The sequence below is a fragment of the Saimiri boliviensis genome, chromosome 2, assembly GCF_048565385.1.
Source record: "Saimiri boliviensis isolate mSaiBol1 chromosome 2, mSaiBol1.pri, whole genome shotgun sequence".
Classification (NCBI taxonomy): Eukaryota; Metazoa; Chordata; class Mammalia; order Primates; family Cebidae; genus Saimiri; species Saimiri boliviensis.
The window spans coordinates 1,795,050-2,842,835 of NC_133450.1; the positions used below are offsets into that span (position 1 = coordinate 1,795,050).

The window sequence follows — 1,047,786 nt, forward strand, 5'->3', positions numbered from 1 at the left end:
CAGTGTATACGGTCCTGTCAATGTTTGTGCAATTGAATTGTATGGAAAGGGACTTGATTTATGCCGTCCTGGGACGCTGGGCAAGGGCTGAGCCCAGCAGTCAGGGTGGGGGTGGGTAATAGAGATTCAAATCTCCAAGGTCGGCCGGGCACGGTGGCTCAAGCCTGTAGTCCCAGCATTTTGGGAGGCCGAGGCAGGTGGATCACGAGGTCAAGAGATCAAGACTATCCTGGTCAACATGGTGAAACCCCGTCTCTATTAAAAATACAAAAAATTAGCTGGGCATGGTGGTGCGTGCCTGTAATCCCAGCTACTCAGGAGGCTGAGGCAGGAGAATTGCCTGAACCCAGGAGGCGGAGGTTGCGGTGAGCCGAGATTGCGCCATTGCACTCCAGCCTGGGTAACACGAGCAAAACTCCGTCTAAAAAAAAATAAAAAATAAAATAAAAAAATAAAAAAATCTCCAAGGTCAAAGTGACAAGTCACCAGGGAACTTTTCAAAAGGGAAGACCGCCCACGTCCAGTGACTTCCAGACCCCCTCCTCCCCCGGGTCCTCCAGCTATGCTGAGCTTGTAAGGGGCCTCTCTGCCCAAATCTGGATTTTGCTCCAGGTTCCACCTCTAGCAAACTGTCCTCAGCCACCCTCTGAGCCTTGTTTCGATGGGGCTCCTACCCCACAGGGTCATTGTCAGGATTAAAGGCCGGAGTCCAGCAAGTGTGTGTAGCCCACTGCCAGGCAATAGTAAGTTCTCAAATATTGTAAGGTCAGAAAGGCAAACTCTGAGCGAGTATTTACTTTCTGTTTTTATAGCCAAGGACTCATCAGGGGATTTTTGCTGAACAAAGACACTGTGAATTCAAATCTCGGCCTCGTGAGAGTCCGAGGCTGTTTGCAGCTTTTGAGTGGCAGTCTCTCCAGCCTTCCAAATAGCTCCTGGCTGATTTCAGAAAGCCTGGTTAACAGTCGTTTCTCTGAACACCTCCTACCTGCCCAAGGTGACATAGCACATCAGAGGCAGAAATGGGTCCACGCCTCTGAATCCAAGCCTGCCTTCCTCCCTATATAACCTGGACCCTTTACTCGGGGAGAGCCAGGCACAGTGGTAAACTGACAATGAGCAGGGCTGCGATGGGAAGTAGGGGGTGAGGATAAAAGCAGCTACTGGGGGCACCTCCAGCTCTGGGCCGGTGTGCTCTTTAGAGGATTGCTGTGTCCAGAAGCACACCCCTCCCTCCCTCAGCAAGGGGCTGACCCAGGCCTTCGGCCTTCCTCGGAGCCCGCTGCCCACATCAGGGCCCTCATTTCAGTTCCCCTCATGACACTGTGACTTGCATAATAAACGCTTCGGTTGAATGTACTTTATTTTGGGGAAAGTCATTAAACTACTTTTGTGGAAACATTTTAATTGAATTAGATTGTTTTCTGATTGTAATAAACGTTAATTAATTGAGTGGGCTGAGTGTCCTTGGATCTGGCTGGCTTCTCTCCGTTTAATTAGGAGGTGAATGTGGACTTATTTCTTTTTGCTATGAGCCTGTGGTTTAAATTTATCTTTTCAGCTAATAAAGTGATCAGGCGAATGCAGGGAGCAGATTATTTCTTATATCTGAAATGTAATAGCCTGCTTCGCTCACAGAGCCAAGTGGCAGCCTCTGCTTGGCATCGTTGGGGCGTGACCCAGTTCTCCATCTTGACTTAATGAGGTGTCTCCATTTCTCTTAGGAAAAGAAATAAGTTTTAAGTTCTGCAGACCTGCCTTTGTCTCAAGGATACTAGCCGCCTTGGGGAACGACGCTGCCGGTTCCGACGGGTGTGGATGACCTGCCAGGCGGGTGGCCTGCCAGGCAGCTGAGACTCCCGAGCTTTTGTCCATCCCTGGAGCAGGCAGGTAGGACTTGGCTAGTCACTGAAACTCAGAACAGCCGACAGCCTCTGGCAGCTTCCTCACTGTACAGATGCTGCAGTTGCAGCCCAGAGACGGAAAGGGCATGCCCGGGGCCACACAGCGCAGCCCTGAGACAGTAACACCTACATCCCCCGGCATATCTGACTAGTAACAAATTCAGTTTGGGTCCGCCAGCACTGGCATGAGCCAGACCGTTGGCTCGGTGAGAGGGTCGAGGTAGGTCCAAGGTCCTCAAGGAGGTGACAGCCATGTTGCGTAAACTGAATAATGACAGAGGGATCCACACAGCGTAGAAGACAGCAGGAGGGGCCAGGCATGTTACCTTGACTTGGGGATAGAAAGGGCAGTCTGGGAAGCCTTCTGAGAGGAGATGAGTCTGCACTGGGTTTTGAAGGATGAATAAGAGTCCCCAGGAGGCAAAGTGTGGAGAAGGTTATTCCAGACAGAGGCAACAGTATATGCAAAGCCACATTCATTCTGGCATGTGCTGGTAAACATGTAAGAGCCACAGGAAGCTCTCAGCAGAGGCAGGACATGCCCAGATTTGCACTGTAGGAACGATCTCTCAGGCTCTACAAGTGGAGAGACCAGAGGGGATATTAGGGGTAGAAAGAACCAAGGGAGAGAGGCTGGGAGCCCCCGGCTCAGCTCACAGCCATGGAGATGGAAGAGCAGGGGCAGATTCCGGAAATATTTAGGAGGTAGTCACCAGTCTCCAGCTTCCCAGAGGATCAGGCCTCCCGAGGAGGCCCCCACGAGGCAGCAGGTGAGCAGGAAGGAAGGGGTAATGCCCTCCCTCTTGGACAAGTTCTTTGGCAACGAAATGGCTCGCGTTCCCCTGAATAGTGCTGCGAAGTGACAAGACTTGCAGTGGCAGTGACAGCTCACATTGAGGAGCTTCCTTCGGCCAGATAGCATTACATGCGACGTGTGATGAACCTTATGTTCAGGACAACCCTGCAATGTGGCTCCTTTTCTGATCCCTTCTAGCAGTGAGGAGACCTGGGCGTGGAGATGGACCCTGACCTGCCCAAGGTCACCAAGCTTAGGAAGAAGCAGAGTGGGCGCTCTCCCAGGCCAGCCAGGGCCTCTCTGATAATTTACGTGTGCTCCACATTCAAATAGGTCTTGCTTGACTCTTTACCCAAAATTATCTATTATAACAGGCAACGAGAGGCGAGGTTTTCCTTTGAAAAATCGAAAGGTCTCCCAGCACCAAACATCATTCCCCAGGAGCACGGGGGCCTTGGCCTGGGCAGCTTGTCCCTTCCTCGTCCACGCCCAGGGCCCCTGCGGCCTGGCGGGAGGAGGCGAGGAGTCCAGGCTGGACTGCTTTTCTGCAGACCCCTCACTAGAGCAAGGAGGGCCTGGTTCAAACTCACTGACTCCCTGTGTGATCCTGGGCAAGTCCCTCCCTCTCTAGGCCTCGGCAACTGACCAGGCCTGCATCAGCCCCTCCCAGGGCTGCCGCGGAGTCTCCGGGAGCCACACGGGCAAGGCTTCAGTCACACAGTAGTTGATGGCTGCTGTGATTAAGGCTGCCTGGGCCCTGCTCCTGGTTTTCTCGAGGCAAACGAGGTTTGAGGACACAGGACACAGAAAAGTGTCTTCACAGGGGCAGCCACTAATCCCAGAAATTGGTCCCCAGGTCCTGCCGCCCAGGAATCAAGCTCACTGTCTGCAGCCTCTTTCTTCAGCAGGCCTCCTTCCTCTGCAAACCCCTAGTTTGCTGGGAACCCCAGAGGCACCTCCTTTCCCCCCCACATGCCCCCACTATCTCGGCCTGGCAAGACTAGATTCACCCTTCAAGGTCTCAGTCTAGCCCACCTCCTCCCCAACCCCATCAGACTTCTCCCCCACTGCCCTTTGGATGCTTCCTATGGGTATCTGGCCCCACTCTGCCCTTCTCTGCCACTGGGCACTTGTCTGATGCTGGAGAATTCCCAGGGCAGGCTCATGCCTCTGACTTGCCCAGAGCCTGCCAGAGTCCTCCCGGGGGCAGCTCCATCTGAGGACCATGGATAGCTAGAGAGAGGAAGAAATTCACCCTCCACATTGTGTGCGTGTGCACACATGCACACACACGCACGTGCACGCACACGCACACACACACCACACACACATACCACATGCACACACACCACACACAAACACCACACCACACACACACCACACCACACACACATCACATACACACATGCACACACACCACACACACACCACACACGCACACCACACACATGCACACACACCACACACACACCATACACACACACCACACACACCACACACACACCACACACACATCACATACACACATGCACACACACCACACACACACCACACACGCACACCACACACATGCACACACACCACACACACCACACACACCACACACACACCACACACACATCACATACACACATGCACACACACCACACACACGCACACACCACACACACACCACACACACCGCACACATGCACACACACCACACACACACCACACACATGCACACACACCACACACACACCACACACACATCACCCACACACACACACACCAAACCCACACACACACACACACCCCTGGCCTCTCTCCCATTTTGCGGCCACTGCTGGCCTTCTCCCTGGCTCTGCCCTGTCCCTCTGGGACCTCTCCCCACTCTGCCCTGCGCTTCACCAGGCTGTTCTGGATGCTCATCCAGCCCTGGGACATTCTCACCCCACCCTTCTCACTGGCACATGCCCTGACCGTGGGCAGGGGCTGGCACTAGGTAAGCTGTCACTACACACCACAGTGGCCCTGTCTCTGGGAAAATAAATGGAACATGGCTTGGGAGCTGGTCATCTTCCGGCTCCAGGAGACTCCCACAAAAATCCAGGGAGGAAGCCAACAGATCCTTCTCAAGGAGGCCAGCAAAGTAGGCCCTGAAAAACAGGATTAAAAAGCTTTCCCGTCTCTCCGCTTGCTACAGAGCAAAGCATCAGCGCGGTTAACCGGTTCCCAATTGATAGGTTTCCTGTCACCCTTCCCCCTCCTTCGGCTGCAGGACAGACCAGCTGTTGGGGCCAGATTAATGGCCACAATTAAAAGCAAAATGCCCTTGCTGCGGCCCACTCTCCTCCCACACCTGTGAGCCTGGAGGCTGCGCTCTAAGCCCCAGGAACGGGAGATTTGTAATGAAATCAGACAGGCCTCTTAACCGCTGATGCTATCAGGGCCCAGGGGAGAAGCAGACTTATTTCCTAATCTCCCGCTGAGCATCTGTCAGCCTCGCTGCACAGCAATGTCATTCCTGCGCGCGGCAAGGACCTTTCACGGGGCAGAGTGTCAACTGCCCGCCCGGCTGCCCAGCCGCCCCCGAAGCTCCCCGCGGCTGCTTCCCCTTTCCTGGGCTCAGGATGCACAGGTATTCACAGATGCTCACACTCCACACACTCACATCCTCCCATCCACACACCATCATTCTGGTTCATTCATCAATTGCCTGCTGTGCCCCAATTGCATTGACAGACACAAGAGAAAATAAGACCATCTCTTCAGCCGTGTTGGAAAACAGAAAAGGGTATCACTGATAAAGCAGTCATTTGGAGGGATTCCTAGAAGCCGGGAAGCGGATGAGAACAAGCTGAAAGGAGAGGCCCATGGATGCCGCGCAGCTAGACAGGTCGGGGGCCGCTTTCCCGCTAGAGCCCGGGGAGCTCCCCGAGTCCGGGCGCAGAGCTGAGCAAGGGGCCTGGAGGAGGCCTCAGGAGCTGTCTCCAGCCCGGCCTTTGTCCCAGGCTTTACTGCGTTGGAACCGCGTGCTGAGTCCCCGAGGGGTCTGGGCAGCCCGCACGGGACAAAGGGTCTAGGACCCCACGGTCCCCGCAGAGGGAAAGCAGGGGAGGGTCTCTTTCCAGCAGTGGCCGCTTGTACCATAGCCTGCTGGTCCCTACGAAGGTACCCTAAGGTCCCGTTAGCAGTGGCGGGTGGAGGACTCCGCTGAAGCAGTGCCTGGAAAGCTCCTCTCCCCACCCCACCCCTTAGCCCCAGCCTCAGCGCCAGCTGCACCCCCTGACACCTCAGACTTGACGCACAAGGGACCCCAGGGCTCTTGTCCTTACCCGGCCATTCGCCGCCAGTTCACGCACTGGGAAAGGGAACACTTCCCGCCCACACCCCTTCAGAAGGGTCCAATTGCGTCAGGAAACCCCGTGTACCACGGCCCGCTTCTTGACATTCCCACCACGTCTTAGCTTGTTAAGGGCTCCGAGAAGTCTCGCGGCATCTTTTATTGTGTAATTTACATTCCGTGCAGTTGCAGATCTTAAGCACTGAGTAGAATCCGTTTCGACAAAAGATTACACCCATGTAACCCACACCCACGTCGGTACGTAGAAAATTCTCCTCACTCCAGAAATCCCCCACACCCACCCCACTGGCAACCACATGATGACTTCTGTAATGATAGATGCATGTCGCCTGTTCTGAAGCTTCACAGAAATGGATGCTTCGGGCCTGGCTTCTCTGGCTCACTGTAATGTGCCACGCACCCATGTTGCTACGTGTCAGGAATTCCCTACTTTTCATCATCGAGTATATTTGATTGTAAGAATAGACTTATTACAATTTGCATCTATTTTCCTGCTGGTAAATCTTTAGTTTCTTTCTGTTTTTACTGTGAACGCGGCTGCAGTGAACACTCAGGTACTAGCCTTGTTGTAAGCAGATGTTTCACATTTTCCCGGGCAGGTGCACCTGGCAGTGGAAGTTGCAGGTGTGTGCACACTGCCAAACTGTTTTCCAAAGCCGTGTGGAGAGTTACTGTTGTTCCACCGCCTCCCCGTTATTCATATCGCTTCTACAGGAACTTTAAAAACAACTGGTTTAACTTAGCATGTCCCACACTAATTGAGCCGCTGAACTTCTAACATTTTTAATTTAGTATTTCCTTATTTATTTCGAGACGGAGCCTCACTATGTTGCTCAAGCTGGCCTCGAACTCTTGGGCTCGTGGCACTGCACCTCCAGAGTAGCTGGGACTCCAGGTGCGCGCCACCACGCACGGCTGAACTTAAAAAAAAAAAAAAAATCCCTTTTAACATATAATGGAACAAGTATATGTTTTGTAATATTTATTTTGGGGAACGAAGATCTTGATCTTTGTTTATAAGTAGGAGAAACAAAAAGATTAGCTACGACGATAAATCACCAGATCAATGAGAAGGAGAGGCTCAGAAGAGAGGGCAAAGCTGAGAAAGCCGAAGAAATGGCCTCCCGTGAAAAGGAGCGCGTGCAATCGATCAGACTAACTGCAAGGTTCAAGAGAATGTCACACAGATAAAACTCAACGGAGCAGCCTGCAGTGAAAGAGAAAGAGAATTTGGAAACCACCCACGTGGCCGCCAACGTGAAAGACTCGAGAATTAATGAACTACGGAATAAGCTCAGCCCCGAACTAGTGATACTTGTGGTTAAAGAGAGCGGAGTGAAGGTGCCTCCACCCCTTTCTCCTCTCTGAAATCAAGCAAAACCTTAAGGAGAATGAGAAAAGGGAGAAACTCTCTTTTGCATGAAACTTGGACACTTGTAACACCAAAACATAATGTATGAATACGATAACAATTGGTTTGTATCCTGGTCTCCAGGGATAAGGGAGAAGATTCCGAGAGACCATACACCCCTAGAGACCAGGAAGGATAAAACCAAAGGCCCCTCTGTTGGAACAGCAAGGTCAGTGTTTGGATGGGCTTCCGAACTTTCCTGAATGCTGCTTGACCACGTGGCATGGCTGGGACGGGTGCACTGAAAATGGGAAGGCATGGGTCGCCATCTTTGCAGGAAGCTGGATGACCATCCAGTGGGTGGCTGTGAGCCCTGCCACTGCTGGTCTTGATGGCTACAGAGAATCAGAGGCCGAACCACCACATACAAACCCGGGATACTCTGGGGGCTTGACGGTGGGTGCCCTGCTAGTCTGGGGTGAAGTCACACTCTGAAGAAATTGTAGATTTGAAAGTATATTAGTTCCTGTTATTGCTGAAGCAAATTACCACAAACACCAGAGATGTGTTCTCTTACAGGTCTAGAGAGCAGAAGTCCCAAACCCGTGTTACGGGGTCAAAATCAAGGCACTGGCAGTGTGGGCCTCCCTCTGGAGGCTTAAAGGAGAATCTGTTCCTTCCCTCTTCCAGCTTCCAGGGGCTGCCAGCACTCCTTGGTCCGTGTCCGCCCCACTCCAAATCTCTGCCTCAGTGGTCATATTGCCCTCCTCCCTCCTGTCTGTGTGTCAAATCTGCTCCCGCCTTTTTCTCATTAAAACACTTGTGATTGGCCAGGCGCGGTAGCTCCCGCCTGTAATCATAGCATTTTGGGAGGCCAAGGTCGGCAGATCACCTGAGATCCAGAGTTCAAGACCAGCCTGGCCAACATGGTGAAACCCCATCTCTACTAAAAATACAAAAATTGCTGGGCGTGTTAGCGCGCACCTGTAATCCTAGCTACTCAGGAGGCTGAGGAATCACTTGAACCCAGGGAGGTGGAGGTTGCAGTGAGCCAAGATCGTACCACTGCATTCCAGCCTTGGAGACAGAATGAGACTCTGTGTCAAAAAAAAAAAAAAAAAAAAAAACCACTTATAATTGCATTTAGGGCTCAGCCAGATAATCCAGAATAACTTCTCCATCTCAAGACCCTTAATTTAATCACATATGCAAACATCTTTGCCATTTAAGATAACATTCACAGGTTCCAGGGATTAGGCTTGATATCTTTGGGGCAATTATTCAGTTGACCACAGAGATTATCACAAGACACAGCTCAAAAGTAAGCTGCACGCTAGTGCCATACAATCTTGTTTTTTTTTGTTTTGTTTTGTTTTATTGTGGGTTTTTTGTTTGTTTGTTTGTTTTGTTTTGTTTTTGTTTGCTTTTTTAAAACAGAACCTTGTTCTGTGGCCCAAACTGGAGTGCGGTGGCATGATCTCAGCTCACTGCAGCCTCCACCGCCCGGGATCAAGAAATTCTTTTGCCTTAGCCTCCCAGGTAGCTGGGATTACAGGCACACACCACCATGCCCAGTTAATTTTTGTGTTTTTGGTAGAGACAGGGTTTCACCATGCTGGCCAGGCTGGTCTCAAACTCTTGGGCTCAAGTGATCTTCCCACCTTGGCCTCCCAAAGTGCTGGGGTTACAGGTGTGAGCATCACACCTGGCTCTCTGTACAATCTTTCATAGAAAACTAGTCCAAAAAGACAGAAAAAGCCAGTCAAAAATGAATAACAAACCACATACAAAGCGGCAGAAAGGCTAAACATGTCCTTGTTGTCAGATAGCTGTGACTTAGCCAAGTACCTCTACTTAAAGAGAAAGACCCGAACACCGGGCTGGCACCACAGATGCTTCTACGCTCTCATACGCAGACTTAACACGACTCCAGCTGCACAGCAGTCACAAAATACCCAAGACAACAAGAGTCACATGGAAGGCCTGGCTAAGATGTCCCAGGCAAATGCTGACGTCAAGAAAGCAACCTAGGATATGCTTATATCAGACAAAGTAGAATTCAAGGCAAGATGCGCTGAACAAGATAATAACTTGTTTTTTTTCAAACGAAAGTACAATGTGCCAAGAAGATGTGAAATGAAGAGGTCTCTTACCCAGAGATCGTCTCAGTGGGAGGATGTATCCTAACTTCCTCAGACTCAAATCGAGTAGAGGAAAGAGAGGTTTGAATGTCCAATTAAATAAGCTTTGTGGATACTCTCAAAGCAGACTCTCTGTTTTCTTTTCAAATCCTCATGGAACAATGATAAAAGTCGACCACATACCAGTCCACACAAAACTCAGTAACCAAAAAGTAGGAATCATATGAACCACATTTCCTGATCACAATGTAATCAATCTAGAAATTAACAGCAAACAGACAACCCCTTCACCCCAGGTCTAACCACTTACACATTGTCAAACATTTCTCCACAGCTCAAGTTAAATTAACAGATTACAATTGAAGCCAGGCATGGTGGATCACACTTGTAATCCCAGCGATCCAGGAGGCTGAGGTGGAAGGTTAGCTTGAGGCCAGGAGTTCAAGACCAGACTGGGCAACATGGTGACACCCCATCTCTGCAAAAAAAAAAAAAAAAATCACAAATTGTCTGAAATTATTATTAACAATGAGAATATCATTGTTAGTAATTGGAATATTAAAACCTAGATAATAAGACTAAAGATTTTCTCAGAGCAGTGGTCATAGTCTGAAACTCTTGTGTATTAAGTCAGTAACTCATTCATTCATTCATTCCACAGGTATTTTCTGAGTGCCTATTATACGCCAGCACTGCTCTAGGCACTGGGACTGAACAGAAACAAAGAGAGATTCTTTTCGTAGAACTTACATTCAAATTGATAATGGTAAGAGTTTTGGGGGTGGTGGGTGGGAATGCCCTGAATATTCAATTTATGAAGCTGGAAATGTACAATAAAATACTCTCAGAAAAGCAAGGAAGTTCAAAAAGAAAATATGCAAATTAATGACTTAGAAAAATAAAGAAGAATGATAAAATTAAGCTTTGATTGAACTCTATCGAGTCTAAGAAAAAAGAGAAAACACAAATATTTATCATTAGTAAAAGCAAAAGGAATTATACAGCTGCAAACACAGAGGCAATTGTATAGATATGCAAATAATATGGGTAAGATGATGCCGAAATTTGAAAACCTAGATAAAGCAGAGAGTGTGGATAAAAACGGATACATTTCTAGAAATATGTAAATTACCAAATAGGTTCCATAAGAGGTAAAAACCCTGAGTGGCAGCCAGGCGTGGCGGCTCACTCCTGTAATCCTAGCGCTTTGGGAGGCTGAGGTGGGTGGATCACCTGAGGTCAGGAGTTCTTGATAAAAAAAAAAAAGAGAAAAGAAAAGAAAGCCACCTGAATAGCCCAGTGACCACAGAAGAAACTGAAAAGCATTCAGGGTCTACCGACCAAAACACATAAATACCAAGATGACTGAAGGCAAAATCTGACAAACCTTTTTTTTTTGAGAAGGGGTCTCCCTCTGTCGCCCGGGCTGGAGTGCAGTGGTGAAGTCTCAGCTCACTGCAGCCTCCACCTCCTGAGTTCAAGCCATTCTCCTGCCTCAGCCTCCCCAGTAGCTGGGATTACAGGTGCTTGCCACCACGCCTGGCTAATTTTCTGTATTTGTAGAAGAGATGGGGTTTCACCATGTTGGCCGGGCTGGTCTTGAACCCCTGACCTCATGATCTGCCCACCATGGCCTCCCAAAGCACTGAGATTACAGGCGTGAGCCATCACACCCAGCCTGACAAACTTTCAAGACACTGATAATCTTACTAATCTATGTAGAACATAAAGATGGAAAGACACGCTTCTGCAAGTCTGGCATACCAAAATCTGATACACAAAACGTGCGTGGCAATCACAGTTCCAAGCAGGAAGGCTGGAGCACGCACTGCCACTGTTGCGGCTGAAAGCACCAAGGGGTGTTCCCTGGAGCACACGGGTGGCCTGTCGCCCAAACACAGCCGTGGGGATGTTTCACCTACTGTGGTCCTGTCCTCCTCCCACTCAAACTGCACTCCACGTCTACGGCTTCACGGGTGTTCCTTCCGGCCAGTCGACCCAGGAGGATAACTGAGTAGACTTTACTCCAACTGATCCAGTAAAAGTACACAGCTGGAGTGTTACTCTCCCACTCAGGAGGGGCCCCAAAAGACAGCGCGGAGGAGAAATCCTCTCAGGAGTGGAACTTGGAGCGTGACATCTTGAACACTTTCCCTGAAGGCCAGATGGCCTCTGAGTCGTAGATCTGTGTTGGCTCACGGGCAGCAGTGGTTTTGCTGGATAACCGGGGACTCCAGAACAAGATGGGAGATTGGAGACAGGGTGGTTTGGGGAAGAGAATGTGCGTGCATCGCTCAGACCTGACCCAGAGGCAATGACTGTTTGTGTGCCACGTGGATTCTCTCCAAAATGTCATCACTATGGAGCAAGTTCTCATAGTCAGGTGGACAAGATGACCCACCCGGTGGATGAGGAAATGCATGAAAATCTCTTTCCTCAGTCATCCGTGTACCCACTCAGGAATAAAGTAGTTTTGGAGGCACTATTCAGGCCACCTATCCAAATAAGGGCCTAATGGCCTCTCCAAAGCTGAAGCAGCCACTGCCGCCGATGAGGCTCTGACTTCCAGCAGTAAAGGCCAGTTCTGCAAATCTGATATTATATCACAGTGAGGAGGACCAGTTAGCTACTTGATGGGAACTTAGTTTTACTGGGGCTCCTTCCATCATGGAGAGGCAGGGACTTGACATCACCAGAATAACTATTTATACTGAAGTTGAATATACATCCTCTGTTTATCATGTTTCCATCCATACCATTAATCAGTGGCCTGAACAATGTTCTCCTCTGCATCACAGCAACCCATACGACACTGTTTCTGCGCGAGGATCAGCTATACAGTCAAAGAAGGAAAGCAATGGGTTGAAAGTCATGGGATTCACCGGTCTTCCATACATGCAGGAGCAGCTGGCCCTATAAAAGAGTAGAGTTGACTGTTAAAGGATCAGTCTGGGCCAGCATGCTGGTTCACGCTGCTAATCATAATACTTTGGGAGGCTGAGCTGGGTGGATTGCCTGAACTCAGGAATTTGAGACCAACCTGGGCAACATGGCAAAACCCCGTCTCTACTAAAAATACAAACAATTAGCCAGGTGTGGTGGTGTGCGCCTGTAATCCCAGCTACTTGGGAGGCTGAGGCACAGGAATCGCATGAACCAGGAGGCGGAGGTTGCAGGGAACCGAGATCACACCACTGCACTCCAGCCTGGGTGACAGAGCGAAACGCTGTCTCAAAGGAAAAAGAGGATCAGTCCCAGCACCCTGGTAGACAACATCTTGTAAATTTGGGCCACTGGCCTCCAGCATTTGGTATGTGAGCTCATCCGGCAACCGATTTAGAATGATCACAGCAATTCTGGCACCAAAGCATGGATGTGGGAATGGTGCCCTTCACTGTTAGGCCGGATAACCCCGCTTCCTGTTTCCGAAACTCCGCACCTGCTGGTTTCAAGGGTTTGATATCCAAAGGAACGAAGCTTCAATGTGAGCACGACATCATGGCTGCCTACACAGGAAGTAAATACTGACAGCCCGCTGCTACGGAGACGAACAGGCCCGAAGGGAGGTCCCAGCTTTGGCTTCAGTGATCGATTTCGACCCGTACTGTCAATACTGCGGCCACTAGCCGCACTTGGCTATTGTATTTAAATTAGCTGGAATTAAACAAAATGAGAAGTTTAATTCCTCAGACACACAAGCCACCTTTCAAGTGATCTGTATCCTCCTGTGGCTCCTGGCTGCTAATATGTTCCATAGTGCCATATTAGCCACTATGGCACATTTCCATCCGTGCAGGAAGTTCTATGGGACAGCACTGATTTAGACTATCAAAGGTAATGGGGAGGTCACTGCGATGGGGACCCGAAGACATGAGATTGACCTCCAGGAACCCTCTGTCCTGCCTGCTTTTCCTGCTGTGGTCAGCATGGGAGAAGATCCAGCAAATGTGTTTAGGCAAGGACACCAGGGCTTAGCCCTCTCAGGAGTAATGGTCTAGCTCACCCCACCGGTAAAGAATGCCTGCCACCCGGGGTGTGGGCGGAGGGCAAAGAATGGAATCAGTGAGGAGGGAGGTCACGCAGCCTAACCACAACCATATGGAGACTTTTTTTTTTCCCCGCAGTGCCATGGGTATGCAAAAATAAAAAATATATTTTAATGAATTGATCTTGTCTTTCCCTTTAATCCACGATTGTATACATTGTTTGCAGAACATTGAGACAGGATTGGGACAGAATCAGAGAAGGAACGGACCTCACCCAGAAACACTGGACTTGGAGTTGTACAGGGTGACCAGTTAGGCGGCTCTTGCATCGCTACGAAGAAATACCTGAGAGTGGGAGAGTCATACCAAAAAGAGGTTCTGCGGGCTGTACAGGGAGCGTAACGCCAGCATCTCCTTCCGGGGAGGCCTCAGGGAGCTTCTGCTCATGGTGGAAGGCAAAGGGGTAACAAGCGTCTCCCGAGAACTCACTGCCTCCCCTGACCCAAACACCGCCCACCAGGCCCCACCTCCAGCCCTGGGAATGACATCTTGACATGAGATTTGGACACGCAAGCCGTATCAGCAACGGAGAAAAGAAATGAAGATATTTTCAGATGTTAGTCTGAACCTTCTGAGGGAGGGGTACGAAAGGCCCAGAAAGAAGGTGGAACTGTAATGAAACCTTGATGATTTTGCCTGCCCACAGTTTGATTCTCCCACTAGCCTTCGCATGTCGGTTTAAGCAGAGCTGCTTTCTGCTGTTGGCAAACGAAACCTCTGACTGAGCCGGAAGTCTAAATGTTGGCGAAGGACAGACCACGTGGCTGTTTGCTGTCTTTCCAATCAACAGAAAAAGAAAATAGAAATCATTAAGGAATTGACTGTGGTGCAAAAAACAATAATAAGTGTCGGAGGCGATGCACATGCTAACTACCCTGCTTCGGTCACCACACCATGGTGAAACATCACACTGTACCCTACAAATATGTACAATTATATGTGTCAATGTTTTTAAAGGTCAAAAATTTACAGCGGTGGCCAGACACAAGATTGCTTTCTTGTTTGTCAGCTTTCTTTCTGAAAGAAAATCTTAATTTTTAAAACCTATTTTCAGCCAGGTACGGTAGCTCACACCTGTAATACCAGCACTTTGGGAGGCTGAGGTGGGTGGATCACCTGAGGTCAGGAGTTCAAGACCAGCCTGGGCGACATGACGAAACCCTGTCTCTACTATAAATACAAATGTTAGTCGGGCATGGTGGCCCGCATCTGTAATCCCAGCTACTTACTTGCAAGGCTGAGGCAGGAGAATAGCTGGAACTCGGGAAGCGAAGGTTGCAGTGAGCCGAGATCATATCACTGTACTCCAGTCTTGGTGACAAGAGAGAAACTGCATCTCAAAAAAGAAAAAAACAAAACCTATTTCCCATGTAAAATAAAACCAGACCCAGAAGGGCCTTAAACGGCCAACTGTTTTGTCCTGGAGGAAGTGAGCAGCCAGAGAAGGTGTGAGAGCAGTGAGGCCAGTGTTAGGAAGCCTGGTTGCAGGAGTGTGTGTGAGGGTGGGGCCTCCCAGGACCAGGGGCAGGTGCCTGCTGCTGTCTGCTGCTCAGGGGCCTAGGGCTGGGCATGGCTCAGATCCATGGCAGTGCCAGCTACAGTGCACTCTGGTGAGAGATGGGGTGTCTCACCCACAGGAGCCAAAGGAGAGAGCAGGAGGGCCTGGGGTATTGGAAGGATATTTTGCAGAGTGTGTATCAGTGCAGCCCCACAGCAGATGTAAGTTTTGTGGGCCCTAAGCTTGTGCAATTTGGAGGCCTGCCTTAAGGAAAATAATAAAAATCTTAAAGACAAAATTAGGAGCTGGGTGCAGTGGCTCACGCCTGTAATCCCAACACTTTGGGAGGTCAAGGCAGGTGGATGGCTTCGGGCCAGGAGTTCGAGACCAGCCTGGCCAACATGGTGAAACCGTCTCTACTAAAAATTCAAAAATTAGCTGGGCATGATGGCTCGTTCCTGTAATCCCAGCTACTCAGGAGACTGAGGCATGAGAATTGCCCTTGAACCCTGGGAGACTGAGGTTGCAGTGAGCTGAGACGTGCCACTGAGCTCCAGCCTGGGCAACAGAGTGAGACCCTGTTTTAAAAAGATAAAAAGACAAAATTAGGTACAAACATGAATAGTTACTTGGAATGAGAAAATATGAGAAAATAAAACAGCCTGCAAATAAGAAAATTTGACACTACAAATATTGTAAAATCCCCGCCATAGCAGGGTATTTCTTATTCAGTGCTTAATAGACATTTGTAATACCTTTTTTCCCTTCATTTTTGGCTACATGTCATTTAGCTGCTTTTTCCTATGACAGTATTTTGGGCTGCCATTTTCTTTCTTTCTTTCTTTTTTATTTTTTTTTGAGATGAAGTCTCACTTTGTCGCCCAGGCTGGAGTACAGTGGTGCAACCCCGGCTCACTGCAACCTCCACCTCCCGGATTCAAGTGATTCTCCTGCATCAGCCTCCTGAGTAGCTGGTATTACAGGCGCGTGCCACGACACCCAGCTAATTTTTATATTTTAAGTAGAAATGGGGTTTCACGGGCTGGGCGCAGTGGCTCAAGCCTGTAATCCCAGCACTTTGGAGGGTGGATCATGAGGTCGAGAGATCAAGACCATCCTGGTCAACATGGTGAAACCCCGTCTCTACTAAAAATACAAAACATTAGCTGGGCATGGTGGCACGTGCCTGTAATCCCAGCTACTCAGGAGGCTGAGGCAGGAGAATTGCCTGAACCCAGGAGGCGGAGGTTGTGGTGAGCCGAGATCGCGCCATTGCACTCCAGCCTGGGTAACAAGAGCGAAACTCTGTTCCAAAATAAATAAATAAATAAATAAATAAATAAATAAGAAATGGGGTTTCACTATGTGGGCCAGGCTGATCTTGAACTCCTAACCTCATGATCCACCTGTCTTGGCCTCCCGAAGTGCTGAGATTACAGACATGAGTCACTGCACCGGGCCTGGGCTGCTATTTTCTTTTTCTTTCTTTCTTTCCTTTTTTTTTTTTTTTTTTTTGCTATTTTCTATAAAGAGAATAGAAAGATAATTCACTGCTTGCCGTGGCATGGTTGACTAATTTGTTATTTTATTAGTCATAGTTTACAAAAATCTATTTTGCTTTCATGACTTACTGGTAAAGTTGTATAAATTTTTAGGATTGTTGTAAATTGGGGGAAACCTTTATCAAATTTCTTTTCTAAGTGAGCTGTCAGATTTCAGGGTTTTCAAGTTTTCTTGCACTGAGGACCAATCTTAAATACTCTGAATTGATGGTGCTCATTAAGGAGAGCAATTCAGATGCATTCTTAAATTGCTACTACATTGCTTTGAGCTCCATAATTGTGTAATAAAATTACTCTCATGTTCCATCCACCGTACTTACTGATGAGCTCATGTAGGAGTTTGGTGGCAGGAACGCTTGTTTCTTCAGGCTGTCTTGCTGTGTTGGTGACAATTTCATGTGCCATTTCATCCGGAACTGCCAGACCTTATTAGGACAAGATGCATCAGTTACACCAAGATGGGATTCCATATACTGGGGTGCATAAAGCATCCAACTTCACCCACGGAAGTACTTGGTACTTGTAGAAATGCTGTAACACTCAGGCACTCACTATAAGCAGTGATTTTTTTTTTTTTTTTTTTTTTTTTTTCAGACAGGCTCTCACTCTCTGTTGTCCAGACTGGAGTGCAGTGACTCAATGACCACTCACTGCAGCCTTCACTCTAAGGCTCAAGCGATCCTCTACCTCAACTTCCCAGATAGCTGGGACTAGAGGCACATACCCCCCACAGCTGGCTAATTCTTATATTTTTGTAGAGAGAGGGTTTCACCATGTTTCCCAAGCTGGTCTGAAACTCCTAGGCTCAAGTGATGCTCCCACCTCAATCCCCCAAAGTGCTGGGATAACGGGCATGAGCCACTGTGCCTGGCCTAACAATGAAATTCTGATCAATTTTATTTTGCATGAATCTCATCAAAGAGAAGCAAATGTGTGGCACACATGTCACGGTATATGCTACATTACTGCATACTGTATATTCTTGACAAGAGAGAACTTTCGTTTTGACTGGGCATGCATGAGAAACGAGTCCCATATTCTGACGGTGTAAGAAGTTTCTACAGACCAGCTTCAGGCTTTGTACAAACTTTGTTTCTCTTCCACAAACTGCCAGTGGCGGGAGTGACATTCATATTTCAGTATGGCATCTGGCCCTGCATCATCATGTCACAATGACGGGTGAGGCAGCATGGTGAGTACTGGTGGATAGGAGGAGCATTCCTGGAAATGATTCCTAAACCAGAATGCCTAGTAATAACTATACACTGTAAGCTTCATAAATAGATCCCACTAAGCCAGATAAATATGTCTTTGACTCAACTTCCCTGTAACCAGATCCCCAAAATGCCCAGGGCCATCCCAAACCATCCAACATGTGTGGAAATACGACACAGAAGTTGGCGTGGAAGAGACAGTGATCTTCACAGATTGTAGTTGAAAGCTTTTACTCCTATAGGTTTTACAGAAACCTCAGGATGGTGTAAATACATTGCTCGTGCCACTCCTGGGGCTTTGGAGGGGGATGTCATTAGGCTTAATTCACATCACACTTCATCCTCCTTTGGCTTGGGCTGCCGGAGTGGGAGCTGGGGAACCAGGGAATGGTCCCATTCATCATCCTCTCACCACAAAGCGCTCCACAGTTCACACAGCAACCGTCACGCTCGCCTTCTCATTTCCTCGGGTAGGCCTCGTCATTCCGACTCCACAGAGAAAAGTGGAGGCCCAGAGAGGAAGAACCCTAGGCCAGGGTCACGCAGTTGGCAAGTGACAGAGCCCAGCTTTCTGGGGTCCCAGTCCGGCGTTCAATCCTTGCACCAGGGTCCTACTGCCGCATCTGAGCCCATCGTCATCCTGACAGGGGGCAAGGAAGGAATCACGTCCCCGTCTCATAGAAGTGGTGGCCTTTATATTCACCCATCTACACCCACAGGACAGCAGAGGGGACACTTGGTGCAGAGGAATTTATTTAACTCTCATGGCAGTGTGCAGGGAGTATTACCCCCATGTTCTGGTGGAGGAAACTGAGGCTCACAGAGGTCACGTGGTCTGATTAGGAGTCGGGGAAGAGGCACCTGAAGCCAGGTCTCTGGACTCCTACTTCAATGGTCTTTTGTTGATCTTTGCTTCTTCCCCTTTAGAGATGGATGGGACCTCGGAGTATCATCCAGCCCAATCCCCTTTCCACAAATGAGAAACCGAGGCCAAGAGGAGAAGCCGGGTCCTACAGCTTCCGACAGGCATCAGTCGGGACGGATGCCTGACTCAGCGGTCTGGTTTGCCTCCCTCCTTCAGGTCCCCGAGAACCTTCGATCTGCTCCCTCATGTCTAGGGATCCCCACTGCAGGATGGACCTTTGCTCTGATCTTTCAGTGACCCATCCGGCAACAGCCTGGACCAACCAAGCCTATGGCTGTCCTTCCTACCAAACTCCTCTACCTTGAAACTGTCTCCACCCACAGCCCAGGAAGAGGGAGGCGAGTGCCCGGCAGCCCAAGAGCGCAGTCACCACGCCCTCATGGCCGCAGCTGATTGGGTGACACCCGATCCGGGAGAGCCAATCCAGTCTGAGCAAAGCCCCGCAGCCCAAGAGCGCAGAGTCACCACGCCCTCATGGCCGCAGCTGATTGGGTGACACCCGATCCGGGAGCGCCAATCCAGTCTGAGCAAAGCCCCGCAGCCCAAGAGCGCAGAGTCACCACGCCCTCATGGCCGCAGCTGATTGGGTGACACCCGATCCGGGAGAGCCAATCCAGTCTGAGCAAAGCCTGGCAGCCCAAGAGTGCAGAGTCACCACGCCCTCATGGCCACAGCTGATTGGGTGACACCTGGGAGAGCCAATCCAATCTGAGCAAAGCCTGGCGGTCCAAGAGCGCAGAGTCACCACGCCCTCATGGCCACAGCTGATTGGGTGACACCTGGGAGAGCCAATCCAGTCTGAGCAAAGCCTGGCAGCCCAAGAGTGCAGAGTCACCACGCCCTCATGGCCGCAGCTGATTGGGTGACACCTGGGAGAGCCAATCCAATCTGAGCAAAGCCTGGCGGTCCAAGAGCGCAGAGTCACCACGCCCTCATGGCCGCAGCTGATTGGGTGACACCCGATCCGGGAGAGCCAATCCAGTCTGAGCAAAGCCAACTGAGTAGGTGGCAAGCGGGAGTGATGGGAGAGCAGCAGGGCGGATGCAAATGCAGAGCCCCCCGCAGAGGCGCGGAGGCACCGACCGACCGGAGCGAGGAGCTGACGCCCTGTAAGATTCCCACGCCCATGAGCCTTAGCAGTCCCTGTGCCTGTGCTTTAACACACTCGCCTACCGAGTCGCAGGAGAGGGTTTTTGTGCCCTGCAATTTAGACATTATAGAATTAATTTATTTTTATTTCCGAATAATGGCTAATATTATATGGTTCACAAATCAAAGCCAAATGAAAAGGAATGCCTTAGGAAGTCTCATTCCCACTCACCCTATTCCCAGACACCCTGTTCTTCAGTCCCCAGTCCCCACTTTTATTCATTTCTGGTCTATTGTTTTCCAGCATTTCATGGTGCAGATATAAGCAAATACCAATATATTCCATCTCTCTCTCTCTCTCTCTCTCTCTCTCTCTCTCTCTCTCTTTCTGTCTCTTTCTTTTCGTGAGATAGAGTCTCACTCTATCACCAGGCTGCAGTGCACAATCTCACCTCACTGCAACTTTGACCTCCTGGATTCAAGCGATTCTTCTGCCCCAACCTCCCTACTTACTAGCTGGGATTACAGGCACACGCCACTATACCTGGCTAATTTTTATATTTTTAGAAGAGACAGGGTTTCATCATGTTGGCCAGGCTGTTCTTGAACTCTCGACCTCAAGTGATCCTTCTGCTTCGGCATCCCAAAGTGCTGGGATTACAGGTGTGAGACACCATGCCCAGCCCCAATATATTTTCTTACTCTACCCTCCTTACCCAAAGGGAGCATTTATTTGTGTTCCTTGAAAAAGAAGTATCCATTGTGCCTTGCATTTTTTCACTTAACAATTCTAGACTTTTCCGTATCATGAAATGATGTACTTTGGTTTTGTTTTGTAGAGATAGGGTATGGTCTTGAACTCCTGCCTTCAAGCAATCCTCCCACTTGGGCCTCCCAAAGTGCTGGGAGTCAGAGTTGTAAGCCACCACGCCTGGCTCTGAAATGATGCATTTTAGATTCCACTGAAATCATGATGCCCTGGACTCCCTGCAATAGAGATACCATAGGCTGAAGAGAAATTTTGTTGGGGAATTTCAGTGTTTCCGAAATTTCAAAAGTCTTCTTTTCCTCTCAGCAGCAATGCTTGGATGTGGGGAACATTCCCGTGTGAGACCCCTAAAAGGCGTGAGTCTCACTATACGGTGAGTTTGATCCCAAACACAGTTTCCTACTGGAGGCAGTCGAGCTATCCGGAAATATAGGAACTGAAAGATGAATGATCAGTTTCTAATATCAACCACAATATCGTTTGGGCCTAAAACTATGCATTGCTGCTAGACCGAGTGACCCCCTGCCGGCAACCGGTTCCTGCTTTTAACCTTTTTATGACTTTAAGAATAATCCTTAAACCTTACTTACCAGACTGCCTTGCACCTTAGATAATGGTTTAACTGTCGATATTTACAAAGCAAATGCCACCATAAGGGATGGCTTTGATTCCTGACTCAGAGATTCCTGAATGGGGAAATTGAGTTGAGTTAGGAGTAGACAAAGGACAATCCGGATAAAAGATATTCTGATAAGCAAAACCAGAGACACCTGCAGCCAGGAGGAATAATGTCTGGATGCAAACAAGCTTTGTGATTACAGGAAATTCTGTTACTTTTTACAACCACTGATTGTGTATCTGTAAGGCCATGTAAGGTATACATTTACATTTCGTCTTGCAACCATTGTGTATCTGATTTCTCTATTGTATAGGCCATGTGAGGCATACATTTACATTCCTCTTACTATGACGTAAACCAGAGCCATGAAAGTGTATTTATTCCTGGCCTTTGAAAAATAAAATTTGCTGTTTAGGCACAGCCTATCAGCCCTCCAGACGCCTCGCTTTCTCTCTCTCTGTCTTTATTATTTTCTCAGGCGCACTCCCTCTTCCAGGTATTGGGACCCTCTTGCAGGTCGAGAGACCCCCGGGCAGACGTGCCTACCCGTCCGGACGGTCCACGACATCTGGAGGTGTCCAGTCTAGTCTATGTAAGTCACACGAGGGAGCGGGGCAGCAGGAGCTCTCCAGGAGCTGGGAGATGAGACAGGAGTGAGGGAAGTGTGGGCTGATGCTCAGACAGGGGCGGAAAGCAGCTGCAAGGGGCCGTACCAACCCTAGGGGTCGAAACTCTGGAGAAAGAGAAGATCCTACATTGTATATACCATACATAAGCCAAGTGGAACCCAAGGCGGGAGACTGTCTCTCTGGGAACCCTTGGGCCAAAAGGTCAATTCATTGGGAGCCAGCTGACCCCGCCTCCCCCGCACAGGGTGAGATGAGCCCCAGAGACTTCATGTGAGACGGAAGTGCAGCACTATATGGAGCTGTTTCTGGTCTGTCTGCTGGTGGGGAGAACTGGGTAGAGGAGGCTTCAACCGGGGTCTGCAGGAGTCAGGAGGGGCCTGGTCTAGGGCTTGGTCACGGCAGGGTTAAAAGCCCGTCACCGGTATCTTCTACAAGGCCTGCTGGCCTGGGCACCTCCTTGGCTTTCCCCTACTCTTCCCTGTGAAGTTCAGAAATAGGTTTCTCAACCAGCTCGGTTTGCTCGGCTTGTTTTTCTCTCACCCAGCCATTGCTCCCCCACCCCAAGTTGGCAGCTGCGAAAACATAAAAGTTGTCAAAACCTTCCCTCGCACCTCCCCCATCTCTACTTGTCCCCAGCACTGCTGGGCCCACCTGTGTACCCTGCTCCCGAGGGTCCCCTCACCCATGGCCTCCGTCCGTGCAGCACCCAGGGGTATGTGCCCAGGACAGGCAGCTTCCCTTTCCCTCGGCCCATCCCTCACCATGGAGGAGGCCCCGTTCAGCTCCCTCCCCGTCTCTGGTGGACTCTCAGCATCTCAAGGAGCCTCGCCTGGATTCCTAGACCCTGGTACAATCACTAGCAATTGGTGATGTGGGGAAGGGGTCTTTACCCACTGCCTCTGTCTCCACCCCAAACTTCAGACTTTCCTAGCCCCTGGGCAGTGTCCTTCACACCCCTGCCCCTACTCAATCCCCAATGCCCAGTGGATTTGTGCCCCACCTTGGCCATTAGGGCTCCCCGGGCCTCCTTCTTGGAATCACACTTTTCTCCTTCTTCCACATTTCTTTTTCAAGATGGAGTCTCGCTTTGTTGCCCAAGCTGGAGTACAGTGGCGGTGTCTCAGCTCACTGCAACCTCCGCCTCCTGGGTTCAGGCAATTCTCCTGCCTCAGCCTCCCAAGCAGCTGGGACAACAGGCACGTGCCACCATGCCCAGCCAATTTTTGTATTTTTAGTAGAGACGGGGTTTCACCATGTTGACCAGGATGGTCTCGATCTCTTGACCTCGTGATCTGCCCGCCTCGGCCTCCCGCAGTGCTGGGATTACAGGCGTGAGCCACCGCGCCCTGCACACATTTTTTTATTCTATTCTGCAAACTGATTTTGTAATTCTGTTCCTGCTCTAAAACTCACCTCCTCTGCAATGGCTTTTCTTGACTTTCCAGCCTGGCTCCGGCATCCACATTTCACTACTGGACACCTCCTCTTTTAAGGGGCCCCAAAGTGCCTTTCTTTTCTCTCCTTTCTCCCCGTTTTTGGTCTAGGTACATTGTTCAGGTTACGGGGCCGTTCATTAGGGTCGGGTGGTCTTTCTACAGAAGACTTTTTGCTTTGGTAGGCAGTTCAGCTGAGATGCTGTGGGAGCATCTGTGTCCCTGCGAGGAGGGACTATTTTATGTGAGTCCACATGCACTCTCTTCCCCATCAGAGTAGCAGGAGGCGAAAACCTGTTCACCAATCATTCCTTCAGTCAGTAAACACTCCCTGCGGCCTCCTGTCTGTGAGCCCTGGGCTGGGCCCCGGGACACTTGTAAGAACAGGACATCACTGCTGCCCTCCCAGATCCCCCAGAGTGCTGTGGAGGGCAAGTTATGCCCAATGATAGTTTAGGACAACCAGTACATTTGTTGTGAAACTTTAGCACCTTTAGTAATTGTTAAGAGTTTTTTGAACAAGCATGATATGCCAGGCATTGTGCTGGTACTTCGTTTACATTGCATCATTTCATCACAACTACCTTGCAAGTTACAGATTGTTAACTTCACTTTACAGATGAAAAAACGGAGGCACAGAGAGGTTGAGTAACATGCACAAGGTCGCACAGCAAGTACAGAGCCAGGATTTGATTCCAGGATAATTTGACCACAAGCCCAGGCTCCTTCCACTGATGGGTATGGCCTTCTCATCTCTAGGAGCATAGAAGGGTAGCTCTTGGCTGGATGTGGTGGTTCTCACCTGTAATCCCAGCATTTTGGGAGGCCAAGGCAGGTACATCACGTCAGGTCAGGAGTTCGAGATGAGCCTGGCCATCATAGTGAAACCCCGTCTCTACTAAAAACACAAAAATTAGCTGGGTGTGGTGGCAGGTGCCTGCAATCCCATCTACTCAGGAGGCTGAGGTGGGAGAATCGCTTGAACCTGGGAGGCGGAGGTTGCAGTGAGCTGAGATCGCATCACAGCACTCCAGCCTGGCGACAGAGCAAGATTCCATCTCAAAAAAGAAAAAAGAGCAGCTCCTATATGGGGTCCTTAGCCTGCCTCTCTGCTACCCTCAATGCACCAGGCTGGCGGCACTGGACGCTGGACAGAGCTGGGCCCCAATGATGGAAGAGAGCAACTGGCCTGCACAGGGTAAGGGGCAGGAAGCAAAGCTTGTCTATTTGTTTACACCCATACATGAGGGCACAGCTGCTGGAACTGCAGTCCCATGGGAGTCACTGGGGCTGTCCTTGCCTTTCAGTGCACCAGCACCTTCCTACGTGTGGAGGCCTTAATACCACCTGAATCCCATCAGTTGGAGCCCCTGGTCTGGAGGGAGCCACATTGTTCAATCAACAAACCATTACGAAGGCCCTGCCATGAATTGGGCACAGGACAAGAGATGCAGGAGAAACAGCTCTTCCTCTAAATAGCCTAAGAACTGTAAACAATTGTCTGGGCGCGGTGGCTCACACCTGTAATCCCAGCACTTTGGGAGGCCGAGGCGGGCGGATCACCTGAGGTTGGGAGTTTGAGACCAGCCTGACCAAAATGGAGAAAACTTGTCTCTACTAAAAATACAAAATTAGTTGGGCAGGGTGGTGCATGTCTGTAATCCCAGTTACCCAGGAGGCAGGAGGCTGAGGCAGAAGAATTGCTTGAACCTGGGAGGTGGAGGTTGCAGTGAGCGGAGATCGTGCCATTGCACTCCAGCCTGGGCAACAAGAGCGAAACTTCATCTCAAAAAAAACAAAACTGCAAAGAATCCAAATGTCCCTTCACTATAAAATACATACATTCTTTGTGCTATCATGACACAACTGAATATATGCATAGTCACGAGAAATGAATACGCTCTGCTTCATGCAACAACATACATGAATCCCATAAACATAATTTGGAGTGAAAGACGCTAAACACAGAAGATCATGACTCTTCATGATTCATGTATATGGAAGATTTTATTCATAAAAAGTTCAAAAGCAGATAAAACAGATCTGGTGTTAGGACAGTGGAGAGTCGTGCTGGGGAGTAAGGGCGGCAAGGGACCTTGAGAGATTTCTGGGGGGCTGGCCACCTGCTGTTTCTTCATCTGGGTGGTGGGGCCACAGCTGCTCTCGCTGTGTAACAGTAAAGCCGTGTACTTACTGTTTGTGTACTTTTCTGTGTTTTTTAAAATTCAGTCAAATTTTTCATTTAAAAAAAGTAGGAAGTGGCGCATTGCGCTATAAGGGGCCTCGAAGGCGTCCCACACCCAGTGACATGGCTGCCGTCTGTGTCCCATGCTGCCGAGCCGTTTCCCGTGTCATCCGCTGGGATCACATGCACGCTGTGAAATCGGTATGATTCTTATCACCACACCCATTTGGAAGAAAGTACGGTAGTCCCCTCTATGCTCAGTTGCACTTCCCACGGTTTCAGAAACCCACGGTAAACTATGGGCTGAAAATGGCAAATGGAAAATTCCAGAAGGGAACACTTAATATGTTTTAAATGTTGTATCATTCAGAGTAGCATGATTAAATGTCTCGCCATCCTGCCCAGGATGGGAATCCACCCTTTGTCCAGTGTACCCAGCCATTGGGTGGCGTATACAGTGAGGGTACACGGACACTCAGTAGCCCACTTGGTAATTGGATGAAAAAGCACAGTGGACATAGGGCTCTGTACTGTCCTTGGCCTCAGGCACCCAATGGGGGGCCTGGAACTTACGCCCTGAGGATAAGGGGGACTGCTATACCAGCGTATATATATATATATATATATATATATATATATATATATTTTTTTTTTTTTTTTTCTTTCTTTCTTTCTTTTTTTGAGACAGAGTTTCACTCTTGTCACCCAGGCTGGAGTGCGGTGGCACCATCTCAGCTCAGTGCAACCTCTGCCTCCTGGGTTCAAGTGATTCTCCTGCTTCAGCCTCCTGAGTAGCTGGGATTATAGGCACCTGCCACCACACCCAGCTAATTTCTTGTATTTTCAGTAGAGATGGGGTTTCACCACGTTGGTCAGGCTAGTCTCAAACTCCTGACCTCAGGTGATCTACCCATCTCGGCCTCCCAAAGTGCTGGGATTACAGGGGTGAGCCACCGCATCTGTCCTATACTAGCAATTCCTTATTTTACAGATGAGGAAACTGAGTCCCAGAGAGTTTAAAGTAACTTGGCTAAGGTCACCTGAGGAGCAAGAACCAAGAGTCACATCTCGGCAGTTGGTCCCGGGCCCCATGCTGTTTGCCATCCCACTGACTCAGCGTGCCAGCTATCCGTCCCGCTCCTTTCCCGGTTCCTGGAAAAGTGTTTCCCAGCTCCATAATTCATCCCGAAATTCAAGTGGCATCTTTGCTATGTTTGATGACACGAGAAACAATCATGGCTCCTATTGTGTTCCAGCACTTGCCAATAATAGACAGACTTTTAAAGAGCTTGGGACACCGTGCCAGGAAAGCAGCTGAACAAAAGGTCTTCTGTATTTTGTCAGTAGAAGCGGAGTTGTGAGGGGCGGCACAATGTGCGTTTTCACTACCGAGAAACTTGCATAATGATTTTCTGCCTCTTTAAAGGCCTGAATCTATTAAGGCTTTGTAATTGGTAAAGAGTAATACACGATGCAAATGGAAAGTATTATCCATCCTCAGCACCCGCTCTGTGCTCTCTTTTATCTCGGAACTGCTAAAATGTCTCAGTTAACTAGGAATAAGAATTCAGAGTAATCAGTGTGTTACTCTGTATCTAAAAATGCAGAGGCAAGTTTTAGGGAAACACACCAGGTTATTAATAATAGTCATCTCTGGGTTGTTCTTGTAGACTCAGATTTTCTATAATGAATATATGCCAACTTTTAAAGCAGACAATTTTTCAATCAGGTTAGAATACATAAAGTTTTATAAAATACATAACTACAATTATATTAAAATGTATACATGGCAGAAATTGTTAATAGTTGGTTGTTTCTTTTTCCCCAGATGTAGAGAAAAGAACTTTTTTCTTTCTTCTACTTTTTGGAATGTTCTGATTTTTCTGTAACAGTCATTGTATTCGTCAGCATTCTTGATGATAAATGACAGAAATAGACTCCAGCTACCTTGCGCAGGAGAGGATTTATTGTAAGAACATTAGGTAGTTCCAGCATCCTTTGGAATGCTGGAGGCTAAGGAAGGTTTAGCAGGAGGGAACTCAGCCAAGGTCAAACTGCAGGGATGGTGTGGTTAGGAGGCTGCTGCTGGCGCTGCCACCCGTCACACACAGCCATAGCCGGCACTGCCACCTGGCACACACGGCCACAGCCGGCGCTGCCACCGGGCACACACAGCCATAGCCGGCACTGCCACCCGGGACGCACGGCCACAGCTGGCAGCTGCCACCCTGGCACGCATGGCCACAGCCGGCACTGCCACCCGGCACACATAGCCACAGCTGGCATTGCCACCCCAGCATGCACGGCCACAGCCGGCACTGCTGCCAGACTCAATGCCTGCACCGCCACTGTAAACATTGTCTTTCCCGTCCCTGTCTGCATCACTCTCTCAAGGTCCAGATTCCTGGGCAGGATCATCTGACTTGCCAGCATTCATCACATGGCCATGTTCTAGCTGCCTGGGTGCAGGCAGAAAGACTGTCAGGCTCCAGACCGGGTGCCCCCAAAATTCATACAGTGGGGATCTTCCCCAACAGGTAGGGTGATCCAATGCAGGATGGCACAAAAAAAGACACATGGCCACAAGCAGGTATTGTGATTATTTTTTATTATTTACAATGGCCCAAATCATACTGCAGAGCTGATCTAAGAAAGGCTCAAACTGCCACAAGCAGGCATTGCTTTTACAGTGGAAAAAAAATGAATGAACCTTTTCTTTTTTGGTAAAAGACTCTTTGTGTCATAAAACATGGATCAGAGTGGATTTAACTTCACACAGTATGGGTTGAAGAACACAGTTTGCTGGGGCAAGTTATAAGCCAGGGCTCAGTAAGTGAAGGCGCGGGTGCCCCATTCTCCCATCGTCCCAGACAGGTGTGCCTCAGTCGGATGCAGTGAAACAGAGGGGGTCTGTGTTTCGTTGGGAGGGACTTCATGTCCTCAGTTTCTCTCTTTCTTATAGGTGCAACTTTGTCAGTGGAGGTAAAATCAGACTTCTCAAGTATGGGGCAGTAGGAATTTGGAGTTCCAAGAGTTACCCAGGAAGGCTAATTTTCCAGTAAGCAGGAGGATCCTCTTGGTGGGTAGAAGGGGTCAGTGAGGGAGCCTGTGGGTCATAATACCCAAGTCTTGGCCCAGGTAAGAGCATGGGTGTGCTATTCGGAGAGCTGAGGAACACAGGGAGAGGAGAGGCAGGTTGAGGGGAATGGTGAGTTCAGTTTGGGGCTTCCCGGGTCTGGCGCACATATACGTTAACCCCATGCAAGGTTAAGGTATGATCCCTGTTATAAACTCGCACAGCAGCCTGAGGGTCTCCTTTGCATTGCTTATCCCAACCACAATTAGATCAATAATTTCATAATCAGTGTTGAATCTCTGCTCTGGATTGCAAGCTCCCTGGGGCCATCACACACCCAGGTCTAGCCACTTTGCTGCTAGAACCCCACCCAGCACCTGGCATAGGGCCAGGCATAGGTAACCAATAAATGTGTTGACTCAATAAGTGAATCCACCTGGAGCAATGAGGCAGGCAGCTGGATATACGGATAGGAAATTGAGAGAAATACCTGGACTGAAACTGTAGGTTCAGAAAAGTCCTGCGTGTGGATAGCAACGGAATCCAGGGCTCTGGGTGAGCTGGCCCAGGTGGGTTGAGAAAATCGAAAGACATTAGCTCGAACTCTGGGAAACACCAGCATCCAATGGGTGCAAGAAACAGGTGCTGCTGGAAAGGCAGACAGTTAACTAAGGGACAAAGGTGTTGCGGAAACTAAGGGAAGGGAGAGTTCTGGGTACGAGGAACCAAACACTGCTAGGTCTCGGAATAATATACCCTGATGATTGTGAAGCATCTGTGCGCTGGGTACTCTTCTGGCAGCTCTATGTGTATGAATGCATTTAATTCTCACAGCAACCACGTGATAATTAAGGAAGTAATGTCATCATCACTTTCTTCCTATGGTGAAGATACTGAGGCACGGAGAGAGGACCCAGCTAGGCTACCTGGTCTCTGAGCCTGTGCTCTTAACCGTGATCTATGCCACCTCAGAGAAGGGGTAGCAGATAAGTCACTGGTAACATTGGCAAGAGCAATCTTGGTGGCACTGTGGGGGTGATGCCACATGGAGTTTGAGCATTGAGATGCCAAATGCTCAAAAAGTGGGTAGGAAGCAAAAGAGTCAAGGGTGGAAAGTCCAGCCCTTTGCTACCAAGAGGGGTCCAGCGGCAGCACCACTGCCTGGACTCTGTGTCTTCGGGTGATGTGTGTGCCTGGTGACGTCTGAGCAGCACTGGGTGAGATGATTCCTTTAGGAACTTTGGCTGAGAGGAAAAAGAAAAGGCAAAATAGGGTGTTTAAGTGAGGGGCATTTCTTTTTCGGATGGGAGAGGCATGACCTTCCTTTAAGCTCAGAACTGTGGTTTGCAGCCTCAACAGCATATTCAAATCACCTGGGGAGTTTTTGAAAAACAACTGATTCCCTGAGGCTCACCCCCAGAGAATCTGATGGAGTTTGTCTGTGTGGCCCAGAAGATTCTAATGTGGGGTGGGGTGGTCTGAGACACACTCAGGGAGAAGGCACAAGTAAAGGACAGGATGAGACCTCCCCAGGGAAATGAGAAGGGATGCCACAAGGATGAAGAAATGAACAGGAGATGTTTTGGAAAAGGAGGAAAAGCCGTCAGAGCAGAGACAGAAATTTACAGAGGGTAGGGGTGTCAAGAGAAGGTAGATGTTCAAGGGGAATCATATTTGAGAGCCGTGATTTTCCTTTCTTAACAGTTTTAACTAGGACCCACCTGGTATGGCAAGAATAGCCCTTGAAACACTTAATCAGACGGTGTTGCTGGTCTGCTCAAAGCCTTGTGCCTGGCTTAGTCGGCTGCTGGTGATCCGGCCCTGCTGACCTCCAGCGCACCAGGCTCTGTGTTCCCCTTCCCGCAGCACAGTGACCATGTTCCTGCCTCGGGGCCTTTGTCCTTGCTGTTCCCCTCGCCTCCCTTGGGTCGCCGCCAATGCCCTCTCCTCAGAGAGGATTCCTCTCATCACTGCCTTTCCTCTGAATTGTTTTCTAACACGACCGCGTGTCATATACAAACTCGCCTGTTTGTTTATGGTCCGCCTCCTCTGCCTGAACATAGGCCGTGGGAGGAAGGATGTCTGTTGCTCACAGCGGAATATCCGCCACCTACAGCAGTGAGGCACAGAGGTGACACTCGCGGCAGGTTTGACGAGTGAATCAGTGGCCGTCGCTGCTGCTGGGTGTAAGTGCACAGGATGCCGAGAGTGGCGGGGGAAAGTGATGAGTGGGGGAGATTGCAGGAGAGCGAGCTGATTAAAGACAAGTGAATGGGTATCCTTAAGGGCCCGGTCAAGGAGGGCGTGCAGGCTTATCATGGCAGGAAAGACAGCAAGCAGAGGCAGCCTGTCATGTGCCTGGGGACGCGGTTTTTGCACTAGGCCCGCTTACTACGCGTGGCTCCGGGCGAGCTTCTTAACCTCTCGAAGCCTCAATGGCCTGATCGGTAACACGAGGCTGATATGCCTTCCACTAGGGTTGTGGTGGGGGGTAAACGGACGCATGCAGCCTGGCACCGGGCCAGCACCCAGTCATTAATCGCGGTGATGGATTCGAGGTCGGGGGAAGAGTGTGAAACGTGGCGGCGCGAAGAGAGGTAATCGCTGCGAATCTCGGTCCACAGCGGACCGCCCGGGACAGGCCTGGCTCCCAACCGCGCGCGCGCACACACGCGCCTCCGCCCGGCCGACGCCGGCGCCGGCCTCGTCTCCTCCCCGACTCTCCCGAGCGCGGGCCCGGCGCCCGGCGCCACGCGCGTCCCCAGGAGCGTTTGCTCACTGCGCTGCGCACCAGCACTGCGGCCAGGAGCTGCGCCTGGTCGGGAGAGACTCGCGTCCCCGAGCCTCCCGGGGAAGTGGGCTAGGTGGAAACACAGCGCGCGGAGGGCTCCGCGTCACCGATAAGGCTGTCACGGTGAACGTGAGTCACGGGACGAGAGCGGGCTCGGGCTGCCGGAGCCTCCCGAGGGAGCCAGCCGCAGCCGCGGGCGGCCGGAGGCCGGGAAGAGGCGGGAGGCGGTGTCTCCTTTAAGAGGCGTGGCCTCGCGGCGGCCTCCGCGGAGGTGATTGGCTGAAGCGGCCGGCCGCGGGGGGCGGGACCCGGTTGCCAGGGAGCGGCGCGGGCGCCCCGAGGGGACTGCGGCGGCTGCGCGGAGGCGCGCGGCGCTCGCTGGGGTCGGGGCGGCGCGACGGCGCAGGGGCTGCGGGAGGCGCCGCGCAGGCAGGGCCGTTCCGGGCGCAGAGGCGCCGCCGCCATTGCCGCTCTCTCGGTGAGCGCAGCCCCGCTCGCCGGGCCGGGCCTCCGCGGGCCACCGGCGCCATGGGCCAGTGCGGCATCACCTCCTCCAAGACCGTGCTGGTCTTTCTCAACCTCATCTTCTGGGTGAGCGGGGCCGGGCGGGGCGAGGGGCCGGCGGCGGGGCCGGGCGGGGCGCGGCGGCCTGGGGGCCGGGGCCGGGGCCGGGGCCGGGGCCGGGGCCTGGGCCTGGGCGGGCGCGCGGGGGGCGGCGCTCAGGCGGCTGAGGCCAGGGGAGGGCCGGGTCCGAGGCCGCTTCGCGGGGTCCCCGCCGGGCCGAGCCGGGCGCCCGGGCGCGGAGGACGTTGGAGGGGGCGCCTCGGGGACTCCAGGGCCTCCGGCTCGGCCCGCGCGGGCTGGCTCCGCGCCAGGGGCCCCCGTCGCCCGCTGGAGCCGCCGGCTGGACGGAGGGCGCTCTTTGCAGGCTCTCCCAGGACGGCGGGCCTGACACGGGGTCTTCCCCGGAGGCGCGGGTTCCGCGCGCTCTGCCGGGGCCCGCAGTCCGGGGCCGTCCCGAGGAGGGCGGACGCGCGGGGAGGCCGCGGAGCCGGGGAGGGGGTTCCTCTTGGCGCCCTTTGTGTTTGGAGAACCGGCTGGCTCTCACCAGCCCGGAAAAGGAAGCGTTTCAACGCGAGGAGCCAAATAATCCATGGACCAAGATCATGGGTCTGTTTGTTTTGGTCACGGGGATGACCAAACCGTGAGATGATAACCCTGTGTCATGATTGAGCTGTCCCAAGATTTTAAAAGCGGTGGGTTCACTGTCAATAGAAGGAGGCTTAGGACTTGTTAGGGGGCACGCCCCCGGAGAAAGGGATGTTTGTAACCACGTCGTCTTAGTTCGGGTTCTTATCTGACCAGGGACTTTTATAGTAAGTAACCTATGCTGTTCCTCTCCGTCTCTCCACCCTCCAGTCCATCTGGACCTTGCACCCGGATAAACCTTTTAAAACGTTTCCTCCATCACACCACTTTATCTAAAAATGAGGAAAACAAAAGCTTCAGCGGTGGAATAAGGTTCGGCTCCTTCACCTGGTCTTGCAGCTGAAGTCCTCAGTCTGGTCCCTAATCACCTTGCCTCTCTGAACCTGGCATTTCCTTAAACACTTGCGTGCCCTGGACAGGTTGCTCTGTCCACAGTCCCCCAGCACTCCTTGAACATTCCCGTTAGCCTTACTCTGTGCCGCCGCCTCTTCCTCCCGCGATGGTCACTGGTCCTCATTCAGCTCTTCCCTCTCACGCATACACACACCTGTTCAGGAAAGAATCCTTTCCTCCTCCCTGCAGCCCCCAACAAGAGATAAAACTTCATATCCTGACAGCTGTCCCATAAAAGGATGCTTCTGTATTAAAAAGCACTCACTACACTCTTGTATTGCCAGAATCCTTCAGGGCATTTGTGTGTGAAGAAGAATCCTGACTGGGAGGTAGGACCTGTTTGCAGCCACCCAGGCGACATTGGGACTTCCGTGATTTCCTCTTTTCCAATTACAGCGGTGTTTTTTATACTTTAGTTTGAGTTACAGGCCTTTTTATTTTATTTTTCAGTTTCATGAATTTATTGTGCAGAATAAAATGCACATACAGAACCAGTTCCATTAAGCAAAAGTCAAGTCAGTCTCCTCTTTGAAGGTGTGGCACGATTTGTGAATCTGACCATTATAACTGCATCTCTTGCTAATTTAATACATATCTATATACCTGCTGCTACTTTTGCATCCGTAACATTTTTTATTCCATAAAGAAAAATATCTTCTACGATGATTAAGTCACTAACTGATAGCATCTTGTTATAAACCAGGAGTCAGCAGTCTCCGATCCAAGAGCACAAAACGGTTAGCTACCTGTTTTTCTACAAAAACAGGTGTTCTCTGAGAGCTGAGAATAGCATTTACATTTTTAAATGACTGAAATGGTATTCTTCTTTTCATTTGTTTCATAACTGAAATAGTATTACGTTTTTAAATGACTGAAAACAAATGAAAAGAATATTATTTCTTGACATGTAGAAATTATATGACATTTTTCTGGGACCCAGTAATCCCAGTACTGGGTAAATACCCAAAGGAACAGAAATCATTCTATTATAAAGATACATGCACACATATATTCACTGCAGCACCATTCACAATAGCAAAATATGGAACCATCCCAAATGTCCATCAGTGGTAGACTGGACAAAGAAAATATGGCACATATACATCATGGAACACCATGCAGCCACAGAAAAAGAACGAGATCATGTCTTTTGCAGGGACATGGTTGGAGCTGGAAGCCATCATCCTCAGCAAACTAATGCAGGAACAGAAAACCAAGCATCGTGTTGTTTTTGTTTTTGTTTTTGGTTACAGCCTCTTTTTAAAAGGAAAAATAATTTTCAGAAGTCCCCAAATGAGAAACACTTTGTTAGCTAGTAAGCTACTTAAGAGGCAGAGATGTGGCTTTGTACTCTTGACAGTTCCTTGTGAATTTATGGCCATAACTCCTTGATTTTGAAGAATATTAGGTGACTTCTAGGTTATTCAAGCTCAGGGACCAGAATTGTTCATGTAACAAAATATTGGAAATACGGTAACCATTTTCTTTAGATTTTTAAATAACTCTAAAATACAGTAATTTAAAAATTACTCTAAAATAACAGTTCTAAGTGATTGCTTTGAATCTTTGGATATTATGTAAATATGTGTACTATTATTCCAGTGAAGAAAGTTATTTTGAACTTAAGTGGTGCTTTTTATTGTGGGTTAGTGCCAAAAGTGAAGTCGTGCTGTTTAGTAACAATGCCGTTTATCTTGGTTAGTAGGGTAGTAAAGTTTGTGTGAGCTTTCATAAGGAAGTTAAGCAGATATGCCGGGGGCAAATGCGGCATAGTGAAAGGTAACTAATGAGGAAACGGCATTAGGTATGTCTCCCAACAAACTATTAGTTTATGGACTGACTGTGGGAATCTGATGATGATGGGTAATGACAATTAACATTTGAGTGCTTACTACACCCCAGACATTGTGCTAAGCACATTACATAGTGTATCCTCGCAGCGTTCCCATCTGGCAGGGAATATTATGTGTGTTTTACAGATGAGAACATTAAGGTTGACTGAGCTAAAGTAGCACACCCAAGGTGTGGTAGAGCCTGCGTTCAAATCCAGGTTGTCCCATACTCCAGACTGTGGTGCCAGGACAGTGTGATTTCGGAAGATTTGTAAAGAGAAGAAACTTGTTAGAATCAGTTCTCTAAAGCATACTGATTTTCACATTGCTAAAATTAGAAACTGCACCAGTATTTACATGACGCTTTGTGTTGAATGAAGTCATTATGAGGAAGTACATTAAAAAATATTAAAACTCTTCCTGGGAGTTTGTAGTGCATTCTTCAGTTCTAATAAGTATATTCCTATATAGTGCCCCCCCCCCACCTTAATGCCTTGAGATGTGTAAGTGGAAAAATAAACATTCTCTCCATAGAGCCTTATCAGAAGTTTACCTAGGTTCCCTTGGGCAGCTGTAGGCAATAAAAACTTTAACTCTGTTGCACGGGCTCTTCGCTGTCCGATGGTAATGACTGATTGTTAACAAGTGTCAAAGTTTAATTGCTTTGGCAAGACCTTTAAACTACACCTTCTTATATCTTGATATCCTGATTCAGCTGGCAGTTTGTTCACTGAGGTGTGATGTGGAGATAGATATATACCTGAAATACTCAGGCTCTAAATGATGTGACAGCTAAAATCGTTATTGTTGATTTGGTGTAGATAGTTTGGAACAATGCTGTAAGAATGTTACTGTGGAAAGCACAAACCAAAAGTGGAAACAATCATTTCAAAAATCCTGAAGTTTGTCTTCATGGAAATAGGTAATTCCTGCTATGTTAGCATGTTTGTCCTTTCTAGACTCCTGTTGAAACTTAATCCGCAATCCGCCGTGTGGCAGTTTTGAGAGGTGGGGCCTTTAAGAGGTTATTGGGTCATGAGGGCTCTACCCTCCTGAATGGATTAATGGGTTTTCATGGGAATGGGACTGGTGGCTTTATAAGAAGAGGCAGAGAGACCTGAGCCAGCATGCTCAGCGCCCCCTCACCATGTGAGGTTCTGGGCCACCTCAGGACTCTGCAGGAGGCCTTCACCAGATACGACCCCCTTGACCTTGAACTTCTCAGCCTCCATGTATGTAAAAAATTCCTTAAATTAACCCAGTTTCAGGTATTCTGTTCTAAGCAACAAAACAGACCAAGACAGTTTCTCACCAAATTCTAGGATATTAAGATTTGTAGCTTGAAAGATAATCTTGGACAAGTGAGAGGTCGTACAACTTGGATCTCTGTTTTTATGGAGTAATGTAGCTTTAAGTATAAATGTGTTCATGCTAGACTCATGAGGATTTATTGAAGAAGCCTAGAAGTGTTTGGGATAAATGACCAAATTTTAATGGCTATTGTATTAAAAAGTCATTAGCCCATGCTGTAAACTGTACCTTTGTACCAAGGTCAGACAGGATTTTTAATTTGGTAGATCATATCTGACCAAAGAGGGTTCATCTAAGACAAGTTTAAATCAGTACTTCCTAATATAAGTTTTTATTCTGGTAAGTTATTGATTAGTTAATCAAGTCCTATGTTGTACAAATTTTTTTTTTTTTTTTTTTTTTTTTTTTTTTTTTTAACCATATGAGAAAAACTAGTTGGCTAATACTTATTTTGCTCATACTTATCTTAGTCATTACAGGGACTGTAACAGAAAACTTTGTTCATGCTTACATAATTTATAATCTTAAATATCTAGGTTGCTGTTTTTCATCTGAGAGGTGATAGTATAACACTGAGATGCCTGTGGACTGGGGGAAGTACCACAAAAAAGTCAAACACCTTTTAAATAAATGCCTTTAGAAATAGCTTTGGAACATGGCACCTTCACTAATTCAGTCATATGAAATACTTTATGCATACAAATTGTATTTGAAAGCCGTATGTAACCTTTAACACTTATCCTGCTTTAAAAAACAAAAGTTACCACAGACTTACATGTCTGTGAATGTATAATTAAGGAAAATTTGCTTTGTTAAACAAATATAACACTAGTATTTGAGCACCTACTTTGTGCTTATATTGCTGATAAATGATGAAAAGACAGTGAAAAATCCCTATTCTTATAGAACTTACTTTCTGGTGAAGCAAGACACACAGTTACAAATAAAGAAAATCAGAGTGATGTGTTATGCAGAGAATTAAAGGGTGATGCGATAAAGTGGGTAGTGCTTTATCTTCGGGGAAAAAATCTGGAGTATAAGAAGTTGCTGGCTTGGGGTGATTTGGAAGAGATTGAGAGATTGAGGGGATTCAGAGCTGAGGGAGCAGGCTATAGGCTGTAAGGCAAAAATATGCTTGCTATGTTCAAATTGCCAAGAGGTTTATACCATCATGCTTTTGTTTAAAAAATAAAATTTCATTATGAGGTATTTCAAGTGTGGTTCCCCCTTGTCACAAATCTTTTTGTACATACTTTGTGTTCTCCAGCATTCTACACATTCGAGGTGGTAATAAGATACTTTTAAACCGGAACCTGCATCTGATATCCTGGAATTTGTTTCTCTACTTCCTGTATTTCTCCTATCATGAATGACTGCTCTGACAAGGAATATGTAATTGGGACACACCTTCAGCTAACTTTTCTTTTTCATACTTGTTTTCAATTCACTAGAAGAAAATCTAACTTGTCAGGAAGCAAGTACATAATAGGAAGTGTGTGTCTTAATTTGTCTTCAACAGTTAAGAAAATGAATGTTTCCACTCTTACTACACTCTTTAGTCAAACGTCTGCTGACCAACGGCCTTGTGGCCCTGAGGAATCGTTGAGAACTTGGAATCAGCAGGAGCACTCTCTAGTTGCAGTTTAAGGAATGAGTTATTGCCTTTCTAGGATATTTATCATGCTTTGAAATAATTTAATGAGTTTTATTCCATAAGATCCAATTCAGGTTAGGCTTATTTGATTTTTTCAGAAAATGTATTCCATAAAATTTGTATTTAGACCAAACGGGTGTACTAAGAATCATTCATGAGTAAATGCATATTGAATATCTACCCTTGACCTGTTTTTGAGAAATAGAGTAAACATACATTCCCTGTTGTCTGACTGCTAATGGGGCAAGAGGGCAGACTTTTCATCGAATTAAGTTCTAGGTGCACCTTTCCTCCAGAAATCTTACTCACAGATGGTCTCAAGTCTTTACGGGAAAATATTAACATATCTTCTTCCTCTTCCTTTTCCTCACCCTCTTCCTTTTTGTAGTTAGGCAGAGTTAATAGAGTTTTTACAGTTATCTGCATTTATATGTTGTTTTTAATCTAAAAAGGTTCTAGAATAAATGTGGACATCTTGTAACTTTTTGTTGCTGCTGATTAATTAAACACATAACCCAGACTGGGTGAACTCTAGCATTACAAAGCTTAAGCACCTCAGGCTCCTACGGTTTTGTAAGACTCTTTTTACAGTTAGCGTAGGATGGGGGAAAAGGGGGTCAAAAAGAAAATACATATTTAAATTTCATGCTTCTCAGATAACCTCGGGAGCCCTACCCTCTGGAAACAGCCAATTTCCATGCTGTTACAATAATTTGGCAATGGCAATTGGTTAATCTCGAGTTTCTTTGCCACCTGAACTTTTCAGTTGTTCAACCAGTAGATATAAATTGGATTAAATAGAACAACTTTGTTAGCTGGATAAACAATGATTATGAAAAACCAAATAGAGAAATGGTAAAAATAAGGCAGAATTGAGGATTATGACCTTTGGCATATCATCAGAGTAATAGCAGTATAAAATGATTAAAGTATTTCTTATTTAAGAATAATGGCAATAATAATAGAGCTGTTGATGGCAAAAGCGGCTTGTCAAACTTGACACTCTTAGCCAGGCATAGTGGTACATGCCTGTAATCCCAGCTATGAGGAAGACTAAGATGAGAAGACCCCCTGAGTGCAGGAGACTGAGGCCAGCCTGGGCAACATAGCCAGACCCTGCCTCAAAAAAAACAAAACAGAATTTTCTCATTAGTATAGTGGTGAGTTAAAACACACACACACACACACACACACACAACTTTACACCCCAGTTTAAGTAGGACTTTTTAAAAACTTGTCTCCTTGAAAAGTAATATTTATGAGAAAAGGAACATAATGTGCATTGAAAGAATTGTGTTGGTAATCAGAAAACATGTACAGGATGAGTCAAAGCCACACAGACCTTAGAAAAGTGGCAACTGGGAGAGATTGGCAGAGGAGCCTAAAATATTTAGGATGGGAGAGGTGCCTGTGTGTGGCTTTTTTTTTTTTTTTTTTTTTTTGGAGACGGAGTTTCACTCTTGTTACCCGGGCTAGAGTGCAGTATCTCGGCTCACTGCAACCTCTGCCTTGTGGGTTCAGGCAATTCTCCTGCCTCAGCCTCCAGAGTAGCTGGGATTACAGGCACACACCACCATGCCCAGTTAATTTTTTTTTTTTTTTTTTTTAAGTAGAGATCGGGTTTCACCATGTTGACCAGGATGGTCTCACTCTCTTAACCTCGTGATCCACCCGCTTTGGCCTCCCAAAGTGCTGGGACTATAGGCGTGAGCCACCGTGCCTGGCTTCAAGAGGTGCCTATTTTATGTTGGTTGGTTAGGGACACATTTAGGAATTAATATATTGGTGAGAGAACAGCAAAGCCTCAATTTCAGACATTATTTTAACTATTATTCTGATTATGCAGGTGATATGTTTTCTTTTAAGACACTAAAAAGTATTTTAAAAAGCAAACTGATAACACCCATAGTTCTACCACCCAGAGACAACCAATATTAACGTTTTGGTTTGTTTCTAATATGTGAGATGTGTGTTTTCCCCATCACACCCACAAGCATATTACTAAAATATGCTTTAAGAAAATATTTCAGGGCTGACTGCATACGTTTTTCATTTTCATTTTTGCAGCCACAATTTTGTTATAACATCCCAACGAATTACCTTCCACACCAATCTGTGTTTCTGACTAACTTTCTTAAGGATAGATTCCTGGAAGTGGAATGAGTAGGTATAAAGGCATTAATGCTGAGGCAGATACATACTGCCAGATTGCTTTCCAAAAAGATGATTCTCTGTTAGTTTGTGCTTCCTCCCATCTGAGGCCCCTTCTCTCTGCACCCTCACACATCTTTGAAATACTCCTTAACTTTATTGTTGACCAGTTTGTTAGTTAGAAAATGATACTATTTAATAGCTTCAGAAATTCTTGGTAAGAGTAGCTTTAATTCCCAAAAGAGGATTTGGAGTCTTTGGAATGGACTTTTTTCCCCTTGAGAATTGGTAGGAGAGTAAATGAAATATGCAGGTAGTGGACTTACATAAGAAGTAATTGTGTTTAGTGACATAAACTATTGCATCATACTAAGTCAGTTGAAAGAAAGCATGGTTGAATTAGAAAATATACATTTTGGCAAGTAGAATGCTAAACAATTTAAGATGATTTTAAGACAGCTGTAATGGCATAAGGGTGGAGTTTGGGGAGGCTTTCAGAAATCCACTGTATGGAATTACCAGTGATTCTTCCCAGAAGAGAAATGAGATATATGAAAAGCTAACATGACAGTGCAGGAAACTCTGGATTAAATGTCAAAAGATAAATGCATGAGATGGATTTCTGCCAATTTTTACCCCCTGCTTTTGAAACCTGCTTTCTTATGAAGTTGAGTACAGCATTTTTTGCTCAGTCTTTTACTTCTTGACTTTTTTCCTTTGTCTCGGTACTCCACTCACTTCTACTTTACTAATTGATTCTTTGGCAAAAATCACTCCAAAGGAGCAATTCACACAGGCAAGCAAGAATTTGTCAGGCACTGTGCTTTTAGCTGAATACAGTCCAGATGGTGCCTTGTCTTTACATTGTCTTGATTCTTGCCAGTTCTAGATGTGAGTCATCATCAGTGTCTACTACATACCATTGCAAGGAATTAAGTTCTGTTCCTTGCTTCAGCTTCGCCCAGAATGTTCTGTGGGATGCTTTCACCTTCACATTTCTAAATCTCCTTATAGGTATACTTGTGACCGCAGAGATAAAGTAGATCTGTTGTTTCATTTTTAATAGTGCCACATTCCAATGGCAAGTTACACTGTAGTGGATGAAAATGAAAAAATGTAGTAGTTTTACAGATTTTAACATTTTATTCATTTATCTGTTTCATAGAATATTTGAAAATTACCCCCTCCCCCCCAAAAAAACTAGTTTCTAAGCTGTGGAAAATGCAATCTCATCTAAGAGATTTCACACTTGCACCTGTGTAGAGGAAGGGTAAAGCATAAAATGAAGTATCATACTTTTAGACAAGATGGCTTTATTTTTTAGAGAAACAGCTGCGTGGAGAAGCACTGGCTCTCCTAAAGTTTTAAAATTCTTAAGAGTATAAGCTTACTAAAAGCTATTATTCTTTCTGTAATTTCGGACCTCAGCCTTTTGCCTAAATTTTCCTTCACTTCTTTGTAAAAAGGATGAATATTTTTAGTACACTGTCCTGGCACAAATCCTCCTTACAGACTCAGATTTTCTCAGTGGTGACTAAAGCAGTTCAGCTGCTTCCAAGTTCTACATTTCATCTCCTCTTCTGTTGCACCTCCCTCCTCCCCACCCCACTCCTCTGCAGCTGCTTTGTTGGCAAAGCTCAGATCCTTTGACAGATCTCAATCCCATCATAGCCCTTCAAAAGAAGAATTTAAGCTCACCTTTTTATAGCTTTTCTGATAGCCACAAACTTCTGCATTAAAAAGCTGACGACAAAGTCCCTATGCATACTAGTTAGGAATTTATTTCTTTTTTTTTTGTTAATTGCATTTTAGGTTTTGGGGTACATGTGAAGAACATGCAAGATTGTTGCATAGGGACACACGTGGCAGTGTGATTTGCTGCCTTCCTCCCCCTCACCTGTATCTGGCATTTCTCCCCATGCTCTCTCTCCCCAACTACCCACCCCCTGCTGTCCCTCCCCTATTTTCCCCCAACAGACCCCAGTGTGTAGTGCTCCCCTCCCCGTGTCCATGTGTTCTCATTGTTCAACACCCGCCTGTGAGTGAGAACTAGTTAGGAATTTCTTATAACCTTTTGTCATTTACCATACAAACTCTACTGTTTTCCATGTTCTTTGGGGTGTTTTTCATACTAATGGTTGGATATCATTACAGCAATTGCTTTTGGCTGTTTTTAGGTCTTCAATCACTACTGGGATACCTCTTCTGTATTTTCAAAGAAACTGGTGTCATTCCATGAAGATACAAGCACCATATACAGATTTCAGTAAAAGAAGCAAAATTTGAAGCTGTTTTCAATTTAGGAAACACATCTTCTAATAAGCAATTTGATGTGTATGGTTTCATATCAGCAATCAGTGCAGTTTCCTCTTTGGTGTGTGCAACTAGGAAGTTCTTTTCACTAGTGTTGCCAAATAGAGCTTTATTATGCACTCATCTCATTGTGTGACTTGAATGCTGACTGGTTGCAGCCTGGGAAAAGAAACCATTCTAGAGTCTATCAGAAAAGAAGAGGCAGTTTTACAAATGGCATCTCCCCACAGCCCTCCTTTCTGTCTGCTTTATATGTGGTTGTCTCTGTTGTGGGTTTTTCTGCTTTCAGAAAAACAAACCAAGCCTCAGTTTCAGGTGAGTGCCCCTTTTAGGGGGAGTGGCAGTGGCAGCAGGGGAAACGTTTCCCTTGGTCCAGCTCCAGGCAGCACTGAGTGTGATTCTCATAGCAATCTCTTTAGATTGAAAACTCATCATTTTATATGTAAAATGCAAGTAGTTCTTCAGTGAACTACGTTTCAGGTTAATTGTTAAGTACATAAGTCCTTCTCTTACTTTCATTTAAATATACATAGGCTAAAACTTATCAAAACCTCAGAAATGGAATTCATTCTAATTCAAGCCTTTTAAGAAATAAATATTGCCTTTTGGATTTTTTTTTTTTTTTAAAGCGACAACATTAAAGGATAGAGAAATCCCTAGTGAAAACAAATGACGAAATTTGATTAATTTACACTTTGGATTGCTTCTAATTTAACTTGAGGACTGATACTATTTAGCAAAATATGTGTGAATATATATCACACAAGTGGTCAATAAAAAGAGATGTTTGGTAAGATTGTTAAGTAGCGGGCATATTTCTGTAACAAATGCACCCAAAATAAAATTAAGCTGTTTCTCTCCTTTCCCCCCCGCTTTTTTGTTCACCTTCATTCTCTAGTACTATGCCCCAAAAGCAAATATGTCCGTGAACTCCGAGAACCTTTGAACAGGCAGTTTGCCACAAGTACAACATTTATATTTATGACAGATATTTATGATAAATTAATATATTCCAGTTGTAATAGCCGTCAGAATTCGGCCAGCTGGATTAAGTTGCCAAATATTTGAATAGTGAACTAAAAGTATAAGCACTGAACTGAAGAGAAACCAGATACAAACCAAATACAAATACAAACCAAAGCAAATATACACCAAAGCTTATGATAGAGATGGGAGGGTGATTTCAAGGGAAGCAGTAAGATGAGGTGTACTCAGTAAATTTTAACTGATACATGCTGTGTGCCAAGCACTGTTCTAGATGATACAAGGCTGAAAGACAGATGGGTACAATTTGTGCTCTCAAGGTGTGTTGAGACAGGAATAGCTGTAATTGCAACTGTTTTGATAAATATTCTATTAGAGCTCTGCACTAGGAGATGTGTATGTCCTCCAAGGTAGCTAATCCAGCCTGAAATGGTCAAGAATGGCTTCCAAAAGGAAGAAGTGACATTTAAGCTTCATCTTAATGAGTGACAAGGAGTTCCCAAGCATTTGAAGAGAGAGTATTCTAGAGAGAACAGCAGAGGCAAAGAATTGAGAGAATATGCAGTCCATTTGGGTATAACAGTTTTATATTGTTCACAGTGCATGAGGGTTAATGAGATCTGAGGCTGAAAAGGAAGAACAGCTTGGTTCATCATGGGACTTACTTGTCTGATCCTGATTTTAAGTGAGGGGGATAAGATAAGGCCCAAATTAAGACAAAGCACTGCAGTGGGATTGAAGAGGAATTGAGGTATTCAAATAACGTTTTGGAAGTAGACTTGAAGTTTTGTGATTGATGGGCTATAGAGGTAGGGCAAGGAAAGAGTTAATCCTCAGATGTTTGACCAGAAAAATTAGCTGTCTGGTACCTTTTGCTATGATAGGAATGTAAGGGAAGATTAGATAGGCTGGGCAGGAAGGCAGAAAGGGTTTGAGACGGGTTGACGTTGACATGATGTCTCTGGAACTTGTAGGTGGAAATGTGTGGGTCTGAGATGATAGCTCAGGTAGTGAGCTGCCATGACTAGTGAAGCCAAGGCTCCTGTAGCCCACGGAGAGCCCAGAGAATGACTAAAGAATAAGGCTGAAGACAGAACCCTGGAGATGACTCACGTCTCGGAGTCTGTGAAGAGAATGAAAACGTGAACAGCTGGGGAAGTAGGAAGAAAATCAGCAGTGGGGCCTCTTGGAAGCCAGAGGAAGAGAGTTTTAAAACAATGTAAAAATTGCCTTGAGTATTCTAGTTGTCTTCTCATTTTTTAAAGTTAATGTTACATTTTTTAAAAATCAAATTACTTTCCCAAATTTACATAAATGGAGTCTTTTTCTTCCTCATCTGACAGTGATCCTAATGGCCTAGTGTAAGAAAATATACTGATGATGCCCAAGCTTACTAAATGTCATAAATTTAAGTGATCTGGGTTTTCAGGTTCAGAGAAGTTAATGATATTTCCAGTACCATTGTGACAGCTATTTCTAGTTTGAAGATGATTTATATGTTAAATTTTAAAGGATGATGAAATACTTCTTATGAAAGTTTCAAAGTGCTCTACAAATGATAGTTCATTAGACCAAATGTTTTCAGTTACTCAGACACTGCATTTGCTTGTTTGCATATAAGCCAGTGGCACTGGGCTGCCAGCACAGAGCTGGTATCCAAAGATAGCAAAATTGACAATAGCAGAGAAAGTAAGACTGCAGCTAGAGAGGGATGCCTGGAGCAGCAGCTGAAATAAGGCACACCTATCGCATGCCTTTGTGTGCTCACCTTCCCTTTAGGTCTTTAATACCTTGTTACTGGAAATACGCTCTGAGAAGAAGCTGCCCCAGCATCACCTGGGAACTTGTTAGAAACGTACACTCTCAGGATCCACCCTCCTGAACCAGTCTGCGTTTTATTCAGATCCTCAGGCAGTTCCTATTCACTTGAAAGTTTGAGAACCACCATTCTAAAGAATTAATAGAGGGTTTGTAATGTTCTTTAGTGACTGAGCCCTCTAGCTTTGCCATAGGACAGAAAGTTTTTTTTTTTATTGCATTTTAGGTTTTGGGGTACATGTGAAGAACATGCAAGATGGTTGCATAGGTACACACATGGCAGCGTGATTTGCTGCCTTCCTCCCCTTCACCTATATCTGGCGTTTCTCCCCATACTATCTCTCCCCAACTCCCCACCCCCCACCGCCCCTCCCCCATTTCCCCCAACTGACCCCAGTGTGTGATGCTCCCCTCCCTGTGTCCATGTGTTCTCATTGTTCTACACCCGCCTATGAGTAAGAACATGTGGTGTTTGATTTTCTGCTCTTGTGTCGGTTTGCCGAGAATGATGGTTTCCAGGTTCGTCCATGTTTCTACAAGGGACATGAACTCATCGTTTTTGATGGCTGTATAATATTCCATGATGTATATGTGCCACATTTTCCCTGTCCAGTCTATCATCGATGGGCATTTGGGTTGGTTCCAGGTCTTTGCTATTGTAAACAGTGCTGCAGTGAACATTCGGGTGCCTGTGTCCTTATAGTAGAACGATTTATAATCCTTTGGATATATACCCAGTAATGGGATTGCTGGGTCAAATGGAATTTCTGTTTCTAGGTCCTTAAGGAATCACCACACTGTCTTCCACAATGGTTGAGCTAATTTACACTCCCACCAACAGTGTAAAAGTGTTCCTGTTTCTCCACATCCTCTCCAGCGTCTGTTGTCTCTAGATTTTTTTAGTGATCGCCATTCAAACTGGCGTGAGATGGTATCTCAATGTAGTTTTTTTTTTTTTTTTGAGACGGAGTTTCGCTCTTGTTACCCAGGCTGGAGTGCAATGGCGCGATCTCGGCTCACCGCAACCTCCGCCTCCTGGGTTCAAGCAATTCTCCTGCCTCAGCCTCCGGAGTAGCTGGGATTACAGGCACGCGCCACCATGCCCAGCTAATTTTTTGCACCTTTAGTAGAGACGGGGTTTCACCATGTTGACCAGGATGGTCTCGATCTCTTGACCTCGTGATCCACCCGCCTCGGCCTCCCGAAGTGCTGGGATTACAGGCTTGAGCCACCGCGCCCGGTGCTCAATGTAGTTTTGATTTGACCAGGGATGATGAGCATTTTTTCCTATGTTTGTTGGCTTCATGTATGTCTTCTTTTGTAAAGTGTCTGTTCATATCCTTCGCCCACTTTTGAATGGGCTTGTTTGTTTCTTTCTTGTAAATCTGTTTTAGTTCTTTGTAGATTCTGGCTATCAGCCCCTTGTCAGATGGGTAGATTGCAAAAATCTTTTCCCATTCTGTTGGTTGCCGATTCACTCTAATGACTGTTTCTTTTGCTGTGCAGAAGCTGTGGAGTTTGATTAGGTCCCATTTGTCTATTTGGGCTTTTTTGCCAATGCTTTTGGTGTTTTGGTCATGAAGTCCTTGCCTATGCCTATGTCCTGAATGGTTTTGCCTAGTTTTTCTTCTAGGGTTTTCACGGTGTTAGGTCTTATGTTTAAGTCTTCAATCCATCTGGAGTTAATTTTGGTGTAAGGTGTCAGGAAGGGGTCCAGTTTCTGCTTTCTGCACATGGCTAGCCAGTTTTCCCAACACCATTTATTAAACAGGGAATCCTTTCCCCATTGCTTGTTTTTGTCAGGTTTGTCAAAGATCAGATGGTTGTAGATGTGTGGCGTTGCCTCCAAGGCCTCTGTTCTGTTCCATTGGTCTGTATCTCTGTAAAAATATGGAACGCTTCATGAATTTGTGTGTCATCCTTGCACAGGGGCCATGCTAATCCTCTCTGTATCTTTCCAATTTTAGTATATGTGCTGCCGAAGCGAGCACAGGACAGCAAGATTTTTTGGAAGTGGGGTGTAGGTATCATGCTTACTAGTTGGTATGTTTTCTTTCCCCTGAGGTGGGGTAGGTAGTGATTAGAAGTACAGATTCTGGAGTCAGATTGCCTGAGTTCAAATCCTAGCTCTGTCATTTCTACCAAATTTTCCCACTTACTGAGGGCAATTGCAGTGAGCAAGGATCCCCCGACACCATACTAACCCGTCTGGGATGTGGAAGCGAGCTACAGGAAGCCTTTAGGGATGCGTGGGTGTGTGTTGCCATCACTGTCATTTCTGCGTTATGGTTTCTTGGTCCTAGCTGAACCATTAATTATTGAAAAGTAAGTGAAGTGTGGACAACTTTTTAACTTTAGTATGGAAATGCTCTTAATAAGGAATCATAGAAGATTTTTCAGCTTTACTGAAAAAAGTCTATAACAGTTAGGGTAACTCATTAAATTACACCATACTAAGCAATATAGGAAATTTTTACCAGCTGTGCTTAGAGACCAGTACTGACTTTGTTTTCTACAGGGGGCAGCTGGCATTTTATGCTATGTGGGAGCCTATGTCTTCATCACTTATGACGACTATGACCACTTCTTTGAAGATGTGTACACCCTCATCCCTGCTGTAGTGATCATAGCCGTAGGAGCCCTGCTTTTCATCATTGGGCTGATTGGCTGCTGTGCCACAATCCGGGAAAGTCGCTGCGGACTTGCCACGGTAAGATTTGTCGTCAGCACACGCAGGGGTCTAGTCTACAATACTCTCTTCTTGAACATGAGACTCCCTGGCTCTCACGGTTGGAACAGAGTTCGCATTTAAACTTCCAGCAGTCATCTCTGATAATTGTTTTTTTAATCAAGAGTATATTTAAAGTCATTTCTTCATTTGTATATAATTTTAAACAATCTTTTCTTACAGTTTGTCATCATCCTGCTCTTGGTTTTTGTCACAGAAGTTGTTGTAGTGGTTTTGGGATATGTTTACAGAGCAAAGGTATGTTGTCTGTTGTCATTCTCATAATGCCTTAGAAGTGGTTCAAGTTTCTCAAGTAAAATAGAACAGTCATTTTATTAGAGTAAACATTTTATTTTGCTTTACTTATTTAATCTGTTTTAAATATCTAAAGTTAATTGGCAAATATTTACATATCAAGACTCCTCATTTAATATACCAGAGTATTATATCGGTATTGTTCTTGAGTGTAGCTATTTAGAGCTGCCAATGAATCATCAGCTGAGAAGCTTGTTCAGGTTTCCTCAGCACATAGATTGCCTGTATGAGGGAGAGGCATAATTTTCTGATTTCTGCTTTAGAAGAACCAAACCTAAGATTTCGTTTTCCATTGTCTCTTTAAAAAATACTTTGGTCCTGAGCATAGAAAAGGATGTCGTGAGTTGTGGTCCTACCTCCCAGCCCTGTCCTGAGGAGCAAAGCGTCCTGCCGGCTTAACACCAAGGCAGCTGTTGCCAGCACTCCTTTCTTGGCCTTTCATTCTTTTTAGTCATTCCTTCCTTTTATTTCACTGTTCTTTCCTTTCTATTTTGCCTGATTTTTCCGTCTACCTCTAGTACCACTTACGGCTAAACAGGCTGCTTTAAATTAATTAATATGGGTATAATTTTAGAGGCATGGTCAAGACATAATAGACTCATTCTCATTATAACTTAATGATTTTTGAGTCAAGGGCATAATCTGCCAAGTTAATTTTCAGACCATTGATATGTAAGGTACTGTACAACTGTGCTAAAAAAAAAAAATGCGATGGATTATGTCCCTGCCTATGATGTGGTTGTCAATTTTATGGACTGCTTATATCACTGTTAAAATTACTAGATAGGTCCAATCCTCAGAGGGATAAGGAGAATCCAGTACAAGCAAACTTCACTAAATTACACTTGCTTGCCACTTTAGTAATTGGCAGCAATAAGCTATGAAGCTTGTTTCCTGACTCCTCTTTGCAATACATTGAACAGCAGCTGTTTCAGAAAGTGCCACTTCTAAGGACTGATTTTTTTTTTTTAACCTGCTGATTACTTTTGCACATTTAGCCAACTCTAAACATTGAATAAATAAAATGAACATAATGTTGGCAGTTGTCCTAAAAGTATCTTCTAAGAGCTTCAGAGTTGTTTTATTTTGCCTCCTTTAGGAAAGGAAAATGAATAGTCTTCTGAGAGCACACTGAACTTACTTGTGAAAGGAAGGCATCCATTTATAATTCAGGACATCTATCCCAAGCCTGAACTTTTCTCCCTTTTGAATACATTGTCAGCCTGTCATCTTGCACACAATCTTCTCTTTGAACGCTTTAATCTATGTGGTATATGTCCGAATTTTTACCTGTCACTTTTCTCCTTCCTGCCTTCATCTGTATATGAAGATGAAGGCAGGCAGGGAGAAAACTTTACTAGAAATCCACAGAGATCTGACAGCTTGTAAACGTTGCATTTCAGTATTTTAGCAGGAGCTTTGGCTAATGTTACTTTTACCAGGATTTTTGAGGGACTGAATTCTTTGTTCTGATTCAGGTGGAAAATGAGGTTGATCGCAGCATTCAGAAAGTGTATAAGACCTACAATGGAACCAACCCTGATGCTGCTAGCCGGGCTATTGATTATGTACAGAGACAGGTGAGCTTTCAGTCACTGTTGGGTCAACATTAATCTCACTGCTATTTCTGTGTAAATTAGCCATGTCTTTTCACATCCATGGCTATCCTGATGTGACCAGTATTTTTCCCCAGCCTTCACCCTTGAAAAGTTTATTTCATCACCTGGGCAGATAAGAAACATCTTGAACTTTTTTTTTTTTTTTAGTCATCTGACTTTCCCTTCCCTGACCCCAGTGTGTATTCTCCCAAAGTAATTAGCAAAGGGGTGTTAATGGAAGAGCAAAGTACGTGTCACAGGAAAGGTGGGAATCCAGATAGACTACAGGGGAGACAGGAGGTCTATATATCCTTTAGAAAACCAGATCAGAAAAGGCAACAGACAGACTGTCAAAAAAATTGTTATTTACAGTTTGACATACACAAAGGTAGAAAGAATAGTATAATAGATGCACCCCAACGTTGCCTCAAAAATTACCAACTTTTTCAGTCTGAGTTTCCCCCACTGATTTTTTACTTCATTGTCTTAAAGCAAATTTCATACTTTTCAGACAAAATATTGTAAACACTTTGTCATTGGAAATAATGTTTAACGTGTAAGACATGAAGTTTTTCCTTAGTTAGAAGCTACCCTTTATAGGCAATATACTTTTTTTTTTTTTTAAGACGAAGTTTTGCTCTTCTTGCCCAGGCTAGAGTGCAATGGCGCAATCTCTGCTCACTGCAATCTCTGCCTCCCGTGTTTAAGTGATTCCCCTGCCTCAGCCTCCTGAGTAACTGGGATTAAAGGCATGCACCACCATGCCCGGCTAATTTTGTGTTTTTAGTAGAGACAGGGTTTCACCATGTTGGTCAGGCTCGTCTTGAATTCCTGACCTCAGGTGATCCACCTGCCTTGGCCTCCCAGAGTGCTGGGATTATAGGCCATGAGCCACTGTGCATGGCCTGGCAATGTACTTTTCAAATGGAAGTTCTAGAGCTACTAGCCATGTCTGGCTGTTTACATGAAATTTTAAAATGCAATTCTTTAGTCACACTGGTCACAATTTAAGTGCTAAATAGAGCATCATGTGGTTAGTGGCTGCTATATTGGACCATGGAGACTTTCCATGATTATAGAAAGTTATATTGGACATCACTGGTCTAGAGTAGCTTATTTTAAAGCTCCATAGTACATGGAACTTCAGATATTTGGGTTTTGTAAGGAATAATACCTATTCTCTTCTCTTCTAGCTGCATTGTTGTGGAATTCACAACTACTCAGACTGGGAAAATACAGATTGGTTCAAAGAAACCAAAAACCAGAGTGTCCCTCTTAGCTGCTGCAGGGAGACTGCCAGCAATTGCAATGGCAGCCTGGCCCACCCTTCCGACCTCTATGCTGAGGTGAGTCTCTTGGCCAAGACTTGAGTTAACCTGATTAACCTATTTTTCACCACTTCTTATCACCATCTGGAACTTCTTTTCTCCCACCTTTTGCCTGTCTTTAATGTCATTTTGTTTTACTGTAAATTATTATAAAATGCATTGTCTTTTGCTTTAATTACATGTCTGTAAATCATATCCGTCATGGAATCTTTTCCCTCTTTCAGTTTCTGTCATTTTCCTTTCTGTCATTAACCTGTGAATCTGCAGCTTTCACTTGTAAAGACGACTTCTAATGAGGATGACTGTGTTTGTTACAGGGATGTGAGGCTCTAGTTGTGAAGAAGCTACAAGAAATCATGATGCACGTGATCTGGGCTGCGCTGGCATTTGCAGCTATTCAGGTAAGCACAGCTTCTCAAGGAGCTGGTATCAGAGTGAGTTGGTTCTTTGATGTCAACCCTGAATGGTTTTAATCCCTATTACATCGAATCTTTGTGTATGTAGGTAATGTGGAAGTGACTGAGGTACTGGCCTCCAGTTCCCCACATCTTCCATTTCTTGTCTATACGCTTAGACCCAGAATAGTCTAAAGAAACCAGAAATCTGGATGGGGAGGGAACTGTTTGCCTTACTTTCTTTCTTGATTAGTGAGTGGCCTGTTCAAAATATAAACAAACTCTTGTCATAGTATATTCTTTGAAGGTATTTTAACAGAATATCACATTTTTACAAAGTATATTTCTTTCAGTTTGGAAATACAAGCTTTATTCAGTCTTTTTGTATGCTAGTTCTGCTTTTAGTTCTTGTTTTTCTGTCCTCACGGGTTTTACATATTTATATACCTAAATTAAGAACTGGTACTACAACTCTGGTCTCTTGCACTAAAAATTTTAAAAATAGAGACAAGGTCTCGCTCTGTCACTCAGGCTTGAGTGCAGTGACATGATAATAGCTCACTGTAACCGTGTACTCCTGGGCTCAAGCAGTCCTCCTGCTTCCTCGAGTAGCTGGGACTACAAACATGGACCACCACACCCAACTAATTTTTATTTTTGCAGAAATGGGGTCTCATTATGTTGCCCAAGCTGGTCTCAAACTCCTGGCCTCAAGCAGTCCTCCTGTCTTGGCCTCCTAAAGTGCTGGGATTTACGGGCGTGAGCCACTGCACCCAGCATATGCTTGCTTTTTTTTTTTTTTGAGACAGAGTTTTGCTCTTGTCACCCAGGCTGGAGGAGTGCAATGACAATCTCGGCTCTCTGCAACCTCTGCCTCCTGGGTTCAGGCAATTCTCCTGCCTCAGCCTCCCAAGTAGCTGGGATTACAGGTGCCCACTACCATGCCCAACTAATTTTTGTGTTTTTAGTAGAGACAGGGTTTTACTGTGTTGGCTAGGGTGGGCTTGAACTCCTGACCTCAGGTGATCCACCCACCTTGGCCTCCCAGAGTGCTGGGATTACAGGTGTGAGCCACAGTGCCCAGCCTCAGCTTATGCTTTCTTAAGGCTGAAGCTTGTTTCAAGAGCTAAAAGAGCCAGGTATGATGGCTTACACCTGTAATGCCAGCATTTTGGGAAATGGAGGCAGTAGGATCCCATGAGATTGGGAGTTTGAGACCAGCCTGGGCAATGGGACACCATTTCTACCAAAAACAAAAAAATTGTTTTTAAAGGAAAGTGTAGATATCTTTTAATTGTTAGATAAAACCAATGTAATTGCTAGTTTAAATGTAAGTTGCTTGGATTGCTTGCTCTTTGTGTATTTGAACAGAAGCTAGTGTAGGAAAGGCCTTTTAAAATGGCAAAAGGATGATTGTTTACTTTGCTGATATTCAGACAGCCCTGAAATGATTCATTAAAAAGCCTGCTTCTTTATTTGCCATGGTCTTTGCCCTTCTAAGCATTTACCTTGCAGCTCAGCATAGCAGTAATCTGATGATCAGCAGGGATTTATTTCATATTTTGATTATTTATGCAAACACATTCATTTGGCTAAAAATAATGAAATATGAAGGAGGTCTCTTTTCCCAAGTAGGATTCTGAACTGTGCATTCTGAATGATTTTACGTTCAGTAATAAAGCTGCATGCATTAGTATGCAGCAAAAAAGCTATGTACATGAAATATGCAACGTGTATATAGAAGACTGATAAAAATAAGCACTTAGCCATGTCCCTCATCTAGTTAAGTGGCTTAGCCTGGCAGATATTTCTTTACTAAATACTTTTCAATAGGGGCTAATAAATATTTCAACTAGTCTCTTAATTGAAATACGACTGGCATATGTGTTTTATACTTAAGTCACCCTGACTTAAGTAATAGCTGATAAAGCTTGATATTTTCAGTTCAGCAAGGCTGCTCAAGTTTAGGGAGTCAGAGCTTTCACACACTCAAAACCTAGTGGTTTTGAAAATTTAAAAAACTTAGGTTTTAAGGGGAGAAAATTCATTTGAAATAATAAAAGAATTTTCTTTTCTTTTTTTTTTTTTTTTTTTTTTGTGATGGAATCTCACTCTGTCACCCAGGCTGGAGTGCAGTGGCACGATCTCAGCTCCCACAACCTCCGCCTCCCAGGTTCAAGCGATTTTCCTGCCTCAGCCTCCCAAGTAGCTGGGACTACAGGAGTATGCCACCACGCCTGGCTAAGTTTTGTATTTTTTAGTAGAAACAGGTTTCATCATATTGGACATATTGGTCTCTAACTCCTGACCTCATGATCTGCCCACCTCAGCCTCCCAAAGTGCTGGGATTACAAGCATGAGCCACCCTGCTGGCCCCCTAGTTGTTATTAAGAGCACCTATAAACGTCTAAGCTTTGGGTATTCAAAATCTGGTAGGTGAGTGCCCTGGATATGGAACACCTGAACAAAGGCAGAAGTAACTCATCAGTGAGCTTCTGTGCTTGTCTACTGACCCTAACATAGAAAGTCAAGGCTGAAGAGGATGGTTGTGGAGATTTTCCAGTTGTGGTCCTCTTCGTTTTGCCACAAAATTTAGGGCAAGCAAGGATAGTATGACATGACCATCACACAGAGAGCGGCAACACTAAAGCTTGACCCCGCCTCTGTTTGTACTCTGCCTCCAGTTTCAAGTATAAGATTCTCAGAAGATTAAATTTCTAAATGTTGTCCGGAAACCTGACAATTAATTGACACTTCAGCTGGATAAAATACAGAAGTAAAATGGTAGAGTTCAGCTGAATAAAATACAGAGGTAAAATGATAGAGTTGAATAGTTATAGCAGAGTCTGATTTTTATCTTGGTTTGCAAAGCCTAAAATATGTATGATATGGTTCTTTAAGAAAATGTTTGGTGACTCTTGCTCTAGTTCATTAAATAATCTAGGTTTGGGTAGGACCAAAATGACTAAGAAAGAAAAACCTGAAAAATACCAGATAATTATTATAACAGGATTTTTTAATATAAAAGAATTAGGTTTTTTATTTTTATTTGTTTTTTTTTTTATTTTTTGAGCCAGAATCTCGCTCTGTCGCCTAGTCTGGAGTGCAGTGGTGCAATCTTGGCACACTACAACCTCTACCTCCCCACTACAAGTGATTCTCCTGGCTCAGCCTATTGAGTAGCTGGGACCACAGGTGTATGCCACCACTCCTGGCTAATTTTTGTATTTTTAGTAGAGACAGAGTGTTACCATATTGGTCAGGCTGGTCTTGAACTCCTGACCTCATGGCATGGTGGCCCATGTCTGTAATTCACAGCACTTTGGGAGAGCAAGGCTGGTAAATCACCTGAGGTCAGCAGATCACCAGGAGGCGGAGGTTGCAGTGAGCTGAGATTGAGCCATTGCACTCCAGCCTGGGCAAGAAGAGCAAGACTCCGTCTCAAAAAAAAAAAAAAAAAATTGCATATACCCCTTATTAATCAGCAGGATATCTCACTTCTTTGAGAATAGCCACCCTCTTAAATTAACTCATGATCAGATTGTGAATTTTATATTTAAAGAGTCTGGTCATAATAATTGGCAAAAATCTAAGTTTTGATTTGTCAAGCTCCTGAGTATCTGCTGTGAGTAAGGTTTTCTACAAAGGCAGTATGGGGAAAATGGGAATCGTGTCTTTACTTTGGGGTCTCATGAACCTGGCATGTCCTCAAGATAGAATGATCAAGAGCAGGTTTCATAGAGAACTGTTTCCCCAGGCTGTTTTGCTTTTTTTCTGGTCTCTATGCCATGTGTGAAGCCACTGGAGACTGCTCTTTCCTCCTCCTCCTCAGTTACCAGTTATACATGAAAATGAGTAACTTCCTCCTCCTTCCGCTCACACTCTGGCAACATTACAAAATATTATATAAATGGACTCACACAGTTTGCAACCTTTTGTACCTTCTTAAAAACAAATTAGTGTATTTTGGATATAGATCTGCTTTTTTAATTTCATGGCTGCATAGTATTCCATTTTATGGGCATACTTTAATCAATATTAATGGGCTGTTTATAGCAAAAGTTTATAACCATGAAATTACAGGATCAGAATGTGTGAATGAATTTTGATAGGTATTTCCAATTTTTTTCAGCAAAGAGTGTTTCTAATGTGCAAGAATTCTCATTTTTAATGTAAGAATGCCTATTTCCCTATACCATGACCTACATAGTATATCATAGAACATTTTACTTTGGCAGTCAGGTTTTTAATCACCACTTGTCATTTTTTTTGCAATTTTTGCAGTTGCTGGTGTTACATTTGGGCTAAGTGAAGTTTAGTTCTTATGCCTTGAATATTGCAAGAGAGCATTTCACTGCAAGAAATAATGTTGGAGCTAAAATATTTGTGTAATATTTCCAAGTCTGTTATTGGAAAATTCCAAAAATCAATGAAATTTCAGTATAGCAGGCCTTTGGAAATGAGCCTGTATTACTTAATGGTGAGGATGAGAAATTATTGTATAGAGCTTAATGTCCTTAAGCAGATTAATTTCCAAGCATGAATAGAGTTTTATCAAGCTTATTTAATTGTTTTAAGATCAATGCAAGTTGACTTCATTGAAATAAACAAATGAGGAAAGAAATACTTGTTTCAGACCTCATTTTGAAAATGCTGACTCCTTCAGTAGAAGTTAACCAATTGAAAGGAATGTGGGAGGTGGGGGCGGGAAAAGAGATTTTTTCCCCCAGGAAGTCAGTGATTTCTGAGCTTAGCATTTGTATTGCTCAATTTAACATTGCCTATGAACATAATTGTGTTTGAGTTTATAGCTGTTCTAACAATGTTTTGATGTACAGAGAACAGAAACGTATTTCTCTAGGAATTAGGTACTATATCGGTCTAGAATTGACTTAAATTATTTGGTAAACTTTAAACAATATTCACCTCTTAAGTGTGTTTAAGGTGCTTTACACTAGTAAGCACTCAGCAAATAGTGAAACTGATGGATTTGAGCAGCAACTATATATCCCACATGGGCAGAATATAGGCTAATGTGAGGGTAGAATTGGAGTGGGTGACTTTATGCCATGGAGAATTCAGATTGAGGGCATCATCATGTGTATGTGTGTCTTAATAGTAGTTAATCTTCCACTTCAAACATCAAGAGTCTGTTTATGAATTGGGTACATTTTGCTGAAATTAGCTTGACCCCCATATGTATAGAAGGTCCTGTCTTTTAAAATCAAATAACTGAGGCTTTTCCCCATCAATGAGCAGTTAGAACAGCAAATTAACTTTGTCTTATTTAGCCCTTTGGTTACTGTTTATATTTTGTGAGACGGTAGGTCAAGAATTCTAGAATCATTTTCTCTTTAATCCAGCTTTATCCTTTTGCTTACCCAAAATAACATGGCATGACTTTATTACTATTCCAATATGCTACCACAGAAGGATTAGAACTTAATTAAAATGATGAAGGAAGAGTGACCTTTCAAAAGTAATATGTATGTAATACTACAGAACCAGGAATTTCAAAAATAGTCAATGTGAAGGAAACAAACTTTACACCTATTTTTTTTTTTTTTTTTTTTTTTTTTGGTCAGAATTGGTTTTCTACCATAGGGCTATTCACATACTGAATTTTGTGGATTGCTATAAAGCCCGTTTCTCCAAAAACCAAAAGACCTGAAAAGACCACCATTAAACACACACATTCTTGCTCATTCTACTCCCCAGACCTTTGCTATCCAGATGGTAACCACCAGCCACATGTGTCTGCATTTACATTAATTTAAAAAAGAAAATGCACCTCCTTAGTTGCAGTAACTGCATTTCAGGTTCAGTAGCCACATGAGGCTAGTGGCTACCAAATTTGACAGTGCAGACATGGAATGTCTCCATTGCTGCAGAAAGTTCTTTTGGACAGCACTCGAGAGACTAGTAGTGGGGATGCCAAATAAGAGAGACTTGATTCCCTGCTTTCACAAAGAGTTCCTGGGAGGGAAGCTGAAGCTTAGGACTTAGTTCCTTAAATAATGTACTCATAAGAATTTCTTGTATCACTGTTGTTATTGCCTTTTTGATGATTTGAAGTCATTGAACTTTGAAACAGCTCTATCACAAACAAAGAAATAGACACCTGCCATGAGAGGGTTTTCAGCCTTTCTTCCCCATTATTTTCTTTCAACAGCTACTGGGCATGCTGTGTGCCTGCATCGTGTTGTGCAGAAGGAGTAGAGATCCTGCTTATGAGCTCCTCATCACTGGCGGAACCTATGCGTAGTTGACAACTCCAGCCTGAGCTTTTTGGCCTTGTTCTGATTTGGAAGGTGAATTGAGCAGGTCTGCCGCTGCTGGCCTCCGGAGTTCATTTAGTTAAAGCACATGTACACTGGTGTTGGACAGAGCAGCTTGGCTTTTCATGTGCCCACCTACTTACCTACCCACCTGCGACTTTTTTTCCCTTGTTCCAGCTGACTCTTCATGCCCCTAAGATTTTAAGTACAGTGGTGAACGTTCTAATTTCAGAACCAACTGCGAGTCATGTAGTGTGGTAGAATTAAAGGGGGACACAAGCCGGCTTCTGTTACCTCCAAGCAGTAACAGGACTGATGCCGAAACGTCACCAGGTCCCTTCAGTCTTCACAGTGCAGAACTCTTGGCCAAAGGTTTTTTGGGGGGAGGAGGAGGAGGAAGCCAGCTATCTGGTTAAGGTTAACACCAGATGGTACCCCTCATCAATGTCCTTTTAAGAAGTATTTACTGTAGTCCAATAAGATAGCAACTGTACAGAATGACTAAAATAGATTTTAGGATCATATGGTGTATATATTGGTTCATCTTCAAAATCAGAGACTGATCTTTGAAACTAGTGGTTTTTAATCAAAGCTGGCTTTATAGGAGGAGTATAATGTATGCACTACTGTTTTAAAAGAATTAGTGTGAGTGTGGTTTTGGATGAATGAGCCCATTCATGGTAAGTCTTAAGCTTGTTAGAAATAATGTACCCATGTAGACTAGCAAAATAGTGTGTAGATGTGATCTCAGTTGTAAATAGAAAAACCTAATTCAATAAACTCTGCATCAGCCCCCAACATGTCATTTTTCATTATATGGGGGATATTTTGATTCCAGAGCAGCAGTGTAATGTTTTCTTTGTTGGTGCTATCTGTAGTTCAGCATGATTTGCATGTGTTTTCATTACAGCTGTTGCCAGATTCTAAAGGCCTTGATATTCGAAAAACAAGTGCTTTCAGTCCAGTACAGTATATCCTAGAAATACGGAGCTCTACATTGTGCAAGGCACTGGGCAAGACTGTCCTTGTCTTCAAGGAGTTCGGAAGATATACAGGAACAGATCATTTTCACACTGTGCAGTGATGATAGTAATAGAAGGGGTGGCCCCGAGAGGTCAGGGGTGACTTCCTGGAGGAGACGCCCAAGTGTGGAGGATGGATGGGCTTTGTTGAAAGATGGTACACAGGTTGTGTGCAGGGAGCTTAAAATACAGGCTGGGGAAAGAAGTTGGTTGGAGAAGAGGAAAGCCCAAGTCCTCCGGCGTCTTACAGGACGTCGTGTGGAGGTGAGCCGTGACTTGTAGGTGCAAGCAGGTCTTCAGAGACTTGATTTGGAAGGTGAATTGAGAAGAAGGTGGTATGCAAGCCAGCTGGGCCACAGCCAGGATGAGTTGGAGGCGTGACTGGGTTTCAGTGAGGCTGGCGCAGCAGTGGAGGAGAGTGCTTGGCAGCGGGCAGCAGGACACCGTTGGGGTCAGTGGTGAGTGGTGGACTCCGGCTGTTTGGAGGCAGAATAGTGGCGGCATTTGATCACTGATTGGATGCAGGACGGAGAACAAGGGAGGAATCTAGGATGAGTCCCAGGTTTCTGGCTCAGTCAACTGGGGAAACAAAGTCACAGAGATAGGGAGGAGTTAGAGAACACATCTGGGGGTGTGAGCTCACAGTCAGTTTTGGGCTTGTCAATTTTGAGCTGCCCAAATATGCAAATCTGCGCCTCCTGAAAATGGAGAAGACACCGGAAAGGAGAGGAGTAAAGACTAACTCCTCTTCACAAAGTGAAAGTTACCAGAACATTTGTGATTTCAGAGGCCTAGGGGGATTTATCACGTGGCTACTGACCCATCCCACCTTTTGTCCCTGACTGTTGCACAGTGGGCAAGAAGATTTGTGACTTTTCACTGCCACCACCTCCCCGCAGCGCGGTCCCCCCAGTTTTCCATGTGAACCGTCCTGTGGCTACGCTGTCACAGGCTGGCCCTGAGGTGAGTGGTATTTGGACTGTGGTGTTGCTTGCCCTTCACTTTTCTGCAGGACAGGGCGGGACCTCTAGAGTGGGAAATGTGCTGAGCAGTAGCCTTGTTCTTGAACTTGAGCAAGAGGATAATTCCCCGCGCCCTTCCTCTACTCGGTCCTCGGTTTGCCTGGTGAGAGAGCAGCCTCCTCCCCTGTGCTCTGCCAGCTGGACCCAAACTGGCCACATTAGTGGTGAGACCAGAAAGATGGGGGTGCGGAGGTGGCTCTGAGGCCCGGGAAACCATTCCAGCTACTGCCAGCTTTAAATTGTGTTTAATTCCTGGCACGGTGGTCCTGGAAACGCCTTTTTCTCTTGCCTGGGAACCACTAGAAGGGGAATGTGGTCTGTGTTAGCCAGGGCCATAAAATTCAGCTTCTCCCTGCCTCACATCTCGTTTCTGCCCTTCCTCATGTAGCTGAGGCTAGGCGATCACATTCCCCAGGGACCCTGTGCCCCAGGGCTTGTTCTTGGTGTCTGAAATTCAGTGAGTGAGCTCGCCTGCCGGGCCTGTGTGGCCCGCCCATGGCTACACACTGGAAGCACCGTGGCTCTTTGAGAGCTACAGATGCCTGGGTCCCAGAGCTACCGAGGTGGTCTAGGGTGTGTGCAGGGCACTGCTATATCGCATTGCCTCTTTTAAAAAAAAATTAATCTTACTTGGAAATGATTTCAAACCTACAGAAAAGTTGCAAGAATAAGAACTCTACACATGAGGCTCAAAGACCTTTTGCCCAGATAAACCTATTAACATTTCTTCCCATTCCATCCATCGTGTGTCTCTAATGTTTGTGCGCTCTCTCTCCCTCGCCCCAACCCCCCATCTCTTCCTCTCCCTCCCTCCCCCTCGCTCCATGCCCATCAAGGCCTTTTACCCCTAATACCTCAGTGGGTACCTACCCAGAAGATTTTCTCTGACAACCGCAGTATCGTTGTCAAACTCAGTCCATGTAACACTGACGAAATGCCTCACCACTCATATTCCCGTTGGCCGAGTCATGTCCTCTAGCAGCTTTCCCTCTGCGGGGCTGGATCCAGTCTGGATTAGGTATTCTATTGAGCTGTCATGTCTCCCAGGCCACCTTTAATCTGGGTCATTTTCATAGCTTTGCCTCTGATGACAGGAGCAGTTTGTGTTAGATGGTGCTGCTTACCTGCGTTTGTCTGCCATTTCCTTGTGATTAGATTTGGATGTGCGTTCCAGGTGGCTGAACCACTGCCTTGGTCACGTGGCCTCTCAGGGCACCCCATCTCGAGGCACGCAGTGTCCATCTGCCCCTCAGTGGGAACGTTTGTTTTGACTGTCTAGTCCGAGGGGAAGGAAATGCGAACAGGAAGATTTTAATATAAGTGTTAACTGTGTAGAAGGTACTCAACTACTAAAAGGGATTTTAAAAAAGAGAGAGAGCTCTAAAGGGGCTTAGCAGAGAACAGCCATCACCCCTAGGCCTAAGGGAAGAGAGAACAGGGAAGGAGCTCGGAAACTCAGGGGAGGTTCCCCAAGGTGGAGAGACCTCCGAGGGGCAGCTGTGGCTGCCCGGGACATGCCGGAGAACCAACTCCCCAGAGATGTCCGTCGCCAGGCCGCGGGAACGGAGAGCTGCCTCTGCAGGGAATGCTGCGGGACCCGTGCCAGAACACAGGAGACAGAAGAAAAAGGCCGTCGTCTTCCTCCTAGCCCTGTGGGCCCCTTCAGAGCCCACTGTGGGCCAGGCTGGCCAAGGAGAAAGGGGTTTGCAGAGTCCCCTCTTCCGTGTGACAAGGAAGGGCAAGGTCAGGGGAGTTCGGAGCTAAGAGGCAGTAAGTGAATACCTGGCACACCTGGTGGAGGTGTGTCCACTTTCTCCATAGCATAGTTACTGTATTTTTCTTTCCAGCTAATAAGAAATACCTGGAGACACACCATCTCCATGTCCATACCCTGTTCCTCATCAGACTTGCCCCAGGTTCAGCAGTGTTGCCAATTCTGGCCCAATTTCATCTGTTAGGATGATTGCCAATTTTTTTTTTTAATTTTTCTTTCCTAATTTCTGGTCTCAAGGTGTCCCGGGCTCCTGGGCGTCAGCCCTGGATCAGTGTTTCTCCCGGGAGCCCTGGTCCCTGGCACTAGGTGTGCTTATCATAGGTGGGGTGTCTTCACTTCTCGTTCTACAGATTGACAGGGCTTGTCTTACTGCCTTTTTTTAAGTGTATATATTTTTTAAACAAAAGTAACTGGTGCTTTAAAAAATGTAAATCATACAGATTATCTGTAAAGAACAGAGTTCCCACAGGGAAGCAAGTTCAGACTGCAGACACAGAAATGGAGTCAGTGGTGAGTTTGGGTTTGCTTCTTGCTAATAGGAATTTCATCCTACAAGGTCCTCTCTGTCTTCACAACACAGTCTGATACTCTTTCCGTGTCGGACAGCAGGATGTGTCATTCCACTGTGTTAGCTGCCTGGGTACGTTAGTACCCTGATTAACCGAGGTACAAAGGACAGGCCTGCAGGCTGCCTCCAGTGCCTCCGCTACTCACCACAGTGACCATCTCTGTACACACTGCAGTCATTTACAAATTTTTAAAATCCAAACAATTTTTATTGTGATGAAATTCACATAGCATAAAATTAACGATTTTAAGGTAAGCAGGTGGCCTTGAGTACGTTCACCATGCTGTGTGACCACCACCTCTAGTTTCAAAGCACTTTCAACACCCTGTGTTACGTATTTTTGTATGAACTTCAGGGGTGGATTCTTGGATAGTTGGATTTACTCAGGACAGAAAGTCAAATTTGGCCGGGCACAGTGGCTCCAGCCAAGCACTTTGGGAGGCTGAGGTGGCTGGATCACTTGAGGTCAGGAATTCAAAACCAGCCCTGCCAACATAGTGAAGCCCTGTCTCTACTAAAAATACAAAAAATTAGCAGGGCATGGTGGCATCCCACATGCTCGGGAGGCTGAGACAGGGTAATTGCTTGACCCTGGGAGGCAGAGGTTGCAGTTAGCCAAGATCATGATACTGCACTCCAGCCTGGGTGACAGAGCAAGACTCTGTCTCAAAAAAAAAAAAGTACGTTTAAACATTTTCATCGATACATCTGGTTGCTCTCCAGAAAGATTATATCAATTTAGATTCCCACCAGTGGTGTATGAAATGTACATTTCTTTTTTTTTCTTTTTTGAGATAAAGTCTCACTCTGTCGCCCAGGCTGGAGTGCAGTAGCGTGATCTTGGCTCACTGCAACCTCTGCCTCCCAGGTTTAAATGATTCTCATGCCTCAGCCTTCCGAGTAGCTAGGATTACAGGCGCCTGCCACCACGCCCGGCTAATTTTTGTATTTTAATAGAGACGGGCTTTCACCTTGTTGGCCAGGCTAGTCTCAAACTCCTGACTGCTGGTGATCCACCTGCCTCGGCCTCCCAAAGTGCTGGAATTACAAGTGTGAGCCACCGTGCCCAGACTGAAATGTACATTTCTTTATATCCTTCTTGACATTTTTGGTATGATCAGACTTCATCTTTTCTTCCAGTGTGAGAGATGAAAATATGTATTTATTTGACCGTTAGCTACGACCAGGATGCTTTCAAAGGTGCGTCAGCTATTTGTATCTTCTGAATATTGTTTCTGTCCTCTGCCCGGTTTGCCTGGTTGTTGGGTTTTTTCTTTCAGATGTTAACAGAATTTACTCAGGAGACTTTTAATGTCTGTTGCTATTGCGAATGAAATGGTTTTCCTGACTTATTTCCTAGCTGGTTGGTGGCAGTGTGTAACAGCAGTCGCTTTTTGGGTGCATCCTTGCAGTTCTTGAAAATAACGGGTGTGTTGCACGTGGCTTTTTGTTGCAGTGCCTGTGAGGCCTCCCGAGGGTACCGCTGACCTGGCAGAAACCTGTCTCCTGAGTACCTTTTTGGATGGTGCTGCTGCATTGCTAGTTGTGGCAAAGTTGAGTCATACACAGATCCTGCTCTCCTGAGTTTACTCGATGAAGACAGTAGGACAGATATAGAAATTATAGGGTGGAAAAGAGACCTGCTGATCTTTTTTTTCCTGAGTCTTGCTCTGTCACCCAGGCTGGAGTGCAGTGGCGTGATCTTGGTTCACTGCAACCTCCACCTACCAGGTTCAAGCAGTTCTCCTGCCTCAGCCTCCCAAGTAGCTGGGATTACAGGTGTGCATCACCACGCCTGGCTAAGTTTTGTATTTTTAGTAGAGACAGGGTTTCACCCTGTTGGCCAGGCTGGTCTCAAACTCCCAGAGTGCTGGTATTACAGGCGTGAGCCACCGCGCCCGGCCTACTTGCTGATCTTGGTTATTTCCAGCATCGGTAAGTAGTGGGCACTGTGGTCTGAGATAAGTCACTATGGTGCCAAAAGTGTTTTCCAAACTTTTTTAAATGTTTAGCCGAAGATCCTCTTAGCCCGCGGTTTCTCAGCTCCAGCTGCATACCAGAATCACAGGGAGAATGTTTCAAATATTTATGCGCGAGCTCAGTTTGCAGGGATTTGGTTTTCGTTTGTCTGAGGTGGGACCCAAACATCCCCATTTTGAAAGCGGCTTGAGCAGCCGGGTTGAGAACCACTGCGCCTGCAGTCTGTAAACTCTCCAAGTAGAGCTCCAAGTGTAGGGGTGCCCCCTTCTCCTCCCTTTGGGTTCTGAGAGGGCTCTACTGAGCACAGTTTGGTCGTCCCGTGAGGCTGTGCTTGCTGACGTGACCTTGTCCTGGGCTAGTGCTGGCTCAAATGCCGGGATGGAGAAACAGGCAGACACCCAGGTTCAGCCAGACCACGGCAGGCCAGTGACCTTACGCTGAGGTTTCTTGGCCTAGGAAAGGCTGTGACAGAGTGGGTGGAATTAGGTGTGGGACAGCCGTGGTGCGTGCTTCCAGTTTGGCCAAATGTGAGTTGCTTCTGTTCGTCGTCATTGCGAAGGATTCACCACCATAAGCACAGCTGTCCCAGAGATGGGCATGCTGGGCGAGGGTGCCTGTGCCACGCTCAAAGCTGCTGTTGTGTGTAGCCGAGATTCAGAGGCTGTGGGCCTGTTCCTTAAAAGTGGTATCCCTTGCTTTGAAGTAGCACCGAACCGTATCTGATTTGAACCTTAGGTGATAGCAATCGTGCGCCCATCTGACTGATGCTGAAACAGGCCCAGAGAAATTGTGACTTGCCTAAGATTGCCCAAGGAAGCGTGAGCCTGGATTCAGGCCCTGATGCCCCGATTCAGAGAGCTTGCCTGTCCTCCTGCTTCATGCTGCCTGTGAGTGGCCCTCTGTCGGGAAGAGGCTGCGGTTATTTATACACCCAATTACACGATAACTCCCTCTTTATCTGGCACTGTCTCTGCTGGGAAGGCCATCCATCCATGCAGTGGGCTGCCAGCAGCTGAGGTGGTGACCCGGTGCTGGAAGACGGGAGAAAGCTGCAGAGCAGTGAACCCGGCTTGGATTCATTTGTGGGCATCCTCTCCTGGCATAAACTGTGACCCAAGAGTTGCTTTCAGTTCTAGTCTCTGGCCGCCGGAATGACTGGAGAATAGGCTGTGTTATCTAACTCTCGCTACCCATCACCCTCTGGGGCCCACAGACACTGTGGCACCTGTCAGAGATGATGATAAATATCTAGGCCAAAGGTTTTTTAAAAATCTTTGCAGTGGAATGGAATGTTCAATCAAGATGACAAGGCATCTTCAAGGAATAAATATAAGTATCGATACCTAACTTTCTACTCTTTCCCTTCCCTGCCCTGCCCACACACAGCCTGACCCAGTGGTAGCTGTCCTGCCTCTCCCAGCCCTGGCCCAGGCTCTGTTCCCCCCCCAGCTCCTCCACTGGGGGAGGAGCCCATCTTCAAGTCACTCCTCACCTCCGTTTCCTGTCTTCCCACCCCTAAGTCACCAAATCCCAGCCATCTGCCTTCTGAGTTCTCCAAGAATTGCTCTTCAGCCCAGTCACCATGTCCCAGACAAGCCACTGTCCCTTGCTGGATGGCCTGCAGCAACCCCCCAGGCCCACTCACTGCCTCACATCTCGGCTTAGAGGGTGCCTGTGTGCCCTCCTGGGCTGAATGAGCTCTCTGAGGACCCCTTTATCTTAGCATTACACACCCATCATCAGGTACAGCACGGGTCACACAGAAGTCATCTGAATATCCTGGTTGAATTACTCGGACCACCGGACATCTGGAACCCGGCTGGACCTGGTACAGCTTGAGATGTGTGTCCTGGGCAATGTTTTTGGCCCATGTTTCTAAACAGTCCTCAGAATATTCCTGGGTGTACCCCCAATCTCACCTGTGCCCACGCATTTGCTCTGGCCTGGCTGCTGCTGCCCAGTCATGGCCCTGCTCAACCCTCAGCCCCCAGGAAGACTGCTCTCCCCATCACAGCCCTCCTGAGCCCCTTTTGCCACATCCTCCCACACCCCTGTAGCCTCTGTTTGCCCAGGTATGAATGTGTCTCCCTGGTGGTCTGGGAGCTGCTAGCAACCGGGGCCAGAGCTCTTCTCCTCCGACTGTAGCTGAAGCCTTGGCTGAGGGGGGGAGCTCCGCCCCCAGGCTCCTTCCCTTGTTCCTTTGCCTCCTCTGAACGGAGCACTCGGACAATGGAGCACGAGAAAGAGAGAAAGGAACCCCAGCACACCAAGGAGAACAGAACACACTCCTTTATTCCCCGGGAGACAGGCGGGGGCTGCTCAGCTCTGGGCCCCGGCAAGGCCGGGACAGTGTGGGGAACTGCTGGCTCCACCGGCAGGGCAGGTCCGAGGGGGCTCCTGCCCCTTCCTCAAAGCTTCTCCAGGTAGGAACCAGGGGCGAAGCCACGCTGCCCGTTCCGCTCCACAGTCCACCAGCCATCCTCCCCTTCCAGGATCACCTCCAGGATGTCACCCGCGGAGAGGTCCAGCTCATCTGGGTTCTGGCCAAGAGATTGAAAGTGCATGACTCTGGAAGGGCCCGTGGGGAGGGGCCTGGCTGACGTTTCCCCACCCAACAGTAAATGTGGCGTGTCTCCCAGGGTGGGCAGGGGCAGCCGAGCGGTGTCCGTGCCTGCTGGGGCAGCCCGTTGGAGACATAGGATGGGGGTGCCCCAAGCGACCTGGCCTCCCATCACCTCAGTCTGTCATCGTAGGCTTCCCCCAGCCTCACCTCCCCTCTCCCACTCTGGAGAGACACAGTGACTGGAGCACGTCAGGGGTCAGGGCTGCTCATCACGCCCCAAGCCCAGGGCACACTCAGGCCCAAGCTCATCACGCAGCTTCCCCTCTGTGGTCCCCAGTCCCAGCTAGCTGCTGCCATCCAAACGCCCCGTGACTCTCCTGACCTGGCTTCCCTGCCTCCCGGAGCCTTGGCCTGGTCAGCGGAGCCTGGCCATGCATGGCAGGGGGTGCTTGGCCTCAGTCCAGGTGGATCTGAGGTCTGGCTATGCACCCCTCCCCTCAAGCAGAGAGCAGAGTGGACCCTCTCTCACAGCTGCCCAGTGGCTGCCTTAACGCATCCTCGCCACGTGGACATCAGAAAATCAATCCTGCCTGCCATGATTGCAAGGCTCATTCTGGCCAGTTTTCTGCACCCATGGCCAGGGAGGATGGCCCTGACCCAAAGGTGCCCTCAAGCTATGACCTGCAGGCAGCCCCAGGCTCTGCCAGCACCCCACCCCCTGCAGCTGTGCAGCACGCAGTGCCCAGCCTGTGTGGATGGCACAGGCACGTGTGCCCCACGTGTGTGCTGTGTGCAGGCGGAGCAGCCGCAGGCCTGCTGCTGCCAGCTGCCATTCAGCATATGTGCTCAGAGGCCCTCTAAGCCCGGAGGCAGTTCTGAGCCCACGCCGAGCATACTCCCAGGTGCCCTTGCTAGTGTGGGCACACATGCCCTCCTGAGCAGGAGAGGACGCTGGGAGATAACTGAAGCCACCGGGGGAGGGGAGGCTGTGAGGCACTGAGCGGGACGGGGAGCGCTCGGGTGCGGGGAGGCGGCACAGGTGGCTTGGGGCGTGGCGGCCTCACCTGCGCTGTGTAGTCGTAGAGCGCGCGGTACTCCGGGGCTGGCGAGGCCGGGTTTCCCTGCGTCTCCTGCACTGCGATGGCTGCGTAGACGCCCTCGTTCCGCTCGGGGGTGGGGGTGAGGGTCTCTGTGGAGGCTGAGAGCAGGGTGAGGCGTGAACCCTTGCCCTCTCTGCGGCCCCTCGAGGTCCTGCTGGGACGGGGTTTCTCCGTGCTGGGCCCCGCCTCTTCCCTCCGCTCTCCACACTTGCTGTTGGGGGCACGCCCTTCCCCTTGAGGAGCCTCAGTGGCCCCATCTGTGCCCTGTGGGAGACCTTCCCTTGGGATCAGTGTTTGGGTTCCCCTCCTGACCCCCTTTACCAGCAGAAGCTGCCAACGAGGTGGTCTTGGGACTTCCGTGCAGCAGCCCAGAGAACCTGGGGACAGGCGGAGGAAAGAGGGTGAGTGCCCCCGCCCCACGCTCAGGGTCCCCCCCGCCCCGGGAGGGAGGGTTCGACAGGGAGAGTTCTCAGAGCTGCGCTCTGCCAGGGCCGGGGCTGCCCCGAGGTGTTCCTGGGGCAGGAGAGTTCCCCAAAACGCGGTCCCGGCGGCGCCTCCCTCCCCAGCCGCGCCCTCCTCTGCAGGCCGCGTCTGCACCTGCCCCCTGCGGCGCCCCGTGCTGGAGCTTGAGGGGCAGACCCCCGGCACCCCTCAGGGGTTCTAGGACCTCCGTGCCGAGGCCTCGCCCTCCAGGCCCTGCCCCAGCTCGCCCTAGCAGCCTCCGTGACGGGGGTGGGGGTGCCCTGCCGCGCGAAGCCTGGCTCGCACGTGCCCTGCCGGGGGCTCCCCTGCCTGCACCGAGCCAGCCCTGGGGGTCGGGCCAGCTCCGCCGCCCTGTGCATCGGAGTTCCCGGGCGGCGCTGGGCGACTCCACCCCTGCGCCTGCGCCAGGCTTAGGCCTGCACTGAGCTGGGGTCGTGAAGGTTTACTCAATAAAGGAAAATAAAACAGAAGCAGCGCTAGGCCGACCCTGGGGGCACCCTCTGAAGCGGGCAGTAGTGAGAGCTCAGAGGAGAGGCCCACGCTGCCTCCGAGGCGGGAAGGCTTCTTGGTGGGCTGCGGCTGCGTCTTCAGAGGTGAGGCTTTTACTAGGCGACAAGGGGGAGCGAGGCGCTGCCGGTGACCAGGAGGGGAGCGCGCAGGTGCAGGGGACAAAGAGGCGCTGCTGGTGACCGTGACCGGGAGGGGAGCGCGCAGGTGCAGGGGACGAGGCACGGGCAGGCAGGGGTCTGTGGAGTGGATGGACCAGTTTGGGTGTGTGGGGGACAGACTGAAATCGGGACCGGAGCAGACGCCGAGGGACCTTGAATGCAAGTGAGGGGTTAAGCCGTGACTCAGGGGTTTGTGGGAGGCTGCCCTGCAATTCAAGGTGGCATGTGGGGTCCTTTCCCACATGAGGGGACGAGGGCAGAGGCCTAGGAGTGCACGCACAATCGCAGGGTGGACACGCATGGCCCAGCACGTGAGAGAGTCCGACACTCACACAGGCGGTGCAGACACAGGCGGCAGCGCCCCGCAGCAAAGGACAGGGTGAGAGCACGGTGGGGGTGGGGGTGGGGGGATGGGGGTGCAGGGCTTGCTGAGCCATTGTGCGGCCCACCCCACACCTCTATTCTCCAGACTGTCTACACTTCCAACTCAGCCACTGACCCCTGCCTCTCCCCAACCCTGCTGGTTTCTAGCTGCCCCATCCAGAGGCCTGACCAGCCCCCTTCAGCAGCCAGGCCTCCCTCCGCCCTGCAGGACACCTCCCTCCCTCCCTCCCCTTCCTCTCTCCCTCCCGCCCTGCCTCTATCTTTCTCTCTTTCTCTCTGGGGCATCCCTTTCTGCCCCTTCTTGACACTGCCTCAGGTGAGCTCTTTGACCAGTTTCGGAAATGACCACCTTTGCTGGGATCCGGGTCCTCACCAGGTGCAGGGAGGCCAGAGTCCCCCAGCTTTTGCAGGTGCGAGGCTGCGGATGTGCTACCTCCTGGGGTGACTGCTTTCATGAGATTCTCAAAGGGGTGTGTGTACCCCACTCTGTGAGCACGGGTGGTTCCCATGAGCCTCTGCCTCCCAGGAGTAGGAGGCTCCAAAGGCTCCTGAGGCCCTGGAATGAGCTGGTCCTTGCGAAGGGCCGGGAATTGCATCAGCTCCTCCCTGCAGTCTGCTACCTCCCAGAGGCAGGGCCTTCTTGGTTGAGGGTTGGCTGGAGAGAGGAGGGTGGCGTGGCACTGGGGGCACAGGCACCACATGAAACCCACTGACCCTCGTGGATGCTCACACACAGGGCACGTGGCCCCCTCAAAGGCCTGGCTATGAGTGCTCCCTGAGCTGGCTGGTGCTCCCAATGAGCTGTCACCATCATCACTCAAGGCCTGCACCAGGAGGGGTCCTTAGGTTCTGAATCTGACCCGAAAACCTAGGACCCTGGCCCTGGAGAGTGTGAGTGACTTGCCCAGGTCACACACTGAGGCCCGGCACTAGGACCGGGGCACCTGACTGCAGCCAGGGCCTCCATCTGCTGGGGCCTCACCTCTTTATCATGCCGCAGGACGGCTGGATGCTGGGGCTGCCGGTCAGCGGGGTGACCTCCCGGTCGTAGTAGTTCTGGTAGAGCACCGGAGCTGCAGACAGCAAGCCGTGAGGCCCAGGGCAGCCCCCGACACCCCATTCTGGCCCTGCCAGAGACCCAGCTGGGGCCCCACGTTCCCAATCTGGCCATGGCCCATCCTGGTGCCTGGGGAAGTGCCTGGCTCGCTCCCATGAGAGACACCACCGTAGGGACCACCAAGACCTAATATTCTGGACCCATGATTCAGTGGAACCAAACAGACGGGGAGGGGGGCCGTGGGAGCCCCTCCCCTCAGTCCCCGCCCCCAGCTCTTCCTCTGAGTGCCATCATGCCCTTAGCTGTGCCTGAGAGGAGGCAGCAGGCCCAGGTCTCCAAACCCCCACAAGCCCTGTCCTGGCACGAGGCTCAGAGGCTCTGGGCCAGGCCTTCCACGGGGTTCAGTGCGCCCAGAGGCTGCGCTGTCTGCAGGCGGCGCCTCACCTGGGGGCTCGGTGCCCGTGCTCTTGGCCTGGATGAAGCCGTCGATGTCGGCGTCTATGCTGCAACCTTCCAGCGTCAGCCGCACTTCCTCGTAGAGCTGGGGCGGGAAAGAGCAGAGGCTGCAGCCCGAGGCCCAGCTCTGCCCCTCTGCGGGTCGGAACCCACCCCAGCGGCCTCCTCACAGGCCTTTGTGCACAGCTCGGGGTCTTTGATCCTGAGGAGTCACAGCCCTGGCTGACAGCTTCCTGTTTCCTGAACACCTTCTGTGCGCAAAGCCCTCTCACCCCTGTCCTCTGAAGTAGACACCTTTTTCCATTGGATGGAGGCGGAAACTCAGAGAAGGAGAGTGACTGGCCCAAGGTCACACAGCAAGAATGCAGCACAGCCAGGCCTTGGGGCCAGTGAGGGTCGGTCCTGAGCTCACGCCTTCCACCCTGAGGAGGCGAGGAGGGAGCAGGGGGCAGAAACAGCAAAATCAACCCCCAGCCCTGGGCAGGGGCGTCAGGCAGGAAACACAGCAGGCACGGGGGCCAGCGCTGCCTGGGAAAGCCTGCTCTGGGCTTCCTCAACAGTGCTCAGGACCCCTGGTGGGGGTGGCCGCTCTCTGCTGAGGAGGACCCACCCAGCAGGTCGGGCTCAGTAAGGGAAACCAGCACACCCTGGAGATGCGGGGAGCAGAGGGCGGACTGCGCCTGCCTCCTGCAAGCACCAGGTCTAGAGCAGAGCAGCCGGGTCCTCCGACCTCTGCCAACCGCTGAGAGCTGCGTCCACCTCCCCTCCCAGCCCCAGCAGAGGGAGCAGAGGAGGAGACGGCACAGCCAGGGGAACCACAGAGTCACTGTCTTTGAGGCAGAGATGCCGTGGCCCTGGGTGGTACTGAGCTCCTGTCCTGGAGTTCTGGGGGCGAAGGCTGAGCTGCTGAGGCCTGAGACCCCTGAGGCTTGGACCACAGAGGACCAGGTGCTTGTTGACTGGCTCAAATGGACCTGGGCATGTTGCCGCCTGGAGGCTGCCCTCCCTCACCCCACCCCAAGGCCCTCAGCCCCTACCTCATCGTCCTTGACGCACTGCATGGAGAGCTGGTTGCTGTGTACCCAAAGGGCGTTGCGGAGAATGGTCAGCCGGTCAAACTCTTGCAGCTGGAAGGCCTGGAGGGCGTGGGAGCAATTTGAGCAGTGGGAGCGGGGGCTGCAGGGCCAGGCCAGGCTGGGCCCCACTCACAGCTCAGCTGGAGCTGACCAGGCTGGTGCCCTGTGCTGGAAGCCCAATCCAGAGGACAGAGCGCCCTGGGGTCCCCGTCCCCACTCTGGACCAGCCCTGAGACTACAGGGAGGGAGCTGGGGCTGCCCCAGTGTCCCTTGAGGCCACACCACACTGAAGCAGAGGCATAGCGAGAGGAACCCTGGACAGGAGTCCTGAGCCTTGTTCCCCAGGCCCTGGCCATCGGCAGTGCCCAGAGAGGCTGTGGGTTTTGTCCAAGTCTCAGTTTTGGCTTCAACAAAAAGGGTGGAAGATTGCCCGCCTGCAGCGAAGGGGCGCAGGACTGAGGCCAGGCGGAAGCACCTGCCCAGGGCCTGTGAGCCGGAGGCTGAACGAGTGAGTTACGGCACCTTCCCCCACTGCCTCATGTGGGCCCCGTGAAGCGGCTCCTCCCACTTCCCCGCTGGGGAAAGCGAGGCTGCACGTGGGCCACTCACCTCACAGGTGGTCCGGTGCTCCTGCTCCCACTCGGCCCGTACCTTCTCCAGCTGCGAAATGCTCTGCCTGTATACGCGCTCTGCAAGTGCAGGCGGCCTCAGGGAGGGCCCGGACGTGAGCTCCTCCACCCTGTGCTCCTGCAGGGTCCCCTCCTGGAGGCCACCTCCCCCGTGGGACCTGCCCTGGCAGCTGGCGGGGCCTCTTCTGAACACATTGCCAGGGCCACCCATGCTGGTACCGCTCCTGCTCCCCCGCTGTGCTCTGAGCTGCCCGAGGGCGGGAGTGGAGCCTCATATATGCAAGTCCAGAGTCCCGGCCTCTGGTCATCTCTGGGCGCCGAAGCTCACTTGCCAGAGGGGAAACTGAGGCACAGGGAGGGCCACCATGTGCTGGACGAGGGGTGGAGGGGTGGAGTCCTGCAGGCTTGGGTCACAACTTGTGCCCAGATCTCTGGAGGTCACCAGTCCCCCAGCCAAGAGAGTAGCTGGGTCCTGGGATAGGCAGAGCACAGGGGAGAAGCCTTCCCAGGGGAAGGGAGGAGGGTGGGCACGGGGTCCGGTGGGTGGGGCACCAGCAGGGACAAGGGTGTCGGTAGGATTTGGGCATGAAGTGAAGGACAGAGGCCCACAGAAGGCTATGTGCACACGTGCGTGTGCCCGAGTTGAGTGGGTGTGCACGTGCATGTAGGATGGGTGAGTGGCTCTGTGTCCCGGGGCTGTGCCCGTGCGTGTGGCTCTGAAGCCCGAAGGCCTGGGTCCAAACGCAGTCCCCACCACTTATGGGCTGTAACCTTGGGCAAGTACTGGACCTTTTAGTGCCTCTGTTTCCTCATCTGTTAAGAAAGGGAATCAACGGCAGCCACCTCAGAGGGCAGCTGTGAGGACTGAACACGTGCGGCGCCGAGAATGGCCAGCGAGTGGGAGAGCACCGCGTTTACTTTGATCGCAGGCATCTGGACTGAGGGTGCCGCCCCTGCGGCTGTGCGGCTAGCGGGAGTGCGTGTGTGTCCCCAGGGTAAGGAGGGGTGCGGGCGGAGGACCGACGAGGCAGTCTGGGCCCACGTACCTGCCTCGGCGGCTGAGTCCCTGCACTGCTTGGCTTTGTTCTGGCTCTGAGGAAACAGGGGGAGCAGTGCTGAGCCCCTGCCCCTGGAGCCAGGGCCCACCCCGGCGGCTCGGAAGTGACTGTCACACCCTCCCAGCCACCCTGGGGGTGACACTGGGGAGCCAACTGTGGGCAGACGCCATCATCCACCAGCAACCTCCCCTACAACGGACCACAGGCTGGCTGCACGGAAAGGGGGTGAAGACAGGAAACCCAGCCCAGGAGGAGGCCCAGGGAGGAGGCCCATGAACATGGAGAGTGAGACCTCAACCCACAGGAGAGACGTCACCGCTGCTCAGGCCCCTGGCTGGAACCTGGGCTCTGGCCCCTAACAGACCCCAGCTCACTTCCCTCTCTGAGCCTCAGCCTTCCCGTCTGTGCAGTGGGTAACATGTTTCCTGGGCCCTTGCAGCTCTGACACCCCCTCTCTGGCCTCGGGCCACAGCATCAGGAGCATGGGCTCTAGAACCCCTGAGTTAGGGTCTCTTCTCTGCTGCTTCCTGGCTCTGAGATCTTAGACAAGTCACTTCCTGTGAGCCTCAGTTTCCTCTCTGTGACACGGGCCTGCTGAGCCCTTCTCCCAGGCTGTGTGAGGGCTGGGTCTGCTCTCATGGCTCCATGAGACTCAGTGGGCCTACTCCGAGGAATGGGCCCCTGAGTGCCGCCTGACGGTGTCAAAGGGGATCCAGCCGACCTACCTGCCCGGGCCCTGAGACTCTGTCTTGGAAACCCATTTCACAGAAGGGGAGACTGGGGGTCCGAGAGGGCTGAGCAGCTCGCGTGTCCCAGATGCAGACCTTGCCTGGGGTGTCTACGGCACGCCTCCCCCACCGCCCCCAGCCCTGGGCGACCCACACGTCCCGGCGGCCCAGCGCACCTTCTCCACCTGCTTCTGGTGGCCGTTGGCGCTAACGCGCTCGAAGGTCTGCTCGGCGTCGTCCGCGTCCCGGCACTTCTGCTCGTACGTCTTCTTGGACTGGGGGTGCGGAGGGGCGTGACTTGGGGGCTGCACAGCCCTGCTCTGTGGTCCCCCGGGGGGAAGCTCCCTGAGCCCAGCCTCCCCTTTTCCCCGGCGGGGGCTGTGGGTGGAGTGCGATCATCCTCACCAGGGACAGGGATCTGGGGGTCCGGAAGGAGATGGAGAAGGCGTGGGGGCTGCCGGCAGTCCTGCTCCCAGGCCCTCGCGACCGAGGAGGGTGGGGCCTGCCCCAGGCCCCGCCTCCTGGGCGGTGCTCCTCGGCGAGGCCACGCCTCTGGCCACGCCTTGCCCTCTTAAGAGCCCCTCCCGCTTCCTGCCCAATGCCTCGCAGGATCCAGCTCAGGGGTCCCTCCTTCCTCCACCCTGGAGTCCCCAGCTGGCTTCATCTGTCCTTCAGTCACGAGCTCCCCAAGGGACGGGCCGGGGCCCATCCCCACAGGCCGTGACGCCCAGCGCAGGCAGGACAGAGGCCGAGGCCAGCCTGTTCCAAATGCCCCGCCCGGGGCCACAGCCCAGGATCGCAAGGAAGGCCACCGCTCCAGGCCCTGGCGCTCACCTCCATGGCCTTCTTGTAGAGGGACAGCTTGCTCTTCTGGACCCGGTCCATGACGGCCTCATACTGCAGGGGACACGAGGTTCTGAGCCGAGGGCCGCGGCCTCGGGACGCTCCCCTAGGCCAAGAGGACGGGGTGTCCCTGGGATGAGGCGCAGCACCTCTCCTGGCTCTGGAGAGGGGTGACAGGCTGCCCGCCCTCCCCCGGAGCCTGCTGCTTCACAGCGACCCTCACCACGGAAGGCCACAGAGAAGCCCAAGGCATGGGTGTGCCGTGAGGTCCTTGCTGCAGACCTTGGCCAGAGCTTGGTCTGCAGCTGGGGAGTCCCCAGCCCCACACACGTGTGCACAGTCCTTCATCCTGCGTCACCGAGCCTCTGCAGGCACAGCAGTCGCTCACACGTGTCTGCACACTCTGACACACGCATGCAGAGTTCCACACGGACTCGGAGGCACACAGGCCCCCATCCCCAGCTGCCCACACGCACGCTCACCGGCCTTCTTGTGCACGCCACTCACAAGTCTACTCCAGTCACCCACAGGCAACCACAGGCCACATGCGGGCACAGCGGCCGCTGGGCCCCTGTGCCAGGGGCTTCCTCTTCTGACAGAGAAGGAAACACAGCCAGGACAGAGAGACTGGGTTATCAGGCAGGAGGAGAGCTGAGCCAGTTTGTGCCTGGGGTCTCAGGGGAGGGGTTCTGTGTTAGCTGGGAGACCAGCGAGGCACGAGCAGGTGGGCACACATACACACACCCCAAAACACCCAAGTGCACAGGGCTGGACGAGGACACATTCGCAGCCCTATGCAGGGGACGATGGGCACATGCATACGCTCCTGTGAGCAGGGGAGGATGGGCACGTGCATATGCTCCTGTGAGCATGTGTCCTTGCTCTGCAGCTCGAGCACACACACACACACACACACAGGCTCAGACACGCATGTTACACACTACAACACAGAGTTCAGCTCTGCCTGCGGGGCCCTGGCCACCTGGGAAAGGAGTGCTCTGTCCAAAACAGCCTTTGCAGCCACTGCAGCTCCTCTGACCACAGGAGGGCCCAAAATAGCCGGGCCGGGGTCCCTCCGTCACAGCAAGCTCTCTGCAGGCTCTGCCGGCAGGTCCCAGCTCAGAGGGTGCCTGCTCCAGCATCTCAAGCCTGGCCTGGCTTCTGGGGACCCACTGTGTGCTCAGAACCCCATATTTAGAATCCGGAAAGCCCAGATGGTGGATGGGCAGGTGGCGCGGGCAACCCCTTTCCATTTCTGCCAGCAGAGCCACTAACCAGAGCTGCAGCCCTGTCCATAGAGACAGAGGGGCGCATGGCTTAAGCTGAGCTCCCAGCACTTGGGAGGTAGACATATGTGTCCCATCGTGGGAGGGAAACTGAGGCACAGAGCTGGGAAGTGGCTGGGCCAGGACACCCAGGCCCAGCCAGGCCCCAGCCTCAGGTACAGCTTCTTCCCCTTCCAGGCTCAGTTGTGACTTTCCATTTTCAGTTTTACAATGATCCTTTTTCTCCAAGCAAGCATCGAGTCTGTATGCTGCCCTCCCACCCTACGCCGGGCACCGCCGCCATCACTAAGGCCCTGAGAGGCCGAGCCCCCATCCCCATATATGCAAGTCCAGCCTCCAGGCCAGCCTGCATCCTGCCTGCCCTCCAGGGAGCCCACCCGCAACCCCAGCCCTGCAGCCTCCCTGACAAGAATCTGCCAGCCTCTGCTTACACACCTCCCATGATGGGGACCTCACTTCCATGCAGCCACTCTGTCTCAGGATAGCCATGCCCTACGTATGGGTGAGAAGTCCCTTCAGATGCTAAGCAATGCCACACAACTCCCCCGCCCCAGTCTGTCTGACTCCTCCACCTTGGGCAGTCCTGCAGGGTGACTGGCTGCAAGTCTGCCTTTCTCCAGGACCATCGGCCCTGCTCCTTGGACTCAAGCCAGTTTCCAGTGATCCCTCACAACTCAGATGCCTCGGCTGGACACCCACCAGTTGCCACAGACTCTCCATAGTCTGCCGTAGCAGGTTCTTCCCAAGCGTGAGGCAGCTTGGCAGGAAGGACCCTCCATGGGGCCCTGGGACTGGGAGCTGGCCTTGGTGCCAGCGGCCAGGCCTCTGCCCTCCCCACCCACTTCAGATCACCCTCAAGCCCCAAAGCCTGGGGTACTGTCCCACCGCCACCCCCCTGCCACCCTCCACTGGCTCTGCGGGGAGGGTCAGCCCCCCACCCGCAGAGCAACTGAGAGGCTGGCGATGGGGGAGTTGCCCTCCTGCCCCCTGCACCTGCCTCACCTTCTTCCTCTGCTCCTTCTGCCTCTCCCGGAACTCCTCGAGACTCCGCAGCTCCTCGCGCAGGGTCAGGGCCAGCTGGATGTGTGAGCTGCCCACATTCTCCATTTCTGGGGGCAGAGCATGGACACTGGTCCCCGGTGTCAGACCTGATGGGCCTCAGCCCGCCACGACTCACCCATCTGGGCCAGCGCAGCCCCAGCCCAACACCTCATTTTCTGTTCCCCGAAACCCTCCACCAGCCTCAACGCCCCTGAAGACCCCATCACCTCAAGGTAGGGTACTTACGCTGCTTCAAGGAGTCAAAGGAGGCCCTCAGGGAGCTGCAAAACAGACAGGCCCAGGTCAGGAGGAGGACACGGCGGGAACCTGAAGTCCAGCTGGCCCCGGGGGACTTTTATTTTGGTGGAAAGACCCTGGGTCACTCTAGAACCAAGGGACTCTAGCCAGATGGTGACCATCCACTGGAGCCCCAAACTGTGATTTCTGGAAGGCAAAGCTCTCTGCAAATTAAGGCAATCAAACTCCTGCAATGTGGTAGGAGGTACCAATGCCCATGCCCCCACCATCCGTGCTCCGGGCTGCATTCTTAGAGAAGAGGGGACTCTCCCCCTCCCCTGAACCCACAGTCACAGCCCTCTCTCCTCTGCAGGTGCCAAATGGCCCCAGGATGAGGCTGCAGGGGAGAGGACAGTGTTCAGACGGGCTCTCAGCAGGTGGCCCAGGGGATGTTTGGAGGGGCTGGAAGGCCATAGGAGAGGTTAGCAGGGCAGGGCACCGGAGGTGAGGGGTGGGCACTGTCTGCCAGGGAGAGAGGGAGGGAGGGAGGGAAGGCCCAGCACCGGGCATGGGAGGGAATGATGGGCAGGGGGGAAGGCTGCAGAATGAGCACATAAAACACAGAACACCTGTGCAATGTGAATCTCAGATGAACGAGCACTTTTTGAGTTTAGTATGCCCCTTGTTGTATTTAAATCGTATTTTTATTTTTTATTTTTTTATTTTTTTGAGACGGAGTCTCGGTCTGTCACCAGGCTGGAGTGCAGTGGTACCACCTCAGCTCACTGCAACCCTCACCTTGAGGGTACAAGCAATTCTCCTGCCTCAGCCTCCTGAGTAGCTGAGACTACAGGTGCCTGCCACCACACCCAGCTAATTTTTGTATTTTTAGTAGAGACGGGGTTTCACCCTGTTGGCCAGGATGGTTTCAATCTCCTGGCCTCGTGATCTGCCCGCCTCAGCCTCCCACAGTGCTGGGATTACAGGCGTGAGCCACCGCGCCCGGCCTAAAACCTACTTTTTTTTCCCCCTCTTGTAACTGCCATTTCTCATCTATATTATATATACAGATCAAGCACATTTTGGCCATTTACATTTTATGGTTTCTGTTTTTTATTATTTATGTATTTTTAAATAATTTATTTATTTTACTTTAGGTGCACACTATTATCTGGCATTTCTCCGCACGTTATCCCTCCCCACCCTCCCCTCCCTTCCCAGCCCCATTGTCTCTATAGCCAAGACAATCCTAAGCGAAAAGAACAAAGCCGGAGGCATCACACTGCCACGTAAAGAATTCGTGGTTATCTGAAGTTCACATCCACCTGGACACCCGGCGTTTATCCGGCTCTCCCCGCAGCTTCTCCGTGGAGCTGCCCGCCCGCCCCCTGGCGGCCACACGGCCTCCTGACTCCCGCCAGACAGCCCTGGGGGGCGAGGGCAGCGCACCAGGCAGGCTTCTCAGGGGGCTTCTCCTCTCGATGGACACCTGGGGAAGCGGAGGCCAAGGAGGGGCAGCAACCCGCCAGGAGCCCTGGGGGTCCGGGCCTGGGGACATCTGTGGGGCCAGGCCCCTCGCCCTAAACTCGTGGATCCCAAAGTCAGGTCCACAGGCCAGCAGCAGCAGCATCCGCGGAGCCTGTTAGAAATACAGATTCTCAGGCTTCTCCCCGTCCTCCTGAGGCTGAGGCTTCGGGGTGCTGCTGGTGCCCATCCAGACGTGAGACCTGCTGGCCTGAGAGACGAGACCTCACCATCTGCCAGCCCTTTATTATCCCATTTCACAGATGAGAAGCCAAGGGTCAGAGGGATGAAGACGCTGCACCCCTGGCCGCCCTGCGGAAGGAGGCGGAACCCAGGGAGAGGAAGGAGAGGGGGTGGCTGTGTGGTGACCCCACCGTCCCTTGCGGGGCTCAGGCCTCTGACTCCTCACCAGCCATGACACCTCCAATCACGCTGCCTCCTGTCAGTGCACCCCTCGGCGCAGTGCCCCCCTTCACAGAGGCCTCCAGAAGCAGCGCGGTGCCCCGTGCCCCCACCCAGCCCTCATGCACGCCACCCTCGGGCCACCCTCCTTCATGACACAGCATCCCCAGACTTACTGCCCGGCCCTCACCTTTGGGGTCTCACATCTGACAGATACCTGAAATTCAGCTGTCCGAAACCAGACTCAGCACCTGCCCCGCAAAGCTCTCCTCCCGCAGGGCTCCCCACTCAGCCAAGATTCCCCTGTCCACCAGCTGTACACACCAGAAACCCAGGAGTCGCCCCCGGCTCTGTCCTCTCCCTTCCTTGCCACCACCTTCTATTTTATCTCCTAAATCTCGTGCCTGTCCCATGCTCGCTGCCACCGCCACCGCAGCCCCTGCCCCCCACCTTCACCTCCCACCTGTCGGCCCTGCTCTCTGCCCCTCCCCCTGTTCCTTCCAGGTGCCAGGCTCCATCTTGCCTCAGGGCCTTTGCACTTGACCATCTCTGTTGCAACGTCTTTGCCTGGCACCCTCTCCTGTCCTTTCTGAGCACTGATGTCACCGTGGGCTAACCTAGTCTGTGTCTGCACCCCCTGAACCACGAGCCCTTGAGGACAGGTGCAATGCCTGGCTCTCCTCCTCCTTGTCCCCAGGCTCATAGCCTAGACTTTCTCAACCCCAAAGCCACCTACGGGCCATCCTGGCCCATGGTCTCAGGCTGGGGGGTGCTGTAAGCACTCGCAGGTGCTGGATGCTGCTGGCCCTTTACCCAGCCCCCCACCTGGAAGCTGGAAGCCTGCCTGAACCCACAGCACTGCCAGGTGGACATTCAGCCTCTGTCCCCGCCCCAGGACAGTCTTGACAGTGACAGTCTGTGCTCGCCTTGAACTCGCGTTTGCCCCCATGCCCTGGCTGGGCTTTGGGGGCCGCATAGATGCTGGTGCTGCCTCTGCCTAGGGCAGGCTCTGGCCCCTCCAGGCCCCCTCTGCTGTCCCCTGGGCTGCCGGCCTTCCTGCCGCAGGTCCCCTGTCCCCACTGCTGGAACCATCAGGCTATCCTAGTTCTGCTCACACAAAGAGGCCCAGGACACTCCTTCTCCATTTCTTGGGCCCAGACTTTTCAAGGAGGCAGCCTTAGCTCTGTGCATGAGGGAGGAGCCCAGCTTTGCCCCAGAGCTGCCAAGGTGAACGGCCTTGAGCTCTGATCCTTCAGAGGATCTGGGAGCCCCCGCCCCATAAAGTCATTCTCTGCCCTATGAAATTCCCCCTTCCTCCCCCGCCCCCCTCCTGCCCTCCCCCACCCCCTGCTGCTGCTGCACAGAGAAACTGTCAAGATGTCCCTGAGCGCCTCTACTGGGTCTCGATCACCTGTCAAGGACAGGGTCCCTGCATAGGCCTCTACCTCCTGCCATCTGTGTCCAGTGCCTTCACGTGTAACTCATCCCATTGCCCTTTTTGACTGGGCTCTCAGGAAGCTCAGTCTGAAATTCTGTGCTCAAACAGCGTCTAGATTTCCAGTGTGTTTCCTGCTCTGTCCCCACCGCAGCCTGCCCAGCAACTGACAGGAGTGGCCCTCTTGATTCCCTGTGCTGAGGCTGTGCCCACAGCGAGCCAGCGTCAGGGGACCCCTGACAGGAACAGGGCCCGGCTCACTCCCACCAGTATCCTCAGCGAAGTCATCACTCTCTCTGAGTTCAGAGGAAGAGAAACCATGAAAAAAAAATCTCTCTGACAGGAAAACCACAGCATTTTTGGTTTGCGACAAGTAGGGGTGAGGCGGGGATGTGAGGATTCAAACTCGCACCCCTTGGTGGCTGCCCTGCTCACCAACCACAGAGGGGCTGCAGGAAGCTGGCCCAGCCCTGCCTGCCTCAATTTTCCTTTGTCTTCCAAAACCCTGCCCTGTGCAGCTTCGGGGGGCACATGGCACCCCCAGCACCTTACCTGAGACGGGAGGAGCAATAGGGGGTGGGGACGACAGGTTTCTGGGGGAGGTGGCATTTCAGGCAGGCCTTGAGGGATGGGTGGGGCTGGGCAGGGGAGGAACAGGGAACCTGCCGGAGCAAAGGCCCAGAGGCTGGAAGGGAGAGTCAGGCGCAGTCTCTGCAGGGCTGGACACCCGATGTCAGCAGTATTGATGAGCCCCCTGCTAATCCTAGCTGGTTCTGTTTGTTTGTTTTTGAGACAAAGTCTCTCTCTGCAGCCCAGTAGAGCGATCTGGGCTCACTGCAACCCCCGCCTCCTGGGCTGAAGCGATGCTTCTGTTTCAGCCTCCCGAGTAGCTGGGACTACAGGCTCATGCCACCATGCCCAGCTAATTTGTGTATTTTTGGTAGAGATGGGGTTTCACCATGTTGCTCAGGCTGGTCTTGAACTCCTGTCCTCAGGTCGGCCCCCCAAAGTGCTGGGATTACAGGTGTGAGGCACCTCGCCCGGCCTAATGCTGTCTTTAAAAGGCACTGAAAGAGCTGGTGGGGATCCCTAGAGTTTGGGGACTGGGTCTTACTTGTCCATCGTCCATTGCCACTGGCCCATGGATGCTTGCTGAGGTAACATGCGAAGGAGGTACATGTCAGAAATCACCTAAGATGTAACCTCCTGTTAATTTCAGTGGCCTGAGCCTTCAAGCCTGAGGGTTACTCCTGGCTGGTTTGAGGGCAGGGGATGTGCAGAAATGCGGCACCTTCAGGCAGCGGGGCTGGGGACTCCGGCCAGTTCCGGCCTCAGTGCTCACTAGGCTATTTATGGGGCCACTTACCAACCTGGCTTTTGTCCTGGTTCTGCAGCCTGTCCCCAGCCTTCCCATCCCCCCAGCTCCTGCCTGTTCTTTAAGGGGTATCCCACAGACCTGGGGGGCAGCTGGGGCCTCAGGGAAGCCAGGGGCTTCCTGTCCTCAGGGATGGGCCACAAACCCCCATGCTGAGCAACCGGGCTACCTTTCCTGAGGGCCAACACACACAGCCCCAGGAGTCCAAGAGGAGGCAGGTCCCCAGCCACCGCTCATCCTTCCCCACCAGAAGCCCTTCAGGTTGGCATGGGGAAAGGTAACCTGGTCTAAGCCAAGACTCTGACAGTGAGGCGAGGCAGGGTGTCCGGGAGGGCTTCCTGGAAGAGGTGGGGCATAAGAGGGCCCTGATGCAACGGACTAGGAAGGAGAAGGACGTCACCCTCAGTGTGCTGGGCTCTGGCTAAGGGATGGCAAAGCCCTTTATTTTATTTCATCTTAAATTAATGAATCCTCCTGACGCATCCAGGCCACGACACATAGTAGGTCCTCAATTAAATGGTGACTACATGGATGGAGGGTGGACGCTTGGCCTACACTGGAAAGAACAGCTGCATGGTCTCGGCATCACTACTTCATGCCACGTGGGTCAGCAGCAACACTTAGGGAGCCCCACTGTGTGCAGTGACTCGGCCCAGTGCAGGAGGTGAGTGGGGGTGGGCTCCCTCCCTCCCGGGAGGCCCCCAGTCCACTGCACTGGCTCTTCCCTGCTCCTCTGGCCGCCCATGACGCGGAGCTCGGGCTCTTCAGGTTTCACCCGTGCCACTTCCCCGCCTGCCCTGGGAAGCTCTGTGTCTGGGTTGCTGGCCCGGGGGTTTGTTTCTGCCTTTCCTGCTGCTGCTTTGGCTGCGCCTGGGGCCCGGGACTCCTCACCCCAGCTCAGTTCCCCCGGCAGGCACAAGGCCAGCTCTGACAGTGCTCCCAGCCCTGGTCTGCGGCTCCCCTTCCAGGGTCTCCCAGCCTCTAGCTGCCCAGGTGGTTTTCTCAAGGGCCTGTGGTTCTGAGCCAGGGAGGGGCTGGGTCCTAAAGGAAATGGTCTAGGCTGCCGGCTCGGGCCTCTCGGCAGGGGACTACAGCTCACCTGATGTCTGAAGGGCTGGAGCTGGGCCCCTGGGCCCTGGGGGTTGTCATTAGCACCCCTGTGGCTTGGCACTCTCTGCCTGTCCTTGTGACTGCCCAGAACACCTCTCCAAGTGACCACGCCCTTCCGCAGGTGCAGACCCTGGACTCAGACAGGGAGGACCATCCAGGACCACGCAGGGGATAAGTGAGGGCAGACCCCGCCCCACCTGGCCTTGCAAAACCACGGCACACTCAGGGCCACCCAGAGCCTCCACTCGGCCCCTTCCTAGTCACACAAACGGAGCAAGATGCTGCCTACCTCCCCCTTCCCGCAGCCCACCCTGCTCCCCACCCCCACTGCATTTTCCCGTGGGTAGCTTCTCCTTCCCTGCTGTAAATCCCCTGTGACTCACAACCCCCTGAGCCTGCGTCACACACACTCCAGCGTGGCTCCCATCGTGCCCTGCCAGGGGCTGTCCTGTCCGCCTCTCCTGAGTCTCCAGTTCTCCCCATGAGGTACCCTGTCTTTCCGGGAAAGTACTCTTCCAGCTGGCCTGGAGGCCGGGAGGGGCTCCCCCAGCGGTGCTGCCAGGCCCGCACAGCCGCCCCTCCCCTGCCTGAGAGCTCTGGGCACTGCTTCCCGCAGAAGCCACCTCCCCACGGACGCCCATTCACTCCTCAGCATGTCATGAGCCCTCCTCTGTGCCCAGCCTGCACCTGGCCCTCAGCGCTTCCCTTGGGAGGCCCTCAGAGTAGATCTGCCCAGCAGCTCACTGGAGTGGGAGATGAGAAGAGGCGAAGCGACTTGCCCACAGACCACAGCTCCCAGTGGCTGGGCCGGGAGCGGAGCTCCGAGGGATCCCGAGAGCGCCTGTCCTCCCAGGGCTGCGTACACACTTTCTGGCCTCACACATACAACCTTCCGGCATTGCACGTGGATCTCCCCGGCTCACGCCACGTGGAAGCCTTCCTGCAATCGCTCCTGGCTGGAAGCAGGAGCCACCAGGGTCCCCAGTGTCTTTGGGGGACCTTCAGACTATGGCACTTTCAGTCCCTGTCTCGGGGAGCAGGCAGGAGGGAAAGGGGGTCCGCAGCAGCTGCAGGTCGGGCCTCAGCACCCCTCAGCAGGATGACGCTGCAGAGCCTTTTCAAGATCTTGGAAGCCGGCAGTCTGTCTGCCCCTCGACCTGGCTCTGTCCTCACCCAGGGGGCAGTCTGGGCCTTCTCAGAGCAGCCCCTGCATGCCACTGTTACGGTGGCACTGTCCTGACCTCAGCCTCCTCTCCTCCTCCCTCCTCCAGCGCCAGCGGTCTGCGCGCAGAGATCTGCAGGGCTGGAGACCCCCTGCTTCATCAGAGCCACTCCCCTGATAGCCTCCCCTACAGCCAGGCCTCAGCTAAGCCCCTGGGCCCACTGCCTCCGTTGAGGAGGGCTGCGCGATTATCCCATCACTGATGAGGAAATGGAGGCACGGTGCGTGTCGGCAGCAGCCCCTGGACAGACAACTGCTGGGTGAGGAGCTGGTGCTGGAACCCGGGTGTGTCCCCTCCCGGCCCGGGCCCTGGCTACATGTCCATCCTTGAAGCCCAGGCTGAGCCAGTGCTGCAGGGGGCTTGCCTGCCAGAGAAGAAGCCTGTCACCTGCCCCATCAGGACTTCAGCGGAGGCCGCCCACGCTGGTGCAGGCTTTGCTGCAAATGACAGAGGATGGATGGCCTCCTGCCTCCCCTGCCCAGACCCTTTCCAGCACTCAGACCCTCGGGTTTTCTCCCACACAGAACCTGGCCTTACTCTGAATACCCGATAACCCAGTACCAAAGGAGGGGTCCCAATGCCTCCTGAGCAATCCAAACCTTCCCTGGTTCTGCCCAGCCTACCCCATGCCAGGAAGCGCTAAACCTCCTCTCAAGGCCCAGAAACTGCCAGCAGAGGAGAGGAGTGAGCCCCAGGGCCCAGGATCTCTTACTTGATCTCCGTCTGGCCGCCTGCCTTCCGTGCGATCTGCACCAGCTCCTTCCCGTACCGCTCCTCCGCCTGGGCCCTGCACAGACAGCGCATTTGAAACTCATCAGTGACTTGTCCCCTTGGTCCCCCAAGCTGGGGAGGCCCAGGTTTGAGGGAACACAGGAGAATCGTACTCCTGACTTCTTTTTTTTTTTTTTTTTTTTTTTGAGATGGAGTTTCGCTCTTGTTACCCAGGCTGGAGTGCAATGGCGCAATCTCGGCTCACCGCAACCTCCGCCTCCTGGGTTCAGGCAATTCTCCTGCCTCAGCCTCCTGAGTAGCTGGGATTACAGGCACGCGCCACCATGCCCAGCTGATATTTTTTTTGTATTTTTAGTAGAGACAGGGTTTCACCATGTTGGCCAGGATGGTCTCCATCTATTGACCTTGTGATCTGTCCGCCTTGGCCTCCCAAAGTGCTGAGATTACAGGCGTGAGCGACGACACCCAGCCCAGATTTCCACAACTCTTTTTTTTTTTTTTTTTTTTGAGACGGAGTTTCGCTCTTGTTGCCCAGGCTGGAGTGCAATGGAGCCATCTCGGCTCACCGCAACCTCCGCCTCCTGGGCTCAGGCAATTCTCCTGCCTCAGCCTCCTAAGTAGCTGGGATTACAGGCATGCGCCACCACACCCAGCTACTTTTTTGTATTTTTAGTAGAGACGGGGTTTCACCATGTCGACCAGGATGGTCTCGATCTCTTGACCTCGTGATCCACCCGCCTCGGCCTCCCAAAGTGCTGGGATTACAGGCTTGAGCCACCGCGCCCGGCTATTCCTGACTTCTTAAAGCAAGGAATGTTCTGAGAGGGCTGGGTTGGGACAGGGGCCCAGGCCACTGCCAGAGGAGCCGGGTGGAGGGCACCTGCCTCCTGCCCTGCGTTCCCTGTGGCCTGCCTGGCAGCTCACCTCTGCCTCAGCAGCTCCTCCATGTCCTTGCACATCTTCCTGCCATCCAGCAGCCGCTGCAACAGCACCTCATAGCCTGTGTGGGCTGTGAAGTCCCTGCACTGTGACACAGGACAGAAGGACACATGAGGGCCACGGCCACGGCACTGGGCACAGCCCCGGGGGCCCTCCCACCGCCTTCGGGAACAGCCTCTCTCCTGCCTCCGTCTCCCCTGCTCAGGGCAAGCTCTTGGGATTCCAGACCTGGCCTCATGAAGGAAGGGACACAGGAGGTCCCCTGGCATCTGCAGAGGCCACAGGTGCGTCCACGAGCCCCACCCAGCTGACAGGGCCGGGGGTGCCTGGCCTGGCAGCAGAGCTCGAAGGCTGGGACGCATTAGCGTGAAAGCGATGGGAAGAGCTGCCCATAAGTCCCCCGATGACAGCCAGCCCCAAAATTCACTCAGTCATGGTGCCACCTTCCCAATATCCCTAACTCAGCTAAGTGGGGAAACTGAGGTGCAGCGGGGTGACATTCGACCTCATCCAGAGTAGCCCAGCTGGAAGGTGGCTGGCCTGGCCTTGAACCCCAGGCTGTCTGGCTCGAGTCCCTGTCTCTCACCCCAGCACTGTACAGTCTCCGTGACCATCACAGCAATTACAGTTTCTTGGCCACCAGCCATGTGCCAGACGCTGTGCTGGGCTCTCTGTGGGCTCCGGAATCCCTCGCGAAGATCCAGGGAGGTAGGCAGGGAGGGTGACTTCCGTCAAGGCCAGAGCACACAAAAGCACACCTTACATTCACCTCTGGACTTAGGTGGGGTGGGGGCCTCAGAGAACTCTCCAGGGACAGCTACCCTCTGCTGCCTGGCACTTGCCCAGCTCGCCCTGGCTATCATTCCCGGCCCACCCAATCTCCTTCCTCCTCGTGCGGTAGATGCCAGGCGTGTGTCTGAGCCGCCAGTGTGGGAAGTTGGGGAGGGAGGTTGTTAAGGACTATGAGGGAACGAGGTCTCCCAGGACATCCCCAGGCCTGGGGTCCCAGAGCCAGGCTCTCCCTCAACTCCCTCGGCTCTCCCGGGCCCTGCACGCAGGCTTACTCCAGGGCAGCTCGAGGGGCACTGGGGGGAGGCAGCGCTTTTGCCACCAACTACACCTGACGTGTCAGAGCAGGCCTGACACTCCGAACCTAGTCTGTCTTCTGTCTATCCCTGAAGACCCCCAAAGCCTCAGGGACTGGGGAAGAAGCCCCAGCCCCCCTGACCACACATGCACCCGCCAAGGTCACCAACTCCAAGGTCACACACACACACCGCTCCAGGGTCACACACACTTCGCTTGACTCAGGGAAAGCCTGGTGCTCCTTCCCCTGACCTGTGTCTCCCTCAAATGCCCCCTTAGGGGTACGCGGAGAACAGGGGTGGGGTCCAAATCAAGGAGCGCTCCCTGCAGGAAGAGGCATCTGAGTCACGTGCTGGAAGGAGAAGGTATTCTCCAAGGTCTAAGGAGAATCAGAAATAGCAGGGAGGGGGAGCAATGGCATAAATTGTCACAACAGGTGCCGCCCACCCCTGCCCCAACTCCAGCCCACCCTCAGCAGACTCAGAAGGGTGGACTCTCCTGGCCTGTAGGACACTTAGGACCCCAAGCTCTTACCCCCTCCGTAAGCAGCCCTAGAAATTCCTGGGGAGGGCTTGGCCCAGGCTCAGCTGTCCACAGAGCAACAAGCAGGTGTCTGGCCGGGAAGACCCCCCCAGCCTCAGGGCAGGCATCCACCCCCACGTCCGAGCTGGCGTCACTGGCCTGGCCTGGCCCAGGCTTCCATTTCCGCGGCTTTGGTGGCAGCTGTTTGCAGCCAGCCGGCCTCCCCTTCCCATCCCCCAGCCTCTGCCCTGGCTCCAGACCCTCAGGTCAGAGCTTGCGGCGTCTGGGAAGAAGAGCAAATCTGGAGCCTCAGCCTCCTGCCTCTGCCCGGGGGGGTCCTGCTGAGCGGGACACCGGCATTCAGGTCAGAATGCCACAGACCCCCGCCCCAGAACTGGGAAGCACCTTGTGCGGCTCCCCTCACTCTTGGGGAAACTGAGGCCAGAGAAGGCAATGGCTTGCCTGAGGCTGCAGAGTCAGGACGAGAATCTAGACTCTCAGGGGACCTGTCATTTCTTCCTGACACCTCTGGGAGAGGCCACCTGGAGCCCAGCCCACCCCCAGCCCTGAAGTCAAGGGAACCCTTCTTCTGTCCCTGCGGCGGCCCCCAGAGTGGAAAGAGACGCAAGCAGAACCTACGTTGGCCATTCCGGAGGCGTCAGGAGGCGGCAAGAGGCCCTGCAGGCTTCGTCCCGCGTGCTCAAGTCCCCAGAGGCTGCAGGCTCTAGGATCCCACCCGGTCACCCGCTCAGAGCTCCAGGCTGCTGGCAGGGGCTGTGGCCGAGTGAGCTACTGTCACAAGGGCCAGGCTGTTCCGAGGAAGTGCCTGACACTCCAGGGGCTGCTCATGATGCCTCCCAGCCCTGCACCCCTTCCCCCAACCTGCGCCCTCCTCCTTCACCCCCACCCCCGCCACCTCCTCAAGAGCATGGGTCTGACTCAGTGCTCTGAGCTGGGAGAGTCAGGCTCAGGATGCTGTTAAGGAAATGAATGAACCAATCATCCCATAAAGTCATCAGTCGTGCGGGTCCACCCAGCACCGGTGTCACCCCCAGGGGCCTACCCTAGCTGTCCCCCACTCCTCTTCCCTCCCTCTTCCCTCCCCCTGTCCGCCCTCTGTCACCCGATGCTGCCTGTGGCCCTGGCCATTGAGTCTCTATCAAGTCCACCTGCCACACACGGTGCCAGGGGCAGCATGGCATTATCTTCCCAACCACAACGCTGATCCCAGGAGGAAACAACGGGGACAGGAGGCCCAAACAGGGAAAGAGACTGCCCAAAGCCACTCAGTGGGTCAAGGGCAGAGTTTGGGATCTGAACCCAGACCAACCTGTCCCCAAAACCATATACCCATATCAGCCATTCAGTAGACAGCCCAGGAACCATATTCTGTTTTGGAACACCCAAACATTATTTGAAAAAAGAACTCTCAAAAATGATTACTCAAATTCTCTCCACCTCAAATCAAAGCTGTATTTCGGGGTATAATTCGGTTACTGTGGATTCAGAGGCTAGCCAGCTGCCCGGGCTGGGTCGGAGGATCGCTGCCCTGGAGAACCAGTGAACACCCAGTGGCCACGGCCCAGCCACGTGGCACCCAGGACAACCCGTCTTGGACGAGGGGTGCCAAGTGAGGAGCGGGCACAGTCCCTTCCTCTGGGAGGCTCACTTGAGCCAAATGTGGGACCCAGCCCTTGCCGTCCATGGCGTGTGGTCATCGGCTCCAGGCTGCAGCCCAGAACTCCAGGAGGAAACATGTTCCTGCCTCCGCCTCAAGGCAGCGCCGCAAAGGCCTGGGTGCCCCGTTCTGTCCAGGGACAGTCCCCCGGCTTCATTCTCTGGCGGGTGTTGGTGTGAGCCAGGGCGAGGCCTGTGAGCCGGCCAGGGCCCCACCGCGCCCCACTGGTTCAGTGGCACAGAAGCCTCGGGGCCTACCGCCACTTCCCCCTTTCCCTGCCCATAACACTCTTGGTGGCTGCAGGGGCGAGACCACAGACACCAGGGCCTAAAGCAACTCGTTTGACCTCTCAGGACCTGGTTTCCTCACTGAAGAGGCGGGGACAGGAGGCTAGCCCCTTTCCGGGCCCTGATAGCCCACCCATCTAGGGCACAGTGCCACTCGCGTGGGCTGCAGGTCAGAGAGGCACTCGGGCCTGTTTGAGAGTCTGTGAACCCCTGACTCGATGCGGGTTCACACCTGCCCTGACCCTGGCCCTCTCAGCTCGTTTCCTTCTCTGTGAAAATGGGCTCATAGTGTCAACACACAGAGGTGACCTGAGAAGCAAGTGAAATCGCGCGCATAGGGGAGAGCAGCGGACTCAAGATCGGGCTCGCCGCAAGGCGGATACTGGGCTAAGGATGGCAATGCCCATTTTACAGATGGGGAAAAGGCAACCCAGAGAGGCTACCCATTCTGCCCAGGGACCTGCAGGGCACAGCCGGGATATGACCCAGAGAGGCCACGCCGTGACCTTGGCTGGTGACCTCCCGTTCCTTGCCCTCTCTGCAAGCCCCACACTCAGGGCCTGTCACCCAGCGACAGTTCAGGCAGCAGCAGCTCCCCGAGCCCTCCCACCTGCCTGCCACCTCCCCCACCAGACACAGCCTTCCTCAGCAAGGGCCAGACTGGAAGAAATGAGTCACCTCGTCACCTCCCCTCGCCCTACACACCTTCCTCCACCAGAGGGTCGGTTTCAAGGGGAGCAGAACCTTTTTCAAATGTTCCCTTGCCTGGCACTCCAGGATACAGCATCTGTCGAAGGGCAGCGAAGCCTCCAACCTTGGAGGGAGATGCCTGGGTTTCGGTCCCAGTTCCCATCTGCTATGTCCAAGAACTGGCACTGAAATCTTACCTGGGAACCAAGTAGGGGTCATGGAAGGTAGCCAGAAAGAGCTGCCTGGTCACTCTGTCCATGAGAACAGCCTGACGGGGAGAGAGGGGCTCCAAGCAGAAGCTGCGTGGAGCAGCCTGCTGGGTGCAGCTGGTGGGGGGGGGGTCGGAAGTGGAAGGGTGTAGGGAACGGAGTGGTCAGGGACTCCAGGGGGCATGGCCACCAAAGAACGTGCCCAGGTGCCAGGGAGAGAAAGAGCTGACCGGTGTGCGTTCGCTGTCACCAGTTACAACAGTACCAGGGCAGTGAGGTATTTCTCCCCACGACAGTCATGACCCCATGCCCCACCCACCCATGGAGACCCCAGAGGCAGCTGGCAGTGGGGTGTGGGTACCCCAAGGCCAGGGAGGAAACCAACCCTGCTCTCCTTTCCCCATCAGAGGTTTCCAATGAAAGTCCGGGGGACTGGGGCGCTTTGAGTGGAATGACAGAGTGAAGCGTGAGGCAAGGTTGGACTGGATTGGGGTGCACCTGAAGATGACTGGAAAAGCTCCAGTATGGGCCCACAGGTGGGGAAGCAAGACCGAGCAGAGGCCTTGAAGGTAGAGGAAAGAAAAGTGTTTCCGCCTGCCCCCTACCCAGTTCAAAACCACCTTGTAAAAGGCTTCCCCGTCTTGCTGAAAATCTTTCTAATGGCTGACACGTTCTTGGGTTGAGAGGTTCTTCCCTTTCTGAAAACATTTTTAAAAGATCATCTTTTTTGGTAGGTGAAGAGATGGAACAGGCGTCTGTAGATTCCCTGCCTGTCATCTCAGAGGCCTCGGGAGCCAGGGCCGGCTGTGTGGGAGCCGCGTGTGCTGGGCGGCTGGCCTCCCTCACACCAGCAGGGACTTCTGCAGCCGGGGTAGCTGACTGTGGGTTTGCTAACACCTAGTTTCCTGTTGCTTGTCTTCTGTGGACTGAAAACGTGGGGTAGGATGCGCCAAGCTCCGTGCAGGCAGAGGGGGGTGTCTCAGGTTCCCCACTGGATCCCGGCACCCGGTGCCTGCACACAGCCCTGCTCACAGTCACGCTGTGAAGGGCTGGAGAAGTGTCTTGGTGAGGCCCTCTAGAGGACAAGGCTCTATGACTGCTGGTTCCTGAGGTGCCCTGTGAAGGGGACCAGATCGTCTGCCTGCAGATTCAGTGACCCATTCCGCAGCACCTTGAAAGAAGCCAGACAAACTGGTCCCCTGTACTTCTTATAACAGTCCTCTGAGGCAGGTATTATCATCCCCATTGTATAGATAGGGAAACTGAGGCACGGGAGGGATAAGTCGATGGGTAGCAGCCAGGCTCCTTCCACTGCCCTACAGTCAGTACCCTACAATGGGACTCCTCTCCACCATTACTGGTTGGCAAATTGAGGCAAGCAAAGGACCAAACACTCAGGTACAATTTGGATGGATGGATGGATAAATGGATGGATGGATGGATGGATGGATGGATGGGTGAATGGAAGGATGGATAAATGGGTGGATGGATGGGTGGATGAGTACATGGGTGGGTGGATGGGTGGATGGGTAGACGGGTGAGTGGATGGATGGACTGGTGGATGAGTGGGCAAATGGAGGGATGGGTAGATGGGTGGATGGATGGATGGGTAGATTGGCAAATGGGTGGATGAATGGAGGGATGGGCACATGGGTGGATGGGTAGATGGGTGAGTGGGTGGATGGGTGGATGGGTAGATGGGTGGGCAGACGGATGGATGAATGGATGAGTGGGTGAGTGGATGGATGGATGGATGGATGGATGGGTAGACTGGTGAATGGGTGGATGAATGGAGGGATGGGCACATGGGTGGAGGGTAGATGGGTGAGTGGGTGGATGGGTGGATGGGTAGATGGGTGGGCAGACGGATGGATGGATGGATGGATGGATGCATGAATGGATGGGTAGACTGGTGAATGGGTGGATGAATGGAGGGATTGGTAGATGGGTGGATGGGTAGATGGGTGAGTGGGTGGATGGGTGGACAGGTAGATGGGTGGGTGGATGGATGGGTGGGTGGGTGGATGGATGGATGGATGGATGGATGGATGGATGAGTGGGTGAGTGGATAGATGGATGGATGACCTCAGTAAACAAGGCAGTTGCTTACCCAGAAAATCTGGGAAGAGATGATTGGAGGGAAGGGAGGATTCCAAGCCCAAGCTGTGGAGGAATTGCTGAGGAACAGTCTCACCGGCAGATCTCTGTGGGGCCATCAGGAGCAGAGGGAGCATTAGAGGCTGGAATTTCCCAAACCAGGCCAGGACTCATAGGGCAAATGCAAGGAAGGGCTTCCCAGGAGCCTGAGCGGTGGCAGGTATGGAAAGAGGGCGGGGTCAGGCCCGGGGCTGACAGGGGCCTCATCAGAGCCCTGTGAGCTTGCAGGGACACCCAGGGGCCCCACTGAGGGGGCAACACAAGCCCTGGACAAGGCGATACTGCACGTGAGCTTGGCACCTGCCCTCAGCAATACTGACCACGAGGTAGCTACTGCCTGTCATGAGGATGAAGAAGGTGAGGACGAGAGACGTGACTCTCTCTAACGCTGTGGGGCATCTGGCTTTTGACCAAGGTCTGCCTGTCTTGAAAACTTTGTTCTTTTAAATAGGCCTTCTCAATGATCAGGCAGGGAAGGTGCCACTACCTCCGTTCCCCTACCCACTTGCCCTCCTGTGCTTTCGTGGGGCTGGTGCAGTTCCCACTTCTTTCTCCTGTGTCATGAAACCAAAACATGCAGAAAAGTGAGAGGGTCGGGGCAGTGCTCACACCTGAAGTCCCAGCACTTTGGGAGGCTGAGGCGGGTGGATCACTTGAGCTGAGGAGTTTGAGACCAGCCTGGCCAACGTGGTGAAACCCTCTCTCTACTAAAAATACAAAATTAGCCAGGCACGGTGGTGGGCACCTGTAATCCCAGCTAATTTTTGTATTTTAGTAGAGACGGGCTTTCACTATGTTGGCCAGGCTGGTCTCAAACTCCTGACCCCTGGTGATCCACCCACCTCGGCCTCCCAAAGTGCTGGGATTACAGGTGTGAACCACCCAGCCGGCCTGAAATGTGCATTTCTTTATATTCTTGTCGACACTCTGGCAACAAAACAAAAAGTAGACACATTGAATTCATCAAAATGAAAAACTTTTGTGCATCAAAAGACAATATCGAAAGAGAAAATGTGGCACATACACACCATGGAATACTATGCAGCCATCAAAAACGATGAGTTCGTGTCCTTTGTAGGGACATGGATGAACCTGGAAACCATCACTCTCAGCAAACTGACACAAGAGCAGAAAATCAAACACCGCATGTTCTCACTCATAGGCGGGTGTTGAACAATGAGAACACGTGGACACGGGGAGGGGAGCATCACACACTGGGGTCTGTGGGGGGGAAACAGGGGAGGGACAGCGCGGGGCGGGGAGTTGGGGAGAGAGAGCATGGGGAGAAATGCCAGATACAGGTGATGGGGAGGAAGGCAGCAAACCACACTGCCACGTGTGCACCTACGCAACCATCTTACACATTCTTCACATGTACCTCAAAACCTAAAATGCAAAAATAAAAGAGTGAAGACTCCAGAATTGACTGGGTACGGTGGCTCACACTCTGGGTGACAGAGTGAGACCCTGTCTCAAAAGAAAAAGAAAAGAAAAGTGAGAGAGGAGGCAAGGAGCAGACACCTGGCGGCCAGAGGTAGAGGGAGCCGCGCCCCTCCGGCTCAGCTGCCTGGAAGTCCAGTGCCAGCGCTGCTCCTGTGCCAGCCTGCTTCAAGGCAGCAGGGACGGGTGCGGGGAGACCGAACAGGTGTCTGTAAAGGTGGCCTGAGGCCAGACAGAGGAGAGCCAAGTCACGCAGAGTAAGGGGCAGGACCTTCCCAGGAGGTCACAGGAAACGGGGCCAGGTTCTAGGGGCAGGAGAAGGGATTGAGAGGGTGGGGTGCCTGGTGGGGCTCTCAGGCATGACCGCCTCTGATCCTCAGGAAACCCCGTCAAGTCAGTACTGTGCTGTTACGGTCCCATCTTACAGGCAGGCGAGGAACTGAGGCCAACAGTGACTGGCCCAGCTCACACGGCTCTGCACCGCCCCTGCCAAGCTGATTTGGCAGCCCGGGGCTCACTAGGATCCAGCAGTGGGTGAGGAAGATGGCCGTGGCTGAGGGTGAAGGCAAGTGAGGAAGGGAGGCCGGGGGCCCTTGGGAGTGACTGACAGGGAAGGATGGAGCTGAGCCACCCCAGACCCCGAGCCCTGGAGGAGACGCTGACCCTGTAGCCAACCAGGAAGGGTACAGCTGTCTTCAGAGGAAGAGCAGGGCTCCCTGCTGCATGGGCTCCCCGTCTGTGAGTGACCAGCCAGGTGGTGATGCAGGCACTGTCCTGGCACCCCCCCCCCGTCCCGAGCATCGCCCTCCTGCACCACCTCTGCCTGCAGGGATGTCCCAGGGGAGCACAGGCCCGCCGCGAGGGCAGGCAGTGGGGTGTGGTTAGGCTCAGGCACTGGTTCTGGTTCTGGCCAGTTCCACACAGTCTGCACGAGTCGCAAACCTCCTGAGCGCAGACTCCTCCTCTGTGAGACCAGGACCAGCGCATCACCCGCTGCCAGGGGCTCTGAGGACTCACAGGACAACACCGCGGGAGCCTCACACAGGGTGCCTGGCACCTGCTGGGCTCCTGGAAGGGCAGCCGAGAAGGTCAGTGCCTGTGAACTCAGAGGAGCCCCGGGAAGGGGCGTTGGCGAGGAGAACCAGGTTTGATCCTAGCTGGGACACTTCTCTAGGCTAGTGGCTCCCACTCTCTGCCCTCCATTTTCTCATCTGTAAATTAGGGAGAATACGTGGCCCCCTAAGCCCTTATAGGGATGCTATGCTTTGTGGCTGTGAATTGCTGCAGGTGTGAGGGCTGGCAGGCTATCCCCTGGGCTTGGGGCTTGCTCAAGAGACAGAGATGGGCCCCCAGAGCTTCAGGGGAGCCCTGATCCTATGCCCATGCCCTTCCCTGAAGGCAGGGACAGACCCGGGCAGCCTCTGGAGGCCTCAGCAGGTCCGGGGCCGCGAAGCTGAGCCTGGGGGCCTCCCGCGCCTGGGGCTGATTGGACTCCAAACCTGCCGGGGCATTCGAACCTGCTTATCCTTGCTGGGCCATTAACATGCGTGTCTCCACTCTCCGACCTCTAACCACCAACGTGGGTTTAATACTACGATGCTTACTGACAAGGAACCAGAGGCTCAGAGAGGTGAGGGCTCCCCAGGGCACCCGAGAGTGTAGTAGGATCAAAGTGAACCGCTGGGCTCTAGGGCCAGAGTGACAGACATGGTGGCGTCCGCCAAGTAAAGGCTTCTGGGTGGGAGCCTGGGAAATCGCTCTGCTCTGCCCAGCGCAGCCAGTGTACACGTTGCCCAGGGCTACGGTGCGGAAAACCACGGCTCCAAGTAGAGTCAGGTGCAGCCCTGCTCACAGGCGGGGGAGCTGAGCTGTGAGGAGGTTCTCTGGGACCATTCATCGTTTAACGTTTTACTCGGCCTGCACAGAGGCGGGACTCAACAAGACTGCCTGGTGGCTCACGCCTGTAACCCCAGCACTCTGGGAGGCCAAGGCGGGTGGATCACTCGGCCTATCCCAAGTAATAGGACAATAGAAGACCAGCCTGGCCAACATGGTGAAACCCCATCTCTACTAAAAATACAAAATTAGCCAGGTGTGATGGCACACGCCTGTAATCCCAGCTACTCGGGAGGCTGAGGCAGAATTGCTTGAGCTCAGGAGACAGAGGTTGCAGTGAGCTAAGATCAGGTCACTGCACTCCATCCTGGGCAACAGAGCGAGACTCTGTCTCAAAAAACAAACAAACAAGACTGCTGGGCCCTGAGTGAAAGCTCCTTCCCTTGAGGACGGGGAGTTATCTGAGGACTGTGATGAAATTCCCACAGCTTCATAGCGGCTCCTGCTCTGATCCTAGACCCAGGCTCAGCTGCTGGTCTTCCCGTGGCCCTGGCACCAGCCACAGCTGTTTCTTTGGTTTCAGGGTCAATATCCCTCCTGTTCTGCATCAGAGTGAGAATCCTTACAGATACCCCCAAACACCCCACCCAGTCCCCGTGCTTCCTGTGCTGTGCAGACGTCACACCCGGCTGTGTTTAGTATTCACTGCAGCTCCAGGGACACCGATTCCGACTTCCACGCTGATCTGCCCTCCACCCCCAGCCCTGCTTGCCTGAACCATCCTCAGCTGTTCCGGGTCTTCCTATCACCTGCAGTCTGGGGGCCTGACGCCTGGGAGAGTGGGCTCAGGGCTGGTCCAGGCCAATGGGCAGTTGTTCAGGAGGTGACTGAGAAGGGAATCCTTTCTACTTCCGTGGCTCAAAGTTCTCTATTTCCCAGGCTGGAGTGGAGGGGCGTGATTAGAGCTCGCTGCAGCCTCGAGCTCCTGGGCTCAAGTGATCCTCCCACCTCAGCTTCCCAAGTAGCTGCGACCACAAGTGTGCACCACTGCGCCCCTGCTGATTTTTGTATTTTTCGTAGGGATTGGGTTTTGCCGTGTTGCCCAAGCTAGTCTTGAACTCCTGGGCTCAAGCAATCCACCTGCCTCGGCCTCTCAAAGTGCTGGAATTACAGGCATGAGCCACTGCACCGGGCTAGAAGTCCTGATTTTTAAAGGTCCCTCAGGTCCAGGGAAGCTGAGACCAGGATCTTCTCTTAATCCGCTAAGGAAGTTGGTGACCCAGCCCCCAGGCCTTCCCTCCTGACCCTCCTTGAAGAAGACAGAGCGGGTGGGGCCTCAAGGAAGCCAGGAAGTCATGGATGGACCTTCTTGGGGAGCTGGAAGGCAGAGCAATCACAGGGAGGAGCCCACAACCCCACAACCCAGAAGCCCTCTAAAGCCAAGTGTCTCCCTATGTGTGCCCTGGGTGGGAGTATGATGAAGAATTTGTCATGGACTTGTGGCCAGTCCAGGCTGGGCAAGCTCAGGAGGGTCCAAGCCTCAGTCTCCTCACCTATAAAATGGGAACAACAAAAGCAGCTCTACTCCGGCCCTGAAGAGCCAAAACAATCTTGAAAAAGAAGAACAAGGACTCACACCTCTGGATTTCAAAGCTTACTACAAAGCCACAGCAATTGAAGTAGCGTGGTCCTATCCTAAGGACAGACATTTAACCAATAGAATAGAATAGTGAGTTCAGAAATAAACCCTAACATATGCGGTCAATTGATTTTTGACAAGGGTGCCAAGACCATTCAATGAAAAAAGGAAATGTCTTCAGCAAATGGTGGTGGGAAAACCAGATACCCACATGCAAAAGAACGAAGCTGGACCCTTACTCTATTCCATATGCAAAAATCAACTCGAGATGAATCGAACACCTAAATGTAAGACCTAAAGCTACAAAACTTTAAAAGGAAAACATAGGGAAAAGCCTCATGATATTTGATTTAGCAGTTATTTCTTGGATGTGATATTAAAATCAGGCAAAAAAAACGACAACAAAAAGTAGACACATTGAATTCATCAAAATGAAAAACTTTTGTGCACCAAAAGACAACAACAAAAGAGTGAAAAGACACTCCAGAGTGGGAGAAAATATTTGCAAATATTTACATATCTGATAAAGGATGAGTATCCAGCATATATAAAGAACTCCTACAACTCAACAATAAAAAGACAACCAATTCAAAAGTGGGCAAAGGTCTTAAGTACACATTTCTCCAAAGAAGGTAAACAAATGGCTGATAAACACAGGAAATGATGCTCAGCATCATTAATTACTAGAGATATGCAAATCAAAACCATGATAAGATACTACTTCTCGCCTCCTAGGGTGGTTGTGGTTTAAAAAAACAGAAATTAACAAGAGTTGGCAAAGATATGAAGAAATTGGAACCCTTCTGCATTGCTGATGGGAATGTAAAACTGTTTGGCAGTTACTCAGAAAGCTAAACATAGGATTACCATATGATCCAGCAATTCCACTCCTAGGTATATATCTAAAAGAATTGAAAGCAGGGTTTCAAACAGGTACTTGTACGCCAATGTACAAGTACACCAATGAAAGGAATATTATTTTGCCATAAAAAGGAGGAAAATTCTGACATATGCTACAACACGGATGAGCCTTGAAGAAATTATGTCAACTGAAATAAGCCAGACACAAAAGGACAAATATTATCTGATTCTATTTATAGGAGGTGAATGGAATAGGCAAATCCATAGAGATAGAACGTAGAATCGAGGTAGAGCAAGGTATGCGGTGAAGGGGTGGGGAGTTCTTGTTTAATGGGTAAAATTTATGTTCAGGATGATGAAGCAATTGAGGAAATGCTGAATGTTTCTTAAGGCCTCTGAATCATACACTTAAAAATGGTTAAAGTAGTTAATTTTATGTTACGTATAATTACCGCAGCTCTCAAAACTTCTAACCTCTGTTCACTCAGGTGAATCGAACAAGGTCATGAAAACGTTGAAAATTAGATGTATGTCCATTGTTAGCAATGGTAATGTTTGTTTTGTTTTGAGATGGAGTTTTCAGTCTTGTTGCCCAAGCTGACATGCAGTGGCACCGTCTCAGCTCACTGCAACCTCTGCCTCCAGGTTCAAGCGATTCTCCTGCCTCTGCCTCCTGAATCCCTCCTGGGATTATAGGCATGCGCCACCCTGCCCAGTTAATTTTTTTGTATTTTTAGTAGAGATAGGATTTCACCATGTTGGCGAGGCTGGTCTGGAACTCCTGACCTCAGGTGATCTGCCCATCTTGGCCTCCCAAAGTGCTGGGATTACAGGCATGAGCCACCACCCTGGGCCAGCAATGGTAATTAATTACCACAATTATCTATGTTGATGCCTCTCAATCTAATGTTTTACATAGAGGCACCGGGGAACTTTGGAAAAATATGGATGTCCAGGGCTTACCCCAGAAATTAGGATATAATTGACCTGGGGTGTAGCCTAGGCATTGGGATTTTTTTAGAATGGCAGTCCTACAAGACCTGGCTCTCTGTTGCCCAGGCTGGAGTGCAGTGGTGCGATCATGCAGTCAGGACACTCTCCAGCTCGTGGTTTCAAGTGACCCTTGCACTCCAGCCTCCCAAGTAGCTGAGACTATAGGTGTGCACCACGGGTCCAGCTCATTTTTGTTTTTGTGTTTGCTTTGTTTGGTTTTTTAAGAGAAGGTGTTTTACCACGTTGCCCAGACTGGTCTTGAACTCCTGGGTTCAAGTGATCTTCCCACCTCAGCCTCCCGAAGTGCTGGGATTACAGGCGTGAGCCACCACATCCGGCCCCTGTTCTATTTCTGACCTTATCTTCAGCTACTCTCCACCTTGGTCACTCTCACCCGCTACCCGGGCATGTTCTTGCCTCAGCCCATCACCCCCTCACTTCCCCCGCAGTGTGGCTGTTTCCCGTTTCTGTTTCCACAGCTGGGAAACCCTGAGTTCCATCTGGCCACCGCATCCCCACACTGGCTGCTGGTCTCCAGGGCTCTGGCTGGCACTTCCTGTTGCCCAATGGTGGTTGGCCTGTCAACACCAGCGGAAGGAGCTGTCACTCTCCTGCCTGCTCCATCGCCCATTGCTCAGGGTGCCGGGCCTCAGCAAACCACCACACCCTCCGATTTACTGCAAAGGGCTCTCTGACACAGGCTTGGGTAGGTGGCACCCAGGCCCAGCCCAGCCCGAAAGTCCATCTGTGCAGCATCCCCCAGGCCCACATCCCTTCCACGAGGCTCCATTTCCTCTCTGTAAAACAGGAATAAGAATACTGACCTCACAAGACTATGGGGACTATTGCTGGAATTAAGTGAAATAACATAGATCATCTTGTTACTTGAAACCAAAGGAACGATTCTCTAACGGTGGAGAATAATATGCAATGGTGAACACAGTGGAGGAGGCATTCTAGAAACGGCAAGATCTATATATAAGGCTCGCCCAGTAGGTGCATAGCCAATTACACATCTGGGTGCACTGACCCGTTCCTGCTCTGCTGCCCCACTACGGTGAGCAGGAGGAGGTGGGTCCTCAGCACTGCCCTGAGCTGCCCCACCCTCAAAGCCCTTATCTTAAGAGAGCACGACTCTGACATCCTACAGATGAGGAAACTGAGGTTCAGAAAGGGAAAATCATTCTCCAAGGTCACCCGGCAAGTGTGGATAAGGGCTGGTTGAGGCTTTGAAGAAGCCCACTTCCTTCCATTTTTTTCTTTTTTTTTTTTTTGAGACAGAGTTTCATTCTTGTTGCCGAGGCTGGAGTGCAATGGTGCAACCTTGGCTCACTGCAACCTCCGCCTCCCAGGTTCAAGCGGTTCTCCTGCCTCAGCCTCCTGAGTAGCTGGGATTGCAGGCACATGCACCACGCCTGGCTAATCTGTATTTTTAGCAGAGACGGGGCTTCACCATGCTGGCCAGAAAGGTCTTGAACTCCCAGGAAGCCCGCTTCCTTCTAAACCTGGGAGGATGGGACACGACTGAGCCTGTCAGGGAGAAAGCTTCCGGAGCCAATCCAGAGAGGAGTCCCAGTGTGGGCGGCCCAGGGCCCAGGGCATCATTCTCTCTAGCTGGAAGCAGAGGCAGTCTCGGTTTCCACCCCAAGTTCCCTCCGTTGTGTGGTTTGCAGCGTCAGCCAGGCTCTGGGTGAGGAGGAAGGGCATCCCTCTCACAGCCCGCAGCCTCTGTGCTCTTTTGCACGAGAGGAAACAGCCACCGCCAGAGAGGGTGCAAAGAGGCAGAAGACAGTGTCTCTGTCACCACTTAGGGCAGAGAGCTTTCACAACCCAGCTCAGGCCTTCCCCTCCTACCAGTCGCCTTACGCAATGCTCTGAGCCCGAAAACTGTATTCCAAACCCCCTTCCACACCTTTGCCCATGCCGTATCTCCCACCTGGAGTGCCATTTGTCCTCCTGACATGTCCCAAATCCTCACCCACCCTTCAAAGCCCAAAGCAAGGCCCTCCTTCTCCATCTCAGGGGCTGCCCTTGCTCTGTGTAGATGCCAGGAGCAGCCAGGAAAAGCACGTGCGTTCCTGGGGACTGCAGCACAAAGCAGATGATCAAGAAGCGGCTCTTGTTTCCATCAAGAATACATTTCCATTCAGAATTCAGAATACCGCATCGACTGGAACGCTGCAGCCAGCACATCCTGGCAGCGACCATCTGCAGGCCTCATAAAAGCAGAGCGAGCATGACCACAAACCTCTGCGATCTTCTAACACCCGAGACGGCCAGCCGTGTGCTGTGGAATGGGCACAGATGAACCAGGGTCTTGGTCCCCAGGGCCCAAGTAGCATAAAGTACGCACAGAGTGTGTGGAAGGACTCATGCCAGCAAACCACATGTTTGGCCTAGAAACATCAACTCAGTCTTGAAAGCAGGAATTACCTAGTTTTCTTTTTAAGTATTTTCTTTTTAATGACACAGGTACTCTGGACTTGCAGAAAATTAGCTGGGGAGTGGAAAGAATCCTACTTACAAATCCGTGGACACCAGTGTTAACATGTTGGGGGCCATCCTTGCATCCTACATAAATTAAAATAGAACCAAGAACAAACTCTCTAGCATTCAGGGGCAGAGGGCGGTGGAGTCCACCAGACTGGGAGTCCCTGCCCTACCCTGCACGTGACCCTGGTCTGGTCCTACACCTGCTGTGCCTTCGGTCCCATCACAGAGTCAGGAAAATACTAGTGAATAGCACCGTGCCTGGCACAGAATGGGCACTCAGCAAATGGGCAGCATTGCTGCTCCTCTGGGGTTGATGTAAGTAGCTGGGATTCAGGGGAAACGTCTTCATGGGGCTTGAAATAAATGTCCTCTTTTCCATGTTTAGTTGTTTGATTTAATTTCTGAATAACTGATATATTCATATGGTTCAAAAATCAAACAGTATAAAAACATCGATCCCGAAAACGTTCACAGCCACTCAACCTCATCCTTCCTCCGTCTCTTTTCTTTCATTCTCCCAGCAGGCAACCACTTTAATTAGCTCTCTGTGCCTACATCCACAGATTCTTGTTGTTGATACAACATGCCGGTGCCAGTATAAATGCTTATTTCCCCACTTTCCACGACAGGTTGCCGATCAGACGCACAGCTAGGCTCTCTGCTCGTGACGCGGAACACCAGGTCTTAGAGCGCTTTCCCAGTCGGGACCGAGAGCACCTCCGTCCTCATTCCTTCTGACAGATGCAGCCAGGCAGGTGCTGGGAAGGGACTGACTTGGTGGCAGCAAAGGCAGGAGGGCCAGGGCCTCTCTCTCCCACCTCCTGCACTGCCCGCAAGCCCCGGGTGCACCAGCGAGCCGCTCCTCAGCCACTGGCCTCTTCAACCTCAAGGCCACAGCAGCTTGCCAGGATGCCAGCCTTTCCACACTCAGAGCAGGCTCTGGTTTCCCCGGGGCCCCACCCACAGCCCTGCCCCTTCTGAGTTCCCTCCTTCCTGTGTGAAAAAGCTCCTGCCCAACCAGAGGACCATGGGGGACTGATCCCAACGTGGCTGCTAGTACCCATGGCTAGAGAACTGGCCCCCTTTTCACCCAAAAATGCCTCCTCCCCTGGGAAGGAGTCATTAGCCTCCTCTGCCGAAAGAAATAATCCCCAAGCGAAAAACCTTTATAGTCAAAGATCTACTCATGCTGTCACCATCCAGAATAATAAATAATTAGCAGGCCGGGCGCGGTGGCTCCCGCCTGTCATCCCAGCACTTTGAGAGGCCGAGGCGGGTGGATCACGAGGTCAAGAGATCGAGACCATCTTGGTCAACATGGTGAAACCCCGTCTCTACTAAAAAAAAAATTAGCTGGGCCTGGTGGCGCGTGCCTGTAATCCCAGCTACTCAGGAGGCTGAGGCAGGAGAATTGCCTGAACCCAGGAGGCGGAGGTTGCGGTGAGCCGAGATCGCGCCATTGCACTCCAGCCTGGGTAACAAGAGCGAAACTCCGTCTCAAAAAATAAATAAATAAATAAATAAATAGCAGTAACCTAAATGCTCAGCAGTGGGGGATTGGGCTAATAATCACAGCATGGTCACCAAATTCACAAGCTAGAGAACTGTGCGGCCATGAACAGTGATGCCGTGGGAGATGAGGAAGCCACGTCCACACCCACACGTGTTCCCGATGGAGTGAGTTACGCTAAAAAAAGGGGGAGGCTTGCAAAGCATGAACATACCCAAACTGCACAGCAAAAAAAACGATTAAGATGGTAAATTTGATGTTATGTGTATTTCACTACAATTTAAAATAGTGCTAGAAAAAAAAAAGGAGGGAGGGCGTGCATGGCGGCTCACGCCTCTGGAGGCCAAGGCAGGAGGATTGGATTGCTTGAGCCCAGGAGTTTGAGACCAGCCTGGGCAACACAGGGAGGCTGCATCTCTCCAAAAATAAAACATTTTTAAAAGGGAGGGGAAATACAAAATTGTGTACATGATATGCTTGCACCTGTGTAAGGCATTCTTATGCAAAGCCAGCGAAACACCAGGAGTTGTGTGCTGAGACTAAAGGTGCTTTTTCGCTTCCTATTTTTCTCCATTTCCCCACTTTCCTTTTAGGATCTTGTATTAGTTGATTTTGTTTCTTTAGAAAGTATCTGTATCGCTTTAAATGCCCAGGACAGAACAGGGACCCAGCATACGTCAGGCCCTCCTGATGCCCCTGGGCCGTGGTAGACAGGCCTGGGGGTAGGGACGGGCAGCCGCATGACAGGTCAAAGCAGGGACCCTCAGTCCCCTGCTCTGAAGCCTCGTACATGGATGCCTCGGCATCTCAGAACAGGGAAGAGAAAAGGCACCAGCGACTGAATGCCACATAAGGAAGGGGCGGGCCAGCCCTGCAGGTCCCGCTGTGCGAAGCTGGTGAGTCACTGCCCCACACAGCAGCCATGTTGCCACCTGTTAAACGGGCTTGGGGAGGCTCAGCTCCTCACAGTGTGGCACAGGGCTTTCCACATGGAGCCAGAGCCCAGCCTTAAAAGAGAGCTACACCCACATGTCGCGGGGCGGGGTGGGGGGGCGTTCAGGCCTACTGTCCCCACCCTTGGTGTCTCCTGGGTGACGGTCGTTGCAGTGCATGTGGCACAGCTTCTCTAGGTCCTTCCTTCTCCTTTTCACCGCCCTAAAAGGGCTAGGATGTGGGTCTCAGTAGAATCTGGTCCAGAACTAGATTTTCCCTCTTAAAACAATATCTAATGACATCTTTGCAAAGGCCACTGGATAGACATACCGGTTTTGGCGGATGGGTGGCCTGGGAGGGGACAGCACAGTCGAGACGCTGCTCCCCTCAGAGCACGCCTCGCCTGGCCCAGTTATTCCTCCAGCCCCGGCACCGGACTGTGCCTTCCTGCAGGGCAAGACAGTCTCATTCATCTGATTAGGTGTGGGGGGTGAAGACGCTCAGGGGTCCAGGGTGGACCCCCTAGCAGAGAACCTTGCTCACCAGATATTTGCAGAATACAACAAAGGTGAAATGGAGTGCTGGGCGCGGTGGCTCACACCTGTAATCCCAGCACTCTGGGAGGCCGAGGCGGGCGGATCGCCTGAGGTCAGGAGTTCGAGACCAGCCCGGCCAACATGGGGAAACCTCGCCTCCACTAAAAATACAAAAATTAATCGGGTGTGGAGGCGCGCAACTGTAATCCCAGCTACTCGGGAGGTTGAGACCGGAGAATCGCCTGAACCCAGGAAGCAGAGGTTGCAGTGAGCTGAGGTTGAGCTGCTGCACTCCAGCCTGGGTGATAGAGTGAGACTCTGTCCCCCCAAAAAAGTGAAATAAAGTAAAAACTGGGTTCAGGAAGGGAGACGGACCGTGGAGACAGTCACTGTACATTCATTTATTCTATGAACACTTCCTCAGCCGGTACCCCACTCATCAGCCCTGTGCAGAGGATAGACAGACGTTTCTTGCAACAGTATGGCCACCTGCTGGGAGTGGAGCCACTGACAAACTGGGGGAAGGGGGAGGACCCTTCCTTTTCTAGGCTTCCCAGCACCTTAGCCTCAGCGCTGGGCCAGACAACATGAGGTCTAATGCCCTCTCTGTTCAGACAGCTGGTATTCACAGACTCAACCCTGTCTCACTGACGGGTCCTGCTCTGAGGCTCATTCACAAACTTCCTGCCAAGGGGTGACGCTCTCTATCATCTGCGTGGATCACAGAATCACATTATCCCTTCCCTCCCCCTGTGGCTGGTCTGCCCTGCCTCACTCCTACAGCAGCGTGCCTCTGAACGCTCAGCTGCAGCTACAATCAGGCCATAAAGAAACACTGCGTGGCCACACTGTCAAAATTGCAAAAACAGGCCGACGGAGGGGCAGGACTGTGTCTGCTCCCACGCGGAGTGTCCCCACTATTCCTGTGCCACAGCAGCTGCTTTTCAGACCGTTTCTGTCTCCTTCCTTGCAATCAGGCTACTAGCTGTCTGTGAAACGTCCTCTCGTAGTTCAGGTCCAGCAGCAGCTGGAGATCAGGTACTGAGCAGGCTGCCGCTCATCACTGCATCTCCAGGCTAAAAGACCCCACGACCAAGCTGTTAAAACTGTGGGTGAAATGAGAGTTCCTAGGCCCTGAGTAAACGCTAGGGGACATCTCCTGGGCGGGCAGTGTATGCGCTTTCAGGAAAGCTCTTAGGGAAATCATCTTTGGCTCCTGAGAAACCACTCTTGCTTCCTCCCTTACTGTGAGCCACAGCCAGAAACAGCAGGGCTGGCTCCCCTCCCCTGCCCCGTGTTCTGGAGGGGTGAGGTTGCCGGATAACTGAAGGGCTGTGGTATCAAACATAATCTTTCTAGTTTAGCCAGAGTGAGGTCCCTCCACTCTGTCAGCTCTGTCACCCAGACTAGAATGCAGTGGCGCGATCTCGGCTCACTGCAACCTCTACCTCCTGGGTTCAAGCGATTCTCCTGCCTCAGCCTCCCGAGTAGCTGGGATTACAGGCGCCTGCCACCACGCTTGACTAATTTTTGCACTTTTAGTAGAGACCGGGTTTCCCTATATTGGCCAGACTGGTCTCGAACTCCTGACCTCAAGTGATCCGCCAGCCTCAGCCTCCCAGAGTGCTGGGATTACAGGCGTGAGCCGCCACACCCAGCCTAAAACCAGTCATTTCTAAACATTGTGCTGCCAGGCTGCAGGGTTTAATGATAGTGCCTTGGGCTGGGGTGGGGGCAGGCATGGACAAGGGCCAAGGTGGCTGGGCTGTTCCTAACATAAGCCCTGTGGTCAGAGTAGTGTGCCTTTTCTGTTTTACAGATTTGTCTACAAATAGAGCTTCAAAACACTGTTCTAGCCACCTTGTCTGATCTTTTTACCCCTCTGGCAGCTAAGAGGATTTCTTCTTTACCCTGAATCCAAAAGATCCAGTGATATGTCAGGTAGAGAAGGATCCTGCAACCACACAGGCGCTGGAGCCCACCTGCCAGGGGTTTAATTCCAGCTGTGTGATGTCTCTGTGCCTCAGTTTCCTCATCTGAATGGAAGAGATAACAGTAGCATCTGTTTTGAGGATTCAATGAGTGACTATACAGACATCTTGAGAACAGCGCCTGGCACATCTTTCGTGCTCAGCAAATGTGAGCTGTTCTTGTGCACTGGGATGGGCTGAGCATCAAGAGGTGTTAGAATCCAGAGCCCTGGGCCAGGTGGTGCCTACGATGACCTTTCAGGGCATCCGCCCAGACTCTGAGAGGTTCCCACTGGCTACTTCTCACCCTTTCCTGCTCCGGCCTTCCCTAGGGAAACTATGCCTGCCCCAGACCCAGGGAGCCAGCCGCAGAGGAGGGCAGGCGGTTGGAGCCCAGGAAGCCCAGAGGTGCGATGAGCGCAGAGTGTGGGCAGGATGCCACCCAGGAAGCTGCACAGGGGCTGGTTACTTGCTTCTGCTGCTGCCGCCACACCCTGCTCCATTATATGCCACCCCTACCTGTGCCAGACCCTGCCATTGAGGCGGCTCCTTGCCCAGCTCTGCCCTAGGGAAGGCAGGCCCAGGGGCTCTGGGTCTGAACAGTGGTCTCAGTGATAAAATAGTCAGGGGGTCCTGGACTGCCTAGGGCTACAGAGTGGCCTGGGTTTCCACCTACTCTGCACACCAAGGCAGGGCAGTGATGTGGTGACTCTCACCCACCTCCTGCCAGGGCTGCGGCTGCCAGCTTGGGCCGTGAGCATCCTGGTGCCTGGTGCTCCGGATGGGCTGAGGCAGCGCTGCTTCCACTGGCTGGCTTCTCTGGGCCGGCCCACCCTCTCTTGTAGAGATGGGGAAACCAAGGCCCAGAAAGGCACAAGGCGCCCTCCCCACGGGGAGCCCTTCGCCTACTGTGCAGTCAGTGCAGAGGAAGCAGAATGCTCACATGCTGGCCACAGGCCCTGAGTGGAGCTGGCCGGAAGGGAAGGAAGGCCTGGCTCTGCAGCTCTCATCCTCCGGGCCACAGCCCCAGGAAAGGGCCCGGGGAGGGCCATGTTGGCTGGGGCTCAGCCGGCTAAGCCGAGGGCCAGAGCGTCCTCGTCGGGGTTGGAAGCAGCACCCCAGGACACCCACATTCCCCAGCTCCAACCAGAGAGGCCTCAGCTTTTTCCCAGAGCCCTGGGCACAGCCAGAGCTGAGGGCCAGACGGGTGGTTGAAGGACAGCTGGAAAAATGCTGAGATGATCCGGGGCTCCGCACTGGGCTGCAGCCTACTGCAGCCTGGGCCAAGTCACTTCACCTCTGTCACCGGCTGGGCGCCCTTATTTCACGGGGAAAATGACTTGATGTAAGCCCGTGTTGAATTTAAGAAAGTAAGCAAGCAGTTCCTGCCTGGGTGCCTCCTGGAAGGACCCCTAAGGTCTGCAAGGGACAAGGGGCTGGATGAGGGGACAAGAATTACCATTTGGAGTGGCAAGGCGCTGGGGGGCTTTAGCATGTTGGACCCCCTTGCTTGACCCAATGCTTTAGTTGATGTGTTGATATCTATCCCCATTATATAGATGGAGAGACTGAGGCTCAGAAAAAGAAATGTCTCACCCAGCCTGTAAGTAACAGAGCCAAGACCTGAACCCAGGTTTCTCCGGTCCCTAAATCTGCGTCCCCTCCTTTGCTACCCCACACATGCTCCTCAATCCTGCACCCATGCGTTAGCCTCTCCTAAGGGGCTCCTGCTGTGGGGAGAGGTCTTTCAGAGGAGAAAACAGCCGGGGCAGCAGCAGAGAGGAGGCCCCTCACTCACGGAGTCTGCTTGCCTTCCAACCCAGAGTGGGTGGGGGCCGCGGGCCACCTCCACAGCGGTTAAGACCGAGAATCCACCCCTATTTGCTGAGAAAGCTCCCCTGTTGGAGCCGCAGCCCCTGGCTCCACGGGGATTTCAGCCTGGCTCTGCCCGCTCCACGTGTCCAGTGCCCCCAGCCATCCTCACTTACCCAAAAGGCATCTTTGAACTGCAGCTGGGGCATCATCCTCAGGCGTCTGCGGCAAAGCTCGCTCTCCTGCCACGGGCTGGCCTGATGGAGGGCCGGGCGCCAGGAGCACCGTCCCAGTCCTGGCAGGGCTGGCCCAGGCCCCCCTTCTCGGCCGGCGCCGTCTGCAGCGCTCAGAAGGCAGCCACCAGCCAGGAGGAGCTGCCGAGGGGAGGAAAAGGCTCAACCTGTTTTGTTTGGGGCTAGAATCGGCGGCGAAATGAGGAAGGAGCGGAGCTCAGTGATGGGAGGGCGGGTCCTGGTGTCCAGCCCAGCCGACCCGGCGGAGACACAGTCTGGGACCCAGGGCAGGGAGCAGGGATGCCAGCCCCGGGGAGGGGGGAGGCAGTGGCCAGGGAAAGAGGCAGGCTGGAGCGCGGGCCGGGCGGGCAGGCAGCCGAGGCCTGCGCAGGAAGGTTTGTGCAACCTCCCCCGGGGGCAGGCGCGGGCCCGAGCCCACAGGAAGTGGAGCTGGGCGCTCCCCTGTGCAGCCCCGCCTGCCACCTGCCACCCTGCTCCGGCCTCCGCCTGCCCCCTCCCGAGGCGCGGGCTCCCTTTATTCCAAGGGCCATGCGCTAAGGGAGCTGGAGGCGCACTGACAGTGTGGCCAGGAGGGCCCGGGAGCCCCAGGTGTGTCACCCGCCAGCCCAGCACTCCTCCAGGCCGGGCCCAGAGACACCAGACTCCACCCCGCTCACCAGCAAGCCATTCCGGAGGGGACAGTCCTCAGAACCTGGGTCCTGCCCTCAAGGAGCCTCCCTCTGGAGGCAGACACGGCTGCGTGCCCTGGGGGACTGTGAACACCCGGAGAGGAGGTGAGAGAGGGCAAGACGAGGGACAACAGCCTGAAGCCCCGGCACTGCCCCTCCCCCCACTGCCACCACCGCCCCACTGTCTCCGGATCAGACGCCCTTTGGAGCAGAGACCCCCGCCTCTGAAGATGGAGTCTTCAGGCTCAGTGAGTGGGAACGGATGGAGACAGAAACAGGGTCGTCGAGGCACAGCACGTGGGGTGTTTGGAGACCCAGGCTGAGGCCCACTTTTTGTTTAGATTTGACCCTACCCTTCAGGGGCTGAGGGAGCTTAAAAGACCCTCCAACTCACGGAGCCTCAGTTTCCCCATCTGCCACCGCAGTCTTTGGAAAGGAGACGGTGTCGACAACATTTCTGGAACCTCCAGTTTAGCAGGCAGTTCCTGGGGGCACTGCGGGTGCGGTGCCACCTTAGGAGGAGCCCTGGGCCAGACCCCAGCCCAGCCCTGAGGCGCCAGGCCCTGCCTGCTCAGCAGAAGGTGCAGGCTGGCAGAACGGGGTGAGGCAGGGATTGTCCACAAATTACCACCCTCACTGATGTCTGCTCCACAGCTGACGGGGTGATAACACAGATGAGAGCGGCTGCAGATGAAACAGCTGAGCTCGCAAGTGCCCATTATGCATGCCCAGGATTTAGAGAGAGGGGGCACACCCAGGCTCTGAAATAGCCACCCAAGAGGAAACGCTTCGAGAAGAACCGCAGATGGGACCGCCCCCAGAAGGCCCTCACCTCCAGAAACCCTGGACTTGAGCTAATCAGCACCTTTAACCTTAAGGCTCCTCAGTCAGGGTTTTTTGTTGTTGTTGTTGTTAAATGACCTTCATTGAAATATATTTTCCTTTGCGCTTCTTACCTAGCTGGGCATTCCGCAGCACCACTGTTGATGTCATCGATGATGTTGTGAGGGTGGCGGCCATCAACATCACAGCCCACAGACTGGGCAGCCCCCAGGATCTCTTTAATGGTTCCAGAGAGTTCTCTGGCTAAAGATCGGTGCCGCATCTGTCCAGCAATGTCGACAATCTCATCGAAAGTGATATTCCCGCTGTGTTTAATGTTTTTCTGTTTCTTTCTGTCTCTTGCTGGTTCGGGTTTTTGTTACTTGAAGACAACGAATCGTGTAAAAATCCCCTTGAACTCTGTGGGCCGTAGAGTGAGGCAGCTGCCCCTCCCCTCCCCACGGCACCACCTTCTCTGACAGCACTGGCTCGGCCTCCCTGAGCTCCCTGTCTCCATCCACCCAATGGATGATGCCTCTCGGTCTGGAGCAGACTAGGGACCCTCTGTTAATAGAAGGCTCCTGCCCTCTTGTTGGCAGAACATTCCGCAGCTGGGCTCCCTGCCCTGCCTCTCCAGGTGTCCTTCCCATCACCTCCCACAGACTTCCGCTCCAGCTGGGCCGCATCCCTCTCCCCAGAGGCACCCTTCCCACTCCCACCTGCGCTGTTCCCCGCCTCCCTCCTGGCTTGCCTTCCTTGATCTTCCTCACCTGGGCAAATCCTACCACCTCCCCCTCCCCGCCCAAGCCAACCTCAAGGCTCCCACACGTTTGCCTTCCTTTCCCAACCACACTTGTCCAGACACGGCAGCCCCCCGGATGCAGGGCCGTGCTGGTGATGGGCTGGAAGGAAGTGATGGGGGGACCCTCCGGAGTGGCTGCGGCTCCTCCTCCCCTCCCCTCCACCCTTGCCTGTTGCAGCTCCCCAGGCTGGGCGACCGGACAGCCAATTTGGCTTTGGAGTACCCCCAGTGCCCGGTACCTCATTCTGCTCTTCACAAGAACCGCTTCACTTACGCTGTCATTATCCCCACTTTACAGATGAGCAAACCAGTGATTAAAGAGTGTAAGTGACGCTCCCAAGTCACAGCCAGTAAGCGGAGGGCTGGGCTTCGATCCCAGGTCTGTCGGATGCCAAAGCACATCCTCTTAACTTCCACGGTTGTCTTTTACCGACAGCCCTCTATTTAAAAAGGGTTTCATTGTTCCCTGCTCCAGCTCTGCCTCGAGACCCTCTCACCCAAGTCCACAGATGGAAAACCGGTCTAGGGAAGCCACCGGGCTGACGGCGCTATTGGGATGAGAAGCCAGCCTTTAGCACGCGCTGTTCTGCGGTGGCTGTGTTACTGGCGTCAGTTGAGGAGGCTTTTGGCTGCAGGGAGCATAAGCCGGAGGGTCTGACACAGAGGACATGTGCTGTCACCCACACAAGGGGGCCAGAGGCAGCGCAGCCTCCGTGCTACGCGAGGCTTCAGCTCAGTCTCTCTGAGTTTCTCCTGCATTTACGATCTTCCTCCTTGGGCTGGAGGCCAAGGAGCTGCAGCAGCTCTAGTCTACAACTCCAGACACAGCCACAAGCAGAGAAGCAAAAGGACACCTGCCCCAGCGTCTCCTTTTCTCCAAAGCCCCTGCACCCTCCCTTCTGCCCAGCCCCCCCAAAGTGAGGCACGTGCTCGTACTTCCCCATGGTTGGCCTTGCGAATGGGCAGCCGTGGATGCTGAAAGCCAGCCACGTGCCCACCACGACCTTCTCCTCAGCCCAGGCACACAGCACCGCTGGCCACACAAGCAGGCACACCAACTCCTTGCAGGTTCCTGCTGGGACCCGGCCTCCGGGGGAGGCAGACTTGGTTTTTGCCCTGAGGGGCCCGGAGACTGACAGGCAGGTTCCAGGAAGTTCTTTCTCCGTGAGGAGCGGCTCAGAGCCGGTGAGACCAGAAGACACTGTGATGACTCAGACAGGAATGAGGTCTGGTTGGGGCAGGTGGGCAGGACTTGAGTGGACTGGTGGGATGTCACCGAGGCAGAGGAGCAAGACTGAGTCCCCTCAAGGACGAATACTGTCCTCGGGGCCCCTACTTCACACCAGTCCCACCCACACCCAGGCCCAGGCCTCTGGGGAGAGGAATCCCGTCCTGAAAATCACCGCTTTGTAGTGACTGTTCCAGCTGCTTCAAAACAATTTGCCTTGAGGTCTGAGCGGCTGTGCCTCCAGCCGAGCGGTGGGGGCATCCCCCTCCCAGGCAGAGCCCCTGCCTGTTTTGCATGGTATTTGAACCCATCTGCTTGAAGTATTCAAGAAGCAGTAGTTCCAAGGATTGAGAATAAAATCAGTTTTTATGACATTTATTGTCACAGCCCCCCTGACGGGCAGGACTCAGCTCCTAAAGCCCTTCATCCATCCCTCTGAGTCACATAAACAACAAAACCAGCAACACCAGCTGCCACAGAAGGAGGATCAATATTTACCAGACCTCCGCCAATTTCACTGCCTGGGCAGCTACGTAATTTGTGGGTCCAGTGCAAAACACAAGTGCGAGACCTCTTAGAAAGCAGGGACAAAATTGCCATTAAAGGTACCAACGTATAAACTCGTTTCTTCACTGCAGCCTCTCTCTCTCTCTCAGCCTGGAAGGGTGTTTTGGATTTGCTATTTAACTTTACATTCCCTTGGGCATGGGAATATCTGTGGGACAACCCACCCCGCCCCGCCCTCTGACTTGACTCAGTTCTGTGTGAAATTCACCAGTTGCTGGAGCTCTCCTCCTGCCAGCCACCATGCTGACCTGCGTTCTGGTTCCCCAGCTGGGGTTGGGGAAGGCAAACCAGGCATGGACGTTTCCCAGGGACCTGCCTCCCCAGCCCACAGTGGACAGGCAGTCCCCAGGGGTGTTGCAAAGTCCAGGCCTGGATGCACTAGGGACCTGGGTCAGAGGGAGTAAGAAGCTGAGCCCCCGAGTCACCTGCTGAACTTACCATGGTGTTGCCAGCCTGGGGCAGGGGCCACACTGCCATGGCCAATCCTCAGATGCTACCAGGTGTGCCCTTGACCCTGACTCTCCCCACACCTGCACTCAGGTCTCTGCTGGGGGCAGAGGGGGCCAGCGGTTGCTAGGCAGAAGTGGAGAGAGAGACTGACAACCAGTCCAGGGGAAGCAGTTGAAGATAGGACCACAGGCGCCACGGCTCCAAGCCCTCGACGTGTCTGTCCGCCATCGTCCCACCAGACGGTACTTAAGAAACGCAAATTCAAAACTAATACGGTGAAGAATTCCAAGATGGCAGCCTCAGAGTTTCGGGCCCGAAGTGCAGTTCTCTGACATGAGGTGCGGATCCGTGAAGCCAAAACTGCTCGTGCCTGTCTGCTCTGTACACAGCAGAGTGACATTTTCAGACCCACATGTGGTCACATCCACATCCTGCTGTCACCTTGCCATGATTTCCCATTATTCTCAGGACAATGGCCATTGCCCTTACATGGCCTACAGACCCTGCGTAATTGGGTCCCAGCCTACTCTTCAAAACTGCAGCTCACACTGTGCCTCCCTCAGCTGCTGGTACTGCTTCCTGGACCTTCTCTCAAGTCCTCCATTCTGCCTCACTCTCTTCCACCCGGGTCCTTCGCACACGATCTCCCCTCCGCCTGGAAGCTTCTTCCCGCCCCATCCCGGACCCTGCCTTGGCCCAGCTAACTATTCCTCATCCCTCGGCCCTCTTATCAAACGCCACCTCTTCAGCCTTCCCTGGTCAATAAATGGATGGACAAATGGACAAAATGCAGGCAAGATGGAAAGCAAATAAACTTTTCCTCTCCCCTCCCCTCCCCTCCCGTCCCCTCCCCTCCCGTCCCCTCCCGTCCCCTCCCCTCCCGTCCCGTCCACTCTCCTTCCTTTCCTTTCCTTTCTTTTTTTGAGACAGAGTCTGGCTCTATCACCCAGGCTGGGGTGCAGTGGCACAATCTCAGCTCACTGCAAACTCCGCCTCCTGGGTTCAAGCAATTCTCCCTGCCTCCGCCTCCCGACTAGCTGGGATTCCAGGCACGCACCACCATGCCTGGCTAATTTTTATATTTTTAGTAGAGACGGGGTTTCGCCATGTTGGCCAGACTGGTCTCAAACTCCTGGCCTCAAGTGATCCTCCCGCCTCAGCTTCCCAAAGTGCTGGGATTACAGGCGCCAGCCCCTGCGCCTGGCCGAATAAACACCATTTTGAAGGAGGTTCAGCCAAGTTCTCAGGGGCTGGAAGAGAAGACGTGGAAGAGCCTTCAGAGGTGAGGCGGACAGCAGGCTGGAGGGCGGGGCTGCACTCTGACAGTCCTAAGATTGTAATTCGTTACCCAGGAAGACTCTGAAGGGAGAGCTTAGAGCCTTCTGAGGAGGGGAGGGGGCTGGGAAGACGAGGGAGAGAAGGAGGGTCTGAAAGCTCTTTGGTGACATACGAAGAGCCGGGAGGCCCTTGCCATGAATTTCATTTGGAGACAGCATTGCCACTGGTCCAAGGGGTAGGGCAAGGAACACCCGCTTCTCCCTTCTGCAGGGGAGCCTCTGTCCTGCGGGAGTGACCCTCAACCTGCTGCCAGCTTATGGCCAGAAGGGCATTCATGAGTCGGCCATTTAGAGCTCAGTGGGGGCACTGCCATGATGCTGCCCATGACTGTCAGGCCACCACCCACCCCATGGTTGCAGTGGGATGTTCCAGCCCCTGGCCATGATGGTTCACAGTTGCTGGTGCAGGGTCCCTCGAGGTGGCCATAGACACAGGTCCACTGTGCTGGGCGCCCACCGTCCACCCCGCCTGCCCTGTTCCAGAATGGAACAAGCCCCCCCGAAGCACGCCTGCCAGCATTTTCCCAGCATTCCTGCCTGGGAGCATGGAAATGAACAAGGCTCGCGCCCTGCCAGTCCGGTGAGGGGGGCAGCCTGGGAAGGGAAATGTGCCCAGCGCAGGCATCAGAGGAGCCTGGCCTGAGAAGTCCTCCCACAGGGGGGGAGCTGGGTCTTGTTTAACGGGAAAGGGTTCACCTGCGAGGCAGGACGGGCGTTCCAATACTGCGAATGGCCTTCTAGGGCGGGGCTGCATCAGGCTGTGTTGTAAGCACTTCTCGGGCCTTCTGTATCATGGAATCTTCCCAACAGCAGTGTGAGGCATTGAAGTTCGTTCTGGTATATTACAGTACTATTCAGCAGATCAGGAACCTGAGGCTCAGAGAGATCAGTTAACTTTCCAGAGCCCCACCTGCTAATTAGGGTCTTTCCTCCCCAGAGTGTGGGGCTGGCAGTGAAGGGCCAGGGCCTGGGGCAGAAACAGGAGGAGGAAGAAGGGAGAAGCAAGTGCCCGCTGAGGAGGAAGTACAGAGCTCATGCGGGCTGGGGGTGTGGGCCTCAGATGGAGGCTCCTCGCCTCTGACTCTGGGAAACGTCCTTGCCCCAGAGTCCTCCACTGGGGCTGAGGGTGTGGCCTTCAGCCTTCAGGATGTGATACAGAGTCTGTTTTTCAGTTTGTCCCAGGGACACCAGTTGTAGAAAACTAAGGTTTCTTCCTGCTCACACAGCTCTTCTGAGTTGGCGAGGAGCTTTCAGATTGACTAATTTGCAGCCACAAGAGTGTGACTCTGAGTTTCCAGGCATTATCAGTTGCCAGAAGCTGAGTGCTGGTTAGGATTCTTGAAAGACAGCAAAGAGGTGCAGAGTGGCCTTTCGGGAGGTGGCCCGGGACCTGGCGGGCATGGGGAAGGTGCCTCGGTGAGTCCTGGGAATCCACTGACACCCGCGCACTGGTCAGAGGGTGGAGGCCTGCAGCGATGGAAGGCCACAGAGGCCATCTGGAGGTGCTCAAACAGCACAAAGGGCGCCGACCAGAAGCAGGACTTTGTTAAAAAAAAAAAAAAAAAAAGTCACATCACAGCTTGGTCCACTGACTGGGTGGGGCCAGGGAGCCTGCATCAATTTCAGGTTTCATAAGCGAGTCGGACACACACCTTGGAGCAGAACTCCGGCTATTGCCTTACTGTCCCATTTTACAAATGAGAAAACCGAGGCCCAATAACTTGGGGGCGAAGCAGGGCCCAGAGGGGAACCAATAGAATGATGTCACGGACAGGGAAGGAAAGGCAAAACCATCTCCCAGCCCTCACCCTCTTTTCTAGCTTGTTTGGTTTTATTCCATTATGGCAGCTGTCTCTCAAAACAGCTTCAAAACACGTTTCTAGCATCCTCTCCCCCGTGGGGTTGGTTTTAATTCAGGTGGAAAATGACTTGTTCGCAGTAAGGCAGAGCTTGATTTCAGCCCAGCTGGTGTTTAATTATCCATGAGAACCTGGGATTCAGAGGCGTGAGACCCCAACTTCAGGCTTGGCTGGGCCAGAACATCAATAGTCAGAGACGCGGTGGTGGCTGTGTGCTGGCAAAGGAGCAGCATGTTCCGACACTCAGAGCAGGAAGCCCCAGCCTGTCCGAGGAGTGGAACTTAGTGGGGGTTGCGGGGGCGGATGATCCCTGGAAGAGCATCAGCCTCACCTCACTGAGGCTCAGTTACCTCATCTGGAAAGCAGAAATGATGAGCCTTCATATTTAAGCAGGTTACTCTAAAACTTAAACAAGATTCCGGCCAGGCGCGGTGGCTCACGCTTGTAATCCCAGCACTTTGGAAGGCCCAGGTGGGTGGGTCGCTTGAGCTCAGGAGTTCGAGACCAGCCTGGATGACAAAGCAAGACCCTGTCTCTACCCCAAAAAAAAAAAAGATATCTAACGTGCCTGCACCAGGGTTTGATAACATGAAAAGGCACCTAGCCAGGTTCTTCCCCCACAGTAGGCTCACAGCCGGGGTGATGGCTGTACCCTTAGACCTGACAGTGTTGCTGCTGACAGCTTTGTCTGCTCAGGCTCAGCTGGAAAAGCCTCATTCCCAGGACTTCAAATCATAGAACCAAGCTGAGGAGCAGCTGGAAGCCAGAATAGCAAACAGAATTCCAGGCCTACAAGAGCCCCCATCCTCTGGCTGCCTCCCGAGCCCCGCCCTTGCAGGGCCCCCCCCACCCGGGTCATCTAGAAGAGGCAGGCTTTCTCATATTCCTTTTTTGGTTTTTGTAAACTTTTATTTTTGTATAATTTTAAATTTAGAGAAAAGAGTACAAAACATTCCTGTCCATTTTACCCAGATTCACCAGATTGTTTATTTTACCTCAATCGCTTTATTATTGTCTCGCTATTTTTATATATGCATATTGATTTTTTTCTACTAGTTGCATAAGTTGCAGATATATTATCCCTTCACCTTTAAATTCTTCAAGTGTATATTTCCTAAGAACAAGGAAATTCTCTTATCTAACCATAGTACAATTTCTTTTTTTTTTTTTTTTTTTTTTGAGATGGAGTTTCGCTCTTGTTACCCAGGCTGGAGTGCAATGGCGCGATCTCGGCTCACCGCAACCTCCGCCTCCTGGGTTCAGGCAATTCTCCTGCCTCAGCCTCCTGAGGAGCTGGGATTACAGGCACGTGCCACCATGCCCAGCTAATTTTTTGTATTTTTAGTAGAGACAGGGTTTCACCATGTTGGCCAGGATGGTCTCGATCTCTCGACCTCGTGATCCACCCGCCTCGGCCTCCCAAAGTGCTGGGATTACAGGCTTGAGCCACCGCGCCCAGCCTACAATTTCTGAAATGAAGAAATTTATCACTGGCCAGGTGCAGTGGCTCACACTTGTAGTCCCAACACTTTGAGAGGCAAGGTGGACAGATCATTTGTGCTCAGGAGTTCAAGACCAGCCTGGGCAACATAGCAAAATCCCATCACTACAAGCAATTGGCTGGGGGTGGTGGCAGGCACCTGAAGTCCCAGCTACTCTGGAGGTTGAGGCGGGAGGATCACTTGAGTTGGGGAGGTGGAAGCTGCAGTGAGCTTTGATGATGACACTGAACTGCAGCCTGGGTGACAGAGGGAGACCCTGACTCAAAAATAAAAATAAAAATAAAAAAAACAAGAAGAAGAAACTTAACGTCAATACAATGCTGTTGTTTAATTTGCACTCCATATTCAAATTTAAGTCCATGAATTGCAACGTCCTTTAAAGTTTGGTTTTTTTCTTTTTCTTGGTCTCCTTAATTCGGCGACATTTCCCCAGTCTCTCCTTGACTTTCATGATCTCGGCAGTTGGGAAGATCGCAGGCCAGTCGTTTTACCGAACGCCTCTCCGTCAGGGCCTGCGTCAAGTGCTCTCCTCGTGACTGGACGCGGACGATGTGGTTTTGGCAGCAGATACCGCATATGTGATGCTGCGTCTTTCTCAGTGCATGATGTCGGGAGGCACCTGATGTCAATTTGTCTTATTATTGGTGGTGGTAACTCTGATCGCTTAAGGTCGTGTCCACCAATTTTCTTCACCTTCAAGTGACTGCTTTTCTCTTTGTCATCTGTAAGTATCTTGCGGGAAAATCCTTTTGAGACTCTGTAAATGCGTAGACCACGGTTCTCTTCACATCTTCGCCCACCGGTTTTAGCATCCATTGGCAATTTTCCAACTCCTCCATTCCATCTACATTTATTACCCTGTAAGGAAGAATTTTCCCTTGTCCTATTTACTTATCCACTTAATGATGTTAGTGTGGGCTTGGTAAGTTCTATTTCATCCAATGAGTTATAGTCTGTTACTATTTTTATTTATTTATTTTTGGTGACAGAGTCTCACTCCGTCGCCAGGTGCCAGGCTGGAGTGCGGTGGCACAATCTCGGCTCACGGCAGCCTCTGCCTCCCGGGTTCAAGCAATTCTCCTGCCTCAGCCTCCTGAATAGCTGGGACTACAGGTGTGCACCACCACGCCCAGCTAATTTTTGTATTTTCGTAGGGACAGGGTTTCACCATGTTGGCCAGGATGGTCTCGATCTCTTGACCTCATGATCCGCCTGCCTCGGCCTCCCAAAGTGCTGGGGTTACAGGCGTGAGCCACCGCGCCCGGCCACTATTATTATTTATTATGATGCCCAAATCATCCCAGATTTGGCCATTGTAAGCCCCTTAGGGTGGCTTCCGTTTCTTTCTGTTATGGCCCCATCATTTACTGAGCACTTCTTTACTTTCTGGCACAAGTTTTCAGGTTCATCTTGTAAGTTATCTGCCTCCCGCTCTCAAATCAACCTTTCTCCAAGGATTCCTGGTTCCTTTCAGTGGTGAGTCCAGAGCTCCGGCTCTTAACTCATTATTCTTTACCGCTTATCTCCTAGAAATTGTTTGAAGTCGACTTTGAGGACACAGTTGAGAATTTTTGTTTGTTTGAGAAGGAGTCTCGCTCTGTAGCCAGGCTGGAGTGCAATGGCGCCATCTCGGCTTACTGCAACCTCTGCGTCCCGGGTTCAAGCAATTCTCCTGCCTCAGCCTTGCAAGTGGCTGGTACTACGAGTGTGTGCCACTGCCCGGCTAATTTTCATGTTTTTGGTAGAGACAGGGTTTCACCATGTTGGCTAGGCTGGTCTCGAACTCTTGACCTCGTGTGATCTGCCCACCTTGGCCTCCCAAAGTGCTGGGATTACCGGTGTGAGTCACCGCGCGAGGTTTGGTGTGAGCAGATGAGCCAAGGAACTGTAGTTTATTGCTGCTACTGAGCCCCTCTGCATGCCCATGGTTTGGTGGAGACTAGAGAAACATGCATCCTTTTATTATTAACTATTTATTATCACTATAACCAGGAAGAAGCATTTTTCCTCATTCTTACTTACTGACCCCCACTCTGTGCCCAGCTGGGGGCAAGCAGTCCAACTCATCAGGCACTTCATGCCAGGCCGAGGGACTGGATTTCAAGCTAAGGGCACTAGCAGGGCACTGAAGGCCTTGAAGCCGGATGCACTCTCCTCTTGAGGACTCAGGTTCCAGAACTTTCGGGCTGCCTCCTTACTCCTGATTTCAAGGCCTCCTGGCCAAATCTCACAGAAATAGGAAAAGAAGGGAGAGGAAGCTCTTTGCTTTAAACAGAACTAAAGAAACACGTGGCAGCTTCATCCAGCAGAAAGCATCCTGCCAGGCCCAGGAGCTAGCACAGCGGGAGGGGAGGGAAGGGGTGAGATATGACAAGCCAGACATTTCAAAACTGCCGGGCCAGAAAATCAGGAAGCAGTGGACCGAGAGAATCTGACCCTCCTAACGGGGACTCCTTTAGTACAAACACAGTGACTTTTATTTTCCCTACCCACATTTATCAAAGCATCTGTCCAAGGCACAGCTTCACATCCGCTAAAGTTTCTCTCTTACAGGGCTGCCATGTACAGTTGAGCAAGTAGTTCACTGCTTAAAATGTGATGGGCATGGAGATGTGCAGCCCAGAGTCCCCCTTCAAGGAAGGACCTGCTGCTTACCTGCAGGGAGAGAGGTCATCAGACAGACCCAGCTCTCGGCTCCTGCAGAGCCTGCCTCTGCTGAGGTTATGCCGTTTCTTGGGTAGCCCGCATCTGGGGCCTGACGGCGGCAGGAGTGTAGAGGCCCATCCGCTTAGCTCTGCAGCTGGACGACTGTGAACACCGCGGGTTTAGCTGAGATTTTGCTGAGCTGCGGCACAGGTCAAATCCCTCTGCCCAAGCCTGCTTCCCCCTCCTTTCATAGGTGTTGACTGCTGATAAATATCACGTGGCCCAAATTCCCTCTCAGTGTCTGCTTCTACAGAACCGGACCTGAAACACAAAGGTATCCAGCCAGGGGGATGAGTGAGGTCTGAACACCATACCTCATGCTTCTAGGCAGGCGGTATAAACATGAGACTTCAACAGCCAAAGCAGGTGACCTTTTCTAATCTTCATTAAGGGACGCTGTGAATGGCAGGGAGCCCAAGACAATCCTCGCCCTGCCTTGGGGCTCCCCACTGGGCACCTGCCACCCCAGCACTCCTCTCACCCCTGCTCCCTCTATCCACCCCCTGCCTCCCTCCCCGCCCCACACCCCTGCTGTGCTCTGGCTGTGCTCACTCTCTTTAAGCAAGCCTCCTCCCCCTGGATTTTCTCCCAATAATCCTCCTGAAGGGTTTCCCATTGCTCCGGGAGACTCAGCTACACCAGCGCTTGTCCCCTGTCTCCTGCAGGAGAACTAGGTTGTGAGGGTTTGAACTTGGGCAGAGGCCCAGCCGGACTGTCATCAGTCTCTTCAGGACACTGCCAGGCCAGAGGACGTCCGAGAAGGAAGGACACCCAGGAACTTCTGCAAATGGGTAGATTAGCGCGCACCGACGTGAGGCTCTCGTTCAGGGTCACACAGTGAGCTAGTCACAGAACCAGGCAGTGGGTGTTGGAACTTCCTGGGACCCATTCCTGCCCATTCCTCTGGCCACCTAGTAGCTGGATTCACCTTATGTCCTAGTGCTGAACCAACCCTTCCCTTTGGATCTCAGCCTCTGGTCTTCAGCTTCCCCATCTGCCCCTCCTCCCCGCACCAAGCTCTCTCCCTCCCTCTCCTTCCCAGTCCCCTTTATCCCTCTCCCAGGCAGCCTGGCAGTCACCTGCCCACTCTGCCCTGCCCTCAGAGCCCTTTGCTCACCTTCTGTGGTCTCAGACCTTGCTATTGGCTTTTGCTTTCTGCCCATCTGTCTGAGGGATCCTGGGGCCCTGCTGGGTCAGCGTAGGGACACATATACCTGCGTGGCAGGGTCTCACTCTGCAGCATCAGCTTCCAGACGCCAAACGTTTATGCCAGTCCCAACCTTAGATGCTGGCACGGTAACAATTGCTGTGCTCCTACTGCGCTCCAGGCCCTGTGCCGTGTGCCGCGCATTCGCGGGTCTTGGTCCTCACAAAACCGCTTGAGGGTATTGTCACCTCGATCACACAGACGGGAAATGAGGCTCAGGAGGGTGAGGCCATGTGATCAGTAAGAACCCCAGAGCCGTGTGACTGAAACCAGTCCAAGCCCACCTTCTCTTCTCCTGTAACTCCCACGTCTCCCCACAGACGCAAGGACAAGCCCGTAACAGCGACCGGCCACACCGGAAAGCCATCTCAGAAAGACACTCAGGCCGTAAGAATCAAGGGATTGTTGAGAGATTTTAAAATGCTCATATGCTGTGTCCAGAATTTCCATGACTACAAATCTACCCCAAGGTAATATGAATCATAGGAAACAATCCTGTACAAAGATGCTCGTAACAGTATTATTTACCAAAGAAAAAAACCTGGAAACTACCCGAATGTCCAAGACTACTTCTCACACCTGAAATCCCAGTACTTTGAGAGGCTGAGGCAGGCATATCACTTGAGCCCAGGAGTTTGAGACCAGCCTGCCCAATATAGCAAGATCTTGTCTCAAAAAAAAAAAAAAAATCAGAAAAAGTAGCTGGATGTGTTGTTGCATACCTGTGGTCCCAGCTGCTTGGGAGGCTGAGGTGGGAGGATCACTTGAGCCCTGGAGGTCAAGGCTTTAGTGAACCATGATCACACCACTGCACTCCAGCCTGGGTGATAGAATGAGACCCCCCTCTAAAAAAAAAAAATCAAAAACCAAAAAACTACGGCATTGCTTTATTGAAAATACATCACAACCATTGAAAATGTTTACCAAGAGTTTTATAATATTACAGGGCCAAATATATTTATTGCCAAATAAAAATAGCAGGTTAGGCTGGGTGTGGTGACTCACACCTGTAACCCCACAATTTAGGGGGCTGAGGCAGGCTTATTGCTTGAGCCCAGGGTTTCAGGACTAGCCTAGGCGACATGGAAGACTGGGTCCTCTACAAAAAATACAAAAATTAGCCAGGTGTGGTGGCTCACCTGGGCTCCCCACTGGGCACCTGTAGACCCAGCTACTTGGGAGGTGGAGGTGGGCAAATTGCTTAAGCATCGGGTAGAGGGGGGTTGCAGGGGGGTGGAGTCTGCAGAGACCCTATCTATAACAACAACAACAACAACAACAACAACAACAGCAACAAAGCAGGTTAACAAGGACTCTGAATAGACAAAGAAATCCTGAGGAAAAAGGATAAAGCTGGAGGCATCACACTTCCAGCTTCACCTGACTTCAAAATTTACTGTAAAGCTATAATAACCAAAACAGCATGGTACTGTCATAAAAACAGTCACATAGACCAAAGGAGCAGAATAGACAACCCAGAAATAAATTCACTTATTTACAGTCAACGGATTTTTAACAAAGGTGCCAAGACTATCCTTTGGGGAAAGGACAGTCTCCTTAATAAATGAGTGTGGGGAAAACTGGATATCTATATGGAGAAAAATGAAACTAGATTCTTATCTCTCATCATTTAAAACATTAAATCAAAATTGATGAAAAACTTAAATATAAGTTTTAAGTTTATATAAGACCCCAAACTAGAAAACTACTAGAAGAGACCTGGAAGCATGTTTCTCTTCCCCTTCTTGAATCTCCGCCTGGTTCAGCCTGCCTGCCTCCACTCCAGCCTCCACCGTGTCCATCAGGGTAACACAGAAGTCCTACAAGGTGTCCATCTCTGGCCCGCGGGCCTTCAGCAGCCGCTCATACACAAGTGGGCCCGGTGCCCGCATCGGCTCCTCCAGCTTCTCCCCAGTGGGCAGCAGCAGCTTCCGGGGTGGCCTAGGTGGAGGCTGTGGCGGGACCAGCAGCATGGGCATGGGCGGTATCACTGCCATCACGATCAACCAGAGCCTGCCGAGGCCCCTTAACCTGGAGGTGGACCCCAGCATCCAGGCTGTGCGCACCCAGGAGAAGCAGCAGATCAAGACCCTCAGCAACGAGTTCGCCTCCTTCACGGACAAGGTGCAGTTCCTGGAGCAGCGGAACAAGGCGCTGGAGACCAAGCGGAGCCTCCAGCCGCAGCAGAAGACGGCTCAGAGCCACGCGGACAACACGTGAGAGAGCTAAGTGGCAACAGCTGAGACTCTGGGCCGGGGAAGCTGAGGCTGGAGGCGGCGCTTGGCAGCAGGCAGGCGCTGGTGGGGAGCTTCAGGAACAAGTAGGAGGATGAAGTCAATCAGCGAACGGAGATGAGCGTGAATTCGCCCTCATCGAGAAGGAGGCAGATGGAACGTCCATGCACAAGGTGGAGCTGGAGTCTCCTGGAAGGGCTGATGACGATGCCGACCTCCTCAGGCAGCTGTGTGACGAGGGGACCCGCGAGCTGCAGCCTGATCTCAGGCGTGGCTGTGGTGCTGTCCACGGACAACAGCCACTCCCAGGACACGGACAGCGTCATCGCTGAGGTCAAGGCGGCACGAGGACATCACCAACCTCAGCCGGGCGGAGGCCGAGAGCCTGCACCAGGTCAAGTACGAGGAGCTGCAGACGCCGCCTGGGAAGCACAGGATGACCTGCCGCGTGCAAAGACTGCGATCTCCGAGATGAACCAGGATGTCAAGCGGCTCCAGGCTGAGACTGAGGGTCTCAAAGGCCAGAGGGCTTCCCTGAAGCCGCCGTCACGGATGCTGAGCAGCGTGGGGAGCTGGCCATTACGGATGCCAATGCCAGGCGGTCCGAGCTGGAGGCCGCCCTGCAGAGTGCCAAGCAGTCCATGGCACAGCAGCTGCGTGAGCACCAGGAGCTGATGGATGCCAAGCGGGCCCTGGACTTCGAGCTCACCACCTACAGGAAGCTGCTGGAGGGCAAGGAGAGCCGGCTGGCATCTGGGATGCAGAACATGAGTATGTATATGAAGACCACCATGCGCTGAGCTCGAGCTATGGGGGCATCACAAACCCCGGCCTCAGCTACGACCAGCTTTGGCTCTGGTGGGGGCTCCAGCTCCTTTAGCCGCACCAGCTCCACCAGGGCCATGGTTGTGAATAAGATGGAGACCCCCGATGGGAAGCTGGTGTCTGAGTCCGCTGACGTCCTGCCCAAGTGAACGCCCTGCCCAAACTACCCCTCCTGCGGCTGCCCCAGAGCCCATGGGGGACGCTGAAACCCACCCACAGGGTGGGGGGAGCTTACTGCCTGGGGCACTCCCCTTGCCCATGCCTCCAGCTACAAACCAATTCAATTTTTACAAAAGAAAACCTCAGCTAGCTCTGCCTCCCCCACCAAAAAAAAGAAAGAAAAAAGAAAAGAAAACTACAACTACTAGAAGAAAACATAGAGGAAACACTTCAGGAAATTGATCTGGGCAAAGATTTAATGGAGACGACCTCAAATGCACAGGCATCAAAAGCAAAAACTAGACAAATGGAATTAGATCAAACTAAAACGCTCCTGCACAGCAAAGGAAACCCACAACAGAGTGAAGAGACAGCCTGCAGAACGGGAGAAAATATTTGCAAACTATTCATCTGACAAAAGACTAATATCCAGAACATACAAGGAACTCAAATAACTCAACAGAAAAAAAACAAATAATCTCATTTCAAAATGGGCAAATGAGCTGAATAGACGTGTCTCTCAAAGACATACAAATGGCCAACAGATATATGAAAAAATGGGTAATCATCAGGAAAATGCAAATCAAAACTATGATATCATCCCATCCCAGTTAGAATGACTGCCATAAAAATGATTAAAAAATAACAAATGCTGAGGATGTGGAGAAAGGAGAAGTCATATGCTGTTCATGGAAATGTAAATTAGTACAGCCGTTATGAAAACCAGTGTAAAGTTTCCTCAAGAATTGAAAATAGAGGGCCGGGCACGGTGGCTCACGCCTGTAATCCCAGCACTTTGGGAGGCTGAGGCGGGTGGATCACGAGGTCGAGAGATCGAGACCATCCTGGTCAACATGGTGAAACCCCGTCTCTACTAAAAAAAAATACAAAAAGTTAGCTGGGCATGGTGGTGCGTGCCTGTAATCCCAGCTACTCAGGAGGCTGAGGCAGGAGAATTGCTTGAACCCAGGAGGTGGAGGTTGCGGTGAGCCGAGATCGCGCCATTGCACTCCAGCCTGGGTAACAAGAGCAAAACTCCGTCAAAAAAAAAAAAAAAAAAAAAAAAAAAAAGAAAATAGAACTACCAGATGATCTCACAGTCTCCCTACTGGGTATACATCCAAAGGAAAGGAAATCGGTATATTGAAGAGATATTTGCACTCCCATGTTTATTGCAACACTACTCACAATAGCAAAGATACGGAATCAATATAAGTGTCTATTAATGGAGGAATGGATAAAGTAAATCTGGTATACATACAACAGTGGACTGCTATTCAGCCAGAAAAAAGAATGAAATCTTGACATTCACAGCAATACGGCTGAGCATGGAGGACATTATATTAAGTGAAATACGCCGACAGGAAGAGAAATACCACATATTCTCACTCATATGTGGGAGCTAGAAGAGTTGAGTGCATACAGGTAGAAAGTAGAATAGAGGTCACTAAAGCCTGGGAAGGGTGGGGGATAGAGAGAGGTTAAAGGATACAAAATTACAACCAGAACAGGAGGAATAAGCTCTCACGTCCTATTACACCCTAGGATGACTATAATCAACAATTTACCATATATTTAAAAATTGCGCCGGGCGTGGTGGCTCAAGCCTGTAATCCCAGCACTTTGGGAGGCTGAGGTGGGCGGATCACAAGGTCGGGAATTCCAGACCAGCCAGACCAACATGGTGAAACCCCGTGTCTACTAAAAAAATACAAAAATTAAGACAGCCCCCTGACACCAAGGAGCCTGAAAGTGCCCCAGCCCAGAAGCTAAAAAATACAAAAATTAGCTGTGTGTGGTGGCAGGTACTCAGCTACTCAGGAGGCTGAGGCAGGAGAATCACTTGAACCCAGGAGGCAGAGGTTGCAGTGAGCTGAGATCATGCCATTGCACTCCAGCCTGGATGACAGAGCATGACTCTGTCTCAAAAATAAATAAATTAATTAAATAATAATATTATTACAATATTATAATAATATAGTATATATTGTTAAATATTAATATATTTATATTATATATTTTTATATACTATATTATTATAACATAATAATATATTATATTACAGTATTATAATAATATTATAATAATATATGGATGCAGTGGCACCTGCCTGTAGTTCCAGCTACTTGGGAGGCTGAGGCAGGAGGATCACTTGAGTCCAGGAGTTCTGGGCTGTAGTGTGCTGTGTTGATTGGCTCTCTGCACTAAGTTTGGCATCAATATGGTGACCTCCCAGGAGCGGGGGACCACCAGGTTGCCCAAGGAGGAGTGAACCGGCCCAGATCCAAAATGGAGCAGGTCAGAACTCCCATGCTGATCAGTGGGATCACGCCTGTGAATAGCCACAGCATTCCAGTCTGGGCAACATAGTGAGACCTGGTTTCTAAAAAATTTTTAAAAAGAAGAGACAACATGTTATAAAACTATACAGAAAGGTAGGTCTCAATCATTAAAAAAAAAAAAAAAAAAAGAAAAAGAAGAAGTGCTCTGCAGTTAAAAAAGAAAAAAAAAGAAAGCGTTGACTCTTCAGCAGCTCCACTTCCTCAGGGTTCCTCCTGCGTCATGGACACACTTCCAACAGCAATTTCAGTTTCTCTTTGCCTCGTCTCTCTCTCTCTCCACTAGACTGTGAGCAGTTAGGGTGGGGAGCAGCTGGGTCTCAGTTCTCTTTGATAGAGCAGCATCCAGGACAGAATCCGGGCCTGAGTCGATGCTCAATGCACGTCTGTGGAATGAGTGAGCAGATGAATGGAAGGAAAGGACGGGAAGGCGGAGCCAGACCCCAAGCCACCGACTTCCTTGAACTCAGAGTCTCCCCGACCCACACTCTGCTAGGATTCTCTCCTAAAGCTTTTGGCAGCTTCGTTGCCTGAGAAGCAGGAGGGTCCTTCCCCTAGCTGTTCCCCCATCACCCTATGCCTGGGGACGTGGGGCTGGAGGCCTGAACAGCCACTGGGGAGCAGGCTCTTCAGACATCATTTCCTCTCAGTCTCACAGCAATCAAATATCAGAATTGTGATTCCTCATTAACATTTGCAGAAACTAAGTCTCGGGAGTTGAAATTTGCTCAAGCTCTTATAGTGTTAAGTGGCAGCCTTCCAATCTCGCTGTCTCAAAATCCATGTTCTTGCCGTAGAGACAAGACTGCAGAAGTGACCTTGGACAAGCCCTTCTCCTGTGTGAGTCTCGGTTTCTCCTCTGGGTAATGAGGCTGCTGGTCCTCAGAGGGCTCAGCGATCCATTTCCACTCAGTCCACGATAATAAAATGTCCCAACTCCTTCCTCCCCAGCCCCCTTGAGCTACCGGAAGCAGCCTGGAACCCATCAGAATGTAGGACTGCGAGCTGGCAGGAGAAGAGTGCCCGTTCCTCCTCAACGCGGGCAGAAAGCCCTGGGAGCATAGGAGCCCCTCATCCGCAGCCCACAGAAACAGGCGTGCACGCGGTTGCTGGCCATTGCCTCACATCCCCCCGCCTAACCCCCTGGGTTGGCATCTGAGGGTTGGGGAGGCGCTTCATGCTGGCTTTGCTCAGGTCTTCTGGCCAAGAGGTGCCAAGAGACACAATCTCTCTCTCCGCCCCAGTACACACCCCATCCACAGGGAAAACCCTCCTCATAACAGCCCACACCTATGCAGGATCCCACCTTACCAGGACACGGATGGCAGCCCCATGTTATCGCTGGGGATCCCGGGGCCCAGAAAAAGACAGCAGTGTTCCAGAGACCACCCAGCAGTTAAGTGGCAGAGCTGAGGCGGAGTTCCAGCTCTCAGGCCAGTAGTTAGTGCTTTCCCTCCAAACCTCATGTTTGTCCGGGTCATATGGCACATTTATTGAGCCCTGCCACAGGCGGGGAACCATGAGGCCATGGAATGGGCAAGATGCAGCCTCTGCCCTTGAAGGGTTACTGTTCAGAGGAGCAGAAGGAAAAGGCCTCATGCAGGAGCTAATAAATGAAGATGAGGCCGGGCACAGTGGCTCACGCCTATCATCCCAGCGCTTTGGGAGGTCGAGGCGGGCGGACTGCCTGAGGTCAGGAGTTCAAGACCAACCTGGCGAACATGGTAACCCCGTCTACACTAAAAATACAAAAATTAGCCAGGCGTGGTGGCGGGTGCCGGTAATCCCAGCTACTCAGGAGGCTGAGGCAGGAGAATCGCTTGAACCCAGGAGGCGGGGGTTGCAGTGAGCCGAGATTGCGCCATTGCACTCCAGCCTGGGCAACAGAACAAGACTCTGTCTCAAAAATAAATAAATAAATAAATAAATAAAGATGAATAAGATCACAAAACAAGTGGATGATGTGTCAGAGCAGGGGGTGGTCCGAGTGCTGCCCGGGAATGAGGGGCACATAGTGGGAGCCCGCAGAGCCTGCTGAATGCAAGGCTGGCTGATTGAATGAGCTGTTTCATTATCCAGAGGGAGGAAGGAGGGTGGGGGCATTGAGGGACAGAAAGAGATGTGGCAGAGGGATGAGCACCCACAGTTTGACATACATGCAGGGTGCACCTCTGAAAGGAGAAATCAAGCTGTAAAAATTCAGTAAGGCCACATTTTTGAACCACTTTAAATGCCAGACCACATAGTTTCAGAGATCTTCTGCAGATGAAGGCTGCTGTTATAAAATATGGTTTCGAAGCATTAATTTGGCAGCAAAACAGTAAATAGAGAAACAGTGGCAGTCCCTGGTGACATGCGGACAGGGTGAGCTGGAGGCAGGGAGGCAGATGAGAGGGGCTGGGCCAGGGCCAGCCGGGGACAATGGGAAGGGAAGAGCAGCTGGGTGACAGAGGCTGGCTTCTGACATCGCCTTCCTCTGACCCAACAGCTCAGCCTCCCCGATGGCCAGCCTCAGCCTCACCCCATCAGAGGGTCAGTCCTGGCCGGAGAGGAGAAGAAGCAGGCAGCCAGCAGCCAGTCTCACAAGCCTTGCAGGGTCTGCTTCCTCTCTGGATGAGGCGCACTAACACGGCGAAGTGTGTGGCAAGCCCCTGGCATACGGGTCCACTAGGCCTCTAGTCCCGGGCTTACATCTTTCAGACCCATAAGTGCCACTTCTGGACGTGGGCCTCTTCCTCCAGCCGGCCAGAGCTGGGGTTAGCATCCTGAACCCCAAGCCAAGCTAGATATGGCCCCGATGCCAGGAGCCACCTGGCTCTCCATGTGGGCCTGTGTCTGTCCCCCTCATTCTTACTGCAATTAACGACGCTGCATTTGCGTACTTGCTGTTTGTCTCTGATACTCTCCAGTGACGGCTCTTTGACTCTAAGACCCACACATCACTTGTTCCCAACTGTATCTGCAACTAGCATGATACCGGACGCATACAGATCTCAAAAATGGTTGTGGGATGAAGGAGTGGTTGTTACCCTCATAGCGGGTGCCCTTACCCAGCCAGGGGGCCATGCTTATTTCCTAAGGGTCTGCCACCCCCGCCACCTTCACTCTAGGTTGCCCCAGAGGCACTCACGCCCCCACAGGCTCTTACTCACCTCCCCACCGTCCTACCCCAACCTCAATGGACTCGTCCCAGGCGGTCCTTAACCATCAGAATCATGCCATGGGTTAAGGGCCTAGGGAACAAATAAAAGTGCTTCCCCACCGCATCCTCCCACTACTTACTGTGTGGTGGGGTCTATTATACAGAGAAGTCACGGCTCTGTCTTTCTGAGATGGGGCCATCCTGGCAGCCATCAGGGAAGGCCCCTGCTCCCCTGCGAGGCAGAGGCAGGAAATGGAAGTTCTGGGCCAGGCGAGGTTGGGGAGAGCTCAATCCCTGTTGGTCTGCGTTTGGAAAATCTGGATGAATGGGAAGAACTCCTGGAGTCAGGGGAGAAAGATGACGCTGGGGTCAAGGCCGGCGACACTCAAGCTGTGCCCCAAAGGAGTTTTCCAGGTTTGGGTGCTGCCTGGAGCAATTTCCAGCGTTCTTCCTCGCGCCTTTATCTGCATGGTCTTTACCAGCCCAGCCCCTCCCTGAGCTGTCACCTGGCAGCTGCCCTTGCCTCTTGGATGCCAGGGGAACAGCGCCCCCTAGAGGCCAGGAAGGTGGGGCAGCAGAAGTCAGCACGAGCCCCCCAGTCCCCAGGTCAGGGCTTGAAGAGCCTGGTGTCACAGCCAGCCTGGATGGTTCTGAATTTTATTTAGCCCAAGAAGCCTGAGCTTCCTGTGGCGGCTTCAGTCTAACAGTTAGTGACACCGCATCCACCCCGGGATCAGGGGCAGGTGCAGAGGTCAAGGAGGCGCCACCCCATCCCAAGGTGTCCCTGCTCAAGTCTTCTGCCTGCCCGCCCCGCCCCGGGCCTCCTCTGCCTTGGGACAAGAGGTGGCTGCTCCCTACCCCGAGCTGTGCAGAAGGGGCAAGTTCGGGGTGCAGGACTCTCCAGCAAGTCTTTTGCAGTTGCTGGGGCCGCTTGACTGAACCCCGGGGGTACCTTCTCCCAGAGCAGAGGGGTGGGGACGCGTGAGTCTCAGCTGTAACCTCCCTACCCCAAATCCTGCTGTTTTGAGAGTTAATTCTGGAGCTACAGGGAGGATGGGAGGCATTACTGCTCTTCAGACCTCCGGAAGGTCTCTTTCAGGCACAGGAAAAGGGTTTTGGCACCTGCTGTATGAGCGGTTTTCCAGACTGAAACTTCCGTATCAGGCTTATGACTCCGAAATTCTGTTCCTGTGCCTGTGATGAGGGACTGAGGGGCAGCCGGCGGGGCCACCTGCCCAGCTGATGCGCCAGAGGTACACGGATGACGGATATAATGGATATATCTTAAAAACCAAAGTGTTTAGTGAGAAAAGTAGGAAGCAAGGTGAGATTTTTATAACATAATGCCATTCCTGTACGTTAAAAATAGACACGTGCTAATTCGCAGCATTGTGTTATTGCCTCTGGTGTTAATAAAACGAACACATGAGTCTCTGGCACCTGTATGGAAAAAGACTTAAAATACTTATTTTTAGGATATGAGGTGAACACGTTTTTATGTAAAACCTGGACATTAACTTCACAGGCACAGATGATTACATAACATCTTTCTTATGTTAGGGACTTTTTAATCTGGAACTTTTGCATAGTCACATAGTTGGAAGGTATTTCGGTGGTATTTTCAACAATTCAGCACACTTTTTAAAATGTGCTTGAAAATTCTATAAATTGACTTAGGAATACTATACTTAACTGGGACTGTAAATATGCATGCTATATTTTCATATATGTATATCCACGATATATTTTGCTCCCTAAATTATTTTTCATCTTCACATTGCCTTGGCCCTGAGTTTGAAATAACAAGCTTATTCTAAGCAGGGAGGAAACTGGTGAAGGAGGATTATTTTGAAGAGAGTTTTGAGAAGTACTTATGTTTCTTCTCCCTTTAATCTCTTGAAAATAATTATAGCCACAACATCACATCTAAAAACAATTAACAATAATTTTGATATCAAATATCCAGCCAGTGTTCAAATTTCTAATTGTCTTTTAAACATCACCAAAAATTTATTTCATTTTGTTTAGATTGTTCGAATCTGGATGTAAATAAGTTTCACAGGTTGTGATTCTTTTAACTATCAGTTTCCTTTACATTTCCGTGTTTTTGTTTTTGTTTTTTTTTTTTTTTTACAGTCTATTTGTTTAAGAAACTAGATAATTAGGCCTAATGAGGTGGCTCAGGCTGTAATCCCAGCACTTTGGCAGGCCAAGGCAGGTGGATCACTTGAGCCCAGGAGTTCGAGACCAGCGTGGGCAACATAGCAAAACCCTGTCTCTGCCAAAAAACAAAACCAAAAATTAGCCAGGCATGGTGATGTGACCCATAGTCCCAGCTCCTCAGGAAGGCCGAAGCAGGAGGATCACTTGAGTCTGGGAGGTCAAGGCGGCAGTGAGCTGTGATCATGCCACCGCACTCCAGCATGGGTGACAGAAAAGACCCTGTCAAAACAAATTAAAAAAAAAAGAGAGAGAGAGAAACAAACTAGATCATTTATCCTGTAGTGCTTTCCACAGTATAGATTGACTGACTGCAAACACATTGTGTCCTTTAATATTTTCTTCTGTCTCCTGTATGTCATGTAAGTTGTCATTTGAATCTAGATTTAGGTCCAATCTTTTGGCAAGAATACTTCATAAGAGGCCTATGATGTCTGGTTATCTCAATTTGTGAGATTAGCAGCTATTGCTGATCAGTGCCACTATCCATTAATTAGGGGTTGCCACATGGTGATGTTCAGATTCTACCATTTCTTCTGGATTTATGAGCTGAATTACTTTTATAAAGAGAAACTTCTCCTTATCATTGGTTACCCAGTAGTAGTTTGTACAGTATAGGCAGGATAAATGCTCAATTATTTCTCTTTATCAGTTTATGAACAATTGAATACTCCAGTTATGTTAAGTTCTGTGTTTTCTTTTTTCTTTTTTTCTTTTTCTTTTCTTTTTTTTTTTTTTTTCCAGAAAGAGTCTTGTTCTGTCGCCAGGTACCAGGCTGGAGTACAGCGCTGAAATCTCGGCTCACTGCAATCTCTGCCTCCTGGGTTCAAGCAATTCTCCTGCCTCAGCCTCCCTAGCAGGTGGGACTACAGGTGCATGCCACCATGCCCAGCTAACTTTTGTATTTTTAGTAGAGATGGGGTTTCACCATGTTGGCCAGGGTGGTCTTGATCTCTTGACCTCATGATCCGCCCGCCTCGGCCTCCCAAAGTGCTGGGATTACAGGCGTGAGCCACCATGCCCGGCCATGAACCATTGAATACTCTAAAGGTGACCAATCAGATATGTTTTAGTATCATTATGAACTCATATAGGCAAACATATTTGATGTGCTTCAATCCATTGCAATTTTTACCTTTATTGATGCAAAAATGGTCCCACCTTTGGCCAGAGGGGCCCTCTTCAGGTTGACTCCTGAGTCCTTTGGACACCATCCTAGGTGTCTTAGAGAATTTTCTTGCCATCTGATATGGCTAATGTTCCAGGCCCCTGTTGTCCATTTTCTGTCTCAGACCTGGAATCCATCACTTTTTCAGGGATTTATCTTCTTTCTCTGGGTATATTTCAAGAACACAATCTAGGCGTTGGGGTGCTCATAGCTACTGAAATGCTTATTGTTCTTAGGTCTTGTCTAAGGTCAGAACTAGGAAACACATTTTTTCTCAATCATAAATATAAGGCACATCATAAGTTCATACTGCTACTTTCAATTAAATTTAGGTCGATCGGGTGTCTGCACAGCGTCTTCCCTCTTCTTGTCTGCAGCCCCTTTCTCCCATGTCCAGAATCTCATTTCTCAAAAACACCAGGAATTTCAGAATTCGAATTTCTCATAATGTCCCATTTGCTTCATTCTGCATTGCACACGCAGTCTCAGAACAGCAGCACCGAGTCTCCCATCGGCCAAGCGACTGCTGAAAACCATTCGAGATTTTCGTGTGTGCGTCCGTGCTTCCTTCTGTCTGGAGGCTATGTCCTTTGGGGTCGTACAGACTGTGTTTAGAACAGTTCATCTGTGGGCGGACTCCACCAACCAGATGCACAGTCTGTTTATTTACTTCTTTTTTGGGGGGGAGGAATTCCTTTTTACGTAATTTTTTGGCTTTTATGAAATAGTCAGTTCCAAAGTCACATGTACAAAACAAGCTATCTTCAAATAAGTCCAGCCGCCATCCCTGCCTCCTCCTACAGGTAGCCACTCTTCATTGCTTTATCCTTCCGTTGCTTGCGTGTTTTAAATATAAGCAGATACATTTACATGTTTATATAGTTGCATCCCTGACTTCCTTAGAGAAATATGAAACACACATTCCTTTTCTTTTCTTTTCTTTTCTTTTTTAAGAGACAGGGTTTCACCATGTTGACCAGGATGGTCTCGATCTCTTGACCTCGTGATCCACCCGCCTCGGCCTCCCAAAGTGCTGGGATTACAGGCTTGAGCCACCGCGCCCGGCTCTCTTCTTAATAATATATTCTGTATGAAAACACTCTTCACTCCTTTCTCCAGCGTCCTAGTACTTCTTCGCACGCTGTACCATAGTTTATTCAACCAGCCTATTGATAGACATTTGGGCTGTCTCTCATTACAAACGGTCCTGCAACTCATTGCCTTTTTTTTTTGTTATGTTTTGTTTTGTTATGAGACAGAGTCTTGCCCTGTCGCCCAGGCCGGAGTGCAGTGGCATGATCTCAGCTCACTGCAACCTCCGCCTCCCGGGTTCGAGCGATTGTCCTGCTTCAGCCTCCCAAGTCGTTGGGACTACAGGCGTGCACCACCACACCCAGCTAATTTTTGTAATTTTTCAGTAGAGACGGGGTTTCACCATATTGACCAGGCAGGTCTCCAATTCCTGGCCTCAACTGATCTGCCTGCCTGAGCCTCCCAAGGTGCTGGGATTACAGGTGTGAGCCACGCAGGCGACTCGTTTGCCTTTTATATTTTGATCCAAGTTCATTTAGTTGCAAATCCTCTCCATCATTATTATTTCACAGAGTTTTTCTATATTACCAATGTGGTCAAGTCTCTCCTCTGCTTAAAACCCAGCAATGGCTTCTGATCACTCATAGGATAAAGTCCAAACTCAGCTCGACAGACAGTAACCATCAGATCCTGCCTGGCCCCTTACATTGGTCTACCTTCTGGTCAGAGGCATGCGAACCAGAGTGACTCCATCTTGACTGAGGTCTAGCAAATGAGGCTGGGACTTGCTGGGCTGCGTTCTCAGAAGGTCAGGCATTTCTAGCCTCTAGATGTTTATAGTTAAGGGAACAAATTAATACTGTTTACTAAACAGACCCAGACTTGGGAGTGTCCAGATATCCCAATATCTGGAGAACAATTTTGCTTTAAAGATAATAATATAGATGCTTGCAAAATATAATGATTAAGAAAATTAATTTTTTATCACAAACCCTTGCAGCAGAGCACATCTCTCCATATATACAAGCATTGTACATAGGGCGAATGCGTTCCCCCTTACTGTTGGGAACGTCCTACTCCGTCTATGGAGTAGCTGTCCTCTCACCACTTTACTATCTTAACAAACGTGCTTTTACTTTGCACTGCAGACTCGCCCTGAATTATTTCTTGTGCAAAATCCAAGAAACCTCTCTTGGGGTCTGGATCGGGACCCTTTCCTGTAACTCTCTACCCAGTACCTCTCATGCCCCTCTCCACTCAGGAGGAAGCCCACGCTGCCCTGACTCTGGGCTGGGCTGCTCACCCATGCTCTACTCTACGTTTTGTTTATTTATTTATTTATTTTTTGAGACAGAGTCTCGCTCTGTTGCCAGACTGGAATGCAATAATGTGACCTCAGTTTCCTGAAACCTCCGCCTCCTGGGTTCAAGCAATTCTCCTGCCTCAACTTCCCAAGTAGCTGGGATTACAGGCATGTGCCACCCTGCCCAGCTAATTTTTTTGTATTTTTAGTAGAGACAGGGTTTCACCAAGTTAGCCAGGATGGTCTCCATCTCCTGACCTCGTGATCCACACGCATCGGCCTCCCAAAGTGCTGGGATGACAGGCGTGAGCCACCGCGCCCAGTCTCTCAGCTTAGGAGGCTTGATGTCGTTTTCTTCACCTGGCTAACTGTACAGAAGGCTGTGTAAACTTATCAGTGTCAATTCCAGCTGTGATTTTCTTTCTTCTTTCTTTCTTTCTTTTTTTCTTTCTTCTTTCTTTTTCTCTTTCTCTTCCCTTCTCTCTTCCTTTCTTTCTCTCTTTCTTCTTCTTTTTTTTTTTTAAGAAGATGAGGCCTTTAGAACCTGGCTGTGACTTTCTTGTCTCCATCTCCTCCTTGTTGACGGCACCTTCAGAGCTGGGGCTGAGTTAATATCCCCAGTGTCTGGACACAGTGACTAATGCCTATAATCACAGTGCTTTGGAAGGCCCAGGCAGGAGAAGCACTTGAGTCTGAGATCAGCCTGGGTGACACGGCAAAACCCCATCTCCACAAAAAAATTTAAAAATTAGCCAGGTGTGGTAGCTGCTCCTGTAATTCCAGTTACTTGGGAGGCTGAGGTGGGAGGATCTCTTGAGCTCAAGAGTTCAGGGTTGCAGTGAGCTCAGATGGCATCACTGCACTCCAGCCTGGGCAACAGAGCAAGACCCTGTTTTACGTATTTTACATATATATACATATATGTATATATATATACACACAAACATATTTTTATATATACACGTGTATAATATATATTTATATATGTATATTACACACACACACACACACACATATATCCCCAGTGACCAGCAAAAGCTCAGTGGCTCTGTGGGCTCAGTAAGTGTTTGTGGAATGAATGAATACTTGTCTTGCCTCTCCTTTCAAATAAACAAAAACAGCTCCGGGTCACAGCCGTACCTCTTGCCAAGCAGAGAGGCAGCTGCACTGTAAGGAAATCTCCTTGGTGCTATTCTTTTTGTTATCCTTCTGAAGGGAAAACATTTTACGCTTATTAGATGTTTATGAGAAAGACTGGAGCCGTCATCGTTGTGGGGAGGGGGGCGGCGGGGAAAGACTTTCTAATCCAGAAACTCAAGTAGTCCAGGAATTCTATGACCAAGTTCTGGTTCTGTTGGAAAAAACAGACTCAGAGCCAGCAAGTACTGGGCAGACTAAGGAGGGCCCTGGCTGGCGGCCCTCCCCTCCGTGGCACGTCCATGGGCCTTCTCACATTTGGCCCCTTTAGAGTCCAGGAAGTCCCCCCGGGTTCACCTCTGAGACCCCACCAGGGCAGGCTCTGACAGTCTCCTAGGCTACCTTCAAGACAGGTTTCCCCCAGCATGGCAAAACCAATTCTCCCCACACCCTTCCCATTGGCCCAGGCGCTGGGCTGCTGCCTTTTCCCCTGTCTGCACCAAAGGTGGTGAAAGGCTCAGTTAAACCCAAATTGCAGCCTCTGCCATCTGCTGCCACCGCAATCCTTGACCCTAGCATGGAAAGCCCTCACTGTGCGCCATCCCCGGAGAGCGACATGCGAGGCGTGTGGCTGCAGGGTGCAAAGCCCTCACTGTGCGCCATCCCCGGAGAGGGACATGCGAGGCGTGTGGCTGCAGGGTGCAAAGCCCTCACTGTGCGCCATCCCCGGAGAGGGACATACGAGGCGTGTGGCTGCAGGGTGCAAAGCCCTCACTGTGCGCCATCCCCGGAGAGGGACATGCGAGGCGTGTGGCTGCAGGGTGCAAAGCCCTCACTGTGCGCCATCCCCAGAGAGGGACACGCGAGGCGTGTGGCTGCAGCGGCACAAAGCCCTCACTGTGTGCCATCCCCGGAGAGGGACATGCAAGGCGTGTGGCTGCAGGGTGCAAAGCCCTCACTGTGTGCCATCCCCGGAGAGGGACATGCGAGGCGTGTGGCTGCAGCGGCACTCACTCACGTTTCTCCCCTTCCCCGTAAACATCACCACCTTGGTGACACCACACCCAAGGAAGTGTGTGGGCAGCTCAGGGGAAGCCTGGGAGGGGAGCAGAAGTTCCAGGCGGGAAAGGTGTGGAAGAACCACAGACTCAGAGGAGCTCCTGTGGGAAGGACTTGATACTCACCCAGGATGCTCCAAAGGGGTGTCCACAGTACCCAGGGGTCACCAAAGAGGCCCTGCTGCGATTGTTTTATAAATTGTGGTACCATGGTGTATTATCTCACTCGAAGAAAGAGCTCTGCTTTAAAACATGTTTTTAAGGTCTACAGAATATTGACCCTGGTGCAGTTTCCTGCCTGATACAAGAATCGCCTTTCCAATGGCATCTCCGTCACGTGACCATCCAGACTTACATACTCCCAGTGCCAAGAGCTCCTTTTTACCCCTGAGATGCCATCCCATTGTTGGGTAGCTCTGTTTAGCAAAAGGAGCCCCTGAGAGTTTTTCCATGGTTCATTGGAAGCCGCCTGTTCCTGGTCCTCTTCCACATGACAGGGACAGAGCCCACATCTTCCCCTCTCCCCACCTCATCCCTTCTCCATACTAAATGTCCTCAGGTCTTTGGTCTGCCCCTTTGATATTTGACAGACCGTTACCTGCCCTAAAGGGACTCTCTTGTCAGAAGTAAAAATGTTTTATGGCTCTCACCTCAATTTGCTCTGCCACAGTCTCCAAACAGCAGATGCTCTTCTCTTTAGAGTAAATGTTGTTTGTGTCGCTTTTAAAGGTGCGAAGATTGAAGGCTGGCCCCCGAAGGTTTCAGGTTTTCTCCCTAGGCTTTTGCAGCACTCTCCCTGCACCCTCCCCTGTGGTCACAGCTGTTGCTGATACAACCTTAGAATGAGGCTACTTCAGGTGCACAGAATTGAAGCAAAGACTAAGAACTCAACCACAAGAAAAGCCACTGGATGAACCACCCCGATAGAAACATGTTGAAATCGATGGTTCTGACCGTCCATTGGGGTCCCCCAGAGGACTCGTTCAAACACAGATTTCTGGGCTCGCCCTAGAGTTTCTGATTCCAGAGGTCTAGGTGGGGCCTGGGTATTTGCATTTCTACCCATTCCCAGGTGATGCTACTGGTCATAGAACTGCAGTTTGAGAGCCACTGGAGTGCATGGCTGTATTCGCCCATTTTCATACTGCTATGAAGAAATACCAGAGACTGGGTAATTTATAAAGAAAAAGAGGTTTAGTGGATTGACAGCTCCGCTTGGCTGGGGAGGCCTCACAATCATGGTGGAAGGCCAAGGAGGAGCAAAGGCATGCCTTACATGGCGTCAGGCGAGAGAGCGTGTGCAGGGGAACTGCCTTTTATAAAACCATTAGATCTTGTGAGACTTATTCGCTATCACTAGGACAGCAGGGGAAAAACCCACCCCCATGATTCATTTACCTCCCACTGGGTTCCTTCCTCCGAACGTGAGATTACGGGAGCTACAATTCAAGACGAGATTTGGGCAGAAACGCGGCCAAACCTTATCAATGGCCATGGAGAAATACTCCGCCCCCCCCCCCCCCCCCACTGCCCAAAAAGCAAGATTGCAAGGCACAGAAGCGTTTCTAAGTGCCCAGTAGGAAAGCGTGTGCCTGGGCCCGCCACTCCACAGCTGCCTGGCTTCCCTGGGCTCCTTCCCCCACCAGCAGCACTCCCCACAAATCGAGTCTCACAGAGCTGGACACAGAGCAGCTGACACGTCTAACCTTGCCCTGCTGGGCATTCCATCTCAGGGAGCAAAGGAAACTTTTCCTTTGGACCCAATTTTGGCCACTAAGAAAGAATTGACATGAAAACAGCCATTCTCATCTTGGGGATGGCAATACCTAAGCATAGCCATGCCCTCATCATGCGTTTTAAACAGCCGTGTGTATTAAATGCCCGCAGGCATTTCCTAGAGACCTTAAAAAGGCAAATTTCAAAAATCCGAGAACACAGGGTTTTAGGATATGTGACGTCCAATGGCTGAGAACTACTTTAAAGTAACAAAACAACCACAGCCCCGGAAAAAGAGAAGCCAGATCTCGGCTGACACCACCACGAAAAGATGTTAGAATTTGGAGGCTTCTGTTGGATTTAAAATATTTAACAACACCTGAGCATCAAAGACTGACAACAAACTGTGAAATTTCCCACACCAAGAGGGAAGGCAATCACGTCGGTGGGTCAGAGCTGTCAATTGGTGGCCAATACATGCAGACCAGAAGCCTTCAAAGCCTTCATCTTCCGCATCTTAACTCCAGCTGCGAGTTCCACTGCCTTGCAGCCTTATCAGAGCTTTGCCTCCCCGCCCCACCCCAGCTTTTTTTTTTTTTTTTTTTGCTTAGAAAGTCACTTTACCGAGATCCTGAAATGCCAGTGTTCTCAAACCATCATCACCTCTTGTGAGAACTTAAACGGGCTTTAATCAAAATGTGTGTATTTCCTGCTGTAACTTTTAAGAGAAGCTGTGCCCGACCCGCGGAGGTTTGATGAGGACTCTTTTATGACAGCGGGTTCCAGAACTTTCCTTTGCTTTGTGTTTTGGCCCTGCTTGCCTCATCCTTCTGTTATGACCCAGCAAGGAAAGAATTTCCTTCTTTTTTTTTTTTCTCTAGTCTAAACATTCTCCCAGGAGAAAAACTGTCGGCTTCTCTGTTGACTAATAAGCCCACAGAGCCTGTTAATAAAAATGAAAGTTCATTTAGAAATTCATGGTAGGTATAAACCAATGTCATTCATATTCATCATATTTTTGCTACCTGATAGAGCATAAGAAGTGGATCAACTTCCTAAGCTTGCACCAAAGGAGCGAATACAGGGTTTGCTTTTTTTTTTTTTTTTTGAGACGGAGTCTCGCTCTTGTTACCCAGGCTGGAGTGCAATGGCGCGATCTCGGCTCACCGCAACCTCCGCCTCCTGGGTTCAGGCAATTCTCCTGCCTCAGCCTCCTGAGTAGCTGGGATTACAGGCACGTGCCACCATGCCCAGCTAATTTTTTGTATTTTTAGTAGAGACAGGGTTTCACCATGTTGACCAGGATGGTCTCGATCTCTTGACCTCGTGATCCACCTACCTCGGCCTCCCAACAGGGTTTGCTTTTTAATGGAACATATCAGGCTAGTCCGGTTGATGGTTCTGCCGCCAAAATGTCTCCACTCTCTGCTCCCAGGACAGTTGCCCTACCCAAAGGCCCGATATTCCCTTCCCAGAGGAGTCTTACACCCTCCTAACTGACCTCCCCACTTACCAATAATCCGTTCTCCACACACTTACCTCAAAATGCGGGTCTGGGCGTCAGTTCCTCTCTCATAGCCCACAGGATCAAGTCCAAACTCCTTCTCAGGGGCGCCACAGCGACTCTATCCTGGCCTTAAATGCCTTCCCAGCTTTGCTTCGCCCAGGCTCCCAGCTCAGCACACCTGACCTGCTTTTCCAGCCCCAGGCAGGCAGGCCTCATTCAGTGATTGGCACACATCAAGTCCCCATTCTGTCCCTGGCCGACAGCTTTAAGGACAACAGTAATAGAGGCAGGAGCAGTGGAGCTGGTCTGTAGTCCCAGCTACTCTGGAGGCTGAGGTGGGTGGATCACTCGTGGCCAGAAGTTCGAGCCCAGCCTGGGTAACACAGTGAAAACCGGCCTCCCCGCCTCTAAACATTAAAAAAAAAATTAGGTTGGTGAACTAATTTACACTCCCACCAACAGTATAAAAGTATTCCTGTTTCTCCACATCAGTGTGGCAATTCCTCAAGGATCTAGAAATAGAAATATCATTTGACTCAGCAATCCCATTACTGGGTATATACCCAAAGGATTATAAATCATTCTATTATAAAGACACATGCACATGTATGTTTATTGTGGCACTGTTTACAACAGCAAAGACTTGGAACCAACCCAAATGCCCATCACTGATAGACTGAATAAAGAAAGTGTGGCACATACACACCATGAAATACTATGCAGCCATAAAAAACGATGAGTTTATGTCCTTTGCAGGGACATGGATGAATCTGGAAATCATTATTCTCAGCAAACTGACGAAAGAACAGAAAACCAAACACCACATGTTCTCACTCATAGGCGGGTGTTGAACAATGAGAACACATGGACACAGGGAGGGGAGCATCACACCCCGGGGCCTGTCGGTGGGTGGGGGGGCTAGGGAAGGGATAGCAGGGGGAATTGGGGCGGGATAACATTAGGAGAAATACCTACTGTAGATGACTGGGCGATGGATGCAGCAAACCACCATGGCACGTTTGTTACCTATGTAACAAACCTGCACGTTCCGCACACGTACCCCAGAACGGAAGTATATAATAAAAAGTCAATAAATAAAATAAATTACGTTGGTGCAAAGGAATCATGGTTTCTGCCATTACTTTGAAATGGCAGAATCTGCAATTACTTTTGCACCAACCTAATAATTTAAAAAACAGTCATAACAGCTAACATTTATTGAGGACTTCGCGTGCCGGTCACTGTTCTTCGGGTGAGAACTCATTTAATCCACACGATGACCCTATTAGGTAAATTCAGGAACTTATCAACCCCACTCAGCAGTAATTAAAATAGAGACCCAGAGACACTAAGGAGCTTGTCCCAGGTCAGACTTCACAGTTGTTTACGGGAGAGGCAGAAATCCGTAAGTGTGGTGGTGAAAGTGTGAAATTGTAGTGGGAGACCAGGGGGCTTCCACCATTCATTCAGTCATCCATCCCTCATTCACTAAGTGCTTTTTGGATCAGCTATTACGTTCCAGGAACTGTTCTAGGTGCCTAGAAATGTGAAAGAAGAAAAGAAAAAACCCTGTCCCCCAGGATCTTCTTATGTTCTAGTGGGAGGAAACAGACATTATAAATAAATTATGTAGCGTGTTTGAAGGTGGCAAATGCTATGAGGAAAAAATCAGGGCAGGCATAGGGGATGGGGAGTCAGTATGTGGGTGGCAGTTTGTGGTATTAATTAGGTGGTAAAGAGCAGCTGCCTGGAGGAGGTGACTCTCACCAAGAGCTGAGTTATGTAACGAAGTCGCCCTCCAGCTATCGGGAAGGAACATTCTTGGGCGAGGGAACAGCTCATGCATAAGTCCTGAGGCAGGAGCCTGGTGTGTTTGAGTCTCTACAGGGGTGTCCAGTGTGGAGGGAGAGGAGTAAATGAGGGGAAAACAGTAGAGAGATGATCCTGTAGGGCCTCCTAGTTATTGTAAGGACTTCAGCTCTTACCCTGAGTGAAATGGGCGGGGTCGGCAGGTGTTCTATGCTCTGGGGGCCTGTAGAAAGTGGATCGTGGAGAAGGGGTGAAGAGCAGGAAAGATCACGTTAAGGCAGCCAAGAGATGACCCAGGCAGTGGCAGTGGGGATGGCGAGGAGGGGCTGGATCAGAAACAAAGTGAAAAGGGGGAGTCTACTGGGCGCGGTGGCTGAGGCCCAGCACTTTGGGAGGCCGAGGCGGGTGGATCACAAGGCCAGGAGTTCAAGACCAGCCTGGCCAAGATGGTGAAGCCACATCTTTACTAAATATACAAAAAATTAGCCAGGCGTGGTGGCAGACGCCTGTAATCCCAGCTGCTTGGGAGGCTGAGGAAGGGAACTGCCTGAACCCAGGACGGGGAGGTTGCGGTGAGCCGAGATCACGCCATTGCCCTCTAGCATGGGTGACCGAGCAAGACTGTCTCAAAAAAAATTAATAGAGGAGTCAAAGACTCCAAGGTTTCTGGCTGGGGAGAGTGAGGAAGGCTTCACTGGGACGATCTTAGGAGGTCTCAGGGACTCTATCCTGTCTCTTTAACAGGTAGTTGTATACAGGTCTGTTCCTCTGATTTGATATCAGCTATTAAAGGGCAAGGCCCCCATGACCGCCATTTTTTGTCTCAGGACCGCCATTCACAGCACTCCAGGGTGCTCCATTCGCAGCGTGGCCTGTGGGCAGCGTGCTGCCCGCCACCATGTTTCCCTTGGGAACAGCGCCACACACAACGCTGGAAGGACGGAAGGCGGAAGGCGGGCAGGCCAGCGGGCATCTTTTCGGATGATCACAGATTCATCTGAAGTCACACACCCCAAACTGGAAATCGCTCATTTAAATTCATTGAATACTAGCATTACATTTTTTAAAAATAACATCTACATTTTTAAATTCCTACAGACTTTATTTTTGTCTTTGAAAGTTAAATTGTTAAATTCATCGTCTCCACTTTTAAATTCCTCTCATAAAAAAATAGGCAGTGTTTCTTCCTGTCTGTTTAAATCATATTCCACACTGAAATTGGTTATGTAACTTAGGAATGAAAACAATGTCATGCCTTACTCTGAGTTTGTCCCCTGGGAGGTTGGGCATGGGGGAGGGTGTACAGGAAACTTACTGAGCTAGAGGTGGGAAATCAATAAAGTCACCGCTGTAAAGCAATTTAATTAATTCATTCTTAATTAACTGGGAAACATAACATTCTTTTCAATAAAGGCATCAAATGTAAAATACACTCCAATTCCAACTGGTTGCTAGGGAAAAGCAGGCAGAGAGAAAAAGTCAGAGCCGGAAGGAAATGGAACGATGCACTAGTCGGACCTCTCTCTTAGCCCTCTGCGAAGGAAGCAGACCCAGGGAAGGCGGGAGAGCTACCCAGCAAGTTTTTTTGTGGTTTTTTGTTTTTGTTTTTTTTTTTTTTTTTTGAGACAAAGTCTTCCTTTGTCACCAGGCACCAGGCTGGAGTGCAGTGGTGCAATCTCGGCTCACTGCAAACTCCGCCTCCCAGGTTCAAGCGATTCTCCTGCCTCAGCCTCCCGAGTAGCTGGGACTACAGGCGCGCACCACCACGCCCAGGTAATTTTTGTACTTTTTAAGTAGAGACAGGTAATGTTGAATGCCCCACTACTGAATAGTGGTGAGAACTACTGACATCAACCCAGTGCTTTTCCCAGACACTGGTCTGCAGCTTCCTGGGAAGGCAGACGCAGAAAACAAGACGATGGGCTTTCAAAACCAGTCACTTAAAGCAACTCAGAGCAACTAGGCCGATGGTTCTAAATAGGGGGTGATTTTGCACCCCCAGGGACACTTGGGCAATGTCAGGAGACATCGTTATCTGGCACACCTTGGCCCCGGGAGGGTGGTACTAGCATCTCATGAGTAGAGGCCAGGGATGCTAAGATCCTTCTAAGCACAAGGCAGCCTTCCCCGCCCCCAGTGAAGAATCATTCTGCACAAAATCTCGACAGTGCCACTGCTGAGAAACCCGAGCTAGACCGAGCTTTCAACCCTAGCCAAGCATTAGAATCACCTGGGCCACTTCCGATCGTCTGAATCAGCATCTCCAGGGAGGGAAGCCAGGCATCCCTGTTTTTGAAAAGCTCTCCAGATGTTCTTAATGTGCCCCAAGTTTGAGAATCATGGATTAAACCTCCACAGATTGGAAAATGAACCAACAATCAAAGCAAATAAGACATTTAGCCCCTATTACATGTCTGGTAGAAACTGAAGGAAAAAAAAAGAAGTCAGTAACACAGTCCCTGCCTCCGGGAGCTTACAGCAGGGATGAGACACAAACCAGGAAGATCTGTCATTCACTGAGGGTAAGTCAGGCAGCAGATGACGAGCAAGGGTGGGAAGTGCAACGGGAAAGGGGGCAGCACACAGCAGCAATGTGAAACCAGGAACCCAGGGGTCATTGCCCAAGCTGAGCCTATTTGGTGGAGGCTGCCTCATTCATTTGGCATCTTGTCTTACCCTCACTTCCATGATCAGAAAAAGAATTATTTTCTCAGTCTGCTAGACTCAGATTCACCACTTAAGTTTTCTTTCTCCTAAAATTATAATTGTTTGTAGCTTAATAATATTAAATATAATGTATTCTATGAGTAAATTCATGTTGCATTATTTTTCTTTAACATTATAGGAGCAATTTTGTGTAACTGATACATTTAAAAAAAATAATTGTCCCCCAACCGTGATTAGATGAAACCCATCTTTCCCAGTGGGAGGGGAGTTCCTTAAGGATATCTTGGTCAGATTCCTTCACCTGCCTGTCATTTTTGTAACTGTAGCTCTCTCATTTCACCCTTTTAAGACACGGTATTTAAGACACAGTCTTTTTCATTTTTCACGGGTCTCTATTCAAAACTGGTTCCCCTTAGAGGCGCTGGTGGTTCTAGGCAGTGATTGTCAGTCCTAAAGAGATTCAGTTCTCCCTTGCTATAATTATGTATTAGCATTTGCTTTACAATCTTGCAATGAAATTCATAGGTAGTCTAACTAACTTATCTACATATAAAAATTGAAAAAGATCAATATGTACTGATGACCTGTCTTCCCCCATCTCTTCTGTATTGTCCTATGGCCTGGCCTGGCCTGTGCTGATCCCCACAGATTGCATTGGCCCGCTTCCCTAGCTCTGTGGGTTCATGGTGCAGCAGTCCAGCAGAAGGCACAGACAGGAGATGCAACAGAGGAGAAACAGATGAGGGCATTTGTTCCCTGCCCCACCAAGATACCTACAGTACAGACCTACCTCTCTGGTCACAGCTCATGGAGACAGAGGAAGGAGGGGCTGGGCTTTACCAAAATTATACCTGTCCCAGGCCCCTTCAGGCCAAGGGGCAGCAAGGCCTTTCTGTGGTTGCTTATCCCGGGGGGCCTCACTAAGCCCAGTTGGCTCCCTTAAACCCACGCTCTACTCTGCAAATATGGCGCCCTCTATTTCCTGTTGTAGCAGGTGGTGGGGGTGGGGGACTTATTGATACACAGTGTAATGCTCTAACTAGAATAGGAAGGAGGAAAAAAGGGAAAGCATTTTTATTAAGGAAGTGTTATTTCAATATGTAAATACTTGGAGATGACTTTACCAGAGACATATGGAAGGACTCCAGTCAGATGTTTGCACCGCAAACGAGCTAAGGACAAATGCAGGCAGTGGTACTGCCGTTTGTGACTTAGTGTCCTAAAGGGCAACCAACTGTCGAGAATGTTCTGAATAAAACAAAGCATCACATTCCTTTGACTTACACGGTAGCTGAATTTCTGGAAATGCTATGTCCATGAAAGCTATATAAAAATAGTTTTAGAGTTTGATTCTAGGCTCAAATGATCACAAGCAGGCCTTTCATCAACTTCTGGGGTCCGAAACTCCCGGGCCACAGGCAAGTACCGGTTCATGGCCTGTTAGGAGCCAGGCTGCACAGCGGGAGCTGGGTGGTGGGAGGGCGAGGGGAGTGATGCTGCGTCTGTATTGACAGCGGCTCCCCATCACTCCCACGACGGCCGGAGCTCCGCCTCCTGTCAGATCAGCGAGGGCATTAGATTCTCACAGGATTCAAACCCTACTGTGAACTGAGCATGCGAAGCATCTAGGTTGCACTCTCCTTACGAGAATTAATGCCTGATGATCCGTCACCATTTCCCATCACCTGCAGATGGGACCGTCCAGTTTCAGGAAAACAAGTTCAGGGCTCCCCCTGATTCTACATTATGGTGAGTTGTATTCATATAATTATTTCATTATATATGACAATGTAATATATATATGACAATGTAGAAATAAAGGGCACAATAAATGTAATGCATTTGAATCATCCTGAAACCATCCCCCAACACTGGGTCCATGGAAGAATCGTCTTCCATGAGACCCATCCCTGGTGCCAAAAAGGTTGGGGACAACTGATCTACATGAATGTCCACTGGGATGTTCCAAAAACCATGAAAGACAGAGGATGATTAGTTCTTGTGCAAGACTGTCTCATAGATTGCAGCATCCTAGGATTCCTGGCCCTGCTTTTTTGTTTGTTCGTTTGTTTTGTTTTTTGTGTGTGTGATGGAGTCTCGCTCTGTAGCCCCAGCTGGAGTGCAGTGGTGTGATCTCAACTCATTGCAACCTTCGTCTCCTGGGTTCAAGTGATTCTCTTGCCTCAGCCTCGGAGTAGCTGGGATTACAGGCACCCACTACCACGCCCAGCTAAGTTTTGTATTTTTAGTAGAGATGGGGTTTCACCATATTGGCCAGGCTGGTCTCGAACTCATGACCTCAGGTGATCCACCTGCCTTGGCCTCCCAAAGTGCTGGGATTACAAGTGTGAGCCACCACTCCTGGCCGACCCTGCTCTTTAAAAGCTTTCAAAATGTCCCCAAGGGTGCTCCCATTGAGCAGTAAATTTCAGGGATTGCAGTGGTGTGGGGTAGGTATGTAGTCTGCTGGGGGGCAGGTGGAGCCAGGTTGGGGGTTGGTAACCATCTCTGGGTAGATACGCTTCTCTCTCAGATGGTCATCACTATGCTTAGCCCACAGTGATGAGTGAAGCCTTCGGGGGAGCAGCTTTCTCGTGGGAAAGTCATGTGCATTATGTTTTTTCTTTTTGAAATGGGCTTATGATAATATAATTGACAGGCCATAAAATTCACCCATTTAAAGTGCCCAATTTGAGTACAAAAAAGAGAGAATGAATAAGACCTATTATTTGAGAGCATAACAGGGTTGACTATGGTCAATAATAACTTAATTGTACATTTTTAAATAACTTGAAACACTTAAGAAGTGTAAGTATATTATTTGTAACTTAAAGGACAAATGTTTGAGGGGATGGATACTCTATTCTCCATGATGTACTTATTTCTCATTGCATGACTGAATCAAAACATCTGTACCCCATAAACATAAATACTATGTACCCACAAAAATTAAAAATTAAAAAAAAAACATTAAAAAATAAATGCACAATCCAGCGGTTTTTAGTAAATTCAGAGTATTGTGCAACTATCACCATAATCTAATTTTAGAACATTTTCATCACCCCAAAAAGAAATCAAGCAGTTATTAGCCAGCACACCATACCCCCATCGTTAGCCCGAGGCAGACACTAATCTGCTTTGTCTCTATACATTTCACATAAATGGAATTATACAAGATGTGGACTTTTAGGATTGGCTCCTTTCACCTAATGATTTAAGGTTCGTTCATGTTGTAGCACATATCAGTACTTTATTCCTTTTGATGGCTGAATAATATTCCATTGTATAGATATACACCACATTTTATTTTATCCATTTATCACTTGATGAAAGTATAAATTGATTCCGTTTTGGGGACTAGTATGAATAGTGCTGCTATGAACATTCTTGTACAAGTTTTTCTGTGGATGTTTTCATTTCCCCTGAGTATCTACCTGAGCGTGGAATTGCTTGGTCATATGGTAACTATATTTAACTTTTTGAGTAAAAGCCAGACTGCGTTTTCCAAAGCAGATGGATCATTTTACATTCCCACCAGCAATGCATGAGGATTCCAATTTCTCCATATCCTCTCCAACACTTGCTGGTGTCTGCCTTTTCATTATACACACACATTTAAATGAATCTGAAGTGGTATTTCACTGTTGTTTTTATTTGTATTTCCCTAATGAGCATCTTTTCACGTGTTGATTGGCCATTTGTATATCTTCTTTGGGTACATATCTATTCCGATAATTTGCCCATATTTTAATTGGGTGATTTGTTGTTTTGTTTCTTAGTTATTAAGTTACAAGAATTCTTTACATATTCTAGATATATAAACCACTTAGCCAGTATATGATTTACAAATATTTTCTCATTCTATAGGTTATCTTCTCACTTTCTCAATTTCTCTTAGAAGCACAAAATGTTTAATTTTGATGAAGTCCAATTTATCTATATTTTTGTTTTGTCACTTGTGCATTTGGTGTCATATCTAAGGATGCTTTGCCTAACCCAAGGTCATAAAGATTTGCTCCAGTATTTTCTCCTAAGAGTTTTACAGCTCTTACATTTAGGTTTATGATCCATTTTGAGTAAAGGGTTGTGTATGGTTTGAAGAAAGCGCCTAACTTGATTCTTGTGCATGTAGCTATCCAGCTGTTCCGGCATCGTTTGTTGAAGAGGCTGTTCTTTTCCCATTGCATTGTCTTGATACCCTTTTCTATAAACGTAAGGTTTTGTTGCTGAACTCTCAGTCGGATTCCATTGACCTATATGCCTATCCTTATGCCACTACTACACCACAGTGTCTTAACTACTGTACCCACATAGATTTTTTAATGGGGTTAGAGCCCTTACAAGGACTTCCCCCACTTCATACTTCTCCTCACATGGGGAATCCAGCTCCTGCTCAGCCTGTGCAGGGCTTAATAAAGAGACAAATTGGAAATCGTGCTGCATAAGGACATTTCCACAGTCTTGGATGCGCCCGACTCCAATGAAAACAGCTCATTAAGATGCAGTCAATCAAAGTGTGCAAATCACATAGGAGTCAGTGAACTAACAGATGGGACCTCCACTAGAATTAACAGAAGAATCCCAAAGTACTTTAAAATAAATATATTTAAATATCCAAAGAGATAACAAATATAAAGATCACAAGAACAGACTAAGAGAGTCGCTGAAGAAAACTGGCACTGTGTCAGCTCTCTGTCATCTTGGATCATTCCATTAGTAAGTTTAGTCGATGACTAGTATGTCCCAATCACGTGCTGGGCGGGGGAGATACAGGGATGGAAGAAACAGCTGTAGCCCTCAAGGAGCTTGCTTTTTCTTTTTTCTTTTTTTTTCTTTCTGAGACAGGGTCTTACTCTGTTATCCAGGCTGGAGTGCAGTGGTGTCTTCACAGCTCACGGCAGTCTCAACCTCCTGGGCTCAAGTCATCCTCCCAACTCAGCCTCCCGAGTAGCTGGGACTACAGACACACGCTACCATGTCCCGGTATGTAAAAAAATTTTTTAATAGAGATGAGGTCTCCCTGTCTTAGTCTTGAAGTCCTATCTTCAAGCAATTCTCCTGCCTCAGCCTCCCAAAGTGCTAGGATTGTAGGCATGAGTCACTGCCTGGCCTTTTTCACTTTAATGAAGGACAATTAATTTCTAGATAAACTTTTTACCATTTCTTTTTCCTAGGTGAATTTTATAAATTAGATGTTTCCCATGTCTTTAAGCTCAGCAGAAGGGAGGTGGCATCAGAGTAAATCATTCTTGCCTCCTTCCTTCTCTAAGCGCCCAGAAACAGTTATTTCGCTTTGGTGGGCTGTTTGGGAGTTTAGGAGAGTTTTGCCTAGTCATTTGGGATTATAAAGTGGAAGGGCTGAAAACTAATTGCTATATGACAGCAAGATAAAATTACTATAAAGTACCTTAGTCATAGCTCAGCCTCAGCCTAGCCTCCTTACCACCATGAAGGCAGTCCACAATTAACTGCAATCAAGTTTTTCATTACAGAGTACTCTTAGAAAATAAATCACTTGCATGACATCATTTGTTGTAGACGGAACAACAAAGCATTAATTCAGACAGGCCAGCAGCTGGCACAAAAAGACCTTAGTTTATGCTTTTAGTTTGTCTTGTAATGGAACAATCTCTCTACTTAGGTGACCAATCATTGCTAATGGTGCAATACTGAGCAAAATGGTGATGCCTTCTGCTCATTGGAACCTGCTCTCAGAATAAAAACATGTCTGTGGAACAGAAAGCAAAAGTAGAGTTTTTTCTTTAAGGTATGAAAAATCATGATTAAAAGCTGAGATTTTTTTTTTTTAATCCCTTTAATCACTTTCAAATAGTTTTATAAGCTCAAATGGTTTCCTTTCTACAGCTCAGGAACTAACTGGTTAATCTGAGGTAAAGATAGGGCAAACGCTAGGTATTTAGCAGTACTTGTTTTTCTTTGTGCTTGGATTCATTCCCCCTCTCCCTGTCCCCAAATAAAATAGACACGTTTTAGTAGCTGCACTGGAGGCCCTTAGGTCATTGGTTACCAGTTGTAAAAAATTTTATAGCAGGCAGGAAATCTGGCCAAATATTTATTCGACAAAAATTCAATGTTGAAATGCAGCAAATTAGTTAAGGTTGTTTAAAAACTTTTACTCTAGGTGGCTTTCCTAAATCATCTTTCTAAGTGGAAAAGATCTTGTAAGTTTTGAGCTGAAATTTCTCACTGAAAAGGAAGTATTACAACACAGAAACGTCTGAGAAACAATAGCATAAATTTATCCTCACATTTAAATTGCAAAGGAATGATATTCTGGAAGAGGCAAAACTGTAGAGACAGAACCATTAGGGAAATGCAAATCAAAGCCACAATGAGATACCACTTCTACCCATTAGGATGGCTACTATGTTAAAAAAAAAAAAAAAAAAAAAAAGACGGAAAATAACAAGTGTTGGCAAAGATGTGGAGACAGTGGAACTGTCGTGGACTACTGGTAGAAATGCAAAATGGCACAGCTGCTGTGGAAAACACTATGGCAGTTCCTCAAAATATTAAAAATAGAATTACTATATGATCCAGCAATCCCACTTCTATGTATAATATATCTCCAAAAGAATTAAAAGCAAGGTCTCAAAGAAATATTTGTACACCCATATTCATAGCATCATTCACAATGAAAAGTGGAGGCAACGTGTCCATCAAAGGGTGAATGGATGAGCAAAATGTGCTATATACGTACAATAAAATATCATTCACCTGAAAAAGGAGGACATTCTGGTAGCAATGTGGGTGAACCTTGGGGTCATCATGCTAAGTGAAGCCAGTCACAAAAAAACAAATGCTCTACGAGTTTAATAGATACAAAAACTAGAATGGGAGCCTGGGCATGGTGGCTCATGCCTGTAATCCCAGTACTTGACGAGGCTGAGGCTGTTGGAGCACCTGAGATGAGGATTTCGAGACCAGCCTGACCAACATGGGGAAACCCCATCTCTACTAAATACAAAAAATTAGCCAGGTGTGGTAGTGCATGCCTGAAATCCCAGCTAGTCGGGAGGCTGAGTCAGGAGAATCACTTGAACCTGGGAGGCAGAGTTTGCAGTGAGCAGAGATCGTGCCATTGCATTCCAGGCTGGGCAACAGGGGCAAGACTCCATCTCAAACAAATAAACAAACAAAAACCCAAAAAACTAGAATGGTGTTTGCCAGGTGCTGAAGGGAGGGGGAAAGGGGGAGTTATTGTTTAATGGGTATAAATTTCAGTTTTACAAAATGAAGTTCATGGAGATGGAAGGTGGTAACAGTTTCACAACATCTGAATGTATGTACTACCACTCCACTGAACTGTACCGTTAAAAATGGCTAAGATGGCCCTTTTCACAGGATGGCGCCGGAAGCGAAGAAGGAAGCTCCTGCCCGCCCTCAAGCCGAAGCCAAAGCGAAGGCTTTAAAGGCCAAGAAGGCAGTGTTGAAAGGTGGCCACAGCCACACAAAAAAAGATCCGCACGTCACCCACCCTCCGGCGGCCCAAGACACTGCGACTCCGGAGGCAGCCCAAATATCCTCGGAAGAGCGCCCCAGGAGAAACAGACTTGACCACTACGCTATCATCAAGTTTCCGCTGACCACTGAGTCTGCCACGAAGAAAATAGAAGACAACAACACACTTGTGTTCACTGTGGATGTTAAAGCCAACAAGCACCAGATCCAACAGGCTGTGAAGAAGCTCTGTGACATGGATGTGGCCAAGGTCAACACCCTGATTCGGCCTGATGGAGAGAAGAAGGCATCTGTTCGACTGGCTCCTAATTACGAGGCTTTGGATGTTGCCAACAAAATTGGGATCATCTAAACGGAGTCCAGCTGGCTAATTCTAAATACATGTGTATCTTTTCACCCTATACATGCCTCTGTCAATTTCTGGTTGGGTGGGAGGCCATACACAGGAACCGTTGTCCTAACTTGCCCACTGCTTGGGCAAGACTCCTGTTCTGCTTATCCTTTTGAAACTCACCCTGCCACTCACTCCTCCATCCTTGATCACTCCAGAGATCTTTGTGACTAGCGTCAGTGTCCTAGGAAAACCAGAACTCAGAGCTTGCCTCCATGGTTGAGGGTAAGAAAAAGCTTTGCAAGAACCCCTTTCATCCCTCGAAGGGGCTGTGTGTGAAACCAGTGCCCAGAGTTTGAGGCACGTTAGCATCCATTTCAGGGGAGTGTGGGTCGGCTGGCTTTCGAGTAGCAGTTTGCCCTCACACGCCCATCTGCCATGTCCAGCCGGTCTGTCTGCTTCCCTCAGCCCTTGCCCAATAAAGGACAGGGACTTCAGAAAAAAATAAAAATAAAAAAATAAAAAATAAACAAAAATGGCTAAGATGAATTTTGTTATTACTACGATTTAAAAAAATTATGAACAGTAAAAAGAGCAGTATTGCTAAGGGTTACAAGGAAGGGAAGGAGGAAGGGGGAGCAGAGAAGACTACAGGGCGGTGGGAATACTTAGGACACTGCAAGGGTGGGAATACGTCATCACGCATTTGTCCAAACCTAGAGCACGTGCAGCACTGAGGGAACCCTCATGTCAACTGCGGCCTTTGGGTGACAATGATATGTGAATACAGTTCCATCGACTTTAACAAATGTACCTCTCTGGTATGGGATGTAGGATAGCGGGGGAGGCTGTGTGTATGTATGTGGGGCAGGGGACATATGGGAACTCTCTGTACTACTTTTTGCTCAATTTTGCTGTGAACATAAAACTGCACTAAAAAATAAAGCCTATTTTTAAAGCTGCAAAGGAAAGAAGTAAAGAAAACATGGTATGCTGGTTTTTCCTCGGAATGTCCTGGCTTCCTTTACATTTATATCATAATCTTGACTGTCATTTTCTGTCCTGTAAATTGGCCCAATCAGAACTACATATGAGCCAGTATGTGCGTATCCCATCAACTTTTCCACTTTGAAGTTTTACCTGAAGTCAAATAACGGAAGTGATTTCCTTCAGGCAGAATCAGCCAATGATTCGGAGTCTCAAACTACTGTTACTCTCATGCTCAAGAATAAATTCGAATTATCCTAATTATATTAAAACCAAAATAAAAGCTTTATTTTAAAAAAGTCTTATTTAAAATTCAAATCCAAAAAAAAAAAGCCTTAAAAAGAAAGTTTTCTATTTTGACTCAGCAGTAGATATAGCATCTCTGTTGAAGCAGATGATTCTTTTTCTTTGCATGCTTATAAAAAGCCAATTGCTAAATGCGAAATCTTCACTCGGTCACAGCAGGATAGGCTCTGCTGTGGTTAAAAACAAAAAAGCACAACCAAATCTCAGTGGCTTAACATAAATAAAAGCTTACTTTTTGATCACACAAAGCCCACTATGGATCCAGCTGATCTCCACAGACTCAAGATCAAAGCCACTTTGATCTTGTGGCTCCATCGTTTCAGCTGAGGCCTCCTGCACAGTGCTGTGACAGAGGAAAGGGGTTTGTCATGAGATAGTCTGACAGTGACACACACTACCGCCACCCAGATGGTCAGAACTGGCCATCGCCTACCTACAAGAGGGCTGGCAAGTGTCGTTTTCTGTAGGCTAGGAAGGAAAGTAGTACAGATACTGCATTTCTGCAAAGGATTGAAATAGAATCCACATCGGATGATCTAACTATTCTGGCACAGATTTTGGAGAAGCTAGAGAGAAAAAAAAATAGTTAACATACTAGTCAAACCGGTGATTTCAAATATGCCAGCTTCAGTGAGGCTGACAAATGACAAAGGAGCGATAGTGGTAAATCTGTAATTTTTCAACTGCTATAGCCAGACAGGTATTGTAGGTTAAAATGAAAGTCAGGTACTTTAGACACCTGAGTAAGCAACCACTCATTAAGGTGTGAAAGCTTACAATTTGCAAGCACACCTCACATCAGCAAAGGTTCAGCAGTAGAGAGGCATATAGGTGCAGTCGATTCTATCAGAAAAGCATGTCTTCTCAAATAGTCACAAATACTTGTTGAGCCCCCGGAATGCGATGTGTGCTATATGAGAGACAACTTTAGCCTGGAAAGTGATTAAGAGAATGCATAGCTGACTTCTTCATCCACAAATAAAAGTGATTTAAAGAATGAAAATTCATCCACAAATAAAAGTGATTTAAAGAATGAAAAACTATCTCTATGGGTCAGAACTAGAAAAAAATTAATTCCTTCTCCTTCACTTTTCCCTACCCCACCTCCACCGAAGGTAAATAAGTTGGCCTACTGAATTAGGTTAAAATTGATTATCATGCTTATCAAGTATGATTTTAATTTCAGTAAAACTGATATTGAGCTCTACTGTTGCTATCTGACCAACTCTACTGGTAATTCCAACCTGCATAAATCAAGATTATTTCTAGCCCCAAAGAGCAAAACTACATTTGCTACAAGACCAATTAAAATGTGTCAGGTGCACATTCAATTATATTATGAATCTTTTATTAAAAAAAAAAAATAAGAAAATGCAGCAAGAATAATTCGACAGTTTTGGGAACTACCCAAATACAGGAATGGATGAGGCAAGATAACACACAACAAAACCTGTGCTAAATTCAAGAGTTATCTGAAAAATTAAAGAAAAGCAAACAAACATGTAAAAAGATAGGACATTTCATTTTTAATCACTCAAAAATGAAAAAGGTCTGGACAATGTCAAATTTCACTCACCATAATGCTATAGTTATACATTAAATATAATTACTATCTATACATATGCAAAAATATAAAGTTCTATTTCATACAATGAAACCCTTTATAGAAACCATTTCAAAATTAAGCAGGACTTCTCAACATTAATATGTGAGTTCTAAGTCCTTCTAAAGGTTCCTTTAAAGGTTTTTAAACAAAATGCTAAACCTACAAACATTGTCCTGTCAGTTCTCAAATTAAATCTACTTAGAACACACACAAAAATTGATAGCTCAATCACATACTACTTAAATAATATTGTTCAGGCATCTCTAAAATCCTCCATTTCTTCAAGTATGGAAATAGAACTCAAATATTCCACAATACAGTACTAAACAGATGGAGTATTTAGGAAAGACTTTGTTGTCATATGGCACAATATTAATGTTTTTTTTCTTCAATAGATTTTGAAATAAATATCAGGTTTTTGTTTTTGTTTTTTTCCTAAAAGACCAAAATTATAATCTACATTAAGGTAATTCTGACTGTGGTAAGACTTAAGAGTGTAAAATACAACATCAATATTTTATCACAAAAGTAAAGCTGGTAACAAACTATAAAAGGATCCAGTACTGTACTGAGATGGACTTGGAGATTAAAGCTCATCATGATAGAAATAGTCATCATGGAGCTGTCTGCCATAATCTGTGGCTTCACTGGTAAGAAACAAGTCCTGGTTTTCCAGAATCTCTTCTTCAGAGAGCTTTTTGTCACCATTCAAATCCATCTCATCAATCAGATGAAGAGCCTTCAAACGAAACAAAAAGGTGTCAAGCGTAATAAGTATTTTCAGCAAGATGTTCACAATTTAATGTGATTTGACTTGTCAAAATCATGCAGGTGTACAAGTACTCATTATTGTGTAAGTATCCTAAAGTGTTGCACATTGTAACCAGGTCTGTCTGCTGCTTTTCCCATTAGCTCGTCTTCATTTTTGCTGGGTTCTGCCCCCTCCACTCACATCCAATCCAGGATACATCAAGGCAAGGCAAAATTATTATAACCTACTTTGAGTCCCAGTAGATAAATACAAACTATTATTATTCTAGTCACTGTACTATCAAATTAATACACGACATAATCTTAACTTTGTCTCCCTGATAATCTAAAATAGTTCATAAATTTAAAACATAGCAATGTATCAATCCCAAATAACTCCATTACTTCTTTCTTTGGCTTAAGATTTTGAACTTCTGGCCCGGCGCGGTGGCTCACGCCTGCAATCCCAGCATTTTGGGAGGCCGAGGCGGATGGATCATGAGGTCAAGAGATCGAGACCATCCTGGTCAACATGGTAAAAACCCGTCTCTACTAAAAATACAAAAAATTAGCTGGGCATGGTGGCGCGTGCCTGTAATCCCAGCTACTCAGGAGGCTGAGGCAGGAGAATTGCCTGAACCCAGGAGGCGGAGGTTGCGGTGAGCCGAGATCGCGCCATTGCACTCCAGCCTGGGTAACAAGAGCGAAACTCTGTCTCAAAAAAAAAAAAAAAAAGATTTTGAACTTCTTTTCCAATCAACAGCACCAAATTTAGGGGGAGAAGGTGGAGAGAAACAGTTGTTCTGTTAACACTTACCTCCTCTTGTGCAATGCCCTGATTATTAGGTACTACCCAAGATAACAGCTCTTGGGGATCAAGCCTGCCATCGTTATCTTTGTCATAATCATTCACGAATCTGTCTTTCTCAACAAGTATCCATTCTGGATCTTCATTTGCAGCTTAATATAAAAAAACACAAATATACACACACAAGAATATCACATGTATCCAATAAGAAGTTTGGTATATCCCTAGAATAAAGGAAGTGAATTTAAAGTTTACTACATAAAGGAATCCCAAAAAAACAGAGCTACTTAACGGAAAAGTCCTGATATACAAACATAATATTAAAAAATGACACAAGTCTAAATAACCCATAGGTTTAAAATCATTGGATGTTATCACAAACTAGTAATTTTGTTAACTGCTGCTATTTCTTCTGGTATCTAGTTTTCCCAAATGTCAATTGGGTAATGTTTTACTGTATATCACATGACTATACAAAGTTTCTTACATGTTCTCACAAAGCAATGCCATGTGTAATTTTAAAGTGACAATCAGAGTAAGTAAAACTGGTGATCAATTTAAACATAGCATTGTTTGGTGCCTTTAAGCAACAATTCTGAAAAAACAGCTACTAATATAAAAGCAAACTTTTAATTTCAAACCTTATTCACCTTCTACTAAGCTTCTAAAAGTGTTTATGCCAGTATTTATAGTGTTCTATGTTTTTATCTCTTTTAAGATCTACCTGCAACAGGACAGGATTTTGTTTAAAAATATCTACCTTACTTCCTTTCCCATTTGAATTAACATTAGATTTGTTTGAAAAGAAAGAAAAATGTTTGAATCTAGACACGGAAGTAAAAGTAAGCAAGATGGTGTTCTCAGATAAGCTATACATCCATTTGTTGAACTTGTATTACAGTTAACTTAATGAAACAAGCAGGATCAGGCAGAGATCCTCGTTACAGCTCCTGTCAACGAGAGCTTCCTTTCGAAGAGAGCTTTCAATGAGCAAGGCTGTCTTTCAACGTCTGTCTTCATTCCTTGTCTCCTTTCACATTCACCCAGGTGACTTACTTGGATCCCGCCTGTAATCACCAAGAAATTCTTCCAAACTAACAAATCCATCACCATTTTTGTCATGTTCTTCTAAAGCTTCTTGAATGACAAATTCCTATTGCATGTTCATTTAAAAAAAAAAAAAAAGAAAAAGTTACAAAATGTTCAATCCCACCACCATCTGATTCAATCCTACTACAGAACTTCTTTAGAAATAAATAATTTTTGGAGCTCCAGTGGTGTAATCAGCTAGTGAGGTACTTTACAGGAAAAATCATTTTGGTTGTCCATACCGTCAAGACAATCCTTCTAAGCACTGGAATTTAGAAGCAAGAATAAATCCTGAAGTATTAAGTCGCTTTAAATTCAACATCCTTAAGCTCCTGATATTGTGAAGAACTCCACTTTCACTCTCATAAACCACCTCAGCATTAAACTCATGCTATTCTCTGCATCTCTCTCCCTCTCAAGAACGCCATCTCGTACCACCCTTGTATTTAACTCCATTTGCTCTCCAATCCACGTACGACGCTGAAAGAGCCCTTACCTTAGAAGTGCTGTTCTGCCTCCAGATCTACAATGTGCCAGCCCCCCATTAAACCTCAACCTCCTTGCTTCCCCTTCACCAAACCTAGCCCTATCTATCCTAAACCGCCCCTAAATCTGTTCCTCCCTCTTATCAAAGCTTCTTATCAAACAACCAATCCTCTTCCCTAAAGATGAACTGTTCAATGCCCAGCTGTTTCAGTACTTTCCTCAATATCTTTCTATCTCTTTTCTTTTTTTTTTTTTTTTAAGATGGAGTCTTGCTCTGTTGCCCAGGCTGGAGTGCAATGGTGCAATCTCGGCTTGCTGCAACCTCCGCCTCTCTGGTTCAAGCAATTCTCCTGCCTCAGCTTCCCAAGAAGCTGGGACTACGTGCACATGCCACCACACGCAGCTAGTTTTCACATTTTTAGTAGAGATGGGGTTCGCCATGTTGGCCAGGCTATCTCATCTCGAACTCCTAACCTCAGATGATCCGCCGGTCTTGGCCTCCCAAAGTGCTGGGATTATAGGCATGAGCCTCTGAGCCCGGCCCTGCCTTTTTTCGTTTTTATTTCGAAATAAAAGGATCTCATTCTGTCACCCAGGCTAGAGAACGGTGGCACAATAGCTCACTATAGGCTCAAACTGGACTTAAGCCATACTCTCTCCTCAGTCTCCCAAGTAGCAAGGACCACAGGTACGTGACACCACAACTGGCTAACTTAAAAAAAAATTTTTTTTTGTAAACACAAGGTCTGCTATGTTGTCTAGGCTGGGCTTGAAATCCTAGCCTCAAGCGATCCTTCTGCCTTGGCCTTCCAAAGTGCTGGGATTACAGGTCTGAGCTACCATGCCTGCTTCATCTTTGACTCTTACCTTCCCTTAACACTTACTTAGTAAGTCAACATTCCTGTGTATGCTTTCTTCAACATGTTGCCCAAATCTATTTCATTCCATTGCCAGATAGCCCTCTGGACCATATCACGTGATGTCTAAATTATTTCATTGCTTTTATTGGTAATTCACCTCTTTCATCTTCAATTGTTCCTTATTCTCCAGAGAATTAAGGTCTAGCATCCTTTGCCTGTCATTCTTGGGCTCAGTTAGCTTGTCCCAACTTAATGTTGGCACTTAAATCACACCCAGCACTGTTCTTAAACTAGGTCATGTATTCTGTGCCAATGAGAAATTGAAAGCTCTGCAATGGCAAAAGAAGTGGCATTAATGGCAGCGCCTTACCACCGAGCCATGGAGAAGAACGTATCTGCAGCCTTGTAATTCAAGGTAGCAGGGCCTACCATGACACATCACACAAAAAGCTATATCTTCCCTCCTCGAAATATCCAGGGAATCAAGCCACATGGCTGGAGGCTGATGTCATACAACAGACTTCAATATAAATGTTTAGTCTCTTTTTTAAAAAAAGCCATTTGTTACATTAGTCTTTATTCCCCAATGTGATGGTTTATGCTTTCAAGCTTGGACAAGTCATAATAGGGACTCAATTAATGTTTGTTGAGTTAAACTCATAATTCAACAAAAGTTTTGAAAAACTGGTACTTTTTTTAAATACTAAAGGGATGAGAGGACTCATTATGCTTAAAATTGCAAAAAACATTACTAGTCATTAGCAGTTGCACCCCCACCAACCCTATGAAGAAGAATCCAAACATGATGTTTTCCCAGACCAAAAGCTTTCATAAGTGATGTAAATTAAACAGAAGTCCTAGTGTTACTAACACGGAAAAACCAAAGAAAAGTCTGAAAGCTACAAAAGGATAAGGCAGGCACTGAAGGTAATATAGTTACGAGAGAGAAAACAGCCAGAGGAAGCCTGCTGCTCATATATAGTACAGAGATGTAAAAACTCAGTTCTTCACCTTCTCCCTCCCAATAAGCAACTTTGCCACCACCGAAAGCCTCCTTACTACTCCTAATTTTAAGTGGGGAGAATTCGGATCATTTTATATCTGTGTCTCTTAAAATTCTAGTGATACGATTCTTCTTTTTTATCATTATTATTTATTTTTATAGAGACAGAGTTTCACCATGTTGGCCAGGATGGTCTCGATCTCCTGACCTTGTGATCCGCCCGTTTTGGTCTCCCAAAGTGCTGGGATTACAGGTGTGAGCCACCACACCTGGCCTTTTTATTAAAAAAATTTTTTTTTAAATATGATTCATTTTAACAACTTAATGAAGAGGTTTCAAAGTTTTGGTCACTTGGGAATGTAAATTCGTACAACCACTATGGAGAACAGTTTGGAGGTTCCTCAAAAAACTAAAAATCGGGCCACCATACAATCCAGCAATCCTACAGCTGGGTATATACCCAAAATAAAGGAAATCAGTTTATCAAAGAGATATCTGCACTTGTATGTGTGTTGCAGCACTGTTCACAAAAACCAAGATTTGGAAGCCACCCAAGTGTCCATCAACATATGAATGGGTAAAGAAAACGTACATATACACAATGGAGCACTATTCAGTCATAAAAAGCAAAGAGATCCTGCAACAACATGTTGATCTACACAACAACATGGATGGCACTGGAGATCATGTTAAGTGAAATAAGCCAGGCACAGAAAGACAAACATCGCATGTTCTTACTGATTTGTGGGATCTAAAAATCAAAACCATTGAACTCACAGACAGAGAGTGGAAGGATGGTTACCAGAGCCTGGGGAGTGTTGGGGGGACAGAGGACAGTCAATGGATACAAAAAAAAAAGTAAGAATGAGTAAGATCTATTATTTGATAGTAAAGCAGGGTGACTATGGTCTATAATAACTTAATTATACATTTAAAAATAACTAAAGGAGTGTTAGCTGGATTGTTAGTAACACAAAGGATAAATGTTTGAGGGAATGAATACCTCATTGTCTGTGATGTGATTATTTCACATTGCATATCTGTATCAAAATATCTCATGTATCCCATAAACATATACACCTACTATGTACCCACAGAAAATTTTTAAATATATTTTTTTAAGTTTTGGTCACTCAATTATTTTAAAAACTTTTCATTCTTACCGTCATATAATCAACTTCTTCAGGATGCTCAAAAGCAATAAATTCTTCAAGACTCAAACCGGGACCTGAATCCTGGTTAGCTTTTTCAAATCGCTTCTTGTCCTCCAAGTGAAGCTTTGAAAATTAAAATTTTTTTCAATGTCTCATTAGTATGCCACATCATTTTAAATACTTTGAAAAATATAAACTATGTAAACTTTAAAGTTTTTAAATTTTACATTTTAACATTCCCATCCATTATCTCATTTATTCGTCACACCATCCTTTGAAGGTAAACGAGGCAAATATATTAAAGGCAGGTTAGACTCACAAGCTCTAGAATCACATAGACTCAGACCTGAATTCCAGCAGTGCCACTTACTAGCTGTGGTCTCAGTGCAAACTGCTTAACCTCTCTGGTTTCCTCATCTGCAAAACTGGGATAAAAATTTCTAATAAGCAATCGGGATAAGAATCCCTACCACACAATTAATAAGGCTTAAATATTTAGTGTTATATACTATTATTATTGATAGAAAAGCAGATTAAATGATTTGATAAAAGTCAGAAATACAGCTAAAAAATATTGAGCATGGCATAGTGGTGCATGCCTATAGTTCCAGTGACTTGGGAGGACTGCTTGAGCCCGGAAGTTCAAGGCCAGCCTTGGCACCATAGCAAGACTGACTCAAAAAACAAAATTACTGAACTTGGATCCTCCCTATTCTTTCTACAATACTATACGGTTGACTCTAACAATTAATCTCAATACTGTTTGAATGCCCAAAAGTCAGTAAATTTATACCATGCATTAAATCTTGGTAGGGCTTTTAAAAATTGTTTCTGGTCCTCTAAGTGACTTTTCAAAAATACACTATTATGTTTCAGAAAAAAGTACTCTTATGTTGAGAATCTCATAATATTACTATATGTACTTAATATGTGGAAGTCTTTTCTTTTTGGGGGTTGAGGGATGGGGTCTCACTCCATCATCCAGGTTGGAGTGCAGTGATGTGATCTCAGCTCACTGAAACCTCCACCTCCCAGGTTCCAGCAATCCTATCACCCCAGCCTCCCAAGTAGCGGGGACCACAGGCATGTGCCACCACACCCAGCTAATTTTTTGCATTTTTTATAGGGATGGGGTTTCACCATGTTGTCCAGGCTGGTCTCAAACTCTTGAGCTCAGGTGATCCATCTGCGTTAGCCTCCCAAAGTGCTGGGACTACAGGCATGAGTCACCATTCTTAGCCTGGAAGTCTAGTCTTAGCAGGCTCTTGATAGTGTTAATTCTGTATATTCAGATATAAATACATCAAAAGTTTAAATGGGTCCCATTTCGAGGTTAAATAAATATAGATCCTTTTCTACTTTCTCTCCCATCTTCCCCTCTGCCTCCTTTTTCTAAATGATTCAGCACCTATCAGGGACAAGGCTGCTTTTGATAAAATTTTCAATGGTAATTCTGTAACCAAGAGCCTTGGAGGGCAATAATGCTATATTGCTAATCCTGCAAAATTTCTGTTTTGAGAATTTCTGGGAATAGCTTTCCTTCCTATAAACCGATATATATTAAATTGTGCATTTTTCAAATGCACAAATTCAAATATTTTAGAAGCTTTTAACTGTTTCACTACTGAATAAAAATCTTTTCAGTTTTCTAGAATAGAGGTCGGGGGCAGTCATTTACCTAAACACTAGTTCTTTTACAATTACTGATTTACAGTAGAGAGGCTCACCTCTTTCCCCAAAGAATTTGTTTCATTAACATCTAGACTGTACAAGCCAAGTTATATTCACCCAATCATGACAGAAAAAATAATAACCTGTTTCCAAATAGTTCCTTTTAACTTAATGTTTCATAATTTTAAAAAACTAGACCAAATAATCTGCATTTCATGTTCAAGTTTAACATGGAAAAAGCAGACAAACAAGAATTTGAGGTACTTTGTTAGTCAATCAAGTTCTTTTTGAATAAACCACTATTCAAACTACCAAGTGCTTAGATTTCTTATGAAAGAACCCTTCAATTTGGAGCAAAAAGGTCCATGTTTCAGGAGAAGAGCTAAATTTGGCCAAATTTGCCTATGGAAAGAAAGGATCTCTTTCAACAAGCAGAGATTTCTTTAAAAAAAAAAAAAGGCGGGAGGGCAGAGGAGGGGTCAGTTTTTCTGGTTCACATTTCATGGCCATTTGAAGAACACAAAATATGAATAGCTCGAGCACATTAAGTCAAAGAAGCCAAAAACAGACTTTTTTCAAAGTGACAAATTCCTAAAACACACACACACACACACACACACACACACACACACACACAAAAGATGGTCAGTTTCATAAAACCTCAACACTCTTTTTTCTTCTTTCTTCTGTATAAAAACCTTGTATTCTAGTAGAGGGTGAAAAGTGTTATGTACAGGAATAAAAAAGCTACCATAATCGTTTTTATTTTTAGATTGCAACAGAAACTTGTGAGGAACAAAACTGCCATCTTTTGGTAGACTAATGATTCTACATGAGGAAATATATAAAGTGTGATTCTAGAACAAGCATCTAGGTCTTAAAAATCCGCATGCGAGGGTCAGGCGCGGTGGCTCACGCCTGTAATCCCAGCACTTTGGGAGGCCGAGGAGGGTGGATCACGAGGTCAAGAGATCGAGACCATCCTGGTCAATATGATGAAACCCCGTCTCTACTAAAAATACAAAAAATTAGCTGGGCATGGTGGCGTGTGCCTGTAATCCCAGCTACTCAGGAGGCTGAGGCAGGAGAATTGCCTGAACCCAGGAGGCGGAGGTTGCGGTGAGCCAAGATCGCGCCATTGCACTCCAGCCTGGGTAACAAGAGCGAAACTCTGTCTCAAAAAAAAAAAAAATTATAAAAAGGTTATATCATAATAAATAAATACTGCTTATACATGCACATTCAGTAGCTGACTTTAGAAGTTAGAACACTTCAAATTTTGCCAGATAGGTCCCAAAACTTTAATTATCCTGTGTTGACTACAACTGTTCTTTATATTATAAAGAAATGCTTTTTCAGGCATTTCATAGCCTGAAAGGGTTATCTTTATTCTCTATATGAAAACCTATTAATAATAAGATAAAATTCAGACCAGTCATGGTGGTTCACACCCGTAATCTCAGCACTTTGTAGGCCAAGGCAGGCGGATCACTTGAGTTCAGGAGTTTGAGCCCAGCCTGGCCAACATGGTGAAACTCAGTCTCTACTAAAAAAACAATAGAAAAATTAGCCAGGCATGGTAGCACATGCCTGTAGTCCCAGCTACTCAGGAAGCTCAGGCAGGAGAATTGCTTGAACCCGGGAGGCTAAGATTATAGTGAGCCGAAATCACGCCACTGCACTCCAGCCTGGATGACACAGTGAGACTCCATCCCCGCCCCCCAAAAAAAGGTAAAATTCAGACATCAAGTTGGCCTTTGTTTTTAATAGACTTTCATAAAGAAAAATTTATTTTATTCACATATCCAATTACTTTTCTTTTTTTTTTTTTAGACAGTTTCACTCTTTCACTCTTGTTGCCCAAGCTGAAGTGCAATGGTGTGACCTCAGCTCACTGCAACCTCTGCCTCCTGGGTTTGAGTGATTCTCCTGCCTCAGCCTCCCCAGTAGCTGTGATTATAGCCGTGTGCCACCATGCCTGGCTAATTTTTTGTAATTTTAGTAGAGACAGGGTTGCACCACGTTAGCCAGGCTGGTATTGAACTCCTGACCTCAGGTGATCCGCCCACCTCAGCCTCCTAAAGTGCTGAGATTACAGGTATGAGCCACTGAGCCCAGTCCCAATTACCTTCTATGATTATTTTATTTATGGTATAGTATTTAGTCTATAACTTTGAGACTGATTCATTCTTCATCCTTTATTTTTTGTTTTGAAGAATAATGCATATGGTTTCTGGGTTCATCTTTACACTCCACATCAACTTTTAGGTTATTACTTTTTTTAAAAAAAGGCGAGGTTTCACTATGCTGTCTAGACTGGCCTCAAATTCCTGCGCTCAAGCAATCCTCCTGCTTCAGTCTCCTGAGCAGCTGGGACTACAGATATACACAGGAAGTTAGTTATAGCAAATTCTAAAAACATATGATTAGCACTTCATGAAGATAGAGACATATTCCTAGGCTGTCAAAAAAAAAAAAACAAACCCAAAATGACTTCCATTAGTGTTCATTTTAGGGATCTATCAATTCCTTTAGGCTGTTAAAATTCATCTAACTCACCCTTTAAAAGTAGAGTGTTACAATCAACATGTTCTAACTAGCTGGTGGAGAATACAGAAACAGAACCAGACACCTTTTAAAAGAACTGTTCACAAACAAGTTATATTAATGAGTCATGTATCTCTTCAAAGTGAAGATTTCTTCTCAGCACCATCTATTATATCATCCCCTTCTAAGAATACAGGAATACACACTTCTTATTTTTTAATGGGATAGTAATTAAGTCTTTTGAGTAACAAAAAAATAAAAATAGAAAACACAATTAGCATCTAATTCCAGCAAGATTTTAAAATACTGTATTTAACTTTTCTGATGTTCCTAGGAAGAGAAGTCATACTATACCATGCTTTAGTTTTAGATAAATTAAGCTGGTTTAAGATAAGTTAATTCCTACAGTAAATGAGGATACTTAAAAGACAGATGATCCCAAATCTCATTTATCACCACTTGTTTTTCCTTTGGTATTTACAAGCAGTAAAAAGACTAATTTTTACTCTCTTTGGTCCACTATAGAATGAAGACTCAAATAAAAGGAAAACAAAAGATACATTTTCCCCTTAAAAATTAAAATCTTAACTAATCTAAAGCTGATATAGTTAACAAATGCCTAAACATTTTTAAAAAGTTGATTAAACATAAATTTATATAAATGTTTTCTTCAGCAATATTCTTTTAAATCAAAACAGAACTGCTTACCCCTCCAACTGCTACCATTTATTACCATTTCTTCACACTATTATAATTCTAAAGTGAGAATATTTATTTTTTATTATTTTTTCGGAAATGAGGTCTCTATGTTGCCCAGGCTGCAGTGTAGTGGCATAAATATGGCTCACTGCAGCCTTGACTGCCTGGGCTCAAGCAATCTTCCCGCCTCAGCCTTCCAAATAGCAGGGACCACAGGCACACACCATCATGCCCATTTAATGTTTAAATCTTGTTTAGGCATTTGTTAACTATGCAGCTTTAGTTAGGATTTCATTTTTATGGGGAAAATGTATCCATAGAGACAGGGTCTTGCCACATTGCCCAGCTATTCTCAAACTCCTGGGCTCAAGTGATCCTCCCACCTTGGCTTAGGTGCTGAGATTACAGGTGTGAGCCACCACGCCTGGCCTGAATGGGAATTATTATCCCCATTTTTGGAGATGAGGAAACTGAAGCACATGAAAGTTTAATAACTTACGCAAAGTTACACAACTGTGAAGTGCTGGAGCTAAATGTGAAGCTAGGCAGACTGGCTCTGAGGATGGAGCCCCAAACCTTCACATTGGTGGTACAGTTATTAGCAGAGAATTAACCAACTTAGAGTTAGTGGTGGCTTACAGAGTTCAAGGGGCCAATATGATTCTAAAGAAACAGCACATTTAGAAGGCATTTACCAAGGGAATGGGGTGTTACTGTTTAATGTATACAGAGTTTTAGCTTTGCAAGACGAAAAAGAATTCTGGGATTAGTTGCACAACACTGCGAATGTACTAAACACTACTGAATGGTATACTTTAAAATGGTGACAATAAGCAAACTTGTTATATATGCAATCCCTCCATATTTGTGAAATATTGGTTCCAGAACCTCCCTAGGATCCCAAAACCCAAGGATGCTCAACTCCCTGATATAAAGTGGTACAGTATTTGCATATAACCTACACATATCTTCCCAAATATTTTAAATTACTTCTAGATTATTTATAATGCAAATTACAATTTAAATGAGTAAATAATTGCCATACGACAATGTTTAATATAAATTATGTCTACAATAAAAAATAAAAAGGTATATACCAAAACAGGTTAAAAAACAGAAGAGCCTTGAATATTTTCCAAGTACCCCTGACTAATGTTTTGGGACGATTTGCAACAGCATGTTTGAGTTTATTTTTTTCTACACATTAAAAGCTATCTTAAAAAAAGTTCTTGGTTGCCGGGCGCGGTGGCTCAAGCCTGTAATCCCAGCACTTTGGGAGGCCGAAGCGTGTGGATCACGAGGTCAAGAGATCAAGACCATCCTGGTCAACATGGTGAAACCCCGTCTCTACTAAAAATACAAAAAAAATTAGCTGGGCATGGTGGCGCGTGCCTGTAATCCCAGCTACTCAGGAGGCTGAGGCAGGAGAACTGCCTGAACCCAGGAGGCGGAGGTTGCGGTGAGCCGAGATGGCGCCATTGCACTCCAGCCTGGGTAACAAGAGCGAAACTCTGTCTCAAAAAAAAAAAAAAAAAAAAGTTCTTGGTGATAGACACTCTAATTACTCTGATTTGATCATTATACCTTATATGTTTGTGTGATATGAAAATATCACATGTACTCCATAAGTATGTATAATAAAGTATCATATACCTGTAAAAGGATTTTAATTCTTTAAAATCAGCTTTGAAATACAAAAGTATTTGATACAGCAATTTCTCAAGCTCACAGTTATTTCTGTTGATGTACTTTCAGTTTAACAGACTTCCTAGAAGTCTTGAAAAGTTCCTACTAATTCCTAAATAAAATTAGTCTTCTTCAGCTCTGCTTAATTAAGAAGGATGTTTTTCAACAAATTAAACTATGAGACACATTAGAACTCATAGTAATACTAAATTTTCAAAAAATCAATAATTTGGGGACAGGTACGGTGGTTCACACCTGAAATCCTAGCACTTTGGGAGACTGAGGTGGGTAGATCGCTTGACCTCAGGAGTTTGAGACTAGCATGGGCAAGATGGTGAAATCCCATCTATACAAATAATACAAAAATTAGATGGGCATGGTGGCTTGAGCCTTAAATCTCAGCTACTTGGAGGCTGTGTTGGGAGGATTGCTTGAGCCCAGGAGGCGGAGGCTGCAGTGAGCTAAGATCACACCACTGCACTTCAGCCTGGGCAACAGAGTGAGATCCTGCCTCAAGAAAAAAAAAAAAGTTATTTTTAAAGGGTGTACTCACCATGGAAAATGGTACTGTGGTTCTCAAAAAATTAAAAATAGAATTACCATATGATCCAGCAATCTCACTTCTGGGTATATACCCAAAAGAATTCAAAGCAAGATCCCCCAGAGATTCACAGATCCCAAATCCAAGATGCTTCAATGAGCATTTCTTTTGAGTGTCATGTCAATGCTCCAAAAGTTTCATATTTAGGAGTAGTTTGATTTTAGATTTTGGGATTAGGGATACCTAACCTGTACAAACAACAGAATATTACTTTGCCTTACAAAGGAAGGAAATTCTGATGCATGCTACAAAATGGAAGAAACTTGAGGACACTATGTTAAATAAAATAAGCCAGTTCCAAAAAGACAAATATTGTATGATTCTACTTAGCTGAGGTACCTAGAGTAGCCAAATTCAGAGACAGAAAGTACAATGGTGGTTGCCAGGAGCTAGTGGGAGGAGGGAATGAGGAGTTACTGTTTAATGGGTAGAGAGTTTCAGCTCTGCAAGATGAAAGGAGTTGGGGAAATTGGTTGCACAACACCATGAATGGACTTAACACTACTCAACTGTACACTTTTAAATGGTTACAATGGTCAATTTGTTACACAGTCCTCCCTCACACATTCATGGGAAATTGGTTCCAAGACCTCCCTAAGACATCAAATCTGAGAATGCTCAAGTCCCTGATATAAAATGGTACCATATTTGCACATCGTGTACCTACATCTTCCTCAACACTTTAAATCAGGGATCCCCAATCCCTGGGCCACGGATGGGTACTGGTCCGTGGCCTGTTAGGAACTGAGCGACACAGCAGGAGGTGAGCAGCGGCATTACCATCTAACCCCTGCTCTGCCTCCTATCAGATCGGGGTGGCGTTAGATTGTCATAGGAGTGCAAACCCTATTGTGAACTGCACACGTGGGGGATCTAGGTTGCATGCTCCTTATGAGAATCTAATGCCTGATGATCTGAGGTGGAATAGTTTCATCCTAAAACCATTCCCCAACCCCTCCGCCACACACTGTCCTTTTCCAATTTTTCATGGAAAAATTGTCTTCCATGAAACTGGTCCCTGGTGCCAAAAAGGCTGGGGACTTCTGCTTTAAATCATTTCTAGATTACTTATAATACAAATTACAACTTAAATGAGAAGTAAATCATTGTTATACTATATTGTTTAAGGAATAACCAAGAGAAATAAGTCTGTATATGTTGAGTAAAGACACAGTTTTTTTTGGAAGACTTACTTTTTTGGATACGTACAATCCTCAGTTGTTTGAATCCAAAGATGTGGAACCCATAGATTTATTTTTTTTAAGTGAGTATATAAACTCTGTGCTTAAAATGGGAATGGGCCATAATAGCCTTCTTAATAAAGATAAAACTGATTGTTTAATGATATTAAAATACTGAGATACAGATTCAAAACACATTTAAAAAGGAACTCTGGAAACGAGAACAATTAAATGATGCAGCTGAGAAAAACAGATACAAGGATCATGTAGGTAATCTAGAATAAGAGCCCCAAACCTGGCCAGAAAGGAAACCATCAAAATGACTCCTGAAGTGGAACAGGTGATTTCCTAGAGAACAAGACAATCCAGTCTCTGACCTCAGGCCCTCTTGTGCTCATTCATGTGGGAAGGTAAAGTGAACTGATATGATCAAAAGGAACGGCTTGTGCACATGAACTCACCTGCCTAAAGGACTCTTCTTCTGCATCATCCAGAGCCGTGTTCTCATCAAAGTCAATCACACGATCATACATCTGAATGTTGTATTCATCCCATGTAACAGTACCATCGTTGTTTTTATCATATTCAACAAACTGTTGTTTCGCTTCTTGCATAGCATAATGCTTAAAAGACATCTGAATCCATGAACTGAGTTCACCTGTGAGAATTTCCCAGAACACAATGCATGTGACGTTAATTCTGATACTTAAGAGTAAGGATTTCTAAACCTTCTCTGAAAAGGCAAAATCTTTGATGTTTGCAAATACTGAGAACTGGCCTAGTTGTATTAATAGAAATAGGGTAGGAGGTGGGAAAGGCTGTTTGGAAGAGCTCATGGAGCTTCTGTTTTTGGAGACAGAGTCTGGCTCTGTCACCCAGGTCGGAGTGTAGTGGTGCGATACTGGCTCACTGCAATCTCTGCCTTCAAGTGATTCTCCTGCCTCAGCCTCCTGAGTAGCTATGACTACAAGCACACACCAACATGCCAGAGCAATTTTTTGTATTTTTGGTAGAAACAGGTTTCACCATATTGGCCAGGCTGGTCTCAAACTCCTGACCTTGTGATCCACCTGCCTCAGCCTCCCAAAGTGCTGGGATTACAGGCGTGAGCCACTGCGCCCAGCTGGAGCTTCTATGCTATAACATATGATCTATATAGAATATAAGCTCCATGAAAGTTTGGGTATGTTCTGTTCACTGATGTATATCAAATGCCTGGAAAGTTCCTGACTCTGTAAATATTTGTTGAATGAATGATCAACTGGCCAAAATAGCACCATACTTTTTAAAAATATCCAAAAAATTACAGAAAACCTTTGCTAACTACCACAGATCTCTCAGGAAGCATAAATATTTGGATAATTATTTATTTTAAAATGTATTAGAAAAAATAGTTTTTTATTTATGAAGGTGATATAAAGCTTTCCTTTAAAATAAATTTTATGTGAGTTGAATTAAAACTACATTAAGAAAATAATAGATGGCCGGGAGCGGTGGCTCAAGCCTGTAATCCCAGCACTTAGGGAGGCCGAGGCAGGTGGATCACGAGGTCAAGAGATCGAGACCATCCTGGTCAACATGGTGAAACCCCGTCTCTACTAAAAATACAAAAAATTAGCTGGGCATGGTGGCGCGTGCCTGTAATCCCAGCTACTCAGGCGGCTGAGGCAGGAGAATTGCCTGAACCCAGGAGGTGGAGGTTGCGGTGAGCCAAGATCGCGCCATTGCACTCCAGCCTGGGTAACAAGAGTGAAACTCTGTCTCAAAAAAAAAAAAAAAAAAACACTGAAAAAATAAATAAATAAAATAAAAAAAAAATAAAGAAAATAATAGATGGTTAAGTAGATATGGCCTAAATTGTGAAAAGGTATTCAAGTGACTGAAAATACTGCTTCAGTATATTACCTTTAAACATGTTGTAAAACACAGAGAGGAAATTTTAATGAAGTTATGGGTAGCAATTTATGCCCTCCCTGCAACACCTATCTGTCTTAACTTGGTACCTGAAGGTATAGGAAAAGAGTTTCTATGCCCATTTTGAATCAACTTTAAAAAATTCTATTTGGCTGGACGCAGTGGCTCACACCTATAACCCCAGCACTTTGGGAGACTGAGGCAGGCAGATCACCTGAGGTCAGGAGTTCAAGACCAGCCTGGTCAACATGGTAAAACCCTGCCTCTACTAAAAATATGAAAATTAGCTGAGTGTGGTGGCGAGTGCCTGTAATCCCACTACTCGGAAGGCTGAGACACGAGAATCGCTTGAACCTCGGGCGGCAGAGGTTGCATTGTGCCAAGATCACACTACTGCACTCCGGTCAGGCAACAAGAGCAAGAGGCAGCCTCAAAAAAAGAGAAAGGCCAGGTGCTATGGCTCACGCCTGTAATCCCAGCATTTTGGGAGGCCAAGATGGGTAGATCACAAGGTCAAGCGATGGAGACCATCCTGGCAAAGATGGTAAAACCCTATCTCTACTAAAAACACAAAAATGAACTGGGCATGGTAGTATGCGCCTGTAGTCCCAGCAACTTGGGAGGCTGAGGCAGGAGAATCACTTGAACCAGAGAGGCAGAGGTTGCAGTGAGCCGAGATTGCACCACTGCACTCCAGCCTGGCGACAGAAAGAGACTCTGTCTAAAAAAAAAAAAAGGCCTATTAATAGAAATATTTACTATACTACATTAAAAGAAACGGAGGGAAGAACACGAATATTTATGAGGACAGCATGAGTATACCATTTATCAGGTCCCTCTATATATGTTGCTTCTAATCTTCAAAACAATGTGATTATAATCATCACTATAACATAACTGAGGAAACCGAGGTTCAGAAAAGTCCAAGCCTTCACAGCTAATAAATAGCACAGTCCAGATTCAAACCTGTTTGGCTTTAAAGCCTAAGCTCCTACTGAGTTTTGCTACCTCTTAACATCTGATTCCAGACCTGGCCCTCGGAGTGCAAATTGCCAAAATTCTCTTAAGGGTCTTCAAGTAGAATGAAGGCTTTTGTAAGCACCATGAGTCTTCCTTCTAGTTTATTTTAAGAGATCATCATGGCATAGTAGAAAACAGAATGGAACAGGGATCAGAAACATGGGTTCACTCTTCAGCTTTGTCATAAGGGGGTAGTTTACCATCTCGAGCTTTTTTTCTCATCTAATGAAGATTTGGACTAAAATTTTTCTAACTTTATATTTTTTTAAATTTTAACTTTATATATAAAGACGGAGTTTCACCATGTTGGTCAGGCTGGTCTTGAACTCCTGACCTCAAGTGATCCACCCACCTTGGCCTCCAAAGTACTTGGATTACAGGCGTGAGCCACCAGGCCTGGCCAACTTTAAACTTCTTAAAACTTTATTATTAACTAATTGAATATATCTAGGTCTTGACAGACAGGTGCCACGCAGTCTTCCAAATCAACACGTGTTCTCTGCTTCCTCTAGTATAATCAAAGATTGACTTATTCTCAGATTGGATAATCAGAGATCAAAGGTTTTGTTATTATTGTCTTTAAGTAGAAGAAAAAGAAACTTCCAGAGGGTTCCAATGTGAATATGTCATTGACAGCACATCTTAAATTTACCAGTTTATAATTTTCTCCAGCAACTTCATTCCTTGATGGTGAACAGCATTTAAATGAGAGTTACAGAAAAACAGCTAACTTAAGAGACAGTAATAACCTGAATTTTTCTGAAGGGCCACTTGGAATGCTGACAGGGTACCTCACTTGAACTAAACAATGAGGAGAGACAGTTGCACAGCAATTTATTTAGAACATTCTTTTAATAGTCTGTGCAGTTCATTTCTGACTAGACAATTTACCTCAGAGCACTCAGATTTCTTTTTTAAAATGAAGGATATTAAAACCTGAATTAAAAGCAGGATACCTGGATTCTAGTCCTAGCTTTGCCAGTTATTTGTAAAAGGCACTCGTCCCTAAGAACTTCATTTCTTCATCTCTAAAGAGATGTAGACAAGATGATCCTAAGGCCCCTACCGGCTCTAACATTTTGGTATAATGTTGTAATAAACGTAATTCAGACACAGCAGGTCTTTTTCTGTTTGTTTACAAAAAGAAGCAAATTCTTAACATTTAAATAAACCATATATCAAAAAGGCGATAAATCGTTTACTGCCTTAGTTTTAGGGTATATTTCTCTAAAACAAATCGTATTGTGGGCACTAACCAAAGTCACGTGAGAGGGGGTGTCTCAAGGTATGACTTGCCTATAGAGTAAGGGTCGGTGATGGTTACAGACAACCGGAGAAAGCACTGCGTTTCCCTCGGCTCTCAGCGTCTAACGCTCTGAAGGCATGAAACCTATTCTCCATGCCCCTCTCTCCTTCTCACGGGACTCCCAACTTGGGACACTAGCAGTCCACGTTCAGCAGACAGCCCTGCAGAACGCGTCTGTGTTCCTCTCCATTGCTGGTTGGGTGGGACAGCCCTTACTTTCGGTGAGAAAGCCGTCGGAGTCCACGTCGATCTTCTTTATGATCGCCTGCAGTCTTTTTTGCTGCTCTTCGTGGCCGAGTTTCACATATTCATCCACATCTTCCTTTGGGGGGAAGCGACACACGGGAGGGCCAAGCGTTACTACGAGCGGGGCAAAATGGTGGAGAAAAACAGCGACTCGAAGACCCCGTGGCCAGGGGGTTTCGGGGCGACCCGCACCTGCGCGTCCACGCCCCTCCCCCTGCACACCTCCACGATTCCGCCCCCCGTCCCGAAGGTGGAGGGGATCCAGCCCTCGGGCCCCGCCGGCTCCTCAGGCTCTCCAGGCCCCGGGACCCCCAGAGGGCGAGCGCCGCGCCGCCCGGCCCCCATTGTCGGGCCTCCCCGGCCCGGCCTGGCTCGGCCGCCCCGCTTTGTCCCGGGACAAAGCCCGCGGCGGCGGCGGCGGGGCGAGGCGCGGCCCCCCAGCCCCGGGCCGGCCGCCTCACCTGGACGCCCAGCAGCGCCTCGCGGTCGTAGTCGCCGCGGTGCTCGCCCTGCGGGTAGTGCCGCTCCTCGGCCTCGCCGGCGCCGGCCGCCGCGGCGCACAGCAGCAGCAGCAGCGGCCCCAGCGCCGCGGGCCTCGGGCCCAGCCGCATCGCGCCGGCCCGCGGAGGACACCGAGGGACGCTAGGAGGGAGGCGGGCGGGGGCGCGGGCCGCCGGCGACGCTCCGCGGGCGGCTCCCGAGAGGCGGCGCGGCGTACGCGGAGGGCGGAGGGGACGGAGGGCGGAAGCCGCGACGGCAGCCACGGGGCCCGGGCCAGGCCGGGGCCGGTCCTCCGCTGCGGTGCGCGGGCGCGCCCGGAGGGGGCCTATATAGCCGGCGCGGGGGGCGGGGCGCCAGGCCGCGCCGCTGATTGGACGGCGCGGCGCTGGGGGCGGGCCGCCGCGGTCTCGGGGTCGGCGGCGGCCGGCGGAGCTCCGGGAGCCACGCGGGGGCCGCGGGCCGGGGAGACCCCCGGGACCCGACACCCTTCGACAGGGACGCCCCCCAACCCGCCCCACCCCGCCCTGTCTTCCAGTCAGCCTCGTTCCTGCCAGAAACTGCAGGTCCACTCCATGTTTCCCTCCTTACCGTCCGTCAGTGAGACAGGCTGCAGGTTTCCGTGACCACAGTACAACACCGGGAAAATCCTGGCCTGAGGAATCGACCGGCCCTATTCGTTTCCCAGTCCTATATACCCCTACTTACTTATTTAATCAGAGCAGGACGTAAAAACTCAGGACATGCAGCCAGGGGCTTGTATCCGACGCTCAGTTTCGTGATTTACAAGTTACGTGACCTTACGTCAAATTTCTCGTCCCCTGAAAACTTGTTTGCTCATCTATAAACTGAGCATAGTAATAAGACCACCCTAAAGAATTGTGGTGAAGATTAAATTAAATGATGTGTTTAGAACGACAGCTGGCACACAGGATGAAACGTTGAGTGAATGTAAGCTTTCATCCATGCAAGCAGAAAAGCAGAAGATGATTGGGCAAAAAGAAGAGCTTAGCAACACCTTTAGGGACAGGATGCATGTGTACATGGCTTCTACTCCATGTCCGTTCACAGGTTTGTGTGATTTCTCCACCTCATCCTGAGCACATTAAACCCTCAGAAACTTGCAGGCTGCAGCTCGAGCCCTTGTCTTTATTGATTGCTCCACTTAGGATCAGGCTTTTCACACAGAAGAAAAGGCTTTCTGGGTCCTCTTTCATGTCTCTCAGTCTCCGTTTGGATTGGGAGCAAGAATTCTGTTCCAAACTGAAAAACTGAGTGGGCACAAGTTGCAGAAATGTCCTGGGTTGGGTTGAAATTTATTATTTGGTCAAAGACCATTGAAAGATTCACAGAGCAAAGAGTAAGTTCAATCTTTCCAACGAAGAACAAAGTTTTAAATTTCAGAGTATAAATATAAGCAAATTTTAGACTTGATTTCATTAAACTAAAAAGAAATGAAAACCCTTTATTACTGGATTTTTGTTTGTTTGTTTGTTTGTTTGTTTGTTTGGTAGAGACGGGGTTTCACCATGTTGGCCAGGATGGTCTCGATCTCTTGACCTCGTGATCCACCCACCTCGGCCTCCCAAAGTGCTGGGATTACAGGCGTGAGCCACCCACCGCGCCCAGCATTACCGGATCATTTTAATTTTCACTTCCATTCTGGGTTTTGAGAAAAAAAAAAAAACAGAAAAATGTCCCAATTTAATTAATATAAGAAACTCAGCTTTGTATCCAATACAAAAGGTAGGATGCAAGGTACTGTGGAAGTTCTTCTAAGCTCAGGGGATCTACAGATGGAGTTTTGGGGGCCGAGGGACTCTCATGGTATCTAAAGAGACAATGGAGTAAACAGTATCAGAAGGCTGGGTTCTGTCTTCAGCCCCTAAACAGGCTGTTTTCTCTCCTTGGGTCTATTGTTTTCATCTGGAAGAAAAGGATTGGGTTATATCAGTGGATTTTAATTTGAGATCTTTGGGTTCCTAAGTGGGTCCCTGCGTGGGTTTCAGTGTTGCATTTATCCCAAAATCCCTGTGCATGTGTATATTTCCAGGGAGGAAGTCTATAGGTTTGCTTTTATCAGAGTTTCAAAGGATCCATGTGGCAGAAAAAGTTAAGAGCCCCCGAAGAAGGCTCTGAGCATCTTTTTGACTCTTAAAATCCACAATTTTTTTGTGATTGTTTGGAAGCATATTACATTAAAGGCCTATGCTTAAAAGAGTCATGACTGATCCAATGTCATTACTTATCATTAATCCATTTGACTCAGGGAAAAATAAGTATCTAAAACAAGTAACCTGTTCTAAAAAATGTGTTATGAGAATCCAAAGATCAATTTTCTTGACTTATAAAAGCTCATAGTACATAGCAAATTTGGTTTCATTTATATTTTTATTGAGGTATAATTTACATAAAGTACACAAATGTTAAGTATAGAGTTCAATCATTTTTTTAGATTTGTTTGCTGTGAGAGCCTTGAGATAAGGGACTGTGTGATTTCTCCTAGCTCACCTACAAAGAAGAGGAACTAAATAAATTTTTGTGAAATGTATACATTCTGCTATTTTGGCATTCTTTTAGAAGTATGTATTATGGCCGGGCGCGGTGGCTCAAGCCTGTAATCCCAGCACTTTGGGAGGCTGAGGCGGGTGGATCACGAGGTCAGGAGATCGAGACCATCCTGGTCAACACGGTGAAACCCCGTCTCTACTAAAAATACAAAAAATTAGCTGGGCATGGTGGCACGTGCCTGTAATCCCAGCTACTCAGGAGGCTGAGGCAGGAGAATTGCCTGAACCCAGGAGGCGGAGGTTGCGGTGAGCCGAGATCGCGCCATTGCACTCCAGTCTGGGTAATGAGCAAAAACTCCGTCTCAAAAAAAAAAAAAAAAAAAAAAAAGAAGTATGTATTATGGGTAATAGAGTTAGCTTTGAAACTATTGAAAGAAAGATTTGCAGATTTCTTAACTTTTTGAGCTTGGTAAGATGTGTGTTACAATGAGCAGTAGCTTAAAAAACAAAGCAGTACTTAACATACGTGGATGCAGCCCCTCGTGTTAGAGGCTGATTTCTAACAGAATGAATGAGATTTGCCACAACAAACAACTTAAGTGGGAAAGCCAAAAAACTCAATGAGATTGCAGCTCTGCACAAATGGAACACAAGACAAAAGAACAGACTGTCAGCCGCGAATGGGAGAAGAACGCAGACTGAATGATCGTGCAATTAGGGGGATTTCGTTGGCTGTTTAATCTTTTATCAGTCTTTTGAGGGAAGAAGGAAACGTGAGAATTCCAGGGTTATGGTAGAGTCTTAGAAGGTGACAGAAAATGTGTAGGTGAGTGGGTGTATTAGAATACCTACAAAATCTTTTCATTTCCGAAGAATATCTGAATGTGTAAGCAGTCACAAAACCTTTCTAACCTGTTAGAAGTACTTTCAAGAAATTCAGTGTAACTGTTTTTCACTGAATAAGATTTCCATAAATTAAAGATAGATCTGTCCCAATGATCAAATGTAATGATAGCTCCAACCTCAAATAGAAGCCATCCTCTGCTTCCGGCAATTCACATTTATGGCCCTTGGCTAGTTATACTGGTGCATCTCTTGCCCTAAAGGTAGCCCAAGTGGACAGATATTAGAGTGCCTTCCTTGACTTGCTCCCTATACACATAGAGTGACCATACATCCTGGTCCACCTGACGTGATTATTAATCATGACTCTTTCACACTCAAAAGGATACCAGAATGGGGTGGTAAATTATGTGGTCATCTTACCTTTGGGTCTCACATTCAAACTGTCCAGCCCCCTCCCTGAACTCCTCCCTAAGCCCCAGGCTTTATTATGCCTCAAAACGTTTTCCCACACTCTTTTCCCCAGGTTTTCAACAATAGGTCCTTGAAGTCTTAGTTAAACACATTAGCAGTAAAAATAAAGAACCCTAACAAAGAAGGCCTGAAAAGAGGACTAGCCTGTGGCTTAAGCAAGCGTTTCTGATGAATTACAATGAAATTGATTTCCTTTGGCATTACTAAACCAGCTCTGAAGACAATTTCATGGAGGAAATCAAAATCTGAAATGAGCAGAGTGACTTTGAAAGACAGCACTGCTTGAATTTGTAAGTTCTTGAGCGTTTGTAGAAAGAAAACTGAGGCATGGCTTTCTAATCACACCGTGCATTTAGGTCTTAGGTATTCACAGATCCCACTGAAGAAGAGAAAATGCAGTTGCTCTGATTGCAACTCCATCACAAGAGGGTGTTCAGCGAACTGTGATTGATTTGGTCTTTGGTTTTTTTTTTTTTTGATTCAGGCTCAAACTCAAGTCTATGGGATTTTAAGGTTAATTTCTGTTTAAAAAATAAAACTAAAAATTGGCCAGACGCAGTGGCTCATGGCTGTAATCCCAGCACTTTGGGAGGCTGAGACAGGCAGATAGCTTGAACCTCGGAGTTCAAGACCAGTCTGGGAAACATGGAAAAACCCCAGATCTATAAACACAAAATACCAAAAAGAAAATTAGCCAGGTGTAGTGGCATGTGCCTGTAGTCCCAGCTGCTCAGGAGTCTGGGGTGGGAAGATGGCTTGAGCCTGGGGGACAGAGGATGCAGTGACCCAAGATCACGCCACTGTACTTCAGCCTGGGTAACAGCATAGAAATAAAGGAGTTATACAAGTTGTGCATGCCTACTTGTTTATTTTGGAAAAATCAGTGTACACAAATAAGAAAAAAGGAAAAGAGATCCCAAATCACATTCTCATAAATAACTGCTATTAACATTGGTGTATAACTTTCCAAAGATTTTCTGTGCACAGTATATATACTTCTAAAGGTGGTGTTCTAGTCCATTTGTGCTTCCATAACAAAATACCTGAGACTGGATAATTTATAAAGAACAGAAATTTATTTCTCACAGCTTTGGAAGCTGGAAAGTCCAAGATCAAGGCGTGGGAAGGATTCGTGTCTGACAAAGGTTGCTCTCTCCTTCCAAGACGGGACCTTGTTGCTGGATCCTCCGGAGGGGAAGAATACTGTGTCCTCACATGGCAGAAGGAATGGAAGGGCAGAAAAGGCTAACTCCCTCTGTCAAGCTCTTTTATATAAGGGAATCTGGTCCTCTTCATGAAGGCTCTGAATCAATCACTGCCTGAAGATCACACCTCTTAATACTGTTACATTAGGAATTCTGTTTCAGTGTGAATTGTAGAGGGGCCAAAAACATTCAAACTATAGCAGGCAGATACACCTTTTGCAAAAATAGGATACAAAGGAAGCTACTACTGTCGATGAAATAGCCCAGAAAAGCAGAGAAACCGTCCAGAACGACCTAGAAGGCCTGGGAATCCCTTTAAAATCCTCAGCAAATATACACATTTAATCTCAGGAGTTTCTCTGTATCAGTGAACTGTTGTCTGATATGCTTTTCCTTATTTTTACCTCTTTGGTGGCATTTCTTTAGCTCTTACCACAAATACTGCTTCCTCCGGATTCATCTGAACTCTGGGAACCTGCAATCTATTTTGGAATTGAGTATAGCAAGCTAGACCTTGAGTCCCCTCCAAAATATAACTCCTGGTCTCTACTCACACAGACTACTCATTATGCCCAAAGTGAGAGGTATCCCATATCGTCTGGCTAAACAAACTCTGACCTGGCCCTTACTTAATAGCGGAATTAGAATGCAAGTGTACAGGGAGTATGGAAACATGCATTTATTGTATCTGTTATTTATTCCGCTAGAGAGGTCGGACCTTAGACTTCTGCTACCTGTGCCTTCTTTGAAAGAGTTCCCACTCATGTGCAATGAGGGAAAACATCTATATTCTGAAGTTGTCGTTTATAGTTTTCTGTATGTGTCAATTAGTAACATTTGTTAACTGTGCAGTATAGATCTTCACTATACTCACATTTTGTATGTTTGTCATTATCACTTACTGAGAGATGTTTTTATAATCTCCTGCCCTGATTTCTACTTATTTAAGTTTTGTCAATCTTTGTCATATGTATTTTGAGATTGTGTTATTCAGGACTTACACATTTATAATTGTTTTCTCTTCCCTGCGGACTGCGGTTTAATCATTACAAAGTATTTTCTTATCGTTAGTAGAGTTTTTGTTGTAAACTCTGCCTTGTTTGATGTTATTATTGCCCAGAAGATTTTATTATTATTTCATACAATTAAAATTTATGTAGAGTTTCCTTTTTCTTTTCTTTCTTTCTCTTCATTTTTTTTTTTTTTTTTTTGGAGATGGAGTCTCACTCTGTCACCCAGGCTGGAGTGCAGTGGCGCGATCTCGGCTCACTGTAACCTCCACTTCCCTGGCTCAAGCAATTCTCCTGCCTCAGCCTCCCAAGTAGCTAGGACCACAGCCACCTGCCACCACGCCTGGCTAATTATTGTATTTTTAGTAGAGACAGGGTTTTACCACGTTGGCCGGGATGATCTCAAACTCCTGACCTCAGATGATTCGCCTGCCTTGGCCTCCCAAAGTGCTAGGATTATAGGCATGAGCCACCATGCCTGGCCACTTTCTTAATCTGAGAAAAAATGTCTGCAAATTCGTTATACCTAAAGTTAAACTATTGAATGCTTCCCCATTAGAAAAAGTAAAGAGGCTAAGATGCTCACTATTTTCTCTTCTAGTCAATATCATACTAAAGATACAATTCTTCCTAGTGCACAAAGATAACAAAGGGAAATAAAAGGTATAAGTGTTGGAAAGAAAGAAACAAACTGGTAGTATTTGCAAATGACATTGTTTAGTTTGCCAGAAAATCCAAAGGAATCCATAAATAATCTGTGATAATTAAATAAGTAAACTTACCAATATCACTAGTCCAAGGTCAGCCAATTTAATTCCATATTCCAGAAATCTGAGTTAGAAAGGAAAATTTTAAAACAATACTCTTTATAATAGTCTTTTTAAAAAATCAAATATGTTCCATTAAGTATAATGAAAGCTATTCAAGTTATCTTCACAGAAGGTTTTAAATGATTTTGAGAGTTAGTGTTTTATATTTAAGGCATTTTGCCTGCCAGGCTATGAAGATATTCTCCTAAGTTATCTTTTGACAGAGAAATGAAAGAAGACATTTTAAACCCCAAAGCATATACTACGTTCAAGGATTAGAAGATTCAATGTTGTGAAGATGTGAATTCTCCCCAGATTGAGGTATATATTAAATGTAATCCCTTTCAGAGTTCCAGGAGTTTTGTTCTGTGGAATTGATGACAGATTCTAAAACTCATCTGGAACTGAAAAGGACCAGAAATAGCCAGCTCGATCTTGAAGAAGAGAAAGAACGTGGGAGGATTTATGCAACTGTCTATTAGACTCATTACACAGTTACTGTAATTAAAACAGTGTGGGATCAGCACTGCATAGTGTCAAGAAACAAACCCACACATATAGGCCCACTTGATTTATGACAAAGTCGGAACTCCAGAAGAGTGTGCTAAAGACAGAATTTCCAGTAAACGTGACTGGGTCAATTAGATGATCATATAGGAAAAAAAACAAAAACAAAAACAAAGACAAAACTTTGATCCCTACTTTACACACATAAATTCCAGGTGATTTGTAGATCTAAATGTATCAGTAGAATAATAAAACTTCTAGAAGTCGAAGCATCCCAGCAACCCAACCACGGCCGGTCTTCCCTGGACAGCATGAACCACACTGTCCAAACCTTCTTCACTCCCGCCAGCACTGATCGTCCCCCAAACTATGAGATGCTGAAGGAGGAGCATGAGTTGGATGTGCTGGGGGCACCCCACAACCCCGCACCCCCGACATCTGCCTTGATCCACATCTGAAGCGAGACCTCAGTGCCCAACTATGTCGTCTGCTCCCTGTTCAACACCCTCTTCATGAACTCCTGCTGCCTGGGCTTCATAGCCTACGCCTACTCTGTGAAGTCTAGGGACAAGAAGATGGTTGGCAACCTGACCGGGGCCAAGGCATACACTTCCACTGCCAAGTGCCTGAACATCTGAGCCCTGACTTTGGGTATCGTCATGACCATTCTGCTGATCATCATCCCAGTACTGATTCTGCAAGCCTATCAGTAGATCCAGAGGAATCATCCTGGCCAGGGGCTCTGCCCGTGACCCGTCTCCCACATACTCCACCTTCCATTCCTTGCCCTGCCCCGAGCCAAGTCCTGTATCAGCCCTTTACCCTCACACACTTTTCTACAATTGCGTTCAATAAAGTGCATGTGTCCCTGGGGGGCGGGGGGGGACAAAAAACTTCTTGAAGTCAACATAGAAAAATATCTTTATTTTTTCTATGTTGGTAGGCAAAGTTTTTTTTTTGTTTGTTTTGTTTTTGTTTTTGTTTTTGTTTTTGTTTTTGAGACAGAGTTTCGCTCTTGTTGCCCAAGCTGGAGTGCAATGGAGTGATCCTGGTTCACAGCATCCTCCACCTCCCAGGTTCAAGCAATTCTCCTGCCTCGGCCTCCGAAGTAACTGGGATTGCAGATGCCCATCACCATGCCTGGCTAATTTTTTGTATTTTTAGTACAAACGGGGTTTCACCATGTTAGCCAGACTGGTCTTGAATTCCTGACTTCAGGCGATCTGTCTGCCTCAGCCTCCCAAAGTGCTGGGATTACAGGCATGAGCCACCACACCCAGCCTCAAAGATTGTTAAACAAGACACCAAAAAGTACTAACAAAGAAAAGAATTTACAAATTTGTGCTCACTTCGGCAGCACATATACTAAAACTGGAACAATACGAAGAAGATTAGCATGGCCCCTGCTCAAGGATGACATGCAAATTTGTGAAGCATTCCATATTTTTGTACCAAAACAGATATATAGACCAGTGGAGCATAACAGAGGCCTCAGAGGCAATGCCACACATCTACAACCATCTGATTTTTGACAAACCAGACAAAAACAAGCAACAGGGAAGTGATTCCCTGTTTAATAAATAGTGTTGAAAAAACTGGCTAGCCATGTGCAGACAGCTGAAACTGGACCCCTTCCTTATACCTTACATTAAAATTAACTCCAGTTGGATTACAGATTTAAACATAAGACCTAACACCATAAAAACCCTAGAAGAAAACCTAGGCAATACCATTTAGGACACAGGCATAGGCAAGGACTCCATGACTAAAACACCAAAAGCAATGGCAGCAAAAACCAGAATAGACAAATGGGATCTAATTAAACTTGAGAGTTTCTGCACAGCAAAAGAAACAGTCATTAGAGTGAATTGGCAAGCAACAAAATGGGAAAAAAATTTTTGCAATCTACCCATCTGACAAAGGGCTAATATCCAGAATCTACAAAGAACTAAAGAAGATTTACAAGAAAAAAACAAACCCATTCAAAATTGGGCAAAGGACATGAACAGACACTTTTCAAAAGAAGACATTTATGAGGCCAAAAAACTTGAAAAAATTCTCATCATCACTGGTCATTAGAGAAATGCAAATCAAAACCACATTGAGATACCATCTCACGCCAGTTAGAACGGTGATCATTAAAAAATCTGTAGACAACAGACGCTGGAGAGGATGTGGAGAAATAGGAACACTTTCACACTGTTGGTGGGAGCATAAACTAGTTCAACCATTGTGGAAGACAGTGTGGTGATTCCTCAAGGATCTAGAAATAGAAATTCCATTTGACCCAGCAATCTCATTACTGGGTATATACCCAAAGGATTATAACTTGTTCTATTATAAAGGCACATGCACACATATGTTCATTGTGGCACTATTTACAATAGCAAAGACCTGGAACCAACCCAAATGCCCATTAATGACAGACTGGATAAAGAAAATGTAGCACATCTACACCATGGAATACTATGCAGCCATAAAAAAGGATGAGTTCATGTCCTTTGTAGGGACATGGATGAATTTGGAAACCATCATTCTCAGCAAACTGACACAAGAACAGAAAACCAAACACTGCATGTTCTGACTCATAGGTGACTGTTGAACAATGAGAACACATGGGCACAGGGAGGGGAACCTCACACACTGGGGTCTGTTGGGGGGTGGGGGGCTAGGGGAGGGACAGCAGGGGGCAGGGAAGTTGGGGAGGGATAACACTGAGAGAAATGCCTGATGTAGATGATGGGGGGGATGGAGACAGCAAACCACCATGGCATGTGTGTACCTATGCAACAATCCTGCAAGATCTGTACATGTACCCCAGAACTTCAAGTACAATTTAAAAAAAAAAAGAATTCACAAATTGACAATATAAAAATTAGGAATGTCTGTCAAAACACACTAGAGGGAAAAGGTTGCCAAGAATCCAGAGAGGATATTTGCAATACGTATAACTGACAAAAGACGCAATACGTATAATTGACAAAAGACTCAATCCGAATATATGTTGAACTTTCACAAATCAACTATAAGAATAGACAATACCCTTCAGAAGACTTTCAAATGTCCAATAAGCAGATGAAAAGGTGCTTAGCCCCATTAGTCAAAGGGAAAATGCAAATTAAAGGTCTAATGACATACCACTATGAAATCACCAGAATGGCTAAACTTTAAAAGACCAAAATATCAAGTGCATTTGAGCAATAAGAACTCTCGTATATGCTCATGCAAAGAGTAGGGGAAATTAGTACCAACCTAAGAGATTTAAAGGATATGGAGGTTGTTGTCCCTAACATACAGACTCTTACTACTCTGGCTTTTACTAAAGTCCAGTGGATTGACAGTAGTCAAGACAATGTGTCACTGGCATAAGAATAAACATATAGGTCAATAGACTAGAATTGAGAGTCCAGAAATAAATCCATATCTTTATGCTTAATTGATTTTTTCACAAAGTTGCCAAGACCACTTAATGGGGAAAAGATAGTATTTTCAGCAAATAATGCTGAGACAAGCAGATATCCACATGACTGAATCCGTCCAAAAGAATGAATTTGGCTCTCCAGCCCATGCCATATGCAAAAATTAACTCAAAATGGATTAAAGACCTAAATGTAAGAGCTAAACCTATGAAACTCTGAAAAAAATAGGTGAAATTATTATGACCTTGGATTAGGCAACAGTAACACCAAAGCACAGGCAAGCAAAGGAAAAAAAGATAAATGTGATTTCATCAAAATCTAAAATTGTTGTAACTCAAAGAACGTTGCCTAGAAATTAAAAAGACAACTCACAGGATAGGAGAAAATATATGCAAATCATTTATCTTATAAGGGGTTAGTATTTCAGTATGTATAAAGAATTCCTGCAACTCAACGACAAAGAAACCAAAATCACCAGATTCAAAAATGAGCAAAGAATCCAAATAGACATTTCTCCAAAGAAGATATACTTCTTTAAAGAAGAAATGAGAAGCTCAATATCACTACTTATCATTATGAAAATGCAAAACTACAATGAGATATCATTTCACAGTCAGTAGAATGGTTTTATATACATACATATATATATGTATATATATATAAGATTAAGGGTGGGTAAGGATATGGAGAAATTGGATTGCTGGTGGGAATGGAAAATGGTACAACCACTATGGAAAATAGTTTGACAGTTTCTTAAAAAGTTAAATGTATAGTTACCACATGATCCAGTGACTCTTCTTCTAAATATACACTCCGAAGAATTAAAAGCAGAGATCTAAACAGATACTTGTACACAAATATTCACAGCAGTATTACTCATAATAGCTAAAAGGTGGAAACAACCCAAATGTCCATCAGCAGATGAACGGATAAACAAAATGTAGTTTATATATATTTGCATATATACACAAAGGCATATTATTCAGCCTTAAAAGCAAGGAACAGCCTGATATATACCACAACATGGATGAGCCTTGAAGACATTATACTAAGCGAAATAAGCCAGACACAAATAGACAAACATGATATGGTTCCGCTTATATGAGGTGACTAGAATATTCAAATTCATAGAGACAGAAAGCAGAAGTAGGCTAAGGCTGGGAGAGGAGTGATAGGTAGTTATTATTTAATGGCTACAGAGCTTCTGTCTGGATCATGAAAAGTTTTGGAAATGGAAGTGGTGCTGTGACACAACAATAGGAACATGCTTAATGACACCAAATTGTTCACTTAAAAAATAGCTAAAATACTAAATGTTATGTTACCTATATTTTACCAATATAAGAAAAATAAACCGGCCAGGCATGGTGGCTAACACCTATAACCCCAGCACTTTGGGAGGCCGAGGTGGGTGGATCATGAGGTCAGGAGATCAAGACCAGCCTGGCCAACATGGCAAAACCCCATCTCTACTAAAAATACAAAAATTAGCCAGGCGTGGTGGCGGGCACCTGTAGTCCCAGCTACTCAGGAGGCTGAGACAGGAGAATTGCTTGAACCCAGGAGGCAGAGGTTGCAGTGAGCCGAGATGGCACCACTGCACTTCAGCCTGGGTGACAGAGTGAGACTCTGTCTCAAAAAAAAAAAAAAAAAAAGGCCGGGCGCGGTGGCTCAAGCCTGTAATCCCAGCACTTTGGGAGGCCTAGGCGGGTGGATCACGAGGTCAAGAGATCCAGACCATACTGGTCAACATGGTGAAACCCCGTCTCTACCAAAAATACAAAAAAATCAGCTGGGCCTGGTGGCGCGTGCCTGTAATCCCAGCTACTCAGGAGGCTGAGGCAGGAGAATTGCCTGAACCCAGGAGGCGGAGGTTGCGGTGAGCACTCCAGCCTGGGTAACAAGAGCGAAACTCCGTCTCAAAAAAAAAAAAAAAAAAAAAAAAAAGAAACATTTTTAAAACTTAAAAATGGTTCCTTTTATGGTATATGAACTATATCTCACAAAAAAAAATATTTTTAACTCAGTGGATCATGGTGGATGACAGACTACTGCAAACTTAATCAAGTCATAGTCCCAGTTGCAAATGTTGTGCTAGATGTGCTATCTTTACTAGAATAAATTAATATGGTTGCTGGTGTATGATATGAAGCTATTGATTTGGTGAATGCATTATTTTAACCACCCATTGCAAATTGGGATCAGAAGCAGTTCTTTCACATGGGTTGGAGGACAATAAACAGTATACACTCACAGTGTTGCTCTAATCTAAATGGACCCAAATCATATGGACATTACCGGGAAGATCACATTGGACCACTATACAGGTGATGTCATGTTGACCATACGGGACAGATAATAAATGATATCTACTTTGGATACCTTGGTAAGACAATCCAGTCCAGAGTGTGGAAGATAAACCCTACAAAAATACAAGAGCCTGACACATCTAAAAAGTTTTTAGGAGTCCAGTGGCCTGAGACAATCTATCCAAGGTAAAAGACAAGTTTTCGTATCTTGCACCATCTACCACTAGGAAAGAAACATCCACTAAGAAAAAATAAACATAATACTTGGAAGGCCTTTTCAGGGTTTGGAGGCGGCAGATTCCACCCTTGGGAATGCTGCTCCAACACATCTATCAGGAGATGCGGAAAGTTGCTAGTTTGGACTGGGGTCTAGAATCAGAGTTCAATAAGCAGTCCTGCCATTTAAGACCATAGAACCCGGAAGATCCTGCAGTATTAGAGTTTCTGTGAGAGAAAAAAGACACCACCCGGAATATCTGGCAAGTCCCACAGGAAAGTCGTAGCATGGACAATTTGGGATATACAGCAAGGCCACGAATCTGTAGCAGAGAACTCTATACCATTTGAAAAGCATCTCTTGGCATGCTATTTTGCCCTGGTGAAGAGTGAACATCTATCTATGGTGACATGCTGTGGGGATAGGTCACTATCTTTCTTTATCCTTAAACCAACAGTCACTGTATGGGGCTGCCTTTCCAAGTCAGTACAACACATGGGTCTGAGAATCAAACAGTGGAGTCGGGGTGGCCCATCTCCCCATCACTCTTGGAGACCCAGAATTTGTTCTGCCTGTCCTCACCATTTTAAGTCTTGTGATGGTGGAGGTTGTGATTTTGGGAAAGGATACACTTCTACCAATCAACAGAGGGTCCCTCTGAACTTAATACTACAACTGCTTCCTTGACACTTTGGGTTCCTTGTGCTAGGGGAAAGGTGTTACCATCAGAAGAGAAATTGACTCTGATAATCATGAGGGGGTTGGGCTGCTGCTGTGTAAGAGGTGCAGGCAGAAGAAATATATTTGGTGTTTGGATGATCCACCATCTTGGTACTCCCATGCCAAGTTTTAACTGTAAATGGGAAAATTCAGCAACCAGAGTCTGAATCAGGAGCTCAGGCTCCTCAGAAATAAGGGTCTGAGGTAACCCATCCGACAAGCCACGCAGATGGGCAGTATACGGTATACACTCACAGTATATACTGGGTAGTATAAGTACTACCCGAGGGTGAGGAGGAGAGAGGTGATAAATACCAATGATGGCGTTGGGTCCAACTGCGGCAGTGGGGTTTGTAGCTCATCTCACAAACTTTCCTGTCTTAAGTTCTTCCAGATTCTATAACTAACCAGAATCCCAGAGAAGCCATGACAGGGTGGCATAAACCTGATGCGAAAAGCACACGAACCTGAATGATGCAATAGGTGAACCTTTTCGGACGTTGTTGGTGCCTTGCCCAGACCTTCTGGATTCCCCTCTTTCCCCAGTCTGGTTCTTGGTTGTTTTTTTCGTTTGTTTTTGAGATGGAGTCTCACTCTGTCACCCAGACTGGAGTGCAGTGGCACAATCCCAGCTTACTGCAACTTCTGCCTCCCGGGTTCAAGCAATTCTCCTGCCTCAGCCTCCTCAGTAGCTGGGATCAGAGGCGCGTGCCACCACACCCAGCTAATTTTGTATATTTAGTAGAGACGGGATTTCACCATGTTAACCAGGCTGATCTTGAGCTCCTGACCTCTGGTGATCCACCCGCCTCGGCCTCCCAAAGTTCTGGGATTACAGGCATGAGCCACCACACCCGGCCTGGTTCTTGTTTTTAATGCCCACCTGCCACAGATATCTTGGATAACGGGTCACACCGGCAACTTTCTCTAGATAATTTTCCATGTATGTCTGAAGTCTCTGGGACTAGAGATTCCTGGGAATAATGTTAACCTCTCATTTCACAGACCATGAACTGGGGCAGGATAACAAAAATTCCACTCCTTTTTCCAGTGCAGGATGGGCTCTGCCATTCACTTTATACTCCAGAGCTTCCTGCAAGATGTGGTTGAAGCTAGAATTCACCTCGAGCCTCATTCTTGCATATGTTGTTTCCTTTCGTGCTTTGCTGCCTTTTACCTGTCTCTCCCAAATGTGCCCTCGATAAATCACAAGCACACAAATCCCCATCTCACACTGTTTCTGAAACCTGCTTAAGACACCTACCAAATAAATTACTCACACCCAAGTTCCTCTGCAAAGCAAGAAAGAGGTTATTCATCCAGTGGATTTTTAAAGGTGAGAGACCGTAAGACCCTAAGTTATTGTATGAAACAGTTCCTGGACTTCAAATGTTACAAAATCATGAACATCAGATCATAGCATATCTTGGTACACATAACTATATTTATAAAGGCATTTCAATAGATTGGGAGTTACTTTATTTATTTATTTATTTTTTTTTTTGAGACAGAGTCTTGCTCTGTTGCCAGCCTGGAGCTGTGATCTTGGCTCACTGCAACCTCTGCCTCCCGGGTTCAAGTGATTCCCCTGAGTCAGCCTCCTGAGTAGCTGGGACTACAGGCGTGCACCACCATACCCAGCTATTTTTTTGTATTTTAGTAGAGACGGGGTTACAGCACATTGTCCAGGATGGTCTCGATCTCCTGACCTTGTGATCTGCCCACCTCAGTCTCCTAAGGTGCTGGGAATATTGGCATGAGCCACCACATCCAGCCAAGTCACTTTCTATATAGAAGATTGTGTTTGCAGAAACTTCATTAACAATGAAATGCAAAAGACTTCAAGATTTGAAATTAGTTTCATGGTATAAGTTACAGTGAGAAAAAATTCCATTGAACACAAATCTTGTAGCCATTAGAGTGGCCTCAGGTTAGGTTGAATTTCCTGTCATCTTAGATTTCTGGACACAAGCTGGATGCTCACTTGGTAAAGACTAAACAGAGGGCTCTTCAGACATCAAGAGGATCGGACTGGTAGCTAGAAACTTAAGTACGGGGCTGGTCACAGTGGCTCACACCTGTAACTCCAGCACTTTGGGAGGCCTAGGCATGCAGATCACTTGAGGTCAGGAGTCCCAGACCAGCCTGGCCAACATGGTGAAAGCTTATCTCTACCAAAAATACAAAAATTAACTGAGCAGGGTGGCTTACGCCTGTAATCCCAGCTATTCGGCAGGATGAAGCAGGAGAATCCCTTGAACTCAAGAAGCAGAGATTGCAGTGAGGCGAGATCGTGCCACTGCACTCTAGCCTGGGTGACAAAGTGAGACTCCATCTCAAACAAAAAACAAAACAAAACAAAATAATTAAATTTAAATATGGTATTTTAAACATATTTAGTTGGAGGAATTACTGAAAAATCGTTTCCAGTAATTTACTTTGTATGTGTGTTTTTTCTTTCAAGCACCCAGTACTAAATTCATCTTTTGTTTTGTACACATTTTTCTTTTTTTTTTTTTTTTTTTATTTGAGATGGAGTCTTGCTTTGTCACCAGGCTGGAGTGCAGTGGCGCCATCTCAGCTCACTGCAACCTCTGCCTCCTGGGTTCAAGCGATTCTTCCACCTCAGCCTTCCAAGTAGCTGGGACCACAGGCGGGTGCCACCACGCCTGGCTAATTTTTGGATTTTTAGTAGAGACGGGGTTTCACCATGTTGACCAGGATGGTCTTGATCTCTTGACCTGGTGCTCCACCCGCCTCGGCCTCCCAAAGTGCTGGGATTACAGGCATGAGCCACTGCGCCCGGCTACACATTTTTCTTTAAGCAAATCTGATGATGGCAACAACTGTTGCTCAGTAACACAACCCATACACTAGCCTGTGGGATCCTTTACTGAATTGTGTTGGGCAGTGTCTCCTGCTGATGCTGTGAACGGAAAACCATGAACTTCCTACACCTGTAGGTGGCTAAAAACTCAATTTAAAATTGACCCTGTGGGTTGCTGAATTTAGGCATTTAATGTATTCACAGCCATTCTCTCTCTCTCTCTCTTTTTTTTTTTTTTTTTTTTTTGAGATGGAGTCTTGCTCTGTCACCCAGGTTGGAGTGCAGTGGCATGATTTTGGCTAGCTGCATTCTTCATCTCCCGGGTTCAAATGATTCTTCTGCCTCAGCCTCCTGAATAGCTGGGACTACAGGCACATGCCACCACGCCGGTCTAATTTTTGTATTTTTTTAGTAGAAACAGGTTTTCACCATATTGGTCAGGCTGGTCTCGAACTCCTGACCTTGTGATCCACCCACCTCGACCTCCCAAAGTGCTAAGATTATAGGCGTGAGCCACCGCGCCTGGCCTACAGCGATTCGCTTATATGAAAATGAGGGCATCAGAACGTAGGATGCCTAGAATTAAAATGGAATATATTGGAGTGTTTGGGTGGTTGCTATCTGATGGCAGCATTCAGTATCCCTGCCCACCATGCCCCTGAAACAACACCATCCATCACCCTGAAATATCTCACACACCATCAGGGTATTCCATGTAACATTGCTTCTAACAAAGAACACACACTTTATGGTGAAATAATTAAGGTAATGAACGATGCCTGTGGAATTGACTGGCCTTATCATTTACCGCATCACTGAGAAACACATGATCATATAGAGAAGTAGGATGGTTTATTGAAGCCCGGGAATAACGTTAGCAAGGAAATGTTTCCAGGTTGGGGTGCCATTCTAAGACATGTTACCTGCGCTAAGTCAGCAACAAATAGGTGGTCTTTGTGGTCTTTTTTTTTCATTGTAAAAATATAGGATATGGCCAGGCATGGTGGCTCACACCTTTAATCCCAACACTTTAGGAGGCTGAGGTGGGCAGATCACAAGGTCAGGAGTTCGAGACCAGCCTGGCCAATATGGTGAAACCCCGTATGTACTAAAAATACAAAAATTAGCTGGGCGTGGTGGCGTGCACCTGTAGTCCTATTTACTCAGGATGCTGAGGCAGAAGAACTGCTTGAACCTGGTAGGCAGAGGTTGCAGTGAGCCAAGATGGCGCCACTGCACTCCAGCCTGGTGACAAAGCAAGACTCCGTCTCACACACACACACACACACACACACACGCGGATCCAAGATGGAAATAGAAAATACGCTTTTTACACATAGCACAAACTTGCAAATTTTTTGTTTTCCATCCACAAAACTCTTTAACGTGCTCATTGAGAGGTCTTAGTATGTGTGGGAGGAATCCTCCTGCTAGGGAACACAACTACAGTCCCACTGAATTGGAAATTAAGAATGCCATTTGGATAATTAAAGTTCCTCATGTTGCCAGGAAAATATGCCAAAAATGGTGCTTGCTGAGATGATTAATCCTCACTATCAAGAGGAGAAAAGGGGCTGGGTGTGGTGGCTCATGCCTGTAATCCCAGCACTTTGGGAGGCCAAGCCTGGCAGATCACCTTGGTCAGGAGTTTGAGACTAGCCTGGCCAACATGGCGAAACCCTGTCTCTACTAAAAATATAAAAATTAGCTGGGTATGGTGGCAGACACCTGTAATCCCAGCTACTTGGGAGGCTGAGACAGGAGAAACACTTGAACCCGGGAGAAAGAGGTTACAGTGAGCTCAGATCACAGCACTGCACTCCAGCTTGGGCAACAGATGCACAACTCAGTCTCAAAAAAATAAAAGAGGAGATAAGGTTGCTGATAAATAGCAGAGGCTAAAAGGACTACCGCTGGGACTCACAGATCTCCTTGGGTGACTCCTGGTACTGCCGAGTCCTGGTGGTGAAGCTCTCTAGTAATAACCATCTTACGTGGACAAGACAATCAAGGGCTGAGGTCCTTTAGGAATGAACGTTTGGGTCATTGTGTCAGATAATAAAGGCTGCCCAGCTGCTCTGGGCAAAGAGAACATGAAATGGCTGGTGGAGGAAGGCAACTAGAAATGCCAATTACGGCCAGACGCGGTGGCTCACGCCTGTCATCCCAGCACTTTGGGAGGCCGAGGCGGGTGGATCACGAGGTCGAGAGATCGAGACCATCCTGGTCAACATGGTGAAACCCCGTCTCTACTAAAAATACAAAAAATTAGCTGGGCATGGTGGCATGTGCCTGTAATCCCAGCTACTCAGGAGGCTGAGGCAGGAGAATTGCCTGAGCCCAGGAGGCAGAGGTTGCGGTGAGCCGAGATTGCGCGATTGCACTCCAGCCTGGGTAACAAGAGCGAAACTCCGTCTCAAAAAAAAAAAAAAAAAAGAAAGAAAGAAAAAAAAGGAATGCCCATTACACTCTTATGACTACTTGCAGAAATAAAGATTAAAGTTCTCTCATTTTCTCCCTTGTTCAGTCAGTATAAATATTTAACTAATTTTTATTTTCCTTTTCGGTCCCTTCTCTTCATGGTATGCTGCTGGTGGTTAATTTTTACAATTTCATTCATGTGTTACAGACTCCTGAGATGGGATCATAATGGAACCAGGAGAGGACTGAATGTCGCCCAGAGATTCTGTATAAGCTGGATGTAGCTGCCAGTGAGGTTATCACCCTTTTAGAGAAGGGATGAGCACATTTTACTTTCATAAGAATAGTAGCATTATGATAATTGGCAATAATTTTTCTTTCCTGTGGGAAGAGGGTTTTATGTTAATGTTGAGTATGCATAGTAAAGAAGTAAACTCTGGTGAATATTGCCAAATTCTGTTCCATCTAGCATCTGTTTTCGATGTTTGAAGAACTCCCCACCTTAAAGTATGCCTCCCACTCTAGAAGCTGAAGATGGCACATACTCTCTCTCTTAACCTTTCTTATATTCTCCTATATGATCTAGTTCTCTAGAAGCTCCAGGGAAGAGTCTGTTTCTTGCCTTTTCCACTTCCAGGGTTGTATTTCCTGTGTGCCTTGGTTAGAGCCCCTTCTGCCGCATCTGAAGCCTGCTCCAGTCCTCACACTGTCTTCTTTCTCAAATCTCCATCTGCCTCTTGCTTGTGATTGACAATTAAGGCCCACGTGGCTAATTCAGAATTACCCCCATCTCAAGATTCTTAATCATACCTGCACCTTTCTTGTTCCACTATAAGGTAGCATTCACAAGTTTCAGAGATATGCATATATTTTAGGGCCATTATTCAGCCAACCACAATTTCTTTAATCACCAATCTTTACTACCGTTTTAGGCCAGTTGGCATCAAAGGAGTACAGTCCAGTAGAAATATAATGTGACCCACATATATAATTTTAATTATTCGAGTAGCCACATTAAAAAAGTAAAAAGAGAGGCCGGGCGCGGTGGCTCAAGCCTGTAATCCCAGCACTTTGGGAGGCCGAGGCGGGTGGATCACGAGGTCAAGAGATCAAGACCATCCTGGTCAACATGGTGAAACCCCGTCTCTACTAAAAAATACAAAAATTAGCTGGGCATGGTGGCATGTGCCTGTAATCCCAGCTACTCAGGAGGCTGAGGCAGGAGAATTGCTTGAACCCAGGAGGCAGAGGTTGCGGTGAGCCGAGATTGCGCCATTGCACTCCAGCCTGGGTAACAAGAGCGAAACTCTGTCTAAAAAAAAAAAAAAAAAAAAAAGTAAAAAGAGGCAGGAGGTAGTAGCACATGCTCATAATCCCAGCACTTTGGGAGGCCAAGGCAGGCAGACCACAAGGTCAAGAGATAGAGACCATCCTGGCCAACATGGTAAAACCCCATCTCTACTAAAAATACAAAAATTAATCAGACATGGTGGCATGCACCTGTAATCCAGCTACTCAGGAGGCTGCGGCAGAATTGCTTGAACCCAGGAGGAAGATGTTGCAGTGAGCCAAGATTGTGTCACTGCACTCCAGCCTGGTGACAGAGAGAGAGAGAGAGACTCCATTTCACACACAAAAAAAGTAAAAAGAAACAGGTGAAATTCATATTAGTGATATGGTTTACTTAACCTAATATGCCCAAAATATCATCAACATGTCATCAATGTGAAAATTATTAATGTAATATTTTCCTTTTTTTTTTTTTTTTTAGATAGAATCTCATCTGTCACCAAGGCTGGAGTGCAGTGGCAGAATCACTGCAACCTCCACCTCCCAGGTGCAAGGGATTATCCTGCCTCAGCCTTCCGAGTAGCTGGGACTACAGGCATGTGCCACCGTGCCTGGCTAATTTGTGTATTTTTTGTAGAAACAGGGTTTCACCATGTTGGCCAGGCTAGTCTCGAACTCCTGACCACAAGTGATCCACCCACCTTGGCCTCCCAAAGTGCTGGAATTACAGGTGTGAGCCACTGTGCCTGGCTCATACTCAGTCTTTGAAATCTAATGTGTAATTTACACCTAGTGCAAATCTCAATTCAGATGAACCATGTTTCAGCTGCTTGGTAGCCACATGTAGTTAGTGCTCAGTGTAGGATAGTGCAGGTCCAGAAGGTTGTCAAATTAAAAGGGCTAAAGGTAGCTTGGACCATGTGCTCTTCACATCCAACCCATAGCTGTAGCTTTCACCTCTGGTATTTTATTTTCTGCCTACATTCACCACTGAGATGATGACTACAGCTCAGACCCTTGTCACTATGCCAAGTCTGCCACTAGTAGATCACAATCACCCACAGGGAACCAGACTGGGCATGGGATTAACATGAGGTTATGTATCAGTTAGGTTTATCAAGAAAACATAATCCACCCTAGGTCTGAAAAGCAGAGGGATTTCAGCTCAGGATTTTACTTATATAAGTTGATGGGAAGGTTGAAAAGTCAAATAGTAGACAACGAGACAAACCACACATTAGCAACATGACACACCTGCTACCGCTTCTAGTGATAGAGAGACAGCAGGAGGAGGTAGCGTTACCAGAGGCTGAAACCCGCTGTCCGTGAGCTAGATCATGGCAAAGTGCTTGGGTCATGCAGGAAGGAGGAGCTGGAGACACAGAGGAAACACAGCCGCTACTGCAGGTGCTGCCTGAGGAAGGACTGAGGGAAATGCCTTGATGCTCCTTACTTCCATCCTCTGGTGTTCTGTCGGGGTCTTCCATTGGCCAAACATACCTGGAAGCCATGTGTCAAGGGGTCCTGGGAAATGTAGTTCCCTGAAAATTAGACCCAGCCTAGGGAAGATCAGGGAATGGATCCAAGAACTAACAGGCAAATAAGTGTCAGAGTTCACACCTTTTTTTTTTTTTTCTTTTTTTAAATTTTGAGACAGATTCTCACTCTGCTGCTCAGGCTGGAATGCAGTGGCACCCCCTTGGCTCACTACAATCTCTACCACCAGGGCTCAAGCAATTCTCCCACCTCAGCTTCCTGATAGCTGGGATTACAGGCATGTGCCACCATGCCCCATTTAATTTTTGTACTTTTAGTAGAGGCAGGGTTTCACCATGTTGTCCAGGCTGGTCTCAAACTCCTGGGCTCAAGCGATCCGCCTGCCTCGGCTCCCAAAGTGCTGGGACAACAGGTGTGAACCACTGAGCACACCCAGTCCACACCTTTACTATTTTTCTATATTTACCTCCAACCTTACAACAACTTCATGTTTCTGTCGAACACAATCTAATTATACTTTACACAAATGAAGATGTCCTCATGGTCTCTTCAACATGGGTAGATTAGTCATCAATGCCATCATACAGTCCAAGATGTTTAGTGAATTTACAGTTTTCTCCATCAAACTGTGGCTTTTCATGGTCTGCTAATATCTGAAGTAACTGGCAAGATTAAATACCATTGACCTTTTTGTACAGAATAGTAAGAAGGAGGAAAACTAATTGGTTAATATTAATGGATACTCAACAAATACATGCAGTCATTTCCATAACTGGTCCTAAGGGTACAGCTGATACTCACCAGGTTCTTCTTTCACTGCTCATTCCCTGCTCCCACTGCCCTTAGTTAACACTTTGGCTGGTTGTGGCCCTTCAACTAGGTAGTGACCCAAACCCTTGTTCTTAAAGGATTTGAGTTCTTAGTGTTCGTTCCTTTATTGAGTCTTGCCTTTAGTGGGTCTTGTCTTTATTGAGTTCTTCTTTTAACATTTTCTACTGGAAACAGAAGAATAGACAGGCTCTTTCCTTCCCTCATTGTGTAGCGGCAACCCAAATTTCCCTTGTTAATGGGAACGTAGCACTCCATTCATTATAACTCCTCATTTCGCTGTTGGTTCAGTGGCATGAGAACCCCAAAATAGTCAGATGGCAATTTCCACCTCTCACTCAGTGAGAGTTTCAACTCTCATTCACAATACCATTATTGTGTACTCCGAAGACGAGAGCATACCTCCCTTGGGAACTATATCAGCTGAGCTAGATGTCTCTCTCCATGTCCCCTTGGACCACCTGAGTTCACTGGCAGCTGCCATAGAGAGTTTCCTAAACAATGACAAGCTTTTCCTCATTTCTCCTCTCTTCATATGGGCTTTCTCTGGTACTCTGCCAAAGGACAACACGTAGTACCCTGTGAACTGGAGTTGGTGGGTATATGGTTTGCCTTCCCACCCTCTTAAAGGACAATTCTAAAGCTGATTAAACACTATCTTTTCAGAGAGTTGTTGGTGAGAAGGAGCTGCTCATCATTACACACCTTATTGGATTTTCTTCCGTCTGACTCATTTTCCTCTTTTCATGCTTGTGCTTAGTGGGATCACATCCCAGATAAGCTATCTGCACCCAACAGCTTGTCTTAGGACAAGAACCCAAATTAAGACAGGAAGTAAGACCTATAAAACTAGAAGAGTCTCTAGGTGTGGAGAAAGGAAAATACACTTTGCCAGTGAGTCATAAGGTGTAATCAGTTCCAGAACCTGGGTATTTGGACTGCAAGAGAAATAGCACCATCTGTTGGTCACTGGTCCAAAGCATATACTCTATCCTGCAGGACAGTATTCCGTCTCACAGGGTATCTCTCAGGCCGTGCTCTAATTATGGCTTCAGTAGGCCAGTCCACCAACCTACCAGGTCACCTGTTCTCAGATGATGGGTATGTGGTAAGATTAGTGAATTCCAAGAACATGAGCCTGTTTCTCTTGCTTTCAACAGTGTTTAGGATATCATGAAAATGAGTCATACCATCATAACTTTCCGTAAGACCACAGAAGATGATTCTGGCAGAACCATATTGAATAGAGAAAGTTTCAAAAAATGTCATTCCAGAGAGAACAAATCTCTGTCTGTCCATGATGGAAGAGGCCCAACAAAATCAACATGTCCCATGAGTCCCAAGGAATGGTGCATCCAGGAGCTCACTAATGGCTTCTGCTTTTGGCAGGTTGCGTTTTCTGCCTTGGAGAAGCAGATCATGTTGCTGATCCCATGGATGGCCCCACCCCTGCTGCCATGGTTAGTAACATATGGGGCCACGGAACAATACTGGCATGGCTGAATAAAGAAGCCGACCGACATTCACAGAATGGTGTCGTGGACCGTCCGGGATGGGTAGGCACGTCTGCCTGGGGGTCTCTCGACCTGCAAGAGGGTCCCAATACCTGGAAGAGGGAGTGCGCCTGGAAAATTAATAAAGACAGAGAGAAAAAGCGAGGCGTCTGGAGGGCTGATAGGCTGTGCCTAAACAGCAAATTTTATTTTTCAAATGCCAGGAATAAATACACTTTCTTGGCTTTGGTCTACGTCATAGTAAGAGGAATGTAAATGTATGCCTCACATGGCCTATACAATAGAGAAGTCAGATATGCGATCAATGGTTGTAAAAAGTAACAAAATTTTCTACAATCACAAAGTTTGTTTATATCTAAACATCATCAAAACATTGTCCACGAGACTTGTTTATATCCAAACATTATTCAGGAGACTTGTTTATATCCAAACATTATTCAGGAGACTTGTTTATATCCAAACATTATTCAGGAGACTTGTTTATATCCAAACATTATTCAGGAGACTTGTTTATATCAAAACATTATTCAAGAATCTCTGAGTCAGGAATCCAAGCCATCCCTTATGGTGGCATTTTTCTGTGCAAATATCAACAGTTAAACCATTATCTAGGGTACTAGGCAGTTAGGTAAGTAAAGGTTAAAACTTATTCTTAAAGTCATAAAAAGGTCATAGCAGGAACCGGTTGCTCGTAGGGGGTTACTTGGTCTAGCAGCAACGCATAGTTTTAGGCCCAAATGATATTGTGGTTGATATTAGAAACTGATCATTCATCTTTCAGTTCCTATATTTCCGGATAGCTCGACTGCCTCCAGTAGGAAACTGTGTTTGGGATCAAACTCACCGTATAGTGAGACTCACGCCTTTTAGGGGTCTCACACGGGAGTGTTCCCCACAGAATGGGTCTTCTTGCCCATCTGATTATCGAAAGCCTATTCAATGGATGCACTTTGGTAAGCATTCATATGGGTCACAAAATCCTCATACAAAAATTCTGCCTCCTTCCAGGTAAAGTGGACATCCTGATATATGCTCAAAGGTTTCCCCACTGAGAGGATTGCCTTTCATCATTTTCTCAGAGACCCTTCTCAACAGAATGGTAATACTGCCGTTGTCTACTTCCAGCTGATGCCAACATATTGTACAGACCCATCTTTAAATCAGGCTTAAGATTTTTTTTCCCCTCTGAAAACAGGTTATAGGAAATTCCTTTTGAGGCCCTAGAGTCTGAGCCACCCGCCATGCAACTGACTTGTGTCCTCCTGACCTTCTAAAGCCTGACCTTTTATATACCACTTTTAATTGATGATGGATTGTCACTGTGTATGCACACCCAGTCTTACGGCAGTTCACCATGGGCAACTCAGAGTCCATTGATCTTGACATCATCAAGGCTTAGCCTTTACTAGAATCCAGTACCCATTCAGCAGAAGAAAGCACAGCATCGTGTCAAATCTCTGGGATTCTGTGCTTTGGACCCTTATTGGGGTCCATACAGCAGGATACACACAGCATCCTTACTTGCCATAGATGCTTTGGGTTTTCTGAGTTATTAAGCTTGAGTAGCAAGATAGCTTGCATAGCACCCAGGACCTCCTACAGAGCCTTTTAATTTTCTGGGAGAAAATAGTGCTCAGTAAGTTAATCAGAGAAATACACCCAAACGTGGCACATGTGCCTCTTTCTTAGTGTTAGGATGTGCAAGGTGCAGAAAGTTGTCTCTCACTATAAGTTATAGTAGGGATTCTCGATCTCAATCTTGTTATCTTGGGCTTGATAATTCCTAGTCGTGAGGAGCTATCCTTCGCATTGCGAGATGTTTATCAGCATCCTTGGCACCTACCTGCAAGATGCCAGTAGCCACTAACTTGCCCACCCTCAGTTGTGACAATCATAAATGTTTCTATACATTTCCTGCAAAATGTCCCCCAGTGGATGAAATCACTTGGTTGAAAAACACCACTATACAGGGATATGCCAACATTCCTTTCACTGAATTTTTATGTCTCTGGCATGCATGTGCCTTACTAAGGCATCTAGAATATTTGCTACTTTCTGTTCACCAAGCTAATGAGCATGAGGTTTTCAATGTGATGGATCACAGTGATGGTGTTCTGTGGGATGTGTAGATGACCAAGATCTCTGTGGATGAGACTGCTACAGACGGGGAGAGCCGGCATAGCCCTGTAAGACTGTGAAGGTGTATTGCTGTTTCTGACAGGTAAAAATTTGCTGCTTTCTAATCTTTCCTGCTAATCAATGGGAAGGGACATGATTTTCCAGATAAATAGCTGCATACTAGATGGCAGGACTATGTTGATTTGTTCCAGCCACAATACCATATCTAATAAGGAAGCTGCAAGTACAGTCGCCATCTGGTTTTGTCACTTGTCAAACACAGGAATTGTGCAGACGCATGATGAGAATCCTCACTCTTGAATCGATCAAATCTTTAAGGGTGGCACTAGTTTAATGTCTGCAGTTCCCACAGGGACATGGTATTGTTTTTGGCTTACCATTTAGTTAGAGAAGAGCAGTTCTGGTAGCTTCTACTTGGCTCTACCTAACCATAAGAGTCCTGTCTTTGTGGGTCAGGAAGCCTGTGGGGGTATTTTGCCAGTTGAAAAGCATGGCTAGTCCAAATAACTTCAGAGTGGGTCTGCAGAACCTACCGAGCCCTCTGAGTGATGAACTTGATTATAAATTTCATTTTTTACCTGATCACCGAAAGCTCTCAATTTATCCAGGGATCCTCAAGGATTAGCAGAAACTCAGAGTAGTGTGTAATAATCCTTCAGAGTCTAGTTCCTCAGAACACACACATCCTGATAATAGCCACAGGTCCTTTTGGAAAATGTTTGGAGAAATACTTATGGTATATCGTTGTGACAATGTTGTAGTGTCTTTCCTCAAGGGGACCCAGTTTCTGCTTCAATCCCTGGGCCCCACGTATGTGAAGCAGTTTAAGTCTGGGAACTAAAGGAGAGGCTGTGATTTCCTTTCATGGAAACTCAAGACAGGTTGCTGCTCACTTGACCTATAGTTTTGCCAGTTGCATATATCAAGTAATACTTCAGCAGGCTGCCCATCCATTTTATTCCTAGGGACGGTGTAATCAGTTAGCACCCCCACAGATCTCTCAATGTCGAACCTTTCTGACTGCCTGCTGCCCATTATGGTAATTGCGTCTCCTTGCCTCTGTTGGTTAAATATTACTACATGGCCCCTGCCATGATGCCAACATTCTTATTGAAATCAGATAACCGTTTCAATCTTCCTTAGTCTAGAGAAGACAGCCACTGCAGAACTTTTTTTTAAAATAAAAGCGGGGTTTCACCATGTTGCTCAGGCTGGTCTTGAACTCACGACCTCAGGTGATCCACCTGCCTTGGCCTCCAAAGCGCTTGGGTTACAGGTGTGAGCCACCACACCCGGCCCACTGCAGAACTTTTGAGGATGACTACGCTTCTCTGACTAATGTTTTCTCAATGCGTTAGTGCCCTCTGGGTCCTTCCAGGAAACACGATCAGGAAGTGGGTGAACAGGTTACACATCATTCTGACCTTCTCATAACCTTGGCCCTTTTGTATATGACACTGTAGTTTGACGTTTTTATTTTTAAATAAAACCCTTTGCTTTTCCCACATTATATGAGATGTTCTGGCACGTCAGCTCAGCTTCATTGAATGTAGGCCACCACTGAATCCTAGTTTCGTTCAGTCAAGCAAGCAAACCATTAGAGATGCTTCCAGTTGCTCTATTTATTTATTTTTAAATTAATTTATTTATTTTGAGATGGAGTCTCACTCTGTCACCCAGGCTACGTAGTACAGTGGTGCAATCTCGGCTAATTATAACCTCTGCCTCCTGGGTTCAAGCAATTCTTCTGACTCAGCCTCCTGAGTAGCTGGGATTACAGGCCTGTGCCACACTTGGCTAATTTTTGTATTTTTAGTAGACATGGAATTTCACCATGTTAGCCAGGCTGGTCTTGAACTCCTGACCTGAGGTGATCCACCCACCTCAGCCTCCCAAAGTGCTGAGATTACAGGGGTGAGCCACCGTGCTCAGCCCAGTTGCTCAATTTAGCACATTAAAATGAGAATCTCAGGTAAGGACATTCATATTGTTAAGTTTAGCCTGGCCTGCTATTATATTCTATCTTTTCCTATGTAACACCTGTAGAATCTACTCCCCATGAATGTTTTTCAGGTTACTGCTGATGAAAATACATACATTATTGCAGTGGTTTTGCTGTATAAATTTCTACTTCTTGGAACAGACCTTATGTTTCTCTCCTAAGTCACTAGATTTGACTTTAGAAGTGGGCCTGAGGCTGGTCATGGCATAGTAAACAGTTGAGTGGATTCTTGTTCCTTGCTTTCAAAGAATTCTAACTATCGAAGTTCATACAAAGTGCTTTGGAAGCCCAGAGGAAGGAGCAACCAGGCCTGCTGCCAAACTGCAGGAAAGGGTATCTGGGGACGTCCTAGAGGCAGGTGGGAGTTTATCAGGTAGCAAAAAGGAGCAGGGGCATTCTGGAGAGACTCGTGTGTGGAAGTCAGGAGGTGGGAAAAGACACGGCAGCTGAAGAAAAGGGGATAGTTGTATAGTAGTACCCACTTCATGTGTTTGTTGTGAGATTAGATGACAAAAGAAACATTATAGTTGGCATAATTTGACCTCTTTCTCTATGCTAAACTGTACTAAGTGCTTTCTAAAAATTGATTCATTAATAATCACAAAACCCTTTTGAGGTGTATTTTATTGCTCCATTTGACAGATGATGAATGTGAAGTTTAGAGGATTTCAGTAATTTGCTCAAGGTTATATATTATGTTATCTATCTCCAAAGTCAGGGTCTTACATTGCTGTAGGATACCACTATTCCATACTTTGAGTGCACTGATTTCTTTATGTATGTTAAATATAATCCATGAAAAGTCCATGCTAATATCCGTTTAGCATAATGTCTGCTACATAGTAAATGCTTAATAAAATTCAACCACCTCTAGCTCTCAACATATACGGCATAATGACTCAAAGAAGGGCTTTGGAATCAAATAGACCTAGGTCCATATTCTGGCCCCACTCCTTCCTAGCTCCAGGAGAAATAAATATAGGGGCTTTGTTGATTTGTAAAATGGGAAAAGGTACCTAATTTTCAGGGTTGTTGTCAGATTAAATATATGTATGTCAGACCAAATGTATGTACACACACACACACACACACACACACACACAATCTGACAACGCACAAAAATATGTCTATGTGCATATGTACACACACACGTCTTGTGCATAGAAAATATTTATGCAAAGATAGCTATTAATATTATATTAGTCCAGTATAAGGAATACTAAAAGGCCCAGGTTGGGGGGTGGGGTGGGGAGAAAGAGAGAAGAAGTAAATTCCAGGGCTTGAATGTATTTTATTTTGTATGGAGGATAGGGCGATTGAGGGAATGGCCTAAAAATGAGGCTGTGCACATCAACAAGCCTGATATTCAGGGCTTTATAGGTCTCGATCTCCTGACCTTGTGATCTGCCCGACTCTAGTCTTCCAAAGTGTTGGGATTACAGGCGTCAGCCACTGCGTCCGGCCTTTATTGATTTTTATTGATTCAAGTGGAGATGATCTGTAGGTAGTTAATTACGCGGCCTGGATCCCGGGAGCAGGAATCAGGGCCGGAGATATCTATTGGGAAATCCAGAGCATAAAGATGCTAACCAAAGTTATGTAAAATGCAGTGGTCACATAGAGTGTGCGCAGTGGGAAAAGGGTGAGGGCTTACACCTATTCCTGCAGGATACCAATATTTAAAGCCTGGGAGAAATAAGAGAGATTTTACAAGAGATGGAGAGGGAGTGGCTAGAGATGGCGAAGTGCTACCAAAAGAGTAAAAACGGAGGCAAGGAAAGAAAACGTTTCCAGAAGGAAGGAGTGTCATGAAGAGAAATTCGGTTAGGTCATGATGAGAACGTCCATAAAACATACAGTGGGGAAATCTCTAGTGACTTTTTTTTTTTTTTTTTTTTTTTTGCAGAGTCTTGCACTGTCATCCAGGCTGGAGTGCAATGGCACGATCTCAGCTCACCGCAACCTCCGCCTCCTGAGTAGCTGGGATTACAGGCACACATCACCACGCCCAGCTAATTTTTGTATTTTTAGTAAAGACGGGGTTTCACCAAGTCGGCCAGGATGGTCTCGATCTCTTGACTTCGGGATCCGCCCGCCTCGGCCTCCCAAACTGCTGGGATGACAGGCGTGAGCCACCGCGCCCGGCCTAAACTTGATCACCTAACACCTGCCTGGTTTCACCCTGCTCCAAGAAGTCGGAGGTTTTTTAGAGACTGCTGTTTATTTTGCTCGCTCCAAGCATCTAGAACACCGTCTGATATACAGTATGTGCTCAGTAAACGTTTGCTGAATAAATGAAACAGCGAGTCTTCTGAGAAGGCGAGAGAGGAGGGGAGCCGGAGCTCAGCCCAGCGCAGGGGTCCTGCCCCAGCAGCGCCTGTGAGTCCAGGACTCCCGCCCGCCGCGGGTGAGGACGGAGACGGAAGGGAAAGAGCCGTTTCCCAGCGGGAGGAAAAGGGGGGGAACGTTCGATTGATAATTACGGTCTGCACTGACTCTCTTTTCTAGGTGGTTCAGACTGATTTACATGTTATTTAGTCCATCACGTGCTTGTCCTTGAAGCAGAGGAGACGCATTCGCCGGGTCCCTGTCCTCGGACCTCCCAAGCCTGGCGCGCGGGAGGGCCCGACGAGCTTCCGCGAGGCCTGGCTGCGCCGGGCGGGCTCCCGTCCGGGGCTCGCAGCAGCACAGATTGCCGCGCGGCGCGTCTCCAAGTCCCGAATCTCCGGCCTGACTGTGGCGGCGATAAGGCCGGCGGAGGGAAGAGGCCGAGTACCAGAAAGGCCGGTGCGGCTAAGAGCGGCCGTGCGAACTCAACCCGGGAAGAGAAGCGGCTTCGGAGAAGACGCGCCGAACCAGCCCTCCGACCTCCCGCCTGCGCGCCCCGGCGGCGCGGACCCCGGTGCGCCTGCGCGTGGGCGGCGCGGGGCCGGCGGCGGGGAGCGGCTGAGTCACGTGGTGCGCCGGGGAGCCGCCCCGCCCCTCCGAGGCCGCGCGGCCCCGCCCCGCCCCGCCCCGCCCCGCCCCTTTCCCGCCGGGACGCTCGGAGCCGCCCCGGACTGCGCAGGGCGGCCGGCGGTGAGTGTCCGCGAGGGGCGTGCGTCGCGCAGACCCGGGCGGGTCCGGGCCGTGGCGCGGGCCGTCTCCATGCCTGCGGGGACCGGGGGACAAAATGGCGGCGGGGTACGCCCTTTCACCCTCCTCCCCTCACCTGGGAGTGCGGGCGGAGCGGGGCCGGGATCGCTGCTGGGGGAGGGGAGCCGCCGTCGCCGGGGGCGGGCGCGGGGTCGGCCTCCGGGCCGGGGCGGGGGTGAGCAGCGGCGGGGCCTGCGCTGAGGGCTCGGTGGGGGTGCGAGGGCCGCGGGACCCCGCACGCCACGCGGTCCGGGGGGTGAGTGCGGGGCTGCCCCGGCCGCGGGGGACGAGGCTTCTGGAATGTTGAAATGCGAGGGGCTCCCGCGGGAGCCTCCCTCCGTTTGACAGGTGATGGCCGTCGTCGTCCTCCATCCCGGCAGGGTTTCCCACGCTCTCCCCGCCCCGAGACTCCGAGCTTGGTGCGCGGGCAGCAGGGCGGGAATGGCCTCTCCGCCTTCCAGAGGCGCGAGGCCTGGAGGGGTGAAGGGCCCTTCGCACCTGGGAGTGGGGGGACCCAGCCCCCCGCTCTGTGACCGCTCTTTTCCCCGCGCTTTCCTTCGCGCCTTTCCCCTACACCGTTTTCCAGTCGCGTTCGTGGGAACGGCAGCAGGGAGGAACAGATTGTGAGAAAGCCGGCGGAAAACTGGTCCCCTAGGCACCGGGCAGGGGCTCCCGCTGAGATGGAGCCGCCGGCTCGCGAGCCGCTTCCTGTTGCTGCTGGACTGCATTGCTGCTTCTGTTTGTGACAAGTTCCTTTCCATGAAAATCGCCGTTCACTAGGAGTCATTTTACCGAATAGATACTGATTCCTTATATGAGTGATAGTTTCTCTTAGTTTATGGATTAATTTCATCATTTAACTTTTCATCTTCATAAACAATCTGCGGTAGAAGGATGGGAGGGCTAGGAGTAATGCTTGTTTTATGAATAGGGAGACCGGGACTCAAAAGGTGACTTGCCTAGATCACCAGCTGGTGAGTGGTAGAGCTGGGATTCAGTGTTCTGACCTAATGTTGGTAGTCTGACCACTGTCCCACTCAGGCCTATGCTGCTGTTCTGTCCCTTTTATTATTTCTCTTAACTATGACTTTTCCTCAAAGTTTGTTGGGTTCAGATTGATTTATGCCATTTATTGAAGAATGATATCCACTAAAGAATGAGTATTTTGGATCAATCAGAGTCAGTTTTTAATGTGATTTGGAAGGTTGTCTTTGTGGGAGAAGTAATCAGCTTTGAAGGCAGACTGATTTTAATTTGAATCTCAGCTCCACTCTTTGTTTTTGGCGAAGTAATTTTTCTGAGCCTTTCTCATCTGTAAGATAGGAATACCCACCTCATAAATTTGTTGATAGTAATAAATTAGGTGTCTGTAAAGCATTTAGAACTGTTCCCGGCCCATGGTAAGCCCTGAATAAATGCTGTTTTCCTCCTTTCTCCCCACTCCCTTGAGCTGCATTAAAAATACCTTATGTGGTGGGCGCGGTGGCTCACGCCTGTAATCCCAGCACTTTGGGAGGCCGAGGCGGGTGGATCACGAGGTCAAGAGATCGAGACCATTCTGGCCAACATGGTGAAACCTGGTCTCTACCAAAAAAATACAAAAATTAGCTGGGCTTGGTGGCGCACACCTGTAGTCCCAGCTACTCTGGAGGCTGAGGCAGAAGAATTGCTTGAATCCTGGAGGCGGAGGTTGCAGTGAGCTGAAATCACGCCACTTCACTCCAGCCTGGCGCCTGGTTGGTTCCAGGTCTTTGCTATTGTAAACAATGCTGCAATGAACATTCGTGTGCATGTGTTCTTATAGTAGAACGATTTATAATCTTTTGCATATATACCCAGTAACGGGATTGCTGGGTCAAATGGAATTTCTATTTCTAGGTCCTTGAGGAATCGCCACACTGTCTTTCACAATGGTTGAACTGATTTACACTCCCACCAACAGTGTAAAAGTGTTCCTATTTCTCGACATCCTCTCCAGCATCTGTTGTCTTCAGACTTTTTAATGATCGTCATTCTAACCGGCATGAGATGGTATCTCAATGTAGTTTTGATTTGCATTTCTCTAATGACCAGTGATGATGAGCATTTTTTCCTATGTTTGTTGGCCTCATGTATGTCTTCTTTTGTAAAGTGTCTCTTCATATCCCTTGCTCGCTTTTGAATGGGCTTGTTTTTTTTTCTTGTAAATCTGTTTCACTTCTTTGTAGATTCTGGATATCAGCCCTTTGTCAGATGGGTAGATTGCAAAAAATTTTTTCCCATTCTGTTGGTTGCCAATTCACTCTAATGACTGTTTCTTTTGCTGTGCAGAAGCTGTGGAGTTTGATTAGGTCCCCTTTGTCTGTTTTGGCTTTTGTTGCCAATGCTTTTGGTGTTTTGGTCATGAAGTCCTTGCCTGTGCCTATGACCTGAATGGTTTTGTCTAGATTTTCTTCTAGGGTTTTTATGGTGTTAGGTCTTATGTTTAAGTCTTTAATCCATCTGGAGTTAATTTTGGTGTAAGGTGTCAGGAAGGGGTCCAGTTTCTGCTTTCTGCACATGGCTAGCCAGTTTTCCCAACACCATTTATTAAACAGGGAGTCCTTTCCCCACTGCTTGTTTTTGTGAGGTTTGTCAAAGATCAGATGGTTGTAGATGTGTGGTGTTGCCTCCAAGGCCTCTGTTCTGTTCTATTGGTCTATGTCTCTGCTTTGGTACCAGTACCATGCTGTTTTCATTACTGTAGCCTTGTAGTATAGTTTGAAATCCAGTAGTGTGATGCCTCCAGCTTTGTTCTTTTTGCTTAGAATTGACTTGGCTATGCGGGCTCTCTTTTGGTTCCATATGATGTTTAAGGTCGTTTTTTCGAGTTCTTTGAAGAAGGTCATTGGTAGCTTGATGGGGATAGCATTGAATCTGTAAATTACTTTGGGCAGTATGGCCATTTTCACGATATTGATTCTACCTAACCATGAACATGGAATGTTTCTACATCTGTTTGTGTCCTCTCGTTTTGTTGAGCAGTGGTTTGTAGTTCTCCTTGAAGAGGTCCTTTACGTTCCTGTTAGTTGTATTCCTAGGTATTTTATTCTCTTTGTGGCAATTGTGAATGGCAGTTTGTTCTTGATTTGGCTCTTTTTAAGTCTGTTATTGGTGTATAGGAATGCTTGTGATTTTTGCGCATTGATTTTGTATCCTGAGACTTTGCTGAAGTTGCTTATCAGTTTGAGGAGATTTTGGGCTGAGACGATGGGGTCTTCTAGATATACAATCATGTCATCTGCAAATAGAGACAATTTGACTTCCTCCTTTCCTATTTGAATACCCTTTATTTCTTCTTCTTGCCTGATTGCTCTGGCTAGAACTTCCAATACTGTATTGAATAGGAGGGGTGAGAGAGGGCATCCTTGTCTCGTGCCAGATTTCAAAGGGAATGCTTCCAGTTTTTGCCCATTCAGTATGATATTGGCTGTTGGTTTGTTGTAAATAGCCTTTATTATTTTGAGATATGTTCTGTCAATACCTAGTTTATTGAGGGTTTTTAGCATAAAGGGCTGTTGAATTTTGTCAAAGGCCTTCTCTGCATCAATTGAGATAATCATGTGGTTTTTGTTGTTGGTTATGTTTATGTGGTGAATTACGTTTATAGACTTGCATATGTTGAACCAGCCTTGCATCCCCGGGATGAAGCCTACTTGATCATGGTGGATAAGCTTTTTGATGTGCTGTTGCAATTGGTTTGCCAGTATTTTATTGAAGATTTTTTGCATCTGTGTTCATCATGGATATTGGCCTGAAGTTTTCTTTTCTTGCTGAGTCTCTCTCGGGTTTTGGTATCAGGATGATGTTGGTCTCATAAAATGATTTGGGAAGGATTTTGTCTTTTTGAATTGTTTGGAATAGTTTCAGAAGGAATGGTACCAGCTCCTCTTTGTATGTCTGGTAGAATTTGGCTGTGAACCCATCTGGACCTGGGCTTTTTTTGGGTGGGAGGCTCTTAATTGCTGCTTCAACTTCCGCCCTTGTTGTTGGTCTATTCAGGGTTTCAACTTCTTCCTGGTTTATGCTTGGGAGGATGCAAGTGTCCAGGAATTGATCCATTTCTTTCAGGTTTACTAGTTTATGTGCATAGAGTTGTTTGTAATAATCTCTGATGATGATTTGTATTTCTGTGGAATCTGTGGTGATATCCCCTTGATCGTTTTTTATTGCATCTATTTGATTATTCTCTCTTTTCTTTTTTATTAATCTGGCTAGTGGTCTGTCTATTTTGTTGATCTTTTCAAAAAAACCAGCTCCTGCATTATTGATTTTTTTGACGGATTTTTTTGTTTCTCTATCTCCTTCAGTTCTGCTCTGATCTTAGTTATTTGTTGTCTTCTGCTAGGTTTTGAGTTTTTTTTTTTTTTTTTTTTTTTTTTTTTTTTTTTTTTGAGACGGAGTTTCGCTCTTGTTACCCAGGCTGGAGTGCAATGGCGCGATCTCGGCTCACCGCAACCTCCGCCTCCTGGGTTCAGGTAATTCTCCTGCCTCAGCCTCCTGAGTAGCTGTGATTACAGGCACGCGCCACCATGCCCAGCTAATTTTTGTATTTTTAGTAGAGACGGGGTTTCACCATGTTGACCAGGATGGTCTCGATCTCTCGACCTTGTGATCCACCCGCCTCGGCCTCCCAAAGTGCTGGGATTACAGGCTTGAGCCACCGCGCCCGGCCGCCTGTCTTCTGCTAGGTTTTGAGTTTTTTTGATCTTGCTTCTCTAGATCTTTCAATTTTGACAATAGGATGTCGATTTTAGATCTTTCCTTGCTTCTCATGTGGGCATTTATTGCTATGTATTTTCCTCTGGACACTGCTCTAAATGTATCCCAGAGATTCTGGTACGTTTTGTCTTCGTTCTCGTTGGTTTCGAAGAACATCTTTATTTCTGCCTTCATTTTATTGTTTATCCAGTCAACATTCCAGAGCCAGTTGTTCAGTTTCCATGAAGATGTGCGGTTCTGTGTTAGTTTCTGAATTCTGAGTTCTAACTTGATTGCACTGTGGTCTGAGAGACTATTTGTTATGATTTCCATTCTTTTGCATTTGCTGAGGAGTGATTTGCTTCCAATCATGTGGTCGATTTTAGAGTAGGTGTGATGTCGTGCCGAGAAGAATGTATATTCTGTGGATTTGGGATGGAGAGTTCTGTAAATGTCTATTAGGTTTGCTTGGTCCAGGCTTGAGTTCAAGTCCTGGGTATCCTTGTTAATTTTCTGTTTTGTTGTTCTGTCTAATATTGACAGTGGAGTGTTAAAGTCTCCCACTATTATTGTGTGGGAGTCTAAGTCTCTTTGTAAGTCATTAAGAACTTGCTTTATGTGTCTGGGTGCTCCTGTATTGGGTGCATATATATTTAGGATCGTTAGCTCTTCTTGTTGCACTGATCCTTTTACTGTTATGTAATGTCCCTCTCTGTCTCTTTTGATCTTTGTTGCTTTAAAGTCTATTTTATCAGAGACTAGGATTGCAATTCCTGCTTTTTTTTTGCTCTCCATTTGCTTGGTAAATCTTCCTCCATCCCTTTATTTTGAGCCTTTGTGTATCCTTGCATGTGGGATGGGTTTTCTGGATACAGCACACCGATGCGTTTTGGCTTTTTATCCAATTTGCCAGTCTGTGTCTTTTGATTGGGGTATTTAGCCCATTTACATTTAGGGTTAATATTCTTATGTGTGAATTTGATCCTGCCATTTTGATGCTAGCTGACGGTTTTGCCTATTAGTTGCAGTTTCTTAATTGTGTTGATGCTCTTTACCATTTGGTATGTTTTTGCAGTGGCCGGTACTGGTTGTTCTTTTCTATGTTTAGTGCTTCTTTCAGGAGCTCTTGTAAAGCAGGCCTGGTGGTGATGAAATCTCTGAGTACTTGCTTGTTCGTAAAGAATTTTATTTGTCCTTCACTTATGAAGCTTAGTTTGGCTGGGTATGAAATTCTGGATTGAAAGGTATTTTCTTTAAGGATGTTGAATATTGGCCCCCATTCTCTTCTGGCTTGTAGGATTTCTGACGAGAGATCTGCTGTGAGTCTGATGCGCTTCCCCTTTGTGGGTAACTCGACCTTTCTCTCTGGCTGCCCTTAGCATTTTCTTCTTCATTTCAACCCTGGTGAATCTGATGAATATGTGCCTTGGGGTTGCTGTTCTTGAGGAATATCTTTGTGGTGTTCTCTGTATTTTCTGGACTTGAATATTGGCCTGCCTTGCTAGGTTGGGGAAGTTTTCCTGCCTAATATCCTGAAGAGTATTTTCCGGCTTGGATTGATTCTGTCCGTCACATTCAGGTACACCTATCAAATGTAGATTAGGTCTTTTCACATAGTCCCATATTTCTTGGAGACTTTGTTCATTCCTTTTTTCCGTTTTTTCTCTCATCTTGCCTTCTCGTTTTATTTCATTGAGTTGATTTTCGACCTCTGATATCCTTTCTTCTGCTTGGTGAGTTTGGCTGTTGAAACTTGTGTATGCTCTGCGAAGTTCTCGTGTTGTGTTTTTCACCTCCGTCAATTCACTTGTATTTCTAAGTTGTTTATTCTCATTAGCATTTTTGTCAAATCTTTTTTCAAGTTTCTTAGTTTCTTTGCATTGGGTTAGAACATGTTCTTTTAGCTCACAGAAGTTTCTTCTTATTCACCTTCTCAAGCCCGTTTCTGTCAATTCATCACACTCATTCTCCATCCAGTCTTGTTCCCTTGCTGGTGAGGAGTTGTGATCCCTTGTAGGAGGAGAGGCGTTCTGGTTTCAGGTGTTTTTCTCCTTTTTATGCTGGTTTCTTCCCATCTTTGTGGATTTATCCACCTGTTGTCTTTGTAGTTGTTGACTTTCAGATTGGGTTTCTGATTGGACGTCCACTTTGTTGATGATGAAGTTATTTCTTTCTGTTTCTTCGTTTTCCTTCTAACATTCAGGCCCCTCTGCTGTAGGACTGCTGAGGTCCACTCCAGGCCCTGCTTGCCTGGGGATCACCTACAGTGGCTGCAGAACAGTAAGGGTGGCTGCCCGTTTCTTCTGCTTTTTCCCGGAAGGATACCTGCCCGATGTCCATCTGAGCTCTCCTTTATGAGGTGACCCTTTGGATATATGGGGGTCAGGGAGCTGCTTGAGGAGACAGCCTGTCCTTTACTGAGCTCTGCAGGCAGTGGGCTCTGCCCTGCTGCTATGTGAACTTCTGTTTATATGGTTATAGTTAGAACTGCCTCTGTGATGGCGGCCCACCTCTGTAATTGTGGACTCTCTCTGTAATGGTGGGCTGCCTCTGCAATGGCGGACTGCCTCGGTAATGGTCGATGCCCCTCCCCTACAGAGCTGGACCTTCCAGGGTTCAGCTGTGCTTGCTGTGAAACTCAATCCAGAGCGTTTCAGATTGCTGTTTTTTTGTAGGGGTGGGACCAGCCAAGCCTGATCACCTGGCTCCCTGCCTCAGACCCCCACCTTTTTTTTTTTTCAGTTGAATGGGCGACTCTGTCTCCCAGGTGTTCCAGTCGCCTGTTGAAAAGGTGCCGGAATCTGTGTGATTTCCCGTGTAGCGACCCACTGTGGCTGAGATTTGTGGCCCTTTTTTTGCCCGGGAATCTCCTGGCCTGGCTCCCTGTTTCAGTCCCCCTTTTTATCAGTTGAATGGGCAACTCTTGTCTCCCAGGAGCTCCAATCACCAGCTAAAACGGCGCCTGGACCCGTGTATTTTGTGTGGAGACTTGCTGTACTCGGGCACCGGCCAAAACAGCTGCGCCAGCCGAAACAGCCCCGCTGGTGACCCGCGGGTCTCCTGCGCCTGGGAATCTCCTGGTCTGTGAACAATAAAAATCCATCTGTAAATGTGGTGTCCACTCACCCTCTGCGCTTTTGCTGGGAGCTGCAATCCTGAGCTGCTCCTAATCAGCCATCTTGGATCCCCAGAGTAGTTTTAAAGGAGAAACCGAACTTCTTTGGGAATTACGAGTGAATGTTCTTTAAACACTTAGAAAGTGGTGGTATTATTTAGGAGGAAGTTTAATAGAATTCTGTCTAATGGTGCAATTTGATATCCATTGTGCAATTGGCATTTCTGAAATTATAGAAGAGAAAACTGTAAATGGCTGGCATAACAAAAATTAAATCACTAATAAAATTCTGCTTGCAGTTTCTGCTGGATGATAACCTTTCTTTAACAAAAAGTTCAACTTTTATTATAAAGGGTACATGTGCAGATTTGTTACATGGGTAAATTGTTTGATGCTGATGCTTGGGGTCCCAACTATCCCGTCACACAGGCTGTAAGCATAGTATGCAACAGGTGGTTCTTCAGCTCACGCCCCCCGCGGTCTACTTATCTCCGATGTCTATGGTCTAGTGATCTCCAGTGTCTATTGTTCACAACTTTACAATCACGTATTTGGTGTTTAACTCTCACTTCTTTTCTCACATTAAGTCACTTGACAGTGGTCTCCAGCTCTATCCATGTTGCTGCAGAGGGCATGATTTTTTTTTTTTTTTTCTGGCTCAATAGTATTCCATGGTGCATTTGTAGATAACCTTTTTCACAAACATGTTTGGCTTTCACTTATTGGCTATAAGTCTTGTAAAATATAAAGAGTGAAAAGATCTACAGTCCAATGATGGAGCTAGCCTTAAAAATTATTAGAAATTATTTATGGAAAGGTTTTATCTTCTGTGACATGAAACACTAAAGATTTCATGAAGTTTTCCTGAAGTTATAACTTCTTAAAGTAATATGTTCATCTTATGTCATTTTGAAACATATGAAAAAGAGAATGGAAGAACTGCTATGTATCAATCTATTGAAAAATTACCCATATGTAATCCATGGGTAGTATTATTCCATTAAAATTACCTACCCCTGAATTGTTTTGAAGCAAGTTTCAGATGTCATATTTCATTTGTCAAGATTTTAGTATGTATTAGCCCCGCTTTTAATATAGTATTGGGAAAAAGAGAAAGTTTCGATATTTTCAATGGAGCATGCAACATTCATGAGAGAAAATAAGTAATTTAGTTGACATATTCATGGCAGTATATATAGAAGTAATCAGAATTGAAAATCTTATTAAGTTAGAATTATAAAATGTCTATATTGCTCTTCAAACTACTCATTTTTACCATAATACACTTATTTTCCACTTAGCTAAGATGTGAGCAGTTACTGGTAGTTTTTGAGTATGCCTACAACAACATCAAAGTATCAGACACAGAAGGGCAAGTACTCAGATTTTCTTAAATCAGATTTAAGAAAATCTGAGTACTTGCCCTTCTGTGTCTGATACTTTGGAAAAGGCAACAGCGTGGGTGGTAGATGTTGTGAACCCTAGAGAGGAACGGTGATTGCAAACGTCATTTTTTTCTACAATGTATTGACCAATATGTGGATAATTCATAGATGTACTATCCTGGCTTCAGTTAGATGGGCCCCTATATTTTAGAGTAGTGCTACCAGCAGGCTTAGGTTTATCACTACTTTGGGTGTGTCAGTTACTTCTTGCCCTTCTACAACCTGTGTACTCAAACCTGGATAAAGAAAAGAGAGAGGCCAGGCGTGGTGGCTCACACCTGTAATCCCAGCACTTTGGGATGCCAAGGCAGGTGGATCACAAGGTCAGGAGTTCAAGACCAGCCTGGCCAAGATGGTGAAACCTTGTCTCTACTAAAAATACAAAAATTAGCCAGGCGTGGTGGTGGATGCTTGTAATCCTAGCTACTCAGGAGGCTGAGGCAGAGTATTGCTTGAACAGGGAGGAGGTTGGAGTGAGCCGAGATGGTGCAACTGCACTCCAGCCTGGGTGAACAGAGTGATACTCTGTCTCACATTCCCATCTCTAGGATTCTTAGGCATCTCTATAGATACTTTGGGATTGCAGAGCAGAATTAGACAATTGAGACTTCAGTTCTGAACAAGGCAGGAACTTGTTTAGACTCTTTGGGCTCAGCCAAACCTATTGTTCTTTCCCTATTTACCACCTTTTTTTAATTCCTTTTTTGGGTGCTCCACTTTCTGCATGGCTACTGTTTTTTTGCAGCCCCGAGTTTCTCAAATTTCATTTGAGTACCACATCAATATTTGCCATAGCCAGATTTTTTTTTGTATCTTAACATTTAAAATAGTATTACAGATAATTATGTAAATTATTATATAGGCGTTAACTTAGTTATGGCAAATATCATGAAGGTAGTAACGGAATGATTCCAATTTTGGACATTTTGGATTAGGACATAGCTTGCTTTCTTTTCTAATTTAAAGCTTTATTGAGATACATTTCACATAACATAAAATCGACCCATTTAAAATGTACACTTCAGTGATTTTAACGTATTCACAGAGTTGTACATCCATTACCACAATCAATTTAGAACATTTTCAATACCCCAATATGAAACCCCATAAGCATCAGCAGCCATTTCTTGTTCTGGCCGCCCTCCCCACTTTCCCATCTTATCTGCGGCTCTAGCCACACAATAGTCTACTTTCTGTCTTTATGATTTGCTATTCAGGACATTTCACATAAATGGAATTATATGAAATGTGGCCTTTTGTGTCTGGCTTCTTGCATTTAATGTAATGTTTTTAAGATTCATCCATGTTATAGCACGTGTTAGCCCTTCATTTTTATGGCCGAATAATATTCCATCATACGGCCATACCACATTTTATTTATTCATTTATCAGTTCGTGAACATCTTGCATGGCTTCTGCTTTTTGGCTATTGCTGCTGAGAATATTCCTGTAGAAGTTTTTGTGTGAACTTGTGTTTTCATTTCTCTTGAGTATAAACCTAGGAATGGAATTTCTGGGTTATATGGTAAGTTATCTTTTACTTTTTGAGAAACTGCCATGCTGTTACCAAACCAGCTGTACTATTTTACATTCCCACAGCAGTATGTGAGGATTCCAGTTTCTTCACATCTTCTCCAACACTTGTTTTATCTATTTTTTTGACTGTATACATCTTGGTGGGTATGAAGTTATGTCTCATTGTGGCTTTGGTATGTATTTCCCTAAGGACTAGTGATTTCAACATCTTTTCATATGTGTATTAGCCATTCATACACATTTTTGGAGAAATGAAAACATTTTTTGGAGAAATGAAAACCCTTTTAACTTGATATAGTGGTGCTATTTAACCTGACATGGGTGCTTATTCTTCCTCTTGCTTGCTCTCTGTTGGCTTTTTATTCATATAATTAAATGAATTGCTCCCCAGAAGTCCTTTATGGTACAGTAGTCTACTGTGAAATATACATCTTCTACTTATATTTATTATTGGACTGTAGTATCTGTTTACCTCAGAGCACCTGGAAATATCTGGAATTTATCTAAAAAAAAAAACAAAAACGTATATCTTAATTACTATTGACTTCCAGTTCACAGGCAGAGACAATAATCTGTCAGGCGCCTAATTGAACAGTAGTGTACCTAACCCAGCAACGTAAGGATTTGAAGTTAATCCGTATCTGGTGGGACTAAAGAAATGACAACTCGCCGGGCGCAGTGGCTCAAGCCTGTAATCCCAGCACTTTGGGAGGCCGAGGCGGGTGGATCACGAGGTCAAGAGATCGAGACCATCCTGGTCCACATTGTGAAACCCCGTCTCTACTAAAGGTGCAAAAAATTAGCTGGGCATGGTGGTGCGTGCCTGTAATCCCAGCTACTCTGGAGGCTGAGGCAGGAGAATTGCCTGAACCCAGGAGGCGGAGGTTGCAGTGAGCCGAGATCGCGCCATTGCACTCCAGCCTGGGTAACAAGAGCGAAACTCCGTCTCAAAAAAAAAAAAAAAAAAGAAATGACAACTCAGTCTTTTTTTTTTTCCAAGACAGAGTCCTTCTCTGTTGCCCAGGCTGGAGTGTAGTGGTATGATTTTGGTTCACTGAAACCTCTGCCTCCTGGGTTTAAGGGATTATCGTGCCTCCATCTTCTAAGTAGCTGGGACCTCAGGTGCGCACCACCACACCCAGTTTTTTTTTTTGTATTTTTAGTAGTGATGGGGTTTTGCCATGTTGGCCAGGCTGGCCTTGAATCCCTGAGCTCAGGCAATTCTGCCTGCCTCAGCCTCCCAAAGGGCTAGGATTATAGGTATGAGCCACTGTGCCAGGCCAATAATTCAATCTTGAAATAACTTTTTTTTCCTCTTTGGAGGAAAAGGCCTGTAATTAGATTTTTGTGAACTCTGGAGTCACAGCCTAGTTTAATCTGTAATTTGGAAGTACTTTAAATCATTACACATTTTTAAAGTTGTAATTGCAGTGCAGTACAAGCATATATCAGAAAATCAGAAAATCACAAAGAAAAGAATTGCCCATAATCTTTGTGGTGCGCAGCTACCAAGTATTGAGTGTGGTTTTTTGCCATCAAACATTTCTTCACATTTACTTTCTTTGATTTTGAAAATAACCCTACAAAGTAGATTTTTTTTTCTTTGAGACAGTCTTGCTCTGTTGCCCAGGCTGAATTGCAGTAGCTTGATCACAGCTTACTGCAACCTCTGTCTCGTAGGTTCAAGTGATTCTCCTGCCTCAGCCTCCCGAGTAGCTGGGATCACGTGCGCATGCCACTACGCCTGAATAATTTTTGTATTTTTAGTAGAGACGGGGTTTCAGCATGTTGGCCAGGCTGGTCTTGAACTCCTGACTTCAGGTGATCTGCCCGCCTTGGCCTCCCAAACTTCTGGGATTACAGAGGTGAGCCACGGCGCCTGGCCCAAAGTAGGTATTTTTACTTTTGTGTTATAGCTGTATACCCTGAGGCTCAAAAATTTTAAAGAATTTACCTAAAGACTGTGTAGTTTGTAATTGACAGTCTTCGGGTATGGATTTGCATCTAACTTCAGAACTTATTCTTTTTTTAAAAAAATCAATATTTTTAGAGATGAGGTCTCACTCTGTCACCCAGGCTGGAGTGCAGTAGCACAATCATAGCTTACTGCAGCCTCTGTCTCCTGCACTCGAGTGAGCGCCCCTCCTCAGGCTCAAGTAGCTGGGAGGTTGTCCCACAGTACAAGTGTGTGCTACCACCTGTAGTTTTTTTTTTTTTGTATTTTTGGTGGAGATGGAGTTTCTCCATGTTGCCCAGGCTGGTCACAAACTTTAAGCTCAAGTGATCTGCCTGCCTTGGCCTCCCAAAGTGCTAGGATTATAGGATTACAGGCATGAGCCACTGTGCCAAGCCTAATATTGTTTTTTCTATTTCTGTGAGAAACATCATGGAAATTTTGATAGGGATTATGTTGAATTTGTAGGTTGCTTTGGGTAGTGTGGATATTTTAGCAATGTTAATTCTTTCAGTTCATGAATGTGGGATGTCTTTCTCTTTGTGTTATTTTCAGTTTGTCATCAATGTTTTATGGTTTTCAGTGTATAGATCTTTCTCTTTCTTGGTTAGATTTATTCCTAAGTATTTTATTATTATTATTATTATTATTATTATTTTTTTTTTTTAAGACAGGATGTCATTCTGTCACCCAGTCTGGAGTGCAGTGGTATGATCACAGCTCACTGCAGCCTTGACCTCGCCAGGCTCTGGTGATCCTCCCACCTTAGCCTCCTGAGTATCTGGGACTACAGGTACACACCACTATGCCTGGCCAGTTTTTGTATTTTTGGTGTAGAAACACAGTTTTGCCATGTTGCCCACGCTGGTCTCCAACTCCTGGGTTCAAGTGATCCACCTGCCTTGGCCTCCCAAAGTACTGGGATTACAGGTGTGAGCCACTGTGCCCAGCCTTTTATTGTCTTTTGTGCTGTTGTAAATGGGATTGTTTTCTTGATTTCTTTTTTGGATGATTCATTGTTAGTGTGTAAAAAAGCTACTGATTTTTCTATTTTGTATTTTGATTTTGTATACTACAACTTTACTGAATTTATTAGTTCTAACAGTTTTTGGTGGAGTCTTTAGGGTTTTCTGTATATAAGATCATGTCATCTGCAAACAGACAATTTCACTTATTTTTTTCCTAACTTGGATACCTTTTCTTTCCTTGACTAATTGCCCTTGCTAGGACTTCCAGGACTGTAATGAATAGAACTGAATGAGATGGCATTCTTGTCTTGTTACTGGTCTTAGAGGAAAAGCTTTTCCCTTTTCACCGTTGAGTATGATGTTAGCTGTGGGCTTGTCATCTATGATCTTTCTTACTACATTACTTGTGTACCTAATTTGTTGAAAGTTTTTATCGTGAAAGGATGTTGAATTTTGTCAGATGCTTTTTCTGCATCTATTATAGATGATCACATGATTTTCATTCTTTGTTTTGTTAATGTGGTGTATCTTATGTGTTAATTTGCATATGTTGAGCCATTCTTGCAACCCACAAATAATTCCTACCCGATCATAATGTATGATACTTTCAATAAGCTGTTGGATTTGGTTTGCTGGTATTTCATAGAGGATTTTTGAATCTATATTCATCAGGGATATGGGCCTGTAATTTTCTTTTCTTCTAGTGTTTATGTCTGGTTTTGGTATTAGGGTAATATTGGCCTTGTAAAATAAGTTTGGAAATATTTTCTTCTCTTCTCTTCAGTTTTTGGGAAGAGTTTGAGAAGGATTGGTATTAATTCTTCATTAAATGTTTGATAGAATTCACCAGTGAAGCATGAGGTCCTGGGCTCTTCTTTCTTGTGAGTTTTTAACTACAAATTCGATCTTCTTACTCATTATTGATCTGGTCAGATTTTTTATTTCTTCATGATTCAGTCTTGATAGGTTGTCTATTTCTAGGAGTTTACTTATTTTTCTAAGTTATTGAATTTGTTGGCATGTAATTGTTCAAAGTAGTCTTTTATGATCCCTTTATTTTTATGATACCAGTTGTAATGTTTCCTTACATTTATAATTTTGTTTGAGTCTTTTTAATCTAGCTAAAGGTTTTTCAGTTTCATTTATCTTTTTCAAAAGCAACTCTTAGTTTCATTGATCTTTTCTGTTTCTTGACTCTCTATTTTGTTGATTTCTGCTCTGTTATTATTTCCTTATGCTGACTTTAGGTTTAGTTTTTTTTTTTTAGTTCTTTGAGGTATAAACTTAGGTTGTTTATCTCAGTTGTTTTGTCTTTCTCTTTTTTTCATTTCCATAGATGGGATCTTGCTACGTTGCCCAGGCTAGAATATAGAGACTAGTCTCAGGCATGATAATAGCACACTATACCCTTGAACTCCTGGGTTCAAGCAATCCTCCCACCTCAGTCTCCTGAGCAGCTGAGATTACAGGTGTTCACATCATGCCAGGCTGAGATCTATCTGTGTCTTTTTTTTTTTTTTTTTTTGAGTTGAAGTCTCACTCTGTTGCCCATGCTGGAGTTCTGTGGTGTGATCTTGGCTCACTGCAACCTCCGCCTACTGGGTTCAAGTGATTCTCCTGCCTCACCCTCCCCTCCCAAGTAGCTGGGACTACAGGTGCATGCCACTGCATCCAGCTAATTTTTTTATGTTTAGTAGAGACGGGGTTTTACCATTTTGGCCAGGCTGGTCTTGAACTCCTGACCTCAGGTGATCCTCCTGCCTCAGCTTCCCAAAGTGCTGGGATTAAAGGCGTGAGCCACCACACTCAGCCTTGTCTTTATGTAGGCTTGATTTCCCTTTTGATTTTTTTCTTTGACCCATTGATTGTTTAGGTGTGTGTTGTTTAATTTCCACATATATGTGACTTTTTCAGTTTTCTTCTTGTTACTGATTTCTAGCTTTATACTGTTATGGTCAGAAAAGATACTTGGTATCGTTTAAATCTTCTTGAATTTGTTTTTTTTTTTTTTTTTTTTTTTTCCCACAGTTAGGTTTTATTGACAGTAAGACATCATTACTGGACTTGGATGGAAGACTAAATGTAAACTTATATCATACTTTAGTGCCTGTTTTCCAAATAGCTATTGACATAAAAAGTAATTAAGGAAATGCAAAGTTAAAGAATAGCTTTGAAAACTTGCATTAGGTTCTAACTGACAATAACCAACATGGCCACATGAAATTTTTTCTTCTGACTTTTATGGGGAGTTAGTTAGTTATTTCAAGTTTCTTCTTCTTCTTTTTTTTTTTTTTTTTTTTTGTGGCGATTCCTTAATGACCTAAAAATAGAAATCCCATTTGACCCAGCAATCCCATTACTGAGTATATATCCAAAGGATTATAAATCATTCTACTATAAGGACACATGCACATGAATGTTCATTGCAGCACTGTTCACAATAGCAAAGACCTGGACCAACCCAAATGCCCAACGATGATAGGCTGGATAGGGAAAATGTGGTACATGTACACCATGGAATATTACGCAGACATCAAAAAGGATGAGTTCGTGTCCTTTGTAGGGACATGGATGAACCTGGAAACCATCATTCTCAGCAAACCAACACAAGAGCAGAAAATCAAACACCGCATGTTCTCACTCATAGGCGGGTGTTGAACAATGAGAACACATGGACACAGGGAGGGGAGCACTACACACTGGGGTCCGTTGTGGGGACATAGGGGAGGGACAGGAGGGTGGGGAGGTGGGAAGAGATAGCATGGGGAGAAATGACAGATACAGGCGAGGGGACGGAAGGCAGAAAACCACACTGCCATGTGTGTACCTATGCAATAATCTTGCATGTTCTTCACATGTACCCCAAAACCTAAAATGCAATAAAAAAAAAAGAATTCGTTAAGACTTACTTTGTTCTCTAACATATGACCTGTCCTAGAGAATATTGTATGTGCTTGAAAATATTGTATATTCTGCTGCTGTTCGATGGAATGTTCTGCATATGTCTGTTAGGTCCGTTTGGCCTATAGTATTGTTCAAGTTCACTGTTTTCATGTTGACTTTTTTGTCTGGATGATCTATCCCTTGTTGAAAGTGGGGCATTGAAGTCCCCTACTATTATCGTATTGCTATTTTTCCCTTCAGTGATGTTAAAATTTTGGTGCTCCAGTGTTGGGTGCGTATATGTCTACAGTGGTTATATCCTTTTGATGTATTGCCCCTTTATCATTATGTAATGACTTTCTTTTTAACTGTTACTTTAAGTTCAGCAGTACAAGTACAGGTGTGTTATGTTGGTAAACTTGTGTCATGGGGGTTTGTTGTACAGATTATTCCATCACCCAGGTATTAAACTTAGTACTCATCAATTGTTTTTCCTGATCCCCTCCCTCCTCCCACCCTCCACTGTCCAGGAGGCCCCAGCGTGTGTTGTTCCCCTCTGTGTGTCCATGTGTTCTCATCATTTAGTTCTCACATGTAAGTGAGAATATGCAGTGTTTGGCTCTCTGTTCCTGTGTTAGTTTGCTAAGGACAGTGGCCTCTAGCTACATTAATGTCCTTGCAAAGGAAGTGATCTCATTCTTTTTTATGGCTCCATAGTATTCTATGGTGTATGTGTACACATTTTCTTTATCCAGTCAATCATCGAGGGCATTTAGGTTGATTCTGTGTCTTTGCTATTGTGAACAGTACTGCAATGAACATATAGGTGTATGTGTCTTTATAGTAGAATGACTTATGTTCCTTTGGGTATATGACCAGTAATGGGATTGCTGGGTTGAATGATATTTCTGTCTTCAGGTCTTTGAGGAATCACCACAGTATGTTTCACAATGGTTGAACTTAATTTACACTCCCACCAACAGTGTATAAGTATTCCTTTTTCTCCACAAGCTTGCCAGCATCTGTTATGTTATGTTATGTTGTTTATTTATTTACCTAGAAACAGAGTCTCATTTGTTACCCAGCCTGGAGTGCAGTGGCGTGATCTTGGCTCACTGCAACGTCTTCCTCCCAGGTTCAAGCGATTCTCCTGTCTCAGCCTTCCAAGTAGCTGGGATTATAGGTGCCTGCCACCACATCTGGCTAATTTTTGTATTTTTAGTAGAGACAGGGTTTTACCATGTTGGCCAGGCTGGTCTCGCACTCCTGACCTCAAGTGATCTGCCTGCGGCCTCCAAAAGTGCTGAGATTACAGGCGTGAGCTACTGCACCTGGATGCATCTGTTATATTTTTACTTTTTAATCATAGCCATTTTGTTTGGTATGAGATGGTGTCTTACTGTGATTTTGATTTGCATTTCTCTAATAATCAGTGATGTTGAGCCTTTTTCCTTTTTTTCCTTTTCCCTTGAGACAGAGTCTTGCTCTGTCACCCAGGCTAGAGTGCAGTAATTCAATCTCAGCTCACTGCAACCTCCACCTCCTGGGTTCAATCAGTCCTCCCACCTCAGCCTCCCGAGTAGCTGAGACTATAGGTGCACACCATCATGTCTGGCTAATTTTTGTATTTTCAGTAGAAATGGGGTTTCACCATGTTGGCCAGGCTGGTCTCGAACTCCTGATTTCAAGTGATCCACCTGCCTTGGCCTCCCAAAGTGCTGTGATGACAGGTGGTAGCCACTGCACCCGGCTGGCTTTTTTTCATGTGATTCTTGGTTGCATATATGTCTTTAGAAAAGTGTCTGTTTATGTCCTTTGCCCACGTTTTAATGGGGTTGTTTTTATCTTATAAATTTGTTTCTTATAGATGCTGGATATTAGACCTTTGTACAGTTTGCAAAAATTTTCTCCCATTCTGTAGGTCATGTGTTTACTCTGTTGTTAGTTTCTTTTGCTGCACAGAAGCTCTTTAGTTTAATTAGATTCCATTTTTCAATTTTTGCTTTTGTTTGTGATTGCTTTTGGTGTCATCATGATGAAATCTTTGCCGGTGCTTGTGTCCTGAATGGTATCGCCTAGGTTGTCTTCCATGGTTATTTTGGGTTTTACATTTAAGTCTTTAATTCATCGTGATGGCATAAGGAAGGGGTCCAGTTTCAATCTTCTGCATATGGCAGCCAGTTATTCTATCACTATTTGTTGAATAGGACATGCTTTTCCTATTGCCTGTTTTTGTCAGGTTATTTGAAGATCGGATAGTTGTAGGTGTGCAGTATTTTTGCTGGGTTCTCTGTTCTGTTCCATTGGTATATGTGTCTGTTTTTGTACCAGTATCCTGCTGTTTTGGTTACTGTAGCCCTGTAGTATAGTTTGAAGTTGGGTAAAATGATGCCTCTAACTTTGTTCTTTTTGATTTGGATTGCCTTGGGTATTAGAGCTCTTTTTTGGTTCCACATGAATTTTAAAATAGTTTTTTTTTTTTCTTCTGTAAAGAATGTCAGTGATAGTTTAATAGGAATAGCATTGAATCTGTAAATTGCTTTGGGCAGTATAGTAATTTTTACAACATTGATTCTTCCTATCCATGAGTATGGAATTTTTTTTTTTTCCATTTGTTTGTGTCATGTTCTGATTTCATTGAGCAGTGATTTGCAGTTTTCCTTGTGGAGATCTTTCACCTCCCTGGTTAGCTGTATTCCTAGATATTTTATTCTTTTTGTGGTGATTGTGAATGAGAGTTTGTTCCTGATTTGGCTCTCGGTCTGACTGTTGTTGATATATAGGAATGCTGGAGATTTTTTTGCACATTGATTTTGTATCCTGAGACTGCTGAAGTTGTTGATCAGCTTAAGAAGCTTTGGGCTGAGACTATGGGGTTTTCTAGATGTAAGATCATGTTAATAACCTTCTTTGTTGTGACTTTTAAAAATTTTTATTATTTTAAGAAATAAGGTCTTGCTGTGTTACCCAGGCTAGCTTCAAACTCCTGGGCTCAAGTGATTCTTCCTCCTCAGCCTCCTGAGTAGCTGGGACTATAGGTGTGCACCACCGTGCCTGGCTTGTTGTGACAGTTTTTGACTTAAAGTCTGCTTTGTCTGATACCTGAAACAGGGCAGGTGTAGCCATGTCTTCTCTGTTTTGGTTATCATTTGCGTGAAGTATCTTTTTCTGTCTCTTCGCTTGCGGCTTACTTTCATGAAGCTAACATGAGTCTCTTATAGGCAGCATATAGTTGCATCTTGTTTTTTAATCCATTTAGCCACTGTATGGCTTTTGATTGAAAAAATTAATCATTTGCATTTAAAGTAATTATTGATAGGTAAGGACTTGCTACTACTATTTTGTTGTTTTCTGTTTTGTAGTTCCTTTGTCCCATTCTTCCTGTCTTCCTTTGTGACTTGATATTTTTTTGTAGTGGTATGCTTCGATTTCTTTCTCTTCATCTGTTTTGTATGTACTACAGGTTTTTTACTTGGTGGTTGTCACAGAGCTTACATAAAACATCTTATAGTTGTAATAGTTCGGTTTAAAATTTTTTTTTATTGTACTTTAGGTTCTGGGTGCGTGTACGGATCATGCAGGGTTGTTGCATAGGTACATACCTGGCAATGTGGTTTGTTGCCTCCATCCCCCCATCACCTATATCTGGCATTTTTCCCCATGTTAACCTTCCCCAACCTCCCTACCCTCCTGCTGTCCCTCTCCTGGCTCCCACTAACAGATCCCAGTGTGTGATGCTCCCCTCCCTGTGTTTATGTGTTCTCATTGTTCAACACCCGCCTGTGAGTGAGAACATGCGGTGTTTGATTTTCTGTTCTTGTGTCAGTTTGCTGAGAATGATGGTTTCCACCTTCATCCATGACCCTACAAAGGACACAAACTCATCATTTTTCATGGCTGCATAGTATTCGATGGTGTGTATGTGCCACATTTTCCTTGTTCAGTCTATCATTGATGGGCATTTGGGTCGGTTCCAAGTCTTTGCTATTGTAAACAGTGCTGCAATGAACATATGTGTGCATGTGTCTTTATAATAGAATGATTTATAATCCTTTGGGTATATACCCAGTAATGGAATTGCTGGGTCAAATGGAATTTCTATTTCTAGGTCCTTGAGGAATCGCCACACTGTCTTCCACAATGGTTGAACTAATTTACACTCCCATCAGCAGTGTAAAAGTGTTCCTATTTCTCCACATCCTCTCCAGCATCTGAAGTGTCTGTTCATATCCTTTGCTCAGTTTTGGGTGGGTTTGTTTTTTTCCTTGTAAATCTGTTTTAGTTCTTTGTGGATTCTGGATATTAGCCCTTTGTCAGATGGGTAGATTGCAAAAATTTTTTCCCATTCTGTTGGTTGCCAGTTCACTCTAATGATTGTTTCCTTTGCCGTATAGAAGCTCTGGAGTTTAATTAGGTCCAATTTGTCTATTTTGGCGTTTGTTGCCATTGCTTTTGGTGTTTTAGTCATGAAGTCCTTGCCTTCATCCTGAATGGTTTTGCCCAGGTTTTCTTCTAGGGTTTCTATGGTATTATGTCTTATGTTTAAGTCTTTAATCCATCTGCAGTTAATTTTAGTGTTAGGTGTCAGGAAGGGGTCCAGTTTCAGCTTTCTGCACATGGCTAGCCTGTTTTTCCCACGCCATTTATTAAACAGGTAATCGTATCCCCATTGCTTGTTTTTGTCAGGTTTGTCAGAGATCAGATGGTTGTAGATAATGTGGCTTTGCCTCCGAGGCCTCTATTCTATTCCATTGGTCTATATTTCTGTTTTGGTACCAGTACCATGCTGTTTTGATTACTGTTGCGTTGTAGTATAGTTTGAAGTCAGGTAGCATGATGCCTCCAGCTTTGTTATTTTTGCTTAGGATTGTCTTGGCTATGTGGGCTGTCTTTTGGTCCCATATGAAGTTTAAAGTGGTTTTTTCCAGTTCTGTGAAGAAGGTCGATGGTAGCTTGATGGGGATAGCATTGAATCTATAAATTACTTTGGGCAGTATGGCTGTTTTTACGATATTGATTCTTCCTATCCATGAGCATGGAATGTTTCTCCATCTGTTTGTGTCCTCTCGTATTTCCTTGAGCAGCGGTTTGTAGTTCTCCTTGAAGAGGTCCCCTACATCCTTTGTTAGTTGTATTCCTAGGTATTTTAATTCTCTTTGTAGCATTTGTGAATGGGAGCTCGCTCATGATTTGGCTCTCTGTTGGTCTGGTATTGGTGTCTAGGAATGCTTGTGATTTCTGCACATTGATTTTGTATCCTGAGACTTTGCCGAAGTTGCTTATCAGTTTAAGAATAGTCTGTTTTAAGGTAATAAGAACTTTGATGGCATATGAAAACTCTGCATTATAACTTCTCCTTGCTGCACATTTTATGTTATTGATGTTATAAATTACGTCTTATATTTACCCAAACCAAAATTTTGTAGTTGTAGTTATTATAGTTATTTATTTTTATGAGAATTTTTTTTTTTTAGATGGAGTTTTGCTCTGTTGCCAGGCTGGAGTGCAGTGGCACAATCTCAGCTCACTGCAACCTCCGCCTCCCAGGTTCAAGCTGTTCCCCCTGCCTCAGCCTCCTCAGTAGCTGGGATTACTGGCACATGCTGCCATGCCCAGCCAGGATTTTATATTTTTTAGTAGAGATGGGGTTTCACAATGTTGGCCACGATGGTCTTGATCTCCTGGCCTCGTAATTCGCCCATCTCCACCTCCCAAAGTGGTGGGATTACAGGTATGAGCCACTATGCCTGGCCTTTTTTTTTTTTTTTTGTGAGACAGAGTCTCACTCTGTAGCCCAGGCAGGAGTGCAGTGGGGCAATCTCGGCTCACTACAATCGCGGCCTCCCAGATTTAAGCAATTCTCATGCCTCAGCCTCCCGAGTAGCTGGGACTACAGATGTGTGCCAACACACCTGGCTAATTTTTGCATTTTTAGTAGAGATGGGGTTTCACTGTGTTGGCCAGGCTGGTCTTGAACTCCTGGTCTCAAGTGATCCACCTATCTTGGTCTCCCAAGGTGCTAGGATTACATGTATGAGCCACTATGACCAGCCAGTTACAGTTATTTTTAATACTTTTGCCTTTTAACTTTTATGCCGGAGTTAAGTGGTTTTTACATCACTATTACAGTATTAGGGTATACTGAATTTGACAGGTATCTTTACCTGTATAGTGAGTTTTATTTTTTAAATTTTTAAAAAATGTGTTTTATTTTTTAAATTTTATTTTATTTTGATCTTTGACGGAGTCTCACTCTGTCTTCCAGACTGGAGTGCAGTGGCACAATCTCAGCTCGCTGCAACCTCTGCCTCCTGGTTTCAAGTGATTCTCCTGCCTCAGCCTCCTAAGTAGCTGGGATTACAGGTGTGTACCACCACACCCAGCTAATTTTTATATTTTAAGTAAAGACAGGGTTTTGCTATGTTGCCCAGGCTGGTCTTGAACTCCTGACCTCAGATGATCCACCCACCTCGGCCTCCCAAAGTGCTGGGATTACAGACGTGAGCCACTGTGCCTGGCTGTGAGTTTTCTTTTTATACATTTTCACATTGTTAGCATCCTTTAAAAAAATTTGTACAGATTTGTGGGGTTCATGGACAATTTTGTGGAAATGTGAATTATTATACCCTCTATGGAAAACAGTATGGAGATGTCTTTAAAAATTACAAAATAGAATTACCATTTAATCCAACAATCCCACTACTGGGTATCTACCCAAAAGAAATCAATATACAAAAATGATACCTGCACCTATATGTTTATTGCAGCAGTATTCACAGTAGTAAAGATAATGAAATCAATATCAACAGGTGAATGGTTAGTGTTCCTTTGTTTCAACTTGGAGAACTTCTTTTAGCCTTTTTTTAAGGTGGGATGAACTCCCACAGCTTTTCCTTGTCTGGTAGGGTTATGGTTTTAAATAGGGCCTGGTGTGCATGGTGGCTCATGCCTGTAATCTCAGCACTTTGGGAGGCCGATATGCATGGATTCCTTGAGCCCAGTAGTTCAAGACCAGCCTGGGTAACATGTTGAAACCCTGTCTCTCCCAAAAAATACAAAAGTTATCCAGGCATGGTGGTGTGCACCTGTAGTCCCAGCTACTCAGGAGGCTGAGTGGGGAAGATGGCTTGAGGTGGGAGGCAGAGGTTGCAGTGAGCCAAAATCACACCATTGCACTCCAGCCTGGGCAATAGAGCTAGTCCCTGTCTCAATTGTGGTCTGGCTAACAGACCACAATTGAGTAAGTGAATGAGTGTTATATGGGAAGGCCTCATCGAGAGTGACATTTGTGCAGAAATAAGTGAATTGGGAGTGTTCCATACGGGAGGTCTAACAGGTATAAACCTCTAATGCTAGAATATGTCTGGCATGCTGGGAAACATACAGAGGCCAGTGTGACTGGAGTAGAATGAATGCTGGGAGAAGGGGTATGTGGAATTAGAAAATTCTGGACCTGATAGGCCACCGTGAGGACTTCGGCTTTTACCCTGAGTGAAATGGAGAGACGCTGGGGCTTTGTGAGCAGAGGTCATATATTTAAAAAAATATAACAGCTTTACTGGTAAACGATTCATGTACCATATAATTTCCCCATTTAAAAATAGTTTTTAGTATGTTCACAGTTTTGCAGCCATTACCATAATTAATTTTAGAACATTTTCATCACGTTCTAAAGAAACCCTGTACTTATTAGCAGTTACTCCTGATTTTCTCGTAACCCTCCAGCCTTCAGCGAACTGTTTTCTGACACTATGGCTTTGACTGTTACGGACATTTCTTATATGTGAAATCATACAATACTCTTTTATTACTAGCTTCTTTTGCTTAGCATAAGGTTTTTAAAGTTCATATTGTAACATGTATCAGCACTTTGCTTTGTTTTGTCTTTTATCCATTATTATGTCCTTTAATTCGTTGTGTGAATATACAACATTCTATTTATCCATTCATCAGTTGATGAGTATTTGGGTTGTTTGTACTTTTTAGCGTTACACATAATGCTGCTGTGAACATTTGTATATAAATTTTTATCTGGACATATGTTTACATTTGAGGTACTGCATTTTAAAGGAGCAGATTTTCTTGACAGAGGATCAGTGACTTAGGTGCTCTTCCAGAAGGAGGTCTGGTTCCAGTTGCTGCTTTCTTTTCTTTGTTCTCTGACTCTTCATACAGGGTTAGGTCATTTTTTTTAAAAGCAATTTCCCTGTCACTTTGTGTTTTAATTTCTCTGATTTGGATGTCTTTGAGTAAAAGTTTGGCCACATTAAATAGGTTTTCTGAAAGGTACAGGCTGGTGTGTGTGTGTGTGTGTGTGTGTGTGTGGTTTGCACTATTTATTGCGGAAGTAAAATTAAAGGTATTTTCTGTATAACGGTTTACTTCCTTTGAAACAGTAGGTAGCTAGTCAGGTAGGTATAGGCAGGACAGGCAAGGTTCCCCCAGCCCACACCTGGAGTGCTGAGAGATCATCAGGTGGTGGTCAGGCGGTTGTTAGCTATTTCTCTAAAGTAGTGATTGGTCACAGCCGGTGCTAGGAAAAGGTAGGCTCGTAATAGAAAACACCTGAAACTGATCAGCGGCTTCCCAACAAGATCTCAGGAGTGGGAGAAGTAATGGAAGATCCCGGAAGTAGGCCGCTGTATAAAGCCCCCGAGTCAAGAGGTCAGGCTGCACACCCGCTTAGCTGTCTTCCAGGTTGTTCCTTCCTTCTTTTCTTCCCTTTCCTTCCTGTTCTAAAGCTTTTTAATAAGCTTTCCCTCTTGCTATGAAGTTTGCTGTGGTCTCTCCTCTGCTTTGAATTCTTGCTGTGGTATCTGCCTCAGGTGAATTCTTTCTTCTGAGGAGATGAGAGTTGAAGTTGATGCCGACCTGCATAGATTTGGGTACAGGCTGTTCTGTTTAGAGCCTTATGTAATTGTTATTTAAGATATTTTTAATACAATCTGTTTATGAACGTTCTTGAGGAAAGCTACACAGGGTTTTCTACTGTGAGTTGAGACTGATTAGTGAGTCATTTCAGTGAAAGCAGCATTTAAAAACTGAAATAGAATACAGCAGGAAATATTAGAGCACATCTGTTACTTTATGAAATAATTCAGTTAAACATGTGTGAACTGGGTAAGATATAAAACGTGTATATGTTTATGGGTTGTAGTAAGAGAAGTTTGGAATCCCTCTGGGTTAGGATGTCCGTGTAATTAATATTGTTTCTTTTCCATTTTATTTTTATTTTTTGGAGAGCATTGAGGTCTTGTTCAGTATGGAATATTTAAAGCATTATATATTGTACCCCAACAGGCAATATAAAGGAGAAATTTTTGTTGTTGTTTAATGTAAGTGTGGGGATGAGATTTGTATCTTTTTATGAATAATTATGATTTTCTGGTAATATTATAATTAAGTGTATATATATATATTTTATTGTAGGAGTCATCCTCCATGGGTTATGTGATAGATGACCTTCTTGGCATAGAAGACAATTTAAAGAATGATGGTAAGTGGTATCTTAAAGACTAGCCTTCGTTTTTTGGCCTATTTTCTTCCTTTTACATTTCATTTATTATCTTTTTAAATGTAATATTTGTTTCATTCAAGATATCCTGTGGAACACACAGTGATAATGTGAGCAGCTATGAATGTGTTATTTAACTTTAGGGCCCAGGAATCCTGCTCCTCCACAGGCTTGCCTCTAGCACCTATGGTAACTAGGTTAGGAATACAAGTGGAAATCAGCTTTTAAAATGTCTTAATATTGAATAGTTACAAATCAATGGATGCCAACAGCCTGACCTGTCCTCCTACCCAGGGTCCAGCTGGCTCTTAAAGGAACCTACTCTCCCTGGACCAGGTAGGGTAGAAGTTGGGTTGGGGTAGGTCTGGAATCTGGTATGAGGACTGATGGGAAATTCCTTAGAGAGCCAGGGAAAACAGGTTTCTGTCCCCCACAATTTACTTTTCTAACTCAAGATTTTTCAGGCAATACCAAATATCTTCTTAAACTACTCAGATTGAGGAGGAGGAAGGAATGCAGGTATACAGGGAGCCCAGTCTGCCTGGATACTTCCTTTGGGATAGTTGGGGTAACCAACCTTAATCAAAGGCGGGTATATTTGCTCTGTTTTTTTTTTTTTCCAGTACAGAGGCTGATTTGCCTTCTTCCTTCTCCTCTTATTGTCTGGCCTGGGGGGACCAAATTTAGCTTGTGAGTCCCTCTCTTAATTTGTGTTCACTCAATTAGTTACTGATTACTTTTGGATTTTGATGTTTTTGATAGGTGCAGTTTCTAGAGTGTGGGGCTCAGGGCAGAGCCCCTTCTTCTGGTTGAAAGAGCTGGAGAGCATCTATCTGTGTGCTCTTATCTCATCCTTCCCTGCTTCATACTCTTCCTCAGTTCTCAGGTTTTGATTTTTCATTCTGTCATTCAGAGTCATTTTCTTCTTGTCTGCTATATCCTGAGAATTTTCTACAGTGAGGAGAGGGTCTTTTGCTCATAAACTATGCTGTTGTTTGCCAGAAGATTTCCTTTTTTAAAAAAATCTGCCCTAATTTTGAAAGACGATCTTACAGAGGATGGAAGTCTAGGTTGACAGATTTTTTTCTCTTAATATCTTTTTTTTTCTTCTTGAGACAGAGGTTGAGAGACAGTGTCACTCAGGCTGGAGTGCAGTGGCACAGTCATAGCTCACTGCAGCCTTGACCACCTGGGCTCAAGCAATCCTGCCTCAGTAGCTTGGGACTATAGGTGCATGCCACTATGCTTGGCTAATCTTTAATTTTTTATTTTTTTATAGTAATATACCCTTGCTTTGTTGCCCAGGCTGGTCTTGAATGCCTGACCTCAAGCAATTCTCTTGTCTTGGCCTTCCACAATGCTGGTATTACAGGCATGAGCCACTATTTCTTCTCGTTCTCTCTCTCTCTCTTTTTTTAGATTTTAAAATTAAATTTAAATTAATTTTTTTTATTATGACTTTTACAATCTGAACCATTTTTAAGTGTACAGTTCAGTGGTATTAAGTGTATTCATATTGTTATGAATGAGCCTCAGCGATTGACCAGATACAATTTTATTTATAATGTTCTTTTGTTACCTTTTTGGTGTTTGGAGGTTTCTAGGATCTGTAGTGATATTTCTATTCAATTCCTGATACTATTTTTGCCTCGTCGTCTTTTTACTTGATTCCTTTTGACAAGGAGTGTACATTTCATTAGTGTTTTAAAATAATTCACATTTGGTTTTATTGATTTTTCTGTATCTCATGTTAGTCTTGTATTATATTGATTTTTTGCTGTTATTTCCTTTCTTTCTTGGGACTTAACATGCTGCTCTTTGACTAACTTCTTGAATAGAGACTTAGATAATTTATTTTTAGTCTTTTTTTTTTCTTACATGTCCTTTAAAGCTATGAAGTTTCCTTTAAGCAGCATCTTGTATTAGCCTGCCATCATTTTATTACCATTCATCTAAAAATACAATTTCCATTGTGATTTTTTCCCTTGATCCTTGAGTTACTCAGAAATGTATTGCCTGGTGTAGTGCTGTAGCTCACACCTGTAATCCCAGCACTTTGGGAGGCTCAGGTGGGTGGATCACTTGATGCTCGGAGTTCAAGACCAGCCTGGCCGACATGGTGAAAACTGTCCCTACTAAAAATACAATAAATTAGCCAGGCATGGTGGTGGGCGCCTGTAATCCCAGTTACTCAGGAGGCTGAAGCAAGAGAATCGCTGGAACCCAGGAAGCAGAGACTGCAGTGAGTCAAGATCACACTACTGTACTCTAGCCTCGGCAACAGAATGAGACTCCATCTCAAAAAATAAAATAAAATAAAATAAAATAAAATAAAATAAATGTATTGTTTAACTTGCAAACACATGGGGATTATTCAGGTTATATCTCTTTGTACTTTCTGTACTTTGAAATTTAGTGAGACCTGAGTTATGACTAATGATATTGACAGTTTGGAAAACATACACCTGGAAAAAAAATATTTTTGCCATTGTTGAGTGCTGGGTTCTGGATATGTCAGATTGATCAACCTCGTTAATTATGTTGTTCAGGTCTTCTATATGGTTACTTAGCTTTTTTGTCTACTTGTTCCGCCAGCTTCTAAAAGAGTGTGTTAAAATCTTCCAAAATAATTGTGCTTTTTCTATTTCAATTTTGCTTGTACATTATTAGATATGTGCACGTTTGACGTTGTTATGTTTTCTTGGTTGATAAACCTTTTTCTAAAAGTATCATTATTTCTATATACTCTAGCAGTATATCTTTTCTATTTCTTCCTATAAGCCGGTTATTTATATATTATTATTATTATTTTTAGTGAGCACCCTGGAGATTATAGCATTTCTCTTTTCTCTCCCTCTCTCCCCTTCTCTCCTCCTCCTCCTCCCGCTTCTCTCCTTCCCTCCCCCTTTCTCCCCCTCCCTCCCCCCTTTTCCCTCCCTCCTCCTCCCCTTTCTCTCCCTCCCTCTTGTCTTCCTCCTTCTTCTCCCCTCCCCCTCCCCCCTCCCTCTCCCTCTGTTGCCCAGCCTAAGAGTGCAGTGGAGTCATCATAGCTCACTGCAGCTTTGAAATCCTGGTCTCAGGTGATCCTCTCACCTCAGCCTCCTGAGTAGCTGGGACTACGGGTGCCACTATGCCTGGCTTAAAATTTTTTTTTTTTTGTAGAGACAATTGCCTAGGCTGATCTTGACGTAAGCCTTAAGTCCCACCTTAGTCTCCTAGAGTGTTGGGATTACAAATGTGAACTACTGTGCCTGGCCCAGCATTTCTTACTGACTTACTAGAGTCTATTATAAATTGTTACTTTTATTACTTCATGGAGAATGTAAAGGCCTTATCACACTTGAATTCTGTTTACTCCCCTTCTACCTTTTGTAAATTGTCATATACTTTGTTTTTCGTGGCTTTAAAATTTCATAAGATTTTAGTACTTTCGTATAGTTTGTTTTCATACTCTTATTCATATTTTTACCCTTTTTTGGTGTCTTCATTTGCATGCCAACCTAGATTATTATAGTGTATTAACATAGTATGATAGTATAATATAGTATATATAGTATATAATATAGTATAATAGTAGAATGTAGGTTCACATGCAAATCTAGATTATTATACTATATTACACTAGATTAGAATACTTGTGTGTGTGTGTGTGTGTGTTTAATAAGCATATTTTATTTAAATAAATCCTCCAGTAGGAAATGGAGAATTGACTGCCTTTACCTAGAAGCCTTTTTACACTAGAAAACAATAATTTTCTTTCAGTACTTTAAAGGTGCTCCACTGTTTACTGACATTTATCATGTCTGTTTGTTGGAAAATCAGCTGAGGTTTATTGTCACTCCTTTGAAGGTAATGAGCTCTTATCCTCTCTGTACACTATTAAGATTTTCTTTGTTTCAGGTTTTCATCAGTTTTTCTGTGATATATTTATATTTGGTTTTCTTTGTATTTATCCTACTTGGGGGTTTGTAGAGCCTCTGGGAGAATTTGACTAATACATTTTGTCAGTTTTAAAGGCATTCCCTTTCAAATTTTTTTCTGTTCCAATTTCTCTTGTACCATGTAAGTTTTTTTCACTATGACTCATATATTTATTTTCTGTTCTGTATTCTTTTTTCCTCTGTGCTTTTATGTAGATATTTCCTACTGTCATATTTTCCAGTTCACTTACCCTTTCTTCTGCTGTATCTAGTTTGTGGTTAAACACATTTATTGAGCTCATAACCTCAGTAATATTTTATTTCTCTTCTAGAACATTCATGTGAATTTCATTTTTTGTTTTTCCTAGTTTATTTTTAATATTCAAAATATGTATTTTTAATGGAAAGGTATCTCGTTTAGCTTTTAAGAATCTGTGTAATATTTTGCTTATAAAAATGCAAATTGTGCTGGGTGCGGTGGCTCACACCTGTAATCCCAGCACTTTGGGAGGCCAAGGTAAATGGATCACTTGAGGTCAGGTCAGGAGTTTGAGACCAGCTTGGCCACATGGTAAAACCCCATCTCTACTAAAAATATAAACATTAGCTGGATGTGGTGGTGTGCACCTGTAGTCCCAGCTGCTTGGGAGGCCGAGGGAGGAGAATTGCTTGAAGCTGGGAGGCAGAGGCTTCAGTGAGTCAGGATAGTGCCACTACACTCCAGCTTGGGTGACAGAGCGAGACTCCATCTCAAAAACAAAAAATGCAAATTGTAACACATAAAGCCAGCAGCTCCTTAGATTTGGTAATTAGTCACCAATCCCCATTCATATCCCCTCTTGCCCTCATTCCCCAGGTGACTGTGTTTTTTTAAAAATTATTTTCATTTTTTATTAGTTTTTTGATGGATATTTTCACATATTTCTGCATGGCAGTTATTTACTTTTTTCACTTTGAAGGTATTATTTTATTGACTTGCATTTATTTCTTCCAGAAAGTCACTTGTAAGTTTTATTCTTATTAATTTGAGGTTACTTGTAACTACTTCTAAGGTCTTTTTTTTTTTTTTTTTTTTGGTTGTTAGTACTTTTTACCTTAATATGCCTATAGTTTGTCTTTTTATTTTACCTTCCTATTTAAAAAATTCACAATTTTATTCATAATGCCTATTGATTTGTGGTATAACCTGTTTTTGTTAATTTTGGAAAGTTCCCAGCCTTTATGTGCTCTAATCCTATTTTCTGTTTCTCTTTTCTTTAGATTTCAGTTTTTGCTTCTATGTTTGACCTTTTTAAAAAATTTCTTTGTTTCTTTTACTCTTTTCTATTTTTTTCTGTTTTCATTCTCGATATTTTAGTCTAATTCACTAATTTCTTATTAAATCCATTCATTGAGTTATTAATTTCAGTTTTTTTATTTTTCAGTTTTACAGTTTCTACTTGATTCTTTTAAGGAATCTAGTTTTCTGCAGAAAATTTCAATCCTTTTATTTTCAGGTCATATTAATTAGAGTTATTTTAAAATCACTTTCTGATGATGTTGCCTGGCTCATGTGTAGGTATATTCCTATTTTTTATATTTTTTCTTGGTTTTTAGTCTTTGGACTTGTTTTCTAGTATCCCCAGTAATAATTTATGTTATTTTGTTGCCATATAGGAGATGTACATAATTTTGGGGGTACATGTGATAATTGAATACAGTCATATAATTTGTTAAGATTAAATTAGTATACTTGGTTATATCGTCAACCTGAATATGTCTTTTTATACTAGAAACATTCAAATTATTCTCTTCTAGCCATTTTGAAATGTATAGTTAAGTATTAGAACTATAGTCACCCCACTGATCTATCTAACACTAGGTCTTATTTTTTCTCTCCAACCATATATTTGTACCCATGAATCAATTCTTTTTATCCCCTTCCACTCCACCGCCACTACCTTTGCTGGCCTTGGGTAACTACCAGTCTACTCTCTGTCTTTATGAGATCCACTTTTCTAGCTCCAACATATGAGGGAGGACTTGTGATAGTTCTCTTTCTGTGTCTGGCTTATTTCACTTAACATAATGACCTCCAGATCCATTTATGTTGTTGCAAATGACAGGATTTCATTCTTTTTCATGGCTGAATGATACTCAGTTTTGTATATCTAATACATTTTCTTTATTCATTTGTTGATGGACACTTAGGTTGATTCCATATATGTGAATAGTGATGCAATAAACATGGAGGTACAGATATCTTTTTGATATATTAGTTTCCTTTATTTTGGATATATACCCAGTAGTGGAATTACTAGATCATATGTTAATTTTATTTTTAGTTTTTTTGAGGAACTTTGTACTGTTCTCTGTAATGGCGTACTAATTTTCATTCCCACCAATAGTGTACTAGGGTGCCCCTTTTTCCACATCCTTGGTAGCATATTATTGCCTGTCTTTTGATAAAAACCATTTTAACTGGGTGAGATGATAGTTCATTGTTGTTTTGATTTGCATTTCTGTGGTGATTAGCAATGTCTTTTTTCATATATCTGTTGGCCATTTTGTATATCTTCCTTTGAGAAATGTCTGTGTAGATCTTTTGCTCATCTTTAATTCGGATTATTTGTTTTTTGCTAGTGAGTTGTTGGAGCTCCTCGTATATTCTCGTTATTAATCTCTTATTTGATGGGTAGTTTTCAAGTATTTTCTCTTTGTCGATTGTCTCTTTGTTGATTGTTTCCTTTTCTGTGCAGAAATCTTTTAGTTATAATAAGTACAGTCCCGTTTGTGTGTTTTTGTTCTTGTTGCCTTTGCTTTTGAGATCTTACACAATTTTTTTTTTTACCAAAACCTGGAGCATTTCTCTTAAGTTTTCTTTTAGTAGTTTCATAGTTTCAGATCTCACACTGAAGTTTTTAATCCATTTTGATTTGATTTTTGTGTATGGTGAGAGAGAAGAATCTAGTTTTATTCTTCTGCGTAAAGTTATCCAGTTTTCCCAGCACCATTTATTGAATAGGGTGTTCTTTCTCTGGTGTATGTTCCTGTCAACTTTGTCAAAGATTAGTTGGCTGTAATTGCATGAATTTATTTCTGGGTCTGTATTCTGTTCCATTGGTCTGTGTGTTTGTTTTTATGCCAGTACCATGCTGATTTTGTTACTACAGTTAGATACTGTGATGTCTCCAGCTTTATTCTTTTTGCTTAGGTTTGTTTTGGCTATTTGGTTGGAGTATTTTGTCGTACCATGTAAATTTTAGGATTTTTCTATTTCTGTAAAGAATGTCATTGGTATTTTGATAATGGATTACATTGAATCTGTAAATGGCTTTGGGTAGTATTGTTGTTTTTATAGTATTCTTCCATTTAATGAGCATGAAATATCTTTCCATTTTTTTATATCCTCCTCATTCTCTTTTGTCAGTGTATTGCAATTTTCCTTGTCTAGATCTTTCACTTGTTTGGTTAAATTGATTCCAAGATACTTTATATTCTTTGTAGCTATTGTAAATGGGATTGCTTTCTTGATTTTTCTTTTTTGGCTTGTTCACTCTTGGTTTCTCCATGTTGATTTTGTATCCTGTACCTTTACTGAATTTGTTAATCAGTTCTAACAGATTTTGGTGGAGTCTTTAGATTTTCTGTGTTTTTTTTTTTTTTCTTTTTTCTTTTTTTTGTGACAAGGTCTCACTCTGTCACCCAGGCTAGAGTGCAGTGGTGCGATTATAGCTCACTGCAGCCTTGAACTCCAAGACTCAAGCGATTCTCCTGCCTCTGCCTCCCAAAGTGCTAGGATTACAGTTGTAAGCCACCACACCTGGCTGTCTTTATCTTTTTCTAAATAAAAGATGTTGTCTGCGAAGGAGGCTAATTGGACTTTTTCCTTTCCAATTTGGATGGCTTTTAAGTTTCAATAACCAGGAGGGGGGTACCAACAGATTAGTAGCTTATTTGCTGTTCACTTAATAGTTCATTGTAGGTATTCAGCATGTGACCTTTCACATGTTGATGGGACTGAATTTATTGTTATCTTTTGACTCCATCATTCTTTTTTTTTTATTTTTTGAGACGGAGTTTCGCTCTTGTTACCCAGGCTGGAGTGAAATGGCGCGATCTCGGCTCACCGCAACCTCCGCCTCCCGGGTTCAGGCAATTCTCCTGCCTCAGCCTCCTGAGTAGCTGGGATTACAGGCACGCACCACCAGGCCCAGCTAATTTTTTGTATTTTTAGTAGAGACGGGGTTTCACCATGTTGACCAGGATGGTCTCGATCTCTTGACCTCGTGATCCACCCGCCTCGGCCTCCCAAAGTGCTGGGATTACAGGCTTGAGCCACCGCACTTGGCCGACTCCGTCATTCTTTAGAGAGTCCTGCTAGGTCCTGTTCATCTGGCCAGTAAGTGGAGAATTGAGGGAAAGAGCATAGTCAATGATACAGGAGACTTTAAAAAAAAAATAAACCAGGCCTGGAATTAGCTTATCTAATTTTCCCCTATATTCTAGCCTGCGGAACTTAGTCACATGACCATCTGTCTGCAAGAAAGACTGGAAGGTGTCTAGCTTTGTGACACGGAAGAAAGCAAGTGGTTTTGGTGCATATGGTGGTCTCTGTCATGGAGGCTGATACAGTATTAATAATTTAGGCTTGAGATGATAATAGCTTGGACTCGGGTGGTGGCAGTGGATTTACGTTCTCCAGTTGTATTTAGGAGATTGACTCGATAAGACTTGATATATTATTTAGGGTTTAGGCTAGTGAGCTATAACAGAGACTCCAGAACAGAGTAGCTCATGCAAGATAGAAGTTGTTTCCCCCTTATAATAGTTCAGCCATCGTCAGTTCATCTATGGTTTTACCTTTAGATGGTGTGAAATATTGGTAAAAACTGATAAAGTTATCATAAATGACTGAACCGGAATCCAGCTTATCTTTCTGTACGTTTAGGGACGTCGTACTAGTTACATGGTTTCTCAGGTAAGCTTAGTGTGTGATCTTGTCTTCGTACCACCCAAAGTATTAAGGGGCTTTAGTAGTGGGAATTGAAGAGAAAGGTTCTTCTCTGAATTATTCAGAAAGCTGAAAAAATTGGAAAAAAAATAAGGGAATTTCATTTTATGGGCAAGTGGCGGTATGAATGGATTTTGAAGAACTTGTATCAAGTTTTATGGAGGCAGATACATGGACATTTAGTAAACAGTACTTGTAACTTTTTCAAGATTGTGGGGAAAGTTGTTAAAATGGAAATTATTTAGATTTTTTAAATCTAAGAGAAGTTTCTTTGTCTGAGAGCAAGTCTTAGAAGTACCTAGCCTCTTTGGTGACTATTCTAAACACTTACCTTCTTAGATTATGTACTGTAAGATTTTAACATAAAAACTTTCACTCAGGACTCATATTGATACTTTTAATTGAAACATTAAGTGTTTGAACAGGCCTCTGTAAAATCTCCATACAGCACTAGGTGGCACACCGTGACTTTGGATGAAATACACATGTTTTGTTGAAGACTCCTGTAAGAAAAGAGCCTAGGTTATAAAAAATACTATTTGAAATAGACATCTATTTTATGAAGTATCTCAGAACCATTTATTGCATTTTAAACCCTGATAGGAGATTAAAATGCTTAAAACTATTTTATTTACATTACTACTGACATTTTTACAAGAATTGGATTACTAAAAATCATTAGAATTTATGGATATTTACTGAAAGGAGTCCATTCAGCATACATTACAAAAAGCGTCTGTGCTTTACAATGAAAACTGTTTTTCAATCAGATCTTGTGGTAAGATGAGTAGTTATGTTTTTGCTTATTAAATATTAGAATTAAGAATAAAATCAAAGTCTTCAGCTAGTGGCTTTTTCTTTGAATGTGTGTTTATGTATATATACTAAATACAAAAGAGCCAACCTGGTAAAATTTATAGTAGAGCTGAAATGTTATGGAAGTAAAGAATATTAGATTTGAAGTTTTCTGGTCTAGTGTTAACAGCATTGCTATTTTGTGATTATTCATTTTTTTTTTTAATGTTTTATTTTTTTAGACGGAGTTTCGCTCTTGTTACCCAGGCTGGAGTGTAATGGCGCGATCTCGGCTCACCGCAACCTCCACCTCCTGGGTTCAAGCAATTCTCCTGCCTCAGCCTCCTGAGTAGCTGGGACTACAGGCACGCGCCACCATGCCCAGCTAATTTTTTGTATTTTTATTAGAGACGGGGTTTCACCATGTTGACCAGGATGGTCTTGATCTCTTGACCTCGTGATCCACCCGCCTCGGCCTTCCAAAGTGCTGGGATTACAGGCTTGAGCCACCGCGCCCGGCCTGATTATTCATTTAGTTATTGGAAACTCATTATTTTGTGAAGACTCTTGACTTAGAATATAACATATGGCATAGTGAATTTTATGAACTGATACACACACGCGCACACATGCACACACACTCTTACAGGATGTTCTGTGATGGTGTAAGGGAATTATCTGAAACAGAGCTGAAAACTAGGCTGTCTATTTATATTTGTTCATTTGTCATGGAAGGAATAGTGGTGTTCTTGGTGAAAACAATGATGAGGTAACCTAAATGATAGATGCCAGTGTAAGTTAGATAGAATGGACCAATACTTAATGGGAGATGTGCTTAAGTTAAAGGAGGGGGTTTTATGGTTTTACATTGATTGCAAAGCATGGGAATGTGTGAAAAAGTGACTTTTGCAAATCTAGAGGACACTGAATGGGGTTTGGACAGTGATCACAGACAAATGAGTTTCAGTGAAACTTAATGAGTCAGGTAAGTAGATGACACATGGATATTCAGGCTAAGGTCAGAGGAATGAAGGAATATGGGTACAGATGTTTATGTTAAAGATGTGAAAAGTTCTGGAGAGGAAAATTTGAGTTAGACTCTCATCACAGAGAATTAAGAGTAGAAGAACATAGTCTTTGTTTTCCTAGTAGTTTGGATATTAGTTGCTTAGTTCATTCATTTCTGTAACGAAACCTGATTCCTGTCCCTCTCAGATTTAGCACTTCTTGACTTTCCCTCTTTCCTACCATAACACAAGTTCTCTCTCTACTGGATCATTCCCATCAGCATGAAAGTATGATATACTATCTCTCATCTTTTTTTTGTTTTTGGAGATGGAGTCTTGCTCTGTTGCCAGGCTGGAGTGCAGTGGCACAATCTTGGCTCACTGCAACCTCTACTTCCCAGTTTCAAGCGATTCCCCTGCCTCAGCCTCCTGCGTAGCTGGGACTACAGGCACGCGCCACCGCACCCAGTTAATATTTTGTATTTTAGTAGAGATGGGGTTTCACCATGTTGGCCAGGACCGTCTCTGTCGCCTGACCTTGTATCACTCATCTTAAAAATCCATTGTTTATTTTTTTGTTCTTTTTTATGGCAAAACTCAAAGTATCTTAATACTCACTATCTCCCTTTTCTCATCATTCTGTTTTGCACCTTTTTCAGTCAGGATTTTGACCCTACTATTCCACTAAATAGGCGATAAGTTACCAATTTATTAGAATTTATTATAAATTATTACTTTGATTGCTTCCTGGACAATGCTATGTCTTATTGCTGTTGCTTTAAAGGTAATGAGTTGATTTTTCCCTCTCCTTTGTACTCAGGATTTTTCTCTTTGTTTCAGGGTATCATCAGTTTTTCTATGATATGCTTAAGTGAGGTTTTCTTTGTATTTATCCTCTTTGGAGTTTGTGGAGCTTTTGGGAGAATTGGGCTTATATCTTTTCCTCAACTTTATTTTATGCTGTCAAAGACATTAATGGGACAATTGGTGAAATTTAAATGATGTAGTTTAAATAATAATTCTGTATCAGTGATAATTTCCTGATTTTGATAGTTGTGGTATAGCTACATAAGAGAGGGTCCTTAAAACATAAAATACATAGTGAATTATTTACTGGCAAGGGAGTATAACTGCAGATTATTCTCAAATGCTTCAGGAAAAAAATGTGTGACGGTATGCTTGGTATTCTTTGTGTTAATTTATAACTTTTAAGTAATTTGAATTTATTTCAGAATAACAAGTAGTGTGTATCTGTTGATCTCACAATTGGCTTATTTGTTTACATATTGACTATGGCTGCTTTACAGAAAATGGCAAAACTGAGTAGTTGTTACAGAGATGTTATGGCCTGCATAGCCTATGATAAAAAAAATGTTTTTTATCTGACCCTTTGTAGAAAATTTTTGTTGACCCTTGCTCTAGAGAATACTACAGTGACTTTTTTTTCTTTCTCTGAAGTCATGCTACTCATTAATTTTCTTCCTTTGAGAATAATGTATTGTTTTTTCTTCACCTATTTCCCGAAAGGATAAAAATCAACCAGTAGGTGGGGAGAATCCAAAATGGAAGGCAAATAGTAACATCTCCCAGGTAAAGATGAGAACTAATTACATGATTTTGGCAAACAGTACTTTGGCTATTGTAAGGCTAAAGATAAGAACTGTATATAAATGCTGTAGCGTAGTTAATAAATGTGTTTCTCTTAGGAGTATGGGTTAGCAATTCTGAAATTGAACAGATAGTAGATTGTAGATAATGAAAGCTGGGGTTCTTGTATTAGAGAAAGAAGTTTCAAACAAGCAAAGAGAAGGGCTGAAATGAACCCTGTGACATAGGATTGAAATCAATCAGTATAAACTCATGATTTTTAATATCTGTATACAAATAGATCCAGATGTGTGTATTGTGGGTTAGGGTGCATTCATGTAAGTTCCTATTATCTTTCTGTGAGTTGACTAGATGGTTTTTGTGATGTGATGTTGCAGGGGTACTGGCATGGTAGCAGTTTTTCAGGGGCTCAGCTGGACTGGAATGCCCCAAATGGCTCACTCACACAGTGGGCAGAGGATTCTGGGAGTTCAGCTAGGCCCGGTCAACCAGAATGCTGCCCATGTGTGGTCTCTCTCCTTGTGGCTTGGACTTCTCTTAGCATGACAGCTGGATTTTAAGAGTGACTACCCCAAGAAAGAGCATTCTAAGAGACTCAGGTGGAGGCTACAAAGCTGCTGATGACCTAGTCTCAGAAGTTATGCAGTGTCCTTTCTGCCTCATTTTATTGGTCAGAGAGCAAGCCACAGAGACATATTCCAAGGGAGTGGATTACACTAGAGCATGAACATCAGCAGATGTGGTTTACGGGGGTCGAGGGGGACATCTTTGGAGACTACCTACCATGCTTGTTAATTCATAGATTATTTTTTACTCTTACATGTTTGCTTCATTTAGTTGGGTTGTTAGCTCTTTGAGGACAAGCACAATACTTTGTATTTCTTTATATTCTCCTCAGTCTCTTATTTGATGCTTTTCACATAGTAATTGCCTCGTTAAATGTATTGTGCCTTAGGATTCCAGGAATGCTAAAAGTCTAGGCTGGCAAGAACTCTAAGAGGGCATGGAGGCACCTGCTAATTGGACTGGGATTTTGGGCTGGCGCAGTGGGAACTTATTTCACAAAGAGGCAGGTTGCCCACACAGATTTAAGGTTTGGATAAGGAAGCTGTATCCTCATGTTTGTATGGGTGTTTTATGATCTCTTTCTTCTCATAGATAATTGGCTTATAAAAACAGATTATTCTGATATTCATTAGTGTGGAAGCAATTTCCTTTATTTTACTGGACCTGGCTCCTAGCTGGCACAGGGTCTTGGTAGGGCTGAACCTGTAGGCTAGTGTTTTTAGGCCAGGCGGGGTTGGAGCAAGCAGGAAATTACACGTGTGTATAGTAGTTTGAGTTTTAAAAATTGCAATTTAAATCTGTCTTTTAACAGCAGTTATTATTTGAATCCTAGTAACTTGGAGATAAAATTATATAGCTAACAACTAAATGTTGATTCACTTTAGCAAGATCTCTAGAGAACAAAAAAAGGATTTTCTGAAATATTTTATGCTGAAGAATCTTTTTGGGGAAATACATAGCATGTTTGTAAAAACTGGTCTCTTTTACGCTTGGACCTGTTGATAAATACGGGATGGTGCTGATCTAGTCCGCAGCAGTGTGTGCTCTTCAGGCCACTTTTTCAAACCTTAGATTATATTTGTCATTGAAGTAACTTATTTTTTAGAGTTGTAGAACTCAGTGTTTTTAGACCTAAAAAAGACATGTGACTGTTTTCTCTGCTTAACTACCTACCAAATCCTAAATTAGTTTTAAGTGTTTTCTTTCTGAGAAAAATGTGAGAAATAATGACTTTGTTAAATATATATTTTGACTAATATCTAATAATCTGATAAGTACCGTCTTTTCTATATATAGGCTTCATTCCAGCGCTCCAATAGTCATGACAAAGTAAGGAGAATAGTTGCAGAGGAGGGTCGTACAGCAAGAAACCTAATAGCTTGGAGTGTTCCACTGGAAAGCAAAGATGATGATGGTATGTATTTAAGAAATTAGTTTCATTTTTGTTGTAAATAAGAAGGATGTACTTAGTCCTAAATAGATAGACCGAAAACTGTTTGCAATTAGACCTCTTGGGCTGATTAGTATATGTTAAGTAAGAAATAATTTTTTATTGCTTTTATACACACATGGCTTTATAAAAGCCTTATTGTTAGTTTTACTTTTTCAGATAGTAATGAAATGTGAAATTGGGTTTTTTGTGTTATTATGACTGACAGATTAGGGCTTTTTAAAGTGATAAGAGATGTAGTGATATGGTTAGACTTTGTCTCCCCCACCCAAATCTCACCTTGAATTATAATCCCCATAATCCCTACGTGTCAAGGGAGAGATCAGGTGGAGGTAGTTGGATCATGGGGGTGGTTTCTCCCATGCTGTTCTCATGATAGTGAGTGAGTTCTCATGAGAGCCGATGGTTTTATCAGGGACTCTTTCCCCTTCACTTGACGCTTCTCCTTTCTGCTGCCTTGTAAAGAAGGCGCCTTGCTTGCCCTTCCCCCTCCACCATGGTTGCAAGTTTCCTGAGGTCTCCTCGGCCATGCTGAACTATGAACTCTTTCCTTTATGAATCACCCAGTCTCAGGCAGTTCTTTATAAGCAGTATGGAAATGGACTAATACATTTAGGTTTTTTCTTTTATTAAATTTTTCTAAAAATAAAGAGGTTTTTTAAAAAATCATCATATTTACCATAATTAGGTGCCTTTTAATGAAATATTTTAAAAAAATAGAAGATTTTTTTTTTTTAGTTCTTATTATTATTTGAACTAGAAAAAAAAAAAAATCTTCTCCCCCCTCCCTTTAATGGCTAGAGGCAGTTTCTGGGGATATTGCAGATTGGTTAGCGATACAGAGGACAGGAGGCCTCACTCACTTTGAAATTTGTTACAGGTGACCTCACTTTGAAATTTTCTGAGGGCTTGTAGAATATTGTTCACAGTTGGGTTTGTCTGTTGTCTTTTTATGACTAGATTCAGGTATGTGTTTTTGTAGGAATTCTGTAGAAATGATGTGTCCTTTTCAGTTATCAGAGGAGGTTCATGATGACTGTCTCGTTACTAGTTAAGCTTAATCAGTTGCTTAAAGTGGTATCTGCCAAATTTCTCTACTGTAAAGTAATTTTTTCCTATGTAACTGATGAATAATTTTTGGTGAGATAGTTTGAAATTATGAAAATATCCTGTTTTTTTGTTGAAACAGTATACTCACTGCTTTTAGCTTCTATTGATAATCCTTGGTTATGTTATTCCTCTGGTGGTTGCAAAGTGGTGATTTGTTAACTCCATCATTCCTTCTGCATTTGTTAGCCTTCTAATGTGAGGAAGAGCTTTACTATCTTCTCTTTATTTTTATGTATGTATGTATTTATATTTTCAGTTTGTGTGGACTCATGGCTTCTTATGGTATTTAATGACCTATAGTTACTCTATTTTGAGGCTCAAATTGTTCTCGATTTTTTAAGTGAGAGATGCTTTAACTTGGCTCTTGTTCCTTTTGACATGTTCCAATCATGTTTCCATTCTTTGAGAACATCTTTATACAAGGTGTTTCAAACTAAACAAGCATTCACCTATTTTTTTTTCTCTTAAATTTACATTTAAATTTTATTTTATTTAAAATTTTCTTAAAAATTTTGAAAAATCTTTATCTTCTTTACATTTGGTCCTCTGATCCATGTGTAGTCTATTCTTACATATAGTGTGTAGTGTAGATCTAATTTTATCTTTTTCCTTAGAGCTAACAAGTTACTAACATGTATAACTTATTGTAAAGTGTATCTTTGCCCCAGTTATTTCACATTCTACCTTTCTGCAGAGTGAATTTCCGTATGTAGTTGTATTCCATTCTTTTTTTTTTGAGACGGAGTTTCGCTCTTGTTACCCAGGCTGGAGTGCAATGGCGCGATCTCGGCTCACCGCAACCTCCACCTCCCGGGTTCAGGCAATTCTCCTGCCTCAGCCTCCTGAGTAGCTGGGATTACAGGCACGCGCCACCATGCCCAGCTAATTTTTTGTATTTTTAGTAGAGACAGGGTTTCACCATGTTGACCAGGATGGTCTTGATCTCTTGACCTCGTGATCCACCCGCCTCGGCCTCCGAAAGTGTTGGGATTACAGGCATGAGCCACCGCGCCCGGCCGTTGTATTCCATTCTACTAGTTTGTTTACCTAATTCATGAGTGAGTGCCATACTATTTTAATTATGGAGGCATTATAGTATTTTAAAATGCTGCTTGGACCTGTCTTCTCAGTAGCTTTTCTTTCTCAGTTTTTCTAGCTGTTTTTAGAGAGTAGTTACTTTGAATCACAAAAACTATCAAATAAAGGGGAAAATTGGATTTGTCTTTTGAAATTCAGCTTCTTAACAGCTAATCTTTCCGTAAGGACCTTACTATTTATTTCTTTGATAAAAGTACATATCAACATGATTTACTGCAAAAGTAAAAATATTTTGTGGTTGCTATATACTATAAATATTTTTATATGAAATTGTATTCTCTCACTTTCTATGGGTTATTCTGAACACAAAATAGTGCAAAGGTGTTTCTATTAGAGTTGTTTTTATTCAAAAACCATAAAAGGAAAGAAACTATAATAAACATCTGTACATAACCTGATTTTTCATATAAGCACATAAGTAATTGGCCAGTACAATTTTAAAGCTTCATTTGTGACTATTGTAACATAATAAAACTGTAAGCACAGGCCGGCACGGTGGCTCATGCCTGTAATCCTAGCACTTTGGGAGGCCGAAGTGGGTGGATTGTCTGAGCTCAGGAGTTTGAGACCAGCCTGGACAACATGGTGAAACCCTGTCTCTACTAAAATACAAAAAAAAAAATTTTCTGAGTGTGGTGGCGGGTGCCTATAATCCCAGCTACTGGGGAGGCTGAGACAGGAGAATAGCTTGAACCTGGGAGGCCAAGGTTGCAGTGAGTTGAGATCATGCCACTGCACTCCTGCCTAGGTGACAGAGTGAGACTGTGTCTCAAAACAAACAAACAAAAAACCTGTAAGCACAGATTATTAGAACTTTCTAAATCTCTGTAGTAATGATGACAAAAGAAGAATGTTAACATTTATAATTTTTATCGATTATTTTATATTGTCAAAACTTTGCCATATATAGGAAAAAAAGTTTTTAATAGCAACTTGTTCTTGTTTTATGACTACAATATATACTTAGGTGTTTCTGAGGATAATTCCACTTAAAAAAGTTCCCTGCTTCATATTATTTCTGTTTCTAGGCTGATTTTTCTGCTGGATATTTTAAAAGCCTGCTGGTACACTGCAGCGTGTGCTTATTCTAAGCTGGTTTTTCTGCTGGATAGTCTAAGAAAACTTGCTGGTACATTGTTCTAGATAATAAAAGGATAAAGGATGTGGCTCTTTAAGTTAGTGCAGTGTTCTCCCCCTTTACCCCTGGTGGAACAGTCAGGGTATCCCACTTATGTCAGATAAGTTGATAGTTAGGTACCTGTGTGTCATGGCTCATGTAACTTATGCTGCTTCAGGGGACCTGGCCCCAAAATTATTTTGCAGAAAGGAAAATTATTCTATTATACATTATAGAACTTTCCTGTTTTGAGATGTTGGCGAGGTTGCAGAGAAAAAGGAACACTTAGACCCTGCTGGTGAGGATGTAAATTAGTATGGCCATTGTGGAATGCATTTTAGTGATTGCTCAAAGAGTCAAAAACAGAATGACCATTTGACCCAACAATCTAATTATTGGGTATATTCTCAAAGAATATAAATTGTTCTACCACGAGGACACATGTACATGTATGTTCATCACAGCACTACTTACAATAGCAAAAACATGGAATCAACTAAAACGCCCATCAGCAGTAGACTAGATAAAGAAAATGTGATACATATATACGCCATACACCGTGGACTATGTAGCCATAAAAAGAATCAATCATGTTCTTTGTAGCAACGTGGATGGAGCTGGCGATCATTATCCTAAGTGAACTAATGCAAGAACAGAAAACCAAATACCGTGTGTCCTTACTTATAAGTGGGAAGTAAACATTAAGTACATGCACAAGGACACAAAAAAGGGACCAAAGACACCAGGGCCTACTCGAGGGTAGAGGGTGGGAGGAGAGTGAGGATTGAAAAACTACCTATGGCCGGGCGCGGTGGCTCACGCCTGTAATCCCAGCACTTTGGGAGGCCGAGGCAGGTGGATCATGAGGTCAAGAGATGGAGACCATCCTGGCCAACATGGTGAAACCCCGTCTCTACTAAAAAATACAAAAATTAGCTGGGTGTGGTGGTGCATGCCTGTAGTCCCAGCTACTTGGGAGGCTGAGGCAGGAGAATTGCTTGAACCTGGGAGGCGGAGGTTGCAGTGATCTGAGTTCGGGCCACTGCACTCCAGCCTGGTGCCTGGCAACAGAGCAAGACTCTGTCTCAAAAAAAAAGAAAAACTACCTATTAGGTGCTTTTATGCTAATTACCTGGGTGATGAAATAATCTGTGCGCCAAACACCTGTGAAATGTAATTTGCCTGTGTAACAAAGCTGCACATGTACCCCTGGACCTAAAGTAAAAGTTAAAAGAATTTTATTTCTATTTTGAATTGCTTTTGAGAATAGTAATTACAAAACAGTAAGTTGATATCTTTCTTACAAAGAAGAATGAGAAAAGACTTGAAACCTCACTTTTCACAATGAAATTGTGCATTTCATGTATCAGATAAACTAAAACAAAATATTGGGGTTTTATACGGTAAAACATAGAATCTTTATTTTATTGTTGAAATAAAATTTGAACTTAAAGAACTATTTCTAGATTTGTATACAAGTTGAGGAGTACCAGTAACTGGACCTTGTTTTTAAGTTGTCAGAGTATCTGACTTCTTTAAGAAGTTGGTTTACTCCTGTTCAGAGAAACGTATTTGATAATAGCAGTCTCTGGGACTTTGGAAATTTGTTGTTGTTTTAATTACATCAGTTTATATTAACCATGAACAGACCGTACTACACTGTGGTCTCTGGAAGGAGATTAAATGTTAATATGCCTGAATGATTTGTGTAGTTTAGGTTTATATTATCTAATTACCTATGGTTCAGTTTTGTGTTATCTATCATTCTGTATGTCTACATATTTATTTATTTATTTTTCTTGCCTTGAAGGAAAACCTAAATGTCAAACTGGTGGAAAATCTAAGAGGACAGTTCAAGGCACTCATAAAGCTACTAAACAAGTACGGTAAAAATATATAACATTTTTACTTATTTACTTTTAATTTCAGTTTCTCAATGTATTATAAATTATGAAAATGTTATTTTGCAGGATTTGAATATTTAAATAAAAATGTAATGTACTTTTTAAAAGAAATGTGTATATAGTAATCAGTGTGACTTACTTGTACTAAATACTTTATAGATGCTAATTTATTTGGTTCTCGTAAACTTTGATGTAAGCATTACAGTTATCCTCACTTACAGTGAAGTTTTATTACAAAGAGAAACTGAGGCAGAGAGAGGGCATGTAACTGAGTAGTCAGTGGCAGAGCCAGGGTTTGAACCCAGGCAGTTAATTTCTTTCTTTCTTTCTTAACTTTTTTTTTTTGAGACAGTGTCATCCTGTTTCCCAGGCTGGAGCACAGTGGCGTGATCTTGGCTCACTTAACCCTCTTCTTCCTGGGGTTCAAGCAGTTCTAGTACCTCAGCCACCCCAGTAGCTGGGACTACAGGCATGTGCCACCATGCCCGGCAAATTTTTGTATTTTTAGTAGAGATGGGGTTTCACCATGTTGGCAGGGCTGGTCCCGAACTCCTGGCCTACTGTGATCTGCCCGCCTTGGCCTCCCAACGTGCTGGGATTATAGACATAAACCACTGCATCCAGCCCTGGGCACTTAATTTCCACAATTTATGCTCCTGACTCCACTGCTGCATCTTCCATGTTTGCCAGTTCTTTTATGATTTTCTTGATATAATGATGCCTTTATGTTACAGGCTAGTAAAAATGTTTTGACTCTAAAAATTTTTAATTGCTCTACTAAAAGTTTAGAGAACACAAGCCTACTTTATTTTTTGAAAGTGTTTAGCATAATTATAGTTAGCTCTTTAATCATAGCTATTTTCTCTGAACTTTTCATATGTGATACTATTTTATTAATTTAATTTTTTGAGGTAAGGTCTCACTGTTGCCCAGGCTGAGTACAGTGGCACGATCACAGGTCACTGCAGCCTTGACCTGCTGGGTTCAAGTGATTCTCCCACCTCAGCCCTCCAGAGTGGCTGGGACCACAGGTGTGCACCATTGTGCCTGACTAATTTTTGATTTTTTGCACAATTATTTTGATATTTTTAAGTATACTAGTACGTATTAGATAAGAAAAAACTTGATATGAGAAAAATGTGGACTTCTAATCATGATATTACTGTGAGTTCACAAAGAATCCTCCACCCACACACACAAAGGCATCAATGATTTTATATACATATATAATAAATAATATATATTTTCTATATACTGTATATAATAAAGGTTCAAAATATATACATGTGTATGTTTTTAATAAATATACAGCTATAAAATATATGTATATACTTATATATGCACATATACACACACATATATTTCTTATATGTGTATATGTATTTTAGGTTCAGAGCTACATGTGCAGGCTTGTTATATAGGTCAACTTGTTTCACGGGGGTTCGTTGTACAGGTTATTTTGTCACACAGGTACTAAGCATAGTACCCAATAGTTATTTTTCCTCTTCTTCTTTTTCCTCCCACCCTCAAGGAGGACCCACTGTTTGCTGTTCCCCTCTTTGTGTTCACGGGTTCTTATGATTTAGCTCTTATAGGTGAGAACACGCAGTATTTGGTTTTCTGTTTCTGTGATAGTTTGCTAAGGATAAAGGCCTCCAGCTCCATCTGTGTTCCAGCAAAATACATAATCTCGTTCTTTTTTATGGCTACATAGTATTCCATGGTATATATGTACTAAATTTTCTTTATCCAATCTGTCATTGATGGGCATTTAGGTTGATTCCATGTCTTTGCTATTGTGAATAGTGCTGCAATGAACATTCCAGTGCATGTGTCTTTATGAATGCTTTATATTCCTCTGGGTATATACCCAGTAATGGGATTGCTGAGTTGAATGGTATTTCTGTTTTTAGCTCTTTGAGGAATTGTCATGCTGCTTTCCATGATGGCTGAACTAATTTACACTCCCAGCAATAGTGTATAAGTATTCTTTTATCTCCACAACCTCACCAAGATCTGTTATTTTTTGGCTTTTTAATGGTAGCCATTCTGACTGGTATGAAACGGTATCTCATTGTGATTTGATTTCCATTTCTCTATTGAACAGTGATAATGAGCTTTTTTTGATATGCTTATTGCCAGCATGTATGACTTCTTTAGAAAAGTGTTCACATTCTTTGCCTACTTTTTAATAGGGTTGTTTGTTTTTAATCTTGTAAATTTATTTACATTTATTATAGGTGCCAGATGTTAAACCTTTGTCAGATGCATAGTTTACAAAAATTTTCTCCCATTCCGTAAGTTGTTCACATTTTTTTTTTTTTTTTGCTGTGCAGAAGCTCTTAAGTTTAATTAGATCCCATATATCAAATTTTGCTTTTGTGTCAGTTGCTTTTGGTGTCTTTGTAAAGAAATCTTTGCACGTTCCTGTGTCTAGGATGGTACTGCTGGTTGTCTTCCAGGGTTTTTATAGTTTTGCATTTTACATTTAAGTCTTTAATTCATCTTGAGTTGCTTTTTTGTATATGGTGTTTCAGTCTTCTGCATATGGCTTCCCATTTGCTGAAGGGAAAGCCATTTATTGAATAGAGTCCTTTCCCTATACCTTGTTTTTGTCAGCTTTGTCAAAGTTCAGATCGTTGTAGGGTGTGGCCTTATTTTTGGGGTCTCTGTGTCTGTTTTTTTGTGTCTATTTTTGTACCAGTGCCATGCTGTTTTGGTTACTGTAGCCTTATAGTTTGAAGTTGGGTAGTGTTGATGCCTGTAAGTTGTTTTTTTTTTTTTTTTTTTTTAAACTTAGGATTGCCTTGGCTATTTGGACTTTTTTTTTTTTTTTCCCTTTCTATTTTTTTGGTTCCACATGAATTTTAAATAGTTTTTTTATTGTTCTGTGAAGAATGTCATTGGTAGTTTGATAGGAATAGCATTGAATCTGTAAATTGCTTTGGGCAGTATGGCCATTTTAATGATATTGGTTCTTCCTCTTCATGAGCATGGGATGTCTTTTCATTTGTTTATGTCATGTTTGATTTCTTTGAGCAGTGTTTTGTAATTCTTCTTGTGGTGATGTTTCACCTCCCTGGTTAGCTGTATTTCTAAGTATTTTATTCTTTTGTCGCAATTTTGAATTGGATTGGATTCCTGATTTGGCTCTTGGCTTGGCTGCTGTTGTGTATAAGAATGCTAATGATTTTTGTTCAGTGATTTTGTATCCTGAAACGTTGCTGAAGTTCTTTATTAGCTAAAGAACTTTTGTGCTGAGACTATGGGTTTTCTAGATACATAGAATCAAGTAATCTGCAAAAGGATGTTTTGACTTCCTTCCTATTTGGATGCCCTTTATTTCTTTCTCTTGCCTGATGGCTCTTGCCAGGATTTCCAATCCTGTGTTGAATAGGAGTGGTGAGAGAGGGCATCTTTGTCTTGGGCCAGTTTTCAAGGGGAATGCTTCCTGCTTTTTGCCATTCAGTATGGTATTGGATGTGGCTTTGTCACAGATGACTCTTACTATTTTGAGGTATCTTCCTTTAATACTTAATTTATTGAGAGTTTTTAACATGAAGATATGTTGAATTTTATTGAAAGCTTTTTCTGCATCCATTGAGATAACTATGTGTTTTTTTCTTTAGTTTTGTTTATGTGATGAATCATATTTATTGATTTGCCTATGTTGAAGTAACCTTGCATCCCAGGGATGAAGCCTACTTGATTATGGTGGATTAGCTTTTTAATGTGCTGCCGAGTTTGGTTTGCAAGTGTTTTGTTGAGGATTTTTGCGTCAAGATTCATCAAAGATACTGGCCTGAAGTTTGTTTTCATGTTGTGTCTCTGGCAGATTTTGGTATCAGGATGATACTGGCTTCATAGAATGAGTTGGGGAGGTTTCTTCTCAATTTTTTGGAATACTTTCAATAGGAATGGTACCAGCTTTTCTTTGTATATCTGGTAGAATTTGGCTGTGAATTCTTCTGGTACTAGACCTTTTTTGGTTGATAGGCTACTTACTAGTGATTGCATTTCAGAGCTTGTTTTTGATCCATTTAGGGAATCAGTTTGTTCCTGGTTCAGTCTTGGGAGGGAGTATGTGTCCAGGAATTTATCCATATCTTCTAGGTTTTCTAGTTTGTATGCCTAGAGGTGTTCATAGTGGTTTCTGATGGTTATTTTTATTTCTGTGGGGTCAGTGGTAATATCCCTTCTGTCATTTCTAATTGTGTTTATTTGGATATTCTCTTTTGTCTTCTTTATTAGTCTAGCTAGTGGCCTGTCTTATTAATTTTTTTAGACGAACCAACTCCTGAATTTATTAATCTTTTGAATGATTTTTCATGTCTTGATTTCCTTTGGCTCATCTCTGATTTTGGTTATTATCATGTGTTCTGCTAGTTTTGGGGTTGATTTGCTCTTGCTTCTGTAATTCTCTTGGTTGTGATGTTAGATTGTTAATTTGAGATCTTACCAACTTTTTGGTGTGGGTGTTTAGTGCTATGAATTTCCCTCTTAACACTATCTTAGCTGCATCCCAGAGATTCTGGTATGTTGCATCTTTGTTCTCATTAGTTTCAAAGAACTTCTTGATTTCTGCCTTCATTTCATTATTTACCCTAAATTATTTCAAGAACATCTTGTTTAATTTCCGTGTAATTGCATGGTTTTGAGTGATTTTCTTAGTTTTGACTTTTATTTTTATTACATTATGGTCTGAAAGTGTGTTTTGGGAAAGAACTCTCTATTCAATAAATGGTGCTGAGATAACTGGATAGCCATATGTGGAAGATTGAAACTAGGCCCCTTCCTTACACCATATACAAAAATCTACTCAAGATGGATTAACGACTTAAATGTAAAACCCAAAGCTATACATAGATACATAGAATCTAGGTACATAGAATCAAGTCATCAGCAAATGGATATTTTCACTTCCTCTCTTCCTATTTGGATGCCTTTATTTCTTTCTGGTATTATGATTTCGATTCTTTTTGTATCTGCTGAGGGTTGTTTTATGCCCAATTATGTAGTTGATTTTAAAGTATGTGCCATGTGGCAATGAGAATAATGTATGTTCTGTTGTTTTTGGCTGGAGAGTTCTGTAGAGATCTGTCAGATCCATTTGGTACAATATTGAGTTCAGGTCCTGAATAGCTTTGTTAATTTTCTGCCTCGATGATCTAATACTGCCAGTGGAGTATTGAGGTCTTCCACTCTTATTGTGTGGGAGTCTCTTTGTAGATCTTTAAGAAGTTGCTTTTTGAATCTGGGTGTTCCTGGGTTGGGTGCATATGTATTTAGTATAGTTAGGTCCTGTTGAATTGAATCCTTTATCATTACATAATGCCCTTTTTCTGGTCTTTTTTGATCTTTGTTGGCTCAAAGTCTATTTTGTATGAAGTTAGGATTGTAACCCTTCCTTTTTTTCTGATTTGCATTTGCTTGGTGAATTTCCCTCCATCCCTTTATTTTGAGCCTGTGGGTGTCTTTATGTATGATATGGGTCTCTTGAAGACAACATACCATTAGGTCTTGCTTTTTTATTCACCTTGCCACTCTGTGCCTTTTAAGTGGGGCATTTAGCCCATTTACATTCAAGGTTAGTGATATGTGTGGATCGATCTTATCATATTGTTGTTAGCCAGTTATTATGCTGGCGTGTTTGTGTGGTCGCTTTATAGTGTCCCTGGTCTGTGTTTTTGAATTGGTTGGTAGCAGTCCTTCCTTTCTATGTTTTGTGCTGCTTTCAAAATCTCTTGTACATCAGGACTAGTTGTCATAAACTCTCTCAACGTTTGCTTATCTGAAAAGGATCTTATTTCTCCTTTGCTTAGGAAGCTTAGTTTGACTGGATATGAAATTCTTGGTTGAAGTTTTTTTTTCTTTAAAAATGTTGAAGATAGGTCTTCAATCTCTTCTGGCTTGCAGTTGAGAAGTCTGCTGTTAGCTTTATGAGGTTCCCTTTGTAGATGACCTGCCCTTTCTCTCTGTTAAAGCTGCCTTTAACATTTTGTCTTTCATTTCAACCTTGGAAAATCATGATTATATGTCTTAGGGGATGATCTTCTTGTGTAGAATCTTGCAGGGTTTCTCTGTATTTCCTGAATTTGACTGTTGGCCTCTCTATCAAGGTTGGGAAAGTTTTCATGGATACTATTCTGAAGTATTTAAGTTGCTTGTTTTCTCCCCATCCTTTTCAGGGATGCCGGTGATTAATAGATTTGACCTCTTTACTTAATCTCATGTTTCTTAGAGATTTGTTCATTCCTTTTTTTTTTTTTTTTTTCTTATTGTTGGTCTTATTTCAGAAACTCAGTCTTCAAGTTCTGAGATTCTTTCCTCAGCTTGGTCTATTCTGTTAATACTTGTGATTACATTGTGAAATTCTTACAGTGTGTTTTTTAGCCTTGTCATATTTGTTAGGTTCTTTCTTATGATGGCTATTTCGTTTTTTAGTTCCTGTATTTTATTGTGATTCTTAGTTTCCTTGGATTGGGTTTTGTCCTTCTGAATCTCAGTGATCTTTGTTCCTATCTGATATATATATATATGTTCTCTCTCTCTCTCTGTCTCTCTCTCTCTCTCTCTCTCTCTCACACACACACACACACACACACACACACACATATATATTTTTTGAGACAGAGGCTTGCCCTTTCACCCAGGCTGGAATATAGTGGCACAATCTTTGCTCACTACAACCTCCATCTCTTGGGTTCAAGTGATTCTCCCACCTCAACCTCCCAAATAGCTGGGATTACAGGCACCCACCATCATGCCCAGCTAATTTTTGTATTTTTGTAGAGATGGGGTTTCACTGTGTTGGCCAGGCTGGTCTTGAACTCCTGACCTTGGATGACCCACCACCCTTGGCCTCCCAAAGTGCTGGGATTACAGGCTCCATTCATATTCTGAATTGTATTTCTGTCATTTCAGCCATCTCAGCCTGGTTAAAAACCCGTATTAGAGAACTGATGTCATTTGAAGACGTGACACTTTGTTTGAGTTATTGGAGTTCTTGCATTGGTTTTTTCTTTTCTCTGAGTGTGGACGTTTCTTTAACTGTAGTGTAGTTTGAGTAGAGTTAATAGACTTCTTTTCTGGATGTTTTCACAGGACCGAAGCTTTGTGCAAGGTCTTTGTTGCTGACTTCTTTTGTTTGATTTTATAGGGATGGGTATGTTAACCATATGGTTTGGCTCTGTGTTTCCACCCAAATCTCACCTTGAATTGTAATCCCCATAATTCCCACATGTCAAGGGCAGGACCAGGAGGAGGTGATTGGATCTTGGTAGTGGTTTCTCCCATGCTGTTCTTGTGACAGTGAGTGGGTCTCACGAGACCTGATGGGTTTATAAGCGTTTGGTGTTTCCCCTGCTGGCACTCACTCTGTCCTGCCACTTTGTGAAGTTTCCTGTTTCTCCTTTGCCTTTGCCATGATTGTAAGTTTTCTGAGGTCTCTCCAGCCATGTGAAACGGAGTCAGTTAAACCTCTTTCCTTTATAAGTTATCCAGTCTTGGGTATTTCTCTGTAGCAGTGTGAGAACAGACTAATACGGGAGTGTGTTTTTGGTGTTGAAGCTTCGGGATGTGATCCAGTAGGTGGTGCATAAGTGTATTGGTCAGTCGATAGGTTCTTCCGTGGTCGGGTGGTTTCCTCACAGTTTTAACTGTGCTCCCTCTGAATGCTCTCAAAGTGTGGGCTCCTCTCCCACTGCTTTAGATTGTTGCTTTACACTCCCAGGCTGCCCATTGCTGCCCAGCTCTGGGATGATCTCAGGGTTTATGTTTCCTCCCCAACTTGGAGCCAGGAGAGGAAGAGACTTTAGCAGTGGCATCACAGGATGAAGGGTCTGTGCCTGGGCCCAGGCTAGGAGTTCCCTGTCTGTTGATGAGCAGGGGGTGGATGGAACCCATGGGAGACAGACTGGCCTTCTCTCCTTGTGTTGACTGCAGTTTGTCGAAGGTGTGGATAAGGCACTTTGGGTGTTTGTTCCTTTGTTAGTCTGAGGGTAGCAAGGACTGTTCCATGGCAGAGGTAGTGGCAGAGAGGCTTTTGGTTGCTCCCGGGGGCTCCACCTCCAGGAAATGCAGAGCCACAGTTACTGAGGGTGTTTAGCCAGTGGGACGGGGCAGCTGCACTGCTGGCATGACCTTGGGTTTCCACTTGTTGGGGAGCAGGGAGTTGAAGGCTCACAGGGAGGAGAGGTTGGACTCTTCTCCATTTGGCTGCTGTGGTGCACTACTGTAAGCTTGGGTGTAGCCCTCAGGTTCTTTGTTCCTGTCCTAGACCAAGGGCAGCAGGGATGGCACTGTTACCGTGGCACTGGCAGAGGTGCTGTCGTATGCCTGTGGGAGCCTCCTCCCAGGGAAACTCCGTGTCACTACCAGTGTATATGCTCAGCTGTGACTGGGGTGACCGTTCTGCTTTCGTGAGCTGTGGGCCCTGACTAGTGAAGAGTGGGGTTGTGGGGGTCCTAGGGAAGAGGGGCTGCACTCCTCTCTGTATGGTGGCTGTGGTGTGCTAGAGGTGCCAGGTAGGCCCTTTTTTACCTCCCAGTCCGAGGGCTGTTGGGGCTGTACCACTCCAACTGTAGTGGCGGAGAGGTTGTGGCTTGACTCTGGGATTTCCTTTTGGAGAAATGCTGGGCCGTCTCTGCTTGCAGTGATCAGGTGGGGGCAGGGTGGTTGTCAGGTGGCCCTGCCCCATGAGGAGAAGTGAAATCTGGAATCTGTGTGAACAGTACAGCTGCCTTTCTGCGAGGTGGTTGCTCTGTGCTGAGGGTCTGGACCAACCCCTGGTCTCCCACAAATTCTTTCCAGCCTGGAGACAGCAAGGACAAGGGTTGCCACCTTCTTCACAAGGTGGCAGGAAGAACTGCTGAGCGAAGCAGGGAAGAGCACTTTAAAAAATCCATCAGATCTTGTGAGAACTCACTATCATGAGAACAGGATGGGGAAAACCGCCTCCATGATTCAGTTACCACTTGGTCTCTCCCTTTACACGTGGGGATTATGGAGATTATAATTCAAGATGAGATTTGGGTGGGGACAGAAAGCCTAACTGTATCAGTCTCCCATGGATATCAAAATCTTTGGATGTTCAAGTCCCTTATATAAAATGGTTTGGTATTTGCATATAACCTATGCATATCCTCCCATAGACTTTAAATCATCTTGAGATTGCTTATAATACCTACTGCAATGTAAATGTTACGTAAATAGTTGTTAAACTGTATTGTTTAGGGAATAATGACAGGAAAAAAGTCCATACATGTTCAGTACAGATGATGCTTTTTATTTCTAGAATAGTTTTGATTTGTAGTTTATTGAATCCATGGATATTGAACCCATGGATATGGTGGGCTGGCTATATAGTTCTGTATATATTGTTATTATTGTCATAGTTATCAGCAAAGTAATGGAAAAAAGCTTTGCTTTGGAACAGATGCCAGTTGAAAGGGAGTTAGAATTTGGTTAATCCAAGAAGGGAATATTTCCATGCTAATTAAATCATTTACCATTTAGTGCTGGAAAGAACTTGGAGAGCAATTGAGGTACAGGTTTTGTGGGCTGTTGAAAATATCTTTAAAGTTTATTGCTTTAGTGTTGACAAAGAGATGACTTTTCCTATCTTCATTGATGGGCCTGGATTTGCTATTTTTTATTTGCTGTACATGCCAACAATAGTCTGGATGGAGAGCGAGAGGGAGAGGGAGGATGAGCAGCTTCATCTGGAACTCGAGAGAGAGAGAGAGAGAGCGAGAGAGAGAGAGAGAGAGAGAGAGAGAGAGAGAGAGTGTGTGTGTGTGTGTGTGTGTGTGTGTGTGTGTTCTCTACTCTGGCGCTCTTACTATTGAAAAGAAAAGAACAAAGAAGAAAAACCCAGACAAATGATCTGAGATTGTTTGTTGGTCTAAGTGAGGTTAGCATTTCATTTCATTATTTATTTTATTTTATTATTTTAGTTTAAGTAACTACATAGTGATAAGCAGCTCCTTTGTATTTCTAGTGAGAAGGTTTAGGTTTGAGTTTTTAATTTAGGTCTTAATATCAGTAAATTGCATGCTCAGGGTTTTGGTGGAATGATCCTGTGGTGCATTCTGTAAAAGTACAGACTATAGTTCTCTACTTTCAAAGTCTGCCTCAGAAAGTGAAGAAATAATGGGTCATGAGAACACTAAAGTTATATTATTTGGTGAGTCTGCTCTGGCTGTAGCTGGAGCTTGGTTTTATTCTTTCTGTTTTCTTCTCTAGTAACTTATTTCTTATCTATATGTTAAATTTTACATTTAGAGGAAAATAGTTTAAGAAAATAAAATAACAACATATCCATAATACATGGCATTTCTAGATGAAACCAATATATGCAATTATTTGTGAATATATATAAATGTGCTGTGTATACATTCTAGTAAATCATGAATAACTGGAGTGCTCCAGTCTTGCTAACGTGCTCTTCACTGTTAAAGTCATCCCAATCTTCATTAAGACATGTCTGAAATAAAAGTTGACTTCACAAATCTGTTCCTTTTAAGGTGAGAAACTTGTTTTGGTGAACTCACATGTGGTATAAGCAGAAAATAAGAATGTCTTATTTTTAAGTATTTATGTTAAAAATGTACTTTATATGAAAATCCAACCCCTGGAAGTCCTTTTATTTATTTCTTTTCACGTTTTATTTTATTTCACCAGAGTGCTGCAGTGGACTGTAAAATAACATCATCTACAGCTGGAGATAAACACTTTGATAAAAGTCCCACTAAAACAAGGCACCCTCGGAAAATTGATCTAAGAGCTCGATACTGGGCATTCCTTTTTGATAACCTTCGCCGAGCAGTAGATGAAATCTATGTAACTTGCGAATCAGATCAGAGTGTGGTTGAATGTAAGGTAAGGTTTGCTTTGAGGCCTTGTAATCCATTTGAACTCAGATTCTTGAATTTTTGCACTACATCTGACTTGATCTTTTTTTTTTTCTTTGTGACAGTTTTGCTCTTTTGCCCAGGCTAGAGTGCAGTGGCGTGATCTTGGCTCACTACAATCTCTGCCTCCCAAGTGATTCTCCTGCCTTAGTCTCCTGAATAGCTGGGGTTTCAGGCAGGTACCACCACACCTGCCTAATTTTTGTATTTGTAGTAGAGTCGGGGTTTTGCTGTGTTGGCCAGGCTGGTCTCAAACTCCTGACCTTAAGTGATCCATCCACCTCGGCCTCCCAGAGTGCTGGGATTACAGGTGTGAGGCACCGTGCCTGGCCCTGACTGGATCATTTATCTCACTTTTTCTAGTTTTAATAAATTCTGTATGCTTTTCATTTCATTATCTCTTATGAAAAATTGTTCTTTTGATCCATACGCTAACATCAGCATTATGCTTCAGGTTTTCTTGATTTTGAAGCTTTTTTTTTTTGTATTAACTAATTATATATTTTATATTCTGTGAAGGATTTGGTAGAAAGCAGTCTTGATACATAGTTTTGGACAGGGAATCAAAAGACTGGATACATTGTTTTAAAAATCCTTACCTGTATTCTTCATTGGTGCTGTAGATGGCACTAGTGAGATTTCACATTCTTTGGTTTCATGTTTAATGTCTTTAATTGGACGTCACTCCCTTGCCATTGAGATACTTATCACTCTCCTAATTCACTTTGGTCAGGGAAAAGTGAGATTGATGGCTAACTGTAAACAATCCTGGGTGGGATTGGGATGTCATTGTAAGGTGTGTTTTCTAATTTTAGGTAGTCTTGTGTTTGTAATAGGATATTAAACAGACACATGGTGTAGAGTGTCTCTAAAAAGCCTGGACTTTTAGTAAGTAGAGACTGTATACCGTATTATTTTTTACTGTATAAAACTATTTTGAAGAAAACCAGAGTGATACATGTTTACACAACTATTAAAGAGATAACTTCTCTTTTTATGGTGAACATGGTTAAAAACCCTGGAATTCATTATTTAACCTTTGAAATATATGAGGGGTCAAAGGAGTTACATGTTGAGACAGCAGCTATGTTTCCCTGTAAATGGGAAACAGTCAAAATAGGTTTTATACTAGCTTTAAAATATTAGTTATTAAAAGCAGGTTTCAAAATGAACAGTAGTTGAAAACATCTAAGTATATGTTATGTGGTTGTTACACTTAAATATTGTTACTGTCAGCATGTAAAACTTTTTTTTTTTTTTTTTTTTTTTTGAGACAGGGTCTTTTTCTGTTACCCAAGCTAGAGTGTGGTGGTACAAACATGGCTCACTGAAGCCTTGACCTTCTGGGCTCAAGCGATCCTCCTGCCTCAGCTTCCTGAGTAGCTGGGACCACAGGCATACACCACCGTGCCTGGCTAATTAAAAAAAATTTTTTTTTTTTTTAGAGATGAGGCCTTGCCATGTTTCCCAGGCTTGTCTTGAATTCCTGGGCTCAAGCAATCCTTCTACCTCAGCCTCCCAAAGTGCTGGGATTATAGGTGTGAGCCACCATGGCCAGCCACTTTTTATGTTTTAATAAAAACATTTTTAGGTAAAATCATATTCTTGGAGTATAATGAGTCAGTATGTTGTAGTAGAGGATACTACAAGATTTAGTTTTGTGTTATACTTAATAGACTGAGCATGTGGGTCTAGAATATCTCTAGATTACCCCTAGAAATTAATCAAAGCAGCAGTTTCTTTGGTTTTGTGATTAAAAATAACAAATGACTGATTGATGAAACAAATTTGCTTAAAAATATATATACTTCTTTAGAGTAAAGTGAGATTGAACAATTGCAATTATGTCTTTTTATGATAAGCAGAAACTCTTGCACCTGTCTCTGACATGACTGTGTTTTAGAAAGCTAGAATTGGCTACAAGAAAGTGTGGCCTTTACTTCTGGTTCTGTCACTTATTCAAAGCTTTATAAAGGCTTAATAGCAATAGAAATTTTTTTTTGTGTAAGTTGTAGATTTAAAAGAATGGAGAAAGTTTTGACAAAGTGAGAGGAATGGAGACGTGTTTTCTGTTCACTGTACTGTGCCAAGATGCTGCAAGGCTTATGCTGGGAAACCTAGCAGTTTAAAAGGTATTTTTATGTTGTGCTCTTCTCCCCATCCAGACTTACAGGTGGTGATGTGAAAAGACACAATTTAACATTTGGTCTAAGCACATGCTGGGTATCTACTATCTAGTTTTCTTGTTTTTTGCTTTATACTCATTATCAAAGCCCTGCCATCCATGATCTCATTTGGTTAGTATCTTTACAAGATACATGACCCAATTTTTCCTCATTTTGTAAGTGGATTCAACCGTTGTATTGTTGATGCATTGAAGGATTTATTCCTATTTGTGATTTTTATGTTTTAGCCTTGGTTAAATAGCCACAGTCAATTCTCTGTCTTATGTGTAAAATGCAGTTAATAACATTATGTAATTCACATTGTAAGTATAGCATGATGTGAAAAGTATCTTTCCTCTTTGCCCAGAATTTCTGACCAGATGGTAACTTTGTAATCAAAAGAACCTAAATTCCCCATTTTTTGAGTTTGAAGATTGTGCCTGTTTATGACATCAGCTACTTTACTATATAAATTGCTAAGAACTGGAAAACTCCGCTCTAAGTGTCACCCCTACATTTCCCATGCTCTTCTACAAGGTAGGCTAGTGTGGGCTGGGGGGAATTGTTTTTTGGAATGTACATAGTTAATGAAATGGTGGCCATCCACTCGTTTGTTCTCACAAAATTTTGAGGTAAGGGTTGAAGGAGTTGGTTGTGAAGTTTGTGGGTGTTGCTGCTGGGAGGGGAGATTGGCATCTTCTTCTCTGGTTGAATGTTTGCTGTGTGGACAGCTTTTGGTGTCTCTGGAATGTACTGAACGAGTCTCGGGGAGAACATGCTGGGAATACACTTTCCTTTCCTTTCCTTGTTTCCCATTTCAATCTGGAGGGAATGAGATGTGTGTCTCTGGAGGTGTGGGGGCACCTTTGGATACAGTGACTGGCACCTGCATCTGTCTTAGAGATTTCTTAGCACAATAGACTTGCTGGAGTAGCCTGTGCCAGCTGGGCTTGAAGGGACTCTCAGACAGTATGCCTTGAAAGAAGGTCTCGGTGATCATGTAAAGAAGACCCGAGTGTATCTGATGATCTATGTGAGGGAAGGAGCATAGGCATACATGAAGATGTTAGAGTCATAGGAGCTTTCTCTGGGGACACTTGGCTAGGTGAGTATATGTAAAACTCTGATGGAGTTGGGTCCCAGTGTCTCTTATTCCCGTGTGTGTTTCCGTGTGTACTCGATCTTTAGCTCCCATTTGTAACAGAGAACTTTGTATTTGGTTTTCTATTACTGCATTAGTTTGCTTAGGATAATGGCCTCCAGCTGCATCTGTGTTCCTGCAAAGCACATGATCTTGTTTTTTCCTATGTCTGCATAGTATTCCATGGTGTATATGTACCATATTTTCTTTATCCAGTCTACCATTGATGGGCATCTAGGTTGATACCATGTTTTTGCTATTGCGAATAGTGCTGTAGTGAACATATGTGTACCTATATCCTTTTAGGAGAGCAGTTTATATTCCTTTGGGTATATACCCAATAATGGGATTACTAGGTCAAATGGTAGTTCTGTTTTCAGTTCTTTGAGAAATCTCCAATCTGCTTTCCACAGTGGCTGAACTAATTTACATTCCCGCCAGCAGTGTATAAGCATTCTCTTTTCTCCACAACCTTGCCAGCATCTGTTCTTGACTTTTAAATAATAGCCATTCTCTCTGGTATGATAGGGGATCTCAGGGTGGTTTTGATTTGCATTTCTCTAATGATTAGTGATGTTGAGTATTTTTTTTCATATGCTTGTGTATGTATTTTTTTGAAACATGTCTGTTCATGTACTTTGCCCAGTTTTAAATGGGGTTGTTTGATGTTTCTGACTGATGTGAGATGGTATCTCATTGTGGTTTTGATTTACATTTGTCTGGTGATTAGTCATGTTAAGCATTTGACATGATTTGGATCTGTCCCCACCCGCATCTCATCTTATATTGTAGTTCTTATAATCCCCACATGTCATGGGAGGGACCTGGTGGGAGGTAATTTAGTCACAGGAGTGGTTACGCTCATGTTGTTCTCCTGATAGTGCATGAGTTCTCATGAGAGCTGATGGTTTTATAAAGTGCCTTTCCCCCTTTTGCTCGGCACTTCTCCTTGCTGCTGCCACATGAGGAAGGATGTATTTGCTTCCCCTTCCACCATGATTGTAGGTTTCCTGAGGCTTCCCCAGTTGTGCTGAACTGTGAGTCAGTTAAACCTCTTTGCTTTATAAATTACTCGATTTCAAGTATATCTTTATTAAGAGTGTGAGAACAGACTAATATTGCATTTTTTCATATGCTTTTTGGCTGTGTGTGTGTCTTTGTTTGAGAAGTGTCTGTTCATGTCCTTTGCCCATTTTTTAATTGGGGCTGCTTATTTTTTGCTTGTTGATTTAAGTTCCTTATAGATTCTAGATATCGGACCTTTGTTAGATGCATAGTTGGTGAATAATTTTTTCCTATTTAATGGGTAGTCTGTTTACTTTAATTGTTTCCTTTGCTGTACAGAAAATGTTTAATTATGTCCCACTTGTCTATTTTTGTTTTTATTACCATTGCTTTTGGGGATTTTGTTATGAAATTGTTGCCAAGGCATATATCCAGAATGATATCTTCTAAGTTTTCTTCTATGGTTTTTATAGTTTGAGGCGTTATAATTACTTTTTAAATCCATTTTTGAGTTGATTTTTGCATATGGTGAAAGGAAATAGTCCAGTTTCAGTTTTCTGCATATGGCTAGCTAGTTATCCCAGCACAATTTATTGAATAGGGAGTCCTTTATCCATTGCTTCTTATTGTTGACTTGTTAAAGATCTGGTGATTGCAGGTGTGTGGCTTTATTTCTGGGTTCTCTAACAAGTTTCATTGTTCTGTGTATCTGATTTTTGTACCGTGCTATTTTGGTTACTGTAGTCTTGTCGTACGGTTTGAAGTGGAGTGGTGTTCTGCCTCCAGCTTTGTTCTTTTTACTTAGGATCACATTGGCTATTGGGGCTCTATTTTGGTTCCATATGAATTTTAGAATAGTTTTTTTTGAATTCTGTGAAAAATGACATGGGTAGTTTTTTAGGAATTGGCATTGGTAGTTTGGAATTGGTAGTTGGTAGCTTGGTATTGAATCTGTGAATTGCTTTGTGCAGTATAGTAATTTTAACAGTATTGATTCTTTCTATCCATGAGCATGGAATATTTTTCCATTTGTTTGTGTGATCTCTGATTTCTTTCAGCATTGTTTTGTAATTCTTATTGTAGAGGCCTTTCACCTCCCTGTGTTAATTTATTCCTAGTTTTTTTTTTGTAGCTACTGTGAATGGGATTATGTTTTTTATTTGGTTCTCAGATTGGATGTTATTGGTGTGTAGAAGTGCTACTGATTTTTATACATTGATTTTGTATTCTGAAACTGAAGTTATCCGTTCTAGGAGCCTTTGGACAGAGACTATAAGGTTTTTTGGGTACAGAATAATTTTGTCTACAGAGACAGCTTGACTTCCTCTCTTTCTATTTGGATGCCTTTTATTTTATTCTCTCACCTGATTGCCCTGGGTAGGATTTCCACTACTGCATAGAACAGGAGTGGTGATGTGGGAATCCTTGTCTTGTTCTGGTTTTCAAGGAGAATGGTTTCAGCTTTTGCCCATTCAGTATGACGTTGGCTGTGAGGGTGTCATAGATGGCTCTTGTTATTTTCAGGTATGTTCTCTTGATACGTAGTTTGTTGAGTTTTTTTCACATGCAGTGATGTTGAATTTTATTGAAAGCCTTTTCTATATCTGTTGAGATGCTCATGTAGTTTTTAGTTCTGTTTATGTGGTAGATCACATTTATTGATTTGCATGTGTTGAACTAACCTTACATCTTAGGAATAAAGCCTACTTGATCATAGTGAATTAACTTTGATGTGCTGCTTGATTCAGTTTGCTAGTATGTTGTTGAGGTTTTTTTTTTTTTCTTAAATTATCTGTGTTCATCAGGGATATTGACCTGAGCTTTTCTGGTTAAATTTATTCCTATTCGTGGCTATTGTGAATTGGATTGTGTTCTTGGTTTGGTTCTCAGGTTGAACATTATTGTTGTATAGAAGTGCTACTGATTGTTGTACATTGATTTTATGTCCTGAAACTTTGCTGAAATTGTTTATCAATTCTAGGATCCTTTGGACATTGAGTCTCTGCCGGGTTTTGGTATTAGAATGATGCTGGCTTCATAGAATGAGTTAGGAAGGAGTTCCTCTTTCTCAATTTTTGGGAATAATTTTAGTAGAATTCTTATTAGCTCTTCTTTGTATGTCTGATAGAATTCAGCTGTAAGTCTCTCTGGTTTAGGGCTTTTTTGGTTTGTAGATTTTTTTTCTTACTGATTTCATTTCTGAACTCATTCTTGGGCTATTTAGGATTTTCGTTTCTTGTGGGTTCAATCTTGGGAGGTTGTATGTTTACAGAAATTTATTCATTTCTTCTTTGTTTTCCAGTTGTGCATAGAGGTGTCTGTAATAGTATCTGAGGGTTTTTTTTTTTTTTTTTTTGTATTTCTGTGGGGTTGGTGGTAATTTGAACTTTGTTATTGCTAATTGTGTCTATTTGGATCTTCTTTTTTCTTTATTCATCTAGCTAGCAGTCTATCAACTTTATTTTTTCTAAGAACCAACTTTTTTTCATTGATCTTTTATGTGGATTTTCACATCTCAATGTTGTTCAGTTCAGCTCTTCCTCATTAGTATGGTTTGTATCCTTGCCTTTCAGTGTTGTTCAGTTCAGCTCTGAGTTTGCTTATTTCTTTTCTTTTGCTAGCTTTGGGGTTGGTTTGCCATTTAATTTGACTTCCTCTAGGTATGATGTTAGGTTGTTAACTTGAGGTCTTTCTAACTTCTTGTTGTATGCATTTAGTGCTATAAACTTTCCTCTTACCACTGCTGTAGCTGTGCCCAAGAGATTCTCTTATATTATTTGTTTTTATTAGTTTCAAAGAGTTTTTTGATTTGTCTTGATTTCATTGTTTACCCAAAAGTGATTCATGAGCAGATTGCTTAATTTCCATGTAATTGTATGTTTTTGAGAGATCTTATTATAGATTTCTGTTTTTATTGCACTGTGGTCTAAGGGTGTAGTTGGTATGATTTCACTTTGAATTTGTTGAGAATTGCCTTATGGTTGAGTGTGTGGTTCATTTTGGAGTATGTACTTTGTGTGGATGAGAAGAATATATATTCATTTGTCGTTGGGTGGAATATTCTGTAGATATCTGTTAGGTCTATTTGATCAAGCATCAACTTAGGTCCTTAATATCTTTGTTAATTTTCTACCTTGATCTGTCTACTGTCAGTGGGGTGTTGAAATCTCCCACTATTATTATTATTCTCTGAGAACTTAGGTCATGAATCTAGGTGCCCTAATGTTGGGTACATATACGTTTAAGACAGTAGTCTTCTTGTTGAATTGAACCCTTTATCAATATGTAATATCCTTCTTTGTCTTTTTTGATCATTGTTAGTTGAAAATCTGTTTTGTCTGAAATAATGGCAACCACCTCTGCTTTTTTTGTTTTCTGTTTGCTTGATAAATTTTCTGTCCCTTTACTTTAAGTCTGTGGTTGTCATTGCATGTGAAATGCATCTTTTGAAGACAGCCTACAGTTGGGTCTTGCTTCTTTTTTTTTTTTTTTTGAGACAAAGTCTCACTTTCGCCCAGGCCGGAGTGCAGTGGCACAATCTTGGCTCACTGCGACCTCCACCTCCCAGGTTCAGGCAGTTCTCTTGCCTCTGCTTCCTGAGTAGCTGGGATTACAGGCATGCACCACCATGCCCAACTAAATTTTTTTTTTTTTTTTTGTATTTTTAGTAGAGACGGGGTTTCACCATGTTGGTCAAGCTGGTCTTGAACTCCTGACCTTGTTATCTGCCTGTCTCGGCCTCCCAAAGTGCTGGGATTACAGGTGTGAGCCACCGCGCCCGGCTGGGTCTTACCTCTTCATCTGGCTCACAACTCTGCCTTTTAAGTGGAATGTTTGGCCCATTTATATTCAGGGAGCAATATTGATATGTGATGCATTAATTATATCATCATGTTATTAGCTGGTTGATGCTTACGTCAACTTGATTGTATAGTTGCTTTATAGTGTCAGTGGGCTCTTATGGTGGCAGGCATTGTTTTTTCATTTTCATGTTTAGCACTCCCTTAGAGACCTCTTTTAAGGCAGATCTGATGGTAACAAATTCCCCTAACATTTGCTTGTGTCAAAATGATTTTTTTTTTTCCAAGAGAATTAAATCGTTTATTGATTACACATGATAATGGATGATACACAAGCTTCATTCCCATCTATAATTTTTATCTGGTACCATTATTCAATTTAGATATATTGCATAGGATGTGCCAACAATCATCTTTATAACCAATAATTCCATGATTTTGCTTGGGTAATCCCTTTTAATCGTGAACTTCAGGTCACAACAGTAACTATTAGTTCAACTACACCAAGGTTTCTGAAGACAATGGCTTCTCCACCCAAGCAGGTTGTATATAAATTCCAAATAGAAGCTGGCATCACCCTGAAGGAATTCTAACTTCACACTGCTGGGGAAATTTACCAAGATGGCTTCAGAGTAGACTAACTTTATACAGCACATTAAAAAAAAAAGACATTTATTCAGCGTCACGATCAGACTATTACATTTAGCAATCAACAGCATGGATGCAAAAAAAAAAAAAAGAAAAAAAGATAAAGAAAAAGAAAAAATCTACATTAAAACCCTTTGTTGGAATGCTTTACACTTTCCACAGAACAGAAACTAAAATAACCTGTTATACAATTAGTCACAAATACAGTCCTCGAGTTTTTTGCCCATACACATGAGTATTTGTCTAAATCATGTCTTCTTTGTAGCAGCTAGGCCCTGCCACCACTGTGCTTGGCTGAGTTCACAAATCTGTTGTACCCTGTAGCTTCCCTGTCACTTCTCTGGCTCTCCGCTCCTGCTAAGCTTTGTTTCCTAATTAAAATCTTCTGCCACTGCCATAGCTACTGCTGCTACTGGAACCGCCATAGCCACCTTGGTTTCGTGGTTTGGCAAAGTATTGGCCGCCACCACCATAGGGGCCAGAGCTTCTGCCTCCAAAGTTTCCTCCCTTCATGGGTCCAAAATTTGAAGACTGATTGTTGTAACTGCCAAAATCATTGTAGCTTCCACCACCTCCAAAATTGCCTCCATCATTACCAAATCCGTTATAGCCATCCCCACTGCCACCATATCCACCACCACCACGGCTGCCACCAAAGCCACCACGACCACTGAAGTTTCCTCCACGACCAAAGTTGTCATTCCCACCGAAACCACCTCCACGACCACCACCAAAGTTTGCTTTCTGCCCGTGGACGCCGCCGAAGAAGCATCGTTAAAGTCTCTCTTCTCCCTGCGATCATGTCTAAGTCAGAGTCTCCTAAAGAGCCGGAGCAGCTGAGGAAGCTCTTTATTGGAGGGTTGAGCTTTGAAACAACCGATGAGAGCCTGAGGAGCCATTTTGAGCAATGGGGAACACTCACAGACTGTGTGGTAATGAGAGATCCAAACACCAAGCGCTCCAGGGGCTTTGGGTTCGTCACATATGCAACTGTGGAGGAGGTGGACGCAGCCATGAATGCAAGGCCACACAAGGGGGATGGAAGAGTTGTGGAACCAAAGAGAGCTGTCTCAAGAGAAGATTCTCAAAGACCAGGTGCCCACTTAACTGTGAAAAAAATATTCGTTGGTGGCATTAAAGAAGACACTGAAGAACATCACCTAAGAGATTATTTTGAACAGTATGGAAAAATTGAAGTGATTGAAATCATGACTGACAGAGGCAGTGGCAAGAAAAGGGGCTTTGCCTTTGTAACCTTTGATGACCATGACTCCGTGGATAAGATTGTCATTCAGAAATACCATACTGTGAATGGACACAACTGTGAAGTTAGGAAAGCTCTGTCAAAGCAAGAGATGGCTAGTGCTTCATCCAGCCAAAGAGGTCGAAGTGTCAAAAGGATTTTATTTCTCCATTGCTTACGAAGCTTAGTTTGGCTGGATATGAAATTCTTGGTTGAAATTTCTTTTCCTTTTTCCTTTTCCCCATTCCTTTCCCTCCCCTCCCCTCCTTTCTTGTCACCCAGGCTAGAGTGCAATGGTGCAGTCTCGGCTCACCACAGCCTCTGCCTCCTGGATTCAAGTGATTCTCCTATCTCAGCCTCCTGAGTAACTGGGATTACAGGCATGTGCCACTATGCCCAGCTAATTTTGTATGTTGAGGAGAGATGGGGTTTCTCCATGTTGGTCAGGCTGCCTTCAAACTCCCAACCTCAGGTGATCCACCTGCCTCAGCCTCCCAAAGTGCTGGGATTACAGGCATGAGCTACCACACCCGGCCTGGAATTTGTTTTCTTTACATATACTGAATATAAGCTCCCAGTCTTTTCTGGCTTATAGGGTTTCTGCTGAAAGATCTGCTGTTGGCCTGATGAGTTTATCTTTGTAGGTAACCTGCCCCTTCTCTCTAGCTGCCTTTAAAGGTTTTTCTTTGTTTTTGTTTGTCTTTTTTTTTTTTTTTTTTTGCACTGACCTTGGAAAATCTGATAAATATGTATTGGAGGGATGGTTGACTTATAGTATTTTGCAGTTGTTCCCTGAATTTGCATGTTGATGTGTCTAGTAAGGTTGGGGAAATTTTCATGGACAATTTCCATGTATTTAATTTGTACACTGCTATGAAAAAATACCTGAAACTAGGTAATTTATTTTTATTATTATTAATTTTTATTGTACTTTAAGCTCTGGGATACATGTGCGCATCTTGCAGGGTTGTTGCATAGGTACAGACATGCCATGGTGGTTTGCAGTCTCCGTCCCCCTGTCGCCTACACCAGGCATTTCTCTCAGTGTTTTTCCTCCCCAGCCTCCCTCCCCCAACCCTGCTGTTTCTCCCCTAGTCCCCCACCCCTCAACCTACTCCAGTGTGTGATGTTCCCCTCTCTATGCCCATGTGTTCTCATTGTTCAACACCCGCCTATGAGTGAGAACATGCAGTGTTTGATTTTCTGTTCTTGTGTAGGTTTGTTGAGAATGATGGTTTCCAGATTCATCCATGTTCCTACAAAGGATACAAACTCTTCGTTTTTTATGGCTGCATATTAATCCATGTTGTATATATGCCACGTTTTCCTTGTCCAGTCTATCATTGATGGGCATTTGGGTTGGTTCCAGGTCTTTGCTATTGTAAACAATGCCACAGTGAACATACGTGTGCATATGTCTTTATAATAGGACTATTTATAATCCTTTGTGTATGTACCCAGTAATGAGATTGCTGGGTCAAATGGTATTTCTATTTCTAGATCCTTGAGGAATCACCCTGCTGTCTTCTATAATTGTTGAACTAGTTTACACTCCCACCAATAGTGTAAAAGTGTTCCTATTTCTCCACATCCTATCCAGCATCTGTCTCCAGATTTTTTAATGATCGCGATTCTAACTGGCATGAGATAGTATCTCAATGTGGTTTTGATTTGTTTTCTCTAATGACCAATGATAATCAGCATTTTTGTCATGTTTTTTGACCTCATAAATGTCTTCTTTTGAAAAGTGTCTGTTTGTATGTTTTATTCACTTTTTGATGGGATTGTTTTTTTCTTGTACATTGGTTTTAGTTGTTTGTAGATTTATTAGCCCTTTGTCAGATGGGTAGCTTGCAAAAATTTTTCCCATTCTGTTGGTTGCTGGTTCACTTTAATGATTGTTTCTTTTGCTGTGCAGAAACTCTTAAGTTTAATTAGATCCCATTTGTCTATTTTGGTTTTTGTTGCCATTGCTTTTGGTGTTTTAGTCATGAAGTCGTTGCCTATGCCTGTGTCCTGAATGGTATTGCCTAGGTTTACTTTTAGGGTTTTTATGGTGTTACGTTATGTTTAAATGTTTAATCCATCTGGAGTTAATTTTTGTATAAGGTGTAAGGAATGGGTCTAGTTTCAGCTTTCTGCACATCATTAGCCAGTTTTCCCAACATCATTTACTAGACAGAGAGTCCTTTCCTGATTGTTTTTGTCGGGTTTGATAAAGATCAGTTGGTTGTAGGTGTGTGGCATTACTTCTGAGGCCTCTGTTCTTTTCCATTGGTCTATATCTCTGTTTTGATACCAGTACCATGCTGTTTTGATTATTGTAGCCTTGTAGTAGAATTTGAAGTCAGGTAGCATGATGCCTCCAGCTTTGTTCTTTTTGCTTAGGATTGTGTTGGTTATGCGGACTCTCTTGTGGCTCCATATGAAGTTTAAAGTGGTTTTTTCCCAGTTCTGTGAAGAAGGTCGATGGTAGCTTGATGGGGACAACATTGAATCTGTAAATTACTTTGGGCAGTATGGCCATTTTCACGATACTGATCCTTTCTAACCATGAGCATGGGATGTTTTTTCATCTTGTTTGTGTCCTATCTTATTTACTTGAGCAGTCCTTTGTAGTTCTCCTTGAAGAGGTCTTTTACATCCTTTGTTAGTTGTATTCCTAGGTATTTTATTCTTTTTGTAACAATTGTGAATGGGAGTTCACTCATGATTTGGATCTGTTTGTTATTGGTGTATAGGAATGCTTGTGATTTCTGCACATTGATTTTGTATCCTCAGACTTTAATGAAAATGTTTATCAGCTTAAGGAGATTTTGGGCTGAAACATTGGGGTCTTCTAGATATATGATTATGTCATCTGCAAATAGAGACAATTTGACTTTCTCTTTTCCTAATTGAATACCCTTTACTTTTCCTGCTGAATTACTATATTGAATAGGAGTGGTGAGAGAGGGCATCCTTGTCTAGTGCCAGTTTTCAAAGGGAATGCTTCCAGTTGTTGCCTGCTCAGTATGATATTGACTGTGGGCTTTTATTATTTAGAGATATGTTCCATCGATACCTAGTTTATTGAGAGTTTTTAGCATAAAGTGCTGTTGAATTTTGTCGAAGGCCTTCTCTGCATCTATTAATTATGTGGTTTTTGTCTTTGGTTCTGTTTATGTGATGGATTATGTTTATAAATTTGGCTTATGTTGAACCGGCCTTGCATCCCAAGGATGAAGCCTAGTTGATTGTGATTGATAAACTTTTTGATGAGCTGCTACATTTGGTTTGCCAGTATTTATTGAAGATTTTTGCCTCGATATTCATCATGGATATTGGCCTGAAGTTTTCTTTTTCAGTTGTGTCTCTGCCAGGTTTTGGTATCAGGATGAAGTTGGTCTCATAAAATGAGCAGGGAGGATTCTGTCTTGCATTGTTTGGAATAATTTCAGAAAGAATAGTACCAGCTCCTTTTTGTACGTCTGGTAGAATTCAGCTGTGAACCTGTCTGGACCTGGACTTTTATTGGTTGGTAGGCTATTAATCGGTGCCTCAACTTCAGACCTTGTATTGGTTTATTCAGGGTTTCAACTTCTTCCTGGTTTAGTGTTGGGAGGGTGTAAGTGTCCAGGAATTTATCCATTTCTTCTAGATGTACTGGTTTATGTGCCTAGAGTTGTTTGTAGTATTCCCTCATGGTGGTTTATATTTCTGTGGAATTGGTGGTGATAGCCCCTTTATTGCTTTTTGTTGTATCTTTTCAGTTCTTCTTTCTTCTTTTTTATTAGTCTTGCTAGGCATCTGTCTGTTTTGTTGATCTTTTCAAAAAACCAGCTCCTGGTTTTATTGATTTTTTTTGAAGGTTTTTTTTTTATGTCTCTGTCTCTTTCGCTTCTGTTCTGATCTTAGTTATTTCTTTTTCTTTTTTTTTTTTTTATTGCATTTTAGGTTTTGGGGTACATGTGATGAACATGCAAGATTGTTGCATAGGTACACACTTGGCAGTGTGGTTTGCTGCCTTCCGTCCCCTCACCTGTATCTGTCATTTCCCCCCATGCTATCTCTTCCCACCTCCCCACCCCCCTGCCCCTCCCCCATTTCCCCCCAACGGACCCCAGTGTGTAGTGCTCCCCTCCCTGTGTCCATGTGTTCTCATTGTTCAACACCCACCTATGAGTGAGAATATACGGTGTTTGATTTTCTGCTCTTGTGTCAGTTTGCTGAGAATGATGGTTTCCAGGTTCATCCATGTCCCTACAAAGGACGTGAACTAATCGTTTTTGATGGCTGCGTAATATTCCATGCTGTATATGTACCACATTTTCCCTATCCAGTCTATCATCGTTGGGCATTTGCGTTGGTTCCAGGTCTTTGCTATTGTAAACAGTGCTGCAATGAACATTCGTGTGCACGTGTCCTTGTAGTAGAATGATTTATAATCCTTTGGATATATACCCAGTAATGGGATTGCTGGGTCAAATGGGATTTCTATTTTTAGGTCCTTGAGGAATCACCACACTGTCTTCCACAATGGTTGAATTAATTTACATTCCCACCAACAGTGTAAAAGTGTTCCTATTTCTCCACATCCTCTCCAGCATCTGTTGTTTCCCGATTTTTTAATGATCGCCATTCTAATTGGTGTGAGATGGTATCTCAATGTGGTTTTGATTTGCATTTCTCTGATGACCAGTGATGATGAGGATTTTTTCGTATGTTTGTTGGCCTCCTGTATGTCTTCTTTTGTAAAGTATCTGTTCATATCCTTCGCCCATTTTTGAATAGGCTTGTTTGTTTTTTTCTTGTAGATCTGCTTTACTTCTTTGTAAATTCTGGATATCAGCCCCTTGTCAGATGGGTAGACTGCAAAAATTTTTTCCCATTCTGTTGGTTGCCGATTCAGTCTACTGACTGTTTCTTTTGCCGTGCAGAAGCTGTGGAGTTTGATTAGGTCCCATTTGTCTATTTTGGCTTTTGTTGCCATTGCTTTTGGCGTTTTGGTCATGAAGTCCTTGCCTACACCTATGTCCTGAATGGTTTTGCCTAGATTTTCTTGTAAGGTTTTTATGGTAATAGGTCTGATGTTTAAGTCTTTAATCCATCTGGAGTTAATTTTGGTGTAAGGTGTCAGGAAGGGGTCCTGTTTCTGCTTTCTGCACATGGCTAGCCAGTTTTCCCAACACCATTTATTAAACAGGGAGTCCTTTCCCCATTGCTTGTTTTTGTCAGGTTTGTCGAAGATCAGATGGTTGTGGGTATGTTGTATTTCCTCTGAGACCTCTGTTCTGTTCCATTTGTCTATATCTCTGTTTTGGTACCAGTACCATGCTGTTTTGATTACTGTAGCCTTGTAGTATAGTTTGAAGTCCGGTAGTGTGTTGCCTCCTGCTTTGTTCTTTTTGCTTAGAATTGACTTGGCTATGCGGGCTCTCTTTTGGTTCCATATGAAGTTTAAGGTGTTTTTTTTCCAGTTCTGTGAAGAAGGTCATTGGTAGCTTGATGGGAATAGCGTTGAATCTGTAAATTACTTTGGGCAGTATGGCCATTTTCACGATGTTGATTCTTCCTAACCATGAACATGGAATGTTTCTCCATCTGTTTGTATCCTCTGTTATTTCGTTGAGCAATGGTTTGTAGTTCTCCTTGAAGAGGTCCTTTACGTTCCTTGTTAGTTGTATTCCTAGGTACTTTATTCTCTTTGTAGCAATTGTGAATGGCAGTTCGTTCTTGATTTGGCTCTCTTGAAGTCTATTACTGGTGTATAGGAATGCTTGTGATTTTTGCGCATTGGTAGATCTTCCTCCATCCCTTTATTTTGAGCCTTTGTGTATCCTTGCATGTAAGATGGGTTTCCTGGATACAGCACACTGATGGGTTTTGGCTTTTTATCCAATTTGCCAGTCTGTGTCTTTTGATTGGGGCATTTAGTCCATTGACATTTAGGGATAGTATTGTTATGTGTGAATTTGATGCTGTCATTTTGATGCTACCTGGCTGTTTTGTTGGTTAGTTGATGCAGATTCTTGATTGTGTTGATGCTCTTTTACCATTTGGTGTGTTTTTTGAGTGGCTGGTACTGGTTGTTCCTTTATATGTGTAGAGCCTCTTTCAGGAGTTCTTGTAGAGCAGGTTTGGTGGTGATGAAATCTCTGAGTGCTTGCTTGTTCACAAAGGATTTTATTTTTCCTTCCCTTATGAAGCTTAGTTTGGCTGGATAGGAGATTCTGGGTTGAAAGTTCTTTTCTTTAAGGATGTTGAATATTGGCCCCCAATCTCTTCTGGCTTGTAGGGTTTCTGCTGAGAGATCTGCTGTGAGTCTAATGGGCTTCCCTTTGTGGGTAACCTGACCTTTCTCTCTGGCTGCCCTTAGCATTTTCTCTTTCATTTCAACCTTGGTGAATCTGACGATTATGTGCCTTGGGGTTGCTCTTCTTGAGGAATATCTTTGTGGTGTTCTCTGTATTTCCTGGATTTGAATATTGGTCTGCCTTGCTAGGTTGGGGAAGTTTTCCTGGATAATATCCTGAAGAGTATTTTCCAGCTTGGATTCATTCTCTTCATCACATTCAGGTACACCTATCAGACGTAGATTAGGTCTTTTCACATAGTCCCACATTTCTTGAAGATTTTGTTCATTCCTTTTTGTGCTTTTTTCTCTGTTCTTGCCTTCTCTTTTTATTTCATTGAGTTGATCTTCGACCTCTGATATTCTTTCTTCTGCTTGGTCAATTCGGCTGTTGAAGCTTGTGCATGCTTCACGAAGTTCTCGTGTTGCGTTTTTCAGCTCCATCAATTCACTTATACTCCTCTCTATGCTGTCCATTCTCGTCAGCAGTTCGTCCAATCTTTTTTCAAGGTTCCTATTTTCTTTGCGTTGGGTTAGAACATGTTCTTTTAGCTCATTGTAGTTTCTTACTACCCACCTTCTGAAGTCTGATTCTGTCATTTCATCACCCTCCTTCTCCATCCGGTCTGGTTCCCTTGCTGGTGAGGAGTTGTGATCACTTTTAGGAGGAGAGGTGTTCTGGTTTCGGGAGTTTTCATCCTTTTTGCGCTGGTTTCTTCCCATTTTTGTGGGTTTATCCACCTATTGTCTGTCACTGTCCCAGGGAGTTGGAGCTTTATGAGTTTCCCTTGCACTACTGCCTTTTTTGATTTTTCTTTCAGGTCGGACCCGCCCAGCTAGCAGCACGCCTAGCCACTGCCTGCCCGCAGGGGCTTTGCTGAGCTGCTGTGGGCTCCGCCCAGCTGCCCTGAGCTCTTCCCTGTAGTCCTTTTTATATGGGCGTAGTTAGAACTGTCTGGGCAATGGTGGCCCCGCCTCTGTTATGGCGGACTCTCTCTGTTGTGGCAGGTTGCCTCGGCAATGGCGGGTTGCCTCGGCAACGGCACCCTGCCTCCATAGCGGTGGAGAGTCTCAGTAATGGCGGAAACCCCTCCCCCACGGAGCCGGACCATCCGGGTTCAGCTGTGCTTGGTTTGGAGGGCTCAACCCAGAGGGTTTCCAATTACTGTTTTTGTTTTCGTTGTTGTTGGGGGTGGAGGGGTGGGACCAACCGAGCCTGATCACCTGGCTCCCTGACTCAGAGTCTTTTCTTTTAAGTTGAACACCCGAACGCCTGCTGAAAAGGCGCCGGGATCTCCCGTGCTGCGACTCACGGAGTTGGCTCGAACTGCGGCGCCGGCTCCTGGCGGATTTTGTGCCTAGGAATCTCCTGGCCTGACTCGCTATTTCAGATGAATGGGCAACTCTGCCGTCTCAGGGCTCTGCTCGCCAGCTAAGAGGGCTCCCAGACCAGTGGCTTTTGTACGGAGAACCGCAGCAACAGGGAGTGGTCACAGCAGCCGCATGGGCGGAATCAGCCCCGCGGGGGCCAAAACAGCCGCACCGGCTGGGACTGCGACGCTGGCGACCCCTCTGCCTGGGTATCTCCTGGTCTGTGGGCAATAAGAGTTCGTCTGGAAATGCGGCGTCCACTCACCCTCTGCACCTTCACTGGGAGCTGAAGTCCTGAGCTGTTCTTAGGCGGCCATCTTCCCAGCATTCCCCTCGATCTTAGTTATTTCTTGTCTTCTGCTAGCTTTTGAATGTTTTTTGATCTTGCTCCTCTGCCGCTTTCAATTTTGATGATAGGGTGTTGACTTTAGATCTTTCCTTGCTTCTCATGTGGGCATTTATTGCTATAAATTTCCCTGTAGACACTGCTTTAAATGTGTGCCAGAGATTCTGGTTTGTTGTGTCTTCGTTCTCTTTGATTTTGAAGAACATCTTTATTTCTGCCTTCATTTTGTTGATTATCTATTCGTCATTCAGGAGCAAGTTGTTCAGTTTCCATGTATTTGTACGGTTTTGAGTGAGTTTCTTAATCCTCAGTTTTAATTGGATTGCACTGTGGTCTGAGAGACTGTTATGATTTCTGTTCTTTTGCATTTGTGGAGAAGTGATTTACTTCCAATTATGTGGTCAATTTTAGAGTAAGTGCGATATGCTGAGAAGAATGTATATTCTGTGGGTTTGGGGTGGAGAGTTCTGTATATGTCTGTTAGGTCTGCTTCGTCCAGATCTGCGTTCATGTCCTGAATATCCTTGTGGATTTTCTATCTCATTGATCTGTCTAACATTGACAGTGGAGTATTAAAGTTTCCCACTATTATTGTGTGGGAGTCTAAGTCTCTTTGTAGGTCATTAATAACTTGCTTTATGTATCTTGGTGCTCCTGCATTGGGTGCATATATATATTTAGGATCATTAGCTCATCTTGTTGCATTGATCCTTTTACCATTATGTAATGTCCTTCTTTGTCTCTTTTGATCTTTGTTGGTTTAACATCCATTTTATCAGAGACTAGGATTGCAACCCTGCTTTTTTTTTTTTTTTCTCTCCATTTGCTTGGTAAATCTTATTCCATCCCTTTGTTTTGAGTCTATGTGTGTCTTTGCATGTGAGATGGGTCTCCTGGATACAGCACACCAATGGGTCTTGACTTTGTATCCAGTTTGCCAGTCTGTGTCTTTTGATTGGGGCATTTATGCCATTTACATTTAAGGTTAATATTGTTATATTTCAATTTGTCCTGCCATTTTGTTACTGATTAGTTGTTTTGCCCATTAGTTGATGCAGTTTTTTCATTGCCTTGTTTGTCTTTACCAGTTGGTACGTTTTGCAGTGACTGGTACTGGTTGTTCCTTTCCACGTTTAGTGCTTCCTTCAGGAGCAGGTCTGGTGGCAATGAAATCTCTCAGCAATTGCTTGTCCATAAAGGATTTTATTTCTCCTTCACTTATGAAGCTTAGTTTGGCTGGATATGAAATTCTGGGTTGAAAGTTCTTTTCTTTACAGATGTTGAATATTGGCCCCCAACTCTCTTCTGGCTTGTAGGGTTTCTGCTGAGAGATCTCATGGGCTGTGAGTCTGATGGGCTTCCTCTTTGTGGGTGGCCCAACCTTTCTCTCTTGCTGCTCTTAGCATTTTTTCCTTCATTTCAACCCTGGTGAATCTGATGGTCATATGCCTTGGGGTGAGTATCTTTGTTGTGTTCTCTGTATTTCCTGGATTTGGATGTTGGCCTGTCTTGCTAGTTTGGGAAGTTCTGGATAATATTCTGAAGAGTGTTTTCTAGTTTGGGTTCATTCTCCTGTCACATTCAGGCACACTGATCAAGCATAGATTAGGTCTTTTCACATAATCCCATATTTCTTGGAGGCTTTTTCATTTCTTTTCATTTTTTTTTTCTCTAATCTTGCCTTCTCGTTTTATTTCATTGAATTGATCTTCAGTTTCTGGTTTCCTTTCTTCCGCTTGATCGATTGGGCTGTTGATACTTTATGCCTCATGAAGTTCTTGTGCTGTGTTTTTCAGTTGCATCAATTCATTTATGTCATTCTCTAAGCTGGTTATTCTAGTTAGCATTTTGTCTAACCTTTTTTCAAGGTTTTTAGTTTCTTTGCATTGGGTTAGAACATGTTCCTTTAGCTCAGAGAAGCTTGTTATTACCCCCCTTCTGAAGTCTGCTTTTGTCAATTTGTCAAACTCATTCTCCATCCTGTTTTGCTCCCTTGCTGGTAAGGACTTGTGGTCCCTTGGTAGAGAGCCGTTCTGATCTTTGATAATTTTATCCTTTTTGTGCTGGTTTCTTCCCATCTTTGTGACTTTATCTACCTTAGATCTTTGAAGTTGGTGATTTCGGATGGGATCTCTGAGCGGACATCCTTTCTGTTGAAGTTGTAGCTGTTTCTCCTGTTTGAGGTGTTTTTTTGGTTATGCAGTTGTCAGGAAGCCACTTGACAAGGCGGTCTGTCACTTGTCTGCCTGTGGAGGCGCTGCTGGGCTGCCTGGGGCTCAGCCCAGCTGCTGGGTAGTCTTTCTCCAGGTTTTGTTTACACACATGAGGTTAGACCCGCCTTACCAGTGGTGGATGGCCTTCCTCCCGCCGAGCTCGATCATGTGAGGTCGAGTTCAAACTGATGTGCTGGCCACAAAACTCTAGTGAGAGGGCTTCCGTTTGCTGGAGTTTGTGGGGGTTGGACCTGTCAAACTATATCACCTGTTTCCCTGCTTTCAAGGCTCCCTCTTTCTGGGGGTTAGGCAGTTCCATCCAGCAAGCATTCTCGGCATTAGCCAAAACTTCCCCCCAGGTCTGTGCCGACAACTGGCAGCACCATGCGGGCTGGAGCTGTCACTCAGATCTGTGTTGATAGCTCATACTTTTTAGCCCCATGGCATTCTCCTGTGCTGAGTTCCAGAGGGCATGGGGGAAGTGCAGTATCCGGACTGGAGTGCCAAGGGGGTATGGTCCCCGATCCTCCAGGCCAGTTGTCTTTCCCCGGTCGGGCAGTGCCCCTGCCTGCTTTGGTTAACCCTCTTTGGGCTACTCCTGTCCTGCTTTGCTTTGCCCTTTTTGGGCTATTCCCACTGTCTGACCAGTCCTATTGAAATGAACCTGTTACCTCATTTGGGAATGTGGAGATCGCTCACCTTCTGGGTGTCTCTTGCTGGGAACTGCTCTCTGGAGTTCTTCTATTTGGCTATCTTGGCGAAAGTCCCTTGAAACTAGGTAATTTATAAAGAAAAGAGATTTAATTGGCTAATGGTTCCACAGACTGTACAGGAAGCCTGGCAGCTTCTGGGGTGGCCTCCGGGAGCTTTTACTCATGCAGAAGGTAAAACAGGAGCAGCAGGCATCTTATTTACATGGCAGGAGCAGGACTGAGAGAGAAGGGAAGGTGCCACCCATTTTAAACAACCAGATCTCATGAGAAGTCTATCATGAGGATATTACCAAAGGGATGGTGCTAAGCCATTTATAAAGGATTCATTCTCGTGATTCAGTCACCTCCCACTAGGCCCTACCTCCAGCATTGGGGATTACAATTGAACTTGAGATTTGGGTGGAGACACCAGTCCCGCCATGTAATTCCTGAAATAGGTTTTCCAGATTGCTTGCTCTATCTCTGACTCTTCCAGGAATGCCACTATGTTAAGGTTTGGTGTTTTTACATAATCACATATTCTCAGAGGTTTTGTTGATTTTTAAAAATTCCTTTTTCTTTATATGCCTGCATTGATTTGAAAGAGCAGTCTTTGAGCTCTGATATTCTTTCCTTAGCTTCATGTATTCTCTTATTAATGCTTTTAATTGTATTGTGAAATTCCTTTAGTGAATTTCTCATTTCCAGATGTTCAGTTAAGTTCTTTGTTAAAATGGCTATATTGTCTTTCAACTCTTGTATCATGTCACTGTTTACCTTGTACTGGTTTTCAGCCTTCTCCTGTATCTTGTGGATTTTCCTTCCCATCCGGATTCTGAACTGTAGGTCTGTCATTTCAGCCATTTTAATCTGGTTAAGAGCCTTTCCTGAGGAGCTAGTGTAGTTGTTTGGAGATAAGAAGATACTCTAGTTTTAGAGTTTCCAGAATTTTTGTGCTGGCTCTTTCTCATCTATGTTTGCTGATGTTCTTTTAATTTTTGAAGCTGCTGTTCTTTGGATGGGGCTTTTTGTTTTTATATTCTTTGATGCCCTTGAGAATTTAACTGTGGTATAATTTGGGTTTAGTCAGTTGGCTTCATTTCTGAATGCTTTCAGGCCACCAAGCCTCAGCAGAGCACTCCTGGGCTGTGTGCTCTAACCTTGATTGGCTGTTAGTAGGCCTGCAGCTTTGTTCTTTGGCCCCTAGAGGTCAAGCACCTGCAGCACTAGAGGGATTGAAGTGCTCCCAGCCAGCTGACAACCACATTCTGACTGGGACTGCTAGTCACGGAAGGGGTCATGGGAAAGTGTACTGTGTTTGGAGGCATTGTGGGAGAGTGTGTACCAGTGTAGCGGTGGGGCAACCACAGGTGATCGTGCACCAGTGGGGTGGTGGGGGTGTTGTAGCTGAGTACTCACCAATGGAGTGGTTGAGGGGGAGGGGTTGGTATATACCAACAGGACAGTAGGGACCCTATGGGTGTGCACAGTGTTGGTGGGTCCTCGTGCATGTGCATGCTGACAAGGGGATGTTGTGGGAATGTGTGTGCCAGCAGGGTCCTGTCTACAAATGAACTCCTATGGAAGGGTGAGGGCTGCCAAAAAGTTATGGTGGTGGCCACTGACAAGCTTCTCATTGGAGCCACTGTGGCTGTATTGAAGATGGATGTGGCCAGGAAGGGGCCCTGGAAGAGGCCAGCAAACAGGAGCGTTTATATCAGACTGGCGCTGTACTGCAGGCAGGACAGCCCTGCTCTCTCCTTATCTGGCAGCTAAGAAAGGCTAAAGCCCTACCTATAGGCGATGATTCTGTGGTAAGCCTTGGGGAATGGAAGCCCTTGGCCATGCTCCGTAAGAGCTGTCCATGCCTAACCCTTTGGACTTCGTGCAGTTTGGAGTTATGTCTCTGCCAACTCCCCAGGCAGTTCTCCATGTTGTCTCAAATGTCTTTGGAGGTCCTGAAGGTCTCCTGCAGTTCCCTGGTGAGGGTGGACCACTCCATGCCCGTTTTACTCACCCCTTCCATAGGAGCCAGTTTGGTCCAGGAGTGGGTCATGGAGCTTGGCAGCCTGGTTCAGGGTTCCCAGCTTCCTTTCCCTTCAGCCCCGGGGTCTGTGTTCTCCCTCTATCCACTATTAATGCTTTCTTTCCAAAGGTCTGCTTGGAGTGTGCCAGTCTACTTGATGTTTTGGTCTCTCTTGGTGGCTACCTCTAGTTGGCCATTTTGGCTCTTCTGCTCTCTCACAACATTTTAAACTGGTAAAAGTAAGTTCATGATCTCTCCTTCCCACCCCAAACCTGATGTGTTTCTCTCCTCGAATGGCACATACTACTTCCACCCCCAGGTGTTTGGTGCTTGAGACCTGGGAGACATCCTTGGTTCCTCCCCTCACCTCACAAAGCCACTCGCTATCCAATGGATTAATTTCTTTCAGAATTACCTTCTCAGTCCTTCCAGTCCGTTCCCATCTCACTCTACTGCTACCGTCCTAATCCAAGCTGCCATAAAATGCTTAGATTACAAGTGAAGGCTTCTAACAGGACTTCCTGCATTCTTCTAATCTATTCTCCACAATGCAGGCAGATTCATATTTAGAAAATGACAAATATGTCTCTCTCATTGCTTTGATTATAGTTGTTCAAAGGTTTTCCTTTGTTCTGAGCATAATTTTTTTTTTTTTTTTTTTTTTTGAGACGGAGTTTCGCTCTTGTTACCCAGGCTGGAGTGCAATGGCGCGATCTCGGCTCACCGCAACCTCCGCCTCCTGGGTTCAGGCAATTCTCCTGCCTCAGCCTCCTGAGTAGCTGGGACTACAGGCACGAGCCACCGTGCCCACTGAATTTTTTGTATTTTTAGTAGAGACAGGGTTTCACCATGTTGACCAGGACGGTCTCGATCTCTTGACCTCGTGATCCACCCACCTCGGCCTCCCAAAGTGCTGCGATTACAGGCTTGAGCCACCGCGCCTGGCCGCATCAAAAATTTTAACATCACCTTCCAATCTTGAGTGACTTGATCCATGAATTTTTCATTTCACACCAGTTTGTCTCCTTCCTTCTGCCTCATGTAAATCAGCCTGCCTTTAGTTACTTAATCATATCATGTCCTTACACGTTTCCTGATCTTTCTAATTTTTCTGCCCAGAACACTGTTACCTCTTCCTCCTCCTTGCCCAACACCTTCTCACCTCCTTGATTTCTTTTACTGAACTCCTATTCATAATTTACATTTCAGCCTAAGTGTCACGTTCCCAGGGGAGCCATATGATATGTTCTTACAGTATATATGCTTCTCTTTGGAAACGTATATCGCATTTGAAATGAAATAATTGCATATTTAATTGTTTATATCTGTTACCTTTTCTAGATGCCAAGCATTATCATCAATATGATAGAGCATTGATTTTTGTTTTCCTTTTGGGTATTTTGAATAGTGGATTAACTTGAGGCTGTAATTACCGTGTCATAACTACTGTTGGGTTAGTCAAATTGGACCTGTCTGGTTTTCTCAGTCTGTTTACTATTGCTTATAACAGAATACTAGAAACTGGATAATTTATAAAGACAGGGAATGTATTTCTCATAGTTATAGAGAGGCTGAGAAGTCCAGCTTTGAGAGGCTTTATCCGGTTTGGGTCTTCTTGCTGATGGGGACTCTGCAGAATCCCAAGACAACACAGGGGACTGAGCTCGGCTTAGTAGCTCAGGCCTCTCCTCCTCTACGTATGAATGTGCCAGTCCCATTCCCCTGCTAACTCATTAATTAGTCCATTAGCCCATTAAACCATTCATGAGTGCAGAGTCCTCATGGTGCAATTGTCTCTTAAGGGCCCCACCTCTCAATACTGCCACAATTGAGGATTAAATTTTTTTTTTTTTTTTTTTGAGACAGAGTTTCGCTCTTGTTACCCAGACAGAGTTTCGCTCTTGTTATTGTGCAATGGCGCGATCTCGGCTCGCCGCAACCTCCGCCTCCTGGGTTCAGGCAATTCTCCTGCCTCAGCCTCCTGAGTAGCTGGGATTACAGGCACGCGCCACCATGCCCAGCTACTTTTTTAGATTTTTAGTAGAGACGGGGTTTCACCATGTTGACCAGGATGGTCTCGCTCTCTCGACCTCGTGATCCACCCGCCTCGGCCTCCCAAAGTGCTGGGATTACAGGCGCGAGCCACCGCGCCCGGCGAGGATTAAATTTTAACATGAGTTTTAAAGGAAACAAATATTCAAACCATCATGGACTGGGATCAGTTCCTAGTTATATCAGCCTAGTTTTTAGAAATAGTTGTCGTACCATTTTATATCATACTTTCATTTTTCAACTATTTCTTCCTGACTTATTTTTTGTTGATGTTACCATGAGTCTCCTAGTCACCTGTGTTCTATTTTTTTGTTGACTGCCACGTTCCTATCCATTCATCTTTTGCATTGTATTATTTTTTCCATTCACAAATGCCTTCGCTCTTTCCTAGTGTCAAGATACTGCTTTTTGAAGGCCCTTTTGCTCTCCAGTGAAGTGTTACCTTTTTGGTATGTCCTCCTCCAGTTTTCTTTTCTTTTTCTAGCCCTTCATATTACTTTCCTGCTCTAACACTTGTATTAATTCTACCTCCATAGCCTTTGGAATCCACAACAGATTAATCATTTTGGCTTTTAAAATCTCGTACTGTATGGTCTTAGTTGACTTTTCCAGTTATGTTATAATCAGGCTAAGCTGCCTGTATACTCACAACAGAAGGTTTGGGAAAGCTGAGTCCTCAGAACCAAGTCCACAGGCTTTGAGATTCCAAATGGAGATGTATTTCTAAAAAATGAATTCGTGTCTTTCATTTGGGAACTGGTATAATGCAACAGGATGCGATAACCTCGGCCCTGAGACTTTGTTGGACTTAATCTCAGTGACAGCCAAAGAGAGGAAATGGAAAGAAAGAGAAATGGGATATTGGAAAGGGGACATTTGTTTAAGTCAGTTTGGTGGAAGAATCGTAACTGAGGGGTGAAATCCACCGCCACCTGACTTTTTTTTTTTTGACTAATTCATTACGATTTAGACACATTACAACTTAACTTTGTCAGAAAAAAAGAATGAAAATCATGCATGTGATTGGTAATAGAAATCAGAATAGTGCAGAATATGAAGCTGAATAATAAATCATGAGATCTGAATGTGATCTTAGAAATTATATAATCTAGCCGTTTTATCTTACTGATGGGAAACTGTAAAACTAAATGACGTGTCAGAAATTGCATAACAAGTTACCCTCAGAGCTAAGGACTGGAACTCAAGTGTACTTATATTTCATTCAACCACATTTAATGAATATTATAACATACACGGTTTTGGGTGAAATATAACAAAAGTGCTTTAGATAAAACACAGTATGTTGATTTAAATGCCACAGTTTTTTCTTTTATAACTTAATTAAAGGCTTTATTTTAGGAGGGAATATCCATGCTGCTCCTTCTGTGGATATCACCTTGGGCTATTTATACTTTTTATTGAGAGACTCTATTTTTTGTTAAAAATTCTTTTTTTACTGTTAATTTGAAATGATAGAAATTTATCAGAGAATGACTGCAACATAGAAAATAGATTTTTTGTGGCTGGGCATGGTGGCTTATGCCTGTAAGCCCAGGACTTTGGGAGGCCGAGGTGGACAGGAGTTAGAGACTAGCCCGACCAATGTGGTAAAACCTTGTCTTTACTACAAATACAGTAATTAGCCGGGCATGGTGGCATGTGCCTATAGTCACACCTACTCAGGAGGCTGAGACAGGAGAGTTGCTTGAACCCGGGAGCTGGAGGTTGCAGTGAGCCGAGATCGCGCCACTGCACTTCAGCCTGGCAAGAGAGTGAGACTCCATCTCAAAAAAGAAAAAAAAAAAAAAAAAAAAAAGAAAGAAAACAGATCTTCTTTGGGCCCAGACCACTAGATGTAGTAGGAAAGATAATAATTTTGTTGTTTTATTATTCTGGGTTATTGAAGGGATTTGAGATTTGATCACTGTGGAGAAAAGAGTCAGTTTATGATTTTGCAATAAATTTTGCTCCTCTATACATGTTGCCTGAATGAAGGTAACTGTTTTAAGAGAATAGGGTTTGTTTGTTTGTTTGTTTTTTGGACTAATAACTTAGAAAGTGAGATGTGTTAATACCGACAAATATGGTTTGAAAGAGAAAGGACTTTAATTTTTATAGCACTTATGAGCTTGACTATGCATTGACATTAGTCATTATACTTGATGTGGCCCATAGGAAGAGAGATAACTTCATGGGATCATAGAAGAGTTCCTGTATGTGGTGTCTGTGCAGGCCCTTAAAGGGAGAATAGGAGCTATCACTGGTTAATAGTCATTTTAATGTGTCCTCTAAGCTAGTTGTGCGATTTTGGAAAAAAATCACTAAATTGTATTCAACCTTTGTGTCCATAAATGAAGAGGTTGGACTAGATGAGGGCTGAAGATACATCAGCTGAATAAAAGCATGTAATTGGTATTGGGAGAATATTCTAGGCAAAAGGAAGGTCTTGAGGCAGTTGTTTGGAGGTAACTGTGCAGGTATCTGTGACGGATTTGAATTTGGGTATGTTGATTTTGAGCCTTATCACTTAGCATTTTTGTCTATTTATTCTTATTGTTAGTAGCTCTGTAATTTTTCTTAGTGGGAAATACTATTAGAAGCATCTAGTCAGACCAACTTGCAAGTGAGTTCAGGTAAAAGTTGGTTAGCAATTGCAGTAAAACATCTCTATCATTACCCCGGCAAATACAAATTTTATTTACCCACAGAGATGCAGATAAGGATTAAATGATAAAGGAGAATGGCTTCCATTAGCAGATTTTAATTGTTATGTTTTTGGTTGGTGAAGATATTAAGTGTTTTTTTCCAGATGAATTATATTGAAAATTTAAGAGAGATATTAAAAAAAAATGAGTGATTGAGAACTGATGATGGTGGTGAATGATGTTAGTTGACAGTTTTGCAAATGGTTTACTTGATGTTTTGCTTTAAGATGATTTCCCTGTGGAACTATTTATCCCAGTAGTAGCATTCAAAAAACTAGATAAGATGTTCTTTAAAAGTAATGTGTTAAAAGGCTTGTTTTCGTTTTGATAAAGCTCGTTGTTTTTTTTTTTTTTCTCACAAAGATTCCCTTTTGTCACTGACTTCTCATGCAGTGCATGTTTCTAGCCCTTCATCACTATGGGAGTATTCCACTGTGCTGATTCCTGTAGCTGAATTGGAGGGTTGGATTGATGTCCTGGGCCCAAGGGCCTGTGCACTAGTATTGTGTGTCAGGAGGACAAAGGGATGGCGCCAACCTTCCTGCTCTGTGCGCCAGTAACTAGAATTAATTATAAACCAATCGAATCCGTTGCAGCCAATTGGTAAACTAATTGGTAATTTTAGCTGTACATCTATATGGAGTTATCTGAATGCCTATAACATTACTTTCAGAACCACTTTTGTTCTGTTTCATCCTGCTTGACAAAATGGCCTTCATAGCTTTGAGGAGAAAGATGTGCATCAGTGACTATGAGGTTGCTCCAGCTGCTTGTCTTGTTTGTATTCCCTTGTTCGTAAAACATGACTCAGATTACAGCTACGTGGTACTATGATCATTTTTGATAACGTTGAGTTAAATGTTCCTTAAAATAGGCTGTAAGCTACCAAATGTACTTTCTCTTTGCCAATGAGTTTCAGGAGTGTAACTGCTTATATTCTTGCTCTTTGGAGTTTTATATTTTTAGCAAAAAGAGAAATCAGTAGGAAACTTCTGAAATAAATTATTCTGAGTTGTCTTTTTTACCTTAATATAGGTGATTTGAGTGAAATTAATTTGATTAAACAATTTGAATTATATAAGAATAGAGGAAAGGAAGCCAACTAAAATTTAGAATTTGTCCTTTTCCTGCTTGTAGAAGACTTTTTTTTTTTTAACCAGTTATTTGGCACCAAGGATTACTTTTGAAAGGAAATAAACAATACTTCTTTGTTCAGAAGGGTATTTTAAAGTAGAATATCACTTTTAATGACCAAGGTAAGGGTGGTACTGTATTCATTTGTGAATAATTTGGCATATATTTATTATTAGTCTTGGGTCTGATTTCCAAAGTATTTATCTGTGTTTAGATGTTATGTTATGTTATGTTACTGGTTTTTTGGAGATGGCGTTTTCACTCTTGTTGCCCAGGCCGGAGTGCAATGGCATAATCTTGGCTCACTGCAACCTGTGAGTTCGTGATTCTCCTGCCTCAGCCTCCTAGGTAGCTGGGCTTACAGGGGCCTACCACCATGCCCAACTAATTTTTTGTATTTTTAGTAGACATGGTGTTTCACCATCTTGGCCAGGCTGGTCTTGAACTCCTGTCCTCAGGTGATAGAACCCCCTCGGCCTCCCAAAGTGCTGGGATTACAGACGTGAGCCACTGCGCCTGGCCCAAAGTATATCTATGTTTAAAAACACTTATAAGTGAAAAATATTTTTGAGGTATGTGGGCATGACTGATACTACAAAGTCAGACTAAGCTATAGAAAAATAATGTATTTATACTACAAATGATCATTTTTATAGCTGGTTGACATTTTCTGATTGTCGTTTTCTGAGAGTATTGGTAAAGTTGTCTTTATAGTAAGGTGAGACTGGTATATCTTTATGGCAAGGTGAGAATGGTATGAGACTGGTAAAGCAAATATGTTTTAAAGTTCTTCAAATGCGATTAAATGACAGCTTTGGCTGATGTACCAATACATACACACACAGTCACATTTGCGCTCAGTTTCTTCTTCCTGAGGAATGGAGGCATTAAATTTTAGTGGCCTATGCTTTTACAGTCTTTTCTTCCATAAAATTTTCATTTCCATTTAGATGCATAAGTGATCAGTACCAAAAAATTACCTTTGCCAAGTGTGTAAAGTGTATTGTCACAATAATATAGTTTTGTGTTATTTAAAGGACACAAGTAGCAGCAATGGTAATCATGAATGGTGCAGTAGGCACAGATGATTTATATGTCTTAGTTAAGCTGCTTTGTAGATGATCTTCTGTCAGATCCGGGCAATTTAAAATTTGCCTTTTGAAGTTCAATGTCAGTGGAAATGTTACATTTGGTAGGAGAAGGCAGATAACCCATCATATGACTGAAAACTGGTTTTAAATGCCTTTATATATTTAGCTTTGTATTAGCTGCTTAAGAAATGTTGGTAAAATTTTAAACATTTACTTTTTCAAACATTTTCTTCTTTTCCTTTCCTTGTTTTTGACTTTATTTTTTTAAGACTAGTTTTAGGTTCACAACAAAATTAAGAGGAAGGTAGAAATTTTGCATGTATTCCCTACCCCCATACGTACATAGCCTCCTCATTATCAATATCATACACCTGAGTGGTATATTTGTTACAGTGGATGAGCCTATGTTGACAAATCATTATCACTTCAAGTCTGTAGTTTACATTTGTGTTTGCTCTTGGTCTTATACATTCTATGATTTTAGATCAATGTATGATGACATGCATTTGTTATTATAATTATATACAGAGTAGTTTCATTGCCCCAAAAATCCTCTGTGCCTGTTAATTCCTCCCCAGTCCCCTACCACTAACCCCAGCAACCACTGATCTTTTCATTCTTTCCATAGTTTCACTTTTTTCAGAATGTTGTGTAGTTGGAACCATACAGTATGTAACCTTTACTTTTATTTATTTATTACTTATTTTTAGAGATGAGGTCTCACTGTGTTGCCCAAGCTGGCCTCAAATTCCTGGGTTCAAGAAATTCTCTCACTTTAGCCTCCTGAGTAGCTAGGACTACAGTCATGCATCATTATGCCTGACTAATTTTTAAACAATTTTTAGTAGATAGGAAGTCTCACTGTGTTGCCCAGGCTGGTCTTCAACTCCTGGGCTCAAGCATTTCTGCTACCTCAGCCTCCCAAAGTGCTGTGATTACAGGCAATAGCCACTGTGCCCAGCCCCACTGTAGTGTTTTGTTTTGTTTTGTTTTGAGAGAGGGTCTTACTCTGTCACGCAGGCTGGAGTGTAGTGGCTTGATCAGAGCTCACGGCAGCCTCAACCTCCCAGGCTCAAGTGATTCCTCTACCTCAGCCTTTCCAGTAGCTGGGACTACAGGCATGCATCACTGTGCCTGGCTAATTTTTTGTATTTTTTTGTAGAGATGGGGTTTTGCTGTGTTGCCAGGCTTGTCTCAATCTCCTGTGCTCAAGTGATCTCTCTCCACCCTGACCTCCCAGAGTGCTGGGATTACGGACGTGAGCCGCTTTACCTGGCCCCCGCTGCATTTTAAAATATTTTGATAGAGCATTCCTTTTAGCTGTGAACAGTATTTCGTCTTCTGGATGTACCGCACTTTGTTAATTCATGCACCTACTGAAGAACATCTTGGTGGCCTCCAAGTTTTGTCAGTTATGAATAAAGCTACTATACGTATTTGTGTGCAGCTTTTTGTGTGGATGTCAGTTTTTAAATGCCTTTGGGTGTTTACTAGGAGTGCACTTGCTGGATCACGTGGTAAGAGAAGGTTTAGTTTTGTAAGAAACTGCCAGACTGTCTTCCAAAGTGGTTGTACCACTGTGCATTCCCACTAGCAATAAATGAGGTTTCCTGTTGCTCGGCATCCTCATCAGCATTTACTGTTGTCAGTTTTCTGGATTTTGGTCATTCTAATAGGAGTGTAATAATATCTCATTGTTTTTGCATTTTCCTGATGATGTACGATGTGGCGCATATTTTCATATGTTTATTTTCCGTTTTTATATCTTCTTTGGTGAAGTGTCTGTTAAGGACTTTGGCTTATTATTTTATCAGATTCTTTTTCTTATTGTTGAGTTTTAAGAGTTCTTTGTATGTTTTAGATAGCAGTGTATCTTATATGTCTTTTACAAAAGTTTCTCACAGTCTGTGGCTTGTCTTCTTATTCTCTTGATACTGTCTTTTGCAGAGCAGAAGTTTTGATTTTAATCAAGTCCAGCTTATCAATTTTTTCTCTCATGGATTGTGCCTTTAGTGTTATATTTAACAATTCATTGTCACATCCAAGATCATTTAGGTTTTTTGCCTGTGGGTTATACTTTAGGAGTTGTATAGTTTTGTATTTTACATTTTGGTTTAGGATCCATTTTGAATTAATTTTTGTGAAGTTGTGAGGTCTGTGTCTAGACTCACTATTTTTTTACATGTGATGTCCCATTTATTCTAGCATCATGTGTTGAAAAACAATCTTTGTTATCTTATATTGCCTTTGTACCTTTGTCAAAGATCATTTGTTGAAAAACCAATCTTTCATTCTTGTTATTGTCCTCGTACTTGAGTCAAAGATCAGTTGATTGTATTTATGTGAGTCTATTTCTGAATTCTTTCTTCTGTTCCATTGCCCTGTTGGTCTTTTACCCTAGTACCACCCTGTCTTGATTGCTATAGGTTTTTAGGAAGCTTCACGTTGGGTAGTGTTAGTCTACGAACTTTGTTCTTCAAAATTGTCTAGGCTCTACTGAGTCTTTTGCTTCTTCATATAAACTTTAGAATCAGGTTAACTTGCTGGGATTTTGATTGAGATTGCATTGAATCTATAAATCAGGTCGGAAAGAAATGACTGACAGCTTGACAATATTGAGTCTTCCTATCCATGAACATGGAATATCTTTCCATTTATTTAGTTCTTTAATTTTTTTCATCACTTTTGTTGTTTTCCTAATACAGATGTTACACATATTTTGTTAGATTTATACCTAAGTATTTTATATTTTCGGGTGTTAATGTAAATGGTATTCTGTTTATTTACATATATATTTGTTATGTATATATTTGAGGTTTATAACTTTTTTTAACTTTTAAATTTTTTAAAATTGTACTTTATGTTCTGGGTTACATGTGCAGATCTTGCAGGATTGTTGCATAGGTACACACATGCCATGGTGGTTTGCTGTCTCCGTCCCCCTGTCACCTACATCAAGCATTTCTCCCAGTGTTATCTTTCCCCTACCTCCCCAACCCTCTGCTGTCCCTCTCCTAGCCCCCCACCCCCCAACCGACCCCAGTGTGTGATGTTCCTCTCTCTGTGCCCATGTGTTTTCATTGTTCAACACCTGCCTATGAGTAAGAAAATGCAGTGTTTGGTTTTCTGTTCTTGTGTCAGTTTGCTGAGAATGATGGTTTCCAGATTCATCCATGTCCTTACAAATGACATGAGCTCATCATTTTTTATGGCTGCATAGTATTCCATGGTGTATATGTGCCACAGTTTCTCTGTCCAGTCTATCATTGATGGGCATTTGGGTTGGTTTCAGGTCTTTGCTATTGTAAACAGTGCTGCAATGAACATATGTGTGTATGTGTCTTTATAACAGAACAATTTATAATCCTTTTGGTATATACCCAGTAATGGGATTGCTGGGTCAAATGGAATTTCTCTTTCTAGGTCCTTGAGGAATCGCCACACTGTCTCCCACAATGGTTGAACTAATTTACACTCCCACCAACAGTGTAAAAGTGTTCCTATTTCTCCATATCCTCTCCAGCATCTGTTGTCTCCAGATTTTTTAATGATCGCCATTCTAACTGGCGTGAGATGGTATCTCAATGTGGTTTTGATTTGCATTTCTCTAATGACCAGTGATGATGAGAATTTATTTTCATTTGTTTGTTGGTCTCATAAATGTCTTCTTTTGAAAAGTGTCTGTTCATATCCTTTGCCCACTTTTGAATGGGTTTGTTTATTTTTTCCCTTGTAAATCTGCTTTAGTTATTTTTATATTCTGGATATTAGCCTCCAGATGGGTAGATTGCAGAAATTTTTTCCCATTCTGTTGGTTGCTGGTTCACTCTAATGATTGTTTCTTTTGCTATGCAGAAACTCTTAAGCTTGATTAGATCCCATTTGTCTATTTTGACTTTCATTGCCATTGCTTTTCGTGTTTTAGTCATGAATTCCTTGCCTATGCCTACATCCTGAATGGTATTGCCTAGGTTTACTTCTAGGGTTTTCATGGTGTTAGGCCTTATGTTTAAATGTTTAATCCATCTGGAGTTGATTTTTGTATAAAGTGTAAAGAATGGGTCCAGTTTCAGCTTTCTGCACATTGCTAGCCAGTTTTCCCAACACCATTTATTAGACAGGGAATCCTTTCCTCATTGCTTGCTTTTGTCAGGTTTGTTAAAGATCAGATGGTTGTAGGTGTGTGGCATTACTTCCGAGGCCTCTGTTCTGTTCCATTGGTCTATGTCTCTATTTTGGTACAAGTACCATGCTGTTTTTATTACTGTAGCCTTGTTGTATAGTTTGAAGTCAGGTAGCATGATGCCTCCAGCCTTGTTCTTTTTGCTTAGGATTGTCTTGGCTATGCGGGCTCTCTTTTGGTTCTATATGAAGTTTATTGTTTTTTTTTTCCAGTTCTGTGAAGAAGGTTGATGGTAGCTTGATAGGGATGGTGATTAATCTATACATTACTTTGGGCATTATTCATGATATTGATGCTTTCTAACCATCGGCATGGGATGTTTTCATGAAATTGGCCATTTTGACAATATTGATCCCTTCTAACCACGAATATGGAATGTTTTTCCATCTTGGTGTCCTCTCTTATTTACTTGAGCAGTAGTTTGTAGTTCTCCTTGAAGAGGTCTTTTACATCCTTTGTTTGTTGTATTCCTAGGTATTTTATTCTCTTTGTAGCAATTGTGAATGGAAGTTCACTCATGATTTGGCTCTCTGTCTGTTATTGGTGTCTAGGAATGCTTGTGATTTCTGCACATTGATTTTGTATCCTGAGACTTTGCTGAAGTTGCTTATCATGTTAAGGAGATTTTTGGGCGGAGACAATGGGGTCTTCTAAGTATATGATCATGTCGTCTGCAAATAGAGACAATTTGACTTCCGCTTTTCCTAATTGAATACCTTTTATTTCTTTTTCTTGCCTTATTGCTCTGGCTAGAACTTCCAATACTACATTGAATAGGAGTGGTGAGAGAGGGCATGCTTGTCTAGTGCCAGTTTTCAAAGGGAATACTTCAAGTGTTTGCCCGATCAGTATGATATTGACTGCGGGTTTGTCATAGATAGCTTTTATCATTTACAGATACCTTCCATCAATACCTAGTTTATTGAGGGTTTTTAGCATAAAGGATTGTTGAATTTTGTTGAAGGTGTTCTCTGCATCTATTGAGATGATCATGTGGTTTTTGTCCTTGGTTCTGTTTATGTGATGGATTATGTTTATAGATTTGTATATGTTGAGCCAGTCTTGCATCCCCAGGATGAAGCCTAGTTGATCACGATGGGTAAGCTTTTTGATGAGCTGTTGCATTTGGTTTTCCAGTATTTTATTGAAGATTTTCGCATCAGTGTTCATCATGGACATTGGCCTGAAGTTTTCTTTTTTAGTTGTCTCCGCTAGGTTTTGGTATCAGGATGATGATGGTCTCATAAAATAAGTTAGGGAGGATTCCCTCTTTTTGTATGGTTTGGAATAGATTCAGAAGGAATGGTAGGTACCAGCTCCTGTTTGTACATCTGGTAAAATTCAGCTGTGAACCCATCTGGACCTGGACTTTTTTTGGTTGGTAGGCTATTAGTTGCTGTCTCAACTTCATACCTTGTTATTGGTCTATTCAGGGTTTCAAATTCTTCCTGGTTTAGTCTTGGGAGCGTATAAGTGTCTAGGAATTTATCCATTTCTTCCCTGGTTTAGTCTTGGGAGGGTGCAAGGGTCCAGGAATTTATCCATTTCTTCCAGATTTACTGAGTTATGTGCATAGAATTGTTTGAAGTAATCTCCAATGGTAGTTTGTATTTCTGTGGAATCAGTGTTGATAACCCCTTTATTGTTTTTTATTGCATCTATTAGATTCTTTGCTCTTTTTAAAAAATTAGTCTGGCTAGCAGTCTTTATTTTGTTGATCTTTTCAAAAACCAGCTCCTGGATTTTTTGATTTTTGAAGTGTTGTTTGGGTCTCTGTCTCCTTCACTTCTGCTCTGGTCTTAGTTATTTCTTGTCTTCTGCTATCTTTTGAGTTTTTTTGATCTTGCTTATCTAACTCTTTCAATTTTGACAACAGGGTGTCAATTTTAGATCTTTCCTGCCTTCTCATATGGGCATTTATTGCTATAAATTTCCCTTTAGACACTGCTTTAAATGCGTCCCAGTGATTCGGGTATGTTGTGTCTTCATTCTCATTGGTTTTGAAGAACATCTTCATTTCGGACGTCATTTCATTGTTTATCCTGTCATCCAGGAGCAAGTTGTTCAGTTTCCATGTAGTTGTGCGGTTTTGAGTTAATTTCTTAATTCTGAGTTCTAATTTGATTGCACTGTGGTCTGAGAGACAGTTTTTTATTATTTCCTTTCTTTTGCATTTGCTGAGGAGTGATTTACTTCCAATTATATGGTCAATTTTAGAGTAGGTGTGATGTGGTGCTGAGAAGAATGTATATTCTGTGGATTTGGGGTGGAGATTTCTGTAGATGTGTATTAGGTTCACTTGGTCAGATCTGAGTGTAAGTCCTGGATGTCCTTGTTGATTTTCTGTCTCATTGATATAATATTGACAATGGAGTGTTAAAATCTCTCACTATTATTGTGTGGGAGTCTAAGTCTCTTTGTGGGTTGTTCAGAACTTGCTTTATGTATCTGGGTGCTCCTGTATTGGGTGCATATATTTTTAGGATAGTTAGCTCTTCTTGTTGCATTAATCCTTTTACCATTACGTAATGCCCTTCTTTGTCTCTTTTGATCTTTGTTGGTTTAACGTCCATTTTATCAGAGACTAGGATTGTAACCCCTGCTTTTTTTTTTAGCTCTCCATTTGCTTGGTAAATCTTCTTTCATCCCTTTGTTTTTAGTCTATGTGTGTCTTTTCATGTGAGATGGGTCTCCTGAATACAGTACACCAATGTATTCAGTTTGCCAGCCTGTTTCTTTTGATTGGGACATTTAGGCTGTTTACATTTGACATTAATACTGTTATGTGTGAATTTGTTCCTGCCATTTTGTTACTGGCTGGTTGTTTTGCCCATTAGTTGATGCAGTTTCTTCATTGCATCATAGGTCTTTACAATTTGGTACATTTTTGCAGTGGCTCATACTGGTTGTTCCTTTCCATGTTTAGTACTTCCTTTTGGAGCTCTTGTAAGGCAGGGCTGGTGGCAGCAAAATCTCTCAGCATTTGCTTGTCCATAAAGGATTTTATTTCTCTTTCACTTATGAAGCTTAGTTTGGCTGTATATGAAATTCTGAGATGAAAGTTCTTTAAGGATGTTGAATATTGCCCCCCACTCTCTTCTGGCTTGTAGGGATTCTGTCGCGAGATCAGCTGTGATGGCTTCCCTTTGTGGGTGACCCGACCTTTCTCTCTGGCTGCCCTTAGTACTTTTTCCTTCATTTCAACCCTGGTGAATCTGGTGATCATGTGCCTTGGGGTTGCTCTTCTTGAGGAGTACCTTTGGGGTGTTCTCTGTATTTCCTGTATTTAAATGTTGCCCTGCCTTGCTAGGTTGGGGAAGTTCTCCTGGATAATATCCTGAAGAGTGTTTTCCAGCTTGGATTCATTCTTCTCGTCACATTCCAGTACACTGATTAAATGTAGATTTGGTCTTTTCACATAATCCCATATTTCTTGGAGGCTCTGTTCATTTCTTTTCATTCTTGTTTTCTCGAATCTTGCCTTCTCATTTTATTTCATTGAGTTGATCTTCAGTCTCTGATACCCTTTCTTCCGCTTGGTCGATTTGGCTATTGAAACTTGTGTAAGCCTCACGAAGTTCTCGTGCTGTGTTTTTCAGCTCCATCAAGTCGTTTCGTGTTCTTCTCTAAGCTGGTTATTCTAGTTAGCATTTTGTTTAACTTTTTTTCATGGTTTTTAATTTCTTTGCATTGGGTTAAAGCATGTTCCCTTAGCTCAGAGAAGTTTATTACTCACCTTCTGAAGCCTGATTCTGTCAGTTCATCAAACTCATTCTCCATCCTGTTTTGCTCCCTTGCTGGTGAGGCATTGTAATCCCTTGGAGGAGGAGAGGCATTCTGGTCTTTGATGATCTCATGCTTTTCTGTGCTGGTTTCTTCCCATGTTCATGGATTTATCTACCTTTGATCTTTGAAATTGGTGATTTTGCATGGGGTCTCTGAGTGGGCATCCTTTTTGCTGACGTTGAAGCTATTTATTTTTGGTGTTTAGTTTTCCTTCTAACAGTCTCTTTGCTGTAGGACTGCTGGAGGTCCGCTCCAGGCCTTTCTTTCCTGGGAAGCCCCGCCGGGGGCTGCAGAGCGGCGAGTATTGCTGTCTGATCTTTCCTCTGGTAGCTTTGCACCAGAAGCGCACCCACCAGGTTCAGCCAGAGCTCTCCTGCGTGAGGCATTCTTTTTGGTTATACAGGGGTCAGGGAGCTGCTGAAGAAGGCAGTCTCTTTCTTGTCTGCCTGCAGAGGTGCTGCTGGGTTGCCTTGGACTCAGCAACCCTGCTGTGTAGGCTTCTCTGGCTTTTGTTTACACAGGTGAGATTAGACTCACTTTTGCAATGGCGGACACCCTTCATCCCACCGAGCTCAATCGTCCCAGGTCAAGCTCAATCTGATGTGCTGGCTGCAAAACTCTCAAGTGAGAGGGCTTCAGTTTGTTGGTCTTTGTGGGAGTGGGACCTGCTAAGCTGTGTCACCTGTCTTCCTGCTTTCAGCTATCCCTCTTTCTTGGGTAGGGGTAGATCCATCCCCCAGGTGTTCAGCCTAAACTTCCGTCCAGATCTGTGCGGACAACTTGGGGCGTGGCGCTGGCGGGAGCTGGTCGCTCAGATCTGTTTTGGTAACTTGCTGCGCTTCACAGCCTGGCTGCATTCTCCTGGACTGTGGGTTGCAAAGGCCATGGGAGAGGTGCAGTGTCTGAACGAGAGTTCTGAGGGGGTAAAGTCCCCGATCCTCTGGCCAGTTACACTTCCCAAGTGAGGTAGTGCCATAACCTGCCTCGCTTCACCCTCCTTGGGCTACACCCACTGTCCAAACAGTCCCATTGAAATGAACCTGGTACCTTGGTTGGAAATGCAGAGATGACTTGCCGTCTGCATTTCTCTCGCTGGGAACTGCGCTCCAGAGCTGTTCGTATTCAGCCTTCTTGGCAGGAGTGCCCTGTAACGTGTTTTGACATACAGATATGTAGTAAAATGATTACTGCAGCCAAGCAAACGAACGTATCTGTCACCTCACTGTCGTCTTTTTTTTGTGTTAAGAGTACCAAAACTACTCTTTCGGTGAATTATTGTATACTAACTTTGTAGACCTGTTCAGCCTACATAATTAAAAGTTTGTATGCTTTAATCTACATCTCCCAATTTCCTTCTTCCCTGTGACCTTGTTAACCAACCACTGATCTTCCTCTTTCTATGTATTTGACTTTGTTTATATTATGTACATATAAATAAGATCGTACACTATTTTTCTTTCTAGATCTGACTTATTTCACTTAGCATGATGTCCTTGAGGCTTATTCATGTTGTTGCAAACGTTAGGAACTCCTTTTTAAATGTGGAATAGTATTTCATTGTGCAGTCGTGTGCTGCATAACAATGTTTCAGTCAACAGCAGACCACATATACAATGGTGGTTTCATAAGATTTTAATAGACCTGAAAGATTCTTGTTACCTAGTGATATGATAGCTGTCATAATGTTGTGGCACTATGTATTACTCAGTGTTTGTGATGATGCTGATAGAAACAAGGCTTTCGTGCTACCATTCATATGACAGTATAGCACATACAGTTATGGACAGTACCCAGTACTTGATGATTATAGTAAATTATGTTACTGGCTTATGTATTTTATACTATTTATTGTTTTTTAGAATTTATTCCTTCTATTTACAAAAAGAAAGTTAACTATAAAACAGCCTCTGGCAGCTCCTTAGGTGGTGTTCCAGGATAAAACATTGTTATCAGGAGATGACAGCTCCATACATGTTATTTTCTTGCTCTTGAAGACCTTGCAGTGGGACAGTATGTGAAGGTGGAAGATCCTGATCCTGTGTAGGCCTAGGCTACTGTGTGTGTTCATGTCTTTATTTTTAACAAAAAAGGTTAAAAAGGAAGAAAAGATAGAAAAAAAGCTTATAGGATGAGGTTATAAAGATAATTTTGTACAATTGTACAATGTGTTTGTGTTTTAAGCTAAGTTATTACAAGAGTCAGGGTTTTAAAATACTAAAAGGGTTATAAAGTAAAAAGATTGTAGTAAGCTAAGTTTAATTTATTAGGAAGACACAATTTTTGTTTGAATTTTGTGTAGTCTAAATGTGCAGTTTATGAAGTCTACAGCAGCATACAGTAATGTCTTAGGTCTTCACGCACCACTGTCTCCCTTCCTCCCTTCCTCTCCGTCCCTTACCCAGAGCAACATTTAGTCCTGTAAACTCCATTCATGGGAAGGGCTACAGGTGTATCATTTAAAAATATTTTATAACATATTTTTACTATACATTTTCTGTGTTTAGATGTACAAATACTTAGTATTGCATTACTCTTGCCTGTAGTATTCAGTATAGTAACATGCTGTACAGCAGTGGTCCCCAACCTTTTTGGCACCAGGGACCTGTTTTGTGGAAGACAGTGTTTCAACAGATTGGGATTGGGGTAGTTTCAAGATGAAACTATTCCACCTCAGATCATCAGGCATTAGATTCTCATAAGGAGCATTCAGCCTAGATCCTTCACATGTGCAGTTCACAATAGAGTTTGTGCTTCTATGGGAGTCTGATGCTGCCCCTGATCTGACCGGAGGTGGAGCTCAGGTGGTGATGCTCACTGGCCCACTGCTCACCTCCTGTTGTGTGGGTCAGGTGTCTGCTATACAGGTTTGTAGCCTAGGAGCAATAGGCCATACATACAGCTTAGGTGTATAGTAGGCTGGCTATGCCATCTAGGTTTTTGTAAATATATCCTGATGTTCCCACAATGATGAAATTGACTAGCAATGCATTTCTCAGTATATCTCTGTTATTTAGTGGTACTTGACTGTATGTATGTGTGTGTATGTATACACCACAATGTCTTTATTTGTTTATTTTTATTTTTATTTTACTTTAGAGGATACTGTATCTGGCATTTCTCCCCATGTTATCCCTCCCCACCCCCCAACTGTCTCTCCCCTATGCCCCTCAACTGCCCCTAGTGTGTGATGCTCCTCTCCCTGAGTCCATGTGTTCTCATTGTTCAACACCCACCTATGAGTGAGAACATGCGTACACCATAATTTCTTTACTCATTTATCCATTGATGGACACTTAAGGTTGTTTCCATATCTTGGCTATTGTGAATAATGCTGCAAATAAACATAGAAGTACAGATGTCTCTAGGAGGTGCTGGTTTCATTTTCTTTGGATATATACTCAGAAGAGGGATTTTGGGGTCATATGTTAGTTGTATTTTTAATTTTTTGAGAAACTTTCATACTGTTTTCCATAACGGTTGTACCAATTTACATTTCCACAAATAGCATACAAGGGTTTTCTCCACACCCTGGCCAACAGTTGTTATCTCATATCTTTTGGATAACAGTGGTTCTAACAGATGTGAGGTGGTATCTTATTATAGTTTTAATTTGCATTTTCATGATGATTAGTGATGTTAAGCACTTTTTCTTATGCTTGTTGGCTGTTTTATGTTTTTTTTTTTAAAGCCTCTTCAGGCAGTTATTTGTTTTCTTGTTATTGAGTTGTGTGAGTTCCTTATGTAGTTTGGATATTAACCGCTTACCATATACAGGCATATTAACTGCTTACCATATACAGGGTTTGCAGATATTTTTCTCAGTCTGTAGTCTGCTTTTTCATTCTGTTGAATGTTTTATTTTTAGGAAAGTTTTTATTTTGTTGTAGTCTCACCTGGATATTTTTGTTTTAGTTGCATGAGTCTTTAGTGTGATATCAAAAAAAATATTGCTTGAGGTCACTATTAAGGAACTTTTGCTTTTGTTTTCTTCTAGAAGTTTTATAGTTTCAGGTCTCATGTTTATGTCTTTAATCCATTTTGAGTTTGTTTTTGTGTGTGGTTTCCTTTTTTACATGTGGTTATTTAGTTTTCCCAGCACTATGGAAGAGTTTAGCCTTTTCTCATTGTGTTTTCTTGGTGGCCTTGTTGAAAATTAGTTGACCATATATGCTTGGGTTTTTTCTGGGCTTTCTGTTATGTTTCATTGTTTTGTTGATCCTCATGTCTGTCTGTATGCCTGTCATTACAGTTTAGTTTACTATTGCTTTGTAATGTAATTTACAATCAGGAAGTGTGATGCATCCAATTTAATTTTTCTTTCTTCAGATTGCTTTGGCTATTTAAAGGTTTTTGTAGTTCCATCCAAATTTTAGAATTTTTTTTTCTATTTCTGTGAAAAATGGTAGTGATCGCATTGAGCATGTCACTTTGGATAGTATGAATGTTTTGACAGTATTAATTTTTACCATCCATAAACATGGAATAGCTTTCTGTTTATTTGCATCTTCGTTAGTTTCTTTAATCAGTGTTTTATAGTTTTCAGTATCTAGATCTTTCACTTCCTTTGTTATATTTATTCCTAAGTATTCTTTTGATGCTATCATAAATAGGATTTTGAAAATTTCTTTTTAACACAGGTTGTTATTGATGTGAAGAATGCAACAGGTTTTTGAATGCTGATTTTTGTATACTGCTGCTTTTCAAGGATGTGGAACAAGGAGAGCTCACATGCACTGCTGCTGGGAGGGGCGGCCACTTTTGGAAAAGAATTTGGCGTCCATACTAAAGTGGAACATATGCTTACTCTGTGACTTAGCAGTTTCACTCATGAGCTTATACTTACTGGTAATTTACATAAATGTGCAGAAGACCTACACATGAATAACAGCATATAATCTGTAGTTTCCAGAAATTGGAAATCACTCCAGTGTCTGTCAACAGCAGATTAGAAAGATATTACAATAAATACAAATATCATTCAATAAACACACACAGTAGGTTGGATAGATATGCGACAGAATACAGGATAGATCAGCAAGGACTTCAGATGATGATAAATGAATTGTAGGTATACTTTTCAGTATTGGTGAACCTGGTAAACAGAGGTACTAATAAGCACAGAAGTAATAGAGGCTGTAAGAGTTCATATCTGTGCATTTCAAAAACAGGTAAAAATAAATGATTAGAAAACAAGGCAATGGTTAACTTGGTGGAGGGACGGAGATAGTGATTGGAAGTGGACACCAGGGAAATTTTAGATTGGCATTGTTACATTTTTTTGTCATGGATGATGGTTACATGGGTCTTTGCTTTGCAGTAACTTGTCTGTAGATTTATGTTTGTGTGCTTTGTGGTGGTTACAAGGGTCTTTTCTTTATGATAATTTATTTGTACATTTATATTTATACTTTTCTGTATATTAAAATTCATAATAAAAAGGTTGAAAGGATGGCCGTTGGGGGAGGTTTTGAGAAGAAACATCAATATCATTTCTTGGTCTTTAGACTTTTCAACCGATGATATTTTTTATTATCTTACCAAACAGAATGAAAAAGCAAAAACTATATCAGTAAGTTATGCAGCTTTTACATTGAAGAGTATAATGTAAAAACTATTAATTCTTAAGTTGTTCACTCTGTTTTTTTTCTTCAAAGTTTTTAGTCTCAGAATGGAATTTAATGTTTTTTTTGTTTGTTTGTTTTAGGAGGTGCTAATGATGCTGGATAACTATGTAAGAGATTTCAAAGCATTGATTGACTGGATTCAGCTTCAGGAAAAGCTGGAGAAGACAGATGCTCAAAGCAGGTAATGAGTTCCCTGGTCTCAATATTTCTATCATACAGCAGTTTTCAATAGCAGTCATTGAAAATGACAATGGACTTAACCTCATATTGACTTGAAACTTGTAAAAATCTAAAAATCAGGTGCTGCATTTTTTATTCAATTAAGTAACAAATATTTGGTATTTATCAGTGGGTATTAGTTGCTTATTACTTTATTCAGTACAGAAATTTAATTGTTGAATGCGACACATTTATTTTCATGGAATTTTGAGCCTAAATGTGATTTAAAATAGAACTAAGTATAAGAACGATTATGGTTCTTCAGAGAAGGACAAATCTCTCTTGGAGGATGGATCAAGGAAGATTTCTGGAGGATGCAAGAGAAGTGTTTTAAGGATGGGATGGATTTTACCAGCTGGTTGGCCATTTCGGTGAAGGGAGTAAATTCAAACAGCTATGTTGTAGGACATGTGCGAAGTCAAAGCAATGTAGGGAAAGATATGGTATTTCTTTTTAATGTATTAGGCAATGAGGAAAATTGATGATTTTTGATTAGGGGAATAATATGAGATGAAAGCTTCTTTAGAAAGATTCATTTGGAATCAGCACACAATATCTGAATGCTGTGTGCCAAGCTCTAGGACTGTTGTGGTGAAGAGGACAGATGTAGTCCCTCCCCTCATAAAGTATATAGTGCATGCTATGGTCTGAATGTGCCTTCCCAAAATTCATATGTTGAAAATCACCAATGTGATAGTATTAAGAGGTGGGGCCTTTAGGAGGTAGTTAAATTAAGAAGGTGGAGCCCTCATGAATAGGATTAGTGACATATAAAAGAAGTGGGAGCTGTTACCCCTTCCACCTTGTGAGGACACAGCTCAAAGATACTCTTTATAAAGAACAGGGCCTGTTTCAGACGTTGAATATGCTGGCACCTTGATCTTGTACTTCCCAGCATCCGGAACTATAAAAATACATTGTTGTTGACAAACTACCAGTTGTAAGGTATGTTGTTGTAGCAGCCTGAATGGACCAAGTACATTTCTAGCAGGAAAGGTTGATGTTAAGTAAGTATGAATGTGCCAAGTATCATCAAGAAGAAATACAGTTTACTCTGGGAGTATAAGAAAAAGCACCCTTAACCAGTTTGCTAAGTCCAGGAAGGCTTCCTTGAGGAGGTGACATTTAAATTGAGACACAATTGTTAAGTAGGAGTTAGACAAAGAGAAAAGAGTAATTTGAGATAATGCTAAAAGTATGTGTGATGTCTTTGAAGTGGAAGGGAGCACAGTGTAATCAAGGAATTTAGAATTTAGTAGGGCAGGAGTGAAAAGAAAAGGGAAAAGTAGCATGAGATGAGCCTATAGAGCTAGTCTAGGACCATGTCGTGTAGAGCTCTGTAGAAGTGATAAGGGATGTAGATTTGACTTTGAGCCAATAAAGGGTTTTAAAATAAGAAAATGACATATCAGATTTACGTTTTTAAAAGATCATTTTGGCTGCCATGTAGGAAGGTTGAGATACGGCAGTGTAGTTTAGAGATGGTGACTACACAGATTAAGGTAGTAATGGTAGGGAGAATGCGCTATTCCAGAGATAGATTATCTAATGGACTTAGTATTATTTTGGTTATGTACAAAGACAAAAGAGCAGTTTAGTTAAGACATGTAAGTAATTCCTAAACTCTGGCAAACTTGCCAAGTCACTTGGAGCTACCAGGCTGCTCCCCAACCCCGACCAGAGCCAACAGGCCTCTCCCGCCTCTTTGCCTTGGATTTAATCTTGGCTCCGTCTTACTGGGTGGAACTATCCAGTAAAGAAGACATCTTTTGTCTCATACTGATGCGTCAGCCCTATGGGCAGGCAGAACCAGTAGGGTAAAGGAATTCCAAGAAAGAAATCCAGAGGGCTGGATTCCTGGGAAACCAAATCCAAGGAAACTAAGATAGGCTGACCCTTTTAATAGTTTTGTTTCTCACAGTAGAATATTTGATATATTTTTTTAGTGCCTACCTCATTCACAGTCCCTAGGTGGGTCAGCATAAAAGTCTTTGTACTAAGTAATTTTACCCTTACCCCTTGGTAATAGGTGATTGGATCTGTGGTTTTATTCTTTCACTGGGTTGAACCAAGCTCAGAGATCATCATTGCTGATTTGGGACTTGTGGCTATATCTCCCTTGTGACAATAAGCAGAGTAAAGCAGGTTGGAAAAGAAATGGAATAGAATTACAGAGAGAAACAGAACTTATGCGGCCTCTGAGAGCCTATACTGTGTCTAGTCCTTGTGAGCCCTGATTCTAGTCACCACCAACTTTTGGATGTCTTTGACCTTGTACAGTTTATATCCTTACAATAAATTTTCATTTTCCTTTCATTTTTTATTTAACTTGATTGAGTTTCTATTTGTTGTATCCAAAAAAGGTCTATAATGTAGTCACCAATGCATTAAAAGATAGATTCTTTTTTTGTGCTTGCAAAATTCAATCACTGATTGGTGGCTGTGTTGAGGATCGTATTGAGAAAGATACAGAAGCCAAACCCAAGCTTAACAGAATGATTCCCATTCCTCTCTCGGCACTATGGTTCAGAAATGTACCTGAGACATCACCCCTCCCTGCCTTTGTTTGGAGACAGAGTCTCACTCTGTAACTCAGGCTGGAGTGCAGTGGTGCCATCTTGGCTCACTGCAACCTCCACCTCCCACTTTTAAGCAATTCTCCTGCCTCAGCCTCCTGAGTAGCTGGGATTACAGGTGCCTGCCACCATGCCCAGCTGATTTTTGCGTTTTTAGTAGACACAGCATTTTACCATGTTGGTCAGGCTGGTCTCAAACTCCTGACCTCAAGTGATCTGCCCACTTTGGCCACCCAAAGTGCTGGGATTACAGGAATGAGCCACCATGCCCGGCCGAGGCATCCCTTTTACTTTCGCCAGTTATCAGCATTTCTCTTCTTTGCCTCATGAGACAGCTCCTAGATATGGAAAGCAGTCGTCAATGCTCTACAGATGGCATTATCCATCTTGCATTTTTCAAATCATGCATCAAAATTTATTTTGGCTAGCCTTGAGATTTAAATGTAAAAATTGAAGTTGTATGTGTTTAAAGAAGAAAATGTGGATAAATACTGATATATTTGTTTTACATCTGAGGACTTTGTAAGACAAAGGCAGACACCACAAAGAAAAATTTTGAATACCCTTGATTGAATAGAAAGAAAACAAATGTTTCCAAATAAAAAGGAAAAATTAAAGGCAAAATAGTTGTATCACCAATGCAAATGGATTTTTAGCCATAAAGTAGTAGTAAGCTATTTTAAATTGATCAGAAAATGGTGCAAATCCCAGTGGAAAAAATGAGGCAAAGATACCAACGTGCACATCCCAAATGAAGAAATTCAGATGGTTGGTTAAAAAGTTTATTTTCATTAGTAATTATAATAAACACATAATTTACAAACAAAGACAATTGAATACCATTTTGCCAATGAAATTTTTAAAAGCAGATACTAACAGAAGGCAAGATTGAAGGGAAATGAAGAGTAAGACACAGGGATACCCATGGGATTTACGGAGATTGGAGTGAGGGCGTGTTACACATCCTGTCAACTGATTGGTTGTGGGGCCAGTGAAGGAGGAGGAGTAGACGTTAAGTTACATTTCTTTGTTTTCCCAGCAAACAGCAATGAAATCTTTATATTCTTGCTCTCATGAGTGATTAAGAGGTAGAGGAAGGACACTTTATATTTTCCTACTCATCATTTAACCTTTAGCATATTCTTTCTCTTGATACCTGTTTCACAAACTTCTCCAGGGTGTTAGAGACAGTAGATTGAAGTAGTGTCATTGCATTTTTAATATTTTTTTAAGCTGGGTATATGGAAGCTTATAAATAATAAGTAGTGTATCTCATATTCCTGTAACCCCATGACCTTTTTGAGGTAATTGGAGTAGTGTTGCTATGCTGCAGTCATTAGAAAATCCTGAATCATTTATTAACTGTGATTTCTCACTGATAGTATGGTAACTTTCTGGTAATCAATTCTCTAGGGAAAATTTTGTACATCTTGTGATTTTTTTTTTTTTTTCGGTTGAAAAGTAGGATTATTTTTTCATCCACTGGCAGCCAAGAGAAAAGATTACTTGTTTCTCCCTTTTCTCTGTTAATTTAATCTGGTTTGTATATTGAATTGGCAGACCAACATCATTGGCATGGGAAGTAAAGAAGATGTCTCCAGGACGTCATGTGATTCCAAGTCCATCAACAGATAGAATAAATGTAACGTCAAATGCTCGACGAAGCTTAAATTTTGGGTGAGACAAACTTAAGATGAAACTACTGGGAGTTGGATTACAGTGAATTATTTTCTCAGATGTTATGGTATTATGAATCTGATTTTTTTTTTTTTTTTTTTTTTTTTTTTTTTTTTTTTTTTTTTTTTTTTTTTTGAGACGGAGTTTCACTCTTGTTACCCAGGCTGGAGTGCAATGGCGTGATCTCGGCTCACCGCAACCTCCGCCTCCTGGGCTCAGGCAATTCTCCTGCCTCAGCCTCCTGAGTAGCTGGGATTACAGGCATGTGCAACCACGCCCAGCTAATTTTTTGTATTTTTAGTAGAGACGGGGTTTCACCATGTTGACCAGGATGGTCTCGATCTCTCGACCTTGTGATCCACCCGCCTCGGCCTCCCAAAGTGCTGGGATTACAGGCTTGAGCCACCACGCCCGGCTGAATCTGATATTCTGCTATAAAAATGTCCATGCATATGTTATGCAGAATATTGTATACAGGTTCCAGCACTTAGGAGGGGAACACTGTGTGTTGGTGAGCAGTCCCAGGGGAGAACTCTAAACATCTCATCAAATCAGTTTCTGCTAAGGTTCCTAGATTTGGTGGAAGGTTTTGCATAAACCCAGTTACCAGAGGAGGAGTTTGGTGAGTCATACACTGACTTGCACAAGTCAGGTAAAGCAATGTTATTACTCACAGGTAGCCAGCAAGAATCAACAGAAGCCTAGGATCCATGGCAAGATTGTCCCCCAGGACTCAGGAAAGCTAACCAGGGGAATGGAGTTTAATTTATGTGAGTTCCACTTATTACCACAGCCAAAAGACCCCAGAAGCACCCTGCTCTGGGTTTTAAACATCGATGTCCCTCAGATTACGGAGTGCAAGCATTGGGGGACGTTCTCTTCCACGGGGATGAGAACAAAGCCTGGGCCTTTGCGGGTAGTTCCTTCTTATTTCAAGAAGTTGCATTCTTGGTACATTTTGCCTGAAAATTGCAAGCCAGAGGGGGAAGAGCTGCGTTTACCAAGGGACCTGTCTTCCTGCATTGTGGATATGTTCGAAATTGTCTAAATAAAAACACCAGTAATCCTAGCACTTTGAGAAGCCGAGGTGGGCGGATCACTTGAGGTCAGGAGTTCGAGAACAGCCTGACCAATGCGGTGAAACACCGTCTGTACTAAAAATACAAAAATTAGCTGGGTGTTGTGGCACATGCTTGTAATTCCAGCTACTTGATGGGGGCATAGGTTGCAGTGAGCCAAGATCACACCACTGCACTCCAGCTTGGGCAACAGAATGAGACTCTGTTTCAAAAAAAAAAAAGTTAAAATCCAGGAGATGAAAGTTTAGCTTTTAGGATATGTAATATATTGAAACATAAATAGTAATTCAGAGATTAAAATTCACATATTTCATTCCAAATATTTTATAACACAAATTAGCAATTTCCTTTGCAACAGATCTAAATATCAATATATATCATATGTTGTGTAATTGTCATACAAATTACATGATTTATACATTGCAAGCTCATCAACACAGTTTAAAAATTACTGTTTTACACAGTTGTGTCTCTTTAATCAGATAGGAGAAGAAAAGAGTTACAAACAAAAACTATATAGTCTACCCGTATAGTTTCCTTTTCTAGTCCTTTACTGGAGTCTTCATTTCTTCATATGGATTCAGATTACTATCTTTTGTCCTTTCATTTCAGCCTGGACTCCCTTTAGTGTTTCTTGTTGGGCAGATCTGTTAGTAACAGGTTTTCTCAGTGTCCTCACTTACCTTTCAGTTTTTGAAGGGTAGTTTTGCAGCATGTAGACTTCTTGGTTAACAGTCCTTTCTTTCAGCACTTTGTTTCCTGACCGCCTTCTGAATGCTGTGGTTTCTTATGAGGAGTCAGCTGTTATTGAGGATCCTCGACTGTGATCCATCACTTATCTTCTTGATTCTTTCAAGATTGTCTGTCTTTGGCTTTTGTTCCTCTGACTATGATATCTCTATGTGTGGATCCCTGAGATGATCATACTTGGAGTTTGTTCAGTCTCTTGGATATGTATTTAGTGTCTTTCATCAAATTTGGGAAGGTTTTGCCTATTATTCCTTTAGATGTTTTTTCTGCCCCTTTTACTCTCTTCTCTCCATTGAAAATTCTACCATGCACATGTTCCTACTCGTTGATGCGATGCTGTCCCATTGGGCTTTGAGGATCTGTTCATTTTTATTTTTCCTTTCTTCTTTCTTTCTTTCTTTTATTTACTTATTTCTTTCTCTTCCTTCCTTCCTTCCTTCCTTCCTTCCTTCCTTCCTTCCTTCCTTTTCCTTTTCCTTTTCCTTTTCGACAGAGTCTTGCTTATTGCCTAGGCTGGAGTAAAGTGACGCAGTCTCGGCTCACTGCAATGTCTGCCTCCTGGGTTCAAGCTATTCTTGTGCCTCAGCCTCCTGAGTAGCTGGATTTATAGGCGTGTGCCACCATGCCTAGCTAATTTTTGTATTTTTAGTAGGGACAGGGTTTCACCATGTTGTCCAGGCTGGTCTTGAACTCATGAGCTCAAGTGATCTACTTGCCTTGGCCTCCCAAAGTGCTGCAATTACAGGTGTGAGCCAACACACCCAGCCCTCTGTTCATTTTTCTTCATTCTTTTTTCTTTCTGTTCCACAGACTAAATAATTTTTTCTTCTTTTTTTGAGATGGAGTAGTCTCACTCTGTCACCCAGGGTGGAGGACAGTGGCGTGATCTTGGCTCACTGCAACCTCCGCCTCCTGGGTTCAAGCAGTTACTGAGTAGCTGAGACTACAGGTGACCACTACCATGCCCAACTATTTGTTTGTATTTTTAATAGAGACAGGGTTTCACCATGTTAGCCAGACTGATCTTGAACTACCGACCTCATGATCCTCCTGCCTTGGCCTCCCAAGTTGCTGGAATTACTTAATTTACCTTTTGCATTTCATGAAACATTGTTCTGCCAGTTCAATTCTGCCATTGAGTCCCTCTGGTGAATTTTTTATTTCATTTAGTTTATTTTATTTCACTTAAATGTTAAATATTTAAGTGAAATATTTTATTTCACTTTTCAACTCTGGAATGTCTCTGTGGTTCCCTCTTATATTTACTCTCTCCTTATTGATATTTTGTATTTGGTGAAATATTATTTCTTTCCTTTAGTTGTTTAAACATGGTTTCCTTTTGTTCTTTGATGTTCTTTTTTTTCTTCTTCTTATTCTTCTGAGACAGTCACTCGGTCGCCCAGGCTGGAGTGCAGTGGTGAGATACTGGCTCACTGCAACCTCCACCTTCCAGGTTCAAGTGATTCTCATGTATCAGCCTCCCAAGTAGCTGCCTGAGCCACCATGCCCAGCTAATTTTTTTTTTTTTTTTTTTTTTTGAGACGGAGTTTCGCTCTTGTTACCCAGGCTGGAGTGCAATGGCGCGATCTCGGCTCACCGCAACCTCCGCCTCCTGGGTTCAGGCGATTCTCCTGCCTCAGCCTCCTGAGTAGCTGGGATTACAGGCACAAGCCACCATGCCCAACTAATTTTTTGTATTTTTAGTAGAGACAGGGTTTCACCATGTCGACCAGGATGGTCTCGAACTCTCGACCTCGTGATCCACCCGCCTCGGCCTCCCAAAGTGCTGGGATTACAGGCTTGAGCCACTGCGCCCGGCCTAATTTTTGTATTTTTAGTAGAGACAGGGTTTCACTGTGTTTGTTGGTTAGGCTAATTTCAAATTCCTGGCCTCAGGTGATCCACCCTCCTTGACCTTTCAGTGTGCTGGGATTACAGGTACAAGCCACTGAACCTGGCCACTTGGATGTTCTTTAAATGTAATTAATAGCTGATTTTAAGTCTTTGTCTAGAAAGTCTAATGTCTGGGCTTCCTGTCACTGCTCTTCTTGTGAATGGGCCATACTTTCCTGTTTATTTGTACGTCTTCTGATTTTTGTTGTTGCTGTTGAAAAGTAGGCATTCTAAAAAATAAAACGTGACAGCTTTGCAGATCAGATAGCTACCCTCCAGGATTGTAACTGTTGTTATTGTTAGTTTAGTGCTACACTTAACTCATTCTGTGATGTCTGTATGCATTGTTGTACGGCTACATGCAAGATGGCTGTATGTTGATGTATGTTATATGTAGCTATACAACAAAGTATGTTTTGTTAACATCAACTAATGATTTGATAGGTTTCCTTACATACCTTGAGCCAATAAATCTCTTAGTTCTCACCTAGGTCTGTGTGTCTGTTGGGGCATGCTTTGAATGCTCTGGCAGATTATAACTGCCTTTGCTTGTCAATTCCTCCTTTCTTTAATCTGCAAGGCAAGTCATAGGTGAGACATTAGGGTCCTCTCAAATTGTTGCTAGGTACGCGCACAACCTGCATATGTGTGTGGCCTTCTTGATTTTTAGGAATTTGCTAGAACTTTTCAAATCCCCCCATGGATAGCTCATTCTCAAGCTTTTCCTTTTAAGTTTTTTGGTTAGCTGTTTGTTTGCCTCAAATGGTATTTCAGCCTCTGGTAGTTGTGCTATTTCTGATGAACATTGATGTGAAAATCCTCAGTAAAATGTTGGCAAACCAAATCTGGCAGCATATCAGAAAGCTTATCTACCACGATCAAGTCAGCTTCATTCCTGGGTTGCAAGGCTGGTTCAACAAATGCAAATCAGTACACGTAATCCATCACATAAACAGAACCAATGACAAAAACCACATGATTATCTCAATAGATGTAGAAATAGCCTTCGGTAAAATTCAACACCCCTTCATGCTGAAAACTTCCAATAAACTACATATTGATATAATGTATCTCAAAATCAGAGAAGCTATTTATGACACACCCATAGCCAATATCATACTGAGTGGGCAAAAACTGGAAGCATTCCCTTTGAAAACAGGCACAAGACAAGGATGTCCTCTCTCACGACTCCTATTCATCATAGTATTGGAAGTTCTGGCCAGGGCAGTCAGGCAAGAGAAAGAAATAAAGAGTATTCACATGGAAAGAGAGGAAGTCAAATTGTCTCTGCGTGCAGATGACATGATTGTCTATTTAGAAAACCCCATTGGCTCAGCCCCAAATCTCCTTAAGCTGATAAGCAATTTCAGCAAAGGCTCAGTATACAAGATCAACACGTAGAAGTCACAGGCATTTCTATACAACAATAACAAACAGAGAGCCAAATCATGAGTGAACTCCCATTCACAATTGCTACAAAGAGAATTAAATACCTAGGAATACAGCTTACAAGGGATGTGAAGGACCTCTTCAAGGAGAACTACAAACCACTGCTCAAGGAAATAAGAGAGGACACAAACAAATGGAAAAACATTCCATGCTCATGGATAGGAAGAATCAATATCATGAAAATGGCCATACTGCCCAAAGTAATTTATAGATTCAATGCTATCCCCATCAAGCTACCATTGACTTTCTTCACACAATTAGAAAAGCTACTTTAAATTTCATATGGAACCAAAAAAGGGCCCATATAGCCAAGACTATCCTAAGCAAAAAAAGCTGGAGACATCATGCTACCTGACTTCAAACTATGCTACAAGGCTATGGTAACCAAAACAGCATGGTACTGATACCAAAACAGATCTATAAACCAATGGAACAGAACAGAGGCCTCAGAAAGAATGCCTCACATCTACAACCATCTGATCTTTGACAAACCTGACAAAAACAAGCAATGAGGAAAGGATTTCCTATTTAATAAATGGTGTTGGGAAAACTGGCTAGACATACGTAGAAAACTGGACCCCTTCCTTACACCTTATACAAAAATTAACTCAAGATGGATTAAAAACTTAAACATAAGACCTAAAGCCATAAAAACCCTAGAAGAAAACCTAGGTAATACCATTCAGGACATAGGCATGGGCAAAGACTTCATGACTAAAACACCAAAAGCAATGGCAACAAAAGCCAAAATTGACAGATGGGATCTAATTAAACCAAAGAGCTTCTGCACAGCAAAAGAAACTATAATCAGAGTGAACAAGCAGTCTACAGAATGGGAGAAAATTTTTGCAATCTGTCCAACTGACAAAGGGTTAATATCCAGAATCTACAAGGAACTTGAATTTACAAGAGAAAAACAACCCCATCAAAATGTGGGTGAAGGATATGAACAGACACTTCTCAAAAGAAGACATTTATGTGGCCGCAAAGATATGAAAAAAGGCTCTTCATTACTGGTCATTAGAGAAATGCAAATCAAAACCGCCATGAGATACCATCTCACATCAGTTAGAATGGGAATCATTATTAAGTCAAGAAACAACAGATGCTGGAGATGATGTGGAGAAATAGGAACGCTTTTACACTGTTGGTGAGAGTATGAATTAATTAAACTACTGTGGAAGACAGTGTGGCGATTCCTCAAGGATCTAGAACCAGAAATACCATTTGACCCAGCAATCCCATTACTGGGTTTATACCCAAAGGATTGTAAATCATTCTGTTATAAAGACACACGCACACATATGTTTATTGTAGCACTATTCACAATAGCGAAGACTTGGAACTAACCCAAATGTACATCAGTAATAGACTGGATCAAGAAAATGTGGCATACATACACCGTGGAATACTACGTAGCCATAAAGAAGGATGAATTAACGTACTTTACAGGAACGTGGATGAAGCTGGAAACCATCATTCTCAGCAAACTAACACAGGAACAGAAAACCGAACACTACATGTTCTCATTCATAAGTGGGAGTTGAACAATGAGAACACGTGGACACAAGGAGGGGAATATCACACACTGGGGCCTGTTGCGGGGGCAGGCTCTAGGGGAAGGATAGCATTAGGAGAAATACCTAATGTAGATGAACAGGTTTCTAGGTACAGCAGATCACCATGGCACATGAATACCTGTATATACAACCCTGTGCATTCTGCACATGTATCTCAGAACTTAAAGTATAATAAATAAAAAATTGTCACATTTGTTTTTCACAAACAAAAAAATTGCTTTTAAGACTGTTGTTTTGGATTCTATTTATTTAGAGTGAGTGTTAACATCTGATGTGTAATGGAATGATTGATAAGTAGTCTGCTTGGTCAGCTTTCCTTTCTCTGTTAAGACCTGACTTTGCTTGATTGCTTTTTATCTTCCAACTTCAAGTCACAGTTAATAGCTTTCACCTCTTGTTACTGCTCAACCTTGGATGCAGTTTTATTGTTACATTTGCAATGTCTTATGCTTTTTCTTTTAATGTCTGTTTTTTTTTTTGCATTTATACTAGGATCTTATTTGAGGCAAGATTATTGTCATATCTCTTTATTCCCAGTACCTAGCACTGTACGGCACTTAGTAAAAGTTGATGAAGTGTTTCATAGAATCAAACTTTTGCTTTCAAGTTCCTCTATGGAGTTATTAGATAGTATTGCCTTTAAAGGTTGATGGGCTTTGGGACTGTTTAATAATTGAACCATAGTGGAGTGGGGAAAAGATACATATGCAAATGAAAACAAGTATTTGTATATCCATTCACCATTTTAAGGAAACTTGCCCTCTAATGCATTTCATTGGTATGTGGTTCAGAATGTTATATAGTGTATGGTTTAACACTCAAAAGTTGTTAATTCATATGTGATTTCCTCATATTGATTTCCACGTAACTGTCATTTTAATTCAGACTTCATTATCATTGTAGAACATAGTTTCTTTCAGTTTGAGGAGCATTTTGCCTCATAGGCTACATTTTTTATATTTACTCACTTCTGCTCCTGCTGGTTGAGTGATATATTTACTTCAAATGTGGTGTTACCAAACTTGGCTTATGTGAATCGTTTTCATTATTTTAACTCATAATTTAAATATTAAGTAAACTATTAAAATATGAGTGTAAAAAGAGTCATTGTTTTCGTGAAAACTGTGACAAATTTTTGTGAAGCTTTGATATAGGGAACTGTTGCTGTTAAATGAGGAGTAGACAGGTCAACTATAAAAGTTAGGGGAAAATATTAAGGTTAAGGAGAATCATGCATTAAATTATATAATAGACATCACTGAATTTTAGTCCACTGTAAAGGAACCAAATTTAGATATTATCAGTGAAGCATCGTGCTTGTGGCTCATGTAAGAAATGTACAGAAAGAAAAAGCCTGTTTAATAGTGTCTGTATCAAGATTGACAAATTAATGCATGTTTATATCTTTTTCTTTCTTTCTTTTTTTTTTTTTAAATTGAGATGGAGTAACCCAAGCTGGAGTGCAGTGGTGTGATCTTGGATCACTACAACCTCTGCCTCCTGGGCTCAAGCAGTTCTCCTGCCTCAGCCTCTTGAGTAGCTCGGATTACAGGTGCACACCACCATGCCCAGCTAATTTTTGTATTTTTAGTAGAGATGGGGTTTCACCATGTTGGTCAGGTTGGTATCGAACTCTTGGCCTCAAGTGATCCTCCTGCCTTGGTCTCTCAGGGTGCTGGGATCACAGGTGTGAGCCACTGCACCTGGCCCATATTTGTATCATTAAAACACATAAGTGAAAATAAAAGCTTTAAGGTACGTATGCATGATTTTGTAAAAGCTTCCTCATTTAAGTGAATTTTTCTTTGAAACAACTGAGGGCTTTAATCCTTATTCTCTTCTGTTTATTTCTATATGCTATAATATGTAAAATTAATGAAGTATTAGATCAAGATAAATTTATGAATATACTTGCCTTAAATTGCGATGGCAAATTATTATTCTGTATATGTAGATATTCATACACATAATTTAAATTTTAAATATATCTAGCATATATTTAGAAGTTTTTCCTTTATATTTAATTTTTATTAAATGTGTTTATTTTTCTCCATAGAGGTTCAACTGGCACAGTGCCAGCTCCTCGCCTGGCTCCCACAGGTGTCAGTTGGGCTGACAAGGTAAAGGCTCATCATACAGGCTCTACTGCATCTTCAGACATAGCATCCGCCCAGTCTTGCCCACCAATGACAGTGCAGAAGCCTTCACGCAGAAATGGCAAGTGACTTTGAATTAGCCATTTTATGTAGTAAACAGGTGGATATATAGAGATATTTATTTTGTTTAAAATTGGTCCTATTTTTCTTTTTGTACACTATATGTGATATTAATTTATCATAGTTACAACATAAAATTATCTTGAAAGCTGAGCAAAACTACTTTTCAGCACTGTAGATAGCTTATGGAGATCATTCTAGTTTCAGGTTTGCTGTGTGTAAACCTGGCAAAAGAGTATGATGTCTTTTGTCAACTCATTATATGCTCTTTTAGAATTCTTTTTTTTTTTTTTGAGATGGAGTCTCCCTCTGTTGTGCCTAAGCTGGAGGGCAGTGGTGTGATCTTGGCTCACTGCAACCTCCATCTCTTGGGTTCAAGCCATTCTCCTGCCCCAGCCTCCTAAGTAGCTGGGACTATAGGCACCCACTGCCACCACGCCTGGCTAATTTTTTATATTTTTAGTAGAGACAGGGTTTCACTATGTTGGTCAGGCTGGTCTCAAACTCCTGATCTCAGGTAATCTGCCTGCCTCAGCCTCCAGAAGTGCTGGGATTACAGGTGTGAGCCACTGTGCCTGTCCCACTAGAATTCTTTCAACTTCATTTAGGAACAAAAAAGGCTAGTTTATCTCTAGTCTAGGCAGAAGTCACTTTTAAGCAGCATATTACTACTTCAGCTGTTTAATACTTGATTGTTATTTTGTACTGCAAAATAATATTCTGTGTTTATCTTTGCTCACACATCCATTTTCTGTACCATCAGAATAACTAAGGAATACACATAATTAGAAGAGGGATTATTTTGGGGGCCCACCTGGAACAATTTTAACCCATAAGAATTATATAGATGTTTTAGATAAACATCTTTTTTATACAGAAGTCACGAGTGGATTTTTATAAATCCATAGGGCTGGGATTTTAGAATGATAATAGGTAATAATGAGTTTTATGTCATGAATTCAAGAGAACTTCAGGCAATGCTTCTTGTTTTCTTCAGTGGAAGATGCCATTAGAGCTGTTTGGTTCAGAAAGAAATGTTTTATTGCACATAACAAAAGACATTGCTCTCTGTGCATTACAAATGTGTTTTATGTTTTTTCACTTTTCTCAGTCAGTTGTATTGGCTTCAGTATATTTCCCCTCTTTTCTTCGTGTTGACTGAGTAGTAGATAATTGACTATAGGCAAGGGTTCTTTTAGGAAAAGATAGGAAATGTAAAATCAGAAAACTTAGTTTCTGTCTCTTGAAAGATTCCAAGAGAAATGTGTTGTAAAACCAAAATTGCAAAAAACTTAAAGGAACCATGTTAGTACATATCTTAGTTTTGTTCAAAGCAGTCCACTTCAGATTATTCATGAGTAACTCACCTGGTTGAGGTTAAATAAGAACTTGATTATATCTATGCTTAAGGAAACTCTTACTAATGTATTGGGAAATTTTGTTTTGGACCAGTTTTATCTTCAGTTTTGGGGTTTCAATGTAGTGTTATACACAGCAAGTTATGGCATTCTGTGGGAAAAGAAAACTTTTTCCTCTGCTCTCATGCCACAATAATCAACACAAATGACTTTTGTGACCTCTGATCACCACGAAATATGTGGGGATTTCTCCCCACCAACAACCAGTCAATCAGTTCTGTAGCAGACACCAGCTGGTTGTCCTCTAATTCAATTTATTTCTGACACTGTGGAGCTGTAGATAGTGTCAGATACCACAGGTTGAGGGCTCAACTCCCAAGACTGCCTCCCACTTCTGATGCTAGTAACAAGCCCCGGGTTATGTTACCTGTGCTCTGACCAGCTAGCTATAAATTAGGATTCCTTGCCTTTGATTAGTTTGCTAGAGTAGCTCACAGAAGTCAGGGAAACACATTTACAAGTGTACTGTAAAGGATATTACCAAGGATACAGATGAAGAGATGCATAGGGCAAGCTAATGGAAAGGGATGAAGAGCTTCCATGCCTTCTCCAGGCACACCACCCGCTAGGAACCTTCAAGTGTTTAGCTATCCAGACATTCTCCGACCCCGTTTTTGTTTTTGTTTTTTTTTCCTTCTTCCTCTTTTTAAAAAAATTTTTAAATTTTTAAATTTTTTATTGCATTTTAGATTTTGGGGTACATGTGAAGAACATGCAAGATTGTTGCATAGGTACACACATGGCAGTGTGATTTTCTGCCTTCCTCCCCATCACCTGTATCTGGCATTTCTCCCCATGCTGTCTCTCCCCAACTCCCCACCCCCCGCTGTCCCTCTCCCATTTCCCCCCGACAGACCCCATTGTGTGATGCTCCCCTCCCTGTGTCCATGTGTTCTCATTGTTCAACACCCACCTATGAGTGAGAACATGAGGTGTTTGATTTTCTGTTCTTGTGTCAGTTTGCTGAGAATGATGGTTTTCAGGTTCATCCATGTCCCTACAAAGGACACGAACTCATCATTTTTGATGGCTGCATAATATTCCATGGTGTATATGTACCACATTTTCCCTGTCCAGTCTATCATCGATGGGCATTTGGTTTGGTTCCAGATCTTTGCTATTATAAACAGTGCTGCAGTGAACATTTGTGGCATGTGTCCTTATAGTAGAATGATTTATAATCCTTTGGATTATATACCCAGTAATGGGATTGCTGGGGCAAATGGAATTTCTATTTCTAGGTCCTTGAGGAATCACCACACCATCTTCCACAATGGTTGAACCAATTTACACTCCCACCAACAGTGTAAAAGTGTTCCCATTTCTCCATATCCTCTTCCGTATCTGTTGTCTCCAGATTTTTAAATGATTGCCATTCTAACTGGCGTGAAATGGTATCTCAATGTGATTTTGATTTGCTTTTCTCTAATGACCAGTGATGATGAGCATTTTTTCATATGTTTGTTGGCCTCATGTATGTCTTTTGAAAAGTGTCTGTTCATATCCTTCGCCCACTTTTGAATGGGCTTGTTTGTTTTTTTCTTGTAAATCTGTATTAGTTCTTTGTGGATTCTGGATATCAGCCCCGTGTCAGATGGGTAGATTGCAAAAAATTTTTTCCCATTCTGTTGGTTGCCAATTCACTCTAATGACTGTTTCTTTTGCTGTGCAGAAGCTGTGGAGTTTGATTAGTCCCATTTGTCTATTTTGGCTTTTGTTGCCAATGCTTTTGGTGTTTTGGTCGTGAAGTCCCTGTTTTTAAAAAAGGTTTCTATAGAAACTTCATAAGGCATGGTTGATTAAACCATTAGTGACCAACCTAACCTTGAACTCCTTTCCTCTCTCCCTTCCCTGAAGGCCAGGGAGGTTTGGGGCTGGAAGTTCCAATGTTTTAATACTGCCTTGCTTTTTCCAGTGACCAGCTCCCGCCCTGAAGCTACCTAGGGGCTGCCAGCTACTAGTCAACCCATTAGCATACAAAAAGACACATCACTCTGGGTATTCCAAAGAGTTTAGGAGTTGCATGCCAGGAGACTGAGATGAAGACCAAATATGTATTTTGCAATATCACAGGTGTATACTTCAAGTAATATATAATAACAGTAGCTATAAGAACTGAAGTTTGTAATTTTGTGCTATAAAAAATATGACCACATGCATTTAATGTTTTCTTCCCCAAACCCACCTAAAATTTTATAAAATGATTTAGAAATTGAACTTAAATAAAAAAAAGACAGGAGAAGAGATGAAGTGAACAAATTTTTGGAAGTTAGAAAGGAGAAAGATTAGTGGTGACTGATGAACATACTGAGTGAGCTAGCTGAATCCTGTGCTAGAAGGAGAAGGCGCAACTGAAGAGCTGTCCAGTTTGTTCCATGAAACTCTCGTGAACTTCAGAAATTGCTGGGAGCAGGTATCTCTAGAAGTGAGGCTAAAGATAGAGGTAGCACTTTCAGAAGCATTTAGTCTTCAAAATCCTCTCCTTCTCCCTCTTCTTCAACTCTGAATGGTGGCATGGTCCTACTTCCCTCACCCAGAATTTTGGAGGTTTATTATGTAGAGTAGGTTTAAAAAGATGGTGTGTGATCTGAGGTATACCAGACACACTGGAAACGTGGTTGTAGTGTATTGAAAACATGGGATTAAGTGACTCTATAAAGGTATTATTGAGGCCTTTCACACTCACTTCTTCCTCCAGCTCTCTTCTCCCATTGAACTTCCAAGCTTCCAGTTTAAGAAAATTCACACTCAAAGAACACTTTCAGATCTGATATAGATCATGAGATACTGGTCTACAAGGCTGACATTATAATTGAGTGAGTCATTGGCAGTCTTGGGAGACTTTGGCAGTTAGATTGCGGACGCTGGTAGATTGTTCACAAAGATGGGTGCCGTCTGTTTCTCCCATCTCAGTGCTTACATGCCACTCCCACTGTCAAGTGGTGGAGACTGTTCACCCTCCCCTTGAATCTCTGGTTGGCCCTGTGACTTCATATGATCAGTTGAATATGAGTACTGATGTTTTATAACTTCCCAACTGAGGCCTTAGAAGCCTTGCCGCTTTCATTTCCTCCTTGTTCGAAGCCAGATGACAGTTAAAAGAGCCCGGGAGAGATCACTGAGCAATGAGAGACTATGTGAAGAGAAAGAGGCTATAAGAAGAACTTAGGTGTCTTAAGCTAAAGCCAGTACCGAGGCTTCCATCATGTGATGAAATCATGTTGGATACTTTGGTTTCAGCTCAACTTTCATAGCTGACACCATATGGAGAAGAAATGAGCCACTCCACTGAGCATTGCTCAGATTCCTGACTCAAGCCATTATGTGGAAATAAAATGGTAACTGTTTTAAGTAGGTAAGTTTTGGGCTTGCTACATAGAAATGGATAATGGGAATATTCAGTATTTGTATAACATGTGTTAGAGATTGAGAGGTAAAGGAGAAATCATGAAAGAGATCATTTGAGGACATTTCCTGTAACAGAAGGCTAGCCAAATAGGCCCTTTAAGTGCCCAGAACAATGGATGGAAATAGACTGACAGCAAAGCATGTTGGGAAATTCCTGACTATTTATAGAAGGTGAGAGATTTTGAATGATTGGAAAGTAATCAGTTTGTATACAAATGACAAAGAATAAGAATGGCATGTGCTTTCGCAAAAATACCCCTAGGAGCCACAAGAAAATTGTGCAGTCTTCAAAATTCTGAAGGAAAATACTTTCTCGTCTAAAATTGTGTGTCCAGCAAACTGATCCATTATAAGTGAGAGTAGATTAAAGATATTTTCAAACATACAAGATCTCAAAAGTGTTTTTTTTTAAACTTCCCATGGACCAATCACTACTGGAGGGAACTGGCACAGAAGAAAGGCAAAGTTAATAACTCTTTGATTGTGATCCCGGGGTGTGGTAGCTGTGATTAGGTATAGCGAGCAACAAGTCTAGATTTCTGATGATCACAGTGCTCTGAAAGACTCAGGAAGCTGAATGAATTTCTTAAAACCTGTATTTGCATGTATTGAGATTTGAAATTTAGGACAGTTGGGGGTTGATTCTGAGTACAGTAGAAAATATTGAGACTCAATCATGGAGAAAAAGATACAGGAAATGGGGAGAATGTAAGAGCCACACCTGTAAGTGAAGCCCACGAAAGGGTGAAATGAATGGTGCAAAAGCAACACTAGACAAGATTGTATCTGAGAATTTCCTCAAACTGTCAGAAGACATAAAGCCTCAGATTCAAGACGTACTCTGAACCGCAAACAGGAAGAATGTGAAACAGAGCTCATCTAGATAAAATATAATGAAAATGCTGAATATGAAAGAAAGAACATCAGAGGGGGAAAAAGACACTATTTCCAAAGGATCAAGAGTAAACTCTTAGCTGACTTAGCAATGGAAACTACAGAAGTTAGATGACAATGGAATGACAACTTTAAGGCCCTGAAAGAAAATAAATGACAAGCTGGACCTAAGTATGCAGCAAAAATATCCTTAAAAATTAAGGTGAATTTAAGACAATTCCAGTCTGGAGAAAGATAAGAAAATTTGTAATCAGCAGACCTGCACTAAAAGAAACACTACGGAGAGTTTTTTGGGTAGAAGGAGAATGATTTTAGATGAAAACCCAGAAATGCATGAAGGAATGAACACCTGGAGTAAACATGTGGGTGACATTAAATGTTTATTGACAATGTGAAACAGAAGGTTTTGTGGGACTTGAAATATATGTAGAATGTAAATTTAGGAAAGTAATACAAAAGATAAAGGAATAAATGGAGTTTATATCTTCTAGGGTCCAGCCATTTTCTGGGAGTTTACAAAAGTATTTGTATTTGATGATAATAAATCAAGGAGGTATATTGTAAACTCTAGGAAACCACTAAGAAGAACAAAATACTATATAATAGTATACAGAGGGGATGATAGATTAATAAAACTATTTGATTAATCCAGAAGAGAAAACAAACATAAAACAGATGAGACAAATAAAAAACAAGTTATGTGATGATAGAAGTAAATACAAGTATGTTCATCTCTACATTACATGTAAATTATCTAGGCATTTAATCATGAAAGCAAAGATTATAAGACTGCATTAAAAGCAAAGCTCAACTGTATTTAGCTTGCAACAGATGCACCTTCAATATGAAGACAGAAGAGTCAAAAGGATGGGAAAAGATATTTTCTGCATATCCTGTTCAAAGCTGGAGCTCTAATATCAGACAAAATAGACAAAGCAGGCAAAAAACATTCCAAATGGAGATGTTCTTAATGATTAAAGAGTCAGGTCAATAGGAAGAATTTGTAAAGGGTCAGTTCAAGAGAAAGATACGATAATTCTAAATTTATACATACCTAAAACAACTTCAAAACATAAAGCAAAAATGGACAGAGCTGAAAGGAAAAATTCATAAATCTACACTCATTCTGGGAAACTTTAACATAGCCATCTCAACAACTGGCAGTACAAGCAGACAAAATTCAGTAAAGATAGAGAATATGTGAATAATGTGATTAATGAACTTGACATAATTGACATGTCTAGCAAATAATGGGTATTCTTTTCCTTTTTTTTTTTTCTTTTGACACTTCGATCTGGGTACTCTTTACTGATGTGAATTCTGGTCCGTTAATCCTCTGTTTTGTATGTCTAATATGCTATTAAGCCTGTATGTTAAATTCATAATTTATATTCTTTAGAAATTCTAGAATTTTAATTTGTTCATTAAAAAATAGCTTCCTGTAGCTACTGCTGTTCTTCATCATTCTATATGTTCTTGAACATATTTATCATAGCTATCTTAAAACATCTGTGCCTTAAAATACCGAATTACCTGTGGGTGTACATTAAAATCTTTTTTGGAGTTTTACAATTGTTTGACCCTTTTTTTTTAAAGCATCACTCACAATCTTAACACTGTGTATTAAAGATCATAGAGTCTCCAGCTAAAATGATCGTTTTTTTGTCTGGCAAGATGAGAGAGAACAAGCAGATTGCACAAGTCCCCTCCCAAAGGAGGGAGTGAGCTGCCTGTTCACTATCATCTTGCCAGACAAAAAACCCAATCATTTGTATTCTGTCTCCCTTTGAGAGAGGACGTGGGTGACCTTTGATTTGGTTTGAGATTTTATTAAGTTTGATTTGTTTTAATTTGTCCTTACTCCTTTTTGGGTCTCAGTGAAAAGCTAGGGTGTTTGCCAAGTCCACTGCATTCCTGAATTTGAACATTTTTTTCTCAGCACTATACAGTTGCTACAATACCAGCTTAGCTCATTAGCTTCCCAGTTGCTGCTTTCTGTTAGGTTTCTTGGAGTCTGCAAAGTTTGGCAGTTGTCAGACTTCTTAAGGAGAGATTAAATGAAGATTTTTTTGACTCATTTCCCTATAGTACTTTCCCACCCCCTCTAAGATTTTTGCCCCTTAAGTTCCAGTTGCTTTAGATTCTCTAAACTCAAATATCTATTTCAGCTTGTTGGGGATGCTGGCTTCTGCCAGGACTTGCTTCCTTGCACCCTGAATTCCAAGTGGTTTTGGAGAAAATGCTGTAGTCAATGTGGATCTGATCTTGTTGTCTTCTCTCTTCCTGGGAATTGTAGTTCCTTTAAGCTTGCCACGTTGGCTGCTTTCCAATGCCATGAAATTTTGTCTAGTTTTTATAGTTGTTTTTGGCAGAAAGAGGGCCAGTTTTAACACAGGCTGTTTTGCCATGGCTGTAACTGTAAGTTCAAATAGATAATCAAGCACGCAGGGAACATTTATCAAAATTGAAACATGCGGGGTCATTAGACATGTCTTAATAAATTGCAGGTGATTTAAGTGATTGTTACTGATCACAGTGGGATTAAATTAGAAATCAATTACAAAGAATATAGCTATATACTCAAATTTTTGGAATTTTGGAATGTGCTTTTAAATAACTCATTGAGTCAGAGAAGATAGCACAGTGAAAATGAGAAAAAGTGAGTTGAATGAAAATGAGCATTTAAAAACTAGCCTCAGTTGTACACATTAGAAAAGAAGAAAAGCTAAAATTCACTCTTGGTTCATCTGATGAAGTTAGGAAAGCAAGTTACGTCCAAGGAATATAGAACAAAATAAACTGTGTAGGTGAGAATAGAGAAAATAAAAGATGATAAAAAGTGGTTCTTTAAAATAGACTAATAGAATTAACAGACCTCTAGTTATATAGTACTGCACTTGATCTTAGCGAAAAGACCAAGAAGTGATTGTTTGTTACACAATATTGACCAAGAAGAAGAGGATGAAAGGAGTAATACCAGGAATGAAATAGAGGATGTTGCTAGAGATCCCACACATATTAAAAAGATAAGAGGATTTTTATGAGCAATATTAAACACTAAGTTTAGAAATACAGAAGAATTGACATTCCTTGAAAAACACAAGTTAAAATTTGCATTGTAAGAAATATAAAAACTTGAAGAGAGTTAGAAGTATTTTTAGACAGTGTGAGTTTGTAACTAAAAATTTTTCATGAACATTCCAGGTCAAGATGGTTTCACGTGTTACTTCTTCCAAAATTTTAAATAGCGTGAATCTTATGAAAACTCTTCTGGAGGATCAAAAAGGGGATCATGTTTTAATGTTGCCAATGTAACCTTAATATCAAAATCTAATCAGGAGTTAAAATAAAACATCTCTTGAACATTGATGTAAATATTTTAAACAAAATATTAGTGAATTAAATACAGTGATAAAAATAGTATTTCACAGTAAGATTAAGATTATTCCAGGTGCACATCAGTTAGTGGTTGTGATGACTTGAATTTAGTGCAACTTTCTTAATAACATTTGTAAAATTTAAAAAATTCTACAAGTATAAAAACTATGAAATGAAATGTAATTTTTAGTTTTGTGTACTCTCTCCTAAACTTCTAAGTATTTAGAAGTTCTCTGACAGTTTAATTGCATGATTCGCTTTTCTTAGACTTTCTTTATTATGGGAATAATTTTTTAATATAGTTTGCATTGAAGGTTTATTAAAAATATAATTTGTCTATAACTAATTTCTCAGTTTTAAAGAGATGTAAGTTATAGTTTCTAGTTTGATATATTTCTCTCTTGACTGCTTTAAATATTGTTTCAATTAAAAAATTATATGATAGTGTTTGTGTTGGCAATTTTATTGGTTAAAGGATTAGGTCCAAGTTTTAAGCAGTATTTCTTTCTGTGAGGAAGCTTTCGAAGAAGGGTGTTTTTCTTTCCTTTAAAAGTAAAATGAGTAAGCATAGTGCTTCTAAGGCTGAGCCAGTTATCTAGAAACTAAGATCTTTTGTTAAACTTTCTTAATTTTATAATATATTTTTTCCCTCTTGGTATGTATGGTTTTTATATGATTCGTCTTATGATTTTTATTTTAATTTACATTATATGTATTTAAAGGTTAAAGCATAAATGCATAATATGTGCTGAATTTTAATGAACAGATGAAAATTGAACATGGACTAGATATACGGTTTAAGGGATTTTTTTTTTTTTAGTATCATAATGTTATATTTTTAAAGAAAATGCCTATTTATATTCTTATAAAGATACATACTATATATTTACCAGAGAAATGTATTTGCTCTAAATTATTTCCGAAAAGATGATGGGGAAGGGGAATGGATTGAAAAAAGAATGGCAGAAATTGGGCTGGGTGGCTGTAGTTCGGTAGTCCCCAGTACTCAGATTAAGGCTGAAGGATTGCTTGAGCCTATGGGTATGAGCCTGGGCAACATAGCGAGACCAGTCTCAAGAAAAAAAAGCGACAAAATGTTGGTAATTGTTGAAGCTGGATTATTGGAACATGGGGTTCATTATATTATTTTCTCTATATTGTATATTTGAGAACTTTCATAATAAAGAACTTCAAAAATCCACGAAACAGATGTAAACATACTTTTTCTTAGCGATTTCAAAGTCCAGATCTATGAAATAAAATATTACAGTTTCTGTCTAATATTTATTTTAAAATAAATATAACAATATGAACATACACTTTTATATTTTAAAAAATAAGATAATGAATTAATATACCAGTTACAGGAATGAGCATTTTGGGTTTTGTTTTCTCCTGGAAATTTTTTTTTTACCTTTAGTGAATCGTGTGATGGTATGACACACTGTTCTATGATATACAGATTTGTTTTGTTTTTGTAGTGATGTAGATTTTCAGTTTTGTAAAAATAAACCTCAGAAATTGGCTTACTTTTTTCTGTTCAGTTTTATACCAGCTTTGAGATAAAATTCACGTACCATACAGTTTACCCATTTAAAGTATATAGTTCATTGGTCGTTAGTATATTCACGCATAATGTACACTGTCACCCCAGTAAATTGTATAACATTTTCTTCACCCATAAAGAAATTCCATACACTCTTACCTGTCACTCTCATAACCCCACATCCTCTACAGCCCTGTGGTGTTTTGGTGTTATCACAGAATTTTGTTTTAGCTATTTTGATAAGTGCATTGTGGTTTTAATTTGCATTACTTTAACAACTAATAATGTTGAATATGGTGGGCTTATTTTCCCTTTGTATGTCTTCTTCAGTGAAATGTTTGTTCATGTCTTTTGCCCATTTTCTACTTGAAGTGTTTGTAATAATACAGTTCAGTTTTTAGATTTCTCTGTGTATTCTGGACACTAGTGTTGTGTTGAATATTTTCTACCAGTCTGTCTTTCTCTTCACGGGGCGTTTTGCCCATCAAAAGCTTCAATTTTGATGAAGTATGATTGATTAGTTTTTTAAATAGATCATACTATTGTTATCAAGTCTAAGAACTCATTGCCTACCGATAGGTTCTGAAGGTTTTTCTCTTATGTTGCCTGAAGGTTTTATAGTTTAAAATTTTGTTTTAAACTATAAAATCTGTGATCCATTTTGAGTTAATTTTTGTATAAAATGTGCATCTTAAGTCAAGGTGTATTTTTTGCCTATGGATATTCATTTACTCCATCAGTTTGTTGAAAATTCTTGGCCAGGCCTGGTGGCTCACCTGTAATCCCAGCAGTTTGGGAGGCCAAGGCGGGAGGATTGCTTAAGCCTAGAGGTTTGCATCCAGCCTGGGCAACATAGTGAAACCTTGCCTCTACTAAAAATAAAAAATTAACTGGGTATGGTGGCACCTGCTTGTGGTCTCAGCTGCTCTGGAAGATCGCCACATTCCTGCCTGGGGGATGGAGTGAGACCTTGTCATAAATAAATAAGTAAATGGAAAATTATTTTCTTTATTGAATTGCATTTGCAATTTCAAAAAAAATTAGCTGGCCATATTAATGTGGGTATATTTCTGGGTCTGTCTTCTGTTTCACTGACTATACGTTTGTTTTTCTATCAATTCTGTACTGTCTTAACTCTGTGGTAAGCCTTAATACTGGGTAGAGTGATTGCTTTCTCTTTTTCAAAATTGTTTTTAACTATTTTAGGTCCTTTGTATTTCTGTTTACATTTTAGAATGAACTTATTTACATCAAAAATGTTGCTGGGAGTTTTAGAGAACAGCTACAACTATAGATCAATTTAGGGAGAATTGGTATCTTGCAACCTATGAACATGACTTGTCCCTCCATTTCTTTAGGCCTTCTTCTGTTTCTTTCATTAGCATTTTGTAATTTTCAAGATAGACGTTCTATACTTTTTTGTTGGACTTATAATCTCAAAAAGAAAATGAAATAGTTACAAGTTTTTAATTTTACTTTCCACACATTTATTATTAGTATATAGAAATGAAATGGACATTTAGCGTGTTAGTTTTGCATCCTGCAACTTTACTGAACCCGTATAATTCTTACATATATTCTCTGGGATTTTCTGTTGTATCATCTGAAAATAGGGACGGTTTTATTTCTTTCTGGTCTGTATGTCTTTTTTCGTGTGTGTGTGTGTGTGTGTGTGTGTGTGTGTTTTGTGGTACTTAGAACGTTCAGTACTATATTGAACAAACTCTTGAATAAGCTTGGTGATAGGGGACACCTTTCTATTGTTTTAGGTCTGGGGGGAAAGCAGTTTTGCACCACTAAGTATTATGTTAGTTGTACTTTTGTGGATGTTCTTTATCAAGTTGAGGAAGTTACCCTCTATTAAGATTTAATGCAAATTTTTTTTACGAGTGGATGTTGGATTTTGTGAATTGTTTGTCCCATATCAGTTGATATGAGCACATGATTTTTCTTGTTTAGCTTATTGACAATTGTGAATTACACTGACTGGTTTTTGAATGGTGAACTGGGATGGCATACCTGGAACAAATTTCACTTGGTCATAGCTTATAATTCTTTATATACATATTGGTATATTTGATATACTAATATTTTATTGACATTTTTTGCCTCTAAGTTCATGTTCTTTGTCTTTAGTCTGTGATTTTTCTTCGTCTGTTTCACTAAACTTAGAAATTTTTCAGCCATTATTTTTTCAATACTTTTTTAGTATTGAAAAACATTTCCTTTTCCTATACTCCTTTTCTTGGACTCTGGTGACACAATTATTGTCTCGTCGGTCCTGAGATTGTTCTTGGTCTTGTGACACCTTTGCAGCAAAAGTAGCAAACCAACTTACATCTCTTCCTTTCCTCCTGGTTTTGTAAGCTCACCCCACTTCTTGGCCACTTCGACACTAAGGAGGGGAGAGGTGGAAGCAGAACTGACTCATATCACCTTGTTGCTGTAGGTTTGGGTGGGATCCTAGCTCCCTGCTGGGCTCTGCCGATGCAAGGAAAGGGGAAATCCCAGTGCCAAACAAATCTGCCCCCTACTACTTTTTCTGCCTCGTCGATGCTGGTTGTAGCAGAAGCTCAGTTTTCTATAGGGCCCTGCTGATAATGGGTGAGGGTAGGAGCTAGTTCTGTTTCACACTGTTGTTGATACCAAATGTGAGAGGAGGCTCTGCTCACCATTGGGCCCTGCTGATGCTACTTGGATAGGGGAATCAGAGTGCCATCAATTTCTGTTAGGTGGGAGATGGAAGTTAAGCTCCCAGGGTACCCCTGCTTAAACTGTGGAGAGCACTGGTTACATTGGTGTTTGGCGCAGTAGAGTGGATATTGCTAAAGAGATTTTCTGTTTTTCTAGCCTATCTTTTTTTTTCTGTGCTTTGTCTTGGCAGAACAGGCATTTCTTGATGCCTATCCTGTCTGTCTATGCCTATTGATGTTTTAGAGACTTCTGCAGCATCCTGTCTGGAATACATAGGAGGCAGTGAGGAAACCCGGGGAACTCACTTCTGTGCTGCTTTTCATGTCCCCCAAATCCAAGGCAGTCTACTGTTGTCTGTCTCTCAGTCTTCCTATGTTTAATGTGTTTTATTTAGGGTTTGTAATTGTAGGATGGAGGGCCCGAAATGAGGGAATGGTTACTTCATTTTGGCTAGAACTGGAATTCTTTATATTAGTTTTGGAAAACTGTAATTAGCTAATAAGAATTTTAAATTGGGGCTATAAGCACTACTATACATGTAAATACTTCCACGTTGTCGTATTTTAGAGAAGGATTCTTACTTATTTTAGGCGATTCTGGTGTGTGGCTTTGAACGTAGGCGCTTAGTTTCCAGTACATGTGATAAAATATTGGATTAGATCCTCTGGGGTGCTATCAATTAATATCCTATAATTTTATGATCCTAAAAATAGTTGAAGTCAAGGTGTGCTGTTGGTGCTGGGACAGAGGAAACAGCTTGGACCTTGCAGGTAGAAGTCTGGATTCTGGAAGATAAAGAGACAGGTTTTTTTTTTTTTCTTTTTCTTTCTTTCTTTTTTGTTCATTACATTTTAGGTTTTGGGGTACATGTGAAGAACATGCAAGATTGTTGCGTAGGTACACACGTGGCAGCGTGATTTGCTGCCTTCCTCCCCATCACCTGTATCTGGCATTTCTCCCCCTGCTCTCTCTCCCCAACTCCCCACCCCCACTGCCCCTCCCCCATTTACCCCCCCACAGACCCCAGTGTGTGATGCTCCCCTCCCTGTGTCCATGTGTTCTCATTGTTCAACACCTGCCTATGAGTGAGAACACGCAGTGTTTGATTTTCTGCTCTTGTGTCAGTTTGCCGAGAATGATGGTTTCCAGGTTCATCCATGGCCCTACAAAGGACACAAACTCATCGTTTTTGAAGAGACAGTTTTTATATAGCCATTAGGATAGACACCAGGACCAATGTACCTAGACTAGCATTTTGAGATTACCTTTACTCTTTGTGTGATCTGGGACAAATTACTTAATTTCTCTTTGTCTTAGTTTCCTCATTGATTAAATGGGTATGATAATACTGATCTTATAGGATTGTTGTGAAGATTAAGAGATATTATATGTAAAGCACCTAAAACAGTGCTCGCACATAGTATACACTATTTAAATATTTATTATTACTCACTGACTATATAGTCTAAGATAAGCCTTAATCTGAATTTCAGTTTCGTCACTTGTAAAGTAGGAATAATTATACATACACTTATTTAAATATACAATATTTTAATATACACTTATTTAAAATACAAATAAACAATTTGTACAGTAGTTACTGCTGTATTTGTATATTAGTTGTATTTGTTGGAAATTAAATTGGAAAATGTTTTTATTCTATGGGTTTCCAAATACTTTTATCATCTAAAGAAATCTTAATTTTTTACTTTAATTTCATAGAACGGAAAGATGCTGAAGGATGGGAGACTGTTCAGCGAGGAAGGCCTATTCGTTCTCGATCAACAGCAGTGACGCCAAAAGTTTCATTGGCAACAGAAGCTGCAAGATCAAAGGATGACAGTGATAAGGAAAATGTATGTCTTTTACCTAATGAAAGCATACAGAAAGGTGAATTTGTTGGAGATGGATCTTCTGATACTATAGAATCTCATCCCAAAGAATCATTACACTCTTGTGACCATCCTCTTGCCGAAAAATCCCAGGTAGTACATTCTGAAAATCCTTTTACTGTCTTTTTTAAAGGGGTATGTGTATGTGTGTACTGGAATGCCTTAGTCTAGTGCTTCGTTTTTTAACTTATTGTGAAAAATTTCAGGTCTACAGAAAAGTGGCAAGAATAGAACAATGAACTCCTCCCACACTGTTCATGTACATTCATAAGTTAACATTTGCCACAGTTTATCTTTTCTCTTATTACATGTTACACATACATTAAATGCCTAATATTTGAGAGTAATGTGCAAACATCATAAGCATTCACCTTTAAATCCTAGAGCATGGATCTCCAAAGAACAAAGAAATTTATTTATATATTTACAATTATAAAATTTACATTTTATATTTAATTTAAATTTACGTGTACAATTATAAAATTCAAAGAATTTGACATATATATGTATTATTTAATTTACAGTCTATATTTAAAGTTTTTAGTTTTCTCAATGATTTTTTTAAATAGAATTTCCTCCAGGATCCAATGTGGAATTACACAGTTCATTTGGAATGTTTCTTTAATGTCTTTCACTGGATACAGTTCCTCAGCCTGTCTTTCTTTGTCTTTCAGGACATTAATAGTTTTGAAGAATACATTGTAAGGGTTTTTTTTTTTTGTACGTACATCGTAAGGGGGTTTTTTTGTACGTTGTCCTTGGTTCATTGTTGGTCTAGAATTCAATTTAGCTTATGCATATTTGATAGGAATAAAGTGATTGTCGTTAGTGTCACATCTGGAGGCATATGATATCAATTGGGCTAGGTTTGTTATTAACTTGAGATGGTGTCTTTGTGCCTCATTTGCAGCGTTAAAATTTGAACTTGTTCTACTTACTGAAAATTGAGTATAATTTGCCAATATTTAATATAATTCCTTAAAGTTAATATTCTCAATGTTTCTTCTGTTAGTTGAGTTGATGTTTATTTTACTTATTTAATAAACCAGTCTGTTCTTTTAGATATTTGTTTATATAAAGGTTTATGTTCAGTTGGTCTAATTTTGTGTGAAATGACTAATGAAATATAGGAACTTTTTTTTTTTTTATATCATACTCTGGGAACTAAATAGATGAGTTATAAAATGGTTGTAATATCTTTGGTCTAGAATAGTATCTGCTTTTTAAAACTCTCTCTCTTTTTACCTGTAGGATCTTTTTTCAACTGGAAATGCTTCTTAAATTCCTTATCTTCCTTTACTGATGAGAATGGCTCTTAACATTGTTTCTGATCTCTAAACTCTTTAATGTGTGTTTGTTTTATGCCTATGTGAGATTGCATATTCCTTCTGGGCAGTATTTTATGTTGCTTTTTAAATTTCCCACAACATGGAAGAGTCCTAAACGCATAGGAAGTAATTGGTGTATATTTGTTGGATGTAACTTTAAGAAAATCTTTAGTGTATGTAAGCTACATTAGAGATACTTAGTGAATAAACTACTTTTTATATTACTTAACAAACGGCTAGCATTTTTGCTGTTTCAGCTAAAAATATAACTTAGTATAAACATTATACAGTTGTGTGTAGTGAATAAATCTATATGCTATTGAGATTTCAGGAATAATATGTACATAGAACTTTTGAACAATTAAACTATTGCTAAAATTTTTCAGTATAAAAGTTCACTGCTGATGGCAGCCAAGCTGATACTTGTTTTCTCCACTGTCATTCTAAAGATGGAATTAACATATTAAGGTCTTTATGGTTTAGCTTTGATTTTGTTATATAAATGTTACTGAGTTTTTTAATAAGTGGGATTGAGTATTGTACACATAAGTAATGCTAATGTAAATATTGCCAAGAAGATTATAAACCATAGTGACTGTCATAGAAATAATGTTGAAAGCAATATAAACAATGTTATGTAATTTAAATAATGCTTATGCTAAAATCAACACTTTGGGACACTTTAAGTTTTGACTTAAAATTCTACAATAGTAGAATTTTTAAAGTAGTTTATGAGACTTAGCCAAGTTTGATATTTGTATAAATAATTAATCAAACTGGGGGCCGGAGGTGGTTTATGGCCACTGCAGTGTTTATCTAATGTTTATTTAAGAAGTGATGTGAGTTTTAAATTCACAATTTTAGAGTTCAGTTCTTTAACTTGGAGTATTATTGGGAAACAGCACCGTTCTTTCTCCACTCTGTTAGAAAGTAAAAATAAAGGCCTGACTCTACTATATTGAAAAGTATTTAAAAATGGATATGTATTTAGCCTAAGCCAGTGTTGATTTTTTAATATTGTATTTATAAATCTCTTGGTTTGGTATTAAATATTCCTAAAGGGGAAGAGGGAAGATATCTAAATCTAAAGTGTATGACTCTCACAGTGAGACACTGCATGCTTTTGGTCTTCACCCTTAGATCATACTTTTCTCTTTCAGATCTGAGAATTGGTATCATGTACCATATGAATTTTTATCAAAGGTGCTTTGAGATCATGTTAGTATTATCTGAAGAGAACAAGTTTTACATTTTTGTGTAAAATGCCCTCCAAATATATTTTGGGTAAAAATTGGTTTCAGGATTTTTTCAAAAGTGCTGAATGTCCTCATTTGGTATTAGACAATTTTTGCAAAAGACCATGTGAATGCTTTTGGTTGTATAACACAATGAATGCCTCATACTTGTGACTAGGTTTCATTCGTGAGGGATGCAAAATATTCATCACAAATTGGCCCACAAGAAAATTACCATATAAATTGCTTAATTTCTTAGAATAGTTTGGACAGTGCCCAGTACATAGTAGGCATGCAAGTAAAATTTGTGCTTATGATCCCTGCCCTTTGGTTACACTTTAAACATGAAAAAAGGATAAGTAAATTTTGTCATCCAGTCAAGTACCTCTTCACAGTTAATAGGTTAAGCAAAATATTCTTCTAGAGTGGAATAGTTGCTATTTTTTATTGTCTCTGATTCATTCTATAAATATGTTTTGTTAGTTCACAGTGAGTACATTGGATGATGTGACGAATTCTGGCAGTATTCAAGACAACTATGTACGAACTTCTGAAATATCTACTGTCCACATTGATACAGAGTGTGTTTCAGTTATACAGCAAACTAGTACACCTCCTCTGCAAGTAAATGAAGAAAAATTTCCAGCAGAGAAAGCAAGGATAGAAAATGAAATGGACCCTTCAGATATTTCAAATGTGAGTGCTGCTAACTTGGTAAGAACAACTTATCAGAATTCTGAGTAAATACATTTAAGAGGCATAAAGCTCAATAATAATTACTTTTCAAAGCATTTTTATATATGTTATTTATTTTTAACATTTTATTCATGGTAATCTTTTCATATAGTTGAGATTCTAGTTTTTTAGAGGAAGAAAGTGAGACTGTGAGAGTTAAGTGACTTGTTCAGAATCATTGTTTGAACGTAATTTGATCAAATGACCTTTAGCCGAGATTTAAGAATCTAAACCAGTAACAATAAAGTCTTCCGTGCTACCTATAGCATTCTGATAGATGGGAAATGGTGTCTGCTAGATTTAGTTTTAGAACCTTTCTTAACAGAGTACTTTAGACAGCTACTTTCATTTGCTTGGAGTTGGTCTTTACAATGAGATTTATTTACCATCCCTATTCCAGAATCTCTAAAAATGCATTGATTCGTGATTATTTATAAGTTTATGATTTTAGATGACAACTTATTTCTACCCATCTCTTCCTGTTGCTCATTTTAGTATCAAGATACTTGACCGGGGGATAATCCAGAATAAATCATGCTAACTTTGTTTAAAAACTAACTTTCCAAAGAAATAGGCACATGTAAAAAGCTGTGAAAAATTACTTAATTAGTTTCTTCTAAAATTTAATGCCTTATGCTGAAAGATCTTAACAGCAGATGGTATTAGGTAAAATTATACATTTTATAGAGATAAGAATAGAAGTGAAACGATATGGGTTAAGCGTAAAAAGGAAAATAAAGATTATAGTGATATAAAAAACATGTTTAAATTATTTTAATAAGGTAGAACAATTGTTATTCATCTTGTGTCTTTTAGTAATGAATATTTTGAAATGTTGAACATAATTATGGTCAAATAAGTAGTAAGCTTATTGTATGGGGTGGAATTTGGTAATTTTTTTTTGTTTTGTTTTGGTAGCTGGATGTCAAATTGTATGTTTTGCAGTTTGATTCTGTGAGAATCAAATTTTAAAAGAGGAAAAGTATCCTATACTTAAAAAAGCATGAAATAATTAAAAATTCTTACCTCCATAGGTGATGGGGGGATGGAGGCAACAAGCCACCGTGGCATGTGTGTACCTATGTAATAATCCTGCAGGATCTGCACATGTACCCCAGAACTTAAAGTATAATAAAAAAAATTCTTACCTCATTATTTTTATTTTCATCACATATATAAACTTGCAGAGTCATTAAACTTTTTGTTTATTTTGAGGAATTTGCATACTTGAAAGCAAGCAAGCTCTGCTTTAAATGTGAATATTAGTGTATTCTTAGAGGTCTTAAGAATCCTTTTTGGTTTGTTTTGACAGAAACATTTCTATGGGTTGCTCTAGATAAGCACCTTATTGTTTAGTTTCTAAGTGGAGAATTACAGAGAATTCCTGTAGTGATGAGACAACTGTTTTTTCTATTCTTTCTCAGTACAGTATTGTCACATAGCTGTTTAAAGTTATCTGCCATTTGCTTATTTAATAGAAACTTTTGCAAAAATCAGTCACAGTGAGATCTTTCTACCTAAGATCAACTTTTGCCACCATTATAAATGCGTACTATTATAAAACCCAGCTTGCATTGGATTTACTAACATTTTCAGTACTTATTGAAAATTTGGAAAATTTCTAAATAATGATGTATGCAGATATTTTATTTGTATTTCACCATGTGAAAATAGTTAAAGTTGTAAATGATTAATTGAATCACTATTTTACCTGTAAACTCTTCTACAAGGTTAGAATATTTTCAGGTCTTCAGATGTTAACTAAACAGAAATGTTACAGCCTGGGGAAAGATAAAATTGAGACAGAAAACAGAGAAGGTTGATGTGAGCGCTTACTGTCTGCAAACTTACATGTATTCAACTCTAATATTTAGATTTCAATTATTGTTCCTTATAGAGTTTTATGGCTCATTAACAATAGTTAATTGCTATAGTGCTTTTGGGTTTATAGAGAAGAGCTTATAATGCACAGAAATAGTCTCTCCTCTAAACTTCTCCATCCCATTCTGTTCCCTAGGGACAATCTGTGTGTTGTAGGGTAGGGAGCATGGTAGAGAGGTGGAAAGGAAGCCTTAAAAGATACCAATGCAGGCCGGGCGCGGTGGCTCAAGCCTGTAATCCCAGCACTTTGGGAGGCCGAGGCGGGTGGATCACGAGGTCAAGAGATCGAGACCATCCTGGTCAACATGGTGAAACCCCGTCTCTACTAAAGATACAAAAAATTAGCTGGGCATGGTGGCACGTGCCTGTAATCCCAGCTACTCAGGAGGCTGAGGCAGGAGAATTGCCTGAACCCAGGAGGCGGAGGTTGCGGTGAGCCGAGATCGCGCCATTGCACTCCAGCCTGGGTGACAAGAGCGAAACTCCGTCTCAAAAAAAAAAAAAAAAAAAAAAAAAGATACCAATGCCTAGGCTTTAGGCCAGAGCGCATATATAAACTGAGGCTGAAACATTTATATTTTTAATACTTTTATTGAAGTTATTGATTTTTAGCAAACTTTATGTATTTAAAGTGTGTAAATGGATAAATCTTGATATGTATTTACATCTGTGAAACCATCACTATAGTCAAGATAATAAACATAATGATTACCATCAAAGGTTTTCCCCTTCTCCTTTTTAATTCTTGTATCCTGCCCTTCCCTTTACCGCCTTCCTAGGCAAACACTGTTCTGCTTTATTTTAGTATGTATTAGTGTGCATTTTCGGAATTTTATATAAATTGAATTGTGTAGGCTTTGCTTGGCTTCTTTCAACATGTTTATTTTGAGATTTATCCATGTAGCTATGTGTATTAATATTTCATTCTGTTCATTGACATTACTAATATTCTGTTATGTACATGTAACACAGTGTGTGTTCATTCACTTGCCCAGAGACATTTGAGTTACATCTTTTTTTAATGAATAAAGATGCCATGAATGTTGTTGTATACATCTTTGGCTGAACACGTTTTTATTTCTTTTGAGAAAATACCTAGATCAATTTTACTGATAGTATTGTTCAGGTCTTCTATATCCTTACTAGTTTTTTTTTTTCTGTCAGCTGAGAGAGGGGTACTGACATTACTGAATGTAACTGTGAATCTATTTTTCTTTTTTTTAACAACTTTATTGAGATAATTTATATATAATACAATCCATCTGTTTCAAGTTTACTGTTTTTTTTTAGTATATTCACAGAGTTGTGCAACCATCACCATAATCAGCTTTGCAATTCTTTCATCACGCGAAAAAGGAAACCCAGTGCCCATTACCAGTTACTCCCTTTTGCTCCATGCACACCCGCCATAGATAACCACTACAATGGTTTTTGCCTATTTTAGGCATTTCATAGAAATCAAATACAGTATGTGATTATTTGTGAGTGACTTCTTTTACTTAGCATGTTTTAGAGGTTCATTCATGTCTTAGTTTGTCTCGGTACTTCGTTCCTTTTTATGATCAAATAATATAATCCACTGAATGTACCACATTTTATTTATTCATCAGTTGATGGACATTTAGGTTGTTTCTACTGTGCTATTATGAATAGCACTGCTTTAAGTATTTGCATACAAGTTTTTGTGTGGGCACATTTTTATTTCTCCTGGATATATATCTAGGAGTGTAATTGCTGGGTTATATGAACTCTATGTTTAACCATTTGAGCAACTGTCAGACAGTTTTCCAATCATTTTACATTCTCATTAGGTTTATTTATTTTTGCATTTCTATAAGATTTTGCCTTATCTATTTTGAAGTTCTGTTAGGTCCGTAAACATTTAGGATTGTTTTGACCTCTTGATGAGTTGACTCTGTTATTATTATAAAACGGTCTTCTTTATTCCTGGTGATGTTTTTTGCTCTGAAATCTGTGTCTGATGTTAATACTTCAGCTTTCTTTTAGTTATTGTAGATCTTTTACTTGTAATGCATTTTTTTCTTATAGGAAGCATGTAATTCAATCTAATTTTTTTTTTTTTTTTTTTTTTGAGACGGAGTTTCGCTCTTGTTACCCAGGCTGGAGTGCAATGGCGCGATCTCGGCTCACCGCAACCTCCGCCTCCTGGGTTCAGGCGATGCTCCTGCCTTAGCCTCCTGAGTAGCTGGGATTACAGGCACACGCCACCATGCCCGGCTAATTTTTTGTATTTTTAGTAGAGACGAGGTTTCACCATGTTGACCAGGATGGTCTTGATCTCTCGACCTCGTGATCCACCCGCCTCGGCCTCCCAAAGTGCTGGGATTACAGGCTTGAGCCACCGTGCCTGGCCCTCAATCTAATTTTTTATCCAGTTTGATAACTGTTGCCTATTACATGTTATATTTACATGTAATATAATTATTGATATGATTTGTTTAAATCTACCGTTTTACTATTTGTTTTATCTTCAAATCGTGTTCTTCCTTCCCTTTTTAATTTTTTCATAATTTCATTTTATCTCCTTTGATGGCTTATTAACCACATATATTTGTTTTGTTATTTCAGTGTTGGAATTAGGATTTATAGTATACATCTTTAGCTTCTTATGAGGATTTATTAATTAATGATTCTCCTGCATATTATTACTTATAATGCATTTTTAAAAGTTAGGTGTATATATGTTCAGAAATCATCATTACCAGTATGGCATATATTCTTTCCATGTTCCCATTATAGTATACTATTCTGGTTTTACATTTAATGAGTAAATTCAATCTATAATTGTTCTGATTTTTGGTACTCAAATGAAATTCACACTTTGTCTTTAATAATACCTGTTATTTATATAACTTCACAGTTTCTCATACATAACTGTCTGGTAAATAAGGTAAGTCATTGATTATTGTTCCATTTGGTGGAATACCAAGTAGGTTCTTGGTTTTTTAGAAGCTTCAAAGGCACACAGCTAGTAAGCAGATGAGCCTATTTAGAACTCCAGGCTTTTTGATTCTAGATCAATACTATTCTGTGTATACTGTTGAGTTCATGATTAGAACATAAAAAATGATCACTTTCTAGTCAAGTAGTGATTTTTCTTTTTGTTGATGTGTTTTTAACTTTATAGTCCATGGCAGAAGTCCTTGCTAAAAAAGAAGAGCTAGCAGATCGTCTAGAAAAGGCCAATGAAGAAGCCATTGCTAGTGCTATTGCTGAAGAAGAACAGTTAACTAGAGAAATTGAAGCTGAAGAAAACAATGATATTAACATTGAAACGGACAATGACAGTGATTTTTCTGTGAGCTTTAAGACTTTTTAACGTAACTATTCAAAATTTATATTTAGAAACAAAATTATCCAGAAAGACTTGGAATCCATCTAGCCCTATTTAAAATTATTTATTTAAAAATCATCTTCAATAATAATAACTATTATTCATAGGGTGATTTAGACTTATACAATACACAATAGCAAATCTTTTGTTAGCACTTTACTGTTAACTAAGCATTTTCGTGTATGATACAGTTGACAAGTTAGGAGTTGTTATTTTTATTTTACCAGTCAAGAAATTGAGTCTGGGCTGGTTGTGGTGCCCCATGCCTGTAATCTCAGTACTTTGGGAGGCCAAGACAGTAGGATTGCTTGAGGCCAGGAGTTTGAGACCAGCCTGGGCAACACTGTGAAACCCCTATCTCTATTAAAAAAATTTTTTAAAATTGAGTCTGACTTAAAGTAAGAGCTTATCATTACTCAGATTATAATTTGTAGAGAGTGAAGAGGAATCTAAGGTATTTTACTTTTGTATTCTATTAACAAAAAAGCAAATGATACACTGCCTTCTGTTACTAAGTGCTTAGGATATGTATGTTAATGATGCGAATTTGTTAAAGAATAAAAACAATGAAATGTTGTACCTATTTGTTTATTAAACTTTAATTTTTCAGTATGTGCTTTGTAGGTGTTAGCATTTACATCGTAATAGGATAAGGCCAGTATATTTCTTAAATTTACTTCATTTGTCTCTGCTGTTAATGGTTGCTAGGCTCTTAAAATTTATAGGCTGTTGGTAGTTACTATGATTGTCCTGCTAGTTACCTTTTTTCTGGTTTTCAGCTGTTGGTTAAATGAAATATATTAACAAGAGGTAGGACATTTTCATGTGTAGTTCATCTTCTAACGTTATAATTGTGTTCAAAGATTTTTTTTTCAACTTCCCTTATTATATTTTAGGCCAGCATGAGCAGTGGGAGTGTATCTTTCTGTGGTATGTCCATGGACTGGAATGACGTCCTTGCAGATTATGAAGGTATTGTGTATATGTATATTGGATGTGTGGTACAGGGCTTAAAAGTTTGTTCTCAAATGTTCTTTTGACCTGTATGGTTAAACAATAATATATTTTTTTTTTCTTCCCGAACAGCTCGTGAGTCTTGGCGCCAAAATACATCCTGGGGGGACATTGTAGAGGAAGAACCTGCTAGACCTCCAGGACATGGAATTCACATGCATGAAAAACTTTCTTCACCCTCTCGTAAAAGGTCTGGCGTTTGAAACTTAATTTGAAATGGTTCACAGGGAGGAAACCAGCCACTCTTGGCTCTTAAATAAAATTGCTACATGGCATTTTTGGGCGTATTACTTTAGGACAGTTTCAGATCCATTGGAAAGTAACAAAGCTTTCCTGAAATGTTGGGGCAAATTAGTTTTGCATACTTGAAGAACTATGAAGTCTAAAGAACACTCTTTCTGGCCTTATCATGTAAACATTTCATGTCTCTTGTCCGTTTGTTTGTATTAATAGAACAATTGCAGAATCTAAGAAGAAACATGAAGAAAAACAAATGAAAGCGCAGCAGCTAAGGGAAAAATTACGTGAAGAGAAAACATTAAAGCTTCAGAAATTGTTAGAAAGGGTGAGTTTTTATTTTTCAGGAAATAATGATAGTCTGAAGTTGGTGGGCTTAATTTCAACTGCACTTCTAGTCTGAGAGAAGCTAAAACAACCATAAAAATAATTAGATTTGTTAGGAAATAAAGACATTTTAATCTGTTGATCAAAGAAGGTTAGCTATAAAAAAATTGTCATTTTGAAATTATCTGGTAAGTTGATATTTTGCAGGGTTAGCCTGGATTATTGAACCTGTACTTGTCTTTTGCCATTTTCATCAGAGGGTTTCCTTGGGGAGATTTTTCTGAAGTGTAGAAAGGCCTGATAGGACAAGTTTGGAGCCTAAGACTATCAGTTTGTAGTGTTTTCCCATGGTCAGCTCTGGTCCTTGCTCTTGGCTCTGATTTTTACTTCTGTTTATGTATCTGCGGCCAACCCCTTCAGCCATAGGAATGCAAGCTACCGCCCTGTCCCACAGTTGTTGTCAATGCATGTCCATATGCAGCTGGCCAAATAGCCATGCACACACGTGGCCACAGCTGACCATGGTCCCCATTGCCACATGTATGCCTGCAGTCAAACTGCACCTGGCCTCTGCCATCACCTGCCTTGGCTCCCACCCAACCAAAGGCGCTCACTTCTTAACACAGAGGTGCTGCTTGCAGCCACTGCTTACACCCTGTAGCTGTCATACCAGTGCATACATACAGACCAAGAGTTGTACTTCCCCACACTTTGGCACTCTGTATGCCAGTAGGCTTAGTGCAACTGTATGCTCCTTCATTTCCCCCCAAGTCAGTGCTCCCATCTGAGCAATTGACTATCCTTTCTGAAGCCACTTCATAAAGAGTGGAGAAGGTGACTGCTTCTTTAAGTGCATAGACAGCAATGCAAGGACACAAGGAACATGAAAAATCAGGAAAACTCGACACCACCAAGGGAACACAATAAATATCCAGCAAGCAACCCAAACAAATGAAGATCCAGGAAAAACTGTTGATGGTCAGTGAACTGTAAGAGAACACAGATAAGTAATGTAACAAAATCAGGAAAACAACACAAAAACAAAAAGGGGATTATCCAGAAGCTTATAAATAAAGCCCCCACCTTCCTGGGACAGAGCACCTGGGAAAAGGGTTGTGGACACAGCTTCAGCAGACTTAAATGTCCCTGCCCGGCAGCTCTGAAGGGAGCAACAGATCTCCTAGCACAGGACTCGAGATCTGGTAAGGGGCAGACTGCCTCCTCGAGTGGCTTCCTGGCCCCCATGTATCCTGACTGGAAGACACCTCCCAGCAGGGGCCGACAGACCTCTCATACAGGAGAGCTCTTGCTGGCATCTGGTGGGTACCCTTCTGGGACAAAGCTACCAGAGGAAGTAAGAGGCAGCAATCTGCTGTTCTGCAGCCCCCCCACCCCTGCCCCCCGATGCTTCCCAGGCAAGCAGTGTCTGGAGTGGACCTCCAGCAAACTCTAGCAGACCTGCAGCAGAGGGGCCTGACTGTTAGAAGGAAAACTAACAAACAGAAAGATACAGTTTCAACATCAACAGAGAGGACATCTACTCAAAGACCCCCATCCAAAGGTCATCAACTTCAAAGACCCAAGGTAGATAAATCCACGAAGATGGGAAGAAACCAGCACAAAAAGGCTGAAAACTCCAAAAACCAGAATGCCTCTTCTCCTCCAAGGGATCACAGTAAAAAAAAAGAAAAAGAAAATCAATAAGAAAATAGCTGACTTACGACACTGTACTCTAAATGTGCCTAAGAAATACATGTAAGATTTTCTACGCCAAAATCAGCAGAATGCTCATTCTTCTCAAGTGCACATGAAACGTTCTCCAGAACAGATCGCGTGTAAGGTCACAACACAAGTGTTTAGAAATTTAAGAAGATGGAAATCATACCAATAACTTTTAGATCACAGTGGAATTAACCTAGAAATCGGTAACAGAAAATAGGAACATTCGCAAAAATGTGAAAACTAAACATATGGTTGAACAACTATTTGGTAAAAGAGGAAATAAAGGGAAATTTGAGTAATACCTTAACACATGAAAACAAATATAACTCACTAAAATTTGTGGGATGTGGCAAAAGCAAGACTCTGAGGGAAGTTTATAGTAATAGATGCCTGCACGAGAAGAGAAGAAAGATCTCAAACAACCTAGTTTTCTAACTCACAGAACTAGAAAAAGAAGAAACAAACTAACCCCAAAATTACTATATGGAAAGAAATAATGATTAGAGCAGAAATGATTGAAATGCAAAAGAGAAAAATGATAGGAAACAAATCAACAAAGAGTTGGTTTTTTGGGAAGATTAAAAAAATCAACGAACTCTTAGTCTAAGAAAAAAAGACGCAATTAAATTAGAAATGAAAGTAGAGTCGTCACAATGGATAACACAAATAAAAAGGATCGTAAAGAACTACTACAAATAATTATATGTTGCTAAATTGTATAACCTTAGAAGTGGATAAATTCTTAGACATATACAGCCCACTAAGACTGAATCAAGAAGAAATAAAGAGCCTAAACAGACCAATAACAAATAAAGAGATTGAATCAGTAATCAGAAACCGACAAAAGGCCCGGGCCAAATGGCTTCACTGATGAATTCTATGACACATTTAAGGAGAAGTAGTACCAACCTTTCTTGAACTCTTCTGAAAAATAAAAGAAGAGGGAACATTTTTATGAAATGCGAAATATTCTGTTGGTCTTTGCCTGTGGTTCCTGACATAGACCTCCTAAAACTCTGGTAGATAGAAGCAGCAGGAGAATTTTTTTGTTCAATATTTGTTCTCTGAGCCTGGTTCCCAACAGATAACTTCTATGATCTTTGTAATTTCTTGAGTGGTAAGAAAACAGTGCATCTGAAACAGAGTTTCTAAATACCCTGGGCTGTGCTGAGTGATAGGAGCATCTTTTGTTGTGATGAGGCTGCTCTTGGTAGTGTCCCTGATAGCCTCAGAATTGGTGCTGGTCACCAGAACTTTGACCTTCTGGTTCAGTTGATGGCTAAAGCCAGTGATTTAGTAAATCATGCCTCTGTAATGAAGTATCTGTTAAATACCCCAAGAACAGAATTTGGGGAGCTTCTGGGTTGTTAAACATGTGGAAGTGCCTGGAAGTTGGCACACTTGGAGAGGGCATGGAAGTTTCGTGTTCTTTCTTCACACTTTGCCCTAGGCATCTTTTCCATCTGGCTGTTTATCTGCATCATTTAAGAGTTCCTTTGTAATAAATTGTCAATAATAAGTGAAGTGTTTCCTTGAGTTCTATGAACCACTCTAGCAAATTAATCAAACTTGAGGAGACAGTTGTGAGAGCGCCAGATTTATACCTGGTTTGTCAGAAGTATGGGTCAGAACTTGGGACTTGTGATTAGCATCTGAAGTTGTGGGGCAGTCTTGTGGGAGTGAGCCCTTAATCTGTGGGAGCAGGTAGAAAATGTCAGAATTAGATTGAATTATAAGACAGCTAGCTGGTGTCAGAGAAGTGGTCAGTGTCAGAAACGCCCCCCTAAAAATCTTGGTGAACAGAATTGTTACTGTATTGTAGGTGAGAGTAGGAAAAACAATTTAGTTTTTCCTATCTCTTATGACTCCCAAACTTGTATCATGAGGCCAGCATCACTCTGATTCCAAATCTAGAAAGAGATAACACAAGAAAGGGGAGAACTGCAGGCCAATATTCCAGACGAATATAGATGCAAAGATCCTCTTTACTAGCAAACGAAATTCAAGAGTACATTAACAATCATACCATGATTGAGTGGGATTTATCTCTGGAATGTCATGTAAGCATGGCGAAATACACTAAACTCTATAAATGCAATATGCTACATTAATACAATGAAAGGCAAAAAATATGTGAGCGTCTCAATAGATGTTGGATAAACGCTTGACAAAGTTCAACATCCTTTCATGAAAAAAACCCTTGATAGGTATAGAAGGAACTTCTCTCAACACAGTAAAGGAAGATGCTGTTGTTTTAATGTTTGTCCCCTCCAAAACACATATTGAAGTTTAATTGCTATTGTAACAACATTAAGAGGTGGTCTGTTAAGAGGGGATTGGGTTACGTTGGCTCTGCTCTTAGGAGTGGATTGATAGCTTGTGGAAGTGGGTCCTTATTTCGGGAGTGGTTGCCTTACAAAAGGTTGGATTCAGCTCCCTTTAGTGCCCCTGCTTCTCTTTGCCCTCTCTTGCCCTCTTGCTTTCCTCCAGGATTGATTTAGTAACAGATGCCAGCACCTTGATACTGGACTTCCTGGCTCCAGAACGATTATATGATAAATAAATTTCTTTTCTTTATACATTACCTAGTTTCTGATATTCTGTTATAGCAGCACAAAACAGACAAAGACAGCTGATACATAAACAACCCATAGTTAACATTGTAATTGCGAAAAACTGAAAGCTTTTTCTCTATGATCTGGTAAAAGGCAAGTATGCCTACTTTTACCATTTCTCTCCAACATAGTGCTGGAAATACATGGAAAAGCAGTCAGGCAAGAAGAAGAAATGAATGCATTATATGGGAAGGGAAAGAATGAAAATTGTCTATTTCTACATAATATCATAAACATAGAAACTCTTAAAGAGTCCACAAAAACTTTGAGAAATAGTATATGAATCCAGTAACATTTCAAGATACAGAATCAACAGCTTAGAAATCAGGTTTCCATACACTAACTATGAACTGTGTGAAAGAGAAAGTAAGGGAACAGTTTTCTTTTTATTAGCAACAAAAGGAATAAAATATTTAGGAATTAACTTAAGCAGAGAGGTAAAATACTTGTATAGTGAAAATTATAAATTTATAAAAGAAAATTTAAAACAGCAAGTAAATAGATATTTGTGTTCATGGATTAGAAGAATTAATATTATTACAACGTCCATACAGCCCTAAGTGATGTACAGTTTCAGTGCAATCGCTATCAAAATCCCAACCATTTTGTTTTAGAAAAATAGAAAACAGTCCTAAAATTCATAAGGGGCTTCAAAAGGCCCCAAAGATCGAAAGTAATCTTGGACAAGAGCAAAGGCTTATGGTCATAACACTCTCTACAAATGTTATTATAAAGGTATAGCAATCAAAACAGTTTGGCACTGGCATACAAACATGCACACAGACCAATGGAACTTAATGGAAAACTCAGAAAACCATGCAATTATGGGAAAGTGGTCTTTGACAAGGGTGCTGAGAACATACAACGGGGAAAGCATAATTTTTTCAACAAAGAGTATTGGGAATACTGGATTTCCACATACAAAAGAATGCAATTGGGCGCTTATCTTACACCATATTCAAAAATCAACTCAAACTGGATTAAAGCCTATTTCGTTACCTTCTGACACTGGAAAGGAGTATAAATACGCATAGGTTGAGCGTATTGTTTGGATTACTTTTAGTGGGTGGTTTAAATTTGGAAGAAATAGTTGGACCACATAACCTGAATATTATGAAAATGTATCAGGTAACGCAGGATTCTCTTGTACTGCAGTAAAGTTGACTAGGACTGTAAGAAAATTTTGTGATTTTTTTTTTTCTTGACACTCAAGAATTTGTCATGTAGATGAACAAATTAGATATGAAAAGCAGTCTCTTGTGGGCTTCTACAGGAGTCAGTGCTTTATTTTAATTTTAGCTTAAGAGAAGTGCTCTAACACAATAACAATTCTTCTCACTGTGTTTCTTAATAACAGCAAAATTACAGCATATTTTCTTATATCTAAATATGATCTCTGAGTATTCATGCAAGAAAATCATAGATTAATGAAAGTATACAAGAGTTCAGATGTTTTCTGGTTATTTTCTCAGTGTACGTATCCCTTTAATTTTAATGGCAAATTTCATCTTCCATTCGTGTGATGGATTATTGTTTTCAACACTGTTTCCCATGAGTGATGTCATCTGATCACCACAATAAATGTGATATACACAGAGCAGGTATCAACCCTCATTTTATAGAGATAAAAAAAATATCTAGCAGAGGCTAAATGTTGTTTCCAATGTTACACAACCAATAATTTGCAGAGCTAAGGCTTTAAGAACATGTCATCTGGTTCTTAGTATAGTGCTATTTTTGTATCATACTTTTTTGGATGGTTCAACACATTGTTTAGAGAAAAAATTCAATTAAAATGTTAGTTTTTCCCACACATATTGATCGAATTTCTGATTTTCTGTAATTTATTTTCGTTGGTGGTGAATCTTATTTCCTGGAGCACAGAACAAGCTTTTGTTTATTCTATTTGAGGTTGTTTCAAGGAATTAAAATTTTAAGGAGTTAATTTCTTAAAACAACATTAAATAGCAATTATTATATCTGTCTATATTTTGTAGGTGAAACCCACTCTAATCCTTTTGAGAATGTTTCTTATGCAAATAATGTGATTTGTTGGATGTCATTTTTTAGTTTCTAGGATGAAATTACGTATTTTTCTTGATTGTGGGTTACATCATAGAGATGTTAAAGCTTATAAGGATAAGAAATATACACTATTTTCATTTTAAACATACTCATGGTAACAATTCAAGAATAATAGCAAATATTTCTGTAGAGGCGTGTGTAAGCGTCTGTTCTCAGAGTTTTACATACATTAACTCAATCTTCAAATAACCCTATGAATTAGGTACTATTATTATTCAGACAAGGAAACTGAGACAGAGGCTAAAAAAATTGTCTAGATTATGCAGCTAGTAAGTGGCCAGCGTAGATGATGAATTCAGGTTGTTTAGTGTCATAGTCTGTGTCCCTAATTGTTAGGTATGCTCCTGCACGGTTTCCCAGGTTTTATAAGCCATTTACTTATTTGTACTTCTTTTAAATGATTGTGTATGTGGAAATTAATGATGTGAAAATCCACTAAATGTAGGAGAAGGATGTCCGGAAGTGGAAGGAAGAATTACTGGATCAGCGACGCCGGATGATGGAAGAAAAATTACTTCATGCTGAATTTAAGCGAGAAGTGCAATTACAAGCAATCGTGAAAAAAGCACAAGAAGAAGAAGCTAAGGTACATCATAGGAGCTTTAAATGTTGACTTAATTACCTGAGTACTTTTTTGCGATTGTTATATAATAGTAATAGAAAATAACGTTTGTCAGTGTTCTGCCCCCGGACCTCAAAGCCCGGGGTGACCAGTATGTGAAGGACGAATTTAGGAGACATAAGGCCGTTGGTTCTGACGAGGCCCAGCGTTTCTTGCAGGAATGGGAGGTTTGGAGGTGCATGTGAAGAACATGCAAGATTGTTGCATAGGAGTCACAGGTGAATCTTGAGTTGGCTTTACAGAGGAGCCTGGGGAATTTAACTTCACAGAGGGTGTATGCAACAGTGTTATTGCAACAAGCTAATGAAAACAGGCAAAATTCAACTGGAAAAGCATGTTTTGGCATCTTCCTCCCAGAAGAAAAACTTAATGACTTTCGTGATGAACAAATTGGACAGTTGCAGGAGCTGATGCAAGAAGCCACGAAACCCAATTGGTAATTTAGTGATTCTGAGTCTGCGGAACCAAAATTGTAGTCTATACAACAAAGCTTAACAAGACATGCAAAAATTTAGAACCCTTACTTTAATTATCACTGGTTTTTGAAATATTTAAGCTTTGAAAATGCCTGTTACTAATGAAATATTTTATTTTTGGATATTATGAATGTAATATGTGGATCAAGATCACTAGTGACAATTGAAAAAACTTCATTGGAATAATAGCACTTGATGTATGAAATTCGATTTTACAACTAAATAGGAAAGAATAGATCAAAATGGACAAGTTTCTTGAATTTTGCTGAAAAAATTTTAAAATGCTATTCTCATCCAAGAATATTAGCCTTCTGGCTTTTCTTTAGCTTCATCAAAGAAGTATGTTGTGATAATGATAGATGTAGAATTCCAGCAAGGTTATTTTTTAAATACATTCATTCTGAACATTTCATCACTTCTACTTTAATAATACATACATAATTTTTCTTCTGAACATCTCTTCTCCCTGCATCACTGTTCATTCACAATAAAAGGTTAGGGAGAAACTTTAAAATTCACTTACTATCAATCATTGGTATAACGGACTATACAAAGTATAATACTCCTAGAGTGTTCATTTATAATAACCCCTGACATAATGTGTAGCTACCTTGAAACTTTTTTTATTACCTAATAGTTAAGGAGATTACAAATCAACTTAACTTATTAAATGTAAAAAATGGTAACTCCCTCTAAAAAATAAAATATGAATTAAAAAAAAAAAGAACATAATGTTTGTCAAATGTTTATTCTCTTCTAGAATAACAGCATTTTACAGGCCCATTTAAAACTTAGCAGGTGTAATATTTTATCCCTTTGATAATTCTGTGAGCCATCTATTATTTTTACAACTCTATAAAGGTAAAATTGATAGAGAATAAGCAGCACATATGTAAAGTATTCTGTTTGATGAGTTTTGACATTATGTCCCTGAAACCATGAATATAATACACAATTCCTCTTTGTAATTAATTCCTTCATTCAACTCTGTTATCATCTAATTACTGATCTGCTTTCTATCAGTATAGATGTTTGCATTTTCTGGAACTTTTTGTGCATGGAATCATACAGTGTCTACTCTTTCCTCTGGCTTTTCCTCATAATAGTTACTTTGAACTTTTTCTGTCCTGTTGTGTGTGTCAGTAGTTCCTTGCTTTTTATTCCTTCCATATGAAAAAACTGTAATCTGTTAACCCAGTCACTTGTTGATGGACATGTGTTTTCTTTGCAATTTTTGTCTCTTACAAATAGAGCTGCTGTGGCAATACATGTATATGTCTTTGTGCAGATGTGTACTTTCATTTTTATTTTATAAAAACCTAGGAGTGGATTGGTATAGCATCTGAAAATAGGTTCATGTTTAATCTTTACACATGGTTTTTCATATTGGTTACATATTTTATATTCCTACCAGCTGTGAATGAGAGTCCAGTTATGCCATATTCTGACCAGTACTTGACACAGTTACCCATTTTAATTTCAGTCATTTAAAAAAAATATGTGTAGAGTCTCATTTTTTTTCCAATTTTTTTTTATTATGGGAAAAACATAGAAAATTTGTCATCTGAATCATTGTTAAGTATACAGTTCAGTGGTTTTAATAGTAGTAGTGTACCATTATACATTCCCACCAGTAGTGCACAAGGGTTCCAGTTATTCCTTATCCTCTCTAACTGTCATTATTTTGTTTTTGTGATATAGTAGTCATTGTAGTGTGTGTTTCGTGGTATCTCGTTGTAGTTTTGATTTGCATTTCTCTAGTGATGAGTGATGCTGAGCATCTTTCCATGTGCTTATTGGCCGTTTGTTTATCTTCTTTGGAGAAATGTCTATTCAAGTCCTTTGCCCATTTTTGAATTGAGTTGTTTGTTTTTTATTGTTGTTGAGTTTTAGGAGTTCTGTATGTATTTTTGATATCAATTTGTTTTTCAATCAAATACGTGATTTGCAAATGTTTTCTCCCATTCTGTGGGTTGCATTTTTACTTTGGCAATAGTGTCTTTTGACATGCAAAATGTTTTAATTTTTACAAAGTCCAGTGTGTCTGTTTTTCTCTTTTGCTGCCTGTGACTTTGGAGTCATATCCAATAAGTCGTTGCAAAATCCAGGGTCATGACACTTTTATCCTGTGGTTTCTTCTAAGAGTTTTATAGCTTTAGATCTTACATTTAGGTAATTGACCCATTTTGAGTTAATTTCAGTATATGGTGTTAGGTAAAGGGTTAGCTTCATTCTTTTGCATGTGGCTATCAAGTTTTCCCATTACCATTTGCTGAAAAGACTATTCTTTTTTCATTAAATTGTCTTGGCACCCTTGTCAAAAATCATTTGACCATATCTGAGGGTCTGTTTCTTTGCCCTCTGTTCTGTTTCACAGGTCTATGTCTGTTTTAGTGCTAGTACTATACTGTTTTGATTATTGTTGTTCTGTTTTAAGTTTTGAAATCACGATGTGTGAGTCACCCAATTTTGTTGTTCTTTTCAAGATTGTTTTGGTTATTTGGGGTCCCTTGAGATTCCAAATGAATTTTAGGGTGGTCTTTTCTGTTTCTGCAGTCATCATTGAGATTTTGATAGAGATTGCATTGAATCTGTAGATTACTTTGTGTATTGCTGATATCTTAACAATATTAAGTGTTCTCGTTCATGATCACGGGATAATTTTTCATTTATTTGTCTCATCTTTAAATTTTCAATAATGTTTGATAGTTTTTATTGTACAAGTCTTTTGCCTCCTTGTTTAATTACCATTTTATTATTTGATGCTGTTGTTAATGGAATTATTTTCATAATCTCCTTTTCAGATTGTTCATTGTTAGTGTATAGAAATGCAGTTGATTTTTGTATGTTGACTTTGTATCCTGCTACTTTGCTGAAGTTTTATTAGTTCTAACAATATTCTGGTGGAATCCGTGTTTTCTACATGTAGGTTCATATAATCTGTGAACAAAGATAATCTTACTATTTTCTAAATTTGGACACCATTTCTTTTACTTGCCTAATTTTTCTGGCTTGAACTTCTAGTGCTACCTTAAATAGAAGTGGTGAAAGCAGATATTCTTTATCTTGTTCCTGATGTGAGAGTAAAAGTTTTCAGTCTTTTACTTTTGCTTTGTTTTTGGTGCTAAGAAATCATTGTCAAATCCAAGATCATGAAGATTTACCTCCTTATTGTCTTCTAAGATTTTGTGGTTTTAGATGTTTATATTTAAGTCATAAAGACATTTTGAGTTAATTTTTGTGTATGACTGCAGTAGAGGTTCAATTTAATTCTTTTGCGTAAGAATATCCGTATCTCCCAGCACCGTTTGTTGGAGAGGCAAACCCTCCCGTTGGTCTGTCTCAGCCCATTTGTGTTGCTGTAAAGGAATACTTGAGGCTGGGTAATTTTAAAGGAAAGAGGTTTATTTAGCTCACAATTCTGTAGGCTGTACAAAGAACATGTCAACATCGTCTGCTTCTGGTCAGGGCCTTAGGCTGACTCCACTGATGGCAGAAGGTGGAGGAGCCAGCATGTACAGATCACGTGGTGAAAGAGGAGGCAGTAAGAGAGGAGGGAGGTGCTCGACTTCTGTAAACAACCAGCTTTTGAGGGAACTTTTTGTAGGAACTACTACAGCAGAACTCACCCCTTTCCCCTGAGGGCATTAATCTATTCATGAGAGATCTGTTCCTATGACCCAGACACCTCCCATTAGGCCTCCACCTCTAACATTGGTGATTCTTTCACATATTGATCATGTTTCTTTTCTTTTTTTTTTTTTCTTGAGACGGAGTCTCGCTCTGTCCCCAGGCTGGAGTGCAGTGGCACAATCTTGGCTCACTGCAACCTCTGCCTCCTGAGTTCAAGCAGTTCCCCTGCCTCAGCCTCCTGAGTAGCTGGGACTACAGGTGCGCGTCCCCATGCCCAGCAAATTTTTGTATTTTTAGTGGAGACAGGGTTTCACCGTGTTGTCCAGGATGGTCTCGATCTCTTGATCTCATGAGCCACCTGCCTCAGCCTCCCAAAGGTGGGATTACAGGCGTGAGCCATTGCGCCTGGCCAGATCACATATCTCGACATGTGCTTTGAGAGGACAGACAGCTAAACCATAGCAGTCTCTCTGTCTGTCCTTATGCCAATATTGCAGTTTTGATTACCATGCTTTTTAGTAATCTTTGAAATGGGAGCAGTGAGTCCTCCAACTTTGTTATCCCTGTCCCCACCAAACATGATGTAGCAACATAGTGTACCCTGCAATTCCATGCGAATTGAGGTGTGGTTTTTCATATCTGCAAAAAAGCCCATTGGCATTTTGTTATGGATTACATATCTTTATATCCCTTTGATTAGTATTACTGTTTTAACAATATCAGTCTTCCAGTTTATGAATGTGGACTTTCCTTCTGTTTATTTATCTTCTTTAATTTCTTTTCAGCATTGTTTTGTTTTCATTATACAAGTATTTCACTGCTTTGTTTAGATTTATTCCTAAATATTCTTTTGGATGCAATAAAAATGCTATTGTTATCTTAATTTCATTTTTGATATTTCTTGGTAATGTACAGACATACAATCAATTTTTATGTATTGATCTTATGTCTTGTAGTCTTGTGTGAACTTCATTAGTTTTAATGGCTTTTTAGTGAATTCTTTAGGATTTCTCATAAACAAGGTCGCATGATCTGCAAATATAGTTTGCTTTGCTTTTGCTTTCCAGTTGGATGTCTTTGATTTCTTTTTCTTGTTTAATTGCTCTGGCTAGAACCTATAGTGTGTTGTTGAATAGAAGTGGTGAGAGGGCACCTCCGTATGTTATTCTTGATCTTCCTCGATATATTTAATCTCTCACCAAGTATGATGTTAAACGTAGAGTTTTCATGTACAGTTGATCCTTGGCATCGGTGGGTTCTGCATTTGCAGATTCAACCACCTGCAGATCAGTCAGCAGGTGGTCGAATCCGCGAATGCAGAGGGTCAACTGTAAGGGACTTCATCATCTGTGGACGTGGATATACATGGTGGATCTCGGAGTCAATCCCCCATGGATGCTGAGGGACAACCATATGTCCTTTATCAGGTCAAGGAAGTTCATTTTTAGTCATGGTTTGTTGAGCATTTTTATTATTAAGGGATATTGGATTTGTCAAAAGCTTTTTCTCAATCTATTGCTGTTAAACTGTATTTTTTGTCCTTGCTCTATTGATCTGGTACATTATATTAGTTGAATCTTAGATATTTTGTATGTTTGTCCAATTTGGTTATTTGTTTAAGTTTCAAGGGTAAATTTCATCCTGTTACGGCTGGAAGTGGAACTTCTGATCTGTGTATTATTATTATTATTTTTATCTTTTATTTTTGAGGGACAGTCTAAAGGTATATTATTGATGATCATAGAGGCAGAATTCAAATCTAGATCTTTCTGGTTTCCAAGGCTCTGATTTTACCACTGTACTTACAGCTTTAGTGTTCTTATTTTGTGATATTTTATCATATGACTTATGTACATTTTGACTTGTCTAATTGCTTAATATACTTACTTTCAATATGATTTTATTAAAGTAAAGTGACTCTTATAAGCACATTAACCTAATTATTTATCACAGTTTAAATAATTTCCATAGAGATGGATGGTCAACTCCTGGTTATCTTTACACGAGAATATCAGCTACCATTTATAATTATTTTAATTCTTTTTCTTAAAATTCCAACTTTTATTTTAGATATGGGGGTATATATGCAGGTTTGTTACATGTAATGAGCATAGTACTCAATAGGCAGGGTTTTATTTTTCTTTTTTTGAGACGGAGTCTTGCTTTGTCGCATTGGCTGGAGTGTGGTGGCGTGATCTCAGATCACTGACAGGGCTGCCTCCTGGGTTCAAGCATGTCTCCCACCTCAGCCTCCTGAGTTGCTCGGACTACAGACATGTGCTGCCACACCCAGCTAATTTTTAAAATTTCAGTAGGATCGAGGTTTCATTATTTTGGCCAGACTGGTCTCAAACTCCACACCTCAGGGGATCCACTGCCTCAGACTCTCAAATTGCTGGGATTACAGGTCACTAGGTAGTTTTTAACCTTCTCTCCCTTCCCTGTTCACCTCTACTAGTCTGTGTTATCTGTTGTTCCCATGATTATGTCCATGTGTGCTCATTGTTTAGCTCCCACTTATAAATGAGACAGCTGTCTTTTGGTTTATTGTTCCTGCATTAATTCACTTAAGATTATGGCCTTGAGTTCCATCCGTGTTACTGCAAAGGACACAATTTCATTCTTTTTTTGGCTGTATAGTGTGTTCCATGGTGTATATATACCACATTTTTTTTTTTTGAGATGGAGTTTCGCTCTTGTTACCCAGGCTGGAGTGCAATGGCGCGATCTCGGCTCACCGCAACCTCCGCCTCTTGGATTCAGGCAATTCTCCTGCCTCAGCCTCCTGAGTAGCTGAGATTACAAGCACGCGCCACCATGCCCAGCTAATTTTTCGTGTTTTTAGTAGAGACGGGGTTTCACCATGTTGACCAGGATGGTCTTGATCTCTTGACCTCGTGATCCACCCGCTTCGGCCTCCCAAAGTGCTGGGATTACAGGCATGAGCCACCGCGCCTGGCCTTTGTACCACATTTTTTTAAATCCAGTCTACTGATGGGCTCCTGGGTTGATTCCATGTATTTGCTATTGTGAATAGCATGGCAATTAACATATAACTGCGTGTGTCTTTTTGGTATAATGATCTGTTTTCTGTTGGGAATATCCCTAGTAATGGAATTGCTGGATCAAATGGTAGTTGTGCTTAAAATTCTTTGAGAAATTGCCACACTGCTTTCCACAGTGGCTGAACTAAATTACATTCCCACCAACAGTGTATAAGCATTCCCTTTTCTCTGTAGCCTTGCCAGCATCTGTGGTTTTTTGACTTTTTAAATACAAACCAAAACCAACATACACACAAAAAAACCCCCCCAAAAATATGTATTTAAAAAGTCAAAAACCAATAGCATCTGTTGTTTCTCTGATGCTTAGTGATGCTGAGAATTTTTTCATGTTAGTTGGACACTTGTATGTCTTTTGAGAAATGTCAGTTCTTGTCTTTTGCTCATTTTAAAAAAATATTTTTTTTCTTGTTGATTTAAGTTTCTTATAGATCCTAGATATTAAGACTTTTGTTAGATGCATTGTTTGCAAATATTTTCTCTCATTCTGTAGGTTGTCTGTTTGCTCTGTTGATAGTTTCTTTGACTGTGCAGAAGATCTTTAGCTTAATTAGGTCCCACTTGTCAACTTTTGTTTTTGTTCCAATTACTTTTGGAGACATAGCCAAAAAGATGTCAAGAAGGGTATTTCCTAGGTTTTCTTCTAGGATTTTTATAGTTTGAGGGCTCACATTTAAGTTTTTAATCCATCTTGAGTCAATTTTTGTATGTAGTTGAAGGTAAGGGTCTAGTTTTGTTGTTCTGCATAGAGTTAGCCAGTTATCCTAGTGCCATTTATGAAGGAGTCCTTTTCCTATTGCTTGTGTTTGTTGGCCTTTTCAAAGATCAGATGGTTGTAGGTGTGCAGCTTTATTGCTGAGTTTTCTGTTCTGTTCCATTGGCCCGTGTGTCTGTTTTGTACCAGTGCCATGCTGTCTTGGTTACTGTAGCCTTGTAGCATAGCTTGAGGTTGTGTGGTGCCTCAAGCTTTTTTTCCTTTTGTTTAGGATTGCTTTGGCTATTGGGGCTCTTTTTTGGTTCTATAGGAATTTTAGAATTTTTTTTCTGATCTTGTGGAGAATGCCATTGGTAGTTTGATAGGAATAGCATTGAATCTGTAAATTGCTTATGGCCATTTTAATGATAACTAATTCTTATAGTCCATGCTCATGGGATGTCTTTCTGTTTGTGTGTCATCTCTGATTTTTTTTAGCAGTGTTTTGTCGTTCTCTTTGTTGAGTTCTTTCACCTCCTTGGTTAGCTGCATTTTCCTAGATATTCCATTTTATTTGGCTATATTATTTTTATTTTTTATTATACTTTAAGTTCTGGGGTACATGTGCTGATCGTGCAGGATTGTTAGATATGTATACATATGCCATGGTGGTTTGCTGCATCAGTTCCCCCATCATCTACATTAGATATTTCTCCTAATGTTATCGCTCCCCAATTCCCCATCCCCTGCTATCCCTCCCCTAGCTCTTTCACCCCCCAACAAGTCCCAGTGTGTGATGTTCCTCTCCCTGTGTCCAAGAGTTCTCATTGTTCAGCACCCAGTTATGAGTGAGAATATGTGGTGTTTGGTTTTCTGTTTTCGTGTCAGTTTGCTGAGAATGATGGTTTCCAGCTTCATTCATGTCCCTGCGAAGGACATGAACTCATCCTTTTTTATGGCTGCATAGTATTCCGTGGTATGTATGTGCCACGTTTTCTTTATCCAGTCAATCATTGATGGGCATTTGGGTTGGTTCCAACTCTTTGCTATTGCAAATAGTGCTGCAGTGAGCATACATATGCATGTTTCTTTATAATAGAATGATTTTATGATACTAACATCAACCTGATACCAAAACCTGGCAGAGACACAACTAAAAAAGAAAATTTCAGACCAATATCCATGATGAACATTGATGGGAAAATCTTCAATAAAATACTGGCAAACCAAATCCAACACCACATTGAAAAGCTTATCCATCATGATCAAGTCGTCTTCATCCCAGGGATGCAAGGCTGGTTCAACACATGCAAATCTGTAAACATAATCCATCACATAAACATAATCCATGACAAAAACCACATGATTATCTCAATAAATGCAGAGAAGGCCATCAGCAGAATTCAACAGCCTTTTATGCTAAACTGAATAGCCTAGGTATCGATGGAATGTATCTCTAAATAATAAAAGCTATTTATGGCAAACCCACAGCCAGTATCATACTGAATGGGCAAAAACTGGAAGCATTCCTGTTGAAAACTGGCATAACACAAGGGTGTCCTCTCTCACCACTCCTATTCAGCATAGTATTGGAAGTTCTGGCCAGAGCAATCAGGCAAGAAAAAGAAATAAAGGGTATTCAATTAGAAAAAGAGGAAGTCAAATTGTCTTCTCTATTGGCAGACGAAATGATTGTATATTTAAAAGACCCCATCATCTCAGCCCAAAACTTCCTTATGCTGATAAGCAATTTCAGCAAAGTCTCAGATACAAAATCAATGTGCAAAAATATCAAGCATTCCTATACACCAATAACAGACAAATCGTGAGAGAACTCCCATTCACAATTGCTACAAAAAGAATAAAATACCTAGGAATACAACTAACAAAGGACATGGAGGACCTCTTCAAGGAGAACTACAAACCACTGCCCAAGGAAATAAGAGAGGACACAAACAGATGGAAAAACATTCCATGCTTATGGTTAGGAAGAATCAATATCCTAAAAATGGCCATACTGCCCAAAGTAATTTAGATTCAATGCTATTCCCATCAAGCTACCTTTGACCTTCTTCATCGAACTGGGAAAAACCACCTTAAACTTCACATGGAACCAGAAAAAGTACCCATATAGCCAAGACAATCCTAAGCAAGAAGAACAAAGCTGGAGGCATCATGCTACCTGACTTCAAACTATCCTACAAGGCTATGGTAATCAAAACAGCATGGTACTGGTACCAAATCAGAGATATAGACTAATGGAACAGAACAGAGGCCTTGAAAGTAACGCCACACATCCACAACCCCCTGATCCACAAAACTAACAAAAAGAAGCAAAGAGGAAAGGATTCCCTGTTCAATAAATGTTGTTGGGAAAACTGGCTAGCCATGTGCAGAAAGCTGAAACTGGATTCCTTCCTGACACCTTATATGAAAATCAACTCCAGATGGATTAAAGATTTAAACATAAGACCTAATACCATAAAAACCCTGGAAGAAAACCTAGGCAATACCGTTAAGGATGTAGGCATAGACAAAGACTGCATGACTAAAACACCAGAAACAATGGCAACGAAAGTCAAAATAGACAAATGGGATCTAATTAAACTTAAGAGCTTCTGCACAGCAAAAGAAAGTAGTATTAAAGTGAACTGGCAACCAACAGAATGGGAAAAAATTTTTGCAATCTACACTTCTGACAAAGGGCTAATATCCAGAATCTACAAAGAACTTAAACAAATTTACAAGAAAAAAACAACCCCATCAAAAAGTAGGTGAAGGATATGAACAGACACTTTTCAAAAGAAGACATTTATGCGGCCAGCAAACATATGAAAAAATGCTCATCATCACTGGTCATGGTCATTAGAGAAATGCAAATCAAAACCACATTGAGATACCACGTCATGCCGCTTAGAATGGCGATCATTAAAAAAATCTGGAGACAACAGATGCTAGAGAGGATGTGGAAAAACAGGAACACTTTTACACAGTTGATGGGAGTGTAAATTAGTTCAACCATTGTGGAAGACAGTGTGGCGATTCCTCAAGGACCTAGAAATAGAAATTCCATTTGACCCAGCAATCCCATTACTGGGTATATACCCAAAGAATCTTTGGCTATTTTAAATGGGATTGTGTTCTTGATTTGACTCTTTGCCTGGGCATTATTGGTGTATAGAAATGCTACTATTTTTGTACATTGATTTTTGTATCCTCAAGCCTTCCCCAAATAGTTTATTCATTCCAGTAGCCTTTTGACAGAATAATTTAAGTTAATCAAGAGTCCGTAACTAAAATTCTTGCTAATATGAGAGATACTGTTTTAAAACCTTGCTACCACTTGCTCTCCTATTGGTGGTCTTAATTGTCACTGTTTTCAGTTCAATAAATTGTGAAATCCTGTTGGGACATGTATTCCATTTCTACAAGGAAAATAATTTTTTATTTTTTTCCTTATTCAAAAGTATTTTTATTGTCGTAGTGAAGAATGAAGTCTCTTGAGTTAGGTAAACTTGAATTTGGGTTCTGACTCTACCTCTTAGTAGCTGAATGGACTCAGGTATTATTTTACCTCTCTAAGCCTATTTATTCATCTTTAAAATGGGGATAATTTTACCTACATCTCAATTACTATAAGTATTGAGTTAGATTTTGCATGTTGTGAAGCAATTAATGTTATCTTTGGTATAAAATAAGCACTTAATAAAATACTAGAATTCTAGAAGATGTAATCTACTAATTTTGTTCTTAAGTCTCTCCTGTATTTCTGTTGTTCTGTTACTAATCCAAAAGTACTAATAATCCTGTGGGTTGTTTTTTTTTTTCTGATTTAAAAAAGAATTTTATTTTTTTTTTTTTTGAGACGGATTTTCGCTCTTGTTACCCAGGCTGGAGTGCAATGGCGCGATCTCGGCTCACCGCAACCTCCGCCTCCTGGGTTCAGGCAATTCTCCTGCCTCAGCCTCCTGAGTAGCTGGGATTACAGGCACGCGCCACCATGCCCAGCTAATTTTTTGTATTTTTAGTAGAGACGGGGTTTCACCATGTTGACCAGGATGGTCTCGATCTCTTGACCTCGTGATCCACCCGCCTCGGCCTCCCAAAGTGCTGGGATTACAAGCGTGAGCCACCGCGCCTGGCCAAAAAAGATTTAAATTTTACTAGAAATGTGCTTTCCTTGAGACATGTACCAAATATATTCATTTTAGTCCTGTTATATACTCAAGGTGATCTTTTCCCTGTATGCTTTTTATGAGTCCTTGGGGTAAATTAATGGTCATTTCTCATCCTTTAGTTATTTCTTAGGTAGATAGATGGTTAAAAATAAATTAGCTAGTATTCAGTTGGTAGTGATTAATATGGGAGACAGAGTTATTCAGAACCTGATTTTATATTCGATCATAGTCCATTATTTAGTAGTATAATATTGACTTTCATTTTTAGTTTCCTAATGGTCTCATTGACTCATTTTCAGTTGCAACATGTCTAGTAATAATTGCCATTTATTTTTATTTTTATTTTTTTTTTTTGAGGAAAAGACACCTTTTTCTTATTCCTTGTGCTGTGAGTCCTATTTATGTCTTTCTTGCTGCTCTTGGAATTGCTTTTTTTTTTTTTCCAATCTGTTAATTTCTTGTGCCTGCTCCTTTACTTTCTTCTTCTAGGCTACCTACTTTTGTACACCCGTTATATAGATTACTGGTTTTGTACTTTTGAAATCCCCACATTTCTGAGAAGTAATTGTCTGAGCTTGTTTCTGCTATCTCATCACCCATGTCTTCTTTAATTCCTTATATCATTTTCCCCTTTCTGCTATTATATTTGCCTTTGAGAATATTTCTGTGTTTTCACTAAGTTAAAAAGACTTTTCTGAATCACTTCATATGAACACCATCAGGCCCCTTTTTTTAGAATGCTTTCTTCTGTACTGTCTTGATTTCCCCTCTACTCTGTAGCCGATGCTTTACTCTTTTCCCTTCTTTCGTTTGTTTGTTAGTTAAATGTAACTGCAAAATGAAGTTTCACTTCACTTAACTCTTTTTCAGTATCACAGTTACCACCACTCCTGCAATTGTCTTCTCTGCAGTGATTTCTAAATCTGAATCTTTAGCTCTACCTTCAGCTGAGCTCTAGACTCAATTTCCTGTTGTTTGGTGCTTGTATCCAGTGGAACTCATCAGTTCATCATCGCCTTCATTCCAAACCCAAGTGCTTTATACTGAAGTCCATATTTCAGATGATGATGATAATAACTAGTCACCTATTAACCTAGATTTGAAAACCTTGTATTCATTTACTTCATTTCATTGTTCTTCTTAATCTCTTTTTGATTATGTTTTGTGTAATGAGGAAGATAATTTTTTCTGACGTTTTCTTTGGAATCCGAAGTATACATTCACCTGCAGTACTATAACTCTGAAGGCAGCTATGTGTTTTCCGTTGCAGCTGCCATCAGGTTATTTTTATCTCCCTCCTAAATATTTGCAGTTGATAGTCTTCCCTTTTATTTCTCCTCCCTCCAAATTAATCTTTCTGGAGGGCATTATTGTAATGCCTCTCAGTCCAAAAATCTTCAGGGACTTTTCATGGTCCTCAAGCTTAAATATAAATCCATTACTCTAGATTTCTTTAATATTATTTTGTATTTAAAATAGTGGCCATGTTTTTATTTTAAAAGTGATTAATTTTTATTTTGAAAACTTTAAGCAATATGTACACCCACCTAGCCAACCAGATCACCTGAATTAACCCTGGGAACAATGGGGTAACAGATGTTGCAGCCAGACTGCCCTCACATCCAAGTTACTAATTATGAATGAGCAAATAATGTGGTTTCTTGAGATGGAATCTTCCTGGTGAAGATACTGTGAACATTGTTGAAATAACAAATTATTTAGAATATTCCATAAAATCAACTGATAAAGCAGTAGCAGGCTTCGAGAGCATTGACTCCAATGTTGAAAGATGCTCTACTATGGGTAGAATGCTATCAAATAGCATCACATGCTACAGAGAAATCTTTGAGGAAAGGAAGAGTCCATAAATGTGGCAAACTTCATTGTTGTCTAGAAATTGCCACAGCCACTTCAGCCTTCAGCAGCCACCACCCTGATCAGTCAGTAGCCATCAATATCAAGGTAAGACTCTCCACCAGAAAAAAAGATTGTGACTTGCTAACGGCTTAGATGTTCATTAGCATTTTTTAGAAAAAGTGTTTTACAATTAAGGTGTGTACCGTATTTAGACATAATGCTGTTGCATAATTAATAGGCCATAGTATTGTATAAAAATAACTTTTATATGCACTGGGACATTTGATAATTTGTGTGACTTCCTTTATTGTGATACTCAGTTTATTGTGGTGAGCTGGAACCAAACTTGTAATATCTTTGAAGTATGCCTGTACATGTTCAGTACAAACACAATCACCCCTTAAAAAAATTTTTTTGATCTATGGTTGGTTGAATCCATGGATGCAGAACCCCATGGATATTGAGGGCTGCCTATATAGGTATTGTCTGTGATTTCAGGCATCCACTGGGGGACTCCTGTATGTTTTATCATCTTTTCTTTGCTTCTTTAAATTCATGTTTTTGTCAAATTCTTCAGTGTCATCAAGTTTGTCTAATGAATTTTCTGCTGTTTCTTAGGTTGTCATTATTTTTTGAGACGGAGTCTTGCTCTGTCACCCAGGCTGGAGTGTAGTGGCACAGTCTCGGCTCGTTGCAACCTCTGCATCCCAAGTTCAAGCGATTCTTCTGCTTCAGCCTTCCAAGTAGCTAGAATTATAGGTGCACGCTGCTATGCCTGGCTAAGTTTTGTTTTGTTTTGTTTTGTTTTTTGTATTTTAGTAGAGATGGGATTTCACTGTGTTGTCCAGACTGGTTTCCTGGGCCAGGCTGAACTCCTGAGCTCAGGCAGTGTGCCCGCCTCGGCCTCCAAAGTGTTGGGATTATAGGCGTGAGCCCCTATGTCTGGTCATAGGTTATTATTTTCTTCCAAATTGTTGCTGTTGTTTTAAATGAGATAGGTTCTCACTCTGTTGCTCAAGCTGGAGTGTAGAGGCAAAATCATGGCTCACTGCAGCCTCCAACTCCAGGGTTCCAGCAAACCTCCCATTTAAGCCTCCCAAGTAACTAGGACTGTAGTTGCACGTCACCACACCTGGCTAAAGTTTAATAGAGACAGTCGTTCTATGTTGCTCAGGCTGATCTTGAACTCCTGGGCTCCAGCGATCCTCCTGCCCTGCCCTGCCCTCCTAAAGTGCTGGGATTACAGGCATGAACCTCTGTACCCTGCCAAGATTGAGTCATTTAATCTGCTTTTGCATACTCTCTCCCTTCTGAGTTTTATTTTATTGTAAAAATTTGCTTAGTGTATTAGGTCCCATTACTTTTTCTTTCATCTTGATTATGTTTAATATGTGTGCCCTGGTATTGTCTGAACAAATTTTCCTTGAACATATTTGTTTATCTTGTATTTTTTATTTTTACATATTTTTTTGAGACGGAGTCTCACACTGTCGCCCAGGCTGGAGGCAGTGGCACAATCTTGGCTCACTGCAACCTCCGTCTCCTGGGTTCAAGCAGTTCTCTTCCTCAGCCTCCTGAGTAGCCGGGACTACAGGTGTCCACTACCACACCCGGCTAAGTTTTGTATTTTTAGTAGAAATGAGGTTTCACCGTCTTGGCCTGGATGGTCTTGAACTACTAACCTCGTGAGCCACCCACCTTGACCTCCCAAAGTGCTGGGATTACAGGCGTAGCCACTGCATCCAGCCTGTCTTGTGTTTTGAGTACTTTAGTACGTGTTGAAGGATGTTTCTGTGATTTAATCTACTTATTAAAGTGCTTATAAAAGTGTTATCATAGCATGGAGATTGGGAAAGCTTAGTTAGATCTGTATTCACACTTGTCTGAGACTTATGAAATATCTGAACATAGGTTTTACTCCATCCAGCATGAATTTCTGCAGTCTGTGGCTGTCAAAGAGAGTTGCCTGTAGTGTTCACTTCCCTACTTCACTCTACCATTTTAACTGTAGCCTACCATCCCTCTGGCTTTCAGGAATAAGAGGTTTGATCCCACCTGATTTTTTAGCTTTATCATTAGCTATTCTTTACTCATAAAATCTGTACTTTCTAGCAAAACTTGACTGCCAAGAATCAATATATGTGAATATAAGTATGCAATGTATAGTTTAGTATTTTGTACCTAATTGTCACTCATTCAATATATGTTGAAGAAAAATAATTTGTTGTTTATTTTACATTTTGTCCTTTCCAACTCATAGAATATCGTGAGCATATCTGTTTCAATGTTTGTGTAATTCGTATAGTTGCAAATTACAATGTTATTAAGTAGAACTTTATAAGATGGTCTCTATAAGAATTTAAAATTGTTTCTTCTCTTAAAAATACTTTCAGTGGCAGGCCTCTAGATCACTTCTTTCTAAGGCCTGTAGATTTTTTATACACACTGGATAATTATCCATTTTGAGGTAAATATTGAAAGAAAAGACCCATAATTCCTTCATTTTTTTTTGGTTCCACGCCTTACCACTGGTTCATGTCATTATATAAAGACTGTTGTTAGATTTTTTTATTTTTGTAATGTGCCCTAGAATTAACTTCATCTGAGCCCTACCTTCTTTGTTTTTTAAAGGTAAACGAAATTGCCTTTATAAATACCCTTGAAGCCCAGAACAAACGCCATGATGTTTTATCAAAATTGAAGGAATATGAACAGAGGCTGAATGAGCTACAGGAAGAGCGTCAGAGAAGACAGGAAGAAAAGCAAGCACGTGATGAAGCTGTGCAGGTAGAATTTCATTTAGCAACACTGATTGAGCACCTGTCATATTTTAGACTTAAAGCCACTTGCCAAGGACCCAAAATAGAGTAACCTAGTGTTTGTTCCCAAAGGTGCATGGTTTAATATAGCACTCTAGAAACATAAAGTCTGATTTCTAAAAGAGTGTGTTCTCCTTCAGTTATGGCAGTCAGTTCTGTAATCAGTAGACTGTAGTCACAGCAGTAGAATAGTTAGCTTCAACCAGGTGAAGAACTAAATTGCTCTGGATAGGTTATTATCTATTATTTTCTGATTGGGCTGGGCAAGAATATGGTCCTCTCCCAACAATGAAAACCAAGGTTGTTTTTGAATCAGTATATATAGCCTCAATGTTTTTGCCTATGATGCGGCAAATTTAGGGTCATTTTTATGCCTATGATAAGGGGCATCTGTTATTTTTTAGACAGTATCATCAGATACCATAATTAGATTTTAACCTCTACACCAAGCCCTACCTTTGCAACCATTTTCAAGATGAGGAAAAGGTTAATGCATAAACTACTGCTATTTATAATCTATTTTAGATCTCCCTCAGTAAAATGCCTTGACCATAGAGTCTTTAAAGACCTGACATAAAATTTTTTGATATAGAGAACAAATTTTGTAATATTTAAATATAAATTCACACATGCTGTATTTATTGTTTATTTGTTCCTTCAGTGATCATTTCATTGAGTTACTGCAAGTCATATGTTAGGCTCAAAGATAGGAAAAATATACATGTCTGTGTTCTCAGTGGGGAGATGAATATGTACATAAAGAAGTTGAGGAAAAATGCTGTGCTAAATGCATTGTCAGTAGCACAAAGGACAACAGCTTATTTATATAGAGAGGAGAGGGAACATGAAAAAAGTCAAGAAAAGTTACTGGGTAGAGATGACATTTGTACTAAGTTTTCAAAAATGAAACATACAAGTGATAAGTTATGGTACAGGAGGGCATTTCATGCAGAAGGAGATATGAGGAAGCAGTGTATGTAGAGTTAGGGTGCAGCAGGTCATGAAAAGCTTGGTAGGTATGTTAAAAATTGTGAGTTTAATGTGTATTTCATGTGTCTTATCAGTGATTTTAGTAAATTAAAATATTAATACATTTTAAGTTTGTTGATCACCTTTTGCTTTTTGTGGGCATTAACAGGCATTCATTCCCATTTTCATCCTGATCGCTGTTTGATTTGAGTCCAGTGTACAATTTTAATGAATGCAAAGCTGACTTCATGTTTAGAAACACAGAATGCTCCCGTAGAGGCACTAGTTTTTCCACTCCAAGAAGCTGTAAAAATTTTCATTTTTATCGTTTATAAGCTATTTATTAACTTGTATTCTTAAATGAGTAAAAAAATATAATGTTTAAGTTGAATCTTCTCTTTAGCATTATTTGTTTTTTATAGGATAAATGCTATAAATGTCTGTAGAGAAACAAATACAGATAAAAATAATTATGGTTTGTAAATTATGTGTTACTTTAATAATAATTCAGTGATATAAATAAGACATTTTTGCCTTTATAGTAAATAATAAATTACAGTTTAATGTGAAAGAGCATAATTAGAGTATATACAAGGTACAAAGGTACTGCAGAGGAGGGAATAATTAGCTTGATTGGTAGAAGTAGAATTCCAGGGAAGGTTCTCTGGAAACAGTAACTTCCTAGCTGTTTTTTTGTTTTTGTTTTTGTTTTTTTTTTGGTGGGGGATATTTGAGTAGTATTGTATATTTTTAAATAGACATCTTTGGTCCCTTTCTCTGCCTTTTGCAGATTTGAAATATAACAGTTATCTTTCATTTAAAAATGATGACTCTCCACAGTTTGTAATATTCATTAAAACTTAAAGGAAAGCAGTTTACTTATCTAGTAAGGAATTTTCTCTACCAACCAACACGTTAAGAACGGTTTTGACTCCTGAATTATTTTTGGTTTTAAAATTGCTGAAATTTCCTATGGATTTAATTTCAATGAAAAATTTTAAACCTGTCTACATATGCTTGAGATACACTGAGATAGATAATTAGAAGAATCCACTGGTAGGTAACATATGTAACGTTAAAATTTTAAAAATGTGTAGTCATTACATGCCATATGACATTGCAGGCACTAATGCCAAGACTTCTGTAAATACAATAATAGTAAGATCCTAACCTACTAATTTCAAAGACCCTCCATCCATTTTATTCTTGCTCTTTATTCTTTATTGATTAATTATAAGCTGTTTTTTTTTAAATTATACATATCCTGCTTGTCCTTTTGTCCTAGTCATTTGAATTGGGGGCATAAAGAGAATCTACAGAATCCTTTCTTAGGTAGGCTGCCTTAAACACTTCCCTGCCTAGGATATGTGGGCATCTGAGAGGTTCTTCTGCAGGCTTAATAATTAGATTTTTAATTCCTTTTCTGTAGGTTTTAATTCTTTCCTTGTGGGCATATAGATTCATAATGCATGTTGTTTTATAAAGTTGTGCTTCATTTATTAAACAGATATTTAGGAATTCCTACCCTTTGCAAGGTGCTTTGTGGGGTACAAAGTTTCCTGTCTTTTGGGGATTTAAATTTCAGATTGGGAAATGGTAGCCGAATTTTACTAATTTTGTTTGTTAGCTGTATGGTTACCAATACTCTTTTCAAGTTACTGAAAATGGAAATTAATACGTTGGGTAACTTTTTACATCCAATTATCTCTTTTTGTACAGTGTTGGAGTTGGTCTTACATCCATTAAAGCAATCAGCAAGTTGACATTATGTTTACAAGTCTACACTTGGCTACATTGCACATACCTGAAGTAATATTTTTATATAGTATATATTTTATAAGCTCAGTTTAGGATTTTAAAAATTACATTCCTCAAGTCTTTGGTCTTACATTAAAATATGAAATGCAAAGTTCTGTTTTAATTATTTATATTAATAAAATATGAAATGAAAAGTTGTTTTAATTCTTTATCTTTAATGCCTAAGCCCTTTGTATTTTGTTATGAAGCATGAGTTTTCATATAATATGGAATTTTTTAAACGTTAGATAAATTGGACTATAAGAGGAATTTTTTTGTTCACATTTTTTTAATGGAGGAAATTTTCTGCCAGATTTCATTGTTTTTAGTCTTATAAGTTTTGATATCTTTTTGGCTAAATAAGTTTTCATGTATTATTTTTGATTAGTAATGAGAAATAGCTACAGCTATTTTTATGTATAGTATGCCAGACAGTAAAGGATATATTTAAATTCTAAATGCATGCCTTCAGCAGTCTGCAGTGTGCCTGTTATGTCCTCCTGAAATCAGGGCATTCCCCCCAGTTCACAGTCTGCCATCTTCCTAATACCACCCATCCCCTCAAGAAAAAGAAAGAAATAGAGATTCTTTTGGCTATTTTTAAAAGACTTTTTCCCTGGGGAAGATAGAGCTTGTTGTGGAGATGAAGTTACTGTTGTGAGCTCAGTTAAGTATTAGAAACGTTCAAATCTCTCTTCTGTGTCCCCCAAACAGAAATTGTTTTCGTTTTTTTTTTTTCCTACTGTCCTTTACTGAGCCCTTGCTATGGCTAAACTCTATGCTCAGAACTTACCTATAATTAGTAATTTACACCTCAAAATCAACTGAGAGTCTGTTTAAGGTGAAGTGCCTTGCCCAAGGTTATATAAGTAGTAGGTACGGAGCCTAGATCAATTTATTCCATTAATTATAGGGGAGGGGCCCTCAAGAGATTGTGTGTGCTGTCTGGGGGGTGGGTATGGATTCAGAGAAACATTAATAACATGAGGAACGTGTTAGTAACAAATATTTCATGTTGAAGTTACCCAGTTTTGATAATTTATCTTCTGGCTTGATGATGATGATGATAATGATGATGATGATGATAATTACGATAATTACTGAGAATTTTCTATATGCCAGGCCCTATGGTAAGTGCTTTTCATATATTAACTCATCTGTTCTTTATAATATCCTAAGAAATACATATTGTTATTTATCTTCTAGAAAACTAAGGCACAGAGAATGTGACTAGGTAGCCCAGCATCACTGTGCTAGTGAATAATGGAGTCAAACAAAACCAGGGAATCGGACACAATTTCCACTGTTATACCCACTATGCTATATTACATTACCTCTTTTTCCTTCTCACAAGCTGTCTTCACTTAATTCCATCATGAAAACTTAGTTTAGAAATAAAAACTGTTAACTGTGGTTTTTCATCATATTCAGGTATTTCTATAATCATATTTAACATACATTAACACAAGGCTTTAGAAGTGATTAATCAGAAAATATAAAGTTCTGTATTAGGGTTCTCTAGAGGTACAGGACTAATAGGATATATATGTAGGGTGTGTGTGTTTGTGTGTGTGTGTGTGTGTGTGTGTGTGTGTATACACTAATAAGATATAAGCATGGATATAAAGGAAAGTTAATTATGAAGTATTAACTCACACAATCACAAGGTCCCATAACAGGCTGTCTGCAAGCTGAGGAGTAAGGACAGCCAGTCTGAGTCCCAAAACGGAAAAACTTGGAGCCTGACGTTTGAGGGCAGGAAACATCCAGCAGGGGAGACAGATGTAGGCTGGGAGGCTCGGCCTTTCCACGGTTTTCCTGCCTGCTTTATACTCTAACTTTGCTGGTGGCTGATTAGATTGTGCCCACCCAGATTAAGGGTGGGTCTCCCTTTCCCAGCCCACTGACTCAAGTGCTCACCTCCTTTGGCAACACTCTCACAGACACGCCCAGAATCAAATCTTTGTATCCTTCAGTCCAATCAAGTTGACACTAACCATCCCAAGTTCCCACAGAACAAATAAAACATAGTGTTTGCTTAAAAAAGCAATTTTTAAAAAATTATGTGTAACACTGGTAAATGGCTTTCAAAAACCAGACATCACTGCTATTTGATCTTTGTTTAAACTTTAAGAACCAAGGTACCTAGTGGCGAGCACAGGGTTCTACTTGGCTTAAACAAGTTAAGTTTGGTGAAAGATATATTACCTTGAATCATTTATATTTTACACATAGTTCTAATATTAACAATATGTATATTTCTAACCTTAGGAACGCAAGCGAGCCCTAGAGGCAGAACGGCAGGCCCGGGTGGAAGAACTGTTGATGAAGAGGAAAGAGCAGGAAGCTCGAATCGAACAGCAGAGGCAAGAAAAAGAAAAGGCCCGAGAGGATGCGGCTCGGGAGAGAGCCAGGTGTCTCACTTGCTGTCCTGTTCGTGATCTTGACCAGCGTTTTGCACTGAGTGACTATTCAGGTTGAGGTCTTAGAGCCATTCACTGTCATGGAGATGTTTTTTTTTGTTGAGATGAGGTGTTGTGATGTTGCGCAGGTTGTCCTTGAACTCCCTGATTTTAGTGACCCTCCTGCCTCACCCCGCTGAGTAGCTTGGAATACGGGTGTGCACCACCACACTCAGATGCAAGAACGTGGACTGTGATTCTGGCTGGCTTCAGAAAAAGGGAACCTGGGGAAGATACCGAGGGCTTAAGTCATAGGAGGTTAGAGGACCGGTCTTGGAAACGCTCCGACAGTCATCAAAGGCTGCATCACAGGAGCCACAGCAGTGGATTTTTTTTTTTTTTTTTTTTTAATGGAAATGGTCAGGTTAGCATCTTTTTAAGTGCTTTTGAAATTTGTATGTTGCTGATGTTTAGCAATACCATTAATTTTGCTTCCAGCAACCTCGTTAAATTCTGTTAACAATTCTAGTAGTAATTAATCTTAGATTTTTTTTTTTTTAGCATTTTCTACATAAATAAACATCTACCAATATATAGTTTGGGTTTTTTCCCTCAAATTTATGCCTTTTGTTTTGTTAGTGAGCATCTTATTTATGAGGGATGCTTTCCACAATTAGCTGTTAAATATATCTGCCTTAGCTTTTTAGAAAAAATAGTGTTTATTTGTTGTTTATTTAAGGTATACATCATGATGTTGTAGAATACATATAGATAGTAAAGGGGCTACTGTAGTGAAGTGAATTATCATAGCTATCTTCTCACCTACTTACCCATTTTACTTGTTTTAGTGACAGGGGCCACTAAAATCTCATTTATCACAAATCCCAATACTGTACAATTTTATTACCTGTAGTCCTCCTGCTGTACATTAGATCTCTAGACTTGTTAATCTTACATGTCTGTGGTTTTGTATCCTCTGATCTGTGTCTCCCCATTTCTGGCCTCTCCCTCTTATGCACACCCCTGATATCCAATACCTTGTTTTCTATCTCTGTATAATTGAATTTTTTTTCAAGATTTCACGCATAGGTGAAATCATGCAATATTATTCTTTCTGTATCTGGCTTATTTCACTTAGGATAATGTTCTCTAGGCTGGGTACTTACCCTTCGTCAGATGGGTAGATTGCAAAAAATTTTTCCTGTTCTGTTGGTTGCCGGTTCACTCTATTGATAGTTTCTTTTGCTTTGCAGAAAATCTTTAGTTTAATTAGATCCCATTTGTCTGTTTTGGCTTTTGTTGCCATTGCTTTTGGTGTTTTAGTCATAAAGTCTTTGTCCATGCCTATGTCCTAAATGGTATTGCCTAGGTTTTCTTCTAGAGTTTTTATGGTGTTAGGTCTCACATTTAAATCTTTAATCCATCTAGAGTTAATTTTTGTATAAGGTGTAGGGAAGGGATCCAGTTTCAGCTTTCTGTGTATGGCTAGCCAATTTTCCTAACATCATTTATTAATTAGGGAATCCTCCCAAAGTGCTGGTATTACAGGCATAAGCCACCATGCTTGGCCTAGTTGTTTATATGTTTTGGATATTAACCCCTTATTAGATATTTGGATTGTAAATATTTTTCCCCAGTCCTTAGGCTGATGTTCTACTGATTTTTTTCTTTGTTACGTAGAAGCTATAAACTTCCCTCTTAGGACTGCTTTTGCTGCAACCCGTAGATTTTGCTATGTTGTGTTTCTATTGTTGTTTGCCCCAAGATATTTTTAAATTTCCCTTTTGATTTCTTCTTTAACTCATGAGGAACATGTTATTTAACTGCCATGTATTTGTGAAATTTTCAGGATTCCTATTTTTATTGATTCCTAGTTTTAAATCATAGTGATTTGAAACAACAGTAGATGTGATTTAAATCTTAAATTTGTTAAGGTGACTTGTTTTGTGGTTTTTTGTTTTTTTTTTTTTCTTTTTTTTTTTGAGATGGAGTTTCACTCTTGTTACCCAGGCTGGAGTGCAATGGCGCGATCTTGGCTCACCACAACCTCCGTCTCCTGGGTTCAAGCAATTCTCCTGCCTCAGCCTCCTGAGTAGCTGGGACTACAGGTGTGCAACACCATGCCCAGCTAATTTTTTGTATTTTTAGTAGAGACGGGGTTTCACCATGTTGACCAGGATGGTGTCGATCTCTTGACCTCGTGATCCACCCGCCTCGGCCTCCCAAAGTGCTGGGCTAACAGGCTTGAGCCACCGCACCCAGCTGTTTTGTGGTTTAACATGTGGTCTATCCTGGATAATGATCCATGTGCACTAGAAAAAAATGTATTGCTTTTGATGGAATGTTTTGCCTACGTCTGTTAGGTCCATTTGGTCAAAGTACATTCAAGTCTGGCATTTATTTTCTGTCTAGTTCATCTATTGTTGACAGTTGGGTATTGAAGTCCCCAACTATTATTATATTGGTATCTGTTTCTCCCTTAATATTTGCTTTATAGTTTTAGTGCTCCAATGTTAGATGTGCATATATTTATAATTGTTACTTCCCATTGATGAACTGACCCCTTTATCGTTAAATAATGATCTCTTACTGGCCAACACGATGAAACCCTGACTCTACTAAAAAATACAAAAATTAGTTGGGCATGGTGGCACGTGCTTTTAGTCCCAGTTATTCGGGAGGCTGAGGCAGGAGAATCGCTTGAACTTGGGAGGCAGAGATTGCAGTGAGCTGAGATTACACCACTGCACTCCAGCCTGGTGGCAGAGCAAGACTCCATCTGAAAAAAAAAAAAAAAATCTCTTTATCATTTGTATATTTGCCATAGTTTTTTGTTTTGTAGTTACGATGAGGCTTATACAAAACGTCTTATAATTAACTGTTATAAGTTGATAACAGCTTAATTTCTGGCACATACAAAAACTATACCTTTACTTTCCACCCCACAAGTTATGTTTTTTTATGTCACAATATTCACCTTCTTATGTTATGTATTCCTTAACCACTTATTGTAGCTTTTGTTATTTTTGACTATTTTGACTTTTAACCTTCAGAGTAGAGATATGCGTGGTTTACACACCACACTTAACAGTTTGGAAGTATTCTGATTTGACTAAATATTTATCTCTACCAGTGAGTTTTATACTTTACATGTATATGTGGTGGTACTTACTGTCATTTTCTTTCTGCTTGAAGAAGCATTTCATGTAACACACAGGTCTAGTGTCAGTGAATCCCTTCAACTTTTATTTGTCAGGGAAAGACTTTATTTCCCTTCATTTCTGAAGGATAGTTTTCCTGGGTATAGTATTCTTAGCTGGCAGTTTTTTTTTTTTTTCCCCCTTTCTACATTTTGAATATGTCATCCCATTTTCTAGGTTTGCAAGGTTTCTGCAGAAAAGTCCAATAATACTCTGATGGCTATTCCCTTGTATGTGACTTGACACTTTTCTCTTGCTTTTAAAATTCTTTCATTGTCTTTTCACTTTTGACAGTTTGATTATAATGTACCTTAGAGAGAACCTTCTAAAGTTTACCTGAGGATCTTTGAGCTTCATTGATTTGTATGTTCATATCCCTCTCTTCCTAAGTCCCAAAAGTTTTTAGCAATTATTTTATTTATGTAAGCCTTTTCTGTTTCTTCACCTTTTGGAATTGCTACAATGTGAATATTTGTTTGCTTAATGGTGTCCCATAGGTTCTCTTCATTCTTTTTCATTCTTTTTTCTTTTTCTTCTCTTCTGAGTCATTTCAGAAGCCTTTAAGATTCTTTCTTCTGCTTGATCTAGTCTGCTGTTAACCCTCTGTGATATTTTTTCTTTCACTGAATTCTTCAGCCTAAGATTTCTATTTAGATTTTTTTTATATCTCTCTTATTGAATTTCTCATTCAGATCATGAATTATTTTTCTAATTTCAATGAATGGTATGTTTTTATTCTTTTTTTTTTTTTCCATTTTTTAAAGACAGAATCTTGCTCTGTTACCCAGGCTGGAGTGCAGTGGAAAGATCTTGGGTAATGCAACCTCTGCCTCCTGGGTGCAAGAGATTCTCCTGGCTCAGCCTCCTGCGTAGCTGGGGCTACAGGCGCCACCATGCCTGGCTAATTTTTGTGCAGAGACGGAATTTCACTATGTTGGTCAGGCTGCTCTTGAGCTCGTGAACTTGTGATCCACCTGCCTTGGCCTCCCAAAGTTATGGGATTAAAGGCATGACCCACCACACCCTTAGTTTCCTTAGTTCATTATTTTGAATTCCTTTTGAGACAATTTATAGATTTCTGTTACTTTGGGGTCAGTTACTGGAGAATTATTGTGTTCTTTCTGATAGTGTCATATCTCCTTGCTTTTTCATGTTTCTTGTGACCCTGCCTTGATGTTTGTACATCTGATAGTGTAGTCATATCTTTCCAATTTTATGGAGTATGAAGGGGAAGGCTTTCCCCTGAAGATGGGCCTGAGGGTGCTGCTTGGGCAGGACACAGTGGCTCTGCTTACATGTGGGTGCAGTGTTGTAGTTGTCATGCAGCTTCTTAGTTGTGATCAATGTCAGTGAAGACTGTGAGTGCCTCAGTGTTCTGGGCTGTAGGAGTCTGTGTCAGTGGTGGTGGCTGCTGAGGGTATTGGTGCAAGGGTTTTAGGGGTCTTCTGTTCCTGTGCTTGTCTTCTCCAAAGTAGGGAATCTTCATTGAGGTGATCTCTTTTGGTATCAGGTCTGACTTTGCTCACAGGCAGCCACAGCAGCTCTGGATTCCAGGGCACAGTGGCTCAGAGCAGCTGTGGAGACAAGTTCCTGGGCTTAGGGTCTTGGGAAACTACTATAGCACCTGGAACTTCAGGCATAGGTTCACTTTCCAAGGCATGAGTGGATTCAGTTCTCCCACTACACAGGGTTTGTTGTTGTGGGGCACACCCCAGCAGCTTGGGGCCAGGGGGCTGCTTGGGGTATGCTGCGCTTGGGTAGCAGAGTAAGGCACTGGCATGATTCTGGGGAAGAAGGAGTCTCTGGAGACTCAGTCTCTGGGGAGCAGAGAATAGTTGTCATTTGGGACCTGGAACCAACCGGGTAACATGGTAGCTTCGGCTCTGGGTGATAAGGAGCATACAGTGGTCACTTTGGACCTTGGCTTGGTACAGTAGCCCAGGCTCTATGAAGCTGGGTCCAGTGGCAACAAGGACCCAGGAATGGCAAGGTACAGCTGTATCTTGTGCCCTGTGGGGTAGGAAACAGTGCAGCAGGGACCACTCCTTGGAGAGGTAGGGTACCTCAATATATTGGAATGTAGGGGAACTAGTCCAGTTCTGGGTAAGTGGGGGACTGTGTCTCTTTGGCCTAAAACACAGGGCATCACAGCTCAGCCAAGGTTATGAATCCCTAGAATGCGCGTTGCCACGTCTGGTCAGCCTAGAAAGCATATCTACTTGGGTTAGTAGAGCCTTTGGGTCCCTAGGGAGTGTGGTACTACATCAGTTGTGTTAGTGGGGCTGCAACTGCTTTGGTGTGCCACAGGCTTAGAGCTCCTGGAAGTGCGAGGTGCTGCCTCACAGTGGTATTGGTGAGAGTGTATGTGGGCTAGGGGAGATATCAGCTGTTTCTGTGTGCCAGAGGCCTGAGGTCTGATGGGATGCCACTTCAGCTCAGTTTTAAGGGGAGGATGCACTAGCAACTAGAATTCAACACCTCTGCAGTAGCTTGGCCCTGTGTGGTAGGGTGTAGCAGCAGTTCAACTGGGAGATGTCATGCTGCTGGCTCGTTGTTGAGTTTTTCAAGTTTTTAAAAATTTTTTTGATATGGAAATAATTCTGTAAAATTTCTCCTTTAATCTGTTAATATAATTAGTTGATTGATTTTTCGAATATTAAATCAGACTTGCATTTCTGGAATAAGGTTAACTTAGATTTGATGTATTATTGCAATTTACCGATACAAATTATTGTTGGATATGGTTAACTAATTTTCAAGGTTTTTAGCCTGGGGAGTAAGATAATCATATATTTTTAAAAACAGTAAACATTTTTATGATTCATAACAAAAATACACAAATGTGTAAGTGTACATCTTGATGAATTATCATCTCACCCGTGTAACTACCTGGTCAAGAAATAGAAGAACATCAGCTCCCCAAAAGCCCCCCTTATGTCCCTCCAAATCTACTACTACTACAAGATAATCATATTTTTAACACTGTAGTCTAGTATATGCCTAGGAATGGAATTGCTGGGGCCCAGGACATGCACATATTTAACCTAAGAGTAGACACGATCAAACTGTTTAGTAATATAGTTGTACCAATTTGTATTTCTTTTTTCTTTTTTTTTTTTTTTTTTGAGACGGAGTTTCGCTCTTGTTACCCAGGCTGGAGTGCAATGGCGCGATCTCGGCTCACCGCAACCTCCGCCTCCTGGGTTCAGGCAATTCTCCTGCCTCAGCCTCCTGAGTAGCTGGGATTACAGGCACGCGCCACCATGCCCAGCTAATTTTTTTGCACTTTTTGTAGAGACGGGGTTTCACCATGTTGACCAGGATGGTCTCGATCTCTTGACCTGGTGATCCACCCGCCTCGGCCTCCCAAAGTGCTGGGATTACAGGCTTGAGCCACCGCGCCCGGCTCCAATTTGTATTTCTAATGATTTCTGTATTCAGATGTTCCATACCCTTGCTAGAAATTGAAATTGACAGTTAAAATTTTTAAATTTACTAGTTATTAAAGTGTACAATTTGGTGAGTTTTCACATATGTAACCATGGTAAAACTGTCTGCACAATCAAGGTAATATATCTGTCACCCATCCCGCCCAAATTTTCCATACTGCTTGGTAATCAGTTTATCTTCTCTAGCCTCAGCCCAACACAGCTACTGATTTACTTTCTCTCTTGTCTGCCATCTTTTGCTCTGCCTTTTTTTTTTTTTTTTGCCACTCCTACTTGTTATATGTATTTGTGGCTTGCTCTTTTTTTTTTTTTTTAATTGCTGAGTAGTATTTGTATATATGCCATACAAATTACAAACCATTTACCTCTTTTAGACATTTGGATCATCTCCAGTTTTTTGGCTGTTACAGATAAAGCTGATAGGGATGTTTGCATATGGGTCTTTGTGTGGGCATTCACTTGTGTTTCTCTTGAGTAAACAGAGGAATGGCTGGGTTGTAGAGTAGACGTATATTAAATTTGTTAAGAAACTTCCAACTGTTTTGTCAGAGTGTTTGTTCTATTTTACATACCCACCAGCGGCAAGTGAGAGTTTGAGTTCCTTCACAACCCTTGACAGCATTTGGTGGATCAGTTTTTTTAAATATAGAAGTTTTTTCTTGTTGGCGTGTGGTCGTATTTCATTATTTTAATTTTCATTTCTCTGATGACTGGCGCTATTCAGCATGTTGTCAGTGTGCATTTCTCTAGTGACATGTCAAAGCTTGTGTTCACTTTTCAGGTGGTCATTCTGTTACTGAGTTGTAAGAATTCTTTATATATTCTGGATAAACATTTTTTGTGAAGTATATGACTTACAATCTATGCTTATCTTTTCAGATTTTAAATAGTGTCTTTGAAGAACATGACTTTTTAATTTTGATGATGTCTAAAATTTGATATATTATCAAATTTTTATGTATAACAGTTTTCATATCTAAGAAATTGTCTAGCCCCAAATCACAAAAATTTCTTCTGTGTTTAGTTCAAGAAATGTTTCAGTTTGAGCACTTAGCATTTAGTTCTGTAATTCCTTTTGACTTCGTAAATTTATTTGTTTGCATATAGATATCCGATTATTATGGCACTGTTTGTTGAAAAGGCTATCCTTTCTCCATTTAATTGCCGATTATTATGGCACTGTTTGTTGAAAAGGCTATCCTTTCTCCATTTAATTGCCTTACCAACTGTTAAAGATCAAATGATCATTGACGTAACGGTATATTCTATACTCCATTCTGTTATATTGATATCTGTATCTGTTCTTGTGCCAGTACTATAGTTTTAATTACTGTAGTTTTATAGCATATTTTGAAATTAGTATAAGTTCTCTAACTTTGTTGTTGTTTTTGAAAGGTGCATTTCCATATAAATTTTAGGGTCAGCTTATCAGTTTCTGCAAGATAGCCTGCAGGATTTTGATAGGAAGTGCATTTAATCTATAGGTCAGTTTAGGTAGATTAACAGCTTTACAATATTGTGTATTACAATCTGTGAATATGATGTTTTTCTCTTTTTAATGATCTTTTTAAATTTCTGATGAAGTTTTGTAGTTTTTTGCAGATAGGCCCTGCAATTCTTTTTAAAATTTATTCCTAAGTACCCTTTAAAGTTGTTGTAAATAGAATTGTTTTCTTTGGTTCAGTTTTGCATTTTTCTTGCTAGTATGTAGAAATACAGTAGATTTTAATTTATTTCATCCTACAACTGTGCTTTTTATGACCTTGTTAAATTTGCTTACAGACATTCCTTGACTTATGATGACGTTAAGTCCTTATAAACCCATCCTAAAATCCAAAAGCCGTAAGTTGAATGACTATAAGTTGGGGACTGTCTGAATTAGTTTGTAGGTTTTTAAATTTTTTTGGTTCATTAGCCGTAAAGGCTCATGGCATCTCTGAATAAAGTTTATTTTACTTCTTTCTTTCTAATGTGGATGCCTTTAATTTCTTTTCTTTTTTTCTTTTTGCCCTCGTGCACTGCCGCACTCCTACATAATGTTCAGTGGAAGTTGTGATATTGGATATCCTTGTTTTGTTCTCAATCTTAGTGGGAAAGCATTCAGTCTTTCACCTCTATGTATGATCTTTGCTATAGATTTTTGATAAATTCTCTTTATTAGATTGAGGAAGTTTTCTTCATTTCTAGTTTGTTGAGTTTTTAACGTGGACTTTGAATTTGGTGAAATTATTCTTTTTGTGCATCCATTAAGATAACTGGTTTTATTATTTATTTTAATATGGTATGTTACATTAATTTTTGGATATTAAAATAACCTTTGATTCCTGGGTTAATTCCTGATTTGTCATGATATGTAATACCTTTTATATGTTGATGGCTTCTTGCCAAGGGCATGTTCATGAGGACTATTTATCTGTAGTTTTCTTGTGATATTTTCATCTGGCTTTTGTGTTATGGCGATTCTGACCTTACAGAATGTAAGAAGTATTCTTTCCTGCTCTATATGAGAAAACATTTGCATAGGATTGATATTATTTCTTTCTAAATGTTTGGGCGAATTTACTAATGAAGACATCAGGGCTTGGGTTTTTCTTTGTGGGAAGGTTTTAAATCACCTATTAAGTTTTTTTCCCCCTTGTTTTTGGTCTATTGAGATTTTTCTATCTCTTCTAGAGTCGGCTTTGATAATTTGTGTCTTCCTAGGAATTTGTCTTTTTTCATCTTAATTGAGCTAACTTATTATAAATTTGTTTGTAATTGTTTGATAAGTATTTTGATTTATAGTAGTATCCCGCTTTCTTCTTCTTCTTCTTTTTCTTCTTCTTCCTTTTTTTTTTCTTTTCTTTTTTTTTTTTTTTTTTTTTTTTTTTTGAGACAGAGTCTCATTCTGTTGCCTGGGATGGAGTGCTGGCTTCATATATTTTGGCTCACTGCAACCTCCATCTTTCAGGTTCAAGCGATTCTCATGCCTCGACCTTCCAAGTAGCTGGGACTGCAGGCGTGTGTGCCACCACACCTAGCTGATTTTTGGAGTTTTAGTAGAGATGGGGTTTCACCATGTTGGCCCAGGCTGATCTCGAACTCCTGACCTGAAGTGATCTGCCCTCCTCAGCCTCCCAAAGTGTTGGGATTGCAGGCATGAGCCACCGCTCCTGGCCAGCCTTCTCTTTCATTCTTAATTTTGGTAATTTATGTCACTTTTCTTTTTTATTAGTCTAGCTAAAGGTTTATGTATTTTGTCGATCTTTCCAAAAAACTTTAGGTTTTATTGCATTTCTATATTGTGTTTCTGTTTTTTGCTTCATTGACTTCTGCTTTGATGTTTATTATTTATTTCCTTCTGCTTACTTTGGGTTTGATTAGCTTTGCCTTCTTTTCTTTATGAGGTTGAAGCTTAGTTGATTGATTTTAAAATACTTTTGCATTTATGTATTTCATATTTTTTGTGTGTTTTTTCTTTTTTCCCCACCCCACCCTCTCTGCATTTCTAATGTAAACATTTAAAGGTATACAGTTTTTTTAAGCATATCTTTAAGTACATCTCATCAATTTTGATATACTGTATTTTTATTTCCATTCAAGATACAGTTGTCGCTCTGTATCTGGAGGTTCCGCATGTGGATTCAGTCAACCATGGGTCAAGAATATTTGGGAAGGCAACCCCCCAAAAATGAAAGAATAATACAAATACAAAAATACAGTATAATAACTGTGTATATAACATTCATATTGTATTAGGTATTATAAGTAATCTAGGTATGATTTAAAATATGTAGGAGAATGTTCATAGGTTACATGCAAATACTACACCATTTTTTGTAAGGGACTTGAACATCCTCAGATTTTGCTATTCCAGGTAGGAGGATGTCTTGGAACCAATCCCCCTTGGATACTGAGGAACAACTGTATTTTGTAATATTTCTTACTTGATTCATGGGTGGTTTAGAAGCATGTTACTTGTTCCTGTTGTTAATCTATAATGCAGTCATTTGTGATTGGAGAATATACTTTGTATGATTTCATTGCTTTTACATTTATTGAGATATACTTTATGTCCTTGGATGTGGACATTACTAGAGAATGTTCCTCATGTTCTTGGAAAGTGTGTGCATTCTGTTGTTGTTGGATGGAATGTTCTCTAAATGTCAGTTAGGTAAAAGTAATTGATACCATTGTCTGGTCTTCTGTATGCTGACTTATTTTCTCTGTAGTTCTATAAATTCTTGAGACAAGATTATCAAAATCTCCAAGTACAAGTTGAACTGTGTATTTCTTTCTTTTAGTTGTGACATTTTGGCTTCATGTACTTTGGCGTACTGTTAGTTGCATATAGTTTATAATTGTTCTGCCTTACTGAGGTACTGATTCATTAAAAAGTGTTCTTTTTTAGCTTTTAAAAAATAGTTCTTGTCTTAATGTCAGTTGTCTCTGTTGTAAATCTAGTCATATGTACTATTTTCATGGTATATATTCTGTTCTTATCCTTTCATACTTTTTGTGTTTTTGTATCTCACATCCATCTCTTGTAGACTGTACATAGTTGGGTTTTGCTTTTCTATCTGGCTTGCTAATTCCTGTCTTTTGTTTTCAATATTTAGTCCATTCTCATTTGATGTAATTATTGATATGACTGAATTTATGTCTGCCAGTTTGATACTTGTTTTCTATATGTCTCAAGTCTTTTTTGTTCTCCTTTACCATTTTTTAAATTAAACCAACACTTTTTGTTTTATTTTATTTTCTTCATTGCTTTTTTAAAACTGTATTATTTCAGTTACTTGTTTAATAGTTGCTTTTTGGATTATAGTATTTATCTTAAATTCTACTTCAGAATAAAACTAAATTAATTTTGTTAAAATAGAACAACTGTGGACCAAAGTTCTGTGTCCTCTTCCCCTTGTGTTACTGTTTTCACATACCTTACATATATATGTCATAAGTGAAACAATGCAGTCTTATAATTATTTTATACAGTCCTATATTTTTAAAAGGTCTGGGAGAATAAAAGAGGAAATATATTTATTACATTTCATGTGTGTGAGTGTGTGTGTGTGTACCAACAGTTTGCTTCTTTTTCAAAATGTTTTTTTTTACTTTTTAAAAATTTATTATACTTTTAAGTTCCGGGATACATGAAGGGAGCAGTATGTAAAGCTGGCCATGCATGCTGTATGAGTTTGTGTTGAACAATGAGAACATATGGGCACAGGGAGGGAAACATAACACACGGGTATATTGGGGATCGAGGGGCTAGGGGGGAAGGACGGGGGGAGCGGGGGGGTTCAGGAGGGATAACACTGGGAGAAATGGCTGATGTCGGTGATGGTGGGGAATGGAGACAGCAAACCACCATGGCATGTGTGTACCGGTGCAACAATCCTGCAAGATCTATGTATGTACCCCAGCACTTAAAGTACAATAATAATTTAAAAAAAGTCGAAGGATGCTACTTATCTCATCATTTCAGTATGTAGATTTTCACTTAAACTTTCTGTTTTCAGTATATTATCTCACCTCCAGTGTGCCTTCTGTCTTGAATGCAGGTCTTTTTGTTCAGCCCCTCTAGGGTGTAATCTCTTCACCTTCTGCCAGAGGGGTTGATTTGGAGACTTGCTGTTTTCTAAGACTTTCCCAATCTGGCTGTTTTGATCCTCAACCTTCATCCCTTCCTTTATAAGTGAATAGTTGATTCAGTTTCTGAGCCTTTATGGAATTTTGCTAGTAGAATTACCTTGCTTATTAGTTTCCCTCTGAAAGCTTCGATCTCAGTTTTCTTGGAATTGCTTCTTAGTTTTAGGAATATTGATGTCCATTTTCTGTGATTATTTCCTCTTCTACTTTAATTGTCTTTGTGAGTTTATGCCTTTTCTATTCCTTTCTTGTGTTTTTAATTGAGTTTTTGGAAGAGAATAGAGATAAATATGGTTTTCAACATGCCATCTTTAAATGATAGTCTTTGAGCTAATATTTAAATCCATTGCATAACTGATGATCTCTATTGTTTCCCAGACTTTTAATTAGCAATATAAGACTTAGTAGGCACTCTTAAACAAATACATATATATATATATATTTTAAAATGACCTTTTTGACTATATAAGCCAATGTGTCCTAACTGTATTTTTGAACCTCATGAAATTTGTTACTTTAAGCAGTTGAGTTTCTCATTTTCACTGTCTTCTTACAGAGACAGGGAAGAACGATTGGCAGCACTCACAGCCGCGCAGCAAGAAGCTATGGAAGAGTTACAGAAAAAAATTCAGCTCAAGGTAAGGGTATGACATATTTTTAATTTGAAATTTTAGAGCTTGCAACAGAGCATGAGATCAAAATTTTATAGAACAAAAATGGAATTAATTTGTATTCTTAATCTTTGCACAACAAAGCTTATGTGATTTGCGTATGACCATTTCTAATTCTGTATCTGGAAACTAAGTTTGCTTTGATATGGTAGAGCCATTGAGAAAAGAAAATTAAAGGAAGTTTAACATTTCCTGTTCTCACTAAGCAATTTATTAATGACTTGAAGGAATTAATGGTAGGCCTTTTATATTCATAGGTTTTAATCACTCAAAAGTAAATTAAAAGATGTTTCTTATAATTTGCTTCACTTGATTTCAGTGCTTATGAATTGCATAATTGTAGCTTGGGAGGTTGTGATAAACTGATATTTTCTAGAAAATTTTTAGCATTACTACAACCTGTAGGGAGTCTCTAATAGTATGAATGTTTTATATTATGTCACAGTTATTTACATGCTGGCTCCTCACAGGGATAGTAAAAGCCTTAAGGTAGAAGACTGTATTTTACTATTTGTATAGTCCTAGAAATTTATCATTCATTTAAATTTATTGTAGCAAATATTTATTGAGCCTTGTGGTAGGCAGGGAAATGCAGAGATAAGTTAAGGCATGGCTCTGAATTTTAAGAAACTCTTCATGTAGTTGAGATTCAGATGCTAAGTACATAACCGCCACCAAGATAGAGGCATACATGAAATGCTGTGGAAGCACAGAAGAGGACACTTAAAACATGAAGAGTGTCAGAGGTCAGGGAAGTGATTTTAAGGAACAGTTCCTGAGCTAGGTCTTAAAAGGAGGTTGAGTAAAATGGATAGGTAGGTGGGATGCTATCCTAGACATATGAAGTAGATGAGCATAAGGACAAAGGTCTGAAATAGTGTTTTTTTCCCCCAGGATTGTCACTGGAGGTATAAAAATGGAGTAGGTTTGTAGTTTTGGTCATGATGGGCTTTGCTTGCTATGTGGATAAGCATGTGATTTACCTATAGGTTAATATTTCCCATGAGGGGTTCCAGGAAGTGGTTCTCAAAAATATGTTGTTGGTAAATAATTTGTAAGGTGATAAGGTGATGCTTACTAAAAGCTAGGTGTATTGAGTCGTGATCACAGTGACATACTGGTGGCTCTGTAAAGTTCTATGTTAAGAACCTGTTTAGCTTTAGCGTATTGTTTTCCAAATTCATTTGACCATGGAACCTGTTCTGCAAAAACACCTATTAATATCTCCTGGGGCACACTTTAATAAACATTACTGTTCATATGGGTGATATTAAAGGACTTTGTGTTAAGCTTTGTCTTCAGTGTGTAAGTTGACATAGAAACGACACTCTCCTATTACTTTTGAAGTTTTAATGGAAATATTATTTTTCTGAGTTCTCACCATAATTTGAATAATTTTTGAAATTCTTGCACTTTGACTTCATCTACAGCATGACGAAAGTATTCGAAGGCACATGGAACAGATTGAACAGAGAAAAGAAAAAGCTGCTGAGCTAAGCAGTGGGCGACATGCAAATACTGATTATGCCCCCAAACTGACCCCATATGAAAGAAAGAAGCAGTGTTCTCTCTGCAATGTCCTGGTAGGTTGTTATTATCAATATGATAATGATATAATTTACTCCCATAAAGTTTATGAAACCATGGAAATTTATTCTTCCAGTTTTTTAAAACATGCTAAGGCAGGCCAGGTGTGGTGGCTCATGGCTGTAATCTCAGCACTTTGGGAGACCGAGGTGGGCAGATCAGTTGAGGCCAGGAGTTCGAAACCAGCCTTGCCAACATGGTGAAACCCCGTCTCTTCTAAAAGCATAAAAAAATTAGCTGGGCATGGTGGCACATGCCTGTAATCCCAGCTACTCAGTAGACTGAGGCATGAGAATCCTTTTAACCCTGGAGGCAGAGGTTGCAGTGAACCAGGATTGCACCACTGCACTCCAGCCTGGGCGACAAAGCAAGACTCTGTTTCAAAAAAATAAAATAAAACTCATGCTAAGTCATCTGCTGAGTGACATGGATTTCTTTCATGATTCTGAATGAAAAGTGGTACAAATACTAGCACATTTTGAAATAGCACTACAACGTGCTAAAGAATGCTGTTACTATTAAAATGGATGGTTACTTGCGTAATGTGATAACCCAAGTCAGTATTTTTGGGGTACTAGATCTAAAAAAAAAGAAAGTAACATTTTTACTGCTGAGACTTGAACCTTCAAACTTAGAGGAAATAATTTCCTATTAGGGTGGCTATCACATGCCTTTTTTAAAACCATTTGTCTTCTAGAGGATTCTCAGAATTATGTTCTGAGAAAACTATTTTTAAAACTAATATGTAAATGCTAGAGTGATTTCAACGTGAGTTGAAATCACATATGCTGGATTGAATGTGTAGTATTTACAATTCATGTAACATTAGATTGATTACATTGCTTTGATTTTCTGCTTTCAGATCTCTTCAGAGGTGTATCTTTTTAGCCATATTAAAGGGAGAAAACACCAGCAAGCTGTGAGAGAGAATAGTAGCATCCAGGGGCGTGAGCTTTCAGATGAGGAAGTGGTAAACTTTATTTTTGTTCGTTTACAGTTGTTTATTGAGTACCCAATATGTGCTGTTTTATTATAAAGAATTCCATGTTTGCATTTATTTCTATGATTATTTAAAACTCTATTTAGCACTTGATGGCTACCACAATATAGTCTACAAATGTCTTATTATTTTAGTGTACATATTAATTTAACAAGAAACATAGAAACAAGAATTTAATACTGTTATTTACATAATTTCAATTTAAGGAAACGTTATGCTATATTGATAGTTTAATAATGCAGGAAAATAATTACTCAATGGCATACCAGATTTCTTGGAAAACAGTTAACCACGTAAATTTCACTTAGGATAATTTTGGATCAGTATACCATTTAGAAGCTTTTGGAAATTCATTATTCCTTCTCACATAATCATTGTCAACATGGCATTTAGATTTGTATAAATATATATATGAATATTTAACTTTTTTTTAAACTTGATGACATGGCTAGATAAGCTACTAATTTGTTGTCCTATTTATTATAGTAGATTTCCAGGACTACTCAAGAATAGGAAATTTGTATTTTTGCATCATCATTTAGTCTTGCCTGTTCTTGAGTTTCATGTAAGTGGTATTGTACAGTATGTACTCTTTTATATCTGATTTCTTGCATTCATGCTTAAGTCTGTGAAACTGATACCTATTATTTATATGAAGCTGTACTTATTTTTCCTAGTGTTATGTCAGTGCCCTCCTATATACCATCATAAGAACACATCTGTAGTTGAGTAATATTTGATTTAGTGACTTGTTAAAAGAAGGGGAAAAAGGAAGAGCCAAGATGGCTGACTAGATACAGCCAGGAAGAACGTCTCCCACTGAGATACCAGACCATCAAGAAGGCTGGCACACTCTGAGCAGATCTTCCTAAGGAAGGCATTGAGAGTAGAGGGAGGGAGGGCACACCCTGGGCTGAAGCTGGAGGAGAAAGCTGGTAAACCTGTCTGGCTTTGCAGAGCACCAGGACTCTCCTGAGGAAGAGGTAGTTAACTAAGTGAGGAGTGGCCCACTTTCACCACAGACCTCTGGAATCCTAGCTGCAGGAGACCCCATGACCCCCATGGACATTTGAGCTGACAGGGAGAATTGCTTAGAGAGGTGGCAGGAATGGGACTCAGCTTGTAAAGAGCCCAGAGGGTTTGACACAGGAAGAGCTACTGTGGTGGGCAGCCAGAGATGTCCAACCCCCAAGTTTCACTGTGTTCCTCTAGATGGCTTTGGCCATTGTTGTCTGTCAGACCTGCATGCAGCAGGGCTATCCTGACAGTGGGACAGGGCCGGTATAATCCGAGCACCCTGATCTGATCTCCCAGGGTCCCTGCCTGGCTGTGCCTTCTTGCAGTGCAGCCTTGGATGCCCAAACGTGGTGCTTCCAGGCAGCTGCCACTATAGCTCCTGCCCCAGGAGACCCTGCCTGACCATTGGAGAGCTTCTGCAGATGGGCCCCTACTGGCACTCAACTACCCACAGCCTCTCCCTACCACTTTCTGGCAGCTGCATGGACTTTGCCACCCTGCTTCTAACTGGTGCTGGTGCAGGTGTGGACTATGTTGCCACTGCCCTGCCACCGCCGGTTGAATACATGTTGTCACACTCTGCCAGCTGCAACTGCATGCACATGGAACCTGCCATGCTAGCCTGTGCACTTGGACCTGTAACCACTGTGCCGATGAAGTGATTTTGCCAGCACCTGCCATTGAAGTGCTGCTGCTAATGGACGAGGAATGCCTTAGCCATTCCAGTGCGGCAAGTGCTTAAGCTTGAGGTGCCAAAGAAGAAAGCCATGAACCTGGTCTCAGCCCCCAAGGGCATGTAGCCCAGCACTCCTGAAATCATCCAGAAACAACGCCAGTCCACTGAACGCAGTGTATGGTGTATGCTGCAGTCAAACCCTCGAAGGCATCAAAGAATATGAAAACAAAATGCCCCATCCAAAGGACAGCAATTTCGAAGATGAAAGGAACATCTCTTCGTGTTAAAAATCCTCAACAAATTAGGAATTGAAGGAACATAGCTGAAAATAATAAGAGCCATCTATGACAAACCCACAGCCAACATCATACTGGAGGGGCAAAAGCCAGAAGCATTCTCCTTGAGAACTGGAACGAGATGAGGATGCCCACTCTCACCACTCCTATTTAGCCAGTACTGCAAGACCTAGCCAGAGCAGCTGGGCAGGAGAAAGGATCAGAGGCATCCAAATAGGAAGAGAGAAAGTGAAACTATCTCTCTTTGCAGATTATATAATTCTATACCTGGAAACCCCCAAAAGGTCTGCTGAAAATCTCCTAGATCTGATAAACAACTTTAGTAAAGTTTCAGGACACAAAATGAATGTATAAAAATCAGTAGCATTTCTACACAGCAACAATGTCAAAGCTGAGAGCCAAGTCAAGAACTCAGTCCCATTCAAAATAGCTACAAAAAGAATAAAACACCTAGGAATACAGCTAAATAGGGAGGTGGAAGATATCTATAGATGAGAATTACAAAACTGCTCAAAGATGTCAGAGATAACACAAATGCAAAGGTGTTCCACCCTCATGGATAGGAAGAGTCAATATTGTTAACACAACTGTATGGCCTAAAGCAATTTACAGATTCAATGCTATTCCTGTCAAACTACCAATGACATTCTTCTCAGAATTAGAAAAAAACTATTCTAAAATTCATATGGAACAACAACAACAAAATAGCCCTAGTAGCCATAGCAATCCTAAGCAAAAAGAAGAAAGCCAAGATGCATCACATTATCCAACTTCAAACTATACTACAGGGCTACAGTAACTAAAACAGCATGGTACTGGTACAAAAACAGACACATAGACCAGTAGAACAAGTTAGAGAACCCAGAAATAAACCCACAAAACCATCTGATTTTCAACAAAGTTGACAACAATAAGCAATGAGTAAAGGATTTCCTATTCAATTAATGGTGCTAAGATAACTTGCTGGCCATATGCAGAAGATTGAAACTGGACCCCTCCTTTCACCATACACAAAAGTCAACTCAAAATGGATTGAAGACTTCAATGTAAAACTTCAAACTGTAAAAGCCCTGGAAGATAACCTAGGAAATACCATTCTGGAAATAGAACCTGGCAAAAATTTCATGATGAAAATGCAAAAAGCAATTGCAACAAAACCAAAAATTGATGGATGGGACCTAATTAAACTAAAGAACTTCTGCACAGTGAAAGAAACTACCGTTAGAGGAAAAAGGCAGCCTTCAGAGTGGGAAAAAATTTTTGCCATCCATCTGGCTGACAAAGGCCTAATATCCAGAATCTATAAGGAACTTAAATTTATAAGAAACCCAGCACCCCCATTAAAAAGTGGGCAAAGGACAAGAACAGGCACTTCTCAAAAAAAGCCATACAGGTGGCCAACAACCATATGAAAAAATGCTCAACATCACTAATCATTAGAAAAATGCAAATGAAAAACCACAATGAGATACTATCTCACACCAGTCAGAATGGCTTATTAAAAAGTGAAAAATGATCAGATGTTGGTGAGATTGCAGAAAAAAAGGAATGCTTCTGGTGGGAATGTAAATTAATTCCATCACTGTAGAAAGCAGTTTGGAGATTTCTCAACTTAAAATGCAACTACCTTTGGACCCAACAGTCCCTTTATGGGTATATACCCTAAAGAATATAATCTTTCTACCAAAAAGACACACGCACCCCTGTGTTGATTGCAGCACTATCCGCAATAGCATAGACATGGAATCAACCTAGATACTCATTAGCAGTAGATTGGATAAATAAAATGTGGTACATATATACCATGGGATACTACAGTCATGAAAAGAATAAAATCATGTCCTATGCAGCAACATGGTTGGAACTTGAGGCCATTATGCTAAGTGAATTAATTCAGAAACAAAACACCAAATACTGTATGTCCTCACTTATAAATGGGATCTAAACATTGAGTACACATGGACACAAGGGAACAAGAGACACTGCAGCCTACTTGTGGATGATGGTAGCGGGAAGGAAGCCTTGAAAAACTACCTGTAGGGTACCATGCTCATTACCTGGGTGACGATGTCATCTGTGTACCAAAACCCTGTGACATGCAGTTTACCTGTGTAACAAATCTGCACATGTAACCCCTGAACCGAAAAGTTGGAAAGAAAAAAAAAAGGAAACACACACCATGAGGAGTTGTGGAACTTCTCAGTAAGAATGTGTTTGAAAGGATTCTCAGTATTTGGCTTGTGCTAAGTGCCCAGTGATTTTGGAGAAAGTTGAAGGAGTTGAGGCTTTGGTATGGATTGGATACTGTCAGGAAGGAAGATGTATTTGGCTGTTCTTGCATCGCTATAAAGAAATCCCTGAGACCGGGTAATTTCTGAGAAAAGAGATGTAATTGGCTTACGGTTCTGCAAGCTGTAGAGGAAGCATAGTAGCATCTACTTTTGGGGAGGCCTCAGGAAGCTTCCAGTCGTGATGGAAGGCAAAGGGGAAGCAGATGTGTCACACGGTGAAAGCAGGGGCAAGAGAGCAGAGGGAACAAGGTGCCACATACTTTCAAATGACCAGATCTTGCAAGAACTCATTCACTATCATGAGGACAGCATCACATGGATGGTGCTAAAGCATTCGTGAGAAGCCCACCCCTGATTCAGTCACCTCCTACCAGGCCCACCTTTTACACTGGGGATTACATTTCAGCATGAGATTTGGGCAGAGGCAAATATTCAAACTATATCAAAGGGGAATTCTGTGGTTTGTTTCCTAATAAATTTTATCTAAGCAGGAATTGAAGCAGCTGTTTTCACCTGGGTTTCTGGATATGACCAGTGTTGGGGCGGGGTGGGAAATTGCACACTTTTATTTGAGCTCACTTTTTGTTTTTTGTTTTTTTGAGGCAGAGTCTTACTCTGTCACACAGGCCAGAGTGCAGTGGCGTGATTTTGGCTCACTGCAACCTCCGCCTCTCGGGTTCAAGTGATTCTTAGGCCTCAGCCTCCCGAGTAACTATGACCACAGGTGCATACCACCATGCCTGGCATATTTTTTGCGTTTTTATTAGACATGACGTCTCACCATGTTGGTCTCAAACTCCTGAGCTCAGGTGATCCTCCCACCTTGACTTCCCAAAATGCTAGGATTTCAGGTATGAGCCACCATGTCCAGTCTGAGCTCACTTTTCTATGATTTTTTTCCTTGGAAGAATTTTTCCCCTCAAGTTTTAACCACTTTGATGGCTCTAAACTCCAAATTGTGTCTCCTCAGCTCACTAAGATTGCTGATTTCTGCTCGCACTGTTCTCCCATGCCAAAAATTGGCATAAACCCTGAAGGACGAATCCAGAATGAATGTACGGCTAATTTTATGTGCTTCCTGTTTTTTAGGCATCATAGTCTTTCAGGTCCTGTGTGTGTGGGCTTTTGATGCCATCAAATCGTTGCTTTATGTATTTTGTGCAACTTTTGGCATTTAGAAGATGAGTCCAGTATAAGCCAGTTCACGGTAGCTAGAATTAAAAGTCTTCAGGGTTTGAGCCCTGTATGTTGATGTTTGATATCATGCTTGACATATAGTTAAGGTTAGTTATAAATGCCCATTTAGTTGAATTGAAATGAAAAGTTTATACGGAGTGGCTTGAAGGCATCATCAGAGTGGACCTCTCAATTTCACCTTTGTAAATTCTAGGTACTTTTAATACAAGTGAAATAAACATGGAACTAATAATCTAGTTTACCTCAAATACTTTTCTGCCTTTTACTCATATTGTATGAATATTTTAAGATCGAATAGTATGGAGTTTTTTATTACTTAAATCTTTCATGATTACCCCCGTTTTCTACTTGAGTTTCCTGTTTAGAACTATAGTCATGTATTTGTGTATTCTACTTTGAAAAAAACTCTTAATTGCCTCAATTACTTGTAATAATTTCCATTGTATAGGATATTCTTTGCTTTATAAAAATTATTTGGGGCCAGGCACGGTGGCTCATGCCTGTAATCCTAGCACTTTGAGAAGTCAAGGCAAGTGGATCACCTGTCGGCCAGGAGACCACTCTGGCCACATGGTGAAACCCTGTCTCTACTAAAAATAAAAAAAATTAGCTGGGTGTGGTGGTGTGCACCTGTAATCTGAGCTACTTGCAGGACCGAGACAGGAGAATTGCTGAACCTTGGAGGCTGAGGTTGTGCCATTGCACTCCAGCCTGGGCAATAAGAGCAAAACTCTGTCAACACACACACAAAAATCATTTGTAATTAATTTCCCTTAATAAAACAGCTAAAAATATTATTTATAACAAAATAATTTTTTTGTAATATGGTATTGTGTGCACTAAAATATAAATTTCACCCATTTTTATTTCAATGAGAAAAGGTTAGAAGGAAATAATTGGATTCATGCACTTTGGAAGAAAAATGTGTGATATTGTCTGATTTTTGTAGCCATCATAGCAGTCTGATGTTTAGCCATTATGGTTTGAGATTTGATTGATGTGTTCATTTTGTGTACTGTTTCAGTTTGAAGGAATTAAATTTTCTTAAAGTTCTTACTTAATTCATGTTGTTATCCTTGGTTATAGCCTCTTCGTCCTGAAAACAAGTGTACAGTATAGCATATGAATTATGTGATATGGCAAGGCTATTTTCTATTATTCTCATGGAAGTTTTATTTTTTAATCAATGAGGATATCTATAGTAAACATACTTGTTCTACTTAAAGTTATTACTTGTCAGCTATGATGTCTTTATATTATATACACCTTGTCTGTGACCTTTCTTCTTTGACATATAAGATTTTATTTATATTACCTCTGACCTAATAAAATTGTACCTTTGACCTTATGAACTTAGCATCTCAGATAACTTACTATTGATCTTTGACACATTTTGCTTTAAGCCCGTTAAATATAATAGGTAGCTGCTGAGTAGGAAAGCTTTATTGTTTTGTGTTTTTATTGTAATTTGACTGGGCACTTTTTCTAGTGTTTCTTGAGACTTAACAAAAGGAACTATATTTAAAGTATATATTTGATTTTTTTCCCTCATTCTTCTTAGAATTCAGATGATTTAAAAATGGTATTTAAAGGTCAAAAATGGGTACTAATTTTAAATACATTCTAAAATTTAACTTTTTACCTATTTCTTTAGCATTGCTAAAGAAATCAACAAAGTTATTTTTAGTACTTGAAATTTTTGTGGTTTTGTTTTCAAACTAAAGCTGATAGTATTTTTGGTAGAAGTTGCTTGAAGTACATGTAATTGTGTATGTAGAATGAATTTTAAAAGGTTTTTTTTTTATTTTAAATCAACGTATTTCAGTGTTTGTGAGATTCGTTAGCTTTAAAAACATGTAAATTGTATAAGCTCCGTCTGTTACCCTGTATACTTAAAGAAAAAAATAATAAGTTAATTTTCATTTGATTCCTGAAAGGTATGAATAGGGCCTTCATGAAGGATCTTAAGTTAACTCTAATTTATTGGATGTTTACAGCCACATGTGATTTTATAAATAACATTATTAGCTTCCATAGGCAATATAGTCCAGTTAGGTGATTGAAGAGAAAATAAATTTTAAATTAGGAAAATAAATAAATTTTGAATTAGCAAAATCATGAAGATATCACTGTATTTAATAAAATGTAAGCTGACTGTTTTGGCCAGGGTGTGCCTGGTGTTGAGATAGAAAGAAGAAGTGGCGAGATGGTTCCCAGAATTATGATAGTCTGGGAAAAGAAAAGATGATTCCTTATAGACACATGTATTTCCTCACCTTGGTTGCCTTTGTAGAATAAATATTCACTGTGTTTTTATAATCATAGTAGGAAACATCTTATTTGCCTTTCAACAGGAAATCAAGTCAAATTTACAAACTAGAAGTAATTTAAAATAAATCCTGTTTCTTTTTTTTTTTTTATACCATCTAATACCTCAGTAGGGTTAGTAAGTTTAAGACAATTTGAGAAATGATGTTAAAACATATTACCCTTTCTTTTAAGGCATAGCTTCCTTTGACTTGATTTTCTCCTTAATAGTATGAGAAAAATTCGTGTGTTTGTGTGTGTGTGTGTGTGTGTGTGTGTGTGTGTGTGTGAAAATGTATATGCATTCAGTATATCATGTACACACATATATGGCTGATTATATATATTCTAAGTTTTCACACAGTAACTTGGATGTGCAGAGAATATGTGGCTCTGTATCTGTGGCTGATTTATTGATCTTTATTTAGTTCAAGGAAAATTTTTAGCTTCCACTTATTAGTTCAAGGAAAAAGATTTAAACAGTTTTGTTTTTTTTTTTTTTTGAGATGGAGTCTTGCTCTGTCACCCTGGCTGGAGTGCCGCTCACTGCAGCCTCCACCTCCCGGGTTCAAGCAATTCTCCTGTCTCAGCCTCCCAAGTAGCTGGGACTACAGGTGCCTGCCACCGCGCCTGGCTAATTTTTGTATTTTTTTATTAGAGACAAGGTTTCATTTTGTTGGTCAGGCTGGTCTTGAACTCCTTACCTCAGGCGATCCATCCACCTTGGCCTCCCAAAGTGCTAGGATTTCAAGCATGAGCTACCTCGCCCGTCCAACAGTTTTTTGTTTTTGTTTTAAAACCTTCGTTTGAGCCAGCGATTTAAACAGTTTTCTTTAGTTAGAACCCAGCCTCTTTTGAATGAAAATGTTCTTTCTCCATTATGGTGCTGAGTGTGTTCTCTCAAGATCTCTGTGTTGAAGCCTGGATTCCAGCTGTGATCATATTTGGGAGTGAGGACTTTGGGAGGTAATGAGGTCATAAGGGTGAAGCCCTCGTGATCAGATTCGTGCCTTTATAAGAAAGCCACCAGAGAGCTTGCTCTTTTTCTCTTGTTCCTGCCATGGGAGGATGTGACAAGAAGGCATCCCTGTGAGGAAAAGAGCAAAAGGGCCCTCGCCAGAAACCAACTGTGCCAGCACCCTGATCTCAGACATTCAGTCTCATCAGAACTGTGAGAAATAAATGTTTGTCGTTTAAGCTGCCTCATCTGTGGTATTCTATTAGAGCTGCCCAAGCTGACCAAAAGAATTGCATCCCTTGCTTAGTCCTTAAGGTAGAATGTGTCTTACATCAGACTGGTACCCACCTGTGGCCAGTTAGAAATTGGGCTGCACAGCAGGAGGTTGGCAGTGGGCAAGTGAGCATACCACTTGAGTTCCACCTCCTATCAGGTGAGTGGCAGCATTCGATTTCTTACAGGTGTGCAAACTCTATTGTGAACTGTGCATGCAAGGTATCTAGTTTGCACACTCCTTATGAGAATCTCATGCCTTATGACGTCAAGTGGAAGTGGAACAGTCTCATCCTGAAACCATCCCCGCCAACCTCCTGACCATCTGTGGAAAAACTGTCTTCCACGAAACTGGTTCTGGGTGCCAAAAAGGTTGAGGAACACTGGTCTTACATGACCCCACAATGAGTAGGAAAATTTAGGATCTTGCTATGTCTTCTGTATTTTCTGATCTTCGTTGTGAATCCCTTGTCTTCCTTTCCTCATTACTCTGTTTACATATCTCAGAGTTTTTTCCATAACCTTCATTTTTGGCTCCTGACAGGCCTCCTCGCTTTTACCGTGGAGTCCATCACTTAGGAACTGAGAGCATCTTGGAAGAGCTAAACCAAAAGGCCCCTTCAGAGCATGACACCCCATAAGGTGCTAGGGAGTGCTGGAGAGAGTCTCTTTTGGCATTATTCTCACTTAGTTAACATACTTCTCTCTCTATATATATTAGTCAGTTCTCACACTGCTATAAAGAACCACCTTGGACTGGATAATTTAGGGAAAAAGGAGGTTCAGTCCACTCACAGTCTGCAAGCTGTTACAGGAGGCGTGGCTGGGAGGCCTTAGGAAACTTACAACTGTGGTGGTAGGGGGGGAAAGGAGCACATCTTACTGTATGGAGCAGGAGAGCGAGTGAAGGGGGATGTGCTGCTCACTGTAAACAGTCAGACCTCACGAAAACTCACTATCACGAGAACAGCAAGGGGAAAGTCCACCCCCGCGGCCCAGTCACCTCCCGCCAGGTCCCTTCCCCAACACTGGGAATTACAATTTGACATGAGATTTGGGTGGGGACACAGAGCCAAACCACATGAGGACACAACTCATTTTTTTACTTTTCTCCTTCCATCACCAGAGTGTTTTTGGTGGGAAAGAAATCAGATTTACTTTAGTCTCTTTTCTCCTTACTCTTACCGAGTAACCAAGCCTTAATTAAGTTTGGAAAAGGTAACATTTCTCACCCCCTACTCCGTGGAACTAAATTTTTTCTCCTCCATACCATGGAGTAAATGCTTTAATTTGAATCCTCCAGCCTTGATCACTGATGTGCTAAAGGACAAGATAGATACATTTAAGTCTCAGGATATTAATTTATGAGCCTTGGTTTATAAGTTTTGTCAGATATATCTGTTGATTAGCATGCTTTTTACCTGGTATTTATAATTTGAAATATTCAGTTATATTTATCCATCATGCTGCTTCAATGCTATATGACCTTTTCACTTTCACTGCTAATAATTACAGTCATTTTTCCATGTTGTTTTTTTTTCTTTACATTGTTTTGGAGATATTATTAATCAGTGATTTAGGATCAGAAACATAAATTCAGATTTCTTACGGTTTTTGCAGTTTGTAGGCAGGTTGGCAAATTACAGCTATATGAAGTTTCTTTCTGTGAATCTTAAACAGTTGCTTAAAGCGCTAAAATAGGTAATAAATGCATCTTAGGAACTTAAAATAGTTTAAACTTCTTTTCTTGACTCCTAGACAGCTCTCATAATACTGTTAAACTAATACAAATATGAAAAGCTATTTCAACCATGTTTTTCTGCACACATCCTTGGAGCATATATACTATAATACACTATTTTTTTTAGTCTGCATTACTGTGGTTGCCTAATTTTATAGTGTACTTATAATAAAGTCTATTTTTCCTCTTTCAGTATCTATTTGAGGACTAAAATGGAATGTTTCTAGCTGATAGTTTAAGTGTTGAAAGTTATAATCTGCTTTTGCTAGTAATTTGTCGCTTACCTGTTGCCTTTAAGAAGTTAACTATATATGTAAACATTATTGCTTTATAAAATACATAAACCCTTACCCTCTTATTCCAGTTCCTCTTAACTTGGAATGAGTAGAACTGTGGATACTTTTTACATCCACAGAGTACAAGTTGCTACTTTCTCATCTGACTTTTATGTCGGTTGTGAGGACTTGCAGAATTTTGGCTATGGGGGTGGCATTAAAAACTGGAGCGATGGTGATGGTAATTTCCCAGCTCCTGTCTTTCAGTTGGATGATCAAAAATCAGAAACAAGGTTATGAGGAGGCAAATTTATACAACTCAAAGCTGCCTCTACTTGAATATGCTTTCAAAGTTTTGTAATATATACTTTTTATATAGAAATTTTATATGTACATAGTTTTAAAATTCATAATGTTAGTTTCATGTGGGGAATATAATGGAAATGAAAGATTTATTGATAGGACTTTGAGTGGGAAAACTTTTGTCTTGACAATGAGAGTGAATTACAGTTTGGCCTAATTTAGATCACTCTCTCAATTTTGCTTAAGAAATAATTGATTATAAATGTTATTTAAGAGTTTACTCTTTATTTGAAGTTCAGTGGCTAGTACTTAAACTTCCAACTAGACATTTATAGATGACCACAGAATGCCTATTGCTGATCAGAGTAACTGAGTTTTAGTAATAATAATTTTGTCATCTTGGCTTCTCTTGTCATGGGCAGAGAACGCATGTCTTTTCTCAGGAAAATCAGAAAGTTTGTTCAAACAGCATTTTCACAATTCTACAATTTAGTTTTCTCTCTCAAAATAATATTTTTAGGTTACAAAGTATATCAGCAATATTCCTGCCACTTGGGTAACACTTCTTTCCCCCATATTGGGAAGGATGCAAAGATAAAATGTTTGATTAGTGGGGCCAGGTGCAGGGAATAGAACTAAATCTTTAGGTTTTATGGTCAGTAATCCTAAAACTGGAAAAAAATGAAATAGCAATGCAAATCTGTACTAAGGAACATAAGAAAAAAAGGTAAAATGATCAGCTCAGTTTGTTGCCTCTGGATTGGGGACAGAGTGATGAGAGTAGTAGAGGTGAAGAGAACAACAGAGACTGTGGCTGTGTTGCTGGGGAGTCTTCTTGGTCCTGTCCATTGTTCTCTGACCTAGGTTAAAATTGGATAAATGAGTTCATTTGCGCCATAAAAGGCCATCTTAGCAAAGTTGGATGTTTTGACTAATTACATCCTAATTTTAAAAGCTGTTCCAATGTTTTTTGATGCCAGTTTAAGAGACAAATCCTGGATTCTGTTTAGGGCCCCTTTGATGAGATTTGTTCTGGTAGGTGCATATACTCTAATTTCAAGCTTGCTTTTTAGAGTTTTAGAATTAAAACAGAAGAATTAAGGTATAGACAGTTGACTCTTCACAGATTTGTAGCTGTGTTAGTCAAGGTGTAAAATTCAGAGTGCAAAGTGACCTTAGAACTACACTAGTAGCTGGTTTAGTAACTTCGCATTTTAAGATGAATGAAGTTAAAACTTTGTTTTACCCCATTACTTTCTAATTTGCAGTTTTAATTTAATCAATTTAAAGGTTTTTATAAATATCTTTTATATTAAAGAAGGTCCTTTCTATCTCTAATTTTGTAAGATCTTAAAAATAACAAATCTTTATTAATTTGTGTTGAACTTCTTCCCTATCTTACTGCTTTTCTCCTTCAATTGCTTTAATTACAGCAAAAAGTGTTTTTTTGGGCAAAATTGCAAAAATTTTTTCAATTTGTTTATGTGGCATATTACATTAATGGCTCATCTGATATTAATATTTAACTTATTTGGTCATGATTTTAAAAATACATAGTTAAATTTGTTTTGTAAATATTTAAGATTTTTCTTTCTCAAGATTGTATCATCTTCATATATAAACCGACTAGATTTTCCTGTTTTATTTTTATTCCTGGGAACTTGTTGCATAAAATAGAAATTATCTCTTCCTTAAAGGTTTTGTTTAATGTGTCTATAAAATTGTATGTTCCTGGTATGTGTTTTTTGAGATCCCCCCCCCCACTTTTTTGTGGTAAAATACACATAACTTAAAATTTGCCATCTTACCCTTTTTTCCAACCTTACTGAGGTATAGTTGACAAATAAAAATTGTGTGTATTCAATTGTACACATCTGATATATACAACATAATGATTTGTTTATTAATGCATACACTGTAGTGATTACCACAGTTAGTTCTGTTTCTATACACTAACAATGAACTTTCTGAAAGAGAAATTAATAAAACTATCTCATTCCTAATAGCATCAAAAAGAGTAGCATATTTTGGAATAAACTTAACCATGGAGATAAAAAATCTTTTCATTGAAAACTAAGACATTGATGAAAAAAGTTGAGTAATGTATTATTCTACAAATAAATGAAGATATCCTGTCTTCATGGATTGGAAGAATTAATATAGTTAAAGTGTCTGTACTCTCCAAAGCAATCTATAGATTCAGTGTAATCTCCATCAAAATTTCAATGACATTTTTAATAGAAATAGAAAAAAACTCCTAAAATTTGTATGGACCCACAAAAAATCCTGAGTACCTAAAGCAGTCCTTAGAAAGAACAAAGCTGAAGGCATCACGCTTCCTGATTTCAATGTAAAATACAAAGCGATGCTTACCATCTTAACCCCTTTTAAATATATATTATAGTTTAGTGGCATTAAGTTCATTCACTTTGTTATGCTACCATCACCACTGTTAATCCACAGAACTCTTCATCCTGCACATCTGAAACTCTGTACCCATTAAACCTTAACTTTCTATTCCCTCCTCCCTCCAGACCCTGACCATCGCTATTCTAATTTCTCTCTCTCTGAGTGTTATGTAAGTGGACTCATACAGTATTTGTCATGTTTGTGACTGGCTTATTTCACTTAATGTAATGTTCTGAAGATTCATTCGTGTTGTATGTATCAGAATTTCTCTTTTATTTGAAGGGCTGAATAATATTCCGTTATATTTAATCATATTCTATTGTGTATACTGTATTTTGTGTAGCTATTCATCTGCTGGTAGACACAGGCCACTTTCAGCTTTTGGTTACTGCAGATAACAGTGCTATGAACATGGGTATACAAATATTTGTTTGAGTCCTTGCTTTCAGTTCTTTTAGGTATATACCCAGAAGTGGATTTCTGCAGCTGATTCTGTGTTTCATGTTTTGAGGAATGCTATACAATTTTCCACAGCTAATATATTATTTACATACCTACCAGCAATGTGCAAGGATTCCGATTTCTCCACATCTTCACCAACATTTGTTGTTTTTAGTTTTTTAATAGTAGCCATCCAAATAGGTTGGTCTTACTTTAAATTAGCAATTCATTTCTTTCAGTGTATTTAATTTTCTGTGAGTGTATTTGGGTAAATTTTCATTTCTTAGGAAAGGATGTAGTTTTTCTCTTAAGTTTCTAAATGTCTCGACAAAACCTTTTTGTGGTATTCTTTTACATGTATAAAGCTATCTCAGTTTTTTTATGTGATTGTATCGTTTTTCATTTTGATGTTATTTCTCTCTCTCCCCTCTCTCCTCCCCTCTCCTCCCCTCTCCTCTCCTCACCTCACCTCCTCTCTCCTCCCCTCACCTCCCCTCTCCTCCTCTCTCCTCTCCTCCTCCCCTCTCCTCCCTCTCCTCCCTCTCCTCCCCTCTCCTCCCCTTCACCTCCCCTCTCCTCCCCTCACCTCCCCTCTCCTCCCCTCTCCTCCCCTCACCTCCCCTCTCCTCCCCTCACCTCCCCCTCTCCTCCCTCTCCTCCCCTCACCTCCCCTCTCCTCCCCTCCCTCCCTCTCCTCCCTCTCCTCCCCTTCCTCCCCTCACCTCCCCTCTCCTCCCCTCACCTCCCCTCTCCTCCCCTCTCCTCCCCTCTCCTCCCCTCTCCTCCCCTCACCTCCCCTCTCCTCCCTTCACCTCCCCTCTCCTCCCCTCTCCTCCCCTCACCTCCCCTCTCCTCCCCTCACCTCCCCTCTCCTCCCCTCACCTCCCCTCTCCCCTCTCCTCCCTCCCCTCTCCTCCCCTCACCTCCCCTACCTCCCCTCACCTCCCCTCACCTCCCCTCTCCTCCCCTCTCCTCCCCTCTCCTCCCCTCTCCTCCCCTCACCTCCCCTCTCCTCCCCTCACCTCCCCTCACCTCCCCTCTCCTCCCCTCACCTCCCCTCACCTCCTTCTCCTCCCCTCACCTCCCCTCCCTCCCCTCTCCTCCCCTCACCTCCCCTCTCCTCCCCTCACCTCCCCTCACCTCCCCTCCCTCCCCTCTCCCTCCCCTCACCTCCCCTCACCTCCCCTCTCCTCTCCTCCCCTCACCTCCCCTCTCCTCCCCTCACCTCCCTCTCCTCCCCTCTCCTCCCCTCACCTCCCCTCTCCTCCCCTCACCTCCCCTCACCTCCCCTCTCCTCCCCTCACCTCCCCTCTCCTCCCCTCACCTCCCATTCCTCCCCTCACCTCCCCTCACCTCCCCCTCCCTCCCCTCACCTCCCCTCTCCTCCCCTCCCTCACCTCCCCTCCTCCCCTCTCCTCCCCTCACCTCCCCTCACCTCCCCTCACCTCCCCTCACCTCCCCTCTCCTCCCCTCTCCTCCCCTCACCCTCCCCTCTCCTCCCCTCTCCTCCCCTCACCTCCCCTCACCTCCCCTCTCCTCCCCTCTCCTCCCCTCACCTCCCCTCTCCTCCCCTCACCTCCCCTCTCCTCCCCTCTCCTCCCCTCACCTCCCCTCTCCTCCCCTCTCCTCCCCTCACCTCCCCTCTCCTCCCCTCTCCTCCCCTCCCTCTCCTCCCCTCTCCTCCTCTCCCCTCTCCTCCCCTCTCCTCTCCTCACCTCCCCTCACCTCCCCTCTCCTCCCCTCTCCTCCCCTCTCCTCCTCTCCCCTCTCCTCCCCTCTCCTCTCCTCACCTCCCCTCACCTCCCCTCTCCTCCCTCACCTCCCCTCTCCTCCCCTCTCCTCCCCTCACCTCCCCTCTCCTCCCCTCTCCTCCCCTCTCCTCCCTCACCTCCCCTCACCTCCCCCTCCTCCCCTCACTCCCCTCTCCTCCCCTCTCCCTCCCCTCTCCTCCCCTCTCCTCCCCTCACCTCCCCTCTCCTCCCTTCACCTCCCCTCTCCTCCCCTCTCCTCCCCTCACCTCCCCTCTCCTCCCCTCACCTCCCCTCTCCTCCCCTCTCCTCCCCTCTCCTCCCCTCACCTCCCCTCTCCTCCCCTCACCTCCCCTCTCCTCCCCTCACCTCCCCTCTCCTCCCCTCCTCCCCTCACCTCCCCTTACCTCCCCTCACCTCCCCTCACCTCCCCTCTCCTCCCCTCTCCTCCCTCTCTCCTCCCCTCTCCTCCCCTCACCTCCCCTCTCCTCCCCTCACCTCCCCTCACCTCCCTCTCCTCCCCTCAACCTCCCCTCACCTCCCTTCTCCTCCCCTCACCTCCCCTCTCCTCCCCTCTCCTCCCCTCACCTCCCCTCTCCTCCCCTCACCTCCCCTCACCTCCCCTCTCCTCCCCTCTCCTCCCCTCACCTCCCCTCACCTCCCCTCTCCTCTCCTCCCCTCACCTCCCCTCTCCTCCCCTCACCTCCCCTCTCCTCCCCTCTCCTCCCCTCACCTCCCCTCTCCTCCCCTCACCTCCCCTCACCTCCCCTCTCCTCCCCTCACCTCCCCTCTCCTCCCCTCACCTCCCTCTCCTCCCCTCACCTCCTCCTCACCTCCCCTCTCCTCCCCTCACCTCCCCTCACCTCCCCTCTCCTCCCCTCACCTCCCCTCTCCTCCTCTCCTCCCCTCACCTCCCCTCTCCTCCCTCACCTCCCCTCACCTCCCCCTCCTCCCCTCTCCTCCCCTCCCTCCCCTCACCTCCCCTCACCTCCCCCTCTCCTCCCCTCTCCTCCCCTCACCTCCCCTCTCCTCCCCTCTCCTCCCCTCACCTCCCCTCACCTCCCCTCTCCTCCCCTCTCCTCCCCTCACCTCCCCTCTCCTCCCCTCACCTCCCCTCTCCTCCCCTCTCCTCCCCTCACCTCCCCTCTCCTCCCCTCTCCTCCCCTCACCTCCCCTCTCCTCCCCTCTCCTCCCCTCACCTCCCCTCTCCTCCCCTCTCCTCCCCTCTCCTCCCCTCTCCTCCTCTCCCCTCTCCTCCCTCTCCTCTCCTCACCTCCCCTCACCTCCCTCTCCCTCCCTCTCCTCCCCTCTCCTCCTCTCCCCTCTCCTCCCCTCACCTCCCCTCACCTCCCCTCACCTCCCCTCTCCTCCCTCCTCCCCTCTCACCCCTCACCTCCCCTCACCTCCCTCACCTCCCCTCTCCTCCCCTCACCTCCCCTCTTCCTCCCCTCTCCTCCCCTCTCCTCCCCTCTCCTCCCTCTCCTCCCCTCTCCTCCCCTCACCTCCCCTCTCCTCCCCTCACCTCCCCTCTCCTCCCCTCACCTCCCCTCTCCTCCCCTCTCCTCCCCTCACCTCCCCTCACCTCCCCTCTCCTCCCCTCTCCTCCCCTCTCCTCCCCTCTCCTCCCCTCTCCTCCCCTCTCCTCCCCTCACCTCCCCTCTCCTCCCCTCACCTCCCCCTCTCCTCCCCTCACCTCCCCTCTCCTCCCCTCACCTCCCCTCTCCTCCCCTCACCTCCCCTCTCCTCCCCTCTCCTCCCCTCTCCTCCCCTCTCCTCCCCTCTCCTCCCCTCTCCTCCCCTCTCCTCCCCTCTCCTCCCCTCTCCTCCCCTCACCTCCCCTCTCCTCCCCTCACCTCCCCTCTCCTCCCCTCACCTCCCCTCACCTCCCCTCACCTCCCCTCTCCTCCCCTCTCCTCCCCTCTCCTCCTCTTCCCTCACCTCCCCTCTCCTCCCCTGTCCTCTCCTCACCTCCCCTCTCCTCCCGTCTCCTCCCCTCACCTCCCCTCTCCTCCCCTCTCCTCCCTCACCTCCCCTCTCCTCCCCTCACCTCCCCTCTCCTCCCCTCACTTCCACTCTCCTCCCCTCTCCTCCCCTCTCCTCCCCTCTCCTCCCCTCACCTCCCCTCTCCTCCCCTCACCTCCCCTCACCTCCCCTCTCCTCCCCTCTCCTCCTCTCCCCTCACCTCCCCTCTCCTCCCCCTGTCCTCTCCTCACCTCCCCTCTCCTCCCCTCTCCCTCCCCTCACCTCCCCTCTCCTCCCCTCTCCTCCCCTCACCTCCCCTCCCTCCCCTCACCTCCCCTCTCCTCCCCTCACCTCCCCTCTCCTCCCCTCACCTCCCCTCACCTCCCCTCTCCTCCCCTCTCCTCCCCTCTCCTCCCCTCACCTCTCCCTCTCCTCCCTCACCTCCCCTCTCCTCCCCTCTCCCCTCTCCTCCCCTCACCTCCCCTCTCCTCCCCTCTCCTCCCCTCACCTCCCCTCTCCTCCCCTCTCCTCCCCTCTCCTCCCCTCTCCTCCTCTCCCCCTCTCCTCCCTCTCCTCTCCTCACCTCCCCTCTCCTCCCCTCTCCTCCCCTCTCCTCCCCTCACCTCCCCTCTCCTCTCCTCCCTGTCCTCCCCTCTCCTCCCCTCACCTCCCCTATCCTCCCCTCTCCTCCCCTCTCCTCTCCTCCTCTCCCCTCACCTCCCCTCTCTTCCCCTCTCCTCCCCTCTCCTCCCCTCTCCTCCCCCTGTCCTCTCCTCACCTCCCCTCTCCTCCCCTCTCCTCCCCTCACCTCCCCTCTCCTCCCCTCCCCTCCCCTCTCCTCCCCTCTCCTCCCCTGTCCTCCCCCCCTCCTCCCCTCTCCTCCCCCCTCTCCTCCCCTCCTCCCCTCTCCTCCCCTCTCCTCCCCTCTCCTCCTCTCCCCTCCCATCTCTTCCTCTTCTCATCTCCCCTCCTCTTTCCCCTCCCCTCCTCTTTCCCCCTCCCCTCTTCCCTCCTCTCTCCTCTCTTCCCTTTTTTCTTTTTTCAAGACAGGATCTTGCCCTGTTGCCTGGTCTGGGGGACTGTGATGAGATCTTGGCTCACTGCAACCGCTGCCTCCTGGGTTCAAACTATTCTCATGCTTTAACCTCCCAAGTAGCTAGAATTACAGACATGCACCACGACATTCAGCTGGTTTTTGTATTTTTGATAGAGATGAGATTTCACCACTTGGCCAGGCTGGTCTCAAACTTCTGGCCTCATGTGATCCACCAGCCTCAGCCTCCCAAAGTACTGGGGTTACAGGCAAGAGCCACCACACCCAGCCTTCATGTTACTTTTCTAACTCCTTATGGCCAATACTTGTTGGCTCATTAACTTTTGTATTTAATGTAAGACTTAAAAATACTAATTTCTAATTATCCTGTTTGGTACAAAGTATTTTCATTATTCACTTCTAATCGTTTTCTAATTTATTTCATAATGTTTTTGAACCATGAGTTGCTTAGAAGATTGATTTAAAATTTCCAAATTTGGAGTTTTGTCTTTTGATTTCTAACTAAATTGCAGTAAGATTAGATTATGTGGTTTTTGTAGTCTCACATAACGCATGGTTAGATTTTGTAAATGTTCTATATGCCTTAAAAGAATGTATTTTTTCGAGTTACTCATTCTGTCAAGCCAATTAACTCTACTATTGCAGTATTCTATATCTATGCTGAGTTTTGTCTACTGTTTCTTTCAGTTATTGATTGAGAAGGTTACAGATTTCCCAGTATGATAGATTTATCTCCTCCTGTTGCTCTGTCGAATTTTGCTATATTTATTTTAAGGCTATGTTATTAACAGCATGCAAGTATAGAATTGTGTATCTTCCCAATGTCTAGTCTTTTACTATGGCAAGTGACTCTTTTTACTATGAGAAATGCAGTAGATGAATAGTTTTTTTCTTTTTTCTGCTGTCATTCTCTGGTTTTAAAATCAAGTTCATAATCCATTCATAAAACCAATTGGGGGCCGGGCGCGGTGGCTCAAGCCTGTAATCCCAGCACTTTGGGAGGCCGAGGCGGGTGGATCACGAGGTCAAGAGATCGATACCATCCTGGTCAACATGGTGAAACCCCGTCTCTACTAAAAATACAAAAAATTAGCTGGGCATGGTGGCGCGTGCCTGTAATCCCAGCTACTCAGGAGGCTGAGGCGGGAGAATTGCCTGAGCCAAGGAGGCGGAGGTTGCGGTGAGCCGAGATCGCGCCATTGCACTCCAGCCTGGGTAACAAGAGCGAAACTCTGTCTCAAAAAAAAAAAAACAAAAAAAACAAAAACAAACCAATTGGGAGATATCAAACTTGAAAAAGTTTTCTTAAATTCTATTTTGTTTGACAGTAATACAGACAAACTGGGTTTCATTTATTTAGTATATGTTTGCTATGTCTTTTATGCTTTCAAGAGTTTTGGCGACATTCATCATGTGTACAGAAGAGTGCCCAGGATGTATATAAACTATTCATAGAATAATAATAAACAAATATCTTTGTACCCATCATTTGGGTTACTGAAAATCTCCTGGTGGGGAAATTCTATTTTTGCTTGTCTAAAATTTTGCTTTTATTTGCTAATGGGGTTTTCACTGGGTATATAATTATAGCTTGACAACTTTATTCTCCAAGAATTGATCAAGTAGATATTATTCCCATCTTCTTTCTTCCATTCCTAATATCACAAGTTCATTCCTCTTTATTCTTTTTCAAAATTGCCTAGTTTCTATATTTTTAAATTTTTGTATAAACTCTGCAATAACTTGTTCAGTTCAAAAATAACTTTGAATTTTGATTGAGATTGTTTTAAAATCATAAATTATCCTTAAGAGTAGATATTATTTAAATATTGTTTCTTTCCTTCCAGAGACTAGAATGTTTGTCTAGTCATGTCTTGCAGTTGTTTGTATGTGTCATTGAGTAAAGTTTATAGTTTTCTTCATTTAAGTTTTGAAAATTTCTTTAATAATTCACTAATTTTTTAAAATACTTTTTTCCAATTATATAGTCTTATTTGGTTTCTGCTGGTATATAGTAAATCTGTCCATTGAGCATATTTATTTTCTTGGATTTTCTGGGCTGATTTCCTAATTATTTGATCTGAAAAGAGTAACAGTTTTTAAGGCATTTTCTAATATTTTTACTTTTTAAAATACATGCTTTTCTTTTTATTGCATTGGCTAGGACTTCATTGCACTGTCAAAAATGAGTAGTAGAAACAAGATCAAGAGCCCTCTTTGAATATTATTTTTGGTATTAATATTGCAAACCTAGTTTTGGTTAATGTTGCTTGATAGATCCTCTTTCCTCTTGTCTTGTTTGTAATTTATATTTTGACTTTTTTTGCATGTAGGTCTATTCCTAAAATGTATACTTTTATTTTGGTTGTTGATTGCCTTATGAAAAGAATACCTTGCTGTACGTAATCGTTATGGACTTGTGCCTTTTCATTCAATATCATAATGCTTAAATTCATCCAAATTACTATGAAGAGCTTTATTTAGTTTATTGGTTTTGGTTGCTCTACTCTGTTTTGTGATTATGCATGATGTATCTACTATCCTGTTCTTTGGTGTTTATGTTGTTTTTAAGTTTTTGCTGTGGTAAGTAGTGTTGGTGTTAACATTCCTATTTATACCACTTACACATGTATAAGAGTTGTTTTTTTGAATATATACCTGGAGTGGAATGCTGAGTAGTATGGTATACATATAAATGTTCAGTTTTAGAGATGATCCCATATTGTTTTTTTAATTGGTTGCACCAATTTGCACTCTTAACAGTGACATATAAGAGATGTAGATTTATATTCTCCACATCTCTTAGAATTGTATGGGTTTTTCACATTTGCCAGTCAAGTGGGCAGGAAGTGGTATTTCATTATAGGCTTCATTTTTAAGTACGTGATTATTAGTGACATAAAGCATTTCTTCGTGTGTTAGGGAACTATTTCCTCTTCTGTAAAGTGTCTGTGGCTGCTCTGCTCCTTTTCTATTGGTTCTATTGGGTTGCTTACTTTTCCTTTTTAGTTTTAGGGTTTTTTCATACATTGTTACTAATTTTTTATTAATTATGTATTTTTTGAAGTATCTATCACAGTTTTTAACTTAGATTTTGATATTCTTGGATTTATTACCAAAAAATCTTAATTTCAGCAATCAAGTTTATCAGCGTTGTCTTGTGTAGACAGTACTTTTTGTGTTCTCCTTCAAAAATCTTCCCTATCTTACATTATAAAAGCCGGTCACCTATATTTTTCATTAAATGTTTTGAAGTTTTGTTTTTGACATTTAAATCTCAATCCACTTAGAGTTATTTTTTACAGCTCCTTTTATTGGACCCTTCTTTTACCATCTCACATGTCACCTCTGTTTTATGCTACATTTCATGCATGCATGAACTGTTTCTGGGTGTCCTATGCTCTTTTATCTGCCCCACCATCATGTTATCTTATTTAATAAGCTTGTTCACCTACATAGGAGAGCAAGATCTTTCTTGTGGCTTCTTGTCCTTTCACTCATCGTTAAACATTTTAGAATTAAATTGTCAAGTTCTATCAAAAACTGTTGAGAATTTTTAAAAATCAGATCATTTGGGAAAGAATTCACATCTTCCTGATATTCTTCTTACTTGTGAATACCATATTATTACATTTCAATTAGGCCTTTAAGAATATTTTTTAATAGGTAAGATTTTATAATTCTCCCTAGCGGTATTTTTTACCTGTTAGTTTGCTGCTCTATGGAGATGCAAGTGATTTTGGCTGAGTGCGGTGGCTCATGCCTGTAATCCCAGCACTTTGAGAGGCCAAGAAGGGCGGATCACCTGAGGTTGGGATTTGGAGACCAGCCTGACCAACATTGAGAAACCCCCGCTTCACTAAAAATACAAAATTAGCCAGGTGTGCTGGCGCATGCTTGTAATCCCAACTACTCGGGAGGCTGAGGCAAGAGAATTACTTGAATCTGGGAGGCGGAGGTTGCTGTGAGCCAAGATCATGCCATTGCATTCCAGCTTGGGCAACAAGAGCAAAACTCTATCTCAAAAAAAAAAAAAAAAAAAAAAAAAAGGAAGAAAGAAAAGAAGAGAAATGCAAGTGATTTTGTATATCAAGCTCATATTTCGCTCTCTTGTTAAAGTCTTATCATTTCTAGTAACTAGTCTGTAGATTGAGAGGTTTCTATGTAAATAATCATACTGCAGATAAGGTTGTATTGCGCATTTCCATTGTTTATAACTCGAATTTACTTTTTTTTTTTAATCACACTGGCTCATATCTGTAGTACAACGGTGAACACATGTAGTGGTGGCATTCTGTCTCATATCTGATTTCAAAGAGTACGATTTTAGTCTTCTCACTTAAAATGATGTTTGCTTTAGGTGTTCGATAACTAGATAGGGAAACTTTCTTAAGTGAAAAGGAAGTTTCCCTATCTAATTTCCAAATATTGGGTTATTTATTGTTTAATCTTTTAGTATAATGATTTATATTTATTTTCTAATATTAAACTGTTTTGTTCCTAAGCTGGGATAACCCTAATTCATTACTGGTATATTGTCTTTTTTTACATTCTTTGCTAATATTTTGTTCACTACTATTGCATATAAATTGATGAGTGATAGAGTTGTATGATTTTTCCTTTTTTGCATCATCTTTGGTTTTGTTACCAGGATTATGCTCGTACAGTAAGTTTGGAACTATTATTTTTTCTATTTTCTGGAAGATTTGTACAATCTTGTGATTATGCATGATGTACAATACAATGATGTACAAAAGACAATACAATTGTCTTTTTGAAATTTTGAAAGAAATTTCTTGTAAAACTCATCTGGTCCTGGTCCTTTCTTGGTGGGAAGATTATTTTATTTTAATATACTTTAGGTTCTGGGGTACATGTGCAGATCATGCAGGATTGTTGCATAGGGACACACGTGGCAATGTGGTTTGCTGCCTGCATCCCCCCGTCACCTACATCTGGCATTTCTCCCCATGTTATCCCTCCCTGACCTCCCCACTCCCCCCCACTGGCCCTCCCTTGGCTGCCCTCCAGCAGACCCCAGTGTATGATGCTCCCCTCCCTGTGTCCATGTGTTCTCATTGTTCAACACCCGCTTATGAGTGAGAACATGCGGTGTTTGATTTTCTGTTGTGTCAGTTTGCTGAGAATGATGGTTTCCAGATTCCTCCATGTCCCTACAAAGGACATGAACTCATCATTTTTTATGGCTGCATAGTATTCCATGGTGTATATGTACCACATTTTCCTTGTCCAGTCTGTCATCAATGGGCATTTAGGTGAGAAGATTCTTAAACAACACTTTAGTATTATTAATAAGTGACTAGTCTATTTAAATATTTTATTTCCCTTTGAGTACCTTCTGCAAAGTTGAGTTTTCTAGAAATTTATTTTTACTGTTTTAAAAATATTTTCATGTAGTTATTGATAGTGTTCATGTATCTTTCAATTCCCTACTTTATTTGTAGTTATACTCCTTTCTTATTCAATACTGTTTGGGTATTTTTAAATTTTTAGTCTTCCCTTCTTTTTTTTTTCATTTTTAATATTTTAAAATTTATTTAATTTTTAATTAAATTAAGCTTATAGGTATCATTGCATATGAGATGGGTCTCTTGAAGATAGCATGTAATTGAGTCTTGCTTTTTTATCCAACTTGCCACTGTGTGCCTTTTAATTGGGGCATTTATGCCATTTACATTCACGGTTAATATTGGTAGTGTGAATTTGATTCTGTCATGGTGTTAGTTGGTTATTATGCAGACTTGATTGTGTGACCGCTTTAGTGTCAGTGTTCTATGTACTTAAGTGTGATTTTGTAGAGGCTGGTGACCGTCCTTCCTATTCATAATCAGCACTCCTTTAAGGACCTCTTATAAAGCAGGTCTTTGGTAATGAATTTCTGTAGCATTTGTTTGTCTGAAAAGGATTGTATTTCTCCTTTGCTTTTGAAGCTGAGTTGGGCGACGTGAAATTCTTTTTAATTTTTTAATTTTTAGAAACATAGTCTTGCTCCATTACAAGGCTGAACTCAAACTCCTTGTCTCCTGAGTTGCTGAATTACAGGTGTGAACTGCCTCACCCTACTCTTCAATATGAAATTCTGGGTTGGAATTTGTTTTTCAAGAATGCTGAATGTAGACCCCCAAAGTCTTCTGCTTCATAAGGTTTCTGCTATACAGATTGCTGTTAGCTTGATAGGGGTTCCTTTTGTAAGTGACCCGTGCCTTCTTTCTAGCTCCCTTTAACATTTCTTTCATTTTAACCTTGGAGAACTTGCTGGCTGAACGTCTCGGGGATGGCCATCTTGTATAGTATTGTGCAGGGTTCTCTGTGTTTCCCGAATTCTAGCATGGTGAGAGAAATTTTCATGGACGATACTCTCAGATATGTTTTCCATATTGCTTGTTTTTTCTCCTTGTCTTTCAGGGATACCAAGGCATCGTAGATTTGGTCTTGTTATATAATCCCATATTTCTCAGAGGTTTTGGTCATTCTTCTTTATTTGTTTTTCTTTATTTTGTTTGAATAAGTTAATTTGGAGAACCAGTCTTTGTGATCTGAGATTCCTTCCTCGGCTTGGTCAATTCTGCTGTTAATACTTGTGATTGTATTATGAGATTCTCGAAGGGAGTGTTTCAGCTCTATCAGATCAGTTTGGTTTTTTCATAAAATGAGCATTTCATTTTTCAACTCCTGTATTGTTTCATCGTATTTCTTAGATACCTTGGGTTGGGTTTCGACTTCTCCTGAATCTCCATGATCTTTGCTCCTATCCATTTTCTGAATTCTTTGTCATTTCAGCCATTTCAGCCTGGTTAAGAACCATTCCTGGGGAACTAATATGATAATTTTGAGGTAAGAAGACATTCTTGCTTTTTGAGTTGCCACAGATCTTGTGCTGATTCTTTCTCATGTATGCAGGCTGATATTCCTTCAGTGTTTGAAGTTGCTGTGCTTTGGATGGGGTCATTTTGTTTTTAATCTTATTTGGTGTCCTTGGGGTTTCATTGTGTTATAAGGTGGGCTCAGTTGGCTGACTTCATTTTTGGAAAATTTTAGCGGGGTGGGGCCAAAGCTCAAATCAGCACTCCTAGGTTGTGTGCTCTAACTCTGGGGGGCTAGTATCCAGCCTCCTGCTTTGTTTTTTGGCCTCTTGAGGTTAGGAACCTGCTTTCCTGGAGGGGCTAAAGTGTTCTGGTCTACTGGCCACAACACTCCGATGGGTGGTGCCAGCCAAAGTACCTTTTCAAGGTGCTGCCTTGGGATCCATGCCCACTTGTATGTGTCAGCAAATGCCACAGTGTTTTCGGGTATGCTCATGTTAGCTAGGGTGAGGTAGCAGCAGGAGCTGGACTGTGGCTTTCCTGCCTGTGCTAGTGTCAGCAAGGGTGGGGCAGGGTTTTCAGCATTTATGTTTGTACTAGTGCTTGCAGTGGCAGGGTGTTGATGGGCATGGGGCTGCCAATGTCTGTGTGCACATTCAAACTGGCAGTGGTGGCACAGCGGAGTGCCTCTGTGTCAGCTGGGGGCGTCATTGGGGTGTGCTGGTGCCAGCAGCAGTGGCACAGTGCTCTGCATGCGCACATGTGCCCCGGTGGGGAGAGGAGGTGGTTCTGTCCATGTGCATGCACCGTCACAGCTGTGGGTGTGTGGCTGTGGGCTTGTGCATGCTGGCAACGTGTCTGGGGAAGGTTGTGGGTAGGCTGGTATACTGAAGCAGGGGCCAGTCTAATGGAACTCTCTGATGGTCAGGTGCGGTGTCGGCAAAGAACTGATGATGAAGAGCCCTAGTGGCATCCTGGCTGGGCACCTGAGGCAGAGCTCCAAGCGGTGCAGCCATGCTGGGGCTGCAGGAGAGGCTAGTATACAGGGCGGTGCTCGGGTCGGAGTGGCTGTCTCATGGGCAAGACCACCCTGCTCTGTCCAAGTCTGACAGTCACCCTCGGCTAAAGTCTCCTAAAGGAGCACAGTGAGCCTTGAGGGATGGTCGTTCATTGCCAGGCTCTACTGCAGACATTCCCACACCAAACTCTCTGGGCTTCACACAGGCTGGAGTCCTGCCCCGACTGCCCCTCTGAGCAGCTGTCCCTGCTAGCGTAAGTGTCTGTGGGGGGCGTGCTGTCTCCCGCTGCTAAGATTCCAGGGATCTGTGGGGGGAAAAGGCCACTGCTCGCCTACTCGACTCACCTCTTCCCCAGAATTTTTTGGGAGCCAAAAACTAGACCTGGTTCTCAGTGTCCACATGCGGTGTTTCCAGCTTCCTCCTGCTTTGGCCCAACATCTGCGTCCTGCTTCTGTTCACTCTCGCTGCTTCCCCTGGACGGTCTTCTCAGAATGTGCCAGTCACCTCCATGTCCCAGTCACTCGGTGATAAATACTCCTCCTGACTCCCTGTAGTTGGCCATCTTGGCCGTTACACTGTTTTATATCACCTTTGGTTTTAGATGGGTCTCTTACAAATAGCTGGTGCCTAGATTTTCTTCTTTTAATCTAATCTTACAGTATTCGTCTTTTAGTTGAGGATTTGTTTTTAAGTGGACACAGTATTTAATAGTATTGTAGTATATAATGCATAATTGTTAGTTATTTTACAATGTGTTTTACTGTAGGAAATTCAAAAATTGGGTAAGTTCTCCTTTCATTTATAGGGTTAGGAATAGATTTTTCTTAGAAATGTGTAGTTACAGTGGATAGCTTTGAGGTATAACTGTCAAACATTTTTTACCCTGATTTTTAAGGGTGTAATTTAATAAATTTTGGCGTATACGTAACACCATGGAACCATCACCATGATGAAGATCGTGATCATATTCATCACCTCAAAATTTCCTCATCTAGTATATCCCTGATGATTTTCTCTCGTCTCACCAGTTTTTGCAAGGGGATATTAAAATCTCTGATTTAAATTGTGGGTTTGTCTTCATGTAGTTTGAGGTTGTTTTGTTAGCGATATCAATGTGTCTTAGTCTGTTTTTGTGTTGCTTCAGAAGAACACCTGAGGCTGGTTAATTTATAAAGAAAAGACATCCCTTCAGCTCATGGTTCTGCTGGCCGTAAGGTTTCAGATGGGGCACGTGGTGAGGTGCTCAGGCTGCTTCCACTCATAGCAGAAAGTGAAGAACCAGTGCATGCAGAGGTCACGTGGTAAGGGAGGAAGCAAGAGAGTGAGGAGGGAGGTTCTAGGCTCCTTTTAACCAGCTGTTCTCACGGGAACTAGCAGAGTAAGGACTCACGGCTTCACCAACGAAGGGCCTTTATCTAATCGTGAGGCGTCCACCCCCGTGACCCAGTAACCTCCCGGTATGTCCCACCTTCCACATCATGATCAAATTTTAATATGAAATTTGGAGTGGACAAACATCCAAGGTACAGCAAATGCTAAGGATTGCTAGGTTTTCTTAACTGCCCCTGTATTATTATTATTATGAAATGACCTACTTTATCCTTGTACATATTCTTTGCTGTGCAGTTTACCTTGTCTAATATTAATATAGCCATTTCAGCCGCCTTTAGTGTTAGCATGGTAAATCATTTTCTGTCATTGAATACATTTCTGTCATCCTATGTATTGTATGTTTGTGTTTTGTTTTGTCAGTATTTAGAAATTAACAGTGTTGTGATGAAGCTGCTGCCACCCTCAAGCCCTTGTCACCTCTGGCTATGGAAGCTACTAGAAACTAAGGCCTTCTGGCTTAAGCATTATCTTCCCTTTGATCTTGGTTTGAAAGATTGATGTTATTTGTGATATGTGGTATTACTGTTACTCTATTACTAAAATATTTTCTAAGGATGAAGCCTGATACTAGTCAAGTTGCTATTTGAAATCTGAGAATTCTGAGAAAACACCTTTCATTACAAGGCACGGTTCAGTAAAACTGAATCATCCCTTGTTGCTAAATTGAGCTCAGACCTTTCTTAGTCTTCACAGCATGATAAATTAATAACCTTGATGAACTGTGGGCTTTCCTTTAAGTCATCTGTTAAACCTCAGATTAGATCAGAAAGGAACATCAGAATCTGCAAAAGGAGGCTTTACCTCATTCATCATTGCCACCTACCAGAAAACTGATTGTAACTGAGTGGCGGGGGGACAGATGGTAAACTGTCATCCTTATCAGTGGATGGCTTTTTCTCTTTTGCATGGTGTCTGTTTCACAGTATTTCATTAGCTTTATTTTTCTCATCTGTCACTTTAAACAACATAATAAATAAATTGTAACTGATAAAAATGAAAGGATATCCTACATCTGTAGAAAGGGACCTTAGCAGAGTTGAATCTTTTATATAATTAAAATGACCTATTTTCAAAAGTTGTCATGTTTAAAATGATGCAGTCACAAATGATGCATAAATAATAAGTGATGCATAAATGATGAAAAGGCATTGCATTTCCAGATTTCAAATTTTCTCAAATTTACCCTTTGACAGAACCTCAAAGTTTAATGTAATAGAACTGTCAGTCTTTTTTATTTTTTTAAAGCATTTCCTGAACACTTGCTTGTGTAATCTCTATTAGGCCAGGTGCCAGGGAAACAGGTAAATGATGTCATGTGAGCCTACCTCTGACAAATTTCATAGTTTCTTGAATCTTTAAAACACACTCATTTTAATATGAATTAAGTGATTTTTCTATATTGTTTTAATTTTTGAATAGTCTCTGGATAATATCCATGGATATTTTATTTGATATGGCTAATGCCATCCAAGAATTTAGTAATTACAAATCAACCTTAAAGAGTTCCTCTGTTCCTTCTGGCACATAATCTGTTGGAATGTTTTTTTTTTTGGATGAGTGACCATCTATGAAAAGAACAGTTTACTACAGATTGCTTTGGTCTTAGTCTGAATGAAACTCTCACCGCCCAGAGAATTGTTCGTCTTTAACTTAAGCAGTTAGCATTAAGTCCTCCATACATAGTAGGTGTTGAATTAAATGTTAGTGAATTGCGCTAAAACCCTAACTTACTATCTTCAGTATGCTATATCTATGAGGGTGCTATACAAAATATATGATAAAGTGCTGTCTAACGATGCCATGTGTTTTTAGTTAAGTGTTCTTTTGTTTTTCCCTTCGTTCATCTGTTTCTCTCCTGTTCTCCCTATTTTCTTTCTTCCTCTCCTTTCTTTCCAGATACATTGATGTCTTTCCTGCCCTCCTATACCTTCCTCACCTTTTACTTCTCTCACCCTCTTCATCATCCAGAGAAAGAAGAAGTGTACATTTTAACCCTTCAGTCTCTCACCCCTTCCCAGTTTGGGAAGAAGGCAGTGAGGGAATATTATAAGTGCTTCCTGTTTATCTTATTTGTTGTCATGCTAGGCAGCCTTAAAACAGTGATGTACTTAGTAATATTTTTTAAACGTGAGGAAAAATGGATTTTTCAATAAACTGATATCACTGGATTTTAGATTCCAAAGTTTATAAAATGTAGGCTGAGACTGAGAGGAAAATACTGTTTTTCCAAACGACATGTGAAAACCATTGCACTAATTTTTTATGTATGAGATTTATAATTTGGTTTCCACCCTGGTCTTGAAAGTAAACTTTAAAGAAATGAGCCTCTTAAGCAAGATGTTGAATTTTTGTTGAAAAAACAGTTCTGATTTTCTAATTAAAAAATTTTGTATTACTGTACTTAAGCTTTGGATCCTTTGTTTCAAAGCATACATTTTTGATCTAGGAAGAAAAATATCTTTGAATAGTCTAAATTCTGTTATAGTATTTTAAAATAATGGGAAGGATATTATTTACTTCATTTTACCACATTTTATGGATTGTGTTTGAGACAACACTTGACCGAGCTCTATAAATGGCAGCTTAATAAAATTCGGTGTTATGTCATTTGTATTTCCTGCCTGTTCTATTTTTAGGACTTTTATGTTCTTTTCCAAAGATGATGAACATATTGGTGAGGTTTTTTTCCATGTCTCTTAAAAAATAAGGAAATATGGGAACCTTTAGGAGGAGTCTGATAGACTATCAAGGTCATAAACCTGAGTATGAATTATTTCATAGAATATAGTAAATTATGTTAGGAAAACCAGAGCTTTGGTCTAGTATGCCATAAAAAGTAATTAAAACAGTAAGAAGGGTGTAAACTTTGATGAGATCATGTCTGCATAGGTATTAGTTTCTTTATGTACATTATTAGTATTTTGAACTATAGCAGTGTTATTTAAAATTTCACGGTTATGACTTAAAAACTAGACTTAAAATTTTGTTGTGTGTGTGAAATTAGCCACCATTAATTAGCTTTTGGGCTTGTTACATTGATTTTTTAGAACATTAGGGAAGGGGGGGGACTTTAGAATGTATTATCCCAGAGAAATAGTCATGAGTTGCAGACTTAATCTTGGTGTGAATCTCTTGACTCACAGTTTATTTCTGCTTCTACTGCATCAAGCTCTTTCCTGTACCTAAAATGAAAACAATGTCTCTGTTAAGGCTTAAGTAGAATTAACAGTATGAAAGCTGGTCAACTAACACTAATTTCTGATTCTCTTAGTAGGAGATAGGAATTGTATTATGCAAGACTCAGTAAGGCTAGAAGTTGCATTTTAAAAATTAAATTAGGAAGGAAGGAGATCCAGACACCTTTTGGGAAGAGTTTTACTGTGATTTACATTTTGAAAATGAGTAAGTAAATCTTAGCTACTATGTTTCACAGGATATATCTTTGTTTTTTTCTTGTGCCTGTGACATAATTTTAGTATTGAGAGTACATACAAAAAGATGAGTGACGTCTACACAACAGATACTGTACAACTATAACCTTATGCAAATTGACCCTCTCAACTTGAAAGATACTGCTTTTTCTTCCATTTCCTTAATAACATTAATTTTGTAATAAAGTACATGTTAATATATATTTCAGAAAATTGAAATGAAAACAAAGTAATGCCTGCTGTATTAACATTTTGATCTAATTATTTTCTGCTCTTTGCCCAAATATGCAAAACTCACACATTTGTATATAAACTACATTGCATAGATTTGAATCTAGAATTTTTATTTAACATTATACAATGAAGATTTTAATATAATAAAATCTATGTAGTATCGTCTCAATGCATGTGCCATAATTTATGTAATCAATTTCCTACTGCTGATATTTTGTTGTGAATCTCACTGCAGAGAAATATTTTTGTACATCTCTGTTTCATTATGGTAATCTTTCAGAAATAGAATTTAAAGTACCTTTTAATGACTGAGTACTTACTAAATATTAAGGAGACTGGGTTGTAAGACTAGTTGACTGTTTAGCAAGGTCGATTGTTACGAAATGTGACAATATAGAACAGGGGCAGGTATACCAGTATCCAAAGAGCTCCATCTTTTTGATGACTAGCACTATAGATGACTTGAAGTGAACAGCATTTGATATAAAGGAGGTAAAATTTCTATACTTTTCTGATCCCAGCCAGTGCAGGCTGGGTGAAGGAGTGGGATGTTAAGAAAGGATGCCATCGCCGGGCATGGTGGCCCACACCTGTATTACCAGCACTTTGGGAGGCCAAGGCAGGCAGATCACCTGAGGTCAGGAGTTCAAGACCAGCCTGGCCAACATGGTGAAACCCCATCTCTACTAAAAATACTAAAATTAGCTAGGTGTGGTGGTGGGCACCTGTAATCCCAGCTACTCTCAAGGCTGAAGTAGGAGAATCACTTGAACTCAGGAGGCGGAAGTTGTAGTGAGCCTAGATCTGGCCACTGTACTCCAGCCTGGGTGACAGAGTGAGACTCCACTCAAAAAAAAAAAAGAAACCCAGTTTCATGGAATGCAGTACCCAGCCCTGAGGATAGAGTGAAGAGCGCTGCATACCCAAGTACATAGGCTCTCAAGTATATTGGGTTCTGACCTGGAGCAGCAAGAGTAATTTCAGAACCTACGAGTTAGTATATGGATCCTGCTAGTGTACTTCCTGTCATGGCAGATTTGGCTGTGAAATAGGTAAAGGTCATTAGAACCTTGATTTCAAAGTAGCTCCAGAAATCAGAGCCTGACTCTTTTTCATCAGCATGTTACTTAGAAGGTTCAGCTTCTGCGTCATTCTGTCATTGCCAGTTAACTTTTGTCATGTTCCAAAGTCTCAGACACAAGAGACCAGGCAAGGAAAGTGACTAGATCGATACAAATATATCACCTCTTCTTTCAGTAAACCATGTCTTCATTAATTTTATTTTTCTGCACAAGATTGTTTTCTCCTATCCTTGTAACACATTTCAAACTTGCAGTATAGTATATGCTTTCAGCACTTGAAGGTGCACAAATGTGTTAATTTCATTTTAAATTTACATCATTAGATGCTTGAGAGATACAAATATTATAATTTTCTTTACTTATTTGGCAAGCCAATGTACAAAATGACTATTTTGTAAACTAATTATTATGGTGAATTAAAAACGTATGTAATAGTGGACAGAATAGTATGATAAACCTCCGCTTCCTCATCATACACCCTTGCAGTGAGAAACTTGTGGTCAGTCCTGCCTCACTGATACTCCATCCTCTCTCTGTAAGTTCTATTTTGAAGTCAATTCCAGATAACATTTCATTATGGCTATTTTTTATGGACATTTTCTTTCTGCTTCTGAAAGTAATACATGCTTATTATAAAAGAGGAAATTAAAAACTTGTCACAGTCATCTAGTAAGAAATTTTAATTTTTGCTTTTTCTTATGTTTATGCATATCAATGTATGCATATAAATATACACAAAATATATATTATGTGTAAAAATTTTCTGCGTAATTGTGTTAGGGAAAGGACTAAGCTGTTATAAAAGCACCAAAAATACAATGGTTTTAAGAATATAGAAATGTATTTTTTACAGTACAGTTCTGAGGTAAGCAGACTGGGTTTCAAGGTTGCTTTATGTGACACGTGTTTTCAGGGACCCATTTTCTGTCTTTACCATCTCCTCAGGTATGCCCTCCCTTCACGGTTAGAGCTGTTGTTACAGGCTTTTTTGTGTTGCAGTTTGCAGAAGGGGAGGAGTAAATGAACCTTAAAACACCAAGTATGTGTTCACTTTCCAATTGGGCATAGTCAGTCACATGGTCCTCTCAAGCCGCAAGGGGGACTGGGAAACCCCGTTCCTGGTGACTCGCCGTAAGGCTCTGTTCCTGCGGAGTCTGGTGCAGTGCAGTGTTTTCTTTGTCTTCTTTACTTCCTCCCTTTATGACACATGAACCTAGTGTCTTGGTCAGACTCAGATTTCATCCATTTGGGAAGACTGTAATTGGTATTGAGTTCTTTCATCAAGATCAACATAATTTATTGTGTTTTCTTTTTGTGGTATTGACATATCAATAATCGACACTTAGTGCCTAGATCCACTAATTCATAGATATGGGGATATTCCGATTCTGCATTTCATTTTCATTTATTATTTATACTATTTATAAAGAGATGGCTCCCTCATCTACTGTTTGGCTACTGAGTACAGCTTGTGTGTGTGAAAGCCAGTACACATTTTTTATTTACCAGTTTTCAAAATAATGAACCGGTTTCTTATTATCTTCCATTTGATCGGGGTGTGTGTGTGTGTGCGTTGTGTGTAAAGATAGATAAATCATGAACTATTATGAACTGATGGATTTAAATATTTTTAATGGGTTTCAGTCATTTGTAGTTTTCCTTTTTGAATCTCAAATTATGCCATCTTTTGTTCAGTGGGAGTCTGATAGAGTTTGTTTTCAAGTCCTTTTGACATGAGCCCAGACGAATTGGATAGTTGCCTTTCTACCCAGTTTGACAAGGTGTTAGACTTATGATCATGCATTTTGGTAAGAAACTCCGGTTACTTTTACTGGGAAATTATATTTTAAGACCATAATCAGAAATGCTCATTGCTACTGGATTGATCATTGTGAACAGAATTACAAAATGAAGAAGTGAAATATGTGTATACGTGGTTGTCCACTCGGCCTCTTCTGTATTGCCTCCTGTATGTCTTTTCTTCCATACCAAATATTCGGTTCTCAAGGACACAGGAGATGATAGAATTATAATATAATGGCATTTACTCTATCCTGCCTAACACGCACAGCAGTCTTAGAATAACATGACTAATAGTACCACCATCAGTGTAATCACCGAGAACAGTTTAAAATTCTTTTCATACGTTTTCCCTGTTTTCCCCCGTCTTTCAAAAATAGTCTCACAATGAAATATCTGAGGCACCAGCATTATATACTGGATTCCTTAGCTTTTTATCCCTAATTTAGTCTCAGTTCTATAAGTATACACATCACGTTCACTGGTAGTCCTGATGTCCGTGTCTCTCTAGTCTTTTTTCTTTTCTGAGGCATGTTCTCTAGTAGATTCACCAGGAAGGTTTATGAGAATATTCTCTAGGTTCTTAAAATGTTGATAGTAGTTTATCTGTGCTTTTTGTGCTTGAAAGTTAATATTACTAGATAGAAAATCCTTAGCTTCTATTTCTTTCTTGAAAATACTAAATACATTATTTTCTTTTGGCATAAAATGTTGCTGTCAAAAAGGCTGATGATGATTTAATATTTTTCCTTGTAAGTCACTTGTTTTTTTTTTTCCCCAAATGCTGAAATAATTTTTTTTTACTTAAGGCCCGGAGATTTTAATGAGATATGTCAATATTAGTCTCCCTAGGTCAGTATTTTCGAGTGTGTGGTATACTTTTTCAATATTTATATTGTTGAAAGTTTTATTGGATTAAAGTTTTTCATATTTGATCTATTCTCTTGCTTTGGTTTGCTTTTTCAAGAACTCCTATTATCTGGATCTCATCTTTGCCTATCTTCAGTATTTTCACTTACTTTCAAATCATTTTTATTTTTTTATTTAAAAAATTTTATCCTTCTTACATTTTCTTTGAGGCATTATTTGTTGTGTTTGTTTACTCTTACACATCTTCTGTTTTGTTTTTATTTCTTAAACGATTTCTTACATTGCAATCTTTTTTTGAGTTTTATGATCTAATTATTGAGTTTTTAAGATACTGATTTCTGTTGTTCTCTCATGCCATATATATATATATATATATATATATATATATATATATATATATATAGTGTGTGTGTGTGTATTTCAGCTTATTTTGAAATAGAAAGTTACATTTTGACCTGTGCATACATTTTTTTGGTGTGTTTTTTTTGTTGTTGTTGTTTGTAAGGTTGCTATTTTGTTTATTTATTTTCTTCTGATAACTTTGGCATTTGGCCTTGATACTTTTCTGTTGCTAATTTTTACATGAAATTAGATTTATGAAACTTGAAATGTGTTTATAGAACGCTGGACAAAAGAAACATCTTAAGTCGAAGAAAACAAAATGCAGACAAATAGTCAAGCATACTTAATACCAATTTTTTCAGTTAACTAATCAACAGATTTACAAAAAAAAAAAAAACAGGAACATTACATACTGGCAAACAACTTGTGGGTACATAAATTAATTCCCATTTTGGTTGTTCAGTTTGGGAATACTTATCAAAAATCTTAAAAATATGTGTAATCTATGGCCCAGGTTTTTTATTTCTGTGATTTGATCATAAAGGAATAATTGACTGTTTAAATTTGCACTGTAGGAATATTTTGTTGCACTATTTATGACATTGAAAAATTAAATATTATCCAGATGTCTGACAACATGGTATTAGTCAAAATAGGTATATTCATGACATGGAGTAGCTTACATCTGTTAGCTTATGTTGTAGAATATTTAATGGTGGGAATATATATCAAATACAGCAGATTTTAAATTTTATAAATGGGATACCTATTTTTATAAAACTTTATGTGCAAAGAAAAATGGAAGAATATACTTCAAAAGATTAGGTTTTTTCTAGGTATCAAATATTTTAATCTTAATTTTTATATATATTTTCTATAATTAACACATTTTGTGTTAAAAAATTTACTCAAGTCAAACAAGAACATATGCTCATTTGTCTCTGGTTTTGAGATTTTAAAAACATTAATATGAATGACCGATGTATGTGGTTTTGTATGTGAATATGAGTGTAAAGGCGTTGTCTATAACGATGGTGTGATTCTTGATAGTTCTGGATAGAGTCCAAGTTTCTTTGTATAGTGACTGCATTTGTGTATAAGTTTCCTCAATGGTTTCTATTAGATATGTAAATAACATTTATATACAACTGAAAAATATTGTAATTTGGACCTTTCACAAAACTGAAGATGTCATTTAGAATATTGCTTTTCCTTAGTACAGTGATCAAATTACATGTCAGAGACTAGCCTGCCTGAGCAGCATGGCAGGAGGGAATGTGGGGTGGTAAAAAAGCATGATCTATTAAAGTCAGCCAGTCATGGTTTTGATCTTGAGCTTTGTCACCATGGGCATCATACCAAACCTCTTTGAAGTTTGCATCTGTAAGCATTTGTATTTGTTAAGCATCTTTGAAATGTAAACATACTATCTAACCTGCTTTATGGGATTGTGAAGATGATAGGAAATTATGTAATTGATCCAGTCCTTTGCTTATCACATAATACGATTTGCTTATCACATAATACGTGTTCAGTAAATGACAATATGGATGGTGATTTCACATATGACTTGCTTTGTTCCATGTATCTTTGGGAGATAATGGGAAGAGGGTTTTCTCCCCCTGACACTCACTCTGTTCTTTCTTTGAAAAGAAAGACCTGGGTGATTTTTGTAACGTTGTATTTATATGTGTGTACTTACAACTTAAATCATTACTTTAGGTTATTGCCGCCATATAAAGGTATGGTATACCATAGGCCTGGTTTATCAAAGAAAATAATAAGAGAAAGAAATCAAATTTTCTAATCAAAGAAATTCTAATTTTTTAATCAAAGAAAAAGAAAAGAGAATATTTTCTTCATTTGGCTGTGGGGTTTTTGGGTTTTTGTTGCTTGTTTTTTGTTGGTAGGTTGATAACTTGGAAAGTGAGCACAATTCTATAACTCAAACCTATTTCCAGCCATATCTTTAAGGTAGTAATCAAGAATGTGGATTCCCTAATCATCTATCTGGGTTTAAATTTGGGCTCTGTTGCTTTACTAGCTGCAAAGTCAGTCAGTCATGGTTTTGGTCTTCTAACTTTAAAAAAATTAGTTAACTTTATGTTCAAGTTTTCTCATAGTTAAAATGAGGATAATAAAAATATGTACTTTCTAGGTATGTTCTAAGTGTAGTTGTAAGGATGAGATGAATGATAATAAAGTTCTTAGCTGAATGTATCTTGTATAATAAGCCCTCATAAATACTATTATTAGCTGTTATTACATTAACTCTTTGTATTCATTAATCTAATACATACATACGTGCTTGCCATATGCCAGGCACAGTTACAGACATAGAAACATCAGTGAACAAACCAAAGTCATTGCCCTTCGGAAACTTGTGTTTGAGGAAGGAAATTGCAAATTGATATATAATGTGAGGCAGTGATGTGAAACAAGTCCTATAAAGAAACATAAAGAGAATAAGGAGATAGCAAATAATAGAGGGTGTTATTTAAGACGGCATTCATTTTGGCCGAGACCACGCAAATACCCGAGAGAATATTCTTGGCTAAGGGAACAACGTATATAGAGTCCTGAGGCAGTAACATTTCCAATGAATGTGGGGAACAATAAGAGGACCACTGTGGGTGCAGTTTTAGTGAAGAAAGAAGAGAGTGGTAGATGAGACCAGAGAGATCAGTGACTCAGCCTTGGAGGCCATGTGGAAGAATTTGGATTTACTCTAAGTGTGATGAGAATGTAAGTTTTGATAAAAGGAATAATGTGATTTAACTATAAAAAAAATTGGCTGCTTTTATAGAAAAAAGACCTAGGAGTCAAATTAGAAACTGAGAGACGAGTTAAGAGCTATTGCAGTAATATAAATGAACGCTGATGGTCACTTAAGAGTAGGTGATGGTGCTAGGGAGAAGTGGCTGAATTGGGGATGTATGTGAAAGGAGAACTGATAGGATTTGCTCATGTATTGGACATATGAGCGATTATACGAATAACGGTATGATTTACTGAAATAGAGAACACTCTTGGAAGAACAACTTAATGTACACAAGGAACATAAGAGTTTTGTTGTAGACATGTTAGTTTTGAAATACTGTTTGTGGAAATGCTCCACCTAACTGGAGATTTTGAGGATACTTTTTTTTTTTTTTTTTTTTTTTTTAAAGACAGTCTTGCTTTGTTGCCCAGGCTGGAGTGCAGTGGCACAATCTCAGCTCACTGCAACCTCCACCTCCTGGGTTCAAGCGATTCTTCTGCCTCAGCTTCCCAGGTAGCTGGGATTACAGGTGTGTACAGACATACACCACCATGCCTGACTAATTTTTGTAATTTTAATAGAGATGAGATTTTTACCATGTTGACCAGGATGGTCTCGAACTCCTGCCCTCAAATGATCCTCCCACCTTGACCTCCCAAAATGCTGGGATTACAGGTGTGAGTCACTGCACCTGGCTGGGAAGACATTTTTACCCAGGTGAATGCAGTTCAGGAGAGAAGTGAGAACTAGAGATAAAAATTTGAGCGTGTTCTGTGTATGAATATTTCAAGTGACTGTACTAGATGAGTGAGTTTGGGTAGAGAAGAAGAAAGCTCTGAGGATAGCTCTGGGGTGCTCCAACATTTAGAGATCAAGAAGAGGAAAAGGACCCAGCAAAGAAAACAGAAGGAGCAGCCAGTGAGTTAAAAGGACAGTGTGGTGTTAGAAAACCAAGTGAAGGAGGAGTCTCGAGTGGGAGGAAATGATTTATAGGACTAAGGTTGCAAGAAACAGATAAGAACTGAACATTGGCCACGGGCATTGTTGACCTTGACCATGAACATTTGTAGATTGGTAAGAGTGGTAAGGGCCAAAGCTGGACTAAAATGAGTTTGGGAGACAATGAGGGCTAAGCAAGTAGAGGCAAAATACACTTTCTTTCAACAAATTTGGTACAAAAGGATAGTAATTGGAGGGGGACATACAAACAAGGTTCCTTTTGAGATAATTTAAGTAGAAACAGGAAAACTGATGATGCAGGTAAGAGAAGAAATAACCATAAAATGTGGGACAAGGAATGGGATCCAGTGTATATTTGGAGGACTTACTCTTAGAAAGGAAGGTGTGTTCATATATTGTAAGAGGAGGGAAGAGACTGTATGGGCACATATGCAGATCATTTGCTACGTTTGGCTGTGGGAGTGTGTGGAAGCTCTCTTCTGAATAATGCTGTTTTTCCTGAATAAACGTGCTCATGAACTGAGAGACGGAATTAGGAGATGAGGGATATTGGAGATTTAAGGAGAGAATCTAAAATTTTTAGCAAAGTGAATGTGTAGATTAACTAATGTAAGGTTGTTTGACTGCCTGGGAATACCAGAGGCCACTTGAGGTATAATTTCACAGATTTAAAGTTTGTGATTACAGCCACATTAATCTGCTTTAGATGCAGGCTCAGAATAGGGAGAGAGCCGGATTTAGGGTTGGGGTTTTGCCATGCAGGTATGAAAGAAGAAAGAAGGCAAAGAGTTGAGTGCATGCAACAGAATGATCAGAGTGAGAGGCCATAAAATCCAAGATGGATAAGGAGGGAAATGGGGCCAAACACTGTGTGCTGTCACTGAACCAAAGCTTTGCTGTTGATACCCACATTCCGCTTTCTCGTCTCTAGAATGTGTTTTCTGAGATGACATGCGTTTTCCTTCCTGCAGCCTTACACCACTCGCAGCCCAAACACACATACTTACCTAATACCCATGTGTTCACATTTTATCCTTCTTCAAGGGATACCAAATACAGTGTTTTCTTCCTGAGTTTCCCCCACTTCCCCCTAGTGAACAGTGATCTTGGTTCCCTCTTGGAGTTGTTACAGCACTCTAAAACTCTCATTGACTTGGTATTATAGGTGGTATTATAGTTCCATATATATATATTTTACGTGTCCTACTCTACTCGTGTGATATTATGGTAGGGATTGCGTCCTTGTATCCTTAGCATTAGGCAAAATTGATATGCAGTGAAGTGAATTCAATGATGTACAAACCTTAACTAAAACAGTTTCTTCACCGTTTTCCAAAACAGTTGTAGAAACCAGTGTGTTTTTCACAGAGATTACTTGTAGTTTTATCAAATATCTTATACTCACTGTAGTCTGTAGCAATCCTATATTACATTTAAATAATCATTCTTCTTATTATTTTATTTGTTTTTGTTGCAGGAGCATCTTTCTTTGAAGAAGTACATTATTGACATTGTGGTTGAAAGTACAGCTCCAGCAGAGCCTTTGAAAGACGGAGAAGAGCGGCAAAAAAATAAAAAAAAAGCCAAGAAGATAAAAGCCCGGATGAACTCCAGGTACCTTAAATACTCTTAAAAACAAAAGAAAAACTCTTAGGATGTATCCTTTAGTGTAAATCCAAGGAAGACCAAAAAAAAGTTTAAAGTTGTTTGCTTCGTGAAAGCCTTGGAAATAACACTGATGAGCCTAATTTATAGCCACTTTCCTTGATTGAGAAGGAAAACTGCGTATCGATCTAAAGCCCCTGCTTTCACCTGTTAAGAGCTCTTCTTATAATTGGATGCCAAAGCTCTGCCAAACTTGTGCCTCCTCCAGCATACAATAGTATGTTTAAGGATGTGTAAACCAAACCTATTTTTCTTTCCAACTATTGATTTTTAAATGAAGTATCAAAGAAAATCAATAGCAATCAACAAATAGAAGTCTACTGGCTGTAGTGTCAAATCCCATGACTAGATTTAATCAATTTGGTTGCCTGTCACAACAAGAAAAAGTTCAAGAAATATCTTAAAATGGAAAGTGAGTTGTCAGACCTGTAGTTCATCATCAGCCTCCAAGGTGTCATCTGAAGTTCAGACAGCTGTGTAGTACATCACGACCTCACAAGCTTCGAGTGTCAGCTGATGGCGGGTGAGTCCTGTTGGAGGACACAAAGATTGTTCTTCTTCAGTAGCGAGTCCGTTGCTATTTGAGGGAGACGATTCTGAATGTGCCCTTACACTTTTATTATTAAGTGTCGCAAAGATGGAGGAACTTGACCTATGGGATTGTAGAAATAAAGAACTTACAAAATGGTGAATAGTGCAGGATGAGTTTTTAAATCGTTTTTTCTAATTCCGTTAAGAATGTCATTGGTAGTTTGATAGGAATAGCATTCAATCTATAAATTGCTTTGAGTAGTATGGCCGTGTCTCACAGTAGATTCTCTCCATGAGCATGGAATATTTTTGCCTTTGTTTATATCATCTCTGATTTCTCCAAGCAGTGTTTTGTAATTCTTATTGTAGACATCTTTACCTCCATGGTTAGCTGTATTTCTACGTATTTTATTCTTTTTTTGTGGCTGTGGTGTGAATGGGATTGCATTCTTGAATTGGCCCTCAGCTTGGATGTTGTTGGTGTGTAGAAATGCCGCTGATTTTTGTACATTGATTTTATATCCTGAAATGGTGCTGAAGTTGCTTATCAGATCTAGGAATTTGGGGGCAGAAACTGTGGGGTTTTCTAGCTACACAATCCTATCTTCCGGAAACAGAGGTCGTTTGGCTTCCTCTCTTCCTCTCTGGATGCCTTGTATTCATTCTCTTGCCTGATTGCTCTGGCTAGGACCTCCAGTATGCTGAATAGGAGTGGTGGTAGTGGGAATCCTGTCTTGTTCCTTTTCTCAACAGGAATGCTTCCAGCTTTTACCTGTTCGTTATGATGTTGGCTCTGTGTTTGCCATATACAGTTCTGATTATTTTGAGACATACTCCTTTACTGCCTATTTTGTTGAGGATTTTTAACATGAAGGGATGTCGAATTTTATTGAAAACCTTTCTTGCCTCTATTTAGATGATCTTATGTTTTTTTATTTGGGGCATGGATAAACCCGATTTATTGATTGGTGTTTGTTGACCAACCATGCACCCTAAGGGTAGAGCCTATTTGATCATGGTGGGTTAGCTTTTTGATGTGCTGCTGGTTTTGGTTTGCTAGTATTTTCTTGAGGATTTTTTTTTTCATCCTGGATCATGGCCTGTGTTCTTTTTTCTTTCTTTTCTTTTCTTTTCTTTTTGTTGTTGTTGTTCTTGTGCCTCTGCCAGATTTTGATATCAGAATGATGCTTGGCATATAGAATGAGTTAAAGAATCCCTCCTCCTCAGTGTTCTGGAAGTTTCAGTAAGAATGGTACCAGCTCTTCTTTATACATTTGATGGAATCTTGCTCGGAATCTGGTCCTGGGCTTTTTCTGGGTGATAGGCTTTTTATCACTGATTCAGTTTCAATCCTAGTTATTGGGCTGTTTAGCATTACAATTTCTTCGTCATTCAATCTCGAAAGGTTGTTTGTTTCCAGGAATTTATCATTTTCTTCTAGATTTTCTAGTTCGTGTGCATAGAGGTGTTTGTAATCGTCTCTGAGGGTTGTTTTTACATTTCTGTGCAAGTGGTAGTAATGTTCCCCTTGACATTTCTGATTGTGCTTATTTGGATCTTATGTCTTTTTTTCTTTATTAGCTGAGCTAGTGGTCTATTCGTCTTTGTCAAAAAAATCAGCTCTTGGATTTGTTGGTCGTTTGCATGTTTTTTCTCATTACAGTTTTCTTCGGTTGAGCTCTGATTTTGGTTATATCTTGTCTCCCACTAGCTTTGGGGTTGGGTTCCTCTTTCTCTAGTTCATTTGGGTATGACGTTAGGCTGTTAATTTGAGATCTTTTTAACATTTTGATGTGGTAATTTAGCACTATAAACTTCCCGCTTAACACTGTTTTTGCTGTGTCCCAGAGATTCTAGTATGTCGTATCTTTTTTCCCATTAGTTTCAAAGAATTTCTTGATTTCTGCTTTAATTCTGTTGTTTACTCCAAAGTCATTTTGGAACAGGTTGTTTAATTTCCATTTCATTGTATGGTTTTAAGCACTCTTAGAATTGATATTTATTTTTGTGGTGCTGTGGTCTGAGATGGTAGTATGATTTTGTGTTTCTGAATTTGCTGAGAATTGTATTGTGGCTCACTGTGTGGGGGATTTTAGACCATGTGCCTTGTGCAGATGAGAAGAATGTGTATTATGTTGTTTTGGGTTGGAGAGTCTAGATGTCATTAGTCCGTTTAGTGAAGTGTCACGTTCAGGTCCTGAATATCACTGTTAGTTTTCTGCCTCAGTAGTCTGTTTAATGCTGTCAGCGGGGTACTGAAGTCTCCCGCTATTATTGTGTGGTTATCTAAGTCTTTTCATAGGTTTCTAAGAACTCGTTTTATGAATCTGTGTGCTCCTGTGTTTGGTGCCTACATATTTAGTATAGTTCGGTCTTCTTGTTTTCGTGAACCCTTTACTATTATGTAATGCTCTTTGTCTTCTTTGCTTGTTCTGGATTTAAAATCTACTTTTTCCTGGAATTACAGTAGCAACCCTTGCTTTTTTGTTTCCTCTTTGGTAGATTTTTCTCCATCCCTTGACTTTGAATCTATGACTGTCACTGCTTGTGAGATGGGTCTGTTGAAGACAGCGTATGATTGGGTCTTGCTTCTTTATCCACCTTTTAATTGGGGCATTATTCTCATTTACATTTAAAGTTAATATTGATAATAAGTTTAATAGAAATAGCATTAAATCTGTACATTGCTTTGGGTTGTACAGCCATTTTTACCATATTAACTTCTCCATTTCATGAACACGGAACATTTTTCCATTTGTTTGTGTAATTTGTAGTTTTTTCAGCAGTTTTTGTAGTTGTTCTTTTAGAAGTCTTTCTCCTCCTTGGTCAGCTGTATTCTTAGGTATTTCCTTTGTTTGTGTGGCTGTCGTGAATGGGATTGTGTTCTTGATTTGGCACTCAGCCTGGATGTTGTTGGTATATAGTAATGCTATCGATTTCTGTTCATTGATTTTGTATTCTGAAACTTTACTACTGTCATTTGTCAATTCTAGGAGCCTTTTGGCAGAGTCTTTATGATTTCCTAGGTGTAGAATCACGTTGTCAGCAAAGAGAAATCGTTTTGTTTCTTTTCCTGTTTGGATGCCTTTTCTTTCTCTCTCTTTCCTGATTGCTCTGGCTAGGACTTCTAGTTCTGTGTGGAATAGGAGTGGTGAGAGTGGGCATCTTTGTCTTGTTCAAGATCCAAGCAGAATGGATTTTGTCCCTTCAGTATGCTGTTGGCCATGGGTTTGTCATAGAAGGCTCTTATTATCATTATTATTTATATATATATATTTTTGAGACAGAATCTCGCTCTGTCATCCAGGCTGGAGTACAGTGGCACGATCTCGGCTCACTGAAACCTCTGCCTCCCAGGTTCACGTGATTCTGCTGCCTCAGCCTCCCAAGTAAAAAATTTAAAAAAAAAATTTTTTAATTAAAAAATTGCCAGGCATGGTGGCAATTTTTAAATTTCTAAAAAATTTTTAATTTTTTAGCAGAGATGGTTTCACCAGTTGGCTAGGCTGATCTCGAACTCCTGACCTCAAGTAATCTGCCTGTCTCAGCCTTCCAAAAGTGCTGGGATTATAGGCTCACATGAGCCTTCGTGCCGTACTTATTTTTAGTTATGTTTCTTTGATACCTAATCTATTGAAAGTTTTCATCATGAAGGGATGTTGAATTTTATCAAATGCTTCCTCTGCATCTATTTAGATGGTTATATTGATTTTGCTTTTGATTTTGTTTATGTGGTGAATCACATTTATTGATTTGCTTGTTGAACTCGCCTTATGTCTCAGGAATAAAGCTTACTTGATTTGTGGTATATTAACTTTTTAATGTGCTACTGGATTTTATTTGCTAGGATTTTGTTGAGGATTTTTGCATCTGTGTTCATGAGGGATGTATATCTAAAGTTTTTTTTTAATTGTGTCTCTGCCAAATTCTGGTGTCAGTCTGATGGTGGCTTCATAGAATGAGTTAGGGAGAAGTCCCTCATCTCTAGTTTTTTTGGAATAGTTTCCATAGGATTGGTATCATTTCTTCTTTGTATGTGTGGTGAATCTATCTGGTCCAGGTTTTTTTTTTGTTTTTTTTTTGTTTGTTTGTTTTTTGTAGTTTCGTTATTACTAATTCGATTTCTGCATTGAACTGCTTTATTCATGATTTCAGTCTCTTCCTGATTCAATATTGTGCTTGCATTGAATTAGAAGGATTGTGTCCTTGCACTGAAAACATTCTATTTTAAAACATGACAAGTATGCCCACTCTCACCACTCCTATTCCACACAGTACTAGAAGTCCTAGCCAGAGCAATCAGGAAAGAAGAATAATTCAGTCTTGTGCTTGCATTGAATTAGAAGGATTCTATGATCTTGCATTGAATAAAATTTCATTATTTTTCTTTTAAGTCCTGTGTAATTTTTAGTGACATCTTCTCTTTCATTACTGCAATTTTAATTTTTTTTCTTTGTTCCCCTGATCTCTGGCCAAGAATTTATCAATTTTGTTAATCTTTTGAAATAATGAATTTTTGCTGTGTTTGATTTTTGTTGATTTTATTTCATTTGTGTTCTTTATTTTTTACTTGTATTTACTTCATATTTATTTTTTATTTTTTCCTGATTTCTTAAGTTGGCCTCTGAGAGTATTGATTTGAAAGCTGTCTTTTTATAATATATGTAATTATAGCTATCACTTTCACTCTAATACCTACTTAACCTATATTCAACATATTTTCATGTTGCATTTTTATTTTTATATAGTTTGAGATATTTTTTATAATTGCATTTTAGGTTTTGGGGTACATGTGAAGAACACACACATTGTTGCATAGGTACACACGTGGCAGTGTGATTTGCTGCCTTCCTCCCCATCCACCTATATCTGGCATTCCTCCCCATGCTGTCTCTCCCCAACTCCCCACTCCCCACTGTCCCTCCCTCATTTCCCTCCAGCAGACCCCAGTGTGTAGTGCTCCCCTCCCTGTGTCCATGTGTTCTCATTGTTCATCACCCACCTATGAGTGAGAACATGCGGTGTTTGATTTTCTTTTCTTGTGTCAGTTTGCTGAGAATGATGGTTCCCAGGTTCATCCTTGTCCCTTCAAAGGACACGAACTCATCGTTTTTGATGGCTGCATAATATTCCATGGTGTATATGTGTCACATTTTCCCTGTCCAGTCTATCATCGATGGGCATTTGGGTTGGTTCCAGGTCTTTGCTATTGTAAAGAGTGCTACAGTGAACATTGGTGTGCATGTGTCCTTATAGTAGAACGATTTATAATCCTTTGGATATATGCCCAGTAATGGGATTGCTGGGTCAAATGGAATTCCTATTTCTAGGTCCTTAAGGAATCACCACACTGTCTTCCACAATGGTTGAACTAATGTACACTCCCACCAATAGTGTAAAAGTGTTCCTATTTCTCCACATCCTCTCCAGCATCTGTTGTCTCCAGATTTTTTAATGATCGCCATTCTAACTGGCGTAAGATGGTGTCTCAATGTAGTTTTGATTTGCATTTCTCTAACGACGAGTGATGATGAGCATTTTTTCATATGTTTGTTGGCCTCATGTATGTCTTCTTTTGAAAAGTATCTGTTCATATCCTTCACCCACTTTTGAATGGGCTTGTTTGTTTTTTTCTTGTAGATCTGTTTTAGTTCTTTGTAGATTCTGGATATCAGCCCCTTGTCAGATGGGTAGATTGCAAAAATCTTTTCCCATTCTGTTGCTTGCCGATTCACTCTAATGACTGTTTCTTTTGCTGTGCAGAAGCTGTGGAGTTTGATTAGGTTCCATTTGTCTATTTTGGCTTTTGTTGCCGATGCTTTTGGTGTTTTGGTCATGAAGTCCTTGCCTAAGCCTATGTCCTGAATGGTTTTGCCTAGATTTTTTTCTAGGGTTTTTATGGTGTTAGGTCTTATGGTTGAGTCTTTAATCCATCTGGAGTTAATATTAGCGTAAGGTGTCAGGAAGGGGTCCAGTTTCTGCTTTCTGCACATGGCTAGCCAGTTTTCCCAACACAATTTATTAAACAGGAAATCCTTTCCCCATTGCTTGTTTTTGTCAGGTTTGTCAAAGATTGGATGGTTGTAGATGTGTGGTGTTGCCTCCGAGGCCTCTGTTCTGTTCCATTGGTCGATATCTCTGTTTTGGTACCAGTACCATGCTATTTTGATTACTGTAGCCTTGTAGTATAGTTTGAAGTCCAGTAGTGTGATGCCTCCAGCTTTGTTCTTTTTGCTTAGAATTGACTTGGCTATGTGGGCTCTCTTTTGGTTCCATATGAAGTTGAAGGTGTTTTTTCCAGTTCTGTGAAGAAGGTCATTGGTAGCTTGATGGGGATAACGTTGAATCTGTAAATTGCTCGGGGCAGTATGGCCATTTTCACAATATGGATTCTTCCTAACCGTGAACATGGAATGTTTCTCCATCTGTTTGTGTCCTCTCTTACTTCGTTGAGCAGTGGTTTGTAGTTCTCCTTGAAGAGGTCCTTTACGTCCCTTGTTAGTTGTATTCCTAAGTATTTTATTCTCTTTGTGGCAATTGTGAACGGCAGTTTGTTCTTGATTTGGCTCTCTTTAAGTCTGTTATTGGTGTATAGGAATGCTTGTGATTTTTACGCATTGATTTTGTATCCTGAGACTTTGCTGACGTTGTTTATCAGTTTGAGGAGATTTTGGGCTGAGACGATGGGGTCTTCTAGATATACAATCATGTCATCTGCAAATAGAGACAGTTTGACTTCCTCCTTTCCTATTTGAATACCCTTTATTTCTTTTTCTTGCCTGATTGCTCTGGCTAGAAATTCCAGTACTCTATTGAATAGGAGTGGTGAGAGAGGGCATCCTTGTCTAGTGCCAGATTTCAAAGGGAATGCTTCCAGTTTTTGCCCATTCAGTATGATATTGGCTGTTGGTTTGTCGTAAATAGCTTTTATTATTTTGAGATACATTCTGTCAATACCTAGTTTATTGAGGGTTTTTAGTATAAAGGGCTGTTGAATTTTGACAAAGGCCTTCTCTGCATCAGTTGAGATAATCATGTGGTTTTTGTCTTTGGTTCTGCTTATGTGGTGAATTACGTTTATGGACTTGCGTATGTTGAATCAGCCTTGCATCCCCGGGATGAATCCTACTTGATCATGTTGGATAAGCTTTTTGATGTATTGTTGCAGTTGGTTTGCCAGTATTTTATTGAAGATTTTTGCATGTATGTTTATCATGGTTATTGGCCTGAAGTTTTTTTTTCTTGCTGAGGTTTCAGTATCAGGATGATGTTGGTCTCAGAAAATGATTTGGGAAGGATTCCCTCTTTTTGGATTATTTGGAATAGTTTCAGAAGGAATGGTACCAGCTCCTCTTTGTATGTCTGGTGGAATTCGGCTGTGAACCCATGGGACCTGGGCTTTTTTTTGGGTGGTAGGCTCTTAATTGCTGCCTCAACTTCTGCCCTTGTTGTTGGTCTATTCAGGGTTTTGACTTCTTCCTGGTTTATGCTTGGGAGGATGCAAGTGTCCAGGAATTGATCCATTTCTTCCAGGTTTACTAGTTTATGTGCATAGAGTTGTTTGTAGTATCTCTCATGATGGGTTGTATTTCTGTGGAATCTGTAGTGATATCCCCTTTATCGTTTTTTATTGCATATATTTCATTATTCTCTCTTTTCTTTTTTATTAATCTGACTAGTGGTCTGTCTATTATGTTGATCTTTTCGAAAAATCAGCTCCTGGTTTTATTTTTGGAATGGTTCTTTGTGTTTCTTTCTCCTTCAGTTCTGCTCCAATCTTAGTTATTTCTTGTCTTCTGTTTTGAGTTTTTTTATCTTGCTTCTCTAGCTCTTTCAATTTTGATGATAGGGTGTCAATTTTAGATCTTTCCTTTCTTCTCATGTGGGCATTTATTGCTATATATTTTCCTCTAGAGACTGCCTTAAATATGTCCCAGAGATTCTGGTATGTTGTGTGTTCATTCTCATTGGCTTCAGAGAACATCTTTATTTCTTCCTTCATTTCATCGTTTATCCAGTCAACATTCCAGAGCCAGTTGTTCAGTTTCCATGAAGCTGTGCAGTTCTGTGTTAGTTTCTGAATTCTGAGTTCTAACTTGATTTCAGTGTGGTCTGAGAGACTGTTTGTTATGATTTCCGTTCTTTTGCATTTTCTGAGGAGTGATTTACTTTCAATCATTTGGTTAATTTTAGAGTAGGTGTGATGTGGTGCTGAGAAGAATGTATATTCTGTGGATTTGGGGTGGAGTTTTGTAAATGTATCTTAGGTTTGCTTGGTCCAGGCTTGAGTTCAAGTCCTGGGTATCGTTGTTAATTTTCTGTCTTGTTGTTCTGTCTAATATTGACAGTGGGGTGTTAAAGTCTCCCATTATTATTGTGTGGGGGTCTAAGTCTCTTTGTAAGTCATTATGAACTTGCCTTATGCATCTGGGTGCTCCTGTATTGGGTGCATATATATTTAGGATCATTAGCTCTTCTTGTTGCATTAATCCTTTTACCATTATGCAATGTTTTTCTTTGTCTCTTTTGATCTTTGTTGCTTTAAAGTCTGTTTTATCAGAAATGAGAATTGCAACTCCTGCTTTTTTTGCTCTCCATTTGCTTGGTAAATCTTCCTCCATCCCTTTATTTTGAGCCTTTATGTATCCTTGCATGTGAGATGGGTTTCCTAGATACAGCACACCGATGGGTTTTGGCTTTTTATCCAATTTGCCAGTCTGTGTCTTTTAATTGGGGAATTTAGCCCACTTACATTTAGGGTTAATATTGTTATGTGTGAATTTGATCCTGCCATTTTGATGCCAGCTGGCTGTTTTGCCCATTAGTTGATGCAGTTTCTTCATTGTGTTGATGCTCTTTACCATTTGGTATGTTTTTGGAGTGGCTGGTACTGGTTGTTCCTTTCTATGTTTAGTGCCTCTTTCAGGAGCTCTTGTAAAGCAGACCTGGTGGTGATGAAATCTCTGAGTACTTGCTTGTTTGCAAAGGATTTTATTTTTCCTGAACTTATGAAGCTTAGTTTGGCTGGATATGAAATTCTGGGTTGAAAGTTTTTTTTTTTTTCCTTCAAGTTTGAAGTTCTTAATATGTATTTCAAATCACGGGGTTTTGGGGGATGTTCACACAATGTGTCTGGCTCTGGTTTGGGACACTAGGATAAACTCCAGATTGCCCAATCACTAGATTCACATGTTCAAGCAGACCAGAGTCACTGGTTTGCTTCTAACCTTTAATAAATGTGATCAGTGAGATAAGGGTGGTAGGGACTATTTCTCCTCCCAGGCTGGGCTTGCACTTTAGGAGGCCGAGGTGGGCAGATCTTTAGCTCAGGAATTGAGACCAGCCTGGACAAATAAGCAAGCCCAGGTCTTTACAAAAATTAGGGTGGCATAGGAGTGTATGCAAGTAGTCCTAGCAACTAGTGAGGCTGAGGCGGGAAGATCGCTTGAGCCCAGTAGGCAGATGCAGTGAGCCACTTGTGCCACTGCACTCCAAACCTGGTAATCAAGCTGTCTCAAGTCTTCTCTTCCTGTTTTTACCCTGTATTCCTCTATCCAATCTCAGCTGCCACAATTAGACAGACGGAAAGCACAAGGACATGTTTTTCTTGCATCTGTAGTAGAAACCTTAGCAGCAGATAGTAACTGCTCCAGGTCTGTCAAATAGATGCATGAAAGTTCTTTTATTTAAGGATGTTGAATATTGGCCCCCACTCTCTTCTGGCTTGTGGGGTGTCTGCTGAGATCTGCTGTGAGTCTGATGGGCTACCCTTTGTGGGTAACCTGACCTGTCTCTCTGGCTGCCCTTAGCATTTTCTCCCTCATTTCAACCCTGGTGAATCTGACGATTATGTGCCTTGGGGTTGCTCTTCTTGCGGAATATCTCTGTGGTGGTCTCTGTATTTCCTGGACTTGAATATTGGCCTGCCTTGCTAGGTTCGGTTAGTTTTCCTGGATAATATCCTGAAGAGTATTTTCCAGCTTGGATTTATTCTCTCAGTCACATTCAGGTACACCTATCAAATGTAGATTAGGTCTTTTTACATAGTCCCATATTTCTTGGAGACTTTGTTCATTCCTTTTTATCCTTTTTTCTCTAATCTTGCCTTCTTGTTTTATTTCATTGAGTTGATCTTTGACCTATGATACCCTTTCTTCTGCTTGGTCAATTCGGCTGTTTAAACTTGTGTATGCTTTGTCAAGTTCTCGTGTTGTATTTTTCAGCTCCATCAGTTCACTTCTATTCCTCTCTAAGCTGTCCATTCTTGTTAGCATTTGGTCAAATCTTTTTTCAACGTTCTTAGTTTCTTTGCATTGGGTTAGAACATGTTCTGTTAGCTCACAGAACATTTCTTATTACCCACCTTCTAAAGCCTGATTCTGTCAATTCATCACACTCATTCTCCATCCAGTCTTGTTCCGTTGCTGATGTGGAGTTGTGATCTTCTGTAGGAGGAGAGGCATTCTGGTTTCAGGTGTTTTCATCCTTTTTGTGCTGGTTTCTTCCCATCTTTGTGGATTTATCCACCTGTTGTCTTTGTAGTTGTTGACTTTCAGATTGGGTCTCTGAGTGGATGTCCAGTTTGTTGATGATGAAGTTATTTGTTTCTATTTCTTAGTTTTCCTTCTAACAGTCTGACCTCTCTGTTGTAGGACTACTGAGGTCCACTCCAGGCCCTGCTTGCCTGGGGATCACCTGCAGTGGCTACAGAACAGTAAGGGTTGCTACCAGTTTCTTCTTCTGTTGTCTTTGTCCCAGAAGGATACCCACCAGATGTCAGTCTGAGCTCTCCTGTATGAGGTGACTCTTTGGATATACGGGGGTCAGGGAGCTGCTTGAGGAGACAGTCTGTCCTTTATAGGAGCTCAAGTGGTGAGCTGTGAGTTCCATTGTTCATTCAGAGCTGCTGGGCAGATATGTTTAAGTCTGCTGCAGCAGAACTCATAACCTCCCCCACCCTGCTTTTTATTCCCCTGGTGCTCTGTCCCAGGGAATTAGGGCTTTATTTATGAGTTTCTCTTGTGCTGTTGCCTTTTTTCAGGGCTGTTTTGCCCACTGAGGAGGCAGCCTAGTCACTTGTCTGCCTGCAGAGGCTTTGCTGAGCTCCTGTGGGCTCCGCCCAGCTGCCATGTGAACTTTCCTGCAGTCCTGTTTATACGGGTGTAGCTAGAACTGCCTTGGCAATGGCAGCCCACCTCTATAATGGCAGACTCTCTCTGTAATGGCGGGCTGCCTTGGCAATTGTGGGCTGCCTCAGCAATGGCAAACTACCTCCATAGTGGTGGTCTGCCTCGGTAATGGTGGATGCTCCTCCCCAACAGAGCTGGACCATCCCAGGTTCAGCTGTTGTTGCTGTGAAACTCTCAATCCAGAGTGTTTCCGATTGCTGTTCTTTTGTGGGGTTGGGACCAGCTGAGCCCGATAACCTGGCTCTCTGCCTCGGAGACCTTTTTTTTTTTTTTTTTTTTTTTTTTTTCAGTTGAACGGTTGACTGTCTCCCAGGTGTTCAAGTCACCTGTTGAAAAGGCGCCAGGATCTGTGTGATTTCCTGTGTGACGACCCACTGCACACAGTGGGTGCAGATTCATGGCGCTGTGCTGAGATTCATGGAGCCTTTTTGCCTGGGAATCTCCTGGCCTGGCTCCCTGTTTCAGTCCCTTTTTAAATCAGATGAATGGGCAACTCTGCCTTCCCGGAGCTCTAATCACCAGCTAAAATGGCGCCCGGACCCGTGTATTTTGTGTGGAGAACTGGGGCACCGGCAATACAGCCACATTGGTGAAAACAGCCGTGCTGGCGACCCGTGAGGCTCCTCTGCCTGGGAATCTCTTGGTCTGTGGGCAATAAAAATCCATCTGGAAATGCGGCGTCCACTCACCCTTAGCGCTTTCGCTGGGAGCTGTCATCCTGAGCTGCTTCTAATCAGCCATCTTGGATCCCTCCTCCCTAGTTTGAAATATTTCAAATTTGACTTTTAATTTCTTTCACCTATCGATTACTTAGAAGTGTTTTGCTGAATTTTCAAATACTTGGACTTTCCAGATATCTTTTTGTCCTTAAGTAGTTAATTTTCTGTGGTTAGAGAAGATACTGGGTATAATATCATTCCCTTTGAAAATATTAAGATTTGTTCTGTTTTTCAGCATCTGGTCTGCCTTGGTCAATACTGCTTATTTACTTGAAATGCACTTTTATTGTGCTTATCATAGGTGTACTTTCAATGTCAGTTAGGTCTATGCAGTTAGAATAGTGTTAGAATCTTTTGTAATGGTCAATCTATAATATTGTCTATCTGATACTGTTTTGTTTCATTAAAAAGAATGTCCGTATTTTCAAATTTCATTATGTTTTAAAAAGTTTCTCCCTTCAGGTTTTTTCTTCAAATTTAGAAACATTATTAGATGCATACAAATTTAGAAGCATATAGTCTTGAAACATGGATCCCTTTCCCATTATCAATTTTCCTTCTTCATATCTTCTTCTAATTCTCTTTATCCTAAAACCTCCTCTGTGTAATATTAATAGCACTATTACTATTTTTTAAAATTTGTTTTTTGCATGATATCTTTTCCTTTTTCCTTTTAAACTTTAACTGTGTCTCTTTATATTTAATGTGTTAACTGTTGTAATTATACAATTGAATCTCCTTTTTTCACCTAGTTTGGACATTTGTTTCTACTTTGATATATTACCACTACCACTTTTCATTTTTAGTGCTTGCTCAGTTTCAAATATGTATTTTTAACCATCACAGTATGCCTTCAAATAATTTTGTAGTATTTCAATTCCAGTTGTAGAACCTGATAACAGTATGATTCCATCGTCCTTTCTTCTACCTTTTGTATTATTGTTATCATATATTTTACTTCTTCATGTTACAGATCCCACAGTATTTTAAATTTTGTTCCAATCATTCAGTTGTCTTTTAAATAATTTAAGAAAGTATTGGTTATGTCCTTTGCTACTTCTTGTAGTTCTGAATTTTTATGTGGTGTTTTCTTTCACCTGAATAACGTCCTTTAATGTTTTAATAGTTCAGGTCTACTGGCAATAGGTTTTCTTAGCATTTATTTGCCTGAGAATGTCTATTTAACCTTTTTTTGAATGAAACTTTTAATGGATGTAGAGTTCTGTTATGACATTTTTTTCTTTCATCTTTTAAACATGTTATTCTTTTGTTTTAATGGCTTTGGTAGGTTATTTTTGATCAGCAGAGAACCCACTTTTTAAAAAACGATCCGATACTTATTTTTTCTTTTCTGTTATACACACACACACACACACACACACACACACACACACACACACACATTCATATCATGGTTTTAAGTAATTTTGTTATAATATGCCTTGGTATTTTTTTTTTTTTGGTTTGTTTTTCCCTTTTCCCTTTTCCTCTTCCCTTTTTTCTTTTTTGTCTCACTTGGTCGCCCAGGCTGGAGTGCAGCGGCATGATCCCAGCTTAATGTAGCCTCAACCTCTCTGGCTCAACTGATTCTACCACTCCAGCCTCCTGAGTGGCTGGGACTACAGACATGCCACCATGCTCAGCTACTTTTTAAAATTTTTTTAGAGACTGGGCCTGACTGTTGAAGTGAGGTAGTTGTCTGGGCCTGACTGTTGAAGTGATGTAGTTGTTGCCTCATGCCAAGAAAACCAAGGACATGGACACCTACAAGAGTGAGTTTAAGACCAGAGGTTTAATAGTCAAAAGAAAGAGAAAAGAGAATAGCTCTTCCCTGCAGAAAGAGATGGGTGCCCAAGTGGGTCTTCTGGTTTCATGGAGAAATGCATGGGGTTTTATAGACAAGCTTGAGAAGGAGGTATCTGACTTACATAGGGCCCCAGAGATTGGTTGGACCAGGTGTGCTGTTCACATGGCGCATGAAGAAGCTGGCTTTCCCACCCTAACTTTTTATTTTGCAGACGGTGTCGCCACCTGGCTGGCGCCACGTTGCCTCCTTTTTTGCTGCACACGTGGTGACAAGGCAAAGGGAGGAGGGAGCCTCCGTGTTGAACATGCCTGTCCTCCAGGCAGCCTTTTGTCCCTACCGGCACAGCTGCCGGCATTTATCTGTGCAAGCTTCCAGCTTGCTTATCTATGCCTGCAGCCTAATTTGTCAGGCTGCTTTATGTTAGGAAAGAAGTTATTTTGGGGCTGCTTTTTCATTAAAAGGAAACCTTACTGAGGACTTTCTTATCCTTACTATCTGTTTCTACCTCCTGTGTCACTGTGTTGCCCAGGCAGGTCAGGAGCTCTTCTTGGTATGGTTTTCTTTGTGTTTATCCTGCTTGATACTCATTTAGTTTCTTGAATCCGTGAGTTTATGTTTTCCGCCAAATTTGGAAACATTTTGGCCATTGCTTCTTCAAAAAGTTTTTTCTGCCTCAGTCTATTTCTCTTCTATTTTCTGATTCCAGTTGCACTTAATACAGAACATTTTGTATTGTCCCATAGCTCAGTCTTTTTTCTCTCTAGTTTAGATAGTTGCATGTCCTGTGTGATCTTTTTTTACTGTGTCTGATTTGGTTTAAAAATCATCCAGTGGTGTTTTTATTTCATGTGTTATATTTGTCATTTCTAGGAGTCCCATTTCGTTGGTTTTACAGTTTCAGTTTCTTGTTGTTTTTTAAATTCTGTTCGCGTTTTCATTTTTTTGATTTAATATGTTAAGAATTGTCTTGACATCCATTATATCTGTCATTCCATTTCCTGCTTTTTGGCTGATTTTTCTCCTGAGTATGGCTTATATTTTCTGCTTTTCATGCTTAGTAGTTTTGTTATTAGTGTCTTATTTTTTTTCATATATTGGACAATATGAATGCTGCATTGCTCTATGTGTTTTATTGTTTTCTTTAAGAGAATGTAGAATTTAATTCTGTAATGCATTATTTAAACTTGTAGGTCTGCTTTTGTCTTTGAAAATGTGGTTTTAAACTTGGTTAGTTTGATGTAGAGTAACCTTTAATCCTAGGGCTCCTTTGTTCCTCCTTCTGAGGTATGTCCTTTGTGAACTCTCTGTGGAATGACTAGGATGGTCAGTAAGTGCTCTCAGATGTAACAGCTGAAATGCACACATTTTCCCGATTTCGGAAAGCTGCAGTACCTGTTCAGCTTACAGTTCCTTGATAGTTATTTTGTCCTCAGTTTTGGAGGCTCTTGCCTGCTCATCCAGCAGATTGGCATGGCCAGAGACTCCGTGGGGCGTCCCTGAAGGTTTGTAGACCTTTCACTCTGCTACTCTGCCCCACTAATTCTAACTTTTTCTTAGCTTAGACTTACACGTGAGCTAAGAAAAAATCTGACTTTTCCTTAGCTCAGACTTACACTGGCTACTCCCCTCCCCCCATATGTTGCTATCTGGAAAGTGCCTTCAGGTACAAAGGGTGAGACAGTCACAGGACTTATTTCACTTGCTTTCTTTTTCTTCGGGATTTCAGTCCTGTGCTGCAAGTTGTCCATACATGAAAAAAATTCATATATTTAAGAATTTCTAAGTTGCTTGTAACAGAAAGGACAGTATGATACTAGTTACTCAATCATGGCTGGAAGCAAAAATTATCAAGGCCTTAATAAAATAATAACCTCCACTTCAACCTTCTCTTTTCCCAACTTAATTTTTTACCAATACACTTAACCGTCATCTAAAGTACTGTATTTTCAACTCTTTATATGTTTATACATTACCTTTCTCCTACTAGAAAATAAATTTAACGCGGATTTTTGTATTTCGTTTTCTGCACATGGTAGGTGTCCAGTAAAAATTTGTGGAATAATTAAATGAGGTTGGATTATGAGCTTTGTGGTTCTTATCACTAAGATTTCTTTGGCCTTTTAAAAAGGGAGAAACAAATTGTGTATTAGTATCATAAATTGGAATTCAGGCTCAAGGCATGATGGTTTGCCTCAGGTTTCATAATACAGGTGGTGAAGATAATGCTTTTAGGACCTGACTCAAAATGAATTAAAACTAAAGATACTTGATTTTTCTCCAAGCAGTGGGATGAGGGAAACTTCCTACAGGCGAGGTCAGAACTCGCATGTATTTTAAACTGTGGACGTGTGTTCTCAAATTAATTAGTAGGGTTCTGTATAAACTATACGTGATGAAGAACTGGGAGTGCATGTGGTTGTTTGAACGTTTTGACAGGCAGATTTACTTTGGAAAAGGCGTCACTAGGAGTCAGAACTTTGCTGCTTCAGTTTGGGTGGAAAGAATCCATAGTTTGGCAAAGAAGACTAAGGAAAGTAAGATAGGCAATAAAGTTCTAATCATTGGACTGGATTTCTGTGCAGAAGGATGAAGATAAAGAAATTAGATTTGTGGAGTAGATGGTCATTGAGCTGCAGTTTGTGTGGGGGTAGGAATAGGAGAGGAGAGAGCGCTGAAAGAGCAGCATGGGAGCTCATAGTTTTTCATTGTATATAGCTGGACCTCTGTCTGCAGTATAGCAGCTTGGATATCAGCTTGGACATCAGCTTCAGTGTCCAGTGGTAATCAGTAGTGGCTAACAGACTTCCTATCTTTAACAGTAATTGACCATCAGGAAGATACTCTGAAATGGGACAGGGAGAGGAATGAGAGGATGAGGGGGATGTGTGTGTGTTTGTGTATCTACAGTCAGAGTCAGCCCTCCGTCTCTGTGGGTTCCGCATGCAGAGCCTGCAGACAGGGAGGGTCAAGGGCACTATGCCTTTTTACTTAAGCATTTGCAGATTGAGATATCTGTGGGGATCCTGGAACCAATCCTTCACAGATATTTATATATAAATTTAGATACAGGTAAAAAAAAAACCCACACAGGTGTATGTTAAATTTACATTGGTACAAGAATTGACATAGAGTAAATTTTTGTGTTAGAATTGACAGAGGGCCTGACCGTGAATAGGAGACCTAAGCTGAACAGAGGAGAGGCAGGGAAAGACGGAAGTTTTAACAAATGTTACAGGATTCTGACAAAACTTTGGGGTAAAATCTAATGTTAAATCTGGTTTTTAAACACTTTTAACACCCATTCATGTGTTGTAAAAAAAAATATTTGGTTATTTGTGATCTTAAGGAATTCATTCAACACATTTAAATACTTATGAGCATACGAAAGTGTATAGAACGTAATTTCTAACCTTCTCAAGTTTACAATATATTAAGAGAGGTAAATGATGTATATAAATAATCGTTTCCTGAGGCAGTGTGCGAAGTAGCAAAAGAAAGGTACAAATAAGTATTAGGTAAATTCCAGGGAGGATAAACTTAAGTATGACTGGGGCAGTCTGGAAAGACTGCTTATAATGACGATGATAATAAAAATAAAACAGAAAAAGGCCGATCTTTACTGAGCTCTTATTATGCTTTGGGTATTGTGCTAAGACAGAATTTTTATGATTATGAGCAAAATTAAAGTAGTCTATGAGTGTTCATTGTATCGATATTCATAAGAGCAAAAACTAGAATAAAAGTTCAGGTAACTGGCTGGGCACAGTGGCTCATGCCTGTAATCCCAGCACTTTGGGAGGCCGAGGTGGGTTGATCACAAGGGCAAGAGATCGAGACCATCCTGACAAACATAGTGAAACCCTGTCTCTACTAAAAAATACAAAAATTATCTGGGCATCATGGTGCGTGCCTGTAGTCCTAGCTACTCAGGAGGCTGAGGCAGGAAAATAGCTTGAAGCCAGGAGGCGGAGGTTGCGGTGAGCCGAGATCGTGCCACTGCACTCCAGCCTGGCGCCTGGTGAAAGAGTGAGACTCTGTCTCAAAAAAAAAAGATAAAAAATAGCTGGGAACGGGGGCAGGCACCTGTAATCCCAGCTACTCTGGAGGCTGAGGCAGGAGAATCACTTGAACCCGAGAGGCGGAGGTTGCAGTGAGCCGAGATTGTGCCATTGCACTCCGGCCTGGGCAACAGAGGGAGACTCTGTCTCAAAAAAAAAAAAAAAAAAATCAGGTAACTAATAATGAGATGATTAAGTAAATTATGACACATAATATTTTCAGAAGAATATGTAAAATGGGCATATGCTTATGATGTATAAAGTGAAAATGGATAAATCACACATTTAATATATAGTCATCCCTCATATGGTTCTGGGAACCCCTGCAAATACCAAAATCCAGGGATGTTCAAGTCCCTGATAAAAAATGGTGCAATATTTGCATATAACCTTTACACATCTCCCATATATTTCGAATTGTCTCTAGATTACTTACAATATGTAATGCAGTGCATATGCTATGTAAGGTTGTTATACTCTATTGTTTAGGGAATAATGACAAGGGAAAAAATGTGTGTTTTCAATAGACACAATGCTCCATTCTTTTTCCACAAATATTCTTGATCCACAGTTGGCTGACTACATGGATGCTGAACCCATGGTTACAGAGGGTGACTATGGAGAGTAACTAAAGATACTCTTAAAAATTCACGTTGTGTACAGAGAATATAAGACTAAAGACACAGAAGCATGAGTATGTGTCTGGGAGAGTATATTTGGCAATGGAATTAGGAAAATATTTTTCTTTGGTTTATGTATTTGCATATTTTGCTTTAATGGAGCTGTGCTATCTTTGGATAAAAAAATAAAGTAGAGCAAGGCAATTTCAACAATTTTAAAGTAGGGACTGTTTGCCTGTAAGTAGTTTAGGTTTTATACTGGGGCCTGTGGGGAATTGTTGAAGCTCTTGAGACAGGCTTTGATAACAAGTGTAAAGCAATTCTCAGATTTTCTTTTGTTTTTATGGTCATAAAAGTTAGTAAGGACTCCAGAGTGTACTGTTAGTATGAAAGCAGTTCTCAGACTTTTAGGTTTTTACATTTGTGAAAGTTGTTGAGGACCTCAAATGTCCTTTGTTATTTGGATATGTTTATTAACATTTATCATGTTAGAAATGAAAAGGAAGAATTCTTTGGAAATTTATCAAACATTTAAAAATAATATAAAATTATCATTTGTTCACATGAATAACATTTTTATATAAACAACTTTCCCAAAATAAAAAATTAGTGAGAAGAGTCACATTATTTTAACTTTTTGAAAATTACTGTCTAGATTCATAAAGAGAGCTGAATTCTCAATCTACTTCTGTATTCAATCTGTTTTAATATTACATCTCATGTAGCCTCAGCTGTACTGTGTGCTTGTAAGAGAATGAGAATGAAAAAGTTTTGAACTTGAATACCTTCTAAAGACACTCTCTGACCCCTGGGGCCAGATCATACTCCAAAACCTGCTGCTTTAGTCCATGAGAAAGAACTCAAAGAATACTGATTATTGTTTGAGCTGATAATAATTATTGTCTTAACATGAATCAAATCATAAAACATGGTAGTGCTTTTCAAACTGTAGTTCTTCATCAGATCAGATCCTTCATCAGAATCATCTGGAATCATTTATAAAAGGTAGATTCGTGGTCCTTCAGCCTGTTCAGTCTGATGCACTTGGTTTTACGGGAGGAATTTACATTTCAGTAAGCTCTTACCTAACAGTTTGATATGCCTACTGTTTATAGGAGTTTGAAATCACGAAATCGTAGTTAGAAGACCCTAAAAATATAGCTGTTTTTTATTCCATCTTACAAATGAGGATCACTTAGGCTAACAAAGAATGATGATTTACTAAAGATCCACACTTCCTCACATGAAGTAAGTTATTCATGTGAGGTAGTTCAATAGTAGTTGAATAGTAGTTCAAGTTTGATCTTTATTGAACAACGTTCAGTAAAGGTCAAAATTAAATGCCAAAATGTTTTGGCACAGGCATGTATTGAAGGCGATGGATTGGAGAAACTAATTGGAAATAGTTTCTGTGGATGTCCTGATGTGAGGGAGGGAGAAAAGAAGACACTGATGGTGACCCTAACCCTAGAGCATATAGCATGTATGCAGATATCCTCGACTGAAGTAGGGAGCAGATAGAGGTGATGTGCCTGTGGCTATAGTAAGTCAGTTTGAGCTCTCCAGGGGATATCCTAGCACAAATGGTAGATAGTATGTCCATTTGTAAACTTGTTAAGTGTCTCCTTATCTTTTTTAGTTGAAACCTGTTTTTGTAAAAGAAATAGTCTTCTCTTAAGTCTACCTTCTGACTATGTGCTGATGTCAATCAAGCTCTACTACCCCCTAGTGGCCGTACCCTAAATGGCAAAAATGTCTCAAAAATCTTAGGAAAGGAAAAAAAAATCTCAAAATGTCTCTTAACTGGAGTCTAAAAGTCCACACGTATACAATATAAATGATGATGTCAAAGAATGTAGAGTTAAAAAAGTATAAAAGGGTCAAAATAAGGAGTCTTGAATGCTGGTTATCTAGTTACAAGATCCCTTGGAAAGGAACCACTATGCTGTAAAAGGAATAACATCAGAAAATTGGTCATTTGGAAAAATTTGCCATCTCTGCATTGCTAGTAATGTTAGAAGGTTGAGAACATGGTCAAAAGCAGGTGATTTTACTGATCGAGGCATACGGTAATAAAGGCTTACATTACAGTGTGCTGTAGATGAAATTATGAAACCATGCATGGGTTTTTTTCCGTGTTCTCTGGTTTCCTCTCCCATCTCAAAGATGTGCACATTAGGTTAATTGGCATGTCTAAATTGTACCAGTATGAGTAGAGTGTAGATATGTATTTGAGTGTACCCTATGATGACGTGGTGTCCTGTCTAGGGTTGGTTACTGCCTTGTACCCTGAGCTGCTGGGATACTCTCTAGCCTGTAGACTTTGATAGGCTCCAGAGACTCTGAACTGGAATAATTGGGTAAATAATTATCTTGTTTTCATTAATTTTTCTTAAATGTATATGTAGCTCCCATTTATTTCAGTGTTTAATATTAGAAGTGTTTCAGTCTTTATTTAGAAGTTTGGTGATGTTTTTGTGACCAGATATATGCCATAGCAAACTTATTCTTATTAATATCAATTAGCCTATGTTAAAATTAGTTTTGCTATGCATTGTTAAAATTGCAGTTTCGAGAACCACTCTACTATATTGAGGACTTACTGTTCTTGCAGTATACTAAATAATACACACACCCAATTACTATGCTTATAAAGGAATTTGCCGAAGTTTCAAGAAACAAGTTCAACATACAAAAATCGGTCACATTTCTATATACTAACAATGAACAATCCAAAAATGAAAGTAAGAAAGCAATTACATTTGGCAATGGCATATAAAATAGTAAAGTAATTAATGATAAATTTAACCAGAGTGGTGCAAGACTTGTTCATTGGAAACTGCAAACGTTGAGAGAATTTAAAGACCTGCAAAAATTGAAAGACATTCTGTGTTTCGTGCCTTAGAAGACTTAACATTCTTAAGATGCTAATACTCCCCAAATTGGTATACAGCTTCAGTGTAATCCCTGTCAAAATTCCAGTAGCCTCTTTTGTAGAAACGAACAAGCTAATGCTAAAATTTACATAGAAGGGGGCAAACCAAGATGGCTGAATAGAAACAGATCCACTCTGCTACTCCCACCAAGAAGGGTGAAAATGACAAGTGAATTCTGCATCTTCAATTGCGGTACCAAGGTTCTGTCACTGGGACTGACTAGGCAGTTGACGTGACCCACGGAGAGTGAGGAAAAACAAGGTGGAGCGAGGGCCCACCTGGGAGCTGCAGAGGGCAAAGGGAGCTCCCTCCTTCAGCCGAGGGAAGTGGTGAGAGACTGTGCTACCCTTCCCTGAAAACCACGCTTTTCCCGCAGATCCTTGCAACCTGTGAATAAGAAGGTCCCCTCATGAGCCCGCTCTACCAGGGCTTTGGGTCCTAAGCGCAGAGCTATGCAGACTCATGGTGGCTCCTCTGGTGGGTGGCTGCTTGAACAGGCCCTGAGACATAGGAGTTTTTGCATACTGTGGCTCTGGGAACTCAAGTGAGGCAGGAGATCCATCCACTCCTGTGGTACGCAGGCTGAAGCCAGGAAGCCAAGCGGCCTCCTTCAGCGGGCCCCACTCCCACAGAACCCTATAAGCTAAAACCATTGGCTTGAAATGCCGACTAGCACAACAGGCTGGAGACTGCCTAAGTAAAACCAGGTTCCAGGCGGAGACGGGGCAGCCGCCATCACTGTGGCTCCAGTTGGCTGTCTTCTCCTGCCACCGGTGCCACTAAGACTGGACATTTTGGACCAGGAGCAATTCCCCACAGTGCAACACAGCGGCTGGGACAGTTTGTGGCCAGACTGTCTCTTTAAGCAGGACCCCAGTCCACTCCTCCTCACCAGGCAGAGCCTCCTTGTGGGAACTTCAGCATCCCCAGCCAGGGCTTTATAGATAGAACTCTGATATCCCTGAGAGGAGCCCCTAGGAGGAGGGCTGGCTGTAGTCTCATGGATCAGCAGTCTTAATCCTGCCTCCTGGCTCTGTAGAGTCAGGGCAGTCTGGATGAGGATGAGGGGAATTCCCTTCAGCGCAGCAGACCTGCCCTGTCAAGGGGCAGCCAGACTGCTTATTTAAGCAAGTCCCTGATCCCGCTTCTCCTGACTGGGTGAGACATCCCAGTAGGGTTTGCCAGACACCTCATACAGGAGCATTCCGGCTGCCATCAGATTGGTGCCCCTCTGGGTCAGAGCTCCCAGAGGAAGGAGCAGGCTGTCACCTTTGCTGTTCTGCAGCCTCCACTGTTGGTGTTTCTAGGTGCAGGAGGGACTCAGGTGAATAGGGTCTGGAGTAGATCCCCAGCAAACCTCAGCAGCCCTGCAGAAGAGGGACCTGACTGCAAAAAGAAAAAATCAAAAGCAAAAGCAACAACAACATCACTGAAAAAGACCCCACAAAAACCCCATTTAAAGATCAGCAGCAGGCTGGGTGCACTGGCTCATAGCTGTAATCCTAGCACTTTGGGAGGCCGAGGTGGGTGGATCACCTGAGGTCAGGAGTTCAAGACCAGCCTGGCCAACACGATGAAACCCTGTGTCTATTAAAAATACAAAAATGAGCCAGGTGTGGTGGACGTGGCTGTAATCCCGGCTACCAGGGAGGCTAGGCAGGAGAATCGCTGGATCCTGGGAGGCAGAGGCTACAGTGACCCCAAATTGTGCCACTGCATTCCAGCCTGGGTTACAGAGCAAGACTCTCAAAAGAAAAGAAAAAGAAAAAAGAAAAGAAAAAAAGATTAAAGGGAGATAAACCCATGAAGATGAGAAAGAGAAAGAATCAGTGCAAAAATGCTGAAAACTCAAAAAACCAGAGTGCGTCTTCTCCTCCAAATGATCACAACACGTCTACAGCAAGGGCACAGAACTGGGCTGAAGCTGAGATGGGTAAATTGACAAAAGTAGGCTTCAGAAGATGGGTAATAATGAACTTTGGTGAACTAAAGGAGTATGTTCTAACTCATTGCAAGGAAGCTAAGAATCATGATAAAACATTACAGGAACTGTTAACCCGAATGATCAGTTTAGAGAAGAACATAAATGATCTGATGGAGCTGAAAAAAAACACAAGAACATCACAATGCAAACACAAGTATCAATCGCCAAGTAGATCAAGAGGAAGAAAGGATATCAGAGCTCGAAGACTATCTTCCTAAAATAAGGCATGCAGACAGAACTAGAGAAGAAAGAAAGAAAAGGAACAAAAAAACCTCTGAGAAGACCAAACCTATGATTGATAGGGGTAACTGAAAGAGATGAGGAGAATGGAACCAGCTTGGAAAACATACTTTTGGATATCATCCTGGAGATCTTCTCCAACTTAGCAAGCCAGTCCAGCATTCAAATTCATGAAAACCAGAGAAATCCAGTAAGATACTTCACAAGAAGATCAACTCCAAGACGCATAATCATCAGATTCTCCAAGGTCAAAATGAAGGAAAATAAGGGCAGCCAGAGAGAAAGGCCAAATCACCTATGAAGCGAAGCCCATCAGACTGACGACAGACCTCTCAGCAGAAACCCTACAAGCCAGAAGAGATTAGGGGTCTGTATTCATCATTCCTGAAAGAATTTCCAACCTGACATTTTATATCCAGCCAAACTAAGCTTGATTAGTGAAGGAGAAATAAAATATTTTTCAGGCAAGCAAATGCTGAGGGAATCTGTCATCACCAGGCCTGCCTTTTAAGAGCTCCTGAAGGAAACATGAAATATTGAAAGGAAAAACCATTACCAGCCACTACAGAAACACACTGAAGTACACAGACCAGTGACACTGCGAAGCAACTACATAAAGAAGTCTGCAAAATAACCAGCAAGCATCATGATGACGGGATCAAATCCACACATAACAATGGTAACCTTAAATGTAAATAGCCTAACTGACCCAATTAAAAGGCACAGAATGGCAAGCTGGATAAAGAGTCAATATCTCAGTGTGCTACATACAAGAGATCCATCTCACATGCAAAGACACACATAGACTGAAAATAAAAGAATACAGAAAAATTTACCAAGCAAATGGAAAACAAAAAAGCAGGGGTTGCAAAGCCTAATTTCTGACAAAACAGACTTTAAACCAACAAAAATCAAAAAGGACAAGGGCAGTACATAATGATAAAAGGGTCAATTCAACAAGAAGAGCTAACTATTCTAAATATTTATGCACCAAGTACAGAAACACCCATATTCATAAAACAAGTTCTTAGAGACCTACAAAGAGACTTAGACTCCCACACAATAATAATGGGAGATTTTAACACTTCACTGTCAATATTAGACCGCTTGTCAAGACAGAAAATTAACAAAAATCATCAGGACTTGAACTCAGCTCTGGATCAAGTGGGCCTGATAGATATCTATAGAACTCTCTACCCCAGAACAACAGGATATGCATTCTACTGGGTGCCACATTGCACTTACTCTAAAATTGATCACATAATTAGAAGTAAATTGCTCCTCAGCAAATGCAAAAGAACTGAAATAATAGTCTCTCATACCACAGCACAATAAAATTAGAACTCAAGATTAAGAAACTCACTCAGAACCACACAACTAGATGGAAATTGAACAACCTGCTCCTGAATGACTCCTCGGTAAATAATGAAATTAATGCAGAAATGAAGAAATTCTTTGGATCCAATGAGAACAAAGAGACAACGTGCCAGAATCTCTGTCACAGCTAAAGCAGTGTTAAGAGAGAGATTTATAGCACTAAGTGCCCACATCAGAAAGCTAGACATATCTCAAATCAACACCCTAACAGCTCAACGAAAAGAACTAGAGAACCAAGAGCTAACAAACCCCAAGGCTAGCAGAAAAAAATAAATAAGCTCAGAGCAGAACTGAAGGAGATAGAGATCTGAAAAAATCCTTCAAAACAGCAGTGAATTCAGGGGCTGATTTTTTGAAAAAAATGAAATAGCTAGCTAGACTAATAAAATAGAGAAGAATCAAATAGACACAATAAAAAGTGATAAATGGGTTATCACCAATGACACCACAGAAATAGAGCATACTATATTTCTATAGTACTATGTACTATGTTTTAGTTTAGCAGTTTAGAAACACACTTTGTGTAGAATCTAGAAAGGTGCATTTCAAACTGAACGGAAGCCTATGGTGAAGAGATAAATATCTCATGATAAAAACTAATGGAAAGCTATTGTTGAAACTGCTTTGAGATGTGTGCATTCGTCTTTGACAATTTAACTTACGTTTTGGTTCCACAGTTTAGAAACACTCTGTGCAGAATCTAAAAAGAGATATTTTAAGCTCCACTGCAGCCTGTACTGAGAAACTGAATATCTGGCAATGAAACCTAGAAGCAAGCTATCTGTGAAACTGCTTTGTGATGTGTGGATTCATCTCTGAAAATTCAACTTATGTTTTGATTCAGCAGTTCAGAAACACTCTTTGTATAGAATATAAAAGATATTTCAAACTCCACTCTGGTCTGTGGTGGAAAACCAAATATCTGGCAATCAAAGCTAGAAGCAAGCTGTCTGTAAAACTGCTTTGCTATGTGTGCATTCCTCTCAGAGAGTTGAACCTATGTTTTGATTCAGCAGTTTAGAAACATACTTTGTGAAGAATCTAGAAAGAGAAATTTACTGTAAATAACTCTGTATACTATAAAATAAAAATACTATGAATAACTGTGCAAACAAACTAGAAAATCTAGAAGAAATGGATAAATTCCTGGACACAAACACCCTCCCAAGACTGAATCAGGAAGAAGTTGGAATACCTGAATAGACCTTTAACAAATTCTGAAATTGAGGCAGAATTAACAAATAGCCTACCAACCAAAAAGCCCAAGACCACATGGATTTAGAGTTGAATTCTACCAGAAGAACAAAGAAGAGCTGGTACTATTCCTATTGAAACTATTCCAAAAAACTGTGAAGGAAGGATTCCTCCCTAACTCATTCTGTGAGACCAGCACCATTCTGATACCAAAACCTGGCACAGATAAAACAAAAAAAGAAAACTTCAGCCAATATCCCTGATGAACATCAATGCAATAATTCTCAGTAAATACTGGCAAACCAAATCAGCACATGAAAAACTTATCCACTATGATCAACTTGGCTTCATCCTCAGGATGCAAGGCTGCTTCAACATATGCAAATCAATAAACATAAATCTTCACATAAGCAGATCTAAAGAGAAAAACTACATGATTATCTCAATAGATGCAGAGAAAGCCTTTGATTAAATTCAACATCCCTTCATGTTAAAAAGTCTCAATAAACTAGGTATTGAAGGAACATACTTTATAATAGTAAGAGCCATTTGTGACAAACCCACAGCCAATATCATACTGAATGGGCAAAAGCTGGAAGCACTCCTCTTGAAAACTGGCATAAGACAAGGATGCCTTCTCTCACCACTGCTATTCAACATAGTTTTAGAAGTTCTGGCCAGGGCAGTCAGGCAAGAGAAAGAAATTAAGTGTATTCAAATAGGAAGAGAGGAAGTCAAAGTGTCTTTGCAGATGAAATGATCCTATATCTAGAATACCCCATTGTCTCAGCACAAAAGCTTCTTAAGCTGATAAGCAACATCAGCAAAGTGTCAGGATACAAAATCAGTGTGCAAAAGTTACAGGCATTCCTATACACCAACATTAGGGAAGCAGAGAGCCAAATCATGGATGAACTGCAATTCACAATTGCTACAAAGAAAGTAAAATACCTAGGAATACAACTAACAGGGAAAGTGAAGGACCTCTTCAAGGAGAACTACAAACCACTGCTCAAGGAAATCAGAGAAGACGCAAACAAATGGAAAATTCTTCAATGCTCACAGATAGGAAGAATGAATATTGTTAAGATGCCCATACTGCCCAAACTAATTTATAGATTCAATTTTGTTCCCATTAAACTACCATTGACATTCTTCACAGAATTAGAAGAAACTGTTTTAAAATTTATGTGGAACCAAAAAAAGAGTTCGTATAGCCAAGACAATCCTAAACTAAAAGAACAAAGCTGGAGACATGACACTACCCAACTTCAAACTATATTACCAGGCTACGGTAACCAAAACAGCATGGTACTGGTACAAAATTAGACACATAGATCAATGGAACAGAATAGAGAGCCCAGAAATAAGGCCACACACATATAACTATCTGATCTTTGACAAACTTGACAAAAGCAATGGGGAAAGGATTTCCTACTCAATGAGTGGTGATGGAATAACTGGCTAGCCATATGCAGAAGATTGAAACTGGACCTTTCCCTTATATACAAAAATTAAATCAAGATGGATTAAAGACTTAAATGTAAAACCCAAATCTATAAAATCTCTGGAAGGCAACCTAGGCAATAGCATTCAGAACATAGGCACGGGCAAAGACTTTATGACGAAATCACCAAAAGCAATTGCAACAAAAGAAAAAATTGACAAATAAAATCTAATGAAAGATCCTCTGCACAGCAAAAGAAACTATCAGAGCAAAAGGCAACCAGTGGGAGAAAATTTTTGCAATCTAAGCAACTGATAAAAGCCTAATATCCAGAATCTACAAGGAACTTAAATTTATAAGAAAGAAAAACAACCCCATTAAAAAGTAGACAAAGGACAAGAACAGACACTTCTCAAAAGAAGACATTCTTGCGGCCAACAAACATATGGAGAAAAGCTCAGCATCACTAATCGTTGGAGAAATGCAAGTCAAACCACAATGAGATGCCATCTCATGCTGGTCCCAGTGCCAATTACTAAAAAGTCAAGAAACAACAGATGCTAGCGAGGTTGTAGAGAAATATGAATGCTTTTACACTGTTGGTGGGAATGTAAAATAGTTCCACTATTGTGAAAGACTGGTGATTCCTTAAGGATCTAGAACCAGAAATACCCAGCAATCTCATTACTGGGTATATACCCAAAGGAATAAAAATCATTCTGTTACAAAGATACATGCAGGCATATGTTCTTTATAGCACTATTTACAATAAAAAAGATATGGAATTGACCAAAATACCCATCAAAGATAGACCAGATAAAGAAAATGTGGCACATATGCACCATGGAATACTATGCAGCCATAAAAAGGAACAAGATTATGTTCTTTGCAAGAACAGGAATGGAGATGGAAGCCATTATCCTCAGCAAACTAACACAGGAATAGAAAACCAAATACCACATGCTCTCAGTTAGAAGTGGAAACTGAACAATGAGAACACATGAACACAGGGAGGGGAACAACACACACCGGGGCCTGTTGAGGGTGTGGTTGGGGGGTGGGAGAGCATTAGGAAAAATAGCTAATGCATGTTGGCCTTAATACCTACGTGATGGATTGATAGGTGCAGCAAACCACCCTGGCATCTGTAACAAACTTACAAATCCTGCACGTGTACCCCAGAGCTGAAAATGAAAAAAAAGTTAAGTAGAATTACAAGAGATTTACTAATAGCCTAAACAATCTTGAAAAAGAAGAACAAACTGAATTTCTCAATTTCAAAACTTACTACAAACCTATAGTTATTAACTATTATCTTAACCTAAGGATAGAAATATAAATTATTTTATTAATCTATATTAGATTCTAGTCCGTTAGAATTGAGATTCCACAAATATGTCCAGATGTTTATTGCCAAGCTCTGATGTCTGCCAGTAGGCCATACATATTTTAAAAAATAAATTTCCACTGAACATTTATAAAATATGAACATACAACAAAAAAAGACCAAGAATTCTAATCTTCTAATTCTGAAATGAAAATTAAATATTCATTGTGCATAAATCAATCAAACTAGAAATTTATTACGATCAAAGATCCCCACCTCACCACCACCTCTGAAAATAAACTGATTTTTAACACAGCAAAAAAAAATTTTTTTTTTTTTTTGAGACGGAAGTTTCGCTCTTGTTACCCAGGCTGGAGTGCAATGGCGCGATCTTGGCTCACCGCAACCTCCGCCTCCTGGGTTCAGGCGATTCTCCTGCCTCAGCCTCCTGAGTAGCTGGGATTACAGGCATGCGCCACCATGCCCAGCTAATTTTTTGTATTTTTAGTAGAGACAGGGTTTCACCGTGTTGACCAGAATGGTCTCAATCTCTCGACCTTGTGATCCACCCGCCTCGGCCTCCCAAAGTGCTGGGATTACAGGCTTGAGCCACCGCGCCCGGCCCACAGCAAAAAATTTGAACACACTTAACTAGAGAAGATACATGAACAGTAAATAGCCACATAATAGGTTGTTTAAATCATTAGGAAATTGCTAATTAAAGCACAGTGAGATGCCACTATACACCCAGAGGAATTTCTAAAATTAAGAAGATTGGCCAAACCAAGTATTGGCCAGGACTAAAGCAACTGAAACTTTCATGCGTCACTGGTAGAAGTGCAAATTGGAATGATTACTTCAGAAAGCACTTCGCTCATTTAAAGTTCAGAAGATATTTTGGTCATTTAAAGTTAAGTACATGCTTATTACATGATCCACTCTGAGGTAATTTGTCTGAGAGAAATGAAAACATTTTTCATACAAACACTTGTCTGCCAATTTTCATAGTAGTTTTATTCATATTAATCCTAATCTGGAAAAAAGTGAAATATCTAAATTTGTGAATGGATAAACACATTTTCAGGTCTCTAAACAGTAGAACATTATTAGGCAGTAAAAACTAGTGATACCAGTTTGGATGAATCTCAAGAGCTTTATGCTAAATGAATTAATTTAGAGACAATAATGTATGCATGATTGTAGTAATTGTATATTCTAGAAAGCCTTACTAGTAGAAACCAGATGACTCATTTCTAGGAGCAACGAATAGGGAAGAGATTGACTAGAAAGAGACAAAAGAGAACTTTGTGGTGTAGTGGAAATCTTTCATGTCATGATTTTGACTTTGATTATATTGGGGTACACAATAGTGAAAACTCATTGACTTATACACAGAAATTTTTTATTATATGGAAATTATACCTCTATAAAACTGACCAAAATTTTTTTAAATCATAAAGAGAAAAAATTAATTTTTTGGAAGCAAGGGTGATAAACATTTTCAATATGAATTTTTAGTAGTAAATCAAAATGAAAAGTACAGATTTTTTGAAATTTATGACAGTATGAAACTTACAGGATGTTACCATTGCTTTGCTCAGAATGAAATTTTTGCTTTAAATGATTTTGCTATCAGTTGACGTAGAAATGACAGATACAGGCAAGGGGACGGAAGGCAGAAAACCACACTGCCATGTGTGTACCTATGCAACAATCTTGCATGTTCTTCACATGTACCCCAAAACCTAAAATGCAATAAAAAAAAAAAAGAAATGATCTAAATAACTCAAGGAGCTAGAACAATATTGTTATCACCCCCCATGGAAAACAAGATAGATGGATTTATTTAGTTTTATTTAACAAATACACACGTGACACAATATATGATTTTTTATACAGTTAAAGAAGTCTAATTTCTTGAGAAGATTTGTAAAATAGCCTGCAAAAAAGCTAATAAAAAATAAAATGGAGCAACAAATAGCCCACAAATTATGACTGAGAGGGAGTATAACCAAGATGATATTGAGATTAATAATGAAGAGATGCAGTGTACAATACGACACTAATAGAATGTTAAATCTTACCAAAGTAGACAATCCTCTAAAAAACAAATCATCAGATTGTAATTGTAGCAGCATATTTTAAAGGATTCTTTCAACTTTATCTCTTTCTATTCTCACATTTTAATCTTTTGCTCTGACCAAATGGGTCTCTACAATGTTCTAAGCATAACTTGTATTTTTCCTTACGTTCAGCATTGTTTACTCAATTTTCTCTGGTAGTAATGTCATTTCCTTTTTTTTCTGTGTATTCAGAGACCACCTGACTTTCAAGAGAGTACACATTCCATTTTCTTCAGGAAACTTGGCTGGAAATGAACATACTATACTAATTACCTGTTACTTACTCTGCTCCATGGAATTAGGCGTGTTTTGTTTTGTTTTGTTTTGTTTTGTTTTGTTTTGTTTTGTTTTGTTTTGTTTTGTTTTGTTTTGTTTTGTTTTGACACAGAGTCTCCCCCTGTCGTCCAGGCTGGAGTGCTGTGGCCCAGTCTTGGCTCACTGCAACCTCCACCTCCCAGGTTCAAGCGATTCTTGTGCCTCGGTCCACTGATTAGCTGGGATTACAGGTGTGCACCACCAAACCCAGCTAATTTTTGTATTTTTAGTAGAGACAGGGATTTGCTATGTTTGCCAGGCGTGCGTCGAACTCGTGACCTCAAATGATCCACCCGCCTCAGCCTTTCAGAGTGCTGGGAATACAGACGTGAGCCACCGAACCTAGCTGGAATTATGTATCTTTTTATGCTGTTACATTGTCATCTTCCTTCTGCAGAATAAGTTTCTTAAATATTCTCATTATGTATATACCTCTTTGTATCCCCCCCAGCCTCCATAATATAGTTTAGTTAATACAGAGTCAAAACTCTGGAAATAAATATTTAATTGAATGCTAAAAGTGAATCAAATGGGAGGTGCTTCCAGATGGCTGACTAGAGGCAGCTAGTGTGTGCCTCCTCCACAGCAAAGAACCAAGATAGTGAGAGAGTCGATAATCACACTCTGAACAGATCATCTAAGAGAATACTGGCATTCAACCGAGAAGTGACGAAACACCTAAAGCAAGCTTGTCCATCTCACATCCTGGAGGCCCAGGATGGCTTTGAATGCGGCCCAACACAAATGTGCAGACTTCCTTAAAACATTACAGGATTTGTGTGTGTGTGTGATTTTTTTTTTAAAGCTCATCAGCTATTGTTAGTGTTAGTGTGTTTTATGTGTGACCCAAGACAGTTCTTCATCTGTTGTGGCCAGGGAAGCCAAAAGATTGGATACCGCTGACCTAAAGCAAAATAGGAGTGGAAGGTGAGGTGGCCTGCTTTTCTGGTATCAGCTGGGAGCCTGGGATCCACCCCTATGATCCAGCCACCTTTTGTTAGGCCCCACCTCCAACGTTGGGGATCACATTTCAACATGAGATCTGGAGGGGACAAATATGTGTTCACTGTTTGATAATTGATAATGAACTCACTAGCCCATTGCTGCCACCCCTGTCACCAGAGCAAGCTGCCTGGAGGCCCAAGAATCAGCTCAGCTGCACCTGCTAACACCCATGTCAGTGTCACTGTGGAGCCTAAGAACAGGTACATGTGGCCCATTGCTGCCACTTCTGGGGCTTGAGGTGTCCCCATCACCAGCAAGACTTCACCACAGCCTTTACTAACAACCCTACCATATAAATCACCGAGGAAATCACAGATACTACTGATGCTGTTTACAATTGAAAAACAGCCTATGTGACATAGGCAACATCATAGTGACACAATACTCAAATTTGCAAGTCTCAGAAGGTGAAAAAAAATGAAAGGTAATTTTAGAAATAGCATAGAATCTGCAGGTTACTTTGGGCAGCTATTTTAATGATATTGATTCTTTTAATCCATGAGCCCATATGGAATTTTAAAAATTTATTTGTATCATATATGATTTGTTTTAGTAATGTTTTGTAGTCCTGCTTGTAGAGATCTTTCACCTCCTTGGTTTAAATGTATACCTGGGTATCTTATTTTTGGGTATGTGTGGCTATTGCAAATGGGATTGTATTCCTGATTTGGCTCTCACCTTCAATATTAGTGGTGAATAGAAATGCTACTGATTTCTGTACACTGATTTTGTATCCTAAAACTTCACTGAAGTCGTCTATCAGTTCTAGGAGCCTTTTAGCAGGGTCTTTAGAGTTTTCTAGGTATAGAATCATTTTGTCAGTGAAGAGAGGTAATTTGACTTATTTTCCTATTTGAATGCCTTTTATTTCTCCGGCTATTTGCTCTGGCTAGGACTTGGAGTACATTTTACAGGAATGGTGAAAGTGGACATTCTTGTCTTGTTTCTGTTCTTCAGGGAAATGCTTCCAGCTTTTGCCCATCCACTATGGTATTGGCTATAGGGTTGCCATAGATGGCTTTAATTTTTTTTTTTTTTTAATTTTGAGGTATGTTCCTTCAATTCTTAGTCTGTTAGGGTTTTTTCTTTTTTAAATCATGAAGGGATGTTGAATTTTATTGAAAGCTTCTGCATATGTTGAGATGATCATATGGTCTTTGTTTATCAATGTCATTTTTTTACAAAATTTTGAAAAGCTATTTTAAAAGGCATATAGAGCCACGAAAGAGCCTGAAGAGCCAAAGCAATTCTAAGTAAAAAGAACAAAACTGGAGGCATCACATTACCCAATTTCAAACTATACTATAAGTCTACAGTAACCAAGACAGCATGATACTGGTACAAAAACAGACCTATAAGACCAGTGGAACAGAATAGAGAACCCAGAAATAATGCAGCATACCTATAGCCATCTGATTTTTTGTAAAGTTGACAAAAATAAGCAATGAAGAAAGGACTCCCTATTTAGTCAATTGTCCTGAGATAACTGGCTAGCCATATGCAGAAGAAATAAATTGGACCCTTACATTTCACCATATACAAAAGTTAAGATGAATGAAAGATTTAAAGGTAAGACCTCTAAACTAAAATTCATAGAAGAAAGCTTAGGGAATACCATTCTGGACATTGGCCTTGGCAAATAATTTGTGACTAAGTCCTCAAAAGCAATTGCAGTAAACACAAAAACTGACAAGAGGGAGCTAATTAAACTAAAGAGCTTCTGTATAGCAAAAGAAACTATCAACAGAATGAACAGATAACATATGGAATGGGAGAAAATGTTTCGCAAACTATGCATCCAAAGATTTAATATCCAGAATCTATAAGGAACTTGGACAATTGAATAAGCAAAAACTGAATAAAGCCATTAAAAGGTGGCCAAAGGACATGAACAGACACTTCTCAAAAGAAGACATACAATCAGCCAAGAGACGTATAAAAAATGTTCATAGGGCGAGGTGCCATACTCCTAAGTAACTGGATGTCACATGAACTCATTATTATTCATTCCTGTAAGGAGAATTCCAGGCTATTCATGAGAGAGCCACCCCTATGATCCAGCCACGTTTCGGTGGGCCCCACCTTCAACATTGCGGATCACATTTCAGCATGAGATTTGGAGGGGACAGATATCCACACCACATCATAGAGATAATACCATATTGCGGTTTTAGATACACGTGATGTTATTGACTGCACAGCAGCAGCAGAGTGCTTGGAACATATTCAACCATGCGTGATTGGTACTTTCCCCACCTTTCAGATAAGGTCACAATTACTTGCAGCTACCAAGTGATTATTTCTCCATTTCGATGTGCAAAATGTTTATATTTTTAAAAATCTTTATATTTCTAAAAATTGTAATATTTAGGCTGAAGTCAGTGAGCATACTTAGGTTGAAAAAAACGTAATTTTATATTTCATTCCAATTTAGATATTTCTTTATTCCAAAGCATAACCTCTCTAGTTTGCTTTTTTTCTCATTAGGGCTATTATAGTTTGCATCTTCTCACTGTTATAGGTAGGAGTATTTTTTTCCACCTGTCGTTGCTGTCTAGATTGTTTTATGTTGTGGGTAATTTTTTCATAGATCACCGGATGAAGTTTTTGACACCAGGACCCTTTGGATGAGCAGTTAACATTTAAATTGGCATTTTCCTCCTTTTTTTCTCCAAAAAGAGAAATGTACAAAATAAGTCGACACTAATGGGTTGCTATCGTGAGAACTGTCGTAGATCAGTGACCAGCTTGAGGACTGTCACCTACTAGTTTAGGCAAGCTGGAGCCTGGTTAGAAAGTGACAGAGGAGTATCCTAAATTTCAAAACAAATCTTTGAAGGTCTGGTCAAGTTATTTCCCCTGTCTTTTTAATTACTTCTAAAATTAAATGATCATTTTTTTGGGTACTATTCTTTCCCTCTGTTTATCTTTTCATTGTGTAACTCTTGAGGTACATAGGTAGTCAGCCACTTCAATCACCAAATGTAATGGACTGAGTGTTAAATTTAATAGGGGAAACTACGCCGACATTTTGGTTTATTATAAAAATTAGCAGTGAAATAACAGTGAAAACTTGTTTTCTTTTTAGGGCTAAGGAATATGAGAGTTTAATGGAAACGCAGAATTCTGGCTCTGATTCACCTTATAAGGCAAAGTGAGTATTCCACATTTTAGTTCTCCCTTTCATCAGTCTCTGCTTGTAACAAAAGTGTGTCTCAACCAGCATGTTATATCTGTAATGAGTTGTTTTTTTCTGATTTCTAGAACAGCATTCTCTTAACACAGTGGTATCCAACTAGAGGTGAGTTTGCTGAGGATATTTGGCCATGTCTGGGCACAGCTCTTGTGAGCACAACTTGGGACTGCTAGCATCAAGTGGGTGGAGGGCAAGGTTTCTGCTACACGATTCAACGTATGAGACAACCCTCACAGAGAGGCTATTTCACCCGAAATGTTAAGAGAAGCAAAATGATGATGCCTTGTTTACCTAGCTGTTGTTTGATTACATTTACACCTCAGTGGTGAAGTCTAAATTCTCATCTAAAACCTCATGAGAATTAGCATTAGAGAATTCTGTTTCTCTTTACCAACTGGCCCTAGGAACAATCGTTGAAGAGATCTCCTCAGAGCAAGCACCAGCACGGCCTTGCTTTGCCAGGACCTGATCTGTTAGAACAGGGATTGTCAACCTTGGCACTATGAACAAAAATACTGTCAGTAGAGCTGCAGTGAGAAGACTATTCACATACACTGTGGCAGGGAGTACAGACTAGTATGGTCTTGTTGAAAAGCAGCGTGCCTTAGGAAGTCCTATTCAGACCTAAGCCTGCTCAGCGAAATAGCACAAAATGTGCTCAGATTCTTTATAGACATGAATGACTCTTTAAAAAAAATTTTTTTTAATTTTAAATTCTGGGGTACATGTGCAGAATGTGCAGGTTTTTTACATAGGTAAACATGTGCCATGGTGATTTGCAGCACCTGTCAACCCATCACGCAGGTATCAAGCCCAGCATGCGTTAGCTGTCTGTCCTGATGCTCCCCCTCCACTCCCCTCCCCACCCCCACAGGCCCTGGTGTGTGGTGTTGCCCTCCCTCTGTTTCTGTGTTCTCATTGTTCAGCTCCCCCTCATAAATGAGAACATGAGATGTTTAGTTTCCGGTTCTTGCATTAACTTTGCATGGATGACTCTTCTACTGCTACTTCTAACAGTGAAAAAGTCAAGCAACAATTTAAGTGCCCAAACTGAGGAATATCCATAACCATTTGTTGGTGTAGCTATGCTATAGAATGTTAATGTAGCCATTATTTGCATTTGCAGTAGAAATATTCTGGCCTGTAAAAGATATTCATCAGCTTACTACTTTTATTTATTATTGTTCGGAAAGTATTAGGCTTTGCAGTTTAAAGGTAAATACATATAAAACATTTAAAAAGTAAGAAAATTATCAAGATTATGAAGATACTATATATCACAAAGCTCAGGAGAATGGAGTAAAAACTAGTAGAAGCAACAAGGTAAATCAGTTCAGTAGGATGGTGGAGTACCAAATTAATGTAACAACAACAGTAGGTAACATTTACTGAGCCATTACCTTATACTAGGCTCTGTGTGGGCTAACTCATTCCTGACAACAATTCTTTGAGGTTAATGAGGAAAACTAAGCTCTAGAGAGTGTTCTGAAGCTACACAACAGCATATCTAGCATACAAAAATTAATAGCTTTTTTTGTGATAACCAGTTAGAAAATATATTTACAATAGGAATAAAAAGAAGTAAAATATTTAAGAGAAAATGTGTGTGTGTGGCGGGGGGGAGCGGGGGGACGACACAGTCTTCGCTCTGTCGCCCAGTCTGAAGGGCAGTGGCGTGATCTTGGCTCGCTGCAACCTCCACCTCCCAGGTTCAAGCAATTCTTGTGCCTCAGTCTCCCACATAGCCAGGACTACAGGCCTGTGCCACCATGCCCAGCTAATGTTTTGTATTTTAGTAGAGACAGGGTTTCACCTTCTTGCCCAGGCTGGTCTCAAATTCCTGTGCTCAGGCAATCCGCTTGCCTCAGCCTCCCAAAGTGCTAGGATTACAGGTGCGAGCCACCATGCCCGACCTGTAAGAGGAAATGTGAAGGATCTATTCAAAGAAAATCTTAGAAAGCTAACAAGAGATATAAAAGACTTTTATAAATGGAAAGACAAATCATACTCTTGGATAAATGTTACAGGACTGTAAATATTCCTACAAGTGTAGTGTAATTCCTGTAAAATAGCAACCTTTTTTTTCATAGATCTGAAATCATTCTAAAGAGAATATAGAAAAGTCTAAGAATTTCTAGGAAGAATTTTTGAAAGAAGGAATATGAGATACGACTCAGCTAATAAATATTTAATAAAAATTTTAAAGCTGCACTCACTGACAAAAGAATAAAAATATAAATTGTTGGAAGAGTTTTTTGTTTTTTTGTTTTTTTTTTTTGAGACAGAATGTCACTCTATCACCCAGGCTGGAGTATAGTGGCACGATCTCAGCCCACTGCAACCGCTGCCTCCCGGGTTCAAGTAATTCTTGTGCCTCAGCCTCCCAAGTAGCTAGGATTACAGGCACCTGCCACCACACCTGACTAATTTTTGTATTTTTAGTAGAGACGGGGTTTCACCCATGTTGGCCAGACTGGTGGTCTAGAGCTCTTGACCTCAAGTTATCCACCCACCTTAGTGTCCCAAAGTTCTGGGATTACAGATGTGAGCCGCCGCGCCCAGCTGGAAGAGATTTTTTACAACAGTCTAGAAATACTTCTAAATACTTGAGGAAATTTAATATATGACTGTGGTATAGTATTTCAAAGATGGCCGGAAGAAGTTGAGCCATTTCTGAATACATGCTCCTTTGCAGTATAACTTTGCTGTTTCTCCCATCAAAAAGTGGACTCTGTTTCCCTTCCTCTTGCACTTCTGGACCTGTAACTTGTTTTCGTCCATTGAAAGCTGTAGAAGTGATGTGTGACTTCCAAGCCTTAGCCTCATGGGTCTGTGGCTTCTGTTCTCACCTGCATGTTCTTATTCTTTTGTAACTGCCATGTAAGGAAGCCTGGGTCAGCCTCCTTGTGAGTGAGAAATCACATGAAGGGACAGCTCAGTTGTCCCGGCTGTCCTTTCTGAACACTCTAGACAAGGGAGTAAGGCCTTCCAGAACCAGTTAGTACCTAGCCAATCTACCAAATTACTGTGCTTCCCCACATAGGTTACCTTAAGTGAAACCAGAAGAGTTATCTAGCTGAGTGCAGATCAAACCACAGGAGGCAAATAGATAGTTGTTTTAAGACACTGAGTTTTGAGGCAGTTTGTTTCACAGCAAGTAATTACTGATACAGTGACAAAAGTAGAATTCCACGTCATTAGTGAAAGGATAGATTAGCCAGTAAATGTTGATGAATACTCATTTCACTCTTACTGTAGTAGTAATACTGAGAATATAATCTCAGCTTGAGGATATGACAATAGTAACTTTCAAAATTGAAAAGCAATTTAAAGAAGATTGCGGGAAAAGTGAACAGAATATCTGAAACTTTGAGACAACTACAAAAAGGTGTAACATACATGTAATTGGAATACCAGAAAGGAAAAGAAAGTGAGGAGGAACAAAAGCAGTATTTGAAACAATGATGACTGAGAATTTCCCTCAAATTAGTGACAGACACCAAATCCTAGATCTGGGAAGTTTAGAGAATAAGAGAGCTCCAAACAAGATAAATGCCTCCCCAAAAAACAAAAACAAAAAATTCTACCTGCTTTTTTTTTGGTGAATATTTCTCTGTCCCTTTATTTTGAGTCCATGTGTGTCTTTGCATGTGAGATGGGTCTCCTGAATACAGCACACCGATGGGTCTTAACTCCTTATCCAGTTTGTCAGTCTCTGTCTTTTGATTAGGGCATTTAGCCCATTTACATTTAAGATTAATATTGTTATGTATGAATCTGATCTTTCCATTAAGATGCTAGCTGGTTATTTTGCCCATTAGTTGATGCAGTTTTTTTCATAGCATTGATGGCCTTTATAATTTGGTATGTTTTTGCAGTGGCTGGTATCAGTTGTTCCTTTCCATGTTTAGTGCTTCCTTCAGGGGCTGTTATAAGGCAGGCCTGATGGTGATAGAATCTCTCAGCATTTGCTGGTCTGTAAAGGATTTTGTTTCTCCTTTGCTTCTGAAGCTTAGTTTGCTGGTTATGAAATTCTGGGTTAAATATTCTTTTCTCTAAGAATGTTGAATATTGGCCCTCACTCTATTCTGGCTTGAAGGGTTTCTGCTGAGAGATCCACTGTTAGTCTCATGGGCTACTTTTCGTGGGTAGGTAACACAACCTTTTTCTCTGGCTGCCCTTAACATTTTTCCTTCATTTCAACCTTGGTAAATCTTTGTCTTGGGGTTGCTCTTCTCAAGGAGTATCTTTGTGGTGTTCTCTGTATTTCCCAAATTTGCATGTTGCCCTGTCTTGTTAGGTTGGGGAAGTTCTCCTTGGTAATACTCTGAAGAGTGTTTTTTAACTGAGAATCCCTGTCACTTTCAGGTACACCAATCAAACGTGGGTTTGGTCTTTTCGTATAGTCCCACATTTCTTTGAGGCTTTGTTTGTTCCTTTCATTCTTTTTTCTTTACTCTTGTCTTTACACTGTATTTCATTAAGTCGATCTTTGATCTCTGATATCCTTTCTTCTGCTTGATTGATTTGGCTATTGATAACTTGTGTATGCTTCATGAAGTTCTCATGCTGTGTTTGTCAACTCCATCAGGTCATTTATGTTCTTCTCTAAACTGGTTATTGTAGTTAGCACTTTGACTAACCTTTTTTCAAGGTTCTTAGCTTCCTTGCATTGGGTTAGAATGTGCTCCTTTAACTTGGAGGAGTTTGTTATTACCTACCTTCTGAGGCCTACTTCTGTCAATTCATCAAACTCGTTCTCTGTCCAGTTTTGTTCCCTTGCTGGTAAGGAGTTGTGATCCTTTGCAGGAGAAGAGGTATGCTGGTTTTGGAATTTTCACCCTTTTTGTGTTCGTTTCTCCTCATCTTCATGGATTTATCTACCTTTGGTCTTTGATGCTGGTTACCTTCTGATAGGGTTTTTGTGTGGACATACTTTTTGTTGATGTTGATGCTATTTCTTTCTGTTTGTTAGTTTTCCTTCTAACTATCAGGCCCCTCTGCTGCAAGTCTGCTGAAGTTTGCTGGAGGTCCACTCCAGACCCTGTTTGCCTGGGTATCACCAGCAGAGGCTGCAGAACAGCAAAGATTGCTTCCTGTTTTCTTCCTCTGGAAGGTTTATCCCAGAGGGGCACCTGCCAGATGCCAGTGGAACTTTCCTGTATGAGGTGTCTGTCAACCCTTGCTGGGTCCCAGTCAGGAGGCAAAGGAGTCAGGGACCCACTTGAGGAGGCAGTCTGTCCCTTAGCAGAGCTTGAGCACTGTGCTGGGAGATCCACTGCTCTCTTCGGAGCCGGAAGACAGGAACATTTAAGACTGCTGAAGTTGCGCCCATAGCCACCCCTTTCCCCAGGTACTCTGTCTTAGGGAGATGGGAATTTTATCTATAAGCCCTCGACTGGGGCTGCCGTCTTTCTTTCAGACATGCCCTGCCCAGAGAGGAGGAATCTAGAGAAGCAGTATGGCTGTAGTGGTTTTGCTGAGCTGTGGTGGGCCCTACCCAGTGTGAACTTCCCAGTGGCTTTGTTTATGCTGTGAGGGGAAAACTGCCTACTGAAGCCTCAGCAATGGCAGACATCCCTCTCCTCATGATGCCTTGTGTCTCAGGGCAACTTCAGACTGCTGTGTTAGCAGTGAGAATTTCAAGCCAGTGGATCTTAGCTTGTTGACCTCTGTGGGAATGGGATCTGCTGAGCAAGACCACTTGACTCCTGGCTTCAGCCCCCTTTCCGGGGGAGTGAGCAGTTCTGTCTCGTTGGTGTTTCAGGTGCCACTGAGGTAAACATCGAGCTAGCTCAGGAGATTAAAAAAGAAAATCTCCTGCAGCTGGCTCGGTGACTGCCCAACAGCCACCCAGTTTTGTACTTGAAATTCAGTTCCGGTGATGTAGGCAGCTGAGGAAATCTCCTGGTCTATGGGCTGCAAAGACCATGGGAAAGTGTAGCGTCTGGGCTGGAGTGCACTATTCCTCATGGTACATGCCCCCACCTGATGGTCCTTACCTACCCACCCTGGTAGCTGAAGACAAAGGTCATACATACTCTGTTAGCTATTCCTGGGCCCCACCCCACCACCAGATTCTCCCCTGTACTACCACAACTACCACAACTGATGCTCTCTGGAAAATACCCTCTCCTGGCCAGCAACCAATCCACACAAAACTAGTGTATTATGCAGCTACACCTGAGGACCTTCACAGAGACCACTTCACTCCCTTGCCATCTCCACCAGAGCAGGCGCTGGTATCCATGGCTGAGAGACCTGAAGACAGTAACATCACAGATACCTGTGCACATACCCCCCAGTACCAGCCCGGAGCCTGATAGTCCTGCTGCATTGTTAGATCCAGAAGAGAACAGTCACTACAGTTCAGCTGGCAGGAAGGCACATCACCAGGAAAAGGGGGAGAGTAGTATTCAAGGGAATACCCCATAAGACAAAAGGGTCTGAACAGCAGCCTTGAGCCCCAGATCTTCCCTCTGATGTAGCCTACCCAAATGAAAAGGAACCAGAAAAACAATTCTGGTAATATGGCGAAACAACGTTTTTTTAAACATTCCCTAAAAAAATCACACTAGCTCACCAGCAGTGGATCCAAACCAAGAAGAAATCCTTGATTTGCCTGAAAAAGAATTCAGAAAGTCAATTATTAAGCTAATCAAGGAGGCATCTGAGAAAGGTGAACTCCAACTTAAGGAAATCAAAAAAATGATACAAGATACGAGGAGAAAAATCTTCCATGAAATAGCCCAAATAAAAACCAGTTACAACTTTAGGAAATAAAGGACACACTTAGAGAAATGCAAAATGTACTGAAAAGTCTCAGCAATAGAATCAAACAAGCAAAAGAAAGAACTTCAGAACTTGAAGACAAGGTTTTCAAATTAACCCAATCCAACAAAGACAAAGAAAAAAGAATTTTAAAAAATGAACAAAGCCTCCAAGAAATTTGGGATTATGTTAAATGACCAAACCTAAGAAAAATGGACATTCTGAGGAAGACCAGAAATCTAAGTTTGGAAGACATATTTGGGAAAATAATCGGTGAAAACTTCCTAGACTTGCTAGAGAGCTAGATATCCAAATACAAGAAGCTCAAAGAACAGCTGTGAAATTCAACACAAAAAGTTCATTGCCTAGGCACGTTATTACCAGGTTAACTAAAGTCAAGACAAAGAAAAGAATCTTAATTGCTATGAGGCCAAAAGCACCAGGTAAACTATCGTTTTAACAGCAGATTTTTCAGTAGAAACCCTGCAAGCTAGAAGGGACTGGGACCCTATCTTCAGCTTCCTTAAACAAAACAATTATCAGCCCAGAATTTTGTATCCAATGAAACTAAGCTTCATAAATGAAGGAAAGATACGGTCCTCTTCAGACAAACTTACTGAGAGGATTTGCCACTACCAAGCCAGCACTACAAGCACTGTTTAAAGGAGCTTTAAATCTTGAAACAGATCCTGGAAACACATCAAAACAGTACCTCTTTAAAGCATAAATCTCACAGGATCTATGAAACAAAAATACAATTTAAAGAAAAAACAAGGTATACAGGCAACAAACAGCATGACTAATGGAATAGTACCTCACATCTCAATACTCATGTTGAATATCACTGGTCTAAATGCTCCACTTAAAAGATACAGAATTGCAGAGGCTGGGCACGGTGGCTCACACCTGTAATCCCAGCACTTTAGGAGGTGAAGGCAGGTGGATCACGAGGTCAGGAGTTCAAGACAAGCCTGGCCAATATGGTGAAACCCTGTCTCTACTAAAAGTACAAAAATTAGCTGCGTGTGGTGGCACACACCTGTAGTCCCAGCTCCTTGGGAGGCTGAGACAGGAGAATCGTTTGAACTCAGGCAGTGGTTGCAGGGAGCGAGATCTGCACTCCAGCCTAGGTGATAGAGCAAGACTTCGTCTCAAAAAAAAAAAAAAAAAAAAAAAAAAAAGATACAGAATTGCAGAATGGGTAAGATTTCACTAAGCAAGTATCTGCTGCCTTTAAGAGACTCACCTAACTCATAAGGACTCACATAAAGTTTAAAGGGGTAGAAAAAGATACTACATGCAAATGGACACCAAAGGAAGCAGGAATAGCTAGCTATTCTTATATCGGACAAAATAAACTTCAACAGAAGTTAAAAAAGACAAAGGGGCATTATGTAATGATGAAAGACCTTGTCCAACAGGAAAATATCACAATCCTAAACACATATGCACCCAACACTGGAGCTCCCAAATTTATAAAACAATTACTACTACCTAAGAAATGAGAGAGAGAGAGCATCACAGTAATGGGGGAACTCAGTCTCCGCTGAGAGCACTAGACAGGTCATCAAGACAGAAAGTCAACAAGCCATAGATTTAAATTATACCCTAGAACAAATGGGCATAACAGATATTTACAGAACATTCTACCCAACAGCCACGGAATATACATTCTATTGATCAGTTGCATGGAACATTCTCCAAAGTAGACCATATGATAGGCCACAAAACAAGTCTCAATAAATTTAAGAAAATTGAAATTGTTTCAAGTACTCTTTCAGACCATAGTGGAAAAAAATTAGAAATCAACTCAAAAAGGATTCTTTAAAACCATGCAAATACGTGGAAATTAAATAACCTGCTCCTGTATGATCACTGGATCAGCAATGAAATCAAGGTGGAAATTAGAATATTCTTTGAACTGAACAATAACAGTGTCACAACCTATCCAAACCTCTGGGATACCGCAAAGGTGGTGCAAAGAGGAAAGCCCATAGCCTTAAGTGCTTCATCAAAAAGTCGGAAAGAGCCCAAGTCGGCAAGCTAAGATCATACCTCTATGAACTAGAGAAATGAGAAGAAACCAAACCCAAACCCAGCAGCAGCAAAAAAAAAAACCAAACCAGAGTAGAACTAAATGAAATTGAAACAAATAAAAAAACACAACAGATAAGTGAAACAAAAAGCTAGGTTCTTTCAGAAGATAAATACAGTTAATTGGCAAGATTAACCGAGAAAAGAGAGAGGATCCAGATAAGCTCAATTACAAAATGGGAGATACTACAACTGACACCACACAAATACGAAAGGTCATTCAAGGGTACTATGAACACCTTTGCCTACATAAACTAGAAAACCTAGAGGAGATGGATACATTTCTGAAAAGATACAACCCTCCTAGCTTAAATCAGGAAGAATTAGAAACCCTGAACAGACCAATAACAAACAGCAATATCGAAATGGTAATTTAAAACTTAACCAACAAAGAAAAGTCCAGGACCAGACAGATTCACAGATGAATTCTTTCAGACATTCAAAGAAGAATTGGTACCAATCCTACTGACACTATTCCACGAGATAAAGAGGGAATCCTCCTTAAATCATTCTATGAAGCCACCAATATCACCTTAATACCAAAACCAGGAGAGAACATTACAATAAAAAGAAAGCTATAGACCAGTATCCTTGATGAGCAGACCAATATCCCTGATATTTAATAGGCTTGAGCATCTGTGGATTTTTGTTTCCATTGGGGATAGTGAAATCATTTTCAAACAGATACCAAGGGGCGACTGTATATGTAATACACATACACATTTATACACACACACACACACACACACACACACACACACATATATATGTATGCATGTGTATACACACACACACACACACACACATACTTATTTTCTTTCTCTGTTCATTGAAGAGGTGTGAAAAGAATGCCCAACTCAGTAGAAATGAGCATCTCTAGTGCTCATTGATTTGGGGCTTGAAATATCTATTCTCAATAAAAGAAACAAGAGCTTCTTGGGATAATGGCTAATTCCAGATCTGAATGTTTAAATATAGCCCTAAATGTATTAATCCCAAATATGCGTGTCTAAAAATAGCCCAAAATTTAGACCATGTACCTTCCAAATAGAGGAGATGAAAGGTTAATGAACTTAAGTCTTCCTATCCATTATGCCAAAGAACAATGTTAGTTCCTAAATGGACCAAGTATCTCTTCTTACACTTTACAAAATCTTCTAAATGATCCTAATGGACCATGCCACCGCCCCAAGCAAACTTAACTGTGATAAAAGTTAGGAATTCTTGGAGAGATACTTTCACAGTTCATATTTACCAATGACTGACTTGAGCTTAGAATTGCTGAAATTTGTTCCAGTTTTAAGAAGGAAGTGTTTGATCTTACAACATTATTCACAAAGTCATTTACCTGACAAGATACTTCTCATATTCCTAGGCTGGGAGTTACAACACCTTCACTTTTTCTTTTCATGCTAGAAAAATTATCTGCCAGCAGGAACCCAAATAACAATTTCTATGTTAAAAACTGCCCTCCCTAAGCAGCTCCCGTTTTTGCACTTTGAGGAAAATACAGTTTTCAGAGCTTGACTTCTCCGACGTTCTATAATTATTTATAGTATGAATTAAAATCTAGTGCTTTTTTTCTTGACGGGCTATTTTATTTGTGGTACTTCTGTGAAGGCAGAGAATGAGACAGGGGTTTAGCTCATATTACCAGAGCATCCCCTTGATTTGGCATTCTTCCTTGAAGGATAGGTTCAGAATTGATTTACCTCAGGGTGAAATACAAGCCTCTGGTATTCTGCGAATTAAAATGGTCCTTGTGCCTCCCTCAGTACTCCTGATTTTCAGTCAAATGTCAGCATTCTTGGTAAGAATAGTGCTAGATTCCCATGTATCTGTTGCTATGGCTGGATATTTAGTTACATGGTATGCAGACATTAGCCAAAAGCTGAAGTGGCTACTTAACCTATCACACAGTGAAGTTCATTGCCAATAATCTTCCATGTGATAAGGTCAGTAACTTCAGTTGGATGTGACTCTAGCCCATATTTGATAAGAAGGTAAAAGAAGTATGGTGCTATTACTCGATTTTTTTATTTTTAATATTGCTTTTCCTTTTGTTAGATTGAGACATACTGTCAGTGCATAGTAATAATAGTTGACTATTGATTGAAGGTCTACTTTAGTGTGTGGCATTAGGATTATTATAGTAATCATGTCTAACTTCCCAAAGCTCTGAAAGGAAATATATATTATCCTAACTTTAAAGATTAAAAAAAACTGAGAATCAGAGAAGTTAAATAACCTCTCCAGGGTTTACACACGTGGTATGTGCTGGAGCCAGAATTCAAGCATAGGTACTTCTAATTTTAGAGTTTCTATTTCTATTCTTTGATGATCAAAGTAAACTTCATGTAAATAGTTGAGGCTTAAGCTGAAGTTCACCAGTGCCTTGTGAGTGGCATTTGCAGTTGTATCCTTTGAAAAATTTTTAACTTTTACATAAATTTTTAGATGAAATTCTGTTCTAGGAAATTCTTTTGTGAATAGAACTCGATTATTTAAATTGAGGCCAGGCATGGTGGGCTCACACCTGTAATCCCTGCGCTTTGGGAGGCTGAGGCCAGAGGGTCACTTGAGCCCAGGAGTTCAAGACCAGTGTGGGCAACATAGTGAGACCCTGTCTGTACCAAAAAAAAAAAAAAAAAAAAAAAAAAAAAATTAAAAATTAAATTAAATGAACTAATATAGTATGAAGGAAAAAGCAAAAAATTTGAAGATTAAAGGCTTAGGTTACAAGTTACATAATACTTTTTACCAACTGTGTGATCTTGGGAAGTTCACCCAATTTTCTTGAGCCTTAAAATTTGCATTTTTTTATTTTTAATATTTGTGGATACATAGTAGATATATATGTTTATGGGTACATGAGGTATTTGATACAGGTGTATAATGCATAATAATCACATGAGGGTAAATGAGATACCCATCACCTGAAGCATTTACCCTTTCTTTGTGTCACAGATGATCCATTTATACTCTTGTAGTTATTTGAAAATTGTGCAATAAGTTGTTGTTGACTGTAGTCACTCTGTTATGGTATCAACTATTAGATCTTATTCATTCTAACTAACTGTATTTTTGTACTTATGACTCCCACTTCCCCACTACCCTTCCCAGTCTCTGGTAACCATCGATCTACTGTCTATCCCCCGAATTCATTTGTTTTAATTTTTAGCTCCCAAGTATAAGTGAAAACATGCAAAGTTTGTCTTACTTCACCTTGTTTATTTCACTTAACTTAATGACTTCCCATTCCATCTGTGTTCCCATTCCATCTCCCATTCCTTTTTACTGCTGAATATACTCCATTCTGTACATATACCATGTTTTCTTTATCTGTTCATCCCTTGATGGACACTTTGGTTACTTCCAAATCTTGGCTATTATGAGTAGTGTTGCAGTAAACATGGGAGATCAGATACCTCTTTGATATACTGATTTCTTGTCTTTTGGGTATATACCCACCAGTGGAATTGCTGGATCAGATGGTAGCTCTGTTTTTAGTTTTTTGAGGAAACTCCAAACTGTCCTTCATCGTGGTTTTACTCATGTATAATTCATTCCCATCAACCGTGCATGAGGGTTCCCTTTTCTTCACATCATCACCAACATTTGTTACTGCCTTTTGAATAAAAGCCATTTTAACTGGGGTCAGATGATGTCTCATTGTAGTTTTGATTTGTATTTTTCTGATATCAGTGATGTTGAACACCTTTTCATATACTTGTGTGCTGTTTGTATGTCTTCTCTTGAGAAATGTATATTCAGATCTTTTGCCAACATTTAAATGGGATTGTTAGATTTTTTTTTCCTGTGGAGTTCTTTGAGCTCGCGTATATTCTAGTTGTTAAACCTTTGTCAGGTGAATAGTTTGTAAATATTTTCTCCCATTCTGTGGGTTGTTTCTTCACTTTGTTGATTCTTTTCTTTGCTATGCAGAAGCTTTTTACTTGATGTGATCTTATTTGTCTATTTTTTGCTTTGGTTGCCCATGCTTATGGGATTACACTCAAGAATTTTTTTTTTCTTTTTTTAAAGTTGGAGTCCCGCCCTGTTACCCAGGCTGGAGTGCAGTGGCATGATCTTGTCTTACCACAATCTCTGCCTTTCGGGTTCAAGCGATTTTCCTGCCCACTGCGGTGTTTTCTTGTAGTAGTTTCATAGTTTAAGGTCTTAGATTTAAGTCTTTCATTCACTTTGATTTTATTTTTGTATATGACAAGAGATAGGGGACTAATTTCATTCTTTTGAATATGAATATCCAATTTTCTCAGCACCATTTATTGAAGAGACTGTCTTGAGACTGTATTTTCCTCAATGTATGTTCTTGGTAGCGTTGTCAAAAATGAGTTCACTGTAGATGTAAGGATTTGGTTCTAGATTCTCTATTCTGTTCCATTGGACTATGTGTCTGTCTTTATGTCAGTACCATGCTGTTTTGATTACTATAGCTTTGTAGTATACTTTGAAGTCAGATAGTCTGATTCCTTCTTTTTTGTTCTTTTTGCTCAGGATAGCTTTGGCTATTTTCAGTCTTTTGTACTTGCTTAAAAAATTTTAGGATTGCTTTTTTTATTGATGTAAAATAGAAAAATACCTATTTCATTGGCATTTTGATAGTGATTGCATTGAAACTGTAGATTACTTTGGATAATATAGACATTTTAACAATACTCATTCTTTCATTTCATGAGCATGGAATATCTTTCCATTTATTTGTGTCCTCTTCAGTTTCTTGCATCAGTATTTTATAGTTTTCATTGTAGAGATCATTTACTTGGCTATTATCTAGGTATTCTATTTTATTTGAAGCTATTTGAAAAATGATTACTTTCTTCTTTTTCAGATTGTTTGCTGTTGGCATGTAGAAATGCTAGTGATTTTCATATGTTGATTTTGTGTCCTAAAAATTTATTGAATTTGTTTATTAGTTCTAATAGTTTTTTGGTGGAGTCTTTAGGTTTTTCCAAACGTAAGATCATATCATCTGCAAAGAAGGATAATTTGACTTTTTATTTTTCAGTTTGGATACCCTTCATTCTTTCTCTTGTTCAGTTGCTCTAGGTAGGACTTCCAGTACTATGTTAAATAACAGTGGGGAAAGTGACATCCTTGTTTTGTTTCAGTTCTTAAAGGAGAGGCTTTCAGTATTTCTCTGTTCAGTATACTAGCTCTGGTTGTGTCATAAATGTCTTTTATTGTGTTGAGGTATGTTCCTTTTATACACAGTTTTTTGAGGGTTTTTATCATGAATAAATGTTGAATTTTATCAAATGTTTTTCAGGCTGGGCATGGTGGCTCAAAGCTGTATTCCTGGCACTTTGGGAGGCTGAGGCAAGCAGGATGCCTGAGCTAGGGGGTTTGAGACCAGCCTGGGCAACATGGTGAAAACCCATCTCTACTGAAATACAAAAAATTAGCTGGGCATGATGATGTGCACCTGTAGTTCGAGCTATTCAGGAAGCTGAGGCACAAAAATGGTTTGAACCCAGGAGGCAAAGGTTGTAGTGAGCCGAGATTGCACCATTGCACTCCAGCCTCGGCGACAGAGTGAGACTCTGTCTCCAAACAAACAAAAACAAATGCTTTTCAGCATCCATTGAAATGATCATATCGTTTTTGACCTTCACTGTGTTGATATAATGTATCACATTGTTTGCTTTAGGTATGTCAAACCGTCCTTGCATCCCTGGGATAAATCTCATTTGGTCATGTTGAATGATCTTTTTAATGTGTTGTTGAATTCCATTTGCTTGTATTTTGTTGAAGATTTTTATATCAGTGTTCATCAGGGATATTGACCTATAGTTTTGTTTTTGTGTGTGTCTTTGTCTGGTTTTGGTATGAAGATAATACTGACCTCCTAGAATGAGTTTGAAAACATTCCCTCCTCCTCCAGTTTTCAGAATAGTTTGAGCAGGATTGATATTACTTCTTTAAACATCTGGTTAAACTCAGCAGTGAAGCCATCAGGTCTTGTACTTTTTTTTGCTGGGAGACTTTTTATTATGGCTTCAGTCTCATTAGTTGTTACTGATCTTTTCAGATTTTTGATTTCTTCATAGTTCAGTCTTGGTAGGTTGTGATGTGTAGGAATTTACTTATTTCTGCTAGGCTTTCCAATTAATTCACATATAGTTGCTGCTGGTAGCCTCTAATAATCCTTTGAATTTCTGTGGTATTGGTTGTAATGTCTCCTTTTTCATCTCTGATTTTATTTATTTGGGTATTTTTCTTCTTAGTCTGACTAAAGGTTTGTTGATTTTACTTACATTTTCAAAAAAACAACTTTTCACTGATCTTTTATATTATTTTCTTTCAATTTCATTAATTTCTGTTCTGATCTTTATTATTTATTTTCTTCTAATTTGGGGTTTGGATTGCCCTTGCCTTTCTAATTCTTTAAGATGTAGCTATAGGTTTTTTATTTGAAGTTTTTCTACTTTTATGATATAAATGCTTATAAGTATAAACTTTTCTCTTAGTACCGCTTTCACTGTGTCCTGTAGGTCTTGTGTTATATTTCCATTATATTTTTCAAGATTTTTTTTTATGTGTGGATATGGGGGTCTTGTTTTCCTGTCCAGGCTAGTGTCGAATTCCTGGATTCAAGGGATTCTTCCATCTCAGCCTCCCAAAGCACTAGGATTACAGGCATGAGCCACCACACACAGCTGTTTTAAGAAAATTATTAATTTTTTTCTCAACCTCTTCATTAACCCACTGGTTATTCAGAACCATGTGGTTTAATTTCCATGTGTTTGTATAGTTTCCAAAATTCCTCTTATTGTTGATTTCTAGTTTTATTCTTGTTTTGTCAGAGAAGACTTTTGATATAATTTTAATTTTTTTAAATATTTTAATACTTATTTTGTGGCCTAACACGTGGTTTGTCCATGAGAATGATCCATGTGCTGAGGAGAGGAATGTGTATTCTTCATCTATTAGATGAAATATTCTGTAAATATATGTTAGGTCCATTTAGTCTATGGTGTAAATTAAATCCAGTGTTTCTTTGTTGATATTCTGTCTGGATGATCTGTCCAGTGCTAAAAATGGGATGCTAAAGTCTCTAGCTATTACTGTATTGGGGTCTGTCTCTCTCTTTAGTTCTAGTAATTTCTAGTAATACTTGCTTTACATATCCCTTATTGGGTGCATATATGTTTATAATTGTTACATTGTCTTACTGAATTGACCATTTTACTATTGTATAATGACATTCTTTGTCTCTTTTTATAGTTTTGTCTTGAAATGTATTTTGTCTGACATGAGTATAGCTACCTGTACTCCTGTTTGGTTTCCATTTTCATGTAATATCTTTTTCCATTCCTTTATTTTCAGTCTGTGTGTGTGTCTTTATAGGAGAAGTGTGTTTCTTGTAGACGACAAATAGTTGGATCTCCTTTTTTCAATCCGTTCAGCCGTTACGTGTCTTTTTGATTGGAGAGCTTATTCCATTTACATCCAGTTACTGATAAATGAGGACTTGCTCATGTCATTTTGTTTTCTGCTTATTTTGAGGTCTTTTTTTTCCTTTCTTTTCTTCCTGTCTTTCTCATAGTGTCTTAATTTCTTGCTTTCTATTTTTTATGTTATATGGCTTTTGGTTGGAGGTTACCACAAGGCTTGCAATTAATATTTTATAACCCATTATTTTAAACTAATGACAACTTAACACTAATTGCATAAACAAACTAAATGAGAAGCAAAATGAAAACCAATAAAAACTCTACACTTTAACTTTATCCCTCTGCTTTTTTTACTTTTTGTTGTTTCTATTCATATCTTCTTGTACTATGTCTTAAAACATTGCTGTAGTTACTATTTTTGATTGGTTCATTCTTTAGTCTTTGTACTCACAACATAAAGTTTGCATACCACAATCACAGTGCTATGGTAGTATTTTTGTGTGTGCTTACTATTGCCAGTGAGCTTTGTACTTTCAGATGATTTTATATTGCTTATTAACATCCTTTTCTTTGACATTGAAGAATTCTTTAACATTTCATGTAGGAAGAGTCCTGTGTTGATGAAATCCCTCAGTGTCTGTTTTTCTGGGGAAGTCTTTTTTCCACTTCATGTGTGATGGATATTTTTGCTGGATATAGTATTCTCAAATAAAAGGTTTTTTCCTCCAGCACGTTAAATAAATAATAAAATGCCACTCTCTCCTGGCCTTTAAAGTTTCCACTGAAAAGTCTGTTGCCACAGACATACTACGGCTCCATTTTATGTTATTTTTTTTTCTTGCTTTAAGAATCCTATTTTATTTTATTTATTTGAGATAGAGCCTCACTTTGTCTCCCAAGCTGGCATTCAGTGGCATAATCCTGGCTCACTGCAACCTCTGCCTCCCAGATTCAAGCAATTCTCATGCCTCAGCTCCCCGAGTAGCTGGGATTACAGGTGTGAGCCACCATGCTAAGCTACTTTTTGTAGTTTTAGTAGAGATGAGTTTTTGCCATGTTGGCCAGGCTGGTCTCAAACTCCTGGCCTTAGGTAATCCACCTATCTCGACTTCCCAAAGTGCTGGGATTACGGGCATGAGTCACTGTGCCTGGCCTCTATAGAATGCTTTTTTAAAACCTTGACCTTTGGGAGTTTGAGTATTAAATGCCTTGAGATAGTCTTATTTGGGTTAATTCTGCTTGGTGTTCTATAATTGTTTTGTACTTGATTATTGCTATCTTTTTCTAGGTTTCTCAAGTACTGTTATTAGCCCTTTGAGTAAACTTTCTGCCTGGTCTTTCTCTCTGCCTTCTCTTTGTCACCACTGTGTTCAAATACCCTGTCTTCAAGCTCACTAAGCCTTTCTTCTGCTTGATCCTTTCTGCTGGTAAGAGACTCTGATACATTCTTCAGTAGGTCAACCGCATTTTTCAACTCCAGAAATTCTGCTTGATTATTTTTAATTATTTTCATCTCTTTGTTAAATTTATCCGATAGAATTCTGAATTCCTTCTCTGCATTGTCTTGAATGTGAGTTTCATGAAAACAGCTATGTTGAATTCTCTGCCTGAAAGGTCACATACCTGTGTTTCTCCAGGACTGGTCCCTGGTGCCTTGTTTAGCTCATTGGATGAGGTCAGGTTGGATGTTTGTGGGTGTCTGGGCATTGAAGAGTTAGGTATTTATTACAGCCTTCACTGTGTGGGCTTGTTTGCACCTGTCCATCTTAGGAATGCTTTCCAGGTATCCAAAGAGACTTGGGTGTTGAAGCGTAAATTATTGGTTACTGTAGCTATGTCTGCATTAGGGGGAACCCCAAGCCCAGTAACACTATGGCTCTTGTAGACTCATAGAGGTACTGGCTTGGTGGTCTTGGATAAGGTCCGGAAGAATCTTCTGGACAACCAGCAGAGATTCTTGTTCTCTTATTTTCTCCCAGACAAATGGAGTGTCTCTCTCTGTGCTGAGCTGCTTACAGCTGGATGAGGTTTGACACAAGCACCCCTGTAGCCACCACCATTGGGCCTGTGCTAGGTCAGCCCTGAAGCACAGAGTACTGCGTCTTGCCCGGGGCCCACAGTGGCCACTGCCTGGCCACCACCTCTGTCTGCCCAAGTCCCCCCTAGTGCTCCACAGTCAGCAGGTAGCGGAGCCAGCCAGGCTTGTGTCTTTCCCTTCAGTGCAGCAAGTTCTGCCTGGTCCAAGCAGGCCCAGATACGCCATCCGAGGAGCCAGGGCCTACAGTCAGAAACCTTAGGAATCGACCTGGCGCCCTGTTCTACTGTGGTTGCACTGGCACCCAAACCACAAGACAAAGTCCATCCCACTCTTGCCTCCCCTTCCTACAGTCAGGGAAGTCTCTTCCTAAGGCCACCACCACCCCAGGCCCATGGTGAGCACTGCCTGGCTACTGCCAACGTTCACTCAGGGCCCAGCTTGTGGTGAATGCTGCCCGGCCTGGGCCTCTCCATTCAGGACAGTGGCTCCCCTGTGACCCAGGGCAAGTATAGAAATAACATCCAAAAGCCAAGGCCTGGAATCAGGGACCTCAAGAACCCACTGGGTACTCTACCCGACTGGGCAAGCTGGTACCTAAGCGGTAAAACAACGTTCCCTTGCTCTTCCTTTCCTTTTTCTCAGGCAGAAGGAATCTCTCCCTGTAGCCACCACAGCGGGGCATGTGGTGTGTCCCATCTGAAGCCGGCATGTCTCTGAGTCTCACCCAAGGCCTTTGGCAAGTGCTTCCTGGGTACCACTGCTAACTATTCAGGGCCCAAGTGCTATTTCATAAGCAGATGACAAATCCTTCCAGGACTGAGTCTTTCCCCTTCAGGTAGTCCGTTCCCTTTTTGCCCGGGATATGTCTAAATACGTCATCCAGGAGTTAGGGCCTGGAATGGGAGCCTCCGGATTCTGCCCAGTTGTTCTGTCCTACTATGGCTTACCTGGTTTCCAAGTTGGAAGACAGTCCTCTTTCTAAAAAACATTTTTTTGAGACAGGGTGTTGCTCTTTCACCCAGGCTAGAGTGTGGTGGCATGATCATAGCTCACTGCAGCCTTGACCTTTAAGACTCAATCCATCCTGCCTCCTCAGCCTCCCAAGTAGGTGGGACTACAAGTGTGTGGCACCATACCCAGCTAATTTTTGTATATTTGGGGCTTTCACCATGTTTCCCAGGCTGGTCTCAATCTCCTGGGCTCAAGAAATCCTCCTGCCTCAGCATCCCAAAGTGCTCGGATTATATGTCTGAGCCACTGTGCCTGGCACAGAGTCGTCTTTACTCTTCCCTGTCCTCAAGCATAAGGAAGCAGTCTCTACGAGAGTTGTGAGCTCCCTGGGGTTGAGGGAGGGGTGGTGCAGACACTCCCTTGGCTGCCCTGGCTGGTCTAGTAGGTCCCATTCTTTCACAAGTCCGCTGGCTCCGAGCCCAGCACAACACCAGGACTTGCCCAGGAATTGCAGTTCTGGTGGCTTAAACCACCTTTCAAGTTCATTTCGGTCCCCAGAACACTTTAACCTGAAGTGACAAGGCTTGCTGGAACTCAGGTTCCGACTGCTGGCGTGGGTGATTCCCCTCTCTCCAAGGGGGTCTAAGTGCTCGCTCTGTGGCTGCCAGCTGAATTCTGTCCTGTCGCTTTCCCCTGTGACCGGCTAGAGCTGATTTCTAGTGCAAAGTCTCACTGTCACTGTCACTGCGCTCCCTCTCTCCCAAGTGCATAGATTATCTCTCTGTACCACAGGGTGGTTGCCGGGGGATGCGGGAGGCGTGGCATCAGCATTGCAAGACTCTTTCCTGCCCTCGTCAGTGCCCCTTTCAGTGATACTAAGTTAAAACCAGGTACTGTGGTGATTCACGTGGCTTTCGGTTCTTATTAAGGTACTTCTTTATGTGGATAGTTGTTCAGTTTGGTGTTCCTGCAGGAAAGACAATCTGTGAAGGCTATTTGGCCATCTTGCTCTGCCTCAGTTTTTGCATTTTTTCAAAGAGGGATAATACTAATGGACAGTGTTGTTGAGAGGATTAACTAAGATCATGTACGTGAAAGGATTTTGTAATCTATTAGGTTATTTATTTTTTTTAGAGATGGGGATCTCACTCTCTTGCCTGGACTAGAGTGCAGTGGTGTCGTACTAGCTCACTGCAGTTTGGGACTCCATGGCTTAAACCGTCCTCCCACCTCAGCCTCCTGAGTAGCCAGGACTGCAGGTGCACGCCACCATTGCCAGCGAAGCTTTTTAAAATTTTTTAATTTTTTGTAGAGACTGGGTCTCACTTTGTTAACCAGGCTGATCTAAGATTCCTGGCTTCAAGTGAACCTCCTGCCTTGAACTCCTAAAGTGTTGGGATTACAAGCATGAGCCACCATCCCTGGTCTAGATATTGTTAAAATTAAGGGAAAGAAGCAATTTTCTCTGTAGGACATTAATTCATTAACCATCTAATGAGTGTACTTCTGTATAAGTAGCATGTTGCATGGTAAGGATAGTGAACAAATAGACAAAGACCTCTCTCATGAAGTTTAATACTCTGCTTCTGCACTGTTCAATACAGTAGCTTCTAGCCACCATGTTGGACAGTGCAAATACGGAACATTTCTGTCACTTCAGGAAATTCCCTTGTAAAGCTTTGCATGAGAGAAGCACACATTAAACAGTTAGTTCAATAAGTATTTTTAATTCTCTTGTGATGAGTGCTTTAAAGAAAGTCAAATCAGAGCAAGTATTGTTTGTGCTAAGAGCTGTGGATAAATAATAATGTTCTAGGTAATGTGGGAGTGGAGGGAGCATTTCAGAAGGAAAAGATGAAGAATATTTGCAGAAAGCCCTGAAACAGGAAGAAGAGAGAGCTGGTTTCTTCTAGAGATATGGATCTCTAGATCTAGAAAGAACTCCTGCATACCTCCTGTGTGGTGAGATTCTTCCTGCCTGGAAGGAATGACTGTAATAAGAGGAACAAAGAAGAGCTTGTTGGGTGAAATGCAGAGAAGTTTGTAGATTTTATGGCTGAAAGTGAAAATTTTCTTGTTCCAGTAACTTCTGTTTTCTCTGTGAAATGTAGGATCATCTTATGAAAGCAGGAGAGAGAAAGGACAGGGTGGAGTTTTGAAGAGAGTGGGGAATGTATGAAGCAAATCTTTGTGGACAGGGGGAGAAGGAGCACCCTAGAGAGATTCGTAAGATCTTGAGTCGTAGTCCTACCAGTTTTTTGCATGGTCTGACTTTTCCCCCTGCCCAGGTTCAGAATTGGAAAAGCCTGGCAGTTGTTTTCGTTAATCCAGCTAAAGAAATGAATGCACGCAAGACACCGAGAGTGGTGCCTGGCCCATAGTAAGAGCCAAACAAACATTATTACCACTGCTGGGGTTTCTCTAAGCAGAGTCAATAACAGAACAACAGAGAGGAAATGTAGGACATTTGCAAGAAAATGATTATAATGATGTGCTGTGGAATCTACCACAGATAAAAATTTTAAGTAAGGCACTGGGGATGATCTCTAGGGGGAAAGTGAGGAGATCTGATGAGCATCTGTTCGTGGATGCTCAAGCAGATAAGTGGAAAGCAGAGGAGGGTTGCTCAGGAGCGAGGTGCATGAAACCGTGAAGGGACCACAAAGAAGCTTTGCACACGGTGATCCGAATGAAGACTCTTACAGTCCAGGCAGAATGTGGTATTTCTTGATGAAAAGCAAATACATGTTCTGTTTTCTAAGTAAATGACATGAGCAGTAGCAGAAAATCCCCAAACCGCCTGTAAACAAACATTTAGAAGTTCAACATTCTGAGAGTTTACAAAGCTAATAATATCCAAAGCTATTTGAAGATTTAAATCAAAACGTAAACGCCTGCTCGGGTTAGTATACTCATTTCCTCTGCCCTCATCCTCTTACCTCTCTCCATTCCTAATTCTGTTCCAATTTAAGAATTATACAGAAACGAATGGCATCAGTTGCTCTAGCTAATGCTGTAGATTGATAATACTGTCCTCCAGTTCCGTTCTGTGCCGTGAAGAGAGGATTGGTGGTCATGAATATAAAATAACACCAGCTTTATTAGTTGTCTGGTTTTTTTCTTCCCTCAGGTACTCTGTGAAGCATTTTCAAATACAATACTGAAAGTAACTTGTGTTTCAAAATGTTTTGGAAAATGAAATATTATAGGCTCATTCATTAATGTCATTCTTTCCTTTCATTTGGTTTTAAAGGCTGCAGCGATTAGCCAAAGATCTTCTAAAACAACTACAAATACAAGACAGTGGCTCATGGGCAAACAATAAAGTATCTGCTTTGGATCGGACCCTAGGAGAGATCACTAGAATACTGGAAAAAGAGGTGTGTAACTAATCTCTGGCTTTTGAAGCTCCGTCTGTGTAATCCTTTCTCACTCTGATCGTACGTAGAACTGTAAGGCTGACTCTGTATGCCTTTCCTCTGTGTTTTCTAAAGCGGGTCAATAATAGAAGATTTTTTTTTTTTTTTTTTTTTTGCTTTTGTTCTTTTCGGTTGTTTAATTGAATCTGTTTTCAGGGTTTTTAATTGAAGTCCTCTTCAGGTCATAGTTTCCTCAGTCATGTTTTCCCCACACAAACTGAAATTATTTTGTCAGGAATCACAATATTAAAGATATATGACTTTATGACAGAAAATGGAATACTTTGAATTATAAAACCTCATAAATCACAACCAGATTTCTACAAAAACACCAATATCCCTGATTCCAATAGATTTGGCAGTTTTCTTTAATGACTTAGAACCATTAAATATCTCAGTTATAGTTTAAACATCCTCAGTGATTTTTTAAAGTATTTATTTTTCACTACAGAAAAATGTTAAATGTACAAAGAAGAAAGAAAACTCCCTGTAATATCAACTGATAACACTTTATTGTATTTTCTTCTGAACCTTTTATTGGAATTTTTTTACATTATTTTATCTGGCTAATTTTATGATAAATACTTTGTCATGTCTTTACAAATCTTTAACGGATTGAACATATCATATTTTACATAATGTATAACATTTAGGTGGTTTCTAATTTTCTATTTAAAGTAATGGCCACTTTCATTTATTAGCTATAGTTCCCCCCCACCCCCTTTTCTGGGTTTAAAGGTTATTATGTAAGATTTGGTATATACAAAAGAAATAGTAATAAAAAGTAATGCTAATACAGTGAACAGCTGTGAACTTACCACACAGTTTAGGAGTAAGATTGTTAGCACTACATTTATGGTTCCCAGTATGATCCTTTCTCACCCTATCCATGATTCCTCTAAAGGAAATACTGTGTAGAATTAAAGATGTATTATTGTTTTATAGAAATAGCTTTATTGCTGTATCACATACATGTATTGTTAAATAATGGTACTTGGTTTTGCTTGGTTTTGACCTTCATAAAATACCATTACCATAGACCTCTATAATTATTTTTTTCAGTCAGAATTACTGTTCTAAGTTTTATTTAGCCTTATAAATATAGCTGTTTTTCATTGCTTTTCACTGCTGTCGAGTGAGTCCTTCATTGTGTTAATACTACAGTTTATAAATCTGTTCTCCTGACAACATTTCAGAGTGTGTGTGTGTGTGTGTGTGTGTGTGTCAGTGTGAGTGTGTGAGTGTGAAAGAGAGAGAGAGAGTGATAACACTCAAGCATGGGCAAACAGTCCTGCTCAAACATTCTTGTGTCAGAGTAAATAAGAATTTATTTAAAGCTGAGAGTCTCAGGTTTTTGTTTCCATCAGAATTGTCTAGAGGACTTGTTAAAACACAGATTGCTGGGCCTCGCCCCCTGGATTTCTGATTAAGTAGGTTTAGGGAGGGTCTGGAAAATTTGTATTTCTAACAATTCCTAAGTCATATTGATGTTGCTAGTCCAAGGACCGTATTTTGAGAATCACTACTCTGGTATAGGGCATATGCCTCAATGGTGGAATTGTGCGGTTGTCAGGCATATGAATGACCAACTTTACAAGATAGTGCTCCACTGCATTGGAGGAATAGAAAGCACCAAATTCAGTGTGGCGTTGTGGCAGAGCTGTAAAGTCAGTTCTTGTGTGTAACACATCCCTTGCAGGGTGTCAGAGGTTCAGAAACTGGTAGTTGTCACACATTTGCTGAATGAAGTATTTAAAGATTTCATGTGCCTTGATTATTTTTGTAAAGGTAGAGTACTTTGAATTAAAAGGCAGTTGCTTGAAGACACTGCCACATGTATCTTATCTCATGAATATTGCTTTAGATTGAAGTAATAGAACTTCTGAGGAAAAGGCAAAATGATCTGTATAAGAAACGTATTCAGTATGAAAATGTAACTAAAGTTATTTAATTCACAAAGGGGCAATTTACTGAAATACCACTGATTTCTTATAATTTGGGGGAGAAATATGTTGTCTGGCTTCCAGTCTAAATGGTCTGTGTCAGGAACCTTGCTGTAAAGCTGTCCTCAGAGTATACACTGCAGGACCACCTAAGAGTTTAGACTTACCTACAATAAGATCCTTTTGCTACTTTTATAACTAAAATTCTTCTTTCCTAGCCAAGACACACTTACTTTATGAAGACTTCTGTAGAGTAATACTGACATTTTAGCATAATTCAGCAGGTCATATTTATGATTTCAGTCTAGGAATTGTAAATAACCATTCCTTTTTGTTTGGAAAACCGCCTGGAGTAACAAACTCATTAGAGTCAAAGCCAAGTACCCAATGAAGGATATTTGAAGACAGTGTTGAAGAGACAAGGTAGGATTGGAAGAACTCAGGCAAGTGTAAGCACTAATGGAGGAATGGTGAGAGATGAATCTGGAGGTCTTTATTTGCTTATTTTAGACCTCAAAACACAGATGCTTTCTACTAATACTTGATACAGTGTTTCTTTAGATAATTTTTCTCAAGTTTTGAGAACTATTTTAGACCTAACGGGTTAGACTTGTGATGGGTAGAAACGCTCTTGTCATGGAAGGGGTCAGGAAACCGAGGAGACCTGGGGTTTGCAGCACTTATTGCACATTTTAGGTCCCTCCTGGTTTTTGGGGTTTTCTGACTTCATTCAGGAATTAAGTCTGTAAGCTTTTTTTATGTGTTATGCTTTAAAAAAAAAGTCTAAAGCTACTTCTGTTTATTAACATATTTCGGTCTAGGATACTGGTACCACCACTCCCAAGAAAAACATCTGAAAATGCTGGGTGGGGAAGAAAGCAGTTTTTTTGAAATCATCAAAGAGCTAGGAAGAAATTAAAGTATTCCCAGTCCAAAGAAAAAGCAAGAATTTAGCAAGTTGTGCTTATTACTGAATTGCCCCAAAAAGCATGTGCCAGATTGGCAAATGTGGTTGTGGTTTATAAGCGACATTGTATAAGGTGATAAAAGTAAAAGTTCTTAGGGCTTCCCAGGGCATGAGGTCAAATAGGTGATTTTTCTTTCGTAAAGATAAGACCACATCAGCCTACTCCATCACTTAATCATGAACCTTCTCATCCCTCCCTCAGGACTGTGCAGAAAGCACCTTTGGCACAGTGCAGAATTTTTACCCATATTCCAGCCCCTGGCATAGATTTGCTGCTCAAATTCACATCATCTGTATTATTTCAAATGGTGAATTGAGTTTAAAGTCGTCCTAGATTGATTTGTGTGTCCTTAGGGACCAAGCAGAAGAGAATACAAATCCTCATTGGAAGAAGGCACCTTCATTCTAGTCCTCAGATAATTTCTGTTAAATAATTTTACAAGGACACATAGCCATGGTGAAAAGATAAGCCCAGAAGTCAGTCAGTCATGATGAGCAAGCAGAAACCAGAACTGCAAGCCTGTGTTATTACTAGTAACAGATTACAAAACTATGTTTGCTGTCTTCTGAGGAAGTAAAAGGCAAACTTAAAAATTTCTGTAGAATAGACTTGGCAATAGTGACAGTAGATAATTCAGGACTATCCTCCCACTGATGACAAAAAAAGAAAATATGAAATAAAGCTGAAATACAAACAGGGTAATGAATAATTACTGGGCCAAGATCCAGCAATTTGGCATGGGACTAGGTATCATTGATGATCCAAAAGAAGTGGACATGAGTTTCATTAGTACTTTTGACATTATTTGCAGGACTGGTGAGAAAATAAATGTGGCATCTAAGATCATCAGTGGTAGGGACTGTGGCAAAAAACTCACATTTTGGTTTGGGATCTTAAAGGACTGTACAAGGAAAGAGGGTAGACAGGAAGTATACCAGTCACTACACAGACAGCTCAATTTCAAATCATGTAGGTGGTTGGGAAAATCCAAATCACTGAAAAAAAAGATTTAAATGATCCTGTATTGCTAATACCCCATGTGGCTAACAGAAGCAATTGGAAAATTTATTTTGGAGAAAAATAATAGCAACTTAAGTCTCAAATTATCTCAACAAAATAAATTTCAGATGCATTATTTGGCACAGTAAGGTGATTAAGCATACAAAGGGACAAAAAAACATGCATAAAATCCAATAAAAACAAACCTACAGAGGCTTCAGAACTATGCTTACCATGATCAAAAATATAATTATTAATTATTTTTAAAGATATCTAGCACATTTGAGAAAACAGAATTTGAGAACTGAACATTTTAGTAATAAAAATTACCAAAATTATAGATGAGTTAACAGTAGAATAAACCATACACTGGAATATAAATCATAAGAAAGAATCCAGACTGAGCATGGAGAGAAAAAGATACAGAAAATAAAGGGAAGAATATAAGAAGGATATGTCTATAAAAAACTGAAACAAATTTACAAGAAAAAAAACCCCATCAAAAAGTGGGTGAAGGATATGAACAGACACTTTTCAAAAGAAGACATTGACGTGGCCAAGAAACATATGAAATAAAGCTCATCATCACTGGTCATTAGAGAAATACAAATCAAAACCACATTGAGATACCCTCTCATGCCAGGTGGAATGGCAATCACTAAAAAATCAGGAGATAACAGATGCTGGAAAGATACGGAAAAATATGGAATGCTTTTACACTGTTGATGGGAGTGTAAATTAGTTCAATCATTGTGGAAGACAGTGTGGTGATTCCTCAAGGACCTAGAAATAGAAATTCCATTTGACCCAGCAATCCCATTACTGGGTATATACCCAAAGGATTATAAAATGTTCTATTATAAAGACACATGCACACATACGTTCATTGTGGCACTGTTTACAATTGCAAAGACCTGGAAGCAACCCAGATGCCCATCAGTGATAGACTGGATAAAGAAAACGTGGCACATATACACCATTGAATACTATGCAGCCATAAAAACGGTTGAGCTCACGTCCTTTGCAGGGACATGGAGGAAGCTGGAAACCATCATTGTCAGTAAACTGACACAACAGAAAACCAAACACCGCATATTCTCACTCATAAGTGGGTGTTGAACAATGAGAACACATGGACACAGGGAGGAGAATGTCACACACCAGAGCCTGTTGGTGAGTGGGGAGGGTAGGGGAGGGATAGCAGGGGGTAGGGGAATTGGGAGGGATAACATTAGGAGAAATACCTAATGTCGATGACAGGAGGAAGGATGCAGCAAACCACCATGGCATGTGTGCACCTGTGTAACAGTCCTGCACAATCTGCACATGTACCCCAGAACTTATTTTTTAAAATAATAAAATAAAAAAATAAAAAGAAGGGTATACACTTTGGAAAATTCTGATCTATTGTATTAACAGAAGAAAAAAATCTCAAAAGATGCAACAAAAGCATTTGGTAAGTTCAGCATCAATTAATGATGAAGATTCATAGTAAACCTGGAATAGAATGGAATTTCCTTAATCTGACAAGTTGAATCTACCAAAAAATAGTATAGCAAAACAATACTTACTTGTGAAATGTTGAAAATTTTCCCTTTGAAATTGTGTACAAAAGGAGAATACATGCTGCCAACACTTATTCTTAAAATTGAGGTTCTAACTCGTGGAAAAATAAATAAACAAAACTTGTAAGATTTTAGAGAAAAAGTGAAATATTCATTGTTAGCAAATAATATGTTATACATAGAAAATTTAAAATAATTTCCAGATAAATACTAGCACAAATAGATTAACAAAGCTGCTAAACTAAGGGCAGGATATAAAAATCAATTGTATTTATATATAATCAAAATATTAAATAAGAGTAAATCTATAATGTTTATGGATTGGAAAACTCACTGTGGTCTATTTTTCTTTTCTGGCCACACTCATTTGTAGATTCGGTGTAACCTTATTTAAAATTTCAACACTTTCCAGTATTTAGGTGCAGATTCTAAAATACAGAATTTCAAAGACCTAATGAAACAGTGTCCCAAACACTGTTGAAAAAGAACAATATGACCAGCACTTTGGGAGGCTGAGGCAGATGGATCCCTTGAGAACAGGAGTTTAAGACCAGCCTGGCAAACATGGTGAAACCCTGTCTCTACTGAACATACAAAAATTAGCCAGGTGTGGTTGTGCTTGCTCAACCCCAGCTACCTGGGAGGCTGAGGCAGGAAAATCGCTCAAACCCAGGAGGTAGAGGTTGTAGTGAGCCAAGATCGCGCCAGTGCACGCCATCCTGGGCAACAGAGCAAGACTTGTGTGGGGGTGGGAAGATTTGCTCTACCAAGTATAAACACTTTTTATAAAGCCATAGTAATTAGGATAGTGTACTATTGGAGAGAAGATGGAGAAAAAGAAGAATGGAACGTAATTGAATTCCTAAACAGTCCCATTTGTATGTACATGCTTGATTCGTGACATGTGAGGTACTTGTCTATGCACATATGGAAAAAGGGAGCATCGCAAAGCATTGTGGGAAAGTATGCTCTATTCAGCGAATAATGCTATAATGATTGAATATCCTTGTTTTTTAAAAAATTTAACTTTTATCTCACAGCATAAACAAAAACTTAATTCCAGATGGATCTAAGTATAAAAAGAAAAAACTAATTTTTAGAAGATACTATAGACTGATCTCTTCTTTACCTCAGCGTGTTGCCTGGACAGGAAAGGACACGAGAAATCAACAATAAAGGGAAACTTGATAAATTGGGCCATGTTGAAAATAAGAACTTTTGTTCATCAAAAGACACCAAGAAGAGAGTAACAAGACAAGCATTAGAAGGGAAGAATATTTTTTATACCTATAATCAACATATGAGTGGCATCCAGAGTGTATAAGGAATTCCTACAAATTAATGAGACGTAAGCACAAACAAAACCAGTAGGATAATGGGCATTCTGAAAGAAATCCAGATAGCTAAAAAATAAATGTGAAGATTGTCAACTCTTCAGTAATCTGGACAATTCAAATTAAAAATTCATCGTGACAATGTGATTCACTTATTAGAATGATAAAAATTGGATTGAAAATACCAAGGAATGGCAAAGATCTAGAGCAATGGGAACACACACACTGTTTGTGATAACGTAAGTTGACCCTACCATGTGTAGCAAGCAGTCTGCTATTCTCTACTAAATTTGGAGACATGGGTTACCGTATTTCACTTTTAGGTATATACTCTGGGAAACAATGCATGTATGCGCCGGGCAAGATGTACACAGTTATTCAATGGTGGCATTGTTTGTAATCACCACAGATGGAGAATAGCCCAAGAATCCATCAACAGCTGGAGATACAAATTACAGTATGTTCACGTAATGGACTATTATTCAACAATAAAAATGAGTCAACTACATCTATGGATAACAATATGGATGTATCTCACAAACTCTTTAGTGAAACAAGTCACCAAAAAATATATTTGCTACTACAAATTCCAGTCATATAAAGTTCAACAAAAGACAAAAGGACCTATATTGTTTTGGGATACACATAGGTGGTAAAACTATAAAGAAAATAGAACAAGACATTTCCTAAAAATCAGGATGGTGATTGTTCAGAGAGAAGGGTGGGATGTGTGATCAGAAAAAATCATCTAAGTGGCTTCTTTAGGGCTTCTGGTTTTCTTTTCCTTGACTGTATACTGGCTACACAGTGTTCAAATTAAAATTGTTCTTTAATTTGTTCATACATGTTTGCTAATTTTTCTGACTTTTCTGTATGTTCATGTTTAATAATAAAATAAATTTTTAGAATTTAAGATAAAATAAATTGCTCCGAATAAAAGATCCTTTTGTTGAAGAAATGTTCAATTATTTCAAATAAGAGTTTAAAAACTCTTACATATGCAAAAGCATTTTCCTTGTTCTTACTATTGTATTAAATTTCGTCCAAGTGAACGTGATCTGTATTTGCATTGACTTTTCTCATTACTTTGTGATGATAAACATTACATTTAAGTTTGGATAGTAACAGCATCCCAGAAGCTTTCTGTGGTTTATCAGTAACATGAGACATGTGTATGCTGTTACCATAAGTAAACAGTTTAAGCAGATGGATTGGACATGGAGTTTGTCCAATTGCCTTTCCTGACTTTATAGAATCCTGCCAAATTTAAATAGAGATTCAGCTGTAACTCTCTCTTTTGAACCTGAATAAGCAAACCACATAGCTGGCAGCATTCATGATTTGAAGTGAATTGAGAGATGTGAAATCACAGTTTATGTTGTAATACCTGTAGCAAACTATGGCATCCTTTGGTATTTTCAAAATTCATCTTGTAAAATTCATTCACAGATACCTGTACAAGGTAGAAAAGTAGAAACTCTTCCTACCATTTTCCTCTATTTGCAAACTGTTTTGCCTATGTAACGCATGCCTAGACTCAGAGAGTGTAAATCACTAAGCTTTTAGAGCTTTTTCAACCTAATCATATTCAGAAAACTGTGTTCGGGTCTTCCTAGACACTGCCGATCTCCCAAACCCCACGCTTCTGCCTCTCTGATTCTCAGCTGGAAGTCTCCAGCTGAAGAAATGGAAGCATTCAATACTAGGCATCTCTTCTTTTGATCCCTTTACTGTGTTCTCAGCTTGCATAGTTGTTTCCTCATTGCAACTGATACATAACTGAATATAGCTTATACGACACCCATATTTTGTCAGAAGTTGACAAGTATATAGCCCAAAGTAAAATGAAAATGTTTTTCAGACGTTTTTCAGCCAGCTTCCCTTGGAAGACTCATATAAAGAAAAATTGAATTGTTATTTCATGAATATGACAGCTTTAACTTATAAATGGTTCATATTTTTTAAAAAGAAACAATAAGGTGTTGAGGGAAGGAGAATTTACTGAAAAGGGGCATAAGGAAATTTCTAGGTGGAAGAAAAAGCGTTCTGTGTTTTGTTTTAGGTGGTGGTTACATACTTGTGTGCAGTCGTCAAACTTCATCAAACTGAGTACTTATATCTTTATTACATGTTAATTATGCTCAGTTTTAAAAAATACAGTTTGTCAATAATGATTTCAAAATTACATTATTTTTCAGATTTATAAAGTGAGGCTTGCCTTGATAAAAACACACTGTTTTAGTCATCTCTTCTAGACTCACTTATTGTGGCTTCCTTGTGAAAAATACTCTTATTTTTACTGTATCTATTTATTTGTCTTAGTAAAGGTTGGGGGGCCTCACTATGTTGCCCAGGCTGGTCTTGAACTCCTAGCCTCAAGTTATCCTTTCACGTTGGCCTCCCAAGGAGCTGGAATTAACACCATGAGCTACCACACTGGCCAGAAAAGTACTTTCTTTAAAGTCAAATGAATTTATGATAAAAACTCAATGAGGATTGGGAGGCTGAGGCAGGTGGATCACAAGGTCAAGAGATCGAGACCATCCTGGTCAACATGGTGAAACCCCATCTCTACTAAAAATACAAAAATTAGCTGGGTGTGGTGGCATGCACCTGTAGTCCCAGCTACTTGGGAGGCTGAGGCAGGAGAATTGCTTGAACCCAGGAGGCGGAGGTTGCGGTGAGCCAAGATCACGCCATTGCACTCCAGCCTGGGTAACAAGAGCGAAACTTCGTCTCAAAAAAAAAGAAACTCAATGAGGAATATTAATGGTGCTGGTTTTGATTTTAGGGTTTTTTTTTTTTTTTTTTAGAGTTAGGATCTGACTCAGTTACCCAGGTTGGAATGCAGTGGTGCAATCATAGCTTACTGCAGCCTGGAACTCTGGGGCTCACACGGTTCCTCCTGCCTCAGTCTCCCAAGCAGCTGGGACTACAGGTGTGAGCTACCACGCCTGGCTAATTTTACAATTTTTGGTGGATACCAGGTCTTGCTATGTTGCCAAGGCTGGTGGTGAACTCCTAGTCTCAAATTATTTCCCCACTTGGCCTCCCAAAGTTTGGCTCACAGGCATGAACCACCACATCCAGCCTGATGGTGCTAATTTATAGGAACATTTTTCCCACAAGTTGTGGTATTTTTTTTTTAACTTTCAAATTCAGGGGTACAAGTGCAGATTTGTTACATAGGTAAACTTGTGTCCTGAGGGTTTGTTGTACAGATTATATCATCACCCAGGTGTTCAGCCTAGTACCCATTAGTTATTTTTCCTGATCCTCCCTATCCTGCTACCCTTCACCATCCAAAAGGCCCCAGTGTGTGTTGTTTTCCTCTGTGGGTCCATATGTTCTCATCATTTAGCTCCCACTTACAAGGAAGAACATGTAGCATTTGGTTTTCTGTTCCTGTGTTAGTTTGCTAAGGATAATGGCCTCCATCTCCATCCATGTTCCTGCATACTATACGATCTTGTTCTTTTTTATGGCTGCATAGCATTCCATGATATATACGTACCACAGTTTCTTTATCCAGCATATCACTGATGGGCATTGAAGTTGATTCCATGACTTTGCTATTGTGAATAGTGCTGCAGTGAACTTACACGTGCATGTGGCTTTATAATAGAATGATTTATATTCCTTTAGATATACATTCAGTGTATTTGTGTATTCTCACACTGCTGTGAAGAAATACCTGAGATGGGTAATTTATAAGGCAAAGAAGTTTAATTTACTCATAGTTCTGCATTGCCGAAGAGGCCTCAGGAAACTTACAATTGTGGGGGAAGGCAAAGGAGAAGCAGACACCTTCTTCACAGGGCAGCCGGATGGAGTGAGTGTCAGCAGGGGAAATGCCAGACACTTAGAAAACCATCCAGTTTTGTGAGACTCCCTATCAGAAGAACAGCCTGGGGGAAATCGCTGTTTACCTGTTACTTCCACCTGGTCCGGCCCTTGACACACAGGGATGGGGGAGTTTATAATTCATGATGTGATTTTGGGCAGGGACACAGCCAAACCATGTCATCTAGCAATGGAATTCCTGGGTCGAATGGTATTTCTGTCTTTAGGTCTTTGAGGAATAACCACACTGTCTTCCACAATGGCTGAACTAATTTACACTCCCATCAACAGTGTATAAGCCTCCCTTTTTCTCCACAACCTCACCAGAATCTGTTATTTTTTGACATTTTAATCATAGCCGTTCTGACTTTGTGAGATGGTCTTATTGTGGGTTTGATTTGCATTTCTCTAATCAGTGATGTTGAGCTTTTTGTAAAATGATTGTTGGCTCCCTGTATATCATCTTCAGAAAGGTGTCTGTTCATGTGCTTTGCCTACTTTTTAATGGGGTTGTTGGTTTTTATCTTGTATATTTGTTTAAGTTCCTTAGAGGTGCTGGATATTAGACCTTTTTAGGATACATAGCTTGCAAAAGCTTTCTCCCATTCTGTAGGTTGTCTGTTTACTCTCTTGATAGTTTATTTTTCTGTGCAAAAGCTCTTTAGTTTGATGAGATATCATTTGTCAGTTTTTGCTTTTGTTGCAATTGCTTTTGGTGTCTTTGTCATAAAAATCTTTGCCTGTGCTTGTATCCTAAATGGTATTGCCTAGGTTGTCTTCCAGGGCTTTTATAGTTTTGGGTTTTACATTTAAGTCTTTAATCCATCTTGAGTTCATTTTTGTAAATGGTATAGGAAAGGTGTCTAGTTTCAATCTTCTTTATATGGCTAGCCAGTTATTTTATCGCCATTCATTCAATAGGGAATCCTTTCCCCATTGCTTGTTTTTGTCAGGTTTATCAAAAATCAGATAGTTATAGGTGTGTGGCCTTAATTTCTGGGCTCTCTGTTCTGTTCTGTTTGTCTGTGTGTCTTTTTATACCAGTACCATGCTGTTTTGGTTACTGTAGTCCTGTAACATAGTTTGAAGTTGGAGAGTGTGATGCCTCCAGCTTTCTTCTTTTTGTTTAGGATTGCCTTAGCTATTTAGGCTCTTTTCTGGTTCAACGTGAATTTTTAAATAGTTTTTTTTTTCTAGCTCTGTGTCAATGGTAGTTTAATGGGAATGCATTGAATCTAATAAATGTCTTTGGGCAGTTTGGCCATTTTAATGATATTTAGCCTTCTTATCCATGAGCTTGGAGTATTTTTCCATTTGTTTTTATCATCTCTGATTTCTTTGAGCAGTGATTTGTAGTTCTTGTAGAGACGTTTTACCTCCCTCATTAGCTATATTCCTAGGTATTTTATTCTTTTTGTGGTGACATGGAATGGGAATTTATTCCTGATTTGGCTCTGAGCTTGACTGTCGTTGGTGTATAGGAATGCTAGTGATTTTTGCACATAGATTTTTTTATTCTGAGACTTTGCTGAAGTTGTTTATTAGCTTAAGCTTTTGGATTGAGATGGTGGGGTTTTCCAGATATAGGATCATGTCATCTGCAAACAAGGTTTGCAGATTGAGGAGGTTGAGGCAGGAGAATTGCCTGAACCCAGGAGGCGGAGGTTGTTGTGAGCCAAGATCGCGCCATAGCACTCCAGCCTGGGTAACAAGAGCGAAACTCCATCTCAAAAAAAAAAAAAAAGAAAAGAAAAGAAAAGAAAATAGAAGTCAAACAAGGATAGTTTGACTTCCTCTCTTTCCATTTATATGTACTTTATTTCTTTCTCTTGCCTGATTGCCCTGGCCAGGACTTCCAATACTATGTTGAATAGGAGTGGTGAGGAAAGACATCCTTGTCTTGTGCCAGCTTTCAAAGATAAGGTTTCTGGCTGTTGCCCATTTAGTATGATGTTGGCTGGGGGTTTGTCACAGATGGCTCTTTTTTGAGGTATGTTCTTTCAATACCTAGTTTATGAATGGATGTTGAATTTTCTCAAAAGCCTTCTCTGCATCTATTGAGATAATTATGTGGTTTTTGTCTTTAGTTGGATTATGTGAGGAATCACATTTATTGATTTGTGTATGTTGAACCAACCTTCCATCCCAGAGATGAGACCTACTTGGTCGTGTTGGATAAGGTTTTTGATATGCTGCTAGATTTAGATTTCCAGTATTTTGTTGAGAATTTTGCGTTGATGTTCTTCAAGGATATTGACCTGAAGTTTTCTTTCTTTCTTGTATATCTGCCAGTTTTTGGTATCAGGATAATGCTGACCTCATAAAATGAGTTATGGGGGAGTCCCTCCTCCTCAATTTTTTGGAATAGTTTCAATAGGAATAGTACCAGCTCTTCTTTGTATATCTGGTAGACTTAACTTCTGATCCTGGGCTTTTGTTGTTGTTTAGTTGGTTAACTATTTATTGCTGCCTCAATTTCAGAGCTCATTGTTCAGGATTCAGCATCTTCCTGGTTCAGTCTTGGGATGGTGTATGTGTCCAGGAATTTATCCACTTCTAGATTTTCTAGTTGATGTGCATAGAGGTATTCATAACATTCTCCAATGGTTGCTTGTATTTCTGTGGGGTCAGTGGTATTTTCTATTATGATTATGTAAACTATTTTTGGACTATTTAGAAAGGTAACTTCAAAACCCCTTGCCTTAAGTAATACAGTACACAGATACTTACTTGCACAGAATGATGAAAACTAGAACGGCAAAAACCTCAGTGATTATTAATTGAGAAATAGGACATTGTTAGCATCCCAGAACCCTTTTGTCTGCTACTGTTTATTTTGCTCATCACACTCCTTCCTCTGAATTTTATGATAAACTATTAATTTGACTTTTTAGAAGTGACTTCCTTTTCTTTATGGTTTTATCACTTAAGGGTCTGTTTCTAAACACTGTATGTTAAACATGTCTGGTTTTGAACTTCATGTAAATGGAATCCTACTGTCAATATTTTGGTGACTTGCTTCTATCAGAATTGTATTTTCAGGAATTTATATTGTAGAGTTATTTTTCCATTACTGTATAGTGTACCATTGTATGATTTTTTTCACAATGATATTTATTCGTTCCACTATTGATGGACTTTTGGATTATTTTTATGAAAAATGTACCTGTAAGCCTGTATCCTAGCAAAAATTTCTCTAGCAAGCAGAATTCCTGGGTCATAACATAAGCCTGTCTTTATCTTTTCTTGATAATACTAAATAGTTTTCCAGAGAAAATATACCAGTCTGCGTTTCTCCCAGTAGTATATAAAAGTCCTGTTGCTTCGTTTCTTTCCAGCGCTTGTTATTATCAGACATGTTGATTTTTGCTACTCTTGTAGGTAGACAGCGGTATCTTGCTGAGATTTTAATGTACATTTGTCTTTTGGTAGATAGGCTCAGGTACCTTTCTATATTTATTGGCCATTTGGGTTTCTCCTTTTGTGACATGTCTTTTCAAATCTTTTGCACATTTTTCTACTGATTGTTGGAATTTTCTGTGTTCTGGACAGTAGTCCTAGTTGTTCAAATATATTAAACATATCTACTCCTGTTATTTCGCTGTGTTTTTATGGTCTTTTGGTTATTTTAATCCACAAAATTTCTTAGTATAGTATGTCTTTTATAGATTTATCAACATCGTCTTTCATAAAGGTTAATTGTTTTTGCTCTCCTTTAAAAATATCCCATCTCAAACTTAAGAAGATCTTCTCCTCTTGAGGTTTTACTTTTGGTCTCTTGTGTGTTTGGTATTATTATTATTTCTCAGGACAAAGCTTCACGTGTGTTGCCCAGGCTGAGTGCAATGGTGCAATATCAGCTCACTGAAACCACCATCTCCTGGGTTCAAGCAATTCTTCAGCCTTAGCCTCCAGAGTATCTGGGATTACAGGCACCTGCCACCACACCCGGCTAATTTTTTGTATTTTTAATAGAGATGGGGTTTCATCATGTTGGCCAGACACGTTTTGAACTCCTGACCTCAGATAAGCCACCCACCTCAGTCTCCCAGAGTGTCAGGATTACAGGCGTGAACCACCGCACCCAGCCTCTGCCTCATATTTTTAAAAATTACTAATGCTAGGAGGTGATCTGGGATCACACCACTGCACTCCAATCTAGGCAAAAAAAAAAAGCAGAACTCCTTCTCAAAAAAAAAAAAAAAACAAAAAGAACTGAGGCAGTGAATTCATTTTGTTTTCTTGCCCTCGTAGATGCATAATTTCTTGAGCATCGTTTATTGAAAAGACCAGTTTTCCCCACTCTTTTTCAGTATCTCCTCTATCATAAATCAAAGGTTTGTAAATACTCATACAAGATTTCTAGTTTCTCTTTTTTCCTATTTGTACGATTTCCCTTTCCTTTAACCAGTATTTAGATGCTTTTTATTTTGTAATTATAATTGTATAATAAGTCCTGATTACTTCTGATTTATTAATTCTCTCTTGTCTTCAATATGCCCTTAAAATATCTCTCTAGTTGTCTCTAGTATACTCTTAAAATAATCCATTACATTCTTAATTTTAATCACAGCATTTTATTTTCCATGTTTAGAAAGCCTATTTACTCTTTTTCAAATCTCCTGTGGCCTGTTTTATAATTTCTTGTCCTTTACAGATTTTCAAGCTTCCTCTTTATTTATTTATACATAGAAAATATTTTATGATCTGTGTCTGATACCTTCAGTATCTCTTGTCTTGGACTGTGTATTTACAGTGTTGTTTTTGCAAATTCTCTCTTACACTGTACTTTTAACCTGTTAATTTTTTAACTTCATGTTTGTTATTTTATTTTTTGAGAATATTTGCATGTGTATTCATAAGAGATGTTTGGCATTAGTGTCAGGATAATAACAGCCTCATGAAATAGGAAGTATTCTTTCCTCTTCTATTTTGGAAGAGGTTGAGAAGAATTGTTAAGCATTATTCTTGAACTGTTTGATAGGATTCACCAGAGAGAACCTCTGGTCCTGGGATTTTATTTGTTGGGAGATTTTCTATTACTGATTTTGTTGCTTGTTATAGGTCTACTCAGGGTTTTTATTTGTTCTTAAGTCAGTTTTGACAATAAGTCAGTATATACCTAGGGATTTGTTTATTTCAGCTAGATTGCTTAATTTGTTGGCATATACTTGATCATTATAGATATAGATATAGATATAGATATAATTATATATAGTATAATTATATATAGTATAATATCTATTATATATAATATATATCTATATAATTATATATAATAGATATATATACTATATATAATTATATACATAATTATATAGCTAAAATTATACATAGATATATATAACTATATAGATATAATAGATATAGATATCTATAATTATCTATATATAGATATATATATATTTTTAGACGGAGTGTCACTCTGTCTCCAGGCTGGAGTTCAGTGGCACAATCTCGGCCCACTGCAACCTCCAACTCCCTGGTTCAAGTGATTCTCCTGCCTCAGCCTCCTGTTTAGCTGGAACTATAGGCACACACCACCACGCCCAGCTAATTTTTTGTATTTTTAGTAGAGATGGGGTTTCACCATGTTGGCCAAGATGGTCTCGATCTCCTGACCTCATGATCCGCCCGCCTCAGCCTCCCAAAGTGCTGGGATTACAGGCGTGAGCCACCGCGCCCGGCCTTTTCTACTCCTTTTTATTTCCTTAAAGGTGGTAGTAATGTCCATACTTTCATTTCTGATTTTAGCAATTTATGTATTCTCTTTTTTCCTTAGTCATTTCTAGCTAAAGATTTTCATTGATCTGTTTAAAAAACCAACTTTTGGTTTCATTGATTTTCTGAATTCTTCTGCTCTCTTTTTTATGTCTCCACTCTAATATTATTTCCTTCCTTCTACTAGCTTTAGGTTTAGTTTGCTCTTCTTTTTCTAGTTTCTTAAGTGTAAAATTAAGTTAATTTGATATCTTTCCTCTTTATACTGAAGGTATTTACAGCTATAAAATTTCCCCTGGGCACTGCTTTTGCTGCATTTCATAAGTTTTGTTATATTGTGTTTTCATTGTAATGTATCTCGAAGTATTTCCTAATCTCTTTTGTGATTTCTTTGACCCATTGGTTGTTTAAGAATGTGTTGTTTAATTTCCACATATTGGTGAATTTTCCAGATTTCTTTTTCTTACTGATTTCTAATTTCCTTCTTTTATGGTCAAACAAGATACTTTGTATGTTTTCATTCTTATTTTTTTTCCTGGTTACCACATTTCTTTACTGAAGGAGTGGTACAAAGAACTTAAGCGGATGTTTTGGTACAACTTACAGAAAACGTAAAGGAAACCCCAGCATGCTTTGGTGACCAGGGAAGGCTATGGGGAATTACAGTTTAGTGAGACTTGCTTTGTGATTATTGCATTTGAACAATTTTTAAAATAATTAAAGACAATATGATGTTACCTTCCTTTGGAAATATTTTTATTTACTTTTGTTAGGTACTAAGACTACTACTACTTCTGAAACCGTCTTAATACAAGTTCAAGGTAGAGGATTCCCTAGATGACTTGGTTATCCTGAGTACAGGCTGTAAATATGTAGACTGGCTAATTTCCTTCCATGTCATGCTTATTGTGAGGGAGAAACTTTTCCGTGTTCATTGGAATGGTTTACCTTGTATCATTTTTGTGTCTTAAATGTTTCTCACAGATCAGCAAAAGCAGCCTTAAGAGCTGTATGTCTGTCTCTGGATTTTCACCTTCTCTTGGATTTTTGACTTATTTTCTCTGACAGCACTGGTTTTTAAGAATATTAGAAAAATATTTTATTGAGATTTTTAGTTTTTTTTTTTTTTTTTCAGCAAGAGGTTTATCCTGATCACCTAATGTGTCATTGAATGAGCGGATTCTTTTAATGAATTTTAAACCATTGTAATGAGTTTTAAAAATAAGTTAATATGACAGGATGGAAGAACATTAAAGTCTATAACATCAGAATTTTAGCAAATGGCTGTTCGAATTTAATTAACCATTTGCATAACTGAGAATCAACCTATTTCGTATCAAGTCATGTTGTAAGTCTTGGAAAACAGTGTATGCTATCTTCTCCTTAGAGAAGTACCACATGTAGAGGGATTCATTGAAAAAACAATGAGGTCTGTCTTGGCTAACTGAGCCTAGTTCAGGTCCTCATTCAGAAAACTATCCCAATTGACTAGAAATATAGACTATTAGACTAGTGTTCACTAAATTTTAAGCACACACATTTTTTGGTGGCTATTTGTTTCTTTTTTAGAGAATCTAGGCATGACAAATCAAATTAGACTTACCAGGTAGGTGAATGCCTGTACACTGTGATTAACCACCCTTCCCTAAAACAGTGCATGAGAAGTTAGTCAAAGCTAATGAAATAGCACACTTCCCTGAAGTATCAGTTTTATTCAAACTATAGGGGACAAATACATTAAAAATTTTTTAGTTTTGTCCATATTTGTGCAAAAAATTTTTAAAAATAATATCTCTTAAAGAAAGGTAGTATATAAAATACTTTGTGGTAAAATGATTTTTGAAGAAAATTTCAGCCAGGTATGTCAATTGTTACAATAGGTAAGAAATATCATGAAAATGATATTCGAGAACCAGAAGTAGGACCATTAATTATTTAATCTTAATTTTAAGTAAATAAATTATAAGAGGTTCTTTTGGCCCAACACGTGACATTGAGTGATTTTATTTCTCAGTAAGCAGATGTGCTTATTGAGGTTTTCGCTTATAGCAGCCTGATAGTATTCCATCATGCTACCTCTCTCAGTACATTCTACTCGAAGCTCACCTTAGTGATTGATTACCTCCTGCAGTGAGTAAATGCTTACTGTTTTTAACCGTATTTACATCAGTCTGGGTTCTCAGAAATAATGACACTAAAAAAATTGCCCATGTCTAGATCTTGATGCTGGTTATCTTCAGTTCAGCTCAGTTCTTTTACATTAGTAGACTCCATGACAGATACCCTGTATATTAACTAACACAGGTAGAAAACTTTTATATCTTTAATGTAAGACATTATTTTCTAGTTATGGTAAACATGGACCACATTGGAAAAACTGAAACATTTTATATATTTGAAATAATGCTCATGAAGTCTTGAAGGTATTTCTTTCTATTGCTAAGTGTATATACCCCAGCCCTGCAGTGTGGGAATTCACTTTTCTCTGACATTACAGAGTCTTCAAGAGATACTTAGAGAACTGTGCTGTAAATTAAATCATCTAGCTTATTTTCTATTCCATTCCCAGGAATTATGAAGAAACAGGATTGTTGAAGGTGATGATGTGGGTTAGATTTGGATCATCATTGGGAAGGTACTTAAGGAAGTAGTTAAGAGCAACGTTAAAAGCATGGACCTAGAACTTACTGTTTTGTTATTGTATGACCCAGGACAAGTTAATTAATTGATCTGGGTGTCAGTTTCCTTATCGGTAAAATGTATGATTTTGATACTTCCCAAACAGTTGTTTGGCTATTAAATGAAATATTGCATGTTAAGCTCCTAGCAGTCAGTAGGCAGTCAGCGAGTGTTGAAACAATGTAATGCAGCTGTTAAGAGCACAGGCTTTGTAGTGATGGGCCTGATTTCAAATTCCAGATAGATCATGTGTTAGCTCTGTGAGTTCACTCAGGTTTTATTAACCTTCGTAAGCTTCAGTTTCCTCCTTTGAAAAGTAGGATAGGATTACTCCCTTCAGCGTCCTTCACAAGGCTACTAATTCCATTCCCAAGATCAGAGACCTCCTAAATTAATCACTTACCCAAAGGGCCCACCCTCAGTGCTGTCACACTGGGGATTAAGTTTCTACTAAAATTTGGACAGGGGAACACAAACGTTAAGACCACAGAATAAAGCAAAAAAAAAAAAAAAAAAAAAAAAAAACTGTGGGAATGACACCATAAATATTTGATGTGGGGAATCTGATGTTTCTATCAAAATACTGTAACTATGTAACTTTCTTTACAAAGTAGTACACACACACACACACACACACACACACACATTCATATATACATATTCTGTTTTATTTTTATTTAACTTTAGTTTTACGAGCATATATGCAGGTTTGTTTCACAGGTAAAGTGTGTGTCATGGAGATTTGGTGTACAAATTATTTCATTGCCCAAGTAATAAGCATAGTACCCAGCAAGTAGTTTTTCAGTCCTCAGGCTTCTCACAAGGTCCACCCTCAGGTAGGCCTTGGTATCTATTGCTGTCTTCTTTGTGTTCATGTTTACTCATATTTAGCTCCCACTTACAAAGGAGAACATGCGGTATTTGGTTTTCTTTTCCTGCATTAGTTCACTTAGGATAATAGCTTCCAGCTCCATTCATGTTGTTGTGAAGGACATTGTATTAGTCTGTTTCATACAGTTATAAAGAACTGCCTGATATTGGGCAATTTATAAAAGAAAGAGGAGGTCTTTCCTCACATGGCTGGGGAGGCCTCAGGAAACTTACAGTCGTGGCAGAAGGCAAAGAGGAAGCAAAGCACCTTCTTTATAAGGTGGCGGGAAAGAGAAGTGTTGAGCGAAGGGCAAAGAGCCCTTTATAAAACCATCGGATCTCGGCCAGGTGCAGTGGCTCATTCCTGTAATCCCAGCACTTTTGGAGGCCAAGGTGGGTGGATCACTTGAGGTCAGGAGTTCAAGACCAGACTGACCAACATGGTGAAAAGCCGTCTCTACTAAAATACAAAAAAAAATTAGCCAGGCCTGGTGGCAGGCACTTATAATCCCAGCTACTCAGGAGGGTGAGGCAGGAGAATTGCTTGAACCTGGGAGGCAGAGGTTAAAGTAAGCCATGACTGCACCACTGCAGCCTGGGCTACAGAGCAAGATTTCATCTCAAAAAAAAAAAAAAAAAAATCAGATTTCATGAGAACTTACTATCACGAGAACAGCTTAGGGGAAACTGCCTCCATGATTCAGTTACCTCCACCTGGCCTCTCCTTTGACATGTGGGGATTATGGGTGTTACAATTCAAGATGAGATTTGGGTGGGGAGATACCTGTATCTCACATTTTCTTTATCCAATCCGCCATGAAAGGGCACCTGGATTGAGTCCATGTCTTTGCTATTGTGAATAGTGTTGCAGTGACCATACACGTGCATATATCTTTATGGTAGAACAATTTCTATTCCTTTGGGTATGTACCCAATAATGAGATTGCTGTGTCAAATGGTAGCTCTAAGTTCTTTGAAAGAGCGTCACAACTGCTTTCCACAGTGGCTAAAGTAACTTACTTTCCTATGAATAGTATAGAAGCATTCTCTTTTCTCTACAGCCTCACCAGCATCTGTTCATTTTTGACTTTTTAATAATAGCCAGTCTTACTAGTATGAGATGGTATCTCATATATCTCATTGATTTGGATTTCTCTCATGATTAGTGGTGTTAAGCATTTTTCACATGCTGGTTGTCCACATATGTGTTGTCTTTTTAGAGGTGTCTGTCCGTGTCCTCTGCCCACTTTTTCTTTGTTTTTTGTTTGTTAATTTGTTAAGTTCCTTATAGATCCTGGATATTAGACTTTTGTTAGATGCATACTGTGAAAACATTATCACCCCATTCTGTGGGTGGTCTTTTTGTTCTGTTCATAGTTTCTTTTGCTGTGCAGAAGCTTCTTAATTTAATTAGGTCTCATTGTTCATTTTTGGTTTTGTTGCAACTGATTTTGTGGCCTTAGTCATGAAATCTTTGCCAGGGTCTGTGTCCAGAAGAGTATGTCCTAGGTTTTCTTCTAGGATTTTTATAGTTTGAGGTTGTATATTTAAGTCTTCAATCCATTAAAAAAATCCAATGATTTTTTTAATATGGTGTAAGAAAGGGGTCCAGTTTCAATCTTCTGCATATGGCTAGCCAGTTGTCACAGCACTATTTATTGCACAGGAAATCCTTTACTCATTGTTATTGTTGATTTTGTCAAAGGTTAGATGGCTATAGGTGAGCAGCTTTATTCCTGGGCTTTTGATTCTGTTCCATTGGTCTATGTATCTGTTGTTTTTGTACGAGTACCATGCTGTTTTGGTTATGCTATTAGTCTGTTCTCATATTGCTATAAAGAAATACCTGAGACTGGGTAACTGGTAAGGAAAAGAGGTTTAAGTGGAAGCATGATTCTGTCATCTGCTCAGCTTCTAGGGAGGCCTCAGGAAACTTACAGTCATGGTGGAAGGCATACAGGGAGCAGGCACTTCACATGGCCAGAGCAGGAACAAGAGAGAGAGTGCCACACAGTTTTAAACAACCAGGTCTCATAAGAACTCACTATTGCAAAGACAGCATCAAGAAAGTTGGGACTAAACCGTTCATAAGATGACCACATGATCCTGTCACCTTCCACCAGGTCCCACTGGGAATTACAATTCTACATGAGATTGGTTGGGGACACAGAGCCTGACTGTATCAGTTACTATAGCCTTGTAATGTAGTTTGAAGTTGGGTAATGTGGTTATCTCCAGCTTAGTTCTTTTTTCTTAGTATTATTTTGGCTATTGGGGCTCTTTGTTTGGTTCCATATGAATTTTAAAATCGTTTTATTCTAATTCTGAGAATGTCATTGGTACTTTGATAGGAATAGCATTGAATCTGTAAATTGCTTTGGGCAGTATGGCCGTGTTAATATTGATTCATCCTGTGGATGAGCATGGAATGTTTTTCCATTGTTTTTGTCATTTCTGATTTCTCTCAGCAGTGTTTTGTCATTTTCTTTGTGGAAATCTTTCACCTCCCTATGTAGCTATATTCCTAGGTTCTTTGTATGTTTTGTGGCTATTGTGAATGGATCACACTCTTGATTTGGCTCTTAGCTTGAATGTTGTTGGTATATAGAAATGCCACTGATTTGTATACATTGCTTTTTTAATCCTGACACTTCCTTGAAGGTGTTTATCACATGGAGCTTTTGGGCAGAAACTGGGACTCTCTGGTGTAGAAGCACACTGGGTGCAGACAGAGAACCTGACCTCCTCTCCTCCTATGTGGTGCCTTCTGTTTCGTTCTCATGCCTGATTGTTCCGGCTCTTTCACTACTGTGTTGAATAAGGGTGGTGAGAGGGGACACTCTTGTCTTAATGTCAGTTCTCAAGAGTGTGCTTCCAGCTCTTGCCCATTCAGGTTGATGTGTTTATCATCAATGGCTCTTGCCGTTCTGAGATATGTTCTTTGCATGGCTTGAGTTATTGAGGGTTTTTAACATCGAGTGATGTTGAATTTGATCAGAGGACTTTCCTACATCTATTGAGATGATGATGTGGTTTTCAGTTTTAGTTATGTTTATGTGATAAATCACATTTGTTGATTTGCATCTGTCAAACCAAGGATAAAACCTACTTGATTATGGTAGATTAGCTTTTGATGTGCTGCTGGATTTTGTTTGCTAGTATTTTGTTGAGGATTTTTCATCAATGTTCATCAAGGATAGTGACCTGAATTTTATTTTTGTGTTGTTATCTTTGCCATGTTTTGATATCAGAGTGATACTAGGCTCATAGAATGAGTTAGGGAGTCCCTTGCCATCAATTTTTTTAAATAGTTGCAGAAGGAATGGTACTATCTCTTCTACGTATGTCTGGTAGAATTTGGCTATTAATCCATCTGTTCGAGGCCTTTTCTGGTTTGTAGGCATATTACTTATTCAATTTCAGAACTCATTATTGGTCTGGTCAGTCTTTTAGTTTCTTCCTGGTTCATCTTGTGAGGTTACATGTTTTCAGGAATTTATCTGTTTCTTCTAGGTTTCCCAGTTTGTGTGCATAGAAGCTAGTTGTGTGTATAGAGGTGTTCATAAGAATTTCTGAGGGTTTTTTGCAAATCTGTGGGTTGGTGATAATGTCCCCATTGCCATTTCAGACTGCACTTATTTGGATCATCTATTTCTCTTTTATTAGTCTAGCTAGAGATCTATCAATTGTATTAATTCTTTTAAAGAACCCACTTCTGAATTTACTGATCTTGTGTATGGTTTTTCACATCTCAGTTTCATTTAGTTCAGGTCTGATTTTGTTATTTCTTGTCTTTTCCTAGCTTTGGGGTTGGTTTGTTCTTATTTTTCTAGTTCATTCAGGTGTGGTGTTAGGTTAACGCTATAAACGTCTCTCTTAATGCTGCTTTAACTGAGTTGCACAGATTTTGGTGTGTTGTGTCTTTTTTCTCATTCGTTTCAAAGAATTTCATTTCATCTTATTTTCATTGTTTACCCAGAAGTTGTTCAGGAGCCAGTTGTTTAATTTCCATGTAATTATATGGTTTTCTGTGCTCACTTCCACAGCTCATATACTATATATACAGTTTTCATATATATAGTACCTTCCTAGGATTAATTTCTCTTTTTATTGCACTGTGGTCTGAGAATGTGGTCAGTATGATTTTGGGATTTTTTAATTTGCTGAGAATTGTTTTATGGCTGATTGTGTGATCAGTTTTTGAGTATGTATCATGTGCAAATGAGATGAATGTATATTCCATTATTTGGGTGAGGAGAGTTCAATTCATATCCATTAGAGTCAGTTAATCAAATATGGAGTTCAGGTCCCGAACATCTTTGTTAGTTTTCTGCGTCAATGATCTGTCTTGTCTAATACTGGTCGTGCAGTGTGTTGAAGTCTCCCACTATTATTATAAGTTTCTTTCTAGGTTCCTAATAACTTGTTTCATGAATCTGGGTGCTCCTGTGTTGGGTGCATATATATTTAGGATAGTTAAGTCTTCTTGTTCAATTTAATTGTTTGCTATTATGTATGCCCTTCTCTGTCTTTTTTGATCATTGTGCTTTAAACTCTGCTTTGTCTGAAATTAGAAGGCAACCCCTGCTTTTTTTGTTTTCTGTTTGCTTGGTAGATTTTCCTTCATCCCTTTTCTTTGAGGCTATGGGTGTCACTACATGTGAGATGAGTCTCTCGAAGACAGCATAAAGTTGGGTCACACTTCTTTATCCAACTTACCACTCTGTGCCTGTTAATTGGGATATTTAGCCTGTCTCCATTCAAGGTTAATATTGATGTGGGCAGATTTTATCCTGTCATCTTGTTAGGTAGTTGTCATGCATACTCAGTTGTGGAGTTGCTTTGTAGTGACAGTGGTCTGTGTACCTAAGTGTGTTTTTGTGGTGGCTGGTAATGGTCTTTTTATATTTAGCAATCCCTTAAGGACCTTTTTGTAAGGCAGTTCTGCTGGTAATGAATTCCCTTAGAATTTGCTTGTCTAAAAAGGGTGTTATTTCTCTTTAGCTTATGAAGCTTAGTTTGGCTGGATATGAAATTCTTCATTGGAATTTTTTTTTTTTTTTAAGAATGTTGAATATATGGCCAGGTGTGGTGGCTCACACCTGTAATCCTAGCACTTTGGGAGGCCAAGGCAGGTGGATCACTTGAGGTCAGGAGTTTGAAACCAGCATGGCCAACATGGCAAAACCCCATCTTTACTAAAAATACAAAAATTAGCCAGGTGTGTTGGCATACGCCTGTAATCCCAGCTACTCAGGAGACTGAGGCAGGAGAATCGCTTGAACCCTGTAGGCAGAGGTTGCAGTGAGCTGAGATCACACTACTGCACTCCAGCCTGGGCAACTCCTCAACAACAACAAAAAATAATGCTGAATATAGGGCCCCAGTCTATCTGCCTTGTAGGATTTCTGCTGAAAAGTTCAGTTAGCCTGATGTGGTTCTCTTTGTAAGTGACCAACCCCTTCTCTCTAGCTGCCTTTTCTGTTTCTTTTCTATCCTTTTTTTTTTAAGGTCGACCTTGGAGACATAAAAAATAGCCAAAGCAATGATAAGCAAAAAGAACTAAGCTGGAGGTATCATACTACCCAACTTTAAACCATACTACACTTGGAGAATCTGATGACTGTGTGTCTTGAAAGATGGTCATCTTGTATACTGTCTCATAGTGGTTCTCAGTATTTCCTAAACTTGAATTTTATTCTTATTTACAGATTTTGGGGAAATTTTCCTGGATTATATTCTCAAATATGTTTTCCAGGTTACTTGCTTTCTCTTCCTCTCTTTCAAGGATGTTAATGTGTTGTAGACTTAGTCTTTTTATGTAATCCCATACTTCTCAGAGGTTTTGTTCATTCTACAATTGTTTTTCTTTATTTTTATCTCAGTTATTTTGGAGAACCAGTCAGCAAGCACTGAGATTTCTTCCTCAGCTTGATTGATTCTGCTGTTAATATTTGGTGATTATCTTATGAAACTCTTGTGTGTTTCTCAGCTCTATCAGATCAGTTTGCTTCTTTCTTAAAATGACCATTTTATCTTTTATCTCCTGTATTGTTTTATTGCATTCCTCAGATTCCATGGATTGGATTTTGCGTTTTTCCTGAATCTTGATGACGATCTTCATTTCTGTCTACATTCTGAATTCTCTGTCTGTCATTTCAGCCGTTTGAGCCTAGTCAAAAAAACATTGCTAGGGAACTGGTGTAGTCATTTGCAGTTAAGAAGTCACTCTGGCTTTTTGAGTTGCCAGAATTCTTGCACTAGTTCTTTCTTATCTGTGTGGGCTGACGTTCCTTTAATCTTTGAAGTTGCTCCTTTGGATGGGGTTTGCTTTACATCTTTTTTGATGATCTTGGGTTTGGCTGTGGCATCATGTGGGTTATTTTGATTCTGGAAGATTTCAGAGGGCCAAGGCTCAGCTCAGGACTCCTTGGCTGTGTGCTCTTACTCTCGGCGGCTGGAACTGGGACCTTGGCTTTGTTCTCTATCCCCTCAAAGTTAGGAACCTGCTGTGCTGGAGGGACCGAGGTATTCCTAGTCTCCTGGTCCCAGTGCTCCCACGGGTTGTGCTAGCCAAAGTGCTTTGTAAGGGCCATGACACTGAGATCTGTGCTTGCTCCTGTGTGCATCAGCTGTGGGGAACACCTGCAGGAGTAGGGCAGAAACATCCATGTATGCATTCCTGCCATCTGTGGTGACACTGTGGGGTGTCCACATGTTGGCCATGTGGTGACAGGGCTGCTGGCATCTATGCATGTCCTTGTGCTGGCAGGGACAGAGGTACTGGTGTCCACACACTCTGGTGGTGCAGGTGGAGCACCAGGAGGAGCTGCGTTCTGGCATCTGCACAGATCCAGCCGAGGAACGGGTAGCCTACCATGTAGAGCCACACAGCAGCATGCTCTCCGTGGTGGGCTCCCTCTGCCGCAGCTGAGCTGGACAGGGGAGGGGAGGAGTGCGTACACATATGGGCACCATCGAGGGAGGGGAGACAGGGTCCACCCACTCCCATAGCCAGCAAAGCACTGCTGGGTGGGGGGTGCTGTTGGCAAGTGCATGCCAGTAAAGTGGCAGAGGGGAAGTTTTGAGGGGACGGAAACTGTGAGTGGATTGGGGACCCATCTGCTGGAGCTCCCCAACTGGTAATCATGGTCTGCCAGCAAAGGAGCTATGATAAGGGTCCCTGGGAAGCACTCTGGTTGAACAGTGGAAGTTGCCCAGTAACCCCAGGCATGGCCAGACTGGGGTTCCTGGAGAGGCCAGCAGGTAGGGGGCACTATGATCAGACAAGTCTGATCATAGTGGGCAAGTCTGCCCTGCTCTGTTCAGATTTAACAGTCTCCCAAAGGTTAAAGCCATCCATGGGCAAGTCTGCCCTGCTCTGTTCAAATTTAACAGTCTCCCAAAGGCTAAAGCCATCTAGCAGAGCTTGGCATTCCTGGCTGGGGGTTGGAGTGGCGGGCATGGGCATCTGTCACAGTGCTGCACTGCATCAGTTCCTGCACCAAACCCCTAGGCTGTTTATGGGCTGGAATCCTGTCTGCTACTTTTCTGTGCAATTGTTCCTGCCAGCTCAGGTGTCCATGGGAGTCATGAGTTCTCCTGCAGCTAGGATTCTGAAGGTCCATGGCAAGAGGAGGCCAGTGCTCACCTGTTCAACTCCCCTTTTCCTGGGAGCCAGAGGGATCCAGAAGCCTGTCCCAGTGTTTGGCCAACCATGCACAGGATTCTCAGCTTCATCCCCCTTCAGTCCAGTGTCCACATCCTCCCTCCATCCACTCTTAATGCCTTCCCTCTGATGATCTGCTTGGAGTGTGCCAGTTTTGCAGATACCCCCGTCCCTTTCTTGTTTTATTCTGTTTTGTTTGTTTTGAGATAGGGTCTTGTTCTCCTGCCCAGGTGGGAGTGCAGTGACACAATCAGCTCACTGCAGTTTCAAACTCCTGAGCTCAAGGGATCCTCCTGCCTCAGCCTACCTGATAGCTGGGACTATAGGCATGTGCTACCATGTTTGGCTTATTTTTAAATTTCTTTGTAGAAACAGGGTCTTGTTTTGTTGTCGAGGCTGGTCCTGAACTCCTGAGCTAAAATAATCTTCTCATCTCAGCCTCCCAAACTACTGGGGTTACAGACATAAGCCCCATTCCCAGATTCCCTCTCCTGTTCTTTACAGCCTGCAGGTCACAAGGCTATGGAGGCTACAGGAGAACCATCTAGGCCTCCTAGACCAAAGAGAAAGGAGCAGTGGAAACTGACCAAGCAACAGACATGTGGGGATGAGAGACAAAGTCCAGCTGAAGTTGTATTTTCTATATAATTGACTCAAATAATTGTGCGTATTTATGGGGTACAGTGTGATATTTTAATACATGTACGTATCGTGTACTGATCAAATCAGTATAGTTAGCATGTCCATCACCTCAAACATTTCTTGTTTCTCTGTGATGAGAACAATCAAAATCTTCTACTAATTTTGAAATACAGAGTATTATTAGCTAGTCACCCTACTATGCAATAGAACACCAGAACTTATTTCTCCTATCTAACTGTAATTTTGTAACCATTAAACAATCTTTTCTCATCCCCTCCTCTCTGCTACCCTCCCCAGTAACCAGTATTCTACTCTGTACATCTGTGAAATCTGGTTTTTTAGATTCTGCAAATGAGTGAGGTCATGCAGTATTTGTCTTTCTGTGCCTGGCATATTTCACTTAACATAATGTTCTCCAAGTGTATCCATGTTGTCGTAAATAACAGGATTTCATTCTTTTTTATGGCTGAATAGTATTCCATTATGTATATACACCTCATTTTTTTTTTTTTACTCATCCGTTCACTAATGGACACTTAGATTGATTCCATGTCTTGGCTATTGTGAAGAGTGCTGTAATAAACATAGGAGTGCAAATATTTCTTTTTTTATTTTTTTTGAGACGGAGTTTCGCTCTTGTTACCCAGGCTGGAGTGCAATGGCGCGATCTTGGCTCACCGCAACCTCCGCCTCCCGGTTTCAGGCAGTTCTCCTGCCTCAGCCTCCTGAGTAGCTGAGATTACAGGCACGCGCCACCATGCCCAGCTAAGTTTTTGTATTTTTTAGTAGAGACGGGGTTTCACCATGTTGACCAAGATGGTCTCGATCTCTTGACCTTGTGATCCACCCGCCTCAGCCTCCCAAAGTGCTGTGATTACAGGCTTGAGCCACTGTGCCCGGCCAGGAGTGCAAATATTTCTTTGACATACTGATTTCATTTCCTTTGGATAAATAGCCACTAGCTGGATTGTTGGGTCATACGGTAGTTCTATTTTTAATTTTTTGAAGAACCTCCATACCAGCTTTCATAATGGCTCTACTAATTTACATTCCCACCAACAGTATAAAAGTGTTTTCATTGCTCTACATCTATGCTAGTATTTATTTTTTGCATTTCTGACAATAGCCATTCTAAATGGGCTGAGAGGATATATCTCTTTGTAGTTTTCACTTGAATTTCCTTGATTAGTGACATTGAGAATTTTTTTTATATACCTGTTGGTCATTTGTGTGTCATCTTTTGAGAAATGTCATGTCTCATGCCAGTCAGAATGGTGATTTTTAAAAAGTCAAGAAACTGTAGATGCTGTAGAGAAATAGGAATGCTTTTACACTGTTGGTGGAAATATAAATTAGTTCAACCATTGTGGAAGACAGTGTGGCAATTCCTCAAAGATCTAGAACCAGAAATATCATTCGACCCAGCAATCCTGTTACTGGGAATATACCCAAAGCAGTATGAATCATTCTGTTACAAAGATAATATGCACATGTATATTCATTGCAGCATTATTCACAATTTAAAAAAAGACATGAAATCAACCCAAATGCCCATCATTGACAGACTGGATAAAGAAAATATGGTACATATACACCATGGAATACTATGCAGCCATAAAAAGGAGCAAGATCATGTCCTTTGCAGGGACATGTATGGAACTGGAAGCCATCATCCTCAGCAAACTAACACAGACACCGAAAACCAAACACAGCATGTTCTCACTTATAAGTGGAAGCTGAACAATGAGAACACATGGACACATGAAGGAGAATAGTATACAATGGGCCTGTCAGGATTCAGAGGGAGGGGGGAGAATCAGGAGAAATAGCTAGTGCATCCTGGCTTAATACCTAGGTGAGGGGTTGATAAGTGCAGGAAACCACCAGGGTACAGGTGTACCTATGTACTAGACCTGCATGTCCTGCACATGTATCCTGGAACTTAGAATAAATTTTTATTTAAACGAAAGAAGTGCCCGTTCAGGTGTTTTGATCTTTTGTCCATTTTTAAATTGGGTTATTTGGGTTGTTTTGTTGTTGTTGTTTTTACTGTTGGGTTGAGTTCCTTATACATTCTGGTTATTAACCCCGTGTCAGAAGCATAGTTTGCAACTATTTTCTTTCATTCTCTAGGTTGTCACTTTATTAACTGTTTGCTTAGTTATGCAGAAGTTTTTTTAGCTTGATGTCTGTTTTTTAGCTTGAGGTCCATTTGTCTGTTTTTTCTTTTGTTACTTGTGTTTTGAGATAGTTTTCAAAAAAAATTCTTACTTACATTAATGTCATGAAGGATTTCCCCTATGTTTTCTAGTAGTTTTATAGTTTCAGGTCTTATATTTAAATCGTAAATCCATTTTGAGTTGGTTTTCTTATATGATGAGAGATAGGGGTCTGGTGTCCTTATCATCATCCTTAATAGCAACAAAAGCTATGCCTAGGAATAAATCTTTTAACCCTTTTTCCATTTGCCCTGAGAATACTCCAGTGGCACTTACAGATACAGCATTTACCCCAAGATAACTTTGCCATGAAATGTCTCGCTTTTATTATTATTTTCACATTGTTCTAGTATATTGACTTTGGAAACAAGTTGCCATTCTATTTATAGCATTCTCTTTTTCGTAGTGGTATTTCCATGTACAAAATATAGTAATTCTTAATCTCTGAAAATGTCAAATCTTAGAAAACATAGCATTCCTAATGTGTGATGGTAACATCATTCTCAAACAGTTGTTAGCTGAAGATTCATTTGATGAAGCTGTTTTTTCTAAAATAGACATTTCTGATTATTCAATTCTAATGTTAGTTCTGTTTAGAAATAACTCCAAAAACAGTTTTTGTATTTTATTTTCACCTTGAAAATCAGTTCAATTTGCCTTAGCCTCAAAGAGCATGTTTATGTAAAATTAACTAAGTGTTTGCAGCAAGTTGTACTTCTTTTTTTTTAAACAAGGAAAAGGGCTAAAAGAAATAAGTAAGATTTTATGAATAATAAAATTCTATTGAAAGAATAATTAAAGAAACGGAGATCCAGGATGCTCATAGTTTGGTAAACTCAATACAATAAAGGTGTCAAGTCCCCATAAATTAAACCATAAATAAAATTCAATCAAAACAGTAATAGACATTTTCATGGAATATTACAAGGTGATTTGAAAAGTGTAAAAAAATAAATGAGTGAGAATAAGCAAACTGACAAGACTTTTTAAAGCTTTAGTAATTAAAAGTTTCTTAATAATACAAATAAATAAATAGATTAGTGGGAAATATTAGCTCAGAAATGGTTTGACATAGTATGTATATGTGTGTATATACAACATACATGACCCTTCAATAAAGGGGACTGAGACAGTTATTTTTTCTCATCAATCGATCAATGAGTGGATATATGGATAAAGTAAGTGAGCGAATGAACAGCCACACCACACACAAGAGTTAAAGACCTAGATGTGAAAAAGCAGAACTTTTAAAATTTAGAAGTATATTTTATGATACCAGGTAGAAAAGGATTTGAGATCCCAAAATCACTATTAATTAAGATAATCTGATTGATCATATTATACTAAAAGATTTCTTCAGGACTTAATACAGCATAAACAAAGTTGGATGTCAAAGAATATAACGAAGATATTAACAACATATAAACTGGCAAATGGGTTAGTACAAATATATTAAAAAGTATCCTGCAAATCTTTAAGTCAGCTCATCAGAAAACAGAAAAGTCATAGAAAAAGAAATCCAGATGGCTAGTAAGTATTTGGATAGATGATCAATCTCATTAATAATCAGAGGTCTGTAAATTTAAATAAAATAACATTTTACTCCCTCTTCTTTGTCAAAAATTGAAAGTTCAAAATACCAAATATGGTAAAGCATATGGGGAAAGGGAACCCTGTACACTGCTGGTGAGAGTGTAAATCGAAACCCTCTTTGAAGAGCAAGTTCTGGTGAAGTTGAAGCTATGCATTCCTTATTCAACCCTAAATTTCCATTTCTAGGCTTATGCTTTGGAGAAAATTTTGTAGTTGAATATGGTGAGATCTATACGAGGATGTGTGTTGCATCATCATTTTAATAGCAGAAATCTGAAAACAACCTAAATGTTCATCAGCGGAAAAATGGCAGTAGGGAAGAGGGTAAGTTTGTAGCATTGGCATAGAATAAAATACCATTGAATGAGTCATTGACTCATTTATTTAAAAAACATTAATGAACTATCCACTTTGTGCCAGATACTTTTCTAGATGTTGAGGATATGATGATAAGACAAATAATCCTTTTAAGTCATAAAATTTAAGTTCTAGAGGTCTGTATACAGTAAGCTACCATTGTGTAACACTTGCAAATACTTAAGGAAATGCTGTACTTCTTAGGAGAGAGAGAATCTCCAAGAGAGACAGAGAGCGAGACAGAGAGAAGTATAAAAGCATCAAAAAGAAAAAAATAACGATTTAGGATAGTCTTTACCCCTGAAAAGAGTAGGAAAGTGGGTGGGGGCAGGGAGGTTACTCCTATTCTGTTTTGTTTCTTTTTTGAAAATACTAGAGCATGGCTGGGCATGGTGGCTAATGCGTGTAATCTCAGCACTTTGGGAGGCCAAAGTGGGAGGACTGTTTGAGCCTAGGAGTTCGAGACCAGTCTGTGCAACATAGTGAGACTCCATCTCTAAAGAATAATTTTTTTAAAAAAAGCAGAGTTGAAAAACTTACATTTTTAGATGTAGACAATAGATACATAAATTTTGGTTATGTTATATTTTTTGTGTATTTGAAGTATCTCATAATTAATACTTTTAATTTAAAAAGGAGTGGTAGTCAATAACATAAAACATCTTGGTCTTTCTTATATTTTCATCATTTGTACTTTATACTTCCACTACCCTGGGGTATATCTTGGTTTTTTCCTGGGAATGGTACTAAACCTGCTGGTAAGCAGTACTCTACCATTTAGGGACTTGTTTTGAAATTTTACTCTAGGCCTAGTTTAGTCCTGCTATCAAGGTATAGCTATTTTGGGGTTTCTGCTGTGTGTCCTGGACGCTGACCTGGGACTCTCCCCTCGCTGATCAGGACTCCAGTGTTTCCCTGCCCTGTGTGAGCTCTGGGAATTTCTTTTTAGGGGATGGGAGATGTCATTTTTTAATGTCAGTTTTTTGCCTTGTCTTGTGAAGTTTCATCCACACATGCATGACTTAATATTCAGCAACAGAGTTAAAAAGAACCCCAGGCAAATTTCTGTAGTTAATTTATTTGTGTTGCTCCATCTTCTCTGGCATGTTGTCCCACATATTCCATCTAACTTCACCTTCCTGAACTCTTATTTCCTTTTCCTCAACTTAGTGAAACCAATGTCCCTTGTACTTTCTTCCCTTCACAGTAGTCTTCAAAAAGCCAGGGTGATTATGAAGCCCATTTCATTTATTTCTCTTCTCCTAGGCATCACAGTGCTGAGATAGCTATTGTCTTAATGTCTGAAAATAATTGTTTCATATATTTTATCCAGGATTCTCATTGTTGACATCAGGAAGCTTAGCCTGGTCCCAGTTACTCTCTCCATGACCAGGGGTGGAATTGATGATACATTTTTCTCTTCTAAAAAATGTGTATTTTCTAATTGTGTACACTGTAACAGCATCAAAGACACCTTCATAAGACAACCCAGTAGCAATATTGTGGTCCCTAAATATTCCTTAAAAAGAACCAAGTTCATTGGAGAAATAGTTGAATCTCTAGCACAGAATGTTCAGGATGAGCCTGAGGTATTTTCTTGTGCCAGTTAACAAGGAAGTTTAGAAGTGCTGAGTTCTTATCAAAAGAACACAAGAGCTACCCTCAAGGGGTTGTTGCCATTCCCCACAATAACCATTAGAGCCTCCAGAATAATGATTATGGTTTTACACCAAAAGCATTAAAAATCCATGAATTCATAATGATAATTTAAGAGGAAAAAATCTCATTGGCCCCCTTTGAAGGTTAGTAGGTACTACGTCGTTATTCTGAAAATTGGTAAATTATGGGAAGAAACCAAGTATATATCCTGCCTTGTTTATATAAATTGTATTTCAGGGTAGCCAAGTAATTGATGTTAATCAATTCAGAAAGACTGATAAAGATACGAAACCATTTTGTAAATCCTCTAATGAAGTGATGAACCTAGGTAACAACTATCAGTGTATACAAAAAACAATTGAGTGTTTGGCTAGTTGGGCTCTTCCGTATATCAAACTTAAAGAGACTTAATTCATATACCATGCAAGTCACCTACTTAAAATATCCAGTTAGTGTTTTTTGGTATATTCGAAGAGTTGTGCAACCATCAGCACAATCAGTTTTAGAAGATTTTTGTCACCCCAGAAAGAAACCTCATACTCATTGCCAGTTACACTCCATTTCCCAATAACCTCCCCATCCTGGGCAAACATGAATCTACTGTCTGTCTATATAGACTTGTCTATTCTGCACATTTTATATAAAATCATTCCATATGTGGGCTTTTGTGACCGGCTTCTTTCACATTACGTACATTTCAAGACTCAGCTACATTATAGCTTATATCAGTATTCTCTTTTTATCGCTGAATACTAGCTCACTGTATGTATACAGTAGTATTCCATTGTATAGGATATTTTATTTTGTTGGTAAACATTTGAGCTTCTTTCTATTTTTGGCTATTAATAATGCTGCCACAAAAACTCATGCACAAATCTTTATATGAACAGATGTCTTCTTCAGGGCACATTTCCAGGAATGGAATTGCCAAGTTGTATGGTAATTCCATAGTAAACGTTCGAGAAACTGACAAATTTTTCCGAACTGGCTGTATCACTTTATGTTTTCATTAGCAGTGTATGAATATTTACAGTTTTCTATGTCCTTGTTACTGTCTCTTTAAATATAGCCATCCTAGTGGGTATGAAATGGTATCTCATAGTTTTGATTTACATTTCCCTAATGACTGATGATATTGAGTATCTTTTCATATGCATTTCAACCATTTATGTATCATCTTTGGAAAAATCTCTATTCAAATCTTTTACCCATTTTTAAACTAGGTCATTTTTTTTATTGCACTTTAGGTTCTGGGGTACATGTGCAGATCATGCAGGATTGTTGCATAGGTACACACATGGCAATGTGGTTTGCTGCCTCCATCCCCCCATCACCTATATCTGGCATTTCTCCCTATGTTATCCCTTCCCAACCACCCAACCCCCCACCGTCCCTGCCTTAGCCCCCCACAACAGACCCCAGTGTGTGATGCTCCCCTCCCTGTGTCCACGTCTTCTAATTGTTCAACACCCACCTGTGAGTGAGAACATGTGGTGTTTGATTTTCTGTTCTTGTGTCAGTTTGCTGAGAATGATGGTTTCCAGATTCATCTATTTCCCTATGAAGGACACAAACTCATTGTTTTTTATGGCTGCATAGTATTTCATGATGTATATGTGCCACATTTTCTTTGTCCAGTCTATCATCGATGGGCATTTAGTCGGTTCCAGGTCTTTGCTATTGTAAACAGTACTGCAGTGAACATACGTGTGCATGTGTCTTTATAATAGAACAATTTATAATCCTTTGGGTATATACCTGGTAATGGGATTGCTGGGCCAAATGGAATTTCAATTTCTAGATCCTAGAGGAATCGAGACACTGTCTTCCACAATGGTTGAACTAATTTACACTCCCACCAACATTATATAAGCATTCCTATTTCTCCACATCCTCTCCAGCATCTGTTGTCTCCAGATTTTTTAATGATCGCCGTCCTAACTGGTGTGAGATGGTATCTCAATGTGGTTTTGATTTGCATTTCTCTAAGGACCAGTGATGATGAGCATTTTTCATGTTTGTTGACCTCATATATGTCTTCTTTTGAAAAGTGTCTGTTCATATCCTTTGCCCACTTTTGAATGGATTTGTTTGGTTTTTGTTGTAAATCTGTTTTAGTTCTTTGTAGATGCTGGATATTAGCACTTTGTCAGATGGGTAGATTGCAAAAATTGTTTCCCATTCTGTTGGTTGCTGGTTCACTCTAATGATTGTTTCTTTTGCTGTATACATGCTCTGAAGTTTAATTAGATCTCATTTGTCTATTTTGGCTTTTGTTGCCATTGCTTTTGGTGTTTTAGTCATGAAGTCCTTGCCTATACCTATGTCCTGAATGATTTTGCCTAGATTTTCTTCTAGGGTTTTTATGGTGTTAGGTTATATGTTTAAATCTTTAATCCATCTGGAGTTAATTTTAGTGTAAGGTGTCAGGAATGGGTCCAGTTGCAGCTTTCTGCACTTGGCTAGTGCAGTTTTCCTAACACCATGTATTAAACAGGGAGTCTTTTTACCATTGCTTGTTTTTGTCTGGTTTGTCAAAGATCAGATGGTTGTGGATGTGTGGTGTTGCTTCTGAGGCTTCTCTTCTGTTCTATTGGTCTATGTCTCTGTTTTGGTACCAGTATCATGCTGTTTTAATTACTGTAGCCTTGTAGTATAGTTTGAAGTCAGGCAGCATGATGCCTCCAGCTTTGTTCTTTTTGCTTAGGATTGTCTTGGGTATGCAGCTCTCTTTTGGTTCCATGTGAAGTTTAAAGTGGTTTTTTCCAGTTCTGTGAAGATCACTGATAGCTTGATGGCGATAGCGTTGAATGTATAAATTACTTTGGGCAGTATGGCCATTTTCACAATATTGATTCTTCCTAACCATGAGCATGGAATGTTTTTCCATCTCTAAGTGTCCTCTCTTACTTCCTCGAGCATTGGATTGTAGGTCTCCTTGAAGAGGTCCTTTACGTTCCTTGTTAGTTTTATTCCTAGGTACTTTATTCTCTTTGGAGCAATTGTGAATGGCAGTTCATTTTTGATTTGGCTGTCTTTAAGTCTGTTATTGGTGTATAGGAATGCTTGTGATTTCTGCACATTGATTTTCTATCCTGGAACTTTGCTGAATTTGCTTATCAGTTTAAGGAGGGTTTGGGCTGAGATGATGGGTCTTCTAAATATACAATCATGTCATCTGCAAATAGAGACAATTTGACTTCCTCCTTTCCTAATTGAATACCTTTTATTTCTTTTTCTTGACTGATTTCTCTGGCTAGAATTTTCAATACTATGTTGAATAGGAGTGGTGAGAGAGGGCATACTTGTCTAGTGCCAGTTTTCAAAGGGAATGCTTCAAGTGTTTGCCCCATCAGTGTGATACTGGCTGTGGGTTTGTTATACATAGCTTTGATCATTTACAGCTACCTTCCGTCAATACCTAGTTTGTTGAGGGTTTTTAGCATGAAGGGCTGTTGAATTTTGTCTTAGGCCTTCTCTATATCTATTGACATAAGCACGTGTTTTTTGTCTTTGGTTCTGTTTATGTGATGGATTACATTTATAAACTAGGTTTTTTTTAAAAAATTTGAGTTGTAGGTGCCCTTTATGTGTTCTGGATATGTAAGTCCCCCAGAAATGTTACCTGTAAATGGTTTCTCCCATTTTCTGGGTTTTCTTTTCACTTTCTTGATGATGTCTTTGAAGCATATGAGTGTGAATTTTGATAAAGGTCAGTTTATCTGTTTGCTTATGGCTTTGTGTCATATCTAAGAAATCATTGCCTGAGCCACAGTCGTGAGTTGGAGGTCACAGCATTCATAGGATTTAGGGTATTCCCTGTCTTGCAGCTATGGCACAGGCATATGATACCGGTTCTTCCACTTTGAAGCATCCATGCCAGATTTTGTATTCGAGTCTAGGGAGATAAGGAAGAAAGGCACTGCGAGAATTCCATTTTGGTAAGGGTAGCAGATATATCTGGTTTTCAAATTTCACCATTGGCAGGAGTTAGGGGTAACATGCAGCTTCTGTCCACAGTGCAAACCACAGTGCTATGCCCACCGGTTGCAAGCACGGAGTGTACACTGGAAATCTTTTTCTTACTGTGAGTAATTCATTCTGAAATGGATCCATTCTGTATGAGAATACTAATTGGGAGTCTACTTCCTGTTATTTTAAATGAGAAAAAAAAATGCATTACATGTCAACCTTAAACCCCCAACCAATTTCCTAAACTGTACTAAAACAGAGTAAAATGCATATATAAGTAATAAGCATGCATATTAGAATATAAAATGCTTAAAGCATCAAAATAATTCATGAATGGTTTGCTTTGTGTGCAGTAACATGTTATACCTCCCCTTTGTTGACACTCAATCAGTTTTTCAAAATACCTACATGTGATTCTGACATTCTAAAAACTCTGTTTCAAATCGATGGAGATGTACAAATATTATATACCCGTAATTATTTTTCAAAATTTAAAAAAATATACTGAGTTTGGGGGTATATATTTTTTTCTGTATAGTAAACAGCTGAAAAACTTTGTATTGAGAACTAAGTATGTTCTGTCAGGTTTGGGTATTAAAAACCAAGAGGCATTCTATGAGGAAAATATTAAGCATGGAAACTTTCTGCAGAGGTATGCCTGTATTAATCGAGCACCTGAAGCAGACATGGCACCATACAAAGGATACACATGATGTCTGTTAAGTCCGTGTTTTCAGGAAAACACAGTGGTGTTTCATAACCATGACTTAGATACCCTGAGACTTAGATAAAGAGTGAAAGAAGCAAAATTCTTTTTTATATATTCTTCCTTTTACCAGCTAAGCTATACCTACACCTCTCTCTTTAAGGAAGGTTGTAAAATCATCTCATCCCAAAACTTGTCTAGGAGTTGTGGATTTTTTTTTTTTTTCCTTTTTTTTGGAGACAGAGATGGAGTCTCACTCTTGTCGCCCAGGCTGGAGTTCAGTGGCGTGATCTTGGCTCACTGCAACCTCTGCCTCCCGGGTTCAAGCAATTCCCCTGCCTCAACCTCCCAAATAGCTGGGATTACAGACGCCTGCCATCACACTTGGCTAATTTTTGTATTTTTGGTAGAGACAGGGTTTCGCCCTGTTGACCAGGCTGGTCTGGAATTCCTGACCTCAAGTGATCTGCCCACCTGAGCTTCCCAAAAAGTGCTGAGATTACAGGCATGAGCCACCATGCCCAGCCAGAGTTGTGGGTTCTAATCCCAGCCCTGATAACACTTGGCAAGTCATTTCCCTTCTCGGTACAATTTATCTATAATATGAGGCGTAGATTGAATTAGATCTAGGGTTCTGTCTAATTTAAAAATTATTTGATGTTGTACTTTAAAATATGGTCATCTAAGCAGAAAATAATCAGATGAGTAAAACAGTTTTCAAGGCTTCTCCTTTTAGAATGTACAGATTTTTCCTAAATAGCTTTTATCTTATAGTTTTCTCAGAAAAACTCAGGTTCTCTTCATTTAGAAATTATATCCTGATCTGACGTTAGGAAGATCAAAAATTGTTTTCAAACCGATTTATTTTGTTAATTTAAAAAACGTTACAAGCAAGTATTTTTTAGAAGCACGTGATCTACAAAATTGATTATTAACTTTTTATCACGTATGTTTCTAGGTGAATGTCTGTAATAGGAAAAGGGCCATGGGAAGATAAATTTGGCAGTGTTAATAGGCAAGCCCTCATTGGAGTATTTTTTTCTTTTTCTAGGCATTACTCTGCCACCAGTGAAGTCTCATTATTTCTAAGTGTCCTAATCAATAAGGTCATGAAAGATTGATTTCAGGAGCTGTCGCTGTGTTTATGACAAGCAGCATATAGAGTCATTTGTAGAAGTGGGCAGTAATTCTCCTGTTAACTAGCAAGTCAAGGAATCAGTAAGCCCATCTTACATGTCTTTGAGTGGTGAGGAGAATCTTGATGGTGTCCATCACTGACAGAGTAAGAGACTAATATTGTTAATTGAATTTCCCTAAAGAGAACAAAAATATACCATCGTGTAGGGGGAAGGGTAGAAGGGACAAATCCATACAAGTCTCCAGTATGTATGAGTTGGTTACATTGATTTTCCTCTGCTAATGGCCTAGGATAGATACTGAATTGTCCTCAGAAAATATAAAGTTGATTAGAGCAGCTCATTTCCACTTAAGACTTTTTAAATTGCTACTACAAATATTTCAAAGATAGGTGTGCACATTTAGATATACATAATTTTAAAATAAAACATTTTTTTTCTATTAGTATGTGTTATACCATGTGTAACTTATAAACATTTCCTCATTATTCCTAACAAACATGATTTTAAGGACCACATGATATTCTGTCATATAGGGTACTATAATTTATTTGACTAATCCTGTATTTTACATTTAGGTGTACAAGTCCTTTTGAAAAGAATCATAATTATTATTACTGTAATACCTGTTCATTGTAAAAAAAAACTGGACAGTACAGAAATATATAAATAGAATAAGTTTAAAAAATCCTTTCATTTTTCTCTCTTCAGACAGAACAGTTGAACAGTTTAGAATGTATTCTTCCAGATTTTTTCTATGTCTATTTCTGTAAATATACATATATACATATATTTTTTCTTATTAAAACAATAAAAATATAAACATGTATATATATAGTTTTTTCTTTTCATTAAGTGGTATATATGAACGTTATTTCATGTCAACACATGAAGATCTACCTAATTCTTTTTGGATTAGCTGGAGTTTTTTAAAAAATTATTTTTTTACACACAGGATCTTGCTCTGCCCCCCAAGTTAGAGCACAGTGGCACAATCATACCTCACTGCATCCTTGAACTCTGGGGCTCAAGCAATTCTCCTGCCTTGGCCTCCTGAGTAGCTAGGACTCAGGCATCCATCACCACACCCATCTAATATTTTTATGATTCTCCAGAGACAGGGTCTTGCTATGTTGCCAAGGCTGGTCTTGAACACCGAGCTTCAAGCAATCCTCCCACTTCAGGTTTTTTGTCTTTTTAATTTAAAAAAGATGGCTACACGTGGTTTGTTTTTTTTTAAAAAAAATTAAACTATCCAAAAGAGAATGCAACAAAAAAGAAATTTCTCTTTTACTTTATCCTGGGAATTATTTTTAAAGACTGCATGGTATTCCATAGAATAGTTGTTCCAATAACTTATTTAATTGTTTCCCTGTTGATTGACATCTGTTTGAATTGTTTTTAGAGATTTTGCTGTTTGAAACAGTGTTTCAGTGGACATCCCTGTACATATACCATTATAGACTTGGACTTATTTTCCAAATCCATAGATAGATCTACTGAATGTGGAATTGAAATTTTGATTTTAAGAAACTTCAGACATGTTAAAAAGTAGACAAAATAATTTGGATCAGTAGTTGGTCAGGTAAGCCCAAAAACTCAAACCAAACTAAATCATAATAAATGATAACTAAATGCCTGAAAGTGTTTTAACTTTAAACATTTTAAGTGTAGATTTCTTCACCAATATTCTGATGTAAGAGCCACGCTTTTCTTTGTACCTAAATGATTCTCTTCTTGGGAGCTCCATTTAGGTTTTCTAGCATAAAACTGTACCTATAATACATTGTCAACCAATTCCACTTTGAGGTTTTCATAAGTGAAGCAAGCACCTAAAATAATCTAGTTTGTTCTCCGTCCTCTAGAATTTTAAATTTTCCCCTTAGTCCTTTTACTTGTTTTATCTTCACCTAATTTGCTAGCATTTTTGTGTAGCAATTGCTATTACTGAATCTTTCAAAAACATTCAGCTTAGTTTTTTAGTTGAACCTTTTTTTTTTTTTTTTTTTTACTTAGAACAGTTTACTTCGCATTTAGTTAAGTTATATAATTATGGTAGAGTTGATTCATATAAACTTGTCTATGAACAAATAGGACCTACTCACAATTAACATAAAATTTAGAGGCAAGACCATTCACCAGGATGCAGGCATCAGTCTTCAGGTTTACAGACGAATGGAAAGTGTCCTTTAATTCAGCATTTTGGCTAAGTGGAGATCAGCTAAAAGAACTTTCTGCTATACCGTTGAATATGCTCATCATAATTTGCCAGGTTCCATTTCTATGTATCCTTGCTAAAACAAGGCATGATCGATAAAGCATTTTAAAGTTGGAAAATGTTTTATCAGCAAACAATAACCAAAAAATCCCTAGCCTTTATTCTCTTGTAACACTTTATAATATTGTCGCATTAACTCATTGCCATTAACTCTATAATGCTATCCTCATTTTAAAAATAGCAACAGTGAGACACAGAGAGATTAACTTTACCAAGGTCACACGCAAGTGGTAGAGCTGAGATTCAAAAGGTTTTTTTTGTTTTGTTTTTTTTTTAATTGTACTTTAGGTTCCGGGATACATGTGTAGATCATGCAGGATTGTTGCATAGGTGCATACAGGGCAATGTGGGTTGCTGCCTCCATCCCCCTGTCACCTATATCTGGGATTTCTCCCCATGTTATCCCTCCCTACTCACTCCCCACTGTCCCTTCCCCTAACCCCACCCCAAACAGACCCCAGTGTGTGATGCTCCCGTCCCTGTGTCCATGTGTTCTCGTTCTCATTGTTCAATACCTGCCTATAAGTGAGAACATGTGATGTTTGATTTTCTGTTCTTGTATCAGTTTGCTGAGAATGATGGTTTCCAGATTCATCCATGTCCCTACAAAGGACAGAAACTCATCATTTTTTATGGGTGCATATTACTCCATAGTATATATGTGCCCCATTTTCCTTGTCCAGTCTATCATCGATGAGCATCTGGGTTGATTCCAGGTCTTTGCTATTGTAAACAGTGCTACAGTGAACATACGCGTGCGTGTGTCTTGGGTATATACCCGGTAATGGGATTGCTGAGTCAAGTGGAATTTCTGTTTCTAGGTCCTTGAGGAATCGCCACACTCTCTTCCACAATGGTTGAACTAATTTAATTTACACTCCCACCAACAGTGTGAAAGTGTTCCTATTTCTCCACATCCTCTCCAGCATCTGTGGTCTCCAGATTTTTTAATGATCGCCATTCTAACTGGTGTGAGATGGTATCTCAATGTGGTTTTGATTTGCATTTCTCTACTGACCAGTGATGATGAGCATTTTTTCATGTTTGTTGACCTCGTATATGTCTTCTTTTGCAAAGTGTCTGTTCTTATCCTTCATCACTTTTGAATGAATTCGTTTGGGTTTCTTTGTAAATCTGTTTTAGTTCTTTGTAGATTCTGGATGTTAGCCCTTTGTCAGATGGCTAGATTTGCAAAAATTTTTTCCCATTCTGTTGGTTGCCGGTTCACTCTAATGATTGTTTCTTTTGCTGTACAGAAGCTCTGAGTTTAATTAGATCCCATTTGTCTATTTTGGCTTTTGTTGCAATGTTTTTGGTGGTTTTTTAAAATCAATTTTTATTATTTTAATGCTGGGTTTTTTGGTTTTTTTTTTAAAGAAAGGGTCTCACTAGGTTGCCCAGACTGGTTGCAAACTCCTGAGCTCAAGTGAGTCTCCTGCCTCAGCCTCCTAAGTAGCTGAGTGGCACACACCACTGTGCTTGGCCAAAAATATTTTTAAACATTTTTATTGGACATTGTAAGTTTATTGCATGAATGAGATATTCGGTATTTCAGTGTCATTTATTTACACAAGAAGTTAAAATATTCTTGGAAAATATGGAAGTAGTCTGTGGTATATGAAATGTATTTCCCTTTCAAGACATATGCTTTCAGAATAGTTTTAAAATTTTACTCAGTAAGTGTATGTTGAGCCTACGAATTACTGGAAGAAAACCATGGAATGTTAAAAGTTAAGTAACATAAAGAGTGATTAAGCCAGCCTTCTCATTTAAGCAGATGCGGTAATAAAGGCCCACAGAGTTGGAGTGGCCTGAGACCCTGTGACTACTGAGACCAGAACCCAGGTCTCTTGACTCCTCTGTCATACTTTTATTGAGATGATTCATAAACGGATAGCCACATTATAAGTAACTGATCTAACTTAACAAGGCTCCTTCAGCCCATGTAGACTCTGCAGAGCCTAGAGTCTGAATGAAAAGATTTCATTTGTGAAATCTTGGTGCATTTCTGTAGGCCAGCAATACTGTAGGTTAGAGACTAGTCCAGACACATAAATCTTCCATTAGTGTTTGTGGAATATATGAATGAACTGTGCTGGTGCTTCACATTTGCAAGGGTATTTACAGTAAAGATTACAATTCGAATTTCTTATACTCTTAGCAGAGGATGGTAATGTGTCATGGGCATGAAAAATTATCAATCTGTAATCACAAAAGTTAAATTCATTTCTACAGACCCACTGAGTGTGTCTAACTCCTGCATGTTTTTGTGGCCCAACTTAAGACCTCTGTTTCTCTATACATTACGCTATACCTTTGTTTTGGACTCTGATTTCTAATAGATTTATTACCATGTCTTACAATGACCTCCATTCCATTTTTAAACATTTTTAAATATGTTTAGAAATAAAAATGTATTCTTCATGTTAAAAGTTATTAAGCTCTGAGTATAGTTAGTCCAGGAGTAAAGAGGTGGGAATTTTAAACACTTATAAACTCACCTGAACAATCAGCAATATTATAACCTTATAATTGAGAAATTTGATTTAATTCAACCTTATAATTTGTAATTATAATAGACTTTGATTTGCAGTGCCATCTTAATTTAAAAAGATAGCTTGACGTCTTCAAGAGAACTATTCATCCCCTTGGACTTGTATAACTTTTCAGAAAAGCTGTACAAAGGAGTAATAACAATTACGTTTCATAGAGTGGAGGAAATGGAAGAATGGGATTCATTACATTTTATAGAAAGTTAGAATTGCACTTTTATTCCATGCCTTTTCACTTAAAATCACTGAAAAACCAGGAACTAAAGTTAACAGATTTTTAAGTTATGCTCCGATTTAAAACTATCCTTCAGAGAGAAAATGTTCCCCTTTTTCTACTGGCTTCTCGTCGTTTTGCCTCTCGTATGACTTACTCTCGCCTCAACTAAACTGTGACAGTATCTTCGGTGCGTATTTTTTGAAGACTGATGACAGCACTTACGACCTCCCAAAGCTGCTCCCTTGGTGACCACTAATGGTTTATCTAGTGTCAAACAAGATCTTTGTTTTCTTGATTTTAGATAAATTCGCAGCCCACTGCTTCACCAGTCATGATGTCAGTTGTTTACATTTCAGCACAATGTTTGTCGTAACTTTCAAATACAGGGGAACTGTAGACAGACGGTGTTTATCACGTTGTAGAGACTGTCAGAAATGGCTGGCCTCAACATAACTGAGTCAAGCCCAGTGTTTACATTTTAATCTGCAGACTGTCAGGCCTGCTCACTATAGTGACCAGTTGCATCATGAGAAGATGAATAGCATAGAAATTTTATACTAGTTACTGTATATTGCTCTGAATTAACCTTTTAAAAATATATATGTTACAATCGTAGTGGCTCAAGAGTAAGAAGAAACCATTCCAACAGTGGAAGTGCTAATATTGCTGATTTGGTTAATAATCCTCTTCTGGAGGTGAATGTGGAAACTCACATGTAGAATGTGTGTTTTGTGGAGATACTCTTTCCTAGCTCTTCTGACTTATGTCAGAAAAGTGTGCTGACAGGTAGACCGAGGAGGAGTAGCCCTTTACTTGCACAGCGGTCATGTCAACTAAGTCACCCACTTAAAGACTGTTCTCAATTTCAGGCATTTACTCAGTTATTTACTGAGCAAGGGTGAAGGAGATCTGTAATGATTTTAATACTGCTTAAGATATGTCCTTACATCATACATATGTGCACTCAGGCATTCCTTACCAATAGGGAGACGTTCTGAGAAGTGTGTCGCTTAAGATATGTCCTTACATCACACATATGTGCACTCAGGCATTGCTTACCAATAGGGAGACGTTCTGAGAAGTGTGTCCTTAGGCAGTGTCATCGTTGTGCAAACATCATAGCATGTACTCACACGGACCTAGATCGTACAGCCTGCCACACATGTAGGCTGTATGGTATACCCTGTTGCTCTTAGGGTACATGGTACTGTACTGAATGCAGGCATTTGTAGCACACCAGTAAGTATTTGTGTATTTAAACATATCTAAACATAGAAAAGAAACAGTAAAAACATAGTATTATGATTTTATGGGACCACAGTTGTATATGCTGCCAGTTGTTGACCGAAACATCAGGACGTGGCACATGACTGTATGTAAATATTGACGTATTTCATTTTTAACAGTGCACTCCTTCCTGACTGCCTGCATGCCATTCTCTCCTCTGAAATACCTGCTCCCCAAAGCCAACTCCTACTTACTTCTCAAAACTAACCTCAGTAATCTCTACCTGTAGGCAGCCTTTTCCCTTTGCCCAGCTACATCCTTGCTGCATAATTGATCATTTCCACCGCATAATATGATTACTTATTTTCTTGATTGTTTTGCCTTCTAAACTGTAGTTTCTAAAAGGTAACGACTGTTTTATTTAACCGTGTGTCACTAGGGCGAAGCAGAGTGTTCTGCATATAGTACGGCTAAATAAGTGCTGAGTCATTTAATTGGGGACATCTTTCTCCTGCTGTAGAACCCTGGCATTCCTGGCCCTCTCTCGCTGCTGCTTGCACTTCCCACCTCCCAAAGGCGTCATCGCTTGTTAATCAAAGCAGCGTCTTCTGCACTGTGCCTGTGCCATCCATCATTTCCGCATTCTCCTGTGATGTTACTTCTGTCATAGTCCCTCATTTCCTCTACTTATCTGTGCAGAGAAACTTTTCAAGACCACGTTTTCAAGACCAGATTTAAGATGGATTTTCTTCAGGAAATTTATGATTAATTTAATCCTTAATGTCATAGAGATTTCAGTGAGAAATATAGGCCCTCAGATTCCTTTCTGGGGAAAAAAAAAAAAAAAACACGGGTGATAGAAAAATTGATGAGTGAAAAGTCAGCATTAGCCTGCAGACTTGAAAGAGAGAACATAATGGTAAAGAAAGAAGAAAGTAGTCTGGCTATGGTGGTCCATGCCTGTAATCCCAGCACTTTGGGAGGCTGAGGTAGGAGGATCATTTGAGCTCAGGAGTTTGAGACCAGCCTGGACAATGTAGAAAGACCCTGTCTCTATTTAAAGAAAGGAAAGAGAAAAGTAAGTGATGGGAAAAATAATGTTAAAGGAGTTTGAATAGTAGTTATATATTTGTTCTTTGTCATCTCTAAGATGTCATCTCTATGATGAGGGAGAGCATCGCCACAGAAATGATAAGCCTCAGCTTCTTGCCCCAGATGTACCTGCATGTATGCCTTGGGGAATGGCAAAACTATTCAACCTCAATTTCATTATCAGTGAAGCAGTGGGTTCTTCCATATCTCTAGTCTTGGACTGTTACAGATAGGTGACAATGGCAACATTTATTTGTTGGTGAAACTGTTTAGAAGGCTGACTTAACCTTAATGTGTGTTGTCATATGGTAGTTTCTGAAACCACACTATGGAAGTTCCTGCTGAAAGAGGTGTACAGTCACTGAAGCAGATGGGGAGTTTTAAGTTGTTATTTGACAAAAGAAGAGAAGCACTGTATGATTTCAAGGCAGAGATTACATCATTCAAGTAGAATTTCATGGGGTTTTTTTCCTCTCCAGAATTAGAAGTTGGTGGAATCTCAGAATAGATGCACCGTTTCTCCAGCTCTATAATATTAATGATAGTGATACTTATGCTTGCAGAATACATCATGATTTCCAAATAATCTTTTTCCCCCCATTTCTCATATGAGCAGATTTTCTTGCAGAAGTTAAACCAAAGCTCATGGGCCAGTAAGCATTGAGATGATCAATACCTGTGAAAAGAAGGAAAAAAATATATAAAGTGTAACATTTAAAAATTTTTTTTTAAGTTGAGATGAGGAACAAGGAAACCACGGATACCTGTTGGGGAGTAGGAGAGACCTTATATTCCAGTCGTCTGTATCAGAAAAGACATGTATTATTGCTAAAGCAGAATTCTGATGATGCATGCTTCTTTCCAAGACCCGATGCCAAAGGGACAAGAAATCTGCTGAGTGAAAGAGCGTGGACGCAATCCAGTCATGCAACTCACTTACTTTTCCAAAGACTGGGCAATAGACCGCCAGTTCTCTGTGGGATGCGCAAGGCCACGTTTACTCACAGTCAGAAGACACTGGGAAATAAAATAGCTCAGGGCAATTTCATTAAATAGGTGCAGGCTGATAATCATAATTAACACTGTGTCCCAGGTACCATCCTTTCTTTTAACATAGATTTACACATTTAATCCTCACATCATTCCTTTTGCTTTTCTTACCCTTATTTTACAAATGAGGAAAGTGAGGCACACATCCCCAATCCCACAGCAAATCTAAATCTAAGTGGTAAACCATGATTTGAAAACAGATAGCTTGTCACCAGTTAATTACTATGCCATACCGACTAAAGCAAGTTGGTATTTTCTCTTGCTGCCTCTTGCTTGAGCGGGCATACAGATGTAACTGTCCTCAGGTTCCTCAGGACAGAACGCTGGGACTGTCTTCGCACATTCCCGTAAGCCACAACCAGGAGTCATGTTTCAGTCTCAGATAGCTTTTTGTAGGGAGTGTTTTTCCAGACCAGCAAAGAAAACATGCATCTCTTCCCAAGTGGTTTGATTTTCTGATTTCCTCTTCCAGCTTTGCTAGATTCTTGTAGCAGGTTTTACTTCACAACCTTTATGTCCTCAACTTTTGCTAATATACATTCATAAGAAGTACCAGTATTCTTTTTTTTTTTTTTTTTTGGAGATGGATTCTGGCTCTGTCACCCAGGCTGGAATGCAGTGGTGCGACCTCAGCTCACTGCAACCTCTGCCTCCCGGGTTCAAGCGATTCTCCTGCCTCAGCCTCTCAGGTAGCTGGGACTACAGGTACCCACCACCACGCCTGAGTCATTTTCATACTTTTAGTAGAGATAGCGTTTCACCATGTTAGCTAGGATGGTCTTGATCTCCTGACCTCATGATCTGCCTGCCTTGGCCTCCCAAATGCTGGGATTACAGGCATGAGCCACTGTGCCCAGCCTTTTATTTTTGAGATGGAGTGTTGCACTGTTGCCGGGCAGGAGTGCAGTGCTGCGATCTTGGCTCACTGCAATCTCTGCCTCCCAGGTTGAAATAATTGTCCTGCCTCAGCCTCCTGAGTAGCTGGAATTACAAGCATCCGCATCCACGCCCAGCTAATTTTTTGTATTTTTAGTAGAGACGGGGTTTCACTATGTTGGCCAAACCAAACTGGTCTCAAACTCCTGAGCTCGCAATCCGCCTACCTTGGCCTCCCGAAGTGCCGGGATTAAAGGCTGAGCCATCGCGCCGGGCCAGTATTCTTGAAGGTTAACCAATTTGTAACCAACGTTTTTACTCTGAGATTCACAAACTTGTGCCCAAATTTTTGTTATATTTAATTAAATAATTTTTTTTTTTTTGTATTTTTAGTAGAGACGGGGTTTCACCATGTTGACCAGGATGGTCTCGATCTCTTGACCTCATGATCCACCTGCCTCGGCCTCCCAAAGTTCTGGGATTACAGGCTTGAGCCACCGCACCCGGCCTAAATAATTTTTTAATCCATATAGTACAGAACTATTTTTTTAACTTACTTTTAATCTCTTTGTGGTTTGGATTAAATAAATGTATACATCTATATATGTACACACAAGCCTAACTTTAAAGTTCTTTAATTATAAGAAATATGTCTTGGATTTTTTTTTTTATTACATTTTAAGTACTGGAGTACATGCGCAGGTCTTGCAGGATTGTATAGGTACATGCCTGCCATGGTGGTTTGCTGCCCCAACCCCATCACCTACCTCAGGCATATCTTCCAATGTTATCCCTCTCCAACCTCCCCACCCCCACTCCCCCTCCCCTACCTCCCCAACCCCCAACAGATCCCAGTGTAGGATGTTCCCCTCCTTCTGTCCATGTGTTCTCATTATTCATCACCCACCTATGAGTGAGAACATGCAGCGTTTGGTTTTCTGTTCTTGTGTCAGTTTGCTGAGAATGATGGTTTCCAGATTCATCCAAAGGACATGAACACATCTTTTTTTATGGCTGCATAGTATTCCATGGTGTACATGTGCCACATTTTCTTTATGCAGTCTATCATTGATGAGCATTTGGGTTGGTTCCAGGTCTTTGCTATTGAAAACAGTGCCTCAGTGAACATATGTGTGCTTGTGTCTTTATAACAGAACAATTTATAGTCCTTTGGGTATATGGGTATAATGAGATTACTGAGTGTAATGGGATTGCTGGGTCAAATGGTATTTCTATTTCTAGATCCTTGAGGAATCCCACACTGTCTTCCACAGCGGTTGAACTAATTTACACTCCCACCAACAGTATAAAAGTGTTTTATACTATTTTTCCATATCCTCTCCAGCATCTGTTGTCTGCAGATTTTTTAATGATCGCCATTCTAACTGGCATGAGATGGTATCTCAATGTGGTTTTAATTTGCATTTCTCTAATGACCAGTAATGATGAGCATTTTTTAATATGTTTGTTGGCCACATAAATGGGTTCTTTTGAAAACTGCTGTTCATATCGTTTTCCCACACTTTTGATGAGGTTGGTTGTATTTTTCTTGTAAATCTGCTGTAGTTCCTTGTAGATTCTGGATATCAACCCTTTGTCAGATGGGTAGATTGCAAACATTTTTTCCCATTCTGTTGGTTTCCGATTCACTCTTGTGATTGTTTCTTTTGCTGTACAGAGGCTCTGGAGTTTAATTAGATCCCATTTGTCTATATTGGCTTTTGTTGCCATTGCTTTTGGTGTTTTAGTCATGAAGTCCTTGCCTGTGCTTATATCCTGAATGGTATTGCCTAGGTTTTCTTCTAGAGTTTTTATGCTTTTAGATCTTATGTTTAAATCTTTGATCCATGTGGAGTTAATTTTAGTGTAATGTGAAAGGAAGGGCTCCAGTTTCTGCTTTCTGCACATGGCTAGCCAGTTTTCCCAACACCGTTTATTAAACAGGGAATACTTTTCTCATTGCTTGTTTTTGTCTGGTTTATCAAAGATCAGATGGTTGTAGATGTGTGACATTATTTCCGAGGCCTCTGTTCTGTTCCGTTGGTCCATATATCTGTTTGGTACCAGTACCATGCTGTTTTGATTACTGTGGCCTTCTAGTATAGTTTGAAGTCAGGTATTATGATGACTCCAGCTTTATTTATTTTTGGTTTGTTTTGTTTTGCTTAGGATTTTCTTGGCTCTGCAGGCTCTTTTTTGGTTCCATATAAAGTTAAAGGTGGTTTTTTCCATTCTGTGAAGAAGGTGAGTGATAGCTTGATGGGGATAGCATTGAATCTATAAATTACTTTGGGCAGTATGGCCATTTTCATAATATTGATTCTTCCTAACCATGAGCATGGAATGTTTTTCCAACTGTTTGTGTCCTCTCCTATTTCCTTGAGCAGCGGTTTGTAGTTCTCCTTGAAGAGGTCCTTTATATCCTTTGTTAGTTGTATTTCTAGGTATTTTATTCTCTTTGTGGTAATTGTGAATGGAGTTCACTCATGATTTGGCTCTCTGTTTGTCTATTACTGATGTATAGGAATGCTTGTGATTTCTGCACATTGATTGTGTATCCTGAGACTTTGCTGAACTTGCTTATCATCTTACAGAGATTTGGGGCTGAGGCAATGGGATCTTCCAAATATACAATCATGTCATCTGCAAATAGAGACAATTTGACTTCCTCCTTTCTTAATTGAGTACCCTTTATTTCTTTTTCTTGCGTGATTGCTCTGGCTAGAACTTCCAATACTATACTTAATAGGAGCGGTGAGAGAGGGCATGCTTGTCTAGTGCCAGTTTTCAAAGGGAATACTTCCAGTTTTTGCCCATTCAGTATGATAATTGGCTATGGGTTTGTCATAAATAGCTTTTATTATTTTGAGATACGTTCCATCAGCACCTAGTTTATTGAGACTTTTTAGTGTAAAGGCTGTTGAATTTTGTCAAAGGTCTTCTCTGCATCTATTGAGATGATCACGTGGTTTTTGTCTTTGGTTCATTTTATGTGATGGATTTCCTTTATAGATTTGCGTATGTTGAACCAGCCTTGTATCCCTGGGATGGGATGAAGACTACTTGATCATGATGAATAAGCTTTCTGATGTGCTATTGCATTCAGTTTGCCAGTATTTTATTGAAGATTTTTGCATCAGTGTTCATCATGGATATTGGCCTGAAGTTTTCTTTTTTAGTTGCGTCTCTGCCAGGTTTTGGTCTCAGGATGATGTCGGTCTCATAAAATGAGTTATGGAGGATACCTTCTTTTTGTATTGTTTGGAATACTTTCAGAAGGAATGGTACCACCTCCTCTTTGTACATCTGGTAGAATTCAGCTGTGAACCAGTCTGTACCTTTTTTTTGGTTGGTAGGGTATTAATTGCTGCCTCAACTTCAGACCTTGTTATTGGTCTATTCAGGGTTTCAACTTCTTCCTGGTTTAGTCTTGGGAGGGTGTGTCCAGGAATTTATAAATCATCTAGATTTACTGGTTTATGTACATAGAGTTGTTTGTAGTCATCTCTGATGGTAGTTTGTATTTCTGTGGAATCAGTGATGATATCCCCTTTATAATTTTTTATTGCATCTATTTGATTCTTCTCTCTTTTTTTAATTAGTCTGGCTAGCAGTTTACCTATTTTGTTGATATTTTCTGAAAACCAGCTCCTCAATTTACTGATTTTTTAAAGGTTTTTTGTGTTTCTATCTCCTTCAGTTCTGCCCTGATCTTAGTTATTTCTTGTCTTTTTGAATTTGTTTGATCTTGCTCCTCTAGCTTTAAAATCGACCATAGTGTGTCGATTTTAGACCTTTCCTTGCTTCTCATCCGGGCATTCGATGCTATAAATTTTCCTCTAGATAATGCTGTAAATGTGTCCCAGAGATTCTTGTACGTTGTGTCTTCGTTCTCATTGGTGTCAAAGAACATCTTTATTTCTGCCTTCACTTCATTGATTATCCAGTCATCATTCAGGAGCAGGTAGTTCAGTTTCCATGTAGTTGTGTGGTTTTGAGTGAGTTTCTTAATCCTGAATTCTAATTTGATTGCACTGTGGTCTGAGACATTGTTTGTTACGATTTCTGTTCTTTTGCATTTGCTGAGGAGTGATTAATATTTCCAGTTACGTGGTCAGTTTTAGCATAGGTGTGATGTGGTGCTGGGAAGAATGTATATTCTGTGGATTTGGGGTGGAGAGTTTTGTAGATGTCTGTTAGGTGCACTTGGTCCAGATCTGCATTCAAGCCCTGGATATCCTTGTGGATTTTCTGTCTCATTGATCTCATATTGAAAATGTAGTATTAAAGTCTCCCAGTATTATTGTGTGGGAGTTTAAGTCTCTTTGTAGGTCATTAAGAACTTGCCTTATGGATCTGGGTGCTCCTGTATTGGGTGCATATATATTTAGGATCATTAGCTCTTCTTGTTGCATTGATGCTTTTACCATTATGTAATACCCTTCCTTGCCTCTTTGATCTTTGTTGATTTGAAATCCGTTTTACCAGAAACCAGGATTGCAACCTCTGCTTTTTTTTTTTTGCTTTTTTTTTTTTTTTTTTGCTTTCCATTGCTTGGTAAATCTTCATCCATCCCTTTGTTTTACATCTGTATGTGTCTTTGCACGAGAGATGGGTCTCCTGAATCCAGGACACTGATGAGTCTTGACTTTTTATCCAGTTTGCCAGTCTGTGTCTTTTGATTGGGGCATTTGGCCTATTTACATTTAGGGTTAATATTGTTATGTGTGAATTTGATCCTGCCATTTTGATACTAGCTGGTTGTTTTGCCCATTAGTTGATGCAGTTTCTTCATTGTGTCAATGGTCTTTACCATTTGATATGTTTTTGCAGTGGCTGGTACTGTTTGTTCCTTTCCATGTTTAGTGTTTCATGAGGTCTTGTAAGGCAGGTCTGGTGTTGACAAAATCTCTCAGTAATTGCTTGTCCATAAAGGATTTTATTTCTCCTTTATTTATGAAGTTTAGTTTCACTGGATGTGAAATTCTAGGTTGAAATTCTTTTCTTTAAGGATGTTGAATATTGATCCCACTCTCTTCTGACTTGTAGGATTTCTGCCAAGAGATCCACTATGAGTCTGATGCGCTTCTCTTTGTGGGTAACCCAAGCTTTCTCTCTGGCTGCCCTTAGCTTTTTTTCCTTCATTTCAACCCTGGTGAATCTGACGATTATGTGCCTCGGGGTTGCTCTTCATGAGGAATAGCTTTGTGGTGGTCTCTGTATTTCCTGTATTTGAATGTTGGCTTGTCTTGCTAGGTTGGGGAAGTTCTCCTGGATAATATCCTGGACAGTGGTCATGTATGCTTAGTGAAGTTATCGTGCTGTATTTTTCGGCTCAATCAAGTCGTTGATGTTCTTCTCTAAGCTTGTTATTCTAGTTAGCATTTTGTCTAACCTTTTTTCAGGATTTTTCGTTTCTTTGCATTGGGTTAGAACATGTTCCTTTAGCTCAGAGAGGTTTGTTATTACCAACCTTCTGAAGACTGCTTCTTCCAATTAGTCTAACTCATTTTCCATCCTGTTTTGTTCCCTTGCTGGTGAGGAATTGTAGTCCCGTGGAGGAGGAGAGGCGTATGGTCTTTGGTGATTTCTTCCTTTTTGCGTTGGTTTCTTCCCATCTTCGTGGATTTATATACATTGGTCTTTGAAGTTGGTGATTTCAGATGGGGTCTCTGAGTGGACGTCCTTTCTGTTGATTTTGAAGCTATTTCTTTCTGTTTTTTAGTTTTCCTTTTAGCAGTCAAGCCCCTCTGCTGCAGGACTGCTGGAGGTTCACTTGAGACCCTGCTTGCCTGGGAATCACCCATGGGGGCTACAGAACAATAAGGGTTGCTGCCTGTTCTTTCCTCTGGTAGCTTCATCCCAGAAGGGTACCTGCTAGATGTCAGCCAGGGTGCTCCTGTATGAGGTGTCTTTTTGGTTACCTGGGGGTCAGGGAGCCTCTTAAGGAGGCTGTCTATCCCTTATCAGAGCTCAAGAGCTGTGCTGGGAGCTCCGTTGCTCCCTCTAGGGCTGTTGGGCAGGGATGCTTAAGTCTGCTGCAGCAGAACTCACAACCGCCCCTTTTCCCAGGTCCTGTCTCCCGGGAAAGTAGGTTTTTATTTACAAGTCCCTGGTGTGCTGCTGCCTTTTTTTTTCGGAGATGTCCTACCCGACAAGAAGGAAGTCTAGTCACAGTCTGCCTGCAGAGGCACTGCTGGGCTGCCACAGGCTCAGTCCAGCTGCTGTATGAGCTTCCTCTGGCTTTTGTTTGCACAGGTAAGATTAGAACCACCTCTGCAATGGCAGACAGTCTTCCCCGCATCAAGCTCCATGGTCGTTAGTGGAGCTCGAACTGATGTACTGGCTGCGAGACTCTCAAGCCAGAGGGTTTTAGTTTGCTGGTCTTTATGGGGGTGGGACCCGCCAAGCCGTATCACTTGGCTCCCTGATTTCAGCCCACCCTCCTTCTGGGGAGCAGTAAGCTCTGTCTCCCAGTTGCTCTAGGCACAAGCCAAATCGTCCGCCGATTTGTGGTGACAGGCGGCAGTCCCGTCCAGAGCGGCTGCTCAGATCTGTGCTGGTAACTCAGGGCACTTGTCAGTCTGGCGGGGATCTCCTGGTCTGTGGGTTGTAAAGACGTTGTGAGAAGTGCAGTATCTGAACTGGCGTGCCAGAGGGGAAGAGTCCCCAGTGGCCTTTGTTCAGTAGGAGGGGAGTCCTCCGGCTAGTCGCACTTCGATCGTCCCTAGTGGAGGACGTCACTGCCATCTGACCCAGTGCCTTTGGGTCAGACCCTGCTCATAAGACACTTTAATCTAATAGCCGGCTTCAGTCAAGTAAAGAGGTGGTCAAAATACAGTAAGTTGTACAGTAACGGGTCTTCTTGCTTCCGTCCTTGCTACTTTCTGCGTGCTCTCTGTAGCGCACGTAAGTCAGATCACGCCGCTTCCATACTCAGTACCCTCCAGTGACTCCGCAGCATATTCAGAGTAAAGCTAAAGTACTCAGAATCACCTAGAAAGCTCCAGATTTGCCCCACTCTGCATCTCTGACCTCTTGTCTCACTACTTTCTTTCCTCATTCGCTGTGCTGCAGCCCCATGGCCCTTGCTGTTTTCCACTTAGGTCAGCTTTCTTCTGCTTCAGGCTCATGGCACTTACTCTCTCTGCCTGAAAGTTCCTTCTGAAGATAGTTGCGTGGCTTTTTCCTCACTTCCTTTAGGTCTTTACTCAAGTGACAACTTCATAAGAAGGCCTTCTGTTACCACTTTATTTAAAATTGTATCCCCTTCTCCCTCCACAGCCCAGAGACCCTCTTCTCTATTTTTCTTTGTGGTGTTTATGGTGAGAAGGACTGCATCTGAATATCTAACATGCTCGCATATTGCTAATGATTTCCTCCCCCAACTAGAATATTCCTAGAAGTAGAAGTAGAAATTTTTGTCTGTTCTTAAGCATTTGTTGAATCAATCGGTGAATAAAAGTTAAATACAAAGTTCTGGTGGGGAGCAGTGGCTCACACGTGTACTCCCGTCACTTTGGAAGGCGGAAGAGGGCAGATCAGTTGAGGCCAGGAGTTGAAGATCAGCCTGGGAAACATGGCAAAACCCTGTGTCCACTAACCATACTGAAAAATTAGCCAGGTGTGGTGGCACAAGCCTGTAATGCCAGCTACTCAGAAGGCTGAGGCACAAATATTGTTTGAACCTAGGAGGCAGAGGTTGCAATGAGCCACGATTGCACCACTGCACTCCAGCCTGGGTGACAGAGCAAGACCCTGCCTCAAATAACAACCACAACAAAGTTCTGGAAGAGCACATAAATCCAGTAATGAATATCAAAGATGACTTTTAAGTTAAAATGAAGCTAAGATTTGGCAGATACGAGTAGGACATTTTCAACAGAGTGTTTCAATCAGAGAGAATGAGACTTGCTAAGACCCAGAGAAGCACAGAAGAAAGTGTGGTACTTCAGTCATTCATGATAGCTGGAGCATAGCCAGGCTGGGAATGGTAAATGATGACACTAGAGAGATAATCAGGGACTGGTTAGTGAGGATAGAGAGATAATCGGGGACTGGTTAGTGAGGAGTCAGATAAAGACAGTGGGAGCCACGGAAGGAAGAGCGAAATGATTAAGTTTGCGTTTTGGAAAGATCGTTCGGGTTGCAATGTGGTGAGTAGATTGGAGGCAACCCTATAGCAGAAAAGCCTCTAAGGAGCTATTTTGGATAATCAGGTGAGATGGTGGCAGCCCGAAGTAAGCTGACAATGCCAGGAATTGTTTGAACCTGGAGAAATGCATCTGAAAAGTGTTCAAGAGACAGAATCAATGTTGGCTGTGAAGCGTAAGGGAAAGGAAGAAGCTAAAAGCGGAGTATGAATGGTGGTGCCGTTCAGGATCAGGTTTAATTACTTGTAAGAAAAATGATAAAATGTTGATGTGCTTGCGGGACATCTAAATGGTACTAAGATACCTAGTAGAAATTTATCTGTCAAAGTATGGGTTTAGAAAAGGGATCTGGACTGGAGATACAGTTTTGGGGTCATCAGCTTAGATGCAGTAAAGGAAACAGTAGAAGTGGATGATAATCTATAGAGTGAAGAAGATAGGACAAAAAAAGTAAAACGTAAGGAATATTATCATTTAAGACAGAGACTGGCAAACTGCAGCCCATGGACCAAATCTGGCCTACTGCCTGATTTTAGTGGTCCACCAACCAAGAATGGCTTTTGCATTTATGAAGGGTTACATTTTATCTAAAGCTCATTTTGCCACTCAGCCTTCAATACTTGTACTATTTACTAGCTGGTCCTTTAAGAAAAAGTTTGTAGACCCCCAATTTAAAGGCAAAAAGAGAGGCTTCCAAAGACAAAGATAAATGTTGGAGTGGTGGGGAAACCGGAGTGCAGTATCGTGTAAGCCAATGGGAAAGACAAGGTTTCCGGACGGTTGGGGGAAGTTTTGGGTTGTCTCCCCACAGTTAAGTTTATCCATGAAACACCCTTCTGCTCCAAATACACAAAAAACAATAATTTTAAAAATTTTTAAAGAGAATTAAGAGGATAAAAACAAAACTGGGATTTCTATGGACTAGAAATAGAGTGAATAGAAACACAAGACAGTGCAATTAGCAGAAGCCATTCATACTTCTGTTGTGCTCCTGGTCCAGAGGCAGACGGTGGTGACTACGATTGGGCTTCTGTGGACTAAATGGTGGCTGAATGCCCCGTACAGCAACTATGTTCGCAACCTAAGCTCCAAGCTTGGGTCTTTTCTTCTCCCAGAAGGAGGTTGAATAAAAACTGCTACTGATTACAGCAGCTTATTAGGGAGCTTTCAGCCTAGCGAAGAAGAGAAAGCACACAGCTTCCCAACCAAAAATTGAACCAGGCCACCTGCCATCTCGTTAACTACATCTGCAGTATCTCCAGTATCAGCGCTGGAACTCCAACCACTGAATTTCCGTTTATATGACCTGGAGCCCTAGATGCCCTGGGAAAGCAACTGTGAAGCTGCTTAGTAATAGAGGAAGAGGCAGAATAAGTCAAAAAGCCTCTCACTCAAAATGCAACTGCAAACCAAATGGCAGACGTGAGTAAATCAAATATTAAGAAAGCCATGAAGTAATTTTCAAAAACGGAACAAGAATTTATAACAGATAAAATCACAGGTGAAATTAATTTTATAGAACTCTCTGAAAAAGGTTTTTGCGGAAATATGTTTAGTATTCTCAAAGAGATAAAGTATTCATTTAAAAACAACAGGTAAGTATGAAAAAAGAGGCAAAAATGAAGTCATAGGAAATGTAGGAAGTAAAAATACAGTGTTTGAAATTAAACTTGACAGGAAAAAATCTAGACTGGAAGTAGAATTAATAGCTTGGGTCATAATATGAATATTAAGGAATATATCTTTAAAATAGCAGAAGAGCAGATAAAGAATGTGAAAGAATGGTTCAGAACGATAGAGTGCAAAGTGTGGGGCTCCACTGATGTTTATTTGGAGTTCCGGAAGAAGACAATGGAAAGAAAAGAAGAATTAGCACGATTTGACATGAAATACCTGACGATTTGTAAGAATTGAATAAAGACATGAATTCACATTATAGTCAAAATGCAGAAGATCAAAGAGAGGAAGAAAATACACTATCCAGAGTAGAGATAGATTACGTAAAAAGTAGTTAGACTGGTAGCAAACTTCATCTTAGCAATGAGAGCTGCCAAAAACCAATACAGCAATAGGTTCAAAATGCGTAACTATCACATAGAATTGTGTGCACAGTAAAATACTGAAGAATGAAGGCAGATGAAGCTATTTTCAGTCATTCAAAGATGAGGAAATCTAAGTACCATAGGTCATCACTAAAAGAATAGTTAAAAGGTGTGCAACAAGAAAAAAATGAGTTCAGAGGGGAGGAATGGGATATATAAAAATAATAAGCCTAGAAATGATAAAAAATACATTAGTATATTTTATTAATTATTGACAATGTTCAACTACTTTTTTAATTCAGAAAAACCACAGATGCTGGCAAGGCTGAGAGAAAATGGAATGCTTCTACTCTGTTGGTAGGAATGTAAATTAGTCCAGCCACTGTGGAAAGCAGTCTGGAGATTTCTTGAAGAACTTAAAACAGAACTACCGTTTGACCCAACAATCCCATTATTGGGTATAAACCCAAAAGAAAATATATCATTCTACCAAAAAGACACATGCACTCTTATGTTCACCACTGTGCTATTCACAATAGTAAAGACATGGAATCAACCCAGGTGCCCATCCATGGTGGACTGAGTAACTATCACATAGAATTTTATGAAGAATGAAGGCAAAATGAAGCAATTTTCAGACATTCAAAGATGAGGAAATCTAAGTACCACAGCTCATTACTAAAAGAATAATTAAAAGGTGTACTTCAACAAGAAGAAAATGAGTTCAGAGGGAAGGAATGAGATATATAAAAATGAGTAAATAAAGCAAAAAATATCACACGCACACGCGCGTGCGCACACACACACACACACACACACCCCATTTAATGCTGCACAGCCAAAAGAAAGAAGGAAATCTTGTCCTTTGCAATAATATGAAGGCCATAATCCTAAGCAAACTAATGCAGGCACAGAAAACCAACCACATGTTCTCACTGATAAGTAGAAGCTAAGCATTGAGCACACGTGGACGTAAAGATGGGAACAGTGGGCAGTGGGGACAGTAGAAGGGGAGGGAAGGGGAGCAAGCTGAAAAACTGCGTATTGGGTGCTGTGCCCTCTACCTGGGTGATGGACTCAACCTCAGCGCCATGCAGTATTCCTATGTAACCCGCATATGTACCCCGTGTCTAAAATAAAAGTTGAAATTTTAAAAATAAAATGACTTGTTATTTAAGAGAGAAGGCAATTTTATTCTGTAGTCCACAATCATAACATAGTAGGATAGCGTATAATAGGGAGTTAAAATATGCTAAGGACCTTATGATAGACATGGTAAGATATGAATTGAGGAGAGAGAAGATTTTCAATAGGTTACTGATCCTGTGAATCAAAATTACTATGCAGGAATAACATCATAATTGTAAGTGTGTGTTCTAGACCAAGGGTTCAACCTCAGTTAAATCATAAGATGAGGCTAATGATGTCGTAAAGGCAAAGATAAAATTACTTGATCTACCCCTCAAAATTTTTAACAGGATAAAATTCTAACAGTGGCTAATTAAAATAGGTACCCAAAGTAATGCCTATGTATTTTTTAGGTATACATATAGGAAATCCAGCTTTACCAAAAAATAAATTATACCTAACAATCGTTTATTAGGTTAGTCTGTTTTAATATGGTTAGTAATTATGTTTAATCTTTCACATTTTAAGGGATATGTGATGGATTATTTGAATGGTTGAGTCAGTTAGATCTTCCTTGTATGTAAACTTACCATCCACATTTGTCCTCTATATCTTTCAAAATTAGGTTGTGATTCTTGTTTCGTTTTATGCATACACCCTTATGTAAGTCTTTACATGAATGGTAAAAAAAAAAAAAAAAAAAAAAAAAAAAAAAAGGACAACTGCAGAAGCTGTAACAGCTATCTTAAACACCTGAAAGTACAGAATGAACTTTTCTAAGTAGAATTTGGACTGTCCTTAGTTTCTGTTTTTGAATGTCATAAAAATATGCAGTAAGATGTAAATATAAAGTGAATATATTTAAAAGATATTCACTTAGATGTATGTTGATCTGGTTTCTGTTAGAATCATTCATAAATGTTTAGTAATTTATATGAATATCTTTTCCCGGAAATAATGATCTTCTCTTTTTTGAACTCTGAAACACTTTGCACTTTTCTTTAGACACCTACCAAATTTTACCTTCTCTTGTAGCCACTTATTATCACTTTTGTCTCATCATACAGACACTAGTTTCCTCAAGGTCTTCTACCATGGCTCTCCAGTCTCCACAGGGTAGCCTAGTACCATCTATACAGAGCATAAAAATGTGGCATGCATGGCTGGTTCATATGTCTGAATTTTTGTTTTTGTTTTGTTTTTACTCTAAGAAAGCATTTTATAGTATGTTACTGCTGCATGTTGTCTCACAAAGCTATGGAATTTTTTATGAATTTGCTGGTGAAGTATTTGAGTAATCAGGCCATCATGATAAGGAAGATTTGTGTAAAGCTAAGCGTGTTGATGAAGAAACTTTAAACCATAGTTTAATGTAAGAGTCTTATTTCAGTACTGACAGTTATTTCAGTCTTATGAAAGTCAGGAATTGATGGTGTGCATGAAAAAACTAAGCTAGGAGAGGTTAAGTGAAGTCACCAAAGTAACACAAAACAGTTGTCATTTGTGGTTGATTTATGCACCTTTTTTTACTGACTGTGACATTGAAGTGGAAAGTATATCATCCTCTCCAAGTATATGTGGAAACATGCTGCAGTAGTTATTTTTCATATATAAAGTATATATTTTCTTCAAAAAAAGTAAGCCATAATTACTCTTCTCTGCTCTCTGAGCCCTCTGATTGTACTCCTATTACAACATGTACTATGGAATTATGGTTAATTGTTTAACTGTCTTCCTAACACAGACCCACCTAGGAATTTGGCAGTGGGTGGGTGCCCAAATATGTTTATTGAATGAATAAATGATTCCCTGGAAGTAATTTAATTGCCTTTGAAATTTGGATCCTGAAGATTGTTTATGTTATTACTCATTTTTCTGAAGCAAATAGATTCTGAATCTCTTTGTTGATTTTTAGTTGGTTCTATCAGATTTCCATAAACGATAATCAGTGAAAGACCTGGGAACCAGTAGCTCCGTACTTTTGTGGCCACAATATTGGAAATGTATTGGCTGCTTTGAGAAAGAAAAACATGGCAGTTTATATCTAAACCTAGAATCATGGAGTTTTGTCTGATTTCAAGTCTTCCTCATTTTATGCATATATATTTTTCTCATCTGTTATTTAAAACTTTATCACTCCAATTAATTTAACTGAGTGTGAACCCTTTTATAAGGTGAAAAATATTTTTATAAAATCATCTAATTTGAATTTTATGTATCGTGATTGTTTAAAGCAGTGTGCCACTTTTATTAAAGACATCGATGCTTCACGAGAGTTCCGATAAGCTAACCTATTTTGGAATTACGGGAGGAATATATAGGAAACCAGTATTTCAACAAGTTGTATTTTTAATTAGACCATTTTGTTAATATTCTTAACAGCTCTGTTTAGATATAATTTTATGCCATACAGTTCACCCATTTAAATTAGTGGCTCTTAGTATAGTCACAGAGCTGTGCGACCGTGACCACAATCTATTTTAGAACACTTAAGTACCCAAAAAGAAGCTCTACACCTCCTAGTCATCTCTCCACAATGTTCCCATCCCCCAACATTGTGTTAACATTTACACTCGATGGTTGAAATACTTATTTCCTACCCTGTCTTAATATTAAAACCTTAAGTTTGCATTTTGCACATGCATGTATGTATTTCAACCATCTCTTTCTGTACAGTCCTTATTTTCACATCTTGCTACATGCTGTATGTGCAAATGAGCTTCAGAATTAGAATTTAAATATTTTCATTTCACTTTTTCCTCAAAATGTAACACTTAAAAATTAGTTTATTATTTGAAGATGAGCCATTGCTTTATTTATAGAATTGAAATCAGCAGTCTTGTAACTGACTTCCTACTGCTGAATCAGTCATTGTGTAGTGATTGAAGAGGTATCCCTCCACCAGATTCAAAATGGAGTAAATTATACTGGGGTACTCGCTCTCTGTCTCGTAATTTGATCTAAATTATTATTTTTTATAATTTTTTAAAAACTCAAGTTAGTAATAATGCATTTTGAAGTTTTCAGAGTAGAATTCCTTACATAAATGACAAATAATGTTATGCACTAACAGTCTATTTTGCTGAACAAAAATCACTTGTCAGAAACATATTACATGATTTTTTATGTGTGATTTACACTAAATTCTTGTTGGCAAAAACCATTCTCTGAATTAAATTCTCCGTAACACAAACAGTAAAATGTATAATGCATTTCTGAATAATGCATTAACTTCCTTATATTTAAGATCAATGATAAACAACTGAGTACCCTAGTGTCTGGGGACACAGTGCTGTAAGACTGCTGAGTTCATTTGTTGGAAGACTTTAGAGACTTGTCTACTATCTTTGCATCCATTACCATAGAAACAAATTTAATAGATTTTAAACGTATTTAATAGGTTTTTAAAACAAATTTAATAGATTTATTTAAAGCAGTGTGCCACTTTTATTAAAGACATTAATATCTCACGAGAGTTAAGCTAACCTGTTTTGGAATTATGGGAGGAATATATAGAAGACAGTATTTCAACAAGTTGTGTTTTTTAATTAGTAGACCATTTTGTTAATATTTTTAACAGCTTTGTATATACTTTATATAAGGTATATTATTTATGTATTATTGTGATAACTAATTGTATCATCAGGTATACAAATGGATAACTGAAGTACAGCTATGAAGGGCTAACTCTTCTTATCACTTCAGTACTAACTAATGAAGATTGGACTCGGACTCCTGGCCTCATGAGATCCTCTCTCTCCAACCTCCCAAAGTGCTGGGATTATAGGCATGAGCCAGCACTCCTGGCCTAATTATTTGGGTTTTTTTGTTTGTTTGTTTTTTGCTAACCTTAGATCTGGTCTTCTAAAGTACCAGCTATGCATTTCTTATATATTCTAGATACTAGAGAGTTTGCTGAGTTGATATAACAAAACCTGTTTATATGTGAATCCAAGACAGTAAGTTATAAAACATACCATAAAAAGCTAGTAAGACTGCAGATACCCAAAATGGCCATCCTAGTATATTCCAAGGCATATCTTTGTCTCATCTAATGGTATTTTATTTTCATAAATAAATGAGATAATTTTCAAGTCTCTTCCTAATCTAAAATTTCCAAATTCTGTATTTATTTTTTATCTTTTACCATTGATCCTTAGCTACTTGGATGATGACCCTTTTCTTTTCTTTTTGAGGCAGAGTCTCACTCTGTTACCCAGGCTGGAGTACAGTGGTGCAGTCTCGGCTCACTGCAGCCTCTGCCTCCTGGGTTCAAGCAATTCTCCTGCCTCAGCCTCCCGAGTAGCTGGGACTACAGGCATGTGCCACCACAGCCAGCTAATTTTTGTATTTTTAATAGAGACGGGGTTTCAGCATGTTGGCCAGGATGGCCTTGATCTCTTGACCTCATGATCCGCCTGCCTCAGCCTCCAAAAGTGCCAGGATTACAGGTGTGAGCCAACACCCCCAGCCAATAGTGACCCTTTTCAAAGCTTCAATAGCCTTTCTCTCAGGAGTTAACATAGAGCCATCTCTGATCTAAACGTTTTTAGTTCATTATGTCTGTAGGACTATCATCTGTCTAGGAAAACTTCCCAACACTGACACTTTATATGATTGCATTCACTTTATAGACATTTTAGCTCAATTAAACAATTTTGTTTTTCATTGCATACCATGCATAGAGGCAATATAGTATGGTGTTCAGAAGCCCAGATTCTAGAGTCAGACATATCTGGGTTTGATTTCCAGATCAGCACTTACTGTCTATATAATCATAAGCCAACTACTTATTTTCTCTGAGCTTTAGTTTTCCCATGTAAATGGGAATCGTAATTGTATCAACCTCCTGCTCTTGTGATTTGAGACAGTTCTTACGAGGCAGCACTTAGGAGAGTACTTGGAGGGTGTGTGTGTGTGTGTGTGTGTGTGTGTTTTATGAGTTCAACAAATGTTAGTAATTTTTTAAAATGTAGCAAGCACATGGGAAACAGCAGTGATAAGATAGCTATAGGCTGGGTGCAGTGGCTCATGACTGTAATCCCAGGACTTTGGGAGGTCGAGGTGGGTGGATCACTTGAGCCCAGGAGTTCAAGACCAGCCTGAGCAATATGGCAAAACCTCATCTCTACTAAAAGTGCAAAAACTAGCTGGGTGTGTCAAGCTACTGGAGAGGCTGAGGTAGGAGGGTCACTTAAGCCCAGGAGGTAAAGGCTGCAGTGACCTGAGATTATACCACTGCCACACCTGGGTGACAGACTGAAACCTTGACTCTAAAAAAAAAATAAAAAAAAAAAAAGGTAGCTATAGGCTCAGTCCTTCTAGACAAACAAATAATTACAATAAAGAGTGATGACTATTACAACTGAGGAAATACACAGTTGTTCACGGATATAGTAGGAAAACTAAGCACAATCTAGAGGTAAGAGAAGGCCCCTTTGAGGAAGTAACATGAGTGAGTAGTTAGACTCTTAGCTAAAATATAGGTATTATGAGAGAAATCATACCGTAGTACAGTTTGAAGATATTACAAAGATCCCAGGATATGTCCATCAAGAACATTAAGGGGCTACTGTTATGAGTATCACTTAGCATTGAATGAAATAGAAATGAAATGTGAAGCCTAAGGAAAGCAAAAACTCTTCAGAGTAGAAACTAACATTTATTTCGTAAAAATGTATTAGGCACTTATTTAGCTAGAGAAGAGGAGTTTGGAGGGGGGCAGAATTTAAAGGTGATCATCATTTATACAGATGATTCAGTCACCTAAGCAAGCACTTGAGATAGGAAGTATTAGCCCTGTTATATGAATAAGAACACAGAGGCGTCAAGAGGATAAGCAATTTGCCTGATGTTATGTGGCTAGTAAAAGGAGGCGTTAAGATCCAAACTCTGGCAGAATTATTTCATAAGCCACTCTCTTAGCCCCGGTTCTAGTAGCCTCTGAACAGTGGATACAGAGTCCATGCTCGTAAAGTGCTCACAGTCTAGAGGACAGTCATTGTTCTGGGCTACAGCTGCTAGGGCAAGACGTACTTTGAAATCACTTACATCACAAAGTCAGCAACCCTAAATGGTCTTTCTACCTCATTCCCCTGATAAAATATATCATTTCTGCCTGTCTTTCTCAGATGCCTCCTTCTCCCTTTCCCTGTTAAAAAGGCCTCCTGGCATTGTGGGCCATTTATTGTTTACAAATGAATATTTTCAGAGGTAAGATATTTTTTAGGATCTTGACATTTCTTTTCTATATGATAGCTTTCCTTGCCTATGTAGTGAGGATATAAACTTGCCTGCTGACTTAAAGCTAAATGTATTTTAAATTTTAGAGATTAAAAGCATTGTATAAATATAAACTGATCTTCAAATTTCTCTTTGAATGAACTGAAAAGTGCTCCTTGTGAAGAAGAAGGGATTTTATATTTGCCTTTTTATAAGGAAATAAAATTCTTTGATGGTCGGCTGTCCTCCAGGCTTAACGACTCCTCTGAGTTTTGTTTGCCTTAAAGGAGCAGCCTTTTAAATGTTCCCATTCACCTTTAGTAAAGGTCTTATTCTCACCAGCTAAGAGTAGCAGCACAGAGTAGCTCTGAAGTTAGAATTCAGTGGGGCAATATTAACTCTTCAGTAAACATGTGATGATGTTTGCTTTAGCAAAATCAAGAAGAAAGGCCAGATATTCTGAAAAAGCCTTTCACGCTGTTCTCTACATAAGACGGTGTTATTTATGACATTATAATGGAGAACAGCAGCTCAGCAATGTTAAACAGTGTTCATCCGTGAGCAAAGCAGAGATGAACATGGGTACCTTGAAGTCCCCATGCTGAAGGGCTGTGCATCTTTGCCTTCTTCCTTGCTGCATTTTGTGTCAGATAGTCTGATAAGAACACATTTTGCAGTGTTTCTGTCTCCTGTGTCTCTCCCATGCACCTTTTAGGTGCTAGAGAACAGGAGGATCTAAACCAGACAGCAGGCTCCAGATAATCCATCTGAGAAAACTCGGACCCTGCCTATCACTAGCTGTTTCCTTCCCTTCGTCTCCTTTCGACTAAATTAAGCAGACCCAGTGCTTGCTAACAGGATCACCTCTAAAATTAGCTGTGCTTCACTTTCCTTTTGCCTCATCTAAAGACCCCAGCTGCTCCTTGGAATGAAAAAAAAAAAATCTTGCAATCAGAGCACAAGTGGAAAAGGCTTACTCTAAAGACTGTGGAACAGAATGTGTGCTGAAGTTGGAAGCAGAGCCTGCAGAGGTGGGAGCTCCAGTTCTCCGACATCCAGGAAGGGAGGTGTTTTGAAAGATGCCCTGGCTGAGGAAGTTGTGAAGGGCAGTTGGGCTTGAGCTGCAGGGAGGCCATTTTGGGCCACCTGGAGTCTCTTCTACCCCTGTTCCCACATTTTCCCACATTTCCTACAGCCTTACCCAAGGCTTGCCTCCCTCCTGCTGTGTGCACATTTCTTCCCATTTCCTGGCAATCTCAAGAACTGCACCACTGGTTAAAAGAACTACTCATATTTCAGTCCCTTAGAATCTAGTTAGCTCTTTCATTTCCTTTTTTATTTATTTGTGATAGTCAAACTTAACATTCCTTTACATTCTTTGAGTCTGGATTATTTCAAGGATTTTTTTCTTTAAACTGCTAGTGAATGCTAATATAAGAGAGCTCAGAATCCCTCCTCTAATCCTAAAAGTAACTTTACTTCTCTTTAAAATATTATTAAGCTCATTGCAGTGCGGTATGCTAGATGCAATCCTGGAACAGAAAAAGGATATTGATAGAAAAACTGAGAAAATCAAAACAAAGGCTGTAGGTTAGTTAAAGTGTAGTACCAGTGTAATTTCTTAGTTTTGATAAACATAACATGGTTAGGTCAGATGTTAATATGAAGGAAAGCTAGACTAAGGCATACAGGCCCTCTCTGCTATCCTTGCAACCCTTCTATAAATCTAAAATTACTTGAAAATAAAAAGGTTTAAAAATATATTTCAATATATATACATATATGTAGATAGATTGATTGATTGATTGATTTTGTAATATCTTGGGCTCCATCGATGATAGACTGGACAGGGAAAATGTGGCACATATACACCATGGAATATTATGCAGTCATCAAAAATGATGAGTTCATGTCCTTTGTAGGGACATGGATGAACCTGGAAATCATCATTCTCAGCAAACTGACGCAAGAGCAGAAAATCAAACACCGCATGTTCTCACTCATAGGCGGGTGTTGAACAATGAGAACACATGGACACAGGGAGGGGAGCACTACACACTGGGGTCTGTTGAGGGGAAATGGGGGAGGGATGGGGGATGGGGAGGTGGGGAGAGAGAGCATGGGGAGAAATTACAGATATAGGTGAGGGGGAGGAAGGCAGCAAATCACACTGCCATGTGTTTACCTATGCAACAGTCTTGCATGTTCTTCATATGTACCCTAAAACCTAAAATGCAATAAAAAAAAATAAAAAATAAAATATCTTGGGCTCTAAGTAGCCCAAGATTTTACAAATTTGAGCTATTTAGAGGTAAGGGTGTCAAAAGCCAAACACATACTTACAATTAGATGCAAGATTTTCCCACAACATTCTTGGTGTAAACCCATTACACACTCAAAGGTCAGATAAACCTAGACTCAGTTCCCAACTCTGCTACCCCTAGCTTTGTACATTTGAGCAAGTAACTGATTGTTGTAAGACTGATTTCCTTATCTGTATAATGGGGCTGATGAGTCCTATATCACAGGATTGTTGTGATGGCTTATATGTGAGGATAGCCCAGGGCCTGCCACATGGTAAGCCCTCAGAATGTTGCTCCCAGTAGCCCTCCAGGATGGTAATTTGAGAAAAGTAAAATCTGGGTTGCTGTTTCCTCCTCAAGTTTGTTTTGACTCCCAAGAATTGCTCCACTCTACCACCACCCCGTCCCCTGCGCCCCCACCATCATCCCTCAGGATATAGAAAGTTCTGGGTCACTACTTTCCCTAAGAAAAGCGCAAAAAAACTGATACCAAGATGAATCGGATAGGATGATTAAGAAAGGGCCTGTGGTTGGCCTTCGCCTTTCTGGTCTCTCCTGTCCCTCTTTCCCTTCAGGCAGGCCTACAACCAGGACCTGCCTGGCCTTGTCAGCACAGATAAAGCCCGGTGACATTTTCCAAGGTTTCTACCTTACTTGTACCCTTACCTTGACTTTTCCAAGGCTGTGGGTCTGGATGCCTTTTCTTTCTCATTGATGGGTTTTCTCTCCTCTTAAGGGAATTTCTGATGTCAGAGCCCCAGAAGTTCAATTACTTGTAACTTTATTCTTTGAGTCAGCAAATATTTATTGAATACCTACTTTCTGCTAGACCCAATATAAACATAACCCCAGCTGCTAGAGAGCTCACAACCTAGTTTGTGATAAAGTAAACAGATACTGTAATCACGATGATTTTAGTTTACAACCAAACAAACAGAAGAATCAGAAGTGTTATGATGGAGAGAACATAGATGTTGCCACCTCTGAGAAGAGCCTCTGAGCTCTAAGATCCTGCCCCCTAGAAACTGCTGGACCCAATAGAGTTTGCCCATGTTGCTGGCTCTTGTCCATGTAACCCATTTGCCCAAAGCAAATTGTATTTGCTCTGATAGTCCCAGATTTCTTTTAGCTTCAAACCTTAAAACATTCAGGATATAAGGGCAAGGAAAAAGGGAACTGCTGTGTTAAGACTCATAAGGTTCAACTATAAACCAGTGGGTAGACTTGGAAGTTGAGAATCACTGGAGTACCAGGAAGCTGTACAAGGAACCTCATATAGACATCCTTGACTTGGTCCTTTGTCTTTTCACTTGAGAGCATAGTAGCTCAGAAAACTGTCCACTTTGACACCAGTTGTGTTCTAAAGAATTAGTCAGAGGAATCATTTCTTCTGTGTCCATCTTTTTATATCCCCTCATTATCACCTTTATCACATTTATCTATTTGTAAGTCTGCTGCTTACTAGACTATCAGTGCTGGTCCCGGCCCAGTGCCTGCTACTTGGCAGCTTTGGAGAACTTGAGGGTAAGGAAGATCAAAATAACTGTCGTGAGCTTTGTTGGATTGCGGTAACGAACTCTTCACACTAATCTTTGGTCATCTACCTCATCACAGCTTAAAAAGAAAGAGAAAGAGCCCTGGGGTCTTGTGGTCTGCTTGTCCTTCAGTTACGCACCCACCCCCTGACTCACTCTGCTCTTTCCTCCCATAGTCCAGATGGGTCAGAAATGGCACAATTCAGCTCCCTCAGGGAGCACCTTCCGAAGGGGCCAACTTCTAATAAGCATTGCAAAGGAATTGTTCCTTTAATACTGAGAAAGCATTTCTTGCCTCTCAGCCCCACGCACCGTATCACCTAAGCCTTCAAACTGTAGCTTATAATTTTACTCTTTTTGGCATCACATTCCCACAGTATATGGCTTTGTTCTTATAACATCCTTGACCCCAGAACCTGAGTGCTGTCAGTGTTAGTGCCTACAGGTGAAAAGCTGGGCATAGATATTTATGTAGATCATGAAAATATGAAGAAGCCAGAAGTTAGACAGCTTGTAAGGGAAAAACAGAACAAGGAGCATCATCTCATTATGCTTGCTTCTTTTAAACTAATATTAACAGGTAAGAATAGTAGAAAAGTGAAAATGCTATCTTTTAAGTGTTAGTAAAGTTTTCCATATCGGGAAAAACAACCATAAAAATTTTCGCTTCAGGATCTTCTCATCTCTATAAATTAGGCTACTGAGTTCTAAATTTATGGACTTGCCAAAATCTACTTGTATTATCTCTAAACAGGTCTTAAGGTGCCACAGATGCTCAGAACAAATTTAGCCTATACTGCTAATGAACACGCAAACAGGTCTCCCCATCTGCCACCTCTGTCTAAAAAGCTTTGAAGGCCTTCCTCCCTGATCACAAAGAACATAATTATTGTCTACAGAAAAGTCAAGTACAAAGGCCACTAGCCTTTGCAGGCCGCCAAAGATTAACAGCTGCCTCTTCTTTGATTGGGAGAGGTAATAACAGTTACTCTAGTTAATAATTGGATGGATTCCCTGGCTGTGTAATTCAGATTGAGACTGTCATTTTTTGCTGGCCTTTAGCTAAGTGGGGTTATTAGAATGGAGCCACTAATCCTATTAGTCAGTTGTCAGTCTCACAGCGGGTGAGAGCAGGGGAAGGCAGAGCTTTTAAGGTATTATGCCAGGTACATAAGGGAAGCCACACATTTTATCTTTAAAGATATGTTTTTCTCAATCAAATCGGAATTATAAAGCTCTTTATAAAAGTTTTTTCCAATTTCATATGTCTGAATGCAGAGAATTAGAAAAGGGTTTTGAAAGGGAGTTCGCCTTTCTAGAATGAAATGTTTTCGATCACTGAAAGAACTTGGCTTGATACCTACAGTGTGTGCATCATGTGCTCGGCCCTGGATAGGAACACAGGCATGGGAGAGTTCAGGCTTTACAGTCTAGCACATGGACACAAACAACTTTATATAAAGCAGAAAGTGGGAAGGGCCACACCAAAAAATACAGGTAAATTAACAGCGAGCTTTGACTTTAGTTGAGGGGATCTGAGTGACTTAACAGAAGAAGTAACATTTGATCTTGGTCTTAAGGGATTGGGAGAGCATTTGAACATTACAAGTTGGAAAGGTGGCAGTTTGGATGGAGAAGGTAATTATGGTTAAGCATTTTGAGTGTACTTACATTTCTCGATGCTAAGAGGGATAGGGACAAGCATCAGTGGTCTATCTGAAGAGCAGTCGGTGTTGTTATGGCATTAAGGCAGCCAGAAATAGAACAGGAGCACTGTATAAGAAGTGCCCGGTCATTGGCTTAGGAAGTTGGTGTGGTACAAAAAGAGAAACAAGGGATTGGGAAGCTTTCTGTGTCCTTTAAGTCTACCTGTATTTATGTGAAGATTATTTCCTTCCTTTTTTTTTTTTTTGGAGACGGAGTTTTGCTCGTTGCCCTGGCTGGAGTGCAGTGGGCAGTCTCGGCTCACTGCAACCTCCACTTCCCAGGTTCAAGCAATTCTCCTGCCTTAGCCTCCCACGTAGCTAGGATTACAGGCGTATGCCACCCGTCTCAGCTAATTTTGTATTTTTAATAAAGATAGGGTTTCTCCATGTTGGTCAGGCTGGTCTAGATCTCCTGACCTCAGGTGATCTGCCTACTTCGGCCTCCCAAAGTGTTGGGATTACAGGCGTGAGCCACTGCGCCTGGCCAATTATTTCCTCTTTGATTTGCATATAAGGTATTCAACACCGCATGCTTGGGAGGGTTTTTTTTCCTCTCTTAGTTTTAACATTTGGTTGGCTTATCACTGAGGCATCTTGATTTTCCCTTTCTGTCCCCATGAGCTGAGGAGGTCATCTCTAATAGCACAGGATTGTTTCACCTGTATTTACGTATAAACTGTTGGGAATGGGATCCAGTGAGTGGTGTTTCTCCTTTGTATAATAATGTGCCTCTATATTGTGTTAATCTATTATATCTCACGGGACATTTTTAGTGTCTGAAATAAATCCTTTCATTGGTTCATTCTTTTGTTCCATCACTTGTCTATCAGGTATTTACCATTTCTGCTCTGTGCCAGGACTGGGGCTGTAAAGATGAGTCAGATGCCACTCTTGAGGAGCTTGCAGACAGAGAGAGTGGGACCATGAGGTAGGGCAGAGGAGACGGGATGAATAGGGGTTGGTGTGGGGCGTGAGGAACTGAGGAGGATACTGAGCAGTGTTTCTCTCTGGCCATGCTCTATGGAAGAGTTCAGAGGTGGCTTGTTGCGTCTCTAATCCAGAAGTACACATAGAGAACCAGAATCTTCCTTAACTCCAGGGGGTGATTTGGGAGATAATCACAGTTGATTTTGTTTTTCGATTTTTGAAAAGCTGCAAATTATATAAACTAAAACTTCAGTTTTCAATTGTACATTAGTAAAAAGTTGGCTCTGAGTGGCCTGTATCTTCCTGAAATTGGCTTATTTGGTCCTGTTTAATATCTGTTAGAGCTTGTGTCTTAAGTTTTTCAAGAGGTCACATCCATGTTGTTGGCATTGCAGAAAAGACTTTGAGGGTTTTTCAGAGGTTTTTTTTTTAGGACATAGATGTATACATTAAAATGATCTGCTTTTACTCACTCCTTTTCCCCTCCACTTCTGCACTGGGGACGCCGTTTCCTCCCGTTGTGGAGGGGCCGGCAGGAACAGCAGTGGTGCTGCTCGGTTTCCCTGTGGACAGATTGATCAACTGGTGCTTCTGCTTGGCTTAAAGTACTCTATGCCCTGTGTTTCAGTTGAGAGATGTGAATACATAAAGACTTTACACTAAAATGGAATATGATAGGAGAGCTTAGTTTCTTCCTTGACGGTTGTTAAGGAAGTTCAGGGTGAACATGTCCTTCAGTCTTGGAAAACTGAATCTCATTCTTTGGTCATGAAGCTCATTTCCAGTGAAAAGCTATTCTGTGAGGCAAACATAATAACCAGACTGGAGGATTTCATCCTGCAATCATACCAGAGAAATCACTGTTTGTGTTTTTATAGCTAAAACCATGTATAATGTAAGAGAGTCTTGGTCAGCCTTCCTTCTCATTCAGCAACCACTGCTGAGTGTTACTGAGTGCAGTCCCCTGTGCTAAGCTTTTGGGATGTGATGATGAAGCAGACTTGATCCCTTGACCTCAGCAAGCTCAGAGTTTAGTGAGGATACAAAGATGAAGATGAGAGGATTTTCCTTCCTGAAAAGGAACAGTTTATGCAAAAGCACAGAGACATGAAAAAGTAGGGGTCATACGTTTGGTTGCGAGGGAGGCCAGGGTCCTGGCAGGGAAGGAGGCTATTGGAGAGGGATCCGATTCTGAAGAATCATTCTAAGGTGCATGGATCTCGTTCTGTGAAGAAGTCATCCCTGGAGTGTTTGAAGCAAAGAGTGACATAATGACATTTACTCTTTAGAGTATTTCTTCATTGTGTATCCAGGGCAGGACTACTCAAATGGAGTCCATAAGCCAGTGCCAGGCCACCGTTACCAAAATGAGATAAATCCACAGGAGTAAATTTTGCAAGTTGACAGAGTAATTTTATGTCTGTTGCATCTAGCATTTTACCTATTAATTTTTATTTCCATAGGTTTTTGGGGAACAGGCGGTATTTGGCTACATGAGTAAGTTCTTTAATGGTGATTTGTGAGATTTTGGTGCACCCATCTCCCAAGCAGTATACCCAATGTGTAGTCTTTTATCCCTCACCCTTTCCTCCTGAGTCCCCAGAGTCCATTGTGGGTTTTTGTTTGTTTGTTTTTGTGATGGAGTCTTGCTGTCACTCAGGCTGGGATGCAATAGTGTGATCTCGGCTCACTGCAACCTCCGCCTCCTGGGTTCAAGTGATTCTTCTGCCTCAGCCTTCCGAGAACCTGGGATTGCAGGCATGTACCACCACACCCAGCTAATTTTTGTATTTTTAGTAGAGACAGCGTTTCACCATGTTGACCAGGCTGGTCTCCAACTCCTGAGCTCGAAGTGATCCAGCCACCTTGGCCTCTCAGAGTGCTGGGATTATAGGCATGAGCCACCACACCCAGCCCATTGTGTCATTCTTATGCCTTTGCATCCTCATACTTAGCTCCCACTTATGAGTGAGATCACACAATGATTGCTTTTCTATTCTTGAGTTACCTCACTTAAAATAATAGTCTCCAGTCCCATCCAGGTTGCTGCAAATGCCATTAATTCATTTCTTTTAATAACTGAGTATTCCCTCGTGTGTGTGTGTGTGTGTGTGTGTGTGTAGATAGTGTAGATATGTGTATATATGTATCTATGTGTGTGTGTATATATATATATGCATATATCTACACACACACACATACACATACCCCACAGTGTCCTTATCCACTCACTGATTGATGGGCATTTGGGTTAGTTCCACATTTTTGCAGTCACGAATTGTACTGCTATAAACATGCATGAGCAAGTATCTTTTTTGCATATTGACGTCTTTTCTTCTGGGTAGATACCAGTAGCGGAATTGCTGGATCAAATACTTCTGCTTTTCGTTCTTTAAGGCATCTCCACACTGTTTTCCATAGTGGCTATACTGGTTTACCTTCCCACCGGCAGTGTAGAAGTGTTCCCTTTAAACTGCATCCACATCAATATCGATTTTTTTTATTATAGCCATTCTTGTAGGAGTAAGGTGTTATCGCATTGTGGTTTTGATTTGCGTCTCCCTGATCATTAGTGATGTTGAACATTTTTTCATACGTTTGTTGGCCATTTGTATATGTCCTTTTGAGAATTTTCTATTCATGTCCTCAGCCCACTTTTTGATGGGATTGTTTGTTTTCTTCTTGCTAATTTTTCTCACTAATTTGAGTTCCTTGTGGATTGTGGATATTAGTTATTTGTTGTATGTATAGATTGTGAAGATTTTCTCCCATTCTGTGGGTTGTCTGTTTACTTTTCTGACTATTCCTTTTGCTGTGCAGAAGCTCTTTAGTTTCATTAAGTTCCAGCTATTTATCTTTGTTTTTATTGCATTGCTTTTGGGTTCATGGTCCTGAAATCCTTGCCTAAACCAATGTTTGGAAGGGTTTTTCCAACGTAATCTTCTAGAATTTTTATAGTTTCAGGTCTTAGATTTCAGTCCTTATCCATCTTGAGTTGATTTTTGTGTAAGGTGAGAGTTAAGAATCCAGTTTCATTCTCCTACATGTGGCAGTTATCCCAGCACCATTTGTTGGATAGGGTGCCCTTTCTTCACTTTGTTTTTGTTTGGTTTGTTGAAGATCAGTTGGCTGTTAAGTATTTGGGTTTATTTCTGGATTCTCTGTTCCGTTGGTCTATGTGCCCATTTTTATACGAAGACCATGCTGTTTTGGTGACTGTGGCCTTATAGTATAGTTTGAAATCAGGTAATGTGATACTTCCAGATTTGTTCTTTTTGCTTAGTCTTGCTTTGGCTATGCAGTCTCTTTTTTGGTTCCATATGAATCTTAGGAATGTTTTTTCTAGTTCTGCGAAGCACGATGGTGGTATTTTGATGGGAATTGCATTGAATTTGTAGATTGCTTTTGGCAGTGTGGTCGCTCTCACATTCTTTTAAAATGTGGCCTTCTGCTTAGTACATTTTTTCCCATTTGTTCAGTACTTCATCTGTATTGTATTTGACAATAGTGTTACTCTATAATGGAGTAAAAAATTTAAAAACAAAAAATTGGCTTTTATCCGATAGAGTTTGGGAAGCAGCGTTATAGAGAATGGACTGGTTAGGGTAAGCTTGTATCCAAAGATACTAATTAGGAGGTTGCTATAGTACCTCAAGCAAGATATCATGAGATTCTAACTAGACATGGTACTGACATGGTAATTAACAGTGGGCATGGATAGAAGAGGCAAGAACTATAACAGAAGCAGAATTTTCAGAATTTGGAGGCCGAATGAATGCGAAGGCTGAGGAAGACAGGATAGTCTAGGGAAGCAAATGTTCTTTTGAGAATCTACTAAAAATTGGACCTTTCCCCTATGCATGACTATGAGCTTCTCCGTCCCTGTTTAAAGAAATGTTTCATTTAATTTTCAATATGTTTATGATTTGTAATGTTTTGAAATATTTTATCTTGAATCCTTATTTGTTGCATATGTAAGAAAGGAGGTGTGTGTATGTGTTTACATCCCCATCTTGACCCTCCACCATTTCCCTACACTTGAGGTGTTTCCATAGTTCCCTGGGCTTGTTTTAAAACTGCTGGTAGAATAACCAATCCCTGCCAAATTAAATCCAGAAAATATTTATACATATTGTATGATCTTATTTATAGGAAAATCTACGATAGTTGGGCCGGGCACAGTGGCTCACGCCTGTAATCCCAGCACTTAGGGAGGCCAAGGGGGACGGATCACCTAAGGTCAGGAAACTAGCCTGACCAACATGAAGGAAACTGCATGTCTACTGAAAATACAAAATTAGCCAGGCGTCGTTGTGGGCTCCTGTAATCCCAGCTACTCAGGAAGTTGAGGCAGGAAAATCACTTGAACCCGGGAGACAAAGGTTTTGGTGAGCCGAGATCATGCCATTGCACTCCAGCCTGGGCAACAAGAATGAAATTCCATCTGAAAAAGAAAAAAAAAAGAAAAGAAAATCTGTGATAGTCAAAACTATGAAACAAATCAGTAGTTGCTTCAGGGAGGAGGGATTGACCATGGAAAGAGCACGAGGGAACTTTCTGGGGTGATAGAAATCGATGTGTCTTGATAAGCATTTGTCATTTGATTGAACAGTATATTTAGGATCTGAGCCTTTCACCCAATTATAAAATATACCTAAATTAAATGTTTAAACCACATACAGCCAATAAGCATAAAATGTTCCCTTGGTCTTCAGGAAACAGCAAATAAAAACCTCAGTATAATGCCAGTGCATACTCATTACGATGACTAAAGTTAAAAAGACTGGTAAAACCAAGTTTGGGTGAGCATGTGGAATGACTGAAGTTAGCACTATACTGCAGATATTCTATCAAATATTTTAGAAAACTGTTTGGCCATAGCTACTAAAACTGCGCCTAATGCATACTCTGTGACCCGGGAGTTCTACTCCTAGCCTGTCCGACGGAGCTGCGTATCATGTTGCCAAATACATGTGCACAAACGTTTAAAGTAGGGTTGCCCAAAGTGTCAAGGTAGAAACAAGCCAAATGTCAGTCAGCGGCGAAACATTTCAATAAGCAGATATCGAGGGTCAGACAAAGGAGTAATAGACAGCAAGGAAATGAATCAACTACTGCTATGGGCAGCAACATGGATGAATTTAGAAATAAACAGTCAACCAATAAAAAGCTAGATACAGTTGGATAAAGTGTAACGTAGATACGAAAAGAAGGCAAAATGAATTCATGAGTTTGAAAGTCAGAATAACCTTTACATTTTGGGACAAGGGAGAGGTAGTGAATAGGATGGGCACAAAGGATACGATGTCATGCTATAAAGCTTTGTATTTTAATTTTGAAGTGGTTACACAGTGTGTTCAATTTGTTTTAACTCGTGTAGCTGTACAATTATGATTAGTGCAGTTTTCTCTATGTATATTATATGATAATACAGAGCTTATTACTGTTTTCCAAATATATTGACATCCTAGCATAAGAAGAGGGAATAACAACAGCATTACAGCAGGAAATAAATTATTAAGTACCTGGATTTTGCAGCTTTTGTTAGTTTTATTGCAAAGAAATATTTTTCCATTAATAACAAAAGTATTAATTTTTAATCTTAAGTGTATGAGTCTTGTCTAGCTTTCACAATGAACTTGTTGTCACAGAATGTATTTTATTGTGCACAGAGAGAGCAATCGAATGATTAAGATAAGCATTTATTACACTGCTAAACTCTAGACATGTACTGGCGACAGTAATTGATACATTATTAATGCTCAGAACATCAGAAGAATCAGGCAAATATGTTTGACAGAGCTTATGTATACTCATCTCTCCTCCCCATTCCCTTTTCAAAAAACCCCAGTATTTCAAAATTTCAAGGCTGTGGAATGTATTAGAAGAAATGTAAGGTGGTGATGTAATAGAGGGGTTGGTTGTATTAGTTTGTTTGGGGCTGCCATAGCAAAGTGCCACAGACTGGTTTGCTTAAACAGCAGAAATGGATTTGCCCTCAGTTATAGATGCTGGAAGTCCAAGATCAAGGTGTCCACAGGTTTGCTTGCTCCTGACGCCTCTCTCCTTGCCTCACGGATGGCCACCTCTTGCTGTGTCCTCATGTGATTTCTTGATTGCACAGGTGTAACCCTGGTGTCTCTTTCTCCTCTTACAAGAACACCAGTCATATTGGACCAGAGCCTATTCTAAGAGTCTCACTTTTAACTTAGTTACCTCTTTAAAGATCTTCTCTTCAAATACAGTTACATTCCGAAGTACTGGGAGTTGGGGCGTCCACATATGAATTTTGAGGGGGACACACTTCAAGTCACAATAGGTTATCTTATTTTATATATATATGTTGCAGTGATTCTGCCTATGCTTAAAAACATACAGTGTAGCATAGAATTACTCTTCTCTTCCCCATGCCAAAGTAATGCAAAGAACTTGGAAGTGTTATTTCCCACAAGAATTAGATACAATTCATAAATGGCATGAAATAATCATAGGCTTTGGTTACTTAATGTTCTTCCAAAATAGCTGAAATGGTATTTTTTAAAAAGGATACAGCTAAAATGGTTAGATACTAGATTATCTTCTATTGCTGAGGACAAATATTCTAGTAGAGGGAATCTTTGTTGAAGTCTATATTGTTAGGTGGTAATTAAGATTACAACGTGATAACGCTGACTTTTAGAGAAGTATTGCAAAAATTTACATATAAATTTTTTCCTTTGCCTGGAGTGCGTTTTCTCTTCCCCCTTTCTTTTGCTTGTCTTAAAACCTCTATTTTTCTCAGAGAAGCCTATCTTGACCCTTTCCCCATCATAGAGTTGATTCCTCCGTTATTCTCATAGAGAACATTTTATCTTTCAAGGTACTTATAATTAAAATCACCTTATTTATAAATACCTGATTAATGTTGGTCCTAGCCACTCATTTTTTTTTAATTTTTAATTATTGTGGGTACATAGTTTGTATATATGTTTATGGTTTACATGAGATATTTTGATGCAGGCATACAGTGCTTAACGATCACATCAGAGTAAATGGGGTATCCATCCTCTAAAGCATTTACCTTTCTGTTATAAACAATCCAACTGTATTTTAGTTATTTTTAAATGTACAATTAAATTCTTATTGATTATACTCACCCTTGTTGTGCTATCAAGTACTAGGTCTTATTCTTTCTGACTATTGTTTTGTACTCATTAACTATCCTCACTTCCTCCCCTATTAGAACCCTTTCCCCAACCACCAATACCCTTCCCAGACTCTGGTACCTGTTCTTCCATTCTCTGTCACCATGAATTCAGTTGTTTTAATGTTTAGCTCCCACAAATCAATGAGCACATGTGAAGTTTGTCATACTTAGCCTGGCTCATTTCACTTAACCTAAAGACCTCCACTTCCAGCCATGTTGTTGCAGATGACAGGGTCTCATTCTCTTCATGACTGATTAGTACTCCATTCTGTATATGTTCTACATTTTATTTATCCACTCATCTCCTGATGGACTCTTCGGTTGCTTCTAGTTGTTGGCTATATTGTGAATGGTGCTGAAGTAAGTATGGGAGAGCAGGTATCCCTTAGATATATGGATCTCCGTTCTTTTGGGCATATTCCTACCAGTGGACTTGCTGGGTCATGTGGTAGCTCTGTGCTTAGTTTTTTGAGGACCCTCCAAATTGTTCTCCATAGTGATTGTGGTGATTTACATTCCCACCAACAGTGTACAAGGGTTCCCTTTTCTCCACATCCTCGCCTGCATTTGTTATTACCTATTTTTGGAGTAAAAGCCATTCTAACTGGGGTGAGATGATATCTCATTGTAGTTTCGATTTGAATTTTTCTGATGATCAGTGATGTTGAGCACCTTTTCATCTGCCTGTTTGCCATTTGTGTGTCTTCTTTTGAGAAATGTCTATTCAGATTTTTAGCCCGTTTTAAAACTGGATTGTTAGATTTTTTTCCTACAGAGTTGTTTGAACTCTTATATATTCTAGTTGTTAATCCCTAGTCAGATAGATAGTTTGTAAATATTCTCTCCCATTCTGTGGGTTGTTTCTTCACGTGGTTGACTGTTTCCATTGCTGTGCAGAAGTTTTTTAACTTGATGTGATTCTACTTGTCCATTTTTGCCTTGGCTGCTGTGCTTGCCGTCTGCCAAATTTTAAGCTTCATGGAGGAAGCCATGTCTTTTATGCTCACTCCTATTGATCTATATTTCCTAGTACTGAAACAATTAGCAGGGAGTAGCATTCAGCAAACGTTTATAGAATAACATTTGTAGAATAATTGAACCATCAGAATGTTTCAGACTATGTGTATCATTAGGTTATGGTTCTATTCCTGGGAAATTGGGCTAACTTCTGTTTGTATTTCTGTCTAGAATGTGGCAGATCAGATTGCATTTCAAGCTGCTGGTGGATTAACAGCCCTTGAACACATCCTTCAAGGAGTAGTCCCAGCCACAAATGTGAACACAGTTTTAAGAATTCCTCCTAAGTAAGTATAGTTTCTTAATCTATTTTTTACGTTTCATTTGTGAGTCATTTCTGCCCTGTGGTTTCCATATGGAGAATCACAAGAAAATTGTGTGTGTGTTCAGGGTTGAATACCAAAAGCTTACACTCCCCATTAGGCAGGAAAACAGAGGTGCTCAACGTCAGTTGCAAAATTCAAATTGAGCCTAAAAAGCCTTATAAAGGAAATCTTTTTAGTCTGTGACCTGCTCTAATCTGAAATCAAGAAGCATTGATGAACCCCTGAGCAATTTTAACTGCTTCCAAAAATTGAGCACAAATAAATAATGATAACAAAGCTAACTTACAGTGTTACATGTGAGAAAAGAAATGGCAAGTACATTAACAAAGATCTGAGCTGTGAAATTTCAAGACGTTCTTACCATGCAGAAAGAGCAGTCATAGTCTAGAGTCACAGCCAAATTGCTGGGAACTGAATTGCACTTTAGTCCTTAACGGTAAATTGCTTTCCTATTCTCTTAAGTCCCCCTTTAGTCCCTGGCCAGCTGGGGTACAGCGGCAGTGTTATTTCAGAAGTATTGTGTTCCTGGGTTGTAGCATATGCAGTTTCTGGGCATTTTGTGGAGACTGTGATTTACAGAGTTTAAATGAGAGGTTTTAATAAAAGTTCATTTAGGCAGGGCACAGTGGCTGACATCTATAATCCTAGCACTCTGGGAGGTCAAGGCAGGAGGATCGCTTGAGGCCAGGAGTTTGAGACTAGCCTGGGCAATGTAGCGAGACTCCGTCTCTACAAAACATTAACAGATTTACCCAGGCATAGTGGCACATACCTGTAGTCGTAGCTACTCAGGAGGGTAAGAGGAGAGGATCACTTTAGCCCAGGATGTCAAGGCTGCAGTGAACCATGATTGTATCACTGCATTCCAGTCTGGGCAACAGAGCAAGATCCTATCTCAGGAAAAAAAAAAAAAAAAAAAAATGAATGCTTCGTTTGGTCCATTGGATATAATAGGGAAAGAAAAATTCCAAGAGTACATTATCTTTTTTTTCTGAGAGACGTTTGTATTAAAAAGAAATAGCACTGGCTTTGGAGTCAGACAAACCTGGTCTCTAGTTCTACCTCTGCCAAGCTACTGGCTAAGAGAATTCGAGTGAGTGCCTTTATTTCATTGCATCTGTTTCCTTATTTGAATATATTAACCTCATGGTGCTACTGTGAGATCAGTTGAAATATTGTATATGAGAGCTCTTTGTAAACTGCTAAGTGTTTATTATAATGTATATTTGTATATTATTGTAATGTAAAGTTACTTTATACATGTTAAGTGAGAGTTTATAAAATAGTCTTGCTTGGTTTAAGACAGTGCTAGCTACCTGACATGAGATATTTCTGAGTACACGCTTTTGACATTAAAGTTAATTTGGATTCCTTTGCCATACTAACAAAGATTAATGAAGAATGATATAGGTATTCTTTAAGTCAGGAAATCTTTCTGTGGAGCAGACAGCTCCCCATCAGGCAAGTTACAGCATGCATAGTGGTTTTTGTAACCCACAAGAGTTGCTATTCCTTATCAAAATGGACTTCATTTACAGGGTGTTGCTGGGTGGGTTGTCTTCACTTATTGTATGTTAATTGGCAGGAAGAAAAGTAGAAAGGAATGAAACATAATAAATATTTGAAATAAGAAAGGAAATGATATTGACTCCTTGGGAGAGTGCTTTGATAACTGTTAATAATTCATATTGTTCATCTTAAATTCACCTAGAGCTTTTTTTTGTTTTGTTTTGTTTTCTAGTAGGCTTCAACATGCATGACACTAAGCTCTCTGGCTGGTAACCTAGAATAAATGCCTATTTCCCAAAAGCTACTACTGTCATTGTGACAGAGTGTGTTGTTCTGGTGCTTATCTCTGCCTCTTGTTTAGGAAATGGAAGAGGTGATGACCACAGCTCCTTGAAAGACATAAGCAAGAACTAGCACACGCTCCCTTTACCAAGGCGCTGTAGACTCTTGAGCATCTAGAGCAGTGCCTGCAAGTGGTCAGCACTAGCTGACCCACAGGGTCCAGATTAAGAGCTTGTTCCTGATGCTCACTTTAGACCAATAGAATTGTGTTTTCAGCTAAGTGCTGCTTACTGAGTGAGTCTAGCACCCAGAGCTGTGGGCATCCAGCATTGACTATAAGATTCTTCTATCCTGAGCACAGTCTCAGTATCATAACTCTACTTTCTAAGCCAGCTTCAGTTCTCAAGAATAAAGCCATGAGAGTGTTATGCTGTTTACTCAGAGAGCAGCAAGAGGAATTTTGCAACCGCTTCAAATTTAAATGTAGAAAAGGAGCATACTGGTGGACATGAGTCAGTGGCTTACTTCAAAAAATATTTTTTCTCATTTTCCTTCCAACTGCTCTCATGCAGGAATCCCTGCCCAGGCCTTGGGCTTGCCACAGTCCCTGGGTACTCCGTTTGTTCTCAGCCTGTCCAGACTCTTTCCACCCCTGATGGGTTCCCATCGCTCAACTCCATGAACCTTTTACCACCTTAGCTCATGCTGTTTCCTGCCTCCTGTGGCATTTCATGGCTGTTACCTAAAGAGGCTAGTTTAGAATATCCTGTTTAATTTTTCTCAGTGATAAACAGCAGTGGATTTGATAAGTTTAAGCCACTGTCTCATAACAGTTACCCTGTTGAAACCTGGAGTCCTATGGCCATAAACCTGTGTGTCACTGCTTCTGAAGTCCTGAGCTCTTTGTTAGTGGGTAAAACAGCTTCCTGTTCATATCTTTTTACTCCGCATAGTACCTCAGTAGTTGAATGTTTTACACTGTCCTATAATTATTGCTAAGCAACTTCCTATGAATGAATATTTGCTTCCAGAAGCTTTTTTTAATGTGAAATTGAGAATTATACCTGCTTCTGGAAATGTAACTTTTTGAAACCATTCTGAGTCTGCAGTGGGTTGTTTTGTTCTTCTCAGAACCAGGGAAAGGCCATAAAACTGTTTTAATTATTTTCAAGTTATCATTGAAAGGACTTAGGTCAGGATATGTTACTACAAAATCAATCATTTAAACAAATGTGCTCCAATAAAATTGTTTTCAGTGCCTAGAAAGATCACCCTGAAACAAGACAGTTTGTATCTCCTTTGGGTAGGACTAATGTTATTCTGCCTGCAAACTTTTTTTTTAAAGGAAAAAAAAAAAAAAGGTCTCACTCTATCACCGAGGCTGGAGTGCAGTGGCGCAGTCTTGGCTCACTGCAACCTCCACCTCCTGAGTTCTAGTGATTCTCATGCCTTGGCCTCCCGAGTAACTGAGATTACAAGTGTGCACCACCATGCCCAGCTCATTTTTTTTATATTATTAGTAGAGACAGGGTGTTGGCCAGGCTGGTCTCAAACTCCTGACCTCAAATGATTCGTCCACCTCAGCCTCCCAAATCTACAAACTTTTAATTGCAGAAAACAAGTACAGACAAATGAATGACATCTTCTAGCCTTTTTAAAACTTTAGACTAGTAATAGTGGTTCATCCTACCTTTTTAATATTTGAAAATGCATGGGAGTTTTCACTTTTTTAAAGCATTTTAAAGAATGGTTCATGTTGTATAAATAAGATGAATCTGCTGTGACTAGAAGCAGCTATACCAAAACTTTGTGTTGTCTTTGTATAGTGTGTGTGTGTGTGTATGTGTGTGTGTGTGTATGTGTGTGTGTGTATGTGTGTGTGTGTGTGTGTATGTGTGTGTGTGTGTGTGTGTATGTGTGTGTGTATGTGTGTGTGTGTATGTGTGTGTGTATGTGTGTGTGTATGTGTGTCTGTGTATGTGTGTGTGTGTATGTGTGTGTGTGTGTGTGTGTGTGTGTGTGTGTGTGTATGTGTGGGGGGGGGGCAATGATGATAACTAAAGTGAGAGGTGATACTAAACTGGTACTCCACATCTCTGAGCCCTTTCCAGGCAGCAGTAGATGTTTTGTAATTTACAAGGCAACCAGCAAACCTCTTGGGCCACCAAAAAGAGTCTTCCCAGGTTGCCTTTTACTTACTTAATATTCATACTTTCTGATAGTAACACAGGGACAAGGGCCAAATGGTAAACTCTGTGGGCTGCTTGAGGTTGCTCTGTTGGGGAGCTGACCAGGTGCCTTTTCTTCTCTGTCGGCCTTGCTTACCCCTTCAATGTCCCTGCGGGACAGTTTTCCATGTAGAAGTGCGCTGATCGTCACACAGTGAAGCAGACAGCATGGTACAGTGAAAAACGTGCAGGCCGTCCGGTCAGATCCAGGCTTAACTCTGCCTTTTACCAATTTGCTCTATGACCTTGGCCCAAACTGCTTGTTATAACAGAGCCTCAATGAAATGGTAAGACTAATACCTACTTTATAGAGCTGTTATAAGGATTAAAAGTACATGTGTTTAAGTCCCTGCACAAAGAAACCACTTAGTTATTTTCAGTGTTTTTTGTTGTAGTTATTGTTTTGACTCCATATTATACTGCCTAATTACTGAGATTTACATCCCTAAGTCTTTGTCACTTTGGCTTCTAAGAAGCCATAATGTATTAATTTTACTTGGGTATTTGTTTTTTTCACCCTAAATTCAAACTTCATCCTGGTAAATTTTAGCCCAGTATGTCAAGATCCTGATTTGGCCTCTCATTCAGTTTCATTTTCCTTACTTTGTGTCAGCCCTAAAGTTGATGCGTGGAACATTTGTGTCTTCATCTTATCATTGAAAAAAAAAAAAATCAAACAGGTTAGAGAGTAGTTCTGTTTAGCACTCTATGATGTCCTGAGTTGCCAAGTACTCCGTATGCTGTACTGTCATCTCCCCAACTAGATTCTAAGTCCTTGGGATCATGAGACACAGTAAATACAGTATTTGTAAGTCATGTGTCATCATAGTTAATATTGTATGAATATATGAATGCATTCTTTCTCCAGCGGATGAAAGGAAAGCAGTAAAAGGGCATACTGCATCATATACTGGACTCTGTCGACTTTCAATATGATCTCATTTTCGCCAAATATGACCCCTCTGATTTTGACCACTGTTAGATGGATTTTAGGCAATGATTTTTTAGTATGTCTTTAAACTTCCCTGAGTTTTCAAGTGTCATGTATTTGTGACTGTTGCTTACTCAAAAGGCCAAAGAATATGCTAGAACTGTATTCTTAAGGTCATTGTCGTTATCGCAGTTTCAGAGTAAGAGCACATCAATAGGTATAAGACGGCCTCATTTTAATCCAACAGGAAAAATCATTCTTTTTTTGTAAAGTATGCCTAGCTATTCATATCAAATAGATTAGTAAAGTTGCTTTCTGTTTCTTTATAAGCATTTATCTGCCTATTGTAAATCAGTCCTACTCACGCCAAGCAATACTCATCAAATATAATTTTTAAGAATTTAGAATGATGTGAAATCAAACTTTGTTCACTAGGAAGCTCATTTACAACAAGGTATCACAAATTTATTCTCTAAAGTAAAATAAAGTAAAACCTGTGACTTTACTTGGCAATATTGCATTCACCTGATCCTTTGAGTTGGTAAGGAGATGCAAACTAACATGTATTGTATCCTTGGTACCGAGCACTGTGCTAGATGCTCTGCACGTATTACCTTGTTTATTCCTCAGTCACCAGCAACCGTGTATGTGGCGCACTGCCAGATGAGTGTTGGAAGCAGTCACATTTGGGGTATGACTGCAACCTGACAGAGCTATGATACCCCTTTGAAAGAGTGTTTAAGAGAATGTTCAGAATTGCTCTCCCATGACTTATTGAGGTTTTTCCCCAAAGCCTTCTGTTTCCCTCTCTTGGTGTTCTGTAGAGGCTGATGCAATTCCTCTCACAGTAGAAAAGGGATATCTCATTGTGCTCCAGAACCAGGTAAATAATCTAGGGCTTCCAGTTCTTACGCCCAGGAAACTATTTTCTAGCATTTTCCTTCTTTGGATCACTTGTGGCCATGGGAACAGGATTGCCATACCTAGGAACCACTTGAAATAGATTCTGTCCTCAGGAAACTTACAGTCACAGAAAATGAGATAAATTATTAGTAGTAGCCTACTGTGTTACCTTTGTGGAACAGCCACCCTAGTAGTATACACAAGACTCTTGATAAAATGAATGCCTTGTTGCATATGCCAGTATCTGTCAACTTAGTTTCCTGAGATGCTGGGTCTCATGTGCTTACTTCTTTTTGTCTCACTCTGTCGCCAGGCGCTAGGCTGGGGTGCAGTGGCACAATCTCGGCTCACTGCAACCTCTGCCTCCAGGGTTCAGGCAGTTATTTTGCCTCAGCCTCCCAAGTAGCTGGGACTACAGGCGCATGCCGCCACACCCAGCTAATTTTTGTATATTTAGTAGAGACGGGGTTTCACCATGTTGGCCAGGATGGTCTCGATCTCTTGACCTTGCGATCCACCCGCCTCGGCCTCCCAAAGTGCTGGGATTACAGGCTTGAGCCACCGCGCCCGGCCATGCTTACTTCTCATTCCAGTCTCTTGACTCATTTGGCCATTCTCTTTGGGACCCATCTACTATTAAGTCTTTACCTTTGTCTTCAGTTTGCAACACCATTCAGACTCTCACAGTTTTCACCATGAGTTTCCATCCTTGTTACCTTTCCTTCTGTCTTGCTGGCTTGCCATCATCCCCTGCTCCCTTCCTGTTTGTCGTGTCCTTTTGTTCAGGGTTTTATGAATACTGCTTATTCCATCCGTGCCTAGTCAGCTGTATTCTATGCCAGCCATGCGGTGCTTTCCTCAGTGGCCATAGCTGACTAAGCTCTAAAGAGAAGACGTTTGACTCAAGAGCGTCCAGTCTGCAGACCAAACAGCAAGACAGGACGTATAATCCGTCACGAAGAGTTGGGCTGGCCCAGTCGGGGTTCTATCTTGGGGATTCGCAGTTGGGAAGTTGCAAAACTTCAAGTCATTTTTTTCTTGGGTATTTGAATTTGAATAATTATGTAGAGTCACTTCTGGGGTGGCCATTACAGAGCTGTGTGCTTTCCAAGTTGAACAGGACTGAGGAAGGCCATTTTGGGAAAAAGTAGACCAGAACTGCTTCGTGGGACAGAAGGGGGCTGGGAATGAAAGCAGTCTAGTCCACAGAGCTGTCATTGTTCTTGCTCTCTTGAGACAGGGTTTTTCGTTTTCTCCTGGACCCAAGTGAAAGTTCCCAATAGCCTTACAATAAATGGCTCTTTTTACTTGAAATATTTTGAGTAAATTTTTGTTCCTTCTAACCAAATGAACCTGATACTTTCAAATACAAATATTAAGGATTATTTTAACACTAGATTGGCTTGAAAATGTTTGACTTTGCTATAGAACCTTCCTTGTGACCTCATAGTTGTGTTTCAAAATTCTTCACATCAAGAAAGAATGAATGCCCACCGTTTAAAGTAGGAATGAAGAGAGAAAGTATACTCTACAAGCTCTCTAGGGTACATTTCTGTATGTACGTTAAATGCCGTTACTACAAGCTGGGACCGGCTGAACTTTCCTTTTTTCTATTGACCTCAGTTTGGGTGATCTATACAGAAAACGACGTTCATTAAACTTACTGTCCCTATGTCCTATATAGTAAAAACACTTAAAAATAACATACCTACAGTGAAGAGCTTATCTTCAGAATCAAAGATAAGAAAATAGATTATGTATAGTTCTTTAAGAAAAATAAAAGTTCTGTAAGGACAAATAACAGTACTACTCATATTCTTCATGACACTCAAATGTCAGTTTCTAGGAGGACTTAGTGTTCCAGACTGGGCATCTCATCATTAACTTTATAATGAGCACTTAGTTTGAAACCCAAGAGCATTGACTTCTATTTACAGACAACCAAAAAGTGTATTTCTTTAGACCCTGCTCTCTCAGACTTGATTATAATGGGCTATAGTCCAGCTTTTTAATAAAAAATATGGTTGTTAATAGAAATGTCAGCATTTCACCAGTTATTTTTCTGAGATTAGAAGCCAGTTGCCTATTTTGAAAGTGAGGTTAAGGTGTTCAGAAGGTATGAGATTATAAGAGCTTACCCACATAGACCTCTTTTTCCTCCTTCTCTCTCTCCCTCCCCACCCCCACCACCTTTCATCTCTCTCTCATTCTCTTTCTCTCTGTCTCTCTCTTTCACTCTTTCTCTGTCTCCCTCTCAAATCCCGGCAGCATAATAAAGCTCAGAACTTTAATCCTACAACTGCAAGATAAAGCTTTACTACATTATGCCTTTATTATTTACACTTTAACTGTGCAGTTTCAACTGCTAAGAGGAAAAAACAGCATTTGAAAAAATATCAATGATCTTTTCTTAATCATTTTACAGTGCTTAACAGAATGAAGAAAATCATTGATTTATATTATTTCAAGCCTATTTTGGAATTACAGTTTTGTTCCTCTCCAGGAAACCAAGAAGTATCTCTATATTATTCATCTACCCTGAAGAATGATATTCTCAAGTACCAGATGCACGTTTTCAGAGCATTGCATAGTCTCTTTTTTTTTTTTTTTTTTTTTTTTTTTTGAGATGGATTCTTGCTCTGTGGGCCAGGCTGGAGTGCGGTGGCACAAACTCAGCTCACTGCAAACTCCGCCTCCTAGGTTCAAGCGATTCTCCTACCTCAGCCTCCTGAGAAGCTAGAGTTTCAGGCACATGCCACCACACCTGGCCAATTTTTGTATTTTTAGTAGAAACAGGGTTTCACCACATTAACTAGGCTGGTTTCAAACTCCTGACCTCCATGCCCGGCTAATTTTTCCATTTTTAGTAGAGACAGGGTTTCGCCATGTTGACCAGACTGGTTTCGAACTCCTGACCTCAGGTGATCCACCTGCCTTGCCCTCCCAAAGTGCTGGGATTACAGGTGTGAGCCACTGCACCCGGCCTACGTTATCTCTTATTTCTTTCTCTCTCTCCAATGAGAAATGCAAAACTTTATTCCAGATAAATAAAGGGTTGTTGTTTTACTACTAAACAGTGAACTTAAATAAGAAGAAAAAATTTCAGTGATAAGTGTTTGGTTCATATTTTCTGATAAAAAGCAGCACTGTTGAGATTTTTTTCTTTAATCTCGTTTGTGGTAAGGCATTTGATTTCCATGTAGAGTTGTCAGGTATATACATTTGTTTAATAATCAGAGTATTCAGCGTATTTTCATTATTATCACACTATGTAAATGAAGAAACTAAACCCTTTAAAGACTGAATGATTTACCTTCCATCATTACCTGAGCTAGGTCTAAGCATCCTGTTCTGCTGTTCTTCCTTCTGTACCTTACTGCCTGAATGCTGTCATCAGAGAGAAATATTATCAGTCTGCAAGTATTTGTTGGATTTCTTCTGTGCTGAGATATGTATGAGTTTTGCCTTCAAAGAGCTTATACCACAGTTGAGAAGAGACCAATCAATTAGATATTCTGTACTACACAACAAAACAAAATTAAATTATTTAAGGGTAAGCAGAAAATACTGTTCAGTTCAAAGTTTGCAGCAATGAGGGTTCTTGGTTGGATCTCTTATGAAGTTAGTGTTTTCAGGGTAATGATAGCTCTACTTTTGTTTCTGATTTGTGAACATAAAACTTTCACTATTTTAATAAAATAAAATATCATTTCATTGATGTAAAAAATACTGTTATTCCTGTGAGTTGCTGGAGGGTTCCTATTTTGTTTGTTTCATTTTTACATTTTGATGGGATAGATGTTGTTTAGTTGAGTGGTTTTGGATTTTTGGCTTGGGGTTTTTTTTGTCCTGGTTTATTGTTGTGGTTATGGGAAATTATCTGTGGAATCATCTTTGCCACCTAGCTGACTAGGGACCAGAGAGGAACTGACCTAACAAATTGAGAAAGGTGAACCCCTGAACCAAAAACCACTTGTAGCTGTTTGTATGTGTGAGACGTAATGTTCACGTGAGATCCCACAATGAAGTCTAAAAATGAAATACAGCATTTCTGTGTATTATCAACACCCTTTCAGGCTCAAATCAGCTGGCACATATGGAGTAAACTTCTCATAGGATTTACTTCTTCTAAATAATGGATGAAGACCTGGAATTGGAACCTCCATGTGTCACCTTTTGAGTCTACTGCATCATAGACCCTTAGGGTGAAATTTAGACTACTATCTATTATGAATAAATAATTACTGATTTCTAGTCCAGATTATTTTAATATAATTTTAACTATTTTTAGATAAAGATTTACTAAAAGTGAATAATTATCCCCAGTAGACAACAAAAGTAAAAAATTACTTTGCAGGCTAATTAGCAACAGTGATTGATAAATACTGTTCTCCATTTGACATACTGAGGCATTTTGTTTATGTCTCAAAAGGCTTTATAGAGATGGTTACAGTTGACAGCTGTTGTACCACTAATAAGATTAAAGAAATTAGTTGTGTCAACTTTAATCTGCTATTTAACACTGCAAACCACCTGGGGTCTTCTCCAGATGCAACGTGTTTAATTGTGAATTTAAAATTACATAACCAGATCCTACTTAAGAACATGTCTACAGACTTACTAATCATAGTTGTTTTGTTATTAACAAATTCATGTTAACTGGAAAAGTAATGCTCCAGCTCTAGAGTTTAAAGTTAATGAACTAATTTGATGCTCACCCTACTTTTTTAAATGTATTATTGTAATCTTTGAAACATAACACTTTCTCAGTCATAGGCTAATTTGAGGAAAGACAGAAAGTCTAATTAGGTTGATGTTTAAAATATATGTGATTTCCTTTCTAAAGTTAGAATGTCTCTGTGGAATAATTAAATTGCCTATTCTATTTGTACCAAATTCACCAATTAAATAAAAACCCTTGAAATAGAACATCTAGTTGAAGATTTCATACTCCTTACTCTGAAGCATCATTATAATTAGGAAAATAGTTGAGTTTAAACATGAATTTAGGTGTTATTAAAATGTTCTATTTTATGATATGAAATGCAGAGAAATAATCATTTGTGATTGTTACATTGACTTGATACAAACTGAGTTTTCTGATGCATATAATTTATATCCCCATAGTGAAGATTAATTGTCAGAAAGTATTATTAGCATCCCTTAAAGACCCCTGTCTGGAGCTGGCTTGCTATTGCAGCGTGGTAGTTCTCCCCAGTATCCCCACCCACTCTAAGTGTTCCGGCCTCAGAAAGAATGAGCCGAGAGACAGGGAAGGCGGTGTAGGTAGTGTAGGTTTACACTAGTCGTCACAGTGCCAGTAGGAGAAATTTTCCCCCTTCATCCACATCTCACATTCTGATCCAAATATCAATCCCATTGTCTGCTGCAAAAAAACCACTCTCAGATTGTGTTACAAGTCTGACTTCTCTGTGGTCATGAAAATGTCAAAAGTGAATAATCTCTTCAGTTTTAAAGAGATTTTAAATCTTTCTTTACATTTTAAAATTTTCTGTCCCCAGATTTTTAGCCGAGAGGACATTTTCTTATTAACCGATACGTACTCACCTAATTGCACTAATTTAATATCTTCTAGATTTATTATTGAAACAATAACATTAAAAGTATTTCCATATATGCAAGTCCCATGTAGGACTTCTGACAAATACATTTTTCATGTCAAATACTATTTTTCTCTATTTCTGTTTAATATATTTTATTCTGATCATTACTACATATTTAAAATATGTTTGGTACAACAGACCCAATAGCATAACTAAAATGAGACGCCTTTGGAAAAATGTTCACCCTTGCCACAATAAACAAATTTATAAACATCATTAAATAGCAGTTTTTTCTCTTTATAAGCACTCCATGTTGTTTTGTAATTTAAAACTCATTGTTTTGATTATACATTTATTTACTAGTAATTCTACTTTCTGTGGAGATGAACTAGGACATATGCCTGGTATATCATTTGTTCTTGAAAATGGGATCTGGTTTTGCTCATTAAAAAATTTTAAAAATCATAAACCTTCCACATGTTTTATAAGCTGAGAAGTGTGATTTTACTTCTTTGGGGAGAGGAAGGAAGTATTATAGTCATTAATTCCATCAATCAGGGTATATTTTTATGTTGCTGCTGCAAATACATCACAGAATGAAACAGTTAATAAATGTGCAGAAGATTTGAATAGGCACTTCACCAAGTGAGATACAAAGATGCCAAGTAAGCGCATGAAGAGATTCTCAACATCATTAGGAAATGCCCATTAAAACTTCAGTGAGATACTTCAACATGTCAATTAGAATTGCTTAAAAAAACAGAACAAGCCAGGCACATTGGCTAATGCCTGTAATTCCAGCACTTTGGGAGTCCGAGACAGGTGCATAACTTGAGGCCAAGAGTTCAAGACCATCCTGGCCAACGTAATGAAATCCTGTCTCTACTAAAAATACAAAAATTAGCTGGGTTTGATGGCAAATGCCTGTAATCCCAGCTACTTGCGTGGCTGAGGCACAAGAATTGCTTGAACCCAGGAGGCGGAGGTTGCAGTGAGACAAGATCACACCACTGCACTCCAGCCTGGGCAACAGAACGAGACTGTCTCAAAAAAAAAAAAAAAAAAAAATTAAAAAAAGAGCAATAATACCAAGTGCTGAAGAGCATACACAGAGAAGTTGAAATTACATATACTGCTTGTGGGAATGCAAAATGGTATAGCCACTTTGGAAACAGTATGTAAATTTCTCAAAAAGTTAAACATATACTTAGTGTATGGTCCAGCAATCCCACTCCTAGGTAGTTACCTCAAAGAAATAAAAATATATGTTTTCACGTATATTTTTATATCTATGTATTTATATCATTTATAAATATAAATGAACTTTACGGATGTTTTATGCATAATTACCGAAAAGTGGAAATGATCCAAATATTCTTCAACTGGTGAATGAATATACAAACTGTGGTACATCTGTGTAGTGACAAACGATTTGGCAATAAATGTAACAGCAATCTCGAGAATGAAAAACAAAGCTGGAGTCATAACAGTTCCTGATTTCAAAATATACAAAGCTGCAGTAATTAAAACAGTATTGTACTGGCATAAAGACAGGCATACGGACCAAGGGAACAGAACAGAGAGTCCAGAAATCTGTGTATATACAGTCAACTGATATATTTTTTTAACTAGAAATTATTCTTTATTGATTAAATCACTAGAAATTTTCTGATTTAAGATTTAACATCTTTGTTTGTTTGTTTGTTTTGTTTTTTTGTTGAGACAGAGTTTCGCTCTTGTTACCCAGGCTGGAGTGCAGTGGCGCGATCTCGGCTCACCGCAACCTCCGCCTCCTGGGTTCAGGCAATTCTCCTGCCTCAGCCTCCTGAGTAGCTGGGATTACAGGCACGCGCCACCATGCCCAGCTAATTTTTTGTATTTTTAGTAGAGACGGGGTTTCACCATGTTGTCCAGGATGGTCTCCATCTCTTGACTTCGTGATCCACCCTCCTCTGCCTCCCAAAGTGCTGGGATTACAGGCGTGAGCCACCGCGCCTGACAAGATTTAACATCTTAATGACAACCAAGGCCGGGGCTCTAAGGCTCTCCCTGCCTCTTCCAGTCCTTAATGGAGTTTAAAGGGAGAGACATCATTAACAGAGACCAACTCAGGTGGAGTCAACTGATCTTTGATAAGATGAACACACAACACAGAGAGGATAGTCTTCAACAGATGGTGTTGAGAAAACTGGATAGTCACATGCAAAAGAATGAAATTAGATCTTTATCTTATACCACAACACAAGAATCAACTGAAAATGGATTGAAGACTCAAACATAAGACCTGAAATTCTAAAATTCATGAAAGAAGACTTAGGGGAAGACCTTCATAATATTGATCTTGATAATGAATTCATAGATAGTACACCAAACAAAGACAACAAAAGCAAAAACAAACAGTGGGTCTACATTAAACGAAGAAGCTTTGGCACATCAAAGGAAACAAGAGAGTGAAAAGGCAGTCTACAGAAAGGGAAACTATTTGTAAACCATGTATCAGAGAAGGGGTTAAGTTCAAAATATGTAAAAAATTCTTACAACTCAATAAAAAAAATATTAACTTCATTAAAAAATAGAGAAAGGAGTTAAATAGATACTTCTCCAAAGAAGACATACAAATGGCCAACAGGTATATGAAAAGATGCTAAATGTCCCTAAATGTCAGAGGAATGCAATTCAAGACCGCAGTGAAATAGCACTGCACACCCATCAGGGTGGTCATTATCAAAACAACAAAAGACGATGTGGAGAAATTGGAACCCTTGTACACTCTTGGTTGGAATGCAAAATGGTACAGCCACTGTGGAAAACAGTATAGAGGTTCCTCAAAAAACTTAAAATAGAGCTACTCTATGATCCAGCGTCGCACTTCTGGGTATTTATGCAAAAGAATTAAAATTAGAATCTCGAAGAGATATTAGTACTTCTGTATTTATTGCAGCACTGCTTTCAGTAGTGAAGAGGTGGAAACAACCTAAATGTCTATTGACATTGAGATGAGTGGACAAAATGTGTATATGTACCATGGAATATTACTTAGCCTTAAAGAAGGAAATTCTGCAATATGTGACATAATGGTTGAACCATGAAGACACTATGCTGAGTAAAAAAAAACCGGTCACACAAGGACAGATACTGCATGATTTTGTTTATATGAGGTATCTAAAATATTTAAATTCACAGAAGCAGAGAGCAGAACTATCGTTGGCAAGAGCAGGAGACAGGGGAAAATAGGGAGTTGCTGATCAACAGGCATCAAGTTTCAGTAATGAAAGATGAATAACATTTTGCCTAAAGTTAACAATACTGCATTACACACTTAAAAATCTGCTGTGGGTAGATCTCATGTTAAGTGTTTTTACCACAGTAAAATAAATATAATTTTTTTTTTTTTTGAGACAGAGTTTCACTCTTGTTACCCAGGCTGGAGTGCAATGGCGCGATCTCGGCTCACCGCAACCTCCGCCTCCTGGGTTCAGGCGATTCTCCTGCCTCAGCCTCCTGAGTAGCTGGGATTACAGGCACACACCACCATGCCCAGCTGATTTTTTGTATTTTTAGTAGAGACGGGGTTTCACTATGTTGACCAGGACGGTCTCGATCTCTTGACCTCGTGATCCACCCGCCTCGGCCTCCCAAACTGCTGGGATTTCAGTCTTGAGCCACCGCACCTGGCCAAATATAAAATTTTTAAAAGGAGAAACAGCTGATGCATGCAGCAACATAGATGCATCTCAAATGTATTCTGCTAAGTGAGAGAAGCCAGACCTGAAGTCTACGTGTGGCACAGTTCCATGTATATGACATTCTGAAAAGGACAGAACGACAGGAATAGAAAACAGGGGTCGGGAGAGGAGTTAACTAGAAAGAAGACAGCAAGGGGAGTTGAGGGAGGCGAGGGATCGACTGTATCTTTACGGTAGTGGTGGTTTCACAGCTGAATGCATTTGTTCAAACTCTTTACACTAAGACAAGGGTGAACGTTAATTGTATATAAATTGCACTTAAATTTTTAAAATTACATAACAAAAGAGCAAAAATAGTATTAGGTTGGTGCAAAAATAATTGCAGTTTTTTTCTTTTAATGACAGAACTGTGATTACTTTTGCACCAACCTCATGCATGATTTATAAAGGAAAAAATTAATGTCATCTCAGATTTTTAAATATCAATGCTTTATTTCACAAGAAGAGTAACTTTTTAACACACCCTCAAAAAGAATATATGTGCCAAGAACTTCATATCCAACAAAACTGACCCTCTTTTATAAAAGGCAAGATATACTGTTATCAGGATGCAACGTGTGAGAACTGAGGGAATGTTGCTTCCACAAGCCCTTCCTAAGGAACGTACTAGAGAGAACAAGCTTCAGACCAGCAAATGACTGCAGATACATTGACATTAAGTACTTGTAGTGAGTGCAAAATAGGTATATTTATAGTTCTAAAACTAAAGATTGAAGGAGAAAGTACAGTATGAGATGACATGTTCTGACAATGTAACCAGTGTAATGACAAAAAACTAGGAGTGGAGACTGAGTGTGCCGTATGCCGGAACATTTCCAAATGTTTTCAGTAATCATTATTAGTAGTGGTACTATTAATACTGTCATTGTGAAACTGTTAAGTACTGTAATGTAGCATAAAGCAAATTAAATATTCTATATAATTGTAGGTATTGAAATTTTATCGTCCTGTGTGCCCTTGAGCACCAGGATTCTCCATGTGAAAGAAAAGAGAGAGAGCTGTTATATAAAAGATATTAAAGAAAAAAATTCCTTAGAGTTTGAATCTGAAATATTATGAAAAATCCAGAAGTTATTTTATCTTGGGGGTGGGAGAATGGGAATGGGGAGAGGTTCTTAGATCTATTCATTCTAAAGGTCTAGAATCAGTGACCACCCCCGTAGTATTGAGAATCTGTAGGGCAAGATTATAGATTTGAAGTATTATTTCCCATCATATTAAACCAGGATTACAGGCTGATTACATATAGGGGGCAGGAAATGACCCTCAAACCTCTCATCATCCCAACTAGATCAAAGTTCTCAAAGACTGGTAGAATTCAGTCAAAGGATACAGATACCAAGGATCTAAAATAGAGCAAAAAATCTCTGATATGAATAAGAATTACAGGAGGTTAAAACCTATCAAATACATCAAAATTCTGAAGTTTTTTTTTTAAAGACTTTATTAGAGTAGTTTTAGATCTACAGAAAAATTGAGCAGAAAGTACAGAGTTCCCATGTATATTTCCTCGTCCCATCCTGTCCTCAATTTATCCTGTTCTTGAAATCTTGCACTGGTGTTCTATACTATTGGTTGATAAACCAATATTGATATATTGTTACTAACTGAGGTCCATAGTTTACATTAGATTCACTCTTTGCCTTTTACAGTTCTATGGGGTTGACAAATGCATAACGTTGTGTATCTACCAATTTCGTATCATTCAGAACAGTTTTACTACCTCAAAACTTTATGGTGCTCCACATATTCCTTCCTCCCCACCCACCCAACCACTGGAAATCACTGATTGTTGTTTAAACTTTGAAGTTCAGGGGTACATGTGTGGGTTTGTTACATAGGTAAATATGTGCCATGGGGGTTTGTAGTACAAATTATTTTTTCATGCAGATATTAGGCCTAGTCGCCATTCATTTTCTTTTTCTGACCCTCTTCCTCCTCCCACCCTCCACCCTCCAGTGGGCCCCAGTGTGTGTTGTTCCCCTCTATGTGACCATGTGTTCTCATTAATGAGCTCCCACTTGTAAGTGAGAATATGTGGTATTTCGTTTTCTGTTCCTGTGCTAGTTTGCTAAGGTAATGGCCTCCAGCTCCATCCATATCCCTGCAAAGGACATGATCTTGTTCTTTTTAATGGCTGCATAGTATTTCATGATGTATATATACCAAATTTTCTTTATTCAGTCGATCATGGATGGGCATTTAGGTTGGTTCTATGTCTTTGCTGTTGTAAACAGTACTACAGTGAACATTTGCATACATATGTCTTTCTAATAGACCAATATATATTCCTCTGGGTATATATCCAGTAGTGGGAATGCTGGTTTGGATGTTATTTCTGTCTTTAGGTCTTTGAGGAATGGCCACATTATCTTCCACAATGGCTGAACTAATTTACACTCCCACTGAGTGTGTATAGGCATTGTATTTTCTCCACAACCTTGCCAGGCTCTGTTATTTTTTGGCTTTTTAATCATAGCCATTCTGACTGGTATAATATGGTACCTCATTGTGGTTTGGTTTGATCAGTAATATGGAGCTTTCTTTCGTGATTGTTGGCCTCATGTATGTCCTCTGTAGAAAAGGGTCTGTTATGTTCTTTGCCCACTTTGTAATGTTTTTTTTTCCTTGTAAATTTGTTTAAGTTCCTTATAGATGGATGTTAGACCTTTTTGGATGCATACTTTGTAAAAATTTTCTCCCATTCTGTAGGTTACCCGTTTACTCTATTGAGTTTTTTTGCTGTGCAGGAGCTCTCCAGTTTAATTAGATGCTATTTGTCAGTTTTTGCTCTTGCTGCAATTGCTTTTGGCGTCTTTGTCGTGAAATCTTTGCCCTTGCCTATGTCCTGAATGGTATTGCCTAGGTTGTCTTCCAGGGTTTATTTTTTAATAGTTTTTGGTTTTACATTTAAGTATTTAATCCATCTTGAGTTAATTTTTACATATGGTATAAGGAAAGTGTCCAGTTTCAGTCTTAAGCATATGGCTAGCCAGTTACCCCAGCACCATTTATTGAATAGGGGCTCTTTTCCCCATTGCTTATTTTTGTCATGTATGTCAAAGATGAGACGGTTGTAGGTATGCTGTCTTATATCCAAGCGCTTTATTGTGTACCATTGGTTTATGTATCTGTTTTTGTACCAACACCATGCTGTTTTGGCTACTGTAGCCCTGTAGTATAGTTTAAGGTCGAGTGGCATGATGCCTCCACCTTTGTTCGCTTTGCTTAGGATTGCCTTGGCTACTGAGACTTTTTTAGTTTTTGTCCCTTATGAATTTTAAAATAGGTTTTTCTAGTTCTGTGAAGAATGTCAATGGTAATTTAATGGGAATAGTATTGAATCCATACATTGCTTTGGGCAGTAGGGCCATTTTAACAGTATTGAGTCTTCCTATCCATGAGCATAGAATATTTTTCCATTTATTGGGATCATCTCTGATTTCTTTAAGCAGTGTTTTGTAGTTTTCCTTGTAGAGATCTTTTACCTCCCTAGTTAGCTGTTTTCTTAGGTATTTTATTATTTTTGTGGTAATTGCAAATGGGAGTACGTTCCTGATTTGGCTCTCAGATTGACTGCTGTTGGTGATGTTTGCACGTTGATTTTATATCCTGAGACTTTGCTGAAGTTTTCAGCTCAAGAAGTTTTTGGGATAAGACTGTGTGGGGTTTTCCAAATAAAGGATCATGTTATCTGCAAACCAGATAGTTGAACTTCCTCTTTTCCTATTTGAATGCCCTTTTACTCCTCTCTCTTGCCTGATTGCCTGGCCAGCACTTCCAATTCTGTGTTGATAGGAGTGGCAAGAGAGGGCATCCTTGTCTTGTGGCAGTTTTCAAGGGAAATGCTTCCGGCTTTTGCCCATTTAGTATGATGGCTGTGGGTTTGTCATAGATTGCTCTTATTATTTTGGGGTATGTTTCTTCAGTACCTAGCTTATTGAGAGTTTTTAACATTAATGGATGTTGAATTTTATCAAAAGCCTTTTCTGCATCTATGTAGGTAATCATGTGGTTTTTGTCTTTCGTTCTGTTTATGTGATGAATCACATTGATTGATTTGCGTATGTTGAACCAACCTTGCATCCTGGGGATGAGGCCTACTTGATTGTGGTGGATAAGCTTTTTGATGTGCTACTGGATTCAATTTGCCAGTATTTTGTTGAGGATTTTTGCATCAATGTTTATCAGGGATATTGGCCTGAAGTTTTCTTTCTTAGTTGTATCTCTGGCAGATTTTGGTATCAGGATGATGCTAGCCTCATAGAATGAGTTAGTCCCTCCTCAAAATGTTTGGAATAGTTTCAATAGGAATAGTGCCAGCTCTTCTTTGTTGTACATCTGGTAGAATTCAGCTGTGCCTCCGTCTGGTCCTGGGCACGTACATACTGTGGAATACTATGCAGCCATAAAAAGGATGAGTTCATGTCCTTTTCAGGGACATGGATGAAGCTGGAAACCATCATTCTCAGCAAACTGACATAAGAACAAAAAACCAAACACCACATGTTCTCACTCATAAGTGGGTGTTGAACAATGAGAACACATGGATACAGGGAGAGGAACATCATACACCGGGGCCTGTCAGGGGGTGAAGGGTAGGTGGAGGGATAGCAAGGGGGAGGGGGGATAGGGAGGGATAGCATTAGGAGAAATGCCTAATGTTGATGACAGGGTGATGGAAGTTGCAAACCACCATGGCACATGTATACCTATGTAACAAAACTGCACGTTCTGCACATGTACCCCAGAACTTAAAGTATAATAAAAAAATAATAAATAAATAAATAAAAATAAAATCAATTTATCAGTATCAACAGAGTAACTAGCTTAGATTTTGATTGAGACTACATTGATCAAGTCAGGAAGAACTGACATCTTAACATTATTGAGTCTTCTGTCCGTGAATATGGAATATCTTTCCATTTATTTACATCTTTAATTTCTTCCATCAGAGTTTTATGGTTTCCCTTATATAAAATAATGAGGATATGTACATATTTGTTAGATTTATACTTATTTCTTTTTTTGGTGCTAATTTAAATGGTATCATGTTTTTAATTTCAAATTCGAATTCATCGTTGCTGTTATCTAAGAAAGCAGTTGACTTTTATCAGGGTTGTGTCCTACAACTTTGCTTTAATTGCTTATTTGTTCCAGGAGGCTTTTTGCCGAATCTTTGTAACTTTCTACATAGATAATCATATCATCTTCAAATAAGTAAAGCTTTACTTCTTCCTTCCCAATCTGTGGACCTTTTATTTCTTTTTCTTATCTTACTGTACATAAGAGTAGTGAGAGAGGCCATACTTAACCTTGTCTCAAAAAGATCTAGGTTTTCATCATTAAATATGATGATAGCTTTGATTTCTTACAGATGCTCTTTAATAATTCACGAGTTTTTAATGATATTTAAAATAAAACTAAAAAACTAACTGGTTACTTTGTAAGTATGACAGGAAACCAATTATGTTGATAACTGGAACAATAAAAGGAAAATCTCGAGCATTTATGTGGAACTACACCACTAGGCAATCAAATAAATGAAGGGACATGTCTCCTCATAAATTATTTCATCTAACAAATTGAAACAAAATAAAAGAATTTGAATATCACAGTTTTGTACCCATTGAAGAATGAATCCTTGATGAATTAATGGCTCTAGGCATTGATCATCAGTGACTGCTAACCTGAAAAAAAGGAGTGACATTCAGATATTATGTGACTCCTGATTAAAGAACTCCACCACCTACAGTCTAGCCAAAAGAGGTCAACCCTGAATCTGATCAAGCCTCCGATCCAGCTTCCAATTTTCAGGAAATGCTGAAGAAAACTTCACCATGTGTATGCAGGCAGCAAAAACCTAGAAACAGAAATTCCATTTGCCCCAGCAATCCCATTACTGGGCATATATCCAAAGGATTATGAATCGTTCTACTATAAGGACACATGCACACGAATGTTCATTGCAGCACAGTTTACAATAGCAAAGACGTGGAACCAACCCAAATGCCCATCGATGATAGACTGGACAGGGAAAATGTGGCACATAGACACCATGGAATATTACGCAGCCATCAAAAACGATGAGTTCGTGTCCTTTGTAGGGCCATGGCTGAACCTGGAAACCATCATTCTCGGCAAACTGACACAAGAGCAGAAAATCAAACACCGCATGTTTTCACTCATAGGCGGGTGTTGAACAATGAGAACACGTGGACACAGGGAGGGGAGCATCACACACTGGGGTCTGTTGGGGGGAAATGGGGGAGGGACAGTGGGGAGTGGGGAGTTGGGAGAGACGGCATGGGGAGAAATGCCAGATAGAGGTGAGGGGGAGGAAGGCAGCAAATCACGCTGCCACGTATGTACCTATGCAACAATCTTGCATGTTCTTCACATGTACCCCAAAACCTAAAATGCAATAAAAAATAAAAAGAAAATAGAGGAACTGGGGAGAACTTCACAAATTAAAAGAGCTGTGAAAGACATATCCAGACATATTTTTTGGCTAGGCATGGCTCATGCCTGTAATCTCAGCACTTTGGGAGGCTGAGGCACATGGTTCACAAGGTCAGGAGATGGAGACCATCCTGGCCAACATTGTGAAACCCCATCTCTACTAAAATACAAAAAATTAGCCAGGCGTGGTGGCTTGTGTCTGTAGTACCAGCTACTCTGGAGGCTGAGGCAGGGAAATCACTTGAACCCAGGAGGCAGAGATTGCAGTGAGCCAAGATCACTCCACTGCACTCCAGCGTGGCAACAGACTGAGACTCCATCTCAAAAAAAAAAAAAAAAAAGGATATATCCAGGCATATTTTTAAAAGGCTTTGTAAAAAGTAGATAAGACTAACCCTGGATGCACAGTGTGGGAGATACACACTTAGGTGATAAAAGCATAATAAAATGCAAGGAAGTGATCACTGTAAATGTCAGAATTGCAGCCACTTTGCAGAGAGAAGGAGAGGCTCTAATTGGGATGAGGAAAAATGTGTGTGAGGCTTCTTAGTAACAAAATTCTGGACCTGCGTGGTGATTTTAAGGGTGTTTTTCTTATAACAATTAACTAAGCTATACTTTTGTGTGATTTTCTATATCCATGTTTCATTTCATTAAAAATGTTTTTTTAACAAAAAATGATTATATATGCGGCTTGAGGTCAGGCCAGGTAGCTAATTATTTTCATTGTTTCCTGTTGCACTTAGCATAGTGCCTAGACATAAACAGGTGCTCAGTAAACAGTAGTTGAATGAATAGTCATATAATCCCATCATAATTCAGCTCTCTTTTACACAGAATCAGTAAATTATGTCTCCTCTCAAAACTGCTTGCAGTGAAAAGCTTAATAAAATAACTTTTAGAAGTTTTAATCTTGCCTTCCAGCATATTTATAAAGCAGTTTAGCCACAATCTAATTTTTTAAGTACTAAAATAATTTTCCTTCTTTATAAATCCACTTCAAAACTTTTAGATACTTCACAGTTTTTTCTGCTGGGTCCAAACATTATTCCTGATAGCTACAAAAAATAAAACCTTTCCTTGGGGCTGAGAATAAACTAGATTGGCTGAGAATAGATGTTCATGATTAAATGAGCACTAAAAAGTAGAACGGTGGAGAATGAGATTAATTAATGTATTCTGCAGTTGTACATTCTTGTATGTTTGAAACAAGGAGAACAGTTGTCCCTTCCTTAGATATCTGTGTGCTCAGCCAAACTGTACTGCACAGTATGAAGGCTCCAGACAGAATGAATCAGACAAAGACCTTGCCTAGAAGCAACTTAGGCTGGCTTTGGCACAGAATATAGTTTTCAGTGGTTTGACCCAAGACTCAGTTTCAGCCTCTAGAATTGGCATGTGCTTTCAGGTGGGGCAGTCCTGCAGGGCCGGGCCTAGATGGCACATGTCGTTCTGTAAGAAGGCCACTCACTTAGTGGGTTCACTTAAGACATTAGACTTCTAAGCACAGTTAGATCTCCCTAGTTTCACATAATTCTTTTTAATTAAATCTAATGAAATGAGTTTGGAGCTTTATAAAATAAAGCATAATTTGAGAGTGACTAGATACATATAAACTGTATGCTATTTATTAAATCCTTAGTGCAAACCCAAGGTATTCAGTAAATTACATATGCACTGGGGCTCCAGTGTTAACATTTGTTTCTCTCTTTCCTAAGGAATTGGAAACCTCCGGGTCTGGGTGTTCTGGTCCAATCTAGATGGTTTTCCGCAGTCTAATGCTCTATCAACTGCTAATCGTCTTCCTTGTTTTGCGAGGCTCTGTCCTTTTACTTTTTTTTTTTTTTTTTTTTTTGAGACAGAGTTTCGCTCTTGTTACCCTGGAGTGCAATGGCGCGATCTCGGCTCACCGCAACCTCCGCCTCCTGGGTTCAGGCAATTCTCCTGCCTCAGCCTCCTGAGTAGCTGGGATTACAGGCACGCGCCACCATGCCCAGCTACTTTTTTGTATTTTTTTAGTAGAGACGGGGTTTCACCATGTTGACCAGGATGGTCTCGATCTCTTGACCTCGTGATCCACCCGCCTCAGCCTCCCAAAGTGCTGGGATGACAGGCGTGAGCCACCGCGCCCGGCCTGTCCTTTGACATTTATCTGCCTCAGGCCAGTTCCTTGCTTACTTGAGGGCAAAATGGTGATTGATAAAAGCACCAAGTCTCTCTTTGCGGCCCTATTTCTGTGATCCAAGTACTGGCCGTCCCTACCCGGCACAGAATTTTATTGTGCCAGAACTTAAAGCCACTCTCTCTCCCCCATGTAGATTTTGTGAAATTGCCTTTGGCAGTTGTTTAAAAATGGTTGCTCTCTTGATCCAGGTGTATGACAATGGATTTTGATGAACAGCGGGGTTTTTTTTTGTTTGTTTTTTTGAAGTCTTAACCACTGCAAACTGCACAGGAATATAAACTATGAACTTTCTCAATTATGTTATTAAACCTTCCTATGTGGCAACTACCTGGAGCTTTTCTGTTTAACTATTTTATAATGTCTTAGGTGTGTACTACACCTGTATTCTATACTGTCCTTTTTCTGTGTCCTGCACTTACTGTCAAAAGACCCAATTTTATGATGCTTTTCCTGTCCTCTGTTTTTTCAGCAGAAACGTTTTCAGTGAGAAGACTTACTTACACAAAAATTCACTCACATATTCATGATTTTTTGGAGCAGAAAGCCTTTATCTCAAACCTCCCAACCACAGTATACTTTTGACAGGATGGACAATAAGATTTTAATGTCTTCTCAGAAGATACTTTGAAAATCTGGTGCTTTCTGTTTGATGTTAAAAAGTGCTTCTAGTCATTTGCGTTTAAAATTACAGGGAAAGCTGCTTGGCGAGACCACCCAGGCTGGGTTCAAAGAAGTGATCTTTCCAAGACAGGTACTCTTCAAATAGAGGTTGTCTTTCAAACAAGTTTTACTGAATGGACAAGTTTTTCCTGACCCTGAGTTTCTCGGTACCCTCCTCCTTCTTTTTTTTTTCTCATCAGAAAGTGGTTTCTTTGTGAAAGTTTCTTGGGAGAGTTTTGTGAGCAGAAGATTGTACAGATACACATTCCACACTTTACTAGTAAATGATTTTTCTATGTAATGTAAAGCACAGAGGGCATTAGGACATTAGTCCCATACTGTGTGTTGTTTGTTTATGCCTTGTGATAATCCACAAAGGATTTGAAGCAAGTACTGGGAATTACATTGAATTAAACAAATAGAAATTAAAAGTAAAGGTCATATAAATATAGTTCAAAACCGAAGGGAAAATAGGGTAAACTGTAGGCTTGTAATATTCCACACGTTATTCTTAATACCCGCAAATATTTGTAAAAGCCTTTAGAGATCTGCAATCTTATATATTAACCTGACTATAAAGCCACAATACACAAAACAATGTGAAATAGACACAAAGATAGATAGTTATTAATTAGAGTATGATAAAGATGGCATTTCAAACCAGTGGAGAAAGGAGGGTTTATTTAATACTTCTTCGTGGGAAAAATTAATTCAGGCTCCGGTTTGACACAACACATCAAAATTAATTCTAAATGAATCAACAGTAAATTGGAAAACCGAAAAATTAACATGCACAGTGATAATTCAAGAAAAATAAATCCAAATGGCCAGAAGGTGATACAAATGAATACTTACCTCATCTCATAGTGAGAGTGAGAAAGAATTCTTAAAGCATAAAAGGAAAAGCAGGAAAAAGAAAACCACAAAAATTGTTAGACTACCTAGAATTGTTTAGTCTTAATGCATTACAAAAAACTTTAAAATAGCATAAGCAAAATGAAAGACAAAAGCTGGAAAAATATTAACACTATGTATTAATCATTTGTCACATTTATAATGAGATAATCTTTATAAATTATTTTTAAAAGATGAAAATCTCCACAAATTTTGAAATAGCGAATTAGAACAATTAAGAAGATAATGATAAATAGCAACTTTATTTTGAAGAAAAACAATAAAAGTAAATGTCTATCTTTTCCCTTATCCCCAAATCAATTTTATATTGTGAATTTAAATGCAAAGTTCATAAAGGTACCAGAAGTAAATTTAAAAGATTCTTAATATTATATTTTTATAATATTAAAGTGGAATGGCCTTTCTGAGTCTGACAGAAATCTCAGATGTCCCAAAGGAAAAGTTTGGCAGATTGTATAAAATAAAAATCTGAAAGTTCTTTATGACAAAAAAAAAAAAATTAAGATAGCAATAAACTGGAAAAGTTATTTTTAAAATACGACCAAATGGGTTAACATCTATATTATCAGCAAAGAGCCTTATAAATAAATTTTTAAAAACACACCCCGGTAGAAAGCACATGTGATAATGCAGGAAAATGTAAATAGACACGGCAAATAAACACTGGAAAAAAAATCTCTAATCATACTGATAATAAAAGAAATGCAACCTTTAAAACACCAATTCATTTAGCTGTCAAATTGGTAAATATTTGTTTTAATGAGATTATTTAATGTTGGTGAAAGCATGGAAAAAATCTTTTTCTGGAGATATAAATCCATTTACACTTTGTTGGGGGGGGCGCTTTAAATTTGGTAATGTCTATCAAAAGCCTTCATAAAATGGTCATATTCTTTGACTCGGATTATCATTATTGAAAATCTGTCCTAGGGAAGCAGGCAGAGTGGCACAGAATGATTTGCTCAGCAGCTGTGGTAAACATGGGTTGTGCTGTTAACCTGCACAGGACATCAACCATCGCCCTATGTTTGCAGAATTCCCAAGTATGTAAGCTGGCTCTCCCACTATAGAACCTGAGAATGCCAAGTATTTGCTTCCCAGTCTTTATTGTGTCTAAGACACAGGAATGTGACTAAGGTTTTACAGTCCAGCATACCCACACCAGACTTTTACTCTGAAGGCAATGAAGTAAAGAAGCAGACATCTCGAACTGTATTCTTTGGAGTTTCGGGCAGCTGTATCTAGTGTTCAAAGTCACAATGTTAGTTCAGTCTGTCTCATATGGTGCGCAGCGTTTGTTGTTGTTGTTGTTTTAAGCAGACCAGTTTGGTGTTGTATTCTTTGGATATTAGTTCTGGAAGTGTAACTTCTGTACCTAAGTTTTCCAAATTCTATTATATACACAGTAGCCTGTCAATTAATTTTCTTTCTGTTTAAATCAACCTGAGCTTCCACCACCCAACACTGTGGCTTGCAACTAAGAATTCTGGCTGTATTAAAACAGCTTTATTTATAACTTTGAAAATTGGACAGAGAGTAAGAGATAATTGAATTTTTATATCCGTAGGATGAGACACTGTTTAGCTTTTAAAGACCATCTCAGTTTAAGTATTTTAATCAGAGAAAGAACTTAGTATAAGACATTAGGTACTTAGAAAATTCTTGGAAGGCTGGGTGTGTTGGGTAATGCCTATAATCCCAATGCTTTGGGAGGCCTAGGTGGAAGGAAAGATCACATGAGGCCTGGAGGTCAAGATGAGCATGGGCAACATAGTGAGACCCTGTCTCTACCAAAAAAAAAAAAAAAAAAATAGCTGGGTGTGGTATGTGCACCTGTAGACCCAGCTACTCTGGAGGCTGAAGTGGGAGGGTGACTTGAGCCTAGGAGTTTGAGGCTGCAGTGAACTATGATCATGCCACTGCCACTGTGCTCCAGCCTGAGTAACAGAACAAGACCCCATCTCAAAAAAAAAAAAAAAAAAAAAAAAAAGAAAGAAAGAAAGAAAAGAAAAGAAAAATTGTTGTAAGATTTCTAGATTGACTCCTAAAACAATACCAAACAAATTCACAGGGGTGTTGTTCCCCCTGAGGCCAAATGCAAGTTAGGGAGGAAAGAAGCTAATGCCACACAAACAACTATTTATACCCTAGAAACCACAGAATGTGTACCTGAAGCTACAGATGAGAAATTAGCACAACTTACCCCACTGATTTTTGACAGCCAAGAAGCTAGAAAATGGACCCCGGAATGCTGCTGCAGGAAAGCCTCATATTTCCAAACCTTGCTAATAACAGCTAATAACACTCAGGTCCAACCTCCAATTTTATAGGATACTGTTTGCATAGGGGAGAATAAAACCCTTGCGACTGCACAGATGGTCTCAGGAAGGGCATGTAAACCAGCAAGCATGGTTTCCAAGACGAGGCTGGGGGACGAAGCTTTACATAGCACGCCTTGTTTTGTTTTTGTTTGTTTGTTTGTTTTTTGAGCAAATGTCCTGGGAAGTTTATTTGGCTTTTTGTTTGTTTGTTTAAGGACTTCAACTTTTTAGAGCAGTTTGAGGTTCACAGAAAAACTGAATGGAAGGTAGAGAGATTTCCCACATACCTTCAGCCCAACACATGTAGAGCCTCCTCCATCGTCAGCATCCCCACCAGACTGGCACGTTGGCTTCAGTTGATGAGCCGACATTGGCACATCATTTCCACCCATCGTTTACACCAGGGTGTCGTCCATCCTGTGGGTCTTAACACAGGTATAACACGCATCCCTCGTTACCATGTCACGGGAGGCGCCGTTTCAGCCCGTGAAAGTCCTCTGTGCTTTGCTCATTCATCCTTTTTTTTCCCAAACCATTGATCTCTTTACTGTCTCCATAGTTCTGCCTTTTTTAGAATGTCATATAGTTGGAATTATACTGTACGTAGCCTTCTAAAATTGGCCTCACTTAGTAAAAAACATTTAAGTTTCTTCCATGTCTTTTCTTTTTTTAATTTTTTTAATTATTATACTGGGGCACATGTGCAGATCATGCAGGATTGTTACATGGACATACACATGCCACGAGCTTTGCTGCATCCATTCCCCCGTCACCTGCAGTAGGTATTTCTCCTATTGTTATTCCTCCCCAATGCCCCCACCCCCTGCTATCCCTTTCCTAGCTTCCTGACCCCCCAGCAGACCCGGGTGTGTGATGTTCCCTCCCCTGTGTCCATGTGTTCTCACTGTTCAACACCCACTTATGAGTGAGAACCTGTGGAATGTACCCTTTTTTGGCGGTGGGAGGGCATAGGTACTGTGGTTATCATCACCTATTCAGAAAGTTAGCAAGTTAAATTTCACCTATATCTTACCTCAGTAGTTTTCACTATATTCCGAGGGAACACACCCGCAGGCCCCTAAGGAAGCTTTCAAGGGTCTCTGAAAGGGGAGAGCAGGGTAGATCCCTGGGTCTTCAACTTCTGCTTCAGCCAGAGCAACTCTGATTCTATCTGATCTTTGGTTCAAGCTTCTGATTAAGATTAAGTTTGAAGAAAGTGTTTTCCTGCTCTTCTTAAAAATTAAGAGCTGGCTGGGTGTAGTGGCTCATGCCTATAATCCCAGCCCTTTGGGAGGCCAAGGCAGGTGTATCACCTGAGGTCAGGAGTTCGAGACCAGCCTGGCCAACATTGCGATAAAGATGCAAAAATGAGCCGGGTGTGATGGTGTGCACCTGTAATCCCAGCTACTTTTGGGAGGCTGAGGCAGAAGAATCACTTGAACCCAAGAAGCGGAGGTTGCAGTGAGCCAAGATTATGCCACTGCACTCCAGACTGGGCAACAGAGTGAGACTCTGCCTTAAAAAAAAAAAATTAAAAACTAGTGTTATAGAAGAATGTTAGATGTCATGGAGAACTGTTCATTATTATATATTAAGAAATGGGAAATGGGATAAAAAATAAATGTAAATTTATTTACAAGAATAGGAAAAAGAGTAGAAGTACAAATGCCAAATTTAATCCTGATAGTATTTTACTATTTCTTTGTGGTTCTCTTTCCCAAATTTATGACAGTTATTTTTTAAATTATTTTTATCAGCATAAATACACATTATTTTTTAATTAAATAGAAAAATACTCTTGAAAATTTAGACACGTTATCGAATAAATGAAATGCTGCTGGCTGACATCTGTGAAGAATTTGCTAGGTGAAACCTCCAACTGATATGTCAGAAATGTGTTAGATGTGAGTCAAAGTGTTTTTTTTTTCATTACTCAGGGAAATTCGATGAGGCTGGAAACAGGTGAGTCTCCTTCTGGCTCCCATCAACTTAGTCCTTTCAGTATTTATGTCAATATACCATGAAAACATTTGGGAAGAACCGTGTTTTACTAACCTGGAAATAAGCATCTGTAGCATGCTTTCCTTATTCATAAAGAATGATAAGATTAATAACCCAAATAATAGCCTAATATCCTTAATAAGGGCTACCATTTATTAAGTACTTATGTGCCAGGCACTGTCCTAAGTACTTTACATCCATTATTTCAATTCTCATAACAGCCATATGAAGTTTACATATTCCAGTTTTATAGATGAAAAATGGATGTGATTATGTGAAATTAGTAACGTGCTACAATCTTGAATGGTAGAAATAGGATTCTAACCTAAGTACATCTTACTCCAGTGTCTTTAGTCTCAGCCAGTACAGTGTCCTGTACCCTTTTTTCAGGAACCTATCAATTATGTGAAGCAGGATACAACCATATCACATGATGACAAGTGTGACAAGAGCTGTCGTCACCATCTCTCTCCCACTAGAGCATCAGCTCCATAAGGACAGAGAACTTGCCTGTCTTACTCACCTAGCACAATACCTGGAGCATCATAGGAACTTAGATATTTGTTAAATGAACAAATAACTCTGGCTGCACATCAAAATTGCCCATAAAGATTTTGAAACATTCAGATGTTGGGAGCCTACCTCATCTCTCAACTAGCATCACCAAGGGAAGAATTCAGGCAAGCATACGTTTTTAACGATCTACAGGTATCAGGCATGGTGGCTCACGCCTATAATCTCAGCACTTTGGGAGGCTGAGGTGGTTGGATCACATGAGGCCAGGAGTTCAACACCAGCCTGGTGGCCAACATAAAGAAATCCATATCTACAAAAAATATAAAAATTCAGTGGGCGTGGTGGCACACGCCTGTAATCCCAGCTCCTCAGGAGGTTGAACTGAGAGAATAGCTTGAACCCAGGAGGCAGAGGTTGCAGTAAGCCCAGATTGTTGTATTTCACTCTAGCCTGAGTAACAGAATGAGAACCTGTCTAAAAAAAAAATTAGAAGAAGAAGGAAACTACAGATGATTCTAATGCTTAGCCAAGATACAGAAACCCCTATCCTAGAGCAGTGGTCCTCTAACTTTAATATGTGGCAGAATTACCTGCAGAACTTGTTAAAATTCCCAGAGCTTCTATTTACCTGGTCTGGGGTAGAGCCTGAGAATTTGCATTTCTTACAAGTTCCCAGGTGATACTGATACTGCTGGTCTGTGAATCACATGTTTAAGAACTACTGTTCTAGAGACTTGGTTGTACAGGACTAAATCAAAACATTTTTACCTAGAACTTTAAGCAGGAGATTTAGTAAGACAAGCCAAAATAAGCATTGGTCACTCAGGCAATGCAGGTTTTAGTCACAGTATTCAAAACATCCAGGAATCTGTCATGCCCATTGAACATGTTGCTCTAAAAGTTTCTTTGAACAATTGTGTATCATTTTTTTCCAAGCCAAACAATATCCAGCTTTATTAAAGATACTTTCCATAAATAATCAGGGTATTTCAGGCAGAACATGGGCAGATAATAGTTAACAGTATACAACAACTTTCAAACTCCCTTCTTCAATGGACTACCAAAATTAGAAAGCCACTATAAAACCCAGTTAAGTCTTCATTTGATGCTCTGAACAGGGAAAGTTAAGAGTGAGGGTTGACATTTCACATTTAGCATGTTGTTTAACAGCTTTTCATGAGCTGACCTTGACTTCCAAGAAATGAAATAAAAATGGCAGAATTTATCTGAAAATCCACAATCTAGAAATGGAACCTCTACTCTTTTGGGGGGCTTCATCTCAGTGGCACCACTGGAAAGTCTGATTGCCTGACACACTGGTAACCAATTACTCAGGGTAGGGGGGGCGTCAAGGCCCAGCAGTGTCTGGGTTTGAGAGCTAAGTCTGTGTTGAAGATGGCAGGGGGGAAGAGGACGTAACAACAAATTTGTCTTTTCATGCCGCAAGGGATTTGTGTCCAGGTGGCAACATGTGTCAAAGTCATGGAATCCCTCCTCCTTGGAGTCAAGAGGAAATCTCTCAAAATGGGAAGGGAAAGGTGTTTTCCCCACATCAATCCAGTGTCGGAGACGTTCTGTTAGTGACCTATGACCCTTCCCCACAATACAACAGTGAAGTGTTCTGTGTGCTAACAACATAGCTTAAAAAAAAACTAAAACACAGGAGGCTGAGGCAGGAGAATTGCCTGAACCCAGGAGGCGGAGGTTGCGGTGAGCCGAGATCGCGCCATTGCACTCCAGCCTGGGTAACAAGAGCGAAACTCCGTCTCAAAAAAAAACTAAAACAAGGCTAGGAATGGTGGCCTATGCCTGCAATCCCAGCACTTTGGGAGGCCGAAGCGGGTGGATCACTTGAGGTCAGGAACTCCAAGAGCAGCCTGTGCCACATGGTAAAATTCTGTCTCTACTAAAAATACAACAGATTAGCCAGACATGGTGGCAGGCACCTGTAATCCTAGCTACTGGGGAGGCTAAGTCAGGAGAATCGCTTGAACTCAGGAGGCAGAGGTTGCAGTGAGCCAAGATAGGGCCGTTGCACTCCAGCCTGGGCAACAAGAGCAAAACTCCATCTCAAAAAAAAAAAAAAAAAAAGTAAAGCAAATTCTGCATTTTTATAAAACTTGATAAAAATAGTATTTCAAACTATATAGTCGCCAGAAGTGCACATTTACCAAAAATGCGCACATTTCACTTGGCATCTCCAGCACCTTCGGCTTTCTGTGCCTGGTCTGTTTTGGCGTCTCCATTTCCTGCAAGGTTATTTCCCTCCCTGCCAGCCTCAGCATTTTCCTTTCTTCCTTTGGGTCCCTCCTCTCTCTCTCCTTTGCTGGGGCCATTTTAGGGTTGGGCTCTGGCTTTGGAGGAGCAGGGTTAGCAGACAAGCTTGCGGCTGTTCTCTGGTTTGTTCTTCACCGTGGCTCGACCTCCTGTAGCATCCCCCGCAGCCTTTTCCTGGACGTGGCGGTGATGCAGCAGGACGTCCTTAGACGATGGATGCAGGAATGCAGCAGCATGCAGACTTTGGTCGGGCTGCGGTTGCTCTGGCCCCTTCTCCACATTGCTCAGGCTCTTGGGGCTTTATAGGCTTTTCAGCATATTTTTTTAACACCCTAGAGAAAAACATTTCTTTGATCAGTTCAACCTTAAACTGTTTGGGCCCGCACAGGCCAGTTTTTACACTCTGGGAAAGATGTCCTTATCTGCTCAGGTACTCTTATCCACATCCCACCTCCAAGCAGTGTGGTGTCCACTCCCTAGAAGTCCGTGGGTCTTGTCTCACGTGGACAGCTCCCAGTTTCTCCTCATGGGGCTCTCCTCTTCCATGATCGTCCTTATCCTGGACCAGGAGATCTGGCACCAGGAGCTTTGATAGAGCCTTTTACCTTTTTTTCCTGGTTATTATTTCAAGAACCAAAGTTCCTGGATGATATCTAGTCTTAGGGTATTAAGAAACTATCATAGACTAGTAAATATGTTTCCATTATCTGCAACTGCAACTAGTGGGAATTAGAAAGAGTTACTAGGTACTAATGAACACTGGGCTTTGGGTGAAAATGATAAGCTTCCATATCTAGCTGATGGGCCTTATAACTAATAGTATTTGGCTTGGTTTTTTAGAGTGACTTCCATCTCATGCCTGTTGGTTTCGTACATTCATTGTACGTATTTTTAGTTGTTTAAATAAGAGCTGCTCCCGTTTTATAAATGGTGTTTTTCTCCTTCTGTTAGGTCTCTCTGCAATGCAATCAATGTTTACAACCTCACCTGCAGTAACTGTTCAGAAAACTGCACTGATGTTCTGTTTAGTAACAAGATTACCTTCTTAATGGACCTCCTGATACACCAGTTGACGGTATGTAATATTATTGCTTTGAGTTAGAAGCAGTTAAGGTTAGAGAAATAGTCCCTGTGGAGAAAACTAAAAGAATTCAACTTATTTACTCTCCAGATGAAAAAATAAAGAAAGTGAAGATGACTATGGGAATAAAATAGAGACTGGCGGACAAACATTAATAATTTGAAATGTTTGTACTAGATTCTTTTAAGTTCTGATATTAGGCATGTCACACTTGCTAAGGTTACAAGTTTACACAGTTAGATTTAGCCTTTGGAATCAGTTGGATGTAAAGCCAAACCTCCAAATCCACAGGAATGAGTGCTGTAGAAGGGAAGAAGGGCAAGAAAGCCTCAAAACCTCTCTTCCCAGGTTAAGTTAAAAGGGTCAGTTTAAGAGGACTTTTTGATGGATATTTAGATTATTTTAGAAAAGAAACTCCTCTGTTAGACAGGGGAAAACTTGTTATATTGTTGAAATGGAAACAAGCAGCCAATTGTCACCTTCAATGTTACTTCAGTTCACAGATGTTGAAAGAGGTAAGCTCAATATAATAGCCAGAGGGTTAAGGGTGTCAACTGCAGTCGCCAGGAGTTTCCTGGTGAAGTTTCTAAGCCCCTGAGGTATTGGCACAAAATAGCTCTCAAGCCGCAAGTTTATAACAGGAGATTTATTTTTCAGAACCGATTTACTTGTATTCAGCATATAGTCTAATAACTCTTCCTTAAACTACAAGCTTTCGCCTCTGTCTGGTTAATTCCTGTGCATTTTGCAATCCTTAACCAAGGCTTAATGGTATCTTTTTCATGAAATCTTCCCAGCCTGACTCTTTCCCCAAATCCAGGTTAAGTATACTTCTTATGTGATCTTAGGCATTATTTCTCTGATAGACTTGATCACATTGAACTGTATTTAACTATTTTCTTGTCAATTTCCCCAACTAGCCATAAAATCGATGAGGACAGGAAATAAGTTATCGCTAGCTCTAAGATTCTAACACAGGACCTGGCACTTAGTAGATTCAGTACAGCATTGTATGTATATGTGAGTGAATAAATGCATTTTGATACATCACAAGCTGAAAATCAGAAATTGAATTATGAAGCCCTTACAGTCAGATATATTGACATTAAGACGGAATAGCAATAAGGGAAAGCAAACAAAAATACAGATGTGGAACTGTTGCACAGTTCAACAATGGCTTTTTATAGTGAGTCATCAGTCAAAGGCTACATTATATATGATTCTGTCTAAAAAATAAAGCATTAAGATATTAGTAAGATATTTTAGCAAAATAAATTCTATCAAAAATATTTGAAAGGCAGCACAAGGAAAAAAGATAACGTATGTTGTGTGGCCTTACATCCCAGGCATTTTAATATATATTGCTTCATTTAATTTTGAAAACAGCTTCTTAAAGTCAGTATTACTATTTCATTTCATGGATGAGGAAACTTAAGTCCCAGAGAGGTTGACTTGCCCAAAGCTACATAGATATTAAGTCAGAAAGCTAAGAATCAGACCTAGATGTGTGAAACCCAAGTTAGGGGACATTCTGCACAATAACTGACTAATATTTTTCAAAACCGTCAATGTTGTGAAAGACAAGGAAAAAGTGAGGAACTGTCACAGAATGGAGGAGACTAAGGAGACATAACAATTAAATGTCAGGTATGATCCTGGACCAGAAAAAGAACATCCATAGGAAAACTGGGAAATTCAAATAAGATTATAAAATAGTCTTGTTTTATCAGCTCAATGTTAATTTCTTCCTCTCAATTATCACACTGTGTTTTTGTAAGATGTTAACAGTAAGAGACACTGGATTAAGAAATACTCTAGTTTTGCAACATATTTGTTTACTTAAAATTATTTCAAAACAAGAATGAAAAAAAAAAAAAGTCATGCTCTCCTATCATTCCATACTGCATCATCTGGAAGAATTTACTCTGTGAAGCTTATTCTGTGTCGGTGGTGGAAGAAGAGACATCACTTTGAACAGAACAAGTAATGAAAGAGAATGGCATTTGGAATGTGAGGGAATGAACGAGAAGACTTAAAGAATCTTGGCTCTGCTTATGCTATAAATGTCGTATGTCATAATATAGATTACATATTGTCTTAGTCCAGGCTGCTATTTAAAAAATACCATAGACTGGGGGGCTTATAAACAACAAAAATTTGCTTCTCACATTCTGTAGTCTGGAAGTTCAAGATCAGGGTATCCACATAGGTTATGGTGAGGGCCCTCTTCCAGGTTTCAAACTGCTGACTTCTCACTTTATCCTCAGATGGTGAAAAGAGAGAGAGCTAATTCTCTGGCCTCTTTTTATTAAGGGCGCTAATCCCATTCATGAGGAGTCCTCCCTTATGACCAAATCACCTCCCACAGGCCCCATCTCCAGATATCACCACATTAAGCATTCTATTTCAACATTTTAAGCTGGGAGGAACACAGCATTCAGACCCTAGTACATATAGTAAACGATAGGATGGCAACCTGTATAGAGTTCTGTGGGAACACAGAAAGATACTCAGTAATCCTGCCTGGGACATCACAAAGGAGGGACGTTTGAGTTAGCACTCAGCTCCTCATACTAGCTGTTGTTAAGTACTAACCATGTGCCGGGAGTTGGTAAGTAAGTACCTTGATCCTCTGCTTCTTCTTCGAAAGCCCTAGTTCCCTTCGAATCTTGCTTGCAACCCAGGGTTTCCTGACCTGAGAAAAGCTTTGGATCTCAATGGAGTTGACCACATTCTGTGTTTATTCTTCCCATGAATTTTGCTCAGTTTGGAACTGGTATCCCGGGACATTAGTTTGCCAAACACATTTTATCCTTTTTATCCTTACACATGGCACTTTCCGGGTTTTATCATTCCTTTTGGGCTCTTTATTGTATTGCCATCAATTCTTAACTGTTGCTGTGACTGGGTTTGTGGCAGTGAGTAAAGGAGGATGTGTTTCCTGGTTTGGGGTGGTTGGTGATGGTGATTTTTGTTTCCAAAAATCCCTTGAGTATATTTTCATTTTTCTTGCTAACTGGTTTTAATGTACATGTAACTGAAATATGGACCACTAACTTGTTAGTTTCCTTTAAATAAGGGATTAAAAAACAGTTGTCAACACATTTGCAAACAAAAATAGAAAAAAGCATAAAAGAAGCTAATTAGTTATTTACAAGACAACTGATTATCATCAGGTTCTTCCGTCTTTCTGGTTGCTTAGCAAACCCAGATGGCTTAGGAGACATTTTTCTTCTAGCCACTTGGAGTGTGTTTTGGCACTCTTGTATTTCATTTTAATTACTGTTTGCAAAGCATTGTACAGATGCCTAGTTTACAGAGGTGAATTGGACACAGTTCTGTGACTCTAGAAGCCCACAGTTAAGGAAGGAAGAAATTGCATACACAAATATTAATGACTATAAGAAGCTATGAGAAGTTCTGTAATGTTATCAGAGCTACAAAGTAACCTAGACAACCTAGTCGTGTACCTAGCACTTAGCAGGCGCTTGTTCAGTATTTGATGAACGAATGAATAAATTCTAACTTGGGGAATTGGGAAGATTTGGGGGAAGAAGTCTAATTTGATTATACCTTGAGTACTTTGAACCCAAGAGTTCAAAGCTATAGTGGACCATGATTGTGCCACTTCATTTCAGGCTGGGCCACAAAGTGAGATCCTGTCTTTAAAAAAAATGATAATAATAACACACCCAATTCTCAGCTTCTCTGGGAGGGAGAGAGATGAGTGTAGCATGTATACAATACCCCAGCTTTCTGGAAGGCTGCCTGAGAGACTGCTGTCTGTCTTGCCTGACCTGGGTGCTGCCAGGAGGCTAGCATACTTTGGATGCTGCTGAGAACAACAGAGAGCAGGGAGGCTTGCTGCCGTCAAACTAGAGGACATGCAATGTGTATTAGTCTGTTCTTGCACTGCTACAAAGAACTACCCGAGACTGGGCAATTTATAAAGAAAAAAGATTTAACTGAATCACAGTTCTACAGGCTGTACAGGAAGCATGGCCGGGGGGCCTTGAGAAAATTAGAGTCGTGGCAGAAGACAAAGTGGAAGCAGGCTCATCTTACATGGCCGGAGAAGGAGGACGAGAGTGAAGGAGGAGATGCTGCATGCTTTTACACAACCGCATCTTGTGAACACTCACTGTCACAAGAACAGCAAGGGAGAAATCCGCCCCCGTGACCCAATCATATCCCACTAGGCCCTCCTCCATCACTGAGGGTTTCAATTCAACATGACCTTTGGGCAGGGACACAAATCCAAACCATATCACAGTGCGAAAGACAGATACCAGAGGAAGGAAGAGAATATGATCACTTGAATAAGAAGGCACCAAGTATCTCTGGTTGAGAAATTGCATACATAGACCTAGAGAAGTTATATCCTCCCCCTACACCCTACAAAGTTTTCAGAGGCCCCCAGAATCCCTAGCTGAGCTGATGAGTGAGGGTTTTCCACACTACAAAAGCCGGTTCATAAAGACTGGAAGAGGTGGCTCTTTTGTCAAGTGCACAGATCCCAACAAAACTTTGAAGACATAGGAAGAAATATGGAAACATGGCCCAAAGAAAGGAGCAAAATAGATCTTCACAAACCAATCCTAAAGAATCAAAGACACATGAATTAACTGACAAAGGATTCAAAATAACCCTCATAAAGATGCTTTGTGAGCTCAAGGTAACAATGCATGAGCAAAGTGAGAATATCAACAAGATAGAAAATACAAAAAAAAAAAAAAAACCCCAACAAGTTTTGGAACTGAAGAATACAGTAACTGCACTGAAAGATTCACAATAGGGGTTCAGCAGCAGACTTCATCAAGCAGAAGAAAGAAAGAGCAAACTCAAGACAAGTCATTTGAAGTTATCCACCCAGAGGAAAAAGAAAAAACAATGAGAGAGAGTGATGAAAGCCTAAGGGATTTGTGGCATGCCATCAAGCCAACCCATATACCATTATGGAAAGTTCACAAGAAGAAGACAGAAAGAAATGGGCAGAAAGTTTACTTAAATCGTAGCCCAAAACTTACCAAATCGGAAAGAAAATGGACATCCAGATTCAAGAAGCCTAAAGGATCCCAAATAAGATCAGCATAAAGAAACACACACAAGACACATTATAATAAAATTGTCAAACTCTCAAAGACAGTAAGAGAATTTTGAAAGCAGCAAGAGAAATGTGACTTGTCATATACTAGGGAACACACATAAGAATATCAACATATTTATCAGCAGAAACACTGCAGGCCAGAAGGGAGTGGAGGGATATATTCAAAGTGCTAACCAACTGATCTTTGACAAGATTACTAGGAATACACAGCAGGAAAAGGATAGTCTTCAATAAACTGTGTTGGGAAAACTAGATATCCACATGCATAAATATGATATTGGACCCTTATCTTACACCATACACAAAATTGATTAAACACTTAAATGTAAGACTTGATCTTAAAAAAAAAAAAACTCCAAATTAAAACATAGGGGGAAAACCCTCATAATATTGATCTTGACAGTGATATTTTGGATATGCCACCAAAGCAGAGCAACAAAAGCCAAAAATAGATCAAAGAGACTACGTTCAGCTAAAAAGCTTCTGCATCAGAGGAAACAGTCAAAAGTGCAGAAAGGCAGCCTACAAAATGAAAGCGAATATTTGCAAATCATATGTCTGAGAAAGGAGTGCTACGGGCTGAATGTTTGTCTCCCCAGAATTCAGATGTTGAAACCTAATCACCACTGCAATGGAATTAAGAGGAGGAACCTTTGAAAGGTGATTTGATCATGAGGGCAGATCACTCATGAATAAAATTAGAACCCTTGTGAAAGATGTCCCAGAGAGCTGCCTTACACCTTCTGTCAGGGAGGACACAGCTGGAAAGTGCCTTCTACAAACCAGAAAGCAGACCCTTAACAGACACCACTTCTGCCAGCGTCTTGATCTCAGGACTTTCTAACTCCCTGAACTGTGAAAAATAAATTTCTGTCTGTTGTTTATAACAGTATTTTGTTGTAGCAGCTCAAATGGACTAAGTCATAAGTTAATATCCAAAATATATGAAGAACTGCAACTAAATAGCAAAAATACATGATAATCAATATTAAATGAGCAAAGGACTTAGACATTTCTTCAAAGAAATATACAGATGAACAATATACAGATGAACAACAGGTATATGAAAAGATAACCAAAATCACTAATCACTGTGAAAATGCAAATCAAAACCACAATGAGATATCACCTCACACCTGTCAGAATGGCTGTTACAAAACAAATCAGAAAATCAGTATTGGTGGGAGTGTGGTGAAACTGGAAACTCCGTGCACTTTTGGTGAAGCCACTAAGGAAAAAAAGTATGGAAGTTCCTCAAAAGAAAAAAACAAAACTACCATATTCGCCAGTCCTACGTCTGGGTATTTATTCAAAATAGTTATACTTGGGATCTTGACTAGGTATCTGCACTGCCATGTTCACTTCATTATTATTCACAAGAGCCAAGAGGTGGAAATACCTATATTCATCAACAGATGAGTGGATAAAGAAAATGTGGTCTCTACAGTTTACCTTTAAATAACACAAGTTTGAACTGCATGAGTCTATTTATACATAGATTTTTTTTCAACCAAACATGGATCAAAAATATACAGTATTCATGGGGTACAAAACCCACACATGGCCGGGCGCGGTGGCTCAAGCCTGTAATCCCAGCACTTTGGGAGGCCAAGGCAGGTGGATCACGAGGTCAAGAGATCGAGACCATCCTGGTCAACATGGTGAAACCCCGTCTCTACTAAAAACACAAAAAATTAGCTGGGCATGGTGGCGCGTGCCTGTAATCCCAGCTACTCAGGAGGCTGAGGCAGGAGAATTGCCTGAACCCAGGAGGTGGAGGTTGCAGTGAGCCGAGATCGCGCCATTGCACTCCAGCCTGGGTAACAAGAGCGAAACTCCATCTCAAAAAAAAAAAAAAAAAAAACCCACACTTATGGAGGACTGGCTTTTCATATATGCAGCTTCCACGGAGCCAACTGCAGGACTTGAGAATATGCAGATTTGGGTATACACAGGGAGCGCTGAACCAATCCCCTGTGTATACCGAGGGACAGCTGTACAAGCAATGGAATATTAATCAGCCTTAAGAAAGGAATTCTGTCATATGCTGTAATGTATAAACCTCGATGACATTACAAGTGAAATAAGCCAGTTGCAAAAAGAGAAGTACTGCATGATTATACTTACGTAAGATATCTAAAAGAATCAACCTTACAGAAACCAAGTAGAATGGTGGTTGCCATGGACCAAGGGGAGGGGAACGGAGTTGTTTAATAGGTGTAGACTTTCAGTCATGTGAGATGAGAAAGTTATAGAGATCCGTTTTACAACGATGTGCATATGGTTACCAATATTGTAATATGTACCTAAAAATTGATAAAATTAATGTTATATGTCTTTTTACCAAAAAAAAAAAAAGGCTAGTGAAACTACTGAGTGCTGTGAAAATAGATGAGTAAGCTTTTAATGTTGCACAAGATCTAAACCGTCTAATATACTGAGTAGCAAATTGAGATGTGGAAAATGGATCACAGAGCTACTTAGTGGCAGAACCATGACCTGGACTCTGGCCTCCTGAGTCCCTGAACAGGACTTTCCTTCCTGTAAGCTAAGATGTGTCCTCACTCTATTAAGTTGACAGATAAAACAAAGCAACAGTTTTGTGACTAATTTTATAAGTTTAAGAGTATTACTTTGGTAAGATAGACTAAAGCACTTAATTAAAAGATTTATAATTTCTTGATGTTTCATTGCATCTTAAAAGGCCTTAAATATTTTATTAGCAGTCTTATTTTTAATTCATAGTGACCTGTTCTCTATGAAATATTTAAAGAATACACTGATAAATTGTGTGTATATATTTTTGGGAGCCAAGGAGATTGTTAATTGAAAAGTGATGTACTAACCTTAAATAATTGATATGATACTGTTGAATCAGAGAGGCTGCTGGTGAGCTCTTCAGAAGGCGACAAGAAAGCCCTGGATACACAGAAAGGAAATCCAAGTGCAACCTTACAGCAAGGGGATTGTTTTTCACTTAGTCATGTACAGAGCCATCCAGGTGCCTGTTGAATTTCATTACAGCAGCAAGGCCTGGAACTCTCCATTCATCACATTGTTTCTTTATATTGAGGAGCCAGAACATAGACTCCATAGTTAATTACATGGGAGCAAAAATCTCTCAACCCTGCAGGTAACAAACAGGGCCCTTCCAGCTGCGTCTTGTTTCCTTCTTTCCTCGCTGTAGAGTATGGCACTCGCTCAGCTTGTCTAGGACAGACTGCCTTTTCCTTCAGCAAAAGTGTGAACTCTGTTTATGTCTACTGTGCCATATGTCTTATTGACACAGAATTTCAAAACTGGAGAGGAGGCCTTCATAGTGCATAGTCTATTTCAGTCCCCTCGTTTTATAGATGAGGCTGATAGACTTCAAACGAGAAGAGGGATGGGAGATATACTGCCCAAATTCTACAGCCTGTTACTAACATAACTGGGATGCAAATTCAGGTCTCCTAAATCCTAAGCTAACTTCCTATTATTTTACTTAACAGACTGCTTATTTAAAGTTGGTAGGAATAGTTAAGGGATGTTGTGTATATGGAGTTTTACTCTCAAAGCTACATTCAGAATTCGGCTGTTAAAAGAATATGGGTTGAATTTTTAAATCAGATTGCCTTTCTACTACATTCATATGAAATAGTATCCTCACCAGCGTTATCATCACTATCACCTAAAATAATTAAATGACTTCTTGAGGAAGAAGACATGTACCTTCGTCAGTGTGAAAGATTTGTCACACTGTTTACAAATAGTGATAAAGCATACAGAGGCCAGGTGTCGTGGCTCATGCCTGTAGTCTCAGCACTTTGGGAGGCTGAGGCGGTAAAGATCAGGAGTTCAACACCAGCCTGGCCAAGATGCTGAAACCCCATCTCTACTAAAAATACAAATATTAGGTGGGCATGGTGGCAGGCGCCTATAATCCCAGCTACATGGGAGGCTGAGGCGGAGAATTGCTTGAACCCGGGAGACGGAGGTTGCAGTGAGCCAAGATCATGCCACTGCACTCCAGCCTGGATGACAAAGCGAGACTCCATCTCAAAAAAAAAAAAAAAAGCCAACAAAATTATTAAAGATGTAAAAGGTTTCAATAAAACTATTAACCGTTTAATGCACAGACTCCTATGTACAACATTAGAGAATATATATTCTTTATAAGCACATATGGAAAATTTATAAGAATTGATGACTCACTAAGCCATAAAGCAAGTATTATTAAATTTGAAAGAATCAGCGTCATAGAAGATGACCCAGTTCTGCTTCGGTTATGGTTGAATAAGCTCCTTTCAGGCTGATCGTCTTGCAGACAACGAATATAAATGCTGAATAAAGTATGTGAAAACAAATACCTGAAAGGTACTAAAGACCAATGAAAAGCAGACACATTCTGATGGGAATAGTCACTTGGAAGAAAGGAATAACTTTGGGTAAGTTTCCTGGTTGTATGGCTTTCAGCATGAGGGCAGGCTACAGCTGGCTAGACCTCCGCAATAGAAAATCCATAATATTCTTATCCTGAAGAACCAGAGGACAGAATTCAGGGCAAAGACAAGTGCTAGAATGTTAGGAGGATATTCAGGAGGAGGAAGACACAAAGGGATTTCCCCTAAGTCTTACGGATACCTGCATGACTCTGAATATGCTGTACTTGTATGAGACAGACTCCATGTAACTCAGCTAAAGACAAAAGATCTGAACTGGGATTTGGGCTGCTATTCACTAGCAGAGTTTTGCAATTTCAGTCCAACAAAGTCAAATAAATATCAACACCTGTAAGAGAAATACAGCAGAATCCAGATTCTTCATGACATAGCATTCACAGTGTTTGGATTTCTTGACCTAAAGAAAAAGAAGATGTGCACTATTTTCAAGAGTTAAGGCAATTAACAGAGGCCAACCCTGAGATGACACAGATGTTAGAAATAGCAAACAAGAATATTAAAACAACTTTATGACTCAATAACAGGAAGAAAAATGTGCTGATAATGAAACATGAAATATCACAGAAGAAAAAGCATAATGAAGAATGAAATAGAAATTTTAAAACTGGAAAATACAATACCTGAAATAAAAAACTTACTTTATGAATTAATAAATGATAAAGAATAATGAAAAACATTTAAAAAAAAAACCACCATTAGGCAAAAAACAAAGTAGTAAATATTGCAGGAGAGAATAATCAGTGGATGCAAAAATTAGTAGACATATATACGATGAGAAAGAGGATATTTGCATCATCTGAATTCCCCACAAGATAATCTTTTTTGGAAAAAAAAGAGAGGGGGTGGGAGATAGTAACTTCACAGTTAAAACCTTGGTAGACATCACTTTAACCAAGTTATGAAAACTAACATCACTACTACCTATGTTGATACATCAACATCAGTACCCTCTGATAATAAGACATGTTTACAAGCTCACAGCATCACTTCTGTGATATTCTTACCAAAAATGCATAACCACCATCACATTATGAGAAAACATCAGACCAAAATTGGGGGGCATTCTACAAAACAACTAACCAAAGCTATTTCAAATATAAAGACTGAAAAACAGATTAGAGGAGATTAAAGAGGTATGATAACTAAATTCACTGTGGGATCTTGGATTGGATCCTGTACTGAAAAAAAACATTAGTGGGAAAACTGACAAAATTCTTTGAAGGTTGTGGATAAGTTCATTGTTTTGTGCCAGTGTTTTCTTATTTTAGTAATTGTGCTGTAGTTGTGTAGGATATTAACATTTAGGAACACTAGGAGAAGCCTAAAACTGCTTACAAAAATTTTAAATTTTTAAAAGTTTACTAGATGGGTTTAACAGCAGCTTGGAGATTGAACAGAGGGAAGGTCATTAAACTTGAAGTTATATCAGTAGGAGTTAATGTAGTCTGAAGAATGGAAAGAGAATTTAAAAGAGAACAGAGCCTCAGAGATTTAGGAGACAGTATGAAACAGTATAACACACATGTCACTGGATATCCAAAAGAAGAGAAAGAGAATGAGATGTGAACTTTTTTTTTTTTTTGGTAGAAAATAATGGATAAAATAAAAATACTTTCCAGATTTAATGAAAGACATAAATATGCAGATTCAAGAAGCTCAGAAAAGGAAGTTAAATTGTCCTCATTTGCAGATGCCATGATCATATATTTAGAAATATCCAGACTTCACCAAAAAGCTCTTAGATCAGATAAATGAATTCAGTAAAGCTTCAGAATACAAAATCAACTTATAAAAATTAGTAGCATTTCTAAAAAGCACTGATGAAATAGCTAAAAAATTAATAAGACAATCGCATCTATAATAGCTATAAATAAAATTCTTAGAAATAAACTTAGCCAAAAAAGGTGAAAGACCTCTGCAAGGAAAACTACAAAACACTGTGTTCTGTTCACAACAGTGGCTCATGGAGAAAGAGGCTTTTATTAAACTCAGATGAAAGAGCTGCTTCCATTGTCAGGGTATTTCCTAATTTCAGTTCAAGGAATATCCTAAAATTTAGCCTTGTCCAGAATTTACTGCACATAAAAGCGAGTATTTCATTCAGAATAGATCAGTTATTGAAGCAGTGCTGCTAACATCCATTCCCTTTCACACCGTCGTTTTCATTCTGTTTCTTCCCCTACTCCAGTTCTTTGGAAATTTATGATCGGGGGATCTTATTTGCATATTGGTTTTGACTCTTTTCTTGTGTGCGCTGGGCACTAGAGTAGAGATTTCTGGGGGAAAAAGTTTATTTCTTCTTGCCTTTTGTGTTGAGTTATTTTTAATATTTTCCTATAAATATTTTTGTAATATTTTACTTGTAATGAAATGAATCACAGTGTCATTTCCTGACAGAAGGCAGGATATGGGGAAGAAAATGTACAATTATTTGATTAAAATTATTTCCCACTGACCTAAACTTTGAGTGATTCATGGGAAAAATAAATAAATGTTTTACACCAAAAAAAAAAAAAGAAAAAGAAATTGAAGACGAGCTGGGCGCAGTGGCTCACGCCTATAATCCCAGCACTTTGGGAGGCTGAGGCGGGTGGATCACAAGGTCAAGAGATCGAGACCATCCTGGTCAACATGGTGAAACCCCGTCTCTACTAAAAATACAAAAAGTAGCTGGGCATGGTGGTGCACACCTGTAGTCCCAGCTACTTGGGAGGCTGCGGCAGGAGAATTGCTTGAACCCAGGAGGCAGAGGTTGCATGAGCCAAGATCACGCCATTGCACTCCAACCTGGGTAACAAAAGCAAAACTCTGTCTCAAAAACAAAAACAAAAAAAAGGAAGAAAAAGAAAAGAAATTGAAGACGACCCAGGAAAGATATCTACGCTCATGGATCAGAATAATTAATGTAATAAATTGACTCTACTACCTAAAGAAATCTACAGATTCAGTGATATCCCTATCAAAACACCAATTTTTCATAGAAACAGAAAATCATATATTACAAGGCCAAATCATATATTACAAGTAACCAAAACAGCATGATACTGATATAAAAACAGCCATAATCGATGGAACAGAAAAGAGAAACCAGAAATAAATCCACTTATTTACAACCAACTGATTTTTGACAAAGATGCCAAGAACACACATGGGGAACGTGAACCCTCTTTAATAAATGGTGGTGGGAAAACTGGATAAGCACATGGAGAAGAATGAGACTAGACCCCTTTCTCTCATCATATAAAAAAAACAACCCAAAATGGATTACAGACCTAAACAAAAGACTGAAATTATATAACTGCTAGAAGAAAACATAGGGTAAACTCTGCTCGATGTGAGTCTAGGCAAAGATTGTATAGCTAAAACCTCAAAAGTACAGGCAGCAAAAATAGAGAAATGGACTATATTAAACTAAAAACCTTCGGCACAGCAACAGAAATGATCAACAGGGTGAACAGGCAAACTGTTGAATGGGAGAAAATATTTGCAAACTATTTATCCAACAAGCAACTAATATCCAGAGTATACAACAGCAAAAACAAACAAACAAACAAAAACCCTAATAATTCAGTTTAAAAGTGAGCAAAAGACATAAACAGACATTTCTCATAGACATGCAAATAGCCAACAAGTATATGAAAAAGTGCTGAACATCACTAAGTATCAGGAGAATGCAACTCAAAACCACAATGAGATGTCATCTTACTCCAGTTTGAATATATATAGAAAAAATACATATATATATATGCACACACACATAATGGGATACTATTTAGCCATAGAAAAGAATGAAATCCTGTCATTTGCAAAAATATAGATGGAACTGGAGGTCATTATATCAAGTGAAATAAGCCAAGCACAGAAAGACAAATATCGCATGTTCTGACTCATGTGGGAGCTAAAAAAAAGTTTAGCTCAGCCAGGCACAGTGGCTAATTCCTGTAATCCCAGCAATTTGGAAGGCTGAGGCAGGAGAGTCATTTGAACCCAGGAGTTTGAGACCAGCCTGGGCAACATAGTGAAACTTCATCTCTACAAAAAATAGAAAATAATTTGCCAGGCATGGTGGCACATGCCTGTAGTCCCAGCTATCTGGGAGGGTGAAATGAGAGGATTGCTTGAGCCCAGGAGGTCAGCCTTGATTATACCACTGCATACATGCCAGCCTGGGCAGCAGAGTGAGACCTTGTCTCATAAATTAAAAAAAAAAAAAAAAAGTTTGATTCTATGGAGATAGAGAGTGGAAAGACAGTTATTATTAGAGGCCTGGAAGGGTGTGTGGTGGGGCGGGGCAGATAAAGAGAGATTGGTTAATGGGTACAAACGTAAAGTTAAATAGAAGGAATAAGTTCCAGTGTTCAATAGCAGAGTAGGATGACTATAGTTTCCAACACTGTATTGTATATTTTAAACTGGCTGGAAGACAGGACTTGAAATGTTCCCAGCACCTAGAAATGATAAGTACTTGAGCTGATTTTTGTATATGGTGAGAGATAGGGGTCTAGTCTCATTCTTCTGCATGTGATTATCCAGTTTTCCCAGCACCATTTATTAAAGAGGGCGTCCATTCCCCGTGTGTGTTCTTGGCATCTTTGTCAAATGGTAAATACTATACAAAATAGCTGGAAGACAGGACTTGAAATGTTCCCAGCACCTAGAAATGATGACTCCCTGACTTGATCATTACACATCACCAAAATACCACCTGTACTCCATAAAATGTACAAATAATATATATATATATATATTTTTAAAACCAGAAACAAAAAAGAAGCTCAGAAACTCCAAAAAGGCTAAATACAAAGAAAATCAAGCCTAGGCAAATCATAGTCATACTGCTAAAAGTTTGTGTACTTATGTAGGTGTTTATGTGTGAGTATATATATGTGTGTGTATATATACACTTTAAAGATATTCTATATATATATATACACACACGTATTCCATATATATACACACACACACACACACACACACACACACAGAGTGGAGTATGTGAAGTCTGTATGTGTGGGTGGGTGGGTGGGTGTACATACACTTCCAAGACATTCTCTCTCTATATAATTTTCTCTGTGTACACATATGTATTTTTCTCTATATATATCTATAAGGAGAATATATAGTGAGAGATAATATAGAGAAGATATCTTTAAAGTAGTCCATATAGGTAAATAATTGAGATCATGTCTTTTTTTAAATTTATTTTTATTTATTTACTTTCTCCTTTTTTTTTTTAATTGTACTTTAGGTTCTAGGGTACATGTGCAGATCATGCAGGGTTGTTGCATAGGTACATACATGGCAAAGTGGTTTACTGCCGCCATTCCCCCATCATCTACATTTGATATTTCTCCCCACTTTATCCCTCCCCACCCTTCCCACCCCCCGCTGTCCCTCCCCTAGCCCCACCTAACTGACCCCAGTGTGTGATGCTCCCCTCCTTGTGTCCATGTGTTCTCATGAGTGAGAACATGCGGTGTTTGGTTTTCTGTTCTTGTGTCAGTTTGCTGAGAATGATGGTTTTCAGATTGAGCCAAGTCCCTGCAAAGGACACGAACTCATCATTTTTTATGGCTGCATAGTATTCCATGGTGTATATGTGCCACATTTTCTTTGTCCAGTCTATCATTGATGGGCATCTGAGTCAGTTCCAGGTTTTTGCTATTGTAAACAGTGCCATGATGAACATACATGTGCATGTGTCTTTATAGTAGAACCATTTATAATCCTATGGGTATATACCCAGTAATGGGATTGCTGAGTCAAATGTAATTTCTGTTTCTAGATCCTTGAGGAATCACCACATTGTCTTCTACAATAGTTGAACTAATTCACACTCCCAGCAACAGTGTCAAAGTGTTCCTATTTTGTCACATCCTCTCCAGCATCTGTTGTCTCCAGATTTTTTAAAAAATCACCATCCTAACTGGCGTGAGATGATATCTTAGTGTGGTTTTGATTTGCATTTCTCTAATGACCAGTGATGATGACCATTTTTTCATATGTTTGTTGGCCTCATGTACATCTTCTTTTGTGAAGTGTCTGTTCATATCCTTTGCCCACTTTTAAATTGGTTTGTTTGTTTGTTTCTGGTAAATCTGTTTTAGTTCTTTGTAGATTCTGGATATCAGCCCTTTCTCGGATGGGTAGATTGCAAACATTTTTTCCCATTCTGTTGGTTGCCAATTTGCTCTAATGATTGTTTCTTTTGCTGTACAGAAGCTCTGAAGTTTAATTAGATTCCATTTGTCTGTTTTAGTTTTTGTCGCCATTGCATTTGGTGTTTTAGTCATGAAGTTCTTGCCTATGCCTATGTCCTGGATAGTTTTGCCTAGATTTTCTTCTAGGGTTCTTATGGTGTTAGTTCTTCTGTTTAAATTTTTAATCTAACTAAAGTTAATTTTACTGAAAGGTGACAGGAAGAGGATCCAGTTTCTGCTTTCTGCTCATTGCTAGCCAGTTATTTCAACACCATTTATTAAACAGAATCCTTTTCCCATTGTTTTTGTCAGGTTTGCCAAAGATCAGATGGTTGTAGATGTGTGATGTTGCTTCCGAGGCCCCTGTTCTGTTCCATTGGCTACGTCTCTGTTTTGGTACTAGTACCATGCTGGTTTGATTACTGTAGCCTTGTAGTATAGTTTGAAGTCAGGCAGCATGAAGCTCTCAGCTTTGTTCTTTTTGCTTAGGATTTTCTTGGCTATGTGGGCTCTCTTTTGGTTCCAAACTTCATATAGAACCAAACGAGAGCCCACATAGCCAAGAGTGGTTTTCTCCGGTTCTTTCAAGAAGGTCATTGGTTGCTTGATGGGAATAGCGTTGAATCTATAAATTAATTTGGACATTATGGCCATTTTCACAATATTGATTCTTCCTAACCATGAGCATGGACTGTTTTTCCATCTGTTTGTGTCCTCTCTTATTTCCTTGAGCAGTGTTTGTAGTTCTCCTTGAAGAGGTCATTTACATCTTTCGTTACTTGTATTCCTAAGTATTTTATTCTCTTTGTAGCAATTGTGAATGGGAGTTCGCTCTTGATTTGGCTCTCTGTCTGTTATTGGTGTATCAGAATGCTTGTGATTTCTGCACAATTGATTTTGTATCCTGAGATTTTGCTGAAGTTGCTTATCAGTTTAAGGAGATTTTGGGCTGGGACAATGGGATCTTCCAAATATACAACCATGTTATCTGCAAATAGAGACAATTTGACTTCCTCCTTTCCTGATTGAATACCTTTTATTTCTTTTTCTTGCCTGATTGTTCTGGCTAGAACTTCCAATATTATATTGAATAGGAGTGGTGAGAGAGGGCATCCTTGACTACTGCCTGATTTCAAAGGGAATGCTTCCAGTTTTTGCCCATTCAGTATGATATTGGCTGTGGGTTTGTCGTAAATAGCTTTTATTATTTTGTGGTACGTGTCATTGTTGCCTAGTTTATTGAGAATTTTTAGCATAAAGGACAGTTGAGTTTTGTTGAAGGCCTTCTCTGCATCTATTGAAATAATCATAGTTTTTGTCTTTGGTTCTGTTTATGTGATGAATTACATTTATGGACTTCTGTATGTTAAACTAGCCTTGCATCCCCGGGATGAAGCCTACTTGATCGTTATGAAGAAGCTTTTTGATGTGTTGTTGCATTCAGTTTGCCAGTATTTTGTTTAAGATTTTTACATTGATGTTCATTATGGATATTGGCCTGAAGTTTTCTTTTTTAGCTGTGTCTTTTCCAGGTTTTGGTATCAGGATGATGTTGGTCTCATAAAATAAGGTGAGGAGGATTCCCTCTTTTTGTATTGTTTGGAATAGTTTCAGAAGGAGTGGTACCAGCTCTTCTTTATATGTCTGGTAGAATTCAGCTGTAAACCTGTCTGAACCTGGACTTTTTTAGTTGGCAGGCTATTAATTGCTACCTCAACTTCAGACCTTGTTATTGGTCTATTCAGGATTTCAACTTCTTCCTGGTTTAGCCTTGGGAGAGTGCAAGTGTCCAGGAATTTATCTATTTCTTCCAGGTTTATTGGTTTGTGTGCATAGAGTTGTTTGTAATAATCTCTGATGGTAGTTTGTATTTCTGTGGAATCAGTGGTGATAACCGGTTTATTGTTTTTTATTACATCTATTTGATTCTTCTCTCTTTTCTTTTTTATTAATCTGGCTAATGGTCTATTTTATTGATTTTTTTTTTTTTTTTTTTTTTTTTTTTTTTTTTTTTTTTTTTTCAAAAAACCAGCTCCTGGATTTATTGATTTTTTTTCAAGGGATTTTTTGTGTCTCTGTCTCCTTCAGTTCTGCTCTGATCTTAGTTATGTCTTGTCTTCTGCTAGCTTCTGAGGTTTTGTTTTTTGTTGTTTTTTTTTTATCTTGCTCCCCTAGCTTTTTCAATTTTGATGATAGGGTGTCGATTTTAGATCTTTCCTTGTTTCTCATGTGGGCATTTATTGCTATAAATTTTCCTCTAGACGCTACTTTAAATGTCCCAGAGATTCTGGAACATTGTGTCTTTATTCTTGTTGGTTTTGAAGAAATCTTTATTTCTGCACTCATTTCATTGTTTATCCAGTCGACACTCAGAAGCAAGTTGTTCAGTTGCCGTGTAGTTGTGCGGTTTTGAGGAGTTTCTTAATCCTGAGTTCTAATTTGATTGTACTGTGGTCTGATAGACTTCGTTATGATTTCTGTTCCTTTGCATTTGCTGAAGAGTGATTTACTTCCAATTATGTGGTCAGTTTTGAGTTAAGTGCAGTGTGATGCTGAGGAGAATCACATTCTGTGGACTTGGGGTGGAGAGTTCTGTAGATATCTGTTAGGTCCGCTTGGTCCAGATCTGTGTTCAAGTCCTGGATGTCCTTGTTAATTTTCTGTCTCGTTGATCTGTTGTAATATTGACAGTGAAGTGTTGAAGTCTCCCACTATTATTGTGTGGGAGTCTAAACCTCCTTTTAGGATGTTAAGAACTTGCTTTATGTATCTGGGTGCTCCAGCATTGGGTGTATGTATATTTAGGATCGTTAGCTCTTCTTGTTGCATTGATCCTTTTACCATTATGTAATGCCCTTCTTTGTCTCTTTTGGTGTCTGTTGGTTTACACTCCATTTTATCAAAGACTGGGATTGCCAGCCCTGCTTTTTTTTGTTCTCCATTTGCTTCGTAAATCTTCTTCCATCCCTTTATTTTGAGTCTATCTATGTCTTTGCACGTGAGATGGGTCTTGACTTTTTATGTAGATTGCCAGTCTCTGTCTTTTGATTGGGACATTTAGGCCATTTACATTCAATGTTAATATTGCTATGTGTGAATGTGATCCTGCCATTTTGTTACTGGCTGGGATTTTTTGCCCGTTAGTTGACTTGGTTTCTTCATTGCATTATTGGTCGTTGCCCTTTGGTATGTTTTTGCAGTGGCTGGTACGGTTGTTCCTTTCCATGTTTAGTGTTTCTTTCGTGAGCTCTTGTAATGCAGGCCTGGTGGAGACTAAATCTCTCAGTAATTGCTTGTGCGTAAAGGATTTTATTTCTCCGTCACTTATGAAGGTTAGTTTGGCTGGGTATGAGTTTCTGGGTTGAGAGTTGTTTTCTTTAAGAATATTGAACATTGGCACCCACTCTCTTCTGACTTGTAGGTTTTCTGCTGTGAGTCTGTTGGGCTTCCCTTTGTGGGTGACCCGACCTTTCTCTCTGGCTGCCATTAGCATTTTTTCCTTCACTTCAACCCTGATGAATCTGATGATTATGTTCCTTGGGGTTGCTCTTCTTGAGGAATATCTTTGTGGAGTTCTCTGTATTTCTTGGATTTGGATGTTGGCCTGCCTTGCTAGACTAGGGAAGTTCTCCTGGATAATATCCTGGAGAGTGTTTGCCAGCTTGGCTAGGAGGCCAGAAGACAGTGAGCATCTTTAGAATGTTTAAAGAAGAAACAAATATCAATCTGAAATTCTATACCCATCAAAATATCCTTCAAAAATTAATGTGAAATAAATACATTTTCATGTTAAATATATATACACCTCAGAGAATTTGTTGACAGCAGACTTGCACTACCAGAAATGCTAAAGGAAGTTCTTTAGGCTGAAGGGAAATGATACTCAGGAAAATGTCTATCTTCAGGAAATGATGAAGAGCAGTGGCAATGGACTCTATTTTAAAATTTTGAAAAATATATGTGATGGTTTAAAGTAAATTTTTTTATGTTGTTCTGTGAGGTTATGACATATGTAAACTTTACTGCATATAATAGCAATAATATAGAGAATGGGTTGGACGGAAAATGAACCCATGAGCTTAAAAGCTTTTACGTTTTACACACAGTGCGTAAGTTAAGCTTCTGCACTGTAACTCCTTCAAGCAACGGCTAGCAAAATAACTTCAAAGCCAATGTTAAATTAAAATGAGATTCTAAAATTTATTCACATATTCCAAAAGAAGGAAGGAAAAGAGAAATTAGAGAATAAAACACAGAGGGACAAACAGAAAAGAAGTGATAAAGCAGTAGACCGAAACCCAGTGTGTCAATAGTTAAATGTGTAAAGACCTCTGATCACAGGCAGAAATTGCTGGAATGGATAAAAAGGCCTAATCGTGTGCTCTATCTGCATGAAATAGATTTAAAATATAAAGATGGAACCCATATACATGTAGGTTGAAAGTGGATAAAAAGACATGTATGGTAAGCATAAGAAGATGAGTAGCTATATTAATATCAAAGTAGAATTTAATATCACTGTATTAGTAGATGCAAAGAGAGGCATTGCCTATTGATAGAAAAATCAGGAAGATGGAACAGTCATAAATGTGTATACTACAAAAAACATGAAGCAAAAATTGACAGAATTAAAGGGAGAAAGAAACAATTTCCATATGAGAATTTCCATTTTCAGAGATGGATATTTTAACAGACCTCTTTCAGCAACTGATAAAATAACTAGACCAAAAATATCAGTGAAGATATAGATGATATGAACAATACGATTGTCAACCACCATGATCACATTGATATTTATAGATCACTGCACCCAGCAAGTGTAGAATACACATTTTTTATGAGCATACTGAGGATGTTCAAGATAGACTATATGCTGGACCATAAGACAGTTTTAGTACATTTAAGGAGCTTGAAATGGAAAATGTGTTCTCTGAAGACAGTGGATTGAAGTTAGAACTCCATATTATGTATCTACAAATTCACAAAGGTATTAGAAAATACTTTGAACTGAAAAATATTTTCAATGAAAATATAGCATCAGGAAACAACAGATGCTGGAGAGGATGTGGAGAAATAGGAACACTTTTACACTGTTGGTGGGAGTGTAAATTAGTTCAACCATTGTTGAAGACAGTGTGGCGATTCCTCAAGGATCTAGAACCAGAAATAGCGTTTGACCCAGTAATCCCATTACTGGTTATATACCCAAAGGATTATACATCATTCTGCTCTAAAGACACACACACACCTGTTTATTGCAGCACTGTTCACAATAGCAAAGACTTGGAACCAACCCAAATGCCCATCAGTGATAAACTAGATAAGGAAAATGTGGCACATATATACCATGGAATACTATACAGCCATAAAACAAAATGAGTTCATGTCCTTTGCAGGGACATGGATGAAGCTGGAAACCATCATCCTCAGCAAACTAACACAGGAACAGAAAACTAAGCACGGCGTATTCTCATTCATAAGTGGGAGTTGAACAATGAGAACACATGGACACAGGGAGGGGAACATCACACACGGGACCCTGTTGGGGGTTGTGGGGAAAGGGGAGGGAGAGCGTTGGGACAAATACCTAATGCATGCAGGGCTTAAAACCTCGATGACGGCCGGGCGTGGTGGCTCGAGCCTGTAATCCCAGCACTTTGGGAGGCCGAGGCGGGTGGATCACGAGGTCAAGAGATCAAGACCATCCTGGTCGACATGGTGAAACCCCATCTCTACTAAAAATACAAAACATTAGCTGGGCATGGTGGCGCGTGCCTGTAATCCCAGCTACTCGGGAGGCTGAGGCAGGAGAATTGCCTGAACCCAGGAGGCGGAGGTTGCGGTGACCGAGATCGCGCCATTGCACTCCAGCCTGGGTAACGAGAGCGAAACTCCGTCTCAAAAAAAAAAAAAAAAACCTCGATGACAGGTTGATAGGTACAGCAAACCATCGTGGCACATGTATACCTATGTAAGAAGCCTGCATGTTCAGCACATGTATCCCAGAACTTAAGGTAAAATAAAATTTTAAAAACACTAGGTGTAGTGGTGTGCACCTATAGTTCCAGCTACTCAGAAAGCTGAGGCAGAATTGCTTGAGCCCAAGAGTTCAAGGCCGTAGTACATTGTGATAACACGTGTGAATAGCCACTGCTTTCTAGCCTGGGCAACATAGCAAGACCCCAGCTCTTTAAAATAAACGGTGCCTAGAGGAAGGTTTATAGCTTTGAATTTTACAATCATTGTGTTCTGAATATAATGCAGTTAAGATAGAAACCAATGAAGGTGAAGATCCATATACATTTAGAAATTTAGAGATGCCTTTAATAAACTCAAGAGTGATAAGGTAAATCACAAGTGTTTAAAACTTAAAGCAGAAAAATAGTGAAATTAAAATGTCAAGTTGTATACCTGAAGTATCTATAAATTTGTCAATTATACCCCATTAAAGCTGGAGGAAGGGAAATAACAACAGTGAAAATACTGCATATCAGAATGTTTGGGATGTAGTTAAAGCAAAACCATAAAAAAGGGCATAATCTTAAATACTTAGGCTTCGTCAGTTGGAATTGATCAAAGAAATTGGGTCAATTTGATTGATCATGAACAAAGAGGCACAAATAATGAATAAAGACGGAAATTTAACTACAGGTTGAGGAAAAATTGAAAAGGTAAGAAAATACTTTCAACAACTTTATACCAGTGCATTTGAAAGCTGTGATGAATTTAAATTCCTAGAAAAATATAACTTACCAGACTAACTCAAGAAGAAATAGAAAGCCTGAATAATTTGGTAACCACTAAATAAATTAGTTATTTAAAATCTATCTATGAAAAAAAGCACAAGGCCTAGATAATTTTACAGCCAGTTTCCAGCAAACATTCCAGGAAGATCATTTCAATCTTAAACTACGCCAGGCAGAAAAAACATGTGATTTCTTCGCAGTTCATTTTTTTGAGACTACTGTAACCTTGGTAACAAAAACAAGGATGATACAAGAAAAAAATTAAAGGCCAATCTTTCTCATGAACCGGCAGGTCAGAGTTCTAAAACTATTAGGAAATTCAATGAATTATGAAAATGAGATTTTTACAAAGTGTGAAAGCAAGCAAAACTAAACTTTGTATTATATTCTTTAGGGACACATTTATGTAATAAAATCTTTGCTTAAGCAAGGGAATGATAAACACAAAGTCATGATAGTGGTTACTAGGTAGTGAGATCGGGAACGAGATAATAGAAGAGCCAAAAATAGATTCAATGTATTGATATTATTCTCATTAAATTATTTAAATTTTACTTAAAAATTAAAGTTGCAGTTATAGTCTTCTTAGAATTTATGATCAGTGAATAGCTCAGACAAGTGGTCAAATACAATGTATCTTAAGGATCTTAAGGATTATAATGAGTCAAGACAGGGTACTGATTTGCAGGGGTCACAGGAAAGTTCCTAGAGAAAGTTCCTAATATCTAAACTGAGACCTGAAGGATAAGTAGTAATGTGATCATCTCGGAAAACAATGAGGAAAAAAAAATCATCCTTAGCAAAGTTTATAACCCAAGTCAAAGGAAGGGGGATGAATGCTAAATGGTGAGAGCTCTAACCGGAGACATAACTGCGGATACACTCGTGAAGGATACTAAGTTAGTGGTAACGGGACATAGCCTGAGCTCTTGCCCTGTAGATGCTTGCTTGTCTCTCAGGTTTCAAATATGAGGAAGGAATGTACTTTCTGTACTACTACATTCTGGAAAATAATGCCCTATATTTTAAATAGATACAAATGATAATTGATCTGTCAGTTGAAGCAGGAAGACCCGTATCTCAGATCATCCTCCAAGTATCTTGTTGCCACTTTTTACCAGTGAGAGAAATATTTATTTTGTTGATGAAATACTTATGCCATACCCATTTCCCAAGAAGAATGAAAGTTTGTTGAGAAACAGGATATTTGCCTAATGTCAAAGAATGGTATATTCCTACAAAATTGTTATTAATTGCACAGCAAAAGAGTAACTTTGTAGTGAAAAAACCTGGCACACACTGCCTTACCAAATGATCAAAATAAACAGGATCAGTTATGTATAAATCAGAACTGTCTGCTACCTGATAGGCTGCAAGGAAAAGAACACAGCATTGCTTCTGTAATATTTCTGCCAAAGAGAATATAATCTGAATCTAATTATGAGGAAACATCCAACATACCCAAATTTTAGGACATTCTTCAAAATAACCTGTAATCTTCAAAAGTTTAAAAATCATGAAAGTTCAAAGAGTCACTGAGGAGTTTTCTAGACTGATAGTAATAACAGGCATAACAACCAATTAGAACACGATTCTGAACCATATCCTTTTGCTGTAGAAGGCATTAACGGGACAATTGGCAAATTTTGAATGGGTTTTGAGATTTAGATAAGGACAAAGAATCAGTGTTAATTTCCTGACTGATGAATATATTGTAATATAGGAGAATGTCCATTCATTGGAAGTACACAAAATTATTCAGTGGTGATGGGGCATCACGTGAGTATCCTCACAGATTTCAAGGGAAAAGTTTCTCTTAGCTGGGTGCAGTATCTCTGACCTGTAATCTCAGCAACTCAGGAGGCTGAGGCAGGAGGATCGCTGGAGGCCAGCAGTTTGAGATCATCCTGGGCAACATAGCAAGACCCCATTGTTACAAAAATTTTTTAAAATTTAGCTGGGTGTGGTGGCACTCACCTGTAGTCCCAGCCACTCAGCAGACTGAGGTAGAAGGATCACTTGAGCCCAAGAGGTCAAGGTTGCAGTAGGCTATAATTGCACCAATGCATTCTACTCTGGGCAACTCTGTCTCTAAAATAAAAAGTTCTTTGAACTATACTTGCAGTTATTCAAATATTTGAGGCTATGTGCACACAAAAACACACATAGATATTTTAACAAAGTACACAAATGAAAGTTCTGGAAACCTGGAATTAGTTGATAAGAGTTTTTTGGTTTCCATCAGCTACATGCATTGACCTCCGTAGCTGAAACATGGAATAACTTAAAACCAGGGCTTATTTATTGGAGCTGAAATACAGCCTTCAACTTAAAAAGGTTTCTTTATTGGGAAAATGATTGTTCTTATGAGAGGAAAATGAAGCTCTCATAGTAGACTGTTTATAGATATATCACTGAAACACATTTGAAATCCTTGTGGAGGAATTTTTAAAACACCCAACTCACACCATGAAAATTCCTCAAAGGGAGTGACAGCTATTTAGTGTATGCTTTGTGGCAATTGGAACACAACACTGATTTCATTTAATATGGAGATTGAGGAAAATGAGCAATTCCAGTATGCGGTTAGGAAACCCATACTATCCCAGGTATCTTGTATAGGATGTTCACAGTACAGCTGCAGGGAAAAGACTACTGCAACTGAAGGGCACAGAGGCCAGGATCAGCAATGCAAGGACAAAGTTCTGTTCCTTTAAGTCTAACAAGCCTGGAAAGACAGGACTTGGTAACTGCTGTTTGGAAAGACCGAGAACAGAATCTTGAAACTAAGAAACCTAATAAGTCATACAATATACCTGCGTACATCTACTCAGGAAGCAGAGAGGTGAGAGAAAATGGAGGTGTGAGAGCAAAAGGAAGACGAGGGTAGGACGTAGACGAAGAATGAGACAGAGGGGAGAGGAAGATGAAGGACGAGAGAAAATGGGGAGGGAAAGAGAATAGAAGTGGATCCTGTGTGGGCACCTGTGTAAAAATTAGAATGGCAAATACAGAGAAACCCTGTTTAGACCCTTCCCAATGCCCTACAATGGTGCAGTTCCTGCCCGCCTTCTCCAAGCTTACATCCCATCGTTGTCGTGTTTGTGTTTAGGTACAGCAAGGCATGAAGCAGTAAGTCTTCTGTCTTTTCCAGTCAGTGAGAGACAGTAGTAATATCAGACCCTCTGAGGTCACACACACAGCTACGTTCCTGTTTCTGTGCCCTTTCCCACTCCTCTTGGGGTTTTATGAGATGTGGGAAATGGACTAAAAGCATTCTTTCTGCTTGGCCTCTGCTCTTGCTGAGTTCATTCTTACCTGTTAAAGCAGTCTGTTTAGAGAGGAAACAGCAGCAATATTAGTTCTCATTAATGCCTCTGACTGTGGCTAAAGTCTTAACATAGACCACACTTCAGTATGTAGTTGTATTTATTGAAAGATAACTTGCTTTCTCTTAAACCTTGACAATATAGTTTAACAAACTCCTGTGTTTTATAAAGTGTGCTTTCAGTTTGGCAGTTTCTTATAAACATACACTTACCCGCATCGCGGTAATCCCACCCCCAGCTATTTCTCCAAGAAAAATGAAAACATTTCTCCACAAAAAGACTAGTACAGGAATGATCTTAACATCCTTATTCATAAGGATAATCCCTAAATAACACACATGTCCACGAACAGGTGAATTGTTACGTGAGGTATATTCACAGAGGAATATTTAGCAATAAAAAGGAATGAACTATTGATACAACATGGATGAATTATTCAGAATTCATGGAAACGTTACTCATAGCGCAGAAAACTGGATTCAAAAATCTACCTACTGTATGATTGCAGTTATTCGAGATTCTAGAAAATCCAAAATAATTTATTTATGATGCAAAGCAGATCACTGATTGCCTGTTGCCACAGGGGTGAAAGGGAGCATTGACTTCAGAGGGGCACAGGGAAACTTTTGGAGATGATAGAAGTGTTCTGTATCTTGATTATGGTAGTTCTTACATAGATGTATACATATGTCAAAATAATTGAAGTGTACACTTCAAATGGGTGCATTTACAATTAAAAAAAATTGTTGAGACAGAGTCTTACTCTGTCTTCTAGTCTAGAGCGCAATGGCATGATCTCAGCTCACTGCTGTCTCCGCCTCCTGGGTTCAAGTGATTCTCCTGCCTCAGCCTCCCAAGTAGCTGGGATTACAGGCATGTGCCACCATGCCCGGCTAATTTTGGTAATTTTAGTGGAGACAGGGTTTCACCGTGTTGGCCAGACTCGTCTTGAACTCCTGACCTCAGGTGATCCACCTGCCTCAGCCTCCCAAATTGCTGGGATTGCAGGCATGAGCCACCATGCCCAGCCGAATTTTTTTTTTCCAAATTTTTAAAATACGTTTTTACAGACCAGGCACAGTTACTCATACCTGTAATCCCAACAGTTTGGGAGGCCAAGGTGGGTGGATCGCTCAGCCCAGGAGTTTGAGACCAGCCTGGGCAATGTAGCAAAACGCTGTCTCTACTAAAAATACAAAAAATTAGCCAAGCATGGGACATGCACCTGCAGTCCCAGCTACTCAGGAGGCTGAGGCACGAGAATCGCTTGAAGCAGGGAAGCAGAGGTTGCGGTGGGCTGAGATTGCGCTACTGCACGCCATCCTGGACAACAGAGCAAGACTCAGTCTCAAAAAATATATATATGTCCTTTCACAAATGTGGCAAAATGTTATCAGTTAGTGAGTCTTAAGGATATACTTCATCTTACACTTCATTATACTAGATTTAGAAGGGAAAAAATAGATCATAATCTAATTATTGAAGGGAATATATAAGCCAGAGCTTAATGAATACACCGTCTTCATAGAATTTTGTATCTGTTCTTTCAGACTACATTGCTACCTTCTTAATTCAGTGTCTTGATATGTATAGCATCAAGAAAAAAGTTATTGATTTGCTTTCCTTATATTTTAAGTGAACATACTTTATTCAGTTTATTCTGAAAAGGCCATTTTGAGTGCCCTTTTCAGACAAGAATATGCTATAGTAGATATCACAAGGAATACAGAGACAATGCAGTGTAGAGCTTGCTCTCAAGAAATGTACAGTGTAGCACAGGGGTTATCAAACTCAGATCCACAGGCCAAACCACCACCTGTTTGTAAATAAAGCTGTATTAAAACAGAGCATTTGTTTACATATGGCTGCTTGCTTCTTGCGGTAGTAGAACTGAGTAATGATGGAGGCTCTATAATCTGGAAAGCCTAAAATATTTACTGTCTGGCCCTTGACAGAAAAAAAATCACCAACTTCTGGTCTAATGGAACAGATAAGACAGGGATGTTGAAAACAGAGTGTCATAAGCAAAGTAAAGATCAGGTGTTCTAAGAGGTCAGAGGAGGAAGAGATTCCTTTAAAAGGAAAGTTGGAGAACGTCTCATTGAGGAAGTGGTATCAGTGGCCAACCGTAAGTAGGATTTAGGCAGAGGGAGGAGGAAGACAGGTCAGTAAGTGCTGGGGCAGGAAGCATGGAGGCAAACCTGTACACGTAGCCTTGAACATCACCACATAAAGGAAAATAAGGGCTAATAAGCAACCCTGGACTCACTCGTCCTAGAATCATAGAATATCGAGAGCTGTAAGCCATAGAGATTCTGTCATACAATTATTTCAAGTTACAGTTGAGAAAATAAGAGATTAAATTATTCATACAAGGCCTTATACAAAGTTAGTGAGGAAGCCATGCTAAAATTCAGCATTTATGCTTCCATACCTTAAGCCAATATTTACTGAATTAAACTGAATTGCTTCCCCAGAGAGACTCTCTAGGGCAAAGACTGTCTCATCTAAGGTGTGGAATACAGATCAAAATCTGTAGAAGACATTTTTTAAATAACATGTGCTCTTTCCTCCTTTGAGATTTACTACATGAAATGAGAAGTGTCAGTTATGGAGATAGGTTCCCCCAAATGAATACTGTGGAAAAGTAAGACCAGAACTTTTTCTAAGATTATATATTTCATGCATGGTTTAGTAGATATTTGATAGGCCTTTATAGAAAAATAAATGATACTATTTTGAAGACCATTTATTGCTGCCTGTGAATAACTCGGTAATAATATCTGGATTCTATGTTGGATCACATTACCCCTCCCAAGACTATCACTTCTATATTTTTCATTCCTGTGTGTGTTTCTGTACAAACTTTGCCAAAAATTATGCCGTCATTTGGCAACTGTCAGCATGATCCAGCTTTGTCGTGTTACTGCCAGTAGGTGCTGTCCAGTAGGAGAGATATGACAACTCACTGGCTTCTGTTCTTACTTATCTCCCCTTCCTGTAACAACCAAACATCTGAAAGAGCTGTCTGCATCCATTCTGTTCACTTCCACACTACAGATTCACTATCCACCCACAGTTCGAACCCCTTAGCATGGCAGGCCCTGTGTGATCTGACTGTCTCATACGCCACGAGTCCAGCTATCTCAGCAACCTGCAGCTTTCCGAACACACACATTCTCTTATGTCTTCTTTCATGCTGTTACCTCTGTGTGCTCTTCACTACCTTACATCACCCCCATCCCAGCAGGCTAAGTTTTTCTTCTTCCTGTGAGACTCAGCTCAGAGGTTACCTCCCCCAGGCACTGCACCTTGCACCTGTCCTCATAAAACCGTGAGTTCACTTATCAGCTGGAATTAATTACGTTTTACTTGCCTCTGAACTCTGGAAGGCAAGACTGTCTTTCATCTTCTCCTGTTGAGTTTATCACAGAGATGAGGACATAATATTCAAACCGTTCAATGAATGAAAGAAATCGTTGTAAACTAATAGGTTTTGTCATTCAGAGAATTATGTTCTCATCTCAGAGATAGGTGTCTGAGAATACAGGAATGACAAACTCAGTTTCACCTATACTTTTACAACACAAAATGAGTCTGTGACCTCAGACGTTCAGGAGTTTTCTCCCCCACACACCCAGCCAAGTAGTCCTTCAGCAGCAGACAGGAGCTGGGAACCTCTAATTCAATCGAATTCTGACTACTTGAAGGTAGCATCATAGCCACAGGTTTAGAGCTCAGTCCCACAAGACTGTCCCCCACTTCAGATGCCGATCACAAGTCTCAGGTTGTTTTACCTGTGCTTCTGACCAACTGACTATAAACCCTTTCCTTGAGTTCAATGAATTTACTAGAGTTGCTTACAGAACTCAAGGGCCTAAACACTTAACATTTACCAGTTTGTTACAAAGGATATTACAAAGGATGCGGATGAAGAGATTCATAGGACGAGGGATGAAGGAAAGAGGCATGGAACTTCTGTACTCTCTGCAGGTGCACCACCCTCCAAAAACTTCCATATATTTCATGCTTCTGAAGCTTTTCAAACCCTATCCTAGTGGTTTTTGGGTTTTCTGTTTGTTTGGTTGGTTTTTTTCCTGAGATGGAGTTTCACTCTTGTTGCCCAGGCTGGAGTACAGTGGCATGATCTCAGCTCACTGCAACTTCCGCCTCCTGGTTTCAAGTAGTTCTCCTGCCTCAGCCTCCTGAGTAGCTGGGATTACAGGCACCTGCCACCATGCTCAGCTTTTTTTTTTTTTTTTTTTTGAGACGAAGTTTCACTCTTGTTACCCAGGCTGGAGTGCAATGGCACGATCTCGGCCCACCGCAACCTCCATCTCCTGGGTTCAGGCAGTTCTCCTGCCTTAGCCTCCTGAGTAGCTGGGATTACAGGCATGTGCCACCACGCCCAGCTAATTTTTTGTATTTTTAGTAGAGACGGGGTTTCACCATGTTGACCAGGATGGTCTCGATCTCTTAACCTCGTGAGCCACCACGCCCGACCAATTTTTTGTATTTTTAGTAGAGACAGGGTTTCGCCCTGTTGGCCAGGCTGGTCTCGAACCCCTGGCCTCAGGTGATCCACCCACCTCAGCCTCCCAAAGTGCTGGGATTACAAGCGTTAGCCACCACATCCAGCCCCAGTTGGGTTTTTATGGAGGCTTCATTACATAGGCATGATCAATTACATCATTAGCCAATGGTGATCAGCTTAACCTTCAACCTTTAATACATCAGACCTAACAAACATCATAGCTTAGCCTAGTCCACCTTAAATGTGCTCAAAACACTGACATTAGCTTATAGTTGGGCAGAATTATCTAACACAGAGGCTGTTGTACAATGAAGTGTTGAATGTCTCGTGTAATATATTGACTCATATACTGAAAGCGAAACAGGGAATGGTTGTATAGGTACTCAAAGTATGGTGTCTGTTGAGCACATATCTCTTTTGCACCATCATAAAATCAAAAAATCCTAAGTTGAACCATGGCAAGTTGAGAACTGTCTGTATATATTTCACAATATTATGAGATTATGAATGACATACATCTCTTTTTCATGCGAGTTTGTCTGCTTTGTGATATTCACATAACTGCTTCTTCGAACTGTGGGTGGTTCTCTAGAATGTTCATCTCCATTCTGTAGAGTGGACAGCATAGCTTAGTGATTATCCATAACACATCTGTCCTCTTGAGTTTCTACTGAACTTGCCCGATGAGGTGAAAGGAAGTTTCAGTTACCTGTACGTGCAAAAACAACCTGTGAGAAGATAACAGATACTATATTTCACCGAAGTTCTACCTCTACAACTTTCCTAGGTTCTTTTGCAGCTTTTGCTGATTATGAAACATGTCCTTGGGGTAGCTACTGCAATGAGAAACAATGTTTAAATGATTCATTGGCACCGGAGGCAGCCTGGATTTTCATTTATCTAATCATGAGCACTTGTTGAAGTGTCCTGGAAATGGTAATAAAACTTCCCTCACACTTGTTTAGTGCTTTATAATTTTTGAGCACTTTCACATGTCACCTTGATTAATTTTCAGTATAGTATGCTACAATAGTTAAAGACTCAGGCTCAGAAGTGAGACAGCCTGGATTGAAATCCTGACCCTTATGTAATTTAACCTCTGTGAATCCTAGTTTTCTTGTATGAAATAGGAATAGCAATACTTCTGATCTATGGGAGTGTTGTGTAGGTTAAGTGAGATGATCCAGATGAGCTGTTAGCATGGCCCCTCACATTAAGTGCCTACTAAATATTAGCTTCTATTACTGTTATCACTACTGTCCATTCCACCACTACTTTTTCTACAAAAAAATTCCCTGTGCAATAAGAGTGGGTATTATTCTCTGGCAGAATCCGAGGCCATAAGAAAGGGTTAAGCACTCATGCAACACTCCCTCTCGCCATCACTGGTGGTGTTAGAGAAGGCTGAGTGGGAAATCGAGATCTTACTCCTCACCCAGCAGTAATGATGTGCCTCCACCCAGTGTCCGTGGAAACTGTATTGGAAGCCTGAATTTTTACCCCTACTCAGAGATAGTGAGCTTCTCCTCCCCCACTCACCAGGATGGTGCCAGAAGGGGCCAAGTGAGATGCCAGGACTCACCACCTTCCTGTGGTAACAAGCCCTGTCCCATCCTGTGGAAGCCATGTGAGGAACAGGAACATGCCATCTCCAGGTGGCTAAGTCAGGAGCCTGAATTCCTGCCCCTACATGGTAATGAGGCAGCGTTTACTCGCACCTGGCAGTAATGAGATGATACTCCCTGCCCCACCACCAGAACACTGTCAGAGGAAGTTTTCTAAAACAAGATTTAAATAAGGTACAGAGTCTTATCACACACAAAATTGCCAGAATGTAATTTAAAAATCACTCATCATAGAACCAGGAAAATCTCAACCTGAATGAGAAAAGACAGTCAACAGATGTTGCAATTCTTATAAGGATTTTCAAGCAGCAACCATAAAAATGCTTCAACATGTAATTACAAATATGCTTAAAGCAAATGAAGAAATAGCCTCAGCAAAGAAGTAGAAGATATTTGTTCTCACTTAGAAGTGGAAACTAAGCTATGGGTATGCAGAGGCATACAGAGTGGTATACTGGACATTGGAGACTCAGGAGAAAGAGTGAGAATAGGGTAAAGGATGAAAAACTACCTGTTGGGTACAGTGTACCCTACTCAGGTGACAGGTGTACTAAAATCCCAGACTTCACCACTATACAGTTCATCCATGTGACCAAAAACCACTGCTACCCCTAAAGCTATTGAAATAAAATAGAAGATATAAAGAAGAATGAAGTGAAATGCTGTAATTGAAAACTATAATACTCCAAAATTTCAAAAGTCAGCCAATGTGCTCCAATGACTGAATAGAGATAAAGGATGAAAGAATCGGTGAATTTGAGTTGGAACAATCAAATTACCCAATCTAAAGAACAACAGAGGAAATAGACCAAAATGTTTTAAATGACCAGGACCTAAGGACTGATGGAGCTGTAACAAGAGATCTAACATTTATGTCATGAGACTCATGGAAGTAAAAGAGAAAAAGGACAGTGATGAAAAAGTATTTGAAGAAATAGCTAAAGTGGTCCCAAATTTGGCAAAAGATGTAAATGTGTGGGTTCAAGAAATTGAGCAGACAGCAAACAGAATAAACAAAATGTAAATTGTTGGACTTAAGCCCTAACACATCAGTAATTAAACATAAACGGTTCCAAAATAACAAAATTTTATTTAAAGATGGGAAAGATTAGTTTATAGCAGTGATGGGAGAGGGAAAATCTGTGGAAAAACTGAATTACACAATGAACATTAAAAAAAATCGACTTCATTTTTTTAAACTTAAGTTCCATCAAGTTCAAGACACTTTTGTAAGTGGTACTACCAGCCACTTAAGTCATCCCTAAAAACCTGAGGGTCTTGGAAATTTACCCATGGCAATGCAATCTTTTTTACATAATTAACTGAAGAACTATAGTTGCCCTTTATAGATTTTTTAAGATTGGGAAATAAAAAGAAGTCAGAAGGAGACAAATCCGGACTGAAAGGTGGATGCCAAATGTTCTCCCATCAAAACTCTTGAAAAATCGCCTACATTTGATGAGGAGAATAAGCCAGGAGTATTGCTGTCGTGGAAAAGGACCCTCCAGTGAAGCTTTCCCCGGTGGTGGTCCAGCTAACTTTCTCAAAACACACGCATAATGGGCAGATGTTATCATTCTTTCAGCCTCCAGAAAATCAAAAAGCAAAATGCCTTGAGCATCCCAACATGTTGCCATGATATTTGCTCTTGAATGATCCACGTTTGCTTTGACTGGGCCACTTCTACCTCTTGGTAGCCATTGCTTTGATGGTGCTTTGTCTTCAGAATCACACTGGTAAAGTCGGGTTTCATCTCCTGTTGTAGTTCTTCCAAGAAATGCTTCAGGATCTTAATCCCCCTTGTATAAAATTTCCATTGGAAGCTGTGCTCTTGTCTGCAGCTGTTCTGGACACAATGGTTTTGGCACTCATCAAGTGCAGAGTTTGCACAACTTTAATTTTTCAGTCAGAATTGTGTAAGCTACCAATTGAGAAGTCTGTGGTGGTAGTTATTGGTTCTGCTGTTAATTATTAGTCACCTTCAATTAGGACACAAACAGAATGAATTCTTCCCTTGTAAATGGATGTGGATGGTCTGTTGCTGCAGGTTTCATCTTCAACATCATGTTGTCCGTTCTTAAAACAAGTTATCCATTTGTAAACCACTGATTTCCTTGGGCCATTGTCCCCATAAACTTTTTGTAAAACAACAGTGATTTCACAATTCTTCCACCCAAGCTTCACCATAAATTTGATGTTTGTTCTTGCTTCAGTGTTAGCAGAATTCATGTTGCTCTTATAGGGGATCTTTTCAAATTGATGTCTTGTCCTTCGTTGTGCCTCAAACTAGAATCTCTTCAGACATGTTATTACAAGTTAGTATGAGTTTATTTTGGTACAAAAACGAGTTGAAATCCATGCCTAGTTTTTTCCAAATACACTTTATCCACAACCTTTTTGAAGACCTCTTTTATTAAGGAACCCCTGTACTGTTTGGGAGGGTGAACTAGGTAATCACCTTGGGGCTTTCCAAGTCTGAGAGTCACTGATTTTCTCAAGTCCTCAAGGTCCTCCATCTAGCATTGTGATTACATGGCAGTTCCCTCAGTAGTGGCATTATTTTTACCCCAACTTTCACTGTTCACCTGCCTTCTCATTTGTGTCAATACACAGGCCCCCACCACCTTTTACATTGGTTTTTAAAATTATTTCCTGGTTTTTGCCTATGTTTTAGATAGACGAGATTACTTGAATAACTTCATGATCATAAATAAAGACCTGCAGAATCATAGAATCTGAGCTTAAAAGAGGTCTCAGAGATTAACGAGTCCATCCTTATACCAGAAAAGATACAATGGTGTTAGGGTATATCACCTAACATGGAATCAGATGTGTTGAATTTGAGAAGCTACTCTATTATTTGCTGACTTCAAGATCTTGTATAAGTTGCTTAGCCTTTCTGAGCCTCTGTTTTCTCATTTGCATAATGGGCATAATAATAGATACCCTAGAGGGTAGCTATAAACATTTAATGAGATAAATATATATAAAGGGACCTAGCTTGCCATCTTACAGTGAACTGTCAGTAAATATTAGGTAAGGATGAATGTCCTCATTTTATACATAAGTAACTAGGTACACACAAGTTCATGCGGGTGGTAGTGGCTGAGATAGAGTGAGAGAGACTCAGGTCTCCCAGGACAGTGCTTCCGACACACCAAAGCTGCTTTGTAAGTGCCTCTAAAACCTACTCGTTCTTTCATTGGACAAATATTTAGGCACTGGAACTACAGAGACAAATTGCAGCTTACGGTCTAGTAGGAAAAACCAGTAAGAGACATTTAAAATGCAGTACAGTGGGTGCTGCACTAAAGCACAGCTTGTACAAGGGGTTGGGGAATTCCAGTGAGGCACACAACTTATTTTGGGTGGTGGGAAAAAGAAAAGATGCATTTCATAGACTACAGTAACTGAAAGACGAGTAAGAGGTGAACACACAGGATATTGCATAGAGAAAGGGGTTGCATGTAAAATTCCTTTCGTCCTTTAATTCACTTTACAACTTTGCCCAGGATGACTAAATACTATATATTTGTATTTTTAATGCTGGTTTTATCTTTAACCTGGGCCTTCTAAATGTCAATTATTGGTTTGGTGAATTTTTTTGGTGAAAATCAGTGTCTACTCATGCATTTAATAAATATTTATTGAACACCTCCTACATGTCTGATGTTGTTCTAGGCACTGGGATTGTTAGCAGTGATCAAGACAAAGTCTTGCCCTCGTGGAGCTTATATTCTGATTGAGAGAGAGAGGGGAAATAATATACGATATGTCAGGAGGTAACTATTGCACCGGAAGAAAAATAAAGTTGAGTAAACAAGAAGGGGAAGGTAGGTTTTGAGAGAGAAATGTTACTTTAAATAAGATACTCTGGCACAGCTTATGGATAAGATGACATTTGAGCAGAGACCTAGAGGAAGTGGAGAAATTAATCATGAGGTTACCTGGGGAAGGGTATTCCAGCAGAGGAAATATCAGAATGAGAGCAAGAGACAGACTGACTTAGTATATTAATTTGGAGAGGTAATGGAGGTAGAAGATACATCAGAAGCACTTCCTTGGGCATCGTGAAGTTTGGAGCATTTAGTTTGCAGGAAGTCAGATACCAGGGGATGCGCTGAGCAGAGGAAGTATATGATTCAACATGTGTACCAAAGAGTTTTGCAAGCATCATGACCACTAAGGCACACACTCTGTAAAGTTTGCTGACATTTTATTTTGTTAGGATGTTGGCTGCATAAACTATAGGCTCAAAGGCAAAAATGCGTTAGAAAGGCTAACGATACTTAGGATTAGTTGCAATGTCTTCTTTAATATAGTCATAATGTTATTTGTGGCATAAAAAGAAGGGGAATAATTTTAACAGATAATAGTGAAAAACTACTGGCCATCCCTGTGTAATTTCCTTTTATATCCTCAAGCCAAGTGAATCATTGAGGTAAATACCTTTCTTTCATCAGTTCTGTTTTATGCAGAAGATAACATGGGCATACGTGTTTGAGAAATATCAGCAGCAAAAAGACTGCTGCATGCCGAATGCCTGTTTGGTATAAGAAATGAGGCCAACGGTGTAAGAAGTTCTCTCTGCTGCTGGAGCCCTTCCACATTTTTTGCCTTCTTTTTTTTCTGTTGTGACAGTTTTCTAAACAATCTCTTATTGGTTCTCAGTGAACCTAATTCATATTCTGACCATTCTGTATACACTGCACAGCATGAAAATATGTAAACCTATCTTCAGAACACTAAAAATTAGTTGTACAGAATTACCAGTGATTACTTACTTAATTTTCTCTTTCATGGAATCACATTACAAAACAATAGATTTATATTACTAATGAAAGCATCTTTCTATATTGCAAACAGGAATGTTGAAAGTATTTCAAACCACTTTGGCAATGGGAAAAAGAATACATGCTTGGCTTTTAAAAGTGATAATGACTTTTAATTTAACTTTGCTGAAAACATTTTGATCCAGGGCTTGGTCCTATAAACATTTGAGTTTCATTTTGGAGTAAGTTTAGAGAATGAGTACCAGTATTTATTCCAGCCATGATGATTTCTGTATCCTCAAGGAAGTCTCTTTCTCCTCTGGATTTTGGTTTCCCCAAAGATAAAATGAAAAGATCTCATTCTAAGATTTTTTCGCTATCTTAAACTGTATGGAATATCAATAAATTTTTAAAAGGTCAAATATCTTTTGAGGGGAAGGGAAAATTTTGTAATAAGACTATGTACAAGAAATCACTGTATAAGAAACCGCTATTATAAGAGTAAGATAATGACCACTCTAGTGTATTCTAAAGAAATGTTCTAAAGGAAATCTCTTTCATCCATTTCAATAGAAAGCTTGGTTTTAGATTTCTGCCTGAGGGGTGACGGGTTCAGAAGGACCAAAAGCTACATAGCTCTCTTTTCCCAGGCCAGGCGTGATACATACCAGCAGGTGGTAGTTACAAGCACTGCTGCATGCTGGGAAGGTAACCTTCCCCTGCCCTCCACAGACCACCCACCCCAGGATGGAATGTGTTCCCGAATCAGGTAAATCAGGTGTGTAATAGAGCAGAGTGGGGGAAGGGGGAGACTGCCTGCTCACCTTGCCCAAAGGACAGGCCCTTGGCCCAGCGGCTGTGCTGGGTAAGTTCAGACTCAAGTATTGCTCTGTAAGCAGATATCAGAACTCACATAAGTATGTATTTCATGTATTAAAGGTGTCCCAAAAGAGCAGGCTGCTCACAAGCGAGCTATTTTACCTCTGTCAAGTAACAGTGATACGCAACTAGATGAAAGACAGCAGTGCAGCATACTGCTGTGAATAAAATATCATTTACAGTATAGATACCTTCTCCTTAAAGTTTCTTTTTGTCAAATCTCATTTTTAAAAATAAAAGGTGTTTGGGAGGCTGAAGTGAGTGGATTGCTTGAGGCCAGGAGTTTGAGACCAGCCTGGCAAGTAGAAACCCCATCTCTACTAAAATACAAAAACTAGCCAGGCCTGCTGGCACACACCTGTAATCCCACTTCTTGGGAGGCTGAGGCATGAGAACTGCTTGAACTGGGAAGGCAGAGAATACAGTGAGCCGAGATGGCACACCACTGCACTCCAGCCTGGATGGCAGAGCAAGACTCTGTCTTTAAAAGAAAAAAAAAAAATTCATTTTGTCTCACTGAAGATAAGCCCTTCTTACCTTAATTCTGGAAATTTTGAAATTATTTTCTAGGTGAAGCATTGGTTTTCTATTAAAACGTTGCTGTAAAATAAACCCAGCAAAAGAAAAGTCTATGCAAAGGGACAAGGAGAATTTCTGGGACCATTTGAATAAAATGTCCTCTGAGACAGACTAAAAACTCACCAAAGGTTGCAAGCCAAAAACACTATTTTTAACAATGAAAGAGCCAATCTAAATGAAAAAATGAATTTTTCTATGAAAGAAATTGATGAGATGCTTGAACTGGATATGAGGCTCATTGAGACTGTTGGGAAATAGGAGATCATGGTGAGAAAGGAGGACTGTCCAACAGAGTAAAGGCCTTTAGACCTGGGCCTGAGACCCTAGGATTTGGCCCAGCAAGCCTGACTAAGGGAGATTTGCCTCCTGCGGGGCCACAAGGATTCTTTGTGTAACTGCTAGATGGTTACAGAAGTTTTTTCATTTGTGTTTACTTTATGAGCAAATGACAAAATGGTGTTTATAAAATCAGACACATAGCCCCTAGTGAGAAAGAAAATCAAAAGTTATCGGTCAGCAACAGGCAGAGAATGTAAGAATAATGTAAAAATATTTTTCTGATTTTTCTTTACATTGAGCTTTTCTTGGGGCAGATGAGGAGGTAATATTTGGTCTCCAAACATTTACAGTTCCCGAATAATGAGATTAATATATTTCACCCAGAATTATCCCAACAGCCCTTAAATATATTCTTAATCTTTTGGCCAAGAGTGAAGCTCCTGTGGAACCCCTAGTTTTTTGATGGAAGAGACATCAGCAAGGCAGCATTTTAGCCGTGACCCATTTTCACATCCTCCACCAGAGACACAGCTTCTCCACAACCCTCAGTAAAAGAGACGCCCAATGGGAGGGAGTCACTGTAGAGTAAGGGAAAGAATCTTAGCAGATTGGGTTCAAGTCCCGACTCTTCATTAACGACTTGGGTGCGTTGCTTGATGTCTCTGAACTTTGATTCCTAGTCTGTAAAAATTAAATGAGATAATAAAAGGAAAATGATTGAGAACCTGGCATGGTAGAAAACTCTAACAAACATTAGTTTTCATTCTTCCCCCCCACCCCACCCCGCATAAGTGTGACTCCTATTTTAACTTTTTCTTGACCTCTTAAGGGTGTTATTTTGAAAATTAACACTTAACACTGATTTTAAGAATTAGCAGTTAACACCATGAAATTGGTAAATCCTAATTTCACAGGAAGTAAAGATGATTGAGTCTAACTGTCCCCAGATCACAATGCTTTTGCATTACAGCCAGTGCTTGACTTACGACCACAATTGATTCTGACAGACCGGTCATAACACGATTTGGTCGTAAGTTGAGTAGGCTATATGTACAGTACTGTGAAATGATGTTATAAAAGTCATATAAAAGTCATATTTTATAATTTTCTTTCGTTATTGTTATATATCATAATTTTCTTTGTTCATTTTATGCCATTTGTATCATCTCTACACCATTTTGTTTCTTATTTTTACATTCGTCAGGTTTAAGTAAAACACTGCATTACCAGTACAACTGGTTTAATATTTGCGAAACATACAAAATCACAAAATACAGGTGCATACAAAAATACAAAATACAGGTGTAAAAAATACCATATGAAACATTTTCCCAATTGCAAAACATATCGAAATGTATAAACATGTACGAGACATTTTATTGGCCACTGGTGCTTGACTGCGGATCGTTGATGTCGTCATTTGAGGCAGCAGTTGTGGTTACTGGAGTTGGTTTTTTCATAAACATGGTGAGGTTTGTCTGAATTGTACGTTTCTTTTTTTCTTCATAAATTTCACGATATGGACGAAACACATCGTGCGCCATCCGTTCAATCCTTACAAATCGTTCGATGTTTGGGTCCATTGCTTTGAAATGTGTAAGAAGTTTATTCAGTAAAGATAAACCATCTGATAACCCCTTAGTGGTGAACTTTCTTTCTGGCTCCGCCTCTTCTTTCTCTGCTGCTCTTCTTTCTTCTTCCACCACTCTTCTTCCAGTTCGATTAGCTCTTCATTTGTAAGTTCATCAACAGTGAAAATCTGTTCTGCTAGATATCCCTCATCTGTAATTAATTCATCCAGACTATCAACAAACTTACGTGCTCCTTCCTCATCTGTACTCGCTGCTTCTCCAGTCATTCGAACACTGTGCATTTGGAATCTTTTCTTGAATCTCTGGAACCAGCCAATGCTTACTACAAATTCTTGACTATAATCTTCTCCAGCACGCTCCTTCAGAGTCTGAAATAGACTTCTCGCCTTTATCTGCACAGTAAAAAGACTTAACGGTGTCCGTTTTTGAATTCGATCTTCCATCCAAATATATAGCAATTTCTCCATTTCGTGGATGGGCCCGCTTCGTTGCTTTGTTATAACTGTTGATCGCTTGGGTGCAGAACTTTCACAGCTTCACGAATTCTTTCTTTATCTTTCAAAATCGTCGACACAGTTGAGTGTGATAACTTCGTATCACGTGTGATCACATTCACTGTCTTTCCTCCTTCGTACTGCTTAATTACCTTCGTTTTCCTGTCGAGATCGATGGCCCTTCTTTCCTTCCTGGCAGGCTGAGGCCTAGACAAAGACAACTTCCTCTTGGTAGACATCTTGGGAGGGGTTTGATGAAAAATATCCAAGACACAAAACACAAATTGCTGTACCGAGTCTGGGATAACAGTTGAAATGGTGCACGCAAAGATGGTGGTGCTGCCGGAAGCTGGTCCACACTTTCGGACGCCCAGCTGGGCAACGTTGGCGCTGCCAGACGCGGAGCAATCGTGGCTAGCAATTGTGGTCGTAAAGTCAAATGGTCGGAAGTTGCGTAGGTTGTAAGTCGATCAATACCCGTATTGTATCTGTCTTGCTTCCAAAACTAGTATCACATTTGGCTACTGCCTGCCTGTAAAATGGTTACCAGTTTTCTCTTTTATATTATTCCTTCTCTTTCTATAAACCAAGAAACCACAGCTTGTTACAGTTTTGTAAAATTAGAGTCTTTAGGGTCTGGATGAAAGCATCACTCTGCTCCCTTGGTTATGTAAGTGTTAGGTACTCAAATGTTAGATGAGCAAGCGATTAAATAAATGACATCGATTTTAGTATCTCAGGAGTCTTTAATTTCCTGTTGACTCTCAACTGTATTTTTAAAAGATCCAATTACTGGATAAAAAAGCTTCCAGATAAATGAAAGATTTCTAAGTATAACATGTATATATAGTGTTTTATTTGAAATACTTCATGATAAAAAACAGTAAAACGTTGTTGGAAAAAAGGGAGTATGAAAATTGGCGATGAATCAAGAACCCTGACGTTACCTAGAAATGTATTACTCATATTCTTTCTGTAGTGCGAAAAAGAAAAAGAAAGTTGTATTTTAGAGAATTTATTGAGTTAATTTTAGAATGTGTCCAGTTTAACACATAAATTACCTTCTCTCTGATGAGAGACCCCACTAATATTCTAGTAAATAAATGAAAGTCATTAACCCTCAAAGAGCACAGGAAAGAAAGGAAAGCAAATCTATATACTTTTCAATCTGGAAAGCACATGATTGAAACTAGCAAAATGCCAGAAGGAAATTCGTGCCACGGAATCCCAGCAGGGCCCAAGAATTCGAGTTACTGGCTATCTCAGAAGACGAGGGTGCAAGTGGGACTGCAAAGAGGAGAATTGGTTGAAAGTCTAAGTAAAAAGCAGTGTAGGTGCCCTGCATGCCTTAGAGCCCACCTACTGTATGTGTACCCAAATGGCTGCCCCTGCCCAACCCTCAGAGAAGACACTAGTTTCAAAGTTACATAGAACATGTGAACACCAGGCACAGCCATACAAAAGCACAGTGATATAGTGAAAACCTCTTCTCACAGTAGTGAGCCACTGAGCCCTCTTCTCCAGTGAACCTCTGAAAATGGGCATCATGTTACTTACTTCAGGTTTGTGGAGGATATAAGGTTTCCTTCTACATAGTGAAATTAACTGTCCCAGGAGAATAGACTTATAAATATTGAGAGCTGGGATCCCCCAGTGGAAAAGTGTGATCTCAACCTAATCACCCAAATTGAAACCATTCACACAGAAGTTTGTATTCAGCTTCTGATTGATTAGATCCAGAGTGATACTCTGATATATTAGTTCATCAATCATAAATATGAACAAAAAGCCCAAGATAACAACATGCTTGAGGAAAGCCTCCAACCTGAAATACATTAAAAAAAAAAAAACTCAAATGAAACAGAGACCATGTAAGAAACAAAGGAAAATCTTTCGAAAAGTATAATTTCACAAAGATGAGAAGATACTGCATCCATGAAATAAAAAGCAAGATACTACCAAAACATACAGAGAGCCAAAAAGAGCTCTTGAAATTTTAAAATATAATTGATTAAACAAAAAACTAGTAGGACCAGAAAATAAGTTAAGGAAGTCTCCAAAGAAGTAGGGGAAAAAAACACACAAAAACATGAAAAGCAAGAAAAAATTTTTTCAAAATTAGCTCAATCCAGGTTCAAAATCCATCAGGAGGCCGGGCATAGTGGCTCACGCCTGCAGTCTCAGCACTTGGGGAGGGCAAGGTGGGCAGATCATCTGAAGTCGGGAGTTCAAGACTAGCCTGGCCAGCATGCTGAAACCCTGTCTTTACTAAAAATACAAAAATTAGCCAGGTGTAGTGGCACACACCTGTAATTTCAGCTGCTCAGGAGGCAGAGGCAGGAGAATCGCTTGAGACAGGGAGGCAGAGATTGCGGAAAGCTGAGATCACAGAAAGCTGAGATCACACCACTGCACACCAGCCTGGGCAAGAGAGGGAGATTCTGTCTCCAAAACAACAAAACAAAACAAAAATCTAACCAAAAATGAATGGGAGGAAATTAGCAAAGAAATAATGCAAGAGATTTTCCCAGAAATGAAACATAAAACTTTCAAGTTAAAAAGACCACTGAGTTTTCACGCAATAAAAGAAGATCTATACCAAAGCACAGGAAATTAGCCATAAGAAGATTCTAAGTTTCTGGAGTTTCAAAGTTTCTGCAGGGTATGCACTCTTAGGAAGTTGCTAGAATAGATCCTACACCAAAATGAGAGAATTATATGGAAAGAAAAGGAAGACATGAGATCCAAGAAATAAGAGCATCTAACCTAGAGCTGTGTCGTAGGCCTAGAGAGCAACCAGTCTAGATTAGAGAAAGAGGCTGGCAGGTTTCAGGACAAAGAAAAAAATCAGCAATCCCTAATGTATATGAACTTATGAAGAAATTTCATTTTGACTAGAAAGAAAAACAATGAAGTAGTGATACATAAATAAGAAATTCAACATATTGGGAAAAATGGTTCTCAATGAAACCAAAAATTTTGGACAGAAGGGTAAATATTATTAAGTAGATTAGCTGTGAATATTTGCATAGTCACAATAGAAAAAACAATATTACTATGCAGTCAGTAGTCCTGTGTACCAGATGTTCTGAGTCTTTGGCTCTTTCCAAGTACATGATAGGATGTCATTTCCTGGCTCCCTTCTGATTGGGTGGACGGTGTGACTAGTTCTGGCCAATAAGTTGCTTGTTTTTTCTAAAGATCCTCCTTTTGGATCCAAGTGATCATTTATTCCTGTATCTCTGGTAGAACTGGTACAGATAAACACTGAAAATAAGGCAAAGGCTGGTTGTCACTAAGTAAGTACATTTGTGGAATTTAATATTTTACCAAATATTTTCCCATTCATCTTCTTCATTGAACTTCAGAGTTGTCTTGGAAGCTAGGGAGATACAGAAAGTAAGGAACTTGTCTCAGATCATATACTGCAGAGGCAGGGTCCAAGCTCCAGCATTTAACAACCACCTTACTTCTTGTAAACTATACACAAAGAAAGCTGAGTGTGACATTGTGTGCTACAAAAAGAACTATTTTGCCATTTAGTAGTAGGAAATGCAAATTTCATCCCGATAGAGGAATTCAGATTAGTTTTTTTTTTTTAATTCATTGTAGTAAGAAATAGGGCTGTCATTTTATCAACTGGTTTGTTTTCTGAGTGCATTTAAATTTTTAATATAATTTATTCAATTAAATAAGTATTTATTGAATATTTACTATGTGTATGTTCTAAGCATTTTGTATTTATTAGCTTATTTAATAATCACAAAAATTTTATGATACAGGTACTCTCATTATCCTTGTTTCATAGATGAGAAGTTGGAATTTTGAAATAGTAACCTTATCCAGGGACACCAGGTAGTGAGGGGAAAGTTCAGATTTGAACTTTCAGTCTGACTTTAGAGCCAACACTCTTGAACATTTTAGATTGTCAAAATTACTTACGATTACAGAAATATTCTAAACCATCTTTGCCCATTTTTGGTGGTTTTACTGAAACATATTTACTGTACTTTTATTTCACATAGGTTTATGTTCCAGATGAAAATAATACTATTTTGGGAAGAAATACAAATAAACACGTTTTTGAAGGCTTGACAACTGGACTTCTCAAAGTCGGTGCTGTGGTTTTGGGCTGCCTGATTGCCAATCGACCAGATGGAAACCACCAGCCAGCTTCACCAAAAATACCAACACAGGAAGTGAAAAACAAACCCTCACAAGGTGATGCTTTTAACAGTCGAGTTCAGGACCTTATCAGGTAAAATTGCTACATTTTTTTAAACGTTGTTCTTTGTTTAAAAATAACTCTATTAATGTAAATCTCAAGGCCCATGTCATGGCAGTGGTTCCCACAATGCCAATCATAAATTTCTAGTATAGAATACCAAGAATACCTTGTAAATATTTCTCAGATTTATCACCTCACTCCATTGCTGCTATTAATACTTTACTTCCGACGTTCAGGCTCTTTTGCAATAGCAGACGGTGTGTCTGTCTCTCTCTCCCCCACTTTTAAAAACTAAGTTCTTTTTCCTGATTATAAAAGGAATATACGCTCAATGATAAACACAATTTGAAAAACACAGAAGAGCACAATGGATTTTTTAAGGCAGTTTTGTAGAGAGAAAGAAAATTCTTTTTTTTTTAATATATATATTTTATTGCAGTTTAGGTTCTGGGGTACATGTGCAGAGCATGCAGGATTGTTGCATAGGTACACACGTGGCAATGTGGTTTGCTGCCTCCATCCCCCCGTCACCTATATCTGGCATTTCTCCCCATGTTATCCCTCCCCAAACCTCCCTACCCCCCACTATTCCTCCCCTATTTCCCTGCAACAGACCCCAGTGTGTGATGCTCCCCTCCCCGTGTCCATGTGTTCTCATTGTTCAACACCCGCCTATGAGTGAGAACATGCAGCGTTTGATTTTCTGTTCTTGTGTCAGTTTGCTGAGAATGATGGTTTCCAGATTCATCCATGTCCCTAGAAAGGACATGAACTCATCATTTTTTATGGCTGCATAGTATTCCATGGAGTATATGTGCCACATCCTCCTTGTCCAATCTATCATCACTGAGCATTTGGGTTGGTTCCAGGTCTTTGCTATTGTAAACAGTGCCACAATGAACATACTTGTGCATGTGTCTTTTTTTTTTTTTTTTTTTTTTTTTTGAGACAGAGTTTTGCTCTTGTTACCCAGGCTGGAGTGCAATGGCGCAATCTCGGCTCACCGCAACCTCCGCCTCCTGGGTTCAGGCAATTCTCCTGCCTCAGCCTCCTGAGTAGCTGGGATTACAGGCACGCGCCACCATGCCCAGCTTATTTTTTGTATTTTTAGTAGAGACGGGGTTTCACCATGTTGACCAGGTTGGTCTCGATCTCTCGACCTTGTGATCCACCCGCCTCGGCCTCCCAAAGTGCTGGGATTACAGGCTTGAGCCACCGCGCCCGGCCGCATGTGTCTTTATAGTAGAACCATGTATAATCCTATGGGCATATACCCAGTAACGGGATTGCTGGGTCAAATGGAATTTCCCCGTTGCTTGTTTTTGTCAGGTTTGTCAAAGATCAGATGGTTGTAGGTGTGCGGCATTGCCTCCAAGGCCTCTATTCTATTCCATTGGTCTATATCTCTGTTTTGGTAGCAGTACCATGCTGTTTTGATTACTGTAGCCTTGTAGTATAGTTTGAAGTCAGGTAGCATGATGCCTCCAGCTTTGTTCATTTTGCTTAGAATTGACTTGGCTATGCAGGCTCTCTTTTGGTTCCACATGAAGTTTAAGGTGGTTTTTTCCAGTTCTGTGAAGAGGGTCATAGGTAGCTTGATGGGGATAACATTGAATCTATAAGGGCAATATGGCCATTTTCACAATATTGATTCTTCCTAACCATGAGCATGGAATGTTTTTCAATCTGTTTGCGTCCTCTCTTATTTCCCTGAGCAGTGGTTTGTAGTCCTTCTTGAAGAGGTTCTTCACATCCTTTGTTAGTTGTATTTCTAGGTATTTTATTCTCTTTGTAGCAGTTGTGAATGGGAGTTTGTTCTTGCTTTGGCTCTCTGTTTGTCTGCTATTGGTATATAGGAATGCTTGTGATTTCTGCACACTGATTTTGTATCCTGAGACTTTGCTGAAGTTGCTTATCAGTTTCAGGAGATTTTGGGCTGAGACGATGGGATCTTCTAAATATACAATCATGTCATCTGCAAATAGAGACAATTTGACTTCTTCCTTTCCTAATTGAATACCCCTTATTTCCATTTCTTGCCTAATTGCTCTGGCTAGAACTTCCAATACTATATTGAATAGGACTGATGAGAGAGGGCATCCTTGTCTAGTGCCAGATTTCAAAGGGAATGCTCCTAGTTTTTGCCCATTCAGTATGATATTGGCTATGGGTTTGTCATAAATAGCTTTTATTATTTTGAGATATGTTCTGTCAATACCGAGTTTATTGAGATGTTTTAGCATAAAGCGTTGTTGAATTTTGTTGAAGGCCTTCTCTGCGTCTATTGAGATAGTCATGTAGTTTTAGTCTTTGGTTCTGTTTATGTGGCGAATTAAGTTTATAGACTTGCATATGTTGAACCAGCCTTGCATCCCTGGGATGAAGCCTACTTGATCGTGATGGATAAGCTTTTTGATGTGCTGTTGAAATCGGTTTGCCCATATTTTACTGAAGATTTTTGCAGCTACATTCATCATGGATATTGGCCTGAAGTTTTCTTTTCTTGTTGAATCTCTGCCGGGTTTTGGTATCAGGATGATGTTGGTCTCATAAAATGATTTGGGAAGGATTCCCTCTTTTTGGATTGTTTGGAAGAGTTTCAGAAGGAGTGGTGCCAGCTTGTATGTCCGGTAGAATTCAGCTGTGAACCCATCTGGACATGGGCTTTTTTTGGTTGGTAGGCTATTAATTGCTGCATCAACTTCAGACCTTGTTACTTGTCTATTCAGAGTTTCAACTTCTTCCTGGTTTAGACTTGGAAGAGTGCAAGTGTCCAGGAATTTATCCATTTCTTCCAGGTTTACTGGTTTATGTCCATAGAGTTGTTTGTAGTAATCTCTGATGGTGGTTTGTATTTCTGTGGAATCAGTGGTGATATTGTATTTTATTGAATCTATTTAATTCTTCTCTCTTTTTTATTAATCTGGCTAGCAGTCAATTTTGTTGATCTTTTCAAAAAACCACCTCCTGGATTTATTGATTTTCTAAAGGGTTTTTTGTGTCTCTATCTCCATTATTTCTGCTCTGATCTTAGTTATTTCTTGTCTTCTGCTAGCTTTTGAGTTTTTTTGGTCTTGCTCCTCTTGCTCTTTCAATTTTGATGATAGGGTGTCAATTTTAGATCTTTCCTTGCTTCTGATGTGGCCATTTATTGCTATAAATTTTCCTCTAGACACTGCTTTAAATGTGTCCCAGAGATTCTGGTACGTTGTGTCTTTGTTCTCGTTGGTTTCGAAGAACATCTTTATTTCTGCTTTCATTTCATTGTTTATCTAGTCAACAGTCAAGAGCCAGTTGTTCGGTTTCCATGAAACTAACTAGTGAAGTTAGTTTCTTAATACCAAATTCTAACTTGATTGCACTGTGGTCTGAGAGACAGTTTTTTTTTTTTTTTATGATTTCCTTTCTCTTGCATTTGCTGAGGAGTGATTTACTTCCAATTATGTGGTCAATTTTAGACTAGGTCTGATGCGGTTCTGAGAAGAATGTATATTCTGTGGATTTGGGGTGGAGAGTTCTGTAAACGTCTATCATGTTTGCCTGGTCTAGATCTGTGTTCATGTGTTGGATATCCTTGCTAATTTTCTGTCTCATTGATCTATCTAATATTGACAGTGGAGTGTTAAAGACTCCCACCATTATTGTATGGGAGTTTGAGTCTCTTCGTAGGTCATTAAGAACTTGTTTTATGTATCTGGATGCTCCTGTATTGGGTATGTATATATTTAGGATCACTAGCTCTTCTCGTTGCATTGATCCTTTTACCATTATGTGTCTTTTGATCTTTGTGTCTTTTGATCTTTGCTGGTTTAAAGTCTATTTTATCAGAGACTAGGATTGCAACTCTTGCTTTTTTTTTGCTCTCTGTTTGCTTGGTAAATCTTCCTTCATCCCTTTATTTTGAGCCTATGTGTGTCCTTGCATGTGAGATGGGTTTCCTGGATACAGCACACCAACAGGTTTTGACTTTTTATCCAATTTGCCAGATTGTGTCTTTTGATTGGGACATTTAGCTCATTTACATTTAAGATTAATATTATATGTGAATTTGATCCTGCCATTTTGATACTAGCTGGTCGTTTTGCCCATTAGTTAACGCAGTTTCTTCATTGTGCCAATGCTCTTTACCATTTGCTATGTTTTTAGAGTGGCTGGTACTGGTTGTTCCTTTCCATGTTTAGTCCTTCTTTCGGTAGCTCTTGTAAGGCCAGCCTCGTGGAGATAAAATCTCTCAGCAATTGCTTGTTTGTAAAGGATTTTATTTCTCCTTAACTTACAAAGCTTAGTTTGGCTGGATATGAAATTCTAGGTTGAAAGTTCTTTTCTTTAAGGATGTTGAATATTGGCCCCCAGTCTATTCTGGCTTGTAGAGTTTCTGCTGAGAGATCTGCTGTGAGTCTAATGGGCTTCCCTTTGTGGGTAACCCAACCTTTCTCTCTGGCTGCCCTTAGCATTTTCTCCTTCATTTCAACCCTGGTAAATCTGACGATTATTTGCCTTAGGGTTGCACTTCTTGAGAAATATCACTGTGGTGTTCTCTGTATTTCCTGGACTTGAATATCGGCCTGCCTTGCTGGGTTGGGGAAGTTCTCCTGGATAATATTCTGGAGAGTGTTTTCCAGCTTGAGTTCATTCTCTCTGTCATATTCAGGTACACCGATCAAATGTAGATTAGGTCTTTTCACATAATCCCGTATTTCTTGGAGGCTTTGTTCATTTCTTTTCACTCTTTTTTCTTTAATCTTGCCTTCTTGTCTTATTTCATTGAGTTGATCTTCAATCTCTGATAGCCTTTCTTCTGCCTGGTCAGTTCAGCTATTGAAACTTGTGTATGCTTTGCGAAGTTCTCGTGTTGTGTTTTTCAGCTCCATTAAGTCATTTATATTCTTCTCCAAGCTGTTTATTTTCATTAGCAATTTGTCAAACCTTTTTTCAAGGTTCTTCGTTTCTTTGCATTGGTTTAGAACATGTTCTTTTAGCTCAGAGAAGTTTGTTATTACCTACCTTCTGAAGCCTGTTTCCGTCAATTCATCAGTCTCTTTCTCCATCCAGCTTTGTTCCTTTTCTGGTGATGAGTTGTGATCCCTTGGAGGAGAGGCATTCTCGTCTTGGGTGTTTTCATCCTTTTTGCGCTGGTTTCTTCCCATCTTTGTGGGTTTATCTACCTTTGGTATTTGTAGTTGGTGACTTTCAGATAGGGTCAATGAGTGGACGTCCTTTTTGTTGATGATGAAGTTATTTCTTTCTGTTTCTTAGTTTTCCTTCTAACAGTCAGGCCCCTCTGCTGTAGGACTGCTGGAGGTCCACTCCAGACCCTGCTTGCCTGGGGATCACCTGCAGAACAGTAAGGGTTGTAGGGCTGAGGGCCCCACAGGGTCGTGGGGTGTGCCTTATGCTGTGCTGAGGCACAGGATCCGAGAAATAAAGAGGCAAGACCCAAAAGTACAAGGAAAATGCAGCTGGGCTCAGGGGGCCACACCACCTATAAGCGGAGTCAGGCAAGGCCCCGAATGTCCAGAAGCATGAGTATTTATTGTGTATAGGTTAGAGGGCAGGGCAGTGAGTGAAATCATCTTTAAGGATAGTGATAGGGTCATGAGCAATAAAACATGGGGTCCACCCCCATTAGGTCATGTAGGCCAGGAGGTAGACAGTGCACAGCAAGGGGCCCATTCCCATGAAGGCAAGGGCCGTTTACAGTAAGGGGTCTACCCCTATTAGGTCACCGAAGCTTGAAGGTGGGCCATGTGAGGTGAAGAGGGTGCAGTGTGCAGTACTCCTCTCTCTAGGCAAACTACTTCTAAGATTTATAGGAGGACGCTTTAAGTCACATAGCAGTGACAGAGCTGTCAAGGTTACTGCCACCTTCTGGCAGCTTCCAGTGGGTTCTATGGGAAGATGCTTTTCAAGCAGCACAGTAGCAAGAGCTGATAAAGTTCACAGTCACCAAGGTGGATTGCCGTTCTGAGGGCAGCCTTCCACAAGAACTGGAGCAAGGTCCTACAACTCCTTTATCAGGAGGAGTGGCTCTTGCCCCAAGCCTGCCATACAGCGGGTATCTTTACGATACTGACTGCTGCTGCCTGGGCCATGGATTCTTGTCCTGGTATAACTGTTTTTCCCTTAAATCATGCTCTGCACTGTGTCTGCTCTAGGCATTCCTCCGATTATAAGCTGCTTATCCATGCTCTGTACTGTGTCCACTCTAGGCATTCCTCCAATTATGAACTAAGATATTAGTATAGGTATATATGTAGGGAGATATTCTTTAGGCACTCATACTATCAACTATTACATGATTATATATATAGGATAATATAAAGGGAGACTTCAATCCCTATTTCTATAAACTAATATATGATTATGTAAAGGATTATATAAAAGGAAATAGCTGAGTAGTAACACTATAAAGTGAGATATTTTTCAAGCCCTAATTGTGCCAGCGTTCTGCTTAGCTCTCATTCCTCAGTGCCTATATAGGGGGTTACCCACAAGGGTTGCTGCCAGTTTCTTCTTCTGTTATCTTTGTCCCAGAAGGATACCCGCGAGATGTCAGCCTGAGCTCTCCTTTATGAGGTGACTCTTTGGATATACAGGAGTCAGAAAGCTGCTTCAGGAGACAGTCTGTCCCTTATAAGAACTCAAGTGCTAAGCTGTGAGCTCCATTGTTCTGTTCAGAGCTTCTGGGCAGGTATGGTTAAGCCTGCTGCAACGGAACTCATAACCACCTTTTTTCCCAGATGCTCTGTTCTGGGAAGGTGGGGCTTTATTTATAAGTTCCTGATGTGCTGCTGCCTTTTTTCAGAGCTGCCATGCCCAGCAAGTAGGTAGCCTAGTCACAGTCTGCCAGTAGAGACATTGCTGAGCTGCCATGGGCTCTGCCCAGCCGCCGTGTGAACTTCCTTGCAGTTTTGTTTATAGAGGTATAGTTAGAACTGCCTTGGTAATGATGGACCGCCCCAGTAGTGGTGGGCTGCCCCTGTAATGGCAGACTGCCTCGGTAGTGGTGGACTGCCTCGGTAATGGTGGACACCCTTGCCCCCACAGAACAGGACTGTCCTGGGTCCAGCTGTGCTTGCTGTGAAACTCTCGTTCCAGAATGTTTCAGATTGCTGGTCTTTGTGGGAGTGGGACTCGCTGAGCCAGATCACCTGGCTCCCTGTCTCAGCCTCCTTTTTTTTCAGTTGAATGGGCAGGTCTGTCTCCTGGACGCCTCAGGCGCCAGTTGAAATGGCCACCCAGATTTGTGTGAGTTTTTGTGTGGAGACCCACTGCACCGGCTGAAACAGCCATGCTGGAAACTCGTGACGCTTTTCATCCTGAGAATCTCCTGGTCTGTGGACAGTAATAACTTGTTTGGAAATGCGGATCACTCACCTCTGCGTTGTTCTTGCTGGGAACTGCCAGAAAATTCTTTTAATGAAAAGCAGTCTAGTTAGAGCTCAGCTGTCATTCTTGGTTGTTTTTGTTTTGTTTTGTTTCCTGTCACCCAGGCTGGAGTAGCGCAGTCTCAGCTCATTGCAACCTTTGCCTCCTGGGTTCAAGTGATTCTCCTGCTCAGCCTTCTGAGTAGCTGGGATTACAGGCACACCCACCACCATGCCTGGATAATTCTTATATTTTTAGTAGAGATAAGGTTTCACCATGTTTGCCAGGCTGTTCTCAAACTCCTGACCTCAAGTGACCTGCCCACCTCAGTCTCCCAAAGTGCTGGGATTACAGGTGTGAGCCACTGAACCTGGCCTTTCTTAACATTTAGTTGTGTGATGTTAGAATATGTTCTGTTAGAGCTTTTGCAACTTTCTTGATTCAACATTTTTAAATTGAAGGAAATTCTCAGAATTCCCCTATCTCTGGTTATAAATTCAGTTCTGACTTAAAATATAAATTATCCTCATCTCTGGTTATAAGTTCAGTTCAGACTTAAAACAACAATAATAGCTACCATTTATAGAGCACCTGTTTTAGTACAATACCTTACATTTAACAGGATTACTCTTATAGGGTTATACCGATAGTATAGTATAGCAACCCTAGAAGGTTACTCTAAGTGTAAGGTATTGTAGTAGAGGCTTTGCAGCCCTGTAAGTGTAAGATTTCTAACTCAAACTTTGTAGTGAGGAAATTGCTCAGAGAAGTTAAGTACTTAGCCCAAGACTATATAATAAATAAGATTAAAAGTATGTAGGAGATCTAAGACTGGAACTCATGTCTAGCTGGACTCCCAACACCTGTGTGCTTTCACAACACAAATGTGGCCATTTCTGACACCTGTTCAAGGTCAGCCCTGTTTCCTTCTAATGTCACCTTCTCTCCAAGGAAATTACTCCTACTTTGTCATCTAAAGTCATTTACCCTCTGGAATTTTTTATTTCCCAACAGAGTTTCATCTGGTGTTAATCAATCACCTGTTCCACCTATCAGCACCTCTTCTGTGATCTGCACTGATCTCTGGCTCCCCGAAACCATGCAATTTGTTGCTCTCTGAAGCAAGTTATGGTTGGTTAACAGGAGAACAAGAATGCACTCCTCTGCATTTGCTTCTTTCACAGTTCATAAATTTCTTCTGCTTTCTTGTAGTGCTTTCTCAGGAACAGTTATTTCATTCAGTAGCTTCCTTACCCTTGATTACTTTGTTCACTTACCCCTTCCATCTGCCTGTCCTCTTTCCCCAAGTATATTTATTGCTGGAGAGCACCAGGCCCTTTGGGTCCATAACCATTTATCTTACAGCACTTGACTTTTACCCTCCCTGGCCTTTCTCTTAGTTGCTTGATCCCATTCAATTCCCCACATCCTTTTCGTTGTTGTAGAGCTTAGCCCTCTCTGCCGACGAATGTCACTCTGTCCCTGCATTCTCCCTTGGGCTACCCTGTGATGCAGGAGCCCTGCATTCTTGTCATCCAGACAACTTAGCTGCATGCCTCGGCTGTGATGAAGCGGAAGACCTATTCAAATGCTTCATTGCCATTGCAGTGGGCCTTCCAGGGGAAAATGCATACATTTTCACATATATTATTGTAATTACCAAACCCTTCTTTTAATACCTTCCTTTAGGAGGTATTTTTCCCTTAATACCTTCCTCCTTCCTCCTTTAGGAAGGAGTTGTGGTAATAGCAGTGGTAATCTGCCAAACCAAATAATGCATGTGACTTAAAAAGGATGATTGACAACCATACTGCTTCAAAATATCCCATGCCAGTCTTTTTCTGATTTGAACCCACTATTGGTGAATATTATTTTCTTACAGATAACACATTGTTAGTTGGCTTGATGATATCTGTGTGTAAAACCACAAATGACATTTCACATCAGCCTAGTGTACTAGCAAACAAAACTTTTTTTTTTTTCCTAATCACTTTCATACTTGCCTTCTCACCTTCCCAGATATAAACTGACATGAAATCTCACTCCACTCCGTGTTACAATCCGGGCATTTTTGTCAGTTGTGAAGTTGCATAGGAAGGGCTCCAATACAGTCTTTGGAGCTGTTCTCTGGCTGTATCCCTGAAGTAGAGCAGGAGCAGATTCTGACATCTGTCCCTTCTTCTCCTTATCTGGCATAGGAGAGGTGGGAAGCTATCTAAGAGACATGAAATAATTGCAATATTTATTCTTATTCTTTTATATGATTCAGTCAAGTTTTTATATCTAAGACATTCTTGGAAATATTTTTCAATTCAAAGTGTGGTCAGCCATACTAATCTTGAGCCAGACGCTGCCGAAGGCCATATCAAAAATTTAAAAAGACCTTTACACCTTATCCAGCTAATTTTATTTTACTATTAAACATCCTGAATTTCTTTTACTTTTTAATTTTTTTTAATTGATACATTGTAACTGTATTAGTCTGCTTTTACACTACCATGACTGAGAAGAAAAGAGCGTTTCACATGGCTTGGGGGGAGGCCTCACAATCATGGCAGATTGCAAGGAGGAGTAAGTCTTACATGGATGGTAGCAGCAAAGAGAGAGCTTGTGCAGGGGAACTCCTCTTTGTAAAACCATCGTGTCTTGTGAGATGTCTTCATTATCACAAGAACAGCGTGGCAAAGACCTGCCCCCCTGATTCAGTTACCTCCCACCAGGTCCCTCCCACAGCACGTGGGAATTCAGGATGGGATTTGGGTGGGGATGCAGCCAAGCCATATCATTCTGCCCCAGACCCTCCCAAATCTCATGTTCTCACATTTCAAAACCAATCATGCCTTCCCAACAGTTCCCCAAAGTCTTAACTCATTTCAGCATTAACTCAAAACTCCGTAGTCCAGCATCTCATCTGAAACAAGTCCCTTCTGCCTGTAAGTCTGTAAAATCAAAAGCAAGTTCGTTACTTCCTAGAGACAGTGGGGGTGTAGGCATTGGGTGAATATACCCATTCCAAATAGGGGAAGTTGGCCAACAAAGCGGCTGCAGGCCCCATGCAAGTCCAGGATCCAGCAGGACAGTCAGATCGTAAAGCTCCAAAATGATCTCCTTTTACTCCATGTCTCATATCCAGGTCACGTTGGTGGGTTCCCACCATCTCGGGCAGCTCGGACCATGTGGCTTTGCAGGGTATAGCCCCTCTCTTGGCTGCTTTCACAGGCTGGCATTGAGCGTCTGCAGTTTTTCCAGGCACGCAGTGTAAGCTGTCAGTGGATCTACCATTCTGGGATCTGGAGGCCGGTGGCCCTCTTCTCACAGTTCCACTATGCGGTACCCCAGTAGGGACTCTGTGTGGGGACTCTGACCCCACATTTCCTGTCCGCACTGCCCTAGCAGAGGTTTTCCATGACAGCCCCTCCCTTGCAGCAAACTTCTGCCTGGGCATCCAGGCATTTCCATACATCCTCTAAGATCTAGGTGAAGGTTCTTAAACTTGAATTCTTGACTTCCTCGCACCTGCAGGCTGCACACCACATGGAAGCTGCCAAGGCTTAGGACTTCTACCCTCCGAAGCAACAACCCAAGCCATATCTTGGCCCCTTTTAGCCATGGCCAGAGTGGCTGGAAGTCAGGGTACAAGCCCCTATGCTGTACAGAGCAGGGTGGGCCTGGGCCTGCCCCACGAAACCGTCTTTTCCTCCTGGGTCTCTGGGCCTGTGATGGGAGGGGCTGCTGTGAAGACCTCTGACATGGCCTGGAGACATCTTCCCCGTTATCTTGCAGATTCACCTTCAGTTCCTTTTTACTTATGTGAATTTCTGCAGCCAACTTGAATATATCCTCAGAAAATGGGATTTTCTTTCCTATCACATAGTCAGGCTGCAAATTTTTCTAACTTTATATTCTGTTTCTCTTTTAAAACTGAATGCTTTTGGCCGGGCGCGGTGGCTCAAACCTGTAATCCCAGCACTTTGGGAGGCCGAGGCGGGTGGATCACGAGGTCGAGAGATCGAGACCATCCTGGTCAACATGGTGAAATCCCGTCTCTACTAAAAATACAAAAAATTAGCTGGGCATGGTGGCACGTGCCTGTAATCCCAGCTACTCAGGAGGCTGAGGCAGGAGAATTGCCTGAGCCCAGGAGGCGGAGGTTGCGGTGAGCCGAGATCGCGCCATTGCACTCCAGCCTGGGTAACAAGAGCGAAACCCCGTCTCAAAAAAAAAAAAAAAAAAACAACTGAATGCTTTTAACAGCACCGAAGTCACCTCTTGAATGCTTTGCTGGTTAGAAATTTCTTCTGCCAGATATCCTAAATCATCTCCCTTAAGTTCAAAGTTTCACACATCTCTAAGGCAAGGGAAAATGCCACCAGTCTCTTTGCTAAAACATAGCAAGAATCACCTTTGCTCCAGTTCCCAACGATTTCCTTATCTCCATCTGAGACCAGCTCAGCCTGGATTTCATTGTCCATATCATTATCAGCATTTTTAGTCTAATCCCTTCAATAAGTCTCTGAGAAGTTCCAAGCTTTCCCACATTTTCCTGTCTTCTTCTGAGCCCTGCACACTGTTCCAACCTCTGTTTGTTACCCAGTTCCAAAGTTGCTTTCAACATTTTCAGGTTATCTTTTTAGCAGAGCCCTACTCTACTGGTACCAATGTACCTTATTATTCCATTTTCACACTGCTGATAAAGACATAACCAAGACTGGAAAGAAAAAGAGGTTTAATGGACTTATAGTTCCACATGACTCGGGAGGCCTCACAATCATGGCAGGAGGCAAGGAGGAGCAAGTCACAACTTACGTGGATGATGTCAGGCAAAGAGAGAGCTTGTTCAAGAGAATACCTTTTTATAAAACCATCAGATCTCATGAGACTTATTCACTATCATGAGAACAGCATGGGAAAGACCTGCCCCCATGATTCAATTGCCCCCCACCAGGTCCCTCCCACAGTATGTGGGAATTCAGGATGAGATTTGGGTGGGGACACAGCCAAACCATATCACTAACTATACAGACTTACTGAGTACGTTTTTATATATGTGTGTGTGTGTGTGTGTGTGTGTGTGTGTGTGTGTGTAGCATAATGCTGCAATCAAGATAGCTAATATGTCCAAATATGTCCATAACCTCATACATTTGTCATTTATTTCTGGTGAGAACATTCAGAAGCCTCTCTTCTAGCTATTTTGTAATATACAACACTTTACAAATTAAAAAAAAATTTTTTTTGATGATAAATATCACCATATTTCTTTTTTTTTTAATTTTTAAATTAAATTTTAGTCACCCTACTATGCAATAGAAGACCAGAATTTATTCCTCCTAATTGTAACCTTGTACTCATTGACTGCCCTCTCTTCCTCCTCCCTTCTTCCCCCCACCCTTTTCTCAGCCTCTGGTAACTCTCAGTTTCTGTGATACCAACTTCAACTTCTCTTTTTAGATTCCACATTTGAGTGAGATCATGCAATACTTGTCCTTCTGTGCCTGGCATAGTTCACTTAACATGAAAACCTCCAGGTACATCCATGTTGTAACAAGCCTCCAGGTCCATCCGTGTTGTAAAAAAGAAATATTTCATTCTTTTTTATGGCTAAATAGTATTGCATTATGTGAGTATACCATACTTTATCCTTTAATCCACTGAATAACACTTAGGTCGACTCCATATCTTGGCTGTCATAAATAGGGCTGCAATAAACATGGGAGTGTAGATACCTCTTTGGCATGCTGATTTCATTTCTTTGGATTTATAACCAATCCAATAATGGTATTGCTGGATCATACCGTAGTTTTATTTCCATACTTTCTGCATGTTGGCTATACTAGTTTACAGTCCCACCAACAGTGTTTAAGGGCTTCCTTTTCTCTGCATCCTCACCAATATTTGTTTTGTCTTTTTGATTTTGTTTTGTTTTTTTGAGATAGGACCTCATTCTATTGCCCAGGCTGGAGTGCAGTGGCTCAATTGTGGCTCACTGCAGCCTCAAGCTCCCAGGGTCAAGCAGTCCCCCCAAATTAGCCTCTCAAGTAGATGAGACTACAGGTGCACACTGCCACACCCAGCTAATTTTTTTTTTTTTTTTTTTTTGAGATGGAGTTTTGCTATTGTCACCCATGCTGGAGTGCAGCAGTGTGATCTCAGCTCATTGCAACCTCTGCCTCCTGGGTTCAAGTGATTCTCCTGCCTCAGCCTCCCAAATAGCTGGGATTACAGGTGCTTGCCACCACACCTGGCTGATTTTTGTATTTTTAGTAGAGAAAGGGTTTCACCATGTTGGCAGGCTGATCTCAAACTCCTGAACTCAGGTGATCCACCAGCAAATTTTTAATTTTTTTTATAGAGACAAGGTCTCACTGTGTTGTCCAGGCTGGTCTTGGACTCCTAGGCTCAAGCAGTCCTCCCACCTCAGCCTCCCAAAGTGCTAGGATTACAAGCATGTGCAACTGTACCCAGCATCTTCTTTTGTCTTTTTGATAATAACTATTCTAACTGGAGTGGGCTGGTATCTCATTGTGGTTCTGACTTGCATTTCCTTGAGAATTAATGATATTGAGCATTTTTTCATATACCTGTTTACCGTTTGTACGTCTTCTGAGAAAAGTCTGTTAATATCTCTCCTCATTTTTGAATTGGGTTTTGAGATCTTGTTTTTAAAATCCTTGCCTTACTCAATCTTGTGAAACAGTTCCTCTGTGTTTTCTTCTAGCACATTCACATTTACATTTTTAACTTATTTTGGGTTGATTTTTGTATGTGGTGAGAAGTAGGGTTCTAGTCTCATTCTTCTGCATGTAGATATTGCAATTATCCCAGCATGATTTATTGAAAAGACTCTCATTTCCCTATTGCATATTCTTGGCAACTTTACCAAAAATAAGTTGGTTGTCAGTGAGTGAATTTATTCTGGACTCCTTATTTTGTTGCATTGGTCTATGTATCTCTTTTCACACCAGTATCATGGTGTTTTGGTAACTATAGTTTTGTGGTGTATTTTGAAGTTAATTAATGTGAATCCTCCAGGTTTGTTCTTTTTGCTCAGGATTGCTTTGGCTATTCAGGCTCTGTTTTGGTTCTCTATTAATTTTAGCATTATTTTTTGTTTCTGTAAAGAATGTCATTGGTGTTATGACAGAGATTACATTGAATCTGTAGATTGCTTTGGGTAGTATGGCCATTTAAACAATATTAATTATTTGAATCCATGAACACAGGATATTTTTCCATTTATTTGTGTCCTCTTTTTATACAAAAATATTTTTATAATTTACAACGTAGAGATGTTTTATCTTGTTAAGTTTATTCTTAGGTTTCTTATTTTCATTATTGCTGTTTAAATAGAATTGCTCCCTTGATTCTTTTTCAGGTCATTGACTATTAATGTATGGAAATACCACTGATTTTTGTATGTTGATTTTTGTATCCTGCTGATTTGCTTAATTCATTTATTCTAAGAGTGTTTTGGTGGAGTCTTTAGGGTTTTCTTTATGAGCATTTTTTCATATACTTGTATACAAGTTCATATACTGAATTTGTTGAGAGTTTTTACAATGAAGAAATGTTGAGTTTTATCAAGTGGTTTTTCTGTGTCTCTTGAAATGATCATAGGTTTTTATCTTTCTTTCTGTTAATGCAGTCTATCACATTTATTGATTTGCATATGTTAAACCATCCTTGCATTCCTGGAATGAACCCCGCTAATCACAGTGAATGATCTTTTTAATGTGCTGTTGAATTAAGTTTGTCAGTATCTTGTTGAGAATGTTTGCATCTGTGTTCAAGCAGATTGGTTTCTAATTTACTTTTGTTACATGTTTGTCCAGTTTTGAAATCAAAAGTGCTGGACTCATAAAATAAGTTCCTTCCTCTTTAATTTTGAGAGGTTTAGTTTAAGAATTGGTATTAGTTCTTTAAATATTTGGTAGAATTCAACAGTGAAAATATCAAGATCCTGTGTTTTTCTTTGATGGAAGATTTTTTTATGACTGATTTCATTTTCTCCCTCATTCTTGGTTTGTTTAGATTTTCTATTTCTTAATAATATATCTTGGTATGTTGCATGTGTGCAGGAATTTCTTCATTCTGTTATTAAATGCGTTGGCACATGGTTGTTCATAATAGTCTCTTATGATCCTTTATATTTCTATGGTATCAGTGATAACGTCTCCTTTTTCATTTCTGATTTTGTTTGGGTTTTCTCTCACTTATTCTTAGTCTAGCTAAAAGTTTGTCAATTTTGTTTACCTTTTAAAAAGAACAGCTCTTCATTCTGTGGAACTTTTTGAATTATTTTTAATCTCTATTTCATTTGCTTCTGCTCTGAGCTTCATTATTTCCTTCCACCAATTTTTTTAGTTCCTTCTTGGTTTTTTAGTGCTTGAAGTATATATCATCAGATTAGTAGAGGTTTATCTTGTTTTTTGATACAAGCATTATTGCTGTAAACTTCCCTCTTAGGATTGTTTTTGCTGTGTCCCATAGGGTTTGGTATGATGTGTTTGAATTCTTATTAGTCTCAAGGAATTTTTTTAATTTCCCTTTTGATGTCTTCTTTGACCCATTGGTTATTTAGGAGCATATTATTTAATTTCTATATATTTGTAAAGTTCTCAAAGTTTTTTTTTTGTTGTGGGTTTCTAGTTTTATAAAATCATGGTCACTCGATGTGATCATTATCTTCTTAAATTTGTTAAGACTTGTAACCTAACATATGATCACCCTGGAGAATATCCTATGTGCAGTTAAGAAGAATGTATATTTTGCAGCTGTTGGATGGAATGTTCTGTAGATGTCTGTTAGGTCCATTTGGTCAATGTGCAGTTTAAGTTTGATGTTTCTTTGTTGATTTCCTGTATTGATGATCTGTCCATTGTTGAAAGTGGAATGTTGAAGTCCCCTACTATTATTGTATTTATCTCTCCCTTTAAGATTAATATTTACTTTGTATATCTGAGTGTTCCAATGTTAGGTGTACATATATTTATTATATATACATAGATCTACTAGGTACATATATGTTAATTGTTGTATCTTCTTGTTGAATTGATCTTTTTATCATTATATAATGACCTTCTTTGTCTCTTCTTCCCACTTTTTACTTAAAGTCTATTTTGTCTGATATAAACATGGCTACTCCTGCTCACATTTGGTTTCCATTTGCCTGAAACATGTTTTTCATTCCTTCATTTTGTTTATTCCTCTTTAATGATGTGGTGAGTCTCTTGTAGGCAGCATTTAGTTGGGTCTTATTTAAAATTTATTCAACCACCTTAAGTCTTGTAAAGAATTTAATCTGTTTACATTCAGAGTTATTATTAATAAGTAAGGACTTATTTCTGCCATTTTGATCAATGTTTTCTGGGTTTTTTTAATAGATCCTTTGTTCTGTTCTTCCTCTCTTGTTTACCTCTATAATTTGGTGGATTTTTACGGTGCTAAGCTCTGTTTCCTTTCTCTTTTTCATTTATATCTGCTGTAATTTCTTCCTTTGTTGTTACAGCGGGGCTACCATAAAGAGTCTTATCGTTGTAATATACTTTCTTAAGCTGATAGCAACTTACCATTTGTTGCATAAAAATACATTTCCCCCCCTCCTGACAATTTATATTTTGCCATTTTAATTTACTTCTTATCCGTTGTGTGTTTCTTAGCTTTTAATTACAGTTGGTTTTGTTTTTAAGAATTTTTTACATGTCTTCATGGTGGTAATTATTGTCCTTTCATTTCTGGTTGTAGCAGTTCTTTAAGCATTTCTTACAAGGCTGTCTAGTGGTCATGAAATCCCTTAGGTTTTGTTTGTCTGCAAAGGTCTTTATTTCTCTGTCATGTCTAAAAGATAGCTTTGCTGAATAAAGTATTCTTTTGGTTGACAGTTTTTGTTTTTGTTTTCCATTCAACACTTTGAATTTGTCCTTGTGTTACCTCCTGATCTGCAAGGTTTGTTGAACTTCTCATTCATATCATGAATTGTTTTCTTGATATTATTAAGTTGTTTGTGTTCTCTTATATTTCACTGAGTCTCCTTAAGATCATTATTTCAAATCTCTCTTTAGACATTTTGTCAGTATCCTTTGCTTTTGGGTACGTTATTGAAGACTTACTGTATTCATTTGGAGGTGTCATGTTTCCTTGCTTTTTCGTGTTCTTGTGTCTACATTGATATATGAACATCAGATGAAATTGTCCCTTTATCTTGTGTCCTGTGTTTTCCATCCCTTCATTTTCAGTCTATGTTTATCTTTAATGACATGGTGAATCTCTTGTAGGCAGCCTATAATTGGGTCCTTTTTAATCCTTTCAACCACTCTAAATCTTAATTAGAGTATTTAATCCATTTGCATTCAGAGTTACTACTGATAGGTAAGGACTTATTTGTGCCATACGCTTCGTATGGTGAAACCTGTTCTTATAGGCTTGATGTGGCTTGATGCTTCTGGGTTGTTTTGAATAGATCCTCCAGCACCTATTGATTCTGCCTTGTAAATATTTCTCAACACTCTCACCAGCATTCCATTGCTGCTACTCTACTTCAGGTGTTCAAGCTGCCTGGCAGCAGCAGATGGTGTGTCTGTCTCTCTACTCCCACCTTTTAAAATAAGTCCTAGGTCTCTACTAAAAATACAAAAAAATTAGCTGGGCATGGTGGCATGTGCCTGTAATCCCAGCTACTCAGGAGGCTGAGGCAGGAGAATTGCCTGAACCCAGGGGGCGGAGGTTGCAGTGAGCCGAGATCACGCCATTGCACTCCAGCCTGGGTAACAAGAGCGAAACTCCGTCTCAAAAAAAAAAAAAAAAAAAAAATAAGTCCTAGGGTGTTGGTTGGGTATAGTGTGTTGGCTTTGGTTCTGGGTGGACTTGGTAGCATGGTATCTGTACAGTTTCCTCAACTGTAGTTCTCGTCAGCAATGTCTGTGATTGCCTCAGTAGCCTAGGCTACAGGAATTTGAAACAATCACAGACACTGTAGCCTAGGGGCAGTGGTACTGAGCTGGTTGTTGGGCCAGGTGCGTGTTTGTGCAGAGGCTGAGACATTACTTGGCAGACTCTCCGGGAAGGCAGCAGCCACTACCAGGCTGGCTTCAAGGCCTGGTTCAGGCATGTGCAGATGTGGCCAGCTATGTGGCTATGCAGTAATCTCTCTGGGGAGGCAGGGCCACCACTGGTCCAGCTCTCAGGCCAGATACAGGAACAGCAGACCAGCCAGCTGTTCAGTGGCTTCACCACAGTGCAGGTTTGCCTGTTCCCTTGGTGGGTGGGATGCCACGTGGGTTCAGACACTGGTATCAGTAATTTTGTCTGGCCTAGGCTCCAGGCAGCTACAGTTACAGTGATGCAAGCACCCATGTGAACGTGGTGAAATGATGGCAGGGCCTCAGAGATGGAGAGAGTCAGTGGCTACTGTTCCCCAGGGCAAGGACATACTCTACCAGTGGGTCTGGTTTCAAGATGAGCTGTGCTGTGACAGCGTAGGTTACAGGGGTGGGGAGTGCTCAACATGGGCTCCTACTCTGAGAGTTCAGCTTTGCAAATTCCCAGGTACTCTCGAAACTAGATTTGGAGCCTGTGAGTACTGGGAGATTCTCCTGCAGCAAGATTTGGTGGCAATGAGGACTGCTGAGAATCTCCAGCTTACTTTTTCCCTGTAAGAAGTCCTCCCTGACTCTGGGCTAATCCCACCAGGGAAGACTGTGGCAGAGGCAGGATGCCTTGCTTCCCTGTCTGTGGCGCCATCCTGAGCTTCCATGTGCCACAGGGATGTTGCTGCACCTCTAGTATTCTCCAGTGTACTTCTGCAGTTGCTCCAGTCAAAATAGAGTTGTTTGCTTGTTGTTTTGGTCGCTTCTTGTTGGGGTGGAGGGGGACAATCACCAGGCCACTCTAATTGGCCATCTTGCTGACACCGCTTGGCCACATTAATCTCTGAATTTTTTCTATAAAATGAAAATACTGGCAGTTATAATGTTTAGCATAGTTCAGTAAAAGCCATACTGTAAAAGTATCTTGCAATTTGAAAATATATGGATTCAAAATTTTCTCAGGAAATGGACCCACCCTGAAGTTCAATAGTTAGTTTCACCTTAATAATTATAATAATTAGTTAGAAATCTACAGCTGTCTCTGTAAATAGTGAAATCAAACTACATGACCAGGAAGCAGATAGATGAGTTCAAGTCACTGACACCAGCCTTTAAGAATCTAAGTTATCAAACATAAGACATGTATTCAAGGAGAAATTTTAGCCTAGCACTTTCCTGGCCACCAGACCCTGACCACATGTCTAGCCACCAGGGTGTACCACAGGTACCTAAACTCTATAGTCCAGAGCTTAACACATCGTCTTTCCACGCAAAGGAGCTCCTCTTCCTGTGTCCTCTGACTTTATCAGTGGCAGCAATGTCCTGTTAAGTTACTTAAGCTAGACCTCTCAGTCTTTTACCAAACCAATATCCAGTTAATCCTCCAGCACCTACTGATACTTTCTTGTAAATATTTCTCAACACTCTCACCAGCATTCCGCTGCTGCTACTCCACTTGAGGTGTTCAAGCTGCCTGGCAGCAGCAGATGATGTGCCTGTCTCTCTACTCCCACCTTTTAAAATAAGTTCTTTTTTCTAATAATGAAATTACTGTGTGCTCAATGACAAAAACAATTTGGAAAACACAGAAGAGTACAGTTGTTGTTTTTTTAACCCACACAGATTATCTTTAATTCCACCACCCAAAGATAGTTACTGGGTTTGTGGTATATATGTAGTTATTTTATTTAAATGTGATATCTATAAATATTGTTTTATAATGTGCTTTTTTAAACTTTTTTTTTTTTTTTTTTTTTGGAGACAGGGTATGCTGTTGCCCAGGCTGGAGTGCAATGGCATGATCATAGCTCATTGTAACTCAGCCCCTGGCCTCAAGCAATCCTTCTGCCTCGACCTCCAGAGTTGCTGGGGTTACAGGTGTGAGCCACCACACCCAACACATCATGTACTTTTTAAATTTACTTTTTCAATAGAAACTTGCAAATTACTTTTTACTGGTTTTCCGAGTATTTCACTATTCAGCAATGATTTACTTAAGGTAACCTGTTACACGTGTCAGTGTATTTTAGTTTCTTACTTTTTCACATAACACTGAAGAACATCCTTGTATGCTCCCCTTTTTTTTCTTTTTTCCTACAATTGATTATTTTCTTAGTATAGATGTTGAAAAGTAGAATTTCTGGGTCAGAGACTATACCTTAAGAATGTTTATCCATATTGCCAGGTTGACCTACACAAAGGGTACATATGAGTATATCCTTGTACCCTCAACCTAGATAGTATTGAGTATCATCATTCCTTTTAAACTTTAGCCAATTGAGAGATAAAAATATATAACTTTTTTCTTTTTCTTTTTCTTTTTTTGAGATGGAGTCTCACTCTGCCACCCAGGCTGGAATACAGTGGTGTGATCTCAGCTCACCACAACCTCCACCTCCTGGGTTCAAGCAGTTCTTCTGCCTCAGCCTCCAGAGTAGCTGGGATTACAGGCATGTGCCACCACACCCGGCTAATTTTTGTATTTTTTTTTTTAGTAGAGTTGGGGATTCACCATGTTGCCCAGGCTAGTCTTGAACTCCTAACCTCAGGTGATCCGCCTGCCACAACCTCCCGAAGTGTTGGGATTACAGGCTTGAGCCACTGTGCCCAACCAATATTTAACTTATTTTTTTTTTTGAGACGGAGTCTTGTCTGTCTCCCAGGCTGGAGTGCAAATAGCGCCATCTCGGCTCACTGCAACCTCCACCTACTGGGTTCAAGCAATTCTCCTGCTTCAACATCCCAAGTAACTGGAACTACAGGTGCATGCCACCACACCCATCTAATTTTTTTTTTTAGTAGAGACAAGGTTTCACCATGTTAGCCAGGGTGGTCTTGATCTCCTGACCTCATGATCCGCCCACCTTGGCCTCCCAAAGTGCTGGGATGACTGCCACCACACCTGGCCAATATTTAACTTTTATATTGATAGTGATGTGGAATACTTTTTAATGTTCACTGGCCATTTTTATTATTTTGTAAGTTGCTTCCTTATGTACTTAGCCCATTTTTCTACTATTGGAGGTGTTGAAATGTTTTAATTATAAAAATTATTTATATATTAAGAACATTAGTCCTTTGCTTAATATTGCAAATGCCTTTTTACAGTTAGTTATTAATGCCATTTTTAATGTTTAAATTTTCTGTTATTTTGCTATGAAATACTTCAACATGCACAAAACAAAATTATAGATATCTGTGTACCAACAGTTGGCACCTGATAAGATTTTCCGCATTTGTCTTAGGTTTAGATCCTTTTCTTATTGTTTTTTGTTTGTTTGTTTGTTTGTTTGTTTGTTTGTTTGTTTTGAGATGGAGTTTCGCTCTTGTTACCCAGGCTGGAGTGCAATGGCGCGATCTCGGCTCACCGCAACCTCCGCCTCCTGGGTTCAGGCAGTTCTCCTGCCTCAGCCTCCCGAGTAGCTGGGATTACAGGCACGTGCCACCATGCCCAGCTAATTTTTTGTATTTTTAGTAGAGACGGGGTTTCACCATGTTGACCAGGATGGTCTCGATCTCTTGACCTCGTGATCCACCCGCCTCGGCCTCCCAAAGTGCTGGGATTACAGGCTTGAGCCACCGCGCCCGGCCCCTTTTCTTATTGTTAAGAAACCAAATATTGCAGATACAACTGCCTCCACCCCCTACCCACCCCAGCATCCTCTCCCCTTACTCTCTCCCAAGTGGTAAATTACTGTTCCCAGCCTGGGCAACAAGAGCGAAACTCCATCTCAAAAAAAAAAAAAAAGATGGCATTCCATTGTCTTCTGGCTTCCGTCATTTCTTACAAGAAATCAACTTTCGTTTATGTCACTTTTTCCCTGTAGGTTGTGTCTTTTTTTTTCTTCCAATTGTATTCAAGATTTTTCTTTGTATTTGAGTTTCAGCAGTTTGACAGTGATCAGCCTCAGTGTAGATCCCATTGTACTTATTCTACTGGAGGTTTGCTGAGCTGTTTGAACTGTAAGTTGATGTTTTTCACCAGAATAGAAATATATATTTTTTGATTTTCCCCAAAGAAAATTCTGGGTACAGATGGCTTTACTTCTGAATTCTATGAAGCACTTAAGGGAGAAATAATGCCAGCCATACACACACTCTCCCAAAGGAGAGGAGGGAATACTTGCCAGCGTGTTTTATGATGCCAGTGTAAACTTAATAACTAAATCTGACGAAGTTATTCCAAAAAAAGAAAATTACAGATCAACATTCCTCATGAACATAAATGTAGCAAATGTTAACAAAATATTAGCAATTAAGTTCAGCAATATATAAAAGGAGACTACATCATGACCTTACGAGATTTATTCTAGGAATGCAAGGTTAGTTTTAACATTTACAAATTGTTCTATTAACTTATCAAGAACCATGAAAGTTCATAGCTTTTACCCTTTTTGCAAGCTAACAAGTTAGCCCACACAGTTTGATGGATGCTGACAAAAGATACAAGACTCCTAGTCAGAGAAAAGGGGCTTCATTATTCACAGACAGCAAGCAGTTTCAGCTTCATGTTCTCCTCAGTTTTTCTTACCCCCACATCCCACAGAAACAACACAGGGCAGATGGATGTTGCACATGCAGTGAGTTTCTGTCACAGCTGCGGAAACCTCCACAATCTTAGGAAACCCCTGTATTTAAAATGGTCAAAAAGTAGACCCATTGAACCTTTGCCTGGGAGGCAGACGCTGTCTTTATTATACTGGACAGCCAACACACCTGACCTTTGCTCTAAAGGAAGACATCATTACCACTTTCCAATGCCATTCCTATACAGACATTCTGGAAAACATAGTCTAGAACAAACGCTGTTAGTTCATCTGCTCACAAGACATGCAAAAATGTGTGACCTTGGATTATCTCCTGGCACTGACGTCAACAAAAGGAAGCTATGATCATCTTACTAGATGCAGAAAAAGCATTTGAAAAAACTGTGACACTACTTCGTGATAATAAAATAAACAGCAAATTAGGAATAGATGGGAAAAACAGCTAAATCAACTATTCCTTTAAGATTAGGAATACACAAAGACTGTTTACCCTCATCACTTCTATTCAGCACTGTATTGAAAGTTCTAGATAGTTCAATAAGAAGGGGAAAAAGAAAAGCCATAAAGTTTGTAAAGGACAAAATAAAACTATTGTTATTTACAGCACCGTGATTGCAAATACAGAAAACTATGTAATCTACCAAGAAAAAAAAACTACTATTTAATAGAACTAATAAGATTTAAGCAAGGTTAGAATATACAAATATGAATGCAAAAATCAGTTGTATCACTATGTATAGCAACAAATAGAAATTAAAATTTTAAAAATACCCTTTATAAAAAGCATCAGAAATTATCAAATACCTCTGAGCAAATTCCATGAAAGTAAAGCAACACCTCTACAAAGCATTACTGAGAGAAATTAAAGACCTAAATAAATGGAGACATATATAATATGGACCAGAACACTCAATATTGCTAAAACATTATTTTTCCCCCAATTGATTTATAGATTCTATGCAACCCTAATCAAAATCCCAGCAGGCTTTAGAAAAAAATTTGTAAGTCAGTTCTAAGATTTCTGTGGAAACGTTAAGGCTCTCACAGAGCCAAAACAATTTTGAAAAAGAATAATAAGTCAGAGGGATGCCTGATTTGAGGACTTAACTATAGAGTTACATTGGTCAGGACAGTGTGGTATTGGTACAGGATTGGTCAATAGGTCAAAATGGAATTGAGAGCACAGAAATAGACCCGCACAAATACAATCCCATTATTCGGGGTGGGGGAGCTGATTAAGCTTGTAGAAAAACATGCAGTATATTTTAGGGCAGTTTCAAAAGTTCACAGCAAAATTGAGTGGAAACTATAGAGTGTTTCCATAAATGCCCTGGCCACACACATATTCAACCTCAGTAGCCCTCATTAGAGTGGTACATTTGTTACAGTCCGTGAACCTACATTGATGTCATTATCACCTTAAAGGCTATAGGTTACATTAAGGTTCACTCTTGGTGTTAAACATCTTATGGATTTTGACAAATGTATAATGACATGTATTCATCAGTACAGTATCATATAACTCAATCTATTCATTCCTCCTTCCCCCACAACCCCTGGCAACCTCTTGTCAATTGATTTCTGATCAAAGGATCAGATTAAATTAATAGGGAAAGGAAAGTTATTTTAAGGAATAATGCTAGAAAAACTGGATATCTGTATGGAAGAAAATTAAGCTCTTGTCATATACAAAATTATTTTTAGATGGATTATAGATCTAAACACAAAAGCTGTGACCATAAGACTTCTAGCAGAAAATAGGGGACTATATATAAATCTTTGCAATCAAGGGATGGGGAAAGATTTCTTTGGATACAAATACGCAAATAGCTATGTAGCACATGGAAAGATGTGCAAATAGCTATTTAGCACATGGAGAGATGTTCAGTATATTAATTATCAGGGAAATGACTGTTTCAAATCTGATGAAATGGCTAAAATAAAAAAGATTGATGATACCAGATGTTGATAAGGGTATAGAACAATTGGAGCTCTGATACGTTGTTTCTGGGAGAATAAAATGAAACGACCACTTTGAAGAACTGTTTAGCAATTTGTAAATTTAAACGTATCTATTCTATGACTCAACAATTCCCTTAGGTATTTACCCAATAGAAATGAAAACACATTGTCACAAAAAGACTATCCCATGGATTTTCATAGCAGTCTTGTTTATAATAACCAAAAACTTTAAATAACACATACGTCCATCAACAAGAGAAGGAACAAACAAATTATAGCATACAGATTGAGTATGCCCTATCTGAAATGCTTAAGACCAGAGTGTTTTGGATTTTGAATTTTGAGGGGGGATTTTATACTTGCCAGTTGAACATCCAAAATCTGAAAATCCAAAATCTGAAATGCTCCAATGAGTGTTTCTTTTGAGTATCATGTTGATACCCAGAAGGTTTTGGATTTGAGAGGATTTTATATTTTCAGGTTGGGCATATTCAACCTGTATTCATATAGTGGGATACTAATCGACAATAAAACAAGAATTATTGTCACATGCACCAACATGAGTAAATCTCAAAAAAAAAAATCATGCTTAGCCAGAGAGAACATTTTGAATGATATCATTTATATGGAGATAGGAAAGGATTGAATAGAAAACAAGGGAACTTTCTGTGATGATGAGTATGTTCTATATCTTGCTTTTATTTATGGTTATGTGGATTTATGTCATCTTCAAGAATTGTCAGACCAAACACTTAAGTTTTATGTATTTAGTATTTGAAATATATATCTCAAGAGAAAGCAGCTTATTACTTTTTTTTTTTTTTTTTTTGAGACAGAGTCTTGTTCTGTCACCAGGCTGGAATGCAGTGGCACAATCTCAGCTCACTGCAACCTCCGTCCCCTGGGTTCAAGCGATTCCCCTGCCTCAGCCTTCTGAGTAACTGGGACTACAGGTGTGTGCCCCCATACCCGGCTAATTTTTTTGTATTTTAGTAAGAGACAGGGTTTCACCATGGCCAGGATGGTCTCGATCTCCTGACCTCATGATTCACCCGCCTTGGCCTCCCAAAGTGCTGGGATTACCGGCATGAGCCACCACGCCCAGCCAGCAGCCTATTATTTAAAAATTGCAATGAAAGCAGAGAGAAAGGACAAAGGTTATCACAAATATGATTAGCAAGAAGACAAGACATGTGAAGGAAAGATAACAGAATTTAAATGTTGAATAATGGATCTTCTCAAATAAGGTAACAGGAGAATTACAGCAGAAAACATACAAAGAAAGAATAGAACACTTCCGAAATGAAGGAAGACATTAATTAGCCATATATGAAGGAATCAACTTGACTGGTGGGGTAGATATTATTATCCATATTTCAAATATAAAGAGGCTGAGACTCAGGTCAGGCCTTGTTTCTAAGATCACACAGTAACTTAGCCTGATAGGATGTGACCTTGACCAAACTATAGCAGGAATCATTAGAGTGGAAGCAAGAAGGGTTTAGGACTATTTTAGAAGTAGAATTAGCTTCTGTCTACCTCAGCCTTGGGCCTTGTCTGCCTGATGAATTCATTTAAAAATATGAAGATGCCACCTCTTTTGAGAAGCTAGCCCTGGCCCATTAAGCCAAAAATTTGGCACTGCTGCTATGCTGCAGTAATACTTTGAACATACCTCTCCAATAGAATTAATCATAGTAATGTAGAAATTATGTGTCAGCTACAGTGTTAAGAGGTCCTTATGGTTAACATCAGCATCATACTTGGAAAGAATTGAGCAGATGATGGCATGATCACAAGTGGTTATGTCAAAATTTCTTGCATTACAGTGAGATGACTGATGACATTCATTTGAACAAGAACAGTGGGAAAAGGAGATTTCAGAAGAGAAAATGAGATTTGTTTGAACATTCCAATATTGGGGTGCCTTGGGACCCCCAAGGGAAAATATTCATAAACTAATACTTTAGGAAAGAAGTTTAGAAAAGAAGTAGGCCGGGTGCCCTGGCTCATGCCTATAATCCCAGCACTTGGGGAGGCTGAGGAGGGCAGCTCACTTGAGTCTAGAAGTTCAAGACCAGACTAGGCAACATGGCAAACCCCTCTCTCTACAAAAAAAAAAAAAAAAAAAAAAAAAAAAAACAGGCCTGGTGTAGTCCCAGCTACTCAGGAGGCTGAGGTGGGAGGACCCTTGAGCCCAGCAGTTCAAGGCTGCAGTGAGCCATGATTGTGTCACTATACTCCAGCCTGGGCAACAGAGTGAGATCCTGTCTCAAAAAGGAGAGCAAACGTAGGCCTTGAGATAGAATTGGGAATTATGATTAACATGTTGAGGATAGTCAAAACCATGGAATTGCATGAGTTTACTAAATCTAGTTCAAGGATACAACCCTAATAAGCAACGTTTTGGCTGGAATATGAGAGTGGGTAGGTAGACAAGGATGGGCAAAAAAGAAGCAATGACTCATTTTCGTGTTTTTTTTTTTAATAGATTGAGGGGGCACGTGTACAGGTTTGTTACATGGATCTATTACATAGTCAGTAGGTAAAGTTTGGGCTTCTAGTGAACCCATCACCCAAATAGTGAACATTGTACCATATATACCTGTGTGTGTGTGTGTGTGTGTGTGTGTGTGTGTGTGTGTGTATTCATGTAGTGGCATACTAAACAACGATAAAACAAGAATTATTGTCACATGCACCAATATGAATAAATCTCAAAAAAACATGCACATATGTGTATATGTACATGTATATTCATAAACGTGTGTCTGTGTGTGTGTGTGTGTGTGTGTGTGTGTGTATTCATATAGTGGGATACTAAATAGCAATAAAACAAGAATTATTGTCACATGCACCAACATGAATAAATCTCAAAAAAAATGCACATATATGTATATGTATATATACATGTATATTCATATACGTTGTGTGTGTGTATGTGTGTGTGTGTGTGTGTGTGTGTGTGTTTCTAAATATCCCTTTCTGTTTGTAAAGTCCAGTGACAGCTGCAAAGGGACTCATTTTAAATTTCAAATTGTCAAGCAAATGGAGAGACCCATTTACTGTGGTGTTTACAGCAACATGTTTCTTTCCCAGGATGTGTGTTCCAAGAAGACTAGGAAGTTTTCTGTATTAAAGCTTTTCATCCTGGATGTGGTAACAGTCTCAACATTATCATTTCAACCTAACATTACAGTGCAAAAGATACGTTGCTTTTGATCCCGGTATTCATTAGAAGACTCCATATTCGGCCGGGCGCGGTGGCTCACGCCTGTAATCCCAGCACTTTGGGAGGCCAAGGCGGGTGGATCACTAGGTCAAGAGATCGAGACCATCGTGGTCAACATGGTGAAACCCCGTCTCTACTAAAAATACAAAAAATTAGCTGGGCATGGTGGCACGTGCCTGTAATCCCAGCTACTCAGGAGGCTGAGGCAGGAGAATTGCCTGAACCCAGGAGGCGGAGGTTGCGGTGAGCCGAGATCGCGCCATTGCACTCCAGCCTGGGTAACAAGAGCGAAACTCCGTCTCAAAGAAAAAAAAAAAAGGAGATTCCATATTCTTCCCTCAAAACTATGAGATTGACAAAATGAATTTCTCTACGCTGACCTTTCAAAGCCATTTAGTTTAAGCATCTTCTTAGCCAGTCACTTAAAGATTCTCCATGCACTTTTCAAGACTCGGGCAATTTAGAAAAACGTTAGTCTGACTCATTGGTAGGCACCATAGATGGCCCCCGTAACCACAGGAGACCATACTGAGAAACGACCAACTGTTCCACAAATGGTTGTTGTAGTTTGCCTTGGTTTGTCGATGCTTTTTATTTCTTTGCTCATTTTGTAGTCTGTCCTCCTTTCTGTCTGTTTCAAGTCCAGTACGGGAAACCTAGCTAAGCCATTTTCATCTGGAAACTACGTGGTTCTGAAACTTTATGTGATCACTTTAGACAGTAAGGACCAAAAAAAATGCCACAGAAAAGCAGCAAATTCAGTGCAGAAGACACTTACCAGGAGTCAGAAGACCATAGAATGTTCTGGCTGTCTTGCTTGAGCGTATGTGTTGCCCTCCTTGAGTGCCCGTCTCCTTGTCTGTCAAATGGGAATAGTCACAACAACCTCCACATAGTGAACTAGGTTTTCTCATACCTCGCTGATGAGACTATAAATTGATTTAATGTTTCTCGAATATAGTGTAGCTATCTGTATTAAGAGCCGTAAAAATACGCATACCCTTTGACTCAGTAATTCCACTCGTGGAAAATAGTCTGAAATCTGGCAAGGGTTTCTACTCCAAATGTTCAGCACAGCATGATTTACTCTTTGATATAATTCTAAAATTCAATGATGAATACTGAAAACAACCAAAAGATGTAAACATATTCCACTGGTAGAATATTATTCGATCATTAAAAATGATGTTTCTGTATCCAGTCAGACCTCTAGAACCTAGATCATTTTACAGGAAATAAATAGTTCCAAAAAATGTTAGTTGCCACCACAGGGATAGAATCAGCAAAATTCAATTTGGGGGAAGGTGTAGAGGTTAAACAACCAAGTTTCATCAACAAATACATACATTTTCAAAGGGGATTTGAAAAGGTGGAGGCTAACCAATTAAAAAGAAACTTAAATCATATTAACTAGTCACAATGTGTGGTACTTGTTTGGATTCTAATTTTTTTTAAAAAACTACTTACAATGTTAAGACATTTATGGTACATTTAGAAATCTGAACATTAGTTATTTGATTATATTAAGGAATAGTGATTTTTAGATGTGATAATGATGTGGTTATGTTTTGTTAAGTGATTTTTTTTTTAGATATAGAAATGGAAACATTTACAAATGAAATAATATGCCTTGGATTTGCTTAATCTTTATGCAGGATGGATGTGGACATATGGGATTGGCCATGGGTTGATGACAGTCAGGGCTGTGTGATTAATGCATGACTATTTGTTATGCTATTCTGTCAATTTTTAAAATTTTATGTTAACTTTTCAATACTATAATTTTTAAAGGTTTAAAATATAATACAAGGATATTTTCATGACATAGAAGGGGCCTAAAATAGTCAGTGAACAAAATTGAGTATGATGCCAATCATGTGGAGAAAAAATCAAATAGAAAAACATGAAAGGAAAATTATCAAACTGTGATTGTCTTTAAAAGGTGAAATTATGGCCAATTTTTTCTACTTATTTTTCTGCATTTCTTTACGATATAACTTTCTATAATGAGTCTATATTACCTCTATAATCAGAAAAAAAAAACAATTTTCCACTCCGGTTAGAACTCTTTTATAACCTTAGCTTGAAATAACATAAGAAAAACAGAATAGTAAAATGGCTTGTGTACCTGGGAAGGTCAAGGTTTGAACTCAGTAATTCCACTGTGGAAAATAGTCTAAAATCTGTTATTTCAGATAATACGTTATTATTATGCCAAGGCTCTAACTATAGTAATGCACTGCATAATGACTTTTCAGTCAACAAGAGACCACATATACAATGGCTGTCCCATAAAATTACAATACTGTACCCTTTCTATGGTTAGATTTACCATTGTGTTGCAGTTGCCTATCTTGTTCACTATAGTAACATACTATATATGTTTGTAGCCTGGAAACAATAGCCTATCCCATATAGCCTAGGTTAGTCTATACTTTCTAAGTTTGTGTAGGTACACTCTATGATGTTTGCACAATGACAAAGTTGCCTAATGATGCCATTCTAAGAATGTGTCCCCATGACCGTATGCCATTATGACTTTGTTTCTTTCTTTAAGTTCTGCTTATCTCCACTTGGCTTTATTCTCTAAGCAAATGTTCTCCACGTAACAAGTTGACTACCAGCACACCCAGACTTATACATTTTGTTTAGATATCCCAGTGGAAAGAGATTTTTCCTATGGTCATACATCATTTCCACAGAAGATGTCAGGTGCTCCTCCCTAGATCATATACTCATCCTGGAACCAGTCATCATGGCCAAGGTGACGAGTACTTTGACTGTCCTGAGGCACATGCTCACTCCTGCATTAGCGAGACGGTAGCATCTTTAACAACACGCCCAGTACCGTATGGAATAGGAGAGGAGAACATCCTGGACAGATGAAAACCAAAACTTCCTTAGTCTGCTCCCTAATAGTGTTCTTGGGATAATTCATTGGGATGATTAAGATAAAAACACTTTTCTTTTTTTTTTTTAATTTTTTTCTTTTTTTTCCTTTTTTTTTTAACTATGCTTTAAGTTCTGGGGTACATGTGCAGATCATGCAGAATTGTAACATAAGTATACATAAGCCATGGTGGTTTGCTGCATCCATCCCCCCGTCACCTACATTAGGTATTTCTCCTAATGTTATCCCTCCCAAATCCCCCCACCCCCTGCTATCCCTCCCCTAGCCCCCTCACCCCCCAACAGGCCCTGGTGTGTGATGTTCCCCTCCATGTATTCGTGTGTTCTCATTGCTCAACACCCACTTCTGAGCGAGAACATGCGGTGTTTGGTTTTCTGTTCCTGTGTCTGTTTACTGAAAATGATGGTTTGCAGCTTCATCCACGTCCCTGCAAAGCACATGAACTCATCCTTTTTTAAGGCTGCATAGTATGCTATGGTGTATATATGCCACATTTTCTTTATCCAGTCTATCATTGATGGGCGTTTGGGTTGGTTCCAAATCGTTACTATTGTAAACAGTGCCACAATGAGCATACATGTGCATGTGTCCTTATAATAGAATGATGTATAATCCTTTGGGTATATACCCAGTAATGGGATTGCTGGGTCAAATGGCATTTCTATCTCTGGGTCCTTGAGGAATCACCAAACTGTCTTCTACAACGGTTGAACTAATTTACACCCCCACCAACAGTGTAAAAGTGTTCCTATTTTTCCACATCCTCTCCAGCATCTGTTGTATCCAGATTTTTAATGATCACCATTCTAATTGGTGTGAGATGGTATCTCAGTGTGGTTTTGATTTGCATTTCTATAATGACCAGCAATTATAAGCATTTTTTTCATATGTTTCTCGGCTGCATAAATGTCTTCTTTTGAGAAGTGTCTGCTCATATCCTTTGCCCACTTTTTGATGGGTTTGTTTGTTTGTTTTCTTGTCGATTTGTTTAAGTTATTTGTAGATTCTGGATATTAGCCCTTTGTCAGATGGGTAGCTTGCAAAAAAATTCTCCCCGTTCTGTTGGTTGCTGGTTCACTCTGATGATTGTTTCTTTTGCTGTGCAGAAACTCTTAGGTTTAATTTGATCCCATTTGTCTATTTTGGCTTTTGTTGCCATTGCTTTTGGTGTTTTAGTCATGAAGTCCTTGCCTATACCTGTATCCTGAATAGTATTGCCTAGGTTTTCTTCTAGGGTTTTTATGATGTTAGGTCTTATGTTTAAATCTTTAATCCATCCGGAGTTAATTTTTGTATAAGGTGTTAAGTAAGGGGTCCAGTTTCAGCTTTCTGCACATGGCTAGCTAGTTTTCCAACACCATTTATTAAACAGGGAATCCTTTTCCCATTCAGGGTAATGGATGGTTCTGTCTCACAGGCGTTCCAGGCGCCGGCTAAAAGAGCTACCCAGTTTTGTGTTGGAAGCCCGCCGTGCTAGTGTTGGCACTGGCGGGAATCTCCTGGTCTCTGGACTGTAAAGATTGTGGGAAAAGCACAGTATCTGAGCTGGAGTGCCCAGAAAAGTCCCCGATGGCCTTCTTTGAATAGGAGGGGGAGTTCTCCAGTCTCTTGTACTTCCCGGGTGAGACAACACCCCACCCTGCTTCGGTGTGCCCTCCTTGGGCTACAACCACTGTCCAGCCAGTCCCATTGAGATGAACCTGGTACCTCGGTTGGAATTACGGACATCACTCGCCTTGTCCATTGCTCCCGCTGGGAACTGCGCTCCAGAACTGTTCCTGTTCAGCCATCTTGGCAGAAGTCCAGAAACACGCTTATTTTGTTGGTGTGCATGTGTGTGTGGACAGGGTCTCACTATGTTGCGGCCAGTCTCAAACTTCTGGGCTCAAGCAGTCCTCATGCCTCAGCCTCCCAAAGTGCAGGGATTATAAGCAAAAACTACTATACCCAATCAAAACGCTTTTTTTTTCCTTAAAGCAGTGTCTTGCTTTGTCGTACAGGCTGGAGTGCAGTGGCGTAATCTTGGCTCACTGCAACCTTGACTTCCCGTGTTCAAGCAATTCTCCTGCCTCAGCCTCCTGAGTAACTGGGACTACAAGTGCCAGCCACCATGCCTGGCTAATTTTTCTATTTTTAGTAGAGACAGGATTTCACCATATTGGCCAGGCTGGTCTCAAACTCCTGACCTCAAGTGATCCACCTGCCTTGGCCTAAAGTGCTGGGATTACAGGTATGAGCCACCATGCCTAGCTACAGACAAAACACTTTCTAAATTGAAGAGTTCTGTGCAAATGTAAAAGCCAGTTTTTAAAAGTCTAATTCTGTTAAATCAGATTGTATTAAGATCCTCAGTGTATACATTTATCAGTCTATCAGGTCTGGTGGTCCTCATTTCATACCTCTCAATTTTAAAACTGTAGGAGTCTCAGTAGCCCAGGTAGATACATTTTCTAATGTAAAAGGAGAAAGGAGGCATTATTTTGTACCTTTGAAATAGCAAACTTGGAATGGCCCCAAACATGAATTATTCATCAGATTCTCCTTCCTTTTACAAAAAAGCTATGTTGGTAAATGAATAGTGGTGGGGATTGTAGTGCACTTACATACCAAAACCTCAGTTCCTTTGTGTATATATCTCTGGAAGTTAGCATGTTGATTTGCAGAGCTGCTATCCTGCCTTTCTCATACATGTTAGTGCAGTAGTGTTGAATCTCCAGACCAAAATCTACAAGGTCTTTTATAGTCTTAAAATATTCTTTTCAATGATTGCTGCTCTGTAGATTGATAAAAGAATTACTATCGGCAACCCAGTTTATAAACAGCTCTAGAAAACTGTTTATTGGACTGAAAAGATAGACATGATTTCTTAAATGTTATTGTCAACCCTCAGGACTGGTACTTTTCATAACAGAAAGCAATTAGATTCTCACTGTTTGTTATGCTGTTGAAGGAGATAGATTCTTTAAAAATAGAAAACCTACAATTAGCTTTAGAAGTTTAAGTTGTGGCCAGGGATGGTGGCCCATGACTGTAATTATAGCACTTTGGGAGGCTGAGGCAGGAGGATCGCTTCAAGCCAGAAGTTTAAGAAGAGCCTGGGCAATAGAGCAAAACCCCATTTCTACAAATAAAAAATTAATTGGGTATGGTGGCATACACTGTAGTCCCAACTATTTGGGAGACAGGCAGGAGGATCTCTTGAGCCGAGGAGGTTAGAGCTATGATCATGCCTCTCTGTACTTCCAGCCTTGGTGACACAGTGAGACTCTGTCTCTAAAAAAAGAAAAAAAAGTTTAAGTTGTAACAAGAGTGTCTGGGTTGAATCACTGTACTGTGTCTTCTAAATCCCTGAATTGGGGCTCCAAGTACTTTAAAAAGGAACACTTTTTAAGAGCATAGAGGTCATTATAAATCATTTCACCTGTTGTTATACTCTAGACCAGTAAGAATTATTACATAATCATTTTCATTTCTTCTTGAAAAATAATATTTAAATAATCAAAAGAGAGAAGAAAGAGAAAAATACAGTAATAGCTGATTATTCAGGAATAAACCTAAGAAAATTATTACTCGAGATGCTTTACTCAAACTTGTGTTGTGCCTGCTTGTTTGAGAGGTCCAAGCCTGTGTGTGGTAAGATTTATCACTGAAGGTGAGGATGTTGGTGGCCTATTCAGATTGATAACATACATTTCTCCCCCACATCCAGCTACGTGGTGAACATGGGTCTGATTGACAAACTGTGTGCCTGCTTCCTCTCGGTGCAAGGTCCAGTGGATGAGAATCCCAAGATGGCCACATTTCTGCAGCATGCCGCGGGACTCTTACAGGCTCTGTGCACACTGTGCTTTGCTGTCACTGGCAGGTAAGGCATCTACGTGATCTCAATCTAAACTCAACTTTTGAAATATCTCTTGAATTTTGCTGATTCTTGGGTCATTTCATAGGGATTCAAGTGGTGATCTTGGCCATCTTTCCTCTTTGTTCTTTCTCCATCATTGGCTTTCTCTATTGAGATGTATATTAATTTTTTATGATTCTGGGCCACACACTCTTGCCAGAGTCTTTTTTTCCTCTTGGTATCATAGATCTGACTATCACTGCTAGAAGAGACCTAAGAAGTCATCCAGTCCCTCTTCCATTGAGATCCAGAGGATTCAATGATTCCTCTTCAGTCATTGAAGGAAACAAAATCTAGAGCAGAGCAAGCCACGCCCCCAGCCCTGCGCGGCACCGCCTGAAAGTGCTCGTTACCGTTGCTCATGTGCTTTCAGTTACAGGCTCCTAGGGTTATTCGTTTTCCTTCCGCCCCTTCTTCCAGAATACTTCCATGGGGAACGGAAGGGAGCCATCCTAAAACAATAGGTCTCCGAAGTCACACATGACCCGTGGGCATGGTGAAAGCCAACCTGCCAGCGACTACTACTGGCCTGGTTGGCTGTTTAGACTACCCCACCCCGTCTTACTCTGTCCCACCCTGTGAACTGTCCTTCAAAGCAGTAATTCTCTGGAAGGACACAAGTCACCCTCTGGGTCTTCCTTCTCCCCCATCCGCTCCTCACCAAGTAACGATTGGTTATAATAGTGCCTCGGTTTTTCTGACAGGAATATGACATAATCCCCTAGACATGTTGAAGATGTTCAGTCAAATAATTTTCTTATAGTTAAATTCTAAACAGCACTTACATGTATTACCTGTTTTCTAAACTACGTATTTTGTATTTTTAGGAATTTGTCAAGTTCAAGTGTCTAAAGTCTAGTTTCTTAAGGAAGTATTATCCATTCGTATTCGGTGTTCACAGAATACCAGTGACTATATTCAGAACATTTAAGAGAGGGAAACTGTAATCTAAAATGAACATCCTCAACATTTTTTAGTTCATTATACATAGGACCCCTAAACCCACCTATCCTTCCTTACTCTTACCCAGCCCCTCGCCATCAGCCACACTCTAATAAAACGAAGACTGTCTAGAGATGTCAGGGAAGCCAAGCGTGGCCTGTATTCAGTGTTTCAAGTTACTCTCTTCCCATCACAAAATGCAGACAAAGCCCACCTTCAGTGAGAGCTCAGGAAGTGACTGTCTGTGGGTCTCTGACCTAAGTAGGATCAGGTAGTACCGTAGCACACAGAAGCTGGTATACTAAACACTGTCCATTCGGAGCAGTGTCACCTGTCAGCTTGGAGGCCACCATGCTGCCCAGCTAGTGCCTATGCAATGGCCAGGCCCCTCCCTGGAGATTGTCCTCTCAGGCAGGAGACCTGACCCTGTCTCTTTCTGAACACACAGCATTGCATTACAAACCTACCAGCATCTCAAGTCTGTGTCACCTGTATTTTCTTGAATCCAGATGAATATCACAAACATAAGCATATATGAGATTGCCGTACAGCCTGTGGGCTTCAGCTTTCACTTACACACAGATTCAGACTCTTGAAATCTATGGAATTTAAAAGAAACCTAAAGGTCATTCACAGTCACTTGTTTTTATAGGAAAAGCAACTGAGCCAAACTGACTTGAATCACGACCTGAGTCTTCTAGCTTGGTGCTCCTTCCACTTGACTTTATGTTATATAAATATAAAGTCAATCCAGGAATTCAGAATCCAAGAGTCCAAGACAAGGGGAAGGAAAACCTCAATTGAGGAAAAGGGCATGATATGTATATTACGTGGTATACCAGATGTTATTGGTGCCCTTGGTTCACCTGGAGGTCATCTGCCAATGGCTTCCTGTATTTCTCTGCCTCAGGACATTCTCTGGAGAAGGAACTATTTACAAGAGTGCCGAGGAGTTTAACGCCTCCAGTAGTGACCCTCAAACAAGAAATTGGTGGATAATACACCCACTTACCTAATATTCCGTAGTACAATTCTGAGTATATTCTGTACAGGTCTCCCAGGGTCCTCAGCCCTAACCTGCTCTTTGTTTGTTTTTCTGTCTGTTTGTTTTGAGACTGAATCTTACTCTGTCGCCCAGGCTGGAGTGCAGTGACACTACCTCAGCTCACTGTAACCTCCACCTTCCATGTTCAAGCGATTCTTGTGCCTCAGCCAGCTGAGTAGCTGGGATTACAGGCATGTGCCACCACTCCTGGCTTATTTTTGTATTTTCAGTAGAGATGGGGTTTCACCATGTTGGCCAGGCTGGTCTCAAACTCCTGAACTCAAGTGCTCCGCCCACCTCGGCCTCCCAAAGCGCTGGGAGTACAGACGTGAGCCACCGTCCCCAGCCTGTAACCTGTTCTTTAACAAATGCTTGATTGAGCTTTCTTCCTTCCCTGTTTCTCTTCTCTCCATCCTCACAATCTGTTTGCACCCATATTATTTTTTCAGGGTCTGCTTTTAGGGCAGTCCAAACCGAGAGACACGGACATAGAAGCCTTAGTGTCATGTTTAGTTTGAGTAGCTGAGCAATTGGGCTGTGGAGAGGGCAGGAGATGAGGTATTAAATAAACTCCATAAATGCTAGTACTTGGGAGGCTTGGAGGGCTGCAAGAGCTAGACTAGAGCTGTTGAAGGCTGCTGAAGTTGCTTGAGAGGGAGGATGGGATCAAATTTCTGTTACAGAATGATCACTCCTAAGAAGCCCAGGGATGAGTGAAATGGCACAAGCCTCGAGGCAGAAGGATTAGTAAAGAGGCTCCTGCATAATCCAGGTGAGACACGTGGAGGGTCTGTGAGGTCAGTGAAAATAGAGATGAGCAAATACATTACGAGGGAGTAGAACAAATGTAGGGGAGACGGCACAGGGTTTCATGGTTATGGGAGGTGAAAGGAGGGGAAGAATCTAAAATGACTCCCAAGTTTCTGCCTATAAAATTTTGAATGGTAGGTAGCATAGTCTCCAAATTTGGAAATATAAACAATTTTTCATAGTGGAAATATAAGCTTAGTCCTAGACATGCCTAAGGATTATTATATATGATGTAAGATGATCATATACATATATGTATAAACTTTGGTCTACTTGGATAATCTTCAGGCATGCCTCGGAACAAACTTATATTTCCACAAAGAAAAACCGCTTATATTCTCAAACTTGGAGACTATCCTGTCTACCACTCAAAATTTTATATTTATTATATATTTATACATCTGATAAATTATTATATATGTGAAATATAATGGCTTCTATGTGCACATACAACTGGATTTTACATAAATCAATGATTTACTCTTGATGGTTTTTAAGGATTCTTAATCTGTTTTTCTCCATTATCATTTCCTTCTCTAACCTCAGTTGCTTAGCAAACTATTAGTAGGACTTACTATGAAAACAGATGATTCTAGAAAAAAGATCCAGGTGGTTTCCTGGCTTAATTTATTAAGGAAGTTCTTAGTAGTATCAGTGTAAGCTGCTTCTCTGAAAGAGCTGAGAAAAATGGCCCCTCATGGTTGTTCCTCCTCCTGCCCTTCAGTCTCCTAGCATTTCCTGACCACCACCAGACCACAGGAATACAGGGAGTGTTTTCTACCTCCTCAGATTTGTTTACTTCTGATACTTACAGATTGTTTTATCCTGCTTATTTCTTCATGAAAATTATATTTCTAAACTATAAATGACAGTGACAAGCATTCTGTCACATGCATTAAATACAGTTTCTGCTGTGGCCGTGTCTAAGAGGAAAGGTATTATGGTTTTTGCTTTATTGGAGTAATTCACATAATGTCTATTTTGGCTACCACAACCCGACCACCTCCAGAATCGAGGAAGGCTTTGTCCTCATGGCCCTTTTGTGACCAGCAGGAATAAAAGAGGGAGAGGAACTGGAGAGGGCTTCAAAAATTGCCTCTCGTGATGGCAGAGCCTGAGATAATTAAGGGGACTAATTGATAGCGCAGGGCTTTGAGTAAACACTGCAGTCTGCCGGTGGCCCAGCCTTTGTATGATGGTGATTATCGCTAGTCGGCCTTTCCGCTACTCTCCTGTTGTGCCCTTAATCTTCTAATTTTTGTTCTAATCTTCTAGGTTTTGTTCCTTCTATTTTCTTTTCTCTTTTTTTTTGAGACAGAGTCTCTCTCTATCGCCCAGGCTGGAGTGCAGTGGCGTCACCTCAGCTCACCGCAACCTCCGCCTCCTGGGCTCAAGCAGTTCTCCTGTCTCAGCCTCCAGAACAGCTGGGATTACCGGCGCTTGCCACCATGCCTGGCTAATTTTGTATTTTTAGTAGAGGTGGAGTTTCACCATGTTGGCCATGCTGGTCTCAAACTCCTGACCTCAGATGATCCACTCACCTCGGCCTCCCAAAGTATTAGGATTACAGGCGTGAGCCACTGCGCCCAGCCCAATTTTTACCTAGGTTTTCCAAAACACACTTTGGGTGTCAGAATTTGTGCTGTTAGTCTTTGCTTTAACTTGGGGTAGAATAGTTGATGACTTGTACCATGGTTAGTTTTGAATAATGAACTTGCATTTTTTTAAGTAAAAGGTGAACTTCTGATCCTCTGATGAAAGGATTCTTTTTATGTCAGAATTACTCCAGAATTTTAGTATTGTTAACAAATGATTCTTAATCACGTAAGCAAAATTCAATAGTCTGTAATAGGACTCTCAGAAATACCTATTTCTGGCCGGGTGTGGTGGCTCAGGTAATCCCACTACTTTGGGAGGCCAAGGCGGGCAGATCACCCGAGGTCGGAAGTTCAAGACCATCCTGGCCAACACGGCGAAACCCCATCTCTATTAAAAATACAAAAATTAGCCAGTAGTCGTGTCAGGCACCTGTAATCCCAGCTTCTTGAGACGCTAAAGCAGGAAAATCGCTTGAACCCAGGAGGCAGAGGTTACAGTGAGCCCAGATCGCACCACTGCACTCTAGTCTGGATGACAGCGTGAGACTCCATCCCCCCAAAAAAGAAATGCCTGTTTCTTTGGCCTTTACTGTTAACTGTTTTCTATTCTTGCTCCTAAAAGTAAAAAGAAAGTGATAGTTTTCAAATCTCAGAGCAGGAGCTCAACTGCTATAATTGGTTGAGGCTCATTGGGTCCCCCTTAAGGTACTGACTCCTTAGCAGAACTAATAGGATCAGCATAATAATGAGTGATTATACACTGACACCAACACAGGCCATTAACTTAATCAGGAATCATTTACAGTATTCCTAACTGTGCTAGGACCTATGGCAAGAAAGCCTGGAGGCAGTGGACGCACAGTAAAGACTTTGCAATTCTTAACAACTACACTGAAGAGAGGAACTTAGAAAACCTGGATAATTCTGGTTGGTTGGAAAAGACTTGCGAATTCAAGAATATTTGTATACAAAAATAAGTTTAATATTATGTATATTTGTGTTTTTCACTTTCACATCCATAGATGACAGTAACAAAGTTCTGGAAACCTGTGTCAGGAAAAGATAAGAATGATTTGTGATTTAGTCCATTTATTATGTGGCCATAAATGAGTGCTTCTCAAGTGTTCAAAGGTGCTTGAAAACCATTTGTTCGAGCAAAGGTAAACGTTAACTCTGCCCGCCTGCCTATTTATTCACTCATTGAACAAATATTTACGTAGCACTTGCTCTGTGCCAGACCCTGTGCTAGGATTGGGAGAAAGCAGAAATGACTCAGACATTGATATTGTCTAAGGACTCTATAAGCTAGTAGGGGAAAAAAGATGCCGATACAGCTGTCTAATGTATAAAACAGAGTGATCAAGAGGATGGAAGGTAACAAAAGCACGTAATATGCTTCCTGGTACGTATTAAATACTTGATAAGTGTTGGCTACTGTTATCATCATCATCATTGACGGAGTTCAAAGGAGAGAGAGATGACTATTACTTGTCCACGGGGATCAGCTGTGTTTTAGAGCAGCTAAAATTGAACCTGGGACTTGAAAGATGGAAAAGATTGGAACATGCAGAGTTGAGAAAAAGGTGGACTAAGAAAATAGCATAAGCAAAGACGTAAAGGAGAAAAACACAAAGAATAAACAGAGTACCTTAACTAAACTTTGAGATATATATGGTGGTTATTTTAATGCTCCCAGATCCTTAGGAGACTCAAATGAGATCGTAAATATAAAAAAACTTTGTGAACTACATAAAATAATTTGCTGAGATGTGGTGATGACAATAGTGTCATTAAAACCCTTTGACTAGAGGAAATGGATAAGTTTCTAGAGACATGCAACCTACCAAGATTGAAACATGAAAAAATCCAAAACCAAAATAGACGGTTAGCAAGTGAAGAGATTGAAACTGGAAAAAAAAAGTCTCCCAGTAAAGAAAAGCCCGAGACCAGAGGGCTTCGCTGATGAATTCTACCAAACATCTAAAGAACAAATAACACTAATTCTACTCAAATTATTCCAAAAAATAGAGGAGGGAATACTTCCAGACTCATTCTACAAGGCCAGTTATTTATTACTCTGATGTCAAAATCATAGGCACATCAAAAAAAGAAAACTACAGGCCAGTATCCCTGATGACTATTAATGCAGAAATCCTAAACAAAATACTAGCAAACCAATTCAGCAAAAAAGATCATTCATTATGACCAAGTGGGATTTATCCCAGGGATGCAAGGATGGTTCATCATATGCAAATTAGTCAGCAGGATGCATCATATCAACAGAATGAAGGACAAAAGCTATATCATCATTTCAGTACTTGCTGAAAAAGCATTTGATAAAATTCGACTTTCCTTTATGATTTAAAAAAAAAAACAAAACAAAACAAAAAAAAAAAACTCAAAAAATTGGATAGAGAAGAAACATACCTTAACACAATAAAAGACCCATAGCTAGTATCATACTGAATGGGGAAAAATGGAAAGAGCCTTTTCTCTAAGATCTGGAGCACAACAAGGATGCCCAGTTTCACCACTTTCGCTCAGCATCATACTGGAAGTCCTAGCTAGAGCAGTCAGACAAAAGAAAGAAAAGGCATCCGAATCAGGAAGGAAGAAGTCAAATTATCCTTGTTTACAGATGGTATGATCTTATATTTGGAAAAACCTCAAGACTCCATCAAAAAACTGTTAGAACTGATAAACCAATTCAGTAAAGTGGCAGGATACAAAATCAATGAACAGAAAGTAGGAGCATTTCTTTATGCCAACAACAAACAATCTTGAAAAGAAATCAGAAAAAGTAATCCCATTTACAGTAACCACAAATAAAGTTAAATATGTAGAAATTAGCCAAAGTGAAAGATTTCTATAATGAAAACTCTAAAACATTGATGAAAGAAATTAAAGAAGACACAATAAATAGAAAACTGTTTAATGTTCACGGATAGGAAGAAGCAATATTGTTAAAATGTCCATACTATCTTCAAGCAATCTTCAGATTCAGTGCAATCCCTGTCAAAAATACCAATGACATTCTTCATAGGAATAGAAAAAACCCAGAATAACCAAAGCTATCCTAAGCAAAAGGAACAAACTGGAAGAATCACATTACCTGACTTTGTAATACAAAGCTATAGTAATCAAAACAGCATGGTACTGGCATAAAAACAGACACATGGGCCAATAAAACAGAATAGAGAACCCAGAAACAAATTCTTACATGTACAGTGAACTCATTTTCGACAGAGGTGTCAAGAGCATACATTGGGGAAGTCTCTTTAGTAAATGGTGCTGGAAAAACTGGATATCCATATGCAGAAGAATGAAACTAGATCCCTGTCTCTTGCCATACACAAAAATCAAAATGGATTAAAGGCTTAAATCTAAGACCTCAAAACTATGAAACTACTACAAGAAAACACTGGGGAAACTCTTAAGGACACTGGAGTGTGCAAAAATTTCTTGACTAGTACCCCACAAGCACAGCAACTGAAGCAAAAATGGGCAGGTGGGATCACAGCAAGTTAAAAAGCTTCTGCCAAAGGAAACAGTCAACCAAGTGAAGAGACAACCCACAGAATGGAAGAGAATATTTGCAAGGTACCCTTCTGACAAAGGATTAACAACCAGAATATATAAGAATTCAAACAACTCTCTAGGATAAACTCTAATAATTCGATTTTTAAGTGGGAAAAAGACCTGAAGAGACAATTCTCAAAAGAAGACATACAAATGGCAAACGGGCATATGAAAAGGTGCTGAACATCACTGATCATCAGAGAAATGCAGAGAAATCATCTTGCCCCAGTGAAAATGGCTTTTATCCAAAAGACATTCAGTAACAAATGCTGGCAAGGACGTGGAGAAAAGGGAACCCTCATACACTGTTGGTGGGAATGTAAATTAGCACAGCCATTATGGAGAAAAGTTTGGAGGTTCCTCAAAATAATAAAAATCGAGCTATCTTACAGTCCAGCAATCCCACTGCTGGGTATAATATACCCAAAGTAAATCGAAGAGAAATCCACACTCCCATGTTTGTTGCAGCACTTTTCCCAGTAGCCAAGATTTGAAAGCAGCCTGTGTCCATCATGAGATGAATGGATATAGAAAATGTACTCATATACACAATGGAGTACTATTCAGCCATAAAAAAAGAATGAGATCATGTCATTTGCAACAACATGGATGGAATTAGAGGTCATTGTGTTAAGTAAAACAAGTTAGGCACAGAGAGATAAATATCATGTGTTCTCACTTATTTGTGGGATCTAAAAATCCAAACAAACTCATCGAGATGGAGAGTAGAAGGTGGGTACCACAGGCCAGGAAGGGTAGCGGCTGGGTGGAAGAGAGCTGCGGATGGTTAACGGGTACAAAATAATACAAGAATTAGAAAGGATCAATAAGACTATTTCATATCACAACAGGGTGACTATAGTCAATAATAATTTAATTGTTCATTTTAAAATAACTAAAAGAATATAATTGGATAGTTTGTAACACAAAGGATAAATGCTTGAGGGGACAGACAACCCCATTTTCCGTGATGTGATTATTATTCATTGCATGCCTGTATCAAAATATTTCATGTATCCCATAAACATAATTATGTACCCACAAAATTTTTAAAAAGTGAGCTGCTAAGAACCATATTTGGGAGCACCAGTCAGGTGTCAAGTGAAGAATGTATTAGAGAGAAGGTGGAAGGTAGAAGGGGCCCTAATAGCTGTCTAGGTGAGAGACAAAAGGAATGGAAAGAAGGTTTTGAAAAACCCTCTCATAGACACTCTTTTTATGCATGGGATCACCAGTCTCTCAGGCATCAGGCTCCAAACCTCATCATCTCTAGCTCATCTCTCCTCCTGATGCCCCAGATCTAATCTACTGCCACATTCTGTTGATGGAAAGGTAATTTAAAGTCCCCTATCTGGTCTTCCAGTCAGGTTTGAATATTTTCAGTAAGCCTGCCAGTCTCTGTTGAACACCTCCAGTGACAGGAAACTCATTTCTTACTAAGGGAAGCTTGTTCTGTCACTGATGAGTTGTTGAGGCTTAAACCATCTTCCCTCATACCAAGCTGGAATCTGTCTCTCTAGTGCTATTTATTAGAACGAGTCCGACTTGCTCCTTGGCAACATGCTGACTACTATGAACCCACTCTTCCTAAACTCTCCTGGTCTCACTGTACCTTATATTTTCCTTTGCTTTTCTTCTTGTTCCGGTTATGATGGCTGTGCAACAAATTACCCTAAAACTTAATGACATAAAACAACCATTTATTAATCTCACAGATTCTGTGGGTCAGGCATTCTTTCAAGGTACCGAGAGGATGGGTTCTCTTTGGTCCACAATGTCCAGGACCTCAGAAGACTTGAAGGCTGGTGATTGGAATCATCTGAGTGCTTGTTCACACATCTGTGGTTGGTGCTGGCTGTCAGCTGGGGGTCTTTCCATGTGGGGTCTCTGCATAGGCTTAATTAGGCTTCCTCACAGCATAGTGGCTGTGTTCCAAGAACAAGCATCCTGGCAGTGAGAGAACAGCTGGAAACCATATCACCTTTTATGACTCAGCCTCAGAAGTCACACAGCATCACTGGTACTACATTCTATTCACTAAGGCAGTCATGAAGTCCCAACTACCTTCGAAAAACGGAGAAACAGACTTTGCCTTTTCCTGGGGAAGATGAAAGTGCTAGAAGAACATATGGGACCAGAAATGTTGCTGTGGTTATATTTGAAAATTCAACCTGCTACTTTCCAGCCAACCCTCAAGATAAATGAGTTCCCGGTCTCCAGTTCTCAGCTGTCTCCTGTTCTCTCTGTAGACTCTTACTTGATACTGTCACTGTCAGCCTACTCCTAAATATTTTGCTGTCATTAGCTACTGTCTTTGGACGAAAGGTTTGTTGGTATTGGGAAATGGGCAATGAAATGAATGTAACAGGACTAGGCAAGTAGAACTGAACGAAGTGAGATCTGTTGAGCACCTTTAATATGCCCTAAGCTGAGTGTTTCATGTGGGCCATCTCCCTACAAGCATTCAGGAGTCCTGCGCACACTGTCAAAGGAGTCTTAACACCCTCTAGACCATGCGGCCCCCTGAGGCCATTTATCCAGCCCCCCGCCGCACTTGAGGAAGGGGCACCTCTTTCATTGGTGGTCCAGTGAGAGGAGCACAGTATGTGGCGGCCCTCCAACGGTCTGAGGGACAGTGAACTGGCCCCCTGTGTAAAAAGTTTGGGGACGCCTGCTCTAGACTGATAAGGAGGAGTGACTGTCTCTATCATTCAGACCTGGAGAATGAGAAGAACACAGAAGCAGGAACTCCTAGGCTGTCTCTGGACTCACACTGGCCAAGTACTAATAGAGAGACTTCCGAAAGATCCATCCCAGCTGACAGAAAGCCCTCGTTGATTTGAAGGGACAGAAAGATGACAATTTCATTGGTACAGTTCACATTGAGTGCTTACTATGTGCTAGGCAGAAAGGGAACTGGATGGGCCCCAGCCCATAGGGCCAAAGTTTAGGACAGTCTCCACTGACTTAGCATTCTCACAGGGGACAAGGGACGATGAAGGAAGACCTCAACATGCAGGGTTTAGGGGAGCAGCGTATGTCCAGGATACATTTGCAGAAAGAGTCTCACTGGCTATAGGAGATTGAGGAGGCAGGATCTCAAGAGGAAAACCATGTGCAATGTTGTGTTAAAGAGCACAGGTTGGGAAGTCAGAAAGACAGGGGCTCAGTTTCAGCGCTCTCAGTTCTGTGACCTGTGGTGGCATGAAGCAGCGTGATGATGGCTCACTGCATCCTCAGTCCTCCAGGATCAATCTGTCCTCCCACCCCAGCTTCCCAAGTAGCTGAGACTACAGGCATGTGCTGCTGCTTACCACTCATCCATTCATTGATTGAGTGATCGATTGATTGTAGAGGCAAGCCCTCTCTATGTTGCCCAGGCTGGTCTTGAACTCCTGGGTTCAAGTGATCTTCTTGCATTGGCCTCCCCAAAATGTTGGGATTGCAGGCATGAGCCACCATGCCTAGTCCTTGTTCTTTGGTTTTTCAAAACCTGTGCTCTCATATAAAAATGAAAGTGTTCCTTCTTCCCTCACGGGGTTGAACATGACAGGAGTAAATGGGGCTGACACATCTGTCACTCTTATCTCTTGTCTACGATGCTACTTATTACTTATTCATGTATTCATTATAACCCATTTTGTTCCAAAAACTTGAGGTGGCTTTTATAGAAGTATATGCATTTTTATTTTTAAAAAATTAAAAGTTAAAAGATAGGTAGGAAAGGTAAATCAAGCCACAGCAAGTAAGGTTAAGACCCAAACCTTGTTCATAACAAGGCCATGATAAACATTTCCTCCTAGAATCCCTACTAGCAATTTCTACCAGGAACTTATATTTAATATGTTAAATCCTGAGCTCATTGGCTTTCACCCAAAGTTGGCTGTTCCTACTGACTACCTTATTCTGCTCATGATTCCAGTCATCTGACTAGATTTTAAGAACCAAATCCTTAGTCATCTTTGACTTCTTTCTCCCAGAATCCAATCCAGCCCTATTTGATTGAATCAAAGGAATGTTTGCCTCTGAAAGCCACTTACTTGACGTTTGTCAGCTTGCAGTTCATTATTTCTCTTTCCTCGTGTACATGGTTTGTGTCTAGAGTGAAAAGATTTACGGCCAGGCACAGTAGCTCACACCTGTAATCCCAGCACTTTGGGAGGCCGAGGAGGGCGGATCATGAGGTCAAGAGATCAAGACCATCCTGGCCGACATGGTGAAACCCCGTCTCTACTAAAAATACAAAAAACATTGGCCAGGCGTGGTGGCACGCGCCTGTGGTCCCAGCTACTTGGGAGGCTGAGGAGGAAGTATTGCTTGAACCCAGGAGGCAGAGGTTGAAGTCAGCTGAGATTGCACCATTGCACTCCAGCCTGGTGACAGAGCAAGACTCCATCTAAAAAAAAAAAAAAAGATTTACCCAGGGAAAGAAACTAAATATCCTAGCAGCTCCCCTTCAGGCATATAGCACATGAAACAAAGAAAATTAAGAACTTGAGAAACAGCCGTTCATTGGCAGAGCTAGCAAATACCAGTGAACAACCATTGACCTATGTCAGGATCCCATTTCTTGGGCCTATTCTACGCATAAGAAGAAAGACTGCCCGCACCTCATGCTCCTCTTTCCCTGAGTTAGGAAAGAGGCATCTAAGGCCTTCGTTCTTTGGCATGCCTTGCCGAGACCAGTTCTCCCTTTCTTCCTTCCATTTCTTCGGCAAATATTTACTCATCACTATTTACTATGTGCTGTGTGCCAGACGCTTGTCAAGGTACTGGGGATTGATTGGTGAACAAGACACCACTCTTATGAAATTTACAGTCTGATGGGGAAAAAAAACCAATCAACCAATATACAAATTAGATAATGTTAGCTAGTGACATGGGAAAATAAACCCTGGTGATAGAGCTGACTGTCTTGGTCAGGGACTTCTGCAGACAGTGGCCGGGAAAGGCCTCCCTGGGGAGATGACAAGCTAAGGAGCCAGCCAGGTCAAGGCCCAAGGAAAGAGTATTCTAGTTGAGAAGAATGGCAAGCCCCTGAGGAGGGATGTTCCAGAAACAGAGGAAGTGACATATTGGAATGTGAAGAGCCAGGGGTAGAAGATGAAGTCAGATAAGTCAAGGCCAGAAGTTGAGGACAGAAAGATTAGAAATCTGAATTCTGCTCTGTGTGTGACAGGAAGCCACTGGGGGATTTGAAACAGGAGAGTGGCTAAAAAGTCAAAAGAACATCTGCGTATTCTGTGAAGAATGGATTACAGAGACAAGAGCGGAAGCCAGAACGATCATTTAGGAGGGCACTGGAATCGTAACGCAGCACCTGGTATGACGGTGTTAAGTAAGAGAGGCCCAAAGTATCAACCAGCAAAACCAGTATGTCAGCACAGGGTCCTCTGCTGTTTACAGCGTGAGAAAACTGAAGCTAGAGGGGTCAGAAGTGTCCCGTCTGAGAGGCGGTGCAGGACAGCAGCCCTCGCCCGAATTCCAAGACCTAGGAGCGTATCTCATCAGTCACCCAGAGCTGCCTGCCTTCTCACCCACAGGCTCCTGCCTGCCCCTCATCACTCAGCTTTCATTTTCCTAAGACTGTGCTGAGCCTGTCGCCTCTTCACTCTTACACTCTGTTCTGTCTACATTCAGTCCTTTGCAGGGTCCAGAGTTTCTTCTGAGGGGCCTTGCTCTGAACCTTCCATTCCCATTGGTGTGCTCTCGGTCTCGCTCCTCCTTCAGCCTCTTCCACGTTGTTGATCCCAAACACCAAGACTTCATCTATTACTTCTCTTCTCAGGAAGGTTCCCGTCTCAGGAGTTCCTCTTTAGCCAGACACAGTGGCTCATAGCTGCAATGCCAACACTCTGCGAGGTTGAGTGGGAGGCTCACTGGAGGCTAGGAGTTTAAGACCACCCTGGGCAACACAGCAAGACCTCATCTCTACAAAAAATTAACCAGGAGTAGTGGCGCATGCCTGTAGTCCCAGCTACTTGGGAGACTGAGCTGGGAGGATTGCTTGAGCCTAGGAGTTCAAGGTTACCGTGAGCTGCAAATGTGCCACCACACTGCAGCCTGGGCAACAGAACAAGACCTTGCCAAAAAAAAAAAAAAAGGTTCCTCTTTGAGTTTACCTGAAACTCATAATCAGGTAACTGGGAATTCTCCCAGGTATCTAAGCCTGTCCTACCTAATGTTCTCGCTTTTTAATTTTAATTGTCCCTATATTCTTACTGGTTTTTTTTTTTTGGTTTGTTTGTTTTTTAGACAGAATCTCACTCTGTTGCCCAGGCTGGAGTGCAGTGGCACAACCTCAGCTCACTGCAACCTCCACTTCCTGGGTTCAAGCCATTCTCCTGCCTCAGCCTCCCTAGTAGCTGGGATTGATTACAGGCACATGCTACCATGCCTGGCTAATTTTTGTATTTTTAGTAGAGACAGGGTTTCACCATGTTGGCCAGGCTGGTCTTGAACTTCTGACCTCAGGTGATCCACCCACCTCGACCTCCCAAAGTTCTGGGATTACAGGCATGAGCCACCGCGCCCAGCCTATTTTTACTGTTCTCTAACCAATGTCCTGACTGTCTTAGAGTGCCTGCACATACATATGTTCTACCTTGACTTTTCTCCTGCCCTCGGCTCTCCGTTAAGTCATCCCCATTTTCTTCAACAGAGCTCCAAATTAGATTTGCATTAAACAAGCTATTGTCCACATCTGTCATGTATATAACATAAAAGGTCAGGGAGGGAGGATGTGCTCTGTGTGTGTGTGAGTGTGAGTGTGTGTGTGAGTGTGAGAGAGACTGACTGTAATTTTCAAGGTAGATTTGCATCTGTTGTAACATTCCAGAATTGAACGGAATCTTAGACATCATCCAGGCTCATGCCCAGCTGAGTCTTGAGTATCCTCTGCTACTGCAGTGGATGTGACCTTCCACCTCTTCCAGAATGAAGAAGAATGTCATACCTCACCAAACGGCCCACTTCACTTTTGGGTGTTCTCATTATTAGATTTTTTTTTCAGAAATAGAATCTCGTTCTGTTACCCAGGCTAGAGTGCAATGAGGCGATCATAGCTCTCCACAGCCTCGAACTCCCAGGCTCCCGTGATCCTCCTGCCTCAGCCTCCAAAGCAGCTGGAAGGGCAGGCATTTACCACCACGCATAACCCTAAAAAATTTCCCATAGATTTATCTCATATATGCTTTCTAGTAATGTATCTCCCCTGGGGTCATAAATAAATTAAGTACTTCAGTTTGAAGATAGCCTTTGTGTCCTTCAGTTCTGAGCTAAATTTCCCAATTCCTTCCAGTATTCCCTGTGTGACATTATTTCCAGATACTTTTACGACACAAATCACTTTACTTGGGAACGTTGATACCACAGTGTCCTGAATTAACGCTGCACCCAGTGCTAAACACAGTACTTCCAGCGCAGTCATACAATACACTGGAGCAGGGCTAAACCTTCCTTGTTATGTGCATAGTACTCCTGTTAGTCAGAATTGAGTTGTATTCTTTGGTGATCAAGCAGTGCTGTTTTCTCATTTGAACTGGTAGGCACCTAATTTGCTAAGTCTTTTTTCCTACTTGTTAACAAGCTACATTCCATTCCCTGTTACTTACCTTCTTCCCATCTTAGGCGTGTGGAATTAGTTTTCATAATCTAAAAATAAGACTCAAGTCATTTGTATATATGTCCTCCTGTTTTTAGTCCTCACGTTTATTTGTAGGTAAACCTTGTTATTGGTTACTTTCCCCTCCTTGAAGCTATTTTTGCTCTTCTACTAGGGCAGCATACTCCCTTGGTTTTCTTTTTTTTTTTTTTTTTTGAGACAGAGTTTCGCTCTCGTTACCCAGGCTGGAGTGCAATGGCGCGATCTCGGCTCACCGCAACCTCCGCCTCCTGGGTTCAGGCAATTCTCCTGCCTCAGCCTCCTGAGTAGCTGGGATTACAGGCACGCGCCACCATGCCCAGCCAAGTTTTTGGATTTTTAGTAGAGACGGGGTTTCACCATGTTGACCAGGATGGTCTCAATCTCTTGACCTCGTGATCCACCCGCCTCGGCCTCCCAAAGTGCTGGAATTACAAGCTTGAGCCACCGCGCCCGGCCACTCCCCTGGTTTTCTTCTTAACCTACTGGTGACCATTTTTTAGTTTCCTTTGTTGGTTTCTTTTCATCTCTCCTGCCTCTAAACATTGGGGTATCCCAAGGCTCAATCAGATTCCAGACTCACTAGAATGAGTTTCTGGTTTTACATACCATCTCTGGTGTTGACTTCCAAATATCTCAAACCCAGACTCCTCCTCTGAATTCGATCTTGTACATTTATTCAGCCATTTAACACAGATATATTGAATAGCTACTGTATATCAGACATTGTTCTAAGCCCTGGGGATATATCTGTAAAACAAAAGAGACAAAAATCCCTATGCTTTGGAAGCTTATTTCACACAGCTTCCAATCCAGTGTCTCCACTGTGATGTATAATAGGCCTCTCACATTTAACCAGTTCAGAACTGAATCCCTGAGATATAGTCTCTCAGGAACCACCGTCTTCCAGTTACTCAGGCCAAAAAACCTTGAGCCATTTTTTACTCCTCTTTCTCACACCCACATCCAATTTATGAGGAAATCTGTTGGCTTGCCCTTCTGAATATTTTCAGAATCCAACCACTTCCCGCATCCTGATTCATCCACCATTACCTCTCACTTGGATGATTAAAGAAGTCTCCTGGTTGGTCTTCCTGCCTCTGCAGGTTCTTCTCAAGAGTTTTCAACCCCGTAGCTGTCGTGATCATTGTTCAAATGAAGTCAGAGTACATCACTTCACTGCTCAAAACCTCACAATGTCTTTCCGTCTCACTCAGTAAAAGTTTGATAATGGTTTCCAAGACTCTACCTGATCTTCCCTGTTCCCTCTCTGACCTCACCTCCTGTTACTCTTCCACTTAATCAGCCTGCTGTAGCCACACTGGCCTTCCTGCTGTTTCTCGAACATGTCATGTACACTCCTGGCTCCGAGCTTTGGGATTTTCTGCTCTTTTACCGGAAACACCCTTCCCCCAGATGTTCACATGGCTTTCTTCCTCACTTTCTATAGAATTTTGCTCCAATAATGCCTTAGAAATGGCTTCCCCCACCACTCTATGTAAAGTAGTTTCACATGCATTCCTACTTCTTCATTTCCTAGGCATGTCCCTTGCTCCTCTATCACAGCATACATTGCATGTTATATATTTGTTAGTTTATGTCTTCCTGCACTAAAATATACACTTTATGAGAAAAAGTTCATGGATGTTATTGCTGAACTCAGTTCTTAGAATAGGGCTTGCCACATAGTTGGCCATCTGTGAGTATTTGTGGAATGAATGAATCATGGATGACTAAGTCCTCTGGAGTAGGCACAATAAAGTTCCTCCAATAGTATCTACATTCAGATTTCCAGAGCCTGTGAATATTACCTTGCATGGCCAAAGGGTCCTTGCAGATATGATTACATTAAGGATCTTGAGATAGTGAGATTATCCTGGATAATTCAGGGGACCCCAATGTAATCACAAGGGTCCCTATAAAGATGGGAGGCAAGAAAGTCAGCATTAGAAAGAGATTTGAAGATACTCTGTTTCTGGCTTTGAAGCTGGAATAAGGGGCCATAAGCCAAGGAATTGAGGCATTTTTCAGAAGGCGGAAAAGGCAAGGAAATGGATTCTTCCCTGGAGCCTCCAAAAGGAACACAGCTCTCGTGACACCTCGATTTTAGCCTAATGAGATCTGTTTGGGATTTCTGGCCTTCAGAACTGTAAAATAATTTTTTTATTGTTTTGAGCAACTGGCTTGTGGTAAATATTCCAGCAGCAATAGGAAACGGATACACCGACCTCCCCCATTGGACTGTAATGCCTCTAGAACAGGGGCTTGGGTCCTCCTTAACCTTGTACATCACGGTGCTCAGAGTTCCTGGGTCACAGGTACTTTGGCTTTTTAGGCAGAACACCTGACATCATGCCTGTCTGTGCTCACCTTAAACCTGATGAATGATGTTGTCACTGGATACAGTCTGGCTTTCCCAGAATATCCCAGGGCATAAAATCCAAAAACTAGAATACTGCTGAAAAATTTTTACCTCTCCTTGAACACTAAAGTTCTCATTCACCATTGAGGGAGACAGTAACTTAGTCTCACCCACTCCAACACTGTGCAGATTTTTGAGTGCAGGTCTGTGGGTTTAAGGGCTAAAATGGGATGTTCTCATAAGATACCTCAGGGATTCCAGAACAAAGCCAAAACCCAAGAAGCTAAGAGAACAGTCTAGAAGATCGCCTGCACTGCAGATCAGAGTGGATGTTACCAAGCTAGAAATCTGGAGACCTTGGAAGTGAGAGCAAACAAACAGAAGAGAAGAGATTGTGGAGTCTGGAACTGTCACTGTTGCCTTTTTAGGTGGACTAAGGCCCGGTGTGTAAGTGGTTTATGAAGATGGAATGGACAGCACTCTGTGCCCTTGCAAATCATGCTGGTTTTGCCCAGCTCTACTTGCCCTTTAGGTAAAGTAGGATTTTCAGGCATTGTGCATAACCAATCTTAGTTTTTCCTCATTGAATTTAGCTTTTGATGAACAGAAATGAATATCTCACTAAGATCTCTAGTCCTGGAGACCAAACAAAAACATCTTAAAATCTAGTAAAATTGCAAAGATACCAGAGTGTAGTATACAGAATTTCACATCTTATTTTTCACATCTTCTATGTATTTTTTTAAAGAAAACTTCATAACCCGTGCCTGATATGAATAAGGCCTTTTACTTTTTTGTTGTAAACATTTAGGCTTAAAGTTATTATAACTGACAGCTAAGACCAACAGAAGCCAGTGGCCTGTTCATAGACAAATTATCTGTACTTCAGGCTAAATCAAAAGTAAACATTCTCCACAGTCCCTTTAGGTCTGCATTAGTCCTATGGAAGCCAAATGGGACAGACAACCCTCCCCTTGCCTCCATATATTCTGTGGGCTCTCTTCAATGTGAATGGTCTTTTCCATGAAGCACTATTATACACATTTTGAACCATTTCCACATCTAAGTTCTTAAATGTTATTTAGCAGATTTTCCTCGGTTATCATTTTTATTTCATTAGGAGAATATTTGCAAAAGACTGGGCTGTATTGTTTTATAATCCATCAGATTAGTGTTTTCCTAAATAATGGTACAGGAGAGGAGATGTTCTGATGACCTTCACTTTACTTTTTTTTTTTTTTTTAAGATTTTTTTACATGTATTCTTTGGAAGAGGAAACAGCAGTGAATTCATATCACTTAATAAATTCCAGGAAAGACTAAGTGTTATGAAATGTTTTAAATGACGAAGCTATATTCCTGAATATCTGTATTTGAATATGCTGATAATCAATTTGAAAGCAACACAAGAATAAACAAAGGGGAAGTCAGCATTCTGAATCACAGAGCAGCAGTAAAACTGTTGTCACCAGCAATGATGTCACTCATCCTCAAGGTCCTGAAAGCCTATTAGAAATTAGCTTCAGGGAGAAATATCTTCTAACTTGTCACTGGTTCTAGAAGGCAATCAGTGTTAAACAAACGCAGGCCCCTTTTTGGAACCTGTATAATAAACTCAGACACATTAATCTCTACTCACGTCTCTAGTCAGGGTTTGACCCCTAATTCTTTTGGCTTTAATGGAAGGAAGGAAGGGCCAGCTGACATTAGCTAACAGAAGTTGGTGTAAAGGTTCAGATATACCTATAAGCAAATAAATACCCTTTCTTAAACTTTCTTAAACTCTTCTCAATGATACAAGATTGCATTACAGTCTCTGTGTATCCTAACAGTATTTACTTAATCACAACATTTGACTTAAAAGAAGGCAGAGAGAGAAAAGAGATCAGCTTCTGTTTGGCCTGGATATTTTGGTCGATGGACAAAGCACTGGACCTAAACAGTCAAAAGCCCTGGGTGATATCCCTGCTTTTGCCACTGAAAATCTGTATGACCTAAAACACTTCACCTTATTTCTCAAGGTCTTACTTGCTTCATGTGTACAGCGAGAGGACCTTCCCTACCAACTATGAAAATCCAGTAAGCATGAGATAAGGTTAAAGAAACAAATGTACTTGGCAGATTCTGCCATATAAATGAGATGACAGTATTTCATAAGAGAGCTTCTTTCTTGATAGAGAACAAGGTATACAAGCATGTCATATCACTCAGCTGTATTCTTAGAAATATTAGAAATAGTGCACATTAAAGAAATAAATGTGTATCCATGGTTATGAATAAAACTACTTTGATGCAGCTGGCAAAGTAAAAGGAATAAAATAATCCCTTTGGAAAATATAAGTTATGAATTGAGAAAACTAGACAAGATACTAGAAATTTGCCAGCCAGCACCTCTCAGTTCTTATTTAATTAGTGACACCTCTTGGGTGCTTCTGGGAAAGATAGGCATAGTTCTTCAAGGGCTGTCTCCCATCTTGGGTTCCAGCTGAAAGGAATGACAAATGACAACCTGTATATGTGTGTGTATGTGTGTGTATGTTTACACACGTACCTACACACACACTTACCCAGATTTTGAACAGTAACTCATTGTGTTAAAAAGTAGGGGCCGGGCTCAGTGGCTCACACCTGTAATCCCAGTGCTTTTGGAGGCCACGGTGGGCCAATCACGAGGTCAAGAGTTTGAGACCAGGCTGACTTAATATGGTGAAATGCCATCTCTACTAAAAATACAAAAATTAGCCAGGTGTGGTGGTGCTCGCCTATAATCCCAGCTACTCACGAGGCTGAGGCAGGAGAATTGCTTGAACCCGGGAGGCAGAAGTTGCAGTGAGCCGAGATCACGCCACTGCACTCCAGCCTGGGTGACAGAACAAGATTACGTCTCAAAAAAAAAAAAAAAAAAGTAGGAAAAGGTATTATCCCATGCCAGAAACATAAAAACACCTGCTTAATATTGTGTAGATCATGCCACATTAAAGGAAGACTGAGTGGGAACTTGTAACTTGCCTTCCTGAGAAAAATCAAAGTCTCCTGAAGAAAGAGCACTAGGTCACCTGGAACAGCACTAAGAGACCTGAGCTTTTGTGCCGTGGTTACAAGTGGCTATAGCAGCTACAGACCTTACATCTCGGATTCAAACCCAGTTGAGGAAAAAGTGATGACTTCTTCCCAAGCATCTCAGCAAAAATACGTCCCTCTGTCCTCTTAGCTCTGACTGTGACATGTGCCATCTCAACAGCCAGAGAAACGTGTGGCTTACTTTAGGCCTGGGCACCCTTGAGCCAGAGTAAATAGGGAGGGAGGCCTATGTGAAGCATAGTGGCTATGAGTTAAGGAGAGGTGATTCCTTAGAAATCTTTGTACAGTTTCAGTACAAAGATGTGCAATTACATACCAATGTGGTTTTGATTTGCATTTCTCTAATGACCGGTGATGATGAGCTTTTTTCCGTATGTTTGTTGGCTGCATAAATGTCTTCTTTTGAAAAGTGTCTGTTCATATCCTTTGCCCACTTTTTGTTGAGGTTGTTGTGAAAAGAAGGGAAATTTTAAAAAAAGAAAATACAAAGTAAAAAATACCTCAGTTCAGGAACGAGGTAGATGTAGCATGTCCCTGCTGCTTTACTGTTGATTTCAGGAATTCATTGGCCACTGCCATTGTCTCTTCTTGCTCTTCTGTAACACCACCTGCCACGGTAGCTAAGCTGACTTCGTCTGATTTGTGTAGACCTCATCCAGTACTTGCTTGTTCTTGGAACCGTGGCTTCTACAGCCTGTCCCTCCTGTCCTCCTCGATGTTGGAACAAGGCCTCCAAAAGCAGTTGAAGGACCACCCTACCGCAGTATACCAACGCATTAGCGGGTTTTTGAGGCCTCTTGCTTTCCCAGTAGCTGCCTCCCCTAAGAAAGGAGGAGGCCTTTATATATCCAGAAAGGAAGCTAGGACTGTTTTTGGCCTCTGAGTCCCAAAAGCTTTCATAGACTCTGTCCAGTTTGCCCAGACCCAGGATCCTAAACACAGTGAGGCTGTGTAGGGTGTAAAGTGTGGGAAGGATGGGTGGCAGCCTCAGCACTGGCTGCACAGTGCTCAGTTGACACTGCTTAGCAGACTGGTCTTCCAGGAGAAGCAAAGGAAAGCCATAGTACAGTTGGTGGGGAGGGCTGCATTTATTCCTCGAAGTTTCATGTTACCTTATTATGCAACTCAGATGGTTTGTTTTTAACGGTCTGCTTACCTTGTTTCATTTAACCTATACAAATTGCTAACATCCTTTGAGCAGATTTCTCTCCAAGAATTGAATGTTTCTTTGTCAGGTCATACAGCATATTTGACAGTAATCGCCAGGATCCCACTGGGCTGACAGCTGCTCTTCAGGCAACCGATCTGGCTGGAGTTCTTCACATGCTCTACTGTGTCCTGTTCCATGGCACCATCTTGGACCCTAGCACTGCCAGTCCCAAGGAGAGTTACACCCAAAACACCATCCAAGTGGCCATTCACAGTTTACGTTTCTTCAACAGCTTTGCAGCACTTGATCTGCCTGCTTTTCAGGTACCAAGTATTGGTTCATATCAGTGGTAACCAACCCAGAGTTAATATTTTAGTGTAGATAGGATGTCAGGTTCTTCTCCTGAATTGGGGCATAAGGAATAAACTACAATAAATGGAACTATAATTTATTAAGCTACTGTTTTCTGGGAACTGTATCAGATGCTCTACCTCGTCTAGTGTTCTCATTTATTCTCATAGCTACCATGCAAAATATTATTATCCCCATTTTACAGATAGCGAAGCTGACGGGCACGTAATTTGCCCAAGGTTACCTGTTTGTGAACCAGGACTAGTAACCATGGCTCTCCCACCGCAAAGCCTGTGTTCTTCCTTTGCCATGCTGCTACTGATACATCTTTTGATTGGAATTCTTTAGATCAGGACATTATCATTTCATCGACTTTTAAATATTAAGGAAAGTAATGGTTTTTTTATATAAATAGAACCAAAATTAGATAAATTATTTGATTGATATGACTTTCTGTGGATGGTTGAGCTGATTTGTGTCCAATGTAAAGTGTGTGACTAGCTAAATATGCAGCTCCCTTTACAAGGATTTGCATCTTTAGCTATTAAGTTTTTATCGCTAAAGAAAGAAGAATTGCTTTATGCTATAACACCAGGCTGTCAGCTTAGAAACAGATTTTTTTCATGTAGGAAATTTAATTTTCAAAAACACTGAACCTTTGGAACAGAGCAAGCCCTAAGAAATAGACTTTCTCTTTCAGTTTATTAACTGTCAAGTGATTTCATTAAAAAAGGAACAAACTTGGCAGATGATGAACCCATAATTTAGATGAATTGCTTTGCTCAGAGGGAAAAAGGTTATAGAGGTACGAATGCATGAAAATAGTGGACTTTACCGTTCTGAGATGGAAGGAATACTTCTATTTTGTAGCTGATGGCAAATGTACAGTTCTTTAATTGATGTCTTCCTGTCATTTTGTTCAAAAAAGGAAATTTGTGACTAAGTTGTATCATTGGATCTAGTCTCTTTCAACTTCATAGAATTAGTTTACCTGTTACAAGAACAGAAATCTCTTCCTTTGGGTTAATGCTCTTCTGTTTCCAGAGCAGTTGAACTAGCCTTCGGTGGTAACTGACTGCACAATATGTAGAGTTCTGAGAGGTTACAGCCACATCTAAAAGGAGAGATATCTGTTCCAAAAAATGTCAGTGGTTCTTGCCTCAGGGTTGAACATAACGTCTGTGTTTTTATGAAGACCTAAGCCCACCATATTCTGTCTGGAAACAGTTTGGAAATGAGGGAAACTTAAGTGTACATGTTCAGGATATGGAATCCACCAGTCTACCCATCAGCTGGGTCCAAAGGGAGTGATTTCCTTTGTTAACAGATTATGGAAAAGCAAACATCTAAAAATTGTCTCTTAGCTTCCAGTTTCACGGGTCTTGTTGACCAACATTTATACTGCTGCAGGGTAGTCCACATCATAAACAAGCTTCTAGGAGAAGTCAGCTGTCCTGTCAGTCACTCTTGTCAGGGAGCCCCAGGTCCCTGCTCCCTGCCCCTCTCCTCCTGTGAACTGACGTCCTGCTCAGGCGAACTCACAGAGGAGTACCACTGAACTTCAACCAGACCTGCATCCTACTGGCCTTTAAGCCTAAAGGGTTTAATAATGGGCAATAATGTTAGAAAAATGAAAAGCCGGCCGGGTGCGGTGGCTCAAGCCTGTAATCCCAGCACTTTGGGAGGCCGAGGCGGGTGGATCACAAGGTCGAGAGATCGGGACCATCCTGGTCAACATGGTGAAACCCCGTCTCTATTAAAAATACAAAAAACTAGCTGGGCGTGGTGGCGCGTGCCTGTAATCCCAGCTACTCAGGAGGCTGAGGCAGGAGAATTGCCTGAACCCAGGAGGCGGAGGTTGCAGTGAGCCGAGATCGCGCCATTGCACTCCAGCCTGGGTAACAAGAGCGAAACTCCGTCTCAAAAAAAAGAAAAAAAGAAAAATGAAAAGCCTATTTCTGGAACCCTTTGTGCCCAACTAAGATAAAAATAAACATGTCTTCTTTCCAGATCCTTGCTGTATCCAGCCTGAAGTGTATCCCCTACTTGAGCCGCTTTTGCCAGAGCAGCAGGAATAAAACCAGAGTGGCTCCAGAGTTCAACTACTCTCAAAATCAGTGTCCCTAGGGATAAAAAGAAATGAAATCACAAAATAAATAAAAAACAGTTATTCTCGAAATCAAATCCGGCTCTCAGTTGGAATGCCCTTTCTTGGCTGGTTCTCACCATTCCCCAGTATCTTTTCTTCTTTCTTCTTCTGCAACTCTCTATTTCCTTCTCAGTTCTTTCCTTCCTGTTTTTTCTTCTTTGTCTCTCTCCTGTCTCGCCTATCTTCTTTTTTTTAGCAGTCTTGCCATTACCGTTTCTCATTCTCTCCCTCGCCATAGTTTCCGGGTACCCTATACCTTTCTCGTTTCTTTCTGACTCCTCATTAGCATGAGGAGACCTAAATACCCAGAATTTCTAGCATCAGGGACATTTACTGATGTTACTACATTTACCAATGACTACATGTTTTTGTTTTTGTTTTTTCATTTTTTCTTACCCTTAAACAACCAAATCTCAATTTTTCTCTTAATTACTTATATGCATTTAGAAACAAACAGATAAACGTAGTGGGGGAAACAATTATTTCTGATCACAGATTCCGGGAGTTCAGAATTCAGATAGGGCTTATCACAGTGGAAATGGCTTGTCTCTGCTGTCTGCTCCATGATATCATGGCCACAGCTAGATGCTGAACTCACCTGGAGGCTCTTTACTCTCTTGTTTGATGCCTGAGATGGCTCAAAGACAAGATTCACCTAAGACTGGTGGCCAGAGTGTCTACCTGCTGCTTCTCCATGTCACTTGAGCTTTTTAAAAACACTATGGTGTCTTGATTCTTAGTGGGAAAGCCCTAAGAGGAAGCTTCCAGAAAGCAAGTGTTCCAAGAGAAACCAACAGAAGCCGCAGGACTTTTTATGACTTAGCCTCGGAAGTCACATACTTACCTATCAGCCATACTTTATTGGTTGAGTCAGTCCTAAGCCTTTCATATTCAAGGGAAGGGAAACAGGCTTCACCAGCTAAAGCAACACATCTGTCTGTGTAGACACCATTGATGTAGATGGACATGATCAAGAATATAATGCTTAAGTAAATTAAATACATAGTATTTGCACTGTATAGCAGTGGCTGAGTTTTCCAGAAAAGTACTATTTTGTGATAGTTATGGTAAGAGAAACTCATGTTCTAGTTCATAAAACAACTTAACATATCAAAAGTGAAATTTTAAGAACTATGTATGGAAAGGACAGGATAAGAGATTTTAAGTGGAAAGAAGGAAGGTATACATCTCAGCATGATCTGACCTCAGAAAAATCTGAGAGACAATCTGAATTGCCTGAGAGGCTCAGAAGAACTGGAGAAAAAACTGAAGTGAGATAAATGATCTGACGTGCTGAAGAGTTAGACAAGATGTAAGACATGTTGATGATTTGGGTTCAAATACATGACAGGAATACAGAGCTATTACAGGGAGGCATCCTCATTAGACCCCTGGATCTGGAGTCAGAATGACCTGACTTTGAGCCATCACGTTACGTTTTCAAATTGTATGACCTTAGACAAGTCATTTGAACACTTAAGACTCCACTTCCTCATCTGTAAAATAGAGATAAGTAATACCTACCTCCCAAGACTATTTGAGGATTAAATATGATTGCATAAAAGTGCTATGCTAGCTAACACATAGTAGGCCCTCAGATTATGTGAACTGACTCAGTTTCTAAAAAGAAGAATTTACCTAAACCGTCTTTTAGATGCTGAGTCAGAAAGTTGGGACTGAATGCAGCATTCCCAGTGCTCCTTTACCCTTCTTCAAAGCCACAAACCTGTGTGCTTATTTTGTGTGAGAACCCAGCATGTAATAGTACAAAAGGTTATCCGTTAAAGTATTTTCTTAGCTGGTTCCATTTCATTGTATACCAATAAGGCTGTCAAAATATTTTTCTCTCTTCAGCAGAGTCTGATTTCACTCTGAACTCATACTGGCACAGGTGGCCTTGAGATCGGGGATATTGTATATTGCATTCAGTTTGACAGTTTTTACAATGGAAGGTGGTCTCAGGAAACAAATCAATGTACTGACTTGGCAATTAATTCTGGCTAAAAAGGAAATATAGTTTCCTTGAAAAATTGGTTTAATTTTTATATTCAAACTTACATGCCCCTTGACCTGCTCTTATCAGTGAAGGTTAAACAGAGGGCACTGGGTCATAGCATGCTGGACGTGACTAATTAAATAAAGGCTGAGCTGAGAAGGTGTCACTACTTGATTTAAAGGAGCAAAGCCCTTCTGAAGTCTCTTTGGGGCTTGAAAAACATTTTTTTTTTGTTTTGGGGCTGTGAAACTGAGACAAGGGGTACTCTTAAAATTTAGCAGTAATTTTGTTTCAGGAATGCTCACTGAAATGGCTCTGTTTCACCCACTATTAAGTAATATTAAGTAAAGTGAATTCATTGAAACTTCCAAGCTGCAACATATCCAGCCTGGTTCAAGCCCAGTAAGACCTCAGATCAAGAGAGGAGTTTAAAACACCGCCTTTTCCCACAGCCCAGCAGTGGGGCTTCATTCCAGCGTGTGCTGCGAGTGTATTCTGTGGGCTTCGCCTCTCCCCTTTGCCCTCCTGTCGCTCTGTCTGTTTGACATGTTTATTAAATAGAAGCTGCAGGCTGCACAGACAGACTCAGACTCTCTTCTTGAGTCGCCCACCGCTGACAGCCCTTTGCGTCTCTGGAGAAAGGATCCCTGAAGTCGCATAGCTGAGGGGTTTCATGGTTTTGGGGAGAATTTTTTGCTTTGGTTTTTTTTACATTCTTTTGGGAGCCTTTGGTTCATAGAACTACTTATCTGAATAATAACTGGTTGTTATTTATTTTTTTGTTTAAACATAAATAATTAGAAACGTATGTTTAACTCTGTGTACAAGAAAGCATTTTCTCCTTCAGAAAAAAAAAGTGTTGAAAGTCATCTAAGTGGTAAATTTACAGGTGAATTTTAGTTTTTTATACTTTTACAAATTTTCTACGGTAAGAATATTTGTGTATGAGAAAAATAGAGCAAATAACTGTGTTTTAGGTAGATGATGTCTTGATCCCTGTGGTACAGGCGTTCGGTCTGCTGCCGCCCTTTTTCAGGTTCAACAGTGCACTTACTATGGTCATTTATTAGAACAAGAATCCCTAAACCAAAGCGTCCAGCGTAGTACTGTAGAAATGTCTTCTGCTTCGGCCAGCAGGGCGGCAGGAAGTGCACAGGCCCAGTCTGGCTTTGCGATCTGCAGCCCTGACTCTCCCTGGGCTGAGGACTCTAACTGCCCCTTGTCTTTGTCAGTCTATCGTAGGGGCGGAGGGCTTGTCCCTTGCATTCCGGCACACGGCCAGCTCCCTGCTAGGCCACTGCAGCCAAGTCTCCTGTGAAAGCCTCCTTCATGAGGTCATCGTCTGTGTGGGCTACTTCACTGTCAACCACCCAGATAACCAGGTAAGAGGCCCTGGAAAGTTCTTAGACTGCTCCCCCCAGTGCTGAGAGTGTGAGGTATTGGAATGAGAAAAGGCAGGCTAGCGGGCTGGAACCCAAATGTCTTCTGCAAAGCCCTTGAACCACACTCCAGGAACACTCCTCTAGCTCCTTCTCTTCCAATAGATTTTTTTTATTTTTCTTTTGGAGACAGAGTCTTGCTCTGTCGCCCAGGCTGGAGTTCAGTGGTGCGATCTCAGCTCACTGCAATCTCTGCCTCCCAGGTTCAACACATTCTCCTGCCTCAGCCTCCCAAGTAGCGGGATTTCAGGCACCTGCCACCACACCCGGCTAATTTTTGTATTTTGGGTGGAGATGGGATTTTGCCATGTTGGTCAGTCTGGTCTCAAACTCCTGACCTCAGGTGATCCGCCCACCCTGACCTCCCAAAGTGCTGAGATTACAGACGTGAGCCACCACACCTGGCCCTCTTCAAATAGATTTGATAAGAATTAGATTAGCAGTAGGGTTTCCTCTTAGAGCTATCAAAATAAAATATTTTTAATAAAATATTCTTGAGCCACACAGAAGCATGGACTCCCTTACCATGTAGATTTTTTACTGTCTACTTCATTACCACACGGAGTCTGCTGTGGTAGCCATCAGGGTTTTTGTTTTGATTAGGGAGCTTGTATCTTTCAAGTTGGGTCACTTTGCATACGGTAGTAGAGTCTGGTGCTTTATGAAACTTCTTGGCTCCTGGCTTGTGCCTAGGTGCTCACAGTCTTCCAGATGGTGCTGAACGGGAGGCTGAGAGGGCGGGACTCTCCCTCTTAGATCACTCAGAGTCTTTGTGCTTTAAACTGCTTTGATTATTTGGTTTCTGAGCAGGATTTCATAGATTAAAAAAAATATGTTTCATAGATTTAATTTGTAAATAGGTTTCTGTTTTTTTATTTGAGACAGGGTCTTGCTCTGTCATCCAGGTTGGAGTGCAGTGGCATGATCGTGGCTCACTGTAGCCTTGACCTCCTGGGCTCAAGCCATCCTCCCCCCTCCGCCTCCTGAGTACCTGGGTCCACAGGCAGGCACCACCACACCCAGCTAGTTTTCTGTAATTTTTGTAGAGAGGAGGCTTTGCCGTGTTGCCCGGGCTGGTCTTGAACTCCTGGGCTCAAGCGATCCTCTTGCGTTGGCCCCTCAAAGTGCTGGGATTACGGGTGTGAGCCACCACATCCGGCCTGCTTTCTGTGTTTTTAAGATGTTGGAAAATTTGTTATAGATTTTGTAATAATAATGAAGTACCTTCTCTTTATTTTTGAAACCAGAGTTACGGCATAACTAACATATCAAATAGTAATTCCTGACAACCTCATTTATCTAAAGCCCCCTACTCAGCCAACCTTCATTGTGTAGATTTTAGCTAAGAAAAGCCTCTGAACAACTCCTTAACCCTTACTCTAAAGTCTCTAATTTTTATTGTAGGCAAATCTCTAACAAGTGTGTTTGCTAGGTTTATCTGGCCTGCAGCAAACTAGATCTGGGCGGGAATAAAGGAGATGGGTGTGGTGGCAGAGCCAAGAACAAGGCTAGAAACTTCAGGCCCAGAGCTGATTGCATGCCCCTCAAGGAGAAGGAAGACAGAAAAAACTAAGGCAGGCCCGAGAACTCAGCAGTCATCGCCATCTGGGTTCAAAGGGACACGAAGCCCTGCTTTGTATTTCCCAGATGATGGTCGATGCCTCTAATACCCACCCACGGTAAGCATAGAAGCAAAGTGTGTGTTAAATGCCTTCCCTAAAGTGCACTGCAGGGATAAGCAGTCTGTTGTAGAAAGAGTCCCGTGGTTAGCATAGAGACAGCTTGGATCCTTACCAGAGTATCATACACAGAAAAGTTCCGCTTCTACAGACCCTGTTGCCAGGAGAGTAGATGGCAGCTCCTTCTCCCTCCCACCTCCATGGGACAGGGGGTGTCCTTCCCTTCCAGACACTCCCTGGTGGGGATGCTCTGTCCTCTCTGTGGACCAGGCCTAGTAGGTTCACAGGTCTCTTACAAGCTGCTAAGGGAAGGAAAGTTGAGGGAAATCTTCCACGTAGATTTTTTTCCTTCATGTGCATCCATTCAACCCATTACATTGCATTTTATTTTCTCTTAAAAGTTGATTTTATTTTTCTGATTTTAGTTATTGTGAAAAAGACAGGCACAAGGGCTCACAGCTGTAATCCCAGCACTTTGGGAGGCCGAGGTGGGTGGAGCATCTGAGGTCAGGAGTTCAAGACGAGCCTGGCCAACATGGTGAAACTCTGTCTCTGCCAAAAATACAGAAATTAGCTGGGCATGGTGGCGTGCGCCTAAAATCCCAGCTGCTCAGGAGGCTGAGGCAGGAGAATTGCTTGAACTTGGGAGACAGAGGTTGCAAGTGGGCCAAGATTACGCCACTGCACTCCAGCCTAGGAGACAGCATGAGACTCTGTCTCAGAAAAAAAAAAGAAAAAGCAAAAGACAAGGCAAGTATAAAGAACAAAATGGAATCACAGTTATTCCCGATCTCACCACCTGAGATTGCCACTGTTAACATTTTGACAGATTCCCCTCCAGTCCTTTTCTCTGAGTAGTTCTACACAGCTGAGGGCATTCTGTACAAATGCTCATGTCTTGCTTTATGCACTTAACATTATATCAGAATCACTCTTGGTGAATATTTTTAATGTCTGTATGGCTGTATCTTGTATGGACATTCATGGTTTACCTAACAATGTCCTGTTTAGTACTTAACTCGTTTATTATATATCAAGACACTGTCTACTGCCTTTGAAAGAGGTGAGTACTTGGTGCATGTGAGAATTTTTTGCTGTGCAAAGTTCTGCAGGAAGAAGTTCAGTTCTTCCAGTGCGTTTCGTTTGAAGGATGGTTTGAAACTTTTTGTTTAAACCAACTCTATTATGAGACACTTACTGAACTCAGAATTTCCTGGGATTTCAAACGGCTTTTCTGCTGATGCTGGATCACAGACTGATCCTCTCCTTTAGCTAAAACACACACTTTTGGTATCTCTGGGCTCACCAGAGTGGAGGGGCATCAGGGACGGGGGACTCATAATCGGAGGTGGCATGTAAGACCTGACTTGGACGTGGTGGGAAAGTGATGGCTGGGCCTGTTGGGATGGGAAAAAAAGCAGATGAAATGACTGGACAGTACAAGGAGGAAGAGGAGACTGAGACCCTGTCGCTTGTCAGCTGTGGAGGAAGCGTATACAGTGGGGTTTGAAGGTTATTGTTGAGAGGCGAGCTCGCTCTGAAGAAGAAATTAGAAAAGTGAAAAAAGCCGTCCCTGTGTTTCAACACTGTCTCCCGGAAGGATTGAATACTAAACTGGACATCCACTTCTGATCTTAGGGAAGATGAGAGAGGTCAGTTCAGCTCTGGGGCAGCTGCTGAAATGCAACCATCTGTGAGAAGAAAGAACAAGGTTTAAAAAAAATAGTAAAAGATAGTAATTGTAAGAAGCTGGAGATGCTATTTTGCTATTTCTAAGCATAATATTTATATTAGAAATATTATAAGGTAGAGGCCAGGTGCAGTGGTTCATGCCTGTAATCCCAGCACTTTGAGAGGCCAAAGTAGGCAGATCACTAGGTCACCAGTTCAAGACCAGCCTGGCCAACATGGTGAAACTCCATTTCTACTAAAAAATAGCCAGGCATGGTGGTGCATGCCTGTAATCCCAGCTACTGGGGAGGCTGAGGCAGAAGGATCACTTTAACCCAGGAGGTGGAGGTTGCAGTGAGCCGAGTTCACACCACTGCACTACAGTCTGGGTGACAGAGCAAGACTCCATCTCAACAACAAAAAAAGAAAGAAAGAAAGAAAGAAAGAAAGAAAAGAAATATTATAAGGTAGGAATACCTTATATTTGTAGTTCTTTCTACTATTTTTCCCATCTCTTGTCTCTTGAACCTCTGGCACTTCAGTGAGGCTGTAAATACAGGAATTATTATTCTTTTTCTTTTCTTTTTTTTTTTTTTTTTTTTTTGAGACGGAGTTTCACCCTGTTGCCAGGCTGGAGTGCAGTGGTGCAATCTCAGCTCACTGCAACCTCCGCCTCCCTAGTTCAAGCGATTCTCCTGCCTCAGCCTCCTGAGTAGCAGGGATTACAGTTGTGTGCCACCACACCCAGCTAATTTTTGTATTTTTAGTAGAGACAGGGTTTCACCATGTTGGCCAGGATGGTCTTGATCTCTTGATCTCATGATCTGCCCACCTCAGCCTCCCAAAGTGCTGGGATTACAGGCGTGAGCCACCACACCTAGCCTTACAGGAATTATTCTTACCTCACAGACAGGTAAGCAGTTGGGCTTCTGAAAAATAAAGTAATCTCCCTGAAATGGCACAGAGAATCTTCCTCTATGAAAGATCAGGACTAGCATCCAGGTTTTGCAGAGCCCAACTCAGTGTACTTTTCCTTCATCTTACATGGCTTAAGAAAGCCAGGCATGTCACAGGCACCATCCACTGGTGATCACTGAGGCGCACCTTGGCTAGGGTTGTGGGCTGCGGAAGACAATGCCTGTTCACCAACGCAGTACATTTGAGAAACTGCCATTCTGCCCCTTCTATCCTGATTGGGAATCTTCTAGGACCTATCCGTGTGCCTTATTGAGGGACACTCAGAGATCTTGGAAGGTATAAATGGACGTGTTTTATGAGTACAAATGGACTACAGTTTAGCAAGTAGAAAGCTTGGGTTCTAGCCCCAGCTCCGCCATTAGCTGTGTGATCATAGATAAACTCTTTCCCCTTGAGGTCTGAGCATCACTGACTACAACAAAATAAGTTGGTTCTGGAAGTGCACAGCAGTGATAGTTGCATAATATTGTAAATATACTTAATGCCACTGAATTGTGGGGTTGTAAATAATTGTAATGGGCCAGGCATGGTGGCCCAAGTCTATAGTCCCAGCACTTTGGGCAGCCAATGCAAGCCGATCACTTGAGGTCAGGAGTTTGAGATCAGCCTGGCCAACGTGGCAAAAACTCATCTCTACTAAAAATACAAAAGTTAGCCAGGCACTGTGGCCCACGCCTGTAGTCCCAGCTACTTGGGAGGCTGAGGCAGAAGATTCACTTGAACCTGGGAGTCAGAGGTCACAGTGACCTGAGATTGCACCACTGCACTCCAGCCTGGGTGACAGAGCAAGACTCTATCTTTTAAAAAAAAAAAAAAAAAAGTTGAAATGGTAAATTATATGTAATACATATTTTATATAATAAAGTAAACAAAAAATAAGTGGATTATACTAGATGATCTCCCCTGTGAGTTCCATGAGTCTGTGACATTTTAAAGGCTGAAACTAGAACCACAGACAGAGCGGCATTTTGATCTCATGGGGACTCCAGCTATTTTGTGGTTTTTCAGACCTTCCTTCCCTACTCCAGATTCCATCTGCAGCAGACAGCTTAGTGAGCTGCCTGCCCATTGTGTGGCAGCTTATCATCACAACCTCAGTATACTTTGGCTCCTCAATATTAACAGAGGGAGCCCATTGACAGACACTTATAAGCAGACTTCTTACAGGTGAGATGTCACGTACCTTGCTCTGTGAGGCCATCTTCAGCCACATTTGTTTTTACCTGCGCCAGAAGGCTGTGCTCACCAGCTCGTGGCTGTGCTCCATGCCAGTCAGGCTACGGGGCAAGGGCGGGGTATAGGAATAGCCCCGAGCTTGCCGAGGTGATAACTACTATATCCCAGCAGAGCTGGGAAGTTTTTATAACTGAAAAGCTAATTGTTGGTTTCTTTCTGCTTCTAAAACGAGTTCTATTAAATTCACTTTCTACTGACCCACGAAATCCAATAATTTGCTAAGTGAGCATTTGCTAAGAGGATGTGGTAAGTTTAGTTTCAGCACTTACCTCAGCTTCTTCAGTCACAGATTCACAGCACCTTCATCCTAGAAGGGCTCGAGGAGATATCGGGTCCATCTCTCTCACTGCAGGTGGAGGAACTGAGGCTCAGAGAAGGAAAAGGAACTGTCAAGCAGCCGTTCAGTGAATTTCCACCTCACTTCTATACTTAAGAAAGTGAATTTATTTCGCCTGTTGCCACTTTATCTGTAAATCAGAGGAAATTCGCAGAAGAAATTATGCTCAATTCATTTAATGTTTCCTTCTCATTAGTCAGAAGTCATGTTAATTTGCAGAGCCGGTTTGCCCACAGGGGATTGTAGATTTCCTACTGGGGAAACAGCTTGTGTCTTTGTAAGACAGGGCATCCTGAAAGTCTGCTGTAGCCTAAGGCTGTTTGATTAGGTAACTGCTTTGCATAAAGGATTAGCACTTTTTATTTGCCACCATTTAGTCTATTAACTGAAAGAACTGAGCCCCATGATATCACGGATGGCTTGAGAAGAGAAATGATGTCCCTCTCCTTGATGGAATGAATTATCTGTTTCCTACAGGGTTACCGTTTCTAATTAAAACATTGTTTTAATCAAAAGATTCCCTGTATTTTATGGCACTTTCTTGACTTTCTAAATTCCTTCCCATTTAATTATTATAATGAACATAATTAGTATGTGCCATCAACCCTACACTGTATTTGCATTTTGTATTGAATAATTAAATGTGGTCTGATAATTAAATTAACTCAAATGACAGGTGATTTGACTGCCTGCATATTACTATATTGGGAATATGCACCTTTGCATACTCATTTGAGTTAGCAACTGGCTTTTTCATTTGGAAAGCCCCATAGATGGCAGCTATCGGAGTTGGAGTTTCTTGCGATCCCGGAAAGAAGGATCCCTTTGACCCTCCTCCCCCACGGAGCTCTCTCTAGTGAAGTCTGCAGATCGTGTAACCGTCTGCTCTGCAGCACACCCTGCCAAAGGCTCCTGAAGGCTTCTGGGCAGATCAGGACAGGCAATCAGGTTGGACAGTGAAGCTCATGAAACTGAGCCTGAGCCGTATGCCATGCGTTTTCCAGGTCTTTTGTAACTCAGTGACTTAGTGAGAAACCCCAAACGTTAATTTAACTGCAGCTTCCAAAAGTGAATCTGTTGTACTCACCTCGGGTGTTTCCCTGCACACAGAAATAAGGAGTGGTTTCCCAGAGGCATTGTGCGTTAAGAGTTGCAGTTTTCCACAATTGCATTCCAGCAGAGAACTTTCAGAGGTGGCCTAATTCCCGCTCAGACGTTCTTACTTCACTCTTTGTCTTCCTCAAAGGCAGATGGTCAGTCCGAGGTCACACCCATTTGGGAAGCTCCCCTAGCCCCATCCCACTTCACAAATGGAGGCTGCTGTGGTGGGCTCAGCATGGAAACTCCAGCACTCAAGGCCTTTCTGTTCTCCCGGAGCTGGCAGCTCATTCTTCAGCTGTCACACAGGCATTCCGATATCTGTATTTTCTTTCTTTGTGTGACAGATACGTTCCTTTCATAAAATACAAATAACATCATGTCTAAGGAAGAACCAAGAGTTTCAACAATACAACCATTTCGGAACCATGTTACTCTCAATATTATGGCACCAAAGAAAAAATGTGGGGTTTTTTTCCCCAGAAGGAGAACAAAAAATTCCTATTTAAAAATAATTTATACCTAAACATTTATTTTAAGGCTTCTAATGAGTGAACTGGCTGACATAAGAAAAGAATGGAGAAATTTGCCCATTAGCAATTTTGGCCAGTTGCATTTAAAATCATCAACTTCATCAACTTCACAGAATCCAAATAAAAAATACCGTTTATTTTCCTCATTTTGGTGAATTTTTCCACACAAGGGTAGTTTGAAGCACCGCCTGCTCACACTGGATACAGCTTTTACTCCACAAGCTCCGAGAGGTCAGAAGGAACTCCTGGCTTGCCTGAGTGGCTGTGTTGCCGTCTACGTCAGCTGGGGTAGACAGCAGCCAGCCCGAGGAGCTGCTGCCAGGTCAGGCGTGTGCACGAACCTCAGTTATCCTTTGCTTGCTTGAAAATCTTCTATTGGGGCATCAAATCCACACCAGAAAATGAGGCCAGAAGGAATCTTTTGTCAAAAGTTTAATTTATGACCAATAATACAGTTTTTCTGAGCTTGCCTTGGCCTTCAGCCGTGGAGGGAGCCTTTATAATAAAAATCACTCTGAGATCGACTGTAAGGGCTTAGGCTGGAATCACAGAGAATGCCTCTCCTGAGATAGGAGATTTTCTGTTAGACCCTCACCAGTAAGAGAAAGCCCATCACTATGGAACAAACGCTGGTACAGCCCTCAGGACAGCTGGATCCTTCTACAGCTTTACAGCTATTTGACCCTGGGTAAGCCACTGCCCTTCTCTGAGCTTCAGTTTCCTGTCTGTATAAAGAGTTAGCCCGGGTGCTCTGAAGAGGCCTTTCAGCTCTGTTAGAGGATGAACATATAATTCTAAGTCCCACCACAGCAGCCTCCATTCATGAACTGGAAATTGGGAAGTCGTGGCCAGACCAGCTGTCGGAACATGGTCCCCCATCTGTGGAGAACCTCTGGCCAATGAGGGGAGTTGGAATAGATGGTCTCTGCAGGCCTGTGAACCTGCAGACATAATATAACTCTGTACTGGGAGCAATCACTGCCCATACCTGCATAGCTATGACATTTACACATGGTGAAAAGAGAAGGTGCTTAGAGTATTTTTTTCTTACAAACAAAGGAAAAAAGTCATTACATAAAATATGCCACCCCCAAGTTCTCAATAAGTACCTATTCTGATATTTAAGAATAGAGAACTGATCACCACACACACACACTCACACACACACACACTCACCCCACATGGTACTGAAAAGATTATGCCCATCACGGATTTGTCCATCCATCCTCTGCCTACAGGGTTCCTCTGTGGACCAACACATGTAGAAGTATAGAGGATTCTCCCACCTCGGGGGCTGTGGGTTGCCACTCAAAACACCATTTTGACGCAGCTGCCAAGGGGACTTTAGAGTATCAGTCTGATTCTGGTCAGCTGCCAGCTCCCCTTTCCACAGGGGCATGCCTGGTTCACCTGGACGTACTGACAGGTGCTAAACCTATGCTTGTCTGGAAGGCAGTGAAAGAGTCTCCACTCAGCGCCCTGCGCTGTCGAGGTAGAAGGGAAGGAGAGCTCACATCCAAATAATTCTCTTACGTATGGGGAAACTGCTAAACTGAAAACACACCACAGATCTAACTCAGAGGTGCACTGAGATTGTGTGAGGAGAAGACACGGGTAAATGGCTCACATGAATCAATGTGAACATTTAATGGGCCTTAATTGGAACCTTATCCTACTATACTCAGAGCAAAGAGATGAAAGCAGAAGAAATCTGAGAGACCATTTATTTCACTTGAGAAAGCAGTAAACTGGAAACTCCAAAAAGATTTGATGACTGTTATATTTTTATGATTAAATAAAATTGTCATAGACTAGCACTGGAGAGCCCATAAATGCTCCGTGGAATGTATCCATGCTCTCTGGCAGCTATTAGGTTATGACCAGAAAACCTATCAGCCTGTGCACTGCATTTATTAACCCTGCTGTTCTCATACCACCCAAAAACTCCACGATAAGGGAAGTTTGTCCTCATTTCTCACAGGAAGGGTCCAAAACCCACTTGGAACCTTTGAATTTTAAGGCATTATTAAATGCTATCCATTCACCTACCCACCTCCCTGCCCCTCCATACACATACTCCGTTAATCCGTGATGGACATAATCTTTTCAGTACCGTGTGTGTGTGTGTGTGTGTGTGTGGGTGATCAGTTCTCTTTTCTTTAATGTCAGAATAGGTACTTATTGAGAATTTGGGGGTGGCATATTTTATGTAATGACTTCTTTCCTTTGTAAGAAAAAAATATTCTAAGCAGCTTCTCTTTTTACTATGTTTAAATGTCATAGCTATGCAGGTATGGGCAGTGATTGCTCCCAGTGCAGGATTATATTATGTCTGCAGGTTCACAGGCCTGAAGAGATCATCTATTCCAACTCCCCTCATTGCCAGCGAGGAAGAGGATTCACTCCAGGTCACTGGAACCAGGCCTCCTGATACATTCTCCAGGGCTTTCTGTGACCAACCTTCCTCCCATCCCCAGCCCCAGTGGTAAGAGAGACACAGATAATGCAAATATACAAAAAATCCAAAATAAGGTAGCTTCTGAAATGTGTGATGATGTGGTGAGTCTGTTTTAAGTTACAAGGACAGTGCTCTATGGACAGGTTCTTTCTCAAATGCAAGTTAAAATGGAAGCAGCGCCTGCTGCCATAGTCCCTGATAGACTGGAGATCCCATGACTTTTAGCTCAGCCAAGTCTTTGAGAAAACCTAGCCCTACTTTCTTGTGCAGTGTTTGAACAGAATTTAAAATATGCTTTATTTAAAAGGTAACTCTTCTCACAGAATAGACAACATGAAAGAAGGAAACAGAGCCTCTAACACAGAACAGAAGACTGGAGGGTAACTCATTATTGGAGAAATGCCAGTATTGTGAGCTTTTTGTCCACATGAACATTCATCACTCATTCCTCTCATTTATCAGCTTTTACAAAACACCCACACCCTGTCAAACCATGTGTTAGGAGATGCAGAAATAAATACAACTCAGACCTTGTCCTTCCGAGGTCCACAGCCAGGGGCAGTGCCTTCAGTGCTGAGACTCATTCCTTCAGCAGACATGTACTGAGTGCCTGCAGTGTGCCAGGTACTGTTCCAGACACCCAGGATACAGTGCGAAGCAAAATAGGCAAAGTCCCTGCCCTCAAGTCACTGACATTCTGGGGGCTAGGGGAGTAAGTAACAAGCCTGGATCTATGCCAGAGGTTCCTCTTGAAAATGTTTCACAGTGGAGGTGGGTGTTTGAGCTGATACTGTAAGTTCAGCAGATAATTACAAGGTAGCAAGGTAGGAAAGACATTGTAGGTATTGGAAGGAACATGAGCAAAGGTACTGAGATGTAAAATGGCCTGGCAGCTTCAGGGAACTGCAAACTGTTTATTCTGACTGAAGCTCAGGATGTGGGAAAAACAAGCACTAAGTCTAAAGAGGCAGTCAGGGCCCAGCTCATGAGGGACCCAAGAACTTGAGAATTGATCCCCTCGGAGATGAGTACCCCCTCAGTGTTACAAGTAGGAGAATGATATGCTCAGACTATGTCCCAAAGTCCCAGATGTGGAGACTGGTAGGGGCCATCAGACTTCCACTGAAGCCCCAGGGCTGTAAACAAGCATCCCTGGTTCTGAAGCATTATTCTCCCCTGCAGGAATAGCGTGATGTTTGAGGAGGGGAAAAGCCTTTTTGCATCCCTCTGCTATTGGTACCCAGCAGACAGCCTTTTCCGTAGGAAGCAGACAGCAGCTGGTTAGGGGCCATCTCATTCAGTTGCCCTGGAGGGACACAGCAAAACGGCGATTCACCCCTCACTACATGAGGAAAACCCTTGTTTTTAGGATCACCTGGTTTCCAAAGCCTGAAGAAGGCTGCTGGCTTTCCTCTTTCCCTTCCTCCTCCTCCTCTCTCTTCCCTCCTCCTCCTCGACAATTTGCTGGTGCTAGAGAGCAGTGGATCCCTGGGACCACCAGGAAGAAGGCGAGTGCATAAGGGGCCTGCTCCCCATGCGGTCCACCAAGACTGCTGTACTTAATCTCAGCTTGGAAATCATCTAATGGGAGAAGCAGATTTGGGAGGACAGGAATTTGTTTGCAGTGCTAGCCAAGGGACTGTGTGTGTTTCTCTGCTCTGATTTTGACTTGATCATGTATATGCATAGACTCTTCACATCCTTCTCCTGAGATATTAAAACAAAGCCACTTCTGCACCCTCCCTATCCTAACCCCAAGGCATCGGATTAAGCAAGGTGTGTGTGTTTGGGGCATGCCATATTCATGACACATAGAGGTCACTGGCCTTAAGGACCCTCTTGTCATATTGCTCCTGGGCCTAGTCTCCAGCTGTGACAAACTTGGCAAGAGCAATGTGGACAGAGAAGCTTGGCTCTTGGACTGGCCTAGCCCGGCCACTGTCGCTGCTGCCTTTTTACCATAGCTTTGTAGCAGGACCGGTTTTGGGGAGAGGAATGCAGCAGCTATTTTGTTTCTGCACTGCTAGAAAAATATTCTTTGTTCCAATGATTTACAAACTCTCTCAGCTGTCTTTTTTTAATGAATTTAGATGTCTAGACACCTATTTTTGCCCCTGTTAAGGACATCTTGTCTCTGACAAGAAAAGGGAAAATGTAAAACAAGAATTCTTAGGCGTAAAGAATTTGCCCTGGTGAAATTTAACTATTTACATTTCTGTCTGACTTCATACTCCACTCGCCCTACCACACTGACCAATGGAACTGGTTTGGCCTTAGGTTTGACAGGCCGACTCACAAAGCCAGCAGAAAGAAGCTGCTTCTGCCCCACCCCACCCCTCCTCTCCATAGCACTGTGCCAAGACACTGTTGGACCAGCTAGGGTGCTGGCCAAAGTACCTCGCTGGCTGTTCTCACACCCAGAAAGATGGTGTCATCAGAGTCCTTGAAGGCTCAGGATGGGTAGGCCCAGAGCTCTGGTGTGGTAGGCACAGGCTCCCTGCAGTAAGGGTTTGGCCCTGTCATTCATTCCCCAGTTAGTGAACACCGGTTCTTTTCCAGGCACCGTGCTAGGCACGATGCCAAATACTAGGAATACAGCAGTGAGTAAAAGGAACTCCAGCACTGTCCTCACAGAGCGGACAGCTTTGAGGTTGCTGAAAGTGGGGGTCCACAGCAGTCTGTCTTTGCCTAAACAACTGCTCGTGTCTGGAGCAGGGCCGGATGTGGTCCTGTCTTCCAGTCCGTGGCAGGCACAGGGCCGGGGTCCCAGTGATGTAAGTATTTAGAAACTTGGCAGAGGGCCTTCTGGGGAAATAAACAACTAATTAAAAAAAACACAATATGGAGAGCTTTCTAAAACCACTGATGGAGTTCTCCTAAATAAGGAGAAATCTTTCTGCAAGATCACTCGTAGGTCTTAGCAGAATCAGAAGAGGCACAGAGTATAAGCAGGTCAAACAGAACTTGACCATTTTCCATTTTTGTTTCCTTGAATATAAGTGAGTTCTAGAGAGCTGGGCATTTTACTCTAGGACATCAAGGTTTTTTCTATTATGTATATAAATTATATATTAGAAAGTAATAGATAGAACAAGAAACTACTACAGTGAGTGCTCGACTTACGACCACGATTGGTTCCGACAGGCCGGTCGTAACACAATTTGGTCGTAAGTTGAGTAGGCTATATGTACAGTACTGGGAAATGATGTTATAAAAATCTTTAAGTTATATTTTATCATAATTTTCTTTCATTGTTATATATCATAATTTTCCTTGTTCATTTTATGCCATCTGTATCATCTCTACACCACTGTTTCTTATTTTTACATTCATCAGGTTTAAGTAAAACACTGCATTACCAGTACAACTGGTTTAATATTTGCAAAACATACAAAATTACAAAATACAGGTGCATACAAAAATACAAAATACAGGTGTAAAAAATACCATAGGAAACATTTTCCCAATTGCAAAACATATCAAAATACATAAACATGTACAGAACACAAATTGCTGTACCGAGTCTGGGATAACAGTTGAAATGGTGCACGCGGAGATGGTAGTGCTGCCGGAAGCTGGTCCACACTGTCGGACGCCCAGCTGGGCAACGTTTGCGCTGCCAGACGCGGAGCAGTCATGGCTAGCGATTGTGGTTGTAAAGTCGAATGGTCGGAAGTTGCATAGGTCGTAAGTCGATCACTACCTGTACAGACCTTTTTCTAGTTTATTTTTATTATTTAGTGTCACGGTTTAGTATGGTCAGAGAATAGAATATTCCCATATAAGTGAATTTTTCAGATGACCAAATTTACCTTTAAAAAACAATACGTGGGCTGAGCTTGGTGGCTCACGCCTGTAATCTCAGCACTTTGGGAGGCAGAGGCGGGTGGATCACCTGAGGTCAGGAATTCAAGACCAGCCTGGCCAACATGGAGAAACCCCATCTCTACTAAAAATACAAAAATTAGCTGGTCATGGTGGTGGGCTCCTGTAATCCCAGCTACCTGGGAGGCTGAGGTAGGAGAATTGCTTGAACCTGGAGGCAGAGGTTGCAGTGAGCCGAGATTGTGCCGTTGCACTCCAGCCTGGGCAACAACATTGAAACTTATCTTAAAAAAAAAAAAAAAAGGATGTGTTTAACATTAGCTTTCCAGTCCTTTTTACAATATTATGAAGTTTTCTTCCATCGTAAACAAATCATGCTGAATACATTGTGTATTTTTTGATGCCTTAAGAAATGAGTTCCGACTATGACATTTAGGCACATGAGTATTTTTATGTATGTGGAAGCAGATTTTTAAAGCGTAGCATACTAAGGATAATTGGTTATAATTAATAAGATATTTTACTACAGTGCAGTAACACTGTCTCAAGACCAACTGAAAAGGGTAGAGATACTTCTTATAAACAACTGGCATGGATTTTGTGGCAAGACTGGGCACTCCGTGAGGGCAGGAACGCCTCTGATTTGTTCAGTATTCCGTTTCCCGGTGCCTCACGCCATGCTTGGCTAGAGTACATGCCCAGCAAAGATTTGATGAATGGACTAATCTCGCTGCTCAAGGCCTGCTTGCTCCCTTTCAGATTCTTGACTGAATTCCAGGCGGTCACAGTTGGAGGAAAAGGCCCTCTGGGTGAGGGAATCAGGCTGTTTTACATTTATATGACGTGACAGACTCTCCACTGGCCACTCCTTGGAATTTTATGGAGTGAATGTGACAACTGTCATTTTACAGATGTGAAATCTGCAAAGTCACTCTAGGAGAGTATGCATTTTTAATACAGATTCATGCACTCAGTATCCACTTTCCTTTTTTGTTTTAAATTTAAATTTTGGGTAACACTATACACGTAATACTAAGTATTAATACTATAAATATATTTGACATGGTAGCGTTTGTTTCAAACACGTAAGACCAGTTTTGCACGGCACTCAAAACCTGTCAGGGCTGCTCCAGAAGGCATCCACGTAAAGGGCCGTCCTGGGACAGTGCTCATCTTGGAGTCACGTGGTCCAGCAGTTCACTCTTGAGAATCTCACCCCATCACCATCCCTTCCCCTCTTTCACGTTCATACATCTGATAATTGGAGACAAACCCTTGGCACAGCCAGCACAGAACCAAGAACTGGTTATTTGATACCAAGCCAAGAAGAGTACAGGTTTTTGGAAAAAAGTCTTTTGTGTTAGTTTAATCTGTCTGTGTCAGTTGGTGTGTCTATTTGAATGGCGGTATGTCACCCTCATCTTCAGCCGGCTGGCAAAGCCGTGCAAGAAGCTGGCTGACAGCCATCATGGAAGTGAGTTCAGGCCTAGTGACAGAGAGCCCTTCTGCCCAAAACGGAGCAGCCTCATGAGTCCAGTGGCCCTAGATGGGCCTGTGAGGTGAGGAAGAATCCAGCATTCGGAATAATAAGAGATTACTAAGCCCAGCTCCACCAATGACTGGGACCCGGGACAAGCTCTCTTGAGCTTTCTGAGTATTAACTTCTCCATTATATGAGTATAGTCATCCCTGTATGCCCATTTCAGAGTTTAGAGACTTGGATAATGTAGGTAGAGGAGCTTTGTAGGCTATCGAGTACCATCTCTGCCAGTAAAAGTCTTTCTGCTGTGTTAACTGAGGTTTTGGCAAAGCATTGTCCTAGAAGACCTTGGATTCCTTCATACCAAGTGAAACACCAGTGTTGCCTGCATCTGCAAAAGCGGGGGGATCTTTTCCAGAACCCTTCTTATAACCAGGCCCGGGATCCCCGAATTGGTGCCCAAGACCCTGAGGATTCTAATCCTCATTCCCTTCTAGGATAAGAGACAACTTACCACAAAATCTATTCTTCAGGGACTTGATGTGCAGACCTAAGGTAACATAATATAGACACCATTGAAGCCTTCAATTCAAAAAATGGCCTCTATATTTCATGAGACGAGATGTGGTATGATTCTCCCCCAGGGCAAGGCACCAATTAGTTTGTTTAACCAGGGGCCCCTGTCACTCCATTTGATTCATTCTGGTAACGCTGAGGCCCCCGCTTCTGTGCCTAGCCCCCAGCAGAGCAGTGGATACAGTATCAAAGACAGTTCCTGGCCTTCTGGAACCTGGGATTCAGCTACATATGCTCAGTTATGTGATCGTTGCTGCCCAAGTCTTTGGGTTGAAAAAGAAAGGCTGCCTTTGGCTGTGCTGCCTCGGAAGACTTCCTGGGCTTAAGGATTTCCTTAAGTGCTTCAAGGGAAGCTCATCCTCGCTCTGAATTGGGAGCCCACAACACCAGCCTATTAGCTTTGGCTCTTCCTGCTCTGTTTTCAGATTGACAAGTCTAACAACAGCCTCAAAACACACATATGCACAGTAAGTTAAGCCACTGTTTCTTTATAACACTTACCTGTGTTTCTTGGATCATGCTTTTGCTGGGATTTTCTTTTCAGGGCTGTCAGAATACATTTCCTACTCTGCCACTGCAAGATCCTGGCTGCCAGCCCCAGCACCGTTTGCACAGCTCTCTCCTATGCAGGCAGGGCCAGGGAGGGACAGCAGCAGTGACTTCCCAGGTGGCGCAACGCTTGCTGATGAGTCCCAGCCAGAGAGTGGGGCCTGCCTCTGCCAAACCCTGTGCTCTGAAAAGTACTCCTTATGGAGCAATGGGGCAGGGGAGATGGGGAGCAGGGTAAGACGGTGGAAAGCATTTAGGAAGCCTCACACTGGGACGGGGCTTCTGGTTCTGGAAGTGTGTGGACCTCAGGTGCAGCAGGAGAAGACTGAGCAGCAGAACTGGTCAGCTAACCAGACACTCACAGCTAACACTGTTCTGTACTTAACGGTCACAGATACTGTCTCATTGGATCCTCATCCAAAAAGGCTGCCATCTACCCTCATTTTATAAAGACTCTAAGGTTCAGATGAGTTCAGTGACGATAACAGATGAGGGGCAGAGCCAGACCTAGAGCCCGTGCCTAACACCAGCACTCTTGAGCTGTAGCTTCTTGGCTTATGGCCACTGAGAAACAACTGACCTAGGAAGAGCCACTCAACTGACTCTGAAGTGCACCTGGTTAGAGATGGTAGCCTTTCTGATGGAACATAATTCTGGCTGAGGTTGATGAGAAAACGATAAGCATTGTGCTATGGACTGAACTATTTTCCCAAAATTCGTATGTTAAAGCCCTAACCTGCAATGTAGTTGTATTTTGAGATACGGCTTTTAGGAGGTGATAGATGAGGTCATAAGGTTGGCGCCATGATCCGATAGGATTAATGGTCTTATAAAAGGAAAAGAGAGATCTCGCTCTCCAAATGCACTCACCAAGGAGAGACCTTGTGAGCACATAAGGCAGCCATCTGGTCTGCAAACCAGGAAGGCCCTCACCAAAACCCCACCCTTCTGGTACCCTGACCTCAGACTTGCAGCCTCCAGAACCGTGGAAAGTAAATTTCTGTTGTTTAAGTGGCCCAGTCTATGGTATATTGTGACAGTAGCACAAGCCAATTACGACAGTTTTGTATTGCATCTTTGAGCTTCTTCCCTCCACCAGAAATTCACCTACAATTTCCAGGTGTCCACTAGCCTCTGCTGAGAAGACCAGAGGAGCTGTGCATCCACAGTCCTCTCTCCAGAGAACGATCAAGAATAGCTCCCGGGAAGCCTTGAAGTACCCTCTCTCATTTTCTGTATAGTCGAAGAGTTTCCATATGATTTGTCTCAAATTCAAAATGTAGAAATGTAACTTTCAGTGAGAAAGATTATTTTCTTTTCTTTTTTTTTTCTTTTTTTTTTTTTTTTTTTTGAGACAGAGTCTTGCTCTGTTGCCAGGCTGCAGTGCAGTGGCGCCATCTCGGCTCACTGTAACCTCTGCCTCCCGAGTTCAAGCCATTCCCCTGCCTCAGCCACCTGAGTAACTGGGACTACAGGTACCCGCCACACCTGACTAACTTTTTGTATTTTAGTAGAGACAGGGTTTCACTATGTTGGTCAGGATGCTCTCGAATTCCTGACCTTGTGATCTGCCCACTTCAGCCTCCCAAAGTGCTGGGATTACAGGGGTGAGCCACCACGCCCAGCCTACTTATTTATTTTTTATATGTCTCCCATGTGTTTTTAAAAAATAGATTAGTGGTACAAGTGTACTTCCGTTGCATGGACGTACTGCATTGCATAGTGATGAGGTTTAACAATCACCTGAATAGTATACATTCCACCCATTAGGTAATTTCTCATTCCCCACTCCCCTCCCACTTTCCCACCTTTCCCTCCCATTTCTATCATTTCATTTTCCATGTTCATGTGTACACAGTGTTTAGCTCCCAGTTACAAGCAAAAACGTGGCATTTGACTTTCTGAGTATTTCACTTAAGATCACGGCCTCTAGATCCATCCATATTGCTGCAAAAGATACTATTTTATTTTTTTATGGCTGAGTGGTATTTCATCGTGTGTATTTATATGCGCACATACACACCTCACTGTGTCAGTCATCTGTTGATGGACATTTAGGTTGGTCCATCTCTTGGCTATTGCGAATAGTGCTGCCATAAACATACAAGTGTGAGTATCCTTTTTAAATGATGATTTAGTTTCCGTTGGGTAGATATCCAGTTGGTAGTTCTATTTTCAGATGAGAAATCTCCATACTGTTTTCCATAGAGGTTGTACTAGTTCACACTCTCACCAACAGCATATCAGTATTCTCTTTTTTTCTGAATCCTCACCAACATCTGTTTTTCTTTGACTTTTTAATAATAGCTATTCTGACTGGTGTAAGATGATATCTCATTGTGGTTTTAATTTGCATTTATCTGATGATTAGTGATGCTCAGCATGTTTCCATATGCTTTTTGGCCACTTGTATATCTGAAAGAATATATTTAAAGATCCAGCATTCTGGGTAATATTCTCTTTCTTAATTGGGTACTTGGTGACACCGGTGTATACACTTTGTAAAAATTGACATTCACTTAAGGGAGGTAAGTGGGTGGCCATAGGGTGTGTGTGTGTGTGTATGTGTGCGCGGGCGTGTGTGTGTAAATGTGAATAAAAAGGTTACTTCTTTAAAAATTCACTACCTTAAAATTAAAACCCAGAACAAAGGAGCAATTTTCCCTGGGTCACACAGCTACTTGGTAAATAAAGACAAGAACCCAGATCTCCTAGCTCTTTAGTTAGCTCCTATTTAAGAATCACATCCAAGAGCAAGGTTCAATTTCAGCATCTTTTGACCTGAATGTTGGTAGAAATTCCGTTGATTTCCTCAGAGCCCTACTCTGCATCTGAAGGTGGACATCATATTTGAAAGGCTGCTTCTCATTATTATCGAGGCCATGCATGCTCTCTCTAGCTGATGAGTGTGGCTACCAAAGAAATCTACAGATAGGCCATTCCCTGCCATTGGTGCAGTGCTCTGGAAGGAGGCTCTGTGCGAAGCCCCTTTACGTTTGCGTTGGCCTTGTGCACTCTGAAAGGTGAGGCAGGTGCTGGCCAGGCTCACAGTGGTACCTGCCTTAGGACTTACAGGCAGCCTTTGTCTGGACAAAGGTGAAAGACCAAGTTATTGACTTAGTAACTGCTCCATCAGGGAGGCAAATGGAGAGAACACCAGTGTAAATCTGAGGTGTCTCTTAATTATGCCTATTTGGTTAGTTGAGCAAGACTCTCATATCCCGTGATGACGCTACTGACTTTGGAAAGCTCAAGCAGTCCAAGTGACTTTGACCACCTAAGGCCTAGGAGCGAATGGTGGGATGAAGCCAGACTGAGCCCTGCCCTCATCCCCCGTCTATCAGAGTCCCTCAGACAACCCTCTCGGGTTGGTAAAGACCCTGAGCACCAAGGCCAGGCTCTTTGCATTCCCAGCCCTCCTCCCTGCCCCAAAGGATAGCGCTTAGTCCAGGTCAGCTGATGGTTCGTCTGTGCTCATGATGACAGACCGCCACCCTCTGCGCCACAGGCCCACCCGAATTAGCCCACGAGTGTTAGTGCTGCGGACTGGCCCCTTTCTGAACCTCCTGGTCCTGTCTCCACAATGTCTAAAATGTGACTGGAAAGACCGCATAGACGAGATGTCCCATTCTAGCTCATAACCAAGCCATGGGGTGGCAGGGTTGGCGGGGGACGTCTCCTCAGTCCTAGTGGACTCCTTACCTGTAACCCGGTTAAGTCCTGTCATAGGTGGTCCTAGGGGTACAGCTCCTTAGAACTCCAAGGTAACCAAACTGCCTACATCTGTTTGCATCTTCTGCAGTCCAGGGATTTAAAAGCAGTGGCTTCTGGGGCCGGGCGCGGTGGCTCAAGCCTGTAATCCCAGCACTTTGGGAGGCCGAGGCGGGTGGATCACGAGGTCAAAAGATCGAGACCATCCTGGTCAACATGGTGAAACTCCGTCTCTACTAAAAATACAAAAAATTAGCTGGACATGGTGGCGCGTGCCTGTAATCCCAGCTACTCAGGAGGCTGAGGCAGGAGAATCACCTGAACCCAGGAGGCGGAGGTTGTGGTGAGCCGAGATCGCGCCATTGCACTCCAGCCTGGGTAACGAGAGCGAAACTCTATGTCAAAAAAAAGAAAAAAAAAAAAAGTAGTGGCTTCTGGCAAGTCATCTGGCTGCACTGCTGGTTATCTCTGTAAACGGCAGCTGATAACTAGTTCTATTCCTCGAGGGGACCAGCAGGTCCCTAAAGGGCTCTGCTTCACCCTAGTGAGGTTCAGGAGCCCAGATGGAGTAAATTTCAGTTGCGCTGTTCACGTTCTGTGCTGATATGCCAGGAACCAGGAGGGGTCTTTGAGTTAACATTATACGTGTGCCAGCCAGACTGGCCAGTATAATATCTTTTCAATTAGCAAATCTTCCAATAATAGTGTTTTAACAATGAAGTTCTAAAGAAAAAAACTTGTTCTTAATTTTTGTCCAAGGAGGGGAAAAAAAAGAAGACTTCTAATAATGGTATCATCATAAATTCTAACGTGGTGACCATTTGGCTGTGTTACAGAACTTGTAGCTAGTAATTAAAATAAAGATTTAAGTAAATGCTTTTATCAATAAAGTAAATGATAGGGCATATTCTTCTCAGCCAGAGTCAGAAATGGCAGCACAGAGCCATGTGCTGCATGGTCACACGGCGCAAGTCTTTAAAATTCCTTCTGGATTTGACGGTATTAACAAGTTCCTATCAACATTCTCTAAAGGCTTTTGATGTCATTTTAGCTATTGAACAAAAATATGTGAACTATTACTTTGTTGATTTTGTTCTTAAACTAAACTGCATTATCATCTGAGAGTGTGTTCTTAAAGTATTATTAAAAGTACTTTGAAAACTTGTAAATCCCTGTAATTTATGTTTCTCCTGCCTCTGCTGTTTCATTCTCTCCTTCTGGTTTTAATTTGAATGTAGTCCTGTCTGGGTGTGTACCTGTAAAATTGTTTTTCCAAGTACAATTTACAGTTCTGACCTTAGGTTTACAGTGTTCCTAACCTTCTAGGAGCTTCCTCCTGTACCACGAAGTGGGCTTCGGGTCACCCAGCACTTCCATATTAGAACTGTCTCATCAGGGTTACTTGAAACAGATCTAATTTTGACATGTCTTAGTTTATCATGTGTGTCTAGGGAGTAAATTAAGAGTGCTTCTCTGCAAGCCCATTCATTGCATTGCCCTATTTCTTTAAATGTACACAGTTGTAAACCTAGCCTGCTTCAAGACAAGTCTCATTTGTCTAAACAGTTCTCCTTTTAGACTCAGTGGCACTGATGGAAGCAAAGATAAAAAGTATGGATTGGAGAAAGGGTCTTTTGGAGCCTATAACTTTTTCTGAAGCTGTTCCCATTTTCCTTAGAATCACCTTTTCTTTCTCGGACCCGTCTGCATTGAGTGTATTCAGTGAGCCGAGTTAAGGGAAGACTGCAGTGGGCAGGGCCTTTCTTTCTTGTGAGTGAGCTCTTTGCAGGTTTTAAGGAATGTGACTACCCTGCTTTAAGGCGGGCGTGGGGAGCGCTTTGTTAAAGCAGCGTGTGTTCCGAATCCATTTCATAGGCGTCCTTACTCCGTGGCAGCTACGCCTTTCGTCATGGATTATGATAACTTTTAAATGAGTGCAAAACTTTCAGGATCTTTTCCTTAAGTGGGGAAATGAGATTTTTTTTTTTTTTTTCCTGCTCTTTTCAAGTATCACCTAAGCTCTGGTAAGGAGTTAGTCTTTTTCTTTACACTCCTTCAGCACGTTTTCCATGGTTCTTGCGGACACTGCGCAGCGGGTGAGGGACTGGCGGGGCGTTGCTGGCGGCTGACCTGGGCTGCTCCTCCGTTTCAGGTGATCGTGCAGTCCGGCCGCCACCCCACCGTGCTGCAGAAGCTCTGCCAGCTGCCCTTCCAGTACTTCAGTGACCCACGGCTGATCAAAGTCCTGTTCCCTTCACTTATCGCCGCTTGTCACAACAACCATCAGAACAAGATCATTCTGGAGCAAGAGATGAGCTGTGTTTTACTGGCCACTTTCATTCAGGTACCGTCTACGTTACACCAAACTGTCTGGCTTTATGTGTGAACTGATGCAACGGAGACGTAAAAGCAAGGCAGCTGTTTGTTTTTGCCCTCCACACTACCTTTGAAAATCTTCGCATATGTCTATGCTTAAAAGTTAATTTCTAAAATATCAGCATAGTTTCTAAAATATTAGTGGAACTGCAATTGGGTGTTGTATAATTTCTACTTGGAGGATTTCAAGGAAAGGCTGTTTTTCCAGTTAAATGACATGGTAACCCATACTCAGGAAATGTTTTTAAAAGACTGCCAGACTTCTTTCAGGCTTTAACTATTGTACTTATCTTGCTTTTAGTCTAACTGTAGGAAATAGTAATTGCTGAAGAAAGATGAATTAAACCAATTTGTACATTTTTAAATAAATGACTTTCATATTTACGTATATGTGTAAAATAAAAAACCTGTTATATTGCTGTTTTTTAATGTAAAACAACTTTTAAGTACAGCCTTATATTTTTCTGATCCAGTTAAATTCTGTAGGACTAGAATCAGAATTAGTGCCATAGCAAAGTACTATTTCCACATCTAAATTAACACAGTCAACTGAAAAATCAAGTTGACTATGCTTTAACCTTTGCCAGTAACTCATCCTGTGAATTTCTTTTTGTCATTGTAAAGCATTATTTGCTGAAAGTCTCCCATTCCTTTCAGATGTTCCATTATAAGATGTATTTCTGCTCCGTGACACACAAGTGATTAGTACACAGTACTTGCTTGTCTTCAGAATAATGAAACAGAAAGCAGAGTTCGGGATTAGTATTCTTCCACATTCCGGTGGAGATACATGTACCACTGTCGAAAGGGCATGACAGTGCCCAGCTGGGAACCAGAGGATAGCTTAGGCGTTCCCCAAGCCCCCTTCATCTTAGACAGCAATTCAAAGTTTATATTTTCCAGACTGTCCAGTTTTAGATACTTAATAAACACAACTAGATCAATTATGTTAGAAAAGGTTTTGGTTTTGGCTTCATTGTTCTGTTTGAATCTACGTTTTATTTTCTGAAAAAAATGCTAAATTAGATATTCAGGTCTACAAATAGGGATTTCAAAAACTTTCTTATAGTTAAATTAAATCTTAACATAATCTTATAGTATACAACTATCATATCAACACTCAGGATTCTTCATATGCTTTTAGAGCTAAGGCTCTAAAAATTTAATTTAATCCTAAGGGATTAAATTAAACAGAAAATATATTATGGGCCAGGCGAGGTGGCTCACATCTGTAATCCCAGCACTTTGGGAGGCTGGGGCAGGCGGATCACTTGAGGTCAGGAGTTCAAAACCAGCCTGGCCAACATAGTGAAACCCTGTCTTTACTGAAAATAAAAAAAACTAGCTGGCCGTGGTGGCAGGTGCCTGTAATCCCAGCTACTCGGGAGGCTGAGGCAGGAGAGTCTCTTGAATCCAGGAGGCAGAGTGAGTTGCAGTGAGCCAAGATTGCACGACTGAACTCCAACCTGGGTGACAGAGCAAGACTCCATCAAAAAACAAAGGACGGCCGGGCGCAGTGGCTCAAGCCTGTAATCCCAGCACTTTGGGAGGCCGAGGCAGGTGGATCATGAGGTCGAGGGATCGAGACCATCCTGATCAACATGGTGAAACCCCGTCTCTACTAAAAATACAAAAAATTAGCTGGGCCTGGTGGCACGTGCCTGTAATCCCAGCTACTCGGGAGGCTGAGGCAGGAGAATTGCCTGAACCCAGGAGGTGGAGGTTGCGGTGAGCCGAGATCGCGCCATTGCACTCCAGCCTGGGTAACAAGAGCGAAACTCCGTCTCAAAGAACAAAACAAAGGACGATGAGGCACGGTGGCTCACACATGTAATCCCAGCACTTTGGGAGGCTGAAGCAGGCAGATCATGAAGTCCAGAGTTTGAGAGCAGCCTGGCCAATATGGTGAAACCCCGTCTCCACTAAAAATACAAAAATTATCCGGGTGTCATGGTGGGCGCCTGTAATCCTACCTTCTGGTGAGGCTGAGGCAGAAGAATCGCTTGAACCCAGGAGGCAGAGGTTGCAGTGAGCCGAGATCGTGCTGTTACACTCCAGCCTGGGTGACAAGCGAGACTCCATCTCAAAAAAAAAAAAAAAAAAAAGAGAGAGAGAGAAGAAAATACAAATACGTTCTGGATAATTTTGAGAGAGTGTTCTTTCTGAATTCAGAGTATTCATTCTTTTATTCAACAGGTAATTTTTGAGTGTGTAAGATGTGCTGGGCACTGCTCTCGGCACTGCAAATACAGCAACAAATAAAACATAAAAATTCCTGCGTTCAAGGATCTTTCATTAAAGTGGGGGAGAGTCAAGCAGAAGACAAAAAAAATGAGTAAAACAAGTAGTATGTAAGATGCTGTGGTAAGTGCTACGGCAGTAAGTGCTGTGCAGAAGAGTAAGCAGGGAAAGGAGTCAGGGACTCCAAGGAGGGGACGCGCAGGTTTTCATGGAATGAGCAAAAACAATTTCACATCTGTACCAGCTTAGTTCCTTATGTTTTCAACTGCTGAGACAATGACTTATAATGATACAAATGATATCAGGATCTGAAGATTAGAAATATTTTTTGTGCTTACTGATACTGATCAAAAAGTATTAAGTCTGCCTTTCTCCATTACAAAAAAAAAAAAAAAAACTGAAGAAATTTCGTACGTTGTTTATTTCAGATAGCATATTAGACTTGTGAAGTTAAATCAGGTTTTTTTAAAGTAAATGTGCTCAAGAGAATGAATATATATAGGATTTTGGTTTTTGGTTCCTCAAGGTCTCTATGTGTTACGTCGTAACTAAGTCACTCGAAACTGGTATTAAAATAGGAGCTGATGGTCATAGGTTTCTGAAGATTTACATATCATGTGTTACATTTTTTATTTTCCATCTACAGGTAAAAATGACCAGACTTTAAGATTTAGCTGCAGAACACATAGGGCTTTTATATTTGTACTTTTTTTAAAATCAAAGTATGTTGATATTTTAAGATAGTAAATTTGGCTTAAATTTTAGCTTATTAGATATGAAGTTGTAATTTGCAAAGTAGGCAGCAGGCCGTCCCCTGGCGATAATTCAGCAAGATGATGTACGGTATTACCGTTTGGTTTAAATTTATGAGAGCCTGGGCTACGTATCATCAGTTTCCAAAATATTCATACAAAAGTGGTTGCCTGAATCAGCCACCATTAGGGAATTCTGTTTTCATAGCATTGACATAAAAAACACTTTTCTCTTCTCATATAGGATTTTGCACAGACGCCAAGTCAAGCAGAAAACCAGCCTTACCAGCCCAAAAGTATGTCTCTATTGAAATTCCGTTTCGTGTGTTTGTTAGGACATCTGTCTCACCCTTTCCTCTGGAGCTGTTACACTGTATGTACAATTTCCTACATAACCTAAAAACACTTGAGATTCAGATACCAAGTATATTCCAGTGAGTAAAAAAAACCTATTTTGTCATGAAGCATGCATGCATCCAAATATGTACAGAAATCTATGGGAGAAAAAGAAAAGCACAATTATCTTTGTATAATTTATAATCATCTCATGCAAGATATATTGAACGGTGAATACTCAGGGGATGCTTTGTAATACAGGAGCCAGATCGTTACCACTGGCCTACGTCACTCACACAAATGCTGAATTCACATAGGTTTGGTTCCTTATCCGTGTTCAGAACCCAGTCGTTAGTAATAGTCGCCCACAATTTCCCGTAAGTTCAAGTGCTTGAATTTTTGTTTTGAAAATAATTGTTGTACATGGAGAAAAAAGGTATGTAATTAGCAAAGTCCAGGGCAAAAGATTTACAAGTTTTTTTCTTCCTATAGCATTCCTGCTGGGGTGTTTGCTGTGATGACAGTCAGAGATTTAGAATTTTTACACATTTTTCCTTTTTTAATATTTTGCCACCCAGACTGTAACTGAGAAGTACAAGTTGCTCTTGACTGTTACAACAGCATCTCTGATGAATGTAGACCCTAATCCAGATCTTCTTAAATTCTTCAATTAGTGTGATAGTCTTCAAAGTGGCCATTGAGAGGTGTACTCGCAGCAGGACCCTTTAGGGCACCCACCAGGAACTTAGTGAGGTTGGGGGGTGTTACCTTGGACTCTGTCACACACACACACAAAGTCCTCTACAGTGGACAGGTGTTGAAAAGTGCATAGAAGAAAATCTAACTAAAGCTGTTACAATATCATAAAAAAAAAAAAAAAAAAAAAAAAAAAAAAAAAAAAGACACTTTATTGACTCAGGCACTCAGGAAAGTTAAACAGAAAGCGATACAGCTTTGCAGAAATCCAAGGCTACATCCCTGTCGGTGCCGTCTGTCTAAGCAAGAATCAGTCTGCAAGTTCAGGTCTGCCCTGACTCACTCCCGGCCCTTTCTGTTCTGTTTTGTTTTTTTAAACTACGGGAGGATACTTGGCATAAATCAGCAAAATGTGTTACTATTCTTACAAAACAATGTTACTTTGAATAGATTAGAATTAGAAATACTTAGAAAAATTGATTGTACTTATTTTCAATTGTACAGCAGTTTTGTTTTGTCTGCCACTAAGAAGTCGAAGCATTTTTTCTTACTCTTTCTCCTGATCACAAAGACGAGTCACAATTTGTTACCCTGTCTGGCAGACACAGTCCCAGAAGCTGCCTCTGTCTGCTTGGTGGGCTGAGGCCTGTGGAAATCTCAACCTTCTTTCTTTTCCAAAGGACGATCTTTTCCCTGACTTTCATCCTTTCCCCATTTACAGTAGGCTGAACCCACAGAACAGCAAATGGGGACTTGGTCTCTCCTTTGCTCAGAAAGGGTCATCACTATGTTAATGACAGTTCATAATAGGCTTGCTTCTTTTTTTTTTTTAAATGATGATATTAAATGATGATGCCTCACTACGTTACCAGTTTGCACCTTGGATATTTGTTCCCCTTTTGCTTAGAGTAAGTCCCCGTAAAAATGTCTCAAGATATTTTGAGGTCACTGCCCAGGTACACCTTTAGGTATAAAAGCAGCTCTTGGTCATACCACATTCCTATTGCCCAGGAAGAATTTTGGTTTTCAAATACCTACTGCCCGTTTAGCTGCGAGTGTTTGCGTTACCCCACTCACTGGCCAGTGAAGCCCCTATTCATTCCTACTGCTTTGTTACACAGGCAGACTTGAACAATTCTAAAGACAAACTACATTTACCTTTTAAATAAATAGACTATTTCAAAAAACAAAGGTCATTTACATACAGATTTCCCCTTTCATAGCTAACTTAAGGACAGAATATGTGACTGTTTTTAGTTTGTTCACTATAATTTTTTTTTTTTTTTTTTGACAGGGTCTCACTATGGTGCCTGTCCTGGAGGGCAGTAGCTCTTCACAGGTGTGATCATAGCATACTACACCTTCTAACTCCTGGGCTCAAGCAATCCCCCCACTTCAAGCCTTCCAAATAGCAGAGAATACAGGCGTGCACCACTGTGCCTGCCGGGTTGCTAATTTTTTTCTTGTTGTGGAGTCCAAAAAATATCTTTTTTTGCAATATTTTATATAGGGGTTAATGTTTGAATGCGTTAGAAGCACAAACTGGATTCTGGTTAAAATATATGTCATATATACTACAGAGAGACTGATACACATAGATCAATCACCTTATTTACCTAAAATGTGTCATGGTTTATTTGAAGTGGATATCTCCATTTTATACTCAGATATCAAAATAAGTTTAATTTCTGAATCTTCAAAGAATTTAAGTCTCTTTTATTTACCTTTTCTCTCTCTTTTTTCCCCTCTCAGGGAATTGCCTTGGTTCCCAAGACTATCTTGAGCTGGCTAACAGATTTCCTCAGCAGGCCTGGGAAGAAGCTCGACAGTTTTTCTTGAAAAAAGAGAAAAAATAAATGTTTTGGTTGATTCTGTATTTGAGTACTCTTGTTAATATTTTAAATTGTTCAAACAAACATTCTAACTGTTCCTTAAGAACTCATTTCCACATGTTTATGCTCTCCCTACACTGTAGATATGGCATGTACTTTACACTATTTATAATGACTGTAGATACTTGAATGTTCTACTTGCTAATTTTGCAAGTTGAGTTTATTTCATTTATGCAGAATATCTTGGAGTTTGGTAACTTCCATCTTACAATAATATATACTTTGCATTTGTAATATGGGTGAAAGTAGACAAAATTAGCAAGTCTGTTTTGTTCTTGTAATAAAGTAACTTATTCTGATTTCATTGTTGCCTTTTCATGTTACGGAAATAAAATCTGAAAGAAAAATGTTAACTCCAGCTCTTGAAGTATCTTAAATAAAGACTTAAAGTTTGCCTGCTCCCTTTTTAAGGTCTACGGCAAAGATATTTACAACACTTTCACATTCTGAGTACATGATATGTTTGGGGGCGATTTGAAATCAACTTAAGGTTGGTCTGCCCCAACTCTCCCAGCAGGTGATCCTGAGACCCTCTCTGAGCATTGCCGAGCTGAAATTATTCTCCTAAGTAAAAATTAGTGATTAAACAGTTGTGTCCTAGTGAATCTCAGGTGCTTATGAAATGAAGCAAGGCTGAAGTACGAGGCGCACGGAAGGCCGCCACGGTGCTGAGTGCTTCCCACGCTCCTGTGCGCCCCGCGAGTGTCGGCCTGAAGATGTTGCCCTTTTCACGTCTTGATCTCGTTTCTCCACCTTAAGCCGATGGTCAGCGCTAAGCCTTTCACTGAGTGACATTAGTAATTTCTGTCAGATAATGATCAAACATTACCAAGAAAAAAGACACGGTTGGGGGAAAAAAGACCTCAAAATGTATTCCACTCAAGACTGCGGAGCGGGAATTTTCCGCAAGTTTTACGTTTTTCAAAAGCAAACTTACCCACCTAGTGTTCCCGACCCTTCTTTTTGGAGCCTCACAGAGCTGCCGGGTTACGTATTTGCTCTTTTTTTTTTTTTTTTTTTTTTTTTTTTTTACTTCTTTGCAAACCGAGAGAAATTAAAAGGTCTGATTTTAAAAAAAGAAGAAAAAGAACTCTCCTTCTAGGGCGCGGGACCCTGGCGTCTCCCCGGCTCCGCCCGGCCATGCCCCCACCCCGCGGGTCTCGGGCGCGGCGCTCCGGCCCGAGGGCGGGGACTGGCAGCTCCATGCCAGAGGGACCCGCTCCAGGGCCACCCTCCCACCTCGCGCGGCACCAAGGCGCGGGACCCAGGACGCCGGCCGCCGGCCGCGGGCGCTCAGAAACTCCCGGAGCCGCAGGGCCGAGGGGTGGCCCGTGGCGCCCCCAGCGCTCCTCCCGGGCGGGGCGGCGGAGGCAGGTGTCGGCCGCAGGCTCCTTCCGCACCCGGGACCCGAGTTCCCGAAGCCCGCCGGCCCCGCGCTCCCGGGGCGTGGACGCAGGATCCTTGCAGCTGAAAGGAACCATCAAGTATTTGTAAGATTTCCTGCAAGACGCTTCACAATAGAATATAGTTATCTGGTCGGAAATTTGCCCAAAGCCATAAATAATTAAGACAGCTGTGACTAACCTCCCGGAGACCATACCAGGATTCGCAATTAGACATTTAACTGAACCGTCTCGTTGCCCCTAGTCCCAGAGGGGAGGAGGCGTGAGAGGCAAAGCCGGGCCCCGCCCCGCCTCGGGCCCGCAGCGCCGCGACGCCTCCCCGCGCACGCGGTTCCAGCGGGTCTCGAGTTCGCTGCTTTCGGGCGCCCAGGCCCGGCCCGGGGGACTCAAGCTCCAGCTCCCCGGGCTTTCACGGCTTCTAACTCTCCGGAGCCCGCGGGAGCGCCACGCCAGGTGCAGCTCGGGGAGGCGGCGCGGCCGCAGGTGGTTTTCTCCCGACGCTGGGCGGCGGCGGCGAAAGGCCTCTGCTGGGCCCGGCCTGCGAAGCCGACGGCGCGACGGGGCGTGTTCGGAGTGAAAGCCGTCACTTCGCCCGCTCCACTGCCCAGCATCGAGAGTCAGGTAGGACAGGCCGCCCGAGGCCCGGGAGCGACGAGCCTTGAACGCTCGGCGGCGTTGCCCAGGCCAACCCCCCAGCGGCGGCCGCTCCCTTCCCGCGGAGCTGCGTGGAGCGCGCCGCCTCGTGCGCGCAACCCGACGTCGGAGCCGCAGCCTCGGGCCCCGCCGCTCTCCCGCCCTCTGGCCGCCGTTAGCAGCTAAGCTGAGGCCTCGAACCCTGAACCTGGCCCCGGGAGCCTCGGTCCGGACCGCGGCCTGCCTGAGTTATTTCTTCCAGGGCGATCTGCCACGCTCTGCAAAGTCTTGGGTCTCGATCATCTGTTTAGAAATTACTCCTGCTCACAATCCCCTAATCCTTCCACTTCCCACTTCCTCGTCCCTCCCTCCCTCCCCCCCTCCTCCCCCCCCCCACTCCCACTCCCACCCCGCTCGAACCTGGGGGTCTCCAGTCGGCTACACTCAAACCACGCTTTAACTTAAACACGCTCTTTCCCACCGCGGGTACCGGCCTTCCTGAGCTCCTGCCGACCCCTGCGCTCACTCCCGGACCCGCTCCCGCGCTGGCTCCGACCTTCTGGACCCGGAGGTACCGAGGCCGAGGGCTGGGCTCACCCTGCACCCCCGCCTCTCTGGCAGGACTGTTGCTGGAGCCCCCGATGTATACGATTATACATCGTATAAAGCACGATGTATAATGTGCTTTATACATCGGGCTGCTGCTCCCTACCCAGCTCTACCCCTGGATCCTAATGGAGTATCTCCTTGTGCCCTTTCCTGCTCTCATTGCTACTCTCAAGCTATTTCCATTCATCTGCATCTTCCATGCACAATCTCCATCAACAAGGTGCTAGTCCGTAATTGGCCACACAGTCCTCATAACTGCACTGAATCCCAGGATTTTCAAGAAAGTTTACTTTTACATCAATCAGACCCAGATTTAAAAGCCTCTAATCTCTCCCGCATCAGCTTAATAAACTCTGAATTTCCTGCTTTTATCACCACTCCACTGGGAACTTGCCTGCAAACAGTTATTCATCCATTGTTTCTCTCTCCAGCATGCTGCTATCCAGCTAATTCTCTTGGCCTCTTTGGTGAACACCCACGAGAAGGCACGACGAACTAAATGTGTGGCCATCTACGTCCTCCCTGGGGCAGAACCTCAAATTTTCTAGAGAACAGCCTTAGACAATGTCCATTTAAACTCTGTATTTGCAGCTCTGACGAAACTGAGCTTTGTTATTCCATATTCAAAACAGAAAGCCTGATTTCTGTTCCACAATCCATTAAATATTAAAGTTTGTTGGAAATACTGCCGCAGGGACTGAATCTCCCAGAATTATGCAGTTTTTAAATATGTATTAAATTTGTGTAAAAATGCATAGCCATCAACTTTCCATCTCTGGGAATCCCTTTCCTGCCTCAATTGCATAGAGTTCTCCAAATTAATAGTTAAATCTTCTGAGAAAATCGTATTCTAAAGTCAATCTAGCTACATAACTCCCTCTTTCCACCCATGGCCTCTTTTGCTCAATTTTTACTACACAACTGGGATCTCACGTTGAAAGTTCAGTAAGCATAAAATACAACACTTGTAATTGTTACAGGTAATTTAATTTACGGGGGAAATCCCTGCTGTATTACAGAAGATGTTTAAAGATGACCTGGGAACCAGTAAAACTGATATTTATTAATGTAACTAACCAAGCGTGGATGTAACACCTCACTAGGGGCCACTGTAATAAGGCTTCAGAGTTAAACCCTTTCCCTGGAAACCCACATAGAAAGTGACGCACCCCTTTGGGTGGGTGGCAACTATGGGAGAGAAAAGCTTGTAATGTTTTATACAGTGATACAAAGAGATGCAGGAATCCTAACACATAATACCACTTTTTTTTTTTTTTTTTTTTTTTTTTTTTTTTTTTTGAGACGGAGTTTCGCTCTTGTTACCCAGGCTGGAGTGCAATGGCGCGATCTCGGCTCACCGCAACCTCCGCCTCCTGGGTTCAGGCAATTCTCCTGCCTCAGCCTCCTGAGTAGCTGGGATTACAGGCATGCGCCACCATGCCCAGCTAATTTTTTGATAATACCACTTTTATCTGGGTAACCTCCCAATATTCAAAAAAGGCAGACATACTCATATAAATTTCAAAAAGAGGAATTTCATTTTGGATGTATGGATGATAAGGAAAGAGATGTTAAGAGACAACTAACGCAGACAGTTCCATTCACAGCATGAAAACACTGCAATCTGTCAAAAGCAAAAATTCAGAGAGAATTAACTGTTAATGAAATTCTTTATTCAATAACCTGTTATTTCCTTTTTACTTAAAAGAAGAAAACTCAAATATTCTGGATAAATCACAAGTTTTTGAAAGTAAGATTTATTGGAAGTTTTAGCCCCCTATCCAACGGCCAGCCAGAAGGTAAAAGGAGAAATCTGTATTTCTGTTTGGGGAGGAATGGTCTAAGTTAAAGGAAGGAAGCCTCACAGAACCCAGACCTGATTATTAAAGCCATTTCTGGGCACTTGAGCGGTAAAGCTGGTCCTCATTAACCCTGCCTATCTCTTCCCTTATCTCTAAGTTTGCAGCACCATTTCCTAAATCCCAAAGAAAGGGAATGTTCCCTTTAATATTTGTGCTAGCATCACCTTGACTTTCAGGAAGTAAAATATAAATGCGGCTCCATTTTTCCACCTCCTCCCTTTTTTTTTTTCCCCAGTAATTGCCAGCAAGGCTTCCATCATCTGGAAGGGGGCGAGGGGAGTGTGAAGGAATTCTGCCAAAAGCTCTGCTGAAAAACCCACAGTGGCCTCTGGCCATCCAAGCAGTCATGGCTAACAGAAGGCATCTATTTCTCTAAAGACTCCAGGGCCCCCAGACACGTTTCTCTTACCAGCCTCTACCTAAGCTAAGATGGCAACTATCCCCTACCCAGTGAGGGCGTTGCCCACTTTCAAAACAAACCTTGAAGAAAGGAGGATACACTTGTGGGTCGCTTAACTCGAGGGACAAGGAACCGGCAAGTCACTGCCAGAGGTTCTTATACCAGCGGGGGACTAACTGGTAGTCGGGAAGCTCCGAGTCCACCAAGCGAAGGCTGGTCTAGGAAAAACAACTGTCCCAGGCTGCCAAAGGGTTAAATATTTGTAAAGAGTAAAACCTGAGCCTCCACGGGTTTTTTCTTTCTTTCTTTCTTGGTTTTTTGTTTTTGTGGGTGCGCGCGCTTGCCCGGGGCCCTACTGGAGATTCAGTGTCTCTCGGTTACTTCCTGCGATCACTAAAGCCAGTTTTCAAGAAAACAAGTCGCAGGGTTTGAAATGTCACACCAGGTGACCTGGGCACGGCGTACCCAGGGGCCATTCCCAGCCCCCTCCCACCCGGGCCACCCCCCGGCCCCTCCACTTCGGTCGGGAAAGAAAATAAACCAAGGACACGCCAGACTGGTTCTGGGTGGACTTATTTTCCCGGCAGCCGCGCTCCTAGCGGGGCCCGCCGCGGCCCCTCGGTGTATCGCTTGCAGGTGATGCCAAACGCAGATAAGCAGCCGCCGCGCGGCCCCCGCCTCCGTCTAGACTGGGGAACTAATAAACGCCGCGGATTGATCACGTCGCGCATCCACTCCGGGGACCCCGCGGAGGGCGGCCCGTCACGGCCGCCGGGGCTGGCTGGGGTCGGCCTCGCCGCTGGGCCGCAGGGTCGGGGCAGCGCGCGGGCTTCGCGCCTCACCGCGGGCCGGGACGGAGGCCGGGGGCGCGCCCTCTCCCGCAGGACCCTAAGCCGCAGCCCGCAGCTCGGCCGCCACGGAGCCCGCGGGCTTCCCGCCGAAACGCGTCCCGCCCCCGCCCGCCGGCCTCGGCGCCCACGTGCCACGGGGTCGTCCGGGGGGCGCGCCGGCCTCAGCGCGCACGCGCCCGGCTCCGCCCCTCGGCCGCGCCCAATCCCCGCCGGGCCCGCCCCGCCCGCAGCACGCGGAGCCCACGAGGCCCACGTGGAGCCGCGGCCGCCGACGCCAGCGGGACCCGGGACCTGCCTCCTGCGGCCCTGCCGCCGCGCCAACAGCACACGGGAGCGGCGTCGCACCGGGGTATGATTTTTTTTTATTAAGATCAAAATGCGAGTCCCACCGTGAACTGGCTGTTCTCACAATAAATAACAATAACTTACGTTTGTTCGGCAAAGGCTCACACACTCGGTCCTCCGTCGAATAACTTAAACGCTTTCAAGGCAACGCTGCTTTCTACTGTTTCCCAGCAATCATGCGCTTTGGGGGTTTGAGTGTCTGTTCCTCTGCGTTATCGCCTTCCTTTTCCCGCTACAGGCCGGGAGAAGCCGCCCTGGAGCAGGGAGCGGGGGCGGGGCGGGGGGCGGCGAGGGCGAGCTCGGGGCGGCGGAGGTGGGGACACAGGTGGGGCGTGGAGAGACAGAGCGGCGGCCACGCGGAGAGGGGAGGACAGAGCTAGCCCTAGTAAGTCCCAAATTCTGGTTTTGAAAAAATGAGAGTCCTCGGAGCAGGGGTCTGCAGTCTGGTGAAAGCAGGTTGCATCCTGGCGCCTTGGGCTGTCCAGACCGTGTCTCTCGGTCCTCTCTCTTAAATAACAATAGAATAATTACGAAGGCGAGAGAGCTTGCGGAGCTGGAATGGCCTGAGCATGGGTGAGTCTCATGCAGGGAGCATGCGAGGTCCGCGGGCTGGCAGGGAGGGGTCCCCCTCACGTCTCCACGGGACTCGGCACCATACTGTTGGGGGTGTCCGGGAGCTGCGAGGACAGGGAGGTCACGTCGCTGCCGGAGGAGTTGCCTAGGGAGCCGGACTCGGAGAAGGAGACCTGGGGCGGCGGAGACACCGGGAAGAGGCAGGTGAAGAGGCACCCGAGCTGGTGCTCCAGGGCCGCGTGCTCCGAGTCGGGGAGTGTCCCCTGGGGACCGGCCGCCGGCTGAGAGCAAGCCCTGCGGAAAAGGAGGCCAGGTCCCCAGGCGCACGCAGCGGGGATTAGGGCGGGGGAGGGGGTTGGTTAATCCTGCGACCTCTCTTGTGCACACTTTAATCCAGGGAGACCTGGTTTAGGGCGCGTAATGGACCGTTGTGAGGTTTCAGGACCCGCCACTGTTCCCCCTCCCCCACTGCCTAGGGCTGTTCCCAGCCCCTCAGCCCAAGGCCACCCCCTCCCCTTTCGGCCAGGCTAAGTGGCTAAATCCCCAACCCACGGAGTCCCGAGGTCGGGGTGGGTAGGGCAGGGCCTCACCAGCTGCTGGAAGGCAGGTTGGTCCAGGTCGCTCTGGAGGGCGAACTCGCTGAGCGCCTTCCACGGTGGCTGGTACGTCTGCACCTCCACAGCGCTGCCCTGCACGGCATTCTCGTGGCGGATGGGGCTGCCCGCTACCAGGGGCGTCCCGGTTAGTCCCTGAAGGCTCTGTGGGGCAAGCAGAAGGTGGCGGGCGCTCGAGTTAGGTCTGGCCTTTTCTGCCATCTTTGAGGAGCTCCAGGCCTTGGGGAGTGACTGTGGTCTGCATCGCTCTGCGGGAAGGCGCACACTCGACCGCATCGGAGGAGCCCTCTTTCGCCACCGGGGATCTGCTGGGGCCGCAAACTTGCCACCATAGGTTATTCTCCGTGCTGGGGGCCAACCACCCGGTGAGGAAAGGGAAGGCCTGCACGCCCACCTTTCTCCAGCTGCCGACAGAGGGACAGAACCCAGCAGCCGGACTGGCGGGCGCTGCCCACAGCCTCGCTGCCTCGGGCTCCGCGCAGCGCCCGGGACCCACAACCCGTGGCTGCCGCTGGGACAAGGAGAAACCCGGATCCCAGACAAAATAGTCAGGAAGCCTCAAACCCAAGGGAAGCCTTGCTCTGAAGGCACAGACATACGCCATCCGGAGTGCCCAATTCTCCCTGGATCTCCCGGGGCTCATGCAGAGAAGGGCACGCAGATACCAAGGCAGAAGTGCAGGCCCCACCCAACTCGCGCCTCCGGCCCCGCTGCCACTCACCGTCTTGTCGCTGTGCTGCTGCTGCTGCAGCTGCTTCATGAGAATGGATTTCTTCTTGTCTTTGCAGCGCTTATTCTGGAACCAGACGCGGATGACCCGCGGGCTCAGGCCGGTCATCTCCACCAGCTGCTCCTTCATGAGAGCATCGGGCCGCGGGTTGGCTGCGTAGCAGGTCCGCAGTGTGTGCAGCTGCTTCTCGTTGAGCACAGTCCGCACGCGGGTCGTCTTCTCTGTCTGCTTGTGAACGTGCGGGCGCAACGCGGGCTGCCGGCCCGACCCAGGGTCTGCCAGGACAGGGTGGGGCCAGAGGTGAGCGAGGGGCCGCCACCCACCCGCCCCGCGCCCAACCTCCGGCGGCCGAGCGCCCCGGGGCCCGACTTCGTTTCAGTTTTATTCTGTTTATTTCGTTTGATTGCTCGTCTTCCTCTCCATCTGTTCGCCTTATGCGGAGAGCTGTGCATTTTCGTTCTTTCTCTCGCTCCCGGGCCGGGCTGCCCCGCAGCGATCTCTCCCGAGCTCCAGCAGGGCGCTGGAGCTCTAGACAGGCCGCTGCGGGGAGGGAGTGGCCGCTTGGGGATCTGCCTTGTATCGAGCGAAGCCCTCTGGAAGAAGTCAGAGTTTCAGAGGAAAAGGAAAGAGGCTCGCCTGGGCCTCTGGAGAGGGAAAGGGACCGACCTGGACTGGGGGCGCGCCGCTGTTCCGGCGACTGGGTGGGGGTGCGCATATCCCGAGGCCTACAAGGGCCCTTCCCCTCCTTCAGACCCCATTTGGACAGAGCCGGGCCACTTATGTCAAATACTCGTCCAGGGGTATGGACAGGCCTCCAGGGCCTGCAGCACTTCCTTCTTGCCCGCCTTTGGGCCTCGGCCCTGAGTCTCTTTCCCCAAGGCTCCGGGTTCCCCAGCCCAGTGGCTTCCCACCCACTAAGCTGGTGATCGGCCGCCGGTACTCTCCTCGCTTGGCCCCGGCTTCTGTCCATCCCTGGGAAACAGTGACTGATTCCAGAGCCTGCAGGCTGAAACCCGAAACAAACAAAGACGAGCCTCTCCGAGATCCCAGACGGAGGTGCACTCAGTACCCGCTTCCTGCCATTTCACATCTCCGTCTGAACCTGATCTACACACCATGGATCTATGCTGCTACCATTTCGGTTTATGTTCCCCGCTACACATTTCTAGGTCTGGACAAATATTTACAAATAGTCCATTCAGCCCAATTTCCTCTTTCTATAGGGGGGAAGTGGAGATACAGAGAGGGAAGGAGTGGGGCAAGGCCACAAAGCACCCAGAGGCCCAGCCTGGTCTGCGGATGTGTGCTGCAGGCCGATGGCTACCTGGGGGAAACTGTCCTGCCTGGGGCGGAGGCACCGCTGTTTCTGTTCAGCCCTACTTGCCGGTGACACACTCAGACCCCATCTCTGGGCAGCTGCTGATCAGGACCCAGACTATTCCAACGCATATCCACTATGCGTTGATAGTCTGCCTCCCCCAGAAGAACCCGGCTAAATTGTTCATCAAACTGGGCCTCAAAACAAGACGGCAAACACCCCTCTTTGTTGGGTTCTTGGCTCCTGGCTGACCCAAGCCCTTGCTCAGCTTTCAGTTGGGAGCTGTGTTAATTACACACACACTCCTAGGCAAACGTCCATCCCCTCTGACAATAACACTTCTCCAAGAAATTCCTAATACAAGCCCCAAGATGGACACCACTTAAGATTCCCTGTTGTCATCCACTCTCCTGCTGCTAGCACTGTGCCCCGCATGTTCTTGGTCATGGAGAACACGATTCTGCACAATTCCCCATGCTCACACACAGGTACGCAAGCAGTTTCTCCCGGACACACGTGCACACACAGCCTTGATGCCAGCACACAGTTCCGCATTGATACAGAAAAACATCCCGGCAGACACCACCACACACAAGTGACATCTCGTTGGGGACACAAGCACGCGCCTACACACACGCAAGCACACACGCCCCGGCACAGGCCCCGGCGCGCTTACCTGGCAGATGCAGGCCGCGAGCGCCGGGGAGAGGGCCGGGGCTGCGCGGGCTGCCGGCCGCTGCGCGCTCGAGCAGGAGGCCGTGGTCGGCGCGGCAGAGCAGCTCGTGCTCCCTCAGCGAGAACTCGTCCCCAGGCAGCAGCTGGCGGCTGCACACGGAGCAGCGGAAGCACTCGATGTGGTACACGCTGTCCCGCGCCCGCATCACCAGGTCGCTGCTGCTGAAGCCCACCTGGCACTTGGCGCACTTGATGCCGAACAGCCTGCGGGCCCAAGGCGCGGCGGTGTCGGCGCGGGGCCTCCGGCCGCCCGGGTCTCCCCAGCTGCTACCGGCTCCGGGGCGCGCCCAGGACACCTTGTGGCCCACCAGGAGGCTGCGGTGACCCGCCTGCGGGCACTCCCGGGCCCGGGGGCGCTCTGCAGCACGCGTGCGGGATGCGGCTGGCCTTCTCCCCGGGCAGAGCCGGGTCGCGCGGGCAAGCAGCCAGCCCCGGCCCCGGCCCCGGCGCGCGGTGCTCCCGCCCGCGTTCCCGCCGGCCTCACCTGACATAGTCCCGCTTGCAGTAGGTCTTCCCGTCTCTCACGAAGCACGTGCACGTCTCATCCAGGTACTGGCTGCACTCGGCGCACTTGAGGCAGGCGGCGTGCCACTCGAGGTCCGGCGACACCCGCAGGATGAACGGGTCGTGGATCTGACTCCCGCAGCCCACGCACGTGGCAGTCCCGGGCTTCTCTGCAGCGAAAGGGCGCGGGGCCGTGTCAGGCCTGACTGCACAGACCCCGCGGCCGGCCTCGGCCCCTGCAGCCGCAACCCAACCCGCTCGTTCTCTTGTTCTCTTTCAAGACTTGCGACCATGAGGAAAGGTGATGAGCTTTCTAAAAGTCCAGACCATGGGAAACGAAACACCAGTATCTTCTGGATCGCTGAAGGCTTCTTCTGTCCCCCACCCCCAAATATGTCGCTGTTACATTCACTAATCACAGTCGTTTTATCGACGTGTCTTGAAACTAAACCCTAACACGAAACTAAAAAGAGAGCGAACACACAGTTAGGCACTGCGGACGCCTGGACATCAACACCTAACGGTGCTGTCCCGGCATTTCCGCTCACACACTCCCACTCACAGCGGCTGCCTCCTATCCCAACACAGACACACAGGCTTTCAGCAGCCCCCGCTCAGCCTCTCGGACAGTTCTTCGTTTAAATACCCCAGAGCAAGTGAGAGAGAGCTTCCTAGCTTTGAAAAACAGAAAGGCAAACAACTAAAAAAATAAAAATAAAAATCCCCACATCCCTAAATCAAACCTAATTGCCTTTGCGCAAAACAGAAGCAGATTTCGCAGCCCGAAGTCATCCTAGCCGGCTTGAGAAATAGTGTTTACTTATAAAATAAAACAACAGGATTCCCAAAGATAAGCAATCTTGTAACATGCATTCGTTTTTTCTCTTCTAAACTATCCTGACAAATAGAAGCCACTTGTAGAATCCACTAAACATTTTTCTGCATTAGAAATTTTGCATATTAAGCACACACACACCCCCACCCACCCCCCCCCCCCACACACACACACAGAAAGACTTACTCTTGGAATGATCACCCATAGCACCCAGAAAAGGATAATGAAAAATAATATCCACCATGCAGAAAAAGAGATGTGCGCAAAGCGTGCGGCCAGGGGCAGAAGGACGAGGGTCGCGCGCTGGGCCTCGGCTCTTTGCTAACTAACTCCTCCTGCCCCGCGGAGTTGAAGGAGCGATTCCGCACCGGCCCGCACGCAGCATGACGTCAACACGCATTCGCCCCGGGCCGGAGCTGGGGGCGGGACCTGCGGCGTCACGAAGCTTCCCCTGAACTGCCGGGGATGCGGGGGAGGCGATGGGGACCCGGGGGACGGTGGGCGGGGTGGGTTTGGGTGGGAGGCTGGGGGCGGAGGGAGATTGGCTGGGAGGAAGTGGGCCAGCCCTGATTGGCCAGGAGTGAACAATGGAGCGCAGCCCCCCCCCCCCCCCGAAATCGACGAGGATCCTCTCTCCGGCCCCGGGTCTGGCAATCCGGACTGGACCTCGCGTCACCGCCGGGCTGGCTCCGCGGCCGCTGCCACTCTGAGCCTCCTCTTGGACTTTCGGGGCGGGTTTCCCAGGCGCGCTGGAGCTGTGCGATGGATACCTGAGGCTGGAGGTGGCTCTCTTTGAAGAGCCCCCTTCTTACATCAATTTTGAAAATTAAAAAACGCACTCTCGGGACGAGGGCGCTTGGGAAAAGTGGGATCCGTTTGGATGTGACCGTCATCGTCCAGATGGTCACCTTTCTCCTCTCGTGTGCCTTTGTTCCTCGGGTCCAAGCTCGAGAGAGAGAGGTTAGAGAAGGACCACCGGGGTTCTGAGAAACTCTGTTTAGACCCTCCTATCCACACAGCCTGTAGAAAACTTCAAGTTGGAGCATTAAGTGGATTGAGCCAGAACGCAGAATCCAAATGCGCTCACCCGGGACTGGGACGGGTCCTGACTCGATCCTTGCTGCTGCCGCCGCTGCTGCTCCAGCTCCACCTCCTCCACCACCACCTCCTCCTCCCGCTCCACCTCCTTGACTTTATTATTATTTGTTGTTGTTATTGTTTTGAATGTAACACAGACTCCCCTCCCCCCCGCCCCGTTTTTGCCCTGCCCAAACCGCATAGCTTCTAGGCACACTGCTGGGGTCGCGTGTCCCATTCCAAAATAAAAGATTTTCCAAACTCTTGTGCGTCATTTCACAAACCCACTGCAATGTAAATAATCACAAACGGACGTGAGGCGCTGGGTCATTTGCAGTGCTATCTGCGAGGCGGCTCGTTGGTCCTGAGACAATCTGAGAGTTCTGAGCAGAGTCCAGGCGTTCTTTCTTTCAAAGAAATCGCTGTGGGTGTTTGTTTGAAAGGGTTCAAAGACTTGCCCATGAATTATAAATAACATTTATCCAACCATGGTGTCTGTTCTTGTTTTCCCATTAAAAGGAGTACTAAGAACTTGGTGTGCGCCTGGGTGGGGCGCGAGGTGAGGCGCCTGCGGATAAAGTGTCTTCGATGGCGTTCCAGACGCTGGCCCAGACCTTCGGGCTCGAGGGCCTGAGGGCGCGGTCGCGACTGCAGTTCCACTAAGAGCCTGAGGTTGGTTGGCCTCGAAAAGGTGCAACCAAGGGCGCAGGACGAGGCTTTGCAGACGGCCAGAGCGAGGCCCCAAGTACAAGCTAACATCATCACTCGATCATGGTCTACGGTAAACGTTCCTCGCTGGCCCCGCGCTGGGCCGAGCGCTTTAAGCCCCGTCCAATAGCGTCAGGCTTTTGCCCTCCGTCTCCACCTTTAGAACGTCTAGTCCTCTCACTGGTTCGGCTTTTTTTTTTTTTTTTTTTTTTTTTTTTTTTAAGTCTGTCTTTGTCGCCCAAGCTGGAGTGCAGTGGTGTGATCTCGGTTCACTGCAACCTCCACCTCCCGAGTTCAAGCGATTCTCCTGCCTCAGCCTCCGAGTAACTGGCACTACAGGCGCCCACCACGATGCCTGGCTAATTTTTGTATTTTTAGTAGGGATGGGGTTTCACCATGTTGGTCAGATTGGTTTCCAACTCCTGACCTCGTGACCCGCCCACTTTAGCCTCCCAGAGTGCTGGGATTACAGGCTGAGCCACCGAGCCCGGCCCGGTCCGGCTCTAGTTACAGTTTACCACCCCTCAGCCAACAGGCCATTTCTTGCGTCTTGGGTCAACAGTCCCCCAAAAAGCACTCAACCTGAGTGTGTGCCCGCAGGTCAGGGGTTGAGGGATGGTGCGTTTGAATGGATGTGTTTATGTAAATGGGGGACAGGAGAGAGGGAGCCGGTGTCTGTGCCTGTGGCTGTGCCAGGACACCTGCGTGACCTCAGGGATTTTATTTTAATTCTCCTTCCCTCGGTTTCCTCATCTGCAAAATGGGGTATAATAAGTGTAGCTATCTCTATTAGGTAACAATTAAACTATTCTGTGGAAAGGGATTAGAGCAATACCTAACACAGAGTAAGTGCTCTATATGTGTTAATTACAACAACTATGATTGTGGCTGTATCTTTATGTCGGGAGCCTCTGCCCACACTGCCTGGGTGTGTCTGGGTGGCGAGGGGAGGTCTAACTATGTCTCAGTGTGTGTCATCTGATGATTTCTTTGTGTATTTCGATGTGTGCTTGCTCTGTGTGTGTCTGCTGTGTGGATGGGGTTCAGAGATCTGTGGTCTGCGTAGACTTTGTGTACAGGTTGTATCTGTGAATATGGGTGCACAATCTCAGAACTGGAAGGGGACGCTTGGTGCATGTGCCCACATGTGGAGGGGGGAGGTACGTCTGGCTCAGGTGACCCTGGACCAGCCTGGCTCCCGGCACCTACTAGGTCTTGCTCACCAGGCCAGGGGCAAGCACATCTATAATTCAGGGATTCAGACAGCTGGCCGGGAGGGGGCCGCTCCAGGCTGGAATCCTAGGCCCGGCGTTTAACCCTCTCCTGCCCAGAGAAACTCCTCCTTCTATCCTTTGAGACTCCATTAGGGAGCTTGGAGAGGGTAGCGTCTCCTAGTATGCCAGGAAGCCAGGTCAAGAACAAATATGTGTTCAGGGCCACCACGTGCAAAGTTCTTGTTGTTAGGTTTTCAAAGTAATGCCATGTGGTGGGAAGTATTGGACCCGTCCAATCCTCAAGGAAACTGAGGCTCAGAGAGGGGAAGTTCCTGCCCCCGGTCACAGGTTAAATCAGAGCTGGCATTGAACCCAGGTCTGTCTGGCTCCATCTCCCTCCTTTTTTCAATGTGCTGTTCAAGAGCCACATGAGTGAGGTGCCACCATTCACCCACTTCACATCTCCGGAGCTGTAAAACCAGGCAGCCATTTCAAATTCACTCTATTTATGACTTCGGTCACAGCCACCCCTGGGAGACCAGCACTGAGATGGGTGAAGAGAATACCTGTACCTGTTGGGCACGGCCATGGGCACCCCTGATGTGGCCCTACCCCAGTTCCCTGCCTCCTGGCGGCTCACTTGTTAGGTATGGAGGGGCCACATGCTCTCTACATCCCAGGCTGGCACGCAGGAGACCTGGGTGCCTTCTATCCTGGTGCCTTCTATCCTAGAGCACTTTCTCCTTATCAGGAATAGCAGCTTGAGCTCCAGAGCTGTGCATTAGCCCATAAAACTAGCCTGTACTGGGGAGAGGTCAGAAGCACAGAGAAGTCTCCCTGATCCTTTCTCCCTAAAAGCTCCTCTACCACATAACTCACAGAGGCACAGCCCCGTGCACAATGTCCAGCCAACAAAGAGGAAGCTGTTACTACAGCGGGGGCATCAGTACCCACTGTGAGTATCGGAAAGGAAACTGAGACCTGGTGACAGCATGTGATGGCGATGGAGCCGAAAGCCAGGTCCCCTGACCCAGGCCAGACCTCTTTCTGCTGGAGTCCCTGTAGACCAGCTTCTGCCGTCCAGGGCTGAGACCGTGATGCCCAGCTTGTCCCTGGAGCGGGTTTCTCCTCTCGCTCCAGCCTCCATCCCCCTCTATTCTCCTGCCCCATTCCCAAAGGCTTTTACTCTTCTCCAAAGGGAGTTGGACGTGTTGACTATAGTAGGCCAGAGACAGCCTCAGCATTCACACCTTCACCCACCACAGGCATCTGAGAACTTGCTTTGGGGATGGAGACAGAGCACCATGTTTCAAAGAAGCAACTAAGGCCTGAGGGCAGGAAGAAACTTGGCAAGTCAAGGTCAGGCTTCAGGCTTCTCGACATCTAAGACCCGTGCTCTCTCCCCAGCCTTGCCTGCCTCTCCCACCCCATATTCCCTTAGAGCAAACAGGTGCCCACGGGCACTGCTGGGCCCCTCTTCGTCCTTCCCAAGCCCCCTTCTGTCTTCCCTGACAGTTACTGAGCATTTGCTGTAGGTGGGGCCCTGGGCTCAGCGGCCGCATGAGGTCTCATTAAAGTGTCCAACCATCTCCTGAGCAGGAATGGCCATATAATTTGCAGATCTCATTGCAAAATAAAAACGCATGACCCTCTGCTCAAAAATTATTAAGAATTTCAATGGCCAGGGGCAGTGGCTCACACCTGTAATCCCAACGTTTTGGGCGGCTGAGGCAAGGGGGTCACTTGAGGTCAGGAGTTTGAGACCAGCCTGGCCAACACGGTGAAACCTGGTCTCTAGCAAAAATAGAAAAATTAGCTAGGAGTGGTGGTACGCGCCTGTAGTCCCAGCTACTCGGGAAGCTAAGGCAGGAATCGCTTGAATCTGGGAGGCAGAGGTTGCAGTGAGCCAAGACTGCGCCACTGCACTTCAACCTGGGTGACAAAGAGAAACTCTGTCTAAAAAAAAAAAAAAATTCAAGACAGCAATGGCAGAGCATCAAACCAAGTGCGTCCCTCCCCGCACACACAGCGTTTCCGTGAATTGGTCCTGCCTCTGAGGCAGGTCCTAATGTCATCTTTCAGCAGCTAAGAAATAAATAAACCAATAACCGTCACAAGTTAATACAACTAGTAAAGAGATGAGACTGAGATGAGACTCAGACTCACACCCACAGCCATCCATGAGACTGGTTATGAGCTTGTGGTACTTGAGCGTGGCCAGATGGGAATAGTTTGGTTTGTTACTTGTGTCATCGTGGACATATGCCAAGGACATTCTGTATTAAAACAAACCAACCCGTAATCTATAGTACTCTTGTCCTGAGGGGATCAATGGGGAGTAGCCTGTGGGAAGGAGATAAAAAGACCACATGGGGTCAGTACACAAGGAGGAGAAAAATGAATCCTTTAAAGAGTATATATGGAGCCAGCCTCGGTGGCTCACGCCTTTAATCCTAGCACTTTGGGAGGTTGAGTCAGGTGGATTGCCTGAGCTCAGGAGTTCGAGACCTGCCTGAGCTCAGGAGTTCGAGACCAGCCTGAGCAACACAGCAAAACCCCGTCTCTACTAAATTACAATGAGTCTGGTAGGCTGAGGCAGGAGAATTACTTCAACCCAGGAGGCAGATGTTGCAGTGAGCCGAGATCATGCCATTGCACTCCAGCCTGCATGGCAGAGGGAGACTCTGTCTAAAATAGAATATACATATATACACATGAAATATATATTAAACCTATGTGTATATACTTATATACGTATATTTATACAATTTTTTAATGGAAGCTGCCATTTCTTTCCAAATCGCATTCGGAGGGTAGCCCAGGGATATCCTCCCAAGCCCAGATATCGGGAGGGGATGGGGCCAAGGGAAGCCGCCGAATCCAGCGGCTTTGGGGGGAAAGCTGCATTTTCCTCATCTTTCCAGAAGGGGCAACCCAGGCTGTCTGGCGTCGCCTGGGGGTGGTTCTGAGTGGTTCTGAGCAGTCTGGCCACGTTCCTAGCCATGGGGCTTACCTTCTACCGGTCCACTTTCTTTTAGAAGTACTTCTCTTACTGAGATCCGGGTCCTGGGCAAAAGGAGAAAGAAAGGGAAGGAAGGAAGGAGGGACAGAATGAGCTCCAAAGGGAATGGATTCCCTGAAGCAGGACCGGGCGCTTTTTTTGCAGAGAGGCCAGCCTCTGGCCAAATGGGCCAGGTTTGCAGCTGAGGCCCTGGATGGAGGAGGTGCCCTTCTCTGAGACAGGCAGCAGTAGAGAGGGCACGGGTCGGCACTGTGAAGAGGCTGCAACAGAGCGGTGACCTGGAGCTACCGTAGGACGTAAAGGGTCAGGGGTGGCACAGAGCGGGGTCAGGAGCCTGTGGTGTCTTTTCCCAGACACAAAAAGGCAGGAAGGTCTCCTAGGAAGAGGGAACAGGCTGGCAGACAGAAGGAGGCAGTGTGCGAGTCAAATGCTTCTGGGGGAAACGTGAGCAGCTAGGAGAGGCTGGAACCAGGGGTGACTGTGAGTCATAGAGACTGGGGGACCCCATAGCCACCCGAGGCAGACCCACGTGGCCTGACCGTCAGGGAGGAAGGAGCAAGTGCAAAAGACAGAAAGAGACGTTTGAGTGAGCGTGGGAAGCTCAAGTGCCAGGCTGACAAGCTCAGTGGGGATCCTCTGAAAACGGGGAGTCTCCCATTGCCTGGCTGAAGAGATTTAGGTGGGAAATGGTGTGAACTCCGCGACGCCGTGGAAAGAGGAACACTTTGATGTGAAGAGCAAGACAAGCAACGAGGACGTGAGCCAGAAGGGCTGGGAGGAGACAGGGAGAGGGCGGCGCGCACGTGGGTTTGAGGAGTGCTCCCCTCTCCTCCCCAGGAATAGGCAGGACGGGAGGAAGGCTGGTTTGGGGGAGGGTGGTGAATGGGTGATAAATTAATCTCAACCATTGACATGGGGTGAAGGGAAGAATTTCTATTTGTAATCCTGAGGATGGTGGAAAAAAATACCCCTCACTTGTAACTTACAGATAGTGTTAAATATATTGAAAAATACATCTGGCTCGAGATGCGGTTAGCCAGATTCCAGGGAACAATGCTGCTCTGTGCACTGTACCATCCCAGAGTAGGAGTGACTTCAGCTTTTTCGGCTGTGCTCCAACGCTCCAGTACCCGCGAGTCAGTGACCGGGAGAGTGGCCTCAGAACTGTCGTGACGCAGGTGGTCCTTGCGTTTCTCTTTAGCGGTACTTTCTAGATTCAAATTAGATTCAAATATTTCTAGACTCAAATTTCCCCAGCAGGAAAACTGAATATTGTAAGAGGCTCCTCTGTCCTGCACAGATGTGTGTGGATTTAGGTTTTGCAGACTTTGGTAGCTGGTGGCATCCCCTTTATCAATCAGAGATGTTTGCCTTTATGATATTAAAACAAATGAAAAACACCTCATGATAGATTCTCAAACATGATATTATCTCTTCATAAAGTTATTGTCCTTTTAAAGGCTTTTAAAGATGTTATTTATTTTCTCCAACATGTACTCTTAAGAAGTTAAATGTATGTGTGTTTTTTTTCTTATAACAAGGACCGATGATTCTTGTTCTAGTTTGTCTGTTCATTACCTTGCAACAGCTCTAACCAAAGCAACCATTTCTCAAAAGAATCCCCAACAGATTCTCTTTCACTGGGAAACATCTCGGTTAGAGTTACCAGTAAATTCCAAAAATAGAGAATAAATGAGATAATAGAATCTGGGTTGTCACCTCTTGTCCAATGGGATTATCTGATGTCTAATCATGGACAGATTGTGATTTATGTGATTGTGGACGGGGCATTAATCCGATTCAGGAGGGAACCCAGTCAGATTTTCATCTGCTCCGAATGTGTAATTGGTTTGAAGGCAGGAGAAAAGCAGCTTGTACCAGATTTTGCCGCATCACCGTGATGAGGTCTGTTTTGATCAGCTTGAGTTATGGACAATATAAATTATTTATAGCAGCTTTAGACATGCCTTATACTTGTAAAGACCTTCAGAACAAAGTAATAACGCTCCTCTTGCCGTTGGAGGAATGAATCTTATTCAACTAAATGCCGGTACCCACAGCTTATAAAAAATCAAGAAGGAGAAAAGATTAATGGCCTGTAGGTCCATCACCAAATACTGACTGAACATTCTAAGAGTCAAGAGGTTGAGCGAGGCCCAGGAGAGGAGGCCAACTGCTGTATGAAGAATGGCCGTGGCCCTCAAGGGGTTTTACTCTGATTGGGAAGGTCAGATCCAGATTCAGGAAAGCACAGAAGGCTGTAGGTGGGGAGGAGAATTCCACACGCCCTCGACAAGCTTCCTGCAGGACATGGGGTTGGAGCTGGGCCTTAAAAGGTGAGCAGTCTTCAAATGTGGCCTGTGTGGGAGCAGGGAGAGTGCTGGGAGCAAAGGCAGGAATGCAGGCATGCCCTGGACACAGGAAGGCCCCTGGGTTAGAGTGGAGGGAGAGGGAAGTGCTGTCATGGACTGAGCGACCACTGCGTGCTGGGTGCCGACTGGGACTGCATTTACCACGTTCAGTCCTCACAGATCAGCAGAGTGCTTTTGGTTAAAAGAAAGCCCTGCTAAGGTGGCATTAGGCTGGATCGGTGACTCACGCCTGTCCTCCCAGCACTTAGGAAGGCTGAGACAAGTGATCCACTTAAGGCCGGGAGCGTGAGACCAGCCTCGCCAGCATACAAAACCCTGCCTTTACTAAAAGCAACAACAACAAAAAATTAGCTGCGCGTGGTGGTACACACCTGCGGTCCCAACCACTCGGGACGTAGAGTCAGGAGAATTGCTTGGACCTGGGAGGCGGAGGTGGCAGTGAGCTGAGAGGGTGGTACTGCACTCCAGCCTGGACATCAGAACAAGGCTCTGCCTCCAAATTTGAAAAAAAAAAAAAAAAAGAAGAAAAAAAAAAAAAAGAGGCATTAACCAGAAATGAGTTGGCTCAAACAACAAGCACAGAGGTAGGACAGCCCCTAGAGATGAACGGCCCTGACTGAGTGGTGTCAACAGGTCCTTTTTGCTTTTCTGCTCTACTGTCCACAGATGTAGTTTCATTTTAAGGATGGTTCTTATGGCCACAAAACAGCTGCCAAAATACCTAGGACCATATGCTCCCTTGGAGAAGCTGGCTTCTCTCCAGAATCCCCCAGAATCCCTCTTTTCTGTTCACTGGCCCAAATTGGCTTAGATGTGCCATTTCTGAACCATCCCTGGCAAAGAATTTGGGATTCTCTTATTGGCTTAGACCAATCAGCGCAGGTACATGCAGTCCACCACTGGGTGCTAATACATGTTCAAGAACTGGTTCTCTGTGGCCAGCCTCGGTGGCTCATGCCTCTAACCTAGCACTTTGGGAAGCGAAGGCAGGTGGATCACTTGAGGTCAGGAGTTTGAGACCAGCCTGGCCCACATGGTAAAACCCCATCTCTACTAAAAATACAAAATTTAGCCAAGCATGGTGCCTGTAGTCCCAGCTACCCAGGAGGCTGAGCAGGAGAATTGCTTGAACCCGGGAGGTGGAGGTTGCAGTGAGCCCAGATCATGCCACTGCACTCCAGCCGGGGCGCAGAGTGGGACTCTGTCTAAAAAAAAAAAAGAAAGAAAGAAAAGAAAGAAGGAAACAAAAGAAAAAAAAAAGAACTGGTTCTCTAGAAAAAAAAGTGTATGTATATACATGATTATTAAATGTTTTACTGATATAAAAGAAGTGAAGTATAGCAATGTACAAATAATAAAATAGGCAATGCTCTAAAGTATAAACTCCAAGTAACCGATCGATTCTCACAGAATGCTTTCATCGATTTTTGCTAAACTTTACCAACTTACAGTTGCAGAAGTAAAAAATGTCTTTCTTATAACCTAGTAAAAATATACTAAAATCAGTATATTTTAAATGAAAATGTTTAAAGCTCTGTCATTAATTCTACAAGATACATGTAAGGTGAAGAAAACTATCTTGACCAGGGCCACGTTAAAAAACAAACAAACAACACGCATACAAATACACACACATACACAAATACACACACAAATACACATACACACATACACAAATACACATGCACACAAATACACACACACATACACAAATACACACACACATACACAAATACACATACACACACAAATACACACACAAATATGCACATACAAATACACACACACAAATACACACACATACACACATACACAAATACACAAACACACAAATACATACACAAATACACATGCACACAAATACACACATACACACACACACAAATACACACACACAGATGCATGAGTGCCAAAAACACATTCTGGTATGAGTTGTGGAATCTCATTTTTCCTCTAATTAATTACAAATGTATAAATCTGTAAGTGTAAATCCAGTATAGCACAAATGCAATTAAATTGCCAAGGGAATTTGACAAAATAATTCTTTTCTTTTTTTTTTTTTTTAAATTCTTGGAGACCAGATCTTGCTGTGTTGCCCAGGTTAGGGTACAGTGACCGAACATGACTTACTGCATCCTCCACCCACTCGGCTCGAGCAGTCCTCCCACTCAGCCTTCAGAGGCGTTGGCACTATAGGCACACACCGCCATGCCCAGCTATTTTTTCTTCTTTAATTTTTCTGTAGAGGGCTCCCTATGTTACTCAGGCTGGTCTTGAACTCCTGGGCTTAAGCAGTTCTCCCATCTCAGCCTCTCAAAGCACTGGGATTACAGGCTCAAGCCACCATGCCCAGCCTTTACAAAATACTTCTTTCTTTTCTTTTTTTTTTTTTTTTAGACAAAGTCTCACTCTATCACCTAGGCTAGAGTACAGTGGCACAACCTCTGCTCACTGCAACCTTTGCCTCCCTAGTTTCAGCAATTCTCCTGCCTCAGCCTCCAGAGTAGATGAGATTACAGGCACTCGCCACCATGCCCAGCTAATTTTTATATTTTTAGTAGAGACAGTTTTTCACCGTGTTGGCCAGGCTGATCTCAAACTCCTGGCCTCAAGCAATCCACCAGCCTCAGCCTCCCAAAGTGCTGGGATTACAGGCATGAGCCACTGTGCCCCACCTTCACAAAACAATTCTAAAGAAAAAATGAAAGAAGCAATGTATGAGAATAGGGAGTAGAGTTTATTTAAAAAAAAAAAAAAAAAAGAGAGAGAGAGAGAGAGAGAAAGACAGAAACGAAGCGTTATTTTCCCTGCAGACATTCAAAAGCATCACAAGTTTCTAATGATGAAAACGGTTTGATACTAAAGCAGAACAGATTAATGTAAAAAATTAAAAAGGGCAAATTGGACTTTTGATTTAATGTGAAATTCAATGGGAAAGTAAATGATTATTTGGTAGATATTCTGGGTACATTTGAAAACAATTAAAATTGAACTTCTTTGTACCAGACCATTTACCAAAATCCTCTTCACATGAATTAAAGATTCAAATGTGATGATAAAAACCATAAATGTGTCAGACGAAAATGTACATTACCCTCCCATAACCTTAGAATAAGAATAAGCCTTTTTTTTTTTTTTTTTTTTTTGAGACGGAGTTTCGCTCCTGTTACCCAGGCTGGAGTGCAATGGCGCGATCTCAGCTCACCGCAACCTCCGCCTCCTGGGCTCAGGCAATTCTCCTGCCTCAGCCTCCTGAGTAGCTGGGATTACAGGCACGCGTCACCATGCCCAGCTAATTTTTTGTATTTTTAGCAGAGACGGGGTTTCACCTTGTTGACCAGGACGGTCTCGATCTCTTGACCTCGTGATCCACCCGCCTCGGCCTTCCAAAATGCTGGGATTATAGGCTTGAGCCACCGCACCCGGCCAACAATAAGCCTTTTGAGCAGCACAGGGAGGGCAGATTGGGATGAGAAATTCACATGAACTTGACCACATACAAATGCAATGGACCGGGCGTGGTGGCTAACACCTGTAATCCCAGCACTTTGGGAGGCCTAGGTGGGCGAATCATTTGAGGTCAGGAGTTTGAGACCAGCCTGGTCAACGTGGTGAAATCCTGTCTCTACTAAAAATACAAAAATTAACTGGGCTTTGTGGTGCACACCTTTAATCCCAGCTACTCCGGAGGCTGAAACAGAACTGCTTGAATCCTGAAGGTGGAGGTTGCAGTGAGTCGAGATCACACCATAGCGCTCCACCAGAGTGAGACTCCATCTCAAAAAAAAAAAAAAAAAAAAAAATGCAATGACTGGTCGGGCACAGTGGCTTACACCTGTAAGCCCAGCACTTTTCAAGGTTGAAGTGGGTGGATCACATGAGTCCAGGTGTTCAAGACCAGCCTGGGCAACATGGCAAAACCCCATCTCTAAAAAAAATACAAAAATTCACCACCACAAAAATTAGTCTGGCATGGTGGCGCACACGTGTAGTCCCAGCTACTTGGGAAGCTGAGGCAGGAAGATAGCTTGAGCCCAGGAGGCAGAGGTGCAGTTAGCTGAGATCGCACCACTGCACTTCAGCCTGGGATTTTGAGACTGTCTCAAAAACAAACAAACAAAATGCGATGATTGTTTCTTATTTATGACAAAGGGATTGATACAAGCCTTAACGTTTTAAGAACTCAAATATCAAAAGGAAAGTGATGAATTGTAACACTAACAGAAAAATGGGTTAGAGAGAAGAAAAAATATGATCAATAACCTGTAGTTTTGTTAGTTATATTAATTATCTATGCTGCATAACAATCACCAAAAATCAGTGGCTTAAAATAACACCCATTCATTATCTCACAGTTGTGTGAGTCAGAAGGCTGGGTGGCTTCACCACTTTCTCTGCTCAGGGTGTCACAGGGTGGAAACTGATGTTAGCTGGGCTGCATCCTGGGATGGAAGCTTGGCTAGGGAAGCATCTGCATCCAAGCCCCTTCAGACTGGTGGCAGAATTCATTTCACTGCAGCTTCATTTCATGACAGCTTGCTTCTTTAAGACCATATTGAGTTTGCACTGCCATGAGTTTCTAATGTCAAGGAGGCCTTTGGAAAGGCTCACCTGATTAGACACGGCCCACCTAGAATAACATTTTAAAAAATTAACTCCAAGTCAATTCATTAGGAACGTTCATTACATCTACAGAATCTTCACTTTTGGAATATTTTATTATTATTTCTAAACAAGTCATAGGCATTTAAGAGGGGATATTATCCAAAGGTATGACTCATTGGGGTCACTTCAGGGTGGGTTCACCATGTAATAATCAAAGGAAAGCAAATCAAAGCATCATGAGCTGCCATTTTTGTTCTCACACTGGCAAGGAGGTTTTTTTTTTAACCCCAAACTTGAAAATTTCCAGTGTCAGTAGAGTGTGGGAAAATTGCCCCTTTCATAGCCTGTTACAAGGAGTGTCAAATAATACAACATTCTGAAAAGCAGCTTGGAAAAATGTGCCTTAAAACTCTAATCTCTTCGACCCAGCAAACCTTCTGCTAGAAATTATCCTATGAAAATACTTATGGGTAAAGTACGTGAACATTTAACCACAAGATTCCACACTGAAGTTTGTTGTTTGTTTGTTTGTTAGTTTTTGAGACAGGGTCTCACTCGATCACCCAGGCGGGAGTACAGTGGTGTGATCTCAGCTCACTGCAACCTCCACCTCCCAGATTCAAGGAAATCTCGAGCCCCAGTCTCTGGAGTAGCTGGGACTACAAGCGCACACCACTATGCCTGGCTAATTTTTGTATTTTTACAAAATACAAAGGATGGTTTTTCGCCATGTTGGCCAGGCTGGTCTTGAACTCCTGGCATCAAGTGATCCACCCGCCTTGGCTTCCCAAGTGTTGGGATTACAGGCGTGAGCCACTGCGCCAAGCCTGAAATCTCTTTTCTGAGCACTGAGAACATAGCCACAAATAAAAGACACAATTCCTGCCCTGCTTTATGGAAGAGGAGGGTCTGGAACAATCTGTGAGACCAGGGTTGGTATCAGTCTCCCCTCCTATCTCTCCACAGAACTAGCAGAGGAGAGCAAGCTTGGCCCTGAGCTACTGAACCATAAAGTCTTCAGGTGCTCTAGGAAGGTCAGCCAAGGGCATTAGAGGCACAGAGAGAGATCCAGTGAAACTTCACTTAGTGCCTCTTGGGCACCTGCAGGCATCTCAGCATCAGAGAAAATTCTGGTGTCCATTTCTGTCCATGAGTATATTGGAAAGATATGCATGTTTTATTAAGCTCGGAATAAGAATTCAATATTCGTATATAAATCTGAAGCTTCGCCTCAGCATTATGAAGGCTAGCGAGATGCAAGGCTAATTTGATAACGTAGGCAAATCCCTTTGCCATTAATCCCATGAATCATACATGTCTCCTCTAAGAGCTGAAATATGAATATTTTAGTACAAGTGAAATATCAATAAAGTCAAATTTCACCAATTGGGACAAACCAGGAGAAGTCAGACTACATTAGAAAATATTTTCCACTCGAGGTCACCCCTTTTTATAGTACATACATGTCTATATGTAGATTATATTAAACATCTATGAAATTAACAAAGTGTATGAGACATTGTCAAATAGCTGTTTTCACACGGAAATTAGGAGCCTGGGAATTTAAAAGCTTATTTGTTAGTACGCCTACGGATGCAGCTGACATCTGATGGAACAGTTTCAGAAAATAAATAAAACCACCCATGCACAACTGTGGATACCTTCAATGTACTTAATGTATCTTTTTCTCATAGACGATTATAATGGCTGTCTTCATTCCAGTTGGGATCCTTAATGTAAAGTCTTAGCTTCTAAACTGCAAACTGGAGAGTCTTCCAACTTGTAAGTGTCACATTTTGCAAGTTACTTGGATTATGTCAGTACCTTTAATTAGCAAGGACTCCTTCTTGTTCTTCAACTTTTATTTTAGATTCGGGTTAGGTGGATGTGCAGGTTTGTCACATGGGCATATCGCATGATGCTGAGGTTTGGGGTACAATTGATCCCATCACCCAGGTGGTGAGTACAGTACCCAACAGTTGTTCAACCCTTCCTTCCCTCCCTCCCTGCCCCTCAGTAGTTCTCATTATCTATTGTTGCTAGCTTTATGAAGGACTCCTTTTTAAATTTACTTTTATTTTTTTTGAGGCACAGTATCACTCTGTTGCCCAGGCTGGAATGCAGTGGTGCGATCACAGCTCACCACAGCCTCGACCCCCAACCCCAGGCTTAAGTGATCCTCCCGCCTCTCGGGCTCCTGAATACCTGAGATCACAGATCCACACCACCACACCAGGAGGATTTTTGTATTTTTTTTTTTGTAGAGATGGGGTTTTGCCCTATTGTCCAGGCTGGTCTTGAGCTCCTGGGCTCAAGTGATCCTCCCACCTCAGCCTCCTGAGTATCTGGGATGCAGGTGCTTGCCTCACTGTGCTGCCCAGGCTGGTAACTACCAAGTGAGGTTATAGAAGACTGAAGTTTTGTCTTGGTCTCCTCTCTCCCCACCCCCTTTATATCTTTCTCTCTGAAAGAAGCCGTATGGAGAGGTCCATGTGGTAAAGAGTTAAAGCCTCCTGCCACAGCCACATGAGTGAGCTTGGAAGCACACCTTCCTGTCTCATTTGAGTCCTCAGAGACTACAGCCCAGGCTCATGTTTTCAATGAGAGACCTCAACCAGAACCCAGCTAAGCCATTCCATGATTCCTGATCCTCACAAATGCTGTACGTGGGGGGTAATTTGTTACACAGCAATATGTTTCAAGCTGCTAAATGTGGGGGGTAATTTGTTACACAGCAATAAATAATAAAACATGTACTACCACACGTTTCTCACCTAAACCCTGTGAGGGGCCAGGCGCAGTGGCTCATGCCTGTAATCCCAACACTTTAGGAGGCCAAGGCGGGCAGATTGTTTGAGGCCAGGAGTTTGAGACCAGCCTGAGTAATGTGGCAAAACCCTGTCTCTACCAAAAATACAAAACTTAGCTGGGTGTGGTGGTGCACACCTGTAATCCCAGCTACTTGGGAGGCTGAGGCATGAGAATTGCTTGAACCCAGGAGACAGAGGTTGCAGTGAGCCCAGATTTGCACCACTGCATTCCAGCCTGGGTGACACAGCAAGACTTGGTCTAAAAAAAAAAGGAACAAAACAAAAACCCTGTAAAGAAGGTATTAGCCTCACTCTTTTCTTTTTCTCTTTATTGTCTTTTTGTTTGTTTGTTTGTTTTTGTTTTTGAAACAGGGTCTGGCTCTGTCGCCCAGGCTGGAGTGCAGTGGTACGATCATAGCTCATGTAGCATCGATCTCCCAGGCTCATGTGATTCTCCCACCCCAGCCTCCCAAGTAGCTGGGACTACAGGCGTGTACTACCATGCCTGGCTAATTTTTCTATTTTTTGTAGAGATGGGGTTTCACCATGTTGCCCAGGCTGGTCTCCAATCCCTGAGCTCAAGCAATCAGCCCACACCTCAACGTCCTACAGTGCTGCTATTACAGACGTGAACCACCACACCCAATCTAGCCTCACTTTTTTTTTCCCAAGAAAGACACACAAGATCAGTGAGATTAAGGAGCCTTTATAAAACTTCTCAGCTTAACATAGAAAAGACTGGATACAGTCCCAGGTCAGGCACCTGCTATCTCCGAGAAAACAAAATCATCACACTTCTCTTACTCAAATAATCTTCCCACTGAGTCTGTCACTCTGTTATCATTTGGGATTTCAACATCTGGTACTAATAAGAGTAGTAATTATTAAAAATATACCACGGGAAGCTGTTTGTGTAACTCATAAATGTTCGCGGTTTCACGGTCATGATTTTCAAATAGAGAAATGACAACATGTGGGAGGGAAACAGATAACCTGATAGGAGAGTCAGAGAGTGGCACAGTCAGAATCACCTGCGGTTATTTTTTAGCACAAAGAAAGAACTCCTGTTGGCAGACATTGCTAGAAAGGTAGGTCCATTTTCATCTGTGGTATTCAGAAAGGCGCAACGTCATTGCAAAATAATTGCTCATTGAGGACGCACACGGGCCTTGAAAATATCAAGCAGGTTTCAGAAATACAGGCCCATTTCTACATGGCCCGTACATAAATGGCAGAAGGGACCACCCAGAAGCAGAGCCCTGGGGTCCGATCTCCATCAGCTTTCAAACGGTTAGCAGCAACAACCAGTCTGCTGTGCACGAGCAGCTTCTAGACACAGCTCTGCCCCTCCCACCCATTCAGCTATAGAAAGCAGTGCATTTCGAGCCATGCAGATGGATAATAGAGAGAATTGCACGTTAAATTTGGTGTAAAGCAGTTTTCACTCACGGAATCCTAAAACGCTGGTGGTTCAAAGTTGGTGTGTGAGACGCGTTACAGGGCCTTTGTAATTATCAACAGTTAAGGCACTGGCCTTTTCAAGTGATTTACCTTTCATGTTTAAAGACAACGTAAAAGAGAGGACTTATCATAACATCCCTCACCCTCACAGGAAATTTGTGTCTTATGTTTCAGTTTTATTGAGATAAAATAAATATATAACATACATCCTATGCAACGTACTCATTTAAAGTGTGTAATTCAATGGCTATTGGCATATTTTCAGAGTTGCGGCACCATCACCACAACCAATTCCGGGATGTTTTCATCATGTCCAGAAGAACGCCCGTGCCCATTAGCAGTCACTCCCCATCCCTCCGTCCATCTTCCTGGCTCTTAGCACTGCTCACCCTCTTTCTGTGTCTATAGATTTGCCTATTCTGGATATTTCATGCAAATGGAATTAATGCAGCATGTCTTTTGTGACTGGATTCTTTCACACATACCGTTTTCGGCGTTCATCCGTGTGGTGGCATGCATCCGTACTTCATTCCTTCTTATTACTGAATTAAAAGATTCTATTTTATGAATATACCACATTTTGCTTATCTATTCTTCAGCTGCTACACATTTTGGTTGTTTTAACTTTCTGGCTATTATGTATAATGCTGCTATGGACATTTGGAGTTATTTTTGTTCTTTCTTTGTTTAAAACGGAGTCGCGCTCTATCACCCAGGCTGGAGTAAAGCGGTGTGATCTTGGCTCACTGCAACCTCCACCTCCCAGTTCAAGCAATTCTCGTGCCTCAGTCTCCTGAGTAGCTGGGGTTACAGTCGCACACCATCACGCCTGGCTTATTTTTTTATTTTTAGTAGGGATGGGGTTCCACTGTGTTGCCCAGGCTGGGCTCAAACTTATGAGCTCAAGTGATCTGCCTGCCTTGGCCTCCCAAAGTGCTGGGATTACAGGCACGAGCCACTGCACCCGACCTGCTATGGACATTTGTGTGCGAGTTTTAATGAGACATATATCTTCAATTCCCCTAGGTAACACCTAGGAGTGGAATTGCTGGGTCATACGGTAACTCTGTGTTCAACATTTTGAAGAACTGACAGAATGATCACCAAACCAGCCACATCAGTTAGGCGGGCTCTCCAGCAATGTACGAGGGTACCAGTTTCTCTACATCCTCGACAATCCTTTGCTGGGAGGTGGGGTGGTAGGAGTGTGATGGCTAAAGAGTCTGAAGTTTCTTTCTGAGGTGAAAATATTCTCAAACACTGTGATGATGGTCATACAATTCTGCAAATATACTAAAAATCATTGATTTGTATACATTAAATGGGTAGCTTGTATGGCCTGTGAATTATATCTTCTTTTTTTTCCTTAAGACGGGGTTTCACCATATTGGTCAGGCTGGTCTTGAACTCCTGACCTCAGGTGATCCGCCCACCTCAGCCTCCCAAAGTGCTGGGATTACAGGTGTGAGCCACTGCGCCCGGCTGAATGATACCTTAATAAAAGTTATTTAAAACAATCAATCAAACAAAAGCGGCAAATGCCAGAGGGGTGAGGAAGAGGGAGAGAGAAAGCGTAGGCCAGACAGTCCAAGGTTTCATACATGCAGCTGCTCATCCGGTCCCCGACTCATTCATTTGTTCACTCACGAAGTATGCACAGAGTATCTGTGAGTACCAGACATTGTTCTAGGTGCCACGGATACCACAGTGAATAGAACAAAGTCCTTGTTCTGAAAAATTAAACATAGTAAGGGAATGGAAAAAATCAGGGAGGTGGTGAGGAAAAGCCCAACCCATGGGGTATAGTAGTTTTGAAGCTAAGACCTCAATGAAGAGTGATAGCAAACCGTGTAGAAGATCCGGAGCTGAAGCATTCCAAACAGAAGGAACAGCAAGGGCAAAGGCCCTCAAGGCACGAGCATGCGTTTTTGTGTGTGTTTTGTTTGTTGGTTTGGTTTGGTTCTGTTTTTTTGAGATGGAGTTTCACTCTTGTTGCCCAGGCTGGAGTGCAATGGCGCGGCTTCAGCTCACTGCAACCTCTGCCTCCCGGGTTCAAGTGATTCTCCTGCTTCAGCCTCCTGAGTAGCTTGGATTACAGGCATGTGCTACCAAGCCCGGATATTTTTTGTATTTTTAGTACAGATGGGGTTTCTCCCTGTTGGTCAGGCTGGTCTCAAACTCCCGACCTCAGGTGATCTGCCCGCCTCAGCCTCCCAAAGTGCTGGGATTACAGGCATGAGCCACCATGCCCAGCTCTGTTTATTTGTTTTGTTTTGTTTTTTGAGACAGAGTCTTGCTCTGTCACCAGACTGGAGTGCAGTGGCCCAATCTCGGCTCACCGCAACCTCCGACTCCCGGGTTCAAGTGATTCCTGTGCCTCAGCCTCCCGAGTAGCTGGGACTACAGGTGTGTGCCACCACGCCCAGCTAGTTTTTTATATTTTAATAGAGACTGGGTTTCACCATATTGGACAGGATGGTCTCGATCTCCTGACCTCATGATCTGCTTTCCCTGGCCTCCCAAAGTGCTGGGATTACAGGCGTGAGCCATGGCACCTGGCCTGTTTGTTTTTTAAGAGACAGGGTCTTATTCATGCCCAAGCCGGAGTACAGTGGCATAACCCTAGCGCACTGTAACCCTGAACACCTGGGCTCCAGCGATCCTCCCACCTCAGCTTCCCAAGTAGCTAGGACCACAGGTGCACACCATCATGCCTGGCGAATGTTTTGTAGAAATGGGGTTTCGCCATGTTGGCCAGCGGGTCTCTAACTCCTGGCTTCAAGTGATCCTCCCACCTCAGCCCCCCAAAGTGCTGGAATTACAGGCATGAACTATCACACCCAGCCTAATATTTTATTTTACTTTACTTTAGCCATAGTCTTGCTCTGTGGTTCAGGCTGGAGTGCGGTGGTGTGATCTCGGCTCATTGCAACCTCCGCCTCCCAGGTTCAAGTTATTCACCTGCCTCAGGCTCCCTAGTAGCTGAGGCTACAGGCACGTGCCACCATGCCTAGCTAATTTTGTATTTTTAGTAGAGATGGGGTTTTGCCATATGACCTCAAGTGATCTACCCACTTTGGCATCCCTAAGTGTTGGGATTACAGGCATAAGCCATTGTGCCTGGCCCGATATTCTATTTTAAATATGTCACATAAAAATATATATTGCATTTTGGTTGGAGGCTGTCGCTCACGTCTGTAATACTAGCATTTTGGGAGGCCGAGGTGGGCAGATCACTTGAGGTCATGTGGTGAAACCCCACCCCTACCAAAAATGCAAAAAATTAGCTGGGCATGGTGGCATGCACCTGTAATCCCAGCTGCTCAGGAGGCTGAGGCACGAGAATTGCTTAAACCTGGGAGGTGGAGGTTGCAGTGAGGCAAGATTGTTCCCCGGCATGCCAGCCTGGTGAGAAAGTGAGACTCTGTCTCAAAACAAGAAAAACAATATATAGTCCATTTTAAATTTTCTAAATTTTTGAATGGCTGTTCTCCTATGAGTTGGGAATACTGCGGTGAGTGCTTAGTCTGTCACCATATATCATATTATTTTAGCATAGCTCTGCTGTTACTGCATAAAAAAAACAATGAAAACAGATTAATTCACACTTCACGGGATTATCGTTCAGGCCTGCGTATCAGTTCAGCTACTGCTTCTGCACAGTTCTGCTGGCTCATCCCTCACACAGGTGCAGCTCCTACGGGCACTCCCTAACTACCATCATGTATTCTGAACTCGTCTCGAGCCTGCATCCAAGGGAAAGCAGGAGGGCCGTAGTAGTTGAGAAAACGGGTGGTAAGTTGGGGGTCTGAGCTGTGTCACTCCTTGCCAGTCTAGCACGGAGGACCACAACCTTGCTGGCAGCTGGAACGAGCCTTTGGCATACGGTGGTATCCAATTGTTAAGACCGCACTCATGGCGAATTGGGATGGGATACTTGTGGAAGAAAATATGGGGGAAATAGTAAAGAGAGTGACACTGGGTGACAATTGCTAAGCTCCCTGCCCTGGATAAAAATTATAAAGGTGTAGGAATAGTTAACAGGCAATTGAGAACCATGTATAAAAGCCAGAGGACCTCCTTGGCAGCGCACAATGAGGTAAACTTTAAGGATCTAACCTTCGAGGATCGTTTTCCTGTTTAACTCACTAGTGTTATCCCTCCAGGAACCAGAATGAACCTGGAAGATGACAGGAAACTATCACAGACTGACAGAAATAGTGGCCCTGTTGCCGCCGCCACACCGGTTTTGGTGTCTTGGCTAGAGCAGAGTAACACAGTCCCGGGTACATTTTATGTGGACATCGATTTGGTGAATCGGTTTTTTTCTAGCCCTAGGAGGAAAGTGGATCAGAAACAGTATGCATTCCCATGGAACAAACAACCGTACACATTCACAGCTTTGCCCCAGGGCTATGTTAACGTTCAGCATCTGTCAATCACAACGCAGCCTGAAGAGATCTGGACCATCTGGACATACTGTAGAACGTCGCATTGATCTTTTACATCAATCACATTACATTGATTCAGCTGGATAGAGAAAAGTGGATGGCACCTTAGAGTCCTTGATGATGCATGTATTCTAGAGGATGGGAGATAAATGCTGCAAAGATTCAAGGGCCTGCCACATATGATGTTTAGGAGTCGAGAGTCAGGGCATGCCGGGAGATCTCATCCAAAGAAAAAGACAAATTATTGCCTCTTGCACCTCCCGCCATGTAGAAAGAAGCGTAAGACCTGGTAGGCCTCTTTGGGTTCTGGACACAGTATATTCCACACCTGGAGATACTGCTCCGACCCATGCCATCAGTGCAGGTGACACAAAAGGCTGCCAGCATTCAGTGGAGCTCAGAGCATCAAAATGCTACACGGCAGGTCCAGGCGGTGTGCTACCTGGTCAATTTGTGCTTCCATAGATGGTATTAGTGTTAGTGGCAGGAAAAGATGCCGCGTGGAGTTTATGACAAACTGTACTGGGAGAATGACGGCAGAGGCCCCTGCGGTATCGGAGCAAGGCCATGCCATCTTCGGTGGAGACTTACGTGCCTTTTGAGAAAAACTCCTGGTGTGCTACTGGCCTCATCATGGACACCAAGTGACCACATGCCACGAATTACCCATCACGAGCTGGGTTCTGTCAAACCCACCGAGTCGCAATACCAGGCAGTCAGTAACAATGCATCCTGAGATGGAACTGGTACATCTGGGACTTGACACAAGTAAGACCAGAAGGTACAAGCAAGTGGCATGAGCTGACAGCCTAGACCCCCATGAATACCACTATTGCATCAGCACCCCTCCCCTGGTGCACCCTTCTGGCTGTAGGTAGGGTCCTTTATGACCAGCTGACAAGAGGGGGAAACATCCTTTACTTGGTCGACGGAGGGTCTGCTGAGCATGTGCGTTCAAGCTGAAAACAGATGGCAGTTACATGATAGCCCTGCTTAGGGACAGCCTTGAAAGACAACGGGAAAGTAAAATCTCCGTGGGCAGAGCTCCAGGATGTGCACTTGGTCTTTTCCTGCACGGAGAGGCATCTCAAGCATAGAATATCTATGTACTGAGGGGCAACGAGGAATGGCCTCCCTGGCTAGCCAGGGCCCTGGAAGAAGAAAAGTGGACATGGAAGATGGTGGACAGGGAGGTCTGGGTAGGGGCATGAGGATGGATGTCTGGAGTGGGCATAAAGTATGAAGATGCTTGTATAACATGTTAACACTCACCAGAAACCATCCACCACTGAAGAGCCACCGTGTAACTACAAGGACAAAAATGTCTGCTCCAGTTGACCGTAGTCGGCCTCTGTCATCAGCCACCTCATGCTGGTACTAAGGGCATAGGCATGAAATGACCACAGTGGCAGAGAGAGAGGTGGTAGGAGCCTAACAGTGTGGGCTCCCACTTACGAAGGCTGATTGAGCTGCTGCTGCTGCTGAACGAGTCCCCAGTAGGGCATCCTTCCTGCAGGAGACCAGCTGACCCTGTGGTACAAATCGACCACATGGAACCCCTTCTATCTGGGAAAAGGCAAGATTCATCATCCTAACTACATGGAATCACTTTCATCCGGAAAAAGTCAAGACTCACATTTATTTATTTATTTATTTATTTATGAGACGGAGCCTCACTCTGTCACCCAGGCTGGAGTTGAGTGGTACGATCTCAGCTCACTGCAACCTCCACCTCCCAGGTTCAATTGATTCTCCTGCCCCAGCCTCCTGAGTAGCTGGGATTATAAGGTGTCCACCACCACACTCAGCTAATTTTTGTATTTTTAGTATATTTTTGTATTTTCACCATGTTGGTCAGGCTAGTCTCAAACTCCTGACCTCAGGTGATCTGCCTGCCATGGCCTCCCAAAGTGCTGGGATTACAGGCAGGAGCCACTGTGCCCAGCCTATGTGTGTCAAGAAAACACATATATTCTGGGTACTGTTTAGCTTTCCTGTCCTCAAGACCTTAGTCAGCACCATTATCTATCTGAGGGCTTCTCCAGTATCTGATTCACTGTCACAGGATCCCACATAACATCGCATCAGACCAGGGACCCAATTTACTGCAATGGAGGTGCAGAAATGAGTTGGTGATCACAGGATTCCCTAAGCAATTCACAGTCTGCATCGTCCAGACACTGCCATCCTGATAGAATATCAGAATGGCTGCTGAAGGCCCACTGGAAGCAGCAGCTTGGAGGCAGCACTTGATAAGGGTGGGGTTCATCTTCCAGGATACTCCTTGAATATAGTGCTAGGACTTGTAGGGCTAGAAGTCTTTGTCCCCAAGGGGGGAATCTTTCACCAGAGGACACAGCAAGAGTCCCACTGAGCTATAAGCCACAGTTGTCACCTGGGCACTTTGGGCACCTTGTGTGCAGGGACCAGAAGACCAGAAGGGGAGTCGTCTTGGCTAAGAGTGATCCGCTTGGGTGCCTCTGACTACTCCGTTGCCCAATTGTGACAATAAACAGGCAGTGTGGCAACCCTGGCTTGAGAAGGGCATGCTGGTCAGGGGTTCAGATCCTCAGTCCACGAGGCAGGATGGAGGCATTAGCCACGAAGACCAGGGAAGGTGCTAGCTGGGGGAGGGGGGATTTAGAATGGATGCTGAGGTGACCCCCAGAGAGTCACAGCAGCTGGGGCTGTAGTTTGTCCCGGGAACTTTCTTCTAAGTTTCCAGCAGGAATCCTGGAGGAGCTGCTCCTGAAATTGGCTTACGGAGAAGGTGTTGCTCCAAATATGCTGGAGTCACCTTCAAGGGTCAACCGTGGCAGTCCTTGAATCCTCCCTCCTCTACCCTCTCTTTTCTGCTCTTTCTTCTTTGGACAAATATTTATTTTCTTTTTCTTTTTCATTTTGAGATGGAGTCTTGCTCTGTCACCCAGGCTGGAGTGCAGTGGCACAATCTCGGCTCACTGCAAACTCTGCCTCCTAGGTTCAAGTTATTCTCATGTCTCAGCTGCTTGAGTAGGTGACATTACAGGAATAAGCCACCACACCTGGCTAATTTTTGTATTTTGGTAGAGATGGGGTCTTGCCATGTTGGCCAGGCTGGTCTCAAACTCCTGACCTCAAGTGATCCACCTGCTTTGGCCTCCCAAAGTGCCGGGATTAGAGGTGTGTGCCACTGCGTCCAGCCCATTGGACAAATATTTCTACAAATTCTCTATGAACATCTGCAAATAAGAACCCAGTAATAAGCTGGGCATGGTGCCTCACGCCTGTAATCCCGGCATTTTGGGAGAACAAGGCAAGTGGATCGCCTGAGGTCAGGAGTTTGAGACCTACCTAACACGGTGAAACCCCATCTCTACTAAAAATACAAAAATTAGCTGGGCGTGGTGGTGGCCACGTGTAATCCCAGCTACTTGGCAGGCTGAGGCAGGAGAATTGATTGAACCTGGGAGGTGGAGGTTGCAGTGAACTGAGATCAAGCCACTGTCCTCCAGCCTGAGCTGCAGAGTGAGACTCTGTCTCAAAAATAAAATAAATTAATAAAATAAAAATAAGTAAATAAAAAGAAACCATGGGTCCTGCCACCAAAGCAGCTCATAACGGAGTGGGGAAATCATATACCTCTAGGGAAAATCCGCTAGTAGAAATTTCTTAGCACACACATTTCTCTGGCACATAACCCGCATGTGACTGTAGAACCCTGACGCCCCTTCATCCCAAAGCCTCAGAGGGTGTTTCATGTGTGATCGAAACAGGTCTGGTCAGGTGTCACAACTTTGCCCATTTTCAGCCTCTCCCTCAGCTCCGACCTGCTCTGCCAGGAATCCCAGGGACACCGAGCCTCTGCTGTGCACAGCTGCTGTTGATTTTCCCTCCTAACAACTCTCCCCTTTTCTGTTTCGCTTTGTCCTGAGCGAGCAGGCAGGGAAGGAGGTGAGTTTGTATCTCGGGTTTTTACACGGTTTTTAGTAAAATATCCTTTTCCATTTTTAAATTTTTACTAAAAGGACCCTTCCCTCTTCCTTCCATTCCCACAGGTCTCAGATTCGAGTTCAGTGGGGGACTGCGTTAGGAGGCAAATGCAGTGAGACATGGAATGCTAAATTGCCCCTCCCACAGGCAGATTTACTGGGAGGCAGGGGTCCACAGCTCCATCCGCCACATGAATTCAGACATTTTTGAAGTGGCTGCTTATGTTTAAGATGGGTCCTCACCTCCTTGTTCACAGAGCTAGAAGAGTGAGGAAGAGGAAATGATTGATTTATCCTGAAGAATCGAGAAAGCTTACAAAAGAAATGTCACTTGGGCCGGGCATGGTGGCTTGATGCCTGTAATCCCAGTACTTTGAGAGGCCAAGGCGGGAGGATCACTTGAGGCCAGGAGTTCAAGACCAGCCCTGGGTAACAGAATGGGACCCTGTCCCTACAAAAAAAGGAAAAAGAAAAAAAATAGCTGGGCATGGTGGCACAGGACTGTAACCCCAGCCACTTATGAGGCCGAGGCAGGAGGACTGCTTGTTCCCAGTGAGCTGTGATGGCACCACTGCACTCCAGCCTGGGAAACAGAGTGGGACCTTGTCTTAAAACAAAATAAAAGAAGAATTGTCACTTGAGCTGGGTTTTAAAGAGGCTTGTCAGATGGGGAAGGGACTCATCGACAGAGGGATGACCAGAAAAGCACAGGGCCCTTAGCATGCTTGTTGGTTCAGACAAGACTCTTGCTCCAGGGAATTTACACTCCGATGCAGGGAGATCCGCAATAAACAAACAAACACGTGCATCCGGTTAGGAGGTGATAAAAAAAAGAAGAAAAATCAAACAAGGTGATAGGGAGTTTGGGAGGCGCCTGAGTGCTATTTTAGGTACAGAGGCCAAGATCAGCCTTTCTGTAAATGCATTTTTTGAGCAGAGACCTGAATGAAGTCAGGACGTAAGCCACGCCACACGAGTAGCAAGGGAAGAGCATTTCAGGCAGAGGGAACAGTCAGAGTGCAAAGCTCTGAGAAGAGCAGCCTTGTGTGCTCAAGAAGGCCTGTGTGTCTGGGGCACGGTGAGAGAAGAGGGTAGTGGGAGGGGCGGGAGCTGTCGCAGGGCTTTGGGCAGAGGTCATGATCAGTCCATCGGTCCGGAGAAGAGGCTTCTAGAAGCATGGGTAGAAGCATAAAGACCAGCTAGGAGGCTTTGCAATGATCCAGCTGAGAGATATAGGGTCCTGAGTGAAGGTGGTTCTGGCGGAGGAGTAAAGGGTGTTGGAGGAAATTGCTGGATTCTGGTTATCTTTTGAAGGTAGAGTCAACGGGATTTGTTAATAGACTAGATAACATTGGAAAGGTACGTTGTTGCTGAATTGGGAATTGAGCTAATTCCCGAACATATCACTTCCCTACTTAAAAATGTCGTGACGAAGTCCGGACTCATCAGCGGTCATTTATTCATTTGCTGATTCATTCAACACATACTGATTAAATGCCTACTATGGGCCAGGCATTGCGCTAGGTGTTGCAGACAGACACAAAATGTAAAAGCAGGGCATACTTTCTGCCCTTAGAGATCTTAGTCAGACGGGTGAGACAGACAAGTACCCAGGTCATCACAACTCATATGACAATTGCTACCATGGGGAAGGACGGGGGGCGGGGAAACAGGGGCATACGGGAAAGGCATCTAACTGGAGTTAGCACGGCTCCACTCGTGTGTCACCCCGCGGTCAGCTCAGTTTTGAGGTTCACTCTAACAACTGCGGGGCTGGGAGACAGGACAGGCTGGGCTCCGTCATCCGCGGGCTCAGTCTCCGCAGCTCCGCGGCCCGGGCGCCCTCGAGGAGCCCCAGGGCACAGCCTCACCTTTGCCCCACTTCCCAGTCTCGCTCCGGACTTCCCGCCCCTCATTGGCTGCGCGGCCGTCCAATGGGCAGGCGGGAACCGCGGGCGCGCGCTCCCGGCCTGGGGCGTCCGATCTCGCTCGCGCGTCTCGCGAGCGTTAGGTGCCTGGAGGAGGCGGCGCCGCTCGGCCGGGCACCGGCTGCTGGGAGGCCGAGGTTGCGGCGGGAGCGGAGACGATGTTCCGAGCGGCGGCTCCGGGGCAGCTCCGGAGGGCGGTGAGTCCGGACGGGGAGGGCGAGCCCAGGGACGGTCCCCCCTCACCCTGCCGTCCCTGTGGGGTCTTGCAAAGGTCCCCGGCTCCCTCGGACCCGACCAGCCCTCGCGCCCGCCGGCAGGTCCCAGCCTGGGGCTTGTTCCGAAGTTCTGGGGCCTGCCCTGGACTCCTTCCGGGCCGCCAGCTCGGGGCAGAGGTCAGAGGTCGGGGGTCAAGGTGACCCCGAGTGATGGGGGTTTGCGCGTCTGCCGCCCGTCCTCCTGGCCCACTGTCTGCCCTGCCGCTTCCCACCTTTCTCGGTCACTCTGGGCGCTTTCGGGCCGCCGGGTCCTCCGCATTTGTTCCACACCCGAGGGAACAAAATGTCGCCGGCGAATGCCCTGGCGGGGAAAGTTTAAAACCTGGATTTGTTCCAGAGGCCGACGGTTCTGGAAGAAGTAAACCCTTCGGGCGCGCTGTGGCTGCTCCGACCCACTCACCTAGGGCCGGGGTGGGCCGGGGTGGGAGGCGGCGCGGCTGGTTGTGGAAGCTGGCTCTGCTCTCCGGCTTACGGAACGGGGCTGAGTCTGGGGGTTGCGTGTGTAAAACCTGTGGTCCGATTTGCCAGCTTTGGCTAATTTTCAAAGGCAGACGCCTTTTTATATCCTGACCTGCTTTTAACCAGCATATTGTAGGTTAAATAGCCAGGTAGCTGGTGACAGTGGCACATTTTCGGTGTTTCATGAGTGACAAACCACATTTCTCTCTCCCGTTGTGAGAAGGACTGCGAGGAAATATATTTTCGTTCTCAATGCTGTGGGAGAGTAGTATTTGGAGACCAGTCGTAAGCCCAGTAATAATTTATATTGTGGATTCTGTAGTTTTCCTAATTTACATTTAGGTGAAAGAAGAAACAAGATTGGTAAACTTGGGTCAGAAACTTACCTAATGGTTTGTACCTTTTCTAATTTTTTTTTGTACATGGATATTTTCCCCATCCAGTCCTGGGATTTTTCTCTCTGAGGTATAGCTGGAGCTCTTTCTAGATGTCTGTAGACATTGGACTCTTTTTTCTTTTTTGAGACAGGGTCTGGCTCTGTTGCCCAGGCTGCAGTGGAGTGCATTGGCACCATCTGGGCTCACTGCAAACCTTCGCCTCCCAGGTTCATGCGATTCTCCTCAGCTTCCCAAGTAGCAGGGACCACAGGTGCACATCACCACGCCTGGTTAATTTTTTTTTCCTGTATTATTATTATTATTTTTTTAATAGAGATGGGGTTTTGATATATTGCCCAGGCTGATCTTGAACTCTTGGCCTCAAGTGATCCACCTGCCTTGGCCTCCCAAAGTCCCGGGATTACAGGAATAAGCTACTGCACCTGGCCTTAGACGTCTTTTTTTCCTGTGTGTATTCCTTGTTTGATAAAAAGTCCTGACCCCCGACTCCACCTTCCCCTAAAGAGTTTAAACCCGTATGTTTCAGGTTAGTGTCCTGTCTTCCCCTCAGGACATATTTCCCCCCTTAGGGGATCTAGACGTAAACAAGTGAAAGTCGTGAATTTGGGGAAATTCCAGGAACCAAACAATTCTGTGGACAGATTACAAGTCTGGCCTAAGTTAAATTATAATTGTGGTGGGGGATGGAATTTAGGACTCAGTGATTTTGTAGAGCTAACAGAAAAAAATGGAATGATTAATTCTAATTATCCACACCATTGTCTAATGTGTATAGACATGACTCCCAAATATTCCTTGTGGTTTGCCAAGGTCTTTGACCTTGACTTGTTTTTAAAATCTGAAGTCAAGCCAAGTAGAATAACTGCTTTAAAGTCATTAAGAATGTTTGAGAGATTTGAATTTCTAGCGTAAAAGAAATGGTGGCAACACTTCTAAAGTGGACACATGTATTAATAGGTACATATACCTGGTATTTAAGTTTTTAAATTTTGAAACTGTTGCACTTAGAGAAAAGTTGTAAGAACAGTAGGAAAAAATCTCAAAACCCTTTCCCTGGTTTTCCCAGCGTGTTAGCAGTTTGACACATTTGCTTTATCTTTCTACATATATACATAATACTATCTTTCTGAACCATTTGAAAGTACGTTGCAAATGTGCCCTTTACTCCTAAATAATTCAGTGATATTTTAAAAGAACGAAGAAGTTCACTTTCTAACTGCACTGTAACTGGCAATATCTGGGAGTTTCACAATAAAATACTGTTTTCTAATCTACGGATGTTCGATTTTGCCAGTTGTCTCATTAGTGCTGTTTAGAGCAATTTTCCTTATTCTGGTCTAAGACACTCCAGGTGGCCTGCATGTGGTTTTCACATCTCTTTACTCTGATAGAAAGGTTCCTCAGCCTTCCTTTGGGTTTGATGACATTGGTGAATTTGAAGAGTAAAGGCCTTCTATTTTCTTTCTTTTCCCCAGGCCTTCTGTTTTCTAGACTGTCACTCAATTTGGGTTTGTCTGCTGTTTCCTTATGATTAGATTCAGATCATGTTTTCTTGGTGGGAATAGCACAAAAGTGACACTGTGTTCGTGTGCATGGTGTTAGGAGGTACTTAACGTTGGTTTATCCCATTAGTGATTACCACTAACTTTAATTACTTAGCCAAAGTGGTGTTTGCCAGGTTTCTACACTGTCAAGTTAATACTCCTCCTTTTGTAATTTTTAACTCATTTGTGAGGAGATACATTGAGACTATGTATGTATGTAACTCTCCTATTTTTCATCAGACTTTTTTTTTTTTTTTTGAGACAGAGTCTTGCTCTGTCACCCAGGCTGGAGTGCAGTGGGGCTATTGGGGCAATTTCGGCTCACTGCGGCCTCTGTCTCCTGTTTTCAAGCAATGCTAGTGTCTCTGCCTCCTGAGTAACTGGGATTACAGGCACGTGCTACCACACCCAGCTAATTTTTGTATTTTTAGTAGAAATGGGGTTTCACCATGTTATAGCCAGGCTGGTCTTGATCTTCTGACCTCTTGATCCACCTGCCTTGGCCTCCCACAGTGCTGGGATTACAGGTGTGAGCCACTGTGCCAGGCCTCTGATCAGACTTTTACCCATTGTTAGTTTCTGTTGATTTTTGCCTGATAAATGATTACTATTACTGTGATGCAAAATGGTGATTTTCTATTTCCATGATACTCTCTACATTTTTTAGTTATTCTGCTGTATGGAAGAACATTATCTTCTTCCATATTTATGGATTTATGGATTCATGGATCTTTGTTTAGTAGGTTATAATCCATTTCTACCTTATGTTCAAGTTGTCTCATATTTATAAAGTGGGAGCCCATTCAATCTGACTCCTGCTTATTTACATATATATGTTTGCTCTCACAAGGTCAAAATAGTTTATCTCAAATCCCCACTCTTAAAATTTAAAAAAAAAATGTTCTGTAGGTAACCATTAATGCGTATAGGAAGAGGATACATTTCCAAAACCGTATTTTAAAAATTAAAGTTAGGAACTCTAGTTAAAAGATTACCATAAACTGTTAACAATGTGAATATAGTTAACACTACTAAATTATACACTTAAAATGGTTAAGATGGGGCCAGGCATGGTGGCTCACACCTGTAATCCCAGCACTTTGGGAGGCTGAGGTAGGTGGATCACCTGAGCTTAGGAGTTTGAGACCAGCCTGGGCAATATGGCAAAATGCCATCTCTACCAAAACAATTAGCCGAGCTCCATGGCACACACTTGTAGTCCCAGTTACTCAGGAGGCTGAGGCACGAGAATTGCTTGAACCTGTGAGTTCGGGGCTGTAGTGAGCCCAGATAGCATCACTGCGTTCCAGCCTGGGTGACAGACTAAGTAAGGCCCTGTTTCCAAAAAAAAAAAAAAAAAAAAAAGGATGGTGACCTTTTTGTATATATTTTTAAACCACAGTTTGTTAAACAGTTAGTATAAGTTCAGTGACTTGCATTTGGAATGTAAGTTTCCGTTTTCAGTTTTGACTGATTTGTGCCATTGAGCAAAGTGTTTCATACTTGTGTGTGGGGGGATGGTCCTCAAAGTCATCTGTTAACAAAGGTAGTTTTAATATCTGTAATAAAGAGCTAGAGAACGCACCGAGAGGAAAATAAATAGGCATTTGCAGTTAGTTAATATTCCTGCAGGGATAGTAATCCTAATTATTGTTATTATTTTATTGATTTGCTCTTGAAATTGATTTATTGATGAATAAGAAGATGCCAAAAAATATTTTTGTGGTGAGTGAAGCAGCGCTTTCAAGGTCATTTGACTATTCTTGTCACTGCGTTCATTGCCAGGTGGGAAGGAGTATCTATCAGGATTGAGAAACTACTAAGCTGATATGAAGGAACATGACATTTTTCTGTCTGGTATTGATGAATAAGATTGAACTCTGTAATTTACATGCAAATTTAAATTTCTCTTGAAAGAAGAAAGCGAGCCAATTTTGGTGTGGTTCTAAAAGAAAATTTATTGCGTAAGGTGAATTCAGTAAAATTATGATGCCTGCCAATGTGTCTACTAAGAGTCTTGTCTGTTCTTAAAGTGAAGTAAATTGACTGTGTTTTTAGTATTACAGTCAATGTCATATAACATTTCTGGTCATGCTTAAAAGCTGCTATATTTTATTACTAAAAAGATTAAAGGAAGCATTTAAAGTACAGAAATATAATATACATTTTAAAAATTACAAAATGTATGTTAAAATAGGGATAGGTGACCTTAATTATATATTATTTATCCATTTGGGTGTGACTTGGAAAGACTTTATAGCGTATTCTTGCCATTTTATTTATTTTTTTAATTAAGAAGTAAACTCCACCCTTCCCCCATACCCTTTTTACACCTGATTTCCAAAGATGATTGGGGCGGCGGTATAGGTTAAAATCATTCTTACTCCTTGAGGTTGTAAGTAGGTTTGTAAGAGAAAGTATGGAGATTTCAGCTTTTTCCCCCCCCTGCTTCTTTTAGCATCTGTGGTAGTTTACTATGTGAATATACAGTTCAAGTCATAGCAAGAACTCTAAAAAACTGAAAAGTAAAAGCAATTTCAAAAATGAAGCTGATGCTGGGCACAGTTTCATATGCCTGTAGTCACAGCTACTCAGGTGGCTGAGGCAGGAGGATCACTTGAGTTCAGGAGACCAGCCAGGGCAACATAGCAAGCAAGACCCAATCTCAAACACCACACCCCATCCAAAAAAACCCAAAAACTATTGAGGTTGAATAAGAGAAGGACCAACATGTGTTCGTTGGACTTAGCTGTAATGAACTTTTTGGTGACTTTGGAAGGATTGGATTCAGTGTTGTGGAAGTAAAAGCCGGTTTGAGTGAATAATTGAGAAAATGGGAGGTGAGATAGTGGAGTTGATCTCTGTGGAAATTATTTTCAAGAAGTTTGGCTTTAAAGGGTCCAGAGAGGGTGATAACCTCTTTAAACTCTGCCCATAAGAAGTGTACTGTCTCATAAAGGGCAGTCAGCTTTATATGGGTGTGTGTCTGGCATGAGAAAGAAAACTTCATAGTTTGCTATTTGCAACCAAGTCTAGTCAGAGTATAGAGAACTTCTCTAAAAATAAGACGGGGTGTCTGTTTTAGTAATATAACAGTTTATATACTGTTTAGCTACCCTTATACATATTTAAATGATTACATTATCAATGAGGAAACAGTTGCTTTTTAGTTTTTTATTATTTTAAGAAAAGTTTTCATTTAGTTACTAAATATTCATTGAGTACCAGCTGTATGCCAGAGATACCAAGTTCACAGTGGAAAACAAGAGAGACCTAGTCCCTGTCCCTGTGATGCAAGCAGATTGAGGAAGAAACACTTTATTTATTTATTTAGAGATGGAGTTTTGCAATTGTTGCCCAGGCTGAAGTGCAGTGGTGCGATCTCGGTTCACCACAACCTCCGCCTCCTGGTTTGACGTAATTCTCCTGCCTTAGCCTCAGTCTTTCAAGTAGCTGGGATTACAGGTGCCAGCCACTACACCCGGCTAATTTTATATTTTTAGTAGAGATGGGATTTCTCCATGTTGGTGAGGCTGGTCTTGAACTCCTGACCTCAGGTGATCCACCTGCCTTGGCCTCCCAAAGTACTGGGATTACAGGTGTGAGCCACCACGCCCAGCCAGAAACATGTTATTTTAAGTGTGATCATTGTTACAGAAAGAACATAGAGGCTATTTGGGAGAGGTTTAATCTAGTTAGAGGACTGGAAAACACTGAAAGGGTATCTGTGAAATTATGTTTGCACACTGAGGTGCCTTTATATTGTTATTGAGTAATAACAGCGTGAAGGGTTTTCTTTAAATAAAAACATCATTTTTTAGTTTTGTCTATCTTAAATCACTTATCATTACTTTAACTCTGTATATCATATGTGTTCTTATTAGACATTTTTTTTCCAACTTTTTTTTTAAGAGATAGGGTCTTAGTCTGTTACCCCGGCTGGAGTGCAGTGTTGTGATCTTGACTCACTGGAGCCTCAACCTCTGGGCTTAAGTGATCCTTCCATCTCAGCCTCCCAAGTAGCTGAGACTGCAGGAATGTGCCACCACATTTGGCTAATTTTTTATTATTTTTTGTAGAAACGATCTCACCATGTTGCCCAGGCTGGTCTCAAACTCCTGGGCCAATTTTATTTTAGGTTTGCAGGGTGTCTGTGCAGATTTATTACATGAGTAAATCATGTGTCTGGGGTGTTTGATTTACAGATTATTTTGCCAACCAGGTAATGAACATAGTACCCAATAGGTAGTTTTTTGATTCCCACCCTCCACCCTCAAATTGGCCCAGGTATCTATTGTTCCCTTCTTTGTATACACATGTACTCGATGTTTGGCTGCTACTTACAAGAGAGAACATTCCATGTTTGGTTTTCTGTTCCTGCATTAATTCACTTAGGATAATGGCTTTCAGCACCATCCATGTTGCTCTAAAGGACCTGATCCATTCTTTTTAATGGCTGTGCAGTATTCCAAGGTGTATATATACCACATTTTCTTTACCCAGTCCACCCTCTGCATGGGCATATAGGTTGATTCCATGTCTTTGCTATTGTGACTAGTGCTGCCATGAACGTGCACATGTATGTGTCTTTATGGTAGAATGGTTGATACACCTTTGGGTGTATACCCAATTATGGGATTGCCGGGTCCAGTGGCAGTTCTGTTTTCAGTTCTTTGAGAAATCACATTGCTTTCCACAGTGGCTGAACTAATTTGCATTCCCTTTTCTCTGCAGCCTCGCCAGCATCTGTTGTTTTTTGACTTTTAAATAGTAGCCATTCTGACTGGTGTGAGATGTCTCATTGTGATTCTTATTTGCATTTCTCTAATGGTTAGTTATGTTGAGCATTTTTATATGCTTGTTAGCCACATATGAGAAGTGTTTGTTGATCTCAATTGTCCATTCTTTAATAGGCTTGTTTGTTTTTTGCTTGTTGATTTAAGTTCCTTATAGATTCTGGTTATTAGACATTTGTCAGATGCATAGTTTGCAAATTTTACCATTCTATAGGTTGTCTGTTTACTTTGTTGTTTATTTGGCTGTGCAGAGCTCTTTAGTTTAATTAGGCCTCACTTGTAAATTTTTATCTTTGTTGCAATTGCTTTTGGAATGTTTGTAATGAAATCTTTGCCAAGGCCTATGTCCAGAACGGCATTCCTAGGTTTTCTTCTTGCATTTTTATGGTTTGAGGTCTTACTTTTTTTTTTTTTTTTTGAAATGGAGTCTGGCTTTGTCACCCAGGCTGGAGTGCAGTGGTGCAATCTTGGCTCACTGCAACCTCCACCTCCTGGGTTCAAGCGAGTCTCCTTCCTTAGCTTCCCGAATAGCTGGGATTATGGGCACCTACTACCATGCCCAGCTAATTTTTGTAATTTTAGCAGAGATGGGGTTTCACTGTGTTCGTCAGGCTGGTCTCAAACTCTTGACCTCAGATGATCCACCTGCCTTGGCCTCCCAAAGTGCTGGGATTACAGGTGTGACCCACTGTACCCAGTCTACCTTTAAATCTTTAATCCCTTTTCAGTGAATTTTTGTATATGGTAAAAGGTAGGAGTCCAGTTTCAATCTTCTGCATATGGCTAGCCAGTTATCCCAGCACCATTTATAGAATGGAGAGTCTTTTCCCCATTACTTGTTATTATTGCCTTTATTAAAGATCAGATGGTTGTGGGTGTATGGCCTTATTTCTGTGTCCTCTAACTTGTTAGGTTGTGTATGTCAGTTTTTGTACCAGTACCATACTGTTTTGGTTACTGTAGCCTTGTAATACAGTATGAAGTCCAGTAGCGTGATGTCTCCTCCTTAGTTCTTTTCATATGGCATTTCCAGGGTTAAACTAGAAACAGATGAAAGCATCAGTCGCATTAGTTTGATTATTCAAAATTTAAAAAAGTGTTCATGTGGATTCTGTCTAACGTAAAGGGAAATGTGCTGAAGGGGCCCTGGAAATCAAGAAAAAATAGTCCTGGAGTAACTGGACTTTCTGTGAAAAGGAAGCGCTACAGAGCCCTTGCTTCAGTGACTGACAGCTCTTTAAGGAGCGTCCCAGCTCCAGGGCTCTCTTGGGATCAGCTGAGATCTTTGTTGTGACTGCTTTGGGGTATTACAGTTCAGCTTCTCCCATTGCCCAGTCCTGCTCCTTGATCGCTTATGGATGTGGTTCCCATAAGTACTCCCCAGTAAACTTCCTATGCATACCCATACCTGCACACACAAGAGGAAGATACAAATGTAAGGTGACAACAAACATTTATAAACATCCATTCTGTGTAATGAATGAATGTCTCACCTTTGTGTCTAGAATGGCCTTAGCTATGTTCATTCGTGGAAGAATTAAGAAAATAGTAAATCAAGTAATTCTCCATGGTTTAGTAAGCAACATTGGAGGATGGTTGATTTAGACTCTTAAAATTGCTTTTTATAGCTCAGTGTATAGAGTAGCATTATAAAAAGAATGATAATCTGCAACGGAAAGTGGTTTTTTTTTTGTTTTTTTGTTTTTTTTTATTTGAGACACAGTCCCCAGCTCTGTCATCCAGGCTGGAGTACAGTGTTATGATCTCAGCTCACTGCCACCTCCACCTCCCAGGTTCAAGTGATTCTCCAACCTTAGCCTCCCAAGGAGCTGGGATTACAAGCATGTGCCACCACACACAGCTAATTGTTTTGTATTTTTAGTAGAGACAGGGTTTCACCATGTTGGCTAGGCTAGTCTTAAACTCCTGTCCTCAGGTGATCCACCCGCCTTGACTTCCTAAAGTGCTGGGATTATAGGCATGAGCCACCGTGCCTGGCAGAAAGTTTTTTTTGTTTGTTTGTTTTTTTAAATAGACTTTAGCCTGTGTGGTAGTACACACCTGTAGTCCTAGCTACTCAGGAGGCTGAGGCAGGAGGATCATTTGAGCCCAGGAGTTGGAGGCCAGCCTGGGCAACATAGCAAGACACTGTCTCTAAAAATAAAATTTTTTGAAAATAGGCTTTATTTCTTAGAGCAATTTTAGGTTCACAGTAAAATCCAGTGGAAAGTACAGAGAGTCCCCCTGGTCCACACACCTACAACCTCCTCCACTGTCAACATATAGTCCCAGAGTTGTCCATTTGTTATAATTAATGAATTTACATTGACATCAGCATTGCCCAGAGTCTATAGATTACATTAGGATTCACTCTTTATGTTGTAACCTTCTGTGGGTTTGGACAAATGTATAATGACAGGTATCTACCATTATAATATACACATCCTTAACAGCATTTGTTAGCGTTTTGGTTTTTTACCATTCTGATAAGTGTGTAGTGGTATCTCATTTTAATTGACAATTTTCTAGTGGGCATCTTGATGTCGAACATCTTTTCATAAGCTTCTTGACTATCTGTGTATCTTCTTTGGTGAGGTACATTCAGATCCTTCCCCCATGTTTAAATCAGGTTGTTCATTTCTTATGTTGAGTTTTAAGAGTTCTTTATATATTTTAGATACTGTACCTTTATCAGATATGTCTTTTTCCCAGTCTATGGCTTGTCTTTGTCTTCTCATTCTTTTGATAAAGAGGCTTTTTGTTTTTTAATTTTTTTGAGATGGAGTCTCACTCTGTTGCCCAGGCTGGAGTGCAGCAACGGATTTCAGGTCACTGCAACTTCTGCCCCCAGGGTTCAAATGATTCTTAGGCCTCAGCCTCTCGAGTAGCTGGGACTATGGCGTATGCCACCATGCCTGGCTAATTTTTGTATTTTTAGTAGAAACAGGTTTCACTCTTCTGGCCAGGCTGGTCTCGAACTCCTGATCTCAGGTGATCCACCGGCCTTGGCATCCCAAATTGCTGGGATTATAGGTGTGAGCCACCACGCCTGGCTGATGATGAGTTTTTTTTTTAAAAAGAATGTTCAGTTCACTTATTAGGCATCAACTCTGTGCTGAACAAGAGTCTAGGGTTATAGTGGTAAAAAAAATATCAGACATTGCTCCTGTACTCAATATCAAAGGGGTAAGACAAGACAACCAGGTGAATGTAGTCAGGTGTGATAATGGCTGTAATAAAGGCAATTACAGGGTGCCATGTTGGTGCTAGCAAAGCTAACTAGCCCAAGAAGGCCCAGAGAAGGCTTTTATGTACAACTAACAGTTGCTGAGGATTTAATGTATTCCAGACATCATTCCAAGAGCTTTACATTTATTAATTTAATCCTCACAACAAGTCTGAGATATTAGTATTATTATCATCATCTCCATTTTACAATCAGAGAACTGAGGTACTGAAAAGTTATGGTGGAGGTAGGATTCAAACCCAGGCAAGGTGGCTCCAAAGCCTGTACTCTTTACCACCACAACCGTACTAAGGCTTTTTGGAGGAATTGGCCTTTCAGCAGAAAACCTAAGGATGATTAATTGGAAGTTAGTTGGGCAACAGGGGAAGAGGTCCTCTAGGCAGAGGGAGCAACATGTGGGAAGCCTGGACGTCGTGAGAGAGCAGGGCAAGTTCCAATATCTGAAAATAAGGCATAAATGGAGTGAGGGGTATATGGTTCGGGAGGTAGATCAGGCCATAAAATAAACGCGTGATAAACCAACCGAAGGAGTCTAGTTTACCATAACCAGAGTGGGCAGGAAGCAATGGCAGTGTTTTAAGCGGGGAAGGATAACATGCTAGATTTGTGTCAGGGAAAGATCACCGAGAGACATGGATTGGAGGGAAGCAGAATTGGAGTTCGAGACAAGCTGGCTTGGGAGACTGTTGTGGTATTAGAGTAGAAGGATAATGACCTGCACTAGGGTATTGGCATCGATGATGGAGACAGTGAATGGATTTAGGAGTAGCTCTCTTTAGAAGGAAGAATTGTTATGACTTTAATGGTTGGTTAGATGTAAGGTTGAGAAAAAACCCAGAGGTAGTTCTCTGATCGTGGTTTGGGCAGCTTGAAGTCTGGAGAAGAAGCAGTATGGGGAAGGGGTTGGAGAAACAGCGAGAACATGAGTTAAGGTTTGAATTTGTTTGAATTTGCTGAGTTGGAAAGTGTTTGATGAGACAGGCAAGTTAAGCACTTATATATACCGATATAATGTAATTATAAGTCTAGCACTTAGGAAAGAGATTTGAACCCTATTTGTGATTTATATATATATAAAATATTTGAGTCATTTTCTATAGGGGTTAAATTAAGCTGTGGAAAGCAGAAGGGAGTAGTCAGTAACTTCAAACATTGCCGAGATAACAAGTAAGGTAAAACCTGAAAAGGGTCTGTTGGTAATTTGGGTGAGGGCAGAAACCAGATGCAAATAATTGAGGAGTGAATGAGAATGAGGAATTAGAGAAGCTAGAGTGGAATGTGGGGTTGTGGCTTTTTAGTGGGATTGCTGAGAACAGGGAGAGCCTCAATCATGTTTAAATGTTGGTGAGAAGGAACCAGGGTAAAGGGAGAAGCTGGAGACATTACTGGGAAGTGCAGATTACAGAAAGTCTCTGAGTGGATTCATGAAAGTGGAATCTGGATCCCAGACAAAGGGATCAGACCCAGGAGAAAGGACCCACAGCAGCTTCCATTGTGATAGAGCAAGGACAGGAATTGTGATAGGGCAGGGACGTGAATTTCTATGTTGAATATCAGGAAAGGAAAGCAGGTCCCCTCTGATGGCTCCAGTTGTCATTGTGAAGTAGGAGGTGAGGCTGCCTTCTAAGAGTAGGGGGCAGAATGTGTTGGTGGTTTAAGAAACATCAGGAGGCAGGCACGGTGGCTCATGCCTGTAACCCCAGCACTTTGGGAGACCAAGCTGGGAGGGTCGTTTGAGCCCAGGAGTTCAAGACCAGCCCCGGCAACATAGCAAGACCCTGTCTCTACAAAAAATGAATAAATGATTGGCTGGACATGGTGGTGTGTACCTGTGGTCCTAGCGACTTGGGAAGCTGAGATGGGAGGAACGCTTGAGCCTGGGAGGTTGAGGCTGCAGAGTGCTATGATTGTGCCACTGTACTCAGTACTGGGTAATAGAGGGAGACTTTGTTTCCAAAAAAAGAAAAAGAAGAGAAACATCAGGAGAGAATATTTGAAATCATTGCTGTGGAGGGTAAGTGCAAGTGCCAACAAGGAAGTCGTGACAGCATTGCCAGGCAGTTTTGAGGGCCCAGGTAAGGCTGGCGACTGAGAATTTATGGGTGGCATGGGCCTGCATAGTTAATTTTTATTTAAATAGCAGTGTTTGAAGAGATTGAGATTCCTTTTGAGGCAATTACCTCATTAATTATTTCAGTCTTTATCTTGAAATGTTTAAGATTTTGGCTCCTTTTCCTCCCATAACTACTGTTAAAAGAGGATCGATCCTAAAGTGTAGAGAGGCAATGGGTTATAAAATAATAAAATGAAAATTTGTTTCCTTTAAAACCTTTTCAGTAATGGACATGTACTTTTTTACTCTTTAGTCATGTTCTATACTACTCTTCTACTACAGAATTTTTAGAGCAGGAAAAGAGGTCTTTTGAGATCATATTTTTCTTTTTGACCAGTGCTATTTTTTTTTTAAGCATGAGAATGTTTGCCAAATGAACTCTTACAGGAATGACCCATGTATAAAACAGCTAAAAATGATGGTGCTTTGATGTGCAGTGGTAATTAGGAACTCAAATTCTGGAGTCAGACTACCTGGACTTAGAATAACCTGACTCTGCTTCCTACCTGTGTAGCTGCTAAGCTCCAGTTTCCTCATCTGTGAAGTCAGAGTAATACTAGAACCTCCATCATAGACGTTCTAAGAGTTTTAAATAAGATACTACATATAAAACTGCTTCGTACAGTGCCATACCAATGTTGGTTAAATTAATCTGGTTAAAGCAAAGTCGGGTAGGGAGCATTCTAGCACCTGTACATGTCTAGTTCCTACCTTATCCAGTGTGGTGGCTCCTGAGATAGCTTCCTAGAACCCTTCTATAGATACAGTTTTAAAATTTCTAATCTTGGCTGGGCATGGTGGCTCATGCCTGTAATCCCAGAACTTTGGGAGGCTGAGGCAGGCAGATCATTTGAGGTCAGGAGTTTAGGGCCAGACTGGCCAACGTGGTAAAACTCCAGTCTCTACTAAAAATACAAAAATTAGCTGGGTGTGGTAGTATATGCCTGTAGTTCCAGCTACTTGGAAGGCTGAGGCAGGAGTATTGCCCTGGAGGTGGAGGTTGCAGTGAACCAAGAGCATGCCGCTGCGCTTTAGCCTGGGTAACAGAGGGAAACTGTCTCAAAAAAAAAAAAACCCAATCTTTAATCTGATTCATCCTCCTAAATTTGCAGATGGGCTTTAGATTATAGAATAACATTTTAAAGGTTGCAGGCCAATTTCTTCTGCTCTAGGTTCCACACAACCATGCCTAGATACTGTAGCTTCTCTCTGGGTGGTATCTGAGAAATGGAATGTAAAACATTGAATTAGAAGGAAGTTTAATATTTTAAAAATTATAAAGGAGTCAATAAAATAGAGTACCTTCATAATGCATATGATGCTTAGTAAAAATAGATCAGATAGATGGTCTGAGTGAGTGGGTTCTTAAATACATTCTTTGTTGTTGTTTATGCTTATAAATCTAATTTTGATAAATCTTTAAAAAATTATATATAATCTCCAATTGGAAGTTCTAAAAGCTCAATAGTTCCTTAGGATAACTACTTAATTTATCTTACGATAGAACTATAATTTACAGCAAATATGGGCCTTCTGCCACCAAATCTTGGATTTATTCTTCAAATGGTGATGGAAATCTCATAATTTTTATTATAAATGATATGTGAAACATAATCAAAAATATGATGTCTGATATATATTGGTAATAAATAGCTTGTTACTGGCAATTCTTGTGAAATGTGATTTAAATAATAAATTATACCGCTGGGTCTTATTCCAAAATATGGTGCTCTTCCAATAAAAAAAGAAAGGGTACCACATAATTAATTCTACAGATGTATGTTGGAAAAGATGTTTGCCCTTGATTCTGGGAATACAAAATATGAGCAGGCATGGTATTTGCTTTCTAAGGACTTTCATTTCATTCCAGGAATTGTCCTGACTTCCCTTCAATTCATACCCTCCTTGTAAGTTTCCAACTCTGGGTAAACTTCATGCTGTGCTTTCTTCACTCCAACTCCACAGCTTAAGGTTATTGCTGAATTAAGCCACACAGTCATGCTATTTGATCCATAGTTCCTCTTTTTCTCATTTTTATTTTCTATTTTCCACAAGAATCGTTCCAGGATTTTCTTTTTCCTCATGCCTGTGATGCCATTCTTCATCTTCTCACGTGATAGGAACACCTGAACTTCTTTCCTTTCTTCTATTTCATGATCTGTAGCCTTCAACATTTTGGAGCTCTTCGTTATTTAAGAAGCCCTGTTCTCTTTTATAATTGTTTGTGTGTGAACAAGTCTAATTTCCTGTGAAATATTTGAGCACAGGGACCATTCTTGTTCATCTTTGTGTTTGAAATTATTCCACATGACCATGAACGAATAGTCTGAATTAGATAGGGCTGGATATTCGGTGGTTCCAAGATACTGTCTGCATGCTGCTTCTTTTGAATTCAGAAGCATATTTGAACAGTCAGAACCTGGAAAAATTGCTGTTTAGTGTCATATTTTAAAAACATATATCCATTATCAGTTATTTTGGAATTGAATGCATTTTGACTGAAGCAATAGGCATCAACTTTGGTGACTGATTTCAAACCCATTATTTCTGATTATACTGTACTTCTTAGTACAGTATGTAACCAAATGTAATTGGTAGTAGAATTTATCCAGTTCCTAGTTAGGTAGTTAATATGTTCTGTCTAAGGAATTTACATTTAGTTATATAGTAGTTTCTTATCAGATGTAGATTAGTGGGAAGGTTGTTTTGAAGTAATTAGCATTTTTCATAACAATAGAAGGCTAATTTGCGTTCTTATTTTTATTAGGTAAGAACATTAGTAGTACAGTGATAGACCCAAATTGCTAGATTTTTGCTATTGAACAAGTATTTTAGAAACAAATTTATAGAACAGTATTGTGTACAGAATAGTTTTTTTTAAAAGCGTATGTGCTTAACAAAGTAGAAAAAACCTGTGATAACATTCTTTACTTTGTTCCCCTCTTTTCTCTTTCTAGGCCTCACTGCTACGATTTCAGAGTACGCTGGTAATAGCTGAACATGCAAATGATTCCCTAGCACCCATTACTTTAAATACCATTACCGCAGCCAAACGTCTTGGAGGTGAAGTGTCCTGCTTAGTAGCTGGAACCAAATGTGACAAGGTGAGAAATTTTTCAGGTCAGCCATAGCAAATATAATCTCCATTAAGAGACAGGAAAAGATGGCAACAGAGAATTATGCTGAGGACTGTAACCCAAACTGGGCTCTAATCCTCATTAAATGGCCAGTGTCACAACCATTACCATGTGTGCAAGAGGAACTAAAAGGTTTGCTCACTAAGCATTTTATCTTTTGAAATGAGGTAGAATACTTGATTTAGTTCCGTTGGCACCATCATGTGCCATCAGGTACCAAGTAGAATGATAATATTTGAGTCCCCCTTAGAGGTTAATAGCTGATCCCTTTTTTGTGTTGATGAATATACTTGCTAATTGCTTCTAATTCCTGAAAGTGGTAAATCTGGACAAAGTATTATGGATGTTAATTTTTAATTGGTAGAAGAATTTGAATGTTAAGTGCTATTCTTTCCAAACCCTAGCTGGTACTAAAAGATGCTTTTTTGTTGTTATTGTAGAAATCAGATGATAAGAGCTTGGGACACCAACCCTCTGGAAAGGTGCTGTGCCAGTGGGCTGCAGTGTAGATGAGTGCTTCCAGTTAAGCTTACACAGCTTGAGCCACCAGTTCCCTCTCACATGGTATAGGAGTTGCTGAGTGTGTAGTTGGGGGCTTAAACTTCACAGAGGAGTAAATCTGGAGGGAGTACGTTTTGAGGATTTTATGTTTTATTAAATAATTGCTGCTGGCCGGGCATGGTGGCTCATGCCTTTAATCCCAGCACTTTGGGAGGCTGAGGTGGGTGGATCACTTGAGGTAAGGTGTTTGAGACCAGCCTGGGCAACATGGCAAAACCGTGTCTCTACTAAAAATACAAAAATTAGCCGGGCGTGGTGGTGCGTGCCTGCAGTCCCAGCTACTCAGAAGGCTGAGGCAGGAGGACCACTGGAACCTGGGTGGCAGAGGTTGCAATAAGCAGAGATCGTGCCACTGCACTCCAGCCTGCGTGACAGAATGAGACTCTGTCTCAAAAAATATATTTTGAAAAAATGCAGAGCATGTGATAATGCAAGTTCATACTGCTGGTATTGCTTCTAATTTTTTACGTTAAATTGATGTATTGAACATATTCTGGTGGGTTTATGATTAGTTATGTGGATTTCTTTACCTGATTCCTGCTAACAACTATAGAATCTTACATAGTTGATACAGCCACAATGTATGATATGTGGTGGCTAAGCTATCTTTTTATATTTATGTATTAGCCACGGTATGTGATGGCTAAACTATCTTTTTGGTTGCCCCGTTTTTGGATATATGGGAATTTTGATTTGTTGTTTGTTTTGCTGCGATTTAAAATAATTATTGTAATAATACTTTAAAAATATTTTGATGCTTTATACTACTTTGAGAAAAATCAAAATAGAAATTATCTTTGTACTCAGTTTCAATCTTAACCTGTCATGTTCTAATTTTAAAGAAAACAATCAGTACCTGTATAAAGATTGTTAATACAGTTCAGTTTTATACCATTTTATTCAGCCATTTGTCATAAACAGCAAGTTATTCTTCTGTATAATGTCAGCAGTTTTTGCCAGTAAAAACAAGATAATTTCAATGGGAAAATTCTGTCCCATTTTCTATCCCAGGTTGCTGTGCAGCTACATTGCAATTAACTGGGTTTCTCAATTGGAAATTCTCTTAAAGTTTGAGAAGCTAAATGCAGCTGCATTCACAGTGCAGGCCCCTGTGGTATGAAATGGTGTGCCGGTGAACACCTGGCTTAGCAGAGGGTTTTTGCCCTGCGTCCTTTCTTCAGTGAATGTTGTTGCAAGCTAACAGTCCACGTGAGGGTGGCAGAAGGCACAGCCTTTTAATCCTACTCATCAGTGAATCAATGAATCAGTTTGGGGTAAAAAGGAGACAGAAGATGATAATATGACTGATACGATTTTGCTAAAGCGGAAACCAGCCACGATGTAATAAAGAGACTTAAAAAGGAGAAATCTAATTACCTTCTGAATATAGAAAATCTGAGTGATCAAAAAGCTTTCTCAGAACCCCATTCTGATTCCAAAGAGGAAAAAGGAAGAATTAAAATAGCAATATTTTGCTTTGTCATAGATAAATATATGTATGTGGGCAGGAACTCAGTGTTGACAATGGGATATTACTAAGATAACTTCATTTTCACCGTTCCAAGATACTGAATTTACACTTGGACTGGACTAAAGAGAAAAGCACAATTTATAACTAAATTTGAATAAAGAGCCATGTTGATTTTGGTTTGTCAATTAGCACTTTTCTTTTTGAATGCAGGAATTTTTGTTTGAAATGCTTGGTTAGTGGGACAGTGTAAGGTCAGTCAGTAGTAAGATCAATTGGCATTAGATTTTCTTTGTTAAGGAATATATTTTAATTCTTTTTTTTGAGATGGAGTTTTGCTTTTCTGCACAGGCTGGAGTGAAGTGGCGCAATCTTGGCTCACTGCAACCTCCGCCTTCTGGGTTCAAACGATTCCCTTGCCTCAGCCTCTCGAGTAGCTGGGACTGCAGGTACCTGCCACCATGTGCAGCTAATTTTTGTATTTTTAGTAGAGATGGAGTTTCGCCATGCCAACTCCTGACCTCAGGTAATCCGCCTGCCTCAGCCTTCTGAAGTGGTAGTATTACAGGTGTGAGCCACTGTTCCTGCCTGGAATATATTTAAATTCTTAAGTGCCCCTTTTGCTAATAAGAGTAATTTTTACAGTTGGCCATTAAGATTTTATGATCTGTTAATATTTATAGTGATGGCTTTATTTGTATATTTCTGATAGATGGATAATTAGGAACTTATCTTTAATCACAGGTGGCACAAGATCTCTGTAAAGTAGCAGGCGTAGGAAAGGTTCTGGTGGCTCAGCATGATGCGTACAAAGGCCTACTTCCAGGTAAGCCTTTTCAGTGGAAAAAATATGGTGTCTAAATTCTGTTTGAATATATGAATATGAAAATATTCCAAAATGTTTTTTATCAAATGTGTTTAATTCTCAGAGGAACTGACACCATTGATTTTGGCAACTCAGAAGCAATTCAATTACACGCACATCTGTGCTGGAGCATCTGCTTTCGGAAAGGTGAGAAGATTGAGAATGTGGAATCTGATGTCACTACTTGAAAGGATTAGATTTCATTGTGCTGAAAGTGTACACCAGACTGTTTAGCCAATCTGGATTTATCTGAATTTATGTGGTAGTTTTGCTAAAATCTATTCTTTCAAGATTTTGTCGTAATTTTTTGTTTAAACTACCATTTCCAGGTTTTCAAATTGTGTTGTGGAGAAAACTCTAATTAGGCCATTATTTAAAAATTATCTGTATTTAAAAGTAATGCTGAACTCTGTTTGCATGTGAGAGAGAGAGAGAGCGAATGAGCGAGAGTCATTTGTATTAGCAGCCCATTTTAAGAGATGCTTTATTTGGGCGGCTGATGGATATCTAGAAAAACCAAATTTTATCTACGTGGGGAATCTGGAAAGGGCTGTGTGGTGGTTGAAGATATCCTTAAGGTAAAGCTGTAATCTGGGCTGGGTGTGGTAGCTCACGCCTGTAATCCCAGCACTTTGGGAGGCTGAGGCTGGTGGCTCATGAGGTCAGGAGTTCAAGACCAGCCTGGCCATGATGGTGAAACGCTGTTTCTACTAAAAATACAAAATATAGCCGGGGGTGGTGGTGGGCGCCTGTAATCCCAGCTACCTGGGAGGCTGAGGCAGAGAATTGCTTGAACCCAGGAGGCAGAGGTTGCAGTGAGCCAATGGCACCACTGCACTCCAGCCTGGGTGACAGAGTGAGACTCCTTCTCAAAAAAAATAAAATAAAATAAAAAAATAAGATGTACACAAATACATCCTTATTAGGAAGAATGCATGTAGTACAGCAGTATGCAGAGCAAGGTATCAGAGTCCTGCTTTCTTATTCCCGACTCACCCTTCCCTCTTTAGGAGTATAGCTGTTAACAATTGTACATTCTTTTAGGACTCTTTCTATGGATTTTTAAATTACAGTACATGTACAGCTATATATTTTTTACTTCTAAAATGGAATAATATGGCGTGAATTGTTTTGTGACTAGTAGCTTTTACTTAAAAGTGTGACTTGGGCAGGGTATGGTGGCTGACGCCTGTAATCCCAGCACTTTTGGAAGATTGAGCCCAGGAGTTCTCGACCAGCCTGGGCAATACAGTGAGATCTCATCTCTACAAAAAAAGAAAAAAAAAAAAGAAAAGAAAAAAAAATTAGCTGAATATGGTGGTGCATGCCTGTGGTCCCAGCTATTTGGGAGGCTGAGGTGGGAGAATTGCTTGAACCCAGAAGGTTGAGGCTGCAATGAGTTGAGAACATGCCACTGCATTCCAGCATGCACTGCAGGGTGACAGAGCAACACCCTGTCTCAAAAAAAAAAGAGTATGACTTTGGCTCATGATGTTTTCTGTCTCTTTTTTTTATGGCTGCATAAGATTTCATATTTAGCTAAGGACAGTTAACTTATTTCCAATTTTTTGCATTTATATACTTTGTGGCAAGAAAACATGCTTACGCATGCATCTGAGTACACATGGGCTGGAATTTATTTACAATAGAATTGTAGAAGTGAAATACGGAGTCAAAAGCTATGTGCTTTAAACATTTTGATACCTATTGCTTAATTGTCAACACTTGGTACTATACATTTTGACATTTTTTCCCCCAATCTGATGGGCGAAAAAATCTTTGTGGACCATTCTGTCTCTGCGCTTTGATTCTATATTGGATGATTTAAGTAATTTCATGATCCTTGAATTTCTTTCTGTGATGACGGTTCACCTAACAGATTGTTAGACCACAAAAGGGTGTCTGTCATTAGCTAGATTTTAGTACTCTGGCCATGATTGCTATGTTGTGACAGATAGGAGTTTCAAGAATAAGGGTCACATAATAGTGGCTGGTCCTGTGGCCTGTAAATGGGTTTGGAACGAGAAACGTCTATCAGAAGAAGCCATACAATTTGCTGTATGATAATCCACCACCAACTGTGGTTTTGAGATAACACTTAATTTTATACTTGTCTGCTAGAACTTAAAAATATGCCATTTTTTTGTGCACAGAAACACAATAATAGTTATTGCTTTTCCTTCCCAGATACCATGCAGGCAGCCTGTTGGATGGGATATATTTTTAATAGGATAGATATTTGTGTACCATTCACCCTTAGGACATTTAGATGGAAGACCAAATTCAGGAAAACATGCTTTTAAGCACCATGGTAAAATTTATTGAAGATACGTTAAAACAAGGGATAATGAAAATACAAAAGACATTAAATTTTGAGCAATTTAGAAAGTTATAAACTTTAAAAAGAAGCAAAGTCCGCATAACATGAAATTTGAAAGAGCATCTGTTCAGCCAAGTAACTATTCCAATAATAATTCCTGAACAGTTAAAGAAGGTGGTTCAGGAGGAGGGTTACTTACTGAAGCAAGCTTTAAATACTGACAGATCTGGTTTTTAAACCAGTTAAAGTAGGTGCTTCAGGATGGGCATGGTGGCTCATGCCTGTAATCCTGGCACTTCGGTAGGCCAAGGCAGGAGAATCAGTTGAGGCCAGATATTCTAGACCAGCCTGGACCATAAAGCAAGACCCTGTCTCTACAGAAAAAAACAAAAAACATTAAACAAACGAGCTGGGTGCCGTAGTATGTGCCTGTAGTCCTAGCTATTCAGGAGGCTGAGGCAGAATAATCTCTTGAGCCCAGGAGTTTGAGGTTACAGTGAGCTGTGATCACACCACTGCAACTTAACAGGATAAGACCCTGTTTAAAAAAAAAAAAAAGAAGAGGTAACTGAGACATGGGAGGCTGTGACTTTCCTAAGGATTCCTGCTGCTGAGGACAAAGTTAGCACATGCATCTATTTCAGTTGCTTTTTAAATATGTACTGCACAGGCTGTTCTTCAGGTTAGTAGTATTCTTTTCCTTTTTTTTTTTTATTTTTTTTTAGGCAGATTCTTGCTCTGTCACCCAGGCTGGAGTGCATTGATGTGATCTCAGCTCACTGCAACCTCTGCCTCTCAGATTCAAGTAATTTTCATTTTCATGCCTTAGCCTCCTGAGTAGCTGGGACTACAGGCATGTACCACCATGCCCGGCTAATTTACTGTGTTTTTAGTAGAGACAGTGTTTCATCATGTTGGCCAGACTGGTCTTGAACTCCTGGCCTCAAGTGATCTGCCCGCCTCAGCCTCCCAAAGTGCTTGGATTATGGGTGTGAGCCACTGTACTTGGCCTTATTTTTTTTTTAAATGCAATACCAATTTAAACAAATGGTGAAATGTCTGCTTTGAACTTTTGTATATACATTAAGTAAATATATACAAGCATAATCTCTTTCAGTATTTGAGATTTTGCCACTCTTCTAAATTTTTTATATCTTTCCTTATCTAAATTCAATAATCCACACCTGTCACACTTGGTAATTGATGTTTATTAAAGTTCATATTCCATAATTCAGCATATTGCATTAAGGTGGCTTAATACTGTAAAACTCATAAAACTCTTAATGTAGTTAGAGTAATGGTAGGCACTCAATCTCTAAGACCATTCAAAAGCCCGTGCTTGCAGTTGTATATCCAAAGGTGCACATGACTTATAAAATATTTGAATTAAAGTTTCTACAGAATATGTATTTAGAACATGTCGTTACTGATCATTTATAGTCATTCATCACTATGTATGTGCGTAACTCACTGCTTATCTTGCTTTTAGAACCTTTTGCCCAGAGTAGCGGCCAAACTTGAGGTTGCCCCAATTTCTGACATCATTGCAATCAAGTCACCTGACACATTTGTGAGAACTATTTATGCAGGTGAGTACTCAAGGAAGATAATTAATCAACATGTTTAATTTTAGTGAAAAGCATAAATTAATCTTGAAGGTAGAATTTTAAATCAAGCCATACAATTGCTTTAAGTGGACCATCTTAAAGGTTTCTGAGGAAAATTTTAGTCTAGAATTGCTGGTGGACCCTTGATATGGCATTCTCTCTGATGGATCGAAAGCACAGTGCTTTCCTGCCTGGTCATTCAGTTTGCGGAGTGATATTTTCCTAGTGGTCAATAAAAATTAGATTCAGTATTCAATATATTTTGTAAATGTCACCTGGATAAGCAAAACTTAAAAAAAAAAGTAGTATTCTCAGTCTTTGCTGCTTCTACCTCATTTCCATCTGCATTAAGAAATTCATTTCAGCCAGCTGCAGTGACTCATGCCTGTAATCCCAGCACTTTGGCAGGCTGAGGTGAGAGGATTACTTGAACTCAGGAGTTCGAGGCTGTCCTAGGCAACCTGAGAAGACCCCATCTCCAAAAAAAAAAAAAAAAATTAGCTGGGCGTGGTGGCATGTGTCCGTAGTCAGATACTTGGGAGGCTGAGGTGGGAGGATTGCTTGAGCCAGATGGTCGAGGCTATAGTGAGTTGTGATCATGCCATAGCATTCTAGCCTGGGCAACAGAGCAAGACCCTGTCTGAGGCAAAAAAAAAAAAAAAAAAAAAGATTTGCATTTCATTGTCTCTTCAGTTATTTGATGTTTTCCTAAACACAGTGCTCTCTAGTGGGGTTGGAGAAGGCAGTGAACTCTTCGTTTTTTTTTTCTGATTAAAGTCGTATATTTCAGTATAAATGGCTAATTCTCAAATCAGACTTTTCATCTTACATAATGTTTGTGGGAAACATTTTGTCAAGTTTAGGTTACTGTTACTGTGATAGCTAATCCCAGGTGTCTCAAATCCTCAAAATCTTGGCACATCCATACCTGTTCTTTATGACCCATTGTGTTTTCAAGATATTCCTCCTTTAGCTTGAATAATAGCTACATTCTTATTAGCTTGTTGTAGCTTACAGTTTTGAGTTACTGATTGTATTGTTTTGGAGAGGGAAGCTTTGTTCATACTCCTTTTAGGGGTATAGTGTGCTTTCTTAGTGTGGCTGCCTGTTGCAGTTTCCTCCTTCTAGGTGTGGTAATACTTGCCCTGCTTTTAAAGACATCCAGGGTTATACAGGTATCTATTGATATGTTTCCACTGTTAGGGTCATTGGTATGTTTCTTCACTGTTATGCTCCGCTTTTTCTTATACTTAATAGAGTTGGAAAACGACTAGTCAACAGTTGTTTCTTGCCTTGTCTGTGAAGTAAATTCCAAGCATCAAAGGAATACGAGTTTTGTTGCCTTTTGTTGTCGCTTTTTAAAAATAGATTGCATGTTTCAGGAAATGCCGTATGTACAGTGAAGTGTGATGAGAAAGTGAAAGTGTTTTCAGTCCGTGGAACATCTTTTGAAGCTGCAGCAACAAGTGGCGGTAGTGGCAGTTCAGAAAAGGGTGAGTGTTCATTCGGAGTTTTTTGGTTCTGTTTCTTATTTTTTTCATAGACTGTATAATAACAAGAGAGATGACCTCTGCTTAAATTTCTAATGCATAGTATTTTAAAGTTCAATTTAAATGATATTCCCAAGCTTGACCAAAAACAATAAATGTATATAACTTACATCTTTCTTCACATCATCTTTGGTACTAGGATAGTTGCTTTGTTAGATCAAGGAAGTAAAGAGACAGAGGATCTATTAATATTAAGCTTTTTTACTCCTGTCACTGTTTCCTATTATAATATTTGGGTGATTCAATATAACAGAAGAATGTAATAATAGTAAATGTGTAGAGGGTGTTATGCTCTAACATATACAGTGTCTTATTTAAACCTTATAGAAAGAAAGTTATTCCATGTTCAGACTCAGAGAATTAAATGTGTTCTCAAGTAATACAACTAATGTGGCAAAGGCTGGGATCTAGTTTCGTTAAGTCTTTCCGTAATCAGAGAGAATGAATTAGGAGCATAGAAAATTCACAGTAAATAACAAACTTTGATTTCATGGAATTATATACTTGTGTGTTTTTCTGAAAAATAATTATCGTCGTGGAACTTGAAATCATAATCATTGTTTTATATGTATTAATGTGTGCAGCATCAAGTACTTCACCAGTAGGAATATCAGAGTGGCTTGACCAGAAATTAACGAAAAGTGATAGACCAGAGCTAACAGGTGCCAAAGTGGTGGTATCTGGTGGTAAGTGGAATATTAATCTTAAAATATGTAAAGTTAAAATACTTTTTTTGTTTTTTTGTTTTTTTAGTATTAGAGGTACATAGATCTTTTTCAAATATAAGAAATTGGGAAGTTTCAGGTATTGTTTCCATTTAACCAGTTAGGAAAATGAAGTTATGAGCATAATACACAGTTTGGGTTTCTGTTGCACACCTAGTCACTGGCACCAGGGGGAGCATGGTATAAATCTCATCTCCATAGCTTTGCCACTTGGTATCATCTTGTTGATGGACTTCTGTGTATTCTGCAGAGTATGGTTGGCTTCTGAATTGTAGACAGAACTGGTTGGAATTTCAGGACTATCTTGTGTACAGTTCCTCCCTCTGCTCCACTTGGAAAGATTTCCAGAGTTACCCGTGTCTTCGTGTATAACTCTGAGATGTTTCTTAACATCTAATATCAAACTGTTAATATTGCATAGGACATGCTTATTTTTGTATATCATGCTCCTTGTCTTTAAAAACAATGGTTTTTTATGGCCCACTGACTGACTTTGAAAGCATAAGGACTGCTATGCTCTTTAAATCCTTGCAAATTAAACATCCCACAAAATAATTAAGCTTTCAGACAATCTTCTATTAAAAGTGGCACTGAGACAAAATAATACTTTGAAATGATGCATCTGACTTGGTTTTTTTTTTTGAGACGAAGTTTTTCCCTTGTCGCCCAGGCTGGAGTGCAATGGCATAATCTTGGCTGACCGCAACCTCCACCTCCCAAGTTCAAGTGATTCTCCTGCCTCAGCCTCCTGAGTAGTTGGGATTACAGGCGTGCGCCACAATGCCCCACAATGCCCAGCGCCTGTAATCCCAGCACTTTGGGAGGCTAAGACAAGTGGATCACCTGAGGTTAGGAGTTCCACCAGCCTGGCCAACAAGTGAAACCCCATCTCTACTAAAAATACAGAAAATTAGCTGGGCATGGTGGTAGGTACGTATAATCCCAGCTACTCAGGAGGCTCAGGCAGGAGAATCACTTGAACCTGGGAGGTGGAGGTTGCAGTGAACCGCCATTGCACTCTAGCCTGGGTGACAAGAGAAAACTTTGTCTCAAAAAAAAAAAAAAACGAAGTCAGATATATCATTTCAAAATATTAAATTATTTTTTCTCAGTGCCACTTGGAATAGAAAGCTGTCTGAAAGCTTAATTATTTTGTTGGATGTTTAATTTGCAAGGATTTTAAAAGCATGGCAGTCTTTATATTTTCAAATTCAGTCAGTGGGCCATAAATAAATAAATAAAACAATAAAAATAATTTAGTATTTTTAGTAGAGGTGGGGTTTTTCCATGTTGGTCAGGCTGGTCTTGAACTTCTGACTTCAGGTGATCTGCCTGCCTCGGCCTCCCAAAGTGCTGGGATTACAGACATGAGCCATGGCTCCTGGCCCTGAATTGTTTATTCATTTATTTATTCAAGAAATGTATATTGGTTATCTCTTCTATGACAGACTTATTGCCAAATGCTGGAGAAGCAGAGATGAAAAGGCAGAATGTTCTTCCTCTCAAGTGGTTAAAAATCCTTGATATGGATCCCATTCAAATAACTTTATTCAGTCATTCAGAGAAATTTATTGAGCATCTATTATATGTAGAGGTTTGTTAAATATTGCAGATATGGCAGTTACCAAGATAGATATAGATCCTGAAATTAAAGAGTTTTTATTCTAGTGGGAAAAAAACTCCTGTTAATTACACAGTTAGTCAACTAATTAATTATAGTCGTGTTGAGTGCTTTATAGAAGTGTAAGAGTGTCACAGGAGAGGCCAGTAAAGGCTTTATAGCGGAGTGGACATGCTCAATATGGCAGTTATATAATATGAAAATTTACTTCAGTATATAAAATAGCAGAATTGTTCTGGAATGGATTTGATGTTTGCCTGATTTGTTTTTTTCATCTTTTTAAATGAGGTCGAGGCTTGAAGAGTGGAGAGAACTTTAAGTTGTTATATGACTTGGCAGATCAACTACATGCTGCAGGTAAAGTTATTTTCCTTAGTAGAAAGATGTTCCCTTTCTGTTGGAAATACTTTTTCTTCATTATTTCATTTTTGTGCAAGTCTTTCAACACTACAGATTATTTTACTTTCCAGATTTTCAGTTTTTCTCTCTGAACCAGTTTTTCTTAAGCCTCCAAGTAAATGGCATGTAGCATTCAGTGAGGAGAAGGCCTCCCAGTACTTTTTAGTATCTGTGTAACACTCTTACATTTGCCTGATCTTAGTAGGTTTTTTTCTTCATTTTAAAAATAATGAAATGGGCGAGGCACAGTGACACACACCTTTGGGAGGCTGAGGCAGGAGGATTGCTTGGGCCTAGGAATTTGAGACCAGCCCTAACAATGTAGTGAGACCCCATCTCTACAAAAAACATTTTAAAAGTTGCCCGGGCCTGCTGGTATATGCTTGTAGTCCCAGTGACTTGAGAGGCTAAGGCAAGAGGATTGCTTGAGCTTGAAAGAGATGGAGGCTGCAGTGCGCTCTGGTCACCCCACTGCATTCCAGCCGGGCCAGCAGAGTGAGACCCTGTCTCAAAAGTAATAAAAAGCAAACAAAAAAAAATAATGAAATGTTAGTTTTAGTGCCTACTTCAGTTTCAGGAATACGCTGTTTTTTTCATCTTTTTTTGGTAGTCTTAATATAAATGTTACACAAATGGAAATACATTTACAGTTTTTAAGTTTGTAGTTAAAAATTTAAAATTGTGGTTAATGATTTATAGGTAAGGTAGAACCTATTATTTAAAGTGCATTGATGAGAAGGAAGTGATGTTTTTTGAAAAACCAAAAAAATTAAGCCAGGCATGGTAGCATGCGTCTGTAATTGCGGATATTTGGGAGGCTGAGTTAGAAGGATTGCTTGACCCTAGGAGTTTGAGACCAGCCTAGGCAATGTAATTGAGACCCTGTCTCGAAAAAAATTTTTTTAAAAAACATTTGATTATTTTTGAATTATGCAATTACTACAATGAAAATATATTAAACTGTCCCAATCCTATCACCTCATCCTGTTTTTAAGATTTTTACGTTTAACTTTCCAGAGTTTTTCTATAACTTTCTATGGTTTTTCTGTGCGTTTCTGTTACATAATATGTGTACGTGTGGCTGGGTGCGGTGGCTCAAGCCTGTAATCCCAGCACTTTGGGAGGCCGAGGCGGGTGGATCACAAGGTCAAGAGATCAAGACCATCCTGGTCAACATGGTGAAACCCCGTCTCTACTAAAAAATACAAAAAATTAGCTGGGCATGGTGGTGCGTGCCTGTAATCCCAGCTACTCAGGAGGCTGAGGCAGGAGAACTGCTTGAACCCAGGAGGCGGAGGTTGCGATGAGCTGAGATCGCACCATTGCACTCCAGCCTGGGTAACGAGTGAAACTCTGTCTCAAAAAAAAAAAAAATGTGTACCCGTAGAAATAGTAATAGTTTTGTCAGAATAAAGGCACGATATTGATTCTTTATAATCAGATGTTAGCACTTCAGGGTTTATTTTCATTCTTTCTTCCTTTGAACAAGTATTTATTAAGTGCCATATTCCAGGTACTATTTTAGGTGCTAAGAAGATATCAGTGAACAAAATAAAGATCTCTGTTATTATGGAAATTGCATTTCTATTTGGATGAGATAGACCTTGTATTAGTTTATTTTGGCTACAGTAATAAGTTACTACAAACTTGGTGGCTTAAAGCAACAAAGTTTCTCTCTCAGAGCTTTGGAGAGCAGACGCGTGTGGAAGCGTCAGCAGGGACCGCACCCCCTCTGGGGGCTCTCAGAGCTTTGGAGAGCAGACGCGTGTGGAAGCGTCAGCAGGGACCGCACCCCCTCCGGGAGCTCTCAGAGCTTTGGAGAGCAGACGCATGTGGAAGCGTCAGCAGGGACCGCACCCCCTCTGGGGGCTCTAGGAGATGATCTCTTCTTTTCCTCTTCCCGTCTCTGGTAGCTGCCCTGGTATTCTTGCATTTGTGGTCGCATCCCTACAACCTCTGCCTCCGTCTTCATATTATCCTCTCTGTGGGACTGCATTCAGTCTCCTTCTGTGTTCCTCTTATAAGGATACATGTCAGGCGTGGAGCCTCACACCTGTAATCCCAGCATTTTGGGAGGTCAAGGTGGGCGATCCCCTGAGGTCAGCAGTTTGAGACCAGCCTGGCCGACATGACGAAACCCTGTCTGTACCAAAAATTTAAAAATTATTTGGGCCTGGTGGTACATGCCTCTAATCTCAGCTACTTGCAAGGCTGAGGCAGGAGAATTGCTTGAACACAGGAGGGGAGGTTGCAGTGAGTGGAGATTGTGCCACTACACTCCAGTCTAGGCATCAAAAACAAAGCGAGGCTCCGTCTCAAAAAAAAAAAGGATACATGTAATAGCATTTAGGGCCCACATAGATAATCCAGGATAAGCTTCTCAAGATCCTTAGCTTTATATCATATCTGCTTCCACTTAGGTAATATTCACAGGTTCTGGGGATTAGGATGTAAATATATCTTTGGAGGGGCCATTTTTTTTTGCCTACTGCAGACATTAACACAATAAATTAGTAAATAATATAATATGAGCTTAGCGTGGTGGCTTACTCCTGTAATCCAGGCACTTTGGAAGGCCAGGGTGGATGGATCACTTGAGGTCAGAAGTTTGAGACCAGCCTGGCCAACATGGAGAAACCTTTTCTCTACTAAAAAAATACAAAAATTTAGCTGGGTGTGGTGGTACGTGCTTGTAGTCCTAGCTACTCGGGAGGCTAAGACATGAGAATCGCTTGAACCTGGGAGGTGGGGGTTGCAGTGGGCAGAATTCGTGTCACTGCACCCCAGCCTGGGCAGCAGAGCAAGACTGTCTCAAAAAAAAAAAAAAAAAGTTAGAGGGTCCTAAGTGCTATGGAGACTAATAGAATGGGTAATGGGGGAGAATTGGAGGAGAGGATTGGCATTTAAAATAAGGTAGCCAGATTTGGCCTCAATGAGAAGGAGACATCTGGCTGGGTGTGGTGGCTCACTCCTGAAATCCCAGCCTTTGGGAAGCCAAGGCAGGCAGATCACTTGAGGCCAAGAGTTCAAGACCAGCCTGGCCAACATGGTGAAACCCTGCCTCTACTAAAAATACAAAGTTAGCTGGGTGTGTGGCCCATGCCTGTAGTCCCAGCTACTCAGAAGGCTGTGGCAGGAAGATCACTTGAACCTGTGAGGCAGAGGTTGCAGTGAGCTGAGATTGCACCACTGCACTCCAGCCTGGGTGACAGAGTGAGACTCTGTCTCAAAAAAAAAAGACATCTGGACAAAGGTTTGAAGGAGATGAGGAAGTGAGCCATGAGGAGATATGGGGGAGACTGTTCCAGACCAGAGCAACCAGTAAGGTGCAAAGAGCCTGTCTAAAGCAGGAACACATCCTGGGCGAATAGGAAGGAGGCCAGTGTTGGAAAGGAAAGTGCAGAAGAGAAAGTAGTAAGAGGAAAAATTGGGAGGCAACAGGAGAGCAGGGTCTTAGGGGACATTGTAAAGAAATTGCTTTTCTCTGCATGAAATGGGAACCATTTGAAGGTTTGAGCAGAATAATAACATAATCTAACATATTTTTAAAGGATCACTTTGGCTGCAGTTTTGAGAATAAGCTGTAGTACTTAAGTATAGTAATAGGGAGATCAATTAGCAGGATGTATCAGTCCTCTAGGTGAGAGATACTCATAGTTTCGACCAGGGTAGTTGCAGTTGATGTGGGGAGAAATTGTCAGTTTGGGGATATATATTTGAAGGTAGAGCCATCAGGATTTCCTGACAGATTGGATTTAGATTATGAGAGAAAGTATTTGTCCTGGCGATTGGCAGGATGGAGTTATAATGAGCTGAGATAAGGAAAATCTCAAGTGAAGCGGTTTCCAGGGAGAGATCAGGAGTTTGGTTTTGGGCATATTAACTTTTGAGATGTCTAATAATAGGCATCTGAGTAGACATGTCAGTTAAGCAGTGGATACAGGAATGTGGAGTTTGATGGAGGAGTTTGGGCTACAGATAGAAATTTGGGAATCAGTTCATCCGGATAATATTCAGAGCCATGATGACAAATTGCTGGAGGCTCCGTGTTAAAAACTCCAGGGGGCCAGGCATGGTGACTCATGCCTGCAATCCCAGTACTTTGGGAGGCCAAGGTGGGTGGATCACTGGAGGCCAGGAGTTCAAGACCAGCTTGGCCAACATGGCGAAACCCCATCTCTACTAAAAATACAAAAATTAGTCAGGTGTGGTGGTGTGCACCTGTAGTCCCAGCTACTTGGGAGGCTGAGGCAGAAGAATTGCTTGAACCCTGGAGATGGAGGTTGCAGTAAGCCGAGATTGTACCACTGAACTCAAGCCTGGGCGACAGAGTGAGATTCTATCTCAAAACAAAACAAAACAAAACAAACTCCAGGGATATCCAGTGATGGGGTCCCAACACTTCTGTGAGTATTACTTTCAGGAGCTCTTCCTCAGGGTGAAAATTAAATACAAATCACCTCATGCTTCTGACAAAGGGAGAGGGAAGGGAACCATTTTAAAATATGCCAGAGCATTCTGTGTTTAACAAGGTCTGACCTCCTTCAGGAGGAACTGTTTAACCAGAGATTAACTTTCTGGGGTTTTGTCAGAGCCTGACTGACCTGAGGGAAGGTAAATACTCATCTTCAGCCTTTCTAGTCATCCTGTCTCACCTAAGGGAGAGGAACTGAGAAGCACGTGTAAAGTTCGCAGTCTCAGTCTGGGCTTATGGAGGCGTGAGACCAAGGCCTCACTCTGGTCCTGCAGAATGCTTCCTTTCCCCAGCACCTTGCTGCCACGTAATAAAGGCTCATTGACAGCACTTCCTTTTACCCGTGTTTATCATGTCCAGCTATCAAGAAAATATTGCAAGATACACTAAAAGGCAAAAGACAGTTTGAAGAGACAGGGAAAGCACCAGAACCAGACTCAGCTGGAATAATCAGACTGGAAATTTAAAACAAACGTGATTAATATGCTAAGGTCCCTAACTGATAAAGAGCACGCAATATGTGCCATATAAGCAGAGGGTAGAAATCCAAGAAAGAAGCAGAAATGCTAGAGATAAAAAATATGGTTGCAGAAGTGAAGAATACCTTTTAAGGACTTCTTAGTAGGCTGGACATGGCTGAGGAAGGAATCTCTGAACTCTAGGATATCTCAGTAGAAACTTCCAAAACTGAAAAGCAAAGAGAAAAAGGACCAGAAAAAGGAAATAAAAACAAAAAACTGTTAAGTGCAATAGAATGTCTAAGAATTGTGGAACAACTACTGAGAGTGTAACGTGTATAATGGAAATGCTAGAAAGAAGAGAAAAAGGAACAGAAGCAGTATTTGGCTGAGGATTTCACCACATTAATGTCAGATGCCAATCCACAGATATAGGAAGCTCAGTGAACACCAAATATAAATGCTAGAAAAACCTCACCTAGGCATCTCATTTGCACACTGCAGAAGATCAAAGATAAAGAACAAAGGAAAAAATCCACCATACCTATACAAAAGCAAAGATAATAATTTTATCTGTTCCCTTTTCAGAGACCATGCAGGCTAGAAGAGAGTGTAGTAAAATGTTGGAAGTGCTGAGAGAAAATTATCCATTATCCTAGGACTTTATACGCTGTGAAATTATCCTTTAAAAGCGAAAAAGAAGTAAAGGCTTTCTCAGACAAAAATTGGCAGAATATTTTGTAGCCAGTTACCTTGCAAGAAATGTTAAAGGAAGTTTTTTTAGTGAGAAGGAAATGATAGAGGTTAAATACTCCAATGTATATAAAGCAAGTGAGAGCACTGAAGAGGGAATGAGTGAAGGTAAAGTAAGTTTTACTTTTCTCAATTGATTAATAGGTAACAGTTTATTTAAAATAACATAATTGTATTCAATGACATATACTTGTGTATTACAATTACATATGTGCTCATGTATACGTGAAATGAATCACATGTAAGAAACAGGAGATAGGGATTAGGATTATCTTGTTATTAAATGGTACTTGCACCACCTGTGAAGTAGTAGCGTTATTTGAAAGTGGACTTGGATTAGTTGTAAATGTATATTGCAAACTCTAGGACAACCACTAAAAGCTTTTAAAAAATACAACTAATAGCTAAGAAAAGAGACGAAATGGAATTATTTAAAATGCTCGGTTGGTGGAAGACAAAAATAGGAACAAAGAACAAGGACAACAAATAGAAAACCGTTACCAACATGGTGGATGTGAGTCCAACTGTGTCATTGCTTTAAGCATCAGTAGTCTAAATGCACCGATTAAAGATTGTCATAGTGGATGAAACAGTAAGACTCAACTATATGTTGTCTACAAGAAACCCACTTTAAATAAAAAAATACATATACATATACACTTACATACATATAATGGAGAGAGATATACTGTGGTGATGCTAATTGAAAGAAAGCAGGAGTAGCTATATTAATTTCAGACAGAGCCAGTTTAAAGTTGTTTTATTAGGTAAATAAAACCTGAGTTTTAATAAACTTACAGTTTTAACTTCTAAAACTTATATATTAATAAAACTTAATATAACTTAAGTTTTGCTAGTATTGGGCTCTGTCTAGAAATCACAGTGTAAGGGTTCAGGAATATGGGAGATGGGTGCAGGTTAGGGAGCATGCAGAGCATTATGGGGATCAGTGTCTGGGTTATGAAGGATAACCTTTGAGTTTGGGGCAGGATGAAGAGCAGGGTGTGGTTAGTCCTGGCTGACTCCAGATGGTGGTGGTGAGACTGTGCATGTTTGTAGGTAGCCGGTTGTGTTGTCTGTGGCTCCCTCTGTCCTCTCCAGCTCGAAATGAAGAGGCCTGAGGCTCATTCTTGACTCCTGTTGGGAAGGGGTTGTATTACTTCAAATACAGGGTTCATTGTTGACTCCTGTTGAATGACAATAGAAAGTTAGTTTTTTTTTTTTTTTTTTTTTTTTTTTTTTTTTTTTTTTGAGTTGGAATCTCATTCTGTCACCAGGCTGGAGTGCAGTGGTGCAGTCTCGGCTCACTGCAACCTCCGCCTCCTGGGTTCAAGCGATTCTCCTGTCTCAGCTTCCCAAGTAGCTGGGATTACAGGCATGTGCCACCATACCCAGCTAATTTTTGTATTTTTGTTACAGCTGGGATTTCACTATGTTGGCCAAGATGGTCTCGATCACTTGACTTCATGATCTGCCCACCTTGGCCTCCTAAAGTGCTAGGATTACAGGCGTGAGCCACTGCACCCAGCCCAATTTTATTTATTTATTAATTTGACAGCAAATATTGGTTAAACCTTCATCTTGTTATATGTGACTCTTTATTATCTTCTCCTTATAATATTACAAGAGGTAGTATTGTAAAACCTTTCTTCAAAACTTGTGAAGTTATTACTTAAAGGAGCATTGCATAATGACATTCTAAACATCATAGTGTAAGTTATATGAATGCCTTTTTGATAAAGCAGGCAGAAGAGTTAAGCCCAACTTAAAATCTGAAATACTTGGATATAAATAGAAGTTACTCCTTGAAGCTTTCTTTGTAAAATGCACTAGTACTTAGTACTTAGAATTCTAAATCAATGTTTTTGTTTACAGTTACCAGTGAATATCCTAACTAGCTGAATAATAGAGCTTGAAAAAAAGTGACAAATATTTCTTCCCCTTAGTTGGTGCTTCCCGTGCTGCTGTTGATGCTGGCTTTGTTCCCAATGACATGCAAGTTGGACAGACAGGAAAAATAGTAGCACCAGTAAGTATTGCAATAAAATATGCTGTGCAGAATTTTATGGGGATAAGTACTGTATGTATTTGTTGAACAGTGATCTCAGTGATTTATCTCATTCAGTGTTCCTAAGGAGTTAGCCAGTACCATGGCGAATATGTCCTTTTCACAAGGTCTGTGTAGTTCTTGGTCTCAGCAAAGTGCTTAGCAGTTCTTAAATCCAGCTTATTTTTCAAGCATTTTAAAGCAGTAGAACATTTTATCAAATTAAGTCATATTACAGTAAATAAAACATTTGTAAGAGCAGCATTTTGTCAACTCAAAGTTGTAAGTTCACATTGGTAACATTTATTTGCCATAAAGTCTTTAGAGAGTAAAAAATCATTGAGAACAATGAACCTATTTTAATGAATACAGAATTTTGAAATTGGGAGCTGTGAATGACTGTTTTAATTTATATCTTCCTGAATATCTAGTTTATTTCTGTATTTTGTCTAGTAGTATAAATTTCAGAAAATTCTGTTCTATATAGGTAAGTGATGCTGGAATATTCTTCATTTAAACCTATCTAAAACTTAAGGAAGAGCAGGACATTTTTGTTTCAAAGTTGAATCATTAAGAGTTTATAATGACTCTTTATATTTCTTCGGTGATACAGCTTTCCAGTGAATAGGAGTATCAGCCAGTTTAAACTTCTGAAGTATGCAGGAAAACATGTTTGTTTTTTTTTTAAATATATTTCAAAACAATATGAAGTCCTGTCCATTAAAAAAAAAAATCTTACATCTCAATGCTCTATTCTGTGAGATATTCATTCATAAATTTAAGATATTATAGTCAAAGTTTTCTAGGCCTATTTTTGAAGTTTGATGTATCTGTTCAAGTCTTTTGCCTGTTTAAAACTTGAGTTCTTCATCTTTTTATTTTCTCTTTGTGAGAGTTTTTTATGTAACTTACATAACAAATTCTTTGTCAGATGTGTGCTGTATTTTTTCCCATGCTAGGTCTTCCTATTCATTTTCTTTTGATGAGTAGAGACTTCTCATTTTGATAGTCTAATGTACCAGTCTTTCTTCTTATGATTAATATGTTTTGTGTTATTCAGCTTACTTGAAGTCAGAAGATTTAAAGCTTAAAATACATACTAGAACTATTCATAAATTAAGTGACAACATCATGTGGCCTGTTTGTCATATTGAATTAGGCTGTGAGAGTGTATTTATTGAGCAGATGAGCTTGAGCCTTCCATGATATTTAATTAGCTGTAGCACCCACGCACACACACACACACATACACATATATATATTTTAAGAGACAGGGTCTTGCTTTGTTACCCAGGCTGAAATGCAGGGGTTGGTCACAGGCAAGATCGTAACACATCACCACCTCTAACTCCTAGCCTCAGTTGATCCTCCCAGCTCAGCCTCTTGAGTAGCTGGGACTACAGGTATGTGCTGCCATGCCTGACTAACACACACATTATTTATGGAAATCTTTCCATTTTACATGAGTAGACATCTATAGGCCTGATTTCATAAAAGATCTGCAGACCCACAACCTTCCTAACTGAAAATATGTCTACAGGAAATTCAGAGCTACACACTGAAGTGACAGGGACTTATTTTGATTGATAGAGAGCACTTGTGGTTATCAAACTGAAGAGCAGAGTGGCAGGGAGTGACTGGTGGTATCCTTTCCTATATTGAAAATAAATGGCATATAATCAGCATTATTCAGTAATATTCTCTGAATATAGTACCATCACAATTTTTTTTTCCAAAAGGAAATGTATTAAATGCTTTGAAGACTTGAACTAAACTATACAACCCCCAAAAGAATTTTGATTCATTAGCTCAGTGTGTGTGTGTGTGTGTGTGTGTGTGTGTATGTATGTATATATGAATCAGGATGTATATATACTTATATGTACATATATATGTATATACTCATATGTACGGATTCATTAACTCGGGTGTATACACACACACAATTTATGTATGTACATTTTGTTAAGGCTCTGAAACTTTTTGGAAAGTATATCTCAGATTTACAGAAAACTTATATAAGTACAAAACAAAAACCTTTATTTTCGTGGGGCATTTGTGTAAGTTGCTGTGATGATCCCCAAATGTGACATTTTTCTAATATAACAACAATACAACTTTTTAAATTAGGACATTAACATTGATACATAGTACCATCTAAGCATCATACCCTGACATTCAGGTTTTGCCTATTACTCCAAAAATGTCTTTTATAGCAAAAGGATATAATGCAGTCACATATTATAATTGTCATGTGTCCTTTAATCTCAAATATTAATAGTTCCACAGTCTTACCTTCATGAAGGAATTGTGAAGATTACTGGACAGCTGTTTTATAGAATGTCCCTCAATTTGGATTTGTCTAATGTCTTCAATTTAAGTTATATTTCTTGAACAGGAATATCACAGAAATGGTCTTATCAGATGGTATACAGTTTCATTTGGTCTTTCATTAATGATTGTCACTTAAATCCTTTGATTAAGGTAACATGTGCCAGCTTCTCCATGTAAAGTTACTTTTCCCATTGTAATACATATTTTAGGTGGAGGTACTTTGAAATGATGTAAATATTCCAATTTTCCTCAAAATTTTTTTTTTTTTTGAGATGCAGTCTCGCTCTGTCACCCGGGCTGTGTAGTGCAGTGGTGCAGTCTTGGCTCAGTGGAACCTCCACCTCCAGGGTGCAAATGATTCTTATGTCTCAGCCTCCTCAGTAGCTTGGATTACAGGCACACACCAACTTGCCTGGCTAATTTTTGTATTTTTAGTAGAGACCAGGTTTCACTATGTTGGCCAGGCTGGTCTGGAACCCCTGGCCTCAAGTGATTCGCCTGCCTCGACCTCGTAAAGTGCTGGGATTACAGATGTGAGCCACCATGCCCAGTCATAAACTTTCAATTTATTCATTTATTTATATCAATATGGACTTATGGTTCCTATTTTATTCAGTGGGTAAAAATCTATGGTTGTCATTATTATTGATGTACAAATCCCTTGTTTGGCTAGTGAGAGGCCCTCTGTGTCTTTCTGACATGTTGCTATCATTCTTTGAATCCTTTTTTACTTTCTGACGACAAGATGTTCCAGGCTCATTTTGTTTTTTTCCTATCCCATCTCTGGAACCAGTAATTTCTCCAAGGAATCTTGGTTCCTTTTGCTGAAGAATAGTATTCAGAAGCCAGTATATCAATACTAGTTATGCTTATTGCTGTTGAGATGTCAGTGTTCCCACACATCTCAGTGAAAAAAGCTAGAGAATGTGTGTGGGCATGGGTATGTGTAGGCAAATACATGCATATACATACGTATACAAACACATTTACTTCTGTATTTCTACGTCACTTGCATATATTGAAAACCATAGGTGTACGCCGATATCTCCAATTCTAGTCCCATACCACAGTCTAGTTTTCTTCATTCTCCTTTTTATAATGCCTTTCTCCTACGGTGAGAAACCTGGACCCTGCCAATACTCTGCACAGATGCCCTCCTCGCCCCACTCAAGCTCCAACACCTTGAACTGAATAGTCTTCCTGTATAGATACCCTTCCTACTCTACTTGGACTCTGACACATCTGTCTGTGTAGTTTTTTCCCAAGGTGGTTGTACAATTTTACACCCGTACCAGCTATGTATGTGGGTTCTAGTTACTCCTCATTTTTGCCATTTGGTGTTTCAGACATTTTGGTGGATGTTACTGGTTTTAATTTGCCTTTCCCTGCAAATTAATCTAATGCTTGTCTAATGATGATGAGCACTGTTGTATTACTGGCCATTTAAATATCTTTCTTGTGAAGTGCCTGTTCAAATCTTTTGCCCTTTTTTAAATTGAATTGCTTGTTTTCTTATTGAGTTGTAGACATACTTTACATATTCTTGTACAGGTTTTTTTGTTAGACGTGGGTTTTACAAATATTTTCTCCCAGTCTGTGGCTTACCTATTTATTTTCCTAATAGTATCAAATTGAAGAGGTTCCCTTCTAATTTGCTGAGAGTTTTCTGAATGTGTGTTGAATTTTGTCAGATGTTTTCTTTTCTGTTGAGATGATTGGGTAGCTTTTCTTTATTCTGTTAATATGGTGAATTACTTGATTTTCAAATGTTAAACCACCTTGATTTTCAAATGTTAAACCACCTTGAATTACTGGGATAAATTGTAGTTGATCATGTTTTTCTTTTAATATATTTCTGATTTTGATTTGCTCATATTGTATTAAGAATTTTTGAGTCTGTCTGTATCAGGATATTCTGTAATTTTATTTTAAAAATATAACTGTATAGTTTTGGTATCAGCATTATGCTAACTTTGTAAAATAGTTGGAAGATGTTTCTTCCTGCTTTATTTTCTGAATGAGTTTGTGAAAGGTTTTTTTTTTTTTTTTTTTTCCCTTAAATGTTTGGTATAATTTATCAGTGCAGCCATAGAGGCCTGGTGTTTTCTTTCTTGGACTATTTGACAAAGAATGCAGTTTCTTTAATAGATTTAGGGCTATTCAGATTTTCCATTTTATTTTGTGTCAGTTTTGCTAAATGGTACTTTTCAAGAAATGGATCCATTTCCTCTAAACTGTCAAATGTGTTAGATGAAGTTGTTTATGATGTTGCCTTTTTTCTTTTAATTGTCTATAAGATCTGGAACGATACTTCCTCTTTCTTTTCTTATATTATTAGTTTGTGTTTTTTCTTTTTTTTTTTTGTTCTCCCCTCCTCGTTAGTCTAGGAGTTTATAAAAAGTTTTAAAAAATGTTTTCAGTGTTCCAACTTTAAAAAATAATAGCTTTGGCTGGGCTCAGTGGTTCAAGCCTGTAATTCCAGCACTTTGGGAGGTCGAGCTTTATTGAGATATAATTTACATACCATACAATGCATACTGTTTAAAGTGTTTAACTCAGTGGCTTTTAGGGTGTTCACAGAATTGTACAGTCTTTACCTCAATCAGTTTTAAACATTTTTTTTTCATCACCCATAAAAGGAACCCATACTTGTTTTCTTCCCAACTCCCCTAGTCCTAGGCAATTGCTAATCTTTCTGTGTCTATTGATTTGCCTGTTCTAGACATTTCATATAAATGGAATTATATAATATTAGATCTTCTGTGACTAATTTCTTTGATTTAGCGTGATGTTTTCAAGGTTCATTTATGTTATAGTACTTCTTTTTATTGCTAAATAATATTCCATTTTATACCACATTTTATCCATTCATTATTTGATGGACATTTGGGTTGATTTTACTTCTTAAGTACTATGAATAATGCTGCTATGAACATTTGCATACAAGTTTTTTGTGTGAACTTGTATTTTCATTTCTCTTGTGTATATACCGAGGAGTGAAATTGCTGGGTCATTTGGTAACTCTGTGTTCAACCTTTAGAGCAGCTTGTCCAACCCAAAGCCCAGGATGGCTTTGAATGTACCAAACACAAATTCATAAACTTTCTTAAAACATTATGAGTTTTTTTTTTTTAAGCTCATCAGTTATTGTTAGTGTATTTTATGTGTTCCAAGACAATTCTCCTTCCATTGTGGCCCAGGGAAGCCAAAAGATTGGACACTCTGCTTTAGAGAAGCTGCAAGCTGTTTTCCAGAGCAACTACAACAGTGAACCCACATTTAGCTTTATTACTTTTTTCTGTTGTTTCTTTTTCATTTTATTGATTTTTGTTCTTTATTTTCCTTCTTCTAATTACTTTGGGCTTTCCTGGCTTTTAAGGTAGAACTTTATTAATTTTGTATTTTTCTTATTTTAAAATATAAATATTAAAGCTATAAATTTCCCTGTACTTCTTTAGCTGTAGCCCACAACTTTTGATACAGTTTTATCCTTCATTTCAAAATATTTTCTAATTTCTAAATGTTTTATTTCTAGATTATTTGTGTGTTTTTCCCAGATGGTTTTCTGTTATTGGTTTCTAATATAATTTCATTGTGGTCAGAGAGCATCTTTTATAACAGTTCAATCTTAAAGTGTATTGAGATTTATTTTATGACTCAGCATATGCTCTATCTTGGTGAATATGCCTTGTGCTCTTGAAAAGAACGTGTATTCTGTAGTTATTGGAAGTAGTGTTGTGTAAGTATAAGTCAACAGGACAAGTCTGGATTGTTGCTTGTATTTGTACTTAAGGTTTTATTGGGATACAGCCATGCTCATTCATATACTACTTTTTTGTTTGTTTTTGAGACGAAGTCTTGCTCTGTCACCCAGGCTGGAGTGCAGTGGTGCGATCTAGGCTCACTGCAACCTCTGCCGTCCGCGTTAAAGCAATTCTCATGCCTCAGCCTCCTGAGTAGCTGGGACTATAGGCGCACACCACCACACCTGGCTAATTTTTGTATTTTAGTAGAGACAGGGTTTCGCCATTTTGGTCAGGCTGATCTTGAACTCCTGGGCTCAGGCAGTCTGGCTGCCTTAGCCTCCCAAAGTGCTAAGGTTACAGGTGTGAGCCACCACACCCAGCCTCATTTGCATACTTCTTTGTCTATGCCTGCTTTCGCTTTATAAAAGAAAAATTGAGTGTTTAACAACAGAGACTCTATAGCCGACAAAATAAAAAATACTTACTATCTAACTCTTTAGAGATAAAGTTTGCCAACCCCTACTCTACATCTTTTATGCCCTTACCAAATATTTTGGTCTAGTTGTTCTGTCACTTACTGGGAGAAGGTATTAAAAACTATGATCGTGGATTTGTCAGTTTCTCACTTTGGTTGTGTCAGTTTTTGCTTATTTTGAAACACTGGGACACTGATTCATGATTGTTCTATCTTCCTGATAAATTGGTCATTTTATTATTATGTGATTTTCCTCTTTATGTATGGTAGTACCCTGTCTTGAAGTCTACTTTGTCTGATATTAATAAAGACACTTCAGATTTCTTATGCTTACTTGCATAGTGTATCTTTTTCTGTCTTTTTCAGTGTATCTCTTTCTTTATATTTAAAATGTATTTCCTATAGATATGTATAGTTGAGTCTTGCCTTTTTAACCCATTCTGACCAGCTGTGATTTTTCTAGTGGAGCTTTAAAGTCATTTATAGTTTTCTCTGACTGCTTTTAAGAGATTCTGTTTATCACTTATTTAGCAATTGGATTATGATACATCTTGAAGTTTCTTTCATATTTCCTGTTCTTGGGGTTCGTTGAGCTTCTTAGATCTGTAGGGTTTTACTTTTATCAAAATTTACAAATTTTTAAATTATTTAATAAAAAATATGCATATCCAAATAACTTTTCTGCTCCAATTGCACATATATTAGGTCTCCTAAAGTTTTCCCACAACTTAGCAATGCTCTGTTTTTTTCTTTTCTTTTTTCTCTTTGTGTTTCACTTTGGATAGTTTCTTTTGCTGTATTTTCAAGTCACTAATTTTTTTTCTGCAGTGTCTAATCTGCTGCTAATTCCATCCATATATATATATATATGTTTTTTAGTACAGACTTTATAGTTACAGTTTTTATCTCCAGAAGTTTGATTTGGGCCATTTTATATCCTCCATTTTGCTACCTAACATCTTTATTCTTTTCTCTACCTTCTTGGACATCTGGGCTATGCTTACAGTAACTATTAATATCCCTCTTCACAAATTCTTTCATCTTGTCATTTGGGAATTGATATCAGTCGGCTTTTCTTCTCATTATCGATCATATTTAACTGCATGTTTGCAAGTGTGGGTAATTTTTTATTGGATGCCAGATGTTGCACATTCTACCTTGCTGAATGCTAGATATTTTTGTATTCCTGTAAATATTTCTTTAAATTTTTTTTAATTTCAAATTTTTAAAACGTACAAATTTATGGAGCACATGTGAAATTTTATTACATGTGTATAAAGAGTGGTGATAAAGTCAGGGTATGTAGGATATCTATCATCTGAATACAGTACATTTTTGTCAACTAAAGTCACCTACTCTGCTATCAAACATTGGATCTATTCCTTGTATTCTTGTGTCTAAATGTACGTTTGTACTCTTTAACCCATCTCTCTTCATCCCTATACCCCCATTCACCCTTCCTAGTGTCTGTTATCTGGCTTTCCACTCTCTACCTCAGTGCAATCTGATTTTTTAGTTTCCACATATATGTGAAAACGTGTGATATTTGACTTTCTGTGCCTGGCTTATTTCAGTTAAGATAATGACCTCCAGTTCTATCCCTGTTGCTGCAGATGACATGATTTTATTTTTATTATTTTTTTATGGCTTTGTTCTAGGATGCAGTGAACATTATTTAGAAACAGTTTGAGCCATTCAGATTTTGCTGTTAAGTATGCAATGTATCCTGGAAATTCGTTCAACTTGGTAGGCTGGGGCAATCACTGGGCTCATCTTGTTTCTCCTGGTTTTGGAATCTGTGCTACCTGATATCCTTCTTAAGTTTTGTCCAGTGTTTTAGTTATTTCAGGCAAAGGGTACATACATTCAATTCAATTCCTGTTACTACATCTTGGTTGGAAGTGAAAGTAGTTCATAAGTATTTTTACAGTTGGGTTTAGTCCTGTCATTTTGCCATTTGGTATCCTGTTTATCCCGTGTGTTTTGTTCATATACTTGCTTCGTTTTGTTCTGTTTCTCTGCTTCTCCTTTTCTGTCCTATTTTGGACCAATTGAATATTTTAAATTCTTTCATTGGGTTTTTAGCTATACCTCTTTGCATTATTTTGTTTTTTAGTGATTTCGATTGCGATTACAACATATTTAACTTTTCACAGAGAGTTAGTGTTGTACTAATTCATGTAAAACTTTGGAGTCATATACAGTTGATCCTTGAACAACATAGGGGTTAGGGGTGATGACCCACTATATAGTTGAAAATCTGTGTATAGCTTTTGACTGTCCCTAAATTTAACTACTAATAGCTGCTGACCAGAAGCCTTATCAATAACATAAATAGTAGATTAACACTAATTTTGTATGTTATGTATATTATATACTAGTGTTTTTATAAGCTAGAGAAAAAATGTTAAGTTTATAAGGAAGAGAAATATGTGTTTACTATTTATTAAGTGGATGTAGATCATCATAAGGTCTTCATCCTCATTGTCTTTATATTGAGTAAGCTCAGGAGGAGGAGGAAGAGGAGTGCTTGGTCTTGCTGTCTCAAGGATGGCAGAGACAGAAGAAAAACTGCAGATAAGGGGACCTGCCCATTTCAAATCCATGTGAACTGTGGTTTCATTTACCATCATGCTTTACTTCTCATCTGTATTTTATCTACATACCTCACAGAACAGTGTTATAATTTTTAAATTTGTATGTAAAGAAATTAAAATATAAAAAAGGATACACTTTAATAAAAGCTTACTCCCTGCCAGATGTGGTGGCTCACACCTGTAATCCCAGTGCTTTGGGAGGCAAAGGCAGGCAGATTGCTTGAGTCCAGGAGTTAGAGACCAACCTGGGCAACATGAGGAAACCCTATCTCTACAAAAAAAAAAAAAAACCAGAAAACTTAGCCAGGCATGGTGGTGTGTACCTGTAATCCCAGTTACTCGGGAGGCTGAGGTGGAGGAATTGCTTGAGCTCGAGAGGCAGAGGTTGCAGTGAGCCAAGATCTCCAGCCATTGTACTCCAGCCTTTGTGCCAGAGTGAGACTGTGTCTTCGCCCCCCACCAAAAAAAATTACCCCCATATAATTACCATTTCTGGTAGCTTTCATACCGTCTAAGACTTGAGTTTCCTTCTTACATCATTTCATGTCCTTATATTTTGTAGTATTGGTATTACGGTAATGAAGTCTGTTTTTATCATTCTGAAAATATCTTTATTATACTTTTATTTTGTTTTGTTTTGTTTTGTTTTTGAGATGATGTCTTGCTCTGTCACCCAGGTTGGAATACAGTGGTGCTATCTTGGCTCACTACGGCTTCTACCTCCTAGGCTAAAGCGATCCTCCCACCTCAGCCTCCTCAGTACCTGGGACTGCAGGTGTGTGCCACCACCCCTGGCTAAATTTTTATATTTTTGGTAGAGATGGCTAATTTTTTATATTTTTACCATGTTGTCCAGGCTGGTCTCAAACTCCTGAGCTGAAGCATTTCACTTTCCTTGACCTCCCAAAGTGCTGGGATTACAGGTGTGAGCCACTGCACCTGGCTATGCTTTCATTCTTGAAAGTTGTTGTTGTTGTTTTTAGATATAGCTTGAGTCTGGTGCCTTAGAACACTGGGCCATCCTGACATGCCTATTCTTAGGTATAGAATTTCAGGTTGAGTTCCCTCCAGCCCTTTGAAGGGGTTGTTCCCTTGTCTTCTGGTCTTCATTATTTCTAATGAGAGCTCAGCCATTATTTGTATTGTTACTCTGTATGTTTTTTGTTGCTGTTGCTTTCAAGGTTTTCTCTTTGATCTTTAGAAGTTTGATTGTGCGATACCTTGGAGTGTGTCTTTTTGTATTTATCCTGCTTCAGATAGCAAGCTTCTTAAATCTATAAATGTATGCATTTTACTACATTTGGGATGTTTTATATAACTATTTTTTCTGCTTCATTTTTTCCTCACTTTTGTTCTGGGACTCCAGTTACACACATTTTAGATACTTGATGTTCCTCCCCAGATTGCTAGAGTTCTGTTGATTCTTTTTCCTCTTTTTTCTCTCCTCTCTATAGCTTGAATCATTTCTTTTGGTCCATTTTCAAGGTCATTGACTCTTGTATAATTTTAATATGCTTTTAAACCTATCCAGGGACTTTCTTAGTCTAGGCTTTATATTTTTTAGTTCTAGATTTGCATTTGGTTGTTTTTAAAATTTTTATTTCTCTAATTTCTTATCTGTTTGACCATTACAGATATTTTACTTTACATACTTGAGCATAGTTGTAATACCTACTTTAAAATCCTTGTGTACTAATTTCAAAATCGAGATCATTTCAGGACTGGCCTCCTTTGATTATATTTTCACATTTTTCTCTTTCATCATGTATATTATAAATTTTTCAAATTTTAAATCTTAGGACCCTTATTTTTAAAAATTACTGGAGGCTTGGTGTGGTGGCTCACACCTGTAATCCCAGCCCTTTGAGAAGCTGAGGTGAGTGGATCACCTGAGGTCAGGAGTTCGAGACCAGCCTGGCCAACATGGTGAAACCCTGTCTCTACTAAAAATACAAACAATTAGCTGGGCATGGTGGTGCACACCTCTAGTCCCAGCTACTTGGGAGGCTGAGTCAGGAGAATCGCTTGAGATCATGCTACTGCATTCCAGCCTGGGCATCAGAGTGAGATTAAAAAAAAAAAAGAGTTACTGGGGACCTCTCATATCTATTGATATTTATGTTAGAAATTAGAAAAATTTTAATATTTGCCATTTCATTTGAAAACAAAAAAAATTGTTATATAAGTAACATTTTAACGAGAATGACTATCTTACAAAATAAAAAAAATTAATGAGAATGGAACTTTGTATTTTTGACTTGGTGTCTGGCTTAATAGAAGACTGCTAGATTCTTATGTTTTCTATGAATCTGTTGTTTTATGCTGGTTTGACTGAAAAATATGAAGAAAATCCAGCATCACACAGATAGTTGGGAAAGAGTATTTTGGAAGCCTTTTAAGGTAATCATGAATATTCTTTTTTTATACTACACCAAACTTGAAAGATAGAATTTTCTTAAAGGTTATTTGCAGTGTGGAATCTCAAATCAGATGAGTGAACTTTTCATACTCTTACATTAAAATCCATTGGTCTGTATTATACTTTGAATGAATTTTTTTTTCAGGGCATAGGGGACAGGGTCCCATTCTGTCACCCAGGCTACAGTGCATGACACAATCATGGCTCACTGCACCCTCTGCCTCCTGGGCTCAGAGAATCTTCTTACCTCAGTCTCCCAAGTAGCTGGGACTGCAGGCATATTTCATCACACCCAGCTAAATTTTGTATTTGTTGTAGAGGTGGGGTCTTTCTTTGTTACCCAGGAAAGTCTTAAATTCCTAGGCACAAGCGATCCACCTGTCTTGGCCTCTCAAAGTGCTCGGGTTACAAGTGTGACTCACTGCACCTGGCCTGAGTGAATATTTTACCACTTTATAATATTATGCATTGTTCATTTAGAAAATAATGGTTTATTGAGTTATGAAGATCTTCCAAATGTTGACACATTTGTCAATATAAAAAATCCCATTCATTAATACAGGCATGCATCAATTAACAGCAGGGATGTACTCTGAGAAATGTGTCATTATGCAATTTTGTTAGTGTGTGAACATCATAGAGTGTACTTACACAAACCTGGATGGCATAGTCTACTAAACACATAGGCTATATGGGGTAGCCTGTTGCTGCTAGGCTACAAATCTGTATAGTATGTTACTGTACTGATTACTGTAGGCAATTGTAAAATGGTATTTGTGTATCTAAACATAGAAAAGTTAATACGTTGTGCTATGATGTTACAACGCTGATGACATCACTAAAGCAATAGGAATTTTTCAGCTTCATTATATTTGTATGGGACCACCCTCATAGATGCAGTCATCGTTAACCAAAAAACATGATGTGGTGCATCACTCATCTCGTTAGAAGAATCCTCAAAGTTCACAGTCATCAGTACAAGTGTTTCAAAATTCTGATTTTAACTTAAAAGTTCAAACTTTCCTTGATAAGAAGTACTTTCAGTTGTTGTCTCAGAACTGATGAGGTTGCTTTATTCACAATAAAATATCTGCAAAAAATGCAAATATCTGTCAGTCTTCCTTTGAGGTAAAAATTAGGTTTCACGAAGAAAGTACCTGGTTCAGCTTGCAACTCAAACTTTTAATCAAGTGCTTTCTCTCGAGACAACCCATTGTGCTTTAGTATGAGGTGGAATTGCTTTCTGCATTCTTCACAGTTTGTCACACAGAATAGTAAAGACACATGTAATCAAAGGTCAAGATTTAATAAGGTTAAGAATTATTCTTGAGATGGAGTCTCACTCTTGTTGCCCAGGTTGGAGTGCAGTGACACCATCTTGGCTCACTGCAGCCTCTGCCTCCCAGCTTCAGGTGATTCTGGTGCCTCAGCCTCCTTAGTAGCTTGGATTACAGGTGTGAACCACTGTGCTAATGTTTGCATTTTTAGTAGAGACAGGGTTTCACCATTTGGGCCAGACTGGTCTCAAATTCTTGACCTTAAGTGATCCTCTTGCCTCGACCTCCTGAAGTGCAGGAATTGCAGGTGTGAGCCACTGTGCCTGGCAAGATTAATAATTCTTACTGCTTTATCAAGGACCTTAGGTGAAAGTAGCTTTAAAAAAACAAAACCAAACAAAAAAAACTGTGAGTACGTGGCCATGAAGAATGCAGTGAGTTTGGTGCCACTGTCTTAATGCTACCACTAAGGCAGTGGTAGCGTTATCCACTGTCATTTTCACATCATCAGTGCAAATGTCAGTTTCATTTTTCCAGAATAAACCGTGGGATTCAAAAAAGCTATTTAACACTGTGAATATTTCATCACCACTGATGTTCGTTGCCAAGGATTCGTGTAAAAATATTCTTCAACGATTAGTTGATATCAGTACTGGACAATAGAAGTAAAGCAGGAGGTGCAATCATGTCTGTAGATTTGTCTGTCTGTTAGGCAAAAGTACGGTTTTGCAGATGACATATTCATGCTTACAGCTAAATATTTTATTCCGCGAGTTACTGGACGTTGGAATGTGGCAGTGCCGTAGTTTCTTTTCCCGGTTTTCCAAAGCAGGAATTCGGCAGTGCCACCTTTATTAGTTTCTCAGCAACTGTACTTCTCTAACCAATGGAATATGGTCGCTTAAGATGCTTCACTGACTTTTTTCTAGCTTGAAAAGCTAAAGTAACAGCTTTTGGCTCTTAAACTCATGACATTTATGTTAAATCCAATTTAGTTTTCTCTGAACTCTGAATATTTGTTTTCAAAATAGTCGTTACTTCCTTTGCCTAAGATCGAGTAAGGCAAATTATTAGCATCTATAAAACTAAGACAAAGATAACTTTTATTATATTTTCATTTATTTAACACAGTATTTTTTAGAGTATATTTCTCTTCCATAAGTTAGAGAACTCTGTTATCGGGTTTCATCATTTTCAGCATCTTTAGACATGGTTGTTGCAGCTGTGGGTTGAGAATATAGTCTTCTCTATTTGAGTATAAATATTGTCAAAATATGAAAGAATAGTTTTAGAGAAATTGAAAAGTGAATAAAAGTTTTTTAAAAATTTAAATGCTGGCCGGGCACGGTGGCTCAAGTCTGTAATCCCAGCACTTTGGGAGGCCGAAGCAGGTGGTTCACGAGGTCAAGAAATTGAGACCATCCTGGTCAATGTGGTGAAACCCCGTCTCTACTAAAAAATACAAAAAATTAGCTGGGTATGGTGGCGCGTACCTGTAATCCCAGCTGCTCAGGAGGCTGAGGCAGGAGAATTGCCTGAACCCAGGAGGCGGAGGTTGCGGTGAGCCGAGATTGCGCCATTGCACTCCAGCCTGGGTAACAACAGCGAAACTCCGTCTCAAAAAAAAAAAAAAAAAAAAAATAAATGCTGTTGGCATGTAAAACAGCGAAGTGTATTTCTTATGTTTCCTTGCAGGCACAAGGAAACCTTTGATATTTCAAATATTGGTTTATTGAACAATAATGAAGTTATAGAAATTATAGCTGTTATAACTGTAAGAACACAGATTGCTGTACTGTCCTTAGAACAAACTGTTAATCCCTATATACACACAAATTTTAATACCTAAAACCAACTACTGTAAAAAGTTTTAGGAAACATAAAAATACAGATGCACACATCCTATTAACCATCAGAGTGATGGTTTCATTTCTTTCTTTCTTTCTTTCTTTCTTTCTTTTTTTTTTTTTTTGAGGTAGAGTCTCCCTGTGTCGCCCAGGCTGGAGGGCAATGGTGTGATCTCAGCTCACTGCAACCTCTGCCTACCAGGTTCAAGCAATTCTCCTGCCTCAGCTTCCTCAGTAGGTGGGATCACAAGTGTGCACCACCACACCCGGTTAATTTTTGTATTTTTAGTGGAGACGGGGTTTCACCATGTTGGTCAGACTGGTCTCGAACTCCTGACCTCCTGATCCTCCCATCTTGGCCTCCCAAAGTGCTGGGATTACAGGCATGAGCCACTGCGCTCAGCCCAGAGCTATGGTTTCTTTAAAAGTCCTGGCACCTCTGGAAAACTCCACTGTACACTGCGAGAGAATGAAAAAAAATGGTAAAAAAAAAAAAGTTAGTATTACTATGACAATAGGGTTTGACTTTGGAGAATCCCTGAAAGGGTCTTGGAGCTCTTGGGTTATCCTGACCATATTTTGAGAATTGCTGGTTGTCTAATACTTTTGTGATACATTGTAGAGACACTGAATATGTTGTATAGATTATGGATTCTGTTATATTCCTATTAAGAATATTAACTTTGTGTTTTAGCAGGCAGTTAACTTGGCTGAACTCAAACTCCAGACTCAGTCTCCTTATGTTCAATTCTCTTAATCTTAGCCTGGCAGCTTAGCGCCCACCTCATACATGCCTCATGCAGGGGTCAGCCAGACTTTCGAGTGCAGTGTATGTGCAGAGTTTCTGGTTCTCCCCCTGTGGTTCTCTCCTTCTGGAATTTTCCCCTCACTTTCCAGCTGGTTTGGCAGTCAGGAATACTGTCTTTTGTGTGTTTCCTCAGCCAATAAGACTGCAGGTTTCTATACAAACCATCTCCTTTCTGATCTGCTTTTATCCCTGTGAGGAATCTGCAAATGACTCAAGGGAGGAAATGGAATGTATGCTGGGCTCATTTCAATGTGCCTCCCTCCCCTACAGAATTCTGGCTCCTTAAATGCTGCCTGTCTAAGTTGATCTCCATTGTACTTAAACAGTTGCTGTCTGTGTTTTAACCAGGTTTTGTACTTGTTCTCAGTAGGGGGATTAGTCTGATGCAAGCTATTCCCTCAGGGACATAAGCAGGAGACCTGAGGCCCAGAATTGAATGCCTTACTTCGCTTGTGCTCTGACTAGTGCAAAGTTGGATTATTACCTCCCTAAATAATACCTTAATTAATGCTACTTAATAATGCATTAGGTTTTTGGCAGCCATATCCCTCTATTGGCAAGAATTAATACTTGTGGCCATCCAAAATCTCTCCCCTCCTCCATTTGAGTTGCCTGCTATTAAACCACATCTCCCTTGTCTAGTAATAATTCAGTATTTCTTTGTTTTTAAAGCTGCACACAGTACTTTCATTTATCTTTATTTAATTTGGGTCTCTTTTCCCTACCATTGAGGCCTCTTGAATCTTTTAAAGCTTGATTTCATTTTCCACTTATTTTCCTTTCAACTTTATATTGTTTGAAGATCCTGTCTTTTGTTTTTTTGCCACTTTGTAATAGCTATGGAAAGCATCATCAACACTGCTCTTTCTGATGGTCAGTAGTAAAAAGTTCCCTACTTCATCAAGTAAGGGGACACATAAAGTCACATCTGGTTATCCTCACAAAATAATATTACTTTTATTATCAATTTGAAAAAAATATGTAATACTCGATGCTGTGAATTTAGGGTTTTTAATTTTATTATTATTATTTTTTGAGACAAAGTCTTGCTCTGTCACCCAGGGCTGGAGTGCAGTGGCACCATCTCAGCTCACTGCAACCTCCACCTCCTGGGTTCAAGCGATTCTCCTGCCTCATCCTTCCAAGGAGCTGGGACTACAGGCATACACCACCAGGTCCAGCAAATTTTTGTGTTTTTAGTAGTGACGGGGATTCACCATGTTGGCCAGGATGATCTCTATCTCTTGACCTTGTGATCTGCCCCTCTCTGCCTCCCAAAGTGCTGGGGTTACAGGTATGAGCCACCACGCCCAGCTGAATTTAGTTATTTTTAAAATGCTTTTTTGGGTCATTCACAATAATTTATACATGCATATGAAAGATTATGGAACATTTCCTAGTACACTTATGGATTTATGCTCCCTGCAAGAATTCATACCCAGTGATAGGAAAACACATGTCAATTCATAGCTTACTACTGTAACAGAAATTTCTCCTCTTTATTTTTTATTTTGAAATGATTTCAAACTTGCAAAAAGTTGAAAATTAAAAGCAGTACAGCTGAGCATGGTGGTGTATGTCTGTAGTCCCAGCTATTCAGGAGACTGAGGCAGGAGGATTGTTTGAGGCCAGCAGTTAGAGGCTGTAGTGCACTCTGCTTATCCCTACGGACAGCCACGGCACTTCAGCTTGTGTAATGCAGCAAGACCCTATCTCTTAAAAAATGTACTCTGTGTGTGCATTTGTGTGCATGTGTGTATGTGTGTACATACATTTTTTTCTGAACTATTTGATAGTAAGACCTCAGTATATATTTCCTAAGAATAGAAATATTCTCTTATATAACCAAAACATATTTATATGCCATATAAATGTGGCATATGAATATGGCCATATAAATATGCCATATAAATGTGTTTTGGTTATATAAGAGAGTATATAAGAGGCATTCCAGATGTTGGTCCGCTCAGCCTTTGGAACAGTAGATTTTATAGCCTTATAGCATTTTTTGGAACAGTAGAGTTTATAGCCTTGTTCGTGTACCATACAAATGTTATTTTCTGTGGGCCATGATATTAAAAAGTTGGGGAGCATTGATAAATAATGTTATTTGTGTATATTTTTGAGATTATCAATAGTAATGTCCTACGTGTGTTATTTATCTTTTTGTTCTAATCCATCTTATATTTATGAGCTCCATCTATGTTAAGGCAGGTAGCACTTTTTAAATTTGTATTTCATTTATGTATGGTATTCTATTTATCACATTTTACCTATTTTCTTATTAATGGATATTTAAGTAGTCTATAATTTCTTGCTTATAAATAATGTTACCATGAAGATTATTAATAATGTTTCCTTGTATGTTAGTGTTTTACTAGAGAAATATGCCTTGGGGTGAAATTGCTTAATTGTGGAGAATCTTTAGCTTTACCAGATTTCCTCAGTTCATACTCTAATTTTTTATATTCTAATGGAATACTCCAGTTTTATCAGTTAGCCTAATAAAATTCATTATATTTTCGCCTCTTAATACAGAATCCACTTTAGGGCCAAGTATTGCATTTTGTTGTCATATCTTAGTCTTAAGTTTTATGGTTGTGGTAAGGGATGGTTCTCACTTTTTATTTAGTCTCAGTTTTAGGCAGATCCTCTGCACGTGGGCCTCAGAGTGAAGCTTTCTCAGTGTTATTGCCCCTACCCCCTGTGTCTCTACCTGTGGCAGCCAAACTCTGCCTTGTCTATAGTGATGTTTGATAGCAGTTTGAGTCATCCTGAGAAAATTCAAGTGAAAGATAAAGGCTATAAAGATGGATTGAAACGAGGTGAGAGATTATAAAGAAACATTCTGGCTGTGTGAGGTGGCTCATGCTGGGATTATTCCTAGCACTGGAGGCCGAATTGTAGAACGTACAATAAATTTACTTGTGAAGTAGAAGGAAAGCCAGGAGTTCAAGGGTGTAGTGAGCTGTGATTGTGCCACTACACTTCAGCCTGGGTGACAGAGCAAGACCCTGTCTCTAATTACATAAAAATAAGGTCACCTTAATAAAAAAAAGATTTTGTGTGGTTCTGTCTGTTTGCTAGATGTGGGCTACAAATTTGGCACTAGGTTTTCCAGAAGACATTTCATATTGGGAAATAAGATCAGTGCCCTGATTTACAGTGTCCCAACATAAAAACAAACTAATGGCTCATGGGAAGTATCATTTGGCCTGGTATCAAGATCAGAGAGAGAGAGAGATCCCTTGAGTCCTTATAAAGAAGGCTCCATTGATTGACATTCTCAACAATACCTTTTCTATAAATAAGACAGTGGTTTCATAGGACTGCTTTTTAATGGTCTCCCTCAGTGTAGGCCAATTGCCTAATATTAAGTGCATTTTTGTGAGAGACAAAAATTATGTGATTTTGTATCTGCTTTTCAGGCTTATGCTAGGTTGGTGACTAGTGATCTAGTGGTAGAATCCGTCTTCAAAGGAAATTTTATCAGGAAGCCCAATATTATGTAAATATGGGGAAATGGGGATTTGAAGTGGGATAGTATATCAGGAGTGCTACTGGCTCAGCTCTCGCCCTTTCTCATTTTTCTGAGTCTATACTGCACCTCTGCAGAAGACTAGAACCCTGACTGAGCACATTATCAAAATGACTGTCTAGAGAAAATTGTTGAATTGCAAAGCTCCAGATAGTTCTCTACAGATGTTTCTGTGGGAACTGAATTCTGATTTTGCTGTCTGTTTTAGTATTTCAACTACTTTATTTTAAATTGTCACCCCTTTTAAAACTCCTTATTTAGCAGCGTTATTTTATTCTCAGAAACTGGCCTTTTCTTCACTTCACAAGTAAACTTACTATACTTTCTACAAAAGCAAAGCAGTACAAACAAAAGTCCAGCTTATCTACACATAGATAAAAAAGAGGGTCCCCCTTTTTGATTTTGCTAATATGTCTGCCTGTCCTCCGGACCCCATCATTTTGTGCCTTCTTTGAGACACTGTTCCATTAGTTGCCCTGTCTCCCAGTGTTCCATTAGTTCCTCCTTCTCTATCGGCCCCTTTTCTGTGGTCTTAAAACCCTTTATCTACCCAACAGCTTCTTTTCCTCATTACCTATTGCCCCTTTCACCTTTCTTGCTAGGCTAAGCTTGAAAATGTAGCTTACACTTGCTATTTTCTTTTCCCTTCCCATTATTTTCTTTTTATTTAAAATTTATATAAACATAAACATATATATAATTTATATAGAAATAGTAAACACTAATTTTTTTTCACTGAATTTAAGAAACATTATTACAGTACCATTGAAAACCCTTGTGTACTCTTTCTTTCATATATATTTTTCCTCCCCTCAAAAGTAACTAGCTGGGCATGGTGGCTGGCTCACACCTGTAATCCCAGCACTTTGGGAGGTGGTGGCAGGAGGATCACGTGAGCTCAGGAGTTTGAGACCAGCCTGGGCAACATAGCAAGACTTCCTGTCTACTTTAAAAAAAAAAAAAAAATAGCTAGGTGTGGTGGCGTGCACCTGTACTCTCAGCTACTCAGGAGGCTGAGGTGGGAGGATCACTTCAGCCAGGGAGATCAAGGCTGCAGTGACCTATAATTGTGCCACTGCACTCCAGTCTGAGCAACAGAGCAAGACCCTGTCTAAAAAATGAAAAGTAGTAGCCATTATCCTAAATTTGATTATTAGTGTTTCAAGACATTTCATTTCATTTTTACTTTTACCACATATCTACAGATCCCTGAGCAGTATATAGCTGAGATTTTCAATATGAGTATGATGAATGACTTAGAAGCATACCAGATGTTGATCCTCTCAGCCTTTGAAACAGTAGATTTTATAGCCTTATAGCTTTTTTTGGAACAGTAGATTTTATAGCCTTGTTCATGTACCCTACAAATGTTACTTTCTTTATGCCATGATATAAAAAAGTTGGGGAGCATTGATATATAATGTTATTGTGTATATTTTTGAAATTATCAATAGTAATATCCTACATGTGTTATTTATCTTTTTGTTCCAGTCCATCTTATATTTATGAGCTCCATCTATGTTAATGCAGGTAGCACTTTTTAAAGTTGTATTTCATTTATGTATGATATTCTGTTTATCACATTTTACCTATTTTCTTATTAACGGATATTTAAGTAGTCTATAATTTCTTGCTTATAAATAATGTTACCATGAAGATTATTAATAATGTTTCCTTGTATGTTAGTGTTTTACTAGAGAAATATGCCTTGGGGTGAAATTGCTTAATTGTGGAGAAACTTTAGCTTTACCAGATTTTGACAAACTGCTTTCCAAAGTGGTTATTCCAGCTTATATTTATCAGCAGTTTTAAAAGCTCTCTGAACTTTGGTTATTTTCAGTTCCCATCCTCTCTGAATTTTGGTTATTTTCAGTTTTTAAAAAACTTTAGCAGTTCTTGAGATAGATGGTAGTTCTTGAAGATGTGTGGTGGTGATGGTTGCATGACAAGATGACTGTACTTAGTGTCCCAGAACTATGTATTTTAAAATGATTACTATGGTAAATTTCATGTTATATATATTTTAGCACACACAAAAAAAGTTTTGCTGACCTGATGGGCATGAAATCTCATTGTGCTTTTTATCTGCTTTTCTGTGATTACTAGTGAGATATCTTTTTGTATGCTACATATCCATTAATGGTTTTTTCCCTTGAATAGTTAATGTTAATATCATTTGCTCATTTTTCTATCGAATTATCTTTTTCTTTCTTTCTTTTTTTTTTTGAGACGGAGTTTCGCTCTTATTACCCAGGCTGGAGTGCAATGGCGCGATCTCGGCTCACTGCAACCTCCGCCTCCTGGGTTCAGGCAATTCTCCTGCCTCAGCCTCCTGAGTAGCTGGGATTACAGGCACGCGCCACCATGCCCAGCTAATTTTTCGTATTTTTACTATAGACGGGGTTTCACCATGTTGACCGGGATGATCTCGATCTCTTGACCTCGTGATCCACCCGCCTCTGCCTCCCAAAGTGCTGGGATTACAGGCTTGAGCCACCGTGCCCGGCCGAATTATCTTTTTCTTATTGATTCTTGGAAGTTCTTTTTTTTCTTTTCCTTTCTTTTTTTCTTTTTTTGAGACAGGGTCTCACTCTGTTGCCCAGGTTGGAGTCCAGTGGTGTGATCCTGGCTCACTGCAGCCTCCGTCTCCTGAGTTCAAGCAATTCTCCCACTTCAGCCTCCCAAGTAGCTGGAACTGAGATGCCTGCCACCGCATCTGGCTAATTTTTGCATATTTTTTGTGGAGACAGGGTTTCACCATGTTGGTCTGGCTGATTCTTGGAAGTTCTTTATGTATTCTGGATAGTCATCCTTTGTTGGTTATGTGTGTTGCGTACATTTTCTTTGGGTTTATGTCTGTCTTTCCCATTTACAAAAAATAATACCCTTTGATAATTTTAATGTGGTTCAACATTTTTTTTTCCTTTTTGATACATACTTTTTGTGTCTTGTTTAAGAAATCATTCTTAAGGTAGGGTTGTAAAGAGAATTCACCTGTGTTTGTTTCTAAAAGTTTTTAAAATTTTGCCCTGCACATTTTGGTTTATAATCTATTTGATTTGATGTTTATGTTTCATGTGAAATGAGTACTCCATTTTCCCCCACATAGTTAAGAAAGTGCCTCAGCACCATTTATCACACATTCCCTCTCTCCCCACTGATGTGCAGCATCATCTCTTAGATATCCTTTTTATATGTATGCAAGGGTCTATTTCTGGGCTGTCCATTCTGTCCCGTTGGCCAGTTGTGTATTACTGTACCCATAGTACACTTAAACTTTTTTTTTCCTGAGACAGAGTTTTACTTTGTCGCCTGGGGTGGAGTACAGTGGCACGGTCTCAGTTCACTGCCTTCTCTGCCTCCCAGGTTCAAGCAAGTCTGGTGTCTCAGCCTCCCACATAGCTGAGATGACAGGCACCTGCCACCACGCCCAGTGGATTTTTTTTGTTTGTCTGTTTTTGTAGTTTAGAGATGGGGTTTCACCATGTTGCCCAGGCTAGTCTCCCACTTCCTGAGCTCAGGCAGTCCTCCCATCTCAGCCTCCCAAAGTGCTAGGATTGCAGGCATGAGCCACCACACCTGCCCTACACTTAAGTTATCTGGTTGGGCAGTATATCCCTTTCCAGTTCTCCAAAATGTTTTTAGCTGTTGGTTTCCTGCCCTTCTCTTCAGTTTTAGAATTCATTTGTCAAGCTCCACAGTTGAAATACTGATTGGAAATGTAGGTCTAACTCATTATGCAGATTTACACTGTTAGTAAAATTGTATAGATACCAAAGCACAGAGAACTCAGATCTATATTTTATTATGTTAACAGGGAGAATTAATATTGAAATGAAGCACAAGGAAATTCTTCCAGTGTTTCGCCATAGGTATTCTGTTTGCTGTCTGTTTTCAGTGGACGTCCTTCATCAGATTTTAAAAGTTTCCTACAATAGTCAGTGTCATAGAATGGTTAAGAATCTATGCTTTCTAGCCAGGTTGCCAGGATTCAGCTCTTACTTAGTGTTGCCACTTGCTGGCTGTGTGGCTTTGGATTAATCACTTAACCTCTCTGTAGCACAGTTTTCTCAACTATATAATGGTGATAATAATTCATACTTCATATTGTAATATTAAAGATTAAATGATTTTAAAGGTTAATATATAGAACAGGATAAAATGAGTTAATATTTATAAAACACTTAAAAAATGTGCCTGGTATGTAGTAAGTGCTGTGTGTTAGCTGTTTTTACAGTATTGTCATAAATCCTTGTTTTTGAAGAGATTTTGTTTTGTTTTGAAATTGTGAACAGGTATTGAATTCTTATTTCTTTACCTGATGTTTGACACGCTTACTGAATTTTGTTAGCACATTAATATTTTCTACAACTAGCATTTAGTTTGTATGGCCTTTTAAGGGTTGGCGTATTTGGTGGTAGTTCCCATTTTATACTTATTTCTAGATAGCCTTCTATTAGCTCTTTTGATGGTGCTGATCTTACCTTCCTAACCACCGAACATATAAGCATATTTCAATTATTTAAAAATCTGTTATCTAATGCCAGAGAAATGTGATCTTACACTGAGTACAGCTTCTTAGTGGGAGTAGATTATTTTGTGTATATTTTACTAACAGACCAACTGTTCATTTACAATGGTGAGACTAAGTCACTGGAAGTCAGTTTAAAGTTACCAGGTGAATAAGGAGTTTTTGAAAAATTTACCAAGATAATAAATTTTGTTTCTGGGTTCTCTTTTGAAAATTCACTGTTGATGAAAGTCTATGTAGGAACAAATTTTATAGACTTATTTGTATACAGCTGGGACTGAATTTATGGGCTGCCCTTCTAACTTGCTAAAAAGCTGAAGATTGACAACTGCTTTTATACTGCATTATCTAGCTTGGCTTTTAACTCCAAGAGAACTATGTTCACAAATTGATGCTCTGTTCCTTTGGGGTTGGTATAGAAGCATTAAATTGTACTAAAATATTCATATGTGAGTGCATTTAGCTGAAAGCAATTGATGTTCTGTTCCCAAGAGGACAAAGAGAAATGCAGTATGGACCTGTAGTCCAGAAAATACCCTAAGCATGCTGCTTAAAGGTAATGACATGGCCCGGATGATCACAGCCATGCAGTGAAGCCTGAAATGACAAAGAAGAAGTTGTAGAATTTCTAAACTGTGGTTTGGATGTGTAAATTATTTGGTTGTACAATAGTTAAAAACTTAATTGCCAAAAACTGGGAGTTTAATTATATCTTTGGTTTGTCTTCTCAGCTAATTTTTATTAGACTGATTTCTCTAAACATTTATTCCAGAGGTCCAATATCAGTGAAGTTCTTTGTCCATTATCATTTTATTATATAAGTTAAAAAAGTTTCAGAGGGAGTATTGAATTCTTTTTTACATGTATATGGTAACTGTTTAAAAGTATGCCACAATAATGATAAATTGACATGTCTTGTAGATAGTGAATCTAATTTAACAGCCGACATGAAAATCAATAAGAGTAGACAGCAGATCTTTGTTGTAGCTGTGTCGGTGTGGTAACTTGAAAGAAAACTATTCTAAATTTCTATTCTTACTCTAACTGTGTCATTTTGTTTTTTTTTTCCTATAAAAACCAATTTGTTTTCTCATATAGTTTCAGGTATGATAAATGGGCACATGAATGTCAAAGAGCATGAGACACTGTACTAGAAAATGTTGATTCAGTGGATAATTGGTCATTTAGGGTATGTAATTCGGTGCTGTGTTCACTTCAAGGCCAAAGATACAAGTACTAAGGTGTAGAGAAGAGTTTAATAACATCGTTTAACTATGTGTTAATATTAACCAAACTTAGTCTGAAAGGAAATTTGGGAAATAGTATTTGGGGCAGGAGGGTAAACTTCACTTTTTTAAAGTGAGATTATTTTAGAGTATCTGAGTTAGGTTGCATAGTAAATTTATTTATTTTTAACTGGTATTACTTTTTTCCATATTATTAGCTCTATTCCAATTCTTAAGATTGTATAAGACGCTTCAAGGAGTTTTTCATAAGTCTTTGGTCTGAACTTCACAACTCAAATAGCTTTCTCTTAAATAAATATTTTGAGAACAATTTTGGATATCAAGAAAATTTTTTTTTTTTTTTTTGAGTCAGAGTCTTGCCCTGTTGCCCAGGCTGGAGTGCAATGGGACGATCTCAGCTCACTGCAACCTCCGCCTCCTGGGTTCAAGCAATTCTCCTGCCTAGTAGCTGGAATTATAGGTGCCTGCCACCATGCCCAGCTAATGTTTTTATTTTTAGTAGAGACAGGGTTTTGTCATGTTGGCCAGGCTGTCTCGAACTCCTGACCTCATGTGATCTGCCCTCCTAAGCCTCGCAAAGTGCTGGGATTACCAGCGTGAGCCACTGTGCCTGGTCTGGATTTAAAGAAAAATTTTGAAGATAGTACAGTGGATTTCTATAAATCCTGTACCTGTTTTTTTTTTTTTAATGTATGTTAATAATTTTTTGTAGTTACCACAAAATTCTAGAATTAAGTTTTTGAAGATGGAAAATTCTGTGATGGTTTCTGTCAAGGTTTCTAGTGACTTTTTACTGTGGTAAAATATAAAAGTGGCTGTTTTAACAATTTTTTTTCCTTTTTTGTGTGTGTGATAGACTGTGGCTCTGCTGCCTGGGCTGGAGTGCAGTGGTGCCATCTTGGCTCACTGCAACCCCACCACCTGCTTTCAAGCAATTCTTCTGCCTCAGCTTCCTGAGTAGCTGGGACTACAGGCATGTGCCACCATGCCTGGCTAATTTTTGAATTTTCAGTAGAAACAGTGTTTCACCATGTTGGCCAGGCTGGTCTCGAACTCTTGGCCTGAAGTGATTCCCCCACTTCGGCCTCCCAAAGTGCTGGGATTGCAAATGTGAACCACCATGCCCAGTTGTTTTAATGATTTTTAAGTGCACAATTTAATTACTTTAATCACATTCACAATGTGCAACCATCGCTACTCTAGTTCTGAAAGTTTTCATCACCCCAAATGGAAATTCCATACCCATTAAGCAATAACTCCTCATTATATTCTACCTCAGCACCTTGTAATTGCTAATGTATTTCTGTCTCTATGAATTTTCCTACTCTAGATATTTCACAAAGTGGAATCAAACAATATTTGTCCTTTTGTGATGGCTTTTTAAAATTTGGCATGTTGTCACATTTCATCATATTGTACCATGTATGAGAACTTAATTCCTTTTTATGTTCCAGTTCTCTGTAAACATTTTGCTTATTCAGTCATCTGTGATGGACGCTTAGATTGTTTTATTTCACCTTTTAGCTACTGTGAGTAATGCTTCTCTGAACATTCACATACGGGTATCTGTTTGAATCCCTGTTGTTAGTTCTTTTGAATATATACTTAGGATTAGAGTTGCTGAGACATACGGTAGTTCTACGTATAACTTTTTGACGAACCTTCAAATTGGTTTCCTCTGGTTGCTTTGTAGCTCTTGCAAACTTCTTGACATAGAAGTTATGATTAAATGTCAAGAAAGGCTATGGGTAAGCGACGGCCTAGCTCTTAGTGATTGGGAAAAGAGACGGTTTGGTGAGTGGGAAGAATGCTACTTGGAAGTCAGGAGACCTAGGTTCTAGCGGCAGCTCTGTCTCCCGGGGCCTTTTCTATCATTGATGAAATAAAAAGATTGCATAGATAATTTCAACGGTTCCTTACAGCTCCAAAATTCTACATAGAAATGTATAATTTAGCATGCTTTGACTTAAATCAATTAAAGAGCTTTACCGGTAAAAAATTTTGGTAGTCAAATAAACCTTTTTTCTTTTTGAGATAGGGTCTCACTCTGTTACCCAGGCTGGAGTGCAGTGGTGCCATTATAGCTCACTGCAGCCTCAGCCTCCTTGGTTCAAGTGATCCTCCTGCTTCAGCCTCCCAAGTAACTGGGATCACAGGTGTGTCCCACCAGGCCCAGCTAATTTTGTTTTTTATTTTTTGTGGACGGGGTCTTGCTGTGTTTCCTAGGCTGGTCTCAAACTCCTGGCCTCAAGCCATCCTCCCACCTTGACCTCCAAAAATGCTAGGACTACAGGCATGAGCCACTGCACTCAGCCTTCAAATAAAGTTTTTATTTGACCTGTTAAAATGCAAAGCCTTGTAATAGACTTCATTACATAGTCAAGTATTTTGATGTCATATATACAAATATTTCAATGTAAATTAACTGAATAATTTTAGCTAAGTATGTAATTATATACTTGGTTTTTCATAATTGTAGGTACACTTAAAGTATATTTTTCTATAATGGAAAATCTGTGCACTAGAATAAAAACAAATCAGGTAAATGCAAAGCATTTAATTATAAAATAGTTAAATATCAAAATTATATTGTTAATATTTTTAGAAATGGCGTCTTGTTCTGTTGCTCAGGTTGGAGTATGGCAGCATGACTGTAGTTCACTGCAGCCTCAAATTCTTGGGCTCAGGAAATCCTCCTGTCTCAGCTTCCCAAGTAGTTGGGATTATAGGCTTGAGCCACTGAACACAGCTAAAATTATTTTAATGTGAAAATATTCTCTTAAGAAAAAACTTGTTTCAGATCCTGTACATCTCGCATAATTGCAATCTGCAATTAAAAAAATTACTGAAAGGCCAAGGGTTGAAATTTCACTTTTTTTCTGGTTTACATTTAAATTTTTGAGTAGTTAATATCCTTGTTTTTAAAAAATTCTTTTAATTTTGTAGTTGAGCAACTGAGTTATTAAATTTACATTTTAAACAAAAACTATGAGGCACATGATGAAGTGTATGCCAGTGATATACATCCCGTCTGCTTTGGACGTATTATAACTAGGCTAGATGTGAAGAAGACATTACTTGGTTTTCCCTGTACCTCTCGGGAGAAGAGGTGGGCTGGTTAAAGAATATGAAGGAGCTTATATCTAAGAATGAATTTGAATTTAAGATTTCAGAGAATCTTTGACTACATATTTCCTGACTAAAAAGAACCAAGTCCATTTACTGAGCCGTGGAATGTCCATTCATGTGAACAATCTTCAGAGGCTATGTTAGGCCCCTGCTTTTCTTCCAAATGCATTTTCTGGCTTTGCCTCTAGACATTTCCCTTTAACAGTTATTTGGAACCAAATATTGACTTCATTGAAAGCCAGGTCAGAATCTGTAGCCAAAAAGTATTAGTTTTCAGTACAGGTCACATAAATTAAAAGCAAGAAAGAACAACAACAGCAACAAGTGATTTCTGAGCCTTGCCTCTTTTGTGAGTCAGGGGCACACAAGGGCTTTCAGCCGGCCCGTGTGTGTGGTGGGTGCACTAGAGGCTTTATCATCGACGTGCAAGTGGTTGATAGAGCAGTAAATCTCAACAGTGTAGCTTGTCGTTATTCATGATAGGGAAACCCAGAGCTAATGTACAAACTGATACTTCTAGCAACATGGAGTAAAAGCCAATGTTAGCTAAAAGAGACAATACTTTTTTTTTTTTTTTTAAATATATACAAACTTCAGTTGGCTCTTTACCAGATCTCATCTTGTTTGAAGGATCTTTCTCTAAGATAAATATACTTTGTGGAGTATATTTCAACTAAAACATAGTACTAGAACAGTAACAATATTGAGTCTTACGTGGTATGGAAAAAGTGCTGAATTTAGAATCAACCTAGGTTCAGAAGCCTTTTGAGAGTAGAATGGTGGCTGCCAGGGGGAGATGAGGAAATGGTGGTCAAAGGAGACAAAATTCCAGTTATGCTGGATGAATAAATTCTGGGGATCTATGGTACAGAATGGTGACTATAGTTAATAATACTGGATTACATACTTAAGATTTACTAAGAGAGTAAATCACCACAAAAAAACGGCAACTGTGTGATGTGATAGATATGTTAATTAGCCTCATTGTGGTAATTATTTCACAATGTCTACGTATATCAAAACATCACACTGTATACCTTATATATAATTTTCATGTGTCAAATATACCCCAGTAAAGCTGGGGAGGGAGAGCCTGCCTTTCACTAGGTGTGTAGAACTGTGCACAACTCAGCAAGCCTGCCTGAGCCTCTGCTTTCTCTTCTATAAAATAGGAGTCATTTCCACCATGTAGAGTTGTCATAGTTAAGTGAGGTCATGTATATGAAGTACAGCATAGTTACTGGCATAGCATAGTACATGTAACTGTCATGAGTGGTGTGCTGGCTTGAATTCTAATAAAACAGGAGCTAATCTTAGTACAGGGGCATGTCCCATCTGATGAATGAGACATAATTTCAGCTTCAAACCAACAGTGTGGCTGAAATCTTCCCTTCATGTGAAACTCAGTTTAGCCCGAATCCTGCGTGAGAATTTCATAATACAGGCAGAAAGCTGTTTAAGAAAAGAGCCACAGATAGTTGTGCTTTCAGTTTTGGGGCCTCTTCCAAAAAGAGCAGAGACTTAAACAGAATTTGGCAAACAAAGGAAATAGTTTGGCCTTTTAAATGAGCAGCAGGATGAAATATGGCAATATTAATGCACAGGAGGCTTGCAGTAATTAGAAAATATAGTTCAGTTAATCTGCTTCCCAAAGACACATTCATTATTTGCTGTGATAAACTCATTTAACTCCTAACCTGGCATTTGTCCTGTATATGTATATTACGTTTTAGCTATAACAGTTGCTGTTTAAGGTTACGCCTGTGTAGTCTATTGAGAAAAGAAGGTTGAGAAAGCACTTGCCATTCTGTAAAACTCTTGTTTTGCTGAGGCAATCTTAGGGGTATTGTTTTTGAGCACATAACATTGGATCTCTGAACTCTAGATAGAACCACTTACATGATATGTTTAAATGTTTTTCTTTAAAGAAATTTAATTTTTCATATTCCTTCCCTACCTCTATCTAGAAAGGAACACTTTTGGCAGAAAAGAAGTTTTAAAACATGGTTTTTTAAGAGCGGAAACAATATTGGCATGGTTTTTCTGCTCTGAATGCTCTAGATTTAACCACCCCACTCATATTCATATTTCATATAAACAAAAAGTAAATGTTTAAGTTTCTTCATTCTACTTTGTTTAAAGTAAAGCAGATCTGAAGTTGCTGCAGGCAGAATACTGTTCCAATTCCAGAAAAATGTGAATTTATGAGTTTATATCAAAATTATGTGAGTGCATAATCAAGTTTATATGATCAACTTGATATGTCTTAGCACCTGCATCTGGGATATGTATCTTTACACAAAGATTGTGTTAGAAATCTGTAAAGAAATCACCCCAACTTCTCGGCAAGCACTGGCTAGGAAATTGGGCAGAAACTCCAACTTTATAGTCAGTACTAAATGCAAAGAAGAAACTTAACAGTTTTCAAAGAAAAGTTTTCCCAATACACTCCCCTGGAAAAATTGTATCAAGGTAGTAACAACTTTCCTTGACTAGAGATAAACAGATAGTAATAGTTACCATTTTAAACTGAAATTTGTGACAGTTGGCTGTCTCTTGTTCTGTTTAGAAATGCCTTCTAGTTTAGAGATTTGGTGATGATTTTAGAAATAATGATAGCATTACAGAAATATTTTGAGTATTTCATGTGCATCTTATTTTCATCACCACAACAATTCTGTTAGCTGCGGGTATTTGTCTCCATTTTACACATAACAGCGATTGAGCCTTTGAGAAACTGAATAACTTGCTCAAGAATGCAGATTGGCCAATGGGAGAGTCATGATCTGAACCCAGCTCTTAATAACTGTAACAGTGACTGAATAAATGTAGTGGTTTCTTTTACTTGCTCATTTTCAACTTTGTTGAATTGAGATCTCAGCTTACTAATTTTCTAACATTCTTGTTTTCTGATATGCATTTGAGGTTATAAATCTTTCTACGTATTGGCCAGGCATGGTAATTCTAGCACTTTGGGAGGCCAGGGCAGGCAGATTGCCTGAGATCAGGAGTTTGAGAGCAACCTGGCCAACATGGCAAAACCCCATCTCTACTAAAAATACAAAAATTAGCTGGGCAAGATGGCGTGTTCCTGTAATCCCAGCTTCTCGGGAGGTTCAGGCATAAGAATCTCTTGAACCCAGGAGGTGGAGGTTGCACTGAGCCAGGATTATGCCACTGCACTCCAGCCTGGGCAGCAGAGTGACACTCCATCTCAAAATAAATAAATAAAATAAATAAAATCTTTTTAAATATCATTCCAGCTGCATCCCACATGTTCTGCTATACTCTCCCTTTTTTGTTGTTTTGTTCCATGTATTTTAAAATTTAAATTTTAATTTTTTTGATTCACATACTTTAGGTACTTCTTAAGTTTTTTTTTTAGAACTGTGCGTTTTTGAGGAAACATTCTTCAGGTCCATCTAGAGTTTTAAGAAATGTAAGTTACTGAGGAACAAAATTTGATAGAGAGTTGCTTTTTCAGAGCATCAACTCGCCATGTTAAACCAGTAGTTTTCATCTGCTTTTGGTTTTCCTATAATGGGCCACACTACCTGAAATTTGATAGATTTTTGTCATCTATTTGTGAGTCTCTAGATTGGTTACGCTCTTGTTTAATCTTGATGCCTCTAGTGCTAAGTCTTCAGCTCTGCCACACTGCACACTTGCCTTTTTGGTTCACGCTCTCACTGAGTATAAAAGAACCTGTGAAGGATCTCGTTCTGAGCCAGTAGAAGCAACACAAACACATAAGACAACTCCATTCTATCTTTAGATCTGTTGTCAGACCAGGGTCCACAGCACTCTACTGGAGTTTACAAGAAGGCTTAGTTTGTTCTATGATTATTTTGGATTGTGCTGCCCGGTATGATAACCGCTAAGCCACAAGTGATTGCTGGATACTTGAAATGTAGTTAGTCTGACCTAAGATTACATTATTAAAATTAATTTTACCGGTTTCTTTTTACCTTAATGTGGCCACTAGAAAATTTAAAATTAAGTATATGGCTTACAAGATATATGAATATAGATACATTGAATAACTCCATTTGGGGCTTCACGGTGATGAGCAAAAATGCAATGTGCAGCAGAAGATGGTTTTCCCTCAGCTTCTACACTAAATTCTGGAAAAGCAAAGCTCAGATGATACATCTTAGAATTCGGGCACAAGTTTTGGGTAAAGCAGGAGTGATGTTAGTATATACTTACTTTCTGAAGAAAGCGGCCAAAAACCTAATCATCCACCAGAGAACACTAACCATGTTGAATTCATAGGTTAGTTAGATGACTGTAAAAGTCTGAAGATTTAATTCCAGTCATCCCTCTAATTCTCAGACATGCAGTTTTATCATTAAGCCAAGACCATTAAAACCTGCTTTAAAAGCTTGTTTTGTCTAAAGGACTAAGGGAGTAGGAACAGATGGGGATAGATTGCAAAAGTAGGCCCCTGTTAGGCAGAGGGTGAAGATGCTGTCCCGAATGTGCTTTCTGCTCATGATGGCTTTTCCACTTCTCAGTGGCAGGTAAGAAGTGAGGGATTGATGAGAGACTGTAGCTCTTTCCTTTATTGGATTACAGATTTTTGTGACCTTGCCATAGCCTGTAATTGTTAGACTGTGAGCTTCTTGAGGACAGGGCTCAGAGAATTAGTCATCTTTATATTACCTGTAAGGTGCAGTAAGAACAACAACAGTAAAATCAGTTACCCAGTGCTGTTAAACTCTTTCCTGTTATGGTACACTTAGACAGTTACAATATTTGTACCACAGGGGATTCTCACCACCCAGTTCTTATAGTCCACACAACTCTTTTGTACAAATTATAACGTACTTCTGTCCTTGAGTTACTTTACTGCCATCTGTTGGAAAGTTATTGTAATAAAAATGCAGGGCTATAGTGACTGTTAGGAGTGAGCCCTCCTCCAGAGTTATTCAGTATGCAGCCTGCTCAGCTGTATATGGCAGTCCTGAGACTACCCTAGGAGCCCACATGGCCACCTGGTGGGCTGAGGGAATCAGTATTTGAACAGACCTCAACTCATGAGTGGCACACATCAATGTGTCTTATGCTAAGGACTATGCTAAGGATACTATGCTAAGAACTGAAGCCTCAGCAGTAACCCTGTGAAGTAGGAGTTCTTATAATCCCAGTGTTTTGGATGAGCAAACTGAGGCATAGAGAGGTTACATAAATGGCCCGTGGTCATGCATCTATCAGGTGGCAGAGATGGAATTTGAATGGAGGCAATGAGGCTACAGAGCCTAGGACAGGCATCCCCAAACTTTTTACACAGGGGGCCAGTTCACTGTCCCTCAGACCGTTGGAGGGCTGCCACATGCTGTGCTCCTCTCACTGACCACCAATGAAAGAGGTGCCCCTTCCTGAAGTGCGGCGGCGGGGGCCAGATAAATGGCCTCAGGGGGCCGCATGCGGCCCGCGGGCCGGGCCGGGCCGTAGTTTGGGGACGCCTGCTAGGCCCTAGAATCTTCAGCACAGTGACATGGTAAACCTGTTAAACTGTTATCAGATGCAGCAGTTTCTCAGCCCTGCTGCTGTTTCTATCTCAGCCCACTGTAACTATAGTCTAGACCTCAGCCCCTGAGTTCTTTGAATGAGTCTATAGCTATAGTCTCTTTTAGGTTTTGGCAAAGGAAGAGGTGTTTGTGCTTTTTTCTGCCAGTCCTTGTTTGTGTTGAGGTTAAGTGCTGTCCTTTGTCCTGTGTTTCACGACAAGCTCTGGTCCTCTTCCCATCCTCCGGCTTCACTTCTTCCCACAGTCCCTGTTCTTGCATCTTAGAGTGATCAGCCCAGACGGCTACCAGCCACCTGGGTTGATTCATTCTCTTCTAAATTCTCACCTTCTAGATTCTAAAGCCGGGAAGACTGTCTCTAGGACTATCCCTCCTTTCTGTATCTGTTCATTCCTTTAATCCCCACCGCCCCTGCCACACCTTGTTTTGAGCCCTTAATTGTGGTACTCCCCTGCAGCATCTCTCACTTTCTCTCCAAATTATCTTACTATCTGATTTAGAAGGAAAGTACCTCAGGGCTGGGATTGTCTTGTTGTGTTGTGAAGCGGTATCTGAAGTGCTCCATAAATCAGCGTCTGTAGAGAGTTTTGTATATACTAATTATTATTCTTGAAATACAAATATGCTTTCTGAACCATGAGGAATTAGACTAAGATATTAGCCTAATTGCCTGTACATGTTTTTTAAAAAGGAGGAAAAAGCCTCTCTTCCTGCCTGACAAAGCTATCCAAGCCTCGGAGCAGCAGCCAAAACCCATGGACTTGTTCTGGGTTATTGTCTCAATGCTTTTATATTTATTCAGACAACCATGTTTGCAAGACAGTAAAATAAAAAGTCCTGTTGGTCGTGTGGATCCATTTGTACCATTTATGGTGATCAGAAAGGTAGAAATGGCCCTGGAGCACCTACCGTTGGCTTGTTTTGGCCTAGAATCTCTTATTTTCTTAGTGACATATATGGAATTCATGTTTGGGGACGTGGGGCTTAAAGTAATTTTCATTTATATTATGTTTATGCTCACTGCCAGATTGAATCAGCATGCATTTTATAATGCACAGGGAGCTTTTAAGACTTGAATTTTACTGTAGGCATGTATGACGGAAGACCCATTTACAGATCTATTGGTCTTTTCCAGTGCTTGCTTTGAGAATACACCTAGAAGAGTGGTGTCTACCTAAATAGCTTGCTTTAAAAATCTTAATGTTAGAATTTGTTTGCCTGGTTTTCCTGAATATGAATGTTAGTATATTTTGATTAACAATTTAACAAATGTCCTTTTATGAATGAAATGCTAGTCAGAATACACTGAGGTCACCTTAAAATTACCTATTGAAGTCTGGGCCTGGTGGCTCATGCCTGTAATCCCAGCACTTTGGGAGGCCAAGGTGGGCAGATCGCGAGGTCAGGAGTTTGAGACTAGCCTGGCCAACATAGTGAAACCCCACCACTACTAAAAATACAAAAATTGGGTGTGGTGGCACATGCCTGTAGTCCCAGCTACTTGGGAGGCTGAGGTGGGAGAATTGCTTGAATCTCGGAGGCGGAGGTTGTAGTGAGCCGAGATCACACCATTGTATTCCAGCCTGGGTGACAGAGTGAGACTCTGTCTCAAAATATGTGTGTGTGTGTGTTGAATTACTTGTTGTAGATCTTAAATAGAAAGTAGTGAAAGCAGTTTACCACTTATGTGAGCGTCCACGTCTGATGTGTGATGTCAGGGCCTTACTACATTGTCCGACCATGTAGGGTCACAATTGACACACTAGAGACATTCAAGGCAGAATCACAGAACATGCAGTTGCTTTTTGTCCTCATCCATAGCTTCTGCGTATTCCTCCCCACCCTAAGATACAGTCTTATCACGCCAAATTGTTCTTGTCTTCAGGCTTTTGATAACTGTGGAACAAGTTGAATGAGAAAACAAGCTTGTCTTCTTTTTAGGTGATTAACTCACTTTGGGGACTAGATTGTTTCCTCTTTCAGGTTACCTGGTGCTGCTCTGGGAGCAGTTGGACACTTTATGCATGTAAAGACCAGGCATAGGGAGTCCTGCAGTGGGCTGGACAGTTTCAAGATTCCGGCTGCCAAAGAGCAGCCTGTTGTTAGCGGTTCTCCAGCTCTGCCTGCACATTAGAGTATCCTGGGGAGCCTTCTTCACAAGCACCAGTGTTGGGGCTGTACCTGTCTACAGTTGGAAAAAATGAGACCCCGAGAGGTGAACTGACTTGTATGTGGCCATATACACTTAAGTGCTGTGAAAAAACCATAACATTAGGAGGCAGTAACATTATTTCCAGATTCTAGTTGAAATGCTCTTTTATTTTGGATTGAGGGGTTGTTAAATGAGATCGTAAGCAGTGCAGAAAACAAGGTGGGACCACCTTGACACTGTCATTGGCTTTTGAATTATCTGCCCTGTAATAAAAGTGTAACAGAACCACCTTCAGTGCCTTCCACATACTATTCATATCGAGGAGAGACTTTACTTTCAGTTGTGACAAAACCTTAGCGTCAGTCTGCTTACATGGTGGTTATATCTCCTGCCCAGGCCAGGACTTGTTTGTTCAGTTTTTGTGTGGGAAAGGGTTTTCAGTTGAAGCTTTAATTATACCTGCTAAACAGAATGAAGCAGGTAAGCTCTTCTACTTAAGCATTTATTAAATTAGTTTTTCTTAATGGAAGTGAGTTTTGTTTTTTTTTTTTCACACATGGTACCCATGTTTGAAAATTTTAGATAAGGAGACAGAACAGTGTCAGTCATCAGTCCCTTTGTAGTTATTGAGGGTAGGGAGCAGGAAGAGGGGCACATATCATCATCAACATTTACCAAAAAACCCGTAGTATGGAGGCCTTTTATTGTTAGGCTCTGGAAACAAAGGTTCAGCCCATGCCTTTGAGAAGTTTATTTTTGTTTCAGAGAGAGAGAGAGAGTGTGTGTGCGTGCGTGCGTGTGTGTGTATGTGTGAAATCTCTTGACACAGATTTGTATTTCTTGTTTTTCTAAATACGAAGTTTGGTAAGTATATCCTAATTACCATTTTAACGAATATCCTTTTGTGATAAGGCAAACAACTAAGCCAAACAACTAAGTCAGAATTTATTTTAATATATTTGAGGATATGTGTTGATATGTTAATATACAGTGTATGTTGTTAATTGTTAATGGATATGTACAGCAGGTATGAGTTGTGCAGTGATTTTCAAGTGAGTGCCACAGATGAAAAGTGCTACCTCACAGGTAGTTGTGAGATTGAGACACTTGATGTAAAATGCTTAACACTGTGTCTGGTACATAGTAAATGTTCAGTAATCCTCATTATCCACATATTTATGATTATCACCACTGCTACAGGAATTCATAGAAAAAAGAGAACTGCGGGTTAAGGAGATCACAGAAAAAGGAAAGCATAATTTAAGCAATACGTGTTGCCTCTATTTTATTTAACATTATCTTTTGCCTAAGACTTAAATTGCTTATAGCAAACACTTTGGAAAATATTACATAATATAAATACATATTAATAATGTGGCCTCTTTTATTTTAGGAACTTTACATTGCTGTTGGAATATCTGGAGCCATCCAGCATTTAGCTGGGATGAAAGACAGCAAGGTAATTGTACATCAGTGATGCTAAAAGAAAAAGCTTCCTCATTTTAAGATTTGGCTTACCGGCCGGGCGCGGTGGCTCAAGCCTGTAATCCCAGCACTTTGGGAGGCTGAGGCGGGTGGATCACGAGGTCAAGAGATCGCGACCATCCTGGTCAACATGGTGAAACCCCGCCTCTACTAAAAATACAAAAAATTAGCTGGGCATGGTGGCGCGTGCCTGTAATCCCAGCTACTCGGGAGGCTGAGGCAGGAGAATTGCCTGAACCCAGGAGGCGGAGGTTGCGGTGAGCCGAGATCGCGCCATTGCACTCCAGCCTGGGTAACAAGAGCGAAACTCCGTCTCAAAAAAAAAAAAAAAAAAGAAAAAGAAAAAGAAAAAAAAGATTTGGCCTACCCTGTATGTTTCCATGTAGTTATAGTGGATGTAGTCAAACCATTCACACTAATGTACATCTGGGAACCAAAAGAAATACAAGCTACTGTTCACTGCCCTAAGATGTATTATTGGTGACAGAGGCAGTGCTATGTCATGGAGAGAGGCCCGGACCTGAGTTGTAGCTCCACTGCTAACTGAATGCATGATGCGTGCTGTCTGCAAACTCGGTTTCTTTGTCTACCAAATGTGGGTATTGAATGATGATCACTGAGGTGCCCTTCGTCTTGACATCTATGGATAGAAAATATGAGGGTTAAACAGGTTGATGAGGTTCTGAACATCTGACTTTGACGTTTTGGTCCCTGATTCTCTGTCTGCCGGTCCCTCTAACTGTTGCAGTCCCATATGTCAGCAGGGCCCCTCTTTTTGGGTTGTTATCAAAGCATAACCAACACATTTTGGGTTGGAGCATCAGGCCATCTTAATATATCAGGAATTCTCAAAAGCATAGTAAGTAAAGGAAGGAAACACTTGATTTTAACTTGCTACTTGGACTACTGTGGAAGTCCTGTGTAATGACTCTGAACATATATTTCAGAATATGACACTTTAATTCATGCATAATAATGTATGGTTTGAATTATGAACTTATCTTTCATGAAGTCAGAGATGTCTCTGACACTCCTGCATTTATCCATTCAGATGGAAGGTTGATATAAAAGATAATAAAACTTTTAACAGGCTTAACTTGTAGCTTCTAAATGAACTGGCCCAAAACCAGTCAGATTTTACAGTTGGATGGTAGGTTTCTTTACTGAGCTATGAAGACAGCATGCCAATGGGAAAATGTGATTGTTACATTAAGAAAAAAAAAAAAAGAAAGAAAGAAACCCCAACACCAGCAGCCTTCAGACCATTTCAGACATAGCTAGAATTCTGCTTCTGTAAAATAAAGGATTCTGCCTGTCAAGAAGATAGCAGTGAAAATTCTCACCCCATGCCAACAGGGCCGGATTGTGGGAGAGGCACTGGCTAGTGTATATCACAGCAAATAGGGAGCAGTTGAAGTAAGGAGACCGATGCTGGGGGTCAGCCAAGACTTTTTATCTCCATCTAGTCAACAAATATGTATTAAGACTGTTCCTTGTACTAGAAGCTGGAAATGCTTAAATGAAAAAGACATAGCCCTTGTTGTCCCTGTCTAGTCCCCTTGTCTGTGTCGTCTTGTGTTGTCATAGCCCCACTGCCTGCGTAGGAGACAATCTTTAGTCGTATTGGTTACGTTCTAACACGGGGTATTAGAATGGCTTAAATCTGACAGTTGCATTGCCTACAAGCTGAAATTTTAATTAGAATCCTGGTTTAGTTGAAAGAGTTCAAGATTTGATTGTTAAATGAATCAATGTAATGAAAGCACTTTTTGAACTTCTTTTTCTTTTTCTGAGACTGAGTCTTGCAGTCACCCAGGCTGGAATTCAGTGGCGCAATCTCAGCTCACTACAACATCCGCCATCCTGGATTCAGCTGATTCTCCTGCCTCAGCCTCCCGAGTAGCTGGGACTACAGGCACGCATCACAACACCTGGCTAATTTTTTGTATTTTAGTAGCTACAGGGTTTCACCATGTTGTCCAGGCTGGTCTTGAACTCCTGACCTTGTGATCTGCTCTCCTTGGCCTTCCGAAGTGCTGGGTTTACAGGCGTGAGCCACCGAGCCCAGCCTTTCTGAACTAATATATGGTTGAGGCTGTATTCATTGGCTCATGCCTGTAATCCCAGCACTTTGGGAGGCTGGGGTGGGCGAATCACCTGAGGTCAGGAGTTTGAGCCCAGCCTGGCCAACATTACGAAACTCCATCTCTACTAAAAATACAAAAAATAGCTGGGTGCGGTGGTGGGCACCTGTAATCCCAGCTGCTTGGGAGGCTGAGGCAGGAGAATCTCTCGGACCCAGGAGGCAGAGGTTTCAGTGAGCTGAGATCGCCCCGCTGCTCTCTAGCCTGGGTGACAGAGTGAGACTCCATCTCAAAAAAAAAAAAATGGTTGAATACAATCTGCATTTCAAAGCTTTGTAAGGAGGAAGAACATGAGCTTGTGAGGAGCTATTGAGAGAGCTCTCGGATACAAGCAAGACTTTATCACAGTTCATTATAATTGATTATTTAGCAATAGTATTTTAATAATCTAAAGAACAATAACCAGCCCATTTCTTCTTTTCTTTTCTTTTTTTTTTTGAAATGGATTCTCACCTCATAGCCCAGGCTGGAGTGCAATGGCGCTATCTCAGCTCACTGCAACCTCTGCCTCCCGTGTCCCAATTCAAGCAGTTTTCCTACCTCAGCCTCCCAAGTAGCTGAGATTACAGGCACGAGCCACCATGCCCAGCTAATTGTTGTATTTTTTAGCAGAGATGGGGTATCACCATGTTGGCCCAACTGGTCTTGAACCCCTGACCTTGTGATCCACCAGCCCCAGCCTCCCAAAGTGATTTTTTTTCTTAAATATTGTAGTGGTTCCTTGCTCACAGTTATATTAAGGCAGGCATGGTGGCTCACTAATCCCAGTACTTTGGGAGGCCAAGGCAGGAAGATCACTTGAGCCCAGGAGTTGGAGACTGGCCTAGGCAACATAATGAGAACCCCATCTCTCCAAAAAATAAAAAATTATCTGAGCATGGTGGTACACCCCTGTGGTCCTAGCTACTCAGGAGGTTGAGGTGGATCACTTGAGCCCAGGAGATTGAGGCTGCAGTGAGCTATGATTGTACCACTGCACTCTAGCCTGAGCAACAGAATGAGACCCTGTCTCAAAGTGATAATAATAATAATTGTTATATAGTACAATGAAAAGAAAAAGCTTTCGGATGATTAAACTCTCAGATGTCTGACGAGGTGGCCTCTAGGAGAAAAATTTACCATTAGTAACTAAATAAATCTCTGCTTATCGCCGTCAAGCAGGTTACACATTCCCAAAAGAGAAACACATCAATGCAAATCAACACCCGTAATTCAGAATGTTGGTTCGTGCCTTTGGATTTAAGGCTTCTGTTTGAAACTTGCTTATGGTCTCTGACCATGGGTCTTAATGTGTGTAGCATGTTTCTCTGAATTAGCAGTTACCTGGTCTATACTGTGTTCCTATCTTAGACATTGTGGCATATTCTGCCCATCTCTCTGAGGAACTCCTCTATAGGAAATACACGGATGTTGGATATCATGCAGCCTGTGTTTTAAGTCAGACAACATCAAAATACTTAATGTATTTTTTAATACCAGCTGTCTTCACAACATACAGTACCAGACAGGTAGAAACTTAATTTTAATTCTAGAGATTTGAATTATTTTAGTCCACAGTCTATTAAAATAATACCACATTAGAGTCAAATTCTAATTGCAGTGGTGTTAGAAGCATCTGTGGGGAATATCAAACTATTTATATTGATAAACTATCTGATATTAATAAAAGAATGATTTGAGTGACTGCTTTTCCTTTTTTTTTTTTCTTTTTTTTGAGACAAAGTCTCACTCTGTCACACAGGCTAGCGTGCAGTGTACAGTCTTGGCTCACTGCAACCTCCACCTCCTGGGTTGGAGCGATTCTCCTGTCTCAGCCTCCCGAGTAGCTGGGAGTACAGGTGTGCACCACTATGCCTGGCTAATTTTTGTATTTTTAGTTGGCCAGGCTGATCTTGAACTCCTGACTCAAGTGATCCACTTGCCTCAGCCTCCCAAAGTGCTGGGATTATAGGCACGAGCTTTTATTTTTTATGTGTAGAGATGGGGTCTCCCTGTGTTGTGCAGGTTGGTCTTAAACTCCTGGGCTCAAGTGATCCTCCCACCTCCGCCTCCCAAAGTGCTGGGATTATAGGCGTGAGTCACCACACCTGTCCTGCATTTCAGAATATTTTTATAGCAAATAAAATATTATTTTTATAAGAGACATGTTTGATAGCTCTTACAAGAGATATAAGTAATTTGCTTGTTTTATTTATCTATTTGCTATGTACATAAGGACTTAAAGTTGTTTATTTTAATGTCCTTTAATAGAATGACAAGACGGTTTAGCTTTCATATTGTTAGAATGTCCCAGAATAATTATTTTATTTTATTTATTTATTTTTGTTGAGACAGAGTCTTGCTACTGGAGTGCAGTGTTGCAATCTTGGCTCACTGCAGCCTCTGCCTCCCGGGTTCAAGCAAGTCTCCTGCCTCAGTCTCCCAAGTAGTTGGGATTACAGGCATACGCCACCATGCCCGGCTAATTTTTGTATTTTGAGTAGAGACAGGGTTTTACCATGTTGGCCAGGCTAGTCTCGAACTCCTGACCTCAGGTAATCCGTCCATCTCAGCCTCCCAAAGTGCTGGGATTATAGGCATGAGCCACTGTGCCCGGCTTCCAGAAAAATAATTTTAAAATAATAAATGAAGGACAAAATACTTGTGCTACAAAGGCTGTGGATTTGAGCATAGATCTGTTACTTTTTCACCTAAAATCTAATATGTTTTCATAAGTCAAAAGAAGAACTTTAAAAAAAATAATGATTTTAAACTCTTTAATACTGAGATGGGCTAGTTGTGGATGAGAGATAATTTTATTACTTTTCAACCCTGAAATTTCTAATAAATTTATAATATTGACACAGATGCATCAAATCTTATTTGGTAGACATTTTAAGAATGTTAATATATTGTAAGGGGAGTTAGAATTGTCAGTCTGTGTGGAATGTTTTCTTGGTAAAAGTCAAACTCTTTGTTTTTTATTTCATAGACAATTGTGGCTATTAATAAGGACCCAGAGGCTCCAATTTTCCAGGTGGCAGATTATGGAATAGTGGCAGATTTATTTAAGGTAAGCTGGCCTGGAGAGAAATTGCTATTTTCTAGATTGTCATCTGAGAAACTCTTAGAATTGGTCAGGGACGAAGCTATTAAAAGAAAACATTGTGTGTCTGTGTGTCTATGTTTGTATATGTACTGTTAATATATGTACACAATTTTTACCTACTTAAAGTTCCTCTAATAGTAGATATGTGTTGTTTATATACAGCATTATAACTTTCCCTTTAAGAAAGAGTCCGAATTGTCTTTAAAATATCCACATGGATTTTGGCATCCCCATGCTAAGTTAACGCACAACGTAAAGTGATTCAAATAATTAGAAGCTAGAATCATATTTGGCAGGTACCCTAAAGAAATTAACATCAAACTCCCTTATTCAGGGACTTGCCAGGAATGCTAGGGGAGAGCAGGCACTCATATCCAGCTTACCTGACTCAGTAAGAAGGCTCTGCTTGCTGTGTCTGAGGGTTAAGGGTCTTCCTTAGCTGACAAGTGTAGGGAGAGCACTTACTTCCCACTCCTCACAGTCTTCACCTTTGGGCGTTCCTTCTATCTTGTCATCACCTCCATATTTGTCCTTCCCATGAGAAAAATTATTTTCATGATATTAATTAGTTAATTACAGGTGAGGAGCACCTGGCATTCATTTGGCCACATTTAAAGCTCATGACTCATGCATGGCCTGGTCTCTTCTTTTTCCCTGGGTCTGCCTGCATGTTTCTAGGTTATCTTATGCAGAAATCACTCATGCAGGAATTGACACTCTGAAAATAGCATCCAGTCCTAGGAGAAGTGGGTTTGCTGGGATGAGGAACGCTTCATGTAGAACCACAGTGAGGAGCTGTGGGCTTCAGTGGAAAGGTTGCAACCTGAGAACAGAGCTTCAGGAGGTCTCCTCAGCAAGGAGATTGGCTCACTTCCATGACTTCACCAGCACTGTGTATGGTCTAGAACATGCGTCCCCAAACTACGGCCTGCCGGCCGCATGCGGCCCCCTGAGGTCATTTATCCGGCCCCCCCGCCGCACTTCAGGAAGGGGCACCTCTTTCATTGGTGGTCAGTGAGAGGAGCACAGTATGTGGCGGCCCTCCAACGGTCTGAGGGACAGTGAACTGGCCCCCTGTGTAAAAAGTTTGGGGGCGCCTGATCTAGAGGAACCTAGTGAGTGTGCTTGGAGAGCAACATTGGTACTTTGCAGTATATGTTCATGCTCAGTGAAGGATGGAAGCAGGAGCCTTGAGCCGATTACTCTGTGATAACTCAGATTGCATGCAGAGACTAGGATGGGACTCTTGTTCTGGCCCATTGTTGGGCATACTGCCCCTCAGAAGGCCCCTGCCAGAGATCCTAGATCTCATTTTGGGAAAAACGTTCCCCCTCTTCAGTGACCCTGAAGCTCTGTATCTGATATTTGGGATTCAGGTAAGGTCAGCTGCTCATGTTGCCTGGCCCAAGTGTGTAAGAACAATGTCAGTTATTTCCCACTAAGATATTCCAGTGGGAAGGGGAACTGGTATGAAAAGGATATTTTTTTGTTTGTTTCTCTATGTAGTGATAACTGTTCAAGTGGTAAAAATTCCATTCTTACTATTGGTGTGAATAGAGGGATAAATACTCTTTTTATTTAAAAGCAAAATTAAAATACTTTCTGAACCTCATTCATGTTTGCAAGTAGATGTCTACTGTAGTTGCCTTTTTTTTTCAAGAGAATATTTTATTAAATTTGTAAGTAATTTTATTTGTTATATTTTTCTGTCTGCCAAGAGAATATTTTAGTAAACTTACAAGTAATTTTGTTTGTTATATTTTTCTGTCCGTACTATGTATTGCAACTCACATGGGGGTTTTCATGATAAAAAGATAAAGTGTTGGCCGGGTGCAGTGGCTCACACCTGTAATCCCAGCACTTTGGGAGGCTGAGGCGGGTGGATCTTGAGGTCAAGAGATAGAGACCATCCTGGCCAACACAGTGAAACCACATCTCTACTAAAATACAAAAATTAACTGGGCGTGGTAGCACATGCCTGTAGTCCCAGCTCCTCAGGAGGCTGAGACAGGAGAATTGCTTGAACTCAGGAGGCGGAGGTTGCAGTGAACCAGATCATGCCACTGCACTCCAGCTTAGCGTCTGGTGACAGAGTGAGACTCTGTCTCAAAAAATAAAAATAAAGAAACTAAAAGATAAAATGTTAAGCAGTTGGAAATTTTCAGTGTTTTTCCATTGGACACCTGCCTTGGGGCAGGAGCTGCTTTGTAGTCATTATTGATGGAATGGGATCCCACATACTGTGCTCCTGCATTTACAGCAGCTCCCAGGTTTGGCGTGAGAATATGCATGTGTTTGGACATGAAGCGGTATCTCAGTGAGAAAGAGTCCTGAGACAGTGAAGTGGAACGAGGCCTCGAAAATCATCTAGTCAGCTGACGTCCAGTTTCAGGTTCTCAGGTTCCTTTTGGTATTTTAGGAAGCCCACTTTGGACTAGAGAGAGACTTCAGACCAAAATACCATGTTTATTTGCTGTTAGCTAGAATCATATTAAGGTAATGACTATCTCATACAGCTTAGAAGTTCTGAAGTATGTGGTCAGGCCCAGTGGCTCACGCCTGGAATCCCAGCACTTTGGGAGGCCAAGGCAGGTGGATCACCCAAGCTCAGGAGTTAAGAGAGCAGCCTGGGCAACATGGTGAAACCCTGTCTCTACTAAAAATACGAAAAAACAAATTAGCTGAGCATGGTGGCACATGCCTGTAATCCTAGCTACTCCAGAGTCTGAGGCACGAGAGTCAGTTGAACCCGGGAAGCAGAGGCTGCAGTGAGCCAAGATGGTACCACTACACTCCAGCCTGGGCAACAGAGGAAGACTCTTGTCTCACAAAAACAAAAAGAAGTTCTGAAGTGCAGTTATATATGTCTTTAATTAATACAAAAGTAGAGAAGTTAATCAGTCCTTAAAAATGCAGTTTGGGGGCCAGGTGCAGTGGCTCAGGCCTGTAATCCCAGCACTTTGGGAGGCTGAGGTGGGCAGATCACCTGACCCTGCAGAGTCACCTGATAACTCTGAGTTTAGCATTTTGAAGAACTGTCAGATTATTTTCAAAGTGGCTTCCCCTTTTTACATTCCCACCAAAAATGTGTAAGGGCTCTGGTTTTTCTATATACTCACTAATGTATGTTACTGTCTTTTTAAATATAGCCCTTCTAATGAGTGTGAGGTGGTATCTCATTGTGGTTTTGATTTGCATTTCTCTCATGGAAAATAACGTTTAGTATCTTTTCATCTATTCATTGGCCATTTGTATATTTCTTTGGAGACAGTCTATTCAGATCCTTTGTAATTTTTAAATGACATTATCTTTTTGTTCTTGAATTGTTAAAGTTCTTTATATATTCTGAATATAAGTCCCTGATCCGATATCTGATTTGCAAATATTTTCTCTCGTTGTGTGGGTTGTCTTTTCACTTTCTTAATGGTGTCCTTTAAAGCATGAAAGTTTTAAATTTGTCAATGCCTATGAAAAAGGGGAGGAAAAGTTTTAAAATAAAGTTTTAAATTTTGATGAAGTCCAACTTACTAACTTATTTTTTTGTTGCTTATACTTTGGTAAGTCTCATGTCTAAAAAACCATTGCCAGCCAGTTGTGGTGGCTCACACCTATAATCCCAGCACTGGGAAGCCAAGGTGGACGGATTACTTGATGTCACGAGTTTGAGACCAGCCTGACCAACATGGTGAAACCCCATCTAACAAAAAATACAAAAATCAGCTAGGTGTGGTGGCATGCACCTGTAACAGCCCCAGCTACTTGGGAGGCTGAGGTAGGAGAATCACTTGAACCTGGGAGGAAGTAGAAGTTGCAGTGAGCCAAGATCATGCCACTGCCCTCCAACCTGGGCAAAAGAATGAGAGCCCATCTCAAAACAAAACAAAACAAAACAAAAACCCATTGCCTAATCCATAGTATAGTGAACATGGGTCGGCAAGTATCTGCTCAAGCCCCTGATTTCAGTTCTTTTGGATATATACCTAGGAGTACAATTGCTGGGTCATGCGATAGTTCTGTGTTTAGCTTTTTGAAGAACCTTCAAACTGCTTTCCATAGAAGTTGCATGACTTTATATACCCACCATCAGTGCACAAGGGTTCCAGTTTTTCCCCATTCTCAGTAACACTTGTAATTTTCTGTTTTTTTAATGCTAGTCATTCCAGTAGGTGTGAAGTGGTATCTCATTGTGACTTTGATTTGCATTTTCCTAATATCTAGTGATGTTAGGCATGTAAGCATATGACAAGGTGTCCATTGGCCATTTGTAGATCTCCTTTAGAGAGTGTCTGTCCACCTCTTTTACCCATTTTCAGTTGGGTTGTTTGTCTTTTTGTTGACTTGTGTGAATTCTTTACATATTCTGGATACTAAACATTTATCAGAGATATGATTTCCAAATGTTTTCTCTCATTCTGTGGGTTAGCTTTTCACCTTCTTGAGAATACCCTTTGATGCGCGAGAGTTTTAAATTTTGATGAAGTCCAATTTATTGATCTTTTTTTATTATGTTGCTTGTGCACCATATCTAAGAATCCATTGCCAAATCTTAGGTCATGAAGAGTCACCCTGTTTTCTTATGAGTTTTATCATTTTAATTAATATATTTAGGTTGTTGATCCCTTCGGAGTTAACTTTTGTATATGATGTGAGGTAGGGGTCCACTTTCATTCTTTGCATGTGAATATCCAGTTGTCCCAGCACCATCTATCTGTTCTGAGAGACTATTCCGTTCCCATTGAATGGACTCAACAAACACCTATCTTTTCAAGCCTTGTTTCTTTCCTTTTCTCCATACCTATTAGCATTCTCTTTACTGTCTCTGGGACCTACAGTTATTTATCTCTGACTGGTGCCTTGTTTTTTGCCTAGAATCCTTTTCCTTTTTAGGTTGATGTTCTGAATTTTCCTAATCCACACTGAATCTTCCTTAATCCAAACTTACTCAGAACTCCTAAATTTGAGCATTTAATGCTATACTTTTTTCCTTCTCCTACATTCCAGTATAAGATGAGCACACTTTTGATTGGGTGGTTCATAGGCCTCTGTCTATTCTTGCCAACTAGGAGGCAGAACTCCTCTGTCACTTCCATAGTGACAGAGAGCTTCTGCATTTCCCTTAGTATTATCTTGAGGAAGTACTAAGTGAATGAGTGAAACATACTTGTATTGTGATTTATATCAGTAGGTTGTCTTTTTTTTCTAAGCATAAGTGCCTTTTATTGGGTCTTACCAAGTAGGGAGCTATCTCTGCAATATATAAAAGAGAATAGAAACAAGAATCCAGATCTTTCAGTGTGCTCAGAGCATCAGACACTCAATGAACCTGAGTTAGCATTTTCTTTTTCCTAAATAATGCATCCTGTGGTATGCTTTAAAAGTGTGCAGTTGGGCTGGGCACCGATGGCTCATGCCTGTAATCTCAACACTTTGGGAGGCCAATGCAGGTGGATCACCTGAGGTCAGGAGATTGTGACCAGCCTGGCCAACATGGTGAAACTCCTTATCTACTAAAAATTAAAAATAAATAAATAAATAAAAAAGCCAGGTGTGGTGGCAGGTGCCTGTAATCCCAGCTACTCAGGAGGCTGAGGCAGGAGAATTGCTTGAACCTGGGAGGCAGAGGTTGCAGTGAGCTGAGACTATGCCATTGCACTCCAGCCTGGGTGACAGAGTGAGACTCTGACTCAAAAAAAGAAAAAAAAAGTGTGTGGTTGATATAATAAAAAAGATATAGATGATAGAGAAAATCTTCTCAACCCTTTTGTGGAGAGTGTGGTAAGGAAGGATTTGGTAAGGTTTTAAAAAGTTATATGTTCTAAACCAAAGTAGTATTTCACTTCTTGGTAAAAGAAGTTGGGCTTTATCCTAGTTTTCATGAAATACAAGGGTCCCGTCTGAAGCTCAGTTAGCATGTCATCCGTGTGACTGGCATGAGCTCATGGTCTCCACTGAGGAAAGCTGGGAGAAGTGGTGCCAGCACTTAATGCCACCCCTGAGCAAATGCCTGCTGGCTCCATGGTAAACATGGGCCTTTTAACAGGCTAGAGACAAAGTGACATTCAGAAGAAACAACATGTCGACAATTTCCTTAATAAATTTTGTACGAACACATTATTTCCACCTAATGGAAATGTAGCTCTCTTAAATAATTGAGAGGCTATATTCATCAGTGGCGAGTTCAGCTGGGATCTTTGTGAGCTAAGGCAGCCGAAAGCCCCTTGGAAGACTGGGTAATTGATACTTTGCACAAGTGGCTGAGCCACTCTTCAGAGTGTCTGTGCGGCATTCCCTGCAGCCCCCAAAGGCAGCTCTCCTCTGTCCAAGCAGTCACAAAGCAGCTCTGTGCTGGAGGCTCCAGTTGCAGCTGCTGCACTGCCAAGACTAAGGGTTAGTAATTAATCCTTTTTAAAATGGGAGCCAACTCAGGCCATTTCCCCTTGCTGTGGTCTCTTACTGTCTGCTGACCAGCCATTGCATTAGCACACAAGGTCTTCATTTTAATAAAGAGTGATGATACTGAAAGTTCAGCATGTAACACATTTCTGTGTGCCAGATCATAGTAGTATGCTGTGAAAAGCAACCAGTATGTTTGTGAAAATGAATGATGAACGGATGAATGAATGAACACAGTGAGAGAACAAGTACTAGAGGAGGTTGGCAGGAGTCGTGATGACAGTAAGCTAGAGACTTTGGTGTGGACTTTGAAGGAAAGTCAGGAATGCAGTAAGGCTAGGAAGAATGCCAAGGAAAACACGAAGGTAAATACACAGTACTGTTAATCCAGACAAGAAAAATTGGGCTTCCTGTTTCTAGGGTGCCTTCCTGAAATTTGTGATTGGGTCAAAAAGACAAAAGGTAGCCAGGTGCAGTGGTTCATGTCTGTAATCTCAACACTTTGGGAGGCTGAGGCAGGCAGATCACTTGAGCCCAGGAGTTTGAGACTAGCCTGGGCAACATGTTGAAACCCCATCTCTACAAAAATTAGCCAGGTGTGGTGGCTACTCAGGAGGCTGAGGTGGGAGGATTCCCAGAAGGTGGATGCTGCAGTGAGCCATGGTTGCACCACTGCACTGCAGCCTGGGTGACAGAGTGAAACCCTGTCTCAATCCAAAAAAAAAAAAAAAAAGGGAGAAGGCATGTAGGCAATGAGTGGGCTGTAGGCCCTGCCAGCCCTGGGTCCACAGTTGTCTCCCTGGGTGGGAAGAGAAACTGCAGGGGACCAGGGGGTTCCTGGTAGAGAGGAGGGGCCCTCGTTGCCTGGACAGTGATTTGTGTTGTTTCTTTTGGCCTCCCTGTACAGCTTACGGAGCTGTGATCGTATTACAGTGAAAGCTTTAGTTGCTTACGTTTTGTTTGTTTGTTTTTTTTAATTTGCAGGTAGTTCCTGAAATGACTGAGATATTGAAGAAAAAATGAATCATGATCATGCCTTAAAAAGAAAAAGTATTCCACGGAAATGATAGACATTTGTGGATACTATAACAATCATTGGAAAGCATGGAGAGCTGCATTTCATAATTTGAGGAAAAATTTCTAACAGATGCCAGAATGCTTTTTTATGGGATTATTATGTTTCCTTTTAATTATTTTTGGTTCCAAATAATTTTTTGAAATGTTAAAATTCTGTAATAAAATCTATAATAAAGCTTTTCCACAGCTTTAAAACTATCAGAAATATGCCTAGTCTCTTAAAGAGAGAACATTGAAGAAAAGGAGTAAAAATTTGTTTATTTTTGTTTTTTAATTGTTGCTTTTTTGCCTTTCTGGTTCATGGAGAGCTCTGTTTTAGGAAGATTGTAAACATGATTGTACCTACCAGCCTAATCAACCTAATCTCATTGTTGAAGGGCATATCTCACAGGAGAAGGTAACTGAATTAGCAAATGCAGAGTTAAAAAAGCATGGCTGCAAAGCATGAATATCACCTTAAACGTACTCCAGTCTTCAGAAAACCATAGTTAATGTGACAAAAGCAGACCTGACTTAAACCTGACCTGGCTCCATGCATTTTAGTTGACTTAAGGTAAATTTCATTTTCCGTTTCATTTTAAGGTTTTGTCAGTTTATAGGACTTTTGTCTGTAAAGGAGGGAGAGTGGAGGAGGGGCCGCTTTGAGACAGCGTGGCCTTCTGATGCAAACGGATAGTTTGATGTTACGATAAATGTTCAAAATCCTGCACAAAATCCTGCACAGAGACTGCTCTAGCCTTTCTTTTGCCTTCTGTTGGCTTCTTTTGGGCTCTCTTAGGAAGCACCCAGGCCTGTGTAGTCACCTCTGGCACTCTGATTCTGCTGCCCAAGGCACAGCTGAGGTCCAAGAGTGTCACCAAAGCTGCAGCTGGTGTGGGTGCAGGCGCAAGAGCAGTGGCTGGTGAGGCTTTGAACAGGCCTGCAGGAAGGGTTGGGTAGGTGGGCGAGTAGAATGACGAGGGCTGCCCTCCTGAATCAGATCTGCAGAAGTGGGAGTAGTGACCTTGATCAAGCATTGAGCAGGGAGGAGAAGGGAAGTGATCAGTGATAAATGACGGGGGGGCTAGAATACCTTTGGCCAGCCTGGGGCCCTTCCCCGGCTGAGTAGTGAACCCTCCTGATCTGTGTCACAACCACTTGCTATGAAACACTTTTAAAAGTTGTATCTTTGGCATTTCAGTCTTCTTTTAATGAGATGAGAGCAGTAAAATGATGCCTCTTTGCAAGTAATGTCTGTTAGAATCGAAGAATCGTAGCATGTCTGGGCCCAGTGATCATCTGGTCAGACCCCTTGTACAGATGGGGGGGCTGAAGCACAGAGAAATGAAGAAGGTAAAGTGACTTGGTCAAGGCCACATGGCTGGAATCACCTTTGTGAGAGTAATTCCTATGTCTTGTTCTCATCTTTGAGGGTCTTCCTAAGAGGGCTAACCTTGCTCAGGATTTTCTCCATTTACTCCTCATCCCTACTGGATACTATAAGTTGTGGTGGTTGGAGGGGGGCGTGGACAGGAGAGATGGCAAAGGTGATGGCTGCAGAGGCACCCCCAGTAGAAGGTGTGCTGGCTCAGGGAGGCACATCCCGGGCGGTGCCTTGGCGTGGTTCCTTGACTCAGAGTTGAACTGGTTGGTCTTTTTTCGTTTTGCTCCCTCCTGTCCTGGCTGCCCTGCCACAGCCCCAAGCAGCTCTTCACTGGACTGGTATTTACTGGGAACAGCTCATCATCATAACATTAAGTATAATGCTTACTATACACCAGGCACTGTTCCCAGCACTTGACACATGTTAAACCCCTTCAGTTCTTACAGCACCCTGTAAGTTAGTTGCTATTATTATCCCTCTTTTACAGATGGGGAAGCTGAGGCTCAAAGAGGTAATAGAACTTGCCTTAATTCAGACAGCTTATAAATGAGAGCCAGGATTTGGAACCAGGCAGACTGGCTTCAGAGTGGTAACATCACTGAGGACGTGATTCTCCTTCACCTCAGCTCAAGGGACAGTGTGACTGCACAGCAGCCTCAGGTAAAGAGCACTAAGCACTTCGTGCTGGGTGGGAGGGGCACATTTAGGTTCCTGGTTGAGAAGGAGGGATGGGTGTTCTGGAATAGTCCCTCCAGTGGGATTGTTTTCAACACAAAAGCTTCTCTGAGTGCCCACTTAGAGCTTACCCTGAAAGGGCAGCCATGTGTGGTGGAGGCAAGTCATTGAAACTATTATATATGCAAGAGGCACATGTTTGTGCCCTTTTAATCTCTGTTTTATTGGAAACCGAACAGTTCCTGTTGACTCGGCCCATATCCAGCCGTAGCATCCAGAGCAGTAGCTCTGGAAGCAGTATGGGGGAAAGATGTTAGGGGTAGCTCTCTTTGATGCTTGCATATGGGTTTCCTGCCTTTCTCCCTAGTTTCTTTGAGGTCTTTGATTAACCTCACACAGCTCTGGGAATTTGGTGGCCTGGTTATTTTGGCAGAGTACAGAGTCCTTGGGAGGGCAGAAAGAGGCATGTTAGAAGGGCAGCCCTCTGAGGGCAGAGATAAACAGGTCCTTAAGCTGAAGCTGACAGCCTCTTCACTTGCAGAAGGTCTGAGGCCTGTTAAGGGCCCTATACCCAGCTGCTTAGTAGTCGAGAGGGGACAGCATCAGCTTTCCCGCAGGTCCCGCGCGCAGTCAGCAGTGCTGTGGGGAAATGTTCCCTGATGGGTTCTCTGGCTCACCCGCTGTGCTGTGGGACTCTGAAGCAAATACCTAGAAGAGTATAGCCCAGCCACTTCCCGGAAGTAGCTTGTGGTCTTGACAGGGAGAACAATATCCTTCCAGATTCTGAGAGTACAGGCTGTTGCAGCCACAGCCCCTACCCTCAAGGATTTTGCAGCTACTAGGAAAGATGAGATGAGATGTCAGTAAAAGCAGACAGCAGGTCTCAGCATGGACAGCAGATACAGAGAGGGCTCCTCAGGAGGCTGGCACGGCCATTCCTCAGTGGGTGAGGGCTGTTCAATTGGTGTATGGGAGCAGAAGTGAAAACTGATGTCAGAGCTCACGTGGGTGCATGAGGACGTGAGGGGCAGAAACACTGGGGTCAGGGAGGAGGTTGAGGGTGGTAGGTAGTTGAGGCCAGGTTGGAGAGGACATTGACTCACAGGCTGAGGTGGCTCTTTTCTTAGAGATCAGTGATTCTCAAACTTTGCCCTCAGGGAACACTGCCTTTTCCATTGGACCAGCAATGGTACTGTGATAGACCCACCATACAGGTCTTTTCCTGATTTGCAGGAAAAATTAATCGTCAGCAGTTTCCTAGTCTTGAGTCTTTCTTGCATACTTCTTTCTGAACCTTTGGTAGCTGCTACCCCTTGTCATCTTGGGAATGTGAGCAGATTCCAGGGTAAACGAACAGTAGCAAGTGGATCTGAACAAAGAGCAGCAGCTTTTGTTTTTGTCTTGGGACATATCATGGATTTCACTGAATATTTAAAATACTTTCTGCTTGTTGGTTAGATATATCAGTATATTAAAGAGTGTCCCATAAAAACTGTATGACTTCGTATGCCATCTGAACAAGTCTTAAGCACCCCTGGCAACAGGGAGCCATTTACAGTTTTTGAGGAAGGCCTATAACTCGGTGGTGTATGCAGGATAGAGGGAGAGAGGAGAAGATGGAAGCCATTAGGGGCTGTTGCAGGAATACTCTGGCTCCAGATGGATTTGGCTGGGGATGGACTCCTGGAGACTGTGAAAATGGGTTCAGTGCTATGGGTGAGGCTAGCAGAAGGCAGGGCTCTTCTTCCCAGGATAGCAGTGGGAGCCCTGCTGCCGCCGGCGCCTGAATGTGTCTGCTGGGCTGCAGGGCTGGAGACCCCGGCTGTAGGTGTACTTTCTGCTCTCTTTCTGAAAGTTGGGGGTGGGGGCGGTCAGCTTGACTGCATTTCATGCTGTCTCTCACTAAGGGTTTTTGTTTGAGTTTACGTAAAAATGGGCTGAAGAGGCTGGAAAACCCAGAGAACATTGATTGTAGCAGATGGATTTGGTTAGCTGTTGCGGAGCGATAGGAGGCTTGACTGATAACCTTGTGAAAAGTCCATGCAGCGTGGTATACTGCCACAATTTCTTATAGCTCTGGGGTTTTAAAAAAATCTCTGTGGGGAGCAAATGAAGAAAAGTTGCTGATAATCCTTGGCTTATAAAGCACTTTCATGTCTGTCACCCCATCAGTGGGGGAGAGAGTAGGAAACGTTCAAGAGATCAGACTCTCAGGACAGGAGGCAGTTTGCCCCAGGTCACAACACACGTGATAGAACTGGCACACAAACCAGAATTTGGGGCAAATGCTACTTATTAAGAACTTACTATGTGTTGGGTACATTATATAGCCTTCTAATACAACCACCTCTGAAGTGTGTATTGTTATGCCTACCTTCTGGATGAAGAAATGAGCAGAGAGGTAATGACCAGAGGCAGTCAGTGAGATATGAGACCCGAACTGGACGCTGGGTCTGGAAAACTTGGCCTGTCCACTAGACTGTGGTTCTCCCATCCTCTCCAGGACTGTATCCTCTGGTTTGCATTGCCTCAAAACAGCAGGCTTGTCGTTAGAAGCAAGGAACACCAATGGAATTAGGCATTTTCTGTGACGTAAGCTGGCATTTACTTCCTGTGGCGTCGGGATTGGTGAGAGGGGTGCCCTGGGGTGGCTTTGCCTGTGTGGCCTTCACCTTCTTTGTCTCCTGTAATTAACTGGGCCTGTGGTTAAAGACAGGTGAGTGCTTTCTTTTTTGTGTGCTCACCTCCAGCTGTGTTTCCTTCCCAGTGTGGGCTGCATAGGGGACAGTTGGGTCTGGGCCCTGGGGACCACTGGGTGGACTGGTCACCAGGAGCCTTGGGTTCTCATCCCGTTCCTATTACTGCTCCAGAGGCACCCTAGTCACCTTCCCTCTCCTTTCAGGTTTCATCTTCATCATCTGTAAAATGGCAACGTGAACTAGGTTTTTAGATAACAAGCTTTAACCTATGAGTGTATTGGTGGGTGTCATACGAGGTGAGTAGATAGAGAGTGATAAGTGTTTCTGAGGGCTTCTCGTGCCCAAAATGCTGTGCTGAGCCCTTTACATATGTTATTTCATTTACGTCTTAAAACCTTACAAGGTGTAGTAGTATTCCCAACTCTACAGATGAGTAAACTAAACCCTACAGAGCTTAAAACACTTGCCCGAGGACTCATGGCTATAAATGGTGACCACAGGCCAGTCGGCTCCCAACCACATGCCATATCCTGAGTCCCTCTATAGGAGTGCAGAGGATGGACCTAATCTAGCCTGACTGGGGTGGGCTGCAGTGGCAGGCAGCAAGATAGGACAGCCTCACCAAGTTTAGAAAGAGCAGCAAAATCAACCAGATGAAGAAGGGCACTCTGGGCAGAAGGCCAGCATGGACAAAGAACAGGAGTACCAAGAACATGACAAAGTAAGCTGCTTTCTCTGGAAAATGCAAGCACTAGTCCCCAGTGCCTGAGTCCCCTTCTAGCCTGACACTCCTCCGTTCTGAACTACTCTGCTCAAAGAAGCAGGGGTCTTTGTACTGCAATCTGGATCCAGTCTGCTCATTGGCCTTTTGTGGTACTGTATTTAGCATGGTGCAGATACCATGGTCCCAGAACCCCCTACCCCTTCTTTAATCAGTGGAGGCGGAGGTGAGCATACCTAGTTATGAGGCCTAATTGATGTTGGGGAGGTTCCTAGAGTGCTTGGTGAAGGGTGACCTATAAATCTCAGACACTGAAGAATTCTGCCACATCCATCACAGTGTTTAATGTCCTGATTGATCTCCAGGGTAGTCAATTTCATTTGCTTGTTTCAGGATGAATAGGCAGCCTGCTTCCCTATGCTGCAACTGGGGGCTCTGCATAAAATTATGCCAGCACTGTCTCCTGGTAGCTTGCAATAAATTTTAGCAGCAAATGTTTCGTCATTTTCCTTAGATAATTAAATTAACTATTCACCAGGAGAGGGTACCAAACTTTTCAGCAATGGAGTCAAAGATACTCAGAATAGTGAATTCCTCACTTAGTTAACGTGAGGGAAATATAAGTTTTTGGCAGATACTCCAGTAGTACTTGCCAAAGGGAGAGGAAGGAAGAGAAGGTGCCTCCTGCCTGGGGGATAACAGTGCTCTCTTAGCTAACTCAGAGTGACCACAGGCGTGGTTTACAGAGGAACAGATGGGCACGTGTGAGCAGGGGTGCACTCCGGAGAGGAGCAAACAGTGGCCGGGCTGACTGTCGGGACTGGGGGCAGGACTCACTGCCACCCTCCCACACCGGACTGTCAGCAGCAGCAAGAGCATCTCTTGGGCAGCTGACCTCCAAAGTGCTGAGTATGCGCTGGCAGTAAAACACCCCAGACTTCTCATTAATAAGGATGCTTTCTGTTTGTGTCTCCCCTGAAACATTCTCAGAGGGCTTTCCCTTCTACTACATCATTAGCTATCCCAGCAGCCCTCGGGATGGGAGGCACAGGATCATTCCTGTTGTACACGGGTAGGAAGCCAGTCCAAGGATTTGCTTGGAGCCTCAGAGCAAACCAGAAGCGGAGCTGGGCTGAGAATCCAGGCTCTGCCACATCCTGTGCATAGGTACAGCAGCACCTGAGGCAGGAGGTGGGTGGGAGTGGGATGAGCAGACTTCTCTCCAGCCCTGAAATGTCCATGTTTGGCTGTTTGAGCCCCCAGATTTGTTGGGGGTCCTTGTGAAGCAACTCCATGCAAGTGTTGAGGGGACCACACAGTGCTGTCAGATTGTCAGCAAGAGGGATTCCTTGGGCTCAGTTTGTCGGCAGCACCAAGAGTGAGGCCCCAGCTCTGTCTTCTCTCTTCAGGGGTAACCAAATGGCACGAGAGAGGAGCATGGCGCCAGTGCCAAGGTGCGAGCCGTGCTGTCCCCGCTCTGGCTTCCGTCATGAGTTGTCTTGGAGGGAGAAAGGAGCTCCTGAGTGGAGGGTCAGGTGGGTGCCCACCACGCTAAAGAGAATTCCAGGCCACTAGCCTCTAGCCACACAGGGTTCCCTCCCAACACCCGTCTTTGGGGCTTGATCTGAAAAGCCACACTTTGAATTGGGAATCTTGCCCAGGGCTGGCTGGAGAGTTGCCTGTTGTGCCACTCAGGGAAGGCCTTATAGCTCCCCCATCCTGGGTAGGCTTCAGGCCGGGGCTACAGGCTCCCACCCAGCTCCCCTGTGGGCCAGTCACCAGCACTGCTGGCTCTGAGTCCTGATTTCTTATCTCCGGCTTTCCTGGTGGCACCTGGTTTGATTCCGGGCAGCTTATCTCACAGTTAGCATGGCATGTAATCTAGACAGACCTAGGTTTGAATCCTGCCACGACAGCCTACTAGTTCAGTATGCCCTTGGGCAGTCACTGCATGAGTCACTCCATGGCTGCTGTTTCTCCTCTGTAAAGCAGGGAAGATGGCACCCACCCTCCAGGGCTGGGCTAAGGAGGGAAGCCTGTGAAGAGCACCTGTCACAACAGGCAGTGCAGATGTGGGAGTCATTACTGTACCACCCTCCTCTTCTAGCAGGAGACAGTGGCTGTTACCAGACCTTCCCTTCAGGGACAGCCCAATGGCTCCTCTGGGCCACCAGAGTGGGTTCTCTAAAAGGGTGGAGGAGAACCGGGAGCCATTTCCCAGAGCTGCCAACCTCCCAGGGAGTGCTCAGCTCCATCTCCCCCAACCCCCAGCTGCCCGCCGGCCATAACTCTGGGATACGGTGCCCAGGGGAGCCGTGAAAGCTGAAGCTTTTACCTCCATCTCCTGCACTCCAGGCCCCCAAGCCCCACCTTAGGACTTGCTGTGGGATGGGGTATGACCCAGGCCTCCACCTACCGCCTGGGGGAAGCGCTTTTGAGTCTGCAGAAGGGACTGCCATGTTTCTGGCTCTGGCTCTGGTGTCCTTCTCTATGCTTTTGGTGCCAGGCACAGCCATCCTGATGTCTTATGCTCAGACACTGCAGAGTGGACATGGCGGCATCTCCTCCAAGTCCACATCCAGGGGGTACCAAGTCCCGTCAGTCAGGTCTCCCCAGTGTCTCTACCACCTGCTGCCTTCATCCTGCCTGCGCGTGTGCAGCCTGGTCCCCTCTCCTCTGGACACGAGCCCCTCCCTCCGGCGGCTGCTCCACACCTACCGGAAGACTGTGGGAACCCTTCCGAGGTGCTTTCTCTCTAGGGAGAACATCTGGCTCCGCCTGGCGCCCAAGGCCTCTGTGAGCAGCCTCGCCTGTCCTCCTGCGGCCCCTTCCCCTTCCTACCACGCCATCCCCTTCCTGACACCAGACTTCTCCCTGCTCCCTCGCCTAGTTCACTGCTGTTCCTGCGCTTGCTGTTGTCCCGCCGCCCTCCTTCTGACGTTCCTTTTTTAAAAAACTGGTTTAACGGCTGACTTCAAGTCAGGGAGATAATCCAAAAACCCTGCTCACATTCTCCAGAAGTGGGCCAGTTTTGTAGCCCAGTGCCGAAACTACCCCTAAAAATTGCTGTCCCCTCCCACAACAAACAGAAGAGGGCATCTGGTATACTTACGCTTAAAATCGCCTTTAAATGCTTCCTTCACTGTGAGGCGTTCAGATGTCCCCAGGCAGGTCAGTAGCCTCCTCCGTCCGTGTGCACCATCTTAGGCTGTGACTGTTGTGGGCTCTGGACTTGGGACCACCTATTATCTCTGTCCCCAGCCTCTGTGTATTTGTGAGGCAGTTTGAAGGCGGCAGCAAGTGCCCAGCAGGGTCTCACCTCACAGCAACTTGTAAATACCCCAAGAAATCTGCTTTTAAACATGGAGTTCCGGCCAGGCCCAGTGGCTCATGCCTGTAATCCCAGCACTTTGGGAGGCTAAGGCGGATGGATTACCTGAGGTCAGAAGTTAAAGACCAGCCTGGACAACATGATGAAACCCCATCTCTATTAGAAATACAAAATTTAGCCAGGTGTGGTGGTGCGTGCCTGTAATCCCAGCTACTCCAGAGGCTGAGGCAGGAGAATTGCTCGAGCCTGGGAGGCGGAGGTTGCGGTGAGCCGAGATCACACCTCTGCACTTCAGTCTGGGCAACAGAGCGAGATTTTGCCTCAAAAAAAAAAAAAAAAAAGTGGAGTGCCTATAAAACAGACAAAGAAAAAGTGGAGCTCTCTAGAGACCCATTTCCTAGAGGAGAAACTGAAGAGAGCGGCTGCCGCTTGCCTCGCGTCTTCCCCATGGCATCCCTCCGTACTATGGCTCTTCCTGGAGGAGTCCCCAGCAGATGGGAGTGCTGCCAGCCAGTCTTGCAGCTCCTGCTGGCACGGGGCCAGGCTCAAGGGCCCGTGAGGTGACAGCACTAGCGGAAGAGCTGGGACGATGGAGCCCTCCAGAAGACCCTTCACAACTCAGCAAGGTGCGCCTGGAGGAGGAGGGCGCCATTTCTAGTCCAGTGGGTGGAGATCGCCAGTTACTGAGCCCGCTGGCTTCTGCCCTACCGACTGCAAACCATGTAATGCCCTCCCACCCATCGAGTGGCAAAAGCCAAGTGACCGCCCTGCTTCCCAAAGCTCTCAACCCTGGGAACCCCAGTGCCTAGCACGGTGGCAGCAGATTTGGGCCCCAGATTTTGGGCCTGCCATTAAGTGTTCAACCTCAGAAAGTTTCTTCAACCTCTCTGAGCCTCAGATTCTTCAACTGTAAAATGGGGTTAGTGATACATGCCTCACTGGGTCGCTGGAAGGATTAAAGGAGCCCATGTGGGTAGGGGCCCTGGCCGAGTGCCCGGTGATGGACACTATGACAGTGTTGTTTGTGATGCCTCAGGACAGCTACTCTTGCCCTTTGCAAAAGCTTCCCCTTAGTAGGTCTTCTCATTAGACCCCAAGAGGGGCTCAGTTGGATGCTGCCACCTTTAACACCTTTTTTGACAACTGCTGATCTCCCCATGAATCAGGAGGGTGCTCTTTGCCTGCATGTGGTAACTTCTTTCCTTTTCTTCCAATTCAGCCATCTTACCCAAGTGGCTCCGTGCCCAGGGCTGTGGCCTGGTGCAGAGTTGTGGGGTTCTAATGAAGCTCAGGCCTGCCCATTGCTCTTGAGGACCAGCCTGGGAGGCAGGCAGGGAAGCAGATGCTGACCAAGCCAGGGGCATGGTGCTCTGTCAGGTGAGTCCAGGGGGACACAGAAGCTCCAAAGACACCCAGCCCAGCAGTGCGAGCAGGCGGGACACTCTCACAGTGAGACTAACCCAGAGCAAGGTAGAGGGGAGAAAGAACAGGCTGGGCAGAGGCGTGGGAGGACAGCCAGAGGGGTAAGCCAGCCGGCTCGCGAAGGGGCTGTGAGCGGCACTCATGCTCTTGAGGCAATGGGAGCCCTTTACAAAATCGTCTTCCTTACCACCCCCCAACTATATAAAAGAAAACATGGTCATACATACAGGACCCCTTGGGGGCTTTTAAGCAGGGGCGCCGAGGCTTAGCTGCCTGGGAAGATGCGCTGGAGAGGGCGAAACCGGAGGCTTGCCGCAGTGCGGTCCGGCAGGGGGCCTGGGCCTCAGCGAGCCCGTGATGGGGCCAGGCGCTCCAATTTGGAGGGTGGAATGGCCAGGATTCATGACTGCTCACAGGGAACAAGGAGGGAGCCAGTGATGCCACACACATCCGTACCTGGGTGGACGGTGGTGCCCTGGCTGGGAACCACTCTGGACACTTGGCCTGGGCTAGCAACCAAAGGAAAACCTCCACCAACTGGGAGTCTCAGTGCAGCTGGTTTTTATTATTAAAGCCAAGGTTGGAAAATGGTTGCCCCCCTGCCTCCCAGAACCCTCCCACCCACCTCTAGGTTGATCCCTTTATATCCTGTGAAGGTGAAAACTAGATTTGTCTTGAAGAGACTCAGAAACGCTCATGCTGGAATGAGAATGAGGACAGATGAAGTAGGCTCAGATGGTGGTCTCTCTGTGTGATTGTGTGGGACTCCACCCAGGATTCCTGGGAGAGACGGCTTAGGGTGGGGCTGGACAGCCCCTGCTCACAGTGCTGTTCCCGAGGGTCCGGGGTGGGCGTCAGGAACGAAGGCAACGGAAGAGGCTGAGCTGGCCCCCCGTACTCTACCCTGCTGAAGCTGGGCCACAGGCTGGTTTTTGTAAAAATGGTTAAAAAGAAAACCCAGCCACGAGCACCACCCTCCCGAGCAGGGCGAGAAGAGGCGCCAGCTCTGGGCTTTGAGGTCTGAAGCTTGTGGCCTCCTGGCCTGGCATCGCCTTCCTGGAGGCAGGCAGCACCCTGAGGGAGGCCAGGTGGGCTCCTGGGCCCCGCGTGTGGCCCTTGGCAGCCTCCAGGGTCCCAGGAGAGCTTCGAGATGGCTATCTCCCCTCCTCCCACCCAGCCCACTGCAGGCTCTAGGCCTCAGGGACCCTGTGCAACTTTTGCTCTTTGGATTCCAAAGATCTGTACTTGTCCTCCAGCACGGGCGCAGTGGGCTGGAAGTGGATGACAGGCCTGATCTGAAAGACGGTGAAGCCCTCCTGGTTCTTCTGGTTGAACAGACTTACCCTGTGCTCCAGCTCGGGGCTGGTTTGGGCCGAACCTGCTGGGCTGGGCCGGGCGAGGGGGGCTGGGTCCAAGGCCCTCTGGGATGGGCAGGGGTCCTCTGACAGGGAGGACAGCAGGTCCTGGACTGTGGCCGCCTCCACCTGCTGCTGGGGTGGCAGCGGCAGTGGCAGGGGAGCGGGGCCGGGCTCAGAGGATGGCTCCTCTCGGGCGGTGCTGCAGTCCGTGGAGGAGCCCAGCGTCTGGCTGCTGTCACTCTGGGCCCGGGTGACCGAGCTGCGGGAGGCAATCTCCGAGGTGGCGCTGGCCCCAGTGCCATTAGTGCCGAGCTTGAGGGGCACGTCCAGAGAGAAGAGGTCCGAGGAGATGTTGGGCTGGTGGATGTCGATTGCAGCCGTGGTGACCACACACACAGCTGGCTCTGGGACACCACTGTCTGCAAGGAAGGAGAGGATCTCGGTCACACTTCAACATCTGGCACACCTGGGGGCCCTGAAGAGGGCAGGTCTGAGCCGGGCGGTGGGTGGCGAGTGTGGACGGGCTGTAGGAGAGGGAGGCCTTGGTAGGACACCCTTCTCCCAACACCACCACCCTGCTTTGAGGGGGATTATGCCGCCTCATCTCCTTAAACTCAGGTGTGGGCATGTGACACACTTTGGCCAGTCACCCATGAGAAGTGACGTGCTGCTTTGCCCTGGCAGCCAACAATGTTCTAGAATAGAACATTCGTGCCTGTTCTGCCAACCGGGTGCTAGAGTAACGGTGATGACCCGGGAGTAGAGCCCCCAGCCAACCTGCAGTGGGGCTTTTGTGGCTTTGTTTAAACCACTGACACACTGGGCTATTTGCCACAGCTGCCTAACCTAGCCCATCCTAACTCAGGAAGCGTGGTGAGCTGGGGCAGGGAACTTGAGTTCCACGGTCTGAGGAAGGACTCAAGTTTCAGATGGGCTGGCGGGTAGGATGATCAGAGCCTGCTTAGTGTGCATCGTAGGGTCAGAGAGAGGACACGCAGAGCTCTTTGCTTTAGGCGGGATGTACCCGGGGCTGACCTACAGAGGATGCAGGGTGGGGAGATTCCTCCACAAAGTTGAGGACTGAGAGAGAGGTCTGGGCTGGAGACGGTGGTCTTTGAAACCAGCATATTGGATGAGGCTTTGAGGGAGGAGAGAAGCGGGGGATGAGGCCTGAGGAGGACTAAATTGTGCAAAACAAAAAATTCAAATGCATTTTTCACATGGCCCAACATGATAATCAGGTTTTGGGGGCTGTGAAATTCAAACTCAAGAACTGCATGTGGAACCCTGAAATGAAAGGGGACTGTGGACTGAGACACCAAATGCCTCAGCAATATTTTAAGATTCAATCTTTCCCATAAATAAAAACCACTGGGGTTTCTTGAGGTTTTTTTTCCAAGTGCAAGAATGAAACATCCAGCAGGGATGTGCCTGAGGCCTGCAGCTCCTCACGCTCAGGAGTGCTGTGGCATCTCACCCTCCACTGTGCCCACCCTCACAGGTGCGCAGGTATGGGGCACTGGGGTCACTTGGAGTTCTGGATTCCACCCCGCTTCCCATTTCAGGGTTCCACATGCAGTTCTGATGGGTGATCACACAACACCCCCATCCTGGCACCTGCAGGCTGGCCCCTGGGTACCCCCAGCTCCAGCGCTGGAGTTTTCTGGAAGCTGAAGCTCCAGTATTTTAACCGTGAGCACTGCCTGCAGTTATGGTTCACAGTCACCAAGAGATGGCACCTGGCTGCCAGGCATGAGTTGTCTCTGTCCTCGGGTTTAGGGTTTGCTGGGGTCACATGCAGCATGGGGTTCTGGCACACGCAAAACAGCCGCCTACCCAGACTTACCAGTGCTGGGCCCATTGTAATACTGACTGATGTAGCTGTTCATGTCATCTTTCACGGTGGCTTCTACGGAGGTGGGGACAGAGAAGGGTGGGTGGTCACTGGTCAGTCCGAGAGGCAGAGACTGCATCAAGTTCTTTCTTCACCCCTTGTACTCCCATCCCCACCCCCATGAGAGGAGGCAACCGTCTCACAGAAGCCCTCGGCGTGTGTGACAGGAGCCACCTCCTATTTTTCCATGGGGACCCCCCGTCTCACCTGCCCCAGGGGCTGGACCGCACTGGGTGTTGGAGGACCCAGGTTCTAACAAAGCATCTGCCTTTGTGCTACCCTGGACAGAGCTTTTCCCCCGTCCCCACTTTCCGCATCTCTGAGATGAAGGATGTGGAAATAATTCCTCAGGGCTTTTCCTTGTCTGGATAGCCTATGCCTTCATTGCCTGAGCTTCTCAACAGCACTGCCGTCAGAGAAACCTTGAAATCCCGTCTGTAGGAATACACAGCCAGCCACAGGGCTGATGCGCATCTGACAGCCCGCGGCTGCATCCATCTGAGGGTCCCAGCCTTCCGTGCAGCACAGGAATGGAGCTGGGGAGGTGGGGTGCTGGGGATCCCCACCACCTGCACTGTTCCTGCACATAGTAGGTGCTCAGTACATAGTTAACTAAGCAAATAACGGAAGGGGCAGTGAAGAGCTAGCCATGTCAAGGGGGATGGGAACAAAGTCTTAAATATTGACCAGCTTGGGCAACACAGGGAGACCCCATCTCTACAGAAAAAAATCCTTTTAGTCAGACCTGGTGGTGCACACCTGTGGTCCCTACTGTGGGGTGAGGTGGGAGGATTGTTAGACCCTGGGAGGCTGAAGCTGCAGTGAGCTGTCCTCACACCACTGCACTCCAGCCTGGGTGACAGAGGGAGACCCTGTCTCCAAAAAAGTAAATAAGGAATCTTGGTTCACTTCGTGAGAGGATCTGGGAGGGAGGGAGCGAGGAAAGCTGAGACTTTTCAGTGGGAAGAAAGCCAGGTGCTGGGAGACCCCAAAAGCCATCTCAAGAGCTGGGCCTTCTTCCAAGGACAGTGAGGCAGTGAGGGGCCCCAGGAAGGTCTGAACTTGGTCAGGTGTGACTGGGAGAGGCCACTCCTAAAGCTGTGGCAGGAAGAGCAGAGACTGCAGTGCCCGGGAGGGGTGGCAGGCCCTGAGGGCGCGGGAGGCGCCTCATGGGACAGGGAGGCTGTCCCCAGCAGGACAGTGATCTGCAGTAATTAGGAAGGCCTGAGGGGCAGGGAGAGTGAGTGGCAAAGTGTCCCACTGTGCTCTGGGGTTGCTTCCTCAGCCTACCGGGTCCTGGGATCATGGAAGGGTAGCAGAATCGGACCTGATTTCAAACCTCAACTCTACCACATATTAGCTAAGTGGCCCTCGCTTAGCCTTCGTTTCCTTGTCTGTGAAATGGGGAGAATGATGCCTGTTCTCCAGAGTTGCTATGGAGATTGAATGAGCTAGCATCAGATTCCCAGGGTGGGGTCAGGCACCAGAAAGCCCACAGCACAGGGGGGCTGAGGGTGTCCTCCCTCTCCCAGGGAAGTGTGGGGGTGCTCCAGGGCTCCCCCTACAGCCAGAGTCTGAGTCTGCACCCCGAGGAGCTTCTCTGAGGAAAGGGGTCGGCAGACCCACTGCATTCTGAGGGCCCTTCCCAGGCTCACCTGTGAGCTGCAGAAGCCAGTCAGCCCTTCCCTCGGGAGGCTGGAGGCAGCACAGAGGGGCCTGGCTCTTAAAAGCTTTTTTGGCCTCTTTTGATCTTTAAATGCCTGCGGTCAGAGGTGTGTTTTGCACTAATGCTGGGGCTGAGGGAGGGCCCCGGGCTGGCTCCAGACCCTGCTCATCAGCCAGCTACACTCTCCTCTGCAGCCGGGCATCTGTATGCTGTGTGTACTCCCAATGCTGTCTAGCCTGGCTGCTGCCCTGGGAAGCCAGGGGTGGCTGGTCCCTGCAAGCTGGAGGCTCAGGTCCGCCCAGGCCCTGTGGGCCAGGCTGGGGGATCTGGTCACTCATCTTGGTTTTATCCTGAGACCACACCTGCAGGGACTCCAGAGGGCCCTGTGATGTGAGCAGGACAATGAGCTCAGCTGAAGTATCCACAGACCAGTGAAACTTTAACCCAAGAGCCACTTGCAGGAGGCGGCCGGAGTGAATGAGAAAATCCCAGATGCTGAGTTCTTTTCCTGGTGCTGCCACCGGCTTGCCATGGGGGCTCGAGCAGGTCCCATCCCAGCCCAGAGAGGGCTCTGGGCCTCGGTTTCTTTATCTGTACCCTGAGGGCACTGGCAAGGCTCTTTCAGATTGTGAGGAGGCCAGGCAGATGGTTCTGAAGTTCTAAGAGGTGACAGTCACAGCAGAGTGGGCAGAGGCCCGAGGCATCTTGGCTAGTCCCCAGTGCAGGAGTCCCCCTGAAGCCAGCCTGAGAGGGCTCTCTCCCGCACCACCCACACACCGCTAGGAAAGGCGCACCTGCCTCTTTGTGGAGCAGCTCTGGTCAGCAGCTCCTGGGCAGCTTCTCACTCAACTGTGCTCAGCAGTCACAGTGAGCCCACTCTCTGCCAGGTTGTGAGCCCAGGAGTCCCTGCCTGCTGGGAGCAGTCAGGGCCTTCCCAGGACATCCACTCCTAGTCAAACGGCCCATTAACATTTAATAAGAAGTGCCGCCTATGTGTGAGGCTTGCACATCCTGGTCCTGCGTTCCACATAGGTAAGGACAAGCCCATTTCTACTCACGGTCTATATGACAGCCCTTCCACCACCTAAAAAGCCCCTCATGTCCCTCCTGGGAAGTCTCTTAGAAAGCCCCCGTGCATTCTCTACCCCTCCCTGGTTTCCCAGCCTTTCCACACTGAAGGCTTCACTATGGGATCCAGCTGTGACCAGAATGGGAGGAAGAGAAAGAAGGGAGGGAGGGAGGGGAGGAGGGGAGAGGGGAGAGGGACTAGTGTTTACTCTGAAAGCCCCAGACTGAGGGGTCCACACTTCACACGGTGATCTCCCTGTCCCTGTGATGCAAGGCCGTGACTATTGAGTAGACCGTGCAGGTGGCCAGAGATCTGCTGTGATCACTGCTCTAATGTACCCTCATATCCTCCAAGCGTGTTCAGAAACGCCCTCCTCTGCCAGCTCAGGTGGAGCCTGTAGCCAGCGTGGACACCCAGTTGTCTCTGCAGGAGCTGAGGCCAGGTCAGGCCTTCCCCACCCTGTACTCATGTAACCCCCAAGGAGGGCTCATCGCCCTGGGCAAACGTCAGCTTGCTGGGCTTGGGCCATAGGGGCCGCCTGCTGGAGGCGTCCTGAGTCCTCGGTCTACCAAGGTGTTAATCATTCTTCTCTGTGTTGCCTACATGATTGAGGATGCTCACATCTTCATGCAAGCTGTTGAGAAAAACAACCTAAGCCAGGTGACCTTCGGCCCAGACGTCCCTCCTGAGCTTCGGAGGTCTGGCCAACCGTCCCTGGACACCTCCTGGCTGGCCTCCAGCTCCCTCTGACTCAACACATCCAAAATAGAACTCGGTTCCTCCGTCCTCCTCCGTGTCCTCCATCTTGGTGACTGGTTTCTGGCACTTTTTAGTGCCTGTTACCAACAACTCGACTTCCACCAAGTCTGTGACCAGTTGAGGGACCCCTGGCCCTGTGACCAATCTTAGATCAGACTTCATGGTTCCCCTTTGGACTCCTGCCCTGCCTGTGGGTTTAATGAATCAGATTACTCGTTCCTGGGATGTGCTTGACACAGCCGAGGTCCCTAGGTGGCCGTGAGGGTTTTTTTTTAGTCTGCACTTGCTCCTCCTGTCCCTACTCCCTCTGCTCCAGACCTGGCCCCACACAGGGCCTCGGAGTGAGCTTTAAGGCATGAGTCGGAGGGCCAGGCTGGCCTGGGCCTCGCTATCAGTGCTGACGTCAGGCCTGCCTGCTCTCTGGGTCACAACAGGCCGGTGGATCCTCTGCTTCCAGAACTGACCACTTGGGCTGGGGTTCTGTCTCCACCCACAGAAGGGGACCGAGGGCCTTGGAGGGCAGAAGCCACATTTTACTGTCTCCCTGGTGCTCAGCATGGAGTTTGGCATATGCCAGCTGCCATTAGGGTGGACTGGACAGAAGACGATGGTTGTTGGTTCAGAGGCCTGCAGGGACTTACTTCCCAGCCTCCGCCCCGACTCACAGGGAACCACTGCCTGCGCTGGTTCCTCCTACAGAGAGACTGGGGGGTCTGGGAATGGAGGCGTGGCGGGGGAAGCAGACAGATGTTTACGGCCGGGAATGGGCCACACTGTTGGCCTCACACGGGGCTGCCATCCTTCCATCTAATAAGCCCCTGCCCCTGGGGGTTTGCTTTGATTCAGCCCTGGGGAGCCCTAGAGACACGCAGGAAGAACCCCACAGGGAGCTGTGCGGTGCAGTCCGTGGAGGGGCAGGAAAGAATGGGCACAAACACAGGCTTCAAAACCAAACAGACCCAGCTCCAACCCGGCTCTGCAGGGCACCTGCTGTGTGGTCTTGGGCAGATCCCTTGGCCACTCTGAGCTTCAGCTTCCTCATCCATAAAACGGGGATAGCAACTGCCTACTCTGCTGCTGAACTGCAAAGAGTCACCGAGCTCATGAACGTTTAGCCCGGGGCCAACACTTGCCTCCCTGAAACCCTGGCCCCGAAGTCTCAGTGCTTTCTGTGGCAGCTGCTCTCTGCTGCCCGGCGCCTTTCTTCTCAGGGTGTGAGCACTTTGCAAACCGAACCTGACTAATCCTCCCAAAGCCCAAGTGCAGCGGTGGCAAGGCTCATCATGTGGGTTTTACCTCTTGGGTGGAGCCCCCGACCTGCCCAGCAAGGAGGCGGAAGTGGAGAGAAAGGGTGGTGAGTCAGCCAGGCCAGGTCTCCTGGAGGTGGCAGGGACTGGCCAGGCTGCGTGGACTCTGGCGTGGCAAAGGGGGGCATGGGGTGCCAACCGCATGAACTGTGCAGGCCCAGGCCCCAAAGCCCAGCGCAAAGCCCTGATTCCTGGTTTGAGCTCCTGCTCCCAAATTCCAACTTGGCCTTCCATGGCTTGGCAGCCCTCACCAAGGAGGGCACTAATGTTCACCGAGCGCCTACTGTGTATGAGGGATGAGAGCTGCGCCTGTAACTAAATACCCAACGCTTCTCAGTGAAGAACTCCTGCACCTGCTCTATGCTGGACACACTAGGATGAAGACGGGACCAGCTATGGCATTTCTAGGTCCCTTGTTTAAAAAGTATGAAGAATTTCAAGAGGGTAACAGCAGAGCAGTGAACCAAAGCTAGGGCCCTGCGTGACCACGCAGCTTATGCGCCCACGAAGCCAGCCCTGATCACGGAAGTAGCTTGTTGAAAGCCAAGCTGAAATTCAAACCCAGACCTGAGTCCTAAACCCATGTCCCTCCGGATGCTTCAAGTGCTACTTTGTGTGAGGCTCTTTCAGGTCTAGTCGTATAGCCCTGGGGTTCCTGGGGTCTCCTGTGTCCCGGTCAGGCCCACACACTGGGAGGCCAGTGGATGGCCTTGCCTTCATGAGCACCCAGGTCCGCTCCTCTCCAAGGACAAGCACTTGGCAGGCTGAGCTCACTCCCCTGCTGCTGCCTGGCAGAGGGCAGGCACAGAGCAGGCTGGCCGGGTGCACCCCTGTGGCAGTGTCTCTGGAGGCTGCAGCAGCGTGGGGGACACAAAGGTTCCCTGTGATATATGGTGAGATGCGGGGCACTCCCACCAGGAGCTGTAATTCATAAGTTATGGGCGAGCTTCAGGACTAATAAATTTGGGAGGGAAGTATTAATGACTACACAGGGGCACTGTGAACTTGGCAGGCCCCAAAGCCTGGAACTCTGCAGCCCAGGTTTTAAAAATGATTTGTGCTAGAGCAAGTCTAAACAGAAGCGGCTTGGCGTTGTCTGACTGTGACCTGCTGGCAACTGTTGAGACTGCGGAGCCGCTTCCTCCTCACGGCTGGGGCTGGCAACCTGCCCTCCCGGGCTGCCCTCCCCCACCCCACAAAACGCAGGCCCCTCCCGAGGCTCCGTGACTCGGCTCCTGTCTGCAGGTTAATCCCTGGATTGTCTGTGTCCCACTGTGCACGAGGTGGGCCTCAGAGCCTTGCTGGCCTGAAGGTCACAGTTAGCAACAAGCGCTGCCCTTACTTAATCTCCAGAGCGGCCTATAGCGCTCTTAGCTTGTCCAGCCATAATTTCTAATGTCATGAAAATCCCTCCCTGGACACAGCCCCTGGTCAAGGAGAGATCAGCTGGGGGATGCCCTGTGTCCCTGGACCACGTGAGGCTGTGAATCATGGGTGCCCTTGCCAGCCCCCTGTTCTGCCCTCTGTCTTAGAGGCACTGGCTTTGCCGTGGATTCTCTCTGGGGCTGGCTGTTAAACAGTGTGCAGAGGGAGCTGCCTATGCAGGGGCAGGCAGCAGCCAGAGAGCTGGGAGGTACCCAGGGGATGCCCCAGAAAAGGCAGGGAAGAGTGAGCCGGCGGGGACCCCAGGGCTGGATGGAGAGGCATCTGCACCTGCTTTCAGGGTGCGTGTCTCCCCTCTCTATGGGAGGCCTGAGCCTGCCTTGTCCAAATACCCCCTACCCTAGTTTCCAGGAGGGTGAGCAGGGACAGTGCAGACCCCGTGACATCCTGCTGGTAACACATGGCTGATCCGTTTCCCCTGAGTGGGCTTCGACGCTGACCCAGCTTTCTGCCTCCCTTCTCCTCCTCCTGGAAGTTGCCTCCTACAGGGGCTGCCGAGAGAGGAGCAGCAGGAGGGAGGGGCAGGACTGAAAGCCTCAGAGCACTGCTAGAATGTGCAGGAGAATTTTAAAGGCTTGGTTTGTTTGTGGACCCTCCAAGCCCAGATCTTGGTTCCCTGTGGGCTCAAATGTGGCATCTGGCATCCAGTATCTTGTAGGTAATTGGCTGAGGGACAATAAGGGCTGTGCTGTGAGCTCTAAAGCTAATGACCCTGAAGAGAGAGAGGTGCTGGGGAGAGTGGATGTACCGGAAGGGCTTAGACCTGCAGAAAGAACAGCACAGGGCAGGCCCAAGCCCCAGGTGAGCTGCAGCCTCAAGACAGGCAGTGGGCAGAGCCAGGAGGCTGTCATGGGGAAGATCCCGGAATGGGCTGTGAGATCATATATCTGCTCCTTTCATCCTTGGGAGGCCAGGCAAAGTGGGCAAAAGTTGTTCCCACCTTCCAGGAGAACTTTCAAAAAGAAGGAGGCAGATTCCACAAGCACCAGCCTGGGGGCTGAAAGCCAAGAGTGGGGTTTCTGGGGTGGACTACTGCTGACTGGCCTCAGCTCCCGGAGGAGACGCAGGGCTCCGCACAGAACAAGTGATGTCAGAGAGCCTCATTTTGTACTTTCATCAGTTACCGCCTTCAAGATGACCTTCGATGCAACAAACTCTACGGAGACCTGGCTAGGGCCCAGGCCGAGGCAGGCCCTGAAAGAGTCTAGAGGGGAGACACACGTCAACACTTCTGGCAGTGGGGCAGGATCCGGACCTGGGGGGAGTCGGGAGTCGGTGTAAGTCTGCCAGGGAAGGGTGAGGAGGTCTGGGGGCGTACGCTAAGAGGGATTCTAAGCATGAAGAGAAGGCCGGTAGGCAGGTTGGGCCATCCCATGAACAGCATGCAGAGACTCGGAGACCTCTCAGAGCATTTACAGAACTAAAGGCTGTTTCATTCCTCTAGAGTGAAAGCCGAGCTGGGGTGGAAGGAGATGAGGCTGGGGAGGCAGCCCGGAGCAAGATCATCAGGGGTACACCTGTCAAACGGTAACGCAGGTGTCCTCAGGCAAACTCGGTGAGGACAGAAACCTCCCGTGGAGCAGAAGGGCAAAAGCTCGCTTGATCTTGAATGGGTACCTACTCCTCATGTGTTGAAACCTTAACCCCCAGTACCTCAGAATGTAGTCTCACTTGTAAATAAGGCGGTTGCAGATGTCATTAGTTAAGATGAGGTCCTTACATGCCTGGGGCCCTTATAAAAAGGGGAACTCTAGATCCAGACATGTGCACAGAAGGATGCCATGTGCAGATGAAGGCAGGGCAGGGTGATGCTTCTACAAGCCACGGATGCTGAGGACTGCCGGCCACCACCAGAAGCCTGAGGAAGGCCTGGGACAGATTCTCGCTCCCGGCCCACAGAGGGAAGCAATCGGGCTCAACCTTGATCTCGGGTTCCAGGCCCCAGCCGTGTGAGACAATACGTTTCTGCAGTTTGCGCCAGCCAGCCTGTGGCATTTTGTTACGGCAGCCCTAGCAAACTAATACACCAGCCTAAGGGGCTTGGGTTCTTTCCTGAGGGACGCAGGGAACCAGGAAAGGCGGGAAGTCAGGGAGTGGGAAGAAAGATTTTGGAATGCTCACTGTATGGTGGGGGAGGGGAGACGGCAGAGGGCAGGCAGCTGGGCGAGATCGAGACATTAACAAAGGCTAAATGAGGAAGATGAAGAAGGGGCTGCTTCAATTAATCAGGAAATGGCGATCGGTTGCAAATCAGGACCTATCAAGCCCTGGAGTCCAGGCAGGAATCAACAAACTACAGCTGAATGCTGACGAGCGTGAAGTTCCGCACGAGGCTACAAAAGGCCTGTTGTTGCCCAAGGATGGGCTGCGGGGACACGGGGCTCAGCAGAGCTGTGTGGGAAGACGTGAGGCAGGCTCAGCTGTGAGCTCAGCCAGGGGGTTCCCCACAAACTCAGGAGCCTTCTGGCTGCATTGTGGGGGCCCCGGGTCCAGCAAAAAAAAAAAAGCAGGAGTGGCCCCTCAGCATTGTGCCCTGGGCTGGCAGCTCCCCAGTAACTGCATTCAGTTGTGGACATTATTCTGAGAGATTAAAACAGTGGAGAGCTCCCGGAGCGGGCAGTACAGCAAGAACTGGGGAGTGTGTCTCCCGAGGATTGGCTGTGGGCATGCAGGTGATGGTCCCTGGAGGAGAAACAATCTCAAAACGGTCTCAGCTGGGACAGCATCACCTGTGCCTGAAACCCATGGCCCGTGGGGAGGCAGGGGGCGGGGGGCCAGGCCTCAGTGCAGTCTGAGGAAGAATTTTCTTACAGGCAGAGCCAGGTGGAGGTGGGGTGGGCTGCCCAGGGAGGTAGGAAGCACCTGTTAGAGAAGGGTGAGCTGAGGCTGCACGGCTCATAGGGTTATAGATGGGATTCTCACATCAGCTGAAGGGCTGGACCCAGAAGCCCCTTCTTGCCCCCAAATTCTATGTTTCTAAGCTCTGAAGATCTCTCGGAAGAGTGGCTGGACACAGTGGCTCATGCCTACAAACCCAGCACTTTCAGTGGCTGGGGCAAGAGGATCCACTTGAGGTCAAGAGTTTGAGACCAGCCTGGGCAACATAGCAAGACCCCATCTCTACAAAAATAAAAACATTAGCTGGGTGGAGTGGTGTGTACCTATAATCCCAGCTACTCAGGAGGCTGAGGCAGGAGGATCACTTGAGCCCAGGAGTTTGAGGTGGCAGTGAACTGTTATGATACCACTGCACTCCAAGAGAGAGACCTTCTCTTCCCCACCCAGCTAAAAAAAAAAAAAAAAAGCAACCACTTCGTTTCCCAAAACCTGTGTGCAGTTTTGCAGCGCCTCACAGCCCTCAGAGCTTTCTCACTGCCATTGGTTCCTCATAACTCTACCTCCTGCGAGGCAGGCAGAGCTGGAGGTATGAGCCCATTTTACAGAAGGGAACGCTGAAACCTCGAGTCATGGAGCCGGGCCTCCTGCCTCCCGACCTGCTCAGCCTGCCCGGCTCTGTCCTCGCTGCCCTGGAGGGGTCACGGCATGCCAAGGCAAAATGGCTCCTGGATGAAGCTGGGGTTTGGGGTCCCACAGCCCGAGCTCCCAGCCCAGCACCACCATTTCCTGGCTTGGGTGGCCCCCTGCGTTTCCCCAAACCTCTGGCCCTTGCAGCAGTCCTGTGAGGAAGCCTTAGTACTGCTCTTATTTGACAGCTGGCAAGACTCGGGCCCCAAGAGAGTCCCGCCACATAAACGGCTGATAGAAGAGTTGGGATTTGAATCTAGAAATAACTAACTCCCTTCCTTCCATACAGGACCCTACCCTGGGCTGTGGCTCGTGTTCCCACCTCCACGAACATCGCCGCCGTCCGGGCTGCTCTGGCCCCGGGCCTGAACTTTTTGGGGCCCTGGTGGATGGCAGTCCAGCAGGAAGCCCCGGACCTCTAAGAAGCCTGGCTCTGCCGCTAATTAGCGGGGCGCCTTTGGACGGCTTCCCTGGGTCTCGGTTTCTTCAGCCATGCAACAGGAGAGTCACACCTCCTCCTACAGCTGCTGGAAGGACAGGGAAGTCACCGCACACAACGCGCGCCGGGGCCACAGGCGCAAAATGGGGACAAGTCACTTCTAGTTTCGGTCAGGGTGGCCAGACGACACGCTCTCTCCCGGGCTCTGACGGGCAGTCCCGAGGGTGCTTATCTGACGGTGCTCCCCCGTCACGGGGAAGGAGGGGGCACACACCTGCAAGGAACCCCAGCCCCTCGGCGCACAGTCCCGGGGCGCGGGAGGGAGGCGAGGGGGCGCCCCCCGCCATGCCATCTGGGGCCGGGTGGAGACGCAGACTCACCTTGCGACGGCTGCAGCTCCTCCACGACGCTCTCGGCCGCCGTCTCCTCGTCCCACGTGCCGGCCTCCACCACCTTGAAGCGGCTGCGCGGCTGGCTGAGCACGTGCGGGGCCTGCAGCGCCGCCTCGCGCTCCGCAGCCAGGTCCAGGTCCTGCTGCGCCAGGTGCGCGCGCAGCTGCCGGATCTCAAACTGCGGAAGGAGAAGGGCCGGGCTGGGGCTGGGGCGGGGGCGGGGGCGGCCGGGCAGAGACCCCAGCCTGACCTCTGGGCGCTTTGTGCAAACGCTACTGGACGGAGTCAGAAGCCCTGGGTATGAATTCAGTTCTAGCTCGTGACCCAGATGCGGCACCCCAAGGGGCGCCCGACAGCATGAAAGCCTCACGCAGATGCCTCACGCTGATGACTAAGGAAGAACAGGAAACCTCGGGACATCCAGGGCCCGCGTCCCAACCTGGGGACCCCATCCTGGCGTCACTGCCCGCTGGTCTGAACACTGGCTCGTTTTCTTCCAGCAACACCCGCTTCTCTCCTCCACGAGGAGACACCCAGGACCAGACCCGGTTCAGTCCCAGCCCTGCGGCTTCCAGGCCCGGTGGCCTTGGGCAAGTCCCGTCACCTCCGCAGCCTCAGCTTCCTTTTCTGCAAAATGGGGTTTTCCCCTCTTTGGGGACTTGGGCTGCTTCCTCTCAAGGGCGTTCTCCCGGGTGGAGGGCGGCCTATGTGGATTGCCTGCACTGCACCTGGCACCTTCTCACGCACGGCTGAGCGCATTCACGAAGACACGGTGGCCAGACGGCAACCCGGCCTCGTCAAAGCCGCACCCATCTTGTTTTACTTTCTGTCGGGGAAAGCTTCTTGGAAAGGCTTCAGATACCTGCTGGGTTTGCGGCTGACATGCCCACGCCCGCGCCCTCCTGGGACATCTGGGCCAACGCGAAGTCTGGGTCTGACATTCGGGTCCGGGCCGCCACCGCCACCTAGTGTTCCCCGCGCGCCTCACGCCGCGTCTGCACCGGGCGGAGCAGGGAGGGCGGACAGCCGGGACGACGCCCGGCCCGCGCCTGGGGGGTTCCCTGCTTGCCCACGCCGCCCAGATGCACCTCTCCGGCCCCGACTCCTCAAACCCGGTGTCGGATTCTCACCTCCAATGCCTCCGTGACAGTGTCACTTTCACAGGAGCCGCGAACTCAGTGCGGTCAGAGCAGGCCTCTTCACTGTCTCTGCAGACCTGCTCCTCAAGGGTTTTCCTCGCATTTTAGCCGCAGCCAAAAATACAATCACCTTCCTTGCTTCCTCTCTTTCCCTCGTCCCCACATCCGATCCACCCCCCAAGTCCAGCCGCTGTCCCGCTTCCCTCCACCTCCACTGCCGCCTCTGGCACTGCCCACCCGGCCCATTCGTCTCCTCCTCTCTCCCGTGACCCGACCCCAAGACACAGTCCTCCTCCTGGTTCTATAATACCAAGCACGCGCTGATCCCAGGGCCGCTGTCTCAGCTGCTGCCTCTGTCCCAGATCACACGGTGGCCCCTCCGACGGCCCTTCCCTGACCGACACCCAGGGCAGCCCCTCGGGCACTCCGTCGCATCAGCCCATCTGAATTCACTTACCACCTTCTCATGTTGTGTATTTAATGTTTTCTTGATTTTAGTTCTACGGAAGTAAGACACACATACAACTAAAAGCATTCACGAACAACAGGGCAGCCAGGAAGCCACCTGGCACAGGACAGCCTCCCAATGCCAGGGTCTACAGGTTTTCAGCTTCCTGCCTGAGGCTCGAAGTTTGTAAGTTTGGTTGCTTCTGTGCTGGGAGTAGGGCAGACGAATGGGGCAGAGGGTCCCACCCTTAGGGGGAAAGACTTTGATTTAATCCTCATTTTCAGCCCTCCATCTGCTGCATCAGGTAGCATTCTGTCTAGTCTCCATTTCCCCCAATTCACTAAAATCTCTTTCCTCTTTGTGCTGATGGGGAAAACTTAGAGTTCCGTTTCCTCCCTCCCTGCCTTCCTTCCCTCCCTCTCTCTCCCTTCCTTCCCTCCCTCTCTCCCTCCTTCCTCCCTCTTTCCTCTCTCTCTCTCTGTCTCTCCCGTTTTCGTTTTTGAGAGAAGGTCTTACTCTGTCTGCCACACTCAAGTGCAGCGGCATAATCACAGCTCGCTGCAGACTTGTATTCGTGGGCTCAAGTGATCCTCCCACCTCAGCCTCCCAAGTAACTGGATTATGGGCACATGCCCGGCTAATTTTTGTTTTTATTTTTTGTAGAGACAGGGTCTTGCCATGTTGCCCAGGCTGTCAAATGTCTGGGCTTAAGCGATCCTCTCACCTCGGCTTCCCAAAGTGCTGGCATTACAGGTGTGAGCCACTGTGCTCGTCTAAGAGATAGTTTCTTAATTCTTATGCATTAACGATTTCGTTTTCTACTGTCATTCCACTGGGGTTTGGGGAAGGAAATCAGATAAATATTTGTGATCACACCACGATATGGTTTGGCTGTGTCCCCACCCAAATCTCGTCTCAAACTGTAGTTCCCATAATCCCCATGTTGAATCATAGGGCTGGTTACCTCCATGCTTTCTCACGATGGTGAGTTCTCACGAGATCTGACGGTTTCATGAGGGGCTTGTCCCCCTTTGGCTTGGCGCTTCTCCTTGCGGCTGCCATGTGAAGCAGGACCTGCTTGCTTCCCCTTCTGCTATGATTGTGAGTTTCCTGAGGCCCCCCCACGCTGTGAGTCAATTAAACCTATTTCCTTTATAAATTACCCAGTCATGGGTATGTCTTTATTAGCTGCCTGAAAACAAACCACCATTTTCAAAGAGCTATCAGTTTACTTCTGATTCACCCCCAGTGGTGTTCCGGTGGGTGGGGAAAAAACGCACACTCCTAGCATGGCTGATTTCAAGCCGCCGGCAAGATTCCATGGGGAAGATCTGCACACTGGGTTCTCGTGAGCAAGTGAGACCACCACTGCACCACGGCTACCCTTCACCCCCAGGAGGAGAGTATCCCCACCAGCAGGGGTCTTGTCTGTTTTGTCCCGTGGTATGCAAAAGGCATTCGATAAACATTGCTGAATACACGAACAAATCAATGCGGGAAACCAGTTAGCCTGTTCAGCTCCGTGGCTTCAGACTGGGCCCTAACTCCAACCACCAACTGAGCTGCACCCCTGTCACAAAGCTAAGACAAAGATGGCGACCGCATGCCGGCTACGCACTAAGCCCTGACCCTGGTCACACACTGAGCCTGGACTCTGGTCACATACGGAGCCCTGACCTGGTCACAGACTCAGCCCTAACTCTGGGCTCAGACACTGAACCTCAACAACCCAGCACTCAGAGCACTCAAAGGTGGCTGGAGGGCTCACAGAGGGAGAAAGCGGGCCTTTATGTGCAAGGTAAGAGGGTACAAGCCACCCCTCTGGCAGTAAGGTCTCATAGGCGACGGAGGGCCCAGGAGGCAACCTCCCAAGCTCTGCTGGGGTTGGGAGCCCCTCCTGCCCTGCTGATCTGAACCTCCCATGGGCACACCCAGCCCACTTTCTCCAAGGCCACTCATCGGGGCCTGCAGGCCAGCTAATGGCTTCCTGGCCGCTCTGAAGGGATGCATTATTGATGACTTGTAATTGATATGGAGCTGCCCAGGAGTGTCCCGCTGGAATTCAGGCCAGACAGCCAGAGGCCAGGGCTTGCCCAGCCCCAGGCCCACATGTGCAGATGCAGGCACATACGCAGAAGCAAGTTTCAGCTAAAGAGATGAACTCCCAAGTGTGCGGGAGTTTTCTCATTCATTCATTCGGTAGGAAGTCAGGTAAAGCAGGGTAGGGCAATGTTAACATTCTGTTACAGGTTTGGGAATGAAAATGCCTTCCCCAGCTTGCAGATAAATCCTGGATAGCCCTAGCAAGGGGTGGTGGGCAGGGGGGGGCTATCAGCTGCGCTGCAGGGAACAAGTCCCCTCTGAGAGCCAAGCACAGCTGGGGTGGTACTTACAGCAGAGGAAGCATGGTGTATACAAGGGCCAGAGGGCCAGAAGGGGCTGGGGAGCTTGGCCAGGGCCCCACCAGGCAGAGCCTGTAGCCACAGTAAGATGTTTAAAGAACAACCAGTGGAGTCCTCCAAACAGAAGGGTGGAGTGGTGGCAGTGGCGGTGCAGTGAGCCGGATGGGCATCTGGAAGGACCATGCTGACTGGAGAGCGGAGGACAGACTGGAGGGGGCCACAGTGGGCGTGAGAATGCCAGCTGGGAAGCTACTGCAGAGTCTGTGCCAGCAATGACCAGATATGGGCTACGGTGGAGATAAGATACGAGGAAGGGTACAAGGACCAGCCGGGAGGTGAGATGGCAGCGCGTGGCGTGGTCTGGAATGGGGCTGAGGAACAGGACAACCCGCTTTGGGGACAGATTTCGGTAAGCTTCACACCCAGAGGGTGTGAGGTGGCTGGATGCTGTCCGTCTGCCCTGAGGAGGAAGGACTGACTCCTCAGAGGGGAAGGGCACATGGGCCACACGGCTCTCGGCCCAGTCACTGGCTGGGACAGCGCAGGGGGGTTTCCAGAGGTGCTAGCGAGACCCTCGGAGCCAGCCTCCTGGCTCCTGCCCCGCTTATCGTGGCCACATGTGCCTCTGCAGTGCTGCCCGGGGGTCCTAGGACATCAGACGGGGAACCAGGGCCCGGAGGTAGGAAGGAGCCTTCTGTGCCGGGAGGGAGGCGGGGGGAAAGGCCAGGACCGGATGGTGCTTCAGAAGCAAAGCAGGGGCCACAGCCCACAGCCCTGCCTTCCAGCCCTCAAGACCCTGTGCCAAGGAACCTGCAGCCTTATGGGCAAGATGGAGGTGAGTCAGCCCAGCAGAATCCAGGGCAGCTTGATAGGAGCAGGGGCCAGGAAAACAGGAAGTCACCAGAGGGGAAGAGCAAGGGCTGGAGACTGGAGGCTGAGTTCTCGGCCATCACCCCTCCCTCGCCCTGACTTTGGGTGAAGCTCTTTTCTTCCCCGGGCCTCCGTTTCACTGTGTGTCCAGTAAGGCAAATGGACTCACTGAATTCCCAGTCGATGACGAGCTCTGTACCAGCTCCAGGCCCCCACCTGGAGGCCGTGAAGGGCAACTGCAGTTAAGGCTCCGTGCTGTTTGGGGGGCCTCCCCTACCCCCCGCCAAATGCCCCATTCCCAGAGAACCGTCTCTTCAGAGAGAAACGTAACAGAACCCACAACCTCTAAAATGCATCATGGAGGATGTGGAATCACTCATCATAGAAATCAGCAGAAAACGTGATTGGTTATCAAGCCATAAAGCAGTTCATAGAAGCTGACCTGCGTCAATATTTGAGCGAACAGACGAGGACTTCAAAATAACTACAGTGAATATGTTAACGAAAATAGGGGGAAAGGCAGACAAACTGAGTATAGTGTTTCAGCAGCGAGTTAGACCCTCTCAGAAGAACCAAATCAAACTTTTAGAACCTTGATATACGGCATCTGAAATTGAGTAGTTGGTTGGATGGTTTTAACAGGGGACTAGACATAGTATTGTTGAACTTGAAGACAGGTCTGTAGAAAAATATCAAAACTTACAGCCATGAAAAAAGGAGGAGGTGGGGGAAAGAGAGAGAATGAGTAGTGGGCAGAATAGGATATGAGATTGGCCTCAGCTGCAACTGGAGCGCCGTGCGAAGAATGAGGCAGGTGCAGTGAATAAACAAATCACGGCAAGAACGTCCCAAATTTAACGAAAAACATCAAGCCACAAATTCAAGAAACGCAGAAGCGCCTAAGCAGGAAAAATACAAAAAAACCCACAGAAACCCACATGGAAGCACCCTGCGGTCAAACTGTTCAAGGCAGGAAGAGACACCACGGCCCTGCGGCTCCCCGGGGCTCACGCGGGCCTGTGCCTCAGGAAAAGAAGGCGCATGGTGGCCATGGTGGCTTTGATGAAGCAAAGCTTCCATTGGCAAACGGGCCAGTGGGAAAAAAGACCACCCCCAGGCTTGGGAAGAATTAAAGTGCAGTCCCAGCCCTGTTTAGCGGACATCATTAGCTAAGTATTTCTAATCAGATCAGCTGACCCGATCATCTGGGATCCACAGGGAAGCCTGCAGTGTGCATTACTGGAGTTAAGTCAGGCCCCTTCCATCGGGGCTGGGCTTTTAATGCAAGCCCAGGAGGGGTCAGCCCCACCGGGGGCGGCAGGATGGGCACACCCAGCGCCTCTCTGCCTTTAATGGTCGGGTTTCGGGTCCAACTGACAGGGGCCTTGGCCTGATCAATGCACACTTTGGCCAGAAGCTCGATGGTATCTGATGCAAGAGCAGTAATTTCGCTCTATCCTATTAGTGCTGTCTGCACAGACTGCCCTGCCTTCAGATCCATCTGCGGTTGGGATGGCATCCAATGTTTATTTCCATTAGTTTCGCCATTGTTGGTAACAATAAAAATCGGGAGACGGTTGCAAACTAATGATTTAGGAGCGGGGTAAAGCTGAGATGGACCTTGGCCCCTTTCCACCCACTGTGAAGATGACTGGTAGTTGGCCATAAATTTAAATTATGGCAAAAGGATAACATAAGTTATTCCTCTGATGGCTAATTTTATCAGCTAAATAGGCTTGTCATTAAAGCCATCGGCTGTTTTACAAATCACTTCCCATCTGAAAAAAAATTTCCCTTCCCACAGTGGAGATCCTGAATAATCCAGGTAACAAAAGGCTACGGCGCTGAGCTGGGGGCTTGTGGCCTCTGTAGGGAGAGAAGGAGCTCTCTGGAATGAGCCAGCTTCAAGCCCCGTCCCCAGAGCCAGGTGGAACCACGGCTCTATTCCTGCCCTTTGGCCCCTTCTCTGAGCTGCTAGCCCGGCCTCAAAGGCGAGAGACCTATGCAGGGACCACTGGCATTCTCTCAGGGGTACAGATCACCAGGGGGAAAAGGGGTCCAGCATGAGGCCTGGATGGGGAGATGGGCCCCGGCTCCCAATCAGAGGGGCCCACCACCTCCCACATCTGTTCTGGCTCCTCCACGTGAAAGACAGCACAGGGGCAGGGCAGCTTCCTCTCCCCACATCTTCCTCCGTAAGAAATGCCTACAGCTTGCAGGGTCAAGATGATCAACTTGTTTCTTCAGGAAACAGGCCAGGGAGACATGGCATTCCTCTAGGAAGGACTTTGATCAGTACGGCTGTGCGGGAAAGGGGGAGACAGAAGGGAACGCTGTGAGCCCGCTGGCTTTGTTTCAGGCGTTGGGTGTCTATGCAGGTAACCGTTTTCTTCCTGGGCACAAAGACCACCTCGGACAGCACCTGGGACCCCTAGTTGATACCGTGTAATTGACTCCTGCCGATAACACGGGGCAGAGCTACGGCACCACTCTCGGGCCTGGCCAGTAACCTGCCACGCCCAGTTCCCTCCTCTCACTTTCCTACCCACTGACTAGAAAAGACTCAGAGAGCTTGGAGGAAAAAAGATCGGCCAGGTGCGGTGGCTCCCACCTGTAATCCCAGCACGGTGGGAGGCCAAGGTGAGCAGATCACTTGAGGTCAGGAGTTCAAGACCAGCCTGGCCAACGTGGTGAAACCTTGTCTCTACTAAAAATGCAAAAAGTATCTGGGCATGGGAGCACGTGCCTATAATCCCAGCTACTCAGGAGGCTGAGGCGAGAGGCAGTAGAATCGCTTGAACCCAGGAGGCAGAGGTTGCAATGAGCTGCGATCCTACCACTGCACTCCAGCAGGGGCCACAGAGCGAGACTCTATCTCAAAAAAAAAAAAAAAAAGGAACCAGAAAATGGGAGCAGCCTGGAGGCCTGAGTGAGTGTGTGGAACAGAGGGTCCCTCCACCCCAACCCATTGCAACCTGCACTGGCCTATGATGAGAGTGACCAATGTACCCCTCCTGTGTTAGGACACAGATTTCTGGATTTGTTGGCCGCAGAAGCTGGTGTTACTCACCCTAACTGACTGGCTCAGACAGATGCGTCTTTCTGGAGCAGGGAAATGGACGCTGAAGCCCTTTCCTGGCCCCTCCATGAAAAACTGCAGGATCTGGGCAAAGAACAGACCCCCTGAGCTTAAGTCTTTCCGTGTGAAGGGATTAATAGTACCCAGCCTGTCACCTTCCACCATCAAAGTAGAAATGAGCTGAATCATGACAGTGCATCTGTGAAGGAGCAACCATCATACAGATACATTTCCTAATATTTTTATACGGGCTGTCTTTTTTTGCCCTTACTGAGAGCCTCCAGTGGGCCAGATTTAATTCGCTCCCTACGGCCTCCATATGATGTAGGCCTCACTACCTCCGATTTTCCCAATGAGAAGCTGAGACCCTGGGGTTAAAGGGGAGGCGACTGGTCACCAGCTGGTGGAGCTGAGGTTTGAATGTGGCTTGTTGGTTCCCCAAATAAGAGGATTCTTTCCGCTCCTCCAAGCTCCCCAACCGGGGACTCCCCTTTCCCAAGGCCTGAGGACGTCCTCAGGGGCTCACAGGTCCCACTGGTCCCCTTGGAGGCTGGACCTTGAGTCACCCCAGATTGAGCCTCATATCCCTCAGTATTTTGCCATGATCTCAGGGTGAATGGTGCTGAGGAAAGAGAACTTTAGGGAAGAGAAACTGACTTCCACAGTGGGCCAGGTCAGACCGTACTATTTTGTGAGAAAAGCTGTTACCAGGCTTAAAGGGCAAAGAGCGGGCGTAACGGAGACTTCAGAACGTGTTTTGGAACTGGAGCGGGATCCCGTGCATGGAGGGACATATCAAATCTCAGAGGCACTTTCGTGAGATGAGTCAGAGCGTGTATCGCTGCATTCACTTAACCGCCGCATCTGAAATGGCTTTGGTTTCTCAAGCGGCCAGGACAGAGAGACAGCCCAGGAGTCCACAGTCCCTGAAGGGCGGCCTCTAGCATCGTGACCTTGGACTCCATCTCTGTACCAGCGAGCCTAACTCGTAAAGAAATTCTGGCCAGGATCCATGCTCCACCAAAAAACGAATGGAAAGAAACTTCCAGCTAAGGGATTGCTCAGTCAGGGGTCAGAGGCCATGCGCTTCCATCACAGCCGGGGGCAGCCTGAAAGGGGCTGCAGAAGGCACGGCCAGGGCTTTGGAACACAGGCTGAGCAGCGGAGAGTCCTCCTCCCCTCCCGGGACCCTCTAGGCGCCCCTCCCCCGGTAGGAATCTGTTTAAGGAGGAGGTGTGGTCGTAGCAATGAGAGAGACAAGTGAAGCCTGTCTCCCTGTCAAAGCCAGAGGGCGTGTGTGGTCCAGGAGGGAAGGCGCTGGAATGGGCCCCAAGAGACCCGTTTTCCTCCTGGCCTCCTAACTGCTGTGCCACGCTGGGCTCACCGCTCACCCTTCTCGGACCCTCTGATGCCCCATCTGTCAAATCCTGGACTGGGCCGGCTGCCCTCCAAGGGACCTTTCATCTATTATATAAGGTGGCTCTGGGGCACCATGGGCACGGGCTGTGTGGTAAGAAATGAGCTGCCATGTGGCACAGAAGAGGAAATGAACCAGGTATTCATACAAGAAACGGGCAACAGGCTCATCTGAGAGACACAATGTCATCTTTCTTAAAAAGTTACGATGGGCTCCTCACACCAGTTAGGATGGCGATGACTAAAAAATCAGGGGACAGCAGACGCTGGAGAGGATGTGCAGAAACAGGAATGCTTTTACACTGTTGGTGTAGCTCAACCATTGTGGAAGACAGTGTGGCAATTCCTTAAGGATCTAGAACTAGAAATTCCATTTGACCCAGCAATCCCATTACTGGGTATATACCCAAAGGATTATAAATCATTCTGTTATAAAGACGTATTCACACACATGTTCACTGCAGCACTGCTCACAATAGCAAAGACTTGGAACCAACCCAAATGCCCATCAATGACAGACTGGATAAAGAGAATGTGGCACATATACACCATGGAATATTATGCACCCGTAAAAAAGGATGAGTTCATGTCCTTTGCAGGAACATGGATGAAGCTGGAAACCATCGTTGTCAGCAAACTGACACGGGAACAGATGATCAAACACCGCATGTTCTCACTCATAGGCAGATGTCGAACAATGAGAACACATGGACACAGGGAAGGGGACATCACACACTGGGGCCTGTTGGGGGTTGGGGGGCTCGGGGAGGGATGGCAGTAGGAGAAACACCTAATGTAGATAACAGGGTGATGGATGCAGCAAACCACCATGGCACAGGTATGCCTATGTAACAAACCTGCACATTCTGCACATGTACCCCAGAACGTAAAGTATGGTAATTTTTTTAAAAAGTTCAGATGGGCTGCATATGGTGGCTCACACATGTAATTCCAGCACTTTGGGAGGCCAAAGCGAGTGGATCACCTAAGGTCAGGAGTTCGAGACCAGTCTGGCCAATATAGCGAAACCTCATCGCTACTAAAAATACAAAAATTAGCTGGGTGTGGTGGCGCGTGCCTATAATCCCAGCTACTTGGGAGGCTGAGGCAGGAGAATCGCTTGAGCCCAGGAAGCGGAGGTTGTGGTGAGCCGAGATCATGCCACTGCCTGCACTCCAGCCTGAGCGACACAGTGAGACTCCAACTCAAAAAAAAAAAAAAAAAGTTAAGATAAAGAAACAGAGAGTAACTGTGCAGTGGAGACACCTGAGCCAGGCTGCCCCCGCCAGGTGATCCAGGTCACGTCAGAGCGAGAAGTCATGCGATGTCCTCCTTCGTGACACGATGAGAATAGCACTTCCCTCTGCAGTCTTCCTCCCAAACCCCACAACCCCAGGCTTACCATGGGGAAAACATCAGATGAATCCCAACAGGGGGGCATCCTGTGAAACACTCGGCCAGTGCTCCCCAAAACCATCCAGGTCATCAGAAACAAAGTCTGAGAAACAGCCACAGCCAAGAGGAGCCTAAAGAGACGTGCCGACTAATGTAACGGGGAGCAAACAGGACATAAAGGACTAAACGCTAAGAAAGTCTGAGTGCTGTGGCGATCTGGGCTTGCTCACGGAACAAATGATGAGAGGAGTGTATGATGCTAATAACGGGCAGCTGGGTGCAGGCGATATGGGGACTCTACCTGCTTTGCTGTTTTTTGGTAAATATAAAACTTTTTAAAAAAAGTTTTTAAGTTTATTATTTCTTTTTTTTCTTTTTCTTTTTCTTTTTTTGAGATGAAGTCTTGCTCTGCCACTCAGGCTGGAGTGCAGTGGCGCAATATCTAATATTGGCCTCCCGGGTTCCGGTGATTCTCCCACGTCAGCCTCCGAGTAGCTGGGACTACAGATGCGCACCGCCGCATGGGCGCCCACGCCCGGCCCTTACAGTTTATTATTTTAAAAAGAGCTGGGTGACGTTGTAGCAAATAGCTATACAAACATGCCCCAGTGAGAGAGCAAGGGAGTGCAAACTGGTTTTTTGTTTGGTTTGGTTTCAGAGGCGGGGTCTTGCTCCGAGGCCCAGGCTGGAGTGCAGTGGCGTCATTACTGCTCACTGCAGCCTCAAACTTCTGGTCTCAGGCGGTCCTCCCGCCTCAGCCTTCCAAAGCTCTGGGATTACAGGTGTGTGCCATCATGCCAGGCCAGGTGTGGCATTTAAACTGGGATCCTGACACATTTCATTGGTAAATTTCAATTTTTCAGGCAGCATATGTAAATTCAGTTTGGAAATTGCTTCGTTATGCTCTGAAAATTCCAGCAAGGAGAGAGCAAGAGTGTCTCACGAAGATGACTACACTCTCCTGGAACGGGGCTGTGCGTGTCACTGAGACAGCTGAGGGGAGCCAGGTCTGTGCCCGCAGCATAAGCTAGCCCACGCATAATGTGATCAACATTTTCACTGAGTGCTGACGAGTGCTGTGAGCAGGAAGGAGGAGGCCGAACATGATGGGTGGAAAAGAACAGTGTTCACAGTTAGGACGCCTGCTTCTAGGCCCCCCTGGACTAGCTGTGTGCCCCAGGGGACCCGCCACTGCTCAGTTTCCTTATCTGTAAAATGGGTGTGCAGGCAGGTGCGGTGGGGCTGGTGGACTGCCAGCGTCCATGCACATTGCTTGCCACCCATCACGTGTCAGGCTTTCGGCTAGGTGATCTCAGCACCATCCTTCAAGGATTCTGTGACTACCCCCATTTTTCAGATTAGGAGAACCAGGGTCCAGAGACGTCCCATGAATGCTAAAGCCAGAAGGTGAGTAAGTGTTCTACAGAGAGACACACCTGGGTTCAAAGCCAGCTCCAAGACTATTTAGCGTCCAGTCTATTCTCAACCATTCCATGCGCCGCTGTCTCCAAGGTCTGGCCAATCCTGACATTCCAGGGCCCACACTCTCATTTCTTTAAGGGTATCTGTTACCCAGGCGAGTCTCGAACCAGGTCTGAAAACACAGCTGCGAGTGAAGCGCCTGCCTCGCTCTCTGGAGCGGGCACCTCGGACTCCGGGAGAGCAGCCCTCCTGGTCCCTCTGGTCAGGCAGCCCCTCACCCTCCCCAGCAGCCCCGCTGGGAGTCCAGCCTGTCTGGCCCTTTCTGCTGTCTTAACTAAGATGACAGGCTTCAGCTGTTTTTTAAATCAAAACGGTTTGTTTCTGTTCATCTCTTTTCCAGATGTCACTACCTGGAGGGAATCTGTCTTTATTTATTGGCTCTTTCCTGTGTGGAATAGCAAGGGAGTCTCCCTCCGGCTGAGATCCCCGAGAAGGAGGCCACATGTGGGGAGTGACTTGAACCAGGACGGCAGGAAGCTGGGGTCCCCGGGGGCCTCAGGACAGAGGTCATGGTGGAAACCCTGGGAGGTGGGCTTGCCGTGAGGATTTTCTCCCGGCCACGTGGCACATGTGTGGCTGAGATGAGGCGTGTGGCAGGGTCAGCACGTTCCCTGCTGGGCTGGGAGGCTGCGAATTTACGAGGGGCGGAGGCAGCCCCGTGTCCGTGTCTTTCCCGTTGCCAGCTGCAGTGAAGGAGGGTGTTTGTTTTCCTGTGTGACAGCAGACTGGGAACTGAACTGGCTTCCAGCTGCTTTCTCGATGACACCCTGTGCTTTCCTTTCCCGGCTTCGCTACAGCCCCCTCTGCCTAAAGGCCAGCTTCTCTCACCTTCTTCTCCAGTCTCTGCCCCCAGCCATCCTGACTCCACTCTGCCCTCTCCATCCAGCCTCCAACAGCCGCCGCAGGCTCCATCCACAACTCACTTCTGAGCAGAACCCCCAGTCCTGCTTTTCATCCTCCAGGCTTCCTCTGTCCCAGCGGGATAAAGCCCAAACTCTCTGGTTGGCCATGGAGCCCCTTCCCAAGCCTGTCCCCAATCCTCCAGCTGCCCCCTCTACGTGGCCCCGGACTCCCTGGGCACCGCACCCACTCCCACACCCCGAGCTGTTCCCTCTGCCGGCAGCCTTCTCCCTGGGGCCCTGCTCCACATCAGCTCCTCTGGAAAGTCTTCCCCACCCTGGCCTGCAGAGCCCGAGACACGCCCGTGGGATGCAGGCATTGCACCAGCTTCCCACTGCCTACCGATGGGCTGCCAAACCCCCTGAGTCACCCAGAGCCCTGTCAGGATGAGGCCGCGCCCTGTCCAGAGTGGCATCCGCATGCCCGGCACAAGCCCAGCACAGAGCAGCTCTGGACGGTGCTGGCTGACCACAGGATATGGTGAGAAACCGAATGAAGCTGACGCCAGCTCCTCAGGGCGGGGCGCTTCTCTTGCCAGTCTAGGATTCCATAGCGTGCCCTGCTCTCAGGACACCCTGGACAACGTGCCCCCGAGGGCCGTGTCCCGATGACCCCTCTTGTCACTCACAGGCATTCTGTGCAAAATGAAAGGTCACAGTGTTCCCGAAGGAGATAAAAAGGTTGGTTTCCTGACAGGCATTCCAAGGGGATGATTCTGAAGACGCCGCGTGCATGTTCCTGTGGGGACATTTCCCGGGATCACTTTGTAGTAACATTCCATAGACTCGTCCCACACCCCAGAACTATGAGAAGTTGGGGTTGGTCAAGGAGCCAAGAGGTACACTGGCTATGCATTTACCAAGACCCACAACATATGCCGAATATGCATTTACTGAGGGGCCCTCAACAAGGTACGCCGATTACGCATTTGCCGAGACCCGCAACAGACGCTGAATGCGCATTTACCGAGACCCGCAACAGACGCTGAATGCGCATTTACCGAGACCCGCAACATACGCTGAATGCGCATTTACCGAGACCCGCAACATACGCTGAATGCGCATTTACCGAGACCCGCGACATAACGCTGAATGCGCATTTACCGAGACCCGCGACATAACGCTGAATGCGCATTTACCCACAACATACGCTGAATACGCATTTACCGAGGCTCACAGTATACGCCGAATATGCATTTACTCAGGGGCCCTCAACAACATACGCTGAATACGCATTTACCGAGACCCGCCAGGTGAAGAGCACTGGCTGGTGCCGGGGCATGGATGTGAGTTGGACAAGGCTTGCCCTCGGGGGCATCCATTTCAGTGGGAGGAGCTGCCCAGGCATAAAGGAGCACTGACCACAGCAGTGAGTGTCCCCTGTGCCCCGTAAATGCGGAAAGTGAAGGCCGCGGCGGGGCTAGGGGAGGGGTGCAGAGACTGCTGGCAGGGGGAACCCGCTCTGGAGGGAGGCCAGGACTTGAATTAAGACAGAGCTTGTAAGGGGTGGGGATTCAGGCGAGGGGCACAGGGCAACTGAAATCCAAGAGGTGGCATGGCACAGGACCTGTCCAAATGACAGTGACTCCGCTTGGCGAGCAGGCTGTTTATGCACCAGACACACGAGAGAGGAGGTTGAAGGGACCCGCGGGCACACGGTAGGCCCGTCCGCCAGGTGAGACCTCGTCCCTGAGACGCCCTTGGAGACTGCCTGGGCACCCGGCAATGGGGGAGGGAGAGGGAGCCCAGGGGTGCGCATCCTCACTGCACTGCAAGCCAGAAGGGCTCAGTGCCCACATCGGTATGCAGCCACAGGCATTCCTGCACCTTCCCTGGCAGGACATGGGCTGGAAGACAGACAGCCCATGAAGAACTGGCCTGGCCCTGGGCACAAAGAGCCACAGGCTCAGCTTCTCTGGCTTCTCCTGTCCTCTCCCCAGAACCCAAGGGGCAGAATGAGAATGACCGTGCATGTCATCTGGCCCAGCCCCCACATTCCCAGCACCGTGCCAGTCCCTTTGGTAGCATTCCAACCTTACAGCCTGGTACCGGCCCCTTCCCCGCACCCGGAGCTGCGCCTCTACAGGGCTCTGCGGCCCTGCTGCGGGATCCGGCGGCCACCCCTTCCTGATCACCCCAATCCGCCTCCTCTGAACTCCTCTGTCCCACTCGCATGGGAGCAGCCCCCTCATCTGACAGAGGGCAGAGAGGTGGCCTGACTTGGCTGGAGTCCAGCGGGGGTGGGAGCAGCAGGGCTGGGCCTTGAACGCAGGCCTCTGGATTCCCAGCGGGACACCCTGGCCTCTGCTGAGCCCATCCTCGCAGGGCCCACCACCGGCCTCTCTGAGTCTTCATCACGGCTCCTGGAGGATGGGGAGTACTGTCAGCACCTTCCTGGGGCTCTGGGCATCCTGAGTGGCAGTGGGCATACTGTGGTGCCCAGTGACCCTCAGCACATAGAATTAACCCCTGGCTTTAGCGACGGACCATCTCTCCGAGAAGCCGCTGATGAACCGAGGCGGGCAACTTGGCAGGCTCAGGTTGGGGAGCTGAAGAGTCACCGTGCTGCCGTGGAAAGAGCGCTGGCCTGGGAGTCGGGGCTGGGCCTGTGCCTGGCTGGGCTGCACATCAGCCACCCTGGAGATGTGTCCCCTTCTCCAGGCTTCAGGTTCCCCATGAGTCCAGCAAGGGGCTGGAGGAACTCTGTGACCTCTGCTGGCCCCGCACCTCTAACAACCCGTGGCTTTAGGCGCTGCCAGAGTCCCCAGCAAGACCGTGGACAGAGCCGACAGTGGTGGCACCTTACCCCTTGCTCCTGACAGATCTGCGTCAGCCTCTCCAGCTGCTCGTCTTGGATGGCCTTGGCCTTCTCGTACTGCTGGATAACCATCTCCATCTCCACCTTCACTGGCAGGACGTAGGCTGAAAGACAGAGACAGCCCTGTAAAGAACTCGGCCATGGCAGGGCTTGGGCTGGGGAAGGGCTGGCCCAGCATTCAGCCAGCAGCAGTTCTGGGCCAGCTCTCGGTGGATCTAGAGGGGAATGTCCAGGTACCCGACAGAGGGCCACAACCTTCCCTCACAGTGTCGGGGTCGCTGTTTCCCACAGTTCTAGAACCCTTACTTTTGGGCTGTGTGCACGGCTGCCTGGAATAAAGACTATTTTCCAGCCTCCTTTGCAGCTACGGGCGGCCACAAGAAGACCACGTTCTGGACCCCAGGACGCTAGCGAGGTGGTATGCAGCAGTCACAGCAGCCTTCTTCACAAAGGAGCTGGGGCCAGGGAGGATGGGGCGGCCCTAGAGCCTGCGCACGCTGGCGGAAGGGAAAACAGGGCAGCCACTTAGGAAAACGGTTCGTCCGTTTTTCAGAGTGTTCAACAGAGAGTGACCATAGGACCCAGAAATTCCATTCCTAGGTAGCTTAGGGCAAGGAAGAACATGTGTTTACCCAAAAACTCGCACGTGGACATTCACAACAGGAGTATTCCTCATGGCCGAAAAGCAGACATGACTCATTTCACCCACCGATGAAAGCCTAAATAACCCGTGGTCTGGCCACAAAGTGGAGTACTACTTGGCAATGAACAGGGGTGCCGTCCCACCACAAGCCACAGCACAGATGAGCCGCTAATGCATGATGCTAAGTGAGGGTGGCCAGACACAGAAAAACCACGTCGCATGATTCCATTTACATGAAACGTAATGGAACAGAACAGGTAACTCTATAGAGATGGAAGGTAGCTTAGGGCTTGCCCAGGGCTGAGGCGGGCGTGGGAAGTGACTGCTGATGAGGGTGGCCTTTCTCTCTGGAGTGACGAAAATGTTCCAGACTTGGATTTTTTTGGTGATGGCTGCATAACTCTATGAATAGGCTAAAAGCCCCTGAACTGAGATGGAGTCTTGCTCTGCTGCCCAGCCTGGAGTGCGCTGGTGTGATCTCAGCTCACTGCAACCTCTGCCTCCCCGGTTCAAATGATTCTCCTGCCTCAGCCTCCCGAGTAGCTAGGATTACAGGCACCCACCACCACGCCCGGCTAATGTTTGTATTGTTAATAGAAACAGGGTTTTACCATGTTGGCCAGACTGGTCTCAAACTCCTAACCTCTAGTGATCCACCCACTTCAGGTTCCCAAAGTGCTGGGATCACAGGTGTGAGCCACCATCCCTGGCCATTGTGGACTTTAAATGGGTGAACTTTGTGGCATATGAATAATATTTGGATGAAGATGTTTAAAATGAGAAAGCAGTGGGCCTTCCTTTTGCCTCTTTATTCTCTTCCCTTATTCCTTCTTCCTGGCTGGGATAAGGATGTGATGGCTGGCACGGGAGCAGCCATCTTGGACCTTGAGGTGACTTTGAAAAGTACGCTAGGGGCAGCAGAGCAACAGAACAGAAAAACAGGAGCCTGGGCTTTTCACTACAGGGAATAAGTGACTGTAGTCAAGGCCATTATCAGCCTTGGACCACCTGCCTACAGACTTTTCTTTGTTTTGAGACAGAGTCTCACCCTGTCACCCGGGCTGGAGTGCAGTGACACAATCTCAGCTCACTGCAACCTCTACCTCCCAGGTTCAAGTGATTCTCATGCCTCAGCCTCCCAAGTAGCTGAGAGTACAGGCATATGCCACCACGCCCAGCTAATTTTTTCTCTTTTTAGTAGAGATGGGATTTCACCATGTTGGCCAGGCTGCTCTCAAACTCCTGACCTCAGATGATCCACCCGCCTCAGCCTCCCAAAGTGCTGGGATTACAGGCGTGGGTCACCACACCCAGCCTGCAGACTTTCACATGAATGAAATACGCTTCTGCGTTAAGACAGTTATTCTAGGTCTTTGATACACAGATGATCCTATTTATAACTGATAAGTGAGACCCAGACGAGAAAGCCTGGCCTCTGAGATTGAGGCCCCCTGCTCCGCCAGCCAGCAGTAGCCCCATGCGAGCCTCCTCTGGTAGTTCTGTGGGCTCAGAGTAGCTCTGGGCTCCCGGAAAGCCTCGGTGTCTACTCCTGACCTTCCCCTCACACTGATCCCACCCCCCTCAAAACCCAGCCCTTCCTGACTCTTCAGAAACCTCAGTCACATGCCTCTCTTGCCCCTGATTTCTAGAACCCTCCACACGTCCTCTCTCCGAGTCTCCTTTCTACCCGCAGCACCTCCAGATGTTTCCTGGCTGTTGCAGGAATCACGCAGAGAAGAGACATCAGGACTTTTCTGCTCGATTCCAGACTTGAGGGCCGGCTGCGTGTCCCTGAGACCCTCTCCAGGCCCGGAGGCCGCCCCAAGCTGCCCGCTTCCTCCTCACATCTCTGCTGAAGCCAGTTCACACCCAGGGTTAATTTGCAAGAGTAGCAAATGAAGACTCATCTGTCCACCAGCACGTCTCTCTCCTGAGGTGGTGGCTCCACGATGCCTGATGTGGCAGGAAAAGGGCGGGACAGCTGGGAGGTGTGTCTCAACAGGGGCTGTCAAAAGCCATTAGTCTGAGGGTGTACAGCTGTCCACAGCTGGAAGAAAGAGCCAGAAGGTGCCGTTCCTGCCCTGAGAGGGGCGGATGTTCTCATGGACACAGCCAAGGGCTGGGCCCCGAGCAGACTGTGGGGAGTGAGCAGCCGAAAGAGCGCTGGTGGGTGTTGGGGGTTCTAGGCTCCACGTCTGGTTCTCAGCCCGATTCACTGTGCGACCCTCATCCCTCCCGGCCTCAGTCTCCCCATCTGCCAAACGAGGGGAATGAACTAGGTGATCTCCCAGAGCCTCTCCAGCCTTCCGGAGGCTTCTGAAGTGAGACCCAAACACATTCCAGTCTGATGAAGATTCCGTATCAGGGGATCTCTGACTAGATGTCGGCATCGTCATCAGGACCAAAGCCCACAGCGTTACCAGGGCGGAGCACGGGGTGAGGAGCAGGGAGAGGGAGGCCGCCCTGAGGATGGCAGCTTCTGCCTCGCACCTGCTGGGGAAACGCTGGCAGAGTCAACTCACGGCTACAATTCCTGTCATCCGCAACCGAAATTCAGGGCTGGAAAAGACCACAGCGTCTACTCCGCTGGTTTTAAAACTGTGCACCAGGAGGCCGGGCAGTTCCTTAGAGGTGCCTCAGAGGGCAAGGGCGAGGGCAAGGGGGTGGGCTGCCTCCTTGGAGACCCCCACTCCGGGTCAACCAAAGCAGCTCCACTTGGGATCTCCTGCAGATCGGGTATGATTTCGCTGAAGAAAGGGCTTTGCAGTTAACCAAAGCAGCAAAACACCGTGGGAACCACCGTCTATACGACAACTTTCTAAAGACCCTGGGAACCACTGTCTATACAACCTCCCGGTCACGCTGGGGGGACCCCTCCCGGAGGCTGAGCAGCCCACTCTGAGTGGCTGTCCCTCATCTGGCTGAGGTAGGGTGGGCTTCCTCCTCCTGTCTTCAGGGGCCAGGGACCACCCTCTGGAGCCTGGTGACTTGAGTCTTCCCTCTTCCGCGAGGTGACTTCAGCGTCCTCCCTGTGACGTCGTCCTCTGGGGCAGCCCCCACCTCCAGTATCCCGCACCATTCTTCGGGGGGGGTTGCCGCCCCCATCTCCTCTTGACCACATACTCTGGTCCGTTACCACCTTCTGGAAACACAGGAGCCACCCAGCGCAGGACGTACATCTCCAGGCAAGGGTGGCCCAGTAGGGAGGCGATGAGAAAGCAGTGACAATGGAGTGGAGACCCGGCGATGGAAAGGCATGTCGCTACAGATGAGAAAACACAGGTCAAGCGCCCGCCGCTGCCAGCAGCTCCCACAGAAACCTTTTCTCCTTGTCCGCAGGTTGACGGGCTGGTGGGCACCCAGCTTGTCCTCGGTGGACTCAAAGGTAAGACAGAGCCTGCAGGGAGCAGGGCCTTGGCCAGATGACCCAGGCAGAGCCAGTGGTGAGGCAGGCGGCCATCAGGGAGCCGGCGGCAGGGTGCACCGAGATGCCCAGGTGGAAACGTCTGCACGTCTGCTCCTTCCAGAACAGCAGGCCCTGCACTAAGCGCCTGCATGGAGGCTGACCCTCCAGGCTCACGGTGAAAGGCTGCATGGGAATGAACACACGGCCCCTGAATGGGAGGCGGGAAGCTCAGCGTGTGTGCAGTGTGAGTGCCGTGTGACGGTGCGTGAGCAGGGATAGCTGGCCCCCCTCCCCGCTGACAGTTTCACCTGGCACCCTGATGCCAGCAGGGCTTGCCCCCATCGCGCGCTGTCTCCTCTCTCAGTTGGCAGCCCCAGTTTCTGGAGCAGCCCCACTGACCACGCCCCCCTCGGGCCACTCACCATCAATGACCCTCTTCACCCTCCAGATCCGGAGCATGATGATGAGGCTGATGGCGTCCCATGGGCTCCTGGGTCCGTTGGCCACAGTAGATGCCACCATCGGAGCCAAAGACAGGATGATCACCGCCCCGTCGAACACCTGTAAGAGGAGGTGCATTTCAGTGCCCTGGGCCCTGCTGCGTGTCCGAGACCAGGGGTCAGTCCGGCAAAGCAGCTGGTCTTCTTCAGCAGCCCGGGCCCCCACCAGAAGGCCACCCCATCCCTGGTGGCCCCTTCTGACCCTCCTAAGTCTTTAGGGGCCTCCTCCTCCTAGATGTTCTCCTGAGCGAACTCTGCCCTCTAAGTGACCCCAGCCCATCTCCGGCCCTTGGTTCAGATGGCCTTGGACTGTCTTTCCCCTTCTCAAGATAGGGCCTGCATCCTATATCCCAGGCCCTGGGCAGAGGCCAAGCTGGCTCCCTCCCTGGCAGGGCAGAGGCTGAAGGCAGGCTCAGGGTGCCTCCTTCCCCAGGAGAACAGGAGCCCGGGTCCAAATCTCAGCTCTGTCTGGAGCAGAGTCTCCAACCCTGCAGGGGACAAGGCTAGGTGAGGGCGCCTGCCTGCACCATGAAGCCCTGGGCCCTGCCTTCCATCCGCCTGCCCCAATCCGGCCTTGTCCTGAGCCTTTCATGGGCCAGGCACTGTGTGTGGGATCCCAGCACTGAGCCACAGAGGCTAGAATATACATGGAGAGCTGAGGAAAGGGTGGGCCGGAGATCCTGACCGCCTTGCCTTGGCCTGTGTGCACAGCACTGCCAGCGACAGCCAGCCCTCCCTGACCTCATCCCCACCCACGTGGGGGGAAGCAGGATGGAAACCCAGCCTGAGAAGCGCGTTGACGGTTTCCCGCTCAGCTCTCCATTCAGGGTGGATTTATTTGTTTTAAAACACACTTCAAAAGGTTTTCAAACTGATTCGAGAAGAAATTGTAAAATTTTGCAGAACTTCAAGGAGACTGTTGTAGAACACCCCTTTGCTGGAAACAGTCTCGGTTCCCCCTCCCTGCCCCACCCAACGTGCGCAGCCACAGAGGTCAGGTGGGAGAAGGAGCCAGCCTTTTTGATGGCATCCATCCTGGGGCGGATGGGACGGGAGCTTCCCAGCTTGCAGGATGGCTGGGTGGGGGGGGGCTTGGGGGTGGACACTGGTCTTTACCTCTATTTTGTTTTCGATGTAATCCCAGATCCCAAGCACCACAATCCGTACAACGGTCTGAGGAAAGGAAGTGAGAAGGTGGTCATTCTCCAGGTCCGCGTCCAGCCGAGAAGATTCCAGAGCTCGGCATTCAGCCCCCGCGTTCGGCAGTAAGAAAAGGTCCCGCCGTCCCTGCGCGTTCCTCCGTCCTGTGTCCCCCACCCCGCTCCTACTGCAGGTGCCCCAGCTCTAGCCTCCTTGGTGGCCGCAGCTCCTGCTGGCTCCTCTGCCTGCAGGCTCGGACCCCCCACCTCTGTACCATCCCCTGGGAACCCCCGACGCCATCTTCAGTGATCCCTGTACACACAGAATACACTCCAAACCCCTCGGAAGGAGACCCAGGACCTTGCCTGCCTCTCCAGGGTCTTTTGCCACCCCCGTCATGCTGCAAACCACTCATGAATCTTCAAACATGTAAGCTCTCTCTCTCATGGCCTTGTCTTCGCACGTGGCAAAAGCTGCAGTGGACTCCCCTCCTGACCCGCCCCGACTCCAAATCTCTTCCCTCCTTCCTGTAGACCTGAAGCTCCAGCATGGCCACCCAGCGAAAAACTACATTTCCCAGCCTTCCTTGCATCTGGGCGTGGCCATGCGACATTCTGGCCAATGGCTAGCGAGCAGAAGCACTTTGGGTTGTGCCCTTAAATGATTTAGGCTCCTCCTCCTCCTCAGCTGTCTTCCCAAGGCCTGGAATTGGGTGCATGGGTGGGGTGGTGTGCCGTCTTCAACCAAGGAGGGCCAGGCTGCAAGACAGAAGCCTGCTGGGTCCCCAGGAGCCCCAAGCCACCACATCAGCCTTGCCAATCCACATAACGTGTTCTTCCATGAGAGAGAAATGGATCTTGCCTTGTTTAAGCCCCTGTGTTTTTGGCTTTCTTGTTACAGCAGCTTGGGCCATTCCTGAGTCGGGAGGGCTTTCCCCTTCCTGTCCTTCTGACCCTGGTTTAAACGTCACCTCCGCGAAGCTCTTGCACACTCCCGGCTCAGCAGGCACCTCCTTCCTGGGCGTTCCCATGATCCCTGGGCGTCACCCTCCCACAGCACTTCTCTGTACCTTGTGCTGATTCCTTCCCCACCCCCCAGTGGAGGCTCAAGAGACCTGGTCTGCTTTCTCTCTTTTATCCCTAACACCTGGCATACATAATTACTGAATGCCACTGCCTTGAGGAGCGGTTTCCTCACCAAGAGGACATCTTTCTCCAAAGCAGCTTCTTAAACGCTGGTCTTGTAAGATGCTGGTGTGTTTGTCTACAGGCTCTTCCTTGAGCCAACAAGACTTTAATTAACAGTGATTCACACCAGATGGTGCCTCTCTCCTGCCTGCCTGTACTACAAGCCCAGCCTTCTAAAGTCCGAAAACCGCCCAGAGGATCATCACCCACAGCTGTTACGCCACAGAAAGGCTTGGCTGGTAAAATCCAGCTCTTTCTCGTGAAGGACAGTCTTGATCTCTGTGAAGGGATGGGCAGGCGGATGCTTGTGGTGGACAGTCAGGTCGCCTTCTCTGAGTACAGAGAGGAGCATGTGGCAGTCCACTCCTCTATGACTTCCCGCTCTCTGGACGGGCAGCCCATGCTTAACCACAAGACAGCTCGAAGGAGTGGGAAGAGATCTGGGTGAGGGGCCACCATGTCTTGAGATCATAGCTTAATAACGGGATAGTTGTGTGGCCTTTGGCCACTCAAATCCCCTCCCTGGGCCTCAGTGTCTCCTTCTGCCAAAGAGGTGGGTTACATGTTAACAACTCTTCCAATTATTTATGAGGATAATATCTGCCATCTAGTATACGTCTATGAGTGCCAGACCCTGGGCCAGCCCTCCTCACATGTGATTCCCATTTTACAGGAAGGGTCAGAGAAGTTAAGGAAGCTGCCCACAGCCACGCAGCAATCAGGAATAAAGTCAACATTTGGCCCCAGAGGTCTCTGGCGCTGCACAGTGCGCTCAGCTGTGTAAGAACACCGCATAACAACCAGGTGCAGCGGCTCACACTAATCTCAGCACTTTGGGAGGCAGAGATGGGCAGATCACTTGAGATCAGGAGTTCAAGACCAACCTGGCCAACATGGTGAACCCTCCCCTCTACCAGAAATATAAAAATTAGCCGGGCATGGTGGCACACACCTGTAATCCCAGCTACTCAGGAGGCTGTAGCAGGAGAATTGCTTGAACCCAGGAGGCAGAGGTTGCAGTGAACTGAGATCACACCACTACACTCCAGCTTGGATGACAAAGAGAGACTCTATCTCAAAAAAACAAAACACACACACACCACATAATAATATGGTTTCTTCTGTCACTGCCCAACCCCTCTAACTGTGCTGTGATTGAAACTTAGCATCTGTCTCCTCTGAAATGCTACAATAGCCACATCTATCCTGAACTCAATTCTGGGGCTCCCAAAACAAAAGTCCAGGCTGGGATGGATGGGACCAGGGCCTGGTGCAAATGTAATTTCTGCTATGGCAACTGCTCCCACGAAACACCATCTTAACCATTCTGAAGTGTCCGTGTGGCGTGAAGCACGTTCACGTTGCTGTGCCACCGTCCCCATCACGCACCTTCACAGCTTTCTCGTCTGCCAAACTGAAACTCGGTACCTGCTGAACAGCAACTCCCCATTCTACATTCTGTCTCGACAAATCCGACTCCTTTAGGAGCCTCAAAGGAGAGGCATCGCCATGCTTCTTCGGAAGCAACACTCTTCTTAGCTGACAAGGCAGGGGCCCAGGAGTGAGGGGAGGGGAGGCTGGCCAGGCGGGGGACTCAGCCGGCAGCGGTGAAGCCGAGGAGGTGGCAGACAGCGCACCCAGGCCTGTGCCCCTGGGGAAGGGAAGAGGCTGAACGGTTTTGTGATCCAGGGCAGTGCCAGGGAAGCAGACAAAACAGCTGGAACGCTGCCCACTGCCTTCCCTCCTTGCCGGCCCCACCCGTCCTTGGAGGCCTGGCTCAAGCCCCCTCCTCTGGGAGCCTTTCCTTCCTAGCTCAGCCCGTGGAAACAGAAGAGCAAGAGGCCGCTGTGGGGCTGGGTCCCAAAACCCCTCCCGGCCAGGCTCCTGCCAGAGAGGGGGAAGTGGTGGCTCCAGGTCAGGGTCAAGGTCACCGTGACCCTGGGTCTGAAACACCCCACCTGCTGGCTTTTCCCCACAGCATCCTTCCCCTCCCCAGACACACTGTCCACGGAGGCAGGGACAGAGCCTCACTGCCCTGCCCCCGAGAGACCCGTCCTTCGCAACACAGCGGGGTTGATGTAAAACACGGATTCCTGGACTCTAATGGAGAGCCAGGATATCAGAAACTCTGGGCACAAGGCCCGGAATATGCTTTTTTAAAAAATTTTTTGAGACGGAGTTTCGCTCTTGTTACCCAGGCTGGAGTGCAATGGCACGATCTCGGCTCACCGCAACCTCCGCCTCCTGGGTTCAGGCAATTCTCCTGCCTCAGCCTCCCGAGTAGCTGGGATTACAGGCACGCGCCACCATGCCCAGCTAATTTTTTGCATTTTTAGTAGAGACGGGGTTTCACCATGTTGACCAGGATGGTCTCGATCTCTTGACCTCGTGATCCACCCGCCTCGGCCTCCCAAAGTGCTGGGATGACAGGCTTGAGCCACCGCGTCCGGCCCGGAATATGCTTTTTAAACAAACTCCCCTGGAGCACCCAATGGAACTGCAGGGATGTGTCAGGCAAGCCTGCCCTGAGTCCCAACAGACCACAGGCCCAGAAGCAGTAAGGAGAAGGGGCATCAGATGACGAGACGAGAGTCTGATCCTCTTTCTTGCTCTGACCATTCCTTACCAAGCACCGGACCCTGGCTGGATCTCTGGACTGAAAGCAGATCGGTGACCCTCGGGCTGCCACCTCCAGGGCTGCTCCAGAGCTCAGGGAAGTGCACGGCTCACTAACAGGGCAGGGTGGTGATGAGGGATTGCCCCATGCGAGCCCCAGCTCCAGCCCCAGCCTGAAGGCCCGCGGCTTTGCAATGCTGGCCCCTAAAAGTTGCAAAGGGCTTCGAAGGAGCACCTGAGGGCGCTGGAACCCCCAGCTTCAGACACCTCCTTTCCCACCTGGGCTAGGGGTTTCGGCCTTCTTCATTCCAGTCTTGCCTTCAGGAGGCTGCTCTGATGAGCGATGCAGGCCAGAGCCTCGGCAAACACTCAACGATGGTGCCATTTATTATTTACTGGGAGCAAGCTTTTACGCCGTTTGAGAGATGCAGAAACCGAGGTGCGAAGAGTGGCAAGTGAACCTTCTGGTCCCTGGCCCCCTCCTGCCTTCCACCTCAGGTGCCTGCATCATCTGTTCCTGATCAAGCCCTGCTCTCAAGAAGGGACTCTCATCTCTTCCAAGGGAAGGAAGAGCTGACTTCTCTGAAGGAAGGGATCCAGGCTTCGGGCTGTGCGAAGGGAGAGTGGAAAGTCCCAACCCTTGCGCCTGGGCCAGGCCCTGCCTCAGTAAAATGTTTGGAAACCTTGGGAAGTAGCTGTTAGTCTATAAGCTGGCTTTGTGCCTTTTTTTTTTTTTTGAGACGGAGTCTTGCTCTGTCACCAGGCTGGAGTGCAGTGGCGCAATCTCAGCTCCCTACGACCTCTGCCTCCTGGGTGCAAGTAATTCTTCTGCCTCAGCCTCCCAAGCAGCTGGGACCAGAGGCACCCACCACCACACCCGGCTAATTTTTTGTATTTTTAGCAGAGATGGAGTTTCACCATGTTGGCCAGGGTGGTCCCGACTTCTTGACTTCATGATCTGCCTGCCTCAGCCTCCCAAAGTGCTGGGATTATAAGCATGAGCCACCATGCCTGGCCAGCTTTGTGCACATTTTTAAAAGGCAGAGGGAGATCCCCAGGGGCTGGACACCCCTGTGGCCTGCACAGCCTTCCCCACACGTGGGGCCGCCAGCCAGCGAGAAGGGAGCGGCCCGGGTCTAGCCCCAATCCTGTGGCCCCTCGACACTGCCACCAGGGGATTGGGGGCGTGGGGTGGTGTGTGGCTTAGGGGAGCAGGGTGGCCTACGGAACAGCCACCACGGGTACGAGGCGCTGGGGGCTGACCCCCGGCACTTCCTTAAGAAGGAGATCTGCTCTTGGGCAGATTTTCCCTGCGGTGAAACTACACTGGCAAGGGGAAGATGTGGATTCCAGGATCCACATCCAAGGCCAAAATAAGAAATGTGAACATCTATGTGGCGTCTGGACGCCGTCACTAGTCCCACGCTGGTGAGAAGAGAAGAAAAACGGGCTGGACGCAGTGGCTCTTGCTCGTAATCTCAGCACTTTGGGAGGCCAAGTGGGGAGGATCAGTTGAGCTCAGGAGTCTGAGACCAGCCTGGGCAATGTGTTGAAACCCTGTCTCTACAAAAAAAAAAAAAAAAAAAAAAAAAAAAAAAAAAAAAAGTTAGCCAGGTGTGGTGGCGCACGGCTGTAATCCCAGCTGCTCGGAGGGCTGAGGTGAGAGGCTCACTTGAGCCAAGGAGGTTGAGGCTGCAGTGAGCTGCGACCAGACCACTGCACTCCAGCCTGGGTGACAGTGAGACCCTGTCTCAGAAAGAAAAAAAGCTCTGGAGCAGCTCTGCTGTGCGGCCTCGTGGGTGAACCTAGAAAACAGGCTGAGTAAAAGAGGCCAGTCACAAAAGCCACATAGTGTGGGATTGTGTTTACATGAACTATCCGGCAGTGTTAAGTTGACAGAGACGAAGGCAGATTACCGGCTGGCCGGGGCTGCGCACAGGAGGGAGGCGGGGTGACTGCTAACGGGTATGGGGGCTCCTTTTGGGGGTGATAAAAGTGCTTTGGAATCAGGTAGAGGTGACGGCTGCTCATCGCTGCATGGGTGGTAAATGCCACTGAATCGTTCACTGTGGAAGAGAATTGCCCCTCAACAGGAGGAGGAGGAGGAAGAGGGGGAGCGGGGAGTCAGCCGCCGCCCCTGCCTGAGGCTCCCATCTAGAAGGCCAGCCACCGCCCGCCTTTCTGTTCTCCCAGGAAAAGAGCTGGGGCTGCCTGGGCCTTTCCGGACCGCAGGGATGGGACGAACACCCCACGGCCTCCCTGGGCCCTGCTGCAGGGTGGCCTGGCCTTGGCGAGGAGACCCCAAGGGCGGCCGCAGTCTCAGGGGAGGAGCAGCAGGCTTCCCAGTTCCAAGTGGCCAGCTGGGCCTGGCCTCCGCCAAGGGCGGGCTGTGCTTTGGAAGAACGTTTGCACAAATCTCCATCTGGATTGCAAGGCTCTGCTTATTCTTGGTGCTGCAGGGCCACGTGACACACAGTGACCCCGTGTGACCTGGAAGACTGGGGCCCAGGAAGTCTCACGGGCACCCACTCTCGCCTTGGGTCCCTGCAGGCACCCCTGCGCAGTCCGCCTGACCACGGGGCGCCCACTCGCCCTGCTTCGCGAGCGTCTGTCTCACTGTCACACAGCTTGGCCCATTTGAAAAGATGTCCTCAAACGGAGCCCAAACCAGCCTCACGCTCCCCATCTCTGGGCCTAGCTCTGTGGCCTGGGGCCAGCACAGAGCCCAGTGGCCCATCTTCCCAGAGCAGCCTGCAGAGCTCGAGGTGGGTAAAGGCCGGGCAGAGGCCCGCCACCCACCCAGATTTCTGCGCCTGGGCCCGCCTGCCATTCCCGCAGGCCCCGGGCAGGTGTCCGCACCTCTCCAGACCTCAGTTTCACAATCGTAAAATGTCCTATCCACCTTCCAGGGCTGGCCTGAGCCTCAGCTGAGCAGAGGGGTGGAGAACCGCTCAGGAGAGGCCCAGGACAGCAGGAGTCCTGAGTGGTGACCTTCCTGGAATTTCTGGTGGAGTCATGCCCACCCCCTAAGGCTGAGGAGGCTTGGAGTGCCGCCCCACACTCGGCCCACAGCCACATCCCCAAGTATTAACCAGGAAAAAACAGCCAGACCTGAAGAGGGGACGCTCATTTCTCCCAGCTGAGGGGGGTGCGGTCATCCTGGGTCTGTGGTCTGAGTGATCGTGGAGTCAGACTTTCTTTCTCAGGTCCTTCCCAGAGACGTCTGTCCCTTCCCACCCTGCCAGCTTCAGGGCCTCCAAAGGATGCAGTCAGGGACGAGAGACCAGCTTAGGCGGCCAGAGCCCCGGGTCCGGTTTTGGTCACAACTGGCTGCATAACCCTAGGCTGCCCTCCTCGCCTGCACGGTATTTTTGGAAAGATACCACTGGTGCAGGCTGACCCACCCCTGGTGGACACTGGGCTCCCCTGGCCCTTCCTACTCGGCATCCCAGTCATCGTGAAGGGCATAGACATGCTCGCACGTGTCCAAACCCTCCGGGGGCGGGGAACCTCCATGAGACCTTTAAAGCAACAGGGTGCTGACGCCGTGGGCACGCGGCAAGACCACGGAAATCCGCGCTTGCTGGCGTGGTGTGAGCTGTGTGTGTGTTCCCAGCAGGCTCCGTGCCTCACTCATTCATCACTCGATCCCCATGCACTGGCCCCTCCATTCGCACCGGGCAGAGTGCACTGGCCGGGGCGGGCCTCCCCTGCCACCTGTCGCCTGGCTCCACCCCCTCACCATCTTGGACAAGGTCAATGCCATGGAGCCAGCCCTTCCCCCCAGCTGCCTGCAGACCCTGCTCTCCCTGCTCAGCGGTGGGAGGCCCCAGGCCCTGCCTGGTTTGCGGGTGCCTGTGGGGGGCTCTGAGGCTGCGATTCCTTTGCACAGGGGTTTGTCTGTTTCAGGTGGCTTGTCTCCGGCAGTGACAGGAAGGGAATGCCAAATTAACGCTGGGCAATAAATTCTGCAAAAGCCAATAAAACCAAAGCAGAGGGATAGAGGGGAAGAACCGCAGCAACTGATTAAACATTTTTGTTGGCAGTCACAGACACATGGCACATTTTCCAAGGTTTGCCTCAAGGAGACATCTGGCCACGGCCCATGTATTTGCGGGAGGGAATCCCGGCCAGGCAGAGACACGGGGCCAGGGAGGGCAGGACCCACATGGGGGCCGTGAGCTGGGGAGCAGGCACTCTGCTCTGGGGGTCAGAGGCACCTCCAGGGCAGTGGTCTCAGGGGGGTGGTTAGGATCCTTCCTGGGAGGGCAGTGCTGGGATCTGCCCCCTCCATCTGAGCCTCAGGCCCAGGCTCTCCGGCGCTCCGTGGGCTACAGGAGGGGAGACCCGGCAAAGGGAACGTTCTGTGCTTGGACGCCTGCAGCCCCACCCACCACATCCCACACCTGGACTCAGACCCAAAGCCCAGCTCTCTCCTGACTTTTAGGGAGAGAGAGAGAGCAGAGCCATTAGCTAGGCTCGAAGGAACTTGAGAGGATGCTGGGACTCCTGACTCCAGGGGTTCCCTTCCTCGGCGCCTCTGCCCACACCACCCTCTCCCACAGCCTCCTTCCTCCCTTCAAGGCCCCTGCCTCGGGGTCCCAGAGCCCCTGTGCGTCGGTTGGGGCAGCTCCCATGGGCATGAGCCGTGTGTGTGTTCCCAGCAGGCGCCTCTCTCATTTCTGCCTTTCCCCGCAGGTTTGCTGGGCCAGGCTGAAAGGGCCACAGGACGCCACTGGCGCTAATGCGCACCCATATCGGGGATGGGAGGCTACAGGGTGGAGTGACAAGGGGCCCGCTGACGTGGGCTAGTTAGGTCAAACAGTTTGCCACACGAAGCTGTCCTGTCCCTCAGGGACCCTCCAGAGGGCCCCGGACAGGACAAAGCCCTGCCTGCAGCAGCCCACGCCGATCCTCCCACACCCACATGCAGGCGAGCGTCTCACCGTGACAGCCTGGGAACTGCTCAAACCAAGTGTCACTCACCCCCGTGCAAAACAGAGGAACGTGCTACGTCCCGGCTGCCCAGACATGTCAGCTTCTGCACCAGGCCCCGGGCCCCGAGGACCTCTGCCAACTTTCCCCGCTCCCCTCACCACAGCCAGCCGCACTTGGTCTCCCAGCTGACTCCAGTGACACTGATGGTGGCGGGGCGCTGTGCTGAGCCCCCACCTCCGAAACAGCCCGGCACCCACACGGAGAGGCACATCTCTCGGCCCCGTCAGACCCCGGGCCCCTGCAGGACCAGTCGGGTCCACTGCCTGGCCCTGTGACCCCATCGCCCCACCCGCTCTCTGCGAGCCTCGGCCCCAGGGTCCAGCCCACCGTGGACCGCAGCCACAGAGTCCCGGCGGCTCCCCTGTGCCAGCTCCTGGCTTCAGCCCCGCCTCCCGCCCGCTCCTTACTGGCCGCACCCACACTGGCTGCCCCTCGACGTCACACTCAGTCTCACCTTCAGCAGTGTCGTTCACCCCTCACCTAGAGAACACCCGCTCATCCTCTGCGCTTCCTCCCAGGGGTCCCCTGCCTGGGCCGATCCCCCTGGCTGGGTGGGGCTCCCTGCACCAGCTCCACCCGTAACGCTCAGCTGTCTGCATTGCGTCTTCCTGCCAGCAGCCTCAAGGGCCTGCAAGGGGCCCGAGGCTAGACACCGTTTCGAGAAGTGGACGTTGACTTCCCCCGGACAGGACTCACCCAGCAGAGGAGGTGACAGGGCCGGAGTCTCCACCTACCTCTGAGAAGAACACGGACAGAATGACCAGGCTGATCCAGTGAATCACACCAGCAAACTGGAACGCGCTGGAAACTGCAACACACACGATAAGGACCAATTTTAGGAGCGAGGAATTAGGTGCGTTGCTACGGGGGCTTCGCAGCATCCATGTGGACCTCTGGGACCCCCGGGCCCGCCTGCACGAATGTTTAGATCTGCTGGAAATCGGGTCCGAGAGCAAGGGCAGCTTTAGCTGGTCTGCAGCGAAGGCCGTGGGAGGTTCGTGAGCCAGCGACGCTGTTCTTTCCTCCAACCCAAGGGGCTGCCTCCTTCTCCCCGACAGGCTGCCCCTCTGAGCGCCTGCTTGGTCTTTGGTGGGCTTTTGGCTGTAGCCGGACTCCAGGAGAGCAGCCCTTTAGAGGAGGCTCATGAAGACGTTCGCGGCTTCGGGCTGTGTAGGCAGCTTCGGTGGAGGCTGGATGGGTTTTTTAGAAATCCAGCCCGTGGTTTACCCCCAAATTGCTGTGCACAGTTAGGGGACTCTAGGTGAGCTTACTGTGGCTTTTCATTCTGGAAACCCAGTGGCAGAGACGGTGGTGTCCGCCAGGGTCTTTCAGACAAAGACTGCAGTGAGGCCTGGCAGGGGAGCCGGGGCGTGGGGCAGGGGTGTCTGCCTTCCTCCCTAGAGCGGCAGAGCCGGTGGGCTGGGGGCTCATAAGCTCCCACGTTGCCCTACGTTCCCCCAGTTCTGGAGCGGGAGTGAGGGGAGCCGCCCCATCCGCCCCTGAGGGTTCCTGCCCCACCTTTCACCAGCCAATCCTCAGAGTGAAGGCATTTTCTTTGGAAAGCCCTTTTAAAATACACGAAGCCACGGGCAGCCTTCGAACCCTGGCATGGCACGGTGTTTAGCCAGCGAGGCTAAAAGCCAGATGCTGAGGCTCAGGACAAGGGTCGGGGGAGTTCTGATGGAGACTGGGTGGGAGGGATCACCCTGAGGCTAGAAGGCTCCCCAGAGGCCTAAAAAAGAGACTGTTGGGATACCCTGGGGTACTGGGGAAGGGCTGAGACAGGGCTGAGACAGGTGAGGTCAGGAGTGGTACACGTCTGCTCTGGCTCTATCACGGGCTGCAGCCAGGCCTGCTTGGCACACTGCTCAGAACCCCCCAGGGCCGAGGGAAAATGCCCAGTGGCTTCAGCGGGGAAGGCCACACTGAAACAAGGGAACCCACAACCTCTGCCGAAGCTCTGGGATCTGCAGACCCTGGGGGTGGGTAGAAACCAGGTCACGGAGCGTCACCAGGGGAAGAGGTTGCAAAACCACGTTCCAGGTGGGAGACTCCGGGGCCCCCTGGCTTTGGGCCAAGGCGACCCTTAGAAGATGAGCCCAGCGTCGGGCCACATGAATACCAGTGGGAAACGAAGGAGCTGAGGCCCGCGTGACTCCGAGGAGACCTCCGGATGATTCTGAAAACATAAAATCGCTCCCTATTATTTCTCAAATGAATTCCTGTGCCTTTTTTTACGGTTTGCTTTAGAAGAGCAATAAATCTCTGATTGTGCGTTTTATGGAATTTAAGATGCCTTTTATGAGCTGCTATTGGATCTCCCACCAAAATCAATCTCCCGGATACTTAATTTTAAGCAAAATTCCAGTGTCGGCCGGGTTCTCAGTTCTCAATGCCTGTCACAGCCCGAGCAGCCGAGGGTCCCAGGACAATCCGCCGCAGGGAAAGAAAGGCTCCGTTATGGTCAGGTCTCATAAAAAACAGACAGTATGGGTACGTGGGAGGGAAAGTATACAACATGGTTTAATTGAAGACAGGTTGAGTGTAAAACCGGTACCAGTCACTTTATGCTGGAAGACCCTTTAATTGGAACCAAGGGGCCACCAGCTGCATAAAACCCAACTAGGCTTATCAGACAAAAGCAATTCTGTGCTCACCGTTCATCCTCTCTCAGAGAGCAGAGAAGGCTCATGTGACTTGGAGGGAGCTTGGACAGACCCTGAGTTCACAGGGTCCCGTAATGGAATTGGGGACATTTGAGAAAGGAAGCCCAAGACGGCAGAATGGGTTTGGGGGTGACTAGATCTACGGTCCTGGATTTTCCCAATGGAAGGCAAAGAAATCTCTCTGGGACGGATAATTGTACCTCTTTCGGCTTTTTATTATTTATTTATTTGAGTTTTTTTGTTTGTTTGTTTTTTGAGATGGGGTCCCACTCTGTTGCCCAGGCTGGAGTGCAGTGACGTGATCACGGCTCACTGCGGCCTCAACCTCCCAGCCTCAGGCGATCCTCCCACTTCAGCCTCCTGAGTGGCCGGGACTACAGGTGTGTAGCACCACACACCTGGCTAAATTTTAAATTTTTTGTAGAGACAGGGTCTTGCTGTGTTCCCCAGGCTGGTCTCAAACTCCAGCGCTCAAGGGATCCTCCCACCTCAGCCTCCCCAAATGAGATTACAGGCGTGCGCCACCACACCTGGCCCGTGCCTCTTTTGAAATTTGCACTTGAAGGATCTACCGTTCAGGTCAGGCCAATACAGGGAACCAGGAGCTGTACCAGAAACCACTCACTTATCCAAAGCCAAGAGACAAGATACCTGCCCCCTGCCTCTCTGCGTGACCAACTGCAGCGGGTCGGCCTGGTGGGGGCAAGCGGTGACCCCCTACTCGGACGGCTGTGTTGCTATGGGACATCCAGGACAGAGAGGTAGAAAAAAAGGTTTAACGTGAAGCTAGGATAAACGCCCAGAGGAGGAGGACTAGACAAACAGTTTAACGGCCTGGTGCCTTGAAATCCCAGCTCCAATACCTCTTACCTAGGGCAAGTACCTCATGTCTCCAAAGCTCAGTTTGCCTTGCCTATGACATGGGATCATATCCATCTCGCCCGTCTGACAGGGTTACTGTAGGGTCACATGTGCAGAAAAGTGCTTTAAAAACAATCACGATACATAGAAATCACAGTGCCAACTCACAGCTGGGTAAAAATACCAGGAATCTCATCATCATTGTGGTGGCTGTCATAATTAGTTACTACAAGGTGAGATGCCTCTGTAAATGGGAACTCTCTTTAGACTGCAGATAATTGCAACCTGGAAAATTCCAAATGGGGGCAATTAAAAAAAAATGCATACAGGGGTCCCCAACGTTTTTCATCTCATCAGTTTCTGATCATGGAATGCTGGGGAGGGGACTGCAGAGGCCACATTGGGCAGAAAGGGGTAAACCGAGGCTGGGGGTGACAGAGAAGCCACCAGACATATTCCCCCCGAGTGGCCATCCCCACAAGCCCCCGGGGCCTGAGCTGGGCAGCGGCCTCGGCGGGGGCAGATCACAGCCTGCAGGTTGGGGACCCCTGATGAATGCAGATGCACATTGAATATTGACATCATACGTATCGGCATATGTATCTCTCTTGCTACTCACACTGGAGAAGCTTTATATCTATTAGAAGTTCCAGAGTCAGGAGAATCACCACCAATATTACACAGGCTACCAGGAAACTGTTGAGACTTGCACTGAGCAAAAATACCTGCCACACGGCTGCTCTCTTCCCACAGCACGGCTTCAGCCAGTTAGACCTGCGGGGACAAAAGTGAGGAGAAGAGAGGCTGAGAGTGCGAGGGGACAAGCGGGCGGGCCCTGCCACAGCCCTGTGCTCAAACCCACCAGCGTCCCTCCTCCAGGCTCTCTTCCCGGCTCTAGGCTTCATGGCCAAACACAACCTTATTCAAGAGGCTGGGGAGAACCATCAAGGGTGAAAACGTCTCATTAAGAAAGAGAGCTGACCATTTTTTATTTTTTTTTGAGATGGAGTCTCACTCTGTTGCCCAGGCTGGAGCGCAGTGGTGTGATCTCAGCTCACGGCAAATGGGTTGTCTCCTGGGTTCAGGCAATTCACCTGCCTCAGCCTCCCGAGCAGCTGGGACTACAGGTGCACACCACCATGCCTGGCTCATTTTTGCATTTTTGTAGCGATGGGGTTTCATCATGTTGGCCAGGCTGGTCTTGAACTTCTGACCTCGTGATCCGCCCACCTTAGCCTCCCAAAGTGCTGGGATTACAGGCATAAGCCAGCGCTCAGAGCTGGGCTTATATGCAAACCCACAACGCGTGCATCTCTGTGCTTCAGTCTTCTCAAGGTTAAAAAGGGTATGAGATTGACATCTGGTGGACTAGCGGATGGTCGGCCTATGTGGCAAGTGGAGCTTGGAAACGGTGTGTTATTATTGCATTTCTGTACATCTCAGAACGCGGTGACATGGGCTCTGGCATTTGGGAGCATCTCAATTTGCCTTTAATAAATGCTTGAGGGCCGGGCGCGGTGGCTCAAGCCTGTAATCCCAGCACTTTGGGAGGCTGAGGCGGGTGGATCACGAGGTCAATAGATCGAGACCATCCTGGCCAACATGGTGAAACCCTGTCTCTACTAAAAATACAAAAGTTAGCTGGCCGTGGTGGCGTGCACCTGTAGTCCAAGCTACTTGGGAGGCTGAGGAAGGAGAATCGCTTGACCCCGGGAAGCGGAGGTTGCAGTGAGCCGAGAACACACCACTACACTTCAGCCTGGGTGACAGAGTGAGACTCTGTCTCAAAAAAAAAACAAATAAATAAAATGCTCGATGAATCACTGAATGGATTTTCCATTTTATGGCTATAAAAAGAAAGATTTGAACCAGATCCTTGTTTTTCAAAGTAGGCTGAGTGGAACACTAGTTCCACAGAACGTTCATAGTTGTTATTTGACACAAAAGTTTCCATGGTTGGGTACGTTTTGGAAAATTTGGGTCCAACGAAGTTTAATGGGAATGTTTCTCCACGGGGCGTTTTAGGGGCTTCAGTATGCTCTTATGCATCACCGTGGTCCCAAAGGGACTGCAGAATCAGGGCTTCCCAAACTTGCTGGACTGTGTGGCGCCCTGTCACGGAGCCAGAATCCGACGAGACGAGAGTCCCACGGACTTTCTGGGCAACTCGTGACTATATGATCCTGGACATCACAGCAGAGGCGAGGCCGCTGAGGATGGAAACCTTCCTGAGCAGGTCTGGAGGTGGGAGGGGTCAGGGAATCTCAGGGCTGGGTGGCACCACAGGGCACTGGATGCCCTCCTCTCAGGAGCACAAGAAGGGCACCGCTGAGAAGCCTGGGGAATACAGGGATGGGGGAGCTGAGGTCAAACCTCACCGGCTTGGTAGTTTAGGTACCAACAGGACCTGCCTGCCTCCCTTGCTGGGGAAGAACTAGGTACCCTGAAGTGGCAGCCATGGCACTCGCCCAGGAGACCACACTTCTGGCTCTGCCTCTGGCCACCCCGGGGTCCCGTGCGAAGGCTCCTCACCATGTGTAATCCCTGAGAATGCTCCCGAACTCATAGGCCACTAAGTTAAATGAGGGAATTTATCTGCCCTGTAATGACAATGCAGCTGAAATGGATTCATGATGATGACGATGATGATAAACTATCTGGCGGCCCAAACACGGGACCACCACCTCCTGCTTTTCCCACCCAGAGGGAGCCGATCAGTCGCAGCTGCTGCCAGGAGGGCCAGCGCCCACCTCCTGCAGATCCCAGGCCTGTCATGGGGCTGGGAAGGGGGCATCCCCGTGTCTTGGAAGGAATAACGTGAATGCTTCAAGGAGATTTCCCCCTCACAGTCCATCCAGGAAAGCTGGAAGGACAGACAAACCTCACAGATCTTCAAGAAACCTGGCAGGGCTGGGCGCAGTGGCTCACGCCTGTAATCCCAGCACTTTGGGAGACTGAGGCGGGCAGATCACGAGGTCAAGAGATCGAGACCATCCTGGTCAACATGGTGAAACCCCGTCTCTACTAAAAACACAAAAATTAGCTGGGCATGGTGGCGCGTGCCTGTAATCCCAGCTCGAGAGGCTGAGGCAGGAGAATTGCCTGAACCCAGGAGGCGGAGGTTGCGGTGCGCCGAGATCGCGCCATTGCACTCCAGCCTGGGTAACAAGAGCGAAACTCCATCTCAAAAAAAATAAAAATAAAAAAGAAACCTGGCAGGAAGCTGGGCTTATTCACCTCATTCTGAATATTTTCTAACACTCTGGGAATGACAGGCCCCATCCTCAACTCTGTGGGTAATGCAAAGGCTGGTGTTCAGTCCCCAAACTTGGGGAGCTGCTCCCAGAAAGAGAGGTAGGAGGATACCAACAGGCAGAGGAGGGGGAGGAAGAGGCCCTTTTGGATGGGGCTGGTCTGTGTGAACCCCACATGGTCCAAGAGTATGGGGCAAGGGATGAGGAAGTCAGCCAGGTCAAAAGAGAGGGTTTCTCATAAAGGGACAAGCAGAAAACAGGAGGGGAAGGGTCTGTGGAGGCCAGATGGGGAAGGCCATGGATGAACACCTTCATCGCCCACTGCAGGTGAGTCTCCAAGTCCACCGCAGAACCGTTTCTTTCTGCTTTCTTGCAGGCGCACAGGGGCTAATCCCCAAGCAAGAGGAAACCCCAAGCTGAATCTGGGAGGAGCTCAGGAGAGTTGCCAGATCAAACAGGATGTCCGTTACATCCCAACTTCACATCAACAATGAGCAATTTTCTAGTAGACCCTGAACATGGCATATGGCACACTCAGACTAAAAAATGCTTATCTGACGTCCAAATTTAACTGGGAATTCTGTATTCTTATTTGCTAAAGCTGGCAGCCCTAAACCCAAGAGCCAAGGGGTCGGGAGGGGCCCTGGTGAGGGCAGCTGTGATTTGATCAGAGAATGGATGGGAACCCCGGGGTGCCAGCAGAAAGCCAGGCGAGCTGGGGACAAGCACATGAGAAGGCCATCTGTCCTGGAGAGGCCACGGGGAGGGACCCGGCCACGGAAGCCAGGTGCTCGGATGACAGCTTTGGCCCTGCCGGGCTGGAGGCTCGCACAAGCCTCAGGCTGCTGCCCGAAGCAGTACCAGCCGCACGGCACGCCCATCTGCTAACGAGCCTTTGCATTTTAAGGTATCTTTGGCTATCATCACGTGGCTACCCTCCTCACTCCTGATGCTTCCGGCGTCACCTACTCCCCCCGCCCCGCTTCCGTTCCCATAGTGATGTGATGTTCCTGCCTCTCCTTCCGCCCCATTTTCATCCTTCGCACTTCTCACCCCAAGTTCATGCCCAGCCTCCGGCCACCTCAGCGCCTCCGGAATCAGGTCCCCTCCTGCCCTCTCTGCCTGCTCACTCCTCCCCCACGGCTCTAGCTTGGTCTTTTCCAGGGCCCAAAGACACCGGCTCCAATTCCACATCCCCCTCAAAGTTCCCGTGTCCGTGGTCCCTAAAACGGACGCCATGTCATTGTGATTTGAAATCTGAGCCAAGCACCCTCAGGTGGTTATGAATTAAAGGGTCGTCTGCCAGGGCCGGCCAGCAGGAAGCCTCACCTTACATTCCACGGAAGGCACTGGGCATTTGTTCACCTTTGTGCCTTGGACATCCCTAAGACATGGCTCCTTCGACCCCAGAGGAGGGTCCGGAAGGGAGAAGGGAGTGAAACAAAGCCTCGTGTTCAGGCATTCATTCCGTACATTCAGTTCCCTACAAACAGGAGACTCAGATCATGACCTGCCTCCAAGGGAGGAAAAGCCAATGTACACTGCTGTTTAAATGTTGGTTTTTCTCTTTTTTTGGTTAGAGAAACTTACAAACTGCACGGGGTCCAGGTGGTTGGTGGGAAGCCGCAGGTGCAAAGGGTGGTGGGGCCACGCCCAGAACTTGTAGCAAGGGAGAGAGACGCAGGTGGGCGTCTGGAGTTCCCTGTGGTCTGAAGTCTGCTCATAGTTGGCCTGGCCCTGACACCAGAGCACACTCCAGCCAGGCAGAGGACCCCGCAGATGGCGGGATTCAAACGCCAGACGGGGGATGACGGCCCGGAAGTCAAACGAGGGCTGTCCCCCACCGCCGTGAGCTAGGCAGGCAGGGTGATCAAGAGAAGCGAAAATCCCCACTCTCGGGCAGGCTATGCTCTAGTGGGAGAGGAGGTCAGACAGTAAACACAGCAGGTGATGGCTTGCTACAAGGCCACAGGTTCTGTAAGGAAGAAACGCTGAGCTGGTGGAGGGATTCGGACAGTTAAGGATGAGCTGACATTTTAAATACGGTGGTCAAAGCAGGCCCCAGCGAGAAAGCAACATTTGACAAAGCCGACGGGGGTGCGGGGAGAGTGATCCAGGCATGGTTGAAATGTACACTAAACAGGGACTGTTTCCGGTACAGTTATATTCAGCCCTGAAGTACCCCCGGCATGAGAAACACCAGGGGAGCCAGGAGTTGGGCCGGGGGGGAGGACAGGGCTTCCCCCTTCAGTGGTGGGTATAGCTCACCACCCACTGACACCCAGGGCAGATGCTGCTGGAGCAGCCACAGCCAACACAGCACCCAAGAACCCCGAGTCGCGCCTGTGCCGAGCCCCTCTGGTCCCGTTCTTCCATTCCCGTGCCAGCTCACTTGTCCCCTGCCCACACTCTGCCCTCAGCAACCCGCCCCTCCTCCGTGCCAGTCTGGGGGTGGGTTCATGCAGGCCTCCTTGTTTGCTCTGGGCACCCCCTCCTCTCGGTGACCCCAGGGCCAGGCACGTGGAGGTGGACTCGATTGAAGTGGAAGGACAGAAGACCACCGTCAGGGAAACAGTAGCATCCAGGGGACACAGTGGCTGGTGAGGCCTGGCCGCCGAAGAGCAGGGAGGCAGGGAGCCATGGGGTCTGCCTCAGGTCAGGGGATCTCCACCAAGCTGCACACTAGAGCACCCGAGAGAGCTCTTACCAACTCCAGGGGCCAGGCTGCACACTAGGACTCCTGCGCCATGACCTCTGTGGGAGGACCCAGGCCTCCTCGGATGACTCCAGCATTTACTCCAGGTGGAGACCCGCTGTTCCAGGTCCGCCACACTCAGTGGGGTCTCGAGTGTGGAGGCATCAGCATCACCTGGCACGTCTTAGGAATGCAGCGCTGAATTTGAGTCTGCATTTCAATGAGATTCCAGGTGCTCTGGGTGAGCAAATGCCTCTGGCAGCTTAGTAAGAGGTAACGGGTATCCCAGAAGGTGAAGGAGGCAGGGCAACGGGAGTTTGAGAGCAAGAGAGATGAGACAAGGAAGGGGGGGGGCGGGGTTGAGCTAGTCGCTGGGATTCAGGAAATGGTGTAAAGAGGCTGTGCGTGGGGAGTGGGTGGGGGAAGAGGGTTCAAGTAGGTTCTGGGCTCCTTTGTGAAGAGCAGAGACAGAGAGCAGGGCTGCTCTAGACTGCAAGGCCGCAGATCCTAGGACCCACAGAACAGGGCCCTGGAGGGTGGCTGGGGGACTGGGGAGCTGGGCTGAAGCTGCAGGCTCTTGGCTGACCAGCGTTTCAAAATCCCAAGCTGCCAATAAAATGTCATCCGAAATTCAGATGACTCGGACATTCCTAGGAGACTGCGTTTTAGCAGCAAAATAGAATGTGACCAGTTTCAAAAGATCCCCGAGTGGCTCAGTAATGACTCAAGGGGCTTAGTGGGCCAAAGGCGAAATCAGCGTTCACGCTTTAATGAGAGGAGGGGCTTTCCCTCGCTCTTCAGCACCTGCCCATCAAGGCCCCCGGGCTGGTTCTCAGGGTGGTGTTATCCCCAGAATCGCCACGAGAGGGCAGGCGTTTCCCAGTGTCCTGTCTTGGCGCCACTGTATCAAGGGGACAGCCCTCCGGGGCCGGCTGGGGCTGCCAGAGTCTGCAAATGCCAACAAGCAGATGGCATGTCCTGGCAGGTGGATGAGCATTCTGCCGTAAGGTAGTCACTCCTGAGGCCTCAGAGAAATCCTGGGGTGGGGGAGGCCGAGTACCTTTGCTGCGTTCTGCTTCGTATTCTTAGGTGTTTGTACAAACGTTTCAAAGAATACTTTCTGGAATATGAAAATGCACTGACGAACGTCCGGCGGACCGTTCATATGCGAGAGAGCCACAGGGGTGACCTGGAAGGGGCTGGCTCAAGCCACTGCTCCGTCAGGCAGCGTTCCCATGCCTGGCACTGAAACAGCCCGGATCTGGAAGGGGAAGGAGAACCGTGTGGCACGAGGATGGCGGGCGGTGGTGGGGCGGGGGGGTGCTGTGCTTGCTCCTGTGGGGCCTGGCCACCCACCCCAGAATCCACTGTGCAATCGGGGTGCAGTGCCAGCCAGGCTGGCTGTGGCTGGGAGGACACGTGGTGGGGGCAGGGGAGTGACTGCACTGAGTCTCCTGAGGTGGAAGTGGGGAGACTCTCAAGGTGTCCTAAAAGGTGCTCACTGGAAGTGGGGCATCATGGCATCAGCCCATTTCCCTGAAGGCAGCCAAATTAGCTAACCCTGCCCACCCTACTTGGAGATTTTCATCCTTCAGTTTCCCAAGGAAGGAGCTGAGAGAAGTGATCAAAATAAGTCTGGAAGCCGCCCGGTAACAGGAGCCAGACTGAAGCCTGGGCCCCGGGCTTCCCTAGCTGCTGTCCCTCTGCCTTTGGGAGGGGACTGCTAGACCAGGGGCTCAGAAGCTTTCTGGGCGGCAGAGCTTTCCAGCAGTGGAGACAAGCAATGCCCCTAGACGCCCAAAAGGCACAAGACCACAGCGCCGTGCATAAAATGTCAAGGAGTGCGTGGAGTCCTTGACTCTCACTGGTGGATCATCTAAGGATCCAGGTGAAAGCCCCAGAATTGGGTGATCTGAGGCCCCGCAGGGCTCCATTGGCGCCGGTTCTGTGATGCTGAACACCCGTGTCCTGGGTGTCACGGCTGGACTTTGCCAGTGGGTTTGACGGTCAGCCACACTCCCTGGCCCCCCTTTTACTGTCGTTTACGACATTCCAGATGATTAAAATATTGGAGGAAGCCATGGGGCTGACTGAAATGTACCTTCTGTCATTGACATGGACTTTATTTTTATTGATTAAACACTTAAGATACAAACTGTGCACCAGGAGCTGTTCTGAGCACTTCACAAATGTTAACTCATCTCGTTGCTTTAAAAAGCAAGTCCTTTTTCCTCTGTTGTCATGGTGGGGAAAGCCAGACTTTTCCATCTGTTTGGCTTTTGATGGCAACGACTGTCTCCAAATCCCAGCCTCAACACTGACTGAACTCTGAGTGCAACTGTTGAGCCTTGCTTCCCTAATCCCCAAAATGGAGATATCTGCTTTGACAGGATTGTTGTGAAATTTTTAAATATTAAAGCTACCATATGTCAAGCCCATAACACAGTGCTTATCATACAGTCTACTACGGTGATGATTCAGGTACATGGTCATTAGAGGGGGGATGAATAAACACAGTAAGTTGTAACATTCGTCCGTTCCTGGCATGGTTCTCATATGCTCACCAAATGCCAGGCACTGTATTGGGTACTGGACCCACGAGGGTGGTCATCCTCACAGAGCCCACAGCCTTATACATGAACTCTGATGATGCAATGCGTTCCCAGTTCTTGGCCACTCAAAAGGCAGGAAAGAAATAGGCTCACTGCGTGTGACTTCTCTAAAGAGAACCATAATCTCGACCTGTGAGAACCATGAACCCAATGCCTGCAGGGACACCCTTTTACCAAACATCTGAAATACTGAGTGGGGCTTCTTTCTCACCCAGTGAAGAGCCAGAACAACAGGAAAAACTCGGTTAAGCTTCCCCTTTGTTCCCAGTACCCGATTCCAGGGGGCAAGCCACAGCAGTGCACAGGCTCAGAGATGCGGGCTCAAACACACGCCACGAAACCAGAAGTCTCAGGGTGGAGGGGAGGGGTGACTCTCCCAGCGCTCTGGGAGAACTAAATAAATTGAAGTTTTCACACAGGCAGCTTCGGTTCTGCAATCAGAGCTAAAGGTTAGCCCTGCTGCCTTGGAGGGAAAGAGGGAGGAGGGCTGTGTGCAGCTGGGGTCACCAGAGTTTGACATTCGCGTGTCCCAGAATCTCAGATTTCTTGCAACCTCGGAAACGTCAACCCCGGGAAACAGCAGGGTGTGGTGGCAAGAGCTCAGGGTTGGGGGTGACGGGGTGGGAGGTGTGGAAAGAACTGCCATACGCTTGGCAACCCCCCACCCCTACCCTGGGGTACAGTGGTACAACTCCCCGGCCAGAGGTACTCCATCTCCCAAGAGGATGCCCTCAGGTCGTAGGGGAAGGGTTCGCTTCACCGCCGAATCCTACACAGTGCTGGGGGACACGCTGATCGGGGTGGGGAGCAGTATTGGGAGGCACGCCACGAGCCCGCACACCATGGATTGGCTGTCCCTACTTGGGGGGCCCAAGGGCACTGTCCACACAGCTCAGAAGGGCTGCCATGTGGGCGGCTGTGCTCAAGGAGCCGCTTCCCAAGTCCTTGGCCGGGGCTTCCAGGTTGACTTAGGGGTGGGAGTGGGGTGCGGTTGGATGAAATGCCTGGTAAGGTCCCCGCCACCCTCAAGTCCTCGATTCTGAAAACTGGCCCCAAGTCTGAAAATCTCCCTGTGCTGTGCTTGGAGGACAGGGCCGCCTGGATGCGGTCAGGTGCCTACCGGGCGACCACGAGGGAACAAACTGGCACCGCACCCACCCGCTCTCTCCCCGTTTGCTGTGGTTTGGCAAATCCTGAGTCAGCCGCGATCTCCCTCCTTCTATTTGGCCCAAGTCAATATTCAGGTGCCTCCCCAGGTGACCGGGGGCTCCCATTCGATCCCAGCGCCGTAAACTCAGCTCACTGTCCTTGCGGGACCCGGCCACGCATTCAAACTCCCCGCCCCCCACCCGCTGCCCCAGGCAGCGCCCCCGACACGCCCCCCGCCCAGGCGGTCAGAGGCGCTCCGCCGCCACCTGGCGGTCACCCGCGGCCGTGCGCCCTGCGCCGGGCGAGCACGTGGGGACGGGCAGCTATTCTGCTGAGAAACGAGAAATTGCCTTCTTTCCCTTTTTCTTTTTTGATACAGGGTCCCGCTCTGTCGCCCAGGCTAGAGTGCACTGGTGCGATCCCGAGTAGCTGGAACTACTGGCGTGCACCGCCACGCCTGGCTAATGTTTCATGTTTTGGTAGCGATGGGGTCTCACACGCCAGGCTCATCTCCAACTCCTGGCCTCAAGCGATCCGCCGCCGGCCTTGGCCTCCCAAGTGCTGGGATTACAAGCGTGAGCCCCTGCAACCGGCCTTAACGGACTTCTTAATCAAGGAAACGTCTTTGGGGTTCCTGGACTACAGGAAAGACAGCTAACCAGTGCTTATCAGGAAAAATGTTTTCGTCTAAATGAAACTTTTATTCCGTGGTTGGGGCATCAAGAATTCTCCCGGAAGCCGGAGCCTACTAAAAATATCAAGGGAGTGAGGGGTCACAGGGTCAGTTTGGGGTCCAGGGATAGCTGGCTTGCCAGAGAAAGGGGTGGTGTTTTATTACAGACAATCTCCCTGGCATCAAGAAAGTGGATTACTGAAGCTCCTTTCGTTCCTCCTTGAGAAAAAAGGCTGCAAACATCCAGAATCATGTGATTCGGAACTTCCAGACTGCAGTTGGCAGGGCCATGGTGGGGCGCAATCTGCCTCATAACCCTGAACCCCAAAAGGCTTTTCCTTCCTCTACCAGGACGTTAAAATCTTACTAAGTGAAGTTGGCATGTTTTGAGGCAAATCTGATTTCCTTCTTCTAGGGTGACTTTGCCGAGAAGGCGTGGAATGACCAGGGATGGTCAGAGGTGAGCCGGCCGCCGACCACAGCAGTGACTTCTGAGGCATAAGAAAACTGGGGCCTCCCTTGAGCCTCCTCCTCAACTCCACAGAGTTCAAGGGACCAGCTCCCAATTCTCTCCAAATAGCATTAGGCGTCCCCTTCTCTTCTAACCCTTATTTGGAGCCTCATGCTTTTACTCACTGATTCATTCATTCATTCAAGTCATTCCTTCATCAGTCAGCACCCCCGTTCCAGGCTCAAGTGATCTGATCCCTGCCCTGAGGAAGCCCTTGGCTCGATCCTGGAGGCAGACTTGTAAACAGAGGAGCAGAGTTCAGTGTGGCCCCCGGGTGTGGTGACAGAAGTAGGCAAGGTGCTAGGGGTGCACTGAGGGCCTAGCCTGGTGGAATCAGGAACAGAAGACTTTCTGAAGCCTGTGGTCCTCAGGCCAGACGGCGCAGGAAGGGAGAAGGGTATTCTGGGCGACAGTTTAGTGGGTCCCTACCCCTCCCTTCTCTTTGTCCCCAGCCTTTGCTCGCTGGCATATCTAAAATTATTTCAGTCCTTATTTAGAGTTGTTTGCTATATTGGGTCTGTCTTATTTTTCTAACCTGACATCTCAAAAAATATCCCTGTGCCCCCATTATGTTTTTTTCCTCTGAGTGTGAAGTTCTGGCAGAAATGTGCTGTTGGCATCATCTCCAAGTAATAACATCCTTTTATGTCAACCCGAGACCCAGACTTCCTCCAAGCTTACCCTGCCTGGGAGTCCAGCCCGGACCTCTCAGCCTGGCCATTTAGAACCCTAAGATAGAAATAACTATCTTACTAAACACTGAATATCTTTCATTTCTTGCTTTATGTTTATTTTTGACAAAGACTATCCCACTTCCTCACCCATGACCACCTTTGCACCCTCTTTTCACTAAAAAGATGGGGAGCATCTTTATCTCTGTGTGACCACAGAGTGTCATTTACGGAGTGGGGGTGATGACCCCCGCCCTGCAGCACAATTCCTCCTATGGGCTGCGGGTCTCTCCAGGGTGGAGACTCGGGTCTTTCTGAATTTTCTCTTTTGTGGCCTCTTGTCTCATGCAGACACTGAAAACGAACCAGGCCTTCAATGTACTGTACTTGGTTATGAGAAAACAGAACTTGCAGTCAGCACCATGACTTTCACAAACTCAATGTCACTCTTCCAAAGGTAGACGATTCGTGCACTGAGAACCTCACTTTTCTGTACCGCCCCTTTTCCACCACTGAGCGGCGTGACATCCGATGAGAACAACAAAGAATGAGAACAAGAAATCAGGGGCTGAGATTATGGGCAAACACAAAGCCCCAGCACTGTCCACCAGGACAGCGGACACTGGTCCAACTGCACTGGAATGAAAGCATCCGCTGACCAAGTCATTGAAGAAACCGCCTAAGAAAGCAGCGCCTTCCTGGACCAAACACTGTCTAGAGAGGCTGGGTGAAATGAAGAGCTAATCCTAGACTGACAGCTATGAAGGGGGAACTGGCTTCCTTTGAGGATGATTGTGTCTCTCACGATCATACTACCCTGTCCCACTGGGGTAACAGTCATGTACTTTGGGAAATGATACAGATCACAGGGCAGGCCTGACTGGCTTGTGGATTTTCCCCTGTGCCTTGCCATGGGACCCAGTTCTAGCCAAAGATACATGAGGAGAGGCCTGCTGGAGGCTTCCGGGAGTTTTTTTGTTGCTCTTAGAAGACAGTGATAGGTAACCACCCTCACCTGCCAGATATGAACAAGGAACGGTGACCACGGGCAGCCCTCTCGGAAGGAACCAGTGGAAGTCACCATTTCCAGTGGAAATCACTGGTTCCCGTCGCAGCAGGAAGGAGGGTGGGGGCGCTCGTAAATGAGCCAAAATGCGCATGTGGCTCATTTTGGTAGTAATGGGTTGGTGAGGTCTAGGCTCCACACGTGGGGGGGTCACGTGGCTCTCGGAAGCCATGGGATGAAGCTTACAGCATCAGGATGAAGTCGACGCTGCGGCCAGCAGAGTGCAGAGATGAAAGGAATCTGGTTCTCGTGGGTACTGGCGAGTCTCTGGACCAACCTCAAAGCCGCCCTTGCCCTGGACTCCATGTTACCTGGGCCAGTGAGCGTGAGATGTGTTTTCTGTTACACACACTCCAAAGCAACTGGCTGACGGCGTCACCAGTCCTTCGTGAGAATGGCGTAGGGAGGAGACGGTGGGGCAGTAGAGATTGACAAGACTTGGGAAGATGGGTATGAGGCATGATGGCGGAGACATCGAGCTGCCCTCTCTGGTTAGCCATGCAACAGGGCATTGCAGGTGGCTCAGCTGGGGTGCAGATGCCTCCCCTGTTCCCCTCCCCCAACCCCGCTCCTGACTGTCTGTTCACCTCTGTGGACCTGCATGAAGGTTTTTCTGTGATCACTATTGAGGGAGGGAGGCACCTGGCTGGGGGGGCAGGGAGGGAGAGACAGACGATGCTGCAGGCATGATGTGCCAGCCCAGCTTTTTGGGTGGAACTGGAGACCTGGGTGGTGGGTGGTGAAGGCCGGAAGCATGGAGGACTGGATGGGGCCATAAGCAGCGCATCGACAGCGTGGTACAGGCTCTGCACGGGGCCCACGTTGCATGGACTTTGGGTTTCTGAAGTCCCTCACTTGGCACTGGCACTCTCAGAAGGGACACCACGGGCAGCGGTGGCTTCATGGGCACTGGACATGATCGGGGGGAGCCAGAGCAGGGGAGGAGGAACACAGACTCCAGGGTGACTACGGCTGACCAGAGGGGACTAGAGGTGACCGCAGCAGGCTTCATGTCGCTTTGGGGCATCTTGACACCCACTGGTACCTGCTGCAGCAGGGAGGCTCAGGTGCTTGTTAATGAGCCAAAATCCACACATGGCTCATCTTGGTAGTAATGGGTGGGTGAGGTCTAGGCTCCACTGGTTAGGGGTCATAGAAAATACATATTGAGAAAAAACAGTTCACTCTGGGGCTTGCTGGGTTTGAGATGGCCAGGACAGGCAGGCCATGGTTCCTTGGGCTGGATTGGAGTGCTGTCACTGGAAAGGCAGTTTTTAGCAATGACTTGGGTGGAGGCATGAATGTTTCTCCTCTCAAGTATGCGGCCAACTCAGAGGAAGAAGAATAGATCATTCCACAGACACTCAGGATTCTGAGATACGTTTGGGATCCCCGTGAAAACGTCCCGGAAGCAGCTGGATAAGAGTCGGGAGTGAGAGAGAGAGAGAGAGAGAGAGAGAGAGAGAGAGCGTGAGAGCGAGAGCACGAGTGATATCTGGGCTAGAGACAAGACTTTGAATGTTACCGGTTAAAGGCGATTAATTTAAGAGATGAGAATGGATGAAACTACTCAGTGTATAAAATTAGTAGAGTCAAAACGCCAACAGCAGAAAACAAAGAACCCAACATTTAAAGAACAAGCAGAGCAACCTCAAATAATTTTTTCAAAGTCCTGGAAGGGTTCACACCTGTAATCCCAGCACTTTGGGAGGCTAAGGCAGGCGGATCATGAGGTCAGGAGATCGAGACCATCTTGGCCAACGTGGTGAGACCCGCCTTTACTAAAAAATACAAAAATTAGCTGGGCGTGGTGGCATGCGCCTGTAGTCCCAGCTACTCAGGAGGCTGAGGCAGAAGAATTGCTCGAACCCGGGAGGCGGAGGTTGTAGTGAGCTGAGATCGCGCACGCCACTGCACTCCAGCCTGGTGACAGAGCGAGACTCCATCTCAAAAAAGGAAAGAAAAAAGAAAAGAAAAAGAAAGGCAATGGTAGCCGGCAGGGATGTGGAGTCAGGAGAGGACATGAGACTGGACTGTGATGACCCAGGGTGAGGAGGTATCTGACGGAGCAGGTACCTGAGACGGCGAGAGGGGAAGGCAATCAGAGCTCAAGGGATGGGGCGGGCCCTAAAACGGAGGAAGGAAGAGACTGAGGAGTGCCGTGCAGCCCGCCCACGACTGCACCCACTTTCTGAGGGGACTGGGAGAGGAGGTCATCTGCTGAGGGCAAGAAAGACGGGACTTCACGCAGACACAAGTGATCAGAACTGGCCATCGTGGGACTAACCAGGACCGCCGAGGACGACTGCCAGGCAAAACTGAGAATCAGGTCGAATCTGGGGACCCCGAATCTGGGGAGGCACCCGGTGTGCACAGTCATGTGATTTTCCTCCCTGAGCCCTCAGCAGCCCGAGTACGGAGGTGCAGAGAGGAGCAGCAGACAGCTCTGCCATCTGCTCTGCTAGGCAGTGATCAGGAGGACAAAGGGCTTCTAAGCGAGTCAAGGAGCTCAGCTGACATGGGCCTCTGACCCCACATCAAGGCGACTGCTCCTTCTTCCTCACCCCGCAGGGCTTTCACGGGCTTAAAAGCACACCACACCACCTCACGCCCATTAGGATGACTGGTATTGACAAAATGGAAAATAGCCAGTGTTGGTGAAGACAAGGAGAAACGAGAACCCTCACGCACTGTTGGGTGGAGTGTGAAACGGTGCGGCAGCCGCTGCAGAAAGCAGCGTGGCGGTTCCTTAGAAAGTCACAAACAGAATCACCACGTGAGCCACCAATTCTGCTTTTGGATACATACCCAAAAGCATTGAAAGCAGGGTACTATTATTATTACTTTTTTTTTTGAGACAGAGTCTCGCTCTGTCACCAAGGCTGGAGTGGCAGTGATGGTGCGATCTCAGCTCACCACAACCTCCACCTCCTGGGTTCGAGCAATTCTCCCGCCTCAGCCTCCCAAGTAGCAGGGATTACAGGCGTGTGCTACCACACCCGGCTAGTTTTGTATTTTTAGTAGAGACAGAGTTCGCCATGTTGGCCAGGCTGGTCTCGAACTGCTGACCTCAGGTGATCTGCCCACCTCAGCCTCCCAAAGTGCTGGGAATACAGGCATGAGCCACTGCATCCAGCCTGAAAGCAGGGTTTTGAAGAGATATTTGCATAGGCATGTTCGTAGCAGCATTATTCACAATAGTTAAAATATGAACACGTGAGAAAAAACAGTGTGGGCTGCGTCCGTTGACAGAGGAATGGATAAGCCAAGTGTGGTACAGTCACACAGTGGACGATTATTCAGTTTAGAGAGGAAAGAGATTCTGATACATGCTGCAACATGGATGTACCTTGTGGACACCTTGCTAAGCAAAATAAGCCGGTCATAAAAGAAAAAATACTGCGGGACTTACATAAGGCACTTGGAGGAGTCAAATTCAAAGAGACAGAAGGTAGAATAGTGGTTTCCAGGGGCTGCAGGAGGCGGGAACAGGAAGCTATTGTTTACCGGGCACAGAGTTTCTATTTTGCAAGAAGAGCTCTGGAGATGGATGCTGCTTAGAGTTGCCCAGCAATGTGTATGTCCTTAATGCCACTGAAGCTTAGGCTTCGGAATGGTTGGCCGGGCACAGGGGCTCACGCCTGTAATCCCAGCACTCTGGGAGGCCGAGGTGGGTGGATCACAAGATCGGGAGATCGAGCACATCCTGGCCAACATGGTGAAACCCCCATCGCTACTAAAAATACAAAACGGTTCATTCCTGTACAAAACACTGGCCTTCGTAGGAAGAGGCATTTTGCACAAGCCTGAAACCAAGCTCAGAGCTGAAATGAGGACTCTTCCTTTTGTTTTACATTGCCCCAGAAAGGGCCGGTTGGACATTTTGGGAAAACCCCAGGAAATGCAGCGAGAGCCAAGACGCCTCGCGGGCAGAGGCCGTTCCTCCCTCGCTGCGTGTTTTTGCTTCGCTTCAGTGTGCCCTGGCTCCGGTCCTGAGCCCGCGCTTCCTTCCTCCGGGAAGACCTCTGGCTGCCAATCGGGGCCCCCAGCTCGCAGCTCCAGCAGCGAGGCAAATCCCTTCCCCGGGCTGCTTCCTATTTACCCAACGGGAACGGCTTTCCTGGGCACACCTGGAGATTCAAATCCAATCAAGGGCCCCTCTGCCCTGCAGGCGCATCATTTGGGAAGAAACCTTGCAAAGGCCCAATTTAGAGGCAAATTGAATGATAAGGCCAGCCTTGGGCTTCAGGCTAGGGAGTGATACACGGGGGACACCTGAAAGGGGGTACACCACAGCGCGGGACCCCTGGTGAGGAACACCCAGAGCAGGGTCCAGCTGCGGGTGCCATAATGCCCACAGGGGGCACGCGCGGACGCTGCTTTGCTCTGAACCAGAATCCCTGGAGGCTGTCCCACTTCTCTCCATACCGTCCTGCTCCCCGGGTGAGAAGGGCCTAACAGGCTCAGGCCAGGGCAGGCAATGAACTCTCCGGCGCAGCCAGGGCACGTGAGAAGGCTGCCCTACTGCTCTTGACCACCAGAGAGCAGTGACGCAGTGGCTCGCGGCGCTCAGAGAAGGACCCACAGGCTGCATCCTTTGCAGAGCCCAGTGAAAATGTGGGGCTCCTTAAGCATTTCAAAGCAGCATCGGCAGGGCATGTAGCCAAGTGCTGGGGCGCGTCGAAGCGCCGGGCTCCGTCCTCCTGCACAGGTCACATGTGCACGAAGCTGGCCCTGGCCCAGGGGACTCAGGTTTTAGCCCGGCCTTCCAGCAGGTAAGGACCTGGGAGAAGCCACCCCTGCCCTGACAGCTCAGGACGGCGCTGCCACTGCAGATGACCCTTAGCTGCCGCCGACCTGCTTGCCTATCCCCTTTTTCCCAATGTCCTGCTGACAATGTGCGCAATGCTTGGAAAAATTATGTGTTCGGAGAAAGCCACTGGGGTGTAGTTTCACCACTGTGAGGCGGTTTATCTCAGGAAGGCGGGGAGCTCCTTCCAGAAACAAGTCCAGGGAATCCAAGCCCTGCAAATTTAGCTTTAGCGAAGGCTCCTCGTTTGCTTCTAAAATACCTGGCAACGTTCATTTTTATATTCAAAGCAGCCAGCATGTTCCAACGTGTTTACAGGCACCCAGGAAAGAAAAGCTGTCCAGAACTGGCTCCTAAGGTCCTGCCAATATTTACGATTCTGTGTCTAAGAGCCACAGGGTGGGGCCAGGGAAAGCCCTGGGCAGAGTCGGAAGTCTGATCTGCTGTGTGACCCTAGCACCTGTTCCTAGCCCTCTTTGGCCTTCAGCTACACCACCAAGCCCCGTGAAAACGAAGACATCAAACCGGTGTGTCCCCTCTGCCCCACCTGGCTCTTGCCCTTGACTACTCACCTTCAGAAAGTATGTTTGTAAGACAGACCAGGCTAATGAGAAGTGAATTGGGGAACAAAGCCATCCCAACTGATGGATATGTACAGCAGGAGGAGGGAAGGGCCACCTTTTTGAATTGGGCCCCGCATATTCTGCATGCCTTCCCCGGAAAGGGCAGGACCTACTATCTGCAGAGCTCCTAGCAGAATTCTCTAAATTCCCTTACATCGTAAGCATGTTCCGGTATGCGGGGGTCCTTCTTCCCGGACTCTTCCTGTGAGAGTCCACTTCATCACGGGAAAGTGTAGCTTGAGTCCATCCTTATGGGCTCTGTGACCTTGGGCAAGCCTCTAATCACCATGGGTCTCCCTCCCAAGTGTCGGGAGAGGGGATTGGCTGGGGCGTTAAGGAGAGCTTCAGTCCTGAAATAAACTTTATGATTCTCTGAGTTCCAAGCAGATGTCACCTAAGAGGTCATCTAGCAAGAATTTTCTGTGCCCAGCGCGTTTTTCTGAGGAAGTAATGTCTGCGTAGGCAAAGGGCCTGAGTGGTCCGCTGTGAGCCTCTGCTGTCTCACTAGTTAGCATTGCTCATTTTGGCTGCGGCTTCCTGCAGTCTTGGAAGATACCCATGAAAACCAGGGACTTCTTCCTTTTTTAATTTTTCTGAGACGGAGTTTCACTCTTGTCACCCAGGCTGAAGTGCAATGGTGTGATCTCGGCTCACTGCAACCCCCGCCTCCCCGATTCAAGCGATTCTCCTGCCGCAGCCTCCTGAATAGCTGGATTACAGGCCTGCGCCACCATGCCAGGCTAATTTTTGTATTTTTAGTAGAGGCGGGGTTTCACCATGTGGGCCAGGCTGGTCTCGAACTCCTGACCTCAGGTGATCCACCCGCCTCAGCCTCCCAAAGTGCTGGGATTACAGGTGTGAGCTACCGCACCCGGCCCAACCCAGGGACTTCTTAGCTAGCTCAATGGTCCCAGCACCTACCCTTCTCTTTGGTAATCTTCGTCCAGATTTGACAGGAGCTGCGAGCCTGCCGTGGAAAGATCAACAGCAGCCAGGGGCAAGTCCCGATAGGCAAAGTTCACCAGCTGCACGGGAGCAATGCTCTTGGTTTCTTCGTCTACTTGTTGGGAGATTATCTCAACTTCAGAAATTCCTCCTTCTATGGCAGGCCTGGGTTGTCGAGGAGGAACAATAGGAAAGAGTTATCTTCAAGGACCAAAAAATTCTTCCACTCCTCAAGGAAAGGAGGGAGAATGCTACTGTGCCGGTAAAGGGCTGAGGCAGCTTAGGGTTGCCCCTCTTCCCCGCTGGCCACCCGCGGACTGGACTGGAGCCTTAACAATTCCGTCTCTCTCAATGGTTGGGGAAAGTGGGAGAATGGGAAGAGGAGGTGCTCAGACCTGAACATATGAGCTTTAGTGTGGCGGGGTCCTTCATTCAGGGGAGGCAAAGATCCAGACGGAGAACTCTGCCAACCAGCAAAACTATGGCTTACACTTTTAGGATTCTGGGTCACTGGACTTTATATGGGAGTCAGACATTCTTTTAAGTTGTCTCTTGAGTTTCTTTGTAAAGGTGTTTTGAAATGTTTCTATTCTCTGTTCCATAATAGAGAAAAGAGGTTTCTGTTCACAACTGGAGGTACTGCAATGATTGGAGACTTGCAGAGACCTAGTGGGCCTTGGGGTGGCGAGGACAGGAGGCTCCTGCTATCCCTGGCAGCCACCCCCTTCCTATTTGAACTGGTCCAAACATAGGTCTCTTCCTAAGGTTGGGAATAGGGAATGGGAGTCACTTGATCCAATGTCTGAGGAGTGGTGGGTCTCTTCCTGTGTGACTGTCAGGCTCACCTTGGGCACTGCCAATAACTGACCGCTCCAGTGGGACTCCCGGGCATCTCAGCCAGGGCAGTACCACCTCCCAATCTACTACCAGGGGTATCTGGCAATTTGTGGAGGCATTTTGGTTGCCACCATGACCACGGGGGGTCGCTATTGACACTTAAGTAGGGCTGGGGACGCTACATATCCTGCAATGTGTCTCACCGACTAAGGACTGTCCTGCCTGAACACCACAGCAACCCTGTCCAGAGATGCTGGACTAGAAGCTTTCCCTTATGTTCCTGGGGCACCATCTTCGGTCTGTCCAATGTCCTTGACCCTGTCTCATGTAGCGTCTGAGGGGCTGAGTCTTATGCCTCTATCCAGACAGTGCGAGTTAGAAAGGGATAACGGTATTACGGCCAGGAGTAAAATGCAGATGTTGGAGGGAACACTGGGGGCCAGTGCCCAGGGTAACGAGGGCCCAGTTTGAATACTGAGATGGCAGCCCTGGCTGCTGTAAACTATTCCTGGGCTCTGGTGCTGGCGTGAATGCCAACTTCTCCTGAACCTCAGCTTCTCCAATCAGAACACGAGGAGGTAAAACAGAATATTCCTACAGGCTGCTCCTTCTCACTCTATGATCTGACGTGGAGAACAGACGTATAGAGACGATTGGAGGAGCCACAGAGCGACAAGTCCCTACACTTGTGTGGGAGCTCTGAATTAGAAACTTACCCAACAACCACTGAAATCTAACCAATAATACACAGCTGCAGGCTGGGCGCGGTGGCTCACACCTGTAATCCCAGCACTTTGGAAGACCAAGGCAGGTGGATCACCTGAGGTTAGGGATTCGAGACCAGCTTGACCAGCCTGGTGAAGCCATCTCTACTAAAAACACACAAAATTAGCTGGATGTGGTGGCACATGCCTGCAATCCCAGCTACTTGGGAGGCTGAGGCAGGTGAATTGCTTGAACCCAGGAGGTGGAGGTTGCAGCGAGCTGAGATTGCACCATTGCACTCCAGCCTGGGTAACAAGAGTGAAACCCTGTCTCAAAAACAAACAAACAAAATCACACACACACACACACAGACACACACACACACACACACTCACACGTTATCCAGGAAGTTCAGAGATTTATCTACTGACTTTTATTTTGCTTGGGATTACAGGCAAGAGTCACTGCACCCAGCCCAACCCAGGGACTTCTTAGGGAAAACTGAGATAATTAAGGGTAAAGTGAGCTTTTTATTTGAATGTCACAGACTGGCTGCCTAGACCACCTGAATTCACCAAGTAATTTCTAATGCCCGATTCTCCTTTGTAGGCCTTATTTAAACCTTTGCTTTGTGCTGCTTGTCAAGCACAGATGATAGTACTCATCATTCGTGACATTTACAAAATGACTCAAGATCTTTAAATGAAACAGTCATAGGATATGAGGTTTCGATGTTTCTCAACAATTGATAGAAAAGTGTGGGTGTTACAGGGGGAATCCCAGCTCCCCCAGATGTTTACCAAGAAGCAGACGCTGGGTTGAATTTGTTCCCTTTCCTTCTGGACTACTCAAGGAAACTATGGATCTCTGAACTAAACAAATGGAACTTTTTGATCAGAAGGTGCTCCTGGAAGGAAAGTAATAGGATATGATTCTGAGAAGCACAAACAAGCTATTACTAACTTTCCAATGTTGCTGCCCTCCATTGCCCCTCCACCAGGGCTCACAGTGGCCCAGCACCATGTCTGGCCATGTGGTGGTGGTCTCAGCAGAGAGACAAGGCCTCCTCTGGTGAAGTGAAGGTCCCACAGTGTACAGGCTACAGTTAGTCTACACTCTTTCCCTGGACACAAAGAACCATGCGGTAGGCAAAATGTATTCATGCTTCCATTCTTGACCTCTCCCGGAGTCCCTGCGCTTTGCCATATGACTTCCCAGCTCCTTCCATCAAAAGGAAGAGTGTATTTTCCTTACCCTTGATTCAGCAGTCAGCCATGTGACTCTTTTTTGCCGGCGGGATGGTAGATGGTAGAAGAGCCAGGTCAGACACCAGCAGAGGCATGAAAAGGCTCTGTGAGTTTCTGCCTGTGCTCTTGTACCTCCAATGTCACCATTAGAGGGTGACCGGCCTAGTACTGGAGGATGACAGATGCAGAGCAGAGTCCAGCCTCCTCTCGATCAGCTGACAGCCAGCTATGACCCACATTCGAAAGTCATCCCAGCCAAGATCAGAGGAGCTGTCTAGCTGAGCACCCCAGACACCTGAGCAAGACACATTTATCGTTGTGTTCTAACTGAGGTTCTACGGTTGGTTATTACACAGCATCACAGATTCATACTCCAGATGACCGAGCAGTCAGGCCTGTATCTAGATAGGCCACGACAGTGTGGTATAATAGAAGGAATGCTGTTTTCATCCCAGTAGTCATGCCAAGCAGTTGCAAGACACAAAATAAGTGACCACCTTGCAGGTGCCTGGCAAGATTAAATGGTTGGTTCATGTGGCATCTCGGGTTTTGGGAAGTGAAAGCAATTTTCCCTTCAGAATCCTGCTCCTGCTTTCGGAAACCCTCTCATGATTTCTGAATTTCTTTGCAATTCCCATTTTGTTAATTCACCTTCAGTGCTTCCTACTCTTAAGTCTTGCTTTTGAAAGGTTTCTCCATTTTTCTGTGGCCTCCCGCTAAAGGAAATGTACATAGTCGTTGCCTAAATTAGAAGATCTTCATCTTCTGGGAGATTTATAGCCACAGTTCTGGATCCAGAGAGCAGATCCCAGCATTACTTACTGTGGATTGGTCATGTTGGAAGATGCAGCCAGAGCCGTGGGTTTTCTTGGTGTTTATTGGGGCTCAGCTGTCCTGAAGCCTGCTGTCAGCATTTCCAAGCGTGGGTTCTACAAGACACATACAAATATAGTGCCCTGAAAACAAAAATAGGAACTTATTACCTTCAGATGCCAAACCAAAGTCCTCCCAAGCGCATCTAAAAATGGGAGTCCTTAGAACTTTCTTCCATCTAGCACTTTTCTTCAAAGTAATGCTGAATAGATTATTACAATTACCCTATGGAAGGGTAATAATAGGCGTAATTTCTTTTTAGATGAGGAAACAAGGCCAGAGTGACGAAATGACTTTTCTGTGTCACAGAGATGGTAGAAAAGCCAGGTAAGTGCCCAGGCTCTCTGATGTCCACAGCTCTTCCCACTGAACTGCTGTGCCCCCCGCCCCAAAACAGTGTCACTTTATACGGCAGCTTTGAAAGCCTTCAAAATCAGGTTTGTCTCAAAAATCTCAAATGTTTCCCATCTATTTTTTCTCCCACTTCCCTTTCCCTTCTGGTAATTCTGTCTTATCGTCCAGGCTTTTCTCTTCTCCTCTCAGCCGGGTCTCTCGGCGAGAAAGAATGGACCCTGGAGCTGGGCCCCACTGAGTCACAGCCTCACTCTAGCTCTGTGGCCTGGAGTGAGCTGCTTACACACTCCCGTCCTCAGTTTCCCCACCTGAAAATGGGGATAATAGAACCAACGACGTGAGGTCATGCCTGTAAGACACTTAGCATAATGTCTTACCTGACACTTCGTAAGTACCACATAAGTGTTGGCTTCCATTATTATGAATTTATTTATTTATAGACAGGGTCTCACTCCGTCACCCAGGCTGGAGCACAGTGGTGCAGTCTTGGCTCACTGTAGCCTTGACTTCCTAGGCTCAAGCGACCCTATACCTCAGCCTCAGCTGGGACTACAGGCACGTACACTCACACCCAGCTAATTTTTTATAGTTTTGGTAGAGTTGGGGGTTTCGCTATGTTGCCCAGGCTGGTCTCAAACTCCTGAGGTCAAGTGATCCACCTACCTCAGCCTCTCAAAGTGCTGGGATTACAGGCATTAGCCACTGTGCCTGGCCCATAATAATAATAATAATAATCACTATTATTATTATTATTTGAGAGACAGAGCCTTGGTCTCTCTCCTAGGCTGGAGTGCCGTGGCGCAATTTTGGCTCACTGCAACCTCTGCCCCCTTGGGTACAAGCAATTCTCCTGCCTCAGTCTCCCGAGTAGCTGGGACTACAGGCGTGCGTGCCACCACGCCCAGCTACTTTTTTTGTATTTTTAGTAGAGACGGGGTTTTACCATGTTGGCCAGGATGGTCTCGATTTCTTGACCTCGTGATCCACCCGCCTCAGCCTCCCAAAGTGCTGGGATTACAGGCATGAGCCACCACGCCCAGCCCATAATAATTACTTTTTATAAATTAAAAGGGCATAGTCTGTTGACTCTGAGCACATTCCAACATATTTGGATGGCTGAATATAGTATTTCCTCTTAAAAACTGCATTGGAAAATAGCAGATACTTTTCTATCAGCCAGTGCTACAGCACCATCTAGACGTCTTCTGTGAGACGGGGAACCCAGCAGAAGATACGCAGACAAAGAGATAGACCCAGGTTCTGAGTTATTTTGAACAAGTTATTAGGGAGGTTTCTTAAAGAAGCAACCCTTTTGTAAGCTGCATTCTACAGCAAACTGCTTCTTCTGCAAGAAATCCGGGCAGGATAAAGCCTGCTCTCCCAATCCTGAAGCTCAGCTTGAAGGGGCGGATCAACTAGAGAGACCAAGACCAAGGGCTGTCAGACAAGGCAAAAGAGAAGGCGGCTCCCAGGGTGACAATTAAGTAACATGTAATTCACAAAAGAAAGTGCTCCAGTTAAAGAAACTTAAGGAAATCCTGGGAAAGTCTGAACTGAGAGCAACCAGAATTAACAGAGATAGAGAGCTCTCTAAAAGCAGAAGGGTCTCCAAGGAAGAAGCCACCAACCATATCCACGCCAGATGTTTGCGGCGCAATTAAAACAAGGGACAGAGGCTCAGAACCAACACCAAGGAGAAATGGAAAGATGTTTTGTAACCACCCCTTACTAAGGGCCTCACATTCCCTTAGTATTCCTTAGTAAGGAGGGTCTGAGCGTGAAACAGAACTGTCCTCTGTAGTATTTGGGATTTCATATCCATTTTATACTAAGTCTTATAAAATTCCATAACATGGATTTAATCAGTCTCAATCTTGTTATGTTCTCTTTATAAAACCTCAAGTTAATAAAGTCTTCTGGGTACTAAGACTGATCACATAGAATGTCTAAACTAACAATAAAGTCAAGATTGAGGTATCCATAAAGGGGAAGCCAGGTGAGCAATCCTTCTTTCCAGAATGGTGTTTTAACAAGTTGGATTCCCAAATAAGTTTTGGGTTTTTTTTTTTTTTTTTCTTTTCAGTTTTGCTCTTGTTGCCCAGGCTGGAGAGCAGTGGTATGATCTCAGCTCACTGCAAACTCTGCCTCCTGGGTTCATGCAGTTCTCCTGCCTCAACCTCCCAAGTAGCTGAGATTTACAGGTGCCTGCTGCCACGCCCAGCTCATTTTTATATTTTTAGTAGAGGCAGGGTTTCACTATGTTGACCAGGCTGGTCTCAAACTCCTGACCTCAGGTAATCCACCCACCTCGGCCTCCAAGAGTGCTGAGATTATAGGCGTGAGCCACCGTGCCCAGCCCCACATGAGTATTTTATATATTTTATATGCTTCACAAGGTATCAGCCCTGTGGAGGATGTAATAGGAAGGTCATTACTTTCACGGACCTTCCTGTCTCTGCGGGCAGGCAAGTTTTGTATTAAAAAAATACAAAACTCCAAACATTTTACACATTTCTAGTAGTGAAGAACAAGTAAAAATTCACAAATCTGTATTTATAAAAAACATTATTATGACCAATGTGAAACATATACAAAAAACAAATGAAGATTATGAAAAATGGGGTTTTTCTTTTCAACTTTTTAGGAAGGAAAATTTCAAATATATGCAATTGTAAAGAACTGTATCATGGACCTCGAGTTACGCACCACCAACTTCAACATGATCAGCTCACGGGTAGTCTTCTCTAGTCCTGCCTGTCTCCAACCCTCACGGCTGTTCTGGAGTAAATCCTAGATGCCATTCATTATGTAATTCATGCGTATTTCAATATGTATTTCTAAGGATAAAGAGAAGGAGGATTCCTTTTAAAGAAATAATCACAAAACTACCATCACCCCCATGTCAACAATATTTTTTTTTTCATTTCTTTTCTTTTGAGACACAGTTTCACTGTCACCCAGGCTGGAGTACAGTGGTGCGATCTCGGCTCACTGCAATCTCCACCTCCCAGTTCACGCAATTCTTGTGCCTCAGCCTCCTCCAGTAGCTGGAATTACAGGCATGCACTGCCATGCCTGGCTAATTTTTTGTGTGTGTTATTAGTAGAGACAGGGTTTCGCCATGTTGGCCAGGCTGGTCTTAAACTTCTGACCTCAAGTGATACAATCACTTCAGCCCCCTGAAGTGCTGGAATTACCGGAGTAAGCACTGGCCTTTTTTTTTTCTTTTCTTTCTTTCTTTTTTAGATAGGGTCTCACTCTGTTGCCCAGACTGAAGTGCAGTGGTGCAATGGTAACTCACTACGGCCTCGACTCCCGGGCTAAAAGCGATCCTCCCCCATCAGCCTCCAGAGTAGCTGAGACTACAGACACAAGCCATCACACCCAGCTCGTTTTTGTAGAGAGGAGGTCTCAGTATGTTGCCCAGGCTGGTCTCAAACTCCTGGGCTCAAGCAATCTTCCTGCCTTGGCCTCCCAAAGTGCTAGGATTACTGAAGCAAGCCACCATGCCTCGCCAGTATTTTCTTAATATTGTTAAATATCCAGGCATTGTTTACATTTCCCCCATTTGTCATATATATATATATATATGTCATATATATAAATATATATATATATATATATTTTTTGAGACGGGGTTTCGCTCTTGTTACCCAGGCTGGAGTGCAGTGGCACGATCTCGGCTCACTGCAACCTCTACCTCCTGGGTTCAAGCAATTCTCCTGCCTCAGCCTCCCGAGTAGCTGAGACTACAGGTGTGCGCCACCACACCCAGCTTATTTTTGTATTTTTAGTAGAGACGGGGTTTCACCATGTTGACCAGGATGTTCTCGATCTCTTGACGTCGTGATCCACCTGCCTCGGCCTCCCAAAGTGCTGGGATTATAGCCGTCAGCCACGGCGCCTGGCCGTGTCCTGTATGTATTTTTTAAGATTTGTTGAATCAGGAGCCAAACAGGCCACATACTATGATTGATTAATATGACTCTTGGGTCTTGTTAAATCTACAGGGTTCCCCTTCCTCTACCTCATTTTTTCCTGTGCAATTAATTGGAAAAACTGGGTCATTGGTCTCACAAAGTTTTCCACAGTTTGGATTATGGTGACTGTATTTCCTTAGCAGTGTTCTGACATGTTCCTCTGTCCCCTGTATTTCCTATAAGTTTTCATTAGTTTATAGACTTTAATCGGATTCAGGTTCAATTTTTTTTTTTTGCAAGATTTCATAGGTGGCGCCATAACTTCAATAGGAGACACATATTGTCTTCTTGTTTCTCTTTTTATGATACTGACAGCCACTGATAATTGTTTCCTAAATCAATTAATTCATTCGAGTTTGCAAAATGGTGATATTTTAATTTTATCGTCCCTTTTTCGTGGGTCGGCTTCTATGCAGACAGACTTTCTCTCCTCAATTATTTGATTAGTCTAAGTTATGGTTTAAATAAGGAAAGAAGGATAAATGCTTAACTTTCGCCCCTTTGTTTTCAGAATAATGAATTAGCATCTTGGTATCTTCCAAAATGATCAATGAGGGGCTTTTGGCTGTTTTAGCAGCTTCAGGGATTCATTCATTCACTCAGCAGGGGTTGAGCAGAGGCACAGATTCCCAGAAAAGGTAGCAGCAGTTTCCTGGGAAGGAGATGTGGGAGAGGGCAGGACATGACTGGCCTCTCTCGTACAAGGGCAAAGATGAAGGAGGAAAAGACGACACAATCATACTTAGGCAGACTGAGCAAGTGGCTTCAGCTGGAGGGTTTAATCCTTAACAAGCAGCACATTTTAGAAGGCAAAATTCCCTATGACGATGGGAACTCTAAGCCTGTTTGTTACTTAAAAATAATATTTCCCAAACAACCCTCAAAACACAAGCCTAGCACGAAGCAGGTGTAGTCTAGCACTCTAAAAATGAACATCCGAAGTGCCAACCTGCTGTTTCATAAACCTGGTGAAAGTAGAAGCTAAAACCTGTCTTGGATTTACTGGGTGGGTGGGAAGGCTGCTTTTCATACTTTAGTCAAATTCCAGTCTCTTCCACTTGTTGGTCATGAGTCTATGTATTTACCCATATCACGTTTACGTAGTCGAGCAAGATCTGCCAAGTTCAACCTGCCTAAGCTAGTATCCCTGGAATGTTGGGGCTGAAAAAGCTAAGATCAAGTAGTCAGTCCCCTCATTTACCAAGTGAAAAAAGCCAGCATTCAGCTCACCTGTCCCCAAAGGTCTCCAGGTCCGTTCTTCACCTCTTACTTGAGTGACAGCCCCATGTCACATATGACCTGTTTTCATACCCATTTCAGTGTTTCCCATGCCTGGTTTTACTCTGAATCACCTGGGGATCTTTGAGGGAATGGAAAACCAGAGGTACACTGCAGAAATGCTAAATCAGAACTCTGCAGGTGAAGTTTGAGAAGCTGTTTAAGCTCCCCAGGTGTCTGTGACATGCAACCATTCCACCCGACCCTCTGTATCAGCGGTTCGCAAACTTTCTCATGCACCAGAATAATCACCTGAAGGGCTTATTAAAACCCAGCTTGCTGGCTCCGCCCACGAAATTTCTAATTTAGTGTGTCCGGAGTGTTTGAAAATTTACATTTCTAACAAATTCCCAGAGGATACCGATCTGCTGATCCACCAACCACACTCTGATCTACTGAATCAGAAAGTCTGCTCAAGGTAAAGTAGTTATTTTTATCCCTATTTTGCAGATGAAGTTAACTGGTTGCAAAGCTACAGTGTTGGAATTAGCAGAAGCTATGCTGACCAGGCTGAAGAACCAGAGATCGGGTATATCAGTTAGAAATACTTTTGTTTGCAAATAACAAAATACTTAGCAGTGACTTAGGCAATGAAGACTTTGGGCTAGTATGGTGGCTCAAGCCTGGGGCTTGAGCACTTTGGGAGGCCGAGGTGGGTGGATCACGAGGTCAGGAGTTCGAGACCAGCCTGGCCAACTTGGCAAAACCTCATCTCTACTAAAAATACAAAAATTAGACGGGTGTGGTGGCGCGTGCCTGTCATCCTAATTGGGAATCTGAGACTTGAATATGGGAGGTGGAGGTTGCAGTGAGCGGAGATTGCACCGCTGCACTCCAGCCTAGGTGACAGAGCAAGACCTTGTCTCAAAAACAAGACTTATCTTTTATAAAATGAGGACTGAGGCTAGGTGTGGTGGCTCATTCCTGTAATCTCAGCACTTTGGGAAGCCAAGGCAGGAGGATCACTTGAGCTCAGGAGTTCAAGACCAGCCTGGGCAACACAGGGAGACCCTATTTCTACAAAAAATACAAAAATTAGCTGAGTGTGGTGGCTTGTACCTATAGTCTCAGCTGCTCTGGAGGGTCAAGTAGGAGAACTGCTTGAGCCCAGGAGTTTGAGGCTGCCGTGAGCTATGACCGAGTCACTGCACTCCATCCTGGGCAACACAGCAAGGCACGGTCTTAAAGTTAAAAAAAAAAAGGACTAGAGACAGATGATTCCAGAACTGAAGAAGTGGCACCCAACCTCTGTTCCCCACCCCCCCACCCCCCGGCCAGAGCTACTGAGGTATGACTGACAAAACTGTATATATTTAAGACATAAAATGCAATGTTTTGATGTATGTATACATTGTGAAATAATTACCACAATCAAGCTAATTAACATTTAATCCCCTCATACAATTATCTTTTTCTTTTGTGTGGTAGTATAATGAGAATACTTGAGATTTCCTCTCTTAGCAAATTCAAGCATATAATATGTTGTTATTGACCATTATTAGTCACTATTGTGGTTATTATTAACCATTATTAGTCACTCACAGACCTAACATATTAGGTCTCCAGCATGTATTCATTTTATAAGTGAAGGTTTGTACCCTTTGACCACTATCTTTCTTCTCCCTCACCCCCCGCCCCCAACCCCTTGTAACTGTCTATCATTCTACTCTGTTACTATGAGTTCAACTGTTTCGTAAAAAAAGATTCTACATATAAGTGAGTCGTGCACTGTTTGTCTTTCTGTGACTGGCTTACTTAGCGTTACATTCTCAAGGTTCATCCATGTTGTTGCAAGCGGCAATATTATTCAGCTCTTTTTAAAGGCTGAATAATATTCCACTGTATATGTAAACACACACACACACACACACACACACACACACACACACCCCATTCGAATGTGATGGACAGTTAGGTTGCTTCCACATCTTGGCTATTGTGAATAGTGCTGCAGTAGACGTAAGTGTGCAGATATCTCAAGATAGTAATTTCATTTCCTTTGGATATATACTCAGCAGTGGAATTACTGGCTTATACGGTAGTTTTGAGTTTTTGAGGCGCATCTATAGCGACTGTACCAATTCACATTCCTACCACAATGTACAAGGTTCTGCGTTCCACATCTTTGCCAACACTTGTCATCTTCCGACTTAATAGCCACCTTAACAGGTGTGAGGTGATACCTTATTGGGGTCTGGATTTGCGTTTCCCCAGTGATTGGTGATGTTGAGCACCTTTTCATAAATCTGTTGACCATTTGTGTGTCTCCTTTGGAGAAACGTTTATTCAGGCCCTTTGCCCATTTCTTTTTTAACAGGGCTGTTTTTTTTTTTTTTTTTTTTTTTTTTTTTGAGACGGAGTTTCGCTCTTGTTACCCAGGCTGGCGTGCAATGGCGCGATCTCGGCTCACCGCAACCTCCGCCTCCTGGGTTCAGGCAATTCTCCTGCCTCAGCCTCCTGAGTAGCTGGGATTACAGGCATGCGCCACCATGCCCAGCTAGTTTTTTGTATTTTTAGTAGAGACGGGGTTTCACCATGTTGAACAGGATGGTCTTGATCTCTCGACCTTGTGATCCACCCGCCTCGGCCTCCCAAAGTGCTGGGATTACAGGCTTGAGCCACCGCGCCCGGCCAACAGGGCTGTTTTGTTATTGAGTTGTATGGGTTCCTTACATATATTGGATTTCAACTCCTTACCGGACACATTGCTGAAAAATGTTTCCTCCCGATCTGCAGGTTGCCTTGTCCTTCTGCTGTTTCCCTTGAGGTGCAGAAACTTATTATTTGATGTCATTCCTGCTTGTTTATTTTGGCTCTTGTTGCCTGAGGTTTTGGCTCAAAAATATCATTGCTGAGACCAGTGTCAAGGAGCTTTCCACGTGTTTTCTTCTAGGGGTTTTGATTTTTATGTATGGTGCAAGATAAGGGTTCGGTTTTTTATGGGCATACCCAGTTTTCCCAGGTTTTCTATTAAAGAGACCATCTTTTTCCCATTGTGTATTTTTGGCACTTCTGTCCTAAATTAATTCACCATAAATGCATGAGTTTATTTCTGGGCTCTTTGTTCTGTTCCATTGGTCAGTCTGTTTGTATGCCAGTGCCATGTGGTTTTGATTACAATAGCCTTGTAGTATAGCTTAAAATCAGAAAGTGTGCTGCCTCCAGCTTTTTTCTTCTTGCTCAAAATTGCGTTAGCTCTATGGGGTCTTTCGTGGTTCCATACAAATTTTAGGCATTTTTTTTTTCTGTAAAAACGCCATTGGAATTTTTGTTTGTTTGGAGAGAGTCTCACTCTGTCATCAAGGCTGGGGTACAGCAGCACAATCATAGCTCACTGCAGCCTCAAACACCTGGGCTCAAGTGATCTTTCTACCTCAGCATTCAGAACACCTGCGACAACAGGCATGCGCTATTACGCTTGGATAATTTTGAAATTTTTTAGAGTTGTGGGTCTTGCTATGTTGCCTAGGCTGGTGGAACCCCTGGGCTCAAGCAATTCTTCTGCCTAAGTCTCCCAAATAACTGGGATGACAGGTTCAAGCCACTGCACCCAGCTCACCATTGAATTTTGATAGGAATTGTATTGACTCTATAGATTGCTTTGGGCAGTATGGACATTTCAATAGTATGAATTATTCTAATCTATAAACACAGGACATCGTTCTACTTAGTTGTGCATTCTACAATTTCTTTCTTTCAGTTTCCAGAGAACCCAAGCTCTTATCCTTCCACGTCCCCATCTTGTGTGGGATGGATTCCTTATGCTTGTTTCCCTGTGGTTGCAGAATGGCTGCTACAGCTCCAGCTTGCACATCCTCATACCATCTCCCAAACAAGATGAAAGAATCAAAGGCTTTCTCTTTACAAGGCTATATCTTTTTTTTAATTCAGGAGGCATCTTTCTTTTTTTCTTTTTTTTCTTTTTTTTTTTTTTTTTTTTTTTTTTGAGATGGAGTTTTGCTATTGTTACTCAGGCTGGAGTGCAATGGCATGGTCTCAGCTCACTGCAACCTCCGCCTCCTGGGTTCAAGCAATTCTCCTGCCTCAGCCTCCCAAGTAGCTGGGACTACAGGCGCACGCCACCATGCCCAGCTAATTTTTGTATTTTTATAGTACAGGTTTTCACCATGTTGACCAGGATGGTCTCGATCTCTTGACCTCGTGATCCACCCGCCTCAGCCTCCCAAAGTGCTGGGATATAGGCGCGAGCCACCACGCCCGGCCCAGGAGGCATCTTTCTAAGCTCTCCAGAAACCATCTCCTGATGTCTCCCTGGGCAGAGCTGGGATGGGGCTGCAAAAGAGCTTGGGCCAATAGGCAGCTAGCTAAAGGGGCTGGGGTGCTGTGAGAGCCTAATCCAGTCAAGATTCATCCCTTGGGGATGGGCACAGTGGCTCATACCTGTAATCCCAGCACTTTGGGAAGCCAAGGTGGGTGGATCACCTGAGGTCAGGAGCTTGAGTCCAGCCTGGCCAACATGGTGAAACCCCATCTCTACTAAAAATATAAAAATTAGTCAGGCGTGGTTGTACATGCCTGTAACCCCAGCTACTCAGGAGGCTGAGACAGGAGACTCACTTGAACCCAGGAGGCAGAGGTTGCAGTGACAGTGAGCCAAGATCATGCCACCGTACCCCGGCCTGGGCAACACAGCAAGACTCCATCTCAAAAAAAAAAAAAAAAAAAAGATTCATCCCTTGGAGATAGGCATATTGTTTCCATAAACATAATCTTGGTTGTCTTAGCAAGGAAGACGCAAGGAGGGACTATGGCATAGGTAACTAATTGTATGCCACACCAGGTCTGGACACTTCTGATACGGTTCTGAGGCTCAGCTGAGTTAAGCTTTCTAGGTCTCTAAACAAGACCAGTCAAATGTTGGTGAGTGGCCAGTAGCATAACCTTGGGCTTCTTCTACGTGGAGGTAGCATTGCATGCATGTGAGGGTCAGTTCTGACATCATAAATCCTGCTTTAGAATCTGCTCCCAGAGAGAAGCCACAAAACCTTGGAGTTCTTCTACGTGGAGGTAGCTCACAAAACCTTGGCGTTCTTCTTTTTTTTTTTGAGATGGAATTTCGCTCTTGTTACCCAGGCTGGAGTGCAATGGCGCGATCTCGGCTCACCGCAACCTCCACCTCCCGGGTTCAGGAGATTCTCCTGCCTCAGCCTCCTGAGTATCTAGGATTACAGGCACGCGCCACCACGCCCAGCTAATTTTTGTATTTTTATAGCAGAGACAGGGTTTCACCATGTTGACCAGGATGGTCTCGATCTCTTGACCTTGTGATCCACCCGCCTCAGCCTCCCAAAGTGCTGGGATTACAGGCGTGAGCCACCGCGCCCAGCTCTGGGGTTCTTCTACACGGAGGTAGCATTGCATGCATGTGAGGTTCAGTTCTGACATCATGAACCCTGCTTTAGAATTTGCTCCCAGGGAGAAGCCACTGAGCTCTGGCAGGTTTCACAGACATCGTGTTCCACACCCCCAGGAGGAGAAGGCTGTATTTCTTGTGTTAGATGAGAAAGGTTTCTGTACAACAGATGCTGTTCATCCTTGTTGTTACCTTGACCCCTAAATATTTTATTCCATTAACAAGGAGCTAAAATGAAGAAAATCAATCACACACCTGAGCATTCTCCCACTCCAATCTGTTGCAGAATTCTTAGCTGCAAATCTGCTAAATGAATGGGCAGAGAGCCCACAGTGGCTTTCGTCTCTAGCTGCACCAAGTCTCTTGCGGACCCCCTTAACTTTCTATTGTTTGCTCTTTTTCACTTACTTAGTAATGCAGTCTGTCAATTACCGCTGTTCTCACGAAGCATGGGAAACACAAAACAAGATTACACAAAATCAAATCATCCGTGATTACTCACTCTTTTAAGAAAGCCAAAAGGACCATTATTGTAATTCTTCCCTACTCCTCAATATTTTTTTTTCCAGCTTGAGCCTCCCTAACAAACACTTCCTTAAGTGACCCCACTGAGACAAAGGATCCACTGGCTCCTCCCCACTGGCTGGCCTAGGCTGAAAAGAATGCCACCCAGCAAGCAATCCTCAGCCCCAGCCTGATGTCATTTTCCCTCCAGAATCCTGCAGAGTTTCTGGGGAACTCAAATATCTATGAATTTGAGAACCATCACCAATGAGCTGGGGCTGCAGTTGCTGCCCTGGTGCCTCTAACTCTCCCTTCAGTCAAACAAATCTTCAGTATACAGGCCACCTTGCAAGTACTTTGCAAATTTCCAAATTAATCTTTTGCTTTCTATGCTATTAACTAAAATACGTTAGGAACCCAGATATAATTAACTATGCCATTGGATAGTACATAGTACCAGGCAAGTAACTATTCTTTGGTACATGGAGGGAAGAAGTCCTCTTTCTTCAATGCTTTTTATACTACACAGGGTAAGACTCTAAAAAATGATCCCATTTTTTACCTGCATTGTATCAAGGCCCCGTTTGTCACGTCGTTTTTCATTACCCTTTTACCTGGTGGCTGGCCTTGGCCATTTGCTTGACTAAGCAAATGTGCTTGCTTTGTCTAAGTAGATTGTAAGCAAACATGATTGGGCCTGTCCTGTCTTGCACCTTTCCCATCATCATGACAGCACACCCAGGCTGGCCTGCTGGAGGATGGTTGTTGCCTCAGTCACCCCAACTAAGGTCAGCCAACAGCTGCCTTCCACGCATGTGTGACAGAGCTCAGCCAAGACCAGAAGAGCCACCCAGCTGTGCCTAGCCTAAGTCACTGACCCACAGACTCACGATCTAAATAAAGGGGTTTTTGTTCGTTTCTCAATTCATTCCTCAGTCATTCCTTATTAGCGCCTCCTGTGTTCCAGGAACTACATCAAGCATTGAGGTTATCAAGATAAGTAAGACATGATCACAGCACTCAAAAACTCATGGGCTAGGAGTAGAGACAGATGCATAGATAGATATTTACATAAAAGAAGTGAGAATAGTGAAAGCCTACCAAGGAGTTCAGAAAGCTGTCAACTTCTTCATAAATATTAACTAACTAATGATTCCTCACACTGGCAGGCATCAGCCACCTGTTAAAGGTTTGTTTTGGCTGGGTGCAGTGGCCCACGCCTGTAATCTCAGCACTTTGGGAGGCTGAGGCGGGCAGATCACTTAGGTCAGGAGTTTGAGACCAGCCTGATCGACATGGTGAAACCCCGTCTCTACTAAAAGTACAAAAATTAGCTGGGCATGGTGGTGTGTGCCTGTAGTCCCAGCTACTCAGGAGGCTGAGGCAGGAGAATCACTTGAACCTGGGAGGCAGAGGTTGCAGTAAGCCCAGATTATACCACTGCACTCCAGCCTGGGCAACAGAATGAGACTCCATCTCAAAGAAATAACAACAAAAAAAAAAAAAAAAAAAAGGAAAAGAAAGGTTTGTTTCGTTAAGCCCACCAAGTTTTTAGGGTGGTTTGTTATGTGAGATTATTGTGGCAAGAACACTGATACATTATCGACTACTGTCCACTGTAACACATAAAATACATTTTGCATTACATATATTAGCATATATATCTTTGTATTATATCTATTAATACATAAAAGTTAAACCTCTCTGCAGCTTCCATCTTAAACTTTCACTTTCCTTACTCCATCCTCACTTGTCCCTTTGTCAATATCCAGGCATAGAAATCCTTGCTCAGAATCAGGCAAGCATATACTCTTATTTATAGGCTGGTATTTGCGGGTTTGTGTTTAACAAAATAAAATCAGCCTTGTATTTTGCTTTTGCCACTCAGCATTATATATGGACATCCTTTCCACTTAGTGAAGACGCATATTTTCTAATTTCTTTTTTCAGATATATACACACATACACACACACACATATATAACTTCATATAAATTGATTATCATGAAATTCATGTTTTAGTGGAATCTGTTTTTTCTTTTTTTCCTGCTTCCCCCACGTTACCTGCTTCATGTTGTACTCTCTCAATAGACACACACATGCAAAAAACACACACCAGTGTTAACCTGTGTATATCTTTCCTTATTTTTTTCTTTTCTTTTTTTTTTTTTTTGAGACATTCTTGCTCCGTCACCCAGGCTAGAGTGCAGTAGCATGATCTTGGCTCACTGCAGCCTTTGCCTCTCAGGTTCAAGCAATTCTCCTGCCTCAGCCTCCTGAGTAGCTGGGACTACAGGTGCACACCACCACGCTCAGCTGAGTTTTGTATTTTTAGCAGAGACGGGGTTTCGCCATGTTGGCCAGGCCGCTCTCCAACTCCTGACCTCGGTGATCCGCCCATCTCAGCCTCCTATAGTGCTGGGATTACAGGCATGAGCCACCGCACCCAGCCTATCTTTCGTTACTTTTCTTTGTGCTTATATAATTATGTACAAAACTATTTCATTATGTATTTTTTAATATATATTATTCATGCTTTTCTGCTTTTTGGTTTTTCCATTTGACAATATCCTGTAGAAATTCCCCTCTCCCAAATCAGGTAGTAAAACTCTAACTCATTCTTTTATTAGTGGGTGTATAATACAGTCCATCACGCAAATGATCCATAATTTAGTTTAAAATTGCCCTATTGATACAGTTTCTTTTTAGGCTTTTTTTTGGCCACTGTGAAAAATGCTGTAAGAAACATACTTGCGTACATTTCATTATATACTGGTATATTCATTTGCATGGAGTAGATTTCCAGTAGTGACATTACTGGACTAAAGAGAACGTATTTGAAATTTTAATAGTTAACATAGAAATTGCTTTCTAAAGGGCTTTAACAATTCACACTCCACAGCAAAGTAGGAAGTTCCCTTTTGAGGGAAGAATTTTAATCACAAGCTCTGAAGGGTGACTGTGGACCGTTCAAGTCCAAATACTTGCTTAATTATACCCTCTTCCCCACAGAGCCTGGAGTAGAAATCCGAAAAATGGAGGACAGTGGTGAAAGCAAAAATAGTCACAGATATCCTCACACAAAAGAAAATACGTAGCCAGCTTGGGAACTATCCCTGTCACAGTATTTCATTTTCTCTTTTTTTAATTAATTTTTTTTTTTTTGAGACCAAGTCTTGCTATGTCACCCAGGCTGTAGTGCAGTGGTACGATCTCAGCTCATGGCAACCTCCACCTCCTGGGTTCAAGCAATTCTCCTGCCTCAGCCTCCTGAGTAGCTGGGACTACAGGTGCCCGCCACGACACCTGGCTAATTTTTGTACTTTTAGTATACAGATGGGGTTTCACCATGTTGGCCAGGCTGGTCTCGAACTCCTGACTGCAAGTGATCTGCCTGCCTCGGCCTCCGAAAGTGCTGGGATTACAGGCATGAGCCACCACACCTGGGCTCAAGTTTTCAATCTCGCTAGAGCGGAGGGCCCATCTAATGATGTCAATAATGACTGAAGATGGCATGTGTTGAAGGCCAGCAGAGTGGCTCAGAGAAGGTGGGACAAGATTAAGGCAGGAGGAGGTCAGTGAGGGCCATACAATCAAAAAGGCTGTGGAGGCCGGGCGCGGTGGCTCACACCTGTAATCCCAGCACTTTGGGGGGCCGAGGCGGGCGGATCACGAGGTCTGGAGATCAAGACCATCTGGTCAACGTGGTGAAACCTCGTCTCTACTAAAATTCAAAACTTAGCCAGGCGTGGTAGGGTATACCTGTAGTCCCAGCTACTCAGGAGGCTGCGGCACAGGAATTGCTTAAACAGGGAGGTGGAGGTTACAGTGAGCTGAGATCGCTCTACTGTACTGTACTCTAGCCTGGCAACAGAGCAAGACTCTGTCTCAAAAAAAAAAAGGCTGTGGATCTTCCCAGGGGTGCTGTGACCTGGCCTTACCTTCAACCATGTATCCAGTCAGTGGCAAGGGTCATAAAAAGAGCATTCGTCTTCTGGCCTTGAGGCCAAGCTCCAGCTGCAGCAGGCCTGAGAACCACCTGGAGAGCATGTTTAAAATGCAGATTCCTGGGCCATTCTACAGATTCTCAGCAAGGAGATCAGGAACCTGCGTTTCCACCCGAGAATCACTGGCCTAAGTAACTGTCCCACCTGAATCGCCTCTACTGTCCTGTCCCTTCTTCAAGAACCACAATCAAGTTCTCTTGAGTTGTACAAACACCCCCAGGCCTCAGTTCGTTCCTGTCTCCTCTCCTCCTGCGGACCCTCCCTGTGGACCCCCCCCCGCCATTGTCAGCTCATCTCCTCTCAGAAAATCCTCTCCATCTCCAGAAGTTCCTAGCCCTAAGTCTATTCCTAGACCTTCAGTGGCCCTTTCTTACCTGCCCTCAATTCAAAACAAACTGCAGATATGCACTCATCAGGGCTTGCGTTCGGGGTCAGGAAACATAATAAATCCACTCTAAGACCCAAACTGATCAAAACACCGGCTTGGGCTCTCTTAATAAACAACCAAGACTACGTGAGAGGTGGGTGTGGGGATGGTCCCAGACTGGGCAGCTGTAAAACCGGGCAAATCTCTCAGTCGGAGCCCAGCTTTGCCACGTGTATATGAAGACAACATGACTGACCGCCTCGGGCACTGCCATAGTGTTTCATTTGATCCTGGTATACGACATGGTGGTGTGGCACGTGATGGCCTTGTCTCTGAGAAGCCATCAGGTACAAAGTCGATGTAATAACAGCTTGTCAATGAAAAACAAAAACAAAAAAACCAGGTACACACTGTCAAATGTCTGCATCAAGTGTGGTAAGACCCTGATGGATTCAATGATGGGAAACGTGGAAAAATATGCGTCCTTAGCACTGACTAAGGTGACTTATGGTGCAATTATCAACCCTGAACATTGAAAACATAAGAAGTTAAAAATGAATAAAAGCTGGACATCAGGCATCAGGGAGTCTAGAGGCACCTTATGAATTCTCCCTTCCAGTAACTGGCCAGAATGACCAGGAAGAAGCAAAGGGATGGGAGAGGGAGTTCAGGTGTGAAAGCAGAGAATGGGGGGATCGAGACCACGACATCCATTGAGAGGACCAACCGAAGGAGCTACAGAGAGCCATCCCATGGAGATCTCCAATACGGAGGGGGAGGGAAGTCTCCTGAGGGTTAAGGGAGAGCAGGTGGCACCCTGGGGCCATTTATATTTTCCCTATGACCAGCAGCATCCCAAGGCTATGGGACTGAGCTAGGAAAAAGTACTGGTTATGGCCCCAGTTGCTCTGTAATCTGTTCCTCTGACCCCACTTCCTTTTTTTTTTGAGATGGAGTTTCGCTCTTATTGCCCAGGCTGGAGTGCAGTGGTGTGATCCTGACTCACTACAACCTCCGCCTCCCGGGTTCCAGCGATTCTCCTGCCTCAGCCTCCTGGGTAGCTGAGATTACAGGCATGTGCCACCACACCTGGCTAATTTTGTATTTTTAATAAAGACGGGGTTTCCCCATGTTCATCAGGCTGGTCTTGAACTCCTGACCTCAGGTGATCCGCCGCCCACCTTGGCCTCCAAAATGCTGGGATTACAGGTGTGAGCCACCCCACCCGGCCCCCTCTGACCCACCTTCTAAGTGGTCCAATCATAGGAGAGACCAGGATGTACACTATTCTTTTTTAAATTTTATTTTTAATTTTGTAAAATTCAAAAAAAACCCTTTTATTTTAGGTTCACAGGTCCATGTGCAGGTTTGTTATACAGGTTAAACTCGTGCCATGTGGCTTTGTTGTACAGCTTATTTTATCACACAGATCCTAAGCCTAATATCCGATAGTTATTTTTCCTGATTTCTCCCTCCTCCCACCCTGTGGCCTCCGGTGGGCCCCAGTCTGTTGTTCCTCGTCTGTGTCCACATGTTCTCATCATTTAGCTCCCACTTATAAGTGAGAATATGCAGTATTTGGTCTCTGCATTACTTCGCTAAGGATAATGGCCCCCAGCTCCATTCATAATCCTACAAAGGACAAGATCTCATTCTTTTTTACGGCTGCATAGTATTCCACGGTGTATATGTACCACATTTTCTTTATCCAGCCTGCCATTGAGGGGCATTTGGGTCGATTCCATGTCTTTGCTATTGTAAATAGTGCTGCAGTGAACATTCATGTGCATGTGTCTTTACGGTAGAATGATTTATGTTCCTTTGGGCATACACCCAGTAATGGGATTGCTGGGTGGAATGGTAGTTCTGTTTTTAGCTCTCCGAGGCATCGCCACACGGCTTTCCACCATGGCTGAACTAATTTACACTCCCGCCAACAGTGTATAAGTGTTCCCTTTTTTCCATAACCTTGCCAGCATCTGTCATTTTTTTGGCTTTTTATGAATAGCCATTCGGACTGGCTAAACACCACTGTTAGGGGGCTTTCCTCTAAAGTGACTGTTCAAGTGAAAGTAGGGAGCTGTCAGCGACCAAACGGTGGCTGCGCTCCCACAGAACCAGGTGTTCTCCCAGCTCAGTGGACACAGACCCCAGGAGAGAGCCTGGCCACGGCCTCACCGCGAGGGGTGAGGAAGAAAGATACCGGCTCCTGGGGCAGTGATTTCCCCAAACCAAACGAAAGTTATAGACGCAAAGAGGGTCCACCTCACCAGCAACCAAAGACACATAAGTTCAAACCATTCTTCTCTTAATGGCCTGGAGGGGTTTGTAAAACCTAGTGCTGGTGATGTAAGAAAAGCAGCCAGTCCCATTCACTGTTGATAGGAGTGTAAATCGTGCAATTCCGCTTAAGGGCAATTTGACGACATTTATCAACATCATTTTAACACGCACACTCTTTGACCCAGCAATTCCATTTTTAGGGACATATTTTAGGGAAATAAGCTAAAAAATACATACAGGCACAGATAGAAGGTTGTTGAGTCATTGCTCGGATAGCACCACACCCAACACGTATTAGGTATTCCACAAATAGTGAATTCGGAAATCAGTAAATAACAAATTGGAAGCCATCTAAATGTCTATCACTAGGAGGCAGGTTAATAAATTAAGGAACTTTTATATTATGGAATTATTATACAATTATCGAAAAGGATGAGGTGAAATGGTTGCCTGGAGTTGGGGGATGGGAGAGACATGAGGGAGCTTTCTGGAATAATGGAAATATGCTACATCTCAACTGTGGTGATGGGTCCAAATGTGCACTGAACATGGATGCACTTTACTGTCTGTAAGTTATACTTCAAGCAAAATGGCTGATTTTTTAAAAAGGTGAGGATGTGCTATGCTCATTATCATGAAAAGTTGTCTAACATAATATGAAATAAACAAGCAGGTTACAAGATGACATATGTAGGACAATCCCTATGTACAGAAAATATGTATATGACAGGATCTGGAATGAGACTTTTCCTATTGTCCTAGAGTTCTGCAGATGCCCCAAAGATAAGGACAAAGGTGGTGAGAGCTCACACTTGCTAGAGAGATGCCAGACCATCTCTATCTGGAACACACTGATGACGGTCAAGGTGGTCCAGCATCCCGCACTCCTGATGGGTGCAGGAGAGAAGGCTAGAGATTCACCAGGGAGGAGAGGGAAGGGAGGGGAGGAAAGAGAAGGGGAGGGGAGGGGAGGGGAGGGGACAGGACGGGGGGATTCGTAGGACTAAAGGGGATTCGTAGGAATAAAGAATGTGAGCATTTCCTCTCCTGGGGATGAGGGAGGAGTGTACGCCTTTCCCATCAGCTAGGTGAGAACCAGGAGCCACCATGAGGCTGCGTGCAGTATGGGAGCCTGGTGTCTGCCTCTGGGTAAGCTACGGAGCCTCATCAGTCCAGCACACTACAAGGCTGTGGAGGAACAGGGAGCAGGATCTTAGACGAGCTTCGTGTGTGTCTCCTGGAGCCTGGAGACGTGTGTAAGTGGAGGGACCCATGCCAGACTCCCAGGCTGGCTGGCACAGTGGGCAATGGCAGGGTGAGGAGGGAGGGCTGCCGTGGGTGTAGTCTGCCTGTAACCGCGAGGCTAAGCAAGCATTCGGTGCTAGTTCTTAGTGAAAACTAAACTCGTTAATTTAAACAGAGTATGAATTTTTAAAGGACACTGAATGGGAGGGGCCAGGCAGGGGGAGCAAGAAAGCCGGGCATAGAAAGTCAGGAACACCAAGTGACTCCTGACCACTGCTCCAGTAAAAACATCACTGCCGTCACTGCACCACACCATCTCCCTTCCAAATCCGAGGGCACACACCTGCTTGGCCGTGGCCACACAGTGCACACGGGTAGATGGACTAAATGTGGGAACTTCCCCAAATACAGAAGGGACATTCAAATGATGAAGGATGGTCACAAATAGGAAAAGTGCCCTGTCTGGTTAAGGCCCTCCTACAGGCCAAGTGAATGACTGAGCATATTGATAGGACCGCACCCAAGAAGGTGGCCTCCGAGCCAGGGGAATCCCAGGGACAGGGCCAAATGTGGGAACTGAAGGCAGCCCCAAGAAGTTAGGCAGCACGTCCAGTGGAATGGGGCGTGCAACCCCGCTCCCCGGGGGCATCGGGAGTGGGCAGGACTCTGGCAGTGGGTTTCTAAGGAACTTGGAAAAGCACCTTTCAGAAGCCAGAGAGGAGATGGCGCGGGGCCAGAGCAGAAGAGCTGGGCTACCGTGGGATGAGAGACCAAAGTTTTGATTTAGATGGGATGTTTTAACAACTGAAAATGAACCTAAGTCCTGAAAGTGACTAGAAAAGCTAAGACATCTTCCCACATTGACATCAGGTGACGGGAAAGGGAGGGCAACAGAATAGGTTGGAAGAAAAGCAGCCACTTGATGGTTGCCTGTCAATTCCCAATCATCTAAAAGGTCTGGATGGCTAGAGCCCAGATAATCAGCAGCAGTTAGATGTAGGGAGTTGGCGTTGAGGGGAGCTCTTAGTAGTTCTTACAAGTGTGCCTTATTTTAAAAAGACAAGGGATATTTCTGTTTTTTAAAAAATAGAGATGGGGTCTCACTATGTTGTCCAGGCTGGTAAACTCCTGGGCTCAAGCAGTCTTCCTGCCTTGGTTTCCCAAAGTGCTGGGATTATGGATGTGAGCCACTGTGCCTGGCCAAAAAGGGGTTATTTCTATTAAAAAAAATCTAGAAATGATGAATCGTGAACACGTTCCGGTGAGTGAAAGAAGCCAGACACAAAAGGCTACATACTGTGTGATTTCATTTAAAAGAAATAGAATGGATACATCTCTAGAGACAGAAAGAAGATTTGTGGTTGACAGGGACTGGTGGGAGAGTGTGACTTTCATGGGGTATCCTTGTCGGGTGATGAAAATGTTTGGGAACTAAATGGTCATAATGATTGCACAACACTGTGGATGTGCTAAATGTCATAGTACATTTCATGTGCATTTTACCACAATTTAAGAAACCCAAAAAACCAAAAACCAACAACAAAAAAATCTAGATATATCGACACAGAAACATGTCCACTATAAAGTAATTTGAAAAAGTAGGTTCTAAAAGTATGTTGCCTTTTGTAAAAACAAAACAATAGTGTGAGGTGTACAGAAAGATATCTGAGTTTGTTTTGTTTTTGAGACAGGGTTTCGCTCTATCATTCAGGCCGGATCAGCTCACTGCAGCGTCCACATCCTAGCTCAAGTGATCCTCCTGCCTCAGCCTCCTGCGTAGGTGGAACCTCAGGAATGCATCACAACACCTGGCTAATTTTTGTACTTTTTGTAGAGATGGGGTTTTGCCGTGTTCCCCAGGCTGGTCTCGAACTCCTGAGCTCAAGCCATCCACCTGCCTTGGCCTCCCAAAGTGCTGGGATTACAGGCATGAGCCACTGTGCCCGGCCTATAGAAAGACATCTGAAAGGACAGACCCTGTGTGTCAACAGTAGTTATTTAACGGATGGTGGGATTACAAGTAACTGTTTATAGCTTTCTACGCTGTCTAATTTTCCTTTACAATGAACTACAACTTTTTTTTTTTTTTTTTTTTTTTGAGACAGAGTCTTAACTCTACTAGGCTAAAGTGCAGTAGGGTGATCTCGGCTCACTAAAACCTCTGCCTCCCAGGTTCAAGTGATTCTCCTGCCTCCGCCTCCTGACTAGCTGGGATTACAGGCACGCACCACCATTCTCGACTAATTTTTGTATTTTCAGTAGAGACAGGCTTTCATCATGTGGGCCAGGCTGGTCTGGAACTCCTGACCTCATGATCTGCCTGTCTTTGCCTCCAAAAGTGCTGGGATTACAGCATGAGCCACCATGCCCAACCTACAACTATTTTCTAATTTAAAATGTAGATAAGGTAAAGATTGGCCAAGACCTAACGGAAGTGCTGATAAAGGGCTGAGAGAGTGCAGAGGCAGAAGAGGACAGCTTCCAGCTGTCTGGATTCTTGTAGCTGCCTGGAAGAGCCTCCTGATGGGTGTTCTTACCTCTGGGTGTCTTGCTTCAGGCGCATCCTATACACTGCCACCTGGCGACCCTTCTGAAGGGCAACTGTGATCCGCTCGTTCCCTGACTCAAACCTGCAGAGGGTCCCGCTGCCTACTGAACACCATGTGAATTCCTCGGGCAGGGATTCAGAGCCTTCCACCATCTGGCCCCAGCCTTTTAAGCCATTCCTTATCCTTCCTACCCTGCGCTCCAGCCACCTCTGTTCCCAGTGCACGTGCACACACAAGTACTCACCTCTCTGCCTCTGCTTATGGAACTCTCTCTGCTTGGAACGTATTTCATAGGAGTGGGTAGGAGGCCCACTCCTACCTGGCCCTCCGACCCAACCTCTGGGGACCTGGTATCACTGCTTCCACTTAGGACAGTGGGGAGCGGCCGGATTTCTCCCTCTCTTTTGCCCACTTCAACTCTACCTCTCCCAGACTATGAGCACCCTTTACCTTGTGTTATCATGGTTTGTGCTCACATACCATCTATTCTAGACCATAAGTTCCTTCTAAAGGTCGGGGCTCAGAATCAGCAAATCAAGACAGAAATCTCCTCGGCCTGTTTTTATCTGCCAAATTTAGTTCAGTGGCTTTTCAAAGGCAGAAAAATAAATGCAAGGCCCTCGGATGGCCCCACGAGTGTGCTTCCTGCATTCAAAAAGTCTCAATAACCCATCAGACTCAAAGGACAGCTCTCGACAAGTCAATGCTGTCCTGGGGACAGCTGGGTGGAGGCGCCATCAGCAGCAGATGTGTGAGGTCATCTTTGTGGCTAAGGAGAAACGTGGCTGAGCAATCGTCCAGCAACTGACCTTTCCTTGGAACTCGGTAGCACATTACAAAAATTAATAGACTTTTTTAATGGCAGTTTTAGGTTCATAGGAAAGTTGAACAGAATGTACAAAGCATTACCGCAGATACCTTTCCCCACCCGCTACGCTTTTTCCTACTTTTAACATGCTGTATTCATTTGGTAAAACTGATGAACCAATACTGATACATTATTATTAATTAAAGTCCATAGTTTCTATGAGGGATCACTTTGTGTTGTTCGGTTCTCTGGGTTTTGACAGATCCATAATGTCATGTGCTCACCATTACAGTATCACACGGAACAGCAGAGCTATTAGTCCTAAACAGCCCTTGTGTTCTAACTCTTCATCCGTCCTTCCCTCCTCCTGAATACCTGGCAATCACTGACCTTTTTACCGTTTCTGTAGCTTAGCCTTTTTCAGAAGTTCAAATAGGTGGAATTATACAGTACCTAGCCTTGTAAGATTGACTTCTTTCACTTAAAATCAAAAACATGCATTTAAGGTTTCTCCATATCACTTCACGGCTTGATGGCTCATTCCTGATCAATACTGCATTGTATGCATGTACTACAGTTTGTTTACCTGTTCATCTATGGAAGAAAATGTTGGTCACTTCCAGCTCTTGGCAATTATGAATAAAACTGCTATAAATATCACGTGTAAAATTTTGTGCAGTCATCAATTTTAACTCATTTGGGTACATACCAAGGAGTATAATTACTAGGTCATATGGTAGGAGTATGTTCAGATTTGTAAGAAACCGCCAAAGTGTTGGCTGGGCATGGTGGCACATGCCTGTAATCTTAGCACTCTGGGAAGCCAAGGTGGGTGTATCACGTGAGGTCAGGAGTTCAAGACCAGCCTGCCCAACATGGGGAAACCCCATCTCTATAAAAAAATACAAAAATTAGCTGGGTGTGGTGGTGGTCGTCTGTAATCTCAGCTACTTGGGAGGCTGAGGCAGGAGAATCAGTTGAATCTAGGAGGCGGAGGTTGTAGTGAGCTGAGATTGTGCCATTGCGCTCCAGCCTGGGCAAGAGCAAAACTCCATGTCAAAAAAAAAGAAGGAGAGAAAGAAGGAGGGAGAGGGGGAGAGAGAGAGAGAGAGAGAGAGAGAGAGAGAGAGAGAGAGAGAGAGGAGAGAAAGAAAGAGAAAAAAGAAAGGAAGGAAGAAGAAAGAAAGAAAAAGAAAGAAAGAAAGAAAGAAAGCCTGCCTGTGTCTTCCCAAAGTGTATCTTCCCAAGTGGCTGCTCACTTTGCATTCCCACCAGCAATGAATGAGAGTTCCTGGGGCTCCACATCCTCACCAGCACCTGGTGTTGTTGGCATCTGGGTTTTTTTTTTTTTTTTGAGACGGAGTTTTGCTCTTGTTACCCAGGCTGGAGTGCAATGGCGCGATCTCAGCTCACCGCAACCTCCGCCTCCTGGGTTCAGGCAATTCTCCTGCCTCAGCCTCCTGAGTAGCTGGGATTACAGGCACACGCCACCATGCCCAGCTATTTTTTTTTTGTATTTTTAGTAGAGACGGGGTTTCACCATGTTGACCAGGTTGGTCTCGATCTCTCGACCTCGTGATCCGCCCGCCTCGGCCTCCCAAAGTGCTGGGATTACAGGCGTGAGCCACCGCACCCGGCGGCATCTGGATTTTAACCATGCTAACAGGTGTGCCATAGTATCCCACTGTTGTTTTAATTTGCATTTCCTTGTTGATATGAACATGTTTTCATATGCTTACTTGACATCTGTATATTTTCCTTGGTGAAGTGTGTATTCAGATCTTTTGCTCACTTTTTAATTGGGCTGTTGGATTTATGGTTGCATTTTAAGAATGCCTTATATATTTTGGACATAACTCCTTGATCAGATATGTGTTTTGCAAATATTTTCTCCTAGAATGTGGCCTGTCTTTTCATCATATTCTTTTTCTACTTTTGGGAAGATAAGCACCACAGCGGACAGATACACCTGGGTGACCTCTGACCTCTGGCATTTACTGGGCAAACCTGTTTGGCACTCCATGTCTATGGGCTTGAGCTTGGCTCTGGGTCTTCTCTGAACAGAACCCAACTTACTAACATCTAAAGCAGGAGTGTCCAATCCTTTGGCTTCCCTAGGCCCCACGTGAAATATACTAATGCTAAAGATAGCTGATAAGTTTTTTTTTAAATCACAAGAAAACTCAATGTTTTAAGCAAATTTATGAATTTGTGTTGGGTCACAGTCAAAGCTGTCTTAGGCTGCACGTGACCCATGGGCCATGAGTTGGACAAACTTGATCTAAAGAAAAACTGACTTTTAACTCCAATAGAAAAACCCGGTCGGGCATGGTGGCTCACACCTGTAATCCCAGCACTCTAGGAGGGCAAGGTGGGAGGATTTCTTGAGGCCAGGAGTTTAAGACCAGCCTTGGTAAAACAAGACAATTACTTGTTGAATTTAAAATAATTTAACAAATCGGCTGGGCTCCTGCTTCAGCCCGGCCGTTGAGGCTGCAGTGAGTTACGATCACATCACTGTACTCCAGGCTGTACCACAGAGCAAGATCCTGTCCAAAAAAAAAAAAAAAAAGAAGAAGAAAGAAAAGAAAGAACAGAAAAGAAAGAGGAAGGAAGGAAGGAAGGGTGACATGGTAAAAAGTCGCATAAAACTGCTACCTCGGCCATACCTCAGCTTTCTGCTGAAACTGCTCTCTATCACCCAAATGTGAGTAAGTAATTAAGGACTATAATCGCCACCTTACCCCGACAAGGTGTTCACAAATGCTAATCTGGACTTTTGTGAATCACTTAAGTAACAACCAGAATGTCGAAAAGGCCCCTGGCCCTCGGAATGTCCAGAGCTCCTCACCCCATCTTCGCCCAGGAATCCACTAGAATGTCCAGAACCCTCTCACCGCCACTCCCACTCCTCTCCCTCATGCCCAAGGTGACTTTTACGGGTATAAAGGGGTCTTGACACCCTCCTTCCGGGGCCACGGGTTGGAGAGACGCGAGTGCTCCGTGGCCGCTGGCAATAAAGACCCTGCCATTTGGCACACTTTTGTCTTGGTGTTGACTTTCTACGCTCGGTCCAATACAACAGAAGGAAGAGAGAAGAAAAGCTTGGCGTTGCCACTTTTTACATTTGAGTCAGGGTCTCCGTCACCCAGGCTGGAGCGCAGTGGCAGGATTACGGCTCATGGAGCCTCACACTCCATGAGGCTGAAGCAATCCTCCTGCTTCAGCCTCCCACGCTGTTGGGACCCCAGGTATGAGCCACTGTACCTGGCTACTGCCACTTTTGAAGTGTGCCAGAAAGCGCATCATCATTGCAGAGCATGTGAGGTCTGTAGAAATGTTTAATTATCACTGCTGTGTCTTTCTTGGCCTTTCTTTGTACATTTCTTCAACCAATCCTAGAGCCTTGGGAGGAACCTGACGTTGGGCCTGACTCTTTGCTTGAAAAGTAGACCCACTGCCGCTTTCTCGTGCCCTGGACACCAGCAGCCTTCCCTCTCAATCCATGGACTCAGTTCAGAACAACCCACCCTCTGGACCCCTTGCCAACTCCCACACTCTGTTTCCGCTTCCAGCCTCACCCTGCGCTTCCTGTCTGCTGCCTGCTGAGGCCTCTCTGGTTCCAACTTGGGGTTCATTCCACTGTGCCTCTGATCCCAGGAACGTCGGATACAAAGACCGTCTCAGGTGACCCCGTCCCAAGTAATGTGCTTTCCACCACTCGTGCAGCCTCTCCGGGGGGACCAGAGAGAGATTTGCAGGAGAGGAAGATACAGCCTTGCATCCAACAGTCTAGTCGGAAGAAGAGAATATTAAAGTAGTCTATGATGAGTGCCAAAAAAATTCTACAGATGGTAAATACAGTTAGTACCGGAGTTATTACTTAGGAGACTTGTATCCTGACTCTCATGAATCTCCCCACACTTACTTTTCTCACCTCTATCCAAAGGCTGACCAGGATGTAACACTGTGTACAGGGAAGGTTTTCACTTGGAAACATGAGCCTGGATACCCAGGAAAGATCAAAGATGGGCTCGCCTTCTACTGCATCAATGCTAAGCTGCTGTCTAGCTCTTGGTTCCCAGGTGCGCAACCCCCCCATTGAGTGGACCAGGCTCTTTTCAAACAAGGCCTCCGTGTTCCTGGATTTGTTTAGATCCTTGCTTTCAAAGTGTGGTCCCGGGTCCGGCAGCCGCACTGGCATCACCTGGGAGCTCATCAGAAATGCAAATGCTCAGACCCCATCCCAGGCCCTGTGAATCAGAGATCTGTACCTTTACCGGGTCCCCAGGAGATTTATAAGACATTACAGTTTGAAAGGGGCTGGGAAGCATGATCTTTAAATTCCCTTTCGGTTCTAAGCTTCTACAATCTATGACATTTCTTGTGACCCTGTCTGCAGGAGACTGCTGGGAGTTCCCTGGAAAGCTGCTGACTGGCTGGGCACTGAGCAAGCCCGAGGATGCCTCAGCAACCAGACTCCAATGCCAGGCATCCAGGCATGGCAGGCAGCCACTGGCTGCGTTAGCGTGACCCTCTTGGAGATTCGTGCTGCCCTCCTGCCAGGGAAATGGCTTGAGTTGTCACGACGGAGCACGACCCTGAGATGGAAGCTGGGGGTGGTGCCCACGTGCAGTGAGCTTTGCTCTTTTATGCAGGCTCTGCTTGCAGACCTGGACTCCTCGTCACGGGGCCAGGCTCAGCTGCTCTGCTACTCTTTAGACTGCTAGGTAGTCAGAGCAAGGGGAAGGAAGAGAATGAAAAAGGACAATGTATGGCAAGTTCTGAGGTTGTGGACAGAGGGGAGAGGGTGCCTGCTAAAATCTGTTCCCCCCAAAGCAAAGAAAGCTTCAGATGTTGAACTCCTATGTCTCCTTGAGATGACAGAAGGACATGGAGTAGGGGTAGTGCAGTGGGAACCAGCAATCTGGGTTCTAGCGCAGACTTCCTCCTTTTCAGTGATCTAGACGAGTCTCCTTCCCTTTCTGGATCTCAATTTCCACATCTGTAGTGTGAGACCAGATTAATTCATTCCAATACTCTATTTGAGCCCATGGGACATGGCTGACCCATGACTCGGTGCTGGGAATATGACTGAATTTACGGAGCTGACACATTGAATAATTTTCTAAAGAATCTTCCAGGGCTTGAATACTCTACTTTAAGGACAAGCTTTGGACTCAGAGTTGGGTTCAAATCTGAGCTTGATAACTTACTAGTTGGGTGCAAGCAGCTCTTCACTCTCAGTTTGCTCATCTGGAAAATGGGCATAAGAGTTTCTCTTTCATAGTGTGCTACAGAGGATTAGAAAGTAAAGCAGCTCACAGGAAGCACTTAATGCAGTCACTTACTGGACATTTACCACGTGCCCTGTGTGAGTGACAAACTCTGTATAAGGGCAACTAGCCACGCATGGCTACTGAGCACCTGAAAGGCAGCTAGCCCCTCTGAAATGTGCTGTGTGTGTAAAATATGCAATTTTTATATTCATTACATGTTGAAATAATGATACTCTGGATATATTGGTTAAATAAAAGATATTAAAATTAATTTTACCTGTTTCTTTTCACTTTTTAAAATGTGCTAACTAGAAAATTTTAAACAGCATATATGGTTTATGTTGTATTTCCATGGGACAGAGACGGTCTAGAAGAAACAAAAGCATACTCTCCTCTATTAGCCTTGTGCTCTGTGAGTTTACACGTGGTTAGGAAGATAATATCCACCATCAACTCCCACCCAAGAGAACCCACTGGAGAGCAGAACTTGGAAGAAGTGGCAAAGAACACAGCATGATGACTAGTTAATAGCCAAGTACGGTATGCTTGAAAATGACCAGAGTTTAAGTGTTCTCAACACACACACAAAATGTTAAGTATGTGAGGTAATGCATGTGATAATTAACTGGATCTAGCCCTTCCACAATGTATATATCTTTCAAAACATCATGTTGCAGGCTGGTCTGTTGGTTTACACCTGTAATCCCAGCACTTTGGGAAGCCAAGGTGAGAGGATTGCTTCAGGCCAGGAATTTGAGATCAGCCTGGGCAACATAGGGAGACTGCCTCTACAATAATAAAAAATAAAATAAAGTAATTAACCAAGTGTGGTGGCAAGCACCTGAAGTCTCAACTACCTGGGAGGCTGAGGCAAGAGGATCGCTTGAGTCCAGGACTTTGCAGTGAGCCCTGATTGCACCACTGTGATGGAGCGAGACCCCGTCTCTAAAAAAACAAAACTGCCAAAACCAAAACAGAAAACAAATGAAAAACACATGTCATATTGTATACTGTAAATATATATATGTTGAAATATATATATATACACACATATACAGAGAGAGAGAGAGAGAGAGAGAGAGAGAGAGAGTGAGAGCGAGAGCGAGAGAGAGAGAGAGAGAGAGTTGTTTGAGACGGAGTCTTGCTCTGTTGCCCAGGCTGGAGTGCAGTGGCTGATCTCAGCTCACTGTAACCTCTGCTGCCCAAGTTCAAGCCATTCCCCTGCCTCAGCCTCTAGAGTAGCTGGGATTACAGGTGCCCACCACCATGCCCGGCTAATATTTGTATCTTTAGTAGAGACAGGGTTTCTGCATCTTGGGCAGGCTGGTCTTGAACTCCTGACCTTGTGATCCACCTGTCTCAGCCTCCCAAAGTGCTGGGATCACAGGCGTGAGCCACCACGCCCGGCCAATTTTTATTTGTCAATTTTAAAAAAAGTAGAAAGGATGGGGCAAATCAGTTGTGTTGGGGAGTGGTTACAAAAAAGTTTAAGAAAGTCAGTTATGACTATGATACGGGTAGGGAGGGGGCATTCCCAGTGGGATGTGCCAGGCTGTGAGCTCCTTCAGTGAGGCTCTTTGATTCTCCCACCATGCCTTGCACATAGCTGGTACCTTATGACTGCTTATTCTTCACAGGGGTTGGGGGATGGGAGGCCGAAGAGAACACAGAAACAGTGCAGAGAGGATGAACACAGAGGGCTTCTTTGCGAAGAGCCTGACCCCACTGAACCAGGGGCCTACGCACCTGGGAACCAGGAGGAGAGAGGTTGGCTAGACAGGGTGGCCGTTTAGCATGGATGCAGCAGAACGTGAGGCCATCTTTGATCTTTCCTGAGTATCCAGGCTCATGTTTCCATGTGAAAACCTTCCCTGTATACAATGTTACCGTAATAAAACTGGCCACTGGTAAATCTGCTGGAACTCGTACACAGGCGGGAACGCTGTCTAGAACGTACATAGCTTGGCAGGCCTAAACACCTACTCTAGCACGTCCATTGCTCTCTCCTCCGCCCAAACGTTTTCTGATCCCCTATTTGGTACCCAGATCCCATGTCAGCCATGGGGGCTATAGAGGTAACGAAGACGTCGTCCCTGCCATCTCTTTGAGCGGTGGCTGGCAAATCCTGGCCCACAAGCCACAGCCAGGCCACTGCCTGCTTTTGTAAGCAGTGTTTCGTTGGAACACAGCCATGATCGATCGTTTATATACCGTCAGACTGCTTTTGTCCATGATCAATCACTCATATACTGTCAGACAATGGCAGATTGAATAGTGTGACAGGGACCAGGTGGCCCAGAAACCTAACCTATTCACTGTTCAGCCCTTTACAGAAGCATTTTTCTAATCCCTGCCTTAGAGTAATAGACATGTCAGCAAATAATGACAAAGTGACATGATCAGGGCTTGGGAAAGGGATAAGCAAAGTATGGAGACACCAGGGAGACGAAAGGGAGGAGGTGTCAGGGAAGCCCCACAGGGGGACCCCAGGCTGTGCCTTGGAGGACTATGGTTTGTGGGGCTGACAAGGGGGTAGGGAGGTGAATGAAACTTTCAGTGACATGCAAATTCGTGAAGCGTTCCATATTTTACCAGCACTTTGGGAGGCCGAGGTGGGTGGATCACAAGGTCAAGAGATCGAGACAATCCTGGTCAACATGGTGAAACCCCGTCTCTACTAAAAATACAAAAAATTAGCTGGGCATGGTGGCGCGTGCCTGTAATCCCAGCTACTCAGGAGGCTGAGGCAGGAGAATTGCCTGAACCCAGGGGGCGGAGGTTGCGGTGAGCCGAGATGGCGCCATTGCACTCCAGCCTGGGTAACAAGAGCGAAACTCTGTCTCCAAAAAAAAAAAAAAAAAAAAAAAAAGATGGCATAGGTGAATACACAGAGGCAAAACAGTGAATTCTGGAAGCTGGCTCTGGCAGGAACAAAACTTCGATCAGACCCGTGGGACAGCCCAGCGATGCCACTGCCACCCCCCAATCCCGCCAATCTCCCTCTTTCCTGGAGGACGACTTTACACCGTGTCCTCTCTCCTCGCACATCCAACACGTCTGTTCACACTCTCAGCTGATGACCTCCTCATTCCCCCGGGAAATCGAGGCAATCACAAGCGCACCTCCACATGCTCCCCGATTGCAGCCTCTTATCTGCAGCGTGGTCACTGACTCTGCCTCCCCTCCGTCCTATGGATGAGTTCTCTGCATCCTAGCCAAGTACCACCCGGCTACTTGGGGATTCGATCCCATCCGCCCTTCCCCCTCAAGGACATAGGTCTCTCAATTGTCCCTCTTCGCTCCTTGAATCATCAATTTTATTTATTTATTATTTGGTTACTTTTGAGATGGAATCTTGCTATATCACCCAGGCTGGTCTTGAACTCCCGGACTCAAGTGATCTTCCCGCCTCAGCCTCCTGAGTAGCCGGGACCATAGGCGTGAGCCACCACCCGTGTCTGCATCGTCAGTTTCTCCCTCTCCATTGGGTTGACCCCAAGAGCGACACACATGCCGTATTACTCCTTCCATCCTAAAACCATCCCTTAGCGTCACAGCCCCTTCAGCACCCGCTCCCCTGCCCCTTCACGGCAAATTCACTTGAAAAGGTATGGGCGGGACACCCCAACTTCTAAATCCTCTCTTACTCTTCACCCAAATTGATAGTGTCAAGATGACCAGGGACCTACTTGTTAAGTCAACTGGTCAATTCTCCATCCTTAATTTCCCTGGCCTGAAAGCAGCATTTGATTGAGTGAATTGGTTCCTCCCCTTAAATACACTTGCTTTTTCCACATGTAGGAATCCACCCTCTCCTGGGGTTTCTCCTCCTTTACATAAGGCCACATCTCTGCACCTTCCCAGCTTCTAAATGCTCACGTTTCTCCATCCACTGCCCTGGAAATCTGACATCTCGAGACCTATCAGCGCGGTCCAGTAGAGACTCCTGGAATGATGGACATGTTCTATGTCTGCACTGTCCTCTGAGCAGGTGGCCCCTGCTCAGAGGTGGCTGGGGAGCACTTGAAATGTGGCTAGTGTGACTGTGGGACTGACTTTTCAATTTTATTTAGCTTTCATTCATTTTGAATTTAAAGAGCCATGGCTACTACACTAGAGATATATTTGCAGGTCCATTTGCCGACGACTCGCAAATACACATTTTTATCCTCAACTACTGCCCTTCATTCCAAACTTGTAGAAGCAGCTCCCACCAGACAGCTCCACTTAGAGGTCCAGTCTGCCCCACCACGGCCTTTTCCATCTTGGTAAATGATAACTCCACCCTTCTGGCTGCTCAGGCCAAAAAGCCTTAGAGAGAGTAGTGTGATCACAGCTCACTGAGGCCTCAACCTCCTGGGCTCAAACAATCCTCCCACCTCAGCCTCCCAAGTAGCTGGGATACAGGCACACACCACCATTCCGAAGTTTATTTTTATTTTTATTTATTTATTTATTTTTTGTAGAGACGGAGTTTCAAGACATTGCCCAGGCTGGTCTTTGAACTCCGGGACTCAACCAATTGTCTTGCCTTGGCCTCCCAAAATGCCACGACTACAGGCCTGAACCGCCTGCCTGGCCGACCCTTCCTTTTCATGCTCCACATCCAATCTGCTAGCAAGTCTTTCCGTTGGACCTTCCTAATACCTCCCAAACTGCACCACTGCTTACCACCTCTCTCACCCTGGTCCAAGCCCCCACTATCTCTCGGATGATTATTGCCAGAGACGCCTGTCTCCCTGCTTCCCGGCTTGCCTGCCCTCCACACGGCAGAAACCCAAGTCAGATGACTCACTCCCCTGCTAACCGCCCCCCCGGCTTCTTGTCCTGCAGCGCATGCTGGTTTCAAGGGTCCATCCTCCATCCCCTGCTGCCTCACCAGCTTCTCCCACCTCTCTCCTCTGTGTTCACCTCTCTAGCCATACTGACTCCGTTTTTCTTTTTCTTTTCTTTTTTTTTTTTGGAGACAGTCTCACTCTGTCACCCAGGTTGCAGTGCAGTGGCACAATCTTGGCTCACTGCCACGTCCGCCTCCCGGGTTCAAGTGATTCTCCTGCCTCAGCCTCCCAAGAAGCTGGGATTCCAGACACCTGCTACCATGCCCGGGTCATTTTGGTATTTTTAGTAGACACGGGGTTTCACCATCTCGAACTCTTGACCTCAGGTGATCCACCCATCTTGGCCTCCCAAAGTACTAGGATTACAGGTGTGAGCTACCACACCCGGCCTGACTCCATTTTTCAAACATGCCAAGCACACTCCCTTCTCTAGGACCTTTCTCCACCTGGAATGCTCCTCGAAGCTGTCCACGGCTTGCATTTTCTCACCTCCTTCAGGTCTTTGCTCAAATGTCACCTTATTCACAGCCCCCGACCACCCTAATTAAAATACCAGCCACTGCTGCCCACATTCCCTATCTCACAGCTTTATTTTTCTTCAGAACCTGTCTCACCATCTGGATAATTTTTATGATAACTATTTATGATCTTCCCCACTAGAATGTAAGTCCCTTAAAAGCAGGCAGCTCATTTCAAGATCACTGTCTTTGCAGCACCAGGAACAACAGGTGCTCAACAAATAGTTGAATGAATGAAATATAAGTGAGGAAGAGTATAAGAAGGTGGACGGGCTGGAGAGGCAGATGGCTCATAAACAGACTAGACCACATAACGTTAGGGGCCTGGATGTGGGTGGGTGGAGAGTCGCTGCAGGTCACCCCATCACCTAGCCCTCCAGGCCAGGTGGCTTCGCCCAGTACTGTAGGCCCCCCACAGCCTCCATCTGCATGCAGGGGAAGGAAGGCACGCCCTTCCTGGGAAGCTGCTCTTCGCCGTGCATAGCTGGAGTGATTCTTAAGTGCCCCGTCCAAGGGAAGGCAATCCTTGAAAGTGCATCGAGCCACCTCTGAGCACCTGCGTCTACCGCCAACCTGTGTCGGCAGCTGGCCACAGGTGCGGAAATGACCGGCCTGCAGGGCGCTCTCCCTCTGCTCTGGCTGTCAGAGGGGAGGGCAGTGTGAGGGTGATAAAGGAGGTGGGAGCGGTGTAACCTCTCTTTGTGGGTATGAGGCTGAAATCCCAGGAGCAATAGGATTTCATTTTCTAAATACTGACATTTTTCAGTTGTGGAGTTAGAGCATTTCCCTACTAGAAGAATCCTGGGACGTGATCCAGGAACTAGTCCAACTATATCACTTCACAGGTAAAGGAACCAAAGCCCCGAGTGGTGACCTTCCCAAAGTCTCCCGATGAGTCAGAGCCTGCACCAGTTCTGGAACCTGCGTCTACCTCGTGTATGTGTTCAGGACACGGCACTGCCTGGATAACAGTGTCCTCTGGATGATTTATCTCAGTGTATCTTTCAGACTGGTGCTGGTGTTCTCAGCAAACTGCTTATTGCAGAGTGCCGTCTTCTTCTGGGCTTTAACTTCTGTGCCAGTAAATAAAGTTCTGCTCCTGATCCTTCCTCAGCTGATGGAAATTAGGCGACTACTGAAGCTGTCAGTAGTCAGCTACATTTTCATCACACATATGTATACAACGTGTGATGATCAAACCAGGGTAACTTGCATATCTATCACCTAAAACATATATTATTTCTCTGTGTTATGAATTAAAATACTGTCTTTTTGAATATATACACAAATATACAATAAATTACTGCTAACCATATTTACCCTCCAGTGCTACATAACACTAGCACTTATTCCCTCCATCTTGCTGTGATTTCGTATGTTAGCCAACCTCTCCCTGCCCTACCCTCTCCCTCACCCTTCCCAGCTTCTAATGAGACACAATTCTAATCTTTCTACTTCTATGAGCTCAAATTGTTTTAGCTCCCATGCCCAGTGGACACTTAACCCTACCCATTCATTGTAGAATTTGACATTGTTGAAAACCCTCTGATCCTCTGATTTGTTTTGTTTGTTTGTGTGTGTGTCTGTTTGTTTTTGAGATGGAGTCTCACTCTGTCACCCAGGTTGAAGTGTAGTGGCGCGATCTTGGCTCACTGCAACCTCCGGGGTTCAAGCGATTCTCCTGCCTCAGCCTGTCAAGTAGCTGGGATTATAGGCATGCACCACCACATTAGCCTAATTTTTGTATTTTTAGTAGAGATGGAGTTTCACCATGTTAGCAAGGCTGGTCTTGAACTCCTGACCTCGTGATCTGCTTGCCTCAGCCTTCCAAAGTGCTGAGATTACAGGCGTGAGTCATTGTGCCTGGCCAACCCTCTGATTCTTAAAACTCTCTGTTCCCTTGGTTCTTGGGATACTGTGTATCCTTTGCTCTTTTCCTCTCTTTCTGTTTCCTTCGAGGTTCCCAACCCCCCTCCCTCCCCACCCCCCTTTTTTTTTTTGAGACAGAGTCTTTCTTTCTCTGTCACCCAGGCTGGAGTGTAGTGATATGACCTTGGCTCACTGCAACCTCCAGCTCCCAGGTTCAAGCAATCCTCCTGCCTCAGCCTCCTGAGTAGCTGGGATTACAGGTGTGCACTACCAGGCATGGCCAATATGTGTATTTTTAGTAGAGGCAGGGTTTTGCCACGTTAGCCAGGCTGGTCTTGAACTCCTGGCCTCGAGCAATCCACCCACCTCAGTCTCCTGAAATGCTGGGACTGTAAGAGTGAACCAGCATGCCCGGCCTTTTTCCCAATCTTTCAATACTAATACTCTCTGATTTGCCACCTCCACCCACTGATGGTCTTTCTCATAAATGGGCTTTCTGAAACAGCTCATCTACCATTATGGTTTCAGCCACCAACTACCTGATGACAGAAAGCACTAATTAAACATCACATACAAATTTCAAAATTAGTCTGTCCAAATCTTAATACATGATCTTACCACTACTCGAAGGCTGTTTCCATGCCTGTGGTTTTTATTTTGTCCGATGAAGTCACCATCCACACAAATCTCCCCAGTAAGAGCCATGAAGTCATCCGCAACCTTTCCCTCTTTTACAGCCCCCAACCAGTCGCCAGATCCTCAGATCTCTCAGAAATGTCTCTGGAGTTTCATCGTTTTCTCTATTCTCACTGCTACCCTGATTCAGATCCTCATTATTTCTCACTGGGATTACGGAAACAACTCCCAGCTGGCCCCCATGCCTTCGCCTCTCCCATCAATCCATCCTTCATTCAGTTAGTTATCGTCCCAAAACAAATAGCTCCCTCCTGCTCACAGAATAATGTTTAAGCTTGTTGGTATCATACACAACCTTTTGCAATTTCTCTCTCATTTCCATTTCCCGCCTTCCCTCTCATCCAGCAACCCCACATATTCTACAATTCAGCTATAAGAAACTTCTGAGGATCACCACCCCTGCTCACATCCTGCAATACTTCCTCTTGGAGACTCTATGCTTTTCTTTTCTTTCTTTCTTTCTTTTTTTTTTTTTTTTTTTGAGACAGAGTCTTGTTCTGCTGCCCAGGCTGGAGGGGTGCGATCTCGGTTTACTGCAAACTTTGCCTCCTGGCTTCAAGCGATTCTCATGCCTCAGCTACCCAAATAGCTGGAATACAGGCATGCACCATCATGCCTGGCTAATTTTTGTATTTTTAATAGGGACAGGTTTTGCCATGTTGGCCAGGCTGGTCTCGAGCTACTGACTTCAAGTGATCCAAATGCCTTGGCCTACCAAAGTGCTGGGATTACAGGCATGAGCCACCATTCCCAGTTGTTGCTGTTGTTGTTGTTGTTGTTGTTAATTTTCAATAGACACAAGGTCTCCCTATGTTGCCCAGGCTGTTCTTGAACTCCTGGGCTTAAGGGATCCTCATGCCTTGGCCTCCCAAAGTGCTAGGATTGCAGGTGTGAGCCACCACGCCTGGCTGCTGCTTCTCTATTTCCAATTTCTTTCCTAACTTCTTCAGGCCCAGTTGCTCCCTGTATACTCCCAGAGTACCCTGCTAATTACTTTTCATCACTGTCTTATTGCCATCTGTTCTCATCTTCCTCCATGGATATACCACGAACACCTTGGAAGCCAGGCCTGGGCTTTACTTAATTGGTCACATCAGCGCCTAGCGTAGGTCTAACCACTGGAAGACACTTCAGTGGCTGTTGTGGAAGAAAAGCGGACAGGACTTTGGAGAAAGATTATGTCCAGGAGAAAGGAAGGAGAGCCACGCTGAGGATGCTTTGAGGGTAACAAGGACCCTGTGGTCATAAAGGCCGAGGAGAAAATGTTAAGATGTTTGATTGCAGCAGAGAGGTTGTAAGAGATGAGGCTATGAATAGATCACCGGATCTGGAGACTTGGAAGTCTCTGGGAAGCTTCAGGAAAAGACATTCCAGTAGCCTGAGAAAGGAGCTGCTGAGATTTGCAGGGGGCTTCGGAGAGAGGGAGTGGTGGGAAGCGGTGGTGGGAGAGAGGGAAGCAGTTCTTTTTGATGTGACTTCTACAGCATTTGACATCAGCCCCTCACATTTGTTTAATCACTTTTCCCTTCTTTGGCTTCTATGATGTGACATTTTAACATCTCCTAGGATTCCTTCAAGGGCTGTGTGTTCCCTGCTGCCCTGTAAATGTCAAGGGTTCCAGGGTTCTGTTTTTAGCCCTAGTCTCTGCTTAATCCATACACTCTACCATTCGTGATTATTTTAACAATGCCTGCCTCCTGATGACCCCACGTCCTTATCTCCAGTCCAGGACTCTCCCAGAGCCCCAGACCCATAGCTGTTAGTTCTGGTCCACTGGACGTGCAGATGCTCAGACGTGCAACAACCTCAGTATCTCTGAAACTCATCTCCTGCCACCAAATAATCTCCCCCTAAAACCTGTGTCCCAATTTTCACCAACCATACCTATACTACCAAAGGGGATAACCCCAAATTTTCTTAACTCTTTCCTCTAATCACTTAAGTCTTATCAATTCTGTCATCTCAATCCAGAAATTCATGCCCTCTTTCTCCATCCCCACTGCCACTGCTTAAATTCTAGCCTTAAAATTTCTCAGCTGCATTATTGCAATCTCCCCATGTCCAGTCTCGATTCCCTCTTCCAGCATTCTCCACACCACTTCCAAGTAAGTCTTTTTTCTCTAGTTATGTTTTAAAACACTGATGCACAATTTATATACAATACACGCATTTTAAGTGTACAGTTCGATGGGTTTGAAAAGAACCAAGAACCCAATCAAGATGAGGCAGAAGAAGAGGGACTGGAGGCAGGAAACCTAAGGCCAATTCATGCTGACTTCCTAGAAGTAAATCAAAAGGAAAACCCCAACTTGCCACGCCCAAGTAACCAAAGAACCAGAGGCAACTCCCTTTGCAACACCCCCCACCAACCTGCCCCCTTTTTCTGCATGGCAGATGAAAAATTGGAAGTATCTCTGATTGGTCCCTTCCTGCAACCAATCAGGCTGGTTGTGAGCCAAATCGTCATTTGTATAGGGGTATAACTTTGTAACTTCACTTCGGCCTGTGATTGGTTGCTTTCTACAACAAACTTTGTAAATGCTTCAGCCTCTGATTAGTCCCCTCCCGCAACCAGTCAGACTGACCGTGGGCGACTACTTCATTTACATAGGGAATACAACAAGTAACCAATGGGAAACCTCTAGAGAATATTTAAACCCCAGAAAATTGTGTAACCAGAGCTCTTGAGCCCCTTGCTCAGGCTGCTCCCAACCTGTGGAGTGTATTTTCATTTTCTTTTTTTTTGAGATGGAGTTTCGCTCTTGTTAACCCAGGCTGGAGTGCAATGGCGCGATCTCGGCTCACCGCAACCTCCGCCTCCTGGGTTCAAGCAATTCTCCTGCCTCAGCCTCCTGAGTAGCTGGGATTACAGGCACGCGCCACCATGCCCAGCTAATTTTTTGTATTTTTAGTAGAGACGGGGTTTCGCCATGTTGACCAGGATGGTCTCGATCTCTTGACCTCGTGATACACCTGCCTCGGCCTCCCAAAGTGCTGGGATTACAGGCGTGAGCCACCGCGCCCGGCCGTATTTTCATTTTCAACAAATCTCTGCTTTCGTTGCTTCATTCTTTCCTTGCTTTGTTTGTGCATTTTGTCCAACTCTTTGTTCAAGACACCAAGAACCTGGACACCTTCCACTGGTAACAAAGACATAAAGCAAAGATAACAAAGATATGTTTTATATATTGCCAGTAGAACCATCACCCGAGAAAGTTCTCTCATGACTTTGCAGTCAAACCTCTGACATCCAGAGGCAACTGTTTTCTATCATCAACGATTTCTATCAACAACGATGAGCATTGCCTGTTCTTAGACTGTATACAAACGGGATCCTATGGCATGGATTATTCTGTGCCTGGATTCTTCAGCTCAACATAACGTCTGAGCTTCACCTTGGTTATTGCATCTATCAGCAGTTTGCTCCTTCCTAGTGCTGAGTAGTATCCAACATAGGGATATCCCATAGTTTGTTTTTTCCATTCACCTGTTGATGAAAAATTGAATCATTTCCAATTTGGCTCTTATAAAAAAGTTGTTACAGACTTTTCTTTTTCTTTTTCTTTTTTCTTTTTTTTTTTGAGAAGGAGTTTCACTCTCGTCACCCAGGCTGGAATGCAATGGCACGACCTTGGCTCATTGCAACCTCCGCCTCCTGGGTTCAAACAATTCTCCTGCCTCAGCTTCCCAAGTAGCTGGAACTACAGGTGTGCACCACCCCACCCAACTAATTTTTTGTATTTTAGTAGAGACGAGGTTTCACCATGTTGGACAGGCTGGTCTCAAACTCCTGACCTCAGGTGATCCACCTGCCTCTGCTTCCCAAAGTGATGGGATTACAGGCATGAGTCACCATGCCCGGCCTGTGGACATTTTTGCATGTCTTTTTTGGCATATATTTTCAATTCTTTTAGGTAAATACCTAGAAGAAGAATTGCCAGTTTGTAGGGTAGGTGTATGTTTAACTTTATAAGAGACTACCAAATGCTTTCCAAAGTGGCTATACCATTTTATAACACCACCAGCCATGTGTGAGAGTTGCTGTTGCCTAAAGAAGTCTTTTGAAAATGCAAATCCAGGCTGGGCGCGGTGGCTCACACCTGTAATCCCAGCACTTTGGAGGCCAACCAAGGCAGGCAGATCACGAGGTCAAGAGATCGAGACCATCCTGGCCAACATGGTGAAACCCTGTCTCTACTAAAAATACAAAAAAATTAGCTGGGTGTGGTGGCATGTGCCTGTGGTCCCAGCTACTCGGGAAGCTGAGGCAGAAGAATCGCTTGAACCCAGGAGGCAGAGGTTGCAGTGAGCCAAGATTGCGCCACTGCACTCCAGCCTGGCGACAGAGCAAGACTCTGTCTCAAAAAAAAAAAAAAAAAAAAAAAAAAGAAAGAAAGAAAGAAAAAAGAAAATGCAAATCTGGGCCAGATGTGGTGGCTTATGCCTATAATCCCAGCACTTTGGGTGGCTGAGGCAGGTGGATCACCTGAAGTCAAGAGTTTGAAACCAGCCTGACCAATACACCGTCTCTACCAAAAATACAAAAACTAGCCAGGTATGGTGGTGCATGACTGTAGTCCTTGCTACTCGAGAGACCGAGGCACGAGAATCACTTGAACCCGGGAGGTGGAGGTTGCAGTGAATCGAGATCACGCAACTGTACTCTAGCCCGTGCAACAAGAGCAAAACTGTCTCAAAAAAAAAAAAAAAAAAAAAAAAAAAAAGGAAGAAAGAAAGAAAAAGAAAATGCAAATCTGATCATACTATTTCCCTACATAAAAACTCAACTCTGGGCCAGGTGCAGTGGCTCATGCCTGTAATCCCAGTACTTTGGGAGGCTGAGGCAGGTGGATCACAAGGTGAGGAGTTCGAGATCAGCCTGGCCAATATGGTGAAACCCCGTCTCTACTAAAAATACGAAAATTAGCCAGGCTTGGTGGCGCACACCTGTAATCCCAGCTACTCGGGAGGCTAAGGCAGGAGAATCACTTGAACCCAGGAGGCAGAGGTTGCAGTGAGCCAAGCTTGTGCCACTGCACTCCAGCCTGGGTGTCAGAGCGAGACTCTGTCTCAAAAACAACAACAACAACAACAGCAAAAAAACCTCATCTCTGGCTCTTTCCAAATATGTCCAAATTCCACCAGAAATAGGCAGGGCCCTTCACGACCAGCGTCCCAGTGTCCCAGTTACCCAGACTCATCTCTTGCTGTTTCTCCATATGCTCCCTACATGCCTGTCATGCCGACCTCACTCAGTTACCTCGACTCATGAAGTCTTTTCACATCTTCGTATAAACCCTTCCTGCTGCCAGAATGCCATTTTCTTCCTGATTTGCATAGCTAATACCTCCTCATTCCTTTCCTTTTCTTTTTCTTTTCTCTTTCTTTTTGAGACAGGGCCTTGTTCTGTTGCCCAGGCTGGAGAGCAGCGGTGCATTCTCAGCTCACTGCAGCCTCTAACTCCCCGGCTCAAGCAATCCTTCCACCTGAGCCTCCTGAGTAGTTGGGACTACAGGCATGTACCACCACACCAGGCTAATTTTTTTGATTTTTCATAAAGACAGGGTCTCACTATGTTGCCCAGGCTGGTCTTGAACTCCTGGGCTCTGGTGATCTACCTGCCTCAGACAACCCAACACTTTGGTGTCATTCGCGTAATGAGCCACCATATCCCTGTCTGCTCATCTTTTTGAAGTATTACTGATTATTTCATATCTGCATCCCCCCACCCTGAGTTAACTGCTACAATTCTGTGCCCCCACAACGTACAGACCCTGACCCCATCCTAATTCTGCTCAGAGCATTATAATACATTATTTTCTTCTCTCTACCTGATCAACTCTTAGAATACTCTTTCCCTCGCTCCTTTTTCTTCTACCACTGTTTGATGATGACCCGCCACCCGAAAGACACTACGTCCGGTAACGCATACAGAACAGTGAATTAAAACAGCCACAGCCCCTGCTCCCGTGGGACTTAGGGTAGAGTGGAAAAGACAAGCAAGTAATTACACTCGTAAATGGAGAATTAGAAACGGAGTTAATTGTTCTGAAGAAAAGGAGTGACGAGTCTACCAGCATGTAAAAGGAGAATCTGGCCTGGATGGCGTCGGGTGAGGGTGTGGAAGGCTTCCTTGAAGAAATAATGTTTGAACTGCGATCTAAAGGAGATGGAGGGATTACGTAGGTGAAGTACGTTTCCTCCCTATGGTGGAAGTGAATATGGGACTGTTCAAGAAACTGAAATTAAGCCGGTGAGCCTGGAGAAGACAGACTGACAGGCCTCACCTGAGTGATGAGTGCCAGGCCAAGACTAGAAGCCCATAAGAATTTAGTCGTCACCTTGCTCGACGTGTAATCCCATCACTTTGGAGGCCAAGGCGGGCGGATCATGAGGTCAAGAGATCGAGGCCATCCTGGCCAACATGGTGAAACCCCCATCTCTACTAAAAATACAAAAAAAATTAGCTGGGTGTGGTGGCGCGTGCCTGTGGTCCCCAGCTACTCGGGATGAGAATTGGTATTAACAGCATCAGCCTCTGCCAGCACCCCTGACAGCTCCCCATTGCTCCTCATTGCACCTAGCACAGGGCCGTTGATCTAGTTTTGAATGTTCGCCCTCTCCAAATCTCATGCTGAAATATGATCCCCAGTGTTGGAGGTGGGAGGTAGATCCCTCATGAATGGCTAGGTGCCCTCCCCATGGTATCCAGTGAATTTTTGCTCTATTAGTTCATGACACAGCTGGTTTTTTTGTTTTGTTTTGTTTTGAGACAGAGTCTCGCTCTGTCACTAGGCACCAGGCTAGAGTGCAGTGGCGTGATCTCGACTCACTGTAACCTCCGCCTCCCGGGTTCAAGCAATTCTGCCTCAGCCTCCCAAGTAGCTGGGACTACAGACTCACACCACCACGCCCAGCTAATTTTTATATTTTAATAGAGATGGGGTTTCACCATGTTGGCCAGTATGGTCTCGATCTCTTGACCCTGTGATCTGCCTGCCTTAGCCTCCCAAGGTGCTGGGATTTCACGCGTGAGCCACGGCGCCCAGCCACAGCTGGTTGTTTAAAGAGTGTGGTGGCTCTCTTGCTCCTTCCTTCACCAAGTGCCACGCTTGCCTCCCCTTCACCTTCTCCCATGAGTAAAGGCATTCTTCAGAGGTGTTACTGATTATTTTTTTATTTTTTATTTTTTTGAGATGGAGTTTCGCTCTTACTGCCCAGGCTGGAGTGCAACAGCACAATTTCGACTCACTGCAACCTCCGCCTCCTAGGTTCAAGCAATTCTCCTGCCTCAGCCTCCCAGGTAGTTGGAATTATAGGCATGTACCACCATGCCCGGCTAATTTTGTATTTTTAGTAGAGATGGGGTTTCCCATGTTGGTCAGGCTGGTCTGGAACTCCTCACCTCAGGTGATCCGCCCATCTTGGCCTCCCAAAGTGTTGGGATTACAGGCGTAAGCCACCGTGCCTGACCATTACTGATTATTTCACATCTGTACCCCCCACCCCCAGTTAATTGCTGCAATTCTATGCTCCCATAACATATAGGGCCTGCCTCTATCACAATACTCTGTTTAAAGCACTATAATACATTATTTTCTTCTCTGTACCTGACCAACTCTTGGAATACACTTTCCCTTCCTCCCTCCCGTCTACCACTGTTAACAAGTGAAAACCTTTACTGAAAACCTCACCAGAAGCCAAGCAGATACCAGTGCCATGCAGAACCATGAGCCAAAGAAACCTCTTTTCTTTTTGAACTACCCAGTCGCAGCTACTCCGTTACGGCAATGCAAAATGGACTAAAACAGTCACGCATAAAATACATTCGTTGAGTTAATAAATTTTAGAAGTGTTCACGAAAGTTGACATCTAAAGGAAAAAGAGACTATATGTATTTTGAGCCGGCTACAGGGTTGTGGGAAGAGTGTTTTTAAGCAAAGACGTGACTTGAGTTTGTTGAGGGAATACAGCCAGCAGAGTATGAAAAGATGAAGCATGGAAATACAGTTCTGACGCAGGCGGGAGGGGATGGAACTGAGAATAACAAAGATCCTTAGTTTTGAAAAGGAAGAGCTGGCCGGGCGCGGTGGTTCACGCCTGCAATCCCAGCACTTTGGGAGGCCGAGGCGGGTGGATCACGAGGTCAAGAGATCGAGACCATCCTGGTCAACATGGTGAAACCCCGTCTCTACTAAAAATACAAAAAATTAGCTGGGCATGGTGGCACGTGCCTGTAATCCCAGCGACTCAGGAGGCTGAGGCAGGAGAATTGCCTGAATCCGGGAGGCGGAGGTCGCGGTGAGCCGAGATCGCGCCACTGCACTCCAGCCTGGGTAACAAGAGCGAAACTCCATCTCAAAAAAAAAAAAAAAGAAAAAAGAAAAGGAAGAACAACTCCTCCCTTGAGGTTAAGAGAAAAGGGAAGGCAAGTGCGGAACGCTCTAGAGGAGAAAACACTACTGCCTGGAGAGACACTGTAATAGTCCACGGGGCTGAATCTGCATGGTGCCATCAGGCAGGCACTCTTTCTCAGCTGTGCCATGGACTGTCTCCATAATCATGGTGGGCAGAGTTGCAGCGTGGTGACCATGTAATTGGTAGTGTTGGAAGCTTTCTCATACATTCACCATCTCAGCAAATTTTCACAACCTCAAGGTATATAGGCCCAATTCACAGATATGGCCACTCGGGTTCAGGGAGGTGAAGAGCCTTGCCCAGGTCTCCACTGTCAGTGGGTGTCTGACCTGGAGCTGGAACCTAGGTCCAACAGACTCAACTGCAAGGAGCCAGAGCAACCTGGGAGCCCATTCATTTGGTTCCCTTGTTATTGGCTTTAGATGTTTTCCTTCACTATGGCTGGAATATCATTGTTAGTGAGCCCAGGCAAATCGTAAGGTGGTAGAGGCAGTTTTTTAAGGGTGGGTTTAATTTTCATCATGTGACCTCTAGGGTCTCCTATGAATGAACTAAGAAATAAGGCAGTTTGGGAATGCAGAAGGTAAATGCTCTGGCAGAGAACATATTATCCTCTTATTGGAAAGGAAAGGAACACAGGAGTGCATCACAGGTTAAGATAACTAAAGATGAGCTCAATGACTTGTCCATAGTCAATAGCATGGCAGGAAAGTAACATGGAGGTTGCCTTCCTGTGACCTTTTGAACCCAGTGCATGGATGCCAAGATGACAGCAACCTGAGTGGTAACCAGACTGATTATGGGTGAGGCAGCTGTTAGAAGAAAAATCTATCCCAGTAGAGAAAGGAGCCTTTGGAATCATCCCCACAATGCTGAGCTTGGTGGTTCATGCCAGTAATCCCAGCACTTTGGGAGAGCAGGTGGAAGGGTTGTTTGAAGCCAAGGATTGGATACCAGCCTGGGCAACATAATAAGATTTCATCTCTACAAATTACAAAAAAAAAAAAAAATTGGCTGGGCACAGTGGTGCATGCCTGTAGTCCTAGTTACTCAGAGACTGAGGTGGGGGGGATTGCTTGAACTCAGGAGTTTAAGGCGGCAGTGAGCTATCATCATGTCACTGCACTCTGGCTTGGGTGGCAGAGCAAGACCCTGTCTCTTAAAAAAAAAAAAAATCTGCAGCATGTCCATGGAGAGTTACAAAGCTGTGAAGGCCCTGGGCCAGGAGACAGGTGGCCGCTCCAGCAAAGAACAGCAGGTGATATGGGAATGAGCTCCATCTGTAGAGAGCAGTACTGCTGAAATCGTCCTAACGAGAGGAGGGCAGGAGGGCTCGATGAACAGGTAGTTGTTCCCAGTTTGAAATGGTGCCTTCAGGGATTTATTTTTTTATTTTTATTTTTTTGAGACAGAGTCTCGCTCTGTCGCCCAGGCTGGAGTGCAGTGATGTGCTCTCAGCTCACAGCAACCCCTATCTCCTGGGTTCAAGTGATTCTCCCACCTCAGCCTCCTGAGTAGCTGGGACTACAGGCACCTGCCACCATGCCCGGCTAATTTTTGTATTTTTAGTAGAGATGGGGTTGCACCACATTGGTCATGCTGGTTTCGAACTCCTGGCCTTGAGTGATCTGCCCGTCTTGGCCTCCCAAAGTGCTGGGATTACCGGCATGAGCCACCACGCCCAGCCGAGGGATCTTAAAAGGAAGCATTTCTGTAAGTCATTGCTGACCTCTCAGTCACTGCCAAGCTTGTTTATGCTATCTTATAGCTCTTGCACTTACAAATTGAAGTCTATTTAGCTGTGCTGTTGTTGACCTCATGTTTATTTACTATAACCAAGATTCACTCTAGTCTTAGCATCTTTTCTAACCTTACAACCTATAGTGGGTTGAATCATGTCCCCCGGCCCCCCACCCCTGCCCTAATCCATGTCTACCTAAAACCTCAGAATGTGATCTTATTTAGGAATAGTATCATTGCAGAAGTAATTAGTTGAGACAGGGTCTCGCTCTGTCACCCAGGCTGGAGTGCAGTGATATGATCTTGGCTCACAGCAGCCTCTGCCTCCTGGGTTCAAGCAATCCTCCCACCTCAGCCCCTGAGTAGCTGGGACTACTTAGGGTGTGCCCTAAATCCAATGACAAGTGTCTTTATAAGGAAGAAGAGTAACAGAGAGACCTGCCTTCCTGTTACCTTTTTTTTTTTTTTTTTTTGAGATAGCGTCTCACTCTGTTGCCCAGGCTGGAGTGCAGGGGCATGACCTCGGCTCACGGCAACTTCTGCCTCTGGGGTTCAAGTGATTCTCCAGCCCAGTCTCCTAAATAGCTGGTACTATAGGCATATGCCACCATGCCCAGCTAATTTTTGCATTTTTAGTAGAGATGGGATTTTACCATGTTGGCCAGGCTGGTCTCAAACTCCTGGCCTCAAGTCATCCATCTACTTAGGCCTTCCAGAGTGCTGGGGTTATAGGTGTGAGCCACCATGTCCCTCCCCTATGACCTTTTGGGCTCAGACTATGAATGCCAAGATGGCATTAACCTGGAGGGTAACCAGAGTGATTACGGATGGGGCAGAGACAGAGACTGAGGTTGGATTTATGCTGCCACAGCCAAGGAATTTGGCTTTGTTGAAAAAGGAATGTTCCCCCAGAGCCTGCCGCCACCTTGATATTGACTTCTCTCCTGCAGAACTATGAATCAATTTCCATTGTTCTAAGCCACCCAGTTTGTGGTACTGTTTTAATACAGCAGCCACAGGAAACTCAAACAGGATTTGAGGATGTTCTTCCCTTGCCGGAAGGAACTCTCCAGCCCTGGCAGTTCCTCAGTTCACCCTCATATGTAAATGCCAAGAAAAAAACCTGCTGAATAAACACATTTCCCAGATTTTGAATTGAGGGAGAAGTTTGATGTCCCTTGAGGTAGCACAGAGAGATCAATGGTGACATTAGATAGCATCTGGAAGACCCAAAGGCTGTGTATAAAGAAGTTTCATTGTGCGGCTTCACTTAGCAAATTTACGAAGCATCAGGAAGCAGCCTCAAGTTCGTCAGTCTCAAGGTTGAGTCAAACTTAGCATGATTAGCTGAGTCGTGCTAATCAGACTCACAAGAAATAAAAATCAAGCTGACAATGTATTCATCTGTGTGTGTGTGAGAGCGAGAGGAGACTTTTATTCCAGTATTGAAAATGCTCATATTCACTACCAGGGGCCCAGGGTCAGAACACCCGGGACGCTGCTCCGTGACTAGAAGTGGCATGGAATCAAAGCAAAGAGGTAGGGTGCCTGGAGGGGATCCAGCCAGGCCACGGGGAAGCCCAGTGACCCTTCCAGGACCACAACGAAGCTTCTGTTTCCAGCACCACAAAGTGCAGGCCTGACACGGTCTGTGACACTCACTGCCAATCTGCAGTTCCCCGGCGTCTCTGTGTTCTCAGGTCAATTGTCCCACTGGTGCCCGCAGCTTTCCTCTAAAGAGGATGTTAAACAAATGGATGCTAAACGCCAATTGTGTTCTGGATTAGCCTCTCTTACAAAGAAGGTCACCTTGGCTGAAGTATTGGGTTCTTTCAAATCCACATTTACACTGTGTTTAGTCCCATAAGAACGAACACCATCTCTATTAGTTTCTTGGGGCTGCTAAAACACATCACCAAAAACGTGGTGGCTTCAAACAACAGAAACTTATTCTCTCATAGTTTTTGAGACCAGAGGTCCAAAATCAAGGTGTCTTTAGGGCCTGGCTCCCTCTGAGGCTTGTCTGGGAGAATCCATTCATTTCTTCATCCAGCTCCCGGTGACTCCACAAACTCCTTGGCTTGTGGCTCCATCTTTCCATCTCTGTATCCACAATCATGCCGCTGCCACAACTTCTGAGGCTAATCTTCCTCTGTCTCTCTCCGATAAGGACACTTGTGATTGTATTTATGGCCCATCTGATAATCCAGAATTATCTTATCTCAAGGTCCTTAACTTAATCTCATCTGCAAAGGCCCTTTTTCCAGATCAGGTAACATTCACAGGTTTCAGGGATTTGAGGTGGCTATCTTACACAGGGCCAGCTTTAACTTAACATACTATTTATGGATTTTGAGGACTGGGACTGTATCCGTGTTGACATGTCTTCAATGCCTCACACAAGAATGACAATAAACAGGCAAATTAAGGTAATCTTATTTCCAGATTCAAAGGCACCTTCCCATCACTATGCATACTCGACATCCCTCTAAAAGGTTATTTGGAGGCTGGGTTCGGTGGCTTACATCGAATCCCAGCACTTCGGGAGGCCAAGGTGGGCAGATTACTTTGAGCTCAGGAGTTCGAGACCACCCTGCACAACATGGTAAAACCCTGTCTCTAGAAAAAATACAAAAATTAGCCAGGCATGGTGGCTTATGACTGTAGTTCCAGCTACTTGAGAGGCTGAGGCTGGAGAATTGCTTGAGCCAGGGAAACAGAGGTTGCAGTGACTCAAGATCGTGTCACTGCACTCCAGCCTGGGTGATAGAGTGAGGCTCTGTCTCAAAAAAAAAAAAAAAAAAAGTTATTCAGAGCTTTTATATCATAAGGCCCCTCAATACATGACGATTTCATGTGCACATGGTCGAAAATGAATTACTTCTGGCAGTGAATCCATCTATTCAGGCCAGCGTATTATAAATTGTAATCACAATCAGCATCATCTTTAAATATGCTATCAAATACTCTTGCATAATTATCTTTGCCCTACCTATTCAAATCCTTTCTACATTTTGAGGCCCGCCTAATACCCGACCTTCCTAGGAACTGTTCATGACAGTTCCTTACCTCCACACCCGCTCACAATCTTGCCTAACTATGAGGTTTTCTTGCTCTGCCTGTGGGTATCATTTCTGCATGGGACTTGGTAAACTCTTCCTGAGTGGGACTTTCTTTCTCATATAAGACTAAATGTATGTAATATAGCATATTGTTGGAATTTTATGAAATAATTGTTGATTGATGAATGTAAAGGAACCATGTGAATATTTAGGCATAGGCCAGAGCCCACACCAAAATCATACTGTTGTTTATTCTCAGGAGGGAAAGAAGCACCCATTGCTTGAGGGTCCAAGAGAAGAAGAGTATTTATTTTGGGTTAATTTATTTAGAAAGTTAGATGTCTGTTTCCTGGAAGATGAGATGTTTGACATTCAGCTAGAAGAGAAAGTTTTCTTATATAACTGTTCACAAGAAAGATAGTCAAGAAGCAGGAGAGGTGATTTGCTCTCAAGAAATAAGGCATAGACCTTCAGGATGGAACGTGGAACGTTAGCTGGCTTGAAGAGCTGCCTTTGTGGCCAGACACAGTGGCTCATGCCTGTAAACCCAACGCTTTGGGAGGCCTAGGCAGGAGGATCACGTGAGCCAAGTAGTCTGAGACCAACTTGGACAACGGAGTGAAACCTTGTTTCTACAAAAAAATTTTAAAAATTAGCCAGGCATGGTGGTGTGTACCTGTGGTCCCAGCTACTCGGGAAGCTGAGGGAGGATTGCTTGGTCCTGGAAGACGGAGGCTGCAGCAGTGAGCCATGATGGTGCCAACGCACTCCAGCCTGGGACACAGAGAAAGACTGTGTCTCCAAAAAAAAAAAAAAAAAAAAAAAAGCCGCCTTCTCCTCATTCTCCTCCAGAATTTGGTGAAGAATTTGTGTGTAGACAAAATACAGCCCCAATTTAAAAATTTAAGTGATAGATGAGAAAAGAACCCTAAGAATCACGAGACTTGGATCTGACACTCCTATGTACCTAAGTCTCAGACTCGTAACCTATTTTAGAGGCAAGGGCTGTAGTGTGATTCATTTTGATCACTCTCTGTGCCTAGAAGTGTGAAGCACGTCGAAAGGGTGTGATAAATGTCAGCTGAATTAATGAAGCAACGAAATGAGGGAGAATTGCCTGATTGAGGAGTCCCCAACTTGTCGTATCATTAAGTAGACACAGACCCTGGCGTCTGAAGCTTCATCTTAAACATAAGCCATGACCTTCATATTGCCAAGTAAAACATGCAACCTCTTAGGCGCATCACACACAACCGATCACTCATGGCTCCTTCAAACACTATTTTGCCTACATTTCAGGAGACCACATCACCTGGTTTTCCTCTCCCTTCATTGAATGTTCCTTCTCAGTCTCCTCTAGACCTCTAACTGTTGCTATGCCCCAGGGCTCATTACTCAGCCGCTTTCTCTTCTCCATCTGTCTCCTCTCCCAGGGCCAAGGTGAGCTCAGTCAATGTCATGGCTCAAAATATCATCCATGGCAGGGTGCGGTGGCTCACGCCTGTAATCCCAGCACTTTGGGAGGCCAAGGCGGGCGGATCACCTGAGGTCAGGAGTTCAAGACCAACCTGACCAACAAGGAGAAACCCCGTCTCTACTAAAAAATACAAAATTAGCCAGGCCTGGTGGCACATGCCTGTAATCCCAGCTACTCAGGAGGCTGTGCCAGGAGAATCGCTTGAACTCGGGAGGTGGAGGTTTTGGTGAGCCGAGATCATGCCATTGCACTCCAGCCTGGGTAACAAGAGCAAAACTCGTTCTCAAAAAAAAAAAAAAAAAAAAAAAAATGACATCCACATACCCTGGCTCTAAAATTTCTATCGCCAGCCCCACCATCTCCACTGAACCTGAGACTTGCATATCCAACTGCCTCCTTGACATCTTCAATTAGACATCTCACAGACTACAAAACGTAACATGATTGAAACAGAACTCTTTTATTTCCCCCTACTTAAAATCTGCTCCTCCTCCATCTCCACTGGAATAAACAGCAATTTCATCCTTCCAATTATTCAGGCCAAAAACCTTGAAGTTAATCTTAACTTCTTTCTTTCTCTCCCACCCCACATCCCATCCATCAGCAAATCCTACCAGCTCCACCTTCCAAATATATCCAGAATCCAACCCCATGTCCCACTTCCACTGGCAGCACCCTAGTCCAAGCTCCCTCATCTTTTACCTGGGTCACTGAAACAACCCCTACGTGCCTCCCTGCTGACTCCTCCTCTCCCGCTGTGGTCTACTTCCACATCACAGCCACGTGACTTCCCAAACCATCTCAGCCATGCCGCTCCTCTGCTGTCAATACTCCAAAGGTGTCCCTGGAAATTTTATGAAGTCCGAATCTGCACTGTGGTCTACAGGTCCCTAAAATCTCCCTCTCCCGTTTATTTCCCCTTAATCTCAGCATTCTCATTCCACAGGCCTCTTTGCTGTCCTCAGCAAGTTAGTAAACTGGACAGATAATACATTAAAACATATTGTAAAATATTACGTAAGGATGTAATTTGAGATGTCAATAGCATAACGTGGGGGTGAGGCAAAATTGTAAAAGGAGTAGAGTTTTTGTGTTTAATGGGTAACTAATGACTTTGCAAGGTGAAAAGAATCCCACACGTGGATGATGGTGACGTTTGCACAACGTGCATGCACTTAACATCACTGAACCATACACTTAAAAACAGTTAAAATCGTAAACTGCATGTTATGTGTATTTTGCCACAATTAAAAATGAAAAATAGGCCGGGTGCGGTGGCTCAAGGCTGTAATCCCAGCACTTTAGGAGGCCGAGGCGGGTGGATCACGAGGTCAAGATCAAGACCATCCAGGTCAACATGGTGAAACCCCATCTCTACTAAAAATACACAAAAAAATGAGCTGGACATGGTGGTGCGTGCCTGTAATCCCAGCTACTCAGGAGGCTGAGGCAGGAGAATTGCCTGAACCCAGGAGGCGGAGGTTGCGGTGAGCCAAGATCGCGCCATTGCACTCCAGCCTGGGTAACAAGAGCGAAACTCCGTCTCAAAAAAAAAAAAAAAAAAAAAGAAAGAAAAAAAATATCATTCACACACAGATACATGCATATGAATAACCAATCTGAAAGAAGAGGCACAGAAGGTGAATAATGATTATCTACAGCTAGCAGGATTATAGATGACTTTTTTTCTTAATGCACAAAAATGCATTTCTAATTTATGTATTATGTGAATAATGTAATTTATGTGTGCCTTTTATGTGTTATACAATAAAAACACATGAAAAGCTGGGTATAAAACTTACACCCAGCATGGCAATAGTATTCAACTACAAACAAAATCTGAAAATAAAACGTGTCACAAACTACCTGCCTCAAACATCCCATTGAGTACGGTCAATTTCAATGGACTCATCTCCACAGGAACTGGACGAGAGGCCAGGAGAGTTCAGGTCTTCAAACGCAGACTCAGGTGGAAACGCGGATGGTTAACTATCTGACATAGGCCAATTATGTCACACATGAACAAGCTGTTGCAAAATTCTGAATATTTCTACAGTGTGTCATTTGATAGTGTGGTGTCTTTTGACACAGACCAAGCTACAAAGCTGCCTACAGTGTATAATTAAGGGTTTCAGATATGCTAAGGTTTGCTTCTGCCAAATGCCATTCATCTATGCTTGACTCTTCCAACGAATATAACCGAAGTACAATTTGTAAAGCCAGCTCACTGTGTGAATTATTTTGTCCCGCTGTTTTAAGGAACTGCACTGTGTACAGAATCAGAGAAATTAGGCCGGGCGCAGTGCTCATGCCTGTAATCCCAGTACTTTGGGAGGCCAAGGCAGGTGGATCGCTTGAGGCCAGGAGTTCGAGGCCAGACTGACCAACATGATGAAACCCCATGTCTACCAAAAACACAAAAATTAGCCAGGCATTGTGGTGGATCCCTGTAATCCCAGCTACTTGGGAGGCTAAGGCAGAAGAATCACTTGAATCCAGGAGGCAGAGGTTGCAGTGAGCCGAGACTGCACCACTGCACTTCAGCCTGGGAGACAGAGTGAGACTTAGTCTCAAAAAAAGAAAAAAAAAGGTGGGGTACAGTGGCTCACCCCTGTAATCTCAGCACTTTGGGAAACCTAGGCGGGCAGACCACCTGAGGTCAAGAGTTCGAGACCAGCCTGAACAACATGGTAAAACCCCATCTCTACTAAAAATACTAAATTAGCTGGGCATGGTGGCACATGCCTGTAATCTCAACTACCCTGGAGGCCGAGGCAGAAGAATCACTTGAATCCAGGAAGTGGAGGTTGCAGTGAGCCAAGATCATGCCATTGCACTCCAGCCTGGGCAATAAGAGCAAAACTCCAACTCAAAAAGAAAAAAAAAAAAAAGGACAGGCGCTGTGGCTCGTACCTGTAATACCAGCACTTTGGAAGGTCGAGGCGAGTGGATTACAAGGTCAGGAGTTCGAGACCAGCCTGGCCAACATGGTGAAACCCTGTCTCTACTAAAAATACAAAAATTAGCTGAGCATGGTGGCACATGCCTGTAATCCCAGCTACTCGGGAGGCCGAGGCAGGAAAATCGCTTGAACCCAGGAGGCGGAGGTTGCAGTGAGCCAAGATTGCATCACTGCATTCCAGATTCCAGCCTAGGCAGAGCGAGACTCCATCTCAAAAAAAAAAAAGTAGAGAAATTATTCAGGGATACCTAGACCACAGAGCCCAACCCCATCATTGGACAGGAGAGGATGCCACGACCCAGAAAAGTGAAGTGACTTGTCCAGCGGCTCACTCCTAGTTTGTGAAAAAGCTGGGACTCAACTCAGGAAGTCCTGAGGCCTAAGTCCAGAGCTTCTCTTCCAAACCCTGCAATGTCATCTTTGGAAAAGGAGCGTAACTAGTGACCATCTGAATACGGTTACAACTGGAAATACGTTTACTTCTCTCCAAACCTTGTCTTCAAACTGGCCCTGCTGGCTCTCAAGAGAGAGCCTTGATGATCACTTTGACAGACTTCATAGCTTTCTGGTTACTCACAATTCCAGAACCTCAATTAAGGTTAACTCTCAGGTGTTTTTTTAAAAAAAAAAAGCTGCATCTGGTCTAAATCAAATCTTCCACTTGACACCCAGTTCAAAGCTCCTCCCCCCGTCCTGGCTAAGACTGAGCATAGCCGGAGGTCTTGCAATGGGGAAGCGGAGGAAGCCTGCTCTTCCCTCCTCCTCCCTGTCCTCCACTGCTTCTTGCTTTCCAGGGTCAGTGGTGGGCCTGGGGTGCAGTGGGGGGTGGGGACCAAAGAGTAAAGGGGCAAAAGTCTTCACACTTGGTTGCAGCCCTCCCTAGGCTTACAGCATTCTCTGGGTTGCAGGTGTCCAAATGCTGACTGTTCCATGGGATGCAGCTGTAATTTCTCAAGAGGCCTTTATGAGAATCTCCACAGTGTCTGAGTTAGGGGCAGCAAATGGAGCGGTGCTCTTGGAGCCCTCACCATTGGCTGGGAAGAAATAGCCCTCTCCCACCCTGGGCACAGCGTGCAGGAAAGAATGATGGTTTCTCCCTGCTTCCCCCAGGGACAAACGATCATACTTTCCTGCACTCTCTGCCCGGTGACTCAATTCTCCTTGAATGCCTCATCTTTCCTTCACATAGGTTGAAGGTGGGTAAGGGTGGCCAGAACAGTTCAGCATTTTTTTTTTTTTCAAGAAAGAGTCTTACTCTGTCACCCAGGCTGGAGTACAGTGGCATGACCTTGGCTCACTACAACCTCCACCTTCTGGGTTCAAGCGATTCTCCTGCCTCAGCCTCCCGAGTAGCTGGGACTACAGGCACGCACCACCGTGCCGAGGTAACTTTTTATATTTTAGTAGAGACAGGGTTTCACCGTGATACCCAGGCTGGTCTCAAACTCCTGAGCTCAGGCAATCTGCCCACCTCGGCCTCCCAAAGTGCTAGGATTACAGGCGTGAGCCATGCGCCCAGCCCAGTTCAGCAGTCTTTCTATACATCTTGTGGGATTGTGCCTAGCTGTTCCTCTTCAGAAGGCAGGAAAACTTACCACCTAGCATCTTCACAAAATATCCCATTGGACAATCCGTGACAGGAATCCTGGATGTAGTCTACAGGGAGGAGGTACTTCTTAATTTTGTAAAGCCTCAGCACTACACAAAGAGGAAGCAGCTGCTGGAAGTTCCTGGGGGAGCAAGGGATCTACCCAGGAGCTTCTGGAAAAAGGAGGGGCTGCCTCTCAAGACAACCCCCTTTATCACAGGGAATGTCAAGGAGCCTCAGGAAAAGATTCTGAGAGTGGCTGCTTCCCTTGGACCAACCAGACTGAACGTGTTAGGAGAAGACAAACTCCCAAGTCTGTCCTTCACCGATGTTGACTCGGAGTGGGGGACCCAGAGCATGAGAGTAGTGCCCAGGCTCTCGAGGCTGTGCCTGGCCACCCTTGTTTTCTGAGCTGGCTCTCTGAGACCTTATGATTCTGCAGAAATGCCATGTTCTTCTGTCATAAACAGGCTTGGCTCACAGGTCCCATTTCAATTCCTTTCTTCCTTGTCGCCCTCTATTCTAAAGGGCAGAAAGCAAAATAGTTGAACTTCCAGACTGCTTATCATTCAGAAGAAGTCCTGTGATACCGTTCTGATGAATAAAATAAAGAAGTCAGTCCCCTTTCCAACATGAAGGCAAGAGCTAGAAGGAACAAGGCTTTCATGCTTCATCTTCACCCCTCCTCCTTCTTCCTAACTGGAACACAGATGAAATGCCTGGAGGTGAAGCAGCCATCCATGACCCTGAACAAAATGCTAAATAGAATCTCAGCCGCTGATGACATCCCTGAGCAGCCGGACAAGCCCTGGATTGCTGCCTCTAAACTTATTACACGATGAAAATAAGACAGCCACCTACAAAAGCCACTGTTTTTCTGATTTTCTTACTCCCAGATAAACATATTCCTTCCTGATCTACTTCAATATTATGAATATTCAATAAACATAATAAAAGTTGCACAATATTCAAAAATGCAATAAAAGTTGAGCTGAGAATGGTTATTTACAACTGTGCAATATTTTATAGTTTATATATTTTCATTACTACTGAAGTTCATCAGGGTAGGTTTCTTTTTTCTTTTTCTTTTTTCTTTTTTTTTTTGAGACGGAGTTTCGCTCTTGTTACCCAGGCTGGAGTGCAATGGCGCGATCTTGGCTCACCGCAATCTCCGCCTCCTGGGTTCAGGCGATTCTCCTGCCTCAGCCTCCTGAGTAGCTGGGATTACAGGCACGCGCCACCATGCCCAGCTAATGTTTTTTGTATTTTTAGTAAAGACGGGGTTTCACCATGTTGACCAGGATGGTCTCGATCTCTCGACCTCGTGATCCACCCGCCTCGGCCTCCCAAAGTGCTGGGATTACAGGCTTGAGCCACCACGCCCGGCCCTTCTTCTCTTTTCTTTCTTTCGAGACAGAGTCTCACTCTGTTGCCCAGGCTGGAGTGCAGTGGCATGATCTTGGCTCACTGTAAACTACACCTCCCAGGTTCAAGTGATTCTCCTGCCTCAGTCTCCCAAGTAACTGGGACTACAGGTGTGCACCACCACCATGCTATGCAAAAATTTTTGTATTTAGTAGAGACAGTTTCACCATGTTGACCAGGCTGATCTCGAACTCCCTGAACTCAAACTCAAATGATCCGCCTAACTTGGCCTCCCACATGCTGGGATTACAGGTATGAGCCACCATGCCCAGCCCATCAGGGTATGTTTCTGTTGCTTAACACCAGAGACTCTGGCTGGTACCTTAAGCTCTCACGGCCTCCTCCAGCTCTGATGGTCTGTTCTCTTTAAGACGAACATTTCTCTTACTATGCAAACTCATATCAACCTCAGCTTTTACAACTCAACCAAAGAGAAGAGCATTCACCTCGATTGAGGTGGTCCATCATCAAACCAGGCCCTATCTCCTCCTACCTTCTCTGTCCTCTGATCTATTCCCTAAAGCCAACAGCCAACCTACCCATGAGTCAAGCCAGCCTAGTGTGACCTCACAGAGCTACCTACTTGACTAGACTTACAACTTCCAGAGGCTGATGGATTCCTGCTAACTAGGCTCAATCTGAGTTGAGTCTGACATATTTGCAAACTATGTTGTAGTTTAGGAACTATCTTTTTTCTACCGTGTGACTGATCCTTGCAACAATCCTGAGATAAGCAGGGCAAGCATACGGACCCCGACGTTCACGGAAGTGACGTAGTGAAGGTTCTAGAGATGATAAGTCGGAGGACCACATGACTGGAGAAAGTGTGGGAAGGAGAATGTACGCTGGATTAGGCCTCAGGAAGCACAGACTCTCGGTTCCAGCCCTGCCACTCATTAGAAGCTTGACCTCTTGCAAGTCTACCTGTCTGCATCCAGTTTCTTCATCTGTACAATGAGGATGCTGGATGCCTTAGTTAGCACAGGTTGCCATAGCAGAACATCATAGACTGGGTGGCTTAAACAACAGAAAGTTATTTTCGTGCAGTTCTGGAGGCTGGAGGTCCTGGATCAGGAAGCCACCATGGTCGAGTTCTGGTAAAGGCTCTTTTCCTGGCTTGCAGACAGCCACCTTCTCACTGTGTCCTCACATGGAAGCTGGAGAGAGATATCTCTTTCTTCCTCTTTTTAGAAAGGTACAGTACTATCAGATTAGGGACCCACCCTTATGACATCATTTATCCTTTATTATCTCCCAAAGACCCTATCTCCTGGTAAGTCACATTGGGGGTTAGGGCTTCAACATATATATATTTTTGGAGGGGATACAATTCAGTCCATAGCACTGGATATGATCTCTGGAGTTCCTCCCACCTGTTGGCACAAGTCTGAAACACTGAAGATACAGTTGTCCATGGAATTAGTCATTCTACCTTGCCTCCTTGATTCAAGAAACTTCACAAGGCTTATTTCTAGACTATTTGTAGGAAGCATTTTGGAGATCATCTGTGTAAACACTTTCCCTTCCCTGATGCAATTAACAAGCCAGAGGTAATCACTAGTCAAATCAGATCTCTCCCAAAGTCGGAGCCTTAAAGTTTTTCAGAAAGCATGTCCTTAACTGTCACTTTTAGCCTTTGGGTATGGCATGCAATTTCTGCTACTGCATTTAGAGAGTCATTTAATGATGACTGTCAATTGGAGGTGGGTTTTAAAACACAAGTCTACAGCTAAATTTTCTAAGAGCCATGAAGATTACTGAGCAATTGTGGCCTTTCACCAAAGCACAAAGTACCCTGTCAGTCCTACTTTACCCCTGAAGCACCTGAAAGTGCTGTTTTAGAGCGGCTTGATGGTCACAAGCAGGCTCTGGTGGGGAGAGCTGGCCCTTTGCAGGTCAATATAGTTCCCTCCAGTCATAATCAAATATTTCAGATCTCTCCAGAAATATTAATTATTTTTGGTTTGATATACTTATTGTCAAAGGCCTACAAGTATGCTAAGCACTTAAATACAGGGCCAAAAAAATACCTCAAGGATGATTTCAACAGTCCTAGAATGTGTTATTACATACTTTAAGCACTTATATACAATGCCAAAAAAATAAAAACCAATGCAAGGATTTTTTTTTTTTTTTTTTTTTTAAGACAGAGTTTTGCTCTGTTGCTCAGGCTGGAGTGCAATGGCGCGATCTTGGCTCACTGCAACCTCCACCTCCCGGGTTCAAGCAATTTTCCTGCCTCAGCCTCCCGAGTAGTTGGGATTACTGGCATGCGCCACCATACTCGGCTACTTTTTTGTATTTTTAGTAGAGATGGGGTTTCGCCATGTTGGCCAGGCTGTTCTCAAACTCCTGACCTCAAGTAATCTTCCCACCTCAGCCTCCCAAAGTGCTGAGATTATAGACATGAGCCACCATGCCCAGCCCCAAGGATGATTTATACAGTCCCAGGATGTGTTGTTGCATCTAGACCTGAGACCTTTAGAAGTAAGAAGATGGTCCCAGCACTTTGGGAGGCCGAGGCGGGTGGATCACGAGGTCGAGAGATCGAGACCATCCTGGTCAACATGGTGAAACCCCGTCTCTACTAAAAGTGCAAAAAATGAGCTGGGCATGGTGGCACGTGCCTGTAATCCCAGCTACTCAGGAGGCTGAGGCAGGAGAATTGCCTGAGCCCAGGAGGCGGAGGTTGCGGTGAGCCGAGATCGCGCCATTGCACTCCAGCCTGGGTAACAAGGGCGAAACTCCGTCTCAAAAAAAAAAAAAAAAAGAAGAAGATGGTCTGCATTTCTGTAATTTGTTTACATCTCATTTATTATATAATCTACAACTACTTATAGACTCTACATTTTCCTTCTCTCTGTAATTTTAAACCTAAATTTACCTTTCATGTATATTATAACCCAATCTTTATTTTCATTTGACCCAAACTATCTAAGTTCTGTATTCTATAAACTAGAAAGACGCTGAGTTTTCTGTATTAGTCCCATGGAGAGTGGTTCTCAGATGGGGGTCACTTTGCACCCCAGGGGACATTTGGCAATTTCTGGAGACATTCTGGGTTGTCCTCACTGGGGTGACAGTGATTGACTGTCACCATTGAGGCTGGGGGGTGGTCATGGTAGTATCCCTGGCATCTAGTGGGTAAGGGTCAGGGATGCCGCTAAATATCCTGCAATGCACAGGACAGCCCCTGAAAAAAAAGAACTACCTGGCCCCACGTGTCAACAGTGTTGAACATGCAAAGCACATGGTCCTTAATGGCTTCCAGGGCTGGAGGGTGGGAAGCTGTTCTACTGGCAGCATAGCTAGGGCTGTCTTCATGACCCCAGGGACACACACAGCAGATGCTGATGAAAACTTAGGCTGTCTTTGCCATGCCAACCCACAATGCCAAATAAAGGGGTTAATTTTTTTTTTTTTTAAGTAGGCAACCCTTCCTTTGATTTTCATCCAACTTCAGTGTCCTCTTAACCAGGGCAGGAAGGAGAAAGCAGGCACGACTAGAGCACACGGGCTCAGGAGCAGGCCTACGGCAAAGTCTGAAGGGCTGATAGATTTGCTGCTCACACCTTCACAGCTCATTTTACTCTGACAATAGAGCGTATAAAAAAAAAAAAACTCCTAAACACTTCTTAAAAATTCTAACAGCTTTATAAGTTGGTAGGACTTCAAGATACTTTTTAAAAGCATTAAATTATTATTCCCTTATAACTCAACCAAGACAGTTGCAGGTGGGCAAAAAAAAAAAAAAATTATCACTCTTTGTGCCCCCATTATTTTAATTATTTCTCTATATCCTTCTTATTCCAAAAAGGTTCTGACATGGGTAACTCTCCCTGTGGGGTTGACGCAATTATCCCATACCAAGCTGACATGGGCTCCAGGGCTGATCAATACAGGTTTCAATTTAGGAGGAAAAAGGATTTTGGAAGGGCCAAGGAAAACTATCATGTTTTGGCAGTTAAAAGATATGAGTTAAATTCCCATTGTGTGTAAAGTTACGGTGCTAAATGCTCAGGAAGATATTTTGTAAAAGTAGAAATCACAGCTGGTGTTCTTAAGTAATTCATACTCTGTCTGAGGGAGATAGGCTCTGTGCCCAAGGGAGGCTGTCTTCTGTTACAAAGCAGGCTGTGCTTGCTGCCTCCTGGGCAGGGGTAGCCCTCAGCATTCTTCCCTCCTCAGGCCAGGGAAGCCTGCGAGGGGCAGAAGAGGAAGGGGTGAGGGTGGTTCAGTAGGGAGTGCAAGGGACAAAGCCTCAGAAGTGGACGTACACTGGGAAGGGTGTGCGGAACCTTAGAGGTCCGGATGGCCAGAGGGAGCCACTAGGGTTTTATCCTGAAGTTACAGGCTATTATCATATAACAGGAAGTTATGTGATTTAAAAAATCGCATTTGTTGGGTGCTTACCCTTTACTAAGCATACTATTTATTTAATCCTCTGCAGTAGCTACTCTTCTTCCCCCCATTTTACTGATGAGAAGACTGAGGTGCGGGGATTAAATAACTTGCTCAAAGCTACTCTAGCAAGTGCTAGAGCCAGGATTTACATCACGCACGGAGCCCATACTCTTAAGCACTTCAGACTGCCTCTTGATAGAACAGGAAGCGTGACAGCAGAGGAGAAACCAGACAGACACTGACACCGCTAGGAAGGAGCTGCCGACAGACAGCATTTCAAGGAGTAGAGGGAGTCAACGGGGTCAGATGTTGCTGAGCCATCATGAACGAAATCTGAGAAACAGCCATTGGATTTATATTAGGCAATCACCGGTGACCTTTAAGAGTTCTGTAGCAGAGCAGTGAGGGCAGGGGCTACCTGCAGGCTATCAAGAAGGGGAGTGACAGCAGATAAAGCCTTGCGTAGAAACTGGCAGTGAAAAGACAGGGAGGGATGGGAGAGAAATTTTCAAGCTTTTCTTTTGAGACTATGTCCCAAAACAGTGGACCCTTTTCTTTTCTTCTCTCTTTTTTTTTTTTTTTTTTTTTGAAATGGAGTTTCCCTCTTGTTGCCCGGCTGGAGTGCAATGGTGCTATCTCGGTTCACTGCAACCTCCGCCTCCCCAGTAGCTGGGATTACAGGTGCACGCCACCATACCCAGTTAATTTTGTGTGTGTGTGTGTGTGTGTGTGTGTGTGTGTGTATATATATATATTTTAGTAGAGACATGGTTTCATCATGTTGGCCAGGCTGTTCTCAAACTCCTGACCTCAAGTGATCCACTTGCCTCAGCCTCCCAAAGTGCTGGGATTACAGGCATAAGCCACCGTACCCAGCCAGAACCTTTTCTTTATTGAGGAATTGCAATATATTTTACCTAGTTCTTTTGTTTTGATGGGCAAAGCTAACAAATTTTAGGAGTCATAGTTAAAGAAGAATTAGTTAAGTGTCATAGAAATTGTTTTTTAAAAGCCCTGCATCAAAGATCTGACTATTTCAAAGGAAACTGTCATGGGCGGAAGGTTAATTAGCCTTATGTGTTGTATTGGCTGGGCAAAATGGCAACTGGGACAGTGTGAAGGAATCATAGATAAAGTAACTCGCTTCAGACCTGTTTGGAGCCAAGGGAAAGAAGCAGAAACGCTGCATGCGTGATGGCTTGACACTGAAATCTGGAGAACGGCTGCCTGGACTTCTAAAACCCTGGGCTGCAAAGGGCAAAAATACTTATTAAAATTCCTTGTTTGAATGAGTTCTGGGAATAGGAATTATCAAGGCCTCTGTCCTAGCTACTAAGTAGTTTCTATTACAAATCAAAAGCAGTTTTAGGGAGGCTGTGTTTTTTGAAGGGGAAATCCTCTTCTGGCAGGTAATTCAGACAGCCTAGAGCAGCAATTAAAGCCACCAGGAGCAGGAGAGGAGGCCGCCCAGCGGCTGGGGAGCAGTTTCCCCCAGGCTTCTTCCCATAACCATGAACTCCCTTTACATCCCAGTGTCGTCCATTCTAAAGTGTTCTACAGATGAATTAGTCCCAAAGCGCCTACGATTTTACTGCCGCTCAAGAACGACTGCAAACAACAGACATATGAAGGATGGATGCAGAGTCCTTCCTGCGACTGCTTATGCCAAAGAGATCTCAGGCGGTGATGCTTCTCAGACGCACAGGGTAAGTGCTTTGGCAGTGAGCTTTCAGGCCCTGGCTCAAACAGGGATGATACCAACAAATACTTGATGTTTTAAAAATGCAACAGGCAGGCCGGGTGCGGAGGCTCACACCTGTAATCCCAGCACTTTGGGAGGCTGAGGCGGGTGGATCACGAGGTCAAGAGATCGAGACCATCCTGGTCAACATGGTGAAACCCCGTCTCTACTAAAAATACAAAACATTAGCTGGGCATGGTGGCGCGTGCCTGTAATCCCAGCTACTTGGGAGGCTGAGGCAGGAGAACTGCTTGAACCCGGGAGGTGAAGGTTGGAGTGAGCCGAGATCGTACCATGGCACTCCAGCCTGGCACCTGGCGACAGAGCAAGACTCTGTCTCTGAAAAAAAAAAAAAAAAAAAAAAAAAAAAAAAAAGGCAACAGGCTAATGCAGGCAGTGCAAGGATTTACCTGTCTGTGTAAACAGCCGGTGGGAATGACCATAGATTCCTTTTCCATTCTAGTGACTCAGGCGACTGGGACAGTTGATGGTTGGCTGGAAGAATCCAGAGTCTCCTTCAGAAGTTCTTCAAAAACATTATGCACCCCCAATACAAGGGAACCCACACAGATTTCTTCTCCATCACAGGCCAACTCTCCACGCACCTTTGGCTGTCTCATCACACATCCCAACCCTAAGGCGACCTTTTCCCCATCTTCACAGGTTCCTTTCTCCCCAACACGGGCTCAAGAGTTAAGACAGATCTTTCCAGATTCTTCTCCACTTTCTTGCTGTTCCCCCAAACAAGACATAAAGCTTTTGCATGTCAGAGGTTTCACTGCTCACTACAGAGAACAGTAAGGACTAACAAAAACAAAAAGTGTGGGAAGCTGGAAAGACTCAAGGATGCCACAGTGATTTGTTGGTGCTTTTCCCACAGTACCAGGGTTGGGGGAGTGAACGAAATAGACAGGACTCCTGCCCTTTGGAGCATTCATTCCACGGGGGAGATGGGCGATAAACTTAACAACTAATTAATATAGCAGGCTAGGAGGTGCTATGAATAAAAGCAAGGCAGGGAGGAGGAATGGGATGCCTGTGGGAGTGGGTTAGACTCTGAGCAAAGCTGAAAGGACGGGAGGGAGCAGACCATGAAGTTATCTGCGGGAAGAGTATTCCAGGGGACAGAACCCTTAGTGCTTAAGGGCCTAGGGCAGGGGGAACAGCAAGGAGGCCAGTGTGGATGGAGCAGAATAGGATTGGAGGCCAGAGAATTACGGGGCAGAGAGTGCCTCATCCTGCAGTCAGAGTGCAAAAGGGAACGAGCCTAGAGTTTGAGCTGTGCTGACCTGGGCTCAAATTTCAGCTCTGCCCTTAGGTGGTGTACCTTGGGCTCCCCTACTTCTCATCTATAAACAGTTGACCGCAAAGGGTGGTCACTGCAATATGGAACGTGAAACTTCCTATCATAGGACACAGCACACGACACGTTCCTACCCACCAAACATCAGTTCCTCCTCCTCTTCCCCCGGTTACAGGGCTCCTCTCATCTAGCTCCCAGTGCAATTGAGTAAAAGGTGTTTAAAAGTATTCCACTCAAGGGCTTCCAAGAGGGCTGAGTGCGAGAAAACCAACTGCGAAATGGTACATACCTGTTATTGTTGGAAAACAGGAATATTTTAGTTTCGGCATTCAACTATCTGGAGGAATCTACACCAAAGTGTTAGTGGTGGTCAGTGCTGAGGGGTAAAGATTCCCAAAAAGTTGGACCACTAAGCTTCTACCTTCTATATTTCTGTAACGTTTGAACGTTTTACAATGAGCACATATTACACTGGCAAGCAGAGATCACAACATAGGCTGGTGTTGGTGCAGGAGAATCGACCTCCTGGTCCTCGGTAGCCTCCATCCCACGCATACCCAAGCCCACTTGGTGTGATCCAACTCTTACTTCTTCTCTATGGGGAAACTGAGTGCAAAAAGGGCCAAAGGAAGCCTCAGGATCTCAGATGAGACCTGGATCACAGGAAAAGGTCCTGGAATAAGTATGCTTGGGTAACATGTGTGAACTCCCACTGGGTCTGTTTGAAAGGGGATGGAAAGTGAACTCCTTTCTAAAGAAAATGAAAATCTAGGCCGGGCGCGGTGGCTCACGCCTGTCATCCCAGCACTTTGGGAGGCCGAGGCGGGCGGATCACAAGGTCAAGAGATCCAGACCATCCTCATAAACATGGTGAAACCCCGTCTCTACTAAAAATACAAAAACTTAGCTGGGCATGGTGGCGCGTGCCTGTAATCCCAGCTACTCTGGAGGCTGAGGCAGGAGAATTGCCTGAACCCAGGGGGCGGAGGTTGCGGTGAGCCGAGATCGCGCCATTGCACTCCAGCCTGGGTAACAAGAGCGAAACTCCGTCTCAAAAAGAAAAAAAAAAAAGAAAATGAAAATCTTTACTATGGCTGCCAAGCAGAGAGAGGGACTGATGAAAATCAAGTACTTAAAATTAATCTGTGAACTTCTTTGTGATTCAAGATTGTCAACAACTGAAAAAAAATCTCATTTTAAAGAATACTAAATTAAGAAATACTATAAGATAAACCACATTTCACAACGAAGTAACTTACAAGGTCAGTCAAGGAAAACAAATATCCCAGTTCTTGGTGTCTTATTCAACAATGTACTAAAATATTCATTATAATCAATCACCACAAGACCTGTGAGTTTCATAGCTTAGAAAACTTTTACTCTTTTCCCACTTTCCCAAAAAACTCTGGTGAAGGGAATAAAAAAATAATGCTTAAGCATTAATAGTTGCCCATATGACTTTCCCAGCTTAAATATACATTTCAAAAGAAACAACAAAAAAATGTAGTCCAGAAACATTTTTACATTTCCTGAATTGGGCTTTGTACCATAAAGCCTTCTCAGCTCTGCATTAAATGAAATCCTGCTTGAATGGAAGACAGACTAGTCAGTTTCTCAAACTCTTCAATCATGAGATTCCCAACTGAGGAAGACAGTAATGCTCCCCATAGGAAAATTCATTTTCTCCCCAGAAATCAAGCAACATCTCTCGTTTTCTGCTTCTTGCCCAGTAACATCAGGACTCATCTTGAGTTTATCTGATCGTAGACTGGAAATCCCCAAGACAGAAAGCTCCTGTCTCAGCATTTCTGTAAACACCAGGGAATGTGTCCTTCCCAAATGGAGTGTTTTCCATGAGATAAGAATGCTATGTACAAATTGCTATACCGTTTCAAAAGAACACAGTGTAATGAAAAAGGTAACATCATGGCGCTCGAAAACCAATCACATTGATCAAGGGAAAAAACAGAACTTATAGAATTAAAAGAGATAGTCTTATATTATCCACCAATTTATAACTAAAAGCTATAATTTGCATGGGACATAGTTTCCAAATAATTCCTTCTGTTACCTATACCTTTCTCTCCACTATCTCAGCTATATGACCTGAGTAGAAAAGCTATCAGCCCCACTGGGTGAATTTTCACTGATGCAACTACAGCAATTTCTGAGCCCATGAGGACTGCTAGGAATGTCTAACAAAATCCAATAACTGCATTATAATAATGTACTTTAAAAAAGATTAAATATACATACATAGCTGAATGCACAGAGTCCAAGAACTTTGAAAGCCTAATTGCTACAATCGTAGAGAGACTGGATTAGGATCCGGGTATGGATTCCTTCCTCCCATTAAGGGATTCACAGGCAAGTTTGATAGGCAGTGTTGCTCTGATGACTGACAGTGAGACCAGAAGATAGTATGCAGGGCAGCAAGTAGGGTCGGGTGGGATGTGACCATGGAAAATGAGAGTGATTCATTCTACTTGATGCACATACATTTTATAGGTTTAAATCTGGAGGGAAACAACTTTAACTAAACTCCTTGTATGGGAGAATTAAATGGAAGCACATCTTGGACCCCACTTTTCATAGGCTCAGTGCCACCTCAAAAAATTCCATACTGACCCATTCTGAAACAACAGCTTTTCTTACTGGAAAGCCACAGAGTTGGTGTGGAATCTATGAAATGGAAAATCGGACCCAAGCCAATGTGCTCATGCATAAGCTTGATTTTAATGAAAAGGTACATGGAGCAGCAGCACCCGGATTACGAGCCCCCTCGGTGCTCCCCATCTCTAGTATTCCCATGCGCCTGAGTTTGCATCCTCACCCTGTCCCTGACTGTGTGACCTTGGGCAAGTTATTTAACCTTTCTAAGTCTTGGCTTGTTCATCTTCAGCATGGACATGAGAGGTCTGTTATGAGGACTAAATGAGATCATACACAAATAGTTTTAGCTCAGTACCTGGTACATATGAACACTGAAGAAACATGTCCTTCTCGTGATTAGATGTGACACTCTGACATATTTTAGAAGCAATTACGGTTCAGCTATCATATCCCAACATCTTATGATACCCCACTTTGATTTTTTGCTTCTAGCTCTTACTATTCTTTTCATCACAATATTTTAGGGTGGGGGGAGGAGGTAAGCAGTTACACACATCCCACTTTTCCCACCGTTGCTCAAAGCAAGGTGAAAAGCCAGGGAAATAAACGTATGCACTGAAGAGAAATTCGGTCTTTAGGATATGATGTGATAGGCGTATGGAATATAAACAAATCATGTAATTTCAACCTCTACCATATAGGACATCAAATCATAGGTAGTTTTATTTTAAAAGAAACAAAATCCAGGCAGCATTAAAGAGGACAGAAAGAACCCACATGGGCCTATTGCTATCTCAGTATTGGTGACTGTGAAACAGGGATTAGTGAGCTAGATTATGGGGGGCTTCATGGGGTCTGACTTCCAACAGGTGGCTAGCTTTAGTCATGTTCAGATGCAAAACCGTAATGAGTTTGAGTATGTAAGTCCCAGGGATTCTGTTGAAGGCCTTTTCTCGGCCATCAAGGGAGGCAATTTTCAAGGTTTAAGCCTCCCTGGCAAGTTAGGAAGCAGGGAACTGCCTGCCCTAGCTTGCACCTGTCCCCTGAAGGGGATTCTGGCCTGACGGTGAAAAGCCACCATTCTTTCTAGACAGTCCATCCTGCCGCGGGGGTACCTCCCGACAAACGGGGGAAGCCCACTAGGAGGTGGTCACGACCAACCAAGCCACAAATCCCCAGGGTGTGGGATTTCCACCTCTATACCAAGTCTGAAAACCGAAAATAGGCGCTCGCTTGCCATACTGCAATGGGATTCCCCCCAGCAGCAACCCCCCCCCCTCCGACTTGCATGTTTTATTAATAAATGCAAGATGGCACACAGAGGCAAAGAATGGGAGGCAAAGCATCGGCAGCTGGACCCGAACCAGGGCAGTTTGCAAAAATAAATAAGAAGCATGTGACAAGAAGCAGGTCCCCAGGCTGGAGCTGAAGCCCTGGGCTGCCCCCACGCACCCTCGCCTGGCTCCCCCGGCCAGGGGGATGAAGGTCAGCGGCAAGATCCCAGCCCTTCCGGGCACTCACCCTGCAAACCTTGACCGGCACCCCCACCCCCCGCCCCGACCACAGGACTCGGGCAGTGAGGCCGGGGAAGCCGCGGCCGCGGCCGGCTGCGAGGACACATACCTGCTGCCCGGGCTCGGGATTCGCTCGGCTCTGCAGCGGCGCCGGCCGCGGCTCGCGCTCCCGGGGCTCCCCTCTCCGCCCCCCCGCCCCCTCGCGGCCCCGCCGCTCCCTCCGCCCCTCCGCCCACCGCGCTCGGGGGCGCGCGCGCGCGGTCTCGCGCTGGCGGCGCGGCCGGGCCCGCGCCTGCGCCCTCGCCTCCCGCCGGCCGCGCGCGCGCGCGCGCTCCCGAGGCTGCGGAACCGCGGCGCGGCTGTCTAGGAAACCGCGGCGTCGGCGGGCCCGGGCCGGCGGCCCGAGCGGGGCGGGGGTCGGGGGTTCGGCCGCCTGCGGGGCCGCCACGCGGAGCGCGGGCTTCGCGGCGCGGGTGGGGCGTCGCGGGGCAGGGTCGGAGCCCGAGCGCGAGCGTGCGGGGCGGCGAGGCGGCCGCGAGGGCTGGGGCTGAGGGGGAGGCGGGCGGGGCGCGGAAGCAACAGGTGCGGAGGCCGCGGGCGCCGCTGCGGGGCGCGGAGGACCCGGGGCGCCGCGGGCCGCCGGCAGCGGGAACCTCCCGTGGCGTGGGCGCCGCGCTCCGCCGTTCCCGCAGCCCTTCCCCGGCCCGCCGCGTTCGCCCGCGCCGGGCGCCCCGTGAGGCAGCGGACGGCGCGCGGGGCCCCCCGAGCTCGGCGGCCACCGCGGGAAAAGCGCCCCTTTGTGTGCGGCGGGAGCCCCCCGACTCTCGGCCGGCTGCCTGGGAGGAAGATGCCCCGTCCGTACATGCAGCCGCGGCCTCCGCCCGGGACCCTCGCAGCGCCGCGCTTCTCCCTTCCCCGTTTCGCAGTCTCACTCTTACAAAGGCTCTTCACGCGCCCGCCGCACCGCGCCTCCTTCCCCGTGGGATCCCGGCGGGCCCGCGTCCGTGCTGAGTGTGTGTCTGCGCGTGGTGGGTACAGAGACGAGCCGGGCGCCCCTGGGAGGCGGCCTCGCCCCGGCTCCCGGTCAGCGGGGCGCTGCGGGGAGCCACCGAGCGATCCGATGCACCCACAGATACTCTTTGTCGTTAAAAAAAAAAAAAAAATCCTCGCACATGATGCGCACAACTCTAAATACCGTCGGCAAGGGCTGCTGTGAATCGGGCCGTTGAAGCGGCTTCCGGATTCGCGGTCGCTTAGGATCGTTTGCCTTCTCCACCCATTCTTGCTAGAAACCATAGCCATTTTCCTATAGGGTGTTGCCATTTTTATGTTAAAATATTTGAAAAAAATGGGAACCCCTTCTTTCTAGGACACGAAGTTTCGGAATGGCTTTTGGTGCTGCAGATACCCTAAGGTGTTATTCGGTTGGGTCCGCTTGGCCTCCCGGGAATGTCCTTTGTCTTTTCTTCCTGCAGGAGCTTTTTTAGCATGGAAATCATCGAAATGGTAGAGTTGAAGGACTTCAAAACCACCTCATGGAACTGCCCCAGGGTCTTGGATGACGCCTTCCTTGGATTATACGGGAATATCTCTACAGGGAGTATCTACTTTTGGCGAACTGGAAAAAAAAAAATGTAATTTCTTCAGATCCTCCCTCGCCTTTCAGCATTTCCTACTCTAATGGTGAAATTTCAGAAGGAAAAAAACACTTGGAGGTGACACTTGTAGAAGCTACTTGGGTTGCCAAAGGGTTTTTTCTCCATTTCTAGGCGGACCAAATGTGGACTAGAAAAGAGAAAATGGAGATGGGTTAAGAAAAATTAATGGAGGATTCATAGGAGTAGAGCTGTAGTTTTCTGACAGTCGGTGACCGCATTTTAACTACCACACTTGATTTAGAAAAAGCCTCGGCATCACTTGCCCAGATTGTCATCCCCCCCGTCTTCCCCCTTGGTGGAACTCTGGGCTAATTAACTTGTAGACTACGACACGTATGTTGAAACTTGCTGAGAGAAATTTGAAGACCACTTGAAATTTCTACCAAGAATCTTTGTATTCTAATAAAATTTTTTTCAATTCGGGTTCATGCTACTTCAAGGGAACATTTTTTCTACAATGGCTATTTATAAACACCTTCTATTGAAAATCACACGCTGATAACGTTTACTTACGCCTTTTAAGTGTTCCGAATTTTCTTCTTTTTTGAGTAATCTGAGTTCATGGAAATTGTAGGTGCAACCACTTCAGGCTGTAGTGTGAAGTCAGAAAACCCCAAACGTATAATTTATGCTGCCCCCTGGTGATGTCCTACTTCACAGCACCTCCCCAAACTAAAATCTCCCTTTGATAAAGTTTTTAATTGAAAACTTACATCAAGTGTGGACAAGATGCCATTCTGCGTTCTTGAAACTGGGCTTCTCCTGTTTTCAAATACCCTAAGGCCTAACAGCTGAGAAGGATTATTAGCTCTTGAGGCTAATCAGCCTAGAGGTCTGTGAAGATCTGCCAGATCTCACTTTCACTTGAGCATTATTCTTGAACTTTCCTGGCTTATAAGACTCACTTGGGAACACTTACTTAAAATCAGATTCTGTGACTCATAAATTCAGCTGATTAGAAAAAAAAAAATCGGATTCTGGAGCCTCCTTTCAAACCTCTTGAAATCTGATATCAGAGATTGACTTGTGATTTTTATTTTTAACTGCCCCAGGTGATTCTTATTGATCGGAGAGGGTGGGGAATCCTACAGCTATAAATAGTGCAGGTGCTGCTGCAGAACACTGCAGGTGGCTAATGAGAGGGAATTTTGTGAGTAAAGGAGCTTCAGTAGCCACAGGAAAGTGTAGGAGCTTCGAGGCAGGAGTGGAACTGCGGGTTTAAGCTTGCTATGTCACTTTCTTGCCAAGCATACCTGTTTGTTTCTAACGTGGCTCTAGTTGACATTCTATCCCGTACCAAGATATCTTTTGAGGTAAGTCAAATTTTCTTTTAGTTAATAAGACTGTCTTTTCAAGAGTACCAGGAAAATTTCCGTAAATTTTCACGTAAACGGAAAATTTGTACATCTATGTAGCTTGCAAGATTATGGGAGGATAGATTAGAGATTGTGTTGATCCTGTGAACGTCTGAAAAAGATTCAGAGCAGAGTTAAAACTTTTGTTCTCTTGAGATAGTTGCTTGTGAAAATAGAACACGTGAATCTGATGTCACATGATTTGTGAAAATTTGAATAATGTCCGAAGTCCTTAAATTGTTAATGTTGATATAAATGTTAATATTTTGAAAGCTCTTCTAAATGTTTAACTTATAATACAACCTCACTTATTTGGAATGTACAGGTAGAAAGCCAATCTGACTTGGTAGAAACCTGAAAATGGAACATATGTGATTTTGTGTGATATTGTGATATTTTAAATTTGAGTATACACAATAATAGCTAAGTCTTTTTTTTTTTTTAAATCCTGCTGAGATGGCTTTAGTGAATAAATATGATTGTCTAGGAACTAGTGACATTCATGTGGATGCAGTCAGTGTGGATGAAACACGAAGCACGATACCATGTGCTCAGTAGGCTCTTAATAAACATTAATTGTAAAGTTTTCTCATAAGCAGGTTAAGTATACTGCAGCAAGCCCACCTTCAAAGATAGTACTTAGAGCAGATTTTACCTTGAATGGCATACCAAGGGTGGGGCAGTAAGTACAGTAGATCTTGGGTATACACAATAATAATTCCCATTATCTGTAGAGAAGTTAAACTACAATAAATCCACTAAAAGTCTGCTTTTTTTATTTCCAGTAATTTTTATGTACCAATAATTCTAAACCGTGTCAATATTAAAATAGTCTTCCATGAAAAATCTCTTATGGATCTAGATTTTAAACAATTTCTGTAGTTTCTGTTAAGTTTTAGTATACGAATTTAAACTTCAAATCAGCACATTTTAATTATTTTTTAATAAACAGTATATTCTACATGGAATTAGAGAACTCCGACTCATATAATTGTTCTTCAGTAAACAAAGATTCAGCTATTGTATGTATTTCCAAGTAAACTCATAAAAGTTCAGCGTAGTTCAAGACCTAAGGCACAATATATGATTGCAACCCTGCTGGTCTATATTCTTACATTTAAACAGTAGATTCTTTGTAAACAATGGTAGCACAGTGATTATAAGAATGAAGAAACCTAGCGTGATTACTTCAACAGCTTTCTAAGAGTTTTATAAAATTTAAGAGTGAAGCATAGTGCAAACTTTGAGGTATAATATTTTTGTTTCATGAAATCATCCTCTTGAATAATTTTTTTTAAACGGGGCCTCGCTGTGTTGCACAGGCTGGAGGGCAGTGGCATGATCACAGCTGACTGTAGCCTCCACCTCCCCGGTTCAAGCAATTCTCCTGCCTCAGCCTCCCGAGTAGCTGGGACTACAGACGCCTGCCACCATGCCCAGCTAACTTTTACACTTTTTTCAGTAGAGACAGGGTTTCATCATGTTTGCCAGGCTGGTCTCCAACTCCTGACTTAAAGTGATCCACCCACCTCAGCCTCCCAAAGGGCTGTGATTGCAGACGTGAGCCACTGCACCTGGCCATCTCTTAAATAATTGATTCAAATAATATACTTAACTTTGACTTTTTTTCTTTTTTCATTGTTAATAATTGCTTCAAAACTAAAAAAGAAATCAAGAAAATAAGAGGTGTAATGTTTTTTAGTACTGCAAACAAACCAGTATGTAGGCATATGTTTTTCATTTTTTGAAAACATTAATTTCATTACAGTTTCCTCTTTAGTACTGTAATACGTATTTTGTTTTCTATTGGTATATAAGTGGAGTTGAATAAAAAACAATTTCCCCTGTCTCTTTCCTATTTTTTTAATTATGTGATTATTACTGAAAAGTCATTTTATTACACAGAGGAAAAGGAAATAATAAATGCTCCCGCTGGCTGGGTACAGTGGCTCACACCTGTAATCCTAGCAGTTTGGGAGGCGCAGGCAGGTAGATCACTTGAGTTCAGGAGTTCAAGACCAGCCTGGGCAACATGGTGAAACCCCTTCTCCACCAAAATATTTTCAAAATTAGCCAGGTGTGATGGTGTGCACCTGTGGTCCTAGCTACTCGGGAGGCCAAGGTGGGAGGATGGCTTGAGCCTGGAAGGTTGTAGTAAGCCAAGATTGTGCCACTGCGGTCCAGCCTGGGTGACAGAGTGACACCCTGTCTAAAAAAAAAATTTAAATCCCTCTGGATGTCGGATATTCTAAGTGTATTAATGGGCCCAAATGATCACCAAGTAAATGGTATTCAGTTTTTGAGTGAATTCAGTTATGTGTTTAATATTTGGAATTTTGCATGTACTCTATGAAGAACCATTCCTTTGGCTACACCATCATGTGCCAAAATATCTCAGTAAGTGCATATGTGTGTATTGAAAACTCAAAAATGATCCACTATTCCAATTGTAGTATAATTAGGCTATTTTAAAACCTAGCAAGTACAGGCCAGGTGCCATGGCTCACACCTGTAATCTTAGCTCTTGGGAGGCTGAGGAGGGCAGATCACTTGAGTTCAGGAGTTTGAGACCAGCCTGGCCAACATGATAAAAGCCTGTCTCTATTAAAAATACAAAAATTAGCTGGGCATGGTGGCGTATGCTGGTAGTCCCACCTACTCAGGAGGCTGAGGCAGGAGAATTGCTTGAACCCAGGAGGCAGAGGTTGCAGTAAGCTGAGATTGTGCCACTGCACTCCTGCCTGGGTGACAGAGCAAGACTCTGTCTCTAAACAAATAAATAAACAAACCTAGCAAGTACCCATGTGTTTATTGATAGAATTCTAGTTGCTGACATTTACAGAATGCTTACCATATGGCAGACACCATTCTATGTGCTTTACACGTATTTATTTTTTCATAGCAGCCCCATGGGGAAATTATAGTTATTCCCAATCTCATTTTACAGATGAAGAAGCTGAAACACAGAGGGATGAAGTCGCCTGCTTAAGATCACACAGCTAGGAAAATTCAAACTCGGACAGTCTGATTCAGAGACTTTTTTTTTTTTTTTTTTTTTTTTTTTTTGAGACGGAGTTTCGCTCTTGTTACCCAGGCTGGAGTGCAATGGCACCATCTCGGCTCACCGCAACCTCCGCCTCCTGGGTTCAGGCAATTCTCCTGCCTCAGCCTCCTGAGTAGCTGGGATTACAGGCATGTGCCACCATGCCCAGCTAATTTTTTGTATTTTTAGTAGAGACGGGGTTTCACCATGTTGACCAGGATGGTCTTGATCTCTCGACCTCGTGATCCACCCGCCTCGGCCTCCCAAAGTGCTGGGATTACAGGCTTGAGCCACCGCGCCCGGCCTGATTCAGAGACTTTAAATTCAACACTGGTGCCTCGCTGTCTCACATAGGTACACTAAGTTGTACCTAAATAAGTTTGAGGAATCATTAAGTAGTAGGAAACGCATTCTGGATTCCAGGGTTCCAGCTCCAATGTATTCTGTAACCTTGAGTAAGGCAAATAAATGAAAGTCTCTGATTTAGAGAGAATTGTACATCTAGAAGTTCTCTAAGGTTTTTTTCTAACTCTAAATTTTTATGATTCTATGATTATTTTTACATAAAGGAGAAAATTTGACTTTTTACTTTGTAACAGACTAAAAGTGAATCAGAAAAATAAAGAACCAGCATCCAATTTGAAGGTAGATAAATTTTTGATGTTTTGTAGTTGCAAAAATATATGATTCGTAAAGCTTTTACGTTTGACTACAGAAAGCCCATACACTTCTGAGGAATTGATTGTTGCATTCTAACTATTGAATAAAAATTTGTATTATTAATACATGCCACTTTGATGTGATTAAGGTGATCTGAGCTATTGCCTTGACCTTAGTGCCATACAAAGTAAGAGCTCTTTGGGAAAATTAAATTTCTGAGTAGAAGATTGATCATATACTACTTTTTTCCCTCTTCTTTCCCACGAAGACTACAACCTTATTAAAATGGGAAGCCATGTTAGGCTTCTATCTGTGATAATACATGTAACATTTTTTTCTTGGGGGGAACGCAAAGCATAAAAAGTAGCTTTCATAATAAAAGAAATATAATTCCTTGTCCTTCTTCCAAGATCCCTGTTTGCATGGTATGAAATGGCTTTTTACTCCTTACCACCATCTAATCTTTTAATAAAATTTGATTTCACTCTTAACCCAACTCCTAGCCTTTTATTTGGAAATAATAACAATAGTTTTTCTGGGACTTAAAAAGTTGTAAAAGGGGGAAAAATTAAACGTGTCAACAAAGTGAAACTTCTGCCTCTTACTATAAAGTCCTACGAGGTATCGCTAAGTAGAAGAAAAGCATTCATAGGAAATTTGCATGTATATTCTACTCTCCTTCCCTTCGTGTATTATTAAAATTGTTACATAAATATTCTGGTTTTGCTTATTTCTTTAAAGTGGCCACAAATTCTATTAAAGTGGAAGAAATAGTGGTAAACCATAAAGGAGAACCAGGTTCCTCTCTACTCTGCAATTTAGAGGAAAATTTTTCATCCAAGGACAGATCAGGTAAGTATTCATTCTTTTTAATGTTTTGGGGCCATAGATCTAGCCATATTTGTTAATTATAATCCTAGATCATTGGTTTGATTCAACTAAGAGATAATATAGGTAGTCTCTGCAATATGGAAAATTCTGTAATTTTTAATTTTGTGGGTTTCAATTCTGTTTGACTGTTTAGAACTACGTTCAATTATATGCTAACTGTTTAGAAAAACAGAAACAACAAAGTGCTGTTGCTGGTTAAGTCTAAGTCTAGGGTCTTTGCGATTTAAAAATAACATGAATAGACTTAAAAGTTTCAGGCTGAGCACAGTGGCTCACACCTGTAATCCCAGCACTTTGGGAAGCTGAGGTGAGAGGATCATTTGAGCCTAGGTGTTCCAGACCAGCCTGGGCAACAGAGTGAGACCCTGTCTCTACCAAAAAAAAAAATTTTTTTTTTTAATTAGGCAGGCAGCTGAGGTGGGAGGATAGCGTGAGCCCAGGAGTTCAAGGCTGCAGGGAACTATGATCAAACCATTGCACCACAGTCAGCAGACTGAGACCCCATCTCTTAAAAAGAAAAATTAGTCTTGGAGAACAGGAGTCTGGAGAAAAGTCCAAGTTGTTGACCTTAGAAAAATGAAGGCTCAGTTTCTGCCCAACCCAAATGCCCATCGATGATAGACTGGACAGGGAAGATGTGGCACATATACACCATGAAATACTATGCAGCCATCAAAAACGATGAGTTCATGTCCTTTGTAGGGACATGGATGAACCTGGAAGCCATCATTCTCAGCAAACTGACACAAGAACAGAAAATCAAACACCGCATGTTCTGACTCATAGGCGGGTGTTGAACAATGAGAACACACGGACACAGGGAGGGGAGCATCATACCCTAGGTTCTGTAGGGGGGAAATAGGAGAGGGACAGCAAGGGGTAGAGAGTTGGGGAGAGATAGCATGGGGAGAAATGCCAGATACAGGTGATGGGGAGGAAGGCAGCAAACCACACTGCCATGTGTGTACCTACGCAACAATCTTGTATGTTTTTCACATGTACCCCAAAACCTAAAATGCAATAAAAAAAAAAAAGAAAGCTCAGGGGTGACAATAATGCTTTTCCAGTAGATGAGATGCTGTCATACCATACTGAGGATGGTGCCTGTTCTTTTCCAATCCCTACAAGGGAAAAACAGCAGGAAAACTTAGAAAAGTCAAAGATTTTGAAATTAAGAATATTTGAGGTTGTAATTATCTATGTTGGAAATTGTAGAATCCTCTTTCTAAAAGATTTTCCAAGTAGTGAACATCTGCCGAGAAAAGCTTATCTACTGCTTACACACCCATCATTAGGTCTTCTAACCTTTTAATGCTAAGGTTTACTTTGAAAAGCAGATGGTTATTTATATCTAAGGTTAACATGATATATTTCTAATGATAGAATAAGTAAACTTATAGAACTTTGAGACTACTGTGGAGAATGATCAAGTTATTTTAGGAACACAGAAATAGTCTTATGTCTTATCCAATTTATTCCATTCTTGGCCATGTGACCATCACTGACATACTTAATTTTTATTGGCTCTTATAATACTCTCCAAGTACATATATGTTACCATTGACAGAAATGGAATTATGGACTCTTAATGTATCATCTCTACCAAGACTAGAGAGGATGGGAGGACAGATTTAAAGAACAGTGCATTCAAGCAGGATTGTTAAGAATGGTTCCCTGAAATGTGGGATAGGGCGGAGATTTCAAACAATGAGAAATAGACGACAGCCTGATCATCTGAAAATGCCATGTGGGAGCAAGGAAAGGGCTGTTGCTTTTTCTACTGAGTCGGAGAAACTAAGGGAAGTAAGTGATTATATTGGAAAAGGCACCTTGTAATCTAAAAGAGAGCCAGATTTTTATTAGAGTGAACTGCGCAGAAGTGAAAAATAAATTTAGGATAGAAAGAATTTGTCCTCCTCAGGGAAAATGTGGCACATATACACCATGGAATACTATGCAGCCATCAAAAACGATGAGTTCGTGTCCTTTGTAGGGACATGGATGAACCTGGAAACCATCATTCTTAAGCAAACTGATATAAGAGCAGAAAATCAAACACCGCATGTTCTCACTCATAGGCGGGTGTTGAACAGTGAGAACACATGGACACAGGGAGGGGAGCATCACACACTGGGGTCTGTTGGGGGGAAATAGGGGAGGGACAGGGTGGGTGGGAAGTTGCGGGGGAGATAGCATGGGGAGAAATGCCAGATATAGGTGCGGGAAAGAAGGCAGCAAACCACACTACCATGTGTGTACCTATGCAACAATCTTGTATGTTCTTCACATGTACCCCCAAACCTAAAATGCAATAATAATTAAAAAAAAAAAAAACACGAGTTTGTCCTCAAAGAAATAGACTTTCTGGTAGATAAGGTCGATGAATGGGGCAAAGGGGAATAACTGAGATGTTGAAGAATTGGGTGTAGAGTGAGTGTGGTGAGAGGGTTTCAGAGTGAAGATGGAAGGTCAGAGGTAAAGGAAAAAGAGGTTTGTGCCTATGGGGTGAGCAAATAAAATGGAAATGAAAGAAGCATTTGAGTAGGAGAAAAAAATTGACACAAGTCAAGGAAAAATTAGGAACAGTAAGATAATATTTCTTTGTAAGCAAGGAGACGTTATGGATGACCAGTTATGTATACTGAGGAAAATAGAGAGAGAGACAGAGAGAGTGAGTGTGTGTGTGTGTGTGTGTGTGTGTGTGTGTGTGTGTGTGTTATGAGTGGGAGGAGATGAGAATTACTCCAGGGTGGAGAAGGGCACACATGTGAAAAGTAACTAGGCTGATTGACCCTCTTATTTCAGAGTAGTTTTCCTGGAACAATGTTGACAGATATCTTATTTGGATTTTATTTTTTTCTTTTCTGAGACAGAGCTGGAGTGCAGTGGCATGACTTTGGCTCACTGCACCTTCGCCTCCCAAGTTAAAGCCATTCTCCCGCCTCAGCCTCCTGAGTAGCTGGGACCACAGGCATGCACCACCATGCCCAGCTAATTTTTGTATTTTTAGTAGAGACGGGGTTTCACCATGTTGGCCAGGATGGTCTCGATCTCCTGATCTCAGGTGAGCTACCCATCTTGGCCTCCCAAAGTGCTGAGATTACAGGTGTGAGCCACCGTGAGTCCAGGTAAAGACTTTTGGGTGAGTCTTTACCTAGATCAATGTCATGGAACATCTCTCCAAATGTTTTCTTCCATAGTTTATATAGTTTCAGGATTAAATATTTGTCTTTGGTTTTTGCATATGGTGACAGCTAGGGGTCTAGTTTCATTCCTCTACATCTGGTAACCTTTCCCCATTGTATTTTCTTGGTCAAAGATGAGTTGGCAATAAATGTGTGGATTTACATCTGGATTCTACATTTTGTTCCATTGGTCTACATGTCTGTTCTTGTGCCAGTACCATGCTGTTTTGGTTACTATAGCTTTGTAATCAATTTTGAAGTCAGGTAGTGTGATGCCTCCAGTTCGTTCTTTTTGTTTAGGATTGCTTTGTCTATTCCATGTCTTTTGTAGTTCCGTATAAACTTATGAATTTTTTTAATCCATTTGAATAGGAGAAAAAATAGACACAAATCAAGGAAAAATTAGGAACATTAAGATAATATTTATTTGTAAGCAAGGAGACATTACAGATGACCAGTTATGTACACTGAGGAAAATGGAGAGAGAGTAAGAGCAAGAGAGAGAGCGAGAGAGAGAGAGAGAGAGAGTGAGTGTGTGTGTGTGTGTGTGTGTGTGTGTGTGTGTGTCTGTTGTAGGTGGGAGGGGATAATTACTCCAGGGTGGAGAAGGGCACACACATGTGAAAAGTAACTAGGCTGATTGACCCTCTTATTTCAGAGTAGTTTTTCTGGAACAATGTTGGCTGATATATCTTATTAGGATTTTTTTTCTTTTCTGAGACGGAGTCTTCCTCTGTCGCCCGGCACGACCTCAGCTCACCTCACCTTCACCTCCTGAGTTAAAGCCATTCTCCTGCCTCAGCCTCCTGCAGATGATACATCCTGCCAGGAATAGATCCTTCCCTTCAAGGCATCAGGTTCCCTCTGGGTCCCGGGTGTGTCTAGAAATGTCATCTGGGAGCTAGGGCCTGGAATAGGGGCCTTACAATTATGACTAGTATTCTATCCTACTGTGGCTGTGCTGGTGTCAAAGGTGCAAGACAAAAGCCCTCTTTACTCTTCCCTCTTCTCTCCTCAAGTGCAAAGGGAGTGCTTGTACTAGTCCCTTTTCAACCCCAGGCAACAGCTTCTGACTCTTTTGTGGCTTTTTTGGAGCCACAGCTGTATTGCTGGGGTTGGGGGAGGAGTAGCAGTGCAAGCACTCCCTTAGATGCCCCGGCTTGTGACTCAGTAAGTCTCATGACCTGGAAGTCCACTGTCTTCAAGCCCAGCTCAACACTGAAACTTGCAGCTCTTGGGGCCTAGACTGCGTTTACAGTTTATTTAGGGCCATTGGTCTATATCTCTTTTTTAGTACCATTACCATGCTGTTTTGATTACTGTAGCCTTGTAGTATAGTTTGAAGTCAGGTAGCATGATGCCTCCAGCTTTGTACTTTCTGCTTAGGATTGTGTTGGCTATGAGGGCTCTCTTTTGGTTCCATATGAAGTTTAAAGTGTTTTTTTCCAGTTCTGTGAAGAAGGTCAGTGGTAGCTTGATGGGGGTCACGTTGAATCTATAAATTACTTTGGGCAATATGGCCATTTTCACAATATTGATTCTTCCTAACCAGGAGCATGGAATGTTTCTCCATCTGTTTGTGTCCTCTCTTATTTCCTTGAGCAGTGGTTTCTAGTTCTCCTTGAAGAGGTCCTTCACATCCTTTGTTAGTTGTATTCCTAGGTATTTTCTTTTCTTTCTTTCTTTTTTTTTTTTTAAAGACGGGATTTCACCATGTTGGTCAGGCTGGTCTTGAACTCCCGATCTCAGCTGATCCACCTGCCTTGGCCTCCAAAATGCTTGGATTACAGGTGTGAGCCACCATGCTCGGCCAGGTATTTTATTTTCTTTGTAGCAATTATGAATGGAAGTTAACTCATGATTTGGCTCTCTGTTTGGCTGTTACTGGTGTATAGGAATGCTTGTGATTTCTGCACATTGATTTTTGTATCCTGAGACTTTGCTGAAGTTGCTTATCATCTTACGGAGATTTTAGGCTGAGATGATGGGGTCTTCTAAATATACAGTCATGTCGTCTGCAAGTAGAGACAATTTGACTTCCTCTTTTCCTAATCGAATACCGTTTGTTTATTTTTCTTGCCTGATTGCTCTGGCTAGAACTTCCAACACTATAATGAATAGGAGTTGTGAGAGAGGGCATCCTTGTCTAGTGCCAGATTTCAAAGGGAGTGCTTTCAGTTTTTGCCCATTCAGTATGATATTGGCTGTTGGTTTGTCATAAATAGCTTTTATTATTTTGACATATGTTCCATCAATACCTAGTTTATTGAGGATTTTTAGCATAAAGAGCTGTTGAATTTTGTCAAAGGCCTTCTCTGCATCTATCGAGATGATCATGTGGGTTTTGTCTTTGGTTCTGTTTATGCGGTGAATTACGTTTATAGATTTGTGTATGCTGAACCAGCCTTGCATCCCTGAGATGAAGATTACTTGATCATGGTGAATAAGCTTTCTGATGTGCTATTGCATTCAGTTTGCCAGTATTTTATCGAAGATTTTTGCATCAATGTTCATTATGGATATTGGCCTGAAGTTTTCTTTTTTAGTTGTGTCTCTGCTAGATTTTGGTATCAGGATGATGTTGGTCCCATAAAATGAGTTAGGGAGAATTCTCTCTTTTTATATTGTTTGGAATAGTTTCAGAAGGAATGGCACCAGCTCCTCTTTGGTAGAATTCGACTATGTATGGTAGAATTCGACTGTGAACCTATGTGGTGCTGGACTTTTTTTGGTTGGTAGGCTATTGATTGCTGCCTCAACTTCAGAACTTGTTATTGGTCTATTCAGGGATTCATCTTCTTCCTGGCTTAGTCTTAGGAGTGTGTAAGTGTCCAGAAATTTATCCATTTCTTCTAGACTTACTGGTTTACCTGCATAGAGTTGTTTGTAGTAATCTCTGATGGTAGTTTGTATTTCTGCAGAATTGTTGGTGATATCCCCTTTATCATTTTTTTATTGCATCTATTCAATCCTTCTCTCTTTTCTTTTTTATTAGTCTGGTTATTTTGTTGATCTTTAAAAAAAAAAACAGCTTCTGGATTTATTGATTTTCGAAGGGTTTTTTTGTGTCTCTATCTCCTTCAGTTCTGCTCTGATCTTAGTTATTTCTTGTCTTCTGCTAGCTTTTGAATTTGTTTGATCTTGCTCCTCTAGCTCTTTGAATTTTGATGAGAGGATGTTGATTTTAGACCTTTACTTGCTTTTCATGTGGGCTTTATTGCTATAAGTTTCCCTCTAGACACTGCTTAAAATGTGTCCCAGAGAGTCTGCTATATTGTGTCTTCATTCTCATTGGTTTTGAAGAACATCTTTATTTCTGCCTTCATTTCATTGTTTATCCAGGTGACATTCAGGAGCAAGTTGTTTGAAGAACATCTTTATTTCTACCTTCATTTCATTGTTTATCCAGTCGACATTCAGGAGCAAGTTGTTCAGTTTCCATGTAGTTGTGTGGTTTTGAGCAAGTTTCTTAATCCTGAGTTCTAATTTGATTGCACTATGGTCTGAGAGATTGTTTGCTATGATTTCCGTTCTTTTGCATTTGCTGAGGAGTGATTTACTTCCAATTATGTGGTCAGTTTTAGAGTAGGTGCAATGTGGTGCTGAGAAGAATGTATACTCTGTGGATTTGGAGTGGAGAGTTCTGTAGGTGTCTATTAGGTCTGTTTGTTCAAGTCCTGGATGTCCTTGTTGATTTTCTGTCTCATTGATCTGTCTAATATTGACAGTAGAGTATTAAAGTCTCCCACTATTATTGTGTGGTAGTCTAAGTCTCCTTGTAAGTTATTAAGAACTTGCTTTATGTATCTGGGTGCTCATATATTGGGTGCATATATATTTAGGAGAGTTAGCTCTTCTTGTTGTACTGATCCTTTTACCATTATGCAATGCCCTTCTTTGTGTCTTTTGATCTTTGTTTGTTTAAAGTCTGTTTTATCACAGACTAGGATTGCAACCCCTGCTTTTTTTTGCTTTCCATTTTATTGGTAAATCTTCTTCCATCCCTTTATTTTGAGTCTATGTGTGTCTTTGCACATGAGATGCATCTCCTGAGTATAGCACACTGATGGGTCTTGACTTTTTATCCAGTTTGCTAGTCTGTGTCTTTTGATTGGGGCATTTAGACTGTTTACATTTAATGTTAATATTGTTATGTGTGAGTTTAATCCTACCATTTTGTTACTGGCTCGTTGTTTTGCCCGTTAGTTGTTGCAGTTTCTTCACTGTATATTGGTCTTTACCATTTGGTACATTTTTACAGTGACTGGTACTGGTTGTTTCTTTCCATGTTTAGTGTTTCCTTCAGAAACTCTTGTAAGGTAGGTCTGGTGGCAACAAAATCTCACAGCAATTGCTTGTCCATAAAGGATTTTATTTCTCTTTCACTTACGAAACTTAATTTGGCTGGATATGAAATTCTGGGTTGAAAGTTCTTTTCTTTAAGGATGTTGAATATTGGCCCCCACTCTCTTCTAGCTTGTAGAGTTTCTGCCAGGAGATCTGCTGTGAGTCTGATGGGCTTCCCATGGTGGGTGACCCAACCTTTCTCTCTGGCTGCCCTTAGCATTTTTGCTGTATTTCAACCCTGGTGAATCTGATGATTATGTGCCTTGGGGTTGCTCTTCTTGAGGAATATCTTTGTGGTGTTCTCTGTATTTCCTGGATTTGAATGTTGGCCTGCCTTGCTAGGTTAGGAAAGTTCTCCTGGATACTATCGTCAAGAGGTTTTCCAGCTTGGATTCATTCTCCCCATCACATTCAGGTACACCAGTCAAGTGTAGATTAGGTCTTTTCACATAATCCCATATTTCTTGGATGCTTTGTTCATTTCTTTTCACTCTCTTTTCTCTAACCTTGCCTTCTCATTTTATTTCATTGAGTTGATCTTCAATCTCTAATATCCTTTCTTCTGCTTGATCGATTTGGCTATTGAAACTTGTGTGTGCTTTGTGAAGTTCTCATGGTGTGTTTTTCAGCTCCATTAAGTCATTTATGTTCTTCTCTAAGCTGGTTATTCTAGTTAGTATTTCATCTAACCTCTTTTCAAGGTTTTTGATTTCTTTGCATTTGGTTAGAATATGTTCCTTTAGCTCAGAGAAGTTTGTTATTACCCACTTTCTGAGGCCTGCTTCGGTTAATTCGTCAAACTCACTCTCCATCCTGTTTTGTTCCCTTGCTGGTGAGGAGTTCTGATCCCTTGGAGGAGGAGAGGTGTTCTGGTCTTTGATGGTTTCATCCTTTTTGCACTGGTTTCTTCCCATCTTCATGGATTTACTTACCTGTGGTCTTTGACATTGGTGTCTTTTGGATGGGGTCTCTGAGTGGACGTCCTTTCTGTTGATGTTGAAGCTATTTCTTTTTGTTTCTTAGTTTCCCTTCTAACAGTCAGGTCCCTCTGCTGTGGGACTGCTGGAGGTCCACTCCAGACCTTGCTTGCCTGGGAATCACCTGTGGGGTTTGCGGAACAGCAAGGATTGCTGCCTGATCTTTCCTCTGGTAGCTTCCTCCCAGACGGGTACCCACCAGGTGTCAACCAGAGCTCTCCTGTATGAGGCATCTTTCTGGTTATACAGGGGTCAGGGAGCTGCTTGAGGAGGCAGTCTGTCCCTCGTCTGCCTGCAGAGGTGCTGCTGGGCTGTCATGGAGTACCAGGGTGTGGGGGGGAAGTCCCTGATCCTCCAGTCAGTTGCACTTTACAGGTGAGGCAGCGCCCTGGCCTGCCTCAGTTTGCCCTCCTTGGGCTACATCCACTGTCCAACCAGTCCCATTGAAATGAACCTGATACCTTGATTGGAAATGCAGAGATCACTTGCTTTCTGCATCTCTCTTGCTGGGAACTGCACTCCAGAGCTGCTCCTATTCAGCCATGTTGGCAGAATCCCATTTGGTTTGTATAAAGGGCCTTTTTGTGTGTAGATAGTTGTTGAATTTGGTGTTCCTGCAGGAGGGATGATTGATAGGACCTTCTATTCTGCCATCTTGCTCCATCTCCGAGATTGCTTCTTTGATTTCCCTTTCAGATTATTTGTTTTTGGCATGTAGAAATACTGAAATACTGTTGGTTTTTGTAGGTTGATTTTTGCCTCCTGCAACTTTGCTGAGTTTATCAGCTCAGTTTTTTTTGTTGTTGTTGTTTGTTTGTTTGTTTGTTTGTTTTTGGTGGAGTCTTTAGGTTTTTCTAAGATCATATCATCTGCAAACAAGGCTAACTTGACTTTTTCCTTTCCAATTTGGATCCTCCTTTTTTCTTTTTCCTGTCTAATTGCTCTGGCCAGGACTTTCAGTATTACATTGATTAACAGTAGTGAGAGTGGACAAGCTTATCATGTTCCAGTTCTTAGAGGAAAGGCCTTTGATTTTTCCCCATTCAGTGGGAGTTAGGCGGTCATACACGATATAAGTTTCCCAATTAAGAGTAATGATAATAGCTAGCACTTGTTGAAACCTTCCTATGTTCCAGGTATTTTACTTGTATAAATTCATTTGATAATCAGATATCCCTTTGAAGGAGGCATTATCATTGTGTTCCCTTCTAACTCAGCCCTCATGTATAGATGAGGAAACAATAATTTTTATTACCAGTGTCACATAGGGTAGAACATTGTACTGTGGAATTGGGAATTGCACTCTAGCCTTCTGGCTCCAGAGCCCATTATCTGTATACTGTATAGTGACACTCATATATTTATATATATATATATACACACACACACATATATATATATATAAACTATGAGTTGAGAGTTGCTTGGAAATGATGATACTCTGAATGGTTGGTGCCTTGAATATATTTATAGGTAGCACAATTTACTTTAAAGAAAGTAACTTTTGTGAACTGCTACATGGAATGAAAATTAATGTATTGTTTAAATATTTTAAATAAAGTTGTTTATGCCAATATAATCAATGATGTGAGCGGCTATTGCCTGGGGCAGGCTGGCTGCTCTTATTCAAAAGACCACATCAGGTGGTAGAATTTTAGTGAATTTCTACCAGGGCCCGATCCAGTCATTTGGTCTTAGAAACCTAATGTGATCAGTAGTGCCCCAGAGAGGATTAAAGTAGTCTAACAACCTTACAAACTTAATATGTAATGCCAGAATGAAAATTTATTAACATACAAGGAGATAAAACTGTTACATACACCAGTTGAACCATAATGATCAAGTCATTTTCTTCTAGGTGGACCTAGATGGGAAACCAAAATTATGATCAAGAGATTTCTTGGTGAGCAACAGGCACCTTAAATATTTTTTGTTTTTTTTTGTTTTTTTTTTTTACAATGCTTATCTATTTCAGAAATACCTCAAGTATTTCATCAATAATAGCTGCTATTGGCGTGTACTGTCGGTCTTTAACTTATAAATAGCCTCCACCCCTGGGCCCCACCACCAGGGGCTCTGCTGCCATAGAAACAGTTGTTAATAAACACAGGTATTTTAGAGACTCTGTAGGTTCAGAATTGAAGGAAGGGAAGAGTCCAGGAAAAAAGCAAAATTGCTAAAGGGGGCTAATTTCAAGGATAGACTCCTAAGTAGGATGGAGTTGCTCGAGTGAGGATTTCTGTACCTAGAATGTATTTCTATAACACTGCCTGAGGGATTTTTTTTTTCCACTTCTGTTACCATGTCTGAAATTTCACCAAATAGAGTTTGATTACTTAAAATTATCAATATTCCTAAGTGGCAGATATTCTTAGTGGCTTCCATCATGTCCATTCTCCATTGCCCACATTCATTTTGTTAGGGCAGCAATGTACCCAGCTTCATGCAAAAAATTGAGTAGTTTAAACCAGTTATAATCCTGTTCCCTTCTGCCAGTGATTACGAAGGGAAGTCTGCCGAGTTCAGGGAGGACTTTTGCTTTAAGGGGACATTGGTGGCTGGTACTCTCCTCTTGCTCCTCTCTTTGTGCCTTAAATGGAATCATGAAGCCTGGAGTTGTAGCAGTCATCTTGCAACCATGAGATGACAAGCGTGAAGCTAAAATAGAATTCTCACAAGCTGCGGACCTTGGGGTAGATGGACGGAAAGAGGCTGGGGCGTTGCTGCACAGTGGTTCCAACCTTGGACTGCCTACCGCCAGACTTACAGAGAAAGATGAGAGGAAACTTACAACCCTTGTTATGTGACAGCAAAGCATTTGATTAACTTGTGCCTGCTGTTTCATGGCAGGCTAGCTGTGTGGAAATGGAGGCTGTAATATCAGGAGAAGCAATCGGAATAATCTGGAATATTGGCATGTATTAATTACTTCTTGTGACCTTTCAGAAGGATCCTGTAGAAGGAGGTGAACTCAAATTAGTGCTCCTCAGCATTGAACGCACACTGGTGGTGGGGATACAGTTCGCTATACAGGTATTCTGCCTTTAGCTCCTGCTCTAAAATGAAAAACAGCCTTATAATTTGGAATTTTGCAGGGATTAGCGGTAGCACTTCTGAACCTAAAGCTATTGTTAGAATTGCCTCGAGTTTATTAAAAGAGAATAACAGAACATCTACTTTTAGTTTCAGTTGTCAGTAGCTAAGAGATGAGAATCCCAGGCCTAAAGATTATTTGGAAGTGGTTTTCTGTTTGTTTTTAGCTGTGATTATTCACACAAGCAGTTGATGTGAAGCAAATAAAACAGATGTTTTTACCCTCCAAGCAATTCTCACATCTACCACTCTAAGTCAAACCGGTGTGAAGTGAGCTGAGGAACCCCTGGGAAGGCTCTCAGTTTAGGAACCTACCTTAGATGTGGCCAAAGAGGACAATGACCCAGCAGCTGCTCCTGAGGCTTCAACCAGGACTGGCAGATTGACTAACCAAGGAATTTACTTTACTGCCTGCCAAGAAATCTGCAGTTTCTGTCCGGAAGACGTGGTATGGATTGTGGGCTGTTGACCACTGTGTGCTTCCCATTGTTCCCTTTTCTGAATGGGAATTTTAATGGGGTTATTCTGTTCTTTCTTTTTCACAGCTATATTAACAAAAGAGGGTGGCTTAGCAACAGATACCTTATCTTTTAGCTCTTCAGATGGTCAGATAGGAATTGCCATATTCGGACTTGATAGAGCAGATAGAAAATCACCCAGGGATTCTTTTTCAAGCTGTTTTGCACTAATTGGATGAGATAATAAGGTTGTCTTTCTTGAGGAGAGAATGAGTATGTTCTGTTTAATGCATAGATATGAGAAGAAATGTGTATGTGCCTGCTGAGTTGAGTTCTGTGGCAGACACTATTGGCTATCCAAATCCAAGTCCTTGCTTTCATCATGAAAATTAGAAAAGTTAAATACTAGATGTTCTAAACATTCTTACTGCCGCAGTGGCCACGTCATACAATTCTAGTCCATGAGTCTGCTGGGGGACTTCAGGGAAAGCTTTCCTCTTTTCTGATAAAAGGGTCAGGCAGGGCTGAGGTAACCGGCTTTTCTGGCTTTGACCTTAGACGTGATGCTTAAAGCTGAAGTGACCACCTTAGAACCATTAGGCAATAAAAATGAGTACAAAAATTAACACACTTAGGATGGCAGAGCAAAAATTCTGAAAATATTGATGCCCTCATTAATTAGTGAACCACCTTTAGCAATTGCTCTGTTCAGGATTTTGTGTCTTGTGAGAAATTTACCCACATTTGTTTATGCTACTGTCAACGGGGTTGACTTAGCTAACCTAAAGCTTTTTAACTGATACATTATAAAAGTCTCTTTTATATGCTACAATGTGAGGAACATTTTTGTTTTTAACCATGATGTCCCTTTAGTAAATAAAGGTTATATGGAGTAAGGGTAAGCCTTATTTGTTTATTTTTTGAAATAGAGATGAGATTTCACTGTTTCCCAGGCTGATCTTGAACTCCTGGCCTCCAGGTATCCTCCTACCTTGGCCTCCTGATGTGCTAGGATTACAGGCGTGAGCGCCCACACCTGGCTGGGAAAAGCCTTTGAGGGGGAAAAAAAACGACCAGAAAAACCTTTTACAATAGGCTGATTCAATTCACATGTAAAATTGCATTACCGAAGTGCTGCTATTGACAGACATCTTCTTGTAATATAGCCCAGTTTACATTTTACTTTCAGGAGTAGAGTATCAGCATAGCTAAGACTTGTACTTTAATGTAATTAGGGGAATGTCTTCTGAAAATTGGTCTCCCATGCAGTAAGAAATGCTACAAACTTTTACAACCAAATAAAAGTCTTCAGAAAGAAGTTGCTGAGTCCAGTATGATAGGTTCAAGATAGCCATGGCTTTCGAATAGGATAATATTTTAGTTCTGCATCACTGACTGCTAGGAAATGTTTATTACTTCCAAAGTGGTATTTTACTCTAAACGCCTTATAACAGAACATCTACTTTTACTTTCAGTTGTCTTTTTAATTTTTTTTTTTCATTTCAGAAAATTTTTCTTCCAATTTTTGACTCAATTATATGTGGTTTAAGATTTTACTTTTCTATTTTTACCTTTCTAAAAATTACTTCATGGTAATAGCCATTTTGTGCCAGCTTTTTATATCACATGGAGATGTTTAAGCATCTGCTTAAACAACAACCAAAGGAAAATATGGGGCAAAGGAGAACACACATTTTCCTGTGGATGTAGTTTATAGAAAAATTATATTTGGCCTTCAAAAGTTAGTTTTTAAGATTTTATGTTTGCTACCTATTCACATACTGACAAGATGTGATCAAAATAATTTTCCTAGAAAAGTATTTTAGTCTGAAGTTTTTTCATTTTGTTTATGGTAAATTCTAAAACCAAATGCTTTTTTTCTTTTTGAGATGGAGTCTCTCTCTGTTGCCAAGCTGGAGTGCAGTGATGTGATCTCGGCTCACTGCAACCTCCACCTCCTGGTTCAAGCAATTCTCCTGCCTCAGCTTCCCGAGTAGCTGGGATTACAGACTTGCACCACCACACCCAGCTACTTTCTGTATTTTTAGTAGCGATGGGGTTTCACCATATTGGCCAGACTGGTCTTGAACGCCTGACCTCAGATGATCCACCCGCCTCGACATCCCAAAGTGCTGGGATCACAGGCATGAGCCACCGTGCCTGGCCCCAATTTTTATGTTTTATATTTCTTTTTATTGTCCTACTGTACTGGTTAAGACCTCCAGTATAGTGATGATAGAAGTGGTGAAATTGGACATCTTTGCCTTGTTTCTAATCTTAGGGGAAAGGCTTTCAGTATTTCAATGTGAAATGTGAAATATGATGCTGATTGGAGGGTTTTGGTAGCTATTCTTCATAAGCTTAAGCAAGTTCCCCTAGTTTGTGGAGATTTTTTTTTTTTTTTTTTTTTGCTCATGAGTGGGTATTGAAGTTTTATCAGATGCCTTTTTTTTTGTTTTTTGTTTTTTTTTTTTGAGGTGGAGTTTTGCTCTTGTTGCCCAGGCTGGAGTGCAATGGTGCAATCTTGGCTCACCGCAACCTCCACCTCCCGAGTTCAAGTGATTCTCCTGCCTCAGCCTCCCAGGTAGCTGGGATTACAGGCACGCACCACCATGTTCAGCTAATTTTGTACTTTTAGTAGAAACTGAGTTTCTCCATGTTGGTAATGCTGGTCTCGAACTCCTGACCTCAGGTGATCTGCCCTTCTTGGCCTTCCAAAGCACTCGGATTATAGGCATGAGCCACTGTGCCTACCCCAGATGCCTTTTCTTAATCCATTGAGGTGACAGTATAATCTTTACCTTTTATTTTGTTAATGTGGTGAATTGTATTAATTCACACATATTAGAACAACCATGCTGATAAAACTTACTGGTCATGATATATTATCCTTTTACTATATCATTAGATTCAACTTGCTATTTTTTTTTCTTTAGAATTTTTCAGTTGATGTTCATGAGGATTAATAGTAATTTTATTTTCTTTAATTTCTTGTCAAGTTTTGGCATCTGGGTTATGTTGGCTTCTGAAAAATGCATTGGAAATATTCATTCTTTAGTCTCTACACGAGTTTATATAAGATTGTCTCTTTTTCCTGAAATGTTTGGTGTAATTCACCAGTGAAGCCATCCAGGTATAGTGTTTCCTTTGTGGAAAGATTTTAAATTGGAGATTAAAATTTGTTTATTTTTGCTTTGTTACCTGTGCCTTTGAGGTGTTATTCATAAAATCTTTTCCCAGACCAGTATCCTGAAGTGTTTCCCCTATGTTGCCTTGCAGTAGTTTCGTAGATTCCGGTCTTTCATTTAGATTGTTAATCCATTTTGAGTTTTTTTTTTTTTTTTTTTTTTTTTTGTATAAGGTTAGAGATAGGGGACTCGTTTCATTCTTCTGCATACTACTATCTAGTTTTCCCAGCACTATTTATTGAAGAGATTGTCCTTTCCTTAATGAGTGTCCTTGATGCCTCTGTGAAAAATCAGGTGGCTGTAGATGCATGGGTTCTTTAATTCTGGGTTCTTTATTCTGTTCCGTTGATCTGTATGTCTGTTTTTATGCCAGAACCATGCTGTTTTTGTTACTATAGTTTTGTGTTATATTTTGAAGTTGTAGCATGATGCCTGTAGCTTTGTTCTATTTGCACAAGATTGATTTATGTGTTTGGAGTCTTTTAGGATTTCTTTTGCTATTTCGGCGAAGAACGTCATTGGTATCTTGATAGGGATTGCATTGAATCTGTAGATTTCCTTGGGTAGTATGGTTATTTTAAACAATATTAAATCTTCTGTTCCATGAGCATATCTTCACATTTGTTTGTATCCTCTTTAATTTATTTCATCAGCATTTTATAGTTTTCATTGTACAGATCCTTCCCTTCTTTAGTTAAAGTTATTCCTAGATATTTTATGTTTTTGTAGTATTACAAATGGGATTACCTTGATTCCTTTTTCAGTGTAATCATTCATGTATAGAAATACTGCTGATTTTTGCATGTCGATGTTTGTATTCTGCAACTTTGCTGAATTTATTTACTAGTTTTGAGAGTTTTTTGGTAGAGTCTTCAGGTTTTCCTATATAGAAGATCATGTCATCTGCAAACAGGGACAGCTTGATGTCCTCCTTTCTAATTTGGATGTCCTTCCTTTCTTTCTCTTGTTTAATCGCTCTATGTAGCACTTCCCGCACTATATGGAATAACAGTGGTGAGAGTGGACATCCTTGTCTTCTTCCAGTCCATCCAGTATGATATTAGCTGTGAGCTTATCATATATGGCCTTTACTGTGTTAAGGTACTTTCCTTCTATACCTAATTTCATGAGAGCTTTTAATTACGAAGGGATGTTGAATGTTATCAAATGCTTTTTCTGCACCTATTGACATGATTTTATGTTTTTGTCCTTCATTATAATTGGTATAATGTATCATATTGATTGATCGGCATATGTTGAACCATACTTGCATTCCTGGCATAAATCCCGCTCAATTAGGATTTATTATCTTTTTAAGTATTATGGGTTTGGTTTTCTAGTATTTTCTTGAGGATTTTTACATCTATGTTCATTGGGGATTTATCCTGCAGTTTTCTCTTTCTGTTGTCTTCTTGTCTGGTTTTGGCATCACAGTTATGCTGGCTTCATAGAATCACTTTTTTTTTTTTTTTTTTTTTTTCCTGAGACAGTCTCACTCTGTCTCCCAGGCTGGGTATAGTGGCACATCTCAGCTCACTGCAACCTACCTCCCACTCCAAGTTTCAAGTGATTCTCCTGCCTCAGCCTCCTGACTAGCTGGAATTACAAGCACAGGCTACCACACCTGGCTAATTTTTACATTTTTAGTAGAGAGGGGGTTTCACCATGTTGGCCAGGCCAGTCTTGAAACCCCGGCCTTAAGTGATCCACTTGCCTCAACCTCCAAAAGTGCTAGGATTACAGGCGTGAGCCACCATGCCTGGCTAGAATCACCTTTTTTAGAATAGATTGAGAATTAGTTTTAGTTCTTTTTTAAAGATTTATTACAATTCAATGATAAAGTCATCTGGTCCTAGATTTTTCTCTGTTAGGAGACTGTTTTATTACTGCTTTAATTTTATTACCTGTTATTGGTCTGTTCAGGCTTTCTATTTCTTCTTGGTTCCATCTTGATAGTTTGTATCTATCCAGGAACTCATCTATTTTCTTTAGGTCTTCAAATTTATTGGCATATAGTTGTTCATGATCCTTTGTACTTCTGTGGTATCTGTTGTAATGTCTCATTTTTCATTTCTGATTTTATTTATTTTGGTTTTCTTTTTTTTTTTAGTTTAGCCAAAAAACCAATTTTCATTTCATTGGTCTTCTGTAGTTTTTTCCTTCAATTTTATTTATTTATGCTCTGATCTTTATTTATTCTACTAATTTTGAATTTGATTTTTTTCCTGTTTTTTTTTTTTTTTTTTGTAGTTCCTTAAGAGGCATCATTAAATTTGTTTGAAATCTTTCTAGCTTTTTTGTGTAGGCATGTATTAGTATAAACTTGCCCCTTAATACTGCTTTTGCTGTGTTCTATAGGTTTTAGTATGTTGTGTTTCTATTTTCATTTGTCTCAAGGAATTTTTTAATTTCCTTATTTTCTTTCTTAATCCATTGGCCGTTCAGCAGTGTGGTGTTTAATTTCCTATATTTGTATAGTTTTGAATGTTTTTCTTATTATTGAAGTTTGATCCATTACTTGATATTTCAGTTTTTTAAAAAAATGAAGACTTGTTTTGTGTCCTAATACATGGTCAGTTTTGGAGAATGTTCCATGTACTGATTAAAAAAAAAAATTAGAGGAGCCTGAGGCAGGAGAATTGCCTGAACCCAGGAGGCGGAGGTTGTGGTGAGCCGAGATCGCGCCATTGCACTCCAGCCTGGGTAACAAGAGTGAAACTCCGTCTCAAAAAAAAAAAAAAAAATCGGTTGTTGGGTGGAACGCTGAAAATTATTTCCTTTTAGTCTGTGGTGCAGTTTAAATCCAGTGTGTTTTTGTTGATTTTCTGGCTAGATCAGGCATCCCCAAACTACGGCCCATGGGCCGCATACGGCTCCCTGAGGCCATTTATCCAGCCCCCCGCTGCACTTCAAGAAGGGGCACCTCTTTCATTGGTGGTCAGTGAGAGGAGCACAGTATGTGGTGGCCCTCCAACGGTCTGAGGGACAGTGAACTGGCCCCCTGTGTAAAAAGTTTGGGGATGCCTGGGCTAGATGATCTGTCCATGCTGAGAGTGGGTATTGAAGTCCCCAATTATTATTGTCTTGAAGTTGTCTCTCCCTTTAAATCTAATAATATTGCTTTATATATATATATTTATATATATAAAGCAATATATTTGCTTTATATATATATGTCATATATAAAAGTCAAATATATAGATGCATCCAGCACCAGAGCACACATATATATATATATATATATATATATATGTTACTAGTGCAGATTATATATAATACATATATATGTATATATTATATATGTATGTATATTATATATGTATATATGTGTGTGTATATATGTGTATATGTATATATATATGTGTATATATACATATATATATAATCTGCACTAGTAACATATATATATGTGTGTGTATATATATATATATATATATGGGTGCTCTGGTGCTGGGTGCATCTATGTATTTATGACTATTACATTCTCTTGCTGAATGGATCCATTGGTGATTATATAATGTCTCTTTTTCTCTTTGTACAGCTTTTGACTTGAAGTCTGTTTTGTCTAATTTAGCTATTCCTGCTTGTTTTTGGTTTTTGTTTGTGGAACATTTTTTTTCCATCCCCTCACTTTCAGTCTATGTGAGTCTTTATGAGTAAGGTGAGTTTCTTATAGGCAGTATATAGTTGGTTCTTGCTTTTATTTTTTATCCCTTTAGCCAATCTATATCTTTTAAATGGAGTACTTAATCCATTGGCATGCAAGGTTATTATTGATGAGGATCTCCTTCTGTTTTTATGTTTGTTTCCTGGTTTTTGGTGTATCCTTTGTTTTTTCTCTCTTATTTATTTTTGTAGTTGGTTGGTTTTCTGTAATTAAATGGTTTGAATCCTTTTTCTTTCTCCTTAGTATATCAGTTCTACCAGTGAGTTTAATAGTTTCATGTTTTTATGATGGTGGTAATTGTCTTTTCCCTTCCATATGTAAGATTCCCTTGAGCATTTCTTACATAGCCAGTCTAGTGGTGATGAATTTCCTCCATTTTTGCTTGGCTGAAAGCAGATTTTATTTCTCCTTTATTCCTGAAGGATATCTTTGCTGGGTATAATACTCTTTGCTGACCGTTTTTGGGTTTTGGTTGTTGTTTTGTTTTTTTTTTTCCCCATTACTTTGATTATATCCTATTTTATCCTGGCCCATAAGGCTTCTGCTGAGAAATCCACTCAAACTGGGAATTCCCTTATATGTAACTTAGTTCTTTTCTCTTGCAGTTTTAGAATTCTTTCTTGTCTTTGACTTGATAATTTGACTATAATGTGCATTGAAGAAGACTTGTTTGGGTTGCATCTATATGGGATTATTTGAACTTTCTGGATTTGGATATCTGTCTCTCCCAAGACTTGTCAAGTCTTCAGCTATTATTTCTTTAAATATGTTTTCTGCATATTTAATGAAATGCTAGCTTTTTTACCCTTCTTTTCTTCTTCTAGAATGCTGATAATGCAAATATTTGTTCACTTAAAGATGTCCCATACATCTTGGAGACCTCTTTTTGTGTGTGTAGGTGGGGGGCCTTGCCTGTGTTACTTCAACAGACCTGTTTTCTCACTTCTCATTCAGAAATTCTTCTGGCTGGTCTATTCTGTTTACTGATGCTCTCAGTTGTATTTCTCTTTTTTTTTTTTTTTTTTTTGAGACAAAGTCTTACTCTGTCACCCAGGCTAGAGTGCAATGGTATGATCTCAGCTTACTGCAACCACCACCTCCCAGATTCAAGCAATTTTCCTGACTCTGCCTTCCAAGTAACTGGGATTGCAGACATCCACCACCATGCCCAGCTAATTTTTGTATTTTTTAGTGCAGACAGGGTTTCACCACTTTGTCCAGGCTGGTCTTGAACTTTTGACCTCAAGTGATCTACTCACCTCAGCCTCCTAAAAGTGCTGGGATTACAGGAGTGAGCCATTGTGCCTGGCCTCAATTGTGTTTTTTATTTCATAATTGAATTCTTCAGCTTTAGGATTTCTGTTTGGTTCATTTTCATAATATCTATGTCTTTATTGAATTTCTCATCTAAATAGTGAATTTTAAAAATTTCATTGTGTTGTCTATCCATATTCTCTTATATCTCAATGAGTTTCCTTAAAATTGCTATTTTGAATTCTTTTTCTGGTATTTTATATATTTCCTTATGATTGGAATCTTATTGCAGAATTACTGTGTTCTTCTGAAGGTGTCATGTTTGCCTGCTTTTTCATGTTTGTGTCCCTATGTTAATTTCTATGCATTTAGTGGAGCAGTTGCCCCCTCCAATCTTCTGAAGTAGGCTTCAATACAGATGGGCCTTGGGGTGTCAGTTTGGTAGGGTGCATTGGTTTTGGGTCTAGATGAACATGGAGTATATAGTCTCCATGTAGTTTCTTCAGCTGTAATCTGCACTAGTAACATTTATGACTGTCTCAGGAATCTAAGATGAGAGAGTTTGGCAGTGGCTTTGCTGGGAGTGAAGCTTTTTCTCCTGTCAAGGGTACAAGTGTGACACAGTGAGTCAGCCAAATTGAAGTCTTGCTGTGGTTGGGGCCTTAGTGTTGTTATCCTGGCTGGTGGCACAGGCACCTGGTTACTCAGCCAGTCTGGGGTTATACCTGCCAGGGATGGCTCACAAGGCTATTTCTTAGACCTGAGACATGGGTGCACAGCTGCTCAGCTGGTCTGAGGGCATGTCTGTCAGGGGTATCTGCCGGGCTGTTTCTTCCACCTGGGATGCAGATGCATGGCTTCTAAGCTGTCCTGGGTGTGTGTCTGTTCAAGTTTGCCCCTGGGGTTGTTTCTCTATTCTAGGACATGGCTACATGGCTTCTTGGCTGGTCTGGGTGCATGTCTGGTAGAGGTGGCCAGGACCTGGGGACACAGCCACTCAGTCTGGGAGTGTGTCTGCCAGGGACAGCCCCCAGGGCTGTTTCTCAGGCCTAGTATGTGGACATACAGCTACGCAGTGAGCCTGGGGTCATGCTAGCCAGGGGAAGCCTGCGGGGCTGTTTCTCAGGTCCAAGACATATATTGGCAGCTTGGAGGCCTAGGGGCATGTGTGCTAAGAGTAGCCCATGAGGCTGTTTCTCAGGCTCTGATTGCAGGCATGGGGCCTTTGGGCAGGCAGAGGTGTCTCAGCAGAAGGGGTGGGTGCTGCAGGGCTATTTCTCAGGTCCTAGGTTTGTAGCTGCTCTGTGTTTGGGGAACAGCCCAAGGGGTTGCTTGTCAGCTGCTTAGAAGCCCAGGGTCCTTTCTTGCTTAGCTTAGGGGAGGGTGTGCAGCAGTTTAGCTGGCTCAGCAGTGGGTTTACCCTGGGCAGGATTATTCCTCCAGCTGGAAGTGCAGGCAGTGGCAATTGGTGTCCCTGCTGTGTAGGACCAGATTTGCAACCCATCCTGGACCTAGGCTCTGCACTGCTGGGGTTATGGCATCAGCCATCTGTGTGGGCTGGGTGGAATGAAAATGAAACCCCAGTCTTGGAGAGGCGCAATGGCTACTGGTCCCACAGAAGGGCACATTCCAAAGGTGGCTCTAATTTTAAGATGGCACTGTGCTGCGGCAGCGTGGCTCACAGGATAGGTGGGGGTTAGGGAGTGCACACCTTGTGCTCCTGTTCTGGAGCAGCGTAGTTGCGTAAATTCCCAGCAGCTCTCCAAACTGGACTCAGGGTTGGGAGGACTGTGGGGTTCACCATAGCAAGGACTGTGGGCATTTGCAGGGGCAAGAGGAGCTGATGAGATTCTTCTGCTTACCGTTTCCCTGAAAGGGAAAGTCTCTCCAGTCTCCAAACCAATCTGATCCAGGCATGGTAGACAGTGCCGCAGAGGCTAGGTGTCTCTCCATTGCTTCCAGTCACTATAGGCACCTCCCCACTCCCCTACTGCACTCCAGCACTCTCTGGTCAACACTCCAGTAAAATCTTAGCTCTTTATTCAGTATATTGATCCTTTCTGGTGTGTGTGGTGGGGGGTAGTATGGTGCCAGGTATCTCTAGTGAGCACCTTGCTGACATCACCTCATTGTGGTTTTAATATGCATTTCTCTAGTAGCTATTCCTTTACTTGTTTAATTTTAGCAACATTTGAAAGTTGTTCTTGATTTTTCTTATCCTGCTCAGTTATACTGTGGGTGTACCTCCTAAGTATGTCTTTAATTATCTCTGTCTTTGTCCTAATTCCTGTGCTTTATTTCTTCACTATTATTAAAATAGCCCCCAAACTGCTTTCTCTGATACCATTTCCTCAGCAGATTCCAATTTGTTTTCCACACTGCCATCAGAACGAATTTTCTAAAATGTTGGTGTAATCATGTCACTCCTTTGTTTAAAAGCCTTCAAAGCTTCCCATTGCCTTTAAGATGAAGTCTGCAATCTGGATCCAGCGTGTTTTATACTATCTATCTATTCTTGCCATTCATTTCCCCACCATCCTACAAACATACACACTCCACACACACACACACACACACACACACACACACACACACACACTCTGCACATTTCCTGGCTTGTGATCTACCTGCAGTTATTTGAATACATTAGATCTTTACGCCTTTGGACGTGCTGTTACCTCTTGTCTGAAATGTTCACTCATCTCCCTTTACAAACTCTTATTCATGCTACCTCTTGGAATCTTTTTCTGATTCTCCATAACAGTTAACCATCGTGTGTGTGTGTGTGTGTAAATATAGTGACATACATATGTGTCTGAGGGTATTGGGTTTAATCATGTGAAACTGTCATTTTTATAAGTCAAAATATGCTTTATATTAATTAACCTAAAACATTTTTGTACTTGTTTATGTGTCTGGCATTCCTCATCCAGCAAAAGACTGTCATTTTTTTTTTAAAGGCTAGTAGGCCACTTAGTACACATTTATTGATAGGTGGATGAAAAGATAATTTTTAAAGATCAAGGCTGTCATTTAGAGCAGGGGTCCCCAACACCCAGGCCGCAGACCAGTACCAGACCGTGGTCTGTTAGGAACCGGGCCACACAGCAGGAGGCGAGCACTGAGCAACCCACATTATGGCCTGTGCTCCACCTCCTGTCAGATCAGCAGTGGTGTTAGATTCTCATGAAGTGTGGACCCTATTGTGAACTGCACATGTGAGGAATCTAGATTACGTGCTCTTTATAGGCATCTAATACCTGATGACCTAAGGTTGGTTAAAAGTGCCGCTCCCTGGTGCCGAAAAGGTTGGGACCACTGATTTAGAGTGAAAAGTTAGCTTGAAAATCTATAGATTTTCTACCTTTCTGGCCCTAAAGGTTGCTTATTTGCATGGTGCAAAGTATAATACAAAATCATCACAATATGTCTCTCTCTCTCTCTCTTTTTTTTTTTTTTTTTTTTTTGAGACAGAGTCTCGCTTTGTCGCCCAGGCTGTAGTGCAGTGGCGTGATCTCGGCTCACTACAACCTCTGCTTTCGGGTTCAAGCGATTCTCCTGCCTCAGCCTCCCGAGTAACTGGGACTACAGGC

At 43.0% G+C, this 1,047,786-nt stretch overlaps 8 protein-coding genes, 1 long non-coding RNA gene, 3 other non-coding genes and 3 pseudogenes across 30 annotated transcripts; 9 read left to right on the top strand and 6 right to left on the bottom strand.

The window, feature by feature from the left end:
- Positions 1-31,711: 31,711 nt before the first annotated feature.
- Positions 31,712-58,479, top strand: TSPAN3 (tetraspanin 3). Its single transcript, XM_039469300.2, has 7 exons — positions 31,712-31,965; positions 47,558-47,749; positions 47,951-48,025; positions 49,561-49,662; positions 50,874-51,026; positions 51,326-51,409; positions 57,576-58,479. Exons 1-7 carry the CDS (start codon positions 31,903-31,905, stop codon positions 57,666-57,668), a joined length of 762 nt encoding a protein of 253 aa, XP_039325234.1. The 5' UTR covers positions 31,712-31,902; the 3' UTR covers positions 57,669-58,479.
- LOC120364074 (U6 spliceosomal RNA) lies at positions 46,924-47,030 on the bottom strand. The gene has a single exon (XR_005579427.1). It is a non-coding gene; the product is annotated as a U6 spliceosomal RNA (small nuclear RNA).
- Positions 58,480-66,321: 7,842 nt separating the features above from the next.
- Positions 66,322-109,729, bottom strand: PSTPIP1 (proline-serine-threonine phosphatase interacting protein 1). Of its 2 annotated transcripts, XM_003942983.4 has the most exons (15): positions 109,225-109,729; positions 86,382-86,482; positions 85,438-85,512; positions 77,666-77,700; positions 77,381-77,487; positions 75,084-75,146; positions 74,426-74,524; positions 73,510-73,555; positions 72,444-72,523; positions 71,796-71,894; positions 70,747-70,843; positions 70,228-70,318; positions 68,032-68,087; positions 67,675-67,808; positions 66,322-66,587 (listed from the first exon to the last, which is right to left on the bottom strand). In XM_003942983.4, exons 1-15 carry the CDS (start codon positions 109,258-109,260, stop codon positions 66,456-66,458), a joined length of 1,251 nt encoding a protein of 416 aa, XP_003943032.1. In that variant the 5' UTR covers positions 109,261-109,729; the 3' UTR covers positions 66,322-66,455. The 2 variants fall into 2 exon arrangements, with proteins under 2 accessions (XP_003943032.1, XP_010329141.1); XM_010330839.3 differs by lacking the exons at positions 85,438-85,512; positions 86,382-86,482 and having other exon boundaries at positions 109,225-109,313.
- LOC141583453 (uncharacterized) lies at positions 75,144-80,895 on the top strand. Its single transcript, XR_012516065.1, has 3 exons — positions 75,144-76,880; positions 76,999-78,137; positions 78,814-80,895. It is a non-coding gene; the product is annotated as an uncharacterized LOC141583453 (long non-coding RNA).
- Positions 109,730-115,660: 5,931 nt separating the features above from the next.
- On the top strand, positions 115,661-125,658 carry LOC141583808 (keratin, type II cytoskeletal 8-like; annotated as a pseudogene).
- Positions 125,659-154,132: 28,474 nt separating this feature from the next.
- LOC101037884 (large ribosomal subunit protein uL23 pseudogene) lies at positions 154,133-154,893 on the top strand (annotated as a pseudogene).
- A 2,310-nt stretch (positions 154,894-157,203) lies between these two features.
- On the bottom strand, positions 157,204-177,289 carry RCN2 (reticulocalbin 2). Its single transcript, XM_039469176.2, has 7 exons — positions 176,961-177,289; positions 176,470-176,575; positions 172,475-172,671; positions 163,638-163,751; positions 160,093-160,189; positions 159,046-159,188; positions 157,204-158,217 (listed from the first exon to the last, which is right to left on the bottom strand). The coding sequence occupies exons 1-7, from the start codon at positions 177,108-177,110 to the stop codon at positions 158,065-158,067; spliced, it is 960 nt and encodes a 319-aa protein (XP_039325110.1). The 5' UTR covers positions 177,111-177,289; the 3' UTR covers positions 157,204-158,064.
- A 7,377-nt stretch (positions 177,290-184,666) lies between these two features.
- On the top strand, positions 184,667-185,068 carry LOC141582541 (interferon-induced transmembrane protein 3 pseudogene; annotated as a pseudogene).
- A 628-nt stretch (positions 185,069-185,696) lies between these two features.
- On the top strand, positions 185,697-185,803 carry LOC120364081 (U6 spliceosomal RNA). The gene has a single exon (XR_005579434.1). It is a non-coding gene; the product is annotated as a U6 spliceosomal RNA (small nuclear RNA).
- Positions 185,804-208,549: 22,746 nt separating this feature from the next.
- Positions 208,550-744,255, top strand: SCAPER (S-phase cyclin A associated protein in the ER). Of its 12 annotated transcripts, none has more exons than XM_074392618.1 (33): positions 208,550-208,616; positions 234,723-234,789; positions 247,050-247,112; positions 248,994-249,111; positions 254,283-254,353; positions 265,060-265,257; positions 308,929-309,029; positions 313,204-313,320; positions 322,128-322,288; positions 337,348-337,610; positions 340,564-340,794; positions 345,845-346,015; positions 346,948-347,023; positions 347,138-347,255; positions 347,519-347,630; positions 354,497-354,637; positions 371,205-371,360; positions 376,430-376,572; positions 389,397-389,478; positions 390,942-391,094; positions 391,961-392,068; positions 433,239-433,375; positions 469,387-469,452; positions 492,020-492,146; positions 573,743-573,858; positions 607,349-607,472; positions 652,082-652,314; positions 687,098-687,253; positions 709,583-709,820; positions 715,226-715,375; positions 737,716-737,907; positions 741,177-741,305; positions 743,717-744,255. In XM_074392618.1, the coding sequence occupies exons 2-33, from the start codon at positions 234,784-234,786 to the stop codon at positions 743,801-743,803; spliced, it is 4,344 nt and encodes a 1,447-aa protein (XP_074248719.1). In that variant the 5' UTR covers positions 208,550-208,616; positions 234,723-234,783; the 3' UTR covers positions 743,804-744,255. The 12 variants fall into 12 exon arrangements, with proteins under 12 accessions (XP_074248719.1, XP_074248723.1, XP_074248722.1 ...); XM_074392622.1 differs by having other exon boundaries at positions 741,177-741,228; XM_074392621.1 differs by having other exon boundaries at positions 340,564-340,776.
- LOC141583455 (heterogeneous nuclear ribonucleoprotein A1-like) lies at positions 273,668-275,670 on the top strand. The gene has a single exon (XM_074392630.1). It carries the CDS (start codon positions 274,849-274,851, stop codon positions 275,653-275,655), a length of 807 nt encoding a protein of 268 aa, XP_074248731.1. The 5' UTR covers positions 273,668-274,848; the 3' UTR covers positions 275,656-275,670.
- Positions 443,496-443,629, bottom strand: LOC120364156 (small nucleolar RNA SNORA31). The gene has a single exon (XR_005579499.1). It is a non-coding gene; the product is annotated as a small nucleolar RNA SNORA31 (small nucleolar RNA).
- Positions 744,256-750,206: 5,951 nt separating the features above from the next.
- Positions 750,207-755,575, bottom strand: ISL2 (ISL LIM homeobox 2). The gene is made up of 6 exons (XM_003942986.4): positions 755,455-755,575; positions 754,414-754,603; positions 753,871-754,133; positions 751,868-752,151; positions 751,123-751,290; positions 750,207-750,705 (listed from the first exon to the last, which is right to left on the bottom strand). The coding sequence occupies exons 1-6, from the start codon at positions 755,510-755,512 to the stop codon at positions 750,589-750,591; spliced, it is 1,080 nt and encodes a 359-aa protein (XP_003943035.1). The 5' UTR covers positions 755,513-755,575; the 3' UTR covers positions 750,207-750,588.
- Positions 755,576-782,952: 27,377 nt separating this feature from the next.
- On the top strand, positions 782,953-867,727 carry ETFA (electron transfer flavoprotein subunit alpha). The gene is made up of 12 exons (XM_010330842.3): positions 782,953-783,084; positions 798,677-798,823; positions 801,630-801,711; positions 801,815-801,897; positions 805,560-805,659; positions 807,060-807,170; positions 807,812-807,913; positions 809,862-809,930; positions 817,604-817,686; positions 854,729-854,794; positions 859,936-860,016; positions 867,430-867,727. Exons 1-12 carry the CDS (start codon positions 783,046-783,048, stop codon positions 867,466-867,468), a joined length of 1,002 nt encoding a protein of 333 aa, XP_010329144.2. The 5' UTR covers positions 782,953-783,045; the 3' UTR covers positions 867,469-867,727.
- Positions 867,728-878,277: 10,550 nt separating this feature from the next.
- TMEM266 (transmembrane protein 266) lies at positions 878,278-1,016,637 on the bottom strand. 7 transcript variants are annotated; one of them, XM_074392633.1, is made up of 11 exons: positions 1,016,527-1,016,637; positions 948,171-948,277; positions 944,536-944,724; positions 926,170-926,324; positions 922,758-922,831; positions 913,199-913,255; positions 912,005-912,143; positions 907,522-907,637; positions 891,574-891,763; positions 880,938-881,000; positions 878,278-879,510 (listed from the first exon to the last, which is right to left on the bottom strand). In XM_074392633.1, the coding sequence occupies exons 2-11, from the start codon at positions 948,182-948,184 to the stop codon at positions 878,924-878,926; spliced, it is 1,584 nt and encodes a 527-aa protein (XP_074248734.1). In that variant the 5' UTR covers positions 948,185-948,277; positions 1,016,527-1,016,637; the 3' UTR covers positions 878,278-878,923. The 7 variants fall into 7 exon arrangements, with proteins under 7 accessions (XP_074248734.1, XP_039324753.1, XP_074248732.1 ...); XM_039468819.2 differs by having other exon boundaries at positions 948,171-948,304; XM_074392631.1 differs by lacking the exon at positions 1,016,527-1,016,637 and adding an exon at positions 1,011,398-1,016,473 and having other exon boundaries at positions 948,171-948,304.
- Between the last annotated feature and the right edge of the window lie 31,149 nt (positions 1,016,638-1,047,786).

Excerpts from the sequence above, each read along its gene's own strand:
- TSPAN3 (XM_039469300.2), top strand. The coding sequence starts at position 31,903 with ATGGGCCAGTGCGGCATCACCTCCTCCAAGACCGTGCTGGTCTTTCTC. Across the intron at positions 51,027-51,325 it reads CTTCCGACCTCTATGCTGAG|GGATGTGAGGCTCTAGTTGT; the intron begins GTGAGTCTCTTG and ends TGTTTGTTACAG. Across the intron at positions 51,410-57,575 it reads TGGCATTTGCAGCTATTCAG|CTACTGGGCATGCTGTGTGC; the intron begins GTAAGCACAGCT and ends TTCTTTCAACAG.
- PSTPIP1 (XM_003942983.4), bottom strand. The coding sequence starts at position 109,260 with ATGATGCCCCAGCTGCAGTTCAAAGATGCCTTTTGG. Across the intron at positions 77,701-85,437 it reads GGCGGCCAGACGGAGATCAA|CTCCCTGAGGGCCTCCTTTG; the intron begins GTAAGAGATCCT and ends TCTGTTTTGCAG. Across the intron at positions 75,147-77,380 it reads AGAAGGAGCAGAGGAAGAAG|TATGAGGCCGTCATGGACCG; the intron begins GTGAGGCAGGTG and ends TGTCCCCTGCAG.
- RCN2 (XM_039469176.2), bottom strand. The coding sequence starts at position 177,110 with ATGCGGCTGGGCCCGAGGCCCGCGGCGCTGGGGCCGCTGCTGCTGCTG. Across the intron at positions 172,672-176,469 it reads CGACGGCTTTCTCACCGAAA|GTGAACTCAGTTCATGGATT; the intron begins GTAAGGGCTGTC and ends AAATTCTCACAG. Across the intron at positions 163,752-172,474 it reads AAGAAGAGTCCTTTAGGCAG|CTTCACTTGGAGGACAAGAA; the intron begins GTGAGTTCATGT and ends TAATTTTCAAAG.
- SCAPER (XM_074392618.1), top strand. Across the intron at positions 337,611-340,563 it reads CTCTTGCCGAAAAATCCCAG|TTCACAGTGAGTACATTGGA; the intron begins GTAGTACATTCT and ends ATGTTTTGTTAG. Across the intron at positions 347,631-354,496 it reads TTCAGAAATTGTTAGAAAGG|GAGAAGGATGTCCGGAAGTG; the intron begins GTGAGTTTTTAT and ends CACTAAATGTAG.
- LOC141583455 (XM_074392630.1), top strand. The coding sequence starts at position 274,849 with ATGTCTAAGTCAGAGTCTCCTAAAGAGCCGGAGCAGCTGAGGAAGCTC.
- ISL2 (XM_003942986.4), bottom strand. The coding sequence starts at position 755,512 with ATGGTGGATATTATTTTTCATTATCCTTTTCTGGGTGCTATGGGTGAT. Across the intron at positions 754,134-754,413 it reads TGCAAGCGGGACTATGTCAG|GCTGTTCGGCATCAAGTGCG; the intron begins GTGAGGCCGGCG and ends TTGGGCCCGCAG. Across the intron at positions 752,152-753,870 it reads TCGCGGCCTGCATCTGCCAG|ACCCTGGGTCGGGCCGGCAG; the intron begins GTAAGCGCGCCG and ends CTGTCCTGGCAG.
- ETFA (XM_010330842.3), top strand. The coding sequence starts at position 783,046 with ATGTTCCGAGCGGCGGCTCCGGGGCAGCTCCGGAGGGCG. Across the intron at positions 801,712-801,814 it reads GTACAAAGGCCTACTTCCAG|AGGAACTGACACCATTGATT; the intron begins GTAAGCCTTTTC and ends TTTAATTCTCAG. Across the intron at positions 807,171-807,811 it reads TAGTGGCAGTTCAGAAAAGG|CATCAAGTACTTCACCAGTA; the intron begins GTGAGTGTTCAT and ends TAATGTGTGCAG.
- TMEM266 (XM_074392633.1), bottom strand. Across the intron at positions 926,325-944,535 it reads GAAGATTACCAAAGAGAAGG|GTCTAACTGGCTGAAGCCGT; the intron begins GTAGGTGCTGGG and ends TTGTCCCCGCAG. Across the intron at positions 913,256-922,757 it reads TGTCCGTGTTCTTCTCAGAG|ACCGTTGTACGGATTGTGGT; the intron begins GTAGGTGGAGAC and ends TCCTTTCCTCAG.